At 39.0% G+C, this 983,207-nt stretch overlaps 13 protein-coding genes, 1 non-coding gene and 1 pseudogene across 26 annotated transcripts; 6 read left to right on the top strand and 9 right to left on the bottom strand.

Moving 5' to 3' along the window:
• Window positions 1-115,991: 115,991 nt before the first annotated feature.
• Window positions 115,992-116,959, top strand: LOC139311237 (transmembrane protein 26 pseudogene; annotated as a pseudogene).
• Window positions 116,960-145,692: 28,733 nt separating this feature from the next.
• On the bottom strand, window positions 145,693-304,514 carry AMBRA1 (autophagy and beclin 1 regulator 1). Of its 2 annotated transcripts, XM_070936284.1 has the most exons (19): window positions 304,165-304,514; window positions 303,307-303,401; window positions 296,908-297,144; window positions 296,047-296,105; window positions 294,924-295,107; window positions 294,225-294,397; window positions 292,871-292,937; window positions 290,762-292,260; window positions 257,348-257,434; window positions 246,198-246,380; window positions 222,986-223,066; window positions 222,780-222,880; window positions 204,089-204,199; window positions 196,467-196,655; window positions 195,935-196,089; window positions 177,106-177,245; window positions 164,315-164,407; window positions 163,245-163,438; window positions 145,693-147,467 (listed from the first exon to the last, which is right to left on the bottom strand). In XM_070936284.1, the coding sequence occupies exons 3-19, from the start codon at window positions 297,040-297,042 to the stop codon at window positions 146,983-146,985; spliced, it is 3,936 nt and encodes a 1,311-aa protein (XP_070792385.1). In that variant the 5' UTR covers window positions 297,043-297,144; window positions 303,307-303,401; window positions 304,165-304,514; the 3' UTR covers window positions 145,693-146,982. The 2 variants fall into 2 exon arrangements, with proteins under 2 accessions (XP_070792385.1, XP_070792393.1); XM_070936292.1 differs by lacking the exon at window positions 303,307-303,401.
• A 3,414-nt stretch (window positions 304,515-307,928) lies between these two features.
• Window positions 307,929-312,646, bottom strand: HARBI1 (harbinger transposase derived 1). Its single transcript, XM_070931236.1, has 3 exons — window positions 312,562-312,646; window positions 308,743-309,442; window positions 307,929-308,498 (listed from the first exon to the last, which is right to left on the bottom strand). The coding sequence occupies exons 2-3, from the start codon at window positions 309,410-309,412 to the stop codon at window positions 308,122-308,124; spliced, it is 1,047 nt and encodes a 348-aa protein (XP_070787337.1). The 5' UTR covers window positions 309,413-309,442; window positions 312,562-312,646; the 3' UTR covers window positions 307,929-308,121.
• A 265-nt stretch (window positions 312,647-312,911) lies between these two features.
• Window positions 312,912-341,285, top strand: ATG13 (autophagy related 13). Of its 4 annotated transcripts, XM_070936324.1 has the most exons (18): window positions 312,912-313,622; window positions 316,891-316,972; window positions 317,690-317,770; window positions 318,208-318,327; window positions 319,000-319,046; window positions 321,352-321,492; window positions 323,848-323,888; window positions 324,743-324,839; window positions 325,116-325,214; window positions 326,337-326,427; window positions 327,779-327,877; window positions 331,270-331,380; window positions 332,264-332,403; window positions 333,196-333,313; window positions 333,575-333,652; window positions 333,821-333,937; window positions 335,675-335,803; window positions 337,780-341,285. In XM_070936324.1, the coding sequence occupies exons 2-18, from the start codon at window positions 316,904-316,906 to the stop codon at window positions 337,855-337,857; spliced, it is 1,656 nt and encodes a 551-aa protein (XP_070792425.1). In that variant the 5' UTR covers window positions 312,912-313,622; window positions 316,891-316,903; the 3' UTR covers window positions 337,858-341,285. The 4 variants fall into 4 exon arrangements, with proteins under 4 accessions (XP_070792425.1, XP_070792434.1, XP_070792439.1 ...); XM_070936333.1 differs by lacking the exon at window positions 327,779-327,877; XM_070936338.1 differs by lacking the exon at window positions 325,116-325,214.
• Window positions 341,286-344,559: 3,274 nt separating this feature from the next.
• Window positions 344,560-421,145, bottom strand: ARHGAP1 (Rho GTPase activating protein 1). 4 transcript variants are annotated; one of them, XM_070936464.1, is made up of 14 exons: window positions 391,592-391,717; window positions 384,352-384,506; window positions 383,283-383,375; window positions 362,868-362,897; window positions 354,968-355,055; window positions 354,162-354,293; window positions 353,885-353,971; window positions 351,407-351,505; window positions 350,371-350,478; window positions 350,002-350,078; window positions 349,570-349,647; window positions 349,294-349,422; window positions 348,943-349,046; window positions 344,560-347,836 (listed from the first exon to the last, which is right to left on the bottom strand). In XM_070936464.1, exons 2-14 carry the CDS (start codon window positions 384,482-384,484, stop codon window positions 347,657-347,659), a joined length of 1,338 nt encoding a protein of 445 aa, XP_070792565.1. In that variant the 5' UTR covers window positions 384,485-384,506; window positions 391,592-391,717; the 3' UTR covers window positions 344,560-347,656. The 4 variants fall into 4 exon arrangements, with proteins under 4 accessions (XP_070792565.1, XP_070792547.1, XP_070792554.1 ...); XM_070936446.1 differs by lacking the exons at window positions 362,868-362,897; window positions 391,592-391,717 and adding an exon at window positions 421,066-421,145; XM_070936453.1 differs by lacking the exon at window positions 362,868-362,897.
• On the top strand, window positions 391,828-405,723 carry ZNF408 (zinc finger protein 408). The gene is made up of 5 exons (XM_070931238.1): window positions 391,828-391,886; window positions 392,012-392,206; window positions 397,096-397,157; window positions 400,274-400,578; window positions 403,088-405,723. Exons 2-5 carry the CDS (start codon window positions 392,027-392,029, stop codon window positions 404,749-404,751), a joined length of 2,211 nt encoding a protein of 736 aa, XP_070787339.1. The 5' UTR covers window positions 391,828-391,886; window positions 392,012-392,026; the 3' UTR covers window positions 404,752-405,723.
• Window positions 421,146-422,677: 1,532 nt separating the features above from the next.
• Window positions 422,678-445,452, top strand: F2 (coagulation factor II, thrombin). Its single transcript, XM_070936474.1, has 14 exons — window positions 422,678-422,808; window positions 426,136-426,296; window positions 426,999-427,023; window positions 427,657-427,707; window positions 428,519-428,624; window positions 430,377-430,513; window positions 433,040-433,351; window positions 433,707-433,820; window positions 434,775-434,901; window positions 436,851-437,018; window positions 438,600-438,773; window positions 441,353-441,531; window positions 443,762-443,832; window positions 445,234-445,452. The coding sequence occupies exons 1-14, from the start codon at window positions 422,733-422,735 to the stop codon at window positions 445,375-445,377; spliced, it is 1,845 nt and encodes a 614-aa protein (XP_070792575.1). The 5' UTR covers window positions 422,678-422,732; the 3' UTR covers window positions 445,378-445,452.
• A 3,844-nt stretch (window positions 445,453-449,296) lies between these two features.
• Window positions 449,297-514,701, bottom strand: CKAP5 (cytoskeleton associated protein 5). 2 transcript variants are annotated; one of them, XM_070936506.1, is made up of 44 exons: window positions 514,552-514,701; window positions 504,902-504,994; window positions 500,807-501,000; window positions 498,224-498,430; window positions 496,766-496,937; window positions 495,912-496,044; window positions 495,439-495,542; window positions 494,983-495,096; window positions 494,314-494,418; window positions 493,776-493,865; window positions 493,523-493,687; window positions 492,733-492,861; window positions 491,301-491,483; window positions 488,404-488,517; window positions 487,056-487,166; window positions 486,315-486,407; window positions 484,670-484,855; window positions 484,477-484,571; window positions 483,601-483,658; window positions 483,393-483,518; window positions 482,407-482,543; window positions 479,763-479,937; window positions 477,560-477,673; window positions 474,683-474,811; window positions 473,705-473,899; window positions 472,863-472,992; window positions 470,719-470,807; window positions 468,835-468,960; window positions 467,286-467,435; window positions 465,994-466,197; window positions 464,260-464,395; window positions 463,478-463,671; window positions 461,301-461,473; window positions 459,423-459,596; window positions 458,661-458,781; window positions 456,799-456,978; window positions 455,975-456,162; window positions 455,127-455,202; window positions 454,580-454,768; window positions 454,359-454,496; window positions 452,510-452,593; window positions 451,214-451,370; window positions 450,571-450,725; window positions 449,297-450,007 (listed from the first exon to the last, which is right to left on the bottom strand). In XM_070936506.1, exons 2-44 carry the CDS (start codon window positions 504,956-504,958, stop codon window positions 449,762-449,764), a joined length of 6,096 nt encoding a protein of 2,031 aa, XP_070792607.1. In that variant the 5' UTR covers window positions 504,959-504,994; window positions 514,552-514,701; the 3' UTR covers window positions 449,297-449,761. The 2 variants fall into 2 exon arrangements, with proteins under 2 accessions (XP_070792607.1, XP_070792602.1); XM_070936501.1 differs by lacking the exons at window positions 494,983-495,096; window positions 495,439-495,542; window positions 495,912-496,044; ... (3 more) ...; window positions 504,902-504,994; window positions 514,552-514,701 and adding an exon at window positions 469,273-469,341 and having other exon boundaries at window positions 494,314-494,408.
• On the bottom strand, window positions 458,466-458,578 carry LOC139309155 (small nucleolar RNA SNORD67). Its single transcript, XR_011599813.1, has one exon. It is a non-coding gene; the product is annotated as a small nucleolar RNA SNORD67 (small nucleolar RNA).
• A 16,276-nt stretch (window positions 514,702-530,977) lies between the features above and the next one.
• On the bottom strand, window positions 530,978-639,359 carry LRP4 (LDL receptor related protein 4). The gene is made up of 38 exons (XM_070935642.1): window positions 639,266-639,359; window positions 591,652-591,801; window positions 575,801-575,917; window positions 575,073-575,186; window positions 573,509-573,625; window positions 566,960-567,088; window positions 566,603-566,722; window positions 566,370-566,495; window positions 566,153-566,278; window positions 564,592-564,726; window positions 563,496-563,621; window positions 561,651-561,881; window positions 560,325-560,481; window positions 559,298-559,515; window positions 558,660-558,836; window positions 557,732-557,854; window positions 556,110-556,318; window positions 555,761-555,842; window positions 554,784-554,889; window positions 553,167-553,368; window positions 552,140-552,329; window positions 550,645-550,776; window positions 549,598-549,738; window positions 548,600-548,686; window positions 547,365-547,536; window positions 547,079-547,241; window positions 544,967-545,192; window positions 544,342-544,645; window positions 543,979-544,197; window positions 543,477-543,611; window positions 543,188-543,296; window positions 541,779-541,923; window positions 539,896-540,009; window positions 539,130-539,253; window positions 538,678-538,745; window positions 538,033-538,120; window positions 537,087-537,228; window positions 530,978-531,310 (listed from the first exon to the last, which is right to left on the bottom strand). The coding sequence occupies exons 1-38, from the start codon at window positions 639,357-639,359 to the stop codon at window positions 530,978-530,980; spliced, it is 5,751 nt and encodes a 1,916-aa protein (XP_070791743.1).
• On the top strand, window positions 639,358-836,797 carry CSTPP1 (centriolar satellite-associated tubulin polyglutamylase complex regulator 1). Its single transcript, XM_070935655.1, has 9 exons — window positions 639,358-639,949; window positions 704,927-705,029; window positions 740,927-741,057; window positions 804,988-805,072; window positions 822,140-822,225; window positions 825,103-825,298; window positions 829,211-829,320; window positions 834,595-834,658; window positions 836,453-836,797. Exons 1-9 carry the CDS (start codon window positions 639,358-639,360, stop codon window positions 836,628-836,630), a joined length of 1,545 nt encoding a protein of 514 aa, XP_070791756.1. The 3' UTR covers window positions 836,631-836,797.
• Window positions 836,798-837,777: 980 nt separating this feature from the next.
• ARFGAP2 (ARF GTPase activating protein 2) lies at window positions 837,778-854,614 on the bottom strand. Of its 2 annotated transcripts, XM_070936568.1 has the most exons (17): window positions 854,419-854,614; window positions 853,936-854,054; window positions 851,663-851,735; window positions 851,259-851,390; window positions 851,086-851,166; window positions 849,552-849,654; window positions 848,372-848,428; window positions 847,112-847,156; window positions 846,458-846,510; window positions 845,680-845,816; window positions 845,240-845,371; window positions 842,437-842,565; window positions 842,216-842,350; window positions 841,969-842,095; window positions 841,751-841,841; window positions 841,388-841,506; window positions 837,778-839,304 (listed from the first exon to the last, which is right to left on the bottom strand). In XM_070936568.1, exons 1-17 carry the CDS (start codon window positions 854,488-854,490, stop codon window positions 839,284-839,286), a joined length of 1,626 nt encoding a protein of 541 aa, XP_070792669.1. In that variant the 5' UTR covers window positions 854,491-854,614; the 3' UTR covers window positions 837,778-839,283. The 2 variants fall into 2 exon arrangements, with proteins under 2 accessions (XP_070792669.1, XP_070792673.1); XM_070936572.1 differs by lacking the exon at window positions 847,112-847,156 and having other exon boundaries at window positions 854,419-854,612.
• Window positions 854,615-869,958: 15,344 nt separating this feature from the next.
• PACSIN3 (protein kinase C and casein kinase substrate in neurons 3) lies at window positions 869,959-908,848 on the bottom strand. Of its 3 annotated transcripts, none has more exons than XM_070936619.1 (11): window positions 908,579-908,848; window positions 884,223-884,323; window positions 883,686-883,842; window positions 881,032-881,267; window positions 880,360-880,515; window positions 879,426-879,601; window positions 879,106-879,226; window positions 878,071-878,204; window positions 877,192-877,257; window positions 876,548-876,708; window positions 869,959-870,294 (listed from the first exon to the last, which is right to left on the bottom strand). In XM_070936619.1, the coding sequence occupies exons 2-11, from the start codon at window positions 884,274-884,276 to the stop codon at window positions 870,179-870,181; spliced, it is 1,377 nt and encodes a 458-aa protein (XP_070792720.1). In that variant the 5' UTR covers window positions 884,277-884,323; window positions 908,579-908,848; the 3' UTR covers window positions 869,959-870,178. The 3 variants fall into 3 exon arrangements, with proteins under 3 accessions (XP_070792720.1, XP_070792730.1, XP_070792737.1); XM_070936636.1 differs by having other exon boundaries at window positions 870,191-870,294; window positions 876,621-876,708; XM_070936629.1 differs by lacking the exon at window positions 877,192-877,257.
• Window positions 908,834-946,143, top strand: DDB2 (damage specific DNA binding protein 2). Of its 2 annotated transcripts, none has more exons than XM_070936600.1 (11): window positions 908,834-909,300; window positions 921,515-921,692; window positions 930,293-930,426; window positions 933,421-933,612; window positions 935,098-935,243; window positions 940,006-940,105; window positions 940,742-940,919; window positions 941,349-941,494; window positions 942,528-942,692; window positions 943,459-943,504; window positions 945,197-946,143. In XM_070936600.1, the coding sequence occupies exons 2-11, from the start codon at window positions 921,524-921,526 to the stop codon at window positions 945,448-945,450; spliced, it is 1,530 nt and encodes a 509-aa protein (XP_070792701.1). In that variant the 5' UTR covers window positions 908,834-909,300; window positions 921,515-921,523; the 3' UTR covers window positions 945,451-946,143. The 2 variants fall into 2 exon arrangements, with proteins under 2 accessions (XP_070792701.1, XP_070792708.1); XM_070936607.1 differs by lacking the exon at window positions 908,834-909,300 and adding an exon at window positions 919,772-919,872.
• A 625-nt stretch (window positions 946,144-946,768) lies between these two features.
• Window positions 946,769-957,280, bottom strand: ACP2 (acid phosphatase 2, lysosomal). Its single transcript, XM_070936648.1, is given in 12 exon segments — window positions 946,769-949,134; window positions 949,222-949,397; window positions 949,653-949,759; window positions 950,323-950,411; window positions 950,498-950,630; window positions 951,996-952,085; window positions 952,190-952,288; window positions 952,662-952,814; window positions 955,843-955,929; window positions 956,435-956,530; window positions 957,094-957,225; window positions 957,227-957,280. Coding segments are annotated over 12 exon segments (1,350 nt in total). The 3' UTR covers window positions 946,769-949,000.
• Between the last annotated feature and the right edge of the window lie 25,927 nt (window positions 957,281-983,207).

Raw genomic sequence — 983,207 nt, forward strand, 5'->3', positions numbered from 1 at the left:
CCTACCCTCCTGATCTCTAAGAAATTACCCAATGCTGTCTGGAATTTCTCCAAGTCCATCAAAATCTGGGGCAGGCCATTGTAATTGACACTTCCTATCTGCAAGGATTAGTGTCTCCAGTTAACCTTACAGACAGGATGAAGTGTCCATAACAAGTGAGTAAGGAAAAAGTCTTCTAGTACTAGATCTTACCTCAACTGTTCTACAATAAAATCCAGGTAGATGGTCAGCTACATGGGTTGTACCAGTGACAACCTAGGCAAATCCATGATTATTATTATGGACATGAATTCTGAAGCCATCTCAGATGTCAGAGAAGGGAGACTAAAACTGCCCAAAACTAACACTCTGGGTAAATCTACTGCAATGTGTTCAAACAACTCATATCTGGCCTCCTGAAGAAAAATGATCTTGCAAAGGCCAGAGTCTCATGATAAACAATTTCCAGGCTATCTCCCTTACTTTGAAATCAGGACTGATGATTATATGAAATCTGACTGGATAGATGTTCCATAATGGAGACTCCTCACATCTTATTCAGCCAGGTCTCAATAGTGCACACCAGATCTGATCTCTTATCCACAATCAAATTGTAGATAGAGTTAAATTTATTACAGATATACCTAGCATTCAGAACCATTAACCAGAAACAAGGATAGCCAAGTGATCTGGATGCCTTGTTCATGAGTTGAGACAGGGGGCTGGAATTAGAGATTGGTACCAGATACTCAACTTCTTTTCCTCCCATCTCACATTATATGTCCCTCTTCCTGCCATAACTACTTTCCTCCCTATTATCTTCACTCGTCTGGGCTGCCTAATTCCCCTCTTCCACTCCACTCCACTAGTGTCAGGTAACAACAATCCTCTAATAAGATCTGGCTTGCAATTACAATACACATCCATCTGGCAGACCTCCTCAATTCCGCTCAGTATTTCTCACTACAACATGAATAGAAACGATCAATTCCTTCTCCCCATTACCTTCATTTACTTCCCTTCCCAATTCTCTACCTGATTTACCCAAGTGAATCACAAGAGACAGGAAAAACCCTTTTCTCACTGCAGGGAGGGGGACCTTCTCCTTACATCCGAAGTACCAATTGTAAAGAATAAGGTGAGTGTATGCACATGCATGCATGCTTGTGCCACACGCTACTTCTGGTTTTATCTCAGGTAGTACCAAAGCATCCTGGAATTCTGTAGTGTTACTATTAGCCTTGGACAGATCACTCACTGTTAGCTTTGGAGTTCTCTGTTGCTAACTTCTGCTAAAAGGAGAAAATCAGTCCAGCCCAGGTGCCTTATAGATCATGCAGGGTTTCAGAGGGAGCTTAGGGTTTCCTTGAAGTTCTGGTGTATAATTCAGCTGAGAAGCTCCTGAGTGACAATGAAGACTTTGGACTCAGTTGCACCTGTGTAGTCTTACTATTCGTGGATCATGGTAAACTCCTGTTTCAACTCCTACCCTCAAAACGAGGCTATAGAGCACTGCACACCAGAACAACTAGACCCAAGAACAGTTTTTTCCCAAATGCCATCACTCTGCTAAACAAATAATTCCCTCAACACTGTCAAACTATTCACTAAGTCTGCATTACTGTTAATCTTCTCATCGTTCCTATCACCCATCTCCTCCCACTTATGACGGTATGACTGTAGCCTTGTTGCTGGTATCCTTAAGATTCATATTGACTGTATGTCTATCATTAAGTGTTGTACCTTATGATTCTTGACGAATGTATCTTTTCTTTTATGTACACTGAGAGCTTATGCACCAAGACAAATTCCCTGTGTGTCCAATCACACTTGGCCAATAAAGAATTCTATTCTATTCTATTCTATTCTATTCTATTCTATTCTATTCTATTCTATTCTATTCTATTCTATTCTATGGAAACCCACAGATTTATGAATAAGTTCTGGAGAAGAAATGCCAGCAAAGCTACATTCATCATGCAGTTGTGTGAGGCTGCTAAGAAAACTGGTAAAACTAAAATCCTTATAATCCCTTCCTGGATTATAATGCAGCCAAGAAAGAGATATCATTCTAAATCGGGGCATTTTCCCAGGCCATGTTATCTTTAACTAATATTTGTAAAGTCTTTCTCTGCTGTTCCTAGTTGCCACAAAATCCTATTAGCCTCCTCCACGGAAGGTACTTATAGCAAGGACCTCTTAAAGTAGCTCCTCATTTTCTTTCAATTTCAGAAAAAGTAAGAGAGATTCTTTTCAGATAATTAGGCTTTGGGCTCATACATACTTGGGGAAATTTCTTGTGGAAGCCTGCTCTCTGCTGGTTCATTCTGGTACTATAGTTAGATAATGCTCTAAGGTTTTATTTTCTTCAGTTGAACTTTATTTTTTTTTTTAAGTCTAAAGAAAGAAAAAGGCACAGTACCAGAGTGGAATTCTGCCAGTTCGCACCAGTTTGGACATACCAGTAGCTCCGACAATCAGCTGAGATAGAACTGGTTCGCTCCAACGATCAGGTGGGCCCGCCCGCCAGCCCCTGCTGTACCCCTGCTTTACTGACCTATATTTCCTGTGTTTGAAGCCCAGCTGATTGGCGCGGCAGAGTGAATTGCCATGCCTCAGCTGTTTTATTCACTGGGCTGAAGTAGAAGGCATGTTTTAGAGCTTTTTTCAAATGCACTGTGTGCGCGCACCCAACAAACCAGTTGTTACATCGGTTGAATCCCACCACTGCACAGTACATTCCCCAAGTTATTATTTATTTATTTATTTATTTATTTATTTATTTATTTATTTATTTATTTATTTATTCGTTCAATTTATATGCTGTCCTTCTCCGGAGACTCAGGGCGGCTTACAACGCATTAAGCAATAGCCGTCATACTTTTGTATATACCTGCTTAGTAGGGCTTTTGGCCCCCCCTAAGCAGTGTTCTCTTTTATACAAAGTCAGCTTATTGCCCCCACAATCCAGGTCCTCATTTTACCTACCTCGGAAGGATGGAAGGCTGAGTCAACCTTGAGCCTGGTGAGATTTGAACTCGCAGTAATTGCAGGCAGCTGGCAGCTAAGTGCTAGTTAACAGCACTTTAGTCCGCTGCACCACCAAGGCTCTGTAGTGTTATTCACTATTTGTCAATGATGTATTGCTCAGTTTAGAATGAGCTTGAGTTTTCTCTTGGGCCATTTTAACCTGTTAAACAGTGTTTGTGCAGACAACAGAAAATTTACAAATGTATTAAACTATGGAACACGATGGAGATGTAGAACAGATAGATACGAAGTCAGGTTTGAATATTTCCATCAGTGTAATTTGCTTTACAGCAGAAGGCTCTCTTTAAGCCACGGATGGCTTAAGAAGGTAACCACTTATCTGCGTGTGAGTGTGCATACACACACACAAGCATATACAGACACCAACACCTATAATTGGTCTGAGGCAACTGCCTCGTTCCATGCCTAAGAATAGCTGCTATTTCTAGGTCATCTTAGCAGACTGAGACCCCCAATTATCTTATCTAGCCCCAGCCAAGTTCTGCAGTTTTTAACAGGATGATAAATTCCTTGCCTGCTAAAGAATCAATGGTTCATTTTCATAATAGCCAGGATATTTCCAGAGGAGACTTTATGGCGCAATCATCTTGCCTCATGCACGTAACGTCAAGAGAAGCTCGGGTAATAATGTTTACAATCCTATTGTCTTTTTCCCACTTGCTTCCATTGTGTTTCCTTCCAAAGAAGATGTATTAAGGATATAGATATATATATATTTAAAGTTTATTTAATTGCTAGTGCTAGGTCTGTCAGAAAACACATAGTTTTCATTATCAGAGGACATTCTTGAAATGTCCTCTGAGCTTCAGGGGTGGAGAGGGGACTTAGAGTCCAGCAGGCTTCCCAGCCTCTTTTTAAAAAATAGCTTTAAAGGCTAATGGAGAGACAATCAGATATTACATTCCTTTTTCCAAATTAATACCTCTCCCTGCTGCTTTGCAAAAAGGAATCCAATGCATCTGATAATTCCAAGACCATGAGTTTATTCCTATGAGACAATAAAAGGAGAAAACAGTATATGCAACTTGGACAAAAAAGCAAAATATAATGGACTAATTGAACTTGGTTCATTATTTAGCTTTAGATTTAAATTGACTTCACATGGAAGCAGTTTCTTTTCTTCAAAGGGCATGGAATAAATGAAAGTATTAGGATAAAGTAAATCAAGAAAAATTAGACAGGCCCCAATTTGCAACAGTGGTGGTATTATTATCTGAGTCAGGAAAGGCCCCAAAAACATACATATTTTATGGACCACTTTATCCAAAAGGTTTTGATGACTATTTGGGATCGAATAAGAAATAAATATTACCTGATGACTCCTATTTGGCTTTCCCCTTCATAGGCGATGATACACCCGACTCTTTATAACAGAAATAAACCATTAACTTACCAAGTTTTGTTAGATCCTTTAGGCAAAGTAAAATCTCGAAATACGCTGGTGGAATTAGGCTATGAGTTAGATTGGTGGACATACAATCAGATCCAATCCAGGACAGCTCAGGACAAAAACAAGGGAGGAATCTATAATGCCCTACAAGAACTTGATAAGAACTTGTTGGGGAAGGATGAGAAGGTATTATCCAAACTGTATCAATTCCTCTTAATGGATTGGATTGGAGAGGAGGTTATCAAAGACTCAATGATTGCCTGGGGGAGAAATTTGGGATATTCGATTGAACTGGAAAAATGGGAAGAAATTTGGGGGAAAACCTTAAAACTAACAATGTCAGTTTCCTATAAGGAAAATATATACAAAATGCTGTATAGATGGCACCTGCCTCCAGCTAGATTATCGAAGATGTTCCTGGGAACCTCTCTGGTTTGTTGGAAATGCAACGCCGCTATGGGAACTTATTTTCATAGCTGGTGGACCTGTCCCCGAGCAAAAGAATATTGGGCTAGAATTCAAAAATGGATTTTAGAAATCATAGGATGTAGGATAGAATTGAACCCGGAAATGTTTTAATAGGCATGAAACCAGAGAACTTAAACAAATCTAATTGGTATCTCGCTCTCCACATCATCATTGCAGCCAGGATCTCGTTTGCACAAGAATGGAAATCCAAAAATATTCCATCGGAGGCTATGTTAACCGCAAAGATCATGGACTGTGCAGAAGCAGACAAGCTTACTGGACTTTTGCGAGATAGACAAGAATCGGGGTTATATAGGAGCTGGGACAGGTGGTACGCTTGGCTGCAAAAAAAAGAAATCTTAAGAAGAATGTAAAATATTAAACTTAGAGTGAATGTGGGTAAAAATTTATAGGAGTATTGCATGGCAGTTGAGAATTTTTTCTTCTGGATAATCTTTTCTTTTTTTGATGAGTTGGTTTAATGGAGGTTTGTACTATCTGTAGGCGAAAATTGATGCTTTAAAACTCTATATGTATTATATTATTCTCTGCAATTCTATCCATATTGCTATATTTTTTCTGTAATTTTTAATAATTTTCAATAAAAAAATTTTAAAAGAAAGAAAAAAGAAAGAAAAATTAGACACAAAATTCATTATTCAGTCGATTAAAATAGAAACTTTCTCTTTTTCCTTGTTTCTATCATACAAAAATGCTCTAATGTACATTGGATTCCTGTTATGACGCCATTCAATGGCATAACTTTGTATAATAACATGTCAGGAGAAAAAAAGTTTAGAAATACCAAAATTTTCATATTTTTTTCCCATGGTGTTCCATGATCATTCCAAGTTTCTTACAGATTAACAGAGTTGGAAGGGACCTTGTAGGTCATCTAGTCCAACCCCCCACCAAGCAGGAGACCCTACACCATTTCTGACAAATGGCAGTCCAATCTCTTCTTGAAAGTCTCAAGTGATGAAGCTCCCACAACTTCCGAAGGCAAACTGTTCCACTGGTTGATTGTTCTCACTGTCAGAAAATTTCTCCTTATTTCCAAGTTAAATCTCTCCTTGTTCAGTTTCCATCCATTATTCCTTGTCTGGCCTACAGGTGCTTTAGAAAATAGCTTGACTCCTTCCTCTCTGTGGCAGCCCCTCAAATATTGGAACACTGCTATCCTGTCTCCCCTGGTCCTTCTCTTCACTAGACTAGCCATGCCCAGTTCCTGCAACCATTCTTCATATAAATTAGAGCAGGGGTCCCCAAGCCCTGGTTCATGGATGGCACCGGGCACCGGTTTGCCAGCAACTGGGTCATACAAACGAGTGAAGCCCCATCTGTGGGATGCAGGCAGCACACAAAACCACGCCCCCTCCAGTCCGCAGAAAAACCTTCCTCCACCAAACCAATCCCTGGTGTTCATAAGGTTGGGGACTGCTGAATTAGAGTATTTCAGAAGAACTTTTGTCCCTAATAAATAAAAGGCTCAATGAGAAGAATGCATTTACTCAACATCTCTTATAACTGAATGAACAATGTTTTGATTCAGATGTTTGTAATGAAGAATCTATGATTCTTGTATTGTCACTTCCATAAAAAATAAACATAACTCAACTCTTGAGTGAAGAGTTGAAAGTAAGTTGGTCCTTTTGATTTAGTACATTTCACATCTTTTGAATAGATTTCAAATCTTGATGACTTCATCAACATATCCATGCATTTTTCTTGGCATCATCATGTTTGCCGTTAATGTTCCCTATTGCAAACTATACTGAAGTAAAAACAAAGAATTAAATGCGTAGCCCTCAGCCCAAACACCAAATAGTAAGCTTATTGCAGCTGAGAGAAGATCACAGATAAGGGCACTAAGGCTTCAGACCTGAACAGACTTGTGAAAGAGGAAATCCTACTGAATCCAATATAACTTCTATAAAGTAAACATTACTAGATTTGTACTGCACAAATAAGAATTCTAATGAGCAAGTTAAGCAAGTAATTTCCATTCACTCCACTCCTATTTCATCTGTATCTCTTTCACTGATGCAGAGGTGGTATTCAGCAGGTTCCGACCAGTTCTGGAGAACCGGTAGTGGAAATTTTGAGTAGTTCGGAGAACCGGCAAATACCACCTCTGACTGGCCCCACCCCCATCTATTCTCTGCCTCCCTAGTCCCAGCTGATCAGGAGGAAATGGGGATTTTGCAGTAACCTTTCTCTGGAATGGGGAGGGAATGGAGATTTTACAGTATCCTTCCCCTGGAGTGGGGTGGGAATGGAGATTTTACAGTATCCTTCCCCTGCCACGCCCACCAAGCCACGCCCACAGAACTAGTAGTAAAAAATTTTGAATCCCACCACTGCACTGATACTTTCTTTACTCAGATGGTGAAGATGTTTTCTTTTTCCTAGCAGTCTCATTCACTTCTGGAATAATCCAGTGGCAAAACCAGGTTTATTTGGACAGCGGTAGCATAAATTTCTTTTAAGTTTATTTGGGGGAATACATAAATAAATGTTAAAATATTGCTCTTCACTCTCCCAAAACCCTGAATTATACTTTCTTCTCAGTTCTTTTCTTGAGATAAAAGTATGTGCAGCGGTTAATGGTCTTATTTCTTTTCAATTTCTCCTACATTTTTGTTTACTTTCTTATAAGGAAGTGATCAGTTAACCATTTATTTGCTTTAATTGAAAACAAACAAGCAACCCTTTGATTATAACTCCCCCCCCCCATTTACTGCAATCCAATTTCCTTGTCTTTACCGCAAGGACTGAAGAGAAATTGCAGATCCAATGCCATGATGTCTGGACAGGGGGTCATGGGCATGGAAACCAATGGCAGCAATAATAAACAAAAATGGCATTTGGATTTGCTCCTGCCCTCTCTGCCAAAAATCTGTCTGCAAATGCTCTGACAGACACATTTTGATTGGCATGCTGGAATAAGTGCAATTTCTGTCTTTATCCACCCACCTCTCTTATCGCTGCCTGTTAATCTAGAGAGATATTTTGCTCTAAGCCTCATCATAATAATACCAACCTTGATATTTCTGGAGGGTAAGAGCCAGCTATTTTTCTCTCTCTTTCACTTGAGGCCCTTTCCCTCCACCAAGTGTTTGTAGTACAACCAAAACAAACTCAATAGATCACCATTCCCAAAAGAGGAATTGAGTTAAGGTATTCTAAAAAGGAAGCGATCCAAGGGGATCCTTGAAGTCCTGTCCTCTTCTTTTAACCCTGTTCTTCCTGTTATTCCCAGGGAGAGCAATGCTTGCAGGCCTCCCAGCCAAGGCTTTGTTTACACTCCACCCGTGAGTCATGTTGCTGGTGTCCCATCTCAGTCTCAGCCATCTAATACCTGCCCAAAAGGGAAAGATGGCAAAAGATATTCCTGGACCTCAGCAGGAACATCTGTGCTTCATCATTCCTATATATTCCCCTCCTCCCTCTCCCCTCCCTTATACAAATCTATTAGTTTAGGCAGCAGGGCACCTATTGTTTACCAGTAAAATGTACTTTTCCAAAAATTCACTTTGAACTTCATGGACTGTACTGGACAAGCCTAATAACCCCATTAGTAGCTGAAACATTTTTGGCACATTTTGGGAATATCTAATGTTGTAAGGATATAAAAGGAGAAGGAGAGGGGCAGGGGGAGAGGGAGAGAGAGAGAGAGAGAGAGAGATTGAGATTGAGATTCCCTAATACTTGACAGTCTGAATTCTGTGAGTAAAAGAGATGGAAGTGATTCTTCTTTTCCTTCCTAACAAAAATATTGAATAGCCATGGTCTGATTTCAAATGATAGCCACTGCAAAGACTAAAGATCTGGATTTTGAACAGGAAGGTGTAGAGAAGCAGACACTCCAGATCCCTCTAAACTAAATAGGATGTTTTCTGAATTCCAAAGTGGAGTCTAAATTGTCTAAAGAAACAACGCCTTGAAACAAGGAGAGGCTTAAACATATTCCCTAGGTGCTGCAAAGTAAGGGCAGCATCTAAAACCAAAGGCTAAGTAGAAGCATCTGCCCAGTAAGAATTATCTTAAAAGGAGGGAGAGAAAAAGAATGAGCAGGAATGACGATAGACAGAATGACATGAATTAGATAAACCAATAATTTCTCTGAGCCATATGAATGTTATGCCTTCCCAGAGGAGATCAGCTTTTGATCTGGGCTTATTAAATCAAGACTTTGGGAGAAGAGCACAGCCTGGGTTGCTGGGACTGTCTCCTTCCCAGACCATAACAGAGGTTGATGTGATTATTTATTTCCTTTTCAGTGCATAGAACAGAACCTCTGGTATTCATCCAAAGGAACTGGCTCATTAGTCTTTCAACCTACAAGCACCTCCTCCTCCTAACCTCAGTTCACATCTATCACATTTCTTGCTGAGAGAGATGAGGCAGACTGATGTCATGAAAGAAATGGTTTGCAGGAAAATCAACAACACAACAAATTGTGTTGTTGTGGACAAACCTGACAGAATGCACACCAATAGCCCTAACCTGAGCTAGAAACCCTCATGGTGGTTTTCCAAAGCAACCATCTGAGACAAGAATAACAAATACTAGTGTTTCTTTTGGGACCAAAATAATACGGAATATTATTCAGATCAGGAATATTCTTCTTAGTGAAGACTAAAGGTTACTTGCATATGACTTTTGCCTTTGGGTGAAGCAAAAGACATATTGAGGTCTTGCTGTCCTGCCCCATCATAGTCATGGTGTGGGAGAGTTCCTGTGAGGGGTGAGTGAAAAATGCCAGAGTGTGTGCTAGGAATATATATTCCCAGCAGAGTCCCCCAAACTCTGAGGGTCATCCCAGCTGTTGAGCTAAAGTAAACAGACACCTGTATTGGGCAGCAGTAATATAGGGAGAGGATGATCTCTTTAATGACAATGGCAAAGAAATCCATTCATGCCATACAGAAAGCAATGATAGAAAGCAGTGATTACTCCTGTAGTTTTACCACGAAAATACACATGGATAGAAAATATAAAATGACTGACACTATAGTGCCAGGTGATGGATCACACTCAACACACTACTGGGAAAATTCACAGGAGTGGTGACTGTAGCTATGAAATAAAGAGGTGTAAGCAATTTGGGATAAAGAAAACAACAGAGTTGGGCAAAATATTAAAGTGCAGAGATGTTATACTTCCAACAAAGATACATCTTTTCATGTTTCTTAGTTGTAAGATATGACTCTCAAAGCTGGAGAAAACGGTTGTAAATATTTTGGAATACAAGAAGAATGAATCATTCAATACTAGATGAAGTGAAACCAGGCAGCTGACTGGAAACACTAATAATGAAGCTAAAACATACATTTTAGAGATATAATGGAAAGGCAAGACTCTTTGGAGAAGACCCCAACAGAAAAAGAAGCTGATAGGAGACAAGCTGGATGGATACTCCCAGTCATATACAAGCTTATAAAAATTCAGGATGCAATTACTGACAGACAATCCAGGTAAAAATTATATATATTTCATCACAAAATTGGAAGTGACCAAATGAATGAACAAAAACAATAATTCTCTTTCTAGAACTTATCTAAAGATATTCATTTTACATTACTGAGTACCCAAAACACTCTCATTCCCACCTTCCTCTTTGATGTTATTTGAATAAAGTAATAATCTGCACTAGTTAAGGTGTAACCAGAAATGAAGTAGTCAGAACTTTCACATTCAGCTGTCAATCAATGAACAGATGCACAGAATCCTTTGTATAGAAATGAAATAGGTTTCTGTACCAGTCTATTAATATGCTATATTGTGAAGGTCAGGAATTTAATGATTAAATTGCTGTTACTAAGCAATAGTAAGAGCCAATTTGGTGTAGTGGTTAAGGCATCAGGCTAGAAAAGACAGTGAGTTCTAGTCCCTCTTTAGACACAAAGTCAACTGTATGACCTTTGGCCAGTCACTTAATCTCAGCCCTAGGAAGGAGACAATGGCAAAACCACTTCTGAAAAATCTTGCCAAAAAAGTGCTGGAACTTGTCCAGGCAGTCTAATAATCAGACATGATTGAAAGGAAGAAAAAAAAATTAATAGTGTTGTTTTTATTTTGTTTTGGCCCAAACTACAAGCTTGTTTAAGCTGCTTACTGAATAGGATACCCTGCTGTTATCATGGAATAAAATATATTACAACGCAAGAGAACTCGTGAACATTAGGTTCTGTACATCCTGTTTCTTTTGAATCAGGCTACCTCTCTGAGCAGAAAATGGATACATAGAGTACAATTCTTACTCATGAGCTGAGTAGATTTGCAGGTTGGCTAGATACCTCAGTAGGGTAGATTTAGTAATGCATTCCTAAAAACTGTCTAAATATGTATTTATTTTAATAGCTAGAAGCTAAATGGAAATCAATCAAATTATCAAAAGGATCCATTATTTCTTGATGAGATGGTTCTCTCCAGTAATGACATTCAAATTTTTCCCTACCGGTTCTGTGGGCATGGCTTGGTGGGGGGTGGTTTCCTGTGACTGAGTGGGCATGGCCAACTCGATGTCACTCATGGCCATGCCCACTCAGCCACATGACCCCCCCACCAAGCCACGCCCACAGAACCCGGTAGGAAAAAATGTGTGTATGAGCACGAGAAGGGCTCATAGTGAATACTGTGGCAGAGAGAAGCCAAATTTTTCTCCCTTCATTCAGAACGGAGCTGCTGTTCCCTTTATGGTCCCCCCCGCCCCTCTCCCTCCCGGGGGTTGAAGTACCTTAAAGGGACAGGCTGCAGGAGCTCCGCTGTGAATGGAAGAAAAGTTTGGATTCTCTCTGCTGCATTTAACGTTGAATTCTGTGGAATATCAAGTGGCCAGAAGAGCTGAGCGAGCGGGTGAGTGGGCGGGCATGGGCGTGGCTAACCAGGGTTGATTTTTACCAGTTTGGTGAACTGATTCAAATTGTCCTTACCGGTTCGCCTGAGCTGGTCCAATCCGGTTGAATTTTACCCCTGGTTCTCTCTCTCTCTCTTTATGTCTATATGTTCATGTATGTATGTGCATGTATGTGTATTTCTGGCTAGGAATCTAACCAGTTAAAACCTAATGTTCTTTAACTTCCCACTGATTACCCGCTGGCCATCTACAAGCATATTGACATACAGCTGTGCTCAAGTCATGGGACCTGATTAACTTAAATTTCATCTTAATCAAATATTACCATAGATCACATTTAGGTGTTCATGATTGATCTCAATATTGATTATACGTGTAAAACCAAATAGTAATAACCAAATAAAACCACAAAATAATATTGCAGGGTGAGACCTTAAGCCAGGAAACAGCTTGCACAAGGCAGAGGCTTTTTCCATTTTATTTATTTATTGGTTCGATTTATATGCCGCCCTTTTCCAGAGACTCAGGGCGGCTTACAATGTGTTAAGCAATAGCCTTCATACTTTTATATATACCTGCTTAGTAGGGCTTTCGCCCCCTCCCAAACGGTGTTCTTTTTTATACAAAGTCAGCTTATTGCCCCCACAAACCGGGTCCTCGTTTTACCTATCTTCGAAAGGATGGAAGGCTGAGTCAACTTTGAGCCTGGTGAGATTTGAACTTGCAATAATTGCAGGCAGCTGGTGTTATCTTAACAGTGCTTTAGTCTGTTACCAGTCTCTACCAAAACTTCATTTTCTGGAAATGAAGTTATAAATGCAGTTATAAAGAAATACAAAGGAGGACAGTAGCAGCCTTCCATCACACACATGAGCTATCATTGCTCATTTGGGGGCATTTGGTCCAATTGTGACTTAACCGAAACTGAATTAGGCAAGGTTTTCCAGAACAGAGGGATAACCAGTTGGAGAGCATTTGCAGATGGTCAGCTTTTATTCCCCCTTCACCAGAAACTTGGGCATCAAAACAACTAGTACCCCATAATTAAGCTCCTGAAAACCAGAGGTTAAGGTTGCATGTCAAAGGTCCATACACCTTTGGGAAATGAGCTTAAGGAATGACTCGTGTGTGTGTGTGTGTGTGTGTGTGTGTGTGTGTAATCTTCAGTGAAAGAAAATTTTACACAGGATTTTAAAAAACCACAACTTAAACAGAAAAAATATTTAAAAACGGAAGAATAAAAGAAAAAGCCACAAAAGACAAACAAGAAAGAAAAGGTATCTAAAAAAGCAACTTCCAATCTTTGAGTGGTTACAGATGTGATAATACTTTCTCCACTCTCCCAACTTGGTTGGTTCTCTTCTTCCCATAAACAACCATTTTTAAACAGTGAATCCTGAAATCACCAGTTCATTTTTAATTCATTTTCAGCAAGAATTTCCCAAAAGGTTTTTTTTTATAACTGTTCCCTCCTTAATCAAACAAATCAATTTAGCCATTTCTACAAGCACTGCCATCATCTTCACAGCCCATTCCTCCATTCTGGGAATTTTTGCTTTCTTCCATTTTTCTGCATATAATAACCTCAAACTGCAGTTCCCATATATAAAACCAAATTTTTGTGAGCCTTTTCTAGTTGACTATCTGGTTTCATCCGTATATTAATTTTTAAAACTCTCTGCATTGCCATTGTCATTTGTGTCCATTTTTTTTTTAAATTTTCTGACAAGTCCACCATGAATGGCCACATGTCCCTTTGTGTTTTTCACATTTCTGGAGGTCCCTGTGTTGTAAAGAACAGATGCCTGTGGATTTCACCATGCTGAGTAAATTCAAGCTCTACACATAGAAAGTACCAGCCACAAATTCCAAACCAGCCTGTTTCTATAGGAACTACTTCTAGTTATGTCACTTTTCTTGTGGAAGAGAAGAAATACTTCTTTGGCTGTACATATCAACAGCCACTAAGTGGCACACTTGATTCTGAAAAGTAACACGGGGAAAAAGGGCTTCTCTAACTGTGATAACAGTAAATGGTGTTGATAGGTCAATAGTATTACATCTAATTGATCAGGAATGCGCCACCAAGGCAATGGTATCCTATTGAAATAGCTTTGATCTTGTTATCAAGCAGGGAGCTTCTTCAGCTGAATCTGAATAATTATTGATAAGTGATGGTTTAGAAAAAGACGCTTTCTTTCTGCAGAGAAATTCCTGAGTCTATGTGAACGTCTAATGTATAGAATTAAAAGTGGTAGTCTGGGTCCAGAGGTTTCCTGCAGATGCCGACTAATATTAGGAAAGCAACATTGCAACTATAATCTGTTATTTACTGCATATGTTCTCTATTAATCTACCATGATTACCAATATCAGTGTTATATTATTGATTAGTATTTGTGTATTAAGATTTTTTAAAAAGTGATAACTGGCAAAGAGATTAATAGTAAAAGCAAAATTTAAAAAAAATTCACAAATTAAAACACACTGAAGGTGGTGTGATGGACTACAGTGAAGAGGCAGGAAGGAGGGGGAGCACACTCCAGGGAGAAGGTGAGACAAAACACAACATAGCCTGGAGCTAGATTGGAGAAAGAGGAAGATATTTAGGGTAGCTATTGCCTGGATATACTTTGTTAGGGTTAGAGTAGTATAGATTTAATCTGGCAAGATTCTGTCTATATGGTATGAGCAAATAAAGAGGTGACTTTTGACTCTAATGTTCTATGTCAGGCTTGGGAAGTATTTGCCCAAATATCCAGGGTGCCAATTTCACCCAGCTTTCCTGAGCCAGCTGGATTTAGCAACAGCTATCAATATGTCTCTAATATTTCAATGTGTTTTGTGCAACTACATTAGAATTATGTTGAAAAACATCTGAAAATTGCCATTGGTGCAAAAAGCTTTGATGCATGGAGCAAGGATCCTATAATGCCTGTACTGAAAAGTCTACAATGGCAGCTAGTTGCCCACCAGACACAAGGTAAGGTGCTGATGTGTAGGATTTTTAAAAACTTAGCAACTGGTTATCTATGGATCATCTTGCCACCTTTGAATGCGGCCAGTTGACTTAGATCAGCAGGACAGCTCTTGTGAAGATGCTACCAATCTCGAATGTGAGAAAGGTTCCTCTCTTGCGAGGCTCCCAGAATGCATTTCCTCCAATGCTCCCAGTATTTAGCAAGTGATAAAAATGCAGCATATTTTTAATTGTTAATTGTTTTAATTAATGATTTTAATTTTGGTTTTTATGTTAACTGCAGCAATTTTGTTCAGTTTTATATTCTGTGATTTTATTGTTATAAGCTGGAAGAAATAAAAAGGCCGGGACTAAATTTAATAATAAATAAAATAAAATTATACCCACACAACCATGCCACAGTAAGCTTTTACTGGTAGCATCAGATGCCATTCTTCTTATACCCCCTTATTTCCTCTCCTTCCTTCTGCATGATTATTTTTAAGACCACAAAAGTGATCTCTCCAAGTTCTGTGTGGTTATTGAATAGCCATAATTGCACATGTATGCATGTGCACAAAACCTATAGAAGTGCTTTAATGCATACAACCCAGGAATAATTCTGGCAGCTCTGGATCTTCCACATTGGAAATCACATTTCCTTTAATATTGCACATGCTGCAGGATATGGATGACTTGTCTCCTAGCACCAAAATCTTTGCTCTGAAAGAAATGTTCTGCACAAGCCCCAGTGCACAGCTGGAGAGAGAAATCAACATTTCTAATCCATGCAAACATAATAAATAGAGCCGAGCAGATACTTCTGTATATGAACCAATGCAGTGTGTAATGAGATAATAAACTTTATTGTCTGTCTTTATGCTCTGGGAAAACAGAGCAACAGCTAACAAGATCTATGCTGTCATATGCCAGCAATGGCCTTCTGCCATTTACATTGGCCACATTGGATGGCAAGCAGGGGAATAAATAGGTGCAAACCAGATATGAAAATAAGAATCTTTGGGAACAAGCATGGAAGCATTTTAAACTCTGTAATCACACAGTAACTGGTCTTAACTCCTTATGTTCCCCTGAAGGGATGAACTATATTCCCAGGTAGTGGAGATGGCTGCAGTAACTATCCAGGAAACTGTATTTTTTCAGCAAAATAAGACAGTTACAAAATTAAAAGCTCTGACATAAAACCATATGAACTGGCATTCATATGGAAAGCTACTTACCAGCTATATACTCTGATATAATGCTTATTCCCATGTAAACTTGGAAGCAGGTATAATATCCACCTTTCCAGGACTTCTAATGTCTCTGTCTATTTGTTAATCTGCCAGTGCCATAAATTGTCTTAACAACAGCTATAGTATTTTAATATTTTGCTATCTAAAGTGAACTGTCTTAACCTATCATGCAGGTTAGCTCCCATACTTGGCACCCAAGCAGTTGCTCCATTATGTAGAACCACTGATTGTACAAACTGTCCCCAGGGATTGTGCAGAGGCAGCAATCATTAAAGTTGAATGCATCACCTGGAAATTCAGGAGAAGACGCCAAGCTGCCACTTAGCACTTTTAATGCAGCTTGACTGGGTGCTCTTTTAGCATTCAGCTTATTTCTTTTTAGCTCTGCATCAGTGCTAAGTGGTGAGCAATTTGAAATTTGCATATGTTTAAATGATGAGTTAACCTATTCAGCTGTGCAGCTCTCCGTGTCTGTGCCTGAGAAAGAAAGCACCCTGATGGCAGCTTTTCAGCGCTGCTTTGCAACACTTTTAGCTTCTAGTTTTCCATGGAAGGAATTTATCCTCCTCATTTCCCATTCCGTAGTCCAAGGGGCATTACCATTGACTTGGTCTGTATTCTCAGAATGGAGGGGATGCATTCCAGAGGAGCGAGAGGCAACTCAGTTCAGATAGTTTGGGTGAGGAAAAAAGGGTGAAGACAGCTTCTCCCTAATAGTTCCCGGCAAGGGTGGATTCTACTTACCTTTACTACCGGTTCACAACGGGAGCTCGCTCACATGCTCGCTTTGCTCGCTCGCGCTTCTGTGCATGCGCAGATCATCAATTATGATGTCCAGGTGGGTGGGCGGAACCTCCTGCTGCTTTTACTACCGGTTCTAAAGAACCGGACAGAACCGGGAGCAACCCACCACTGGTTCCCAGACTATATGCTTTATAGGGGTGGTAGCATGCTTTAGATTCTGTCTTTAGGTAACAATGAAGAAATCTGCTCTGAAGCATTACAGTGTGTCTTCCTTGGTTTTTGGCGCCTGACAAAGCTATCCATAATGAACTTATATCATCTCTAAGCAGGTGTTTCTCAATAACAGCAACTTTATGATGTGTGGACTTCAACTCCCACAATTCCCCAGTCAGCATCGTGTGTTGATTTCAACTACCAGAATTCCCTGACCACAGTGGCTGGGGAATTCTGGGAGTTTGAATCTATGTGACTTTAAGGCTGAGGTTGAGAAACATTGTACTAAAGCAGGGGTGTCAAACTCACCACATCATTTTGCCGTCACGTGATGTTTTGCAATGTTTTTTCCCTTCACAGAGCTGGGGTGGGTGTGGCCTGTGTGTGATGCATCCGGCCTGTGAGCCGCCAGTTTGATACCCCTGTACTAAGGCAACAGATATCTCTGCACATATTTCTGATGACACAAAACAGGAAAGTGGAGGTCTGGAGAAAAAGAGGCTGCATCTACTGTGAATGTTTTCCATTGCCTGGTGGGCATCATTGCCACAGCCTAAGCTTTTCATTCCTTCAGTTTAAATATATGCTGTAAGTTAAATTTGTGGGTTATCAAAATCTTGATACCGCACATATTTAACATACCGCACATATTTAAATTCTCTTTTAATATTAATAGTCAACTCCTCTCTCCCATATAAACACCAATAGTCATTTTCCAAAGAAATACCCACTGTTAAAAAACAGTGTAGGAGATTGATGACCCCAAACTCATATTATTTCAATAGTAACCTCTCTTTCCAAAGGGGTAAGAAATTCTTATTCCTTGTGGAAGGTTGATGCTGCCCCATAGAAGGGGAAATGTACTTTGTGTAAGATTTGAAGTACTTGTTGTGACCTAGGCTCACTTAGTCATTACAGGAGACAATTAGTCTCAAACAAAACTATTTTATTATAACAGCTGAGAATTACTTCATTCCCAGCTTAGTCCAAATTAATTACAAAACAAGTCCTTCAGAAAATGTCCTTCAGGCTTATCACAAACCTTTATCCTCTTTGGCACCCTGCCAAAGGCCTTTCTTGGCAAAGCCCCATGAACTGCCCTGAGTCCCCCTGGGGAGAACGGCGGTATATAAAGTTCAGAAACAAGAGACGCAGACTGAAAAACAGCAACGTTGCTTTCCTACAAAGAGCCCAAGATCCTTTGCTGCTCTTTTAAGCCTTATGGGAGAGGCCAATCATCTCCTGGCCTTGCTCCCAAGTCTTCCTTTTTGCTTTAACTGCTCTTGCCTTCTGAAAGCTCTGCACTAGGAATAGGCTCCTCCTGTTCCTCTGCCTTCTGCTGTCTGACTCTGGAGGTTCTGGAGTCCGCACATCACTCTCAGATGGCCCTGGCCCCATCTCTGCCTCTGACTTAGAGCCCTCGTGCGGGCTTTCCCCAGACTCCAGGACTGGCCCATGGTCCTCCCCAGCCTCCTCACTGTCCGACTCCGCTGCTAGCTCCGCAGGCTGCTGGCGGACCACAACAGTACTCTTTCATAAGCAATACTGTACATATAGGCCCTGACACTAAAAAGAAAGACCCCAGGCTAAACACATTGCCATCCAAAGCAAGCATTGAGCAAGACAGCTAAACTCTTATCTGAAGAGGGGAGGGAAATGGCAGGGGCCAAGAGACTTGAAAAAAATCAGCTGACATCATTTTGCCGGAAATAGTCAGCTAGCCAGCAGTGGGTTTCCAATATTCTTACCACCGGTTCACCCCCTGCATGTGCACACCTTTCATGAGGTGCTTGGCCTTCTGTGCATGCACACCTTCTGCGTATGCGCCTGGCCTCAAATACATGGCTACATAGGACAGCATTATGCTGGGCCAGGTGGGCAGGCCCACCCGCAGTCATCGCTACCGGTTCACCTGAACTAGTACGAACCGCCTGAATACCACCTCTGAGGCTAGCACTTTAAAAAGGCCAGAGAGAACATCATCCCAATATTGGAGTCGGCCCCAGAGTAGCTATTGTTGTTTGCAGAGAAATTCTATAAGAATGAAGAATCTGAACAGATTAATCCTCTCATACATTCCGGATTTCAATGTTTGGAAAGGATGAAAGAAACAGAAGCGAGGAATGGGGAAGAAAAAGCAGAATCAGAGCCATGGCAGGATGAAGAGGGAGGGTGAGGAGAAAGAATGATAAACATATATTTATTGTTATTAAGCATTTGCCTAACAAAGGGAGAGAGAGAGGTTACGCAGTCAAAGATGTAGAGATAATAGCTTTATCTAATAGTGGTTAATTAGTTACTGAGTCACTGCACTGGGGAGCAACTGTTCCAGCTGACAGTTTAGAGTATGAATTTGGGATTTTTACATGCCAATAATAGCACCCTTGGGATATGTTGGATCTGATAGATAGATGAATAGATAGATGAACATATATAGACAGACAACAGTCTCCAGCAGTGCAAACAGTGCCTTTGTTTATGTAGCTAAAATGAAAATTGGGTTCAGGCTGCTATCCAAGTGTTAATGGATGACAGATAATTTCACTGTTTTTGCTTCTGTTATCTGTTTCTAATTCTTTGCCCAGATTTAAACTGAATAATCCTTCAAATACCTAACTGTTCTCTTAAAGGAAGAGATATGGTTCCCTATTTATTTACTTCTGAGTAAATATCAAGCCTCTGTCTTATTTCACCTCAATTTTCTACTGCAGAATTGGAAGGTACCACCTCTGCTTATTTTTGATGTGCAAACATGATTCTGCACTTCATTTTTGTTATTTCATCTATTAAACATTATGACGCCGTGTTTCAGGATGGTACCCATCACAGCATTTTGGGCATAAGCAGTGGCAGTTTGCCTTACTTGCTCTTACGGCTGTCACTTTTGCAACCACAGAAGGCAACTGATCACCCTTCTCTGGAGAGCTGTCAGAATGTCTGTTCTTTCTGGAATTCCCTGATTGAAATGCCAATAGGTTTGTTAGTCATCAGAAAGTGTGCTTGTGCAGCTTTGAATGCCTGGTTTCTGTCATCCCTAGGTGGTCCAGGAAGCCTTAAAGTGTGAAAATATAATTTTTATCAAGGGAGGATGTTGGAAACTTTAAAACAAGGTAGCAAACTTAGGTGTTCATTCCTAGGCTGGCTAAGACTGGCCTTCAGTGCATATTGGCTCCAAAAGTAGAAAATCAGTGTGCACTTAAATAATCCAAAAAGATACTTGGGGTTTATGTGAGGGTACAAAGCTAAAGGGTTGGTAAAAACTGCATTTAGTCTTGGAATTTACACAGAGGCTATATAAACACTTATTGAAATAAGCTTATTGTGGGGACTGTCCCTAGGACTGGTGCATCACTATAGGAGAACTATAGGAGTCAGGTTTGTGTACGCTGGCAAATATCAGAAGGAACCTCTGCTTATTGGTTTGAACCTTTTCAAACAAATGCATTTTATTCAAAGGCATAAACATCTTTGAGTGTTTAGAATCATGTTGAATTTAAATTGGGATGAGGAGGAGAAAGAGAAGGGAAAAGGGGAAGACAGGGAGGGGTGTAACAGTATGTGGGAATGACATCAGGAGGCAGAGCGAAGTGGGAATGGTGTCAAGGAAATGGTCAAATAAGAGACAGCATAACCTGCTGCTGGATAGTGGGTGGGGCAAGAGGCTTATAAGAGACCCTTCCTAGTTTCTTTGGCTGTAAAGAAGATGGTGGGAGAATTGAACTTTCAGACTTGGAAGATCGTTGCCAACCTTGCAGGGCAGACCAGAAACACAACCAGAGAAGCTAATTCTACAGTGTAAATGTTTACACACACACACACACACACACACACACACACACACACACACACACACGTATATTTTAGTGCAAACATTTTAACCATTATTAGCATAAAACAGAAAAGCAGTGTATACAACCATAAATAAACACATATAATTAATGTGCAATTTTCTCCTGGGCTTATTTTCTATTGTTCCCAAAGATAGGCAGGACTAAAATGGACAGAAAAATCAGGGCAACGGATTTTGGTGAAACCCTAAGATAAATTTCCAGACAATCAGTTATTCAATACTGGAACAGAATGCATAAAGAAATGGTGGGTTCTCCTACCCTAGATACAATATATATGTCAGAGATCTTGCAACCTCCACTGATCCTGTATTTAGCAATGGTAGGGTAAACTATTGCAAGCCTTCCAAAAACGCCTTTGAGCTTTCAGGATATAACAGTTAAACCCAGTTAATTAACATCATTTCTCTGCCCTGCCCAGTCCAGGAAGAAAAATAGCTTTATGAGATCTCAGACAAATAAAAGGGTATGTATGTATGTATGTATGTATGTATGTATGTATGTATGTATGTATATATTACTCAAGATCACAAACCAGGATCATTTAGACAAGGAGAAAACTCAGAACTTTCCATGGGCAAATCTTTCTATTGGGCAAAGGGAGTATTTGCATGCTAGACTAGTATTGATCATCATGGAAAACAATGCCTCTAATCACATTATACTTTCCACAAAATTAAAATATGCCACAACCACCTCCAAACAAGAGAATGCAACAAGACAGATTTGCATAAAAAGTACCGTATTTTTCGGACTATAAGATGCTCTGGACTATAAGATGCACCTAGCTTTTTGGGAGGAAAACAAGAAAAAAAAAATCTGCCTCTGCCTCCCAGTAGTTTGCCTCCTTGCAGCAAACAGCAAACAGCCTGGTCAGCTTCAGCACAGACTGATTTAGCATGAGCAGCTGATTGGCGGTTGGATTGGCCTCCCAGAATACTGATGATCAGCTGTTCCAGGCTGTGGGGATTTCCACCACCCATTGCCGCCACTACCTATCACCGCCTCCGCGAACTCCATTTTCAGCCTTCGTGTGTCCCATTTTCAGCCCGTTCCAGGTAGCGGGGATTGCCGCTGCTGCCTATTGCCACCAAACACCAGCAGTGATTCGTGGCGATAGGCAGCGGCGATCCCTGCCACCTGGAATGGGCCAAAAATAGGACACGCAGAGGCCGAAAATGGGACACGCACAGGCTGAAAACGGGCGCATGGAGGCCAAAAATGGGGTGTGCAGAGGACGGAAATGGGGCATGCAGAGGTGGTGATAGGTAGCAACGGTGATCCTCACAGCCTGGAACAGCTGATCATCGGTATTGTGGGAGGCCAATCCAACCACCAATCAGCTGCTTGTGCTAAATCAGACTGTGCTGAAACTGACCAGGCTGTTTGCTGTTTTCTGCAAGGAGGCAAATTGCTGGGAGGCAGAATCTGAAGGGTGGAGGCTGGCGGGTGGGCAGGGCTTAGGCAGCATTCATTCTATAAGACGCACAGATATTCCACCCACTTTTTTGGGGGGGGAGTGTGTCTTATAGTCTGAAAAATACAGTACATATGCATATTTTGATAAGGACTGGCAACATTAGAAATAAATACCATAGTTTAAAATTAAATGCAAACCTGTTGCAGAAGTTGGAGAATGGATGAGCAGTGTTAGTTTCAGGCAACCGAGGCTCCTGATTTCCCTCTTGTGGCTTTCTGTAAGGGAACTCTCTAACAAAAGAATCCTAGCAATTCCTAGAATTTCATGAAAGTGGGAGGAGAAACCAAGATTGAAAATATGGTAATCCATCAATTAGTTTAGAAGAGTCCATTAATACACAATCTAGTCTATCTCATAAATCAAGTGTGAAGGCAAAATGGGGAAAAAAACCACTCATTCTTTGTATTCTTAAGAACAGATTGCAAATAATATCAAATAAGGAAGTTATCAGATACAATTCCCTTTTGAAGACATCTACGAACAAAGGAAGTCTTGTTGCAACTAATAAAATACAGGCATACATTAGAATCAAGGAACAACTTAATTTATCTACCATAGTAATAGCCCAATATGGCATGTAGATTATAGAAAATGATTTATGGGTCTATTTCACACAAACATTTAATATCATCCCATAAATGATAGCAATGTTGTCAGGTAATGTAGTTCTCTTGAAGTAATATTGTAATCCAGTGGGATCAAGATTTACATGTAAGAGGTTGGTATTCAAAGAAGCAATTACCATACTTAAATTACACCAAATTATTTTATATATTTTCACATAGGTCTATTCTAGAACTCTCAGAAAACTTTAGCAAAAAAATGTCCCAGGAATATATGGAAGACACACATCATTGCCATAGTTTCAGCTCACTTTAAAATATCTTGACTGAGAAGCACATTTTGCTGATTTCAAGTGTCCAAAGCCAACCAATTCTGTTGTTGCTGTTAGTTGTGAAGTCATGTCTGACCCATCGTGACCCCATGGACAACGTTCCTCCAGGCCTTCCTGTCCTCTACCATCCTCTGGAGTCCATTTAAGCTCATGCCTACTGCTTCAGTGACTCCATCCAGCCACCTCGTTCTCTGTCGTCCCGTTCTTCTTTTGCCTTCAATCGTTCCCAGCATTAGGCTCTTCTCCAGTGAGTCCTTCCTTCTCATTAGGTGGCCAAAGTATTTGAGTTTCATCTTCAGGATCTGGCTTTCTAAAGAGCAGTCAGGGTTGATCTCCTCTAAGACTGACTGGTTTGATCACCTTGCAGTCCAAGGGACTCGCAGAAGTCTTCTCCAGCACCATAGTTCAAAGGCCTCAATTCTTTGATGCTCAGCCTTTCTTATGGTCCAACTTTCACAGCCATACATCGCAACTGGGAAAACCATAGCCTTGACTATACGCACTTTTGTTGGCAGGGTGACGTCTCCGCTTTTTAGTATGCTGTGTAATTTTCTCCTCAGGAGCAAGTGTCTTTTAATTTCTTGGCTGCAATCCCCATCTGCAGTGATCTTGGAGTCCAGGAAAATAAGATCTGTCACTACCTCCATTCCTTCCCCATCTATTTGTCACGAATTGAGAGGGTCAGATGCCATTTGTCCTAGTTTTCTTAATGTTGAGTTTCAAGCCAACTTTTGCACTCTCCTTCACTCGTATCAAGAGGCTCTTTAGTTCCTCTTTGCTTTCTGCCATTAGAGTGGTATTGTCTGCATATCTGAGGTTGTTGATATTTCTCCTGGCAATCTTAATTCCAACTTTTGATTCATCTAGCCCCGCCTTTCTCATGATGTGCTCTGCATATAAGTTAAATAGGCAGGGCGACAGTATACATCTTTGCCTACCTCCTTTCCCAATTTTGAACCAAAGCCAACCAATATATTAAGTTAAATACATTTGTGGCTTTGTGCTAAATGTTTGCTCTCTCTGTTACCATCCAGTAATAATAATAACAATGACAAAACAACACTACTGCTTCAGAATAAAATGCTCTTGTTTTAAAGATATCTTTCATCCAGGACAAAAACAACTTCAGAAAAATACTTTGTGCAAGGCTCCATAGTTGGGCAAAAGTAATGGTTAGAACCCTTTCTCACATGCTACAATCCCAATGTTAACCCCCCTCCCTTTTTTTTGGTCTGTCTGTCTCTCTGATACATACACACACAATATGAACCTGCATTTAATCCAATTCATAAATTTGCACTTTGGGGTCACTTATATTCAAAAGTTGTTTTCTCCAAGGGGATGGAAACCACTGACCAATTCAACAATATTGTTGGCATTTTATGTACCTATTTACATAAATTTGGATCCGGTTAGATTATGTAAAACTGGATTAACAATACTAATCATTCCCATTAGCAGCTGTAGGAACATTATCAGTATCTGGCAATTTTTAAAAACAATGCTGCTTATTCGGTAATGACATCTTGGGTGTCTCATGGGTGGAATATTTTATACTTAATTGATACTTCACATTACATTTTTTAAAATTAAGCTGCCACTTTGAGCTTGTTGTTACAAGGATTTTGATAATGGGATGGAGCACAATGCAGGAGCCAGTTTTCATAATACGTTTCATCCTCTAATGTTCATGAAGTGATAATAAAATCTCAAGAGTCCCCATGCATGTGTGAAGTGCCCTTTCTTCCCCATAGCCTATTAGACTAGGGGAAAGGGTTTGAAAGTACAGACTTAGCTTTCAATTCGTTAAAGCACCTAGCATTGCTTTGCTAGAAATGAAACACTTCCTCCCATCTTTTCCAAACCATCAGAATGTGATCTGTTTAATATTCATAAATGCTAATGTTAAGCATTTATACCACACAATGTATGTGTCCAAGTACTCTTTATTATATAGTTCTCAATTTTAATAAGAGCACTTTTAAGAATTGAGTATTTACACATATTAAATAGTATCAAGTCACAAGTAAGATAACATCATAAGAGGATACTTATTAAATTAAAGTAACCAATATTCCATCTAGCTTAGCATCCGTATCTCAGAGTGTCTAACAAAATGTTTTTAGGAAACCTACATTGGAGACATTATGTCTATAGCAGTTGCGTTGATATGGAATTACGTTGTATTTTATATTTCAAGTTGTTCTAAGTCATTGTTAGCTTCTTGAACTCTTAAACTGAATGATGAACTACTTTGTTTAGATGCTCAATACACAGCCCATGCTCTATTTGTCTTTAAGGATCAGACATTCCTTGAAATAGGGCAAAAACATAAATTATAAACATAAGACTTCTAGTCATAACTTTTCCTGTGCCTTGCTAAATGAACCAAAAATGCTGTAATGCAGCCAGATATGGATTTGTATGGATTTATAGTCAAATATGTGACTATAAATTCATGAACAAACTATAATATAAAATTGTTAATCATTGTAACATGTGTGCTGGATTCCATATTGCCATCTGAAGCACTTGAGGCTAATCCTTGCTGAGAACCCTCCAGACATATCATTGTTTGGATAACTATAATCTGCTTTCTAGTTTAGGTGGATTTTCTGTATGTCTGTTAACTGATGGATCTGTACTGTCTACCTCTTTTATAACCCAAATGTAAAATTATTAGGAAGATGAAGCTAATCTTCAAATAATTTTTTGATTAGCCACACATGCAATTCACATCAAAGATAAAAATTACTTGTCATGATCCAAATTACATTATGAGGATTAGGGGGGTGGGGCGGGAAGTTTGTTTCTCATAAATGTGTGTAGTGTATAATCAGCCAAGTTTCTCTTTGGGGAATGACATATTTTGAAATTCAAGACTCTAGTGAAGAATAAACGTTAAGCTTTACAACTAGCTGAAAGCTTTATGTTTCAAAGTTCTTATTGCCTAGGTATTGTAAACACACTTTTTAAGGGGTCTGTTTCCATTACTGTAGCCCAGCATTTTTTAACCTTGACTGGGGAATTCTGGGAAAAGAAATTAACACATCTTAAAGTTGCCAAGGTTGAAAAAACACTGTTATAGCATGTATCAATAAAATATAGTTCCAGTCAAATTTATGAAGCCCATATTGGATTGCTTGTTTGTTCCCTATGACTATCATTAAGTGTTGTATCTTATGATTCTTGACAAATGTATCTTTTCTTTTATGTACACTAAGAGCATATGCACCAAGACAAATTCCTTGTGTGTCCAATCACAGTTGGCCAATAAAGAATTCTATTCTATTCTGACCAGGATTTATTAGCCTGGATTCACCACTAACTACCCATGCCACTACATTCAGGAGCAGCTGAAGTTTCCACGGCAGCGTCATGTAGAACTAAGAACAGTGTTCTGATTGAGCAGTGAAACGGGCATAAGTGAACACCTTCAGTGCAGTCAAGGTAAAACCACAACTAGCAAACCAACTGAAGCTGTGTAAAAGCCCTCCCAGTCACAATCTCCATTTGTTCTTTCAATATGAGCCACGAAGCCAGGAGGACACCACATTGCCAAATTAATTCCTCCTGGGAGTGGAGTCAAAGATGATACAGGTCTATCAGCAGTCAAAGATGATACTGGTAGTCCTCATTTACTGACCACAATTGGGACTGGCAACATAATTATTAAGTGAAGAGACAGCTAATTGTGACTGCTTATGATCCTTGTTCAGCTTTCCTTTGCTTTACAAGCCTACAAAGGTTGTAAATGCAAGGTCTGGTCTTTCTTTATCTCCTTTATACTACAAACAATTACTAAATGAGGCAGTTGCTCAATGAAAACTACCTGTACTGTTTTGGATTCAATTGGCCTTTGAATCAGCAGCTACTCCATCTTTTGGGTTGAATCTAAGCCTGTCCCCCCGACCCCCAGAACCTCATTATGACTTTCACCATACCTCTCATCAGACATGGGGTGGAGAAGCATAACTGAATATCATCTGCATATTAGTAACATCCAGAATTGTTGGATGATTTCTTCCAATGGTTTAATGTAGGACGGGAAAGGGAATTCTGAACTACTCTGCAATGAAGTATCCACAAGTTCAACCTTTTTCTCACCCCACCTCCACAAACACTATCTGGATATGCTCACTCAGGTAGGAAAAATGGGTGGCTATATAATTGAAGAAATAAATAAATACCATGCCTTTAACTCTCTATACTAACTGGTGGTCCAGATGGATGCTGTGATCAACAGTATGAAACCCATGAAAGATCTAGAAGGAAAACCAAGGTCATAAACCTTCATCTCGAGTCCCATTATAGATCATTCAAGAGAATGAACAATGAATCTAGACTGCCATTGGTCTAGATAATCTGATCCTCCAGAACCCTCTGAAACTGCAGCCCATCCACACGAAGGGAACATCAAAAATAGGATGGTAAGTGTCCGTTTTTTTTCTTATGGAGCAGATAGATCATGCCTACTTAATGGTATTTGCCATCTCTTTCTACCTCAAGGGTGTATTGAGCACAACCTCCAGTCCTGCCTCTGGCCGCTTTTATTACCTGGGTAGAGTGGGAATACAATCCACATTTGGTAGATGTAAGATCACACAGGAGTCTGTCTACTTTCTTGGGATCCATAGGCTTAAAAACCTCCCACATAACAACTGAAGATGTCATCACTGTCTCCTCAATATTTTCTGTCCATCCAGCTTCCAACTCGGAGTGAATGAGAATGATTTTATCCGCTAAAAACACAACTTTTTAGTGATTCACATCCAGGTTTTCTTCAAACAAGAAGAAATATTTTTGCGAAACAGGAAACTGCCAAGTTTTACCCAGACTTTTATGTAAGAAAGGTGAGCCCCTGATAACCGAGGAATATCTCTTAGGTTCTTCTGTGATCATATACTGTATATTGGATATGCACGGTGTATTTATACAGTGACATAGAAACCTGTTGTTTCTTGAAGAAAGGAAATGTTTGCATCTGTTTGAAGTATTATTTTTTTTTGCAAATTAACTAGCTTGCTAAATAACCTTTAATATCTAAACAAGAATAATTACTCATTAACTTAATGATATGTTTCTTTCAAATCCATCATTTTTATTTCTTTGCTTTCTCTAAATAAACCCTTCTTTGAAGAACATTCTTGAATTAGCCTCATGAGTTTTGCAGCTCTCACCTTGTCAGTGCTGCTTGATCTTCCTTTAACTGCTTGGTTCTTTACAGCAGCTAAACAGTAATTTTTGTTCGGCATAGATATTGGAAAGTTTCTGTGACAAAGCAGGAAAACGCGCTGGCTTTGAATCTTTCTGAGTATTCCTCTTAGTGCAAAACCAGGAACCTTTTCTGACTGCCCTATTTCTATAGCGATACTTAAAGGTCAGTCCACGAACAAGAAGAATAAGAAGATATGTGCAATGTCTCACTAGTTAAACTCCTGACCCCTGGCAGGAACTTTCTGAGGGTTATCATATAAGCAAGATTATATTATATGCAAGAAGGAAGGAGTGGAAATTCAGAGTACAAAAGAATACGATTTCCTAAAAGCAGAGGTTTGAGGACTACTTCTCTTCAAATCTTGCAACAAGCATCATAACAAACAGTTGCATAAAATGCACATGAAAATATAACACATATTGCAAATACAGTCCTGATAAAATACACATAAGTCATGAGAAGGGTTGAACTCTTGTTTCCATTGTTTTAAAAGGAACATCCCTTTAAAGCAGAGGTGTCAATCTAGGGCCGGATCAGCATTGTAGTTCCTCTCTGCGGTCCAGCGAGGGGGGGGGGTGTCGGTGCGGGGAGTGGGGGGGAGACGGGACAGACGTCTCCTGCAGCACCCTGCCAGCCAAAATGGCAGGGTGCTGCAGGAGGGACAGACGGAATAGACTCTGCGGGCTGGTGGTACAGACGGGACAGATGCAGGAGAGAAAGACAGGACTGATGCCTTCTGCAGCACCCTGCCGGCCGCGCACCTCATTTTCAGCTTCCATGGCCTCCTGCAGCACTCTGCCGGCCAAAAACAGACTGCATGGAGGCCCTGTGAGAGTGGTGCTGGAGGCCAGGGAGGCCAAAATGGGCTGTGGGGCACTCCCTGTGGCCCGTTTTGGCCGGCAGAGGCACTGCAGGCCAGTCCTTTGATAGTTCCAGGCCAGCCCCGCAGGCTAGATTTAGCGGGCCGAATCCAGCCCGCAGGCCTTGAGTTTGATACCCATGCTTTAAAGGGTTCATCCAAAACAGTATTAATGTTATACTATCTTGCAATAGTTGCATGTGTCTGGATAGGTCACATATTCTCAGACTTCTTCTCATAAGCATCTTCTTGGAAATAGTAAAAACAAATTCTCAGATAAATTTTAACAAATATGTTTTATGATATTATACCTATTGGCAAACAATTATTCATTTTCCACAGCAACATATTTATTGCCTGCATCAAAAACAAGATAACACCCATATCCACATTCCCATTCTACATATTGAAACCAACTTGGACTGGTAGTTTAATTTTTTTCTCAGTTTTGGAAAATGATAGGATCACTGACTGCAGCATAAAGCCTCCAACCTTTATAGGAGGTCCAGAACAAGCTATGCAGTATACATTCGCCATTCTCCAACAATGGTCTCTACAAAACTTTGGCTAGGGAGCTGTTGTTGCCTCTTCATCATTATCATCCGAAGTACTTGTTTTATTCTGCTTTAAGATAGAAGAGTGTCCCCTTGTTTCCAAGTAACAGAACAGTGTTTAGTGAATACCTATAGGAACTGTCAGATTGTCTTCAAAAAATACTGTTGTCCTTTAGTTAGCACATTCAGGTAATGAAAACTGTGGGACGAGTATCTGAAAAGCTAGTCTACAGAATCCATAGTCAAACAGGCAATGTATATGACTTACATATGCAGCATACGGATTTGATATTTCATTGAAGAGTCAACCTTTGAGCATTTGCAATGGAAATCTGCTATTGTTTTATAGGAAGACCCATGCTTTGCATTAAGAAGGTTCTAGAGTTCAGCTTTTAGCATCTCCAGTTAAACTCAATGTCAAGGAGCAGGGCTGGGAAATGTCACTAAATGAGATATTAAAGATCAATGGCTTGATTTGATACAAAACTAATTCAATTATTTGTATGTAAAATGTTGTGTAGTGGCTAAGACAGTAGCCTGGAACTGTGGAGACCCAAGTTTAAGTCAACCCTCAGCTAATAGAAGCTCATGGGGTGACTTTGGTCAGTTATTCTCTCTTATATAAGCCTACTGGAGCTTTTCTGTAGGGAAAAACTGGAGAAGGGGATTGCTGAATATACCACCTTAACTTCCTGAAGGAAAGATGGGATATAAATCCAACTAATACATCAGTAATAATAAGCATGGTTATGTGCAAATCACTGCCAGCGAATTACATTTTTTCAAGAAGGGATAAAAAAAGTTAAAATAGTGGCTATGATCATGTGACTGAAGCTTTGTCTCTTTTTATGTAATGCCTTTTTTAAAGGGCAGGGTTTTTAAATGATCATAGCTGCCATTTTCTCAGTTTTGATCCCTGGGGGCTCCCAATATAATTTGGTTAAGTCTGTGGAGCAGATAAGGGCAAAACTTCCCATGCCCAATTTACCACACCCACAGCCATTTCTTTTGTTTTTAAGTTATCAATTATATCACAATTGGCTTGGCCCTCAGCAGGATGTCAGATTTAGGGAAGAACCAAGACTGTTTTTCATCAACTATCTTCCTTTTTGCATCTGATGGAAACTGATAATTCAATTATTGCTAATATCCTATTATTTAGCATATTTATATAGCCACCCCATCTCACAAACACATGATTCTGGGTGGCATAAAACACAACAACTAAAAACTCCATAACAATCTAAAACCAATCCAAAGAAAATAAATGTTAAGTATGTCTGTATAGTTTATAACTAATTCTGCAGATTATTCCTCGGGATCCTAGCCATATGGAAAGATTTAGTTAGATATGTAAGCAAATGCACTCTGTACATATTTATTCAGAAATAAGTCCTATGGGTAGCAGTGGATTTTACACCTAGAAAATAATTTCTTTAGGATTGAAATTTCAATGAAATGAAGTTTGTGTATACATGATACACTGGACTCAGCTTTGCGATTTACATTAGATAACATGACAACCTACAATTTCCATTGGCTAATATCAAGTATTTGACATTAACCTCTGTGCTTGTTTTAAGTTTAGGACAGCTGAGGGAAGAGAAAAATTAATAGGTGAAGTATCCTCATTTTTAAGATGCTCCTTTCTCCCTTTAGTTTCTTGGGAGATTGAAAGGAAATCACCCTGATTTTGGTAATTAAATTTACAAGCTGATATTGCAATTAAGATGCTCTTTCTTGATATTTATGGAAATTCTGTTCAGAATTTGGATATCACCATTGGCCATGCTATGGTTTACTGTGTTGAGTGAACTGCATCATAATCTAAAACTATCCAGACTTTTCAAGATCTAAATGAATAACTAAAAGCTATTGTTTGAGCAAATGGGCATAGCTTCCATCGCCTGGTGAGCTACTGCATTCTGCACTATCATGTCTGCTTCTAAGAGATGCTGAAGGCATGACAGTTTAATCAATGGCTTTCATCGAGGCATAAACATGAAATGTTTGATACGTTTTTTGCCCTCTGGAACAGACCAGCCATTCTTCTAAAGGGAGAAATTCTTCTAGCTTTTTGTAGAGATATAAAAAATATATCATGACAGAATCCAGTTAAGTATTGGGACACAAAGTGCTTCTGGTTAATTAATTGCATAGCTTTTTTTTTTTTAAGATGGATGCTATAAGAACATTAAACCTGATTGTTAGAAAAACACAAAAATTATTTTGCCACTGTAGACCAGCTGTTCTCACCCCGGCTAGAATGATGGGAGTTGTAGTATACCACACTGTAAGAACTAGTTGGGAAAGAAAGGCTGATCTAGTCCCAGAGCCAGTAAAAAAATATATCTTATCCCATGTTACCCTCAGCTGATAGACAAAAGAGCTAATGGCCAAATTGTAATATTGCAATATTACAATTACAAAAAGCAATAACGATGAATTTATTTGCAACTGCAAAAAAATAAGGAGCTGGCTATTACAGATTACATTGTAAGATTCCTGAGAATTTGGGAGAGGTAGTAAATCATGGTTTAGCTGTTTTCTGTTTCACAATAATTGGTTCTGTCTTAGTCTTTATTCTAGCATATACAATACTAGCATTTTTCTTTTTAACATGAGAGTCTAGCTCTTTGCTCGCCTGGAAATATAACAGTCCTGTGTTCAACAACTGGTATATATTAACTTCAATGCACAGCGGTTTATGTCTAAGCTATATCTTTCCAACCTATAACAGAACCCTTATGGATTTTCAAGAGATTTGGGTGTCAGCTAAATCATCAGAAGAGAATACCATTACGGTAATTGTGATCAAAATAGACCTGTGAATAGAAAGAAACCTATGCCAATTAAAATTGTATCAGATTGAATTCTCTGGTATGCTAGTTGGACGGAGAGTGTTTTCTCTGTTTTGCTCTTCTGTATGTGAACTCTTTTCTAAGTTTCAGCAATTTTTTGTATGCGTGATTTGTATGTGTGATTTGAAAATCAAGCTAGGTTGTTTAATGATATGCTTTGTAGGCAATTAATCCTTATTCCAAAATATTAAAGCTACAATTGCTTCCTGATTATGTTGATTGCAGCTATGCTGCTGATTGGTCAAAGCAAGGATTGGACCAGTAAGCAGAACACAGGTTGCAAAAAGAGAACCATTTTACTAGGGGCAAGCTGCAAAGTACAAGATGCCAGAAGCAGACCTTGTGCAGATTGCAACAAATTATATGTAGCCCTTAAAAAAATAGAGGCACTGGGCTACCTGTTTCCTGTTGAGGAATTTGTATGATGAAGCAACAGCCAGAATGAAATGTGAAGCAACTAGGTGAAATGCAGGAAAGAGCATACACAGTTATATACTGTCCTTTATAATGTATATTGTTTGCAGAATATATTGTGAGAAATGTTGGGTCAGAAGAAATACAATTAGAACGAATATGACCAAGGAAAACATCAACAATTTCAGATACACTGATGAGATCACTTTGATAACTGGAAATAAGGATGACTTAAGGAATCACTCACTGAGAATGGAAACATGTGTTCTAGTGCTCAATGGTAAAACAAAAAATCTTAAGGTTATGTCACAGATAATGCCAACCAAATGCAAGTAGTTGGAGAAGAAGCCAAAGTAGTAACAGATTTTTTAAAAATTCTTCCTATGTTCAAAAATTCAAAGGGATAGTAACTACAGCCATGAATTAAAGAGACATCCTATTGCTTGGGACCATGACCTGGTAAAAATATTACCAGATCACACCACCAACAAAGATGTATGGTGAAGATCAGGGCTTTCCCTGTTGTAATAGGGCTTTGAAAGCTAGACCATCACATATGCTATACCAAGAAAACTCAGTGCTTTTGAATTGTGGTGCTGGAGAAAATTGTTGAGAAAGCCTTAGATCTAAGAAAAGCAGGTTTTAAAGACCACTAAGTCTTAAACAGAGTAAAACTAGGTTAATCCTAATCCTAAATGTAAACTAAATGAGCCACGGTGGCACAGTGGTTAGAGTGCAGTACTGCAGGCTACTTCTGCTGACTGCTGACTGCCTGCAATTTGGCAGTTCAAATCTCACCAGGCTCAAGGTTGACTCAGCCTTCCATCCTTCCGAAGTGGGTAAAATGAGGACCCAGATTGTTGGGGGCAATATGCTGACTCTGTAAAACCACTTAGAAAAGGATGGAAAGCACTGTAAAGTGGTATATAAATCTAAACGCTATTGTTATTGCTAAATCTTAGATATTTTGAATACCTAATTGGAATTGGAAAGGCAAGATCCTGATGCTTGGAAAAATTAAAAGCAACAGATAAGGAAGCGAATGCACAAAACAGCTAGATACTAGCATAATGATACAAACATAAACTTAGACAAATTCTAAGAAGCAGTTATTGATACATGCAAAGAGTCAAATGCAACCCAAGGACTGAACAAAAAAATAATAATAACATAGAAAAAGACGGGAAACTGATTCTGTTGATATGTATGTTGCAGGTGGTCAGGAAGAAACTAAAGGGAAGCTTTCTTTTTCTAAATTAGGGCCTAATTTAGTTAGATAGACAAAGGTCATCAGATTCAGTATTAAGTTTCTAGCACAATTCTCTCTTACTAGAAAGTGTTAATTTATGGAGAACTGAAGTGAGTTTCTTTCAAAGAGTTCTAGAGAGAGTGAACATGTACCCTACTCAATATTTGCAGGGTGTCAAGAGGACAAATTCATGCCAGAGGATTATTGTATTTGAATAAGACAGAGAAGTATATCCCTCTATATAAAAGTATCATAATTAAATCATAATTATTTCTAATGTGCTTTAATTGCTATGAATTAGCATATGCAATATTCCCCTTTTTCTTTGGGGATGTGCGAATGGCCTTCCTATTTGGGATCCAATACCAAAGGGGTGGTCAGCAGAATGACCATTTTCCCCATGATCCTGTGAACATAGGACCACCCAAAAAACAGATGTTTGTTAGTTAAGATTCCCTATGCTTCTCTTTGTTCAACATCTATTAATAAGAGTGCTACAAAACTAGACAGAAATATAAAACTACATCAAAACAGTTTTAGCTCAAAGGAATGGTAGTTCAATTGATCAAACAACAGTTCAAAAATTTAAGAGAGGAAAAAAGAAAAAAAACCAGGAATAAATTCTCATAGGATTTTTATTCTTACCCAGCACTCACTAATTCAAGTAAGTACAAGGTAACTTTAAACCGAAGCCCATTAACTTTACAGTAATTAATGTTTTCCCAGGTTTACTGTGCATATAGATTTGGGACATCAGAAGAATTTGTCTTAACATAAGATTTTAATCCTAAATTAAAAGATTTATAGCAGGCAAAGCTGAAACTGCTGGTATACTGGAAGAGTTCAGTCCAAGTAGAGGAGGAAGTAGACATAGCTGAGAACATAGATAAAGGAGTTAATTATCACAAACTACATATTATGTGACAGTTGTGACTGTTCCTGGACCAAGAGGTCCTACTCATGATCACTCATGCATCGGTCACTTCCTATGTTAATTACTGCAAAGCACTCCCCATGGGGATGCCCTTGAAGAATATTTGGAATCTTTGTCTGGTGCAAAATGCAGCTGCACAACAAGCAGTTAAGTACATACCTCAGTTGGCACACATTACACCTCTATTGTTCAGGCTGCAGTAGTTGCCAGTTAGTTCAAAGTGCTGGTGATGACCTATAAAGCCCTTCATGGCATTGAATCAGCTATTTGATGGACTTCCTTTCTCCAATCACATCCAAGTCTAGCAGGACAGGGCCACTCTGGGTCCCATTTGGTTGGGGGCTGTTATCTGATGGGACTCAGGAAAAGACCCTTTTCTGTTGTGGTTCTCACACTTTGGAACATCCTCCTCCCAGGGATTACACTGTCCCCAATCCTGCTGGCATTCCATAAGAGCCTGTGAACATGGTTTTGCCATAGGGCATAAGGAGAGTCAATGCAGTGGCTTTATTTATTATTATTAATGGATGTTAGAATACCTTGGCTAGGGATTTTGCTGTATGGTTTTTAGATTGTTTTTATTGTTAATCATATAATGTTTTGGTGTTTTGTATTGTGTTTTAATTGTTTGTGAGGCACCAGACTCATATATTTGACATATATATATATATTCTCAGGTTTTCGCGGGTGTCTGTATGTAGGTCTTTGGTTATTCGGGTCTTCTCCCACGTAAAATTGGAAGTGTCTTGGCGACGTTTCGACGAAGTCTCATTCGTCATCTTCAGGCTGGTGTTCTCGGCTTCGTGCTTCCAGGAGCAATGTGAGATCGCAGCTGTCTCTTCCTTCCTTCCTCTCTTTCCTTCCTTCCTGTTAAAAGGAAGAGACAGCTGCGATCTCACATTGCTCCTGGAAGCACGAAGCCGAGAACACCAGCCTGAAGATGACGAATGAGACTTCGTCGAAACGTCGCCAAGACACTTCCAATTTTACGTGGGAGAAGACCCGAATAACCAAAGACCTACATATATATATGTGTGTGTGTGTGTGTGTGTGTGTGTGTATATATGTTGAAACAATAAATAAATATAAACTGTATTGGGGGCTTCCACTTACAAATTAGGCAATTGGAATCTACAGCATAATCACTGTGAAGGAGAAAACTTAATACTGTCTATCTCTAAATAAAAGGGATCTACATAGGCAGGATCAATCACATACACACATATTTGGGGGCAATGAAGTTTTAAACAATAGCAAAAGTACAATGCAGTAAGAATTCAAATAATTTTGTAATCAAAGAACATTTGGGAAGAATTAAATTTCTCCACACACACAATCTGATTGATCCAAAGTAGGCTACTGCGGAAAAAATACGAGACAGCAGACAGCTGCGTGCCACATATTAACATATTATGCAGTTTGCAACTCAGGCAAAAGTCCTACATGTTGCTTGTTCCCAAGTCTTTTTTAATTGAAATACTAAGGATTGAATTCAGGGGCTCCTGCCTGTAAAGCATTCGTGGACTCCATGACTGTAGACATGGAAGTTGACGATATAGATATAGATATTATTCATGAGAGATGGAAGAGAGAAGCCTGATAGAATTGTGAACCAATTTCCAATATATCCAGATAAGTGATGCTTTGTTAATGGAAGGGTAAGAAAAGTCTTGGATTCCTAGACCTTTGGTCTACCACTCATTCATTGTTGACTTTGATCAGCTGGATGGATCACATGTCTTTTTCATAAAAGTATTCCAATAATCTTTGCTTCTCAAAATAGATTTCAGGACTGTTCCGAAGAACATGCTCCAATTTTCTGTTTGTGGCACCCAATGATCACTTTGCATGCCATTCAGCAACATTTCAACAGCAGAATTTCATAGTATAAGTAGGCCATAGGACAGAGGTCTTCAAACTTGGCAGCTTTAAGACTTGTGGACTTCAACTCCCAGAATTCTGGGAGTTGAAGTCCACAAGTCTTAAAGCTGCCAAGTTTGAGGATGCCTGCCATAGGAGAATATAGACCTGAGAGCAGCAGTAAAATCCAAGCACTGGAAAATCAGTCCTAATGCTATAGCAGTCTATGGTATTATTCACCCTTAACCACTGTGGAAAGCTCATCTGAGAAGAAAATAACAACAACAATATCCTTATAAAGTTCTGTAAGAGAACCAGTTTGGTGTTGTGATTAAAGCCACTAGACTGGAAACTAGGAGATCATGAATTTTAGTCTAGCCTTAAACAAGAAGCCAGTTGGGTGATTTTGGACTCTCAGCCCTAAGAAGAAAATACTAATGGTGAACCACTGATATGTTGCCAGTAAACAAAACTGACTTGAAAGCATAAAAAAAGTTTTATCTTAAAGTACGTGGGGATTTTAGGTGAGTGGTAAAGCTCTGTGCACAGGACAAGAGATAACTGCCTTACATATTCTGGTCGAGAACCATGGGCAGAAACCCACAAAGTGATATGAAAAAAGAAAAATATTCACACAAACTCAGACAATGGATCACGCTAAACCAGGGGTGAAATTCAGCAGGTTCTGACAGGTTCTGGAGAACTGGTAGCGGAAATTTTGAGCAGTTTGGAGATCTGGCAAATACCACCTCTGGCTGGCTCCAGAGTAGGGCGGGAATGGGGATTTTGCAGTATCCTTCCCCTGTCACGCCCACTACGCCACACCCACTAAGCTACACGGCATCCACCAAGCCACGCCCACAGAACCAGTAGTAAAAAAATTTGGATTTCACCACTGCTCTAAACATATGTAGAGAAACAAATACCAAAACATGTTCTAGTGAAGCAATATGGAAAGGAATTAATCTAGTAAATTAAAGGTTCAGAAGCCACCTAACCAAAGGGATCATTAGAGCCAAGCAACATTCACTACAGGAGAAGGCAAATAAATTACTATGGCTGGACTCACAACTAATTAGTGCATGGGCTAATTGAATAGCATACATTGTAGTATTTCAGCCAGTGTTTCAAAATGCCACTTAAGCAGAAGACAAAGTGGTTGTGTCTAGAAATATTGGTATTGATTTTAAAAGTCTTCTGGAGGAAAAGAAAGAAAGCCAAAATAACCATGAAATTTACAGATTTTAACAAAACAAATTTTTGATTTTGATTTTAAGTTACTTGTATTTCTGCAAGAGGAAAGGCTGTGCAATTGATTGCTTAATACCGGTATTATTAGAAGATATAAAATAATTCTGCAGAATAATAATTCATCTGAATATAATTCACTATCAACTGTTTGTCAGCCTTGGAAGCCATATTAGGCCAGAAGCTTCAGTGCTGCCACCTCCTCATGTGTGGGAAAGTAGGAGGGGGGATTTAGGAGAGGGGAATTAGTAGACATAATAGCATTCTTCCTGTCAGTCAAGGTCAGGGTGATCCAGCATCTGGAGGAGGAGTGGTCAGTTATTGGGTCGAGGTGGAATGGATGTTGATTGGAGCATGTGATCGATTGAGGAGAAAGGGGGTGGTTTTGGGAGCTTTGAATTACTGAAGGAAAGCCCGGGCTTTTCAGATTCGGGATTTCCCAGATGTGCCAGTTTGCCTATTTCTAGTAAAGAGAACTTTGGAAAATGACTGCTTCCACGTTTTTACTGGGAGTCGGGGGTTTTCTGGAACGCTGACACTGTTATAATTTACTAAATACCTGACACATCCCTTATATCTGTTTTTGCAATCTCAAGTAGATGGCACACTGTAAATACATTTATTTGAATAGTGGGATGCTGGTTTGGCATGATAATCACAAATTTAGAAGCATCATAAAAATGTTTCCTAATAATTTTATGTTTAATTAATAAAAGAAAATCCTGTATTTAACATAGAAGTCTTTGTTACCATTCCATGTTCTGTAAGTTGAAAATGAGATAACCACATCCTTTCTTTTCCTAAAAAAACATTTCCTTTTCTAAAACGCTGCTCTACTACATCTGTCCCAGCTGTTATCCCCATTGCAACCCCCTCAAGACAGATTAATGTTAGTGAATAGAGGCACTATTCTTCATGTTAGTGAATAGAGGCACTACATGGGATGGCATGTTCACATGATTTATGATTTCCCACAATGTTTTGGCTGTGGCTTTTTTCCATGAATGTCTATGGGAAAAGATTGTTCTGCACTGTACTAACAGGTCCCATCTGGATGCTAATTCTGTAGCACTGATTCCACCAACTGTGTAGCCCAACAACATCATATACTGGTTTAGGAAACTGGCTAAATTCTTAGCCTTACCAGGTAGATGAGACAGAAAATATGACCAGCTAATTCTACTTTCTTGTAAAGCTAAGAATCTTAGCTTAGCAAGATTAATAGAATCTTGCAGGTCTGAGAGTACAATTCTCCTACCATCTTCTTTACAGTCTTGGAAACTTGGGAGGATCCCTTCTAAGCCTCTCGCCCTGTCCACTATAGAGCTGCATGCTAGGCTGTCTCTTATTTGACTATTTTCTGGGCAGTATTTCTTTGCTAGTCTCCCAAGGCCTTTTCCACACACCATAAATACAATCCTACAATTCCCTATTATTGGAACAATCCTACCAGGTTGCAGCAATATCCTGGCATAAACAATGTTGCTCCTTAATATGGCCATCTCAAAATTTGTTGTTGTCTGGGGCAAAAGGCAAAAAGCTCAATCAACATTATGCCCTCACCATTTCTAGAAAGGACAGTAGCAATAAGATCCTGCACTGTACCTGAGATCAGCAATCTTAAAAGGACACATGATACACTGAACTACATCCTCCTGCATCTGCGTTGTGTTCCTCAATCTCAGAATTTACTGCTTGAAGCATCTGTTTTATCTAATTATAGGGCTCACCCTAGCCTGAATATTGATACAGTGATTTTGCCTCAGATGATAGGGAGCAACTAGCCGATGAAATATGGTTGTTTTTCTATTCTTTCTGCCCCATATAAACATCCTAACCATTAAGATCTCCTATTTAAATTCCATATAATGGGACACTGTGAGATTCAAGATTGATATTTGCAGATTGAACAGCTTTGAAACAATTAAAGTAGATATATGCATGCCAAGGGGAAAAAACTGTTCCTTGGTTTTTTTCCATCAAAGGTTTATGTTGTGGAGCAACTAATTAGAAGAGCTCCTCCATTCAGCTAAGATAAACTACCTTGCCCAGCCCTAGCTGACACCACTATCATCTTGCTTTTTTGGTTATTTGGTATTATTATCCAATATTGTTTCTTATGGCTAATAATCTTTACAGGTAGCTTATAAACTTTGCAATATTGTGCATAAATTGCAGCAGGTGTCTACAGTTTGGAGGCAATGCTGAGACAAATGAAATGAGAAGCCCTCTGTTAATGCTATTTAGTGTGTTTGTGGCTGAGCCGAGAATGGGAATTTAGATTTTCCAAAGTTATACTGAATATTCATAACTAATGCATTATACCAACCCTGCTTCAAGTTGCAACTGTCAAGTCCTCATTGCTCACCTTGGAATCAACTGATAGCCCCATCTTGCTGTGTCTTCCAAGGGGAGTTTATGCAATTCAAGCAATGATTGAAAACTCATTATCCAGCTAAACACACAGAGCAATGCTGGATAACTGAAAGGGCTGAGAATACCTCCCATTTCTTAGACTTTGATCTCAGACATCTATTTTTTTCAACAGCCTGTAAAACATCAACTTGTTCTTATACATATTAGCCAGTTTTTCATAAACTAGCATTTCTGTGAACATCTTACTTGGTTTGAAAAGTGAGAGTGCATGTTTGAATTTTACAATCTCTTTCTCTCTCACACACACACACCTGCACCCATGTAGTTCAGGTAATGTACATAACTTGGAAAGTGATATGCAACTCAGTTTTTAACTTTGCATTTCAAAGAAACAAATTACTAGCAAGCTCCAGCTTTCCCTTTCTTGTCAATAAAATCTCACAAATGAAGATATTCAGATACAGTATCTTAACTAAATAGATGAATAGACTCTAGCAGGCAGCTTGATTTTATTTGAAAAAAGTGTAATGATTCTGAAAGAAAGTATATTAATGATTAATCTCTTTATTTAGATGAAAAAAAAAACTACAAAAAGAAAATCATATTCATTCAGTGGAGTCAGTATATGATTAAACTAAGAAAACCTATTTAAGTGTATTGTATTAATATCATTATCCTAGAGTCTGTCTCCAGTATAATAACTACATCCCATATAATCAACCGTGTGTGTGTGTGTGTGTGTGTGTGTGTGTGTGTGTGTGTTTCTGTGTGTGTGTGTGTGTGTGTGTGTGTGTAAGGCATCAGGCTAGAAACCAGGAGACTATAAATTCTAGTCCTGTCTCAGCCATGAAAGCCAGCTGGGTCACTTTGGGTCAGTCACTCTTTCTCAGTCCAATCCATCTCACTGGATTATTGTTGTGGTAAAAATAAGAAAAGGAAGGAATATTATGTACATTTGCCACCTTGAGTTAGTTATAAAAATAATAAAGGTGGAGATTAGATAGATAGATGATAGATAGAGAGATAGAGAGATAGATAGTAGGTAGGTAGGTAGGTAGGTAGGTAGGTAGGTAGGTAGGTAGATACTTCCTGCAGAGAACAGGTGGGGACTGTTCCCAGAATTTTTATTTCTGACCCTATCACTCTATCTATTGTATTGGCAGAAGCACCAATAGGAGAAGGGACTGCATTTGTGACTGACTGGACAAAATGTGTGATGGAATTAGAACTATTCTTTCTACAACACACAACTTAACTTGCTCAGCTAACCAACAGCAGCCAATGACATGTGGGCCAGAATCAATTTGGTAGGAGCACAATGGTATGCCTGGTAGGCCCTGAGAATAGATACGTTTAAATTCAGACACTTGAGTAATTATCTCTTGAAGAAGCAGTTGAACATGAGCTTTACCCAATCTTTGTTTTTCTTTGCCTTTTCTTATGAAAATAGTGGATCCCATTCTATTAGTGGCATGAGGTGTGCCGCCTCTTTTATTCTATTTGATTCTACCTAGAATTAAGGCACAACATTTGTCAAAAGATCTGTACCTTGTAATTTGTTGTCTAGCACATGGAGCCCTTTATAGAATATGGGCCGTTTTGCTAAACTGAAACTAACATTGCTTTCTTTATCAGTAGGACTTGTTGTTATTATGAGCTTTCAAGTAAACCGAGAATTTATATTTACCACTTGTTTAGAGAGGGGGCTATGTAATATTCAAATAATTTAGAGCAGATTAGTAAATGTAGATCATGAAACATAGGACTGTAGCTTTATGTGTAGCACTGGGAATATGAGCTTCTTAATAACTGTCCCTAGTTACAAATCCCAGTTATGTTTAGGAACATCATGACAATTAAATTAGTGTATAACCAACATGAGACATACAATAGATTTGGTCTGTTTGTTCCATATCCATTAACTAGGATTACTTTACAAGTAATCAAACAAAACTGTGTAACATAACATTTTTGGTTGTAGCATATGCTGAAAACCAACATGTTAATTTTTATCAGGTTTGCATTTGATAAATCAAGTATATATATGCATGTGTGTTTGTGCATTCTGACTTAATAATCACTTGTGTCATGAACATGCCATGAGTTTCAAAAGATTTCAAATTTAACCTTATGAATCAATTAATAAAAGCTTATGTAATTGAATTTCAAATGTAGCAACCTAAAAAATAAAAGTTATTTGACACATCTCCAAATCCAGGTTATTTTTGGCAAATTAGGGTTCCATTTATCTTTAATTAGCCCGACTGCAATAAATATCTTCTAAATCAACGTCACATGGACAATTATTTTTGCACATGGCATTTGTGTAATAAGAACGTATATATATTTGTGTGTGTGTGTGTGTGTGATTTTAACACAAATATGTGTGGGATGGGAAGTGACACCAGATGTTTTTACTTTATGCCTTTTTATACGTGATCTAACTAACTTTTTCAGGGCTAACTTAATCGGGACTTCTACTTCCACTAGCCCACTTTTATAAAGATCACCTTTCCCCAACTAGATGCCCTATAGCTATTTTGTTTTAAAAATGTATGACCACTATTCTTGGCCAAAATAACAACTATAATAATAGGCTTCCTATTACGCAATTTCAACGAGAAAAGTGGTCTTCAAAGCAGCTAACAATAAATAACTCCCTTGGCTATCTTGTCTATTCATTGGACATATCAGCTGTGAATGATGTAATCCAACACATCTTGGGGGCACAAAATTGAGTAAAACTGATGCGCCATTACTAGCATCAACAGACTTCTGTGGATAGATGATTGGAGAGTAACCAAACATCATCAACAGACTTCTGTGGATAGATGATAGGACATACTTCTAAAAAATCAACATTTCTTTGGCAGAGAAAAGTAGAAACAAAGTGGCTACTAAGATGCCAAGATATCAAGAGGCATTTATTGTCATGTCACCTTTATAACAGTAAGCCATACAAAAGTTTTTAGTAGAAGCCAAACGAAACCATTGTTCAAATATGTTCATAGCAATGGGAAGATTGTGATTTTAGGACCTCATGTTATCTATGCTATCCAGGGCTATTTTGAGTCATTTTACATCCTTCAGTAAGAAGGGAGTAATGACTTCTGGACAATGCCATAGTTATTAAAATAAATATACAAATAAATGGATATAGTTCAAGTATGGGTCATCAGAGAAAAGAAATTTGTATCAAGATACCCTGGAAGTAAAGACTGGCAAAAATAAAAGAATGCATCTGTGAAGAGAGGAAATCATTCACATTTTGCGATTTCCAGACTACAGTCTTGTATCTATTTACTTGTGAGTAAGTTTCATGGAATGCAACAGAACTGAGTTTTATTGAAAGAAATATACACCAAAATATATTTTAAAATATTACAATTTATATCCTATTTTGATGAATTTGTGGAGCCAGTTTTTTAGTTTTGAAATGCAATGTTAGAGGATACTATTAATTTTCCCCCTTCCAAATATCCAAATACCCTTGCACCAAAAGTGCTTTTTAATAATTTATCAATTACTTTGCCTCTTATTTTTAAATTAGTGCATTGTGATATAGATCATGAGTTCCTCCTCAGCCAACTTTCCCCACCATATGTATCATATATACTTCAATAGGTACAACTATGCATACAAATATGCTTGTGGGTGCAAGCATATCCACATGCTCCCCCTTCTTGCCATCAAAACTGATGGCAAGAATGCCAAGTATGATGCTTGCAGTAAAATACAATATATCATGTTGCAGCTCATTATTTGCCCTTAGTCTGAAATAGCTTTGTAAATATCCATATTCTGAAACCTTTGCCTCTCTCATATAGTTAAATCCACAAGGCTAATGTTCTCTATTGCCGAAAATTATATCTGAAATACCATGGAGCAGAAAGTGTGAAAGAGTGCTCTTAAAATGATAAAAACAAGTAAACCTAATTTCTATTTATGTTTATAGTCACATTTACTAATATAAGATAGAAGTTCATTTTAAGATAGTCACATTATTAATATTTAAAAGTGATTAAGTAATGAGTAAGATCAATGACTATAAGTATCCAGACTTCCATGTGATCTATACAGTAGTGAATTCCATATATGTATTACTCATTAAATGCTAATATACTAATCAGATACTCTTATCTTTTTTTTAATTGGCCATAGGGAGCAACGCTCCCTATCCCTAAAGGTCCACAGTGGAATAGAAATGAAAAAAGCAACTTAAACAAGCTAAGTAATTACTCCATTAAGTCAAAATTGATTCCTTTTTATTTCATAGACACATCCAAGCAATTTTCTTGGCAACAGCATGCAAATATTTGGGGGATTTTTTAAAAAAATCCCAATTTAAATGTTAGCCTAGTGGTATTTCCTAGTGGTCTCTCATTATAGCGCTGACTACCGTAAATCTAATCTTGCTTAGCTTTTTGAGATCCACCACGGTTGTCAAATTCTTCTTACTTAAAGGCACTGGTTTATTCAAAAGGATAATCCATATTTACATAATCCTGGATCTGAAAATGGCAACTCAGTCAAGGGACCCAGCATTAAACTCTCTAATTTGGGGGTAGATAGGTTGTCAGAAATTTATTCTCTAATAAGAGATTTTTGCAAATTATTTTCTGTCTTTTCCATGGATTTGGAGAAATAAGGGAGGGAGAATCAAAAAGGAGGAAGATAAGTACAAGGGGCCCGTGATTGCAGGGAGAGAGAGTTGATCCCTATAATTATTTCAGACTCAAGCCAACCAGGGGAACCGTACTTTCTTTCAAATATAGGATGGGATGGAGGGGGGATAAATTGTCATTGTCCAAACATTTTTTTTTAAATGCAGAGATAATATCTCTCATTGCAGATCAAACCATTCTATTACCTTACAGGATTAAGTTCTGACCACGAAGAATGCAATGATTCTTATTCAGACTAAGCTGTCAGGTGTCTGCCCCCTTGTTTAGGACCGCAGTATCTGCTGCTGAGCCAACCCAAAAATCAAAGCAAAGAGCCAGTCTATCCTACCCCTCTCCTGCTCTTACAGGTTACTTCCCACCCCCCACCCCCCCACCCACCCCCCACTTCGGTAGAGCAAAGGGAAATCTGGTGCCAACTCGCAATTATCCTTTTTCCCTATTCACCTCATTCCAAGATCTGTTGCTGCTATTGTGAGAGTTATCAGCCTTCATCCGTTTTATTTAGATTCGCATCCCAGCCCTCTCTGACTGGTGCCCACAGCCACGCCAACCGGGGAGGCATAAAGAGTTGTCATTCAGCACCTCTGGAGGTCACCAGATGTGGGGAAACATGCCACTTTCTGTTTGCCTCTCAACACACGGGCACTTGAAGATCAGAAAGAAAGAACAAAGCGAAAAAGGAAAGGAAAGAAAGCAGCAGAGGCAACGCAATCTAGGAAAGTTAAAAGGAAGGAGTACACCTTTCTCTTCCCCCCCACACACATTTTCTTCTGATTGCCCACCCCCCCAAAAAAAACCTCCTAATTGTTTGCCTTTTGGAGGTCATTGGCTCTACGCCACGTGACACCTGCTGGCCCCCTTGATCTTCGGGTTCTCTTAAGTGATGATGGCCCCGAAAAGCTTTGGTCCTCCGTCTGGAGGCAGAGGTCACTCATGGATCCCCTTCGAGGCTCTCGAGGTTCCTACAGTTCAAAGAAGCCAGGAGGGCAGCCGACGTTGGAGTCGCGCGGCTTCCTCTCTTCTTGCCTGCCCGGGGTTACCTCGATGTCCGCGGGCGGGGTTGAGTGAACGGTAACCCGGTGGCCCCTTAAGGAAAGAAGAGTGGCACGGCCGTCGGGTCCCCTCAGGCGAGGCGAGACAAGACGAGGCGCTTGCTTTCCCGGGCTAAAACTTACCAGCCATCCCCCAGCGCTTCTCCGTGGCGTTCTCAAAGCCCATTTTCCTGCGCTTGGATAAGCGAGCGGCGGTCAGCGGAGAAAGTGGTCCCCTCGCCCTCCGGGCTCTGCTTCCTGGGACTTGTCTCGGAGCATCTCGTCACCCTCCTCGCTCGTCTTCTTGGAGCCCCCACCCCCCACCCTACTCCCCAGGAGTTAGGAGCCCCCGGCTGGTCAAGAAAAAGGGAAGCTCCCGCGCGCAGCTCTCTCCCTGCCTCGCGCCGTCGCCGCCGCCTGCGGTTTCCCAGATGTGCTTCCCGCTCCCACTAAGAAGCGCGCGCGCGCCCTTTTCTCCTCAGCGCGAGAAAACCAGGGAGGCAGCCCAGGCAACATGATGTAATGGCACCTCACCCAATCATTAGGTCGCCGCGAGGGCTACTATTTTGGTTCCTTGAGTAGCCAAAAAAAGGGGGACAGGGACCCCCGGGGGAAGCCGGGAAGAAAGGGGGAGGGAGGAACGACGGCAAGGGTCCGGAAGGCTCCCCTTGGCCACCCGCAGCAAAGACGTCTCCAACTAACAGCGAGCGGAGCAGCCAAGACCCGCGACACCCCCTTCCCTCCCCCCGCGCCTGCCCCTTGCCCTGGCAGGTGAGGGAAGCACCACTATGCTGGCTCTGAACCGAGGACGCCGCTTAACCTTGTTTAAACAGAGCCTGGGTTCAGGGAGGCAAAAAGCCCATGTGTCCCGTGCGCCGGTAGAGAATAAAGCAAGCCGGCTAAGCCTCTCTCAACTGGGCAAACTGGGAGCTCTCTTAAACCCCGACACCCTCGCTAAGTGAAGTGGAGGAGGAGGAGGGACGCGCGTCGTGGATAAGAAGGGATGTTGACCCGCCGACGGCTTTGCGCTCCTGATAAAGGAAGGGAAAGCCCCGTTTTGTTCCAGGGACCTCACGCGAGGGATCTGAGCTCTTGCAGCCCCGCTTAAGGCTGAAGAGCCCGACGGGAGTTTTAGCACTGGACGGTTGCTCGCGAAGCGGGGCGGAATGCGCAAGCGCTCCCCGGCTCCGAAGACGCGAAGCTGCCTGGAGTCTTCTCGAACTGGGCTGAAAAACGGGCGCGGCTGTTTTTTTTTTGTTTTTTTTTTGCTCAGAGCGGGAGACTTTTGGGGAGCAGTGTACGGGCAGCCCCTGGGTCAGATCTCGCCTTGGCCAGGGTTGAGAGGGAACCTGAGACCGGATACCGGAGCTCCATCTCCTCTGATCTGTAATATGGGGGCCATTGTATTTTAAGCTTTCGAAAGATGATTATAATGGGCGATACAAGTGTGGGAAGTGTCCTAAGAATCCACGTAAAGCCCTCTATACAGAAGTGATTGGATCTCTTTGAGAACAATCTCAATACACGAGGACCCATGGCTAGCAAAGCTGTGGATTCCCTACTAAAACAAATGAACTTGTGGGATCCCTCAGTCTTTAGAAGCAATATGGCAAGATGAAATGAGGGTTAATCATTCTAGAGCAACTCAACTAATATTTAGGTACCAAGCTGGTTGTGGCTTGACTAGTTCTTTACTCACTCCCCAAGGATTTGAAAAAGGAAAAACTACTTAGCATTTATCTGGGGTTATCTAACTTTTTCAGGGCTGGGCAGTTGTTGGTTTGAGTTCTGAGCTTGGTGATTTGGCTACAAACATCAAATGTTTCATCCCCATTCGAGGAGAAATCTTCAGTGTACTTTGGATGGTGCTTGTCTGCGGGAGTACTGGCCTTTAAATACCTTTCTGAGTCCTGATCATTGGTATTTAAATGCTACCTTCGGGATTATGATTTATGTTGTTCTTTCATTCTAAGTGTTTGGTAGATTGGGTTGATATCAATGTGTCTGTTTATTGATTTATTGGTGGAAAAGCAAGGAACAGCCACACTGCAAACAAAGTTATAACTCAACGGATCACAAGAAATCTGACCACATCATACATAGCCAATCAAATCTACCTGAAACCAGAGCATAACATCATCAGAAGACATCCAAACAACAACCCCAGCTCTAATTTACATCACACAGATGGTACTTAAAACCAAAGACTATGACTCAGCAACTATAACCAGCCAATCACACAAGCCAAAATCAGACCAGACGAAATCAAAAAGGTATTTAAAGGTCAGTGCTCCCCCAGACAAGCACAATCCAAAGCACACTGAAGATGTCTCCTCGAATGGGGATGAAACGTTTGCAACCAAATCACAAAGCTCAACCAATAACATAACTATCAACCCGAGCTACTAATATTCAAAGACATTTCAATTGACTTATATTTCTCTACCTGAGGAATGGGTTTTAATTACTTCAAAAGTCTGTTTAAGAAAGAAAAGAAAAGACAGGTTTTTAAATGATTAACAAATTATGTTAGCATAGCAATGAACCATCTGCAAGGAAAGAAGCAAGCTTGGGTGCACCAAGAACTCTGAGCTAGATATATTTTCTAGCGCTCTACTTGAGTAATAACACTAGCTGTATTGATCCAGGAAATCCACAGAGAAATCATGATTAGAAGAGAACCTCTCAAAATTAGACAAAAAATTGTGCAAGTTTTTTTCACATGGTAACATGACTTGTTTCCTTTTTATTTATTATTATTAGTATTTATTTATTAAACTTGTATGCTGCTCATCTCAATGGAGGTGACACTAGGCTGCTTACAGTCATTCAACTAAAATACACTATAAAACATAAAACAATCAATAAGGTATTGATTGTTTAAAATTCAATTAAAATAAAAGCAGAATGGAGAGGGAGGGAGCAAAGTGCACACATGGAGGAAGTGGGGTGTTATTCACTCCATTAGCCACTTCCAAATTGCCACGCCTCCTTTGGGGTCCCAGGCTAGTTGGCACAGCCATGTCTTCAAAGCCTTTCGGAAAGCCATAAGGGTGGTGAGGATCTCATCTCAGGGAGCATGCTGCTCCAGAGAGGAGGAGCCACAGTAGAAAAGGCTCCTCTTCTGGATCCCAGTGGCCAAAATTCCTTGCCAAAAGTGAATCCTTATTTTTAGAAAATGATCATTGCTGCTTTTTCTTTAATAAGCCTGGAGTTTTTAAATTTGTCTTTTATCTTTAGGGTGTTTAAGCAATCCAGGAAGAAAAGCCTATTATTACTTGGAAAATAATTGCAGTGTCTAGAGAGGTCATCCTCTCCAAGATCTCTCCTAATGGTAAATGAAAACCTTCCAGTGTGCCTTGCCTTTTAGTAAAGAAAAGTGCCAGCTGTCTTGGAGGGAAGTGTAAGAGTAAGTTTATTCCAATGACACACAATTAGTTCTTTAAATAACATGTTATGTATGTACAATATTGCTGTCTTGATGGCAACTAGCTACATCAACTAGTGGTTGTTGAAAATGAGAATGGGGAAAGGGAGTTAGACATATCTGATGTTGCTCCTAAATGAAATGTGGTAAGGCCAAACAAAATTAGAATGAAAGAAGATGAAAATCCACAGCTTGCAAAAGACTGAATATAACTTTATTATAAATTATTCTAAGCTTTTCCCAACCTAATGTCCTGACATACAATTCCCATAATTTCTAGTCAGTATAGATATTGTTGCTATCCAGTGCATGCAGACTTTTAGTTGACTGAGACATTCTTGTCCTTTGCAGTGACACAAATTAACAAGAGCCTGTAGTACAGTGACTAAAGCACTGTTATTAACAACTGCTGCTTGCAATTACTGCAAGTTCAAATCTCACCAGGCTCAAGGTTGACTCAGCCTTCCATCCTTTCAAAGGTAGGTGAAATGAGGACCCAGATTTTGGGGGCAATAAGCTGACTTTGTATAAATATACAAAAGGATGAAGGCTATTGCTTAATGCATTGTAAACCGCCCTGAGTCTCCGGAGAAGGGCGGCATATAAATTAAAGCAAAAAAAAAAAAATTCAACAACATTTGACACACTGTCATATACATGAGTGAAATGAAAGGTTTTCCTCCTTAGGGTGGAGGCTGCTGTTTGTTTTAAAGCCCATTTGAGCATGATTATTCAAGTATACTTGAATAATCAGTTCTAGTCAATATTTTTTTACAGTTACAAAACATTAAATATAGGAGTAATATATTTTTCAAGATATTTAAAAGTAATTTTATATTCATTTCATTTTATATAAAACAGGGGAGATTAAACTTTGGGTTCCAAATCCCCTCCAACATTGCAGGCAACTGGGGGTGGGGGTTGAGGCTTGCAAATTTGGAGACGGGTTGTGCACACAAGAAAGACCATAAGTCAGAAAGCATATTCAGTCAATTCTGGATGAGCCAGCTTGTCCAATCAAACCCAAACAAAAACCTAGAATATAGTCTGGCTCCAGCTTTGCTTGTGCCAATCTAAAGGTTTGTACCCATAATTGGATTACTGTCAGAACTTTCCCCCTTCTGTTTAGACAACCAAGCAGCTTGCTTGTTCTGCCACAGCTTTAGCTTGTCCACTTGAAGCTGGACAGCCTTCAAAATTCACTCTTCTACCTGGGCAGCCTAACAGCTGATGCCTTCAAATAAAGTAAAGTGCCAAGAACATGGCCTGATAGGTTGCACAGCGAACTCTGGATCATTAGCAGGACTTGTTCCTGATTTACCTAGACAAGCGAACAACAAAGCCAGTGTCTGCTATAGTAGCAGTTGTACAAGGACAAGTCTTGACCCAAAACAATGTGGAATTATATATACAAAAAAGCCAAGTATCCTTCCCATTAAACATACATGTAATTTTATTGCTTATTTCCAAGGAAAAGATTTATTTTATGAAATTGCTAGGTTCTATCATTGTTTTATTTGATACATACACTAAATTTTAATTATTAAAAGTAACTGGCACATTTATTTCTGCCCAACCCTAGCCTTAATGAAGTAATTGGTTGCATTCATATGGGGATCATGCAAATTCATTTATTGTTTTAGGAAATCATGACATCCACAGAGTTGGGAACCCTGATACAGCCTGATAACAAGCCTGAAACTGCTGGTATTTTTTTTTTTAAATACAAAATATTTATGGAAGATTTTCACAGTAAGAGGCCATTGTGAGCAGAACACCTTTAGATAGGAAGCCATTAGGTTTTGTTCTATTTTGTTTTTAATGTGACATAGGAATGCATTGTGGAGAGAGAGAGAGGGAGGGAGGGAGGGAGAGAGAGAGAGAATGATAGAAATATATAGAGCAATTATATTCTATGGAAGAAAAAAAATGCTCCCAGCTGCAATGGCCCTAAAACAATTGAGAACTATATGTTGTATATATACAAGTATTATTTGAGTTTGTGTCAGCCCTAGCTAGCATGACTAAAAATGATAGATGATGGGTACTGCAGGCCAAGAATGCCTGCAGAGTCTTATGCTGCCTACTCCTGATTTAAAGTTGTGTTCTTACAGGCTGGGCTGTGACACTGTTCCTCCATAAAATTTCTGGCTATGGATATGAGACCTGCTTTGTATTCCTGGAATGGAAAATATAACACACACACACACACACACACACACACAATAACTAGGTATCAAAGTCATGACACTTAGGAAATTCTCCTAGCATGAAATATAATCCTTAGTAAATGCCTGAGTTAAGAGAAAATCGTTTCTAAGGATCTGTTTGGCTGAAATTGCAGAACCTTACCATGACAAGAGAAGTTGATATAAATCCTTTTGCTCTGGGACTAATGTTTTGTTCCAAATTTTATTATTTTTCCCCCCTCTGTGTATTTCTCTCTCATGCACATTCACACACTCACACACACCAGGGCAGGGGGCTAGATTGTGTTTTTCTGCTCTGATTATTCAAATACTTCTTCCAGTGCAACAGATCAGGGAGATCACTGATGCTATCGTAAAAATACAGTCATAATCCACAAAAGCAGCAGCTGCTCACATTTCAAAAAATGACACATTGATCTGAAACCTGGCAATTTTACCTGACATTCATCTTAAATATTGATGAGGAATTTTATTCTTTTTAGCTTCCCCAATGTACTTTCAATTTGGGGGGAAATGCCATTGGAATTTTTCTTACAAAAGAGAGAGAGAGATCGAAACAATTTGCAGGTGGTTTTCATGGAAGCCTCTGTGCAGAGGATCTACGGTAGCTTAGAAATTCAATATCAAGTAGCTCCATGGAAAAACTAGCCACAAATTAGCACCCTGGTCAGAGTGAGCTGACTCACAGCATAGGAAAACATTCAGAGTGTCTTGAGCCCTTTGTGATATTTGGCTCAGATGTATGCATTTTCTTTTAATGCATTTCCCCTTTTTTCCAGGTTCTTGTGTGGTTTGCTTTATTGGCTGCCCTACTTGGGTGAAAAGATAGTATATAAAGCAAGCAGAATAACAGTTCAATTTAATGTCAAAGCAGGTCTAAGCCATGAAAGTAGGTAATGAAAGTGCTAACATTTGGAAGTTCCCCACAACAGAAGAAGAGACTTTTTTTAAAAAACAAAAAACAAAACCTGTTTTCTGCTCTAGGGGTATCTATTTATTTTGAAGAGTCAGATTAAAACTGTCATTTCCTTTTAGCAGTCTGGAAAAATAACCCTTCACAACCATGCTACACATTGTGCAAATGTACCAAAGATAGTCCATTGGTACATTTGCAAAGACTATAAAGGGACACCGTCTTTTCTGATCTCTTGCTTCGCATGTTCTGAAAATTGTTCACGATTTCCCCACCACCACCACCACCTTTCTGAACTTTCCTCATTTGAAGTGAGGGCTGAGTGCCACAAGCCAGGTTATTATTCCTCAATCCAAACTGGATGTGTTACTTTTCCTTTTTCCTGTGAAATCCAGACTCCGTATCATAATAGTAGTATGTAAGGGGAAATTGTATTGCTGGTGAAATAAATTAGAATTTTTTATTCATTTATTCATTCAATTTCTATAGCCACCCGACTGAACCAAGTGACTCTAGGTGGCTAACAATCCTTAAATTATAAAACAAAACGATTTTAAAAACATTAAAACAACAAAAACATCCGCAAAAATAAATAAGTACAAACGACAGCCATGATGATTAATCAACCATTGGTAATGCCAAGTAATGGAGCCCTTAACACATTTTGAGCCCCAGGCATGGACACATAGCCAGGTTTTTAAAGCTTTGTGAAAAGCCAACAGGGTTAGAGCCATTCTAATTTCCTAGGGAGGGGATATTCCATAAAGCAGGGGCTACAGCAGGGAAAAAAACCCCTGTCTTCTAGTTCCCACCAATCAACACTCTTTGGCTGATGGGATCTGCAGCATGGCCAATCTGTTGGATCAAATTGGATGGGTAGAAACTCTTGGAAAAAGGTGGTCCCTCAGACAATCTGGCCCCAATCATATAGGGCACATTGAATTGCACCCAGAAACACACTGGCAGAGAGTGCAGCTCACAGAGTAATGATGTTACATGTGCCATGTAGCCAGCACTAATTATGGCATGTGGTTAATACTGTTTTCAAGGAGAAATACAGTTTCCCCATTTTAAAAAATTAAATAGGGCCTGCTGCAACAAAATGCTATTTTTTAACCATTAGCTCTTAGCTACAGTATGTTCTTTTGGTTAAATTTTTTTTTAAATAAACTGATAGATCAAAATAAATAAAAATATAGAGTCCTTCTTCATAACATTTTTTACAGATATCCCAAACATCGGTGTCAGAAAATCTAAAAGTATTATTTTCTCCAGTTAATGCAATTCGACTAGGAGAGAAACACAAATGGGCAAGAATTCTGTTAAACAAGAAAGGTGCAAAAAATAAAGAAAAAAAAAGGAGCAGTCCCTAACCAATTCCAGTTCTTTTTGGTGAAATGTGCATAGGCTAATGTCTTGGTTGGTGGTTGCCTGTGGTCTTTCTTCCACTCTCCTGTCCTTTATGGCTTTCAAAACAAGTCACCAGAGGCAGCTGCTGTTCCATGTTTTTATTCCAGGACTTTCCAAACAACAGGCAGGCCTCAGCCCCAGAACCTCTCTTGTGAGAAACTGAGCAGATTCTGTGGAATCCTATTAAACTGAATTTTCAGTCTTTCAAGACCCCAGAGTGTAAAGATCAGTGAGGACTATGCTTGCTGTCTCAGCTGTTCTCTTCTTTGGACTTTCTTGCCCGGAAAGAAGAAGATATTTCTGAGTCACTGCCAAGATAATACCATATTGTAATTGAGGCCATTTTCACTCCTGTCACTTTGTCAGCACTAGAAGCTTCAAATGCATCATTCCGTCTCTGGAAAAGGTCAGGCATAGAATCTGCTTGCTACAGCTTCTTGTTGTGTTGCTCTCCAGTGACTTGGGACAATCATCTATCTTCTTTGGATGCTGGGCAGACCACAGAAACATCTTTGTTGTTCTCACCACCAGCAAGTCACACGTACTGCTCAGCCTCAAGGAGGGAGACAGACAGTGTCTTCTTTACAAGACAACAATACAGAAAACTGGGGTAGTGCAGGGATCAAATGAAATGTGAAAGTCTTGGGTCTAGAATTTGTATTATGGTATTATATATTAAATCCAATCTATCACATAATGGCAGCCTTTCTGAGCTACTAATTCTCCCTGATATTTTAATTTTAATTGATATTTTATCTATCCTGTTTTTCTACATCTTGTTGTTACTTTGTTTTGTGTTTTCATGTTGTTTTTACTGGTTTTATCTTGTTTTAGCTTGGAATTATACAGTAGTGTATTTACTGTATATTACTGTAAGATGTTATAAAATGATACCATGGTAATGAAATACTTCTAATAAATTAAATAGTTTTTACCCCTAATTATTGTACAAGTGAATGGAGCTAAGTTATCCCTCTGCTTTATCTTCCTTTCATATCCTCCATTTGGCAATATTACAGCCATTATTCTCTGCAAGACAGAAACGGGGAAGATTAAGAGTATTGGAAACTGTCATAGGTAATTTAGAAACTGGGAATCAGGATCAGGAACTAATCCAGGGATCAGGAGCTGACAATTATGTCAAAATTAACATGTATCAGTGCATCTTGTGATTTAGGTATTTCAAATAGGGTACTTTTATAGCTCTTATTATTCAAGGGGACTCCCAAACCTAAGAACACCACTTACCACTATTATTTTTATTAACATCCTGCCTGTCTGCCCATGTGATAGATACCTTGTAAGACATGGTTTGATAACTTGCTGGAAGAAGCAGCCAACATGAATTGAAGGGTCTTTGGATTCAACTTCTAGTGACAGGGTCTCCTTAAGAAATACCTAATTCCTCTTTTGTTCACATCCTTTGATACTACTAATCAATAGTAGTATCAAATAAATAAATAATAAAGTTGAGTTTGCATGCAATAATACGGTACCAATTCACAGAATATCTCTCAGCATTTTAGTGAGTCATCTCACAATGAAAGTCTTTGGGAAGAAAAGAACCAACAAAAGAACCACTTTGTCTCTATGGAGGAAGAGTGGGCCTTCTAGCTTTATTGTCATGCACAGCTTAATGCTGGGCTAGAAAGCAAAAGAAAGCATCACTATTATTTAAGAAAGCTTAAATTATTGAAATGTATTCATCCCCATCTAGATATTTCTAAGATAAATTGCACCACACATCTCCTACTATCCCCAAACCATACGTTGGATGGAACAATATAAGTTGTTTAAAATATATGAACTGCCTCAGGTTGAGGAAAAACTGTACATATATTATAATTCTCCCATGAGTGATTACAGTGTCTCCGGTAGATGAGGTCAGCTCATCTGGCAGCAAAAATGAGGACAATCAAAACCATGTTCCTCAGTATCTAAGACCTAATTGCTTTGATACATAATTGATAAGCCACTGAGGAGTTAGCCCAAATTATAGACACAACAAGCATATTCCCAGGGATACCTGAAGCTGTTTTATGCTGTACTGAGTCAGACATTGGTCTATTTCATCCTTCTCCAATTTGGTGCCCTCTAGGAATTTTGGATCCCATCAGGTGTGGGGAGGAGAGTGTTAGTCTGTCTAGAATTGCAATATCAGTGGCTCTACCAAGATCTTCATATACTATTATTTGCTACCAGAAATTATTTTGTATTAAGAGATACCAGAGATTGAATCTATGTACTTCTGCCCAAAGAATGCCTTAACCTTAAAAATAAAATAAATTATGTAGTGGATTATTTATTTTTATTACCAAACTCTTTTCTATCATGATTTATTATTTGCTAATCAGTTGATTCCTTTCCTGCCCATTCTTTCTGTCTCTGACATGAAAGCTAAAGAGGAATTATGAGAAGTTTTGTACCAAGACAGTTGGAGAAATGAGCCATACTACTCAGCTTACTCAGCTTCAAAGACAGTTTGATTTTACTGGAATTGTGTTAGATTGATTGGATTCCTGTTTCAAGTCTTGGCTCCCTACAGATGGACATAAGACTATAATGAACAGCATGGGTTTTTTCCTCTAGAGATGATCAGACACTAAGATAAAAACATGTAGTCAAACTGGATGGAAGAACATCAATTTTTACATGGTTAATTGTCATCCTAGTTCCAGCCAGCCTCATTAGCAGAGGAATGTAAGTCTGTTCTGCAGGAGTAAATGTCTCAGCTAATGGAAGCAGGAAATAGCTAGTTCTCCACGCATTAATACATGCTGATAAGCTTATAGGCATGTGTAGAAACATATATATACCTACATTTTAAGATGCTTATCCTTGGATAAACGGTTCCAATCGTTTTAGAAAATGTTATTGCAGAGAGTTTTCTCTCTCGCATATTCAGTATTGTACCCACCCTGCAATTGTCAACCATTGAGCAAGAGGAAGTGGGATGCCCCACTGAGTGGTCTTATAGAGCAGGGGTCTCCAACCTTGGCCACTTTAAGCCTGGCGGACTGCTGGCTGGGGAATTCTGGGAGTTGAAGTCCGCCAGGTTTAAAGTGGCCAAGGTTGGAGATCCATGTTATAGAGTGATCCATCTACTCTTGTATGCACTGCAGACTGTTTGTTTCAAATGGCTTGCAATTTCTTTCAGTTTATTAATCTACTGACCATGTATAGATGTTTGTATAGTGTTAGGTTCAGCTTGCAGCTTACTCCTAACTTGTTGGTCAGGCAATATCTGTTTCTTTAAGAAACAACTGAGCCACGTAATCAGGGTTTGCTGAACCCTGTAATTAGGCTACAGTGCATAAATAAGCAGCACAGAGAAGCGTTCCTTCTTCCTGCTTCTTCCAGATTGATACCTGATTGTATCCTGTTGCTTACTGCGTCTCTTATATGGTACTGTATACCAAGAGTTACTAAAGTCTGTTTGCTTTGGTAAGGGAAGATACTTACTGGACTGATATTACTGTTTATGACCTTGGACTGTTTTACTTACACCGAGACTGCTTGTTATCTATAAAGTATTATTCTCACACGAGCTGTACGTTTATCTCCTTCCCTGTGTGTTTCTGCTCTGCTCGTTGCACATGCAACAAATACTTTTTACACACACCCTAACATTGGTTATGGGCCCAGAACGTTCCAGGGCTCTTTAATTTGTTTTTGTGGAAGTGAGAAGTGCAGGCAGTGGGTGTAGTAGTCAAGATGATGGCTTTTGAGCAAGGTACAAGTTATTCTACCATAACCCGGTTGGATGGAACAAACTATGTTACCTGGTCCACAAAATGCTGTCTACTTTTGCGAAAAGAAGGACTGTGGGACATGGTTAATAATCCACCGGACATAACTGCATTGAATGCTGATGACGAAGAAGATGCCAAAAAGATAGCGAAGTTTCACAGGGACAACGAGCGTGCTTTATGCATCATTGGCCTGACACTGGGAGACCAGCAACTTGTCCATTTCCGGGGCGAAGAGTCTGCTGCGAGGTGTTGGTCAAAGCTAAAGAAGCTCTACGTTCGTGACTCTGTGGGTGTCCATATCTACTTGACACGGAAATTATTTCGCTTACATCTTCAGAAAGGAGGAGACATGATGGCTCACCTGGACTCCATGACAGGGCTTTTCCAGGAGCTACATGAGAAAGACCTTGTGTTTACTGAACTGCAGCAAGTTTATATTATTCTTTCATCGTTGGATGACAGTTATGACTCTTTTGTTTCATCATTAGAAGTATTGTCTAGAGATGAACTAACATTGGCCAGTATAACTGGTAGGTTACTGGATGAGGCCAAACGTAGGCAAGAACGAGACCAGTTAAGGATGCAACAGCAACCAAATGTGGAAGCTGTATATGAGAATGTTAATATTGTTAAACGCTGTTATGCATGTGGGGCTAAGGGGCACATTGCAAAATATTGTAATAAGAAAGTGTCTGCTAGAAACTCTGCTAAACCCAGGAAAGGGTGTAATTTAGCAACCAGTTCATCTAATAATATAAAAGATGATTGGTGGGTGATTGATAGTGGTGCCTCTCAATCAATAACAAAAAACAGAAAACTGTTTCTAAATATGAAGAAAAGTACTAAAAAGGTCAAATTAGCTAATGGCTGGAATGTGACTGTAGCTGGGGAGGGACTTGTTCAATGTTCTATCAGTAAGCACCCTTTACCCATGCTTTATATCCCTAGTTTGAAATATAACCTTTTATCTGTAAAGTCATTACTACATTCTGGGTTTACAGTAACTTTTAAAAACGACAAATGTTTGCTGGAATGTGAAGGCACTGTAGTTACTGCAGAATTAGAAAACGACTTATTTGTTATTAGGGATAAGTCATTACTGTTAGTTCAGTCAAAAGCTAAATGTGGAAATGTAAAGCCTCATGATGAATGCGTACATTTATTACATAGAAGGCTTGGTCATCTGAATTTCAGGTTGTTGCATTTGACTGTTAAGCAGTCTAAAGGCATAAAATTAAGGGCTTGCAGCAAATACCTGAACTGTAATACTTGTAACCAGCATAAAAGTAAAGTTACACCTGCAAACCGCTGCAATGGGTTTAAAACAACTAAACCTTTGGAGGTAGTCTTTTTAGACTTAATAGGGCCAAAGAAACCCAGTTTAGGGGGAGCATGCTATATTTTGAGTATAGTTGATCACTTTACTAGATATGGTTTTTGCTACCTTATGAAGTCCAAAAGTGATACGTTTCAATGTATCACAAATTGGCTTCGTTTTGTAGAAAGGAAGCAGAGGTTTAAGGTGAAATGCATTGTTACTGACAATGGAACTGAGTTTACTAACCATCAGTTGGCTAAGTTTTTGAAGGATGCTGGGATACAGCATAAACGTTCTGCCCCTTTTCGGCCGGAACATAATGCATATGTAGAGCGAAGAGGCCAGACCCTACAAGCTATGACTAGGACTATGCTGGCTGATGCTTGTTTACCTGATAAATTATGGGGAGAAGCAATACTATGTGCCAATCATATTTTAAATAATGTGGTGCACTCCTCTACAGGAAAAATACCTTTTACTTTATGGCACGGGAGGAAGCCTGATTTAAGTTATATACATACTTTTGGTGCACCAGCCTGGGTGCATATACCAGTTAGTCAGAGAAGGAAGGACCAACAGAGAGCAAAGAAAATGATTTTTGTTGGCTATGAGGCTAACCATAGGTCCTATAGGTTCTGGGAAACAGGAACAACAAAAGTTTTGTGTAGCACTAGTGCTAAATTCCTAGAACATGAAGGCTGGGATAGGTTAGAAAAAGCAGACTATGGTTTTACAGATGTAGATGTTAAGGTAGACCATATTCCTGATGATAGTTCATCTGAGATGGATGATAAACCATCTATTAAGATGGAAGAACAGGAACAGGAATCAGGGTTAGGGGAGGATGAACCCAATATACCTGATGTTAGTCCTGTTATGCCTAGACGATCTTCCAGGGACCGGCATCCACCAGATCGCTATAAAGCCACAGTGGTTTGCCAAGTAGATATCGAACCATCCAGTTATCATGATATAAGATTATATCCAGAAAAGGAGCAAAAAGCCTGGCAAGAGGCAATGGGTAGAGAAATTGATTCATTGAAGAGGCTTGGTGTCTATGAAGTTGTAAGAATACCACCAAATGAGAAACTTATAGGCTGTAGGTGGGTCTATAAGGTAAAGAAAAGTGTAGATGGGGTAGTAACCCATAAAGCTCGGCTTGTTGCACAAGTGTTCTCACAGACAGATAGAGACTATGATGAGGTTTTTGCTCCAAGTTTACGAGCGAGCACTTTGAGAACGATGCTTGTTTGGGCAGCTAGAAATAAATGCTCAATTACTCATATAGATGTTGAGACAGCTTACTTGAATGCTCCGTTGAGGCATACAATATATATGAAGAAACCTCCTGGTTATGATACACAGGATAGAACTGAGTGTTGGAGGCTACAAAAAAGCCTATATGGTTTAAGGCAATCAGGTTACGAGTGGAACCAATGTATAGTGCAGGAATTGCATAACATTGGGTTCTATGAGGGCGTAGCAGATAAATGTCTGTTTAAAAAAGAACAGGATGGATGTGTTTCATTCTTGTTACTCTTTACAGACGACATTGCCATAATTACCAGAACTGACGCTGAGACCAGAGAGATTATCGGTCAGTTGCAAACAAAATTTAAACTTAGAAATCTAGGACATATACGGCATTATCTAGGGCTGGATATTCTGAAAACATCTAGAGGATTTAAAATATCACAATCTAATAAGATCTGCAAATTGTTGAAAAAATATGGGATGGAATTATGTAAACCTGCCAAGACTCCTATGGCACAGGAATTCCAACAGGATAGTTTGCAGAGTCCACAGTTCAGTAAAGAACTGTATCAATCATTAATAGGCAGTTTGTCGTATTTGAGCAACTGGACACGGCCTGATATAGCTTTTAGTGTTAATCAACTAGCACAATATAGTTCAGAGCCTACTGATAGGCATTGGCAGGCTGCTAAACGTGTTCTTAGGTATCTTAAAAGAACATTGCATTTTGCTATGTATTTAGAACCAAATGCCAATATGATATTAAAGGCATATGCTGATGCCAGTTTTGCCAGAAAATCTACGTCTGGAATAGCAATCATGTTGGATAACTGCCTGATTGGATGGAAATCAATTAGCCAGAAACACATCAGTTTGTCTACCATGGAAGCGGAGTTTTCTTGTCTATCACTTACATGTACTGAACTGATTTATTATAAACAGTTGATGGAAGATATTGGATTCAAAATGGATTATCCTATCACGGTTTATGAGGATAACCAGGCAGCCATTAAAATGGCAACGAATCTTGCTGTAAAGACAAGGACTAAATACACTGATATACGTTATCTGAATGTTCGGCAATGTGTTAAGGATAACATGATTACATTGGAATATTGCGCATCAGAGGACAATATTGCCGATAACTTTACTAAAGCGCAAGGTGCCATTAAACACACCAATTGTTGTGAAAGATTTGGATTAAGAATCTGAAATGTAACTGATACCACTGTACAATGTATGATTTGGATGTGTATTTTTGTTTCTGTATCTATTGTGTATATTGTCCTGCCCAATGGGGAGAATGTTAGGTTCAGCTTGCAGCTTACTCCTAACTTGTTGGTCAGGCAATATCTGTTTCTTTAAGAAACAACTGAGCCACGTAATCAGGGTTTGCTGAACCCTGTAATTAGGCTACAGTGCATAAATAAGCAGCACAGAGAAGCGTTCCTTCTTCCTGCTTCTTCCAGATTGATACCTGATTGTATCCTGTTGCTTACTGCGTCTCTTATATGGTACTGTATACCAAGAGTTACTAAAGTCTGTTTGCTTTGGTAAGGGAAGATACTTACTGGACTGATATTACTGTTTATGACCTTGGACTGTTTTACTTACACCGAGACTGCTTGTTATCTATAAAGTATTATTCTCACACGAGCTGTACGTTTATCTCCTTCCCTGTGTGTTTCTGCTCTGCTCGTTGCACATGCAACAAATACTTTTTACACACACCCTATAGCATTGATATATTGGAGACAGGAATTGTGATGTAAATGTCTTCCAATATTGGCTAAACAGGCTTAATTATTTTATACTTTAATATTTGCCATTTAATAGAGGACCTGGTAAATCTAAAGTTTCTGATGATTTCCAAGTAGATCTGCAGACAGACCAGGATTCTTCATGATTTCCTACTATTCCAATTCAGAACTTACCCATGGAAATCATATAACATATAATAACTTTTCTGTTGCTGTAATTTTTTTTGCATGTATGCATATCTGGCGACAGAGAAGCTGGAGCCTGTGGCACAGCCGCATTGGCAAAAGATGCCAATGGATTCAGAGACATGATTGTTTACAAGGCTTCACAAAATGATTTTTTTGTTAACTTTGTATGATTGAATAAATCATTGTGGAAATATCAACATCTCACAGAAATATGACTTGAACTTTGCAAGTTTGCAGTAGAAAAGAAATTTAAACCATTGTCCTCCAATGCCCTTATGCTTTTGAGTACAATTCACTGGAAAACTGTTATGCAAAAAAGTTCATGGATAATCATGAGCTGCCCAAAAGTATTACTTCTTCATCATACATTATAATTCTGAAATTTGTAACTTTGGTACAAGAATAATACCTTTGTTAAATTTCCCCTACAGTTAAAGATGCCTTGCAGAGTGCTAAAAAAAAAAAAGGCAGATAAAGTGTTCAGTCTTGCTCTTAGTAGTGTTTGAAGTACTAAAAAAATCATGCCTAGAAAGAACAAAAAAAATGCCTGGCGCAATACCATAATTCATGAGGCAAAATTCTATTCCTTCATGGCAATAGCAAAAGCTACAACTGAAGACAAATTGACAAAGTGTTGTGATTGTGGCATTGGGTTTTAAATATGGCCTCGTATGATTGCTATTCTGCTGGCATCAGCCGGCCAACAGAGTGAGTAAAAGCGGAAAAGTAGCTGAATTCTGGTTTTGAAGGGCAGCTGTGTTGCCATGGGACCTGATGAGCTGACCTGGCTGCTAGCCAGGGCTAATGTGGTGAGATGTTGGTGAGATATCAAGACTGCAGTCCCATTGCTCCAGACTGCTATGTAGGTGTTGGGGACTAGCGTCTTGCAAGGACATCCACCTCCTCAGTTACTGATGGACATGTTTATCTAAAAATTGGAGAGAAAGAAGAAAAAGGAGGAGGGGAAGGCGAAGACAAGGAAAGAAAAAGAAAGTCTGTGCACAAAGCAAACAGGATGACTGGAGAAAAAGGTTGGAGAGAGAAGTTTAATATCTGGCACAGTTGTCGGTTCTTGATCAGGTCCCAGGGTGGCTTTTCTGGAAGAAGGGAAATGAAGGCCCAGAGCGAGGACAACTCCACCCAAAATCCAAGAACAGAAGAGAGGACTCAACTGGCTGCAGGCAGCAACTTCACCCAAGACCAAGGGGAGGAGGGGATCAGTTGTTGATGAAAAAGGCCTAGTCTCTGGACAGGTGACCCTGAGAAAGATTCTTCCCCCAATGGAGAAGCAGTAGGTGTTGAGCTGAGCAGATCCAGGGGAAAGTCAAGCCAGGCTGAGCAGCCTACAGTAAATTCCAACCCATTGCTTTCTTTTTATTGTTTCTTATCAAGCCCAGGAACAGGGGAAAGAGACTGAGAGGAAGGGAGAGGAAGCAGGAGAAATAGAGGAGGATAGATTTTGGGAAGGAGACTTGGGAGGAAACCTAACATTGAGTGAACATTAGGATTGTGTTGTAAAATCCTTCTTGTAAGTAGCATGACTGTAAATAATAAAAAACATAAAAGCCTCCATTGTCATAGTTTTCTGTGTCAATTGCCACTCTTGCAAAAGCACATTAAGCTCCAGTTCAAAAGAAGAATTCCATCATACTGTGACAGTGACATACTAATATTACTTGCCCTGTTTTATCAGCAGGAAGATAAAGGCAGGACTTGGTGAAATAACAGTACGTTATTATAATGCATTGTACATGGAAGATGGCTCAGAATACACCATCCACAATATATCTGCTATATGACTAACTGAGACCAATTATTGGATGCAGTTTATACGGATTGCCAAGCCATTTTTTTTCCAGCATAACTAAACACATTATTATTATTTTCAAGGTCTTTACAGCATATAACTTAGGAACATGAAAAAGCAATTGTTTCTAATCAACCTTATTCAACCTATTCCTATCCAGATATGGCCCTTCCTAATTGTGATATTCTGGTTGAGAAATTTTGCCTGGTGTAATATATGGAGCAAACATACTTATATTGATTTAGGAAACATCATTATATGTCCAATGTGTTCAGAACATCTATGCAGAACCTTCTGTGGTTATTGTTTTAAATGAGGTGAAAAACTTTTTATAGTCAAAGTGTTGTGGGTGCAGATTTGTTTCTTCTGGAGGAAAATACCTTCTACAGAAACTGAGTTTTTTTCCCCCTTCAGCTGATGTTTTCTAACTATAGATTTGTTTCCTCAAAGTAACTTCCCTTTTGTTTTTCTGAAGAAATAGAAGTTCTTTCATTTTCACCGGCTTTCCCCAGCTGATGTTTTTTCCTCCCATTTCACAAATGTTTGCTTTATTGTATTGTACTGCTTTTATTTTCTGAATAGTATTGGCAGTTTATTTCTCAAAAGGTGAGGTAGAGTAAATAAATCCAGGGCTGAACCTGCCTTTGGGCTTCAAGTAGGTATACAAGCAGCTGCAAGAGAAATTTCAATAGCAAATTATAGTGGAACAAAATATCATACATTCTCTGAAGCAGTTTTCTTTGGTTTGTTATTAAATTGTCTTTGGCTTTTTTTTTTTTTTGAAAGAATCCAATAAAAACTAATTATTCATCATCTTTACTGCTCTGATGCTTGTCTTCTTAGTCAGTCTCTGGAGTCTAGTTTTGTGCTGCTTTCTTTCTGGGCTTATATTCACTGATATCTATCAAAACTGCAGCCATTCATTAAGACCAAATCTGACTTCAGCCTTGATATCCAAAATGGGGGATGGGAGCGTGAGATACTTGTTTAATAACAAGGCCCATTGATCCTCTCAGGCTCTAAATGTCTTGATTTGATGCAGTTTCAGCTCCAAAATGGCAGATGTTAAAAGAACATTCAGCATGATAGCAAAAATGAGTCATAAAAGGGGGAAAAAATGAGGTCACCTACCTTCCAGAGGAGGATCTCGCTATTACCATACTTTATTATCGGTTTTCAAATGGCTCCTTTTTTATTGCCTTTCCCATAAAATTATCTATGCCTCCTGTCTGCTTTCAACTATTATTTTGTCTCCATTACCCATTGGCAAAGATCCACCAACTTCCTTTTATGTTAAATTTTCCCTGTTCCTATCTTCAATTAATAATCCTGGGAAACAATAGATGGTGTCTCTTTTATGGCTTGCCTCATAACAATATCTGAGACTTGCATCGGCTTTAACTACCCTGCTACCCTGTTGCCATTATCAACTGGCATAGATCCACCAAGATGCTTTTGATTGATCCTTCCATACTATCACATGCTGTCTAGAAACCTGAGAACCTATAGCTCTATACTTCCAAAAGACCAGAAAATGAAGTACAATGGACCCTCAGTATAAATTTATACAATATTGTTTTGGTCTTGAAAGGACATTGATTTCATGAATGAGTAGCAATATTTTATTAATCATCAAAAGGCAAATGAAATAAATTGTTCCAAGAAGAGGGCATTTCCTTCAGATTGAGGAAATGAAAGATTAAACAAACTCATCCCATACTGTGTCAAGTTAATTGTTGGTGCAAATTCTTTCTCCATCTGAAAAATATGGGATTCTGGTGAAATAATAATGAACTGTATCCCTCTGTGGTTTCTGACATGGTATTTATATCCATTTTCATTTCCTTTTTATGGTGCAAACTCAAAACTCTGTTCCCATTATATAAGCTCTGAGACAACATCTATCATGGTTGCTAAGCAAATAAAATGAGAGGTGGAGATTTGAAATAGTGGGAGGAAGACCTATTCACATGGTATCCTAACCTCTGTAACTAAACCTTACCCTCTTACTACAGTAGGAACCCAAGAGATGTAAAGACCAACACAAGTAACAAAAACACTCCATAAATATTGCAGGTATTCCCCACTCCCTTGAGGCAGAAGACTTTGCTGTCTTCCAGCAATAAGAAACATGGAACTGAAGTATCAGTACCAGTAACAGAGTTGGAAGGGACCTTGGAGATCATCTAGTCCAACACCCTGCTCACACAGAAGACCTGTAGTAGGGATTCAAAACACCAAACTGCCGACCTTTCTGATCTACAATCTCAGCGTCTTAGCCACTGGGCCACCTAGTCAGGCCATGGTATTTCTATACAAGTGGAGAATCAAATAAATCCTGATAATCTCTCTGTGTGTATAACATGCAGCATGCCTGCATCTATTGTCGGGTTGTTTTATTGTTGGGAGCCGTCCCGAGTCCTACGGGAGAAGGGCGGCATATAAATCTGACAAATAAATAAATAAATAAATTTGTTGGACTTGGAAAACTAGATCTCTAAACTAGAGTCCTCACTAATGTTTTAGTTTTCCATGTTTAGATAGATTTATTATACAGATCTCTGGAAGATAATGGCCACTCCATCAGTAGGAAACTCATACTGGCAAGTTAGAGATATTGTTAAACATGACAAGGTTATTTTATGAGCAGTTCAATTGATCGATGAGATGTTGTTTAGCTACATATGAACTGCTTTTGCACTTTAATCTTGGAAGCTGATCAATTCAGATTTGTCACTAAAGTTCCAGTTGTGCCTTCCACAAGAAACAGGATTAAAATGAACACTAATACAGCGAGAGGCAGAAATTAATTTAGCCTTAAAAGAGAGGATACAGATATCCATAGCATTTGCCTATGTGTATGCATGTGTGTGTGCTCGCATGTATATGCAGTGAAGCAGAATCTGTTTGCTTAAATATTGCAATATATATTTTAGTGATTAATTGTATCCCTTTCAAACTCAGAGCTAACTTGTTCAAAACAGTGTTTGATGCTTCAAAAGCTCTCCTTGCCTGACTAACTTGTTTCTTTTTCCTTACACAACATGTATACACACAGATTATGACTGGAATAAAAACACAGTACATGGATAAACTATGAGCAATTGCCATGTGCAGTAAGTTTGTGAAATCTATAAAAGCGTTTGTTTTCCCTTCTTATGTGTCCTTAGTTTTAGATCACAGCTGAACTGGACAGGTAGCTGTTTCAGGATGGTGATGAAAGAAAGAAAGAGAGAATGCTATTTTCTTTTAGAGTAAGCAAAATTGTGCAAAGTTCAGAAAAAGAGTAACCTCTGCCCATACAATTTCATATCTCTTTCCATATTTTTCTATTCTTGTAACTATTCTTGCATCCTTTTTTCCATTTATTGTGGTTTGTTCTTTATGATCTTTGATATAATTACCAGGGATGATAAAGAACATTGATTGAATTATCAAAACTGTTCCTGAATACGGAATGAAACAGGATATTTTTTTAAAGCTTTCTAACCAATAAACAAAACCTCTGCAGGTAGAAAACTAGGTATCAAGAAATGTTTTATTCTAGTCATTTCCTCGATATGCTAGTTGTTATTCAGGATTTTCTCCGTTCAAAAGCATTTGAGCATGTGTCTCTCTATCTGCATTTGGCAGTATAAGCCGACTTTAAATGAAATACATTTAAACCAGTGGTGAAATTCAATTTTTTTTACTACTGGTTCTGTGGGTGTGGCTTAGTGGGCGTGGCTTGGTGGGCGTGGCAGGGGAAGGATACTGCAAAATCTCCATTTCCACCCCACTCCAGGGGAAGGATACTGCAAAATCTCCATTCCCTCCCCATTCCTGGGGGAAGGATATTGCAAAATCTCCATTCCCTCCCCACTCTGGGGCCAGCCAGAGGGGGTATTTGCAGGTTCTCCGAACTACTCAAAATTTCTGCTACTGGTTCTCCAGAACCTGTCAGAACCTGCTGGATTTCATCCCTGATTTAAACGTATACTATACTTGTGATTGAGAGTCAATTTGGTGTAGTGGTTAAGCCATCAGTCTAGTAACTGGGAGACTAATCCCACTTTAGGCACAAAGCTAACTGGGTGACATTGGGCCTGTCCCTTTCTCTCAGCCCTAGTGGGGAGGCAATGGAAAACCATTGCTGCAGGAACCTGTCTAGGCAGTCTCTGGAAATCAGACACGATTGAATGGAAGGAAAAAAAATATTTGTGATCATTGCCTAATTATGTTTGCTTCTTGAGCATTCAATAATAAACTAAGCCAAGTATTCCAAGCATCTTTGTTTCTTGAAGTTGGTGCAGTCCCATAGCGTGAAGCTCCAGGAAAAAGTGAACCACAACTGAAAAGGCCTAGGACCACCACAGTGAGAAAGATGCTTGAGCCATAAAAAACTTGAAAGGCTCAGCTAGGCTTATGGCCTCAAGGGTTCCTTTGTTTTACTTTCTAGTTTTTAACATGTTAGCATTCTGAAGAGAAGCATCAAGAGAAACCCACAAATAACTACAGCAAAACAAGTGACAGGGCTCAGAGATACCTTAGATAGTTAACATTTTGACAGCTATTGCTATAGCATTTCACCCAGCATGTTTCAGTGCTGGGCAAAGTAAGCCATTGCCCCCCCCCATTCTCACTTCTGCCCACTGCCATGTAGCTTAGCAAACTTTACAGAGAGTGATGACAAGGACAAACTGTGACAGGCAATAGCACTCAGTAGCTCCAGGGTCAGAGATGCTGGACAAAGAATCCTCCCACAAACACCATCATTTCCTGGAAAGATACCTAGAGGAGGCAAAAGGAATTCAGGGAACCAATTTTTAAAAAATTAAGTACTAGCTGTGGATGATAGACTCCAAAGAGAGAACATTTGCTGAATCTGAATCTTCAGGTAACCTGCTTCCCCATGTAGCTAGTGGCTCAGGTACAGAGCAACTCATCAGATGTATTAGCAGATGTCAATCAAAGAAGTTGGCAATTTCTGATGTAAGACACTGAACCAAAATACTGAAGTCTGTTATGATATGGAAACTTTATGGTGATGACTTGGCATAATTCTTTTCAAAATTCCTTTTTAATTCCAGATGGTTTTACTTATCACTTAGCAGGGAAAGATGCTTAGAGAAGCAATGAAGCCACTGTTGAAAGACACTATAGACATAGATTCACCAGCCGAGGCAGAAATCCTCTTCTTTCCTGAACAGGTAGATAGTATCCTATTCTCATTCTTTGGGAACAAGTTGCTGAAAGAGTCTCTATATTTCTCAACTTCTGAAGTCTGGCAAATGCTTCACTTAGACTTCTTTTCCCTCACTTCCTCTACCAGAACCAAACTTAGACAAGGAAAAAAAACTTTTTACCACCTCTTTGTGGGAATATTGAGTTCCAATTCTTAATATATGTCAGGCACAAAAGGCCAGGTCCACACATAAAACTCTACTAAGATTAGGACCTGCTTGGAGGTAGATAATGGCCAATGGAATCAAGGGGGTGGGTGTGGACTTAGTCTGCAGCTATGTAGGAATTCTGGGCTGATTCCTGTTTTAACTCCACCCCCAGATTCTGCCACTCCTTCTCCTATATCATTTTTCTGAGGTGATTTTGCCTGTTTGGCACAAAGAAGGTTCAGCATTTGCCCACAGAAAAATGTTTATAAATCATCCCAAAGAGAAGAAACATTTTGTTCATATATGAGAACTAAAGAACTATTTTTCCCTGGCCTTCTTGTGGTAGAAGTGTAAACAACTTCAGGTAGACGTCTCCTAATAGAGTCCTTCCCAAATATGCCCTTTAGAGAATTTTTAAATTTCCATATCTCACGTCCTCCTTCAGCTCTCCACCTCTTCCATATACTTTGACAGACCTCCTACCTGATTCCTATGCTTTTAGTATTCATAAAAGTCAACTTCAATCTAAAGAAAACATGTGGCTGCTGCTGAAAGCATTTACATTGCAAATCACTTTTAATAATCTTTCTCTAGTTAATCTTGTGACACATTCTAATCCTTTTATCAACAGAATGAGAGAGAGAGAGAGAGGGAAAAAGAAACTGGAGACTTCAATTCCTTTCTAGTTTAGAATCTAAAGGGAGATTATAGAAATGTTGTCAGTGCCACCTGTTTCTTTATTCCTCTAAACTGAGACCATGTGTGCAAAAATGTTATCAGAGAAAAGGAGCCAATTAGAAAAAAAAAACTTAATGGAGAAAAAGCTAAGTGCAAAAAGTGTTAATATGCAAATCAGAGTGTATTTGTGACTACCGCAGAGGGAAGATCTTTGCATGAATGTGTTAGCATATAATAACCTTTTCCAACCCAGAGCTCTCTAAATGTATTAGACTTCTAACTGGTAACATTTCCAGAGACTTGTAGGAAATAAAGTCCAACATATCTGGACAACACCAAATTCATTAGATATGAACCCAGGGATATGAAAGGGAATTGTTAGTGAATTAAGGAAAAAGAAGCATTATATGTAACTTTGCCAAGTCTTACTCCTGTGAACTTGCTTGACCCTTTGCAATTTAATGTCCTTCAATAGTGTTGGATAATAGCTTGCTTCATCCACCATCAGTACTATACCAGATAATTGGGGTGATAGGAGTTGTAGGTCTGTGGGAGCACATTATACATGGTGTATAATGTGGCAAAACAAGTAGTTTTTTAGAAAATAACTTTGAGACATAGAAAGCCCCAATCTCCCAACCTAAAATTTGACACTGTAGAGAACATGTTTTCAGCTACACACAAATACCATGTTGCTAATATGCAAATAGTGTCCCATTCCCAACAACTAGGCATTAAAGAAAAAAAAAGGCTGAAAGATGTCATGCTAAATAAAGAAGAGAATTGGGTTCTGTGGTCAAAAAGTCTTCTTCATCATAACTCTAACAATCAGACCACCATTAGACATCTCTGTCAGAGTGACCCTTGTGATCACTGCTTTCCCCAGTCATGGTGTATCAGAAAAGGTAGATAAATATTGGCAAGATCTTTTCCTTAAAGACGATATTTAAGGTAAACTTGCCACTGATTTGTAAATTATTCATCTTATTCTGTCCCCTGTCAACTGACAATAGTATACATATTTAAAAAACCCAATGGTAGTATACTGTTATGTGAGACAACAGAAAATATATCAGAATTAAGAGTTGCATAAATATGGAGCTGAAAACATGTTTTCTACAGTGTCAAATTTCAGGGTGGGAGATTGGGACTTTCTATGGCTCAGGTTATTTTCTAAAAAAAGTACTCTCCTGCCACATTATACATTGTCTAGTATAATCTTTCCTAATGTACACGTTCAGACGTACAATTCCTATCACCCCAATTATCTGATATAATGTTGATAGTAGATGAAGCAAGTCATTTTTTTTTGAAACTTTCGGAAGACATCAGATTGTAAGCACAGTCGAGGCCTCCATTCCAGTTGATGCTGTTCCTCTTGTCAAAGAGACCTCCAATGGAAAGGAGGATTTTCTCCTGATAAACAGAAAACATGATCACTGTCTGGTAGATCCATTTAGAAATAGAATAGAGTAACAGAAGTGTCTCCAGGCAAGACAACATCTGTGTTGGACAATCAAAGCCACACAAAGACTGCTGTCTGAGATACAGACAGGAATTAGCATGAAGCATTTCTTCCCTCATGACATTCCTTTCAGAAAACCTATTGGCTTTCAAGTGTCACTGCACCTTGCTTTCTGTGACTGCAGCCCAGCAAAACCCAGACTAGCTCGTCATTTTTGTAAAGAGGGACATGTGTGTTTGGGTTTCTTTAAGATAGATTGGTGTGTCACAGCTCAGGTGTTTATGTAAAATCAACTGCAGGAAAACTGGGTGCTTCAAATAAAAGTGCATTGGGATGGTCTGTTGACTTGAATCCTGAGTTCTAGGCTTAGGTCTGTAGAGTTAAAAGAGAAATAATTCTAAGGATTCCACCTTCTCTAGCTGTGTATTGAATTCGACTTTCAAAAAGTACTTAAAGCTATAGCTGTCCTGTACATTCACAGAATCTTATTGCTTCAAAATCATTGAGGCTTACTTTTGAACAAATAGGGATAGGATTTCACTGCAAAACCCTTTTCTTCTCTTTAAATTTATAATAATTATGAAAAAGCACTACATGCACATACTTAGGGAGATATGAATTGTAATGTTTCTCCTTTCCTTTTACAGAGATTTGGGGGGGGGGGCAGGAGGAGTATTTTTTTTTTTATTTGACTTATATGCTGCCCTTCTCCGGAGACTCAGGGCGGATTACAATGTGCTAAGCAGTAGCCTTCATCCTTTTGTATATTTATACAAAGTCAGCTTATTGCCCCCACAACTGGGTCCTCAATTTACCTACCTTAGAAAAGATGGAAGGCTGAGTCAACCTTGAGCCTGGCGAGATTCGAACCTGCAGTAATTGCAGGCAGCTGGTCTTAATAACAGGGTGCTTTAGACCACTGTACTACCAAGGCTCAGTAATAAACAAAAGATGGAGATCTGAGGTGATGAAATAAAAATTTTTTTTTAATCCTTAGCCTCTTATGTTGGCAACAATATAAGAGTGATTATTGTTGCCTCCTACTGAAGATACTCAGAGGCACTTGCTATGTATATAATTTTTATGTATATAAAAAAACACCCCTGCTTTTTTTATGTAAAAAAACATCCCTACTTTTAGTTGATTCTGATTTATGGGCATTTATATAGCATATGAGTTTTAATTATCACTTTGCCATCTGGATTAACCAGTGGCCCTGTGATATAAAGTTAATAAAAACTTTAGGAATAAAAATATAGGAGTGGTCAATATTTTTCAAACTAGAGGTTGCATCCTTGCTGCAAGTGATACTGTGATATCAACACAATAGGCAAGACTTGGGGTTCTTTTTGGAGGGGAGCATGGCATATTTGGGGAGATTGGACACTTTATCTTGCCATAAGTACAGCAAAGTTCTGCCCAATTTTTAGATTATTGATCTTAAGGAATGCAGTGGGTATTGATCAATGTGAGTGAGCAGGTCAAATGTACCAACAATTGTTTTAAAGATTCTAATACGGAGAGGAGTCAAATAAAGTTGTCCTTCTTTGAGGGTTTTTTTGGGTTTTTTTGGTGGTGGTGGGAGATTGGTGAATATTTTCAAGGGTAAAATAAGTCTGTTAAGCCTTATAGCACCAATTCTACCTTTAAAAAAATTTATCACTTCCACCCGAATCTGATACTCCTTTAGATTCTGATTCCACTCACTCTCAATTTATGAAGTATCCTTCAAGCCAGTAGAAGCTGCAGTATGTGCCATTAGGTGCATTCAAATTCTCAAATCCTCCTCAAGAGAAAAGGTTCCAAAACTTCCCTGTCTACTCACTATTCAAGTGGCTCTAAGAAGTACAAATGTCTTTGTGTGTGTATGTGTGTGTGTGTGTGTGTGTGTGTGACATAACTGGAGGCTTGCCCACCCCAGCTTTAAGAAAAGAAGAAGAATCTCCCACAAAGGATCTAATAATGGAATTATAGCTGCTTGATTATTAAGAAAAATAACAACTTTAGTTTGAAGATGATTAGTTTTGTAAGAACAATATTTCAGGCATCTGTGTTCTTTGCTTATAAAAGCCACATTTTGCAGGCTGTGTATCCAGACCCAGACTCGGGAGGCGTCTCATTCCACTATTTTAATTCCCATCATCTCATCAAGTATCAAAGTATGTAAACAGGCTACTAGCATGTTGTTATATTTGTTGTTAATAATAAGCAATTAGATGCTCATTTTTAATCACTCAGATGCTTGAGAGGAGAAATTACTTAAACATTTGTAAAGCATCCTTTGGAGAATTATATAGATAACAGCACTAAGAGGCAAATGAAAATCGTAGAGCATCAAACACTGAAAATGCCTCCCTTCCCTTTTAGTATTCTCTAGAGATTAGAGTTAACAGATCCAGGAGACAAAAATCCAGATAACTGTATGGAAGTTTTCTGTTTCTCTTTCCTACATCTAGAGGCTGTTTGCATCGATGGATGTTTGCACCCCAAATTTGACAAATATATTAGAGATATCATTTCTAGTAATTTCAGTCAACCAAGAAAACAAAAATTGAACCTTTACCTGTTTGACCACAACAGGGAGTCCCCATTATTTCTCATGTGATTATATCAGTAATTTTGCCAAGAACTGGCAAAATTCTTGCAACAATCCGTGATACCTCTTCCAATTTGGTAAATATAGATTAATACAACGTATAAATAATGAACAACTGTGTGTTGAGAGAAATCAACTCCAGCAAATTCAGAACTAACCTGATCAAGGTTAGTGTGAAAAGTGTCCTCATAATCAAGAACAGCCTAAAGGCCTGAATTGCATAAAAAATACAGGGAAGTTTGACATTAGTGTTACATATTGTATGAATCTAGCCATGAATTACAGTGTGTGAACCCAGCCAATATGATATCAGAAAGAAGGGCAAGAAAGTATTTTGCCTGTCTGTCTGTCTTATTGTCTTTCTTATATCCCATCATTCTAATTCAAAATGAACATCCTTGGACGTAATCAAAATCCAGCCCTAAAATATACCAATTCTCCATTCTGCTGAATTACAGAATTATTCCATTGTCACATGCTTAGTGTTTCCTAGTAGAAGACCTTCCACATTTACTCACTAGATCCCAGGAACAATAAAGATTAGAAAGTGAAATTTCCACCTCAGGATGACAATGGTGATTACATACCATCAAGTTTTTGTTAACACTTAATGACCACATAGATAGACTTCCCTGATACCATTAGATCTCGGAGATCTCCCATAATTTTATCTCAACAACAGCCCCATGGAATGGTTATTTAGGGAAATTATCCTGGAAAACACACACACACACACACACACAAACGCGCACACACACTGATGATCTATTCCTAGCCTGATCTTTTAGTTCTTCCAATGATGCACTCATCACATATAAGTGAGTCTATCCAGTTTTCCCAACATTACAGCCTTCTCCAGAAAGTTGGATCTTTCCATAATGTTCCCAATGTAGTGTGAGATTTAAAATTCCCAAATTTTATATTCACAACTCCAAGACAAGTCTAGTTAATAAAATCAAAGATTTATTGGAGAAAAACATGAAAATAAAAACAAGAAAAGCAGTTGCAAGTGCAGCCTCTTAGACTATTCCCAAATGGATTGAGTTCAAAGAGCACAAAAAGCAGTGTTCAAGCTATACATTTTATACACCTTCACAATGCACGCCATGCCTAAGGAGCCCTCCCAACTCCCCCTTATTCTCTTAAGTCATCCTTTAAGTTGTTTTACACTTTAAAGGGTCTTCTTGACAATTTCCCTCCATTCCCGATGTTCCTGTCTCCTGATAGCTTTTTGCTCAAGGCTTAAGTTCCTGTTTCCTGGGGAGCTCTTAGCAAGTCATAATGCATTGTCTCCACTGATTACCATTTGTGGTCACTTTACATAGTCAGAAAACAACAGACAGATAGTCTCACACTATACAATTTATAAAAGAATAACCTTTCTTTATTTCCTTTAGTAGGATAATTTGAATCTGGTCATTTCTGCCTCGACTGAGAACTCTAGGTTGATTTGTTTCATGACTCATTTGTTTTATTTTTTTTTTCCACCTCAGACCTTTCTCTTTTAGCATTATTTCTGAGGGAAAAAACCTTTGATTTGACTTTGACCTGTTTCAAGAATGCACAAAGAAAGAGTAGAATTACACAGGCAGTTCTAAAGCCTATCCTTCGCTTTGTGCTAAAGTCTGGCTGGGCTGTGTTGAATGGCAATTTTGTGCTCAGTTTCTTTTCTCTATCTCAGGCTCTAGGAGTATCCAAGTTAGAGTTCCTCTTCCAAGCTAGAGTTCCTCTTCTAAACTAGAGTTCCTCTTCTAAATCAGCTACTTTTTCTTGAACTATTTCTTATCCTCTGTCAGTTGCGAAGGTCTGTGGCGTATCATGTCGAAGTTTGGGTGCCCTGATAGATTCATCCTGATGGTACATTAGTTCCACTACAGCATGACGGACCATGTTCTGGATGATGGAGAAGTTTCAGAGGCCTTTCCTATCACAAACGGCGTCAAGCAAGGGTGCATGCTCGCACCGACCCTGTTCAGCATAATGTTTTCAGCCATGCTGTCAGACGCCTTCCAGATCAGTTCCTTGGGAGTCAGCCTGAGATACAGGACTGACGGTAAACTGTTCAACCTGCAAAGACTCCAGGCTGTCACCAAGATAAAGGTGACTGTGCCCTGTATGCTGGATCAGAGCAGGAAACGCAAGCCAGCATGGAGAAATTCACAGCAGCATGCGACAACTTCGGCCTCCTTATCAACACAAAGCTGGCGATGCACCAGCCAGCTCCGAATGCCCAACACCAAGAGCCCATCATCACAGTGAAGGGACAAAAGCTGCAAGCGGTGGACCAATTTACATACCTTGGCAGCACCCTCTCCCGTGCAGTGACGATTGACATTGAGGTCAACTGCAGAATTGCCAAGGCAAGCTATGCATTTGGCAGACTACTAACCAACATGTGGGACCGCCGTGGAATAATTTTAATATTGATTTTAAATTGACAAGTTTTAAATTACGGGCCAAATTTATAAATTATTTTAACTCTATTTTTTAACTGTAATGTTATGTATAGATGTTTTTATTTTGGCTGTTCACCGCCCTGAGTCCGAAAGGAGAAGGGCGGTATAGAAATTTGAAAAATAAATAAATAAATAAATAAATAAATAAATAAATAAATAAATAAATAAATAAATAAATAAGCCTTGCTACAAAGCTCAAAGCCTACAGAGCAGTAGTGCTAACTACCCTGATGTATGCCAGTGCTCTGACCTAGGCTCCCTTAAAAAGCAGGAAGCAGACTTTTAGTTCTGACAAAACCTCTTTTATTTACACAATTGTGAATTACTTTCATTCACAGTCAGCAAGGCTTGTCCAAACAGTTTTTCAAAAGAATATTTATCAACACACCTTATCTCACTTGGCAAGCTGCCATGTAACTTGTTTCCAAACGCAGAGTAAGGGAGAACTTGGCACAGTCTCTTAGAGTCACAAACAGAACTTTCCACTCTTGAAACAACAGAACGAATGAATGAACAAATTGTTTCCTGCAAAAGCCCCCTCCCCGTTCACTCCTCTTTTGTTTCTGAGTTGTTTTGTCTTCTGGCAGCTCTGCGCATGTGTAAACTGGGAACGGGCTCCAACTGTTCCTCTGCCTCGCTGCTGTCTAACTCCCTCTCTGCCTCTGACGCAGAGCCCTTGTCTGAGCTCTCCCCAGCCCCCAAGACTGACCCATGTTCCTCCCCAACCACCTCACTGTCTGACTCTGCTGCCAGCTCTGCTGACCGCCAGCGGGCCACAACAGCCAGTGAGAATTGGGCTCTATATAGGAGGCACGTTAGACAATTGAACCACTTCCACATGACCTGCCTCTGCAGACTTCTGAGGATCCAGTGGCAGGACAAGGTGCCAGACACAGAAGTCCTTTGCAGAGCAGGCCTGCCATCAGTTCACACCCTGCTGATCAAAGCCCAGACACACTGGGCAGGCCATGTTGCAAGGATGCCAGACCACTGCATCCCCAAACAGCTTCTCTATGGTGAACTGTCTCAAGGAAAGCGATCACACAAGGGACAAAGGAAGTGATACAAAGACATGCTGAAAGCCTCTCTCAAGTCCCTGGATATTGACACCACCTCCTGGGAAATCCTGGCAGAAGATTGATCAACATGGCGCATGTTATCCACCAAGGCTGCCAGACATTTGAAGGCAGAAAGACAACCATAGCACAAGAGAAGCAAGCACTCCGTGTTGGAAGAAACATCCTTCTAGGTTCTGCTCCAAGTGGGGAAACAGACACTGGAGACATGGAGACTGCTTGGAAAGATGGTTTAATGGTGGACAGGATCACATGGCTTGAGTTCCTGAACAGAAAAGGGGGCAGAGTCCTTGGGTTTTTATGCTCTCTCTGGCTTTGCATTTCCTGGGGCCCCGAAAGAGTATCCTGATTGGTTGTCAGACTCCCAGGGGGTGGGGGTCTTAGGTAGCCTTGCTGGTTGATGGTCATATGTGCTTCCCAGGTCACATGCTTCCCAGGTCACATGTGGTGAGTTTCTGCTGCTATTGTGTAGAGGGCTAATCCTATCTTTGTTGGATTCCTACAATTCCTACTATGGCTCTGCCTGAAGGAAGTAGATCTTTGTTATGTAGATTAGACTGGCCCAAGCCTTAATGGCCCATTGACAAAGGGTGGGGGCAGGAAGATGGGAGCTGCTTCAAAACATGCTTATCCCAGGGAAATATAATATTCTGCCTTTTTCATATTTCCTAAAATATTTCACTCCTCTAGAAAAGGGGTGGGTGCTAACTTCCTACATCCGCAAAGCCAGAACTGCAAATGCTGCAATAGTGGTGCCCACACATGTCTCCCTTGACATGTAGCAGAACATTCTGTGTCTGTATAGGCCTTAGCAGCCACTTGCAGATACACCGTGGACAGCCCACAACTTGTTAGGCGTCAAGGTCCTCTTCAAAAATGATGGATGAACATCATCCTTTTCATCAACTTCCCTACTGTTGGAAGGAAAATCCATCTGGTTCAATTCCAAGCTGGGAGAAAGGCACTGGAAATCAAATGGAGACGGGAGGCTGATTGGAAAGGTTCTCTTTATTGATGAAGCAAAACCACCAACCACATGTGATTCAGGGACAGCTGACAAAATGGAGTTTAGAGTGGGTGGGTTTTTATACCTTCTGGATTCCTATGGGGGGGTCATGTAGGAGTCATAGCTGGCTCTATAGGCAAAAGAGGAAATGCAAATAGGTGTTTGTCTGAGCTAATTTTGTCAACCTTTTGTTCGTTGCTTATCTGAGTTTCTATCTTGACCCAGTCTTTCTGAATGGATTACCAAATCTGCATTTCTAAAAGCTGGCCTCCTCAGTTTCTGCCTGGGGCAGGGAAACTGGGCTGGTTTCTGCCTCCCTTAAGATTTTTTATTTCTCCTTTAGGGGAAATATTTTATCCTGCCTTTTAATATTTCCCAAAATATTTCATTCTTTCGGGGGGGTGGGGAGTGCTTCCCACACTACTTTGTAGGCAGATATGTTATCTGAATTTCATAGCATCGTTTCTGGTGGGAACAACTGAGTGGATGGGTGGAACTCCAAGAAAGCTAAAATGCTCAGATTGTATTCTGCACCTAAAATTAATTTCAGTATTTTCCGATGTTTTTATATTACTATGGCATACCTAAAGGCCAAGTGCTACATAAAGACACCATGTAACAAATAACATCTGTTATCCCAGATTGTGATGCTTTAATGCTATATATTTCTTAAGTCAATAAGAAGGAAAAAGGAATGAGAGCACCACAACAGAGCATAAATGATCAGCTGTGTATTATGCTAAAAAATACTTAACTTGTAGCCATTTTCAGCTACAAACTGTTTACCGTAAGTTCTCTTCTGTTCCAACCAGAATTGGAGCTGTAAAATTTAGATTATTCATTTGCCAAAGAAAGTAATTAGATTTAAGCTCAGCATTTATCTGTAATGCTTTCCTTTAAAAAAAAAAAAGCAAATATCTTGTCCATATGGATGTGAAGAGCACTTTTCTAACATTTCCTGCGAATAGTTGAATTATTTAAATATAAATCCTACAAGTGTACAATCTAATAAATAAATAAATCTAATCTAATAAATATGGTAAATAAAGAAATATGGATGGTGATTGAACAGAAAGTCCAGCATTAATACTTACTTACATTAATACTTAAATTTTCTTCCAACTCTTCCCTAATACTTTTAGATCTCGGACATCTCCCATAATTTTATTCCAACAAAAACCCCATGGAATGGTTATGGAGGGAAATTGTTCTGGGACACACACACACACACACACAAACACACAAATGCAGTTTTTTGCAACTGAACATTATGGCGGACTCTTGCTATTGGCTCTTGTAGGAAGTTAGCACCCACCCCTTTCCTGGAAGAGTGAAATATTTTAGGAAATATGAAAAAGGCAGAATATTATATTTCCCTGGATGAGAAATGGAGAAGCATATTTTAAAGCAGCTCCCATCTTCCTGCCCCCACCCTTTGTCAAAGGGCCATTAAGGCTTGGGCCAGTCTATTCTACATAACAAAGATCTATCTCCTTCAGGCAGAACCATAGTAGGAATTGCCAAAGATCCAACAAAGATAGGATTAGCCCTCTACACAATATCAGCAGAAACTCACCACATGTGACCTGGGAAGCACATGTGATCATCAGCCAACAAGGCTAGCTAAGACCCCCACCCCCTGGGAGTCTGACAACCAATCAGGATACTCTTTCGGGGCCCCAAGAAATGCAGAGCCAGAGAGAGCATAAAACCCCGAGGATTTACTGTATCTCCCCCTTTTCTGTTCAGGAACTCAAGCCATGTGATCCTGTCCACCATTAAACCATCTTTCCAAGCAGTCTCCATGTTTCCAGTGTCTGTTTCCCCACTTGGAGCAGAACCCAGAAGGATGTTTCTTCCAACACTCTCTTCCCCAAGACTATGAAGACAATTGGAATATGTTACAAAATGTCTGTTAGAGTCTTTCTAAATCTTGTACCCTTTATGTGTCTACTGTACAGTTCTCAGAGCCAGCATGTTCAATGATCTAAGGCAGAAGTGGGCAGCTGTGGCCCTTTTACAACCTGTGGACTTCAACTCCCAGAATTCCTGAGACAGCCAAGCTTGGCTGTTGAGGTTGAAAGTTGACCAAATGAAAACAACAAGGTAGGTTGAAAGAGATTCTCCCTCTTTGAGAGACATGGATGGTTGAGACATATGAAATATATATATATAAATAAATAAATAAAATACCTTAAAAAATTATACTTGATATTTCCTTATCCCTCTGATTAGAAACAATTTAAAAAATCTTAAGTAAAATAAGGACTACAGTGTAAATTATGCAAAATAAAATGTACAGGTATATAAAGTTGCTTAATTTGTACATTTAAATGTGCTGAATTTAGTTAATCTGCATAGATTGGCTGGTTGCTTTTAACACAGAGCGGCCAAACCAAAAGTCAAAACGAAAAACAGAGAGGCAATTGTGATTTCATTTTAAGCATAAAATGGGGACAACTGGTAATTACATTGGGATAAAGCACTTGGGGCCATAATCACATGAACACAATCTTCTTCTTGCTGGATGTGTAGGCCACGGCTTTCCCCAGGCAGTTCTGATTAGTTGCATTTTCTCTTTCATTCTTAGCGGCCCCCAAACACCACACTGAATTCCAATTCTTGATGCACCTTTTATGGAAAATTGAGAAGCAGCAATAACAGAATCCCAGAGACCTTTGCTAAACACCATGGATTGCCACCAATCCATGGCTAATGAACCTTGTAAGCCAATGCTTCATGTGTCATCTTGCATTTCATTACAGTCTGTCACTTGTTTCCCCGGGTTATAAGCAATTTCAGACAGAATCTGCCAATCCCCACCCGTATTCCAGGACCCAGACTCAGCTGGAAAAGAAGCATGACTACAAACAAACCTGACAGAATACCAGCACATGTTCTGGGAAAGAGGCCTGATCATTCCTCTCGGAGTTAAGTGCACTATTCTTTTCTTCATTCTTGTGCACTATGTTCTCATTTCCCTCAATAATCATCCACTTTTGTGTTTTAAAAAGACAGCTGCTGCTATTTTAAGGATGCACTCAATTTTGTCACATTTGTCACAGAGGCACGGCATGAAGTATTTCAATTGTTTTGTTGCATACTCAGCTAGTCTAACTCTAATTTTTGATAGGCAAAAAAAAAAGGGGGGGGAGAAAGTATTTCATTTTAAAATCTCTCCTTTTATGGTGTTCAGAAAGCAAAACCTTTACCGGATTGCATTGCTACTCTATTCCTGTACAGTTTTTCCATGCTGATGAATAAGAATCAATTGCTTAAATACCGAGTCTATTAAAAACTCGCTCAAAAAGAACACTGTTGGCAAGCTGTATAAAGAACATTTTAAGTAGATGTCATTTCTATCCGGTGATCATACTTCTATCTTATTACCCAGTATTTCTTTTAGGAAGCTGGTGGGGCCTTGTAGCTATAGAAAGAAATCTACTACGTATGAAATGCTACAAAAAAGATGCAGCAACATCACAGTTCAAACAGCAGAATGTCTTCGGCACCACGGCAGGGCTTCATCCTTCCATGCTGTGCATATAGAAAGGGTTCAGCTCAAAGGCAGAGGCAGGCTTTGAATCCAAAAGGACCTACATTCAGTAAGTAAGGTTATCAAGTAAGTTGAAGGGCCAGGCAATTCTAATCCTAGAAAGTTGCTGCCTATATGAAAACATTGATGTAAATGGATTGAGGTTCTCACTCTATAGGTAGCAAGACCGTATTTAAGACCGGCCCAGAATAAACCTTTTAATATAGTTACACCTGTTAAGGAAGTGCTGGGTGTTAATAATACTTTTTGACCAGGGGTGGGTTCTACTTACCTTTACTACCAGTTTGCAATGGGATCGTGCATGAGCGCGAGCAAAGGTCTCTCGCGCGCCTTGCTTCTGTGCATACGCAGAAGCTTCTGCTGATGACGACATCCGGGGCAATGGGTGGGGCCTCCCGCTGGTTTTACTACCGGTTCTTGTGAACCAGTCCAAACCAGGGGCAACCCACCACCGTTTTTGACCTAATAAAACTCAGGGAGTTTGAAGGAGCTGTATTTGTTAGACATCTTTGCAATTGATTCATAAAAGTTTAACCTCTTGGACCTGCTTGTGTTCCTTCAGGTCTTTCCCTTGCACCCCGCTGAACATTCCCAGAAAGGTTAAAACCAGGGGAAAATATTAAAATCCCACCAAATTGCAGTTCTTTGAGGAGAAAGACAAACATCCAAAAGTCAAGACATCTGGGAACAACCATCTTGGATTGCAATTTTGTTTACATCTGCCTGATGCCAATTCTAAGTACGGTTGGGTTATAACTCAGACTGTTTAACATGACAATAATTCTATAGCAAGGGTGTCAAAATGGCAGCCCGCGGGCCAGATGCGCCACACACAGGCCACGCCCACCCCAGCTCTGCAGAGGGGGAAAACGTTGCAATATGTCACATGATGGCAATGTGACACCATGAGTTTGACACCTGTGCTCTATAGGAACCACAGATTCCATTACACCCATGCTGTAGGCTGTAAAATATTCCAACTCAGGCTGCTATGACTGCCTCTACTGGAATGAAACACTTTATTGCTGTTTAAGGGGAGCAAATGCAACCCCCCCCGTGAGCTCAAAGTCCTAGTTTGCACATCCTCAACTGAGGCTGTGATTTAAGACCTAATACATTAATAGAGATTGAACATTAGTCAAGTTCTCCAAGGTTCTCAAAGAGGGAGAATCTCTTTCAACCTACCTTCTTGCTCTCAGTCTGATGCCTTCAACCTCTGTAAATATATTTGCCTTAGATCATTGAACATGCTGGCTCTGAGAACTGTACAGGAGACACATAAAGGGTACAAGATTTAGAAAGACTCTAACAGACATTTTGTAACATATTCCAATTGTCTTCATAGTCTTGGGGAAGAGATCCAACAGCAAGACTCCTCCATAATGTTCAGTTGCAAAAAAAAAACTGTGTGTGTGTGTGTGTGTGTGTGTGTGTGTGTGTGTGTCCCACAGAACAATTTCCCTCCATAACCATTCCATGGGCTTTTTGTTGGGATAAAATTATGCAGACATAACCTGCAGTGGCACGTCAGAGTCTATGGGCTAACAAGGGCTCAAAACTTGTTTCAAATGCAGTGATACAAAACTCATTTGCAATCACAATCATGCAGACTGCAAGCTGTACTGGCAGGGTATTTGCTTTTAGTGTCAGAGCCAGAGGAACTTGGGCCGGACTGATTTCAGGCACTGAGAGCGTAATTACCCTGTACATGCAGTGCTAGCAAAGACAATTTTAGTTACTTAGGGGAAAGTAACTTAAAAATCTAATGAATAAGCAAGCAACCAATTGTGCCGCAGTCGGGAACCTGAGTATTTCAGACCTATGAAATACTTATGCCCTAGAGTCAAAGGGGAGGGTGCTCAGTTCTATGGCATTTTATCTCTCTTAACAAGGAAGGCACCAGTAAATAACGCACAAGGAGCAAGCTCAAGGCGTCTGCTTTCCAGGCTTCCCAGACAAATGCTGTTCAATTGTGTTCCCACATGAATGCCTTGGTAGTACAGTGGTTTAATGCACCCTGTTATTAACACAGCTGCCTGCAATTTACTGCTGGTTCGAATCTCGCCAGGCTCAAGGTTGACTCAGCCTTCCATCCTTTCTAAGGTAGGTTAAATGAGGACCCAGTTTGTGGGGGCAATAAGCTGACTTTGTATAAATATACAAAAGTATGAAGGCTATTGCTTAACGCATTGTAAGCCGCCCTGAGTCTCCGGAGAAGGGCGGCATATAAATCAAATTTAAAAAAAAAAAAGCCATTCTATTGAGGGTGCCCAGAAAGGAAGCACAGCTATTACTACCAATATTGGCTAGGTCCATCATACTAAGCCATGAGTTAAGTAAGATACAGTTGGTTGAAAAAAAAACAATAGTTTTGGAAATCACAATGGCTGGTTTCCCACAAAAACATAACCCAAAATCACAAGCAAATTTCATGTTGTGGGGCTCATGAGGTCCATAACCGTCAAAAATATTCCCAGTTATGGGCATGTTCTCGCGAGCTGGATAGAACCGGCCGGATTTCACCGCTGGGGCTGCCACAAAGAAGAGGGGCTCAACCTATTTTACAAAGCCCCAGAAGGCAAGCAATGGTTGGAAACTAATCCAAGAGAGAGCAACCTTGAACTAGAAATTTCCCGACAGTGAGAACCATAAACCAGTGAAACAGCTTGCTTTCAGAAGATTTGGGTACCACATCACTGGAGGCTTTTCAGAAGAGGCTGGTGAGCAGCCATTTGTCTGAAATGGTATAGGATCTCCTGCCTGAGCAGAGGGTTGGACTAGAAGACCTCTCTTACTATTTATATTAACAAAAGTGGATTTTTTTTTTTTGTGTTACCATTTCCATATCTCAGGGTTTGTTTCTTTTTTTTTTTTAAAGAAAACTGGGAAGTCTTATTAGATGTTTCCTCCTAAATTCTTCTAAGAATTGATTAGCCCTCTATATATTTCTGTTTGAGAGTATGGGTGTCGAAATAAAGTGAAGAGGTGGCCACTACAGCGTGATTGAAAGTTCCATCTGTTTTTATGTGCATCACATGTGCACATAAAAAAAAAAACATCTGGAACCTCCACCACTCTATCTTGACTTCTTGACTCATACCCCGCAGACACCCCCAGGTATATCTTACCCATATACCTACCCTCTGGAATCAATTGCCTCCAGAGATAAGGAGAATCCAAGACCTCGGTGCCTTCCGCCGTGCCCTTAAAACCTTTCTTTTCCAGCAAGCCGGGCTGGCCTAATTTTTTAAGTGTTTTTAAGTGTTTTGTTTATTGTTTTTATTTAATCGGGCCAAATTTATATATATATATATTTTAACTGTATTTTAATATTTGTACTTGATGTTTTTACTTGGCTGTTCACCGCCCTGAGTCCTCAGGGAGAAGGGCGGTATACAAATTCAAAATAAAATAAAAATAAAATAAAATAAAAATATCTTTGCGTAGCTTTTAGATGTACAAATGTTTCTGCGTTATTTATTACATACATTGTTTAGATATGCTTTTTAATATGTCCCTGTTCCTTTTAGGGGCCTGTCTCTCATGTCTCTCAGAAGTGTGTCTAGTCCCTGACTTACCCAAAATTGCCCTGTCCCGAATCCCCATATCACCAGAGTGGGGCTGCAGTCTGTTCATAATAAGACTAATCTTGTCAAGAGAACTGTTGGAGATGCTTTAGCAAAGAACAATGGGGTTGATGTGCTTAATATCCCCTCAGCGTATTTATCACCATTCTTATTCTGAGAGACAAAGAGTCTGCAGGCCTCTCGGTATGCAAGCACCACAACCCACAAATCAGCAGTAGCGGCCCTCTTTGTTATGCCTCTCTCCTCTGAGTTAATTTCTTAGTGAAGCAGCTTGATAAGACCTGACCTGCAATAACCAAGTCGCTTAATAAAGATTTGCTTTGATGCACACATTGTTCAAGGTTTCTATTAACAAGGACGGGGAAAGTTCCCCTCTGATAGATGTAATCACTAGCGTGCTCAGGCACAATGAGCAGTGTGTGTCTCATCCCAGGCAGCCCCCACTTTTATCGGTGGAGTTTTGGACAGAACTGAACCACCCACACACATATTTGCTTAAGTCAGAATCTCATTAATATTAATGCCAGCCACAACCCATTTAAAGGCAATCATGCCAAGAGAAATGCCATGGCTCAAAGCCTGCGAAGCATCATCTTGACCTTTTAAATGAGTGTGCAGAGCAACAGTTGTTAAAAAACAGTCAGCAATTGCTGTGTCAACAGAGAGCTTAAAACAGGCATGTAATTTCATCTTCCAAGAAACAAGGCAAGCTCCCAAAGACTGAAGGAGTAATTGTGTGAGCTGGTAATTTCTCTAAGTACAGCCACATTTATGAAATTCTCTTCCATTCATGTCTCTCTCTCCCTGGCTTCCTTGCAATAAGAACCTGTCACACTGATTGGATAATAGGTAAGTTTGAAATAAGCCAACTATCAAAGCAGCAACTGCCTCTCTACCCCCATAGACAGATGACTGCAGGAAACAAGCTAGCTCTATGGCTGATGATAAATACTCGAGCTTGTTGCAAATTTGGATTTTCCACCCAGAAATCTTTTCAAAGTTCAGTAGGAGCCTATAATGGAAAAGCTTAAATCTAGAAAGTTAATGAGTCATTGGCCTCAGCTGTCAAGTTCCTCATCTTCACAGTCTTGGCAGATTTCAATATCTGCATGAAGCTCATCTTGCCTGGAGTTGCTTGGGAATTCATTGCTGTCATAACAACTACGGGCCTATTCAACCAATATTGGGTCCAATGCATGTAGCAGGATGTGGTATTCTATTAAAGGAATTGATGATTCATTGGCACAAAACTCCTTGCTAGCTAAGAAGGATAAGCCCGTTTAAGATGAATTCAAGCTAGCTATAAGCTCTATAGAGATGAAGGATTGATCCTGATAGATCTGGAAATCTTCCTGGCAGTTTCTAGACATTTTAACTGACAATCCAAATATATCTGCCCCAAATGTAGAACAGTTTCAACCTTTTAATATTACAAAGCTACAATAGAGAAGCACTTAAGATAATGGTTTTAATTAGGTCCAATCAAAGATTGCTCAATTTATTTCAAGATCAGAACAGGAGCTCCAGGAATAACTCATTCCATTCCTTATTGGCCCTAAAGCAGCCTATTACAACTCCTTCCTGGTTATGGACTGTGATTTGTGGACATGTTGCATTCTTGTTATTGTAGACTGCCCAGAGATGCCCTTCTTGTGAGATAGGCGGCCATAAATCTGATAGATAAGGAAATAAATAAAGTTTCCAATCTCCCATTCTCTACCATAAGAAAACATGCAATAGTGTCTACTGTGTTTTAGAGTTTTTAAGAATTAGAATGCAACCAGAGAAAAGTTGACTATTATGAAGGAATAAAGTGTTTCAAATAACATGTCACAGTCCAATATGTTCATCCTCAGAGGTACTTTGAACAGAGATAAATGTAACAGGGATAAAGTTCGATTTACAAAGGGAAAAAAAACAAAACAGCTGTGTTTCAAATATATTATTTACAATTTTTTTCCCACATATATGTATTTTGGAGATATTTATTGTTATGCAAGGCACCAAGAAAGAATAAGAAATAATATACTGAAGAAATTAAAAACATGACAAAAAAGTAAAGGAAATACAGCTGTACCAACTGTATTTTAGACCAACACGATACTTATACTTTTTCTCCTTGCTTCCACCATGGTTCCATTGATTCATGCATTGCTTTTTGTCCAGTAAACCTCTTGCCCCCGTCTCTTGCTCATCAGCACGGTCCAAGCATAATTTTCTCAGTATTGTCTTTCCTCTCAACTCTATTTCTTTTGGGATTCATAAGAAGAAGCCTGCCGGATTAGACTGAGACACATCTTAGTTTATTATTTTGATTCTCATAGTAGCCAATCAGATGCCCCTCAGATGCTTCTGATCAGGAGATTGATATATCTATTCCCCTGAAACTTGTATCTGGTGTTATGCTGTCCCCAACCTGGAAGTAACCTTGGGTATTCAAGACTACTACCCTGTTTCCCCTAAAATAAGACATCCCCTGATAATAAGCCCAAATCGAGCTTTTGAGTGCATGCACTAAAATAAGCCCCCCCCCAAAAAAATAAGTCCTCCCTGAAAATATTTAAACACATGTGCAGCTGGTCCCCGCCATTTCCTCTGGTTTCCTCCATGCACCCCAAAATAATAAGACCTCCCCGAAAATAAGGCCAAGCGCTTATTTCAGGATTCAAAAAAATATAAGGCAGGGTCTTATTTTCAGGGAAACACGGTAGCCGTTATCTTCCATTAATTTATTCAATCCCTTTTCAAATCATCCAAGTTAGTGAATGCTACCATGTGTTGTAGTAGATTTGCTATCTGGAGAAGTGCTTCCTTTGATCAATTTTAAATATTTTTCTATTCAGCTATATCAATAGCTTTTGGATCTAGTGTTTTGAAAAATGGAGACAGTCTTACTCCTGTCCACTTGATTTGCTACTTCCATGATTTTATATATCTCAATCATATCAGTTGGTCTTTCCCAAGCTGAAAAGTTCCAAGCATCCTAAAGAGAAGTTTGTACAGCAGAATTGTATTCGTTTTACAAATACAGAGACTGCAAAGTATTCCAGATGCATATATTTGTATAAAGATCAATGCATAAATTTGTATAAAGATTAACAACATTGGCATTTTATTTGCAGTTTCTTTCCTAATCTAAATTCCGTAGTCTGGAATATGCCTTTTTTTTTGCAGCTGCCACACACTGAATGAACATCTTCAATGTGTTCTCCTCTAAATCAATAGCCTTTGATGCAGAACTTTGTTGAAGGCGCTTTGAAAATCTAAGTATACAGTGTTGACCATGTCAGCTCCAGTTATATGCCTGTTGACCTTCTCAGAAATGTAGAAGATTGGCTATCCGGATTCACAGTGGTAGAATCCTTGCTAATTTTCTTTCTGTAAAACTTCTATATGTTGTATTACTTTTACTTTGATTACTATTGCTACCAATTTGGAACAGACATTAAAGTGACTTATACTTTCCGAGATCTGCTCAGTGTCCTTTTTTTTTTTTTAAAAAAAAAGTAGTGTCACAATGGCTACCTTCTAGACCCAATGGCCCTGATCTGAGTACAAGGTACATATTTGTGTTGTTAAAGAACACACCTGAGATCTTTAGGAACTCTCAAGTGGATGCCATCAGAACCAAGAGTAATCGTTCAAAATGTCCTAAATTGTCTTATTTCTTTCATTGGCTTTAGCTGATCCAATTCCAACCATAAGAAAATTGATAAGAGGCTCAAGCATCTGCCCTATATCTTTTGTAATAAAAACAGATGCAAGGAACCCATTTAATTTCTCTGCAGTCTCCAAATCCTCCTTGAGCATCACTTTTATTCCTTTGTCATCTAAGAAATCCTGGAGAAAATGGATGTGGTCACTAAGAGCTGAAATGGATTTAATGCCACCTAATGAATCAAGGAATCATCTAAGAAAACTACTTCCCTGGCTGGTTTTATGCTTTGTATATCTTTAAAGAAACCCCTATTATTCCTCTTTATGCTTTTGGCCTTACACTCCTAAAATGCCTTGTAATTCTGTCAGAACTGCTGCTCCTTTTTGTTCTGCTCAGAAGGAACTGGATTTCCATTTTCTCAGAGAAAACAACTTTGCACCTTCCTGGATATTATCAGAAAGCCATGCTGGCCTTTTCCTGCATGTGGCCGACCTTTCTGATATTGGGGAGTATTTTCTAGCTGAGCCTCAATTGTGGTGGTTTTAAATAAATTTCAGGCAGTATGAAGGTATTTGGCCATGTTGAGTTTTCCCATCATTCTTATTTTCACCAGTTCCTTAATTTTCTTTAGATTATTCCCCTTTGGAAGCAAAAAGTGATGACATTGTCAACTTACTAATTGAATGTTTGCTAAGTGTAATAGCATGATAACTCTTTTCTATTCCACAAGATATTTTTTGCACTAATCATGGTTATTATATGATTAGTGCAAAAAATATTTTGCACTAATATAATGGCAAAATATAAAAAAACATTTTGCACTATATAATGGTTATTATATAAAGTTATGTCTAAGATTTCCCAATTTGGTTGCTTCTCAGACTAAGTTGGAAATCTTTATGGTATCTAGACTTTCAGTTTCTTTATCATGGCATGAGCATAAATATATCCAGCCTATGTGAGTTTGATTGAAGTTCTCTCCAGATCACTTTCAGTATTTTGATCAAATCTCTAGGTCTAATTTATTTTTGTAACTGGATATTGCCACCCAAAGTGATTCTTCGGAGGAATGAGGTCTTCCAGTGTTTTATGGTATGATGAAAAATGAATGAACGATGAAGAATGAATTGTATACCATTACCATTCAGGGCTAAGAACTTGGCAACACTAAGATGTGATTATAGGTGAAAGCAAATGTACATCTCTTTTTTTCCTCATCACCTGCCATTTTTGCCACCAATCCTGAAGACTGCAACTCAGGAACAATCTGATCTACTGATTTCACATTTTATCATCAAAGGCTGTATATGGAATTAGGTTCAGATGTCACAGACCTGTGCAATCATCCTATTGTAGAATCTGCATTATGAACAAATGTGTAGGAGAACCTTTATTGGCTAGGCTGTTTGAAATCTCTGCAGTATCTCTTCTAGCAACCCATTTTGATGGGTGGTTTGCTGGTACTGAGCTATCCTGCAAGACTTGAGTCAGAAGCTCATTGCTGAGAGACAGGCCAGAGGAGAGGGAAGCGCAGGAGAAAGGGGCCGTGTTTTGCCAGTGAAGTTAATAGTCCTTGATTAAATTATGACTGTGAGTTCTATATTAACTGTCTATTTAGATTTCACAACATAATTCTTGATGCTGCCTTGTCAGGGATCATAATAACAATCTTCCTACTTTATCAGAGCGTAATGAGGAAAGTGAATGCTGTGGGTGGAAACCTACGAAGGAAGGCAGGGAGATGTGGGAAGCGAAGCAATATGGTCAATTTCAGCTTCTTGGATATTTACTGAATGTACAATTAAATGACAGAAAAATGTTTAACGATGCCACACGGCAGATGAGGACAACATGAGAACTAATGTCAGGATACAGAATTAATGCTTTATTAATTGAGTGGCTTAACTCTTGTTTTAATTTCAGCTTGTCCTTCCATATGGCATAAAGAGACATTAATAGGATTATATAGTCTTCAGTTTGGAAGATGAGACAATATATATATTTGCTATATATTAAAGCAGACACAAGGCTTCTTTGTGAGAGTTTGACAGGTACTTAATAAACTGACTCTTTAAAGCAGCTTTTCAGGGTCATGTAGCTTTTTTAATGTAGAGGAGAAAAGTACCATGTTTGTGTACAGGAAGACCTAAAGCACTTCTTCAAGATCATGTTTAAAATGTACATAGCCCTAGGACCATGATGGCGAACCTATGGTACGCATGCCACAGTTGGCACGTGGAGCCATGTCGCCTGGCACGTCAGCTCAATTCCGGCACGCATGTGTGCACTGGCCATCTGATTTTCAGGCCTTTGGGGCCCACCAGAAGTAGGGAAACAGGCTGTTTCCTGCCTCCAGAGGGCCTGGCGGGGGTGAGGAAGGCCCGTTTTTCTTTCTCACCTGGCTCCAGATCCTCTCTATGCATCTGGGGAGGGTGAAAACAGCTTTCCCCACTCCCTCGGAGGCCCTCTAGGAGTCTCTGGAGGCTGGGGACAGCAAAAAATGTCACTTCCTGTCCCAACAAAAGTTGGGGAAATGGGCCATTTCGGGCCTCCAGAGCGCCTCCAGAGGGCCTCCGAAGGGGTGGGGAAGGCTGTTTTCGCCCTCCCCAATGCATAGAGAGGATCTGGAGCCAAGTGAGAAAGAAAAATGGCCTACTGGACTATCATGTGCCAGGAGCAGGGGGGAGGGGGGTCATGCACGCATGCGCGGGGCGGGGTGCATAGAATTATGGGTGTGGGTACACACATGCGCAAACCTCCCCCACCCACCCCCCTTCCTGGCAAAAAGGTTAGCCATCATTGCCCTAGGAATTACTTGCTAGGATAAAACAGATTATATAGGACTTTATTTTAAAATAAAAATGTCTTATTATCCAAAGTATGGAACTGCTGAACCTGGACCACATACATGATGAGTCACCATAGAACCATGTGGAAAAAGAGAGAAAATGTAAATACATTTGTAAGAAGTGAGTCTCAATGACAACAACTTGGATTCATCCATGAAGGGAGGGAGAGAATGAAAATCACTCCAGCATCATTTGGGTGTAGGCCAGGGATAGACTGCTGGGGTTTGCAGGGGTTTGAGAGAACCACTAGCTAAGATTCTGTGCAGTTTGGAGAACCTCCATATCCTACTCTTGGCTGGCCCCGCCCATCCTGCCCCGTCCCTCACAGGACTCCCCACGCGGCCTGTTTTGGATGCAGGTAAGTGCAGGGCGCACATGGAGGCTCGGGAAGGATGAAAAACAGGCCTACTGGAAGTTTGGGAAAGCCAGAAACGGGGCCATTTCTGGCCTCCAGAGGGCCTCCGGTGCCTAGGGAGGCTGTTTTTGCCCTCCCGGAGGTTCAAATAAAGCCTCTGGACCCCAGGGAGGGCAAAAACGCCCCCCCACCATGGAGGAGGCTGACTCGGCCATGCCCACCATCACCATGCCCACGTAGCAGCCAGGCAGAGAACCCCTTGCTAAAATTTTTGAAGCCCACCCCTGGGGTAGGCAAGTCACAAACTGCATTAATGGGTACTAGAGCCTATTAAAAATATCCATTAGATCCTTTCTGGAATGAGAGGAGCTGAAAATAGTTGCGTCTTTCCTTTTGTTGCTGTGGTTAATTTTTTTTTTTAAGAAGCAAAACCTTAATTACTGCCAAAGGTTCTCTGTGTAGGTCATTGATTCTGCCTCTGACTCCTAGTCATTACATGCAATTTTCTTGGCATTATTTTTGCAACTGATTTGCCTTTGCCTCATTCTTCTCAGGGTTGAGAGAGAATGACTGGCCCAAAGACACCCAGCTGTCTTTGGTCTTTAGCAATAGCACTTCTATATTTCTGCAAAGTGCTTTACAGAACTCTCTGAGAGGTTTACAGAGTCAGCATATTGCCCCCCCAACAATCTGGGTCCTCATATTACCAACCTCAGAAGGATGGAAGACTAAGACAACTTTGAGCCGGTCAAGACTGAACTCCTGGCTATGGGCAGAGTTAGCCTGCAATACTGCATTCTAAATACTGCATTCTGTTACCATGACTCTAATAGTAATGGCAACAGACTTATATACTGCTTTGCATTGCTTTACAGCCCTCTCTAAGCAGTTTACAGAGTTGGCATATTGCCCCCAACATTCTGTGTCCTCATTTTACCGATCTCGAAAGGATGGAAAGCTGAGTCAACCTTGAGCCAGTCAGGATTGAACTGCCAAACTGCTGGCAGCCGGCAGGCAGCAGAGTAGTCTGCAGTATTGCATTCTAACCATTGCGCCACCATGGCAAATAAGATAGGATTAAAACTCATCATCTACCGGTTGTTTAGCTTGGTGCCTTTAGCCACCACATTACACAATGTTTCTCGTTGCTGGGGCTTAAAGTACCTATAAAATCCTTTTAAAAATAAAAAATACTGATTGTTTTTCTGAATGGACAAAATGGGCTTAGATGACCCAGATGACCTATTCAACTCCCCTCACTTTAATATTGTCTATTTTGGCCATCTCCTTTTCACCAGGCAAGCCACCACTGCCAAAATGTTTGCCCTTTCCTTCTATAGATAAACAAGCTTATAAGCTCTCTCTTCAGTCATATATTATATGAGATAGTCAGCTATACAAATGGGAATAAATAAAGACTACTACAATCTTACCCATCCTTCCTTGGGAGTAAGATCTACTGAATATTACAAAACATCTAGATGAAAGTGGGGGGGGGGGAGAGTGATCTGTACCATTGAAGCCATAAACATTTGAAAGTTGTAAAATACACTCATTCATCTAGAAAAGAAGCATAAAATAGCATAGTGCTTTGTACTAAAAGTTTGAAAAAGCACATTGTTTTGTTTTTGTTTTGTTTTTCTTGTTTTACATTCTCAACAATTCAGACAACCTTACAGCATAAAAAGGAATTTTCAGGGGAAGCGAGATATTTGTTAGTGGGTATGCATCACATTTAATGGATTCTGACCAGAGCCACAACTGATTGATTAAAACACATCTGGAAAATGTCTGTGGTAGCCAGACATTTGTGAAACCAACTGGAAATTTAATGCACCTTCCAAGAAACACCATTTGGTGATTCTGCAAAATCCCTGCAAAGTTTCTTGGCAAATAAAAAGCCAGAGCAAGAAGAAAGGGAAGCAGGAGAAGAGCCATTGAAATTGTATGACTGATGACTCTAGTCTGGTTATAGTTAAAGATTTTATCGGCACTCTACAATTTTATTATTTTAAGGAGGAGTTCTAATGAAATGCAGGACCATTTCAGTTTCCAGCACTCACTCTACTAGTTTCTTCAAGGAGCAGGAATGTTAAAAGATTTTTTGATGATAGATATTTGGGGAAGTTTGCATTAGATGTTGGCTGGAGAATATGAAGATTCAGGCCCTTCTTCCAGTGCAAATTCTATCTCTATCATTTATCTCTTTTTACTGATTTTCTGTGATAATGACGTCAAATGATGAAAAAAAAAAACATTCAATGAGATTTTCAATTGATGAAATGGCTTTGGATTTATTGATGTTAAAAAAATTATTGACGTTTTTCACTTTTTAATGCTTAGTGTCAGTCTCTTGAACATCACAAATAAGTGGTGATAATTACAGCGGTTCTCCATTAAATTGATTAGAGAAGGACTATCTGGGGCCACTGCTAAAACAAAACGAGCACGATTATGGGCTTGCTGTGCCTTGATTCCCTTTGTTTTATGCAGAGCCTTAAATGTACAAATCTAACTTTTACCCAGATTCCCTAATTCTTCTGAAGTATTGCAAGTTTTGATCGCTAACTCTATATCCAGTCTCAAAATACAGTGAAATAAGCAGAAACCTTTAAAAACATTCTGAAACAGTAAGGACTTCAGTTACATATATAATCTTAAAAATATTTATACAAAAATTGGTATGCCTCATTCACTTCAAAATAGCAATTGCCTTCACATTTAATATAGTCAGCAAGAAACTAACCAAGTTAACTTAGTTAACTAATTAAGTTAATACGAAACTACAATCTGTTTGCCAAAATTTTAGCAGGCTTCATCTCTTATATGGATCTATCATTACTGCAGATTTGATCCAATTCTATACAACCAGGTGTATAAATGTTTGCTGATTTGCAGAGATCAAGAAAACCAGTGCTGAAATTCTATAAAGAAACAGATTGAAACTCTAAATTTAATTAGGGAATGGCTCTGAACTGGTTTTAGATAAATTGGGCTGGTTTCTCTGAATTGTCAATGTGCACTCTACATTAAACCCTGCTATATACCATAGTTATGCAAAATAAATTATGATTTAGGTAATATCTTGTAGTTCTCAAAAATAATTAACCCCATAAAATGATTTCACTGAAACTTACCAGTCTCATTGAAAATTCATTCTTTTTAGAAACTGTCTTTGATTCCCCAAAGGAGAGTTAGATGCAAAGAATGATGCTTCTGAGTCTCAAATAGTTAGGAAGAAGTCAGTCTCACATTAGATTTGGCTTTCTTCAATCTAATATGTTAACATGCACCTACCGAAATTGCCTCTTCTCTGCCAGATATAATAATTTATGATGCACATGTAACCAATTTTCAACATTTGAGATTGTACAGAAAGCTTTCTGATACAGCATGACCCAGGATTAATATGACTGTCTTTGTAATAAACTGATAGAATAATTAATGAATATCTGTTTCTTTTCATGTATACTCTCTCTCAGCCACACATATTTTTGGGAACAAGAAGATACCAACTAACTAAAAAGATGAAACTAAAAATGTGCACTGAGAATTTTCTTAGCAGCAGTCCAACATTTTTGCTACTTGAAACAGATGGAATGGCACCTCATGCTATTTTATACAGAAAAACCAATAAGGCAATTGAATCTTACTCTAATATTAAGGAAGAGAAAGCATCTTCACCGAAGGACAGCAGGTTAGGTTAAGGCATGGCAAATCTTTCTTTGTCCCTCTGTACCTGCTTTCATAATCAGTAAGGATTTAGCAAGGACAATACTTGAGTACAACGCTATAATATCAATTGAATTTTACAGACAACCCTTTAATATGATGGTTACCCAAGTTTACGCTCTTAAGAAAAAGAGAAGATTTGTGAGTTTTATATCTGAAATGTGAAATTGACAGGACATGGGATGAAGATACCTGGCTTGTGGTTGGAAAATGCCAAAAATGGAAAACATAGTTGGATTGTATGATCTTGAAGGAGGAAGAAATCAGACGAATGATGTATTGATTTCTGTCAATCAGTAATCTCTTTATTGCTAACACATTCTTCAGACAACCACAAGGAACAGCCATATCCATGAATATTCACCATACTGAGCATATGGAAATCAAACTGACTCTATTATTGGTAGAAGCAGATGGGATGGCTCAATTATAACATTAAAGATGTGATCAGTTGCTGACTGTGAAATAGATCGTGAACTCCTCATCTTCAAGTCCAAGCCATGCTAAAGTGGAAGAACAAGGCCAACTAATTTTAATGATATAATCAAACACTCATGAATTTCAAACAAAAGAACAGGAATTGCTTTGAGGTCCTGAACCTCACTGAGAAGAAACAGAGGAAAAGGGAATGAAATCAAAGAGGTTGTTAAGAATGAACATGAAATGAGACTTCCAGAGATGAAGAAACAGAAGAAATCATTTGGGTATTAGAACAGAAGTGGAAGTTGCCAAGAGGAGAAGAGGAGAAGAGGAGTCAAAATGAAACAAGATAAAGGTCTCAGAAATGATTTTAACAAAAAAAAAATAATCAACAATTGTTAGAAGAGACAAGAAACAGTATTACATTAATTTCTCCAAAGACATTAAAGCAGAAACAGACATGTAAAAACAAAGAAAGTTTTCCCAAAGCTCTTCAAATTCAAAAGCAGACTCCAACCTCAAAGTAGTATGCTAATGGATGCAAATGCAGATATAATAACTGATTCAAAAAAGATCAAACAATGACAGAAATTCTGAAATCCTGTATAGCAGAGATGTCAACATCCAAAACACCTAAGAAGATATTCTCCACTTATAAAAACCACTAGTCTTGGAAGATGAAGTTAGATCCGTACTCTGGTTATCACCAAGTGGGAAGATTACAGAAATGGAATATATATAGAAAGATGGCAAGCAGCAGTTAGTATCCTAACCAAACAATGCCAGCAAATCTGGAGAACAATAATGAGTAACAGATTGTAAGAGATCAGTCTTCATTACCAAAATCAAAGAAGGAAACTTCCAGTGTGCAAATGCTTGCATGATATCCTTAATTTCACACACTAGCAAGATATTGCTTAGTGTCATCCAATACAGATTAGACCCCCTAAAAGGAAAGGGAAATGCCAGGTGTTTAAATTGATTTGAGAAAAAGCTAAACATTCCTAATGCGTTGTGAATAATTGAAAAAGCCAAACACCAAAATGAAGTCAATATATGCTTCATTGATTATTGAAAGGTATTTGGTTTTATGAATCATGTCAAGCTGTAGAATGTCCTTGAGAAAATAGGAATCCTACAATATCTCAATGTCTCCATGAAAAATCTATGAAAGGTTGGAAAATCACAGTCTGGAAGGAATATGGTGAAGCACACTGACTCCAGGTTGGCAAAGAAATGGCTGAATACCTCCCCTTATTTAGTCAACCTATATGCTAAATATGTATTGAGGGTAACCTGAAAGAAAATAATTATTTTAAATTGGAAGAAAAAAAAACATTAATAGCCTACTCTAATGAATAAAAATACAAATGATCTGGAAGCTCTAGTAATGAAAATTAAGAAACTCAATAAAAATATGGGACTAAGATTAAACATAAAAAAGAACAAAGTAAAGAAAACAAATACAGCAGCCAGCCTTACAATTTACAATAAAGACATTAAAACACTCAGTTCTATGTTTTAGGATCAAATAAAAAGAGTAATAGAGTCAACACTCAAGAAATACATGACAGATTACAATTTGATAGAGTGGAGATGATGGCTTTGGGTAGAGGTGTAAAAATAATAATAATAATAATAATAATAATAATAATAATAATAATAATAATAATAATAATAATAATAGGAAAACACCAATTTAGCCCTGAAAAGAAAGTTGGGGTTAGGACTAAACCCAAGGCACCTAAGAATTCTGCCAGCTGAAGATCCTAAAATAAGTTTCATGAAGCTGTACAGGTGACTCTGAGTTATGAAAGGTTTTTCTTCTATTCTCTGTTGGAAGCCCCCGAATTTCTAAGAGCAGTTGGGAAAAGTCATATAAATGCTTTGCCAATGTTAAAAGTAACAGACTGAGTCAGAAAGGCTTCATAGATCTTAGCACTGATTACAGGAATGATAATTGGTTTCCTACAGGTAAGTATGTACACACAACCCTTCATACTAGCCATGATAGTCTGATGGACCAAAAAAAAAAAAAAGAGTGAGATTGAAGTCAAAGAATCTACATGATTAATGGCCATACATCTCTGTAACTTAGATGCTAAGGAAGAAAAGGTGGCCATGTGGAAATAAGAAACCGAATTTATCAAAAGAGACCATTTTATTGTTTTATCCTGGTACAATCATTGGGCTGGATTAGACAATAATTAGAGCAGATAGTAACTATTCTAAAGTTACTATCCAGTGACTGGATTGTGCAACGGTTTAGTCAAAGATAAAATGGAGTTTGTGAGTTCCAGCAAGTCAGATGATGTGTGTAAGAACTGTGAATACAATCTATGTGTCTATGAAAAGAGAGGGAGAAAAAACAAGGAGGAGAATCTTGGGAACAAGGGGGAAAAAAAGAAGTGAGAAGATAAAAGAGCCCATGAGTAGAATATGTGAAGGTCTCTGTGTTGAGAGAATTTGGCAGATGTGGGAATGCTAGTCTTACTCATTAGATTTTTCTAAAACAATGTTGTCTGCCTCTATTTACCACAAAGCAAATCCCCAAAGCAAATCCCCAAAGCACCAACAAAGATACCAATTGGAATCCTCTATTTTGGCAGTAATCCCTTCTCTCTATTTATTTCCCAGTAATTGCATCATTTATTTAAATAACGCTCAGAGCAGCAAATGTAGCAAAATGAAGATATCGGGCTAGCCTTGCTCTTCTAGGCAGCCTATTCTGTGTGTGTCCCCCCCCTTTCACTTTTTAAATAGCATCCTATAAAGAGACGTCACAGTGATGATGTTTTGCATTACCCCATCCATGTACCATCTGCAACTGGCAGGCAGCTCCTTGCTGCTAAAGTAGATGAACTAACAGGCATTGCTGTTGCTCTTTGATGTTTAACAACTGGATTGTTCTTAAGTCCAGAAATATGAAATAATTTGATACTGCTATGCTTTCGGTTAACAAGTTCTTGTTTACCAGAACATAAAGAACATATAACTGGTTTGCTTCTTTGCCTTTCTGCGGGGGCTTTGCCAGGATTTTCATTTTTTTCCCCAGCTACACAACAGGCAGGACATAGCATTCTCTTTCAGGGGAAAAGATTTACCAGGAGGAGGAGGAGGAGGAGGAGAGGGGGGGGAGGGGGAAGGGGAGGGGAAGGGGAAGGGGAAGGGGAAGGGGAAGGGGAAGGAAAAGGAGAGTTTGCATCAGGCTTGATGAAATCATGTACTTTATGTGAAAAATGACAGCAACCCCAAAAACTCGACACTTTCAGCCACAGAACTAAAGCATGTATGAAGCACTTTATTAATTGTGGGTCAGAGACCATCAATGAGAATGATGAGAGCCTTCTACGCAGATGATATAGCCCGCTACGGACAGAAGAAAAGGGTCTCTGGCTGAAACAAAGGCCAGAGCAAGTTGCTAAAAATAACTGATCATCATGTCAGTTAGATAATTGCTGGGAAAAGAGCAGCTGAGAGACTGAAGATGGGCTCCTGAAAACATATGAGTGTAGCATGCAACCAAATAGGAGATCAAAAAACTATCTGCCAGAGATTTCAAGGAGAATGAATTGGTACAAACCACAAATCCAGATAGGCAGTAATTAATTAGTCTGCTAGAATCAATCTTCCTTCACCAAAACTGCACGCAGAAAAACATATTAGTGGAAAAGGTATATCTAAACTTGAGTGTATAATTGAGATATTTGGTACTCAACTACTCTGAAATGCATCAAATCTAATATTCTACATATTTTGACACAAAAATTTTGTCCCAGTACTTATCATTTGTTTGGAACTCAACACACAAGCTAAAATTTGTCAGTGTTGGTGCCTTGTGACTCACTACATTATTCCTTATGGGAAAAATGTGTTTGGTACTCATCACTTTTGGTAATCATCATGTCTCCTGGAATCAATTAATAATGAGTGCCAAGGTACCACTGTATTAAGAATAATATATACACGCATTCACCACAAAGAGCAAATAGATTTAAAAGCTGATTGCCACATAGAGTACCCATTCTTGCAACAGCCCCTTTTCTACCAGAAAACAAAGAATACTGTATGACTAGTGCAGGTCTACTTTTCTGGGAAGTCCAGAAATTGAATGCCTGAGTGGAAAAAGATTCTCAAGTATCATCATTGGTTGTACCTCAGAAGCTGGCATGAATGACACAGGATCTCAGAAGCTGATCTTAAGGACTGGTGTTGATTCAAGTGGAAACAAGGGTTCCTTTGGGTAACCTGGTCCCAAGCGATGTGGAAAGATTTGTTGGCCCAAACCAGCATTTTGAACTGCGCCTGGGGAATGACTGGAAACCATTGTTATTGCAAAACCAGACTGTGCAACTTTTAACGTTCTCCTCATCAATCAATTGCTCTGCTGGTTCATCATTGATATTGTTTTTCTCTGAATTCCCTCCAGTCCACAGGAATCTGTTGGGTATTGATTTTGCTTTATTTTAAAATCAGAGCTTCAAGGAAGTTGATAAATGGTCTGAAACTGACTGCCTCACATCATCCTTGCCTCCGTTGTAATGCTGATGTTCATCTTCCTTTCGAATATGTAAATGCTGCTCTCTATCATGCAATTCTTCATTGAATCTTCATTGAATCCTGCCCCAAGCCAAGCATGTAAATTATCCTTGCTTCCCCATGCAATAGGAACAATTCAACACAATTTCGAAAAGTTGTGTTTAAAAAGGTAAAAAGGTTCCCTGCACATGCATGCTAGATGTTTCCGGTGCTAGGGATAGTGCTCTTCTCCGTTTCTAAACCGAGAAACCAGCACTGTCCAAAGACGTCTCCATGGTCATGTGACCGGCATGACTCAATGCCAAAGGCGCACGGAGTGCTGTTAGGTTCCCACCAAAATGGTCCCTATTTTTGTATTTGCATTTTTTACTTGCTTTCAAACTGCTAGGTTGGCAGAAGCTGGGACAAGTAATGGGAGCTGACCCCTTTACGCAGCACTAGCAGGGGTGGTATTCACTTACCTTCACTACCAGTTCGCAAATGGGAGCGCACATTTCTGAATAAATAGAAATGCCTGGATTTAAACAACATTCAATGCCATAAAGGGGAAGGAGGCATGAATAGAGGGGATTCTTGTTATGTTCTTAGACAGCAACTGCAGATTCCTCACTACTGACTAAAAGGGCTTGAACCAGGGGTGAAATCTACCTACCTTCCCAACCGGTTCGGAAGTGCACGCGCCACAATGATGCATGTGCAGAGGGTAAAAAAACAGATTACTTCCTGGTTAAAACCAGGAAGTAACAACGACCAGGCAGGTGGGCGGAGTTTCGCGCCACCATCACTACCGGTTCTCTGAACCACCAGCTGCCAGTTTGGTGAGCATTTCACCCCTGGCTTGAACTAACAGGAACTCTGGTCCAATAGTATCTCAAAGGTAGTATCCCAATATTAAGTTTCCAACAGATGGCAAAACTAATATGCTAGAAATTCTGACATGATACAAAAAGATAGTTCTCACCTACTGACAGGTTGTTCAGTGACCGTTCGAAGTTACAATGGCACGAGAAAATAATTTTTACAACTGGTCCTCAAAGTTGTGACCATTGCAGCATCTCTGTAATTCCCACAGTCACAATTTGGGTGCTTGGCAACTGGTGCATATTTATGATGATTGTAACATCCTGTAGTCACATGATCAACATTAGCAATCTTCAAAACCAGCTTCTGATGAGCAACGCCAGCTGGAAGTCATAAATTGAGGTCATGTGTGATTTGCTTAACTACTGCAACTGGATTGGATGTTGTAAGTTGGCACAGTCACATGATGTGTCCCTTTATCCTCCTCACTTTGTGATGGGGTTGCTGGCCCTACTTGCAGTGTCTATTACTATTGTTTATGAAATGGAAGCCTGTAGCAAGCAGTTTAAGGAGTACACAGTGATTTAATACATTTTTTTTCCTGCTGGAGAATTCCCAATTGAAATTCATAACTGCATAAAAGTTGTTTATGGCAAAGATTGTATTGATGTGACTACTGCGCATTGCTAGCCCCCCAAAATGTAAAAGATGGTGAACCATAACAAGCTGATTTGTATGAAGTTCTAGTGCTACCACTGTTTTCTTCCCCTGCTCCACCATGTTGGTCACTAGGACCAACATGACGGAGCTGGGGAAGAAAACAGTGGTAGCAGAGAAGTTGAAGCAGAACGATTCTTAGTTTGTGGAGACCTGAAACAAATTACCACAATATTCTTAATCAATATAGATGGAAACTTAAGTTTCACGTATACCAGAGATAGTGGAGCAATTTTCCTCCACCCCCATCTCCCAGTAATTGTACACCTCAGCCTATAAATATTTTCTAAGCAGCTTTGCCTATTTTGTTAATAGCTACACAAACTCAATGCCCACTCACAGCTATACAAAAGCCCCCATTAAGCTTGATTGCCACAAAAATTCCAGCCAGCTGCTAGGAAAATGGAGAAACTTCAGGCAACGATATGTAGGATCAGCAAAACCATTTGTTTTACCAACAGCATGAAAACCAGTGATATGTCCTCCTGAAAATAAAAGCTTTAAATGAGTCACGGATTGCATTGATGATATTGATTCATTCACATGTGATGTTAAGTCAAAGATTTCTTGGCTTCTTAAACAATTCAAAATGGCCAGGCCTACATATTACTTTAAGTAGTAAAGGGTGGATTCCAAGCCAGAGAAAAACATTAAGATTTTCCAAGCTTATTTTCTCCAGTTATTGTTATTTCTGACAGTCTGTAAGGTACACCAGTAAAGGTGTTTGGTTTAGGAGCAGAGAGACCTAGATTCTGGTTCTCCCTTAGGAACAGAAGCCACTGTGTGACTGTAGCTGTGGCTGTGTGTGACCAGTAGCTTTCTGTCAACCCTAGGCTGGGAAGTCAAAAATTATCCCAGAATAAGGCAATGACAAACCACTTCTGCAATATTGCCAAGGTCATCTTCATAGACCTTTCATGCAGTTGCCAAATGTCAAGATTGACTTGAAGGTGGCAAATCAATACAATTTCAAAATAGATTTTAGGAAATCATTACACAAATATGTATATGATATGTAAGATTATATTGACCATTGTTTTATTAGTAATTTCTGACTTCAAATTTGAAAAATGATAGCTGGGGTAATTTTTATTACCAAGCAGGACAGCAAGTTTATAACAGAAGATTATGCTGAAATTCCAATTTGATTGAATTATGAATTTTGCCTCCCATTTATAAATATAGATGAAAGCTTTATTTTAAAATATAATAGAAATATGTTTAGAGCATCTAGGAAAATTTTCAGGTATTTGTAAAGAGAAAAAATAATGCATAAATATGGAGTTGAGGTATAATACTCAGGTATATATTACATACCACCCCCAAATCTATCTTGATCCAACATTTTCTTTCTCACAATGGCCAACCAGATATTTCTGGGATGCTGGTAGGCAGAAGATTGTTAATGTACACCATGAATTGTTCAGCATTTGGAGGTATATTCTGCCCTCCAATTTTAGTGTAAGGTTGAATGTCCATGTTAACATGATGCTGCATTGAATGTCAGAGCTTATCAAATAGTAGGTTATGGTCTACTTTATCAAATACCTTACTGAAGTCAAGTAAATTATATTGACAGCATTCCTCTGATCCACTAATTTCATCATTTTGTCGAAGAATGCAATAAGATTTTTTTTTCCTGATGAACAACATCAGCAAGGGGTAAAAGAAAAAAAAAAGATTTGTCTGAATCTGATTTATCTGGATCTGATTGTCTATGAAGAATTGTGGTTGTACTGTGCAGGGTACAATTGAGAAATTGGAAAAAATATATTATTCCAAATGTTAAGGAATGGCTTTTGGAAATGTTTAACTTATCCACCCTGGGCAATATTTTCCATTGATCAAAGGATGAGGTAATATGTTCTTATTTGTCACAGGATTGTATTTTTAAATAATCTATTGTATTTGATGCTACTACAATATCATATGATATTTTTAGTAAACCAGCCACTATTTATACTTTTGATAAATAAGGTGGGTCTTCCCCTCTTTTTTTCTTTTTAAATTATTTTTAAGTTTAAGGGTTGCTTAACTTTGTTATTGCAGCATATCTAATTATATTTTGTCTATATTTTATTATTTTCTAAAATAAAGGATGTATGTTAAAAAAATGAGTCTCCAGATTAATAGTCTAGCTCTGTTAGAATTTATCCAATCCTCTTTTAAAGCTTTTCAAGTCAATAGTAATCATTACATCATGTGGTGAGGAATTCAATAGATTATCAAATCTCACAAATCAATCCCTTTGCTACTAATTAATAGGCATAATTAATACACCTACTATTAAAATTATAATTGTGAATATTAGTTTCACTCCCTGATGTTGTTTTCTCCTGTTCCTTTCCAGTGTTTACCATTTCAGGAGTAAAGCTATTGATTGTTGCTTTTTATTAGTGATGGTATATTTTATGGCAGAATGAACACAATTGTCATGATCGATCAGGAGAATTCTGATTCAGTGCAGAAAGTTTGAAACAGAACAGTTGCCTTGAGAACCTGCTTTTAGTGAGTCCACAGCCATTCTTTTGACTTTACTTTGACCAAGGTGTATTATTCCCAGTTGTACAAGATTTGAATTGGCTGCTTATTTGTTTCCAGGTTCAGTTTGAAAAACTGACATGAAGTTTTAAAACTTTAAACCAGGGGTGTCAAACTCAATTTCATTGAGGACCATATCAGGGTTGTGTTTGATCTTGGGGGGGGGCAGTTAGGGTGTGGCCAGTGTGGGTGTGTCACTCCTATCAGGGGTGCCTGTGGTGGCTGAGCGCTCAGCCAGTGGGCTCCATTTTTGGCTGTCACGTGCGGTCCTCCTGAGCTCCATTTTCACTGGCAGAGAGTTGCAGGAGTCCATGGCAGCCAAAAATGGAGTTTGGGAGCCCATTTTCCCTGGCAGAAATACTGCGGGCCGGTCCTTCACTGTTTCCAGAGTGGCCTCACGGGCCAGATCTTAAGTACCCCACAGGCTGGATCCGGCCCCCAGGACTTGAGTTTGACACCCCTGTTTTAAATAATTTGTAGCCAGATGTGCATTTACCTGATGACCTTAGCACTAGTTGAAGACATTGTGATACCTAAATAGATAATGAGATGCTACCTCCATTTTATATACCAAAGCTGAACTGGCAATTAATTCTTTTTCAGTTAAGGTTTGCTTTTGAAGTCTGATAAATGATGCCAACTGGTGCCATCCTTGACAGCAGGAAGCTGCCCAGAGGGCACAGAACAGCAACATGCTCTCCAATACTTGGTTGACACTTCAAGTATTTCATTTCAACTTGTCTGTTCTTCTACATTTTTCTATAACAATCGTTTCTTTTTTAGTATTTTAAGTGAAATTCTCTGTCCAAGGTCCTGAGAAGAGGTCATATTGAACTTCATTATATTTTCTCCTGAGTAAACATATTTCTATACGATTTCACTATCACTCTTGTATGTCATGCTGTGTTTTTCCAGACAAGAAAGCATGTTAATAATAAAAATATTCATAAAGGTAGATACTAGGCAGCTGTTTGTAGTATAATTGGAAGGGCATCTGTTTCATCTATTTTAATGTTTTAAGGAGAAAACCATTGCCTACACTTTTGGAGGTGGTGCACAGAAGCAGCTGACTGGTTAAAATGGTATCTGTTGCATTTCTGGAGCCTTACCGGAGAATCATCTAATCTCCATCTGCTGCACAGATAAAGTTATAAAGGGGAAACTATAAGTGACTAACATTAAAAATAAAAATAATGAAGTAGTTTCCACCTCAGTTGTTGTTCACTGAGTCTGTGAAAAAACTCAGTGGGATTGAATGTGGTTGGGACTCAGGTGAGAGATATCCAGGACATCCTAGCTGTAAATATCCATACTTCCATATTATTTTCCTATTAATATTATTAAATACATTTAATAAATAAATTAATTTATTTTAACTTTATCTGGTGGTGCCAAGGACAAAATCTGGAAATTTCTGTAGGCAAAGCAGTGCCATATCACTAAGCTATTCCTCATCATCATAGAAATACAAGTCCAACATAATAGTATATTTGTGGTTACTTTTAATCTCTATTTTTTCCATACTATTCTCCATCCCTTTGGGTTTGTTTTAGTTAAAAGTCAATCTATATATTTTTTCAAGTGAGCAAATAAACAAAACAAATAAGGATCAAGTTAACACTAGTAACAATTCCTTAACTATTAGCTTTTTTATTGTAATAGTAGCAAGGATACTACTTGAATTTTCTGCCTTAGGCACCAAAACATTTTGGACCATGTCCAGCCTAAATGCCAAACATATCACCAGTAAGACTAGCTCAGCATAAAACTTTAAGAATCAATGAAAGTTCAGAACAGAATGAAAATGAGTCTAAAGTGAATATCATACACTGTGTTTATATGGCCCTCACTCATTCAAATTATAGAGTAGTTTGTTACTGGTAATCTATTTGGCTTTAAAAACAGAGTTTTAAAAACAGTGTAAATTAAGCAAGGATAGACCAGACAGTCTAGCATCCTCACCATGTTTTGAAATGAATTCCAACTCTTCCTTCCTATTAAAAATCTGGGATTTCTGAGTATAATCTGAGCTGCAAAAATCTGCCATCAGATAGCATAAACATTACAGAAAATGCTAAATATATTTTTGTAGCCCAGATATGGTGACCCTACAATATTCTCTCTACTCTCTATTGTCATACAACTATTGCAAAAATCCAAACCACCTCTAGATGGCAACAACTAGTTAGACCTTTCTGTTTCTTTTTCCTGCTATCTAGTGGTTATCTGAATTCTTGCTACCCAGGTATGGTGGCCAAATTCTTCTCACATAGACACACTGTTCAGTAAGAGGAAAGCTTGGTGCTTTCTCTTTCTGTGGCCTGAGAACTCTCTGAAAATGTTCACTAGAAAAAGGTTCCTAGAAAATGGATTAGGACAGAACCTTTCCCATGCTATCAGGTGGTATCACGTTTCTCTTTGTCTGAAGCCCATTGGACTGGAAATGTAATAATCTACAGCAGCATTTCTCAATCTCGGCAACTTTAAGATGGCTGAACATCAGCTGTCAGAATCCCCCAGCCAGCATGATCTACAGCAGGGGTGTCAAACTCAAATCCCGGGGACCAGATCCAGCCCACGGTGTATTTAGATCTGGCCTGCGGGACCACCCTGGAAACAGCGAAGGACTGGCCCGTGGTGCTTCTGCCAGGAAAAACGGGCTCCCGAGCTCCATTTTCACTCGCAGAGGGTTTCAGGAGGATGTGGCAGCTGAAAACAGAGCTCGGGAGGCCATTTTTGCTGGCAGAGCGCTTGGGCCACCACAGGAGCCCCTGACACGAGTGACGTCAAGCTGGCCACACCCACCCTGGCCACGCCCATCCCAGCCCCCAAGGTTAACCACAACCCTGATGCAGCCCTCAATGAAATCGAATTTGACAACTCTGATCTACAGAATCCATAAAATGCAGAAAAATGATTTTCCAGAATGTCTACCTCCTCTGACAGTGGCAGACAATTAGACAACAATAAGGCATGTCCCTATTTTATTTTATTTTTTGCATCCTACATCTTTTTTTTCTCTTTGAATCTCCTATAATTTCTTCCTAATTAATCACACTAGTTAGGCCTGAGTTCTAATAATACAAGACACATTTGCTCTCTCGCCTTTCCTCAATCTATGCATTTTAGAAATTTCCTTAGTGTGGGATGGAGACACAGATGGAGGTTAAACTAGTGGAGAACAAAGTAGACATTGTTAAACAGTTCATTAGTATTTAAATATCACCTCCTTTTCTGACCCTGCCTCAGTCTGGCGATTATTACAACGTTCTTTTTTAAAAAAGAAGCCTAGAAACAGATGCCCTTAACTTGGCTGTGGCTCAGGGAAAGGAGTGGGGAATTCAATGAGAGGCTGATTCCCTGCTCCTTCTCAAAACTCTATTGGATAAAAGTACTGCTTCATGGACAATACCTAAAGAAAAAGAAGAGCCATGCCCTAAAAAAAGATGTGAACAATTTAACCACGTGGCCCACGATCAGAGTTCTGAGGAGTAGGTTTTCATCAGCTGTATGGCTTCTAGGTCAGGGAATTCCTCTGTTATTCATCACTTTGATCAACAGAGATGGATGGGTTACAGGTGCAACTGGCACAAATGAGCTGGAATTCTTTAAGCAGCCCTGAACTGTGGCACGGATTATACTTTTATGAAGCTTTTAAATGGATTTTTAAAAAATTAATTGAGATGGAGCAGGAGCTGCTGAAAGCAAAAGGAATCTTTGTAGCACCAGCTCATTTATCACTGCCCTCAACTCAACTATTCATATTAAGTTACTGGAAAGAGGGGGAGAAATGGTCTATGACATTTCACCATCTGGGAAGTGGGAACGCATGAACAAACCACACCTGACTGGGGCTCGCTGTCTGCAACTTTTAATATAAAAGAAAATCTCAGTGGATAAATAAAGGCTTCATGCATTTTGCATTCATTCCTTGATCTTAAGCTACCAATTTTCACTTCTAGTTTCTCTAAAGATATTAAAATGCTGGCAGACCAAATAGGAACAGTTCTTCAGCTATGAAGCTTTTTTCATGAGGTTATGCTGTGGATCCATTGAACAACAATACAATCTTTATTCAAGAACTGAATTGCTCCAAAGGTAAATTTCCCAGCACTTTAGGACTTATTGTTAAGCAATCATACTGAAAAATTGAGGAATGATGAATGTTGAATTGAGCTAGTTATCTCCATTATTGAAGAATCAAGAATGGGTTTTGTTTCTTTGCACAAATCATTTCAGTTTTGGGGAAAGAGGCCTAGCATGACTTGGAAATATGTCCAGATGTATGTTTCTCTAAATGTACTCATGAGTCATATTAAAGCAAGTCTACTGATAATAACATCACTCTCTCTTAATAACAGAGCACCTGAGTAGGAAAAGTTTCAGAGGGTCTCTGAAGATTCAGAGGGTCTCTGAAGATTCAGAGGGTCTCTGAATCTACTGTTATTCTTCTTAGCAGGATTTCAGGAAGTTATAAGAATTCTCACTGAGTAAATTTCCGCTACCAATAATGTAAATGTGCTCTAGATGTGCTCTAGAAGGGAGGAGGTGTCAGATCCCATAGATCCCTACTGCCATTCAGGTCCCATAGATCCCTACTGCCATTCAGGTCCCATAGATCCCTACTGCCATTCAGGTCCCATAGATCCCTACTGCCATTCTGGCAGGGAAGGGGCCTGGATGCATTCCTCAATTTATGACCTTCTTCCTGGTGCCTATCTATCCTGTGCTTTGATTTACTTTTCTGAGAACAAAAGGGGGAGGAGCCATCTGTTTTGTCTCAGCTCCGGAGCCTCCAGCAAGCGACGCTTAAGAACAACTTCTTATCACCTTCTCAGCCTGTGAGTCTCAAAACATCTTTGCACCTGCGGATTGGCTTATTCAACACCGGACTGAGGGGAGGGGTCTCTAACTGTTTAATCTAATGGAATTGCGCAAGAATCATCAGATCCTGCTTTCTTTATCTTGCTATCACTTTCCTTTCAATAAAAGTTTCCTTTTGAAATGCTAAGTGTTTCAAGAGTTCTACTTTCTTGAGCAGAGAGGAGAGGCAAGTCTTTACAATCCATGATTTCACAATCCATGCCCCAATTAGAAAGCCAATCTGTCCAGTGTATAAACCTCAGACTTGACTTCAAAATCAGAACAGTTATGAATGGTTTTAACAGATAAGCTAATGGCCAGTCCCAAACCTTCTGTTATTGCAATCTAATATCAAATGCAGGTAGGCCTTGAAGAGTGGAAATGTAAGGATCCCAAGGAGAAGATCCAGGAGAGCAATGTGAGATTATTCATGTTGATCCACTGCTGTGAGCCCAGTAAAGAGTTTCGTGATTGTAAGATATTATTTTCTTCTTGAAGTTTTGTTAGCTGAATCATCCTCAGCATTGACAAGTTCTCCCACACACACGAGAAGCTACACTTTCCTTCTACCTTCCCCAGTAAAATGAGAGTTGACTTTCTTCATGTAACATAGCATATGTCACACATTAGACTAATGATGCTATAACAGAAGAGACAGCTCGTAGAAATGGATGCATCCTCCTGAAATAATTAACCTGATGTAGACCATCCTTCAAAGATACACTCATTTAATGTATTGGTTAAGGCACTGCACTAGAAACCAGGACATCATGAGTTTTAGTTCTGTCTTAGACACAAAGCCAGCTGGTAACGTTCAGCCGGTCATTCTCTCTCAGCCCTAGGAAGGAGGTAATGACAAACCACTTCTGAAATCATGCAAGGATTTGTCCAATCAGTTGCCAGGAATCAAAACTAATACAAAGGTACATATACAAAAAACACCATCTATCAAATACAAACCACAGTAAGCGAAAGCCGAGATGGTATTTAGGGTTTTTTTGTTTTTTTTACCTCTCAAGGATGTATAGCAGAATAAGAGTTGGAGGTAAGGAAAAGATAAACATATGCAGATTGATAAGGATTGTGGGACATTTTGCAAACAATAAAATGCTGTAAAGTAAATCTATAGAATTGATAAAATGTCTATTCTGTATGGGGTTATTGATCACATCAGCTTTGTTTTTCTGTCCAACGTTGTGTGTTGTTGTTGTTAGTTGCGAAGTCGTGTCCGACCCATCATGACCCCATGGACAATGTTCCTCCAGGCCTTCCTGTCCTCTACCATACTCTGGAGTCCATTTAAACTCACTCCTACTGCTTCGGTGACTCCATCCATCCACCTCATTCTTTGTCGTCCCCTTCTTCTTTTGCCCTCAATCTTTCCGAGCATTAGGCGGCCAAAATATTTGAGTTTCATCTTCAGGATCTGTCCTTCTAAAGAGCAATCAGGGTTGATCTCCTCTAGGACTGATCTGTTTGATCACCTTGCAGTCCAAGGAACTCGCAGGAGTCTTCTCCAGTACCATAGTTCAAAGGCCTCAATTCTTTGGCGCTCAGCCTTTCCTATGGTCCAACTTTCACAGCCATACATTGCAACTGGGAAAACCATAGCCTTGACTATACGCACTATTGTTGGCGAACAAAAGTGCCAACAAAAACGTTGTGTACTTTTAGCCAACATTTAAGTAAAATATTTAAGCAACTTAAAAGGCAAATACATGAACTGGAAAAAAAATGGAGCCTACATGGATTCCAGATTTACTTGACAACTTTTAATGGAAGTGGATGCAGGGAGAGCTTGTCTTGCTGGAAAGAACATTATTTATTTTATGGAAAACTTAGATACAAGCTCTTCTTAAACTCTCCCAGTTTGCTATTTGAACACTTTTTAAAAAAAAAACATGAAGGTGTGAAGGCTTAAAAGGTCTTTGCAAATGACCTGCCAACAACAAGGGCAGAAAATCAGGAAGAAACTGACATTTGTAGAGCATTTATTGGCTAATCTGCCAACAGAGATATTGCTGCTCTGGTGAAAGAAGCCTGAGATTCCTGGGAGAAGGATCAAGTTTCCCAGGGAACAAGGCCATATGCACAACATAGATTCAGACAACTGGAAGACCAGAAACTAAATGAAGGGATTAAAGTGAAGTTAATTAAAAAGTTATAAGCTTCAAATAAAAGCAAAATTGCTTCATCTCACTAAACTGTAACCACTACTATATCATGGGACAAAGTAAAAAGCACAAACAGGAAAAATTTGCCCACATATACTGTTAAAAAAGAAAGTGTGCCATTAGAACAATGGGAATTATATTAGGCAAAGTTATGCTATAGTACTGCAGATGTGTTGATTATCAAAGTTTTGGGGTGAAAGCTTAAGAACATGTTTACTGTATTTGTGCTTAATATGGTGAAGGTTACTGTAAATGAGGCAGGAATTACTGTAAAGGGACACCTTGTGACCTGATGATGTATCATTGATGGAAAGTATTGTATAGAACCCACCAAGGGATATTGATGGAGTACGTGGGATTTGAGGGAGACCTCACTGTGTCACTTTTTCTGTGGAATAAAGTTTTTGTTTGCAATCTCTTCCTTAGGTATGGACACACTGGGCACCAGACTAGGTGTTGGGCTGGGCAACAATTTTTGGCAAGCCAGATGGGGCTGGCCAGGCAACCTCTGCCCATCTCTGTCATATTGAGCCACAGTGGCGCAGTGGTTAGAATGCAGAACTGCAGACTACTTCTGCTGATGTCTGGCTGCCTACAATTTGGCAGTTCAAGTCCCACCGGCTCAAGGTTGACTCAGCCTTCCATCCTTCCAAGGTCGGTAGAATGAGGACCCAGATTATTGGGGGCAATATGCTGACTCTGGAAACTGCTTAGAGAGGACTGTAAAGCACTGTGAAGTGGTATATAAGTTTAAGTGCTATTGCTATCATAGTTGTATGACTGAAAAGACTAGCATGCACTGACGTATTCACCAGAGTCAGATCATTTGGACAGTGGGAAGGGATTGCCTGGAGACTCAAAACTGTGACAGCTTCCCCAGACATTTCCCCAGACTCCTCTCCAGATGCCATTTTGGATGAGGAAGAGCCAGTTCCAGGCACATTGGCGGGGATGTGGAGGAATGTCTGGAGGGTGCCAGAGATTGAGTCAGGAATGTTGAGGCCAAGCACAGTGGAGCAAACACAGGAGGAGCAACCAGATGAATGACTGGCTGAGCTAGGGACAGGAGAGGCACAGATGTAGCTGGGAAGTCCAGAGGCTTCAGTAGGAGATGGCACACAGCTGCAGCTGGCCAAAGGAGATAAGGAAGAACTACTTCCTTCTTCCGATCCAGAGAAGGATGCATGTAGGCATGTAGGGCTGAGAGGGGGCAGGCAAAATGAAGGTTAACTAGGTGACTTGCAAGGTGGCAGCCTCTCTCCTCTTGATGGGCTGCACTGGAGAGCAGCTATTTAGGTCAGTGAGTGGATTGAAATGATGCTAAGAACAACATGTCCATTTCCTTGCCTTGCATTTGTCAAACCTCTGTGCCTCTTGCCTTGAACCTTGTTTCCTGACTCAGACTGTTTACTTTGAACCATGGCTGATGCCTTTTTTTTTTAAATTTGATTTATATGCCGCCCTTCTCCAGAGACTCAGGGCGTCTTACAATGCCTTCATACTTTTGTATATTTTTACAAAGTCAGCTTATTGCCCCCACAAACTGGGTCCTCAATTTACCTACCTTTGAAAGGATGGAAGTCTGAGTCAACCTTAAGCCTGGCAAGATTCGAACTTACTAATTGCAGACAGCTGGAGTTAAATTACAATGCATTAGTCTGCTGAGTTATCCAGGCCTTGATCTCTGGAGTTGCTTCACGGATTTCACCTTTGACTCACAGACTTGTTTTTGCTTCACTTGCTTTCCTTAGTCTTTCCTCTGCCTTGTGGGCTTGTCTTGCCATGTTGGGGTTGTTCCTGAGCTGAAGTATGAATTCCTTGGGAGGAGTTGAATGGGTTTTGGCATGGGGATTTCTGGAGAAGACTATTCTGGGCTTGGAAAGCCTCAAATAAGACCTTCAACCCAACTGTGATGTATGCATGTTTGAGTGGGTCAGGACAAAAGGTGTGATGCCCAATAGTGAAGATTATTGAGTAACGAAGGGTGCATGTCTGGATTCTGCAAAATAAATACTGCCTCTGTTGGGTTAAGAATTGTGGTTAAAGTCTCACAGGTTGATTTCAGCTCCAGGGGTTGGAGACTGCTGATTCAAGTCCCCACCTCAATCAAAATAGAGCTGCAAAGGACCATGGAAGTCTTCTAGTCCAAACCCCTGATCAAGCAGGGGAGTCTACACCATTTCAGATAGGTGGCTGTCCAGGCTTTTCTTAAAAACTCCAGGGATGAAGCACCTACTTCAGGTAGGGTTAAAGCCAGTGGTGGGATTCAAATAATTTAACAACCGGTTCTCTGCCCTAATGATTTCTTCCAACAACCAATTCACCAAACTGCTCAGAAAGTTAACAACCGGTTCTCCCGAAGTGGTGCGAACTGGCCGAATCCCACCACTGGTTAAAGCCTAGGTTCTGTTCAGTGTAATAGCATTCATTTAAAACCATTCCTGTAAATGGATGGATTTGAGTTCCATCTTGAGCATAAGACTGTTACACAGATGTGAAAAACATGCGCCAGCACAGACATGTGTGAGGCTGACATAATGACAGGTAACCCACAAGTTATGGTGAGTTCAGGCTGAAAGGTGAATGAAGGGTCTTCGTGTTTTCTTCCCCACTTCTCACCAGACTGTGTACTAAATTGGTCTTAGCTGCCCTCAGAACTTCTGCTAGTCCATTCAGGCAATGATTGGAGGATTCTGAAATGCAAGGGGGTTCAGTAAGACACCTGAACCCTGTCAGGTTGCAAGTGAATGGGTGAATGAGCATTAGCCTACCCTTTGAGTTATGTTTTGATTGAAAAAGGCCCATGTGAGACCCACATTTTGCTACTGATCAAGGCTGTGTGTATTGTAAAATATCTATGTGCCTCAGTAGGCTACAATTAGGCTGCTAATCTGTAACACATAATTAGTCATATGGGAAGAGGTCAGAGCAGAAATATTTATCAGCTCCTTTCTGTCTCTGCTTTAATAATTTTTTTCATCTGGCTTATTCAGGAAAAGTTGGAGGGCATGATGTGATTGGATTTTGCCTTTGTGTGTCAAAAACTCAAAAAATTATGATTTTCCTTAAATTTGCTCATGAACCATAGTTTTAGTGGAAGGATCCTGTCTCACTCAGGTTCTAAGAACGGGCAGGCCTGCTACTTTGGAAGGTTTTCACCGCCAATCTTTGTCTATCTCATCAGCATAGTGCCCTCATTGTGGATTCTGGAACTTCAGCCTAAAAACCAGCTTTGCCCCAATGAATATGAGCAGCTGGTGAAGAACCACAGTGAACCAGTCAGACCCACTTACAGAAATGAGACTGCAGCAAACAACATAATGGAAAAGCTGCAACAGGCCCAGGAGTTTGTCAGCACGCACTCCAAAATGTGTGAGAGCATCTGGACGCTGAACCTCCACCAGACCTTCCTGCTGCTCCTCATCCTGGGCCGCTGGCTGCTTCCCATCAGTGGGGAGATCACCAGGGACCAGCTGTCTCAGCTGCTGCTGATCTTCATGGGCACTGCCGCAGACATCCTAGAGTTCACCAGTGAAACCCTGGAAATGGAGAACGTCCAGAACAAAGATGCTCTGGTGTATGCAATCCTAGCCGAGTGGACTTGGAGCATGTTGCAATTCCCTCTGGATCTAGCAGTGCAACATCTCAACTGTGATCCAACAGCTTCGTTCACCTAAGTTTTTCATCTGCTCCTCTGCAAACACAGCGCCGACCTGTGGAACATCGCATCAGCCTGTTCATCCAAGACGGTCCTTTCCTTGTGGTGCACCTCATCCTGATGGGCTACTTTCAAGTGGTGAATCAGAAGCTCGTGTTTTTTGCAGCCAAGAATATTTTGATCGTAATGTTGCAGCTGTACCACCTTGTGGTGCTATCGCTCGACTTCCATGCCTCCCTCCAGCACAGGGCAAAAAGCCAGAAAGGAGCCACTTCCTGCTGCCCCTGTGAGCCCAGCTCCAACAGCCTCCCATCCAATGGCCTGCTGGACAGAGGCGACTCTACTGGCCTTGAGGAGCCCTTCCCAGTCTCAGCGGAGTGCTTGTGAGGGAAGGTCTCTTCTGCCCCAGGACCAGCCCTTTCCTCCAGGGGCCACGTTCAAATTGGCTGGCCTTGGCAAGCAGCCTCTTTGTCCACTGGAAGACAAGGGTCCCATCCTAGCAGCAAAGGGGAGACATTTGAGATAGGAGAGAACAAAATCCATTCTATTGATTGTGTGGATTGATTGACATGGTATCCACGGTCTTTATCCATTGTCTATCTGATGGGACTCAGCTGAGGTAGTTTTGTGGTTGGCTCTTCTTCTTTTCTTTTGTTTTAATGTGTGACATTTGCAGACTCCATGTTTGCCTTCAGAGCCCTGGCATAGCAGAATCTTTACCTGAAATTCAGGTCTACGTCTGGGGCATAACACAGATCCCCTTGATCTAGTCTGAGAATTCAAGGATATTTCAAGGAAAGGTACAGAAGTTCCAATAAATGGAAAGAGCATTTTCCTGCTTCCTGTCTGTCTCGGACACATTATGTATTCAGTTAATGCAACAATGGCTAGTTTTGCAGTAGCCTTTTCCTCGTACAGGTTGAGGATGGCATGGCTCCCCATAGAAGGATTTCAGAGTCATAATACAGTTTGTTCTAGTGATTACAGGCCATTTTCCTCCTGGTTCTATTTTATTTTACACTAGCATCAGTAGTGGGTTGCTACTGGTTCGCCCCGGATTGGGTGAACCGGTAGCGGTGGCGGTGGGAGGCTCTGCCCACCCCCCTGGACGTCTCTACGCATGTGTGAGCACATGCACCTGCGAGCAAACCGGTAGTGACCGAAATTGAAACCCACTACTGACTAGCATCAAGTTTAATGTACCCTTGTCTCAGCTCACCCAAGTCTACCCTGTTTACATGGCTTCTTTTCCACAAAGCAATGAATGATCCAGGTATGGTGGAATTTTTCTGGGGGAGGGAAGAAAAATCCAGTTGGGCATGGCCTTTCCAGGTGGGCATGGCCTTTCCAGGTGGGTGTGGCCTTTCCAGGTGGGCGTGGCCTGTCTCTAAGACAACATGGTTGGGTCAGAAATGTTGTATTAGCTGATCAAAGGCTGGCATGCATAGAGTAACTTTGTTATTATTTGCAGAATCTGATTTCATGGTCATTATATTGTGACTATCACAGTTCTAAGTCAAGATGCAGTCACAGAAGACATATTCAATCAAACAAACTGGCAGACAGACCAAAAATTAATAATAAAATCAACCCATTAGAGGAATCTAAATATAGTCTGGAATACTATAAGTCTGGCAACACTCTATTTTCTTTAGGCATCTTCTACCTGGGCATTTATATAATGTTAAAAGACAACTCGGATATGTAACTGGCAATTTAATATAATTAAAAATGAGACGGGAGGATATAATGAAAGAGAAAGCAACAGAAAGGCGAATCATGGCGTTTAAAACCATATTGATGTTTCTAGCATATTGATGTCTATAGCATTTAGTATTTGCATTGTGAATTTCAGACAGTCATAGCAATGTGTAACATCATATACCGGTACTAGCAGAGAAAGAAAGAGAAGGAAGGAAGGAAGGAAGGAAGGAAGGAAGGAAGGAAGGAAGGAAGGAAGGAAAGAAATTATGAAGGAAGAAGAAAACTAGAAACAAAAGTGCACAAATTGTATATTCACAAATACATATACCTATATAAAATTCTTCATAAGCTTTTCAGTAAATAGTGATATATTTCATTATAATCATCCATCCCTAATTTATGTTGGTAAGTGATTTGTTTATATATTCCTGTGTTGCTAATAACATCAGCTCTGCAGACCACTGAGTAGTAGAGGCCATATGTTTATTGCTGCAGTGCTGAAGAGTAAATTTTACATGGGGCTCAGTGGTGGAATTCAAATACTACCTGTTCTGTGGGCGTCGCTTGGAGGGCTTGGCGTGGCTTGGTGGGCATGGCAGATACTGCAAAATCTCCATTCCCTTCCCACTCTTGGGGGAAGGATATTGCAAAATCTCCATTCCCACTCCACTCAGGGGCCAGCCAGTGGTAGTATTTGCCAGTTCTCCGAACTACTCAAAATTTCTGCTACCGGTTCTCCAGAACCTGTCAGAACCTGCTGAATTTCACCCCGATGGAGGTTTTTTTTTTTTTTTGTCTAGATGTCAATAATTTTTAAAACAGTCTTGGGAATTACAGATTTGTCATAACAACAAAACCACAAAGAAGGTGTTAATAGCTAGTTACACTTGAAGTTGCAAGTGTAATAAATATAACAACCTCTTGCACACAGGAGAAAGTTAAAGTGAAACTCAAAGCAAAACCTTATGGGCTTTTTCCTACCTTTTTTCACTTGATAAATACTGAATGTGCATCAAGAATAAGTGAACAGATGGTTCTCCTGATTTCAGAAGCACAGTATAAGAGGCAAGAAATTCATCCTGTGAAGAAAATGACCTTCAGTGATGGTGAGAGCTTAGTTTAAGCACAGAAGTTTCAAGAGAAGATCTTATTCCTTTACTGATTAGCAGCATGATTCATTGCCAGATTCTGATATTATTTCATTTGCAATAGAGCCAACGGCAAGCCTCCAAATATATATTTCTTTGATACATCGAGAGATTGAACACCTAACTGAGAAGAAACCAGGGATTGCCTTCATTTCTCATGTACAATCAGGTGAAATGAACATTAAATATTAAATCTTAGATCAAGAAGTCCTATTTCGGGTGGTTTTTACAAGATTATTTGAGCCTACAACTGTTGCTGGAGGTTCTACTCAGTACTTTCCTGGATTCTTAATGAATTAACATTGGGCCTCATTTAAGATTTTTTTATTTTATTTTTTTGCTGGACCCAGTTAGGCCAAAACCAAGATAAAAGTGTACTGAGTAGGTTTCAAAGCTGAATGATCCCAAACAACAAAGCAAAAATGAGTATTATAAATTCATATCACTCAATCCCAATCAACACAAGGGATCATTTTTCTCAAACTGAAAGCAATAAAACAAAAATAAACAGAACTATTCATATTTCCTGGAAGAGACTATTGTTTAATTAATTCTCAGATGGCTCAAATGTGATTAGAAATGAAACATCTTCAAAGAAAAACCAGAAAGTCCAGTTGCCTCTTGAAAAAACACCTTTGGAAATGGAATGAAACCTGGGATGAAATCTAAAATTTTTCCCTACCGGTTCTGTGGGCATGGCTTAGTGGGCATGGCAGGGGAAGGATACTGCAAAATCCTCATTCCCACCCCACTCCAGGGGAGAATACTGCAAAATCCCCATTCCCTCCCCACTCCTGGGGGAAGGATATTGCAAAATCTCCATTTCCGCCCCACTCTGGGGCCAGCCAGAGGTGGTATTTGCCAGTTCTCCAAACTACTCAAAATTTCCACTACCGGTTCTCCAGAACCTGTCAGAACCTGCTGGATGTCACCCCTGAATGAAACCGATTATTAAGGGAGCAAGGAAAGCACGCAATACAATTCAGGGATTTTTTCATGCATTGTGCAATTATTTTTTACTCCTGCATTCATCCTTCTTCACTTAAAACCCCCTCACCTTCCCCTTTTCCTACTGAATTTTATCCCAGTATCTGTTTCAACAGAGGCCAATCAGATGCTTCTGGAATGGCTGTAAATGTAACTCGAATAAATCTACTTATGCAATTTACTGAATGTAACCAAATGATAATTGAGGCAAGAGAAGTTTGTCCACATATCAAGATGTCATACCACATTGTCAATATTTATTTTATGTGACCCAATATCAAAGTAGAGCTCATCATTTATGTTGATATGAAACAAATTATGGTTTATTACTAGCTGGAAGCAAGAGTTTTTAATCTCCAGATCACAAATAAGTGAAAGACTACAATGGAAAGGGAATACATGAGTTTCAATCTAGATTTCTATTAAGCAAATTAAGGAGCAGGACAAAAGTACACAGTAATGAAGAGCAAAACTGAATTACTACAGGTCTTTGCAAGAGCAAGTGTCAGTTCAAATCTGCTTTGCAGAATGTCATGCCTGCAACTGGAGTAGCTCATGGCGTATAAATTATAAGAGTGTTTGATATTCCACTTGTCATTTTTTGAAATAGAGCCCAAAATAAAAGTACTTAGGGGTTGATTAGGACTGTTTTGGAAATACTTAAATATACACAATATCTTCCTTAATTGATTCACATGTTCTTTGATGTAGGTGATTAGTACAGGACTGCTAGCTCTGTTTCTTGAGCCCTTGTTCAGTGGGCAGATTGATATGTGGCCTGCTGCACTTCCATAATATGTAAATAAGTTAATGTCACCCTCTTAATAGCTACCAGTCAATCTTCATTAAGTTATTGAAACCTTTGTAATTAGGTCTATGGCTGAACCCACTGCACTTATAATTGAGGAAACTTCAGAATAGTCTTAAACATTTCAGCAAGATCAAGTTTCAGGACATTACCATGATATTTACTTGACAGAAGAACCCTGCTATCTTTGTATTAATTATCTTCACTGACTCATTACTAAGGATAATTGAAGATGAACTGTGCCTTCACTATTATCCAGAGGAAGGATGAAGTAGAATATAAAGCAGAAGCATTTCTAGCATTAATTCTATCAACCAGTAATGACTGTTCACTGCCATGGACTGGCTTCTAGGCTTCATTTTCAGGGACTTTTCAGAATAAAAAGGTTCAGTAATGTAGGCATAGCAAATATTTCATATAAAAACAATGTGGTACAGTAGTGTAGCTGAATGGAAGAAAAAAAGAACTAGTCTTGCATTATTAAAAGCTTACCACATTTACAGTGCAATTCAGCACTTGCTCAGAAATAGATAACATTTTCTAGTTTGATGGATATAACATCCTTCTTGAACTTGGTGCTCTACAGATTTATTTAATTCTCGTTATTTCCAGTCAGAAATCCAATATATGTGTAGAGCACTAAATTGGGTAAGGCTGGCATATGCCTAGAATTGTAGTCTTAATAAATCCAAATTAATATATTATTTTGTATGTGGATGTGCAAGTTATGACCCAATAACTCCATGCACACCTTAATATATATACTGTATATATTAAGAATTTTATCTGTATAATAGTAAAAAAAAATCAGTTCAACACTTTCATGCCATTTTGAGAAGGAATTGTATGAAACTGTAAGGAAAAATATCTTTGCAGGAAGCAAAGTAAAAATGTCAACTCTCTATGGAGCTTTTAAAATTTGTGTGACTCATCTCCATTAATGCTTGCTGTGTCCCTTCCCTCCCCAAATGTTAAATACAATCCCTGGACACCAAAGGACTGCTTTGTAACATGAGTCTTTCTCCCCTATTCAATGAACTTCAGAACTATGCAAAATAAAAGAAACATAAGCCAACACAACATGTGATGTGTTCCTTACATTAGTTACCTACCACGATTAAGAAGCATTAGACGGTACAATTTGCATATCAGATACTATTCTTTGCAGAATATAGAGATTCCTATAGCACTTTCTGATGTCTAAATTAAGCCAATATTATTTACAGACATCATTTCTTCAATGATTAGTGAGCGCTTATTGTCTTTGATAGAATAAAATCAAGAAAGTATCTTTATTTCTCAGAGAGATTTAGTCTTTATTTCAGCACCAGGGACAGCTGCTCTCTCTCCTTTTGACTTGTGGTTGTTAATTATATTTGATAAATAAGATGGCTAGTCCACAATGAATCAGAAACCACCCATTTCTTAACTTTTTAAAGTGAAGGTAGCCAGGTTATTTTACATTCAGAAACATGTTCCATTGGGAATAAAAGGATAATAATAATTTAATTGTAATTAAAAGTATTGACTTTTCATAACATCCAGTATCAGTTACCCATGGCTGTTGCCTTATCATTTTAATAGGTGTCACTCATATACTTGAATACATATTGGTTCTCTTCACATAACCTATTCACATGAATCATGGGGATAAGTAATCATGTCATGAAAACTCCAAAATCTGCTTAATTGACTCGGCTGATTAATTCAGGGTTAGATTTAGCTCCAAACTGATCCTGTCTTGTTTCCATCTAAACAATCCAATCTTCCCCAATCCACATCAACTAATTATCCTATCATGCAAACTTCTTGCCTGATAATTAGATGTCCTCTTTGACATTCATGGCTCTTAGGAAAATGAAGAAAGAATAGAAACAAGTAGTTATGGGAATAGTCCTGCTGTTCTATCCCCTCACCTCACATAGGCAGACACACGAGCAAAAGACCTCTACCAGTAATTTATTTTTACAAGCCAACCTGAATCCCTTTGGCAGATAAAAGTTCTGGCTACTTTCTGAATGCCTGCCAAGTTTCTTATCACCTCTAGAAACAGGACTCAGCGTATCTGTAGTCCGTTGCTGGGGCAACCAGGAGTTTAAAGAGTAGTCAGAAGTCATTCACAAAGTCCAAACCTTAATTCCGAAAAATATCCCATCCGAAGCTCACGATATGCAGTTTTTGTCTGTCACAGAGCCTGCAGAGCAACCCCACCCACTTTTATCCCCTGTGGGGCATGGCTCAGTGACTCAGCAATCTCTGGCCCTTCCCCACCTCTTCCTTTGCTGCGCATGCCTCTCCCTCCGATGCTGCCTGGGGTCAATCCAAGATTGATTTTCATCACTCCCTATTAGTGGGTGCTCCGATATGCCTTCCTCCTGGCCATCAGCTGGAACCTGAGGCATTGCCAGAAAGGAGGGTCCTGGAGAGGGAGGCCTTGTCAGTTCCTCCCCATCACTTTCAGAGTCATCTTCCTCCATGAGGACAGGTTCTGGAGCCGGAGTCACAACACCTGCTAAATTTGTGATGCCAAGCCCAACAGACAACTGTCTTTTACTCCTCCTGAGGTGAAGTTAAGTTCCTTCTTAGGTTGGAAAGACTAAAAACATGGTCACCAATCAATTGACTCAATCTTTATTTCAGATCATGAGCCCCCAGCGCATAACATTGACTGTTATTTGAATGTTGCTTCATATGGTTTGTTATCTGTATGCTTTACTCATCTGCTTCCTATATTAAAAGAGCGGGAAAGCAAATAAATGCTTGAGGAAACAAGGTCCAGCCGTACATAGGGAAAAAAAATCATGGGACCCAAATCCGGTTGATTGAAAATAAAGTTCTTTGCAAACTCATAGAATGATTTAGCTATGATTGCCTTAAACTGTACTATCTCCAAATATTAATGGATGGCTCTGGTCTCTAAATCACACTATCTCTGGTGGGTTTCATATTAAATTAAATGCACAGAAATTGCACTGTCACAATTCATTTATGCTTGGGCTGAGTTATACATGCCCTAGTTGCCTCACATGGATTGCTGCAAGTTATTTTATGCTTAATTTGAAAATGGTCCGGAAACTACAACTGGCACAAGCTGAATGAAGTCACATACTAGGAGGGCTAGGGGATGTGAACATTTCAATTCAGGTTATGCTTTAGATGCAATAGCTACATCTAAGGGCACAACCACAAATTACTTCCAAATTACTTTGCACACCCAAATTACTTATTGAAAAATAAGCAATGCACAGATAGATTATTAAAAAGAAAGGCTCAGATAAAAAAATAGTTGGTTAAAAAAAATATTATTCTTCCAGATTTCAAATCATCATCTTTCTATTACAAGGCATGTGTTATCACTATTATGTTATTTATAGCATTCCTGTCAAAAGTAGCTAAAGAAAATATTACAGCCCCTGATAACCGTTTACTTACTTTACTCAGTAAAAGAAGCATTCCTCCCTCTGGAGAGTGAGCTCTGGCTTTAGCTGATCATGGATTAAAGTTCACCATCCAAACCAGAGAGGAACACTCAAGCAATTTAGGGGAATAAGTACTTTAAAAGTGCAGCAGGAAAACATATAGAATAGAATAGAATAGAATAGAATAGAATAGAATAGAATAGAATAGAATAGAATAGAATAGAATAGAATAGAATAGAATAGAATAGAATAGAATAGAATAGAATTTTTTATTGGCCATGTGTGATTAGACACACAAGGAATTTGTCTTGGTGCATATGCTCTCAGTGTACATAAAAGAAAAGATACGTTCATCAAGAATCATAAGGTACAACTTAATGATAGTCAAAGGGTACAAATAAGCAACCAGGAAACAATATCAATATAAATCATAAGGATACAAGCAACAAAATTACAATCATACAGTCATAAGTGGGAGGAGATGGGTGATGGGAACGATGAGAAGATTAATAGTAGTGCAGACTTAGTAAATAGTTTGACAGTGTTGAGGGAATTATTTGTTTAGCAGAGTGATGGCATTCGGGAAAAAGCTGTTCTTGTGTCTAGTTGTTCTGGTGTGCAGTGCTCTATAGGGTCGTTTTGAGGGTAGGAGTTGAAACAGTTTATGTCCAGGGTGAGAGGGGTCTGTAAATATTTTCACAGCCCTCTTTTTGACTTGTGCAGTATACAGGTCCTCAATGGAAGGCAGGTTGGTAGCAATTGTTTTTTCTGCAGTTCTAATTATCCTCTGAAGTCTGTATCCAGACATCCTGTTTGCAATTGGAGCAGATGAGTAGGAAACAACATTTTTCCATTTTGTCTTCCACAAATGATTTCTGGCACATTTTGGCAATAGAACAACCAAAGTAAGCACTAAGTTTCCAGGCCCAATTCAAAGGCTCCCAAGCTTTACATTTCCAAGAGGCTTGGAAATAAATTATTTGAACAGCTGCCTTCATTCATTCAAAACTAGTTACCACTTAAGACCCATTTTAAGGCTTTTTTTCTTTAATACCCTGAAACCGTGACATCCTTTTCTAGCTCCTTTGAGCTTTAATGCATGATCAGGTATAAAAACTTTCAGTTCTGCCTACAAACCAAGATTGAAAATAGTCTGTGCAGATACTATTTTCTCAAATTTTGCAAATGTGGTCATTTCTTTCTTTCCTTCCCTCTTGGTTGTATGCTATTTTAAAAATATCAAAAAATTGAATTAGGTTTCTTTGGGCTCCAGGCTGCTTCAAACAGATTCAGCGCAGGTTTTTTTCCCCCTGTACGGAACTCTGTAATAATTCTTGATAAGTGGAGTTCTATAAGCAATAGAGGGGGAAAAAAATAGATGACAAATCTTGCTGGAGTTGGTGGAGGGACTGAGGTTGCCTTCGGAAACAATATAGCAAAGCATTTTGCAGCCTATTAAACCACTCCGAGGGAGGAAAAAGTTGCTGAAATGTCTGGTCAGCAGTCAAAGAATGTGCTGATACGTCTCCTAAGATGCCTTCTCTGTCACAGTGCCTCTCTTTTAGAGTAGCATCCCGCTGGGGATCCAGATGGCCCCATGCCTGTTAGCCTTTTGTACGATACTAAAGTCCCGGTAATTCTTTCAGACATTTGGGCTACTGTATTAGGTGAATTCTGTTGGTTGTTGTTTCTTACTGATGGAAAAATAGAATGATCTTTCTGGATCCCTGGCAGGTGATGTAATAAATGCTCCAGACGGTAAGACTAGTGTTATGTCCTTATAAGGACATCCGCCCGGATTGGCTGCTAGCAATTGGGCGGGAGATTTGAATCCCTGTCAAGGGGCGGTGCGTCTGCCGGGAGCGAATATAAGGAGAGCTCCGGCAGCGCGCCAGCAGTCTTGACTCGTTACTTTGTTGAATAAAAGTTGCTAAATGTATCGAGCTGGTCTAGTCTTCCTTTCCTGCGCCTGATCTAACACTGGCGACGAAGGACTAGAGGAGAGAACCTGAACAAGACTCGTGGCACGATCGCCCACCGAACAGATCACAACACCACAGCGACCTTCCAGAATGGCTACCCCGCAAGCCCCGATGACCGCGCTGAACCCGTTCGACCCAACCCGGGAGAAGTGGAGGTCATACATGGTCCGATTCCGGCAGTTCCTGCGAGGCAATGGATACCAGAACCTCGACGATGAGAGGAAAAGAGCCCTCTTCCTGGCTCATTGCGGATCGGACGTTCTGGAGATGGCGATTGACCTCGTGGCACCCAGGGACATCGAAGAGATGTCCTGGAACGATCTGCAGGAAGTCCTACAGGAGCACTATGCACCTACAGGCACCCCCATCGCAAACAGGTTCACCTTCCAGCAAAGAAACCAGCGGGAAGGTGAATCCATCAAGGAATTCGTGGCAGCGCTTCGCCAAATCGCTGCCAACTGTGAGTTCGACAATGTGGACAATGCCATCCGAGACCGCATTGTTTTTGGAATGCGAGATGTGGGGCTGCAAAAGAAATTCCTCAGCCGGAAGAGGATCCCGCTGAAAGACGTCCTCGACGAGGCAACAGCGGCTGAAACGTCTGAACAAGCAGCCGCCGCAATGATAAAAGCAAGAGGGATCCATAAGATCCACAAGTCGGGCCCGACCTCATCAGACGAGGCAACCGCTCAATCCGAGTCTGATGAGGAAATGGCCGTCCACAAGGTGTCCCGCCCCCCCAGGCGGGAAGAACCACAGCATGGCGACCGGGGAGAGCGATGCGGCAGCTGCAGAGGCGACCACCCCAGGGCAAACTGCAGATGGAGGGACGCGACCTGCCGCCGATGCCTGAAGAGGGGCCACATCGCCGAGGCCTGCAGAGCCACAGACCCAGCCCCGGAGCCGCCCAGACCACGATTCCGGGAAAATCGCAAAGATAACCAGAGGACATCCAAACGGTCCTCAAACCAGTCCCGGCGCGGGGAGGAGGAATATCCCCGAAACAGAACGGTGCACCAGACCACCACCATTGCTCACACAAGCGACGAGGGGACCACCAAGTTCCACGTGACGCTGCTAGCAGAGGGGTCTCCGTGCAAGATGGAGGTAGACTCCGGATCCGCCTTCTCCATCATGGACTGGCAGCACCTACAACAGCTGAAACCGGCATACAAAAGGACCCAGCTGAAAGCCCCGAAAGACAAACTTGTGGACTTTAACGGAAACCCCATTGAAATCCTAGGCAGAGCCACCATCCAAGTGAAGTACAACGACTTCGATGGAAAGCTACCCATCACCATTGTGCAGCACAGCCGACCGAACCTGTTGGGCGTGGAGTGGTTCAAGCCTCTAGGACTTTCACTTCAGGGCATCCACGAGATCCGCAGGGACGAACTCAACTCCATCATCGAAGAGTTCAAAGAAGTCTTCGATGGTAAGCTGGGGAAATTTGTGGGGAGGCCAATCTCGTTTAATCTGGACAAGGGAATCACCCCAATCAGGCTCAAGCCCCGCCGAGTTCCATTTGCCCTGCGGCCTAAAGTAGATGAACAGCTGGATAAGCTGATCGCCCAGGGCGTACTGGAACCGATCGATCATGCCTCATGGGAGACCCCCATTGTGACCCCACTGAAGCATGATGGGTCTGTGCGCATCTGTGCTGACTACCGTTGTACCATCAACAAGGCATTGGCACAGAGCGCATACCCAGTCCCAGTGGTGCAACATCTGCTGCATTCCCTGGGATCTGGATCAATTTTCGCGAAACTGGACCTGGCCCAGGCTTACCAGCAACTGCCAGTGGATGACAAAACGGCGGAGGCTCAAACAATTGTCACGCACAGAGGGGCATTTAAATGCAACCGCCTCCAATTTGGAGTCAGCGCTGCCCCTGGTATCTTCCAATCCATGATGGAACGCCTTCTCCAAGGCGTTCCAGGGGTGGTGCCTTACTTCGATGATGTGCTCATCTCCGGTGACTCAAGAGCCCAACTCCTTGAAAGGCTCAGGCTTGTCCTGCAGCGGTTCAAGGCCAAGGGTTTGAGGGTCAGGCGGGACAAGTGCATCATAGGAGTACAGGAAGTCGAGTTCCTGGGTTTCCTCATTGATAGCACAGGCATACACCCCACCAAATCAAAAGTGGAAGCAATCCATGAAGCTCCAAGCCCAAAAAACAAAACGGAGCTTTAGGCTTTCCTTGGGTTGCTCAACTTCTACGCCATTTTCTTAAAACAGAAAGCCACAGTTGCTGAGCCACTCCACCGCCTGCTGGGGAAATCGGCTTCCTGGAAGTGGGGCCAGGAAGAGGAAGCGGCATTCCGGGCCATCAAGGGACTATTGACGTCCAAAAGCGTCCTCATCCAATACAGCGAGACGCTCCCCATCAGACTGACCTGCGACGCGTCGCCCTACGGGGTGGGGGCAGTCCTCAGCCACGAACTGCCCAATGGCTCGGAAGCCCCAATCGCGTACTTCTCAAAGACAATGTCCGGCGCAGAACGGAACTATAGCCAGCTGGACAAAGAAGCCCTGGCCATCGTGGCTGGAGTGAAGCGCTTCCACGAATACCTTTACGGAAGACGCTTCATCATAGTCACAGACCACAAGCCTCTTCTGGGACTCCTCGCAGGCGACCAACCAACCCCGACCTTCATGTCCCCAAGAATGACGAGATGGGCCATCTTCCTAGCTGGCTACTCCTATCGGCTCGTGCACCAGCCAGGCACAGCCATAGGGAACGCTGATGCTCTCAGCAGATGCCGGTCGAAGAAGCCGGTCGAAGACCCAGCCCCCACGCTCCACCTACTCCACATTGATGACGACGCCAGCTGCCCGGTGTCATCCGCAGATGTGGCCGTCCACACCCAAAAGGACCCCACACTCCGCCAAGTGAAGTCCTGGATCCTCAGAGGGTGGCCAGCGGAAAAGCCAGAGGAAAGGTTCAGCCCGTTCGCCAGGAAGCAGGAGGAGCTGTCCACCATAAAAGGCTGCCTGCTATGGGGAGACAGGGTGCTGATTCCAAGCACTCTGCAACGGCGGACGTTAGAAACCCTGCACAAAGGGCATCCGGGCATCGTCCGCATGAAGGCCCTGGCACGGAGTTACGTCTGGTGGCCCTCCATGGACAGAGACATTGAACAATGGGTCTCCAGATGTGACCCGTGCCAAGAAGTTCGCCCAGCGCCGCCGCAATCCGAAGTCACGAAGTGGGAGACCCCCAGCAACCCCTGGTCGAGGATCCACATTGACTTCGCGGGTCCGATGCAAGGGCGACACCTCCTCATCGTGGTAGATGCCTTCTCCAAATGGCTCGAGGTGGTGCCCATGGCATCTACCACAACTGACGCAACCATCCGAGCCCTGCGCCGCCTCTTTGCCACACATGGCCTACCGGATGTGCTGGTCTCAGACAACGGCCCCCAGCTCACATCCCTGGCCATGGAGTCCTTCCTGGCAGGACTGGGCATCCGCCACGCCCTGTCCGCCCCTTACAGGCCGGCCGGAAACAGACAAGCCGAACGCATGGTCCGACTGACCAAAGAGGCCCTCACCAAGATGGGCCCGGGGGACTGGCAAGAGCGCATAGACAATTTCCTCCTCACCCAGCACATCACGCCACACGCCACCACCCACAAGAGCCCGGCCGAACTGTTGATGGGCAGAAGGTTGAGGTCACCCTTGGACCGGCTGCACCCCCAATACAGCCAGGAAGTGACCGCAACCGCCAGCCACCCGCTTCGCGCCTTCAGCAACGGAGATTCAATTTTCGCGCTGAATTTCAGCGGCTCTCCTAAGTGGCTGAAGGGGAAAATTGCCAGCACAACCGGCCCCAAATCCTACATCGTCGAGTTGGAAGATGGACAGTTCACGAGACGCCACATCGACCAACTCCGAAAAAGGTGGGGGGGTGCACATGAAAACCAGCCTGACGAGGGAGGCCTACAACACCCCGACGAGGTAGGCCTCCAACACCCCGGCGAGGTAGGCTTACCACACCCAGACCAGGTAGGCCTACAACACCCAGACCAGGTAGGCCTACAACACCCTGACGAGGTAGGCTTACCACACCCCTGCGAGGCAGAGCAGCACCACCCCGACAAGGTTGGCCCAGCCCACTACCAGATGCTGTCACGTCGGCAGCCCAGCGAGGTAGATCGGGGCCAACCGCACAGGGGATGGCAACACCAACCCAGCCAGGTGGGCACCGGGCACGGCAAGGCCAGGGACCACCAACCCAGCCCGCAGGTAGACCGGGACCTGCCCAGAGGAGGAGCAGCGCACCCCACCAGTGACAGCAGCCTATGCCAGCCCAGCCAGGGAGACTGCAGTTCCAGGTGAGTAGACCAGGACCCAGCCAAGACGGGCACCCCACGACCCACGGGCGAGGGTGGCACACGACTCACCGACGTGGGGGACCCCCGCCCATCACAGAAGACAGCCTACAAACGACACCCCGACCCGGATGACCCCAGGCACCAACCGACGGTAGACCAGGGACTAGGGGGAAGGGAAAGCCGACAACAACCCGGCCAGGGAGACCAACACCACCCCGGCAGGGGAGACCTCCGCCGCCCCGCAGAGGTAGTCCCGCAACAACAGCCCGACCAGGTCGACCACCACCAACCAGATGGGGTAGACCAACGCCAACCCAACCGAGGGGACCAACGCCACCCCTGCGAGGTCGGACAGCACAACGCAAGCCAGTACCACCCGCAGCCGGCGGACCGGACCCGAGGGCACCGAGCGGAACCACCACCCAACCGGCAGCAGGCCGGACCGCAACCGAACCGTAGAGCCCGGGAGACCAGGGAGGAGCAAGCAACAGACTTACCGAGACTCAGACGCTCTTCCCGGGTCGGAACCGAGCAACCGAGACAAGGTGAGAGATCCACAGGCCAGGAGGAAGACCAACAGAACCAGCCATCCAAGGTCTGCGGTCCGGCCGGAGGCGCTGGGGGTGACCCCGCTCACTCAACAGCCGAACCGAGCCCGGTTCCGGAGAGGGAACCAGGAGACGAAGGAGCCCCGTCCATCCAGGCCGGAGACGGAGAAGAAGTGAGACTGCGCAGGTCAGCTAGGGTGCCGAGGCGTCCTACGTACCTGCGCGATTACGTGACTTTTGTAAACGAGATTGACAGTTCGGACTAAGGGGGGAGGAGTGTTATGTCCTTATAAGGACATCCGCCCGGATTGGCTGCTAGCAATCGGGCGGGAGATTTGAATCCCTGTCAAGGGGCGGTGCGTCTGCCGGGAGCGAATATAAGGAGAGCTCCGGCAGCGCGCCAGCAGTCTTGACTCGTTACTTTGTTGAATAAAAGTTGCTAAATGTATCGAGCTGGTCTAGTCTTCCTTTCCTGCGCCTGATCTAACAACTAGGATTAATGGGATGAAACTGAAAAGCTGTAAATATAGTTTAGACAGAATTAGACAATTCAGTATTTGCTGTAGCTACTTAGTAGTCCCACAGATGCTTGGTGGCATGGAAGAGCCTAGATTTCAAGCACCCTGCACTCTCTCTCTCTAATTTAGCTTCCTGATCTCTAATGCAATGGAAAAGGCTGTTCCAGAGGTGGGCTGCTGGGGGTTCGCAGGGGTTCAGGAGAAACTCTAGCTAAGATTCTGTGCAGTTTGGAGAACCTCCAAATCCCACTCCTGGCTGACCCTGCTCACCCCACCCTGCCCCTCCCAGGAGTCCCCACGCAGCCCGTTTTGGATGCAGGTAAGTGCAGGGCGCGCGGGGAAGCTTGGAGAGGGTGAAAAACGGGCCTACCAGAAGTTCGGGAAGTCCTTCAGAGGGCCTCCGGAGCATGGGGAGGCTGTTTTTGCCCTCCTGGAGGCTTGAGGAAAGCCTCCAAAGCCCAGGGAGGGCAAAAATCTCCCCCTGCCATGGTGCAGGAGGCCAACTAGGCCATACCCACCATGGCCACGCCCACCCAGCAACCGGGCAGAGAACCCCTTGCTAAAATTTTTGAAGCCCACCCCTGGGCTATTCCATCCTCCTTGTCACTGAGATTCAAGGTCCAGCCCAATGGCCTTCTTCATTGCAAATGTATACCTTAGATCTGACTTAGAATGTCAGAAGAAGAGGTTGCATGTATGACTGCCTGCTATATAGTGCACAAGACCTTTCCATTGTTTTCTTTTCTATCTTTGTTGGTTCCTTGATATGGAACTTTGTTAGACCAGCCATGATATAACTGGATAAACCATCAACTTGAGATTTGCTGCTTGATTTGAATTTTTTTAAAAAAAACAAAACTCTAAGTAACTAACAATGCTCCTGATCAGACACAAGGTACATTAGATGTGGTTTTCTCTAATTTGCCACACAGAAGGGGACTTGTCCCACTCTTTTTCCTGACTAAGCTGTTCCAGGAAGTGGTTTTGTACAGTACGTTTTTATTGCAGATGTTCTTGTTATAAATGCTAATAGATTGTGTTGCTAGGCAGAAACTAGCTATTCAACACTTATTAGCATGAAGAATGGAGTGTTATTAGCATAACCATCCCTCATTGTCTTTTCATGCCCCTTTGCTCCTTGCCTTTTCCCTTGACAATCATTGCCATTTTTCCTGCCAATAGAGATCCCTTTTGCCCAACACTGGCACATTTTTTGTTATTAAAATGATTTAGATACATTTGGGAACATTTGGGGAAAGAATTTGCTGTGGTGGGATAAATTTTCTTATTCTCAATAAGTATTCACTTATACTTATTCACAATAAGTATTGTAGACATTGCCACAGAGCTCTCAGAAATAATCTATGAAAAATGCATTTTTGTATTTTAATAGAATAACAGAATAACAGAGTTGGAAGACTTCTAGTCCACCCAGCCACCCCCACCCCCGCTCAAGCAGGAAAGCCTACACCATTTCAGACAAATGGTTGTCCAATCTCTTCTTAAAAACTTCCAGTGTTGGAGCATTTACAACTTCTGGAGGCAAATTGTTCCACTGATTAATTGTTTAACTGTCAGGAAATTTCTCCTCAGTTCTAGGTTGTTTCTCTCCTTGATTAGTTTCCATCCATTGCTTCTTGTCCTGCCCTCAAGTGCTTTGGAAAATAGGTTGACTGCCTCTTCTTTGTGGCAACGCCTGAGATATTGGAATACTGCTATCATATCACCTTTCTTTTCATTAAACTAGACATATCCAATTCCTGCAGCTGTTCTTATGTTTTAGCCTCCAGTCCCCCCAATCATCTTTGTTGCTTTTCTCTGCACTCTTTCTAGAGTTTCAACATCTTTTTTATATTGTGGTGACTGGATATGGAATACTGGATACAGTATTCCAAATGTGGACTTACCAAGGTATTATAAAGTGCATCAACACTTCACATGATCTTGATTCTATCCCTGTTAATGCAGCCTAGAACTATGTCACCTTTTTTGGCAGCTGTAGAACACTGCTGGCTCATATTTAAATGATTGTCCACAGAATCCATATATTGTTGAAGGATGTGGCTTGTCTTTTTTTTTTTGAAATCTTCACAGAAAGTTCTTTTATAGCCAGTATAATAAATGACATTTTTGTTTATATTGAATGCTAAACAAATTCCTCTTCTCAGAGTACTAAATCTACCTTCATCTATTCCACAGTGCTGTAATAAAATGTCTAGCCATACATGTTTTGTTATATAACATTTTACAGACAAAGAGATATTGGATTGTTATATGGAATTTATATTCTCAAATGATTAAAAAAAAATCTGCTATTGACAGTGGAAAATCAAAGAACTAGTTTTTGAATCTCTGATGTTCTTTCAAATGGAATTGGGAAACGCTCAGAGCTGAGAGCTGAGGACGATAATAAATATCTATTTCTGCATATAGTTTAAAAACATTTCATGGGGCCGAAAAGGACCCAAATGGGCAGAATCTAGCACAAAACTACTCCTTCATTAGCAGCCTCCGATGCTTCCCTGACAGCTTTAGGATTTTGCTCCATTCTGCAAAAAGGAACGTCAATTTTAGTACAGTACCATTCCAATCATCTTACTGCCACACAAAAATATCAACAGCAAAAGCAATTTGAAAAAATAATTTTTGATGATTTGCCTACTTGTACTCCAAACCACTAAAAGTTGGTCCATCTTTTAGAATTAAGATATGAGGGCTAAATAATAATAATAATAATAATAATAATAATAATAATAATAATAATAATAATTATTATTATTATTATTATTATTATTATTATTATTATTATTATTATTATTATTATTATTATTATTTTATTTCTATACCGCCCTTCTCCCGAAGGACTCAGGGCAGTGTACAGCCTATTAAAAGCACAAGACAAACATCAATTAAAATAATTTAAAATTATTAAATAATTCGGCTCAATTTAAAACCCCAGAAATTTAAAACACCCAATTAAAATTATTATGTTGATAGCCCGGCCTGGCGGAACAACAGGGTCTTGAGTGCACAGCGAAATACCCGGAGGTCGGAGATCTTACGCATTTCCGGGGGCAGTTCATTCCACAGGGCTGGGGCTCCCACAGAGAAGGCCCTCCCCCTGGGTGTCGCCAGCCGACATAACTTGGCCGATGGCACCCTGAGGAGACCCTCTCTGTGAGAGCGAACTGGTCGGTGGGAGGCTATTGGTGGCAGAAGTCGGTCTCGAAGGTACCCGGGTCCTATGCCATGGAGCGCTTTAAAGGTGGTGACCAACACCTTGAATCGCACTCGGAAGACCACTGGGAGCCAATGCAGCTCGCGCAGGAGGGGTGTCACGTGGGCACAACGAGTTGTGCCCATAACCACCTGCGCGGCCGCATAAATTAGTGAATTCACTCATGGTGACTTAGTGGGATAAGGGCAAACCAAACAGCTAAAAAAGAAGTGAGGAGTGAGAGGCCCTTCATACCTTGCCAACCAATTCCCAGAACACAAGTGTGTTAACAATTGTATCACTATTTGAAAACTGTGAAGACTGAGTATTCCCCTTATCTGATCTGCCATCACAGTAACACAGTAAAACAGTAACACAGTAACACAGTAAAAAAGAGACGAGGTGGCGCAGTGGTTAGAGTGCAGTACTGCAGCTACTTCAACTGACTGCTAGTTCAGCAGATCAGTGGATCAAATCTCACCAGCTCAAGGTTGACTCAGCCTTCCATCCTTCCGAGGTGGGTAAAATGAGGACCCAGATTGTTGGGGGCATATGCTATCTAGTATACTGTCTTCGGTGTAAGCCGCCCAGAGTCCTCGGAGAGTGGGCAGCATAGAAATATGAAAATTAAATAAATAAATAAATAAATAAATAAATAAATAAATAAATAAATAAATAAATAACTATTGGTCAATCTTTCAGAAAAAAAGTTGGTCAAACAGTGGTCCAGAACCAGAATCAGGCCAGAGTCTTTGCTCGCTATCCTAACCCATAATTAAAGCAGTATCCTAAAATGCCATGTATGGCCTATAGGAATTATGGAAAATAGCCTTGGTTGTCCTTTTTATCTATCTCTGTTTTTCTATTCTGCACTTGTTTAAGGGATTCTTGGGTTGGAACAGAGGGAAAGATAAGAAGATACTTCTATTAATTGAAGCTAGCAAGATTTTTCTTTAATTCATCCTTCTGCATTGTTATGATAATACCGCAAGAATAATCTGGTTCCTGAAGTTGGTTTTTTCTTCTTTTTGTATGAAAAATGGGCCTACACTTTAGGGAATTAATCATTATGATTATGGAACAGCTGGTTTCCCAGGGTGGTAACACCCAGGCGTGTTGGGACTACCATATCCATTAATTCCTAGCCAGGATGGTTGAGAAATCTTGATTTTACAATCACAAAATATTTAGAGGTCCACAAACTACAAAAGGTGTTGTAGAATCCCTCCATAAAAATATACTGGTATACATATATATTGAAAAGTAGAGGGGTGCTAATAATTGCAAGGAATATTTCTGTGGATGGTCCTGATTGAAGGTTAAGATGTCTGCCTTTCCTGACTGTTTTTTTTTTAATATTATTTTTTATTATACATTTTCTTTTATTATTCATCACATTTCCATTTCTGCAACAACAGTGTACTGCCCGTATCAAATCTCTTTTGAATACACATAATATTATACACCTTAATTATAGCCATTATTCTCATTGTATATACAATATGATCTTCACTTCTGGTTGTTCTATATAATTCAATTTGTAATAAAATGTAATCCAATAATAATAATAGTAATAATAATAATATTATTGCTTATAATGTTATGCTTATATATATCTATATATACATTTAGCTCTGTTTTATGAATCAACCTTAATTATAAATTTACTAACTTCTGCTTCTCTTTTCTAACCATTTATAAAATAAGTCCCATGTTAAATAATACTGTTTCCTCTTTATCCTTAATTCTCATTGTTAACCTGTCCATTTCGGCGCAGTCTAGTATTTTCTTTATTACATTTTGATCTATAGGTATACTTTCTTTTTTCCAGTTTTGTGCATACATAATTCTCGCTGCTGTTATTACATGTAATATTAAATATATGCTTCTTTTGTTGTATTTTCCTGGTAATATACCTAGTAAGAACAAATCTGGTTTTAAATCTATTTGTTGTGCTATCATTTCTTCTAACCACCTTTTTTTTTTTTTTAATTTGATTTATATGCCACTCTTCTCCGGAGACTCAGGGCGGCTTACAATGCGTTAAGCAATAGCCTTCATACTTTTGTATATATATATACAAAGTCAGCTTATTGCCCCCACAAACTGGATCCTCAATTTACCTACCTTAGAAAGGATGGAAGGCTGAGTCAACCTTGAGCCTGGTGAGATTCGAACTTACAGTAATTGCAGACAGCTGGTGTTAATCACAATGCTATTAGTCTGCTGAGCCACCAATATTTTTTTGCCATTGGACAAGTCCACCACATGTGGTAATAGGACCCCGGTATCTGTTTACATTTCCAGCACTCTAGCGATATGTTTTGGAACATCTTTGCCATTCTTGCTGGTGGCAAATGCCATCTGTGGAACATTTTGTAAAGGTTTTCTTTGTATGCTGTTGACATCCTTAGTTTGTAATTTCTTTCCCAAAGCTTTTGCCATTTGTCTAGTTCTATATTATATTCAAAATTTTTGGCCCATACTATCATAGTTTCTTTTACATGTTCTTCTTCCATTTTAAAGTTCAATAAGTAATTATATATATTTTTTTATTAATTTATCATCTGTCCCCAGAAATATCTGATCTAATTCTAGGGGTTCCTTGTAAAATCCATATATTTCTACATCTTACTTGTGCCTCGTTTGCATTTGAATATGTGGCCACCAGTCCAGATCAATTCCTTGATTTTTTAGTTCCTATTTGAGTTTAAGTCCCCATGTTCATTTAAGATGTCTTTGTACTTTATGATTTTTTCCAGTTCTAGAACATTAGGATGTATTAGCGCTTTCATTGTGGATAGCCCGACTGGTATTTTCATATAACGATTCTGTTTGATTTTTCCCCATACTGAAATCAGAGCATTCCTGATATAATGCCTTTGGAAGTATCTGTGTATTCTACTTTTTCCATACCATACAAATGAGTGCCACCCCAATTGTAAGTCATGTCCTTCTAATGTCAATATTCTTTTGTTCCTCAGATTTATCCACTCCTTCACCCATGTGAGCACAGAGGCCTAGTAGTACAGCTACCAGTCGGGTAGTCCAACCCCCCCCCCCTGATTTTTGGTGTCTTGTAGCATTTTCAGTTTGATTCTTGGTTTTTTGCCTTGCCAGACGAACTTTAGAATCAATTTGTTTTAAGTCCTCAAAGAACTTTTTCCCTAGTTTTATCAGGGTTGCTTGAAATAAAAATAACAATTTCGGTAGGATATTCATTTTTGTTGTAACTATCCTTCTGACTAATGACAACTGTAAATTTCTCCATTTTTCCAAATCTGTCTTTATTTGTTGTAATAATTTAATGTAGCTGTCTTCTTTAAAGGTTATACATCTTGCTGTTAACCAGATTCCCAAGTATTTAACTTTTTTAGTTATCTGCAAGTCCATCTTTTCCGTCAGTTAATTTTTCTGTTTGTTTGTAGGATTCTTTGTCAAAATCTTAGTCTTTTCCTTGTTTATTTTTAGTCCTGCCACCTCGCCAAACTCTTCTATTCTTTTTATTAATTTGGGTCCCATTTCTAGGGGTTCCTCCAAAATGAATACTAAGTCGTCTGTGAATGCGTGTACTTTGTAATGTTCTTTTTTTGTTTCCAAACCTTTTATTTCTGGATCTTGTCTGATCTTTCTAAGCAAGACTTCTAGGGCTAGTATTAATAATAGAGGAGATAGTGGACATCCTTGCCTTGCACCTTTACGTATGCTAAAATTTTCCGTTATCCCCCCATTTACTAACACTTTCGCCATTTGTTTGGAATATATTGCTTGGATCGTATTTACAAAGTTTTCACCAAAGTCCATACCTTTCAGTTGTAGTGTCATAAACTCCCAGCTCATATTATCAAAGGCTTTTTGTGCATCCAAGAAAACCAACGTTATCTGTTTTTCAGAATGGGCTTCGTAATATTCCAATACGTTCAAGTTAATCCTCATATTATTTTTTAGTTGTCTTTTAGGTAGGAAACCATTCTGGTCAGAATGTATACATTCGTTTAAGAATCTTTTTAATATCTCTGAAATTATAGAGGCATATATTTTATAATCTACATTTAATAATGATATCAGTCTGTAGTTTTTTATCTGTTGGGAATCTGTATCTTCTTTTGGTATTAGTGTAATATATGCTTCTGTCCATGATTTGGGGAGCTTGGCCTTCCATAGTGCCTATTTATTTATTTATTGACATCCCAGGTAGGACACCAGTGTATGAAAATCACAAACCACTGGTGTGCCAGGCAATCCAGATTGGGCGCTGTTCCTTCCAGAATGTGCTGTATGCTAGCGACAATCGCTTGAAAGGAAAAACAAACAGTAGTGAAGGGAAAGTAGCAGAGAACAGATGAGATGAGCTTTCAACTAGGGATGCTGTGGGGAAACATTTACGTATATTTGTTGGAACGCAGTGAACATGTTTTAATGAGTCTCCCTCCCAATTACCAAGACAGGGATGCCTGGCAGTGACAGCAGGGTGGGGGAGATGGGGAGAGTTCTCTGCCAGTTTGGGATGGGGGCGGGATGAGGATGGAGAAAAAAAACAAGGAAGGACTATGAGACAGTAATTGGGAGTGTGCATCTCATAGGGCAAGGGCTGGAAATCAAAGGCCAAGCCTCCTTCGTACCCGTGCTCTCCCTCTCTGCACCGTACTCCCTTTGCTCAGATTCGGGATGAGAATGACATTTACATGCTGTGCACTGAGATCCCAATTAAAGCTAGGACAGCTCACCACATGGCAAGCTTTAATTAATATGCCTTTTCCTGTTGCAGAACACTGTGCTGACAGATTGTGACTAAGTGAGGAGAGCAGCTGCTCCGAGGCTGGCTGCTGCTTCCATCAGCCTCACCCCAGGGCAACCCGGCAGATCTGGCCTTTACCCTTCTCCAGAATGGCCACTGTCTCCTTCCATGGATTGCAGATGATCCCTTGAAGGAAGGGACTCCCAAACCCATGCAAAAGACAAACGACTGATTTTTAGAAGTGCTCCAATTTTCCCACCAAAAAAAATTCCTTCACCCATTAGAGCTAGCTTCATTCCTCTGCATGCTTTTCTTTGGGAACAGAGGTGAAGATCCATTTCTGTTTTCCCCTGAAGCATTGCAATAGCTCAAAAAGCAGATAATGGAAATGGCAAATGCTTCAGTAGGAAATGAAAGAAGGAAGGATTTGCAGTCTTAAAGCTAAGAGAAGCCAAAGGTACTGCATTGTTCTCAGATGTAAAGGAAGCTGAACTGAGTCAGAATAGACTTTCCCTCCATTTTTTTCGCAGGAAAAAGTTGAAATACACAAGAGGGTATTATTCTTATATCCTGAACTTATTAGATTTATTTCTGTCTTTTGGTACAACTTGAGAGATACATAATGTTCCCACATCCTGTTTTCCTCACAACTGCCATCTGTGAGGTGGGCTGGGCTGAGGGTGACTGACCCAAAATCAGCCAGCTGGCTTTCATACCAAGAGAGGACTAGAATTCACCCTCCCGGTTTCTAGTTCAGCACCTTAACCCCTGCACTAAATGGGCTCCTACATGGAAGTGATTCCATTGGCAGGCTCAGGAAAAATTCAATACAGAAAGTGAAACAGGCCTTTGGGCTACATCGTGATTTAGCTCACTCCATGGGGTGCTTCCTAGCAATCTGCCATTGCTGCTGTAGAGGACTACCCTTACAGTTCTGAGAATAAAAACACGTTGTACATGATTTATTTAGCTATTTATTTATTTTGTTCAGAAGTTGCATGACGTCTACTTTTTTTGGCTCAGCAATATTCTGTCCATCATCAGCATTCCAATACTGGGTATTTGCTTTCCCTTTATTCTAGATTAGTATTAACTAGAAAATAAATAAAACAAACCTAAATTTCAAGGATGATGTGAGAGCTGCAATAATAAGCAGAAGTGTTTTTTCAGTCTTTATTTTCTCCTATTCTCTCCCCTCCCCCAGAAGAATGCAGTATTGAAAATATGGCTCCTAAGGCTGTTCTTTGACCATCTACCATTTCCCTTTGAGGTTCTACCAGACTTATGCTATAACAGCTCTAATAATTTTTTAACTTACAACATACTTTTCAATCTTTTGCAACTGTCAGCCATGTTCTTGCTCTAGCTTCCATTTTCCAGTTCGCTCTTTGTTTTGAATAGTTTAGATTATTTCAAGGGATTAGCAAATTTGTTTGTCTGTTTATTCATTCATTCATTCATTCAATTTCTATAGACACCCATCTCAGTCAATGATTCTGAGCAGCTTACAATTCATATTGTAAATATATATTAAGAGTTCAAATCAGGGGTGAAATCTAAAATTTGTTACTACCGGTTCTGTGGGCGTGGCTTGGTGGTGGGGGTAATGTGACTGGGTGGGTGTGGCCACCTTTTTTTTTTTTTTTTACTTTTAAAAGCATTTTTTCTACAGCCTTAAGAGGTTGCAGAAAAAAATGCTTTTAGGAGCCTCTGACGATCAGGCAACTCAGCTGGGATCGCCAGAGGCTTTTAAAGGCATTTTTTTCCCTACAACCTCTTCGGCCGAAAAAATGCTTTTAAAAGTTAAAAAAAAAAGCCTCTGATGATTGCATGGCTCAGCTGGGCATGTGGGGGGAGTGCAGGGATTTTTGCTACCGGTTCTCTGAACCACCCGCCGCTATCGCTACCGGATTGGGTGATCCGGTCCAAACTGGGAGAATTTCACCCCTGGTTCAAATATTAAAAACATTTTAAAACAATAAAAATAAATCATCCAGATTAAATATACATAGGAGCAATACACTTGGCTATTTAGCAATACAGCAGGTCCTTAACACATTCAGCCCCCCAGGGATGGGAACATAGTCAGGTTTTTAGGGTCTTACAAAACACTAACAGGGTTGGGGCTATTTTGATCTCCAAAAGGAGGGTGTTCCATAGAGCAGGAGCCACTGAGGAAAAGGTTTGATTTCTGGTCCCTGCCAACTGACACCCTGGCTGATAGGATCTGCAGCATGCCAATTCTGCTTGACCTGGCTAGAGATTCTTGGAAAAAGACGATCCCTCAGGTAATCCAGTCCCAAGTCATGCAGAGCTTTAAAGATAGTGTCCAGCACCTTGAATTGCACCCAGAAACATACCAGTAACCAATGCAGCTCGCACAAAAATGGTGTTATACATGTGCTGTGTATCTAGCACCATTTTATCATCTGTGTAGCCGCATTCTGCACCAGTTAAAGAGATTTCTTGCCCCTAATTTAAATAACATAGGGTTCAGATTGATTAACCTTTCTCAGTGAGAATTGACTCCATTTCTATCACAACCAGATTTAAAATCCACAAAAGAGCCTTTCCTCTAACCTACTTGCGGCTGTTTTCTTAAATCTGTCTTTTATGAGATACTTTACCAAGGGTTTTTTTTTTAATAGTTCATTGGCACTATCTTTTGCAGTACCCTTTTCTCTTGATCCATGGCTTTTAAAAAGATAACTAACAGATGGCTGAGTATACAAGAGCTCTCAGGTACTAGTTTGCTTTCTGCATTTAAAAGGAAGTTACCTCATTTCATTGCCACCTGGGGAGACTAGCAATATTCACAGGTTTGTCCATGATCCAGTTTACCAGGGCAGTTTCAAATATTATGTCAACAAATCAATACTCTCTCAAAAATTGTGCATTTCAAAAAAAATATGCAGCTGTCAGACTTCAAGTAATTGTATACTGCCCAGTTGCTTTTGGTTAAAAGGGCAGCTATATAGATGAGTAAATAATCCAAAGTTACTTCTAATTTTTCATGCAGCGTTCTCCATCCTTTTGTGGTACTACCATATTTCCCCGAAAATAAGACCCTGTCTTATATTTTTTTGAACCCCGAAATAAGCGCTTGGCCTTATTTTCAGGGAGGTCTTATTATTTTGAGATGCGTGGAGCAAGATGGGGCTCCTCTTGCTGTCTTACCTGATTTCCAGCTCTGCATTTAAATATTTTCAGGGAGGGTTTATTTTTTTGGGGAGGCTTATTTTAGCACATGCGCTCAAAAGCCCGATAGGGCTTATTATCAGGGGATGTCTTATTTTCGGGGAAACAGGGTAATTCAACTTCTGTGGTATCAATCCAAGGATAAATTATGGAGATGATGATGTGGGCTACTCAGGAAACTTAGACTAGTTTTCAATGGTTCCCAGAAATGAGGGTATTAATATAGGGTAGAGTAGTATATTATAGGTGTAACTACAAGACAAAATGCTTAACTCAAACATGAATGCTTGTATTGACCTGATTGAGTATAGATAGAAAGGCTTAAGAAATTCCAGTACTACCCTGATTCCAGTTGTAGTCAAATTATGGTTTTATTATACCGTTTCCCCAAAAATAAGACATCCCCTGATAATAAGCCCAATCGGGCTTTTGAACGCATGTGCTAAAATAAGCCTCCCCCCCCCGGAAATAAGTCCTCCCCAAGAATATTTAAACGCTGAGCTGGAAATCAGGTAAGACGACAAGAGGAGCTCCATCTTGCTCCACCCACCCCAAAATAAGACCTCCCCGAAAATAAGGCCAATTGCTTATTTCAGGGTTCAAAAAAATATAAGACAGGGTCTTATTTTCGGGGAAACACGGTGTTCTGCTTAAATAGCTAAGGAGGATTTTGTCATCCATATAATTCAAGCACTGCCAGACATTGAAGGCATCAGACCATAGAATACTTCATTTGCATTAATGTACCACCCTTTCCATGTGGTATGTTTCCCAAAATTATAAAAGTATAACTTTTTAATGAATTTATTCCACAATTGCCTTGTTTTGTATCCCCAGCAGTAAACATGTAGTTGATGCATCCAGTGTGGCCTGTACAAACACCACAAAAAATACAAAACACCACAAACACCACAAAAAAGTCAAAAAATACAGTTCTCATATTCATTCCTCACTTCTGTTGCTATGTTGAAGGCAAAGGTCCACGATTTGGGAATTTTCCTTGACTCACAGCAGCAGCCAAGACCAAGAAAGCCTAATCCCAGTTTGGTCTGGTGCATCATTCATTGCTCTATTTGGACTGGGAAGCTTTTATCACAGAGAGTGATGTACAGGCCTTTTACATGGGCATCCCCTGGAAGCTGATTTGGAGACTGCAGATAGTCCAGAATACGGAGGCCTGGCTGACAACAGACCATTTCAACAGTGTTGCGCTTATGAATCTAATTGTGAGTGCTAGTTGCTTCCTTATGAAGTCCTAAATAGTTTAGATTCCACTTACCTTCAGGACTCTCTGTCCCAACTAGATTCAATCCATTCAATGACTGTTTCCCAAGAGGAGATGCTTAGGAACCCCACCATACAAGAGATTAAGATGGTAAGGAATTGTAATCAATTTATTTCCATATTGATATTGGCACTCTGGAACAGCCAAAGCTAAATATATCTTGTTTTGTTTTTGGAGGTTTTTTTTTTTCCATTAACAGTTTTATTCTAAGAAGCACTTGGGGCATATATTGTAGATGTGAAGTTTGAAGAATTGGACTAGAGAGTGTTTTAAGTTTGTTCCATTACTTTTTTTTCCTGAAAGCCATCTTGAGTCTTTGGGATTGAGTATGATGTATAAACAGAACAAATAATTATACCAGAAAAATATGGGAAAGACGTATGATATAAACCTGAAACGCTTGGCCTTATCAGTCAACAAAATGTAATTCATAACTCGTAGTAATTTTCTGCAAGATTTCTGGATGGAATCCTTGGAGAAAAGCTATTTTTTAAAGCATCATGTTGCAAAATCTGTAATCCTCTCCTCATTTTCTCTCATAGAGATAGGTACTCCTCCACTCTAGTGAGGCAGTTATAGATTCTGGGTTTAGTTTCTTCTGATGTAAAAACATGTTCTAAAACTAAAGAGAGGAATTCCATAATCAAGCTCCTGTAGCTCTGAAGTACAAGCCATCACAGGGCACTTTTTAGTGCTTCATTAACACTTTGATGAGGACTTGCAGCCAGCTGATTTGATTTAAAGTTTATCTCCATGCTGTGATTTAAGGCAACATTTGCTTAATGTTCTCTAACAGAGTTTTCTGACTGTGAGCATAAGAGCTGCTTAACAATGGGCTTTATTTATTGTCACTTGCTTGTGGTACTGACAATACAGAGACATGCATATTGGGAGGAAAACCTCTGGCAGGTGCTGCATAACAATTTGTTAGATGCATCAGGAAAAAAAATCATTTCATTGAACTAACAGTTTAACCAGTTGGTTTTTTTTTTTCTTTTCCTTTTCTTCCAGCAGCCAAGAGCTATAATTGTAGTAGTAATAATAATAATACCAGAAGAGTCAAGAATTATGCACTAAATAGATAAAAACCTTTTCATGCTTTTCTGATTCTTCTGGAACTGACAAGATTTCAGGGTAGGGGACTTTTGTGGAATAAAGCAATCAAACAGAAAGACTCCCCCCGCCAAAAAACAGACATTGTACTTGATCGAGAAAAGAAGACAGGAGACGAAAGAAGGGTCTGTCATATTTTAATGACGTTGATCTTTGGTGTTTCCCTCATTAGCACACACTCTCCCCCACCTTCCTGCTACAAGCTCACTGGGATGGAGAGTTACAAATGAAAAGGAAAATCACATTGTTGACTAGAAACAAAAAAAAAAAGTATCAGAGCCTTGATTTCTCCACTAGAAACTACATGTACAAGGTCAAGGTTTCACATGCAACACCTTACATCACAGACACATAACTCACGCCCTGACATGGAGCTAACCCCTCTCTCCCACCCCACATCCTACCCCTAACAGGGAAGTGCAACCTGGCCATGGCACCATGATCCTGCCAAATTTCACCAGATTGAATTACAATATGCTACGATTGGCACAGCAAGAGTTGCTAAGCCTTGGGCAATATCTGTAATAAGTGCCATCTTTTTGGGGGAATGGTTCCCACCCTACCCACATGCTTTACAACTATAGGTTGCCCCACCCACAGCAGCCCTTGTAAAAGTTCTGCTTGCATACAAATTAGATATTCTGAAAACAAAAGGCCCACACTCCTGAGAGGTTCCTGAGCATGAAAAAAATTGAGACGCCCAAGCACTGCTCTCCTATCTTTAGTTCTGAGCTGGAAAGAAGAGTGGAACAGAGTCCTGGAAAACACTGATGTGCCTTATCCAGCCTACATTCGTTCAAGCCATCCAAATTCTGAACTTCTGAAGAGTTTTCTAGTGCTTGCAAGCAGTGTGGCATGAGATAAAGCTCTGGATTGGAAAATGGAGCCACTCTAGTTGTAGAATCTAGGTGCAAATTTCCTCCACAGTAGCATTTAAGATATATACACAATTCAATAAAATTGAAGGTCTCCAAAGGAAGAGACTCAAGTCTCCCTAATCCAATTAGTTGGTAGGTCAAGAAGGGGAAAGCACTTTTTAAAAAAATAAAATTAAATTAAAAAAAAGAGTAGCATTAAAAGCACTGCGGGGTTAGGACAAAGCTTAATGAATTCCTGTAGCCAGTGAGCTGAGAAATTTACATAAGGCTCAGCTGAATATCAAGGTTTATTACAACTATTGTAGAAAATGTGCAGCAAAACAGATGTGGGAAGCTAAGACACAGAATAAAACCTCTTCAAGAATTCTCCCATACAAGTTATGGTTTCCCTCTAAAATCCCACCCCTGCATATCAATGCCCACTGAATTATCAGCATCTGGTCAGAGCCAAAATTCCCCTACTCCTTCAGTTCCTGGTCAGCCGTGAGGTACAAGTCTTTGCTTAGCAGTACGAGGGTAGCACCAATTCATCTCTACCTGTTCCGAGACTCTCCATTGGTGCTCTCATTACTATAGAAATTGGTATTGTCAGGAAGATGGTTATTATTAGTTAGATCACTATACTCGACTGGTCCCTCAGTGTCCATTGAGGAGTGAGCTTGCTCTGATAGGCTTTGCCCATTAGTTTCTCCCTCAATCTCACTAGATGATGTCTGTGGGCTCAGGCCACGTTCTGTCACCTGCATGGACTCAGAAAGGGTCCGTCCCTCTAGCTCCGTTATCAGCTCCTGTGAAGTCGATGGTTGAGTCGAGCCTCCTTCTATCCCAGTGGATTCAGTGCCAGTCTGAGAGCTGCGGTGGATCCGGTGACTCACAATTATGTTGTTGCCAAAACCACCCATGGATGCCATGGTAGTGCTTTGCTCTCGTTGAACGACAGCAGTCATGCCACCTTCAGCCATCAGCCTTTGGATCCTAATTAGGGCATCCTCTCCAGTTGCTCCATAATCTGAACCACCTGGAAGAAAGAAAAGTTCTTTTAAAAAAAAAAACCTTTTACAGTTTTATATTTGTCCAAAAAACGCTCTCCAAAGAAGCTTATAACATTATTTAAACCAAACTTTTACACTAAGAACAAACAAGAGGCAAGAGAATAAAGGAATAAATCCTATTGTAAGCTAAGAACAAAACTATATTTTTATTTCATGTCTGAAAAATAAAAATGTGTGGAACAAAAAAGTTATGATCGTTAAAGGAATGAAAATACAGATGCAGACAAGTCAAGAAAACATGATAGCAGCACTTCCAACACACACACACACACACACACACACACACACACACACACACACACTCTGTTGAGAATCTGTTTACCATTCCAGACAATACAAGCTTACTTTTTTTACTTAATTTATACTGGCTACATCATTTTTCTACCCTCATTTACATCTGCCTTCAGGATGATGTTATTTTGTAGGGTTTTCAACTTCTAAGAAATAAAAAAAAAAAAAATTGAGAAAGTTTCTACAGTCTTCTATTGAAATTGATTCTATTCTAGGCTGGAATGCAGCTGCAGAGGGTGATAAGAGATGCGACGACATCATGAAGCTGACCAGAAGCAATGCACTCCTGAAGTCAGCTTAAAATAGCAGTGCTGCAGAATGAGAGGATGGCAGAGAAGAAGACATCAGAGGCTCGGCAAGGCCTAAGATGTCCTCTACTGTACGTATGCCTCCTGGACTTCGGTTGATGTTTAGGTGACCATTTACCTCAGTTGGGGTGGGTGGGTGGAGGGCTCACCAAGGCTATGTGAACTCTCTGGGAGGTTCAGGTGCTCCAGATGCAGAATGCTGTGGGCAGAGGGACCACAAGATCTAGCAAATGCAGGGATGAGTGGGTGAAGGATGGGTAGTTCTTGTGTGCTTAGTGCTTGTTTGGGTAACTGTCCTTGGGTGTTACAGGATGGTTTAATAGGCTAGGATAAAAAACTCAAAGAGGGAATGGATTATGATGGTAGAGGCCATTATTGGTTCCATGATGGGCAGAGATAGATCGGACGTTGCTTACCTGAACGTCCCTTCTCGACGCGCAGCTGGAGAATCCAAAGCTTCGGGTAGTTCAGTAGTTAGGTAGCCTACACTGAGTGTGCTCCTTTAAGAGATTTCTCTTCAGACACGCCCACTTGCTCAACAGAGTCCCAGTTTTGTTCACGAAGTAAGGAGCAGTAGAGCGTAAAGAAGAAAGGTTCAGCAGCCAGGCTGGGTGGGTTGGATTCTCCAGCTGCGCGTCGAGAAGGGACGTTCAGGTAAGCAACGTCCGTTCTCCAACGCGCAGCTTGGAGAATCCAAAGCTTCGGGATTTACCCAAGCAAGTTTATACAGGGAGGGTGGCTGGCTGCTGCGCATCGTCTGAAGAGTTGCATACAGCTTGGAGCACCCGACGGCCGAAGGATGCCTCCGCCGAGGCAAAGGAGTCCACCTTGTAGTGTCGGATGAAGGGATTCAAGGATGACCAGGTGGCCGCTCTGCAGATGTCAGAGATGGAGGCATTAGTGGCCCAGGCGGCCGTTGTGGCGGCGCTCCTGGTAGAATGTGGAAGAATCCTCTGCGGAATTGGTCTGTTCCGAGCTGAATAAGCCTTGGAGATGCAGGACTTAATCCACCTCCCAATGGTTGTGGAGGATACCTTCCGGCCCATGGAGGAGGGCAGAAAGGAAACGAAGAGCGATTCTGATTTCCGGAAATGCTGTGTTCGTTTAATATACCTGCGCAGGGCCCGTCGGACATCTAGCAGGTGCCAGTCTGCTTCCCGAGGATGTCGAGGATCGGGGCAGAAGTCCGGAAGGATTAATTCCTGGGCTCGATGGAATGTGGAATTTACTTTAGGCAGGAATGAGGGGTCTAGTCTTAGTACCACGCGATTTGCATGGAAGATACAAAGGTCGCTTCTCACAGACAGTGCAGCTAGTTCGGATACACGGCGAGCCGAAGTAATCGCGACCAGAAACGCCACCTTAAGAGTCAGAAAGCGGAGGCTAATGGAGGCGAGAGGCTCAAATGGAGGATGCATGAGGGCCTGAAGGACCAGAGTCAAATCCCAGGTCGGGTATCGATGTATAACCGGAGGGCGCAGGTTGGATGCCCCTCGCAGAAAGTCGCGAATCGTCGGGTCCTGGGAGAGAGGAAGCTTTGCAGAAGTCGAAAGGACCGTACTAAGTGCAGCAACTTGGCGACGAAGAGTGTTAGGCGCAAGGTGCTTGTCCATGCCCCGCTGAAGGAATCCCAGCACTTCGGGGACAGAAGCAGACGTTGGATCTAGGTGGGATCTAGCACACCAGGAGCAGAAGGAGTTCCAGGTTGCGTTATAAATGCGGCATGTTGACGGCCGACGTGACGCCTGAATCGTGGGGATCGCATTGCTAGGCACGTTGGCTCTCCTTAGCAAGATCCGTTCAAGCGCCAGGCGGTCAACTGCAACCATTGCGGGTCTGGGTGCAGAATGACCCCCTGGCTGAGGATGATCCTGTCCCCTGGAATTCTCCACGGCCGAGCCACCGACAGGTCCAGCAGATCCGCAAACCAGGACCTCCGAGGCCAGTGGGGTGCGACCAGAACGACGTCTGCCCTGTCTGCTATTATCCTGCGGATCAGACGAGGAAGGAGCGGTAGAGGGGGAAAGGCATAGAGGAGACCCCTGGGCCAGGGAGAGGCGAGGGCGTCGACTCCCTCCGCCTGAGGGCACTGGTACCGGGAGAAGAACCTGGGGAGGTGAGTGTTGTCGCGGCTGGCAAATAGATCGATTAGAGGCGTGCCGAATCTGCGGACGATCTCGGCGAACAGATCTGGGTGAAGTCGCCACTCGGCGTGGTCCAAGTGTTGCCTGCTGAGCCAGTCCGCTGTGATGTTCGTGGTCCCGGCGATGTGCTCCGCCACAAGGGACAGGACGTGCGTCTCCGCCCAGATCAGCAGTAGGGTCGTTTCCTCCATCAATGGACCCGAGCGAGTCCCCCCCTGGCGGTTCACGTGCGCCTTTGCTGTTACATTGTCCGTGCGTATCAGGACATGGTGCCCCGACACAATCCGCTGGAACCGTTGGAGGGAGAGGCGGATCGCACGGAGTTCCAACCAATTGATCCCGTTGAGGCTCTCCTCTGCTGACCACGTTCCCTGGGCAACGTGGGATAAAAGATGACCTCCCCATCCTGTCAGGCTGGCGTCCGTTGTTACTATCAGGCGCTGTAGATTCTGGAAGTAGCTGCCCTGATGTAGGCTCTGGGAGGACCACCAGAGGAGAGACCTTGAGACCTCCGGCGGGAGGGAAACGTGTGTGGAAGAGTTGCTTCTCCTGGCTCTCTGAAAGGGGAGGAGGAACCATTGGAGCTGGCGTGAATGGAATCTCGCCCAAGGGACGACAGACAGGCAGGAAATCATTTTGCCGAGCAGGCGGGACAGGAGCAGCAAGGTCACCCTTCGCGAGGAAAAGACCTGAAGGGCTAAGGACTGGAGACTGGAGCACCGATCCGGTGACAGGAACACCTGGCCCTGTACTGAGTCTATTACTGTCCCGAGGTGAAGAATATGAGTAGTGGGCTGCAACTGGCTCTTCGGGATGTTGAGGGAGAAGCCATGATGACGAAGGCAGCGACACACCACTTCCAGGTCTCGAGAAGCCCGGACCGGGGAGGGGGAGAGCACTAGAATGTCGTCCAAGTAGCAGTGGAGCCGTACCGGATGTTGACGAAGATGGGCCGCCACTGCTGCCAGGAGCTTCGTAAAGGTCCTTGGGGCGGAGGAGAGGCCGAAGGGCATTGCTCTGTATTGGTAATGCCTGTTGTTGTAGGCAAAGCGTAGAAAACGACGATGGGACAGCCGTATTGGTACGTGGAGATACGCTTCTTTCAAATCGATAGAGGTCATCCAGTCCGATGGTCGAATGGAAGCCAGAATCGATCGGAGGGACTCCATTTTGAACTGATGGTATACGATAAATTCGTTCAGCCTCTTGAGGTCTAGGATGCCCCTGTGACCCCCGGACGATTTGGGGACCAGGAAGAAAATCGAATAGAAGCCGGTCCCGCGATGATGGTGGGGAACCGGTTCGATGGCTTGAATTTGAAGCAGGTGATGGATTTCTGCCTCCATGAGCTGGCGCTTGTCCAGGTTGGGAGAAATAGGGCATTGGACAAAGTGTGAGGGAGGTCTGGAGCGAAACTCCAGGGTAAGGCCCAGACGAATTGTCTGGAGCACCCAGGCGTCCGTTGTCGAGATCTCCCACTGGGGAAGAAAATGAGTTAGACGGCCGCCAATGGGAAGATGGATGTAGTCACTTTCCTCTTCTAAAGTTACGGGATCCCGTACCTCGAAAGGGCCGTTTGGGTGCTGGGGCCTTTCGACCACGGTCTCTGAAGGAGGGTCTATCGAAGGCACGGTCGAAGCCTTGAGAATAGTGCCTTGAGGAGAAGGACCCCGAAGGTCCGGCGTCGTTCCGAAAGGGCTGCCTGGTGGAGTAGGACGATGGTTTACGGTCTGCCCTTTTATAGGAGGATGGCATTACCTTTCGTTTATCCTTGTCCTCGACAAGGATGGGGTCTAAGGATTCTCCAAAAAGGCGGGAACCTTTATACGGAGTCGAAGCGAGGCGCCATCTAGACTTGGCATCCGCTCTCCAATTCTTAAGCCATAATAAACGGCGAGATGTGACGGATGACACCAGGGCGCGCGAAGCGAACTTTGCGGCATTGAGCGAAGCGTCCGCCGTATATTCAGTAGCCGCCACCAGTTTGTTGACATCTTGGCGGAGGCGTGAATCCGCGGGCGGAAGGCGCTCGTGAAGCTGGCGTAGCCAGATTAAGCAGGCACGGCTGAAGAAGGAAGCCGAGGTGGCTGCCCTAACCGCCCAGGCGGCCGCATTGTGTGTACGCCGGAAGGTAAACTCGGCTTTCCGATCCTCGGAGCGCAAGCCGTCGGCGACATCATTGGAAATTACCGAGGAAGCCGTTAGATTTGCCACTGGTGCGTCTACTATTGGTAACTGAAGAAGGTCCTGGAGACTAGGCGCCGAACAATAAAGTTTCTTGTCTAGCCCCGAAGGGGCGGGCAAGGAGGAAGGCGTGGACCAGGATCGCTGGACCACCTCAGAAAAGAGCTGTGGACATGGAATAAAGTCCGCTTCTGCCTTAGGCGCCGTAAATAAAGCCTCATGTTGTTGAGAAGGACCAGGCTGATCCACCTGAGGGGCTGGGTCAGCCATATTCGTGGCCAACTTGGCCTTATGCAGGAGTGACTTGAATAACGAGGGTCTAAAGAGTCCAGAGAAGGCTGGCTTTTCGGGTGGCATATCGGCGTCATCAGATAAGTCCATATCCGAGGGGTCGCACTCTCCCTCCTCCGAAGACGACTCCTCGCGGTGACCATGGTCCAGATACGGGTCAGACCCATGCGACATAGCCTGATACTGGATAGGGGCCTGTTGAGAGACCCGGGCCAGAGGAGGAGGAGGAGGAAAACGTGGCTGAGGCCAAGCCCCATATGGTGCAGCATGTTGAGAAGTTGCTGCCAGTGTCTTGGTAACCGTGTCAGAGATGATCTGCTGAATGTCATACTGAAAGGGCGGAGGGGCTGGCTCCGTGGTGCGCAATCCCGCAGCAGTGGGAGTAAAGGTTGCCTCTGGCTGAGACCGCCGAGAAAGAGTGGTGTTGCGCGAGAGGTCCACCGGTTCTGTGCAGTGGGCCGAAAACGCCTCAGGGACATCTTCCATGCCCGGCGTCTGATGCAACAGTGGTAAGGGCTGCTGAACAGCATGATGGACGGGCTGGACAGGAGCTTCAGCCGCCGGCGAGAGTGGGACTGGTAAGTGTGCGAATGCAGCCTGTGTTGACTGGCTGCGCGCCTTCTCAAACTGACGCTCCAGGGCCTTGTGCCTCCTGGAGGCATCCTTGTCCGCAGCTGACGAATGTTTGGTCTTTTTAGGAGCAGCAGACGAGGACGAATGTGAAGCATGTTTTCGGGACCTTTTACGTTGCTTGGACTGTTCGCGAAGGCGCTCGGGAGAGCTGTTGTTGTCCTCAAGTTCTGACGAGAGATCACGTTCCGCCATGTTGGGATCTCTTGCTTCCTTATTTGTCCCTTTTTTTTTTTTTTTTTTTTTTTATATTCAGAAAGGATGAAGAGTAATTCCAAGTAAGTATTTAATATTTGTGGTTATGTAGACGGATACAAATATATATAGTTTGATTTTTTTTTTTTTTTTTTTTATAGGAAAAAATTGAGGATCGACGGATCAAATATACAGAGCCAAAGGGCTAGTCAGGTAAGTCCAGGAGTAGAGGAGGGCGGGGGGGGGGGGTGGAGAAGTAGTGAAACTAGCCGATTGCTCCAGAGAGACAAGCTAGTTAGGTCACAAATGGCAGCAGAAGAAAAAAATTTTTCCTCTAGGAGTCAACTGCGCATGCGTGAGCTAGTTGCCAGGCAGAAATTCACAGCCGTTGAATCCCTTTCCCTTAGGGTAAAGGGAATGGCGCCAGTCAGGGCTGCAGAACGAGGGCGACAGTAACAGTTAGAAGGGCTGTTTCTTTTAATATCCTTGAGAGGCCGATGAATTGGCCGGTCGAGAGATCGATGAGGAAAGGAGGCTTCTTGTGGGGAGGGGAAAGCCAAAGAGCGCGAGCTGCCGCTGAGCGCAGCTCCCAGCGCTGAGGCGGCTAAAAATGGCGCGCACTTTTAAAACAGTCCAAGCGCCGCCGCCTAGAGCCCCGAGCAAGGTGTAATGCCTGCAGGAGATCAGCCGAAGGCTCAGAAGCACTTCCCGGCTGGGTAGATACAGGCGAGCGCTCCGGCGATTAAGGGGCGCAGGAGGGGCGTTCCGGCGCTCGAAGACAGCCACGATGATCCAGGCGTCCGTGGAGGGGGCTGTAACTCGATCTCCGCGAGGGCAAGGCGTGCGATCACTCAGAAGTGATCCCGACGCTAGGATAGTCTCAAAGTCAATAATGGGAAGAGAGAGAGAGACGCCGCTGAGCGCAGGGCGTCAATCTCAGGCCGCCAAATTCAAATTGCAGTCCAGACGGCGAGGGCGGTATTGCCGGCAAGCCGGGGGACCTACCCACACGCCTGCGGCTATTAATGAGGGCTGATAATAGGCCGGGCTTCAGTAAGAGCGAAAGGTCCCTGACAGCGTGCCTGAAGCAGCAGGCAGACTCACCCCCCGGCAAAATTAGTCGAAGAGAAGAGAACTGGTGTGGAAACACTCTTGAAGAATCCAAAGCTTCTGGAATAGTTTTAGTAGTAACCAGAGAAATTTTCAGACAGTGTCACAGGCTCAACTGAGTGAACTAAACTGGGACTCTGTTGAGCAAGTGGGCGTGTCTGAAGAGAAATCTCTTAAAGGAGCACACTCAGTGTAGGCTACCTAACTACTGAACTACCCGAAGCTTTGGATTCTCCAAGCTGCGCGTTGGAGAAATGGTAGGCACATGAAGGGTGCTGCACATAGAGATGCCAGGACACTGAGAGTAATCCTGATGTCTTGCTCTCAATATTCAACACAAGACCAGGTCAACAGATCTTTGGGTTCTGGCTGCTGTTGTTGAACATCAGGTTGCTGGAATGTAACAAATCTGCCCCACTGCTCTCTCCGCTTGAGCTGCTGGATCCATGGCTACTTTGGTGGTGGAGTCCTTGAGGATGATGATCCTTGGGATCCCTGAGGCTTAATGGTCCTTTAATCTGCCCCCTAGTCATACTGAATTTGGGACAATTCAACAATTTTTATTTATTTTATTTATTTGATTTGATTTGATTTCTATACCGCCCTACTCCCGAAGGACTCAGGGCGGTGCACAGCCAAACAATAAAACACATACATACAAAATTTAAAAGTAGAATTAAAATCAAATTAAATAGTTTTGGCCCAGACAAATTAAAACCCCAAACTATTTAAAACCAATTTTAAAATTTGAATATATAAAATACTAAAAGATATTAAAAAATTAAAAATCTTTTATAAAAGAGGGAGAAAATTAGGCCAGGCCTGCCTGGTGAAATAATAAGGTCTTTAGAGCGCGGTGGAAGGTGCGCAGATCCGGGATCCTCCGTATCTCCGGGGGAAGCTCGTTCCAGATAGTTGGTGCCCCCACAGAAAAGGCTCTCTCCCTGGGGGCCACCAGTCGGCATTGTTTGGCCGACGGCACCCGGAGGAGCCCCTCTCTATGGGAGCGTACTGGCCGGTGGGAGGCTATTGGTGGTAGTAGGCGGTCCCACAAGTACCCAAGCCTACCACCTTTAAAGGTGGTAACCAAAACCTTGAAGCGCACCCGGAAGACCACCGGGAGCCAGTGCAGCTCACGCAGGAGGGGTGTTACGTGGGAACACCATGTCGCTCCCATTACCACCCACGCGGCCGCACTCTGCGCCAGTTGGAGCCTCCGGGTGCTCCTCAAGGGGAGCCCCATAGAGAGTGTTGCAATAGTCCAGGCGGGAGGTGACGAGGGCATGAGTGACTGTGTGTAAGGAGCCCCAATCCAGAAAGGGACGCAACTGACGAACCTGATGAAAAATCCTCCCGGTCATGGCCGTCAAGTGCTCTTCTAAAGACAGCCGTGAATCCAGGAGGACGCCCAAGTTGCGCGCCCTCTCCATGGGGGCCAATGATTCGCCCCCAATAGTCAGTGATGGCACCAACTGACTATATCGGGACGTCGGAAACCACAGCCACTCGGTCTTGGATGGGTTGAGCCTGAGCCTATTCCTCCCCATCCAGATCCGCACGGCCTTCAGGCACCGGGACATCACTTCAAGGGCATCGTTGGGATGGTCTGGGGTGGAGATGTACAGCTGGGTGTCGTCAGCGTACTGGTGGTACTTCACCCCAAAACCAATGAACAATTCATTGCCCCCATGGTCCTGTCCCAAGTAATAGATGACTCAACGCATACACAGTGCTGAAAAAAGTGACTTATGACCAGTTCTCGCACTTACGAGAGCCGAGGTGGCGCGGTGGTTAGAATGCAGTACTGCAGGCTAACTCTGCTCACATTGCCAGGAGTTCGATTCCCTCAATCCTGACCGGCTCAAGTTTGACTCAGCCATCCATCCATCCTTCCGAAGTTGTAAAAATGACCCAGATTGTTGGGGGCAATATGCTGACTCTATAAACTGCTTAAAGAGGGCTATAAAGCACCGTGAAGCTGTATCTAAGTCTAAGTGCTATTGCTACGACTGTTGCAGCATCCCACAATCACACGATCAAAACTTAGGTGTTTGGCAACTGGTATATACTTATGATGGTTGCAGTGTCACATTTGCAACCTTCCCAGGGGCTTTTGACAAGCAAAGTCAATGGAGCAAAAGCCCTTTTCATTTATGACTATGATTATCTGCTTAATGACAGCAACAAAAAAGATAATAAAATCAGATACAATTCACTTAATGACCACACTACATAGTAACAGAAATTCCAGCCCCAAATGTGTTCGTAAATTGAAGACTACTTGTAATAAATTTAATGAAACAAATGATTATATAAAATATGTGGGAGTTAAAATAATTAAAATCTTAAAGACAAAAATTGCTGACAGACTGTAAAATTACATACTGTGATTAAGGACTAAGAGTTTGTCTTCATAAAAATATTTTATATACACCCAAAATGTGCACACAACACATTCTGCACTGTTGGAACTCATCCTAGTTTCCATGTTCTTGTACTCTCGGAGTCTTCAAGAATGGAACAAGAACCAGATGAACCTGGAGAGGAGAATCTATCACCCTGAAGAAGTACTACTTGCAACAGAACAAAATGGAAAAACATAGTACAGGTACTCCTCGACTTACAGCCACAACTGAACCCAAAATTTCTGTTGTTAATGAGACATCTGTTAAGTGAGTTTTCTTGCCATAGTTGTTAAGTGAATCACTACCGTTGATAAGTTAATAACACGGTTGTTAAGTGAATCTGGTTTCCCCATTGACTTTGCTTGTCAGAAGGCTGTAAAAAATGATTACATGACCTTGAGACACAGCAATAGTCATAACTATGAGCCAGTTGCCAAGCATGATCACACGATCATGGGGATGCTACAAAGGTCGTAAGTGTGAAAAATGGTCTCTTTTTTCAGTGCCGTTGTAACTTTAAACGGTCACTAAATGAACTGTTGTAAGTCGAGGACTACCTGTATTTCAGTGTTTCTCAATTGGGGCCACTTTAAGATGTGTGAACTTTTGTTTTCCTTGTCCATGTTGGAAGAAAAAAAACAAAAGAAACAGCTATGATTGCCAGCTCTTTTGGAAAGTAAGTCAAGTGTCGCACAACTGGAGCTGCCATCTAGTAAGGAAGATCAGATGCAGCCTGTAAATGAACTGTTGTTGCTTCCCTTCCCTTCAAGTGGACATATGAGTTATATTTACTCATTTAATTTTGGATTTTTATTTATTTAGTCTATTTAGTCTAAAGAGCCGTAGTGGTGCAGTGACTGAATGCAGTATTGCAGGCTAATTCGGCTGACAGCCAGCAGTTCGATCCTGACTGGGTCAAGGTTGACTCAGTCTTCTATCCTTCCGAGGTCAATAAAATGAGGACCCAGATTGTTGAGAGCAATATGTTTGACTCTGAAAACTGCTTAGAGAGAGCTGTAAAGCACGGTGAAACGGTATTTAAGTGCAAGTGCTATTGCTATTAACATATTGCTACCTATCGCTGTTCCTTTTTCTCCAACGCTATCTCTAGGCTCTCAAAGAATCATGCGGTACAGAAAGTCCAGTTCTCCAAGGGCAAAGCAAAGCTAGGAAAAGAACGGCTCATTCAAAGCTGCTTCATGAAGAATGAGCAATTAGTGGCCTCTCAATTGTAAGCTGTGCAAGAAAATATCTTTATTCAATGGAACGTGCTGAATTGTTCCACAGAGGATGTAGCAGCCACAGGCCACCTGATCCTTATTAAAAATATAAATCTTCCTTCCAGACTTTGTTGAAGCATCAGGTCTCATTACAAAAGAGGAGGAAGTGGCATTGGCTCATCTACAATGTAGAATACTGAAGCAGATTTTTTTGGTTATGTCTGTATAGGAAAAATTACCTTGCACCTTTAAATCCTGCCTAGTGATTCCTCAACCACTCAGAATTCTAAAAAAGCTACATGAAAATGCTCTTTTTTAAAAGAAAAAAGAAAAAGAACTTTTAACACCTTTTTAAATCACAATTTTGCCCTGACATAAAGATTTTTTTTGGGGGGGGGGGAGAAGCAACAGTAATTCTGAAACGTGAGAATAAATCTGTAAGCCTTTATGATGTTAAAGATCTTCAATTGCTGAGGTTTTTGTAAGCCCACTTTCAACAATCAAAATTAAGGTTAAAAGTAGCGTAAAACCTAAGCAGCCAGACTTCAGAATTAAATCATGGCTTTTTTTAAAAAAATTGATTTATATGCCGCCCTTCTCTGGAGACTCGGGACGGCTTACAATGCGTTAAGCAATAGCCTTCATACTTTTGTATATTTATACAAAGTCAGCTTATTGCCCCCACAAACTGGGTCCTCAATTTACCTACCTTAGAAAGGATGGAAGGCTGAGTCAACCTTGAGCCTGGTGAGATTCGAACTTACAGTAATTGCAGACAGCTGGTGTTACTCACAATGCTATCAGTCTGCTGAGCCACCAGGCTTAGTGGCTTAAAGCCCTATCTAAGATCAGCTACGGCCCTATCTAGTTCGGCCGCACTATGGGAAGTCACTAAGCAGAATATAATGAAATTTATGTCCTGCAAATTGCAGAAGGTCAATTGCTAACTGATGCCTTGATTGACATCACTTCTAAACGAGCATGTGCTGAGCCTGAAGCGTTCATTTAGGCAGTCCTTGAGCAGAAGATGCTGACACTCTACTCCTCTCCCCCACCAAGTTCTTCTTTCATACAAAACATCTGTTTTGCTTCTGTGGCAAGGGCAGAACTCCAAGGCTGGGGTTGTTGCTTAGTCACAGAAGCAGCAGGTGCTGTTTCCACAGCAGCAGGGCTGACTGCTCAGTAATTTATCATGTCAGGAGAGATCTGATTAATAAAGACTAGAAAATGCAAAGGAGCCAAAGTTAGTATTTCTATCAAGGGGCTGATCTTCAGCGTCACTGCTAGACCCACAGACGTTGCTTCTCACCCTATTGCTTTCAATTTTCTGTCAACTTCTCAGTGCTTCAGAGATATATCTCTAAAGCAGAGACATGTCTATAGAAAAAGAAAGCAAGCAGTTTGGGCGTATTACCCCGAATAAAGAATTCGGTGAGCTTGAAAATGAGTATAGGTTTTGTATCATAAGCTTATTTCAGCAAATGCATCAATAACCTCTCAGATACTAAAAAAATAATTATACTTGTAATAAAAATAGTCTTATATCTTTGTGTGAATGAAAAAGGATATTGTGAATAATCCAAAGGGCTGTAGTTTGACTACATTTGCACTATATACAGAGACTTGAATCAATGGTGAAATCCAAATTTTTTTACTATCGGTTCTGTGGGCATGGCTTGGTGGGCGTGCCAGGGGAAGGATACTACAAAATCACCATTCCCACCCCACTCTGGGGCCAGCCAGAGGTGGTATTTGCCAGTTCTCCGAACTACTCAAAATTTCAGTTACTGGTGCTCCAGAACCTGTCAGAACCTGCTGGATTTCACCCCTGACTTGAATACAGTTCATTATCCCATCTTTATTATCTTTTTATAGATAACTCAAGGCAGCGAGCATGCCTACTAATCTTTCCTCCCCCTATTTTCCCCACAACAATAACCCCATGAAGTGATTTGGGCTGAGGGTGAGTGATTGGCTCACAGTCACCCAGCAGGTTTTCCATGCCTTAAAGTGGAGCTAGAACTCAGAGTCTCTTGCTTTCTAGCCTGGCGACAACCTTGGGAAGTATTTTGATGAAACTATTTTGGAATAGCAGAACCCAGACATGCAATTGGAATCTGCATGATTATACTTTGAGATGACATACTAACCAATAATGATGGAACACAAGATTTTCCCCCCACAATCAGATAGTGATTTGGCCCCCGATTCCCACCACAATAGAAACTGTAGACATTTTAAAAAATTAAATTCTTTTCAATACTGGCATATTTAGGCGTGTTGTTCAAAAGTAAGTAGGGTTATTCTAAGGCGGTTTCACTATTTTGCTAATGAATTGATATTTCTGTGTTAGTGACCTGAGAGTTTAACTAGGACTGATAACGATTAATGTATGTGTTTCCAACCAATTTGAGTATTTTGCATTACATTTATTTAAATGGACCAAAGAAATAAGTGCTTGTATTTCCTTTCAATAGAAGGTAAAGTTCAGCTTGATTAAGCACTTATATCATTCATTTTTTTTTCAACAGCAAAAGATATTTCTGAGCCTAACATTTACTTCTGTGATTTTTCAGATATTTTTTAGACTGAAACTTCCTTTCCTTTGACTGATGCAGTCTTCACAAACAATAATATACAAAAAGCAGCAATTATGAGACAAAAAGGAACTGGAGGGATTCACTATAATAAGTTTACTAACATTATCATCTTTCCAAACATTCAATGATTTTCAGAAAGGTAATTTTTACAGAGCCTGCAAAGATGAAGGATAGTCTATATTTACTAACAAACAAAAGTCTGGGGAGATTTATTGAGGGTTATTTTCAGATTTTTCCATATGGCAACATTCTTCTGATCATTGTAGCAAAGAACACACCTTTTTCAATAAAGAGCTTACTGCTACTGACAGTACTCAGTTTCAAAATTATTTGTATCAAGAAATACTAATTAATTCACAACCTTGCTGGGGAAATACTGAAAAGACTTGTTTTAGCTTATTTTCAACATACAAGTGTTCCAAAATCTTCAGTATTTGTAGAAGAATTGGGATATCAACTTAACTGTAACTATATTATTCAATACACAAACAAGGCTGTATCCCCATAATAGTCATGATTAAGCCTAACTTTACAACCTGTCTTGCCTTGTAACTGATCTGATTTGCTGAATTTCTGGTGGAAGACTCACTGAAAAATATGTGCTTTTCTCTAGTTTGTTTTTTTAAAAAATAAGTTAGGAAAAAAAATCCAACTCAGTTGGAACTCACTTCTTGTTTTTCTATCCTAGGTAGAGTCACACTAAGGGGAAAAAAATACCTAATGTGAGCCATTTTTCACACTTTTCTGTAAAGCCTAGATGCTGGTTGAGCTTGCTAAGAATTCAGGAACCCGAATTCTTAATTTCTTTTACGTTAATAGATTGAGGTGAAAAATAAAGCCCATTTCCTAACTGTACATTGAACATGTTTAAAGTAATTACCAACATTCAGGTCCTAAGATTTTAATTGCTATAAAACCTCTATACTAGCTTTGTCAGTTTTAACCCTCCTATCTTACTTAGAAGCAAACCTTGGAAAGGAGACAAGAAAGGCCTGGTGCTAATTCTAAAATGCAGATTGTTTTCCAACTCACCACTTGTACATTTTGATACCCTTCCTAATTATGTATTTATTATGCAGTTTCTCAGTGTACGCTCATTTGCAAATATTTGCTGTATTCATTACTTTTATACATCCTAGATATATAAATACTAACATATATTGTGCTAATAAGTTACAGTAGGTCACTGTAATCCAATGGATATACAGTGTTGCAAACTGAGTATAATTGTTAATAATCTTGATTTTTTTTTTCATATGCATTGCGTGACTCTTTTTAAGAACAGGTAGCAGAACCTAGTTTCCTAAAGAAACTTCCTTTAAGTAAAGATGCTTTTGTATGGTAGCCTTGAAGAAATGTATCCTCCTTCCTGACTAACTATCAGATTTGTTTCCTCCCTGTCTAATTGTCAGATTTCTTTTTTTAAAAAAATATTTTAGTTATGAGTAAGAATCAGTGCATTCAACACGTCATTGTTGTGGCTGGTTACTGGAATTTAGCACCATTTTCATGTATAACAGTACATCATTAGTGTTTTGTTTTTATAAATAACCATATTTTATCATCATGCCCAACTCCAGCAAAATTAAGCTTAATACAAGTAATTCAAACAAGCCAGTTTCTTGACTTATTATATACTATATGAAGCTCAATTGTTTTCCTAAGCGACTGTTAAATTAATTATAATTACAGCAGACATAATGTTAAATTGCTATTTACCTTTGAACTCAATGGAATAACTAAAGGTCATTCTTTAAATTCAGGTTATATTGTTATTTTGGAAACAGATGAATGACTGACCTGGGCATAAGTCAGAACATCTGCTAAAAAAAAACCAGCAGCAGGAAAAAAAAGTTGAATGAAGCCATATATAAAGATACACTAGTGTTGATCAATATTTGTCTACAATTTCTACCACGTCAAGCCCCCAGTATTAGTTAATTTATCCAGTCTATAGTATTTAAGATCACTTTTGTGTAGGTTTATTTAACCACTGGAAGAGTATACTTCACATAGAAGTGGGTTGTTGTTGTTTTTCTTTGCTAGATTCTTTTGTTTTTAATTTGTTTTCACACTTGAGAAGTGGCAATAATCTGATGTTAGAAAAAAAATATTTTAGAAGCAAACTTACATCTTAAGATACACAAGAGATATAAAGGGCAGTAGCAAAACAAACAATGTTCTTTGGTTTTCTAAAAATGGCAGAAACAAATGAGCTCATGTGTAGCTAAAGCTACTAGCTGAAGATGATGCAACTGCTATGTATAGGCCCATTCTGTTTGTAAAAATATCATGTCCCTAGTTTTTTTTAAGTATGTCCAGAATAATAGTTATTTGGCCCCGGCAATAATTCCCCAGTATTTACCTTCAGTAACCCCTGAAGTAAGACTTCCTGGTTCCTGAACTTCTCTCTCAGTTTGTGTTTCTGCATTCTGTAGCTGAGGTGCCAGAGTCTGTGTGCCCTGCGAAGTCACAGAGGTGGTTGGGTTCCGTGGCTGCAGGCCAATGGCATTCATTAAGCCTAAATCCCGGTCTGTCCTCCAGGTGGCTCTGCTGGTTCTGAAGAGATGCACAACAGAATATATTTAGCTAGGATAGAGCAAATGCAGAAATGCATGTATGCCCCTGAAACACCCAGCCATTCCTTATGGTTTCAACAGGCATCCATTAAGAATTTTACTGAAAAAAATGATCTAGAAGGTAGTCAAAATTATGTTTTCACATCTGATTTTGACTAAAATGATCATCCTACTCCTACAGTTAGAAAAGGTGTTGGATCCCGTAATTGTTTTAAAGTTGGAATTAGTCATTACTTTTGTAGTATTTTTTCTAAGTTTTCAATTCCCATAAGCTTAATGGCTTCCAACTGACTTAGGAAGGTGTGGTATTGACAGCTGGAAGGATGATGGTTGACAGATTTATCTGAACATTTCACTTTGTATTATTTTTTTTATTTTTTTATTTTTTATTTGATTTATATGCCGCCCTTCTCCGGAGACTCAGGGCGGCTTACAATGTGCTCAGCAATAGCCTTCATCCTTTTGTATATTTATACAAAGTCAGCTTATTGCCCCCACAACTGGGTCCTCAATTTACCTACCTTAGAAAGGATGGAAGGCTGAGTCAACCTTGAGCCTTGGCGAGATTCGAACCTGCAGTAATTGCAGGCAGCTGGTCTTAATAACCAGCTTAATAACAGGGTGCCCTAGACCACTGTACTACCAAGGCTCTTGGTAGTATTAGTGAGATAACCAAATATAAGCAGTGATATTATGCCATCTGAAGTAATCCAAGTGCCAAGGGGAAAAATTAGTTCTAAAATTTTAGAGCTGCCATCATAACATCATGCAAGGGTAAGCAATACAATTACATCCAGACCTTGACAACAATACACATATTTCTAGGGTTGCCTCCACACTCATTCTCCAGACTCACCCTGGGCGTTCAGTGCTTCTGCTGCTGGAATGCACAGTGAAGACAGTTTCATTCAGCTGGTCCCAGTAGTATTCTACACCAGAGTTTAACGCCCTGCCATCCAAAAGCAATAAGTCAAGAGATAAATGAAACCAGCCTTGTTTAATAAGATTATCATTCCCAAAGCACCAAATCTCCCTTTTCAAAATAACATTCAAAATCAGCAGCAGATAATATCAATTGTTGCTGTGGAAACATTACAAGTATTTCATTTTCTGTCCAGTCGTAAGATATACCGTAAACTAAAAAGCCCGAAATCCCTAAAGAATCCAATCTGAAATGTAAATTTAATTCTAAAATTGTTACAAGATCTTTGCACTCTATTAAATCTCAATATACATAGATAGAACTATTTCTATTTTCAATTTAAGATATTTCTAGCATACACCGAGCTTAAGAAGATGCATGAACTTGATTTCACAAATGTAGTACTGAATATATATTCTTGATAGTAGCTAATATAAACATAGGCTATTCTTATGGTCGTGATGCTGTCACAGTGGTACATGAAGGCCTGATGTAGTCTAATGATTTAAATCTTGTGTTAAGTCTTGGTGGTCCATGGTGATGGTACATGGCCACAAAAGATATGTAAAGGAGGTCCATGATGAAGAAAAGGCTGAGAGCCACTGACTTAGCCCAGTGGTCCCCAACCTCCGGGTCGTGGCCCATTACCGTGCCTCAGTCCATTCAGAACTGGGCCGCACAAGCAGTGCACAGCTCCATTTTGCAAGAACCTGCTCGCGCTCGCATATGAAGCTCCATTTGTGCAAGCAGCAGGAGGCCTTGTCCGCGATTTGCACAAATGGAGCTGTGCATGCTTGTGTGTGCATCTACTATTCACAAAGAACTATCCCCTCTCCCTCCACCACTGGGCCGTAAAGCTAGAAAGGTTGGGGACTGTTGACCTAGCCTATAACCTATCTATGTTACTGCAACATAGAAACCTACTCTCATAACTCTGAACACTTATTTGACGTGGTCTCAAATACAGGACAAAATATACGTAACACAGAATATAAGAACTTCAAAAATAATGGCATTTCATCATTAATGGGATAGATATTTCAGTACCTAAGCCTAAATTAGCTATGTCCTGGTCTCAAACTGAAAGCATCCAAGTTGACCTTTCCCCAAATAACTACTATTTTTATAGGGATGTAATGTAAATCATTTCAAATGGCTCCAAAAGATGAAAGTCAATATACAGATAATGGCTGACATATTGAGTTTCCATCTGGATATGGTTATTTTCTAGGTCTCAAAAGCAGTTGCTTTAAGACTTGCGGAGAGGTGCTAGGATCATACTCTTATGTTCACTTCCTTCTATTCTTCTATCCAGGAAATGGCATATAAGTGTTACTTGATCAGGGTCCGTAATATTGTCAAGGACTTTACACATCCTATCCATGACTGGCTTTTATTATTGCCTTCCGGGAGGAGGCTTTGTAGTATCAGTGCAGAACAACCAGATTTAGTAACAGCTTTATTCCATATAGCATCAACCTTGTAAACTCTCAAGACTCTCAAGATGCTGAAAAGAAGACTAATATAAGTTTTTGGTGTCATTTTTGTTATCCTTGGGATGGACATATTGTTCAGTGGGTGGTATTCCTTCTTTTGAGAGCAGGGCATCGGAACATCTTTGTACATGCAGATGATGACAATAAAAGTATCCTATCCTATCATATTCTATCCTATCCTCTGCCTGAAGCATTCTGAAACAATGCCCAATCCAATCATTTTCATTACACCACCCCTAATACTTAGAAGTTAGAAGATAAACATGTGATCTGAATGAAAAGCTGCTATAAAATTAAAACAGCTGCCATTTGACATCCATAACAGATATACTAGCTCAGTGAAAACATTCAATGGTAGAATAACTTAAAGATAATTTCTTAAAGGATCAGCTAATACTTAACGATGCATGTATCACTGAATCTGCAAACTGGTGGCAGTTTATTATATATGTTATTTGCTTCTTTTATAATCTTGTTAGTCATTCCAGAAGAGACACCTTGTTAAAAATGGTGTGATTTTTCTTATGAACAATGATATCATTTAAATAGCATTAGCCAAAGCAAACGTCAGATTTTTTACAAACAGGTGTTAAGGCTGCACTGGAAGTATCTGATGAGCAATACATTAGATTTCATTTTACATATTTTACTTTAACTTGAGTTATAAATTCTTATGCCACTTGCTCAATGTTTTTATATATGTCTTCCAAATTTAAAAAGCTTTATATCTAGGTGATATTTCCTAGCAAAAGGAGAGGGAATGAATGATAAGCTCAGGAATGCTTTTCTAAGCACCAAATGACTATCTTTAAGAGAATACTTGACAGTTGAAAAGGAAAGTTATGTATTTATGAATCCTAGCTGACTTGAGAAAGCTCTCTGACTAGGTGGAGCTGAAATCATTATTTTCTTAGCCTTTCCCAAGGGATAGTTGGCCCATAGTACTTCTATGCATGGTTCCAAGTTTAAACTCAGTAGCACATTTCCTGAATTCAGGTTTTTGTTTTTTTTTTTTAATTTGATTTATATGCCGCCCTTCTCCGGAGACTCAGAGCGGCTTACAATGCGCTAAGCAATAGCCTTCATCCTTTTGTATATTTGGGGGCTTATTGCCCCCACAACTGGGTCCTCAATTTACCTACCTTAGAAAGGATGGAAGGCTGAGTCAACCTTGAGCCTGGTGAGATTCGAACCTGCAGTAATTGCAGGCAGCTGGTCTTAATAACAGGGTGCTTTAGATCACTGTACTACCAAGGCTCTTGGTAGTACATTGACAGTTAACCTGTCAATGGGCTTGCACAGCTCCCACGCATACATCACAATTTAAGATACATTATTATTATTTATTTCCCATCTTTATTATTTTTTATAAACAACCCAAGGTGGTGAACATATTTAATATACCTTTCTTTCTTCTACTTTTCCCACAACAACAATTCTGTGAGGTGAGTTGGGCTGAGAGACAGTGACTTTCCCAAAGTTACTCGCCTGCCTTTCACAGCTTAAGAAATATTTCAAAAGTATAATATATTTAAATTTGTCTCTAACTATACAATACATTTCATGTTACGATATCACAAGCATGTAATATTACAGAATAAAGTATGCAAATAGTATATAGACTATCACATGATTTCATATACGCATTAATTCTGTTCCAAACAAAGAACAAAGAGCAGTTTAGCTGTAAAGCAGTTTAGCAACTGTGTGAGTGACTGTGATATGACATTTAAAATTATCTTACAACATAATACTTAGAAGATCGAAAGTGTTTTAAAATAGTCTTTAAATGAGTCCAAGTTTAGTGATGACTCTAAGCCTTCCATCTTAAGTATAATTTGGAACGCCTGTCTTGTAAAATAGCTGGCATATTCATAGCCATAATACAACAATTTGAAAATTGAGGTGATTTGGCAGGATTTTATGAACAGCTTTGCCAGCTCACAGGAATGTCTAAAGAAGTTGCAAATTAAAAAACCTGAATGTATCCTAAACCATATATTGTCAAAATCACCACCGGTCAATTGCAAAAGACAGCTTTACTTGGAACAGCTTACATCCTGCAACGATACCTTTAACACCATCAAACAAGACCATCTGTCTATCCAAGGTCTTTGAGAAGGACTTGATAGGTGGATAAAATTATCAAATAAGTATCTGGATAATTATGAAACAAACCATAATATATTAAAAATCTACATGGTGAGTCACCCCAAGAATGAGATGGACGGTATTCTTAATAAAAGTATCCTTCATAAAAAGGTACCCACAGTATCTGAGTTGATAGTTTCCATACTTTTAATTAAATTTATATTTTCCAGCAAGAACAAAAGAGAAGTTGCCAATAACTAAAGTAAAACTAACAGCTGTGCATGGAACAAGAGCCAAAACATTCTTATTTTAGTTGGCTTTCAGTTCACGGCATGAAAATTTAAACTTTAATATCCGTTAACAGTCTGAAGCAAGGGGTAATGAAAACCAAATTGAAGGATTCCTATAACACAGAGATGGCAAACCTTTTAGGCACTGAGTGCCCAAACTGGAACACGCGCATGTGCACGCGTGTGCATGCCTATGTGCGCCAGAAACTGGAAGACCAGCTGGCTGGTGCACATGTGCATACCGTCGCCAGCTGGTCTTCTGGTTTCCGGCTGGTCTTTGCGCGCGCCAGGGCACCAGAAACCTGAAGACCACCTGGCCGGTGCACATGTGCGTGCTGGAAACCAGAGGAGCAGCTGGCAACAGCGTGTGTGTCCACAGAGAGGGCTCTGCATGCCACCTCTGGCACGTGTGCCATAGGTTCGCCATCACGGCTATAATATTTACTCCCAGGATTTTTTATCTCAGGTGGTTAGAAGAAGAAGAAGGTTGCTAGTATCAACTTATATAGCATTTTAAGTCATGGGTCCAAAGCATCTGAAGGGCTCTTCATCCTGTATATAGAACCTCATTCTGTACTTCAGGTTATCCTCAGAATCCTCCTCTGGGTGCTCTTTCACGCTATGGTGGGACAAGAAGCTAATTTGGAACAGGCCTTCTCAGTGATACCCCTCGAACACTAACAGCAGAATGCCCCTCCAGAGTGAGGGCATTCCACTGTTTCCTATTTGGGTAATTCTTGGCACCTACTTGGTTTTATTTCAAGTATCAGGTAAATACATTTTTTGTTTCCTGTGTCTTTTAATATATTAAGATTTTAAATATGCTGAATGAAACCATTTAATTTTTCTGTTATGCTTGCCTTGCTAAAGAATTGCATTTCACTTATTGTTATTTGAAGTTTTTTTTAAAAAAAAATTGAAACATTTTAATAGTGTGATCTTAATGTTTTGCAAGTGAGCCCAGAAAAATCAGTTCTGAAGAACAACATGTTAATTTTTAAAATAATAATAATAAAAAAAGACAGAATTTCATAGTCAGGTCACTTTCTGTGATTTTGCCTCTCAGTGACTTTACCTATTGGTAAAGTTATTGGTAAAGTGATCGCAGGGCTAATGGATTCCTAGGGATTTTCTGTCTAGTATGTTTAGCACTCCTGCTGAAACTCTAGGTACACCCACTCTATTTAGCTGCACACTAAATTTGCTCTACGTGTTGTCCAAGGCATGGAGTCTCAGTAAGGACTGAGAGTGATTATTAACACATTAAAATCATTCTCACACACTGCAATAGAAAACTGATAAGTACTGAATAAAGTAATGTGGGAGAGGGTTGTATTTATTACTGATGTTCTTCTACCAGAAATGACAGTCTTTCCACAATATGAAATAAGACCTTTGTGGCAATTGATAATCTACCCATATTCTTACTAAATTCCAGCCAGGAACACAGGATTATAGTTGTTCATAGTGTGACAATTTATGGCATGATCTATAGTCAGATACTTCTATACAATGAATATGGGTAGTGCTATCAATTCTGTCTTTTTTCCTACACATCCTTTGCTTACTGTCAAAGCTTTCAGATTTTTCCAGCAATTTCAGATGCCAAGGAAAGCAATTTTTCTTTCACCCTCACTCAAATTAATTGCGTGCTTGTAGAGTACAGAGTCAGACAGCTATTTACTTCTAACAGCTAGAATAGGATTAAGCAGGAACTTTATTTACTTGGAAGTATTTTCATTTAAAGTATAAATTGTCATAAGGAAATCCAGAACTCTTATATTAATGGGTGGTTTAATCATCCTAGAGCAAAAAACTATTTTTCCCAAAACCCAAAAATTCTAAATAAATATCCAGAATAAATCCATTATTGGTCATCTATATTTTTCCGGTCATTCTTGGAATAGCAAGGTAAGAGTTATGACTCCAGAGATTGTTCAAGATGCTTCCTTCAAGAAAGCTGAAGCTGTTGTTGCTGTGTACTCGCATACACACTATCCATTTATTTCCAGCAGTATTCCACTCTTTCACACTGCAGGTAAAGCCTCATGTTAATAATGTCAGGTAATATATTTTGTTTCAGGTACAAGTGGAGATTCCAATCAGAATTATGCATAAAACCAATAGGAAATAAAGTTCTGCTTTTTAGGTACCAAACGTTTGATCTCTATTGAAGTAGGAAGAAACTCAGAATAAAGAAAGAGAAAACAGGTTATTAAAAATAGAGCCATCTATTCCTCATCCCAGGAAGACATTGTTTTATTTCAAATATATCAGCTGAAGCACAAGGAGAAAGAAAATTCTGCAGCTTTGGTATTTTTTTTTCTTTTTTAGTGATGATATCAATACGGTTGAGACTGCACAAATATTCCTAAAGCAAATAAAAAATATAGCTGAGTGGACTCTGTTCAAATGCATGCTGTTTAAGAAGATGAGACCGATAGGTTTAGCATATGTGACCTGTGACATTTTATAACTGCCTTAAGAACCAAATATTGCTTCTGCTGGAAAACAGGCATTCTGTGTAAAGTATAATAGCTTGAATAAAAAGGCTTAGATTAGAAAATTAAATCACGTTAAAGATGATTTTTAAGAGAGTATTAATTGCTATAGCCTAGAGATGTAAAAATTTGGAAGAATGAAATGGAGGAGGAGGAGCCTCCCCATTTATTCAAAACCCACACAAACTTTTGGGAGGAAAATTAGCACTATTAAAACATTTAAGGGTAACATGTTATTGTAGGAATGTAAAATGCATTAATAGGTTTGCTCATAAAATTCTTTTATGTTAAATTTCAAGTGTGGTTAACACTTGACTCAAAAGTGAGCAGAATGAAAGTTTTCTCACAAAAAATAGTAAATTCATTTATAGTTTACATAACATACCAATGTAATTAATGTTTTAAAATATATTCAATTCAGAGTGTTTACAGTTGTATAAAAAAATACACCATGCTTTCTTTGATTTCCTCAATCGTCTTTATTTTCGTAATGTAGTACAAAGACATATTTTCAAAGTTTGGAAAAGAAGATCCTTCCAAATCCAAAGTGCCAGTTCTGCCTGGTCCATCTCTGGACCAAAATACACATCTTCTAGGCAGAATTGTTCGAATGTGGGGAGAATAGAAAAGGGCCAGGGTCTTAAAGGTGGCAGCCAGTGGTGGGATTCAAGAGCCTTGATAGTACAAGGGTTTAGTGCACCCTGTTATTAACACAGCTGCCTGCAATTTCTGCTGGTTCGAATCTCTCCAAGGCTCAAGGTTGACTCAGCCTTCCATCCTTTCTAAGGTAGGTGAAATGAGGACCCAGTTTGTGGGGGCAATAAGCTGACTTTGTATAAAATATACAAAAGAATGAAGGCTATTGCTTAACGCATTGTAAGCCGCCCTGAGTCTCCGGAGAAGGGCGGCATATAAATCAAATTAAAAAAAAAAATTAAAAAAAAAATAACAACCGGTTCTCTGCCCTAATGACCAGCTGTGTAGGCGTGGCTTGGTGGTCATGTGACCATGTGGGTTGGCCTACTCAATGTCACTCACGTCGATGGGCGCTTCGCCTTAGCTGTTACAATGTAATAAGGGTTAACCAGAGAGGCAGTTTCTGTAAGCAGGGCAATAAAGATTAGGCTAGAAACAACACCAGAATATTTCCTTCCTGCCTTCCTTACAGGATTAGCCCTGTAAAGTGGAAAAAAACAAAATAAGATTTCTTCCAACAACCGGTTCTCCGAACTGCTTAGAAAGTTAACAACTGGTTGTCCCAAATAGGTGCGAACTGGCTGAATCCCACCACTGGTAGCAGCTAAGTGGAAATAAAGGACAGTAAACTGCTGGGAAAACATAGGAGTTGGTAGGAGAGGAATAGGATAACATTTAATTTTAACTGAATTTTAAATATAAGATCTCTATTGTTTTAGTGTTTTATAGGCACATTTATTAATTGAGTGTAAGCCATCTAGAGACACCTTTGATGAGATGGGAAGCATATTAGTTTATTAAATAAATAATAAATTAAAATAAATTAAAATACAATAAAATAAACATGGCCTTGCCCTACTTGATTTCTAAGATTCCTCCAGTTAAAATTCAGAACAATCAAAACCTTCCCAGTTTCCGTTCAGCCAGACTGAGATCTCCAAATGGTTCTGGCTGAACTTCCAAAACACAGTATATTTGATTCATGGTTACAAGGGAATCAAATTTTTAATTTTCTACAGGTAGTCCTGATTTCCAACAGTTCAGTTAGTGACTATTTAAATTTACAACAGCACTCAAAAAACGTATGACCACTGCAACATCCCCATGGTCACGTGATTTACGTTCAAATATTTGACAACTGATTAATATTTATGACAGTCGCAGCATCCCAGGGTCATGTGATCATCTTTTGCAACCGTCAGACATGCAAAGTCAATGGGAAAGCCAGATTCATTTAACAACTGTGTGACTAATTTAACAACTGCACTGATTCACTTAACAAACGTGGCAAGAAAAGTCGTTAAATGGGATAAAATTCACTTAACAAATTTCTCACTTAGCAACATAAATTCTGGGATCAATTGTAGTCGTAAGTTGAGGACTCTTACTCTCTTACTCTCACTAATGTATGTTAAATATTTATTTACTTTCCTCTAAGACATGTGTTTCATAACGATCCCAACAGATGACTCTATGTTATTCTATTATAGTATTGGTGTTTCAAAATGTTTAAATCAGTATTCCAAAGTTACAAAGCATGGCATAGAATGTGGGTAAACAGCTATGACAGAATTCCTAGAAGAATTTAAAGAATCAAGAAGTAAATCTTACCAATGAAAACAAATTGCTTAATTGAGAAGTATGTAAAAAAACATGTAACGTATGCTGCATCAGCCAAAGACATGTTTTCCCAAGGCCTAATGCAGGTGAAAAGTTACCCCGAAAATAATTGTTCCTGAAGGGAGGAGAACCCCTTTGTGGGAAACTCATTTCAGTATTAAAACAAAGATAAGAACCTGGGATATATTTTTTAAAAATATCCAGGGCTAGATAGGGAAATCTAACTGGGATTGTGGCAGGAAGGAAGTATGACAATTGGGGATTAATTAACATGTCAGATAAGAATAATAGAGGTTAGTTACATAGTTTGTCCCTACCCTTCCTGCTGCTATACACCTCACTCAGAGTAATTGCAGGTTACTCTCTCATCTTCTGGTACTGTTGTTAAATACCAGGCCAATGAGTAATACAATGCCAACCTGATGTGTTTACAATTAAAATGTGGACTGGGAAACTAGGAGATGGAAATGTCCTCCTAGTACTTGACTCTGCACCAGATTAGATAAAGAAAGGGAAGTTGCTACATAACTTTGGAGATTCTCAGTCATTCAGGTCATGGTTGTCCCAAAGCTGCTTTTTCAAGAGGCAACTGGATTTCAGTTGCCTCTTGAAAAAGCACTTTTGGGAAGTTGCTACAATTTGTTTCTATGAAACTAAAAGCCAATGTGGAGAGAATGTTTATGACAGACTTAAGAGATTTTTTTGATGTCCTTTTCATTTCAACGCCGTTGTCTTTTTGTCTGAACTGATAAACATGGATCCATATTTGGGGTTGAGGATTCATTGAACAATTGTTCTGAATTATTTAAGCATCCATACCAAACCATCCATGGCTAAAACTTCATAGCCACCACAACCAACATGAGATTATCCAGACTAACCCAAAACGTGTAGCTAGTCACACTTCATGGTTTTACTTTGCAAAGCATATTCAGTTCCCTGAGATAACTAAAAAATAAATAAATGAAATTAATTTGAAACCTATTGGAATATAAGGGAAAAATAGAAACACAAGGCAATGGAGAAGCAAGTCATTCCCATTTCCACCTTTTATCCCTCAAAACCTCAATCACCTTTCCACTATAAACCCTCAGGGGGGGAAAAAACATTGTAAGGGATTGGAATTTTCTGGTATTATCTCCAGCTGATTGGGGAGTCTGTGATCCTGGGGAAATTGCCCTCCCCCATTTTAACATTAAAATAAAAATAAATCATGAACAGCTTCTATGTGTGGTGATTAAGTATCAAATATACTCAGCTGCTTAAGACACCAGGTTGTGTAGCATATAAACTATAGCATATGACTGCTCTTCAATTTACTAAAATTGTTTTAAATATATGTAGATTTAAGAGTTTTATACACAATATATCTCATACTTGTCCAGGTATTCTACAGTGAATGCCTGGATTTTCTAGCTACAAGCAAGCTGCATTATATCAATCAATGCTTTTAACGTATCTCAAAGGCAGAGGAAGAAGCATACAAAGTAAGTCATATATTTAGCGTACCAGAAGGCACAGTCATTAAACAAAATTCTGCTTAATTTGATAAAAACATACTATATTGCAAAAATGTAAAAGCAAAACTTTTAAAACTAATATATACATATGCCTGACTCCATCTTCAGAAAAGCTATGTTGTAAAGAGCTCAATAAAATCTTTAATCTTAACAAAGGTAATGTTTTAATTCTGATTCAAGATGGCGCCGATGTATCTTTTCTTTTATGTACACTGAGAGTCTATGCACCAAGACAAATTCCTTGTGGGAACACTTGGCCAATAAAGAATTCAATTCAATTCAATTCAATTCAATTCAATTCAATTCAATTCAATTCAATCCAATCCAATCCAATCCAATCCAATCCAATCCAATCCAATCCAATCCAATCCAATCCAATCATTCTATTCTATTCTATTCTATTCTATTCTATTCTATTCTATTCTATTCTATTCTATTCTATTCTATTATTCTATTCTATTCTGTTCTGTTCTGTTCTGTTCTGTTCTGTTCTGTTCTATTCTATTCTATTCTATTCTATTCTATTCTATTCTATTCTATTCTATTCTATTCTATTCTATTCTATTCTATTCTATTCTATTCTATTCTGGATGACAACATTATAATTTGGGACGGGGGGGGTTATTGCTCCAAATAAATTCCAGAATAGTATCAGCTTTAGGTCTCCTACAGCCAAAAAAGAAAAAAAAAATCCTGTGTTTTCTGCAAAACTGACTAATCTGTTATGGCTTTAGTTCACAGATGGTATCTATATGAACTTTAAGTCAGAGAACGAATCCAAGAGCAGAGATCAATGCAATCCTGTCCATTTTCTCGTCACAAAGCGTCCTGAGCCAAGGCTTATTATTCTTAAAAGGAAAATGATGCACTAGGGACTCTCTTGCTGGGAGGCATCTCTTCTACCGATTGAACGGTCTGGCAAAGAAATTGGGTCAGCCTCCAGAAATGCATGATAAGGCTGAAGCTATGTAGCTAGTAGGACTAAAAATTTGATTTAAAAGTGCCTCACAGAAGGTGAAAGTGCTTCACAGAAACTACAAATACTTTATAATGTATTTTAATAGATTAATTAATGATTACACCAAACTATAAAGCTTTAAGTCTGCATATTAGGATTGTTCTTTGTTGAAGTTATTACATATTAGAAAATCTGGCACTGACAAAAATGTGTTACTTTCAGATTAATAATTGCTATTCCTCCCAATGGGTTTATTCAACCGTAAATTTTGTGCACATCTACGTACAACTGGAAAATCAGTTTAGACTTCTATTGCAAAGCATATTTCAGCTGAAATGGAAAATAAATCTGTAAATATAGCAAGGAAGTGTCTGGAACCAAGGGATAGGATTTCACTAGTGGGAATCCTTATTTTTTTTAAAATACCAACTTGTTATGTAGAATAAAATAATTAAAAAATCTAATCAACAACCAAAGCCTAAATTTAAGTCTGACACAGTCTTATGTGTTAATAGTGTTCTAGGATGTGTTAATAATATTCTTCTAATCTCACCTATTCTTTGTTCATTGCTCCAGAGTATATGCTCTTTTCTGGAACTGTTTTTGCTTTATGAATTTTTAAAAGTATTGATTCCGTCTACTGGTCAGCTCCATTCTTTTTTATTGATACATGTTGCTTTTTAGAAATGTTATTAATTGTGAGTGGCTTAGATCTGCTATGGAGTTGGATGGCCTCAACATTGAAATAATTAATAAATAAAATAAAAAATTATAAGACATAAGAGATGAAAGCTATCTTTCTGGTTCTGTGCTATTAGGGAAGTCTTTACTAATTGAGTTACGCTTAGCTCTTTCAACATAATTGTGATTCAGCAATATATGGAAAGGCACAGCTTTTCTATTTCCACCAAAATTTCTAATTTTTACCAGAAGTTAGAGAAAACCAGTATAAAGGATTGAAGCAACTGAACACTTGAATCATGGCACATTCAAGTGAAAATGTCGACTGAAACCCCATTAAAAACCCAGGAGTGGAGAAGAGGAAATTGGCTGGCTCCACAGTATTATGAGTCAGATTTGTATCTTTGATTTTAATTATTCTTATTCAATATATATTTCCACCACAAAGCAATGGAAAATGATGTACCTCCTTTTTGTACTATACAAGAGAAGAAAAATGAACTATAGGGTCTCTGATTCTGTCCTGAATCAGAAGGGTTTCAGTTACACCTAGAAGAAACAACTTAAAAGTGTTTTATTACCTCTAGAATTCAGGTCAATCTCTGAAATGAGGCTTTTTCCTTTCCTTACAACAATGACACAGATTTGCAAGCAAAGTTACTCAGATTTCCTCTATTTTCACAATCTCCAAATATAACTCAAGCCCATTTAACTTTAATAATAATTTAGGTAAAAAAAAACAATAAAATTTCATCATAAAAAAGATTTAAATTTAATTCCAAATAAATTACTGAAAATGAGCAAATGGTTAAAAAGTTTCTAGTAAAATCAAAGTTTATTATATTCTTCAAGTTTTAAATCATGCCACTTACTCTGGTCGGCAAATCACCAGATCCCCTTTATTAGTGCCATAAGCTAATCCTAAACCCGGCTCAGGTAACCAGCGAGCAGAATTTATGCTGACGTGTCTCCTTTGATCGGCAGGCATTGGGTACAAGACATTGAACACTCTCTAAAACAAGAGAAACAAAATAGAATTAACAATGATTCAAACATGCAAAACTAAGTTTGGAAGAAGATCATGTCCTGCAAATAAAATAAGTAATATGAAAACAAAGTGAAAAATTTAGTATCAATCATCCTCAACATTAAAAAACTAGACAGCAATCTTTCCAGCAAAATAAGTCCAAGTATTAACAAGTCTTGGGATTGTGTAATCTACTACTGGGCTGGACATCAGAATGTTATTAAGTCACTCTACAAACATTGGCAAATATCACAGACACAAAGATTCATACATTAGTAAAATATAGGTGCTTCAGTTCTCTATTGCAGAAAAACACAAAACTGGTATGTATCAAAGTTGAAACATCAGAGAATGATGTAAACCAGAATTTTAAAAGGGAGAATGGAATGGGGAGAAGGAATCAAGCTTACTAAATATTTATGTTTAAATCATGTGATCTTTTAATTTATTGACTCTTACTTCTTTCTCCTCTGATCATATAAGGATATGAAGATGTTTTTGATGCATGTATGTATGTGTGCACACATTAGACCAATCAATCCATGGCAAGGGGAAAATATCTTCCTTCAAGGTTATGAACTGTAACTGTAATCTACTAGTCCAGAGCAGGTTGGTAAATAAGGTCTTTTCAGTGTAGGGCTGAGATGATTGGCCCAAGTTACTCAACTAGCCTCTATAGCTAGAACCTAGCTCTTCTTACTCCTGGTCCAGCACCTTACCCACTACATCAAAATGGCTCTAGTGTGTTTGTGTATAGGTGTGTGTATTAAAAAAAATAGTGGATAATAACAGCTACTGAGAAGTTAATAGTGATATATCAATAAACTTTCACATCAATAAAAGGAATGTTAGTGGAATACATAATGACTTTGCCCACTTTAAAAAAAACACACAGATAACTGTTTTGGGGCATTTTATCTTCCCAAAAAGTAAGTGGCATTTGGAGAACTTCAGTGTAATTTGAGACTGTCAACTCTTTGGTGTTATCGTTAATACCTACATGATTTCAGCCTACCTGTCCTATTCTCTTGACTGTGTAACAAAGAAACCAATATACACTGATTGTATCTGTTGCCATGGAGATTATGGTATGCACTCCAGTTTTAATGGGGCTATGATAACAAGAAGCCTTTTATAAGAGCAAAGTAGCGTTTATTCAGAAAAATAAGCATTGTTTTGAGATGTAAGAGGAAAAAAAAGAATACACTAGGGGCTCATAATGCAAACTTGCTTTATGAATAAACAATTTCTCTCAGGCAACTGCTTCTTGCTAAGAAATGTGGCTGGAAATGACTCCTTGGATCTAGCAATTGCTATACCACACTTACTGTTCATTTCCATTGGGAAATTGTAACTTGTCTGCATCTATCGGAAGAACTCAACTTCTTCACAAACATCAATTAATTGTCTATGACAGCATTGCTCCATATGGCCTTAATCATACATGCCAGGGATGCTTAATATTGTGGATTACAGGAAGGAGGATGGTTCCTACCACCCTGGTGGCCAAACTTCCCTGCAGGATTAGGAGAAAATCTCAACTCTATTGCACTGTTTTGAGGAGAGAATTTATCCTTCTATTCCTAATCTTTCCAGAAAAAACTAATACAAATACAAAATTAATTTCCCCTGATATATCTATCATTATCAGATAAACAGAAACAAAACTATAACTTCTCTCTTTTTTTAATATACTTGATGTGAGAATAAAGATGGGACAAGTACATTTTTAAAAGATTCTTAAAAAGCAGCTTTATTGGAATAAAATAGAGAACAACTGTTCAATGATGGGGTGTATTTGTTTAATTCCCACTATACAAATACTACAAGTAGGATTAAGGAAAAAAGGCTGATTTAGGATGTATCAATCCATACTTAAAGTATGGATAACATTTCCTCTCTTATTCTATAGCAAATTTTCTGTCAAATGTCACATCACCCAATGATATCCTAATTTCATCTCGTCAACTTACCTTGTCAGATCAACAGTAATTGCAACATAAGCTGTCTTCTTGGTAGAGCTGACTTGTTCCTCACAAGAACACTGCTGTAGGACACAGAGATTACTCTTGTGCAGAGTGCTCCTGAGTGAGGTCTTCAGTATTTTGCCTATCTTGCTATGATGAGATTAGCCCATCAAGAAAACTGCAATGCCTTCCTATTGACTTTCTAAAACAAAAAATGAATTCACTTCTTTTTTTCCAGGATCTGCTCTTACGCCTTTGTTTATTTTTCTTCCAAATGTATGAATTTGTTGTTAAAAGCCTAAATCCTCAAATACTACTTTCTAAATTCAATCTTTTTAGGTAGTAAGTGCACACCTTGGGACTTGTGTTGCTTAACTGGCTATTAACTTGAACCCTTTCTTTAGTCTTTAAGCCACCTAAAATACCATTGGCCTGTGGGAGACAAATAATAAGTCTTAACTTTTCCATATAGTTCTGAAAAGTTTATTAGACAGAACAGACAAACAAACAGTCTGTCGGTCCTGAGGGGGAAGGAGAAAGATAGGAAAAATCAGATTGTTGCCTTTTCCCTGGTATACTTGAGGTCTCTCTACTCTCTTCATTTGTTTTAACACCTACATAAAATTGCTAGGAGAGATAATCCCAATATGCTGATAATACCCAGTTATACATCTCATCCTGGGATACAACACATACTGTAGCAGAAGTGTTGATCCAGTAATTGGAAACAAAGGATCTGGATGGGGAAGAACAGGCACCCTGCAAGAAAGAATGGCTGTGGGTTTCTGGATCTAATGATTCCAGGCCAATATTATTATTTTTAATTCTAACAGTCATGGTCTCCTATTCAGAGATGGGTTGCAACTTTGGAATCATCAAAGAGTTATAGCTCCTGCTTGACTAGCAGGTGGCAGTTCTGGCAAGAAGTGTTTATAGTGTATACTATATCTAATGTGTTAATTATGGCCATTCCTGGATAACAGGAGCCCGTTTGTAGTTTCTCATATCTTAGTCACTTCACACTTAAGGTTACCGTAATGCACTCTACATGGGACTGTTCTTGGCCTTCAGAAATTACAACTACAAAATGCAACAGCCTGAGAAATGATGGATATAGCAATATCCCAATATACTGGATTAACTCTGTTGCTTTGGGATCTGCACTGGTTACTGATTGTTTTACAGATAATCCATGGTGCTGGTTGTCACATTAAGGTCTTACATGGCTCTGCATCAAGTTATTGAGAGACCTATATTCATCTCCCATCTGATCAGATCAAATATTATCAACTCCTTTCAGGTCTTGTCTTTATAAAATTGCCACTTACCGTATTTTTCGGAGTATAAGACGCACCTTTTTACCCCCCAAAAGAGGGCGAAATTCTGGGTGCATCTTATAGTCCGAATATAGCCCCGCCCAGCTTCTGAAATGGAGGTTTTTGAGGCCGAAAAAAGCCTCTGAAACTTCCCTTTGAGAGGCTGAAAAAAAGCCTCTCAAACGGAGATTTCAGAGGCTGAAAAAAAAGCAAGGTGCAGAGCTCATAACCAACGAACCTGTTGCTAAAGTTCACCTCTGGGAACAGCTGATTGGGGGTATTCCAGGAGGCCGATCCACCACCAATCAGCTTTTTTCTTATTTTCCTCCCCAAAAACTAAGGTGTCTTATACTCCGGTGCGTCTTAAAGTCTGAAAAATACAGTATACTATGGAATTCCTACCCCTGAGCTACTCTTTTTCTCCCTGGTTTCAGTAAAGCAGCCCAACCTGGTTGTTCCATCTGGCACAGGAGATGGTATCCTGTGACTCAAAGTGAAGCACATGACCTTGTATTTTCTAATTTATAAATGTTGATGTTAATCTTTGTTTATATTGCAGGGCTTTTATGATGTTACAGCCCCATCAGATGGGAAAGACAATTAAGACATAACATTAGTGCACAAAGATTTTATTCCTGCCATATACAACTCTAACAGTATCCACACAAATTGTCATTTTATACTACATCTGAAAAATCCTTCTTGCCTTTTGGTTAACAAAGACCAGTTAGCTATCGCAGAGTAATTGGCCATTGATGTTTCCTCAGTCAAATACTTTAGGCTCCAATCATTCAAATTTGCCCATCATTTATGGATTCATTGTTGTTTGGATCTCTACATGTTTGGAATAAAAGCACATTTCACCTGCTTGTATATCAAAGTAGCCAAAAACCTCCCATTTAAAGAAATATCTGAAAAAGTTCTAATTTTAATTTTTGCATTGATCAAATATATCAGTAACCAGAAATTATAGGAATAGTTAACTTCTTTCCAATATTTGATTGACATTGCTATTTCCTACTGCCAACTTATTCCGAAACACAACAACAATATAAAGACACAGTTCTTGGGGCCCTTTGAAGCTAGGGATAATAGCCTTCCTCCTTTAATTTTTTTCCCCTCACAAAGTATCTCCCCAATGTCTTTTAAAGTGTTAAATCTTCTCTGCATATTCAGTAGTTTCACATATAGACAGAAAAAACATTCCACAACAGTCTTATTTTATATCTTTGCTTTACATTTCAGCTCATAAATGTATAAACTTAAGTCCATTCTCATCTGAGCTGAGCAGTCAAACTAGCTCTTCCTATTGTTGCTCTAAACCAGAATAAATAACTGAAAATAAATATCCTTGAAGCAGCAAGGATATTTAATACACTGAATCACAGAATGAATATGTAGTAAGCCTCTACTACATGTACTATATATTGTGCTTGTGTACTGTTTTTAACAGGTTAATTCAGTGCACAAAAGTTAAAACAGACTCTTCTTGATATTGGTATTAATGAGACCAAGATAAAGTCATTGTCAGAAACCTGAAAGAATTCCACATCAGATCCTTTAGAGTTGAAGGAGAATTATAGATAATAAAGCAACAGAAAAAGCAAAACAAAACCTAGCAATTGGAGGATGGCTACAGGGATAGTAACGTAACAAAAAGAAGTGGATACAGAGGGAAAGAAGTTGGGAATGGAACAACTACAATGATTCTTATATGTGCTACATGATGTTAAAATTTGTGTTTTATCCACAGGTTTGATATTATGAGATTGTTTTTTACTGAGAATTCTTTAAAAAAAAAACTCTTAATAGGATTAAAATGATCAACAATATGGAATATTAAGTTGACTATCCTTTTTATTGTAAGAAATTGAAACTGAATATTAACCAAAAAAATATTTTGTAAGAAGATGGGTGCTGGCCATTCAAAAAGCTTTCTCTTCAGTTCCGATGTACAGAACATTTTAAATTAGTTGAAGCAATATAAATGAAGTAACTGTTTCTTGATTTTTCCTGGAGCTATACGTCCTTTTGATTTCACAATTTGCCAGTTCTTAAACTGCAAAGCACCCTTAAGATCTGTTGACCTATAACTTCCATAATCTCTAACCAATATAGCTAATGGTTGTACTCTCTGGAACCAATAACATTACTGTCCAATAATCTGAAATTTAGAGAAAATTGTTGTAATGTGTCATCAACCTAAACAGGAAGCCTAATGAACTGAGATTCTAGGTTTTTCAAAATAAGCATGAATCCCAGTGAAAGTTACATTGTGTAACTCTCAAAGAGCAGTTATTAATTTTCTTCTAACTAGCTGATAGTTGACAGTCACTTAAAAGAATTTTCTACATAATTATCTGGTCTGTTCCCAAGAAGGGATGTAAGATCATTCTTACTAGAACACTTTGCCAGATTACTTAATGTGAGATTCAATAGCTGGCAGATAAGCAATGAATGACAATTTACAAATCAACCACTCAGAAATGACAATGCTTTAGCTGCTTTCTAAACCTACCTTTAGAATGTACTTAAGCAGCTATTAACATTGTCATGGAGATATCGTTTCAATCCATAGTTTGGGCCAAATAATGCAACACTCATTTTCTATTTGAAGTTTGCTTGATCTTACTGAAAAATTAATTTAGGTTCAAAGTCCATCTCATTCAAAACAATTAAAATAGAGAAATCCCTCTCCTTCAAAAAGGGTTGGGGGAAGTCATATAAACCTTCATATATGGGGGACACAATATAATATAGTTCCTGTATCTGCGTCTTTTCTGGAACCTTTCAGGGAAGGCGGACTGTATACACTATTTCTCTTACACTTTCAAATGTACCTTCTTATATAACTGCTGAACGCCAAGCCTTGGATAACTCCTAAAGCACTGTATAGAGACGTGATGGCAAACCTACGGCACATTTACTGAAAGTGGCAAGCAGAGCCATCTCTCCGGGCACGCCAGCTGTCGCCCATTGCTGTTCTGGGTTCCAGAGCATGCGTACCGGCCAGCTGGTCTTCGCGCACACAGGAGCGCCGGAAACTGGAAGAGCAGCTCCCCGTTGCGCATGTGTGTTTTCTGTTTTCAGCTGGTCTTCGCGCACACATGTATGCCAGAAACTGGAACCAGAATAACTCACATTGAGGGACGCCTCACCCAGCACCTCCCCTCCCAGCCACTCCTTGTTGCAAATGGCAGGAAAATGGGGAGGAGGATTTTCCTGCCTGTCATTTATTCCTCAAGCTCAACATAGACTGAAGGAAGTATGGTAAGGGTAGGCAGGAAAATTCCCCTCCCCATTATCCTGCCGTTAGTGAAAAAAGCTCCATTCTGAACCTTCAGCGTTGCAATTCTGGGATATGCTGAAGGGTCAGAATGCCTCTGCTTCAGCACAGAATGACTTTCGCCCGTGTCTTTCTGGGCGTGGCACTTCTGCCTGTTGGGCCACTTCCCGAAGCTGGCAGCTCCGCAGCCAGCTGCTTTGCTTTTTCCCTCTTTTTCCTCATGGGAGGCTTGCGTGGTGCACCAGCAGAAGGTGAAGGCAGAGGCATGGGGGAGGCAGAGGCGATCCCAATGCATGAGCCCCTCTGTCCCACATTCTCTTGGCTTGCCTGCAGCTGCATCAAACAAGCACCAGCATGGGGCATCTGGATTGCCTGCCGCACCCATGCTGGTGCTACTGCGCAAGCCTCCTGTGAGCCTCCCAAAAAGAGGGAATTGGTACTTTTTATGTTACTTTTGAAATGGACACAAGAACTACTTCTGCATGATTTCTCTTAATTTTTGCATTTTTTACATATCTAATTTTCTCCCTCCATTCAGTGGAGCTACTGCAGCCTGTCCTTTTAAGGTAGTCTCCAGGAGGGAGGGGGCCGGGGGGGCGGGACCATAAAGGGAGCAGCAGCTCCGCTGTGAATGGAGGGAGAAAAGTTAGGATTCTCTCTGCTGCATTTAACGTTGAATTCTGTGGCAGAGAGAATCCTAACTTTTCTTCCTCCATTCACAGCGGAGCTGTTGCTCCCTTTATGGTCCCCCCTGGCCCCCTCCCTACCGGGGACTACCTTAAAGGGACAGGCTGCAGCAGCTTCACTGTGCATGGAGGGAGAAAAGTTAGGATTCTCTCTGCTGCATTTAACGTTGAATTCTGTGGCAGAGAGAATCCTAACTTTTCTCCCTCCATTCACAGCGGAACTGCTGCTCCTTTTATGGTCCCACCCAGCCCCCTCCCTCCCGGGGGGTCGAAGTACCTTAAAGGGACAGGCTGCAGCAGCTCCACTGTGAACGGAGGGAGAAAAGTTCAGATTCTCTCTGCTGCATTTAACGTTGAATTCTGTGAAATATTGAGTGGCCAGAAGAGGTGAGCAGCGACCATGCGGGGCCAACCAAGGGTGATTACTATCAGTTCGGCGAACCGATGACTATCGTCCCTAGCGGATTGCCCGAACCGGTCTGAGCTGGTTGGATTTCACATCTGCTCCACACCCTATCTGAAGTCTCAATTAGGATGAAACAGTCATGTGATGTTTCTGGTGGTCAATGTAGCTCATTCAAAACAAGCTTTCAAAGTACAAGATTAATTTCTACATATCAGTCTAGCTATAACTTCATTTGCTGCATTTCTCTGAATGCTTCATACCAGGCCTGGGCTTCAGATTTTGCCAATGCTGATCCAAATCAAGAGGATGGCTCTACTGAGTTGGGGCTCTTGAAAACGGCATCTGAAGCCTAGAATTGGAATGACGTATTGAAGATACATGGATATCATTTCCAAGACACTGCAGAGTAGAAAAATCCTAATTAAGATCTGCTTGAAAACTGAGCAATATAATAGAGAGCCCAGTCTTGATAACTGATTCCACTGCTGAACTGAGTTGTAAGGAAGTATTTTTTTGCCAGTGTTTACTGATATTATCTTTGTCTTAACAGTTATCCCTTAACATTATCCCATAGTTGTTGCTTTCAAAATGAGCTCTAAATCTACAATACTTTTGTCTAACTATGTGATGTCATTTTTAAATGTTAATTTCTGATTTTGATTCCAGTTACGCCATTCTTATAATATATTTGGGATACAAGTTACCTAGAAATGGGAACAATATTATATTATCTCACACTATCATAAGCAATAGTTTTCCAAATTCAATTCTTAAAGAAGGAGGTGCTCAAAAATCCTCAAGATGTTTTGGCAAATATATGGATCTTAATATACTATGTTCTGACATGGTCTACATAATGAAGGGCCTGCTCCATTCAATAAAGCAGAAGTTACCCTTTTTATTGTTTTCTTGTTGACTCCATTATGCATTTTATGGTAGCTATCTGATCTTGTGAGATCTGTTTGGCATTTCCCTCTCCAAATATAGAATCCTACTTAAACATATGCTGAATTGTTTAGAATCTGCTTTTTTAGTTCAGGGTAAATGTTAAACTACATTCAGCGTTAGTTTCCCTTGCAATAAAAAAAAAATACAGCCTATCATGGTTGCTTATTATCAAATGTTCATACTTCTTCTACTTCTTCAATTAAGTCCTTCCCTGTTGTATAGCTGATCAACTTATTTTCTCTTTTTCTCAAGGAAGACAAGAAATTCCAAAAGGATCATGTTTGGCAGAATCTGTCTTCGAATGATGTTAGGATAATTAATGTCTGCCATCTGATGCCTCATTAGTGTTTTAAAAATGTATAGGGTTGAAGGCAAAGCAGGCTTTCAAAAATCTGTAATTTCTCCCAAAGCTCACGGTATAAGCAAATTTTGAGGGGGACAGAGATCTATTCAAACTGGATAATTTTATTAGACTCTCTAATTGCAGTTTTCTGAAGGGAAGGGTACGGAAGTACTACTTATATTGGAAAATTATTCTATTATTTTTAAAGGAGTTGATAGGGGATGGGTTTTTTCCATGTTGTTGTTTATGAGATCTGTAAGACTGTAGCATTAGTTGGATGTTCAACTTCTTCTGTCTACTTCACATCTACTAATCATCTGTCTTCTACTGCACTTTCTGCAACTTTGTAACAGAATCATTTTTGCTTACAGTTCTATTTATTTCCTATCCTCCCCTACACATCCTTCTAATTTTTTGCAAATGTTGCTTAGGATTTTTTTCATGATAAATTCCATTTTCATCCAAATTTCTATATCAAACCATAACAAAAATGAAATTATTTACTCCCTCAAACTTGAATGTTTTTTCCCCCAAGAATCACTCTTATTTTCCTTCTGAAGGTGTACAGTTTTCTTAAGTAGGACATCTCCTTGCTGCATATTGGGTTGTTTTTTTTAGTTGAATCAGTCCTAGATGAAATCCAATGGTCAGTACCCATCCCTACTCCAAACCCTATGTTCTCTACAAACTTTTGTTTGGGTAGCATGCCTGCAATAGAAATATGCTGATGTTACAAATGTATTAATTGTAATTATATGTGGGAATAATCTTGGGAGCCAAGAGAAAAGGAGAGCTCTTCTGCCTCATTAAAAAAGGTTCAGTCCATATTTCTAACGGCCAAATGTCAAGTGGCTTAATATGTTCCTAACACAGTATTAAGAGGCAAGACTGTTTAAACTTGAAACTGACACAGCAACAAGGATTTGCATTATTGCATACTGTTTAAAGTTACAGTCTTTTCTGAATATCTGGGTTTTTTTTCATATTGCAAACTATTATGAATCAATATGGAATAGGCCATTTTTTTCTGGAGAAACATACAATATTAGGGAGGCCTTTTTAATGACGGGCTATAACTGAGCAATCATCACACTTAAAATATGTACCCAAGATTTGGAAGTTCAACTGGATCAACCTACCCAGGAATGACTTCTGAGCAGCAGCTCCCCCACCTTTTTTTAAAAAGCCAGGAAGTATTTACATTATATAATTGTCCATAAATTCTGAAAAGTACCAATTTAGCATGTTTTAATAGTCTCCTTACAGCAATATTTAAAAGGCAGATATAGAAAAAAATTAACTCCCCTTTGAGTTAACACTGTGTCTTTATGAAAACATATTTATTGAATCCATAGCCTCCATCCTAATTTCTTGTCTTTTTTATAAGAATGCAAAGCTCCCTATTTTACAATACATCCAGGCAATTCTTATTTATTCTATCTACTATCTTGCTACTATCAGACCAATATGATTTAGTTTCTATGAATGTGCCCAAATTTTGCTGTAATTTTTAAAACCAGAGATGCTCTGAATGTATCCAGAACAGGGGTGAAATCTAAAATTTATTACTACCAGTTCTGTGGGCGTGGCTTGGTGGGGGGGGGTGTAATGTGACTGGGTGGGCATGGCCAACTTTTTTTTTTTTTTTACTTCTAAAAGCATTTTTTTCTACAACCTCTTCGGCCGAAGAGGTTGCAGAAAAAAATGCTTTTAGGAGCCTCTGATGATCAGGCAACTCAGCTGGGATCGCCAGAGGCTTTTAAAGGCATTTTTTTCCCTACAACTTCTTGGGCCAAAGAGGTTGTAGAAAAAATGCTTTTAAAAGCCTCTGATGATCCCAGCTGAGCCACACAATCATCAGAGGTGCTTTTTTTTTTTTTTACTTTTAAAAGCATTTTTTCGGCTGAAGAGGTTGTAGAAAAAATGCTTTTAAAAGTAAAAAACCCCAGCCTCTGATGATCATGCGGCTCAGCTAGGCATGGGGGTGGGGTGCTGGGATTTTTTCTACCGGTTCTCCGAACCACCCACCATCGTTACCGGATTGGGCGGTCTGGTCTGAACTGGGAGCATTTTACCCCTGATCCAGAATCGTGATGTAAATAGCACTGTTTTATTTTGTTTCATCTGCTATTAACTTTTTATATTCTGGTTGGTGTCTATAATAAAATAAATACTTGTAAGGGTTACACTGAAATTTGTCAATTAAGAAGTTATGCATGATTTTTAATTTTGAGCTGAAAGAGCATCATTAAAACCAAAATGAAATGTTATTGTGTTCTTGTTTGTCAAACTTCTGATTAGCAATGACAATGAACAGATGAAAGATTAATGAAGCTTAACTTTGGAAGAACACTTGAAAATATAACACATGAAATCTAAAGTAACCATTTACTGTAACTAGTCCAGAATTGACATTTTTACAGGCTAATCATACCACTTTTACATAACACATTGTTTAATTGTTTAGAAGGGAGAAGGGAAGAGGAACAGAATATTAATGAAAGAAAACAGACTCTTCAAACTTTTGGATAATGGACAATAACAGTCTTGAATAGCTTTGCTGCTTATTGTAAATATTTTTCTGGTTTTGGAATGAAGATATATAAAAGATGGGTATAATGTCATCTGACTCAAAATACAGAGAATTATGTGACTTCATTCTTTTGAACTCCAGCAAAATCCTATAGTTTCATATCATGGCCACTTTAATACAGAGAAGTAAGAATAGGTGAAAACAAACTGTCTGTCTAGACCTAGTCTTCAAATTGCTGAAATGCTAAATGAAAAACTTCAGATGAACTCAGGAATCTACCCCATAATATTTACAGTGCATTCAGAAAGTATTCAGACCCTCTTCACTTTTGTCAATTTTGGTATGCTGCAGCCTGATTCTATAGTTATTGAATTTCATTTTTTCTCACTAATCTACACTCAGTACTCCATAATGATTAAGTAAAAATGGAATTTTAGAAATGTCTGTAAATTTATTAAAACGGAAAAACTAAAATATCACATTGGCATGTATTCAGACCCTTTGCAACAACACTTGAAGTTTAGCTCAGGTGCCCCCTATTTCTCTTGATTGCTGCTTACATGTTTCTACATCTTGATTGGAGTCAACCTGTGGTAAATTAAATTGATTTTGGACATGATTTGGAAAAGCACACACCTCTCTATAGAAGGCCTCACGGCTGGCAATGCATATTGTAGCAGAGTAAAAGTCATGAGGTCAAAGGAACTGCCTGCAGAGCTCAGAGACAGGATTATTTCAAGGCACAGATCTGGGGGAAGCTGTAATAAAATTTCTGCTGCACTGAAAGGTTCCTAAGAACACAGGTTCCTCCGTAATTCTCAAATGGAAGAGGTCTGGCACAACCAGGACTCTTCCAAGAGTGGATCGCCAGCCAAACTGAGCAATTGGGGGAGAAGGGCCTTAGTAAGAGAGGTGACCAAGAACCCGATAGTCATTCTGATTGAGCTCCAGAGATCTTGTGTGGAGATAGGACAGAGTTCCTGAAAGACAACCATCACTGCAGCCCTCCATTGATCAAGGCTTTATGGCAGAGTGGCTAGACAGAAGCCTCTCCTTAGTGCAAAACATATGAAAGCCCGCTTGGAGTTTGTAAAAAAACATCTGAAGGACTCTCAGACTATGAGGAACAAGATTCTCGGTCTGATGAAACCAAGACTGAACTGTTTGACCTCAATTCTAAACATTATGTCTGGAGAAAACCAGGCACCACTCATTACCTGCCCAATACCATCCCAACAGTGAAGCATGGTGGTGGCAGCATTATGCTGTGGGGGTGTTTTTCAGCAACAGGGACTGGGAGACTGGTCAGGGTTGAAGGAAAGCTGAATGGAACAAAGTACTGGGGTATCCTCAATGAAAACCTGTTTCACAGTGCTCAGGACCTCAGATTGGGCCAAAGGTTCACTTTTCAACATGACAATGATCCTAAGAACACAGCCAAAATGACACAGGGGTGGCTTAGGGACAATTCTGTGAATGTCCTAGAATGGCCCAGCCAGAGCCCTGACTTGAACCCTATTGACCATCTCTGGAGGGACCTGAAAATGGCTATCCAGCGATGGTCGCCATTCAAATTGTCTGAATTTGAGAGGATTTGCAAGGAAGAATAGCAGAAAATCCTCCAATCACATCATACCCAAAAACTCGAGGCTGTAATTGCTGCCAAAAGTGCTTCAATAAAGTACTGAGTGAAGGGTCTGATGCCAATGTGCTATTTGAGGTTTTTTCTTTTTAATAAATTTACAGACATTTCTAAAATCTTGTTTTCACTTTGTCATTATGGGGTACTGAGTGTAGATTAATGAGAAAAAAATGAATTTCAACAACTGTAGAATCAGGCTGCAGCGTAACAAAATTGACAAAAGTGAAAGGGGTTTGAATACTTTCTGAATGCACTGGATAATAGGGAAGCTAGAACAGTTAGAGACTGGACTGGGATAAGAGAGACCTAGGTTCAAGCCACTGGATCATAATGTTCAGTGGGTAACTCTGGATCAGATACTTTTTCTTAGGCAGCTATCTCACAAGACTGCAACTATGAGAAAATAATAAAGGTGTCCCTCTGTGAACTATGTTGCGTTTTTAAAAGGAAGACAAGAATATAAATGCAATGAACAAACAAATAAATAAAATTGATTTTTCAGACTACTTTGATATGAAAGATATGTAATATCATCAAAGCTATGTAAGATTTGACATCAAGGTGCATACACTATTAAATGAATAAAGTTCCACTCAGTTATATTGTTCAATAACTCTTTTAAAAGAATGACAACAGCAATGTAACTGTCATATATACTTGTCAACTGATATAGGCTTGGAATCTAGGAAATAAATTGATTATTGTTTACATGTGCAAAATGATCAGAGCTGCATTCATCCTGAAATAAGCTGATAGGAAGAAGGAAGTTTAAGATAAATACTTAATTAATCTACATCTTAGAAAATCTTTCCACAAATCATCTACAACTATTTTATACTTTGCGTAGACAGATTTTCTGGATTCAATCTGGGTCGGTCACCGGGACCAGGGGTTTTGTCTTCCAAGCTTTCAGACTTTTAATAGTCCATCTTCAGGAATTTCTCTCTAGCAGAATGTGTGCTTTGGGCTGTTCTGTGTGTGGTATTTATATGGTGCCTGTTTGGCTTTTTAGATGTTGATTGGAGTGTTGTTGGCTGGCTATTAAGTGTTGGCTGTTGTTTGCTTGTGCTGCCAAGCCCTTGCCTCCTAAGTACTTGATAAGCTGGTGGTAAATCAGCACTCCTGTTGACTAATGTGGGGTCCCTTTTTCCAGGCTTTAATCACTTCCCCGGTTGCTTTTGTACCTGTTCATCCAACTATCTTTGTAGCTGCCACACATAGAACAGCTCAAAGCACATACTCTGCTAGAGAGAAGTTTCCAGAAGAAGAGCTCCAGCATGAGTCCGAAAGCTTGGAAGACTAAACCTCTGATCCTGGTGACCTACCCAGATTGGATCCTGCAACATTGTTGTGGGATACGTATATTCGCCTTTATTCGTGACAGATTTTCTAGAACAATTTTTTCCCCAGAAGGTTTTAAACTATAATGATAAAATATTCCTGTAGATCCCTAAAATTATAAAATACATATCATTTTATTATAAAATACATCCAATAAGAAATAATCATATCTACCAAATTGTATCTAGATTTTATTTCTAATGAAATCTAATTAATTGGATGCTGGAATATTACATCTAGCATTAAAGAATAATCACCAACAGGAGTTCCTTGCTTGGCTGCTCCAAATGTTAAATCATGAAGCAAACAGCTCTAAGGTACTAATTTCTTTTCATTCCCAACAGTTTACAGTCTAATAATAGAACAAAGAATGAAATCTAGGAGAGTTTACCAGAACAGAAGATGTTGGTATGTTCTCAGCAGTACTAAATTTATGGTGGGAACAATTGCTGTCAAAGTAAATGGAAACTTCAGGAAATTATGATAAGTAGAAAGGGCATGGTTTCGTATTTTATTGGTCTTGTAATTATAATTCTAGAATGTTTTCCAAAGTGTCCAGCCATTAGTCAGATTCCTCTTTGCCATCCTAGGGCATGCTGTCAAGATTCAGGACTCCCTGACAGAATGAAATTTAGGGATTTTATTGCTCCTTCAGCACCGTTGGTCTACTGCTGTTTAGCACCAGTGCCATACTTATGTGATCCTCATTTTCAACATTCCCTGACAGCTTCCCACAAGTCAATGGGGAACCTGAAAAAAAACGATATGATTGCCAATGCTCCTAGCTAACTTTCTACTAGCAAAGTCTTCGCTTTTGGGAAGCCTGCAGGAAGAAAGTCAATTGAAAAATGGGACAGGCTGTCAACAGAAAGACATTGCCTGAAAGTAAATAGTGCACAACAGTTCTTGGGAGGTGAGGGGGGTTGGGTTACAGGGGCAATTGTGCCTTGGGGAATGTGCAAGGCTTTTTGAGTGGCAGACGTGGGGCTAGGGCTGAAGTTGAGGCCCAGCCTCGGTGCTACCACTGATAGTCTAGACTCTAGATGGAGATAGTCTGGGACAGGGAACTGAAGTAAGAGAAAATTCGCTGCTGAGCAATCGAGTTTAGATGACAGCAGGGGTGCTGTAACAATCGTAATTTCAGGCAGGAGTTGTAACCCCCTTAATTCAGTGCCATCACAATTTTGAATGGCCACTGATAGGTCATTATGCAAGAACTACCCATCTTGGTTTCAATTCAACCTGTCTTAAAAATGGACTAATAATAATCAATCAAACAAATGCTTAACGCATTGTAAGCCGCCCTGAGTCTCCGGAGAAGGGCGGCATATAAATCAAATTTTTAAAAAATATTCATTTGATGTTGTTATGCAATTATAACTGTGTTTCTCAGAAATACGACTGAGTCTTTTCTTTTAGACTTGAAAATAAGCACTTGGATGGATGCACGTCAGCTCCATTCCGAACCTTCAGCGTTCGGAATGGAGGCTTTTTGGTGAATGGAAGGAAAATGGAGAGGGTTTTTTCCAGCTTGAGGAATGGATCCTGTCATCCATTCCTCAAGCTCAGCACAGATGAGGGAAGGATGGCAGGCAGGAAAACCCCACTCCCCATTTTCCTCCCTTTTGCCAAAAGCCTCCTGCGAGCCTCCCAAAAAGAGGGAAAAAGCAAAGCAGCTGGCCACAGAGCTGCCGGCTTTGGGGAAGTGGCCCAACAAGCAGAAGCACTGCGCCCAGAAAGAAAAGGGCAAAAGTGGTGTTTGCACTGCCTCAAGGGGTCAGCGGGATGCAGCCGGACATTTGCCCCCCCCAGTGATGCCACTCGTGCTGGCCCGCCCATCCCCCCCCAGGCTTATTTTCAGGATAGAGGTAATAGTAGGCCTACCCCCCAAAAAAAAATTAGGGGTGGGCTTAAAAATTGGGGTGGGTCATGTTTTCAGAGAAACACAATAGTTATTATTATTTTACATTGTCTAAGCTTGTTTTATTTGTGTAAACTGCTTTTGTAATTATGTGATGTTTCTTCATACAACACACAGCACCCCAAGTTTGGATTATATTTTTTAAAAAAGAAACAAACATACAAAGAATTGTTTCTCTTTCGTGGAGGGATAATCTGCCATCAGAGTCGAGTTTCCCGAAATCCAGAGGCATTTCCCGAAATTTTAACATGCTGAGCCCAGAATGTTCACCATAGGATCAGACCAAGAAACACTGCTCTTGTTTTCAAACACCTCTGTTTGCTTTCAATAACATCAACAGATACTAAAATCAGGTTAATATGTATCATTTTGACATTATTTTTGTACAATTAACAAAAAATTTTCTCAGAAGAAAAGTATTTTCCCCACAGAAATATTTCATTCCTATCACCATTTCAAGTTTAAGCCCTAAAATCCAAACACTGAGCTCCTTCCCTGAGAGGTCTACCTTTATTTCAATTCAAACAGTAATTGTAATTTATTTTTTTATTCTGTGCCATTTTCTAAGTTCTGCATTCCCATAATTCTATATAATCTTATCTGTTGCTAGGAAAAGGACGATCAATGAAAATTCAATGCAAACAAGTTTGAAGTAGCATTATTATATTTTGAATGGACAACCTGGATAACAATTTCTTGAGCTACGGATTACAATATTTGAAATCAATATTATTGTAGGTGATTAAATCCACAAAGAAAGAAAAACCCGAGCATTTCCCCCTGTTTTTGAATGAAAATTTAGTGAGGTACTTTTACTAAAGAGATAAAAGTATTTTTCTATATAAAGGGAATTCCATTAGGACAGAGGAAGCCTGGATGAAATCCCATAATCCCCACTATTTTTCATCAAAGCTGCCTCCAATTCAACCCCAATTTATTCAAATGTTCTCCTAACTCTCCATAATGCCCTTCCTCCTTCTGTATCTTTTACAATTTCTGCTCGACTGTTTCTTTATTTGCTTTCTCTCTAACCCTCTTTGTTTTTCTCAACTTTTATTTTCCCACGTTTGCTGCCAACTGTAGCTCATTTTGAAAACTAAATAGTGTTGTTTTATCAGTAGATGGAGCTATGGCTGTTGAATTTCAGTGTTTTATCATTCTCAACTGACAAAAAATAAAACTGTAAGGCTTTGTTTTAGTGCTGCTATTACAAAAATACCCTAGAACTTATAAAATAAAACAAAATAACAATATAAAACACATCACAGTATAATAAGCGACAAAATTAAAATAATAATTTCAAAAAGTTGTCACAGCCCTGCATACTTCAAAGTAGGCTTTCAGGTAGTATGCAAAGTGTAATGTTGCCATCAAGACGATAAAAGTAGTATATCCTAACTCTCTGCTACGAACTCCCTTATAGGCTTTTCACAATACCAAAAGAAATCAAACGTTCTTAAACAAGTTCATTTTTTTAAATATTGAGAATTAGGAGTAACACATAAATTATAATTTACTTTGCTAACAATTTAACAATTAATTTTCATGCTGATTTAGTACACCGTTATTCTTTCAGAAGCTATTTGATAAAATTCTCAAGGTCCAAAAAAGTATGGAATTATAAGTGCACAAATAAAATAAGAAACTTCGTTCAGTATTTAATAAAATTTGGGGTGATTTCCAATTAAATAAATTGCCTGCTTGAGCAAGAACTTTAACTTAATATTTACAATTTCCTTTACTTTTAAGAGTATAGAGGAAGGATCAATCATACAAAAATATTATCTAAAGGGTTCAAAATCCACATACAGATTCTCTAATAAAAATGTTTTAATAAATGTAGGATTTGAAGGCTAATAATACTTTGTGATTTCTGAAGAAGCACTTCATTTCCAAACACTAACATCTAACATTAATATCAACCAATGTTAAGTGAATAACTGACAAATGTTATTTTCAAGGTAAACCAATTAATCCTGTTTGGACTGGATGTCTGCTCTTTATTTACCCCTATTTAACATAGAGCCTATTAAACAACAACATACTCCATTAAACATTCATCTGGTGGTAATATTTCATTCTTATACTATTTCTACCATAGTAATTCCTGCTACTTGTCTATTTATTCTAATAACAATCGCAAAAATCAGTGACAGTGAAAAGCAAGCATAGTGAAAAACCAAGACTGTTATTTTCCACAATCTTTTAAAGAACTTTGTTCATTAATATACCAATCTGTTTCCAAATAAAACTATGCAGGTAGTTAAACAGATAATACCACTTACCCTCATTGAAGTTTCTCCTCCATGTGGTTGCTGAAGCCTGAAAACCTGAGCCACCATATGTTCTGTAGATGGGTGCAACAAGATGCGACGAGATGCCAATCCTACCATGACATACCTGCCCATTGGGGACAAGCTCACAGAAATGGCATTGGGACCTACGTATGAAGCAAAACATAACAAATACCTTCATTAATGAATCCTTGCCTCTGATCCTCCTTCCTTCCTTTTCCATTTCCCTTATGTAGACTGCTATTAATCTTTAAAAAAATACTTTGCTTATATCATCTTAGTCAACTAATAGCAGTAGCCAAAGTTCAAGATCAAATTTAGTTAAGCAAATGCATCATAGGAATCACATGGTATATATTCCTATTTCACCACTCTGTTGCTACCAAATCAATCTACAGTTGGGATTACTTTTTCCTTGCAATTATTACATATATCAGTTTGATATATTTGAAAAAATGTACTTTCTAAGATATTGTTAAAGGTCTTGACAGCTTCCCCAAATCTTTGACACATAATCTCTTACCAAATCGCTTCGTGTACAGCATTTCACCCAAGTTGTGTGGTGCAAGGGAATAGACTGCGAGTATCCCCTCATCAGGAAATCCCCGCTGACTGCTAGGAATGAAAGCTGCTAAAAGCTGCCCATCTGCAGAAATATCACAGCTGGCATCATTGTATATCTTGCAGTTTTGAACAAGCACATTCACAGATGCTGCATGGGGGAAAAAAGAGAAGTCTAGAATTTAATTCAGAACAGCAGCAAAATCTTGAATCATTTATATATTTTTCTAGTATCACTAAATTAATTCTAAAAGAGTACTTGTTATCTATATAAATGTGTTAGCCCGTAATGCAGAATTCAGATGAATAAAACCTTTTCCCCTTAAGATCGCAATTGAATTTATATATATTCCCAGTTATTTTTCCTTTTTTTAAAATTAATATATTATTTTAGCTTCAATATTTGTACTGTTAATTCTTTAAATTTCCAAGAAAAGGAGGAGTAGCTTAGAATTAAGATAACTTTTTCACTGCTACAACCATGCTCGGTATTTATGAATGGGAATATCCACCAGCTGACTGTAAATTCTAGAATATGAGCATCTGAAGGTATCTGCAACAAATGCTATAGAAGTTAACAAATCCTCATTTTGAAGTCTTGGGACTTTAATATAATAGCTCGTAACAGAACATATTAATGAACATGGATCTTATATAGCAGTGGCCCACAACCTTTTGGGCACCAGGGACCGGTTCCATGGAGAAACATTTTTCTGCGGACTGGAGGGGGCGTGGTTTTGCAGTTGCCTGCATCTCACGGATGGGGCTTCATTTGCGTGGCCCAGTTGCTGGCATGCCACAGCCCAGTGCTGGTCCAGAGGCCGGGGGTTGGGGACCCCTATTATATAGTATTACAGTAGTTTTTCTCCCTTCAGAGTACTAAAGAGAAGAGTTGGAGAAATTTCAGTTTCCATACATGCTTTCTAAATATACACCATTTCTGTAAGAAAATCCCAGCACTCATATTTGTCCTTTTGTTTTTTGGAACAAAGTCTAGTTGCTTTGAAAACAATCTCACACATTCAATTTCCTGTTAACAATCCAGATATTCCTGTTTTAGGTGCTGTTTTAAGTGCTGTTTAAAGATAGCTCTCCACCCAACTTGTGGGACCTTGAGTTTTCATAACATGGCTCCACCATTTATTAATGAATTCATATGTCATGTTGAGTCAAGATAATTATTGAGTAAACCATACTAGTCCAATTTATAAATAAAGCTGAATCATAGTTGGTGGGTTTAAATATTGTGCTAAGTTAACGACCTCCAATCAGGAGTTTATATGTGTGCACCTACCCACTGTTTTCTTAGCACCCTGTTTTTAATTTTCCTTCTAACAGTCTTGCTTTATTTGGCTCCTTGAATTTCTAGTCAGAATTCTTTGTTTCCAAAAGTTTTCTTTTTCCCATTTCTTTCATGCTAATTTTATATAGGAACTTTTTTCTATGACTGTTTGTTTTTCACTACTGCCTTTTCTGTACCTTACTGTTTCCCCCCCCCCCATCTTTTCCTTAGCTACACTTTTTACCTCATAGATCAGTAGTCAAATTTACTGGTGATATCCCCTTTGTCAGCAATATACTCTATTTGCCTCTTAGTTTCCATTTCCTAAAGAAATCCTATATAGATACCGTAGTTCTTGACTTATAAGCAGTCATTTAATGACCATTCAAACTTATGACATACTTTTAAAAAGCTACTTAGTACCTGTCCTCAAAGTTATGACTGCTGAACTCCCCTTGGCAGTTGTGATTCGAATCCGGTGACTCGCTTTACGACTATTGTAAAAACAGTTGTAAAATTGAGTCCAGTCATGTGGTGCCTTGACTTTCAATTGTGTTGAATCTCCATTGTGTTTGTAAGTGCACAACTACCTGTATCAGTTCAGTTTCCCTATTATGCGCTCACTACACCTATCAATCCTGTATCAGTAGATGACTTTGTCTTAATGAAACTTGTTTCTCATTGTACTCACAATCTATCTTCAAGCACTCTGTTCTGCCGATTTAATTTTTACTAACATTCACTATGTTTGTTGTTACTTACATATATGGACTTCAACTTCAAGTTTACAATGACCAGCAGTCTTCAAGTGCTTGTAGTAACTAGCTAGGTAAATTAAAATTGTGAATTATTACCAGCAGTTCTCCCTTACCAATAATAATTGGGACTGGGAACTCCAGCGCTAAGTAAGCTGGTCATAAGCATGATGCTATATAACCACACCAACCTACGACAGTAGTTCTGGCAATCCTAGTTGCCATCATAGGGCGGATCCCACACAGTCACAGGATTCCAGAGTCATATGTTTTGTGACCTTCTATCCATTAACCTTGCTTGTTGGAAGCTGGCAGTAAAGGTTGCAATAGTGATTACATGATCCCGGGATGCTGCAATGTTGTAATTGTGGACTGGTCGCCTAGCATCAAATCATGATCACATGACTGCAAGGATACTGCAATGGCCACAACTATCTGGACCCACTGTAAGTATCCCTCATTCAGCATTATCATAACTTCAAATGGTCACTGAACAAGTGGATGTTAAATGGGGATTACTTGTATAATATCTGCTAACATGAGCATTTCTGAGAATGAAGAGTTTTCAACAGGAAAAGTGCTGCAATAGCACTATTCAGCTTTAATTCTCTTTTATTAAACACTTATGCACAATACTGAAGGAGGTCCAGAACTGTCAATGAAAAATACACTTAGTACCTTGCATTCCTTAGCTAACACAGAAATTAACAATAGCAACAACACTAATTATTCTTAACAACTCACTTTTTTAATTGGTGGTTTATAGTTATGCACCTCATTCCCTGTTGAGCAGCATGCAAAAGGAGCATTTACAAAATCACTATTATTATTAAAATTTGACCTATTATAATATGGTGACAAGATGTCTGTCTAGCTGTCAAATGATGGCTGTGGACTGCTATTGATACATTTTTACCTCAAACATCCAATATAATGTATTTATAGTCATATATAATATGATCATTAGATCTATAATCTGGAGAAGCAGTCAATGCAAACAGCAAATATTTTAACATTTTAGATCAAAGTCACGTTAAATTTATGCATATTTGCTTAAATGCAATTACAATCAAATCCAGATTCTACAACTATTAATGATCTTCTCACCACGCACAGTTTTTCGAACTACCTGAAAATATTTCTAAAACCAATACCTCTTTTATTTAATTTGTCTCCTGCAACTAAGCAGAAAGTATCCAAGTATCTGTTCTGAATTAAGCCAGAAAGAAACTCTTTTCGGAGGGGTTCATTTGCTACCCCACCAAAACTTTAGCATTAACTATACTTGTGTTGAACAGTTATCACTTTACCATATCAATGGTCTTTCCAGAGCTTTGTGCTATGGTTTAAATATTGCTAACCATCTGGATAGATTTTATTGCTCAATTCATTTCCAAGCAGTTCTGTCTGTTACATGTGTTTGCTACTAGCTTTAGATATTATGCATATATATTCCAGGATTTGTTTCTTAGGGTAACAGACTGAACAAGATTAAAGCTAAGGCTGATCAGCTTGGAGGTTCTGTTTACATTTATTCTGATTTAAATTAAAGAAAAAGAAATGCCAACGGGTGTTTCTTCAGAATCTAGCTAGCTGATATGGAAACAAGGTAGTCTGGATAATCCTTTGGACTCATCCACTTTAGTGGGACTAGTCAAAAAGGTTTTTTTAAAAGAACAGAAATCTAAGGAGCAGGACTTCTGGCTTTCAAGGCGAATGCTTCCTTGCTTGTTTCCCCTACCTATTTTCTACTCCTTAGCCTAAATTGACTGTTGGATGATCATACAACATATCATAAGATCAAACAGAAGATTCAATTAGTTCATTTTTCTACTTCCCAAAATGACCAAGTAGATATGTCAAAAAAGTCTTATTAAAATTTTTATTCAGAAATATTCAATTCCAAAAATATTTAACTTAACCATTGGAATGAATATCAGTTGATATCACCTTTATGAAGCCCACTACAAAAGCCAAACTTACTGCCTTCTATTTTTCACTCTACTGCCATACTGGATATTGTGAAACCATTCTGAGAATCCAGATATTTAAGGAATTCTAAGTATTTCAAGAGTTTAGAAAGCAGTCTTTTTTGCTGCTGTTGTTTAAAAGAAAGCCTGGTTAATTGACTTCTAAATGAAGGAGGTGGCAGCGCAGTGGTTAGAATGCAGTATTGCAGACTAACTCTGCTCACATTGCCAGGAGTTTGATTCCTTTGATCTTGAGCAGCTCAAGGTTGACTCAGCCTTCCATCCTTCCGAGGTTGATAAAATGAGGACTCAGATTATTGAGGGCAATATGCTGACTCTGTAAACTGCTTAGAGAGTGCTGTAAAGCATGGTGAAGTGGTATATTAATCTAAGTGTTATTGCTATATTGTACTTGACTTCTAAAACTAAACATCAAAGAAAACAGAAAATCTATGAAATTTCCTCCATGAATAAATTAAGCTTTCAGAAATTTACAGGATCTGTAATCTCTGAGGATATATTAAAGGGGAATATATCCATCTCCTAGATTACTACTTGATTCCAAAATTAATTATGGTTTCTTTTACAAAAGTGTGCCTTAGTAATAAAAAAAAAGATTATCCACAAATAACAAATAGTTATCTTTTCAATAGAATTTTGAAATTATGTTTAAACAATTAATATTATCAAATAACATATATGTCAGCGTCCCAGCGCTGACATATAATAAAGGGAGGAGAAACATCGAAGCCTGACAGTATATACATTTAGGAAACAGCATGTTAAAACTCCCAAACCTGATTTAATAAATCAAATTTTACACATAGTATGCATGATTTAGTTCTCATTAATACTTAAATAACTTATAGTATTGAAATAGGACATCACTGAATACTTGTAAACAAGACACATTTTTCAATCAATTCTCAGTCAATATATATATATATATATTTCTTTAGCTATTATGTCAGTATTTTTTGCTTGTATTCTAAAACGGTCAGACAATATTACCAGTTTTCATATTTGTCCCTTAGTCAAAATTTCTCTTATAATGTTTCATTTGTATTTTATTGTTTTTACTATTGTTTTTCAGAATCATGTGTGTGAGATGGGTGGCTATATACATTGAATGAATGAATGAATGAATGAATGAATGAATGAATGAATGAATGAATGAGCCCTGTCTGGGAATAACATTGACAACTTTCAGGAACATGTAGAACATATTGAAGACAGTTTGATTAAATATTTAAGGCTAAAAGTCATATCTTTTTTTAAGGAAGATACTTAGACATTATTTTATTTGTACTTTTTACTTTAGGAGTCTTATAGTACCTTCATTACTATAGGTTTCATCATGAGCTAGATAAAATGCCTTTGATCACATATTTCACTTATTTTCCAAGCACAGCAGAAAATATATTCTTTTTTCCTATGAAGGACAGCAACATCTGATACAGAATTTGCAGTTTCCATTTTTAATAAGTTTACTGTCAGGATTTGCTGTCAAATATTAAAAAGATGGAAGATCTAAATGTCCCTTATTTCTGAATTAAATAACGCTTGTTCAGTAGCTTTTTAACATAATCCCAGATTACCTAGCTTTATTAACTTTTTAACTAAGAAAAAAACTTTCCTGTTATTACGAGAGAAACAAATATGGCTTTCCAAGGTGAAAAAATTTTAAATTCTGGCTGTCAAGCTTTCTATTATCAAAGCAGTATGAAAGAGCTGAAAGATGTTCTGTGCAAATTCAAATTGAAGTTGACTTTGTTATCTTCTTCCCAGAAGCAGCAGATTTTCTCAAATATTGGACTGCTCTGCTTGATTCTAAATGAAAAATAACTATTATTTCAGTTTAAGGCATTACAAGGGACATCTCTCAATCCAGTAGAGTATTTTTTAGTGATCACCCCCCCTCTAAATTGGCTACAAAGCAACAGTTAGGTTAAATTTGTGCAGTTAAATCCTGCACAGTTACCAATAGAATACAATTTTATTAAGCTTTCCTGTAAGGCTAAATGGATAGTTTCTCTCTGCTAAATCAAACTAGGTAGCCCTCATATACCAACTTAATGGTCCTAAAGGATATTTTTTCCCCTTGGTTCAAATATAGCTGGGCAATGTTAGAATTTGTACTGCTGTGAAGGGTCATGTAGGTAAAGATAAAACTTTACTGAAATTAATAAAGTAAGGTCAGGGAATGTTTTATGTTGGAATACAAATAGTTCTCGATTTACGACCACAATTGAGCCCAACATTTCCACTGCTAAACAGCACACTTGTTAAGTGAGCTTTGCCCCATTTTACCACCTTTCTTACCACAACTGTTAAGTGAATCACTGCAAATTAAGTTAGCAACATCGTTTAATGAATCTGGCTTCTCCATTGACTTTATCAGACAAAAGGGGATCACATGACCCCAGAATACTGCAATCGTCATAAGTACGTCAGTTGCCAAGCATCTGAATTTTGATCACATGACCGTGTTGATGCTATAACAGTCTTAAGTGTGAAAAATGGTCATAAATCACTTTGTTTCAGTTCCATTGTAACTTCTAATGGTCACTAAACAAATGGTTGTAAGTTGAGGATTACCCACAGTTAAGTTTTATAACCAGGAGTACTTTACTTAACAGCTTATTTAATTAATATAAAGTATTTTGTATTATCTTCCTGAAAGAAAGCTGGGCTAAAGAAAAGGAACTACATTTCCAAACAGCTCATTTACTAGTTATATCTGCAAGCGGTAATGAGAAATTGAGTAAGGATGATATTGTTATCTTCATTATCACTTCATTTGAACATTAGTGCATTTAGAATATCATTTCTAGTGTGCAACTCAGTCCAAAAAACTCAGAACCATAATTTGAGCTTAGATCTTTAAATTTGCAATAACCTCTACAGTATATTCTTCCTCCTAGTTCTGTATCACAGTTAGGTGAAATACAGAGATTAATATATTGCCCAAACATTTTGGGTAAATAGGCTGATGTCATGGATAGATATGACAAACAATTCCTAGGTCAGTTTGTAAGATTCATGGTACATGACAAAGAATTCCTAATTTATAAGGTTTGTGGATATTTTAATACAAATAATTGTAGAAGGGATGACAAAATCTGGAGGTGAAGCAAAAAGGGGGATCAACCTACAGTCCCTATATAGCCACAAGAAAATTAAATTCAACATTCCTTTGAGTACCACTGACCCTAATTTAAATCTCAGGTGCCAACTGTTAGTTGAGAAGATTCCTGTGCATAGGCTTTTATATGAATCTTCATGTGTCAACCTGATATATATATCAACATTTCTCAGTTGTGATTTCAAGTACAGTAAATATTAATAGATATAACCTACATATAAAACAAAATTCTTTCAGGTCTTCAACTATTTTTAAGAATGTAAAGGATTAAATTTGTGTGTGTGTGTGTGTGTGTGTATATATAAAATCAGCTTCAACATATCTGTTATCTTTTGAGGAACAACAAGCTTCTCCTTCTGTGAACATCCCTAGTTGTTTTTAACTACAGAGGTTCTTCAGAGATTACCGTAGTAGTTCTGCCTTCCCACTTACCATTGCTTATTTCTGGTAAATCGAATTTAGTGAAATCCCACCACTGGAGCCGGTATGTGGTGTTCGCAATATTGCTGGCCACAGCAGACTGTCCATCTCCAATTACAGCCCCTAGGGACAAAAATAAGAACATAACAGTCAATAAAACTTTCAAATTCAAATGAATGACACCCAAAACATACTAACAATTTCAAAACTCAGAAGTCAAGGTCCAATGACTAATTTTATTGGTTTTTACAAAAAAAAAAAAAAAAAAGCCTCATGTAATTAGAAGAAAAGAAAAAAGACATATTAAATGGTATCAAAATGTTATATCAATAGAAGTTCTTCATTCAAAATGATTTTAATATACTGAAGTTTTTATATTTTAAAATATCATACACCATTTTTTTTTTGTAAATGAAACCTTTAAGTAAATATGTCAATTTAGGATATTAATTAGAGTAAGAATAGTAACAAGCAGCAACACAAATGTTAAAACAATGAATCATCAGTGATATTCAAGGAATTATGGCACAGGAATATGAATAATAAAAAAGGGTAACAAATAACACGCGTTAACCCTATTCAAAATAACCCTATGGGTGCAAGAGAAGAAATTTAGATGCCAAAAAAGAATTAATCAATCTAGAACCATCCTCAACTCAAAGCAACAAAACAACTCACATCCCCGCCATCCACATCTACAATTTTTGCAAAGAAAGAAGATTGCTTCACTGAAAAAAATTCTACTGCAGATATGAAAGCCACAAAGAGGATCCATATCAACATGGACTAGTCAGCCATGGCCCCTCTTCTCTCGTATTCTTTCAGTGCATAACAAACACTTCTGAGCAGAGGTAATGTTGTGCCAGAATCATAGGACTGTAGCTCCCTAATGCTTGTTCCTTTGGGTGAAGACTATATTATTTCAATCCCATTATACCATACATTTTGAAGGTAATTTAGTTACAATGATTCCTGATGTTTTATAATAATTTAGTACTGTTTGCATTAGAAGAATGAATATTCTAATGGGAAAAAACCCCAACTAATTGATAAGTTGCAATGACTTTGAAGTTAGGGACATGAAAGTTACCTCATTCAGTTATGTATTTGTTTGAATCACTAGGTCCTCATGACACCAAGAGTTCTTAAAAAACTCAAATGTGAAATTACTGCTCTCTTAGCAAAAATATGCAACCTGTCCCTCAGATTGCTTGCTAGGGGAGTGGAAAGTAGACATTGTGAAAAGAATTTTAAAAAAGGATCCAAAGGAGAACTGAGAAATTATAGTCCTAGTGCCTTAACCTCTATTTAAAAATTACCTAAGCACACAGAGCAAAAGTTGAATAAAAATCAACATCAAGATGACGACGTAGTCTTGTCTCACCAAGCTGCTAGATTCTTTTAAGTGCAAATAAGCGTGTGTATGGAGCTGACCCTGTTGATAGTACAGTATATATTTGGATTTTTGGCAAACATTTGACAAAAGTCTTCATCAAAGGTTCTTGTGTAAACTTAGCAGTCATGGAATAAGATCTGTCATTTTATAAACTGCTAACTGGAAGGAATAGGAATAATGGGCATTTTTTTCCACATGACTGTGAGGAAACTGCAATGACGTACGTGTGAAAAACAGTCAGGAGTCATTTTTTTCAGTACTGTTGTAACTTTGAACAGTTACTAAATGAATGGTTGTAAGTCAAGGACTAGCTCTAATTGTAGTTATTAAGCTCCATCCGGTTGCATTTAACAAAATATCACACCATGGTACATTACTCATCTAAGTCAAGACTTATTATGCATCATCAAATCAGAAGCATGGTAAAGCACACATTTAGTGGAAGATGGATTACAAGTTAACATTTTATCTCATTTTAAATAAATGGAGAAATTGAAGACCAGCATAGCACCTTGTATTATCATTTTTATTTCCTACGTGTAAGAAAAATGACAAGAAAGTAAACTGATATGTGGCAGCTTACTAAGCAATGGCTACATCAATAAAGGGTTAGACATGCAAATCCAACTCTTTCAGGAACCAGTCCTAGCAATCGTTTGACAAACTGTTTGAGAGACCTCTGAAGCTTCTATTGCCTGGAAGACTGAAAGGTGATGAAAGGCAGATATTCAATAGCCTGGTGCTTGCCACCGCTGCAGGAGAGACATCACAACCTCTCTTCAAAGGTTTTTAGATTTCAACATGCTGAAGGGCAATTGAAATGCAGTAAACGTGGGTTTGATTGGCAACTTTCCTGCATCTGTCTATCACTGGATAATAGAACAGTGGGTGATGACAGAAATGAAGATAATTTCTTTTTACAGCTCACCCCCTCCACCCTGCTCCAACCACCACCCCCTATCAATATATGACAGAAGAGTGAAGGGGTGAAAACAATCTTTCAACCAAAAATAGGGCGATAGTCTCCCACCACTGGAAGTTACAGGATGTTTTCCTATAATTTAAATGCCTCTAAATATTAATCATTCAAAAAAAATGTCTCTAAACATAATTAAACATTTATATGAATTATGTCACGGTCACATTGGATATATTAGAATGTGCCTCTACAAGAGTGAAGTGATCATGATGCAGGGAGCTCTAGTTCTTGTATAATCAAACCTTCCACACTTTGATTTTCAGTTCAGGATTCTATTAGTCTATCAGATCCATTTTTGTTCTCTGCTACAAGTCTGCCACAATAGAAAAATGAAGCAGACAAAAGAGAATTACTTCTTTTGTTAACTTGCCCTCTAATTTTCAATGACAATTTACAGTTGCTGTATTATGCAACAATAGAAACTATAAGAGTTACAATATGCAATATGAATATGAGATGGGCAGCATTTGAATCACTAGATGTGTAGATTTGAACTGCAATCTAGGATAATCTAAAAAATCATGGGCACATGTGCTTCAGTTTCTTCCAGTGCACCTGAGGAATAGGAAAGTAGAAATGTTTATTTCCATTTTCAATTGACCGAAATTAACAGTATATGCAAGTCATACAATTGTAGTTGATCTTAAAGAGGGTTTAGCAAACTGTTTCAAACTGTGTTTATGTAGCTGGTTCATATGAATAAAAGATGGTGTTGTGCAACCTGTCTGCAGATTCAAAATTCTCATCCCAGGGAAAGAGAATTAGCTCACTCTTGCGCACATGGAGACTGAAACACATTAATTTGAGATCCTCTCTCTGCTGGATATAAAAAAGTTTTTTCTCTTTGTTAAGAGAATGAAATGGAAAGGCAGTAAAAGAAGAGACAGGCTGTGTAAAGTAGATGGCTTCCACAGTCCTCAGCAGCCTCTCATTAATACTGATTAATGACAATTTACTGTTGTATCGACAAGCTGTGATTAATACCAAGAAGTCGGAGATGTCCAGAAAACTGAGGCAAAATATGTACTGTTTCAGGAAACTTTATTTTGTAGAAGCAGGCAAATATGGGTAGCCTACAGGTAGCCCTCCTAACACTACAATTGAGACTGTCAACTTGATTATTAAGCAAAGGGTTGCTAAGTGAAACCGCAACTGTGTTATGATCTTACTTCAGCTTTGCTTTGCTTTACACACCTGGAAAGGTCATAAATGTGAGGATTGGTTGTAAAATTATTTTTTCATCACTCCCAAATGTGAATGGTTTGCTAATTGAGTTAGTCACTAAATGAGGATTGTCTATACCAATTTCTGTTGTTTTTTTTAAGCAGAGGTGAGGTCTCATTTTTTTATCGCTTTGTACAAGCTCAGCTGTCATATACCTTTCATGAAGATATGATCTTTTCCTTGGCATATTCTTCTAAGTATCACCAATTCCCTTGTATAGTCTGGGCAGAAGGATCTTCATTTGTAGCAGAACAATGATGCTTTTGAATGGAATACAATAGTTTCTTTTGGATTTCTTTTACAATTAATTTGCGAGCTGCCGTATTACCATGATGTAAGCCCCTCTGCAATTTTCTTCAATTCTGAATCTTTGCATGTTAATATTTGAAGTCTAACATAATGTTTACATTTTATCTTTTTTAAAAAAATAAGATCTGATTTTATTTCGTTGTTACTGATTTAACTGTCAAAGGGTGGGGGAGGAAGAACTGAATCTTAGTTATTACGTTTCTTTATCTCATACCAAGGAGGTGCCACTATCAACGTTACTTGCATGTTTTATTTTTATCTATCAAACAAGCAATACAAAGTATAACAGTCCTAAATGAGAGTAAACTAATTGGGATAACTCCTAGAGAACATGTTATGGCAAAAGGAACTACATCACCAATATCAAAACAAGAAGACAAGGGTATGAAGAGTGAGAAGGCTTCTTGAACAGGAGAGCTGGGATCTCCATCCTTCTATTCTGTGGGCGTCATTATTTGCTATATGTAGTAAAATATCTAAAATAATCACTGCAGTAGAGTTTTTTTTAAAAAAGAAACAAAAGTTTTAGTTTTGTTCTCCGTGGCTAAATTAATTTATGTTAATTTAATATCAAAACATCATATAAATGACAACTTTTACACTGGCAATTTGATTTTGTTGTATAAACTGTACTAGAATTGTATTTCTTGTGGGTTAGCCTCAAAGAAAAACACAATATACATATGAGATGAAGATCAGATAGCACAGACTGATAATCTATGTGTACAGAAAGCATGGATTACTCTTCTACAATTATCAGTTCAGATTTCTGACATGAGCTATTCCCCCTCCTCTTTCTTTGCTGCTTAGGAAAATAGAAGGTAATCAAAAAGAGTGCATTTCTATCATTTTTTTCACTTTGATTTACACACAGCTTGTTGTACAGAAATTAATAAGAATAATCTCAAACTTCTAAACCCAAAATCAGTCAATTGCAAAAACCTGCTGAGGTCTTTATGATTCACTCTGATGCATTTGTGAAGTTATTTACAATTGTCCTGTTCCATTAATTGTAATTCTTTGTATACACTGTGCAAACATTCAAATTCAAGCATGCAATGGAAGTAAGGATTCAGTATAACCACTTAAGTCATTCTTTACTAAATGATGAAAGTGACATTTTGGCTTTCAACAGCATTCACCAATCAACAATTAGAACACACTATAAAACAGTATTTTCCCATTATTCTTTGGTGCCATGTGTCACCAAATGTACCTTTCAATTACTATCATTTATCCATCTCTCATCTGTAGTACAACTGATACAGATTTGTATTTTTTTCATGAGCTTAAAGAACCTTGTAACTGTACACATTCATATGTGTCTGTGGATAAATGAATGTGTGCCTTCAACTCATTACTGACTTGTGACAATTTCCTAAACAAATTCATGAAATTTTCTTGGCATTTTCATTAATGGTTTGCCATTGCTTTCTTGCTTTCTTTCCGGGATGTCAACAGCAATGTCTATAAATACAATTTTGTAAACAAAACATACTTGTACATAGAGAAAAAAATTAATACAAGTGTCATTTATTTATTTATAAGACTTATATAGCCACTCATATAAAAGTATCAAAAAACCACAATAAAAAACCCCAGTACCCCAGGATAATACTTTCCTATACATCCAGATATCATTGTACTGTTTTCCAATTTTATTCTACCACAGTGCACACAGTAAAAGTCAGCTCTTCAAGATCCTCTCAAAGATGAGGAGGGAAGGCTCATGGTGGATTTCTAGGGGAAGGATGTATTGGGACAAGCAGCAATGGAGAAAGCAGATTTCTTAGGTCCCGGTGGAGAACAAAATTAAAGGGAAGGGATCTGGAACGAACCCAATCTGACTTGGGTGGCTAGGCAAAATACACTCCAGGAAAGAAAATAACATGTTCCATACCATTTTCGAGTTTCAAAGATAATAACCAGCTTCTTGAATTCCCTTAGGAAAAAAAACCCTGGAGGCCAATGTAGCTCAGAAAGCTCACACTGCTATGGTGCAAAATGGTGCAAAATCTATAGAACACCCAGAACTGTATGCATCACTGCCTTCTAGACCAGTTGTGATTTCTGGATGGTCTTACGACAGCAACCCTGTGTAGAATGTGTTGCAATAATCCAGGCAGGAAGCCTCCTGGGCCAGGAATGGGCACCCCCAAACACAGCTGCCCCCTGCTTTTGGAGCAGGAAATGCAAATCCAGGAGAACTTCCAGAGTTGCACATCAGCACTGTTTGGGGAACTACTACCCTAGCAAGTGTCAAAGATGACACTTCGCCATATCCAGGTATGTCAAAAGTTCTTGTATTTTGTATATATGCTCAAACTACAAAAATTGAATTTTCTTATATGGAAGTAGTATGCAAAACTGAGTATTGCTAGTATAATAAGTTATAGAACGTATCAAAGAAAGGATTAACCATTGGGTTCTATCCCTTAATGTCAGTGTCTGGCTGCCTGCATTTTCATCTTCATTAATGTTATAGAAAGACTCCTCTCCGCTCCCCTTTTTCTCCTGATCTTTTAAAATCCTTCATATCTTTTTTCAGAAATTTCTACTCACAGGAAGAACTGTAAATATTCATATTTTAGAATTTCCTGCATTTTCATTTCCCATCTAACCTTCCTTCTGATTATTATTTTAATAGATCGTCTCTTCTTTACTCCCTTCTTTATGCTGATCATCTTCATAATTTTTGAACAATTCATAAAATTTGGTGTTGCCTTAACCAAGTAAAACCAAGCTAATGGGAAATGATTATTTTTTAAAAAGTCTTTAAAAGTTCTACCTTGTATGTCTATCCCTCTTACTCTCTGTGTCTCAACCAGATTCATTTAATAAATTACTGTCTTCTTAAATAGGTGTACAAGATAAGAGCATTGAGAACTGTGTTTAGACTCTAGTAAGATATTACAAAGATATTAGAGCTGCTTTGATGATGTACCGAATTTCCTGAAAATAAGACAGGGTCTTATTTTCTGTGACCCCCCCCCCAAAATAAGGGCTTGGCCTTATTATCAGGGGTCTTATTATTTTGGGGATGCAGGAGGCGGCGAGCATGGGACTGGATGTCCTGTTGCTGCTGTTACCTCTGCTCCCTGTTCTTTGCACTGGCCGAGTGGCCCAACACGTTCCACCCGACCCTAATGGCAACAGCTGCTTCCCTTCCCCATCTCTTTATCGAGAGGGCTGGCAGGTGGGGCGGGGGAGAAGCGAAAGGCATGGAGCGAGATGTGGCTCCCCTTGCTGTCTCTTCCCCCCCCCCCACCAGGCATGACAGAGCTCCTGTCCCTTGCTTAGCCACCTGTCCCCTTTAGGGATGTAATTTGGGGGTGGCAGGTAAGGTGGGTGAGAAGCGGGACACGCGTCTTACCTTTCCAGCTCTGTCGTGTTCCTCACTGTTGTGTCCAGGGAAACACACTGCAAAAGAAAGCCTTCTCGCGAGTTCAATCAAACTTCTCAAACTCGTGAGCAGGTTTTCTTTTACAGTGTGTTTCCCTGGACACAACAGTGAGGAAAGCAACCGAGCTTGAAAGGTAAAATGCGTGTCTCGTGGCCCAACACTTCCCACCCCACTCCAATGGCAACAGCTGCTTCCCTTCCCTGCCGTCTCTTTAGCGAGAGGGGTGGCAGGTAGGGTGGGGGAGAAGTGAGATGTGTGGAGCGAGACCTGGCTCCCCTTGCCATCTCTTCTGCCCCCCTCCTGTCAGGAGCATGACAGGGCTCCTGCCCCTCGCTTAGCCACCCGTTCCCTTTAGGGATGCAATTTGGGGGTGGCAGGTGAGGCAGACGAGAAGCAGGACGTAGGTCTTACCTTTCAAGCTCCATCGCTTGCCTCACCATTGTGTCCAGGGAAACACACTGTGAAAGAAAGCCTTCTCACGAGTTCAATCAAACTTCTCGAACTGAAAGCCCGATAGGGCTTATTATTTGGACATGTCTTATTTTTGGGGAAATATGGTACTCTTTCACAGAAAGCAAGTCGCCATTTTCTGCAGAAACACATAAAGCTTCCTAGCTATTTACTTCAATGCTATCAGTTTCATTTAACTATTTTCTATTTTAACTATATTAAGACACCTCAACAAAAAGCCACTTAATCTTTTTCTCAATAAGAAAAAAAGAACTTTTTAGTTCAACACAGACAATAAAAACATGACAAATTAAAAAGATCTTCGTTAAAGCCATAAACTACAAAAGAACTACCTTTGACAGTTGCAATTTTCTACAGTTAAGTGACTCAGCTCAACTGCTATTTATCTGATCTGACTTTATATTAATGCAAGCAAATATTAAAACTAATCCTGTACTCATATGGGAACTAGAACTTCATTAATATAAATGAAATCCCTGACAACCTAAATAAAATCCTTTCTGTAAAGGCACCCACAATATAACAAATGATGAGAGTTCATGCCTATGGAGAGCACACCATACTCATTAAGGGTCACCATCAATGATAATGACTCAAGCCAACCACTGTGCCTAAGAGTAGTATCATTTTCCCTTCCTGAAACATATGAAGCTGAAGAACAATGATTAAGGGAATAATTTATGATTCTTTCTTAAATCTGATATGAAGGAGCCTAGGCAGATCTCTCACCAGGCTGTGAAAAGAGCCTAGTGAGAAGTTCTCATGGTGAAAAAGAAAAAATGAAAAAAAAATGAATTAGATTTCCTAGGAACAGTACATTAGTAAAATCACTGGAAATACAATACCATATAGGCGTAGCAAAAGATTTGATGACCAGCAAGAAACAGAAAACATCTTGAATGAATCGATGCTAAAATAAATCTGAATATTCAACAAGTATCAAAATTTGATATAAAGACATAATTTATCTACATTTCCAAACTGAAAAAATTCTGGCGCTATCACTGTCTGGAAAATTTAGATAGAAACATTTTACTCCTTTTTTGCATGGTTTGCTCATATGGGCAGTTCTCCACATGGGAACCATCTCATCCCACTGAGATTGGTCCACCCGAGCCATGTTGGCAGAGGAGGCATGTTGTGGGCCAGGGTATTCCAGCTGGTGGGTTTAAGAAGAGCCTTCTCGGCTGTTGCATCTGCCTTCTGGAACATCCTGCCTTCTGGAATAAGGTTGGCTCCAACCCTCCTAACCTTCCACAAGAATTTAAAGACCTGACTCTGCCAGCAGGCTTGGGGTTCCAATGGAAGAGTTTCACATTGGGGGATGGTTGATAGATTAATAACAGATCCCATCTTCTCCCCCTTCTCATCCTACTTCCTCTCTCCCATTTTTATAGTTATATTTATTTATATAATCTAGGTTTTGTACAGTTTTATCTTTTTAATATTCTAAGCTGCCCAGAGTTACCCTGTGGTAAGAAGAGTGGCCAATAAATTTTACAAACAAACAAATAAATAACTTCGTTCACATTTTCTGTTCCTTTAGGCATCTGTTTGCTGCTCAATGACTGGTATACAGAACTTGCCTTCCTAAAATTTGGTTCAATTATCTCATTCCCCAATCAATTACTATATTAAAATAAAAATCCTTTATATATTGTTACTCTGCTGTTGTCTTTATACTAGTCCCAAGTAATTCTAAACTGCTTGTGTCTACTTATCTTGGTAAACAAGACACCATCAGAGTTGATACCAGCCAGAGCATAGAAAAACTCAAAAAAGGAGTGCAAGATCAGAAGATGTGGAGAGATCTAGCGCACAGAATCGCCAAGAATGGATAACATCATCAACATCATTATCCTGTAAAAGGAGGAAAATTGAGATTTTTTTTTAGTTTAGTACTGCGAAAGGGGGATTTGCTGTTCAGCCCCATCTTGTACTCCCAGAATTTAAGATTGAGGAAGCAGAAAGGTAAAGATCTTTAAAAGGGATCTGGCAGTTACATTACCCATTTGTGACACCTGCTCCACATTTTTATGGACAAAATATGTTTATCAACCCCTATATATTTATAGGGTTCTACATATATTTAATATGTTCTACATATTAAATAGAGGCTTTTAAAGTCAGTTAATTTAAGTTTCATTCAGAATTCTGTTCAATAGCACATTCATTACTGCAAAGATTTGAGCCATATTCCAATGGATTTTTATTATCCACCCTTGAAGGAAAAAAAAAACTCTTTATGATTGACCCTTTACAAGAGTTTGTTTAATTATTGTATCATATTGATTTGGTTACTGTAAATACATTTTTCAAAATAAAAGTATAGTCTTGGCTGAAACGCCAATTATTTTCTTCAGTTAGTGGGTTTAAACTCACTTTCTGACATAACATCTTTCATGTCTAATAAATTGTATTTTAAAAATAATTTAAACTCCAACTACATTTAGAGTTAAATGAAAAACACATGTTCCAGGATTCTAGCAATTTCATTTTTATATTATAACTATAGATAATCCCAACAGAGCATTTGGCTTTTAGATTAAATGATGATCTAAGCAATTATCTTTTATTTGTCCTTCTACCTATTTAATTATGATTTGCTTTAAGAGGCCTATTTGCAGTTCTTTTTGTTTTGTAATGCCAGACAGATTTTCCCAACAGCAAATGCATTCTTTAATGGAAACGAAAGTTGGACTCTGAAGATAGAAAGACTATTGATAGGCTTGAACTCTGATGTTGGAGAAGACTCCTGAGTATACCATAGGTACCCAAGAAAAGAAACAAAGGGATTATAGAATAAATCAATCTAGATTTCTCATTTAAGACATAATTGATCAGGCACAAATTACTATATTTTAAATACATGATGCGAACACCTAGGCCCATGAGAAGTCTGTAGTATGGAAAAAGATAGAAGAAATACTTAATTACATTGGTGATAACTGCATCACTGGGAGACCTGAAAGGTCAAGTCTTTGTAGACCGTCTTGGAGAAGGTATATTATCCATGTGGTCACTGTTGACACTGACTTGATGCACATAATCAATCAATGCACTAATTATAATTATAGAAGGTTTTCCCCCTTTAAATACTTCATTAACACCTTCTTTAGTATCTTGTGAACACAGGCACACACATGCACCCCTATCATGATCCCCCAATGTTTCCTGTTTTGACATTCTTAAACCATTTTATCATAGTATTATGATTCTGTTTTGGTGCTTTTAGCTTTTTTGTGCTTTTAACTGAACAAAGTATTATACTCTTAATACTGTTTTCTAAGTTTATGTGTGATTTAAAAATAAGAGGGGAGGTTGTTCATCAAACACACTTGGTGAAATAACTTACTCAACAGAACTGGAATCTTCCACAGTAGTACAACTGAAGATCCAAATTACTGTAGATATCATGATAGTAAGTTACAAGTGTTCAAATAAGGAACTATCCAAATGTTTTTTTTTTAAATTATATCTAAATGTGCATGGTAATAACAAATTTGTTATGCAAACAATGCAAGATAACATGAATACTATGAAGTGAAACTTTAAATTTGGACACATCTGTCACAAGGCAACAACTTTCTAAGTCATATATTGCAATAATTATTATGCAGAAAACTTCTGCTTTATCTCACATTTTTCAATGTTATTTTACTCTTAACTGCACTGATTTGAAAGACCATTGATCCAATTTTGAGTTACATAAGAATCAGATTATGTAAGGCTTTCTAGAATGGAACATTCATACCTAAATTGGGATGATCTTACAGAAAGCAACAAGGATGTTTTAAGTACTAGAATTCAGCTGAAGAAAAACACTATGTACCTCAATGTTTCTTAACCTTGGCAACTTTAAAATGAGTAGACTTCAATTCCCAGAATTCCCCAGCTAAATTGAAATCTGAACAGCTTACAGTTGCCAAGGCTGAGAAACAGTGAAATTACAAAGTATCTATTTTATATCTTTTCTGCTTTGAGATCACATTTCCATTTATTCCTTTTTAAAAAAATATCACCAAGATTGTTTCATATTTTCTCAACAGAGAAAAGTTATAAATTGTAACAGATGGGATTTTTTGTTTCCTGACTAACTGAAATTGTTTCCACAAGCAACTTCCACAGTTAAAAAAATATCATGCAGGAATGCAGACTAGAACTACAGTGACTTATTTTTTTACTAAACTGGCCCCATTAAGGATTTTAAGACAAGTGTAATATTTTTTACCCTTTCGGTTCAATCATTTATAATTCTTGAAGACTGTCCAGACAAGTTCCTGCAGTTTTCTTGAAAAGGTTTTTCAGAAGTGGCTTGTCACTGCCTCTTTGTTAGGGCCAAAAATCAATAATTTGCCCAAGATCGTCCAGCTGCCTTTGTGCCCAAGGCAAGATTAGCTCTCAGTTTCTAGTCTGATGCCTTAATCATTGTACCAAGCTGGCTGGTGATAATTAATTAACAGGCAGCAAACATATCCCTTCCTAGTATTCTATCTCTACATAAAAGAGACATGCTGTCACATGATACATTTTCTTATATCTCTTGATATGAACTTTCTGAATATTAAAACAATAGTTTTCTCAGGCAGTTGATCACTGCTAGCATGCAAACTGAAAATCAGATTACAAACTTGGGAGAAATCTCAGCAAATTGGAGGTACAACAGGTTGGAAAACTGGTTTGGAAACAAGCTAATTGTTCATCCTTAAGTAATATATTACTCCCAGATACCAAGCAATTATACACCGATATGAATAAAAATTGCCAACATTCTATTATAGATTAAAGAATTTAATCAGCTTCTAATGAATAAAGCTCAACATTTAAACTACTATCCAGTTAATAAGCCTCAACGTAAGGCACAATTTCATTTGTACAAAGCTAAAGGTTTAGTTTTAGTATGCTTCCTGACCCAAAAGAATGCTATCAAACTGCCCTAGCTGCCTCATTATGTACCATCACCTTGTCATCTAGTGATGATTAATTACTGAAGTTCAATTTATATTTAGAGCTGAGAAGTCATAATCTAAGGTAATAATTTCATTTGCCCCCCCAAAACCCCAATCCTTAAACCGTCATTCAGACTTAATAGCACTTATTTATTAAAAATATTTCTAAACCATTGGAGATGGCTTCTCTTATCTCTTCACAAATATAAAACTGGTTCATCACCCCAATTAATCATTTTAAAAAGGAACAGCAGGACCAATTTTGTAAAACATAGGAACACTAGTACTAAAGTTACCGATAGGTCAGTAAATATGTCAGTCAGAAAAAGTTTGAGATTTGTTTTCCAAAGATTATTTCAAAAAATGTCCATCTAGATCAGGGGTGTCAAACTCACTTCATCACTGCGGCATTGTGTGATGTATCAGGACTTTCTTTCCCTTTGCTAAACTGGTTGTGGGCGTGGCCAGTACGTGATGCCATCCAGCCTCTGCTTAATAACATATAAGAAAGTTTTCAGAGAGTCTGAGAAGCAATCTGGTCCAATGTCAAATAATTGGTTCTATTTGACAATTGACCCTAAAGTTTACATAAATTCTTCCTTCTGTACTTCAACCATTCCTCTGGAACAACAATAAACGAATTTGATCTACATCTATAATACAGCTGCCTTCAAAGTATCTGCAGAGAGTGAAGTATCATTTCTCAGCAGTTCATTATCCAGGTCAAACAAATCCAGCTCCACATGTTGAGAATGTCACTCTGCAATGTTACTCTTTTGGACATGTTCCAATTGTCAATATTCTCCTTAAAAGAATGAAGAAAAATATTGCCAAAGTGAGATGTGCCTGACTAGGATACCCAGCACAGGAGATTACCTTCTAAATGCCATGTGTACTATACATTCTCCAAGTCAAAAATAAATAAATAAATAAGATAAAAAAAGGTCTCAAAGGGGACTGTATGCAGGAAAAACATTATTCGATTCAGGTCTGAAGAACAGCTTGGAATATGGTTTCCAAGGCAACTCAACCAGCATGTTAACATATTCACTTTCATCATTAAAGAAAAATGTGAAAGGTAATTGGGTTAATTACTGAAGCAAAAGCCAGTGTACTGCCACTAATTGTCCATTTACCTAAGGTGTTTAAACACCAGTTCTAATTGCTATCAAGGTAGAATGATTTATAAGCCTTTTGTCTAAATGAGTAGCTTACATAAAAGGCAAGCAATTGTCTTTTTACATTTTCAGAAAAGTTAAGTTTAAACCTAGTATTCCTAATAAATATTCCTAGCTGCATACATAACAGAAAATGATGACAATATTATCTGTTGTAGTACCTGCTCTCAGTAACAGTCTCCCATCAAAAACCCTACTCTATTGGCCTTTGCCATCAAATCTTAGTGGTACGATTGTTAGCAAAACCCTACACAGGCAAATTTGGGCAACCACAGAATATATGAGAGACTGATGCTATAAGATTTTTATAAAGTTTTCCTGATTATTGAATGGGGTGGTGATGGTTTTTACTGTTTTGTGTATTGCCCAAGATTGTGGTAATGATGCTGTATATACAATTGCATTGCATTGAATTGCATTGATAAAATGCTTAAGGTGAGTGGCCATATATACATTCAAATCAAATCAAATCCTAGGTGAGATTTCCTGGTTTCAAATGCTAATGCAAACCATGGTTTCAAAAGATCAATATATTCCACATATGTACACTCAAGAAATCTATTCTGTCACTTTTTCCCATAATGGTTAACAGTTAAATATAATTCATCTAATCAAATCAAATATTAATGTGTAATATAGAACCTACATGAATATATTCACTGTTTGGATTAAAGACAGCTAAAGCAGTTCATATATTATTTAGAGAGAGGTATGTTCTAAGATTAACACAATCACCTTCAGATTGCTATACATTACATTTGGATTGAAGAGGTTTCCACAATGAATTTCCACTATAAACATTAATGTATTATGATGACCTTTGTAAAAGAATACCCAGGAAATCACAAAATGACTTTTTCTCAAGATGAGCACAAAACATAATAGGACTTTTTAAAAGTGGTATTACTCACTACTTTGCTGCCATAAGTTAATGCCTGTGTGTGTCATAATAATTTAAAAGATGAAATCAAGTGTAAGAAATATTAAAAAGGCAGAATATTATATTTTCTGTAAAGGAGAAACATGTTTCTAAAGACAAATTCAGAGCCTCAGCTACCTGCCCCCCACCCCAGTAGATATTTTGGTGCCAACAAAGGCTGGGCCAGTTTATCTACAAAACAAAAGACATGGCCCTCAGGACATGATATTAGCCCTCACTCAAGATCCAAACCAGGACAAAGCCATTAAGCCATAATAGGAATTGCCCAAAGCCCCTTTACTACATCATCACCTTGCAAGATTCAATCAGGCCTGGGACTCAAGACAACCTACAAAGTTACCCCTGCATGGCCCCATGGGAGTCTGACAACCAATCAGAGTACATTTCTTAAACAGGAACAGGAAGCTCCAAAGCGGGCCCAAGAGAGGGTATAAACCTCTCTCTCTCTCTCACCCATGTGCTCTTTTTTGCCCAGGACCTTAAATCATGTGATCCTGTCCACTATTAAACCATTTTTCTAGGAAAAAGTCTCCATGTTTCTAGTGTCTTTCTTCCCATTTGGAACTGAACCCAGAAGGACATTTCTTCCAAAACAAAAAATGAAAAAATAAATGTATACCAGTACTTAAAAATAAAGCAAAAATGCAATTCAAATATTCCAGAAATTCAAAAATTAAAATAAGCTAAGCTGAAAGGTATAAAATTAATCAGAATTAAATATAAAGTAATTGCTAAAATTACTGAACAGAATATAGCTGCAACCTAAAACCAAGAGTATGTAATACATTCAGAGCCCCAAGGTCATGCACAGCAATTCTTCTATGCTTAGATTAAAACTGTGAAGAAACCAAGTTCTTTAAGCGAGGTCTAACATGATCATATTGATCAACAGCCTTGTTATTGTATTTCACAGCAAACGTTTCATATTTGGGGATGTGCTCAGTAAATAAATGTGTATCTTTGTGCTACAATGTTCTTGTATTAAATTTTTAAAATGTTCTTCTTTATGAGCATGCATACTAAAGATAAAAGACTGATTTCAAAAGAAGTTTTAAAAAAATGGCTACCTACAAAAGGAGCAATAGTGTTCAGAATGGGGAGTAAAATCAGATGTAAACCAAGAAAGCAGAACTGGAAAAGAATCTGCTATGTTGCCTGGCAGCAAATCATCACCTCCCAGTGAGCTATTTCCACGTAACTCAGAATCCAACACAGAAAAGGAAAGGATGGATCTCACTAAAAGTTACAGGCCTGTCCTTAGAGCCAGTGGTGAAATCCAATTTTTTTTTACTATCGGTTCTGTGGGTGTGGCTTGGTGGGCGTGGTGTGGCTTGGTGGGCGTGGCAGAGGAAGGATACTGTAAAATCTCCATTCCCACCCAGTCCAGGGGAAGGATACTGCAAAATCCCCATTCCCTCCCCACTCCTAAGGGAAGGATATTCCAAAATCTCAAATCCCACCCCACTCTGGGGCCAGGTGGTATTTGCCAGTTCTCTGAACTGCTCAAAATTTCCGTTACCAGTTCTTCAAACTGCTCAAAATTTCTGCTACCAGTTCTCCAGAACCTGTCAGAACCTGCTGGATTTCACCCCTGCTTAGAGGTGCTTAGAATCTCAGAGACTTATTGCCATATGCCTAATAAAGTTCTTTCTAATGATCAATAAATATGCCTTCCTCTTTAAATATGATGCAGGAAGTTACATAATGGGGGGCATATCTCTAGCAAACAATTTAAGGTAAAACTAAAGTATTGGAGAGTTGGGGAAGAGAATGTATCAGTGATTATCTCCTGCCTACTAAACGATAATGGCTATCCTACTTCTGATTTTAAATGCACATGCACACTGACACAGTTGCTGATAACTGGTAGTTTACTGTTTACAAGAAGATAACAACAGACAAGGAACACAAACCAAAACAGAGCCTCTGAAAATAGTTGGCGTGATTGGTTGCTTTTTGGAAAAGCACACAGCAGAATAGTCAAAATCCAGTCCAAGATTCTGAAAGTCAAATCAGGGTTGTCAGCCAATCCAGAGGTCAGAATTCCACAAGAAAAGTCCAAACAAATATAATGCAAGACTCAGGGACCAGACAGTTGCTTCTGAGGGATCAGAGGTCAGGGTTACCCCTTAAATCAGGATGTAGTCAGCTGTCTCTAATCAAGAGATTTATTTGCCTCAGAACATCCCTGCTCTCCTCTCCTTTCTAGTTGCTGGGCAGGTGATGGGTGGGTTGGGGAACCTTACATGATCATGATCATCACCTGACTATTTCAGATGCTCAGGTGATGCCTATGTTCTTTATGTCTCCTGAGACTGAACATTCCACATGTCATGCGGGAGCAACTTCTTCACATTCAGAGTCATTGATTCCTGGCTTGTGATAACGGATAACTATCCTATCTTTTTGTGGACTCAGACAAGCATACACATTGAACATAGATTTTAGAACTTGAAAGGACAGACCACATGAGCTAAGTCTAATTTTCAAAATGTTCCAGAACAAGATAAATGTCTACCCTGTTTCCCCTAAAATAAGACATCTCCTGATAATAAGACCAATCGGGCTTTTGAGTGTATGTGCTAAAATAAGCCCCCCAAAAATAAGCCCTCCCCAAAAATATTTAAACGCATGCGCAGCTGGTCCCCGCCATTTCCTATGGTTAGGGAGACCGAGCTGGAAATCAGGTAAGATGGCAAAATGTCTTGCTCCACGCGCCCCAAAATAATAAGACATCCCCAAAAATAAGGCCAAGCACTTATTTCAGGGTTCAAAAAATATAAGACAGGGTCTTATTTTTGGGGAAACACGGTAAGGAATAATGCAGATTATCCAATGCTTTTAAATACTAAAAATATTAAAATAAATGAAATCTGAAAGGGCTTTATCACGATTTTTCCAAATAAGACATTTTTTCTTTGTTCAAGAACACAAGACTTACAAAATATGAAGTCTTAGTGCCAAAGAGATTATGAAATCAATAGTTTCTAGCCATCGCCAATGTCTGTTGATGAAGACTTAATAATATCATATTTTGTGATCATATATAATAATTTCGTTGGAGACAATTATTACTCTTCTAAATCTTTTCCAGATCTAATTTGGTACATGAATATTCACATAATTCACATGAACTACATATTCTTCTATTGTTCAACTTACAATAGATTTTTCTCAACTTTTTACTTTAATGCAATTCAGAAAGTGTAATATATATACATGCTTGAACATAGTGCTTTTAAAATCCAAGTGCATAAAAACTATTAAATCATCTTCACATCTGGTATTGAACAAAGATCAACTTATGTTCCTCAAATCACCTCTTAAAAAATCTGTCATAAGAAAATTTAATTTCCAGGCAGGGTCCTATTTTATTTGCCTCCTTCCCACTCACTTAAACTCTACAATTTCCTGAACACCATAAGCAGATGCTGCCAAAATTTGAATATGCATCTATTAGAATCCTAATTGAATCTGAACTGTTCTTATGAAACTTTACAAACCAGAACATGAACAAGGCACCCTATAATTGAATTAAAGGAACCTGGAACAAACTAATCATTAGCTTGTCAGAATGTTAATTTTAAAAAGGAAGGAAGGAACAGGACCACTTAGAAATGGAGGCTTTAAAATATTTGCCCAGCCTCTTTTTGGATTCCATTCTAGAAATCCATCACTTGTACTTTATTTCATAGTACCTACAAAAAATGTATCTGTGTGGATTTAGTCATTCACGTTGAAATATATTCTAGTTTGAACAGACAATAAAACCACTGCAGAGTTTGGTTTTCATATTAGGCCTGATGCAATTATTTCAATATTACAGTCAAAAATAGGGAAGATATAATACCTACCTGCTAAAACTCTATTGACAGAGGAGTGAGTGGCCAACCCAGGCTGTCCACGTTCATGGAAAATCCCAGCATAAGGCAAATACTCAGGCAACAAGAAGCGTCTAAAAAGGGGAGAAGAATACTATTAAAACTGTTGTGAACCTGATAAAGATCTGAATAATAGATAGATAATTTCTTACATGCATTATTAGTTATGTAGCTCCTACCTTGGGACGAAACGTCCAAGGGATGGTGCAGACATACGGGCATTCCGAGGGGCTCGGTGTCTTGACCTGTCTCCATTGTCCCTTCAGTGGGGGAAAAAGGGGGACATTTTAATTATTAATTCTTCACAGCAAGGTCAGATGCAGGATTCTTCCTCCAACTAATCACGGTAAATACTGAAGTAAAACAACTTCCCTAAAACTTAATTAACTATTGGGTTTTCTTTTCACCTTTGTAACCTTCCTCAAAGGATTAGGTCACAACTTAATAAAAATACTAACACAATATCATATTTAACATTATGTGAAATGCTTCTTTGCTTCATATCATTTTTATATAGTAGCCAGAATTTGCTGAATTTACAGAATGAACCAAAACATTCTCTCTCAATTAGATTCACCAGAATCTGAGATAGTAGTTTGTACAAATCAGCAAGTCTACATTGGCAGAAAAGTACAGAAATCAACAGAGAAAAACAGGCTGCTCTTCATTCTTCATACTCTTTTTCTCTTCAGATCATTAGATACCAGATCAATAGTATACACTTTAAGACCTCCTACAAGCAAGACATCTGAAGCATGCCTCATGCAGTTTTACATGAATTATATGATCCTTTCTTATCATTTTGCAACTTTTCACTTCCTTTGTTCAGAGGGAGAAGGGGCGTTGGTCCTACCTGAGACGCACCTTCTCGTTGGGTGGAGACAACAGCCAGTATGGGTAGTACTTGCCCAATCAGCTTGAAGGACTGAGTCTGTCAATAAGTTTAAGTCCCGCCCTTGTTGCCGGGCAGACCAGCTTTTGGCGAAGAACTGAAAGAGACAGACTTGGCGTGTGGGAGAAGAGTGAGAAAGTCAAAGAGAGAAAAGGACCAGACTGGCATAGGGAAGGTCTGGCTGCTGTCTCCACCCAACGAGAAGGTGCGTCTCAGGTAGGACCAACGCCCCTTCTCCATTGTGGGTGGAGACAGCAGCCAGTATGGGACATACCCAAGTTCACTGTCCCGACACCAGGGGGGGGACCAGGCTGGTCCGAAACACCCTCCCTTGAAACAACCCGTTGCAACACCTGCCGTCCAAACGCAGCCTCCGCCGAAGCAAATTTGTCCAGTTTATAGTGTCGTATAAAAGGTGCCGGCGAAGTCCACGTAGCCGCCCGACAGATCTCCAGGAGCAGGGCCTGAGTAGCCCAGGCAGTCGACGTAGCCGCACTGCGGGTGGAGTTTGCAGTCACATGGGAAGGTTGTGGAAGAGAGCGGAAGTCATAGGCCGAAGCCGGATCCAGCGGACTATGGTAGAAGATGACACCTTGTGACCCAAGGAGACGGGCAGGAAGGAGACAAACAGCGCCTCTGACCAACGAATGGCCGCAGTCCTCAAGGTAGATTCATAGAGCCCGCTTGACGTTCAAAGTGTGCCAACGGCATTCATGAGGATGAGAGGGTTGTGGAGAGAAGTTCGGGAGAATGAGCTCTTGTGAGCGGTGGAACACAGAGTTGACCTTTGGCACAAAGGTAGGATCCAAGCGGAGGACCACGTGATCCGCATGGAACACGCAGAGATCGGCACGGGTGGACAGAGCAGCCACCTCTGAAATGCGGCGAGCAGAGGTTATGGCCACCAAGAAGGCGACCTTACAAGACAGCAACCTGAGAGAGGTCGTCCGCAGGGGCTCATACGGAGGACCCATAAGCAATTCCAAAACCAATGGAAGATCCCAGGTAGGGTAGCGGTGCAGCATTGGGGGAGACAGGTTCGTGGCACCCCGGAGAAAGCGACGAATTAGCGGATGCTGTGCCAAAGATGACAGAGACCCGCAGGTAAGTACAGAAGAAATAGCTGCCACCTGGCGCCACAAGGTGTTAGGCGAAAGCCCGCTGGAGAGTCCCCGCTGCAGGAACACCAGGATATCCACAATAGACAGTTGGTGAACAGGTACACCAGTCCGGTCACACCAGGAGCAGAAGGCCCGCCAGGTAGCAGAATAAATCCGGTCGCAACGCGAAGCCTGGATCGTGCGAATAACGTCACCCGGTATGTTTGCGCTTCTCAAAGAGAGCCGCTCAACCTCCAAGCGGTCAGACTGAGCCAAGGAAGGTCTGGATGGCTCAATGCACCCTGTGTCAGAGCGTCCACGTCGAGAGGAATGCGCCAGGAGGGAGCAACTGAGAGGGAAACCAAGTCCGCAAACCATGCCTTCTGGGGCCAGTGAGGAGCCAAGAGGATCACCTCCGCTCGTTCGTCCAGGATCCTGTGAATGACCTTGGGAAGCAGGGACGTCAGAGGAAAGGCGTACAAGAGCCCCTCTGGCCAAGGGGCCCGGAGGGCGTCGGTGGCCTCTGCATGAGGCTCCGGAAACCGGGCGAAGAAACGGGGCAGTTGGGCATTTGAGTGCGTTGCAAAAAGATCAGCAACCGGAGCGCTGAATCGAAGGACCAGCTGTTGGAAAATCCGTGGATGGAGACGCCACTCCGCATTGTCCACCTGCTGCCGGCTTAGCCAGTCTGCCTGAGTATTGGTGACCCCGGATATGTGCTCCGCCTGAAGGGAGTCAAGATGGCATTCCGTCCAGAGCCCCAACTTCATGGCCACCGCCAACAGGGACTTCGACCTGGTGCCCCCTAACTTGTTCAAGTGAGCCTTGGCCGTAACATTGTCTGTTAGAACTAGAACATGAGCTCCGGACACAAGGTGGCGAAATACCCTGAGAGCGAGAGAGACCGCCTGCAGCTCCAGCCAATTGATTGGACGACGAGCCTACAAATCGGTCCATGTCCCTTGCGCCAGCTGACCCTGGCAATGGGCTCCCCAGCCTCGAAGACTGGCATCTGAGATGACCACCACCCTCTGGGGTTCGAGAAAAAGACAGCCCGCCGATAGGGCCTGGGACCTCCACCACCTGAGCGATCTGCAAACCGAGGAGGGAACAGGAACCGGCCTGACTGACATACCTCTGCCCGCCTTCTGCAAAGGCAAGAGAAACCATTGAAGTTCCCGGCCGTGGAGCTGTGCCCAGGGAACTATAGATATGGCAGATATCACCTTTCCCCAAAATTGAGAAAGAACATATGGGGAGACTAGCCGACACCCCTCAATGCTCGAGACTAACTCACACAAGCTATCTTGCCTCTCAGGAGATAGGAACACCCGCCCCTGCACTGAATCGATAAGGGCCCCTAAATGGATCAATGAAGTAGAAGGCACCAGGTGGCTCTTCTCCAAATTGACGGAAAACCCATGGGAAGCTAACGCTTCCAGGTGAGCTTAACATCTAAGACAGCCTGGGGGGGGGAGAAGATAAGACCAGAATATCGGTTAGACAGGAGTCTAACCGAACGAACCCTGAGAGAGGCAGCCAATGCTGCCAGAACCTTTGTAAAGGTACGGGGGGCGGAGGAAAGGCCAAAGGGTAGAGCCCTGTATTGGTAATGGACCACCCCCCCCATAACAAAATCTCAAATACCGTCTATGTGCCGGGAGAATGGGGATATGTAAATAGGCCTCAGTAAGGTCTATAGAAAAGAGTAGATTGCCCCTCCTAACACCGTCGAGTATTGAACTTAAGGATTGCATCTTAAATTTACGGTATACCACATACCGATTTAAACGTTTTAGGTCCAGAATGGGTCTCCACCCCCCGGAGACTTAGGTACGAGAAAAACCCGGGAACAGAAACCTGTCCCCTTTTGATCGGGGGGCACAAATTGGATAGCCTTGATCGCAAGGAGATGCTGAACCGCAGAGTCCATGAGTGCCTTTTTCTCTGAGTTATGAGAAAGCAGACAACAGACAAAGGTACTGAGTCAAAAGCTGGTCTGCCCGGCAACAAGGGCGGGATTTAAACTTATTGACAGACTCAGTCCTTCAAGCTGATTGGGCGAGTACTACCCATACTGGCTGCTGTCTCCACTCACAATGGAGAAAGGGTCAAAGCATTACAAAGTTCAAAAATACAATTTAAAAATAAACTGCAATATAGAATAAAAAATAAAACTAAAATAATTTAGTTATTCACAAGTTTTGCAGAGTTTATGAGACCTTGCAAAGGAAGAGGTAAGATATTTAAGAACAAAATGAAATATATGAATTAATAGGTGTGGTAGAAGTAAAGATGGTTTGCAAGAATATAAAAATATGGAGAGGTATACAGAATAATGTTTGTATAAACTAAATTTGGTTATGATTCTTTTTCTTTGATTTCCTACCTTTAATTTATTTATAGCATTTTTAATTGTTTTGCTTCATAAATCAGTTTATCCCAAAAAGTAGATATCTATATGCATCAAAATGCACACTTGAAAGCACAAAGGAGCTAGGCCAAATCTTCAGTACTAGATTATTTTAATAGCACTACTTTATTTCAATGTTTATTACTAGTTATTTATTCTTCTATAGTTAACATTTGCAGCAGAGATTCACATTTCTCTCTAACATTGGAAACTAGACTTTTTAAAAAAATATAAAATGCTTATTTAAGTCGCTATTAATGCTTTGAGCTAATAAAAAAACATGATCCTAATAATAATAATGGAAAGGGTAAGATTATTGCAAAAATAGAAGAGCTTCCATTAAACTGATTTCCCTTAGTCACACATATTTCAATGCCTAGTTAAGTTAGAAGCTAATTTTCAAGTGAGCAGAACTATAAACAGTTCTTGTATGTTTCTGTATTTCAGAGATCTAAAGCAGAGATCTAAAGTAAGAATAAGGCAACTGGAAATAAGAAATATTCATAAACAAACAGTTTTGAGGCAGAACAGTTTTTCCCTTTACATTGTCTTACATTCTGCATTAGTAAGTTCTGGTTAAGATTCACATGCGACTATGGAAATCCTATCTTTATTGCCTCATCTTGTTTTTCAAATTCTACAACAGCTGCAAAATGAAGCTTGTCTTTGTCCTTAGGAGAATTTGCTGTAGAGAGTAGATAGGTCTGATCCAGCAATCTATTTATGCTTAGCATAGTTGTTCTAAGCTATGAGAAAAATCTCACCCAAAGAAATTGGTGTGGCTATATTAACAAAGCAAGGTCACTGCACTCTGTTCAGAAATAAAAACTCAGAAACCTTAGTACGGAAAGATAGATGGATTTTTCTCCTTCCTTAACAGAATATAGCAAGACAATGAAGAAAGTTATTTTTACAGTGTAAACAAATAACTTTGCTAAATTTGAAGTTTTCAAAACAAACCAACTATATTAAGATTAAAATAATACTTTTTTATTCTTACAGCATTCCAGGGAGCTTATTTCAAAGTAAATGTATCACACGCTTCTAACCTATTGGTGAGAACCAGTGCTGTGGAGTCGGAGTCGGAGTCGGAGTCGAGGAGTCGGAGGAAATTTTGGGTACCTGGAGTCGGAGTCGGAGTCGGCAAACAATGCACCGACTCCGACTCCGACTCCTACTAAATTTAGATTGGAATTTTAAAAAAAGCAAGTTTAAATGTCCCAATTCACAAAAAGTTATAATTAATGTCTTCTCTACTGTAAGAATAAAGACCAATGCATGCAGTGCCTCACGTAACCGCAAAATGAACACGTTAAGTGACCGTGAAGAAGCATGCTTTTCATGTGCTTCACTATAAGGCACGCAACGCACAATTAGGAGTGGCAATACTTATACTTTCCATAGTGTTGTGTTCTGCTGTTACAGGGAACGCAGCGCCCATGGGTAACCTAGCCTCTCACTGATAAGGGATTAAGTAAATATGTTTTTTGCAGGACTAGAGACACTTGCATAAGTGAAGGGAATGGAGGGTCAATAGTTCAAGACTGAAGCTGTAAACCATTGGAAAAACTGCTGTCATTCAGCTAAGGCTATAAAAACTTGTAAACTCTGATTGTTAGCTTAAACTTTAAACATGACTATGGGATTCTACTAGGGAAATCATGTTTTATAATAAATGCCCCTTCCTGGATCCTCCCACTGCCCTATCTTCAGCAGCAGATCAGCACACAAAAAGGAGAAGGCAGCAGCTTCTGCCCAACTACCTGTTTTGCTCAGTGCTCTTTTGCTTGCTTGGAAAGACTGCAGATTTTTCCCCCCCTAGCTATACTGAAAAACGAAAAAGAAAGTAAAGCAGGCTGTTGGTTTTGCATGTTAGAAAATTAGGCAGGCAGATTTCTTTTCTTTTTCCTCACCAAAAAAGGTAGGTACAAACAACGGGAAATTTAGGGAAAAAAGGAGATTTTAAAACACAAAAGAAAAAAAGCTCTATTTAACTAGGGAATTGTAATAATTGAGATACTATTAATTGTATATTGTGTTGAAAGCAGAAATGGTTAAGTTGTGGTTTGGAGGAATATATGGGGGAAATTATTTGGTTTATTATTATTGGTAAATATAATTAATTGATTTGTAAGAAATTGGATTGCATGGAAATAATTGGAATATTCATGTTCATATTGATTAATATACAAAAAAGGTAGTTATATAACTAATTGATTTATATTAAAATGTTGAATTCATATTAAACAACTGTAATATTACATAATTAACCAATGTGAGGATGGATATAAAAATAGATGACAATGGGAAGGGGTATAATATAGAATAGAAGGGAAAAATTGAATTTGATTAAGATTAGAGATGAGGATGAAGGGTAATATTGGTTTTTTACAAAAATAGATGAGGAATAAATATGGCAAAAAGGAAATATAGAAATTGTAAATTTAATTGAAATGACTAAACACTGTTTAAATTTATGAACCGGCCAAATACTCTGTTCAAAGAAAATACATTGTATGTTTGTATGTGTGTTTCTAATTATTGTTATTTATTCATATTTGTTCTCTTTTATTCTTTAAAGTTTAACAATTCATTCTTTATCTTAATATCTTTATATTTGTTTGGGGTTGGCTTTCTTCCCTTTCATCTTTTTTATTGTACAGCAATCTTTCTCCTCAAACCTACCACCTCTCTCTTTTCTTTCCTTCTTACTTTCTCTTCCTCACCCTCTTCTTCTCCTCCCTACTTCCTCTTCCTTTCTCCTTCTCCTCCTCTCTTCCTCCCTCTCTTACCCTCACTCCTACTCTAATTTCCCTTCCCTTCCTTCATCCCTCTCTATTGCTGTATCCTTTTATGTATATGGACTACTCAGAGGGCTGAAAAAGTTATTTCTGACTGGTCCTCTCCCTTTTGACCAGTCCTCGAACTTACGACTGTCCTCACATTTTACGTTTTTGCCCTATCTTGTCACCATGGTGAAGAGAAGCAGTTGTGAAATGAGTGACATGGTTGTTAAAAATGCTGCACGGGCATAAATGTGAGGATGGTCATAAGTGTGAGGACCAGTCAAAAGTGCGAGGACCTGTCAGAAATGACTTTTTTCAGCCCTCTATACACATAGCCATGGCCACCCGGTCACATGACCAGCTAGCCACACCCACCCAGTCACATAACCTCCAAGCCATGCCCACAAAATAAGCCACGCCCACAGAACCGGTAGTAAAAAAATTTAGAACCCACCCCTGGTTGGGGGTCACCACAACATGAGGAACTGTATTAAAGGGTCGCGGCATTAGGAAGGTTGAGAACCACTGGCTTAGAAGAACTTGGTGGAACAGCTTCTTGGATTCAACTGTAAGTGTTTATATTGTATAGGACAAATCATGTCTAGGTTTAGTGCTGGGATATATAGCTTATTTGTTTGTATAAAGCCATGTACGTACAACTTACAAGACTGTGTATGTTGATATTAAAAATCTAATTATATGCCAGTTAGTATAACATATTTTATATTTTAGGGAAAGAGGCATCCTAAACAATGGCAAAAAGACTGCTAACAACAAACACAACAAAGTCTACTGTTTATGAGCACTTTGCATTATCAAGTGATGGAAAACATTACGTGTGCCAATGTATTAGAAAAGATGATGATGGTGAAAAACAATGTGATGCAAAAATTAGCAGTTTCAGTGGGCCTGATAAAAATGCACCTACAAGAGCATCAAATTTGAAAAGACACTTACAGCGTTTTCATCCCAAAGTGTTAGAAGCCGTGAATGAGAAAGATAGCAATGAAAACATTGCATCTACTTCTGTGACAAAAAACGTTCAGAAATCTACTGGAGAACAATCACAAATAAGAAAATTCTTTATATCTGACAAAGTTACCATAAGGATGACACCAGAAAAATTCAAACACCACATTATTGAAATGGTAGTAAAGAATAGTGTACCACTATCCTTCTTTTCACAGACAGCCTTTTTAGGCCTAAATGGAGAAATGGCAAAAAAACTTGGTGTTTCTCTGGAAAGAGAAAAGTATAAGGAAACTTATAATTGAGGAGGCCAAATGTAAAAAGGAAGAACTACAGAAAGTTATGAAAGGACGTTTTGTCTTCCTTAAAATGGATGCATGCACACGTCACAGAGTCAATTATTTCGCTATTAATGTTAGATTTGTGGATGAAAATAACAAAACAATAACACGGACCCTCGGAGTAAAGGACACTCAGGCACATCACACCAGTGATTACCTTCAGAAGTTAGTGGAGGGTGTTCTAGAAGATTTTGAAATTAAAAAGGAACAGATTTTATGTGTTGTGACAGATAACGCTTCTAACATGTTGAGCACAATTGAGAAGATGAAGGCAGATGAAGAAGGTATCAAACAGATATTAGACTTAGAGGAAGACAGCTCTGCAAGTATTAGAGAAAGTTTAGAAACTGAAGAGAATGCTGACATTTTTTTAGACAACTTTGTTGAAGAAGCATTGAAGCTTGCTACTATTCATCATATGCGATGTGCTGTTCATACACTGCAACTTGCCATAAGAGATGGATTAAAAGATCGCCATGCAGCTACATTAATTGGCAAATTACGGCAAGTAACTGTTGCAGCCAGGGCCCCAAAAACAGATGCAATTTTGAAAAGACGTGCAGGAAAAGGAGCCATTTTGGATCAAACAACTCGCTGGGGAAGCACTTATTTAATGGTGAAGCGTTTGCTTGAACTTAAAGACTTCATAGAAGAAATGGACAATGAAAATCTTGCATTAACTGCAAGCCAGTGGACACAAACAAAAGAGCTGGAGAACCTTCTTTCTCACCCCTTCACTGTCACCAAGAGGTTGCAATGTGATGATCTAACCCCGGGTAAATTCCTCTTGGAATGGAAGAGCCTGTTATATCGCCTGAACAAAAATGGAGGGTTAATAGCTGAGGGCATTGCATCTTCAATGATGAAAAGAGAGAGTCTTTTGCTGGAAAATGAAATCTTGTTAGCGGCTATTTATGTCGACCCAATGAGCCGACTTTTATTGAACAGTAAACAGATTGCTACTGGGAAAAAGGCCCTCTATGATGTAGCAGTTCGCATGAAGGGATTACGACCTGAAATACCTCCACAGGAGGATGGAGTTCTTTTAAGCAATAGTGGTAACTCAGAATCATCTTCTTCAAACGAAGAATTAGACTTTGATTCCTTCTTAGACAAAATGGAAGTTGCTAAAGGAAAGCGACGTCGCATAAGCGTTACAGAACCAGTAAATGTCCAAATAAAAAAATTCCAACAGGAGTTTTATAAAGCACTAAAAGAAGTTGAAAAGTATGATCGCTCATCAAAACGTACTGTTGAAGAAGCCATCCTTGTTTATCCAGAGATCGTTAGTGATGTGGCCAGAATAGTTACTGCAATGCCACCCACCCAAGTCAGTGTCGAAAGATTATTTTCAGCCCTAAAAATAATAAAGTCTGACTTAAGAGCCTCTATGAAAGAGGATCTGGCAGAGGCAATTCTCTTCCTTAGAACTCTACATTGAATTGATTTGCATTTGCTAAGCCTATAACTACATTTCAAGATTAATATAAACCATTTCTAGGTTTTACAGATTTTGTTTTTGGTTCATATAGATAAGCTTTGTTTTTGTTCTAAAACAACCAAATAATGTGGTTTGTATTTTTGAACTGGTAAAGTTCCTGTTCCTGATGTTTATGCCTGCTGCTACTATCCAGCAACTTGATTAATTAAATTAATAAAAAAAAATTAATAAAACTTTGTTGTTTTCATTGTGTTTGTCTTTTGCTTAAACTGTTCAATACAGTAGACTGTTGGCTTCCCAGCCAGTAGTCCTGTGGTAATGACATGTATGTTGCCTTTCTTTCCTTCAAGGAATGTATAAAATACATTCGCATATTAATACAGAGGAGTCGGAGTCGGGGAGTCGGAGTCGGAAGTACAAAAAACTGAGGAGTCGGAGTCGGAGTCGGAGTCGGAACATTTATCTCCCGACTCCACAGCTCTGGTGAGAACTGTATATGTGTAAAGTTAAGGAATTGTGTACCTTTTATTTCTTAGATAAACTTAGATAAATTTTATTTCTTAGATAAAGTCAGCAAACTTTTGTATGGTCTGCTAGCTAAAAATGGATGGACAGGTGGCCGATTGCCAGGCCCAAGCTTCAGCTAAGCTGCTGGGGCAAGTGGCAGGTCTGAAGACCGAAGGGGAGGGCTGTATAGTTTTAGTACAGTCTAGTTAGAGCCGACTCATGAGGCAAAATTCCTCAGCATCTGTTTCACTGATATCCTTCCTTTCAGAGCAGTTGGTAATACTGTGTGGAAAACTAAAATACTCAGATGAAACTGTCAAACCAATCTAAGCTTTACAAGTCAGAAGACCAACATAAGAAATGTATTGGTTCCTTCAAGAGCCAGGATAATTGGCAGATTTTTTTAACATAACTGGCAGGTTAATCTATAAAAAAAAATAGTCACGGACATTCTAATTATGCTTATTTTACATTACCTTTGTTAAGTATCCAATAGGCTAAAAATATTCTATACCCCATATATCTATCTATTAACCCCTTTTTTCAGAAAAAGAAAAAAGGCTCATTTAGAATTTAAGGGTTTTCGTTTCAGTACTTTAAAAACTTAAATACTAAAACAAGAAAAATGATAGATGACATCTTACTGAAAGTTTAATAGCTCAAAGCTATTCTCATAGAAAATACAAAAATATGCATCTTGACAGAGTGGTAATGGTAGTAGAGTTGTGCAAATACAACTTTCCTAATTTTTAATCATCCCATTAATGGATTATTTTTTTAAAGAGAATCTAACTTCCCATATTTACTACTACTAGTTAACAAGCTGCCTGGGCAAATATGAACAGATAACTGGGTCACTACCTTCAATACAAATGAGTTGATGGACATATAAAATACTAATAAATTCTTATTAGGTTCCTTCTGTAAGCAAAAGAAGGATGAATATGTAATTCATACCATAACCCAATAAATATGACTGCTGTACATATGGATCAAATCATGACAAAAAATAAATGGCATTAAGAATAAGGGAAGAGACAGTTAAAGAAAAAAAAGAACACCAAATACTTTTCCTAAAATCAAATCTTAAAATAATGCGGTTCAGATTAGCTAACAAAAAAAAATCTTACATTAAAATGGAACAATTTTAATATTTTGAAGAACTCCATTAGCACCAAGAAATGTATTCTTACTGGATTAGCATAAAAAGGGAGAAATGTGCTGAATGCTTTAAAAAGCATTCAAACTACACAAAAGCATTCTTTTGTATGTATTAAACTACAGACAGTCTCCCAAGGGATGTAGCAATAATAAAAATAAAGTCTCACAGGGTACAGGTAGTCCTCACCCTACAACCATTTAACAATGATTCAAAGTTATGATAACCTTGGGAAAAGTGACTTACAATCTGTTCAGGTAGTCCACAACTTACAACAGTTCATTTAGTGACTGTTCGAAGTTACAACGGCACTGAAAAAAGTGACTTATGACCATTTTTCACACTTGGGTCCACTGTAGCATCCCCACGGTGACATGATTTTATATTTGGATGCTTGACAACTGACTCACATTTATTATGGCTGCAGTGTCCCAGAGTCAGGTGTCTCCTTTTGAGCCCTTCTAACAAGCAAAGTCAATGGGGAAGGCACATTCACTTAACAACTGTGTTACTAATTTAACAACTGCAGTAATTCACTTAACAAATGTGGCCAAGAAAGGTCGTAAAATGGGGCAAAACTCATTTAACAAATTTCTCGCTTAATATAAATTTTGGGCTCAATTGTCGTAAGTTGAGTAAGTACATAAATGCTGTACTTGCATTTATGACTATCCCTCCACCCTGGCAGTCATATGATCGCAATTCAGGCACTTGACAATTGGCTCATATTTAGGATAAGCTGAAGCACCCTGTGGTCATGTGATCATGATTTGAAACTCTTTTTTGCCAATTTCCATTAAAACCATCCATTGGGAAAGGTGGATTCTGTTAGCAACCATGTGATTTCTTAGCTGCCGGAAAAACCATTGTAAAATCAGGTCTGACTCCACCTTCAACCACAACAATGTATGATGGAAATTCAGTTCCAATTGTGGATGTAAGTCGAGGACTACCTGCATTTAAAGAATAATAATAAGAATTCTCTCAAGATTGGAAGATGTGGAGAGACCTGGTCCATAGAAATACCAAGAGTCAGACATGCCTGAATGGATATCATCATCATCGTCATCATCATCATCATCACCACCACCATCAAAAAGGATTCTACTACACAGAATGCTCTTCATAAGATCAAAAATCTCTTATAAGTATGAAATAAAAAGAATTCATCGCCCAACTGTTTGCTGCATACTGCAGTAGAACCCTGCTAAATGGTAATGATGAACCACTATTTGAAAATCAATTCCAAAGAATTACATCACAAATCTATAATTCTATCCTACAAACTAAGTCTTCAATGACACATTGTTAAAAAAACTGCCAATCCAGAGTTGGTCCCTTCCAACTCTGTTAATCTGTTATCATATGAATTTCGTACAGCAGTTGCCAAGGACTCAAATTGCAATCATGTCACTGCAGGGATGCTGCAATTGCTGCAACTTTGAGGGCCCGTCGTAAGTCCCATTTTTCATCATTGTTGTAAATTTAATTGAATGAGTAGTCAGTAAGTGACAACAACCTGCATCTCTTACTCCTTCTTGTTCACAGGTTTGATTTATTTTAAATCAGAGGGATAAATTAAGTTGGTGTTATCTAAGATAGGTATATTATAAATTCCATGTTCCAAAATTTTGGCCATGCTGGCAGAAACTAAGAAAAGCTGGTATCCGGAACAGAGAGATTATCCATGCTCCATTGTTCTGTGCTCTAGTTATAATGTCCACAAGAGAATAGCGATGGTGCAGCTAATTCTAACATCTGTTGCTTTAAAAATAATTCAGCTACCCATAGGTCAAATTTATCTTAAATACAGAGCTTTTAATGTTTCTGGTTTTAATAGGTGTATGTAACATGTTATTTTATTATTGACATTGTTTTAATTGTTGATTGGGAGCTGCCCAAAGTTCAATATTAAGTTGAGACGCTATACATGTTTTAAATCCGGAAAAAAAAATGCAGCCAGGATATCTCAGGTGTGTTTCAGAGACTTAAATTCTCTTAACTGGAGACCTTCAATCTGCTGTAGGAGCAAGAGCTAAAGTTTGAAGATCAGCCATTCAATTCCCCATATAAATAGTAGGCGATCCATTCATAAAAGAAGTAGAGCAAGATATCAGATGACCAAAGCAAGAACTGAGCAATTATGAATTCTTCATAATTTAGCTGCTAACATGTATTAGCATTTTTCTGTTTTAAAATTAACTGTATTTAACATTTAAAATTTCATGGGGATGAGTAGGGCGGTCTTTTATCAATTCTCCCCAAACAACTTATTTTTTAAAAAAAAGATTCTTAACTTTCATTTATTACTCTACTTCAGTGGATATATTCATTTTATTCCAAGACAGAGCTGCACAAAATAAATGGGCAGCCTAGACTAACATACTGCATATCATTAAATGTAATCAAAAGAAAAGTTGATTAAGAAAAAATATTTTAAAATAGGAGAGATGGTAAGCAGATCTATTGCTTTTAATAACTAGGAATCCAGTTATGAAGAATCTGATTCCAACAGTCCTAAATGTAACTCCTCTATGGTAGTAAATCTCCTGCATGACAATAAGAAATGACATTGTTTTATATATCTCAAATAAATAATAATCTCCAAGCACCTTTTCTATAAAGAATAGAGCTTTTATTTAATCCAGATGGTTCCTAAATGCTGCATATGTTACATGTCTTGCAAAACATACAGAACCTACCGGAGATCAGCAAACTATCGCCTATGAGCCAAGCCTGGCCCACCTGGTTTTATACAACCATGCAAGTTAAGAAGGGCCAGGGGCAGTCAAACTCCCAGAGTAAGGGATGGGTATGAGGCAGGGATCCCAGGCAGCAGTGGCATCCTATAAATTACCTCCTTAAATGGGCCCACCGGAAGTCGGGAAATAGGACGTTTCCGGCCTTTGGAGGGCTTCCGGGGGAGGGGAAGGCTGTTTTCGCCCTCCCCAGGCTCCTAGAAAGCCTCTGGAGCCTGGCGAGGGCAAAAAAATGGGCCTTCCGGGCCCACCAGAAGTTGGGAAACGGGCCGTTTCTGGCCTCTGGAGGGCCTCTGAGGGGAGGCCATTTTTGCCCTCCCTAGGCAGCCTCTGGAGCTTGGGGAGGGCGAAAAACGGGCCTTTTGGGCCCACCGGAAGTCGGGAAATGGGTCGTTTTCAGCCTCAGGAGGGCCTCTGGGGTAGTGGGGAAGGCAGTTTTCGCTCTCCCCAGGCTCCTAGAAAGCCTCTGGAGCTTGGGAAGGGCAAAAAACGGGCCTTCCGGGGCCACAGGAAGTTGGGAAATGAGTTATTTCCGGCCTTCGGAGGGCCTCAGGGGGTGGGGGCGTGGGAGAGGCTGTTTTCACCCTCCTCAGGCTCTAAGAAAGCCTCTGGAGCTTGGGGAGAGCGAAAAACGGGCCTACCAGGCCCACCGGGCCATCGTGTGCCAAAAGTGTGGGAGGTGCATGGGGGGGCACAGGGGATTGAATTATGGATGTGGGCATGCACACACACAACCCCCCCCCCCCCATACTCCCTCCGCTTTTGGCATGCAACAGCAAAAAGGTTAGCCATCACTGTTCTATGGAAAACAATTTCTTGCTTTTCCTCAATATTGCTGCCATGTTGCTCATGATTTTCTACAATACCTGCTTGTTGCTTCTCCAGCCAGCACACAATACCAACTAGAACACTTTCAGTCTATATCTATTTCCACCATTTCTCTTTAATTTCTTTACTATTTCAATACACAGTGACATTTTCTCTTTTATCTCTCCTTTGTCCATAAGTCAAGAGATTCTTAAGAACCTCCAATCCACAAAAGGTAGCCTATTCTTATCATCTGATATACTTTCCCTTCCTCTGGCATCTTACATTAAAAGCATGAATTGGCAAAGCTTCTAGTTGGCATTTTAAATTTTTTCAGAAAAAAACATCAATTTCAGACTTATAAATTAAATAATTCTCTATCAGTTCTTTGTCAATATTCATCAGAGGACAATGCAAAAGATGCATTTTCACCTTAGTAAACTGTTTTTGTTCATAAAAGGGCTATTTCTGAATTTTATGCATATACGAGAGAATTTTTTTCCTCTGCTCAATGGAGTTACATCGTTTTTAAACATTCTTTCATAAAACTGATTAGTTTGATAATCAAATACATTTGGCATTATTCAACTGATTATCTGGACAATTGTCTTTCCTTTCAGACATTATGAACCTGAAATTATGGCATATATCTTTTCCTGGTATAAATAACATTCTATAATAATTACACACAGTTCATTTGTCTGATATGTGCTAATAACAAAATCCTCCCATATTACATTCTTCAGACAAATAAGAACAAAGAAAGAGTCAGTCATGCAATTGTGTTTCAAGGGGTAAGGGGGAAAATTGTACATTAACGATTGAGATATAAAATATGTTCCTATTAATGAGCTAAGTTATCCTGCAATAGTTACAATAAAAAAGAGGGCCTGCAGAATGAAAGGAAGGGTAGATTTTAAACAAGGAATGTTGTACTAAATGGTTTTTATCTATATTAAGTAGCTAATTCTTGAAGGTGGGCAGGCTGTCAGAGTTAATGAAAAAGTGATGAACAATATCAGAGAAGATTTTCAGATCATAAAACAATAGTCTCATATATTGTATACAAGTTGGTGCCAAAGAATAAAATCTACATATTCTTCATCTCTTGCTGAAGACAGATGGCAGAATTGAGCAAGGCATTTCAAAAGACCATGAGATGCTTCATACAGATCAAGCCTAGTACTTTGCATCCATGTATATAACACTGGATTTTTTTTTACATCTAAAGAATTTTGAAACAATATATGAACACTGTAATTTGTTTGTTAGGACAATTCCCTTGCAAAAAAAAAAAGTAAAACGTAGTTTAAATAGAGTGATGTGTTTTCCTCCTCAAAACTGGCTCCAGAAGAAGAAGAGGAGGAGGAGGAGGAGGAGGAGGAGGCTCGCACTGCGTTTCCACCCAGGAAAGGGTTACTATAAATGTAAATATATGCAAAGAAAAGAGGCCAAGGAAGTCAGCAACAGATTTCTGTGAAATCTCAAAGTAAAGAAACTCTACCAGATTCTCTATTAGCCACAGAGGCAAAGTGCATAGAAAGGATAGAACACCGCAAATGCACAGAGAGGCAAGATCACAATAGAATGTGTTACCAAAAAGCCGAGCTAAGGCATACAACAAAAGCACCTTTCCCCCCCCAACTCAGCATGAAAGCAAAAGCAGCCTTGGTGCGGCTGACTGAATCACTCTCCTGAATGGAATCCTTCCGTCTGTGAATATTATCTGCAAGGGAACACATTTCCCCACAGGTATCTACCTAGCTCTGTGAATGAAGATTGCATGATGCCTTTGAGCAGTCAAATTTCTTTCCCTAGAAGACAAATAAGAGGCAGTAATGGAAATAACTGAGGATTGTTCTCGCTGAGCTCTCCCCATCACAATAGCTCCAGCAGACTGCTTCACTCCTACTTCGGCAGCCTGTGGTGGTGTTTAGGGAAAGCTATTAGGAGGCTGATGCTTCTACATCTGTCCCCTCATTTACATTTTACACAAACAAAACTACAATGAAAAGGGGAAGATACATTCATTCCCTTGTGCTTCCGAGTGGTTAATTGCTGGTGCATGAAAATGACAGCTCCAAAGAATAAGGAGTTTGCTTTTACCATGAATTCTCTTTTCTGAAGATCACTCCCTGCTGTTTTAGGAGAAGGTGCAAGCTCAGATGATCAAGTTGAAGAGGTATTTAACAGCAATAGAAGGGTATGAAGGGCTGGCATTTCTATCCCAACTGGTAGCATTACAAAATGAGCACAGATTGCAAAGGAGCCTCCATCTTCCAAGACTCAGCTGGAGGCTGTCTTTTTGAGGATCATCCTTTACAGGTCATATTCAAAAAGCAATTAAAACAATTCTGTAATTCTGTAATTCTGTATTTTAAATTCAGAATTGTAGCAAGGATAATGAACAAAAGAGCTAAGAATTTCTTCTCCTACTAGAAAAATGCCCAGTTATAGTTCTGGGGAAAAGTACAGGTATTCCTGTAACCTATGACCACTATTGGGATTGGATTTTCCATTGTAAATAATGCAGCTGTGATGCTAGATGTCATGTAACTGCATTGCTTAGCAACTATAATCATGGCAATCCTTGTTGCTGTCATTAACTGAGAAGTGAGTAGCTATCTCTATCGAAGCCACTCTGGGCTTAGTCCCATCCAGTTCCTACGGTAGCCTCTGTAGGTTAAGGGTCTGCCTTCACTTTCCCCACTTGCTATCTCCTCTCCATCTTTGCCTTTTAGCCATCCTGCACTCTGATGCGGAATGGCAAGCAGCCCCAGAATGGGACTGCTTACTATGGGACTGCTTACTATGCTATGGAAGGCTGCAACTGTCCCTATCCAGTCCCAGTCACCCTTACCCTGCATTCCAAACCTCTTGCGGCCCTGTGTTCCCCATCCTAGCTGGCCTGCTATCTTCTTGCTCTTACAGCATGCCTGGCCTGGGCTGATAGGCCAGGCTTTAGCTTGGGGGGGGGGCAGAGTCAAAAACAGCCCAAGAACCACATTGCACCAAAACACAGCTGTGCCAGGCTGGCCTTCATACTATGGGGGGAAGTGGGGGAAACAGCTAAAAGCAACCCCAGAGCAGCAATGTGCCTTCCACAAAAACCATTTGTCTTTGCTAAAGCAATGGGGCATGAAGCGCAGCCCGGCTTTTTGGTGTGCCACAACTCTGGGTTGCTTTGGGTTTTGTTTGTTTTGCAGCACAAAAGCCAGACCTAGTTCAACCCAGCCCAGCCATAGATGCACAGAGTAGCAGGGGGCCAAAGGGACATAGATGGGGTGAGATAGTTGGGTGGGAGGTTGAAGTGCCCCTGTAGTCAAGTGTTAGGTGGGCCATCAAGCACCCAAATTTTGACCACATAACTACAAAGATGCTGCAACAGTCATAATAACTATGAGCAGTTGTGAACAAATGATATTTGCCTGGGATTTATAAATTACATTAAAGTTTGATGCTTCTTTTACTTCTTTTACATGTAAAGTCAATTAAATGTGATGTGTTTCCTGGTAGATGTGCTTCTATGTTTGGAATCGTTGTCCTGCTATGATACACACTTGTGTTTTAACTTCAGCTGGTGTACATATGACCTGGTAATCTTCTGTGGGATTTATGCTTCTTTCAATAATGGCATGCTAATGAGGCAGCAAAACATTATTATCATTATCATTATTATGTGTAATATCTCAAATTTATTTTATACAATTTAAGAAGGCATACATCATATTCTCATCATTTACACGCAACAACCATCCTGTGGAAGTGGGAATGAGTGACTGGCTCAAAGTCACCCAGGTGTCTTTCATTTTGAAACCATGACATTACGCCTCCTTAATTGACAGCTGATATGAAATTCCTATTTTAAAATACAGTTTTATGGTTTCTGTAGCTCATAACAATACCTACATAGCCTAAAAAGTTTCACTCCTGGATTATCTGTCCATACAGTTTCCCTCCAGCTGTCAGGAGAGTCTCCAAGCACTTTTTGGCAAAATTAAAACGTTATTCTGGGCTTCTTTGTGACACCTTGGATGATTTTATGCTGTGGTCTCAGAGTAAATACGATTCAAAGTAAATACTTTCATCCTAAGATTCTGACCATGGACTGGCAGATCCTCAGTTTTAGTCATTTGCTTTATCCATCGCTGCTTTTATTACAAAGGTCTTTTAAAATCTGAATGGGGCATGACTTGCCTCTAAAATCTGAATAGTGAGAACTTCGCTATGATGAAGATATCCAAAGTTTATCAGAATCACAGAAAGTAGTGTGGTCTAAATCAGATCTAACTGCTTGATAGTTTAATGAAGTAACTGGATAACTGGGTCTAATTATTCTTTTAACTGGCTCAGTTAAACTAAGGGAATTGATTATTTTTTCACACCAATACAATGCATGTTAATGACTTTGTTTATTGCAACAAGACAATTAAAAGAAAATCAAAAGGGGGCAAATACTGTTTTACAGAACTCGAGATCAGCAGTATAGAAGATTCCTCTATTACCAAAAACTTAGTTATCTGGTATATAACAGAGGGTTTTCTCTGATATAGCACCCACATTTTTGAATGCTTTCCCTAGGGAAGTAATTTGGTTCCTACTCTCCCTGTAGTCAGAAGATAGTGAAGTACATTTTTCATCAGACTTTTAGCTGTCCAAATGATTCTTTACTAGTCTGAATTCACTTCTAATTTTAATTCTTCAGGTTTTATTGTTGTGTTTTATATGTTTTATTTTATTATAGTGAGCCTCTTTGAGTCCTCATATAAGGAGAAAAATACAATATATATATGTAACGTATTTTTCAGAGTATAAGACCCACCAGAGTATAAAACGCACCTTAGTTTTTGGGGAGGAAAATAGGGGGGGAAATTCTGCCTACCAGGTATTCATCTGGCTAGCATCCTTAGCCTGGTTAGCTTCAGTACATTAGTTAGCTCACTGGTTTTGAGGTTGGAGCTAAAAAACAGCTTCTAAAGCACAGCTGATCGTCGGAGGGAGCAGCAATTAGAAAAGCAGGCAGAATGCAGAAGATCGCTTCACTCGCAAGCACCACGTTGAGGCTGAAAAACAGCTTCAAAAGCACAGTTCTGAGGGAGCTCGAGTGACTAAAGCAGGTGAAGCACAGAAGGAGTAAGAGAAGGCAGCAGCTGTTCCAGGTAACCATTTTGGGCACCGCGCATCGCATTTTCAGCCTCCAAACGCATCGCATTTTCGGGCAGCGATCGGTGGTGAAGTGCTTTGGCGATCCCGGCAGCCTTGAAGGGTTCTCAAACAAAGCATTTGGAGGCTGAAAACATGACACACAAAGCCGAAAAACACAAGCCATTGTCGGTGGCAATCTCTGCAGCCAGGAAGAGGATGTACAGAGGCTGAAGGGTGGGGGCCGGTGGGTGGGCGGGGTTATATTTGGAATATAAGATGCACCCAAATTTTCAGCCTCCTAAAAGTGTGTCTTATACTCCGAAAAATACAGTAATCATAATCATTTGCTCTCACAGATTCAGGAAACAGTTTTATTAGGCCAACTCACAGACCATTTAATAAGGTAAAAAGATAAAGACAATAATAGTGAAATTGTGGTGTCTGCAAATGTAAATGAGGGTTGGAGAAGGCTGTGCTACACTGGCCTTTACTTAAGACTCTGCAAAGTATTGCTAAGAAGAACACCAACAATTGATCCTTCTTTGCTTAAACATCAAATAAACTAATGCAGTATTCTACATGGAGATGAAGGAGAATATAGCATCTGCAGAAATACAGAATACCATGGCAAAAGCCTGACTACTCTGGGAGGAGATATAGTTTGAGATTAAGAAGACACCTAGCTACAAATGTATGTATCTTCTTAGACTCAAAAATTCACAGGGATGACAACTATAGTCATGAAATAAATAGACAGATGCTACCTGGGAAAACACTATGACTGATCTAGATAAAATATTAAAGTAGAGAAGCATATTAACAAGAAAGGGAATTTATGGTTTTCCCAGTTATGTAGCTGTGAAACTGGAACATCAGAAAGGATGAACAAAAAAACTTAATTCCTTGAATTGTAGTGCTGGAGAAAACTGTGGAGACCTTGGACTAGAAAATGAAAAGATAATTCATTACTAAATGTACCCTGTTTCCCCCAAAATAAGGCATCCCCGATAATAAGCCCAATCGGGCTTTTGAGCGCATGGCAATAAGGCCAAGCGCTTATTTCAGGGTTAAAAAAATATATAAAACCGGGTCTTATTTTCAGGGAAACACGGTAGTAAAATGAGGCTGCTCACTGAAAGCTCATATAAAAAAGCTAAAGTTGAAATATTCTGGACACATAATGTGAAAACAATGAAGACAATAGATTAAATGATCAATAGATTAAAACCTAAATTTAAAAGATGTTCAACAGCAACTGAAAAAGATGGATAGTAGACAAAGAAGTATATGTTAAAGATGATCCAAGAATGAGCTTATAAAATTTAAAGAAGAATTCACTGACACAAACATAGCAAAATTATGTCGACTGTATCACAAAGTATCATAAATGACTGAACGATCAAACAATAACAAGCTATAGATATTTACTGGTGACATGAAAATATAAAGTCATTTTTGACAAATTTCTGCCCAACATAATCAATAAGAAACATAATATCTGCAAGAAAGAGCTAAAAATCTCAACATCTATATTAAATTAATAATTTTATGAGGCTAATATGATAAAAATTATAAAACCTTCTGAGATCTACAGTAAGAAATACTATCATGAAAGGCCAATAAAACAAAACTCGATCCATATACTTGAATACTTTTTCCTTCTTCCATCTTCCTTTTTCTCTTTTATGTTTCTTTATTAATTACTCAATAGCAGCACGTGGATGATCCTGAGTTTTCTTTTTTTTAGAGAGAGAATCTGGGTCATACCTGTTTAGTACTTAGATGAGAGATCAGCATGAAATCCAGCTCAGTGGGTTCAACCAGAAGTTTTAAAAAATATTGAAAGAAGATAATAAGAAAGCACTTCCATATTGTTCACAAGACTCAATGGAATCACCTGAATTACAGGAAAGTTGATTGCTTTATTGCTTTGTTAATTTGCTTGGTTAATTTGTGCTGACCTACAGTAGGAGTGCCTTTGCACAACATGATCTTAAGCACCAATTGCATCCATTCCTGGATCAGGAAGCTTTGCTTGCTTCTAGTCATGTCCTAGCCACCTCTTATTTGGATTGTCGCAATGTACTCTCACTGGGCTGGCCTTGAAAACTATTCAAAAATTATACCTGGTCCAGAATACAGCAGTATTACTAATGTGGGTTAGACCTCAATATGCTCATTGGATCTATTCTGTTAGCGTATTGATTACCAGTAAGTTTCTAGGTGCGATTTAAGTTGCTAGCGTTCTTCTATAAAGTGCTTCATGCTTCAGAGCTAAGACATTTGTACAACCATTTCCTTGTTATTGTTTTTGTTCATTTTTAAAGATCAGATAAGGTTGGTATCCTTTGGTCTCCATCAATAAAATATCATAATCGCATGGGATTCAGGAGATGTGCATTTCCTGTTGCTGCATCTGCCCTTTACAACAGAACTCCCATCACTACCACTGCATATCGCCAAACCTGTGCTTTCCTTTAGGCAGGGCTTCAAGGTATGGCTCTCCCCACAGGCATTGGGCTAAGATGATATGTGAACCTAATAAATTTGTGTACCGGCCATCTGTCTCCTCCCGGCACAGATGTTTTTACTCTTGTGGTTCTTTTGTTTCTTTCTATTTTGATGTTTTTAATCCTTTCGTAAACCTCTCAGAATCGCTTGAGTGAGCACCCTTAGAAACTGAAGGAAGTAGGAAGGAATAAATATATAAATATTGATTCAGTGTAAATTACATGTTTTAATGCTTACATTTTTTATATTCATTGAAACAACAGAAATGTGATTCTTTGGACTGATACTTTGATTTTGACAGCTGAACAGATTCCCAGTATTCCGCTTACGTAATTTGTCATCCAAAGGATAAACAGCTTGAAAAGTCAGAGAGGGCAGCAGTGGGTACAATTTGTCTTCCATGCATTTAAAAAGGACAAATTAATCAGTATTGTAAACTCTAATTTTGAGGAAAAGGTGTATTCAACCTACTTTTTTTTTAACATGTACAAAGCATTTTAATAATAAAAAGCAGACAAAGTATAAAATAATTAATGCTTTGTGTTGGAATAAAGAACTTACTCAAAGTCTTCAAATTCCAGGTCATTTCCTTCTACAGATGGACCTGCATTCTCAGAAGTGGAAGCAGAAGATGAGGAAGAGCGGAGGCGATTTTGCTGATACCGCATGGAGCGCTGGCGAATGCTATCTCTGCGTGAAAGATACTGGATCATTCTCTGGGCATAATAAGCAGCAGGTGACAATCTGAAAAATTAAAATACTGCTGTTAGCTCAAAACAAATCCTATTTGTTTCTTGATGTTGTAGGATTATAATGCGATATTATTATTACCTAAATCTGTATCAAAAATAGAGGACTTGCTGTAGTTTTTCAATCTGGATTGGATTATGAGCTGGAGATTTCTGCTTGAATCTAAAATCCTTTGTGTTTTGTTAATGTGATTTCAAATTCACTATATAACAGGTTAAAAAATGATCAGAGTAATAGGAAGGCTGATTACTCCATGCTATGAAGGTTTAATGAAGGATTTAAAAAGCAAGCTGAATACCTATGTGTATTTTTTAATTATTTTTTTAATTATTTTGTCTTTATTTTTTTGTCTTTGTCTTTGTTCTTTTTTCCCGTCTTTTCCCTTGAAAGCAATAAAATAAAGGATGGGGAACAGCTGGCACAACATTTTACTATGTTAGTTATTAAGGTTACTTATTTTTTCAAAAGTATCTTACACTATATTCTTTCCATTAATTTGAAATGAAATATCTACCTCAAAAGCATGCATTTTTTTCATCCATTTCTTGCACTTGAACACTGAGTAGCACACAAGGGCATATTCTAAAATATGATTCAAGCCAAGTCAAAATAGTAGACTGGGAGAAGGACAAACCGATATGAGATGTTAAAGTAGAATGTGTGTGCCTTTCTGCAAGTTTATTATAGGAAATAAATTCACACTCATAGAGTTTAAATATTATTTACACACTTCTAGCATTAGACTTATACTGTGAAATCAAGATAAAGAGTAGCATTCACAAGATTACTTAAAACATAATTCTCCTTGGAAATGAGATAGGTTAAATGAGGTAAGATTGTTTTCAGGGATGTTTTCCATTGTTCTAAGTCCTGGCCCAAATCACACAATGAGCTTCTCAGGGAAAACTGGATCTGGGTTACCCTAATCCAATTCTTTGTTCCTAATCCAACTCTCTAACCACTTTCTAAAAATCATTCTTTCTACTCATGGCCTAGTGGAAAGTCTTTTCCATCTGTGTTATGGGGGTCCCATCATGGATGCTGAAATCATCCAAGATGATCAATCAAGATCTACTTCTAAAATTAGCTGTCAGAGAAGTTGACAAAGTTCATAATAAACTATCCTGTCCTTCATCTGTCTTATCTTGCTTGTCAACATCAAGTACATGCCATCAAAACTAGTACCAGAATGTTTCTATGTTCTTCCAGATTAAAAACAAAGGGCATCTTAAATAAGAACAGACACTATAGAAACAATGGAGACCTTTTAATCAACTTTTATACAATAACACTTTATCGTATCAACACTTTATTCCAAAATTCCATAATTTGTGCAGATTGGCTGATCTTGAACCACTAAACTTTCTCTGTGTGGGGCTGCCCATGCAAAGCATTCAAAAGCTGCAATTGATCTAGGATGAGGCAATAGTGGCAGTTTGGGGAATGTCAATATATGTTTATATAAGGTTACTGCTCTGCAAGCTGCATTTGCTCCCAGTAAGGCTCTAGATGAAATTCAAGGTGCTAGCTGTTACTAGTAAAGCCCTACATGTCAGAGGGTCTGGTTATTTGCAGAACCATCTATTTCTGATGGTTTCTGCTCACCCCACCAGATGTGATAGAATGCGTGTGCTCCAGGTTCCTTCATTGAGCATGTATAAGACATCTCTTTATTGTGCTACCTTCCCTATGGAACTGCGCACCTCCCGATTCAGATGGCTCTGGTAGGGTTTCTATAAGGCAGACCTGGTTTTTATCTGAAGCACTGGGTATGTGAGGCAGGGGTGAAATCCAGCAGGTTCTGACAGGTTCTGGAGAACCAGTAGCAGAAATTTTGAATAGTTTGGAGAACCAGCAAATACTACCTCTGCCTGGCCCCTGAGTGGGATGGGAATGGAGATTTTGCAATATCCTTCCCCCAGGAGTAGGGAGGAAATAGAGATTTTGCAGTATCTTTCCCCTGCCACGCCCATCAAGCCATGCCCATAGAACCGATAGTAAAAAAAATTGGATTTCACCACTGATGTGAGGTCAGGCGAACTTGGCAGGTTAACTGTTTGCTGTCAAACAGAAAGAGAAGGGATTTATTGAACTTCTGGCTCACTGTATATTGATTAGTACTGTAATTTTTAAAATTATTTTGCAGTGTTGTTACTTCTTTTTTACTATTATTAGTTACTCAGTTAAGCTGCCATATAAATTTTTCTAATTTATTAAATGAGATTTTTTAAAGAATGACCAAATTACTGTACTTTTCAGAGTATAAGACACACTTTTTTCCCCTAAAAGAGGGTGAAAATTTGGGTGTGTCTTATACACCGAATGTAGCCCCGTCCACCAGCCCCCACCCTTCGGCTTTTTTCGGCCTCCATGTGTCACATTTTCAGCCTCCGCACTCTGTTTTAGACCTGTTCCAGGCTGCAGGGATTGCCACAGCACATCGCCACTTCCATGCCTCGCGTTTTTGGCTTCCATGCGTTGCGTTTTCCGCCAAAAAAACGCAAGGCATGGAAGTGGCAATGGTCTGTGGCAATCCCTGCAGCCTGGAACAGCTGATTGGGGGTATTCCGGGAGGCCGATCCAATCTGCTGCTCGTGCTGAATCAGGCTGCGATAATGTGCTGAAGTTGACAGGCTGTTTGCTATTTGCTGCAAGGACGCTAGCCAGATGAATACTGATAGATGCTGGTAGGCAGAGGCAGAATTCCCCCCCCGTTTTCCTCCCCAAAAACTAATGTGCGTCTTATACTGAGCGTTTTGTACTCCGAAAATACGGTACCAGACATAAAATGTACTTAATATAGAAAGAGGCTTATTTAAAGTAGACATTCCTCAACTGTGTAAAAAAAAAAAAAGTAGCATCTGTTAGTAGTGGAAGGAAGTATCAAACACTACCATTATTTGCTGACATTTTTTCTAATTTTTGGGATACACTTCCTTCCTGAGAGGATAATGAGCCATGGTGGCGCAGTGGTTAGAATGAAGTACTGCAGGCTACTTCTGCTGACTGTTGGCTACCTGCAGATTGGCAGTTCGATTCTCACCAGCTCAAGGTTGACTCAGCCTTCCATCCTTCTGAGATTGGTAAAATGAGGCCCCAGATTGGGGAAAATATGCTGACTCTGTAAACCGCTTAGAGAGGGCTGTAAAGCACTGTGAAGCACTATATAAATCTAAGTATTATTGCTATAATTTTAATATTTGACTCAGCACATATAATACATGATAGCAATTATGGCTGTATCAGATGTTGAAAAACAATACTCTTTGTAGGCTCCAAAAGATTGTAGTTGCCCGCTGTAGAAATTAGATGTTGAATTAAGTAGCCCTTTGGATTCAAGCTTTTACATTTTCACTTAATGGACAATTACATTTCTGACAAAAAATAACAAAATCTGACTAACAAGTAGCTGTGGTATATAAGGTCAGGAAAATGTATGTAAAAACACATCTGAGACTGTAAAAAGGCATAATATAAAACTATTTAAATACAGGTACGTATGAATTGGGTGGCTGATAGCTTTAAATGTATTAACACCAACATCTTGATACAAAAATCCAAGTAATAAAACAGTTTTCACGAAAAGTTAGAGGGCATCACTAACGGTGTTTCCTCTGTAGTAATAATTCTTTTCATAAATTAAATAGAAAAGCAAGAGATTGATCCTTGATCACAAAATGCCCATTTATCACAAAAGCTAAGGTTTATTTATAAAACAAGCTGATATGACAACTTTTAAGAAAATATTCCTGGAGCTTGGTAAAACCGGGTCTCAAATATTTGTATGCAAACTTCTGTGAACTGTGACATTTCAGAAATTGTCACCAGTTTTATTTACCAATAACTCTATCACCTTGATTTTTCTAACTTTTCATATACCTCATTTTTCAATATTTTGCCTTGATTCAGTAGATGAGATCTTTTCAAAACATCTCATTATTTCCAAAAAGGTCACAGATGCTTTAGCTTCTTTAAAAAGAGTGAATATGAACCACAGAAGTGATTGATTTAATCTCTACAATGTATTGATCACCCTATTTTTCCTACAATGTTTCCCTTCTTCATCAATCTGCACTAACAGAACAAACTTTCTCTAACTGCTCATTCTTCCATTAGTAGCATCACCCTCATTCATTTTAGCCATACAGGCAGTCCGCGACTACAATCGTTTATTAACTGTTTGAAGTTACAACAGCATTGAAAAACAGTTAACTTACAGCCCGTACAGACTTATGATCATCACACCACCCCGCACAGTCATGTAGCCAAAATTTAGGTGCTTGGCAACTGACATGAATTTACGATGGTTGCAGTGTCACGTGATCACTATTTGCAATGTTCCCAGCTGGCTTTCAACAAGGAAAGTCAATGAGGGAAGCCAGATTTGCTTAATGATTGCATTATTTACTTAATGACCATGGAAGAAAAGGTCATAAAATTGAGCATGACTCACTTAATGACTGCACTGCTTAGGAACAGAAGTTTCAATCCCAATTGTGGTTATAGGTTGAGGACGACCTGTACATCTTTTTTCCATATTATTTGTCTTACTTGGATGAAGACATGTTTTGGAATTCTAGTATTTGAGTGAGCAGACACATTCCTTCAAATTATGTTTTATTCGTGTTTTTTAAAAAGGACTTATCAAGAGTAGATCTTTAATCTAAAATATTTTTGTATTATTTCCTATTATTGCACTATTTCCTCATATTTCAAAAGAACTTTCAATAAATATCACTTACTATTATTTTAATCTGAATTTTACTCAAATCCAAATAAGTTAATCAATATTTTCCTCTATTACCATCTTCAATTTTATTTATTTTTTAAATAAATAAAATAAATTGTCCATCTCAACAATGACTCTTAGCAATATACAAAAAAATAAAAAGTGGACCACAACAAAAAGGACAATGATCTATTTTCCTAATTATTATTTATGAAACCCTATTAATAATGTAGCAGCACATCTATTCTAATTTTCTCATCACAGCTTTATATTCCATGTTCCTTATAGAGTCTGTGAAGTCTATTATTATTATTATTATTATTATTATTATTATTATTATTATTATTATTATTATTATTATTAATTAAATTTGTATACCGCCCTACTCCCGAAGGACTCAGGGCGGTGAACAGCCATGAAATAAAACATATAAATACAAAATTTAAAACAGAGATAAAACTGATTAAATAAATTTGGCTGAACCATTTTAAAAACCCCAATAATTTAAAACCAAATTTAAAATTCCCATTTAAAAGAGGAAAATTTAGGTCAGGCCGGCTTGATGAAATAGGAATGTCTTAAGCGCGCGACGGAAGGTACGCAGATCCGGGATCCTCCGTATCTCCGGGGGGAGCTCGTTCCAGATAGTAGGTGCCTCCACAGAGAAGGCTCTCCCCCTGGGGGCCGCCAATCGACATTGTTTGGCTGACGGCACCCAGAGGAGCCCCTCTCTATGGGAGCATACCGGTCGGTGGGAGGCTATTGGTGGTAGCAGGCGGTCCCGTAAATAACCAGGTCCTAAGCCATGGAGCGCTCTGAAGGTGATAACCAAAACCTTGAAGCGCACTCGGAAGACCACCGGGAGCCAGTGCAGCTCGCGCAGGAGAGGCGTTACATGGGAGCGCCACGTCGCTCCCATCACCACCCGCGCGGCCGCACTCTGCGCCAGTTGGAGCCTCTGAGTGCTCCTCAAGGGGAACCCCATGTAGAGAGCGTTACAACAGTCCAGACGGGAGGTGACGAGGGCATGAGTGACCGTGCGTAACGAGTCCCGATCCAGAAAGGGACGCAACTGGCGGATCAGGCGGACCTGATGAAAAATCCTCCCGGTCACGGCCGTCAAATGCTCTTCTAAAGACAGCCGTGAATCCAGGAGGACACCCAAGTTGCGAGCCTTCTCCATGGGGGCCAATGATTCGCCCCCAATAGTCAGCGATGGCACCAGCTGACTATATCGGGACGTCGGAAACCACAGCCACTCGGTCTTGGATGGGTTGAGCCTGAGACTGTTTCTCCCCATCCAGATCCGTACGGCCTCCAGGCACCGGGACATCACTTCAAGGGCATCGTTGGGGTGGTCTGGGGTGGAGATGTACAGCTGGGTGTCGTCAGCGTACTGATGGTACTCCACCCCGAAACCTTGGATGATCTCGCCCAGCGGCTTTACATAAATGTTGAACAAAAGGGGCGAGAGGACCAATCTTTGTGGCACCCCACATATAAGGGGCCTCGGGGTCGACCTCTGCCCCCCAGTCAACACAGACTACGACCGGTCGGAGAGAAAGGAGGAGAACCACCGTAGTACGGTGCCTCCCACCCACAACCCTTCCAACCGGTGCAGCATGATACCATGGTCGATGGTATCAAAAGCCGCTGAGAGATCTAATAGGACCAGGACAGAGGAACCTCTGTCCCGAGCCCTCCAGAGATCATCAACCAACGCGACCAATGCCGTTTCCATGCTGTACCCAGGCCTGAAGCCCGACTGGAACGGATCTAGATACGTCGCTTCATCCAGGTACTGGGGGAGCTGTCGCGCAAACACACTCTCGACAACCTTCGCAACAAAGCGAAGGTTGGAGACTGGACGATAATTAGCCAATATTGCCGGGTCCAGGGAAGGCTTCTTGAGGAGAGGTCTCACCACCGCCTCTTTCAAGGCGGCGGGAAAGACACCCTTGCCCAATGAAGCATTTATAATCCCCTGGAGCCAGCCTCGCGTCACCTCCCGGGAAGCCAGCACTAACCAGGAGGGGCACGGGTCCAACAAACATGTGGTCGCGTTCAGTCTACCCAGAATCCTGTCCACGTCCTCAGGGGTCACAGGATCAAATTCATCCCAGATAACATTCTCAGGACCTGCCTCCGTCATCCCCGCTGGATCTATCCAGTCGGAGTCCAGATCTTCCCGAATCTGAGTGATTTTGTCATACAGATACTGAACAAAATCCTCGGCTCTACCCTCCAAGGGGTCCTCCCTTGCTTCCTGGTGGAGCAGGGAGTGGGTCACCCTAAACAGGGCGGCCGGGCGGTTATCTGGTGACGCAGTAAGAGCAGCGAAATGAGTGCATTTCGCTGCTTTTATCGCCACTAGGTAATTCTTAATATGAGATCTTACCAGTGTCCGGTCAGATTCAGTACGACTGGCCCTCCAACTACTCTCTAGGCGTCTTTTCCGGTGCTTCATCTCCCTCAGCTCCTCGGTAAACCAAGGAGCCAGGTGAGATCGGCGCTGGGTCAGAGGCTACAAAGGCATGACTCGATCCAGAGCTCCAGCGGCCGCCCTATCCCAGGCGGCCACTAGGTCTCCAGTCGAGGCGTGAGCCAGAACCTCGGGAATTGGCCCAAGCTCCATCTGGAACCTATCAGGTTCCATCAGGCGCCTGGGGCGGTACCATCTTGTCGGTTCCGCCTCCCTGCGGCAGGGTACAGCGGTTCGGAGGTCAAGGAGAAGGAGAAGTCTCTATTTAAGTTCTGTAAAGCTCGCCATGTTTCACTATCTAAAACAGACATTGAACTGCCCAGGTCACAAGATTTCTAAACATATATATTAAGGAATACTTAAACCCAATTATTTCAAATTATTTTTTAATGCAGGTACTGAGATACAAGATTATTTACAGAGTGACCATTAACAATAGGGACAGTCCTTTTGTCAAATCAAGTTTATGGTGTAATTTATTTATTTAAGTACTACAAGAGGAAAAGAAGGAAAGAAGAGGTGATAGTAACAATGAAATGAGTAAGCTGCATTATATAGTTTCATCTCTTTTTGGAAGGCTGTGAGGACAAAAGTCTTAAGCAAAGGCTTTGTGGGAGAAACACTGCTTGTTGACGAAAGAAATTATATATGGAATAGGTTTCTGGGAGAAATTTTTAGGAATAAAGACAAGAAAGGAAATTCTATTATATTGTTATCTTCTCTTTCCTGCATGTTTATTATTACAGTTGGAACTCAACCAGAAATCCATTTAGTATATTCTTTTATAGTTCTCAAGAGAAGCTTATTTTTATTTTATTTTTTATTTTATTTTTGGAGCATGATCAGTATTTAAAAGAAGACAATATTATAATATATCAAATATAAAAGCAATTCTATAAAATAACAATAAAATAAAATTTATGCAGAAAAGACTGAAATTTACAGTGTGAAGGAGACACCAGATGATTTCAACAAGCCATGGCTATTGTTAAAAATTTAGCAACCTTGTTTGTAATGTTTACCTAGGACAGTGATGGCTAACCTTATTGCCATCATGTGCCAGGTTCGCATGCGTGCCTACACCCATAATTCTATGCGCCCTGCCCTGCGCATGCGGACCCCACTCCCCTCCGCTCCTGGCGTGCAATGGCCCGGTAGGCCCGTTTTTCTTTCTTATCTGGCTCCAGATCCTCTCTATGCATCTGGGGAGGGTGAAAACAGCCTTCCCCACACCCTCGGAGACCATCTGGAGGCCCGAAATGACCCGTTTCCCAACTTCTGGTTGGACAGGAAGTGACTTTTTTGCCTCTCTGGAGGCTGGGGACAGCAAAAAATGTCACTTCCTATCCAACCGGAAGTTAGGAAATGGGCGGTTTCGGGCCTCCAAGGGGGTGGGGAAGGCTGTTTTCGCCCTCCCCAGATGCATAGAGAGGATCTAGAGCCAGGTGAGAAAGAAAAACGGGTCTTCCCCACCCACCGCCAGCTCTCTGGAGGCAGGAAACAGCCTTTTTCCCTACTTCTGGTGGGCCCAGAAGGCCCGAAAATCAGCTGGCCGGCGCGCACATGCGTGCCAGAGCTGAGCTGGCGTGCCCACTGATATGGCTACATGTTAGCAAAAGATTGCTAACAATTGATATTATGAGTTCCATCTTTCATTTATTGTTCAGAAGGCATTCAAGTACCGGTAGTAAATGTGAAACAGATCCTGCTTCTGCATCAGAACATATAAAAATGTAATTTTCAAAGGGAATATTGATCTATCTACCAGTTGTTGCCCCTATAAATAATTTGCCAATTTGGACCAAGTTGAAAAGTCTATGTGAAGTATGGGGATTGCTACAAAAATATCTGGGAATGGAGCAAGGAAGGATGGTTACTAAGTAGAGGTGGGAAACTCTAGTTCCATCAGTTTGGAGATTCAGATCCCAAATCTTCCACTAAAGGCTGACTATAGTTTTATTGGGGATGAGACCAACTAATGCTGAGGAAAAAAAGGCACCATAAACTAGATTGAGATTGATTTTTCTTTTAAGGAAGATTCAAACCTATATAAATGAGGTGAGAATTTACTTCAGCCAGTATCTGAGGAAACAGAGCTTCAAATGGTCCCTAAGGAGATGCAATTTAATTTCAACTGCATAAGGACACAATAAAAAATGTAGGTAATAATCTCTTAAAATCTGGACGGGTTAGTTTCTTACTTAGAAGCATTCTTATAAAAATATAATTGGGTGCCATACAGAACTAAGTCCAGCACTTTAACTCTGAATAATTGGCAGCTGCTGCTACATGCGTATGTCATGTATATTTAATAATTGCAAAGGATGCTTTTGGACATCTCAGAAGGAAGTCCTTTGTTTAATTAATCCACTGAGTAAATAATTGAATGTCTACACGCTTAAAGGTTGTAACTTGCTCTGTAGGTTTACTATTGATCTTCCAGCTAATTCAGGACTTGAAACACTTTTTTTTGGAGAATATTAAGAGCTTTGTTTACAGCAATTGATCACAAGGCATTCCCTATAGTAGTTAATGTTTCACGGCATCTACACAGATCCACCAAATTTATGGAAATATTAGCAACATCATTGGCTGAGAGCAGAATTGGAACAGGGTGACCTCTTTTGCTCCCTCTAAAAATTGGCCTTATCACTCCTTCTTTTAAATGTTTACTTTTCATTTCATAATACTACTTCCCAATACTACTTCCCAAATTAACAGTAGTTGGGATCATTTGAATTCTGATTCTTAGATTTAACAATTAAATTTTTAAACTAGTCATATTTGCCAGTAAATTTAATGCTATGATGACAAAGTTATTTCCATATTATAACATCCATACTCCTCAGTTACCACTTTTTCTTCACGAAAATCAAAAGATGCTGAGTTTAATTTAGGAAAGTTGAGGTTGTGACATAAAAATTTGATCTGAAGATCCTTATTAGAGCTATGCCCAGAGACAAGCTAACCTTTTAGAGGCCTTAACAGGAGAAGTCTCAACATTAGATTATAGTTTAATATCTAATTACTTTGCCCTTCACTGTATTTCCACATTTCTTCCCATCTGTGTAACAGCCACTAACCCCTGATAGGATCCTTCACTATTAAATTAGTGAAGCAGAACCAGCCTTTACAAACCACCTCTGTTGTTACTGACAATTATTTCCAACCAATACAGTCTAATAAGAAGTCTGAGGCTATGACACAATTCTTTGAAGCCACAGAAGTCAATCATCTGAAAAGGTGCACAAGTATGGCTTGTAACACTTATGAAATATTTGCCACATTTCAACAAATGGTCGTTTATGTTTAAAAACACTTAAAACCTGGTCAATATATCTTAGGTGGAGATCCTTCTATTTTGCCATCTGACGATCCCCTTTCTATCTAATATACAGAACTACAAAAACTTAATTTGTCAATTGAAAAATATTAAAGCTCAAAGCAAAGACACAGTCTTACTCCAATTCCTAAAATCCCATCCCATCAGGTATGCATTTGCGCTACTCCATCTCTTCACTGCCATAAATAATTATTTCTAGATTCCAAAAGATTGGCTTAATTCCATTGTTCTTCCTATACAAAAAAATGGATACAAGTCTGATCCTACAATTACTGCCCTATCAGGACAATTACACTTTGTAATTGTAATTGTAATTGTAATTGTAATTGTAATTGTAATTGTAATTGTAATTGTAATTGTAATTATGCTTTAATGTTGCTTTTAAAAGAACTCAATTATGTCCTCACCTAGCTGGATCAGGATAGATAGGATGTTCGCGGGATCCTGCCCCATCATAACGTGAGAGAGAAATGAGTGAAGATTCCAACAGCCTCCTACAAAACAAAGCAAAAAATATATTAAGTATTCATTATTCCACTTCTTTGGTTTCTTGTCTCCTCTAAAATGAAAATTCTGAATATCTTGTATACCATCACTTTGTTTTGTTTTTTTGCTTAATTTGGCCCAATAGTCACTCTAAGCACAGCAAGTAGTTCAATTCTATTAAAATATTGCCTGCTTTCTCCTTCCCCATAGGTTTATTACAAGGGTTTGGCTAAAAATGGTACCATTTATGATGTAATCACCACATGATCCGAAAGAAAAATTAGCATTTGTGTGTTATATTAATGACCTACCAAGAGGGGGAAAAACATCTCTAATCCTACAGATTGGGAACCTGGAGCTATAGCAAAGTATATGCAGTTCCCAGATAGGCCTCCTGTTTTAACTACTGTTAAGTTCTTACACAATTTTATTTTATTTAATACTACAAAAATGTAAATGTAATAGATCATGGAATTACCAGGGCATTACAGAAATTATGATACATATTCAGTTGCCCTTGGCAATTAACATTTTCCCAGTACAAAACCTAGATATCCTATAAGAAATATTTTGATTACATATACAGCATACAGCATATACCATAGAAAGTCAAAAGAAGTGCCTATGAAGCTTATGCAAAGTTTTCAGTATATAGTTTTCAAGATCGTTTCCTCTCTGTACAACAGTATTTTCAAGATTGGAATATAATTATGTGAGGAGCAGGTTTAATTTCTAAAAGCAGGAATATATGTGCTGTCTTTGAATACATTTGAGCTACCCATGTTTACTCCATAAATAATTTTTAAAAATATACTGCAAGTGCCCCCCCAGCTGAGTGCAGGAAGTCACAATTACTACACCCCATATGCCAATTGCCAATCTTTTTGCAACAGTAATTTATGACCTTATCATCTCAGAATTAGATTAGTGCAATATACTTTGCACATGACTGCCCTTGAAGACGTTTCAGAAGCTGCAATTGATTCAAAATGCAGTGGCCTGACTGCTTACAGGAGGATGTATGTATGCCCGTAGTATGACACTTATGTTGAGGTTGAGATTGTTAGAACCAGGCTTCCAAACCCAATATATTGATCAATTGGTTCAATCCCTCCCTGGTGCAAGAATCCATTAAAACATCCAAACCTGTTTGAAAGGAATGTAAAATCTGCCCTAGTTCTAGGTCAGATCACTGCATCAAGAAAATCCCAATTTTCAACCGGAATCAGTATTGTTTTAATTTCAACATGTTGGGCCATGTCTTGTTTTGGTTACAACAAAGATAGGCCCATTCTTGAGCCTTTTCAATATCTGAAGACTACATTGTACTCTTTTGTTATCTTCTGTGAGTTAAACATGCCAAACTCTTAACTCTACCTCATAGGATTCGAATTCCAGATGCCTTATCATCCTTTTCTGCAGTTCCCAATTTAATCAGCATAGAGGAACAATGGAAATATCATCTGGACTCAGTGCTTCAGTTAACACAACCCAAGACTACACTGGTCTTCTTAACTGACACAACACCGGTTTGATCATATTCTTTTAGTGATCTACTTGTACTCCTAAATCATTCTCACTGCACTGGTATCAATCCTATAGTTGTACAATTTATTTTTATTGCAGAAATGCAGGAGTTTGTACTTGTCACAGCTGAACATCATCCCACTGAATAGATGTCGTAGTAATATTGAACTGTTGTTTTCTTCTGTAAGCCAGTTTCTAGAGTTAGGTATCATCTGAAAATTTAATAAGCCCTTCTTTGTTTGCCTTCTAAGGAGGTAGATTCAGAAACTTTTAGTATTAGTAGTACTTGAATGGAATGATTCCAACAGTGTGGAAGCCAGTTAACTCCAGTCTGAGACAGATCCAGCAAGTCCCCAAGACTCCTTGTCTGGACCAACTGACAACCTCCCAGATTCTGAAATTCACTCTCCCAGTCCCAAAAAGAGGCATGCAGAGCATGATGCAGAAAATAAACAATCCTTCTGTTTCATATTTTAGATCCTTGCCTTTGGCAAGATTGCTCAGCCAGTAAGGAATTCATCAGACTGCTGAACTGGTTGTTTGCTTATTTGTTTATTTGATTTATATAGCCATTAATTTCACACACATAACTCTGGATGCTGGATAAAAACAAATAAAAGACATTATATGAAATAAACACAGCAGCCAAGCTATTTTACCCATTTTGACCTCAAGGATACCATGAGAGATTTCATTAAATACTTTATAGAGATTAAGCATTTTACATATATTATCCACTCAAAGTCTTATGATTAGGACAGCAGATAACATGTGATAGATAGATAGATAGATAGATAGATAGATAGATAGATAGATAGATAGATAAAGCTGAACCATCTTCACAGCATTCCTTTGCTCTACCAACCTAGTTACTCTGTCATAAATTGTGTCAGGTTAATCCTAACAGTAGAATCTTATCTTAACAAATTCACACTAGCCCATACATTGGTCACATGGTTTTTAAGTGCCCTTATATAACTTAATTTTTAAATTATTCATTCTTCCTTGGCATCATTCCCTTTCATTTAGCCATCTACACTTCTTAGTTATAAGACTCTGTTTCCATTTCTTATACATTTCCTTTTTGCATCTTAGCTTGTCATTCATTAGTCAATGAATTCACTAATCATCCATACAAGACTTTTAAAACTTTTCCATTTTTTTCTTCCCATGAGGATTTTTTCAAAGATTTCTTATCCCTCTTGGATTTTTTTAAATCTTTAGGGCTTGAAATTCTGTTATACCACCCATTTTCTCCCTAAAAACACCATTTGTGTTTTCAGTTTCTTGGTCTTATCATCTATGGTTTTAAGATCACCTCATTCATTCTCTTCTAGTAATGCTTTTTATCTCAACACAAACAACTAGAAATGTCCTTCCACCTCTGTCTCAAAACAGGTTTCCCATTTATATTGTTTGGTATTTTATAGGCATGTAGCAGAGGTGGGTTTCAGCAGGTTCTGACCAGTTCTGGAGAACCGGTGGCAGAAATTTTGAGTATTTCAGAGAACACGTAGTAAAAATTCTGACTGGCCTCGCCCCCATCTATTCTCTGCCTCCCAAGTCCCAGCTGATCGGGAAGAAATGGGGATTTTGCAGTAACCTTCCTCTGGATTGGGGAGGGAATGGAGATTTTATGGTATCCTTCCCTGGAGTGGGGAGGGAATGGAGATTTTACAGTAACCTTCCCCTGACACGCCCACCATGCCACCATGCCACCCCCACAGAACCAGTAGTAAAAAAATTTGAAACCCATCACTGGCACGTAGATATTCTCTTCATTGTGACCTTTCTTGGACTTCAGAATTCTTTAGAATTTAAGCTAGCACATTATCCTTTGCTTGGAAGACAAGATGTTTTTATTCAAGTGACATGAACAAAACTCCTAGATACATGCAACAATCGTTGATGTATGAAGGATATGAAAGGATATATACAAAACTATCTAACAATCCCCATCCCATAATAGAAACCTATAAAATGATATCAGTTATTATTGAAGGGGCAAGGAGTACCAAACAAATTAAGAGAACATTGCTCAAGGGGGCATTCAGATGTAAAACTGCCTAACAGTTTAATTTTCAATAACCAGCTCTTCTGGTTATATAGCAGCCATCGCATGCCAAAAAGGGGGGGGGGAAGGTTCGCATGCATGCTCACACTCATAATTCTATATGCCCCACCCTGGTGCATGTGGGGTGCATAATTCTATATGCACCCCAAATGCGCGGGCGACCTTCCCTCCCCACCCCAGCTCCTGGAACGCGATAGTCCAGTAGGCCCATTTTTCTTTCTCACCTGGCTCCAGATCCTCTCTATGCATCTGGGGAGGGCGAAAACAGCCTTCCCCACCCCTTCAGAGGCCCTCTGGAGCCCCGAAACGGCCCGTTTCCCAACTTCCGGTTGGACAGAAAGTGATGTTTTTTGCTGTCTCCAGCCTCCAGAGACTTCTAGAGAGGCTCTGGAGGCTGTGGACAGCAAAAAACGTCACTTCCTGTCCAACCGGAAGTTGGGAAACGGGCCGTTTCAGGCCTCCGAGGGGGTGGGGAAGGCTGTTTTCACCCTCCCCAGATGCATAAAGAGGACCTGGAGCCAGGTGAGAAAGAAAAATGGGGCTTCCCCACCCCCCCCCCCAGGCCTTCTGGAGACAGGAAACAACCTGTTTCCCCACTTCTGGTGGGCCCAGAAGGGCCGAAAATCAGCTGGCTGGTGTGCGCATGCGCATGGGATCTGAGCTGGCGTGCCCACTGATATGGCTACATGTGCCACCTGTGGGATGCGTGTCATAGGTTCACCATCAGGGCTATAGGATGTGAGGAAGGCTTAGGGAGGCCTGGCGTGGGTCCAGTTTCCCAGCTGAAACATGGCCTGCACTGGCTCTCCAGGACCTTCCCCATCCCAAGGCAGGCCTTGCACAGCTTCCTGCCCCTCTGGTTCCCCCAATCTTGGACCTCCTCCCACCCCATTATATCTTACTCCATTACCTCTTCCGAAGATCACCTTTCCAACAGAGCACCGAGCCAATACAACAAGCAGCCTCCATACAGAGGCTGCCTTGCACTATTCTGGAGGTGGGCACCAGTCACACAATCTCTCAGAAGAGCGTGATTTTTCACAATGACACTTCACACTTCCAGTATGGCATGAGATGGCCTCTGTAGGAAAGCCATGCGTCACACTGGCCTGTCACTCTTTTGGATAGATGATCTTCAGAAGAGATAAATGGAACAAGATAAACGGGGTAGGGTGGAGGCCCAAGGTCTGTGGGCATCTAGACAGAGAAGTAAACTCAAAAAATGCAGCAGGAAGGGATGGGGGGAGGGAGATAAGGAGTGGGGAGTGATGCAGTGTTGCTGCAGTTGATCATAAGGGTGGACACATTGCCAAGTGCCCAAATTGTGATCACATGACTGCAGGGACACTGAAGCAGCTATAACTTTGGATACAGGTCATAAATTTCTTTGTTCAGCCCTGTCGTAATTTCAGTCATTGAACGAATAGCTGTAAGTCAAGGGCTACATGTATAAAGGCTGTGATCTGTAATACTAATAAGGTTATCAAAAGTCTTCAAGGAACTCCTAACTTTTGCTTTATGAAAATTTATGCTCTTTCAATCACAAGTCTAAAATCCAGAAAAATGCTGATGCACAAAAATTATTGGAATACGCAAAAGTCAGAAAACTTGCAAAGATATGCTGATACAACTTTGACATGTCCCCCCCCCAAAAAAAATATCCACTCAATTCACTAGAGCATTACTGTCAAACCCTCTGGGGCTTCATAAGCAGCCAACCTTACAATATTCATGCAAATTAATAAACCACCTTCAAGGTTAGAAGACCTGGCCTGTCAGTCATTGTTATTGCCTAGCTCAACATCAATACCTTCCTCTTCCATTTAAATTAGTAATACACATTTCAAGACATGTGGATTTGCAACTGGCAGCATTAGCATCCAAGAGGAAAAGGCAAGTCTCTGATCAGCAGAACAGGAGGTGGATTTATTTTTCTTTACTTGTTAGCATTTATTTTGCCTTCTCTCCAGGAGGTTCAGGGCAGCTCACATGAGGATTACCCTTTAATTTATCCCACCTGTGACCTTTTGAGATAGGGAAAATCAAAAAGAGTAACTTGCTACTCGCCTAATAAATTCCATATCTAAAGCTAGAGTTGATTCCAAACTGTCCAGGCCCTAATCAAAAACTGCAGATCAGGTTTGCTTGTTTCTTTGTTTGTTTATAATATTTATATAGCTACCCATCTTATAATCAACCAGTATGTTTTCCAGCTATACATGAGAACTGAGACTGTGTTCGGTCTATAAACATGAACTGGAATTTTTGGCGGATGAGGAGAATTTAAGGAATAAAATGAAGAATCAAAGCAGCAGGCTTCACTGGTGTTTTCTCTTCCAAAATCAGTTATCTTAGTATATTCAAGTCTAAGAAGCACTGGGGTGTCCCCACCCCAATAACACTATTTTATTTTCAGCAAATGCTCTCCAGATCTGCATTAAGGCAACACTAGGCAATTGAAGAGGTTGCTGTACAAGCTGTCTAGACAACATGAATGTTGTCACAAATGGCATCTAAACACAATTAGCCGAGAAATTATAATTTCCATCCTGTTTTTCTGTTCACTAGGACGACGGCATTTTACCTCCTCCAGATTGTCAATCAATGCTTCGGTGATTAAGATTAACTTGGCTCAATGAGTGATGCTCTAGACCTCACTTGCTAAATTTGCCCATGTCTACTTTTATTCTTTTTCTTTTAATATCTGAGGTATAAAATTCCCATCTGTTCAACAGTGCTCTCTGTTGTGCTTGCAACAGATTGCCTGCCTTCCAGATATTAGCACCTGCGACTGTTCTGCTCAATATTATTCATGGATTGTAAACACGTGCTGCTGTTGGGAGCTGAAGAAAGGATGGGAAGGCCCTACTTGTATTGATAAAGTTTTAGAAGCAAGTTTTCTCTGGTCTTCTTTTTCCTTAAGAATTATCACCACCAAAATTATAACATAAGTAGTTTGGGTTAAAAATAGCAAACAGAATGGACTACTGAGATGTAATCAGAAAATCTGTTAAGCCTCTAGCACTTCCAGAATAGAAAATCAGAGAATGAATTAAAATATTCTGAAAACTGCTGTCATGTCATGGCCAAAAACCTGCACAAACTAACTTGTCTGACAGCACTTCTCCTAAAAGGAATCAGAAAAAGTAGGACATTCCTCCCTGTATTTTGCACCTAATTCCTCAAATCCCAGGGAAGTATCGCCTCTCCAAGGGATAGGCATTTAATTACTCCAGCAGAGATTTTTCTAACGTGATCTTCATTCCTCAAAATCACACCCTGTAGAAAAAACCAATAATGGCTCCAAGACACAAGGAGCCTCCAGAAGATCTATTGTCCATACTGTTCTGGAGAAATTTATCTTCATTTTAAAGGCAGAACTTTTATCTGATATCTTGAATCTGAAGTCCAATCTTCTTGGCCATGCTATGTATTCTTGAACTATGGAGTTAATAACCCATTTTGTCCAAGACATGCTTCCATCAGTTCTCATCTTGTTTTTCTTTAATCAACTTTATTAAATTTCAAAATTGTATTAAATACAAAATAACAAAAAGAAAAAATGGGAGGAGGGTATCAAAAAAGCTAAACAGTTAAAAAGTTATAAGAAGGAATAGGGAATTGCCTTTTGATTTTCTTCAGTATATAGGTATAAATATATAGTAGATGAATTCCTTACTCTTAAGTTAAAACAAAAACTCAAAAACATCATATCAAATATACAGATTAAACAATCAAAGTACCATTAAAATTATATAATAAAAGAAATTTTACTTGTTTAAACACAAGTTTAAAAATACAGAATACATGTCCATTAATATGAATAAAAGTGCACAATATTCTATAATCAAAACAAGATCAGCTCTCATCTTGTATTCTCTCACTTGAATCACTGCTGTTGGGAATGTGGAAGCTTGATGAGTCATGGCACAGCATGGCTGGCTGCAATTACATAGAAAAGTATTTTGTACTTCAGTGTAATTTCTCCATAGGAACATTAAAGGGAAGAAAATCAAAAAGAATTTAATGTTTTTTTAGGGCTATTCATACACCCCCTCTGTGTGTGTGTGTGTGTGTGTGTGTGTGTGTGTGTGTGTTGTTATTATCCTTTAAGTCTTCTGCTGTCACTAACTAAATTTCATAAAATCCTTAACAAGAAATTTTTGTAATTACATTGTGTATAAAAAGAAAGATTAAATGGTAAATCCAAATAGAATTCCATTCTGAAACTCTGCTCACTTAACAAAGGAAGTGTTTGCTTTAATAAGAATGCTTGATTCTTGAGAATGTCCCTACAAAAAAAGTGTTTACAGTATTTCCATTCCAAGAAGCTTTACAATAGGAAACTCGCTAGAGATATATACGGAAAATACTATGTAGAACAGAATGATTTTCTAATTTGACGAAGTAGAATATATAAAGGACAATTCAGAAAAAGTATCAGTAGAATATTAAAAACCTTTTTACACAATCTTTTTTATATTTAAAATGCCACAGAGGTTTGCTGAGTAGGCTACGATATTGTTAGACTAGCATATTGATTACAGCCAAAGATCTGAACAATATTCTCTATCATATTATTTCTGTTTTAGTACAATTCTGTAAAAATTCTGTAGTAACCACAGCTTGATAAGAATACTATTTAGAATGATTAAATTCAATCACAGTCAAATCTGCTATCATAATAGCATGGCATTATTTTTTCTTATTTTAAATGTTTTATTTGTGACTATGTAGAGATGAGAGTTAGACAGCACATCAATTTTAATAATAGTAACAATAATAGTAATTATAATAAGAAAGCAAAGGTAGTACCAGTGGTAATAGCCACCTTGGGTGCAATCCGCGCTGACAAATTTATTGCAAAAGGCAGCTTCATTTGGAACAGCTTACATCCCACAATGATATCTATAACACCATCAAACATCTACATCTGCTTACCCCAGGTCCTTGTGACGTACTCACTAGATGGATAAAAATGCTAAATCCAACCTGAACATCTGGCTGTGTGATGACAATCATCAGTAAATAGCAAAAGGCAGCTTTGCTTGAACAGCTTACATCCTGCAATGATACCTTTAACACCATTGAATATCAACATCTGCCTATCCCAGGTCTTTGAGAAGGATTTGATAGGTGGATAAAAAGGCCAAATCCAGTCTAAATATCTGCTCACTGTGCAACCAACCACAATAATTATAATATATACCCATTCCATGATGACCCCTTGTCATGAGGAAGACACTTGTGATGCTCTGATGAGGTTGAGAACTATGCTAGTGGTAGTATATTCTACCAGCAAGTCACTCATGCCGAACAAGTCTTAGTTTGCTGTATGAGGCATGGGGTGTGAACATCTGTAGGGCTTTCCTAAAATTACCCAGTTTCAGAGTGTATCTTCCAGTGAACTATATATTCCAATCATTTTTCCCTGTGTCTAGACTCGAGAATACATTTCTTCTTCGCCAACCACCAGAAAAAAAGAGGACAGAGGAACAGTTTTAGAATAGAACAGCAAGGGAAAGCTAATACAATTAACAACCAAAGGAAAATAGGATGAATCATCTTTAAAGCAAGCAATGTAGTTGATAGGGCTCTGCATTAATTTGTTGGATAACTGGGAAGGGGCCAAGAATGTTGAGTCCAGTTTATGGGAGGGTTCGTCAGAAGACAAAATTCTGCAAGAAACAACAGCTCAGTCCAATTGTCCTGCTGGTAACAGACCCAGCCTTTTAGATAATGTTCCAATAATTGATTCACTTTTGCTACTTACCCATTAGAGCCTGGATGAGTCAAGGATCACAAATGAATCTTAATGCTTAATAGCTGGAAAAGAGCTTTCCAAAACTTGGATGTAAACTGAGATTTGCAATATGAAATCACATGAGTGACTAAGCTCTTGTACTTAAAAACAAGGTCTAGAAAAGGTTGCATTATTTCCTGAGCTGATGGAATGCATTTCCAAGGAATAAGATGAGCCATCTTTCCACATAAGCCACCATCACAAAAATAGTCATATAACCAGGGGTGAAATCCAGCAGGTTCTGACAGATTCTGGAGAATCGGTAGCGGAAATTTTGAGTAGTTCAGAGACCTGGCAAATACCACCTCTGACTGGCCCCAGAGTGGGGTGGGAATGGAGATTTTGCAATATCCTTCCCCTGCCACGCCCACCAAGCCACACCCACAGAACCGGTAGGGAAAATTTTTGGATTAAACCCCTGCATATAACCCTCAACAGCAGGAAAATCTGTAATAAATTCCATGATCCAATAGTCACAAGAGTAAAAAGGGATGAAGCCAGCCAGCTTTCCAGGAACAGACTTAACCCAGTGTCAAACACAAAATGGAATATAATCTCTGCTATCTCCTCTCACACTCAGCCACCAGAATCTGAGTAGCTGATACAGAATTTTAAACATGTCTTCATCAATGCAGTTCTATTGTCATGGCAGAGTTGCAATACTTTTTTTCTCCCTTAAAAGGAGGAATGTATAAATGACCACTGTAAATCAACTGCACATCATTTAGTGTAAAAGATGAAAAAGTAATCTGTGCACTTTCTGTTTAAGACCAGGCATACGTAGCCTTCTATGGTTGCACTTTACCTGATCTCACAGATCTACAGTTGATCTCCCTGCCTCCAAACTTTCCAGAAGTACCATTCTTGAAGAAGCATAAAGCGTCTTGGTTGCAATTTTGCATAGGGAGAGACGTGAGCGTGGAAGATCTTATTCAGATTTACATGACAGTGTATCTATTAGCTGGTACCGTGCCAGGTGTATAGGTGATAACAGGGGAAAAATTGTGCCCACCTGATCTGCCGAGGTAGGACATTTGCAGGGTTTTCAAATACTGTTTGTATCTCCTCTGGAACGGATGGATGCATCTTCAAGAATTTGTCTCCATTGTTGGTATGCTATCTTTATTGCAAGCAGTTTTATTGAATGGTAATATGAAATGAAATGGTAGCAACAACAATTGGGATGGGCAGCTTAGTCATTAAGTGAAGCTAACTGGGAAATCACATGACTGCTACTCCTGTGCTTACCTTTTTCCCACCCACCCTCATTCTTTCGAATGCTCACTGGAACCCTGAGGTAACTGGCTCACAGATGCTGCTTGTAACTGACACAACTAATCAGTTTCAGATGGCTTTTTTTCCTCCTCCTAACCCCTCCCCTGCCTTTTGGAATACTCATCCAGGTACTGGGATAATTTGCAAGAAGGGAATTAATATTTATATTTACATTCATTGGAGAGGAAGAGATTACAAGCGGTTATGCTGGCAAACAATAGGAAACACACATCAAAAGGAATGTGTTGGTGCTGAAAGGAGCTTGCTGGGAGCCACAAAGAAACTCGGCAAACAGCTAGTGAACTTCCCATTGTGTGCCTGCTTATTCTCTTACAATCAATTCCTCTTCCATCTTTCCATTCTGTGAAGGGGGAGAAAAAAAAATGGGTCAGGAACAGGCTAACACATACTTACTGTAATGGTGAACACATGACAAAGGATGCTGTGAAGGTCATATATGCAAGCGTTAGTTGCAAAGTTATTTTTTCAGCACTTTTGTAACTTTGAACACGCACGAAATGAAGCAAACAGTTAAGTGAGGTTTAGCTATAGTCGTAGTTCCATACAAGTGGGAGGAGGAATCTGAACTAAAATATCCTCCCCCACCCACTCTCTGCCCGGAAGAAAATGGCCCCAACTCAACATCTGAGGTGTATGTTTGCATCACAAAAGAGCAGGTCTGGATGTTTGAGCAATGCCTATGAAAGGCATTTTCAATTTATTTTTGATTTACTCATGCTTCTTGAGTAGATCATTTGAACCTAACAGTTCAATCTTACAGATGAATTTTCTATAAAATTTAGCAATTTATACATTATACTTTATTCTAAAATTGGCCAGACAACACCTTAAATAAACTATCCTAGACTAGCAATAAGGATAATTAGGATACTAGAAAATATTCCTAAGAAAAGAGATGGAATAGAACTGGATAAATTTAATATTGAGGAAAAATAATTTAGGAGAATATGATAGCATTACATTATAGGATGTCACATAACGTAAGTTGAGTGCAGGACTTGAAATAATGATTTAAGTTAAATAAAGATTCCAACAGAATACTAAAAAATATCCTTCCTTCCTAAGTTGAAAGTAATTATTTTATTTTTTGAAGTATAAGACACACTTTTTCCCCCTAAGAGAGGGTGAAAATTTGGGTGCATCTTATACACCAAATATAGCCCCGCCCACCTGCCAGCCCCCCCCACCCTTTGGCCTCTGCCTTCCAGCAATTTGCCTCCTTGCAGCAAACAGCCCATTTCAGCTTCAGCACAGCCTGATTAGCACAAGCAGCTGATTATCGGTTGGATTGGCCTCCTGACCATCAGATGTTTCAGGCTGCAGGGATTGACATTGCCTATTGCTGCGCACTCCATTTGCTGCAAGGAGGCAAGCTGCTGGAAGGTAGAGGCAGATTTATTTTTCTTGTTTTCCTCCCCAAAAAAGGTAGATGTGTCTTATAGTCCAGAGCATCTTATACTCTGAAAAATACAGTACTGAAAACAGCACTGGGCTCATCTTCACTGCATAGGTTCAAGCATATACCAACCAGCTATTATTCTCCAATGCCTTAATATAGATTCCTGCACCACTAGGGTCTGGATTACTTAAACAGACCTTCCCAATTCTATGATTCTGTTTAGTCTCAGAAAGTGGAAAATTAATCTATAGGTAAAGGCAACATGATAGAAGTGAGAAAGCATCCATATAATATGATTCTGATTATAGGAAACTCTGACTACTCTGGAGAAAGATGATGCCCTGTTGCTTTTCTGATCACTCTACAGCAGGGGTCCCCAACCGCTGGTCTGTGGACTGGCACTGGGCATGCCAGAAACCGGATCACGCAAACAAGCAAATCCCCATGTAGGTAGCATGCAAAACCGCAACCCCTCTAGTCCAGAGAAAAACATCTCTTCACGGAACTTGCCCCTGGTGCCCAAAAAGTTGGGGGCCGCTTGCTCTACAGAATTGTAAAAGCAAACACAGAGTTATATTTTGAACTTTCAGTCACTTAATATTTTTAAGAAATCAAAAATCGAGGCGGTTAACAGTAAAAAAAAAAAATGCATTCTGCAGGAGTGAGGGAGTGAGGAGAGGGAGAAGATGGTGGTGGAAGAACCAAGATAGTGTCAACTAAAACGTTTCAGCCAAAACATGAGAAGTTAAAAGAGTGGCTCAACGAGAGGAAGAAAATCCAGGTTCTATGTAGCAAATTCAATCATTTTATCTCCTGTTTCTAACAAAGTTGCCTCTACCATTTTTCTTCATCCGTAACATCTGGAGGCTGCTTACAGCCATTACAGAGAAACAAACAAACAAAAAATGACTAACGGGCAAATACTACAATATTATATTTCTGTTTGACAGATCATGTTATGTTTTAGGCAGTCTGTAGCAATGTGTTATCACCCATGGCTCTGTAGCATCTTGTCATCTATACAGTCAAACATCTAAAAAATTCAAAATGTTTGAATACAAAACAAAACCTTCCTATTGAAATATTTTTTCCATAGGAGAAAGGGTAACTATTCCTGCACTAGTAAATAAGGTACAGACTTTAAAAAGGCTCTGGGGACAAAACTGTGGGAAATTAATGAAGCTGAGAAGTTAGAGCTGGAAACCTATGATAAATTTAGACAGTGAAAAGCTGTGGTTGGTTTTACGAAAACAATATTGGCTCAGGATTCTAAGAAAGACTTAGGATTTGGAGCTGCTGAAAGGGCACAGGTTCAAGAAAGTTTAGGTATCCTGAAACGATCCAGGGAGAGTTTCTGAGAAGATCTCCAAGAGTTGGATATTTTAGAGTAGCTTGAAAACCACGAAGAGGAGGAAATGTCACACATTTTTATCTCCCTAGAAGACATCTCAGAAGTTGGAGACAGAGATAGGAGAGACCATGTTCCAGCAGCCAGAGACTGACAGCCAGGGACAAAGACTGCAAACTAGCTTAATTACCTTTATTTATCTTAAAAGTATGAATAGAATATAGGAGCGACAAAACACTTATTTAGTCGATACGATAGATTACATCCAAAATAAGATAAGAAGTCTACCAGATGCAAAAAGCTTTACTTTGCCTTTAGAGAAAGCAGTCAGAAATACCTATGTGAAGTTTCAGGAAGTTGGGTGATAAATAAAATTTACATTATTATAATTATTATTAGGGCACTATTATCGGTGGCATGGAAGATGGAGCTTTGGAATGAGGATCTATAAAGTATGAAGCTTAAGAATGAATTTAAATGCTTGATTTGCTTTATTATAATTCTTTGGTAATAAATTTGGTAATTTTAAAAAGATAAAAAATGCAAGAGGCATTTGCAAGTTGTATCTGAAAACCTGTTGTGGTCTGCCGGCGGCCTGCAGATCTGGCAGCAGAGTTGGACAGTGAGGAGGTTGGGGAGGAACATGGGCCAGTCCTGGAATCTGGGGAAGGCTCAGACGAGGGCTCTGCTTCAGAGGCAGAGAGGGGGCCAGGGCCATCTGGGAGTTATGTGCTGCCTCCGGAGCCTCCAGAGTCGGACTTCAGCGAGGCAGAGGAACAGGGGGAGCCTGTTCCCAGTGTGCGCATGCGCAGAGCTGCCAGAAGGCAAGAACAGTTAAGACAAAAGGGACAACTCGGGAGTAGAGCTCGGAGATGATTGGCCCCTCCCATAAAACATAAAGGAGGTGCAAAGCAGGGGTGAAATGTAAAATCTGTTACTACCGGTTCTGTGGGCGTGGCTTGGTGGGGGGGGGTTAATGTGACTGGGTGGGCGTGGCCAACTTTTTTTTTTTTTAAACTTTTCAAAGCATTTTTTCTAATGCTTTGAAAAGCCTCTGCCAATCAGGCAACTCAGCTGGGATCGTCAGAGAGGTATTTTAAAAAATACCTCGCTGCCAATCAGGCAACTCAGCTGGGAGTTGCCAGAGATTTTTCAAAGCATTTTTTTTAACCACCTCTTCGGCCAAGAGGTTGCAGAAAAAAATGCTTTGAAAAGCCTCTGATGATCCCAGCTGAGCTGCGCGATCATCAAAGGCTTTTTAAAAAAACTTTTAAAAGCATTTTTTCTTCGGAAGAGGTTGTAGAAAAAATGCTTTTAAAAGTAAAAAAGCCTCTGATGATCGTGCAGCTCACCTGGGCATGGGGGGGGGGCGCAGGGATTTTTGCTACCAGTTGTCCGAACCACCCGCTACCGGATCGCGCGATCTGGTCCGAACCAGGAGCATTTCACCCCTGGTGCAAAGGCACGTGAGCCTTTGCAGGAAGCAACTTTGTTCGTTCTGGTTGGTTTAAATTCTGAAGCTCCATTTTGAATCTGTGCTCCATGTGGCTTTGCAAAGCTAATTGCCAGTTAGGTCTTTGGCAGAATGTCAAGAGAGATAAAGGTGGGTGCTTATCAGATTTATCCCAAAGAACTGTGACAGACTTCAATTTACAAACTACTTGTGACTCATTACGGGCTGTGAATGAAAAGAATTCACAGCCGTTGAAATAAAAAGAGGGTTTTTGGGACGAATCGTGTGCTTTTTACTGACTCAGGAAGCCTAGGTCGAACAAAACCTACAGAAACTCCCATAACAGTGTCTCTATCAAAAGGTCCAATGTTCATGACTGCATCTTTAGATTTCAAGCACAGGAGTTTAATCTATCTATCAACATTTTCCCATTTTTCAATCCATATATACTTCTATCATTCACTAGCAATCAAATGAAATAGAGCTGAATTCTTTCAAATCTCAAAAATTCAGCTTCCTATAAACATCATATATATTCTTCTACTAAATATAAACAACCTGAAAGCGATAGTTTAAAACAGTGGAGTCCCAATGCCAACTTCTGCAACTGTAAAGACAAACTAAATCACCGTATTGATAAGGAATGGTTGTTTAAGAAGTAGAGACTTTACCTTTTGGAAAAAACAGGTCAAAAAAAAGCCTTGAAAATGGGCCAAAAGAAGCCTCAAAAATGGGCCAAAAAAGCCCCGAAAATGGGCCAAAGAAAACTCCAAAAATGGATTGAAAAAAGCATTGAAAATGGGCCAAAAAAGCCCCAAAAATGGGCCACAAAATCCTCAAAAACAGGCCAAAAAAAGCTCCCAAAATGGGCCAAAAAAAGCATCGTAAATGGGCTGGAGAGCCTCAAAAACGGGCTGCAAAAAGCCCCGTAAACAGGCTGCAAAAAGCCTCAAAAATGGGCTGAAAAAAGCTCCATAAATGGGCTGCAAAAAGCCTCGAAACTGGGCTGCAAAAAGCCTTGAAACTGGGTTGAAAAAAGCCCCGGAAACAGGCTGAAAAAAGCTCCAAAAATGGGCTGAAAAAGCATTGAAAACGGGCCAAAAAAATCCTCAAAAACAGGCCAAAAAATCCCCCCAAAATGGGCCAAAAAAGCATCGAAAATGTGCTGGAGAGCCTCAAAAACGGGCTGAAAAAAGCCCCCAAAACAGGCTGAAAAAAGCCTTAAAAATGGGCTGAAAAAAGTCCCGGAAACAGTTCGAAAAAAGACTGGAAAAGGGCCAAAAAATCCTCAAAAATGGGCCAAAAAAGCCCCCAAAACAGGTCAAAAGTATCCTCAAAAACGGGCCAAAAAAAGCTGCAAAAATGGGCCGCAAAAAACCACAAAAAATGGGCCAAAAAAGCCCCAAAATGGGCCGAAAAAAGACTGGAAAAGGGCCGAAAACAGGCCCCCAAAATAGGCAGGCCAAAAACTTTTTTTTGTTGTTTTCCTCTTCTAAATTTATGTGCATCTTATAGTCAGGTGCATCTTATATGGTAGCTCAATTTGTTTATCACAAAATCATGCCAACTATACAGACGTCACAGCAAGAAGTTCCCTTTTACCTCTACATCAGAAATCTCAGTTTTGTACATGCTTTTAAAAAGTCATCTATTCTAAATCTCTCTCGTAACACCTTACGGTACTACGATATACAGTTTAAAATCTTCTACAAACCCAGAGGATTCACTCACTTACCCACTATTCTAACTTTATACTGTTCCAGTCAAACTCTACTGGAAACAGATAGCCGTTTTATCTTTACACGGACAGCAATTTCAACATTTATTTCCAGTTTTCAAAGGAGACTATGCCCTATCATGTCTCTAACTGTGTCACAGCTCCAGACTTTTCAAAGGGGAGACACACTTAAAAGACCAATTATTGTAGAAGGAGATGTATCATCCAGATAATGATAATTCATACCTTAGAATTATCTAACTATATCTCCAAATTTTAATTCAGAAAAAATAAACAAATATTTTTTACTCATAAGAAGTTTCTATTAGAACAGAACATTAGTTTTGTGCTTCAGTTGGGATTTTTCATTTATTTTATTGAGCCTGGCTAATTGTTCATTCTAGCTTAGAATTCTATATCCAAAAGCAGCAATTATCTTGAAATAGGAGGACAATTTTGGTGCATCTTTGGAAGATAATATTTGCTATCGGGTTTTTTTTTTAATCTTTTTTTTTAATGAAGTCAGCCATATAACTAAATTTGCAACAATTCAGAGTTACTGGAATAGTCAGTTAAGTGAACATGCAAAAAGTAATAATTAGAATACATGTTACTCAACAGAGCAATATGACTACATTGGACAAAGCAAAAATTATTACTTTTCCATTTAAATTACTGATGTACAGAGGTCCCCAGGTAATGGATCTCAGAATCATAACTTTGTCTTCTGAAACTGTTATTACGATCTGCAAGTAGCTAAATTAATTTGGTGCCAATAACAGAGCCTAACACATCCTGAAATAGATTTTACAGGCAAGCAGCTTTGTCTTGCTACAAAATACAAAATTAACACGATAGGTACCATATTTTTCAGACTATAAGACGCTCCAAAGTATAAGACACACCTAACTTTTGGAGAGGAAAACAAGGGGGAAAAATGTGTCTCTGCCTCCCAGCAATTTACCTCCTTGCAGCAAACAGCAAACAGCCTGGTCAGCTTCAGCACAGCCCAATTTAGCACAAGCAGCTGATTGGTAGTTGGATTGGCCTCACGGAATACTGCCTATCAGCTGTTCCAGGCTGCAGGGATCGCCACCACACATTGCCTCCCATTGCTGTTGCCACCTATTACCACCACCATGTACCCCATTTTTGGCCTCTGTGCACCCCATTTTCGGCCTCCCTGTGCCCTGTTTTTGGTCCGTTCCACTGCCGCCGCCACTGCCTATCCCCACTGTCTGAAACAGGCCAAAAACGAGATGCGCGGAGGCCAAAAACAGGACAGACGGAGGCCAAAAATAGGGCACACCGAGGCAATAGGCGGCAGCAGCAATGGGCAGCAATGGAGGCGATGGGCGGTGGTGATCCCTGCAGCCTGAAACAGCTGATTGTTGGTATTCCAGGAGGCCGATTCAACCACCAATCAGCTGCTTGTGCTAAATCAGGCTGTGCTGAAGTTGACTAGGCTGTTTGCAGCAAGGAGGTAAATTGCTGGGAGGCAGAGGCCGAAGAGTGGGCAGGGCTTCAGCAACATTCGCTGTTGACGAAGACGCACAGACATTTCCACCCACTTGGGGGGGGGGGGAGTGCGTCTTATACACCGAAAAATACGGTAAGTGGTAGGTTAATTTAAAAGCTCTTTCACCAAATTCAGAGGAGGAAGAGAACTGTTTTGCTAACACATCTACTAAAATAAGAAGACAGACATTCAAAATCACAGTATTTCAGCACTGAAATGACTGGCTATGAAAAAGGCTCCCCACAAGGGGAGCCTTTCCAACGTGAAGCTACCTTTTAAACCATTTACATTTTAAACAAAATAGATGTGGATTTTTCAGTTAATTTCATTCTCCTCTCTAAGACAATTTTTTAACGTTTTAGTGTTTTTTTTAATATTAATAACACTTATCTCCTAGGCTTTCCAAGAAACACATACCGGTTAAATAAAATATACATAATTAATAATACAGACTCATTTTAAATCAGTCTCCTGATCCACTTCAGGACTATAAAAGGTTTAAGATTGCTACATGCAAAGTAAGTGTAGCTAACACTAATCTCTCTCTCTTTCTCTCTCTCTATTTAAAGAATAAAATACAGCATCTGTAATTAGAAACTTAGCCATGATATTCAGCAATGGAATAGTCCATCTTCATTAAAGGCAATATTTTCTTAGCAATATAGATAGTCCTAAATTTACAAGCACAATTGGGACGTACATTTCAGTTGTTAAGTAATGCCATCATTAAGGGAATATCACATAGTATTCCGATATCTCAGGGGTTATCACAAAGAAGAGGGAGCCAAGCTATTCTCCAAAGCACCTGAAGGCAGGACAAGAAGCAATGGATGGAAACTAATCATGGAGAGAAGCAACCTAGAATTAAGAACAAATTTCCTGACAGAACAATTAATCAGTGGAACAACTTGACTCTAGAAGTTGTGAATGCTTCAACACTGGATGTTTTTAAGAAGAGATTGGATAAACATTTGTTTGAAATGGTATAGGGCCATGATGGCATGCGCACCGGAACTCAGAAGAGAGCAGCTGGCCAGTGCGCATGCGTGCCAAACCAGCTGTCCGGTGCGCATATCCGCAATGGAACCCGGAAGAGAGCAGCTGGCTTCATGCGCATGCGCACCAGCCAACTGCTCTCTTCCAGGTTCCGGCGCACGTATGCGTGTGCACCCAAGTTTCGGCACTGGTATAGTTTCCTGGCTGAGCAGGGAGTTGGACTAGAAGACTCCAAGGTCCCTTCCAACTCTACTCTACTCTACTCTACTCTACTCTACTCTACTCTACTCTACTCTACTCTACTCTACTCTACTCTACTCTACTCTACTCTTCTAGTCTAGTCTAGTCTAGTCTAGTCTAGTCTAGTCTAGTCTAGTCTAGTCTAGTCTATTCTATTCTATTCTTCTGTTCTGTCCCGTTCCATTCCAATCCATGATGGACATGATTGTATGACCATTTTTACCAGCTTCCCAAACTCACTTTGTTTGTCCGAAACCGGCCAGAAAGGCCACAAACCATAATCACATGACCAAAAGACACAGCAACCATTGTAAATGCCACCATTAGTAAAGGATCGAAGGCAAACAGTAAGGAAGGGAAAGAAGATTTCTCTCCCTTGCCATTAGCCTTCACAAAAGGAAAACACGAGAGATAACTCAAGGACTCCCTGTATGCTATTATTATGCTTTTACTGTTGTATGGTTATTATTAGACTGAGAATGCAGCACAAATTTATCTTCACTAGTCTTGCAATCCCAGTTAAAACTTTCCCTTTGAACTGATGATTGTTTTTTTGTTTTTTTTTATTGAAAAGTTTTATAAGCAATACAAACAATTTTCTCCCCCCCACCCTTTCCCCTTCCCCACATAATAGAAATTGTACATTTTCTTATACATAAGAAATCCTACATATACATGTTTCCCTTAAAGAAAGCATTAAAATAAGACATTTTAATTACATTCGGAGTTGCTCTTCTTCTCTTTCTCCCCTCATTCCACAACAAACCTTCTTCTTCTCCTCCTTTCTTTCCCTTCCCTCCCTCTTCTCTCCTACTTTCTCCTGCCTCCTCTCCCCTCTCATCCTACTTCCTTGCCCTTTCCCCCATCTCTCTCTTCTTTCCCTTCTCGCCTTCACTCCTACTCCTGTCCCCTTCCCTTCCTCCTCTCATTTCTTCCATTCCTCACCCTCCCTCTTCTCTTCCTACCCCCTCCTCCTCTCTCCTTTCTAACTTCTTTGCTGTGAAATATTTTCCTCCTTTAGTATCTGAGCAACTCCTATATTCTACTCATAGAATATACTTTCTTTTGCTACAACATTTCTCTATTGACCACTTTCCCCCCCTATCCCTTATCCCACCCACCCCACCCTGACTTCCCAGAGCAAAAACAGGGTATAGCATCTAACAAACATATGCTAAAATAAACTAACAAATTATAAAGTTCAAAACTCTCACATGTTCTTTAACTCCCTTGCTCCAATTCATCAACCTCCCTTTTATATATTCTCAAAACCAATTAAATTAAGTTCATTCTTCCTGCTTATAAAAAAAAATTTCCTTAATGTATAATCCGATACTTTAGCAGTCTTACAAACAGTAAAAATCATGAATAAATTCCATTTCTATACCCTCAAACATCATTTTTTTAAACATTACTCCCTAGTGAAATTCTGAGTTTAAAGAGAAAAAAGAAAGAGAAAAAGAAAAAAAAGAAAAAAAGAAAAAAGAATTTTTCATCTTAAAATCTTACACATTTTATCACATATATCTTTTAAATCTACAGGAGGATGTCTTTCAAATTTTCAATTAACCATCTTAATACCTCTAACTTTTTAGAGAGCAGCCCTTTACTATCCAAAACTAATTATCATTTTGCAATAAAATTCTGAATTTAACATTACTCCTCTTTGCTTCAAAGGGTTAGGCATCTTAGAAGCTTATACAATTTATCTCATATATCTATTAAAATAATATAACCTTATGTTAAACATTTTATAAATCTCTTAATACCATTAAAACACATATTTGTCCGATGCCAGTTTCAAAATCCACAGGAAGATATCTTTCTTAATCTTCTATTCTTCTCTTCTTTCTATATTTTTTCCAATCCTTTTTTTTAATAAATTCTTTCAACAGCCCCCCCCCCCGTTTTATTTTTGAAACTTTTAAAATGGTGATTTGAGGTTGATGTTTCTGAAATACTCGCTTTCTTCTTGAGGCCGCGTTTTCTAACTTGAAATCCCCAGTTCGTCTCTTCTTGCTTGTATAATCATTCAGTCATTTCTTTGTCTATATAACCAAAATTTGTTGCCATAAAGATTGTCAGCTTGCAATAAAGAAACTATTTGTTGCTTTTCTGTCATTTGAATGGAAACGTCCACCAAAATCTTTGTTTCAACTGTGCCAGCCAGTCTCTTAATCCTGTCCATCTCCTGATCTTCCAAAAACAAATTCTTCTGAATAATTTCCTGCTGTCCCTCTAACAACTGCTTATATTTTCCCAAGCTGTTTTTTGAAAAAGCCCTTTCAATTGTATTCAACAGGGCTGAAGTAAAAGAGTCTAAAAGTTCTTGAAAAGCCTGGACTGTCACGGCTTGGGAATTTGCTGATTCACCAGTCCTGTTGTCAGCCATATTTCAGCCACTTTGTATTCATCCAGCTATCAGGACAACAATTCAACTCTTTTCCACCCAGTATAAAAACCAGATTTTAGTTAAAGTCAGTACCAAATTCTTTTCCTCAATACCAAATTCTTTCCATGGACGCTTCCACTTTAAAACTTTCTCTTAGGGTGTAATCCAGTAGCTGTATCACTGTTGCAAACTTTAACAAGCCTTAACAAGCACTTTCCCTGGTAGTTTCCTCCTCCCGCCCTCAGGCGCCATTTTCTGCATTTTAAAACGGAGTTAAAGTGTTACTTGCAAGTTTTCCTTTTGTTTTCTCCTGATTTGCTCTGTCTGCAATCAAAGTAAAGATGTTAAAAGTCCCCCCCGTTGATTTTCAGCAGATTTTGGTCGCAGCTTCTAGCTCCGCTTTCGCAGAGTCGTCCCTGGTCCGGAGCAGCTTGACAGGCTTCTATAGGGAGCCCACACCCTTGCACCCCAGGATTTCTCCTAGCGCACTTGGGGGGCTCTACCTCCGCCTGTCGACTCTTCTCTCTCCCCTTTGCCCGGGGAGAGGGTTCCAAGCCTCCAGACAGCTGTTTTTCAGCTGTTCTGGGGCTTTTACGGAACCAGGGATCGGGCGCTCGTAAAAGAGTGTCTTCAAAGCTTGCGGAGCCAAGCGGAAGTCTGAACTGATGATTGTTTAAAGACCATCAAAAATTACTGATTATATACAACACTCTTCGGCTTCCATAATATTCAGGGACTTTTTCTTCTGAACAATCAGAAAGTTAATCAGGTGTATTACATCATTTCATTCATACAGTCCAAATAAAATTCATACACATTCATAATACTATATATAAAACTACTCATTTCATTAATATATAATATATAATAACTACTCATTAAATATATATATATATATATATATATATATATATATATTAGAACTTACGCATTCATGCATTTCATCATCTGCTACCAATATAGGTAGATTTTGACTTACAACCATTCAGTGACTGTTCAAAGTTACAACAGTGGTGAAAAAAGTGACTTATTTTTCATACTTACGCCTGATGCAGCATTACCGTGGTTATGTGATCAGATGCTTGGCAACTGGCATGCACTTATGATGACTGAATGTCTCAAAGTCATATGACCTTTGGACAAGCAAAGTCAATGGGAACGCCAAATTTACTTAACCACCATGTTACTAACTTAACAACTGCTATGATTCACTTAACAACTGTGGCAAGAAAAACCATAACTTGGAGCAAAACTCATTTAATAACAGTCTTGCTTAGCAATGGAATTTGGGGACTCAATTGTGGTCATAAGACAAGGACAACATGTAACAACCCAGGAAAGTTCACACAGGAGCTATTTCTTGTTTGCTTATCCAAATTACATAAATCTGAATAAAATATTTGTTGATGATGAAAAAAATAAGGAAAATGTTCTTGACAATTCTAAAAAATTATCCTCCTTCTCAAAATAGGCTCTTAACACCAACTGTTCTGTGTGAAAAATCCCTGAAGAGAGAAGACTTCTATAACAATGGCTGTAAGTATTTTTATCATTTTACTGAATGTTGACATTACTTTGCAAACTACTTTTATCCTGAAAGGTGGTTCACATAGAACTAAATAAATAAAAGAAACATTTGCTTTCTTTTAGGAAGTTTTGGCACCTTGGAATCTGCAGCATCTTAGTTTAGAATGACCCAGGCCATTTAAGCTATGATTATTGACTGTGTAACACTTCCTGTTTCTACCTTAGGTTTGATGACAGAATGACTACATCTAAAGAAAAAGAGTAGCTCAGATTTTAATCTGCCACTCCCAAGTGATGCAAATGGTAACATAATGCCCTCTACTATCCTTTATGAAAGTGAACCATACATATTCCCACCAAATCTGAACAATAAAAAGAACTAAAATAAAGAAATAATGACATAGTAGCCATAAGATTTTTAAAATATGGCAAGAAGCTACAATGGTGAAAAAAAGTATGCTTAAATACAATTCTTAAAAAGATGAAACAACTGGAAAAATTCAAGCTTCTTTTTTCTCCCCCAGCAGTATGTTAGCGTCACCGGGAATAGACAAAATGCCATTTCTCACATTTTACTGTTCTTGTTCATTCCTTTTTCTTAAATCATGTAAAATATTTTCCCCACATTTTACTGTTCTTGTTCATTCTTTTTTTTTTAAATCATGTAAAATATTTTGCCGTCGTGAGAATTCCCAATCGTAAATCCTTTCTTACTTGCCTGTTTGCAATCATGTTTTTATATTAACTATCTCTGATCAGAATGAATTTTTTTCACATGCCAGGACAGAAGTCTAAAAGGAAAAGAAGGGCTAGGAAATTTGTAAATTCATGTAATGCACAAGTTGCTATTACGGATACAGATAAAAGAAATCATGCCAGACTAAGTTTCTCCTTCTACGATGAAGAAAAATACTCAAAGTATATTTGCTGAAGAAATAGCAGAATGCTTTAGTTCTTAAATTCTGTTTTACAGCAGTATTGTGATACCATAGAGGAAACATTTATTGACTTACTGTTTAAAGTTTGAGAAATGCTCCCTCTGCTGGTTTGAAAGCTGAAAAACATTCTAATACATACAGAGATTTTACAAGAAAAAAGAACAGAATACAAGGTACAGGTACAGCATTTAGTGACTTCAAAGTTACAAAAGCACTGGAAAAAGTGACTTATGACCGATTTTCACATTGTGACCATTGCAGCATCTTCATGGTCACATGATCAAAATTCAGTTGTTTGGCAACTGGCATGTATTTATGACAGCTGCACTGTTGGGGGGGAGGGTCATCACCGTTTATAACCTTCCCAGCCAGCTTTTGACAAGCTAAGTCAATTGGGGGGAGGGGAGCCAGATTTGCTTAATGACCACAAGATTCACTTAACAACTGCACCAATTCACTTAACTGTGGCAAAGTGGTCATAAAATAGGGCAAAACCCACTTAACAAATGCTTTGCTTAGCAACAGAAATTTCGGGCTCAATTGTGTTAGTAAATCAAGGACTACTTGTGCCTAAATTCAATTGTAGAGCCTGTAGATCTAGTTGATTTTTTTTTAATTTTTCAAACTGCTTATAGTGCTGTAAAGCACTATAAAGCGGTATATAAGTCTAAGTGCTAGTATCATTAATCAATTAGCTGACCACCCCTCCTGACAGAGCAAGCCATTGATTGAGTTATTTGAGTAAATTCTAAAATATTATGAAAATGTCTGCTCTGAATATGTACCTAGAACAACAGAGTTGCTTCCAGTGGGGAATGGCAGCCTGATGCTCTCCAAAACTTTCTAGAAGTCTGGAGAGCTGCTGCAACTTTTAAAAGCCAACTGGAAGGTGAATTATGGTGGGCTTTTATCTCCCTGAATCAAAGAAAGATTGAGAGATTAACCACATAGGTTCCAGACTGCATTTCTGCAGTTCCACAGTTCATTCTGATAACTGCAGAAATGGAAAAGATTTTGTAGCTAGATCGGAAACCCTGGACTTTTATCTGTACTCCTAACTGCAGCAAAGCCATTACAGATTTTACAGCCTTGCTATCCCAATCTCTTAATCACTTTAAGAAGTAATCAATTATAGCTGGAGAGAGATTTCCGTTTGCAGCAAAGACTCCTTGCATTGAGTTAAAATACAAAATAGACTTTGGTTTAAAGGTTTAAACAGCATGTCTCGCTGTTGTCTGCAGGCAAACACGTTGTAAGGTAAAAAAAAAACTTCACGAGTTTGAGAAGTTTGATTGAACTCGCAAGAAGTTTTCTTTTACCCTACGTGTTTGCCTGCAGACAATGGTAAGACACGCTACGGAGTGCAAGGCATTACCTGCATGTATAGATTAGTTAACATTACTTATGCCATTACTAAGTTAATTAAAAATAACAGCAATGCATAAGAATATTTCTTAATCATCTCTAAAGTTCTGCATAACAAAAGATAAGAAAAAAACTCAGATTTGAGATTGAGTTACTATGGAGATATTTCTATTTGTAAGAAGGAAGGCTTGTTTTTTTCTCTCTTGTCTACCTGGGACATTTTTGCTTTTAGATTAAAATGACTATTAGAAAAACGACAAAACAGGACAGAAGAGACTCACTAGAGCAGCGGTCACCAACTGGTGGTCCATGGACCACTGGTGGTCCGCGAGAAAACTTTGGTAGTCCGCAGAAAAATTATTTGCATTTTTTTTTATCACTAAATCAGGGGTCCTCAAATTATGGCCCCTGGGCCAGATACATGCAATGAACGTTTGTGTTGCTGCAGAGAGTCTCCCTCTTCAAGGTCTTTTTGTGTGGGTCGGAGGGGGGAAAAATTCTGACTTGGGGTCTGCTTCAGCCTCCTGGTGTGGGGCTTTGGGAGAAGGCTAGAGGGAACTGCTGCTGGTGGCAAGGAGCTGGAGGGCCTTGTTCCAGTAGGACTGCATCATGGCCTGGAACTGGCTGACCATCTCAGCCTGCTGAGCCTCCAGGCACCAGTACCTGGCCTTGCATTCCTGCAGGTCTTCCCTCTGCTTGGAAAGCTTATGCTTGTAGTCCTCACCTCACTGAGGTGACTCTTCTCGGTCAGATCCAATTTGAACTGAGCCAGCTGTTTTCTCTTCACCACTCTTTCTCGTGGTGGATACTTAGCTCCAACAACTGCTTCCTGTTGGGGCCCTAAGGAGCCCAGGCGGGGAGGCGAGGAGTGGCTGGCAGGAGAGTGTGAGTAGTGGCAGGTGAGGTGCCCCTCGATGTGAGTGACATCGAGTTGGCCACGCCCACCCAGTCACATGACTACCTAGCCACGTCCACCCAGCCAGTCATTAGGCAGATTATATTAGTGGTCCGTGGGATTTAAAAGTATGAATTTAGTGGTCCCTGAGGTCCAAAAGGTTGGGGGCCCCTGCACTAGAGTAACCTGCAATTACACAAGATACACTTCAGAACTTTTTCAATAAATGATAAATAAATTTGGTCAGATGGCAGGAAAGTGATATTTTTAAAAACAAATGAAAGATTTGTAAAACTAAGACAGGTGATGAAAGAAGATGTTAATAAAATATCTGGAAAGGTAAAACAAATGTTCTACAAAGTGCAAATATATAGTAATATGGAAGTTAATTATAGGCTTTGCTCTTTACTAAGTCTGCAATCCTAGGTATACGTGCATAGAAGTAAATTCTAGAGAACACAATGGAAGATTCATCTAAGTAAAAAATGTGTAGATGAGAACTAAGGCTGAAAGACTTCTTGTTCATGTATGCCGCTCGATTATTTTCCTCTGGTCCACTATCATAACCCTCAAATACTCTATGCAGTAATAGAGCAATATTTCCATAGCACAATCACCTTTGGGTCCAACAGATATAGAGAGGCAGATGGTGAAAACATCTGTAAGCAAATAGTCCTATCTTTCAAGCACCATCAGTCTGAAGATCGCTGGAGAAAATTAAAATTTCACACCCTTATTGCACGAAGGCAAACATATGGCCTTATTTCATCTTAATGTGTATGCATCCTCAAAATCTTGCATAATACATGTGCCTGTGGGCCAAAATCCCAAGGCTAAATCATAAGTTATATGCATAGAGTCCAGCTGCTTTCAAATTAAACTCTGTGGATGAGTACATATGCTCTTTTTAATAAGGTTCTAAGTTATATCCTCCAGTTAAAAAAATAAGACCAAGAAGTCAATTATGAAAACCAATTAGAAGCTTATTAAACACTATGTGATTAGCCTAAGATAATTAAACCAGATTGCTCAAAGATCAGAATTTTCTTCACACATGGCTACTCTGTAAAACATGATATAGCACACAGCCTTTATTTAGCCATCATTAATTCCATTCACCTGTGAAGACATATGGTTACATGTAAATTCTTAAACTGACAAACCAACTCAAGGAAACCAGACCCAAAGAGATACCAGACACAACCTGTTTTCATTATTTAGTTTATCTAAATAAACTTGCTGTTACCATTCCAATAACTGCATTACTTAATAAACAAATTACAGAACATGAAAAGCAATATAGAAACTGAAATTGAATAAATCCTCTCTATACACCACTATATTCCTGCAGTATATCATAGGATCTTCCAAGAAATCTTGATGAAATCTGTATCCAGGTCATGAATGAGATACAACAATGTCCTTCCTTGTGGCAAGAGGCTTTTTTTTAAATTTACAAAATAGGAAATGCTCCAACCCACCCAAAGTCTTATAGGCCTATTTCTTGAGTGAATGTAGATTATAGATCTATAGACTATACTTGCAGAGAAATTAAATGGCTTCTTAACTGATCCAATACATCCTGACCTAACTAAATTTGCTCTAAAGAAATATATGACACATTTTAAACACCACTGAGAATATAAATCAGAAAAATATGACACAAAAAGATTGTGATAAATTAGAAGAGCCTTGATGGTGCAGCAGACTAAAGTGCTGTTAAGTAACACCAGCTGCCTGCAATTACTGCAAGTTCAACTCTCACCAGGCTCAAGGTTGACTCAGCCTTCCATTCTTTCGAGGTAGGTAAAATGAGGACCTGGTATTTGGGGGCAATAAGCTGACTTTGTATAAAAAAGAACACCGCTTAGGGGGGCCCGAAAGCCCTACTAAGCAGGTATATACAAAAGTATGAAGGCTATTGCTTAACGCATTGTAAGCCGCCCTGAGTCTCCGAAGAAGGGCGGCATATAAATCGAACCAATAAATAAATAAATAAATGGCTCTTAACAAATATGACTTTGAGGAAGGTGGACCATAGTTTGAATTTTTTTATATAAATAAAGGGCATTTCTAAAGAAGAAGAAGCTATGGTAAATGGAATTTATTACAATAATGTATTATAATGAAAAGGATATACAATCTTGTCCTGCCACTTTTTATTTTTATTGGTTTTAAAGATAGTGAAGGAAAATATAGCAGGAATACCAATAATAAATATTTTATCAAGAATTAATTTATTTCAAATGAGCTCAATAAAAATTGAAAACAAACTATAAAGTGAGTGGCAGAGACAATTAATTTATTTTAACTGGTCAAATAAAAGGCCAGGGCTTAAAGATATTTGCAACTAATAAAGAACAAAATGTATTACCCTAACACATTAAACTATACTACCATATAGCTGTCTAACTTGGATTAAACACCGGATTGTATCACTTATGGATACATTACTTCTCCTGAAAGAGCAGAATTCCTAGAAGATTTGCATAAATAACTTGGAATAAAACAGAAATGTACTATCTGTAAGAGATCATTAATTATAAATAGCACACTAAATGTATGGGATAAAAACAGAAAAAGTAAGTCCAAACATATCACTCCTTGCTTTAACATTAATTATTTTCATTAAGGTGAAGTAAAAAAAAGATAAATAGAAATTGTATATCCTACATGATTTAATTTTTATTAAAACAAAGATGAAAGCTCTCAAGACTCTCTGGAATAGTTAAAAATCACTTCAATTATTTTAATATTTTCAATTAAGCATCATATCTAAAAGGAATTACAAAAATAAGTGAATACTTAAGAAATTTGACTGATTTTTAAAAACAGCATCTGTTGAGGCTAAGTTACGATTCAGAAACCGCACACATTAAAAGATTGCATGATGAAATGAATGTAAAATGTAAGCAGTACAAATGATAGCAACAGTGGGAATATCAACGGAAGACAAATATTAAATTTATTGTGACCATTACACTTTAAAAACACTAGTATAAGATGCTTCAGTGCTAGTATATTGCTCTAGGGCCGATTGCTGAAATAAATAAAAACTGCTAGAAATGAAATAAGGTCAGATATCTTTTTCATATTTGGCAGAATGTTATAAAGTACAGTAATTCTGGAAAATGATGTATTATAAAATAAAATAAATCTTAAAGGTTGAATATTCTTTCCTGCCAGCTGTTTTATTTCCCCAATAAATATTACCAAGTTAATATCTTATAAAGTATGCAGAGTTGCCTTTGTATATAATAACAGATGGCAGGATACTTTATTCTTCCTACTAGAAATCCATGGTATATCTCAATATTCAAGATGTACTTCAACAGAACATAAAATCTATTGCCTCTATATATGTAAATTGGAAGTTACCACAACATGGATCCTACAGCCAGACTGTAGGATACAGCCAGGAAGAGTATATTATTGTAGACGTATGAGCCTAATTTGATTAATATCATTGTAAGAAACATTTCATAAAAGGGTATCTGAAACTTTAAAAAGACGATCATTTAGGGCAGTGGTTCTCAACCTTCTTAATGCCGCGACCCTTTAATACAGTTCCTCATGTTGTGGTGACCCCCAACCAGGGGTGGGTTCTAAATTTTTTTACTACCGGTTCTGTGGGTGTGGCTTATTTTGTGGGCGTGGCTTGGAGGTCATGTGACTGGGTGGGCGTGGCTAGCTGGTCATGTGACCGGGTGGTAATGGCTATGTGTATAGGGACTACTCAGAGGGCTGAAAAAAGTCATTTCTGACAGGTCCTCGCACTTTTGACTGGTCCTCACACTTATGACCATCCTCACATTTATGCCCGTGCAGCATTCTTAACAACCATGTCACTCATTTCACAACTGCTTCTCTTCACCATGGTGATAAGATAGGGCAAAAAACGTAAAATGTGAGGATAGTCGTAAATTTGAGATCTGGTCAAAAGTGCGAGGACCAGTCAGAAATAACTTTTTCAGCCCTCTGAGTAGTCCATAGGAAGGGAAGGGAAATTAGAGTAGGAGTGAGGGTAAGAGAGGGAGGAAGAGAGGAGGAGAAGGAGAAAGGAAGAGGAAGTAGGGAGGAGAAGAAGAGGGGGAGGAAGAGAAAGTAAGAAGGAAAGAAAAGAGAGAGGTGGTAGGTTTGAGGAGAAAGATTGCTGTACAATAAAAAAGATGAAAGGGAAGAAAGCCAACCCCAAACAAATATAAAGATATTAAAATAAAGAATGAATTGTTAAACTTTAAAGAATAAAAGAGAACAAATAGCAATAAATAGTAATAATTAGAAACACACATACAAACATACAATGTATTTTCTTTGAACAGAGTATTTGGCCGGTTCACAAATTTAAACAGTGTTTAGTCATTTCAATTAAATTTACAATTTCTATATTTCCTTTTTGCCATATTTATTCCTCATCTATTTTTGTAAAAAACCAATATTACCCTTCATCCTCATCTCTAATCTTAATCAAATTCAATTTTTCCCTTCTATTCTATATTATATCCCTTCCCATTGTCATCTATTTTTATATCCATCCTCACATTGGTTAATTATGTAATATTACAGTTGTTTAATATAAATTCAACATTTTAATATAAATCAATTAGTTATATAACTACCTTTTTTGTATATTAATCAATATGAACATGAATATTCCAATTATTTCAATGCAATCCAATTTCTTAGAAATCAATTAATTATATTTACCAATAATAATAAACCAAATAATTTCCCCCATATATTCCTCCAAACCACAACTTAACCATTTCTGCTTTCAACACAATATACAATTAATAGTATCTCAATTATTACAATTCCCTAGTTAAATAGAGCTTTTTTTCTTTTGTGTTTTAAAATCTTGAACTCTCCTCTTTTTCCCTAAATTTCCCATTGTTTGCACCTACCTTTTTTGGTGAGGGAAAAGAAATCTGCCTGCCTAATTTTCCAACGTTGCAGCAACAGCAAAGCCTTTACTTTCAGTTTCGTGTTTCAGCAGAGCTAGGGGGAAAAAAATATCTCCAGCAAGCAGCAGAGCCCTGAGCAAAACAGCTGAGACCAAATCAGCTGAGAGTCGGGAGCCGATCTAATCAAGGGCTAATTAGCCTACGCTGAAGCTCCGCGGGCCAATAAAATTACAAAAAAACACCGAACCATTTGTTAAATTGCTGGCTCGCCCGCCCCTCGCCCACCACTATTTATTGGCAATAAATAGTGGTGCGGAGGGGCGGGGCAAGCCAGCAATTTAACGAACGGTTCGGCTGCACCACTGGCTATAGGGCGGCCCTTTGAAGCCCCGCGGCAAGAATTTAAACAGTTTTTTTTCCCTCTAGCCATCAGCTGGGACTCAGGAGGCAGCAATAGATTGGGAGTGGGCGGGGTAAGCGAACGGCCGGTGATCCAACAGAGCAGAGAGTGAGGGTGAGTGAAGGCATGGGGGAGGGCGAGAGAGGGCTTTGGCGACCCCTGTGAAATGGCCATTCGACATCCAAAGGGGTCGCGACCCCCAGGTTGCGAACCGCTGATTTAGGGAGAATGCAGTATCTGGCAAAGAAGGTCAAGCCCAAGAAAGATTAACAACTCACTACCACAGGGGTTGGCAACTTCCATGTAGACAAAATCCGCAGTTTTACTTTTCTAGCTGGCCAGCAGGCTAATTAAATGTTTCCACTGCCTCATCTTAGTAGCTTTGTAAAATAAACAGATTGAGAGACTTTTAAGCTTGTTATTTTAATGAGCTTGCTTAGAAGTTTTCTATTGTTGTTAAATAATATCAAGAATTATATGAAGTCCTGAAGAGCCTGAAAACTTCCCTCTCCCTATTTAAGAAGACTGTGATCATTTTCTCCCTTAAGGTGGACCATGTAACTCAGAGGTCTTCAAACTTGGCAGCTTTAAGACTTATGGACTTCAACTCCCAGAATTCCCAGCATAGCTGGCTAGACAATTCTGAGAGTTGAAGTCCACAAGTCTTAAAGCTGCCTCATTTGGGGACCCCTGAAGTAACCGAACACAATGAATTATTTATCATACATATTATAAAATCCTACAGTATGTAATTATTCAATAATCTGATTAAATTCTACTGGTTTTCTTCATATACCCCCTCAGTAGGTCATGTAGATTTAGATGTAAAAAACAGAACTGTGATTATTTTTCAGCCTTGATACACAAAGCAAACACTTCCAGATCACCTAACATTAACATTAGAAAAATTTAGGGTAAAAAAAAAATCTCATTTCACTATTAGCCAAAAAATTACAGAAGCAGAGTAGATGATTACTGAGATGTGAATTTTAGAGTATCTGGTTATTTTATTATCAATACTGAAAGTGCAAGTATAAAATATTAAATGTAGTGCCCAATTCCACAGAAAAAGGAAAGCAAAAGCATTATTTTTCATTAGTACAGAAGATATCAAGATAGCTATTATTCTTCCTTTAAATATGATCAAACTTGTAGTAGTTCAACTATTTTCTCAACTCTACTGCTAAATCCACAATTAAAATAATTATCACGTAACAGAAGAACATGGGAATTATTGTAAAAAATAGGTGATCCAAGCAAAGTCTCTCAACAACTTAAGATTTGAATAGAAAAATCACTTTCTTCTAGAAAGTTTCATCTTTCTTTTTCCTTGCACCATTTTAATTTCTTACATTTCAAAGCCTTTAAAAATCCTCCTTTAAAAATAGTCCATAATGTAAATACCAAATTATTTCTGTAATTAGCTTTTTTGATTAAGAGCATTTTCACTTTTATATTAGAACACTTAGAATAGGTCAGACTTGGTGGGGCTTCAAAGACAAATCAAGATGGAATCTAGCTAGAAAAATCTAGCACTCTTACCTCCTGAGTGAATCCTCTTCTGAAATTTCTTCAGGCATTTCCTGGTTTAAGGCGTCCTGTGATACATTCTCAGGTCTATTTGAAGCAGATTGGCTGTAAATTCTTTCCCAGTGCCCCGTCTCTTGATTAAAGACCCCTCTCACAGTCCTTTCCTCTTGAGGATTAGATGATCTTCTCAGGGGCAGCCTGCTAGAGGGAGAAGTTCGGCTTTCCATTCTCTCAGGTGGTGGTAGCTGGCTACTGCTGGATGGCACCCCCTCAAATGTGCTTTGGGACTGCCCTGGTGCATAGCTGGGTGTGCTTCTTTCCCAGCGAAGTGTGTCATTGTTAAAAGTCAGCAGGTTGTGACAGGCGCGACAGCGATTCAGATGCCCCCGTGACAAATTGGAATTGTTTTCACTGCTATGTGGGGTCTGTTGATGAGAAGGACCAGGCCTATCAGGCTCAATGTTGTTATTAAGCATTTCCTGGGCCTGATGTGACTGACTAGGTTCACCACTTATCCCCTGATCTAGTTCTTGAAGCCTATCATATTCCAAGAAGAACCGCCTCAAGTCACATTGAAGCTCATTGCGAAGGCTGGCTGGATTGCTTGGGCCAGTACTACTGGTGCTGTCTGCTTCAGCTTCAGGAGCTGGGAAACCCCTTCCTTCTGTAGCTGAAGTATATACAGAGGATTGGGAACTTCCTTCCTGCTGTCTCAGCACCGACAACAAACTCACTGAAGAGGCACTGGTTCTAGGAGGAGGCATACCTTCCAACTCAGAGCGAGGGCCCAAATTCAACACTGTTCGAGTCCACTCAGAACTCTCCAACCCTGAGACCATCTGTCTTGGGTGGATCCTGGATGGATGGCCTGACAAAGACCCAGTAAGGGATCTACGAGTGGGGCCCAGGCTAAAGTTGCGCAGGGTGTTGCCAGCAGTACTGCTCTGAACAGTGCTGAAAGCAGATGGTCGATTAAGGAGTCCCTGCTCCTGCTGTGCTGAAGATGCCTGCTCCTGGGGTTGGTAAGGTTCCATTTGCACAGAAGAAAAGGAAGTGCCAGTGGACCCAGAGGATGTGGAAGGGGCGTTGTCCTGGGATGGGAAGAGAGAAGATGGAAGTCTTGCACTAGAACATCGCCTGCAAAGGCACAAAACCCCCAGATGCTGGCAACATTTTACTGAGGGGTAATTGACAGGCTCACTGAGGCCATTATAGGCAGATGCTCTAGAGGTTTCACTAGCTGGAGGTGGTGGTGGAGGAGGAGGAGGAGGTGGAGGAGGAGGAGGTGGAGGTGGTGGGGGAGGAGGAGGCGGAGGAGGAGGGGAGGGAGTAGCAGAGTCTTGCATGGCGTTTTGCTCTCCCACCTGGATACCAGAAGAGCGTGATGACAGCATATGCAGGAAATTATGAAGGAGTGGTGTGCGTCTCACTGGTTGAGATTGGAGAATGGAACGTTGACGATAATGTGGCATTTCTGTACTATCGACAGGTATTTCCACCTCTTCATCATTCTGCAGAATAAAGTGCGCACAATCAATCAACTCATAAGGGAGGGGACCCCTCAAGCAGTTAGAAAGATAAAGCAGAAAATGCTTTTCTTGAGTTGGATAGAATTACTAACGACCTTTTATTAGAATGGTCAGATTAGATTCAGAAAATTCCATGTAATAATGCTGTAAATTCCCACAAAGATATAGTACAGTTCTTTCAAAGAGAGCAATGCAGCTAATATGGCTCAAAAAACTATCAGCACAAAGAAAGCCAACAAACATTGTAATATGGTAATGGAAATATTCCTATTAGCTCAGCCATACATTTCATCCATTAGTTATGTATAAGATTGTCTTTTATTGGGTCCTCCCATTCTGTACCAAAGACTAAAATGGATTATCCAGTAGTCACCCATTCAAATGCTTTCAGATTACAACCTAGAGCTTTAATGATTCTGGGTCATGCTATTCCAGACCAGTCTGTTTAAAAAATAACATACATACAGTAATACATGTACTAAATTAATAACACAGAGAACTATACTATGAAGCATCTTCCTGCTACATCCAAAACCTCAAGCTTCGCAGAGAGAATATTTAATATCTTCCAAATGATTCACCAAACCATTACCTGCTGGTTGGAAGGGTTAACAATAGCTGTGAGTAAATAATGCCCAAGGGGATCAAATCGTACAAGTCTGAAATAGAAAGGAAGTTTTAATTTTAACTCAAGCTGTTCAAGCCAATATCTACAAGTTCTAATAAACTTGCCACATTTCTAGTTTTTGAAAGAAAAAAAGTGCCTGGTTTTGGAAATCAGATTGCATCTAACTCTCTAAGCAGCAATACTTCTATAAATAATATTTTCAGTTATCGTTTCAGAGTCAGCTGTGCACACACACACACACAAAAACCCTATATTTCAGCGATGCTTCTAATTTACACACACACACACACACAAAAACCCTATATTTCAGCAATGCTTCTAATTTACAATTTTTTGTTTAAAGTTGTTTAAAATAAATTATCATTTCAAAAGTTAATGTTAGTTAATTTAATTCAACACGATGCATTTATATCTTTTATGCATTGGGTAATTGTAGGATTGTTATTGGGATTACCTATTATTTTCCGCGTTTTATTAGCTTAACCTAAAGGACAGCCTCCAAAAGAACAATCTATTTCATTCATTTATTTGTCTCCTTTCAAACACCTAGGTAAGCACAATCTTTGCAGAACAGTTTCAAGAAGTCTTTAGTTTTCAGGTTCACCAAGACTTACATTGCCATTTGATCCTATCAGCCAGATAGTTGGGCTTTTGATGCCTCTGGCTAACAAAATATCCAGAGTAATATTAATCACTAAAGTAACTGCCTTTTTTTAGTTTAATATTTTCATTTAATAGATATTCATGCCCACCAGTAAATTTTATATGCCTGTTTCTGCTATGTCACTCAACATATCACATACTATTGCCCAACTACTTTGCTGTACTACTTGTGAAAGGCTATAGTTGTTAAAGAAGTGTAACAGGATAGGTGAGTTGAAACTCATTAAAAATGGCACACATCTCTGATCTAGATAAGCAATACTGTCTCAGAGTCTCACTTTATTTCAGATAAAGAAATATAACAGTAGGCGGTTGCAGCTATGAATTTGAATAGAACTATTGCTTAACCTCAAATTGGAGTACTAACCCCCACTTCTGAATACACTCTTCCTTTGGAAAACTCAGAATAAGTTATGTACATCATATGTAGTTTGGAAATTGATAATTTCCAAACTACAAACCATCAACATGTGCTAATAACAAATTAACACCGAAGCCAATATAGCAATCTCCCATAGTACATCCAGTTTGTCAATTACTCATTCTCATTTTTGATCTATAAATATACCTCAAGTGTTTTTATCTGAGGATTTCTCCTAACAACAGTTACTCCTCTACTTCCTTGTTATCTAGATACACTCCCAGGATTACTCACCGGACTCGCTCCATTTCACTAGCTGTTTTCACAACTGCAAAAGGCTCCCGGCGACTCCAGTCCCAGAAATGAATCTCATTGGCTGTTGCAATTAGCAGAAGTTGAGCCGTTGGATGAAAAGCCAAGGATGCAATGGCATTGTTGCTATCTGTAAACCAGCTCTCACTTCCACCCTGAGAGCAAGTCAGTGTAGAGTCACACAATGGTTTTGAAACAAAGAAAAGTCAAAAAGAAAGTAACCTGTCCGAAACATGTTTCTATTCTCACCTTTAGCTAGATCTAGAATTGAATAATAAGGATCAGCACATATCCCTTCTTTTTTTTTATCACAGAGGCCCCCATCCTGCATAGTGAAACTAGGATTCTTTACCTCATTTACCACAAGCACATTGCAATATATTGTCTGTAGAAGTTACCTAGGAATTATCACACATTCCAGAGAAATGAGAAAAAGATCATTTGAGTCGACACAAACACTTCAGCTCTTCTGCACGAAGGAAAAATAATCATGAAAAATACCTGTTCATGCCACAGTTTTATGGGAAGACTTTTTTAATATATAAAACGAATCCAGAATCCCCTGATGTTTCTTTACAGATTTAGAGTGGAAAGGGATGTACTCTTAAAGCAGTACCTTCCCCCATGACCAAATCATCCATGCATAAAAGGAAAAATAAATGTGTGTTAGAAAGAACTTACATGCAAATCCCAGATTCTAACTTCTCCATCGAGGCACCCTGAAGCAATAAGCCCTGGGATAGTGGGATGAAAAGTTACACACCACGGTGTGCGTCGATGTCCAACTAGCGAGTGAACACACTTGCCTGTTTTCACCTCTGTGATGTAAATATTATGGTTCACATGAGTTGATGCCATGAGAGTCCTGGGGAGGAAAAAAGACACCGCAAGCAGTTAACTGAGGAGGGGAGCAGGAGAAACACCACAGCAATAACTCCAACCAAATTAGTCTTCCCCAACTTGACACCTCCAAAAATCTTAAACCAGAGCTCTCATCACTTCAATGTACACAATAACGGTCATGTTGACTTGAAAATATAAGATGGGATTATGGTCCAATGCTTCTTGAGAGCTCAACTTGGGAAAGGCAATAATAAACTAACCTGCTTTTTAATTTAAATGTGGAGGATTATTCACAAACTGGTTGTAGAATTTTTCAAAGGTAGTACAGGTAGTTCTCCACTTACAACAGTTCATTTTGTGACAGTTCAAAGTTACAACAGCACTGAAAAAAACTGATTTATGACCATTTTTCATTCGTGCAACCATTGCAGCATTCCTGTGGTCACGTGATGAAAATTCAAATGCTTGGCAAACTGTTTCATACTTATGAGAGTTGCAGTGTCTCTGAGTCATGTGATCCCCTTTTGTGACCTCTGACAAGCAAAGTCGATGGGGAAGCCAGATTCACTTAACAACCATGTTACTAATTTAACCTCTGCAATGATTCACTTAACAACTGTAGCAAGAAAAGTTGTAAAATGGGGCATAACTCACTTAACAAATGTCTCACTTAGCAACATAAGTGCTCAATTGTAGTTCTAATAGTAAGTCAACTTTTCAAAATTTAGGCAAGCATAATGACCATTTTGGATACTGAACTTATTTTATGAATATGTTAATAGAGTTATAGTATTTTAGCATTTCATTCTTCACTTTAGTCACCCTAAATGTTATTTCTTTGGTGGAAAGGCATAGTACACTTCAAATGTTCAAAGTCTGGAAAAGTCTGATTACTTTGCCAAATGTATCTTTTCCAAAACAGAACATATTTTGAACATAATAAAAAACAAATAAATGTTACCTGTCTGGACTGAATGCTAGCAGAAAAGTGGAGCGTGGACTATCCGGTAACTCAACTTTCTGAAAATTAAAAAGTACAGAACAGTTTCTAAGCTCAAAGTACTTTCTATATGTACTATCATTTTTCTTTACAGAATCAACATTGGGAAAATGAGACATGTTCTTAAAACTTCCATGTTATATCAGGAGTTCCCAATCTGTGGGCCATGGCCCACTAGTGGACTTTGACAGGTTTGTAACCGGGCTGAAGAAACAGTCAGCAAGTACGCGTGCATGCTCAATTTAAGTGAGCGCTAGGCAATTGTGCACACCACTCATGCAAATGGAGCTGCGCGTATGTGCTTGTTGCCAGCTGCTTGCGTGGAACCATCCACTCCTCCCTCCCCGCCAGTATGCAAAGCCGGTAACATTGGGGAACTCTGTGTTATATCATTTCATAAAGGCTTTAAAACCAGCACGTATATGATATCAATTAATCCAAATCTATTAATTCTGCAAGTATAGTACATTGAACTATCTACAGGCAAAACACTCATAGTCCACAGCTCACTGAAAACTAGTTTCTTTATATAATTAAGGATGTGTCAATCCAAAACGTCCCTATATAAGGGGTTCCCCTAACCAATTTGCTCAAACTGAAGAAGCTACTTGGATAAGCAACAAAACGTTTCAAACCAAGAAGAAAAGAAGTCCAGTTGCCATGACTCAATTTCCAGACAACTCTATCTGGATGACTGAGAATCTTCATTGACATGCCTTCATGTAAAGCAGGAAAACATTAAAAACCCTTTAGAATTCCTGCCAATCATTGTGGACAATATTACATTAGATGAATCAATATGTGCTACATGGCTTGTCTTACCTTGCCTTCCCATTTCATCCAACGGGTTTTGTCTTCCACCAACTCCTGCAAAAGACGCTGTGCTCCCAAAGCTTGTGTTCCCCGTTCTCGGCCCCAAAGGATTCGCACAGCATTCTTTTCTGGTACAACCTTCATGATTTTAGTGCAGAAAATGAGTCACTGACAGACACTCAATCTCAAGTGCCAAGGATCTACAGAAGGGCCATCCACATCTCGCAAGGCTATCTTCATGGAAATCTAGATAAGAGATATTTCAAAACAGGGCCTAAGACAAAAGTTTCCTAGGGTCAGTACAAATACATACAGTTTATCATTCATTTAACAGTTAACATTGCTCATCACCTTAAGATTTCTTTATCAACTTTATACAAAAGGACAATTTAAATGTACTGCCTGTTGAAGAAACACATTTCAAATTGCAAAATGATGAAACCCAGGTTCTCATTTCCATTCTAAGCCCACCACACAGGAGTCTGAAAATAACAATGTACAGAAGAATCCAAGCATTTTTGTTTCAGCCAAGTATATACAAATTCCATCCAAGTATGGTCTAGCAGTTTAAGCACCAGGCTAGAAACCAAGAGACTGTGAGTTCTAGTTCCACCTTAGCCATGAAGGCCAGCATGTCTTTGGGCTAGTCACACTCCTTCTGTCCAACCCATAGCAACTCACTGGGTTGCTGTGAGAAAATAGGAGGAAGCCATGTAGGATATGTTGGCCGCCTTGAGTTATTTGAAAAAATAATAAAGGCAGGATATAAATACATAAAGTAAGTACATTTGGATGTGCTGGAGCATATTGTTAGATTGGAAATATATAACAAATCAAATCCCTGATTTTTATCTAATATTTATTTCATGATAATTTTGTATTATCTAGAATGAAATCAGATAAATTTAGAGTTTATCCTCAAAATTATCTCTCTCAATAAGCAATGTAGCCAAACACATAAAAAATGTAGTCCTCTATTGTAATAATGCTTCCTGTTTCTATAAAAGGTCAATTATTCATTCACAGAATTTTCTTGTAGGTTTTGCCTACAGAAACAGGTGATATAACAGATGCCACATAACAAGTGGAAGTAAAATGTAATCTTTGATTATGAAAGCTTACAGAAAAAAATAATCATATTGATTTCTATAAACAACCAAAAGGAAACTGGAGAGTTCTTATTACCATCTTAATCTCACTGAGGACTCAAACTGCTGATCTAGACATCAGCCGGTTATGAAGGACAGTATTTTTAATTAGCCACAAAAGAAATGTTCTTTGTTAAACAAACTTGATAAGAGTTCTTAAAAGAACCTTCTGCAGAATTTACACTATTCTCTGATGAATTAAAAACTCTCAAACTTTTATTTTTACAGATTCTATATCCTAAATAAATTTTATCCAAGGTCCCTAAACCCATAACACAGAATTCTAGTAATTGTACAAAGGTTGTATAATCAACTTAATGTTTAGTGTTTTATTTTTTAATTGCTGTCACTTTAAGTGCTCATACAAATATAAAGGTGTGGTATAAATCATATATATTTCAAAGGATAGGGTTGTTAATTTAATTTCTATATCAGTAAACAACTTCAACTTAAAAGCACTTGAAATAAATATTTGGCATGTCTTGGAGGAGTTCTTAGCCAAATATGGGTATGGTTAAGTCCTCTCTTAATTTATCAACTGAATATAAACATGGTTAAATCTTTAACTAAAAATTGCAAGTTGTGGCTAAATATTCCTACTGTTGAAAAACACTGTCAACATTCTGGTCTAGCATATAACTTTTTCATCATAGATCAGGCTCACAGAAAACCTTTGGTTACAGAAAATGGCATTAGGAATTAATAGTCTCTTCCTCCTCCAAGTAAAGCAGAAATTAATGCATTTCTGAATGATAAACAAAATAATCTAAAACAGACACATATAAAAATTAAGTTTTTTTTTACTATACTTCATAACAGTAAAATGTGACAAATGAGAAATCAGTCATAAGGCATTTTCGTAAACAAGTTTCTTATTAATAGCTTCTGTTGGAACAAACTAAGGAAGATAAACAAAACTTTCCCAATCAGAAAGAACATTCCAATACACAGATACTAGGAAAAATATATATTACATAAGATACCTAACTACAGAACATATTTCAAAGATTAAAATATTGAAAGATACGTAGTCTAAGAGGCTATCATCTCTGGAAAACAGTCCTCTCTTAAAAGCAATTACATTTAAGTGCTGACAATTCAACCAATACATTGAGTACCCTGAATCTCAAGTCTGATATCTCACTTTTCCATATTCTATGTGGATGCTTTGCATTCATAGAAAGTCTTTTTAGTACATATCTAGAGTGTCATAGAACAACATTAAATCATAAAGATAAGCCTTGATTTACAACCATTTGTTTAGCGACTGTTGAAAGTTACAGTGGCATTAAAAAAAGTGACTTATGACCATTTTTCACATTTTCAATTCACATGATCAAATGATCGAAAACTGACATGTATTTATGACAGTTGCACTGTCCTAGAGTCACATGATCACCATTTGTAATCTTCGCAGCTGGCTTCTGACAAGCAAAGTCAATGGAGGAAGCCAGACTTAACAACCACATGATTCATCTAACCGTGGTGATTCGCTTAACAACTGTGGCAAAAAAGGTTGTAAATTGGGGCAAATCTCCCTTAACCACTGTCTTGCTTAGCAACAGAAATTTTGGTCAATTGTGGCCATGAGGATCACCTGTATCTATGTTTATTTAGAAGTATATCCCACTAAAATCAGGTGTAATTTCTTCAGAAGGGCTGCTAACTTTAAAAAAAAACATACTTTTTCAAACTGTTATCTTCCAAAGTTCATATTATAGAACGTACAGAGGTTTTATCACTTTATTAAAATCGATTCGTTATTCATTTGCCTATTCCTTCCTCTTGCAATAGATCTGGCATAGGTATAATGCATTGATCAATAGCCTATATACACATTTCTGCAAATTAAACTTCTCAATTCCATCATTTAACAATAATTTATGCATGTTTTAGTTCTAAAATATTAATCTTCTGATTCTGACTACAGTACTGCACAATGCCATCACTTACAGCAATTAATATAATCTTGGCTTTATCTTTTTTTTTAAACTTTTCAATTCAATTCATTCAATTTATATGGCCATCCATCTCAAATACATGACTCTGGCTTCTGGGGAAGAAATGGCAAATGGAATACATTAAAAAGCAGAACTGACTACTGCAGTGGAATGAAGAGCCACGAAGTTGATTGGCTCTTTGTAATGCCTCTACAAAGTGAAGACTTGAGATCACCTACAAGTGCTCCATAAATCGCTTCTCGTGAAGAGACTGCAAGACTGCAAGACCACAAGACCGTGGTCCCCAGTAGATTTAGAACTCTTGAAATGAGGAAAAGTCATTTTTGCTCAAATCATAATCAACACCTTTATGGGCATTAGGTTCACATACTTCCTTTTATAATCACTGCTTATTAATTGCTTTTCAGCTATTTGGAACCTTTGGAACTATTAGCACCTGGTGAGTTTTTGTCAATTGTTAGTGAAAGAAGTTTTAAATACAAATTTAAGAACTTTTTTTTAAAAAAATCTGGAATAAACAGCAAAAGGGTGATTAAAACTTTGATTTTAGAAAGTTATAAATGGACTAAGTATTCAGATAAATTTGAAGTACAATTTTGGAATAAATTATAATGAATCCTTCCCATCAGAAAATATTTTTATTTTGAATTCCTTAAAAAAATGATAGGATGGTGATTTTGAAGGTTGCACACTACAGGGAACCAGAAGGCACTAAAGACTACAATTAAATGAGAACATTTAAATTAGACTTACTAATACAGAATAGAGCAAAATAATTTAACATTGAACGTATTGACAAATATTTTTGAACAATAGATCCAGAACTTAGTGTTTAAAAGAAGTTATATAACAGGAACAAGTTTTACCAGACACGACTGAGTGATCTGAGAGTGGATTTAAAAATCACAGGCTACAAGAATGATATGGAAAAAAATGCTACACTGGATACACAAATGAAACTGGCTAACGGTCTTAATAATTAAAAGGTATACAAAAATAACAAATCCAAAGAGTGACCTGGATAACTTTCCTATATTGGATTTACAAAAGAGACTGGTTAAGACTTTAAATAATTTTGTGAGAAGGGGAAAGAGAAATAATGAAAAGAAATTAAGTTTTAGGACATTATTTGAAGGGATTAAAGTCTAGATTGTTAAAAATGTAAGAATATAAAATTAATTTACTTAATTTATCAAAGTTAAAATAGGTATGTTATCTCTCATAACCCATAATAGGCTTTTGCTGGGACTGAATGACAAGGGTTTAAGGATTTGTTTATAAATAAGATATGGGAAGAGATCATTTATTGTATTTTAAAGATGATAATTTACTAAAATTGTTTATACTTGTTGTGATGAAGGGCAGAATCATTTTTTTATATTTTTCTTTTCTTTTTCTTTACTATATTATTTTTTCCTGGTTTTCTATTTTCTATTTTTTTATTTACTGCACTTTTTATTTTTTATTATTCTTTTTTTTTTTAGCTTGTATTAACTTTTATCTTTTTAATAACATTTATTAAAGTTACTACTAAAAGATCAAATACATTACTCTGGGCAGGTAACAATATTTAAACAAGATAAAAACAGTATACAAAATTATATTTTTTTTAAATGGGATTAAGCAACTGGCCATATCTTAATGAAATCTCAAGATGATATATAACTAACCTAAATTAAATACTAGGGAAAATAAGCTAAAAGTTCTTTAAATGATCTCAATTTTAAAAAATATGAGCTAATTACAAAGTGAAATTCAGTGAAGATAGAAGTAAACTGTACATTGCCAGTAAAGTATTTGCAAGTTTATTTTTGAACGCTCTTTCCAAGTATTCTTCTTCTAACTCTGCAATATTCAAACACAAGGTTGTTTGACAACAACTTTGAATTCTATTTGCCAAATGTGGAACAGAACCTCTTTCACAGAACTCTATCCAGTCTGGTAGTTGGTACCAATATTAGGATATAATTTTTTCCTGCCATGCCACTGGAAGAATATTTTGCAAGTTTGATTGGGTGTATTCTATGTCTCTGTGGGAATTCTGTTCCATGAAACCTTTGGGTTTTTTCCAAAATTGTAAGAGAATATGGGATTGTTCAAGAGGATTTAAAAAATAACTGAAGTGGGCTAACAGAAACATAAAATACACCAAATCAAAAAAAATTTTAAAGGTAAAGGATCCCTGAATATTTTATTCTGCTATGTAAAAACTTTTTTTTAAAAAAAGGTAAAGGATCGCTGAATATTTTACTCTGCTAGTCATTGCAGACTATAGGCAACGGTGCTCATCTGTTTTTTGAGGCCATTGAGCCAGCGCTGTTCAAAGCTGTTTCCGTGACCATGTGGCCAGCATGACGTTACAGAGCACTGTTAGCTTCCCATTGAAGTGGTACCTATTTAACTGTTCACATTTGCTTGCTTCCGAACTGCTAGGTTGGCAGGAGCTGGGGCAAGAACAGGGGCTCACCCCATCATGCAGCACTCAGGTCTCGAACCTGGACTCTCAGCTTTCCAGCCAACAAGCCCAGCATCTTAAACCGCTGAGCCACTGCATCACCCCTTAAAATCAAATTTGCAAAACATGAAAATATTTAGAATTATATTCTAATATTGGTACCAAATACCAGACTAGATAAGAGTTCTACGAAAAAGGTCTGCTCCTCACATAGCTCCTAAGCTGCTTTGTTTGTATATTCAAAGCTGAGAGGAGGATACCTGGAATGAGTATTCAAAAATATACTTGCAAGTACTTTATTGGTCTATCTAAAATATTAAAAACTGTACTTTTTATCACTACCACAGAATTTCCCAAGTTATGTTACATTATATAATATCCAGGAGAAGAAAAGACTAGATCGAACCCAGGGCTTATTTATACAATCTTTCAAAGTACATGGATTTTATAAATAATAGGCAAAATACCTTGAAGCAGAAGAATTAAACCTTTTTTGCTTAAGGGTTAGTATTAGCATACCCTTATGCTTTAAGGGTGTTTTCTTAGATTTACGGGTGTGATTAAAAGCAAAAACGCTGACAGGAAAATAACACAGTTCTCTATTGGCAACACATTGAGGGGGGTTTTTTGCAACTGAGGTGTAGTGCTGGGATCCTTGCAACTCATATTATTACATCATTAAAACGACGGTTGGGAGGGAGAATTTATTTTAGATCGGTTCCAAAAAGATCATATTTTTAAAAAAGTTTCCTTTGTATACATTCCAGCAGGAATATAGACATTAAAGAGAAGGACGTTGTTTCCTTTTATATAAAAAAGCTGCATGGTTATAATTGTAACTTACCATATGATGTTGGGGAGATTGGGATGGGCGAGATTGCATTTATTGTCTCACAATGAGCAGCAACCCTTCTTTAAAGGGCGAACAGTCGATCTACCCTGCAATTGTCATTACACAGGTTATGTCTCACTGTGCTTTCTCATTAAAATAAACACACACAGGGTTACCTATTTGCTCTCCACTTTTTAAAAAAAAACAACCCAAAAAACACACCTCTTGGTAAAAGAGAACAGAGGGGGGAAAAAAGCCTGTGAGAATTTTTCTAGCAAAGCATTAAGTCAAACTCCTCTCCTCTTCGGGAGCCAAAGCAAAACAACAACCCCATCCATCTCTGCCTCCAAAGAGGAACAGAGAAGCAGGAAAAGGAAAAGAACAGAAGGAAGCAGGAAAGATTACGTACGTGTATTTGCTAAAAACAAACCAAAAAAAAAAACCCCACAGAGTGGGGGTGGGGGGGGGATTAAAATATGCCTCAAAAAACAAAGCCAGCCAGCTTTGGCTGTTTAAACAGAGGCCTCTCTCGCTCGGAGGGAGGCTGACCGCCACGAAAATACCCGCGGTTGGGCCCTCGGAGTCCCCCCCACCCCCACCAATTCGTGGCACCGATATTCCTGAATGTCTGCCCGAGGAAAAGAGGGGAGGGGGGGATGCGAGGGTAGGTTCCTCGACCGAAGGACGGGTGCTCAAGGTGGGCGGGCTGGAGGGCTTAAGACGCCAGGCTAGGCCTTAACGCCCCGTAGCCCAGGAGACTCGGCCCTCGGCGCCCCCTGGGCCCTCTCCACCCTCCCCTCGAAAATCGCCACTGTGGCCTCTCCCAGGAGGAGGGGAAGCAGGCCCAGAATCTCTAGGCCCGGAGCCTACCTGGGGCAGGCGGCGACCAAGGCCCGGCGGCGCACTCAAACGCCCCCCAAAAACGGCCGGACGTATTTTTTTTTTCTTGGGGAGGGGAGCGACGGTTACCGAACTGGCCGGGATCTGATTTCGGGGAGCAAGGGGAGGAAAACAACCCAAATCCGGCGACGATCTCCCCCGCCTTCTCCTTCCCAATGCAGCTTTTCTCTCGTCGTTGCCTCTCCGGGTTACTATCAAGGCCAGTGCGCCTAGCCGAGCGCCCTCGCAGTCGAGTCTGGAGCCGTCGCGAACGAACACCGAGCCAATCGAACGGAGGAGTCAGAAAGAGAGCGGAGCGGAGCTGACGGGCGGGACTCCGAGAGGGAGATCCTGTGGGCTTCGAAAGGAAAGGAGGAAAGCGGGATTTGCAAGATATAGATCTTTCAGTCCTGATGTCATTTGATCCTCGCCAAACCTCAGGTGGGGGGTGGGGGGTGAGGGGGGAGGGAAGCCTGAAGATAACAATAAGCAATGCTTATTGCAACGCGTTTCCGTCTTTCTTTCTCTCTCTCTCCCTCCTCCCTATCTTTCAAAAGACATATCCATAGTTTCTGATTAAAAAGAAAACTCATTCATGTAATTTTAAAATTATCTTATGCTATGGGGCTGTGTCCACCTGTCTTTTAAAAGATTTCTGTGGGGGGATTTAGCTAATTAATAAATCAAACTAAAATGTATTTTAATTGGTAAATAAAATATCTTATTAGAATGCAGAATAAAATTATTTATTATAGAATATTCTTTTTTTAAAAAAAATTTTAAATTTTTAAACATAAAAACACCATCATTCAATACAATCACAGAAAGTGTGTCAGTCGGTTAAAATTCTTTTGTGCATAATCCCATATCCAAAATTACAAATTATTTAATTTCTCTTATTTGACAACTTTATATATCCCTTTATATTATTATTCTCATTTAGCAATTATTTAACAAAGGCTTAACTCCCATAAGAAAACATTTCATATATTTTATCATTACCTTAATTTCATATTTCATACTTCATCTCCATGCTTTATTATCTAGCCATTGGTAAAACAAATCCCATATCAAATAGTATTGTGTATCTTCCTGTTCTCTAATTTCAAATGTCAATTTACTCATTTCAGCACATTCCATAATTTTCTTAATAACTTCATCATCAGTAGGTATCCAGAGGAGACCAGCTCTGTGGGATCTTACCGGTCGCTGGGAGCTATGCGGTAGAAGGTGGTCTCGAAGATAACCTGGCCCTGAGCCATGTAGGGCTTTAAAGGTAATAACCAACACCTTGAACTGCATCCAGAGACCAATAGGGAGCCAGTGCAGCTCGCGGAGAATTGCTGTAATGTGGATGTATCTAGGTGCACCCACAATAACTCACCCGGCTGCATTCTGGAACCAACTGTAGTCTCCGAACACTTTTCAAGGGTAGCCTTGAAAAGGTTCATCATTTAACGTTCATCATATTCTATTTCCCTAACATACTGAAAAATTATAGACAAAATGACTATGTATTTTGCATCTCAAATTTTTTATGAGATCCTCATAAGTGTTTGACACAAACTTAGTATCTATTCCATATTCTCAATATGGCACATCTAATAAAATGATTTTTCAATAGAAGAGAATATTTGTAGTCCTGGATTGAACTATGGTAGCATTAATAATATCTATTTTGGTAATGAAAGGTCTGCAAGAAAACCATGAAGCCAGAGACCATCAATGACCCTAAAATGATTTTTAAAATCCACATTAATTTTAACTTCATGCTACCATAAGTATCTGTGCCATCCAAATGTCCGGTTGTAATCTAAGTTTTTTTTATTTCTTAGCAACATTTTTTTATCTAGCAACAAGCTGCAAAATACAATTTCACCTCTGCTCCACAAAGTATAGTAACTCAGTGTACCTCCATGTAGAATTCAAGATGCTGGTTGTCACCTATAAAGTCCTCCATGGCACAGAACTCGGTTATTTGAGGGACCACTTCTCCCCAGTTGTCTCTATTCATCTCACTAGGTCTGACAGGAAGGGCATGCTTCAGGTTCCTTCAGTTAAAATGATGTCATCATGTGAGACCTTGGAAGGATATCTTTTGTTATAGCACCTGTTCTTTGGAATTCCATACAGCTTTAAATCAGATTGGCCTTGACTCTACTAACATTTTGTAAAGCATTGAAGACCTGGGTGTGTTCCAGGCTTGGGGATCAGGAGGTTAGATGGCTCGTTAAGTCGTCTCTGTTAATTGCTTTATTTGGATTTATCCTGAGGGACCATTGTTTATTTTTTGCCAATATTATTTTAATTAGTTTAAAGTAGTTGCCAAGTCACATTCACAATGTAGATAGCCATATAAATTGATTTAATAAAGAAGTTACTTGATTTAGTACAGGTAGTCCTCACCCAAAAAAGATAATTGGGACTGGAATTTTTGTAACTAAGAGATGCAACATAAAGCATAATGTATCCAGGCAATTTAGCAATGGCAATTGCAGCAGTCCTGTTACCATCATTTAGCGAGAGCCATCTGGATCAATAAGCAAGGCCTTCACATGATTGCTACGGTACTTCCAGCTTCCTGTCAGCATCTGTATTGACTTTGATTGTGAGAAGTTGGCAGGGAAGATCGCAAATTACAATCACATGACCATGGGATGCTGTGATGGTCAGAAATCCAGGCTGGTTGTTCAATGTTCGGAGTATAATCAAGTCGGCACAGGGACTCTTTGACAGCCACAACTTCGAGGATCAGTTGTAACTTAATTGCAAGTTCAGTTGCTGAATGAGTAATTGTTAAATTAGGACCATCTGCATTCTTAGCCCAATTAATCACAGTCTTTGGGTTTAATAGTTGGTTACATGATCTGGATTTGCTAGGTTAGTTACAGAATCAGTGAACTAAAAGGAGCCATTTATAGTCTAGGAAGCAGGTCAGGAATCTAAATTAAAGCACCTGTGACAGATATCTGTCTAAGGGTTGAACCATGTCTCTGGGTAATGTTTCCAACTCTTAAAATTGCATTTAAATTCAAGAGATTGGATTTAATTTCTAATTCTCTGATCATTCTTGTTGCGCTTCTCTGAACCTTTCCAATTTCTCCAATTTTATGTTAAAGTGCACTGCCAGAACTGAATATAGTAGTCAAGGTGAGATCTGGCCAATGCAAAATAAGGTAAGATTTCTCTATGTGCTTAAAAAATATTATTATTATTATTATTATTATTATTATTATTATTATTATTATTATATGCTGATTAGATCTGAATTTGCCTTTTTTAGAACCACATAAGTTCACACAGATTTTTAGTAATTATCACAGTCATTTAAGGTGTATTCAGATTTGCTCATAGGTGTCACATGGAGGAAGAAGCAAGTTATGAAATATTTCTTGATATAATCCATGTGACCTACATTCTTGAGTGTGATGCCAAGATGCTAGTATAAGAGAATACGAATTTTGAAGTGATACATCTTTTGAGAACTCTCATACTTCAACACAAATGTTATTTTACACAAATAGTTGATAAGTAAAATGCAGTTTAAATTATGCAGCTAAATAAATTATATAATTGTGATAGTGAGCAATAAATTGCAAATAGCCATCTGAACTTAATTTGAATTTAATTTCAGAGAAAACAAAATTTCACGTTTTGCAAAACTTCAAAATAAAGCATTTTATCAGGAAAATAAACCTATTAGATTTCATGTTATTGTATATCTTTAATTATTTTTAATAAAGGTGGGCATTGAAGACAACCATGTATTTCATAGATGCAACATGTACAGTAGAATCAAAATATTTAAGAGATGGACACATTCAATGTTATTTTTGCAAAGTATTGATAAATAATATTATCCTTTTGGCAAATTCTATAAAAAAACCCCTCAAACTATATTTCCTTCTATCTTTTTTCTTAAAACCAACTTGATATTCTCAAATTTGGTTAACTAAAATGTGTAAGCAATAATTCCTGGCGAACTCTGTCAGCTTCAGAGTCAAGAGATTCCATGTGCTCATATTCTTCCTCTGGATGTTCCACTTGTTCTGAATATGAGGAAGACCATATATCCATCCCATGCTCCAGGGAGATATTATGAAGGACGCAGCAAGCAAGGATGATGTTACCTGCTTTTTCTGGAGAATATTGTAATGTCCCTTTTGATCCATCCAAACAACGAAACCGTATCTGGAGTGTTCTGAAAGTTCGTTCAATAATATTATGAGTTGCTGAATGTGCCATATTATATCTGTACTCTGCAGGTGTTTCAGGAATATGCAGAGGAGTCATTAGCCAGGTGCGCAGAAAGAACGAATTATCACCTGTAAAATCAAGAAAAAAATGAGATTCCTAATAAATAGCAAAAAATTTTACTTTTATTTTCAGCAACCGATATTTTAATCTGAAATCCTAGCAAAGGGAACAAAATATAAATCTTAAGCTACATTTATATTTATAAAAGGCATTTTATGATACAACTACATTTGGGTTACTTTACATGTCAATAAATCAATTAGAACTTTATTCAAAACAGATTTAGAGGAATAGCGATCAGCATGAACCTACCAAGTAGCCAGCCATCTTTCTGCATACCAGCTTCAAATTGGTTTCTTAGAGCAGACTGCTGAAGCACAGTGCAGTCCTGCAGGCTTCCTGGCCAGTGTGTTTCCGCATTTAGCAGCCTTCCCCTGGCATTACACACCATCAGGCAATTTAAAGAATGAAGGCCCTTTCGATTCACATACGATAAATCCTCAGCATTGGGCGCCTTTATTGCTACATGATTGCAATCAACCAATCCTAGTACGCCTGGCATACCTGCCAGCCCATAAAATTCATCTTTCATATGTTGTATTGACACTTCATCCTCTGGGAAATGAATAAACTGAGAGGCTCTTTCCACCAAGGCGTCAGTAACATTGGCAACACAGCGACTCATAGATGCTTGGCTAATGCCAATGGCATCTCCCATGCGAGTCTGAAATGAGCCAGAAGTATAAAAACCTAGTGCAGCAAGAATCTGTGTCTCTGGGCTGATGGCCCTGGATCGTTGAGTAGGACGAGAAAGATTGGCACCTAGAAGATCCACCAAATGATAAATAAACTGACGTGGAAATCCATACATAGATACAAGATATTCGTCAGTAACATCCTCCAGCTTGAAGCGATCCAGTGTCCTATGTCCACGTCCATATAGCAAGAGGTCACAATCAATAACTGCTATGGGGATAGCCATAATAGATTTATCTTCCTTCTCTGTGTTGACCTTAATTGGAAAAGAATGCAGTCAAAAGAAAGCAAAAAAGAAAATATAACATATTGCACAATTTTCCTTCTCTTCTTCCTACCTTAGTTCAACATAAATCACATTGACTTAAATAGCACAATTTTTGAATAGGATGGGAAATTCATTTATATATAGGAACTCTCATTTTATTTGATATTGCTTTAAAACCAAAGTACTGTATAACATTCTGTGAATGCAAGCAAAAGATACTGTATGTAATAAAGATTTCCTACAGTATTATGTGCCAAATGCCTACCAAATAAGTTTTACTGGAAAAGAAGGAAATGAGGTGTCCATGACATTTTGCTATTGACCTTCAGTTAATGATGAATTATGGCAAACTCTCTGGCAAAATTTTAATGATTTTTTTAAGATAAAATTTTTACAGGGCCAGGGAATATTTTAGCATGAAAGAATATACAATTAATATTGACCCAATATCACATATAAAACCTGAGCTATATATATTCCATAAGAAATTTCTGGTGCTTAGCCCAATTTTTGAACTTTATCTCCAATTTGTTGCTTCCAGGTATAATGACATATGTCAAACAAAATAAGAGAGGTCAAGCCTTTTGGTTGGAAATTAATCTTTAGCCAGTATTTGAATATACTTAACCATGCCCTTATTTGAACCCTCAGCAGCTTGCCTCCAGACATAACGTGGCGTTAGAAGCATACCTCACTCAGGATCCTAACTTACATTGTTTTTCCTAGCTTCTAGAGTTCCTACTAAAGTATAATTAATATAGTTGCAAAGTTTATAAAGTACTAAACATTTTTTTTATTTATTTAAAAGCAGATTTCAGTAATCTTTTGAAAATGTTTATTTTTTTTTAGATTTTTATTACATATATAAACACACAAAAAACACATACACATACAAATGTGACAAATACGACATTAATAACATAAATGACATCTAAACGTAGTGTCTGATTTTATCCGACATCAATAACCTAAATTCCTCAATATATATTCCTTTCTCTCGCCTTATATAACGATATTATTTTTTAATCTTTAATTATGGGTTGTTATATCTTATTTGGTACAGAATTTTATTTTACTCTTTTAGGATCCTCTTTTGGTTTTGTTTTTCCCCTCTAACCATTGATACCACCTTTGCCAAACCAGGTAGTAGTCAGATTCTTCCTTTCCTTGAATTTCCTTGGTGAGTCTGTCCATCTCAGCACATTCCATGACTTTAGATATTATTCTATCTTGTGTTGGGACTTCTTCCAATTTCCAATTTTGTGCATAAGTGATCCTTGAGGCAGTCAAAATATGTGTGATCAAGTATATTGTTTCTCTGTCGTAATTACTTGTAAATATGCCTAATAAATATGTTTCCGGTCTTAGTGGTACTTTTTGGGCTGTTATTTGTTCCAATTGGGTTTTGATATTATTCCAGAATTGTTTGGCTTTGGGACACGACCACCACATGTGGTAGTATGTCCCTTTTTGTGCTTTGCATTTCCAGCAGAGTGAAGATGTATTGGGAAACATTTTGGAGATTCGTGCCGGTGGGAGATGCCATCTATAAAACATCTTGTAAATATTTTCTTTGTACGGTACTGATAAGGTTAATTTACTGTTAATTTTCCATAGTTTTTCCCATTTGTTTAATTCTATAGGGTATCCAAAGTTCATCGCCCACGTAATCATATTTCTTTTGAAAATGTTTATTATTGAATATATATATCCTTAAATTAGGGGCGCAATGGCTCAGTGGTTAAAAACACTGAGCTTGTCAGCTGGAAAGCACACACAGGTTTGAGACCCTAGCTCTGCGTGACAGGATGAGCTCCTGTTCCTGCCCACCTAGCAGTTTGAAGGCATGCAAATCTGAGTAGACTAACAGGTACCACTTCAGTGGGAAGGTAACAGCGTTCTGTGCACCTCGACATATAGTCATTCACGCCACATGAACACAGAAATGTCTTCAGACAACGCTGGCTCTCTCGGTTAAGAAACAGAGTTGAGCACTGCCCCCGCAAGTCGGACATGACTGGACAGGGGAACCTTTACCTTTATATGCTTAAACAAATTGCATAATCCATTATTGTGAATCCCTGTACTGTTAGATATCTGCACATTTAGAGGGGATTATTTTTGCAGCCAAACACATTTTTCAAGCTACAAATTGTCTGGAGAACAAAGGGACCTTAAATAATGATGCTGGCAACACCTGTTTTATTATGGTAGAAACCTTGTTTGTATGACATACTGAGCCGCAAACCACGCAACCACATTTTGACCTAGCATGTCTTGCAGGTTACTTGCTGTGGTCCTTAGACCAAGGATTCCCAAATCTTCAGCACATTGACCCCTTCGTGAAATTTCAGACTGTTCATTGGTGCACACACCCCAATATTATATGAAAATAAATAACACTTGAACTAATAATACTACAAACAATAACAACAGAGAATCCCATCAACCCTTGAAGATCAATACTGATCACTTTGAGGAACTTTGACTTAGATTAAGATAGCAAGAACCAATTTTAATCAAAGAGAACGGGGAGCGCTGGAAATGGATGGTGGTAAAGATGCAGGAAAGAAAGAGAATGGGCATTAAATATCTATATATCTATATCTACTGTCTATCAATCTATCTATCTATCTATCTATCTATCTATCTATCTATCTATCTATCTATCTATCTATCTATCATAAAGTGGGCCCCGAGGACAAAAGGAGCTGGAGAAGGACAGAGAAACATGAAATTAACCCATTTCAAAACGAGCTACAGCTGACTATGGGCACCTTATATTCCATATCAATGTATTTATGATACAAACTAAGACTTACTTTGAAATGAGCGGCCCAAGCAGCGATCAGCTAAGTTGCACAAGAGAATGCTTTATAAAGTACGAAGCATTTCATCAATCGCCCTTAGCCCCTAGACTCGAGGCTCTTGTCATGGTCAAGGAAGGGTTTGCTTGGAAGTCATTTTTTAGGGGGACCGAAAGCCGGTGTAAGGGACTGTATTCCCCACAATGTCTAAGGCTGTGAAGGATGTGCTTGGATATGTGATCCAGAAAGAAAGAAAGAAACGTGTGTGGTGGGGGAGAAAAAGTAGCTTTCTACGTTCACCTCTTTTTCCCCATCCTAGGATTAGTTCAAAGGAGCCAGAAACGCCGATTCCGGGTTTTCTCCCCAGCGCCGGGGCAGCCAGGCGGAGCTTTCCACTCTCGCACGACGCGCATACTGCCGTTTCCCAAACGCAGATTCTTCACAAGTATGATTTTTGGATATATTTTTTTTTAAAAGAAAACATTTGCACCCGGGCTTTTTTTATTCATGAACTTATGAGCTTTGCGGCCTAATTCCCCTGGAGGGAGGCAGAAATCAGAGCGCGGGAGAAGGGTGTGGGGGAATAAACTTGACTCCGTGTGAAAAGTGCCGCCCCGATTGCCTCATTTGCCTTGAGCCGATGAAAACAAACAGCAGCAATGGCGGCGGTGACGGGATCCCGGGGGAGGCCGCGGTCGTGAGGTGCCGTCACGGCCCCTCGTAGTTTCCAGCGAGGAAACCAGGTTAAGGGGGCGACCAGCCCTCGGCTTCTTTGGCCACAAGCGTCTCTCGGACAGCTCTTCCAGGAAAAAAGCGCCACTCGGACCGGAGTGTATTCATAGCCGAGCCGGAGGCATTTCTCCTCTGTCTGAACCAAGCCTGGAAAGAAGCTGTTGGTGCTGCCGCTGCCGCCACCCCCACCCCACCCCAGCCCCACAGGGCCAATTCTGATTTTTAGCTTGGGGTTAAAAGGCTCCAACCGCGCTCTTCACCCTCTTCCCTCAAGAGCCAAGCTGAAAATTTAGACTCCTTCTCCTCTTGCGCCTTTCCTGGCTGTGTCCACGCGGAAATTTAGGCAGTTCAGCCAGTCGCCTACCGAGTTGGACATGGAGGTTCCTTAGTGCTTTTCCTTCTTAGTTGGACAGAGAAAAATCCCATTGCAAAAGACACTGGTTTCTCTGCTCTCTGAAACTCAGAAGATCCTCAACAGGGAAGAAAAAAAGAAGCATCTTCCATCAAGACGAAGAGGTCGGGAGTAAGAGAAGCCAAATGAATTTGGCCAAGCAAACAGGCTAGGAGAAACCTCTTGGGTTAATCCCGGGATGAAACCTCGAATTGTCACCTCAGCCTCTCTTGCGCAGGTAACCATCCGCCTCCTGCATCTCAAAATATACATAGATCTTTCATAGGTTACAGCTTACAAATATACTGCTCTTCCTGAATTACAATAAAACAAGGAAGGGGCAGAAGATGATGTGTGGAATATTGAACTGCAGAGGGAAAAAAAGAGAATTATGATGTCTACACACTCTAGCCCAGCTTTTGGATTTGAGAAGGGTTGGTGGATGACCATCTCAATGGATGAGTCATACTAGAAAATGGGCAGGGCAGTTTGACCTCTTAATTCTCCTAGCAGACTATCAACCATGGTATGTATTTTCCTGGGCTTTATATTTCTAGTTGGTATTTGGGATGGATTTGCACATTTCATTCATTCATTCATTCAAGCTAATATCTTTGTGTTTTTGTGTGAGTGAACTTTTAGCCACTGGGACTTTTAAATAAATTGCGGATTAACGTGTAAATTTAACTAATTTTGATCAAAGAAAAACATGGCTTACTGTGATATGTGTGTTCAATCACAACTGAATCATATAAGTCACTGAAAAAAGTGACTTATAATAGTTTTTCACACGACTGTTGCAGCACCCACGTGGTCACATGATCAAAATTCAGACACTTGGCAATTGACTCATATTTATGAAGTGCAGTGTCCCTGGGTCATGTGATAACTTTGTGACCTTCTGCCAAGCAGAGTCAATGGAGGAGCCAGAATCACTTAACAATCATGTTACTAACATAATAACTGCAGTGATTCACTTAACAACTGTGGCAAGAAAGATTGTAAAAAGGGGCAAAATTCACTTAACAACTGTTTCACTTAGCAACAGAAATTTTGGGCTCAATTGTTGTTGTAAATCAAGGACTTCTTGTTTTGTCTTCTTGTTTCTCACCCCATATTTACAGCCTTAAATAGAAGAAAGCTGTTTGAGGAATGACTTCAACTTTATATGTAGATGCTTTGTACTTAAATTTGGGCTTCTGGGATCTTTCCATACACTGTATTAGTAAAGTAGTTAGTCTGGTAAATACTAATATGCCTTTTATTTCTTTCTCCTTTCATTTACCATCTCATTATGCTACGACTGATTATAACATATGCCTTCCTTTTCTTGATGGAAACTTGTATGCTGCAGTCACTGGCGTGTAGCATCTGTATTTCCAATAATAGATCTCTGCCTCATAAAGGCATTGCAGGCATTCTAGGGAACTATAAAGGTTTATTTGAGGTGTTTTGATATCATAGGAAAAATGAAAGCTGACGTTGCAGGAACTATCATGAGAGGCTTTGTGAGAAGAGCAGCCTCAACAGCTTTCCTTTGTATAATGGTGTGCTATGTGGCTGTCCAAAAACATCCTAGCAACCTTTATTGAAGGGCAGAGCCTACTATATCCTGCCCTCATTAATGGAGATCATTTTATAGAATAATGTACTTCAGCAATTTCATATTTGCTGATTGAGTCAAAAAGCTTCATCTATCCTTGCTTTATGTAAAATTCAAAACCAGTTAGCTAATCTCTGATGCCACTAATTGTCCTTCTTGAACAAAAAGATTGAGAGATTGTAATCTGAAATGCCAACAAGGTTCTGTTTGGAAATTTGGCCCTGCCCTGATCTTAATTATGATAATGGCTTTTTCTTGATCTGTGAACACTAAATAAGCATACAGTGCTAAAATTATCATTCATTATAGTTGTTTAAAGTAGCTATTACAAAGATCTGAACAACTTGTTTTTCATGTTTTCAAATTTGAGGGAAAGGAGCTTTTTTTATCCTTGCAACATGAAAACTATTTTGTACCTAGCATGTTCTAACTTAGGTATTCAGTGCTATCAAGTCTGGCTCAACCTTAGTGGCTATATAGACAAACTGCATCTCACAAGAGCCTTGGTGGCGCAGTGGTTAGAATGCAGTACTGCAGGCTACTTCTGCTGACTACCGGCTGCCTGCAATTTGGCAGTTCTAATCTCACCAGGCTCAAGGTTGACTCAGCCTTCTATCCTTCCGAGGCTGGTAAAATGAGGACCCAGATTGTTGGGGGCAATAAGCTGACTCTGTAAACCTCTTAGAGAGGGCTGTAAAACACTATAAAGTGGTATATAAGTCTAAGTGCTATTGCTGTTTTGACTTGTCTCTGAGAATAGTACATAGCCATGGATATTTGTGGACTGCAAATAATAAATTATGATATACAAAACGCTATTACTTGCATCAAATATTACGAGGCAAATGCATGAGAGGCATGCATCATGATGACATCATGTACATGCCATCTTCTTGACAGGATCTCTGTTAGATTGTTAGACTTCTCCAAATATGCTTTCTTCACCCTTCTTTATCAGTGCAGGAATTTTAGAGAAAATAGGTTTATTGGTTGGTAGAGATTAGACTGTATATCTTGCCTTTCCTGCTATATTCATGCTTTGATGGAATGACCCTGTGGGCAGATGGTGTCTTGTACGATATTGATGCCTTGTGCTTTGTAAATTATTTGGTCGATAAGGTGGTGAGTGGTTCTGTCTCATAGCTCTGTTGGTTGTTTCCTATATGACTTGTGATACTGTGATGGAGTTGTTCAAGTGAACCACTTTTGGTTCACTTTTGATATAATAGATAAAGTTAAAATATCTGCTCCTTGCTGCTTTCTCCGAGTGCAGTGCTTCCAAGAATTTTCTTGTATTTTTTAATCTGGCTTGTTCTAAGATTTACAGTTTCCCATCTGAAGTTATCCTTGAGATTATCTTTGCAGAGGGAGATTAATGAAGTCATATTATGCCTTTTGAGAGTTAATTGATGTTTGGGGATGCATTCCGCTGATTTCTGTTGTTTTATATAATGTTATTCAGAATCCTTGCATTCTATTGTATTGAGCACACACAATATATAAGGACATGACATCAAGTACTGCTGAGTTCCATTTCAGATCTACTCTGAATAAACTTACATCATGAACAATGATATGTCAGCAGTTACTCATTGTCTTACATCACATTACCTAGAATTCATTTCACAAATGATTAATCTTATTCACCAAGTATCTCTATCAAGTTCATCGGGTGAAATAAAAAGTTACTTGATTTTGCCAGGTGATTCTGAAAGAGCAGACAATGTAAACTTCACTGAATATTCTTAATTTCTGTTTATTTAAATGAACAAATTGATTTCAAAAGTAGTGGCTGACTTAAAATCTACTTGTTGATGTTGAACACTAGTTTGGCTGAATAATACTGTGCAAAAGAACTTCTAAGACTGGAAATGTGAAATCAATTTTTTTTGTCCTGTTTCAGACTTTCATATGCAATGGATACTGACCTCAGCTCCCAGGACAGGAAGGACTTGGACAAGTTCATAAAATTTTTTGCTTTGAAGGTAATTATTTGTGTGTGCATTATGTTTAGACTACAGCATAACAAAAGCTAAAGTTTTGCACAATTCAGTGGCAGTTACACAAAATGTGTAATAGAATTCTGTAACATTTTTTAAAATTAAGAAATTAGAAGAAATTAAGAATTTCAGAAATGTCTTTTCAGTTTTATGATTTTAGGCTTTAAAATAGGAATCCTGAATTTCAGTGCTAAAGTTAACCCAATCCTAAAGAGGCAGCCCTTCTTCTTCAGTAATAAAGTAATAAAAACATGAATTCTATATTAGGGGCTCTTGTACTTGTTCAGAGTCTGAAAACTTATTCCAAATTTCTGTTGTTTTTAATTCTGTCTTTTTTATTGTTGTTTTACTCTTTTAGTTAGCCACCCAAAGTCATGCATATGACTTTTATTTATCAATTAAATAAAACGCTTTTTTGAAGTGTGCACAGCCCTAATTCAAAGAAATAAATAAAATTGTTAAGAGATATAGGAAAAGTTATATGATTTCCTGAACTTTTCTGCCCAGGATCTGAGCAATTAATAATGCATGCATGCATTATTAATAATGCATTTCTGACTTCTGCTATCAAACAGTTGAGTAATTTGGCTTTTGTACCTCCTTTAATTTTTTTTCAATCTGGTACCATTCAGTAGGTGTTCTCTACTTGACTTTTTGACTATTTGTTTTTTCTCAATGCAGTAAGCCTGTTTTGTCTTTCAGACTGTACAGGTGATTGTGCAGGCCCGACTTGGAGAAAAAATCTGCACTCGCTCATCCTCCTCACCAACAGGCTCTGACTGGGTAAAAAGTATTTTTGAGAACAATCCCTTTGTTACATCATTCATAACATTCATGTTAAAAGCACGTGGCTTCTACCTTGCTTCTGTTGTAAAGTGGTTGTATAAATATAGAATGTATGGGAGCAATTCATTCCTTGTTTGCAAGTTCTTATTAGATCTTTTGATTGAGTATTTGTGACATACAAGATCTCTAGAGACAGTGAAAGCAAATAGGACTTGGGTATATCTGTGTGTTTGTATATTATCTGCTTTACAACATTTTGAGGAAATCAACATTTATTAATCTGTGATGTATGACAGCAAAGGATTTTTGCTTTATAGTAGTGAGATTAATCTATTGTGAACTGTGTTTTATTATACATATTCCTGCTATAGGAAGGTTTGTAGGTTTCTAAAGTAGATTCCTGAAAATTAAAATCTACATTCTTAAATTTACAGTTCAACTTGGCAATCAAAGACATACCAGAAGTTACTCATGAAGCAAAAAAAGCTTTGGCAGGACAGCTGCCTGCTGTTGGGCGGTCAATGTGTGTGGAAATCTCCCTTAAAACCTCTGAGGTATAAACTGAACCAACCATTCTTTTTTTCTTATTCAATTTCATCTCAGATTTTGTTACATGGCTTCAAATCATATGAAAATTTACAAGAGAGGGTTCCAGTAAACCACTGCTGGCAGCATTATAATTTTCATTTTTATATAAAAAACAGAAACAACTCTGTTTAGTCACTGAAATATTATTACACATAGGATCTTCTTTCCAAGAATTCTATTTGAAATTGCCTTACATGATGAGATAGTAGATAGAACTAGCTTGTCTACTACTAAAACTCTCATTGTTATAATCTTTACGTAGGTGAAATGGTACACCCATTTTTGAAGTAAGGTACCTCAAAAGGTCTAACTTACAGAATGCATCTAAAATCCAGGATCCATTTCCCATGTAACTGAAATTTGGCAAGTTTTATAAAACATTTTATCAATCCATTATTTTATGTCCTGCATTCTGCAGTGACAAAACTTGAGCTTCTTTTCTGTGACATTCTTTCAGGTATATGAAGGTATCACTTTTCATAATTTGGAAACTATACTAATGTTAAATCCACCTAAAGTTTCATTTGTCTCATTTTCAACAACACCACTGACTCATCTGTACTAGGTACATTTTTTTTCACAAGTAAAAGCTTTGTCATTATAAAGGCTTTGTTGAAATACTTTTTCTTCCACTGCAGGGAGATTCCATGGAGCTGGAAATCTGGTGTTTAGAAATGAATGAAAAGTAAGCTACTGTTTAAAGTATTTTCATTCCTATCTTTACTGGAAAAAAATCTATCAGAATGGCTCACATCAATAACAGAGAGGACACTACCTGTCCCTAGGAAGCCTAAAAGGCATAGTGTAAAAGAAAAGGGAAGTGAGAAGAGAAACAATGCAAATAACAAACTCAGTTACCAGTTTTAAAGCTATAATGATGTTATAAGCAACAAGCTTGAATGTGAACAATTAATATTAGTGAATCTCTAGAACCGATGGGCACAGGAGGCTTTTTGTTAAGCGTAAATAACTAAACACTAGTTCCCATTTTTTTCTTTACATTTTAAAATGCACATAGAAAGAAGTAGTAATAAAAATGAATACATCCAGTATGTCCATCATAATTAATTTATGAGTTAACATTTGCACAGTACAAAATAAAGTTTGCAAGTATTTCCCAATTGTAGGTAAAAAAAAGCTGTTCCAACTTGCATGAAATGTTTCCATGCAGTTTAACTTCTGTTATCAGCTGCTTAGTTGTTTCTTGGTATTTACGCATTTTCAAACATTGGTAAATTGATAACAGTATCATGTATAATTACCCTAAAACTAAGGCCTTCAGTGTTGTAGTGCTTATAGGTCTGCTGATACGCCCCTTTGTGCCCTGCTTGACTTCATATTTCAATTTACATTTCAATTAAAAAGTGGCAAGCTGGCATATTATAATAGGTCAAAATGCCAATCTATAGAAGCATTCTTTATTCTCAAGAATGTCTAAAGAGCTAAAATGAGCTTAGTAGGCTTTCATAGAAGCTAAAAATAATCATGCAGAATAGAGCCTGCTAGCTCTGCAAATGGACAAAGGTAGAAATGGGGAAAATGCAAGAGGTGGAGGATGGAGATGGTGATATATAAAGCATTGGGATACTTTGAGTCTCACTAAGTCTTCCATGGTAGGCATTTTGTGCAGGCATTTTGCTAGACTTCCCACAGCTTATTCTAAATTATCCAATTAAAAATATTTTCATATGTCAGGAAGCCAGATAGAAATTTGTTCATTTCACAGTTCCCTTTTCGTTAAATACACTTACGTATTTCAAAAAGCTATGGGATTTAGATAAATCTGTTCTCATCAATGGGCTTTGTTTCATTCCATAATAGTAATTTTATAGCTATAGTAATTAGTTAATATTGCATTCCAGTTCAGGAAATGAGTATAGAATGGAATTTCATTTTAATTTGGATGAGGAGAAAGTTTGTTCTAACAAAAGTACAGGTAGTCCTTGTTTAGCGGCTGCCTCATTTAGTGACCGTTTGCAGTTATGATAGTGATGGCAAAGTATCTCTCACAATAAAGTCATAAGAGTTGTGATTTCACATAGTAACCACTTTGCTTATTGACCAAGTTGCCAAGTCCGGTTGTCATTACATGAAAACTACCTGTATGTCATTGCAGAAATTATCTTATTTGCATGATAATGTCATTAACCAAATAATGTAAATTACTTGGAAAGCAAAATTTTTTGGGTTTTGGTGCATCTGAATTAAAAATAGATCATATTTCCACATGCCAAAAATATATCCTATTCTAATTTATGAATATTGTGGAAGAAACTTTTTAATATATTCTATATCAAGCAAAGATATATTGTAATATGCATCCATTTCTATATAATTCTATGGTATTTGTGGATTAATGCATTATTACTTAAGATATTCTTCTCTGATATTTGAGAAGCAAACATCTTCATTTGAATTAGAATTAAATAATTGGTGTATTACACAAAATCTGTAGATATATTAATTTGCTTTGAACTCTATAAAAGTATAATCTTTATTTTTTTACAGTGATAATTCAGTACAGATAGTCCTTGACTTACAACCATTTGTTTAATGACCGTTCAAAGTTACAACGGCACTGAAAAAAGTTTTCACACTTACAACTGTTGCAGCATTATCACAGTCACGTGATCAAAATTCAGGCACTTGGCAACTGGCATGTATTTATGACAGTTGCACTATCCTGGAGTCATGTGATCACCATTTGTAACATTCTCAGCTGGCTTCTGAAAAGCAAAGTCAATAGGAGAAGTCAGAGTTGCTTAACAACTCTGTTGTTCATTTAACAACTGCAATGATTCATTTAATAAGTGTGGCCAAAAACTCATAAAATGGGATAAAAATCATTTTAACTTGCCTTGCTTAGCAACAGAAATTTTGGATTAAATTGTGGTCATAAATTGAGGATTACCTGTATTTCAAAGTTGATTCATTTCAGAATTTATCGATTCTTGGAATGCCGGACTAATTATTTTTATGTATGCTTTTAGATGTGATAAAGAAACCAAAGTTTCCTACACTGTGTATAATAGGCTGTCTCTACTGCTGAAATCTTTGCTTGCTATAACAAGGGTGACACCAGCCTATAGACTCTCAAGGAAACAAGGTCATGAATATGTCATATTGTACAGGTAATACTGACTTTGATCATCCTCAGGACCAAAAAATAAATAGAACTTCTAATACATTCTATATTGTCTGTATCAAGTTTTATATTTTTTGTTCTTGCGTTTCCATTATTTTTCTCCAGCCTCATATTTTTTGACGTGCTTGCATTGGTCTCTCTTTTTTTATTTTTTTAATTTGCTGTTAATCTTATTTTAATAAATAAGTAGGTTGTCATGTGCAATTGATAGTTTACTGCATTCTTCTAATATGTGTACAATTTAGGGATATCTGTGGATTTATAGCTATATTTTTCCTTGTATTTCTTCATAACTTAGTCAAAATATAGTTAACAAATTTTGTTTCATTTCAAAATTTCTCAAAATATTAAGCAGATTATTGTTTTTTAACTTTACAGTTTTGCTTCTTAATCTTGTTATTCAAATTATAATTCTATGCATTATCCATAAAACAAAAAATGAACAAAATAAGTTGCATATATTTCTTCATTCTCTTTTTATCTTTAGTGCAATGTTATAAAATCTCATTAGATAATATTAACAAGCCAGTGTGGTAGCAGTGGATTTTAGATTTCTGTAAATATTTGGAAATTATTTTAACAAATATAAACCATTTCATAATTCCATGTATTTCTCAACACTTATAGGTTCATTTGTCCTATAATAAGTTTCTTTCCTCTTTTTGGTTTTTCAATCAATATGGTCGCTAGAACTTGAAAATGTCTTGATGGCAAATAATCTTTCAATCACTTATTAATTTACAAAGATAGTTTATTCTTTTAGTGAATGAAAAACTAAAGCAACTTAATTCCTTTACTAATTGGAATCCATGCTATTTTAAACATATTTAATAATATGATAGGAATAATAATTGAAAATTTTGTATATGTCATAAATTCTTTTGTTATCAAGAGTACTAGTTATTGCATGGTTTCATATTTCTCTACCCTTGCCTGTATATTGTTCTAGGCAAAAACAGCATAATCATGCAAATTGTACTACACTGCAAATGTCCATTAAATAAACATTTTATTTTAGAGAAAAAGTTCAGCTCCACATTTCAGGAATTAACATATTTATAACGTAAAATTTCCACACTAAATTTGTATTTCTATTGTTTTTGAGGCAAGGAGTTGCAAAAATATTTATTCCATTATTTAGATGCCATCTAACTCCAAAGACGTTTATTAATCTATTAAATACATTGGCCTGCTTAGTTTTTGTATTCTGAAGAAAACATTGGTTTATTTTAGTTCTCTCTACTATATTTTTTCCTCCATGATTTTTTGATATCTAAATGAGGAATTTAATACTATGGGATCTAGTATGGGCAGATCCAGACATAAGTACGTTCTTAGCTATGAAAGTCACTTGGCACCTTTGTACCAATATGTTTAATGTAATGCTAATTGTAGAAGGAGTAATATTAATGATAACTATGAATGGAATAATTTTGAAATGTACCCTGTTTTCAACTACAAGCTCATACATCTATTGAACTCCCAAAGTATATTGCTGTGTTTTGTTTTGTTAAAAGGAGAGAGAATTTAAAAGAAGATTATATTAATCCAAACTGAATATCACTTATTGATTTCATTTAATCCAATTTTAGTATCCGTAATTTCATTACTTAGAACATGTAACTGGCTGAATATATAGTTTAATCTTCCAGTTTAAAGCAATTGAAACGTATTAATATGGGAAAGTTTTTTGAAATCCAACAGGCAAATAAAAGTGTAATAGTCTGATATTATTGTGCAATTGTGTATTTAAGTATTTTCCAGTTAATCTGCTGTACCTATTTCCAGTTGCCTGTCCAACTAATAAAATATTGTTAAATGATTTATATTTCCAAACTACATGTATATTTAATGAATGGCCTCAATAGTTTCAGACAGAATATAAATGATCTAGCTGGCTCCTAATTTTTCTTATTATCCTCAAATTCAATTGGTTGCTGCTACTACTTTGGATTTTTGTTGGCTAGGGTCTGGGTTTATCAATTAAAACGGACAATATATTAATGGGGTTTTAGATCAAAACCTTACTACAGGAATTTATTTGATCTTATATTTCTTTTGATTCGTTTTTTTGTTATCTCGATTCTGTGCCAATAATAATATTATATGTTCTAATTTTGGCACCTAAGCATTTACCATGCTTCTTTCTTTGATTCTGACATTAGGTGATCTTATGGATATTTTATGTTACTTGTTCACAGAAGATCAAAAAGTGACCAGATCAAGGGTTGTAAGATTATTGTACATTAAGAATTAAAAAAATCAATTTTATATCTCTGCCTTGCATCTTAAAACAACATATATGATGTATATAATTTTTGTATCTACTTATCTGTTGTAGGGTATACTTTGGAGAAGTGCAACTGAATGGCTTGGGAGAAGGTATGACTGGGTATCAGAAAAATTAGACCTGGGCTTTTCTTTTTTTACTATTGACAGACTGTAGAAAATAAAAATGGGCAATTATAGATTAACACGGATGGGCAAATATGGCCCCTTTATGACCTGTGGACTTCAACTTCCAGAATTCCTGAGCCAGCTTGGCTGTCTCAGGAATTCTGGGAGTTGAAGTCCACAGATTGTGAAAGGGCCACATTTGCCCACCCCTGGACTAACAGATTCACATGTTTACAAAAGAAACATGCATATATGTATGGATGTTTGAGGTTTATAAGAGATTGATGAAGAATTGAAACTGATATCTGGGATTCAACTAAAGAATATATTCATCTGACTTTTGTCAATAGGAGAACTAATAGAAGTTTGCATCAATCTCTTGAGTGTATTATAAGCATAATAGTAAAGTTATTTTTATGGTAAGCTGTTTAGTCACAAAGTATCAGCTCTCAAAAAGTAAATTGGTAAAGTTAAAAGAAAAGCAACTTCTGCAGGTCTATAGCTAAGTACAAGGTAGTGGTAATTTCCAAATAACATGATAGTTCTTTCAGACCTGAAGTTTTCTGTTCCAGGTTCCATTTCAGATAGGGTCTAGAGATATTCTTGTGACTCTACTAATTTCCCACAAACAATATTGCACTAAAATTAAAAATGAGGTGGAACATGAGAGGGTGATGAACACAAAGGGTGGTCTGCATTGACATCATCTTGGGGGCTTCAGTTTTATTGTTGTGCTCAGCTAAGACTAGAGCAATAGTGAATCGTTTTATTTTTGTGGTTGATCGTTATTAACATAAAGAGTAGTTGGGACAATGATCACTTCTCTTCTGCCTGTGTAGGATTTCAGACAGTCCGAGTTGGGACAGTTGGTACTCCACTAGGCACAATCACTTTGTCATGTGCCTACAGAATCAACCTAGCATTCATGTCTACCAGGTGAGGACTTCTTAGTCAAACTAAATAATCTCTTCTTAGGATATCCTCCTTTAAGCCAGAAAATCTTAGTTACTTCGATTCGGTAGATTGATACTGGTAGTTTTAAGTTTTGAGCAAGTTCCTTGCTTATGTGTGGAGTTGCAGGGTTGAATTGTGGTGATGCTCTGCTCCCCATAAATTTATCCAAAAGAGCAGGATGGCTGTCAGAACAAGTTGTAAAATAGAAACCACAGTCCTATGAATAATACAATTTGCTTATTACTTATTGCCTTGCAGGCAGTTTGAGAGGACCCCACCTATCATGGGGATTATCATTGATCACTTTGTGGACCGTCCCTACCCCAGCTCCTCACCCATGCATCCCTGCAATTACAGGTGAGGAAAGAGGAATCATGAATAGTGGAGGCAATTATCCCAGGTATAGAACCTTTACAGCTTACATTGCTGGGTAGAGAAAATTATGTGTGAGTCTTGCTCACCGCTTCAATTTTGAAGTGTAGTATGCAGAAAAAGCCTGAATTTCTTACACTATTTAGAAGTGGATGAATAGAATGAGAAAACTTTAAGGCACATTCATTTCAGGTCACACCTTAGTCAGTGAGAAATCTTGGGATTGTAAATATTTTTCCAGAGTAAAGTGCAGTATGAAAATAATTTCTTTTTTTTCCCAAACAACTTGGCACTTGTTTTATAAATTTCTACTTTAATTCCAATATCTCAGGGGCTGCCACAAAAAAGAGGGAGTCAAGCTATTCTCCAAAGCACTTGAGGGTAGGACAAGAAGCAGTGGGTGGAAACTAATCAAGGAGAGAAGCAAATTTCCTAAGGAGAAATTTCCTGACAGCTAGAACAATTAATCAGTAGAACAACGTGCCTCCACAGGTTGTGAATGCTCCAATACTGGAAGTTTTTAAGAAGAGATTGGATAACCATTTGTCTGAAGTGGTGTATTAGGGTTCCCTGCCTAAACGGGGTTGGACTAGAAGATCTCCAAGGTCCCTTCCAACTCTGTTATTCTATTTCTATTTAATGATTGTATGATAGTATAAGTAAAGCATGATAATTCAAAAAATATTTTAATAGATGACCTATTTTTTAAAACATTTCCCAGGTTAATATTTTCTTCATTGGCCAAAACAGCAGTGTTTAGAAATGTATTTTGTGAAGCTCTGAAATTACATTTTGTATATCTCTACAACTAAGAGCCTTGAAATGAATATCAGTAAAAGCTTCCTTTTGAAAAACAAAAAATAAAACTTCTAAGAAAATATGTCATTCTTTTCCGGGGAAAATTTATGAACACATAAAATCCAAAAATATTAAACCCGCCCTACCAGTTCCGCTCTTTTAAGGAAAGAGTGAGCTCTGTCATAATTCTCCTTTCAACTCCACCCAAATCTTTTAATTCCTGTCTATAGTGTTTTTATCAGTAGAACCTTTGCTTAGCTATTATTAAACATTTCCATTTTTTAAAAAAGTATCTTGTGATTGTTACAGAACAGGTGAAGAAAATGCAGTGGCATATCCATCAGTAGAAGATTCTCAAGAAGTATGCACAACTTCTTTCTCTACTTCTCCCCCATCCCAGGTAAGTTGTTTTTCAAAATCAATTTAGAAGTTTCCCAGTGTGCCTTATTTATACAGTTATACAGCCATATTTTAGCAACTGACACTTTTGCAACCTGTGATTATTATATAGTACAAAACGAAGAGCGTGACAACTAAACTGTGATGGGCATTGCTCATAATACACTTCCTTATGCATATATTTCACTATTGCCAAGAGGTGGTATTTTTAATTAATAAGAATAGAGTATAGGTGTATGAAAAAAATTAGTTCAAGCTTGATGACAATCTACTGATCATAATATATAGTCTAACCTTTTAATCCATCTAATTTTCAGATTTTAAAAAATTCTATACTTAACATAGATTGGCAGATACTCCTGCAAAACATTTGGATTAAAAATCAAGACACAAGGCTTCGTTTTAAAACTCAGTACAATAAGACCATCCTGGCATGAAAATAAGTTTCTGTTCTTCTCTAATGGCAATATTGGTGGTTGTTGCCAGGGAGTTAGATTGTATGTAATTACTTATATAGTCATTTCTTAATTTTAATTTTAGGAAAAGAATATTCTGCTGAGTATGAGCTTACAACTGATTTCTTCATCCCCATTTCCCCGACTGATATTTATATCAGGTCATACCCGATACAGAGCATTCTTGTAGGCTATTTCTTTAATAATTAATTGACAGTCAACATTTGACAAGAATTACTTCTTAAGATGTTCTGACTCTAGTATTGCCATTGTCTTAATTATGCCTAATATGAAAAGACATCTTCTGGCAAGTCAGCACAGTTATAAAATTTGTGATCAAAAACTGATCATCCTATATGTCCATTTTAAACGGAAAACCAGAAACTCTATTCAGTATCTGTTTCTTTTGGATGCAAATATATAGGGATTGTATCATGATTTCATGACACATTTCATGCTTTCCCCATTCCATCCCCTCTGCATTTATGCCTGTCTCCTGTCTTCATTGGAATTTCATTCTTCAAGCTAGTGAAGATAGAAGTGATTGTGCTCATATTTGATAGTTTTGATTGAATTGATCTTTCCTCCTCTCTGTTGTTACCAATAACCATTTGACCTAATCCTTAGAAGGCCCGTGTATTTGCAGCAAATTCTGACTCTCTTTCCTGATCTAAATGGAATTCTCAAATTAAAAAGAAATTAATTTGGAAAATACAACAGTTACCCTGAAATGTTAAACCTCTTGCAAACCATGAAGTGCCCTCCAGTTCTGTATATGAACATTTCCAATATATGTCTGGATGTAACATTCAGTTCATCAAACTCTTTTCCATTTTTCTTTCTGAAGTTCTTTTCTTTCTCTTCCTTGTGTGTTTTCTTTCGTGTGTCTTTGTACAGTGTGTATTTACTGTCACTAAAGCACATTTTCAGACTCCTCCTCCTGTGGTGATGGATACCTTGAAGGGCCCTATGATGGGGCTGGCCTTTTCACCTCAAGTGAGTTGATTGTGGAAAACATATAGGGCCAAAAAATTTAAAAACTAAAAGATACATAACAAAAGTAAACAGTAAATATTTTTGCTTTGACTTCATCGGTGAGCCCAGCTGGCCTGAAATGAAACAGGCCTTTCGGTATGTCCCATTTACAAAGTTGGCATTATATATTCAGTTTCCAAATACCTTTTCTAAAAGAAAGGAAATTGAAGAGAAAAAATCATATTGAAAGTTATTAGCTTTATATTTTTATTACTGAGCAAGATGCTTGTAAAGTTCTTGAATTCATGGATTCATAGTAAAATGTTAGAGATACCGGTGAAAAATATCTTATAACAGTCTATTAAGGTGTCGGCTTTTGTCACAGCGATGCATACTATTTTTTTTTCCTCTTCCAAAAAAAGGAAAAGAAGACTCTAAGAATTGATTGAGAGTTATGGTATATGAGGCTTTATTTGAAATTTTGTTGCTGGGTGTGGGAAAAAGCATAGCAAGAGGATGAGGGAAAAGTAGGCCATTGCTAAGAGGATCCATTTATAATTCCAGTCATAATAAAAAGATAAGATATTTTCTGTTTTATATAGATAGTCTTTGGCGTATGACCATAATTGGGACTGGAACCTTGGGTGTTGAGTGAAGTGGTTGTTAAGTGAGATGTCATGTGACCATAATCCTAGCTCAATGATGGTAAACCTAGCACTCTGCAGGCCTTGGGTCTGCTTCTCACCCTGCGGTGTCCCAACCCCTCTTCCCCACCCCTACCCCATCACTGAACACTCGCTTACCTTTTATAGATCTCCAAAGCTCCAGAAATCATGTTGGAAAATGAAAGCAGGCCACTCCATCCCTTGGCATTTCTAAGACCTGTGGCTCAGCCCATGAATTGTAGCTGCTCCAAAAATAGCACCCACTTCTGGGCCTCCCAAGGCCTCCCCCACCCTTTGAGGCACTCCATTCACTACTTAACAACCACAATGGGAAGATCAAGGTTGGAGATCATTAAATGAGATAGTCATGCAGCAGGCTCCATTATAGTCATAAGTCAAAGACCTGTAGTGAAAGTATAAGGAAACAGTATGGTTGTGCAGATGATCATGCTAATCATATTCCTTGACAAAATGAATGCTGCAAGGGGGGGATAATAATTTTCAGCGCCGTCTTGTGTTGACCAATTTTTTTTTTTTTAAATGGGATTTTAAAAAAAATCTCATAATAACAAGTGCCTCTCTCATAAGCAATATGGTGAGATGTAATTTACAGGAACCCATACTGGATTGGGTGTCACTGGATTGGTCAACAAGGACTGTTCTAAATGGTGACGTTCATGGACATTTGATGAAAAATGGGCTAGAGGAATCAAGACTGTTGGCTGAGCAACCAGCAGTTGCAGGGTGACTGAAAGAAAAATTATTTACCCATCGCCAATATACAAAGACTGAAATAGTGATCTGTTATTACAAATAAAATCCAATGAGAAGAGGATATCCGAAAAGAATGTACCAGTTCTGGAAAGAACAACATTCGGAATCAGAAATAACATTACAGAGGCTAGAAGATGAATGTTGGTTTGTAATGTAAAATAAAGTATTCATAGAAGCAGAATTAGAAGAACTGCAAAGGTCTACCAAGGGCAAAAAATGGAAGCCTTGCCAGAAGTAGCTCAGACTGTAGAGGCAAACCAGGGAAGTTGAAACTAGTGGAAGCCAGCATAGCTATCAAATCATTTTTATTCCCAAACTTAAGACACCACCTTTACAGGATGAAAAAAGCCCTTTAATTAAAAAAACAAAAGGAATTGAAAGAAGAAGAAGAAATAACTGAACACCAAGAACAGCACAAAAACAATGTACTGAGGCTGCCTATTGAACAAGTGAAGCTTGTTCCAAAAAAACAGCTAAAACAAATACTAAAAGATGCCAATACGACAATATCAAATATAAGCACCAGCTCACTGCAAGAAACAAACCAACTAATGTACAGCACAGCTGTAGTTGTAACTGAATAACGTGGATACAAAATGAACAAACAAGGGAAAAAAAGCCAAACAGTACACCACCAAAATGGAAGATCAGGCTGCAAAATAAGACCAGTATGTTAAGATCAGATGCAGAAAGAAAAAAAAAAGCAATGGCAGAACACCTTTATATTAGTCGCTACAGCAATCTCCGACAATATAAATATGATTCATTAATATAGGGATGATAGTGAGTTTTGCTCCATTTTACGACTTTTCTGGGCACATTTGTTAACTGAATCAATGTAGCTGTTAAATTAGTTACACGATGGTTAAGTGAATCTGGTTTCTCCATTGACCATGCTTGTCAGAAGGTTGCAAAAGATGATCATATGACCCCAGGATGCTGTCATAAATGTGAGTCAGTTTTCAAGCATCCAAATATAAATCACATGACCATGGGGATGCTGCAATGGTCATAAGTGTGAAAAATGATCATAAGTCACTTTTTTCAATGCCATTGTAACTGAATGGCCACTAACTGAATTGTTGTAAGTCGAGTACTACCTGTATAGGATTTAACATCCAACAGCATCTAAAAGAGTACAGCTTCCTATCATTTGCTTTAATAGTGCTAATAGGGATAATGGTACACTTAAATACACACACGCATAAACATACAAACATATTTTCCTTAGCTAGGAAATCACAACTACAATGCTTGCAACAGGTAGTGTAGTGTAACATGTTATGCAAATGTGTGTGTGTGTAAGAGTTGTAATTCCAGCCTTTATTTTTCATAGATTCTACAATATATGTACTCTGGATAGTCAAGAGTAAGAGATGTAATATAAACAAAGCATCAGTTCTGTCCTCTGGCATGGTTTTATGGTTTTCTTTATTATTTTAATAGTTGAAGTGAAATGTGATGTCTCAGATATTAATTTTGGTCCGGGTTTAGATTTTTCCTCTGATGACCAGAGGTTCTGCTTTGCAGACTTTGCATTTTATAGCTGAAATTCAAAGTGTCTTCTGCTTAGATTTTATACTTCTTGATGAGAGATAAAATGGGGCATATGAATGATAATTATCTAACACTATTATTAATTCTTTTGATAGCCTTCTCTCAGAGCAATGGTTGTACTGTCATTTGCACAGATTGTTTCCTTATTTAAAATGTTAAATACCAGAATATATATGAAGGTCATTTCTGTAATTTAGATCTTTGGAAATTGGTCCTTAAAAATAATATCAGTCATAAGTTCCATTAAAATCAGCTTACCTTTTTTTGTGTGAGAGAGAAAGTATTAGAAACAAGACTAGCAATTTTATTTTGCAGATCTTGATTTCATTTCCTTCCCTTTCCTATATATCTAAACATTATTCAGACTCTGTGGGGTTTCCCTTTCTCTTCTTTTTCCTCCCTACCCCTATTTCTTAGCTCTCCAGCTCTCGTCTTTCTTATCAGCCTGCAGCCTTGGGAGTTGGATCAGCTGACTTGGGCTACCCAGTAGTCTTTGCTGGCGGCTTGAGCGCTACACATCTTCATCAGGTATTCTCAGAGATTTGCTGTTCTAAACTGTATCTCATTGACAGCTAACACTTTTTCTGAACTTACTCTATTCGTCTCGCATCAGCAAAGAAAATAGGATAATAGTTGAAAAAAACCCAACAATACTAGTAGCATTGGACAAAGAACACTAACATTGCTTTTTGGATTCACATGAAATAAGACTTTGCATCCCAGTATGATAGAATTTCATTTCTTCTTGGATCCTTGGCAAAACCTGGACACTGTATGGAACGTTGATCATACCTTCTTTGCTTAACTGTTTAGAAGTGTGGATTATTTTATACAATGCTTGAAAAGTGGAAGAAATATTTACTATAGTTGTATTTAATGCAGTGTGGGATATAGTTGGATGTCATGAAAATGGGGCCATGATATAAATCTATGTGCATTGAATAAAATTTATAATTATTATTACGAGGTATACTCATTAAAATGTTGCTCCACTGCAAAGTATTTTACTTTTAAGGTATACTTTGAGAAACAGCTCAGTTCTGCTTGCTAAGAAGTTTGAAGGTTCTCTGACAGTAGGCCCAAAATAAATAAATAATCAAATGAAAAGTGCTACAGGGGGTTCAGGGCAGCTCTCAATTCTTCAAGTTGTTATCTTCCATTTAGTTCTACTTTAGTTCCTCTCCCTCTATACCTATACTTTTGACTGAAATTCTTCCTCCCTCTTTGCCTATTGGTAGAAATCATTCAAGTTCTTGAGAAACAAGGTGCACTGCTTCTTCCAAAATATGTCATAAATTCCATTACTTTTAATTGAAAAACAAACAATTGCACTCTTCGAAGTAAGAGAACTGAGCATTCTCTCTTCCTGAATGACTTCAAAAATAACAAGTTTGATCTTTGTACTTTCTAGTTGGTAGTTCCAGGAAAGGAGGGAGGAGTACCTATGATTCCTAGCCAACCGATGCATGGCACCCAGGCAGATCATGAGAAAATAATGACATGCACTCCCCTGGATGGAGGCCATTATTCTGCAGTTACTCCATCTAGTAGGTATGTATTTAAAACTTTCCTTAACTATCTTATGTATCACTTTTACAAACCAAAAATTAATTTGTCCGAGAATTAATGGCATTTGTTATGCAGATTAGTAGCTTGGGGAAAAAAGCTTAACATCATCCTCTGAAGTTCTTTTTTCTACGTATTTGCATTTTTCAACTTAGTGTTTTCCCTTTTTTAAAAAGTTGTTTTTCTACATTTTCTGTAAGTAGCACCCTCATGGGAAGATAGCATAATTCTCAAACTCTCAACAATATTGTTAAAATGTGTTCTTGTTTGATTATGCCAGTGCCACTAAGTGCCAAAAAAAGGAACAAAACATTTAGATTCTGTCTCCTTTCCCTTTGGAGATCTCTTCATTCTTTGAAAAAAATACTTCGGGGGGGAAAAATGCTGTCTTAATCCTAAATTCACTACCTCCATTTTTTAAATGTTTTGTTTGTACATAAAATGTATTGCTGCTGATAAGAAGAAGTCAAATGAAAGTTGAGGAAACGTGTGTGTGTGTGTGTGTGTGTGTGTGTGTGTGTGTGATGAGTAGACTGATGCTAGAAGATAAAGCATAACTTTCAAATAAAAACAATGTTTATCATTGGTGGAATACTCAGAACACCTTTGAAATCTAAGTTTTAATTCTATGGGAAGTACTATATATAACTTTAATAAAAAGCTAGGAAAGATATTAGGAAAAATATGTACTTCATAACCAGTGCTTTGTATCAGTAGTTGTATATCTCTAGTGTAGTAATAATAATAATAATAATTACACCCTCTTTCAACTTTCAGTGAGGATCCAGAAACCGTATCTAACAGCAGTGAAGGAAAAAGCGGTTCTCCACGCGATGCCTTGGAAACCTTCTTTGTTCGAAAGGTGGGAGCCTTTGTCAACAAGCCCATCAGCCAGGTAATTCACTTTAATTCATTGCTTGCATATGGCTTCAGAAGCGAAACACAAGGAATGTCCTTTCCCATAACACTGGAGAAATGCCATTCCAGGTGGTAGTCTGCACAACTTGGCTGTATTTGGCTTTCTCTAATTTCTGAACTTGTCCTGGCCAATTTTGGGGCTGTAGGCATGAAAATTTGCAGCAGTATATTGCATCCTGGCAGAAATAGTAGGATTTGTCAGGAGACATCTGAGATTCTATCTTTTGAACCTCTTTAGGTGACAATGGCCAGTTTGGACATTCCTTTTCAAATGTTTGCTCCCAAGAGCTTTGAACTAGAAGATAACGATCCCATGGTAAGAACTGCCTACCTTTCTCAGTCCTATAAAATTGTTGTCAGTATTATGCCTCCTGAATGCCAAGCATGCCTATAATTTCTGTCTGCAAAGATAACTTCTTGTCTCTGCTTATTTTGCCCATCGGGACTTTATTATGTTAATTGGACATTTGAATTCCTTTAACAGGTAAATCCTCCTGATTCTCCAGACACAGAGTCTCCTTTACAAGGTAGCCTACACTCAGTGGGTTCCAGTGGCAGCAGCAGTGGGAATATCCATGATGATTTTGTTATGATAGATTTTGTAAGTCCATACAACCTTTACATTACACAAGTAACTAGTATTTAAAACTCCATGCTCTGGTATTTGGGGGAAAGTTTTCTTCCAAGAAGCACCAGTCTCTGGTGAATTTGTGGGGCCTTGATGCTTTCTGAGTTTGATGGTTTACTTGCAGACGACTCATTACCAAACTAGGTAGAAGTTGTCTGTCTTAATTTTTGCAAACCAAAAATTAATGCCAAAAGCTTATTTCATTATCCAGATTTTATTCTGGTATGAGCAAAGAAAATATCTATAACGATGACTTGTAACAAAAATGTGGCAATGCAGAAATCAACCATAGCATATTACAAAATCAAAATATTTTTTAATCTACAATCAGATTTTTTTCTTTCAGAAAGTTAAAAATAATATGGGAAAAATATTTTAACTAGAGATTAATAGATACTATGGAAAAATAAGAATGGGAGAGGAATCTATTGATAGTTGATACATTACTATTTGAAGCAAAAACTACAGCAATACAACAGTTGTATTTTCATTTTAAAAAGGCTCATGAAGCAGTGAATAGAACTGTGCAAATAGAAGTGAATTAGAAATAACAATGATAGGCTACAATTATGTGTTTCCCAAAATGGTACATAGAAGAAAGAAAAGAGACAGAGAAAATTACTGGTTTATTGCAGCAGAGAATTCAATGTCTTTATTTATGTAACAAAATATGTATACTATCACAGTTAAACGATTCTGGGCAGTTCATAAGCTTTTCAAGCTCAAGTTCAATTGAAACAATTAAAAAGTTCAGTATAATAGATGACGACCCTCCACTTCAATAACCATTAAAATGGCTAGAAGGCCAGTTCAAAGAGTATACTTTCGCAATTTCCAAAAGACCAAGAATGAAAGCACTAATCAAATCCCTGAGGGCAACCCATCTCATAATGTAGGTAATGTATCTGACAAGGCCTGTCTCTGAACCTGTGTACCCATTACTTCATATGGTGGCAGTATCTAAAGCAGATGATCTGTTGATGGCCACTTAGAAAGAAAAAATAATGGTGGACAAGGTAGGTTCTGAGGTAACCCAGTACCAAGCCAGGTAGGGCTATATAGGTAATAACCAATACTTTAAATTGTGCATTAAGGCTACTGTACTGACAACCATTGCAGCAATTGTAGATTAAACGTTAATTCTATTCTGGCATATTTTGCCATGGTTTTCTGTATCAATTATATCTCCACCTCATCTTCAAAGGAGCTGAATAAGGAATAGATTGTAGTAGTCTAATCATATGATGATAAAGGCATATAGCTGTTGCCTGTGCTTCCTGGTCTAGATAAATGCATAACAGACATACCAGCTGAAGCTGGCCAAATTTCTCCTTGCCAAAGACTGTCTGTTCTTCAAGCAGGATGTGAAAATCCAGGAGGGTGACTTGATTCAGAGCTAAAGCTGGAACTGTTATTTTTAAGAGATTAAGATGTTTCTGGATGAACAGCAACTCCATCTTGCTAGGGTTTAGCCTGACCTTGTTGCTCCCAATCTAGTCCCTTATATTTACAGTCTCCTCTTTTTCTCTGTTCCATGAAATCTAATAATCTAATACATAGTGGTACCATAAGATGAAACATTGACGTACAATGTGTTAAACAATTTTTACTTATTTGTCTTCTTTTCAACAGATCAGAGTTCAGAATGATATCTATTTTATATTTTGTTGCTTGTGCATAGTTGACTTAAATCTTTCACTTGAATTGTAGAAGCCAGCATTTTCTAAAGATGACATTATCCCCATGGACCTAGGGACTTTCTATCGTGAATTTCAGAATCCTCCTCAACTCAGCAGCCTCTCCATTGATATTGGAGCTCAATCCATGGCAGAAGACCTGGTAAGCAATAAGATTTCTGCAAGGGATATTTATTTCAATAGCTCTTTTCAATTTGGAGAGCGTTTTAATAAGTTGGACAAATAGACAACCAGGAAGTTCAGAGTCCAAATGTTAGTTTTTACAAGCTTGTATTTATATGTATGAATTTAATTTATAGACTGTCTTTCGCTTCTGAGATCAAGGTGGCATACATAGGTGGCTCCTTCCCTCCCCTTTTCCCCATAATGACTGTGTGAGAGAGTTTGGCTAAGAATAATTGATTTTGTAATAGTTTTGACGTTCCTTAAAATTATTGCTGGAATTTCTGAAATATCCTCAGTTTAAACATGCTGAAGTATGTCTAAAAACTGGACAGATAAATAAGGCAAGAACTGCTTGGAAATCTGCCTGGAACTGCCAAAAATATGTTTAGTCCCGAGCTCATGATATGTAATAGCCACCCTAGGGACCCATATAGCTGCAAGATTTTCTTTTTCTCAGGGGTTTGAAGTTTTATACAAGTTTAAGTGTGTTTTCCAACAAACTAAAGGGCATTGATGGTTTGAATTTCACTCTGATGCCTAATACAGAACTTTGGTTAATAAATAAATAAGGTGTGGTCCTTTTTTGCTTTCTTGCATGTTAGTTCCTTTGTTTCAACAATTTTTGTCTGATTGTGGAAAGTTTTTTCCAATGCTTTGACTTTCATTAAATGCTGGGAAATAATTGATATTATGAAATCTATTTGGTGAAAAACAGCATAGCTTTAAATTCACCCCTCCTTGCAATTCCAATGTCTGACTCTTTGTATAGTGCTCTGTTTGGAAGGAGGGAACTAGTTAACCTTGAGCCTTGGAGGAAATTTGTAAAACAAATGTATCTTGAGAAAATACAGCTGGAGTAAATCCATGATAGATTCACTGTCATGGTCTCATATTGACTTGTACAGAGGTGTTTTTGATTTTCAATTAGTTGCTGTTTTGTATTCTATCTTTGTATTATTGGCAGTGGTGAAATCCTACCGGTTTGCACCGGTTTGGGCGAACTGGTAGTGATAAAAGTTACCAGTTTGGTGAACCAGTAGTAAAAAAAAGCTACTGATTGGTCCGAACCCGTATTTCTGACGATCAGCTGTGCTGCGCGATTTAAAATTGCTAGAAAGCAGGAAATCCTGCTTTCTAGTGAATCTAAATCACACGGCACAGCTGTTCCGCCCCCTGCTGTTCTACTTATCTTCCCGAGCCTTTTTCCGCATGCAGCGCGTTTGGCGTGCATTGCGCACGCAGCGTGCATTTGGTGTGCACTGCACATACGCGAGCAACGGACCTGTGGCAAACCGGGCAGGATTTCACCACTGATTATTGGGCCCTATATGGGTTTGAAAAGCATCTTTAGAAGTACAGATATGGACAGCTGCACTCTTAACATTTCACTTAGAAGCTTATTTGTGGGAAAGCAAGCTATAATTTTAGTAGTAATAAGTATCTTCAAGATCTATATGGGGGGTTATTAGATTCAAATATTATGTGAATGCTTTCCTATTGTGTGCTTTGCTTAGGTGGGTAGAGCTGTTTTTCCTAGGTTTTGGGAGATGCTCTTTATATTCTGTTGTGTAATGTGTTCTTACAGTTTAGAAAAGAACCATATGATTACGTATATTGATGGGTTCCACTGAGAGTAACTGGTTTGCTTTCTGTGAGCTAAGTATTTTATTCTTGGCAAATATGTAATGTAATACCTGAGATTCAAGTCCCATTTCTGCTTTTGAAACTCAAGGTTTTGGCTAAATTTTCTCATCTTTGTTTATTTAAATATATTGCAGCAGAGTCTGATTTCTTTCTATCTGCCATTTCACAATCATCTGAAGGAAATGTGCAAGTTTCCTGGTTAATGAAAGAGCTTTTTGAATGGGCATGCATTTCTTTCCTGCTGAGCACTGCAACTTTTGCCCACAGAGATTTCAATTTAGACACTTAACACATTTTCTCTCTCCACAGGACTCACTGCCAGAGAAATTGGCTGTTCACGAGAGGAACGTCAAAGAATTTGATGCTTTTGTAGAAACCTTACAGTAAAATTGAACCAAGTTAGAACAGCCTCGGACATCCTCTTCAGCACTCTGGAAAAGCAGGCCTATACATTTTGCACCTGCCTCCCTTCTGGGTCGTGTTATGTTGCATCAACAATTTCATTTGCTTCCTGGGCTTTGTCCGATGCAGAAACAAATGGGAATCACTTTGAACTGACCTTGTGATGAATTAATTCATTTTCCTTCTTGTTACAGTTGGCATCTGAAGCAGTATAGTGAAGAACAAAATGATCACTTTTGCCTTCTATTATCTCATCTGTAATGATTTTCTATTGCTTCTTCTTCCATCAACTGCTTTCTCTTTTCACTTGATTCAGTAGAACCATCACTTGAAAGGATCAAAACAGAATAATTCATGCTCATTGAATCCTGAACATTGCAGAATTAGTCTATTTTCAGTGAGTGTGTTTCATATACTACAACAGGTGATAATATTCACTTCTAATGCTCTAAATAATGGAAACAAAGTGTTGCACATCTGCATGCCGAAATAAGAAATGAAGACCACATTTTTTTCCCTTGCTGACAGTTGGGAATTAGTCCATAAGAGCAGAAAAAAAGTGTTTTTCATATATTTTTCCACCAACAGTAAAAAAAACAATGCCTGCCTAAGGCTAGACAAAAAGTCTTGTTGCTTTTGAAGAAGATTCAGAGTTCATGGGGTCTTCTTACAATTGCTAATTGTAAATATGTTACTGATCCTAATTCTTTAGGATTACTTAATTAGGGATCTTTAGTCCAAAGTTTTTACAGATGCTGCTGCTCTATGTTAAGAGAAATAAGAAATATTTATTATTCTAAAGGAAACTATATTTAAAGAAAAGTTGTATGTTATGTTTTCACATTGGTATGTGGCCATAGGCTGCTGTGTTCTTTGTCCCTGCAAAAGTGCTGTGAACAACCTTAAAAAGAATGAGGGCATCTTCCCTTTCCCCCCCCCCCCCCAAAAGCAGACGTTGTGCTGGGAAATTTATCTTTCCCAGAGATTGACTTGATTTCACTCTGTCCTCTTGGGGGTCTAGAAATGTCACAATTAAGATACGTTCTCTGGTGTAGTGAATTTGCAGAGTTCTAAAAAGCTGAGCTCTGTCATATTTGTAAAATAAATTTATGTAATCTGCAATGAATTAGAAAGTAACTTGGTATAGAAGTACATTTTATGAGATTTACGGTACTTGTTCTATCGTGCAACATTTTGTTTAAAGTTTTTTTTCCTAACGAGTTAGGCATTAAGTAATGCAATTGACTGGCATTTCTATGTGTTCTGTTTGCTCCATGTTCCACGCCAACTATTAGGAAAGGAAGGAAAAAGACATCCATATGAGTTCAGGGTTAGGCTCTGGCCACAAGTTCTTCCTTTCCATTGTCAAAAAACAGGCTGAGAATGCACCTCTATGCATATTTTAATGGGAGCAAGCATCTTTAAACTTTAGGAAGGTATTTTTTTAGTAAACCTGTTTAGAATTGAACTGCCATATACTGTACTGAAGAACGAAGATCATATCCTCTCATTCCTTCTGTCTTTCATCTTAGATGCTTTTGTATGATTGTTGCCTTTAGATATGAAGGATTTTTACAGTTTAAAATAATGGAATGTTGACTTCCTGAAGTATAATGCTCTGCTCCTATAGGTTTTGCTTGCTTGTGGTCTAAGATGGGGTGATGGGGGGGGGGGAGATTATTAGGGCAGTATACATCTTTCAGATAGGCTCTGGAATTTTCTGTTCCCTGCTGCTTTGCAGAAATGAGCAGAAAATTAAATCTTTTGTCTTCTAGCATGTATTTTATCTTAATGGCTCAAACTGTAAGAAATTTATTTAAATTGACTGAAAAATATCTTTTAAATTTATTTTCGAAGTACTTTTGATGTTGTTACACATTATTGGTCCACTGACAGTGGTGGGATTTAAGTGATTTAACAACCGGTTCTCTGCCCTAATGATTTCTTCCAACAACCAGTTTGCCAAACTGTTCAGCAAGTTAACAACCGGTTCTCCTGAAGGGGTGCAAACTGGCTGAATCCCACCACTGTCCACTGAAGAACACACATCTAAGTTTATACCTAAACTGCTCCTAAGCAAGGGTGTGTGTGCTTGTTTTGGGGCTCAGAATGATAGAAACATCAAAACTTTTTAAAAATAGATTGCAAGAAAGCAGCTCCACCCCATAGTCATATCTGCATAAAATAGGGCTTGATTCCCTGAGCCTTTTAGCTTTCTAATCAAAATATATGAATATAGGAAAAAAAGCATTCCTTATTATATTCTTCATGAGATGTCAGATGATGTAGAGCTATTTGTTTAAATAAGATTGGCTTTTCCAGCAGACTACAGGAGAGCCTATTCTTATAAATGATAATATCTGGTAAGGAAATTGCTTGTTTTTCTAATTTTCCTAATGCTCCTAAAAGTCACTTCTCTGCCAAAACAGAGAATTTTTTTGCACATTTACCTTGGCATTCATGTCACAATACTTATTTTGTTCTCCCTTCATTTTCACACTAAAATGCTGTGCCGATTAAAGGAATGTAGTCAAATATAGGTAGTCCTCGAGTTACAACCATTCATTATTGACATTTCAAAGCTATGAAAAAGTGACGTTAAGGCCCATCCTGTAAGTTGCGACCATTGCCCCACTGCTACTGAAAGTCACATGATTGCAATTTGGTTGTTTAACAACTGGCCCACTTTTACATTGGTTGCAGTGTCTTGGAGATTCATTGAATTATCACGTAATTTGCTTAAAACCATGGTTAAAAATTGACATAAAGTTGAGTTACTTGATGACTCAGTTAACGCATTGCTTAGTGATAAAAATTCCAGTCCCAATGATGGTTGTATGTTGAGAACTACCCGTAACTATTTATTCTCATAGTTCAAAATTATACAGATAAATTAATATAACTTCAATATCTTTGAATAGAATTACAAGTTACTCATGTTGATATTCATTTCCTGTTCAAGGTTTTTCTTACACTGAAATATCTACTGGATTGTATTCACTGGTCTGATTCTGATGTTCTACCAACGGAATAACCCTTTGAGAACTTCATAGATTTGGGGTCCTTGCGGGGGATAGGAAACAGCAAGAAATATGCTTACATAATATTATAAGATGTTGTTGTCTGAGTCTGGGTTGTTTATTCTTTGAAGAAAATTGCATTGCCTAACAAACATCAATTTACTCTCCCACATAAATCCTCTTATCAGGAATTCAGGTATAGATCTTCAAAGGATACATTTCTGTCTACTTGCATTACAGTGCTGTGAATCAGAATTTATACATAACAGGCAACATTCAAAAGCGTCAATTGAAGGATGAAGGTTCCTCCCCTGCATTTATTTGGAAACACTATTCAAAATATTCCACTACACATTCATACAATTTCGAATAAAACTTTTATGCTACTTTAAATTCATCCGTTCCATTGTCTTTTATACCAAAACTTCAGATATTAGCAAGGCAAAACAAAGCTATCTTCCTGTTAAAGCCGCCAAATTTCTAACTCTTCAGCTACTCTTTTTAGAATTGCCATTTTCATATCCTTTCCCAACATTTTTTTCAGAAATATGCCTCTCCAGATTCAATAAGACTTTCAAGTACGAATGCACATGATTGTATGAGAAGCAGACACACACACATAGAAGATGAGCTATGTCTGTTCGATTATGTATTGGAATTTTGAAAAAGAAAATGACAAAAATATTTTTTTAAGAAAAAGGTCAGCTATGAAACAAGTAATTTGGTAAGGTTTTCTATGACATCCACCTTGTCTCCCTTGCAGTTTAATGAAATAGTAGAAATTTGATAAATTACACTAAGACTAGAGAATTAGTACTTGAGAAAAAATAATTCAAATATTCCAAAAGCAATTTATAGACATGAAAGTGTCTAGAAGTGTCCTTTAGAACAGGAGAGAAACGTACTCGGAAGCCATCTAAAGTGATAGGAGGCAGCATATCTGCGTGTAAATATATACATAAATGTAACTAATAAACCTGTGATAGAGGCCCAGCTTTGTCAATATTTACATCAACTTTTATATTTCCGTAAAATGGAGACAGGCTGATTTAATTATGCTATCAGATTTTCATTTTAGGTTGGCAAGAATCTTTTGTTGTGGATTTATTTTTTTAATGATTTATATAACTACATTAATAAATATATATGCTATAAAAGTGTCTCATTTTTTCCATACTGAAAATATGTGCAATTTAAATTCTAAGGAAAATACAATATTATGTACAGAAACATTATGGTAAAGCTGGGTAAATGAAATCTGTGCATGTACAGTATTTGTACAATAAATCAATCACATATTAAAGCTCAGAAATTAGCTTGTACACATACTGGTAGTTTACAGAATGCACATCTCTCAGAGCTATCACAAACACATTAAAAAGTTACATACTAGGGTGTAATTCAAATACTAAAACCTTAAATGCAGGTGTGTCGGATACTACGAGCTAGTATCAACATTTGTACCCAAGGTAAAATTTTGCTTTGGGGATTAATGGATGCCTTAAGGCAGTGCTTCGCAAACCTGGTAAATTACTCAAAATTGGGTAAAAGTAGTCTTTCTTTGGATAACAACACACAAACCCATTACCCATTCAGAGGGACAGGGACATTTATTTGACTAAAAGTGTTTAACCTACATGGGGTAAAAAAGATTTTCTGATAAGTGATTTGAGATAATGAAGGAAAGTTAGGGAAGCACCGCCTTAAATTTTTTTTCCCCATGTGACATCCTCCCCGTCTGCTATGCTCCCCAGCTCAACTGAGGAGATGTTATGGGGCAAAAATGAATGAATTTTGCTTCTGCAAGGCTTAAGATGTTTAGTTATCTTCGGTAGATAAGAGAGTGAAATCATTCCATGACACTCCATGTAGTACATTGCAGTTGCATGCAATCTATGGATGATGGGTTGGACACCTTTGGCTATGCATTTCCAGAGAAGACTTAATATCAGTTTAAGTACATACTCAGTTATAAGGAAGAAAAGGCTTTTGCAGCTATAATTTCCATAAACAAAAATCATCTTGTCTCAACATGTCACATGGGAACCAAATACAATATTTGGATAGCAATTTCTACCCTTTGAAATCTCCCAGTTCCCCAAAGAGAAAACATGGTAACCATATTTATGCTGGACCATGTTCTCAGCATTTTCTATGGAAAATTTAAAAAAAGCATTTCTCTGGAAATTAAAAAGAAAAAAAGAAAAATGGTTGTGAGAGCAAATACTTAGAAAAAATAAAGTGACTCTTGCCCCACATTATAAACATTTGCCTGATCCATTTCTATGCTATGAAGGACTATATCCAAATCCTAAAAGAAGGTTCCGGTTTTTAAAAAAACAAAAGCTTTCTGCTTGATAGTTCATGGACATTTTACAAGTTTCTATTTTTTTATTTGATAACATTTAACTTTTTAAAAGTTAAATATAGTACTAGAATCAGAATTCAGTCCCCTACTTTTGAATTTTTGAAGTGTCAACACAAGGGTTCATCAATGGTAGAATATATTAATATACCATACTAAAATAGTGTGATTCTTCCCGTTACCTCACTAATTTCAATGAGACTCATGTTATTAGTCAATTATCTCACAACGTATCATTTTCTTAGAGTGAAAGCCAAAATTAACATTTTTTTAAAAAAAAAATCCTTTTCCTGTTTACTTTTAATATATCAATTTCCCAGTCACTATAAATATTTTCATTTTTATTCCAAAGAGCAATATGATTATATCCAAATTTGGAATATTTAGCTGTAAATATAGATAAGGGATAGGACAGAAGAAAAGTTTATGGTTCTCACAGTTGACGTTATTCTAGTTTTTATAATAGTCCTCAATCCTGGCAAGCAAATATGCCCTCCCTCAAAGGAACATATATGTACTTCACATAGGACCAAACTTTATCTTCAGAAGCTGGATGCTTTTTTTTTTTTTTTTTTTTAATTTGATTTATATGCCGCCCTTCTCCGGAGACTCAGGGCGGCTTACAATGCGTTTAGTAATAGCCTTCATACTTTTGTATATTTATACAAAGTCAGCTTATTGCCCCCACAAACTGGGTCCTCATTTCACCTACCTTAGAAAGGATGGAAGGCTGAGTCAACCTTGAGCCTTGGAGAGATTTGAACCAGCAGTAAATTGCAGGCAGCTGTGTTAATAACAGGGTGCGTAGACCACTGTGCTATCAAGGCTCTTTCTAGCTTTCTTTTCAAGAGTTAGTGAGATCATTACCTAGAAAAGGTAAAAGTAGCAAGAGCCTGTTCTGGACAGGTTAGCCATCAATGAGATCCTAATTTCAGATTTATTCCTCTTTAGTTATAGTGAAGATACATACAAATATTTGGATGTGTAGTAACATTACTCCAGATCTGAAAGCAACTAATTAATTAAAGCAGCCATAGTAGAGTTAGTGGAGAAACATAGTGGAAAAACTCTAGATAAAATGGACTACACGATATCTAATAAGCATTGATTTATACTTAATAGGAACATTGTGTTGGATCCAACCAATACAACGGGTTTAAGAATGAAAAAAAATAGTTTCTATGTTTTCAAGTATTAAGCAGTCAATACTTGAAAATATAGGAGTCAATAGGAAGTGCCTATTATTAAAAAGCATCTCTTAATAACTAGTCTTAGAATAACAAATTGAGAAGCACACCAAAATTTGTTATTGGCTTTGAGTGTTTATTGAAGTACAAAAAGTGCAAACTGTGAATACAAGATTGGTACCATTGGAAGGAAATAAACAAGGATATGTAAATAAAAGTCACAGTAACAACCCCCAGCCTTGCTCCCAATAAACAATCAAAAGAAGGAACAGCAACAAAAATTACCACATGAAGACCTCACTGGAGAGTGTGCAATAAGGGCTCATTTGGCCATGTAATATTTGGCTGAGGCAGCACACATAAGACATCCAGATTGGACTCAACATCAGCAGTATTACCCAAAAATTGTTGTGTCAGTACAAGCAGAGGAGTAGCTGTTAACAAAGTGGGCACAGAATGGTTTCCAAGGATGCCAAAGAATCAGTGGATTTAATAACAGGCAAAAGAGGAATAAAGTGGAGACATAGTGCTCCATCAACAGATACTGAGGTCAATATCTAACATGAAAGCCAAGCAACAATGAACAGGAATACATAGATGTATCACCGAAGGGACAAAAGAGGAGAGGAAGTATAGCCACAAGAAACTATCAAGTTCTATTAGAAAAGGAGGTGAGAAGACATAAACAGCTACATGAATGCTGCTCCTCTAATTACTCTGACTGCTTGGATATCCTAATTCAGGCAGCAGGCATTTTGGAAATAAAAACTTGGGAGTGCAGTGTTAGTTCAAACCACGTATTTCATTCTTTTAAACAGTCTAGCCCAATCACAGGTCTATGGCTAGCTATGGTTTCAAGAAGGCAAAATGATAAAAGATAAAGAAACAAAGCAATCCTATGCTATAGATTTTCTGGTAGCGCTCAGCAAAGTGAGAAAATTAAAGGTTATTTACACTGGCTCACTTCTACAGTTTTGCAAGTTTGCTTTAATAATATGCTACACTTAACAAGATATATTTTATAACCTGGCAACGCAAAGTCACATTCAGGAGTTTGAAATCTATGTAGTTGATAAATGTGCCATTGCCCAGGTATGACAATACTGAACCCCTAAGAAACTATTTTGTCTCCAATTTATGTTAACGTAATTCTGAAACTAATTCAGTATAGAAATTATAGTTTGGGTAAAGGGACTGAACTTGCAGCGCTGGGACCTTACTAGTCTAAATTACAGTTTCTGTACAATCAGTTTCTTTTCCACCTGGGCATTTTTAATAAACAAAGCAATACTTCTACAGCTTAGAATCAGACCAAATCTAGTCTCAATTCACAATGGCATGCTATAAAAAAATAGCCTACAAGCTATTCATGGCCTGAAATATAAAACAATGAAGCTAATATTGATATAGTTTCTACACAAGGCCACTCCTCATTTAGTCATGCTAAATAGTATTATATAAAAGACATTAAGAAAAAAAAAACCTTTTGATAATCTTCATAACTTTCTAGCTGAAAGGGTCCCATGTTTCTTTAGACTAAACACTATGTACAACATATCAGATTAATCTTACATGCCTTAATAAAGGAGATGTTAGCACATCAGCCCCTCTTCAACTACCTTAATCTGCCATTCCTGGTTATCACTAACAGTTTGGGAATTTTTTCAGTTACTACTAGAGCTCTTACTCCAGCTCAACTACTGGCACAGATAACCCAGGTGCACTTTTTAGTTCTCATTGATCATTTGTTAATTATAAGCATAACAAATAATTTGATTACGTAATTTCAGTGAACTATGGGGTAAAAAACATTGCTACTTTTTATAATTGTATGATTTTGGCCCTCTACCTTGTAGGGTCAACTTACAGCTATGTGGCCATATCCAGCTGCCAACAGAGGTGTCAGCAGGACATAATGGAAATGTTCAGATTCTATTTTAAAACTATGACTGCTAAAGACATTGTAGGACACTGCTATTGGTATATAAATTAAGACTAGCTCTTGCAAAACTAATTTCATGAGACAGTCAAAAAGAGACACTCAAAAAAGCCAGATAAACCTACTACAGGGCTCTCTCAGTTCCTAGAAAAAGAGAAAGCATGCATCAAATCTCTCAAGTGCCAAGGAAACCAAAGGTGCATCAGTGTCATTTTGACTAAGTCAAAAAGCTACATTTGAGTCCCATAAGGAAAAGATGGTAGAAACAAATGCATTCTTTAATAGTTTTGGCACAGTAGATCCCAGCAGATTAGGATAAGGTTTGGCCCTGTTATGAAGCTTTTCCTTGAAAACAAATCTAATTCCAATGGCTAAAGTGCTGCAACCAGAACCACCTAATAGCACATTTCCCCTGTTTCAGTCACAGGTATGGCCAACACTTGATCTGGACTTTGGCAGAGAGGAGCTGGCCTGTTTGAATGCATATCAATACACATACACATATTTGAATTCATTATCTGCCAATTAAAAAGGAAAGGCTTGCTGCCAAGGCCAATTTGAAATAAATTGCTGGCAAAGTCTACAGGAGAATATTGAAAAGGCAGAAAAGTGAGCTCTCTTGTTTCCAAGAGCACGAATCTTTACATAACAGGAACATCTGATAACAGATCAAGTGTCAGAGCTGCATGAAATCTATAGATAAGTTTTCAGGCACTTAAGCCAGTTGTACTATGGTTCAGTTTTGCCAGGGACTAAGTCCACGTGTCCATCAAAGGTATAAAGTGTATTCAGCAAGTCACTATCAGTATTAAAGAGGATTGCCTGACTTGGGCACCTGTGAAGAATTAATTTGGACCAGAGAACCAATTGAGATAATTTCTACCCTAATCCGCTCCCTCGGGGCCTGGTACTAAGAGAAAGCAGTTCCACTGACAGCTAAAGAAACTTATCTATATGACATCTTTGGGAAAGGGAAGGAGATAAAACATTTAAGAACAAGCTGAATCCTACTACCAGTACTCAAGACAGAATAGCCAAGGTAGAACTTGATTTTTAAGATCTGCTTTCTCTCCTCATCTGATAAGCCCCCTCTTGCAAAACCCTCCATATATACAAACAAGCGAACTGTATCCATCTTTCACATTACACACCACCTGGAACTTCCTCAGAATGGCCACATCTCCAAAGCAAGGTAGAAAAGAAAAGGAGGAGAAGAAGAAGAAAGGAATGATCACAGTGGACACAGAGCGTGCTAGCACAAACAGCTTATGGCTCAAGCATCTGTGTTCTGGAAAAGCTGCATCTGGTTGTCCAAGAGGAACTTGGTAAAGGTGTTGATAGGATTGATGGCTTTGAGGGTTATAGCTGCATCTTTAGCCCACAACAGATTTGGGCCAAAAACTACTGCCAGATTGGCATTGGTCATCTTGTTGATATCACTGTTGGCAGAGACCTACATGTGAAGTAATGGGAAAGAAAGAGAAAGAAGATTTATTCTTACCACTTGAAAGAAAACAGGAATTTGATTCAATGCTTCTTAGCTCCTTACCATCTATTCAACTCTCAGATTACACATAAAGACCAAAGTTGTCTTGCATATAAAATAGTGATATTTGGAGTTTCAAATACCTGCTGTTTAGTAGACTACAAGCCTTTAATTACAAATCTTTTTTTCTTCCCCGTTTATAGAATCAGTCATCTACTAATTTCTTTTACTCTGTTGGTTTCAAACTTTTCTGGAATAACATAACAAAAATCTAATTGGCTGATATTTATTTGTCAATTTATAAGCCACTTCAACTGTCTAAGTTGAAGTGGTTTAACACACATTGTGAGTTGAGTGATCTTATACATTTGATTGGTTTAAGGAATGTATAAAGCTATCCACTTCTACAATGACTAGGCACCTGTAATTGTTTAATGGTCAGAGTCTTAGGAAGGACCCACCATAGTGATTTGATTTCAACATGGCTATAGAAATTTTCTAATCACTGCTCAACAATGAAGTGCTTTGGGGGAACCTGAGCCTTAACTTTTCACAAGTAGAATATTTGTCCGTGCCTGGGGAAAGGGGATCAGGATGGAGCACAATAGAAGAGATACAGATTGGATACACAGGAAAAATTTAAGTTCACCTATTGTAGCATCTCATTTCCAAATAGTAACTAATAATAACAACAACTTATTAAACTTGTATGCTGTCCATCTTTCAACAACTCTGGACAGCTTGTCACAAGCAAATAAAAAAATTTCAATAAATTTAAACATAGAAGATTAAAGATGAGAAGCATGAGGAAACAAAGGGCCTTATGCTCCCTCACAGGGTGAAGATCAAAGTCTTCACAGATCTTCTAAACAATGTATCTCACATTCAGATTTAGATTATTTCCAAATACAGAATTATACAAAATTAATGGAGGGTGCCTATCATATTATGATGATTAATAAGTGATAGGCACCGACCATTAACTTTTCAAATTTGTTTTAAAACTACATAAACCAGCTATCATCACATCTTACGACTGAGAATTTGAAAAGTATGTAATACACTAATCTCACCTGCCCAAGAAAATTCATTAATAAACACAGAACTTGATAGTTTTCCTCTGGGAGAGTCTGAAGTGTTTTGCGAACAATATCTATACTCTTTTCTTCTTCCATATCTTAAAGGAAAAGAAAACAAGTGTGATATGCACCAACATTCCCAATTCTAGCTAATATAGGGAGAGATTATCTTGCAGAGAAAAAACACTTGAAAAGGAATGGGTCTCTTAATCAATAGAAATTTAATTATATTAACTTGAAAAAAATAAGTGGTCTCCTACTGTCAAAGAAAATCGTAACTCTGGGCCCGGCATTCTGAGAAAAGATTACTGATATGGGATTAGGACCATCTTGATAAGCACTCACTGTAGAAATTGACAACATCACTGTAGAGGCCAAAGGTGAGCAAAGGCTCAGGCAGATCCCTCAAGAAGGTCTTGAGAATAACAGCAGGAAGATGCACATCCTCATATGTTGCAAAATCCACAGGCAATCCTGGGTAAGACAGAATAAAGTGTTTTAGAGCAATAGCCAAAGCATAACGTGCAATATGGCAGACGTTCCATGTGCCAAGGGCAAATTTAAAGCCCATACAGAAGGGAAAGACAAGAAGGGAAGGGACTACCTTGAGAAGACATTTACCCATGTTGTATTTCTGTTGAACCTCTCTTACTGTTTGTGTATTTGCAGATCGCCGGAAAATCCCCTGTGTGGTAAGAGCTGAAAGAGGCGGGAAGGGAAAGAGCTCAGAGTAACTGTATGATCACAGACATGAACAATAAACATTATGTAGCCCTAAAAACAATCTATTGGCATCTATTCTGCCAGTTATAGAACTGGACAATTAATCAAGAAGATTGAAAGTTCTCCAAAGGATTTAGAGAATTTTTGCCCATGATATTTGCATGGAAACAGCTACAATACTGCTATATATGGGATTGCACTGTTTTTCAGTGTGGAATTAGAAAAATGCTAAGACATCTGAAAATAGCTAAGATCATCCAAGCAAAACATCCCTGTAGGAGATACTAGAAGGGACAAATCAATTTGAACATGGATTTTCCTTGCTCTTACCATGCTCTTGTAGATAAACAGTGGTTTCTCTGATCACCAATGGGATAGGATTCCGGTCTGAGCTCTTCTCCTTCAGCCTGTTGGTAGAAGAGAGGCTTAATTGTTTATCGTTCCTTTGCAAGAAGCTAGAAATAATTTTACACCAACCTTTCTAAAAGAATCACTCACACGACACACATATTATTTGGGGGATGGGGGTGGAGAAAAGACTCTGAAACTAGCTAATATCCAGGGTCTCTCTGGCCGTGATCTTGGTAGCTCAGCCTGGCAGCAGTAATTGGATTGGAAACATTAATAATACTACTATCCAGAGAAAGTGTGCAGCCATCACTATTACACCAACTAAAATAAAGAGATGGAAATACTCACTGTTGGAGAGAAATACCAAACTGTTGATTTGGCAGAGGTGGACGGGGTGGTGTTGCTTTCTGAGGCACCTGGGCAGGTTTTTGTAGTGATCTCAGATACTCATCATACCTACAATGAAAGAAACATTGGTATGTATGAAATCTCTCCTACACTAAAAAATTCTTATTTAATTAGTTCCATTGATGCACTGCTTTGTGAAAGAATGCCCTACAATATACTCTCTATAACAGTTACACCGTCTGCTTGTTTGCTAACTAACTAACTAACTGTTAGAAACCCTCTAATAAAAGCTAGGACATCAAGGTCATAGGCAACTGAGCAGAAACAAGTAATTTGGAATGAGCAGGTTAGATCTATAGTGTACTAAAGATGGCACCTAAAATAATCTCTGCTTAAGAAAGTTAAGAGTAAGTTCTCAAGTATAAGGTAAAGGAACAATAAGACAGCTGAATAACTGGGAGAAAGTATCCAACACAAAGACTGTATAAAAATGTCTCCCCATGTTTTGCTGGGAGGCATCCAAATGGTTCAAAGTACAGGTAGTCCTCGACTTATGATCACAACTGAGCCCAAAATTTCCATTGCTAAACAAGAGAGTTGTTAAGTGAGTTTTCACCCATTTTATGACCTTTCTTGCCACAGTTGTTAAGTGAATCACTGCAGTTAAATCTGTAACCCAGTTGTTATGTAAACCTGGCTTCCTCATTGACTTTGCTTGTCAGAAGGTCATAAAAGGGGATCCCATGACCCCGGAACACTGCAACCGTCATAAATACATGCCAGTTCTCCAGCATCTGAATTTTGATCATGTGATCATGGGGATGCTGCAACAGTTGTAAGTGTGAAAAACAGTCGTAAGTCCCTTTTTTCAGTGCCGTTGTAATTTCAAATGGTCACTAAATAAACGATTGTAAGTCAAGGACTGCCTGTATCATACCAAATGTGCAAAGAAACAAAACACTGCAGGCCCTTTTCTTGACTCCCTTCTTAATACAGCATCCTCCACAGAAGCTGGAAATAAGCAATCTGTTCTCACTTTAGCACCTGGCTTGGGATTCCCAACTGTTCCAACTTCACATGCTCCTCAAGGTCACTCAGATAGTTTGCATAGAATATCTTCCGTCCAAACTTAAAGCTGCAAGACAATTGATAGCCCGGTACATGAAAAAATAAATAAAATAATAAGTACACTCAAGGATGAGATGAACACACAAAAATGGCATTGAGAAGGATGCTCTTGTGCAGTAGTTAGGAGGATATACTGTCCTGTTGTCCCTGCATCATTGGCAATTTACAGTATATATTACTAAAATTCTTCATGTTTAGATTTCTCAATGAACTAAAAATGGATCCTTTTCCAAATGTAGTGCTACAGAAATTTATTTATAAAAGAAACCTCAGTCTTTTGCAATAAATCATTTACAGAGGAGAAGAAATCCTTAGCAATCAGCTGACTGGAAGATTTCCAACACTAAACAATACAAGTAGCAACTCAACACAAGTTAAGCATTTTTGATCCCCATAGGGCAAAGGCATTTGTTTAGGATATGTAAAAACAATAATCATAAAGTAGCTGCATTATGGAAACTATCAGTAAATAACAGTGTGTTTCAGTATTATTTTTCATTGCTGAACTACTGGACTGCAGGCAATATTTGCACTATGCAAGAAAATAAGTAGAAAATGGAAATATGGTATCCTTTTTCCTTTTGTTTTATTACATACTCCTCAGAACAAAATTAACTCTAGAGGGGAAAATGCAAGAATATTTTGAACAAACATGGAACATTATTGTAAAATTACAGCATTGTGGTATATGAGATGTACACATAGAAAGGTAGCCTTGTTATATGCCATCTCATCTGCAGTTTCATTGCTTGGAAAATCCAATCCAATCCGATCCTAGTTATTTGTACTGAATGATTCATGTAGCCCCTGTTTTGAAATTGAACTTAAACTACTGATACACAACAGTTGGGTTGTGGTAAACAGTGGTGGGTTTCTACCGGTTTGCCCCGGTTCAGGCGAACCGGTAGTGGTGGCGACAGGAGACTCCGCCCACCTGCCCGGACGTCATAACCAATGCTCTGCACATGCGCAGAAGGTTCTGTGCATGCACAGAAACGCCGCACGTGAGCAAAGCAAGCGTGTGCACACACACACTCACAATTCCAAACCAGTAGCGAAGGTAAGTAGAACCCACTACTGGTGGTAAAAGAAAGAGTTGGAACCCTGAGAGATCCAGATAAAAAATGAAGTTATCTATATCCTCCCATAATAATCCATGAACTACACAGCTGTAAAATAAATAATAGAATTGTAGTATTAAAAGGTGCCATTTAAGCGATGTGATCCAACTCCTGCTCAACACAGGAATCAAATTTAAATCATTCCCAACAAATGCCTAACTTCCACATGAAGACATCCATCTCAGAATAATTGTTGAAGTGTTTTTATTGTTCCTTTCAATATTCAATTACAATCTGCCTTCCATTCTGTAATTTTCACTCATTTTTCTGTGTTTTGCACAAGAACGCAGAGACTTTGAGCTGTTTCTACGAAAAAGTTATTTGAAGAGTACTAGCATACTCTTACCATATTCTTTCAAGAGTAATGTTCTCTCTGTCACTCCTTGTAAAATGTAACTTCCAGTCCCTTCATCAGTCTTATTACCCTTCTCTGCTCTTATTCTAGTTTCTCTGAATCCTGTTGTATTGCCAGGAACTGGAGAATTTTTTTAATTAGTTTTTTTATAGTCAAACCACACTGCTGGCTCATGTTTGGTTTATAATCACCTGCTGTTCCAAGAACATCTTACAAATACTATTACCAAGCCATATAGTTTCCAGCTTATGACTTTGGATTTAATTTTGGTTTCCTAAGTGAAGAGCTTTACATTTGCTTCTGTTCAATTTCATTCTGTTACACTTAGTCTATTTTGCCATCTATCAAAATGGTTTTGAATTTTATTTATGGAATTAGCTATCACATCCATTACTGCGTCATTTGCAGATCTGATAAGCATTACCTCCACCTCTTCAATCAAATCGTAAAAATAATAAAAAAACAGAGAGCCCAGGACTCAGCCTTGGAGCATCTCACTTGATACCTTTCTCTAGACTGATAAGGAATCATTGATGAGTGCTTTTTTGAGTATGATTTTTGAGGCAGGTATGTGGCTCTTCAACTATCATTTCACCAGCCTAAATTTAACAGATTGCTAATCAAAATATCATGAGACACCGGATGGAATGCTTTGCTAAACCAAATATAAAAACCATATATAACAGCTTTCTCAGCCCAATTCATCCATTTTTGTAAGGAAAAAATTAGGGAAATAATGCATCCTCAAACTCTTTCCTGGAAGGAAGACAAAAACAATATAATTTTTAAAATTTCAACTTATAATTGTAAGCCTACTTTAAAAAAACACTAAAAGAACCATGTTTCACTTCCTAACCACTTTATACTACATCCATACTATTACCAACAAAGCATCTTCATGTTTTCATACCTGATCAAGGGCTTAAAGAGAATCAGCAGTGTCTTGATAAACATAGTTGGATGCACAATGAACAATGCTTTGATGTTCTTTTTGTATCTGAAACACAAAGAATTATGATTTATCTGAAACAATTTTTAACTGAAAAGAATTTGATTTGCTATTAAGAAAAACAGAGAATCTCTCACCCAAGAAAGCTATAAAACTATATTATACTCTCATTTTTATTTATTTTATCCTTATCCAGACCATCTTAACTCTTTTAAAATCCAAAACCACAGTCACTCACTTGCGATCAAATTCCCGGTAGGCATCCCGCAGCCAACCTAGAGATGGTTTGTTTTCACTGGTCAGACCATGATGCAGATATATTAGGGTGTAGTCACTCTCCACATACTGGTCCAGTGTATACTTCAAATAGCTGAAGAAACAGAAATGGCAGTCAGTAATTATATCAGTACAGTAGACTCTGGTCACAATCATAATTTGTTCCATAACTTTGGTCGCAAATCGATTTGTGACCCAAATCTAATTTTGGAAATTTGGTGCTTACAAAAATAATGACGCGAAAAGGGAAATCAACCAGGGGGGGAAAAATTGTGAATTTTTTGGTTGGAACCCGATTTGGTCGTGGTCAGAAGCGTTCGTGACCACAGGTTCTACTGTACTTAGTCAGAATAACAACAATCCAGTTTCTCTATATAAAGACAGATATGAATTATAAAATGTGACTGGGAATAGCTGACAAAATAACTATGAGTGTTTCCAGAATTTTCCCTTAATGGTTGTTCAAAAAATCTTCCAAAGGTACTTTTTCCATAAGGCAACTGGACTTTTTTGGTTTTTTCTTTCAAAACATTTCACTTCTCATCCAAGAAGCTTCTTCAATTCTAACTGAATGGTAGGGAATGGAAGGATTTATATTCTTCTCTTAGAGCTAATGGCTAACCCTCAGAGTGCTAAAACGATCAGATGACTGCAAAGAATATAAATCCTTCCATTCCCTACCAGTCAGTTAGAACCGAAGAAGCTTCTAGGACGAGAAGCATTTGGGGAAATTCAAACATTAAGCAAGTCAGTTAGAGCAATACTCACCTTAGCAGCTTCACATGATCAAGCTGATAGCTAGGAGGCATCCGACAGGCACTGAACAAAATTACTTTCCGTCCATACTTATCATCACCTAGGACAGAAATGCTACATGTCACAGCATAAAGCACAAAGTAAGGAGCCCTAAATAGAAAAGCAACGGAGCTAGCTTAAATCACATGCTTAAATATTCCAGTGCCATTTTCAACTCAACACCAAACTAAAAACTGCCACATAACATTTGCTTGCAGAAAAAGACTGGTGACACAGTTTGGACATGGCTAATGCTTGAGACCAACCAAATGTCCTGCCAATGAAAGGTGGAGGAATGATGTTCTTTTTAAAGCAACAAAGATAATGGCAACCCTGGGCCATGAGACGTCAATGTGGATTTGCTCTCTTTAACTCAATTTAGGAACATCCACAACATCATCATGACACATATTTGTGATTCTAAAGCAAAGGAAATAAACAAAAAACAAAACCCTTTTCAACACACAGTAACTGATTAATATACAGGGGAGTATTCTTGCTGTGTACGTTTTCCCCAGTGCATCCTGTCTCTCAGCACCTGCTTGTTCCTGCATACTCAGTATGAAAAAGGAAAATCCCCACAAGGAAGCAAAGCAAACAAACTCAAAAAATAAGCAATAATTATCTGCCCTCAAGCTCTATCAACTGACAAGCGAACCAGCAGATGACAGAGTCACAAGGACTTCTGCTACTGACTTGTAACACATATGATATAAAATAATCATTTTTTTTACAGCCCAGAACCATGCACATGACTAAACAAGTCTGTGGTAACATTTGTCTTAGATATAACAGACCAATAGTTTCCAATAGAAGAGGATATATGTAACTCAGGGTTGAACTGTGGAGTCCTTGGTGCTCTTTGAGTTTAGTCGTTTGCTTGCAGATGTTTAATTACCCATCTAGGTCAGGGGTTCCCAACCCCGGTCAGTGAACCGGCACCGGATCGTGGCATGCCAGCAACCGGGCCACACAAACAAGCGAAACTCCATCCCCAGGATGCAGGCACCACACAAAACCACGTCTCTTCCGGTCCATGGAAAAACCTTTCTCCACGGACCTGGTGGTACCCAAAAGGTTAGGGGCACTGTTCTAGATGACACCATCAGTGTTGATGAGTATGGAGTTTGTTCCCTGTTTATATACAGTAGCTTACTTGCCATGTTGGTGGGGTATGTAGCTTCCTTCTTGGTAGTTCAAGCAGAAAACAATACCCTAATCAAGGAATTCCACAGACCAAGAGGTACCTGATTGTAAGTTTCCCCCATTTTTTTCCCATACTATCAGATTACATCTAATATGAAAGTTATATCATCAACGGAAGCCTTTTAAGCAGCCTAAAATGAAAACAAATAATACTGTTATCAAGAGGAGATTTCAGAAACAGAGGTTCCACTACCTTGCCAGGTTATGAGAAGATGAGTTGGGTTTTTTATGAAAATAACAGAAAGGCTGATGAATATGATTTTGTACATACAAGGTTTAATCTGCTGTTTAGGAACTTAGTTGCCATTATATATCTATTGCAATATATATAATAAAAGTAGGACATTAAAGATATTGAGCTTTGGCGTAAATTGCTTTTTTCCCAAAAAGCTACATTTGACAATTTGACTTCTCATGTGATTAAAATGCAAGTTTGAAGTAGCCCCTACCTAAAACACATTTTCTTGAACAAACATATGCGTATGGAAAAGGAATTCTACAGTATATTCTTCTCTATGGGAGCAAAGGTGGGCCTTTCTGCATAGGAGGTTGAAATTATATGCATTTTCTCGCTGTTTAATATTTTAACTATCATCATAATAGTATTTTTTTTTATTTATTTATTTATTCAATTTATATGCCACCCCTCTCTGAAGACCCAGGGCGGCTCACAATACACTCAAAAAATCACTATAAAAGCACTTAAAAAATAAAAACATTAAAAACATTAAAACCCATTCACACCATTCATAGCCGGATCTCGTCAGATCGCAACGCAAGATCAACGGCCCCAGGCCTGCCAGAAAAGCCAGGTCTTCACCGCTTTTCGGAAGGCCAATAGGGTGGGGATGGTCCGGACCTCAGGAGGTAACTGGTTCCAGAGAGCTGGGGCAGCCGCAGAGAAGGCCCTCCGCCGCGGGCCCGCCAGCCGGCATTGTTTAGCTGATGGAACCTGGAGGAGACCAACTCTGTGGGATCTTACCGGTCGCTGGGAGCTATGCGGTAGAAGGTGGTCTCGAAGATAACCTGGCCCTGAGCCATGTAGGGCTTTAAAAGTAATAACCAACACCTTGAATTGTGACCGGAGACCAATAGGGAGCCAGTGCAGCTCGCGGAGAATTGGTGTAATGTGGGTGTACCTAGGTGCACCCACAACAGCTCACGTGGCTGCGTTCCAGACCAACTGTAGTCTCCGAACACTTTTCAAGGGTAGTCCCATGTAGAGCGCGTTGCAATAATCTAACCGTGAGGTGACAAGGGCATGAGTGACTGTGAGGAGAGCCTCCTGATCCAAGTAGGGTCGCAATTGGTGCACCAGGCGAACCTGTGCATAGTATATAAATAGTTAAAGAAAATACAAATTTCCTGTCATACAGATTTTATTCTGATTGACCGGTTTATTGTTACTTCAAATTCATAAGGGAGGAACATTTTGTCTTTTTTTTTAATTAGGTGTATTTACAACTTCTACTGTATATATTCCTGTGACAAATGAAGCTTACTTGTGACTGATACAAGCCAAAATACAATGCTAAATATTACTAAGGCCTATAATCATCTTAATTGTGTTTAGATCTTATTTCTACAAATACCGAAATAATTAATACATGTTTAAACAGCATTATTCCGCAAAGCTTCAAATGAACGAAACTCCTTCACAAGAACAACTTTCAACATATTAAATATACAATATATTAGGATCAATGATCAAGCAAGGGACAGTTGATGTAAATGTAAAAATGATGGTGGTGGGGAGAAGGAAATTGTATCAAATGAGATACGAGCTACATATGGACTCATTTGAAATAAACATTGCTTATGTAAAAGACTGATGCAAATAGCAGAAACAAATGGAACCTGCAACAAGGTTGGAGTACTCACTGTTCATGTTTCCAGACACTCCATTTGCCATTTTCCTCATTCCCCACTTTTTTATGCCTTCCACCCAGAGTTCGGCATCATTCCATGCCTATTAAGTATATTTGTCCTTATTATCTTGGAAATCCCTCTCCTAAGATTTTCTTTTCTTTCCTTTTTCTCTTGTACCTGTGCAAACATTAGGATTTGCCATTCAAGCACATGATGGTGGAAGGCACTTGTGACAAAATGGCACCTAAGAGAGACATGAAACCAGGACGGCAATGCAGAGCTAATCTGAAACAATTATACAGAGTTACCAGTCAAGTCACAAGACCAACATCCAACAGTTTATCCCATGGTTGCCCAAAAATAAAGCACCTCAGTAAGAAACATTCATATAATTCCCCCAAAATTGAATTACTATGACACAGTACATATATCCAATGTATGCACTGGAGTAGATTGCAGATGCTTTTAAGAGTTTACTGGGATAACATTGTTTTGCAGCTAATACGGTACAATGGAACCCCTTATCATTTTTTTTTCTACTTCTTACATCTATTTCAACAAAGGCAGATATACTTCTCTGTTCTGCAGGATGGTATTCTGTATATTACAGTCAAAGAGAAAAGACTCTTTTAAAAAATTGCAAAAAAGATTAGTCCTACCACTAGTATGGCAGTGTTTCTTAAATTATAAACCATAACTGTTTTAAGAGACAGAGCGTCAATATTATTTTACTTTGACAAAGCAGTTGTTTCAGTGTGAATTCAGTGTGAAACAAGAACTGATAACAGGCTTTAAATATGGACAGGTTAATATTTCTGATGTACCCACTCACAATGAGGAAATATTGTACAACATTCTATAACCATCTAGCCCTTAGCTGACTAATTTAACAAAATCTGCAAGAAAGAAGCATAGAATAAAAACTTGCAAGATGAAAAAAATGCAAGATGAAATTATATCGTCTTCTACTGCTTTATAGCAGCATTCTTGAATGGTAACAGAATACTTTTGCATCAGATAATCAGGCTACCGCCTAATTTGTGTTAATAGGATGTGGTGTATATAATTAGAATTTAAATTCAACATTTTGACTTTGAATTTAAAAGTGGAAACAAATAAACACAGAAATCGATGGATGCTTTGAAAACTGTTCGTAGACAATGATCTCCATCTTCAACCTTTACTTTTAGAGCAAACCCAGTTCCCAACTCTTAGAAAAATCAACATCAGTTCAAAAGTAAACCATGATTATACTTAGCTTCCTGGTTACTCTAATAAAATATCATATAACACTTTTCATAGCAAAGAAAACCTTCTAATAACTTGATTATTTCCAACTTGTCTAATCTCAACAAGGTTAATTACTATTGTGTTTTAGTTTTTTTTAAAAAAAGCTACCATGTTTCCCCGAAAATAAGATCCTGAGTTATTTTTTTTGAGCCCCCAAAATAAGGGCTTGCCTTATTATCGGGGAGGTCTTATTATTTTGGGGGTGCAGGAGGTGGCGAGCGTGGCCACCTCATGGCTGCTGCTGGGTTGTGCTGCTGTGGCAGCGCAACACAGCTGCTCGTCAGCTGTTCGTTGGGGCAACCAAAGGTGGGAATCTCCCCGGCATTCTTAGCACTCGCCCGCCTCCCATCCATCCATCACCCTCGCCTGCAAACTCCCGCCCTGCTCCCGCCTCTCCGCCGGGCGACCCCCAGAAGCCCAAAGCCCAAAGCTCCCTTTTCCATAGCACCCGGCTCTTTATCAAGGGGGGTGGCATGTGGGAAAGGGAAGAAGCAAGATGCATGGAGCGAGATGGGGCTTGCTCCTCTTGCCATCTCTTCTCCCCCCCTCACCCGGGGCTGGGGAGACACAAGACACGCATCTTACCTGCCTTACAGCTCTGTCGCGTGTCTCGCCATTGTCTACAGGCAAACACGTTGTAGGGTAAAACCAAACTTCTCTCAAGTTCGAGAAGTTTGATTGAACTCGTGAGTTTTTTTTACCCTACAACGTGTTTGCCTGCAGACAATGGCAAGACACGCGATGGAGCTACAAAGCAGGTAAGACACATCTCACGTCTCCCCAGCCCCGCCCCTCCCCACCTGCCACCCCCAAATTGCACCCAATTTGGGCAGGGGCAGGAAGCCCTGCCATGCCCGGTGAGAGAGGGAGAAGAGACAGCAAGAGAAGCGAGCCCTGTCTCGCTCCATGCATCTCACTTCTCCCTCACCCCACCTGCCACCCCCCTCGATAAAGAGCCGGGCACTGTGGAAAAGGGAGCCGGGCGGGCGCGGGCGTTGGGCATCTGGGGCTGCCGGGAGTCACCCGGCAGAGAGGTGGGAGCAGGGCGAGAGTTTGCAAGCAATCACTTCCCCTTTGCCTTCTCTCCCAAAAGTGCTCCTCGGGCACAGCCACTTTTGCAGTAGGAGACTTGCGCCTCACACCGGCCTTCCGAAGGGTACCATAGCAGCAGCTATCCACAATTTTTTAACCCTTATTTTGTTCCGACCCACATGGCCCAGTATAGTCAGGACAAAGTAAGGGTAAAAAAATTATGGATAGCTGCTGTTACAGTACCCTTCGGAAGGCTGGCGTGAGGCACATGAGGCGCATCGCTTGGCCTCCTGCTGCAGAAGTGGCCGCAATCCATGGCAAAAACGGCCACGCTTGCTGGAGGGGCTGGCTGGAGTGGCACCCATGAGGCAGCTGTTCCAGGGATGGAATTGCCTGCTGTGACTGTCACCATTAGGTAAGGAGGGTGCGAGGCATGTGGGGTGCGTTGCTTGGCCTCCGGCTTCTTTTGCAGCCACAATTGGCTGCAAAAGCGGCTGTGCTTGCTGGAGGCGGCGGTCTGAGCGGCACTCGCGAATCAGCTATGAATGGCGGCCTGAGTGGCTCAGCTGGTCCGATTAAGGGGCCAAGAAGCCCTGAGGTGACCAGAGAAGGGCTGCTTCCTGTGCTGGCCATGCCTACCCAGTCACTAGGGCTTATTTTCGGGAGAGGGCGTATATTTACACCCACCCCAAAAATCAGGCTTGGCCTTATTTTCAGGACATGTCATATTTTCGGGGAAACACGGTATCATTTATGAAGTATGACAACTGATTATATCATATGTGCCTTAATATTTATAAATGTTTTATATGACTCAGGGATAAATATTTCTATTGATAATTGAATTCAAGGTGTACAAATAATAAACAATGATTGAATTCCCATTATTCCAAAGCATGTATATTTAATAAATATGAAATCAGCTGGTTAATTCTGCATGAAACTGCATTGTTGAATTTTAATTTGAATGCTGAATTATAAGAATGTTATATTATACATCAGAATCTCTTTGGTGCATCAGAAAATATGTCACTGATATACAATATGCACCTGTAGTATCTTCCCAGACTATCTTCAAATGTTTCCAGGGCTGTGAGTTATTTCAAAACTGTCCAGGATATTTGAAATTCCAAAAATGAATTCAATGTGAGATAAAGATTTTTTATAATATGTGAAACACTTTAACTGTTGTTTAAAGTATACTATAAGCTTTTTTCCTCCAAAAATTCTTTAGTTAATAAGCCATCCATCCTAGATTGTTCCATGAATAAAGACTTACATGATTACAGAAGCAATATTTACTTTCTCTAGAATCTCTTCCTCCTTTTAATGCACTGTTTAGCTAATAATGCTAAAAATAGGATATTGAAATCAACTTGGCTATAACTAATAAACTAAAACATGTAAAGCAATGGCAACTAGGAAGCTCAACAATAGCAAACGAGAAACCAGTGTGTCTCTATACCTCAGTAATGCAGGTATGAGAGAATTGTTAGGCTAAGGAAAAATAGGATTTTAAAGGGCAGAATATTTAACAGCTCAGGGAGCTTTCCTTTCTGCCATTCCTCATGACAGTGTCTTTCATTCCTCATTTAAAAACATAAATTAATTTGCCTTAAGAAAAGAGGAACTGACTACATTTACAAATTTTAAAATAGTAATTGCCAATCTTTCAAAATTATATTAATCAACCTGTCTGTATAGACAAGTGAAGATAAACATTTAATTCATAGACATTTAAGATACAATCTTCAAGAAATGTAAGCTTATGATTATTTACAGGAAGACATTATAAAAATGGAAAAGCCATGGAATAAACAGATCTTAAGGAGATTTGGAAGAAATTAGGATTCATGTTGGAGGTTCTAAAAGAAAGTGCTCAAAGTAGTACCAAAGCACAGAGGATTAAAAAAAAGCCTGCCCATTTTCTAGATTTCAGAATTCAGTTTTGATACATTTAATGATGTCACAGCAAACATGGAAGAGGCACTATCTCTTCTTCCAGGATTTCAAATTAAGAGAAATGGTAAATTAAAGAAATATTAATTACAGAAGAAACTGTCCCCATAAAAAATTGAGAATGGGAAAGTTAACGTTAATTATTTCCTAATGGGTAGCGTACCCATCACCATCCAAGAAAAAAGAAGTTAACAGATGAGAGCAGAATACCCCAAATAAGCCCACCAGCTGATATCCACTGCAGAGCTCTGCTAGGAAATTTCAAAGTCCCACAGTTGAATAGATTGATTATATATGGGTAGTATGACCAAAATGGCTGTATCCCCAGTTTAGAAGAGAAGCATGGCTGCAATCTACTTGGCATAATGCACACAAGTGAACTTTGAGGACTGGGATTTAGCCCTCAGCTTCACAGAATTTGGGCTCCCTTGAGATAACCCAGCGGCAGGTCACAGTCATGCTAAAGAGTGCCATGATCTTAAATGCCAATGAAAAGAAGACTAGGCATTTTACCTACCTGGCTGGACCCCATCAAGTACACCCTGCCCTGGAGGAATAGAAACAAAGGTACATTATACTAAAAGTCCCTTAAGTCAAACTGACTCCTTGGACTGATGACGAAGGTTGGAATAAAAATTTACATGCAAACCCAAAGACACACAGAGTACCAGAACATTCCTGGGTATTTTTGTTTCCCAATGCTACTCTTTTTAAAAAGATAGAATGCTCTTCCTTTATAAATCTAGGACATAATACCATTTTCCAAACTCTCCAAAATCTAAACAAATACTTTTTGTTGCATTTTGCTTTTTTCTATACTAGAGAAAAGCACTATATTTCTGGCAGACACAATAAAGTCTAACTTTTTCAGACTACAAAACTCATTTAAACATAAAGATGCTCTCAGAATGTCTCACAAAGTCTGACTTCTTTCAGTCACTGAAATTCATTTAAAAAGCATGAACTGAAAACAAAAGTTTAAACCCAGAGATTCCTATGTCTATTTTATATAGTACGGTAATTCCTTTTATAACAGGAAAGAATCGGGATACTATTGATAAAACATACAATATAACTCAAAGAATCCACCATTTTCACTTTTCTTACAAGTTTTGAAACTCAAGTTAACTGATCATATGGTTATTAGCAGCTATCTCAGTTTCTTAAATTTCATGTAACCATTGTTTATTCAAGAGCAAATCTCCCATTATAACGGGTGAAATGCTCCCGGTTCGGACCGGATTGCCCGATCTGGTAGCAATGGAGGCGGGTAGTTCGGAGAACTGGTAGCAAAAATCCCTGCCCCCCCCCCATTGCCCAGCTGAGCCGTGCAATCATCAGAGGCTTTTTTAAACATTTTAAAAGCATTTTTTTACAACCTCTTCGGCTGAAAAAATGCTTTTAAAAGTAAAAAAAAAAGCCTCTGAATATCGCACAGCTCAGCTGGGATCATCAGAGGCTTTTAAAAGCATTTTTTCTACAACCTCTTCGGCTGAAGAGGTTATAGAAAAAATGTTTTTTAAAGGAAAAAAAGCCTCTGCTTATCAGGCAAGTCAGCTGGGATCGTCAGAGGCTTTAAAAGCACTTTTTTTACCTCTTCAGCCTCTTCAGCCAAAGAGGTTATAGAAAAAATGGTTTAAAAAAAAAAAAAAGTTGGCCATGCCCACTCAGTCATATTACCCCCACCCCACCAAGCCACGCCCACAGAACCGGTAGTAACAAATTTTACATTTCACCAATGCATTATAGTATCACATTAATATCCAAGAAAGCTGGTACACACCGCACAGCAGAAACTACTTGCCAGTTACCAAAAAGAAACAAACATGCTTATTATTGGGAGAAGAAACTAACATCTCATCCCCCCCAAAAAAAGTCCTAAAGTAGTGCTCTACAATCTAGAGTCGTCCAAATATGTGTGAGCTGCACTGGCTGGGGAGCATGGGAACCAAATCCCAATAAAACACAGGGATCTGTAGCAGTCAAAATATTGCTGAAATATTCTGTTGTGTATGCTGAAAAAAGTATGTATCATCTGAATTACAGTTTCCCTGTTTTTTCACTATCTTCAGTCATATCGGAGTCTGATATTTGATATTTACCTCCTAGTTTTGACTGCCTCCTTAATTAACTCTAACTTGCCATTTAGTTGTTCTCTGGCAACTCAATCCTGACCTCAGAGAATGGTCTTTGCAGACAATGTAATGCTGCTCTATGGAAATGCAGAATATGAGCTCATCAAACTAGAATGCTTCTTCCTGAGAACTTCCTGAGAACTTCCTGAGAACTGGAGACAAGATTAAATTGTGGGTTGTTACATTCAGTGACTCTCTGCTATCTATAAATTCCTAGCTTCTTCTAAATTTTTAAGTTTTAGGTACTACAATTGACAAGGCTAGCACCAGCTGTCTTCAAGGACATTCTCATTGAAAGATTGAAAGATTGAAAAATTGAAAAGATCGCTATGCACAGAATTCTGTACCACATATTCTGCTACCACCTAGAGCAGTGGTGGTGAACCTTTTACTCACCGACTGCCAAACAGGTCTGTGCTTCGCACACTTTGCATGCCTATGTGCCATCCGTGCTAACATGCGGCTCCTCCCCATGCACTGCACATGGAACCACACCATCTGCGCATGCACACATCTTTAGCATGCGCCCCCACTGTGCGCTCCGTGCACAACCACACCATCTGCACATGCACACAGCTTTTGCACGTGTGCCCCATCATGCGCTGCGCGTGCAATCGCACCATCTGTGTATGCACATGGTTTTCAGGTGCACAATGTACACACACGAACACCATATGTGCATGCGTGCACTGCGCACAAGAACTCTCATGTGCATGTGCAAACACACGTACATGCACAGGAGAGCTCCAAAGACCAACTGGGTCCCCTGAATTGTGCGCATGCGTACCAGAGGCCCGAACACCAGCTGGGGCACACGTGCAGCTGCAGATGAGTTGGGCGACAGCTCGCATGCCTGGAAAAATGGCTCTGCGTGCCATAGGTTCACCATCACAGACCTAGAGGTTATACTCACTTTTTTTCCACCACTGCCTTTATAACAGCTTTTAGAGCAAGGCTGTCAAACTCCTGGCCTATGGGCCGGATGCATCATGCACTGGCCATGCCCACATCCTATTTAGCAAAGTGGGGGAAAGTCCCAATATGGCATGTGATGCTGCCGTGACGACGTGAGTTTGATACCCCTGCTTTAGAGCCTCTGATCTTAGAAGCCCCTTTTGTGCATTACTAAAACTAAGCTGTACCTGTAAATTTGTCCAATCTCATTTGAAGAATCCAGTCTTTAAATTATGAACTCTCCTCAATACAAAAAGATTAGTGATTGTGAGCATTAGCTGCACTTATCACATTGAGAGTGATGTAGCGTTTACTCAGATAACCCCCACACAAAATGGCTAGGGCTTCTTTTCGGGGAGGTCTAAATACTGACTCACCTCGCAGCAGTGGCACCTCGCAGCAGCGGCAGGAGCCTGCTGCCGGACCACTTCTTCTGTGGCCACTTGCTGCCGCTCGCACGCATTGCCCCCGGCCTCTGTTTCGCTGTCAGAGCCTTCCCCAAAGCCCTCTGCAGCTGAGAAACACGGTCCGGATTGACGCACACGTCGCCCCCGGCCTCCATTTCACCATCAGAAGCCTTACGCAAAATCCTCTGCAGCCAATAACCAAGCTCCAGATCGGTCCGGAGCTCTGTTATTGACTGCAGAGGTCTTTCCAGAAGGCTCTGACGGTGAAACTGAGGCCTGGGGCGACGCACACATCAATCCGGACCTCGTTTCTTGTTTGCAGAGAGCTTTATTGAAGGCCTCTGATGGCGAAACAGAGGCCAGGGGCAACGCCTTGGTAGCGCAGCAGACTAAAGCACTGTTAAGTAACACCAGATGCCTGCAATTACTGCAAGTTCGAATCTCACCAGGTTCAAGATTGACTCAGCCTTCCATCCTTTCATGGTAGGTAAAATGAGGACCCAGTTTGTGGGGGCAATAAGCTGACTTTGTATAAAAAAGAACACCGCTTGGGGGGGCTGAAAGTCGTACTAAGCAGGTATATACAAAAGTATGAAGGCTATTGCTTAATGCATTGTAAGCCGCCCTGAGTCTCCGGAAAAGAGTGGCATATAAATCGAACCAATAAATAAATAAATAAATAAACACATGCAAGTGGCGGCAAGCGGCCGAAGAAGTGGGCCTGTAAGGCGAGGCAGGTGTCGGGGTGTGCGAGGCCTGGTAAGTAGGGCAGCTCCACCTCCATCTCCACCTTAGCTTAATTTTTGCCTGTGCGTCTCGCCCCATCCCCTGCACCCCAGGATGGGCAGGGTCTTAATTAGGGTTTAATTTGGGGGTAGGGCTTGTATTGGGTGCACATGTAAAAAATCAAGCTACTTTCAGGGTAGGTCATATTTTTGGGAAAATGGACGTTGGTCTTACCTGATACGTCCGTTCTCGTTATAGGGAAACGTCTGTCACTCTGGGGTTCGACAGTTCCATGCACGTGACCGAGTCCTATAAAATAACGTAGCTCCGCCCCCTTGGCCCAGTGTTTCGGCGAGGGCGTTGCGCAGTCTGAAGTGTCTCCCTAGAACGAGAAAGAATTAGTACACCTCCCACCCCTTAGCCCCATCAGGGAGGGCGTGACAGACGTTTCCCTATAACGAGAACGGACGTATCAGGTAAGACCAACGTCCATTCTCCGTAATAAGGGAAACGGCTGTCACTCTGGGGACATACCAAAGCTGAATGTCCTCCAGGGCGGGAGAAAGAAGAAAACCGGATCTGCCGAAGTCACGGGCGATGAACCGCTTGCAGGACCCGACGGCCGAAAGCAGCGTCCGAAGAAGCAAAGGCATCCACCCGGTAGTGCCTGATAAAAGGCGTGAGAGATGTCCATGTGGCCGCACGACAGACTTCTTCCAATGGAGCGCGGGTAGCCCAGGCTGCAGAAGTAGCGGCACTCCGGGTTGAATGCGCCGTAATCCGAGGCGGAACCGGTAGATGGAGACGCTGGTAAGCCGTTGCGATGGTGGCCCGAAGCCACCGGCCCAGAGTAGGTCCAGAGACCCGAGTACCAATGGACTCCGACTGGAACGATACAAATAGGGCTTCCGTCTTGCGGAAGGAGCTTGTGCGCGAAATATAAATTCGGAGGGCTCGTCGTACGTCCAGAGTATGCCAGGAACGTTCTAGGCGATGGGACGGACGAGGACAGAAGTTAGGGAGGACCAATTCTTGAGACCGATGAAAAAGGGAGTTCACTTTAGGGAGAAAAGCTGGATCAAGGCGGAGGATTACTCTGTCCTTGTGGAAAATACAAAGGTCCTGGCGAATGGAGAGAGCCCCCAACTCTGAAATACGACGAGCCGACGTGATCGCCACCAAGAACAACACTTTGAACGACAGAAAACGCAGGGAAACCTCGCGGAGAGGCTCAAACGGAGAGTCAAGAAGAGCCCGAAGGACGGAATTCAAATTCCAGGTAGGAAACCGGTGGACCACCGGAGGTCGCAAATTAGTCGCTCCACGCATAAAAGTCCTAATGAGAGGATGACGGGCGAGAGAGTCTTTAGAGCCACACGTTAGGACTGTAGAAAGAGCAGACACCTGTCTGCGCAGGGTAGAAGGAGCCAAACCAGCATCAAATCCCTCCAGCAGAAAGGAAAGAACCGCGATCACAGGAGCAGTCAAGGGATCCACTGAATTCCGCCTACACCAGGAAGAAAAAGCGGTCCATGTTGCCCCATAGATCTGTGTGGTGGAACCGCGGCGGGCAGCCTGCATAATGGAGATGACTCGTGGAGGGACGCAGGCATCGGCTAGGAGGCGCCGCTCAGCCTCCAAGCGGTCAATTGGAGGCCCGACGGATCTGGATGCTTGAGCGCCCCCTGGGACAGCGAAAGGGAGGCTTGAGGAATGCGCCAGGGAGCTGCTACCGACAGGGAGTGGAGGTCCGCATACCAGGGCTGACGGGGCCAATGCGGGGCAATGAGAATCAGTTCTGCCCTCTCTTCCAGGAGTTTTCGAATGACCTTTGACAGAAGGGGCAGAGGCGGGAACGCGTAGAGGAGGCCGGGTGGCCAAGGACTGCGGAGGGCGTTCGTGGCTTCCGCCCGAGGGTCCGGATAACGGGAGAAGAACCGAGGGACCCGACGGTTCAATGAGGAGGCGAATAAATCGACAACAGGCGTCCCAAACCTGCCGACGATCTTCTGAAATAGGGCCTGTGGAATACTCCATTCCCCAGGGTCCAGTATGTGGCGACTGAGGGTATCCGCCTGCACGTTCAAGGCCCCCGAGATGTAATCTGCCCTGAGGGACCGGAGGTGACGCTCGGCCCACAAGCCCAGGCGCAGAGACTCTGTTAGAAGCAACCGGGAACGAGTGCCCCCCTGCCTGTTGATGTGGGCCTTTGTGGAAATATTGTCCGTTAGGACAAGGAGATCCTTGCCCTCCAGGAGATGCTGAAAACGAAGGAGAGCCAGACGGACCGCTCGCAGCTCCAAAAAATTGATGTTGTTCTGACGTTCTCGCACCGTCCAAAGGCCCTGGGCTTGATGGTGAAGAAGATGGGCCCCCCAGCCTAGAAGGCTGGCATCTGTCACCAGCGACAGGCGGTGAGGCTCTCGAAAGAAGGTGCCTCGCGCGATGGCGTCCGAAGTCCACCAACGAAGGGACGCGGAAACTTGCGGGGACAAGCGAAGTAGGACGAGAGAGGAACTGCGGCCGGCCCGTTGGTGAGGGAGCAGAAACCACTGGAGCTGTCTGCTGTGTAATTGAGACCAGGGAACTATTCCAAAGGTGGAAACCATTTTGCCCAACAAACGGGAAAGCTTTAGCGCTGAACAAGAGCCCAGACACTGAGATGCTAGAGAAGAAAGACTGACCTGGCGCTCAGGGGAGAGGGAAACTATAGAAGAAACCGTGTCAATGGAAGCACCCAAGTGGATAATCCGGGGACCCGGGACAAGGTTGCTCTTATCCCAATTAATCGAGAAACCATGGGTCTGTAATATGGACAAGACAGAGGACAGATCCCGCTGGGCTGAAGAGGAAGAGGAGGACAGAACCAAAATGTCATCCAAATAAAATTGCAAACGGATAGAAAGGGTCCGAATATGCCCAATAAGGGCGGCCATGATCTTAGTGAAGACCCTCGGAGCAGAGGAAAGACCGAAGGGGAGAGCCCTATACTGGTAATGTCGTCCCAAAAAACTAAAACGGAGATACTGGCGGTGGGAAGAAGCAATACGTATGTGAAGGTATGCCTCGGTTAAATCTATAGAGGAGAGCCAGTCTCCTGGGCGAATGCATTCCAGTATGGTGGACAAAGAATGCATTTTGAACCGGCGGTAAGTAACGTACCGGTTCAAAGCCTTCAAATCTAAGATGGGACGCCACCCCCCCGAGGACTTCTGAACAAGAAACAAACGGGAGTAAAACCCCTGGCCCCACTGATCCCGAGGGACTTCCTGAATGGCTCTAATGTCCAAAAGATGGGAAATAGCTGAAGACACCAAAGCCCTCTTAGCTGCATCCCGGGAGACGGGACAGGGAAGAAAAACAGAAGGAGGAGGGGAAAGGAACTCAAGATAAAGTCCGGATCTAATGGTAGACAGGACCCAGGAATCAGAGGTGGAAACTTCCCACTGATGGAAGAACAGGGACAAGCGCCCCCCAATGGGGGCAGAATTACCGGGATCTACGTTGGAAACGACCCCTGCCCCCCCGGAAGGAACGCCTAGGGAAGAATTTGTTTCCCTGTCTAACCTGGTTATCCTGGGAATGGGTTCTCGTCGGGAAGGGGCGTTGGAAGCGGTGTTGGTAAGGACCAGAGTCGGAAGCACGAAAGGACTGGTTCCGTGGAAAAGCCGAGTAACGAGAATCCGAGCGTCTGGAAACTGAAGGAAGAATCTTACGGCGGTCTCTCGTTTCCACAAGTAAAGGTTCCAATGGAGGACCGAACAAGGAGCCTGCAGTATAGGACGCGGAAGCGAGCTGCCACTTGCTGCGCATGTCGGCATTCCAGTTGCGCAGCCACAGGAGGCGACGCGAAGTCACGTTGGAACTTAGGGCTTTCGCCGCAAATCTAGTTGCATTAAGAGTGGCGTCCGCTGAATACTCAAGGGCCGCTGCGATCTTGTCCAAATCTTGGCGAGACCTCGAGTCGGTAGGCTGAATACGGTCTTGAAGCTGTTTGATCCATAAAAGAGCGGCTCTATTGAAAAACGAGGCCGATGACGAGGCCTTGATGGCCCAGGCGGCCGCCTGGTGACCCTTGACCAGAGTCTTCTCAGCCCTGCGATCTTCCGGACGCAAGGAGTCCTCGGGAGGGCCAGCAGGATGAGAAGAATTACACAGAGCCACTATTGGGGCGTCCACAGGAGGGGGTTGCAATAAATCCGCAAGGGCGGGAGCAGAATTGTACAGTCTCTTGTCAAGGCTATTTGGACTTGGACCAGCTCCTGGTAAATTCCATTGGCGTTGAAGAACATCCAAGAATAGCTTGGGAGCAGGGATGGTCTCCGGGTCCACCGCAGGTACCGCAAAGACAGCTGATGCTGGATCCGGGACTACAGGATCAGGTGGAGCAGAAGAAACATTGCCCAGACGGGTAGTCACTATGGCCTTGCGTAACAAAGAACGAAAAAGCTGCGGCTTGAAAAGCCCAATGAAGGGGGTCTGCTCAGAAATCAGTCCGTCATCATCGGATAGAGCGGAATCAGGAACATCATCCAACTCAGACAGAGAAACGTGATCCGGAGATGCTACAGAATCCGCCGGATCCAGCTCCGATACAGAATCTCCGGCTTGGACCGGTTGAAGATTTTGCAACAGATGAGGTTCCGGAATGGGGTTGCTCTGATGTAGACATTGAGCAAGACCTTGCTTAATGACCCTGGCCAGCATGAGCTCAAAGGCCTCAGGTATGGGTGGAGGTGACATCACGGGAGGAGTCAAAGCAATAGGGTCTACCGTGACTGGTCCCTGGGGAACCTCAGAATTAGGAATTGTTTGAAAAAGCGGTTCAGCGCCAGGCAAATGAGGAGGCTCAGGTGCAGTTGAACCATCAGGTGAAAGCTCCCGGGCGGCACTGGAAGCTCGGGACAAAGTGGGAGAGCGCGCCCTTGAGGTGGCCACTGGGTTAGAAATAGCGGCCTGTGCCACGTGAGACTGGGCCTTGGTAAAGGCCTTTTCGATGGCCTTGTGGCGCCGTTGCTCATCCTTGGAAATTGCAGAGACAGATCTAGTAGACTTGGCCCGGTGGGTCTTGGGTTGCTTAGAGGAGGGACCCTCCAACGGGTCCTCCTGGGCCGGCCTCTTCGAAGCTCTGCTCGAATGATGCCTATCCGCCATCTTGAAGGCCCCAGCAAAAAAATCGGCAGGACAAAATGGCCGCCGACACTAATGGTAAACTGCCGCCGCTGATCTGGAACGCAAAATCACCTCTGAAGTCTCTAGAGACGATCGCAGTCTCAGCGAACCAGGCGGCAATAGTCAGATCGCTAGCTCAAGGCTATTACTGCGATCGCGGCTAAAGAGGTAATTAGAGCCGTCAGTCACTTCAAACAAACGCCGCCAGCCGAAGGGCTGTTAAAGCGGCTACCAGGAGAGCGAGGGAGAGGCAAGGTTGTAAAGAGGCTCGATCGCAGACCAAAAGGCCGAATAGCGATCCCAGAGCGCTCTCCTCACAGTCAAAACGCCGCCAAATTAAAGAGTCTTACCCGATGGCTGGAAGACGAAAGCGCGCGCAAAAGCGCCGCCGCGCTCAACCCGATGGCTGAGGGGAGCGCGAGGCGGCGAAAAACGCAGCGCTGGCAATCCGGAAGGAATAAAAACAATAAAAACGTAGGAAAAGTCCAAAGGCTGATAAGCAGGAACAACTAGCTTGCAGCAGGCAACAGCAAGAGAGGGAGACACAACCGGTCAGCATAGACCGAGTCGAAACACTGGGCCAAGGGGGCGGAGCTACGTTATTTTATAGGACTCGGTCACGTGCATGGAACTGTCGAACCCCAGAGTGACAGCCGTTTCCCTTATTACGGAGAACACAGTAGTTTATATTGTCTTACATTTCCACCATCAAAGATATGGTGAACTTTTGTAGGCAATGTGACCTTTCTCTCTTGCTTCCACCATCTGTATTCCACTATTGGAAATATTCATATAGTTCAGTCTTAATTTAACCAGGAAACTAAAATATAACTTACTTACTGTCTACCCAAGCAGTGCTTTTTGGCCATGGAGAAAAAACAACCAGCGCAACATTAGGTTTTGCACTTCCAAATCCCACAGCCAGTGAAGAATAACATAATGTATTGTATCAAAAGTTGTTGAGAGATCAAAAACAACCAGTATGGTTGCACCACTAACCCAGCTCCCCCCAAAGTTATCAACAAATACAATCAATACTGTCTCTATATTATGCTCCAATCTGAAACCTGACTGAAATGGTCCCAATAATCTATTTCTTCAAGGAATTGTAATCTCAACAATATTACCAAAAGGGGGAGACTGGAGACTGGAAGAAAATAGTTTTCCTTTTATTACATTGTTATAAATTTTGATACATTGTATTGTTTCAATACCCTAATGTTTACATGATATAATTATATATTATTAGCATTGTACTATTTAGATAGCTCCAAGTACTGAAAATAGAGGAAGGAAGGAAGGAAGGAAGGAAGGAAGGAAGGAAGGAAGGAAGGAAGGAAGGAAGGAAGGAAGGAAGGAAGGAAGGAAGGAAGGAAGGAAGAATGGATCCATATTTATTACAATATAGAATGTCAATATTACAAAAATAAAATTACTTGGGTTTTTTTCCAAAGTTAAGTATAACATTAAAAAAGAACCACTACAATTCACATCAAAATATTTGTAACGCGATAATGGTTTTGGTCTTAAGTAATTATTTAATATTAAAATCTCTCCATTATATTATTATAGATAGATAGATAGATAGATAGATAGATAGATAGATAGGTAGGTAGGTAGGTAGGTAGGTAGGCAGGCAGGCAGGCAGGCAGGCAGGCAGGCAGGCAGGCAGGCAGGCAGGCAGGCAGGCAGGCAGGCAGGCAGATAAAATGCATCTTAAGCACACTTAACAAAAGTTAAAATATCTAAAAAGTAGAAAAAATAAAAAATAATAAAAAGTACTATTGGTTTCTGACCTTCATCACTTTTATATTTATTTACTATTTTATAATATTTGCAGACATTCAGGCACCCTTAAAAATCAGACTACAAATAATCATATTTTATGGGTGATGGAAATGTAGTAGGAATAGAGTTGCCTTGAATCACAAGATGAGCAGCAAATGGGCATTGGTCTTACCTTAAATGCCAGATTTCTTGAGTGGGGTGACATTGTCCAGATGAGGGTTGTATCAGTCGGATCTGATGCTGGCTGAGTCATAATTTTTGACCACTCCCCTTGCTCCGCCCCTTTCATGCTCAGTTTTGACGAAGGAAGGCCACCAGAAGTATCTCCAACAGGAACCACCGTTATCAGGAGGAAGTAAATCGGTCCAACGGGACAACTGGAAAAAAACTACTGAACAAGAACAATAAACTGTACAGGCACTGAGACAGAGGGAGGGGCTGGACAATGTCACCCCACTCAAGAAATCTGGCATTTAAGGTAAGACCAATGCCCAATTTCCTTGATGAGGGTGTGACATTGTCCAGATGAGGGACATACCAAAGATTTGGCTGTCTCAAGGGCGGGATGTCGAAGGGCCTGGAGAGACCCTCGCACGATGCACCTGCTGCAAAACCCTCCTGCCAAATGACGCTTCAGCAGAAGCAAAGGTATCTATCTTGTAATGACGAATAAATGGCGAGGGGGTAGACCAGGTGGCTGCCCTACATACCTCCTCAAGGGAGGCCTGAGTCGCCCAAGCTGCTGAGGTAGCAGCACTCCTAGTGGAGTGGGCAGTAATGCTATTGGGAACAGGAATCGCCTGGGCCTGATATGCCGAGGCGATGCAAGCCCTGATCCATCTACCAATTGTGGCAGAAGAGACTTTGAGCCCTAGGGAGCCTGGCAAAAAGGAAACAAACAAAGCCTCTGACTTCCTGAAGGGAGCAGTCCTTTTGATATAAATCTTTAGGGCCCTCCGTACATCTAAGGTATGCCACCTTCGTTCCAAGGCATGAGAGGGCCGGGGACAGAAATTGGGCAAAATAACCTCTTGGGCCCTGTGAAAGGGGGAATTAACCTTGGGAATAAAGGAAGGGTCCAATCTCAAAATAACTGTGTCCGGCCGGAAAACACAGAGATCCTCCCTAACTGAGAGGGCTGCCAGCTCCGAAATGCGACGGGCTGAAGTTATGGCTATAAGGAAAACCACCTTAAGGGTGAGAAAGCGAAGGTGAACCGTGCGGAGGGGTTCAAAGGGAGTCTCAGTTAAAGCGTTAAGGACCTTGGGCAAATCCCAAGTAGGGTATCTATGAATCGAGGAGGGCCGCAAGAGCCTGGCTCCTCGCAGGAACTTTTTTATCACAGGGTGCTGAGTGAGTGGTCGGCCGGATGGACTGGACAAGGCCGTAGACAGAGCCGCCACATGTCTCCGAAGGGTACTATGGGCCAGACCACGGTCAAACCCATCTCTGAGGAACTCCAAGATCTGGGCAGGTGACGCTGAAACAGGATCTATCTGCCGGGAGCGACACCACCTATAAAAGGCGAGCCAGGAGATATTGTAGAGTCTGACTGTGGATTTACGTCTGCAGGCTTGAACAATGTGAATCACCCTATCTGAATAATTGTCCTGCCTTAGACGGGCCCCTTCAAGCGCCATGCAGTCAGTTGGAGCCACTGAGGGTCCGGATGAAGAAGGTTCCCCTGACGCAGGACAATCTCGTCTGGTGGAATTCTCCAAGGGTGAAATGTGGAGAGACTGACCAGGTCTGCGAACCACGGACGGCGTGGCCAGTGGGGAGCCACGAGGATAATTTCTGCTCTGTCGGCGATGACCTTCCGAATCAGGGCCGGAATCAGAGGCAGCGGTGGAAAGGCATAGTGAAGACCCGGCGGCCAGGTGAGACGGAGAGCGTTGACCCCTTCCGCCCCCGGCGTCGGGAACCTCGAGAAGAAGCGAGGAAGCTGATTGTTCAGGTGTGTGGCGAAGAGATCTATGGCTGGGATGCCGAACCTGTTGCAAATCTGATGAAATATGTCGGGATGAATCTGCCACTCGCTGTTGTCCACCTCTGTCCTGCTCAGGAAATCCGCCTGTGTGTTTTCCGACCCCGCAATGTGGTCCGCTCTGATGGAGAGGAGGTGTTGTTCTGCCCACTTGCCCAGGCGAAATGATTCCTCCATGAGGCGCTTTGAGTGGGTGCCCCCTTGACGGTTGACATGTGCCTTCGCCGCTATATTGTCTGTCAACACCAGAACATGACGGTGTTGCACGAACCGGTGAAAGTGCGTGAGAGCGAGACGAATGGCCTTCAGCTCCAGCCAGTTGATAGGGTTGGCGAGGTCTGATGCAGACCAACGGCCCTGAGCCACGTGTGATGCAAGATGAGCCCCCCATCCGTGAAGGCTGGCGTCTGTAGTGAGTACAAGTCGGTCGTGATTCATGAAGAGACACCCCTTGTCGAGAGAAGGCGATGTCCACCAACCTAGCGATCGCCTGACTGAGAGTGGAACTTTGACTGTTGACATGGTGTGAGCTTGGCGTTTCTTTTGAAAAGGAAGCAGGAACCACTGCAAGTGGCGAGCGTGAAGGTGTGCCCATGGGACGATCTGGACGCAGGAGACCATCTTGCCTAAGAGCTTGGATAGAGTGGCCAATGGAACTGATGGAGTTCTGCGAATGAGAGCTACTAGGTCCCTGATGTCTGACCGTCGTTCCAAGGTTAGGTAGACGGTCCCCTGGGCTGCGTCTATGATGGCGCCAAGATGTGTGATCCTGGTGACTGGCACTAACTGACTTTTTTTGTAGTTGACCAAGAACCCATGGTCGTTCAGGGTTTGAATCGTGAGGTGTAGGTCGTGTAAGGCTTGCTCTTGAGAGTGAGCCTGAATCAGAATATCGTCCAGGTAAGCCTGGATTCTTACCGGTTGTTGTCTCAGGTGAGCCGCCACCACCGCCAGGACCTTTGTGAAGACCCTTGGTGCAGATGCCAGTCCAAAGGGAAGAGCCCGGTATTGAAAATGCTTTCCTGCATAGCTGAATCGGAGATACTGTCGATGCTTTGGCAGGATGGGAATGTGAAGATAAGCCTCCATGAGGTCTATGGAAACTAGAAAATCGTTGGGACGAATCCCTTGAAGAATAGAGGTTAGTGAACACATTTTGAATCTGCGATACACTATGTATGAGTTGAGATTTTTTAAGTCCAGAATGGCTCTCCACCCCCCTGACCGCTTTGGAACTACGAACAGGATGGAATAATACCCCTGTTTCCATTGATCGTGGGGGACCTCCTCTATGGCGTGAATCTGTAGTAGGTGCTGAACTGCTTGGTTCATTAATTGACGTCTGGATTCGCTTTTGGAAGTTGGACATTGAAGAAAGCGGGTTGGAGGCCTGGAGAGAAATTCCAGGGGGAGGCCGAATTTCACAACTGAAAGAACCCAAAGGTCTGAAGATGACCTTTCCCACCTGTCCGCAAAGAGGGACAGGCGACCCCCTACTGGAGGATTTGGTAGTGAGTCACTTACGACTGCGGGACTGGCGGAAACCAGAACCCCGAAAGGACCGTTTGGGCTGGAATTGTCTGCTCCTGTCCCGAAAATATTGACGGTCTGAGGATCGATAGGATCCCTGAAGATATTCCTGCCTGGAGGGGCCTCCCTGGGGGTAGGAACGAAAGGAAGGCCTTCTGTAATATGGAGAGGGTCTTCCTTCAGCCCGTTTGTATGTTGAGGGCAAAATTTTTCGCTTGTCCCGTGTCTCTACAAGAAGAGGGTCAAGTGATTCTCCAAATAGTTTGTTTGCAGAATATGGAGCTGCAGCCAAGCGCCATTTGGCCTTAAGGTCAGCAGGCCATTGGCGAAGCCAGAGCATCCTGCGGGCTGAAACTGTAGAGGCTAAGGCTCTGGATGCAAATTTGGCTGAATTCAAGGTTGCATCAGCCGAAAATTGAGTGGCAGCAATGATTTTATTAATATCCTGATGAAGGCGAACCTCACTGGGGGGTACCCTTGCCTGTAACTGTTGAAGCCAAAGGATGGTAGTTCTATTAAAAAATGAGGCTGATGAAGCTGATTGAATTGCCCATGCCGAGGCCTGATGGTTCTTTTTAAACAGAAATTCTAACTTTTTGTCTTCTGGCCTTAGACCTTCAGAAGTATCCCCAGTTACGTATGAAGAAGAAGAGGAAAGGGCCGCTACAGGACTGTCTACAGGTGGAACTTGCAAGAGTTGAGCAAACTTTGGAGCAACAGCATAATATTTCTTATCTGAACCATGTGCAGATGCCATGGTTGCAGGCCCAGCCCACTGTTTCTTTACCACGTCTATGAACAGTTGTGGAGTTGGTACATAACAAAGTTCAGGGGGGGGCTCAGAAAAAGGTCCCTGTAGTCCACCCTTTTGAGCCTCCTGCATCTCTTGAAAGTATTCATCTTCCTTTAAGGCGGCTGTTAAGCGAGCCTTATGCAATAAAGACTTGAATTTATTGGGGGGAAATAATCCTGTAAAGGCAGGTTGATCTTGGATTATCCCCTCATCATCTGATAGGTCAGAATGTCTCTCTTCCTCAAACACAAAGGCTTCACTAACTCTGGAGGCTGCAGGAGAATGAGAGCCAGTAAGACTGACTGCAGGAGAAATTCTAATACGGGCAGATCGCTCTGAAATAGCAGAGCCAGAGTGGTGACCATGAATATTGGCTGCCATTCTAGAAGCAATGGCCTGTTCAATCAGAATTCTCAATCCTTCTGGCACATTTTTTAAAGGATCTTCGGGGGTTAGCACAGGCATAGAGGATTCACCTGTTGAAGCAGCTGCAGCTGCATGGCCACCAAATACAGGAGTTGCAGGGGTCATTAATTGACTTGCAAAGGGGTTTTGCAAATTGCTTTGGTCTTGTTGAAGAACATTACCCTCTCCCTCCGAAGACCAGGCCTGGCTAACAGTTGAAATGGGAGGAGGGGGGGTAGATGGGGGGGGTCCCCTTACCAGGCTCAGTTGCAGGCACCTCACTAACTTGCTTTTCTAGAGATTTATGCCTCTTTGTTAAATCCTTCTCCTCAGGTTTAGAAAGGTGCTTACGTTTGGAAGTTGATTTCTTCCCAGTGTACATAGTATTTTCCTCCCCATGGGAAGAGCGATCTGCCATCTTTAGTATACTCACTGCGACCACGATGTCGACTGGAGAAATAGCTTTTGGTTTCAGTTTCGCCACGTGGTTGAAATTTGAGATGGCAACGACTCTGGCGTTAAGCACGATGGCTGCCAGGTCACACTTGAGCAGGAGGAAACTCTGCTCCGGAGGTATCTGTCTAGGCAAGCCTAGAAACGGACCTCCTCAGCGCCCCCACAGCCACAATGAGAAAAATACTGGCTGGAAATGCCACAGGGGGAGGCAAGAAGAAGCTTGCTGCCCCCCCCCCCAAACTTGCAGACTCGTTGGTGGCAAAGCGGCAAAAATTTTCCTTTTAAAATTGCCGCGGCGCTTCAATTAACCGCTCTACAGCTGATCAGCGGTTTTGGGATCGCTGTAGCGTGGGCGGCAGCCCGATTTGGCGATTTCCCTTAAAATTAGGGAATCGCTATTATTGTTGGTGGCATTGTGGTCTAGAGCCCCTTAAACAATCGTTGGTGGGATAGATCAAAAAAATCCCCCCCAAAAAAGACAGGAAAAAGAAAAAGGAAAAAAGTTCCCTTTTAAAATGGGGCTTTCAAAATGGCCGCCGCCAGGAGCGAAGCAAAGCCTGCAGCTTAGGACGCTCTAGCAAGGCAAAACCGGCAGGCTACAATAGAAGGGGGGGAAAAATTTAAAGGGGAAGTAACAATTTTAAACTAGAGAAATAAAAAGGTGGTCAAAAAGACTTACAATTCTGTGATATTGAACAGACCTGGGCTGTATAGCCAGATCTGTAGGAGATGTTTCTCTCAGGCCGACTGAGTCTAAACTGGGCATGAAAGGGGCGGACCAAGGGGAGTGGTCAAAAATTATGACTCAGCCAGCATCAGATCCGACTGATACAACCCTCATCTGGACAATGTCACACCCTCATCAAGGAAATCTAGGTAGGTAGGTAGGTAGGTAGGTAGGTAGGTAGGTAGGATTCTGAGAAGGGTTTGATGCATTCCAGTTTAGATATTTTGTGTGAGAGACAAGCCCTCCTTAATAGATCTCAGAAGCAGATAGAATCTAGCATGATTCTGTCTTTAGGTATGGAAACAATAAAGAACTCAGTTTAGAAGAATTACCATGTGTCATTCTTTGGTTTGGGGCATGACCATATGTATAAGAACCATTCTTGCTTTAATTGGATGAAAATTATTGAGAACTGTTGGGTCCAGAGGTGGCCTTTTGATTAGATATGCACCACCACATTGAAGGCAGATGGAAGCATCCCTATCTCAAGGAAGAATTTATCTTCACATGGATCCACACATTATCCGGTGGGAGGCTATGAACAAGAGGATCTAATAAACAAAAGGATCTAATAAACAAGAGGATCTAATAAACATGGCCAGACTAACAGTTGTGAAGATTCTGTCCATTTTCCCAGAAATCACACCATGAAATACTTTCCAGACAACAAGACTGTCATTTCAATAAGACCTCACCAGTTGGAGTCTAATTCAGAGCAAATGCAACCAACATTACCCACCAGATTCCTAGAGTAAATCCCCACAGCAACTATTCACACAGCAAGGAATGGATCACTTTAAACAAGGCTATCAACCAATAATAATAGCATTCAAAGTATTATGTTTTGAAGCTCTTAATGCTACAATGAAATCCCTAAAATGGGCTCTTACACTTGGGTTACATTCACTCTTTGTCTTTTTCCAATTAAACTCTAGATATCTTTTAGCTGTTTTATCTTTCAAAATTCCTTAGAAAACCAGGGAGCCCTATAAGATTGGCAGAGAGAAGCTACATAGAAGCAATCTAATCCAAAATCCTTATCACACAACCATTCCAAGCAGAGATCATTCCCCCATAACTTAGATTGGCATATACAATCTGGAGATTAAGTAACAGTGGTGTGGAGCCTGCTAAATGACTACTGTACATTGTTAGGAAGTTTAATTGTACTGTCACTTATTTTAATGGTTTTAACATTTTTATTGTTCTTAATGGTCTTTGTTATATTATTTTGGTTATTTATTTATTTATTTTTGTTTTGTGTTTCAACTTTGTGAGCCACCCAGCATCACATATATGAGATGGGCAGCTATATAAATGAAACAAATAAATAACTGTAATCCCATTTCATTTCAGCCCTATCAATTCATAATACTGGACAAGTTATTTGTTTTTTAGCACTTACAATTTCCTTTCCTGTGAAATTAATATAGACAGAAACAGAAAATTGTGGATTCAAAAAACTATGCCTTATTTTAGTAGAAGACCACTTCAACTGATTTGAGGAAATTACTTCTACACATTGCAGCTTTATATCATACAACATACTTTTAGGAGGCCCTATTCTATATGTTTGAAAAATGCTTTTGTGCATATAGTAAATGAAAATGTAGAAGAAAAGTGAATTGAAATACAGTCCAGTTTTTCTTTTTCTCATAAATCAGAGCTAAAAATCAATGGGCATTTGTAATATTAGAAATATTTTTACTTGTGAACAGAATAATTAGAGATTAAGCGCATAAACATTTAATAAATAAACTTCCAGAAAACAAAGAAATGAAATTACATGCATAACATGTATTTATTTAAAGCTATTTTTGCTTTGCACCTGCTCCATAGATAGATAAATAGATAGATAATACATGAACCTTCTTCTGAACTACAATATGCTATTTACAATGGAAAACAGATAACACAGAAAAATAAAATTAACATGAACACAGAAATAATTAAACCATATTAGCAGCACAAAATCTATGAACATTATTTACTTCCCACAAAATAAACAATATTTCTGGAGCATATGAAAGTTTCACTGAATGTTATTCATGAATTCTGTCAAATGGGAGAAATCTGAGGTAGTCAGCAATAGAGCTATTCTTACGTATTCAAACACAATGTGTACCACAGTTATCTTTTGTTTAGCCCTATCTAATAATTTAACAGTGGAGACCTTGTTTCATGAATTGTTCAATATCTAGTTACAGTCCCTGAGAACAGAAAGGCATTCCTATCATATTTACATAGAGAAAGAAGATATCTCCCTTGCTGAAAATCTCTCAGAAACGAACACTACAAAACTATATATAAAAGTTATTTAAATGCATTTTGCTGTAGAGGACTGGAATGTGCCTTCAATTATCCTATACATTCAAAGTGCCTAATGGACAAAAAGACTACAGAATTGCAGTTTGAAAATTTAAAACAATTATTGCTATCAAAGAAATCTATGCAGATGTGTCCAAAAACTATCCAGCAATTGCATTTATCCATGTATCTGACATTTGCTCCTTATTTATCATTTACTTTCTACAATAAGATATTCTTCATTTCTATTAATTAGTCACTAGGAGAATCTGCTATCATGTATACCATGGGTGTCAAACTCTATCACGTCATGTGACGTATCACGACACATCGTGAATTTTTTGCCTTTGCGGAGCTGGGGTGGGTATAGCCTGTGCGTGATGCATCCAGCAGGTGGGCCGCCAGTTTGACACCCCTGGTGTATACCATATTTGGCATTATGATTAATATTAATCATAAATATAAGTTAAAAACAATTGTCCACTCTTCCAGTCTTAGGACAACATTCCCAGTAACCATTAACATACCATATACTTCTCAATTAAGTCTGGATGCAATTCAGATAATAGCTGAATATAGAACTCTATATAAATCAGCTAAACAGAAATGTTAGCAGCCTAGCTATCAATGATTTTGAACAGTGGTTTGACTTTTCACGTTCAGATGTTCCACAGATTAATTAGACATATGAACAAGGTACCCAATAATTTAGACCGAGAATTAAAATGCTTGCTATGGCTCAGAAAAATTAGAAGTATTTGCAAGTTCTGAACAGATCACCTTATCTGGCAATTGTCTGTTATATAAATATATGAAATTAGTTGACATCTCAGAACACCAACATATTCTGGTGTTTATTTTAAAAAGTCATCTGAAAGCAAATAACATCTTACTGCTGCTTTCTAACAGCCTTTTCCAGATAGAGGTTATTATCCCTTTGCACTATGAATGGGACAAAATTTCTCTTTCTTCAAAAAAAAAAAAGTGGGGGGGAGAGGAAAAGTCCTACAAAAAGTTACAAAGTTCAAAATATATCAAAGTAATTTGGAAACTATTTTTTGTAATAATTTTGATAACTTTTTTGTACTGTTTTCTCACTTTAGTTTTTCAAATATCTGTTCTGCTGGAAATGATTTCTAGTATATAGTTATGATATATAATCCAGAAATGTCAAAAAGCAATTGTAAGGCTAGCAGCCCACCGGAAAATCCAAGCTCTGTAAATTTAATGTGAATTTAAAGAAATATACTCGAAATGGGCTCAAAACCAATTCTCCATTTTTGTCAAGAAAGCCACATGGATATAGCCATTTAATCAGCAGTTCAATCTGAGAGAGGTATTGTTTTTTATGACAAATCATTCAGGCACTATCAAAGACCTTGGATCACAACCTGCGTTCTTCAAAATTTAAAATTATTTCCATTCTTTGCAACTTTCAATTATTTCCTAGAGAAGGTATCATTAAAATTTTTATTTTGATTGTTGACAGTTGTAAAAATTATTTATTTTATTTCAAAGGATTATACTACTATAACAAAAAAGTACCTGCTACTTCCACAATCTGGTGCCTAGCAATATCATAGTAGGGATCATCCCACCGCAGATGTGTGGCAGAATCCGGGGAGCTCTTGGTATCATCTGTACAGTACATATGTAAATAAACAGAGAGAAAAATATCACATAAAGTCAAACTTACTAAATAAGGGTCCAGAACTATAGAGAAATGTCTAGGTGCATTATCAGTAGGGTGGCTATATTGATTTCTCTGTATACCTGCACCTTTATTCAGGTGTGGTGGGGTATAAATGGGGTACATTTACTTATTCATTTGGTATTTCAAAACAGACAGGTGCATGCCCTAAGATTGTTTAAACATATTTAGAAATGTATCTGCTTTAACTATATAAAAACACCATTAATGGAACAAAATAATAGACTTAAAATCTTCTGCCACAAATCCTAAAATGAACAACTATAATCTACTGCATTGATATCTATATCAGGTATTTCTTTGCTATATACAACCTGTAATATTCCAGTTCTTATTTGCTGATTACTATCTTAGTTCTTTATTACAATTTATAGTCAGGATCTTTTGCAATATCTTAAAGAAATTTAAGATGAATGCTGAAGAACAGGGTTGTGCAACATTTTGGATTCAAAGAGAAACAAGTGCTTCTGAGTATGCAGGCATCACTAACAGCCAATCTTTTCCTGAGACTGTACTACAGCTGCAGAGGACAGTTAGGGTCTTGCAGAGAAAGACAGAGCTGGTTTAACAAGTTACAGACAAGCAATATTTTCAGATTATGGACTCCTTAAAAAGGGGTCCCCAAACCCTAGGCTGTGTCCCACTACCGGGCCTATTTGCAACCGGGCCACACAAGTGGTGAGCCGGCGTGCACAACTTGACTTGTACAAGTAGCAGGCCAGGGCATGTGCGCATGCATGTAAGTCAAGCTGCACTAGCATGTGCATGTACACCAGCCTGCCACTCGCACACCTCAGTTCTCCTTCCCCCCACCCCTGGCTGCCAAGCTGCAAAGGTTGGGGACCACTGCCTTAAAACTTGACTGCCACCTCCTGCCGTTGTTTTATTAACAGAAACACTTACCTGACTTTGGGAAAACAGGCTCTTCATCTGATGGCCAATTTTTGTCATCTAGAGAGGCCAATTTGAGCTGATTGAGAGACTCACTAGTATCTTCCAGACTCAGGTCCTCTTGCAAATCTGGATATTGCTCCATGCTTCAAGTGCTCAAAAGATTACTTGAAAAGAAGCAGCAGAAATTCACAAATCAGCGAAGAAACATCTCACAAATTTCCCTGGTATTTCCCAAAGTGTCCTCCTTTAAATGTCATTCTAGATGTGACAGACCTTTCATTCATATCTAACTTGAGGGGGGAGCACAGATAAGACTGTTGATTGCAATTGCATTTTGTTTCATTATCCCTCTTATGCCAATATATTTGCTTTCCCTTCAGAGCCTCATAACAAAGGTGATAGGAAAAGACAAGGCAATAGGCCTGTCCAAATTATTTATTGAAGTACTAATATGTTGGTGTGCAGGTCAAAATGACAATTTTGCAGTGAGATCCCTAGGGCTAAGCCCTCTCTCTCATCTGTTTAACATCTATGTGAAACTATTGGTGGAGATTCTCCATTGATTTGGCATTAGGTATCATCAATTTACAGCGGATATAAATATCTTTATATCTAATATCTAAACCAAACATCTTTAATATCTAGTCCAGGCCAAGCAGAAGTGGAAATCTAAACCTGATGTCACTAGGCTGTAAGGGGACCAGGTGTGCCAAAGAAGACTAAGACTGAATCCTTACAAGATAGAGTTACTGTTGGGACAGAAATCCTCTGCTTCCTTTGATGCCTATGCTGCCTCTAAAGAAGCTGGTGTACACTTTGGAGGTTTTTCCGGTTTCACAATTTCTGCTGGAATAGGAACCAGGAATGGCCAGCTTCAGTTGTGCCCCTTCTTGTACCAGGAAGCACTTGTCACCTCTCATGTAGTTCTACCTACATTTGATCACTTTTTGGACACTTGGCAACCACCCCACATTTACCTGTCCTGCGGTCATGTGACCATGATTTATGACCCCAATTATGGACAATGGATTCACTTAAAGACTGTTGCATTTGCTTACTGACTGGTGATTCACTTAACAACCACAAAAAGGTCAAAATTGAGTGCAGTTATGTGGTGACCTGCTTAATGACTGGCATGATTTACAATTGTAATTCCAGTTTTTTAGAAGTGATTTGCCATTGCCTCCTTCCTAGGGCTGAGAAAAAGTTACTATCCAAAGGGCACCTACCTGGCTTTGTGCCTAAGGTGGAACTAGAACTCATGATCCCTGGCTTCTAGATTGATGACCATTACACTACACTGGCTCTCATTAATAGTGTTAGGGAATCCTTAAAATCAACTCAAGCAGTAATCGACTCCAAAATAAAATATTTAAAAAATGGATCAAAGCAAGGCTATATCTAATATTAGAAATTAACATAACTTCTATAAAGGTAACAGCAAAAAATATCTCCACATATTAAAGCATTATGCCATAATTTCAAGAAATCCTTGAGGGCACTGAAGGGAATTTAGCTGCATATTTTATGGCTAATTTAATATTAATATATTAAGTCATTAGTCATATCAAAATGTATATCTACATTACACTTACACTTCAGTTGACTATAAAATTATTGTGCAGGAAGTCTATCTTGACAAAATACAACACATTGGTAGGAAATAATAATGCAGACTGCCAAATCTGCAAAGTTAATCTCAGCTATGGTTTGTTCCTCTCTCAAAGATGGAAGGAGCTGCCAAAGGGACAAAGAGCAGGACATTTTACTCTTTTGAATGAATAGCTAATGCTAGAAACATGCTGAAATTGCAACCAACCATCTGTCTTTAGCAATATCCTCAGTTTCTATGGAAACCTTAACCACCATATGAGGTGACTCATTCTCTTCAAAACAACTTCAACAGCATATTCTCAAAATTATCTAAATTTATCCAATTAAAGCAATATCCCTAGTATCAACATAAAAACAATCTCCAATTTGCTTATAGTAAACGATTCCAATTTTCTCACTTGGTAATAGTGATCAGAATACAGTACTTATTAATTATCATACCACTATGGTATTTAGTTTATAAGTGGTATTTATATTCTGTTTTCTCTGAAATATAGACAGCATATGGCAGATGTTCTCCTAATGCCATCCCAAAACCTAAGTGATATAAGTATATGCAAGTAATATTTGATCTATGATAGTGTTTCAATATGTTGTTAAATCATCAGTGAAGAAATAACCAACACAAATATTAGAGGGAAACTAGTATTTATTTTCATATAAATCATAAAAATACCTTCCACTGACATAGCTCATACTTTGAGCAGAAAGTCAGATTAATGCATAAATATAGGATGTTTCACCATATTAGTTAATTTTAACTATATTTCTGTTCCATTTGAAGATGAACATAGTACAAATACATTAAAGTATTTGAAGTTCCTGGCCATATCACTCCTATTACTTCTTAGAAAGCATCTAATCAAAACACTTCCAATTTGCAGTATTCAGCATTGGACCGAAATATAATTGAATCTCTTACCAAATGAGACATATCTAATTTGGTGTATTTTTTTCTTCAAATATTAAACACCATTGGAGATTTCTTATTATTACAAGACAAACTACTGGTTGACATTAAAAAAACAAACTCTGAGGAGCATGAGGAAACCTGAGGAAACCAGGAGTTGGAAGCTACCAAACTAGTTTTCTGTTTCTAAATATCCAAATCAAATATTTGCCTTTTTCTCATAGCACCAAATCATGGGTGGCTGTGTTACCTAAATAGCATCTGTAAAACATCAATTGTTCAATTCTTTACTAAAATTTATTGTTTAACTTATGCTTTGCTGAAGCAACCTACAACACTTTGCAGATTAGTAAACATTTAAACATCAACTAGTAGAGCATATATCCTTTTAGTAGAGATGTTTGCCACTTGTAATGTTAACACAGAAATATAGGAGATAGAATAGAATAGAATAACAGAGTTGGAAGGGACCTTGGAGGTCTTCTAGTCCAACCCCCTGCCCAGGCAGGAAACCCTACTACACCACTTCAGACAAATGGTTATCCAACATCTTCTTAAAAATTTCCAGTGTTGGACCATTCACAACTTCTGCAGGCAAGTTGTTCCACTTATTAATTGTTCTGTCAGGAAATTTCTCCTTAGTTCTAAGTTGCTTCTCTCCTTGATTAGTTTCCACCCATTGCTTCTTGTTCTACCCTCAGGTGCTTTGGAGAATAGTTTGACTCCCTCTTCTTTGTGGCAACCCCTGAGATATTGGAACACTGCTATCATGTCTCCCCTAGTCCTTCTTTTCATTAAACTAGACATACCCAGTTCCTGCAACCGTTCTTCATATGTTTTAGCCTCCAGTCCCCTAATCATCTTTGTTGCTCTTCTCTGCACTCTTTCTAGAGTCTCAACATCTTTTCTACATCGTGGCGACCAAAACTGAATGCAATATTCCAAGTATGGCCTTACCAAGGCATTATAAAGTGGTGTTAACACTTCACGTGATCTTGATTCTAACCCTCTGTTTATGCAGCCCAGAACTGTGTTGGCTTTTTTGGCAGCTGCTGCACACTGCTGGCTCATATCTAAATGGTTGTCCACTAGGACTCCAAGAACCCTCTCACAGTTACTACTATTGAGCAAGGTACCACATATACTGTACCTGTGCATTTTGTTTTTCTTGCCTAAATGTAGAACCTTACTTTTTTCACTGTTGAATTTCATTTTGTTAGATAGCACCCAATGTTCAAGTCTGTCAAGATCCTTCTGTATCTTGAGCCTATCTTCTGGAGTGTTGGCTATTCCTGCCAGCTTGGTGTCATCTGCAAATTTAATGAGTTCCCCATCTATCCCCTTGTCCAAGTCATTGATGAAGATGTTGAAGGGTACTGGGCCTAAAACAAAGCCTTAGAGTACTCCTCTGCATACTTCCCTCCATGTAGATGCAGTTCCATTGAGGACTACAGGTTGAGTGCGGTTGGTCAGCCAGTTACAAATCCATCTGGTGGTGATGCTGACTAACCAACATTTTTCTACTTTATCTAGTAATATGTTATGGTCTACTTTATCAAATGCTTTACTGAAGTCCAAGTAAATTATATCGACAGCATTCCTCTGGTCCACTAATTTTGTCACTTTGTCAAAGAATGCAATAAAATTAATCTGGCATGATCTATTTTTGACAAACCCATGGTCAAAGCAGCTTAACATTACCTACATCTATTCTGTATAGGCAGTCTTTGAATTACAATCCAGGATCCTTGCTTAACAATGGCAGTTGGGACCAGAATTTCCATTGCTAAGTAATGGGATTATAAAGTGCACCATCAGGTAATCACGTCACATAGCATCAGCAATCCCTGCATTCCTTCTTGTTATAATTAAGGAACATGGGTCATTAAGTCAGTACCATCTTGCAACTTCCTGCCAGCTTCCAATAACCAAAGTCAATGGGGAAGCCAGCAGGAAGCCGCAAGTCCCAAGGCCACTTGCAAGCAGGCCAGCAGGCAGATAAATGGCAGCTGCTGGATGAAGGATTCACAAGTGGCTGGGGAGGCACAGCACAAGTGCAACCAGGTTCAAGAAGAGAGTACATGTGGGAGAATAACAGAATAACAGAGTTGGAAGGGACCTTGGAGGATGTCTAGTACAATCCCCTGGAGAGACTTACACAAGCAACCTGCAACTTTCCTTGCTGGCTTCTCGGAAGCCAGGAGGAAAGATTACATATCACAATCACATGACTGCAGAATGTTGCAGATAAGTGCTAGCTGATTGGCCAGTGATGAGATTATGATCATGTGACTAAGAGGCTGCTGGGCAGTTGGGACTTCAAGGACCAGTTTTAACCACTATTCATTCATTCAGCGCTGTCATAGCTTCAAATGGTCACTGAATGATTGGTTGTTAACTGAAGACCACCTGTATATATTCCAGCAAACATTACCTTTCATTTCAGACATATTTAAAAGAGGACTATAAGAAAATGAAGTTATAATTAACTTTGAAAGGAAAAGGTAATTTTAGATATTCAGTGTCCCAAACTTTCTCTATTTTTTTCCAAAAGTAATGATTATACGAAGTCACTAAAACTTATGATTTTAATACTTCAAAATCATTCTGTTTATACACTGAGGCAAAGAATAATACACGCACAATAATATATAACTTGTTCTAAGGTTAACAAAGAAAAATAATAGAACAATTTAAAAAAGAAAGCAGACATGAAACATCAAAAGCAACCATTGGCTTGATCATTTAGCAAAACATGTAAATTCCTTTTCAATCCTTTTCAATTTCATGTAGAGCTGTGTTTCTCAACATTAGCAGCTTTCAGGTAAGTGGACTTCAACGCCCAAAATTCTTGGAGTTGAAGGCCCTATATCTTAAAGCTGCTAAGATTGAGAAACAATGTCTTAAGAGAATCTATACCCATACATGTACTTTAATGTACTTTTATACATTAAGCATGTATATGTGGGAATGGGAGCTCAAGAAATTATACTTGAAGTGCTGGTGCCCATGAATGTCTGTCTTTAGCTTATGAAGAAAGCAGATTTGTTTTTATTTCCTGTATTCAATAAGCCCAACAAAGCAATAAAATAAAGTTATATACATTTTTTGCAACTCCAGCATTACCATTATAATAAAATCCACTGAAATTTTGCAGCAATAGTTGAGGTACTAAAGAAAAATAGGCATTTAGCTTGCCCAACCAGCGGTACAGTGCAGTTCAAGGGGGAAAAAAGGCAAGTTAACCCAGGATGATCCCCCTGCTTCACAGCTTTCAGTTTAAATCAAACAAGATTAACTGACTGTATGACACAATCTGCTGAATCAGGTTATAGTTTGAAAAATACCACACCTTTCTGTCAGAACATAACTTCTCTGAGCATGCAAGTTAGTAATGCGATTTTTTTCCAGTTGCCGGATTTGCTGTATTATCACCAGAATCAAATCGGCTGAGCCAGTAGAATTGTTCAATACAAATAGAATAGAACAGAGTAGGAATAGAGGTCTATTCTCAAATCAGCCAATTTGAGTCTGGTGATACTACAGCAAATCCAACAACTGGAAAAAATTGCATTAGAAACTTGCATGTCTACACTACTCCTAAATCATTCCTGGCCTTCCTTTTTTTTTTTTTTTTTACTGCAAATCCAATACACTTGAAAGAATTTCAGCTACAGAACACTTGAACTTTATTTTGATTGTTATTCAAGGCAATCAATGCCATACAAATCAATATACAGCATAAAAATCTTCAGAAGTCAGGTAGAATACTCACTTAAAAGGAACCCTCCTTCAAAATTTCCAAACAAATTCTGCTATACTATACTATACAATACAATAGTATGTACTATACAGTTGTGTTTGTTTACTGAATCTCTCTGTCCAACCTCATCCACGTATAGACTTCTTCTTTAAGACATCCATCTATGCATCATACAATTTCCACTTTCTGTCACAGGTCAGGGAAAGCCCTGCAATTTTCACTATTAGCACATCAAGCTGATCAGTACAAACTAACATTAAGAAAATGCCTATGGTTAGAATGATTCAAATCCTGTAGTTTGCTTTTAGCAATTTCTCCCTAAGTGTTACCTTACTTAACATAAATTCTCTTTCTAAACAGTCCACATAATACAAATCTATCATTCAGATCACACATTACACTAACTAAGCCATTATGTTACATTACAGTAAGCCATTGTGTTTGCTTTTGCCTACATAATGTGTGAATCCAGGTTCTATGGTTGTATTAATCGCGGATTATGGCTTAAAAAACAATATCAAATTCAGCCAGTTGTGGTTTATGTAACAAAACATGGTGAAGCCAATGATAGGTTGTGCTTGCTAAAACGACCACAATTCTGCAATAACAAAAGCAGGATGTTCCTTTGGAAAACAATGCTCGGGACTGTAAAGTAAGTTAAGAGAAGGAAGTTGACGGGAGAAATGTTTTCAGTGAAACCTTGACAGGAGGCTGAGGAATAAAATAAGGTACACTAAAAAGGGAAGGAAATGCCCAAAAACAGAGTTGAAGGGGCGCCTGCGCCTGACCGAAGTGACAAGGGTGGGAAAAGAAAGACAGAAGTTCAACGCAGAGGCTCCGTGGCTTGGACTTTGGCCAAGGAGCTCCAAAAACATCCGCCCTCCGACCGCGCAGACGAAGCGAGAACATTCCCGCCGGCGAAGGAGCCCCTCCCCGCAATTCCACCCTCACAACCCGATTACCTCGAAACGGGGGCGCGCGCTCGAATCCGCGGTCGATCTCATGAAGGGGGAAAAAAAAAAACACCTCTCCGCTCCCGACTCTGACCATGCGCGTTCGGAGCGCTCGCCTCGCTTGCCCAACAGCCGCTCCCGCCTGTCAAAACTACCTTCGCAAACATCCGACTCTCAACCGGAAAACGAACCCGTTTCCATGGAAACTCCTTTCCTCCCGCGCTCAACGTCAAGAGTGTGAAAGGAATATTTGCCCGGGTGCAAACCGAAGTTCGTGGAGTGGACCGTTCCGCTTCCTAACAGGGTGCGAGAGTCATCGTGGAGAAAGGCCCGGGTTTAAGCGAGGGGTTTTATTATGTGTGTATGGGGAAGGGAGGGGGGATTGTGTGAAGGCCGTAGTTTCCTGCACTGACCGTCCTTTTCTTGCAGGTCAACCTTCTGAATATGCACGGCAAGTGTCCCTTCTGCCCGGCGTGGCACCTGCCTCGGGGACTGGCCCTGGGACCGTCGCTGTCCTCGGAGAAGGGCCTGGGAGTATGGTGTGTGGGGCACGCTCTGGAGCCGGGAATGTCGCTGCTTCTTGGGCAGCAGGTCGAAGAACAGAAGGCGGACGCTTCCTTGTCGGTGAGCTTCAGACAGCGGGCAAGAGCGACAGGTAGAAATAGGCCTGAAGCCCGTCAGGGTACTCTTGTCCCTGTTCCTGCTGACCCATAGGTCAACCAGGTGGAAATCTGGGATTAGATTTCCCAGTTTGGTGTAGTAGGGAAGGTGCTGGCCTAGAAACCAAGATATTGGGAATTGTGGGGCACCTATTAGGCATGAAAGCCAGCTGGGTGACTGACTCAGCTGAACTCACCTGGCAGGTTTGTTGTAGGGGGAAAAAATGGGCAGGACTATTAGGTATGTTTGCTGCCTTGATTTATAATAAGAAAGCAGCATAAAATTATAATGATAATGCCCAGAAGCCCTCTCTGTGGGAAATGGGTGGCTAAGAAATAGGAAAGAATAAATACATAAAATGGTAATAACATCCCTTTTGGCAAAAGATGATGCAGTTTGTCATATCAGCTCTCCCAACTTTCCTGGTTTAAATTTGTAGGTATGGAAAGCCTGCTCTGTTGTGATTTTTATTTGAGAAAATGTTGGTTTGAATATTTCAGGATATATATATCTTCCAGATATGTTGTGCATTCCAGTTGATTGCCAAGGGAAAATGGATTAATGCCAGAAATTTCAGGACAGAGAAATAGAAGTATATATTCACACATGTATAAATCACTATAAAATTCATTACCACAGAATATAACATGTAGCTTAATGTCTATGGAGATTCTCAACCATGATTGTCCCAAAGGTGCTTTTCAAAAGGCAGCTGGACTTCCTTGGATTTTTTTCTTTGAAAACATTTCTCTTCTCAACTAAGAAGCTTCTTCAGTTCTGGCTGAATGATGAGGAAAGGAAGGATTTATGTTCCTTAGCAGTCCTTTTCCTACCATTCAGACAGAACTGAAGAAGTTTCTTGAATGAAAAGTGAAACATTTTCAAGGAAATAACTCAAGAAAGTCCAGTTGCCTTTTGAAAAACACCTTTGGAATAACATGTAGGTTAGATTATTTTTGAAGGTTAGACAAATTAATAGGAAGCCTAAATAACTAGCAGTCATAATAGCTACATACTGTCTACAATTCAGAGATAAGAGCTATTGTTAGGGTGGAACCTCAAGACATTGCCAATGACCTCGTGTTCTATTTGCAATTTTCTTATAAGTATCTTGGTGGGGGCATTCTAAGAAACAAGATGCTGGCCAAATTTTACCTATATTTTTCTCTATCACACACCGACATACATATATTCTCCCTCCCCATGAGAACTCCTGGTTCTGGTTTTGCATTCTTCATTAATTCCTTCATAGTCTATTTTTAAAGAAATCTTGAACAAGGTTAGATAATGTTATTTACTTCCAATTGAGATCCAAGTTAACATTTGTTATCTAATCTATTGAAAATGTCAGTGAAATAATTATGAATATTACTCCATGTATGCAATGCTTTCCTTATATCCTCATTCCTAATATATATTTTATACAATATATACTACTATATATTAAAATGACATTTACATCTAGCACAAAATATGCATATATTATTCATACATGTTCCACTTTATAACTTCAAGACAAATCACATTTTGTTTTAATCTATCCAGCTATTATTTAAAATGTTACAGTGAATATCTTGCCTTAAATAATCATCTAAACAAAGTCTTGGCATTCCAGATTGTCAGTCAGCACTGACTATATAACTTTCTATGGATAACTTAATAAGGTTTATGGAAATAATAGATTTCCTGGATTAACAATGCAGTAATGCTCTTAGTTGTAAGCTAGTTATAAAAGCTGGGTATCCAAAATACATTAAGCTAAAAGGTTGCTGGCATTGCTGAAAAATACTCACTAAACGTTTAGTTCAATTTCCTACAGTTAAATGAACTATTACGGTAATTGTTAGTGAATATACAGAATACATTTTTATTTTTATTATTTTTTTATTATTTTGATTTTTATACCACCCTTCTCCAACAGAACTCAGGGCGGTGAACAGCCGAGATAAAACATAGCATATAAAATTTAAAAACAGTTTAAAAGATATTAAATAATTTCAGCCCATAATTTAAAACCGACATTGTCTGGCCGACGGCACCCTGAGGGGGCCCTCTCTGTGCGAGCGTACTGGCCGGTGGGAGGCTATTGGTGGCAGAAGGCAGTCTCGTAGATACCCCGGCCCTAAGCCATGGAGCGCTTTAAAGGTGGTCACCAACATCTTGAAGCGCACCCGGAAGACCACCGGGAGCCAGTGCAGCTCGCGCAGGAGAGGTGTTACGTGGGAGCACCCCATCGCTCTCATAATCCCCCACGTGGCCGCATTCTGGACCAGCTGGAGCCTCCAGGTGCACCCCAAGGGGAGCCCCATGTAGAGAGTATTGCAGTAGTCCAGGCGGGAAGTGACGAGTGCCTGAGTGACCGTGCGTAGGGAGTCCCGATCCAGAAAGGGATGCAACTGGCATATCAGGCGAACCTGATAAAAAGCCCCCCTGGCCACGGCCATCATATGCTCTTCTAAAGATAGCCGTGCATCCAGGAGGACGCCCAAGTTGTGAGCCCTCTCCGTGGGGGCCAATGATTCGCCCCCGATAACCAGCGATGGCACCAGCTGGCTATATTGGGACGCCGGAAGCCACAGCCACTCGGTCTTGGAAGGGTTGAGTCGGAGCCTGTTTCTCCCCATCCAGGCCCGCATGGCCTCCAGGCACCGGGACATCACTTCAAGGGCATCGTTGGAGTGGCCTGGGGTGGAGATGTACAGCTGGGTGTCATCAGCGTACTGATGGAACTCCACCCCAAAGCCACGGATGATCTCACCCAGCGGCTTTACATAAATGTTGAACAGAAGGGGCGAGAGGACCGACCCTTGCGGCACCCCACAAACAAGGCACCTCAGGGTCGACCGCTGCCCCCCTGCCAACACAGATTGCGACCGGTCAGAGAGGGAAGAGAACCACTGCAAAATGGTGCCCCCCACCCCCAACCCCTCCAACCGGCGCAACATGATACCATGGTCGATGGTATCAAAAGCCGCTGAGAGATCTAACAGGACCAGGATAAAGGAGCAACCCCTATCCCGAGCCCTCCAGAGATCATCCACCAATGTGACCAATGCCGTTTCCATGCTATGCCCAGGCCTGAAGCCAGACTGGAGCGGATCTAGATAGACAGCTTCATCCATGTACCGTGGAAGCTGCCGCGCCACCACACACTCAACAACCTTCTCAATAAAACGAAGGTTGGAGACTGGACAATAGTTAGCCAAAACAGCTGGATCCAGAGAGGGCTTCTTGAGGAGGGGCCTCACCACCGCTTCTTTCAAGGCGGCCGGCAGGACACCCTCACTCAAAGAAGCGTTAATAATACTCTGGAGCCAGCCTCGTGTAACCTCCCATGTAACACATGAAACCATAATGTTTTTTAGATTTGGTTTATAAGTAGGTAGCCATGGCAAAGAAAACAATAAGTTCATTAATTCTGAAAAATTCTGCTAAACGTGATTTGAATTGCAGTAGTTTTATTCCCTAATCAGTAATTGTTATGAAGGCCAGACTATGGCAAATTATAAACTATAATGTGAGAGTTTAGTTATGTGAATACAATCATGGTGATTTATAAACCATAGTTTAAGGATGAGGATTAATTGTAAACCTAACCATTATGAATTGTTTAACAAACCATAACTATGTGCAGGATCAATTATTGGAACATTGACTTTTAAAAGTTGAAACGCAACCATAGAAAGAATTGATGGATGAAAGTGTGTTGTAGCAGGATATTTACAGATAGTCTTCAACTTACAATGGATCACTTAGGGTCTATTCAAAATTATGATAGACCCACTTTGAGGGTACTTACAACCCAGATTCGAAATTTGGCTGGTTGGGTGCTCAGCAACCGGGTCACATTTATGGCTATTTGCAGAGTCCCATAGTCACATGACTGCGTTTATGCATAAAACAGACATTTACCTCCAGTTTTGTTTTGTTTTTTTTGGCAAAACCAGTTTTACATAAAAACGGACATTTAATTCCAGTTGTTTAGCAAACGATTGATTCACTTTATGACTATGGTGTTTGCTAAACGACTGCCATAAAACAAATAAAATTGGATTGATTATGATTTTATGACTGTCACAGCTTATTACCATGATAGGCAGGCTCCATTAGAGTCATAATTACCTGCAACCATTTTCTACTGCTCTTTTTTTGCATTTGAAGCAAGGACTTTTAATGCAATATGAGTACAAATATTCCTTGAATTAAGAACCATTCATTTAGCCATTGTTCAAAGTTACAATGGTACTTAAAAAAATGATAACCAGTCTTTGCATTGGCAACCGTGACAACATCCCTACAGTCATGTGGTCACAATTTGGGCTCTTGGCAATGCATGCATTTATGATAGTTGCAGCATCCCAGGGTCATATGATCACTATTTGCAACCTGACCCAGTGGTTTAGGATAAGCAAAATCTATGTGGGAAGCCAGATTCACTTAACAAGTGAATGATTCACGTAACAATTTCAGAGATTCACTTAACAACTGTGGCAAAAAAAGGCTGCAAAATTGGGTGCAACTCATTTTACAATTGCCTTGCTTGGCAATGGAAATTGTTGTAAGTCAAGGGCTAACTTCCTTTCTTCTAAAAAAGTTCGCATATTAGCTTGGGATAGAGAGGTGATACTTTTGATTTGTGTTCATAGCTGCAAATAAAAAGCCTGTCTGCATTCCTCTGCAAGTTTATTTTATTTTATTTATTTGTTAAATTTATTTGCTGCCTTTCTCGTCGTGGGGCTACTCTAGGTGACTTTAATATGTTTAGTATGTTAGCTTAATTGTGTGAATTGATCTGTGGGTCAAAGAAACAGCCGCAAATTTGAGATCCTCACACACCTTGCTCTCAATTACAGGCATGTCCATTATCCAGTTGGAAAGAGGCATCTGCTTGCAATGGAATATCCAGCTGGAAGAGGTGAGAACAGAAACATATGGATAATTTAAATTTTTCTCAGAAATTTTCATCTATGGCATGAATTAATTTTCACAAGGGGCCACTAGAGAAACTGGGACTGTTGTGGAGGGCAGCTGCCGCTTTGCTCCCTGATATCACTGCCTCTCCCATACCAGCACTAATGCCAGGCAGGAACAGCCCATGGGCTGGATGTGTCCTGCAGGCCATAAAATGCCCAGGTCAGATCTACAGTAATGTAATAGATCGTTGACTATAACAATTCATGTAATAGTGAACATTTTAAGATTAATTTGTGTAATTTGTTTTTTAATTTATTTTTTAAGAGGAGTTGATATTTATTTTATTTATAATCAAGTTGAAAATGATTCATTCAGACCTTAATGTCAAGTACTGTACTACAAATTCTTTGATGATGTGATATACACAAATTAGTGATCTTATGAGTGACCTTACACATTTGAAGCCTGGAACTAAACATAAAAGAATCACTGATAAAATAAATTCTGATAAAACTTCTTAATCAGCTAAGAATTTTTTAATACTTGACATAAATATGAGCTGATAAAACTTTTAAGAGATTACCACCCAGTGAAAATAATGAAAATAAATCCATTAAATGAAAATAATGTATTAAAGAGCAGAGCATACATGCTAGATAAATTTTGAAAACAAATACAGTAATGAAAGGAAAAAATGGAATTTTCTCTGGCATAAATGATTAGGAAGACTATAACAGGTAGGGAGTTGTGAAGGAAGGAATGTGTTCTTAAATTTGCTTTCAATAGCAATGTCTACTAAAATAAGTATCTAGAAAGGCAGATGAGAAATTCTAATCTTCATGCAAGACATAGACAAGTATAGGAGGTCACATTTTATGATTTCTGTAATTGTTTCTGTAACTTTCTGAGATAGAAATTTCTATGTTCCATTTATTCACTAGATTTCTCCTTAGCCATTGATTCTTTCTAATGTTAAAATACTATTTATAACTCTGAGAAAAGGATTAGGTTAGGCGTACTTCAGTATGCTATCATCAGCTCCACATCTATATCTATATAGTTAATAATCTTTCAGTTCCTTTTTGCAGTTCTGGGACAGAAGTGGTAAATATATAATAAAGCTCCTTATGGGCAAACTTGAAACCAAATAATGGTCACAAATGTAGAGATTTAGCTTCAACTTTTAAAAACTGGTTCTCCATATTTACACCCACAATAAAACATTATTTCATTACTTTTTTCATCCAACTATAATAGCAATAGCACTTAGACTTATATACCGCTTCATAGTGCTTTTACAGCCCTCTCTAAGCGGTTTACAGAGTCAGCATATTGCCCACAACAATCTGGGTCCTCATTTTACCCACCTAGGAAGGATGGAAGGCTGAGTCAACCTTGAGCCGGTGAGATTTGAACTGCTGAACTGCAGCTAACAGTCAGCAGAAGTAGCCTGCAGTACTGCACTCTAACCACTGCGCCACCAAGGCTTTAGCTTGAGTTTGAAGCACATACAATCCCTAAAAGTTTCCCTTGTAAATTTTTGTATGGAATATTAATATTTAATTTTAATAATTTTGTATGAGTATTGGCTAACAGGCAAGGACAACCCATTTCTGGATGCTGCCACCACTACAATGGAGAATATTAATATTTAATTTTAATAATTTTGTATGAGTATTAAATTGATTGTTTTAGTTTCCAAATATATTAAGAGCAAAGTGGACAATCAGCAGTCCAGTGACTGTTTTTTTAAAAAAAAAATTTAAACATTACAATTAATATACTGATAACAATAGTTAACAAACATCCAAACATATATAGATTCTAAAGCTATTAAAAGAAGAACTATATCCTTAGTATAGATTTATAAATACAGAATGAAGCAAAATATTTTAACATTGGACATATTGAAGAATATTTTTGAATAGTCGACTCTGAAGTTAAGAGTGTCCACTTCTATAGATAGACTGTATGTAAAAGATGTTATAGAAAGAGAACAAGTTTTACCTGACATGATTGAGATTGAATTGAAAATGGATTTAAAAATGGCAGGCTACAAGAATGACATGGAAAAAGATATTAAACTGAACAGTCAAAAGAAATCAGATGATGTGTTTTTTGTATATTTAAACAAGAAAATAAAAACTAACAAAACTATTATAAAGTAAGAAAAAAAGAAGCAAAAAGTGCAAGAAAAGAAAAAGTTGAAAAATAGGAAAAAAGTATCAAAATTGACTTGTAATATTTTTCATAGCAGTAATTATATATTTTAATGTCTCCCTCTCTATATCATATTGCTCTTCTTTCTATAATCTATTCTGTTTTATCATCAAAACCATAAATCACAAGTTTATATTTGTTCATGTTTATGCAGAAAGTCCGTAAGAGGCTTCCAGTGAGCAATAAATGTAGATAATGTATTTAATCAAAAAAAGTTTCATTAAAATCTGTCAACTTTGGCCCTAAAATTTTATGGTTGGTAAACTACACAAGCTGCTTTTCAATATAATACAGCATTAAAGTGTTGTTCTTTAATTCATCAAGAAAACTACTCCACTCTCAAAACATAGATGCCAGTTTTCTCTATTTGCATGGTGTCATATTGCCACTCTCTCACTTAGTGCAGTCTTTATCCTCCCCCAAAATAACATCAAGAGCCATTCTTTTTTTTATTAATGAAGAGTCAATGTATGTGCATGTGTATGTGTATTTGTTGTTGAGTATGATTTTCTCACTGATCTGTGAATGTTGTGGATCTTCATTGATCCACAGGATCATCAATATCTGGAAGAGAGTTAAAATATTATATATTAGATTAATATGCAATTAGATTCATTTCCCAATATTATCAGAAAAAGGAAGAAAAGGCTCCTGTCCTAAACTTCCTAGAGGGTTGAGCTAAAGTGCTAAGGTTAGGAGTTAGTGCATATGGGTTTTCTATAATCCTAGTCAAATAAATTCAGAAAAAGTCTATGGATGGCCATTTCCAAATACTGTATTATTTAATAAATGTGCTCTGTTCTTAAGGGTTGTTTTTTTGTGGGGGTGGGGGTGGGGGGGCTGGAATGATATTGCATCTTGCACCAAAATGAATATTTAACATTATGTGTTTTATAGCCTGGTGAAGCAAAGCCGTGTTGAAAATGAAGCCAATGTAATGTTGGAATGGATAAATGGGGAACTACACATCAAAGTCTGCTGTCCAGTTGATGTGGGCAGCGAACTGCTATGCTGGTTAATTGAATCACAGGATAGTCCTAATTGTCTGAAAAATAATATCCTAGCACATACCTCAGATGGGGAGCTTGATACAGAAAAGAAAACACTGCAAAAAATGCCAGTAATAACCACAACCAAGACCAGAGATTTAGAAGAGGAAACTTTGCTTCAAAAAGAGGATATTGTCCAGGATTCTTCTGCAGGTACTGTACATGGTTTAGAAATTTTGAATTTAGAAAGCAGTACCATACATCATTCTGGCAAATCAAATAGGAAATGAAATATACAGGTAGTGCTCCTTTTACAACCATAGTTGGGCCCAAAATCTTGGTTATTGAACAAAGCGGTCATTAAGCGAGGCGCCATGTGACTGCTTTGTTCAACAATCACAATTGTGGTGGTTAAAAAGACCTCCAGGGAGGGGACATGGGCCTCTCAGATGTAATGGCACGGGGAGAGGACACGGGTCACCTACCACACCCGAGAGGCCCAGGCTTGCTCTCTCTGCCCCAGCAAGGAGAACAGTTACGAGAACGACGGCATTCGCTAGCATTTTCACCAGATTTGGTCCGTTCCTCAAGGGCACCAAGGAGCGTCACCTTTGGAAATCTTAACTTTGGAAGGTTCAGAATGCTGGAATTTGTTAGTATTCAGGCTTCCCCACGGAAGGGCAGAAATGCTAGTGAACCCCAGGGTTCTGCACAGGGGGGGTAGGAAAATTCCTTGGCATGCTGGGGAAATGGATCTCAAATCCAACATCCCTTCCACAATTCCCCTGCCCATTTCCTGATTAACTTTTCTGAAGAAGTTTGTGGAAGAGGTTGTAAATGGCAATTACATGGTTGCAGAGCACTTAAACAGGTTTTTCAAGTGGCATCATGTGACTTGGCTAGGCCAGCATGATATTTTACAACAGCCAGAAGTGCTTTATGGGTCAAAAAGTGCCCTCTCAAGGCTTTCATGACTGCAAAGAGTCTAAACAACTGGTTGTAAGTCAACAGTTGGCTGTAAAAATGACTTTATTTCTGATAACAATATCTTAAAGAATTCACTGTCACATTCTGTTCACAGGAAGTTTTTAAAAAGTGCCACCTTTGAATTGTTGTATGGCCTTGATCTATGTATATAATGTTGGTATGTTACCAATATTAACATTGGACCAGAAGACCTCTAGTTAGAGGTCTGGTTGGACTAGAAGACCTCCAAGGTCCCTTCCAACTCTGTTATTCTATTCTATTCAATATAATTTTATAAGGTAAATTCTTGAGTTGTCCCATATTTTTGAACAAACTAAGATTATTGAAAATATTTAAATGAAAATCTGATAAACCTTTCAAGCTGAATGCTCCATTTTCTATATTTTTATTTATTTTACAAATGGAACTCTAATGGATGGCATTATGAAGCCCACAAAAGAATCATTTGCAAATAAGCTTTCCTAGTTATTATTCTTTAATTTTCACTAGTAATTTCAAAGCACAGTGTTTTTCCATTCAGTATCTCAGTTTGGGATTGGGAACTGAGTCTGAGAATATTTATACTTTGTCTAGGACTGCTGAGCAGATAGACCTGCTGAGTAGAAGTCATGCTAGTCTTCCTTACTGAATTTAATTCAGGAACTCTGGCCAATACAGTTGTATAAGCAGCAATTTATTATACTGCTATCACTCATGAAGTATGTTACTATAATGCAGAATATGTTATGTAAAATATCTGACTGTACAATTATACCACAAAGCAAAGCTAGTTTGGTTCAGTAGTTAGGGCACCAGGCTAGAAACCAGCAGAATGCGAATTCTAGTCCTGCTTTAGTCATGAAAGCTGGCTGAGTGACTTTGGTCCAGCCCCTCTGTCTCAATCCATGATGTCAAGCTCAGGTGGCAAACTGGTCAGTAAATTCTTATCACAGCCAAATGGAGCAACACCCGGTTGAACAGAAGCAAGCAGGCCTTGCACTTGCAAAAAAACCACTAAGACATTTTTTTTTAAAATCTATAAACCTGTGTTTGGTTTACATTGTTATAGCTGCTGCATTTTGTTCCAAAACCTAGCAATTGTTCAATAAATATATAGAAAATTGTCTTAATCAAAGATTTTCCCATAGGTTTTAGTACAAAATAAAATGAAAATATTAAATCATTTTAATCCTTTGAGAAGAGTTATTCTTTCACTTACTTTAATACCTGTATACGTACTGCAACGTATTTAATGTAGAAGCTCAAAGTATGGATAAGCCTTAAAAATACAGGGAATCCTCTTAGCTACTCCAATTGGAACAGGCAATTCAAGTGTTAAATGAAGTGATCACTAAGTGAAACTGCAACTACACTTATTGTTTTTCTTCAGCTTTCCTTTGCTTTACAGATTTGCAAAGGTTGTAAATGTGAGGGTTGGTTGCAAAGTTACTCCTTTATCACGTCATAACTATGAACAGTCAATGTCCAATGACATTGCTAAACAGTGACTACCTGTGTAGGATATTTATATTTCAAATAAAATGCCCTTCTTGTTGTAGTTCTCAAAACTACAATTTGATCAATTGATAACTACTTTGTCAATTGATGACTACTACTTTAGTCTGCATCCTGAGTCAAATATTTCCAAAGGCTTAAAGTATGAAAAGGTATGGAATTAATAAGTTTTACTATAAAGTGATTATAACTAGTTGATGTTTTATTAAGAGAGCTAACAGTTCCTGATTCAATTCTTCAGGTATTCCTGGTATTTCCAAGTTTGCAGGACAGAAGTTGAAGGACAGAACCCGCTGTGTTTCTATGTTGAATAAGAAGTTACAGATGGAACAGATTCTTGGCTTAGATGTCAATCTCAAGAAAAGCAGTAGAACTTCTTCCTTGCAAATTGAACAATGGAATACCAAAATAAAGAGTAGAAATAATAAACTTTCAAACAAACATCCTGTTTCCAAGGATGATGAAGGCAAAGATTCTCAGGAAGAGCAGATGGCTGAGATAAAGTCAGATGCCACATTGGCTGAAACCTGTTCAAACCGAACACCACGCAGTGCAGTTTGTATCAGTGCCGTTTTGACTGACAATGTAGAGCCATTAAGGAAAGAATCTTGTGCTGAAAGAATCCCAAATGGATATCTTCCAAGTGTACCCAAAGACAGGGCAGAGAATCCTAGACAAGAGGAACAGTCACATAGATACAAGCCTGATGATTCTGCTCACACAGAATCAAGCACTAAAAGACGGCACAGGTGTAAAGAGTGTGGGAAAGCCTTCCTTCAGCTTTGCCACCTGAAAAAACATCATTTTGTGCACACTGACCACAAACCATTTTTGTGCACAGAATGTGGCAAGAGCTATAGTTCAGAAGAGAGTTTCAGAGCGCATATGCTGGGCCACAGCGGAGTACGGCCTTTTCCCTGCTCACAGTGTCATAAAACATACGGCACCAAGCGTGATCTTCAAGAACACCAGGTACTGCATACAGGCCAGCGTCCCTACATCTGTCCAGATTGTGGAAAATCATTTGCCCGTCGACCTTCCCTTCGTATCCATTGCAAGACACATCAAGTTAAACAGCCAAACTCTACCTCTTCTGCCTACCAGTGTGTGATATGTGGACGACACCTGGCCAATCCAGGATCACTGCGGAACCACATGCGCCTGCACACAGGGGAACGTCCTTATACTTGTCCCTACTGTCCCAAATCATTCCGTCAGCAAGGCAATCTACGTGGGCATCTTAGATTACATACAGGGGAGCGTCCTTTCCACTGCCATTTCTGTGGAGATGCCTTCCCACAGCGTCCTGAGCTGCTCCGTCATCTGATTTCCCACACAGGTGAGGCTTATCTGTGCACAGTATGTGGGAAAGCACTGCGTGATCCCCACACATTACGAGCTCATGAACGCCTGCATACAGGCGAGCGGCCTTTCCGCTGCCACCTTTGTCCCAAATCCTATCCTTTAGCAACAAAACTCCGACGTCATCAGAAAGCCCATCATGATGACAAACCCCATCAGTGTAACATTTGTGGCATAGGCTACAGCCTCCCTCAGAAACTTCAGCGCCACAAGCTTGAGCACAAAGACGATATAGTCAAGGATTCATCCAAATCTGACATTAAAGATCTCAAGGATACTGCCATTTCAGAGCAGCCTGCTGTGTTTGTAGTGCACACACTGAATGTGGCAGAGCCTGGCAGGAAAGCAGAAGTCCTTGTCTCTAACACTAAGTACAATGCAGCACAAGAGGGCTCTGCCCAGCACAAAAACGTCATTGAGATTGCTGAGGGAGAATGTATCATTGTGCAGGAGCAGGCTTCTCCCAGTAACATGTTTATTCTTCAAGAGGATGTTGGTTTTAGTGCTGTGGCAGAAGTTATTGAGGTAGAATTGGGAAGCTGAGCATTGCGTTTATTTTGGATTATCTGGAATTTATGTATTTTATTTATTTAGAGAATTGATACAGCTGCCCGTTCATTTTCAGTGACTCTAGGTGGCTTACAAAAACTTAAAAATCCAATGTACAAAGAATAAAAACAATAATCCACCACCCCACCCCACCCCACCCTACCCTGGCAACAACAAACAAGCAATTTGTTTTTTCTATAATTGTGAAAGGGCAGCATGATGTCTTAAAAGCACAGAATGTCAGAGAAGTGCAGGTATAGTTAGTCCTCAATTTACAATTGTAATGAAGCATCATGGCTTCAAAATCTAAGGGACTGGTTTGGACAACACTCAGCAGCACTTTTTCATGCGGCTGTTGATAAAAATAGGATTGCCAACATGATTGCCAGTGTCCAATGACAGATATGGCACAAGAAGAATAAACCCTGCCCATTATAGTTGGAAGTTGTGTCCATAGCCGTAAGTGAAGGACTATCTGCATTTAACTTCAAATTTGGCTAAATTATCAATATCAGGGCCTAGAGCCTTTATGATTGAGTTGGATGCTAGGTTCAGTGAATAGATCAGAAGTTATTTATTAAAAATGTTCACTAACTAACCTTTTACGCACAGTCAATATTGGTTTAAATTGAGCGAGGACTGTTTGTATCTATTTGCAGTTCTTTAAAAAAAATACAGTGGTAATGCAGACAAGCATTGATCAAGTGGTTCAGTTAAATAGTTTGAATAACTCAGTTGGTTATATCCCTCCACATGGAATGTTTAATGTGGCTCTGAGAGCAATCTGTCTATTGACTAGCCAAATCATGTGATTGATAAGTGCATACAACTTCTGCAGGGTCATACATGATGTAGGACAGGCTAAATTAAATCATTGCAGTCTTGCTGAGAATTATATATCCTGATAGTTGTGATGTAGACAAAATATTTCTTTTTGAGATCAAGTAAATATTGAAATTAATAAAACAGTCTTTGCCAAGTCTCATTATTCAATGTGGTGAAACTCTTAATATCTCTTAACTATTGATATTTAAATATACTCTAAACTTTCTTCATTCTCCCCCATAAGTAGAACTTGAGGTTTTTTTTCTTTATTTAATAAATCCAAGTAAGCAATAGAGGCCTTACAGTCTATATCCCAAAGGTGCTTTTTCAAGAGGTAACAAATAAAATCCTTCCATTCCCCATCATCCAGTCAGAAGCTGAAGAAGCTTTTTGGATGAGAAGCGAAATGTCTTCAAAGAGAAGCCAGAAAGTCCAGTTGCCTCTTGAAAAAGCACCTTTGGGACAACCATGACCTAGATGACTGACAATCTCCATAGACCTTGTAATATAATTTATATACTACAAAACAGAGGCTCTATTTAATAATAAGGTAAACACATTTGTTAGGGCCCAGAGAGGCAAATACAAAAAATTATCTCTTTCCACTTGGGTTTTGCAGCATATGTTTCCAAGGATAAAATTAAAAATAAGTCTCAATTTAGTTGCCAGATCTGTTTCTTCCTGTACTTTCTTGAATGATCCTTGCTTATAAGAATCAGGTTTTGCTCATTACTTATCTTGATTCATATTAAATGTATGGTTCCCAAAATATTTAAATAAAAATATTTTCCTACAATATTTGATAGGGATAATATTTGTAGTTATTCTTTTCTGCAAGGCAGCATCTTGGTCTCTTGTTATTGCCTGAAATGGTACAGTTGAACAATAGATATGTCAAAAACTATTGTGTGATTATTTAGTAAAAACTATTTGGAAATGTATGTGTACACAAAACATATCTATATATATAAAAGTGAAATACCACTCATGCATCATCACAAAATCTCCAGAACCGTAAAGCCTACAAACTTGAAATTTGCCACGTATGTTCCTCTTGGCTTCTAGGTGCTCACTAAGAAAGGATTTTTCAAATGACCATCAGAACATTAGTATTTCCTATATTATTATTAACATGCTCTGATGCTAAGGAGTTCTACTTCCCCTGCCCACCTGAAAAGAAATCTGTTCCAAATGCAAAACACAAGCAGAGGAGAGGAGTTTCAGTTTTACTTTCACAGCAGCAAGGATAGGGGAGGCTTCTGTGGGGCAAGGCTGAGGGAGAGAAGGGGATAGGATAGGGGAGGCTTCTGTGGGGCAGGCCTGAGGGAGAGAAGGGGATAGGATAGGAGACGTTTCTGTAGGGCAAGGCTGAGGTAGAGAAGGGAGAGGAGAGACCGTAACTACTCATTAATTTTCAAGCTGTGTTGATTTATCAAGCCCGATCACATAGTTTCATAGCGGAGCACGGATATTCAGCTAATTTCTTATAATTCTTCAAATCCACAGTTCTACCTTTAATAAAGTATAGATAAGCAAGTTCAGTGTTGCCTATTTTATGAAGAAAAAGCCTAACAAAACTGCCACTTACAGGTGAAACTCGAAAAATTAGAATATCGTGCAAAAGTTCATTTATTTCAGTAATGCAACTTAAAAGATGAAACTAATATATGAGATAGACTCATTACATGCAAAGCGAGATAGTTCAAGCCTTGATTTGTCATAATTTTAATTATTATGGCTTACAGCTCATGAAAATCCCAAATTCACAATCTCAGAAAATTAGAATATTGTGAAAAGGTTCAATATTCTAGAGCTCAAAGTGTCCCACTTTAATCAGCTAATTAAGCCACAACACCTGAAAAGGGTTCCTGAGCCTTTAAATGGTCTCTCAGTCTGGTTCAGTAGGAATCACAATAATGGGAAAGACGGTTAACCTGACAGTTGTGCAGAAAACCATCATTGACACCCTCCATAAGGAGGGAAAGCCTCAAAAGGTAATTGCAAAAGAAGTTGGATGTTCCCAAAGTGCTGTATCAAAGCACATTAATAAAAAGTTATATGGAAGGGAAAAGTGTGGAAGAAAAAGGTGCACAAGCAGCAGGGATGACCACAGCCTGGAGAGGATTGTCAGGAAAAGGCCATTCAAAAGTGTTGGGGACTTTCACAAGGAGTGGACTGAGGCTGGAGTCAGTGCATCAAGCGCCACCACACACAGACGGATCCTGAACATGGGCTTCAAATGTCGTATTCCTCTTGTCAAGCCGCTCCTGAACAACAAACAACATCAGAAGCATCTTACCTGGGCTAAAGACAAAAAGAACTGGTCTATTGCTCAGTGGTCCAAAGTCCTCTTTTCTGATGAGAGCAACTTTTGCATCTCATTTGGAAACCAAGGACCCAGAGCCTGGAGGAAGAATGGAGAGGCACACACTGCAAGATGCTTGAAGTCCAGTGTGAAGTTTCCACAGTCTGTGTTGATTTGGGGAGCCATGTCATCTGCTGGTGTTGGTCCACTGTGCTTCATTAAGTCCAGGGTCAACGCAGCCGTCTACCAGGAGATTTTGGAGCACTTCATGCTTCCTTCCGCAGACGAGCTTTATGGGGATGCTGACTTCATTTTCCAGCAGGACTTGGCACCTGCCCACACTGCCAAAAGTACCAAAACCTGGTTCAATGACCATGGGATTACTGTGCTTGATTGGCCAGCAAACTCGCCTGACCTGAACCCCATAGAGAATCTATGGGGCATTGCCAAGAGAAAGATGAGAGACATGAGACCGAACAATGCAGAAGAGCTGAAGGCTGCTATTGAAGCATCTTGGTCTTCCATAACACCTCAGCAGTGCCACAGGCTGATAGCATCCATGCCACGCCGCATTGAGGCAGTAATTGATGCAAAAGGGGCCCAAACCAAGTACTGAGTACATATGCATGCTTATACTTTTCAGAGGTCCAATATTGTTCTATGTACAATCCTTGTTTTATTGATTTCATGTAATATTCTAATTTTCTGAGATTGTGAATTTGGGGTTTTCATGAGCTGTAAGCCATAATCATCAAAATTATGACAAATCAAGGCTTGAACTATCTCGCTTTGTATGTAATGAGTCTTATCTCATATATTAGTTTCACCTTTTAAGTTGCATTACTGAAATAAATGAACTTTTGCACGATATTCTAATTTTTCGAGTTTCACCTGTAGTTCCCTGACACAGGGCAGATACTTTGACATGTTATCTTACTTGATGCTGAACCCTCAATTTCTAACAATGGTTTCCTCATAAAAAGCTAGTTGAATATTTGTTTTTATTTGTTAATGGGTATGCGGTATCTGGAATATTGTAAATTGTTTTAATTTGGTGAGCTGTTTTCCAGTTAGCTGTACTATCACAGTGTTGCAGTTTACAGATGTTGTTGCACCCTTACTGTGGCATTTTGTCATATACTTACCACATGATTCTTTTCAATAAAAAAAACGTATGCTGGGAAGCAAAGTCCAAATTTCAGTTGTAATCTTTATTTCCAATAATGCTTCAAGGGCCCACATACCGTGTTTCCCCGAAAATAAGACCCTGTCTTATATTTTTTTGAACCCTAAAATAAGCACTTGGCCTTATTGCCATGTGCTCAAAAGCCCGATTGGGCTTATTATCAGGGAATGTCTTATTTTGGGGGAAACGGTATATCCTGCAGACATTCTTAGAAAGTAAATATATGATATGGGTTGTATTCTAGTTCTTCCTTTAGGAGTGCGTGTATCTGACCAGAAAAAAAACAAAACAGAAGTAATCTAATGTAGTTAAAGCACTCTGGGAAATTAGAACAGTAGTAGAGGACAATAGCGTCAGCTTACTTCCTATTAAGCAGATGCTTTGTTACTAAACATTTTCAGAATGTCCTCCACATACCTGAAGATTTATCTTTTTAAAAAATGTCTCTGAAAATTACTGACTTCCCACTGTTGAAAGCATTACATGAAGTCTGTGCTATAAGCTGTTGTGGATCTCTGAGGCAATAAGATTTAGAACTCCAATGTAGAGTAGCTGGTCTGTATTTTTAGCTGTTCCAGCACCTGGTCCAACATTTTGCATGCGACAAATATTGACACAGCTGTAAGTGACCTCAGTGAACTTAGCGACTCCTTGCATGAGTCAAAACAGCTGTCTTCTTCCTTTGCTTTGGTATCCAACTTGCTCTTTGAGCTTAGTATTAACTGAAGTTACATTGAGGTATCTCATTCATTTGGTGATCTGAAGTGCTAAGTGGTGCTTGCTTACAGATACGGGGGCATTCTGATCATTGCTTTTTAATTGATAAACGTTATTATCATAAGGGTCTGCTAGGATTTACTACAGACTTTCTAATTTTTACAGAGAATGCTGGTGAGAATGCAAGCTGTATGAAGGAGCTGTTTTAGGTGATATAATTGTATAACTTGTATGACATGCTGCTGACAAATCCACACCAGCTTCTAGTAAAAAAAAAATTCTAAGAGCCTTTAGACATTATGTTAAGTATTTTGCAAAATTACAGAAGTTAAATCAACTAATTTGTCATTTACTGAGTCTTCCTATCCCCTTTTGAATAATACAATTCTGTTTATCTTTCTCTACCTTTCAAACCTCTTCCTGTTATCTAGGAGTCTTTAAATGGTACGGTAGATTCTAGATTACTTCAACCAGTTCCTTCACCACTGTGGGATTTAATTCATTTGGCCTTGGAAACTTAAATTCAGTTAAGGTAGCAAGTAGATTCTTACTCTAACTTTCTCAGTCCTGAATTTTATCCCCCTTTCCCATTTCTTCAATCAAGTTTATATGCCGCCCTGAGTCTCCGGAGAAGGGCGGCATATAAATCAAATTTAAAAAAAAAAAAAAAGTGGAGAGACAAAGTTGTAAAATAATCCCATCCTCTCCCTATATCCTTTTATTACTTTCTCATGCAAAAAATGAGTAGCCTTCTTGATTCTTTTTTTCATTTCTAATGTACTCCCCAAAAAAACCTTATTATATTTTGCATTCCTCACTAACCTCATCTTATTATTTGAGTTTTAAATCCCAGCTCCATCCTAAAGCTTGGGCTATAACTTGTACTCCTCACTAACCCCTGCTTACTTTTTCTTTATATCTTCTTTCTTAGCCTATCAATGAACCTACTGTTCCTCTAGACCAGGGATGTCAAATTCACATTGTCACGACAGCATCATATGATGTATCAGGACTTTTTTCCCCTTCATTAAACTGGGCGTGGTCATAGCGCATGACATATCTGGCCCGCAGACCAGGAGTTTGACAGCCCTGATCTAGACAGACTTATTTTTTCCCCAATTTTCCTTATGGGGATTGTTGATATATGTTTATCTCCCATGCCTCTTGAGCTTGTTTACTTTTGAGGATTTTCAGCTATGGTGGTTGTTCAGTTTTGACCTAAGTTCATTAAACACTATACATAATTTGCTTTTCTCAAAGTTTTGAACTTCAACATCACATGTTGCTCTAGTTTATTTTTTTCTTTTGGTCAAGATTTGGTCCAGTTAATTGAACTTGTTTCTTCAGGTTTCTGATAAAATGAAATTGTCTGCAAATAAACTACTAACCTTTGGATTTCGTATTTTTATTTGAATTAGAATCCAGATAATCCGCTTCATCCTGAGTTCTCTGAAGCTATTGTGAAACCACCTTCTCAACCAGTTTCCCCAAAAAGCCGGTTAGATACTGGGCAAAAATTGTCCAATATAGTGGAGTTCAGCAATGGCTTTTTGAGGAGGAGGTGAATGAAGAGATAGAGATAAATAACTCCCTGATTTGAAGAATTTACCACCGCCAGAATCCATTCACACACCACCCCTGGGCCATTTTAACAAGCCAGGAGGGGCAAAATCTAAAGAACAGGTGGCTGAGTTCACTTGTTCACCTGAGTTCACCTAAAGACTCTGTCCACTTCATCTGGCTCAACAGGTTCAAGCCATTCCAAACATCTCTGGATTAGCAACCAGGTCAGCATCCAACTACAAGTGAATGTGAGCAAATGTCTAACCGATGTTGAACAAATTCTTCCACATACCTGTGCAGGGGGTTCTCTGAGCCCTCTCTAGCCAAGAAGGCAATGTGAAACAGCCACAGGATAGCAATAAAGAGAAGTACTGATCCTTACCACCACAAGGTAGGCCTTAATAGCGACTCTAATCTGTGTCCATTCAGGTTTTTTCCCTTGTAGAATGCCAGCAATGCTCTAGAGATGTTTCTTCTGTCATTTCATCTGCCATGAACAATGGAAAATGCCAAATCCACCCACGAGAAAGGAGAAATCATATAGGTGCAATCTGATTTAAAGCCTCACCCGCCCATATGTTCCAAGTGGCAACAAAGGCTTGGAATGGATGTAATAACAACTCCCAGCTCCCTCTGAAACCCATCAGGGTCCATCAGTCATGGTAGGGAAGGAGGGCTAACCAAACTAATGGAGCGGGCCTCTCTGCAGAAGACAGTGGCGCTAGAGAATCCTATGGTATCAGGGCAAGATGTGACCCTGACAAGGGGAACACAAAAAATCCTGCTAATTTCAGATCACAGCACTTTGCAAGAGTAACACCACATCTGATGTGTGGCCACTGTCTTTCGTCAGGCTCTGGGTGACTTGGGATAGGCCCATGGCCATCATGGTCAAAAGTCAGCCTTTTCCTATCCCATTATACACTGTAACTTATTTTAATTTATGGCCCTAAAGTAAGAAGAGTGATGCTGAATTATGTTTTATCTGATATAACAATTTATTAAACTTGTATTGGGTGAACCATCACTAGGTGATTCCTATAGTATAGGACAATATATAAATCAAGATCTCTCTATTCAAAATTAATTTGTTCCCTACAGTGATAGTTGTTCATTTGTATGAAGGCTGCTAATTTCCTTCTTGGCTGGCAGGTATAGAAGGGCCTCTCACATGCTCTGCAATTATCCTATGAATCTACACCAGCAACCTGCGGTTCCGGAGCCACATGCGGCTCTTTGGGCCCTCTGCTGTGGCTCCCTGTCAAGTGATCCTACCACTGGTGTTATGTCCTTATAAGGACATCCGCCCTGATTGGCTGCCAGCCATCGGGCGGGAGATTTGAATCCCTGTCTAGGGGCGGTGCGTCTGCCGGGAGCGAATATAAGGAGAGCTCCGGCAGCGCGCCAGCAGTCTTCTTTTACTTGTTACATTGTAAATAAAGTTGTTACATGTATCGAGCTGGTCACGTCTTCTGTTCCTGCGCCTGATCTAACACTGGCGACGAAGGACTAGAGAAGAGAACCTGAGAAAGACTCACGGCACGATCGCCCAAGAGCTGAAGTCACTTCACCACAGCGACTTCCAGAATGGCTACCCCGCAAGCCCCGATGACCGCGCTGAACCCGTTCGACCCATCCCGGGAGAAGTGGAGGTCATACATGGTCCGATTCCGGCAGTTCCTGCGAGGCAATGGATACCAGAACCTCGATGATGAGAGGAAAAGAGCCCTCTTCCTGGCTCATTGCGGATCGGACGTCCTAGAGATGGCGATGGACCTCGTGGCACCTAGGGACATCGAGGAGATGTCCTGGAACGACCTGCAGGACGTCTTACAGGAGCACTATGCACCTACAGGTACCCCCATCGCAAACAGGTTCACCTTCCAGCAAAGAAACCAGCGGGAAGGTGAATCCATCAAAGAATTCGTGGCAGCGCTCCGCCAACTCGCTGCCAACTGTGAGTTCGATAATGTGGACAACGCCATCCGGGACCGCATTGTTTTTGGAATGCGAGATGTGGGGCTGCAAAAGAAATTCCTCAGCAGGAAGAGGATTCCGCTTAAAGACGTCCTCGACGAGGCAACAGCGGCGGAGACGTCCGAACAAGCAGCCGCCGCAATGGTAAAAGCAAGAGGGATCCATAAGATCCACAAGTCGGGCCCAACCTCATCAGACGAGGCAACCACTCAATCCGAGTCTGATGAGGAAATGGCCGTCCACAAGGTGTCCCGCCCTCCCAGGCGGGAAACACCACAGCATGGCGACCGTGGAGAGCGATGCGGCAGCTGCAGAGGCGACCACCCCAGAGCAACCTGCAGATGGAGGGACGCGACCTGCCGCCGATGCCTGAAGAGGGGCCACATCGCCGAGGCCTGCAGAGCCACAGACCCAGCCCCGGAGCCGCCCAGACCGCGATTCCGGGAAAATCGCAAAGATAATCAGAGGACATCCAAACGGTCCTCAAACCAGTCCCGGCGCGGGGAGGAGGAATATCCCCGAAACAGAACGGTGCACCAGACCACCACCATTGCTCACACAAGCGACGAGGGGACCACCAAGTTCCACGTGACGCTGCTAGCAGAGGGGTCTCCGTGCAAGATGGAGGTAGACTCCGGATCCGCCTTCTCCATCATGGACTGGCAGCACCTACAACAGCTGAAACCGGCATACAAAAGGACCCAGCTGAAAGCCCCGAAAGACAAACTCGTGGACTTTAACGGAAACCCCATTGAAATCCTAGGCAGAGCAACCATCCATGTGAAGTACAACGACTTCGATGGAAAGCTACCCATCACCATTGTGCAGCACAGCCGACCGAACCTGTTGGGCGTGGAGTGGTTCAAGCCTCTAGGACTTTCACTCCAGGGCATCCACGAGATCCGCAGGGACGAACTCGACTCCATCATCGAAGAGTTCAAAGAAGTCTTCGATGGTAAGCTGGGGAAATTTGTGGGGAGGCCAATCTCTTTTAATCTGGACAAGGGAATCACCCCAATCAGGCTCAAGCCCCGCCGAGTTCCATTTGCCCTGCGGCCTAAAGTAGATGAACAGCTGGATAAGCTGATCGCCCAGGGCGTACTGGAACCGATCGATCATGCCTCATGGGAGACCCCCATTGTGACCCCACTGAAGCATGATGGGTCTGTGCGCATCTGTGCTGACTACCGTTGCACCATCAACAAGGTGTTGGCACAGAGCGCATACCCAGTCCCAGTGGTGCAACATCTGCTGCATTCCCTGGGATCTGGATCAATTTTCGCGAAACTGGACCTGGCCCAGGCTTACCAGCAACTGCCAGTGGATGACAAAACGGCGGAGGCCCAAACGATTGTCACGCACAGAGGGGCATTTAAATGTAACCGCCTCCAATTTGGAGTCAGCGCTGCCCCTGGCATCTTCCAATCCATGATGGAACGCCTTCTCCAAGGCGTTCCAGGGGTGGTGCCTTACTTCGATGATGTGCTCATCTCCGGTGACTCGAGACCCCAACTCCTTGAAAGGCTCAGGCTTGTCCTGCAGCGGTTCAAGGCCAAGGGTTTGAGGGTCAGGCGGGACAAGTGCATCATAGGAGTACAGGAAGTCGAGTTCCTGGGCTTCCTCATTGATAGCACAGGCATACACCCCACCAAAGCAAAAGTGGAAGCAATCCATGAAGCTCCAAGCCCAAAAAACAAAACGGAGCTTCAGGCTTTCCTTGGGTTGCTCAACTTCTACGCCATTTTCTTAAAACAGAAAGCCACAGTTGCTGAGCCACTCCACCGCCTGCTGGGGAAATCGGCTTCCTGGAAGTGGGGCCAGGAAGAGGAGGCAGCATTCCGGGCCATCAAGGGACTATTGACGTCCAAAAGCGTCCTCATCCAATACAGCGAGACGCTCCCCATCAGACTGACCTGCGACGCGTCGCCCTACGGGGTGGGGGCAGTCCTCAGCCACGAACTGCCCAATGGCTCGGAAGCCCCAATCGCGTACTTCTCAAAGACTATGTCCGGCGCAGAACGGAACTATAGCCAGCTGGACAAAGAAGCCCTGGCCATCGTGGCCGGAGTGAAGCGCTTCCACGAATACCTCTACGGAAGACGCTTCACCATAGTCACAGACCACAAACCTCTCCTGGGACTCCTCGCAGGCGACCAACCAACCCCGACCTTCATGTCCCCAAGAATGACGAGATGGGCCATCTTCCTAGCTGGCTACTCCTATAGGCTCGTGCACCAGCCAGGCACAGCCATAGGGAACGCTGACGCCCTCAGCAGATGCCCGTCGAAGAAGCCGGTCGAGGACCCAGCCCCCACGCTCCACCTACTTCACATTGATGACGACGCCAGCTGCCCGGTGTCATCCGCAGATGTGGCCGTCCACACCCAAAAGGACCCCACACTCCGCCAAGTGAAGTCATGGATCCTCAGAGGGTGGCCAGCGGAAAAGCCAGAGGAAAGGTTCAGCCCGTTCGCCAGGAAACAGGAGGAGCTGTCCACCATCAAAGGCTGTCTGCTATGGGGAGACAGGGTGCTGATTCCAAGCACTCTGCAACGGCGGACGCTAGAAACCTTACACAAGGGGCATCCGGGCATCGTCCGCATGAAGGCCCTGGCACGGAGTTATGTCTGGTGGCCCTCCATGGACAGAGACATTGAACAATGGGTCTCCAGATGTGACCCGTGCCAAGAAGTCCGCCCAGCGCCACCGCAATCCGAAGTCGCGAAGTGGGAGACCCCCAGCAACCCCTGGTCGAGGATACACATTGACTTCGCGGGTCCGATGCAAGGGCGACACCTCCTCATCGTGGTAGATGCCTTCTCCAAATGGCTCGAGGTGGTGCCCATGGCATCTACCACAACAGACGCTACGATCCGAGCCCTGCGCCGCCGGTTTGCCACACATGGTCTACCGGATGTGCTGGTCTCAGACAACGGCCCCCAGCTCACATCCCTGGCCATGGAGTCCTTCCTGGCAGGACTGGGCATCCGCCACGCCCTGTCCGCCCCTTACAGGCCGGCCGGAAACGGACAAGCCGAACGCATGGTCCGACTGACCAAAGAGGCCCTCACCAAGATGGGCCCGGGGGACTGGCAAGAGCGCATAGACAATTTCCTCCTCACACAGCACATCACGCCACACGCCACCACCCACAAGAGCCCGGCCGAACTGTTGATGGGCAGAAGATTGAGGTCACCCTTGGACCGGCTGCACCCCCAATACAGCCCGGAAGTGACCGCAACCGCCAGCCGCCCGCTTCGCGCCTTCAGCAACGGAGATTCAATCTTCGCGCTAAACTTTAGCGGCTCTCCTAAATGGCTGAAAGGGAAAATTGCCAGCACAACCGGCCCCAAATCCTACATCGTCGAGTTGGAAGATGGACAGTTCACGAGACGCCACATCGACCAACTCCGAAAAAGGTGGGGGGGGCACATGAAAACCAGCCTGACGAGGGAGGCCTACAACACCCCGACGAGGTAGGCCTCCAACACCCCGGCGAGGTAGGCCGGCCACACCCAGACCAGGTAGGCCTACAACACCCCGACGAGGTAGGCCTACAACACCCTGACGAGGTAGGCCTACCACACCCCTGCGAGGCAGAGCAGCACCACCCCGACAAGGTTGGCCCAGCCCACTACCAGATGCTGTCACATCGGCAGCCCAGCGAGGTAGACCGGGGCCAGCCGCACGGGGGATGGCAACACCAACCCAGCCAGGTGGGCACCGGGCACGGCAAGGCCAGGGACCACCAACCCAGCCCGCAGGTAGACCGGGACCTGCCCAGAGGAGGAGCAGCGCACCCCACCAGTTACAGCAGCCTATGCCAGCCCAGCCAGGGAGACTGCAGTTCCAGGCGAGTAGACCGGGACCCAGCCAAGATGGGCACCCCGCGACCCACGGGCGAGGGTGGCACACGGCTCACCGACGTGGGGGACCCCCGCCCATCACGGAAGACAGCCAACAAACGACACCCTGACCCGGATGACCCCAGGCACCACCCGACGGTAGACCAGGGACTAGGGGGAAGGGAAAGCCGACAACAACCCGGCCAGGTAGACCTTCACCACCCCGGCAGGGGAGACCTCCGCCGCCCCGCAGAGGTAGTGCCGCAACAACAGCCCGACCAGGTCGACCACCACCGACCAGACGGGGTAGACCAACGCCAGCCCGACCTAGCAGACCAACGCCACCCCTGCGAGGTCGGACAACGCAACACAGGCCAGCACCACCCGCAGCCGGCGGGCCGGTCCAGAGGGCACCAAACAGAACCACCACCCACCCAGCACCAGGCCGAACCGCAACCGAACCGCAGCGCCCGGGAGACCAGGGAGGAGCAACTGATGGACTTACCGAGACTCAGACGCTCTTCCCGGGTCGGAACCGAGCCACCGAGACGAGGCGACAGATCCACAGGCCAGGAAGAAGACCACCAGAACCAGCCATCCAAGGGCTGCGGTCCGGCCGGAGGCGCTGGGGGTGACCCCGCTCACTCGACAGCCGAACCAAGCCCGGTTCCGGAGAGGGAGCCGGGAGACGACAGAGCCCCGTCCATCCAGGTCGGAGACGGAGAACAAGTGAGACTGCGCAGGTCAGCTAGGGCGCCGAGGCGTCCTACGTACCTGCGGGACTACGTGACTTTTGTGAACGAGATTTGACAGTTCAGACTAAGGGGGGAGGAGTGTTATGTCCTTATAAGGACATCCGCCCTGATTGGCTGCCAGCCATCGGGCGGGAGATTTGAATCCCTGTCTAGGGGCGGTGCGTCTGCCGGGAGCGAATATAAGGAGAGCTCCGGCAGCGCGCCAGCAGTCTTCTTTTACTTGTTACATTGTAAATAAAGTTGTTACATGTATCGAGCTGGTCACGTCTTCTGTTCCTGCGCCTGATCTAACAACTGGCTGGCCCCTCCCCTCGCCTTCCCCTCCCAGTCACTCCTCACCTGGCCTGAGAAGGTAAGGGCAACGGGGGATGGAGAAGCGGCCAGGGCAAAGACACAGAGATACACAGAGAGAGAGATACAGAGAGAGAGGGAGGGAGAGAGAGAGATGTCACAAGGATTTTGTGGTACCCGGTGTTTTTTAACAACTGGTTCTCTGCCCTAATGACCGGCTGGGTAGGCGTGGCTAGGAGGTCATGTGACTGGTGGAAGTGAATGACATCAAGTTGGCCATGCCCACCCAGGTTTTGTGGCTTCCGGTGTTTTCTTTTCTGTGGGAAACGGGTCCAAATGGCTCTTTGAGTATTTAAGGTTGCAGACCCCTGATCTACACCATCTTGTTCAAGATATATTGTGCCTGGTGAGGAGGATCATGGGCTTAAAAGACAGCCATGACCTTTTAGGCAAATAGAAGATCCTACCATTGTTAGAGATGTGATCTGTCTGATTGCTTCCACCCCCACCCCCCAAATATTGCTAAAGTGATACGTCTAATCTTGCAGTCTTCAGTGCAGTCATATAAAATCCATAATCCAGGTCCTGAGTTGGAAATTTCTCAATCGTCTCTCCTGTGTAATGAGTGTTGATTCTCTACTCCTCAAATCCTGTTCTCAACCAGAGGAGGGGACTGTGTAATTGCTCTTTGTACAAGTGGCCAAAGAGTTGTTCCCAGCTGACCTAATGCTAATATTTGCTAACCTCCAGTAGAGATAACAGATATTAACCCATTTGTGAAAGAGAGACAGAAAGAAGCAAGCTGCTGGGGTTGGTAATTCATCTCCAGCATTTACTTTTTGTCTCAGATAAGAATAGGAAAAGCTTAAATAAATTATATTTTGTATCACTTTATAATATTCAGAGTCTGAATTTTTAAATAAAGTTAGTTCCTTCCAAATGTTTTAAGCTTCAGATTGCATCAGTCCAGCCAACTCAGAGAATATTAAGAAGTTGTGGCAGTTGTAGCTCAAAAGAACAAAAAGACCCCAGGTTTTATTTCTTTATTCAAAATGATGAATTAAATGTTGTTAGTTTTTTCCTTATCCAAAATAATTCAAAGGTTAGGCTTTAATTTTAATAGGTAGGCTGGATCTGTTGAGATAATGGCAGTGCTGGCACTATTTCCTAGTAAAGCTATGAAGTCTTGTTTATTAGAAGCAGCAGAGAGGGAGATAAAAATAACTTCATCATCTACTGTGAAGATTAAAAACTCTCCCAAGTGAAGCTCAATTCCTGGTGATTACGTATTCAAACTGATAAGATCTTGTCATGTAAAAAAGAGTTTTAAATCATCAAACAACCAATGGGGTCACTTTACTGAGCAGTTTTAAGGATAAATTTATACACTTATTCAATTATTCATATTCATTATTATTCAAAATTAGAAATAGAGTTGAAACAACTTTACCAGTCCTTTTTGGGATCATTTTTAACAATGAAAAGTGGATATATACATGTGTATGTAAAATAACAAGTCTGGTGGGAGTGTTGTATGTATTGTTGGAATAATTTTCAGTGTCAAGACCCATGAATGTGTTTGCCTAAATTTCAACCCTTAGTCAATCCAAAGTCTCCTTCATACATACTCTTTACTTCAATTTAACAGAACAGTTTTCCCAGGTTGCAATGGAAGAGAACAGTATAGAGAATCTATTCCTCCTCAATCCCTTTTATCCCTTTTGAGATAAAATCAGGAAATAAATGCCACAAGAAATACTAGGATTACTTTATTGCTATAATAAGATGTAAAAATGGAATCTTGAAAAAGCTGAGCGTGTTTCTCCTTCCTTCCCTCCCTCTTAAACCTAAAAGACTTAAGGCAGGACAATCCTAAACCTTTTCATATCTTCCTGTTTTCCCAGACTAAATTATTTTTTTCCCAATGATGGCCATATATTTTCTTCATGGCTATCTCTGTTCTCCTCTACACACTTTGATAATATGCTAATTGGCAGTCAAAGGAATGCTTACATACAGAGTAGGCATCCCAGCACAATAGTGAATGCTGTTACAACAGCTTGTTTGATTGACTGATTACAAAACCAATAACTGGCTATTAGTGCACTAATGGCAGTAGGAATCATACGATCTGACATGGCATGTTTTCTATCTGCTGTCTAGTCCCACCCAATGATTTTGCTTTGGCCACAAGAATCTAGAATCTCTTGTACCTGGTAGTACTGGCTGAATTTATCTAAGCTTTTCAAGTTAAGCAGGGTCTGGATCAGAAATCACCAGGAAATATGAGGCACTGCAAACAACACTGGAAAGTTGCAAACATCAAAGAAATAAACCCTTAAGTCAAATTTGTAACAGAGTAAATGTTTATCTCAGCTTGCAAGCAAAAAGACACCCTTTGTCTCTTTAGATATGCCTTCTAAGATTTTTGTATATTCAACATTTAGCCAAACTTCAAACATGCCTTCATTAAAATGTTCATCTTATCAATACATGAACCAATTTCTACCTCCTGTTAATCCTTGAAGTTAATAAACAAGATCCCACATTCTTGAAAGCCAGATTAGTCAACATATACAACAATTCATAAAACTGTCCCCCCTATTCATGGGACAGTCTGGTTTCATTTTAATGCTAAAATGTCTATGCTCTGGTTTATTCATGAATAAATTCTACAGTCTTCCCAGAACTATATTCAATTCATATTCAGTAAACAGAGATCGTTACTATATACATATGCACATGCATAAAAAAATACATGTTCCAACAACAAGGAAAATAAAAATCTTATATCTAAAAGAACCAAACTTCCTTATCCGATTACTGTGGAAACCAATCCTTTACCTTGTACCAAATCTATGAAGTTTTGAAGTTGTTTGCCACATCCTCAGGTATCTAACTGTTCCTTTACAGCAACAGCTTCTCTACACAATGGGAAATAAAATGGCGATCTTTGGGTTTGACAATTGTTCTCCTAAAATGGTATGGTAACAGAGTTCAGTGTTTCAGTGCTATAACAAATGGTAGATAATAAGGCATCTATGTAACATTATCCAGACCAACAGGCACATAGAGATAAACATATACATACCATTCAAAGGAGACACCTCCCCACCAGCAATCAACAGCCCTGTGAGTAGAGATTAACACCAAGGTTAATATTAGACCATCAAGGAGCAAACAATAACCCAATCAAGGAACCACCAAGACCATTCCCACCAACACTGACAAAGCAAGCCAGTAGTGTATAAAACAAGAGAAAATCCAACTCCATACTGGCACTGATTATGTTATCTAATTTGATAATGAAACGTCTGCAAGAAAACAACAAAGCTAAGAGAGCACCAAGGATCCTCCAGTGGTATTGTAGTTATTGCAAATATGATAGCTGAAGTGTTCTAGCAAGGTATATTGAGAGAGAACTAAATCCAGGGGGCAAAGTTAATTTTACAAGTAAGTAACTGTGTTTCTTCCACAGTTTGCATTACAGATTCTTCACATACAGAGGCAAATTCTCTTTGACAAAGGAGAGCTTAGTATACATCATGGTGCCCCTTCCCCTTTCCCCCCACCTATGTGCTAAATGTATATACCAGATTTGTTGTGAAAGAAAAATCATTGCTGGAAAGTGAACCTCTGGGAACATGTGTATATATTTCTGAGATCACACAGGTAGTGACTTTAGAATTCCAATCTGCTTGGTGGACCTTGCAGAGATGATTTTGAAGCAGCCGAGTTGTTATTGGGGTTGGGCATTTATCAATGGAAATGGAACTAGTTTAGTATATGATGCATGAATCCATGCTGGTAGAGCTTGACACTAAATGGTCGTGGCAGTGGTCAGGATCTGAGATGGACTTTCCCACCTGGATTCAAGTACATCTTTTTGCTGAAAGCTCTTAAGGTAGTCCCAATCTGCAAAGTTGAAGGGAAAGCAAAGCTGAGCCTGAGTTTCCCTGTTAATAAAAATCTTTTCTAACAATAGTGTAACAATATCATCCATCTGGTGAATCTCCATTTGTGCCATATTCAGCGGTGGTGAGGTTGAACCCTCATCGGCCAATCAATCAAAATTTCACATGGGTTTGGTTTTTATGTTCGTACAGTATTTACTAAAGGTATGGTACAGTTCTTTCATTGCCTTTTCATATTCCCTTATTTTAAGCCAGGAGAGTCAGATGTCTTTTGCTTCAAAGAGCCTTCATGTTAATTTTATGAAGTACAAGATCAGTCCTCCACTTATATCTGGTGTCCTGAGTCCACTAAATGTGTTCCTGGGGTCTTTCTTATTTATCATTTGCATGTGTCAATAAGTTTAGAGAAAGCAAAAGTGCATTGAAGACAGGGAGAGAATAAGCCAGGAGGGGGTTCCTTCCTTGGCATTATCATCCCTGACACATTATGACCTGGCTTCCTGTTTCTTCATTCTGGTTCAACATTAACCCAGGCTAGGCTGCAACATTTCTTCATCCACTTCGTTCGCAGTTCTTCTGCATTTAGAAGCATCCAAGATGGGGCAGAACAGAACCAGAATGCTGAGGACTCTTCTCCTTGCCACCTTCTTTCACCTCACACTGGGCAACAGCGGTAAGGGACTGAAAGCAGGGAGGAAGAGGGAGAAGTTGAAAAAGATTTGCCAGGTTAATCTTTTAGAAGTAAACAGTCTGTGATCTGGAGAGTAAGCAGTTTAGACATCAGTGAGATTCCAGAGGAAACAGAGTAACCTATAACAATGTTTCCCGGATAGGACAGCAAATCTCAGGGTTTATTCTGGGATTGTCCTATATGTGATAGAAACGCTAGAAGATCAACCATCCAGGGAGACTTTGTCATATAAGAAGTGGCAACGCTTTTCTAAAGAATGCCAGGCACAGTGACTATGGCAGGCAGTAGATACCGCAATTGTGGAAATAAATCCATAGTGCATCATATAACTCCCAAGAGAAGAGCAGAAAAATATTGGAGAAAATTTACGAAGGAAAGCGAGGAAAACAGCTAGTATTTTTGAGATTTTTAACCAAGATGTTCTTTTTTTACTTTTTAATTTGGGTGTGTATATTTTAAGAATACTCAAGGGTCACATCAGATGAAGCTATTTGCAGTTTTCTGTGTTTGTTTTGTGATATTGATGGGAAAGGAGCCCCCTTAATCAGTTCTTTCTGGTTGAAGTTCTTTCTTATCTTGATAGAAAAGCTCTTCTTTATACTTTACCAAAGATTCAAACCTTCTCTGATCTTTGAGGAGTTTGTGTATTGGTGTTTCTGGGCAGATATTCCATCTTTCTTTTCTTAGTGGATTTTAGTTTCTTAAAAAGTCAGGAGAGGTGGTGGGAAAACACAAAAGAAGAAGAAATCCCAGATCCCTGGTATAAATCTTTGCAGTAATGTGACTCTTTGAGTAATAAAAGCTTAATCTGGAAATGTGCCATTGAATATAAGGGAGAATAATCATGTCCAAGCTTCTTCTAACTCCTCTTAGGTGACAACAGCACAGACTTTAGCCTGCCAAGATTCAGCTGTAATACATTTGTTAGTTCTTAAATTCCTCTTCGTTGTGTCTCTGGTATTTCTACCTAGGCTGTCCCTTTTCCTCCTTTTTTGTCTTAACATTCTCCAGAGCTTGTTCCTGAAGGTGATTTAGAGGTTTTGATATCTGAATTTGGAAAAGAGAAAACAAATGTCCCAGCAAGTTGCATTAGGAGAGAATTACAAAGGTTAGATAAATAGACAGCCAACTTTGCCATCACAGTGGCAGTCACGATGTGAGGGCAAGTAAACAAGTTTTTTCTCTACAGAGAGGAAGAAAGAAAAGAAGAAAAAGAAAAGGAAACATATAGATTTGGGCTAAACTTTGACTTTATATTATGAGGAAAATATGTTTCTGCCATCATAGGTTCACAAAGATTTCCTTTATACAATCATATTTTATTATGGTTATTAAAAATAATAACGCAACCATGAGATTTCTTTTAGAGAGCAATCTTGGACACTTCCAAAATGAGCAAAATCTTCCTCTTTGCAAACTATTCACTAAACTGTTTGTAACTAGTCAATGACAAAGAAAACTGATAGGAAAGAACAAACAACAAAGTAAAAAACTGAAAGAGAATAGAAAAGCATAGTATAGAAAGAGAATGAGATGCAAAATCATTGCTGAATTAAAGAATGGTAATTATCAGGTAATTTCACAGAGTTTTCTGTGCTTCATGTTGATCAAGGATAGCGGACTGGTAACAAAGCTGTGCATTTAATTTTAATTTTAATTTTAAATACTTAGGGGCTCTAGGGGAAAAAGACACAGAGTTGTGGAGTTGGAGGTCTTAGTTTAGAGCCTCACAATCCACAGGTCTCAAAAGTTTCAGAATTTATTTCTCTCTCTCCCTCTCTCTTTCTCTCTTTTTCTTTCTTTTAGAATTTTATGTGTCTTTTTATATTCACTATAAACTATGAGTTTATAATCTATAAAACAGATCAAACCAGCCAAATGATAAACATGTAATTAGTAAACATATTCACAATCCCACCTGGACTATTGCAAGGCTCTCTACATGGGGCTCCCCTTGAGGAGCACCCAGAGGCTCCAACTGGTCCAGAATGCGGCTGCGTGGGTGGTTATGGGAGCGACATGGCGCTCCCATGTAACACCTCTCCTGCGCGAGCTGCACTGGCTTCCGGTGGTCTTCCGGGTGCGCTTCAAGGTATTGGTTACCTCCTTTAAAGCGCTCCATGGCTTAGGACCTGGGTACCTACGAGACCACCTTCTGCCACCGGTAGCCTCTCACCGGCCAGTACGCTCCCACAGAGAGGGGCTCCTTAGGGTGCCGTAGGTCAAACAGTGTCGGCTGGCGGCCCCCAGGGGGAGAGCCTTCTCTGTGGGGGCACCTGCCCTTTGAAACGAGCTCCCCCTGGAGATACGGAGGATCCCGGATTTATGCACTTTCCGCCGTGCCCTCAAGACTTTTTTATTCCAACAAGCTGGGCTGGCCTAACTCTTTTTAATTGTTTAATTTTAATTTTAATTTGCTTTTAAAAATGGGGTGTTTTAATTAGTATGGGCCAAAATTTGTTTAATACATTTTAATTGTTTTTTAAATTTTATATTGTATGTGTTTTATCTTTGGCTGTTCACCACCCTGAGTCCTTCAGGAGAAGGGTGGTATATAAATCCAAATAAACATAAACATAAACAAACTTGTAAATAATTTGTATTTTTCACTTTAAACACCTTGCTATTGAATAATTAAAAGGCATTTATGTTTTTCAATTTTGGGGAGATGATCCATGATCCATGATCCATGATCCACACCTTTGTCAGACCTTCTAGTGTAAGTTTTTAACAAGGGTGCCTCCATTTATATAGTCAGCAATGACTATTACCTCCAAGCTTTATATATCTTAGGGCCTAACCAAGTCTAAATCCGGCACTATTTCCAAGACATTATATTTTTTAGATTGCTTTCTTCCAGGAGGTGTGATCTAGCTCATCTGGCTGAAACATTTGGAATTTTACCTGAATTAGCATTCTGGAGAGTGCACTTTGCTTCTGCCTGTTGTGGCTCAGATCATATAGTAGTTCAACCATTGTCTTCCAGATATTTTACTGCTACAGTTCCTACAATTCCCAACTTATATGCGCTACAGAAATTCGGAAATTATAGTTCCAATACATTTGGAAAGCATCAGAACGAGAAGGTTGATATACATTAATTAATGAGAGTTCTACTTTCAGAAGAAGGTTGCTTTTCAGGCATTTCAATTTTTATAATTTGAAAAATTGGAGCTGATCAATCGGTGGCCTTTTAGATGTTGCTCAATTTTAACTTCTGGAAATTCTAGCCAGCGTGTAAGAGACAGATGTAAAAAGAATCAATCTTTGTCTTTTTGGTCCACTGACTGGATGTTTTGTTTTTACTAGTTTTTCTTGAGCAAAAGGAAGCTCTTTCATTGCTGAGGCACACACGAGCTAACAAGGGGTTCATGGAAGAGTTACTTAAAGGTAATCTAGAGCGGGAGTGTCTAGAGGAAACCTGTGTCTATGAGGAGGCCCGTGAAGCCCTTGAGTCCAACATCCAAACAGTATGTATCATTTGATATACTAGTTCCTAAAACTAGTTAGTCACGTATTTAGAGTCCATCTACCGTTCGAAGTATTTTCTCAGCTATATACAGTAGAGCAAGATTATTATTCTTTTTAATTATTAGAGTTATGTCTGAAATATTTGCTATTCATTATGTAAGACTTGGAAAGTATCTCAGAGCTCATCCATTGGGTGAAAGTCTATCACGACTTGAGCCAGTCTGTTTCACTGTGGAATAGCTCTTACCAGACAGAATGATTTCCTGACATTCAGTCAAAATCTACTTTCTTGCAATTTAAACTAAAATCTACTTTCTTTAATTTAAACCCAATGCTTCCAACATTTCCTCACAAGTTTTTCTTTCAAGATCCCATAACATTTGGGTTGCTCTTTCCTCTGCTCACCATATTCTACTTTGTCTAAGTCTTCCCTAAAATGCAGTGGCCAGAAGTGGATGCAATGGTCTAAGGAATGATTGACCCAATGTACTATAGAGAAGAGCAATGGCTTCTCTTGATCATGATACTATATTACAACAATAGACTGCATTACTGACAGCAAGATGTTGTGTTCAGTTTCATTGCCTTTTTTGACTGTCATATCTCCTTTTTACTGTAAAATTTCAATAAACATCTCAGTTTACAATACTAAATCAGTTTATCACTGGTCAGTCTTCTAAGTCAAAACTTTTATTTTGCAGGATATATTCTGGGCACAGTATTCAGGTATGTTTTGTGTGAGTCTCATCAGATAACCAGAATTTTGCAGATAATTTATTGTTGAATGTTCATTCCAAGTTCTTGATTACTCTTAAGTCAATGGTCAGAATCAAATATATGTATTCTACATACATATATTAGAACTCACAATTTCCATGTCTATGCTAGATGGGAATTAAAATCATAAATATCAGGAGAATGAAAGATTGAGGGAAATAGTTCTATGGCTTGATTATGGGGGAGCAATTTGTGGAGAAGCTGAAGAAAAGTTTTAAAATTTGGCCAAAACTATTTAATGATTTTAATTAATTTTAACTATGATATTGTATATTTATGTTTTAATCTTGGCTGTACACCGCCCCGAGTCCTTCGGGAGAAGGGCGGTATATAAATAAAATTATTATTATTATTATTATTATTATTATTATTATTATTATTATTATTATTATTATTATTATCATCATCATCATCATCATCATCATCATCATCATCATCATTATCATTATCATTATTATGAAAAGACATTCATACTTTTAGGCATGATAATCATTTCCAATTATAATTAGATTTGATTAGATTCCACCTTTTATAAATGAGCTGCTGGTCTCCGTGGACTAAATATTTTTCTTCTTTTCCTAGTTTGTAGCACTGTATTGAAAAAGAGAGCAACTCTGGATGAGTGTTTGAAAGGTAAAAACATTGTGGAGGATCCATGATGACTTTTCAATGGGAAAACCCTATTCAATTCAATGAAATATTTTGAATGTTGGGTTTTAGAATATATATATAGTATATACAACTGTGTACACATGGGAAGGAATTTAGTTGTACATATTTATCCTTAAAGATATTGATAATTTCCAATATGTTATATGACATTTTACAACAAATACCTTCTATATTTATGGAATATTTAAGCTACTAGTTCTAGCATGGCTTTAAGCCTTCATGTTGTCCCAGGGCAGTGAAACAAGAAGAAAAAAAATCCAGTATTGTCTCTTGTTTCTTTACTTTATTAGGTGATGATAGGCTTGGAATCCTGCATGTATTCTGTGATGCATTTAAAAAATTTAAAAATAGTTCTGGGGTGTAAAATCACTGAAGATTGTGACTATTTCTTTGATTTTACTGTGATTTTAATTCTTAAGATTCTTTAAATTACAGTATTTTAAATATTATACATATCTTTTTATAAAGATCTATTATTAAATCAATGGCCACATCACCTGAAAGCTATTTATATCAGTAGTCTATTAGAAATACAATACTGAATTTTCATAAAACCTCTGATGTAGGAGCTATTTAAAATTTAATGAGTTTTGGTGGACCCATTTACAATATTTATTGGCCTCTTCTCAAAAGGAATCATAAACCTTGACGAACACAATAAACCCTGTATGTTCTGTCATTCCAAATCCAAGCCTATACCATGAAATCTTCAGCTTGATTCTCCATGCTATGATTTCTGTTTCATTCATTCTGTGCTTTGAACTTTTGATAGGTTCCTGTGCCCTAGGAATAGGGCAGAATTACAGGGGAAAGATTTCGGTCACCAAATCAGGAACTGAATGTCAGTTCTGGTCCAGCAAATTTCCTCACAAACCTCAGTAAGTTTATTTATCTTTAGAAAGTTCTGTACTGTCTTTTAATTCCTAAAGGCAGATCCTAAGTCAGCCTACAGTGATAAAACCTCAGGTGAATAAGAATGTTCACAGCCATTCAAAAATTAATAAAACAAGACTATAGCTACCCAGCTTAAATATACTGAAAGCCAGCTGGAAGAAACATATATTTGTTGCTTGGCTAAAACTGAACATGCAGCCTTCCTTCCCTGAAAAAAATAATTCTAAATGCAAAAAATGAGTGGATTCTGAGGTTATTTCTTCCATACTGACATTGAAACACACCTTTCAGGAAAGATGGCTGTACACAGAGATGCAAGCTGGCATGTATGGTCTACACTACAGCTCTCTTCAACACGTTCAAAAGCTGAGAAAGTTTACCTCTGTTTTCTAGCAAAAGCTGATAATTTTATTCAACGGCTCAACTCCTTCTCAGCCCCTGCTAAATCTAGGGTGTTGGAGGTAGATGTCAGGGTTACTTGGAGGATTGATTGATCATTTATCTGTCAAAGGCAGAAACTGATTTTAAATCACCAGATAGACCACAGTTAAGAGAGGGTCAGCTAAGGTCAGTGACGGCAAATCTATGACACGTGTGTCAAAAGGGACACACACGTTTTCAATGACAAGCCAGCATTCACTAACACCCAGCGATATCTATTCTCAAAAGCACTCACACACCCCATTCTTCCATGATTTTTGGAGGCTGCAAAGAATGGTTCGGAAGTTGTGCGGGAGGGCTGTGGTCTCTCTGGAGCCTTCAAAGCAGGGGTGCTATTCAGCAGGTTCTGACAGGTTCTAGAGAACCGGTAGTGGAAATTTTGAGTAGTTAGGAGAACCGGCAAATACCACCTCTGGCTGGCCTCAGAGTGGGGTGGGAATGGGGATTTTGCAATATCCTTCCCCCAGGAGTGGGGAGGGAATGGGGATTTTGCAGTATCCTTCCCCTGGAGTGGGGTGCGAATGGAGATTTTACAGTATCCTTCCCCTGGAGTGGGGTGGGAATGGAAATTTTGCAGTATCCTTCCCCTGCCATGCCCACCAAGCCACGTCCACAGAACAGGTAGTAAAAAATTTTGAATTCCACCACTGCTTCAAAGAATGTGCAAAAAGCAGGCCGTGCTTTCGCATGACTTTTGGAGGCAACAGAAGAGCTTTCTCTGAAGCCACTTCAGTATGAAGGCCTTCTGTGACCTGGAGCAGCCTTGGGGAGGCAGCAAGGCCTTCAATAGAAAGAGAACATCACCTGAATGTAAGCGACATGTGGTAGATCCCAGGGAGCGCTGGGCTCTGGTGGAGCAATTTTGCCTTGGTGGACATCATGAGGCGGCTTTTTTGAGTGGCAGCGGTGGCACTAGGGCTGAAGTCAAGGCCTGGGTCTCTACTTCAGGCCCAGCCTCAGTGTTGTCACTGAGGGCCGCTGTTTGGGGCGGCCTAGATGCGGGGGACATAAGAGCCATTCAAAAATTAATAAAACAAGACTATATTGTTTCTCTTTTACTCAAAGTGGATGGGGGTGACAACACCAGCAGTTCGGCATTTTCTCAATTTTTGACACACTGAGACCAAATGTTTTGCCATGACTGAATTAGGGCATAGGAAAATATACATATTTTGCACATCTACAGTTGTCTTGCTCTGATATACTTGTGATTTGCAAACACTGGCTGGTTTATACCACCCTTCTTGTAAATTCAATGCTGGGAAGGGTTTATTGTATGATGTGGTTGTTTTCAGGTTCAATGAAACAACTCATCCAGGTGCCAATCTCACTGAAAACTACTGTAGGAACCCCAACGACAACTCCCAAGGGCCTTGGTGTTACACCCGTAATCCAGCAGTACGAACAGAAGAATGTGCTATTCCTGTGTGTGGTGAGTCTCAGTGCTGGTACAAAAGGTAAAATTTGATTAGGTCTCTGCCTTAATTTATATGAGTTTCTGCACAATGTATCCTCTAAATTCAGTTTCCATATAGTGAGGGAAAGACATCCTACATGAGATCAGAGGTACATTCTGCTCAGGTATTACTTTATATAATATGGGGATTAAACAAGGGTTGAGGGTTTTTTTGTTGGGGTATATTAAGAGTCAATTATAGGGTACACAAATGTCAACAGTGTCTGAGGCTAAGCAAGAAGTAGACATGGCTGGAATCAAAAGTGGATGAACTTCTGACCTTTGCTTTTTTCCCCCTGACACTTTCTTTTTTATTTTATTTTTTTAAATCAAGTTCACAAATGCAAATATATAAAAAAAAATAATACAACTAGGAAAAATAGAAAAAGTAAAGAAAGAGAAGTGCAAAGAAATAAAAACCAGAAAATACAAAATAAGAAGAAAAGTTGACTCCCCCCTACCTCCAGATAAATATAAAACAATTTCAGTAACTTAACATCTTCTCTAATAGCTCAATTAAAAAATATTTTTCCATATCTCATACTTTATCAATAATCAATTATAAAAGATCATTGTTCGGTAGTAATCAGAAAAAGTCCATTAAGAGCTACAGAAATAGTAACATAAATATTTAGTCAAATATATCCATTTTCTGTTCCAGCTTATTACTTTCTTTAAGAAATAAGGCAAAAGAAATATCTTCCTGTTTGTAGACAGATTTTCAAAGCCTCATCATTTCATTCTGGTAAAAAAGAAATTCCATTAATTGCTATCGGAAATTACCATATATACAATTTAAATCTGGTCAAATAAATTCATTTTATATTTCTTCTGTTTATTTTTAAAAAACTTGATCTTTAATCCTGTCACCCCTGGTTGATTTCTTATCGTTTTCTCTTTTTTTTCTTTCTGGAACAATTGCAATAATTTAACAATCTTTGTAAATCCAAAATAAAAAAAAGATTTTTTATTTAAATAAAAATAAATATTATTGTAAAGAAATTATTCTAATTTATTATTTGTATGCCCTCTTTAGTTATTAAGATATTAGCCAGTTTTAAACATAAATCCATTGTAGCATTGTTTCCATCTCATTTTTTAAAAATCCATTTACAAATTCATATTCAATTCAGTCTTTTAATCAGTGTTTTAATCAGTAAAATCTTCTTTTCTATATCCTCTCTTGAATATATTTTTACAGTATCAGTCTTGTAAATAATTTCTGAGTACAAACAACCATAATTTCTGTAGTCAATTAGTATTGCTCCATTGTATTAATGGGCCTCTTCTCGTTTAGTTGTAATCCTTAGTTCTTTCTGGTTTCTACTGGTCAACCTTCAAAATTCTCTCTTATGATACATGTATCATATGTGTATTTATTAATCAGAAAAACTTTGCCACAGGAAGTTTTCTTACAGTTAATTTCAACATTTTCATATATTCTTTTATACTGAAAAATTTTAAACAAGCTTTCAAGCCCACCTAGTCTTTAACTGAGCCTTTAACTTTCCAAAATCAACATTCTAGTCCATTTTGCTATTTTCCAAAAATTAAAGTTTTTCTTTTAAATCCTTAAACTTACACTCTTTCATCCAGGGTAGAAGGAAACTCTTCCAGCATGATGAAACTTGCCACTCAGAAGATTCTTAATATTCAGAAAATCAATAGCAAGCAACTTCCTAAAGTAGTCAAGAGAGGAAGCCAGGGTCTGTTTTTAAGATGCTGAACCATGGCTTAGGTGATTTTCCCCCTCACTCCTAGAGCTCTCAAAACCAGTGGCGATTATTTTACAATCTCTTTACTGGCAGACTGTAAGGAACAAATCTGTGGGTGATCCTAGTCCTTTCCTTGATCCAGAAAGGAGTTCCAAGGAGCTGATCCGTTCACCCGTTCATCTTATTACTTCAGTTGTCAGCTCCTCAGTCCACAGTTGCTTTCCCAGAAGTCATTTGTTTCCTGATACTTTCAATTTTCTTCAATTTCCTCTTTCTGATTCTTTTTTTTCAATTTACTCCACCCCTTCCTGCATAGCAGTTAAGATAAATTACTCTCACTAGAAGTCTCCATTCATTGCTTGCACACTACTTTTGGAATTAGGCAAAAATCTGCATGAAATTAGATTATAACCCACACAATCGTACAATCATAGGTTGACCATTTTTAAGCTTATCATTGAGATTCAGAACCAACTTTTGACTGGCATCATGAGCAAATCATAGCCTTCTTCCCTTTAACTTCTCTCCATGGGCCTGAACACAACTATCATGTCTCCCCCAAGTTCATCAAACTGAACATCACAAGTTCTTTCAGCTTGTCCTCAGAATTCAGACTTCGATAAATACTTGATGTAAAGTAACAATTGAACGACGTGTAGTATGAAGCAAAACCACTACTTTCAGGTCCTGCATGTCTATGTCAGGGAAAACATGCTGTGACTGTTTTTCTGTCAGCTCTGAATTGCTGTTTCATCAATGCTTACGGTAATCTTGCTCTTCCTTCTAGGTGAGAACCGGACAACAGTTCCCCTCTCTCCAACACTTCCTCATTTGCAAGACCAAACACAGCAGGAGGAGGAATGTGTACCTGAGGAAGGGTTGCTCTATACAGGGACTCTTTCTGTCACAGAGTCTGGAGACCAGTGCTTGCCATGGGCTTCAGAAAAAGTAAGACAGTTGAGTGATAGAAAAAACTTCCTGGAAGAAGTGCCCCTGGTGGAGAATTACTGCCGCAATCCTGATCATGATGAGGAAGGGGTCTGGTGCTACGTAGACCACCCAAACATGACCTACAATTATTGCAAATTGAACTACTGTGGTGAGGAACAGACTTCTATTTCCTTGGTCACTGAAGGAATGTGGTATCCGGGAGGGCATGCTGATATTTAATAGAGGACAATTTTGAGGTTCTACAGTGGAATTGTTGTTTTCCAATTGTAATTCTTTGCGTATAACATGCATTGCTGAAGACAAAAAGTCCTCAGATGAGCCACCACAAAATCCAGGAACCTATTGAATCCTAGCAACTACCATAGTTTTATTTTTTTTCCCTCCTAAGAATCCATAGGGCCTCCTGATATGTCATCAGGAATGCTTTAGTCCACCAATAGAGAAATCACAATGCTTTTAACTGAATTACTTCTTTGTATTTTCCTGTCCCTCTTCCATTTCAGAAAACAATCTAAATTATGCTGATGATGTTGCCGAGGTCCAAATAGCAGGACGAACTACTATCCAGCAACATGAAACTTTCTTTGATCCTAAGACATTTGGTGAAGGCGAAGCAGGTGAGGAAAGGAATCAGTTAAAGAACATTAGTGAAATTAGAGAAAAAAGATAATATAATTCCTCATTTAATATGGGGTTAGCACAGAGATACATAATATTTTTCAGCCTAGAGGCTACACTTTTGAATGGCATACTAAGGTCTAGATTTGTTTAGAGATAATTATAAATAATTATTCAACTGGACTTCATTACAATATTTGCAATTCTGCCCCAAACCTAAATGACTATGGGAAATAAGAATGTTAAAATATTTGATACAAAAGAAAAACATATATAAAACAAAAAAAGTAGCCTGTAGTTGTAATCAGGTGACTTTTTCCTCAAAAGTCTTATCATTGGTACCTGCCCATTGTCCAATAGGAGGTGGGCAGGGTAGAAATCTGGGAAATAAATTTGATTTGCTATGAAAAATAAGAATGATAGGAAGTCAGTAATAAAGTCTGTCTCTCCTTAACTCCACCTTTTGAGCATGCTTCATTCAGGTTGCACCAGCATAAATTTCCTTTCTCAACATAGTTGTGTAGACTCTGAGTTATTAAGGACGCTAATAATAATTAAGGAGGCTAATGCTGTCATAATAGCTAATTTTGGGATAAATTAAGTGCAGCAAATAGAAAGTAGCCCTGATTGAAGGCGAATCCTGCTCAGCCAGTGCTGTCCTCCAAAATGATCCACTGACACACTGCACACAGGATACCACAGATTACTCAAACACCTTGCTGTTACCCATGATAGTGTTTGAGGTTGATAGAAGAGAGAATCAATCTTCCCTAAAGCAGGAGTTTTCCACCTTCTCTGGGCATAATAAAGGCAGCATCCATGTTGATCAGGAAAAGTTCTTATGCCAGAAGCTAGCTACTCACTGTCATCTCTTCCTAGCAAAAAGTTGACTTATGAAAGACAGGACCACTTGTGAACTAGTCAATCACATATGGATGGGGCTATATTTCCAGATTGTGGCATCCGTCCCCTGTTTGAGAAAAAGAAAATCTCTGACAGCACGGAGAATGAGCTACTGGAGTCCTATTTGCAAGGCCGAATTGTGAAGGGGGTAGATGCTGAAGTGGGCAGTGCTCCTTGGTAAGTCTGGTTGTGGGAATGAGATGGAATGGGGAGAGTTTGCTTATTTTCCTTCCTGTGTGTGCCTGATTACTGACACTGACTGTATCAGTTGATGTATAAGTTGCCACTGCAGCTTCTAAAAGAAGTATGACAGTGATGGTATTCAATTTTTTAAACAACCGGTTCTGTGGGTGTGGCTTATTTGGGTGGGGGTGGCTTGGAGGTCATGTGACCAGGTGGCCATGGCTATGTGTATAGGGACTACTCAGAGGGCTGAAAAAAGTCATTTCTGACCAGTCCTCGCACTTTTTGCTGGTCCTCACACTTATGACCATCCTCACATTTATGCCCGTGCAGCATTCTTAACAACCATGTCACTCATTTCACAACTGCTTCTCTTCACCATGGTGACAAGATAGGGCAAAAACGTAAAATGTGAGGACAGTCGTAAATTCAAGGACTGGTCAAAAATGCGAGGACTAGTCAAAAATAACTTTTTCAGCCCTCTGAGTAGTCCATATGCACAAAAGGACTACCCAGAGGGCTGAAAATAGTGATTTCTGATAGGTCCTCGCACTTTTGACTGGTCCTCGCACTTATGACTGGTCATCATTTATGCCCGTTACAGCATTCTTAACAACCGTGTCGCTCATTTCACAACTGCGGTGCTTCATGTGACTGGGTGGGCGTGGCCAGGTGGTCATGTGGCATCGCTTCTTTGCCCTAATGACAGTTTGCTGCAATGGTCATAAGTGTGAAAAACGGTCATAAGTCATTTTTTCCAGTGCCATTGTAACTGTTGTAAATCAAGGATTACCTGTGCAAAAATACAAAAAGCTTCTTTGCTTGCAAAAAGATGCCCTAAATACCAATCATTAGATTAGAAATACCTGCAAACTGGAGTTACAAATCAGGGAGGGTGCCAGAGCACCTTGAGGAATTAAAATAGTTAAAATGCAGTGATAACTATCAGCAGCCAACTCTTGCTTATAAAGTGAAACCCTTTAGCAGAGAGGTCATTTAAGATCTCCAGAATGAAGCAAAGGAGCAAACAGAGTATCTGTTGCTTGTTAAACCAATTACCAGAACAAATAGACACAGAACTAGTCAGATTTCCAAAACTGCTTCTTTTCAGGAACAGAAATTAACATTTTTCCTTCCAAACAAAGCTGAATAGGGAAAATTATCCCATCACTAAACACAGGATTAAACGTCACCAAGCACAGAATTAAACTTCACCAAAAACCAGTTTTAGACCAAAAGTCAGAAAGGGTTCGTAAACTCACGTTTGAATGTCAATCTTTCTAACTAGCCAAGAAGCCTTGCTGAATGTCACTCATCTTGGTTCCTTGTCATTAAAAGCTTCTGCTTCGTCATTCAATTATTTCTTCAAAGTGCTGATCATTGCACCCTGGCTGGAAGAACTCCAACAGGGGAGTATTTCCTCCCAACAGCCATGTAAAAAGTTTAAAACAACCCTTCCCCTTTAAGAAAGTCAAGCAAAAAAATAGCCTCCAAGAACCTCCGGAACTGGAAGTGACAGTAAGTCTAGGCATACTGCCCGAGAGGCAGTTTCTGTAATAAAGATTAGGCTAGGAAACAACACCAAATGTTGTAATTAATCCTTACAGGATTAACCCTGTAAAGTGGAAAAAAACAAAAGGAGATTTCTTTTAACAACCGCTTCTCCAAACTGCTTAACTACTTAACTACTTAACAACCGGTTCTACCGAACCCGTGCAAACGGGTAGAATCCCACCACTGAAGTATGACCTTGTTAGTTTCTGCCTCTTTCCTCTTTGTGAACCCTGGGCAGTAAGAGGAAATACTTAGCAATACAAAGAAAAGATAACATGCAAATCAATTGCTGTCTATCCATTCTCTACCTGTAGAGTGTTTAAATGATATGATCAATCCTGAAAAAGTTGCCTCCCCACCCGCTGCATTTCTAATTTTATTGTATTTAGGCAAGTCATGCTATTCAAGAAGAAACCACAGGAGCTGGTATGTGGTGCTAGTCTCATCAGCAATCGCTGGGTCCTCACTGCTGCACATTGCATTTTCTATCCACCCTGGGATAAAAATTACACAACTGATGACCTCCTTGTACGGATTGGCAAACATAACAGGATACGGTAAGAGTTTAAAAGGTTATGAGCCAGTCAAATTCTAAACTGAGTGTAGGTTACTAACTGTCAGGCTCCAAAAATCAAGGAAGTCACACTGAAATTCTTCTAAGCAATTTTCTCTATTATTTTTTTTTTACCCATAGGCAGAAATCTTGCCAAACTAAAGCAGACTTCTTGCACCATGAAGCATATTGCATACTCTGAAAATTACTAGGGAGGAGCTACCTTAACTCTCTTTCTCTCACACAACTATCCAAATTTCGCTGTAGTTTGCGCCTCTGGAATGCACTCCCTCTCTCCTGGGAATGCAGATTACATTCCATCACATAACAGCCTTCTATCATCCCCTTTTTCTAGCTGGGAGGTGGTGTCTTATTGAGACAGGGGCAGAAATGGAAATCGCAAGGACAGAGCAGCAGGCTTGTCAGCAAGAATGAAACGCCTCAATCCACCAACCTTAATAATAGCATCACAAAATACAAAGAATTGTGATAGTTGTAACAGATATTTTTGGGTGCAATCCCAAAATATCTGGAGCACTACTTGAACAACATGAGCATTGATAAAGTCACCATCAGTCCATTTCAAAAGAGCTTTACTTGAAACAGCTTACATCCTGCAACAATACTAACACAATCAAACAACAACCTCTCTCTATGGCTACCCAGGTCCTTGGGAAGGACTCAACTGGTGAATCCAGTCTAAACATCTAGTTGACCACATGACCAACCAAAATAATAATTGATTAAATTTATATGCCACTCAACACCCAGCAATTCTGGAACTCCTAAACTCTGCTCTTATTTATAGTTCCATTTAGTTAACATCTGCAGGCAATTAGAAGTTCCAGGATGCAGGGTTTATTTCAGTTTAATTTTCTCTAGATAGAAGTGACCCCAGTCTTGTGGACCTAAAATATTTAAGTTTAAGATATATGAGCTGAGAGGATAACGTTGTGAAGACACAACATTCATGCTTTAAAGAGGACATGAATCCCTTCGGGCACCTCATTAACCAGCTTGCACAGATATGTTTCTGTGATATTGCAGAAGACTGCTCAAAAACTGCAGTCTCCTTTGATGCCAACCCCTACAGTTGTAGGCTACATATTCTTGTGTTGCAAGGATGTAAGAAATGAGCCTTTCTTATAATATGTTTTCTATTGAGAATGACTGAGAATGGTCCTATATTAAGAAACCATCAGTTAACAATTAACTGTGATGGACGCATACAGCATCCCTTCGATTGTCCTCAGTTTCTAACCCATGTGTTGATGAATAAAAAATTTGCTTGACAATTTTGATATAGCTGTTAAGACCAATTGAATTGGTTACCATCATTTAATGTTTAATAATAAACTGTAACTTTATCCTATTTGTTAAGCTCACAGTGAACTATCTGGATAGGTAGACATTCAATAAAGTTAATAGTAATCATAATGTTAGAAATAGTAATCATAATATTACAGAACTAACACAATGGAAAGGGAACTCAATTAAACTACTCTTTGATGTTCATGCTATAAAGAGTACAGAAAGGTTAAAAATGACATTAGCATTGCATTTTTTCTCATCTCTGGATATTCAGATATGAGCAGGGCAAGGAGAAAATTATCTTCCTGGATAAAATCATCTTCCACCCCAAATATAACTGGATGGAAAATCTGGATCGGGACATTGCACTATTACGTCTGTCTAAGCCTGTACCTTTCAGTGATTATATACACCCAATATGTTTGCCTACCAAGCAGGTTGTTCAGAGGTAAGGAGAAAAGATTCTGTAGTTTTTAAAAAAAAAATTGAAAAAGTTTTAAAGTAAGTCAAGATCAATGTTAGGAAAAGAAAAGAAAACTCATGCCAGCATAATTCAACTGTTTCACTGACAAAATATGAGTGACACAATCTCACAATGTGAAAGGAAGGATGTGTATGAGAATTGATACACACACAGCCAGTAATTAAACAAATGATGGATTAGTATAGATGTATACACCTATAATGAGATACAATTGTATGATCTAATATTAGACACAAGTAAATATATTGGATTAGAAGATCTCCAAAGTCCCTTCTAGCCCTACGATTCTATGATTCATATGCATTATTTACAAAATCAGTATGTTTTTCTAAGTATTTATACAATAGGATAAAAACATAAGAAAACAAGGCTTAATTTTAATTTATTTAATTTCCCCCCCTTCTCAAGTCATTTTCTCTCACTTTCCTTTTGTAATTTATATGCCTTCTTACACCTTATCTCAATAATTGATACTGGAATGTCTGTGAGATTTTTTCCCTGGTGTCTTGCTGCTAAAAAAGCCACTGTCCAGAGTGACCATCTGGTGCATTCAATAAATTCAAATCTCAAGTCCACAAGATGAATGCTCCCATCCCACTTTGGAATGGTAAAAAGCTAAAGGTAAAAAATATTTGATGGCAAGATTTGAGAAACCTAGCTCAATTACCTCTTTCTCTTCAAAGAGTGGCAATAAGAGTAGGCTTACTATGTAATAATTCAAGTAAATAATAGGAAATTCAGTTCCATCACTATTAATCATAATTTCTAGGCCCTACCATCTCACTAGAAGAGAGTTTTTATAGTTCACAGTTGAACTGTGGAATTCTTGGTACTCTGAGATGTTTCATTACCAACTAGGTAATGTCTTCATTGCTACCTAGGTTAGCCTAGTTGGGTAATGAAAGATCTGCAAGAAAACAACCAACCTCAGAGAACACCAAGAACACTCTTAGCAGTCTGTAGAGTTGCTTCTTTAGGGTAACAAAAATGAAAAAAAAAAAAAACAGTATTCACATCCACTAGCTTGGAAGAAATAAAGCTAAAGATGATGCAAGAGGCACCCATAGATTAGAATTGTTTGGGACCAAGATCTAAGAGAACATCCAGAAGTTTTCAGTCCTCTGTGGCAGGGGTCTGCAACCTTGGCAGGTTGCACTGGCTGAGGGATTCTGGGAGTTGAAATCCACAAGTCGTAAACTTGCCAAGGTTGCAGACGCCTGCTCTGTGGAACAGGATAAAACTCTGTAGGAAGTATTAACCATTTGGCACCAAGATCTTCTTCAAAGAAAGAGAATGGTGGTAAAAAATGATAATAAGTGTTAGCATTCTTAAGAAGCAATGCAGAGCTTTTGCATCAGTTTGAGCTCCTCATTGCCCTTTGTCTGAAAGAGATCATCACTGTCAAATGCAAAATCTTCAGTATGGTTTCACACCTCCTTGGAATACAACTAGGCAAGATGATAAAGGATTATTGGTCCTGCTAGCAGCACTAGATGTGTTAGACTACTGGCAAACAATGTGATACATCTAATTATCTGATTTGTGTTGATTTTATCTGACTTCTAATTCTGATTTGTATTAGCTCATTATGTTGACTGGAGGAAATCCAAATTTTGTATAGGATGTTTACAGCATGCCATACATATTTGGTAATTAACTCTGCAAAACTTTGTGGATTGAAGCATTCTCTGATATCTAGATTCCATCTTCTTTATCCATTGATATAGTATGAATTTGAACTCTGCCATAAGCATTTTCAGGCCAAGATAAAAAAGCATGGTAGACCGAATGGTACAATTGTCATGGACACCATCTTGACTTTTTTGACCAATATAAAAACTTTATGACTTAGCTATGCCAGAGTTCCCACCATCTAGCTCTGATGTGGCTGAAGATCCAAGCACCACAATGGAGCTCAAATATCTTAACTGAAAGTCTTTAGCTACAGAAAGCTTGCAAGAGAAAAACTCCCTAGGACTGCTGAACAAACTGGAGAGTTCTCACTTGTTCTGTAGAAAAGAACCAAGAAATATAGAGAGGAAGGAATTCATAGTGTCAGAAATGTTGAGGAAGGAGTTAGCCTGTTAGGGCAGCAGATGTAAATGCAATGTAAGAATTTAAAAAAACTCCCTCCATTTTCACATTTTAAGAAAAACAATTTTTTCTATTTTCAGAGTAAAAGAGAATTTGCCTGGAAGAGTTCGAGATTTGAGCAGCATTTGCAATAAGCAAAATTCTTAAGTGTGCTCTAAAATTGTTTGTTTTTACCGAATCCTCCCTTTTCTTCTTGTGATTTCTGCAGGCAATCTCTTCACTCAGTTCTTAGTGAGATGGTTGACTTTTGTCCTTCCTGTCATAACTTGATCTCTGCCAAACAATTCAGATGGTGGGGGAGACCAAGAGGAAGGTCATCATATATTGCCCAGGTTGGGCAAATATAAATGACCTGTTTTAATGATGCACCATATCTCCATTATTTATATTAATCTATCTCACTCTAGGATCTCCCAAATCTTATAATCAACTCCACTTTTGTTCCATAGCCTATTGTTAACAGGATATAAAGGCCGTGTTACTGGTTGGGGTAATCTGTTTGACACCTGGGGCGCAGGGTCACGACAACTGCCCAGTGTGCTGCAGCAGGTGAATCTCCCCATTGTGAACCGGGACATCTGTAAGGCATCCACTAATATTAAAGTCACAGACAACATGTTCTGTGCAGGTGAGTTTTGATGCTGAGGCAGAAGTACGGGTAGGCATGATTCTGTGTGTTTGCAGTTGGATACTGATCAAATAACAGCTTTCAAGGCTCACTATGCAAGGAACAGCAGTCAGCCGATAGGATGAAGGAAAGTTATTTTCATTGTATGAGAGGGAAGACTATCAACTCTCACCCTGTTACTACTCCTGCCTCTATTCCTTTGCTCTCCAGTGAGCAAACGGAGTAACTTAAGTGTCTTTTCCCAAATATAAATACATCAGTAATTGACACCACTGAGTGCATAGATAGTTTAAGTTTAAATTTAATACGATTTATATGCCGCCCTATCTCCAATGGACTCAGGGCGGCTCACAACAATAAAATGCACAATTGCATATTAAAACAATATGAAATTAAAAGTCCAAATTAAAAGAGCTTAAAATCAATTTAAAACTATTAAGACCCCCCCCCCATCAGTCCAGGCTACGAAACAACCAGGTCTTCAAATCACGGCGGAACGAGCGAAGGTCAGGGGCCATCTGGAGCTCCAAAGGAAGTTGGTTCCAAAGTGTGGGTGCGCCCAAAGAGAAAGCTCTCCCCCTGGGGGTCGCCAGCCGACATTGTCTGGCCGACGGCAACCTGAGGAGGCCCTGTCTGTGGGAACGCACCGGACGATTGGAGATTGTTCCTGGCTGCAGGGGGTCCAACAAGTATCCCGGGCCTAGGCCACGAAGGGCTTTATAGGTGATAACCAGCACCTTGAACCTCACCCGAAGGGCAACCGGTAGCCAATGTAGGTCGCGCAGGAGGGGTGTAACATGGGAGTGTCAGGACACTCCCATCACAATCCGCGCGGCTACATTGTGCACCAGTTGAAGCCTTCGAGTGGTTTTCAAGGGCAGCCCTAGGTAGAGAGCGTTGCAGTAGTCAAGACGGGAGGTGACCAGCGCATGAGTAATGGTGCGTAGGGCATCTTGGTCCAAATAAGGGCGTAGCTGATGCACAAGGCGGATCTGGACAAATGCCCCCCTGGTCACAGTCGCTACATGATCTTCCAGAGACAACTGTGAATCCAGAAGGACACCCAACTTGCGGGCCCTATCCACAGGGGGTAACACCTCACCCCCGATGGTCAATGATGGAATATCTCGATTGGACCCAGATGCCGGTACCCACAGCCACTCGGTCTTGGTGGGGTTGAGTCGGAGCCTGTTCCTCCCCATCCAGGTCCGTACCGCTTCCAGGCAACAGGACATCACGTCGAGGGCATCACTAGGCTGGTTCGGGGTGGATATAAAAAGCTGGGTATCATCAGCATACTGATGATACCGCACCCCAAAACCACGGATGATCTCCCCAAGCAGCTTCATATAGATGTTGAACAGGAGAGGCGAGAGAACCGACCCCTGGGGCACCCCACAAGTGAGGGGCCCCATAGCCGATCTCTGCTCCTCTGCCAACACTGCTTAAGTAAAGCCCGAGAGATAGGAGAACCACTGTAAAACAGTGCCTTCCACTCCCAACCCTTCGAGTCGTCGCAGCAGGATACCATGGTCGATGGTATCAAAAGCCGCCGAAAGATCCAAGAGGACCAGAACAGAGGAGTGTCCCGTCCCGAGCCCTCCAGAGATCATCCACTGGTGTGACCAATGCCATCTCCGTGCTGTACCCCGGCCTGAAACCCGATTGATACAGATCCAGGTAGTCTGTTTTCTCCAGGACCGACGGGAGCTGCCGAGCCACCACGCTCTCAACAACCTTCGCAACAAAGCCAAGGTTGGAGACCGGACGAAAGTTATTCAATATGGTTGGATCCAAGGCAGGTTCACCTCACCTACTGTTATTACTCCCAAATTACAACACTGTTGCATAGCTGGCTGGAGAATTCTGGGAGTTGAAGTCCACAAGTCTTAAAGCTGCCAAGTTTGAGGACCCCTGATTTAAACCATGATTGCCTGTACATTTTATGACAACAAACATGCTAAACACCTCACAAAGTCATGGAGTTTCTGCGTACCAACCGGCAAACCAAAGGCATTGTCTGTGTCCACACAGAATGAGAAAACAACCAGTAATTAGCTTTCGGTGTAATCTAGAGTGAACCCTTTAAGCCATTGTAACAAGTGAAGCAGGTCATACTATTTCACAAATATCAAACTGATTAGCTCAGGAACTACATTAAAAGTTGAGGGGGGGAACCAGAAAAAATATTGGAGAGTGCAGCCTCTTTACTAATTGCTTTTTTTTTTAGGTTATAGTCCTGAAGAAAGCAAGAGAGGAGATGCTTGTGAGGGTGACAGTGGGGGCCCTTTTGTCATGAAGGTAAGTTTCTACGTGTGATTACAAAACATAAATGGACAAACTGCTGGTGTCACAGGCCCACTATTCATCAGTCTGCAGCAAGGACCAGAGTGCAACTTTCCCTTGCTAGTGCCACCGTTCATTTCTTCTTTTCAGCAATATTCTTAAAGGATTGCATCTTCTTCACTTTAAGAGCGTTACAAGTTAATTAAACATATCAATAAGAGCAGGAAAGCAGGAACTTAGAAAGGAATAGCTTACAAATTAAGTGAGGAAAGGGTGGCTCTCCCCCAATTACTGTTGGGTGTGCATATGTGAGTGTGTGGTACAAGCAGATATACACAGCAGAAATAGCCCTTGAATTGTAGCAGTGCTAACTTTGAGCTCAAGATCAGAACAGTCAAAGACAAAGCTCAGAACTTTTTAAAAAGCAACTACCTCAAATCTGAATTTAGAAATCTTAGTAAGAGCAATTACCAGCCAGGACTATAGGATCTTCTTAATCTAAAAAAAGAGAGAACCTTCTCACTAACACAGCCCAAATTCTGAAGTTCCTGTCTTGACATAAACCTTAATTTATTCTGTTGTTGAATATTTTCCCTACCCCAACCCTTTTCAAATATAGGTGAAACTCAAAAAATTAGAATATCGTGCAAAAGTTCATTTATTTCAGTAATGCAACATAAAAGGTGAAACTAATATATGAGATAGACTCATTACATGCGAAGCGATAGTTCAAGCCTTGATTTGTCATAATTTTGATGATTATGGCTTACAGCTCATGAAAACCCCAAATTCACAATCTCAAAAAATTAGAATATTGTGAAAAGGTTCAATATTCTAGGCTCAAAGTGTCCCACTCTAATCAGCTAATTAAGCCACAACACCTGAAAAGGGTTCCTGAGCCTTTAAATGGTCTCAGAGTCTGGTTCAGTAGGAATCACAATCATGGGAAAGACGGTTGACCTGACAGTTGTGCAGAAAACCATCATTGACACCCTCCATAAGGAGGGAAAGCCTCAAAAGGTAATTGCAAAAGAAGTTGGATGTTCCCAAAGTGCTGTATCAAAGCACATTAATAGAAAGTTATGTGGAAGGGAAAAGTGTGGAAGAAAAAGGTGCACAAGCAGCAGGGATGTTCATGGGCTACCTCTTTCTTGCTTATAGTCTATCTCATATATTAGTTTCATCTTTTAAGTTGCATTACTGAAATAAATGAACTTTTTCACGATATTCTAATTTTTCGAGTTTCACCTGTAGACTCAGAAATGTTCATGGGCTACCTCTTTCTTGCTTAGAGTCTTGTAGATTACCCAATCCTTCTACTGGTACTGTTCATGTTTCTTTAAATGACCTACATATACTATTTGCAATTTGCTGACCCCCCCTTTGATACTGTGGCACTTCTTTCCTCCCTACCAGCATCCAACAGAAGAACGGTGGTATCAAGTAGGTATTGTCTCCTGGGGAGAAGGTTGTGATCGTGATGGCAAATATGGATTCTATACCCATCTGTTCCGTCTGAAGAAATGGATGCAAAAGATTATAGAGAAACATGGCCGTTAAATAGGAATCAAAATTTGCATTTGCACCTTGGTTTACGGACATAGAATAATTAAACCGTACAATACTAAAAGCCTATGGATGGAAATAAATCGGAGTCATTCCTGAATAAAGATTTTTAGATAAAACATTTGGTTTTTTTCCTGGTATCAACTGCAGGCAATTTCTATTGAATGCATCAGCCAAATCATCTGGATAATGGAAGGACCTCCATGCACGATTACCCAAAGCACCCCTTTAGAATCTGACAGAACATTTCTGCATTCCTAAATGTATACCTTTAACATAGGAAGCTGCGAGGCAAATAATACAAGTTGCAAGAAGTTGGCTTTCCTGTTTCTTTGGAGAGTAAAGTGTTCTGAAGGAAATAAATTATACATAGCAGAGTTTTTTTTAACATGGCAGGGGTTACAAATAGGCAAAGATTTTGCATTCAACCACATGCTTTATTCAATTAGATAAAAACCAGCCTATTTGTGTGTGAGAGATCCCTTCTGTTTGAAAGGCAACAATGGCTTTCATCCTAAATGTCACAGAATTGATTCCATTGTTAGAGAGAGGTTGCTACCTCGTTAAAGGGCAGGCTGCTGAAAAGGCATCTTTGGACCAGTGTTGTCCAAGGTTCATGCCCACAAGCCCAGAAACAAGAAGATATGCTTGTTTGTTAAAGTTTGGCAATAACAGCATTTATTTAGTTAAATATTTTCCCCTGAACAATCAAGGAGTATCCATTGGAAGAGGCTAATTTACAGTTTCATTTGTAACTTCATACCCTTCAACCTCTAACAGACATTCTGATACTTCAAACACTCAATGGTTTAAAAAAAAGGTAAAAATGAAACATAGATGCAATGGGAGTATTTAAAAAAAAAAAAAGCAAAAAAAACATCGACATAACACTCTTAATGAACAGACATTTGGATTAGATTTTTCACTCAACAAATGGTTAAGGAAAACATCTGAGCATTGATTTTTCTTGGAACTATTTATGACAATTTTGCATGCCCATTTTCCTGTATCTATTATTATACTGATTAATGCTGATTAATTAATACTGATTAATGGACTACTGTTGTACACATACTATTTTTCTATTAGTTTAGTGCAACAGACATTAAAAATTAAACACTTGGGAAAAAAACCCTGAGTTAACTAATAAAAGCTACCACTTTAGACAAATACAGTATTTTTGAGGCAGAATTTCTATCAAAGTCTTCTAATGCTATGCTTTTGGATGCATAGAAACTAAACACGTGTTTCACAGACATCATGAAAAAAATTAGGTCCTAAGAAATCAGGAGAGGAAAAATTAACCTATCATTAAATGCTTTTTCATTCAGAGTGATACAATACTTAGTATTTGTTTCAATACACTAAATACCAACCAGATATTTGGTTTAATTTAGTTTGAAAGCATTCTAATTTCTGTAGTTCATGCAAAAATTCTCTAATTAAAAATATGTCCAAACTCAGTGAGAAACTCAAACTAGCATTATTTAACACTAACAGGACATACCAAAAGCCTTTGCATATTCTTTATAACATGATTTCTTCTGAAAAAATAATTTTATCGTAGGTCCCCTGTAAAATGAACCAGAGCCAGTCATGTAGTACTTCTTCTCCCAATGGTCTGATGGAATTGTGATGCTGACATTGGAACTAGCTGAATTATCAATGCTTTCATATGCTGGTGCCAATGAGATGTGAGAACCAGCCACCAGCTCCGAAGTTTGCATCAGAACCTGTACACTACGTTGAGTTATAGAAAAAATAGCTTCTTTGTATGTTTCTATATTGCCAGTTCTACTATTCACTCAACCCAAAAAGGAAAAAGGGAAGCCAAGAATAATAAGTCAAGCACATAGCCCATTTTGCATTGAATAGGACACATTATAGATGAGCAGAATAGAACAAAACTCCTTCTCTTTGGAGAAACTCATAGCAGCAACAATTCAATGATCTCACTATTTTTAGAGCTGTCAGTCACTTTTAATACAGCAGCAAACATTTCTCCACTTACTAAGTGAAGCTCTATAAAGACAGAAGAGGAAACTGAATATATTACAGAAGCATCCATTAAGTAACAAAGTTGATACCAATAAATATGTTCTCTATATAGTAACTGAGAAAATGTTATCCTCTGAACCACTGACAAAATTTTTTAGTTCTATCTTTTCTAGAAAAGATTTCATAGTTACTCCACTGAGAAATTCTATCACCAAGATTCAGGAAGTACAGAAATTAATAGTAAAAGGTAACATTTATTCCAATGTACTGTAGAAACATTTCCGTTAGTTCTAAGTTAAAGCTAAAAATGGTTTAAATGCTATAGGGCATTTTGGAAATCAATATTAAAATGGTATTATCAAACTGATAAAAGCCACATACTGCAAGGAAAAAATGAAAGAAGCTAAGTATATTGTTAGACAACATACCGTTTCCCCCAAAATAAGACATCCCCTGATAATAAGCCCAATCGGGCTTTTGAGTGCATGGCAATAAGGCCAAATGCTTATTTCAGGGTTCAAAAAAATATAAGCAGGGTCTTGTTTTCGGGGAAACACGGTAGCTAATAGATTTTAACTCAGAGGCTTCACTTCCAAATATTATTTTTAATACTTGCTGAATATTATAATCCAATGTTTATCTCCAGATTCTATAAGTGAACTCTTGTGTTATTGAAAAATTAGGGATTTCTTACTATTTCAAATAATGTACCAGAAGAAAACTATATGTTAGCAAAATACATATATTTTGGCACCATTTCAAGGCCCCTCATAGTGCTAGCAAGTTATTATTGTGGTTTTTAAACACAAAACGTATTTTACCCACTTAGATAGGTGCTGATCCATTCTTTAATATTCCTAGCTAAGGCAAGTAATTCTTTAAGAAGTAGTTTCAGCTGAAAAGATTGCAAATTAGAATAGGTTTCAAGGCAAGTATAGATAATCTTCTAAGTAGGAAAATCTACATATTGCGGATAAGTAAGCTTATTACACCAATTTTCCACCAGATTACATATCATATATGCACCTAGTGACCAATTATATTTTTACAGATTATTACCAAGTTTGATTGGTTGCAATATAGAACTACTGTATAGCACCAGCACTATCAGCCAAAGCTTAACAGGCATAAAGATGTAAATGAAATCTATGTCAGACATAAAAGCAACTGATACTCTAGGAAGTATGATACAGGACATATAGTAGGAAATGGAAGGTGCTAAAGAGACTACAGAAACTCTATGTTATGACACCTGTAGGAAGAGATCTTATGAAGCAACCATGAATAAAAGAGATGCAAGTCAGCCAGATAATTTCTCACAACTCTCTAACAATTGTGCTCTGAAGTGGATGGATATTGTGACAAATAGTGTAACCGTTAATGGTCACAATATCCATTCACTTCAAAGCACAATTATTTTGGAAGTAGAGTCCCAAATATCTCAGTCATTATTACAATTTCTGGTGATACATTTAACACAAACTTGCTAGCAGCTTCTGGGATAGGAAGAGAAAATGGATTCACCACAATTATAGTAACATTAAGAAAAACCTAATTATTTGCCCATCTTAAGTACAGAATACTTCCACTATCCTGAGGAAATCTAATATTCAAAAAGGTTTAAAACCAATCCTCAATTAAGATTACAGGAAAAGATTTGGAAGATATTGTCTGAGATGCAAAATGTTCTGGCTTTGGGTCAAGAGTTTTCTGTAAGCACAATATTATTAATATTAAAAAATTCCTTCATCTGGAACACATTTATACATTAGTATCTCAGCTTCTCCTTGTTTTCCCAATGAAAGTTCATTTGCTATAGTGATTCAGACACACACTCACTTAACAAAATGCGGAGTCACAATAGCAATTAGGAACATGGATGAACATTTGCCACCAAGTCACTGCTGCTCCCTCAGAGAGTTAATGCAAACTTTATTTACAAAAAGACACTTAAATTACTTGCTTCATGCCATGCGTCCATACAGAAACAGTTCAAGGATTATGTGGAGAAGTAATTCACAAAATTAAAAATGAATGCAACGAAAAGTTTCTAAGATTTAAGAGAGCTAAGATAAGACAACTTAACAAATAAAACCAAGTTTTGAGAAATTGGACTGAGCAGGAGAATTGTTTACAGCTCTGTACACTAAAACTAATACATGGACTCTCTTCTACGGTCAAGAAATGCTCACAAAGAAGCAAAATATATACAAAGATTTGTGCCACATTGACTTGGATCCTCCTCCAAGATCTGCTGTATTATACACAGAAACCAGTTTGTATACATAAGGCCTGGATGAGGCCACTTAACTATGTAGACTTCTAATTTAGTCAACTAAAGATGGATAGCTCTGCAATAGCCAAACTGTCTCACGCAATTTCACTTGCGACTGCTTTTTATTCTCTCCAGTCTTTTTTTCAAATCATCAATATTGGATGCTGTAGAAGAGGAATTGGTACTTCCAATGCCAGCATGGGTCTGATTGGAGTCCAGATCAATGTGCTGGTATTGTTCCCGTGATTCGCGGAGCTGGGAAAGCTTACTATGGAGCATATCTGTAGAGGAAGCAACAGTGGGGACTGATGGCTTGGACAGTGTGGTGGCCAGTGATGCTCTGTCTTCTTGCTGTGGGGAGAGATATTGAAAACTCATATTCAAAAAATGCTTATCATATTTTTACCAAATCAAGAAGGTTGGCTCTAACAATACTACTATAACTAATCTTCTTAAGAGGAGGTTTACTTAAGTTTTAGAAATGTAAAATATATAGTTAAAATGAAAGGATGCTAAACTTTTACCCTATTCTTTATCTTCACTATGGCCAAAGTCATAAAGAGAATTAACATTTTCTTGCAATGTTTTTTTAAAGCATGGGGTACGCAGCCTTGCTAATTATCTTGATCTGTGCTGATATAATAATTTTAAACTTATGACATACACTGAAAAAAAACCACCAGTAACCAAAAAGAGTGAAATATGGATTTGTGGCATGACTCAGATTTTTTTTTTTTGCAATGGTGCTTAAAGGTTTGTAAACCCTTTTGAATTTTCAATAATTCTGTATAACTGTGAACCTAAAATATTTACCTGTTCTCCATACAAGTCCTAAAACTAGATGAAATGTTAAAAACTAGATAAACAATTAAAACAAATAAGTCAAAAACTTTCTACTTGTTCTACTTAACTACCTTTGCATTGTCAAGGCCACATCGCTGCCTGAGGATTTTTAATCTTTCCAAATAGACAGATGGCCCCACCTCTTCCCCGTTTGAATTTCCGATAGCAGAAGAAACTACATTGGTGGGAGTGGGAATACATGATACCTCCATCTGTGGAGAAACTCCTACAAAATAAAAAAAAATCACAAGCCACAAATGAGTCAAATCTAACTTCAACAAAAGATTGAAATGGGATGTTACCTAGGTTTGTATAGGAGATGACCAGGCTAACACTGAAGGTGGGATCAAATGCATCATCAGTCTTGAATCCCTTTGTGCCCACAAGAGATCTAAGTCCAGCCCATCTTGAATTCCATTGATTCTTATCTACCACCAATTTGCTTTGACTGTTAGTAGTTCAGATTCTTATGAGAGCTTAAGCTTGCAATAAACCACGGGTGTCAAGCTCACGGCATCACCATTTGTAGAGGTTACCTGCATAATGAGAGTATTATGGAATAGCCACTACAATTGCTTAATGTCACACCCGGCCTATACTTTAAGAAAGTTGATATATTACTTCTGAAATTCTCTACCTGTTCTGCTGACCCTGGAAAAATCTGATAGCTTCATCAACACAAGAGCTCTTGGCTGCAAGTTCGTATCAAATTACCTGTGGAAGAAATCCGCCCTTTGCCTTCCCTTTCCATTTCAATCAGCCGGAGACCTCGTTCTACATAGCTCTGGAAGAACTGTGAGGAGTTTTTAAGGAAGGGCTCAATATCTGCATCAGAATATTTCTTTTTATATTCATACAGCTCTGCCAGACCCTGTTTTAAAAACAAAATGCCTCAGCTATTAAAAGTTGTACACATAAAAACAAAAATGAGCTCTGAAGATTTAGGTTCTGAATGTTGTATACTAACGTCAGTTCAATATCATGGCTCCGAGCTGAACGCCCTATTATTTGATCATTAGGATTTCAAATGGTTCTTTCCTGGGCATACTTTAAAATGTCAAAGGTTGATTTAGGTATTTTCTGTTTAAGTTCAACAGGTAGGCTCTAAACCAGGGGTGTCAAACTCAAGGCCTGGGGGCCGGATCTGGCCCGTGGGGTGCTTAGATGTGACCCGTGGGGGCCGCCCTGGAAACAGCAAAGGACCGGCCTGCGGTGTCTCTGCCAGCAAAAACAGAGCTCTGTTTTTGCTGGCAGAGGGTTGCAAGAGGCAGTCACAGATGAAAATGGAGCTCGGGAGCCCATTTTAGCTGACAGAGTGCTTGGGCCACCACAAGTGCCCGACACGAGTGACGTTGAGCTGGCTATGTCCACCCTGGTCACACACATCCCAGCCCCCCAAGATCAAACACAACCCTGATGCAGCCCTCAATGAAATTGAGTTTGACACCTCTGCTATAAATCTTTCCTAAAGGCTAGCCTAGATGCTTATGTGAGGCTGCAAAGCTGTCCCCCCACCTCAAAAAAAAAAAAAAAAAAAACCCTGTGAAACTGATAAAGAGTTATGCAAAATGCTCTATGCAGAGACCACAGCCTACATGAAAGAGAGGCTTAGGTGGTTTATGGCTGGATCTGCACATGCTGGTCCCAGTTATAGGCATTCCAGGTTGGAAAAGATTAGAAGAAAAAATGAAGTCAATAGCAGTGAAAAGAAGGTAAGGGAATGAAAGAGCTGGGATGATTGGGGGGGAAAGGATGGACATTGGGTTATGCTGTGCAAAACAAACACAGCAGTGGCGTGAGATACAACAACAAGAGAAAGGGTATGGCTTGGCCAGGTGTTCAGTGGGGATAGGGGAGAAAAATGTTGAGACTATTATTCTACAAGTCTCATCTGAAAATTTTGCCCAAACCCCAATCAATCAGGTGGGCCAAATCCTGAGCTACTATGTGTTTCTTCCATGTGCAGAAAAAAGACAACTTTTTTTTTTTTGTTCTAGGCATACTTCTTACCTCTTTAGTGTTTTCTTTAGAACCAATTTTTTTAAATATCTCTGCCAAAATATCGTTTACTTTGGCCTTTGGTGACTTTTCATCCTATAAAATGAATTTGGACATTAATTAACAAACCAAATTAAAAATCCAAATAACAACTAAAGAATGCACAAAAACAAATGAAAAAATCTAGAGGAATCAACATTTAAGTAATGGAAGCATCTTTAGAAACAAAGAGACAACACTACGACAGGTAAGCCAGATTTACAAAACATAAATGAGGAGAAAAACTAGGACAGTAAATACCAATTTAAAGAAAACAAATCACTATTCTAGAAAAGAAATCAGACAGCATTATTAACAATACCAAACATAGTGATTTAAGGCTCACTAGGAGCAGTTTATTTATTTATTTATTATTTATTTATTTATTGGTTTGATTTATATGCTGCCCTTCTCCGGAGACTCAGGGCGGCTTACAATGCGTTAAGCAATAGCCTTCATACGTTTGTATATACCTGCTTAGTAGGGCTTTCACCCCCCCCCCCCAAGTGGTGTTCTTTTTTATACAAAGTCAGCTTAGTGCCCCCACAATCCGGGTCCTCATTTTACCTACCTCGGAAGGATGGAAGGCTGAGTCAACCTTGAGCCTGGTGAGATTTGAACTTGCAGTAATTGCAGGCAGCTGGCAGCTAAGTGCTATTTAACAGCGCTTTAGTCTGCTGCTCCACCAAGGCTCCTGACAGTTCTGAATACTGTGATAGAGTTCACAAATATTATCAATACTCTACTATGCACACTACTGTACAAGCAAGCTTAAAATGGCCATGTGTAAATATAGTGGCCTGAAGGCACAAAGTTGAGGAAAAAGGAAAGTGTGTGTCTTCAAATGTTGCCACTTATAGACAAATTATAGCCAGCAAAAGACAAATTTGATATACGCTTTGAGAACTATGAGTGTCAACCAGACCCAGAAATAAACCTTGTAATTGTGATTATCCTAAACACAACACATTTAAGCCATCTCTCTTGAACATCATTTCATGTAAGGTTTCTTTTTTCTTGGCAGGGACAATGACATGGATAGATAGCATCATATACTGTACAGGTAGTCCTCGATGTACGACCACAATTGAGTCCAAAATTTATGTTGCGAAGTGAAACATTTATTAAGTGAATTTGGCCTTATTTTACAACTTTTCGGATCAAAGTTAAGTGAATCACTGCAGTCGTTAAGTTAGTAACACCGTTGTTAAGTGAATCTGGCTTCCCCATTGACTTTGCTTGTAAGAAGGTCGCAAAAAAGTGATCACATGAGCCATCATAAATATGGGTTGGTTGCCAAGCATCCAAATTTTGATGTGATTGTGGGGATGCTGCAACGGCTGTAAGTGTGAAAAACAGCCATAAGTCACTTTTTTCCAGTGCTGTTGTAACTTTGAACAGTCACTAAATTAACTGTTGCAAGTTGAGGACTACCTGTAATTCATCTCATTTAAAAGAAGTCAAAGTGACTATCTGAGTCTTTTCAAGTAAGATCTGTTATAAATGTTATAAATAAATGCATGAAAAAAGAGAAAATTGATTGTTTATAGGAAATAGGCATGTTGCCCATTTGTATACAGCCTGAAACATGCTACTGTGCAAGAGATATTCTGTAGCTAACCAAACGCTTTGCAAAATGCCTTCCTGTGTTTCTTGACATCCTAATCCAGCCACATCAAGGAGCATCTTCAGCCTTCTATGTAATCCAGGCTAGAAGTCCAATACAGTAAAAATGATATAATTCACAACTGCGCAATCAGAAAATTAACCAGGTTTAAAATGATGGTTGTTTTCTTTCTATTTTAAAATACAAAATACTTACAATTCGGGAAGCGCCTTTTTCTGTGCCTTTATCACATTTGCTTCCAGTTTGGTCCAGGGAGTGTTTCATCATTCTGCACAGATGAGCCTCCAATTCAGACTCATTCTTGTTGTCTATCATTGTTAGATGATCTAAAATCTAGAAAGGAACATTATAACTTCAGAGAGAATCTTTTAAATATTCCTGAGAACTATTCACAGGAAAAATCCATTTGGTCTTACCTTAGGTCCCTTCAGTTTGCATAATGTATGAATCAGAGTCTTCAGAGTCCGTATTGGGAATTCACTTTTACACTGCTTTAATTTCTCTTTTGGAAACACCTTCATAAAGATGTGAATGTCCAACATGATTCGGTCCAGGTTGATACTGTTGATGGTTTCAGGGAGAAGTCTTACCATTCTCCATAAGCACTTGGAGACAGGAGAGAAATGTTTACAAACCAAAATCAGTTACTTATGGAACAGTATATCCTAATGTAGAGTCGTCAGTGGCAAACTTGATGTTTTAAAAGCTTAAAATAAATGGTCATGAACAAATATGGTGATTGTCCGCTCAATTATATTGGACATAAAGACACCAACTCTTAATAGAGATTTTTAAACCTTTAGTTTTTATTGTCAGGCTTATCTATTAATAACAGTATGCCACACTAAGTTGTATTCATATTGTAATTTTTTCAATAGAAAAGAATTAGGTCTATAATTATGACAAGTTGGCAATACATATCATTATGCCATTTCAAATTTTAAAACAAACCTAGGTACTCACTTTCATTACAAGTTCTGAGAACTTGGGAGAACTAGCGGTTGCTAATAGACTGTCCTGGAGTAGAACAAGCAGGGCACTAGAAGAATTAAGTGAAGTAACATTATTTATTTGATTTATACGGCTGCCCATCTCACCGTGGTGATTCTGGGTGGCTAACATTTAAATCTCGAATACAAATAACGTAAAATTACTATATATATAATAACAATTGACATAAAAGCAAGTCTGCCACAAAGCAAGCAACAATCTCCCAAGTGTCATCTAAATATAACAACTACAAGAGTCATACATATTTTCACCGAGAATCAGCAAGTACCATGCTGAGGAGTGTAATACTTAGGATTTTACTTGGGAGATTGTTCAAAATACATCAGACTATGAACGTAATACCTATCTGTAATTCATGAAAGCATCCATGACTTTTTCTAAGACTGAACAGTTATTGCAGAGGCCTCCACTGCAATCACACAATTAGAACAGATATGGCTGCTTTAATTAGCTACAACCAGTGTTTATGCTCTAAACCAGGGCTATCAAACTCCCGGCCCATGGGCCGGATGCATCATACACTGGCCACACCCACACCCAGTTTAGTGAAGGGGGGAAAAGTCCCAATACGTCATGTGATGCCGCTGTGACGCGATGAGTTTGACACCCCTGCTCTAGATCATCTCTTCTGAACTGAATTTGAAGCATTGTTCAACTGTATTCAACTGTAATGAGGAACAAAAGTATTTCATCAAGCACATGCTGGAATATTAGTGTTAAGTGTTTTTATAGTATAATCTATACTATAAAAAAATTATACTATATAAAAAAGACTTTTTTCATCTTATCAAGTTATTTACCTCAATATGTTGGTTTGGTCAGATTTCTCTAGAACTTTTACCACCAAGAGGTTGACAGATCTGATAACCTGCTGGCCTTCTTCTAGATCTTCAACTCTTGAATCCAGCATTAATGTAATAAGGCCATGCATCAAATCCTTCAACACTCCTGCAGAAGCCTCCCTTGCCAAGCTTTCAATCTGGAATAACTGTCAAATGAATTTAAGTGTTAGATATAATTCTCTCTTCTGAATAAAACTTAAAAGCTTCAATAACCACTTCAGAGCCCCAATATTAGATTGGTCACTATGGGAAAACAATGTTGCATTTTGCTTGCCTTCTCAGTAAGCCTTGTTTTCAGAAATATATTTAGAAGTGTTGATGAGCGGAAAGAACCTGTGGTGCAGGACTGAAGGGAAGGGGATGCTTTACATGCCAGCCTGAAGAAATTCAGTGGCAAATCACAACACAACAATAAAACACAAGCCGCACCTCTTAAAGGCATGGTTTGTACTTTAAAGAATGTTGATGTCAGATGATTGACACTGCAGTTCAAAACTGCAGCAGACAGGGCTATAAGAAATGCACTTAAGATATTTGGGGAGCAGCATTTACTCATCCCTAAAAATAGCACTTCAAAAATTAAAATGTGTAAAATATCTAGAACAGATTCTACATTAAGGTTGCTTGATATGCAGTATACTTTACTTTTTAGATAAATGTATACCTGTTCTAGAATAAATACATTTTATATTAAAAAAACAAAATAAAAAAATTATACCTGACCAAATTTTGACTGTTTTTTCCCTCATTTTACAGTAGCAAAGGAAATAAGGAACTCTTACTGAAATCATGTTTCCGATGATGCAACTGTACAACTTGACAATCTCATCCTTGTCCAGTTTCTCATCAGCCATATGAGTATTATAAATGAGTCGGAGCTGCATGAATGTAGCTACTAAGAACTGGTCAATGTGGCCAGACATTGCTTCAGCTTTATCCTCTTGTCTTAGAACCTCATCAATCTGTATACAGACATAATAATTATGTTTCTTCATGCAGAAGAGTATTCAAAACAATGGCATGCACTAGATGCAAAAACTATCACCAATCTCTCCTCTTAATTATTACTTTTCCCATTCTACTCTTCTATTTCAATTCTCTAAGAATCCATCACTTCGTTCACAATCTTAGAACATTAGACCAAACATCAGATGTGCAGTGCCAGCCAAGGTTAGTTATTCCTGCATTATCTATTTTAACAATTTCTGCAGCCTTCACACTTCAAAGAACCTGTCTCAAATATGTACATTACTACAAAAATTTAGAATTCATTCCCCACCCTGCTATTGCAATAATTGTTAGCCCTAGGGCAGTGATGGTTAATCTTTTCAGCACTGAATGCCAAAACTGGAGTGTGTGCATGCGCGCCAGAGCACTGGAACACGGAAGAGAGAAGCTGGCTGGTGCACACGTGTGCAGCGGCCAGCTGCTCTTCCGGGTTCTGTCACATCATATGCACTGGGCCAGCAGCACTACATGTGTACTGGCCAGCTGCTCTCTCCCAGGTTCTGGCACGCATGTGTGTGCCGGAACCCGGAAGAGAGCAGCTGGCCGAGCGCATGCGCATGCAGGAACCCGAAAGAGAGGACTCTGCTTCAAGGTTAAGTAGACTGAAATCCAAGTAGTGGAGGAACAGGAATTTGATTTAAAGCCCAGTAAGGTTAAATAAATGTTGTCTTATTAGATAATATGAAGAGTTAAAATATCTTTGCATGCCTTTTGGCATCAAAATGAAAGTCAAGGAATTATTTAGAGGATGACAATGTTCTATGTTCTTGCACTTGAACATAAGAACTTTTTCTTTACAAGTTGTGGTGTTTGCTACCAGTTTGACTGGCTTCAAAAAGGTTTGGATCAATTCATGGAAGTCATGGGGTTTAAAACTTATTAGTCTTGTTGGTAACTCTATAGACCCGTGATAGGTAACCTATAGCACGCGTGCCACAGGTGGCACACAGAGCCATATTGGTGGTCATGCAAGCGTTGCCCTAGCTCAGCTCCGGTGTGTATGCGTGCGCCAGCCAGCTGATTTTCGGGCCTTCTGGACCCACCAGAAGTCAGGAAACAGGCTGTTTCCGGCCTCCAGGGGGCCTCCAGGGGGGTTGGGGAAGGCCGTTTTCACCCTCCCCATGCTCCAAGAAAGCCCCTGGAGCCTGGGGAGGGTGAAAAATGGGCCTACTGGACCCACTGTGCCAAAAGCGGGAGGAGCATGGGTGTGTGTCACGCACGCACATACGGGGCGCACTGAATTATGGGTGTGGGCACGTGCACATGCGACCCCCCCACTTTTGGCACACAACAGCAAAAAGGTTAGCCATCACTGCTGTAGACCATCTGCTGGGAGATGGGCTTCCTTGTGGAGTTGCTGACCACTGTGAGAACAGAATGCTGGACTAGGTAGACCAGAGGTCCACTCCAGGAAGGCATCACTTACGTTCCTTTTGAGAACTGCGAGTCAGATGGCCCCTGTGCACTTAGTTATGTCATCAAGACATATTTCAGAGTGGTGCATGTGTCACCTGACACACAGCTCCACCAAATGTGCAACTCATCACTCTCGCAAATAATTTGTTGATCTGTTAAATAGTAACTGATAATCCTTAGGAGCACTATGTTGCCGCCATCTACAAAGAACACCACTTACCTGTGCAAGAGCTTGGATACTAGTATTTATATCCCCACTGGCTACCTGGGAGATAACAAAGTTGATAGTAGAAGCAGTATTGCTGTGCATGTCATCGAAGTGTGGGGAGACAGCGCGGACCCTGGGTGGAGGAAAGATTTTGCAATTACTGGAAGACAATCCTTTCCACCCTACTTCCAAAATAAAACTTGCAAATTTTGCAGAGAGTCTTCACTTACAGTAATTGAGAAAAACAGAATATGTTATTGAAAACAAGCACATCAGTAGGAAGTACAAATGGCTGCAAATATAGCTAGTAAGTAGTTGCTGCTTGCCTGTGGAATTTTAACATTTTTCCTGTAACACCTGAATAGGGTTTCTTTCATTCTTTTCCTTCCTTGTCAAGTCAGTTCTTCTCCTTGACTCATCTCTATTTTGTTCCTCTCCTTTTTTTCTTCTACCTTTTCCTATCTCTATTCTGTGGGCAGGATACTTTTGTGTGTGTTTTGCACTGCTGTTAGAAGAAAGGAGAGGAACATGTATGTATATATCTCTATCCCTGTATGAGACAGTTGCTGGTATATGCAGATGAGAGAATCAATGTATTTTATAAATGGAATGCTCTATTAAATTTAACTATAGTTACATCAATTAGTATTGACTTCTTTTTGCTCTGACCTTTTCTTTTATGGCCTTGGGTAGAACCTTCATATGTGAGAGAGAATACTATACCTATAATATGCACATCCTGGGTCAAAACAAACAAAATTCCCCCACACTTACTTAGGTTCAGGAATCAAGACTGGCTCAAAGATGTCATCCAGTTTGTGCTGAACAAGTGCTGGCATTTCACATCGCACTGTGCCATTATCATTTTCTATTTCATCTAGATCCAGTTGAAATTCCCGAGGAACTGTATGCATTGCCTCTGAATGGCCACTCAAGTTGCGGGCTTGGCTATAAAAATCAAGCAAGACATTTTCCTTAATATTTCAGGAAGCATGCTGCCTACTCAACAGAAGTGACATTCTGAAATCGTCATAAGCTACAGACAGAAAACATTCTTTCTATATTATCTGGGACTTTGTTGAAGAGAGTCCAACTTTACGTCAAAGAAATCTCCCTGGTTTCTCAACATTCTCTGCAGTTCATAAAGAAATTGGGAAGGCACTCCCATTACCGCTCAGTTTTTGGAGGGCTTAAGGAAGCGAAATAACAAATAATGGCTTGTTATTCCAACATAACAAAATTCATTGCCCCCTAATGATTTATGTTTAAACACAGGAACAAAAACAAAAGAAAACAAAAAAACCCTCCATGCAGCTGGTCTTTGACTTACAACCATAATTGATACCAGAATCTTTTTTTGTTAAGCAAGGCAGTTGCCAAGTGTGCCATACCCAATTTTACAACCTGTTTTTCCACAGTTGTTAGGCAAATCACAGCAGTTGAGAAATGAATCGTGTGGTTGTTAAGTGAATTCAGCTTCTCTCCATTGAATTTTGCTTGTCAGAAGCTGGAAATGGTGATCACATGACCTAGGGATGCTGCAACGTTTGTAAATAAATGCTGGTTCCAAGTGCCCAAATTTTGATCACTTGACTGTGGAGATTTGGTTGTAAGTGCAAGAACTGGTTGTAAGTCACTTTTTTTGGTATTGTTGTAACTCTGAACACACTAAACAAATGGTTGTAGGTCAAGGACTTCCTGTAGTAGTTTGTATAGCCTTTGCATTAACCAAGCAAAGCCAGCCATGACACTAACTATTTGAAATCTGTACTCTCTTCAAAAACTTGTTAGGTTTCCCTTTTCCCTTTACGTCTGGCAGCAAAATATATGCACCACCATAAATGTTAAAGAGAGAACAAGAAAGTATGGTTTCATCCAAATGAATCCAGTTTTTATTCATATATGGAGAAGGAATTATGTTAGGTTGCCTTTCTCAGTGACCACTGTTTCTGAATCCAGAATATTCCCAGCTGAGTTTTATACTTTTCAATTACAACTTGCCATTTGTCTTATTTTGTTAGGGATTTCCTACTAAGCAGAGGATTTTAGAACGGCATAAGGTATAGCAAGAGGCATTCTAGAAGGGGTCCAAGAATCACATATTAAACAGAGATGGGGATCTTCATTTCACATTGGATGATATCCAATGCCACCTGAAGGACGTCTACTTGTGTAGAAGTATCTCCCTTAACTTTTTTACCCGAGAGATGGGAGTTGCCACTCTTTCTCATATCCAACATCAGTTTTTCCTAGAACCCTAAGTTTTAAGAAGCTTTATTATAATGTGTGGAACTTCTTCCAAAGGGTATTTCATAACTAATGATTGGAGGGAAAAACAGAAATCGTATGAGCCCTGCTACCAAGGATTTAGTGGTTAGTACTTACATCCTATAAGTGCGATACATAATTCTGTCCATGGAGAAGCAGTGAAAAAAGGCACAATACCATTTAGAAAGCATTCAAGACATGACAAAACAGATGAACAAAGGTTCAAACATTTTGCTTTGTAGTATTTTTTTTTTTTTGCAATCTGTGTCTCATGCATGCAGCAATGATAAAAACAAAAGACAAACACAAGGCAACAGCAAGGCATGTTTTAGCACACACTGTGAAAACGTTGCACACAGATGGCATTTTCTCCACATAACATACTTGAGTTTGGAAGACATGTCTTCAGCTGCTCCCTTCCGCAATATGTTTGTGCTGGCATTGACATTTTGAACACGCTGGGGTTTTTCATCGACCTGCCTTGATGAAGCAGCATTTGGTCTCTTAGCTGACCGTTTTATTCGTTCCTCCAACATACTCATGTCCTTCTCAGAAAGCTGTACAAGAAGAAAAAGTTTAATGTCATTAAAGATTTGCCTCTAGGAATGCTCCAAAGCGTCATAATTTCTGAAAAAATAATTTACATGCTCTAAACATGAAAATAAGCAAAGGCAGAGTCTCTCATTTATTTATTATTCATCCATTTCTCTCCCCAATAGGTGCAAAAGGTGTAAGCTCTCTCATATGAAAAATAAATTGAGAGAGATTGGAGATACAGCAACTGTATGATGTTACACAGATTCTCTCTAGAGACAATACTATATGTCAGTAAACCAGCATATCCACATTTTTGCAGTTGGGCATCTATCCTCCTTGATTCAGTGTACTGTGACCACTAGGCAAGACAACTTACTATCTAAGTTGTCAATTACCTAATTCAATAGAACAGGGATGGGCAATCCTTTTGTGGCCAAGAGCTAACATTAGCATTTGGTGGCTTGGAGAGAGTTGCAAATTGGAGGGCCCATATCATACAAGTGATGACACTGACACTATGCCTATTTTAGGATTTATACTCAGTTTTTATCTGTCTCTCACTGCAAAATAATGGGAAATCTATTGTCATTTTTCAGCAGACATGTTTGGAGGGTTTCTGGGGACCACCCTTACCTGTATAAAGCAAGAGCAGATTACAATTAAATTTTGCCAGTGGAATACAATTTTTTGTCAGTGTTTGAATGAAACTATGGAGCACTACAAATATTGCTCTCACATATGTTAACCCATTTTGTTGACACAGGACAGCCATGTAGGTAAATTCTGGTTGCTTCTATCATTTTCCTACCCCCCAACCTAGGAAAGCGACTTGAGAAACAGTAAGACCTAAAGCAGCACTTGACTTAATGTACAACTTCCCCAAACGCTAACAACTTGCAAGATTATGAGATTTCATATTCAAGTGCAGAGATGTTATTTAAATTGAATGACATTAATTTGTCATTTTAGATTTTCAAAATGAGAATAGGAAAGAAGTTGTAGGATGTATCAATACATCTTAAAACTCAAAGCATTGAAGATTTAAAAAACAAGATAAAATCATTATTAATACAGCTGTTCTCCAATTTTGCAGGGCCTCTACAGCCTGAAGTTTCATGTAAGACTGACCTTTTTTACTATTTTGATGTTAGAAATTCAGAAATCTGCTCTAAATAATCAATTTAAGTAAAATTAAATTGAAATTTTGACAAAAGCAGTGGTTCTGAAATGTAAGAAAAATAATTCCATGTAAGGTACTATTTTGGAAGTAGGTGGTACTTGATACCACCTGTTTTCTTTACTTCAAAACAGCTTGATAGTCTACTTGAATGTGGATAGTGAAACTCTCAGAAAGATTTTTTATCTTTTTTTAATTCCAACTTTTTGTAATTTGGTACATAACTAATATTTTAAAATTGTTGTAAAGAGACAACAGTTACCTTCTAAGTTCATTAGTCACATCTGTATTTAGAATCAGGTTGATATAAAATAAGTTGCATCAAGTGACCTATTGACCTAATGACTGATCCCTGACAGACATCTCCAGGCTTTCCTTCCCACTTTATCTGGATATGCACAAAATATGTGACTTAGCTTAGTTGCTTTAACGCTTTGAACAGTTTAAAAACTGATTCTCACAAACTGGACTGAAGTGACTAAATAATAGTTCTCTGCAAATGGTTTTTTTTTTTCCTTTTACCAATGTAACTTCCTCCAATTCTTCAGTGACATAATTGTCAAAACTTTTGAACAAGATTTGTGGTAGACAAAGTTCAACTAATTTCCACTGCTATTGCAGATTTAACAATAAATACTTATTTATTTACCATTTCACAATTCATTGACATCAGAATGATTCATTAGCCATCAACTAAATAGTGTGAAGTACAATTTTTATCTGTTCTTGATAATCAATAATCAGTCAGTTGTATAATACAGGTCTGTTGTGACTTTGTACCACTTAACTTGAATCGTCCAATACACCGTAAGGATTTAATTTTTCCTCTTGATTCCTGTTTACTTACATTTCCAATGAGCTTGAACACCTGATCCCCATGCACATTGTAAACAGTAACAATGGTATTAAGTGCAGCATTTCTGACTGTATTGTCCCTGTCACCAATGTGAATTGCAATTTCCTTTAAGGCTTTGCCCGGAGTTGGCTGACATACATTCATGCCATATGATTCAATTAGACATCCCAGCTCTTCCAAGCATTCTAAGGAATAACAAAACAAGATATAAACAAAACCCAAAGGCAACCAAACTTCTTAGTAAAGCGAACTGTTATTATAAACAAGGTAAAAATTCTTTTTGATTAAATCTCCCAAGATGAAACTGGGGACACACACTGCAACGATGTATGAAATATTTGCCCCTTAACCATTCACATTTATTGTCAGTAGCCTGAACAGGCATTAAAAAATTTTTTTATAACATGAACATAATTTTTTTATAATTATATATTTTTAAAAATCATTTCCTTCCTAACTCATTGTTTCCTATGCCACCCCCACTTTAAGGAATTACTACATCTTTGCGGGTATGGCAACTAGGCCATTAAGTAAAAGGCTCATATTGCTCCCTTTGGAAATAATTTTTTAGAGTGGTGGCATATATGAATGTGAACCCCCAATCCCTTACTAGGCTGAAAACAATTACCTATCCCTGCATACACCAATGCATTTGCCTGTATTTCATGCATCCAATGCAGAAAACTGACACACCAGTATTTTAAGTGGGGCTTGCCCATTCCATTATTTTCATTACTGTAATATGCTATTGTGATCTGTACTACATGTCCCACCTGCCCGCTGTTTTGAGTTTTTTGATTTTGTCCCATCCATAATAAATGTGAACATTTTGCTGGCTGGATAAACAAGGCACATCCTGTTCAGAATGGCACGCACATCTCTTCGAATAACATCCTTGGATTCCCCAACCTAAAACCAGAGAAAACATTTGGAGGTTTAGAAAAACTGGAAGCATAATCAATATTCTCTAATATTCTCATTCAAGGCTTTCAGGGAATCATGGGCACGCCTAAATTTTCAGATTATATATTTTTATTCTGAAATTTTAGGTAGTGACAAATACACTGGAGCAAACATGAATGCATTTAACCTTGAGCATAATCACATATTAGAAGATGCTATCCTGCTGTGGATTACTGTTCTCAGTTGCTTTGAGAGTTTTGTAAATTAGAATCTTTGCAAGTACAGCAGCAGAAACAGATACAAAATCTCATGGGTCATTATAGTGAATAAGAGATACATGTTCTCTAATGAATTGAAAAAATTCTGTAAGGTATTTGTTCAGCATTTCTCTGGTGAATTTTTACAGTGATGTTGAAAAAGGTTGCTCTCTCACACACACTGTATCAAGTGTATCATGTATTACAATTAACTTAGTTTTTAAAGATCAGAATTTCTAATGAATGTATTTTTTTTTTTTTGCTAATAGACATAATTCTACTACCATTATGAATGCAAGTATTTTATTTGAAACTGCTCTCATATTTTTTATTAAAATTACAGGTAACAACACCCAGCTCATCTTGGCTGATCTCATAAAATATAAACTTTTTATTGATTTTATTGTAATTTTTCTGATTTTTGTAAGCTGCTCAATCATTCATTTAATAATTTATCAACATCATCAAGACTGGACCCTCTTAATACTCGTGTACAAGTCCACCAGGAAATCTCAGGATTGGAGATAAACTGGGAAGTGGAAAAACATCCCAGAAGACGACAACAATAGACCACTTTTGTATTGTTGCCAATAAAATAAAATGGAGATGTTCCCAAGCAGTTGATCTTAATTTTATCTTACCTTCTATAGTATCTTTTGATTTGAGATCAAAGTTACTTTAAAAAAAAAAAAACGGATGCCAGATATGAAGGCTGGAATACAGTTAATGGGATTCCCTAGGTTATTGACCAGATTCACATTTTTTAAAATCATAGAACATATGAAAGTTCGCTGTCTACCTCTTGCATCCTATTTTTCCGATTTTGCCTAATATAATGTATTGTCTGGCGTTTTAATGATATTGAGTATTATTCTTAGTTCACTGAGCATTGAGTACAACGCTTAGTTCAAAGCATTGTACAATTGAAGCATATTATCACTTACGCTTATTCAGAAATGAGAAGGATCCCGAGGAGAAAGCCAAACTAAGATCTGATGGCAATTTTTTGGGTCCTTTAAGTAAAGGACACAATTTTTTGGGTCCTCAAAAATAAAAACTTTTGAGCAACGTTTTCCATTTCTATTATTTGAAAAAGTATATTTCAAACCTGGTTTTCTTGCTTCTCTTTTCCAAGTAGGGTTTTTCTTTTCTTCTCCAAATACAATATCCTCTAGTTCTATTTGCTAAAGTCATCATTATTTTCAATACTGTCACAGAGGGAGCTCTAATTTCACAATTTGCTTTTTGTTATATTTTGTGAGCAACAATATCTAGGGTTTTTTTTCATTCTACCCACTCTAAGAGGTCAAGACACACCACGTATGCAGCTTTTTAAATTCTAGATACCTTCAAGGTAAGATAGGGAATGAAAGAAGTGGCTTCATTTTCAGTCAGGTGGTATTCTTCTTGGTTCAACATGACAAACAGCAGCTTAAGATACTCCAGAGTTTTCATCAGAACGCTTGTGTTGGTGTCAAAGAACCTCAGAGTGATCCACTTAAGAATCAAATCTAAACAGCTGATAACTCCATCTTTTTCACTCTCCAAGTGCTTGAAAGGAAGAAAAAAAAAAAAAGATCAAGGTGAAGTTTTGCAAAAAAAAAATTTTTTTTCTTTTACAATAAAATAAATAAATAAGAAATTATATTTCAATTAAATGATTATACCATGGCTTTTCTACTAGCAAAGGGACCAAAGATAATTGTTTTGTACCTGCATAATTGCTACTTGCATCAGCTAGTCTGCTATTTAAGTTTGTTTCAAATGCTCATATTCAGTGCCTTGATAGAGGCCAATACTAATTGCACTGTTCTTATGAGAATATTATGCAGGGCTCTAGATTGAATAGTTATTTCCAAAAGTTGCATGCTCCAGGACAGTGATGGCTAGCCTTTTTGCCATCGCGTACCAGGAAAGGGGGGGGGGGGTGCAGGGGAAGGTCGTGTGTGCAAGTGCCCACACTGTTAATTCTATGCGCCGTGCTCTGCGCCCGCAACCCCCCTCCTCTCGCCCTCCCCCCCCGGCACACGATGGCCTGGTAGGCCCATTTTTCTTTCTTACCTGGTTCCAGATCCTCTCTATTTATCTGGGAAGGGCGAAAACAACCTTTTTCACTCCCTCGGAGGCCCTTCAAAGGCCTAAACAGCCCATTTCCAATCTCCCGATGGGACAGGAAGTGATGTTTTTTGCTGTCCCCAGCCTTCAGAGCCTCTCTAGGAGTCTCTGGAGGTGGGGACAGCAAAAACGTCACTTCCTGTCCCACCGGAAGTTGGGAAATGGGCCGTTTCAGGCCTTTGGAGGGCCTCCGAGGAAGTGGGAAAGGCTGTTTTCGCCCTCCGCAGATGCATAGAGAGGATCTGGAGCCAGGTAAGAAAGAAAAACGGGCCTTCCCCATGCCCCCCCCACGGCCCTCCAGAGGCAGGAAACAGCCTGTTTCCCTACTTCTGGTGGGCCCAGAAGGCCCAAAAATCAGCTGGCCGGTGCGCGCATGCATGCCAGTGCTGAGCTGGCATGCCCACTGATATGGCTACGCGTGCCATCTATGGCACACATGCCATAGATTCGCCATCACAGCTCTAGGAAAAGTTATACTAATGCTCTTATTGTTTTATCAACTGCCAGAAGTCAATGCTCCTCACCTCAACCATTACACTAAGTGCTCTGTTGTGGTGTTGAAAATCTGCATGAAACATTTCATCTTGTAACCACTTGGCAACACAGCTAGACATCTGAGTCTTCAATTGCTCAATGTATTCATCACGAGGAGTAGTAAAATTCCATTTCAAAACCTGAGGGAAGAGGGGAACACAGTCTTCTTAAAAATTAAACCTGTAATTTAAACTACTTGTAACTTAAATTTTACTTAAAATAATTAGTCTGTAAATTGTAAGTGGCATGTATATAGATACTATATTTGTGTATAGTTGTTTTCCTTATTTGCTAAGACTACTTTATTGAGCCACAGGTAATTTTTAAGTAATATCGGTCCTCTTAACATAACAAAAGAAATTCATATTTACAGAAAAATATATTTTCCTATATGGATTATTACTTGACTACCAAAGCATTGTGTCTTTGTAACTTTCACTTTTCTCCTTTCACTAAGGTAGTTTGGTTAAACCTCAAGCAAGCACTTTCTACCCATCCCACTTTTGAGACAGTCATGAAGAGGATTGTTGTTGTTGTTTTAGTTGTGAAGTTGTGTCCGACCCATCGTGACAACGTTCCTCTAGACCTTCCTGTCCTTTACCATCCTTTGGAGTCCATTTAAGGTCACTCCTACTGCTTCAGTGACTCCATCCAGCCACCTCATTCTCTGTCATCCCGTTCTTCTTTTGCCCTCAATTGTTCCCAGCATTAGGCTCTTCTCAATTTATTATTTTAAACAAAGGATAATTTATTCTTGTATCTGAATACGAACAAGTCCAGATTATTTAAAAAAATGTGTTAATGCTTCCACCTTGGCCCCTAGTTAACATGAATCAACTAGATCTCTTGTTGGAAATGTGTTTATCTCACAAACATCACCAGGTGAGCTTTCATGGCTGAAGTGGACCTAATCTTGAATCTTTGTATTTTGTATTTTAATACCCCAGAACTGCATTATAACATAGATGCTTTGGTGCATATACATGCAGTCAGTAGTTTGAGGCTTGTTTCTGCCTATTCATTCTGTGCAGTATTTCTCAAACTTAGTGACTTTTAAGTTATGTTGATTTCAACTCCCATAATTCCTCATGCTGGCTAGGGCAATTTTAGTAATCTTCCCATTTTAAAACATACAATAAAATGTTTTTGTTATTGTGGAAACATTCCCTAATACTGAATGAGGAGACACTTCCCCACTGAACTTTTCTAAAAGAATTCACTTGTTTTAAGCACAGTAACTCAGAACAAATTTGGCAGATTTTGTAGACCATGCTTAACAAAAAAGAATGACAGAACAACTACTAATTCTGTATGCTTGTCCACTGAACTGTTAATATTGTTAACTGTTAATAACAACATTAATAACATTGATAATACGTTGGAGCAAAATATGCATTTGTACAATTAAGTGAATAAATAACTAAGTGATCTCCACATGTAATTTTATCTGGAGCTTTCCAGTGTTAAAGTAAATATGGTTTAAAATAGGAATTAATGTCTAATACAGCCCAGAAATCAGACATTGAGCATTTCTCTCACCTTTAATCCTTTCTCATCTTTCATTCTTTGCTCTTTTCCATTTGGGACTAAAATAAAAACTGGGCCAGACCTGTCATCATCATCTTTCAAGTTGGATTTGCTTGGAACCTTTTTCCCTTGTATACCCTAAGAAACAAAACAATAGTAAGTTCATTTCCTCGTAACCAACCTCCTATAATCTAGTTTTAAACCGCTTTCCATTCTGCACCACTGGACTAATCTCATTGAAGTCAACAGGAATGCCTTTATTTAGAACAAATCTATCCCATCAGCATGCAAGCCAAGTATTTCACCTATACAGAAGTTTGTGTTAGAATGTGCACTGAAGACCTCAAGTACCTATTTAGCAGAGTAAAGACAAAGGCCATAACAGTGTTTAGTACAGCAAGTATATAAAAGTCAGTGTACCAGCCACTCTATGTGGTACCCATTTATTACCTGTTTGATAACTTTGTTCTTTGTCAGATTACTATTGCCTTTGGTGAGGCCTGAATTTGCATCAGAATGCTGAAACAAGTCATAAAACACTCTATAGTTAATAGTATTGACCACATAAACACCTTTTAAAAGTTTTTTTTTTACTTCTGCATAAATATGAATATATGAATATGAATACAAGCACTCTGTTCCTTTTTATTGACCATATGTGAAATATTACATATCTAAGATCACTGGCATGTAAATTATACTGAGGAAGGACTGAGTTAGAAGGGACCAGTCAGGCCATCAAATTTCCTTTCAGTGAAGACCAAGAGGCTGAGATTATTTCATTAACCCGATGTCTGCAATATGAAGCTTTTTCATACATTGACACAAAAATCTCTAATGCAGGGGTATCAAACTCAAGGCCTGGAGGCTGGATGTGGCCCCCGGGATGCTTAGATCCAGCCCCCGGGGCCGCCCTGTAAACAGTGAAGGACTGGCCTGCGGTGCCTCTGCCAGTGAAAACAGAGCTCCGTTTTCACTGGCAGAGGATTGCAAGAGGCCATCCCAGCTGAAAACGGAGCTCTGGAGCCCATTTTCGCTGGCAGAGCGCTTGGGCCACCAAAGGCATCCCGACATGAGTGACGTCGAGCTGGCTTTGTCCACCCCGGCCACACCCATCCCAGCCTCAAGGTCAAACACAACCCTGATGCGGCCCTCAATGAAATTGAGCTTGACACCCCTGCTCTAGTGAGTCAAAAGTGAAAAAAAAATGAATAGTATTGCATGAAGCAAAAACTTCTTAAATAAAGCTTTTCTATGAAAGAGAATGAGCTGCAAAATAAAGTTGTGATGCGGTCATTTCATTCTGCCACATAGCTGGTAGTGCTTTTCATAACCAGGGCTCTATCTGATTTTATTTCTGATTGATATGCAATACTGTATCTAGGCTGATATCATCCAGGAAAGCCATCCCACTAAGAACTGCTGTCTAAATCCTGCTCTTCATTTTCTATCATTAGATGATAGAAATGTGAAGGAGATGGACAGTTAAAAAATGTGTTAGGTAGGCAGGATGGATAAGACAGCTAGATAGAGAGACAGATTAGACAGAAAGATAAGACAATTTCCTTTCTCTTTTCCCTCCTTGCCTAGAAGGTCCTTGGCAAATCCTTCTTTGCCAAGTAAAGAGGGGTTGCTTGCCTGTTGGTGGTCCTTGCCACTCATTGCCTGACTGAGAGGACTTAATCCTACGTCTTCTCTCCCTCAAGCAGCCTTCCAGCCTGTCTTCCATGGCAAAGTCTCATTTCATCACTGGTCCTGTCTAGATAGATAGGCATTGCTTCTGCCAGAATATGAATGGGGGGCAGGAATTCTTGGGACTAGTGCTACCCCAAAGTTAGAAATCTCCTAGTAATGACTGCAAAGCCAAGTAAACCAGGACCCACAGTTTTCATTTACCTTGGTTTTAGGGGCGCTTCCTCCTGTTTTGGCTTTTTTGGCATCAGGTTTAGTCTCCATTGTACTAGATAAATAATCTTCATTGGAACCTAAGGAATAATTTGACAGTTTACACTATATAGGCTTGGGATCAAAACTACCAACTCCCCTTCTGCCAATTTACAAAACATGCTATAATTCTCAAGGTATACCTTAAACTAAGGGTCTCCAACTTGTGGGCCGTGTCCCACTACGGTTCTGTGAGGGGATTGCAACCAAGCTATGGAAACAGCCAGTGAGCACACACGCCTCCTCATTTGTGCGAACAGTGGGTGAGCGTGTGCGCACCATTTGCAGGCGCACATGTACAATGCTCGTGCAAATGGAGTTGCATGCCTGCGTGTGTGCTTGCTGGTCAGTTATGCAGAACCATCCCCTAAATAAAAATTTATTTAGTGACTGAAATTACAATGGAATTGAAAAAATGACTATTATTATTATTATTATTATTATTATTATTATTATTATTATTATTATTAATTGAATTTGTATACCGCCCTACTCCCTAAGGACTCAGGGCGGTGAACAGCCAAATACATATAATACAAATGTTAAAAACCATTAAAATACAATTAAATAATTGGCCCGGAAAACGAAATTTAAAACACCCCAAATTCATAAGACAAATTTTAAATTTAAAATTTTTAAAAGTTTTAAAAAACAGTTAAAAGAGAGGTTAGGCCAGGCCGGCCTGCTGGAAAAGAAATGTTTTGATGGCACGGCGGAAAGCGTGCAGGTCCGGGATCCTCCGTACCCCCGGGGGGAGCTCGTTCCAGATGGCGGGTGCCCCCACAGAGAAGGCTCTTCCCCTGGGGGCCGCCAGTCGACATTGTTTGGCCGATGGCACCCTGAGGAGCCCCTCTCTATGGGAGGGTACTGGTCAGTGAGAGGCTACTGGTGGCAGAAGGCGGTCTCGTAGATACCCCGGTCCTAAGCCATGGAGCGCTCTAAAGGTGGTCACCAAAACCTTGAAGCGCACCCGGAAGACCACCAGGAGCCAGTGCAGCTCGCTCAGGAGGGGGGTCACATGGGAGCACGCTGACGCTCCCATAACCACCCGCGCAGCCGCATTCTGGACCAGCTGGAGCCTCCGGGTGCTCCTCAAGGGGAGCCCCATGTAGAGAGCATTGCAGTAGTCCAGACGGGAAGTGACGAGGGCATGAGTGACCGTATTTAACGAGTCCCAATCCAGAAAGGCACGCAACTGGCGAATCAGGCGAACCTGATAAAACGCCCTCCCGGCCACAGCCGTCAAGTGCTCTTTTAAAGAAAGCTGTGAGTCCAAGAGGACCCCCAGGTTGCGAGCCCTCTCCATAGGGGCCAACGACTCACCCCCAATAGTCAGTGATGGCACCAACTGACTATATCGGGATGTCGGAAACCACAGCCACTCGGTCTTGGATGGGTTGAGCCTGAGTCTGTTCCTCCCCATCTAGATCCGCACGGCCTCCAGGCACCGGGACATCACTTCAAGGGCATCGTTGGGGTGGTCCGGGGTGGAGATGTACAGCTGGTTGTCATCAGTGTACTGGTGGTACTTCACCCTGAAACCACGGATGATCTCACCCAGTGGCTTCACATAATGTTGAAAGAAGGGGCGAGAGGACCGACCCTTGTGGCACCCCACATACAAGGGGCCTTGGGGTCGACCTCTGCCCGCCTGCCAACACTGACTGCGACCGGTCGGAGAGGAAGGAGGAGAACACGGTGCCCCTCACCCCTAACTCTTCCAGCTGGTGCAGCATGATACCATGGTCGATGGTACCAAAAGCCGCTGAGAGGTCTAATAGGACCAGGACAGAAGAGCAACCCCTGTCCCGAGCCCTCCAAAGATCATCAACCAATGCCATTTCCGTGCTGTACCCAGCCCTGAAGCCCGACTGGAACAGATCCAGATAAGCCGATTCATCCAGATACTGAGGGAGCTGTCGTGCTACCACACTCTCAACAACAACAAATGGCCATTTTTCACACTTATGACTGGTCATGTGATCAAGTCAGATGCTTGGCAACTGACTTATATTTATGATGATTGCAGTATCTCATGCTTTTAGTCTTTCTTAAAACTGGAGTTCTCTCAAATAGGTCAACTGTAGAAAGATTACCTGATGCAGCTTGAGATTTGGCTGGAGCTGCTCCCACTGCTCTAGATGTCTTACTAGGTGGAGCAGGTTTGGCAGGCATATTGGCTTTAGCTTTTTCAAGCATGGCCAGTACTTGATCTTTCGAAGCTGGCTACAGAAAAGAAAAAAAAAAGTGCTTAGGTATCTACGTTTAAACATAAATTTAAACATAAATTAATTTTTGTAAACAGTTCCTGGCTTGTCAGCGCACAGTGCAAAGGAATGGTGGCAACATACAGCAGGAATGGGCAATCTGTGACCCGCAGGTTGTTTCCCAGCACCCTGATACCACACTGCAGTGAATTATGTAGCAAAATGGCTATTTTTGATACCATTTTTACCTCTCCAACCTTCTAAAATATATTTGAACTACTTTTAAAAATTATTCAAAGTCATGTTACCCAAGTTCTGCCACGTCAAGAGATGGTCCTAAAGATTTCCAGAGTTGCAACCCAATTGCTCAAAAGTTGCCCATCTCAAATTACCCAAGTTTATATAGATATAAACCCATATGCAGACATTTTAGATTTCCTAGATTAGATTTCAAAATCCCAATAATTAAAGCTATTTTGGAAGTCCTTAACTTCCCAGAAAATCACTCATGCTATTACTTGCATGTCTATATACCATTTGTCCTTGCCATTATTTATACTCCCATTAGCAGTTTGACCCTGTTCCCTCAGAATTTTTTTATTAATTTTTTACTTAAGAAAATTTATATGGCCATTCAATTCAATTTCAATGACTCTGAGTGGCTTACAAGGATAAAAATCCCATATAAAGAACCTGACAACAATCAGTCAATTTATTAGTGTTTTCTGTACCTTCAATTTGCCAGTGGCTTTGGCCATCTTCTCAAAACCCAGATGCATCATAAAAAATGGAAGAGCATCCTGTGCCTTTTTACGGACATCTCCATTTCGATCCTCCAGGCAGGAGTACAGGTGAGGTACACATAAAACTAAGTCTGATGGGACAGCTCGGAGAGTGGGCAACTTGTCAGCGAGCCAACCTAAAAGCTAAAGTTAGAAAAGATTATTAGAAAGGAACACACTGTATTCTAAGTAAAGATTATACAAATTTACATATGAATAATTAAAACTGTTGGCATTTTGGGTCAACAGCCAATTAAACTGATGTATTAAAAATTAGATATCTACTAATCTACTAAAATTGATTTGGAAGGGAGCAATAGCTGACTAGGAAGACATCACAAAAAGCAGGCAACTAGGGAGAACAAATAGAAGCAACATGTTGCTTCCCTTCTCCCCATTTTTTTTTTTTTTTTTGGTAGAATAAAATACTTTTTAGGGGAGGAATTTTATGAAAGATTTGAAAGAGACAATGAGAAAGTAACCTGTAGATGAAGATTTGATACATTCTTGGTAAGTTAATGCTATCTCTCTTATAGTATTGGGGTAATAACTAAGCAAATGGATGCGGAAACTGATTCAATATATTTCTTCCAACCACAAAACACACTATTGTAATCACCTTTTAAGTCTTAGATTCTCATTTAGAATGTTAACAACATACTGTGAGATTTTTCACTAATGTAATAATCTATTCAAAACCACATGCCACAATGGGTGTAATTAGCCACAAACACCCATTTACCAATGTCTTCACTTTTTTCCTACTCTCTTCAGAACCACTTCTACTCAGAGGAGAACTGCCACATTTTGGATTATGAACAGATGAGTTGAATCATAATTGTGCATGGGTTGTTTTGCACATCTCTCCTGAACTGACGCTTCTTCCAAGATAATAGTGAAAAAGCAGACCATGACTAAAATCCTCACCTCTTGCCTTAGAAAAGGATTCTCTTTCTTGAATTCTTCTGACAAATCCTCCCCTTCCAACCACTCTTTCATGCCTGTCTGTTCGGTCCAGGCATTTACTGTTGCTAAGGATGCTGCCCGTACATTGCTCTGGAAAGGAGGAGAGGGAAAATATGATATAATATATACATACACAAATACATAAACTTATCTATGTTCCAGAAAAGTGAAAAAGTCAACCAGATAAGATTCTCGCATCTGTCTATGTACCATTTATATTCATTACTATGAAACAATCAAAGTTTAACACCTTAAAGAGAGGATAATTGTCCACTGAATCTCTGAGGTGCCAATTTAACGCAACACAAAAAATGCATGTGTTAAGTTCAAGAAGGTGCATACTCTCAGGAAACAGATCTTTCGAACCACTTTCCTTTACACCCCGGAAATAGGATGGGCAGCAAGTTAGATGAAAATTCAATGGCTTATCTGAATCCATATTTATTCTATCTGCATTTTGTCATTTTCAAATGGAAAGTCATTTGCTTTCCTTCAATTTTCTACTTGGACCCCAATAAGATCTAACAATACTACACCTTATTACCAATTTTAGAGGTTAGGACATTAACATTGCATATGGACAATTTTCATCTTCAGCAGTTTTATTTGGCCTATTTTATCACTCCGGAACAAGTAAATTTAACAGAAGGTGTGTACACCTTCTGTTAAATTTACTTGTTGCGGATGATGAAACATTCAGAATAAAGGAACTGGGAAGGGACTTCTGAAGTCAAGTCCTTAAATTCAGGATTTCCAAGAGAGCACATAGCCAGCACATTTCTGCCAGATGTCCATCCAGTGTCTGATTTTCTTCAAATTCAATTTTCTCAATAGTTATAGTTTAGTTTATAGTTTATTTGATTTGTATACCGCCCTACTCCCGAAGGACTCAGGGCGGTGAACAGCCAAGCAATAAAATACATAAATACACAAAATTTAAAACCAGATAAAATCAAATTAAATCATTTTGGCCCGGACAGATTAAAACACCCCAATAATTTAAAAACAGATTAAAATTTACATATTAAAAGAGGGAGGAGATTAGGCCAAGCCCGCTTGATGGAATAAAAAAGTCTTCACAGCGCGGCGGAAGGTACGCAGATCCGGAATCCTCCGTATCTCTGGGGGGAGCTCATTCCAGACGGTAGGTGCCCCCACAGAGAAGGCTCTCCCCCTAGGGGTCGCCAGCCGACACTGTTTGGCTGACGGCACCCGGAGGAGTCCCTCTCTATGAGAGCGTACTGGCCGGTGGGAGGCTATTGGTGGTAGTAGGCGGTCCCGTAGATAACCAGGTCCTAAGCCATGGAGCGCTTTGAAGGTGGTAACCAAAACCTTGAAGCGCACCCGGAAGACCACCGGGAGCCAGTGCAGCTCGCGCAGGAGAGGTGTCACATGGGAGCGCCATGACGCTCCCATTACCACCCGCGCGGCCGCACTCTGCGCCAGTTGGAGCCTCCGGGTGCTCCTCAAGGGGAGCCCCATGTAGAGAGCATTACAATAGTCCAGGCGGGAGGTGACGAGGGCATGAGTGACCGTGCGTAACGAGTCCCGATCCAGAAAGGGACGCAACTGGCGAATCAGGCGAACCTGATAAAAAATCCTCCCGGTCACGGCCGTCAGGTGCTCTTCTAAAGACAGCCGTGAATCCAGGAGGACGCCCAAGTTGCGAGCCCTCTCCATGGGGGCCAGTGATTCGCCCCCAATAGTCAGTGATGGCGTCAACTGACTATATCGGGACGTCGGAAACCACAGCCACTCGGTCTTGGATGGGTTGAGCCTGAGCCTGTTCCTCCCCATCCAGATCTGTACGGCCTCCAGGCACTGGGACATCACTTCAAGGGCATCGTTGGGGTGATCCGGGGTGGAGATGTACAGCTGGGTGTCGTCAGCGTACTGATGGTACTCCACCCCGAAACCACGGATGATCTCGCCCAGCGGCTTCACATAAATGTTGAACAGGAGAGGCGAGAGGACCGACCCCTGCGGCACCCCACATATGAGGGGCCTCGGGGTCGACCTCTGTCCCCCTGTCAACACAGACTGCGACCAGTCAGAGAGAAAGGAGGAGAACCACCGCAACACAGTGCCTCCCACCCCTAACTCTTCTAACTGGTGCAGCATGATACCATGGTCGATGGTATCAAAAGCCGCTGAGAGATCTAACAGGACCAGGACAGAGGAGCACCCCCTGTCCCGAGCCCTCCAGAGATCATCAACCAACGTGACCAATGCCGTTTCCGTGCTGTACCCGGGCCTGAAGCCCGACTGGAACGGATCCAGATACGTCGTTTCATCCAGGTGCTGGGGGAGCTGTTGCGCGACCACACTCTCAACAACCTTCGCCACAAAACGAAGGTTGGAGACCGGACGATAATTTACCAACATTGCCGGGTCCAGGGACGGCTTCTTGAGGAGAGGCCTCACCACCGCCTCTTTCAAGGTGGCAGGAAAGACACCCTCACCCAACGAAGCATTTATAATCCCCTGGAACCAGCCTCGTGTCACCTCCCGAGAAGCCAGCACTAACCAGGAGGGACACGGGTCCAATAAACAAGTGGCCGCGTTCAGTCTACCCAGAATCCTGTCCACGTCCTCAGGGGTCACAGGATCAAACTCATCCCAGATAACATTCTCAAGACCTGCCCCAGTCCCTCCCCCTGAGACTACCCAGTCAGAGTCCAGATCTTCCCGAATCTGAGTGATTTTGTCATATGTCCCATTTTGTCAATGGGAAACTAAAGCTGTCATCATCTTTTGATCACATATTCAGAGCTTTGCATGTATATCATGGATAATATAATCTCGAAGAGTACCATCAAAATAGTATGCCAGTCTTACCTTACTGTCTCCAAGAATTGTGATGATAGGAATTCCCAAATTTTTCACATGTTGCTTTATATTTGGGCCCATTGCAGTGGCCAGTTGCTGAAGGATGGACAGTGTTTGTTGCACCTGAGTGGAAGGCAAAAGAGTATGAAATGTACCTAGGTTGAGAGCTTTCAATTTCAACAACACAACAGTATCATTTCACAGCATCTGAAGTTTTTTTCGTAGCTTGAAGAATGAGATCTTAAACAGACAACTTTGTACCTTAACCCAGTCAAATGTAAGAAGCTGCCACAAGCACAGAAGAAACAGAGTTGGAAGGGACCTTGGAGGTCATCTAGTCCAACCCCTGCTCACGCAGGAACCACCGAACTGCTGACCTTTCTGATCGACAAGCTCAGTGTCTTAGCCACTGAGCCACCTAGTCAGGCTAGTGTCATGATACTTACATGATTGTCTTGCTTAATGACCACAATTACAACTTTACCTCTTGCAGTTGTTAAATGACTATGTGGTTGTTAAGCAGAGTCTGGGGTGCTTCAGGGAGTGGGTCTCCCAGGGCCTCTCTACCCCAAGGCATCTCTTGCACAGCTTCCCACCAGGTTGGGACCCACACCCTTGGGCCTCTTCTCCCTGTTGTACCTCACTCTATCTCTTCCGAAGATCGTTTTTCCAAACAAGAATTGGCCAAGACTGCCTTGCACCATTCAGGAAGTGGCTGCCATTCGCATGATCTCTCACAAGGGTCGATTTTATTTGACCTTGCAAATGGTGACTGCCTCCAGAATGGCCCGGGGTGGCCCCAGCAGGAAGACCATGCATCGTGTCAGCTGCAGCACTCTTGGAAAGGTGATCTTTGGAAGAGATGAGTGGAGCAAGGCATGAGAGGGTACAGGAGGTTCAAGGGTATATGGGACCCAGCAGGGCAGGAGGCAAGCCCAAAGCTTGTGTGAACCCAGTCTGGTGGAAAGAAGACCCAGCAGGGCAGAATGGGGAAAGATAGGCAGGTAGAGGTAGTTGTAGTGTCCCCATGGTCAGTTGTAAGGGTGAGAGGTTTGCCAAGCACCTGAATTCTGACTGCAGAGTGCTACAGCAACTGTAATTTCAAGTACAGGGCATAAGTCCCTATGTTCAGCACTGTCATAATTTTGAACAATTGCTGAACGAATGATCGTAAGTCAAGGACTACCTATAAGGCAAAAATACTGGTTCAGTATTTTACATAAAGTTATGTATTTGTTTTAAAATATCTCCAAAGTTCCCAATCAAGGACATAAACTTCCCTATTAAAAAAATCTGTGGTATCCTTGTGGCCTCTCTGCCTGCTATAATCTAATAAAAACTAATTATTATTAAGAAACAATTCTAGGCAAAAAAGTTGTATTTTGCCGCATAAATGCATACAGAAGAATTTTAGGATAATACAAGGAAAATAGGGAAGCCAATTTCATAAGACTAAATTGGAATAACGTTCCAAACTCATTTTAAAAGCAACTAGCTATGTAAATTTGCTAACTTTCTTTCAAAAAATATCTGCTGGCTATACTCACTGGAGCTCAGGAAGTATATAAATTTAATAAATTATTATCATTATCTATCATATAGGAGTTTATATTGCATTAGATGTGGAAAGATATAAGCCATATTTGAATATTTACCTAGAACCTCAAATTAAATTCACAAGATTTTGATTCTCTATACCAGGGGTCTCCAACCTTGGCGACTTTAAGACTTGTGGACTTCAACTCCCAGAGTTCTTCAGCCAGCAAAGCTGGTTGAGGATCTCTGGGAGTTGAAGTCCACAAGTCTTAAAGTTGCCAAGGTTGGAGACCCCCGCTCTATACTAGGCTTTCATGAGAAACAGAAGCACCATTAAGAGGAAGTTACACAATCTCCCCAGCTGTGCTTTGGTGTATGTGCTACAAATAGATTAACAAAGCTCAACTGTGTTCTTCTGCATATTATGGGAGTGCATTTCCTTTACAGTAACCCCTCTGATGTTCATTGAATAAAGCAGTACCATTTTCCCCAAGAGAATGAGAGGCATCAACAGACAAGCTAGCAATTATAAAAATATTTTATTACATAAAATAAATGGCAGAAATGCTTAGTGACATTTTCATTTCATTTCTGTTTACAAGATCTAAATTAAACTGGAATATAAAGGATGGAAGATGACTGACTGTAACAAATTTGTTACTCGTTTTAAGCATACCAGGATTTTATTGGAATCATTGAGACGACTCTTCAAGGCAGGAGCAAGTTCGCCTATATTTGGCTGTATGAATTTGGCTTCATTAACGATGCTGGTTACCTCATCCAGACCCTCCTTTCGGATTTTCCAGTTTTTATCACCAATCTTAGATATCAGCTCTGATGTGATCTTATCACTGTAAAGAAAAGAAAACCCAATCATCATCAATTTTCTTTAAACAAGAAGGAGCAAACTATAAACATCTTACGCGGTAACAGTCAAGGCAGAAAATGCAAATTATAAAGTATGTTATAGATTAACAATTAAGAGTTTATATACCTATACATGGAGAAATAGTCCTTAACATACCTAAATTATAAAGCACAGTTGCTGTCTGCCTTTTAAAATGCTGTGGTGATGCCCTCTCGGGGCTCCATGTTTGTCAGTGATTTATTAGGCAGCAAGAGCAATCCTCATACAAGTCCTCCAGCTGACAAGTTTTCTCCCGGTTTCCTTATAGTTGACACTGATAAGCTTTTAATAGCAGATTAGCATGCATTTATTGGCTAAATTTGTGCTATTCTGCCTTCTGTTCTGCTCTGTCTTATGGTATTTCAAGATGTTCTATAATTTTAAACATACTATATTTCAGAGGATTTAGCTTTTATTGTCCTTTTAACTGCAAATTTCCTTTATATATATTGTAAGAGACCCAGACTTGTGTTTAAGATGGGGAGGGTGATGGGGGAGGCATATAAATCTATTAAATAAACTAAATATTATTTTATATTCAGATTATATTTCATTATTTTACCAACTGGTATTTCTGCTTTGTCCCCACCCGCAAGTTCTGTGCTGCTTCACTGGATTGTATGGCTTAAGAAACCTTAAATTTATATGCTAAGCAATGCCAATACAGGTAGTCCTCGACTTCCAACAACAATTGAGCCCAACATTTGTTAAGTGAGTTTGCCCCATTTTACAAACTTTCTTACCATAGTTGTCAAGGGAATCACTGTAGTTGTTAAATTAATCAAACTACTGTTAAGTGAATCTGGCTTCCCCACTGACTCTGCTTCTCAGAAGGTCGCAAAAGGGGATAATATGACCCTGGAATACGGCAATTGTCATAAATATGAGTCAATTGCCAAGCATCTGAATTTTGATCACATGACCATACGGATGCTGCAATGGTCCTAAGTGGGAAAAATGGTCATAAGACACTTTTTTCAATGCCATTGTAACTTTGAATGGTTGCTAAATGAACTGTTGTAATTTGAGGACTATCTGTAGATGGATTGATTCAAAAGAAATCAAACAAAGATGGAAGGGTGAAACTGAAATATTATGCAGTAGACATGTCAAATCCAAGATCCCATCAAAATATTCCCTACTTATAAGAGCCTCTCATTCAAGAAGATGAAGTTAGATCAATACGCTGCTCAATTCCAAGTTGGAAGATTATAGGAACTGATGAATATCCACAGAAGTGTGGCAAGCAGAAGAAGAATCAATAATGGCTCTATCCAAACTATTCAAACAAATCTGGAGGAGGATACATTGGCCAACAGATTGTAAAAAGTCAAGATACGTTCCAATGACCAAAAAATGAGATTTAATCGAATGTGCAAACTATCATACAATATGCTTGATTTCACATGCAAAATAACACTTAGAATCACCCAAAACAGATTATAAGCCCTACATGGAAAAAAAAGGCACCAGATATTTAAGATGGCTTTAGAAAGGGCTGAGGAACATGAGACATATTGCTGATGCACTCTGGATACTTAAGGAAGTCCAAAAATAGTGGAAAAGAAGTGAGCATGTGCTCCACTGATTGTGGAATGGCTCAGAAAAATGGGTTTCCCAGAACATATCATTATCCTTATGAGATGCCTATATATAGGTCAGATAGCCACTGTACAGGTAAAGGTGAATCAAGGTGAAACAGATTTGACTCCAAGTTGGAAAAGGAGTCTTCTCCACTTATTCATTCAACCCAAATGCTGAATATATATTAGGAAAAGCTCGAATGGAAGAAAATGAGCATGGTTTTAAATGGAAGAAACAATAACAGTAACATGTGCTATGTTGATGACACTACCCTGACAACTGAAAATGCAAAGGATCTGCAAGCTCTAGTAATAACAGTAAAGAGCATAGTGAAAAACGGGACTAAAATTTTAAGAAGACCAAAATGGCTAGACAGAACCAGCTTTAGAATTGGCAATGGTAGTAAAGGAACAAGCAGTCAAGAAACATGCTGATTATCACCTGGAACCATCAAGGCTCAAATTATTCTGCTTCAGACATGTAATGAGAAGATCTCTGAAGAAGACTTCAAGGCTAGGAAAGGTGAAAGGAAAGAGGAAGCTAAGCAGCAAGATGGATGGACTCAGTTACATTGGTGATGAGCGCACCATTGGAAGACCTATAAAATAGCAGCTTAGGGACAAATTATCATGGAGAAAGTCTACCCAGGTAGTTGCTAGGAGCCAATAGTGGCTTGATAGCTCACAATCAATCAATCAATCAATCAATCAATCAATCACCCAACCAACCAACCAACCAACCAACCAACCAACCAATCAATCAATTCCTGCTTTGGATTTTTAAAAAAAGTAGCATAAAACTAAATCAAATAGAAACAAAGAATAAAAACCTGATATCAGCTCTAGGCAAGAGGTCCACGACATCATTCCCTGAATCCTCCTGTTCTTCTCCTTCGTCACCATCATCACTGCCAATATTGTGCCTTGTACTGCCTCGAGTTGCAGTAGGTGGTGTTTGTCCTTGCATCTGAAATGCATATACTTACCAAATTACTTTGCATTATTTTGATAGGGAGCATTTGGAATTTTAATTCATATAAGTGTATGTTGTGTTGTGCTAATTAAAAATCATGCAAGTAATGCTCAAAATGGAAGGATCAGATAAGATACAGGTAGTCCTCAACTTACGATCACAATTGAGCCCAAAATTTATGTTGCTAAGTGAGAATTGTTAAGTGAGTTTGGCCCATTTTACGACTTTTTTTTTGCCATGTTTGTTAAGTGAATCACTGCAATCCTTAAATTAGTAGCACGGTTGTTAAGTAAATCTGTCTTCCCCATTGACTTTGCTTATCAGGAGGTCAAAAAAGCTGATCACGGTATCCCAGGACACTGCAACGGTCATAAGTATGACCAGTTGCCAAGCATCTGAATTTTGATCAGGTGCTGCAATGGTTGTAAGTGTGGAAAACGGTTGTCATTTTTTTCAGTTCTGTTGTAACTTTGAATGGTCACTAAATGAATTGTCATAAGTCGAGGACTACCTGTATAGGCCATGACACTGTGTGATACACCACTGAACCTGCTGCTTATTTAGTAACTACCCAAATACTTAGCTTCTATCACCAACCAGTGAATTTTACAGTACAGTAGTCTTGAAGAATTAATACTCATATTAATAAAAGTTTGAAAAACATTTCCATCCAAAACATTAGAACGCATCTTCAGTCAGTCATCAGCCAATACAATCTTCTAAGATTATTTTAGCAGATTGCTCATTTATTTCACTGGGTTATTAGCAATATTAAGAAAGATACTGAAGCCAGGCGAAATGATCATCCAAACAATAAATTTCAGCATTTCAAAGAAAACTTACTTTTTCAAACTCTGCATCTATTTGGGAAAGAAGAGCAGGCTTCTCATCCTCAAAGAACATTCGTAAAGGGGGACCAACATACAGAAGCATGACGCCTAGTAAGGTTATGGCGGATGTCCTCACAGCCTATTAAATAGGAAATTGAAATATTTAAGCTCAATATTTAGACAGTGAAAGAATTTGATTTGGAGGGGAAAAAAATACTCACGGGATTTGTAGCTCCAAGAGCTGTTCTAACATTGCTGATAAATGCCTTCACATTCAATCTGAGAGAGAAGACAATAAAGATTAGCCAAAAATAGCATAACATTATACAGAGCAGTGAAAAATATGACAACTTCTTATTCTCAACCACTTTGTCAAAAGGTTATGAAATTTAAATGTGAGATAATAGTACTGGCTATGATGGAACTGCTTCTCAAAAGAATAGGACACATTTTACATCTCAGAAAATGCATTTCTTAAAGAAATGACACCTGAATACTTTGCAACCAGCTCTGCATGTTTTCTTAGTATTTCCAGGGACCATGGGGAAAGAAGGAAATTTGACTCACATCATGCAAGTGGACACAATAATATTTTATTCCTTTTTAAAAATCTGTTGGGAATTTCTGTAAAGCAGGTTTGAATTTTTAAGGTATGCAAATCATTTTTTATCAAAATGATAAAAGCATATTATATTCCTTTTTAAAAAATTTCTACTGGAATCTAGCAATTTGTTGTCAGACTTCAGCAATCCAGAAGCCATGGCAATGGAGTCTGGGGGCTACATTACACCAATAGATTTCTGAATTCTAACTACATTGTATACAAACAAAAAAGAAACTACACAGGAGGAAAAAAAAAGAGTACCAGACTGTACAAAACTAGTACAATAATTAAAAAGAGCTTGGTTCACACATGCATATAATTGCTCTAACAAACATATGAATACATTCATCTCATCTAAAAATATATAAATAATATGAATTAATATGGTTGCTACTGACATTCTCTGTGTGCTAATATATCTTTTATGTCACAGTTATTTAGTAAACAGCATGTATATATGTAAGCAGCATGCTACTCTAATTTTGAGACTTACCCAGTAAACCCAAACTCTTTAATGGCATTTGAGAGCCAGTTTAAAGTTTCTGATTGGTTCTTTGGATTCTTCTGGGAAAATGCCATGGACATAACCTAGAACAAAAACAGACTCTTTGCAACTGATATAAACGAGCAATAGGTCTTGTGATAATAAGTTTTCTTTGAATATCTATGAAAAACAATATATGCACCTGCTCAGCAGTCCAAGGCAGCTGACAGGCTTCTGCTATTGCTGTTAGTGCTTCTTTGGCATTGCTTCCACATTTCACATCACCAATCTTATCCACAAGGCCATCCAGGACAATTTGTGCAGATGTTTTGGAAAAGGTTCCCTTTTGAGCAATCAAAGCAACGATATGAAGTTTTATCTGCATCACCTGCAAACAAGAAGAGGAGCCATTGCTATTTTCAAGCCAATTATCTATCTGCTGCACAGTAAGATTTGAGACCTACATTTCATCAAATATGACTAGTGTGTGCCTGCATTATCTACTAGGCACAATAGACACAATGTCTATGGCAGACAAAACTTCCCGGACCAGAAATGTTTTTTTTAAGCTGCATGCCCTAAAATTAGATATATTTGTTATTACTTTATTATGCATACATACAAAATACATACATTGTGACTTTTCCCTTGAAAAATACAAGGGAAGGCAGACAGCCTGGTGAGATTCTTGTAATACAGATGATCAACAATAAAATTAGCTACTTGGGCCTACTCATGAGTAGTTCTGGTTGCTTGTGCCTGACAATAAGCTAGTATCCAGATATTATTGAAATGAGGATCCCCAAAGGCCTAGGGCCAAAAAAGCTCTTAATGCCATTGAATTAGAATTTAGAAGTTTTTCACATTCAGGCTAAATACAGATACTGTAAATATTGACACAGCTCTCAGCATCTTTCTTAATGTATATATTTGAGTGCTTTATCTTAATTATATTATTCTTGTTTTAACAAGGTTCCAAATACCGTGTTTCTCCAAAAACACGACCCACCCCAATAATAAGTCCAACCTAATTTTTTTGGGGTGGGCCTAATATTACCCCTACCCTGAAAATAAGCCTGGGGGGATGGGCATGACCAGCACGAGTGGCGGCACGGGGCAACTGTCTGGCTGCAGCTGCAGCCCGCTGGTCCCTTGGGACAGCACAAATACTGCTTTTGCCCTTCCTTTCTTGGCGCAGCACTTCTGCTTGTTGGGCCACTTCCCTGAAGCCGACAGCTCCACGGCCAGCTGCTTTGCTTTTTTCTTCTTTTTGGGAGGCTCGGAGGCGGCTTTTTGGTGAACGGGAGGAAAATAGGGAGGAGGATTTTCCTGCCTGTCATCCATTCCTCAAGCTCGGCACAGATTGAGGGAAGGATGGCAAGCAGGAAAATTCCCCTCCCCATTTTCCTCCTGTTCACCAAAAAGCCTCCATTCCGAATGCTGAAGGTTCAGAATGGAGGTGACGGTGCGTCCAGCTCACTGAGTCTGGCCTGCTGCACCTCAAAAAAAGGAAGACCGCCTCAAAAATAAGCCCAAGTGCTTATTTTCAAGTCTAAAAGAAAATAAAACTTGGTCTTATTTACTGAGAAACATGTTAACCATATTTTAATTAAACCATAATGAGATGTGTAATGCTACTAGAAATGTATCACATATCAATGAAGAAATTCAATAATATAATGAACAATATTATTATGCTAAATGCAAATAAAAAATATTAAGATTCTCACAAAGTTTTCAAACATAAATGGTCAAACCTGCAAATAAGGAATTCTAGGTTCAATTCTAAGGTAACTTTGCAAATTTAATGATAATAGAACTAACCCTAAACATTAATATTGTTCTACCTGAAAGTTGGTCTCTTTCCATCCAGGTTTCTTCGCCAACATTCTTACTAGAGCCTGGCAAGGCATTTCAGTTTTATCCATCAGCTCAACAGCCTTAAAGATTAAAATCAGTGTTAAACTCTAAGAAATGCAGGAACGTAAATACTGCCAAACTGCATTCTATCAATCTATATTCATTCGGATACATTTCATGTTTAGCATGCGTAAAAACCATAGTTCTTAACAAGATTATTGTTTCCCCCTTCATTAGAAAATTTTGTAAAGAAATTAGTTTTTGCAGTCTTCAAACTCAAAGCTGGATAAAAGTAGATTTGAAATTATCTAGGTTTTGGTCTATTTAATCCATCCTATGCAAGAATTATTCTTTTTTTACGAATATATTTTACAAATATTTACAATCAAGCTTTATTTTTGGAAACTTTATTCTGATTTTCTGAAAAGAAATGTAAAAGTGATAGGATGTTTGAACCAATTCTTATTTTTCAACAGTAAGAATTAATTATTGTTGAATGCCTCCCTATATGAAACTGACTAGTGCAGATTTTACAGAAATAAAGCCTTTAATGTTTTTTTTTTAAAGGATGAGATCTGATTTAACAAACTTGCAGTACCCGGAATAATCTGAAAAGTCACAAAATACAGTCTGACACTAAAGACTTCTGTGAAATGCCAAAATAATTTACTATGGAACAAACAAATATTTTTAGGGGTGAGACACTTTTTAGAAGAATTTGTCATTACCTTTTGAAATTCTTCCATGCAAGCCAGCCTTTCCTTCCAATTGCCACTATCTAATTGCTGTATGCAAACTTCTGGAAGGACAGCCGAAGCCTTTTCCTCGCACATCTCTATCTATTAGCAAAGGAAAAATTGCACGCCTGTTAATAGCCTACTGGTACATTCCAAACATGCCTTCACTGGGCTATTAGGCATTTTGACTTATATCAGGTTCGCTATAGTACAGCAACCTGGATTCAAAGGACACATATTACTTCAGAGCACATAGACATGTGCATGTAGTGCCTATCAGTAACTTTTAGACCCAATGTATCTTTTTCAGCTTATGTGACTAGGCTCTTGAATGATGGGACAGCCGTGCCAAGTGGGTATGTACATATACCACTTTATTTAAAAATGGGCTTCATTCTACAGCACTCTTGGCATGCTCCTCAGAGCTGAGATACTTCCTTCAAGGATTCTGCTGAACTGCTATACAGTACGTAGCACTTTTCCCATTACGAATATAAAGACCACCAATAATTTGACATTTACATTAGGCAAATGTCTAAATGCTGAATGTTGTTTTAGAAATACTACATTTGAGAACCACATCTGGCAAATGGGTCGGTCATTCTCTGCCAACAAGAGATGTGCAAAATGATCTAGGCATGAACCATGCTGTGCATTGATCAGCCAATTTGCTGCAGCCTGCGCTGTTACTGAAGCATGTGTGTTTCGGGTGCGTTAGGTGGTTGCCTCAGGCTGAAAAGATTTGGAAAGTGGGAAAGAGCATGAAAAAGCCAAGGACAGTAGTCATAGTGGCTGAAGGAGACAGGAAAGGTGCTCGAAAAATTGGGTCTGGATAGATTGTGGGGATGTACTGCTTAGAAAACAGCTATAGGGAGAAGGGAGTGCGCAGGCAGTGCATAACAGCCTTACTTGCCCCAATAAAACCATTTAGAATCTTGGATTTTGTTTCATCCAAAACTCACAACAAAATGTTCCATGTTTTGTTTCTGCTGAACCATGGTCAGTCTGAAACACTGTGGCAGAACTCCCAGGGTACAGTGTTTTGTTCAAAGTTTGAAACATAACATTTTCCAGTTTGTTCACATTCCTATTATCAAGTCAATTTAAATCATTTTGAGTTCCTGAAAGAAAACATGCCCCCTAAGTTTATCAGCACGCTCACAAGACTTATAGAGCGAACAAAATCTAATGTAACATAAAATACTACAGAGAAATAAAACTCTTCCAAATGAAACACTGAATCTGATGCACATGTAACTGAATCACAACTATTTTGAGTAAGACCATCATTGTTTTTTGAAGTGTTTTTAAATACCCAATTTGCACAGAATTCACTTACTGAGAGTTCTGGCTCAAATATCTCTTTTACTTCAGTTCCTTTTTTGGCTTTTGTTCCAGAAGTTCCTACTCCTCCAGTTGAACTTGGTTTCCCTTTCTTCACTGGACCGCCAGCCTATGTATGCAAACAAGAGAGGGAAAAACCTTTGAAATGAGCACATATTCAATAGATGTTGGAAACGGATAATTAAATGGAAAGGGAATAAAATATCACCAACTGAATTCAGAGAAAAGATTTAGGAGGGGGGGGGCTCTGCTTATATATGTTAACAACAACCCTTCCTTCCTCCTCAGACTTCTCAAGTCATAGCCCACTTACCCTGACTTTTAGGAGAATCTTTTCAAGGGATAGGAAGTGGAAGGTCACTATATGACAGCCTTCTGTTGGTATTATAGAATCTAGGAATTCTAGACAATACTGTCTTCTAAAGATGGGTTTAATGTAGATAATAGCACATTTTATAGCTTTGGCACTAATGAACAAAGTTGGATTTTACTACTTGCTATTTTATAAACTCGTAACTTTCCAAAAACATATTAATTACAGAAAAAGTGTTGGAAAAAACATACTGTTCAACTGGATTGTTTTTTTAATCAGTCTTCAAAAAGTATTTGAAAATTTCTGTCAAATCAAAAATATGGTGAAAAGATTATTGGTTTGAATTCTGGCAATGGCAACAACAAGGGAAAAAAAATCAAATATCATTCAATAGAAACTTCTGAAACTACGGATGACTAAAACAAGAGCATCTAAAATGGAGTCTTCATACAACTTTAACGCATAGACCCCTTCTATACATGCCACTAGTCACCTAAGCAAAAGGACCTGTTGTGGTGTCCAAAATGGAAAACTTACTTTAGGAAAATGGTCTGTCTCATCTGATTTATTGTTTTTTTATTTTTTAAATATTAACTACTATTCCAGAATTTTGCTGTTTTCTTTGGGAACATTTCCATCTACCGTATATACTCGAGTATAAGCCAACCCGAATATAAGCCAAGGCACCTAATTTTACTACAAAAAACTGGGAAATCTTATTGACTCAAGTATAAACCTAGGGTGGGAAATGCAGCAGCTACTGGTAAATTTCAAAAATAAAAATAGATACCAATAAAATTACATTAATTGAGGCATCACTAGGTTAAATGTTTTTGAATATTTATTTCAAAGAAAAACAGTAAATTAGCTCTGTAAGTGGAAAAGAGGGTCAACAAAAACAATATGGTATCAAAGCGTCTTCTGAAGCCACATCTATAGTGCCAGGGTTTGTGTTCCTTCCTTCCTTCCTTCCTTTTTTTTCTTTTACTTTCTCTCTCTCTCTCTCTCTCTCCCTCTTCCTTCTTTCTCTCTCTTTCTTGTCTCTCTCTTCCTCTTCTTTCTTTCTCTCTTCCTCTCTCTTCCTTCTTTTTCTTTCTTGTCTCTCCCTTCATCTCCCTTTCTTTCTTTCTCTTTTTTTGTCTCATTTTCTTTCATTCTCTTTTCTCTCTCTCTCTCTCCCTTCCTTTCCTTCTTTCTTTCTCTTTCTTTCATCTTTTTTTTCTTTCTTGTCTCTCCCTTCCTTTCTTTTTTTTCTCTTTCTCTCATTTTCTTTGTCTCTTTATCTCTCTCTCTCTCTCTCTCCCTCCCTCCTTCAAAATCTAGGTGAGACTGGGAGGCCCGAGATAAAATGCCTGGCAGTGGCGGCAGCAGCACTTAAAACAGGAGCTTCAGGCAGAGGCAGGGGTCGAAACGGGAACTTCAGGCGGTACTCCCTGAAACTTTTCCTGCACGGCTTTTGCCGCAGCAGGCATTGGCAGCGGCGGCAGGGAGTCCCGGAACTCCCCAGGACTTTTCCTGCACGGCTTTTGCCGCAGCAGGCATTGGCGGCGGCGGCAGGGAGTCCCGGAACTCCCCGAAACTTTTCCTGCACGGCTTTTGCAGTGTTTGCCTTCCTTCACATGCGGTGCACATGTGCAGCAGCCCTGGGAAATTTGCTCGCCCTGCCGCAGCACTGCCGCCCCTCTCAGCCCCATCGCAACGGCTCCATCTACCCGAAGGGCCACACACCGACCCACTAGCTGGGCCGGAAGCAGCATGTCTCCCGTCACAGGCTGCATGTGTGCCCTGACCTTGGAAGGCAAAGGTGTGGGGGACTGCTGGGAAGGCCACGTGGAAAGCAGGCAAGCATGACAGGCCTCAGGGAAGGGAGTAGGCTGCTAGCTCCCTTCCCTACGGCCAGGCGGCCCTGACATGCTTGCCTGCCTTCCATGCGCCCTTCCCGGCAGTCCCGTGGCCAGGCCCACTTGCCTGCTTCCTCCCCCACCACCGCCTCTTTGTTCGGCTGCTTACCTTCCACAGCGGCTGGTCCAGAGCGGCCCTCAGCCAACCGCCGCTGCTGGAAAGCTTTCTCTGAAAGAAAGCTGCTGCCATTGCCATCTTGTTCTTCGCATATGCACATCCCATTGGAGTTGCAAGGCAATGGGATGTGCATGCATGAAGAACATGGCGGCGACGAACAGGTAAGTGGGACCCTCACTTGAGTATAAACCGAGGGGGGCTTTTTCAGCATAAAAAATGTGCTGAAAAACTTGGCTTATACACAAGTATATACGGTAATTAAACTTTACTGAATTTGCTATTAGTGTACGTGTGTGCAGGAGCCTGTTAATCCTAATGTTCATTTTGTAATGTTTCATGGGAACAAGATATACATACTGAATGCGAAAGTTAAACATAGCGATCCTGACATTACATCTGTTTGTTTAAACATTGGACTTTTTCGGAACATCTATGTAAAACTTAGCTCATAAGCAATTGCAATGCCCTATTTTGTCACTTCTGAAAATGCAATTAATTTGTACTCATTTAAATATATGCAAATTCAATCTGTCATATTTCAGAGTGTGTGGTTTTCATACCTTAGTAGTGGGAACCTTTTTTGGTGGCCCAGATTTAGCTGTGTTCTCTTTCATATCCTTGTCTCCTGCAGCGCCAGAAAGAACTGGAGTCTTGCCAGGAACAGCTTTGTTTTCTTTTCTATCAGCTCCTCCAGTGACTTTACCTCCACCAACCAACTCTATTTTTTCAGCACACTCTTTAATCTAGTAGGCAAAATTAGATTAACATAAAAGCATTAAAATAAAAGCATTATCTAGCAGTTGCTAAACCCTTCTAAATCCTTGACAAATGTCATAAATTATTGCTACAAAAATTACAGTTCTTGAACTATATTGCCCCTGAATTATTTGGATTTTTCTATTTCTGGTACAGAAGCAGTACAATTACAATGTAAAGAAGCTCTTTTCAGTTCTGACTTTTATTATATTTACACAACATTTAAATCATTTTATAGTCTGAAGGCTGGACAATTAGAAAAGTTTTAATCTGCAACATCTGCCTGCTCTCTTTCCTTATCAGTGGCCTGAATGTCTAAGGCCTCGGGAGAGCCAAGTGCATTCTTCAGAGGAAAGGAAAAAAACAAGAGCACCAAAGGGAACAACCTAAGGTGCTTGCCAACCAGGAAAGAGAAAAAGAACTGCAAGAATAATCTTGTGAGATGAAGGAGCTCATTACCAAGCAACCTGAGGAGGGATGTAAGTGCTTAGGAGAAAGAACAAAGTCAAAGTGATTAAAATGCATATGCATTTATGCAAAGACCTCCCTTACAGAGGAACAGGAGCATGCTTCCAACTTTTCAAATGGCCATTTTGCAGTCAACATATTAAAAGTTGAAAATATACCCTCACCTGCTAGCTTCTTTGCCTTTATATATAATAGATGACAGGACAAGTTAGTTGCAATTAGAGGTAGAAGTTTATAAATTTTGGGCATGCTTCGCAAGTGACGGGGAGAACTAATATTGTTCCAGTATATTTATGAGTATTCAACTCAGGGGATAATGAATATATGTTTGTATGTGTCTCTTTTTTAATGCACATTTTTTTTCTTTTCTAATGTTTTGCCTATCTATCTTTGTTTGGTTTTTGTACAATTTTTTTCCTGGGGGGGGGGGAAGAGTCTGTATTTTACCTTAATTTTCTGAAGAAAATAATAATTTATTTGAAAAAAACAAATTTGCCCATGGCCCCTTCCCAATACTGAAATTCTGCTATTTCATATGCCCAACATAACATAAGCTTTAAATAATGAAAGGTTCACAATTTATCTGACAGAAATGACTTCACTATTTTACAGAACCTAAAACTCATATCATGTTCAAAAATAGCAAGTCAGAACCTCACCTATTTATCTATTGAAAATATTAATAGTTAACCCCGACTTATTCTCAGGGCTCCTTGAATAATGTCATATTTGAACCCTACTACAGACTGATGATTTAGTGTTACTTACCCGATCTAGTTTCAGTTTGTCCACATCCGTTAGAAAAGGATTCACAGTTTTCTCACCTGCCACTTTTAGGGCAGTGCCCAAGGCTTCAAATGCAGCATCTCTAACCTCCGGAGCCGAATCATTAATATGCTGTGGTGAAAAAACAAAATCTGAATATTCTGCTTGATGGAGCTTTGATTCACAGAATCCTATAAAGCAGTGGTTCCCAACCTTTGTAGCTTGGCGGCCTGGCGGGGAGGAGGGAAATATATGTGCGCAGCTCGACTTGCTCGCATGGCCCTGTTCCGAATAGGCCTCAGTCCGGTAGTGGGCTGCAGCCCGGGGATTGGGGACCCCTGCTACTATAAAGCGAAAGATGGTGAAAACATGTTTTCACCCATTTCTCTCCTCTGAATTGATTTGTATTTTACATAAAGCTCGGCTTGGAACCTCTCTGTGCTATCTTCAGCTGAACCAAAGTGGAGGGCAATGAAGAAACTGAATTCAAAAATATGAATCGGTTACATGGTTTTCTCCTTTCTTGGATATGAGAGAGATATTTATATATTTATTTATTTAAATTTATTTGCTACACATCTTGCAGTCGTGCCACTCTGGGTAGCTACCATTCTTTTTCTTTTGTTCTGCATAACATTTCTGTCCTGCCTAGATAAAAGTTCTTCCATGATATATGTCAATATTTTTGAACTTCCCACCTTACATATTAGTAAAGGATACCTTCCAGCAATAGAAGCTATCTCCTTATTTCATTTCAAATGTAAGTTTTGCAGATGATTTTATTTTTTTTTACCTTGAGGAGAGCAGCGCAGAATGGTTTCAGGAGACTTTTGGGAAGGGTAGAAGGAGTGCAGTGACGAAAGCTTCGTGCAATGAAGAGAGATGTCTGCTGCTTGATAGTTGGGTTTTTGTTATCCATTACAGCAAAGATATCTTCACTCAGGTTTTGTAATGTGGTCTAAAATATTTGGACATGAGAGATTCACTTTGACTATTCAAGAAGAGCCTATTAATCTTGTTCAGAGTATTGGTATCAATTCACTTACAGTAAGAAAGATCGCATCAATGGCTTCTTGCAAGGCTTGCACGACCTGAGGCTTTTTTTCTTTGAACTTCTCCAGAATAGTTGGGACAACCTATTGAATATTATCAAGATGTTGTTACAAATTGTGCATCCACTCCAGTGTCAGTTGTAATACAAAGAAATCTTCATCACCGTCCCATACAAAGGACAGAGGAAATAGTTGAATCACACTAAAAGTTCATTACATCAAGAAACACTCTGATACTACAATCTAGCTAAAACAGCTTTTAAAAAGAAAAATGTTTGCTGTTTTTAAAACTCTTACTTATTTCAAACTACTACTTCTGGAAACAATTTTCCTATCTTCCTGGATATTCTTTTGTTTTAATAAAACAAAATCCACAAGAAAATTTGCTAGAAATATGATAAAAGGAAGATTTAACACCCATTCAGTAGAAATCAGTATCAGGCTGGTGGCCAAATTCTAGTCTATTCCTCATTCCACAATTAATTTTACACACAGAGAATTCAAAAGCAAATGCTGAGCACATTATACTCACATGACCAGCATATTGTCCAAATTTCTTCCTGAGACCAGTGGCTAGTCCAGCAAGGCATTTGGCAGCCAAAGCAACCAACATCACATTAGTATCCTTTCCAACAACCTGTAAAGAAAGAGTATCACAATTTAATGGTGTAAAATTTCAAAATGAATTCTGAACAAATTAAAAATAATTTCTCATGCCATTCACCTAAATTAATATTAAACTATCTAGCAGTTACTCTCCAATTTGACAGCCCACATACATAAAGAATGGGAGAGAGGTTGTTCTCCCCTGCCACTTTCCTATACACTCACAAAATATGCTCCATTTGGTGGAGTATGCAAACCTAGGGTGTGCAAATAGAGAAGAAAATAGTGTTTCATGAGCACAAATTCTGGATTTTATTCTGCATAATAAGGGCTGGAAACCACAGATTTTGGACAATTTATTAGTGCTAGGTGATTTACTATCTGCTTAAAGAGTTCAAAAACGTGTTCAATTATATTTATTTCTATTTCTATGCAATTAAGATCTCACTCATCATCCACTTAAACCTGTGAGCAAACATTATAATTAAATACTATATTTACCAATAAAAGATTAAAGGCTCCTTATAACTATACTAATACTGAGACCTTGTATTTAGATTTGAGAGGTCCATTTGGGTAATACAGAGAATCTTGCCTTCTTAAGAGCTTTCACCAAGTCTGCATAATCTCCAGCTTCCAATCTGGGATTTTTAACTAGCACTTCTACTGCTTCCAAAGCTTCTTTTCTTTCCTGCCACTTTTTGGCCTCCTGCAAGGCAAACCATTAAAGATATATGAGATATGCATTATTGAAAGTGATACGTTCTAGTCACATGTCATTTCCTATTTGTATAAGGGAAAAATACATGCACATGCTTTCATGGTTTCCATGCTTTCAGAAACAAGGAAGTACCGTACTTTAATTTACCACTGTGTTTTCACATTGATCTACTGCAATTGTTCCCAATAAGTAATACCTCCTAGTCATGACAACATATAAATTCAGTAGCAGAAAAGAGAAATTATTTGGTAGATATTTTAATGCACACAGTATTGATGCGAAGGGAAGTTACAGAGATTAAGATTAACATATTGTTTTGTCTCTACTTACTATTTTGTCATAGAAGTCCTTAGGAAGTTTGGAGAGAATTTCAACAGCTTCCAAAAGTTCATAAGCATCAACTTGTGGAACATCCTCATCACCATCATCACCTCCTATGGAAAGAACTATTAGACACAGCCAAGTACAGCCAGTTACACTACAATACTACATTTTACTAATCATATGATCAAAATGCTCAGAATAAGGACTTCTGTGCAATTAATGATACTGTCTAGATCAGTGTTTCTCAACCTTGGAAGCTTGAAGATGGGTGGACTTCAACTCCCAGAATCCCCCAGCCAGCGCTGCTGGCTGGGGGTTTCTGGGAGTTGAAGTCTACCCATCTTCAAGCTACCAAGGTTGAGAAACACTGGTCTAGATACTGATATGCATCTAACTTCTTTCTCAGTTTATGCTTTTTGGTGAGTTTTTCTTTTTTTTAAATAACATCCTCAAGGTTGAAGTTCCGGATCAAATATTACCTCCATCTGCATCTCCACCAGCTGCCTGCTGTTGCTCAAATTTTGCTTTCATTTCTTGCTGGGATCGCAGAAATCTGGACTGCTTGGGAGTAGATGATGGCAGTTTGACCCATTCTTCTTCCAGTTCTTTTAACTACAAAAATTAAAATAGCCAAAAGATGCATAAACACAATCTTGACCCCTGATGCTTGGACTATTCCCTGCTTTCAAAGGGGTATAAAAGCATAACTCTTTAGGAAGGCTTTTGAGGATAAAAACTACACTGACCCAATATATATTGCTATAGGTTAAGGGGCATTGCTGTTACTGTAGTGGCTTTTTAAACTATTTTTCTATCTCCTCCCCCCTATATATAGGCTTGCTATTAGCCACTCAAGTGTTATGATTAGGGTAACATGCAAGCTGGAGGAAATAATTGATTACATGAATACAATTGATTATAAATGATCTGCTACTGAAAGAAGGCCTACTAAGAACGTTAGCATATTATATGACTTCAATTTTTTTTTGCTGACATAAGTATTTGCTGCTTAATAATTAGCACAGGTTCCAGGAGATAACCCATCTTTTAAAGCTTGATATTGGATGATCAGCTGTTAACTCTTAGTGCAAGATATCACCAGTTTTTCCAAGCCTCTTGAAAGATTCAATATGAGATTTGTTAGAACTCCAGTTGTTTCAGGTCTTGGAGCTCATGCCTATTTTATAAAGTTTCCTCCACTAAAATTGTATCTAAAAGGAATATTTTCCAAAACAAAACTTTCAATTATTGAAAACATCTCAGAAAAAAATTTATTTTCTTCTGTTTACTGGTATACTTCCTGTTAAGATTATCAAACATTTGCCCAATTTACCTGAAGAGAATTTATGTTCTGTAATGGAGGTCTAAGAGCATCCTTAATCCATCGATAAATCTCAATTGCAAGGAGTTTGGCTTCATCTCGAACCGCTTTCTCTCGAGATTCAAAAAGTTTTGGCAACACTTTGATTATTGGCTTCAGGGTGATTATTTTTGAACCAAATTCACTGAAATATATACATGCAATTAGATACATTATGCTATAGTAATGTACAGTCGGTGACAAATATTTAGTGTTCTAAACATTATAGCAGTAGCAATTAGATTTATATACTGCTTCAGTCACTAAGCAATGCAATCATAAAGGGTGACATTTTGTGACCAGGCCTTTATTTAAAGACCACTGATACCGTTCTGCAAATATCAGATGTGATTCTTACAATGTTTCAAAAGGTTTCTGAGAGCTTCTAAAACCTCATGAAAAGGCTGTGCCCACTGTTCTCATTCTGTTTCCAGAACATCATGAGAAGATCACCCACAATTCTGAGAACACTGGGAATCTTGTAAGGTTTTAGAAGGCCTCAGGAGTGATGAGACCAGCCTTGAGCAGCCAGCAACTGCCTTGTACAGGGCCAGGCTGGGCATGCTTTGTCAGTCGTTGGAAGAAGCCAGCGAAGGTTACAATATACCATTGGAATGGTGGTCTGTAACGTGAGGCTTGAGATGACAGTCCTTGGCTTTGGGCTGAAGTAGATGCCCACGGATAGCCGGCTAAGACTGTTGAAGGCCTCAGGCCTCTATTTCAGTTTAGCACTACCACCACTAAGGAATGCTACTATGCCAGAGCAGCCAAAAGAACAGAGATGGGGGTGTGATAGGCAAGTGGGTAAGTGCAGGTGATCTGCCAAAAGCTGAATTTTGACGTGACCGTGGCAGTATCTTTGGAGATTGAGCATAAATACCATTCTTTCAGTGCCACCCTTTAATAGTCATAGCTTGAGGAATACTCCATCCATACAAGTATTATGCCCAGAGAAAAAACTAGGGCTTCTATGCCATCTACAGTTGAGCATTTAACTTTCTATGTAAGTGGTTTTTGCACTGCTTTTGGGGGATTTTTTCCATCCACTTTTTATAGCCCTCTAATTTCTGATGCTGGTTGGCTTTTAATGTAAATCAAGGTTGCCTATGTGCTAACATATGGTCAGGCAGACTAAATTACAGTATTTAAATGGATTCCTTCCCATTTCTTCATTTCTTGCTAGAGTTCAGTCTTTCGTTAAGCTGCATCAAATATCAACAGCAGTTGATTTCGTATACTAAGTCATAAAGGAACTTAATTTTGTTATGAACACAACATATAAACTTAAAGGGCAATGTATGCATTCTAAATATTATACGATGTAGCTTTTTTCCACTGTCCACTTAAATGGAAAACAGCAATAGAGAATTTAATTAGTCATAAGAAACTCCCTTCTTAGAAAGCCTGAATAAAATTTTCATTAAATCTTACCTTAGTGCTTTCCTCAGTGTCTCTATGCATGCCACTATAATCTTGGGGTTCTTGTTGTCCAAGCCTTTAAGCAGTTCTTCTTGCACCACTTCCCCTTTCTCAATTTCAATAAACATGAGGCATATATCTATGCCTAGTTCCTTTGCTCTAGCTTTAGGCTGATTGAACACTTTATTTACAACTCCAGATACCACCTCACCTGTTGTTCTTTAAAAAGGAAGAAAGGTAATAACAAGAATTAGTTGAAAACAGAATGAACAATTTGATTCTCTCTCATCGACCTTATAGCAATGTCAATTTCATTAAACACAGGGTTCTTCAGTATATTGTTATATTTATTGCAATTTATTGAGGTTAGATTGGTTTTGATGCATTTATGAAATATTCCTAAGAGTTCTGGAAATCTGAAAAATTTCCCTGAAATGTAAGATTTTTTTTTCCATTCAAGGATACTTATTAATAACCTCATTCATACACATTACTCAAACGAAGCCAGAGTTTTTTCTTTTAGGATTAATGGATAAACAGTTAGAAAAAGCCATGGAAAATTATCTCAATATATTATCACAGCAGTGAGATTACTGTATGCACCGAGTTGAAAAGGTTTGACGTTACCCAAAATGGAGGAATGGTTGCTGAAGTTGATAGATTTTGCTGACATGGAGAAATTAACTTCTTTGATTTTTTTACCTTTGAAGTCTCTCAGGAGCTATGATTGTAAGCCGGAGCGCATCCAAAATGGCGGCCGCCCACACAACAATTCAAAATGGCGGCCGCGGCAACGACGAACCTCCACGAGCGCTAATTTTAAATTTATTTAAACCGGCTGTGCAGGAGGCAATGCCTGGACGTCAGAGTATGCCTTTAATCATAGGCATTAACTCCAGAGCCGCAGAAAAAGCAGAGCTGAGGCAATCGTGACTATGCTAGCTCACCAGTCAGTCAACGATACGCCCGCGGCTGAAATAACACGGATCTGCCCAGCTGGGACAGAATCCGGCTTGCTGACAGTTAAAAGAAGGAGCGGAGCGATCTGGCGCCCCAGAGACGCTACCACCCCTCCACAGCAATCAAATTCCCTCGTAGCAGCTCCTTCTAATAATGATTAAAACAAAAATAATAAACTAAAATAAAAGAGATCTAATGAAAGCTGTTAAACTGCAGAGCTAGAAAAAAACAGAAGTTCCCTCAGTAACTGAGTGAGAAAGACTGGCGTAGGAGAGGCAGTGTGGGCGTGGCCAAAAGAAACGTTGGAAGAGATCTGCACTCAGTTCCCTAGTAACAGGAAGGAAGAGGATCCCATACTATGGATTGGAGGAGCAGCGTTATGGAAAAAGGATGGAAGGCTGAGTCAACCTTGAGCCTGGCGAGATTCGAACCTGCAGTAATTGCAGGCAGCTGGTCTTAATAACAGGGTGCTTTAGATCACTGTACTACCAAGGCTCTTAGGGAAAAGACATTATGTACCATATTTTTCGGAGTATAAGACACACTTTTTCCCCCCACAAAAGAGGGTGAAAATCTGGGTGCGTCTTATACTCTGAATGTAGCCCCACCCAGCTTCTCAAATGGAGGTTTCTGAAAAAAGCATCAGAAACAAAGCTTCAGAAAAGAAGCCCGCAAACAGAGCTTCAGAAAAAAAGCCCCCAAACAGAGCTTCAGAGGCTTTTTTTCTGAAGCTCTGTTTCGGAGGCTTTCAGAGGCAGGAAAAAAAGTTTTTGGGAGTTTCAGAAGTTTCAGAGGCAGAAAAAAAAGCCCCCCCCCCCAAAAAAAAGGCACAGAGCTCACAACCAAAGAACCTGTTGCTAAAATTCACCTCTGAGAACAGCTGATTGGGGGTATTCTGGGAGGCCAATCCATCTGCCAATCAGCTTTTTTCTTATTTTCCTCCCCAAAAATTAAGGTGCGTCTTATACTCCGGTGCGTCTTATACTCCGAAAAATACAGTACATTTATTTTTGATTAGAAGCCTTTTATGGACTTTTTGTGTAAAAATGAAAACAAATGAATTTGTAACTTCTGGTTTCAATGATTAGATGGGATATTTTAATAAAAATTATACACTAAAAGACCTGATTCATAAGCATGCATGTTGAGCACTTCATTATTACATTTTACAGACAGCTCAAATGCATGCATTGTGTTAAGTGAAAAATATTTTTATAATGTGAAGGGCCATTACAATGTGTAGTGATTATTTAATTACTCTAAAATTGTTCTAGAAACAAATATGACTATTGTAAGAGTCAGACAATTAATTATCAACATAAATTATCTCCTCCAACATTGGTACCAATGCAGTAGGGAAGGCGTCAGTTTTTATTTGATTAAAGAAAATCATTTTAAAAACCCAAACTGGGGATTAAATGACTGATGTATTGTAGGCATGTTCCAAAAAGTTTTATGGTATAGATTTCATTGTATAATTTTAGCCTCATGGCTCTGAAATTTTTTTCCAAAGTATTGTTCTAACTCCTATAATGGTTTGAAACTGTTCAAAGCTGATATATAAATATAATTTGGGATCTTAAGCTCATTAGTAGAAGAAAGAGTTCTTCTAAGGTACAAATACAAATAACTTACTTTCCTGCTACATGAGCATTTTCAACATAAGCAAGTGCAGCTTCTAATCCTTTTAGCTGAACTACTGCATTTGAGTCTGTCACAAATTTCTTTATAAGTCCAAGGTATTTGGACCATTCAGGGCTCTTTTCATCATCTATTTTCTCAAACAGCTTCAGTGCTTCTTCATACCCATTTAATCTGGCTTTCCATACCTAGGAAGAAAATGGAAATAAATTAAATCAAATCACTGTGTGACCCAAAAGAATTATATGCTATTCTCTTATATGACCAACTATATATTTTTATTACAACCAATACTGAGGTACTGTAGTTTTCCCTCTTAAGTATTCAAATCATAGGTATCCAAATACCTACTAAAATTCTGCAGCATTCATCAGATGTAGTATATGCAGTCCCAAGAACACATTTGAGGAGTTCTGAAACTTTAGTCATGACTGATTACAGTACAATACAGTCATACAAATCAGTGAGGAAATTTCTATCTCATCTGAACTATCATATACAAAGTTAATAATCTTGAAAATAACACAAACTGAGGTTTTCTTCACAAATCTAGCAATATGTTTTATTCCCCCTCTTCAGACCTCCGCATCATTCTTGTCATGCCTCCAAAGTGCTGCCACCATATGTTAACTTCTGTTGCAAATTGCTGTGAGATAAGAGAAGATACAGTGAAGGGGAGAAAAGAGGAGGAGGGAGAATAGAGGATCACAAATTTTTTTTACTAGTTCTCCTTTCCAACAAACACTGTCTGATATTTGAATATTTTTTTTAAAACAACACGACATGCCCTAAATAAATATCATTATAGCAAACTTATAAAAACATTAAGATGCATAAATAATAACTTATGCTACTAATGTTGCTATTTTTTCCCAGTTAAGTTATTTCAACAATTTAGAAACATGGAAAACTGATGGCAAAAAAAGATCTAGTGGTTCATCTAGTCTGCCCTTTGATGTTTTTTCTTGTTTTTGTTTTCTTTTGTTTATTTATTATTTTGAATTTTTAAAATTTAATTTAGATTATTAAACTTCTGTAAAGATATGAAGAAATGTTTTGTAGGAATTATCTATGTAAGAAATACGAAATCACAGAAAAAAGAGAAAATGCTAAGAAGATGCAATAAGCATCTACATAACTTCATACATCTCTTATTGCAAAACTGGTTAAATCAGTCATAGGATTCCCTTAAACTAGGAGGCCATACTGATATCCTTCCTGTACTTTTGTGCCATCTGTTTTCTGCTAATTGTCCAAGATGAAAATGACATGCTATAAAACTGAAATCAAGCAACTTTTTCTCTCACAGAATAAATCTTGGATTATTGTTACAATCAGCATGACCATGTAACAATATCCAACCTTTCTTTTTCATCCCCAAAATTGGGGAAAAGCACTGGAGCCAGTCCCAATCATTATTAAAGTTATAATTTTAGAAATGGAAGAAACTATCCATGGCCTCATTGTAAGGTAATTTGTTGAAAAAAATTATGTACAATGAAAACAAAGTTACTAAATATTACTATTACTAAATATTTTAGTAATAGTTTGAAAGTTGGTCCAAAATGAATATGTGGAATTGAAGGCAGTAATGATTTAATCTCAAACTGTTGCCTGGCTAATATAGATACCACCAGAGCGAAAAAATGAAATAAAGAGTTTGGGGCTTTGTGGAAGGTTGCAATATATATATATATTTCCTAGAGAGAAAAACTAGGACCGGTTAAATTTATCATTTTAATCATTATGCCAATCAAGTATTATGTTTGAGAAAATGACTTCAGTTTTATAAAACATACCCTGTGAAGCAATGAATGATCATGTAGTCTGTCTGCTGTTTTCTTTTCTTCCCCACATGCTGATTAAGTAAGCCAGATCCAGGTTCACATATAAACTAGAGCACTTTTTAGAAAACAGTTTATTTTCACAACTGACATTTCTAACCCATGAGCCATGGGTAACAAATTCAATTTTCTGATTTCATAAAACATGATAATTAAATTATATCAATGCTTTAGTTTCTTACAGCAACTAAAACAGGCAAATATTATCCAAACAAACCTGGTATGCATGAGGAGGGGAAGAAGTTTCTAACTTTCTTTTTCCAAATTCCTAAGTTTTCTGAAGAACCTTTTAGTTGTACAATGTGACAATGAATCCACCTTTTCCAAAGTACCACTATATAATTTTTCATTGATCATTTGTGAATTTTTCATGTTTAGAATTTTAGCGGAATTTAGTGTGACATTAAGATCACACTAAAGAGAGATGTGATGGCAAAATGTTTAGGAACACTTGCACAGACAGCGAAAATATGAACTTAAAGAACCTTAATTGGATAAATTAATGATTTTGAAGAGACACAAATTATATCAGCTACAGGAAAAAAAGATGAATCCGGAAAAATTTAGAGAAGGACAACTGCTCTGAAGCAAGAGCCGAACCGTGGAATCTTATTTTTGCATAAACATTAAAAGCTATAAATATATAAACAGACCACCATTTAACATTTGCTCTGATCATCACTCACAATTACTGGGTGACAGGGCAGAAATGCAATTTTCTTAAACCCTAGATTGATCTAGATGAAAGCATATTTATAAGGTGGTTTGCTCCCAACCAAAAAACAAGTATTTCTATTGTTTTGTTACTCTAAATAGATAAATAAAACATAAATGTCACAGTGTAGCCAAGACAAATGCAGATAGTCCTCGACTTATGACCACAATTGAGCTCAAGTTTTATCTTGCTAAGTGAGAAATTTGTTAAGTGAGTTTTGCCCCATTTTACGTCCTTTACTGACACGTTTAAGTGAATCACTGCAGTTGATAAGTTAGCAACACGGTTGTTAAGTGAATCTGACTTCCCCGTTGACTTTGCTTGTCAGAAGGTTCCAAAAGCTGATCACGACCTCAGGATGCTGCAACCATCATAAATATAAACCAGTTGTCAAGCACCTGAATGTAAATCATGTGACCATGGGGATGCTGCAATGCTTGTAAGTGTGAAAAATGGTCATACGTCACTTTTTCAGTGCCATTGTAACTTTGAATGGTCACTAAGCAAACTGTTGTAAGTTGGGGACTAACTGTAGTTCCTGTGGAGACATTTTCAAATTTGATCAAATGCATTTTATTTATTTATTTATTTATTTATTTATTTATTTATTTATTTATTTATTTATTTTATTTATTTATTTATTTATTTTTCAAACTTCTATACCGCCCTTCTCCTTTCGGACTCAGGGCGGTGAACAGCCAAAATAAAAACATTTATACATAACATTGCAATTAAAAATAGATTTAAAATAATTAATAAATTTGGCCCATAATTTAAAACTTGTCAATTTAAAATCAGTATCAAAATTTTAAAACCAACCCTAAAATCAAGACAGACTGGCTAACTGAAAAAAGTAAGTTTTTAGGGCCCGACGAAAAGTTCGGAGGTCGGAGATCACTCGTATCTCTGGGGGTTGATTGTTCCAAAGGGTAGGTGCCACCACAGAGAAGGCTCTCCTCCTGAGGGTCGCCAGCCGGCATTGTCTGGCCGACGGCACCCTGAGGAGGCCCTCTCTGTGGGAGCGAACCGGCCGGTGGGAGGCTATTGGTGGCAGAAGGCGGTCCCGTAAGTACCCCGGCCCTAAGCCATGGAGCACTTTAAAGGTGATCACCAACACCTTGAAGCGCACCCAGAAGTCCACTGGAAGCCAATGCAGCTCGCGCAGGAGAGGAGTCACATGGGAGTGCCCCGTCGCTCCCATAATCCCCCGCGCGGCCGCATTCTGCACCAGTTGGAGCCTCCGGGTGTACCCCAAGGGGAGCCCCATGTAGAGAGCGTTACAATAGTCCAGACGAGAGGTGACGAGTGCTTGAGTGACCGTGCGTAGGGAGTCCCGGTCCAGAAAGGGGCGCAACTGGCGTATCAGGCGAACCTGATAAAAAGCCCCCCTGGCCACGGGTTAAACTAGTGTATGGAAAGATTTTCAAAATATGAAGCTAACATTTGTCCTTTCCTTAAACTCAAAACAATTTATCAATTTATCACTCAGTAAGTAGGGAAATGCCAGTTCCTTAAACAAGATAATCTTACCTTGTGTTCACATTTTTGATCAATGGGTAATTTCATCCATTCACTATCATCTGCCATGATGCTTCTGTTTCTTGTAGTTCTTCACTGTAATACCTAGGAAATACCAAAAACAGCAACGATAACTAAAAAGGCACGCTGAAACATATGAACCCAGTAGAAATGAACATACATAATAGGATCTGAATGAAATTTAACATTAAAAAACTAGAAGCTAACTAATAGCAGCACCAAATGATTATAATTATGACTTCATATATTCTGTATAGTCGGAAAATACGTATTTTCCGACTATAAGACGCACCTGACTACAAGATGCACCTAAATTTAGAAGAGGAAAACAACAACAAAAAGTTTTTGGCCTACCCTTTTTCGGGCCTTTTCCATCTTTTTATAGCCTGTTTCTGGGAATTTTTGCAGCCTGTTTCCAGGGCTTTTTGCGGCCCATTTTCTAGGCTTTTTGCAGCCCATTTTTGGGGCTTTTGGGGGCCATTTTCAGAGCTTTTTTTGGCCCATTCTTGAGGCTTTTTGGGGCCGTTTTTGAGGCTTTTTTTGGAAAAAAAACAGGCCAAAACAGCCTCAAAAATGGGCTGAAAAAAGCCCCCAAAATAGGCCGAAAAAAGCCTCAAAAACAGACTGAAAAAGCCCTGAAAACGGGCTGAAAAAGCCCCCCCAAACAGGCCAAAAAAGCCTTGAAAACAGGCCGAAAAAAGCCTCAAAAAAAAAAAAAGGCCTGGAAAAAAAAAACTGAAAAAAGGCCCCAAAACAGGGCATGCAGAGGCCAAAAAAAAAAAAAAAAAAAAATGGCTGACAGGTGAGAGGAGCTTTGGCAATATTAGGTCTATAAGACGCACAGACATTTTTGCCTCCTTTTGGGAGACCAAAAAGTGTGTCTTATAGTCCGAAAAATATGGTATTTTGACACTCTAATCCAAATCCAAATTCCATGCTCAGGAAATATAAATCTGAATATATTCTATTTAAAACAGGTATATTTTCTCAAGAGTCCATTTTTGGTAATGATAAGAACAGAAGAAAAACAGACGAGTACTAAAAGTATAACAGAAAAACCTAGTTTTAAAATATATAGCTAGCAAAATTATAATGTTGCACACTGCAGGGAAGCAGCCTATAAAAAGCACATGTCAATAAGCCAAATCACCAGGCTACATGACAATATATTCTAGGTGGGGCTGTGGCTGGACTGAGAAGACAGCAGTTTTTGTTTCAGCTCTTAGCAATGCCTTCCTTTTCATTTCTGGTGCCAAAATATCTTGCTACACGAGATGCAATGATAAAGAGTATTAGTATCATTTGCTACATTTACTAAGAGCAGTATCAAAATAGTGTGCTCATTCTAGAGTGTTCTCACAACTCCTAAGACAGGATGGCAGTTTATATGGTTCCCTAAAAACCAGTTCATTAAACTAGCAACACTACTCATGTGAATGTTCCGCTCTTCTCAAGAAAGGTATTCTTATTAATGTTTTGAACAGACAATTTGATGGAAACATGCTAAAAAAATAAATCTCTTCCAAGGATCTTTAATTTTGTTAAATTTTATTACTGATTACTCTATAATTAATTTGAAAGATATTTTAAATTAATAGACAAACACTGCAATCTTGTCATCCTCCTGAAACACTGATTATACCTCAGCATTGGGAATTGTAAGTATTTAAGCTCATACACATCCTGAGGGCATGCCAGATGGGGAGGGGCATGGTAATTGAAAGGAAAAGGAACTGATAAAATTAGTATAGAAAGTTGTACATTATTTACACTTTAATGGATTCTGCTTTTGTAGGCCCTAACATTTATCTTGACCAATGACTATAACTAGTTGTAGTTTGTATTAACATACGAGGAATATCACCATATAATATACACTATCTGGATCCACATATCATGCCTAGTCAACGTGTGAGTTTATTTTTTGATATATTGTGTAAAAAAAAAACTTGCAGATTGCAAATTAAATTTTAAGGTTTAGTCTAGTTGTGCTTTACTTTAAAAACACATTTATTTAATGATATACATATCTATACATCACTCCTCAGGCTAATTAGGTAATCTACATTATAATACAATACACCATATTGATTAATTTGATAGACTCAGACAATACACATCACTGTATGCCTGTGAAATATATAAAAGCTGTTAAAATGCAACAAATTATCAAAATGTTTAAAAAATGAAATATTTTATGTTTTGCCATTTGCAGTCATCTTTATTTAAAGGTTTCTACTATTTTAGGTATCATTAAATCTTCAACACTTACTAAACAAATGTACATATGAATATATTCTGAAATGCATTCAAATAATTTTATTCCTTGGTAACATATTCAATTTATATAGCTTAATACTTCCCGTCATTTTAAACCATTAAATGAAAAGAGCAAGAAATAGTAAATCACTACTCTCTTACAATAATTCTAGAACCTCTATCATCCTGCATCTTCCCTCTATTTTCTCTGGCCAATTCAAACCTTGACTAATTCATTCAGTAGCAGAAAAACACAAAATTCCCAATTATTATACTCAGTTCTGTATCACTGCCACCATGTTTACACTTTCACAAAGTTAATCAGGCTCCAATAATCTAATTAATTATTATACAACAAAAATGTTTCTATCAACTCAAGGAATTATTTGTCATTTTAATAACATTCAACATTATGTCTCTCCACAGATGACAGCACCCAGTTAAACTTCACTGGTCTCAAAAAATTAGAGTGAGAGCTGATTACTGCTCGGAAAGGAGACCAGTAGGAACACTGGGCTACACGAATAAAGGAAAAAAACCTCAGCATTCCAAAGACGGCAATATCAAATTGTTTCTATATTGCTTTTATTGCCAGAAGTCAAAATAGTCACTTTCTTCTCCAATTTGTTAGGAAAGCAACACAACGAAATATTTTGACTAACCAACCACTGATAATGAAACAAAATCTATTCTTGGAAATATTAGGGAGTGGAAAAACACCTCACATCTACATGGATTTACCAAGGCAGTCTTCTCCATGTCCCACCTGTAATATTCCATTCTCTGCAGAAAGGGTGATTTCTTTTTATCCTGTCTTTATTATTATAAATAACTCAAAGTAGCAAATATATCTAATATTTCTTCCTCCTCCCTTCTCTTATTTTTCCCACAACAATAATTCTATGAGATGATTTGGGCTGAGAAAAAGTGACTAACCCAAAGTCATCCAGCTAGCTCTCATCTCTAAGGCAAGACTAAAACTTTCTAGCCTGGTTCTTTAATCACTGGACCCAATGCTGCCAATACTTTTTGGTTTTTGCCACCAAGTAAAATTGAACAGAATCTAAGAAATGTATACCCATACTTTATTATGTAGCTGAGGATTGATGTTGTTGTGTAGTAGTTAAGGAGCTGGACTTGAACCAATCACTTCTTGATTTAGGTCCTAGCTTGATCATTGGTTATTTAGCTGAGTTTGGGCTAGTCACCCTGTCTCATCCTAATCTATTTCATATAATTGTTGCTGGATGTATAAAATTAGATGTGTGAGGGTATATCAGGATAATGTGGAACTGAGTATTACAAAAATACATCTCAATCTTGTGAAAGTAGGAAGCATGAGAAAACCTAAACCAATTCTATGTTGATTTGGGTTAGGAATAAGTTGAGATAGAAAGAAACTTCAACAGTTTTTTCTTATAATAAATAACCTTAACCACATTAAAGTACTTTCTGAGATTCCTAGCTGTTCCTATTTCCTGACCCTTGTCCACTTCAAAAGTTGATTGGGGAAGTCCTTCCATGTATTAGATTTGAACCATCAAATAAAAGTTAGCATATACTATATATTTATGCTTTGGATTTTATTATAAAGTTTAATGAAAACTGTCCATGTTAATCAGTTCCAGAATTAATTTTAAATATATCTTTATTTAAAACCAACTTGTCTTTTTTAAACAAAGGCTAAAAAAATATCTGTTAGGTTGGATCCAGTCATCTAAATCACTACCAGTTCTATGATTTATTATTTATATAGCTTTGTTCTACAGTAGTTTTGAGAAATGAAATCCTGCACTGGAGTTACAGATAAGAAAATCAAGGTTAGTAATAAGATGCACCATATATTGTAGAGAAAGTAGTCTTAAGGAAACCTTAATGCCACTTCTTTTTAGTACATTTGCTAGGTAGCCTAGAATGAACACTGTAAATATTTTTTTCTGCATATATATCTGCCCACATAGCAACTGTGAAATATACAGTGGGGCAAAAAAGTATTTAGTCAGCCACCAATTGTGCAAGTTCTCCCACTTAAAAAGATGAGAGAGGCCTGTAATTGACATCATAGGTAGATCTCAACTATGAGAGACAAAATGAGAAAACAAATCCAGACAATCACATTGTCTGATTTGGAAAGAATTTATTTGAATTATGGTGGAAAATAAGTATTTGGTCAATATCAAAAGTTCATCTCAATACTTTGTTATATATCCTTTGTTGACAATGATAGAGGTCAAACATTTTCTGTAAGTCTTCACAAGATTGGCACACATGTTGCTGGTATGTTGGCCCATTCCTCCATGCAGATCTCCTCTAGAGCAGTGATGTTTTGGGGCTGTCACTGGGCAACACGGACTTTTGACTCCCTCCAAAGGTTTTCTATGGGGTTGAGATCTGGAGACTGGCTAGGCCACTCCAGGACCTTGAAATGCTTCTTACGAAGCCACTCCTTCGTTGTCTGGGCGGTGTGTTTGGGATAATTGTCATGCTGAAAGACCCAGACACGTTTCATCTTCAGTGCCCTTGCTGATGGAAGGAGGTTTGCACTCAAAATCTCATGATACATGGCCCCATTCATTCTTTCCTGTACACGGATCAGTCGTCCTGGTCCCTTTGCAGAGAAACAGCCCCAAAGCATGATGTTGCCACCCCCATGCTTCACAGTAGGTATGGTGTTCTTTGGATGCAACTCAGCATTCTCTCTCCTCCAAACACGACGAGTTGTGTTTCTACCAAACAGTTCTTCTTTGGTTTCATCTGACCATATGACATTCTCCCAATCCTCTTCTGGATCATCCAAATGCTTTCTAGCAAACTTCAGATGGGCCCGGACATGTACTGGCTTAAGCAGGAGGACATGTCTGGCACTGCAGGATCTGAGTCCCTGGCGGCGTAGTGTGTTACTGATGGTAGCCTTTGTTACGTTGGTCCCAGCTCTCTGCAGGTCATTCACTAGGTCCCCCCATGTGGTTCTGGGATTTTTGCTCACCGTTCTTGTGATCATTTTGACCCCATGGGGTGAGATCTTGCTTGGAGCCCCAGATCGAGGGAGATTATCAGTGGTCTTGTATTTCTTCCATTTTCTAATTATTGCTCCCACAGTTGATTTCTTCACACCAAGCTGCTTGCCTATTGCAGATTCAGTCTTCCCAGCCTGGTGCAGGTCTACAATTTTGTTTCTGGTGTCCTTTGACAGCTCTTTGGTCTTCACATAGTGGAGTTTGGAGTGTGACTGTTTGAGGTTGTGGACAGGTGTCTTTTATACTAATAACAAGTTCAAACAGGTCCATTAATACAGGTAATGAGTGGAGGGCAAAGGAGCCTCTTAAAGAAGAAGTTACAGGTCTGTGAGAGCCAGAAATCTTGCTTGTTTGTAGGTGATCAAATACTTATTTTCCACCATAATTTGCAAATAAATTCTTTCCAAATCAGACAATGTGATTGTCTGGATTTGTTTTCTCATTTTGTCTCTCATAGTTGAGGTCTACCTATGATTACAATTACAGGCCTCTCTCATCATTTTAAGTGGGAGGACTTGCACAATTGGTGGCTGACTAAATACTTTTTTGCCCCACTGTAAAACAAGCCAAAAATCTGAATGAATGTGTTTAATCTGAACTGCATTGCATTGAAAGTACTGAGTAAATGCTGGATAGTTGGGGAAACTTCTATTAACAATTATTTTTCTTTCCTGTCATGACAGTCCTTTACAGTGAATACCTGCAGGCCCTGTAAGCCCCACCCATCCATGCAGTTTACTCAACCGGAGTAAATATTAATGGGTGAAATGCAGAGTAGTCATTGGCATAGTCCCAAAGTTGATTAGTAGTAACATAAACCACTTCTAGGGAAGTGCAGAAAAATAGCCTGAAATTTGGCCTGAGCATTGAGTGAGAGAGAAAAGAAGCTTCCATCTTCCTAAAAAGCTCTTAGGAAAAACTTGGCCTGGAGAGAAAATAATTTTGTCTTTGTGAGTGTGGGAAAGCTGAGAGAGAGGTTAGAGACATTGCCGTGTAACTTGGACAGTGAGACAGTATCATACAGAGGAGAAAAGGAGGTGGGATTCTGGAGACGGACAGTTCCCTCGTGAATTGCACATCTGAGGAAATTCTGAAAGTGAACCCAGATTTCTCTGCAAAATGGAGAGGGGGAGTTTTAAAAAAAATTTTTTTTACATTCTTGAAAATATGATTCTCTTGATTTAGGATTTATTTCAATCTATATTCCCACCCTTGTCAAATTCATGACTCTAGGTATCTAACAACAATTAGAAACCCTATTAAAATAAGTGTCTATGGAGATTCTCAACCCAGGTTATGGTTGTCCCAAAGGTGCTTTTTCAAGTGGCAATTGGACTTTCTTGTTTTTCTTTGAAGTGAACCATCTTCAAAGAAAAGAAAGTCCAGTTGCCTCTTGAAAAAATATCTTTGGGATACTAAAATAACTGTAAAAAAACCATACATATATAATAATCAGCCAAGGTAAAAAATAAATCCACCACCAACAAATCAAATATTATATTTCTTTAAAACATTTATCTACCTGCCCATCTTGTACCAAATTCTGAGCAGCTATATAAATGCTTTTTTAAAAAAATAAAATGAATATATCACAAATTAAAATAATATGGATTAAACTATTACTTAATTAAACTATTAATACCACAAACATTAAAAACTAAAACCTGGTACCAAATTAAGCTTCTGACATGCAGTCACCTCATCCTAACCCAGAGCTTGGGGGAAAAGACAAGTCTTCAGTGCTTTTCAAAAGGTTAAGGAGGATAGGAGCCTTCAGGGGGAAGAATATCGGTAAATTCTCGACTTACGACCGTAATTGAGCTCAAAATTTCTGTTGCTAAGCAAGAAGTTGTTAAGTAAGTTTTGTCTCATTTTATGACATTTCTTGGCATAGTTGTTAAATTAATCACTGCAGTTGTTAAGTTAGTAACAGGGTTGTTAAATGAATTTGGTGTCCCCGTTGACTTTACTCGTCAGAAGGTTGCAAAAGATGTTGACATGACTCTGGGATACTGCAACTGTCATAAATATCAGTCAGTTGCCAAGTATAAGAATGTTGATCACGTGACCATGGGGCTGCTGCAACAGTCGGACGTGTGAAAAATCATGTCATTTTTTAAAAGTGCCATTGTAACTTCAAATAGTCACTAAATGAACTGTTGTAAATTGAGGACTACTTGTATTCCATAGGGTAGGGAGTTGCCACAAAAAAGGCACGCTTCCTATCACCTGTAAGGTGACCATTTTAAAGGGAAGGGACTAGGAATTTGCCACCCTATCTATTTGGACAAGTAGTTGTAGTTAGGAAAAGGGAGTCCCAGATAATCTGACCCTACGCAATACAGTTATTGCACAGGCACTACCATGCATCTGGATCCCTAAGCTAATTAAAAAAAACCCCATGACTTGAAGAATTTACAAAATGCCAGCAGGATTGGGGCCAAACTAATGTTGGAGGAGGGGGGGAAATTATGCTCTTAAAAAGCAGGTGCTGCAACAAAGGCGGCTCTCTTCATGGACTCCACCAAATGGCACTCCCTAATAAATAGTATTGGGAGCGCTCTTTCCTGCTGAAACCAATGGGATAAGTAGACTTAACTGGGGAGATGCAGCCTCTCAATGTTTTGCTCAATGCCACAAATTGAGACTTGTACACTTTATTAGTTAGCATTATATGAATCAACATCCTATTTGATAAACGTTGCTGGAAAAACATTGTGGCGATGTGTGTGTGTGTGTGTGTATTTCTCTTTAGCCAGGTTCTTCCTACGTAAACCAAGATTTTTATGCAGCCCTAGTTCAGTGAAATCACAATCCACTAGTTTCTAGGCTTTTTTTTTTCTGGCAGCCAGCAAACACTCAGCTGCCCATTGGGAGACTACTCTGCAACTGTCATAAACACATGCCACTTGCCAAGCATCCAAAAATCGATCACATGATCAGAGATATTGCAACATTTGGGTGAAAAACTAATATGTCACATTTCTCAGTGCTGTTGTAACTTTAAACTGTCATTAAACGAATGATTTTAAGTTGAGGATTCTCTCTCTCTCTCTCTCTCTCTCTCTCTCTCTCTCTCTCTCTGTGTGTGTGTGTGTGTGTGTGTGTGTGTGTGTGTGTAAAAACTATGCTACATATTTGCTTGCAACATAGCCTCAGACAAATCCAACCCTGTGAGTATAACACAAATATATGGCTTAGCATGAAAGAGCTAACTACAGACCTTGCATATGAACTAAACCATGATTTTAAAAACAATTTAATGTAGAGTGTAATGTAAATTACAACACAGCATTTTAAAAAATAAACTCAATTATGTATCACTTACTTGCTTCTACCATCTAACAATGGGATTTATGCATAAAGTAATAATGTGCTAAAATGGCACCATTGGCTTCATGGAATGCACTAAATTAAAACCAAGCAAACTATATTATGGCCTAGCACAATTTGTAAACCCTGTCATTGTCTTTCAATTCAATTCAGAAAAATCTGAGATGCTGTGAAGATTTCCCTACTCTTGAAACAAATGCTCTTTGGAGCAAGCCCTTTGAAAATTCATGCCACTCTCTCCTGGTCTGTTATTTCTATTCTGCCTATTTCCCTGATAATGCAAGTAATACAGCTTGTTTCACAGAGGCTCTTTCAAAATCTCTCTCTCAAAAGTACAATATACAGTAGAATAGTTTAAGGCACACATCCAATATTTTACAAACCGAAAGAGCAATATATTTATACCCTGCATAAATGCCATTCTCTTTTATGATCGTTTTATTTATAGCACTCCTGCACTAACATCAGTTGAGCCAGGAATGTCAATTAGAAGTCTCATCTCTTGTTATTTCCGATGCTCTTAGGAGGCATCTCATTGTTCTCAGTAGCTAGCCCGTCCGCTCAGTTGTTTACACGCCTTATGAATTTCCCTTATCCAAAATCACTCTCCTCGCCCCTGCCCGCAAGATATAGACAGCTCTGGGTGGGCGACATCACCAGAGCTCCCCTTTCCTGCGACAGCAAGACTTGCCAGGAGGATAATCGTAATTCCCGTTTCCCGCCCCCAACAGAAGGGGCCACACATCTCCCAGTAGCTGCAGCTCGGTCGGTCGACATTGACACATTCAGCACCACCGATCCCTACGGCTACTCTGGGGAAGGAAAAAACACACAAACCCCTGCTCTCCGGCACTTCTAATCTACTCCGAAGTCAAAACGCCACCGAGTAGCAAACAGGCCGCTCCCCGGGCATTGTTTCTTTCTGCCGACAAGCCCAGCCTAGCAAATCTCGATTCTGGAGCTTTAGGCCCGTTCGATCGGTCGCCGCCGCCGCCCTGCCCCGGAGCCGATTGCCGGGCAACGACGACTTACCCAGTTTGAGCTAGGCCGCAGTTCTCCTTATACCCAGCCACGGTAGCCGCGCTTAGAAAGAGCTGGCGGGTAACTGCATCTCCTACCGGCAAAAAGGCAGGCACCTCCTCCGAGGCGGGGCGGACTACATTGCAGCCGGCGACACCAGCCTCCGACTCCCACCGCACCTGAGAGCGGGGCCTTCTCCGGCCCATGTGACAAACAAAGGCAGGGGTGTCCGCCTCCCAGTAACGAGCATGCGCACAGCAAGGAGCGTCCTCGGCTCGCCGGGCCGGTGGGAAACGGGAGTTAGTCGGGCTCCTCTTCGAAGAGGAAAATGCGAAGTAGCGACTTCAATCGTTCAAGCGTCTCGCGTGGTGCTAACTCCCATCTCTCTCCCAAGAGGGAACCGGGTCTCGGGCTGCACAACTCGGGAGTCGTTCATATGCGCAGTTCGGCCGGACTAAAACCGTTTGGGATGCAACAAGTGCAGCGCGCGTAGGTTTCAAGACTCGCGGCTTGTTTTACTAGCCTGCAAGGTGAAGACGCCCGGTGGATACGAGTAAGAGATACTTACTCTGGGAGGGGAGGGGGGGACACACCCAGAAAAACTTTCTTACGCAGGTAACAACCAGTTCAGTGGATAGTATCTTTTTCTATACTGAAAGAAAGCCTGGAAATTCACTCTTGAAATTCCTGATTTTCTAAATTTAGACTTGGCTGTTCCTAGAAAACCTACGGACATAACTTTGGCCACCAATTATTTCCAAAAAATGTCCAATTTTCTAACAATTGTCCTGCCATGTTAAAACTATAACAAAATACACCTGTGCGCTGAACTGAAAAAGCCAATGCTAAATGTTCTATTCAAATCTCAATTAGTTTGAGCTATCTTGCTTCATATTTACAAAAAACGTTTTAATTGAACAATATTGCTTTACAGCATGTGAACTAAAGAATCCATATTTCATATGCAAACCCTTTCCCCCTTTAAAATCCTTTTAACGATAAATTAATCCAAAGATAAATACTGTAACAAATACAGCATCTGGATAGCAGTTATTCATTCATTTGCAGAAAATACAAGACCCTTAAAAGTCTATTTCTTTAACATTTCAAAGCCTTTTGTATGTTAGAAATTTGTAGCAAGAATCACAAAAGAGTAAGAAACAGGTACAAATTAATACCTATCTTTTTTACAAGTATTTGGAAGATGGACACATTTGGTGTACAATCAGCATCAAGAACATTCTATGAAATAGTATTCACTACAAGTGCAATCAGCAAGAACACAAATTTTGACACAATTGGTTTCTTTCCAACAGCTCCTCTGGGCTATTATTTTCACTTCTAAAATGCTTATTCTAAGAATTCTATGCATAAAGTTCCATTAAATTCAAAAGTTTGATTTATATCCCACCTTTTGTACAGGGGCTCAAGAAGATGTACACAGTGCTCTCTCCTTCTTTTCCACACAGCAAGAACCTTATGAGATTGGTTGAACTGAGAAATAACAAAATGGCCCTAAATTGTCCAGTAAGATTCTGTGGATCAGGGTAGACTAGAACTCAGGTCTCCTCACTTTTAGTCCAGCAATGTGTACATAGTCATAGCCATGAGCATCCATAAGATCTTGCTGCTGAAAGCAGCATCATGTTGCAAGCTTTATTCCTTTTGTACAGGGTCTGTAATATATGTATCACAATATATATAAGCGTTAGTCTGGCATCCTGTTGCCATTTTTAGCATTCTCTCCCCTATATTTTTAATTACTATTTATCCAAAAACTATGACTTTAAAAAATAAAAACAAAAGCTATGATTAAAAAAAGGAAAATAAACAATCTACTATCAAACTAAAGAACATCTTTTAAAATAGTATAAAATAAGCTCTTTTGCATTTTTCTCAGCACATAACCACAGCCTAAACTGAGGAAGCCAGTCTTTACAACACTGAAAGCATAGGATTATTTCAGCACTTATTTACTAATTTTCTGCTTTATGCAATGTTAACTTGTCACTTAAAATATGATCCCATTCAAATGAAACATTCTTAGGGATTAAGCATTTAAATCTACCCATAGTATCTACATCCAGAAATCTAAAAATCAAGTGCAAGATCCAGATCATAAAGCTACCCCCGATCTCAGTGATCCCTAAATGTGGGTATGGAACCTACCAACAAACTGTAAGAATCTTGTAGATGTTATTACCATGACAGAGAAATTGCTATTGGAAATAACGCAGTCCCTGAATCTATTTGATTAAGACATTGAGGCAAGATATTCTGACATTATAGCATGTTCTAGAGAGTGTTAAGAACAACCTTGTTCTGAAATAGCAATCCATTATGTTCTATTGACTTTCCAAGTTCTGGAATAAAGGGCACTTAGCAACCAAAATGAAGGAAACATTGAGAGACAAAAGGTACCAAAGAAAATGGCTTCAGCAGCCTTAACATTTTCAATAGTTTGTCCTTTGACACATTATCAATTTCATGGAGAGTTTAGATAATTCAGATTTCAAGACATCACTATCAAACATTTAAACCAGATTGCTAGGATATCTTTTCATAGTTGTTTGGGATGTAGCAGATTTTAATATTTTTGAAATCCTTGCTTAGAAATAAAGCACATATTTCAGTTTAAAATACATACTTAAAAATACATTGTGTTTCCAAAATGTAAAGAAACTTAATACAAGGGGCTTGATATATGTAAGATAATAGTAGTATAACTATACAGGTGTCATAATTCCAAAAGGAGAAACTAATAGTAAAAGTCTTAAACTCTCCCGAAGTTCTTTTTGCACATTACCAAGTACTACAAGTAAGTAACTCTGGATTATGCAAGCAAAAGAGCCAGGTTTACTGGCCATTGATCCCTGTATTTATTACATTCTTATCTCCATCTCCCTCTTCTCAGAAAATGAATCTACGGAGGAAGTTCAACAACTGCCAAGAAATGAAGACAGCTGAGAAGTTAATGTGAAAAATCAGTAGCAACTACTTTCAGCTGCCACTGTTGCTCAATTACTATATCATCACAACACATGAGAAGTAACCATGATCAAGAATAAATTTCTGCATGCTCATCTGTCTCCTTTTTGGCAGTGGCTGTAGTTATTAATGAACTTTTTTTTTTCAGTTGGGAGGAGGAAAAGATTCTTCTGCAGATAATTGTGCATATGATATAATAAAATTGGGATTACCTACTGTTACTTTTTTTTTTTTAATTTGATTTATATGCTGCCCTTCTCCGGAGACTCAAGGCGGCTTACAATGCATTAAGCAATAGCCTTCATCCTTTTGTATATTTATACAAAGTCAGCTTATTGCCCCCACAAACTGGGTCCTCATTTCACCTATCTTAGAAAGGATGGAAGGCTGAGTCAACCTTGAGCCTTGGAGAGATTCGAACCAGCAATAATTGCAGGCAGCTGTGTTAATAACAGGGTGCTTAGACCACTGTACTATCAAGGCTTTTGTCAATATATATATTTTCAATATATATATTCAAAATATATATTTTCAATATATATGACGGGCTCTTCAATATGGAAATAAAGCTAAGTTGTTTAAGAGTGCTTATTTTCTCCTTATGAAAATGTAGTTCATGTAAAACTTAGCAGTTTGCTTATTTCTTCATAGTACTAACAGTGGCAACTCCTAAAAGTCATTCACTCATACAAGGAAGTGAGCAAGCAGGAGTATGGCTTTATGCTGTGTTCCTTTAGCTGGAGAATGTAAAGAAGCCATTGCCTAAGACTTTAGGTAGCAACTAAGACCCAAGTCTTTGGGGAGGATACCCACTAGGCATTAATTGTAGCTTATAACATCTGACTAGCAGTGGTAGGATCAGACTCCTGAAATATTCTCAATGTTTGTGCCTTTAGTGGCGCTGTTCCTAAGGCAGTGCCTTTTTTTCCACCAAAGATCGAGAATGTAGTTATTGCTTCCAAGGAAAAGAGCAGATGAGCAAGTGGTGGCAGGTACTTTTTCGAATAACGATGGCCACTCACTGCAAAATAAACTACTAGCAAAATATTAAAAATAGTAATGGGTTCATCTACTTAACATAGCTGACTTCTTCCTTTAAGCAGTGGGAACTGGAGAGGCTGGACTGCCATCTGTCAGAAATGGTGTAGGATCTCCTGCTTGAGTGTGTGTGTGTGTGTGTGTTGGATTAGATGACCTACAAGGTATTAATCTGTTAAACTGCATTGATAATAATCGGGTCACATTAGTAACTGGCTTGATAGCCAGTAAGCTAAAATCCTCACTTTCTTCCACCAGACAAAAGGCGGTGCCACCAGCTGTGTTCCACAGCAGGCCTGCCCACCATTTATACAATTCACCCACACTAACCTCCTGGATTAGTTCATACGTTACTCGGATGATATCAAGCGGGCTAGTTGGTTGTTCTGCACATGAAAACGCCGGTTTTCTATTAAAAGTGCCTATTAAAAGAGGAGACGCCCACTGCAAAGGACGTCCCTCTGAACGCCTCTTAGATCCCACAGCCAGCCCCGCCAGAGCCTCACCAGCCACATGGGACCCGATGTAAAAAAAAGAAGTGGGGCTTCAAATGGCGCAAACCACAGAGGTTGTCAGATCGGCTTCTGCCTTTAGGTCCCCGGGGCATCCATAACACGGGAAGGGCCTTACACCTCGCTGTCGACTGAGAGAAGTGGCCAGTGAAGAAGAAGGATGGAGCGTGACTTCCCTCATACCAGTGACTCTGCTCCGCAGCCCCAGCCTTCCCCGCTACTCGGACAGTCATTGAGGGAGAAAAGGGACACTTACCGAAGCCAAGGAGAAAGGTAAACCCCAGGCCTCTCCTCGCCACCGTTTGAAATCACTAAGGATGTCCACACCTCCCAATATCCCGGCTCCTCATTGGTTTCCACCGAGAATACCCGCCTCTTCAACTTGGAACCGTATTGGCTAGTTTGAATCTGGCAGTTGCGGCCGGGTTCCGGCAAGAAGTGGGAGGCAGCAGCGGCGTCGGCGTCTTGTGCTTTTATTCGGCTGCTCTTTCTTATTGGTTTTTTTTTTTCTTTTCTTCAGAAACGTCAACCCTTGTGGTGGTGGCCGGCCTAGGGCCTTGGCAACAGCCTCGGTCTCTATTTGCAGAACCCGGCGGAAAAGAAAGCAAGGAGGGCGCCGCAAGGAAGTGCCGGCTCTAGGCTTCAAACGCGAGCTCAAAGAAGCCCCAAGCCCCAAACTGGATTGCCGTGCCTCCCTCCTCCCTCTTGCCCCGCAGTTCCTGACAAGGCTCTTAGGCTTTCCACAGGGATAATGCTTTGACTTAAGGTAGCAAAATAATGTCTGTCTGTATAGTAGTTGAAAGGACGGCGTGTGGTGAGAAGAATGGGGATGCTTGTTTCCTTCGTGGTGAATTTTTACTTAGGGACAGCAGAAAAACTGAAATGGAGAGGATATTTTTTAAAATAATAAAATGACTGCCAGAAACCCAAATATTGCCCAGAATCTCTTAGAGATGCGTGGCCTATAAATTTAATTCATTTGAGGGACATAATCTTTTGAATATCTATGGAAGGTTACATTTAGTGGACCTTGGTTTACCTTGAAAAAGCTAAGAAGGAATATGGCTCTGCTTAATACTTAGATGGGAGACTATCAGAAAATTCCAGGGCTATAAGGACATATTGGGAAATAACACATTTTGAAGGAAAAATAGCAAACCATGCCCATATTAAAGCCTTTTACAGTTTGGTTCCTGAGTGCTTACAAAACTTTTTTTATGATCTCAATTGGCCCAATTTATTAGGGAAAATCTTTTAATCCTAACCCACGACTGGAAAATTACGGAAAACCATTGCTTTCAATGGAAACGCTGATGTTTCTGTGTAATCAAGCTGGGGCCATCCCTAGGTACATTCAAGAAGATGTTGAAGACAAAAGATATTCCAGAGAATGGTTTCATTTGTTGACAACCATCTTTTCTGTTTGTTTTATTATTTCAGTACTATAAAACTTTGTGTTATGTGGATGTTTTAAATATTTTCTTCTTTGTAAACCACTGAAAGATAACTATTGTAGTGGAGCAGAAATGTAATACATAAAATATTACTGTCAGGTGAACAATATATACAGGAGTTGATATCTACCTACTTATATTTTTAATCCTTGCAATATTTTAATATTTTGGATACTAACTGCCAAGTACATTCAAAATTATCTTCCATTCAGTATATGGGAGCCTTGATGCAGTAACAACTAAATCTCCATGGAAACCATTTTCTGTTACTTATTCTAGTGCAGGGCTGTCAAACTTGTGGCCCGCGGGCCGGATGCGTCACATGCTGGCCACACCCACACCCAGTTTAGCTAAGGGAGAAAGAATTGTGTGACAACGCTGTGACAACCCCTGCTCTAATGAGTTACTCTTGGTGAGTGGGGTTTTGGCAGAGAAGTTGGCATTCAGAGGAGGTTTCTAAAATCTGCCCAGAACAGGTAACAAAACATTTTATTTTAATTTAATTTCAGATTCTATGCCTTTCTTTTATTTGTCTTCTCTAATTAAACCATAACGTATCTTGCCCTATCCTACTGGATATGGATTATAGAAATCAAGTCAGAACACATATACAATCAAAAGCTGGCATAGGTATACAAGCATTTTCATGGTGAAAATTGAAACAGTCAGTGCACCAGTTCCTACATGCATCTGGAGGTAGAGACAGACAAAAACAGGCTGTTCTGAAGTTAATGCTCACGGCATAATAAATATTGATAAGGGAATAGATAAGGGATATAGGAAGAATGAGATTCAGGATATGTAGATCATATACATTCTACTATCAAAAGTTCACGCTACATATAAAGCACATCATCCCTTTGCATTTAGAGTATTTAGATTTCACATTAGATTATTACATACGTTAATTTCAGTTTCTAAAAATATAAATATAGGAAGTTTCCAAGCATGAAAATAGTTCAAATTAAGTTGGCAAAAAAGCTTCAAAACACATTAAGCGATATGAAAATAATATGAGTCTGATATGAACCACTTTGATTTTAGCAGGGAGCCAGCTTGACCCAGCAGTTAAAGTGCTGAACTAGAAGCATGGAAACTTCACTTTAGTTCTGCCTTAGGCTCAAAAGCCTGCTGGATCATACTGGGCCGAACACTTTCTCTCAGTTCTAGGAAAAAGGAAGCACAAATAACTTCTAAAAATGCTGCCCAGATAATTGGATTGATTTCTTCATTTGGTCACTAGGAGTCAAGTCTGACTTGAAGACAGAACCAGAGGAGAATAAAGTACCATTTAAATTTGTGAGATTGCCCAGGTAGAAATTGCTAAATTCGTAACCAGCAACAAAACATCCTGTAGGAATGCTAGGAATCGTTAGGGTGTTTCCTACTTTAAAAATGCAGATAATTTCTAAATAACATGTTATAGTAAGAAATTATAATTTAGAGTGTCAATTCCTAGATAATATTGTGTTCTGGGATAAAGTTTGTTTAATTTATCTATCTAGCCATTTTATTGATATTTAAGCTTAATGCCAGGATTAACTGATAATTCAAGACAAAGTACAGTAGCCTAATCTTACACGTGTTTAGTGAAACATAGATACTACTGTTTTTAATGTGTCTTAATTTCCAGGACACAAAATATAGAATTTCTGCCTCAGCTATTATTAACAGTTAAGCCATTTAAGGAGATATACGTGATTTATCTTTACATGATTGAGCCAAAACTAGATACAGGTAGTCCTCAGATTACAATCATAATTGAGCTTGGAGTTAGGTCGTAAGTCACTGTGGTGGTAATCATGTGACCAGACCTAATTTTTGACACTTTTTGTAGCAGTTGTTAAGTAAACACCAGAGTTGCTAAGTGAACATCATACTCATTAACCAAATGCTCTGTTTGTTAAATGAATCCATTTTCCCCAATGAGCTTTTTTTGCCAGAAATACAAATAAACTTCAGAAACTGGCAAAAAACCAGCACAAATTGTGCTCATGTGACCGCGGGACATTGCAAACAGCCATAAAGATAAGCTAGTTGCCAGATACCCAAAATCCGATCGTGTGGCAGTATAGGTGCAGCCATTGTAACTTTGAAAACAGGTCATAAATAACTGGGTCCGTCATAACATCAAATGGTCATTATGCAACAAGTGGTAAATCAAAGACTACCTATAAACACATTTTAATCTCAGATTAATATGAAATCCCATGCAGCCAGATTCCCGTAACTGTTGTTTCCTGTAGCTCATTCTTTTTTTAAAAAATATGATTACATGTACTTATTTAAAATGTTTACTTTTGAGCTCTGACAAAATTACCTAGACTTTGTTGCCTACTACAATATATAGTATACTTCATTCTGTAGCCAGGATCCCAATTCTGACATTTTAAGCAACTTTTAACATCTTTTAAAAGCCATCTTTCCCAGCCATTACCCCCCTTGGTGTTTTCATTTTAATTGATTTTTTAAATTCTGTTTCATAATACTAATATTTTTTAAAGTGCGTCAGGATTTTCTACATAAGTAGGATAGATAAATTTTAATAAATAATATTTACAGGACCAAAGGATTTATGTGGGGTTTTAGAATGATAGCTTGTTTATTATTCCATGTATTTGTTGAAAGCATATAACATAGCAGTAGTTTTATATTACGGAGCTCTAATGCTATCAATATGCAATTTTGCATGTGGAGGATTTTGAAGTGACAAATCAACCATTTAAGAAATCCTGCCAATTCACAATAGCTAGATTGGGCAGTGTGCAAGATTGATACAAATTTTTAATCTTGTGGATACTTTAAATTCACTTGTCAGAACCATAGGAAAAATATGTTATTCTAAGGGATGGAGTCCAAGCTTAGATCACCAAGAAAAATGGCTATGGCGCTACCGTACCAAACTGTAATTTCAGATGTTGTGCTTTCCATGAAGTTCTCTAGGATGCATCCCACAGCAATGCTATTATTTTGTCTACTCTAGGTTCCGTCCACTATTCTTTTGCCTATATGATATAAAATACATGTTTTCTTTATTTATTAGTAGTTAATACTTTTAAAGTTAAACAATCTTGTTTTAATAGGAATGGAGCATGTGTATCAGCTTTATTTTTAAGCTAGCAAGTTTCAGTTTGGGCTACTGTAGTACTATAAGGAAGATTAAAATTGGAAGAAAACAAATTAATTTACAATCCTGAAAAGGAATTTAAGAGAATGTTCAATAATGAGGTACCTATTTTCATTACCATCTATACTTTTATAACAAATCAGTTCATGTTTAGATTAATCAGTCTTCTTATTTATATAAACAGGAAAACACTTGGAAACTTTGAATTGGTTCCATTTTATGACATGGCTCTGGGAAATAGTATATTGAGAATAAAGACATGCTGATCTAAGGTAAAAACATTCACAGCTCACAGGTTTGTTAATAGGGAGTAGAAAACAGATGAGTGTACACTGTTTAAAATGCATTATTAGCATATTATCAGCATGACAGATGCAAATATATTTATGCTACATTTGTTTTAAAACAATCTAGACAATATCAACCTCACTGAATTAAGAAAATCATAACTTTTAACATTCAATCCCAAATGTGTAAATTCCACCAATGAATTCCCATTTCCCTGGCTTCACATTACTCCTAAATTGCTTGTATCTTCAGAAAAGTTGAGACTTTGTGAAGTCTATTTGTTTAGGAGGCAGGTTTGGTTAATGTGTAATTCACAATTTAAATGGACAGCAAATTGATTTTTTAGAAAGCTAGAGTTATATTAAATTATCATAATTCCCTAAAACAGGCCTGTCAAACTGGCGGCCCGCGGGCCGGATATGTCATGTGGCGCAGGCCACACCCACCCCAGCTCTGCAAAGGCAAAGGCAAAAAATGTTGTGATACGTCATGATTCGGCCCATGACCTGATCTAGTTTGACACCCATGTCCTAAGATATTGAATATAGCAATACGGTAACTATAAAAATGGCATCATTTCAGCAGGTAACATTAAAATCATTACAAGTGGATGCAGGGAAGTTACTATCATTAGTTCAGAACATATGGGAGAAAAAAATGCTTTTTACATAGTAAATGAGTGCTCAAAAATTATTCCCCACTCCTGGCCTTTCCATATTCTGTATAGTCCCAGTGCAATGAGACTTGCTTTTTTTTTTTTTAATATGCAAGCAAAGAACCATGAATTAGGTAATGTTCAGTCAAAGCGTGCTAGCACAAGGGAAGTTGATCCTTGCTTGTTTTACAAGTGAGATTAGAAGAGTTGGTGCCATTCCTTCAGTTTTCTGCTTTGCTGACACTGTTTTGGGTAAAATGGAAGAGAAGGGCAAAGGATTTTGAAGAAGCAAGTAAAGTATACAATTAGAATGTGCAATAGAAAGCACCTTTATCTATGAAAAAGGATTCAAGTGCAATTTAGTACATATAGCTGGGATGAAAACACTACTGATCTCTGATGAAACTTTTTTTTTTAACTGAATTCCTATACTCAGAACCACACATCCCTCTTTATGTCAGAAGAATGGCTTCATATTTCACAATTTTTTTAATCAAATGAAATGGATTCAATATTACTATATTTACTGCTACAAAGCTGCATGCCTGACTGCAATTTGCTTTTCTCATTCCTCAAGTGTAAAGAAGTTTTAATGGCTACAAAGATTGGAACCAACTGAAAATAAATATTGTTAAGATCTAGTTTCCCCCTTCTGCATGTAGAAGAATAGATAAATACAATATAGCTAGCTAACATAACTTCTCCATGTTGTTTCTTATTATTCAATGGAAAATGTTTTCCCCAAACTATATAGACAAAGCAGATAATATGGCTGTAAATGAGGTATTATCTCAAGTCAAATAATATCAATGAAAAAGTTTTCAGAAGAGGAAAAGGTCAACTGGAAATCATGAAAATCATCGAAAAATGATGCTACTGCAACTCCCCAAATTTACTGCCAGCTTTGGATATGCAGGCTGGAATTTCTGGGAACTGCAGAATCAACATCTCTGGAGGATATCAGATTAAGAAAAGCTGAATTAGACCTAATAATGGCTTTAACCTTCATTATTTCTCTTGTAATATTAATGTATTTGCTAAGTGGAGATTTTACAGAAAATCAGTTCCTATGGGCTTAAAATTATTCTCACTGCTTCCACATTTCAATCCATATCCAAGATTTAAAAAGTAAGACAAATTTGGACATGAGAATCCTTGCAGAGGAGTATGAAAATACATGGCTTAAGTACCTTGCCAGCTGTCTTTTGAAAATGCAGCACCTATTTTTTCATCACAGCTTGTTTGACAAGGAATATCACATGAACTTCCTAATTTTCATCTATATTTTTAAATGTATACCTGCAAACGGCAAAGGAATGGATATACTTCCTCGGTGTTTTACAGATGCATTGGATCTGATGCTAGGAGAGTATGAGAGTTGAAATTCAGTAGGTCTGAATTATTATTTTTTTTGTAAGAAAACAATGTGCAAATATTTAATTTAAGCAATCACAATTGAGACCAGTAACTGAAGTGATCCCTATGAGAAAAATCACACAGCTGTGACTGGGTTTAGGATTTTATTTCAGCTTTACTTTGCTTTAGAAAAAAATGAATATATCTTCCGTAGTATCTGCCTCATTTGTTTGATCTAGCATGATTGGTGTACTCTGGGTCCCATCAATTAAACAATGTCATCTATTGGTGCCTTGGAAGTGTGACCTTCTCTACAGCAGTGCTTGGCCTCTGGAATGAAGTTCCCCCTGAGATTTAAACAGCTGCCACCTTGTGGTATTTCGAAGAGCCTTAAAGACTTGCCTATTTATATTAGCTTTTGGAGAGGACAACCATTTTAAAATTTCTGTTCCCTTTTTGGTTTATTCTCTTCGCCATTGAATTTCTTCTGTCGTGCTACTTTTGTATAGGTGGTTCCCCCCCCCCCATTCTGCGTTTTTAAATGTACAGTTTTAAGCTACCCAGAGTCATTGGGAGTCGGGAAGCATATAAATTTAATAAATTATTTATTACCCAAATGGGTGGGCCCAAACCAGAGATTGTTTCTGGAACTTGATTCACAAGGAAGTTAGGAAATAGGGCAAATTTTGTATTCCTTTCCCCCCATTCCTCTGTCCTTTGGAATACTCACCCCAAAGCTGAGATAATTAGCAAGAAGAGAATTGATTATTATATTTCCATTCATTGAAAAAGGAGAGATTACTAGAGAGTAGGCAGGCACACACTGGGGAACACACATTGAAAGCAATGCACTAGCCAGCTGTTTGCCTTGATTTTCCTGTCTATGGAGATTCTCAATCATCCAAGTCATGGCTGTCTCAGAGGTACTTTTTTCAAGAGGCAATTGGACTAGAGATGCAGAAGCTTCTTGGATGAGAAGCAAAACATCTTCAAAGAAAAACAAGAAAATCCAGTTGCCTCTTGAAAAAAAGAAAAAGAAAAGCACCTTCTCCTGAGAGCCAGAATCCTCTTAGAGCCAAACAAAAGACTTTAGCAAGAAATTAATTAAGATCTTGTCATTTTCAAGCAGCAGCTACCAGCTGGCTGGAAGGTTCTAATCAACTAATTAAAGTCACAGTGCTGAGCTTGTTAAGTTGTGGTTAGTACTTTTTAGGGACTTGGATAAAAGCAGCTCAGGAAGAGCTAAGAAGCTATATCTCTGCTCTATGAGGGGGCAAAAGGAAAAAAATGGGTCAGGCAAACAACAATATGGTACCATGCTGAATGACTGTAATAGCAAATGTGGCAGAGTGGGAGAGGAGATGCTGCAAAGGTGGTAAATGCAGGCATTGGTCACAAATTTTCATCACATAACTGAAGCAATCGCTAAATGAGTACTACAGATATATGGCAGAGTGCAAAAGTTGGATTCCCTTTTAATTAGTACTTTCCAACATCTTTATAAAAGATTTTGGAATGGTCTTCCCAGGAGTGTCACACACAGGCCACACCCACACAACTCCATGAATGGAAAAACATCGTGAAATGTCACGTGACAGCAACGTGACGTGGCGAGTTTGACACCTGTAGTCTTCACAATCCCCAGTCTTTAATACAATTGAAAATCTGTAGGAAGATCTCAAATGTGCAGTATATGTAAGATAATTCAAGAACATTTCTGAGCTAGAAGATTTCTGAAAGGGGGGAAAATTTGAAAACTGAAAATAGACTCTTAGCTGGCTATCAGAAATATGTGAGACTATTATTTCTGTCACAATTACATTATTAGATACAAAGTTTGAGACTAATAGTAACCACAGGTCAATTAAATGAGATCAAATTTAGCTCTTTCTGACCTACCCACTCCTCTTTAGATGGTATTTTTTGTGTCTCACTAAAATGCCAGTTGGCCTAGAAAAAGTTTCATGATTTACTTTATGAAATTAGAAAATAACCATAATACATTTTGTTTAAAAAAATGCATAAGGAAGGTGTACTTATTATATTCCAATGTATACCTATTATGCTACCAAACAGACTTTCAAATCTAGATTGAACTGATGTATAGCAGATACAGGTATTCCTTGCTTAGTAACCACAATTGGGAGTGGCAACTCTATTGTTAAGCCATGCGGTCATTAAGGGAACTCTATTGTTAAGCCATGCGGTCATTAAGGGAACAGACTTATCCCGATGGGAAGAAATTACCACCAATTGCAATTTGTGACCTTATATCTTCATTGACTGCTTATTGGAAGCTGATTGTGAAGCGTGCAAATAGTGATCATGTGACCATGGGATGGTGTGATGGCTGTAAATGCCTGTTTGTGAAGCGCTCAAATGACGATCACAGTAACTGCTGCAACAGTTGTAAGCTTAAGAATTGATCATAAAGTTACTTTTTTCTAAAATCTGACTTTGCCATTGTAACTTCAAACGGTTGCTAAACCGGGCAGTCATTAAGCAAGGTCTACCTCTAGAGTGATAAATCTGGAAAGAACAGTTCAGTACATTGAGACCTTTGACAAGTTTACATAAATCAGTCAACTTTCTTTTTCAGAAAGATTGTAATACAAAAATAGAAGCAATGTTAACTGTTCTACACAATAATCCATATTTAAGTGCTAGTAGCCACAATCCCACAGTCTAGGGTTCAGGTGCTCATAAAAATTAAGTAAATTTTTACTTATCTGACTTTTAGTAAGATCTCTTTCTGAAGAGAATAGTCTTAGATACTTATGGAAAATAATGTTTTAGGTAGGGCTATGTTTCCACTTCTTCCCCTATGATGTTCAGAATTCAAAGAGATGAAAGTACAGAGAATATAGCACTTATTAAATATCAGTATAGGAAGAGTCAGTTATGGAAACATAGCATAAAATAGACAATGCATGTCCATCTATGGAACTCCATCATTAGAGTTTAAAGACTAATTTATCATACACTAAAGCAATGGTCAATAAACAGTCAAATCTAAACAGATAAGAGCCTGAAACTGAAAAGACAGTTCAATTAAACAACTTTCCCCAATTTCATGCCCCCCAGAAATACTAGATTTCATAAATTCTCATCTGATCTTGCTGCTTAGAACTGGCAAATAAAATGGAAGGATATATTACTTAAAACAGCTAAATGCATACACAAAAGCAGCCATCCTTGCGGCCATTATACGGCTGCTATGACCAAGCTCTGTACTGAAAGGATCCCTTTGAACATGATCAAGGAAACATTTTTCTACATGTATTATTATTCTAGATAATTTATCCAATGCTCGAGTGTAGAAATTGTTAAGTCAACTTGCTGATAACAGTATATGTTTGGAAAAGAACAGAAAGCTATATTTCTTTCAGTGGAAGAAATGATGTAATAAAGTTACAACATGATGATTTTAACAGAGGTAAAAAATAATCTTGCAGAGGTCCATTTGAATTTTTTCTGCCTTCCTGCTTGAACAATACACAAAGCAGAAAGCAGATGGATGACTAGTTTGGGCACAGGAAATTTGTGCTCTTCATCAAGACTGATGTCACAGGTACACAACCATTGTCCATGCATCTTTCACTGACCATGGGGGAGCACTGCAGGACTAGAATGAGACAATCACATTTTCCCAGAGAATACCTCATATGGTTAATAGTTCTAGATAGGACTTCCGTAGAACTTCTGTGTTGTCAAATAAAGTTTGGACAATGTGCAAAACAGTATTCGTTGTTGTGTAGTCATCACCCACAGTGCATATTGTGAAATGGCAGTTTCTCAGCTTTTGACTTTTTGTTATAGAATGAGTAATAGCATCAGTTTTGATATAGTTAAAAGGGAAGGATTTTTATATAAGCAAATTATTTGTAGTGTGCCATCTGTCACCTTAATTGCATTATTTCCTATCCACATACATTATTTTTCAATTGCACACACCCACTTTTTGACACCACATTTTGTCTGCTCAACTAATACAGCAAATATGAGAAAAAAGGTGCAGCTAAATTATTCCTTCCAGGATTTCTAAAGAGAAAAGACTGGCAAAAAATAAGTTAGAAGAAGACCCCTATTTTTCAAAAGAAAATTGGAACTGGATTTTTGCTACACCATTTTGTTCCAGATACTTAAACCTAATACACTGCTTTTGTGTTCCACACATATTTCAGCAGCACAGTTTTTCAGCAGTTGGCCCTGGGAACCAGGTAATAAGAATGATTAAATAACGTTGCACCAGAATTTCCCTTGCAGGTCCAAACTAAATGGAAGCCCAGTGAAAATGGGAGAAAAAACAGTCTATCCAGGAAACAGAATTGTAAGTTCTATCTATATTTTAAAAAGGATATTATGATGGATATCACAGGACCAATGACTGTTGCCAGCAACAGACTTTACCCTCTTAAATTCCTCACATTCTATATTAGACACAGCAGTGGTTCCCCCGTTTGTAAAAATGGTGATGATATTTTATTGTTCCTTGCAATTAAGTTTCAGATGTATTTGCTCTCCCTGTACAGAACCTGTGAAAGTGACCTGTTCTTGTATTCCCTTGCTCACTTCAGGCAGTTCAATTGGCCCTAATCCTTTCCTCTTAAAACAGAAGGAGTACAGTGCAAAATCCAGTTAGTGCCAATACCTTCTGAGAAAAGGTAACAGGTATCAATTATGGCTAAGTTCATAAAACTGGCCACTGAAGATTTGGAATCTTTGACCAGTTTATGCACAAACCCAGATGAAATCTGTGTCAGATTCAAGTGAAAAAGAAACTGCTACTAGATTCAACACCACAGCTTCTAGGATGAAAGGACATATAAATAAACATGATCTAGCAGTGAGTGAAAAGGGTCCCTTAGCTGTGTTCCAGCTGCCTCAAAGGCACAGTCCAGCTCAAATGCTTCTGCAAAGGAAGTCTCTGGACTCCAAACTTTTTCGTTGAATAGAAGGCAGGATCCTATTTCATCAATATGAAGGATGACAGTAGGAGGGACAAGTCTCTGCATATCCTTTAGACTTCACTTTCTGTTGAGGGTTTGCGCTGGTGCTTCCAGCCTGTGTCTGGAAGGGAGCCATGACATTCAGGAGTAGTAGCTGCAGTGATGCTGCTGCATTCTGACTGCTCCTCTTTCAACAATTGCTCAGTTTCAGTGTCACCAAGTGACCCAGAGCTGGCTTGGATAGAGACTGTGTCAGTCTTCATGCATACATGGTCGCGGAGGATGCATCCCCGAGAGCTTCTTAGCTGTTTAAGATCATCCCATTCAGATTCATCATTGGATAAGAGGCATATTCCTTCAACAATCTTGATCTTGTCCTTGGTGTAACTATGATCAGGACCAGTCTGTAAACAAATAATACCAAGACATGTACAGTAAAATATAAAAAGCAGAGTACTTTTGAAAGACCAATTCTTGTCACGTGAATAAAAAAACAATGGACTATATCCTCCAACTCAGATCTCAGATGGGCAGATAATCTTCCCAACAAATCATAGTCTCATCTAAATCAGACATTCCCAGCTTGGTGCCCTCCAAATATGAAGACTAGCGGAGTCAAGAAATATAGTTTCAAATATTGAAGACCGATTTGAATTAATTCAGATTTAACAGTGTGCTACAAACAAAACAACCTATAGGGGAAAAGTTGGACTAAAGATGGGATTCTAAACAATATTGGTAGTAGGTTCCAGGTGCAATTCAAAGTAATAGTCATCACGACTTCCGGTTTGCTGTTCGTCGCTGCCAGACGTTCCTTTGGGATCGTCAGCTTCCACTGCCTGTCAGAGCCGCCTTCACAACGGAATGGCGGCTCGAAAAAACTCCGTTTCCATGAGGAAACGGAGATAGAGCCGGCAGGGGTGGGTAGAACTCTCTGCGGAGTCCCAAAAGTTTTTCCTTTACTTTTGGGACGGAGCGGATGAGATGCCCCATATCTCCAGCCGCTGCTCCGGGCTTTGGGAGACCTCTGCTAATGCAGAGCCAGGCGTCAAAAGCAAGCCTGCAAATTTAACAGATTACTCAAAGAAAATGTGAGCTGGACCTGTAATACTGAACCGCAAGTATTTTACTTATTTTTTAAAAATTACCTAAGAGAAAGGAGGAAAAGAAAGAAAGAGGAAAAAAAGCCTTTTAAAATGGCGTCTGCCGCGGCTGGAGGAGAGGCTGAAAGGGAAAGTCCTTCCGTTTTCTATTATTACAATGTAGCGGAATAAATACCACTGGCTACATTTGTAGACAAAACTTCGCTCCTGTGTTTTTTTCTCTCTTTTTCCCTTGGAGACTTGATATTGTTGTTGTTTGGAAAGAAGTCTTTTTTCTTGTTTTTTTTTTTTTTTTTTAACAAAGCCTGCCTGGGCGGAAACATGGCACTGAGATTTACAAAGTCAGATAAACAAGTAGGGGGGGGATTCCCCCACCAACAATTTAAAGGAACAAGTTTTAACTCTTCAGTCTCAGAAACCTGATTTTAATATAATAGAATTTCTTTTAGAGGAGATTGAAAGAAGGGAGGAGATTGTGAATCAGCAACTTGAAAAATTTAAGCAGGAAATTAAAGAATTGGTGAAATCTAAGTTTGATTTTTTGGAGAAAAAATTCTCAAAAGTGGCTAATGGTTTTTCAGAATTTATGATACAGTTGGACACAAATACTAATTTACTAGAGTTTAAAATGGAAGAAATTCAAGATAAATTGGACAATAGAACTCAAAAAATTGAAAATGATCTGATAAATACTCAGGATAATAGCTCAGAAGAAAAACCTAAAATGGATGCTGATCAAAAGTCTGGTAATGTAGAAAATTTGCAACAGAAGATTGAAAAAGAGATTCTAATGGTACAATATAATTTCACAGAATATGCGATAAGATTAAGAGGTTTGCAGGAAAATAACAGAGATGATTTAAGGAAAATATCTTCTGAAATTCTAGCTGGGATTCTAAAGGTTCAACCTGAGGAAGTGTTTTGTAGGATTGACAGAGTTTATCGAATAAACTCCTGGATTGCCAAGCAAAGGCAACTGCCTAGAGATGTGGTGATTTATTTTACAGATAAAGAAATTAGGAATAATATCGTGCAAAATTCCTTCAATTCTAATCTGCAATTGTATGGAAGAAAGATTTGGATTTACAAGGAACTCCCACCTAAGATATTAATGGAAAGGAAGAAATTTGGTTTTCTGGTGAATGAGTTAAAAAAGAGAAATATCCCATTTAGGTGGGACGCCCCAGTTGGTATTATATTCAGATATCAAGGAGAAAGATACCAGCTAAATACTGTTGAAAGAGCGGAAGAATTTTATCAAAATAGGTTGAAAATGAACTTAACATCTTCAGGTATAATACAGGATAAGCAGAAGGAGCTGGAAATAAAGGTAAAACATCGAATTATAGAGACTGTACCAGATGAATTGCCTTTGGATTTATCGGACACCCCAGCTGGATTATCTACAAATTTGAGAGAGGTGGCATCTAACCTTAATGTGATGACTTATCAAGGCAAGGACAAGCATGGAAATCAATTAGGGGATATACAAGGGATAAAAAAGAAACATGAGACACAAAAACAAAACCAACAAGACCAATCTACAAAGCAGAATGAAAACCGACCAGATGATACACAATTTGTAGAAAGGAAATGGAAACCAAACCCACAAAAAGAAAAGAAAAAAAGAAATAGGTTGCATAAAAATAGAAATTTTTAAATCAAGCAACAGTGAAGCCAGTGACTTTAAAATATGAATGACTATGTGTAAACATAGAAGAGGCGACGTATTGGTTAATATCATCCTGAGGATTGTGGCAGATCTCTGCATGGCCGTAATCCGGGGACGTGAAAAGAGCCTTAAACTGATGGATTTGAATTATCCACTTTGGAATTTTTTTTTGTGTTGATAAACATATTATAATTATCTTGAATCACAAGGCAAGAGAATTATGCTGGGGCATGCAGAAGATCGGGTTGTTACCCACTACGATGATGGGAATCAATAATCCTGATGAAACCCACAATTATTACTATATGGAATATAATTATAATGTCACTCGGGTGGTTGTTTTTACCTTTATACATATAAGAAGATATTTACTACTGATGGGGGCAGATATGATTGAAGATCCTGAATAAACTGTTGCACCAGCAAGCTATGTTACCCTATTATGGATGTTGGTTCTACCAATCTAGTGGAAAGACCTCAAAGAAGATATTATATGGACTATAAATTTAAAGTTATTGTCTTTTCTTTTTTTTATTTAGATATAATGGAATATATAGACATATATTTTTAAGTAGTGTGGGCAGTGAATCAAAGATATTAAGAATTGTTGTGTATGGTAATTTTGTATGATAGTGGGTGAATAAGCTAGTTAGTAGATTGATTAGTCTAAGAAAAGGGATTTTTAAGTGATATACTTAGGGGAGTGGAGGAAATGGATAGAGTGGAATAAATGTTAAACTAGATTTTATGGGGAAGGCCGCTTTGAAATGTTATAGTAATATATATAGAAGATTAAATGTTAAAGTAGGACTTATTGTATAGTTTTAAAGTGGAAGGTGGTCTTAAATTGTTGTAATAATATATAGATATAAGCTTGGGAGAGGAGAAAAAAGGCAGATTATTGCCAAATTGGGAGTTATAATACTATTATGCTAAATTAGAAGTTATTCTATAATGTTATAGTATAATGTCTTTTTTTCTTTCTTTCTTTTTTCTTTTCTGAAATGTATGGATAAAGGGGGATGTCATAATATTAATAATATTTTTAGTAAGTAAAGGTCAATATTTAGAGGAGGGAGTAAGTAATCTGTTATGAATTAGGTTTTTTTTTTTTTTTTTGTTACGAAGAAGTCACAGGGGGGGATGGGTGGGGAGGGGGGGTTAAGGAGGGGGAGGGAGAGGGGGAAAAAAGGGGGAAAAATTTGTATTTGAAAACTTTTTCAATAAAAAAAAAAAAGTAATAGTCATCACATATAAAGGCCACTGTAACATAGGACCAGGCTATTTGCAGGATTGCCTTTCTCCCATTGTTTCTGCTCACCCATTAGAACTAGTACGAGAGAATGTGTTCTAGATCCCTTCCATTAAACAATGTAAACTTGTTGGACCAAGTTGTGCCTTTTCAGTAACAGCACATGTCCTATGGAACAGCATGCCCACCTCCCAGAGACTTGGAAACTGTTGGCTTTCTGCAAGACTTGACTATTCCCACAGACATCTGGGATAGACTGGATGTGCTTTGTTGGTGGTGGTGATGAGTGGAGTCAAAGTTCCTTGGGTAAATTGTGTGTGTGTGTGTGTGTGTGAGAGAGAGAGAGAGAGAGAGAGGGAGGGAGGGAGGTGGTGGTGGTGTGGGGGGGGGGGAAGAGAGAATGAATTTTAATCCTGCAAGCCATACCTAGAATCATTTAAGCGAGATAAGTTAAATAAGCATATCCAACCTGTAGCCTATGGGTCACATGCACCCTTGGACAGTTAATAATGCAGCCCCACAAGATATAATAAAAATTATTTTAAAATAGAGGAAGCTTGTTATTTATATATATTAACTGTATTATATATTTATATGCTGCCCAAGACAATTGCTCTTCACCTAAATGCAGCCCAGCCAAGTCAAAAGTTTGGACACACCTGGATTAAATGCAAACAAACAGTCTCTTAGATTAACTAGTGATAGAAAAACTCCTTTGACTCTTAAAATGTAAATGATGAGGAAGCAAAGAATAAAACAAACTCACAAAAACAAAATGTTATTAAGATATGCAAAATATTCTTAATTGACAAATCTGAAAAAAGGAAGCACACATTTGAGAATGATTTATGGAAGGCAAAAAGGTTTTTCAGCATTTTAGAGCTCAATATCAAATAGTAATGCATTGTTGTGAATTTTTCTAATATGTAACATTATGCCAGTATGAAATACTATCTAGCCTACCAACGTCTGAGGAATGCCTTTGCAATAAATATATTGAGAGACAATAGTAAAAAGTACAAGCAAAAATCTTGTAATTGAAAAATTAGAAGAAACTACAATTGAGGAACTACTAGAAACAATGATAATAGCAAAATCCTATTAATATAAGCAATTATTAAACTAGGAATCAATACCAAAATAACAAATGCAGAAGTTTCCCATTACATACATCTTATGGAGACCCCTCCCTGACCACAGTTCTGAGATTTGCGTCTAATCTTCAGTAGAGGAAGTAAAATAGAATAGTAAAAATTAGAAATATTGCCAATATCTGATTTATGCAATACTAAAAATGTCCAAGGGAAAATCTTTATTGAAAATGAGAAGTACTACACCAAGCAATCCATAATTAATTTTAGTATAAAAACAAACAGCACAAGGTAATATGTCTCCAAATCGAGCAAGATGCATAGGAAAGGAGAGAACTATTCAAAGTAAAGTAGTTTTTCTCTAAATCATGCTTCACCTCTTTCAAAAGGCCTCATTTGGCTGATAAGTTTTTGATTACGTGCTAGATGGAAATGTAAAAATAAAATTCAGGCAGTATAAAATGACATAACTAGGGCAATTATAAAAGAATTTCCTGTATTTCTTTCTAAGGGCAGAAACAACAATAGTAGTTCAAAAACACAAAGCAGAAAGTTAGCCAAGCAGAAGTTATGGTACATCAGAGAGCATTAGGCCACTTAACATAACAGAAAGAAGGGAGGTGAAAGTTGCACAAACACAGAGCTATGATACCTGATATGAGGCTGTGGATGGTCAAAAGAGGAATGGTGAAAGGCTATCAGAGGGGTGAGAAAGATGCTGAGGAAGAAACAGAGGAGACTTCACGAGATTTCAAAAGAAATGGCTAAACTCTCAAAACTATTATTGGTTTCCTTCAACCATAATATTAACGGGTAGCAAAGCACCAATAGACACAGGGCACATCAGATCAGCTGGACCAACTCAAAGTGGAAGATACACATTATAAAGTCCTAAGATTAAAGCAGCAAAGAGTATAATTAATATAACTAAAACAAGACGTTCCAGTTTTCTGATTGCCTAAGGCAGCTAAGGATTCCAATAATACAAATAAATTACGCTACTGCACTTTTTTTTTTAATGCCACAGCAGATTAATATCAAGTTCTGAAAAGAGCTCTTTACCTCTTTTTTAAAGCAGAGCTGATTATATATGGCTGGCTTGGGAATTGTTTCAATCTTCACTTCTTGGGTAGATGTCCGATAAGAGGGATTACTGTAGGTCAGATTACTTAGGTTAGGATCTGTGAATTTGGATTTCTTATGCCTGCAGGGACAATATGATAAAAAGAAAACATTTGTCTTTTTATTAGATTCTGATCTACACAATTACTGCTACCATGGAGATCTCCCTTCCTTTTATTTCCATATCAACAACGCAGTAGACAGTTCAGAGTGAGAAGGTGTGACTAGTCCAAGGCCACTCTGCGTCTCAAAGCATTTCCTTAAAAACATTAGCTCTTGCAAAGTTCTACAGACAAACCCTCATCCCTACACCAAAAACCCCTAGTGAAATTCATGGCAAAATAATGTACACTTCATCAGATCTCCTCAATTAATTGTATAGTCACTGGTACATCTGTTTAAAGGGACAAAGTGTATTTTGTTTCATCCTGGCAAAGTAATAAACAATACCATTCACAAAAAAGGTAAACATCCATTCAAAAATGAAAGATTTAAACCAAAGCATGTTTAATATTCCATTATATGCCTGCTTACAATTATCAGGCAGCATACATAGATACTAGAAGCCCAATCCTTTGAATGTGAAATTCTGTTACCACTTATCCTACCTATCTTGAATTTTACAGAAGTATATGAAAAGGAAGCTTTTCTTACAAATGAAGTTATGTAAATAAACAAGCATCTGACCTTTATTGTCTAGCATTATCTTGCTTCTAAACTCCAGTTATCCTGTGATAATACTACACTGTCACTTCTAATCAGTTTTGCAAGGTAAAATGATAAATTTTCTTATAATTTAAAGTACTGAGTTCAAAGAAATCCTGGCATGTGCTTAAAGTATTCTGACACATTAATTCAGAAAAACTGAAGGAAGATATAGAATTACCTGTATATAATCACAGCACCAATCAGCAGCAGAATACTCAGTATACTGAGAAGACCTCCAGTGATGTAACTGACATGTAGCCCTTCTCCTGAAAGAAGATAAACAGTCAGATTAAGGGTGATGCTATCATTCTACAACTATATATTTGAGGTAGTAAAAACCTAGGTGTCCTAGATCACGGGTGTCAAACTCGATCACGTCATGTGACGTATCATGACTTATCGTGAGTTTTTTCCCCTTTGTGGACCTGGGGTGGGCATGGGCTGCATGTGACTTATCCAGCCCATGGGCTGCCAGTTTGACACCCCTGTCCTAGACGGTTAAATATTTATTTACATTTTATTACCTATTATATTATGATGAACAGAGCCAGATTAATATATGTATCTGAAATCATTAGGTGATCTGCAGGGGTTTCATTCAGTATTAGCATCTTAGTGCCCACTAAGATTTATTGAGCAATAGAAAAAAAGAAAAGTTGCAAAATAAAACAGCTGATGTGCAAGATAGTGAACTAAACACATTATTCTTTTGTCAACCTACATAATTTCATTCAGTGGCTCCAACTTAATTATAGCAATAGTTGATCATTTCTATTGTTCTTGAATCCCTGAGAAGAAGTGAAGACAAACATGAAAAACTCACCTGCAGTTGCCAATATTGCTTCATTTGCTCGGTTGCACAAACCTTGGCCAACTTTCTTGTCAGAGCAGCTATATAACAACAAGAAAAAGTAGATGCTGAACTTCAAATGAAGCCATCTTCCTATTAGAAACTGTGTTAAATTGAACCAAGATAAAGTAGAAAACTAGATAAAAAGAATAACCTTTATAGCCCAAAATTATTGTTCCTGTTAGTATTAGAAAAAAATGTAGCACAATGAACTGTCACTATAAGGGAAGAAGAATGCAGTGCTATATCTGAATGGTTGGAATTAACGGATTAGCTATGATTCCTTAGCATCTGATAAAGAGGTATACAACTTATGATGTCCAAAATCTGGCAGTTTAAAAAAAATAGAGAGAGGAGCCTATTTAAAAAAGAGATTGGACCCTACATTTTCTCCTCAATCACTTTCAATAAACAGAACCACTCACTTTCCTTCTATTGTTTCCACAGAAATATGGGGCTTGGTTGTTGGAATTTTAAATCTGTCAGTAGAAGTCTGGCTCCTTTTGCTTACATGAGTTGTCTCAGGATTTGGAGGCCCCATGGTAGGAACTAGACAGAAGAGAAACAAAAATAACCTGAGACAAAGGAGACAATGAAGCCTGACCTTTTTATTTATGGAAAAATAAACTTTTTCATTATTCAAGATACAGCAGAAGCGTATAAGATTCTTCTTGTAATGCAATATGTAGTGTTGTACTGTGAGTACAAAAATGAGAAATAAGCACTTCTAGTTTGCCAGGCATCTAGAACTTGTGTAAATGCAATGGAAAGCACATATCAGAAGGGTCTTATTTTATCTACCAATGAATGATTCCTAAATTACATCTAATATTATGTGTAGGAAAATGTTTGAAGTCACTGCACACAAATTACTAGTGAAATATAACAAACTGTTCTGAATTGTACTGTATTCTAAGATTAAAGAATTGAAGAAGGTATATATGGAACATCTGAAAGATAGAAGAATCCTCTCAAGGAAAAAATACTTAACATTTTTTAATAAAACAGTGCAAAAAAAAAAAAGACAAAATAGTACTCTCTTGTCCTTAGGTATTCGAATGCTTTACCAAACAGGTACTTTATAGCTGTAGCTTATTTAAGGGAACGAAACCATTTTTCTCAAGCAGCTTTCTATAAAAGAAAACATGGGCTATGATTCATGCTGGGAGGTGTAGTATACAAACAACTTACCATTAAAACAAGGCTGTCCATCTGGTTCATCGGGACATGCACAAACAAAGTCAGAAGCCCTGGCAAAGCAGAGATGGGTACAGCCTCCATTATTCACTCCACAAATGTTTGTGCCTAGAAGATACAGACCAGATGTTTCACAAAATATATAGTTTTCTCCTCCCCAGCATAGAACTTCATGTTCCCTTACCCAAAATATATTAGGGTGTAGTGAGAAGTATCTCCTCTGACCAAAGTGCCAATATCTTAAATGAATATTCTCCTGACCAATACTTACCTACCGTACATCACAGAATATGAAACACCATGCTTTCTCCAAGACCCAAAGGAATAAACACTTTAGAGCAAAAACCACACTGACATTTTAAACTTTTAAAAAGTCCAATGCTTGTCATGACAATATACAAAGTGTATGCGGGCCTCTATTTTGCTGGCTGCCTAGAAATATATGAATGTCTCTCTTTGAGCTCTGCAGATAGGTTTTTATTTTTTTAATCTCTACCTGGAGTCCTTTTAGCAGAGGCCAGGATGCTGAACAAGAGGAATAACTGGCAAGCTTGCGGCCTCATTTTCAAATGCAGCCGTTTACTCTAAATCAGTGGTGAAATGTAAAATTTGTTACTACCAGTTCTGTGGCGTGGCTTGGTGGTGGTGGTGGGGTGTAATGTGACTGGGTGGGCGTGGCCAACTTTTTTTCTTTTTAAACTTTTAAAAGCATTTTTTCTACAACCTCTTCGGCTAAAGAGGTTGTAAAAAAAATGCTTTTAAAAGGCTCTGATGATTCCAGCTGAGCCGCGCAATCATCAGAGGCTTTTTTTTAACTTTTAAAAGCATTTGTAGAAAAAATGCTTTTAAAAGTTAAAAAAAAAAGCCTCTGATGATTGTGTGGCTCAGCTGGGCATGGGGGCGGGCAGGGATTTCTGCTACCAGTTCTCCGAACCACCCACCGCCATCGCTACCGGATCAGGCGATCCGGTCTGAACCAGGAGCATTTCACTCCTGCTCTAAATCCTATTAAAATCAATAAGAGCAATTTGCTAATATGGGAGTTAAGAAAGGAAATGAATTGGAACATAACAGCAATAATACCAGGATTCAGAATGAGGAGTAGGTTTTTGCTTTGTTTTGCCAATCAAGACACGTATGCTGTACCTGAGGCTACTCTTTCAGCAAGCTTTGCTCTTCTGGGCTCACACAGTAGATAGCCATTCTCAGAAAAGGTTCATAAAGCATACCAGAAGTGGCAGTTGGGTGTAATCATTTGCTGCCATCCAGCTACCACTTCCTTAATGCTTTGGATCAAAATCCTGCACTTTTCAACATCTGACATGTGTTTTCCCTTGAGTGGGTTGGGGCATAAGCAACAAAGGAGGTGTAGGTTTTCTTACATACTTCTTGCCTAATTCATTATTTGTACCAGCCTGTTTAATCAATGTTTGTACACATTGTTTAATCAATGTGGGCTAATAGTAGCTAACAGCCAGAGCTGAAAGGCAGCTGTGTTCCTATACTTTGTATGGTAAAGCCATTATCCCCAGCCTTTGTATCCTCTGAAGGGAATGCAGATAATTTCACAAGTATGATCCTAAATCCAAATAGCTTTCCATAATGATATGCTTTCAACTACTTTCTGCACCTGAATCCATATAAACGCAATAGAGACAATTCAGAATCGTTCATCAAGAGGGAAAACGAAAAGGAGATTCTCTGTATTTTGATTATTACAGCCCCCAAATTCTCCAACCACCTCTCATGGCCATGCCAGATCAGTTGATGAGAGTTCTAATCCAACCATCTAGATTCCAGAAGACTGGTTTAGAGAATACATCACTTGTTAATCTGATACAATGAATTAATGAAGGAACACAGGTGATTGAATATACCTGTTTGCCTTTGAGGAGAAACCACAATAATATCCATAAGTCCTTCTACATTGGCTAACACAGTCTCCTTATTACGACCAGAGTATTTGTCCACACGCTGAATAGATTTCGTTTGCCAGTCTGTCCAATACAGCCACCTATCCTGCTGCTCAGAAAACAGACAAACACATGATTAAAATACTATATAATAAGCAGAGAGGAATTAAATGGGATTGTGTAAACTTAAAACATGTTCTTTTCTATATATTTTTCAACATATTATATTTTTCAGTAGTAATACCTGGTAACAACATTAACATAAATTATTTTATTTCCTCTCATTTTTTGCCACTGTGTTAAAGTCTCTTCTGAAATTACTTTTGATTAATTAAATTAAAAGAAAAAGCTTTAATTAATTTTTAATATTGCTTGTCTTTTTAAATTTTATGTACAGTTTTTATGTTGATAATATTTTATTGTACACCGTCCAGAGTCTTTCTGTAAGGGAGATGGGCAGTTTTAAAAAAGTTATAAATAATTAAATAAAATAAATAAATAATTTATCATTGGGAGGTATTGAAATAAAAAGTTAAGCCTTGCAAGAATTTACCTCTTTACTGCTGCAATTCACCCTACAATATTGAAATGTTTTAAAGCCCAATTTTTCATTTTCTTACTTAATTTCTTCTATGTTGGTATACAATTTTTGTAAATATTGTGTTAATATTTTAGTAATAGGCATATCTAAATATTATGAAGTTTTATATACTACTGAATCCTCTAAAACTATGGAAATTTCCTTTTGAAGTTTTGGAAGAATATGAAAAATCAGATGTGATTTACGAAAATTAATCAATAATCCTGAAATCTGTTCAAATTTGTCAAAATTGTATCGTCTGCAAATATCTCCCATTTTCATCCCACAAATCTGATTATTGCGTCTGAGTGCTATTGCCAATGCTTCTAGGGCTACCTTAATTATTAAAAGTGATAAAGGACAACCCTGCTTGGTATATCTTAAAATCATAATAGGATCTGAATAATAGCTGTTCAGTCTTATCTGAACTTTAGTTGATCCATCAGTATGTTCAATCATCTTACAAAAACTGGTACCAAATTTAAATTTCATTAATATTTGTTTTAAAAATTGGATTTCCGGAGAGTCAAAAGCCTTAAATACATCTAAGAAATCAATATTATTCCTTGACTCTTCTGTCATGAAGAAACTTGTTTCCAACCATCTGCACATTAGCTGAACTGTACTACATTACCTATCTTTAAATGATTATAGCATCACTTAACAGGCTGATATACAGGAGAAAGAAAAAAGAGCCCTGTACAAACTTTGTCCACCGTGCCCAAAGTAAACAAACTATTGGCTTAGAAATTAAGTTTCATTTCAGCATTCACCACCCCACCTTCCTTTGTACCTGTGTCAAGGCAAAGGGATGTGACACTTGACTGATCAACACTTGGCGCAATTTCCCATTAAGATCAGCACTTTCTATGCGGTCTAGATGAGCATCTACCCAATAAATCCTAGAAGGAGAGAAAGAATGGAAGTTAAACTAATATCCACTCCTGAAACTTTCTTTCTCTCGGTTACAATTTCTGATTCTAAGGCAGCCCAGGGATCTGCCTTAAAAAAAAAGGGAAGTTTTTTTAAAAAACCACAACAGTTCTGCAGTCAATAATTTTGAAATGCAAGGTTGTACTGACCTTCTGATGTCATAATCCAAAGTCAGTCCATTGGGCCAGCCTAAATCAGTATTGATCAATATCTTTCGTTCAGAACCATCCAGGTTTGCCCGCTCAATTTTAGCAATATGTCCCCAGTCAGTCCAGAAGAGATATCTGGAAGAAAATAAACCAAATGCAAAATGTTACATGTCAGTCAGCTCTAAAAGATGGCTTGTCCACCCAAGAAATCCATTTGCCTGATGTCTGAAGGCAGACCTCCATTTTAGCCAATCCTCATCCTTTTTTTTCCCTACTCATTCTATCCCTTCCTCAACCTGGCATCCTCCAAGTGTAACAGCTCCCTCCTGATAACATAACTACTGAAAACAGTAGCCCAAAATACCTTGAAGGCACCAGGTTGGGAAAGTTACTCTACACTTACCTTTTCAGCTGATGTACCAACAGAAGAGACTATTTGTACCTAATGCAATAAATTATTTAAATAAATATTTTTGCTAATGCTGACTTTTCAGTCACTTACCCTTTTCTAGGAAAGACAGCAATTGCCCGTGGTTCATCCAGACTGTTATTTATCAGCACTTTCCTGCAGCTGCCATCCAGTCTTGCAACTTCAATTGTGTTGCGGCCAGTGTCTGTCCAATATAGATTTCGAGCTACCCAGTCCACAGACAAACCATCTGTTCTCTTTAGTCCTTGGCCAATAATAGTTTCCATATTACTGCCATCTAGATCTGCTCGCCTGGAAGAAGATATTATAGAGAACATTCTATCTAAATATTTTTCCATAAGGCAGATCCCTTTGACAAAGAACAGTTTTGGGGAAAAAAAAAGATATGATTATGCAGCTAATTAACATAAAATGAGGAATTTGGAAGATACCTACCTGATGACATCTAATATGACATCTGTGTAGTAAACCTTGCCATCTACACTGTCATAATCCAAGGAGATAACATTGTTCAGCTCTGGGACAGGGACATAAACATCAATGTGATCACTAGTATCTAGTGAGATTCTCCTGATGGAGCCCCGGCTAGAGAAGAGCAGGTAGGTTTCAGGAGAAGGATCACAAGATCTTTCATCAATCTTCAGTTGAATTCCAGTAGGGCAAGCACATGAGAAGCCTTCAGGGTTTGGAAGACAGAGATCGGAGCAACCTCCATTTTTCATGCCACATTTGTTAGTACCTTAAGAAAAATGGATCATATCTGAGATTACCATCAAAAAGGCTAATATTAATTCTGTATAGCTTTCCTCAGACTGATGCCCTCCAGATATAATTGAGGTTTTGATTTCATAACTCTCAGGCAAACAAGGTCTATGTAATTGTGCTTGAACAGTAGGAATAAACAATGGAGTAAAATCTACAGAAAATGTCTGGAGTCCAGATAAGCATGCTGGTTGTTGTTTTTTTGTTTTTTTTTAAAAATGCATGAATGATTTTTCAAGAATTAAAGCATGCCCATGAAAATTCATGAAGGAGAATTAAAGAAAATAGGAAAACTTACCAAGAGGTTTCCCTCTGTCAATGCCCTGGATGTCCATTAATCCTGGAAGATTTGTTCTCACCAAGATGACATTAGCACCAGTGTTCTTATCAGCTCGGTGAATGCTTCTTGTTTGCCAATCAGTCCAATATATGTAAGAATCTAATAAAGTTAGGCCATAAGGGTGCTGTACTGGGGAGAGCAGGGTGTGGCGGTTTGCACCATTCAGATCTGAAGCCTCAATACGCTGAAAAGAACAGAATGTTGGAATGTCAAGGAACTTCTGATTATGGGTTCAGAGGCCTCCAATAGGTAGCAACTCTTCCTATGATCCACAAAGCCAAGAATAGTGTAATCTAGATGCTTATTTCTAACATTCTGCTAAATGTATTTCAATTTCACCCAAGGATTCCATAAGACAAAAGAGAAAAGAGGGGTCTAACCCAGAAGAAATGAAGTTAGCAAAGCATATCTTGAGTCCCCAACTATGCTATGCAGTGAATCAACCATTGATTGGCTGGATTTCCACAACACTCTGGACCAGGCTAAAATAGGAGTCTACCCAGTTTTCAGCATGTTGTGTTGATCAGTCCATCTTATGTATTTGGATCAGCAGGTTAAGAGAACATAGGAAATATACTTTGCTATTCTAGGATTAGGATTTAATTTATTGTATGAATCTATACTAGCTATCAATAATGCTGTCATTTGGGTGCCTCAGCAGGGCATAAACTTAAGAAAATCACCACTGATTTCAGTGCTCTATTTCCACTTTGAAAAGAAGACATCCATGCCTTGTGAGACAGATATGTGAGTGAACTCATCATCCTAAGTTTTTTTTCTCAGAGACAACGTACATATATAAAAGATTGGACCGAGTCACAGAAAGATTCCAAGCTACCATATCTAGATACTAAAATCTGACTCTCTTTGCTTCTTATCTGTAACTCATCAGGCAGCAATACAGGTAGTTCTCAATTTGTTATCATTCATTTAATGATAGTCCAGAATTATGATAGCCTCAGAAAGGATGCTTTACACCTCATAAACTGATACTCTCGCAATCTGATTGCTTGGTAACCTGTTCACACATGACTGATTACTAAGCACACTGAAGGCACACGATTACCATTTGCAATCTTTTCTACCAGATTCCCCAGAAAGTCAATAGAGAAGCTGGCAGAAAATGTTGCAACCTGCTGCTGTCTGCCAAGAGGACTCCCTTGTGTCTCTGGAAGCTAACTGAAAGAAGCTGCATCCCAAGGAGAGGTTAACTTCTTCAGCGGGGTGCAGAAACAACTGGAATCCTGAAGATGTTGGCTCTGTTCTTGCACTCTGCCAAAGGAGTTCCCCTTCCTTACATGGAGGGAACTGAACTCATTTGGTTCTGAAGGATTTTGGCTCTGTTTCTAAACCCCAATGAAGGAGTTCCTTCCATGTGCAGAGGGGAGCTGAACTCCTTTGGCAGGCAGCTTTTATAACCAGCCCCAGAGACAAGGGAGCCAAAATCCAACCAGAGATTAAATAGCCAGTGTGGTAAGTTAAGGAGCAGATGGTGGGGATGCCCTGGGAGACATGGCATAAGTCATGCCATGTCTCTTCACTCAGAGCTGAAAATCCTGCTTAGATTATGGCGGGGGAATTTTTAGTTCCTGAAGGGAGCCTCCCAGGTCTCCCGTACCACCTGAAGCATCCCCCTTACCTAGGACTCTATGTGCCTAACAACCTGCATAATCACTTAACAACCACAACTGGATTGTGGTCATTGAGCAAAGCAGATGTCACATGACATCTCATTAAACTACCACTTCGCTCAACAATCAAAGTTCTGATCCCAATTGTGGTCATAAATCAAGGACTACCTCTATACCAATATATTCAAGTGAAACAGAAGTTGAGACAATGTCAACCAATATGAAGTTTAACCAATAACGTTTGATTGGTTATGGGTGTCTTAGACATGCAAATCATTGAATGGTGTTAGAATCCCAGAGTGATGAACACGCATATATGTACAAATTTACTCTTAATACCTAAGATCTCATACTCATCCTTACATTCCATTCTTCACTTTGAGGCAACTTTCTACACCAAACATTTAAAATTATAGACTGCCCCTCATGTCATTCTAACCTCAGTATGTGCATCAGCCCAAAATAGTTGTGATCCAGCTTTATCCACAGCCAGACCATTAGGCCATCCCAGGTTGTTGCTAATAAGCACCATGCGGTTAGAGCCATCCATCCCCGCTCGTTCCAGTTTAGCATTTTCACCCCAGTCTGTCCAATACATATACCTAAAGGAAAAGAAGGGGCAAATAAACTATCCATTGAAAAGTCAACATATTACTTATTGTCATGTTCTCTTCTCTTCTGCAGACTTTCCTTTGAAAACAAGATAATCCATTGTTAGCACTCACCCCATTTCATGATATAATGCAATTGCTCGTGGGCTGTCCAGATTTTCCCATATCAAAACTTTTCTCATTGTCCCATCCAGGTTAGCTACTTCAATTCTGTTTGTTCCCGTATCAGTCCAATACACTTTGCGGCCAATAGCATCCACAGCTAATCCATCTGTGGTTTGCAACCCTACATCAAAAGAAATATATGACTGTTATAGTGTCAGTAACATATACCAGGAGTCTGCAACCTAAAACACTAAAAGAGCCATTTGGACCCATTTCCCACAGAAAAGAAAACACCGGGAGCCACAAAAACCTTCCGATGCATGACTATTTCTTGAGCAGCCACAAAACTAGCTTATGTAGTTGAATTAAACGTTCTGTTTTCTTCTGAAACTTTTATTTTCTTGGATTTATCCATGGTTGGCCTACTGTGGGTTGAAAAGCTCAATAAATTGCATGCCAGCGGGTATTGCACATATTTTGAGTGTCGGAGCCGCAGCAGAGGGGTGAAAGAGTCACATGTGGGTCCAGAGCCGCAGGTTGCTGACCCCTGATATATACTATTCTGTCTCCTCAAAATATCCACTGGGTGTTTGAGGCAATCTTTATATTAGAACTTTAGAAGTTGCATTAGGTGAAGACAGGGGTGAAATGTAAAATTTGTTACTACCGGTTCTGTGGGTGTGGCTTGGTGGCGGGGGGGGGGTAATGTGACTAAGTGGGCGTGGCCAACTTTTTTTAAAAAAAAACTTTTCAAAGCATTTTTTCTAATGCTTTGAAAAGCCTCTCTGCCAATCAGGCAACTCAGCTGGGATCGTCAGAGACTTTTCAAAGCATTTTTTTAACCACCTCTTTGGCCAAGAGGTTGCAGAAAAAAATGCTTTGAAAATCCTCTGACCATTACAGCTGAGCCACGCGATCATCAGAGGCTTTTTTTTTTTACTTTTAAAAGCATTTTTTTTTGTCGGAAGAGGTTGAAGAAGAAAAGTAAAAAAAAAAAGCCTCTGATGATCGTGCCGCTCAGCTGGGCATGGTGGGGGGGGGGGCGCAGGGATTTTTGCTACCAGTTCTCCGAACTTCCCGCTGCCATCGCTACCAGATCGGGCGATCCGGTCCGAACCGGAAGTATTTCACCCCTGGGTGAAGATAATGCCAAAAAAAAAAAGTTCAGTTCATTGAAAATAATACATATCTTTGAAAGAGCCTGGAGCAGATGTTCAATATTTACCAAACCAACTATTTATTACCTGTAGTAATAATATCTTCATACTGGGATCCATCCAGTGAAGCTCTGCTGATCTTCCTCAGTGTGCTGTCTGACCAATAAACCTTTCCTGTTGAGAAAACATAAGAACATTACTTTCATTTATTGAAATTAAATTCCCTGATTAGTCCATAAATATGTAAGATTATTTTGGTGAAAAAAAACACTGTAAAGTGTGTCTTCAGGTGCTTTTATGTCTTCAATCTATTATTTATTCTTTTATTGCTAGATAAATAATTTCCAAATATGGAGGAAAGTAAGGAAGAAAGTATGTATCTCTAAATCCTTCTGTCAAGAAAAGCAAAAGCAGCAGCAAATTATTTATGAATGTACCATGTAGTGTTTAATGAAGACATACTCCATCACTATAACACACACACACACACACATATGCACATACCTACATACACACTCATACATGTTTTTATCAGTTTTAAGATTTGTGGACTTCAATTCTTAGAATACCACAGCAACATGTTCTGAGGTGAAATCCACACATCTTAAAAGTTTCCAAGGTTGAAAAACACTACACTTCACCAGGGCAGAACCTATGTGGAATACAATTGTCTTGAAAATTATTTTGGGGGAAAACTGCTTTTTGAATATGAATAAGAGCATTAAAACAGGGATTTTTTTCAGCTACCCTTAAAATCAGCTTTCTTCAATCTGGTGCCTTGATATATTGGTGCCTTGATATATTGGGACTACAGCTTCCAAAAATTTTCAGCCAACATGGCCTATAGGAATTCTGGAGTTACATTTGAAAGTATTTGGAGCCATATTAGTTTGGGAAAGGTTGCTTTAATAAGACTTGGACATTAAAAAAACAGCTGCTTTTACAATGAGTTCATGAACATAGGGGAATGTATTGTTTAATATGAATCACACCATTTAATGGGCAGGTTGCCTGTCATTTACTGGTAAATTTACTCTACCCTGAACAATTCCACAACTCAAATGGTTAAATTACATATTGCCAACCTTCTTCAGGATCAACTCCAATGGCGATGGTGTTTTTCATAGTGACGTTGACTGAGACAACTACATCAGCAAAATATGGAATATCAAGTGAAACCAGACGAATATCCGACCTTCTTGCAAAGATTAGGAAGGTAGTCATTCCTGCAAAGTTGAAAATGGAGTTCAATGCATAATTACAGGAATTCCTTTTCTCAAATGTCCCTTCTTACTGCAACAAAAATTTCAGCTGGCAAAGGTGATCTTGGCAATGAATAAAGCCACCAATTTATCCAAGACCATAAAAGTAGGGCCATAAATATGATGAAAGATCATAAGAAATACTGAATGCGGTTTTTCAACTATGTAATAATTATTTTTAAGCATATGCTTAAAGAAAAATGTTGTTAAATATAAGTTATCAATAGTACCTTACTACAATGTATATGCAAGCCAAATAAAATATATTGTGATAATTAGAATCACTACAAGTAAGGTCCAGTATCTAAAAAAAATATTTATGTCTTCTGATTATTCATACTGTATATTAAACCAATACAAGAATTATGTATTTATCATATTCAACAGATGATACATTACTGGTTTCCAACAAATCCTAGTGACATTCTCAACTGTAAACTGATATATGTTTACAGTTTAAATTAATGTTATTAAAATTAGTAAAACAAAATATTGCATAATATTGAAAAACAGCAAGGATTCCAGAAATACAACTACTCCACTTTACCAAGATATCTGTTAATGCATTTATGTCTGATACTACAAAGCATAATGATTCCTCAAATTCTATCTCCTTTAGTAAGTGATCAGACCTAATTTATATAGGAACACGTTTTATGTAGACATCAAAGCTATTCCTAGTTTTGGCTGAAAAGTAATAATAGCTACTGCAACACACATAAAATTCTACCTGAAGTAGAACAGGTATTTTCGTAAGTAAAATACTTCCTGTAATTTGAGTATATAACTTTTCTAGGGTCGGAATGTGGGGTTTAGGAGACCTTACTCTCTTCCAGGGACTAATAGAACCACATAAGATAAGTGACCCACCAGATAAACATGTTCTGCCATCTGATTGTAGGTTGATGCCAGTAGGGCAAGAACAGCTGTAGCCTTTAGGAAGTGGAGCCAAGAGACAAAGATGACTGCATCCACCATTATTAATGTGGCACGGTGTATGCACTGAAAGAGACAATAGCGAAACCAGGTATCAAAAAAAAGCGATTAGGAATAATTGTGATGTTTCAGAGTTCCAAATCTTTCAGCAAAATCCCCAGCTCATCAAAAGTCTATGCCAATTTATAGTTTTTAATCTAACAAAGGTAGAGTGATAATACTTAGAAATATGTGTCTTAGACTAACAGAGTTGGAAGGGACCTTGGAGGTCTTTCTAATCCAACCTCCTGCTTAGGCAGGAAACCCTATACCCGTGATGGCGAACCTGTGGCACGTGTGCCACAGGTGGCACGCAGAGCCATATCAGTAGGCATGTGAGCCCAGACCGGAAGTTGACAAACGGGCCATTTCCGGCCTCCAGAGGGCCTCCAGGGGTAGGTGAGGAAGGCCATTTTCATCCTCCCCAGGCTCCTAGAGAGGCTCTGGAGCCTGGGGAGAGCAAAAAATAGGCCTACCAGGCCCACCGTGCCATCATGTGCCAAAAGTGGGGCAAGCGTGGGGGTGGTGGGGTCATGCGCTCATGCGCGGGGAAGGGGCACATATAATTATGGGTGTGGGCACGCATGTGCATGACTCCCCCATGCTCCCCCCGCTTTTGGCACACGATGGCAAAAAGGGTAGCCATCACTGCCCTATACCATTTCGGACAAATGGTTATCCAATCTCTTCCATTAAATGAATTAAATTAATGTAATTACTGCTCTAATCTAGCTTAATGTGTAAACAAAATAAAATCTAGTATGGTTCCAGCTGCTTTTACATGTGATCCTGTCTAATTTTTTTTTTTAAAAATAACATTACAGGTAGTCCTTGATTTACGACCACTCATTTAGCAGACATTCGAAGCTATGATTGCATTGAAAAAGAGTAACTTACAACCAGTCCTTGCATTTATGGCATCCCTACAGTCTTGTGATTTGGGCACTTGGCATCCTTTGAGCATTTACAGTAATTGCCGTGTCCTGCAGTCACATAACTGCCATTTGCAACCTTTCCAACCAGCTTCTGACAAGTAAAATCAATGGGAAAGTTGGCGGAGTCGCATTCAAGTGACGTCTCACTTAATGCAGTGATTTGCTTAAAGACCACAGCAAAAAAAGATTGTAAAATTGGCTGTAGTCACATAATGCCTCACTTATGACCTCACCATTTAACAACTAGTTTTCCAGTCCTAGTTGTGGTCATAAGTTAAGAGCTACCTATAGAATAAAAAAAAAGGGGGGACTTGATGGGTATCCATGGGTACCATCTAGATGTACCGTAAACATTATGTACCTGTATATCAGAGTATAGTAAAAAACTTGAAACTCTTTCTATTTATAGCCCAAATACGTGTAACTTCTTATCTTGATGCAGAAGACCTCCATACCTGCAGGTCTCTGCCGATGAAAAACATGGATGTCCATAAGGTTTTCTAGGTTGTCCTGTAGAGTGTCACGATCCAGCCCTGTCCTTTTGTCAGCACTCTGGATGCTTTTCGTCTGCCAGTCTGTCCAGAAGATCTGAGTGCCGTACAGAGTGAGTCCAAATGGGTGAGGCAAATTGCTCCCGATCAATATCTGTCAATCCCAAAAGCAAATCAACTAACTGCCAGGAAAACAGCAGTTTTTTTAAAAAAAAAACAGCAATGCACAGCTATTTTATAAGCAGCACTAGACTATACAACAGTGGTGGGTTTCAAAATTTTTTACTACCAGTTCTGTGGGTGTGGCTTGGTGGGCGTGGCTTGATGGATGTGGCAGGGGAAGGATATTGCAAAATCCCCATTTCTTCCCGATCAGCTGGGACTCGGGAGGCAGAGAATATATGGGGGTGGGGCCAGTCAGAGGTGGTATTTACCGGTTCTCCGAACTACTCAAAATTTCTGCTACCAGTTCTCCAGAACTGGTCAGAACCTGCTGAAACCCACCTCTGCTATACAATCTGGGTTGGTCATCAGGACCAGAGATTTAGCCTTCTGAGCTTTTGGGCTCATGTTGGAGCCCATCCTCAGGAAACTTCAGAAGACTAAACCTCTGGTCCTGGTGACCGACCCAGATTGGATCCTGGGACACATATATGTGCTTTCATGTTTGACAAACTGTAGAGCAACTTTTCCCAACCTAATCCCTTTCAAATGTGCTGGACCTTTAGGGACCTGGCTGAGAATTATTATGGGCACCAGGGGAAGTCTAAGCCTGTCTCAACAATGCAGCACAGTTTCTCATACATTTCACTGTCTTAGTCTTTGCTCAAAAGTTATTCATTTTGTCCCTTTAGAGGAGCAACTGAACTCCTCTGAAGATCAGAATGGGGCATGTTGGATCAAAGAGAATACATGTATGTTTTCGGTAAACAAACATTGTATATCTCCTATTTACCCTTTCCCAGAAGTCAATTCAACTTGGCTATTTTACCTTCCTATCACAGCCATCCAGGCCAGCATACTCAATTGTCTTCATGCCAGCATCTGCCCAGTATAGGCGCTGAGACTCATAGTCAATAGCCAGTCCATTGGGCCAGGTCAGGTTGGAAGAGATGATCACCAACCGATCAGAGGCATCCATTCCCGCACGCTCAATCTTTGGGTTAGCTCCCCAGTCAGTCCAGTACATGAACCTGAATACAAATACCCAAAATGGTGTGTAACTACTATACCGTATTAATCTGACAATTTTTATTTAACTGCATTAGGAAAGAAAGAGAACAGAAAAGAAAAGAAAAGAAAACTCTAAACAATGAAGGCTCTCCACTTTTGCAGTGCTTAAATTTGCCAAATATGCCAGCATCTTTTCATATGATGTTTAATTATAAACTACAGTAGCTCCAGCCAAGTTAGCCAAAAGTAAGGAATGCAAAGAGTTGTAATTTACAATATCTTACACGTTAGTCGCTACTTTTCTGCAGATAACTTTAATATGGTCATCCTCCTTATTCTTTATGACATATTAATGTTTGTTTGTAAGAGTTAACTCATAAGCAGGCAGATCCATACCCTTCAAAAGATTTTCATTCATCCCTATTAGCTGTAGCTATCATGACCAATGACCAGGTTTGGTGCAAAATTCAACACTGGATTGTCTATTGTTTATTCTCAACACTAGAGAATACTACATTGTCTCTCCCTGAATTAATCTTTTAAGAATATTGGGCATACAGGATATTGGGGCTGGGTCTTTGTTTTATGAAGACTATAAGTATCAGCACATAAGAATGAACACTACAGACTTTTAAAAATTATATATAAAATTATAATTAGAAGCAAACTTTCAGGGATATCACTGTCGTGAAGAATCAAAATGAGGGGGAAGCAATATGGGTAGAGGATAACAGCCAGAATATTTTTAAATTTAATTAAAGAAATTGTAATAATGAAATATTTTTAATTGTATATCGTGGTAAAAGTAGAAATGATTAAGATGTGGTTCGGAGGAACATATGGGGAAAATTATTTGATGTATGAAAATGGAACTAATTGGAATAGCCACGTTTATATTCTTTTTTTTTCTTTTTTTTCTTGTTTGAATATATAAATGGAAAAGATATTTACATAAGTAATTGATTATATTAAAATGTTGGACTGTATTACTTAAGAAAATGTATGTTATAAAACAAGTGGGTTCACTATTCCTATAAGAATTGAACAATTGTATCATCACAAAATAAATTACTCTGATGATGGATACAAAACAGATGACAATGAGAAGGGGTTTAATATAGAATAGAAGGGAAAATTGGAATTTGGTTAAAATTAGAGATGAAAATGAAGGGTAATATTGGTAAAAAAAATAGATGAAAATAAATACTATGGCAAAAAGGAGGTATAGAAATTGTAATTTTAGTTGTAAGGATCAAAAACTGTTTAAATTTGTTAACCGGCCAAATACCCTGTTCAGCAAAAATACATTGTATGTTTGTGTGTATGTATGTGTAAAAAATAAAGAAAAACTTTTTACAAAAAAAAAAGAGAAAGAATCAAAATGTAATGACATACAGGAATTGCATCAAAGCAGTTTTAAGAGAAAAGTTCTCACCTTCCAACAGGGTCTACCACAATATCTCTTGGTCTGTCTAGGTTTTCCCATATTAGAACAGTCCTCATGTTTCCATCTATGTTAGAGACCTCTATCCGGTCTGTTCCTGCATTTGATAGAAAAGGGAAAGAAAAAGACAACCAGCCCTCAGAAGCAGGAAAAAAAAAATCATAAAAGAAAATAATCCATACTGAAATTTCATTCACACACCATGGCAAAGAAAACCAACAGGGTCTATCAGCAAAATGACTTCCTCAGAGGCCTACAAAGTATCCTTAGTCTAGAATAATAACTCCTGACCTCTACAAACTTTTCAATTAATTTGATCATCATATCTAGTCATCCTTACTCAGAAACTATTGGCTCTATTAAAGCAAGTAAAACACAGGATAATTTTACCAAAACCTTTCCGTTACTATAGGTTTGAGTGCTGTTCCGTGTTCTTTTTATCCATAAGAAAAACACATTTATTCAGCTAGGCTGAAAATTCTGTCTACTGGAATATTTCAATTTGGAAATTCAAAAACGCCATTTGAATTACTCCGTAATTTCAGTGTTACAATACAAAGCAAGCTTTCACATTTGCATCTCCCTATAATATTGACAAACCAAGTACATCAGTATAAGATTAAAATGTGTAACTGAAACATTTCAAATAAAGTGGAATGCAGAGACATTTCTGCAGGAATAAATTGATATGCTAGAGATTTTCCTATTTCAGAACACTCTTTTTTTAAATTACATGAAATGAGTTCTTACTCCCAGAATTTGTTTGCAACCTGTCCACTGTTTACAGGAAGGTGAAATGTTATTAAAGTCATCATGATCACAGAGTTTGAAAGAGTCTCATTCATACATCTCAATAGATGCATTGGGAATAATCCTGCTAAGAATTTGGAAGGCAGTTTTTCAGTGAGTGGTTAGGTTTTAGAGTAGCCAATGAACTCTTTTGCCAATATGGCAGTGGCTTTCAGTACCTGCATCTGTCCAGTACAACTTGTTTGTGACCCAGTCAACAGCAAGACCAGCTGGGCTTTCAAGACTGCTCTCCACCACAATCTAGCAACAAAACAAACACAAAGAAACTTTGAGGGCAATATTGCTCTAACCAGAAGCACTGACCTTTCTTGGACTATGAATGTTCAGTTATTTAAATAGAGATCTGGAATTAATCCAGTTTAAGACATATGCATGGAATATGTTCCTCAAATAGTTGAAAAAAATAGAATTTAAAGATTAGTTATAATGAGCCAAAATGGGTGTAACGAAACAAACACCAAGAAGACAAGCAACTTATGTTTCCACTGAGCTTCTGTAGGATATTACCTCCTGGCCTGTTCCATTCCATTTTGCCCGACTAATGGAATCAGTGCTAACATCTGTCCAGTAGACATAGTCACCCTGTGCATCCCAGTCCAGAGCCACAGCACTGCGCACATCTGCCAAGGGGATGACAACATCAGACAGGTCTTCTGTGTCGAAGCTGATACGACGGATGTCCATCCTTCGGGCAAAAAGCAGGAACTTGTCAAGACCTGATCAAAGGTCGAAAGGTCTTCTTTTAATATCTCTAACAGAAAATTATGGTAACAAACACAAAAAGGTGATCTTGGCACAATGAAGTTCTATTATATCCATGCTTTCTATATGGATATAAAAGTCCAATCTATAATGTAGGCCAGGCGTGAACTAGTACTAGCACTAGCCCTTAGACTTATATACCACTTCATGGTGCTTTACAGCACTCTCTAAGTAGCTTACAGAGTTAGCATATTGCTCCCAACAATCTGGGTCCTCACTTTACCAACCTCGGAAGGATGGAAGGCTGAGTCAACCTTGGGCTGGTTAGGACAGAAAGAATAGATTCTAACCAGCTGGCAATGAGACCAGAGTTAGCCTGCAAAAGTGCATTCTAACCACTGTGCCACCATGGCTCTTAACTAACTAGCAAATAAGTACAAAGCAAAAAGAAGTGAGTATATAATGTTGAAAAAGGGATTTTAGGATTAGAAGAAAAAAGAACATGTTCTTAAGTAAAATGTCCCTGTATGTAAGGACATGATAAGGTGCATTAATTGGTGGTTCCATTATTCTAAATATTAGGAAGAAGAATATGAATTTGTTTGCTCAGGATCCATCAGTGCCACTGCTAGCATTAGCTAGTCAGGTGCCTTTAGAAAGCCCAGAAAGAAAAACCGAATCAAAACCCGCCCTTCATTAGTAAGTCTAACAATTTATTTTCTTCTGCCTCTGCCCCCATAGGTTCAATGTAATTTTTATAGCATTAAGGGCTGCCAAACCAATTTTCCATTAATAAACTAACTTTAAAAATTGGTCAAGCCACAGTCAGTCACTGCATCTAGAAGCAAACTATTCTACAAACTATGCATTGTGTGAACTGACAAATTATTTCATTGAGTGACTTGCAGTTCTAATCTTATCTCTATCCAACTTCTCTCTACCATTACATTCTCAGCATTTTATAAACTTCCATAATCTTCCTACCCCAGCAGTCTTTTTAGTTGTTTGAGATATTTATACTGTATTTTCCAATTAAGAAACTGTTATTAAGCTAAAAAATATATTATTATTTCCCCAAGGCAAGAATTCCATCTTTCCTTGCAGAGAAGATACCTCAAATCCTTCATCATACCACCGGTGCTTTTCTGCAGCTGAACTTTTTGATTTGTTTGTTTTGTTTATAAAATTGGAAAAAAATTATTCTATATTTTATATGGAAATTTGGAAAAACAGCAACAAGAAATCCAAATGTCATCCTGCCATCAATTTCATAAACATGTTGTAATATTGGCAATCTATTGTGAACGACCCCTTCACATGAAATTTACTGTATCATTTAAATGTAATTTTGTTAAAACTCTTTTACTCTCTCTCATGTGTGCACACAGACATGTTATGAAGGTACATAAACTCCTTATCACACTTACTCTGGGCACAAGTATGGCCACTAGTCTTCCGAAAACCTGTGGGACATGCGCAGGTATAGCCCTTGTTATTTGGCAAACAGAGATGAGTACAGCCACCATTATTGGTTCCACAGCGATTTCTCCCTGCTCAAATAGCCAAACAGAGATATTTTATATATACATAGGTATACAAACACACACACATAAACACAAATACCATAATCTATACAGGGAAAAGAACCAGCAATACAATGAAGCTGGTTCTATTTTGGAACTGCTTCATTTATTATGCATTTGTATCTGTCTGGTGTAGTTCTAAAATAAGAAATATTCACCACTGACTTATAAAGGATATAGCCATATACTTTTCATACTTTGAAATTATTTTCGTGATAAAGCAAGGAAACATGTTGATAAGCCACTAATAATGGTATTAGTCGAATGGTAATTTTTATTAAATTGTAGACTTTAATACTACCAGGATAGTAAAGCATGAATAAAATTAAGGAAGATATTTATTGCAATTCAATGTTTTTTCACAATAGTAGAGACAACTTAATTAGGAAATCTTTTTCCAGGTACACAGAAATATGCCAACAATAGCAATATACAAACAATAGTAATATAACAACAATAATGAAAGATTATCATATTATACTATCATTTATGAATGTATGTGGGGAGCTGCTTGGCCATTGCGTCTAAGAAAACGTTATAGCTATTCACTTTTACCTGAGATTATGTCTTTGGAAACACTTCATGTTTTCTGAATGTACAGCACTGATCAAACAATTCAACAGCACTGATCAAACCATTCAATTTGAATCACTAAGACAATTTTTATATTCTACAAAGAGTGTTAGAATGAGGAAGTATTTGCTTGTCAGTATCTTGTGATAGAACACTTGTCTTTTAGCAATAATATCTTGCCTTTTCTCTCTGCAGTTACCTGCTGGTTGGCGTTGAGGATGCAAAGTATGGATATCCATGGGGAAATGAAGCTTGTTACGGATGATCTCTTGATTTTTTCCAGTAAATTTATTGGCACTATTTATACTCTTGGTATGCCAATCTGTCCAGTACAGGCTATCTTCAAATACAGTGATAGCAAATGGATGTGGAAGGCCTGCAGCAAGAATCCAGTAAAAGCAGATGAAAAGGTTATGGCCACTCTTTACTAAAGGTTGCTTCCATCTTTGAGACAAAAAAGGTCTCTTTCTTTTAATAATACCTCCAAAACTAAGCAAACCTGCTACTGGTTTCTGCTGACTTAGCACTGTATATTGCCAGTTTTCCTGGAGATAAAGGCTAATGTCACAGTGCTAGTGCTACTCATATTGTATGTCCCAGCCATTGAGATTTTATAACTTGTTTATGAATTGGTAGATACCAACCATCAGATATAGTTTTAAGAGTACTGCTGGCATTAGCGTGGTGAAAAATCAGATATGGGACAAAAGCAAATGACTGATGATCTCAAACTCCTGGCATCAATGATCTGATTTGCCACACAGTATTATTTGAGTTACTCAGAGCATCCCTTAGTTGCTTATCTAGTAGACAACAATCCCAATTTCCTAATCTCACCTTGACTAATAACAGCCTTCCTGTTCTTTCCATCCAAATCAGCCCTCTCAATAACATGATGCTTGGCATCTACCCAGTACATCCGATGCCCTGCATAGTCAATAGTTAGCCCATTTGGCCAAAAGAGATGAGTGTCAGCAATAATGCGCCGATTGGAGCCATCCATGTTAGAGTATTCAATGCGAGGAGTGTTTCCCCAATCTGTCCAGTAGATGGTACTATTGGAAAAGAGAAAAAAATGTGAACAGTGGAAGTTCCTTGAAAGGACGACAGACATTGCTAACCAAAACAGGCGCTAGTTTAGCGATCTAAAGCTAAAGACATAATACTACAACTGATTGTATTGAGCTGATGAAAGCAAACAAGGATAACCGTTTCAGGTTATGATTATACAAGGTCACAATCTTTGTCAATAAACTATTAACCAAAATCTTTTGGCTTCACAAATGAGCATCTACAATGGCTTTCTTCAAACTTGAGTATAGTCCAGATGAACAAAATTAATTTCCCAGAATTTTAGCTAGCATGGTAATTGCTCAGAATTCTAGGAGTTACTTCACACAACTGGAGGGTAATACATTTGAAGAAGGCTGATCTATCCTAACATAGCTTACATTACAAAACACAGGAGAACGTGTTCTTTTAATAAGGCTATCAAAAGAGTACATTAAGTTCCAGTAAATAGAATTATGTTACAGGATATTCCAAGTTGAGCGTGTAGAGAAGCTGATTTTTACAGATTCCTTCTTCTATCTGCAGATCTTCTAAAATATGGGGGATAAGGTGTTATCGGGCGCCACAAGCAAAAAATAATAAAGTAACACATTTGTAAAAAAATCACCAACTCTCTTTTTCCCCTCTAGGGGAAGTTGTCATTAGTTTTCATGGCATTTTACATAGGGAAGGTCTTAATTCATTTGTAGAATGACAAATCTAGATTTGGCTCCAGGCAGCTAAAGTGGAGTCTTCATTCAGCAAATTTCATCTGATAAATTAAAGTAACAAGCAGTGAGTCGCTCATACTCACCCTTCCATAGGGTGAAGAGCAATTGCACGAGGTTTTTCTAGATTCTTCCAAAGAAGCACCTTCCGATGCATTCCATCCAAATTTGCCACTTCAATGCGAGATGTCCCAGAGTCTGTCCAGTATAACTTGTCATGGATCCAGTCAATGGCTAGCCCACCTAAGACCCAGAGGAAGGAAGAGTGTGATAGGTAATGGTTGTTCAAGAATAGTCCCATTGAGCCATGGCTAAGGCTGTCCTGATATATAAAAGGAAAATGGAAACAAGGCTCTTTTTCCTCTTGTCCTATAAATCACTAAAATATTTAGGTAACTATTTGAATTGTCCATTATAAATTGAAATGTACACACACATACACACGACCATAAGTCACACTTGAGTTTTAATGGCATGGTGGTGCACTCCAAAATCCAAGTGGAGACTGGAGAAAGTAACATAGGCCTGATTTACATTTAAATTTAATTGAAAAGCAAGTTAAATACAATTCATTTTATTTTATCCTATGCTTCTAATAATGTTCCTCTTCTTCCCCAGTAAAACATATGATTGGTAGTTACTGTGAGGGAGCTCTGAGAGGTACAGCAAGGTTTTAAGGGTTATATTCTATTCTGGAGACTCAGATTATGCAATTTTAGAGTTGCTTCTGTGAAGATAGGCAACATACAGTAGTGGCCAAAATTGTGGAAACCTTTTGGGAAAAGTGTCTTTTCTAAAACTAACTGATAACACTTTTTGGGGGGGAGTAGTACCATAAAATTATATATCAATGGAAAGATAATTTAATCAAGAATGTAATGCAATAACTTTTATGAAGGATTTGCTATTAGAAGAGCAGTTATAAAGAAGAAAAGTGAAACACGTAGAAAAAAATGAGATATACAAAAATTATCACCATGTCAGTTAATACTTAGTTGGGTAACCTTTAGCATGAATTACGGGCTTACAACGTCTTCCCATGGAGTGAACCAAGTCTTTTAATTCTGCAGCTGTTTTAATGTGAAACCAAGATTGAATGATTGCTTTTATTAGCTGGGTTTTATTGCTGGGTGACTTCTGACTAACAAGTTTCTTTAATTGGCTCCATAGATTTTCACTTGGGTTACGGTCTGAACTATTCCCAGGCCATTCCAGCAGTGGAATATTATCTTGAAACTCCAAAAAAAAGTGGTGTTATTAGTCATCAAGCCTTAAAAATACACTTTTCCCAAAAGGTTTCTACAATTTTGGCCACTACTGTACAAGTTTGATAGATAAATATAAACAAAGAAATAAATTTTGCTACATACAGAGCTGCCATTTTTACTTCTGAAACCACGAAAGATATTTACCTGGACTCTCCAATCCTGTAGACACCACTTCTTCCACGTTGCTACCATTCAAATTGGCCCTCATAATGCGGTCCAGTGTGACATCAGACCAGAATACTAATTCCTTGCTATGGTGGAAATCCAGTGCAATAGCATTTTCAAGGTTGTTTAGAAGCAAAGTGTACTCCGAGCGGTGGGGTAAGACCTGCCGGATATCAATCCGATTGGCAAAAAGCAGCACAGGTTCTGGCCCTGAAGGATACATGCAAAGAGATGTGAGAAGACCATTGTCTGGACAACAGTGAGATTATAATGACAGAACAGAAATAGGACATAAATAGAAAAAGAACATAGAAACATTATATGTAGGCATATTCACATTGTTTAGAATTATACTGATAAACTGCAGCTCCCTCCGCTGTATTTTCTTTGGCTATTCGGCAGTTTGTTAGAAATATGGGAACCAGCATTAATGAAAAGCAATTATTCAATAGGTGGATTCTCTGCATGGATCATATCATCCTCAGCCTTTTTTTTTTTTTTTTTGCTGATGTCTTGAATCTGTAGTTCCTATCCTGGGACTTAGTCTTTTCCTGGGACCTGTACAAGTTACATTTCTATCTGTTTCTTTGTGAAATTTATACACTACCTCAGTCCTGTTGACCCTAGGAGATTTACAGTAAAATATAGCCATAATAGTAACAATAATAACAGAAAACAATATAACAATAAAATATATAATTTATTCCCCCCAGAATCAATCCTGAAAAGCTGCCCACAAGAACAAACTTTTCTAATTTTTTTGGAAAGCCATAACCTGGCTTCTAAAAAAATCAGTTAATTCCATATCAGAGGTGTATAAAAAGCTGGGTCATAGAATATTTCTGTTCATGATTAGATTTCTTCTAGAATATCCAGAAAGAACCCACTGCAAAGCTGGAATGTTCTATGAGAGAAAGTTTGGAATACCTCTTTACTCCATAAAAAAAAAAAAAAAAAAAAAAAACTTGTGACAACATATCTGTTCTTTGGCTCAGAAGCCTTAAAGCAAAAAATGAATTTTTGCTGACATTTTGACAAATGTGTGACAAAAAAACACATTTTCCCAGGTATTTTACATGAAATGCCAGGCTAAGGGAAAGAAACATGTGCTCTCCAATTATTGCTCAGCTATAAGACTGGGAGTTCTACTTTGGTAATATCTAAAGGGGTGACCAGTAACTCACCCTTGTACTTCTACCAACCAGAATGTCAGTAACATATCTAGAGAGAACCTGTCAAGCACCAGGAAAATTAGGAGATCCAGGCAGTTCAATGTGTATAAAGATTTATTGGTAGCTTAAACTCTCTAGACCGGCTAAAGGAAATTAGCAAGAGTTAAGAATAGAAGGAATTCAAGGTGGGCTGACTTAGATCTCTTGTCGGCATGAAGGGACTTGTGATTGATGACGCATTTGGTCCCTTTCTCAGGCTCAGACTGGTCACCTCCTACAGAACCATTATTCTCACATTTTCTATTTTTCAAAAGCGGCATGTAGCTGGGGATAGACACCTCCCCAAAAAACATTAGTCCATCTTTTTCCAACCTGATATTGTCTAAAAGTGTTGGACTATAACTCCCATCAAATCTAGTAAACACATCCCAAAATGTATTGTCAAGGAATAATGGATGCTATATTCCAGCCTGACTAGAGTCATCAGGCTGTGGAAAAATAGACTAGCCTCCTTACGCAAGCAACAATTGAAAATTAAATACCGTGGAGAAACTGAAGCCGTGAACTAAGCCAGCAGTCATCCATCAGACATACGGATGGATTCTAAGCACTGAATGATCCCCAGTGCCTGGAACTGAAGCCTCTTTCTTACCCAGGGCTTTACAGCTGCGCTTGTCTGGGCGAAGCTCATAGCCTTGTTCACACCAGCACTGGAAACCACCCTCACTGTTGGTGCACCCCTGACTGCAATAACCTTCCTCTGCACATTCGTTCACATCTGGAATAAGAAAAGGATAAGGAGTATGAAGCTAAAGAGAAAAGGGTAAATAGTTTGGTTTTGTATTCCATGCTTTGATGCTTATTTATTTATTTTAAAGATTTATATTGCTATTTTTTTTTTTGACCCCTTGCATCGGGGTGGAGTCGGGGCAACTGAATGGAGTTGAGTGTTTACTGGTGGATGCCCTTCCTGTGCACCAATACAGAGTTCGCAGCAGATATTTTCTCATTGTGTCGGGAGAGAGAAATATGTGCCGCTACCTAGGATTGAACTCACAGCCTCCTGATTGTGAGATGAGAGCTCCACCTCTAGGCCACTTCACCACTCAAAGATTATATATATATCTGTCTTGTAAAACACAACTCTAGGCAACTCACAGAGATAATAAAACCAAAACAGTAAAAGATAACCCAGAATATCAAGCACTTAACTAATAATCTCCAGCCCATTAATGTACATAATTTGTAATTTGTATTCATATTATGAATGTAATTTAAAAAACCCACCCTTTTTATGACCGTGGAGTTCTTTTTTTCTTTTCTTTGTCCTATTACCTTCATACTATGTACTAGGGTAATAGAATAAAGAAAGAAAAAAACTCAGTCAGACTAGCAGATTTTCTACTGTAGGCACTTCGAAACAAGGCCATTATATGCAGCTATTGGTTTAAATCATATTTCTTTCTGAAATTCAGAAAATTCTCTTTCCATTACAATCTTCCCCATTTTTCTATTGATTCTACTTTGCTTTTTTTTTTAAATGACTATTAAGTGAGGGTTGATAAAGTGTCTTTGATTGATAGTGTTAGGATCAGTGGTTTGAAAGCACCAATACAAATCAGAAAGGTCCACATAATTATACAGTTGAACTTGGTTAATGCCACTGCCTGTCAGTGCTACGACTTTACCAAGGACAATTTCATTCCTAGTCATACCTACAGATGCACTTAAGTGTTCAAGCTGCTTACCCTGACACGATCTACCATCCTCCAGAAGCCTGTAACCTGTATGGCAGGTACACTGCACTATTCCGCGAATCATCTGGCATTTCTGGGCACAGTCCCCATTGTTGACATTACAATTTTCCTCTCCAGTTCGAGGACCTGTGAAAAGATCAGAGGCAGAAAATGATTGTAAAGCAACCATTCTTTTAGAATTTTCCTCTTATCTAGGGCAAATTATGAAAAATGCCTAAAGTAGTAGTCAGGAGAGAAAAGAAGAGTTTGTGTTCTCAAGCGGAAAAGAGACCCCATATTTCACACAAACAGTTGCTCCTAAATTGTAAAGAAGGAATAATTTCTATATCTTGCTGAGCTAAACTTGACTCTTCAATATATACCTGGAATGCTATATTCTTCCTTGCATCCATAAAAACAACCAGAAAAGACAGAGTAGGGTTTGATATAGGGGTGAAATTCAGCCAGTTCTATCCGGCTCGGGAAAACCAGTAATGGCGGCTGCGGGAGGGTCTGTCCACCCACACGGATGTCATGATGTCGCTTTTTTGCGATGATTTTAAGCCTCTGCGCATGCACATTTGCAAACCGGTAAGGAAGGTAAGTGTATTTCACCCCTGGTTTGATAAGATAATATAGTGAAAATGCCAGGTTAGGTCATCACCCCAACATCCAGAATTACAGGCAGTCTACCAATTTACACCTGTTCGCTTAACGGATCATTCAAATTATTCAAATTAATGATGGCCTTAGAAAGGGTGTTTTATGGCCTATAAAACACTTCTGGCCATTGCAAAATGTCAACATGCACATACACATACACACCCCGCATCAGTCATGCAATCGCTATCTAGGTGCTTGGCAACCTGTTTGCCAAGTGCCCATGATCATGGGACTGCCATTTGCAAACTTCTCTGCCAGTTTCCCCAAAAAGTCAATGAGGAAATGAGCAAGGAAGGTTCCAAGCTGATGCTATCTGCTGAGAGGACTCCCTCTCATCTCTGGGGCTGGCTGAAAGAGCTGTCTGCTGAAGGTTTTAAGCTTTGAGCAAACAGGCATGAAGAATTTCAGCTCCATGCTAACGTGCATGGAACGGAAATCCTTTGACAAGGAGTTCCTTCAGTCAGCCCCCAAAAGCCAAAATCCAAGCAAGATTTTCAGCCCCTGAACAGGCAGCGTGGGAAGGTAAGGAGTGCAGAGTGCCTCAGGGTGTTGAGGGAGGCGCTGGGTGACGCAGTGTAGGCTGTGCACAAGTACTCACTCAGGGGCTGAAAATCCTTCTTGGATTTTGGCAGGGAGGATTTTCAGCTCCTGAGCAGAGAGACACTCACATGCTGCCTGCTCTGCATCTCCCTGGGTCTTCCTCATCCCCTTGAGGCACCTGCACTCCTTACCTGGCACTCCGTATCTAGAACTCCCTCTGCTTAACAACCCACAAGATCACTTAGCAACCGCAAATCTTGGGAGTGCTGAGATTGCCGATGTTGAGCGAAACAGTCACGTGACTTCATTAAGCTCAATGACCAAGATTCTAGTTGCAATTACGGTTGTAAATCAAGGACTATCAACTTACGGCAGTTTTGGGCAGGGCTCTCATCACTGCCATCTCCACAATCGTTGGCACCATTACATAGCTTCCGTTGGCCAATGCAGCGCCCATTTCCACACAGAAATTGATCAGGGGAACATTGTGGGATTCCTAAATGAAGAATTTTTGAAATTATAAAACTGACAGCTGAACTCAGCACAGATTCTAGCTCAAAAAAAGGCATTAAATTGTCCATGTTTACCCGAGTCCTCACAGTCTTCCTCATCACTGTAATCAGAGCAGTCTCCCTCCCCATCACAGCGCCAAGACAGCCGAACGCAGCGGCCAGATTTACATCGGAACTGGTCAGCTGTGCACATAGAGGTAGCTGAAGAAATAAACATGAACAAGAATTTCAAAACAGTTTCATGACACGCTTTTCTATTATCTTACTCACTGCCCCTAGGCTGGATTTACAAGTCCCAGGATACTCACTGCAGTTTTTCTCATCCGACTGGTCATCGCAATCAAAATCACCATCACACCTCCAGCCAGCATTAATGCACAAGCCACTGTTGCACATGAACTCTCCAGAGCGGCAAGGCTGGTGAGAGGCTACGGAGATAAACAGTATATGGAAATTCACACTCTAATTCAGCCCAAATTAAGCCCGAGAGATTCAGTTTGCTATCTGGAGGGAAAGCTGAAAAGCTTCTGTTTTGAATATTGGAATGACAGATGCCCCCTCACAAATTTTCTCTGTTACTCCTACCATGAAACACATCTGACCAGAAAACAACACAGCAATGCCATTTGATCTGAGTCTGCAGGCCCTTGCTGCAAGTAACTTACAGCAATCAGATTCATCAGACCAGTCCCCACAGTCATCATCTCCATCACAGTGGTAAATGTCCAGGATACAACGCCCGTAGGCACACTGGAATTCCTCCAGATTACATGTTGCTGCTGGCACATCTGATGCTAAAAGGGGAATGAAAAAAAAAAGAAAGAAAGGTTAACAAGAGATTCCCTAAACTGTTTTGTGATTCTGGTGATGTACAAAATAGAAAGCAATAGCAATAGCACTTAGACTTATATACTGCTCCATAGGGCTTCACAGCACTCTCTGAGCGGTTTACAGTGTCAGCATATTTCCCCTAACAATCTGGGTCCTCATTTTACTGATCTCGGAAGGATGAAAGGCGGAGTCAATCTTGAGCCAGTCAGGATCGAACTCCTGGCAGTGGGCAAAGTCAGCCTGCAATACTGCATTCTAACCATGTGCCACCATGGCTCCTAGCAGATAGAGTGGCAAGCATCATGCACAAGCTGTCATTACACTGAAAGTTATCCAATACTAGCGGTAATTGGCCTCCTGCCCCCAAAATGCCTGTTTTGAACAGAGCATTCGTTGCTTTGTAAAAATCCACAAAAATATCCACAGTAAGATCTTCCACCATTCTTTAACATAATTTCATGTCACAGCCTAGAAAGTATAAATTAGGAAACCCTTACATATTCAAGCTGCTTATATTGAATAGCGTAGATCTTATGTCTTATCATATCCTATCAAGATGTCATCATGCATAGAATTAGCACATTGAAAGTTGATGGAGACATATACAAGGTTCTCTCTACACACTGAAGTACAACAGGGATTGTGCAACTGAAAAGTGGCATTTATGAATATGAAGCACACTTTATGAAGGTGGACAATAACAAAATCCACTAAGCAAATCCACATAGACTTTCCATCCACTTTCATAATAAACATAGAAATAGCACATGTCAGTAGATTTACTACATATTCAATTCCACCACTGATTTTATCATACATTGATTGCCATGATTATGTATGCACTCTAATGTGAAGACTCATTTGTGACTGACCACAAGCATTCCAATGGCTTTCCTTGTGTTCAAGAGAATGAGGGCATGGTGTTCTCCAAAAGCCTAAACAGCAAGTTAACCTCCAAGATAGCTTCCAGGCAATACAAAGCTATAATTTTCTGTATCTCTAGAGATGACTATGCAAAGGTTTGCAATTAGCCAAGCTGTATGATTGAACAGAACAACTGTTCATTTAAGGATTTTGTTCGACCAATGCTCTTAAGCAGAAGTCACCATGAATTGCTGTGGCAACCCTTTGAAGAATACCATTTATCTCAAAATGATGCCAGGACAAACATCTCCATTTCTGTTTCATAGAAGAATTCTTCCTAGGCACATATAACATTGGTCCAGAACTCAGTTTAATTTAAGACAAAAGATGTACGATGCTGCCCTTTCACCAACGCAATTAAGCCCAGAGAACAGAATTCTTGGTGTTAGATAGTCAAACATCAGCAGCCTGTAAAATTCAAGGTTTTGAAAAATCACTACTGCAACAGAAAGGAGGCTTTTGGAAGGACGTTCAAGCAGAATGACCCCAGCAAAAGCATTCAGGGCTCTAACAGCATCTGGGTCACACTTTCTGGCACTGCACCTGTTCTTAATTACAAATCGTAAGAAGCAGGGGACAGAAAGGAGCACAAGAGGTGGTAAATATATATTTGAAATCGGAGGCCCAGGAGTTCTTAGCTATCTTGAGTGCCCTCTGGTTAGAAATATGGAAATATACAACAAATTGACAATAATTATAATAATGGTTCAGCATAGGTTAGAGCAGTGTTTCTCAACCTTGGAAGCTTGAAGATGGGTGGACTTCAACTCCCAGAATCCCCCAGCCAGCAGCGCTGGCTGGGGGATTCTGGGAGTTGAAGTCCACCCATCTTCAAGCTACCAAGGTTGAGAAACACTGGGTTAGAGGGTACCATGTTGGAAAAGACTGGTTTAAACTGAGGGGAAATTTCTAGTTTGCTTCTGTGGATTGTTTTTTTTTTTTTTAAATAAAGCATTAGACTTTTTAGAAATATACAGGAGAGTTTGTTAATCTCACTAAACCCATATCTCTAACACAGCTAGGCTTCTGAAGAAAATACATATTTTAATAAGCAGCAGGAAAAGTACAGCCAACGACAAGGGGAGAGTGAAATTGGCTTCCTCTCCAAGACTTTCCTGGCTCTGAAATCTTTACAGCTCTGGCTTTTTGCCAGCTCTCATTATCTCTGAAGATAAAAGACAAATCCCACCCCACACCAGCGCCACCCCTAGGATTCCCCACCCTTGCCCTTCAGGAGCTGGCTGGACCCTTTTATTGTCTTCTCCCTCCAAACCTTTTGAAGTTTCCTCCTATCTAGAACATATTATGAAAAATGCCCTTGAGGCAGGAGTGGGGGAGGAGACTCTGCCTGCCTGCTGAGAATCCAGTTAACTTCTCAGATATGGGAGGAAGGGCAGAAAGAGAAAACTGAACGAAAATGTGAGCTAATCTGGAAAGGGAGCAATTCACAAAGGCTGAAGCTGGCTTCCCTGATATTAATTAAAAAAAAGTAGGTAAAGGGATGTTTGAAATAGATGATCCAAGTGCACCCAGACTGGGAGAAAGGCAACAAAGAGTGCTGGAAATCATTCATCAAAATAACTTCCTCCGATGTTGGGGTGGGGGTTGCCTACGACAAACGATATCCTCTTTGATCATTTACTTTCATGTAGCCACTTTGTCAAGCAGACTTAAGTCTGGTTCAAAGTCCTAATAATCAGAAAGCAAATAAATCTCTCTACTTGAAGATACTACAAGACTACAAAACAAAAAATGTACTAGGCTTCACAAGGAGCTCCAAGGATGAAACCACTCGCAGAGTACTTGTTCCTATTTCGAATGTATCATTTATCAGCAGGAGGACTCAAATCCAGGAAACCCCTATTGGCACTTGCACAATATCTGCCCAACAACTAACATCAATTCCCACTGGAAAGCCAACTGGTTGCAGAATGCCCAGACATAGGAAGACATATAAATGACCCCACAAAAAAAGATGCCAGGCTTTGAATTACCACATCAGCAATGGACAATCCTGAACAGGATTTGTACCTCCCATGGCATCTGCCAGGACCTTCTGTATAAATGGGGCACAGCATCCTTCCCTTAGTGTGACTACGGGATCTCATCAGTGGTGGTATTTAGCCAGTTCTATCCGGTTCTGGTGAATCGGTAGCAGCGGCTGCAGGAGGCTCCTCCCACCCGCCCAGATGTCATCACATCCTGTTTCTGATGATCTGTGCACCCGCACATGATCACATTTGCGAACTGGTAGCGAAGGTAAGTGAATACCACCCTTGGGTCTCATGTCAAAATGTAGATCACATTGTGACCGGCTATAAGCAGAGAGCATATATTGGTCCAGTATCTGACTTATTTTTAATATAAACAATGCTGTGCTTCAATGGTTAGATGGCCTAGACCGGTGATGGCTAACCCTTTTGCCATTGCATGCCAAAAGCATGGGGAACGTGGGGGGGGGTCATGCACACATGTGCCCACACCCATAATTCTATGCGCCCCGCCAGTAGTGGGATTCAAGTAATTTTAACAACCGGTTCTCTGCCCTAATGATTTCTTCCAACAACCAGTTTGCCAGACTGCTCAGAAAGTTAACAACCGGTTCTCCCGAAGTGGTGTGAACTGGCTGAATCTCACCACTGGCCCTGCCCCTGCGCATGTGTGTGCAACCCCCCGTTGCTTTCCCCGTTTTTGGCACGTGATGGCACGGTGGGCCCGATAGGCCCGTTTTTGTGCGCTCCCCAGGCTCCAGAGCCTTTCTAGGAGCCTGGGGAGGGTGAAAATGGCCTTCCCCACCCCCCACCCCCGGAGGCCCTCCGGAGGCCAGAAATGGCCTGTTTGCTGACTTCCAGTGGGCCCAGAAGGCCCGAAAATCAGCTGGCCAGCACATGCATGTACACCGGAGCTGAGCTTGCGTGCCCACCAATATGGCTCCGTGTGCCACCTGTGGCACGCATGCCATAGGTTCACCATCACGGCCCTAGACATTAATATTTGAACATAGTTCTTTTTCACATTTATATTTTATTGTGTTCTACTAATCTAGTTGAAATGTTAATTTATATTGCTAGTCTGTGTATGATATGCCATATGCTAAATAAATCCTATTTTGAGCAAAATGTTATTTCCAACATAACTCTGTTTTTGCATGCTTTTGATTACGACATTACGAGTGGAAGTTGTGATATGGTCAATTTGCTTTCCAGGCCCTATTTAAGATACTCATTATAACATGTAAAATCTTGTGTGTTTTACACCCAAGGTACCTGCAGGGCTATCATTTAAAACCTAGGTTCTTTTATCTTTTTTCATAGGATATTCCATCCCAACTGACGGAGGATGTTTACCAAATTAGATTCCACCCCCACAACACTAAATTTAAAATGTGAATAGACAAACTGAGCAAACAATGAGCAAACCAGCAACAGAAAAATAATGGAAACCTTAAAAAAAATACCCATTTGAAGAAACAATATGAATAATAAAATTATGGATCAAATGAAGCAATTGCAGTGCAACTACATAAACTCATAATAAGCATTACATAAAAAAATAATAATCAATGGTTTAATGAATATTAGTACAAATCAGAAAAACACACACATATAAAATTCCAATACTTGTTAATTCAGCTTCCAATGTAAGCACACTTTAGCAATCCAAATATTTAAGCACAAAGGTCTTGCCACCTTTGAACCATATTCAGATTAAAATATAAATGCCGAATGTTCACTTCTGAAAGTTAGAAAAGTTCAGATCTAAAGAGGATCCCCCCCCCCACATCATCTAAGCAACATCAGAATGGAATAGCCTGTTTTGCCATCTTGGGAAGGGGGCTACAAGGTCAGAGTTAGAAAGAATTCAGGAACTGTCCCTAATCATCCAAGAAGAATGTCGCCTTTAATCTGTGTCACGACTTTCATTCACTCTTCTATCACTTAGCAACAAAGGCATACCATCTCATGATCTGATTGGTTACTGTGCACCTGTTCACCTCCTCCCTTCATTGGTTGTTCATTACATCCTAAGGCCCACCAATTAAAAGTGACACTGGATTGTTGGGTCAAAACATTGCAAGCTTCTTTTATCCTTGTCTCCTTGATTAGTTTTCACACATCTGGACTCTCCTATCAGTAACAAAGTTATAACATCCTCCAACTCCTCATTTTTTGTTTTTCGATCCCACTCCATTCCTCCACTTACTCAATAATTCTACATATAATTAAGCTGTAATTCTCACTTTAGTATCAAAAGTCTTATGTATACAGATAGTCCTTGACTTTCAACTATTCATTTAGTGACCATTCAAAGTTACGACAGGCTGAAAAAAGCAATTTACATTTGGTCCTATGACCGTTGCCGCATCCCCATGGTCACATGACAAAAATTTGGGCACTTGGCAACCAGCATGTATTTAAGACAGTTGCAGTGTCCTGGAGTCACATGACCTCCATTTGCACCTTCCCAAATGGCTTCTGACAAGCAAAGTCAGTGGGAGAAAATGGATTCACTACAATTCACCTAATAACTACAGCAAAAAAGATTGTAAAATCTGGTATGACTCACAACAACTGCTCACTTAATGATGGGAGTTCCACTCTAAGTTGTGGCTGAAAGCCAAGGATTACCCATAGGCAAAATTTAGAAACGAAATAGTCTGTAATATACCAACAAAGCAAAATTAAATACTGTATCTCTCAGTTTATATATATATATATATATATATATATATATATATATATATATATATATATATATATATTCTCATTGATGCCCAGTAAAATTAATCAAAACATGCTAAAGCTCAAAGTTACTGGAGTAGGATAAAAACAGTCTTGTGTTAAAATACCATTTGCTTGCCATTTCAAAATACTGCATCATAATCGAGTTTCATGAGAAAAGCATTGATTCTACAACAATTATACAGCATTAAATGTATTTAAAGAACCCTAATGTAAATTGGAGTACACAATATATAATTTCTTTAAATAAACAGGCAAGAAAAATCACAATTGAAAATGAGGTCAGTTTCTTTAAAAAATGGAATTTAAAATTGTTAAAACTTTTTAGTGGGGATTCTTCAATGAAAAATCTGGTACGGCTTTTTCCATTTATCAGAATCAATTTAAAAAAGCATTACTGTGGGAGAAGATGTTATTCTTTCAAGACAGAAATAAAAGAGCAGCATTAACAGCTGTAGTAACTGATACCCATGATCATTTCAAAGCTTAGAAGCAGATGCTTTTATCAAATGAAGGAAGAGTGATGTCATTTTAAATAGCTCTTTTGACGGCAAAATGCCTGCAGAGATTTGCACTACTAGTTTAAATATTTTCAATCCTACACAGCAAGGCTAAGGCCAATAGGTACTTAAATCATGAAAGAAAAAACTGGCACATATACCCAGAAGCAGAAAGTGGGGCTTAAATGCTAGAAGCGACAAGAAAGAGGGCACTTACGGCAGTTCTCTTCATCCGACCCATCCTTGCAGTCAGTATCACCATCACAGAACCAGTGCTCAGCTATGCAGCTACCATCAGTGCAGCGAAACTCTTTGTCTGAACACTTTCTCATATCTGCAGCAGAAAGAATAGATTAGGGGGAAATAGTAATAGCACTTAGACTTATATACCGCTTCATAGTGCTTTACAACTCTCTCTAAGTGGTTTACAGAGTCAGTCAGCATATTGCCCCCCAAAACCAGGCTGTCCTCATTTTATCGATCTTGGAAAGATAGAAGGCTGAGTCAACCTTGAGCCAGACAAAATCGAACCTCTGACAGTGGGCAGAGTTAACCTGCAATACTGCATTCTAACCACTATGCTGCCACCACAGGTCTTCTCATTCCCCTTCCCTTCCCTCACAGCTGCAAGTGATTTTTTTAAAAAAATAGATCACATCCTCAAACCTTCCAATATTACAATTGCACAGAATAATGACTGCTTGCTGAGTGTACATTTTTACAGAGATAAACTGAAGTTGTACTACAATACAGTTTGATGTGGCATGGAAGAGACATAGCACAACTCCCAAACACCCCAATTTCCCAACCTGCCAAACAAACTGTCTTAACTTTTTCCATGGAAACTTTTTCCTGAAGCAGGGGTGAAATGCTCCCGGTTCGGACCGGATCGCCAGATCCGGTAGTGATGGCAGCGGGTGGTTCGGAGAACTGGTAGCAAAAATCTCTGCCCCCCCCCATGCCCAGCTGAGCCACTGTTTTTTACTTTTAAAAGCATTTTTTCTACAACCTCTTCGGCCGGAAAAATGCTTTAAAAAATAATTTTTAAAAAGCCTCTGATGATTGCACATCTCAGCTGGGATCGTCAGAGGCTTTTCAAAGCATTTTTTTCTGCAACCCCTTCAGCTGAAGAGGTTGTAGGAAAAAAAATGCCTTTAAAAGCCTCTGGTGATCCCAGCTGACTTGCCTGATCATCAGAGGCTTCTAAAAGCATTTTTTTCTGCAACCTCTTAAGGTTGTAGAAAAAATGCTTTTAAAAGTAAAAAAAAAAAAAGTTGGCCACACACAACCGGTCACATTACCCCCCACAAACACCAAGCCACGCCCACAGAACCGGTAGTAACAAATTTTAGATTTCACCCCTGGCCTGAAGCCTAGATGTATCCTAAACTCATTTTTCCCTCCACAGTCCTCAAAGTCCGAGAAGCTGTAATGCCAAACTGCAGTTGCAAATGGTCAAGAAACGGGAAAGAAATGGGCTTTCTTTAGGCATATTAGAACAAATCTCTCCCCCTAAAATCTTGGCTACTACAGTGACATTATCATCTTGTTGCTTCAGCTGCAAATTGGATTTTCATTTGGGAACGGCCATTTGCCTCATGCTCTGATAACATCAAAGTCTTCATAAAGAACAAAATATATGATCTTCAGTCCACCTTGTTAGGACTGAAACCTATGCAAAAACTCTGTTCAAATCATCTGTGCTACAATTATTTTTTTTCTCATGTCATTTGGCACTCCAAAATGCTAGATGTTGGTCCTATCACAATCAGGTTACTAACCACACTGCTCGTCACTGTTGTCTCCACAGTCGTTGTCACCATCGCAGTGCCATAGGCTGCGTATGCAGTATCCATTCTGACAGGAGAACTCATCTTCCTCACATTCCCGGGGAGCTGCAGGAACACAACCCACAAAAAGACACGTCAAACACAGCATTGTGGTTTACTCAGCCAGCAGAAGCCTATATATACCAGACATTTTAGAAACATCTATTAATGCATTTCTTTATTATATATTTATTCTGTTCATTTAATTTCTCTGAACGTATTATAAGACTATTTTAAAATAAAATGAAACAATAAAATACAATAATAGCCCATATTGAGAATACAGCTTGTTCGTAAGCATACTAAATGAATAGCCCAGGAAATATGTCATATTTATAAAAGCTTGATCTCAGTGTAATGTAAATTTCAAAGCATAATTTGATACACATCTCTGGTTGGAATTCACCAACTAGGATTGAGTAGCATAAGAAGACAACTTTCAAATGTTTGCACAAATGTGTCCACCTGCCAAAAATTAAGTTTTGTAGTATATTAAGGAACACCACAAACCTAAATTACTGAGGTTAGAGCAAACCCACATAACTGGGTTTGCTTTTTTTTTTAACATACACCATCTATTCTAACAGCTACTCTACTGCTTAATCATCTCCAAAAGCCGACTGCAGGTCCAACAATGACATTCTGTTTGTTCTCACAGAGGGATTGTGCATTTAACGTACGGCAGTCCTGCTCATCAGAATCATCCTCACAATCATTGTCTCCATCACAGACCCATGATCGACGGATACATTTGCCATTGTCACAGTGAAAATCCAGGGATGAGCAAGTAGGCAGCACTGAAAAGTAAGGAGGAGAAAAAGAAACAACGAAGAACATTCAGTAAGTTGCACTCTATTTACTTCTTAAATCATACACGCGTGCCAAGGACATAACAGTAGTACGGTAGTAATACTACTACTACTAGTACTAATTATATTTAGTAGTAATTAAAATATGAAACGTTCTAATAATTATAATTGTAATGAGAGCCAGTTTGGTGTAATGGTTAAGGCACCAGGCTAAAAACCGGGAGACCTTGAGTTCTATTCCTGTCTTAGGCACAAAGCCAGCTGATCTTGGACCAGTCATTTTCTCTAGAAGGAGGCACTGGCAAACCCTTTCCAAAAATGTTGCCAAGAAAACTGCAAGGGACTTGTCCAGGCAGCCTCTGAGAATTGGACACAACTGAATGGAAGAAAATAATTATAATGTATAATTTAGTAATAATTCTAATTAGTACAGTAGTATTAGTAATAAAAAGCACGAAGGAGTGGGAAATACCGCCATATTAATAACTCCCCAAACTTAATATGCAGTTTAATTCTTTTTAAGATCAGTTTGTACTCTGAATAACAAGTAACAACTTGGTGATATCGCTAAAAGTGAGCTAAAATTGTGCTAAAAGAACAGCCAAGTTCCCTTTTCTGTGCCAGAAAATACTGTTGCAGAGGTTACGGAAAGTTATGCCAACTTTCAGCTGTACTGTAGTCAGATCAATTGTAACCTATTAAATGGGGGAAGAAACAGTCGGTGCTCTCAATATGGTACTTATTTGAAATTGTGGTGAATTAAAAGAGACATGAATTTTCAAAGTAGGAACATAAGCCCTGGCCAACATTCTACACTTATGTTTTATTTCGAACACTCATCCAGAAATATAAAAGAATTTCTCTGTATCTGTTAATTACTTTAGTCCTGAAAATCTGCCCTCTCTCTCATTCTGCCTTGAACACTAGTCCACTTCTTCCAAAAAAACTGAAAATACATTCATTTCTCCCTATCACGTTAGATTAAAACAACTTCTAAGTTCTTCACAGCCCGCCAAAGAGCACAAAGCAGAATTGTCAGATTTTCCATTGCACGCGTCCAAACAATAGTGCCGCAGAATATTTGGGAACAGATAAATCCAGTTTCCAGTGATCTGCGCTCCAATACACAGAATGAAAAAGGCCTTATACCTGAATTCTTAGAGTCTCCCCCCACTCAAAGACGATGAAAAATGTCGGCATCAAAATGCTGCCGCCTTTCATCCTATCCCATCCAATGACCTCCTCCATCAGTTAATACAGGTAGTCCTCAACATACAACAGTTCATTTAGTGACCTTTCAAAGTTACAATGGCACAGAAAAAAATGACTTATTAATGTTTTTCACAGTTACAACCTTTCTAGCATTCCCATGACCATGTGGCCAAAATACAGGTGCTTGGCAAGTGGTTTCATATTTATGACCATTGCTGTGTCCCAGGATCATGTGATCCTCTTTTGCATTACTAGGTTACTACCAGGTTACTAACTTATCAACTACAGTGGTTCACTTAACCACTGAGGCAAGAAAGGTTGTAAACTAGAGCAAAATTCACTTAACAAATATCTCACTTAACATGTTGGACTCAGTTGTGATTAGATGTTGAAGACTACCTGTAGCATTTCATGGTCATTGGATGTCTACAGGCCACACTGAACTGTTTTGGAGGTTCCTGACCCTTCATTTTTTTAAAAAAATGGAAATATATTTTATTCTTGCAGTTCCTTTGAAAGTTCCCACTTTGCATGTGTAGTAGCACTCATTTTTTCTCTGAAGACAACATGCAAAAGGAAAAACATACATAACCTTGACACCGGGAAGCGAGAAACAAAACAATAGCAATAGCACTTAGACTTATAAACCGCTTTGCAGTGTTTTGCAACTCTCTCTAAGCAGTTTACAGAGTCAGCATATTGACTGCAGCAATCTGGATCCTCATTTTTCGCACCTCGGAAGGATGGAAGGTTGAGTCAACCTTGAGCCTGGTGAAATTCAAACTGTCAAATTGCAGGCAGCCGGCAGTCAGCAGAAGTAGCCTGCAGTACTGCATTTTAACCACTGTGCCACCCTGACTCAATGACATATTTGTCAGGTGACATTCCCAAGCCTCTTGATATTTTTAAATGCCTTTGACAAGATTCTAAAAAACAAACAAACAACCTTTCTGCTATTTTTACTGTATGTTTATCCTAAATTTTGTTTGATAGCCAGTATCTTCTCCACCAATGCAAACCCCACACATCCACACCGTGGTTTTTAATTCCCTAGTATTTCCCAACTCTTACAGCCTATGCCAAATGAGGAGGCATCTCTTCTAAATGTTCATACAAGGCACTATACAAGCCAAGTATTTGGCTTCAGATTTTCTTTTTACGTCTTCTTCATAAGCTGTTATCATTCCCATTCAATCAGGTAGTCCTTGACTTACAACTTGTTGCTTAGCAACTGGTCAAAGTTATGATGGAGCCCCCAAAAGTATTCATGACTTGGTTTCAAACTCCCACACACCCCTAATCACATAACAGCATTTTGAGCACTTGGCAACCAGCCTGCATCTATAGACATTTGAAGCATCCCATGGTCACATGACTGCACTTTTGCTCAAAGCTGGCCTTTACTTTAGTTTTTTGGCAAAAACACTCCAGAGCAAACAACAGGCTTGTTTTACGCACCTGCACATGATGTCCTACTTGATGATTTATGACCATAATGGCCAGTCTCTGTTATAGCAATGTCGAGGGCTACTTGTATTAAGCAAATCAAGATAATCAATTCCTTACTGAAGTCAGGCTAGAATGATTTTTACATGACATCTCTCTCTCCCACTCACTCATTCACTCTCAAAACTAGAAATGAAAATCTTTCCAGTTGCTTCTGAACATTCCTTTTCAGCATTTTGGGAGAAAATTGTGGAAGAAAAATAAATATGCTGAATATACGGCTGAGCCACTTGAACATACAGGTCCTAATCCAGAAGTCTCTTCAGTGGAGTAGAGGTTTTAATTTCATTTAATTTCTTCCTCTTCTTTAATAGCTTTGCTTGGGCTCCCTGTGGAGCTGAGAAGGTAAAATTGGTCTAAGGAAAATCTACGCGGTATATTTTAGACAATTAACAGATAATTATTTTTCCTTTTGATTAAGCAAGAGAAGATGTATGGATATCGCACAAGTATCGAGCAATATGTGCAGATTTGTTGCTCTGTAAATTATTCATCTGAGAAGACCTTCAATGTACCAGTAAATTTTTACAATGAATATTGAATTAGATTAGTCTCTCGCTCTCGCTCTCGCTCTCCCTCCCTCCTCTCCCTCCCTCTCTCAGAATGCCATTTATAAAGGCTTCCTCTTTGGGTTGCAATAAATTCGTAACCTATGAGGAAGAGGAAGAGGAAGAGGAAGAGGAAGAGGAGGAAGAGGAGGAGGAGGAAGAGGAGGAGAGGGAGGAGGAGAAGGAGGAGGAGAAGGAGAGGAGGAGGAGGAGGAGGAGGAGGAGGAGGAGGAGGAGGAGGAGGAGGAAGAGGAGGAGAAGGAGAAGAAAGCATTTTATACCTGGTGGCTGTGTTTTCCAAAGGAACAGGGTTTCCTTCAACTAAACAAGCAAGCAACAAAAAGGAACTCTTTCATCTCTGCCCTGTCTGCTGATGTTATCTTATAGCTGTCATCATCTGCAGCAGTATCCCAATAAATAGGAAGAAAGGTGATTTCTTTGCAAATAAATGGCCATTTGGATAGTTAGTGTTTCTAGTTTTCCCCTGTCCTTCCCCTGAAATTGCAGCCAGGAACTATCTTTGCAAATCTACTTTGGGATTTGTTTTAATTATGAAAAGCAGGTTTTAAAAGTTATAAATGAACACACTAACCATGGTTAACCTCACAGCTGCATTTTAATCATACTGATTAAAATTGTACAATACTTTGAGGCGCAAACTAGGTAAGTACCAATCAACCAAATGCTTAGCATTTGTGGCAATTTATCTAGGAACTGTCAGCAGTAGTTCTCCCCAATACAGTGCCATCCAGGCTTATCTACAGTCTCTACCATCTTCGGTCAACATGGCCATTAGTGAGAATGGTTTAACCTACAATTATCTATACAGATGCTCTCTTTTCCTTAAATTTTTAGATTAGAATGTGTGAGACATCACAATTGGCCATGACAGTAATCACAGATCTCCAGATACTTAATCCTTAATTCACCCTTTGGTTAAACTTGGCAGAAGACTCTCAGTTTAGCTAGTTTTGAATTTTCGTTGCAGACAGCAAGGAAGTCTTGAAGGCAACAGATGATTCCACACTGCAGAGCAAAGAATTCTAGAGTGTATGTGCCCAAACAATATAACTATTGAATTAGATTACCTCCCCCTCCTCTCTCTGCCACTCCCTCCCTATTGCAGAGTTTAAAATTTTGGCTTCTTCCTCCTGCCTTTCTAAGTGAACAGATATTTGATGATTCCCTTAGTGGCCTTGGATGGTTTATTATGTAACAGCTCTCTCTAGTCTGAGAACTACTAGTTCTTGCCTCACTATTATCAGCCCTCAAAGGAAAAAAAGGAACAAACACACCTCACTGTATCTAGCTGAATGGTAGAATATACTCATAATGCAATGCAGTTCTCAATTTAGACAGATTCAAAAGGATTTGACAGAACCAAGAAGAATGACGTGCAAAGGATAAGCTCAGAAATATAACCAGAACAACAGAAACAGCAGAGAAGCAGCAATTTCTCTTAATTATCTATAGCTTGCAGATTTCCAACAACACTAGGTTGTTTACTCTGAAAATCAGGTCAGCAGACAGCATAGGCTATTTATCCAATCCATCAGAATTAACAACAGCAACAAAATCCATCTTGTTCCATATGTTCCAAAGAGACTTCCACATAAATGTGGAATTTTTGTGCACATAAATACGGAATAGTTTTAAAATAAGGACTGCCAAATATTTCCATCTTCTTATATAGGATCTGGATATTTAACACCAATGTCCCTTAGAGGAGGAAGGCAATTTTTTTTAGAACTCAGCTTCAGTTATTGGAATTTTGTTTAGCACAAGGGCCATGAACTGGCTAGAGTCCATATCATCACTAACTTGTCAGCAATGCATATCCTTGCCCACAAATCCTATGGCAAAACCAAGTAGTACCAATGTCAACTACTCTTTTTTAAATGGATTGTAAAGCTAAGAGATGGCATATACACATAATCACAATATCCATTCTAGTTAAAATAATTTAAAAAATTAAATGCAGTAAACCTTATTTCCAGAATGCACTTTTATTTTGACAGCCTTCTTCATTTTGTCTTATATTATAGATCCGTCCTTTTATATGAATTGTTACCATTTCAATATATTTATATTCTCCCATTCTACCTGGAGCTTTATGAAACATAGCACTCTTTCCTCTAATTACCTGCCGCAAATCTGTGGGTGGGATGAGTAAAATAAAATATTTTTTTGCGCCATTCCATCTCTTAACTTTTGATACTAACATAGTCTGAATTTGATGATTATTGAAAAGCTATCACTGTGTATCCTAGTCTTCCTCAATCAGGATTGGGTAAGATATTTTCACCATATTCTCTGATAGCTGACCATGCTGGTTTGGATTAATGGAAAATGTAGTCCAACACTCCAAAGAGATCCTAGGTGTGGGAAGGTGGATGCAGTTCAAGATCAACATTTGCCCAATTGGATAATTTGGATCACAGGTTTTTTGAATATTATGTTCCCCAGTAAGAAATCTTAAATGCTTTTATATTCTTTCTGTTCTGTCCCTGTACTACACCCACACACCCACAGACGGCCCAGAGTTAATAAGCCACACAACAAAACTCTTTGAAGATAAAGCTGGCAGCAATCCAGTGGCTAGCTGCCAATTCAGACTTTACTCACACAAAACAAAGATTAGACTGCAAGCATTCTGATAAAGCAGGCAGAGTTTCAACAATACAAGGATTAATCCAAATGCAGTCCGATAAAGCAGGCAAAGTCCAGTAACGCAGAGATCATGGATTATTTCCAGTTTTTGCTCGTCACAAACTGAACCGGCCACCACACCCACATTTATACCCTGTGGGGTGTGGTCCAGTGACTCAGCTAATCTCTGGCATGCCTTCCCCTCTGCTGCGCACGCTTCTCCCTGCGCCTCTGCCGAGGGTCCAGCCAGCACTTATCTTCTTCGTCGCTATCCACCTGTGGCTGCGGGGACGTGCTTGGCTCTGAGCCTATCGTTTGGCCTTCGGTGTCCTCCGGAGGCATTGCCAGAGAGGAGGGTCCTGGAAAGGGAGATCTTGCAGACTCCCTCACTCTCAGAGTCTGCATCTGTCGATAGCCCAGGCTCAGGCAACGGAGCCACAACACTTTCCTTTGCTGTCCCTCCATAGAGAGAAATGAATGGTCAATCCTGGGGTAATGCAGTAATGAATGCATGCCCCCTGCTGCTGCCAGAAATTAAATTTACATCTGCAATTTAGGTAATATAATCTTTATATGATGATGAGGATTCCACAAACCTAAGACTGACTTCCAAACTCTCATTGGAGAAGAAATTGCATTCATTCGTACCAGCTACCCTGACAACTTGAGCCCTGGAAAAAACTGTAGATATAATTCATTTGTGTCTATTTTTCTTCCCCAGCTCGGAGACAGCCAAGCAACCAAATCTGAAGCATTTTAAAAAGCTCAATAAAGACATGCACATATATCAACTGTTACTTTCTTGAGTCACAAAAAAGCCAAATTCAAGTTCGACACATTTCTTCTTTAGAAATGAAGTACGCTAAGCTATTTAGCAACCCAGCTAATATATCGTACATCAACTTTCATTATTAATCATGCAAAACAATGCCTTTAATTAGGGTACTAGTCCTTTAATTAGGAAAGTCTGAAGAGATTATTTTTTCCTTAATAATAATCTGTTATGATTATTAAAAAAATGAAGGGAGGAAAATATGTCAGAAAAAAAATGACACACGTATACACACACACACACACACACACACACACACACACACACACAAAGGTCTAGAAGTAAAAGCAAATTTCACACCAATTTCCTTCACCCCCTAGACTGTCATCAAAATCACACTTATCTTTTGCAAATACCTTAGACAAACGAATCTTGAAACAAAGATGATGGGTGTGAAAATATTGCTCTTCCTCCCCCACCTCTGTTGACAAGTCCAAATGTGTTAGATTATATTTCCCATCCATTCCCAGCCATTAACACATTTGGAAAGTGAATGGCAGCAAGAGTGGTCTAAACAATAGGGAAGAACATCCATATTTTATATCAAGATCCCCATACAGAATTATCTTCCTGATAAGCAGAGTTTGAGAATACACACTGGGAAGGACACAATTCAGTCAACAGTCAAGTAAATATTTGTTTCATGTGTTTGCTGACCACATAGTGACCTTCTTAGTTAATGGAGAACATGTCTCAACCCAGCTATGTTCAGAAATTTTATCATAGCACTAGGAAACTTGGCCATGTGCCTAAATAGCCATTATTCAGGAAAAACAGGCGTCCAAGACTTCTTCGCTAAGATCAAGGGTCTCTTACAGCCTTTGCAAATGTCGCAGTCTTTTGGAACACCCGTCCTTCTCCTAATATTTCTGGTCCCTCAAGAAAGCTTCACCAAATTTATAAACCTGCTGACCAACACTGAAAATTAAACACCGTACCCATGTACACAATATGCACATGATTCTGGGAAGATTCAGCTGTTTGGCCCTATATGGATGAAAGTCAAAGAGCAAGCTTCAGTCTCATTAATTTCCTCTGCACCATCTCCCTGCTGATTTGAAGGACTACATAAGGCTCTCTCAATATGTAAAATCTTTTCCAAACTAACCAAATTACATCCCTATTTTAATAGCAATAGTACTTAGACTTATATACCGCTTCATAGTGCTTTACAGACCTAAGCGGTTTACAGAGTCAGCATATTTCCCCAAACAGTCTGGGTTCTCATGTTACCAAGCTGAGAAGGATGGAAGGCTGAGTCAACCTTGAGCCGGTGAGAATCGAATTGCTGAACTGCAGGCAGCCAGCAGGCAGCAGAAGTAGCCTGAAGTACTGCATTCTAATCACTGTGCCACCACTACTCTGATTAAAGCACTCATTTAATCAGAAATCTCCCGGGGGTGGGGGAGGGGGTTAGGGAAGAGAGGAAGTTGGCACAACTTACCTGGCTTGCAAGAAATTGGATGACCACTTGATAGGATCAAAAAATTTAAGTTATCTCTGTCTCTGTGTAGTCATCTAGTGGCCATCCATATTTTAGCAGCCTTGATACAGCATTCCTAGATGAGAGAAGGCTTTAAGTGGGAATTCGAAGAAAGTCCTGTGTACATTACTACCCGTGTCAGAATAGAAAATATAAATGAAAAGCAAAAAATGCACGTATGAAGTCTAATACCACATAAGTGGGACACGTGTAGTGATTCTTTATAAATAAACATACCACTTTTGAATTATTAAAGATGAGAAAAAAAAGGAGATTTAGGAGAAATATGAAAAATAAGGAGGCGTATTTCTTGACAGCAGAAGACAATTCAATTTTCTTTTGCTCTCAAAAGGTGAGAGACTTAGGAGACAAACAAGCAACTGAGGTGCAGGATGGTTCCGGTGTGAGATTGCCAAAACCTGTCTGCACTGATAGGTCTCAGAAAGACTGCTAGAAATGCAATAATAGTGTCTGTAAAGTAATCAAAGCAGTTCATTGGGAAGTCAAGCACAGAGAGCAAAGGCTACATTTGCTATCTACTGAAATATCCACTACAAACAAGTGAACATGTTTTCTCACTTTAGTGATAAATATAACTCTCCTTCAAGAAATGAGGTGAAATCTAGGAAATCCGATACTCTGAAGCAAAGAAGTTAAAGAAATGAGAACAAGACTTCAAGGAAGTAAGTCTGTCAGAGAAAGATGCCAGGAGAAAATAAATGCTAAATTCAAGACAAAGAGTAAGGAAACCAGGGAACTGATCAGGGCATTCAACAATCAAAAGCAACATCTAATAAATAAAATAAAATAAATAAAAACCTTATACTAAAAATTCTTATTCAATGGGACTTGTTCTCAGATAATCTTTATATACTGTTAGTTGTTCATTCCAACATTTTTATTCTCTAACTTGAAAGTGTTGCTAAGTACTATCCTGGACACTGAATTTCCATTTATATTGGGGCATGAATATAATGAATGCCTTCAATCAGCAAGAAACTGCTTTTAATAAACTATCTAGTGCTAATTCGAGTTTCTGGAAGGTCTTGTCTGTCTAGTAGGCAAGGTTTCCTCATAATTTAGGCAAACACTGATGCTTGAAATTCCATCAAAGAATTACTTGCAACACCCATCATGCAAGACTGAGCTTGTTACATGTTTACTATGGTTCTTGTCTTCTTCTGTTGGGGAAACCCCAATATCGTATTTACAAAATCTCCACTTATTAAAAGGGGTTTGAAGCTAATTCACTGACACTCCAGATATTTTGAGGATTGGTTTCTGAAAAAGTCCTCACATATAAAGGCTGCCAAGTATACCAATATTTCCTACCTCCTACTTTTATATACCGGTACATACCTCTTGTTTCCTGGTTCACCTATGAATGCATCTAATTAATTGTTCTTTGTCATGCTATCATTTCCACCTTTGAAGAGTTTATGCAAGGAGCTGTCACTATCATTATTCTATTGTGTAGCAATGATGAATCTTAATTTCTAAACCAAGGGTGGATGCCACCTCAATCAAGGACTCTATCTCCCACTACCTGCAGAAAAGCAGACAGACCAATACAGAGCAGTTTCCCTCTAGTTGTCAAATTCACGGCCCGTGGGCCAGATGCGTCATGCGCTGGCCACACCCACACCCAGTTTATCGAAGGGGGGAAACTTGCAATACATCATGTGACCCCACCGTGACAATATGAGTTTGACACTCCTGCTCTAGTGGGAAGTGGCATTTCTTAAGGAAACTGGCAAGAGGATCTAACCACAATCAAGCACAAATGAGGTGCTTGATTGTGGCTGAGATCAGGAAAGAGCTACATATGGTGTTTTTTTTAAAATCACCAAAAGAAACAGAATGCAAGGTTCATTAAAGAAAGCACAGGCTGGTGGATCTTATATAGCAACATTTAAAGAGACTCTACTAAGACCACAGCAGGCAACTGCTTGGAGCTGCCAAAGATGAAAATTAAGAGATCCCATCAAATCTATAACTCCATCTCCAGTAATATACTTCCTTTCTTCATGCCTGGGAACCTCCTCACTCATTTACTTCTACATGGTCCTTCCATCAAGTTAGCTGTTAGAATACATAATTATGCATATTCTTTCCAATGTAATCCTTTACCCTCTTTTTATTTTTATTATTTATTTTATTTATTTGTCAAGTACGTATTAGATAATATATATACGCATGAATTGAATACATAAAATAGATACAAATAGAGGAAACATTAGGATAGGGATGGTAGGCACGCTGGTGCTCTTATGCACGCCCATTAGGAATGGGGTGAGGTCAACAATAGACAGTCTTAGGTTAAAATTTTGGGGGTTTTGGGATGAAACCACAGTCAGGTAGTGTATTCCAGGCATTGGTCACTCTGTTGCTGAAGTCATATTTTCTGCAATTGAGTTTGGAGTGGTTCACTTTAAGTTTGTATCTATTATGTGCTTGTGTATTGCTCATGTATTATGTACTCGTGTGTATCTTTTGCTCCTCTAAGTTCAAAGTGCTGTTTCCCCCTAACATCTTTAACACAGAAGAGTGGGCTTGTTTCTTTACTGACCCTCACTCACCCACATCCCCGGTCTTAAAAAGCAGTCAGTAATTTGATCTATAATTTGAACCAGAGCAGCGGAAGAAAACATCTCAAGAGAAACTCAAGCTGATCCAGGAGTGAGAAGTGTCGGCAAAATGCAGAGGTATATTGTGAAGATACAAGGAACCTGCTTGACTTTAATTTCTTCTTTCAGTTTCTTTTTCTTTTTTTTTTGCTTTGTATCCCTTCTGGGAAAGAGAATTCTGTTTTGCCCATGTATAATTGCTGTAATCTGATCTGAGCATGAGATTTCCCCTCAAGCTGTTCTGTATCCTTTTCTATTTCAAGCATTGTCTGTTCTGCAAAGCTTGTCTGCTTGTCTCCTCTGTTTGCACGGAGCTTCGCTGGAGATCTGAAAACTGCCAGTCTAAATTTCCCAATTTTAAGCAACTGGTGCTTATGGAGGGGCATCCCAAGCAGATGCTGAAGGCACAGTGCTTTTGTTTTATTGTGTTACATTGTTGTGAGCCACTCAGAGTTGTATAAGATGGGCAACCATATAAATCTTTAAACTAATTAAGTATATGAGCCTAGTGGGAAAAGCTGGATATTTTTTTGGAGAGGGGTACATTCAGGGCTTTAAAGGAACCAAAACAGAAACCCTTTAAAGCTAAACCCATTTTTTCCCTTAATCCCTGCACCCCAAAAAAATCCCTGGAAAAATCAGCTTAAATTTGTGTGTGGCCATGTACAGGAGTGAAATAAATATCCCAATGCTCCGAAAGTACTGCTAATGACCATAATTTTGCTCCTTAAATTCCGACAAGTCCCTCCTCCAATACACTTTTAAAAAGTTAAAGTGTTCAGCTAAGGCTAAGCCCATTCTGTAGGGCTTCCTTTGGAAGTTACATATGGGAGTTCTGGAGAGCATGTAGAATTCACAATCTACCAATTTCTAGCTTGTGTGAACCTAGCCAATTGTGTCTAGTAAACAAAAGAGGGGCAAACAAGTCATAGCATAAAGCAATATAGATGAATAAAATCACTGAAACAGGTGGCATTACAGCCCTACTATTTCAAGAGCCTTGGTGGTGCAGCAGACTAAAGTGCTGTTAAGTAGCACCAGCTGCCTTCAATTACTGCAAGTTCAAATTTCACCAAGCTCAAGGTTGACTCAGCCTTCCATCCTTTCGAGGTAGGTAAAATGAGGACCCGGATTGTGGGGGCAATTAGCTGACTTTGTATAAAAAAGAACACCACTTAGGGGGGGCCGAAAGCCCTACTAAGCAGGTATATACAAAAGTATGAAGGCTATTGCTTAATGCATTGTAAGCCGCCCTGAGTCTCCGGAGAAGGGCAGCATATAAATCGAACCAATAAATAAATAAATAAATAAATGAACTGTCCTTATTTCTTATCTATGAACAAGACATGTTCAATTCTCCCAAACATTATATACAATTATTTCAATTTTTTAAAAAAGGATCACTGTCTATGGAGATTCTCAGTCATTCAGGACATGGTTGTCCCAAAAGTGCTTTTTTTCAAGAGGAAACTGGACTTTCTGGTTTTTCTTTGAAGACGTTTTGTTTCTCATCTAAGAAGCTTCTTGGATGAGAAGCGAAATGTCTTCAAAGAAAAACCAGAAAGTCCAGTTTCCTCTTGAAAAAAAGCACTTTTGGGACAACAAAAATTGCTTCTAAATATAAAATATCCTCTTTTAGTTACTGGGGCTCTGCGATAGTTCGTATTTGATTCCAAGATGGAGCTTCAGAAAACATGTGGGTACAAACACTGCATTATTCTTCTGTCTCCAACCGCTGCCCTTGACATTCCTTTGAAATCAAATACGAAGCACTGCACACACAGACCCCCTCAGTTATTAAAAATAATTAGGCCAAAGAAAAGATCACTAAAAACATACAAAACACCTGAGGTTTACAACTCTCTTCATTTACATCAGGTTTACAAACTACTGATAAGGAAAGGGAAGGGATGGGAAGGGAAGGATACTCAACAGCAGTACAGGTGGTCCTCGACTTACAACAGTTCATTTAGTGACTGTTCAAAGTTACAACGGCCCTGAAAAAAGTGACTTATGACCATTTTTCATACTTACGACCATTGCAGCATCCCTATGGTCATGTGATCAAAATTCAGACGCTTGGCAACTGACTCATATTTATGAAGGTTGCAGTGTCCCAGAGTCACGTGATCTGCTTTTGCGACCTTCTTATAAACAAAATCAATGGGGAAACCAGCTTCACTTAACAACTGTGTTATTAACTCAACAACTGCAGTGATTCACTTAACAACTATGGCAAGAAAGGTCATAAAATGGGGAAAATTCACTTAACAAATGTTTTGCTTAGCATCAGTAATGTTGGGCTCAATTATAGTCCTAAATTGGGGACTACTTATATTTCACAAAGGGATGTTGCATAATTATAATAGAATAACAGAGTTGGAAGGGACCTTGGAGGTCTTCTAGTCCAACCCCCTGCCCAGGCAGGAAACCCTACACCACTTCAGACAAATGGTTATCCAACATCTTCTTAAAAATTTCCAGTGTTGGAGCATTCACAACTTCTGGAGGCAAGTTGTTCCACTGATTAATTGTTCTAACTGTCAGGAAATTTCTCCTTAGTTCTAGGTTGCTTCTCTCCTTCATTAGTTTCCACCCATTGCTTCTTGTTCTACCCTCAGGTGCTTTGGAGAATAGCTTGACCCCCTCTTCTTTGTGGCAGCCCCTGAGATATTGGAACACTGCTATCATGTCTCCCTTAGTCCTTCTTTTCATTAAAATAGACATACCCAGTTCCTGTAAGCATTCTTCATATGTTTTAGCCTCCAGTCTCCTAATCATCTTTGTTGCTCTTCTCTGCACTCTTTCTAGAGTCTCAACATCTTTTTAAAATCGTGGCGACCAAAACTGAATGGAATATTTCAAGTGTGGTCTTACCAAGGCATTATAAAGTGGTATTAACACTTCACGTGATCTTGATTCTATCCCTCTGTTTATGCAGCCCAGAACTGTGTTGGCTTTTTTGGCAGCTGCTGCATACTGCTGGCTCATATCTAAATGGTTGTGCACTAGGACTCCAAGTTCCCTCTCACAGTTACTACTATTGAGCAAGGTACCACATATATTGTACCTGTGCATTTTGTCTTCTTTTCATTTTGTAGAACCTTACTTTTTTATTTAATTAAGAGATGTAAAGAAACTGACCCCTGACAGGGTCCTAATATACTGTAATTTTTTAAAAATAATTAAGTTTTGGAAATCAGATATTTCAGTGACATAAACTTATGAGATTCACTTTCACTTGGATTTCTATCCCTACAGTATATACTGCTATTGTATTAAAAACTATATGCAAAGTGGGATATCTTATTTTTCTCTGCATTCTTTGTAATGAAGATTCTTTTAATTTATTTGTAGATGTCAGATCCAGAAGCTCTAATTACTCCGAAAGAGACTTTCTAAGAGACTTTATTTATGTGTTTTCCTAAAATCCACTTAGAAACCTGGAAATCTCAAGGCTGTGTTTTGGACTAAGTTTTTTTTTTTAAATCCTAACAAAGAACAATAGCAAGTAATTTTTGGTAAGGAAGCAACATAGATGTACCTAGGTAGGTATAGGGAACTGAGCCTAATTTAAGAGAAACTTTGATTGAAACTCAAACTTTATATTGTACAGCTAAGGATGGCGTACATAATGCTCCTCCCCACTACTTTTTATAAGTGTTGTCTTTAAAGAACACACATGCATTTGCAAAGTAAATATAAAATAAAAGAGTATTTGATTATTTTTAATATTAGCCACCTCTAACAGCTCTAATGTAACTCCCATTTCAGCAATGACATTTAGTCAGTGCATTTGGGTTATGTGTCATTTTGTTTTGCAAAATAAAAATATGTATTTGGAGAAAGCGTGGAAAAGGGGGTCCTCTTCAGTTTAATATGGTACAAGTTCTACCTTCACAGGTATATATAGTAGTTGACTCCCGTTTCAGTTTTTGAAGGAATTCAATTCTCTCTCCCCCCTCTCTCTTTCTCTCTCTCTCTTTCTCCCCCCCTCACCCCGATAATCCTACAAAAATGACTGTAGAAACAATTGCATAAATGGCAAAAAAAAATTAGCATCCAAGATCTGCCATCACTACTGGCTTCTTTCAGAAGGCATCACAGTAGAAGAAGTGCTGAATACTATATCCTTCCTGACTCTCCTGTGGCCATGTTTCACTCTGCATCCTTCTTTTGTCTCCAGTCCACTTTCTCCCCTCTCCTAATACTCCTCATTCTCAACTAATGAGTGTATTTAAAAATCTCCAAGATCCCTATTTATTTATTTATTTATTTATGTAATTTATATGCCGCCCTTCTTCCGAAGGACTCAGGGCGGCTTACAAAAGGAACATAAAAAATTACTTATAATTTATTATTAGCTTATTAAGCTAATTTATTATTAGCTTATACTTTCCTCTATCATCATCAGCGCCAGTTATAAACTTTGTCTGCAACTGCCAATCAGTGAGTGGTGATCTCAAAATGCGTAACAATCCAGAAGTCAAATCACCACTTACACTTCTTTTATAATGATGTGATAGTGGAAGTTGAGTCCCTCTTAGGTCATAAAATAAACACAAAATGCAAAACTCTATTTTGCTATATCCAAGGAGTACAAAAGATAATGTAACAAAACCCTGCCTCCACTAGTTTCCAAGAAGGTCAAAGACAGTGGTTGGAGAGTGATCAGATTTCAGCATTTCATAATTTAGCAACATGCATTTGGTCTTCCGGACTCTAATAATAGAGTCTTAAAGTGACCCTTTAGGAAAAATAAGCCATATGCCTATTTAAAAGAACCAAATGCAAAAGCATAAAAAACACATGGAAGTCTTCTTCAGCTTCAATCCCTCCCTCCTAATTATGGATTATTTTCTTACTACAACCATCTTCATCACTATGGTCCCCACAGTCGTTGTCGCCATCACACTGCCATTGGGCAGGGATGCAAGTGCATTCGCCAAAAGCACTAACAGCACAGGTGAAATGGTTGCGGCCACAGGAACATTCAGAGCTGCTGCTAGCTGCACCTGCGGGAAAGAAATAATCAGTATTATCTTAGAGAAGAGTCTAGAAAGATAAGGATACAAAAAAGCATTCATATAAGGTCACCTTGCAAAGTATTTTCCAATTTATGTCAAGCAATCTATTATTCTACAGCTAACTGAATACAACTACTAAACGCAGCCAAACTGAGCCTATAACGTGTGTGCATATTATCAGGAAATGAATCCACTGTACTGAATAAATAGCGTAATTAATTTTCTACTTTCAGATGGATGAATGAATTAAAAATGAATTATCCTATGAAAAATATATTTTTTGACTATTTGTGGTGTTAATTCTCTGACAAGAATTACAAAGTGTGGAAAAAATATGTATATTCTTCAAAGTAAGCAAAAATGCATTTTTCAGGAAATATGTGGCAAAGATGTGAATAGTTGGCAAAATTATGTGCATAGATAGACATGCATGTTAGATAGAAATGTGTGTGCATTGGCACTGCAAATTTTTCTTCCAAAACAGTCTCAAAAGATGGAGACTAGGGATGAATTGTAGTTAAAATTGGACAAATGAGAAATATAGAAAAATTGTAATGTATCCAAATGCTATTTTTAATTTACAGTATGAGGAATTTCAATATGATACAGTATATCATTTGGTTAACTTTACCATGTCAATGTGCACAAGAAAAATCTCCATCTTTAATTATGGTATGTTGCATAGCAACGTATGCAATCTATGGTAATAATATGTGCTCTAACAAAACATTTTATAAATATGTTTTAGATTATCCTTACAGCTTTGGGGCAGAAACAAAAATGCCAATTAAACAAAGTTATTAATAACAATAGCTAAACCGAAAGAATACACAACAGTGAGACAAATGACAATGTCCCATTTTCAAATTCATTGTGTAATGTCACTTTATTTCTATTTCATAAACAAGTAGTGCTCAGTGTGTGTCATTTCCTTACATTTCTGTTTGGTTTTTTTTATAATCTCAAAGTGGCTCACAAAAATATAATAATTTTCTCTCTGTAGTAGCAGATAGCATGAAATAGCATTTAATGATGATATTAGCCATAATATGAGAGAAAAGAAGGGAGAAAAAAGATAGCAGATTTGAGGAAAGCCAAATTCCTTTCAAGTGAACCCTACCTCTAAAAATGGGACATGTGTTTCTGCACCATTCAAAGGGTTTCAGAAATCCAGAAGAGGATTCATGCCTTTGAATATGACTCTGTCTCCACCTTGCATTCCAACCCCAGTCAGCCTAGAGATCCGGAAATGCTTTGGAAGTCAGGGCACCTGACTCCTGGGCAAGCAAAGCAGTTATTTAGGGAATAAAATATACTCTTCTCGTTGTATCAGAACGGTCCTGGTGCTCTTAATGATGCTTCAGATTCTAAATCGGAAATAGCCGCGGGATCTCTTCCTTTGCTGAGAAACTTGCAAATTGGCAAAAGGCAGGACAATAAGGAATGGCTATGAATCATTTCCCTTTCTAAGAGTAGCGGCAGGCACAAAACTTCAGGCTTTCAAGATGCACTTAGATCAGGGGTGAAATCCAGCAGGTTCTGACAGGTTCTGGAGAACCAGTAGCGGAAATTTTGAGTAGTTCGGAGAACCGGCAAATACCACCTCTGGCTGGCCCCAGAGTGGGGTGGGAATGGGGATTTTGAAATATCCTTCCCCTGGAGTGGGGTGGGAATGGAGATTTTGCAGTATCCTTCCCCTGCCATGCCCACCAAGCCACACCACGCCAACACCAACAGAACCGATAGGAAAAAAAATTTGGATTTCACCACTGACTTAGATGCCTTGCTAGCATGCATGAGAGAGAAAGAGGGAATCCCAAATACTGCCAACCCCTTAGCAGGCTGCTAAACTAGGAGCTCAAATTGGTGGGACAAATGTTAAAGCATTAAAAATAAGGCGCTGCAAAAAAACACACACTCAGCCCAGAAATGTGTGATTTACCCCCAGAACCAATCTCACAAATCCTTTCACACACAAATACTGTATATTCTTGGTTTTTCCCACAAGTATTCTTTTTCAGCAAAGCTGCTGAGTTGGTTCTACAATGAGATAATTAGGAGGCAGAAACACCTACAATACAATGCAAATACTGAGAAATCTGCTCTGACCAATCTTCTACTCACTCCTACTTTATTCCAAGCATTGTTTTATAGGAAGACCCATTTTTTTTAACTTTCTCCCTCCCCTTGCCAGAGTCTCCAATTGCATGATTAATCAATTGCCCCTACAGTGAAGAAACATTGATTACAAAGCAGTGTAATCTTGCTTTGGAGAACTGCCAAATAGCAACTATTTCTCCACTTCTCTCTTAAGAAACTGATTCGATCCTCAAGTGGCAATTCTTCAGTGAAAGAAAGTACAGTTAATCCTGTTTTAATGGAGGGATTTGTTGACCCGTTGTTTAAATAGAGAATTCTTCAGGCAGAAACTGAGAAAGTCACTTTGCATTCATACATACTATTGTGGAAGAAACAACGCTCACTTACAGAGCCCATCTAGCAGAAGTGGCAGAATTCATTTCAGATTGAGTCCTTTGGCTACAAGCGGAGTGAAAACTTTGCAGAGCAGCAAAACACATAGCTGGAACACAACATCTATACTGTGTTTCATAATAATAGCTCTGGGAAATGGCCTGTGATTAAAATATATACGGAGGAAGAGGGCTAAATGTTTTAACTCTTTCTGAGATATTCCTTGACAAAGTGAGTATCGATTAATCAGAATAGAGCTGGAAGGGATCTTGGAGGCCTTCTAGTCCTGCCCTCTGCTCAAGCAGGAGATCCTATACCATTTCAGACAAGTGACTGTCTAGTCTCTTCTTAAAAACCTACATTGATGAAGTATCTACAACTTCTGAAGGCAAGCTGTTCCACTGATTACTTGTTCTCACTGTTAGGTAGTTTCTCCTTAATTCCAGGTTGTTTCTCTCCTTGATTAATTTCCATCCATTGTTTCTTGTCCTGTCCTCTGGTGCTTTGGAGCCAAATGTTGTGAAAAGTTAAGCTTCTTCCAAATTTAGCTATTGGGTCATTCATAAAACCTTATTCTGATATATTGATATCTAACTGGAATGTGTGATTCTAAAGAAAAAAGACCTGAGTTAATTCTGACTACAGATTAATTGCTTCCCTAATGGCTTGCTAGAGCCTTTCACACACTTTTGTTCATCTGAAAATATTGAGGCTTACACGGAAAATTCTGACATTGAAAAGTCTCCTTTTCATTCTCAAGAAGCCGTGAACAATACAATAGACAAATGCAGAAATGTGCCTTGAAAGCAAATATTGCAAATACTGAAATCATTTTTTTCCTGATTCCCTGTTGAAAAATTCTGAAAGTTTTCAACAATGTGTCTTATTTGTTCTTATGTAGGCAAGCAACTAAGAACCAAAACCATTGCTATTTATATTTCAAATTTTCAGACGTGATCTATTTCCTGCCTACTTGTATTTTAGGAGCAAGAGAAAAGATCTTGCCTTTGACGATCTATTCTAGAGTGAAGTATTAAGTATCAAATTTATTTTGTTAAGGGAAACACTGTAGAGAATTCATACTGAAAATAATAGGTTTCACGCCTTATATATACAGCAACAAAGGCCCATGAAACTGCAAAATAAGCAAAGTACTTAAGGTAAAGTTACAAGATTACTTCAAGAGAAACTGAGCTGCAGGATCCTGTATTAACTGATTTGTAGATACTTCTCCCAGAATAACTCCTAGTATCTCAAACTGACAACTGTCTGTTTACCTTCTCTATCAGATAGCAGATATTGTTCTTATCGCCTGTCTTCCAGAAATCCTAGTATTGTCATTTTCTAGTTTTTAATACCCATCCAAGCACCATTCTTTCCTATAAAGGTAAAGGTACAGGATTCCCCTGTCCAGTCATGTCCAACATTTCTTGGCCGAGGGACCAGCATTGTCTGAAGACATTTCTGTGGTTGTGTGGCCAGCAAGACTATACACCACAAGCGCATGGAATGCTGTTACTTTCCCACCAAAGAGGTACTTATTTATTAACTTGCATTTGCACACTTTTGAAACTGCTAGGTGGGTAGGAGCTGGGGTAAGTAGCTTGAACTCATCTCGTTGCATGATGCTGGGTCTCAAACCTGGGTTGTCAGCTTTCCAGTTTTTAACCGCTGAGCGATGGCACCTTCCTATTCTTTCCTATATTTATTGGTAAAACACTTCTTGATATTCTACTCACAATGTATTTAACCACCCCTATGTAGCATAATTGTACATATCATCTCAAGATCATGTTCCTGGATAAAAGGTTAATCTGTAATAGCGCCATGCTTTTAAACTATATTCACAATCAGGACCTCTAAAGATAATTTAGGGAAAAATCCTAGTTTTAAGACCTAAATTATGCATAGCCAACTGGTTTGTTGGACTATTCAGTTGGACTTTTTAATCATTGGTGACTGAATAGGCAACACCTTCATGTCAATTTCAATTAACAGCTACTGAGCATTCTGTGCATTCCAAAAGAGTCCTTGATGGTATTCAGTCTCTCCTTACTTGAAGCCACAACAATCTGCCAAAACTCTGATACTTAGATACTTCCAAGGCATTAGCTGCAATCCATTCCCTTAGTCTAATATATCATAACTACTAAATCTGTCCAAATTCACAGAGGTCAAATTCAACTTCATTGCTCAATTTGCTATAGGCAGCATATAGAATTCCAGGTGGTAGAGATCCTATGCTTCCTGTTCTTCATAATGCATTTCCTGATATTAGAAATATATATGGGTATGTTCTAAAATTTCATCTTAAATGTAGTCTCAGAATATCACATTGCAAGCTACCCAGTGACTCTCCAGTAGGAAAAAAAAGCCAATACATTTAATCTTGAGATAGTATTTTATGTTTATTTTTTAGCTATGTATTAGAATGCATTCTAAAATCAGTATTTCCCAAGGCATAGACTCTCTACGAAAATTTTGAGCTTTTTAGCAACAATGAACGACGAATAATGAAAATATATAAAATGATCAAAATATGGAAAAAGTATTTTAATAGTAATTGTATTAAAGATTATGATTACAACAATAAAAACTAATATAAACTAAAAAAGACGGAATAAAAAGAAAGAATAGAAGGTGCAGAAAAGAAAAAGGAAAAAAGAGAAAGAAAATAGTAATAGTAATATATGTGTGTTTGTGAATATATCTATAGATGATATAGATATAGATATATAAATATAGATGAGACTTGTCACCTTCATCACAAATATAAACAATTTTAGTAACATCATCTCTTAAAATACAGCATATGATCTCTTCTTCCCATATCCCTATCCGTTATCTATAAATATATTCATAAAGCATTGACATTTCAGTCCTGGTGTCAGCCAAAGTCCATTAAGTGTTACCAGAGATAATAATGTATCTACTTAAGCCAGGGTCAAATAAACCAACTTTATGTTCTTTCCTTTTACTTCTAACAATCTTAATCTTTAGTCCATTCAAAAAATATATTTAGAACTTGATTTCTTTTCACTTTTTTTGTCCCTTCTTATGAGATTCTCAATAAGCCTCTTTTGTTAATCTATTAAATCAATATATAAAAGTTATCGACATCACTCTCTTAGTTCATTGTTTGTATATCTCTTTTAATAATTAAGACATCACTCAGGGGAAATTATGAGTGAAAGCTTTTCTCCCTTTTTCAAAATATTCAGGTTCATTGAAATAAAACAGATAGGAGGACACTCAGAACAGGAAAAAAACGTATTTGACTTGCACAATCAAATAATGATCTATGAAATTTATTATTATTGGCTCAAGGTGACTTGGCTTTTAAATGTTTTAGACAAATACAAATATAGGGAAGTAGATGTCAATGAACTATAATAACTTGATGTTGATTTTTTGATTGATGCAAGTGAGCACCTTCTGCGCATGTGCGCGGCCTTCCATGCATGTGCTTTGCTTGTGCGCATGGCTTGCACGCATGCACGCGGCTTAAAAATGTGGCTAAGTAGGATGGTATAGTGCCAGGGCAGGTAGGCAGACTCACCCACAAGTCACAACTACCAATTTGCCCAAACCGGTCCGAACCAGGAACAGCCCACCACTGCTCCTGTGCTTGGTAACATTCTATAAATTTTAGCCTTCTGTCTCTCACTATTAGTAACCAATTTCTCTCTGTCTAGAGCTAATTAGTACTAAAGGATCTGGTCCCTGTTATATATCCAGAGGCCAATGAGTTTGCAGTGTTAGCAATTTAGCAGCGTGGAATGCTCAACATTCCTTTTCTCTCTTCTTATACTCCTAAACTACCATCCCACAATATGTTAAATATGTATTTATATCAACCTCTTTTCTGTGTTACTAGGCTAAGAATTCAATTCACTAATAGGGATATAATTTTCCAGCCCTAGAGCATGGGAAGGAAATAAGAGCTTGTTTCTATATCAGATTTTTGAGGGCTGTAATCCAACTCTTTTCAGGATTGTGATTTGCTGAATTTCAACCACAACTCTTCTGTTAAAGCAGATTTCCCCAAAGTGACACATTCCAGATGTTGTGGACCACAACCCCATCATCTTCAGCTTCCTCAGCTAATGACTTGGGAGGGAAGCAGTTGCAGCCCGACATATTAGAATGGCACCAATATGAGAAACATTTTGTGAAAGGGTCAGCAGATGAGTTCTTTTGGTGTAATCTTTTCCTTGTTAATGGTGAAGCATCTATGCAACACAGCTTCCTTGTCATTATTTGATGTTTTACTAGAGGCTGGGAAATCAAGCCACAGCAGCTTAGTTTTTGCAGAAGAAGGTCTCTGGAGAAAAAGATGATGGTAAATGTGGCTTTGTGGCAAGAATGAGGTAGAAACCTCTATTCTGCAATGCCCAGACAGAGAAGCTTCAAAAGCAGAACCACAAGATAAATGCAGCTATCTTGGGAGAAAGACGTTTTTTTTAAAACATGTAACAAAAACACATATAGTATTAGGTTTCTCTCAAAGAATGAGCAAAATAGGAAAACTTATTAACTGCCAAACTGAACTGACTATGTCAAAACCAGGCCAAGCTCATCAAGTAAGGAGTACCACACAACCACAATGTCATCACGGATCCCCCACTGCTTACCAGAAAATTGAAAGAAATTCAGACTTGAAAGTAAAAGGAGCCTTAGCCATTATTTTACGGGATGAGGGGAAACCATTTGATAAATACTTTTTATGGGTTCATATGGGGCTAGACATTTCCAGTAGGGTTGCCAGAAGCAGAACAAGACGTTCAGTGGTGAAGTTACAACAGCACAGCAATCCAAGCAGGAAAATTTGACCCTGCACAGCCCACCCACATCTTGAGTACGTCCAGAGAGGTTCATGAACTTATGTTTTAGCTCTTGCTGTTCTAGTGCTTCAAGCCTTCTCTACTGAAAAGGAATTTCCTCAGTTTCTTAAGAACAAAAACCATCCCTAATTCTTCCCAAGAAGTGGGATTTGGATCTATTAATTCCCCTGCTTATAATCAATTCTGATATTTAATACTAAGGTTTTATCTGTAAGTGGGAGTTAACAAGGCTATGATCTTAACTGAAAGCCAAAATAAGAGACCAGGGAGAAAACAAATTACTTCAGCAACTTTCTACCAGAAATTATCTGGGTTTATTTTGTGCTTTATTACTTCTGAGGCAATAAATCACCAATTGGCAGATACACATCAGTGAGTATTAGATACTCATTGCTTAACTTCAATGCATATACTTCACTTGTTGATGTAGTCTTGACTCCAGAATAGAGCTAGATACTAAAACAAGACATTAGTTCAGTTGGTTCCAAATGTGACAATGTAATTTTTCTTTCTCTTTATCCTTACATCCATTCCAGGGGTGAAATGCTTCCGGTTCGGACTGGATCGCCCGATCCGGTAGCGATGGAGGTGGGTGGTTCAGAGAACCGGTAGCAAAAATCCCTGCCCCCCCCCCATGCCCAGCTGAGCCGCGCGATCATCAGAGGCTTTTTTTCTTTTAAATGGCTCTGACAATCCCAACTGAGTTGCCTGATCGGCAGAGAGTTTTTTAAAAAGCTCTGACGATCAGGCAACTCAGCTGCGATCATCAGAGCCTTTTGAAAGCATTTTTTTTACAACCTCTTCGTCAAAGAGGTTGTAGAAAAAATGGTTTTAAAAGTAAAAAGAAAAAATTGGCCACACCCACCCAGTCACATTACCCCCACCACCACCAAGCCACGCCCACAAAACCGATAGTAACAAATTTTAGATTTCACCACTGATCCATTCCCATCTGTCACTTGTCCAGCTTTGGCCAACAAACTGCTGACTGAATGTGTGGAAATTACAATTCCCAGAATTTCCAACCAGCATGGCCACTGACCAGGCTGACCGAGATGTGACAGCTGAAATCTGTATCCCAAACACAATGCAGGGCACCAAGTTGGGGAAGGCTGCATTACACACACCATTAAACAAACTCTACGGAAACCAATTTAGTGTTACACTTATGTGCCAAGATTTCCGTTCTTCAACTCAGGAAGTAAAAACAAAGCCTTCTGCTCCACTTCAGCAATCAAAGGGCAGCCCTTCTCTCTCACTCCCCTGTCCACTTATGCCCTGAGCGAAGGGCAATTGGTATTCCATGTTATTGGAAAACAAAACTCAGTCAGACTCTTGGGACATTGGTGTAGGTAGTGTACTACTTTTAGATTCTAATCTTAAATAGGAAGAGCCAACTCCAAAACAACTATTGACACTGGAATTAGATTGCCAGTCTCCTGGCAGAATCCCAAAACTTAAATGCTACTGTTATTCAGAGTTCTGAATTAGCTTTGGATGTGGGGAGTTTGTGTTGATCAACAGCCAAAAGTAACAAGAAGGCTGGAAAGAAATTTGTCAAATGTTGATAAAGCCATAGGAGGAAAAATTCAGGGATGCTACCAAGAAATACAAAGAAATTTAAAATATGCACAATAGAAAAGAGAGAACTTTAGAAAAACTCTTTTATAGAGATAGCTTTGGGAGACCCATTCAGGCCAGCTTTCTCCAATCTGATCTTATGTCTACTTGTACTGAACCATGTTGGCTTACAAGCTGCAAACTAACCTGCCTGCGAGGCATCGATTTGGGAAGGATTGGCTGGGACAACTGAACCTCATTCAAATATGCACATTAGTGTCATCTGAGAACCTGGGAAACAGTGGCTTTTGATTAATTAAAAAAAGTATCAGGTACATCTCAGAATTCTGTATTGACCTCATTGCAACAATCAGCACTAGAATATGGTTCTCTGTGCAGAATACATCATTTAAAAAAATATTTGTGGGTGGGTGGGGGAACAGGTAAATATGCAGAAAATTATACAATGCTTATTTTAGATCAGGGGTGTTAAATTGGATTTCTTTGAGGGTCGGATCAGCATTGTAGTTCTCCTCTGCGGGCCAGCTGGGGGGGGGAGACAGGATGGGAGGTCCCCCCCACGCCCCATTTTGGCTGCCAGAGACACCATGGGCCAGTCCTTTGCTATTTCCAGGCCAACCCCACGGGCCAGATTTAAGCACCCTTGAGTTTGAGACCTCTGTTCTAGATGAACAAAATATGTAGAAGGAAAAGAATTCAAGATTTTTGTGACCAGATTTCGAAACACTTTGTTACATAATAATGTTTGTGTATTCAAAGACAGATTATACCCAGTACTGATATTTTTTTATTAGATGGATTGACCCAGACTCCAAAGAACCCCCTTATCCTTGAACTAATTTAATGAATGCACCAAGATGCAAAGAATTAGTGGCCATTATGTACGCACACTAGTATGTAGGCCAAGCTGCCACATCTCTATGCACCTATGATTGTACAACATTCAGCTGATCTTTCAATACTGCTCACCTGCAGCTACATACATTGCTTAGCTGGGGAAAACAATGAACAGAAAGAAAGATGAAACATCCTCATAGGACATCTTGAAATACATAGAGATTTTCTATACTTCATTGTTCCCGGTGTCCTGCAGCAATCTAATTTTGCAACTGGTGAAATTTAGGAACAAAAAGCTACAATGGCAATTGGGTAACAAGAATAATGAGAGAGAGTAGGATGGCATGATAGCGCTTTCAAAGCTTTAATGCCAGGTGGTGAGCAAATAATTCATGATTCAGCCTACTGCAGTTTAACGACGGGGTCCTCTTTTTTGTATGTATTCAGCACAAGCTGTTTGGCTTTAAAGGCAAAATTGGAGCAAAAAGATTCATTCCAGTAAAAATCAGCCTCAGCCAATCTGGGAAATCTTTAGATGTATGGACAGACTTCTCAGCAGCAATCATGTTAATTGGGAACTCTAGGTATTGTTGAAGACAGATGGAATAAACTAAGATTCTAGGAAATACAGATGAATAGCAACTATCAGATCCCAATGTTAAAAGATAGTTAAAACCTAGTCCACAGAAATATCACTAGCAATGCATGTTAATGTTTACAAGATGTACATTATCATTATTTATTGAATTCTTCCAAAATTGCTCAGAGTCCTTTACATATCTTAATCTTCTCAAAAATTCATGAAGGCAGACAATTATTATCATAGAATGATGGCAAAGACTAAAGATCTGGAGGACTTTTAGCTGCTATCACATGTTCTTAACTTGCATACTAGAACCCTCCTATAGCTTTAATCAAATAGCATTATTTAGAGGACTTATTATTTATATATGGCCATCCATATAATATACATGGCTCTGGGTGGCTAATAGTATTTAAAATGATAAAAACATATGCAGAATTAAATAAAACCCATAGCATTTAGAAAAAAATTAAAAAGTCACAACTGAACACTCAACCAAGCAACAGGCTCTGTCTCACACTCAGAGCTCCAGACTTGTGCACAGTCACATCTGCAGAGCCAAACAGAAGGCCAACAGAGACAGGGTTAATGTGATCTCTGAAGGATAATATTCTAGAGAGCAGATGCCACAACTGAAAAGGCCTGACCCAGGCTTCACCAACTAACACTCCTTAGGAGACAGGACCTGCAGCATGCCTCTCCTCCTAGACCAGGTGGGATGGGTAGAAACAACAAGAGATCCCATAAGTAACTCAAGTCATGAAGTACTTTAAAGGCAATTACAATGATTTTGAATGGCATCAAGAATTATGACAGGTAATAGTCTTATTTTTTTCCACATGGTGAAAAGGTTTTCCATTTTAGGAAGAACAATTTCTACCTAAGCCGGAGGTAGAAATTTCTATTCTTAAATTAATATTTACAGTTCATGAACCATTAGTCCACTTGCTATGTTACTCCTTATTTGAAATTCCATGTTAAATAGCCTCCCGTTCATGATGAAAACATCTCTTAAACATTCACTCTTTAAAACAAGAGTCATTAATGGACTTTATTTATATGACCTCAGGGAGGAGCAATCAGCAGCCCACTTCTTCCTAGCAGAAATATGCAACATCTCCTCTCTGAAAAGCATGTTGTCTGTACCTATAATTTCCCACCCTTCTCAAATGTGCATTGGACAATGTGTAAACCCAGTAAGAATATTCCTGAAGGCATATAAAGGACCTTTGTTCTCCTTCCAATTGTGTCTTACAGAAATATTTCCAAGCCAGTGGTCACTCACATATGTGAAGGGGTTCCTTGCAAGGCCTAAGGAAATATTAAAAGGGTGAGAAAAGTTTCCACCCATTAAAAGTATGCTCACCTCCATCTGTATTTTCATTTTGAAAACACGACATTCCCAAGTAGAGGAGGGAGAAAGACAAGCATGGATTCTCCCCAAACCTTCTTCACAGCACACACACCCTCCCCCTTTTCACAATGCTCTCTAGTGGCTTTAACATATTAAACAAGTGACAGAGCAGAGGGCAGATCAGATCAGGCAGCCTTCAGACATAGTGGCAGTTCTCTAACAAACTGCTCAGACATAACAGAAAGACAAATAAAACGAACAACGGGGGAGAGACATGGACAAGCGAGCTTCTCATTCCTATTCTAGCTGTCACTTTTCTCATTCAGGTGAAGACTGAAACAATGTGGACTTCTCAAGCATAACTACCCTGGCCCAAGAATTCGTAAATGCCTCAATATTTTTTTTTTTTACTTACAGTAGAAAGAAACATTTTAGGAGCTCAGCATTTTTGAGGATTGGCAAATAAATGTGCGAACAACCCTTTGGGTGAAAAGTTAGAACAAGTACAGTAGATTAATTTGCACTTTCATGTTTCCTAAAAGCAGAGACATGGATAGAGGAATTTTAAGGCATATTGGCTGGAATTGGTTGAAAGAAGAGAAAGTGTGTGTACATGTTTGTCCAGTTTGTTCTGTGAAAGAGTTGAATGTGTCAACAGAAACATAAAGGTTGAACGCAATTGGTTTGGGGTACTTAAAGTAAGAACTGTGTGGTAAAAGAAGAAAGAGAATGGAGAATGCAGGGGTGCCAAATGAATCCATTTGAATTCAGTTCAATTACTTCAAATAAATAAATACACTTCTTTGGCTTACTGCATCTTACTCCTTTTCTGAACACATTGTTTATCCTGAAAGGGAATAGCACGATGGGTATATATTACTGTTTGCATGCATGTATACAAGCTGGCCTTTTTAGATGCTTTCATGACAAGAGCAAACATTTGTTGGAGAGGTTGTCTCAGGGCTTTTCAGTTAAGATGTTTATATAAGAATAGCTGCATAAGTATACTTCCTTATTAAATGAAAATAAAACATTTTAAAGCAAAAACATGTGCGGCGTAAAGATACACTCTACTTCTCAGAAGCTGTTCATTGTTACCTCTTGCACCATTTCAGTTCAAAGTTCTGCCAAACCTTTTCTAGGCTACCTTAACAAATTACTCCCTCCCCCATTTCTGCATTTAACTCTTCCTATTATTAAGGGATGCGATGGCTCAGTGGCTAAGCTTGTTGATTGAAAGGTCAGCAATTCAGCGGTTCGAATCCCTAGTGCTGCGCAACAGGGTGAGCTCTCATTACTTGTCCCAGCTTCTGCCAACCTAGCAGTTCAAAAGCATGTAAAAAATGCAAGTAGAAAAATAGGGACCACCTTTGGTGGGAAGGTAACGGCACTCTGTGCACCTTCGATGTTGAGTCATGCCAGTCACATGACCACAGAGATGTCTTCGGACAGTGCTGGCTCTTCGGCTTTGAAACGGAGATGAGCACCATCCCCTAGGGTCGGAAACGACTAGCACATGTGTGAGGGGAACTTTTACCTTATTTTTCCCTATGCAGAGGTGAATAATAATGGCATTTTTCAGTTGTCAGGAACACACCAAGATCCTACAACCCTGCAGTTCATATTATCTATACTAATTGCAAAACCCAAGGCATTTCTCTCAGATTTTCAAAATGATGCCTTCCTAGAGGAGGTCAGGGTTTAACTGATCCACCATCCTATTTCAAACAGTGATCAATCAGGTATCTTCACAAGTGCTTACAGCAGGGCATGATCATTAATCGCCTCCTCCAGAACATTGCTTTTAACACTTCATGCATAGATGTATATTCCTCCTGTGTATATAGTTTCCATTCAGCTGCCAAGACCAACAGCTGTTGATATAAACCAGCCATTGCTCTCCCTGGACCCTCCAGATATACTGGGAGTACAAACCTTAAAATCCTCACCCTGCACCACTTTCTGATGTCCAGTTGCCTCTTGAAAAAGCACCTTTGGGACAACCATGACCTGGATGACTGAGAATCTTCATAGACATGTCCACTGTTGCCCTCAATAGAAGGAAGAAGCTGATAGAAAAGCCTCCACAAAGCTTCACACCAGGGGTGGGTTCTAACCAGCTTTACTACCGGTTCTCTTTGTGTGTGCGTTTCGCGCGCATCGCCTCTTTGGTCGCGCGCTTTGCAATCCGCTCTGCCGCACCTCTCAGCTAGGCGAAAAAAGAAGAAATATAAGGTCGGAATAATGCAGGGGTGGGCGGGAGGACCCAGCTCCCGAAGAAAGAGAACCGGTTCGGTGATGTAATAGCGTCACCGCTACCAGCTCGGCCAAAGTGGGCCAAACCAAGAGCAACCCACCACTGCTTCACACTGGAGAGGTGGGTACAAGTGAAAATATAACACTATTACAGTGGCTCTCAACCTTTTCTTCACCATGAACCCCCCTTCATATATCGTTTTGACCACGGACCATGACCATGGACCCCCCCCCAAGACTTAAGATTTAAATTGTAACATTTCTTCAAGCCTTCATGGATCCCCTTGTGATGACATTGCAACCCCCCTCCCTAGGGGTCTGCAGACCACAGGTTGAGAATCACTACACCATTACACTATTATATTTTTAGATCATCTGGTAGAGACTACATATTCCACAAATGTAAATCTGTTAGCTGACCACTGGGTCTTCCTATTCTAAATATATATTTGCTCCTGGCTATCTTAAATCCGCTTGGACACGCTCATATAATGTGCTGGTGCAACAGCATATGACAGTACAGTAACAACTCCTACAGTTGTTGGCCAGCTGGTCCAGAATGCAGAGGCATGTGCAGTATTGGATGACCACAATGTACTCATGTAACATTGCTGGTTTGGAACAGCATTGACTCTCAGTAGGCTTACAGGTACAATTTAAGGTGCTGGCTGTCACTCATGTGGTATGGAGCCAGGTTACTTGTAGGACCACCAACACAATGGCCTCCAATTGTCCCATTCGATCTGGTAGAGTGGGCACATGCTGCATCCTCTTGGTGAAGCAGCAGCGTGAGTCCTAGAAAAGGTCCCTTCTCTGTCAGGGTGCCCGCCCCATGAAATGGCCTCTGGGTAGTCCTCGGGTTATGACCACAATTGAGCCCTAATTGAACTTAGCAACATTTTTGTTGCGAAGTGAGACATTTATCAAATGAGTTTCCCCCCATTTTACAACCTTTCTTGCTATAGTTGTTAAGTGAATCACTGTAGTTGTTAAGTTAGTAACTCAGTTGTTAAGTGAATCTGGCTTCCCCATTGACTTTGCATGTCAGAAGGTCGAAAGCATGACTCTGGAACACTATGACTGTCATAAATATGACTCAGTTGCCAAGCATTTGAATTTCAATCATGTGACTGTGGGGTTCCTGCAATGGTCATAGGTGTGAAAAACAGTTAAAAGTCACATATTTCAGTGCCACTGTAACTTCGAACAGTCACTAAACGAACTGTTATAAGTCAAGGCCTACCTGTATTTCTATTCACCACTCAGACTTTCATTGGCCATTTACATTTGATTTGTAAATATATAAATAATACATGCAACTCCTTACAAAGGGTTAAGACTTTGTTGCCATATCCCAGTAGCATGCCCGTAACTCTCCCAGTTTTGTGTCTGCAATAATCTATGGGAGTTTCAGATTGTTCCTTTGATCGAGTGAAGTTGCAATTAATCAATGGGCTACTATAAAATAATACGCTACATGAACTAAACGGAGAGGAATCTATTCAGCTCAGCTCGATCTGGCTAGCCAAATCTCATGACCAGCTGGGATGCCCCTTTCCTTGCTTGCTCAGCAGGATGCCCCAAAATGGCGTGTGAACAGTCCCCTGCAGCATTAAAGTGAACAATTGTCTCTGCCAGTGTCATTCATCTCCTTCTGTTGCCAAGCTGTTTTGTTATTTCTGGTCCCCTTTCACCTTACAGGGAGGGGCTTTAGGAGCCCAACTGCTTGGCTGCAATACAAGAAGTACATATTTTTAAGGAAAGTGTATTATCATTTGTTTTTATTATTATTAGCAGGGAGGGAAGATTAGGAGATGAGCACTGCACGGCAGACAGAAGACAGAACCTTGCTTAAGTTCTCAGGCCCCAGTTGACCTGTTCCATTCCACCACTGATCTGCCTCTTCAAGGGAGTGCAGAGTTTGTAGGAGAATGGGGGTCATGGGAGAACAAAACTCTTTTCTTCTTCAGGAAGTGGGGGGCTACAATTACTAAGAGGCAGTTTCCTGGTGGAAATCAACATGGGGACTAGCTCCTGCTTGTTTTGTGTGCAAGTGAGTGGCCTTTCATCCTCTCCTCCTCATTCATTTTAGATCATTGAGAGGGAAGCAGGACATAAGGACCGTGCCATCCACAGTTCAATGGCACTCCACCCCTACCAAGTGGCTCAAATAAAAAGGCAGTTGCTACAACACAAAACTAAACAGGAGGGGCATTCCAACAGGGGCCCGCAGAAGAAAAACATTCAAACTTGACCCTCTGCAAACAGCCATAAGAATGGGAGGCATCAGATGTTGTTACTCTTTAGCCAGAACTGCATTTTCCCAGCTCAGGGACACTGACATTTTTCCAGGTCAAAAACTATCTCCCTTCTTAGGCTTTCCATTCTTTTCCCTAGCAAAGTCAACTTAACTCCAAGGATGAGTCGCAGTAACAAAAGCAAGCTTTTTAGGTTGGTTACAGCTTTGGCTGAATTGACAGATCGTGCCAAATCACTTTTTGTTTAACTATGATTTACTGACTAAATCCCCATGGGTTGGATTCGTATTTGGCTGTAAACCATGATAGCTGTTCAATACATTCCACTGAAGCAAAAAAACCCACCAACATTACCTTACAGTTCAGCATGATGCATGGACTTACCCAGTGGTGGGATTCAAATAATTTAACAACCGGTTCTCTGCCCTGATGATTTCTTCCAACAACCAGTTTACCAAACTGCTCAGAAAGTTAACAACTGGTTCTCTCGAAGTGGTGCGAACTGGTTGAATCCCACCACTGGACTTACCCATTAGAGAAATGTGCTAGCTATCTCAAGAAAGAGATAAAGAGTTGAATACTGCTTTCTAGAATGTGAATACTACATGTGAATTTGTACAAATGCAATGGTTCTTTCACTCTGAAGGTGTCAGCATGTAGCCAAATTTAGCTGGATTTCGTTAGCATTTGGAGGATGAATGCTAGTCTGGTAAGACAAATGAGCACTTCAGAAGAAGATAATGGCAATCACTTTCATGCTGTTGCCAAGAAAGCAGAATATATTTCCTTTTAAGTAGAGAAGTAAAGGAATATATATGTCTAACTGTGCTCCATTCACTTCTGCTTGACTGTTTACAATGCTTAGAGTTATACCTTTTGATTTCACTGTAGAGCAGGGATGTCCAATCTTGGCAACTTTAAGATTTCAAATGAAATTTCAAATTTCATTTGTGGATTTCAACTCTCCCACCAGAAGTTGTGGAAATTAAGGACCACCAAGTATTAAAGTTATCAAGGTTGGACACCCTTGCTGCAGAACATACTGGGATCAGTAGAGTAGTGCAACCTCGATTAGATGAAATATTAAAATAGTTCAACTATTTTTAAATTGAGTCTTTTTCACAAGCTAATAGGATTTCTCCCCCTTTTTCTCTAGCATGTATGAATTCATTCAGGTAGGTACAAATTTTAAATTAGGCATCTGCTCTTTCTGAGTGGCAGATGACAATAACTACAAAGAGAATATAGGATGTGCATATAGAGAAGATTATCTGAGATTAATCTGAAGATTAATCTGATGTTGAAAATCAAGTTTTCCCAGTCAGAATAAGGGCACCCATAAAAAAACACTCCATATATTATCTCCAGGATACTTGCACTCCTTCTACATATAACATTATTCTATTATTTTCTTTATTTATTCTATATTATTTACTTCTCAGATTTTTCTGACTGCATCATGTTCATTATTGCTGCTTTTAATTTGGGGGCAGGGCATCATGGCAACCTTGACTTCTTAAAAATTAAAATATAAAATAAAAGCAGGTCAGCCAATCACCTAAAGAGAGGAGAGGAGAACTGAGGGACCTACCCCAAGGAAAGAGACTTCATTACTTTGGCAGAACAATTCTGTTAGGGCTCTATTGGTACAGCCGGAACTGGCAATTCCATCTCTAAGCTCCGAGGTTATGAAATGACAAATCACGTGACCGCACAAGACTTAGCAATCGCTTGTACTTCCATTGTTAAGTGAATCAGTGTGGCCATTAACCAAGACATCACTGGACCATACCTTAAGATTTCACATTTGCCTTCTCCATTGCTTTACTTGTTGGAGGCCTGTTGTGAAGCTTGCACATGACAATCACATGACCATGGGATCTTAAGATGGTCATAAATGCACACCAGTTGCAAAGTGCCTGAATGGAAATCACATGGCCCCTGAATGCTGCAAGGGCCATAAATGTGAGGATTGATTACAAAACTGTTTTTTTTTTCAAACAGTCTCTAAACAAGGCAGTCGGTAAACAGGGCTACTTAAAGTTAGCCAAAGTCCTTCAGAAGCTGGTGGTCGTATGAAACAAGGCCTCCAGAAAAGAGTACAAGGAGTGAATTGGCTTACATCAGAAAAATAAATCCAAACATCCTATAGGTAAACATTTTAGGGTTTTAAAAGTCAGCTCCATTACTTGCAAGTAAATTCAGAATCCTACAGAACCAATATAATTGTTTTAAAATTGATGCAATATATTCCAAAGTAGCCAGTGTTTGTTAGCCAACTGGCAGTGACCCTCTGTACCATTTGCAATTTTCAAATACTTCTGCAGTTCTATGTTGATTGATTGATTGTTTACAAATGGTTCTGCGCCACTTCAATAATACAATTCTAAGTGCCTATGTTTGCCTATGAAGTCCAATTTCCATCATCCCTCGTCAGCAGGGCAAACAGTCAACAGCGACAGAAGTTGTAGGCCAGTGTTCGAGTTCCTTGGTCTATTTTGACTGTCAACAATTTCCCAGAGCTCCAGGCAGAGAATTTTTGAATCAGTCACCACCCCTAATGCTTTAAATAGAAGTTCTGAAAATCAAATTTGGGCTAGTCTCTGGCTTTTAGCATTGTGGACCTCTATAATATTGAATATATATACAGTCAGTTATGGTTAATAGCAACAAATTAACTCTCATTACATATGGACTAGTCTTGTCCATTGCAGGCATTTCTCATGATAATCAATACATTGGGGAATATCAAAGAGCAGTAGAAATTGAAAAATCAGAAGAGTGATGGCAAGGCCTATTTATATACTTGCCACCAATTCCTTATTTTCTTCAAACTATTGATCTATTGAACTATTGAGTACTTTTTTGGGGGGAGGCAAATTCTCAGTAGAAATGTAATGCTACATTAAAAAGCAGAAGGTATAGGTAAAGTTTACACACTTAAACTTTGTTCAGATATAACTATTAATCATGCTGATTTACTATTATGGGAATGAAAATGTGATAGATTCCCCTAAGGCAGGGATGGCAAACCTTTTAGACACCGCATGCACAAACTGAAAGGTGCGCGTATGCGTGAATGTGCACATGCGTGGACATGCATGCATGCACAGCAGAGACCCAAAGACCAACTGGCTGGCAAGAGGCGGGGCATCCCAACACTGGCAACGCGGCAAGAGGTAAGATCTTTTTCTTTCCTGAGCTTCTGTTTCGTCGTTTGCAGGGAAACAGAAGCTCATGCAAGAAATGCCACAAAGATCTGACCTGGGGCGATGGCACGTGTGCCAGCAGAGAGGGCCCTGCGTGCCACATCTGGCACATGTGCCATAGGTTCACCAGCACGGCCCTAAGGTGATAGCAGTAACACCAGTGGTAGGATTCAGCCAGTTCGCACCACTTTGGGAAAACCGGTTGTTAACTTTCTGAGCAGTTTGGCAAACTGGTTGTTTGAAAAAATAATTAGGGCAGAGAACCGGTTGTTAAATTACTTGAATCCCACCACTGAGTAACACCTAGAAATTTGGGATGAGCACTGACTAAATTTTTATTGTAACTCAGAATTGGAAGCCATTGTAACCAGTTCACAATCTCTGAGATGTTACAGAAATTGTACCCAGTCCCCTGTTTCAGTTCCTTTGCCCAGATTCCTGTTCTCCCCTTTGTGTGGGGATACTTTAGCCTTTCTTCACTCGTTCTCCTTCAGATTGTTAATTGTATGTTCACATTCTCTGCATTCCTCCTCTGAGAATCTCTTACTGCTAGCAAAAGACTGTCACCCCGAGACATCTCTTCCTGCAAATGTGGCCAGAAGGATATCAAACGTTCTTTTAATTTTCTTTTTAAATGAACCATGGTTTGTCACTATAATGCAAGATAAAATGCGGTTGGCTTAAAGTACTGAACTAAGCTTCAGATCCAAGCTTGTTCACTTAAGGACATGAATCCCAAAGGCTTATCTGGCTTCACTCGGATAATGTTAATTATGGTTAATGTAATCACAGATAGATAATAGGGAAAAAAAGAAACAGCCAAACATGTTGCAGAAAACCATTAAAGGTCTTTTGAAATTGGAAAAATTCTTCCACTTTTTAAAAATTATTTCATTATACAAATATTTCTTCAGATTGAATATTAAGGGCTGGGTAAACGCTTCTAAAAAAGACTTGGACTCCTTCAGTCATATTATCTTTCTTAAGAGATGGAGGGGAGCATATGAGACAATACAAAAGCAAGTAAAGCGTGGGATTAATTTAACAGCAAATAAAATCTATCGGCAGGCTTATTGAGGATTCTGGATATGTTTTGGACTGGATGTAGTTTTAGAACAGTTTTCTAAGGCAACCTCATGTCTTGACAATGCTCCCAAGTTATTATAATGTGTAGCCTGGTAACGAAATCCTAATTGCAAAAAGGATGAGCAATCACTTCTCACATTCATGGTTAGTACCTCAACCATGACTAGAATGTGTTTCAGTTCACTTGCTCTCATTCATTCTATCTTCCCTTTTAAACAATGTGTTAGGGCAGTGTTTCTCAACCTTGGAAGCTTGAAGATGGGTGGACTTCAACTCCCAGAATCCCCCAGCCAGCGGTGCTGGCTGGGGGATTCTGGGAGTTGAAGTCCACCCATCTTCAAGCTTCCAAGGTTGAAAAATACTGTGTTAGGGAATCCACTGCCTTAATGGTACTGAAGGGGCAAAAAAAGAGCAAATTACATTTCCTGTTCAAATTTCTTAATGGAGGTTTTGGTTTTGCAAAAAACAGAACAGAATAACAGAGTTAGAAGGGACCTTGGAGGTCTTCTAGTCCAACCCCTGCTCAAGCAAAAGTCCCTGTGCCATTTCTGGCAAGTGGTTGTCCAGTCTCTTCTTAAAAGCCTCCAGTGATGGAGGTTGAAATTGAAGGGCATGTTCACAATTTTAGTACAACAATATATTATTTATTTATTTATTGAATTTGTATACCGCCCTACTCCCGAAGGACTCAGGGCGGTGAACAGCCAAATAAAATACATATAATACAAATGTTAAAAAACCATTAAAATACAATTAAATAATTGGCCCGGAAAACAAAATTTAAAACACCCCAAATTCATAAGACAAATTTAAAATTTAAAAATTTAAAAAATTAAAAAAAAAAACAGTTTAAAAGAGAGGTTAGGCCAGACCGGCCTGCTGGAAAAGAAATGTTTTGATGGCACGGCGGAAAGCGGTAAGTAATAAGACTTACTTATTAAAAGTAAGTCAATGTGAGACCTTGTTCTCTTCTTAAGATTAGGATCTAGCAAACAAAGCTTAAAAAGCTCCAAAGATAGCATGAGCCTGACACAGTGGGGCTGCTGAAAGCATTTTTTTTCATGATTTTTACCACAAAGCAGATTTGGTCAAACTCATTCTGGTTCTTTTACTGCCCTCGCTTCTCACAGTACAGACTAGAAAGGACTCTAATAAAAAAAAAAAAAATAGGTCAGTGGTGGGATTCAAATTTTTTTACTACCGGTTTTGTGGGTGTGGCTTGGTGGGCGTGGCAGGGGAAGGATACTGTAAAATCTCCATTCCCACCCCACCCCAGGGGAAGGTTACTGCAAATTCTCCATTTTCTCTGGATCAGCTGGAACTCGGGAGGCAGAGAATAGATGGGGGCAGGGCCAGTCAGAGGTGATATTTACCGGTTCTCCAAACTATTCAAAATTTCCGCTACCGGTTCTCCAGAACTGGTCAGAACCTACTGAATATCACCTCTGATGTAGGCCCTATATTACTGCAGTGCAAAATCTATTGGTGAATTGAATCCAAGTCTCTGCTTTTTTCCCCCTGAATCTGAAAGATCCAAGACCAAAAAGGTGGTATGTTCATGGGCATGGGCATAAACACCCATATTTTTGAAGAAACTTGTTGACCCTTTGAGGCAGACCAGACTAGGTCCAATGCCACTTTTATTATAAGGCTACAGTAACAGAAGCTTGCAATAGATGCTTGCAATCTGAATGTACTTCTCCCCCCACCTTTATCTTCAAGGGAATTAGGAAGGGTCAGGCCTGAAACGTTGTCTCAAATTACATTTTTGTTTGGACTTAAATTTCTTTTATCTGATTGTTGTCTCTGGTTGCAGCTCTTCCTTCTCTTTCTCTTCCTTCTGACCATTACAAAACACTTGTCAGAGGAGAGTCAGAATGAAAGCAAAGAAAATAATCTATTAAACCAAGATCAGAAGTACGACCAACAGTAACATCTTTGAGCAGATAGAAGTTCTCCTCAGAGTTCAAATAGCAGCAATCAGTAGTCAATCCAAAAGAATAGGACGGAAGTGCAGTCAAAAGAAGGCCAAGGTTCGAAACACATGGGGATATTGATATTTATACAATAGGTTTCTATCCTGCCTTTCCTCAGTACCAAAAGGTAGGTTACAGAACCTCTCAATTTTATCTTCACAATATTCACATGGGATAGGGTGGGCTGAGAGAGAGTGACTGACCCAAACCCACTTAATGTTGTCATGACTTAGACTGGTTTTGAAGAGACAGAAAGGCTTGGCACTGCACAAAATGTGATTTCCCCCCCCTCCCCCATCAGCTATTAAAATTGCCAGGTGACTTTGAACTACCTTCCATCTGTCTCCTCTAATCCACTTTTAAAAATAACTATCAAAATAACATGGAGTGGAGAACTTCACATAGTGTTTTGAGCTCCTGGAGAAAATATTGATGAAATATTACCAAGGCAGATTCAGAAATAGTTCTGCTTAGATGAATATCAATAGACATAATTAACTAAGTCCAATTAATACCAAAAGGTTTATTCTAAGTAGAAAGTTGGATCAGCAAATTACAGGTAGTCTTTGACTTACGACCACAATTGAGCCCAAAATGTCTGTTGCTAAGTGAGACAGTTGTTAAATGAATTTTGTCCCATTTTACGACCTTTCTTGCCACAGTTGTTAAATGAATCATTGCAGTTGTTAATTTAATAACACGGTTGATAAGTGAATCTGGCTTCCCCATTAACTTTGCTTGTCATAAGGTCGCAAAAGGTGATCACATGACCCTGGGACACTGCGACCGTCATAAATATGAGTCAGTTGCCAAAGCATCTGAATTTTGATCACATGACCATGGGGATGTTGCAATGATCGTAAGAGTGAAAAATGGTCAAAAAGTCATATTTTCATCCCCTTTCGTTCCGGTGAGGGAAAAAATATAAATTCATGGTGGCATAATCAAGTGCCACCTTGAACAGAGTGGGAAGGTATTCTTTCTCATAGCCCCAGTCTCTCTTTTTATACCTCAATGTGGCCATACTAAAATGGCTGCAGAGAGACTTCAACTCAATTTGATCAGAGGGGTTCGAAAGAACAGTTAACCCCACCAGTAAATGGTTACGTAGCTTGCATGATACACAGGTAATTAACAGGATGTGTGGGGCTAAAGCTATCCATTCCAGGTTTAATTGAGCAAGTCAACCAGCTGGGTTTTGGAGTTTATGCGATGTATTAAGTCTCTTCTAGATGATTCAGTTCAATGGTTCATGGAGTGGACCATTCTTTATCTCATTTTATACTTGGCTAAATAGCTATGACTTTCAGAAATCTGCAGCTTTACAGAGCCTGGCAGAAAGAAATGAAGACTTGAGTTCCCTGCCTCCACTGGCGTCAACCTTTTGCACCCAGGACACCTGCATGGATACTACCAGTATGCAGTTCAGAAAACCGTTAAGGATGCTAAAGAAGCATCCCTCTAGGCTTGCGTGAAATCTCTTTTCTCTTCCTTCTGAATCTATTAAGTTATAAATTCTGAAATTAGAGTTTCTACCCTGACTTCTTTGCACATAGAAGTAAAGCACGGCAGAGATTAAACGACGCCCGAACCCAAATTAAGTAGCAAGGGAAGTGACAGGCTCTTTTTTTTTTTCAACTCATGTGTACTGCCTTCTCTACACACACACACACACAAACACACACACACACACACACACACACACACACTTCTTTTCCAATTACCATCACTATCCTACTCCACACAAAGAGCTATTAGGAAAAAGCTGTAGAAATATTTGCCCAAAGCAGAGATTGTTGCTACGTCTCGGTGCATTGTAGATGGGAATATACACAGCAAACATGCTCTGTGAGGAACCCTGCGGGATTCCAGCTCCTTCAGGAAAGCTTTGTGAACCGAGCTCTGCATGCATTGGCCAGACCATTGTGAAAAGGAAACAGAAAAACCATTACCAACCTAGTTCCCCCCTGCACACACAATTCCCATTCTCCCTCTTTAGTGCCTTCTTCCTCCCCACCCCTCAAAAAAAAAAAACACCACCCTCCTCAAGACAAATTGAACTAGGAGGGAGGGTTGCTTTTAAAAAGAGTGAAAAGGGTTCCTCTATTAGATTTAAGGCAACAAGTCAGAGCGGCAAGGGGGCTTTTATGCACCAGGGAAGCCTCCCACTGCTCCCAGACTGGGCTGAGCTGGAATCCTGGGGCCCAGCTTTCTGAAGCCTGCCATTGATTTGTCAGTGGTGATAAGTGAGGCCAGAACTGTTCCCACAATCCCCTGCAGAGGGGAAGGTTCTCCCACAGTGCTCAAGGAGAGAAGTGTTTTTTTGAGCGAGAGAGAGAGAAAGAAAGAAAGAAAGAAAGAGAGGAAGACAGAATTGGGAGGTCAAAAAAAAAATCTGGAATGTTTCTTCTCTCTGACAAAGAAGGAAATACTTATTCTGCAGAGCAGGCAGAGAGGAGACGGTGGTGTATATAAAAAAAGACAGCACTGCAGCTAGTGTGGCTTCCTCTGTGCCCCTGTCAGAAAGAAAGCACCATGCTGGATTTCTTTAATATGCTTGCACTTACAGAGCTTTTGTGCACCAGATGAATAGAATAATATTCCTCCACCGATTTGCCATTGTATGAGTGTCAACCCAGAGATTTTTAAATCTCCCTTATTAACACGAGCATCTTCACTCTACAAGTAGATGTTGATAGGGGCTCATTTTTGTTTTTCTCACAAAGTAAACAAAAGTTTCTTTTTTTTCTTTCTCTTTCTCTAAATCAAAGCTTAGAAGATTCATTATAGGGAGTGTGGAGGGCAGGAAAGGCACAGAAATAAAAGAATACTTATAAATTGAGAGAACCTTAAAGCAGATACAAAAGCACAAAGCATTTTAAATGAGATATTCCTCTCTATAGAAGAAAAAACAAAACAAAACACCTTATGGCTATCCTAATTCATGATCTCTGCATGGTAGACCCTTAAAAGGCACCGATATTCAAGAATGGATAGGATTAGGAAGAAAACTGAGAACTGAGTAACCATATTTGGAAGGAATGAAGCTGAATGAAGGTAGGATGCACCAATTCCCAGGCTAGAGGAAATGTTTATGTCAACACAGAACAAATGTCTCTCAGGGACAAGAGATCAGCCAAGGTACGTTGATTCAGAAAGGCAGGATTAAGGAATCAAGGAGCATCGGCGTTAAATTACTGTGTACTGCAATCACCAGGTCTTCTGGGTGCACATAGCTTCACTTTTGTCTGCGGTAAAGAAACTTTTGTGTGTGTGTGTGTGTGTGTGTGTGCACCTTCTGCTGAATAGGCTAGTTCCTGAATTAGCATCTTGAGTGTCAATAGGTTCAGCCAAGGTAGTGTGAAGTTTGGCAATACTCTCACTTCTCCTTCCATCCAGAAAGATGATCTTGCAGTATCGGGGTTCTGAATCATGTGAAACCCGATATGGTTTATCTCTTGCAGACCTTCACACCAAACTTGAAAATTGTTTACTTACAAATATCTATCTATCTATCTATCTATCTATCTATCTATCTATCTATCTATCTATCTCACCCACTCAAGGCACCAGGCACTCCCTGGTGGCCTTCATTCCTTCCAAATGTATTATTTAAAAAAAGGTTACAATTGCAATCAGGACCCATACCTAAATCCATTGTGGCTGTTAAAAGCCACCACCAGATGTGGTATTTAACCAAAAAAGATTCGCAGTGTCTTCCTGAATGCCAAGATTGAATGAACCAAGTGCACACCTGTGGGCAGCATATTTTATAATGTAATAGGACCACCTTTTGGCCCACATTCCTCTAATCTCTTAAGGAAGCATAGTCTTAAAAGCAGACCTTTGTTTTATGTTTGATAGTCCTAAAGACAGAAAATCCTGGTTCTGTTTCTCAGGATATGAAGCCTGGTCTTGTGAGGACTTCCACGTCTTTCTGGTTGGTTCTAGATACTGTTTTACTGTACTTGGTTTTAGCAGGTTTGCAATCATCAATTCTTTCAGTAGAATTTGTTTCAATTCAATTTTCAATTTTTCTCTTTCAAACTTTCTAATAAGATTGCTGCCATTTTTCCCTCGTAAGACAGTGGTTCTCAACCTTCCTAATGCTGCAACCCTTTAATACTGTACCTCATGTTGTGGTGACCCCCAACTATAAAATTATTCCTAAAACCATTGAAAATATGTGTTTTCCGATGGTCTTAGGCGACCCCTGTGAAAGGGTCGTTCGACCCCCAAAGGGGTCCCGACCCAAGGTTGAGAACCACTGCTCTAAGAGGAAGAGCTTTCTTGAATTTGAGAACCTATTGACTGTTCTTAATCAGATCATTTATTCATTCATTAAGTTCGTGCTCTATCTTTCTATCCCAAAGAGAATTCTCTATCAAATACAATCCCACCCTCCCTTCCCACAAAAAAGTTCCACTAGTTCCCTGAGAAGTCAAATTCCTTTGAAAGTTTCCTTCCTTACCTAGAAACTACCTCACAGCTATTGCCCATCACCAACAAACACCCAATCGAAACAAAAAGAGAGGGCACCAATCTCAAAGGCAGCAAGAATTAGGGGATGGGAAAAGTGTGCTTCTCATAGTGCTTTTGTCCATTCATTCAATCAGGCAGATCAAAGGGCCTGAGTGTCAGCCAGTGGTCCCTGAAATCTACTTCAACTTCTGAATAATCTGCACAGTGAATGCTTCAAAACAGTCTTTAAGAGTTCTAGACATCCAGGAGTTGGCTTGAAATAAGCATCCCCATTACTTGCTGAGTTAGTCCTATTTGTCAGACTTTCCATCTATCTAAGGAGCTTATTTACATGATTAATGTGCTGTAATGTAACAAGCCCAGTTGCTCTAATTCACTGTAATCTGTTTACATGATCAAACCACAACTGAACCGTCTGCAGATAAGGAAGTATGCAATAGGTTTTGTCTAGTAGTAAGGGACGATGAGAAATTCTGGTGGGGCAGTTTCCACAGGTAAGATGTGGGTGGAGTTGAATGTTTCATTTCAAGTACACAAAGTAATTAAATAATCATCCAAGATACTACATTCCCTGCAATAGTCTAAGTGCACAGTTAAGACAAAGCCAAACCATTCGGAAATACCTCTGGGTCAATGGCTTGCTAATTATGTCAAATGTATTCTTGGAAATTCCAGAACTGCACTTTTGGGGTAGTTGAGTATGCTTTGAAAATGATTCACAAAAAGAGTTGTAGTATGCAGAGGAGGGTAAGTTGCAAAGTGCATGGCATTTCATCTACAGCTTTAGACTAATTTCATTAGTTCAGAGAAATGCTCAGGCAGTGCAAATTTATCATTCTAATCCTTATACCTTTCATCCAATTCATTGTATAGCAGAAAGAAAATCAGATAGCCCAACAACTTTAAAAATTTATATCAGCATACCAGAAGAAGGTACAAAGAGGATGTGTATATGTATGTATACTTCAGTGGTGAAATCCATTTTTTTTTTACTATTGGTTCTGTGGGCGTGGCTTGGTGGGCATGCTGTGGTGTGTCTTGATGGACATGGCTTGGTGGGCATGGCAGGGAAGGATACTGCAAAATCTCATTCCCACCCCACTCCAGGGGAAGGACACTACAAAATCCCCATTCCCACCCCACTCCTGGAGGAAGGATATTGCAAAATCTCCATTCCCACCCCACTCTGGGGCCAGCCAGAGGTGGTATTTGCCAATTCTCCAAACTACTCAAAATTTACACTACCCGTTCTCCGAACTGCTCAAAATTTACGCTACCGGTTCTCCGAACTGCTCAAAATTTACACTACCCGTTCTCCAAACTACTCAAAATTTACACTACCCGTTCTCCGAACTGCTCAAAATTTACGCTACCGGTTCTCCAGAAGCTGTCAGAACCTGCTAGATTTCACCCCTGGTATACTTGTTGTTTACAGATGTCATATTTTATTTGTTTATTACTTTCTTTCCTAATGTGCTTATTAATATCTAGGAGAAGGGAAAAAACAGGATGGGAAAAAAAGATTTGAGCATTTCTCCCAATTGGATTTCCTCTATCTACAGCTACTTATATATATAACAAATGAACAAATCAGGGATGTGCTAGAGTTACCACTCCAAAAACCAAAGTTATCTGGAATATTTCATTCCCTCCCAGACAATGCCATTACAGGGTTATTTAAATAGTTTCCCAAAGAAAATTCTCCAAGATCAACAAATTTTGCACATCTCTAGAAGAATGCATTCCCAATTATTTGGATAATTTTTAGATTGACACTACAAAGCTGACATTGAGATTAGATTGCATACATTTTATATCCAGCTCTATGAGTAGACATCTCAGTATAATGAGACATGGATCAAGATACTTGTCAAACATTCTATTCTTATGAATGTGAAAATATTATATATTCACATATGATCATTATCCTTTCACTAAAGTGGCTTCTCTTTATTCCTTACTAGAAGACTCACAAAAATAATACCATTCTAGCACAAAGCTCAAAGTTAATTCAAATATATGGATATAAGTGTGTGACATATTGTTCCCAAATTCGTATATATGAGCTCTGCATTCTTTAAAAATTATTGAAAAGGGGCTTTACTTCATGAGGTAGCCTGAGTTCAGTCTCTTTTTGAAATAGTCATGTCAGTTATGAGGCTAATGTCTGAGCCTGAAAAAACAGGGCTTCTTTAATGAACCCCTTTAATTAGTCTACTCATTAAATCAGCTATGTTTTTCTTCAGGCTCAGCTGAAAACCAGAAAAAAAATAAAGAACACAGCAAGTATCCTTCCAGAACATTTTCAAAGCATATACATCCTTAATGCATACCATCTAGTATTTTGTAGGAAATAATTTAGATATGCAGTAGGGACAAAATGAATTCATGCACAACGTACATTTTTTCATATCTGACAACTCAGTAACTGCTCCAATCCTTTACGTTTTGCTTTGTAATTTTTTGCTGTGGGTTTATTTTCCTCCATTTTGAGCAATGGTGTTTTTCTCCCATTCCATATGTATTTTTCTCTAAGGCTAAATACAATTACCTACAGGCAGAAAACTGGTGGGAAAAGAAGAACACTTAAATGTGGTTTTATATTTTTGCAAACAAACGGAAAATGTAGGTGAGCATGTATCCAAAATTAAATACATAACTTATTTGAAACAGTAATTCTCCTGCCCTGCCTCAATAATTAAAATAGGCAGGTGTGACATTTTATGTTACCAACAATTTTAAATACCTGGAAAACATAATGCAAAATTACTGTAGATATACAGGAAGGTTCAACCCAGCTAGTGCAGCAATTATTTTCTTGCACACTGAATATGCCAGTTCCTTTCTCTCTTCAGGTACCCTGCAACCCATTGTAATTTCTCTGTTTCCCCAGCTTTCTATAGGACAACCTGTACTGTCAGTATTAAGAAATCCTTATACAGAATGCTCTGTTACCCAGTTACCATGCAAACAGAGTTAACAGAATAGCAGAGTTGAAAAGGAGCTTGGAGATCTTCTAGCCAGACCCCATGCTCAAGCAGGAAACTTTGCTTGATAATATAATAATATATTATCATTAACATACTAGTATTAATATATTATTAATATACAAATAATATACATATACAGTTTCTCTGTTGACACAATGTTTCCAGATTTCATTACCCCACAATTAAAATTCCATTACAAGAACTAAAATATCTCCATCTTTCTCCTCAATGACTGCTTTATGTCCCACATCAGCACTTCAGCCTTTCTTGCAGATGTCATTCAAACCAAAGATTTTCATCTTCTTCTTGAGGTTTCACACTACTATACTTCCTAGCTTGGTTTTTGGTCCTGTCCCCTTCCTCCTCCTCCCATCCATACAAACACATCTTTTTTTAAGCACTTTTTCGTCTTTGAACTTTTCTGCTACATGAATTCTCAAACTTGTCACTTTCATGCCAAGACAGAAAGACGGAAGCAGCTGAATATGTAAGACACTCAAAGTGCTAGAATGCCTGCCCTCTGCTAGATACATCAAGATGAACTTGTAGAATTATTGCTGTTTCCAAGTAATTTTTAAACGTTTTGTGCACATCACCCATAAAAAAATATCCCGCTACGCACAGATTTATCTACACCAACAAGAACAAAGTTCCCATGACCTCAAACACACACTAAGTAGACAGGAACTGGCCAAGACCAATTTAACTTTGAAGAGGAGAACTCAGAAAGAGGCAAAGATTTAAAAGAAACGGAACAATTTGGCAGACCAATGGGCAAAAGTAGATTTCCTGCCAAAGGCATTTTGCCCTTTCAAGTGGAGTGGAGGAGAGCACAGGCATAAGAAGAAGTGTGGAAGATAGATGGTTCTTTCAGCAATGATGGGTTTATTCTCCCCCACAACCCCAACCTTAAATCCCCTCCCCCCATCACACACACACACACACACACACACACACACTTTTACTCCCTATCTGGTTCATTGCATGAAAAGAGCAAAAAGTTGAAGAAGATATTATTTTGGTGTTCCTGGAAAAACATGTAGAAATATACTTCAGGTGCTAAACCAACAGCACTTTGCCTCATGGTTGGAGGGGAAATATTTCTCCCAGTGTTTTTCTGCAGCCAGCTTTGGATCTGCTTAATTCACATCTATCCCAGAGAATAAAAATAAAGGATTCAAATCAGAACATTTATATGAACCCAACCTATAATCTTTCTGCACTAACCTCTCTTCCAACTCACAAGTGGCCACAAGTCTGAAAAGGTCATATCAAACATTTAACTGGAACAGTTGCATGTGGTATTTTGACACAGGGGTCTCCAACCTTAGCAACTTTAAGATTTGTGGACTTCAACTCCCAGAACTTCTCAGCCAGCTGGCTGAGGAATTCTGGGAGTTGAAGTCTACAAGTCTTAAAAGTTGCTAAGGTTGGAGACTGGAGACCCCTGTTTTGACATGTGGTATTTTGATGGCTACTTTGAGAATTTAGAGAGTTCTCTTTAAACAGGAGAAAACAACAGTTTGTTCTAATGGTTAACAGCACAGATTTAACAGGGTGAAACAGACATAACAGATATCATAAAGGAGCGGCAATTTTTTTAAAAAAGGAAAAAAAAGTTTGGTTGCAAATCCCTGCTTCACCGATGCCTCAAACATAAATGGGATTTGTAGTTTAAAAAAAAATACTGCCAAAATGCAGCAATAGCATAAATAGGAAGAAGCTGTCAACAAATATGAGAAAAGAGATTAAAAACATAACCTTGCTTGATAAAAAGCAGTGTGTTAATAATTAATACAGTAGAAGGATTTTGGTCACAGTCTCATTCCTGATCTCTAGGGACGTTGGAAAACTTCCTTTGGCTTGAAAATGCTCCCGGATCGGACCGGATTGCCCAATCCGGTAGCGATTTTTCCCTGTGGTTCGGCGATCCGGTAGTGATCGCCGCCCAGGTGTCATTACTTCCTGGTTTTAATGTGGCACGTGTGCTTCCAAACCAGTAAGGAAGGTAAGTAGATTTCACCCCTGCTTGAAAGGTATTATGAACCAATCTGATTCTCAGTTCCTATAAAAGTGTGTACACCAAAATGCAATTTTTGGATACACTGTGCTTCCCAGATTAAAATGTGCAAATAAATTGTCATGAATGTAATCAAAATTTACACAGGATAAATTAGACCAGCTAAATGGTACTACCCAGCTGGGCACAATCATATTAGATATTACATTTCCATTTCCATTTCAGATTTCCCATACTTGGAGACAACTAAACTCTGCTGAAGCCATTTTACAGGTAGTCTTCAATTTACGACATTTCTTTAGTGACTGTTGAAAGTTACGATGGTGCTGGGAAAAAAAGTGATTTACAACAAATCCTTGCATTTACGACTGTTGCAATGTTGCCCTGGTGTCACTTGATCAAAATTCAGGTGTTTGGAAACCAGCATGAAACTACGACAGTTGCAGTGCTCTGATAAAGGAAATCAATGGGGAAAGCTGGAATTGCTTAATGATTGCATGAGTCACTTAACCACTTCAAAAAAGGTTGTAAAATCAGATGAGATTCGTTTAACAATGCAAGTTCTGGTCCCAATTGTGGTTCTAAATCAAAGTCTACCTGTGTAATCTCCATCACCCCACTATTTTTTTCCCACAGAGCTGCACAGAGCTTTGGATATGATTGTTCTACATCTTCAACTTTGCTCTATGTGTGGAAGTGCTTCTCTGGTCAACTTTATATAACCACAGTTCCCTCCAATGTCACACAAAACCAACAGGGCTGATCATTCTTGCCAATTTAATTACCTTTTGCCTTCCCACTAAGTGCTTTGAGGTGAGGTTTTTCAATCATCCTGCCTTATTGTGATTATTATTGGGTTCTGGTAACATTTTCTTTTTATAAACTCCCAGGTTTCCTTATTACTTTTTGTAACTTTTTTTTAATACCAGGAAAAATGCGTATGGAGGAAAAGACAGAGTAACTTCACAATACCTTTCGATTTCAAGTGTTAATGGCTGTTTCCGGAAAGATGCACATTTTCTTTCCAAATAATATACTGTATCTTGTACTTTAAAGTTAAAATATAATTTTCTGAAAAACCTAACACTTTAGCTTGGCCACATGAATTTCAGCTGTACATGCAAGAAAGAGATGCATGAATGGAAGAAGAGATCACTGCCAACTGCATTGAGATGGCATCATGTAGAAGTTGGACTATTAGCACAGTATAAATTAGCATCCAGGATCAGCAAGCTAAGAAAGAACCTAGCTAGATACATAAACAGGAAAACCATAACTTCAGAATGCAAAAACAAACATGCATGAAAGATCATTAAGCCTACTGAAATTTTATGTTTCACTAGGCTGAAATGAAGTTGCAAAAGAATTGCCAATCTTTTTTTAAAAAATAATACTGATATCTAGCATTGTTCAATACAACTTTCAAGCAATGGCTATCTATGTAAATTATTTTGTAATGGGGCACTCAATTTCAAGTCAGGTAACAAAACTTTGTTGTCATAACATTATTCACAGAACAATGGGTTTTATGTATTTACTTAATGACAAAATTCCTACAGTCCCTAACTGCTCATGACTCAGGATGGTTTACAAAGAAAATAAGCCACAAATAAACATAAACCCTAGGCAAGCAACTTGGTGTACTCAAAGCCAGTCAAAATAGAATGGTTTCCATAGCTTTGCAAAATGCCACTCTTTTAGTCAGCAGTTGAGTCATTGTATTTTAGACTTGCAGAAGGTTTTGAGCTTGCTTCAGGGGCCACCCCATGTAAATTGTACTGCAGAGTCTTACTTCCAGGTGATGAAGGTGTGAGTCACTGCTGCAAGAACATTCTGATTCAAAATGCTCACAACTGACACACCAGCCAAAGTTGGGCGAAGTCCTTCAGGGCCAAGGTTTCTACCTGTTGCTTGAACAGTAGTTGCAAGTCCAGAAGTCCAGAACAGTAGTTGCAAGTCACTTTCCATTAAGGAAAGTGCAAGTCTACCCAGAATCAACTTAGGGATCAAGATCAAATGATATTGTTTGCCTACACACAGCAGCTCCACCTTTAAGGATTTTATCTGAGTTTGTTTGTTTGACCCAACCAACTACTTGCAGCCTCAGGACACTGGAGAATTCCTAGCCCTTCCTGTGGTGGTGGTGATATATAGTTACGTGTCATCAGTCTCCTGACAACACCTAATTCCAAAACCAACAAATAATCTCTTCCAGCAGTCTCATGGAGATATAAAGAGAATGTGGGAGAGAACTGAGCCCTGAGGAACCCCACATTGATGGAGCCAAGCCAACTGCTCTTCCCTCCACCCTCTGACTAATATTACAGAATTGTGCCTCTTACTCTCAATCCCCACAATCAATTCATCAGCATAGCATGTTTGATGATATCAAATGCTTCTGAAAGGTCCAACAAAACCAAATACAGTACACTCTAATAGGATTCTCTGAACCTGGAGACTTATTGCCTATTTCAAAGTGTTCCTCCAGATGAAAGATTGGAGATTAAACAGAAGTTATCCAATATGAGTGGATCAATATGACATCTCCTTAAACTGTACCATCTAAAAATATGTGAGGTGAATTGAATCAAGTCCAACACAAACTAGAAAACTAAAACACTTACCCTTTTTGTATTGGTTGAATTCACAAATATTACAGTCCAACAGAACAAAACTCATTCATTTCAAAACAATTGGCTGGCACTAGAATTGCTGCATTTGTCACATGCAATTCAGTCATCAAAGAATGATACACAATCCACCACAGTCCGAAGCCGCAATTACAAAACAGACTGTTACCATAATATGGCAAATGCTGTGCAAAAGCACTGGAAAAAGAACAAAACTTACATTCAAACAAACAGGCAAACAGAAAATACCACATTGCTTTTTATATTACTAAACATTGGTCTAAAGGAAGATGTGAGGATGATTACTACCTATTTGGTCTTTGGGAAATAGAGTGACTGAAAACCCTTTGAAGGTCAAAACCCAACATAACAACTGTGTCAATGAGTCAAAGATACCACAAACCCAGTGCTAAAAACTGAATCTTTTTAGTCGTGTTAACTTCATGGGCAATAGCTACTATTAGTGTTCTCTATCAAGATATATGTAAAATGCAGACAGATGGATATTAAATATGGTATTCCAATTAATGCAATGTGAACATACACAAGACAAAAGAATACCAGTCTAAAGAGACCTTAAAGGAGAGTATCTTCTTTTAAAAAAAGAATCATATTCCAGAAATGAATATTTTTCTTAAAAAAAAAAAAGCAAGCTCTGTTTCAACCATATTTCTTTGAAGCTACAGAAGCTTCTTCCTCACCTGGAACATTGTAATTACCTTTTTTACCACTGTCAACTATCTGTGTAGCTATAATATAAACAGTAAAAAGACAGAAGGGTTTCTTAACTACAGTTTCTGGTAGCCAGTGCAATTCTATTTAACATTGTAAACAACTTAATTTCTCTCCTAGAAGAAATTCCTAAATGCTTGAGGAACATAAGGATGGATTTACCCCTACCTTTTCTTCACTAAATCAAAACAAAATATTAATCAGCCTTTTAAAACCGCTCCACCATGTCCGAGCCCACAATGTTGGAAATGCTGTTTATTATGAACACTAACTGTATGTTGGGTGCTTTGACAATCCCAATAAAACATACATTTTGCAAATCTGCTTCTCAAACTTCTAGCGCTTGTTTGGACTTGAAGCAATGTGAAAATTATACTTTATAAATGACTGGGCAGAGAAAACAAACAGTCAATCCAAAATACCACTTCCAAACCTCAAAAAAGGCATCAACCAGTCAAGCTTCTCTGTATAAAACTTTTGCACAGCAGCACAAAAAAGAATTTAAAAACTGCCATGATAATGAATATAACACAATAATATAGGATCTCAGAGAAGTATATATTAGTAAAATCTACTTTAACTCACTTTGAAAACATAGCAATGTGTCAGATTACAATACCACAATTTTAGTTCTGCTATATAATTTCCGTTAAGTTTGTTTTCCTAAAGTTTATATTTCAGAAAAAGAAAAATGGGCTTACCAGATTATATCTCAGATCTGTGTCAATTAAGGACTATCTTTCCCAGTTCAGTACCCATAAAGTATTAAAACAAATGTAATCTGCTCAAATGATCCTTGCCTCTCTATAGCATAATTTTCCCAACCTGCTGCTCTTAATATATAATGCATATCAAGAACAACAAAACAGAGAGTGGTATGAGAATAATCGGACTCTGCCATATCTGGGGAACAAGATTGCCCTAACCAGTTACAGATGGGATTTTATTTTCTCATAAACAAAATATCCCAAATTAATTGCACTGAATGACTAAAACACTGGTAAGCCTTTCGGTGTATATATGTAGAAGTTCAAAGTTTGTAAACTACAGGTAGTCCTCAACTTACAACCACAATTGAGCCCAAAATTTCTGTTAAGTGAGACTTTTTAAAGCGAGTTTTGCCCCATTTTACGACTTTTCTTGCCACCGTTGTTAAGTGCATCACTGAAGTTGTTAAGATAGTAACACGGTTGTTAAGTGAATCTGGTTGATCCATTGACTTTGCTTGTCAGAAGCTCGCAAAAAGTGATCACATGACCCTGGGACATTTCAACGATCCTAAATATGACTCAGTTTCCAAGCATCTGAATTTTGATTACATGATCATGGGAATTCTACAAAAGGTTGTAACTATGAAAAACGCTCATAAGTTATAATATTTTAATGCCGTTGTAACTTTTAACGGTCACTAAACGAACTGTTGTAAGTCGAAGACTTCCTGTATTACTGTATCATCTTTTCCACATCTATCACTAGCGGTACATTAAAAATAACCTTTCATTATTTTATTTATTTTCTTCCTATTATTTTCCCACAAGTGAACAATTTGGGTTTTTTTGGGGGGGGTGGAGGGGGAGGAATCAATCAAGTGTTAATCCATTAGTTACTGACAGGAGTTGACTGATCAGCTTGTCACTCAAGCCTGCCATTGTGGGCTGAGAGTGACTGGCCAAATCACCCATCCGGCTTTCATGACACAGGTGGGAGAAGAACTCACAATCTCCTGGTTTCTAGCCTAGTGACTGAACCACCAGAACAAATTGGCTCTCTTTAAAAAAAAAAAAAAATAATAATCTTTCAAACAATCTGCATAATTTAGAATTTTAATCCCACTATTCCTAGCACAGTAGCAACCACAGGATCTTGCACTTTTGGACAGAATGACACCAGCAGCAAATTGCAAGTTCTGCCCCTTTGGGTGTATATGTGATGCTTGTAAGAAAAACAGCAGAGCATGCATTACACTGCTGCTTTAATCAGTCTGCTGCCCCCAAGGCTTTTAGCTGAATAGGCTGATGATCCTGGGAATTTAGTAACTTAGCATGTTTGAAAGGTTCCAAATTATGCAGTTTTGGGTTCTGTATCATTTCTGCCCCCATTTTTTTTTTTTTTTACATCTGCAAAGCAAGGCAGCACAAACTAACAAAGTTCCTGAGGGGTTAAACTGCACTATTATGGAAGAATGCAACTTACTGAAGAAAGAAAACATATATAATTAACCTGCAGTTTTAATGTGTTAAAGCTAATTAAATCTACTACTTAAAGGCGCATTGCTTTGACACTATATTTACTAACTCTCTTGTTGGTTCTCCCCAAATATCACCCGATCTTCCAATACAACGAAACATCTGAAATGTTTATAAATGTTGTTGTATTGATTGTAAGTATTACAGCTGTCTGTGAGTGGTGCTTACTGGCCATAAAAACAGGATATTTAAACCCTTAAAATTCATGGTACAGGAAAAATATGACTTGGAATTTGCTACGTTTTGCCTTTTAAAGCTGTAACTGAAATCATGCTGACCTAAAGACATCCTTGTAGACCGAGACTAAAAGTGCTTTAAGATTTCAAGGGTTTACTTATCCAAAGCACTCCTTTATACAGAACTAATATCGTTCCTAGACACAGTAAATTTTCTATTACTTATAGAAGCAATTTCTAAATATTTTCAGAATATTCATCCCAAACCAACAAACTATTGAACAGCTTCAATATCTGAAGTAGCATAAGTAAAAATAATCCTGTAAGAAAATAAATGAGAAATTTGAGCCTCAGATTTTTTTTTTAAAAAAAAAACTTTCATAGACTACACAATTGGCAACACAACAGCTGTGTTCACACAGCATGGTAAGGTGTAATTTGCATTAAGCTTCAGTAGTGAAACATCATTAGTGCTAGTGCATATAAAAACAGCCTCCCAGCATCTGCAGAATAAATTTTTGTAAGTAGCCAAAACATCTTAACTGAGTACATCATATTAATTGGCTCTGGAAAGTCCCATAATCACTGCCTGTCATTAAAATAATTTAGATAATATGACTTGGAAAATTCATTCTGGGATAACTGGCAAAATAATAAATTTGTAGATTAACCCGACTCAATATGTATTTAGGATTCATTAGGAAAGGTAGATTTAATTCTTTTATGTTTTTGTATTTCAATAAATCTGAGTTCGCTTGGAAACACAGGGACGTCCCTCCGGTTATTTAGTGATCCCATTTTGACCTCAACCTTATTGGCAGTCATTATCCAAGTTGAAGATTAATGAGAATGTTATACAATAGAACAGTGTTTTTCAAACTGAGCAATGTTAAGATGTGTGGACCTCAACTCCCAGAATTCTAAGAATTAAAGTCCACACATCTTAAAAGTTGTCCAGTTTGAAAAAAACTGCAATTGATCAAAATATCCACATGAAACTGAAACTTACACTAACCCTAGCCCTATTCATTGTCAGAGCCTGGTTGCCTAAGAAAGGAAGCAGATCTAAAACGCAATGATGGATGCAGGGACATATGCACAATGAGAGCAAGACTGTGAGAGCAATATTGTGTACCAATATCTATTCCTTCTCTCTCTCTGCCCCTCTTCTCCCTCTCTCTAAGAAAGAGAGGGAGAGGGAGGGAGGGGGAGAGGAGAGGGAGGGAGGGAGGGAGGGAGGGAGGGAGGGAGGGAGAGAGAGAGAGAGAGAGAGAGAGAGAGAGAGATTAATGTTTGTACCAAGGAAGTAGGATTAGATTATAATATGCCTGGCAATTTGCAGATTTTGAATCCTCCAGGAGGAGCCATGTTAGATGGATATTTTAAAAATCATCTCTCTGCTTTCTTGCACCTTAAATGAACTGCTAATTCCTATGAGAAGTAAAATGCTGTAGACGCATTGTTCAACGTCAAGTGAGACTAGAAATGTTATAGTAGACAAATTAAATTCCTAAATGATTGTTATGTTAATCCATATTGTGTGTTTGTATGTCTACTTTTGGCTGAATATGTTATGCGAAACTAGCCAATCATTGCTTTTTCAACAAACCACTCTTAAGCAAAACGTGGCTTAGTGTGATGCTTAAAGCAGAAAATTAGAGTGCAGATGCTTAAAATTCAACTCTTCTATCTAGACGCCTAGTTCATGAAATCATAGTCTAGCTTTCCATTTGTAAGTAAGTGTAATTTAGCCCCAAGCAAGCATGCTCAGTATCCCGCAGGGCAGGCTCAGTAAAAAAAATCAAGGTGGCAGATTGATTTTGTTTTATCCCCCCTTCCCCATAGATGGTTGTAGAATCACAATGTAATATAGAGTTGCTTTCACAGTTGTGTTCACAAAGAGGCATCAATTCTTACCTATCATGGCCTCTGCAGAGGATTCATCCTCAGAGAATGAGGAGAAACTGCATGGATTTAAGATTGAAGAGGCCAAGTGGTAGAGCACAGCATGATAAACACATGAGATGGAACTCAAGACTGCAATGTAGCACTGGAAGGTTATAATTTGGTTTTGTTTTGTTTTTTAACCAATAGAAAGGCGACGTCTCTGTAAAGTTAATGACATCAAGGATGCAAACTCGGTCAAAAGCATCTAGATGAATATTAAGGAGAAAACAAACAATAAAGTACACTGTTGTGCGTATACTGCAGGCTACCAAACAAGCCAATGATATAGATGAAATCTTCACAAATCAGATGACTGAAATGTCAAAACACACCATTGAAATCACCAATGGGAGATTTTAACTATTCCAATATCAACTGCAAATCAAATCTTATGACAAGTGGGAAATCCAACAGGTCCTTGCTCTAGCTTGCAGACAAGTTCATTGTCTAAATTTTTTTGTTTTTGTTTTTGTTTTTAATTAGATTTATATGCCGCCCTTCTCCGGAGACTCAGGGCGGCTTACAATGCGTTAAGCAATAGCCTTCATACTTTTGTATATTTATACAAAGTCAGCTGATGATGAATTAGAACTTAGAACTTAGACTTAGAATAACTTTATTGTCACTTAGAATGTATACTAATTGGCATATGTTAAAATGAAATGTTGTTGCATACAGCTCTCAAAGGGTCTCCACCAGGGGTGAAATCCAGCAGGTTCTAACAGGTTCTGGAGAACCAGTAGTGAAAATTTTGACTAGTTTGGAGAACCAGCAAATACCACCTCTGGCTGGCCCCAGTGTGGGGTGGGAATGGAGATTTTGCAATATCCTTCCCCCAGGAGGGGAGGGAATGGAGATTTTGCAGTATCCTTCTCCTGGAGTGTGGTGGAAATGGAGATTTTGATATCCTTCCCCTGCCATACCCACCAAGCCACGCCCACAGAACCAATAGGGAAAAATTTTGGATTTCACCCCTGGTCTCCACCTCTAATATACACTACACAAACATGACAAAATAAGCAAGCAAGCAAGCAAGCAAGCAAGCAAGCAATCAAGCAGATAGATAGATAGATAGATAGATAGATAGATAGATAGATAGATAGATAGATAGATAGATAGATAGACAGACAGACAGACAGACAGACAGACAGACAGACAGACAGACAGATGAATAAAGGAAGCAGGAGATCAGTTATATGGTACTTCATAGTTACTAATGGGGAAGAGACATATTAACAGATTGAAAAACTAGAAGTATGAATTTTGGAAGAGAGCGATCCTGCGATCCTCGAATTCCCCATACTGCAGACAGGGAGAACAAAAAGTAGCCAGATTAATGTTCTACATTTCAAAAGAGCTGACCTCAGTAAGCTAAAGGAAAAAAAGTAGGAAGTACTGCATGGATGGAAATTCTGAAAGGGGGAAAAATTTCAGAGAGTTGCATAACTGTAAACAGCGATATAATTAAGGCCCAAAAACAAACAACGGCGAACAGAAAGAAAACTGGGAGGCAGCTGATGATGCAATTGTGCTTGCAAAGAACTCTTGATAAATTAAGAAATAAAAAAGGGCAAATCTAAAAAAAAAAATGTAAAGAAGAGCACATAACAAAAGCAGCTAGGATTGCATGTGCACAATGTTGGAAAAACCCAGAAATCCCTGCAGACAATATTATAATCAAAAAAATTCTGGAACATGCAGAAGGTTAACCCTAAAAATTAAAGGAAAAGACGATTCGGACTATTTCATAACATGGGAACTATTCTATAAATGGTTAGATGACAGATATTGAAGTTAGAGGAGTGGAATTAGGTGAAATATGGTTTATAGGAGAAAGAAAAACAGATGAGTAAATATTCATGACAGTTATATAATCGATACTATAATGGAAGATAATATATGTTATAATATGATTGATGTTATCTCATATTTATTTATATATTACTGCATATTTGTTTGTGTATATATATATATATATATATATATATATATATATATATATTTTCTTACTTCTTCGTAGGGTTTATGTGTGTTTTTCCTCTAGCCAGGTTTTTCCTACGTAACCAAGGTTTTTCTGCAGTGGATGTGATTCCACTGAGCTAAGGCTGCAGAAAAACCTTGGTTACGTAGGAAAAATCTGGCTAGAGGAAAAACACACGCACACACACACACACACACACACACACACACACACACACATATATATATATATCTTTGGTTATTCAGGTTTTCTCCCGTATAAAATTGGAAGTGTCTTGGCGACGTTTCAACGAAGTCTCATTCGTCATCTTCAGGCTGGTGTTTTCGACTTCGTGCTTCTAGGAGACATATATATATATATATATATCAACAAAATAAAGGGAACACAAGCAGAAGACATCCGAGATCTGAATGAATGAAATAGCCTTATTAAATACTTTGTTCTTTACATACAGTAGTTTATACACTGCTCAAACAACTAAAGGGAACACAAAACTACTGTATGTAACGAACAAAGTATTTAATAAGACTATTTCATTCATTCAAATCTCGGATGTCTTCTGCTTGTGTTCCCTTTATTTTGTTGATATATATATATATGTGTGTGTGTGTTTCTTTTTCTTTTTCATAGGCTTTTATGTGCAAATTCTTTATAGCCAGGTTTTACCTACATAAGCTAAGATGTTCTACAGCCCTGGTTCTGTGAAATCTCATTCACAAGTTTCTGGGCTTTTTATTTCTTGCTGACAAACAGCAACTCTGTGCTGCTCTTTGGGAGACTCAGATAGCTATGAGGCAGAAATAGCTATCTGAGTCTCCCAAAGAGCAGCACAGAGTTGCTATTTGTCAGCAAGAAATAAAAAGCCCAGAAACTTGTGAATGAGATTTCACAGAACCAGGGCTGTAGAACATTTTAGCTTACGTAGGTAAAACCTGGCTAGAAAGAATTTGCATATATATATGATCATAATGACAATGATGATGTTTGTATGCTTGTATGTTAACAACTTCGACACCTAGAGAGCACACTGCTCAACATAGAAAGGAAATGTATGATATAAAACAATAAAAAATATTTTTTGTAAAAAAAAAAAGAAATACCCCAAATCTGTAAGGATGGGATCAGGAACACTAAAGTTCAGAATGAGCTGAGGCTTTCAATGAGTGGCAAAAAATAACCAAAAAAGGACTTGTCTGTGTACAGTATGAGCAAAACAAAAGGGAAACATCAAGGAAAGGGTCAGTCTGCTGGTTGGAGAAAATGGCAAGATAGTGATGGATAACAAGGAGAAGGCTGAACCACTAAATTCTTATTTTGCAGCCGTCTTTTCACAAAAGGAAAATGTGATCCAACCTGTGCACTGGAGAAGGGGGGTGGGTGGGGCAAAAGAGCAATGTAGGTCAAAATAGACAAGGGACTATGAAAGAACACTTAGCTCCTTGGAATAAATGCAAGTCTCTGAGACCAGATGGATAACATCCCAGGGTGCTAACTGGTTCTTGGAGAATTCCTGAAGTACAGGGGAAGTGCCAGACTATTGAAGAGGAATAAAAAGGGGACCCATGCAACGACAGATCAATCAGCTTGAAGTCACTACTTGGGAAAATGTTAGAAAAGTTAATCAAGCAGTGCGTTTGCAAGCATTTAGAAAGAAATAAGATCATTACTATCGTTTATGATAGATTGTGTGGGATTTTTTTTTTTGACGGAATGGCTAGATTAATTAGACAGAAATGCTTTGGATATAGTATACCTAGACTTCAGTAAAGTTGGGCATAGACACTTTCTTGATAAAATGAAACATGTGGGATACCTGTAGTACCACTGCTAGATAGATTTTCAGGTGATCCTTAATGAAACTGTGTCTACATGGAGAGACCTCTGCAGTCGGGGTTTTGTCCTAGGCCAGTTTTGTTCAAAATATTCATAAATACTTAGATGAAAGGATAGAAGTGATGCCCAGCACATTGCAGACAACACAAAGTTGGGGGGAGGGGTTTGTAGTACCTCTAGGCACAGGGATCAAAAAGAATCTGATAGATTCGAACATTGGGCCCTATGCAACAAAATGCAGTTTCGTAGTGAAAAATACTAGGGTTCTGCATGTAAGTAGGGGGAAAACTCAAATATAAAGTACAAAATAGGTGATACCTGGCTCAGAAATTGTATCTGTGTGAAGGATCTGGATATCCTGGCAGACCATCCTGTACCTGCCAAAAGAGCCAATGCAATCTTGGGTTGCATCAACAACAGAGATATAATGTCAAGATAATGGGAACGGGTAGTTTTGTTCTACGTTATGTTAAATCAAACAGCACCTGGAACCGTATTTAGTTTTTGGTTGCCAAAATACAAGAAGGATGCTGTGGAATGAAAAGAATGCAAATAACCATGGTGAAGGGCTTAGAGGCTAAATCCTATGGAGGACGGTTGAAAGAGCTGGGAATAAAGAAGAGAAAGCTAAAAGGAAGACATAATAGTAGTCCTCTAATACTTGAAGTGCTGTCACAAAGAATAGGACAGGAACCACCAGATGGAAGCTTTGCAGAGATTGAAATCGAAAAAGGAGGTAATTGCTTGACTGTGAGAGCTATAAGGCAGCAGAACACCCTGACTCCTGAAATTATGGGTGCTCCATTACTGGAGATTTTCAAACCATGGATGGATAGACTGGGTGGGATACTCTGAAAATCCTTGTCCTGGCAAGATATGGAATTAGAAGAGCCCTTTCCAACAATATGATTATAGCAATTGTTTCCTGCTACCATATTATATAAATTCCAATTGGCACCACCCTTCCTACTTGCAAGGGTCATAAGGGTAAGCCAGAGCTCATAAAGCTGCAGGAGAAAAGGCTCGTTGAGATGATGGGTCATTGCTTAAGATTACAAGGACCCAGACTTTATATAAACTCCACTTTTGTTTTTCCTTCGAATTTTCTTACACACGGATTCTTCTGGCCCCTTAGTCAATGATTTGACAATTGATAGACTGTGCGTCTTCTTCACTCTGTGGCTGGCAGTTGCTTGGCTAGGAAAAGTGAGCAAATTGCCTGCAAAGCATGGTGACTTTTCTAGGGTAGAAGTGAGAGTGTATATGGGGTATACATACAGCCTGAATATAGACCAAACTTAAGTCTCAATTTCAGTATTTCAGTAGCAGGGGGAGATTCAAAAAAATAATGCTAGAATAGGGCTTGTGACACAAAGGTTACTTGTCTTAAGTCACCCTGGCATAGAGTGTTCTGGCTGACATCAACATGCTGCCACTTACAAGCAAGCATGACAAATGACCTGTACTTTACAGCAAGCATCCCTAGATGGGTCATTAACTCCCAGGACACATTAAATAGAAGCACCTGGGGTGAGAGCCAAAATAAAATCCTATCCAATCTCTTAGCTTGAGAAAGATCCGGCCTTTAAATTTTTCACCCAGATTCAGATTTGTTAATAGTGAAACTCCTTTAAAAAAAAAAGAAAAAAGAAAAAAAGTCATAGGTTAGAGTTGGGCTTTTGAATCAATACTTCCCAACTATTAATCTTCCTCGGGTTCTGATAAGAAAAGAACGGTTCAGTTCTAAAGTCATTTTTTTTCTGATGATTGCCCAGGGAAGGGCAATCCACGAGAATGATGGGAGCCCAGCTTTTGAAAGTAGAAACTTCCTATAACTATAAATCAGCATCTGGAAAGACAGGTGGATGAAATTACACGGAAACCAAAAGAAACCTTAGAAGAGACCGTTGTGCCATTCTTCAGAGAACCCTTTGTAGAAAATTGCCAGCCTATTCGTAATTAGTACATTTTGCTTTCCACTAGTATTAATTAATCCTCTTTTAGCACCAAGCACAAGCAACATGTTCAGTAATAATCTATAAACTACTGTTTCTCTCCCCCCCATCTAATTGTTCAATACAGCCCTGCCAAAAAAAAAAAAAAAAAAATCAGAGAAGCTGAGTAAACATCTAGGCATTTTCGACACTAAATCCTCTTTTAGAAAACATGTGCCCAAATCGTTCTTTTAAAAAAGGAGAGGGAGCCAAAATCCGCCGAATTAGAGCTGTACCTTTAAGGAGTTCATAACTAGCAGAGAAAGCAGCTGCATTCCTGTTGAGAAGGGGCTGCTGTCCTAACATGCAACAGAGGCTAGAAATAACCTGCACGCACACAGGTTTCCAGCATCTAATCCAACAATTTGTTTTATTTATTTATTTAATAAAATTTATATGCCGCCCTATCTCCGAGGACTCAGGGCGGCTCACAACAATAAAACAACAAGTTAAAAATATAAAATACATAATATATGTCTCTCTCACTCATCCGCAGAACAGAATAAGACATGAAGGAAGGAAGGAAGGAAGGAAGGAAGGGAGGGAGGGAGGGAGGGAGAGAGAGAGATAGGAAGGGACTAACTTTATTAGATCAGAAAAGGAGGCGGGTGTCAAGGCATCAAAGGATCGGGCTGCCTTTTAGGGGAGGAAAAGTCGCTTCAAGGCGCCCGAAGGAAGAAAGAGACCTCCTTTGCTGTGGCTTTGTCGGAATCCGCTTGGCTGTAGAAAAGGGAGCTTTGAAGGCTGCGATGGGGAAAATGGATCAACGGCCCGAGCAGATCCGGCATGCGTGCCTTACGAGCCAAACGCAGCGGAACCCCCACCAGGAACGAGGCGCACGTATAGCGGGTGGGACAAAGACAATGCCAAGTAGGGAAGAAAAGCAGCAGCAGCAGGTAGTTAAGTTAGTGCGGCGGCGATGCCCTGCGCGCTGGCGCCACAAACATTCAACCACCGCTTGCAAATTAGCAGCGCCGACGCCGCTCCACCCTCTCGCACGTGAGAAGGCTTAATTTTTTTTATTTTAATCAAAGTTCATCAAAGCTTTGCCCCCTGCGCCTTTTTTGGGTGTGTGTGTGTCTCTCTATTTGTACAAAAGAGAACCAAGTTTTCGAAATGGGGCGGGTAGGAGAGCGACCCAATTCAGTCTCGAAACCGGCGAAGCCCCTGACGTTGCTGAACTAGAAAGGAGGATCCTGAGCACATGCAAAAGTGCTGAAACTTCAACTCCTTTGGCCCGACGCGCAATTCTCTTCAAATGGAGCGCTTCGCCTCTCCCGGTGGCTTTACGTATAGATTCCGAAACACGGGTAGAAACGGAAAAGGAGGAACGCTAGAAGGATAGACCCGACGATCACCGAAGGCGGGGAAGGGGGGGGGGTACCAAGTAGGGTGACTACTTCTCCGCGAGATCGCTCAGGACGAAACCTTCGTGGAAAAAGGGGTACACAGGATTACAGCCCAGAATGGGTGCCCACTTTAAAATGAGGTGGTGGGTCGGGGTTTTCTCAAGCCACGCACTCAGCCAACAGGGTACAACATTTTGCTATCTGGTACGAATTTATCCGGGAGTCGGAGCAGCTGAGCTCGGATCAAGGCAGCTGCAGACGTCCCATGCCGGTGTGTGTGTGTGTGTGTGTGTGTGTGTCAAGCGAGAACAGAGGGTGCCCCCCCACCCCCACCTCACGAACATCCCTTTTCCGCCAGCCCGGACCCAACTCCGGCAGGCAGCGGAATAGTACGATGCCCAACATAGAAACTGGACCCAACTCCCGGAGCCTCTCATCGCCTGCGCGCACCGGGAAGAGGAGGAGCAGGGAGGGCAGAGGAGATTGTCCCAGGCGACCCCCCCCCCTCCATCCATCCCGTTCCCCAAGACACACACGCGCCCCCCCCCTCCAGAATCTTTGCAGCCACCCCGCGGTTGGGAGCGCGGGAAAGGGCTGTCCCCTCAGAGTCGCCTACCTCGCACGTAGAGAGGGGCTTCCCAGCGCAGAAGCAGCAGCGGCAGCAGCAACAACGGCGGCCACCGGAGACCGACGGCCCCGAGCCGCCTCATGGTGGCGAGCGACCCCTGCCGCAGCTCTCGCCTTTGCCCTGGCGAGCCTTTTTCCCTCCTTCGCAGCCTCAGGGGGAGGAAAAAAAGGGGGGAAAAGTTGAGCGCTGCGGGGTTGAGGTTGGCGGCTGCCTTTCGCTCTCCTCCCGGGGCTGCCGGCCGACTTGGCTCCCGCCGCCACCAGGCGCCAGGACTGGTCTCAAGCCTCGTCGGGGTTGCTCTCTCGGGTCCAGCCGCGGCGGCCGCTGCTTTGCTCCGTCTCCCCGCGCTGCAGAAGCGACGGCGAGATCGGGGCTCGCTCCAGCTGCCCGCCCCCGGCCCTGCCCTCGGAGGAGGAGTCCCGCCGGGGCAACCTCCGCCCTCGCTTCTCGCCCACAGCGGCAGTGGCTGCTTGGCGCGCTTCCCAACCTTTTCCAGGCGAGAACGTGGTAGGCACCCGAGCGCCTCCGCCTCGCCTTCCTACCCTCCGCCAGATTCTTCTTCCCTGGCCTATCTTACCTTCATCCGGCCGGATGATTCCCACCTGCCCCGCTTACAAACCCAGAGCCGTTTGTTAGAAAGGCTGCTGGCTTTCAGCATCGCCGCTCTCCAAGGCAAGTTACTTCTGGCGCACTTCCACATACCCGAGTTGCACAGTCCTAAGAAACGATTAGCTGAAATTAAACTCCTTCATTCCGCTGGTCCGTTTGCTTTTTCTTCTGTCCTGAGAACAAGGACCCAGAACAGAATTGGCCAGATTCATTCATTCATTCATTCATTCATTCATTCATTCAACATACTCCAAAGCGATCATATCATCAGCTGAATAAAGTAAGCAATATGATAAGACTAAAATATCTCAGGTAGGGCTGAAAATGAACTGTGACAATAAAATATTGCCAAGGAAAACAAAAATAATTCAACATGTTCTTAAACCTTGGTAGCCTTGGTAGTACAGTGATCTAAGGCACCCTGTTATTAAGCTGGTTATTAAGACCAGCTGCCTGCAATTACTGCAGGTTCGAATCTCGCCAAGGCTCAAGGTTGACTCAGCCTTCCATCCTTTCTAAGATAGGTAAATTGAGGACCCAGTTGTGGGGGCAATAAGCTGACTTTGTATAAATATAAAAAAGGATGAAGGCTATTGCTGAGCACATTGTAAGCCGCCCTGAGTCTCCGGAGAAGGGCGGCATATAAATCAAAAAAGAAAAAAAAGAAAAGAAAAGAAGAAGTATTGGCTTTGTGCCTCTTGTTTAATGGTGGCTTTTTTCACTGTAACCTATGTAATGATTGACCAAGATCCTTTTCCGCTTGACCTATCCACACCTCTAGACATTTCTTTTTCTGACATGATGCTGTCTTCATCTTATCCCCAATCTATTCCTGAGGCAGCATATTCTTAGCTATACCAGCGTTTTCCACTTTAAGCAGGCAGCAAGCCATGGTAGTTTTGCCAGTAGTACATTCTGAAGCACTTCTCAAACTATTTGGTGACCTCTAGAGGGTGGGATCAGCCTAGCACCTATTGACTGCCTGAAGGTGTTGTATCTCACTCCTTCCAGAGCAATTACAGGTAGCTCACAGGTTACAACCACTCCTTCAGTGACAGTTCAAAGTTGTGACAGCACTGAACAAGGGGGACTTATGACTGGTCTTTGAAGTTGGGACCATCACAGCACCCTGCAGTCACATGACCACAATTTGGATGCTTGGCAACTGGCTCACAATTATAACAGTTGCAGCATCCCACGGTCATGAGATCGCCATTTGTGAGCTTCCCTGCCACCTTCCCAAAAGCAAAGTCAATGAGGAAGCCTGTAGGACATTGCAAATCACTCCTGCTCCTGCTCTTTTTCTCCCAAAGAGCTCATGCTCTGTACCACTCGTCCACCCACACTCCACAGTGGCCACCTGCAGCACCTGCCTGTCTACCCACTAGCCTGCTTGCCTGGGATGCAGTTTCAGTGCCTCTTCTACTATCATGGTCACATGATATTGTTAAGGACCTTCACAGTCCTCACTTAATGACAGCAACAGAAACTGCCTGGATTGCCAGTGCTAAGCAAAGTGGTCATGTAACGTCATGCTTTTTGACCAAATCAGAATTTTGGTCCCAGTTGCTGTCCTAAACCAAGGATTACCTGCATGTTTGGTAGGGAGAAGGACTGGATCTTTTAGAAAGGTTCTCCTCTACACCTACCAGATCTCAAAGCTGATGCTCAATTTTAAGATCTATGGCAGCACTTCAGAGAAGACAGTGAGGGGGGAAAGCTGCAATGGGCTATAGGAGTAATTCTGTGTGCTAGTTCACAGTGCTACTATTTCTGCACCTGTGTAAACTAAAGTTAGGCTCCCCTTGAAACACCTGTGTAAAAATAGAGCAGAGAAAATTAAACCCATCCTGCTGAGCCCTCTTATCAAAGCCTTTTTTTTCTTCCTTTCCTAGCCCAGCTCCATCCCATGTTAAGAAGAGTGGCTGGTAGATATTTTCCTGCTGACTGGAGATGTTGGATGGGTAGGGAAAGCAACAAAGCTGCGAAATTTATTTTCCTATCCTTAACACGTCTTGCACATTGTATATAAAGACAGCTCCATTTGCTGGCATTGTGTCTCTGCAGGATATGGATAATTGATGGGGGCAGCACATTTTCTACTGCAATCATTTTCTGCCAGCTCCAGGACTGTTGGGTAGCAGTAATGACAATTTTGTTTAGCTTGGTATTATACAAAGCACTTCTGTTAGGGAAAAACAGACATCTTTATATCAGTTACCATCACTTTAACATACTTTGTGCTTTCTGAATTCTATTCTGGAGGCTTGGGAAGAACGGCCAATTGCAAGAGAGAGGAGGAGCGAACAATACAGAGAAGCTCCATTTTACATAGAGAGCTACATTAAGAGTTTGTAGGGCATTCTTCCTTGTCTGATCTATTGACCTATTCTATCTAGGAGCTGCAAAACTAGAATACAGGTAGTCCTCAACTTACAACCACAATTGAGCCATTTTACAACTTTACTTGCCACAGTTGTTAAGTGAATTACTGAAATTAAATTAGTAACATGGTTGTTAAGTGAATCTGGCTTCCCCATTGACTTTGCTTGTAAGAAGATCACAAAAATGTGATCACATGACCCAGGGGCACTGCAACTGTCATAAATATGAATCAATTGCCAAGCATCTGAATTTTGATCATGTGACCGTGGGGATGCTGCAATGGTCGTAAGTGTGAAAAACAGTCATAAGTCACTTTTTTCAGTGCCATTATAACTTCAAACGGTCACTAAATGAACTGTTGTAAATTGAGGATTACCTGTACATCTACAACTCTCCTTACAGGGACTCCTTGGGTATCTCTTTTAAGTGATGAAGCAGCCATCACCGTTCTTGTATTAAGATGTTTCTTGAATATTTAGTTGAAATCTGCTTTCCCGCAATTTTCACCAATCTGGTTCTAATACTGCTCACTGGAGCCACAACAGAATAATCCCACCCCTCTTCCATCTGACAGCCATTCAGATTTTTTTTTTTTAATTTGATTTATATGCCGCCCTTCTCCGGAGACTCAGGGCGGCTTACAATGCTTTAAGCAATAGCCTTCATTCTTTTGTATATTTTATACAAAGTCAGCTTATTGCCCCCACAAACTGGGTCCTATTCTCCTATATACTGATATTTTTCATCTCTTCCCGATACGATATTGTTTCTGCGGTCCAGTCATCCTCCTGGTTATCAGGTTCAGGATATATATCTGCCTGTCAACATTCTTTTTAAAGAACCTAGTACCTCATTTTAGATACAGGTCAATAATGTGGCAGAATGGCTGCTTTTCACAATGTGGATGCAATGCTTCTATTTAAAGCACACGAAGACTACTTGGGCTGTTTTTAGCAGCCACATCATTGCATTGGCTTCTTTTTCATTGTGTGCGAGCAAGAACTGTTTTTAAAGCCTGAAACATTACTGCATGTAATTCAGCAGCCCAATTATTTTCTTTTTCTCGAAGGGGAGAAGGAAAAAGGGATAGTAAATAATGCTATATCTCCCTGCCCTTAATAGACCATGTATCAAAGTCAGACATCAAAGCAGTATTCTCAGAGTAATGGAACACATGTGACACAGTTCAAACTAACAAAGAAGAGCTATGATATCAGGAGAAAAATGAAAGGAGTACGTGAAGGGTAGATGTTTATAAACGGTTGTCTTTCTCTCTGTCATTTTCTATGCCAGCTAATTCTTGGGAACAAACCAGGGACTCTCTGCGATTGCCTATGTCTTTTGCTGAGTTATTTCACCTTAAAATAGCCATTAATGATTTGACACTTAAATAAAGAAACATCTGGATTTGTACGATAGAGATCAGCCTTGGTGGAGTAACAGGGCTAACTTGCGTTAGAAACGCAACTGCAGCTGCATAATTGGAGCTGCCTATATAGTAAGAGATACCAAATGCAGGAAAATCTGTCAAGAGCATCTAGAAACATATAGTTAAAAGGGAAGAGTGAAAGATAACAAATGCTTATTATTCTGCATCTCTATATACATTTATCTGAGTGTTTAATACACATATACAGACAATGCTACTTCAATTACTATCCACTCATAAGGATTGTTAGAAGGAGAGCTGGGTTACTCCATGTTGGCAACATAATAGAGTCTGGCACCAATTTTTTTTGTCTAATACATTTTGTTTAAAGACATAAGCTTTTATGAGGTGCAGCTCCTTTGCAATTTCTAATTTTTGCCATAAGGATATGCTGACTTTAAATATTATGTACACTGCATTCTTATTTGTAATGCTAAGGATGAAAAGGAATAATATAGGTGCCTTAGCTTAAAATTATAAATCCAAAAATGCTTTTCCCCCAAAAGTCCCCAGACATCACATTCAGCTAACATATATACATGCCAAAATAGCAGAGTGACTAGACAGTCTGTCATATACAAACTATCTTTGTATATAATGAATCTGCAACATACATTATAGACTCCAACAATCCAAAAGAACATATATTTTTTTCTATTTTAGACGTTGTAGTTCTGAATCTAAAGATGATCTTTAAAACTTAAGGATTTACTTTTTAAATCTGCCAGCTATATTTTACAGTAAATGTTAGAATAAACAGTGTAAAATACAGTTCAAAAAACTGAATTATTTACAAACCGGTTAGAGGAATTGATTGCCAGAGGAATGCCATATATAATGCCATGTAATTGAATGAATATAAAGAAAAGTCCATAAACCAACCAACATCATTTGCAAAACATGATATATGGAAACTTCCCAATGCATTCAGTATGGCAGAGATCACAGAATTCTGTTACCAGTTTATAAGCCTTTACTTAAGATTTCATCCACTTGCAGGCATTTGTGTGGTTTTTGGAAAGCTTAGCATGGAACATATGAATTATGGCTTTTCTCCCAGAATATTTTTGTTGTGTGTAAAAGCACATTAGTTATAGTTTATTTAGCAATAAAATCACTCAGTCTGATGGTTTGGAAGTGTGGCAATTATTTTTTAATCCTGGCTAATGAGAATGATGAATCCAAAAGAATCCACTGAGAGTGGATTTTAATGTGGTTTTATAACAATTTTTCTTTGTTTTTAGTATTGACACTAGCTTTTATTACAATATATGAACATTATAGGCAAGGCACCATCTGTTTATGAAATTCTACACCAAATTCATCCAGTCCAGGAGATTTTACTAAACAAAATGTACCAGAACTAAACAAATGAGATTAAAAGAGTTAAAAAGATACGTTTACTTGGATATTAAATGCTATCTAATCCACAGATTTTTAGAAAAGAGTGTCTGAAGGCTGTGAGGTCTTAAATTATGAATTACCATGTTATTGAGGGTTGAAGTTGGCTAAGATTAATAATTTGCCCAACTTGCAAAATGTCTGATTTAGACAAGATGGATTTGAGGTGCTTATTCAAGCATGAAATTTTCAAAATCCAAACTGTCTAGTTGTTATAACAGAAAATAGTTTCTTAGTATTTCATTTTCAATTCCAATTCATCCGTTTCTGCTGCTTCTTATTGCTTGCTCTGCTTGCCTGCCTGCCTGTCATCCGTCCGTCTGTCTGTCTGTCTGTCTGTCTGTCTGTCTGTCTGTCGGTCTGTCTGTCGGTCTAGATATCTATCTATCTAGATATCTAAATATCTAGATACCTAGATATCATACCTGTTTATTTATTACATCATTTATATATTCAAGAAAACTCCCACCTATGTATCTTATTGGAATCATGAAGCATTTTAATAATTTTCTTTAAATGTTTCATTCACTATTATTACTGTGTTCAATAATTGCAATGTTATTGCTATAACTTTTGCCTCTATTGCAGGAGAAAGCAAGTAGATAGAGATATTTGAAAATGTAAAGATATTGTCCACTGCAAAAGTTCACTAAGAGAGCCAGTTTGGTGTTGTGGTCAATGCACCAGGCTAGAAACCAGGAGATGGTGAATTTAGGCAACATGAAAGCCACCTGGGTGACTTTGGGCAGCTCTTTCTCTCAGCCCATGATATCAGGCTTGGCCAACAAGTTGATCAGTCAATGCCTGTTGCAAACACAAAAACGCAGACTCTGCCCTTGCAGGAAAATTGTAGGGGAAAAAAGAAGTTCACTACAAGTCAGCATGCAAAGAATATCCCAGGAGCTTGAGATTTTCTTATAAATCATCCAAACAGCAGAACTTAATTCTGTCTCATTCTGTAGTCTGTAAGAAATCCAGCAGACACATATTAGCTCCCTGTTGTTTAGTGGATTGTCTTCATCATAAAAGTTAATGGATGACTGTGGGCCAGTCAGTGTGACCTTCCTTAAAATTGCTATGTGTAATGGGAAGAGAGACTGATCTGCTGTGAGTACATTGGTGAAAGAGTGGATAAATTCCGCATTGAGAATACCAAGTTTCTTTTTTGACGCATAATTTTTGAATTATTATTTGCTACATCAGGCTCCTGCTCTATATTTCTTTATTTCATACAAGCTCAAAAATCAATAAATTATTAATCTATTGAAAATACTTAATAGGAATTAACACAGGTCCCTCTTGAAGGATAAAATAGCTGGATAAAATAAAGTTAACAGCATTTTTATTTATAAACTCATGGGAATCTTAATTTATAAGAATGTTGATCTGAATTATAAAATTTGAAATATTGAAGTAAACAGATGAAGGTATTTTTTTTACAAATAATTGTTCCAAGATACTGATAGAAACTCATATAATAAACAATACTCTCTCTTTTTTTCTTTTACAAATTTCCCCAGAAACTTTAGACTGAATTAAATGTGTATTGAACTTATTCCAGGTAAATGAGTAGCTTGATCCTTAACCAGTTGCAATTCACAAATATAGGCAAAGATTCCTAATTATTATCAATTAGATCCAAAGTATCAAAGTATCAAGCATGTCTGGCCCTCTCAGTTATCAAGGGCCGCCCTTGAGGACGAGTTTTGGAACCCTGAGAGGTGGTTTGCAAAAAACCGACGGCTTTGGGGGTTTTTAGATAAATCTTTAAATTCTATTTTAAGGGGTTCTGGGAGGGATTGTGGCAATGGATCTGGGGGGATCCATAAATCCACTGAAAGGGGTAATGGGTCTGATAATCATGGTGGGGAGGATGGGGACAGAAATCTGACAAGGATGCAGGGGGATGAAGCGATGGGCATTAGTATAGTAAGTGGGAGGGGCAGATATGACGGCTGCAGGGGGCCATATTATGTTTCGGGAGTGCACACTCGTTGTTTACGAGTGATTGCCCACTCCGACCCCCAAAGCACTGCTCGTTTCCCGGGTTGTTCAGAGTCTCAGACCCTGGGTCTACGGCTGATGTTATGTAATGCCAGGTCAGTGGTAAATAAAGCCCCCCTCATTCATGATCTTATTTCAGAGGGCGGTGCTGACCTGGCAGGGATTACGGAGACCTGGTTAGGCCAGGAGGGAGGAGTTCCCCTTGTGGAAATGTGCCCGCCAGGTTTCCGTGCATTCCATCAGCCAAGGACTCAGGGAAGGGGTGGGGGAGTGGCAGCAATCATTAGAGAAAGTCTTTGCCCGAGGGAGGCCACTGTTCCTCAGTTAGCCGGATGTGAGTCCCTCCTTGTGAAGTGGGGTCGGGGGATTCAGATGGGCCTACTGATTGCGTACCTGGCTCCCTGCCACGTAACAGCGGTCCTGCCTGAGCTGCTCGACATTATAGCCGGGGTGGTGGTGGAAACCCCCAGACTTATTGTTATGGGGGATTTTAACCTGCCATCCGCTGGTGAGATGTCGGAGACGGCTCGGGAGTTCATGGCTTCCATGACGGCCATGGACCTGACCCAGGTAGTTCAAGGGCCCACCCACTTGGGGAATCACACTCTGGACTTGATTTTTGTCTCTGATCAGTGGCTGAATGATCTAAGAATAGGGGATATAGACATCAAGCCCTTGTCATGGTCTGATCATTCTCTCCTTCACATGGACTTTCAAGTTACTTCCACCCACCGCAGGGAGACGGAACCAACCAAATGGTTCCGTCCCAGGCGCCTGATGGACCCCGAAAGGTTCCTGATGGAGCTTGGGCCATTTCCTGAGACTCTGGCTCACAACTCGACTGAGGACCTGGTGGTCGCCTGGGACAGGGCGGCTACTGGGGCCTTGGACCGTGTTGTGCCTTTGCGGCCTCTGACCCGATGCCGATCTCGTCTAGCTCCTTGGTTTTCCGAGGAGCTGAGAGAGATGAAGTGTCGGAAAAGACGCCTGGAGAGCGATTGGAGGACAAGCTGATCTGAATCTGACCGAACACAGGTGAGATCTTATATTAAGACCTACCTAGTGGCGATAAGAGTGGCGAAGTCTAGCTACTTCTCCGCTCTTATTGCATCTGCAGAGAACCACCCAGCTGCACTGTTTAGGGTGACCCACTCCCTACTTCAGGTGGGGGTACGGGAAGATCCCTTAAAGAGTCGAGCTGAGGATTTTGTACAATTCCTGCATGATAAAGTCGCTCAGATTCGGGAAGGCCTGGACTCCGATTGGGTAGATCCAGGGGAGGAGACGGGGGCAGGTCTTGAGAGCGTTATCTGGGAAGAGTTTGACTCTGTGGCTCCTGAGGACGTGGACAGGATTCTGGGCAAGCTTAACGCTGCCACATGTTTATTGGACCCGTGTCCCTCCTGGTTGGTACTGGCCTCCTGGGAGGTTACACGAGGCTGGCTCCAGGGGATTATAAATGCTTCTCTGAGTGAGGGTGTCTTTCCCGCCACCTTGAAAGAGGCGGTTGTGAAGCCCCTCCTCAAGAAGCCTTCCCTGGACCCGGCTATATTATCAAATTATTGTCCAGTCTCCAATCTTCGCTTTGTTGCAAAGGTTGTTGAGAGTGTGGTGGCACAACAACTACCCTGATACCTGGATGAAGTTGTCTATCTGGATCCATTCCAGTCGGGCTTCAGGTCACGATACAGCACGGAAACGGCATTGGTCGCATTGGTGGATGATCTCTGGAGGGCTCGGGACAGAGGTTGCTCCTCTATCCTGGTCCTATTAGATCTCTCAGCGGCTTTTGATATCATCGACCATGGTATCTTACTGCACCGGCTGGAGGGGTTAGGAATAGGGGGCACCGTGCTTCGGTGGTTCTCCTCCTTCCTCTCTGACCGTTCGCAGTTTGTGTTGGCAGGGGGGGCAGAGGTCAACCTCGAGGCACCTTATTTGTGGGGTGCTGCAAGGGTCAGTCCTCTCACCCCTTCTGTTCAACATTTATGTAAAACCGCTAGGCGAGATCATCCGTGGTTTTGGGGTGAGTGTTCATCAGTATGCTGATGACACACAGCTATACATCTCCACCCCAGACCACCCCAATGATGCCCTTGCTGTGATGTCCCGTTGCCTGGAGGCCATGCGGATCTGGATGGGGAGAAACAAGCTCAGACTCAACCCCTCCAAGACCGAGTGGCTGTGGCTTCCGGCGTCCTGATATAGTCAGCTAGTACCATCACTGACAATAGGGGATGAGATCTTGCTCCCCACAGAGAGGGCCCACAACTTGGGTGTCCTCCTGGATTCACGGTTATCTTTAGAAGATCATTTGATGGCCGTGGCCAGGGGTGCCTTTTATCAGGTTTGCCTGATCCACCAGTTGCGTCCCTTTCTGGATTGGGACGCCTTGCGCACGGTCACTCATGCCCTAGTTACCTCCCGTATGGACTACTGTAATGCTCTCTACATGGGGCTCCCCTTGAAAAGCACCCGGAGGCTCCAACTGGTCCAGAACGTAGCCGCGCGGGTGATTATGGGTGCAGCTCGTTACGCCCATGTAACACCTCTCCTATGTGAGCTGCACTGGCTCCCGGTGGTCTTCCGGGTGCAATTCAAGGTGTTAGTTATCACCTTTAAAGCGCTCCATGGCTTAGGACCTGGGTACCTATGAGACCGTCTTTTGCCACCAACAGCCTCCCACCGACCAGTTCGTTCTCACAGGGAGGGACTACTCAGGGTACCGTCAGTCAAATTATGTCGACTGGTGACTCCCAGGGGGAGGGCCTTCTCTGTGGGGGCTCCAACCCTTTGGAATGAACTGCTCCTGGAGATTCGGAATATCCCTGATCTCCGTGCTTTCCGCCGTGCCCTCAAGACCCTGATGTTCCAACAGGCGGGGCTAAACATACGAACATGTGAATGATTTTTTAAATGTTATCTAATTCTGGGTTTTATTTGATTGACCAAACTAAGTAATAATTTTAATTAGCAATTTTATGATGTTTGTGTGTCTATATTTTTCTTGACTGTACACCGCCTTGAGTCCTACGGGAGAAAGGCGGTATAGAAATATAATAAATAAATAAATAAATAAATCTGCATGTAATAAAAATTTATGGTCCAGCAGCCTTTAAATCCCAAATGTTATTTGACTACCTAACAAAACAGTCAGTGGTTCCAAAGCCAAGTTAAATACAGCAGGAGATAAAGGATATTCTTGATGAGTTCCATGATACCTTCATCGGTGAAGAATATCTGTAGCTGAGGGATTAAGGTTCCACATTGTCATCGAATTAACAAAGGGATTCCATTTTTTAAAAAAACATGTTCCAAAAATTTAACATGCACTGACTCAGCATAAACAAAGTCACCTCAGCAATTCAACTCTGATTTTAGTTCACAAATATCTACCCTGTTTCCCCCAAAATAAGACATCCCCTGATAATAAGCCCAATCAGGCTTTGGAGTGCATGGCAATAAGGCCAAGTGCTTATCTCAGGGTTCAAAAAAATATAAGACAGGGTCTTATTTTCGGTGAAACACCGTATTAACAATGTAATATATCTGAAGCTTGTTCCTTTTTATAACTCCAGATTGTACAGACTGATTTATAACCCTGCTATCAAAAAGTTAGAAATTATATTTAGGAAATCGGATGGGCAATAGCTTGTACATGCTGTATAAAACCTGTATAATGTCATACTATATGTCTTTCTGTGAGAAAGTCATCTAGAATAGGAGTTTTCTCTTTTTTCAGGTATCTAATTCAATTTGTTCTACCAATAATCAAATCTCTCTCTCTCTCTCTCTCTCTCTCTCTCTCCTCTTCTTCCTCCTCCTTCTCCTCCACCTCCTCCTCCTCCTCCTCATGTTATGAATGTTACTCCACCTTAAAGATTTCCAGTTTTATCCCAGTTATGGAGTAGGTCTAAAATAATCAAATACTCTCAATTGTCAAATTTATCTAGATAAATATATCTGGAATGCTATAGGAACTTCTGTCAGGGCAGGAGGTCTCTTCCAACCTTATTATTCTATGTTCAATGGAAGATAAAAAAACATGCAGTCAACTCTGTGTTGATACCTTTTTATAATGCCATCCAAGTTTCAGTTGCTTTAATTAAGGAGTTCACTTTGCTTTTGTGAAATACAGGGATTTGAAGGTCAGCAGCAGAATCTGCAGAGAGATTTAAATGTTCTCTAACATTTTTTTGGCATAGTTTATCATCTTCATCTTACTTTATCCTTTGGCGCAGAGGTTCCTCCCTGTAACACCTCTTAGTACGGTAACAGTAATGGTTATGATGATACACAAACTCTCTACTACTTCACTCTTCTTGAAAATTCCGACTGCTTCTTTAAGCCATTTGCAAATGTGTTCAGAAACCCAAAAAGCAAGTTTTGCATGTGTGGGTATAAAGAACAGTATTTCCAGTTATATAACCTGTTTTAATACTACCGCAAAATAATGGGCCATATAATAAGCTCACCTGAGAATAAATCTCACTGAGTTTATTTCTGAATAAGCATGCCTGGACTACATTGTAAAAGTTATTTTGAAATCAGTGGGACCATTTCTATTCGGTATTTTATATGCTACCATCATCCAATGTTTAAAATGCTGCCCTTGAATATCCTCCCTTGCAAGAGGAAAGTGTCTAAAGATGTATGACTCCTCTTGTTAAAAAGAAGGAGAACTGGTGTTCATCCTTCACATTTGTACAATAGGAAACAGTAGATTGCTATCAGCAGTTTCTTCTTCTTACTGCCACCATATGAAACTGGGCAAATGGATATGTTGTGTTGATGATTCAGAAGGAATACAGCCTTTAGTACTTTGGAGGAAACCGGCCGTGTCAGCATGCTAAAAAGACAGTATGCCAGGCGTCTGCTTTTCCCTATCAGCTAACTGAATCACTTCACACCTCTCACATTCCTCAACATTAGCTCCTGGTTTGTTTTGCAAAGTTGATTGCTTCTTAACTACAGCTCCATGAAACTTTGGGAAAACAGCATTAAGAACTCCTTCTGCTCTCCAAAAGGCTTTTGACATACAAGCCAAGCATGACTTTTTAAAATAGTGATGTAATGATTAATTTAGCCAGAAGTAAACCCTGGCTGATTTTCACACCCTGTGCTAATTCAGAATGTGATTTGTTTGCTTTTGGTTTAGAGTCTTGTGTAGAACAACCAGTTAATTTGTTTATAAATTAATCCGGAGTCTGGGTGAGCGGTTGAGGTGGCCAATTTTGCTGATCATACCAATCATCCCATGTTTGGCGAAATCAAAAAAAGATGGCAAAGAGCTCTGAAAGGCTCTTCTCCATACTTGGTAAAAGGCCTTCAAAATGGTAAATGCCATTCAAAATGAGCAGGTGCAGAATTAAGCACATTGGCAGAAAAGAAATTATATGTTACATCTGCACTAAGGAATTAGAGATGGCAATAATAGATGGAAAGGGATCTTGGATTCACAGTCTGCAGGCTCAATTAAAATATTCACCCACCATGTACAAAAGTTCAAAACTGTACAAAAGGCCAGTTCCATTCTTAGGGCTGTTCCTCACGGCTCTGTTAACATGTATTCCTCCCATCCTTGAGCTTGCAGAAAAATATCCTGGTGTCAATCGGCCTGTATTCTGTTTCCTTGAGCCAGCTGGTGACTGGTGTTGTCCTTACAATTTTGAAGTAATCGAGATAATTGGAGTGATTTATGGATTTCCTGCACTTCCCCCCCTCCCCTTCCCCAAGATCATCTGCTGATGGAGAGAAGAAACCAATTGTCCTTAACGTGGGCTGGGACAGGTTTGGATAAATGTAGGCAATTAGCTGGGATAGAGGCTTTTCCTGAGTGACAGGTTGTTGGCACGGCAAGTTGGTGATCTATTGCTATTTCTGATAATCTTGCATTTTTCAAGGCGACTACTAGAGTGATTTGTTGAAATTTGTATCCGGTACTCTTATGGAAGAACACTAAATCTGCATCTGGCTGAGATGTTTCATATACCCCTCTGCTCTACATGTGATCTGATAATCAGAAGCTGGATAAAGGGGAGGGACCAATCAATAATGGCTGCAGGAAAACATTGTTTTGGTGGTAAATGGCCGTGGCTGGCAACACTCAATTCAGCCTATACCAATTAGCTGAGCCTGTGCCTTGTCACTCCAGCTAAAAGGGGATTTTTTTTTGTCAGTTTCACCCCAACACCCTAACACAGATGAATGCTGTAGGACAGGAATGTCAAACGTATGTCATCATGGTGGCGTCACATGACGTATTGGGACTTTTCCCCCTTTGCTAAACTGGGAGTGGGCGTGGCCAGCATGTGACGCATCTGGCCTGCAGGCCAGGTGTTTGGCAGCCCTGCTGTAGCAGAATATCAGTGCTGGCAGCTAGTCATGCAATGACAGCACCCAGAGGTCAGCCACTAAAGATGCAGACTATTATTGCATATGTCCCTCGTCAAGTAGGTTGAGCTTCTGTTACTTGTCCCAGCTCCTGCCAACCTAACAGTTCAAAAGTATGCAAATGTGAGTAGATAAATAGGTACCACGTCGGTGGGAAGGTAACAGTGTTCTGTGCACTTCAGCATATAGTCATGCTGGCCACATGACCACAGAAGTCTCCTTGGACAACACTGGTTCCCTTGGCTAAGAAATGGAAATGAGCACCACTCCCTACAGTCAGATACAATTGGCAGGGGAAAACCTTTATCTTTAATTTTAGAAAGCAGCTGTGTGAAGCCACATAATCAGAAGTTGCAAAAAAAAAGTATAGCATACATTAATTTGTGACAGAATGGGCAATAAATAGCCCTCTAGCTGTTTTTCCTAGTTTAAATCAACAGTAGGGCCTCCTCCTGATCATCTTCCTCCAAGGCGGGTCTGATATTCCTTCAAAAGGTTGCTTTTTTGTATTTTAAAACAAGGCAAGTATTCTTCCAAAACATGGCTAAGAAGCCAGCAGCTTACATAGTGCCAGTTAGGCACTCTGTGGAAAGATGCATCTGTAGAAGCTAAGTATCCGGTCTCTCTGGCATCCCAAGCCAAAATGACAGTAGCAACTGGAAAGGAGAGAGAGTTCCGATAACAAACTAAGCCAGTTTATAGGATCTGGGCAGATCCCATCCCCTTACTATAGGAAATTATAAATAAGGTGTCCTGGATTTTTGGTCCATAGCAAAGGTCACATTGGAGGGAGAAGGAAAAACATTAAAACTGGAACAGCTTTGTGATTTTGTCTCTATGAGCTGGGACTGAATTAAAAGCGATACCAAGAGGGCATGTTCTTTGAAAATAGGAAGGCATCTGCATTAGTGGGTTGTAAAATAAAGTAACTATTGTAGTCATGTCCTTATATGATAAGGAACATGCAAATAAGAAAGCAGCATGACCATGGTTGCAAAAGGAAATAAATCAATGAAATGTGAAATAATAAAAAGGTTTGGCTCAGACTCCCTGTAAGGAAAGCCTACAGCAGGAGTGTTCAACTTTAAGACTTGTGAACTTCAACAAGAAGAATTCCCCAGCTAGCATAAGGCATGGGTGGTTGGGGAATTCTGGAAGTTGAAGTCCACAAGTCTTAAAGTTGACACGGTTGGACACTCCTAGCCTACAACATCAGAATTGGTTTAACGTGGAGTGAATTTCAGCAAGTGGAGCCAATGAAGGGGTATGAAAATGTGCTTAGCATGGAGCAATTAATTTTATAGTTTTAAATGCAGGTGAACAAATTCATAAAAGGTCAGGCTATTTACGGCTGTCAGCTTCTGTTCTTTTGGTAGCTGCAGCATACTGTTGCCTCGTGCTTAATCTGTGGTTTACAAGGACTCAATAAAGATCAGGTAGATGAATCTTTATGCAGGATATTTCTTCCGCTTTTCCACACTTGGAAGAAGGGACTCAAGCAAAGTCCCTTCCAAATTACTCCCAAGCCCCAAAGTAGTCATTGATGATTGAGGATTATAGTGGGACCTTTCCTCTATGCACTGCTGCCTGTTTAGCAGCAAACATCATCTTGCAATGCCTGGTGGCCATTTTCATGCTCTGTTCCTTTTGAAGCTACCATGCTGTGACAAAGGTTCAGAGTCACCCTAGAGGATTCAGGTAGCCGAGTAAAAGAAGGGGAAGGGGAGGGATGCAGCAGCAGGTCAGAGACACAAAGTTGCATAAGGAGAATTGGCAGGCACACATGACTGTGCCCAAGTGACCTGAGGGCCCTTGAATCAGGGCATTAACTGAACTTGAACCAGAGAAAGACCTTTAGTCCAAACCCAATTTCACAGCCTTGTGACCTTTGCATCTCGAAATCCATATTACTTCTCCACAAGCTGCAAGCTGGGTGGGTAAAAACAAGTATACAAAAGATTTTGCCTTCCTCCCTGCCTTTGCTGCCTCCCTCCCTCCCCCAAAACCACTCCACCTCTATGCTAGCCTCTTGGTGCCTGGGAAGGGCTGGAGAGGGAATAGTAGCCTGTGTAGGATGTTGCCCTACAAGCATCTTACTGTACCATGCTATTTTCTGAATACCTCCTACTTCTCCTTTTATTTGTTTTTGCCCTGCAATATAAAGGCACTAAAGAATTATATGTGCATAAGGAATGTATCACAGGCAGTTCACCTCTTTTTAAGCAACTATGTTAAACTCTTATACGGCACCAAAGTTAGATAGGTAAGCACAATCTCGAAGTACTTTTGTCATTAGAGAAGGGATTCTACTTTTATCCTCAGTTTTGCTTGTGTAACAGATGTAATTGATCATCTGAATGCACTGAACTTGAAACTTCAGGGTAGAAAACAGGTGATAATAGAACCGTGTTAAATCATTGAAAATTAAGTTTCCTTTGTGGGTGAAACAGGTAATTGGATTCCTCAAGTAACGTTAAACCCAAATCTTTGAAACCTTTTAAGACCCTTGAATCAAATAGGAGCCTTGGTACTACAGTGGTTTAAAGCACCCTGTTATTAACACAGCTGCCTGCAATTTACTGCTGGTTCGAATCTCTCCAAGGCTCAAGGTTGACTCAGCCTTCCATCCTTTCTAAGGTAGGTTAAATGAGGACCCAGTTTGTGGGGGCAATAAACTGACTTTGTATAAATATGCAAAAGTATGAAGGCTATTGCTTAACGCACTGTAAGCCGCCCTGAGTGTCCGGAGAAGGGCGGCATATAAATCAAATTAAAAAAAAAAAAAAAATTCAGAGCTTTTTCTGCATTGTTTGTCATGGAAACTGACAAAGCTGAGGAGGAGATGGTAGAGTTTCAGTGTTACATTATTTTGAGGAATTTGAGATTTCTACAAGTGCCCGTCCTGAGAAAGATACCCAAGTTACACATTGCTTCCACAAGGATATTCCCAATATTGAAAATACATTTATATGCAAAGTTTTTCTTCATCTATGACAGTTAATAAAGCTGCATTAAGGGGAAAGATTATCATTTGCAAGCAACATTGAGACTGGTTTCATCTTTTCTATAAGAACAGATATTGGTATTCTGGATCTGGTTTGTTCAAAGAATAAAAAGAATGCACAACAAATGATCTTAGAATAATAATAATAATAATAATAATAATAATAATAATAATAATAATAATAATAATAATAATAATAATAATAATAATTTTATTTCTATACCGCCCTTCTCCCGAAGGACTCAGGGCGGTGTACAGCCTATTTAAAAACAGAATAAACATCAATTTAAAATAATTTAAAAATATTAAATAAATTTGGCTTAATTTAAAACCCCAAAAATTTAAAACATCCAATTTAAAATTATGTTGCTAACCCAGCCTGGCGGAACAACAGGGTCTTGAGTGCGCAGCGAAATACCCGGAGGTCAGAAATCTTACGAATTTCCGGGGGCAGTTCATTCCACAGGGCTGGGGCTCCCACAGAGAAGGCCCTCCCCCTGGGTGTCGCCAGCCGACATGACTTGGCCGATGGCACCCTGAGGAGACCCTCTCTGTGGGAGCGGACTGGCCGGTTGGAGGCTATTGGTGGCAGAAGACAGTCTCGAAGGTACCCGGGTCCTATGCCATGGAGCGCTTTAAAGGTGGTGACCAACACCTTGAATCGTGCCCGGAAGACCACTGGGAGCCAGTGCAGCTCGCGCAGGAGGGGTGTCATGTGGGCGCAACGGGTTGCACCCATAACCACCCGCGCGGCTGCATTCTGGACCAGTTGGAGCCTCCGAGTGCTCTTCAAGGGGAACCCCATGTAGAGAGCATTACAATAGTCCAACCGGGAGGTAACAAGGGCATGAGTGACTGTGCGCAGGGCGTCCCAGTCCAGAAAGGGCTGCAACTGGCGAATCAGGTGAACCTGATAAAAGGACCCCTGGCCACGGCCGTCATATGCTCTTCTAAAGACAGCCGTGCGTCCAGGAGGATACCCAGATTGCGAGCCCTCTCTGCGGGGGGCAAAGATTCACCCCCAATAGTCAGCGATGGCACCTGCTGACTATATCGGGATGCTGGAAGCCACAACCACTCGGTCTTGGAAGGGTTGAGTCTGAGCCTGTTCCTCCCCATCCAGACCCGCATGGCCTCCAGGCAGCGAGACATCACATCAAGGGCATCGTTGGGGTGGTCTGGGGTGGAGATGTACAGCTGAGTGTCGTCAGCGTACAGATGACACTTCACCCCAAAACCACGGATGATCTCACCCAGCGGCTTCACATAAATGTTGAACAGGAGGGGCGAGAGGACCGACCCTTGTGGCACTCCCCATGCGAGATGCCTCGAGGTCGACCTCTGTCCCCCTGCCAACACAAACTGCGAGCGGTCGGAGAGGAAGGAGGAGAACCACCGCAGAACGGTGCCCCCTATTCCTAACCCCCCAACCACTGCAGCATGATACCACGGTCGATGGTATCAAAAGCCGCTGAGAGATCTAATAGGACTAGGACAGAGGAACAACCCCTGTCCCGAGCCCTCCAGAGATCATCCACCAACGCGACCAATGCTGTTTCTGTGCTGTACCCCTGCCTGAAGCCCGACTGGCACGGGTCCAGATAGATAGCTTCATCCAGGTGTCGGGGAAGCTGTCGTGCCACCACGCTCTCAACAACTTTCGCCACAAAACAAAGGTTGGAGACCGGACGATAGTTGGCTAATTCAGCCAGGTCCAGGGAAGGCTTCTTGAGGAGAGGCCTCACTACCGCCTCTTTCAAGGCGGCAGGAAAGGCACCCTCGCTCAGAGAAGCAGTTATAATCCCCTGGAGCCAGCCTTGTGTAACCTCCCGGGAGGCCAGTACCAACCAGGAGGGACACGGGTCCAATAAACACGTGGCGGCACTAATCTTACCCAGAACCCTGTCCACATCCTCGGGAGCCACAGGATCAAACTCCTCCCAGATAACATTCTCAAGACCTGCCCTCGTCTCCTCCCATGGACTCATAAGGGCTGTGTAACACAATTATCTGGAATTGTGATTGATGTTCTTCCTACTATTGCTCTGATTTTACTAAAATACATGGGTTTCACTTCTATATAAAGATTAAAAATTTATTTATGAAACAATGGGCCAAATTCTATGTCAAAAAAATTGGAGTTTAATTGATCTATCCTAGATTTGATACAGGCTGAATTTGGTGAAAAACTACAAAATTCTAAATGAATATTATTTGAGGGCAAAGTTATTCTGTTAAGCAACAGTAAGAATAAGATGGGTGAGAACAAGAGAGAGCATTCAGAAAAAAAGCGATTAGATCATTCAGTGATCAAAAATGAATAAAAAAGATAATTATTTTGTGAGAGCTATTGGAATGGTTCAGCTATAAGTCAAGTGGTAAAGGAAGGAATATAAATATAAAAGCACGATTAATATGATTGATTGTAATGAAAGCCTGAAATAGAGCCAGTTTGGTCTAATGGTTAAGGTACCAGGCTAAAAACCAGGAGACTGGAAATTATAGTTCTGCCATAGCTATGAAAGCCAGCTGGGTGACTTTAGTCACTCGCTCTCAGCTCAACCCACTACACAGAGTTGTTATTGTGAGGAAAACAGAAGGAAAAAGATGTATTGGATATGTTCATTGCCTCAGTTATTTGTAAAAGTAATAAAGGCAGCATATAAATAAATAAATAGAAATAATCAATAAAGGATACAAAGCTTATGAGAGTTTCTAAATATGAGACAAAGGATTTTGGCAGGTTTGGACGGATCTTGGAAAAAGTGGACATGGAAGAAAATAAATTTTAAAAATTAAAGTAAAATAACTGCAGTATGCTAAAGAATGAATCCTGTATGGAAAATACCTTAGTATACTTTAACCCTTAGTTGAAGGTATACTAATTTCCCACCCAAGTAAGTAGAAAGTAGACATAAAGAATGAGAATGTGAAGTTATTTAGAATAATGTGAACAGAATTATGTTATAGAATACCACAGAAGTATGAGAAGTTATACTAATGGGAACACATAAAAAGGATGCTTGATAGAAAAATGAAGAGAAAGAAGCTTTGGTTGAAGGGAAAAGAAGGAAATGATTGTGAAGAAGAATTTAGTTCTGGATGGAAATGGGGCACATGAAATGATTGGTTAACCTCAGGAAAGTAGGATGTGTGAGAAAACGATTCAAACCAGCTTTGCCTTGACCTTATCTTTAAAAGGGGGCAATGAATGTTTTTGACATTCTATTACTATACCCTCTATTCTATTACTATTACTATACCCTTTAAAAATTAAGTAGCAAATCTGGAATCTCTGTAGGTTCTGTTTCTTGACCTGTCCAATCACAAAGAGCTGACAGATTGCTTCAGAAAATGAGAATGAGAAAATTATATGAGAGAGAGAGAGATGGAAAGAATGTAGTAAGATTAACATTTTAAAGGGGAAAGAAAATACAGAGCAGTTTTGAGAGAAATAAAAACATGTTTTGGAAATGAGTGAAAAGGACTACACAAGAAATATTTATCAGAACGTATGAAACTAAAAATAAAAGTGATGGAATGATTGGTGATGAAACTTAATGAGGAAATGCTTGAAAGAAGATTAATATATGGTATGTACTGGAATAATAGTGATAGATTGTAGGGTAGGGGAAGAAACCCCATTCCCAAAAATCTCAGACCCAAATGAGTTAGGGGAAAATTTGAGTCTGTCTGTCAGTCTAGAGATAGAGGCCACCAGATCCCAGAAAAATCAAACTTTGAAGAACTGATCAGGAGCAGGAAATTTTCCTTCTCAATAGGTTTAAAAGAGGACCAGGAAAGTCTCTTTTGATTCTGCTCTTAGACCTTTATCCCAAGAGGAGATGGGCTCTATGTTGCTCCTGATAAGTAGGAAAAAGAAGCTCATTTATGTAAGGAAATGTGAAGCTAGGTACAATTAGAATTCCTTTGATTTAATGTATAAGTTGATTTTAGCTGCTTCTTCGTATCGTATCCTATTTTATTCCACTTGTATTTGTATGCCAGTATTTCTGCAGAGTTAAAACTTCCAGGATTCATTACATTTACCTTTCCTCTATCTCCATTTTCTTCAAGTCTCAGGTCCATCTTTAATCTACTTTACATACACTATTTGTATTTACTGGTACAGAATCTAGCCTACTCGCACCCTAGCTATACTACTAGCTGCAGGAATGGATGATTTTCAAAAGTGAAAATGGCTGTGTCTAAGAACAGACTTCATTACACAGAAGTGAGAAGTGTATAGTCAGGTGAAAAATCAGAATTATTATTCAAGTAATACTTTACTGCTCTTTATATGACATTGTTTGCCCCGAAAGAATAGTTATCATGAATACGTATGTACAGTGTGTTTGCATACATATGTATGATGTGCCACTGACTTCCATTAATTAATTATGCATCATGGGAAAACACACTTCAGTTTTTATTTTTCTAGAAGAGTGAGAGCTGGTATACTACTTTTTCCCTCCACATGTTTATAGCAGCAGTTCAGAAAACAATTCTGGATCTTTGTATTCCCATGATTTGTCTTTTTTGGAGTAAGTCATTTTTTCCGCAGTTGTATCCAGGTTATCTGAAAATGCAGCATAGATACTATTGCCTGATGTTGCTTCATTTGCATGTTCTAGAGGTGATTGAAGAGGAAGATGGTTTGGTGGCTGTGCAATTCCATATACAAGCAACCACTCAGATATGTTTCTTTATTATGACTAAACAGATGCACATAGTATAAATTAAGAGCATAACAGGGGAAGAATTACTGTACATTTATTTTTCTGTGGAATGATCTGAGAGAAATTTGGCTCTTTCGGGATCAGTGGATAGTTCAGAGGTGGTTGACTAAATGAAGTTTCTGCGTATTCCCCCTCGGCTTTTTGAGGTCAATGGAAATGAAAAGGTTGAGAAGTTGGGGAATGGAAATGATGGTGGTGTGAAAGTGCCTTTTGTTGACTGGTTTCCAGATCATTAAATATACTGCGGAGAGCAGATTCTTTAGGTCACATTACTTTTCACCTCTTTCCATTATAAAAATGACTGTTTATATTTCGACATCTTGTTTAACCATCTCCTGCTTAGTAAAAATAATTTCTTGTTTATGCCATGGCAGCATAATTTTTCAAGAACCTTTGAGAAGGTATCATTCAAAATGACTCCAGTGCTATGTTAATGGAAGTTTTTCTAGCTTAGAATATTTGTTTAACATGATCTCATTTTACAGAATCCATATTGGCTATTTTAACTCAGTATTTATCTTGAGTTTAGCCAATTTGATCTTGAATTCAAGTGCTACTTATGTTGCCAGGCACCAAAAGTTATTTCCTATCTGTGGAGAGCTTTAAAATACTGGAATCTTTAGGGAACACATGGTGAATATCATCAAGTGGAGATTTCAGTATTAAACTTCTCTGAATACTTTCTAGTAATCATTTCAAAACAAATTGACATTTGTATCGAGGCAAAATAAATAAGTGTCTTATCATAATTTAAGAACTAACCAACTAGTTGTGAAATAAGCTCTACAGACCAGAGTACACTTCATCAGTTGTACAAAGTAATATTCTCAGGATAATATTTTATGCTCTTGAAGTGGATTTAAGTTCATTAAAGTAGATGCCATAATTAATTGGTTCATTTTTAAGTGGCTCAAGAATTTTGTTCTTTAGGAAATTCCTTACGTTAATCACATTAGGGAGTTAGTTCAAGCATGGCTACTTCTTTGATATGTTTAAGGTAAAGTTTATCAGATGAACCAAAAGAGGAGAAAGAAGGGGTGATACAAAATAGCTGTGAACTATAAGAAATTTAATAATTGCAATAAGCCAAATTTGGGGAGCCCTTTACCATGCTTCAGCTTTTCAAACTGTAGTTTCTGGGTCAAACATCTTGGTTAATTTTAGATTTTAAAAACCAAGATTTTAATTGGTTTTAAATATGGGATTTTAAATTTGGGGGTTTTATAATTGAGCCAATTATTTAATAATTTTAATTATTTTTAAATTTTGTCTGTCTTTGTGCTTTTAATCAGGCTGTACACTGCCCTGAGTCCTTCGGGAGAAGGGCGGTATAGAAATAAAATAAAATAAAATAAAATAAAATAAAATAAAATAAAATAAATAAATAATTTTGAGGGAAAGGAAGATAAAACAAAATAGAAAAAGAAAGCATGTTGGGTATTTTTATTAGATATAATGGACATTAGATTGTGTGGGACTAAAATAGCATATTATCAAATCAGAGACTTCGATAGTTGATAAATCTCTAGAACAACATATGCTGCACTTTTAAATATGCAGATTATCTGAATTTAAAAAAGAGATTGTATAATTTTTGCTTTATTTTGTAAGGAGCATTTAGTCAGCTACCAAACAATAAGTATGATCTCAAGTTACATTATAGAATTTTTAGAATACTTGATTTCACTTTCCAAAACTGAGGTCTCATAATTAATTAACAATAATTTTATAGGTTTGATTAATATTTGGGTATTTGTGAGATTTTAATTTTTGGATGAGGTTTTGGGGAGCTTTTTTCTTCTTAATTTTATGTGCATGATTCAATGTTAGTGACAACAATTGAGCTCGTGAGCTTAATGCAGTTTATCGAAGCTTCATAGTTCTGTTAACTGCAGAAATGGGAAGAGCTGTAATATGACAAAACTGGTGAGCACCAGGTTTCAGAAAAATCATTAAATCCCTAAATAACTGTGAAGTACATTTAAATACATGCAATTTGTGTGCTCGGTATATTGAAATATAAGATCCAAATATTATACAAACTAAAGGATTGATCAGCAAAGGGGGGGAATATTGACAGTTGTATATAATCTTTCTAGAATACTCAATTCAATTTAGTCCTAACCTTCTTGATTTCGTTTCTTTTTTCTCCTTGGAAACTCATTTTCATTCTAAATTTCTCGCCTCAGTTCCTCATCTTGTTTTTCCTACTTTCAGATAATGGTCCAAATTGTGTGTGTGTGTGGGGGAGGTTGTCCAGATGATGCTATAAACTTTTTTTGAAGGTACCCCCAACTGCTCTTTAATCTATTTAGAAAATCAGGAGGGGTAAAACTATTTATTTTTACATTATTCATGGGAGGACAGAGTGGTGGTAACGATTTGGATATTTTTTTATCAACAAAAAAGGGTGACAGTGAAATTTTAAAATGGTAGTAAATTGATCTATTATTAGCGTGATGAAAATTTTTTGCAGCCTTTCTCCACACACAATTCATTCTATTGCTTCTCCAAACGTTTCTATTTCCCCTGCCTTTATTTTTATTTGGTGTTTTCTTTTGACACTATCACAGCAACTCAGCACAACTGAGGACATAATTCTTCTTTTTTTTTTTTTACTCCCCACATGTAGCATTTTGAAAACCGTGCTTCTTTTGAAATTTTGTCCCTCAGGAATACAGCCCAAGAGGATGCAGCAGCTCTCACATTCATGCTGTTTCTTGTTTGCATCCTAGAAAGGAAACATTCCATACCCACACATCTGGATTAGAAGCAATTACAAGGCTATTCTGCAGACTGAAATGGGGGATAAGACGTACGCTTCTTCCTGGGTTGCCCCCCAGGATGAGCTAAGTCTTGGCTGTCAGATTGCCTTCTTCTGCCAGGTTTCTAAGCTATATTTATTTTGAGCAGGCATTTTGAACTTTTTTTGTCTGGCATGGAACAAGTCTGCCAGAAATGGCTGTTTTTCTTCTCTGCATCATTAGTGAGGCAACCTTCCAACAGTGAAGGGTCACTCACTTGGTACTTAAGTACTTTTAAAGATGTTTCCTTTTCCTAACTGGAGAGATAATTTGAACAGGAATTCTCCAAAGACTTTCTTTTAGCCTTTCCTCCAAAAAAAAAAAAAAAAAATCAGTTTTACTTTGTCACTGCTTTGAACTCAGCATTGCTCTTCTGTGACCTCCCTCGAGGCTAATGCAATCAGCAGTCGCCTCAGAATTGTTCTGAAAATACAATTCTGCATGAATTACATAGGCTCAGAAAAGTAGATGGTTCGATGAGTTGGTCTGGAGGACAAGAATATTATTTGTTTTTACTATGTTTATTTTTTTAAAAAAATCAGTGGCAAGTATGTTCTATTTTGTGAGATAGCTACAAGGTTAAGCTATTCCTGAGTGTGCTCAGAATTAACTTGCGTCTAAGTTCATTAATTCCTGAGGCTAAATGATGCCTATTCATTAGAGTCCTTCAGTTCCAAGTTTGATTCTCAATTATCCTATTGTAAGCAAAAAAAAAATTCAGACATGAATTAGTTTAATCAGGAAATAACAAAAGAAAGAACCTTTCTCATTTGAAATGTGTTGAAAAGACTCCAGTGGAGCTTTAGGCAGTGATTCCAAAATCAAGGTTAACAAGTATTCCTTATCCTTTTAATGCTTTTCAGCATTCTTGACACTATGTTGAAAAGTTTGTCTCCTATAATCTTGGAAAGAAATCAGTAACACCCAACGGCTACTTCTACCTTGCTCAATGGTTCTAATGATTAAGAGGTTTCTCCACATAGAAATCTTATTTTAGATAAGATTTCTTATCTGCTATTTTAGAGTCTCTTAAATCCTTCATTTTGTTCATAATTTCAAATGTATTTAAATTGTTTCAGTTGCAAAGACAATAAAAAAATATAACATGGAATAGAATATAATACATGCCAAGAAAAATAAGATAATGTGACAAATCATCTTTTTAGTTTTATTTTAAAATAACTAATCCACACAGAAGATAATTTTTAACAATAATACTGCAGACGATTACTGTTAATAAATTGTTGAAGAGAATAGCTGTAGGGTAGCTGTATTTTAAAAGGGGTGGAAGTTCCTAAAGATTAAGATATTAAAAGCACAGTTTTGAACTGCTCTTATGAGAAAAAGAAATGAAAGACTGTAGTTGAGTGACCCTACAGAAAACTCAAAGAAGATCTGAAAATAAAAAAGGCCTATGTGACACCTTACAACTCTATGACTCTATGTCTAGATCAGCTTTCCAACGTGTTGTATGTAGTGTTTGGCTTTTGGTTTTTTTCTATCTGATGCAAAGACAGGAAACTAGATTTTTCTAAAGAAATTTCTATATATCTAGTCTCTGGTTATTTCCCATGGTTTCTTTTATAAAGCTTACATTATACTATACTTGAATTCTGTGTGATTTCCTGTTTTAACTAATTTGCATCACATAATAAACAACATGTTCTTACACAATGACTTTAAGTTCTATGCATATAAAAAGTAAACACATTTTAGGATGTGTACATATTACTCAATACAACAATCCTTTTACCTTTCAATATTTCCATCAGAAATATTGGGATGAAATATTGAGATGGGGTGAGAATACTGGTTGAGGGAATGTTATATCACAACTGTGTATTTTGTTTAACATGAACAGAGATAAGTCAAAATAACTTCCAAGTGATAGTTAAATATTTGTTAAATTCTAGCTGAGTTGCTATACTGTATAATTCCATTTTTATGTGAATATTTTATTTACTTGATTTTTTTTCAAAAGCAAAACAATTCTGGTACCATTGAGTTTATTTATTATTTCTACTATGAACAATATATAACTATTAAAATTAACATTATAACTGACGATCTATTTTACTAAACTGTAGGCCTAGTTTGAGGCACTTCTAACTTTACTTTGTCCCAGTATCTTGATCCTAATTGTAAAATATAGTAAAGTCACTTTTAGAGCCTTGCATTGCTATTGGTCTTGGGCGAATTAAAAATCCTCTGTTTTACAGTTGTTTGCATTTGTCTGAAAATCAGTGAAACATAAAATTCAAAATAGACTTTCATCATTCCTAAAAGGGATAGAGGGATAGAAGTTATGTGAAGTATTAGTATCACTTTATAAAACCTTAGTAAGACTACACTTAGAATAGTGCATCCAGTTTTGGTCACTATATTATAAAAAAGATGTAGAGACTCTGGAAAGAGTGCAAAGAAAAGCAGCAAAGTTGATGAAGGGGCTGTAGGCTAAAGCACATGCAGAACGGTTGCAGGAATTGGGTTTGTCTAGCCTAGTGAAAAGAAGGACTGGGGTGACATGATAGCAGTGTTCCAATATTTCAGGGGCTGCCACAAAAAAAAAAAATAGGGGTCAATCTATTTTCCAATGGACCTGAAGGCAAGATAAGAAACAATGGATGGAAGGAAACTAATCAAGGAGAGGAGCAACCTAGAACTAAGGAGAAATTTCCTAATAGTGAGAACAATTAATCAGTGGAATGCCTTGCCTTCAGAAGTTGTGAGTGCTCCATCATTGGAGGCTTGTAAGAGGTGACTGGATAGCCATTTGTCTGAAATGGTATAGGATCTCCTTCAGGAGGCTGGACAAGAAGACCCCTAAGGCCCCTTCCAATTCTGTTATTCTCTGGATATTCCATAATTTCCTGGATCTACTATTATCTGTACAGCAGTTGGGAGCTCTCATTACCAAGATTTGGAGGATGGAATTCTGGTGTAGATTTGGGTCACTTATGCAATATAAGGGCCTCCTCGGGGTGCCATCAGCCAAACAATGTAGGCTGGTGATCCCCAGGGGGAGGGCCTTCTCTGTGGGGGCACCTACCCTCTGGAACCAACTGCCCCCAGAGATAAGGAGAATCCAAGCCTTCCGCCGTGCCCTTAAAACTTTCTTTTTTTAGCAAGCCGGGCTGGCTTAACACTTTTAAATGTTTTTAATTGGTTTGTCATTGTTTTTTAATTATGGGGCCAAATTTATATATATCTTTTTAATAGTATTTTAACGTTTGTAGTCTATGTTTTTATTTGGCTGTACACCGCACTGATTCCTCAGGGAGAAGGGTGGTATATAAATTTGATATAAAATAAAAATAAAAAAATAAAAATATCCAAGACAACCCACATTCTTCTGGTAGGATTCAGTGTCTCCTTCCACTCCCCACATAAAGTTATAAGTGCTGTTTTAGTGCTACTGAGTCATATATATTCCAGTAATACAACTATTATAACTCTGATCAATCAAAGTAGACTAAAGCTGTATAATTTGTTTTTCAGCATTTCCTCCCACACCCTGAAACATGTACATATGAGAGCCTTGGTGGCGCAGCAGACTAAAGTGCTGTTAAGTAGCACCAGCTGCCTGCAATTACTGCAAGTTCAAATCTCACCAGGCTCAAGGTTGACTCAGCCTTCCATCCTTTCGAGGTAGGTAAAATGAGGACCCGGATTGTGGGGGCAATAAGCTGACTTTGTATAAAAAAGAACACTGCTTGGGGGGGGGCGAAAGCCCTACTAAGCAGGTATATACAAAAGTATGAAGGCTATTTACAGGACCGCCTTCTGCCACCAATAGCCTCCCACCGACCAGTCCGCTCCCACAGAGAGGGACTCCTCAGGGTACCGTCGGCCAAGTTATGTCGGCTGGCGATACCCAGGAAGAGAGCCTTCTCTAACCTAACCTTTGGAATGAATTGCCCCCGGATATTCATAACATCTCTGACTTCCGGGTCTTTCGCTGTGCCCTCAAGAACCTACTGTTCCGACAGGTGGGGCTGTCTAACTGAATGATTTTAAATTGGGTTTTAATATTGGGTTTTTAAAATTTGGCCAAAACTATTTAATGATTTTAATTAATTTTAACTATGATATTGTATATTTATGTTTTTAATCTTGGCTGTACACCGCCCCGAGTCCTTCGGGAGAAGGGCGGTATATTATTATTATTATTATTATTATTATTATTATTATTATTATTATTATTATTATTATTGCTTAACGCATTGTAAGCCGCCCTGAGTCTCCGGAGAAGGGCAGCATATAAATCGAACCAATAAATAAATAAATAAATATACAGTATGCTATACTTTGCTCTCTGACTAGAGAGAAAGGAAATCAAGCAGACAATCCATGGCTATCTCCATCAGCCATTTTTACTGCATACCTATAAATAGCTCTACCATGTTTATTTTAAATCCCCATTTGTGCATAATTGAGGATGCCCACCACTAATAACTACATTAAAACAACAACAACAACAACAACAACAACAACAACAACAACAACAACAACAGAATGAAATCTGAAATGGTAACCTAAGTAGAAAATAACTACAATCTGGCTAGTTTACACAATGGTATTCACTGTACTTCTCCATGCTAACATGGCTTTCATTATGTGTACTTGATCTCAGAATCGTTGAATCTGTTGAAATCAGATGGAAGGGAGGGCAGATCCAATGGCTAGAAATCCTGGGTGTAAAAGGATGAAAAATCCTACCAAAGATGATACTGCAAACAATTTTTATTAGAATGAAAAGTGGGAGACGTCCAAGAAAAACTGCAGATAAAACATGCATCCTATTAAATTTATGAAAAAAGAGATATTTAAAGAGACTTTAAAGGACTTACAACCAAACAAGAATACAAGGCAATCACCAGTAACTGCGGATATTGTAGATGATTTTAATGAATTCAAGTCTCCAGGGCCAAATGACTCACATCCTTGGATACGGAAAGAACTACAACAGGGGAGCAGAGTTTGCAAAAATGCAAATTCTACTTTTTGAGAATGTCTGTTGAATTGATAAAATGATAGAAAACTGAAAAGAGCAAATGTTGCCCTTTTTTTTCCTATCAAAAAGAAGGTGGAGGAACTGGGAAATTGTAGACTTATCAGCTTGACATCTACTTGTTCTACTGTATATGAACAAGAAGATCCTGGAGCAGAGTATTAAAATGTATATTTGTGAACATTTGGATAGGAATGCAATAATTAACAAGAACCAACATGAGTTTTTTCACAATAAATTATACCAGATTAAGCTGATCTCCCCTTTCAACATAATTACTAGCTAAATAAATTGGGAAAATGCATTAGACACAGAGTATACCCTGACCTCAACAAAAACATTCAGTGAATTCTCTTACAATGTCCTCATGAATGAAATGAGTTAGAGGGTATAATATTAATGAATGACCACAACCAGAGAGTACTCATAAACGGCTCCATTTCAGATTGGAAAGCAGTATTGAAAAGTGTATCATGGGCCCTCTATTAGGCCTTGGGCTGTTGAACATGGATGAAAGGGTTGAGGGAATGATATGCAAATTACTTAAAACCAGAAGAAGTAGTTAACACTTTGGAACAAAACATGTGTAAATATTTTTTTGACTTTTCTCTGGAAGGCTTGATCAAAATGTACAGGCAGATATGCAATGATCTGCATCTGAGAATCAAAAATCTTTTTGACCTCATAGTGCTCCTCTCCCTTAACTAGGATGGGAGGAGGTAGTTCTTCGACTGGTCTCAACCCAGAGTCCCAAAAGGGTTTTAAAAGACTGCAATGAAATACCGGATGAATCTACCTGAGGCTATTTGGCAACTTCAGCTCCACTGTCACCAGATTTATGATCCAGATGATTTGGAAAGACCCTATGTATTTGGGACCTAACTTTTTACAAGGTTGCCTCAGGTTTAAATATTTTGTGGACAAATATACCTTATCCCCCACTTTAAACTCTCTCTTGGGGGATCTTCTCTGATCTGCTTGCCTCTTTTGACTTTCCCTAGCTTTATTCAGTGCCTTATGCATGGTGCCTCATGTATCCATCCACTCAGCTAATGACACTGAGGATGGGGCTTCCTGTGGGAGCTCTGGCATGTGCACAAACTTAGAAACTAAGTCCTTGTGGCCACCTTGAAAGGGGTAAAGCCTGTGCTGCTGAGCACCAAGTTGTTATGTGCCACCTCCGTGAAAGGCAGGAGCTTGACCCAATTAGTTTGCTGGTAATTTACATAACAGTGCAGGTATTGCTCTACCAGTGAATTAGAGCATTCAAAAGCTCCATTGAGCATTCAAAAGCTCCATATCCTCTACTAGGATGATAAGTGGAACGGAGCCTTTGAAGGTGACAAACATATCTGAGCCATGTTATATGGGAGGAGCTTGAGTCAGTTGCTCTTGAAGAAGTGGTCAGGATTCTTGGGGCCAAGCTAATGATAGCCAATTATAAATCTCTACCCATAGCTAGGTGATGTTGTAGCAGTGCTGTCTGAGTGCCTAGAGATCATAAGGCTCTGGATGAGGAGGAACTGGGTTCAACAACCCTGGCAAGAAGGAGTGGGGTGTAGGTTTTTGATCCCCCTCCAAGTCCAGATGATATTTCATCTTTGACTATGGATGGGATAGAAACTCCCTGGACTATGCTGGGGGTACCCCCAACTTGGGGGTACTCCTGGGGTGCTCCTGGACACAGCTCCTGCTTAAAGAAAGGTGGAAATCATGGCTGGAGGCATGGCCTTTGCACAGATTTCTCTAGTACACCATTTGTGCCCTTTTCTGTACTGTGGGGCCTTGCTCATTGTTATTCATGCCGTGATCACCTCTTGTTTTGATTACTTCAATGCATTCTACATGGGGCTGCCCTCAAAAACCACCCAGATGTTTTATTGTTGGTCCAGAACATGACAGTGCACACAGTGACAGGTGCCCCGGTATATTCAATTCCTCACTGGATGGATGGATGGATGGATGGATGGATAGAATGATGCATGCATGCATGCATGGAAGATACAGAAGAAGAAGTTTCTGTGTGAGCTTGAGAAAAATGAGTTATTGTTTTAAGGGTTGTGCTAACTTTAATGAGAAAATTCTTTAAAGTATTTATTAGTTTTGGTGTCAACAAGCATGGATAAGATAGTGTGATCTAGAGACTGGAAAGTTTGGTGTTTTATACCAAGACTGAGAAGGTTACAAAAGAATGTTCAGGTTACCAAACCATTAATTCTTCACAAAAACAAAGTTTTGCTTCATGAACAGAGGCAAACATGTGGAGAAAAATGTAAAATGAGTGGGCTTGTTTAAAAAACAGCAAGGGACACAAGATCAGAGAACTAATATAAACCAGAGAGCAAGAGAACATAAAAAGTTTCCTTTTTCTTCATTGACTGCAACAAGCCCTTTGATTTTGTTGATCATCTCAGAATGTGGAATATATTAAGGTTAATGAATGGGTGTGCCAGAACACCTGATTATTCTTCTGAGGAATCTTTATGATAAACAAGAAGTTATGTTAAGAATTAAAATCAGAGATCAGAATATGAAAGGGAATGAAACAAAGATGCATATTGTCCCTATAATTTGTACAATAATTACAGGTAAGAATGATAGGATGGAGGAGATGACAGTACATCCAGAATTGGAAATTAAAACAATATCTATATGAGATATGCAGATGATATAATTTTGTTAGCAAAAAGTAAAGAAAGCTTACAAGAACATAATAAACAAAGTAGAAAATCATGTAGGCAAAGTATGTTTGTGAGATATACTGTAAATACAACGAATGAATAAAAAAATATACCAGACAAAATAGACATAGCACTAATTGGATATTGTAACCACCTAAATATAATCTCCAACGTATCTTTCATCCCTTCCATTTTATGGAAATTTTTTGTAAATTGATGGTCAATTAATTAAAATATATGTAATGTCAGTTTACATGCATAATGAACCTACAATAAAGAAGTGAAGTGAAAGTGGCAGATTTGTTTTCTTTTGTATTTCCTTTCAAGGATATATATGAAAAAGCACAGCAGTAGTAAAGAAAATATTAATTCCAGGGAAGAATGCAGAAGACATAATTAGTTTCACTCAAAAAAGAATAGTTAAGCAATAGGGTTTTGTGACCAGCTCAAGGTTGACTCAGCCTTCCATCCTTCCAATTGCCTCCTATTGTTGGAGGCAATATGCTGAGTCTGAAAACTGCTTAGAAAGAGCTGTAAAGCACTGTGAAGCGGCATATAAGTCTAAGTCCTATGGCTATTGAGAAAAAGTGAAAGAAAAAAAAAGAGACTTTCAAATGATAGATTGGGTGGCAGTGAAAAAGACTACCAAAAAAACCAGGTGATTCTGGATCAAATAAAAGGTCTAATTATTCTCTTGAAGCAACAGTCAGCAAGCAGAAATTCCTACACTGTTGGCGTATGATACAAGCAGATAATGTACTAGAAAAAATATTCTAGTCTTGGCAAAGCTGAGAAAAAATAGTAGAAGGAGAAGACAACAGATAAGGTGGATTGGAAGAGCTGCAAGACAGATCAGGTTGATGAGTATTTGTTGAAACAATCAGTAAGAGCCAAATCTGATTTCGATAACCTCTAACTTATGAGCTAATAATAATTCAGCATGCACATATTTAGTTAATGTAATATTCATCTTTTCTTTTCTTACCTCAAGAATGTTAATAAATGAAAAGTATTCTGCTTAAAGTAGCCTTGAAAACTAAGTAAGCTTTTTATATTAACTACTAACAACAGAATGCTGTATATGCTTATTTAACAAATGTTACATAGATTTTAACACCAGTAATGGCATTTATATAGCTGGCAGTGAGGTTTTAATTAATTAATTAATTAATTAATTAATTAATTAATTAATTAGCTATGCATATAGATGATAGGAACATTCCAATTATCTTTTTAAGGAACATAAATGCATATCAGAGATCACTTTCTCTAAGTAGAATCTGCCTACCCAATAAGATGTAGTGATGAGAGCAAGTTGTTTCCAAATTTGAGGGAAGACCACCTAAAGGGACCCTACTCCCATGCTATTAGAAAACATGACTCTTCACAGATGCATATGGAATGTCTTAGGCCTCATTATTGTTTATGTACATGGAATTTTTATATGTTACTGATTGTTTGTATTTCTTACTTTTTGTACAGTAATTTTATGGGACTACTTAGAAGCCACTCAAACCCATAAACAAAAGAAAGATAGATATAAATAAATTTAGTAGTTGAAAGTATTATTGCACGGTTGATTCTGGGCATTTGTTTTATGCAGAAAAGGGATGAATTAAAAGTTAAACCTCAGCAGGGTGGTTAGACTGAACATTCAGTATAATATAAAGTATTCAAACATGTTTTCAAAATCATTAATATTAAATAATTTGTAACCACTCTCCAGCCCAATCCTTAGAAGAATTCTACATATAGAGGTGTTTTTCCTCAGAACTGGTCCTGAATCCTCTAATTTTTCAAGCTCAACTGGATGATTACTTAAAGGATAAGCTAAGGTAGCCCTTCTGTTTGATTTTGAAGGAAAAAGAATGAATTATTCTTCATTCAGATCATTTGGCAAGATATGACCAAAACACATATTTTCAATGAGTTTTCCAGTCAATTATTTCTTGGGTTTACACAATGCACTAGGAAAATATGGTTACTCTGTCTCTGGTTTAGGATTCATACAATCATCTCTCAACCAAAGATGCTTCTGTAATATAGGGAAGCCTTTCTTTATATAGAGATTAAACTCAAGGTTTGAATCAGAGACTTCTGAAGGCAAATGTGCTTAATAAATGAATTACAGTTGTTATAATAGAATGTTGTCAAGGCCACCTGTTTTAGCTGCTGTTACTAGAAAATAAATCAAGATTCTATCATCTTTGAAGACAGTAATCTTCAAACATCATCAGACTTAGATAGAATATAGATTAATCTGTGAGCATAGTCCAGCAGTTCATTTTTTTCTTTTCCCCGTCAAAACTTTTGCTAAGTTTAGAAATCATTCAAAGACTGGAACCTTAAAGTTATCTGCACACATATTTAGAAAGGATTCTAGATTTAATTCCTCTACCTCAAATCAGGACACACTTTTTAAACATATAAAACATTTCTGTTTGCCATTATATGCTTGTTAGACTATGCCAACACACATTTTATTAATTTAGTATGCTTCCAAGTTATTTTACTGTATTTAAACACTGGTGGATATTAATGACACTGTAATCTTGATCATAATCATAGGTGTGTCAATGTTTTGCAAGTCTATAGTTTGCAGCAGCTGCCTCCAAGCTGACCAGTAGCTAAGGGTTGGTCTCTAATCTTAGTATGTATCCACAAAAGTAAAAATAACTTGCTGGTCCCCTTCTACAAGCCATGTATCTACACTACATTTGTCTAACGGTTTGGAATTCAAATTCCTTTCATGGCTGCCTTATGAGAGATGGCAGTGAAGGAAGGAAGATCAGTCGTAAAAAAATGCAAGAGCTCCATGGCAATGTAGTAGCAAACCTGCGGTTGAAAGATTTAATGATTGGCGGCAGTTATGATATCATGGCATACATTAACTATTTGTATGTCTAGAATCTTTCTGAGGACTGATAAAGTTAGCATTGTCCTACTAAGCTCTTCTAAGTTGTAGAGATGAAGTGAATAATAATAAGCAGGGAGAAATGAAGACATTTGGAACATCATAATGTTTCCATTAAAAAATCACATTTTGCAGTATAGAAGTCCTCCTTTTTTCTCATCTTATTTGATCTTCTTTTTCATATTATTCCTCATCTATTTTGTTACAGGGTATTCAACTTGTTAAATATATTTGCAATATTATTTAGTTTCCCTGTTTTGAGTCACTAAGGCTGCAATGTGCACTAACCAAAATTTCCTTAAAGAACCACAAAAGTTAAAAAAAATAAAAAATAAAAACCAGGCCCAATTTAGATCACTGTGGTTAGCATGGGTACAACAAACATTAATTGTTAGGTATACCAAGGCTCAATTGGCTCAAGAGACCAGAACCTTAATTATGGTTCTTCTGGAATATTATTTCACTCTTAGAGAGAATGACAGAGCAGGGTCAAAAGGGTAAAATATTCAAATTCCAGCAACTGTCAGCCTAGGTGGCATGCATTTAGAAACCTTCATATTGTTTCATTTTGCTGCAAACATACTGCAGATTTGGAAGCTGCAAATGGTGATTTGGTCTGTCCAGATGTTTTGGAGCTATATATCCCAGATTTTTCAGCCAAAAGCCTTAGGGAGAATCTGGCATTTTATTATAAATCCAAGATGATGGAAGTCAAGATAGACTGTTAACATTAAATGCAAATTTATATTTTTTATCTTTCCACTTACTGTTCCTATCTAACTGTTCTTTATGATAAATTTTGTAGTGATCAATTTTTTTGGCCAGTATTGCTGCAGATTGATTCTGAATATTGCTAAGTTTGTTTTTAATATTGTGATACATTCGCTCATTTTTTTCTGCATCTTACCTGCATCTTACTTTATCTTCTGGCTTACAGACCTGGGAAAAAGACAACAAAATAAGGCTTTATAACACAGAAAACAAAGGCATAGTTCTTATGTAGAATTCTGATCATATATGACATAGATAATATGATTCAAAATATATACATTACCTTAACTAAATCAAAAGTGAGAGAATATTATTAGTATGCATCAGTGGCAGAATCAAAATATGAAGTTAATAATAAACAATAAACTATCATAAGCATAGATAGAGAGGCAGTGAGACATCTGATCATCTATGTACAGACTAGGCTCGTGTATATTTTAAAGTTTCCTCTTATATGATGAGCATGCAGTAATACAAACAGTGCATTCAAGCTTTACAAACCACTTATTCTAAAGTTAAAGAAAACATTGTTCCTGCATTTAAAGCAAAGGATAGTAATGTCTCAGACGAGATCTGCTTTAATAATTCAATATCATTCAATAGTTTCATTCAAGAGGCTTCTGTTTCTATCTGCCTTTGTGCCATTCCTGTACAATTTAATTTAGATAAACCCAATTATGTAAATTCTTGCTGATGTTTTATTACCCAGCTAGGTAACATTATCAGTTTGTACATCACTATTCCGTTTCTATATTTTTTGTTATTTTTGTTGCCCCTTTCACTCTTTCTTCTAGCAGGGTCCAAGATACAGAATTGCCTCTGAATACATGACCCAAATATTCCACTTTTATTGGTTCTCCTGTACATCTCAGGGGCTTCAAAATTTTATCTTTTGCAACTCCAAGGAATCTCAAAGTTATCTTTAAAAGTCATATTTCAAAGACTCTCAGCCTATTCTCAGCTTCCTTTTTGTCCATGTTTCACAGTTTTACATTTAAATATTGATTATTTTCCTGCTTCATTGAATTCTCTTTATATTGGCTGTCATCAGTTTTGAGCTTCAAATTTAGGCAACATGGAAAATTACAAGAGACTGTGAAAGGCGTAGCCCTAATATTTGGAGAATATTATGTTCTCAATCCTTGAAATGTAAGATTTGATATTTCCCTACTCCTCCCATCCTATCTTATTCTTAGCATTTTGCCAGTATGTCAGCAATTCTATCTAGTAAAAGAGATATGTTAATATGACATTGTGCCAACAGATTGGGGAAGTTCCATTGATGTATGTCTGACAGTGGAGTTATCACTAGTATATATCACAAGGTATAAAATTGTGCTCTAGGATTTTAATGCTATGCAAACTTTCAATTTAATAAGCATCATTAAATTCCATAGCCCTTGTTTTCCAATAAACTTATATCAAATATGAAATTGGTTATGAGTGGATGTCAGAGCAGCCTTCTCCACTCACAACTTTTGAGGTAATACATGAAAGTCATCACTTCATATATCAAAAAATAGTTCTGAACTATTTTTTACAATTTTTAAGGCTTTACTGGTGTTTTGAAAAATATTTAGCATTTATGCATGAGGTTTGTGACTTGTTTCCTATAACATGCTTTCATGGCTACTATACAGTAATTTTTGCTAAAGAATTGGGCAGATCAGACTTCCTGTCTGGCTTCCGGCGCCGCCAGACGGTCCTCCGTGACCGCCGCCCCGTTGCCTGTAAAAGAGTCGCCTTTACACCTGAAAGGCGGCTCGAAAAACTCCATTTCCTGACGGAAATGTGAGTCTGAGCAGGCGAGGGCAGGTAGAGCCCTCTGCGAAGTCCCCAGAGGTTTTTTTAATTCTTGGGGACGAGCAGGTTGAGGCTCCCTATCCCCTCGCCGTCGCTCCAGGCATCGGGCGCACTCTGCCTTTTTGCAGAGCTAGGCGCTGGAACCAGATTAATCAACGAATCTAACAGATGGATTTATTAAAAAAGATGAGACTTGGACTTGGGACCCTAAATTGCAAGTATCCCTAATGAATTTATAAGCATTTCAGAGTGAAAGAGAAAAAAGAGAAAAAAAAATTAAAATGGCGATCGCTGAGGCTTGGGAAGTAGAAGAAAGCCGAAAGTGAGAGTCCTTTCATAACAGATACAAAGTAGCGGAATATATAGTGCTGGCTACAACTTGGAAGAAAATTAGTTATTTTAAGTTCCTCTCTTCTTGGAGATTTGTACTTGATCTTGTTTGGAGAAAAAAAAAAGTTTGCTGGCAGGATGGCGTTACTAATAAAGCCTGATAGACAAGAAGGGGGGGGTGCTCCCCCACTCACAACTGTTTGAACAAGCTCTGAGCTTACAGACTCTGCAGAATGGTTTTAATTTAAAAGAATTTATTCAGGAGGAAATGGCAAAATATTATGAGACTGTGAACCAGAAATTTGAAAAATTAAGGCAGGAAATTAAAGAAATGATACAACTAAAGTATGATAATTTGCAACAAAAGATTGTGACAGTGACTAATGGTTTTTCAGAAATTGTTATAAAGTTGGATACAAATATTAAATTGTTAGAGTCTAAAATGGAGAAAATTGATGATAAGATTTATAATTTGGACAATAAAATATTAAGAATTGAAAAGGATTTAATAAATATTCAAGACAATAGTTTAGAAGTAAAGTCTAAAGAGGAAGCTGGTCACGAGACTTATAATGCAGAAGATATAAAGCAAGGAATTGAAAGAGAAGTTGTAATGATGCAATACAAGTTTACAGAATTTGCGATCAGAATCAGAGGCTTACAGGAAAATAACAGTGATGATCTAAGAAAAACATCTGCTCAAGTTCTGGCTGGGATCTTAAAGGTTCATCCTGAGGAGGTATTCTGTAAAATTGATAAGGCATATAGAGTAAATTCTTGGATTGCTAAGCAAAGGCAACTGCCTAGAGATGTGGTGATTTATTTTATAGATAAAGAAATAAGAAATGATATTGTGCAAAAATCCTTTAATTCTATTCTACAACTGCATGGGAGAAAAATTTGGATATATAAAGTCCAGTTGCCTCCTGAAAAAGCCTTTGGGACAATCGTGACCTGGATGACCAAGAATCTCTACAAATGTTAAATTGTATTTATTATCCTTGTTGCTATTACAGCATGGATGAAAAGCTGTTGCCTAATAGAGTTCAGTGACGAAAAAGAGAATTTTTAAAACTTACTTTTGGTTGTGCTAAGTAGTAGGGAAAAACAGAAGAAGATCCTTAGAGCTATGATTGCACTCATACTGCACAAACAATGCACCAAAATAAAAAATTCATAAAGATGGAGATTATGAAATCCAAGTATATACCCTTTCTGGTATGTAATGTCTATGATGTTTGAAAATATCTAACCCTATACATATTCATCTGCATGTTGTCATCAAACTCTGAATCTCATATTCAAATGATACTTTCCTTACACTCAATAGGAGGACGTATGTAGTCAAATGACAGGTGAAATACTGGAGTTACTCAGGAGTTCCAGGTAATGAACACATAAAGCTTGAATTCCCACATTCCATTAAGGCACATGTGGGTTTTTAAATTTTAATGTAATGGGCACTTAGAAATATTAGTTTATAGGTTAGCATGTTATGCAAACCCAGATAATTGCTATTTATTCTATAAAACCAGAATAGCATAGCATAGCATAGCATAGCATAGCATAGCATAGCATAGCATAGCATAGCATAGAATAGAATAGAATAGAATAGACAGAGTTGGAAGGGACCTTGGAGTTCTAGTCCAACCCCCTGTTCAGGAAGGAAATCCTATTCCATTTCAGACAAATGGTTGTTCAATCTTCTCCAGTGTTGGACCATTCACAACTTCTGGATGCAAGTTGTTACACTGATTAATTGTTCTAACTGTCAGGATATTTCTCCTTAGTCCTAGGTTGCTTCTCTCCTTGATTAGTTTCCACCCATTGCTTCTGGTCCTACCCTCAGCTGCTTTGGAGAATAGCTTGACTCACTCTTCTTTGTGGCAACCCCTGAGATATTGGAACACTGCTATCATGTCATTCTCTAGTCCTTCTTTTCATTAAACTAGACATACCCAATTCCAGCAACCATTAATATTAATACAAGCAATGGCTTAATAGGATATGGATATTGTATTATTGTGGATCTTGCTTCATTATACTTAGAGGGGCCTTCCTGCTATTGCAGAAAAAAGTGGCCACAGGAGTAGCATCAGTAGAAGAGGGAGAGAGTTATGTGGAACACTTGCAGACTGAGATCTCTGTATTGCCTCATCACAACTCCTGTACTGGGGTAGCCATTTGGAATTTCTGAGCATGTTGATTATGTGCCGTTGGCTACGTTGTCCAATGCAATTGCCTCACTGATTCTGTTCCATATAGGATATCAAACTGACTGCATCTTAGTGTGGAAAAGCCCTCATCTTCTTTGTGACAGCAGCTGCATATTATTGACTGGCTGCGGGCAGAAAGCCAACAAATACAGGAATTTCTTGAGTTTACTCTGATCTGAAAAGGTGCTTCAGAGTATGCAGGGGAGATGTAAAGCACCTTTTTGGAATCAGATCTAAAGCACCACACAGCTGTAATCATTGCTTACCTTGGTCGGATTTGCTTCATTATATAAAATGGCAATGTAGGTAATTCCACCTTTTCCCTGATACATCAGGACATATTCCCACAAAAGCAAAGCAGATATTATTTGGGTTATCTGTCTGGATTGATGTTTTCTCTATATCTGAAAGTCATAGCTCTAAAACTAACAACCAAATGAAAATTAAATAAATTCTGATAACATCTCATTTGAAGAAGAACAGGTGATATCTGCAGTGGATTTTGTAAGGATGTCCAGCTCTGTCAAACCATTGGGGAAGTGACAATAAGCAGAGAAAAGTGTATGAAGGACTCCAGAAGCAACATCTTGTTTTTATTGAGTTCTCTTTTGAGTCATTAACAGTCAGGCGCCAGTAGTTCTGAAACTTATCATTATTACAGCCACAAATGGGCTTTGATTCCTAAAGGAAGACTTTATCCTTTAGCTGGCCTTAGAAGAGAGGAAGAGGGGGCAAAACTGCCATAAAAGCAAAAAAATAAACTTTTTGGAGGAAAAAATCCAGAGTGAAATATAAAATGAAATTATTAAACCTTGATCTAACATAGCAAGCATAACTAAGTAGCCCATTTCATGGCAAAAGAAAACACCCAGATAACAGTATCCAGCAACTCTAATTATATTTAAGGACCAGAACAAGAAATGTTAGGCACGGTTTCTCCATTTTTCCTGCTTCTAGTACCCTCCCCTAAAATGTTTCCTGTATTAAATGATAGACTGGACAGTGTTTGAGGCAAAATCATTTCTCTTCACATGCATCATATTTTTTGGGGTGGAAAATACACATTCTTCTATATCTCACTGAATAATAGCTTCATGCAGACCTACTTTGCTCAATTAATATTGAGGTATTAATATTCCAGCAATGTCTGGAAGGAAGTCACCTAACTGGGAGTTGTTCTTTAAAGTTGTTCTTTAATTAAGTCACCTTAATGGGCCTGATGCCTTTCAGAAGAAAAAACCCTAGTCAACCTCTGGACGTCTTTTTCTCCTCAGGGGCAGAATGGAAGCAAGGTTTCCTACTCTTTTTGTTCAAATGGAAAAAGGAACTGCTTTTCCATGTGCAGCAGAGAGGGAAATTGCTTCCCATCTCTTGCTACACATGAGGAAAAGAATTGCCTTTACCTGCTCCAGCACTGACAGACGAAGTCTTGCTGAGCTGTGTTAACAACAGGGAGGACAATCTGTAGCAGAAAAGTGCTAAGAGACCTCTCAGCGTTGAGGGAAGATTAAATGGTGGGTTAATGAAATAGAGTTTGGACCCGGGAATAGGGGCATATACAGGGAAGGTTAAAAAAAAGTCAAGAAGGGAAACACTTCTTGCATGATAGAAACCCAGCCCCTTTTTATGTGCATGGGGGGAAAAGCTCTGGAGGTCCATAAGCCTTGCTCTACAATCTGGAAATGTCTCCATACTTGATCTATATTTCTGCACTTTCTTGTATCTGGCAGTGGAACTAACTGTTCTAGCAGCTATTGGTCCTGTGGTGTTACCCATATGGAAAATGTGCAGTTTTAGGCTGTGCTTGCAGAACGCACAGCTTGTGACTCATTTGATGATAGTTTATTAAATTAATTCAATTGCTTCATACAATTCATTACACTATAAACAGGACAATCACATTCTAGCTTACATAAAAGTACACTATAAAGTAGGTAAGTAACAAGGCTCAAAAACTTCACAAGTAAATCTAAATCTGGTGCTGTTCAGTCAGAACACATTGATATTAGGGACGTCCCAAAAATGATGTCCAATAATTTTGCAGGAGAAGCTAGGATTGGAGGAATCCAAAGCATTTCTATTTCTCTGACATTTCCTTGGAACAAGAAAAAGATTCGGACACCCACAGCCATGGAACTAGGATTATCTAGCTTCCAATAAAAGCAGCAAGTTAGAAGAGGTAAAATCAAAAGAAAAAATGGCTTTCTGTTTTATATTCTGCTTGTGCAAATTGATAAAACATACAATAAATCAGATTAATTTTTTCTGTTTTGATTCCTTAGCTGCTCAACAATTCATTCTGGACTACTAACAGGTTAAAAAAATACATAAAGAATGATTACAAGAAAAACACCAACATACTACAATATTGGGGACAAAAACTTACAAACCCTACTTTAAGTTAGGCTCATCCAGTATCCCAGGTCAGTTCTAAGATACTGCCAGGTCTTCAGAGTTTTTTTCTAAAGGCCAGCAGAGTTGGAGGCATTCAAATCTCTGGGGAATGCTACTCCACAGGATTGGCACAGTGATAGAGAAGGCAGGCCTCCTGGATTTTCTTAAGTGACTGTTTTCTGTTTAATAGACTGTTTAATAGACAGAACTTGGAGCACCCCAGCCCTGTCTAATATGTTTATATACAGGGATAATTCACCTTAGTTGTGATCAATTTCCAAAAGGTTCCTAATAATCAAGGCATGAAATGAAGCCTGGAATCATAAATTGTAATAACCCATGCATTACTTAACCCATGATCTGTTGGATAAGCCTTAATTGGCTGGGTATGTAAAACATGCCAAGCCAAAGCCAACCAGCCACATTATTGCTTAATATGATGAATGAAGTTGCTACAATTATATTGTTGACAGATCTGGATGATACTCTTGAAAATACAAACAGAGAAATAAAGATTTTGATTATACAATGGAGAGTTGGGTTTGCACATCACATTAAATTAGCTTTCCCCAGCCTCAGTAGTAGCCTCCAGATGTATGGGTTTCTGAGAATTCCAGGAGTTGAAGTCTAACTTCTGGACAGTTTCTAGATTTGAAGAGCCTATGCTTAGACATAATGTGCAGGGTTTTAAAATATTTTTTGGCTTAGTGCAAACTTAGTGTGAACCCAGCCAACTACCATAATGGTGAAACAAGGCATGACTTTGAATAATGTACAAATTCAACATTTTTCGGTAAGAGTCAGCAGAGGGGAAGAATATATCAGTTTATATATTCACAATGAACACAAAATATTATTTTTGTTTATTCATTGCTGATAAACATTTTGGAATCCCCCAAAACTGGAGGCTGTCTGTTAGAAGATTCCAGCCTATTTTTTGCCCAACTGATAAAATAAGGGCAGCCTCATTGTGCCAACTGAACAGGTACTGCATTTGTGACTGCTTGCTTCAAGATGTGGAAGACTAAAGGCTAAAGATAAAAAATATTAGTAATTCTTACAAACCTTGTGCATAATCTCTAACACTGTCTATATGAAAATTGGTGCTGTGCACTACAGAGATGTTAGATGGAGAAAAAGAGAGATTGGGTGGAATCCTTTGAGAAGCACATTTTGGTACAAATCAGAAAAACAGATCTGCTCGTTTGGGCATCTCAGAGGATAAACAATAGTTGAATTTATATGCCCTGCTTAATTATGTCTAATTTTGGGGGGCTTCTCAGGACACACACTAAACCACAAACTAGCCACATGGGTTGAGTCCACAAAACATAAGGTAAAATGAAGTTGGCTAGATTGTGGTTCAAGGGCATCTTGTGCGTGCTTATACTCAGAGCATCAACAATTTCTGCTGTCAAATGCTGTAACTTAAAATACATTGCAGAGCTGTGATTTTCAGGAGAATGCATCCTCCTCTTTCAAATAAAACCACTCAGCGGGCAAATTATTGTCGTTACAAAGCAAATGTTCATCGAGGAAAGCGCTGAACTACGCCTTCCTGAAACACCTTCGGCTGTGAAAATGAAGCCTGTATGCAAAAGTTGGAGCAAATCTCAAAAAAAGTGACTATTTTATGAAGCAGCCGGCTACCCGACCAAGGGAAACCGAGGAAGAGTCTGAGAGAAGAAGAATAGGATAGAAGAGAATAGCATAGCATAGCATAGCATAGCATAGCATAGCATAGCATAGCATAGCATAGCATAGCATAGCATAGCATAGCATAGAATTTTTATTGGCCAAGTGTGATTGGACACCCAAGGAATTTGTCTTGGTGCATATGCTCTCAGTGTACATAAAATACACCTTCCTCTATACTGAAGCATATTCAGCTGTGAAAATGAAGCCTGTATGCAAAAGTTGGAGCAAATCTCAAAAAAAAAAAGTCTATTTTATGAAGCAGCCGGCTACCGAACCCAAGGGAAACCGAGGAAGAGTGTGGGAGAAGAAGAAAAAGAATAGAATAGAATAGAATAGAGCAGAGCAGAGCAGAGCAGAGCAGAGCAGAGCATAGAATAGAATAGATTTTTATTGGCCAAGTGTGATTGGACACCCAAGGAATTTGTCTTGGTGCATATGCTCTCAGTGTACATAAAAGAAAAGAAGAGGAGGACAATTCCTGGTGCAACCAAAATCCTCTTCCTCCCAGATTCCGAAGGCCGGGTCTTGTTTCTGGCCGGAAGTCATTTTCCTCGCGGCAGCGTCTGGTGTCCTAGAAACGGCCCGGCGGCCAAGAGCGGGAGACGGTTGACAGGATGCTGAACGCGGATCGCCTCTCTCAGCCGGGGCTCGAGTATCTGGGTGAGGCTCCAGCGGGCACGGTGGGAAGAGGAGGAGGAGGAGGAGGAGGTGTGGGGGGGGGGAGGGGGGGGGAGGAGATGGAGATGGAGATGCAAGTAGCTTCTCCGTTTTCGCCATGGGGCGAAGGTTGCCTTCCCGGGAGGGAGGAGGGAAGAATTGATTCTGGGCTTCCTCGGTCCTTTCTCGCCTGGGATGATGAGCCTGCTTCCCCCGCGGCGCAGAGTACAATGACCTCGCCGTTTGCTGGCTTGGGAGGGCGCCTTACCATGCCTTGGGTCACTTGTCCCGCTCGGTATTTTCCTCCCCTCGTCGGAGGTGGAGATATTATGATCCTTTTAGGGGACCAGGACAAGCAAACGTATCAGTGGAAGAAGTACTTGCTCGCTCTTGGGGCTAAATAGTGCTGTGAAGGAGAAATGATGGTTACCACCATGTAACCATTTCGAATATAACCATTTGAAGCAATAAAACGTTTACTTATATTGTAATAATATCACTTTCCAAGTGGCTATAGGAGTAAAGAAGAGCCCCACCTGTCCCCGTGTACTTTGTGCTCCCTTCTCTCCCCCCCCATCATCTTTTAATGATAAACTGTCATTATTTATTGCTTTATCCTTTTGATGATTACTGGTTTTAATGTTGGTAAGCTGCCCAGAGTCACCTCTAGATGAGACGGTTGGCACACAAAAGAAAAAGAAAGAGAAAAGAAAGAAAGAAAGAGAAAAAGAGAGAGAGAGAGAGAAAGAAAAAAGAAAAGAAAGAAGAAAAGAAAGAAAGAAAGAAGAAAGAGAGAAAGAAAGAAAGAAAGAAAAAGGAAGGAAGGAAGGATGAAAGAAAGAGAAAGAAAGAAAGAAAGAGAAAGAAAGAAGAAAGAAAGAAAGAAAGAAAGAAAGAAAGAAAGAAAGAAAGAAAGAAAGAAAGAAAGAAAGGCTATGTTACAATAACAGCCTAAACAGATGATTGTTCATCATCTGGTTCCATGGACAGTGGTGCTTCTGAGGAAAGTGGCCCGATTCACATATTGATAAGTCATAGTTTGTTGAACCATGGCACAGTTGTAAGATCTACCAGACACCCATTTCCTGGGGTCACAAAACCCTAAATTAAACAAAGTACAATACAATATGTTTTGGTGCAATGTGGGCTCTCACAATTGTGGTTTAATTAGTAAATCATAGATCAGCAAATTATGGCTTAACACAATGTGGGAATCTAGTCACTATGCAGGAAATTTCATTTACTACTGTAAAATATCTATAAAAATGCTTAATATCTAAATGTTTTATAATTTTCATCCACCCCACCCCCCCAATGTCTACTCTGTGTAACTCCACTTATTTAATTGGGTCATTGTGTTGTGTGAACCCTATTTATTTTGTCTCAGGAATATACAGAATTTTCAAAATTATCTCAGTAGTTATGTATTCTACCTGAATTAGGATGTAGCAGTCAGGTTGTATCATAAAACAAGCTTAAGATGCTCTTCTGGCCTTTGGACATAGAGATGTGAGCTTAAAGAGGACCTGCTAAAATAGGAAATGCTAGGCACCATCATCATTATTATTCCATTTCCTTCTTGAGTGTTGGGGAGTGAATTAGAAACAAAATTGGGGGGAAGATGGCTAATTTTTTTCTACACCCCGGCCATCTAGCTGTCAGTTGAACAGATGGTTGGAATACTGGGCCATTAGTCATCCTAATGCCTTTTACTAGTTTTTTTTTTTTTTTTTTTGGCCTATAGATACTTAGGTTAACAGTCACCTAGAAGCGGTAGTGGGTTTTTGAGTGGATCAAAATCATTTTGAATTCTTTGTCTCAACAAAAAGTTAAAGCCAAATCAAAATTTGACATATCATCTTGGTCTTCACAGCAGCGATGAAATCCACTTACCTTAGTTACTGGTTTGGGAATGGGAGTGCATGTGAGTGTGCGCAAGCTATGTGCACACACACTTCTGCACATGCACAGAGGATCAAAACGGGATGTAATGATGTCCCGGCAGGAGCGGAGCCTCCCACCCTTGGCGCTACCAGTTTGTGTGAGCCGGATAAATCTATCCGGATTTCACCGCTGCTTCACAGGTAAAAGTACGCTCCCACAGACAGGGACTCCTCAGAGTGCCGTCAGCCAGGCAATGTCGGCTGACGACCCCCAGGAGGAGGGCCTTCTCTGTGGCAGCTCCTGCCCTCTGGAACGATTTGCCCCCAGAGATACGAAGGATATCGGATCTCCGGGCCTTTCGCCGTGCCCTAAAAACTTTTCTTTTCCATCAAGCAGGGCTGGTGTGAACCCCCCCCCCTTTTTAAAGCTTTTTAAATTGTCAATGGGTTTTAGTTTGAATGTTTTAAATTTGGGACCAAAGTCATGTAATTCTTTTAAAAAATTTAATTTTGTATTGGTATGTGTTTTAGTTCTGGCTGTGCACCGCCCTGAGTCCACTAGGAGAAGGGCGGTATACAAATTGAATAAAATAAATAAATAAATAAATAAATAAATAAATAAATAAATAAATAAATAAATAAATAAATAAATAAAAAAACAAAAACAATTAGAAAACCATAAAATAAGGATTACCTTAATAATAAATGTATTCTGCGAACTACTTCAATTATAAAACTTACATAGTTGACTAATATTAAAAGAAATAAATAGAAAATAGTTTAGTTTTAATCTTACATTTCTGCTGTACGTGGAACTTAAAATCTAATACTTCAAAACTGAATCTCTGTTGAGAAAGGAAAATCTTAGTCATTAAATTGCCCCTATGCCATTTAGAGTGCCTTGTAATGTTAACATTGCACTTTATATCTCGGGGGCTGGAGGGGGGAATACATTTTTTAAAAAAAAAGTTGCTGAATAATTCTTTGTTTAATATATAGTGAAATATCTAGTGAAAGTAAGTAAGGTTTGGAAAAACACCTTTGAATCTTTTTTGGCATTGATTTAACAGTTGTTCAAACAGCATTCTTTGAAGAGAATAGCAACCCTCCTCCAGGTGCTTTATTGTATTTCTCAAGGTCTTGCTAATAGTATTATTTGGCTGTGAGACTATAGGTAATTGTGACAAGAGAAACCAAATCAAGTTAATCTTATTCAGACTGTTTGTTCCCCAGGGCTGTCATATCAGGTGTTCTTTGAAGAGATGTTTAACTCAGATTCCTTTTGGGGATGAGTAAACTATCTTATAAACATTCTTTGTCACCTCACAATATTTTTTATATGGCATTTAATTACAACAAAACATATTTATGTGCATATTTTTTCTTTACTCATCACAACATTTATGTTCAATATACTTGTAGAAGTTGATGTTTCAAAAATTACTTTTCATTGGTAATGAGAAATTGCAATGTTGGTTGCTTTGTTTAATAAGGAATAATATAACAACCTTTCTTCCCAGCCGCTGTTTCCACAAACAGTACTGCTTGCCCCATCAACTCCCTTGCAGAAGGAAAATCAGGTTTATTTGAAATAAAAACAGTTAATTTGCAATGATTTAAACAGGAAGTATTGATATGTAGCCCAACAAGGGAATCAAAACTAATTGCTGAAGTTAAGGATGTTACCAATATGGAAACTAGGTGGTGAAATAAGTTCTAAAATGTTGCTCAGTTTTTGCTAAATATGCTTAGTTTTTGTAAAATACAATTCAAGTACAAGTGCAGTTGTAAAATACAATTTAAGTGTAAGTGCATCCATTTGATACACATCCATTCTTTTAGTGAATGTTCGAAGTTATAACAACACAAAAATGTGACTTATAATTTATCCTCACACTTCTAACCATTTGCAGCATTTCCACAGTCACGTGATCAAAATTTGGGCACTTGGCAACCAGCATGTATTTATAATAGTTGCAGTGTCCTGAAGACATGTGAATACCATTTGCAATCTTTCCAGTTGGCTTCTGATGGGGAAGGTCGGATTCCCTTAATGAGCATGTGATTCACTTAACTACACTTTGGTATGTGATTTTCTTACCAAATCTGGCAAAAGTCATAAAATTAGGCCTGAGTCAATTAACAATCAACTTACTTAGCAATGGAAATTCTGGTCTCAATTGTGGTTATAAGTCAAGGACTACCTGTATTACTTACAACAGCACTGTAAATTAGGCCAACATAATTATCACATTTTCTGGAGTCCTTGGTGCTCTGAGCTTGGTTGTTTGCTTACAAACATTTCATTACCAGATTAGATAACATCATCAGTTAGGTAACCACCAAACTCAGAGAGCACCAAGGACTCCAAAAAATGTGATAATTATTCAATCCTGCGCTCACATATTATCTTCTATTGTAATTACATTTTAGATGCCAGAGTTCAGGCATAATGATTTTCCTGTGGCCTGTTTTTGAATTTTCCTTTGGCTATTCATCCGGGAACTTTGACTCAAAGTTCACATTCTTAGCTACACTATGTTTGATTCTGTTTCTCAGTCTTGAATTCTTGGTTCCTTTGATGAAACTTGGCCTTTTCAGTGAAGCGGTTTATATATTCCATCTCTAATTGAGGGCTTACTCTTCATAGAGCAATTTTGAAACTTTTAATTATTTTTTCTCTTGAGTTAAGTTCCTTTCCTTCCTCTCTTTACTAGAATCCTTTTTCCTTCATCTTGTGCCAGCTGTGGACATGTGAGAACATGAATCCCTGCCAGAGAAGCTCTGCATTTTAGAGAGCTTGGGTCTAGTCAGTGCCAGAGATGTTGTGCTCTCTTACAAAAAGAAAATGCTGAGGAATTGGTGTTTTTCTGCCATTACTAGATGGAGTATTTTTGACTTTTAATACGCTACCTGAAAACCAGCTCCTGAAGCACTGTGTATATGCATGTTGATTTCTGGTCATATTTTCCTTCCTTTCTAGCTTGCCACCTATCTTCATATAATTAAGTAATTAACATAAGCATGTTATTTAGCTCAGTTAAAAAAAACCAGTAATATGCTAATTTAGTTATATCTGCCGTCTGGGTTCCTGCAGCACACTAAACCCATTTGGGTTGTTTGTATTTAATGTATCATGGGAATGCCACTAGTATGATTTTTAAACCATTGTTTATGGCATAGCAGCCATGAAACCAGACAGTGCAGTAGGGCTGGCTCAGCCTTCCATCCTTCTGAGGTCGGTAAAATGAGGACCCAGATTGTTGTGGGCAATATGCTGACTCTGTAAACCGCTTAGAGAGGGCTGTAAAAGCACTGTGAAGTGGTATATAAGTCTAAGTGGTATTGCTATTGCTATCTAATGGTTAGCAAAAAATTACACAATTGGTTTCATATAGCCAAAGACTGGGTTAGATCCAGACTAAATCAGTCACTATTGTAACTAAGTGCTTTTAAGTTTTCCCATTATTTTCAAATGGGGTATTTATTCAGCTACCATACTTTTCGGAGTATAAGACGCACTTCCCCGCCCCCCGCAAAAGAGGGTGGAAATGTTGGTGCATCTTATACACCGACTATAGCCATTTTTGGCCTCCTGAAGTCCCGCCCTGTGTGTCCCGTTTTTGCAAAAAACAGGCCCATTTTTCCCATAAACTTTCCCATAAACATGACTTACAGACACTAATATTTCTTACTAATATGTAAGAAAAAGAACTCAGAATTTTAGTAACTGTTAAGTCTGATTTAGGCAAATGCAGCTCTTAGCTGTATCAACAAAAGTATAATGTCCTGATCATGAGTAATGATATTGTAATTTTATTTCACTTTGATCAAGCCTCACTTGGAGTAGTCTGCACAATTGAGCAATACTTTTTGGCAATTAAGAACATGTTCAGAGAAAATTGACAGATTGGGTTTGGCAAGCAAATTCTATGCAGCAGTGTTAAAGGAAATGGATGTAGTTCCATGGAGAAGACATTTAAAAGCCAACTGATACCATCAAAAGAATTTCAGTGAAATATTAGAAATAACTTTCTAATTGTATTTTTTGTACCATAGAAAAGAGCGGATTGTATGTTACTAGGTTTTTAAGCAGATTCTGGTGATTAAAGATATTTAGAATCCAAATATCAGGGATACTGTAGCAGCAGATCTTCATGTTGTAAGGAATTGGATTAAGTCCGTGATGGTGAACCTATGGCACGCGTGCCACAGGTGGCACGCGTAGCCATATCAATGGGCACGCCAAGTCAGCTCTGTTTTTGCCCTCTCCAGATGCATAGAGAGGATCTGGAGCCAGGTGAGAAAGAAAAACGGGCCTACTGGGCCATCACGTGCCAGGAGCAGGGGGGAGTGGGTTGCACGCGCATGCACAGGGCAGGGCGCATAGAATTATGGGTGTGGGCACGTGCGCGAACCTCCCCCGCCCCCCCCTCCTGGCACACAATGGCAGAAAGGTTACCCATCACTGGACTAGGTGATCTTTAAGAACCCAACCTTTGGCTGAACTATTCATCATACTAACTCAGGAGATTTGAAACTATGATTTGTTGAACACGCCAACCAGATTCATAGTCAGACTCAATTTTAAAAAGATGACACAATATTCAAAGTAAAAGTCAACATCATAACTTACTGCTGTGAATCCAATCAGTAATTAGAATAGGAAAGGGGAAAAAATACTTCCATTGCAATAATACATTTACTTATCAGTAACATGCCAACTATTAACTTATGCTTGATACTGCTGACTGCCTACCATGAATGAAAACAATCTGTGTTTGATACAAAAATAAATGAGAGAATGACTATAAACAAGGTTGCTTGGTAGCTTCAGAAGCAGTGTGTTGTCTTTGCTATGCTAGCTAAAAACACAAATGTGTTTGTTTTCAGTTGAACTCAAGACTGAGAAATGCTTTTGTTCTTAATTTAGATTCTGTTTGACCATGTTGTTCTTAGTGGTAAAATACTCCCAGATTGTACAGACTCAGAACACATGTCCTAGATCAGCAACATATACCATGCATTGTAACTTTATCTACGGAATGACACTCCAAAGCAACTCTTTTTGCCAGGCAATGGAAAGGACCCCCTCCTCCTCTGAATAGTTGTGATGTGATTAATGGTGAGTTGCATAAAATCCTACAAAGCAGAGAATGGTATTGGCACAAATTGCTATTTCTCTTTTTGGATTGTTTGTCTTATTCCAGTTGCTATATTATGATGTCAAATATGAATATAAAAAGGCTAAAAGTATTGGTTCAACTGAAAATACATAAGCATTCTTTCTGTTAATTTGATGTCTGAGAGTTATTAAGGAGATACTTAGAGTTAGAATTTCCCATTTTTTATTCCAGCTCTGGTCTGTGGTCTATTCAGCATTCTTGAATAGAATAAGCATTAAAAAAAAGCCTAAAACAAGTTATTCCGAAATACTGATTTTTGCATGGCATGTACAGTATGTATGTGTGCAGGCACACCTTCAAGTTAGTCTTAACTCCTGATGACTTCATAGACAAGTCCATGCAGCTTTCTTGGCAACATTTTTTGGAAGTGGTTTGCCATTGCCTTCTTCCTAGGGCTGAGAGAGAATGACTGGCCCAAGTTACTCAGCTGGTTTCATGCCTAAGGCAGGACTAGGACCAAACTGTTCGTTGCTTAACATACTGTATTGAGCTAAGTTGTAATTGGAGAATGTATTGCTCAGGATATTTTATGAATCCAACTAGCGTGTTTAATTTATTATTCAGTTTGTATAGAGAATGCAGACAGTTGGATTCTTGGAGAGAAACATGGTTCAGTTAGCCATGAATTAGCACTGACAGTAAACATGTAGTATGAACATAAACAATTGCTGTTCTGAAACTAGTTTTTTGAAGATTATATATAGTATTTTAAAGTTGCCATTCTAAGCATGCTTATTGTGGATATGAGCATCTGGAACAAAATATGAGCATCTGGAACAAGAGAAGCAAATGATAAAATGCATTGCACTATTTTGATTTCTACATGTATTATGACAAACTGTGTATATAAGGAATGGAGCTGCTTCAACTGATTCCTGTGGTTGTGGAAATAATAAGATGCATTTTAATGCAAGCAATCTGAAGTACAAAAAAATATACTCTTTAAATCATTGCATTTTAAATACATGCTTTTCTTCTTTTTAGGTTTTGTTTAAAAAAAAATTAGACACTGCTATTCTGCATTTAGTTTCCAAAACTTTAAACAGAGAGTACAGAAATCCCAATGACTGAAAATGGTAGCCATGATGACCTTTTATAATGCCAAACAATTGGATTTTTAGTTTTCTGTAGTGTGCTTGTATACAATTTTTTCCAGATTTTCATAGGCTATCTGAACAAGTCCCTGCAGTTTTCTTGGCAAAATTTTTCAGATGGGGTTTGCCATTGCCTCCTTCCTAGGATTGAGAGAAAGTGATTGGCCTAAGGTCATCCAGCTGGCTTTGTGCCTAAAGTGGGACTAGAATTCATGTTTTCTTTTTTTCTAGTCTGATGCCTTAACCACTACATCATACTAGTTTTCTTGCATATAAATTAAACCCACTAAATTCAGAGAAGCTAGTCTCGAGTAATGAGATTGTAACTTCTAGGAAGCCTATAGCACCATGATGACAAACCTATGGCACGCGTGCCACAAGTGGCACATGGAGCCATATCTGTGGGCACATGAGGGTTGCCCTAGTTCCGCTCCAGGACACATGTGCCAGCTGATTTTCGGGCCTTGGGGGCCCACCGGAAGTCAGAAAACAGATCGTTTCTGGCCTCTGGAGGGCCTTTGGGGGAGTGGGGAAGGCTGTTTTTGCCCTCCACAGGCTCCAAGAAAGCCTCTGGAGCCTGGAGAGGGCAAAAAATGGGCCTACTGGGCCCACCGGGCCATCATGTGCCAAAAGAGGGGGGAGCACAGGGGGGTATTGCATGCGCATGTACAGGGGGGTGGGGTGCATTGAATTATGGATGTGGGCACACATGCACGTGACTTCCCCGCGCTCCCCCCGCTTTTGGCACGCAACGGCAAAAAGGTTAGCCATCACTGCTATAGCATATAGGATAAAGCAGTAATAAAATTATAAATTCCCACATTGAACCAATAGATAATAAATAAACTCTTAATGCTATAAATAAACTCATGACGGATATCAAACAAGTTTGAATGATCTCTTAAATGTACTTTTTCATTTTCTGAAACATCAGGTCATATTACCTGATTATTACTTTGCCAGTAGGATATTAGCTGCCAAGACAAAACTACTCTACTGGCTCATACTCTGATTAATTCAGTGCGTTCTAGTTGTTATGGTGGGACATATTTTTGGAACATTAGTCATATATTCTGCATGGCCATTTGGACTCAAACTTTGATATTGTCACAGATGAAAAGGAGAGGGCAAATACGCATAAAGAAAAAGTAATAAAATAGTGTGATAATATGTTCTCAATAAACTATAATCCTGCCAAATGTACTGTTCTTTATTCTCTAAAGGTCATAGTGACACAACAGCTGCTCAAGAGTGTAGAAAAATATTTGTGCAGTATGATATTAATAAGAATATTGAAATATTGAAAATTAAGGCACTTTTGGCGTATACTGTTTCAGCATCAAAATAAAATTAACAGTAACATAAAAGGCAAATAGAGGACAAAGGGGGCAGTTTATGATCTGCTATTGTTGAGCAGAGCTTTTCAAATTGTGTTCCTAGAATTCCATGGGAACTTGATGGCTTCCATGAGTGACTAAAGGCAAATAAAGAGAGACATGAACAAAGATAGTTTTCTTTCACTAAACAATTTACCCTTCATCAGAAGCCCCAGAAACCTTTTTTTTAATTAACAGAGTCCCACAGAGTGGAGAGATGTGAAAACTCCTGCTCTAGACTCATCCAAGGTACTGATGTTAGACTGTCTTGGATTATAGTTGCTTAGATCCGGTTTCACTTTTTTGAAGAATAGAACATTTAGTCTTCTGCAATCATTCAACAATATTTCTTAAAAATACATAAACGTTTGGCATAGGATATATCTGGTCTCATTCAGAATAAATATATTTGGCCTGATTATGTTTCCAGAAATCTCAAACTGCATTCCTGCCCCTTCAACTTCCCCTCCCCCCATAATTATGTAACCTTATCCTTAGTTGAGATGAACTAAGAATTGTTTTACCATTTCTCTGTTGACTTCTTAGTATTTTGCGATCATACTGTAGCAGGTACATTGATCCCTTTTTCATATTTTTATTTTGTTTGTATGCAGATCTTTTGTTTTTGTTTTTTAACATCCTTACCAACCTTAGTTCACTCTGAGGCTTCCTTTTTCTGACATTACTTCTATTGGGCATACCCTTTCTCTGAGTAATATTCCTTAATAATTCTATGATTCATTAACTTGTTCCCTATCTTCTCCAGCTGCACTTACACAGCAGTAGGTATTCTTATCTGGTAGGCAGATATGAATAACTAAATGTAAGAAGCTGCTCAGCTGTTCCATAGAGATTATTGTCACCATTCCCAAAAGTTTGTTTTCCACAAAACTTTCAATTTAAGAGGCAATTTGGTCTAGTAGCTAAGGCACCAATCTGAAAAGCAGGAGACCACGAGTTCAAGTCCCATCTTAGCCATGAAAGCTAATTGGCTGAACTTGGGCCAGTTACTCTCAGCCCAACTCACCTCACAGGGTTGTTGTTTTGGGGAAAATAGGAGGAAGGAGTATCAGTTATGCTAGCTGCCTTGAGGTATTTGTAAAAACAATAAAGATGGTATACAGTAAACAAATTTTTCTGTATTCATGTAGAATCAGGCATGAGAAAGTAAATTTGTTCATATAAAAGTCCTTCTATTTAAGTATGGGTTGAGAAGCTTAATATAATTAAATGGATGTGTGAATTAAAGCTATCATAAATTTATTGAGATTTAAAATGGAAAAAGAAAAAAAAAATAAACCTAACCTCAACACTCTTGCAAGAAAGTAACAATTTGGGAAATTTGATACCAATTTCTGCTGGCTGAGAACCATCAGCCATAAACTTTAAACTTGTGTATCTGAGAAATGCTTGAAGTAGAACAGTTACCATGAAATATATGTATAAACTATATACACCAAATATATATCAAGTCACATACATCATTATCTCAGACTTTTATCTAGAGCTAATACTGTTGGAAAACCAAGGAGCTTTTGAAAAAACATAGCTCTTATTTGTGCCAGTGGAATATTGTATTAATTACTGTATGTAAAATTGTAAAAGTACCCTTTCAAACATTTGAAACAAACCATTGTATGTTTTTATTTTTAGTATACAAATTTAGCACACTAAAATATCTCATAGTTGCAGATCTCCCAGTGAGTGTGCTAAGATAAGTTAATAGATTCTCTAATAAAGTTGTTAGGTATTTGGAGTATCCTGCCCCATTACTCATGACAAAGAATGTCTTAATTAAGTATGATATGGTAGTATTCATTGTGTTTTAAATTTACTTATGGCGATTATATTGCATTTTTCCTCCAGCTAATTCATTGTATTGTATGTTGTTCTTTCTCATTCTCAAATGTATTGCAACTTTGTGATGTAATTTAGGTCCTTCAAAGATTAGCCAGTATGTTTCATGGCTGAATAACATTTGAGCATAATATTATCTAATCCTACTCTTCTGTGTATCTAGAAAAAGAGTTGATCTGCCAAGAATGTATAATATTGAAAGAAAATTAATGTTTGGCTTCATACATCACATTAGCCCTTAAAATTAGCATAACTAATTAGCTTAACATATCTTTAACCCAGCCAGTTGTGGTTTATTTAATAAACTAAGGTTAAGCAATTCATACAGCAAGGCTGTATGAATCTTATCAGTGTGTCTCAGTAGTTTTATACAGGTTAACCTGCAAGTACGTGTTAATTTTAGTTTCATCGGGCTTTTAACCATAAAGTTTAACTCTTCTGTCATAAAGTCATATATGTATAAGAATGTTTTTTCTGTTTTGAATATTTTTTTCGAAAAAGATATAAAATAAATCTTTCTTTTTATGTAAAGGAATGACTGGGTTCATCAACCATACTTAATTGTAAAGGGTTCAAATTTTGTTTAAACTGTTACATGAACAAAATCAACTGTAGCTTATTCAACAAATAATGTTTAAAAAACTTGTGATATATAACCTAGAAAATAAGGTGTAGAAAATACTGTTTTGCATTCTTAATGTGTACAAGGTTACTATTAGCCAATCTAAATAAAGTTAACTGAGTCACAACCTCTTTAAGCAGAAATGTGGAAGTTTCTCCTGTATTTTTATTTCTGTTATACATGGTACTTTTTATTTCTATTATATGTGCTTGAATAGAAAGAACATTGCTTAAAGCATAGTTTGTTTGACTGATTAACATTCAGAATGTTATATTGCTGGTATCACTTTTGTTACCAATAGGCATCATATCAGAATATATATATCAAAATCATGAAAGATAAAATCAAGCTCAATTTCTGGTGATTTGATATCCATTTAGATATTTGGAAAGAGTATGAAAGTGGCATGCCATTACTTTTTTTCAGTCAGAATTTTTGGACTGAGTTATTAGTTTGAAAAGATGATATCTTCTGGAAAATATAATATAAAAATGGGGAAATTGTATTGTACATTTTTCATGCAAGAAATGTGTTCTTTTAAATAAAGGGAAATTAAACAAGGGATTTCATACTTAAAAGTTTTTAAAAACAAATTTAATGGATTTTTATAAGCCAGGATATATATCTTCCATCCATCCATCCATCCATCCTGCTGTATCATGCTATAATTTAAAACTTGTAGTATTTTATTTATAAAAAATGAATATTTTTAACATTTTAGCTTGAAATCGGTGCTTATGAATTACTCCTGTCATTAATGCTCATTTACCTGGGTGTTGACAGTTTTAGGTCAGCTCCATTTGTGTGACTGGCACATACACACACCCTCCTCTCATGCAAATGAAGCTTCGTGCTTGAGCGGAGGGTGCTTGCACTCACATACGAAGCTCCTGTTGCATGAGTGGCAGACACTTGCACTAGTGTGCGAAGCTCCACTTGCACGAGCAGAGGCAGCTCATGCGGAGGGCACTTGCACTCGTGTGCGAAGCTCCATTCACGCCAATGGAGCTTCACATGTGAGTGTTTGCCCATTTCTCTCATGACCCAGTTTCAAACAGGCCCCGGCTGGGTAATGGGCCCCTGCCCGGGGGTTGAGAACCCCTGCTTTAAACTACTCTTTATTTTCTTTTTATTTTTCTATATCTCTGAGCCCAATTAGGGAAATTTGGAAATCTTTTTTATTGTTGCTATTTTTAAACTACAAGGAGTCAAAGTTTCTTATAAATACATTGTTTATCACTTAGATATCTACTGTTAACTCCATTTTCTACCCACATAACAATAGGTGACATGCTTTGGGCTCAATTTCTGTTATCCCATGTTTGACTGACCATTAGACTTGACAGTTCACACACTGCTTTTTTTTAAAGCAACAAAGCAAACAAGCAGCTCTCAACAAAAGACTCTTAATATTTTATAGATAATTATACGTTTGGTATTCCTCTAGTGAATTAGAACAGCTGTTTATTATACTTGTTTTATTATTACTGATGGTTAACCATATTGAACACAAATTGAATACTTCATTTTTAATTTATCTTAGAGTAGTGAACCCTTATGTTTATTTCAATTATTGATGTATTTTATTAATTAAGTTCTGTCAGCTTTCCATATCTCTACAAACTGTTTCCAATTTTTTTAGTTTAATCAAGCAAAGCATAACATGCTTGATAGAACTGAGTTACAGCAGAACACAGATTTTCTTCAGTAATCTGTTTCCTATTTGAGAGAGACTTCCAAAAAAATAAATAAATGAAATAATGTTGACTTGACTAGAAGAGGCCATATGGAGCGATCTCCTTCCCAAATTTCAATGAGCCTCATTCCTGCCAGCCATTAAGAAGGCACTTAAGCCCTAGTTCTCCCCAAAGGTGAATCAGGAAATCAGATGACCTTGCTTTAAAGCACAACTCATATATCTTGTCCTCATTGAAGAATATTTTACTGTATTGCATTTAATTATTTTACAATTTTCTATACTTTGATATTTTTAACCCTTCTTAACTTCCCAGAATTGCTTGGTGAATGAGCAGTATAACAATTAAATAAATAAAAAGGAAAGAATACAAATTAGGAGAAATAATTGTTTAAAATCTGTCCCTAAGCGATATCAAAGACTAATATACTTGTGTTTTCGTTAGTGAATGGACATTGCAATACTGTAACTCTCTTCATCTGTACTCTTTTCTCATTTGTTATGGTGCACTGTAGATACCTTTGGTTGGATATCTTTCAGAGGGAGGGTTATTTCAGTCTGTTGCAGTACTTTCATGACTGATATATACTAGAAACAGCTTTACATTAGAGTCATGTGACATAGTTCCAAAGTAAATTTTTATGTGTTACATACAGTACCATGGAAAAATATATAACCTGAAGATAACTGAGTGAGAGAGATTGAAGTCAAAGGAAAATTAAATGGACTTTGCTTCAGTTTTCCAATTCACCCTCGGTTTGAGAGTGCTTAGTTCTCCATCATCTTTGTTTCTTAAGAATAGGCCTAGAATACATTGATATGTGCAAAACTTGTATCTGTTTAAATTTAAAAAATAAAATATCTTTAACACAGTTCTCTCCATTTATTTGGTAACTTTAAAATGATAATTCTCATAATCTTAATGGAAATCCATTTAATTATATTACAAAACTACAATATAGAAAGAGAAAAACATAGAAAATTGATGGCAGAAAAAAGACCTGGTCCATTGAAGCTGCCCTTTGAGGATTTTTTGTTGTTTGCTTAGAGAGGGCTGTAAAGCACTGTGAAGTGGTATACGAGTCTAAATGCTATTGCTATTGCTATTCCACAAGCAGGAGCTCCCTTCAAAACACTGATTAGAACCTACCTGGAGGAAGAAAAACTAGCACAAAACTGAGTGCCATCTACCTAACCACTGAAGCCAGTCCAGAAGGATACTATTTTTTTTTTTAAATTTGATTTATATGCCGCCCTTTTCCGGAGACTCAGGGCGGCTTACAATGCGTTAAGCAATAGCCTTCATACTTTTGTATATTTATACAAAGTCAGCTTATTGCCCCCACAAACTGGGTCCTCATTTAACCTACCTTAGAAAGGATGGAAGGCTGAGTCAACCTTGAGCCTGGTAAGATTCGAACCTGCAGAAATTGCAGGCAGCTGTGTTAATACCACTATGATCTGTGGTATTGAAACCTGCTGAAAAGTCAAAAAGAGCAAGGACAGGTACACTACTTCTATTTTGCTCTTGCCAGAGGTCATCCACAAGTGGATGAGTGAAGGGTCCAGAGGTTCAGATAATCTGTTTCCTCCAAGATTTTATGTAGCAGAACTGTGACAACTTTCTCAATGATCTTCCCTAAAATAGGAAAGGTAGAGACAGGACAAAAATTGTCTAGGAAGTGGGGGTCTAGTGTTGGCTTTTTCTGGAGGGGTCAGACCACTACTTCTATAAATGTTGACAGGATCACCCCTTTCTCAAGGATATGTTTACCAGCACTTCCTTCCCTGTAAACTAAAGTCTCTGATTCTGTTAGTGCATCTCAAGTTAGCATTTATCTTTTCAGCAGCTGCTTCATGCTGCTGGATCATATTTAACTTGTGAAAAAAAGCTAGGTGTCCTTGTGAATTACAAGTATTTTTGCCAAGCCAAATCTCTTCCATCCTATACTTGTACCTTTTCCCCCAGCCAGATGCAATTTTTTACACTTGTCTCTACTAAATTCCATCCTATTCATATCAGCCCACCACTCAAACCTTAGATCTTTCTAAATTTTCTGTGTTTCATTTAAAGTATTAGCCACCCCTCCCAATTTTGTGTCATTTGCAAACCCAGTAAATATTCCCTCATCTTCCTCAGCCAAATACTTATTTAAAACATTGAAAAACATAGGGCCCAAGACAGAGCCCTATGACTGAAGTAGATGTTGTGGCCCCGCCCTCTGAGCCTGTCCCATCGGAGGAAGAAAGCTCCGAGCATGAGGAAGAGGAGTCAGCCAGGCCTCCCTCTCCAGGCCCCTCCCCTCTGGCATTATCTCAGGTGCCGGCCGAGGGAGAGGAGATCAGTAGGGAGACAGCTGGCTCGGATCAGAGTGACGAAGAAACATCATTCCTGGACGCACGCCTCCGAAGGCGTGATAAACGTTTGCAGCAGCTTAGGAGGCGTGCTAGGGATTAGAACTGAGTCACTGGACCACACCCCAGAGACTATATAATAGAGGGTAGTGGTCAGTGATCCTTGTGACAAACAAAAGTAAACCTTGGATAGTCACTAAAGCCTCGTCCGGAACTGCGGAGAGAAATATTATTTCTGCTTGGACTTTTTGCACGTTAAGTACCTTATCTTTCTGTTTGTGAAAATAAAGGCATTTGGCAGATGGTGTGTCTATCGCTGCCAAGTGGGAGATAAGACCTGGGTGCGTTCCAAAGTGTTTCCTTAACCCTCGGCTGGCTGTGTTTGTGTGTGTGTGGGTACGGGGACAGATCAGTAGAGCCATTAATGAGCACAATTTATGTGCCTTTGTTGAACTAACTGTGAGTGCATCCAATAGCATCTAGTTTATATTTTATTACTTATAAAAGAGGCTATCATGAGGCACTCTGGTTTTATTGCCTTTTTTCAAGAGTCTCTACTCGTCCAACCAGGTCGAGCAGAATGGGCATACTTGCAAATCCTGTCTGCCAAAGAATGTTGGTTGGTGGGGACCAGAAGACAAGCTTTTTTCAATAGTGGCCCCTGCTCTATGGAACATTTTCCCTTCGGAAGTCAGAATATCCCCAACCCTGCTGGCCTTTTGTAAGATCCTAAAAACATGGCTATGTTCCCCAGCCTGGGATGCTGAATGTGTCAAAGGTCCCATTTCCTGGCTATATTGCTAACTGGCCGAGGAGCTTGTTCTCCCAACTGTTCACTAATATTCAGAACTCAGAATTTAGGCAAAGAGCTAGGCCAAAACATTCCTCCCTCTCCCCCCCACCCCCCACCTAAAGTGTGTGTGTGTGTGTGTGTGTGTGTGTGTGTTTATCTTCCCATTGTGAGGAGAGAAAAAATCCTAATAGATGTCAGAAATGTGAACAATTATTGCCAGTTTGTTTTTTAATTTGGTAAACACTGTCTCTAGGTAGAATAATTTCTGGAATTACTGAGGATAGAATTTGGACATGAGGAGAAAAGGGTGGGAGGGGCAAGGCAAGGATGAAAATAACCTGGTTGCTGTTAACTTTGGAGTGTGACTGACTGAATTGCATTAGTCGTTCTTCCCTAAGGCGATACAGGTGCGCAGAGTTATTTTTCTTTAATCACTCACATAAATTAACATTTATTCTTTTGCATTAAAATAATTAAATAAAACTACACCCTATATCTTTTATTACCAGATAATATCTTTGAACCTCTGGCTGACAACCTTGCTGTTGGCCGCAAGGTATTTTCCAGGGTGTGTTTTACCCACTTTTGTATTAAATAATGTTCTAGGTTGAAAACAAACAAACAAAATAAAAACCTGATAGCAATCAGAATCTATGCAAAGTTTTAATAAAATAATGCCCAGTAGCAAGTCATGTTTTCTAGACACTTCTCCTGGATTTGTCCTCCCTTCCCATCTTATCACTTTCATCAGGATGAACAAAATAGGTACTGTATGTGGGTGAGTTGCTAGAGAGCCCGTTTGGTCTAGTAATTAAGGCATCAGGCCAGAAACCAGGAGACTGTGAGTTCAAGTCCTACCTTAGCTGACTGGGTGACTTTAGATCAGTCACTGACTTTTAGCTCATAACATCAGACTTGAGAGACAAGCCAATTGGTCAATTCCTGTTGCAATCACTGGATCAGCACTTGATTGATTTGATAAAGTGGACCGTGTACAAGTCAAGAAGACTGAAATAGAGAGATGGAGAGGCAGTTATTCATACTACAGAAAGGAAGAAATATAGTAGTATTTTCCTTGTGCTATTTTCTTTTGAAAGTTTATTCTCAATGGCACTCATTACATTTAAAGTAATGTAAAATGAAGAGATATTCCTTTGCTTCTGGAATGCATTTTCCAATAACTTGAAATAATAAGGCTGTTGCTTTTTCATGACACTGTTTATGGAGTATAGTCCTATATGTTGCTATTCTACTTCATTACAAGGAAACATCAGTGCAAATAGTATGTAGAATTTGGGTACTTTCTGATGAAGCTGTATTAATCTGTCTCTTTATAAAATTCTGGAGTGGTGTATCCAGATATTTCACAATTTCTCATTAGTAACCCAATTTTCTTTTATTTCATCTATCCAAAGAAACAAAACAACAAAAAAGAAATTCACCAAGAAAATAAAAGCAGCTGCATAGTGTTTTTTTGATGAATAAGCCTAGTAACTGTCATGCTTCTGACTTTTCTGGGGTGACTGAACCAGCTACATTATGTTGCGATTAAATAGAATTACTTGTAAATTTTGAATGTCATTCCACAAAGATATGACATTTCCAAATGTGGAAAGTGAAATTCTGTGTGACACGGTACAATTCAGTATCCAATGTAAATCTAGGTAGCTTACCTATATATATATATATACTGACAACCAAGATAAAAAAATCTACTGAAAATCAATCAATCACTTTATCAGATCTTGAACTATCTGACTGCATACCTATTGTTTGACCATGTCTTGATACTATTCAAAATATGCAAACTTATGCAAACTTACCTCCCTAGAGCCCTAGAGCACGGCTGTCAAACTCCCGGCCTGTGGGCCGGGTGCATCAGCTCTAGCCACACCCACACCCAGTTTACCAAAGGGGGAAAAAGTCCCGATACATCATGTGATGCTGCCGTGACAATATGAGTTTGACACCCCTGCTGTAGAGTATTTTGGAGGGGAATTTTACTGTGTGTGGCTAATGTAATGTTAGTAGAAAGCTGTGTAGGAAAAGTTTTCAATCAGCAATTGGCATCAAAGTGGCCAAATGGCAGTTTTTTTTCCTGTGAATATTACTCTGTTTATGTGGTCATTTATTTTTGTTAAAGCAGCAAGATTGTTAAAGCATTTCATCAACTTATGAAACTTATAAATGAACTGTGTCCTTTGTCCAGTTGCAATGACTCTTATCCCAGCACACTTGAAAATGTACAGCTTTGTTTATGAACTATTTGATTCTAATGTCTCAACTTCTTTGCTTGTCATTTTGATGTATGTTGGAGACCATGAGAAAAAACATGTTTTGGAGGTATTTTAGGAGGATATATCTGCTATCCTAAAATATTTGTACTAAAACTCTGTGTCTAATTCTTTCAAAACAGCTGGTGAAGCTTAACAAAAAGAGATCCAAGCTAGAATTAAGGAGAAATGTCCTGTCAGTGAGAATGATTAACCAGTGAAATGGCTTGCCTCAAGAAGTTGTGGGTGTTCCATCCATCACTGGAAGTTTTTAAGAAGAAATTGGACAGTCATTTGCCCAGAATTGTATTGGGTCTCCTACTTGAGCAAGGGGTTGGGCTAGGTCCCTTCCAAGGTCCCTTCCAGCTCTGTTATTCTGTTAATCTTAATAAAGGACTTCATTCAGTCTATTTAAAATGGATGCCCAACTTAAATTGGCTCAAGAATTGCAATAGGTTTTGTGTGACTTATTGAGGGTCACACTTCTAAAATGGCAGGTTCAGAATGTAAGCGGGTCCAATTTTGATTGTGAAATAATAAGTTTGAAGTTCTGTAAGAAGTGACCTCACTCTCTGGAAGGTTGTAGTAGGATATTTTGTTGCATAACTGAACATTAATATATTAAGAGTCTGCTTAGCCCAATACATAATTGTATCTAAAATTTTATTTTTATTTCATTTGTTTTTCCCGTAGTAGCTGACAGATACAAAATATAATAAATTCTTCACTTATGATATAATTTTTGCTACCATTATATAACACACAAACATGTATCCCTGACCTTAGAATTGTTTTAATGATGTGAAGGAAATGTGATCAAATTTCAGGATTTCAGATATAGTACACTTTTCAGGGAAACATTTCATTAAGATGATAGCATAAGATTGTACACCTGTGGTTGTGTACACACAGAGTTTGCCTTTTTGTTTATTTATTCGACTTATGCTGTCCAACTTGTCTGGAGACAACTTTAGGGGGCTTATATGGTTTCTTTAATAATTCACAGTCAAATAATTTGTTATAACATCAGTCATGGGTTATAATATTCAGTGCCTGAATTAATATGATATGTTAAACCCAAACCCAAAAAACTAACTTAAGGAATACTAAAATGTGTGAACAAAGTCAGTGTATATGCTTTTCAGTTCCAGGATGTAAGAAGCATAACAAAAGGTTTAAATCTTTAAATTTTTAATTGTTCTAATTGGATTAACAGAAAGACACAAGTGATAAGACATTTACAGGATAACAAATTCTACTCTTAATTTCAGCCCAAAGACACGTCATTACTTATATGGAAGATGCAGTGAGTCAGCTACTAGAAAGCAAGGAAGATATTGGTCAATATGGCATTGCCAGATTCTTCACTGAATAGTAAGTATATTGCAATCTACTAGTTTCCTTGTTTATGGAAAGAAGGGAGATCAATCTGATTTTCCCTCTGATTTTATACTAATGCAGTCATATAATATGTATCAGCCCTGGAGGCCATTTTTTTCTTTGGATCTTTAAGCTGCCACACTTAACGAATGGGCATATTGTGGGAACTGGGAGAGGGGTTGGATGGCGACAGGGTGAGATGTATAGCCATAACAACAGCAACATTCTTTTACTGAGAGTCAAAGACGTTCAACCTGCACCTGGAGAGGTGTGACTGGGAAGCTACTCCGGTTCGGATGGTGGCCTGATTGGACCATGTGTTGGACATGTGGGCGCAGGGGAAGGGACTTGGATTTCCTTCGGGGTGGGGAAAACCCGGGAAACTTCAGATTCGGGTTTTCCCAGATGTGCCAATATGACATATCTAATAAAATGGAACTTTGAGAAAATGCCTGCCTCAGAGTCTTACTTAGTTGGCGGTGTTACTTGAAACCCTGACAATATGTGCTACAACATAACATTTCCATGGTAAAATACATAGAATAGAATAATTCAAAGATGAAAAAAATTCAACCAACCTAAGCTAAAGTGGAGCAATGTATGTATTAATATACAGTATGCAAAATTCCAGTGTTGTTATCCAACCAATTAAAAAAAGTTGTTCAGAATGTTTTTTTCTGATTAGACAATGCTTACAAAGTTGAGGTAAATCTAATTTTAGGGAAGCTTTTCCGTGATAAGGAAATGTCTTGGGGGATTACAAGCAATTTATCCCAAGATTTTTGTATTGGACAGCTTTATTCTATCTTAAGAAGATGGTTTTTAATGAACCCTGATTTCATTTAGTAGTATATTCAATTTAAGAAAAGCTTAGCCTAAAGAAATGATTCAACCGATTTTTAATTCACTAGTTTGAGTCTTCGCCAGTCATGTCACTTGTTAATATCTACTAGAACTGGATATAGATTTCAGAGAAACTAAGCACAAAACAGCTAGTTGGTGTAACCAGACATTAACAAGATTCAATTCAGAAGAAGATATATCGAACATTATTTTATAATAACACATTAGCCAGTCCAAAGTTCTGGATGGGGAAAGACATTATATTAATGAATTTTATGACTGATCTCATTTTACTGATATTTCTCTGATCTTCACCAATTTGCCATGTGATAGACTTGACTGTTATTTTTCCTGTTTTTGAGAACTTCTATATGTATAGAATATTGATCTTTAAAACATCTCCTCCTCCTCCTTTTTCTAAAATAGCAGATTATATGCCATTAAATTGGTGTCCACTCTTAGCAAATTTGGATTTTCTCCATGAAGAATAGCTCATAGAAATATAAAATCTATTTTAATATAGGTAATATGCTGTCAGCTCTACAAGGTAGACCAATCAAGAGGCAGATGGTGAGTAAGCCTAAAAGTAGTTTTAGTGGGCTAGCAAAGGAACAAAAACTTGCAAGTCTGAATGTGCTTCCCCTCATCCCTCTTCATGTGAATTGGGGGGGGGGGGGGCGCACCTGTCTTCCTGAATCCCTATCTTCATATGACTTAAGCCATGTTTACCTGTTTGATGGGTTGGTAATGGGTCTTCCCTCTTTCTCTTGTTTTATTTTTATTGAAAAAATTTTTACAGAATAAAAATATAAAAAAGAAAATAAAGGAAAGTAAAAGAAAAGTGGTGAGAAAAGAATAAAGAAATGAAAGAAAAAGAGAGAGAAATACAAAAACTAAATGTCTTCCAATCTTTTTTACGGCAGTCACAATGCATTTAAATTTTATCATCCCTCCCTCCCTCTCTCTCTCTCCTTTTCTCTCTCTCGTTACCTCTTAACTTCTTTTTTCCATAAGCTACATTTTCTACTCATCCAATTCATTAATCACAAGTACAATTTTTTTCTATTTTCAGCAAAAAATCCATAAAGGGTTTCCAGTCATTGACAAACATACTTATTTTCTTTTCTTTTCTTTTCTTTTAATTAAATAGGTCAATTTTGCCCTGTTTGTAAATTGGCTTTTTCACCTATCATTCTTCCATTTTAGGTATTTCAGACTCTTTCCATCTTTATGTCGTTACTCTGTAACAAAAATAATTGTTCATAAGTCTTTTCTACAGTAGTCGTTTGTCCATTAGATCCAGCAAGAAAAACAGATCTTCCCTCTCTGTATCAAGACCATCATTTATACCAGGCCTGCACAACACATGGTACGTGGGTTTCATACAGCATACCAAGCAGTCTTATGTGGCTCGCCAATGTTTTTTAAAAAGTAAACCGCTGCTGCCACTGTGCCAGAAGTTATGCTGCCAAGTACCTCCAAGCCTCACTGCCATCCACCAGCTCCAGCTAGTTGTGGAACAGCTGAATGGCACTTCAGGTATTTCTTTGCAGCCCATAAGTATTTTTAATGTGTCACTGGGGCATTTTCAAATTGTGCAAATCCAATCTATATTCTACATATATTTGACATACGTACAGTCACTTTCTGAGGATATTCTGCTTTAATTTTGAAAAAAAAAAGTAGTCCTGATGAAATAATTAATAACAAGAAGCCTGTTATTCAAAAAGGCTAGGATGTTTGTCTTCATGAAGAAAAGATACAATGAAAAACATGGTGAATACAAATAAGAAGATGTAAACCAGGCCAATTTCATCTTAGAAGTGGAATAATGGGGAATTGAGGGCGTAAGGTATTTCTCTTTTAAGTCAGGTGGTATGGGAGAGAGATCACAGTTTCTGAGAAGGACAAAGTGGGAAATGCCATGCTGTGTGTGTGGCACAGGTTCTTGTTCTATAATGAACATTTCTGGAATTCCTAACATTCCTTGTGGTTCCCAGCAAAATATTCTGCCTAGGCAAAGACAAGAAGTAGTGTGATTTCTAAAAGATTTTTGTAAAAGTCAAATCAAACTATACATTATGAAGAATTATGTGATATTTTCTTCTCCATTTTTAAAAAAGAGTTAACTAGCTGAAGGCAGGTTACAGCTGAAGACTGACTAACTAGCAATATTCTTTATTTGTTTTCCATCTCAGAATTGTTATCTGCAAGCTATGTGTTTTATAGCTTTAAAAAGAAACAGAAGCCTACACAATTCCTGTATCTTGATCTATATAGATTAGAATGCAATTTGGATAAAGTGATCTTAAACTGGAAAAGGTTAAGCAGCTTCTTTCCTTCCATTTTTCTTCTTTTCCAACTGTAGTCTGCCTAGGTTACTTTGCATAAACAAAGAAAGAAAAGCCAAGGAACCAGAGAAGTATGTGCAGTTGGAGCCAGAATGCTTCTGTCATTTATTTATTTACTGTATTTGTATATCTCCCATTCCCAGAGGCTTTGATGGCTAACATCAATATTGATGACAAAACAACAACAACACCCCATAACTAATGCACAATATGAATAAAAACAACATCAAAATAATAAACATGAAAAATACAAAATAATGTACCTACCAGACTTCATTTACAACAAGCACTTCTCCTGTGCTGGATGGAACAACCAGGTCTTAAGTACTGTCCTGAAATCCAAAAGGAAATAAGTATACCAGATCTCTGAGAGGAGGGAATTTGTTATTCTGTAATTCTGTTACATGTATGGATGTAGTGATAAAAATGTCCAGAACTTCATTCAGAGTCAAAAATGACATTTCTTTAGAATGGTTAGGTTCAGAAACCCAAAACTACTCTGCCCTGCAGGAATTTAGTTAGTCTATCCCTCCCTCCATCCTACCCCCCCCCCCCATGTTCAGATACATCTGTGATCAATCACAGATCACTTTCAAAAGTAAAGCCCCAGTCGTCTTCATTAACACTGTCCAGCTAGAATCCAACTCTGTTTGAATCTAACTGATTTTATTTGCCAAATGCTGTGAAATTTCTTTACAGTGATCCTTCAGATGTTCTTGAATATTGTCTTTCTCTAAAAGGGAAATGACTTTATTTTTATTTTATTATTTTTAAAATGACAGGGAAACAAATGAAGAGGGAAAATGAATGACTTTGGAGTTATAGGAGACTTTTGAGAATTTCGTGGTTCCATGAAATTCCATGGAATCATGACATGAAAAAAAAAAAAACCAAATGGATCATAGGACTAATTAATCTGTTCTTACTTGAGGCACAACTTACTGTGCTCAAATTATTGTACTTTGTCACTTCTCTTTTGCGAAATTTACAATTCTGGGAAAAGTGGAAAAAAGAGGATGTCCAGCAGCAAGGTGAATATAATGGTAATAAGAACATCACTGAAGGATCAAGCTGAGGACAGATCTTCATAAAAAAATATTATCTATGTGGTTGCTAATCAGCTTGATGCCACCTAATCATCAAAAGGGAACAAGTCATCTTTCAAAAAGCCCCTGAGCAGCATTCAGAAGACACAATAAAATGAGAAAATACCTTTTTGCCCCTTGAATCCCCACTATGAATCACCAACACACTAAGATTTGAACACTAATCTGACAGGTAAGATATGAGGTGGGACTTTCTCTAGCGATGCCCTAAGCTGTTCCCCTTTCTTCATTTCCCTAAATTCTTCAGGAAACTGAGCAGCTGTAGTGGATCTGTGAGTGGGGAGAGGCTACTCTGATGTAATTGGTTTAATCTCTTAGCTGCCTCCTTATTGCTGTGGCCAATCACGATTTTGACCAAACTGCCCACAGATCTTCAGGAAACTCCCCAAGTACCTTCTGAAAACCACTGGATTCAATAGGTATATGAGGAACACTAATCTAAAAGGTTCTTTTCCATTGTAGAACTAACAGAGATAATGGTTTGTTCATGACAAGGGACTAAGCTCGGTTTCCCTCACCTTTCAGATCATTTTGCAAAAACAGTTAATGTGTAACTCTGATCTCCGTTTGGCTCTATACTGTAAATGGGGGCAGGTCAATGACTATCATGGCAGCCATGTATTCCTATGCTGCTCCAGACCCTTCACCCTGGGAAGGCACATTGAAGTCTCCCAACCACACTAGTTCTGGGAGAACACTTCCATGCTAGCAATTACATTGAATAGCCCTGGCTGAGCAACCGATAGAATTGTATATAATCATCCAGCCCAACTATCCTTTTTGCCCCAACTGCAGAAATAAGGCCTCACATCCAGTTATCTATAGAGTAATGCATCTTGATGCCAGTAGAGTGTCATAGATGACAATAATTATAACTTTCCATATATGCACTGGTACTGATAAAGCTCATATAGGCAGATCTTTGAGACATTAACTCCCTCTCCCCTACCCCCAGATTTTAGTATGAAAGCCAGGTCTCCCTTTAATCCATAATTAAATCATGGGTGGAGATATTTTCCCCCCCAGCAGACGCAGCATTCAATAACTTGAGCCAAACCTTTGGGGCTTCAAGGAATCTGATACCCTGGCTCTTGGAATGAGGAATAAAAGGATCAGTCAGAAATATCAATCCCCACTTCCCTGAGTGCAGCCCATTCACTGCCTTTCACAAGCCTCCTATTGCTATCACCATGATTCTGTTCTCCCCAGTTGTCCCACCACTATGACCAGAATAGTGGTATCTTGTGCCAAATCACAGTAAGCTCTGGTAACTTTTGAGCTTTTGAATCTCTCTGCCACTTACTTTACTTACTTAATCTTATTCTTACTAGAGATCGAATATTGTAAACAATATCAGGACCCTGGTGCCCAACTCTCTCACCCAAGATACTGTATGGTTCTTCAGGCCTCTAGCTAAACTTCATTCTTCTTAATGTTATAAAGTGACGAACAAATATAAGGAAGCTACACTGATGGAATCTTGTCATCCCAAATTGAACTGTCATCCATCCATCCATCCATCCTACTTTAAACAGTCCATGCAACAAGCTGTTCCCAAACAACTTCCAGAACAACTTTGATGACATAGAACCTAAAGCAAAGCCTAATTGGAGAATCAGTGTTCCAGGGTATGTCCTATGCTGGCAGTTTCAATCCAGACTTCTTACTATTAGCACAAACCTTCAGTAATCCTGCCTGCTTTCACTGCTGGCCAACTGTGATGAACACTAAATTAAAACATTAGAAAGACAAACAGTGAAGCAAGCAAAATCACTGTAGCAAAATTGAAGTTGTTTGGGCCTCCAATGCTGTCCTGCTCCCGCCTTTGCCCCTTAATTTATCATGGACACCATCTACTTAGGAAATGTCTTCTTTTTTTACTAAGATGCCTTAAACCTGTAAGAAAGAAGTGCTCCCAGGACCTTACATATTGGTCTCAGATTCCATTCAATTACAGGTATTATCTTTAGTAAATGGCTTCTTATCCTTTATCTTTTTTATTGTTGTTCCTTTTGCTTGTGTTCTGCACCTTGTGGTTAAGTGTAAAGGATAAAAACATCCTGAGAGGAATTAAGGCATAGTTTACTATGATGATAAATAAGTACATTGCTAGGTGTAAAAAGACTCTTGAACATCCAAATGAGACTATCAGTTAAAACTTCTTCAATACAAATACTAGAAAAAGTATTAGAAAAGATTAATATTTTTGAGAAAGTACTGATAAAAGCACCTTCTTTTATTGTGCTCTCTCTTCCCATTCCTAAATCTTTTGCAGATTTCTGTTCTTACTGAAGAATATATGAACACTCTCTCTCCAAACTCCTTCGCTATAATAGTTTGGTCAAACAAACCTGTGATTGTTCCTGTGACTGTGAGCCTGTCATAGAACATGAGCAAAAGATTGCCAATGTGCTCAGCTTTTATAGAAGATTTTGTGAAAAAGGGATCATATTACTGTAAAACTCATGATGAGAGAATATTAAATTACCAGCAAGGATGTTTTTTTTTTAGGCAAAATGCTCCCAAGAGCCTCTGAAAAGTTTGTGCCAGAGAGGAGACATGCTGAGGTGGTACTCTAATCATTTTTTCTTTTGGAAATTGTAGCAGAATACGTCATTATTTCAATAGGTTTTGGTGAAGAAGTTATAGACAAGACAAGGAGAAGAAAATATCTGAGGCATGATTTTTCTTTTAAAATGACCTTTTGTTCTTTCGAAAGTTTCTTTGCAAGGGGATCTTCCATTACATTAAAATTAAGGTTGTCAAGAATCCCTTTTCAAGGTAGTTTTCAATCTTCCAAGAAGAAAGACCAAGCTGGACAAAGTGGAATATGTTAACGTAAGATAGAGATTCTGGCACAGTAGTGGTTTTCACTTACCTTCACTACCGGTTTGGAATTGTGAGTGTGCGCATGTGCTCACTCACTTCGCTCGAGCACAGCACTTCTGTGCATGCGCAGAACCTTCTGCGCATGTGTAGAGCGTCCGTGATGATGTCTGGGCGGGTGGGTGGAGCCTCCCACTGCCGCCGCTACCGGTTCGCCCGAACCGAGGCGAACCGGTAGAAACCCACCACTGTTCTGGCATGCGTTCACACGTGTCCTATTTTCTGTAAGATTATGGCAACTTGGCAGAAGACTGGTCTTTTTGCTGGATTTGAGCATTTTTCTTTTGGATGGCTATACTGTTGGGTAGCAATTACTAGATGTGCCAATAGGCTTTTGCTACTTAATTGACAAAACCCAGTGCTAAATACTCTTTATTATTATTGCTATGAGGAATAGGTTCAAAAACTGAATATTAAAAGAATCTTGTTTCTGCGTCTTGTAAACAAAAATAGTTCTTAACACATCAACAATTCCTTAATAATTTCTATGTAATGTAACTTCCACAATGAGATTAGTAGAATAGATTTCTCAACCTAAGGCATTGCCTTCTTAAGAAGAAATGTTAATTTTTAGGCGCATTTATTTTGAGATTCTTTAATTTCCTATGCAGAAAGTTGACTTGAAATTTGGGGGTGGGGCTGAGGAGGAAGACTAAACAGTAATTGTGCCAGCAGCATTATCTTTTCATCTGTGAGTGAAAAAATAAGCCACTGGAGTTTGTTTTTTGTCATTATTAAATCCATTCAATAAGCTTTGGAAAATTTGGTTCAAATTTTCATGAGGCTAAATGACCTAGTGTATGGTTTCAACTTAATATTTGTGTTATGACTTCCACATTCAGGCCGTGTATTTCTAGCTCTTTCTTTTAATATCTTATATTTGAAGTTCATTTCTTACTTAGAATAAAGGAATTATAAGGTTAGAAGGAGCCTTGGAAATCTTTTAATCTCACACCCAAGGCAGAAGTCCTCATATCATCTTGGACAAATGGTTGTCCAATCTTTTCTTGAAAACCTCCAGTAATGGAGCACCCACAATTGTGGGAGGCTAGGTATTCCACTGCTTAATAGCTCTCACTGTCAGGAAATCTCTCCTTATTACTAGGTTAGATCTCTAATGAGCTTCCACTCATTACTTCTAATATACCACAGGTGCTATGGAGAATAAATCAATGCCTTTTTTGGTGGCAGCCCTTCAAGTACTGGAAAACTCTTATCAAGTCTCACCGCAGTCTTCTCTTTGTTAGGCTAAACATATCTAACTCCTTTAGTTTCATAGGATTTAGCCTCCAGACCCCTTTGTTGCTCTTCTCTGCACTCTTTCTAGGGCCTCAGCATATTTTTTGTATTGTGATGAACAAAATTGACTCATTATTCCAAATACAGCCTCACCAGTGCAATATAGAATGGTATTATCACTTCTCTTGATCTTGATGCCATCCCTCTGTTGATGCAGCCTAGGACCACATCACCTTTTTTGGCAGCTGCAGCACACTGCTGACTCATAGGTAAGCAGTAATCCACCAGGCCACTAGATCCCTTCATAGGCACTTCTTTTGAGCCAGATACCTACTTATCTGTCTTCTGAAGTGTTAGCAATCCCCTCCCAGTTTGTGTCATTCACAAATTTGATGACTGCCCCTTCAATCCTTTCAACTAGAACATTTATAGAGATGCTGAAGAGCATTTTGTCAAGACAGAACTTTGAGGAACTCCACTGCATACATCCCTTCACATAGATGTAGTTCCGTTAAGGACTACATTCTGTCCTTAATAGAATTACTACAATGATTTCAACATTGCTTTTACTGAAATTAAAGATGACAGCATTGACTTCAATACTAGCTGACTACAACAAACTTAGTGATAAATGCATGGCTGCTGCAATCCTCAACCTGGCTGTGAGGTGGTATTTTCAACTGGCAACTTCCCCTGGGATTGTTTGTGGCTGATTACTGACAAGTCTTCCATGTTACTAAAATTTCCTGCTCTTAGAAATACTGAAAAGGAGGAGACTCTGGCATATAGTTTTATCTCGGTGATCTAGAGAATGAAACAACATTCTGAGATTTATATTCAAGAAATTGTTATTGCATTGATCTAAGTTACAGAATGTAGAAGGTCTTTCAGTTTATTCAAAACTTGCACACTTGGAGCGGGGATTGAATTAGAGAAGCCAGAGGCAGACTGCTTGATCTGCCAATTGGTTAGCATTTTGTTTTGTTTTGTTTTTGAAATGTTTTATTTTTATTTTTTTGCTGAGCAATTTGAAATCCAGCTTCAGAAATATATTGGAATTAGCTTGGATATTACATCAAATGAGAATTAAAGCCACTGATTTCACAGTTTAAATATGTTATTCTGATAGAATATCAATGTCTTCAGCATCTGCAAGTCAATGCTTGCAAGTCAATGGTAAAAAATATCCACTGAATGTTTAGTTGCTTTCTTAGTAATTGGTAGCCAGTAACAAGTGAACTGTAATTATATTCTATCCCTTTCACCACTTGGGCTTTCCTTTCTGCTGATGAAGTGTGACAAAGATTCCACTTCAGTATAGAATAAAGGTCTGCATGTTGACATTTTCTCAACAGCATGCTCTCTGGAGCCACTTATTTTTGCTCAGTGAGCCAAAGCTGGTTTTCTATGCCCTGAGAATGAATAGGAAAAAAAGGCATATAAGGAAGAATAATGAAATATTCAGTAAAATGTATTGCTTGAACATTTAATCTGTTTATAATTTTCTTTCCTCAATACATGTACTTACTCAATTTTCCTTACAATTTACAAAGTAAATGAGATTTATTGACCTAAAACTTTAATTTTCTTATAAGGAATTAACTTGCTGCTTCCCCAGATTTTTCTAAGGAAGATTCCATCAGGCTGCAGCAAAGGACTGAAAACCGGCAGACTCAGCTGTTACTCACCTTGAACTGTTTTCATTTTAGCTATTTATTCTTTCCAACTACAAATTGGTTTCTCAGTTTATTTTTTTCATCCTTCTCCAATTCAGGGTTTTTTTTTTTAGTTCTTTTATATCGTATGGCTAGGAGTGGAAACTGTTTTAGAATGTTAACTATTGAATTATGTAATCAGTTGTTGGAGACTTCTCAGCTGAAAAGCAGTATTAAATGCTTTAAATATGAGCTTCTGATAACTTTATGAAGATAAATTCAGATCAGCTCTTTTTGTTGGAAAAAATATGAAATACATTTTAGGCAATTTTGCATGACTTTTATTAGCAACTTGAGCGGAAGAAGTATAAAACTCTTTCTCAAAATGTAATTATTGCTAAGAGCTAGATAATAATTATTGATGAATGAAAAACAGTTATGATATTTACAATATCATTTCATCTGCACAAATTCTAGACTTGTGGGGAACCTGTTTGGATTTTTAGCAGCTTTTAGAAAATTGAAAATTTTGTTAGCTTTAATAGAGTTGTCTGTTTTTTAATATATTAACCCTGAGCAGTTCTTTTCAAAATAAGTGAGATAGATTCCTATGGAAAGAATTTAACATTTGATCTTGGTATCTCTGTGTCCAGAAATTACCCTAGTTGCATATGGTGTGGAATATTTTTAACTATGTAGGCAACTTGTATTTAACATGAATAAATGAATGGTTTTTTGTTCTTGCAGTATATTCCCCCCTCCCTACTATGATTCTATTTTTCTGAAACTGGCAAAATTCAAATCAATACTGTATTGTTTTTGGAACGTTCTATGATTTTACTGCATTGATGATCTAGTTGTACCTTGTTATAGTATCATATTTAGAATTTATTATATGTATATTTGCTGAATTTTAATTGTTGATTGTCATAACATAAAATTGTCACTAGTGAATTTATTGTTCTCACCAGAAACATTGGATTAATTTTTTTGGAAGGCAGATCTCCAAATGTCTTCTGATATCTTCTCTAACAAGGAATTCTCATGCGTAAGCATGTTGTAAAATAGGTCTTCTGAAAATTAAGTACGCACTTTACTGGGATTTTTCATAATTCATTACAATAAATGGGCATAGAAACTGAAAGTATTAGAAAAGACAACTCTTCTATGAAAAACTACAGGTTCTAAAGTGGTTTTAATTTTTTGCTTCTCTTTGTTTCTCTTTTTTAGAATAAAATAACATTTTAAAAAATGTGATTCAATGTTCCAAGCATTTAAATCAGATCTGATTTCAGAACAACAGCATCATAAACATGAACAGTTTTATTCCCACTTGCAGAGGAGTATGATGACATTGGAAACTGTGGTTATCCTCAAGCTTTTCAAAGTTTGCTAAGATTTGAAATGGGGACTTTCTAGTTCGCTGTTTTCAGCCATTAAGGCATAACATTATGGCAATACATTATAGCATAATATAATCCCTCTGGAGATTAGATTGGCCCCAATTCTGCTGTTTTTCATATAAAGCCTTAAAGAGATAATAGTTGTGTCACTGAGCTTTGGCATCTTGGATGTCTTGCCATAATTGATTATAGTTTTACTGATTTTTTGTTGTTTTATCTTGGCTCCTATGTATTTTTTTCTATTTCATGATAAAATTAACTGTTGTTAAGCAGCTAAGAGTCATCAATTTGAGATGAGAGGCTATATAAATTAAATTTAAATATAATATTCTTTATTTAAATATAAATTAAAATAAACAAATATTTTAAAAAATCCGTGAAAGGATTATTTCCCAATTTATTTCCAGACAAGAATAACACATAAAACAAATCTATAAATGTTCTAAAGAATTGAAAGGTTTCTGCTAGCCTGGCCATGATGAGCCAGAATTGAAACAAGGACAGATAAAAACAATTCCAAGATGAAAGAGACTAAATACAGTAATTTCAAACACTTATCAGAGCAAAGCCCTGACAGAACAAAAATTGACAGCTTCAAAGGTTGTAGACATACTTTCAACTGGAACAGTGCTCTGCAGCCTAGACCTTAGAGTAGAAATATCAGACACGTGGCCTGTGGATTGCATGCAGCCCACAATACTCCTGAGTGGAACTCTAACTTAGTTAAAATGCAATTGGGTAATATTTAAGAAAATAAGACAAAGGTGCCACAAAACATAGATCTTACTACATTTTAAAATTAATTAATTTGATGTTGCTGAGCAAGTGATTGCCATTGCTAGCCAATGTGGTCATGTGATATTCTGCTTTATGTCCACATTGCTTAGTGATGGAAATTCTAGTTCCGATTGCTATCATAACTCAAGGCCTATCTGGGTATATCTCTATATATAAATATTGAAAAGAAATAATCAGATTTGTAATGTTTCTTTTAATGCATTGCTTATATCCAGTTCATACATACATACACACATACATAATATGTGGTTTTCTAAGTAAGTGTGTGTGTATACTGTATATATGAAATAATCAGATTTGTAATGTTTCTTTTAATGCATTACTTATATCCAGTTCATATCATAAATAATATGTGGTTTTCTAAGTCAATATGTGGCCCATAGGGATCCCTAGTTATGGTTTGGTGGCTCCCCGATTCTATTTCAGTTTGATACCATTGCCCTAGAGTAGATCTGTTTATGCTTCCCAAATTAATAGAATATTTTAAAAGTGCATATATAATGTACACAATAGCTTTACAGTCCTAAGGTTTTTGAAGAATACACATAAACTTGTTAAGACATGCAAAAAACTTACAAGCTTTCCTTATGGTTGTCAAGAGTTATTGTGTACAAAGACTTTTTTGTTGCAGTACTGGTAGTCCTTGATTTACAACTGGCCGTTTGGTGTTCATTTGAAGTTCTGACAGCTTCCTCATGGTCATATGACTGCATTTTGGGCACTCGGCAACTGGCCTATTGTCTAGATGCTTAACAGTGTACATATATGCTGGATAAAATTTTAAGATATCTTCAGGGTTATGTTACTTTTCAGTTGTTTTTGGAAGGCTCTATTCTCTAATATTATCACAGAATTCATCAAATTATAGTGATTTTTTTTTAAAAAAAATCTGTTTAAGTTCTAAACATTTTCCGAAGTGTAGCAAATGCATGCCATGATAAATAAAGAAGAACATGAGATGAGAATGCAGTAGTGAGTGAAAATTTATAAATTTTGTTTTAAAAACAATTGCTTATTTTCTAATTCTGAACAATTTTCTTTGCAAAAGTAAGTGGTAGTATACTGAAAACTCATTACATCCTTATATTTTTCCTTGGGGAGAAATAAATAAATGTGATAACCGTCACAGTGGAATGCAGAATGCACATGGGCTTTGCCTAAAGAATTCATGATTACCAGTATTTCTATTTACTCTTCCATATACCTATTTTTCTCACAAGGATTTTGCATTGCAGCGTAACATAGTTATTGCGTCTTTCTCTGTAGAAGGAAAATGTTGTAGCAGAATCTACCCTTGGGGAAATCTATCCATTTGTATTGCATTACAACATAGTGGTAGTGGATCGTAACAGATTGCAGCTGATCGTATGGTTAATGTTTCACCTATAAAATGATACAATACTATATTTTTCTGTGGGTCACTTATTGGAAAGAAAACCAAGACATTTTACTATGTCCCTGTTGATAGCTTTTCCCCCCTAACCTTTGAGAGAAATTCAGATAAGGATTTGCTCTCACAATCCAAGTCTGTGAATTAATGCTATCTTCATTCTCTACTAGGGAGTGGGTGGGGGTAGAGGAAGAGAGGAAATTGAAGCATGAAGCTTCAGAGGCTCAGTTTACCTTTGGAGTGAATAATAGTGTGTGTGTGTTGGGGGGGGGTTCTCACTTAGTAGTCAGTGAAGCTTTGGCCACAGTGACATTAAAAAGCAAGTTGATACTCTTGGGAATGTAATGTAATGTAATTTGGGCTCTGATCATAAGATTATCTTCCACAGTTTTCCTACAGTGAAGTTTCAGTTGTGAGAGTAATGTGGAGGCTGGATGTCTATGTTAGTTATACAGTACTGCAGTGATAAGATATATATGGAACACCATGCAACACTCAAACGCTAATTCTTAACTTTGTTGTGAACTACTTTTTCCTTTCCTTGAGCTATCTCCAAGCATTTCTCCATGGCTACTTAGCCCTTTATGTGATAGGTCCGCAGTCTTCCAGCATACTGAATTTCCCAACTCATAACTCTAAAATGCTTTATTTCAGAGTAGAAAGAGTGCGCTATATGTGGCCTATTATATCCATATCAGTTTGCTTATCCTTTTCAAACAGCCATTGTTTTTTAATAGGGCTTTGCCTGGCAGGGGTAGTTCTTAAATCCTGCCATGTAAGAATGGCCAGCTTGAGTTACAGCTGGCTGTACTATGCTGTTCTGATCAAAGGATTCCTGCTTTTAAAAACTTTCTTTTCCCTTTGTTTCTTTCCTCCTTTGTTTTCATATATAGTGGTCCATAATTCAACACAGCAAAATTGTGCAACCTTTGATTTGAAAGATCAAGGTATTAAGTAACTGACCTAGTTTCCTGTTGTTTCTTTGACCTATTAGAAAGACGGTAAGAAAAAACTAAAAGAAGTTTTTGAGATATAGTCTACACCAGCCTCCTTCTGTCTAGTGCTTTCCAGATATTTTAAGATTAGAGCTCCCAAGATTTCTAGCTAACATAGTCAGTGTAAAAGATTATAATATTTTTGTTTGAATTTTGAAAAATGGCTAGTCATTGCTGAAACTTAAAATAGTGTTTATCAAACTAGAAGATATGAAAAACATCAGTAGTGAGGCCCATGTTGGTTACTGTTGGTAAACCCCATGTCTTCATCGTGACTCATTAGACTTAGAATAGGGAGACACAGCATGTGGTACTTCAGATGTTGCTGAATTATAATTCCCAGTGACCCTATGAAACATGGCCAGAGGTGAGGAATTGTGCAAAGCTACTTATCTATTCACAGTACTGTCAACTAAAAAGAGGAATGAGATCAAACATCCACTGAGGTCCACAAATGTGAATAGTGTCCACTTTGGTAAGCATGTCTTTTAACCTGTTGACTGCATCCAGTGTTATGTTGTACTTTAGAAGCAGTGGCACTTGTGTTTCCAAAGAAGTTTTTCCTCTTTTCTTAAGCTTCCCAAGACCGTTGAAGTTGCTGGAAGCTTAATAAAACACTGGGAATTAGATTCCATTTCGTTCCCAAAATGTGAGCAGGCAGACCTGGCAGCAACAATGGGTCCTAAAGCTACCAAATATGAGGGCATACCATCCTGACAACATAAGGCTGTGTTCCAGACTTGAACACTAAATAGTATAGGCATATTAGGAAGGTCTGAGATAAAACTGTACAAACTTGGCAGCGAGCCTAAGGGCTTCATGCTGTGTATATAAGTGAACAAAAAGAAGACCATATAGAAGAAGCAATTATTGTTTACACGAGAGTGGTTTTTTTAGGATACAGCAAATCTTTCAGTTAGAGTCAATAAGATAGGCGTGGACAGTTTGATGATTATAAATAGTGCATGGGCATATGGTATTGTGCTTGCTTATGTTTTGCTTTCTTCTCCTCCTCCAATGTTGAGTGGCATGAAACAGTCTTAGTAAGTAAGTAGTTGTATGTCTTTTTCCCAATATTTTCATTAAAGATGTTAGAACCATCCCAGGAAGATTCCTCCAAATTTATTGAAGAAAAAGAAGTGGGGAGAGGTATAGTAGAGTGATATTTGCAGGATTCTGTGGTGGAGAAAATAAGAGGAGGAAGGTTATATGGATATATTTGCTGCCTTGAGTTATTTGCAAAGATAATAAAGACATACATACATACATACATACATATTCTGTTATTATAGCCAGTCACAATGGTCTGGTATAACTGATATGCTGACACCAATGCTGCTTTCCTTGAACACAATATTAATTAGTATTAAGATCACTACAGATAGTTCTTGACTTAGAACTATTTATTTAGCGGCCGTTTGAAGTTATGACACTGATAAAAGTGACTAAAAACTAGTCCTTGCCCCTACAACCAACAATATCCTCACAGTTACATGATCAAAATTTGGGCACTTAGCAACCGGCAAGAATTTACAACGGTTGCAGTGTAAAAAAAAGATATATATTCCTGGTTATCCATGTCAGGAAATAAGTACTGTAATATGAAGGGACTTGTTTTATAAAGAAAAGCCATGCAAATCACACACCTGTAATCAGATGAAATATCCTGCAATGCCTTCCGCTGAGAGCCAGACATGGTACCTACTCACAGAATGAGTCTATTTGAAAGCATTTACTGCCCTTTCCTGAAACAGAAGTTTCCCTTATTTCAATAAAGGAGAATAATTGTAGGTCAGGGTTGAAATGAGGGATCTTTGGTGCTCTCTGAGCTTGCTTGTTTTCTTGTAGACGTTTCATTACCCAAACTAGGTTACCTTATTTGCACATATTTTTTCAATACCGGTATCTATTTTTCAGGAGGCATAGTTGATCCAATGTTGTGGTTGGTTTCTATTAAAAATTAGCATGACATCCTATGATTTTTTTCCCTGTGTTTGAAAAAGCCCAAAGATTTTCTAAGGGTTCTTAGAAAAGATTTTTGTATTTTTGGCACACTGCCTAAATATAATTATACTGGAGACAATGCTCAATTGAGTCTGTGCTCAGAGCAGTAGCACCTGAGTTCTAATAATCCCAGCACATCCCTGTTGGAAAAATTGGGCTTTATAATTGCTGAATCCTGCTCCATCTATTCTTTGTGTGTGTGTGTGCACATGCCTGTCTTGCTAACATAGAATGAGTATGCTGCAAGGCACGTCTTTCCCATTCCTGGCACACTAAGAAGATTCCTGTCTGGTTTGGCTTCTGTGGAGCATGTAAAGGCAAGGTTTCTAAGTACAAACATTTTTTTTGCTGATGCCCGCAGTCCTCTAAACCCCTTTTAAAATTTCTGAAGTTACCCTGGATTCGGTCTCCTATCCACATACACATACACACACACACACACACACACCTTAACAGAGCTTCCCACTTCTGTAATGTGAAAGGTGACTATTACTATTAAAGAGACCACCCATAATCCCAACAAAATCTCTGAGTGAAACACTAGTGCTTGAAGTATGTTAGGGTACTAATGAGGACTTTAGTTTTGTTAGTGCAAGTAGACAAGTCAGGAATTGTGTCCATGGTAACTCCAATTGATATGTTAATTTGCCCATCCCTCCTTAACGGTTTGAAGAGAGCCAGTCTTTAGCAATATTTGATGTAGTGGTTGTCATTCTTTATTTTTAAGGGGACATACCTGTAGGCAATTATGCTTAATACCCATTAAAAAAAATGGAAAGTAGCTAAATATGACACACTGAACCACACAGTAACAAATCTCATTTCTGCCTAGTATTGTGCAAATCTATTTCATGTGGTAAGTTTGTGATTCAGCATGTCATATAAAGACAGAACATTGCATTAATTGGACAAAGCATGGTTTGGTTCATGTTTTTATTTTAATATTTTTATTTGTTTATTTGTGTCCTGACTTTGTTATTTTTACAAATAACTCAAGGCAGAGAACATATACAACATATCTTCCTCCTCGTATTTTCCTCACAACAGCAACACTATGAGGTGGGTTGGGTTGAGAGGCTGACTAGCCCAAAGCTGGCTTTCATGGCTAGACATGACTTGAACTCACTTTCTAGCCTGGTGACTTAACCACGAAAGCAAACTGGCTCTATATAACTCACCATTTTTGATAGATAGTGAATAGGCTGTAGGAATGTTTTAGGTGTTAAAAAAAACTATGTTAGAAATCACTTGTTTCCATAGAAAATAATATGTAGCTTTATTATACTTTCTTTATTTGAAATGCTTTCTATCTGAATATTTTGAAATATTTTAAGAGCTTTTTGTGGGGTAATGTCTTTGAATCAGTATTGGCTCCTAGTGACTGCTTGGACAGGTCACTACAGTTTCCTTGCCAAAATTTCAGAAGTGGGTAGGATTGAAATAGTTTGACTGGCCCAAAGCCACCCAGCTGACTTTGTGCCTAAGGTGGGATTAAAACTCACAGTCACCCAGTTTCTAGTCTGGTGCCTTTAACCAACACACCAAATTGACTCTCCATATTAAGTTTAATAATGAGTAATCTAATGATATTAATTTAAAGCTGAAGTTGAACCAGGAAAACTCTGCTATGGTGCAGGATATATGAATTCAGATTATCCTAAATTGGTGTCCTTCAGATATGCAGAGCTTCAACCTTCAAGCTCCCAAGGAATTATGAGTAGGGATGTCTATTGCACTTAGCTACAGAAAAATTTCATTAGATCCATGCGCTCGCTCACAGTTCTGAACCAGTAGCGAAGGTAAGTGGAAACCGCTACTGATTAGATACCCTACTGAGGTCCTTCAGATTGTTTCTTGATTTCCTCCCATAGATGCCTCCTAACATGAAGTAGCCAAATGTTCAGGTTCAGACACATTTTAGTACTGTGTTCTTTTAGTTCTCCAGTTTGCCAGTCAGGTAGACTTAGACTTAAACTTAGACTTAGAATAACTTTATTGTCACTTTGAATGTACACTAATCGGCATACAATAAAATGAAATTTTGTTGCATACAGCTCTCAAAGGGTCACTGCCTCCAATATACACTACATAAACATGACAAAATAAATAAATAAATACAAAATTATGCATTACCCATACAGATTATATGGCAAAGAGAAACAACACAGTCTATTTCAGATGTATACATGTACACGGCGAGAAAAACGAGTCTTGCAAGTTTACCAGATGGATGGCATAGGGAACAAAGCTGTTATAGAATCTGGTAGTCGTGCTAGAAATACTTCGAAACCTCCTCCCAGAGGGGAGCAATAGAAACAGTAAAGTGGGTGTGTGGAGTCTCTAACAATACTTTGAGCTATAAGCTACATAGCACTTATAAGCAGTATCCTGAATAACAGAAAGCAAGCTTCCTATAATCTTCTCGGCTGTCCTTAACCACTCTCTGTATGGACTTTCTATCTGAGGCACTGCTGCCACCAAACCAAACTGTTTGTTAAAACGCTCTCAATTGTGCCTCTATAAAAAGTGGCCAGGACAGAAGGGGAAAGATGTATTCTCCTCATCCAACGCAGGAAATGCAGAAAAGGCTGAACAGATGATTCCATAAAATCATTTACAGTTTTGCAGTTATTTGTTATAGGATAAAAAAAAGTATGAACTTCACAATAATAAATAATTGGGAGGGCTTTGGCCAGATTTTTATTTCATATTACTGTTTATTATCACTATCTGTTTCATGCAAATACACTGAAGATAATTTAGAAATCTGTGTCCTGTACTTTTTATCAGAAAGTATACTAGAAACAGACTTTTATAAACTATAGCTGCTTTTCAAAAAACCAAATACTAGCCATTAAATTTAAATCAGTGTATTAAAAAAATTCTAAGCTTTTATTTACCTCTGTGAACTAGTATTTTATGCAATTCTATCACTGTGCTTAAAGAACATAAAACATGTATCACAGATATTTGGGAAAAATAAATAGGAAGCAACCATTTTCAGGAAAGAGTTTAAATTAGAACTCTTTATTCTGACATCTAATTTGGTTTTTTGAAAAAATATGAAAAGAAAATTTGCATAAAGCCAACATTCTGTCAAGGGAGCCTGTAGTTATGTCTGAAGTTGTACAAACCAAGAAAACTCTTCACCCTTTTATCTACCCAGATTAAAAGTACTGTTTTATATTTATTTATTTATTTATTACATTTCTATACCGCCTTTCTCCCGTAGGACTCAAGGCAGTGTACAGTCAAGAAAAATATAGACACACAAACATCATAAAATTGCTAATTAAAATTATTACTTAGTTTGGTCAATTAAATAAAACCCAGAATTAGATAACATTTAAAAAATCATCCACATGTTCGTATGTTTAGCCCCGCCTGTTGGAACATCAGGGTCTTGAGGGCACGGCGGAAAGCACGGAGATCAGGGATATTCCGTATCTCCGGGGGCAGTTCATTCCAAAGGGTTGGAGCCCCCACAGAGAAGGCCCTCCCCCTGGGAGTCGACATAATTTGACTGACGGTACCCTGAGTAGTCCCTCCCTGTGAGAACGAACTGGTCGGTGGGAGGCTATTGGTGGCAAAAGACGGTCTCGTAGGTACCCAGGTCCTAAGCCATGGAGCGCTTTAAAGGTGATAACTAACACCTTGAATTGCACCCGGAAGACCACCGGGAGCCAGTGCAGCTCGCGTAGGAGAGGTGTTACATGGGTGTAATGAGCTGCACCCATAATCATCCGCGCGGCTACGTTCTGGACCAGTTGGAGCCTCTGGGTGCTTTTCAAGGGGAGCCCCATGTAGAGAGCATTACAGTAGTCCATACGGGAGGTAACTAGGGCATGAGTGACCGTGCGCAAGGCGTCCCGATCCAGAAAGGGACGCAACTGGCGGATCAGGTGAACCTGATAAAAGGCACCCCTGGCCACGGCCGTCAAATGATCTTCTAAAGATAACCGTGAATCCAGGAGGACACCCAAGTTGCGGGCCCTCTCTGTGGGGAGCAAGATCTCATCCCCTATTGTCAGTGATGGTACTAGCTGACTATACCGGGACGCCGGAAGCCACAGCCACTCGGTCTTGGAGGGGTTGAGTATGAGCTTGTTTCTCCCCATCCAGATCTGCACGGCCTCCAGGCAACGGGACATCACAGCAAGGGCATCATTGGGGTGGAGATGTATAGCTGTGTGTCATCAGCATACTGATGAACACTCACCCCAAAACCACGGATGATCTCGCCTAGCGGTTTTACATAAATGTTGAACAGAAGGGGTGAGAGGACTGACCCTTGCGGCACCCCACAAATAAGGTGCCTCGAGGTCGACCTCTGCCCCCCCTGCCAACACAAACTGCGAACGGTCAGAGAGGAAGGAGGAGAACCACCGAAGCACGGTGCCCCCTATTCCTAACCCCTCCAGCCGGTGCAGTAAGATACCATGGTCGATGGTATCAAAAGCTGCTGAGAGATCTAATAGGACCAGGATAGAGGAGCAATCTCTGTCCCGAGCCCTCCAGAGATCATCCACCAATGCAACTAATGCCGTTTCCGTGCTGTATTGTGACCTGAAGCCCGACTGGAATGGATCCAGATAGACAACTTCATCCAGGTATCGGGGTAGTTGTCGTGCCACCACACTCTCAACAACCTTCGCAACAAAGCGAAGATTGGAGACTGGATGATAATTTGATAATATAGCCGGGTCCAGGGAAGGCTTCTTGAGGAGGGGCTTCACAACCGCCTCTTTCAAGGCGGCGGGAAAGACACCCTCACTCAGAGAAGCATTTATAATCCCCTGGAGCCAGCCTCGTGTAACCTCCCAGGAGGCCAGTACCAACCAGGAGGGACACGGGTCCAATAAACATATGGCAGCGTTAAGCTTGCCCAGAATCCTGTCCACGTCCTCAGAAGCCACAGAGTCAAACTCTTCCCAGATAACGCTCTCAAGATCTGCCCCCGTCTCCTCCCCTGGATCTACCCAATCGGAGTCCAGGCCTTCCCGAATCTGAGCGACTTTATCATGCAGGAATTGTACAAAATCCTCAGCTCGACCCTTTAAGGGATCTTCCCGTACCCCCACCTGAAGTAGGGAGTGGGTCACCCTAAACAGCGCAGCTGGGCGGTTCTCTGCAGATGCAATAAGAACGGAGAAGTAGCTAGACTTCACCGCTCTTATCGCCACTAGGTAAGTCTTAATATAAGACCTTTTGTGGGAAGAAGTGTCAACATAGAGGTAAACTGCAAAAAATGGGCTCAGTTTCAACTTTGTCTTAAAAACAGTCCTCCCAGCTTTATACATGACTGAAATCAAGTAGGGAGAAGTTTATCTAATCAAGTCTGTCCTGGTTAATTTAAAATGGAAATGAAACCTTCTTGCAACCACACCAAAGGAAAAGAGAGTGGGAAAGCCTCACACCCAAAACTCATTCACATCAGAGTGAATCATAATTTAGTGTTACTTTCATGCTAATGTAATATGTTGAATGAAAGGTCGAGATACACTGGATATTAAAATGCCTGGTTTTTGATATGTAAAAAAAGAAGACCAAGATAAATCATTTCAGAATTTTTTTCCACTTTTAATATTACATGTAAGCTGTACAAGTCAATTGAAAAAAAAACCCTGAAATGTTTTAGGGGAAAAATAACAATAAATAACATATAGTAACATGATACTATAAGTGTTCATATCCTCTTATAAATGGGGATATGGCTGTGCTCAGAATTAAGCAATCACATTCCAACTGATGGTAAATAGTAATCAGTACACACCTGCTATCAATTAAAGTGACTCTGATCAAGCCCATATAAAGTTCAGTTGTTCTAGTAGGATTTTTCTGACATTTATTCAGTTACTCTTACAGCAAAAGCCATGGGCTGCAAAGAGCTTACAAAGCATTAAATGGCTCTCATAGTTGAAAGACATGAGTCAGGAAAAGGGTAGTAAACATTTCTAAGGCATTGGATATACCATGGAACACAGTGAAAACAATCATCAACAAGTGGAGAAAATATGACACAACAGTGACACTATCAGGAATTGATGTCCCTCCAAACTTGATGAAAAAGCAAAAAAAAAACAAAAACCTGATTGAAGAGGTCTTAAAGGAACTGCAGGAATTTCTGGTTGTGTACAGCAATCTCCCATATTCTCCATATGTCTGGGCTGTAGGGTAGGGTAGCAAAAAGGATTGCAAAAACCTACATCAGATCTGACAAAAACATGTGGAAAATTATGTTATGGTCTGATGAGACTAAGGTTGAACTTTTTGGCCCTAATTCCCAAAAGTATGTTTTGTGCAAAAACAACACTGCTTCACCAAAAGTATACCATATCCACAGTGAAGCATGGTGGAGGCAGCATTATGGGGCTGCTTTGGGGCTTTAGTCAAGGTGGAGGGAATTATGAATTGTTCCAAATATCAGGCAATTTTGGGACAAAACCATCAGGCCCCTGCTAAAATGCTAAGGATGAAGAGCAATTTCACCTTTCAACATGACAACCAGCCAAAGCATGCCTCCAAATCAAAAATGACTTCACCAGGAGATGATCAAAAGTTTTGGAATGGGCCAACCCAGGGGTGAAATGCTCCCAGTTTGGACCTGATCGTCCGATCCGGTAGCGATGGCGGCGGATAGTTCGGAGAACCGGTAGCAAAAATCCCTGGCCCCCCCATGCCCAGCTGAGCTGTGCGATCATCAGAGGTTTTTTTTTTACTTTTAAAAGCATTTTTTCTTTGGCCAAAAAAATGCTTTTAAAAGTAAAAAAAAAGCTTCTGAAGATCGCTCGGCTCAGCTGGGATCGTCAGAGCCTTTTAAAAGCATTTTTTCTACAACCTCTTCAGCCAAGATTGAATACTACAACTATTTGTTGTAGTAACAAATTTTACATTTCACTACTGGCCCAACCAGAGACCGGACGTAAGTCCAGTTGAAAACCTGTGGAGTGACCTGAACAGTGGCTGTGCACAGGAGTTGCCCTCACAATCTGACAGATTTGGAGTGCTTTTGCAAGGAAAAGTGGACAAAGATTCCTAAGGTAAGGTGTGCCATGCTGATAGGCTCTTCATAAAATCAAACGGTGCTTCAATGAAGTATTAGTGTAAAGGTGGGGCATCTTTATGCAACCATGTTATTTAAATTTTTTATTGTTATCCCCCCCCCCAAAAAAAAAGATTCCAGTTTGTTTTTCAATGAATTGTACAGCTGAGATGTTATATTAAAGGTGGGAAAAAATTCTGAAGTGATTTATCTTGGACTGCTTTTTTACATTTCAAAAACCTAGCATTTTAACAGGGGTGTGTAGACTTTTTATATTCATTGGACTTTTAAGATTTTTTTTTACCTAGTTTAATACATTCCAAAAGATCTTCAGGGAGACTCTGCCTTCTTCTTACTTTCCCTGAAAACAAGGAGCACTGTGCTATAAAGCCATTCTTCCTTCTAGGAAAAAGTACTGCAGTTCTGTCACAATAGCCAGCCAATTGACCATTATGGAATATTTCAAAATACCTATCTTCTCCATTGTAAGTTTTGATGGCTTCATATTAGAGAAGGCCTGGATACCTTTCTGCCAGTAGTTGATCTTGTTTGTTGGTGGCTTGTTTCACACTCTGATACGGGTTTTCCTGACTTTGCCTCTGAGATGACTAATCTATTCATTCAACACGTTTTCTGAAAACACAGCTTTCTCAGTTCCAGCTAAATTCCAAGACACAGAAATCAGGGCACATTTTTGAAAAGTCCTATTCCAGCTACTAGATATGAAAGCTCCATGAAAATATACCTTTTTCAACTGTTCATTTTATATATTCTAGATCAAATTAATTTTTAATATTCCAATCCCTAGTTGATTGGATAGATAATTGGGTTCAGTACTATAGCTCCTCTTTTATCACCTCCAGAGATATCGATGCTTTTTTGAGGGAAGAAATTATACTGTATAAGAGAATACTCCAATATGTCACTAGTAAGAGATTCACAGTTATATAACAAAAAAAAAAATTTTTTGTCTCTCAAATATTCAAAAAGTCTGAGGACTGTTTGGGACATTTTAAAGATTTATATAGGGCAGACATATATATGCTACGTAGCAATACATTTTCAAAGCATTGCTCAAGCTTAATTACATTTTTAACTTTACACAAAATATTCTATTCTATTCATAATCTGTAAACCAGGAAGGCCCCTGGTTTGGATGAGTTTCCAGTAGAATGGTATAAAAATATAGAAAACGCTGGATACATATATTGTTAGAAATATGTAATGAGTCCTTTATAAAATTATTCCTTAAATTATTATTTTAGGGGACTGATGTAATAGCCACATTGAAACTAAAATCGGTAAAATCATTTGATAACTTTGTTAAATGTAGATGTAAACATTTTGACTGCAAATCCAGCCCATAGCTTGCAGAATTGGTTCCTTTGCTGGTGCTGAAAAATAAGAAAAATGGCACTACATATACTTCACTGGAGAGAGGAATTTCCCTAGATTTAATTGATATGGGAAGTAGCCACTGAAAATTATAAAGAACTGGTATAATGGATTAATACCCATTACCCAGTTCCAGTTAGTAATCTTACCATTGCATTTTGTACTAGGTGATGTTTGTGGAACATCTACAAGTTCAATTCCCTATTTAACACATTAAGGTAAAGATAAAGGTTCCCCTCGCACATATGTGCTAGTCATTCCCGACTCTAGGGGGCAGTGCTCATCTCCGTTTCAAAGCCAAAGAGCCAGCGCTGCCCAAAAACGTCTCCGTGGTCATGTGGCCGGCATGACTAAATGCCAAAGGTGCACGGAACGCTGTTACCTTCCCACCAAAGGTGGTCCCTATTTTTCTACTTGCATTTTTTACATGCTTTCAAACTGCGAGATTGGCAGAAGCTGGGACAAGTAATGGGAGCTCACCCTGTTACACAGCACTAGGGATTCAAACCGCTGAACTGCTGACCTTTCGATCGACAAGCTCAGCGTCTTAGCCAGTGAGCCACTGTGTCCCTTTTTATTTAACACATTATGCTACTCTAAATGAGATGTTTCTGGGACATATTATCTTTGCAGAGCTATCTGTATCTAAACTGGAGCATCAGTAAAAACTGGTATAGGTGCTTCATACCACTGAGGCCAAATGCCCACAATGTTAAAGGTGGATTCGGAATCACACCCAAGCCATGAATCTGATCCATTGCGGTCCTATCCAGAGCAGATTCAATTTCTGTCCTTGGTGCAGATAAACAGTGCATGCCTGTATTGTCTGGATTGAAATTCATTTTGCTGGCACTCATCCAGTTCATTACTACAGCCAGACTCTGATTCAGCAGTTTTATCATCTCACCTGAATTTGATGAAAAACAGAGATAGAGCTAAAATGTCATCAGTATGCTGATCACATTTTAGCCTAACTTTAGGATGATCTCATTCATCAGTTTCTAGTAGATGTTAAACAGGGAGGATAAAATAAAACATTTCATTATATGCCACAGAATAAATGCTATGTGTTTGAGCAGAAATTTCCAAGTATCACCTTATGATGACTTTTACCCAGATTTGAAGAGAACCACTTTAAAGATGTTCCCACTCATACCTTGCTGGGGCTTTCCAAAAGACTGTAATCATTAAACCACTACAATGGTAATTTCCTTAGAAATTTTCAAACGAAGGCTTAATGGTCATCTGTCAGAGATTATGCACTGGAATTCTATGTTTGGAGGTTAGAATGGATGAACTTTAAAGTTCCTCTAACTCTTATGATTTTTATGAACTCAAAGATAATTGATATCCTCCACCCTCAAAAGAAGGAAGTTGTCAGCAACTTCCTGGAACGACAATGTTTTCCAGAGTATCTACAGTTTGCTTTTGAAAATCATAATCTACAGAGAACAACAAAGATGGTAAGGATTTGGGGGCTAAATCCTATGAAGAGGAATTAAAGGAACTTGGTATGTTTGTCCTAAAGAAAAGACAGCTAAGGGGAAACATGCGAGTTGTCTTTCAATATATGAAGAGCAGAGGGTGTGGATTTTTTCTCAGTGGCACCCAAGAGTAAAACCTGGGGTGAAATCCAGCAGGTTCTGACAGGTTCTGGAGAACCAGTAGTGGAAATTTTGAGCAGTTCAGAGAACCGGTAACGGAAATTTTGAGTAGCTTGGAGAACCGGCAAATACCACCTCTGGCTGGCCCTAGAGTGGGGTGGGAATTGTGATTTTGTAATATCCTTCCCCCAGGAGTGGGGAGGGAATGGAGAGTTTGCAGTATCCTTCCCCTGGAGTGGGGTGAGAATGGAGATTTTGCAGTATCCTACCCCTGCCATGCCTACCAGGCCATGCCCACCAAGACACACCACGCCCACCAAGACACGCCCACAGAACCGGTAGTAAAAAATTTGGATTTCACCACTGAGTAAAACAAGAACTATTGCTTAGTAGCTCTATTTCCAAGTTTGAAATAAGAAGAAATTTCCTGACTCTGAGAATTATTAAAAAGTTGAATGGCCTGCCTCCTTAAAACCATGGGAGCTCTACCTCAGGAGATTTTCCACAGAGGTTGGCAACTATTTATTCAGAATAGTATGAGCATTCCCGCATTTGGCAGGGGATTAGACTAGAAGACTTCCAAAATCTCTTTCCTCTATGATTCTCCTTGGCAGGGTTGGTAGTGATCAACAAGAATAATGATTTTATGAATTCTTTCACTTATTTTAACCTATGTGGGCCTGGCTGAGGAGCATACAAAGGCTTGCTGGCTTGCTTGCTAGAGTGGTCTATGGAGCCACATGGTGCTGGGGAGAGAAGATAGCTAGGCAAATGAATACTTGCTGGCGCTTCCTGAAGCAAGCTGGGTGGCTGAGGCTTTCCATGGTGTGGCATAGTCCCAGAGCTACATGGTTCTGGGCCTGCTTGCCACCACACAGGGCATCATGCAGGGTGGCCAAAAGAGTATTGATGGACAGGGAGATAGGGGAGTAGGAGAAATTGATGAACCACATAATCATAAGTTTGGGTGGGTTGCCAAGGCCCTGAATTTTGATCATGTGATTGAGAGGCACTGCAATGGCATAGCTTTAGGCATGGATTGTAAATCATTTTTTTCAGCACTGTCACTATTTCAAATGGTTACTGCATGAATGTTTATAAGTTGAGGACTATTTGAATATTAGGTTAGTGATAGTGAATGTACAAATATTAGTTTAGGCAGAATTTGTTCAAAAGATGAAGATCAGAAATCAATGTGCAAGAAGGATAAAGAAATGCAATCCTGTTAAGAGTTGGACAGTTCAAGAGTAGCATTTTATGATGCTCAGGCAATTATTTTCTATAACTATAGATACATAGTGAAAAATTATGTTAAAATGTCAGATAGTAACAGGCAAATGGGTGGACATTTGCATTTTATTAATAGAATTATAATGACAGTTAATAAGTCCTTCTGCAAAGGACTTTACAAAATCTAAATAAGGGTCCAGGACAACTTACCTCGGCTGGCTTGTCGTGGCCAACTCAATGCAGGACAACTTGACATGGCCAACTTGCTGCAGGACAATTCAATGTGAGATAATTGTACTGTTACCCATCACTGTTTCTTTGACATTATTTTAATTTTTGTCATCCAGATATTATTTTGTCCCTCCTTTAGCATCCTTTCTTTAATGATTGTATACCATTTCTTGAAGATTTCAATAAGGAGAAATATAGAAGAAATTATGGAATAGAATCATTTGAAAAAGAATGCTTAAGGAGATGCAAAATGAAATGTGAATGACAAAAATTAGAATAATGTTGAAGAAACAGTGGCCAATAACAGTATAGTTATCCCGCATTGAATTGTCCCGCAATGAGTTGTCATGCGGTGAGTTGGCCAGGGTAAGCTGTTTAAATAATACTAAGGTAAAGGTAAGGGTTCCCCTTGCACATACATGCTAGTCATTCCCAACTTTAGGGGGCGGTGCTCATCTCCGTTTCAAAGCCGAAGAGCCAGCGCTGTCCGAAGACGTCTCCATGGTCATGTGGCTGGCATGACTAAACGCCAAAGGCGCATGGAACACTGTTACCTTCCCACCAAAGGTGGTCCCTATTTTTCTACTTGCATTTTTTACGTGCTTTCGAACTGCTAGGTTGGCAGAAGCTGGGACAAGTAATGGGAGCTCACCCCGTTACGCGGCACTATTGATTTGAACTGCTGAATTGCCGACCTTTCGATCGACAAGCTCAACGTTTTAGCCACTGAGCCACCACATCCCTTTAAATAATACTAAAGCAGTATAATAGTAAAAGTAATTGCAATCATCAGATATCAAATGAACTTATTTCTCTTTCTCTCTTTTTAAATGAACCATATAACACTTGGAGCTTAAATTATTTTCATAGTTTTAGCAACAGATCCAAAGCTTGGTGAAATATAGTGAAATTTTTATTAACTTTGCTGGGCTCTGCATTAAGCCCTTGGAGCATTGTAGTTTGATTCTGTTTGTCTCTTTATCTTGTCATCTCTCACCATGCGAGATACTGTATATTCCCCTGATTTGTACAACGCTGACAGCACAGTATTTGAACTCATAATCATCTAGCAGCACTTGCCTAAAAATAGCAAGTAGCTGCAGAGGGAAAAAAAATCAGAATCCAGTTGTATGTTTATTTAAAAACATTTACTGTATATACGACTCCAATCTATAACACACCGAATGGTGTACAAGATCATAATATGAAAATAAAAAACTAGAAGGTTGTCCATAATTTTTCACAAAGGGTAAACAGCTTTCATTGCCTTGGAAATGTCAGGAAAAAAAGGAGCCACGCTTATCCCTGGGCAGTATTTTTTTTTTAAAATTTGATTTATATGCCGCCCTTCTCCGGAGATTCAGGGCGGCTTACAATGTGTTAAGCAATAGCCTTCATAATTTTGTATATTTATACAAAGCCAGCTTATTGCCCCCATAATTTGGGTCCTCATTTTACCTACCTTAGAAAGGATGGAAGGCTGAGTCAACCTTGAGCCTGGTGAGATTTGAACTTACAGTAATTGCAGGCAGCAGATGTAAGTGGATGTTAATTAGTCTGCTGAGCCACCAGAGCTCCACCAGAGTATATTTTATAATGTGGGGGCCTCTACCAAGAAGGCTTGCTTTCTGACCCACATCCATCTGCTAAAGTCATATTTAATAAAACAGTTCCTAATGCACTGAAAAATGTTTGCTATTACTTTTGTGTATAACTACATTAGTAAGCAATATTTTAATATATTAAAAACATTTAGATTTAGAGAGCCATTTTGGTCCAGTGGTTACGATGTTGACCTAGGAACCAAGAGACAGTGAGTTCAAGTCCCACCTTAGGCATGAAAGCTGGCTGGATAACTTTGAGCCAGTCATTCTCTCTCAGCCCAACCCACTCACAGGGTTGTTGCTGTGGAGGAAATAGGAGGAGGAAGGTGTATTGGATGTGTTTCTGCCTATTTGTAAAAATGATTAAGTCAGTATATAAACAGAAAACAAAGCAAAATGCAGTTTCTGATCTACAATTCATCTTGAATCCCAGCTATCAAGGTCCCACATACAGTAGAACCTCTGGTCACGAACGCTTCTGACCACAACCAAATCGGGTTCTGACCAAAAAATTCACATTTTTTTCCCGCGGCTGATTTCCTCTTCCACGCCATTTTTTTTGTAAGTGCCAAATTTCCAGATGTAATTTCTTTGTTCCAGAGCTGACACTCTTGCCGCCTTAACTTTCTCTACAACCTTCTTCTTAGACTGATGCAGATAGCAAGCATGGCAATTACAACTCTGATAGCTTTTACTGATGCGTGGTAAAACCTTGAAGCAGAGATAGAGGGTGGTTATTTAGAGGGAGAGCAAAGAATTTAAGAGAAATTTCTTTGCCTTGTAATTATGCCTAATGCTGCAAGCTTCTAGCCAATAAAGTTCAGAGACAGGAATACCAAAAATAGTTTAAGACAGTCAAACACCAGAGACTTCCACAAAAGCCAGTCTAGCTTAGGGTCTGATCGCAGGCAATGGGCAAGAAGTATCTGGAACACATTCTTTATCGCCAGAATTCCTAGCTATGCTTAATTAGAGAAGTTAATGCCCCTTTCTTTTGAACTATACTGACCTTTACTGCTTTGCTCTCTTTAGCTGGCGGCATGAATTAGGACTTAACACTTTCCTGAGGTCAAGCTCTGACTCCTTGCTATTGGGCTGAGTTATTCACCAGTGTCTGACAGCCTCTTGAACTGTAGGATGGGAGTCTGTGAGGTTTTCTTCTGTCTCCAAATCTGTGGAATCAAAGGAGTCCAGAACACTTTCTCTAAGGCAGGCCCCTTGAGGATCAACCAACAGGAGCAGACTAGCACCTCTCTCAAGGAAACTGGAACATTTCCCTTTCGCACTGAGATATTCACTACAGCCCAATAAAGAATTCCTAGTTCTCTCCCATGCCACTTTAACTAGATAAAGAGCTGGTTCATGTTCACAAATTGTCGTGCTTACCCCCTAGAAGACTCTGCCTACTTCTTCACAATCCATAAGACTCAAGAACCTTCCAAGTAGCATTCCAAGTTATTTGTATCACTTCATTGGATCTCACCCATCCAACTTCCAACTCAGAGTGGATTTTATTATTTCATGTACAAAATCGTTTAGCAAATTTGAACTTGGTGATCCAAGTCCAGAAGTGATACTTTCTTTGTTATTATTTGTTTAATATGAATTCAAATCAAGAAAATGTTTGGAAAACTGCTGGGAGCAATTAACTTGTAATTAAGCAATTAATTTTAAAACAGTCTATGCTCTGAAATCCAGTGTGGTCTAGTGGTTAAGTATCAAGCTAAAAACTGGGAGACTGTGAATTGTAGTCCTGCCTTTGGCATGAAACCTAGCTGGGCAACTTTGCACCAATCACTCTCAGCCCACAATGTCAGGCTTGGGCAACATTTGTTATTTTTCACCCCTAAAAATTTTCAGTTTCTTTTTCCAATTGAATTGTATGGCTTATATGTTATATAAATGGTGGAGTGGTTTATCTTGGTCTGATCATTTTTACATCTCAAAAACCTGGCATTTTATCAAGTTTTTTTATATCCACTGTAGATCCAGTAGGCTCAAATATTCAGAGCCGCTTGGTCTTGCCAGAGTTCAGCTAAAGACTTTTATTCCCCATCCAGACCTGCACAGCTTCCAAAAACTGGGGCAGGGCATCAATAGTTGCTTAGTTTCCTAGGCACAGAAAGGTATAACTGAGTTTCATCAGCAGTTCACCTCATGGTGATGAATGATCTCACCCAGTGGCTTCATGATGTTAAATAGGAGTGGAGAGAGCACTTATCCCTGCAGAACCCACAAAGTAGGAATTGAGGGCAAGACTTTCATTCTCAGTTAATACTAACTAGTATTGCAGAAAGAAAGCGAACCAGCATGATATTGTACTGCCCACCCTCAACTCATGGAGCCAAGCCAGAAATTTACCATGATCAATTATAATGAAAGTCGCCAAGAGGTCAAGAAATGTAAGGTCAGATGTGCTACCACTGTCCTGCTGCCACCACAGATCATCCAAAAGCATGAGCAATGTTATCTCTGTCCCATGCCCAAACCTGGATCCTGACTGAAAATGGTCCAGTTGATCTGCTTCATCAAGGTCTGACTGAAGCTGCTGCATAACTACTTTGTTTACAACCTTCCCTAAAAAAGGGAGATTAGACACCAGACAAAAATTGTCCAACATGGTCATATCCAGTGATGGCCTCTTGAGGAGGGATGAACTATTGCTTCTTAAGAAGTGATGGAACAACCTTCTCTCATCACTAGGATCCAACCACATGACATTCCTCCCCTCCCCCAGGCAACCTTAAATAGGCGGGAGGGGCATGGATTTAAGGAACAGATGGCTGAGCTGACAGTCATTAGGACCGTGTCCACTTCAACAAGTCTAACAAGATCAAACCATTCCTGGATAACAGGACAAGTCTGTCCCCTGAGCACCTCCACTGAATCTGAATCAAAGCTGGAATCCAGCTTAGAATGAATCTAATAGATTTTGTCCAAGCTGTGCAAATTTTTCTGCACGGCCTTCCAGGTGAATCTCTAAGTTCTTATCCAGTAGGGCTTGTGTCACTTTAAACAACGCTTCTGAATGGAGATGCAGTAAGCGCAGAGAATTATTGATACTTCGTTGCCACAAGCTAGGCTTTAATAGTGGATCTCACCCATGTTTGATTAAGTTTGTCCTGTGTTGATCTCTAACGGCTCTCTAGACGTTTCTTCTTTGCCTTTTTTCTAAGCTCTTCCATAAATTATGGAGGGTGACGGGATCCATGAGAAAAAAGTAACAGGTCCAATCTGATCCAAAGCCTTAGCCATCCTCTCATTCAAAAAAAATGGCCAAGGACTCAGCTGGATCATGAGGCAGACTAAAAGGGACAACTCCCATCTTCCTCTGTATCCATTAGTAACTGAAATGGATTGAGCTAATAGATCTATATAATATTGCAAGTGGTGGTGGTGTTTTTTTTGAGGAAAAAGCATTTGCTTTTTCTGGTCCAGAATGCGGCCGCGCGGGTGGTTATGGGCGCACCTCGTTACGCCCATGTAACACCTCTCCTGCGCGAGCTGCACTGGCTCCCAGTGGTCTTCCGAGTGCAATTCAAGGTGTTGGTTACCACCTTTAAAGCGCTCCATGGCATAGGACCAGGATATCTACGGGACCGCCTTCTGCCACCAACAGCCTCCCACCGACCAGTTCGCTCCCACAGAGAGGGACTTCTCAGGGTGCCGTCAGCCAAGTTATGTTGGCTGGCGACACCCAGGAGTGGGTGGATATTCGTAACATCTCTGACCTCTGGGTTTTTCACTGTGCCCTCAAGACCCTACTGTTCCGACAGGCGGGGCTGTCAAATTGAATGATTTTAAATTGGGTTTTAATTTTGGGTTTTAAAATTCGGCCAAACTATTTAATAATTTTAATTAATTTTAACTAGATATTGTATATTTGTATATTTGTATTTCAATTCTGGCTGTACACCGCCCTGAGTCCTTCGGGAGAATGGGCGATATATAACTATTATTATTATTATTATTATTATTATTATTGTTGTTGTTGTTGTTGTTGTTGTTGTTGTTGTTGTTGTTGTTATTATATAAAAAATTTCCACTTCAGACATCATTTGTGTATTGTTTGGGGTTTAGTGTGGAGGTGGGTAGCCTTTTGATAGTTGTAGTTCAGGTAGGTCAAGAAGAGATGTCAGAGCTCAAATCATAACAAGCAACTGATGTGCATAATTAGGTATAAACCTAAAATGTAAGCTTTTCCAAGCAAAGCTAACTTTTGCAATTGACTGATGATAATTTTATTAATTCCAATAGTGTTCAAGTGATGATCTAGTTGTTTTGGGATTGCACCCAAGGCACCTATTATTATTGGTACAACCTTGTTTTATCACAGTCATCTACTTCTGTTTACAGGTCTTTGTACTTTGCTACCTTCTCCAGTTCTATTCTGCTGAGCCCCAGGTCCTGCCACAACTACTATCTAGACTATTTTGTCTTTCTTATGAACAGTTGTTAAGTCTGGGGCATTATGTGGCAAGTGCCTGTCCGTTTGAATTCTAAAGTCTCAGCACATTTTAACTTCTTCATTTTTCATTACTTTGTCTATTTTATGGATTCACTGATTCTTCTTGCAGTAAATAGTATTTCTTGCAGATATTCCAATGCAGCATTGTCACTACTTTGTTGTGCCATTGCTTGTATTATTATTATTATTATTATTGTTGTTGTTGTAGAAAGAAGAAAGGTATATTGGGAAATAGAATTCATCTTCTTTTGGATGGGTTTCAGTATGCTTGAAGATTCAGATTGTGGTTTGTTTGCATGTCTTTGTTGGGCTTTAAATCAGAATGACAAGATTTTGATCATGGCAAGAATTTATTTTTATAGATTCCTAACTTTGAAGGTTAGGTGGTTTAGATTATATTCTGCACCATGAACTTGAATGGGTTTTAAGATCCTTAACAGGGCTATTCAGCCAATGATTGCTGAATTCAGAGATAAAAAAATTTCAAAAAGCTCAAAAGCTTTCAACAAGCATAATACGGATTTTAACACATTATGCTTGTTAATTAATAAGGTACTTCTAATATGTCTCACATTATCCTGTATTTGCATAACTGACCAGTTTTTCATTCCCTCCCTCCACCATGGCTTATTCACTTTTAATCCTACATCATGCTAGCCATTCTATTTATCTAAAGAACAGTTTACAAGAGTTAACAATTTGCAAACGTGTGTGCCTTTTAGTAATATTTGTTACTCCTTCTGAAGGTCTTTAGAAGAAGCCCCTATGTTTATCTCAACATAGTTGCAGTATCTAAGGCAGAGAGTCATCTCAGTCACTATTCCCGGGTTTGGGAGTTTCCCGCCAATGGAAACCAGACTAGCTTTGTATTTGATACAAATACCCTTTCATTAGAAAGCAAAAAATGGGCTTATTTAGCTAGGTTTTTAGTTTACAGGAAAATATTTTGCTGAATTGATTGATTTGTTAGGTGTGTTACTTGTATATTTCTATTTTGTTTTTAGACTGGTTTTTTTCTAATGCAATAAGTGGAAAGGCAATATTCATATTTGTACAGAAATATATATTTGATGTTTATTTTGGCATTTGAAAACAAACTCTGTTTGCCTTGCTATCTTTTCTTATCTCAGAAACTTTCTCGTGTGATAAAAGACTTTTCAATTAACAGCTCATTATCTTAATAGTAAATAGTAATAAATTTTAATAGTAAATAGTAAATTAGTAAAACTTAATAGTAAATATGCCAAGATTAAGCCAAACATGCAGCATTTCTGTTGTGCAAAATGTATATTTAACGTTTCTTGGAATCTACAACTTGTATTTTATGTAAGTTAATCACCCTGTAACTAGAAATAGTAGTTTCAGAAATGGTTGTTCCTTATCCAGTCTCTCTTGTAAAAGAATAATATTTCCTAATTAATTCTTTGTTTCTTGACTATATGTAATCTCTATGACAACTTTATCTGAATCTGGAAGATCTCCAGTTTGTTGATTTATAATCAGCTGAATGTTAACAACAATTTAGTATTGAGATTTATTTATTTTTATAAGCATAGATCTGTAGATATTATATGTGTTTTCCAGAGTGTGTGATATCTTACTGTCTTTCCTAGTGCCTGACCCAAATTTAATTTCCTTTCTTTATAGTTTTAATAGTGTGCGTCAAGGAACTCATATTTTGTTCCGAGAGTTCAACTTTGTCCAAGCTACACCCCATAATAGAACATCCTTTCTAAGGACTTTTTGGCGATGCTTCAGGACAGTGGGGAAAAATGGAGGTGAGTCTTTAAAAAATTATCTCAAATTTTAAGCCAAAAGTGTGATAACTTTTTGTCTAAAATTTTTGAATCAGTAACAAAATTTTTGCATTAGTTTTAAATATCCTTTATATTCTTTTTCTAGATTGTGTTTTTCCTGTGAGCTTGTACAGGCTACAATTAACATACAAAAGAGATCACTAATGGAATTTTTAAAGACATACAGTATTTGGAGAATAAATCTTGTCTCATACTAGGAAAAATTAAATGTACCGGTATGTATTAGGTCTGGTTGGATTACATAAATTAAAACCAGTCTGAGAATATGTTAGGGAGTTCAATGACCAATCCAGTATAGTACCCTGTTTTTCTCATCATATCAAATGAATACATGGATGGATGGATATACTTAGTTTAGCTCTTTCATTAAGAATCGGGCATGGGGGACCTGTTTGGTAGAATACATTACTGCCAGTATAGTTCTCAACCTCATAGAATGTAACAAGGCCTTCCCCACTACAAGAGGGTACCCATGGAATGGATTGAAATTGTTATTATTATGGTTGGTAGCACAGTGAGTTGATGTTTAGACTGGATTTGACTTTATTTACTTATCGAGTCCCTCCCAAGCACGTGGGACAGGCAGATGCTGTTTGATGGTATTAAAGGTATTGTTATAGGATGTACTTTCCAAATAAAGCTTTTAAATAATAGCATTCTTACTGAGAATCATGGAGGAGGCTCCATGATGTCATATGTTGCTTGCGGCCTCCAGCATCAGCTGCCTAGAATCTGCACAATGAAATCATACAATTATCAAGGCATTCTGGAGTGAAATATAATTCCCAGTGTTAGGAAGCTATGTCTCAGTTGTAGGTCATAGGTCCTCCAGCAGGATAACAACCCAAAATATATATCTAAGGGGACCAAAGAATTGTGAAAAGCAAATATTAGACTGTTCTGAAGTGACCTGATTTGAGTCCTGATCTGGATTCAATAGATCATTGGTAGAAAGAGGTGAAACTCACAATTGGGAGAAGGAAGCCGTTAAACTTAAGATAACTGGATCTATAGACAAAGTGCCAGTTGAAAAGAGAAAAGAACAATTAAACCCTGTTAAAAATTATAAAAATATACATACATACACAGGAATGTATGCCAAGGGAATATTATGATAAAGGCCATCCAGCTGCCCAGCTAAAGTAAGCAAGCATCTATATTAGGAAGCTGCGATATAAAAATTGCTAGAGCTAGATCATATCGGTGACAATGGCAAAGGCATCATTCCATACTGCATAGGAGAAGCCAATGGTAAGCCCCTCTTTTTTTTAAATGAATGTCACATGGACAGAAAATATAAAATGATTGATAGCACAGTGGCAAGTGATGGGCCTCTCAGGTTGGATAGCATTCAACATTTTACTGAGAATAGTGAAAATATTCTAGGGAAGTGGGGAAGACAGCGGTCAGGAAAGGGTTATCTGCTCCTAATCCAGCAAAGATCGGGTCAGGAAGTTGAAAGGCTCCTCCTCCTGTTGCTTCTCCAGCTTTCTGACTCGATCTGTGCTGGATCGGACGCATATAGCCTTTCTCCTGCCCTTGCAGTCTTACATTTGATTTTAATTTGATCTTTTGATTTCTAAATTCTCCTGAGTAATTGAGGTGCACAGCGAGAAGGGCTGCTCTGGTCCAACTCCGCTGTGACCGCTTGCGGTCTTTGGGGATTGAGACCCCCTGACTGGGTCTCTCCCAATTGGCGCGAACGGTTCACGCCCGATTCCGCCGCTGAGAGCCTCCTCGTGGAGTCGAGGCTCTCTGCCTCTTTCTAGCGGCTGCCTGCTTTAATTTCCGGCGAGGAGACTTCTTCCTCGCCGAAGGCACCTCTCGGCGGTTTAAATCGCCGCCGATTGCAGCCGCTTCGTGCCCGCTGCCGCCTTTGAGCCGCTCAGCCTCCGGCCGCCCGTTATCACCCGCGCTCGCCGCTGGAACCTTCCCGGCTCCAAATTGACGGAGCGAAGAAGCGGTATTGTAAAACAGGCATTTATTATTACTTGGGGCCTTATTCTCTTGATTTTGGACGGCAATTGGGGGCTATTCATAACGGCCGCCATTTTACCGCTCGGCCACCATTGTACCTTGCCTTAACGGCCGCCATTTTGGATTTACCTCGTGGCAGTAGAGGCCTACTCTTCTCAGCATGGCATCACGTACATCCAAGGCGAGTAAGCGCCAGGCCTCTGAGGACCCGGCTCCCGGCCCCTCATCAGCTGAGCCACCAAAAAAATCGAAGAAATCCCAGGCCTCTAGGGAGGAAAAGAAGGCGGCAGCCAGGGCCAAAGAGGAGCTTCGCCTGCACCAGGCGATTGAACGCTCCATACAGAAGGCCATCAAAGAGGCTTCTGTTAGAGAGGCCCCAATCCATCAAGGGGCAATGGCCAATCTGACCCCTCTGGCCCCCCAGGCCCCTGTGGCTTTTCCACCTGAGCCAACGGAGGCTCCGGCCCAGGATTCACGCCCTTTATCTCCGGATGGGGGTCAACCGCCGGCCCTTCCTCAAGGGCAGATTTGTGAAGCCCTCTTTGGAGCACAGCCAGATACTCCTCCCCAGGGCCAGGCCCCAGCCTCTTCTAACCCCGGGGGGGTTGCACCATCTAATTTGGGGAGCAATGTACCACCGGGACCCTCGATTACCCCTGAAACCCGGGCTTTCATTCAATCCGCTATCCAAAAGGGGGTTCAGGCTGAATTAATAAAGCTACGCAGAACATCCTCCTGGGTGGCCGACTCTGCTTGTTCGAATCTGGACATTGAGGGTTCCCTTTTGCAAGAGGGCCAGGATCCTCCTATAATTGATGCCACTTCAGGGGTGCCATCTGAGCATCCATCTTACCATGATGAGGATGCTAGGGAGAGGGAACTCTCTGATGATGAGGACCTCGCCCCTGATCAGCCATCCTTCATAGGCTTATTTAAGCCTCACCTTTTTAGGTCCCTCTTACATAAAGCCAAGTTGACTACCCGCCTGGGTACCCCTCAGGCCGTCCCTCCTGCTAGTGGGGACAATCAGGGCTCTGTTCCCCTATTTGAGGTTCCAGAGATTGAAACTGAGGAGATTCCGGGTCCCAAGCTTTTTAGAGACGTCCTTAAGAAACAATGGTCAGCGCCTGCTTCGGGACCTAATCCTAATCAGCTTGACAGGCGCTTCTATAACATGGCCCCAGAGTTGGCTTCCCTCCTCCAACTCCCGACTGTGGACCCTCCGGTAGCAGCCCTTCCGGCACCCTCTAATGCTACTGGCCCTCCTGAGGAAAACCTCCGGCCGGAGGACAAAAGGCTGGAACAGTCACTAGTTAAATCTCATTTGGCTTCGGCCTGGGCAGCTAAGTCTGCTATGGCCTCGTCGTTTTTTAATAGGGCGTCCATTTTATGGATTCGACAACTGCAGGATAGGCTTCCAGTGTCGGATTCCAGGACCCATCAAGACCTTAACAAAATCTTAGCGGCCCTGGAATTTTCCGCCGACGCGACGCTTAATGCGTCCCGTTTCTCAGCTAAGGCAATTGGATCAGCCATAACCTCCCGGCGGTTGCTCTGGCTGCGGAATTGGCAGGCAGATGCCAAATCAAAGTGGCGCCTTGCTTCTGCAGCTTTTGAGGGTCCCCTTCTATTTGGGGCACCATTAGAACCTCTTTTAATTGAAACGAAAGACAAGAAACGTATCCTTGCACCAGTCTCGAGGCGTTCTGAACATCGCCCTCCCCCGGCTAATTTTCGCTCCTTTCGGCAGCCTGAGTTTCCCTACTCGGGGGGTAGATTTCCCAGGTCCTCCTTTTCCCGTCCCAGGATCCCAGATCACCAGGGATACCAAAATCAAAGGGGATTCTCCAGGCGTCCCCCCCGGGGTTCCCGGGGTCGTCCTTTCCGCAGGTCCAGATAATTCCCCTTCCTCTCCTCCCATTGGGGGCCGCCTGGCTCTCTTTGCCAGCCAGTGGGAGAGTTCTTCCTCTGATGCTTGGGTCCGGGAGACGGTTAGGTGGGGCCTCTCCCTCGAATTCCTCTCCACTCCTCCCGAAAGGTTTCTGCGATGTCCTATTTCTCGGGATCGCGAGAAACGGCTCCTTCTGGCCTCGGCTATCAAACATCTCCTTGACATTCGGGCAATCGAGCCGGTGCCGCAGGAGCAGCAGGGACAGGGCTTTTATTCCCGCCTGTTCCTCGTTCAGAAATCTTCGGGAGGTTGGAGGGCAATTCTGGATCTTAAGTCCTTGAACCGCTGGGTCCCCTACCGGCGGTTCAAAATGCAGTCCCTCTCCTCAATCCTAGACAACATTAGGGTCGGGGACTTCCTCACGTCAATTGACTTGACTGAGGCCTACCTGCATGTCCCTATTCATCCGGCATATGTCAAATTTCTTCGGTTTTGCCATGCGGGTCGTCATTACCAGTACCGCGCCCTTCCATTCGGCCTTTCCTCGGCTCCCCGAGTGTTCACTAAATTGATGGCCGCCGTTGCGGCACACCTTCGAGCTCTTCCGATTCGGATTCTCTGTTATCTAGACGACCTTCTCATCCTGTCGAGCTCGGAGGATAGGGCGCTTCAGGATCTGGACACCACCCTCCGGATCCTGACGGCTCACGGTTTCTCCATCAATAGGGCCAAGAGCCATCTGGTACCTACGACCCGGATTCAACACCTAGGGGCTATCATCGATACGGTTGAGAGCAGGGTCTTCCTTTCCGAGGAACGACTGTCCAGCTTGCGGTCTCTGGTCAGTTCGGTCTCTCAGGGAGCCCCCGTTCCCTTGGCGACCCTTTCCCAGCTCCTCGGAAAAATGGTCTCGTGCATCGGCATCGTGCCATGGGCCCGTCTCCACTGCAGGGCTCTGCAGTGGTTTCTTCTCCCGTATCAGAAGTCCCACCATTCGGCTTCTTCTCAACTTGTTCACCTTAACCCCTCCGTCCTTCAGTCCCTCCGTTGGTGGTCCTCCAGGTCCCTGTTCAAGGGGAGGGAGTTCAGGGAGCCCAATCCGGTCGTCCTGACAACGGACGCCAGTCTTCTGGGCTGGGGGGCCCACGTTCACTCACACATGGCCCAGGGCTCCTGGACTTCGGAGGACAGATCGCACAACATAAACTGGCTGGAGCTCCGGGCCATTTTTCTGGCACTCAGGGTTTTCAAGGACATCGTCAAGGACCGACACGTAATTGTCCGGACGGACAACGTGGCAGCCAAAGCCAATGTCAATCGTCTGGGGGGGACTCGGTCCCGGCCCCTCATGGACGAAGCGGAGCGCTTGGGGACCTGGGCGGAGACCAACTTGCGATCCCTGCGAGCGGTCCACATCTCCGGCCTAGTCAACACCCAGGCCGACTGGCTGAGCCGCTCCATGCTGGACCACGGCGAGTGGCGCCTCGACCCGAGCCTCTTCCAACGGATCACACGTCGCTTCGGGGAACCGGCTGTGGACTTGTTCGCGACAAGGGTCAATCGCCAGATACCTCGCTTCGTCTCCAGGTTTCCGGACCCGATGGCAGAGGCCACGGACGCGCTCCTGAGCAGGTGGCCCAAGGGCCTTCTCTATGCCTTTCCTCCCCTTCCCCTTCTATCCAGGGTCGTCCGGAAGCTTCTAGAGGAACAGGCAGAGCTGATTCTCATCGCTCCCTATTGGCCCCGTCGGCCCTGGTTTGCCGACCTTCAGGCTCTGTCGGTTCGCCCTCCATGGCGTCTTCCCTCCGCCGATGTCATCCTTCATCAGGGCTCGCTCCGCCATCCGGACGCCTCCTGGCTTCAACTGACCGCATGGCGGTTGAGCGCCAGCTCCTGATGGAGTCTCTCCTGCCCGATGACGTGATAGACACAATCTCGGCGGCACGTCGCCCGGCCACGGTACGCATCTATGCAGCTACATGGCGCTCCTTCGCGGAATGGTGTACGCCTCAAGGTATCGACCCGAAGCAGGCATCTACTAAACAGGTACTTATCTTCCTTCAGAAGGGGTTAACCGCCGGCCTCTCGCCTAACACATTACGCAGGCAAGTAGCCGCTTTGTCGTCCATTCTCTGTTTGGGATCCCGTAATTCTCTGGCTCAACGTCCTCTGATTCGCTTGTTCCTCAAAGGGGCCTCCAACCTTCGACCTCCCCCTATACACCGCTACCCTACCTGGGATCTTCCTAAGGTGTTAAACGCTCTCACGCGAGAGCCCTTTGAACCTATTCGTTCTGTTTCCTTACGGTTTCTCTCCTATAAGGTATCCTTTTTGGTTGCAATCACCTCCGCCAGGCGGATTTCGGAGTTGGCAGCCCTCTCCATGAGGGCTGATCTCTGCATTTTTCACCCGGACAGGGTGGTTCTTCGCCTGGACCCTACCTTTTTGCCAAAGGTTAACTCCCTATTTCATAGGTCCCAGGAATTAATTCTCCCAGATTTTTGCCCCCGCCCGTCCCACCCTAGGGAACGGGTTTGGCACTCCCTGGATGTTCGCCGTGCGCTCCGCATCTACCTTAGGCGGACTTCCTCTTTCCGTAGGTCGGAGGCGCTTTTCGTCTCTTTCCAACCGTCCACTCTGGGCCTTAAGGTCTCTTCCCACACTGTAGGTCGGTGGCTCCGTGCCACCATTGCTTCATGCTACGAGGCCTCTTCCACTCCGGCCCCTAGGCGCGTCACTGCCCATTCCACCCGCAGTGCCGCCACTTCGGCAGCTTGGGCTACTCAAGCTTCCCTGTTGGACATCTGCCGGGCCGCCACTTGGGCGTCCCCTACTCCCTTTATCCGACACTATAGGATCGATACCTTCGCTTCGGCGGAGGCGGCATTCGGCCGTCGAGTTCTTCAACAGGTGTGTGCGGACCAGGCCTCCACGTCCCGGGCGGGTCCCTCCCTGTAGTCCTTGGGCTTTGGCATGTCCCTTTCCTGACCGCTGTCTTCCCCACTTCCCTAGAATGGGCGTTGACTTACCTGAACGCCCCTTCTGGGGACTGGGAAGACAGCGGTCAGCCCCGCCCCTTTTCCCGCCGGTTCGTTTCGGCCCGGCCATCTTTTTCTCAATCTTCTCTAGGTGGGCTATTGCGTCGTCAGGAAGACATCACATCCTCGTCCGAAAGCTGGAGAAGCAACAGGAGGAGGAGCCTTTCAACTTCCTGACCCGATCTTTGCTGGATTAGGAGCAGATAACCCTTTCCTGACCGCTGTCTTCCCAGTCCCCAGAAGGGGCGTTCAGGTAAGTCAACGCCCATTTTGATGTTTATGATGTTGCTAGATTAAAGCCCTGAGGGCATCTAGATGGTGGTGTTGCCTTGCAGGCAAAAGAAAATCCAAAGCTGCACAGACAGAATTACAGAAGGAAGATGTAGCGTAAGATGCATTAACATGGAAAAGCTCATCACAGTAAAAATGAAACAAATCAACAATACTGACTTGTTAGGCATCAGTGAATTGAGATGGACTGAGTTCAGACATTTTCAGTCAGAAGATCACAAAGTTTACTACTCAGGACATGAAAAACAAGGAAGTGGATTGTTTCCAATTTGGCAGGCTAGAGCAAGAAGTATAATTGACTATAGTGCAATCAATTAATGAATAATGTTAATTAGACTTTAAAATTTTTAATATGACAATTAATCAAGTTTATGTCCTACCCATTCATGCAGAAGAAGAGGTGGTTGGTGGTTTTTATGATTAAGTTCAATTTGAATTTGATGCAAGAAAAATGTAATTGTCATAATTGGAGATATGGAGGAAAATGTAATTGGACTATATGATCTAGGAAACCAAAATGAAGCAGGAGATTGACTTATCAGTTTCTGTTCCTCCAATGATATCTTCATCCTAATACAGTCTTCGAATAATTTAAAACAACACATATATGTGGACATTACTAAATTAAATTGTCTATATCATTGGTAGAAGAAGATGGAAGAGTTCAGTTATAAAGACATGGAACAGATCACAAATTGCTTGTGTGCAAGTTTCCAGTTGAGTTAAAGCATAAGAAGAAACCAACTAATTTTCACCTTCCTTGATCTTGTGGCTGTACAAACCATTTTCACAAGAAACATTAGAGAATTTGTAGAAGTGAGAATCACACAGGTGTTTCTTTATGATTGTGCAAAGATTCCCTGGCTGGAGACATTTATAATACTGGGAAAAGTGGAAGAGAAAAGGGAAATCAGGACAACTCAGTGGTAAGGTAGATGCATTCAGTTACTGTGGTGAAGTGTGTATAATTGGAAACCTTAAAGGGATACATCATCATGGAGAAAATCAATGTGCTTGCTGAGAGTCAAAACCAGTTTGGTAACACATAATCCACTGGTGAAATCCAATTTTTTTTTACTACCAGTTCTGTGGGTGTGGCTTGGTGGCGTGGTGTGGCTTGGTGGGCATGGCTTGGTGGGCATAACAGGGGAAGGATACTGCAAAATCTCCATTCCCACCCCACTCCAAGGGAAGGATACTGCAAAATCCCGATTCCCTCCCCACTCCCGGCGGAAAGATATTGTAAAATCTCCATTCCCACCCCACTCTGGGGCCAGCCAGAGGTGATATTTGCCAGTTCTCTGAACTACTCAAAATTTCCGCTACCGGTTCTCCAAACTGCTCAAAATGTCCACTACCAGTTCTCCAGAACCTGTCAGAACCTGCTGGATTTCACTCCTGACATAATCACACTATCATATCTTGAATATCATGATTATGAGAATTTTGCTTGAAAGTCTAAAAAATGTGATAATAAAATTTAAACAGTATATAAAAAGTTTCATTTTCTATATAGAATATTTTCCATTTTAGGAACTGATACAATTGTGTATACTTTTTCTATTAGAAAAGTTGCCAAAGGCTTTAATTAATAAAATATTGATCAAATCAGTGACAGCTTTTGTAATGAGGATACACTATTTTTCTGAAGGAAGGATAACTCTGAATTTAAGTTGGTCTCTCCAAAAAAGAAAAGGAAGGAAGGAAGGAACATGCAGACACACAAATAAGCATGCACATGTACACACAGACATACACAGATGGACAAGTGAGGGACAGAGAGATCCGGTGAATCCCTTTCTTCCCTACTTTGGATGTCAACTTTGCTTAACTCAGTCCTGAAATTTTCATTCCCTTTCAAAATATTTGGCACGCTTCTATATACAGTATATATTTGTGTATATATCTGTCAGAAGCCATACCACCCAAAAGAAAAAAAGGCAGGAGAAGAACTATATCTATGTCAACTAGTAAGTAATACGAATTGCCTGTAATTTAGGATAGCCCTTAATAAAAATCTACAAATAGCAAACACTCTCTTTCATGCTTTCATGCTAAAACTTGTAACTGGACACACATTTTTCTTCTTCCTTCCAGCAGAAACCACAAAAAGGAAGTGGGAATGAGGATGGAGATGGAGATGAGAGAAAGAAAGGGAAAGTAAAGAAAGATAGTGTTTGTACTCTCATCCATTTGCTTTTTTTTTTATCAGCAAATGAAACACCCCCTTCCAGCCCAGGAAATTGCCCAGGTGGGGAAAGAAGTTCATTTTTCTATTAAGAAAATGTGGTGCTAAATTAAGAACACCACTGTGTACATATTTGAAAATACCAGTATTTTGATTTTCACAGGAATATATGGAACATTAATGTTTCCCTCATGGACATACAGTAATAGGGTTTAGTTCAGGGATGAAATGCTTCCGGTTCGGACCGGCTCGGGCGAATAGGTAGCGATGGCGTCGGGCAGTTCAGAGAACCAGTAGCAAAAATCCCTGCTCCCGCCCCCCATGCCCAGCTGAGCCGCGCGATCATCAGAGCCTTTTTTTTCTTTTAAATGGCTCTGACCAGCCAAGCTCTGACAACCCCAGCTGAGTTGTCTGCTAATCAGGCAACTCAGCTTGGATCGCCAGAGCCATGTAAAAGAAAAAAACTTTTTTCCTTTTAAATGGCTCGTAGCAAAAATCCCTCCCACCCCTCAGCTTGCTTACCTTAGCTGCTGGTCGCAGCACCTTGATGTAATCTCATTGCAAATCCATTGCATCAGCAAGCAACTGAATCTCCCTGCCTGCAATCAAGCAGGCAGGGAGTTGTGGACTTCAACTCCCAGAATTCCTCAGCCAGCAAAGCAAAGCTGGCTGAGGAATTCTGGGAGTTGATGTCCACAAGTCTTAAAGTTGCCAAGGTTGGAGACCCCTGTTCTATTGGGTAAGTCTTTTTCCCCTTTGGGAGCTTTAAAAAAATAGTTAATTGGGGTTTTTTTTAGTTGTTCTTTTTTTAGACCTAGCCATTTAAAGTTTAGGAAGTTTTAAATTTAGCTGCTTTTATATAAAAATAAAAATAAATTAAAATAAAATAATATTTGTGCAGCTTTCTGAGATTTAGTGTGTTTCTGTAGTGTTTCACTCTAACCACACAAACACACAAAATCTCACAAAGCTGTATGTGGAATTTTGTGTGTGTAAAGTGTGAACGTTGGTTTTTTGGGCTTTTTGTGGCTGTGTGAGGTTCCTGCTTGTTACAGGGGCCATTTTGGGTCTAGCACAGCTGCTTTTATATTGTGGGTGAGCCAGTTGTGTTGTGTTGTATTTTGTAGGTTAAAAAAGGGCAAAGAAGTGACATTGACTTGGCCACGCCCACCTGACCAACAAGCCCCTCCGACTAATTAAGCCACACCCACAGAACCGGTAGCAAAAAATTTTAGATTTCACCCCTGGTTTAGTTACTTGAAGAGGAACATTAATGGAGTTGGTTAGATGTTTAAACCAAGATATTTTAGAATGATACAACATCCATCTCAAGTTCTTGTTTCCAAGTATTGGGTAATACTTGGAAACACTGCTGAGCCAAAGTTCCAAGGCAGTTTCAAGATTGAAAAGGTGGAACAAAATGAATATAAATTTCGATAATTATGTGATTTAAAGGAAAATCAAATAGTCTTTTAGAATTTGCACAAACAAATTTGTGCACAAACAAAATTGCACAAACAAATAAACACAAAGCTGTGATTACACACTTCCTGAAAGATGAAAAGCACATTTTAGGAATTTCCTGGATTCAATCTTGACTGTAGGAGTTCATTTAGCAGAGTGGTTTTTAACCATTTTACCAGTGGGCAGCAGTATCGGAGAAATCGTACTATATCTCAGTGATTTACTCACTCCCTGGTTCCTTTTAGCATGGATTATTACAGTGCACTTTATGTCCAGCTGCTTTTAAAGACAGTTCAGAAACTTTAACTAGTGCAGAATTTTAGCATGGTTGTGTGCTACAATCTAATTACGATATTCATGATTCATATTTATCTCTAATAAGCTGCCTGGCCATAGTGTTTTTAGATCTGATTTAAAAAGCTGGCTTAAAGTACAATCAGGTCTTAAAAGAATTTGGAATAGCACACCCACCCTTGAAAATAATGTCCAAGGCCCTCTTTTTTCTTTTTTCTTTTTTCTTTTTTAATCTTGATCAGTCAGCTTACAAGTAGAGTTTTTTCATTGATTACACGACGTTTAATGGCACTCATTTCCAGCTGGGATACATCAGGCCTCTTCTTTGCATTTTTTCCAAAACATCCTAAAAGATCTACTTACTCACTTAAGATTTTATAAGAGTGCTTGATGAACAAATTTTTAGTATGTGATTATTCTATATAGTTGTTTTATGAGTTAGTTAAGTGCCTTGAAAGAGATCCCAAGCATCTTTAATAAATATCTACATACCGGTAGATGAAAACTAAGAATGGAACACCCATAAATGCACAAATTATCTAAAATCACCAAAGTAAGCATTTTCAAATCCTTCTCTGTTAACTACTTCTACTTGATAAATGGCTCTTCATGTACCATATGTGCAGAACAAGTCACGTCTAAAGACCCTGTTCTTCAGGCTATTAGTGAAATAAATTAACCTAACATACAGAGATGAGAATTTTTGGTAGTCACCATTTGACTTGCAGAACATCCAGTATGTTTTAAGAAAAGCCTTATAACAATTCATGGATGAAGTGTTTTTATTATTTCTAGGCATCAGAAAGCAAACTCAGTATTTTTTGAGAAACCATTGGGTAATATACAGGGGTATCTAAAGCAAGCTAGAGATTTTATAAAAATGATAAAATGTGGATTGTGACATTACTCCTTATGTGCTTCCATGCTTTATTGCAACATTAGTACATAAGGTACAGAGTTTGTTTTTGGACATTCAATTCATCATTTGCTGTCCTTGCTGAAGTTCATAGTAGTGACATAAAAGAGAATGTGTTACACATGTCCCATCTGCTAAGGGTCCTGTCTGCTAAGAATTTACATCTGACAAGACCCAAGAGTCTAGTGTTTTTTGCTATGGCCCCTGGCCACTTCTCTTTGCCGACTTTCTGGAACCCCCTTAAAACCTGGGTGTTCAACAGGCCTGGGAGTTGAGTAAAGTATTATTGAAAGTGAATTTTAATGTATGTATGTTAAGAGGAAGTTAAAAAAGAGTAAAGTTTAAAAAAAAGATGTTAGAACTTATTTGATTTTAGAAATGTTTTTAAACAAAAGTTTAATGTTTTAAAATTTAGAAAAAGTATTTTTTTCCCTTTAGGATTAAAAAGTTTGAACGAATATACTGAATTTTATTAATATGAATTATAATAGTCTAGAAATATATATTATTTCCCACAGCAAGGAAATGCAGAGATTCTTAAATTGATTCTTTTATCCAAAGAAGAGAATATATTTAATTTTGTTTCTGTTTGGAAATTGCTTCCAGACTGTGTGCTTATGATGAAAAAAAAAGAAGAAGAAATGTTGACTTTGTTTTTAGTGATTTGGTTTTTTGTTATACTACTGTATAAAAGTAAAAAGTTGAGGTTGTGATATTATTATCTTCTACTGTGCCAAAGAGAGTTGGAAGTCAGCGTCTTTTTTTTCTTTTTCCCTTTGTATCTTATATTTTGATTAAAAAATATAATTTGATTTTTTTTAAAAAAAATGGCTGGGAATTGCAATGGAATGGTGATATGATTAAGTGGCTCAATTGTTTATAAACTGACACTCTTAGACTTTGCAAAATAATATTAATTTTTGTACATTTATGTTTTTTTAAAAAAAACTGGTTTGTACACTAACAAATGGTGCCCATGTAAGAGATAGATAGATAGATACATAGAGAGATACATAGAGAGACAGAGACAGAGACTAGAGACAGAGGCAGGCAAGCGCATTGCAGGAATTTTAAAGTACTCCATAGGTACTGACAATTTAACCATATTTTAGGCTTCGTTTTCTGAAATGTTTGTGTTGCTGGCTAATTTAGAATTTGAAGTACAGCTACTGAATTAGAGGAATATTAAAGGAGGCACAAGGACAGCCATAATAAGGTTTATTAAAATTATCCCCATTCGTTTCTTAAAGCTCCAGGAATCCTCCCCAATCTGCTGCAGCAGCGACAATCACCTCACAAAGGGGTTGCTCTCATTGGGCAAGTTTATAGCCCTTCAACCACTCTATTCCTCTCCACTTCTAGAGTTGCTTAGTGTAGGCATCTGCAAAGGAAGGTTACATATTAATGAGACTTAAGTGTCTGGCAGGCACTGGTGCCACCTATGACAAAAAGAAGGGAATAATTATCTAATTGGTGTTAAAGCAGGAATGTTGTTGTTTCACAACTTGCAAGAGTAAATAGGAAGAGCTAGCTTACCCAAGTAGACTCTTTTCCAAGTCAAATCACAGTATAGCCCTTCAACTTCAGTTTCAATGTATTTCCTACCTTAAAAATTTGCACAACTGATTTTCATCAGGCAGTCAAGGCTCCAATACTTGCAGAAAAAGGATTCAAGGATTCATTGGCTGCCCTGTTTTAAGGAGTTTAATATGAAGCTTATTCTACAGTTGTAATAACCACCATGTTTGGTGGTTCTGTACCTTAAAATACAGCTTGATAATATTTTTCTCCTCCTGTACAGATCATTTCCGAGATGGGTTTTTTTAATGGTATTCAAAATTCTATAAATATATAAAAATAGCATAGGGTTAAAACAGTGTTTGATAAATATAATAAATCAGTAATTAATAAATGCTGGTCATGCTATAAATCATGCCACTACAAACATTTACTATTAAAAAAATCAAACTCTCCCATACTACCACCTCTTACAATACTAGATAACATGGTAACAACAGTAGAAACCTTCAAATTTCTAGGTTCTATCATATCTCAAGACCTAAAATGGACACCTAACATCAAAAATGTTATCAAAAAAGCACAACAAAGAATGTTCTTTCTGCACCAACTCAGGAAGCTCAAGCTGCCCAAGGAGCTGCTGGTACAGTGCTACAGAGGAATTATTGAGTTTGTCATCTGCACCTCTATAACTGTCTGGTTTGTTTCTGCAACCCAACAAGACAGACACAGACTTCAGAGGATAATTAGACCTGCAGAAAAAACAATTACTACCAACCTTCCTTCCATTGAGGACCTGTATACTGCACAATATATGTATACTGTTTGCTGCCTCCTTGCAGCAAACAGCAAACAGCCTGTTTCATTTTCATTTCATTTTCAGCACAGCCTGATTAGCACAAGAAAAAAAAATCTGCCTCTGCCTCCCAGCAATTTGCCTCCTCGCAGCAAACAGCAAATAGCGGAGGCCAAAAATGGGGTGCGCTAGGCAATGGTAATCTCTGAAGCCTGAAACAGCTGATGGTCGGGAAGCCCATCCAACCGACAATCAGCTGCTTATGATAATCAGGCTGTGCTGAAGCTGAAACTGAAACAGGCTGTTTGCTGCAAGGAAGCAAATTTCTGGGAGGCAGAAGCCAAAGGGTGGAGGGCTACCTTCGGTGAATAAGATGCACCCAAATTTTCAGCCTCCTTTAGGGGGGAGGAAAAAGTGTATCTTATACTCCAAAAAGTACGGTAATTCCCTCAACGCTGTCAAACTATTCACTAAGTCTGCATTAGTATTAATCTTCTCATCATTCCTATCACCCATCTCTTCCCACTTATGACTGCATGACTGTAACTTCATTGCTTGTATCCTTACGATTTATATTGATTGTTTCCTAGTATGATTTGATTGCTTATTTGTACCCTATGACCATCATTAAGTGTTGTACCTTATGATTCTTAATGAATGTATCTTTTCTTTTTATGTACACTCAGAGCATATGCACCAAAGACAAATTCCTCGTGTGTCCAATCACACATGGCCAATAAAGAATTCTATTCTATTCTATTCTATTCTATTCTATTCTATTCTATTCTATTCTATTCTATTCTATTCTATTCTATTCTATTCTATTCTATTCTATTCTATTCTATTCTATTCTATTTAATTATGTCACGTTTTCATCTTTGGTAGAGATGGCAGTAAAGGAAAATGGCCTTGAGCTAAGTTTCAGATTTCATGCAGAACTTTATGTTTTTTTTAATGGTGTTTTATGGCAGCACCAAGTCTTATACAGGAAATGGGGGATTCCACTCTAGTGGAAGGATTGAATCAGTACTTTAGCCAACATGCCAGATGCTTTTTTTATACAGAACACACTATTTGTTGTTTGATCTCAAGATAAACATGCTGTGACCCGGAAAATATACATTCCTTGCTGAAACCTTTCCTGGCTAAACACAACATACACATAAATGTTGAAAGTTACAGACAAATGCATGAATAAACAGATTCTTCCTGTTGTCTGAGAATGATTTTAAATATGATTTAACTGAATATTTGTTAGCTTTGATGATTTGTTTGTAAAAAGGAAATGTAAAGCTTCTGCTTTCATTACCCCTTTTTAGTTTCTTCTTCTTAACTTCCTGTTGGTTCAGCGGTACATCTGTGCAGCCTGCTCCAACAGCTGTTTTTACTTTGCATCATAAAAATCATCTCTTACTACTACATTTTGTGTTGGCTTGGCAACTTCTAGCTTTCTTGTAACATGCCTTAGTAAGTTGGTTTAGAGTCAAAATGATAATCATTAGGTATAAAAAAAATTGCATGTGTAGAATGAACTGAGATTTACTTTTTTAATGGCATGCTAATGTTACAAAACTTAAAAACTGTTTCAGAAATTCTAAGAAGAGAATTGGGTAGATCTGAATTTATGGACAAGGCAAAGCCATTATTTAAGCATCAGTAAAAAAGAAGAACTGAATTGCCCCATTAAAATGCATATATTTTATGTAAATAGACCTAAAAATTGAGAAAGAGTTGCTGAAATTCAAATAGAAACATACTACACTTCAATGTGTTAGGAAAGACTATGACCAGATGGTCTGTGTGACACTCAGTTTGCTCTTCAAATGCTAATTACCGAGGGGCAACTTCATAGACCCTGTCTTTGCTTTGGTTTTTATCTTTTAATTGAACTTGTGTGGAGAACCCTTTGAACAGAAGTCTGTCCCTCTGAAACAGAACAGTTAGACTGCATTGCTAAAAGCAGATATTGATCCTTCCCTTTTAAACTTAACTGTTCGTATTTTTAATCTCCTGATTAAAAAACTTTACATGAGAATCCCTCCCTCCCAAAATTGAAATATAATGATTAAACATTTTAGTCTCCTTATGCTTTCCTTTCAGTTGACCTTTGGAATCTAGTTGACCTGCTCTTTGGAATGTATTGTCTGTTCCCCAGAACAGTTTAATTAAATTGTGTTTCCTAAGTATAAACAGCCCTTCAAGGATCTCCTGTGGAGTTTTGTGAGTTAAGCACGTGCTTCTCCTAACTCCTGTGGTTTGCAAGACATGGTGACTCTCTGGTTTTAATTATTGTATTTTTCTTTGAGTGCTGTTCAGCCAGTCCAATTAAATACATTTTGATTGAGTACTCTTTTCCTCACAAAAGAGGACATAGTCTCAAAAAGACAAATACATACTGATGCTTGGAATGACTCTTTGCTTCTGAGTCCTCCAAAGTCACAACCTATTCAGAATTAATTACTGTTATGTGACACTGATTTTATTAGGGTTGAGATAAGTATATTCTTAAATCTTCTTTGAAATAATAGGGATTAACATGTTTTGGTTAAATTGAGACCCTCATCTTAATTCAAGGCCAGAGTTGTGGTTTTAATTTTAATTTTAATTATTTCATGAATCCCTATGTTGCATTTAACACAATTTATATTACTTCCCCAGCAGCACCAGAGACAGCTGAGACTTCCCTCTAGTAACAGGCCTTGAGCTTTTTGTTAGATTAAAAAAGAAAAAGACAATAATAGTTTTATATTTAGAGAAAGTATATAGAGTAATATATACTGGGAAAGCCCAGATTGTGAACCTTTGTCTGCTATAAAGCTCTGAATATTTAACATAGCAACTATAGCTGAGCAGCTTTTGAAGATACTGCTGTCTCTGAAGTAGACTACAATAGGTGTACTACTCTTGTGAAAATGACCTATTATGCAAATACTCTTCTTGTCATTCTAGCCAGTCCAGTATTACCACCACCTCTCTTATACTTCCAAACTAGCTCTATTGAAGCTGTATGAATGAATTCAGCTTAATCTAGTTTGTAGAGTTGATCTGTTTCTAAAACATTTCTGTGAACTCCTGGAAAGCTGGATACAAATGTAATATACAATAATTGTGGTGGATAGAGTTAGTTACAGTAATGATGGGTGCACAGTTGGAAGATCTAAAGGCCATGTTGGAGACAGATTGTCATGGAAAAAGTCATCTGTGTGATTGCTAATAGTTGACATCAACTTGAAGACATAATCATAATCAAATCATATTCTACCTGATTCAGTAATGAAATGTATTGTTTCATTTACTGGAATGATAAAGTAAAATCTCAATATTTTAGTAAGCGTTCAATAATTTCTGTAGCTGAAGCCAAAGATAATTGGAGGTAGAATGCAACAGCCAACTGTAACATTTATATAAGTGGCAGGGATTCCCAAACTAATAAAAAGATAATTTTAGCTGATGGTAGTTTTGTTCAGCTAGATAGAGTTGTAAAACAGATTTGGTTAATTTGGCTACAATTGGACCAGATTATGAAATAGGATCTCAAATATTTGAGCCAAAATGAAACAAAACCAAACTCATCCCTGTCAGAAGTAGTGTTAGAACATTGAATTAGGGAATTTAGGTTTCTGGAGTGAAGAAGGATATGAGTTTGCCTTTCTTTTTTGAAAAGTCAGAGAGAAAAATCTCCAAAAAGGGCATTGTTTATTTTCATCATACAATGTTTGCTTGTTCGTTTAAAAATGTAACATTCTTTCATTTCTGTGTGAAAAATATAGCACTAAGAGGGTGTCTATTTTTTTCAGAATTATACTTGCAGTCTCATGAAACCTCCTAGTAGTCTTTTCGATCTTTGGATAGCATCCAGAAAATCTATTGAAAGGTTTTGGTAAACCCTTTTTTATTCCTGCTAGCCCAGGTATACAGCTGTACATAGCTTTTGTGTACAGCTTCAAAATATGGAAATACTTTGGCTTATAGCAGTGAAAATAGTCCTTAGTCCATCTTGTTTTTGCTTCTATCCATCTTTTCAAGGACAATTGTATAAGAATGATTGACTTACTAGAAAATAGCATGAGGATATCTTTGGAGAAATGGCTTTGGAGCAAAGCTCATAGGATTGCAAAGAATCCCAAGGAGGGGAAGGCTATGCAGTTTCTTTTCTTGGAGTTGGCATCTTACTCTTTAGCCCTTATGAATCCAAATGGAATGGGAAATCTTGTTGACTTCAAGAGGGTTTCCATGGCCTATTTTAAAATATGGAATATTTTATATATATATATAAAATATGTCAATATATTATTATGCAAAATTCAGATACAGTAGATATTATTTAATAATGTAATCCTTTGTAGTTAAAACCACTAATTTTAACTCAGTTTTATTATTCTCTTGTCTATATTAAACAAATTGCTACTGTATGTGAAATGCATATTGTATCTACATATTTAAAACAGCTTTCCCAAAAATTAGCTATACATCCCTTGATCTGGTTTGATAGTACAGAGGAATGGTTGTTAAATCTTTCTACTGAACCATCTTATATTGTGTGCACTGAAAATAAACTATTACAAATCTCAGTTTTAAAAAGTGTACTCTTGCATTCACTGTGTTGTCTAGCATGGGCTTTAATTGTGGAAGATTATTTCATGTTCACACCTTATCTATTTAATTTCCTGGCCGGCTGTAGGTGAACAGGTGAAGAAAATTGTCTTTATCCATCCTTCTCGATTCTCTGTTGCTTTTGCAATTCCAGTAGTTCTAAAACATCTGCAGCAACAATAAATCTTTTATATAAACCAGTTAGGTTCTGTTGTAGCCTTCTAATAATATTATAGGTGTGGTTTATATCACTTCAATTTCTGGAGCTCCTCAGTAAACAAAATAGCTAATTAAGATCAGTCAGTAGGGAGAAGCCAGTTCAAAGTAATACCGTCAAAAACTCAGGTTGCCTCCTATTGCCAGCAGCTGACCAGGCATGTGGAATGGAGGTTGAGATTGCTTGGAGACTTGTCAAGCTCTGGCAAGCTGGAAAGAAGAAATCAAAGAAGCAAGAACAGATTGTTTATAAGGGATAAATATAGAATCTTGGAAACCAAAAGAGGAATTTCCCAACCTCATTTATTGTAATTAAGTAGAAACTCTTTGAACAATTTAAAATACTTCTTCCCAGATTTCTCACCCACATGTAGTAAGTTTATATTTATTAGGTAAGCTGTCAATTGACTCACCTATTGTATTTTGATTTTTTTATCTTTGCTTTCTCTTTTATTCATTTCCCAACTTCCTCATAGTCTCTCACAGAAATTCGCAAAGTGCCTGCCAAAATCTGGAGAATGCCAGAATAAAGCATCTGGGCAGACCATTCTAATAGGTCTATGTGTCCTGTGCAGATCCCAGTGGAAACCAATCTTATCCAGACTAGGAAGTGATCTGATCACGTAAAGATTTAGATGTAATCTCCTTCATAGCCATAAACTATGAACCAACCAATCTGAACAAATACCAGATATAGTGTATAGATGCCTATATATGTAGCTAGATGCCACTTGGGATAAATCTACATCTGGGATTTTAAGGAATAGGTAATTCATTACGTGATCGTCACAAAGATTTTTAAAAAGTCAAGTGTATCAACAAAACATGATTACTAAGGTAAAAGTAAAAAATGTGTTTATGGTGCATAATTGTACAAATAGAAACATTTGTCTGTTATTTTTTCTCTTTGGTTGAGTTGCTGCTTTTCTCTGGCGCGCTGCTTGGAAGAATCCAAGAGCATGGGTAATATCCCTCAGGTAGCCTGAAACAATGAGTGCATGTCACTTTAAATTAACTGTTGACTCCTCCTCTAGGGACTGGCTGAGGCTCAGTTCCTTTCACTCAGTGCAGCCTGAACGAGTGCTTTTTGGGACTTCCTCCTTCATTACAATTTCTTCTGTACATTTTATTAATTTCTTTATTTTAGTTTATTGTTTTTTTCTACATCTCCACCTTCATCACTGTGAGTTTTTACTAATTTGGCTATTTTTCGTCTGCCAACTTCCTACATCGAAGGGCAGCGGCGTTCTGAAGGCGCTGGCCTTCAGTCGCTTTTCCTGGGCCTCTATTTGCCGCAGGGTCCTGCTTTCCATCTCGGCATCCCTGCGTGCCTACTGTGTGCCCTTTATAGCCCTCGCCACCGAGCTCTGCCTCCATTCGGCATCTCTGCGCGCTGTTTGTACTGGGCGATCGGGAGGCCTCCCTTCCCTTGCCGCGGCCCGTCTTTTCTGCCGCCCATGCTCCCTAGCCTCGCCGGATCACAAGCGGCTTGGACGGCAACAGAAAGGCGTCAGGGGCGCTCGTTAGCGCCCGCACGCAGCCGGAGACTGCTTCACGGCCCGATCCTTCTGCCGCCATCACACGCCAGCTTTAACGAGCCGTTAGGAGCGCTCATTAACGCCCGCACACAGGAGACTGTTGCGGCCCGATCCTTTGGCCGCCATCGCGCTCCAGCCGCGCCTGCTCCCGACCACCCTTTGCAGGCCCTTCAAGAGGCGTTTGGAGCGCTCTTTAGCGCTCGCACGCATTTGGACGTCTCCTTCGGCCGCGGAGACATTTTAACACCCCCGCGGCTCCTCATCGGCTGCAGAGAGGCCCTCCTTGCCGCGAATCAGGAGACGAGGCCTACAGGACGTGTAAATCAGTGCATTATACTTTCATTGTTTATATGCTCTGATTGCATATAAAGATTAATTTTGTAGCAGATGAGTTGTAGCATGGGTTTTTTTGCTTGCTTCTGATTAACAAACAATTAATTCAGTCTATACAAGTAAGGCAAAAATGCCCAGGTAATGTTATATATTACAGATGTCATGAGTTTTTATTTCCTAAGAAAGATATCAGAGGTTTTGCTTGCTTAGGCTATGAGTTGGTAATATAAGGTGTGGCAATAAATATATGAGTAGGAGTTGGGAGTATCTAAATCTTGATAACTTTCCCAGCCTTGAGCAAATAATTTAAGGATGTTGTTCCTACCATTACATGTGTAATCTAGTGTATATAGAAGAATCTTAAATCCATTGTTTTCGGTTTGATGGTTCAGATTTTGACATCTATAAATTTTCTTGGTATCAAGATGACTGGAACTTCCAAAAGATTGTATCTTTTGTAAATGTAAAAATTGTATCTGATTCATTTCTGTCAGAAACTTATTGGACAGAGGATAGAACTAAAGATTTGTGATTTTAAATTACAAGTCATTACAAATATTTGGCTAGGAAACATTATTTGATATGAATCATTTTGTGAATACTAAGTCTAGTAACATGTAAGTGACTTTTTAAATAGCTGGTCTTACTTTAATAATAGACAAAATCGATACACGGTGCTACAATTTAGAAATATTTTGGCTAAAACTGAATTTTGGCTAGAAAGTTTCTGGCATGAAGACTAGAAATACTGTCTTTTGAAAAAAAAAATTCCTTATATTCTTTAGTGCACCAAATCATTTTTAATTTTGTTGTTTTTTCTTCCTGATGGCAATCTAACTTAAAATAGCTTTTCAGAAATTATCCAGTGTTTTAAATAGATAATTACTACAGAGAAGAAGAATTACTACACTATCAATAACAATTGGTAGTACTGTAAATCATTCTTTCAACGGGATTAGCTAGGTGTTGGTTAATATTTTGTAATGTCATATATTTTTCATGGCTTTATTTAGTTTGGTCAAGATATTTTTGAGGGAAAGAACAACATTCTGCTAATTTTCAGTTATGTATAATAGAATGGATAGCCATAGTGGATGAAACTTGTTGCTTTGGATTGTGATATTTGATAGTTTCTCTTTTGTTTATAATGAAAAAGAACCACCTAAAAATAAAACTGTATCCCATTAAAAATGTATCAGTCCAAATATATGTTTGATATTACTTTAGGACTCCATCTTGGTTTAATTTTTATATCTATGTACATATATCTGACAATAAAGTATTATCATATCTCATCAGTTAAGGGGATGTACTTATGATCAGTGTCTCCTTTAGGAATGCAGATATCGACTAGCCAAGGATTGGACTACCATTTCAAAGCTTTTAGAGAGGTTAATTCTACACATAATACACCTTTCCTTTTTTTGTCTGAACATGTGTGCATTTTTAAAGGGGGGGGATCGTGTGGCTCAGGACACACATACAAAAGTGTGATCTTTGTTGGCCAGAATAAAATGCTGTCCAATAGGGGTTGTTGTTTCCTTTTTTACACTTTTTATTGAGATTTTGATAACAATATTAATAAAAGCAAACGCAAACTAAACTCACAGAGAGAGAGAGATAAAGGGAGAAAATAAAAAGTGAAAGGAAAGAAGAAAACAGAAAGGAGAAAATAAGATAAAGGTAAACAAAAGAAATATATAAAGAAGTATATATCTGTTCTTTATCACAAGTATACATAAATTTAATAACTCTTAACCCCTATAAGTTTACAAAAAATATTCTTACTTCTCATAATCTGGCCCATATCTGTATGCAAATCCATAAATCATAAACTTTTCAGTCCTGTTATCAGCAAAAGTCTGTAAATGATTACCAGTACTTTATAAAAGCATGTCTTATTTTAATCTTGGTAGAACAAATCAACTTTATATACCTTCCTTTTACTTCTAACCATCTTGATCTTTAATTCATTCAGATGTTGTTGTAGAGTTTGATCTCTCTTCAATTTTTCTTTTTCCCATCCCAAAGGCTTCTTCAGAACGTTAGCAGGTCTCTTTTCTAAATCCAATGAAAAGTCATTATCCAGGTCATTCTCTGAGTTTATGATTTGTATTTCCACTTTACGTTTCAAAGCTTTAACCAACATCTTTTGCACATTCAATAGAAAGTTGTTATCTGGCTCATTCTTTTGGTTTTTTTATTTGTTTTTCCACTTTAATTGTCTTCTCTGTTTTATAAGTCATACTATTTTTATTATCAAGTTTTTCTGGTTCTAATCTTTCTATATCAAGCAAAATTTATTTCACATATGTCATTCCTTTGTTTTTGTTTTTATTTATTTATTTTATTTATTTATTTATTTATATACCATCTTTATTATTTTTATGAATAACTCAAGGTGGCGAACATATCCAACACCTTCCTCCTCCTATTTTCCCCCACAACAACAACCAGTGAGGTGGATTGGGCTGAGATAGTGACTGGCCCAAAGTAACATCTTTTTGTTATTGCTGTTTGTAACATCTTTTGGACATAATTTATCCATAGAAGCAGTCATCACTGCTGACATTGTAACTGGTAATTTCTGATCCCATATTTCAAACGTCTCCTGGAATGTTTCAAATGTTAACATTTTGTGTCATTTTGTAAATCCCTGTAAAACCAAAAACCAAAGGCAAGTTTTAATTTTTTTTTCTTTTCCTTTTCTGTCTGCAATCATTACTTCCCTCTGGAGTCCAATTTCTGAAAATAAAATCTCAAATCTCTCTTATGACTCAAAATGGACAAAACAATTTGGTTCTCATAAAAATGTATTTACTTATTTCAGAAATCTTATAATATTCCAAATTTGTCTGGACCTTTATTTTTTTATAATTTTCTTGGATCAAAATCTTATTAAAATTTTTTGCCATTTATTTTGATTTTTTTTAACCAATTTAAAATTATTTAAGTTAAAATTAATTATGGTTAATATTTCTTTTGTTCAAGAATGAAGGTAAACTCACCAGGTGACTTTTAAAATTGTCATTCTAAAAATCTCTAATAGTTTTAAAATAGTTAAATAAGCAATTTCCAAAAATGATTAGAAAGTGTGGTTAACAAAGCCAGTGTTTACATTCATTTAAAAGACTCCATTGTGATCGTGAGTGTGATGATTGAGCCTTTCACCTCTCAGCGCTCAAAACCGTGGAAGACCACTGTCTGCAGTCTCCTTAGGCGCAGGTGCCTGGAATACATTAAGGTAATCTCCTGATCTTTCCTTATCTGGAGAGGTCCCGTAGAATTGATCCTTCTCACTGTTTTTTTCAGTCTTTGCTGCAGTCATAGTTTCTGCTGTTTTAGAGATGTACTACTTCGACATACCTCCTTGAGAAAAATCCTCCAGTAGGGTTGTTAAAGATTTCTGTGAGATCATATTGACTGGTCTAGCAAAATGAATTTGCTATAGCAATTAACTAACACAATCAACAAAATATGGTTGGGAAAGAGCCTTGATAGTACAGTGGTCTAAGCACTCTGTTATTAACACAGCTGCCTGCAATTTACTGCTGGTTCGAATCTCTCCAAGGCTCAAGGTTGACTCAGCCTTCCATCCTTTCTAAGGTAGGTGAAATGAGGACCCAGTTTGTGGGGGCAATAAGATGACTTTGTTTAAATATACAAAAGTATGAAGGCTATTGCTTAACGCATTGTAAGCCGCCCTGAGTCTCTGGAGAAGGGCGGCATATAAATCAAATTAAAAAAAAAAAAAGACATGTTCAAATAATTGTATGTATTTTGTGAAGTTACTAATGAAACAGTATACACTATTTTCAGATTTAAGGATTTTATATTAAGCTGCTTAGTTTTGTTTTTTTTTTAAAGCATATATTGTAAAAAGTTTTCCCAGCTTTTAAAAAATTAGTAGACTACAAAATATTTTAGTGACACTTTTTTTGTGTGTGCCTTGGAATCAGTGTTGATCCATAAAAATTGCCTGGACATGTCCCTGCAGTTTTTTTCCTAAGATTTTGGAAGTTGCCTTCTTTCTAGGGCTGGGAGAGAGCACCTGACCCAAGGTGAACTAGCAGGCTTCATGCCTAAGGCAGCACTAGAACACATGCTCTTCTAATTTCTAACCTTGTGCCTTAATCACTATACCAGAGTGACTCTTAAGGTACCCACATGGTCAAATTTAGATTGTTTTACATTTGTACTAGTCATATTAGTTGTGACTTCTATGCTATCCATGATTTGAGTTATTTCTTCATATGTTAGATGGAATCCTTTAGAAGTTTTAATGGCATTATCTATCATAGTGCTTTTTTCTAATTTTTTTCTAAATTTTGTGTTGTGGTCAAACTGAAAATCAATGAAATGTATTAATAACATTTGTGTTAATATAGTTTTGTGCTGGCCCAAGGAATGTTTGTAATTATCATGTGTTCTTGGTCCTTAACCTAGAGTTTTTAGAAAAGCACGTTGACTCCTTATAACAATGTTTAATAATGAGAAAATGTTTAGCAATCTGAATTGCAAGGTCAGGCTTTTGTGAAACAGATTGTTACCATGTGTATCCTGAACTACTTTGCACAGTGCAATTTTCTATAAATATAAATATAAATTAAATTAAATATAAATTAAATATAAAAAATATAAATATAAATACAACCTCAGATATGCAGATGATACCACTCTAATGGCAGAAAGTGAAGAGGAACTAAAGAGCCTCTTGATGCGTGTGAAGGAGAGTGCAAAAGTTGGCTTGAAACTCAACATTAAGAAAACTAAAATCATGGCATCCGGCCCTCTCAATTCCTGGCAAATAGATGGGGAAGAAATGGAGGTAGTGACAGATTTTATTTTTCTGGGCTCCAAGATCACCGCACATGGGGAAATTAAAAGACGCTTGCTCCTGGGGAGGAAAGCTATGGCAAATCTAGACAGCATACTAAAAAGCAGAAACATCACCCTGCTAACAAAAACACATATAGTCAAGGCTATGGTTTTCCCAGTTGCAATGTATGGCTGTGAAAGATGGACCATAAGAAAGGCTGAACACCAAAGAATTGAAGCCTTTGAACAATGGTGCTGGAGAAGACTCCTGCGAGTCCCTTCGACTGCAAGGCGATCAAATCGGTCAGCCCTAGAGGAGATCAAGCCTGACTGCTCTTTAGAAGGACAGATCCTGAAGATGAAACTCAAATACTTTGGCCACCTAATGAGAAGGAAGGACTCACTGGAGAAGAGCCTAATGCTGGGAAAGATTGAGGGCAAAAGAAGAAGGAGACGACAGAGAATGAGGTGGCTGGATGGAGTCACTGAAGCAGTAGGGGTGAGCTTAAATGGACTCCAGAGGATGGTAGAGGACAGGAAAACCTGGAGGAATGTTGTCCATGGGGTCAGGATGGGTTAAGCCACCACATTTTCCATTGTGGTGGAGATAGCATCCAGGAATGGGTTGTCCTCGTCTGCTAGCTGATTGGACTGAGTCTGTCAGAGCTGTGAGGACCCGCCTCCTTACCAACGGGCCTCAGCTTTTGACTTAGTCTCAGCTAGGACAGATGTGTTTTTCTTTACTCTTACAATCCAGAATTCCTGGATTCTTCTCACCCACAACAAACTATTGGCAACGACGGGCTCCCGGTCTTGGCCAGTAGAGCCACTGTGTTATTTCCAGCATGGTGAGCTTTTAACTCAATTCTGCTGAGGGCCATGAAGTGGCGAGTCATATTGCCAGGGGGCAATTCTGACAGGGACCAGCGTGAATGAGCTTTGTTCCACACTGCTGGCCCTGGGGCTCGGTGAAGGGTCGGCCTGGCGCTCCTCATTACTCCGGCTTGGTGCAAAGAGCCTTGGCTCGATCCTGCTATAAGCCGAGGGAGCGCCCAACTGTCAGGTGAGCCTGAGATCCATCGGACGACACCCTGCGTGCTGGACCGCTTCAGATGGCAACCAAAGCCACTTAGCCTCCAGCAGTTTGTGGAGGAATTTGGAGTCCCTGCTCAACCCCTGGGTATACTCCCTAGCGCCAGGTGTTTGCCGTGCTTTAGCAGCAGTGCCCTATCCCAGGCAAGTCTGCTCATCGGAGCCCTTACAAAATGACAGACCTGGCAGCCACATCCAGCGGAGAAGCCGCTGGCCTGACAGACAGCACAGCTCTCTCATCCCAAGCAGCTTTGAGGCTGAGGTCCACAGGGAAGATAGCGACCTCGGAATTTAAAACTATCAAACCAGGCTCCTTGCAGAAGGCCTCCAAGGCCAAGTAACGAGATGCCAGGTAATGCCAGAAGGGTATAGGTTGCCAAGTCACCAAAGGAATGAGAGATGCTGAGGAGCGAGGCAGGGAACAGCTCCAATGAATCGAGCAGGTCAGTTCCCACCCTTTTATCTCGCAACCATCGGGACGCCTTGCCTGAAGCATTTGACAGGCTGCCTTCTCAAGCCTGGTCCCCAGATGGTGCCAGAGAGCAGCCTTCTCTTCCAGGCTCTAATCTGCCCAGCAACAGTGATGCATACTTCAGCTCACTGTCAGATTCATTGCCCAGAGTAACTGCCTGGGAACAGCCTCTGAGGCAGAGAATTCATTCTATAGAGGCAACTTTCATCCCCACAGTTGCAGGGTTAGATTGTAACTGGAAAAACCATAGCCTTGACTATACACACTTTTGTTGGCAAGGTGATGTCTCTGCTTTTTAGTATTCTATCTAGAGGGGAGGAAACTCCAAAATCAAATCCAGAAGAGGGCAGTGGTAAACCATTTGTGTATTGCACAATTATTGTGTATTGCAGCCAAGAAAACTACCCAAAATTGTACGAGATTGGTGGTATATAAATATGGTAAAGTAAGTAGATAAATACAACAGCATAGATGAGTTGTATGAGTTTAGGTACAAGATGATGAAATGGGATTACATGGGAACAGCATAGAACGTCTGAAAGTAGATCTGGAAATTATAATGTGGTCAGACCAAAGCCAAAAAGGAGTGTGGTCACTGAAACAATTGAAAAATGGGATGTGAGTAGCTGGAGATTGTATTGCTAAGTGGCACAGTTATGGAATGTCATGCTTTATAATCATGTTGCTTAGTGATGAAAATTCCTTTCCCAATTCCTTTTTTAAGTAAGGACTACCTACACCCATTTGCCAAGATAAGTAACTGTTTTTTAAAAATAACAAATAATAACTTACACAGTGTTATAAAACAGTAATCTGATCATGCATATACTGAAATTGTTAGCTATGATTTTAAAAATTGTGATTGCTGGAAATTATAAGGAAAAAAAAAGGACTTGAAGCCTTTTGTAAAAACAAAATGTACATTTCAAAACTTTAATACCAAAATGAAACAAGTATATGCACACTGGTTAATCATGAAAACACTGAATGGCAAACATTAGGATGATGATTATGAAGAAAAAGAAAATAGAATGACTTGCAAAAGAAAGCAAAGATACACCAACAATAATAGATGCCTTGGATGCAATTCCAAAATATCTAGATGCACCATTTGAACAACATCAGCACTGACAAACTGAGGTAAAAGATGGCAAGTGTGATGAATTGTCTCACTCTCTGTCACTGAAGGTCTTAAGTTAAATAAAGAAATTAAATAAAAACATTTAAGACTTTTAAAGGCTGAACAGTTAAATCTAAATATTCTTTTAGCCTTTAGGTAACAAAGAACCCTGTTAAAGGTAATCATCAGTTAACAACCATTTGTAACCACCAAAGTTATAGCAGCATTGATTGAATGGCGTTTATTTTCAGTCATCAAAATTATGTCCGTTAAAGCATCCCGTGGTCATGTGATCAAAACTTGAGCACTTGGCAATGCGCCCGTACTTATGAACAACAGGGGCATTTCAACTCCTCACATCTTCCTATCTTTCTCCCATCCCTAGCCTTTTGGGCACCACAGTGGTATTCCTCAGCAGCAGTGGTGGCTTCTGTGGTGCTGGAACTGAAGTAGAGGCTGAGGGCCTTCACCAGTTCAGCCAGCAGCCACCATTCCTGGGCTTCTACTTCAGCATAGGTGCTGATCAGATGTGCCTGGCCTGGCCCTTTGTAAGTCAGCTGCTGGTTGCTCCAGTCTTTCTTTTCAAGGCTGCATGCCATTCTTTTCAAATAGGGTGCTGCCTTCTCTCAATGCTTGGGAAGGCTTCCTCTCCAAACTGGGCAAAGGTCTGCTGTGAGTGGCAGGCTCTGTGAAGTACAGGGTGGCAGGGACTTTATATGGAGGCAAATATTGATTTCATTAGAAAGTGTGACACAGATTGGCTGTCATATAGAAAAAAACATGCTAATATCTTTAGTCAAAAAAGGAAGCAAAAGAATATCCTTTTAATAACTTGCTAAGTATGAATCCAATTTATTGTGTAGACATTTTGCCCTTCCCTCACAGTCTCTCTTAATAATCACATATTCAGCTGATTAATTCAAACTTGCAAAATTCCTCTTACCTGTTCATCTGAGGTAAATAATTTTGGTTGGGTGTGTAAACTGTAAGTATATGCTTTATCATCACTGTTATAACTAAACAGTGGGCACCAAATTATGTTTATGATACATACATAAATTGCATTCCTAAAAATATAAATATTTTTTCATTTCCTTTTTGTTAATTTCTTTAATTGTATTATTTTAAGACAGGTATTTCTCACTATAGTTTTACATCATTTGATGGAGATGTGTGTGGGTGTGTGTAAGAGTCCAAGGTTTTTGATTAGAATTTCTGCTGAAAGTAATTTCACCTGTTAGATTTCAGTCCCATTGATTTATGCTGTTTCTTATCCTACTCCCCCCCCCCAGTAATTTAGATTCATTTTAATTGATTTCAATAACACATTAAGTATTTGCTAAGTGTACACTTAGGAAATATTTTGATATAACCAGAATAGCTTGCATCATTTCAGATTTAAAATGCAACCCCATCCCAACATTACATGAAAAGATTACAGGTAGACCTTTCTTGTCATAGCTGTTAGGTGAATTATTGCATTTGCTTAGTTAGTAACATGGTTGTTAAGTCAATCTGACTTCCCATTGACTTTACTTGTCAAAAGTTGTAAAAGATGATCACATGCACACACCACAACCATCATAAATATGAGTCAGTTGCCAAACATCTGAATTTTTTGATTACATAACCATGGGGATGCTGCAACATAAGTGTGAAAATGGTCATGAGTCACCTTTTTCAGTGCCACTGTAACTTTGAACGTAACTTCTTGTCTTTAAAGAAACTTGAGGTCAGACACCAGCTATTCACAGAATTTAACCAGAATTGCATTGCAGTAGGAAATAGTTCTTTCCTCAGTTTGAGGCAATCCTCTCCCTTAATAATTGAGTTTTGGAAGGGCTAATTACCAAAAATGAATAAGTTTGCACATGCATATAGAAACATATGTGTACACATGTAGAATAAGTTTAGAAGTCATGAATAGTGGACGTATTGAGGGAAATTATAACTCTGTAGCAGAATTACATTCTGCATTTAGATTACAGTATCAGTTTCTCTGATTGAGACTTGAAGAGTTGTCACCAGTCATATTTGACTTTACTGAGTTGTAAAAACAGAAGTTGATGTGTGAGATAAAACTAAAGCTATTTGTGTTTTCCTTAGATTGGATTCTATCATTTTGTTTTAATAGTAGAGAAATCTAAGATGATAACACAGTTTTTTAAGATATGATGCCACAGCAGTATTGCACCATGATTAAAAAAAAAAAAAAATAACATGAACCTTCTTGAAACTGCCCAGGATAAGCCCTCGAAGATAAGTAGACATCTTATGGTAAATGAATAGTTCATAATATTGACAATAACCCATATTTAAAATACTACTGCTGTGCCAAACTCTTTGAAATCTAGAGTTCTGCTGTGCCCTAGCTATGCATTTAAATTTCTGGTATATAATAAGGGATATTTTGTAGCTTAAGGGCCATGCTCACTTCAAAGTATTTTCTTTGAAGTATTGTAATGGCATGTAAACATGTTTTTATCACATTTCTTTCACGGCAACTTTTGTTGGTTATTTTGAGAAATGTATTAATTACATAACTGAACAATCCAGATACAAATGAAAGCAAATCCCATTTGAAGACTACTGTTATGAACTACTACAGTAAGAATGTCATGGAAAAATCTGGCTAAACATGTTTCTTTGTGCAATTGTGTTAATCACAGCCATGGCAAATTAAAATAAGGAATTCCTCTTTTGTGATAAGTAAAACCAAGTTTCATATACACTTCTATTCAGGCATAAATCACTTAAATTCCATGGATTTTAAGCAGGTTTGGGATTGTACCCTTACTGCAGTGTACAGTTTGGTAGACAAACATCTACTTTTTCATTTGTGTGAAACTGAAAAATTAACAGGTAGGTTCTGATCAGAAAAGTATATCATCCATCCATCCATCATCGCCGATAGACCAAAAATTAAAAAGAAAAACAATACAGTCAATTATACAGTCAACTATCAGTAAATAACCCAACACCATAATTGTACTGTATAAAATATTTTTCAAGCTAAAATTAACCAAAAGTTTCAAATGTCTACAGGGGATTTTGGAGAGTACCTCAGCTTGAATAACACAGTGTGGTTTATCTTCCATCCATGCTTTTCCTTGCATGCCACGCAATATTTACCCCTTATTCAACATAAAATAATAGTTCCTTTGTGTATAAAACTGGATAGCTGTATGTTGCATTAAAGCCATAGCAGTATGCTTCCCCAACCTCATTAACAAGATTTAAAAGGGAATATGCCATTCAGTGGAAAATCACCTCTTTTTAATGTTCTATAAAAAGGTATCTATAAGAACATTTAGTGTAGTTAAAAGTCAAACATATTTCTTTGTGTGATGGGTACCGGTAATTCTTTTCATACTAACACATACAGTGTTAGTACTTCTGATCAGTTAGGCAGGACATGTACTATTAGTTAATCTTTTATTTATTTATTTATTTTTAATTGACAAACATTGCACTGAGAGCTAATAGTACTGACTACCTAGTAAATACAACTTCTTTTCACAGAGTTAACTACAGGGTATTAGAGGAGATTTCCTTTGCTTATTTCATATAAAAACTAACTATAGGATTGTGTATATCAAGTAAGTAATTAGCCTGTGATGGTGCTTAATTGTTTCAGAGCCCTTTTGATTGTCCAATATTTCTACATGAATATGACCTAGAATGTGATATGCTTTTCATAGTAGTCTTATGGGTTCTAGACACTGGGCTAGAAAATGTGAGACCGTGAGTTCTAGTCCTATCATAGTCCTACCTTTGGACCAGTCACTCTCCCTTAGGAGGAGGTAATGGAGTCAACAATGACTATCCACACACAATTTTATGAAAATGGGCACCCCACCATCTGTCTGAACGCCTGTCTACCCTAGACGAGTTCAAATAACCAGGACTGGATGGATTACATCCCAAGGTTCTGAAGGAACTGGTAGACAAGATCTCAGAACCACTGAACTGTATCTTTCAAAGATCCTGGAGCATTGGGGAACTGCCAGAGGACTGGAAAAGAGCTGATGTAGTTCCCATCTTCAAAAAAGAAAAAAAATAGATTCAGGAAACTACAGACCTATCAACCTGATCTCAATACCAGGGAAGATTCTGGAAAGGATAATCAAGCAACAAATCACTGAACACCGTTCTTTGACAAAGTGACAAAATTAGTGGACCAGAGGAATACTGTCGATATAATTTATTTGGACTTCAGTAAAGCATTTGATAAAGTAGACCATAACCTACTACTAAAGTAGAAAAATGTGGGTTAGACAACATCACCACCAGATGGATTCGTAACTGGCTGACCAACCACACTCAACGTGTAATCCTCAATGGAACTGCATCTACATGGAGGAAAGTATGCAGTAGAGTACCCCAAGGCTCTGTTTTAGGCCCAGTACTCTTTAACATCTTCATCAATGACTTGGACGAGGGGATAGATGGGGAACTCATCAAATTTGCAGATGACACTAAGCTGGCAGGAATAGCCAACAGTCCAGAAGATAGGCTTAAGATACAGAAGAATCTTGACAGACTTGAACATTGGGCGCTATCTAACCAAATGAAATTCAATGGTGAAAAAAATAAGGTTCTACATTTAGGCAAGAAAAACAAAATGCACAGGTACAGTATATGTGGTACCTTGCTCAATAGTAGTAACTGTGAGAGGGAACTTGGAGTCGTAGTGGACAACCATTTAGATATGAGCCAGCAGTGTGCAGCAGCTGCCAAAAAAGCCAACACAGTTCTGGGCTGCATAAACAGAGGGATAGAATCAAGATCACGTGAAGTGTTAATACCTCTTTATAATGCCTTGGTAAGGCCACACTTGGAATATTGCATTCAGTTTTGGTCGCCACAATATAAAAAAGATGTTGAGACTCTAGAAAGAGTGCAGAGAAGAGCAACAAAGATGATTAGGGGACTGGAGGCTAAAACATATGAAGAATGGTTGCAGGAACTGGGTATGTCTAGTTTAATGAAAAGAAGGACTAGGGGAGACATGATAGCAGAGTTCCAATATCTCAAGAGTTGCCACAAAGAAGAGGGAGTCAAACTATTCTCCAAAGCACCTGAGGGTAGAACAAGAAGCAATGGGTGGAAACTAATCAAGGAGAGAAGCAACTTAGAACTAAGTAGAAATTTCCTGACAGTTAGAACAATTAATCAGTGGAACAACTTGCCTGCAGAACTTGTGAATGCTCCAACACTGGAAATTTTTAAGAAGATGTTGGATAACCATTTGTCTGAAGTGGTGTAGGGTTTCCTGCCTGGGCAGGGGGTTGGACTAGAAGACCTCCAAGGTCCCTTCCAACTCTGTTATTCTATTCTATTCTATTCTATTCTATTCTATTCTATTCTATTCTATTCTATTCTATTCTATTCTATTCTATTCTATACCATTGTTGCCATTTTGTGTCCATTCTCATGGAATATTCTTACAATTTTCGATGTATCTGTTGTCCCACAAAGGTTGCATGCTACAATTTATATGAATAGCACAATAAAGAAAACAATGATCTCTTTTTGTTAGATAAAATATAGTGCTTATACTTTAAGAATTAAAGTAAAAAGTACATGTGTGAGAAAAGCATACTGTGATTGAAGCAAAATTCAGGATAAGTTGAGATTGATAATTTTGTGACAATTATTTTTTATGTAATGCAAAATATACTATAACACAATAACTGTATATGTGCCTAGCTTAACACATTTGTGTGAACCAACAGCTGGGTCCCTTAACCCATAAAATTGCAGACATTCTTTTCACATCATTCACTCTTCTAAATTTGCAGTCCTTGGCTGCAGTCCCTTTCTGAAAATTTCTGTTGCAGAGACAGAGAGTGCCAAGACAGAGACTGGCAAGAAAAGCGGGTTTTCTCCCTTTTCTTTGAAGAGCCAATGTTCCTCATTAGCATTTGAGAAGAATAGTTGTAAATAGACATGAAATGATGTGGAGAACTGCATAGTTTTAATATTAATAGTCTGCTCCAGGGACTCTGACTGAGTAAGTGTTACACAATTGTACTAGTGTTACCCGACATCTTGCTGCTGAGTAAAAAAACATTTGTTCATTTCTCTCTAGAGAATGTTTATAACTTTATTCCAATAATTGCACAGTAACTGAGATAACTTGATGCCAAACCAGTTTCCTCTGTACTTGCTCTTGTATTCTTCCATGTGGTTTATGCATTAATGTATCAGGTTAAAACAGTACAAAGTACATTCCTAAATTCACATTGAGACACCTGATTAAAATCAACTAAATTTGTATCTGGTTTACAGCTTTGCGATAGATCCCACATTACACTAAACCAGATGAAGAGTTCAGTCTGTACAGTACAGTACTTAGAAATGAAAGGTAACTCTAATTGAGAGGTAGCTCTATAAGCCCAGCTTTATTTTGATGCCTCAATATCCTTTTATTTAGAGGTTATGCTTATTTATTTTATTTATTTAAAATTTTGTAGGGCATCAATATTAAATAGAACCCTAGGCAGGTGACAACATGTTTCTCAGTGACAGCATGTGAGGTAGATAGGCAGAGTACCGGAAGCTTCAGGAGTGCACCTGCAGGAATTGTGTAATGTGGCAAGAGACAGAACAGCTTGGAAAGTTTTTATTTATAGTCACTAGGAGTCGGCTACTGGTTGCTGGTACATAACAAACAACACAGTGGTGGTCAGGGAGGGAACCTCTATTTTTTCCCCTATTGAATAAATTATGTAAGTCATTCTTTCAAAGTAGAAAATTATGAATAAATGCTAGTCAGTACAGTATAGTATTCCAAATATTCTTCTTGCCATCTATTTCAACCTTTCCTGCCTTTCCCACTTAAGTTAAATCTCAAGGAAAAACCTGTTGGAAATGTTTCTTTTGGGCTCTTTCAGATAAGTGCTTTTTTAAAGAAGATGTTGAAGAATTTCTACTTCCTCTGCAGAAATTAAGAAAAATTATGCACTCATTCTTTCATATTTGATTAATTTCAACAGCCATTTGTGCCTAGCTCTGGTCTCAAGCCTTAGAATATATATCTACAGAATGTCCTAATGTCACAATGCATCTTATAACAATTCCTAATGCTAATAGATATGTTTGTATTTGCCTTATATCAAATGGTTAAATAATGAGATTCCATCAACGGAATTATATGCTCAGTCTTCGCAATGTCTGTTACAATATTCATAAAAGGAAGCATTACTGAACAAATGTTATTTCCCAAAATTTCACATTCAGGTTGAGTGGTCCTGTGATCATTCAGTAGAAAGTTTCTTTGTTTGATTTTAGACATATTTTTTAATTACCAAAATTAATAATAACTGACATCCTTCCATCCATGAATCTGTCTATTCCTGTTTAAAATATGACTTTTGCCTCAACTGATGTTAGTGAGCTTTATCATTAATTATATATTATGATTCCTGAAACTCCCCAAAGTTCTAATATTGTGTGTGTGTGTGTGTGAGAGAGTGAGAGAGAGAGAGAGAGAAATAATATTTTATATGTTATTTATGGTTTTGTATACTTCTCTCATGTTGCCTTTATCAACAACAACAAAAACTACAGGAATTGTAGTCTTCTCATAAGGGAAGGTGTTCCATCCGTCTCATAATTTTAGTAGCCATTTTCCAGTTATGCAATATCCTTTTAGAAGTGTTATGGCCCAAAATCAACTCAGTATACCAGATGAAACAGATGTATTTTTAAAGCAAATGTAAATGCATTACTATATTCATACTTTATTTTCTAAAGATTCAAAACTTCATCCCTTCCCTCTTTTTTGTTCTTGATGTTCGACACCTGTTTCATAAAAGCAAAAAAAATCTGATTCATAGATATCTATTGCCAGTTCAAACTCTATTAGTGTGGATGTCAAATTTGAATTATCTTTTTTATTTATGCCCTTTCATTAAGAAGATTATTCCTCTACTCATATTCCCTACTTCCTGTTTTTAACTAATTTGTAATCCAGAAAAGATCTTATTCCATGACTACTGTGTTTGCTTAGAAACCTTCATTTATGGATTTTGTCAAAAGCTCAGTGAAATTCCGCATCTGCTGAAACATACCTTTGTTAATATCTTTAAAGTCATATCAATTGAATTACTTTTTTATAAATAATTTCAAAAGATCTACGAAGTTAGTAAGTTAGTGTGATAAATCTTATCTTTACAGAAACCATGTTGTTTCTTTAATCTTATTTTTATATTTTGATTATTTTCTGTTTGATAATCCTTTCCAAATAAACTGTAAGATATTTAGTGATTAATTTCATATGTCCTCCCCTTTATTTAAAATTTAAACAAATCTAAAACAATTTTATCCTTGGGAATCAGTGCCAATATAAAGAGGAGGTTACATTTTTATATAGTTGTCCTAGAATTTCTACAAATAGTCCTCGAGTTACAAATGAAATGGAGCCTGGCCATTCAATTCGTAAACCAAGGATTCGTGGGTGTGAATTTCGTACCTTGAATGGGATCACTACCTCCTTTCGTATTTCCTAATTGAATGCGAGGCTCGTTAAGGGCACATGAGGTATTTCAGGGTGGGGAAGGCCATGGAGGTCTACTGATAGAATAGGCTACCTGACTAAGACCACCCCAAGATCTCCCTGACCCACTGAAATACCTCATGCTCCCCACAGTTGCTTCCTCCAACCTGAAGCACTGGGTCACTTAACTTGTGAAGGTCTCCTCTTCAGCCTCTCAGCAGTGTGCGCCCCTTGCAGTTCTGTTTGGGCCTCTGTAGGTCTCACCTAACAGGTTGCCGGCTGAAATGGAGCTTCCGAGGGCTGGATCTGGCCCCCGGAAGCTCCATTTCAGCTGGCAATGGGCCAGGGGAGGCCTCTGGATGCCTGAACAGAGCTTTTGAGGGGTGAATCTGCCCCTCAGAAGATCCATTTTGGCCAGCAAAGTGCAAAATGAATGTTGCAGACCCTGTGCAGTTGTTCGTAAGGGCAAACAATTGCTGTAGTGCCTCAAGATTCATAGTTTTGGGACTTGTTCGCAAATGCTAGAGGGTGCTTATAGCGTAACTTCGAATGTTTGCCAAGGGAACGCTCATAACCCAGAGATTACCTGTATTCCTTTTTGTTTTCATTATTTGTGAAGAGAGCCCTTTTTTTGAAAAAAATATTTTTGTCTCAAATATAGGACTGCCTGAGAGCTCTGGTCACATTCAACCCTGAGAATCTCTTGGTGTGCAGAAGTAACCTTACTTATGACTCATAAAAATAGGATTAAATATATAATTTTACATACAATATAAACAATATAATAAATGAATATAAAATAATAAAATAAAATGTATGTGTAATATAAAACAATAAAAAATAAAAATAAAATTTAAGTCTCACCATACAAAGCCAGAGTTAAGAAGACAGCAACAGACAGTCAGCAAGTGACACCTTTGCAAAGAAGCTGAAGAAACAGCTACTACCTGATTAGCTACTGCAGGAAGATCACACAGACTGGTTACAAACAATGGCATGATAAAGTAGCAACAACACTGCACTGGAAGATCTGCAAGAAATACGATTTGCCCACAAGCAAGAACTGATAGGACCATAAAATAGAGAAAGTAATAGAAAATGAAGAAGCTAAATTACTCTGAAACTTTAGAATTCAAACAGACAGACACCTGCTGCATAGCACTACAGACTTAATAATAGTCGATAAGAAAGAGAAAAGAGTCTGGATAGTGGACATGGCAGTACATGGAGACAGCAGAACAAAAGAGAAGGAACTAGAAATAGAACAATTGTGGCAAAAGAAAGCAAAGGTAGTACCCGTCAGAATAAATTCCTTGGGTACAGTCCCAAAACAACTGGACAAATTCGCCATCAGTCAATGGCAAAACGTAGAAAAATACATTAAGAACTGTTAAACAGATTCACCCTGTGAATCTAACAACAAAGGTGTTATATGAAGTCTCATGCAGATTAATAGTTGAATGTGAAATTGCTAAGGAGTCCCATGGAAGCTGTTCTAAGCTTCATGAAGATAGAGTAAAACTTGTGCAACCTTAAAGTATGTATATTTGCTTAAAAAAGAGCCCAGTAAATTGAGCAAGATGCTTCTACACAGCCACGATTCTGTTAACAGATTTTGGAAGAGCTGGTTCATTGCCCTTGCTTGAATTCTGGCTAGCTGTCTGACTAGTGTTCCCTTCAGGGGAGCACAAAAATTGGATTCAGCCAGTGTACCATTCTTCTTTCGCACTGTATTTTTTTCTATTACATTTACTCAGAGGGTGAGCAAAACCACCCCTCTCCTCAATATTAAAAGAATCACCATGATGTTTTGGCAATTTACCAGGCACAAAAGAGGGAGAGCCAAGGAAACGGGAGGCAGGACAAGGTGGGAATGTCTACCAGTGAATAACCACTGATTCCAAAGCTCCATTGTGTGATCCCATCTGTGGTGCATCAGAAATCACAAGTTAATTGGTTCTGCTCCCAGTGGGAACCTGGGCATGCAGATGCGGGGCTGAATGGAGAGCAGCCCAAATGCCATATGTGGAAGCCCTTATTGTCAATATAGGGTGTATAAGAATGCATCCTACTGTTCTGTCACTCATAAACTTCTATGATATCTTGTTTTCAATTAAGTTGAAACTGATTTGGGCATACGGAATTGTTTGTATTGTTTTCAAGTGCACTTACTTACTAAATCACCGATGGAAACAAGAGATGGTATGCTGTTGTACCCAAGGACAACAAACTTTGGATATTCCACACTAATAAACAGCACATATGTTCACCACAAACATATTTTAGTAGAGTTTAATAGTTATCAACCTTCAGCTGGCACTTTAGGGGCACAACAGCAAAACACATACTCTCATATTAACAGAATACCAACTGTATACTTCATTTGCAGGCCATCTCAAAATCATCCAAGTTAAATAAAACCTTAAGAATGTGAAACACATAAAACTATAGCTGCTTCCCTCAGTGGCTGGTGACACTGTAATGAGAACTGGCTAAGTTGATGATTCTCACTCCTTGGGTTGGATAGCATTGCACCTTTCATAATTGGCTTGAGTGTATCCGGTTATATCAAAGTGCTTTCATGTGAAAACACAAAAAAAGCTCTGTTCGGGCTACTTTGCACCCTCTGTTGTAACTGAGCAGCCATCATTAAAGCCATTTCTGTTTTATTTTCCTGTGAGTAATTCTGCAAAAAGGTGGGGGGTGGGGGAGAGAAGCGACTTTGTATTTCAGTACATTTGGTTTAGCCAAGAGGGTTATTCACTGCTGCTTTGTTCTTTGAAGCAAACTAGAAAACTCAGATTAATAGGTTGTTTATTCTTCACCATGTTCCTGGAATCAAAGGAACTGGGTTGTATTATTAAGGAAGTTGTGTGTGGCAGGCCTGGAACTTTCCTCACTGAACTCCGGAGGAAGAAAAAATATTGCTTTTCATCCTTTACTCATTACAGAGACTGAAACAGGAGCACTCTTAGATGCAGTATCATGTAGTGTTGCATTAAGCTTCTCTCTAGTGCAGCTTTAACAGATGCTAATGAGGAACGCTAGTTGAGGTCAGGAAATTTTTGGAAGAGAGACTGTGCGGCCAATGTAAAGCATGATAGGATGTCTCAATCGGTTTCTGAATGCTCACTGCTGAATTTGCCTTATCCACCTATGTTCTCCACATAAAAGCAGTCATTTTTCTCTCCAATTATTTTATGTCTTTTTAGTAGATTATATTTCCAGGTATCCTGGCATTGGAATTCAAATTTTAAATGACGGATTGGAGTTGAGAATCACAGTACTGCATATCGTATGCAGCACTGTAAAGGAAATGGTGCTTTAGTAATGAATTTTTTTTGTTAATCTCATCCTTTCTACAAAATATTTAAATGGAAGCACTACTTACAAATGTACAGTAGCTTCAAAAATCATGCTAAATTCTCAGAAGTAATTCCTTATGTGCTTAAGGACTATAATGTCCTTAACGTGATATCCCGTTGCCTGGAAGCGGTACGGACCTGGATGGGGAGGAACAGGCTTCGACTCAACCCTGCCAAGACCCAGTGGCTGTGGGTACCGGCATCTTGTTCCGATCGAGATATTCCATCATTGGCCATCGGGGGTGAGGTGTTATCCCCTGTGGATAGGGCCCGCAACTTGGGTGTCCTCCTGGATTCATGGTTGTCTCTGGAAGACCATGTGACGACCGTGACCAGGGGGGCATTTGCCCAGGTTCGCCTTGTGCAACAGTTGCGCCCTTACTTGGACCAAGTTGCCCTACACACCATTACTCATGCACTGGTCACCTCCCGTCTTGACTACTGCAACACTCTCTACCTAGGGCTGCCCTTGAAAACCACTCGAAGGCTTCAGCTAGTGCAGAATGTGGCCGCGCGGGTTGTGATGGGAGCGTCCCAACACTCCCATGTTACACCCCTCCTGCGCAGCTTAGATTGGTTACCGGTTGCCCTTCGGGTGAGGTTCAAGGTGCTGGTTATCACCTATAAAGCCCTTCATGGCCTAGGCCCAGGATATCTGTCGGACCCCCTGCAGCCAGCAACAATCCCCAATCGCCCAATGCGTTCCCACAGACAGGGCCTCCTCAGGGTGCCATCGGCCAGACAGTGTCAGCTGGCGACCCCCAGGGGGAGAGCTTTCTCTGTGGGCACACCCACCCTCTGGAACCAACTTCCTTTGGAGCTCCGGATGGCCCGCTCGTTCCACCGCGAGTTGAAGACCTGGTTGTTCCGTAGCCTGGACTGATGGGGGGGGGGGGGGTTTAATGAATTTTAAACTGTTTTAAATTGGGGTTTAATTTTATATTGTTTAATAAGGAACTATGCATTTTACCGTTGTGAGCCGCCCTGAGTCCTCGGAGATAGGGCAGCATATAAATTGAATAAAATAAAATAACATAAATAAAATAAAATAAAATAAAATAATAAAATAAAATAAAATAAAATAAAATAAAATAAATAATATTCCCAAGCCAATTTGCATACTCATTTGCAAGCATCTGAATCAGATTGTTGTCTTTCAATTTATTTTGGCTGACAATGGATTTCAAATATTTTGGTCTTAGATGCTAACATTTAGAACTTTTTAAAATAAACATTTTTTTATTTTGTCTCCTGAGAACCTTTGCATGTCTGTTATGAAATTTCTCTATGTTACACATGCTCATGAATGTCTAATCAGCCAGAATATTAAGTAAGTGTATTGAAACTTATTATTAAGTCACTGTACTTCATACATTGCAAGCAAAGATTATTAGTAAATAATCTTAATAATAATAATTAGTAATTATTTTTTTTCAAGGAATTATATCATTTCTTCAAAACTATGACATGATGACATACTGAAAAATCACTACATCAGTTTCATATAACATTTAACTTATAATACTTATAAACACAGTTTATAAACTTATAATACTTATAAACAAAGTTTATAAAACTTATAAACACAGTTTCCATTCCTTAACTTTAAAAAGGTCAAAATATTGCTGTTATTCTTTTCTCTTGTTTTATACTTTGTGATTAAACTATGAAATATTAGTAAATGTATAATCACAAATGTACAATTTACAGTTAGCTCACAGAGACATTTTCCAAGTACTTGTATTTGGAACTAGGATTGGGGAAATCAAAGTTCAAAAGTTCATCCACGGATAGTATTATTGGGCCAGTGACTCTCTTTCAGCTGAACTTTATCCTCATAAAGATATGACAAAAATTGGGAAAATGAAATACTGTACATACCACCTTGAGCTTCTGAAAAAGTAATGGGATAAGTGAGTGGAACTTGTTTTTTAATTTATTCGGTAGCAAAGAGGCTGCATAATGGCATCATCCGTGGCATGTATGTCTAACATTATTGCACAGTTTTAGAAAAACGATTACAGAAGAATTTTTAAAAAGGATACTTATTAAAATAATTGGATTTCTCAGTTTATATCTGTATGAACTACAGTAGATATACAGATAGGTATAAACAAACAGGATTCATGTGGATTTTTTTCTCCTATTGGAAACATATCCATTCAGCTCACCAGCTACATGGATACTAGCTTCTGATGAAGTTGTATTTTTTCTATACTCACCTTTCCGTTATCTCATTCTTCAGGCGAACTGTCTGCCTTCTTTTCCTCTTTATTGTTACTTGAATTGGTGAAACTGTTCTGCCCCAGCTCTGGATTTCCGAGGATATTGACACACACCAACGGTCCTTATCAAATTTATTAATTAGCAAGAATAAACAAGACCGGCAAAGGTTGGCAACCAGCCCAGAAAACAAGATATGATAAACCAAAATACTCTGATAATAATACGCGTTGTTTCCAGCAAGAACGCACTATCTGCGTGCGACTTAAATAGGCTAAGGGAGTGGCCAATTATCCTCAAGGCCTACTCTCGAGTAGACCTCCTCCTCCTGAGTAGCCACTCCTGCCTTTTGGCAGCCCTGCGTGCTCGAGCATTGAGGAGAGGCTCCTCCACTTCGCTCTCTCCACTTGAAGGAACCTCTGGAGGTTCTGAAGGCCTGGGCTGAGTCTCTGCCTCTGGCACCACATCCTCTTCAGCCTCCTCGCTGTCCGACGCGAGCGCCGGCTGCGCCGGCTGCTGGCACAACCCCACACCAGCCTCCTCATCATCGGGATCAGCCACGATCCATGCAGGCCGCTGGCGGGCCACAACAGAAACATTTGTTTGCACTTTTAAAATCTATTGTGTTTAAAAAAAAAAAAAAAAACCTTGAAATATTGCTGTATCTGAAATCAAGGCATAAAAAGAGCCCACATGATGCAATGGTTAAGTGCAGTATTGCAGACAAACTCTGCCCACAGCCTGAAGTTTGATCTTAATGAGGCTCAAGGTTGACTCAGCCTTCCATCTTCGTGAGGTTGGTAAAATGAGGATCTGAGAGTGCTGTAAAGCACTATGGGACAGCATATAACCTAAATGCTATTGCTATTTCTATGACATTATGGAAACATAAGAGCCAGTTAAGCATTGATGTTTAGAACCAGCTGGTAGATCCAATTCTCTTCAGTCAACACAGTTTACATTTTCCAAACCATTTCAGTTTACGTTTAAAAGGTTTCAGAATATTTCTGAGTAGACCTTAGCCTTTTCACACTTGTGCTGAATTTCATGATGCAAAAATAATGTATTGTTGGTATTTGTACAAATCTGAAGCTTCCTGAGAAAGTCAACCAATTACTATTCATCATGCCTGTATCCAAGCTGTACAATAGTCTAACATCCTTTGTATCCATATATTGGTTGTTTCCCCAGTATACTACACTGTGATTATAAAGGCATCCCTTCGTCCATCCTTCTCCCAAATTCTTCTGTTTGCGTACATATATTTGGTGGTTTGGAGAAGCAAAAACCTTAATGAGAGGTTGTGCTGAGGAAAATTCTATTGAAAATATGTAAGCGTATAACATTCATTGTTCCATGATGATTTTACAGTTAATTTTTAATGAACATTAGAACATTGTGTTTGAACCTCCTTTTGGGAACTTTTCTGGCGAGTAGGCAAATAAAGGAAAAGTAGTCTGATAAAATGTATTCATAAGCACCAGAACATGGTATTTCCATTATCAAAAGCTTAAATCACACTTGGGGAAGAGAAAGAAAGAAAATGGATGGCAAATAATACCTTGGTTTCAGATGAAATAAAATGCTGAAGCCGAGGTTAAACATGGGAAGCAAAATGTGCGGTCAGAAAGCCTTCCAATGGAAACAGAAATTCTTGGTAGCAGAAAAATGTCAATAACTTTTCCACCATCAGAGATTTTAGAAGGACTTTTGCAGATTAGCTGTGGGTTCTTTTGTAATTTTATTTGCTTGTTGGTAGGGGATATAAGGAAAGAGTGAAGGAACTAATAGGACAGCTTTGGTGTCATCGTGACCAGTAGATGGAGCAGTCTGCTGTCAGATTTATAAAGGTGTTGGAAAGAGTTATAAAACAGACTTGGAAGGAATGAGTTTAGTTGCATATTAGACAATTTTATTGTGCTTTTAAGTCATCCCATGACAGAAATTATTTTTACTCATACCTACACTATACCTTCTAAAAACAATCTGTTGAATTTCTATTTCCCCTTATCTATTCCCCTAAATCTGTATATTGATTTAAATGTTGTCATGAAAATAATCCAAACATTCTTAATTTGCCCTCACAAATCATTCAAATTAATTATTTTAATTTATTTTCTACTGATCAAGATCCTCAAAGTTTAGTATATCAGTTTCCTTCCAGTCGATTATCATTATTACAGAAATATGGCAAGCAACAGAGGAAGAATCTGAAAAAATTCTATCTAAGCTATGCCAGCAAATTAGGTGAACAACATATAACGGGAAGAGGTAAGTGTACATCCCAGTATCAGAGAAAAGAGACTTAATATGTCCAAACTTAATATGTCCAATACAATATCCTTACTTTCACTTGATAGCAAAATAATCCTGATGATCATCCAGAACAGATTAGAATTCTACATGTAGAATGAAATGTCTGATATTCAAATTGGCTTTAAAAAGGTCAAGGAACACGAGATATTCTGCATTATTAAAGAAAGCTAAATATATGTTCAAAAGCTTAAAATATGTACAAAAGAATTCAGTGTTTGTTTCATGAATTATGGAGGAAAAATTAATTGTGTTGATCATGTCACATTGTGGATCATACTTAGAGAATTGGAATTCCAGAATATCTCACTGTCCTCATGTAACAGCTACAAGTCAGGTGGTCACATGGCAAAACAGACTTGCTATAGGTTGACAAAAGAGTGCAGCAAGGCTATATGCTGTATCCTTATTTATTCAACCTCTTTGTGGAATATATATTGAGGAAGACTGGATTGGAAGAAGATAGTATGGTTTTAATACTGAATGTAGAAATAACCTACCTTGTGCTGATGACACTACTTTTGATACTTGAAAATGGAAAAGATCTTCAAGTTCTACTAAGAAAGGGAAGGAGCACAATGAAAAAAATGGGACTAAAATTAAATATAGAGAAGACTAAACTAATGACAACAAGTACAACAACCATCTTTAGAACTGACAGTAAATATACTGAAGTGGACAGTAGCTCTGTTGGTCAGTTCATAGGACCAATTATCAATAGTAAAGAAGACAAGCAAGCAACAACGATGCCTTGGATTAGAACTTGGTATAGTAGCTATGAAGCCTTAGAAAAGATATTCAGATGTTAGGACATATCATACCAACAAAGATCAGAATTGGGCAAGTAGTGGTTTCTCCATTCTCTTCCACAGAATCAAATTTTGGTTTCGAAGCAGGATAATAAGAAATACTGATGCTTTTGAATGTTGGTGTTGGAAAAGACTCCTGAGAATACCATGAGTAGCGAAAAAAAATAAAACAAATAAATAGAACATAAAAATCCAGAGTTCCCATTAAAACACAAATGACCAGATTAAAACTATCCTACTTGGACATTATGCGACGTCCAAACTATTGGACATATGCGAACTATAATGCGAAGACCTAGCTCTGTTGAGAAGTCTATAATGCTAGTAAATATAGAAGGTGGATGAACTCAATTAAAGCAAAAATGAGTGCATTTTGGAAGATTGGAGGACAAATTTTCCTGGAGAAATTTTCTCTAGGTAGTTTCTAAAAGTCAACATTGATTTAATGGCTCATAATCATGTTATTTAGTTGAATTAGACTTATATTATCTCTCTCATAAATCAATTGTGAATGACTAATATTGAGTATGCAATAAAATTACAGTGACATCTGAAGGTGGTCGCATAATAGTTATTGAGAAAAGTCCAGTTGCCTCTTGAAAAATGCACCTTTGGGACAACCATGACCTGGATGACTGAGAATCTTCATAGACATATGGCTGACAATCCCACTCAGTACTTTCCTCCAGGTTTCTTTAGAATCATCTCTGAACAGTTTTTCTGTGGGATGATTCAACTAATTGAAACTAATTACTGGACTGAAGTACATCCTAACTCATTTGTCAACCAATTGTTCTATAGGCAGTCCTTGCTTTATGATGGCAATTGGGACCAGAGTTGCTGTTGCTAAGCAACAGGAATGTAAAACACAACATCACATAACCATACCATTTAGTGCTAGCAATTTCAGCAGTCCTAGTTGTCATCGTTAAACAAATCCTCACAGATCACTAAGTGAAGATATCATATGGTTGCCATTTGCAGTCTATCACTGACTTCCCCATTAACTTTGCTGCTGGAAGCCAGCAAAGAAGGTTGCAAATAGTGACCACATGACCACAGGATGCTGCAATATTGTAATTGCCAACTGGAGGCCAAGTTCTCAGATGTCACTCAGGTGACTGGAGGGATGCTGAGATTGCCAAAATTCTGAGGAAGGGTCATAAGTACCACTCATTCAGCATCATCAGAAATTTGAACTGTTGCCAAACAAGTGGGAGTAAATGGAAGACTTTCTGTACGTGGTCAGGATTAGGTTCAGAATAACTGACCCTTATTCCTTCTTCTACCTCATGAAAAATGAAATTTGTGTACCAAAAAAACCTGGATCATTAGAAATGTCCGTCTGAATAAAAAAAAAGAAGTTTATACTAAACTTCTTGAAAAAAAGAAGAGGGGAAACAGTCAAGGAGAGAATTTCATAAATTCAAGCCCATTAAGAATACCATTCAGTCTTCAGAACTTCCTCTTCTCTCTAGGATTTCAAACTGAAACAGCTTTTGCTCAGATTTATACAGTAGAATGACTCCCACAAGTTCCTTAGGTATTTCATCTATTGTCAAAATATTCTTATTTGTTAAAAAGTATGTTCCCTAACATCTAAATGGAATCTGTCTTGTAATAACAAAGCCATTATTCCAACTTGCCATCTGGGTTAAGGGAAGACAAAAAAAATATTAACTCCTTCCCTTTTGCCAATACTATCAGTTCAAAATGTATTCATAGAGGAACAACAACTTGTCCAAAAGATTGTTGTTTAGTCCTGCAGTCATTCATTTCCAAATTAGTATACCAGGGAAATAAAATATGCAATTATATATGTATCTATTTATAAGACTTATATAACTGCTCATATTATACACCATGACCCTGGGTGGCTTAGAAATAGCAATAATATTGACAAACAAATAATAAATAACTATTACAAAAAGTCCCCCCAATCAATATTCAACTTTACTGAGCTTATTCAACTCCATTGCTTGTGGGAAGAGGCAGCTCTTCAAGGCTGAGCAAAATATTACTGAGGGAAACTACACAAGTGCATATTAATTTCCACCATTTAGTGAGGAAGCAGTCTATTTCAATATTTCTCCGCAAGAGTAGTACTGTTTGCAGATAACCTATGTGGTAATAAATAATGTTCTTGGTTTATGTAGAAATGAGGGTTTTACGACAGTGCTTTCCATAGTGTTTTAGAGGAGTTACATTTGGTGTTCATAGTGCTTTGCTGTTTTCAGTAAAGCCAGATGTATCATTGATTAATAAGGAAAATGGGGAAATGCATAAAGCTACTGAAGAATCCAGACACAAAAGCTCACTCATTTTTTTAACATTAAAGAGGTGGACTACTTGTACTATTTTGTGAAGAGAGACTGATTGTAGGACAGAAGTCAGGAACTTTTCCACAGAAAAGTTAATTTCCTTGGATATTTGCTTGATTTCCCCTTCCGGAGCATGCCAGTATTAATGCTGCTGGGCATGCCAATTAATTTTGCAGTTTATAGCCCTTATAATTGTCGCCTGACCTGCTGGCCTTCCATAATTTTTTTAAAAACTGCTTTTCCTTCAGGCATTGGGGCCAGGTGGTTAAGCGAAGCTATTTTTTGGCTGTCTTCTTATAAGAGGAAAGGGACTTATTTGGACCTTGGGTGCTTTATATATTGATTGTTATTATATTTTTTTAAGTCTTTGGGGGTTTTGTTTAATTGTTTTGGATCACATTTTGTTTTATTAACTAGCTGCCCAGAGTTCCTGCAACTAAATGAGTAACCATATAAATCATGTGTATGAATATGTAAATAAATAAACAATTATAACATTTGGCTACAATATTTTTTTGGTAGATTTATTTCTCTGTTACAGGGGTGAGTAATGATGGTCCTTTTATGACTTGGCCCTTTTATGAGCCATGCTGGCTCAGGAATTCTGGGAGGTGAAGTCTATAAATTGTCAAGGGGCAGAGGTGGTATTCAGCAGGTTCTGACCAGTTCTGGAGAACCGGTAGCTGAAATTTTGAGTAGTTTGGAGAACCGGTAAATACCACCTCTGACTGACCCCACCCCATCTATTCTCTGACTCCCGAGTCCCAGCTGATCAGGAGGAAATGGGGATTTTGCAGTATCCTTCTCCTGGAGTGGGGAGGGAATGGAAATTTTACAGTATCCTTCCCTTGCCAAGACCACCAAGCCATGCCCACCAAGCCATGCCCACAGAACTGGTAGGAAAAAAAATTGAATCCCACCGCTGTCAAGGGGCCGTCGTTCCCCACCTCTGCTCTTTGGAATCCCATCCTCACAAACATTTGAGATTCAGGTTCGTCATTTTTCCACTGTCATTTTTTCTGATTAGAATCCAGTCCAGCCCTTGTTTAATGTTCAGCTACTATGCATTGCATATTCATTTCTGTAATGGTATATAGGAAAATAATGGTATACTAGCCTTCAGATTTTTTACTGCAAGAGTTCTTGTATTATATTTTGATTTTAAATAGATGCTGATTCATCTTGCAAAGAGATATCTGGGAGATTTTAATTTGTTTGTCTGTGTAAGAAAATATTGTTGTATTTGGTGATTCCTGATTTCAGCCCAGGGCTGCTGTTCCAAACTAATAGTCTTTACTCTCAAGGGCTATAGGAAGCTTTATGATAAAACTACAGCACATAAATGATTCTTAAGCTTTTGCCTTAAATGTCCCTGAGCAAAAACAATGATCTTTTTGCCAAACCCTAGTATGCAGATTTGTTTCAGGTGTCAGATGTTTTACCCATGGGACATGCTACAAATGCTCCCATGAATGCAAGGTATTGTCATCAGATTAGACATTCCTTATCATTCTTTATATCCTCTTTAAAAATATATTTTTAAATGTATTTACTTTGTTGTTAATATACAGTAGGTAATCCTTGAAATTAAGCCCAGAATTTATATTGCTAAGCAAGGCAATTAAGTGACCTTTGCCCTATTTTACAACCTTTCTTGTCATAGTTATTAAGCGAATCATTGCAGTTGTTAAGTGAATCTGACTTTACCATTGACTTTGCTTGTTGGAAAGTCACAAAAATTGATCATATGAACCTGGGATACTGCAATCATCATAATATGAGTCAGTTGCCAAGCATCTGAATATTGTTCATATGACCCCGGGGATGCTACAATGGCTGTAAATGTGAAAAATGGTCATAAGTCACTTTTTTTAGTGCCATTGTAACTTTGAATGGTCACTAAATGAATTGTTGTAAGCTGAGGACTACCTATATTGCAGAGAGGCAAGGTCAGACTCTCTTGCCACCTCCTTGAAGGAATTGTTTTGGTTATTCTGTTTTTCAAACTACTTTTGTATCCATCTTTTGAATTTTTCCTATATATACATATGTATGTATGTATGCATGTATGTATGTATGTATGTATGTATGTATATTTTATTGCAAATTTTTGGTCTCCCCCCCCCAAACCTACATATTTTATGAACAAAGTGTTGTCCGGATCATTCTTGTATATCCCTTCATATACATAATCCATTTTACATCATATTCTGTTTCCAATTTCAGCCATAATATTCTATTTCCATACTTTTTTATCTTCTTATTTTCTTCTTAATATATAAACAATATCACTAATTGCCCTTAATTCCTAATCTCTTACAATAACATCAATTAATTATTTTATTTCTCCATTGCTAGATACTTCTCAAATTCCCCATCCAACATTTCAACTTCGTCTCTTGATTTAAATTGTCTTCAAATTAAACCAAATTGCCATTTCACATTCCAACTGCTGTTCTGTTTTACTATGAACAATATACATCATTATATTCAAATCTGAACAATATACATCATCATATTCAATCTTGCATAAAAACCCTTTAACTTGGTTAATTAACAATTAATAATATTATTATTAATACAATTAATAATATTAATACAGTTCCCTTAAATCTACTAATATGTACCTTATTTTCTTTCCTCCTTTCCACTAACCTTCCCCTCTTTAACCATTTTCTCTTGGTCTCTCAAAAATTCCACTTCATGTTGATTTTCTCCTTTTATCCCATTCTCTTAACTTCTTTTTCTTTTTCTTTATTTTTTTCTTTATTTTCTTTCTTTATTTCATTGTATCTTTTCTTCTGAGTCCTTTTTCTCACTTTTGAATATATTGTTTGAGTAGTTCTTCCCGAGATTTCTCCTAATCTCTTCCCACTATTTCCCTCTTTACCCTTTGATTGATTCCTTTTGGGGGGATGTTCCCCCCCGTCTACTCTTTTTGTGCCACTGTAAATCCCAGTGAAATCATCTAACTGTTTTTTACTTTCAATCCCTTTTCCTTCAATATTATTTTCTTGCTCCTCATTTATGGTCTCTTTCACCACTTTCTCGCCTACTATATTTCCTGCTCTGTGTATTCTTAGCAAAATTTCTGATTTTTTATTACCTTTTAGAGATTCACGCATATTTTTAACATCTCAAATAATTCCTCATATATCCAAGGCTCCATACATATTACCAATTTAACAGGTTGTTAAGACTTTTAAATTATGTCACATTTAATTAGAACTTAAAATCCATATAGTCTCTTTTTACTTTCATATTCTAATGTCCAATTCAAATACAGTATTTGTCCAATCCACTCCAAGCTGAAAGTTTATTATCTTCCACAGCTGTAGAAAATTGAAACCAAGCAATGTAGAAAAACAAAGACTCCTTAAAAGTTCTCACAGTTTCCAAGTTATCTTTTCCGGTAGCCAAGGTCACAGTTGCACTTTCTCTTCTATCTTCCACCAAGTATTGCAGTTCTCTCTTTCCACCAGCAGATGCCTCTCTCAAATCCACAATACATTCAAACCAACTGATTGTCAAAACTGTCAAAAATACTTTAACTCCACATAGGAAATACTTTTCTCTGGGTTCTTTTCTTTTATTATTTTTAGTTTCTCCAAATCCAATTGTAAAAACAAAAATCTTCTTGGGCTTTAATGTTTTAGCCTCCGCTTTGTCCTTCTCCCTCCATGGAATTTCCCAAATGCCAATTAGCCGCTAATTTTAGTTCCGGGACACATTTTAATGTCCAAATTCAAAGTTTTTTTTGTACCTGTGAGTTGGCCAATCACTCACCCGGTTCCAGCACTCTGTTCAAACACCGTTCCTGCACAAAAGCTTAGTCCGGTTGCCCCAGCTTCAGAGCAGTCATTTTGAAAGGGCCACCACCCCCGCTGCCAGTCCAAAGAGCTGTCTCTGACCTATCGAGGAACTTGCCTGTTCCTCTTGGTCGTCCGAGACGCCTCTCCTTCTTCACCGTCCCTATAGGACAGTTCTGGTCCAAAGACAACCCCCTCCCCCCGACAGCAGTTTGTCCGGCTGGATTTTCATGGAGCTCGTCGGAGCCCGCTATTTTTCCAGCCGGTCTCGCCGCGACGCTTCCAGTCTCTCTCCATCTTTTGAATTTTTTCCAACAGCTTAGAGATGAAGGATGAGGTAAAAGAACACATAAATACAGTATATAATGAAGAAAGTTTTTATTCCTATGCATTTCTCTTTCTTCTAGTCTTTCAAAGCACAAAGAATATATAAAGAAGATAATTTCTTCTTTATGATTTTTCTATCTGTAACCAGATGGAAAAAGGTTTGACAAGGGAACAAAAGGAGCTACATGAACAGCTCATTTCATCGCTTGCTTACTTGTTTCTTTTCTTTAATCTTCAGTTATTATATATGATGCAGAATTAAAAGGAAAAAGAGAGTGGACTGACTTGCTAAGTAACCTTTTAGGTAGAGAGGTTGACTGACAGCAATCCCATCTAGAATGGTGGACCATTAATAATAATTGCCATGCTCAGACACCAAAGTGATGGATGAAAATCCCACTGTCATCAGAACATCTTACAGAATGACAGATACTGCATTTCCTTTCTCAGAAATCTTGTCATATCCATAATGATTGCTATTCTGTTAAGTACAAGAGATGATGTATGATTGGACAGTTTTGATTGCCATGTCAAAATATAAAAAGACACCTCAGATGCCTTAAAATTAGCCTTTCTCTCAATATTAGCAATTTACCAAAGCCTAAAATTGGTGTTCTTTGAACATGTTCTGTTACAATATCTTGCTGTTTGTGATTCTTTCTGTCATTTGTAAGTTTGAACAGGTTTTAATTTTTTTAGTGTAATTTCTGTAAATTCTACAAACCAAAGACATAAAATTGTAAAGATTTCTGGTATGTGATTTTTTAAAGGGATAGTTGGTTACATTCATTCACTTTCTGTTGTTTAATCTTTAACAGGAGTAGCAGGAATAATTGAGACTATTATGTTTGGATTGATCAAAGTATATGATTCTTTGATTTCCACTTCAGAATACGGAAACAATACCAAATTGTGTTTTCTTTCATTTTAGTATAAAAGTAAATAGTAGAAAAGTTACATCAATAACCTATTTTTAGTTATCAAAGTAAAATGTACATTCTACATTCAGAAAGATAGAAGAGAATGAAAGCATGTAAATAGAGGAACATATTAATAGCTTTCTCTCTCTCTCTCTCTCTCTCTCTCTCTCTCTCTCTCTCTCTCTCTCTCTCTCTCACACACACACACACACACACACACACACACACACACACACACACACACAAAGAATTATACTGGGATTCTAATCTAAATTGTTTTATATTTATACTCTTTCTTTTTTTAAAAAAAGCACATGCTTATTTTCATAAAGTTTCTAAACAATCCAGAATTTCAATATTTGAGAGGCAGGGAACAAAAATGAGAAAGAAAATGTTTTTTTTTTTTAAATTAGTCATATTTCTATGCCGCCCACTCTCCGAGGACTCTGGGCGGCTTACACCAAAGACAGTATACTAAATAGCATATTGCCCCCAACAATCTGGGTCCTCATTTTACCCACCTCGGAAGGATGGAAGGCTGAGTCAACCTTGAGCTGGTGAGATTTGATCCACTGATCTGCTGAACTAGCAGTCAGCTGAAGTAGCTGCAGTACTGCACTCTAACCACTGCGCAACCTCAGCTCATTTATTAGCTAGCTATGTATGTGTTAGTTTGCCTTAATGTCAGTGATGACTCCTATCAATTGCCTAAACTAGTCCCTATTACAGTAGACTTTTTGGCAAGATTTAAATGCATTTACAGTGGGTATTTAAAGTTCTCAATGCATACAGAATAACTCTGAAAAATATTTTTCTTTTCTTTTAAAAATACATTTTACAAATTAAGCTAGTCACCAAACCTGGACACACTTCTAATTAAGCACCCAGTTTGAGTCTGAAAGGGATGGAGTCTGAAAGATGTGGTTGTAAGCGGGTCTGAGGTAGCAACAGCTGAAAGTTTTCAATGTCAGGGCAGCCCAGATGCTGGAGTGTCAAGTGCTGTTGCAGCCCCAGATGACATCAGCCGATCTGCCTACATACCAGAGGATTTAAAGCGGTGTGTATATGCGTGTATGAGAGAAGATGTGTGTATAAGTTTCTAGTTAGCTTTGCAAAATATACGGTATGTCTTCATTAGTTTAGACTTAATTTTTTCCCTGATAAGGCACTGATTTTAAAAATTCAACAAAAACAAAACTTTATTAGAGCTTTCTTTATTGAAAAAGTGCATAAAACATACATTTTCAATCTAATCAGGTCAATACAATCAAGTGGAGAGTTATTTTCATCACTAATTTTAGGACTAGCAAAGATTCAGCAATATGATAAATCTGGTAGATTCATGACATAGGCATCTTTTCCTGATGGGATTAGGTAACACGTCATATTTGGTAGAGTCATAATCTGATAATACCTGCATCATGTGGGTTTTAAATATTTATTTTCCTGATATTGCTGATTAAAGCTACGGATGAGCTCCCATTACCAGTTCATATACAATAGATTTATTAAGATGGCCAAGGTAACTTCTGTGCAAAGCCAGACATGAAATGAAATCACACCTTAGTTATTGTTTTTCTGCTTCATTTTAAAATTAACAAATGCCACTTTGTTAATTGCATTTGTCTTTATGATGTAGTTTCTTCAGAGCATGTATCATAGAGACACTGAGGTTGTGGTAGATCTTCCAAAGTTCAGAGGCCAATATGGGGGGGGGGGAAGAATCATAATTTAGAGGTCTGCATAGAAGACTGCAATTTAGATGTGCTGGTTTTCTTTTGACCTTTTGTTCAAGCAGCCACTTCTGTGGTTGAGTTGAACAATCTGTGCTTCATGATGGGAAAATGAATACTGTTTTTAAATACTATAAGGAAATCTCTGTTCTCCACTTCACTCTTCCAGTGAAGAGTGAAGTGGAGAACAGATTCTTGGAGCTCATGGGTGGTACTGAAGGCTTGAGTAGTATGCAATCATTCTGGCTGGCTCTTACATGGATCACAGTATGGCCTTTTAAAGATAAAGCATTTAAAATGGTAATTTGTGGTACAGATGGATTACAAGAAAGTTCTATTTATTGTGATAGTATTTTTCTGTGTCCTGCCATTGCCCTCCTTGTGGAACAGCCATGAGGACTGTTGACTTGATTGTGGCCTGGCCTGTGGCCTGAGTATCCTAGAGACAGGAAGAATCTGTGCGGTCATGTACCCAATGACTCTTGTTTATTCCGAGCAGCTCTTGGCAATTTCAATAGATTGGGTTTTTTTAGAACTGGGCCTTCAGTGATGTCATTGTAATTAACTGGAAAGCAGTAATCACAGCAAATGGTAGACATTGCTCAGGGACAGTAATAATCGTATTTTGGATGATGTAGCACAGAAAATGCTAGCAATATCACTTAGACTTATTTATTTATTATTTATTTATTAGTTCAATTTATATGCCGCCCTTCTCCAAAGACTCAGGGCAGATTACAATGCACTTATAGCAATAGCCTTCATTCTTTTGTATATACCTGCTTATTAGGGCTTTTGGCCCCCCCATAAACAGTGTTTCTACAAAGTCAGCTTATTGCCCCCACAATCCGGGTCCTCAATTTACCTACCTCGGAAGGATGGAAGGCTGAGTCAACCTTGAGCCTGGTGAGATTTGAACTTGCACTAATTGCAGGCAGCTGGCAGCTAAGTGCTACATAACAGCACTTAGCTGCACCACCAAGGCTCTGTATATACCGCTCCATAGTGCTTACAGCACTCTCTGAGTAGTTTACAAATGTCAGCATATTGCCCCCAACAATCTGGGTCCTCATTTTACTAACCTCGGAAAGATGGAAGGCTGAGTCAACCTTGAGCTGGTCAGGATCGAACTCCTGGCTGTGGCCAGAGTTAGTCTGCAATACTGTATTCTAACCATTGTACCACCACACAATGGTATTTCTTGATACTTCTGGGCATGGCAAAATTTTGATAGTTCTCTAGGGATTGTAGTGGGGACATGGGAATAAAAGGGATTTTATAGTTGGTATCTGCAGCTACCAATAGACAAACTAGGAAGCGATGTAAGATATGACACAGCATTGGGTTGATTGAATGTATATATAAATGAAGAAAGAAGAGAGACGGCAGAATAAAAAGCATGCCATGAATAGTTTTTGATTGTTCCTTAATAGTTCTAAGTTGACAACACTCTTTAAGGTAAAAGAGAACATATATAAATGTAGTCTCCATCCTCTTGAAGGTAATGGCAGTTAGCTGTAACTTTCTTCTTGATGGATATGTATGTCCAATAAGATTAATCAAAGAAATAAAATGTCTACATTTTTTAAAATGTCTGGTATATAGTTAAGTGAATTTTGAAGGGGTTAACAAACTTCCTTAAATTCTTAGTTTCTAAAACCATTCACCTAGATTTACTTCATGGAATTCTATTTTAGTCCTTCTACTATTAACAAAAATAATTTTTATTTTCAGAGCTATTTATCAGTACTATCATCTCTATAATTGGCATGTATGCTGTAATGTCAAATACCATGCTATAAAGAGATCAAACGTTTATATATCTTCTACTATAAAGAACCATACAATATATGGCTTTGAAAATACCTAATCCAATCTCTAGTATGGCAGAAATCCACAACATCTTTTGGTAGCCCTTCAGTTTTCAGTGAAAACAAGTTGACCACTTCCTAAATGTGACCCAAAATGCAATGTGCTTTCCATACAAGCCTTAAAAGTAGATTGAGAGCACCCAATGAATTATGAAAAAATTATGCTTTATATTAGCAATATTTGGTAGTCCTTTTTCAAACCAGTCAAATCAAGTTCACTTCACCAAATGCATGGAGTGATTAGTCATATAAGATTTAAATTGAATTGGGGGAATGCAAGGGAAAAAGGTAACCACCTCACTTAAATCTTACATCAGTTAGCCATACCATCCATCTGATAAAGCTAAATGTAACTCATAAAAGTTTATGCTTTTTAATAAAATGTGGCAGTTGGTTGATTCTTGACTGATTTTTGATAACCCATGCTAGCTTCTGACAAGCAATGAATCCTTTTCTAAATGTTAGCAAATTCTGTTTAATAGTCTATTTTAAAATTTTGCCCAATATAAATCTGAAGCTGATTGGCTTGATTGACTTTCCCCCCTCTTTTTGAGAAGAGGAACAATATTTGCCATTTTCCAGTTATTTGAATTTTCCATGAAAAGTATTGAGATAGTTTGGTACCAATCAAGGGATTGGGAAAATCTAAAAGTTCTATGCACATGCATATATACCAGTACACTTAGAAAAAGGAATAAAAGGCAGTAAAATCACACAAGACTTCAAAACTTCACTAAAACAGTTGTGCCTTCAGTGTATCTCATCTAATTACATTTGCTTGCAAAATTCCATGCAGAATGGGGTTTTTTGTTTCTTTGGTCACTTTTATTATGAAAGAGAGGATTTGGACTACAACTCAGATTTTGATAGGCATTTGAAACCATTAGAAATGGGTCTCCTACCATATGCTGATTTGGACTCTATCTTAGATAGTTAAAGTACTCAATCAGAAGTTTACTTAAAAGACTGTTTATGCTCTTGCAATGTGAAAAGGGATTGCCAGTTTAGACCACTTGATTATGAGTAAAGAAGTATTAGCCTGGTTGAAAGCCAACCAACCAATAGGAGTATTCCAGTATTTGAGGGGCTGCCACAAAGAAGAGGGGGTCAACTTATCTTCCAAAGCACCAGAAGGCAAGACAAGAAACAATGCATGGAAACTGATCAAGGAGAGAAGCAGCCTGGAATTAAGGATAAACTTCCTAATAGTGAGAACATTTAACCCATGGAACAGTTTGCCTTCAAAAGTTGTGGGTGCTTCATCACTGGAGGTTTTTAAGAAGAGACTGGACAGCCATTTGTCTCAAATTGTATAGGATCTCCTGCTTGACCAAGGAGTTGGACTAGAAAACCTCCAAGGTCCCACCCAGCTCTATTCTGATTGATTGATTGATTGATTGATTGAATGTTAAGATACTGTTCTAGAAAGCAGGGTACTCTATTCTAATCCTGCCTTAGGCATGAAAGCCAGCCACCTGACTTTGTGTTAGTTACTCTCTCAATCCAACCAACCTCCAAGGTTGTTATAGAAAAAAAGGCAGGAGGCAGGAGAGTTAGGTATGTTTGGTGCCTTGAGTTGATTGGATGGATGGATGGATGGATGGATGGATAGATAGATAGATAGATAGATAGATAGATAGATAGATAGATAGATAGATAGATAGATAGATGATAGAAAATTACAGAGAAACAGATTTTCACTGACCAAGCTTCATAAATGTTCCATCTATGTTACCAGTAAAATGAATACTGGAAGCTTTAAAAAGGATTATTTTTATTCAGCGGTCACCTTATGCATTTGGTATAGTATATTTGTAGATGAATTAATGATTTTACTATTTTACTGTTACTGCATTATTTCTTTCAATTTAGCTTTCATCAAGTCCAAATGATCAAAAGTAATAGGAATTATGAATTTATCTATCTATAAATTAAAATAGATCCATAAATATATAAATCTAAAACTATAAAATTGATGGTTTTTAGCTAGAAATAAGTATTCTTGTTCATAAAGACAGAATAGCAGATATTAAGAGTACTTGGTATTCAGTATAAGACTGCCTCAAGTTACGAATTCAACCTTGAGTTCTGTTAATAGATAATATGTACGAAGTCATTTATCATCAAAAATAAGTATGGTGAAGTGATACTGCTTACATCATTATAGGTTAGATAATAGATTTTCAGACATGGTCTTCAAATTTAAGGAAAACATCTGGCCATCTTCCTGTTTTGGAACTCCTGAATCTTTTTACCTTGCACTTAGTCCAATTTAAAAAAAGTAAATGAACAATGATGTCTTTATTCTAGGATGTTCACATAGTAAAATGTTTTACAAGTACAGTATAGTAAGCTTTTCTTTGTTGTAAAATGTAACAGGGTAAAACTTTCCTGCTGTGGTTATGATTTCCATAGTGGCTCATAATATATAGTTAAGTGATTTATCACATTTCCCTGTTTTTTATGCACAGAGAATGCCACTTGGCTTTACAAAATGTGCTGACTTATTAGTTGTGCTTCAATAATGAATTCAGGTGGAACTGGCTTGTGTTTGATACATATAATTTAGAAACTTCACTTTAGAGTAGAATAGGGATATAAAATCAGCTGGTTTGGAGCCAGAATCCTAACAGAAGAACTTCACAAGATTCTGCATATAATTAGCTTGGAAAATTTCTGTAGACCCACCAAAACTTTTATTGTTCCTTAAACCTCAATGCAAAAACTGTATACCTATTCTATGAATTCAGCCCAAACACAGTTTCTTTACTCTCTGTGGAAATATGCAGGCAGACACTAAATGGGCTGATAAGAAACAGTACAAAAGAATAAGAAAAACATGTGGCCATCATCCATACTGGACATTTCCCCTTGTCCATTTGGAATTGATTTGCAATAGCTGGCTTAGTGAGATGAGTATGTTTCCTTCCTGCTACCTGTTCCCTCTTATTACTCGTGTTGTGGTGTTCCTTCTTGTGCATCATATCACAACTGAGAATCTCCAAGTAAATGCCAGGTGCACGCCTTTCTCCTCTTAGATTAAGGAACATCACTAATATGATGCTATTTCTTTGGCATGAAAAAAGTCCTCACCACATGTCTACTTGCTGATTTACTTTTGCATACTCCGTTTACAGAATTTGCTATTTCATACAATAGCATTGCATGTTGCGCATATTTTGTGCATATTTTGTACATGCATACACATGTTTTGTACTCCCCAACAGTCAATTGCTGTACATTTTCCTGACAAAAAAGGGCTGTACTCTCTAGATTTAAAATAAACACTGAAAATAAAAATACAAAAGATATCAGTAACAAAATAAAATACTTTGATAAAGAATCAATTTCCAATAATTAATGTTCAACACAGAATACATAAAGCTGCCTTAAGGGTATACTACTGAAGAATCACACCTGTTTTTGTAATTTTTTTCCTCAGCCATATTTGTTTTGCCTTGACCCTGTTGAAATGGTGTCAGGTTTTATAGTCTTGGTTCCTTTGTGCAGCCAGAACTCTGAATATGTTTCTTAAAATTCAGTGCAGAAGTTTGGAGTAAAAAATCTGAGAAGAAGAAATGGAATAAAAGAGAAATACCACATCTGTACCTGGTTCTATCTTCTGCACATAAAAAAATACAGGAAAAATAAAGGGGAAAAAGAATGTTACCAGCATCCCTGAATATATTCTACCTCTTATTTAAACACTAGACTAGAGTGTCTTTCTCCAACTAGATGCTCTAGAAACATGTGGGATTTCAGTTCCTATAATCCTCAACAAGCATGGTTTTTTCATCATTAGTAGAAGATTATGATATCTGAATTCTAATGTATCTGGAGGAACACTAGCATGGGAAAAATTGAGCTTAAATTCTGCCTACATATGGGTACAATTAAATATGCAGAAACAGAAGCTGGAAACTCATGAGTATTCAAACTGAGTCTAATTTGTTTAAACATTGTAAAATATCAAATGTCTACGATGATACCCAATTGAAATACAGGCAAGGATCCCAGATTTATGCACAGTAGCTTTCCAGGATCCCTTTTTCTAGTGTGATCATTTAACCACCCTTAAACGTCAAAGAATTCTCCAAACCCCAAAGAATTCTCTGTAGCTTCATTGTATGAGGCACAATGGGCTGCAATCAGGAGAAGAAAGCTGTAGCTTTGTAAATGCATGCCAGTACTTAGTTTGAGAACATGCAGGGGTCTCTTTTGATTCTAGCTGCATTAATTAAATATTGGAGCAGAAAAGTAAATGCTCAATAGAGGGATAACAAGTAACTGAGCAAATTAGCTTTAACTATAGCCTTCCATTTAGTGCCCTTTGGCTTCGCTCCCTTCCTGTACTTGGCTCTAGTTTTACTACTGGCTTTTCTTCCATTCTTTACATCCTTCTGCATATAGAAATTTGTCAAAATTATTGCTGTTCAGCCACCCCTCTCTTTAACTTCAGTCCACAAACCTTTTGGACTGGGAACTTACAATCATGCATGGTTTTTTGAGATAAGTATCTTTCCATTCTCTTTCCATCCCATAAACGCTCTTGAGCTTCACCTCTTTGGTCTTCTTCCCTTAAAAACCACAGAGGCTTTTCTTTGCCAATCTTTTACAAAGCAGGACTCTTAAGAGATGATTCATTTGGTTGGCTACTTTGTGTATTTTGGATCTTGTCTCTTTGCCTTTCTTTAATACATTGATCAGTTTTGCACACACAATTCCAAGAAGCCATCCAGCTGCCTTACTAGATGCCAAAGTAATAATGTTTGTGGGTTTAATCGCCATACTTCTTCATATATGTCCTTAGATCTTGTTTGCCTTTCCTAATGCTGCCAGATGTTGCTTGGATGGTTTTACAAACATGTGGTAATGAATGTTCCCATACCAGTGATTTTTTTTAACAGATTGAAACTACTTTGTTTTAAAGGAGTGTTTTGGACCAAGCTAGGTATTACATGAAAACATGTGTAGATTACTTATGATAGCTTTTTTTTTAAGCAGGGAATATCTTTTTCAACAAGACAAATTAGATCTCTGTATGCATGCTTATGAATGTGTGCATACGTATCTAGGATTTAATTCAAGTTGACACTGAACTTCTTGGCTGCTCAGGAAAACAGGCATTTATATAAGAGTTTACCAAGAAGCATTACTGGGTTTACAGGTTAACAATGAAGTGGGAAAATGGCACCAGTACTTTTCCTCCCTAAATTTTAAATTTGAATTGCCCTTCTCAAAGGAATTGTTGCTGTGTAGAAGGAGTAATTTGTGTGTTTTCTGTATGTAAAAATCTCAAAGTTCCCCCCATCCAATTATTTTTTGAGTCATATATTTTCTTTTGAAACAAAATTCCTAATTATATTATTCTATTTATATCATATATTTCTTCAGAAGCCCCATTATGTTTAATAAGGTTTATTCTCATAAAAGTATGTGCAGGATTAATTCCTTACTCTCTGTGTTGAGTATTTGTTTAAAACAAACCAAAGTTTGTATCAATGCCCTTACACAGTTCTTTTAGCAGAAGTTTCAATAATTTGGGCATACTGTAGAATGTTGTGATGTCAGGAGAAAAGATTTGACTAAAAAGCAGACTTTGGAATGTTTGATTGAAGGCAGAAGAGGAGAGGCTATAAAGGAAGCAAATATTATGCCACAAAAAGCTGGAGATTTTGTAAAAACTAAATATGATCCTGTGTACAAAGAAGTGTTTGAAACGTAGTACGCATAGAGCCTGTTTCCTGCAGTTCCTGACAATAGATTTTACTAAAATAGTCACTATACATACTGCTTTTGTTAAGTGATCAAAGCACTCAAATACATTACCTTGCTAAATCTGACAATTACTCTGTACCGTGGACTAATCTTATATGTCCTGAACTACAATTAAAGTAGGATTGAATGATTTTTCTGCCTAATTATTCATCTCTGAATCAAGAAGTTTAATATCATAGGCTTAACAATTTTCCCAATTCCTGAATGTTTCACATCCCATATAATTCACCCTGTCTTTAGCGATATTTTGACTTCCCTATTAACATATATAAGATAAATTTTAAAAAGAATGAAATGTTGCCACATACTGTCTTAATATGAAGTACAGGTAGGCCTCACCTATTGATTGCCTCATGTAACAACTGCTCGAAGTTATGATACTGCAAAAAATAATAATAACTATGCAGCCAAGTCACACATTTACAACCTTCACAGCATACCTTAGTCACATGATAGCTAAAACAATTGGTTCACTTGTTCTGTGTCTGACCCTTTTTTCCCTTTTTCCTTCTCTTGTAGAGAGGAGAGCTTGGAGAGGAAGGGATTTACAAGAGGATAAGTAGGCACACAATGGGGAATATACATCAAAAAGAATGCACTAGCATCCGCAACCACAAGGGTTGAGAGTCGGAAGCACACTAGGCAAATGTGCTCTCATGTGCTCCCTTCTTCAATCTCTCTGCTGTATGAAGGGGAAAACAAAAAACAAGCAAACGAACAAAACCAAAACAGGTCAGGCCCAAGAGAGATTGTCTAAAGTGATTTAGGCAATCTCTCCTGTGCCTGAGCTGGGTTTTTTTTCTTTTCTTCTGCTTACAAAAAAGTAAGCAAGCACATAATGAGATATATACTGGCAGTTTGCCTAGTGTGTTCACAGGACCCAGCTCCAAACACAGGTTAACAGAATAACAGAGTTGAAAGTGGAACCCCCTGCTCAAGCAGTCTCTTCTTTAAAAACTCCAGTGTTGGAGCGTCCACATGTTTGGGGCTGCTTGTACCAGCACATTCCTTTTGATGTGTATTTTCCATTGTGCATCTGTTTTCTCTCTTGTTATCCCTTTCTCTTCAATGAATGTAAATATAACAATCCACTCCTTGCTAATTATTCCAGGACTGGGATGAGCAGTTCAAAGGACAGGGGAGTGGAGAAACAAGAAAGCTAAAGTAAAATCATAAGCACAGGTGCAGTCACATGATTCCCCATTTAATGATTACTTTATTTAACAAACAAGTTGCCAATCCCAATTGTGGTCATTAATCAAAGACTACCTATATCCTAAAAATAAATGAAGAAGTCCATGATCCAGCCTCAATGCTGGGGAGACTATTCACCTCACATTTAATGCTTTTGCTTTCTGTTGCAGACTTGCTGACCGCCAAGGAGTACCACTGCTTACTGCAACTGCTTTGCCCTGACTTTCCTGTAGAGCTTACTCAGAAAGCAGCAAGGTGAGCCTTTATGCATAATTACTGCTTTGATTATATTTTAGTGCCAATGACCAGTTCATATTCCAATAGTAAAGGTAAAACCTCTGAGTTTTCCGCTGTGCTCTTAAGACCCTGCTCTTCCGACAGGCAGGGCTAGCTTCATAATTGAGTTTTCGGAATTCTTAAATTTTTGGGTTTTTTAGCTAATTGGCCTTGAATGTAATACTTTTAATAATTTTTAAATTTAAATTGTGATATTTGTATTGTGTTTTTACCTGGCTGTACACCGCCCCGAGTCCTTTGGGAGAGGGGCGGTATAGAAATAAAATTATCCTATCCTATCCTAAAAGAGCTTCAAGTTGAGCTTTGACCTCGCTGCTCTACTTGGATGTATTCATGTAACATTATTGGCAACGATATGTTGATAGTACTCAGCAATTCTAAATTATCTGTATTACTGGAACAGGTTGCTTTGCTATCTGTTGCCAATTAAATATGGTAACTTTCAGTATTCCAGTTTAAAAATGAAAATTAATACCATGGCTGCAACATCTGTATTTAGAAAGATGTTTCTCACAGGATTTTTTACTATATTTTTAGAATTGTAGCTCATATTTCCACAAATCCTGCAATTCATCAATACATCAATACTTACTGATCTGGTTTTTTTCAGGAGCAAGAGCTGTTATGATACATGAGAAAGACATACAGTTCTTGATTCATTTGCTGACCAAAATATCTAAAGAATATCTAGCTTAGTTCTAAACCCACATAGAAACCAGACTAATATAGTTGCCTGAAAAGTAATTGACATCTTCCTCACTCTTAATGATTTGTTGATGAAGCCATCTCTACTAATAGAACACACTAAAACAACTCTAAAGCTAGGATTTCTGTGATTGCATTAGATTCTTGAAGATTCTTGTTTTGTTTGTTTGTCTCCAAGGACCAAAACCTCAAATGACTAATGAGCAGATTCTACCAGGTGCTTTGGGATTTCCCAGGAACTTGCAAAGTGTTTCATCAAATGCTTGGTTTTACTGAGGAGTTAAAAGAGCTCTTGAAGTGATTGTCTGGCAGCAACAATTCTCAGTTTGCAAATTTTATGATGCTTTGTTTGGTTCTTGGAGATGAAACACTAGCAATAAATCACACACTACTTGTACAAAAACTGTGGATAAGAGCTTATTCGGTGAAATACCACTATTTGTCTTATGGTGTCATTGGTTTGTTGTTCAGCAGTGCTACTGGTAGTTAAGATGGCCTGCTCCTACTGGGTAGAGATAGGAAGGAAGATCTGCCAATCTACATAGTGTTTTGCTGATAAAGTCATTCAAATTCTTGTTTTTTCTATGCCTGACCAGTGTCTGAAATTGTTACTGGAGCAAAGTCTTGTTCAGTGATACAAAATTCATTTTGGCTCATGAAGTCTGATAAAGAAGGGCTCTCTAGGCCTTCTTTATCCGACTTAAATGTATGCTCCTTTTGGATCCTTTCACTGGGGAACAGGGATTGAGTGACTAGATCGGTAAATGGTAATGACTATCTAGGAGAGTTGGTTATACTAAGTGCCGTAAAAGAGGCAGTCAAGCAGGCATTGTTGAAGAGATCTCCCCTAAATCTGGCTACATTTTGTTTCTAGCCTTCTATTTCCAGAGAAGGGTGTTAACAAAATGGTGAGGTTTCAGCTACAGAACGTCATAGAAAAAGTAAATTATATGACAGACTCGGAGTTCAGTCAGGATATGGGACATAAGTATCTTGGGTTGCTTTGGTAGACAACCTTCAGCAAGATCTGAATTGCACTCCTGCTGGTTGTACTTGATCTTTCACAGAGTAGTTGACAGTGGTAACTTTCTGGACTGTCTGCAAAGTTTGGGGATCAGAAGCACTGTTCTACAATCTCTTTCTCCTCAAGCAGACAGTGTCAGTTGGTAGCAAGGGAGGAGAGGTTAGCACAAGAGGGAATCCTTTGTGCAGAGATGGCATTTTAAACAAATAGCAACAGCCATTAGGAAAACATGAACTTTATTGGAAAAATAAGAAAGCATGAGAAAGAAACTCAAGGTTCATCTTCGTTGACTCTGGTATAAGGAGAAGAGAAGGAGAAATGCTTTCCTGTGTTTAAAATTCCATTATTATAACTTACGTCAACAAAATATTTCTTGTGGTGCTTGTTTACTGACCTGGTCTGTCTTGAAGGGATGACAGGGACTCTTTTCAACACCTGTATGGAACCACTAGGACAGGTTATCCATCAGTTTGAAGTGAGGTATTAGTATGCTGGTAATACCCAGTTAAATATATTCATCTTGGGCTAGACCGGAGAGTCTGTGACACTCTGTCTAGAGCAGGGGTCTCCAATCTTGGCAACTTTAAGACTTGAAGTCCACAAGTCTTAAAGTTGCCAAGATTGGAGACCCCTGCTCTAGAGGTTATAAGAGACTGATACAAAACCGGCTGAAGTTCAGGCCCAAAATTGCTGTTTATACAGAAATCTGGCATTCTGTCTGCTCTGGATTTATTTCTTGGTTGGGGACTCTCTCCACCAAGGAAGCAGGTCTGTGATCTTCGGGTCACCCTGAACTGACAGCTACTGCTAGATTTGGAAATGAAGAGTGAGATCCTTCTTTAAGCACACCAGTTGGAATCCTGCTCGGAGGATAATTTCATCACTATCTGGCTAGACTATCCCAGTGTACCTTATATGGGAATATTTGAGACAACTCAAAAATCACAATAGATACAAAATGGAGGAATCCTCACGCTAGCAATTGAGAGCTACTTGTTGCCAGTTATATTGCAACGCTTCTTAAATTCTCAATAGGTTTGTGCGTACAGTTCAGAGGGCTGTTTTTAACCGATATGGCTTGGCTCCTAGGTTCCTTCAGGATCCTTTAGTATAACTTGCCAGTAAGGGATACATTACATTCTTTATGAACATAAGATGATTGTATTAGGCCAGCAATGATTATTTTAAATTTTATTTCATTTTTTTAATGTTTCTGCTGTGATAATTGGCTTATGGATTCATAACTGTAGATTTATGTTTTATGCCTTGGGTGGTTAATATTTGGCAGTATGAAACAGAATACATAAAGCTCCAGCTACCTCTTAGGGGGTCTTTTAGTCTTTGACACTTTTGTTATGGACAACTCATAGTAAATCTCCATTGAAATACAAATCTCCACAAATCATGTTTGAAACCTGCTTTTTAAAATGTGGTAAAGACATAGATGTACAGCAAAAGGGCGCACCTTTTGATTCTCACAATGAATTTGGAGAAAATGACAACTTTTTCACAATCTTTTAGCATCTTAATATATCTTTTAAAAATTCACATGTTGTTTATATCCGTATGACTGATTTAAGCAAGAGCTATTTAGTAGATTCTTAAGAATTGGCATATAAAATGTTCTAACAGATCAAGTCAATTTAAAATGGGGATCACTTATTTTTCAGCCTAGCTCTGCCAAATGAGATTAATAGCAGTCTCTTTCAGAAACTATTTGTAGGGAGGAATAAAGAAGAATTGCCACCAATAATTGCAAAATCTATATAAATAAAAATGTAAATGTCCGTTTGTACATAACCGCACATCTCCAAAAGTTCTTCACTGATTGCTTTCAAATTTTGACACAACGTTACATTAGACTATGGGCGTGTTTTTATATACCTATATTATATACATGTCACCTGTGACAGGTAAAAATATGAAAAACATTGGAAGACATTGAAAGACATTGACAAACATTGAAAAACATTGAAAAACAGCGCCACCTGCTGGATGTAAAACCAACACACCAACATTTTATCACATGAATTTTGAAAAATAAATCACAAATTTTTCACTAGGTATAATTCCAAAATATATCAACAAAAAAATATCAGCAGTCCAGATACAGAAGACTCAGATAGCACATACATTTACATGTTTAAAAATGCTGTAAAAATTGTTGCTCTGTTCTCTGAGGAAACATACTACACCACAGCTGCAGTTGTGTTTTTACTGAATGAAATATCTAAAAATGGGCATTTGCACATATATACCTGAATACTTATAGGAAGCACAGATGAAGGGAATTTTGGGGAAAAGCAGACTGGTTATGAAATGTCACTCCATCAATAATTTCCAGGATAGATAAATCACTTAGTAACAAATGTTGGCAATGCCATGAAAAAAAATGAACATTTTACCACATGAATTTTGAAAATTAAATCACAAATTTTTCACTAGGTATAATTCCAAAATATATCAACAAAAAAATATCAGCAGTCCAGATACAGAAGACTCAGGTAGTCCTCGACTTGCAACAATTCACTTACTGACCATTCGAAATTACAACAGTATTGCTTAACGCATTGTAAGCCGCCCTGAGTCTCCGGAGAAGGGCGGCATATAAATCAAATTTAAAAAAAAAAAAAAAAGTACTGAAAAAAGTGACTTATTACCATTTTTCATGCTTATGACCATTGCAGCATCCCCATGGTTATGTGATTTACATTCAGCTGCTTGACAACTGACTTACATTTATGATGGTTGCACTGTTCCTGGGTCATGTCATCACTTTTTGCAACCTTCTGACAAGCAAAGTCAATGTCGACTCAAGGTCGACTCAGCCTTCCATCCTTTCTAAGGTGGGTAAAATGAGGACCCGGTTTGTGGGGGCAATAAGCTGACTTTGTATAAATATACAAAAGGATGAAGGCTATTGCTGAGCACATTGTAAGCCGTCCTGAATCTCTGGAGAAGGGCGGCATATAAAAATAAATAATAAATAAATAATAAATAAATGGAGAAACCAGATTCACTTAACAACAGTTACTAATTTAACAACTGCTATGATTCACTTAACAAACGTGGCAACAAAAAAAGTGGTAAAATGGGGCAAAACTCACTTAAGAAATTTCTCACTTAGCAACGTAGATTTTGGTTTCAGTTGTGGTTGTAAATTAAGGACTACCTGTATTAAAGATTGATTGGATTTGATTGGAAAGATTTAAAGAGCTCAAAACCAGATAAGAAAAATATAGTGCTACAAACATAGCGATAGAAACTTAGATATAGAAATTCATAATTCTATAAAATATAAATAGTTGTAAATTAAAGTAATGGGCTCTAGCTTAAGATAGGTAGGAGAGTAACAACAAATATATTGTTAACATAACATGCTGTGGTGCGGAGAGCTGCGAAGGCCTGGCCTGAAAAGGTAAGGGCGATGGCGGGGGATGCAGAAGAGGCCGGGCCAGAGACAGAGATAAACAGAGAGAGAGGGAGAGAGATACATAGAGAAATACAGAGAGACGGGGGTGGGGGGGAGAGAGAGACACACATACAGAGATACAGAGAGAGAGGGTGGGAGAGAGAAACATAGAGATACAGAGAGAGGGGGAGAGAGAGAGACATAGAGAGATACAGAGGGGGGAGAGAGAGAGACATAGATTCAGAGGGGGGGAGAGAGACATAGAGAGATACAGAGAGAGGGGGAGAGAGAGACACATAGAGAAATACAGAGGGGGGAGAGAAAGAGACATAGAGAGATACAGAGGGGGGAGAGAAGAGAGACATAGAGAGATACAGGGGAGAGAGAGAGAGAGAGACCGAGAGATACAGAGAGGGGGGGGAAGAGAGAGAGACAGAGATACAGAGAAAGGGGGAGAGAGAGACACATAGAGAGATACAGAGGGGGAGAGAGAGAGACATAGAGAGATACAGATGGGGGAGAGAGAGAGACATAGAGAGATACAAAGAGAGAGGGGGAGACAGAGAGGGAGGATTTTGTGGTTCCCATTGTTTTTTAGCAACTGGTTCTCTGCCCTAATCACCAGCTGCGTAGGCGTGGCTCGGGGGCTGTCATATGACTGATGAAAATGAGTGATGTCGAGTTGGCCACGCCCACCAAATGTTCGTGGAGAGTTTGGAACTTAGCCTCGCTCTTTTAGCCCAGCGGAAGCACCAGACTGGGCCACAGCAACGCGTGGCCGGGTACAGCTAGTTGGCTAATGACTTCCATGAACCTGACTACAAGTCCAAATTAAAAACTTGGATGTATGGCTGCTTTTTAAAAAATAACTTGCAAACCTTTTCTAAATATTAAGCTTTGTTGAGGGGGCAGCCTTTCTGTTTTTATGCTTGTGTGGGTGTGCGCTTACTTGGAGACAGGAGATTTAAGGATTTTGGAATGCCAGGTGTGAGAGAAAACTGAGATCTGTGTCTCTGAGGCACCCAGACTCAGGTGGAGATGATATCACTGCCTTTGCTCTTCCCAGGTTGAGAGCTTTGCTTTTGTCAATTATGCTAGTAAAATAAGTTCTTTGATATTGCCTTAGTCTGAAGCTGTCTTGCCCTGCTTTTCTTCATCTGTACCATTTGATATTCTTATGTGCTTGTCTACTTTTCTATCAAAGGTTCTATTTCATCTTGACTGATCACCTATAAACTTCACCAGCTGGAAAAAAGATTAATTTGAGGAATCATTTTTTTCAAGCAATTTCTTCTTTGTATGCATACTGTGTTCATCATATGCTTTTTTTAAAAAGTCCTATGACAGGATTTTCGTTGATTTTTGAGGGGGTTATAAATTCAGTGGCAGCACACACTAGAAACCACAACCCACCAGGGACTATGATTTTTATATACATACTTTATAAGTCACCATATTTTTTGTATCCTTGAAACTGCAGACTGAGATGATTCTGTAATGCAGCTAGCTCTTCTAGGAGCTGTTGCTATGTATTAATAACAAACAAACAAAGGAAAGAGATTGAATAAGAGGAAAAAGAGGAAAGACAACAGAAAGGTAGAAGAGCACACTTTTTCATGTGTAAGTGTTCATTTACTTCAGCAGCTTACTAAGGGAGAAGTGGACTATAATTTAATAGAGGTTTATGAAAATGAAATTCTGAACCATAATTTTTGTTCCACATTTGATATTGTTCATCATAGATCTAATCCTAGTCAGTACAGAAGAACTGATTAAAGATATAAAAGCAGTGGAAACTTTGGGACAAAGTCCCTTGAGGTTGAAAATACTAAAGAGAGGGAGAGGGATTGGGTCTTAGTTGCCCATGAACACATGAGAGCCAGTTTGGTGTGGTGATGAAGGTGCTAGCCTAGAAACCAGGAGACTGTGAGTTCTAGGCCTGCCTTAGGAATGAAATCCAGCTGGGTGACTTTGAGCCAGTCACTGTCCTAATTTCAAAAAGAGGATATGGGCACAGGTACCCACAGGAGGAGTATGTCAAAACAATTAGGTGCCTGTGACTGTAATCAAAGCTCTGTCCCTTCTTAATATACATTGCCTACACTTAAAGCTTCAATAACACAGTTGCATCTATGTTCCTTTACCCTGTTCCATACAGATTTCAGGGTCTGGGAATAAAGAACTATTGGGCTTCCATTGATACTTGTCAAAATGCTGGAGGAAATTATTTATTTATTTATTTATTTATTTATTAAATTTATATGCCGCCCTTCTCCCGTAGGACTCGGGGCGGCACACAGAATAAAAACATGTAACAATAAGAAATCCTAAAAACAGCCAATATAAAACCCCAAACAGAATAAAATCTCGTAGCAGATCAGGGAAATTGCTGAAACAGCCATGTCTTCAGGTCGGTGCGGAAAGTGCGGAGGTCAGGGGCCGTCCGGAGCTCAATGGGTAGCCCATTCCAGAGGGTCGGTGTCGCCACCGAGAATGCCCTCATCCTGGGGGTCACCAGCGACATTGTCTGGCCGATGGCACCCGGAGGAGGGCAGCCCTATGTGACCGCACAGGGCGGTGGGAGGCCAGTAGGAGGTGGTCCTGCAAGTACCCCAGGCCCATGCCATGTAGGGCTATATAGATGAGAACCAGCACCTTGAAGCGGATCTGAAGGGCAACTGGCAGCCAGTGCAACTCGCATAGGAGAGGTGTTACACAGGAGTAACGGGAAGCTCCCGTAACAACTCTTGCGGCCGCATTCTGGATCAGCTGGAACCTCCGGGTGCACCCCAAGGGTAGCCCCATGTAGAGGGCATTGCAGTAATCCAACCTTAAACTGTTGGTTTGTGAGCATTAAGGGAAAAATGCATTGCTTGGCATGAGTTTATCAAGATAAAATCTTACCCAAAATATACATTCTCCATTTTTGGTAGAGTAACCACTGTAGCTTAATTGACCATGGGAATACAATAGATACTGTACAGTTTGCTTTGACTTTCAGCAAAAGCATTCAGTGTGTAGGATTGCAGTGCAGAAGATAACAAAATGCAAACTAGGTTTTACTACCGTAAGAGAACAAGCTGGTTAAACAATCATGCTCAATAATATATATCATTGAATCCACCTAAAGATGAAATGAAAATTTTAATTTTCATTCTTTTTAGGAAATGAATTATTAAAATATGCTAAGGAAGGATTTACTTTCTTACTATCTGAGACACCCCTATATTGAAGAGCTCATACCTTCTCATTTCTCTTCAGGGGGATTTTGCTCTAAATTAGGATCATACATTTTAGTTGAGCTCCTGCACTAAGATTTTCCCCCAGCACAGTACTTTAGGAGATCCATAAACAAGGCAGTGCAGTACTGCATTGCTACTCCACTTATACAGTCATTTGGGGAAATATGTCAGGCATGAAAGACAAAGCTTCATACGTGAAAGTGCAATTAATCAGATTTATTGCTAAAAGCCTGTGCACAGGAATCTTCTCAACTAATGATCAACAGCTGGTTAGGTGTTTGCTTAGGACTTTGTTCGCTTGTGGCTAACAATTCTAGGCTGATCTCTCTTTTTACTCCATCTCAAGTTCTGCCATTCCTTCTCCTACAAATAACAATCCTCGGCAAATCCTCTTGAGCAATTAGATCACAAACTCTTGAGAAGTTTCCAACTGAGTATTGTACTTTTTCAGGACAGAACAATTTTCTTGTATAACTTAATTTGTTGTCACTTAATTGCACCAAATTTTACTTCTCCGTTAATATTTTACAGCTCTTTTAGAATTGTGAGGTAAAGTAGACTTATACCTATTCCATTGCCAAAACCTGACAATTTGTCATTGAGGTCAATATATAGAAAAGTTCTCTGTGCATTCTATGCCCTTTGCCTTTCCATTATTCTAGAAATAGAAATATTCGTAAAAACTCCCATGTCTCTCATTGATGCTTCTTGCTTTATTAAAAAAATGTGATACAGAATTCAGCCAAGGGCTTTTAGCGTTTCCAGGGCTTGAAGATGCCAATGGCTATATTTTATTGCCTGGGAGATGGAAGAAGCTCTGTGTGCCAGCTTCAAAACCATATCTTTGCTGTGGCCGTTGACCACCTCTGTAATGTGGTTAGTAATGAGAATAAGAACTGGAGCTGCTGGCAGACAGCACCAGGAGGAGGCTTCTGGGACATAATAAATAAAACAGAAGCAGTTTGACATCTTCAAAGAGTTTTGTATTAAATAGTAGCTTTTCTCCTGGGGACCCTCTTAGCCTTATCCTTTCTTCTTCGCGGTAATTAATTCAAGCTGCTCTGCATGCTTGAATCTGCCTCACTGAACTGAGCTGCTCTGAGTGGCAGGGAGGGAAGCTTCTCTTGCAGATACGTCCCCCACCGCTACTTAGTTTTCTCAAGCTACTTCTATTAACTGTTCTAGTCCAAAGCCAATGAAGATTCTCAGGAGTTTAAAGATACTGTGATTCCAAATCATGTTCAATAAAGCAAGGATCTTCATGAAACTTAGGATTCAGTCTAACGGTAATCACAGACATTGATTATATTTTGGCCATGAGAACATCAGAACTGTTTATTTAGGCAAATACACTAAGTTTTGTTTATAATATAATTCAGCAGTTTCCATACTTTTCCAGGCTTTGGGACCTATTAGTTACATAAGACTTTCTTATTTTTTTTGCAAAGTTCTGGCAAACCCTTTACTTTTGAATAACACCAGGATCAAAAAGCTTTATGAATTTGCCTATAGAAAAGGGATGGGATATGGGATGAAGAGATGTCGGTTAGTAAATTTATTTATATTTCTTGTGTTGACGGTTGGAAGTCACATCCTTATTTATTTCTTTTCTTTTTCTTTCTTATGCTCTTTCTTTGTTTCCCACACTTTTGTGATTTTTTTCTATTTTCTTCTCTTTCTGTAAGTTTAATTTGTATTAATATTTATTATTGTAATCAAAATTCTTAATGAAAATTATGTTCCAATCAAGTATCAAGTAAATGACTGGGGTTTTTTGTTTGTTTGTTTGTTTTTTGCTTTAATTTATATGCCGCCCTTCTCCGGAGACTCAGGGTGGCTTACAGTGCGTTAAGCAATAGCCTTCATACTTTTGTATATTTATACAAAGTCAGCTTATTGCCCCTACAATCTGGGTCCTCATTTTACCTACCTTTGAAAGGATGGAAGGCTGAGTCAACCTTGAGCCTGGTGAGATTTGAACTTGCAGTAATTGCAAGCAGCAGATGTTAATAACAGTCTGCTTTAGTCCACTGTACTACCAAGGCTCCAGTAATTATATAACTCAATTGGATCAAAAAAATTCAGTTTTCAGTATATCTAAGTTTCTCATAGGGTTTATCCTTTCCAATCTTGATTCAGCCATCTGTCTCATCTCCTCTGGTCTCCAAGATTTAGATTTCTGTATGAACTCAGTGAATCCCTTTTTTCAAGAGGCAACTGGACTTTCTTGTTTTTCTTTGAAGATGTTTCACTTCTCATCCAGGAAGCTTCTTCAGCTCTGAATGGATGGTGAGGAATGGAAGGATTTATACTCCTTGCAGACAGCTGGTCATTTGCATTCATTTAGTCAGTTGTTAAGGCCATCTGGAATTTTATCTGTGTCCTCCGGGTCACCTGAGTAGTGCAAATGGGTGTGGAGCCTTCTTGGAACTGCTGAAAGGAGTGTGTTGTAGACTGGAAATAGATGATGTCACATCCTTTCCCCTCTGTCGAGAGAGAGCTGTTAAATTTTGACATGGATGGCCTCTTTGACCCCACCTTCAAACCAGCAGTACTCGCTGTCCAAAATGTGGACTTGGCTGACTTCAAAAGAGTGTCCTTTGTCTTTTAAATGCAGATGGATTGCTGAATCTTGTCCTGATGGCCATAAACACATGGCACAACATAGGAGAACAAACCCATCAGGACAAGATTATTGACCCATCTGTCTTCCCTTATTGACTTTGCTTGTCAGAAGGCCCTGGGGAGTTCACAAATGGTGATCACATGACTCTGGGATGCTGCAACCATTGTTAATACATACTAGTTGGCAAGTGCCCAAATTGTGTCCACATTGATGCTGCAATGGTTGTAAGTGCAAGGACTGGTCATCACTGTTTTCAGCGCAATCATAATTACGGTCATTAAATGAAGGGTCTTAAGTTGAAATCCAATTTCTACCCCTTGTTACTTCATGATGTCTTGCATGATTTTATGATGGTCTCTTGGAGAGTTTTGACAAAATTATAACTCTTGGGAAGATTCACAGCTAGCCGATATCTTTTGCATTTCAGGACCTGCAGCTATAGGCCAGTGGAGCCTCAGAGATAGTTTTGTAATGTTATCCAGACTAATAAGCACTGATACAGTCTTCAGTCGCTCTTTTAAGTGAGGCATGCTAGGGATATAGTATCTGTATTGTAGCAACTTCTCTGGGATGAGGGGCCAAAGTGTATGAGATTTACGCTGGGCAATGCTGAGCCACGTCCATCTTAAATATTGAGCTGAAGATAGGAGTAACTTTTTTTTTTACACTGGCTCATCATTTATTGAATGGTTATCTATGGAATAACTAAGTAAAATAAGCACTAAATTTTGGTGGGTTTTTATATACTCTTTATATAACAGTAGGTCGGTATGAAAATCTGACAATATTTTTTGCAGATATATAAAACTCAGAAAATCCTGGAAGATGCAAATACTTTTTCACAAAATTGTAAATGGGAGTTCACCTCTGTGCTTCCCATCCTTAGTTTTTGGCTCACCAAACTATTGCCAACCTCAGTGCATCTTTATGACATCTGGTTCACCAGTTTCCTTCAGATGGCAAACAAATGTTTTCACCCTCTCTCCCTTCACAATGACTTCCTCTTGGGAGACGGTGTTCAGATTCTGTATCTAATAGCCTAGAGTCTCACTTCATAGTTATTTAATACCTGACACACAAGGAAAACGGATGTCTCTAGGAAGATTGCAACTGTTCTTATAAGATTATCTTAGTTGCTTTTGAGATGGTTATCTTACCTTTCCATGGAAAGCCATTCAGCTACTCTATGTCCTTTTACAACTTTTATTGTTCCTAAAACACAGAGTTTATCTTCTTTCAGTATACATTATAACAATTTCTGCTTTTCATTTTCCTGCTCAGAAATTTTCCACAGATTTGGCTGAGCTTTAAAGAACCTGTATCTCTGGTTCAGAGGTTCAAACTTCATTCTTGGATTTTGATTATTTTACCTCATTTGAGTTTTAAACTAGTTCAACTTTGTAATAATTGAAATCATGACAACTATTGTTTTAATGTTGTTTACTGTTAAAAGTGTTTCTTCTTTCAATAGCATCAATGAACCCTTGTACTTTTCACACTGATCTAACGTCATCCAAGTTAGAGACAAACTTCTTACCAGATGCCTGTTTCCTGCCAAAGGCAGTGACTGATTTCCATCTGGTTCAGGTCATAATTCTTCTGACTTCCTTCTCGCAGATGATATGCAGCAGATGCTTCATTGTCTCGATGTTTGTTAACCTTGTGCTGTATGTAAACTGCAGTATTCTCTATTGCCAAGCCCACTTTAACAAAAATCAAGATTTTCCCAGAGTTTCTTTTAACAAGATTTATTGAAAGAAAATATAAAAAGGTACAGAAATCTCAGCAACTGGGTTGCTATTGTTTTAGGGTCTTGTTTCCCAGTTCGTTTAGGTGGGGACTTATTCAATATTTGGCAAGAAAGCTGCTCTCTTAATAAGTGAGGAATGTCCAGGTGGCAAGGATGTAAATTTGTCAGTTTCTGAACTTACTGTTATACATGTATGGAATGCGTAGAAACTACAAAGAATTATAAATTGTTTACTTGTAATTGTAATTGCGGTTTTTCAAGTCCTTCTTGAGTAACCTCATATTTTACTCCTTTCAAGTTGGTTCCAAGTACTTTGCATTACTTGGTGAGGCCATGGGCTGGAGTGGATGAAGTCCCATTACAAAGCTCAGCTTTAAAATCTTCCTAAATGAAGGGCCATGCACAGATCCATTTGAAGAACTGCGGTTACAGAAAAACAGCCAATCATTTTGCCCTTAGAGGCTCATGTGAGGGACCCCAATATTACATATTATAGGATAATAGTCTGCAAATACAATACTTGGGGAAAAGCCAGCATATTGTTCGAACTTATGAAGGGAATCTGAATACAGTGCAATGTATTAAACTACATTGGGTTTACTTTGCAGAAAATTATAACATCTTTTAAACATATTGCTTGATGAATCAGAAGAAAAATATCTATTCTAAAAGGACAAGAGCCTTCGTTTATATCACTGGTTCTATGCTTTATATTCTAGAAACAGTTTTTAATACAAAAAGATAAATTATTTTTGGTTTTTAAGACGTCTGAGACTGAAATACACAGTGTATATCTATTAATGATGTACAATTGTGTCACATGACCAATAAACACTAGGAGCATGCATATTTTGGTTGGAAGAGTTGGGGGTGGGAGGCACCGTATTACGGTGGTTCTCTTCCTTTCTCTCCGACCGGTCGCAGTCTGTGTTGACAGGGGCGCAGAGGTCGACCCCGAGGCCCCTTATATGTGGGGTGCCACAAGGATCGGTCCTCTCGCCCCTTCTGTTCAACATTTATGTGAAGCCGCTGGGCGAGATCATCCGTGGTTTCGGGGTGGAGTACCATCAGTACGCTGATGACACCCAGCTGTACATCTCCACCCCAGACCACCCCAACGATGCCCTTGAAGTGATGTCCCGGTGCCTGGAGGCCGTACGGATCTGGATGGGGAGAAACAGGCTCAGGCTCAACCCATCCAAGACCGAGTGGCTGTGGTTTCCGACGTCCCGATATAGTCAGCTGGTGCCATCGCTGACTATTGGGGGCGAAGCATTGGCCCCCACAGAGAGGATTCGCAACTTGGGTGTCCTCCTGGATTCACGGCTGTCTTTAGAAGAGCACTTGACGGCCGTGACTGGGAGGATTTTTCATCAGGTCCGCCTGATTCGCCAGTTGCGTCCCTTTCTGGATCGGGACTCGTTATGCACGGTCACTCATGCCCTTGTCACCTCCCGTCTGGACTATTGTAACGCTCTCTACATGGGGCTCCCCTTGAGGAGCACTCGGAGGCTCCAACTGGCGCAGAGTGCGGCCGCGCGGGTGGTGATGGGAGCGACGTGGCGCTCCCATGTAACGCCTCTCCTGCGCGAGCTGCACTGGCTCCCGGTGGTCTTCCGCGTGCGCTTCAAGGTCTTGGTTATCACCTTCAGAGCGCTCCATGGCTTAGGACCTGGCTATTTACGGGACTGCCTGCTGCCACCAATAGCCTCCCACCGACCAGTACGCTCCCATAGAGAGGGGCTTCTCCGGGTGCCGTCGGCCAAACAATGTCGACTGGCGGCCCCCAGGGGGAGAGCCTTCTCTGTGGGGGCACCTACGATCTGGAACGAGCTCCCCCCGGAGATACGGAGGATTCCGGATCTGCGTACCTTCCGTCGCGCGCTTAAGACGTTTTTATTCCATCAAGCTGGCCTGACCTAAACTTTTCCTCTTTTTAAATGGAATTTTAAATTTGGTTTTAATTTATTGGGGTTTTAAAATGTCTCAGCCAAATTTATTTAATTAGTTTTATCTCTATTTTAAATTTTGTATCTATATGTTTTATTTTATGGCTGTTCACCGCCCTGAGTCCTTCGGGAGTAGGGCGGTACACAAATTTAATAAAATGAAAAATGAAAATATTTTGAGTATTATTTATCACAGCATTATGGTGTAGCTCATTCAGAGTTGCATAGCTAACTCTCAATGATTAGCTATGGGAGAAAAAAAAACTAAGGAACAGCCAGGCAAGTGAACATAGGAAAGAAAGAGTAGACAAGTGATTTAGTTAGCATACCTAAAACTTGGTTACATTGCAATATTATAGTATCAATTCAGAGACTAAATCTTGGAAAAAGTTGGGTTTGGGTCAAGGAGTTTAAGGAAGAAAGAGAAACAATTGGACAACCCAAACAGAGACATTAACATGGTATCTAAGTAATGCCTTTCTTTTCCGATGCTGGCAAATTAATGGCATAGCAATTTCTTCCTCCCCATAATTGCTGCTTTATCATCCGACTGTTCTGTCAAGTTTTTGTAAGAGTATCCCAGGCTTTGCTTTTATAAGGTTTTATAGATTTAATGCTGTTGGAATAGCAATATAAATTAAGACAGTAAAGTTTTGTTCTTCCTATTAGCATTAACTGTGTTCATCCAAGGTTAAAACAGCACAGAGGAGATATCTGTGGTTGTAATCTTATTTTAGTTTTATCCTTTATATTAGACTATTGCTTCTTTTCCAAAAGCAAGAAAACAAGTATTTTCTCATTTGTCTCTTCAGGATTTAGTTCACTTTTAAATGAAGTTATTTTATTAGAGTAACCCACAAGCAATAGGAAATACAGATGGTTATTCTCTGCTCATAAGGATATGAGCCATGGTGGCACAGTGGTTAGAGTGCAGTACTGCAGGCTACTTCTGCTGACTGCTGGCTGCCTGCAATTTGGCAGTTCAAATTTCACCAGGCTCAAGCTTGACTCAGCCTTCCATCCTCCCAAGGTGGGTAAAATGAGGACCCAAATTGTTGGGGGCAATAAGCTGACTCTGTAAACCACTTAGAGAGGGCTGTAAAGCAGTATATAAGTGTTATTGCTATCACTGTAGTCTTCTTGACAATCTAGTTTTTAAGACTTTAGATTGCTTTTATGAATGCATTTCATTTTAGGAATAGATATATGAAGTGTGTTGGAGAAAATTGATCAGTAGCTGCAGATTTATTTATTGTATGGTAAATATCTGCAGTATTTGGGAATCATACAGAGCAGGTTTGGGAAGCAAATCTTAAGCTGTAGCAGAAAGGAGGAGAAAGGAAAAATAATGTAAGTGGATTTTTTCACACAATGATGGGTGCAGTTTAGGATTTGTCTGGGCAAGAGAGAAGACTTGTGGGGGGTTAGACTTCAAGAATCAAGAAGGCAGAAACAGCACTGATCTCTCTGCTGCATTTGAGCATGAATGGGGGGAGTGATAAGGAGATGTCCTTGTTCTATAGGACATCTGGCAGTATTTAATGCTATTGATCAAGGCATCTTTCTGGGCCACCTGAATGTCTGAGAGTACAATGCACCATCTTGCAATGGTTCTATTCCTACTTGTGGGTGCTTCCAGTTGGTTGTCATGGAAGGTGAGTGGGATGGGCAAGCTCTTGGCTGTCCACTGTGGGATGCTACAGGATTCAGTTCACTCCCTTGCGTTATTTAACATATATATAAAACCGCTGGTAGAAGTCATCTGTTAGTTTGGGATGAGATGTCATCAAAATGACAGTGAAACTTAGTTGTGCATGGAATTCCAGACCCTGTGGACTATTGCAATGCACCATACAAAGGACTGTCTTTGAAGAGGGCTTGGAACTTGCAAATAGCAGAGAATATGGGAACCAGACTGTTATGGGGGTGGGTGGGTGAGGGTGGAATTGCTATTGTAGAATCCCATTTTTCTGAAAGTTACAGCCCTGGCTATCCATTGAAAATGCTAGTTGGTTAAATTAATTAAATAAGCAAACAAATAAAACAAACAAATAAATATGCTGTAGGTCAGCCTTTAGTGGTACTTTATAGGGATAATAAAAAACATAATAACAAAAGTATCATTTGATTGTCTTAAAGCATTAATAAGAAACTCGATGGACTTAATACAACAGATTGTGGGAGTGATTTGGAGAGCTATGGAACAAACTGTGATTCCTTTTATCAGTCCTGAACATTTCTGCTTCACTTCCAATGCCCTGTATCTCTGCTGTACATCACATTGGCTGTTGCTGAGCTCTCTCCTTCTTGATTCCAGGATTGTTTTAATGGATGATGCTGTGGACTGTTTGATGTCTTTTTCAGACTTCCTGTTTGCCTTCCAGATCCAGTTTTACTACTCAGGCAAGTCTATTCCACTTTATTACATTTGTGATTAATGTAATCGGACAGATCAGATAGCATAGTACTGGGAACAACCTTGGTCAGACAGTTTTGCTCTTAATAAAAAACGTGCTGTCCGAAATCTGTTTGTCAAGCTTTGTTCTGTATATCTGAGGATTATTCCACACATAACTTTAATTAATATATTCCCACCGTGCCTTTTAGAGTAAGTATTAATAAGCAGTTGCAATAAAAATACCTTTAAAATACGTGATAACAGCATAGATAAAAATATATGCTAAAGACCAAAAAGAAAGCAGCGATCTGAGTATGTCTACCCCAAAAGAATTACTTAAGTGAAAACATTATGAGAATGGAATGGTAATTGAAAAGGCTTTGCTGGTATTATCAACCTGAATGCTTTTAGTAGCAAGTCAGAGAACAAGATCTCTAAGACTGTTTACCGACTTTGTAAGTTATGTCAGACTTTAAACTGAGATCAGTAATGAAGGACAACCACTGCTCCTGGTATAAAATCATTATGATATAATTAAACAAATTTACCTGGCCTTTCCCATGCGATGTTAATTCCTGTAAGCACCAGACCAACTCTACAACCTCTGTGATGGCTGTTGTATGCATGAATTCAGGGATGGTAATTCTACATAGGTAACATAAGGATGGTTTAGATTGGAGCAATGGATGTATAAAAACTGAAGACAAGGTGAAAAATGTTGATAATCCATTCAAAGCTAATAAAATGTAGCTTTGTCAATAAGGAGTTCTGTCTCCATAAATATCAGAGCTCTTTTAAAATATTTCAGATTCCAGGCCATAGTTGGGAAGTGAGTTTTGTAAACATGCTCTATTCCTAGCATTCCTATATGTATTGGTTCCATCAGGCTCCTCAATGCTAGGGTCTTGAGTATAGATTGGATTCTTATTTGATTCATCCCTTTTGGGAACTCTCTGGTAAATCTAAGAAAGATTGGAGATTCAAGAGCCTGCTTACCTGGGGAGATGTTGGAAGCAAAGCTGGCAAGTTTTAGCACCATTTTTCCACCAGTGATTAAAGTTAGAAAACCTTGATGGCATCTCAGGGGTATCCCCAGGTTTGTTCCTGGTAGAGCAAATCCTCCTGAAATGTGTTTACAAGATTTGTTTTCATCAATCAGTATACAGAAATGCTCGAAAGCTGTTGACAGCTACCCAGCACCTTGAGTTACAGTTACATAGACAGTTTCTACACATAAGATAAACTCTATGTGACTTTTGCACATTGTTCAGAAAAGGCTATTGCATATATGAAATTCCAGTATTGAACATTATAGTCAATAACCAGCATAAGAGAGACAGAGAGAAAGAGACAGGGAGAGAACAGCAAATATCCATGAATATATAATAAATGACAAAGTACTTAATTTAAAATGGTGTATAAAATTATAATAAAACCTATTGAACTGATCCAGTCTAGCCAACTAAATTGATAAAACCTATTATCTCTAAAACTCATTTGCTTTATTTGCTACTTTAGAATCCTTGGTTGGGTAATTTGTGAATAAGCAATAAAAAATGAAATGGAAGAAGCAAATAACTTTTGTGATACATAGTATTAGGACAAAACATAAAATTTTGTCTTGCTAAGCCATCTGACAGGTACTTAGCCTTGTGTAGGAAATTCCAAATATTTGGAACAGGCTCGGCTGTTTTATTCTGAGGTACAATTTTGCCTTAGTTGAGAACTAAATGAAAGCAAGGGGCAGTTATTATAAATATTTTTCATTTGAGAGTAAAATATAATAATGCTGATTGTGTGCAAATGTTTATTATCCTGTCAGAGAGGGCATTGTACTAAATGGCTTATTTCACTCCTACTCCTAAGACAAGTTTCTCTGTTATTTTTCTCTCGAAACAAAGTTCAATTGCATGGCAATTAATAACCCTTTCCTCAAGTCATCTTTGTCTCTACAATTGTGTCATCTGTATGAGGGAGATTATGCTATTCTGGAGTTCAAACTAACATAAAAAGGAAAATAAAAAGCAATAATTTATTATCCGTTTCAAATTCACATTAAAACGTCACCTATCTGTTTCAGTACAGACACTTTTGCAGGTTCCAATCGTGCATGCAAAGTGTTGCACACTAATACCTTTGGATACCATTTCTGTTATTATCCAAATTCAACAGTTTTTTCAGGCCACCCACCAATCTGCATGAATGCAAAACACTCAGAGTGGAGTCTATATCTTTGCATATCTAATCAGGATGGTTTAAAAAAACTTGCTTATATGTAGACTCTGGGAGTAAATAACAGGAAAATTGTGAAGCCTAATGGAGAATACTTTCAGCCAGTTTCTTTGGTCATATCTCTTTTGACTACCATACTGTATTTCATTTGAAGTTGCATTGAAACACACTGGGCTGCTCACTAGAGCCTGCGTAACTCACCTCTCCTGAAACCTCTAACAATGCCAAATACCTAAATTGTATGCTTATTTCAATGACTATGGATGTGTATGTATGTGTGTGTGTATATGTGTGTGTGTGTGTGTATGTGTGTGTGTGTATTCTGATTGGGTAGCCTTGTCTTTTATACTTCTTCACACAATGAAAAGTCTACATAATTGAAACCCAAAAGGCCCTTTGAGATCGCTTTGTTAACCTTTGTGTGATTTTCATGTCATATAGCAACTAAATTAGCAAGTAAGTTGCATATTTATATTGGTCACTGCATATTCATATCAGCGCTGGAAACAATAAAACATTCTCAAAGTACAATACATAACTAGAATAGAATTAAAATAGACTACACAAGTAATGTAGTCTTTTATATACAGCACATACTCTTATAATACGTTCATAAGTGATTTTTACAACCTGTCTTTGTTTTTGAATAGAGTTTATTGAAAATGTGGCTGCCATCTATCAAGAGCTCTTGACAGGTAAAAATCCAAACACTGTAATTGTGCCTACGTCGTCTTCTGGGCAGCATCGTTCGCGTCAAACTCTCAATGAGTGCAGTCCAGTCGATGGAGTGGAGGCATCTGCATTTTACCAGTGCCTTGAATCATTATGTGACAAATCTAAATACAGGTAAGGCCAGCTGGGTTAGGACAAGTTGTATCTATTTCATTGGCTTCAGGGTAAGGAAGGATCTTACTGACATTTTGGTACAAACAATCCATATCAAAAATGTCTTGTAAATGTGACCTTTTATCTTCAGTCTTGTGCTGTTCCTCTACTTCCTGAAACAAGCATGTGTCAGGTAGTGATACAGATTAAGTTTTGACTTTTGTATGTATTACGCAACAGATTTTCAGCTGTCACCAGTTCTGCCCCATTTTATATCAGTTAGTGAACATATTTTGACTTTCAGATTTTTGGAGGTCTGTCAGATTCATTGATTTAATTCATTGGTTTCTCATGGAAAGGGAACTATTTCATTTTAATAACCAGTATACTTCATTTACAATGAAAAACTATATTGACTGAAAGAAAGAAATGGATTAGAGTGAAGAGAGTTCAAATGCAGCTGACATAAACAAGAAAATAATATAATTTGTGATGAAGATAAAAGGACAAGATTTCATGGGACATTGTTCTTCATCACATTAAACTGTGCTCTGATGACAACCTAAAATTGTCACCTATAGAACAAAGCATTTTAAAAGGGTAGCTTAAAACTCTCCTTGTAAAGGGTCGGACTTTTTCTTTGTATTTGGAATCTCTGTCACAGCAAACAACTAAACAGCATGCTTGTTTAGTTTGATTCAAGGCTCTTCCAAACATTCAGCGTCAAATGGGACAAAACTTTGCAATAAGTATTTTGTCATACATGTGCACATGCCAAAAACATACAGAAAGAAAGGCAATACATGCACACACGAAAGTCATAGAGAAAAGAGAACACACAAAAGAGGACTTCTGGTTTGGCGTTGCGGCGAGACAGTTGGGGAAATAGCGGGCTCTGATGAGCACCGCAAAAACCCCGGCTGCCAAACCACTGCCGATGGATCTTCGGACCGGAACCGTCCTGCAGGGATGGGGAAGAAAGAGAGGCACTTCGGATGACCAAGAGCAACAGGCAAGTTCCTCGGTCGTCAGAGGGAACTCTTTGTGAGTTGCCAGCGGGGGGGGGGGGGGGGGGGGGGCGGCAGCCATGGCGATTGCCACGAAGCTGGGACAACCAGACTAAGTGTAGAGCTGGAGGAAGACAGGAACGGAACAGAGTTTTTTGTGAAGCTGGGTGAGTGACAGCCAACTCAGGCTTGAATAACAAGAGAAACATCTTACAACTATAAGACCCTTAATGTGTAATAGCGGCTAAGGAGCATGGGGGCAAAGAAGATTTTGAAATGTAATTTGGAAGAGACAAAAACCCAATTAAAAACTGATTTCTGAATAAACTAATTGGAAACTTTAAACAATTAGATATGGTCAAAGGATTGGAAAGAAATAAAGAGATCTTTTTTTCCCCCTTTTTTTTTTAAATTGCAAGAAAAATTAAAAGAATGGATAATAAGCTTTAAGAAAAAAAGATGTATAAATAAAAGGGAAAAAAGAAAAAAGAAGTGAGAAGAACTATTTAAATTTGGACTGGACTTTAAATATGATTTGATATTTTTAAATTGAAAAAGAAAGAGAAGTGATGTAATGGAAACAAAATGGATACTTGTTAAGCAATCGGAAACTATGGATTGCAGAGAGACACTATCTGGAGTAAAGAGGAACACTGTAACTTGATTCTTTGTTTTGGAAAATTGTGAACTTCACAGATAATAACCGTGAGAACTTCTGGAGGAGGATTTTCTTGTCTACAAGAGGCTTGACTTTTGGAGGAATAAAAAAAGAAATAGAAGGGAATACAATAGAATTTTTATAATTGGAGCAATTATTTGACCTGGAGAATGGAAATAAAAGAAATAACTATAATGTTGCACAGAGGATAAAGTTTGAGGATGTAAAAATCGAAAGGAAGTATACATGTGTGGACAAGAAAATGAAGATGGAGAAATAAGACATAGAAGTGGAAAATAAAGAAGATAAAGATATTGTGATTAAATCTGAACAAATAATTGAATAGTAATTATAAAATAATTACTATTATTTGGGAATAGTAATAATAAAAAGGAGGTCTCTAGAGATTATATTGAGATTAACAATAACATAATGATGATTATATTGAGATTAATAATAATATGATGATTATATGGAGATTAATACTGAATGATAAAAAAATAAAAGGTTGGAAAATATTAAGAAATTTAAAGAAGTCCAGGACCTGGATTTATAAAATTACTATATTGAGATTAACAAATATGAAAAGAATTATGTTACAGATATTTAGAAATGAAATAGGGATTGAAGTTAAAATATATGGAAAATAGACTACATTAAAAGAAATATAGCAATGGATATAATGAACCAATTTATGATTAAGATGCTAAAAGATACTACTTGAGGAAATTGATGGTTACAAAGCTGGGATATTGTTTAAATACCTATAACAATTGCTATAATTTGAATATTTGTAATAATATATCTACGAAAGTAAAAGATGATTACACTGGGATTAACAATGAGAAAAATAAAGATGATTACACTGGGATTAACAGTGAGAAAAATAAAGATGATTACGCTGGGATTAACAGTGGAATAAAGATGTATTTTGTACACTGGGATTAACAGTGGAAGGATAAAAGAAAAGGTTAAATTAGAAAATTGATAGCTATAATAATTGGGATATTGTTTAAATATGTATAACAATTGTGATAATTTGAACATTTATTACCTGGTTTGATAGAATTTAGGATAATTGGGAAATTGCATTAAAGAGCATTATTTGAACTAAGAACTATGTTTAAATGTTAAATTGCTATATTTTTAAAATTAAAGATAAGATTTAAATTTGATAAAGTAATAATGGAATAAAGATTTAATGAACATAATGAAATAGAAATATGTTTGAACTGTATTGTCAATAGTGAGAACTTAGGGTAAGAATTGTTGTATTATGAGTTATTAATTGAATTAAGAATTAAGGTGGGTTAATAGAAGGGTAATTGTTTTGATTAAGTAAATATGTGTTAATTTTTTTAAGATGGTATTAGTTGAATATGTGATCTAAAATTACGAAATAAGTGCTATGGCAAAATAGAATAGATAAAATTTTGTTAAAGATTTTGTTAAAAATTGAACAAAGTGATGACCGGATCAAAGCTCTGTTCCGAAAGGATGTAATTTGTATGTTTGGAAAAAAAATTAAAAAAAACTTTTTGCAAAAAAAAAGAGAGAACACAGAAACATACATTTATAAAGAATACACAATACAGTAAGAAAAAGGTCACATTTTCTCCTACATGCAGGGCAATCCAGTAACGATTTGCTACATTTGGAAGTGATACTCTTTTCACATTTGCAAATGAATAGAGCATACTTTCCACTAAATTGCCACCATTTTCCATGCCTTTCTACTTAGGGAAAAATGGGAAAAGCATAGGATGATTTCGGAAAGTTTGTGTAACGCATAGATTCACCCACTGGGGAAAACTTCTATGGAATGACCTATCAGGAAAATACAAAGCAATCTTTAATGGTAAAGAGGGAGGCTCTGGGAAAGGGGAGAACTTTTCTTGAATCCCCATAGAATGAGTTGGGCCACCATACCAGAGTTTCCCAAATCCTGCTTTAATTGCTGCCTGGCCAACTAGATGTCCTTCAACACGAAGAAGAAAGGTGGTGTTTAAAGTAATTGGGAAATGCTTTTCACTGGGACCTTCTCTTCCCACGATTCTCTCAGGTTAAAAGGAATCATGAGTGTCCATGGAACTACTAGCCCATTCTCTCCCTTGTTGCAGAAAGAGACATTTCTCAAATTGTAGGAAGATGGGTTCATGATCTAGATGATTCAGTTCATTCAGTTTGATCAGTCTTAAGTCTAAACGAAGGTAATTCACAGACATTGATATGTCAAGTGTTTTTCTTGTGTACCTTTTGTTTCCCCAGCTGCCCCCCAGCCACTGTTCTCAAGGAAATTCTGAGCAATGTTCAGAGAGTAACTTTCTATGGATTTCTGATGGCTCTTGCAAAGCATCATGGGATCAACAAAGCTCTTGGTAATGAAAAGTCCTTTATTTTCCATGAATACTATTTTAAGAATTTAGTGGCCTAGATTCCTTTGTCAAGCTTACAGAGTCCACAAGGCTAGTAAGTCTGCCAGAAAAGTTTGTATTTAAAGTAAAACAATTCCATGAGATTTAAACAAGGCAAATCACATAACAAAACAAAAATGTGCCTTAATTCCCATCTATCTCCATTAGATTTTAGGTGATGTAACCCTCCAGCCGCGAGGAAAGAGATGGGCAACTACCATTCTGTTCTGTGCCCCAGATCCTGATTTCCTCCTGTTCAGAATCCAGAGTAATATCTTTACAAGAGGATATATATATACTGCTCAAAAAAATAAAGGGAACACAAGCAGAAGACATCCGAGATCTGAATGAATGAAATAGCCTTATTAAATACTTTGTTCTTTACATACAGTAGTTTATACACTGCTCAAACAACTAAAGGGAACACAAAACTACTGTATGTAATGAACAAAGTATTTAATAAGGCTATTTCATTCATTCAGATCTCGGATGTCTTCTGCTTGTGTTCTCTTTATTTTTTGAGCAGTGTATGTGTTCTCTTTATTTTTTTGAGCTGTGTGTGTGTGTGTGTGTATGTGTGTGTGTGTGTATGTATACACACACACACACAACAGAATAATCAGAGAAGCCATCAAGATAGAAAAACGCCCCACAGCATGAATAAACGAGATACCTCCCGCCTACCAGCCATTTGGAAACCCGCCCTTATTGACAAACGAGTCCCTAACACTAAGAATGACACCAGACTCACACTCACGAAAACCACACAGGATGTCGTCACCACACATCCATGCAAAAAACAAACCCAAATCCACACTGATGAGGCACGACCACAAACCATAAGCCAGACCACAGCTGCATCATTAGCCACTTTAAACCCCTCCAATCCATACATGAAGCAAACTGACACCCACCATGAAGATGTGGCACGACCACGAACGTGAAGCCAAACAACAGCAACGCAGCTCACCAGCTCAAATCCCCCTGCAACTCAGACTAACCCAAGTACAACCAAGCCCCTACCTAAACAGAACACACCCCCATCCAATCAGAGCACAGCCAACCCCCCATCCAATCAGAGCACAGCCAAGCCCCCAGCCAATCAGAACACACCTCCACCCAATCAGAACACAACCAAGCTCCCACCCAATCAGTTCACACCCCCACTGGCAGTTAAAAGGAAGAAACAGCTGCGATCACACATTGCTCCTAGAAGCACGAAGCCGAAAACACCAGCCTGAAGATGACGAATGAGACTTCGTCGAAACATCGCCAAGACACTTCCAATTCTACGTGGGAGAAAACCCGAAGAACCAAAGACCTACATACAAACACCCGCGAAAACCTCAGAAAACATATATATATATATACATACATACATACATACATACATACATACATACATACATACATACATATATAGTATTTCCTTATTTTTCTTATTTCATCATTTTCTTCTGAAGAAGCCAAGACTTTGTTTCAGTAGAAATATCATGATTTCAAGACAGAAGCAATGCACATACGCTCTTTCAGAATTGTTATTTGTCCTGCAACCTTAAAATCAGGCTTTGAAAAAGTGGGTGTCTTTTTCCATAGCAGAATCTGTCTGTCTTGGAGATCAGCACTGGGCCTTTTTGATGCATTTCTGGGGTTCTGAATATAACCGCATGCCCTGCTAGCAGCCATCCAAGCTGCTCTTAATACCTCTGCATTTTCTGTGCTCAAGGATATGTCTTAGCCCAAACTCCTCTCCCTTCCCAGCATCCCAGCCCCTGCCAACAACTGGAGCTGCTGTTTACCCAAAACGTAGAGATTATATATCAAAAGGAACATGCATACAAGCCCTCAATCCCTTCTGCAAACAAGCTTAGCTAGTAATGCATTCCCAAGCAAAGATGATGCCTAGATTGCACCGGTTCGGGCTTTTCTTTCTGCCTGTACAAAATCCACTTCCCGTAAGGTGCAAAGCAAACAGATGGGCTGGGAAAGCCCTGCCTACTGCCGCCATTGTGTATGGGTTTTTCCTTCCATTAAGAAAGGCCTGTCCTGGCTTCAAGCCAGGCTCCTACTGAGGCCTCTCGAGGGGCAGCCGTAAGTGTAACAGGTGCAGGCATCTTGGCAAGGAAAGCAGGATTTTTCTCCTCCTGCCTTTTCATCTTCCCTGCACACGGGATAATTTGAATAGGCTTTGGTCTGCAAGGGATCACAGGCTCCTTAAAGCCCTGCAGCAAGGGCAGTTCCAGGCGAGAGCTTCAGATGAGGAAGGAAAGCGCTTTCAGGCAGGGGCCCACCGTGCCTCCAATCTCACCAGGATCTTGAAAGGGAAGAGAAGGAGAGATTAGAAGCCAGCTGATGAATTTGTCAAGCAGACTGCAAGCCCAGCCTCACTCCTCTGTCAATATTGATTCACCAATCCACTGCACATTGTTTACCAATTCTCCCAAGAGACTGGAGCACCCTTGAAATCTTTAGACACAAGAACAAGCTTCACATTCAGGAAATGGAGGCTGCAGAAGGCTGGCAGCAGCCGTTTGCTCATTTGGCCTTTGGTATTATAGTGCCAGGGATATACTGTAAAAGAGTATTCCTTTTTTGGGATATTAGGCAGGACAGAAGAAACAGAAAGCTTAGATTGCTCCTTCCCTCCTCACGCGCAGCTTGCTTTCTGAAGGAACATTTTCCTCATTACAAGGTTTCATCCCTGTTTCTCCCATAAATGACTGCTTCAAGGTGACGAGTTACGTAAAAGATCTCTGTGAAGATCTGCTGCCCTTGGAGCTTAGTAGCATTCCACATGCCATTAGGCCTTCTTTCCCCCTTTTTTGCACTCCAGTTAGTAGACCAACATGGTTATGTAGAGATGCTTTAGAGGCTTGGATAGACAAGCATTGCAACCCACAAGCTCTGCAACATCATCAGGAAATATGAAGGGTCAACCATGATGAAAGGATAGAATTGCAGAATTGTTCATGACGACTTGAGCGGTAGGGAGGAATTTGATAGTGCAGTATATGGCATGTGAAACTTTGCTAGGCAGAACTGTTGCAAAAAGGGATAATGAAGGCCATGTCATAGTATACTTAGGGCATAAAATGTGAATGTTGTACAGGGCTCCAAATCAAAGGAATAGAAAGGGATAAATCAATCCTATTCTTACTTAAAGGACAAAGCCTTTATAATATGTTTATATTATATGCATAACTTTATAATAAGTTATGCTGTCATGGACTGTCTTTTGCTTGGTACATTCCAGATGCACTGAGGGTCTGGATGGAAGGTTTATGTTTAATCCTAGCAAGACTAACTGGCAATGGATTTGGAGGGCCACAAAGATTAAATATTTCCAGTCTTTACTACTGGATGGGGTTGCCCTGCCCTAGACAAAAATGGTATGCAACTTGGGGATCCATCTGGATTCATGTCTACCTGTTCAAGACTCTTTGCACAAATCTCTCTTGTGAACCATTGTATTTGTTCCTGGATTGTGAGGCTCTTTTTAAAATCATTTTTTTTATTGGTCACCTCATATCTGGCTTACAACAATATAGTCTACAGTCTTGTAAAAATGAAATACGCCTCATCAAAGTTTTTAATTTTTTTCAACATATTTTAGTATACTGATATTTGATCATTATTTCAACTATATTGATATATAAAGGAGATATAGTAACAGAATAACAGAGTAAGCAATTCATACTGGAGTCTCCCTTTCCTCATCTAGGAAAAAGGTCTGTTAAGGAAATTGGCAACCTGAATCTGTTAGATTCAGATCATGTGAATAGAATAGAATAGAATAGAATAGAATAGAATAGAATAGAATAGAATAGAATAGAATAGAATAGAATGGAATGGAATGGAATGGAATGGAATAGAATAGAATAGAATAGAATAGAATAGAATAGAATTGGTAGGGACCTTGGAGGTCTTCTAGTCCAACCCCCTGCTTAGGCAGGAAACCCCACACCACTTCAGACAAATGGTTATCCAACATCTTCTTAAAAACGTCCAGTGTTGATGCTTCATGAACTGAATCCAACCAGTGCCTATGCGAAGAATGAAAACCAAAACAAGCTCTGTTCATGAGCTCATCGTGTAGCTGACAAGGCGCAAAAGGAATGAGGAAGGAAGAGGAACCAAGTAAATTTAGGCATCCAGTGGTAGCATTAGATTTCTAAGCAGTATCATGTGTACAGGACAGATGGGCCTCTCTGCCAGTAAATGTACTCGTATGCACAATCCTGCTGCAGCTATAAGCTGCTGATGAATGACAAGGACCTCAGAGTTAGCATTTTGAGATCCTTCTCCCCCCCAAAAAAAACATTCTTAAAAAGGCACTTAAAACATGATTGTGCTCCATTTTCTCTGCTCATACTAGAAAGCAACTCTGCTTCCTTGTCAGGCAAAACCCTTTTGATGTTTTTTGTCTGTTCCGTAGTGGTCCGACCTCTAAAGAGAGGAATGGGGCTTTTAATCCACAGTGTAGTTATGTAACTGTATGTGGATTTAATATTTTAGTGACTGTTTTAAATATTGATGTAGATTATTTTACTTACTAAGGTAAAGCAGCTTCGCATATTTGGAAGTCAATGAGGTCCTGATTATTCAGCTAACTGGGGCTCTGGCCGTTCCCCTTGTAAACCAAATAACCTTCCTTATTAGTGCAAAAAGTCTGAAATTTCGTGTATATTACTACTAAGACAATTGTAGGAGCTACAGTGCTGATTGTTAAAGTGAAAGACTTACAAGTAAGTAGGGCATTCTTGTAGAAATGGGGCGCTATTGTAGATATAGCTAAAAATAAAATTAATTCTTAGGTTGTTCATTCTTTTGTTTTATGGAAGTACAGTACACATGCGATGACATGATTGTTTGAAGGACATCGGCTTCAACAGCCCATCCTCACACTGAGCTAACAGGATGCTATGCTGCTACAAAAATGTTTCCTGTAGGAGTAGGACAAGATACTCCAAATGCAGCAGTTGTAAAAAGAGTGATCAGGCAGTTGGCAGGATGAGTATCTGCAAATCCAATTGCTTTTTGAAGAAGACTAACAAACCTAAGCCATACAGAGAGCAGTTTCCATGAATTTCACCATGGAATTGTTGAACAGATGTTCCTCTTCCTAGATTTCCATTTTCATGGGTGGATTCACTTCAAGTTCCATAGTATTATGGTATATAGATACTTTTTCTTGCTTTAGAATTTAAATTGAGCTTTCTCTTTGCTACTCATTTTCAGGAGCTCTTCCTGAGAAAGCAGAGTTGCTACTTGACCCGCTTATGGATCAGGAATTAGAGAAACTGTAAGTATTTTTAAAATGGAGAACAACTAAGTGGCTAGGGCACCATTATTTTTCCTTTTAGGTGTCACATGAGAGTTCTTACAGTTAATGTAACAGCAATGGTAATTTTTCCTTTCACTCTAAAACATGGCAGGTAGAGTTGAAGTTAATTCAAGAAGCAAAGGAAAGTTCTTCTGTTATTTGTATATCCCTTTAATTATTAAGACATCAGCCGGTTTCATTTATAAAACCAGGTAACATCTTCCATATCATTTTTATAACCTGTCATTTCAAATCAGTCTCATTCTGTGTCTTGCCCAGTAAAACAGTTCATAACTGTTTTTAAACCCATTTTTGATAACAATCTTGAGAGTAACTTGAGCGCATTGTTCCCAAATACCCTTGAATTGTTCCAAAATTAAAACTATTTTGCTCCATTCTGTATTAGTGAGTTTCTTCTCCTGTAATTTAGTTCTTTCGTTTGCTTTAGTGTTCAACTTTCAAAGTCTTCTCATGTTTTTTCTAGTTAACAGCATTTTCCCAGGAAAGTTACATATCCTTAATTTCAATTTTTTCACATATTTTTTATAGAATTCTAAACAACCCACAGGATGCATTTTTCTAATTAATTTCTGCCCTTTTAGACCATTTACAACTTTCCAAAATCAATATTCTAATCATTCTTTGGCTGTTTATTCTAAAACATTTTTAATTTCTTAAATTTGCATAAACTACTTTTACTGAGGATTGAGACTCACCCGGTGTAATGAAACTTGCTGTTCTGATGGTTTTTATTATTAATTTATACTGAATTGGATAACTTTCTTATAACTTTCTCATAACTTTTGCATTGAATAACTTATTTTGCATCTCCAAGAAATGCATTAAAGTTTTGAAGGAGTTTTTGAGGAGACAAAAAGAAAAAAAATCAAATACTGGAACATTATTTGAAGAGATGAAAGATCAGTATTGTTAAAAGCAAAGGGAGGGAATATAAAGTTGGTTTACTTGATCAAGATTAAAATAAGGTATCTTTTTTCTGGTAATTCTTAATGGATTTTTGTTGACCAAGACTGAAGGACGAGGCTTTAAAATCTGTTTATATGCAAGAGATGTGGTATCTCTTAGCTGTGTTTTCAAAAAAAAAAAGTCATAAGTTACTGTATTAAAAGCAAAGTAAAGGAATATAAAGTTGGTTTTTTAAGGTTAAAATATATTATTTCTCATAAATTTTAATGGGCTTTTTTTATTAGGACTGAATAATGCTGCTTTAAAATTTTCTTTATAGCTATATGGGGAAAAAAAGATGTTACCGTATCAGAGAAGATGTTACTAAAATTGCACTTATGATAAAGGGGGAAGTCATTTCTTTATATTTTTTCTTTAATATATATTTTTTCTTTTTTCTCTGCACTTTATTTTTTTCTAATTTATTTTAACTTGTATTAGTTTTTTAATCTATGTATCTGAAAATTTTTAATAAAAATCATTTAAAAAGGAAGTATTTTGCAGTTGATAGGAATATCAAGAAAGGAGCAAGCCTCCTTTTCCAAATGCTGGTTCATGCAAAAGAAAATTTCAAACAGCTCAACATTTCTATAGGAATTCTATGGGAGCAATTTTCTGAGCTTCTAAGCAAAGGAGCTCAATCTCTAATTGTAAAGGTGGCTAAAGACTGCATTCCTCTTCTCCGAACTCTTTAGCAAATTGTTGATCAATAGATACTTTTACACATTCCCCAGTATGCTTTCACAAACTTTTATAATGACAAACGTAAACCAAAGTAACAACAGGGTTTTTTTCTTCTTCTTTCAGAATTGCATCTATTTCAGGCCTTTCAGTATCCAATTCTAGTGCAAGTGGGGATGCAACAAACATGCCTTCTCGTGCTTCACCACGCATCTGTTCCCTTTGGAGGCCGCTCCACCACCATCGGAAAATGGATACTGAAAGTGATGGCTCCACAGAAGAGACAGATTCTTCAGAGAACTGATTAAAGGAATATGCAATGGTTACCAGGTCCTTATAACCAAAGTGTTGGATGTAGAGAAAAGGGAGACGGAGACTGATTGCAGTTGTAGTATCATACTGCTCTCTTGTGGCAAACATGTCAAATTGATTGAAATACGAGAGCATTTGTTTCAGTGTTAAGAAATTTAATTCTCAGTGTGGAGTTTGCATCACTATCCTTTGATCTCTGTTGTACACACAAGACTTTACCTTCTCCCTACATATACACCCTTTATTATATTGCTCGGTATTAATGTATTTTATGAAAGTCCAGATCAGAAAGGAAAACGCATGGCTCGGAGGAATGGGTATTTTTTTCACTGTGGGTTCAGGATGAGACCTGTGAAGTATGTATAAAAAATAAAGAATGTTGCACTAGGAGCTCGATTAACTGAGATTTCTTGCATCGTAAGTTATATTGCAAAAAATAGCAACTGTATCATTTGATATTCAGATGTCTTTTGAAAGGATGTAAAAAATAGTACTAAAGAATTACGACAAAAGATTTTTCTTTCACTCCTGGGGAAGTGTAGTATGAATGTTATACAGCTGAAACTACAAGGCAATATTCCTTGCAGTCAAAAAATAGTCGTCATAATATTACAAAATACATCCAGAGGTTGTTTTTTTTTAAAAAAAAACACTAACATACATGATTTCAGCTTTACTTTCACACTAATTTGCTCATCCTTCTTTAAATCTAATTTTCGTTCTTAGAGTTTAGTGTAGAAAATACGATGGAGGAGGTAATTTCTAACAATGCATTTTGTATTATTATTTGAGGCCCAGGAAAATAAGAACCACAAGGAATTGAGAACACAGGAATCCAATCTGATTTATTGGTGAGGAGGAAGACTCCATATCCTTCACTCTTAAAACCCCATAAAGCAATGCCATAACTTTGGCTGCATATCACTTATGAATATTATGATGAATTTCAAGTACAGAGATAACCCAAGCAAGGGAAACCTCTTCCAATCTCTGAGTGAAAAAGCAGTGGCCTGATATGAAGCTCTGCAAACTCTTTGCTCCGGAACTGAGCAAGCAATTTTAAATCTGCAACACTTGAAACTGGAGAGGCTATTTTCAGAATCCTATGAATACAAAGGAGAAGCAAGCAAAGGGGGAAATTTCTGGTCAGTCCATGCAGGCATTTATTTTCATAGGAAGTGCACAAGGAATAAGCAGATTAATTGCACTAATGAGTTACACTAATGTGAAAGTGGGTAACCTCAAAGGGCATTGGTAACCTCAGCTGCCTCTAGCAAGTGTACCTCACTGAAACTCAAGACATCATTTCAGTGTATTCTTGGCGATTACTCTTCCTATTAAACAACTGGCTTGTCTTCTTAGGAGACACACTGTATTTGGTGGCAGTTTCCAGATAAACCCACAGTGCAGCAGCAACAATCATGCAATTTGAATGCAAAATGGTTACAACAGTCAGCACCATTTCACAAGGAAATAATTCTCCCACTCAGCTGAAATGAGAATACTCCGGTGGAAAAATATCACTGAAACATGGGATTTAGCATGCAGATGCAATGGGTGCTTTGGAGCAAAATACCGTTTATTATCTCAGGCATGAGATTAGCAATGTAGACTAGAATGGAGCATTTATCTATTCCAGTTCCTCTTTGATCAATAAAGCTATAGCAATTTATGAGAACAATCCCAGAAAGCATAGGGACAACAGTGGTGCCTGGATAGGTGGAAGAAGCCTTACTGAAACTGATTTTGTTTCAATATAATTTGCAAGAGAGCTATTGTGTTCACTCAAGTCCATTGTTGTGATTCCGAAGGAAGGCAGTAGTAGCAATGGTTGTGCAACAAAAATGGGACACAGTGAATGGAGTGACTATAGTCAATACTTATTTCAGCTCCAATTTCTTTTAACATATGAAATAAAAGACAGCACCCAATGGACAACCAACTGATTATAGGAAAGGTTTGATAACCCTTCCTTGCTTATCAATGATGATCTCCTATCTCCAGCACAAATTTATCATCAGTCATATTTGCAAAATAAAAGAATCTTAACTAAGGCCAAGAGTGCTGACCTTTCACTGCATGCTGTACGTTTGTGCTTTTAAGCCACTATTCTAAAATGGTGCATCACACTGGTTCTTTAAGGCAGTAAGATTACCATGGACAGAGGAAGGAATTTCACTCTATTCTGGAGCATAGGTTCTAGAGTCTCCACCAATGCAACAAGTACTATAATTTGCCTCTGAATTCATGCAGAAGCATGAAAAATATTACACACTACTTTCCTGCTTCCACAATACTAAGTCCACCAATAGCAGTCAGGGAGACAAAGAGAAATATAAAGAGCAGCACCACAATGACATCTGCACCATATCTCAATCCATAGCAGCAGAGGGGTGTTCTCTGGAAAGGCCCATACTTCAATCACTGAAGGCTGGGTTTTGACAAAATATTTGTTTTCTAATACAAAACAATTGTCCAGAAAACCTTCGAGTATAGGACAAGCATGTCCATTTTCTCTATTCTCAAGCATCCCTCAGCTATGCTCAGCTTAGAAATTATCCTGTAGAGTTCCTATGTGGTGTTTCCAAGTTTCCAAGTTCAAGTGGTGTTACACCGATGGCCAAGAGGTACAGTCTTCTAGATCTTCAATATGAACCATACCGGTCCTAAGGGTAGTAGGGAAAAGACAGAAGGGGGGGGGGATCAATTAACAAACTGTCCAGAAACAAGCTTGAAGATTTTGAGGCATTTAGCTGTAAAAACTAGTCCAAAGCTGATAAACAAAACCTATTGCTTATGAGCCAATCACACCAAAAACATATTAAGATCTAAACGGTGAGGTGGTCCACAAAAAAATATTTATTGGAGAACTCTATGCTATCCTCCCAGAATGTCAGAAAAAAATCAGCATGGGAATTTATTTTAGCTTCATTATTGGACAATTCTTTGAGCATGCATGTTTACATAATTAACACAAATAAAACAGATGAAGTGCAGGTTTCAATTCAAGCCTTGTACACCAAGCCTGAACTAAGCCTGAACCAGAATGGAATCTGGGTCACTATTCAAGAAAGTCCAATGTGGTTCTTTTTACTTCTCTTACAACATTATTAAGTACATGAGAAATATGAACTTTATTATTCAAGAAAATATATCCACCAAACTTGCAAGTTGAGTTTAATCAAAACTCCAGAACAACTTATCACTAACAAAATGTTTTTTGGGAGAAGATTCTTCAGTTTAGTTTCTCCGCTATTTTTATCCTTGAATTTCCTACCATTTTATATCTCACCATCAACCTCAGCTACTCAGTCAACAATACAAAAGATGTTAAGCGCTCTTGTTGGGTCTTGTCTTGATGTCTGTACTATGTTTGGATTAGGGTTAAAATTTGAAAGTTCAAATTGATCGTGAAAAATACAATTATTTCTTAAAGTGGACTAATCAACTAATTGTCTTGGAGGTACTTAAATTAGTGCTTTTATACCCCATTTGTCAGAATTAAATAATGTGATGTCCATGAGCATCAAGATCTGCACTAGGCTCTAGGACCCCAATTTTAAAACTGTCTTTCAGATTCTTCTGTTTAAAAATTATATAGGAAAAAGGCATGTTGAAATGCAAATGGCCAGCCTGTAGCATTACGTTATTTTTAGTAATGTTTTGGAACCTACACCGATGGTGAATGATGGCGACTCAAGGTCTTGTTTAGAAGCATTCTCAACCGCCCAGAAAAAAAAAAATCAAGACGAGAGAAAGAACTCTAAGGAGGCAGAGGGGACGGCAGGAGTAATTTCACCCATTGTTTCATAACTGACTGTATCCCCAATGGCACCCACAACATGCTCTCAAGATATTAAAGAACTATCCAGTATAACTATCATATGCATTTCTTTAGATATTACATATGTTGTGAGAATAGAATAGAATAGAGTAACAGAGTTGGAAGGGACCTTGGAGGTCTTCTAGTCCAACCTGCCCAGGCAGGAAACCCTACACCACTTCAGACAAATGGTTATCCAACATCTTTAAAATTTCCAGTGGTGGGGCATTTACAACTTCTGCAGGCAAGTTGTTCCACTGATTAATTGTTCTGTCAGGAAATTTCTCCTTAGTTCTAAGTTGTTTCTCTCCTTGATTAGTTTCCACCCATTGCTTCTTGTTCTACCCTCAGGTGCTTTGGAAAATAGTTTGACTCCCTCTTCTTTGTGGCAACCCCTGAGATATTGGAACACTGCTATCATGTCTCCCCTAGTCCTTCTCTTCATTAAACTAGACATACCCAGTTCCTGCAACCGTTCTTCATGTTTTAGCCTCCAGTCCCCTAATCATCTTTGTTGCTCTTCTCTGCACTCTTTCTAGAGTCTCAACATATTTTTTATATCGTGGCGACCAAAACTGAATGCAATATTCCAAGTGTGCCTTACCAAGGCATTATAAAGTGGTCTTAACGCTTCACGTGATCTTGTTCATGTAAGCACATTTAATCACCTATTTAAACACTTGTAAAATTTAATAGTAAATAGATGATTGGGAAACCTGTGTGGTGCAGTGGTTAGACACTGAGGAGACTCAAATTCTAATTCATCCACCACCATAGCAACTCATTGGGTGATTATGAGCCAATCGTTCTCTTTCAACCTGGCTTACTACTTGCTTATGCTGTAACAAAATAAAATAAGGAAAAAGAATCCAATGTACGTCATCTTGGTCAAGATGGTGTATAATAACTTTCCCCTCACTTCTCACCTGCAGCGAGTTCATCACACCGTTGGCCAGGACAGCCATCTTGCCAGCAACCGACTTTACTCCCTGCTTGAACTGAGCAATGTCAGCTGCAGGTAGTACATTTCCAATGGAGACACTACCTGCAGAGGAGAAAAAATATAAATATCAAACCTGATAGAGCTTTGCCAAATAAAGAAGCTATGCTTATGAGAGGGAACTTAACTGCTTGAACTCGACCATTTTTACAAGCTTTACTCTACTCACTGCTCTGTACCAAACTGTCCTCAATATGGAACTGAGGGCAGCAAAGCCATAGTGTTGAGTCATGAATTATCACAGTGCAGTTCCAAAAGAATAATCCTTTTTTGTTTTTGATGGACATACCCAAATTTGCTGTTTCAGATTCTCCAAAAAGATCAACAGAACTAATGGCATTGCTTCCTGAGAGCTGCTGGAGTCGGGATCTGGCCTCATACTGGTGGAAATAAAAAAGATTTTTAAAAATAAGGTGGTGGGGAGGAAGCTAATATTGATCAGGAACATTGTTATTTACAATGGACAGAAATAGGCCTCTGTGGGCAGAGAAATCATAGAAAACCTACCTCAGCATCTACTTCTCGCCCAAAGAACATGTCAGATGAGATGGCTTTGGCACCCGCAAACTTCTGTCGAGCTTCATTAGACTCTACTACTGATACCTTGCTCTCCGTTTCTCTTCTGTTGGTCGGTCTGAGTAGAAGAGAAAAGCACTGAAATCTTTCACCGACTATAAATTTCAAGCAGATCCCTTCTACTCCCCATTCACACAGCTCTACATTAGAGCAAAGGACTGTATTTCCCTTACTTTACCTGTCACCAATGGGTCGGATGCTTGACACTGTGATGTCTGTCTCCTCTTCTCTTTTGTCAAGTCCCCAGGAGGGCATTTCTGTTTCCCATTGTGAACCAAAACCATCTCCTAGTGAGAATGGATTATCTTTGTACCTAGGAACAAATGCGAGAAAGAAATCTATGCAGGCCAGATAGAGAAATACTAACAGAACTAAAAACTCAGCAAAGTTTAGTCATACTTGGGTGGTCCAGATGTGAAGCTTCCTGTATCTTCAAAGAGACCCAGCTGAGACCGAGAGGACTTTACACTCGCTGGTGTTTCTTGTTCTATTACTTGCATCTCAGACAGGACAGAATGCGAAATGGAACTAAAAGAAACAATACAAAGTTAAAAGGCCTGGCAGAACTCCATACTTCCAAATATTTCTTCAACACGAGAATTACCTTGGCACATATCTCTTTCCACTTACTTAAAACGAATTGCTTTTGCCATTTGATGGCAGTTCATCTAGTTTAAAGAGAGCCTTCTGGAAATTTTCATGATCCTTTTGGTTTTCTCACTCTAAATAATTTAATAAATTTGGTTGGTTCACTACTTAGGCCTAAGACAATTTGTCTATGAACAAATTAGAACATAGTGGTCTCAACAATGAAGCTTGAAGGACTCTAGTTCTTACTTCCATCTGTTGAGAAAATGAGCCATTCATTCCTACACTATTTGTTTTTCACCAGCTGCCATAGTAATCCATAAATGTACAGGTCTGCTTAGCCTTGACAGCTAAGTTTACTGAACAGTCTTTGATAAGGTTGTGTCAACGTTTTTTAAAAACATCCAACTATACGATAGCAATAGAGTTCTTTTCAACTTGTTTGCTTGATGATACTCTAAAATGGGGACTGACATCTTTAGGCCCATGAACTGGAGGTAGCCCACCACTCAGAATCATCTGGTCCACAGTCCCAAATATAAATACATATGTATCAGTGGTGGGTGGCCCCCGGTTTGGACTGGTTCTATAGAACCAGTAATAAAACTGGAGGAAGGATCCACCTGACCCTGACGTCATCAGAATGCTTCTGCACAAGTGAAGCGAGCGCACGCGCGGCCCCGTTGTGAACCAGTAGTAAAGGTGAGTAGAACCCATCCCTGATATATATGTATAATCATGTGAAAAAGTACCGCCTCTTTAGTTCTGTGGTTTTATATATCTATATATAGTAAAAATTACCTGGTCCTTAGCAGTTGTTAAAAGTAGGTAAATACAGCTTCAGATTAACAACATGTAACATATTGCACCATGTCATCATTTATTTTACAAAAAGAAAAGTAAAATGGAGAAACCACCTGTGAAAAACTAAATACACCTTGCAATTCAATAGCTTGTAGAACCACCTTTAGCAGCAGTAACTTGAAGTAATCATTTTCTGTATGACAGTCTCTCAGATCATTGTGGAAGAATTTTGGTCCACTCTTCTTTACAACATTGTTAATTGAGGTTTGTGAGCATTTCTTTATGCACAACTCTCTTGAGGTCCCGCCACAGTATGGGTTGACATCTGGACTTTGACTGGGCCATTGCAACACCTTGATTCTTTTTCATCCCCAGGCTTTCTGCTGTAGAGTTGCTGGTGTTCTTGGGATCATTGCCGTGTTACATGACCCAATGTCGGCCCATCTTTAGCTGTTGGACAGATGGCCTCACATTTCACTCTGGAATACTTTGGTATACAGAGAAGTTCATGGTCGACTAAATGACTGCAAGATGCCCAGGTCCTGTGGCTGCAAAACAAACCCAAATCATCACCCCTCCATAATTGTACTTAATGGTTGGTACAAGATGTTTGTGCTGATATGCTGTGTCCGGTTTTCGCCAAATGTGGCACTGAGCATTATGGCCAAACATTTCCACTTTGGTCTCATCTATCCAAAGAACAGTGTCCCAGACGTCTTGTGATTTGTTCAGAAACAGTGGTGGCATAGTCTTTGGCCCTATATGAAGAAGGCTGGCAAAGTCTTTTTTAAAATAACCTCCAAAAGAATTTTCTTTGTTGAATCCATGCAAAACTTCAGAACTTGTTTTGTTCTGTGTTTAATTACTGATTGCTATTGGTTTGCTTGCAACAGACCTTAAACTGACTGCTCCACAGTGTAAATTTCTCCAAACTCCCTTGAATTTCTTATTTAAATGACATTACATTAGGGATTTCCAGTCTTCTTATTGTTAGCTGAAATTGAATGAAAAACTAGGAATTTTTTTGCTAAGATAATAATTTAATAATAATCTAACAGTGTTTATAAGAATTTTTAGGTAGATTCCATCAGAACCTGATGATTTGTTCCAATGTCATGTCTCAAGCTGACCTACAATACCTTCCCTTGTTACTTCAACTGGCTTTAATGCTTCCAATCCTCTACCTAAGAAAATCCATACAAGCTCAGGCAGGTTCCCTATATTTTTTGATACAAAGGACAGATACAAAGGACTTGGCTCAATTTATCTGCAATGTCTATTATCTCTATATCCCTGAGAATCTCTTTTTACTTTTCTGGTACAGCGGTTTCATTGGCTGGTTTTCTGCTTCAAAAACATTAAAATTAGTTCTTAATAAGTTCTTTATCGGGGTTTTTTGCCATGCTGTCATTTCTTTTTCTGCATCATCTTTTATTTACTTATAAAATTTATAGGCCGCCCATCTTGCCTCAAGGTAAATGGGCATCATCATCCTTTTTAATCTTCTTTTATTACCCTTTTCTATTATAGTTTGTGCTTTATTTGTTAAAAAAGACTTTCCCTAACTTGTACTGATTTCTGAACACTATTTGACTATCACATTAGCCACTGGCTGACTTTTCTTATTGCAATTTCTTACTCCAAGGGCCACAATATAAATCCCTATGAAGGGGGCTGAATGTATACAGCATCCAAACAGCCTTTGGAAAGAGCAAAGGCACAGATCAGGCCTGCTGAGACTGCTAATAGCTTCAGTCAGGCATGACAAAGAAGGGGAACCGTGTTTTTATTCTCCAATAAAGTAAATTACCTTCTGGACACCAAGCCCATGCCTAGTCTTTCAGCCTGCTCACGCTTCTTCCCTTCTAAGTTTTGAAGTTTCTTCTCCTCCTTCTTCCGATCAATTTGGAGTTCTTGATAGGCCAATCTCATTGAGGCAACTCTGTGAGAAAGACACCACACAAGCATCATCAAACCATAGAGTTCAAATAGAGTTCCTCCATAGTGTACTGTATATATCATATCCCAGCCCACGTTTTGAATATAAATATCAGAACTGAGAACAGAGAAGCTGATCCAGGCTCTATTCATGTGCTGGCATTGGCCATTATTTTATTTATAAATTCTCAGGTCTGAATTGGGCATCACATCTTTTTTTATGCTTCCTGAGTTCGTTCTCCAGTTCAATCCCCATATGAGCAAATCTATGTCTATCCTAACTTAAGGATGCTAGATATAAAAGCCACTCACATAGATTCCTCTGCTTGCTTCCTGTACTCAGCTGCTTGTTGCTCTTTCAGCTTTTCTGCCATCTGGGCTTGCCGTTCAACTTCTGTAAAACTCTGACTGCTCACTTTTTGAGCTCCAAGACCTTTTTTGGCTCCCAGCTAAAGAAAGGGAAGCAGAAGACAATGTGAAAGTCACTGAACCTGAAACATCAGAGGAATTTGCATGAATTACAGCAACCTATGAAAGGGCACAATAGAAATTGAGATATCCATTTATCATTCCACTTCCGAATTACTTTATTACAGAAAGCAAAGATACAAAACAGTATCTTCAATTATGCAAGCTTTGCTGTATGAACCGAAAGTGTGTATGTGTGTGGAGGTGATGATGGTATTGGGAGGGGCATCTATTATCTTTGCTCCATGACTACACCAGAAACTCAAATGCAAAACATAAATATATTCATTTCTGAGGTGAAGAAACCATCTGTCCATGACAGTTAACTCACACTAAAAATAAATACAGGGTTACAGTAATCCCCCAAGAGCTAAATCCATGGCATTAAGAGGACCATTTCAAACTGTTAGTATGTAGAAAGGTTTCCAGAGAACTGGATAATGATGCTGTCCACTAAGAGCAGAAGAAATGAAAGAGAAGAACGAGGCAAATCCTCATTAGCTTGCATAAAAAACAGGCAGCAGCCACGGCAGAAAAGGTCACTCAGAAGGGACACAACTCTGCCAGAAAAAGCAAGCAGGTGCATGCCATGGAAAGGGAAGGTCTCTGACAACAAACTTACCCCTTTTTTTGCTCCACCTGCCTTCTTCTTTCCAATAAGGGAAGGCTTTATTTCTGCAACAAAGGCAACCAATGAAGGATGAGCTTAAGCTGCTGTGAATACTAATACTTGTCACAATATTTCAAAATTTTAATGGTTAAAAGACTACCATGGCCAAGTGTCCTATAAACATTGTTAATATACCCAGCAGCTCCAGCAGCAGCACACATATTCAGTGTCAATATGACCAGCCATAACATGCAATTTCAAATTAGTAACCACTTGGGCCTCCCCTTCCAGTGATAAGAAAGTGATAGAATTACAACACTAAGACGTGGTGACTTTGATAGGCAGTGGGCTCAGAAGTGTTGATGGGAAAAGCCCAGTAGAAACAAAGTATTGCTATAAACTTAAAAGAGGCATATGTTGCAGGTTGCTCAGTAGTTTCCACACAACCAAAGCAAGGAGAATTTAACTGTCCAAGTTGTGCCACATGTGTCCACTTAACTAATTGCCAAAATTCCAGAAGCAAAATGTAATCTAAATTTTACTGCTAAGTAAGAGCAATTCCTTCCATGTTGGGTTGAGATCTTAAAAGGTGCAAGACAGATAAACTTAGAGCTGGAAGCAGAACCACAGAAATGGAAGGCAAATAGTCCATACAGAGCCAGTTACCTCTGGCCGGAGCTGCCCCTTGTGGAGACAGACACATGGATGCGTCTGAAGGAGAAAGAGACATGCATGTATTTCATTCTAAAAAGATGTTTAGATGAAGGTTGAGATACAAGTCTGACCTTCAGCAAGTTCTCCCACACAAGACTGTACTGTGGTTTGTTAAATTGTCAGTATTGGAAATACTGAATAGACTCAGAGATAAACTAAGAATATTGTCAAAATGCATTTAAAAAAATGGATTTGGCTTTTTTGCAGATAACCTTTATCTGAATTTTTATGGTGATAAATTTTTTCTAAAATACCTGCGTTTTTTAAAAAATATCTATTTTTCATATATACTTGTGTATAAGCAGACCCTTGAAATTTAAACCAAAATAGCATAAAAAATGCAGGTCACCTTATCTGCAGGTGGCAAAATTTTATGGTATTTTGGTTAAAATTTGAGGGAATGGTTTATGTGCTTACGTGAGTATATACAACATGTTTCATATATTAGTTAATTAATAAACAAAATATATCACATATACTCACATGTAAAATGACATTTAAATCAAGGTAGTGTGTTTAAAAGTTTTTCTTATTAGGATTCAGTGCACCTTTCATATTCCTAAATGAAAAGACCATGGATGTTATGGAAAGTTGTATTATTTTATTCCTAAGGGTATTTATATCAAAGTGAAGGGAACATAAAAATAGAAATGAAGTATAAATAATATCTAAGATCGTGACATTAGACAATCAGGCCACAATCTGAATTAGTTGGATGTTATTCTTGAAAAACAAGCCAAGGCCATATCAGGTTGCTACTCTCTCAATCCTCTTGAGAAATATTAGCTGAGGCTACAGAATCGCAGTGATTTCAGCAATTCCAGGAAAATCCTTCTGATAGATAACCTATTTCACAGGGAATCAAACTTGACTCAGGCTGTTATAAACTCTTCAGAATTACAATGTTTAAAAATAGAAGCTGGTTGGCTTCCTATTAGAGATAATTATAGCCATCTCTGGACAGCGAGGGATTAGACCAGTTGACATTTTAATGTTCCCTCCAATGATTCTACAGTTTCCCAAAAGATGAAATCTATGTTACTCAACTTCTACCATATTGCAATAAGCAGTTTGAAATGAGAACTATTCATCTTCTCAACCCAGTATAGCATCTGAAATAAATCTATGGTCAGTGCAAATCATCTGAAGTGAAACCGAGTATTGCTAGCAGCACTGTGCATTGAGGAAAACAGAGGAGATATGTATACTTACCAAGGGAGCCTTTAGGAGAGGTGCTCAATAACTCAATAGATGGACCTTGGTCATCCTCTACAAAGTAAAAAAAAAAATTCCCAAATTGTGATGGTCTAGAATAGGGGTGTCAAACTTGATTTCATTGAGAGCCGCATCAGGGTTGTGTTTGACCTCGGGGGGGGGGAGGGGGGGGCTGGAAGGATGTGGCCAGTGGGGGAATGGCCAGCTCGACATCACTCATCAAGGCTCCGTTTTCGGCCATGACAGCCTCCTGCAGCATTCTGCCAATGAAAATGGAGCCTCCCTGAGCTTTGTTTTCACTGGCAGAGGGCTGCAGGAGGCTATCGCAGCTGAAAATGGAGCCTGGATGGGCCACGCACGGCCTCCCTGAGCTCCATTTTCTCTGGCAGAGGCACCACGGACTGGTCCTTCACCGTTTCAAGGGTGGGCCCACAGGCCAGATCTAAGCACCCTGCAGGCCGGAGCCTTGAGTTTGACACCCCTGGTCTAGAAGCATTAGGCATATCCCAAAGGACCACAATTCCATGAAGAAACTACTGAAATAAACTGAGGAACTTATCAGAGAAGCACTTACAGCAAATGACTGATTCAGCGAAAACCAGTTTGAATCTATGTGTTTTATTGTTACTCTACTGACTGTAACAATGATTAATGTAACATGAAAATGGGGATACTGGACTAACATTTTCTAGCATATTCCTAGTTTTAACGCTCCTAAGCAACTAAAAAAGGAAAGTAATTAACAAAATAGTTGACATGCTATTACAACTTTGCTTATCTACAAATTTTGGCTTAATCCTGCTTTCTCAATAATCTATAATTAAAACCAGCTATTATCTCAGCCTATATGTATATGAATGCAGCCACCTATCAATGAATAGACATGTTTCTTTCATATATCATATATTTATCCTGTTGGAATACAGAAGTTCTAAATTATTCAAACAGGTAATGCTCTTTAACTGAAAAAAATGCTCAGTTCAGAAAAACAAAATAAAACTACTACATGTATCACTGAACTGATTACATAGTTTTGGTGTATCAAAATATACAGTCTCCATGACATGGATTGTCTGCTGATCATCAAGCTTAATAGCAAACAAGGTTCATTTTATCCAGTGGAGATATTTAATATGGAAAGAGAAACTAGATATTTAGCTTCTGCTTTGGTACTTACGTGGAACCTCATTATTTTCAGATGGCTTTGCTGGTTTCTCCAATTCTGATGTGGAATCTATTATGCTCTGCTCTGTCTTAGCCACATCCCAGTTATTACAAGCCTTAAAGAAAATAAATCAGTTCTTAGAAAGGCTCACAACGTTAATTCATAACTCAAACAAGATCTGGCCTAATAAGTCACATATTTCTCCAACATTGTAGACAGTGAATATTACTACTTTCTTAAAGATAGGTTTCCATTCTAATAGAGTTGTCAGTCATCAATTATGACCCTAACACAAAGAAATAATATTCCAGCCATGAGGTATATACAGGCAGTCCTTGACTTAAAACAGTTCGTTTACTGACCTTTAAAGTTACAACAGCACAGAAAAAAGTGACTTATGACCGCTTTTTACACTTATGACCATTGCAGCATCCCCATGGTCATGTGATCACCTTTTGCAACCTTCTGACAAGCAGTCAGTTGGGAAGCCCGATTCAGTCAACAACTATGTTACTAACATAGCAACTACAGTGATTCAGTTAACAACTGTGGCAAGAAAGGTTTTAAAATGGGACAAAATTTACTTGTCTCACTTAACAGCAGAAATTTTGGGCTCAATTGTGGTCACAAGTCAAGGATTATCTGTACCCCATTTCTGATACTAACCAGCCAATCGCTTCTAAGAAATTCACAAGGAGAAGACACAACATACATTGACTAGTCTAACGGCATTATATTCGGTTTGAACAAAGAATACATAGAAACTTTTGTTAAGTATTATCCAAATGGTTTGTATTTCAATGAAAAAATACAGGCTTTATACATATAAATATAGTGTAAAATTCCAGCTCCTTTAATGAAAGCAGCCTTTACAATCTGTTATCTGACAGATTTGCTGGGACTTCAACTCATAGGATTTCTGACAATTTAAACACATCTAGAAGCCACCAGGCTGGGGAAAGCTTTGAAAAAGATCAACTATGTCCAGTACTATTGTATATAGCACTATCCTGATTCATTACAAATGAATATATGATTGCAGCTCAGAATTGCAATGGAAAAAAAAAGGCAACTTCTGACCAGGTTGTCAATCCAAATGGTTCACCATAAACTAGTACTCAGTTAAAAGATACAATATAGGTAATCATGTTAAACAACTGTAACTAGGCCCCAGGAACTCATTCACTAAATGGTATGATCATACAGGAAAAATATCATATGACCATATATCACAATGGTAGATCCAGTTGCAGTTGTTAAGCAAATCTGGTTGTTAAGCATGACATCACAGGATCACAACAGTTTCTCCATTAACTTCGTTTATCAGTAAAGGTTGAATATGGTGAACACGTGACTGTGGGCTGCTATAACAGCTACAACTTCAAAGATTGGCTGTGGGTCTCCTTCTTCTCCCTATCATAACTTCAAATGACTGCTGAATGAGTGGTCACTAACCAAGGATTATCTGTATTGAGGAAAACTCATCAGACAATCCTACAAGGAAGATTTGCAATTGAAAAGTGCAATTCAAGTTGGCTCAACAAACCTGTGTATGCTCCGAGAAAAAATCAGCATCATTCCTTTCCAGAGAGTGGCCAGGAATCCCACTCAGGCCATCAATCAGGAGCTAAAAATGAAGAGGATCATCTTTGGATTTTTATAGCAAAGTCTTATAATTTTCCATCGCCCCCAAGAGTGCACAGACTTATTGATCCTTACATCATTTCCATATTTGGCCATGGCAGCACTTGCCAGCTGCTGGATCTTCTCTCGGTACATGTGAGCAGCACGGCTATTATACTTGGCAGGGGCATCTGAGGTGGTACAGCCATGCTGGCAGAAAAAAGCTGTCTGAAACCAGAGAAAATATAGTTGAAAAAGAACAAACTGAAATCTAGATATTTCCAGATATACTGTAGATATGTAGTGATTGAGCTTCAATGGTGTTAGATGATCCAGAAATATTGAAAAAAATTACCATATAATTTTTTAAAAAGTTTGTTAATAACTATTCACAAAGTTATTCACCAGGTACCTAATCATAGCATTCTCTAAAAAAAGGAACAATTAAAAAAATCAAATGCCCTAAATAATAAGAGAATATAATTTCAATTGGTCCTTACCGCATTGGCATTGCTACCCACTTGCATACATCTCAACTGAAACCAGCTCCAGTTGGAGTCAAGCTCTGTAGACCTATAAAGGGACAAAAATGGCATTATATATTATACACAAATTCACCATACAGATGTCAACGATTTCCAAAAGCCAAAATTCCCTTCTGTCACAATATAATCTGTTGTCCTGTCAAAAAAAAAACAAATTTCATTTCTCTTAGTAATGATGGGAGACCATTCCAAATGGCAATCCCTATCACAGAAAAGCAATGCTTCCAGGTTCACATACACCTCGATCTCCGCAAAATAGGGTAGACGCAGCTGCTTCTCCTGGCACTATTGGATTGGTCAATGAAAATATGAAGTCCTGAGAGTAACCTGGGGCCAATAAAGAGATTTATAGGCTAAGACCAGCTGTTTAAATTGCTCACAGAACTTAATAGAAAGCCCACGGAGGGTTCCTAAAACAGATGTATTGTGTGCCCATCAGAAAACATCTGTGAGCACCTAGTCAATTCATTTTATAACATTTCAAACACAAAACAAATAAGCTAAAACTATAGAGTTGACAATTTAACAGGGCAGGGAATTTGTGACTGTTGATGGTTCTGAATTACAACCTGCAGCATTCATTCCTCATCATTGGTTATACTGGATAGGGCCACTGATTCTTTATACCTACTCCATAAACTACTGTAATACTGCAATATAAATAATTTAACACTTTTGTCAACACTCTCTGAACAATCTTCTGTGAGTAGGTCTCTAATTTTTCAGACTTCACAAATATATTGAAATGAGATGTTATAACAAAGAGAAAAAACAAAAACATTTAATAACTAATTCACTTTTAACTATTTTTTTTAACTATTACAAAATAACTACTTACAAATGTAAAATAAGAAATGATTAAAATGAAAATGTTTTATAATCAGTCTATCCTCTTAGAAGCAAAGACAGATAAAGAGATAGAATGTGGAAGAATTGGTCAGCTTGTATGTAGGACAATGCATATTAGAATTTTTTCTAAATGTTGAGAATAAGGACAAAAACTTAATGAATGCATTTGCACATCACATAAGGGACATGCTTACTGAAATACAGTACTTTATAAATGCAAACAGGAGTGGCTAACAAAATGCAGACAACTTCTTCAGTGGGGAAAAGAGAAGACATATTATTCAAACAAGGGATGATGGTGATGATGAGTTATCCAGAACTCTATCATATACATCATCAAATAAGTCAAGGTTGGAGGCATCTATGGTTTGCTAATCGGTTGTGCATAACTAAGCCATACATAGCCTGCATTGTCATATAAACTCAAAGACTCCAAATAATTCATCCACAGAAGTCGGAAAGAGCCTTGTCACTGAAAAGAATTTGAAGATAAATAAAGCAGACTTTCTAAATTAGCATTTAGCTATAATGCTCAATGAGATACAGGCAAGATTTAGAGTAAAAGGAATGATTAATCTATTCAGACCATTTTCTAGGGTTGGTTATTCAGAGCTCAGAAGAAAGATGGGGGGGGGGGGGGCGGTTCTATCTCAGCCCCTGCAAGTTTTCTAAACAAGATTTCAGGATGGTTTGCTTTGCCTCATTCTTTCCAGGGCTGAGAAATCGTGACTGGCTTTATGCCTCAGGCAGGAGGTGCTGATGCCTTAACCCTATCCCAAACTGGATCTCAAAGATACAATATGAAGTGTCAGAATTATGCCATCTTGCATATGTGGGTTTATTATTTGAATTTATTTATTTAGTCATGTTTATGTAATGTATATTGGAGGTAGTGACTCTTTGAGAACTGTATGCAACGAAATTTCATTTTAACGTATGCCAATTAGTGTACATTTAAAGTGACTATAAATTTATTCTAAGTTCTAAGTTATATTTTTAAGACAGGATAGAAAATAATGTTTTTTTTAAAAAAGTACGCTAATATACTCAAGAATGTATACATTGATACAGTTAGTTAATACCAGAAGATTTGGATTTGGGAAATAAGACAGCATCAGATCAGCAGTCCTTGATCATCTGTCAAACATAAATTATTAAATAATTCCATTTGAAAACATGCAAAGGACTCTATACACCTAAGGAAAATAAAACTCAACTGTCCTCTTGAGAGTCAATTAAGATAGATCTTCTCGATGCAAAAAAAAAAAATGCATTTACTTATGTAATCAGGCAAATGATGCGGAATGCTAACCCATCACTTAAGCAGCCCTTGATATTATTTTAGCGCGTTTTTAGCCCGCATCCAAACCCGACTTTACCGGATGAAGCTGACGTGAACGCCCAGCGAGCGGTGGATTCCGGAACAGTCGATACAAAGAAACACCCCGTAGGTGATACTGGCCCAGCTCGGGTTCTTTGCCCCGCAGTCGAAACAGGACTACAAAAAACAAAACAAAACAAAACAAAACAAGAGGGTAAATGTAAAATTAACGGGATCTCCCAGAGATGGAGAAGCCGTCTCGTGAGGTCTTAAAACCGAATCCGTCACCTAGGCAACCCCTCGTTTCCCCTCAGCAGCCGCTACGGCATTTTGATGCCGGACCGCTAACGCGACAACCCCTCGACTTCGGAGGCTCATCTCTCCCTTCAGGCTCGCCACAATCGGGTGCGGAGCCGAGTGGTTTACCGGCGAGAAGAGAGAGAGATACGGATCAAAAGGCGGGTCAATTCCGCTCTGAAACGTCTCGTGATGCGGACAACAACCCTCGAGCGCAAGGCCCACAAGCTTCGCCCTCAAGTACCTTATTGGCTGGCGCAGCTCGCAGACGCTTGAAAAGGGTCTGGATTTCCACACGGCTGGGCCCCGCCGCCATGTTTTCTTTCTCCCAGCATTCACAGTGCTCGGCAGCCGGTCACAGCGTGGGCCAATCCGCGTGAGCTGGGCGGGCTTCTACGGATACGGGTCCCTCTTAGGGTCAGTTTAGCGCGGCCTCCATAAGGCAAAATACTTGGCGGGAACCAGGATTACTGCCTGCGAGGTCGCTGGGAAACAAGAGGACCAGGCCCAAAACCTGTTCTGCCATCAACTGTCCCAACCGGCCGAACCGGGCAAAGGGTTTATCTTTCCACAACCTTGCCGTCCCTTAAAGCCTTCGACCGCTGGAAAGGGGAGGGCGGGTCCCCTAATCAGATGAGGGGCGGGGCTTTGTGACAGGTCTTGTGCAGAAATTGAATTTTTTTCCTTCTGTGGGCTTTCCTAAAGACCCTGAGCTGAGGAAGAAATGGATGTTGGCTGTGAATGGGGTTTGAACCAGGCCCCAAGAAATTGTGGATCCCCGGTTCTGGTGCCTTCCTGTGTTCTTAGCAATTCAATCAAGAGCGTTGCCGGCTGGAGAATTTTGGGAGTTGAAGTCCGCACATCATAAAGTTGCCAAAGTTGAGAAACACTGTTTTAACTAGGTGTCATTTATTAATGCAGTTTGTATGGCTGCCTATCTCTGCAAGTGACTCTGACGGCAAACAATCTTAAAATCCATCCAGAGTGCAAAAATCAAAACACCACAGCCAAAGAGAATGTTACAATCTACGATTGTTAATACAATGAGGAGATAGGACCCTTCACAAAGGGAGGAAAGTGCTGCAAAGTATGCAAGTGATGCACTGCAGAAAGTTGCCATGACACATTAAATTTTAAAAATTCTCAATTTCTCACACCAAAAGTGGGTGCTCACTTACATCAGGCTTCATTTCTCCCAGACCGAGGGCTCTATATCGATTCAGAGAAATCATAACGCATTGCACAATCTGAAACTATTAGTGCCTCCAGTTCACATATTCTTGTGATTCTAGGAAGCTCAGCTTCACAAATGCGAGGTGTACCAAGTCTATGCAGTGACACAGGTGTCTTACAGGTCAGGGTCAGCCCTGTGCTAAGTGAATATTGCATGTCAGTCTCAGTCTATTATATAATTTTTTTTTAATTTGATTTATATGCTGCCCTTCTCCGGAGACTCAGGGCGGCTTACAATGCATTAAGCAATATAATAAAATAATGTATATTATTACCTAAATGTTTTAATTAATTTTCTTATGGGATTTCTGAGAAGAGAACTACCTCGTTCAAGGTATTCATTGGAGGAGTTCCAAAATGGAGACCTAAGTACCAATCTCCTACTCAGAGCTGCAGAAGATAATGGACTTTACATCACTGTAGTTTTTGATGACGTAAACTTTTTCTTCAAACTATGAATATGTGAAGCAACTTAAAGTGAATCAGTCTTGAGACTCAATCGGTCATGGAGTCTTATTATATTTCCATGAACAGCAAGTTTTTATGTGTTCTGTTTCTTTCCTACAATTGACATCCTTTGAACTGGAGATAATCAGGGTGTGTCCTGGGAGCTTGTTACAAAATATGCACCTAAGGGCATACGCTGAGCCTGATGATCCCCAGAGCAAACCTTTCAAATGCCTTCCTCCTGCAATAGTGAGAGCCCTTCTCCAGGATACAAACTTGAAGACTGAAGACAGAGAAAGGTCACACAGCTTCTTTTTCCTGATGCTACAACAGTCAGGCTAAACCTGGCAAGGGACTCCATTATCTCCTCTATCCCCACAAAGTATCCCTTCTCCAGCTCAGGAGAAGATGCTGGTAGGGGTAGTGGTAATGCTGCTGTTGCTAAAGTGACAGCTGATTTAGGAACCAGAACAGAGAAAGAGGCAGTGTAGTAGCCACAATTCTTCCTTCTGTATTGCTTCTCTGCTATGGTTCCTGTTGGGGCTCCATGCAAAAATGTGGATGCTAAGCAATTGTGAGGCTCTTAAGGCTAGAAAGCTCTTTCCAATATGGTGTCTTTTGTGGGAGTTTATGCTGTCTTCAGCCCAATTGCATGTCCATTGAATATCTTTCAATTGTCCTACAATGACTGTCTCTTTTTTTCACTATTAGTACACCCCTGACTATCCATCTGCAATAAGTTTCATTAGAAAACTAAAGGGGAGGGATATTGATTTTTCTTATGAAACAATTTTCCACATGATAGATCGGGCAAAATTATTGTCTTTGACATATTTCTCTGTATGTGAATACAGGTGGACCTTGTTTAGTGACCGCAATTGGAATCAGTTGTTAAGCAAAGCTATGGCTGAGTGAAAATCACACAACCACAATTCTGCTTACAATTTTATTTCAGCTTTTCCTGGCTCTGGGATCATTTGCAAAAATTAATGTTTTTTTACATTCATTGGTGAGAAGGGATTACAAGAGAGTAAACAGACACTCCAAGGCTATGTGCTATCCAGTAAGCTGCCAGTCACGTAGGACTCAAAAGAAAGCCTTTAAGGTGAATTTGATTAGGGTCTTGTCAACTTAAGGGAGCAGCTGCAAGCTGGCCCAGAGTTCTAATCAACTAATTAAGGTCATAGAGCTAAGCAAACTGTTAACTCCTTAACACTTTTAGTGATGCCTTGGCTTTGGAGAAAACATCTCAGGAAGATAGAAATCTGCTCTTGTGGGGGGGGAGGGAAAAAGAGAGTGACTCCCATGAGCATTATTCATGCTTTGGTCAGCTAGACTCTTGTAATTCATTGTCTATGGGGTTGCATTTGAAGATGACCTGGAAGCTGCAGGGGGTAAATCTGTTAGCCACGTGGCCAAATAAGTCTTTTAAAGTCTTCAGTAGTGGGCTATTTCACCTAATTACATGATATTCCAGTGTCTTTTGAATTCTGCATTGATAGTCTCTGAGTGAAAACATACATATATTTACATTTTACATCCAGAATAGTTCATAGTATCAGATTGGTTCATGCCTTTCTGTACATGGAGGGACCCAGCCTCTGCCTGGCTTCCAAGACAACAAGCCTGAAATTTGGCTCATCCTGGCTCGTCATCTGGGATGTTGTTCTACTTTCCAGTCTAGTCTGTTGTCTTAAAATTTCCTGATGACCTCTCAGCCAAGTATTAACAAGGCCTGACTCCTGTTTAGCTTCCAAGCCTAGGCAAGACTAGCCAGGTGCCACTACCTACCCAGCCAATTTAACAAGAGACAACACCCAATCAGAAATGTGTTGATAAACAAAATCAGTCTGTTGAAATAATTGACCCCGCCCGATAGGTGGCAGCTCTTTTCTCCCATTCCAAGCAAACACACTGTCAAGACAGATCAAAGCTGAAAATCTTTATCCTAATACTTCTAATGTGAAGGATGAGCACACCCATGTGGGATTTCCACCAATGTGAATTATAGTGTAAGACTATTATAAAAATACAAGTTCTCTACTGCATGAATTCATTATGATGTTTAGATTTTAAAACCCTGCTGCTTAAAGCTCTAGCAATAACCAATCTGTCTTCTTTATCTTTATCTTTATTTGATTTATATACCGCCCTACTCCCGAAGGACTCAGGCTGGTGAACAGCCAAATAAATACAAAATTATATAAATTATATAAATTATATAAAAAATATATAAATACAAAATTTAAAAACAGAATAAAATCGAATTAGACAATTTGGCCCAGACACCCTAATAATTTAAAAACTGATGAAAATTTACATAATTAAAAAAGAGGGAAAAAATTAGACCAGGCCGGCCTGATGGAATAAAAAGGTCTTGAGAGCGCGGCGGAAAGTGCGCAGATCTGGGATCCTCCATATCTCTGGGAGTAGCTCATTCCAGATAGTAGATGCCCCCACAGAGGAGGCTCTCCCCCTGGGGGCTGCCAGTCGACATTGTTTGGCCGACGGCACCCGGAGGAGCCCCTCTCTATGAGAGCGTACCAGCCGGTGGGAGGCTATTGGTGGTAGTAGGCAGTCCCGTAGGTAACCAGGTCCTAAGCCATGGAGCGCTCTAAAGATGGTAACCAAAACCTTGAAGCGCACCTGGAAGACCACCGGGAGCCAGTGCAGCTCCCATAGGAGAGGTGTTACATGGGAACGCCATGTCGCTCCCATTACCACCCGCGCGGCCACACTCTGCGCCAGTTGGAGCCTCCGGGTGCTCCTCAAGGGGAGCCCCATGTAGAGAGCGTTACAATAGTCTTAATAGTTGTGTTTTAGAGAGAAGGTGGCATTCTTTCTCAGTCTTTTTTCTTGGCTAGATTTGCACATCATGTTTTCCTCTTGAGATTTATCAGCTGTATTCAGGATCAGTTTTTGATCTATTTAGGTTGAGGCAGTGGTGGTATTCAACTGGTTCTATCCAGTTCGGGCAAACCAGTAGCGGCGGCTGCGGGAGGCTCCACCCACCTGCCCAAATGTCATCACGTCCCGTTTTTGATGCTCTGTGCATGCGCGGAGGTGGCGCGCACTCGCATTTGCAAACTGGTAGCGAAGGTAAGTGAATACCACCCCTGGGTTGAGTTCACATATAATCAGTAAACCAGATTAGTGGTTTGCTAGTTTTAAAGTAAAAAATAAAATAAAATAACATTGAACCTAGCCATTTTAGGCTATACAATCATGGCTATGGTTTATAGCTTAACCATTAAATCTGTAACACGACATCCAAAGATGCCATCTGAAAAATGGTACTCACAGAATCCTAATATATATATATATATATATATATATATATATATATATATATATATATATATATATATATGTATGTATGTATGTATGTATGTATGTATGTATGTATATGTATATGTATATGTATATGTATATGTATATGTATATGTATATGTATATGTATATGTATATGTATATGTATATGTATATATATTTAATAACATTTGTTTTATATATTATAAAATGTGTAATAATATTTCATAAAATACTGGTACCATAGTCCTTGCTTACCAACAGCCTCATTTAGCAATTGTTCAATACTACAACAGTATGAAAAACAGCTTTGTGACTAATCCTTCCATTTATTGCTGTTGCAGAGTCCTGGGGTCACATAATCACCATTCACATACTTCCTAAATGATTTGCAACAAGGAGAGCACAGAAGTAAAAAGTTGCAATCGTGTGATGTTTTCGCTTAATGACGGTGCTTAACAACCAAATGGGAAGTGACCTCCTAAGTCCATGATGGTCCCATGATTTTCCACTTAGCAACTTCAGTGCTAGTGATGGAGTAGCCCAGGGCTGTCAAATTTGCGGCCCACAGGCCAGATGCATCACATTTATTATTTATTTATTTATTATTCAAATTTCTATACCGCCCTTCTCCTTTCGGACTCAGGGCGGTGAACAGCCAAAATAAAACATTTATACATAAAGTACGATTAAAAATAGATTTAAAATAATTAAATTTGGCCCATAGTTTAAAATTTATCAATTTAAAATCCATATCAAAATTTAAAATCAACCATAAAATCATAAAATCAAGAGAGACCGGCTAACTGAAAGAGATGAGTTTTTAGGGCCCGACGAAAAGTCCGGAGGTCGGAGATCACTCGTATCTCTGGGGGTAGATTGTTCCAAAGGGTAGGTGCCACCACAGAGAAGGCTCTCCTCCTGGGGGTCGCCAGCCGGCATTGTCTAGCCGATGGCACCCTGAGGAGGCCCTCTCTGTGGGAGCGAACTGGCCGGTGGGAGGCTATTGGTGGCAGAAGGCAGTCCCGTAAGTACCCTGGCCCATGCTGGCCACACCCATGCCCGGTTTAGCAAAGGGGGAAAAAGTCACAATATGTCACATGATGGCACTGTGACAATGCAAGTTTGACACCCCTGGAGTAGCCAATCCCAATTGAGGTCACCATGTGAGTACTATCTGAAGTTCATTTTAAAGTGATTGAAACCTTACAAGATTTCTAAATCATATAATGTGAGCCTAGCCAATTGTAGCTATCAAGTAACAGATTAAGGAATTTTATCACTGCAGTATGTGAACCCAATTTAAGGATTGTTGATGAGAAGGCACAAATATATTTGAATAGTTTTGAGAGTCAGTTTAGTAGAGTGGTGAAGGTACTGGCCCAGAAACCAGGAGATTATGAGTTCTAGTCCCACCTTAGCCATGAAAGCAGTTTGGATGATTTTGAGCCAGTTACTCTCTCTCTCTTAGCCCAACCTACCTCACAGGACTGTCGTGGGGAAAATAGGAGGAAGAAAGGAAGATTATGTATGCTCACCACCTTGAGTTAATTATAAAGTAATAAAGGTGATATAACAACCACGAGCAATAAGTAAATAGTTATCACAAGGCACATGTTATATCCTGACTAAGAGGCAAATACTTTTTTTTTCACAGAGATGAGTTCTAGGTTTTCTTACAAATACAGTATTTTCTCCATCGCTAGATGGCTTACATTCTTTTGTCTATAGTTTTATATACAGACATCCATGCAGGCCTCCTAGGTGCTATATTTTGCCTCTAGTCTCAAAATAATAGAAATACTGCCCCTCAAAAATCATCCCTATTCAGGGGTGGGATCCTACTGGTTTAACAACCGGTTTGCTAAGCACATGCGTATGCAGTTTGAAGAAAACTCACCTTCCGCATTGCTGCAGGCAAGGAAAACAGCTGAGGTGCGGCAATCCACTCTGCCGCACCAATCAGCTGGGCTTTGGAAACGGAAATATAGGTGAGTATAACGCAGGGGCAGGTGGGTGGGCCCACTTCAAAATCGGAGCGAACCGGTTCACTCACAGCTGAAAGTCGGAGCTAACGGTTTGCCTTAACTGATCCAAACTGGTAGAATTCCACCACTGTCCCCATTGCTGTTGCATAACTTTATACTATGGCAGTGGAAAAAATCCAATGTGACAAAATATCCTGGATTATAAAGATCATGATTCAAAATGATATAAGAAACTGGATTTAAGGGTTCATTTTTCTTTCAAAACAAGCTGGAAAGATATTCTTCCCCAGTACTTGCTTTTGGACTGAAATATCATATTCATGCTTACTCTAGTGATTTTTATTGTTTTTGTGTTAATTCAATAGAAGTGGCTGCCTCCATTTATATAGCAGAAGAGTTGTTGACATTAGCAATTCTTGTCTTCCTTGCACATGACAAGGTCAACTTCCTCTTCATGACCTTTCCCTAGAAATCTGTATTATTGTACAGCAAAGGGAAGCTTACTTTAACGTTTGGACCTTTTCATTTTCCAATATGGCTTGGCAATCTGCTCTGCCCTAAAAGATTTAGGACCTTCAGACTGCTTCTTGCTTCCTGGCCTTTCTCCCTATGCCTTCCACTAAGACAGATTCCACATAGCAGTTATTTGCTTTCTACCTTGGAATGATGGTCTTCAGCAATAAAAAAGAAATAAGAAGAAAAAATGATAATGTGGTCATGTTTTTCTCTGAAGCCTATGAGTGTGTGGGGAAATTCTCAGGGTGGAGTCCATTAAGTGTGGTAAGAATTTAAACTGACAGTTGTGAGGGGGAAAGGAATTAATTTGAAGAGTGAAATTGAAGGAATGTCTTGTGTTGTGAATAAGTGCTGGGAAATGTGGGAGGAAAGAGAAGAGGATGCCCAACAGCAAGGTGGATGGACTGGCGAGAGATGCATCATTGGAAGACCTGAAGGATCAGGTTGGGGGCGAGATCATCTTGGAGATAATCTATCGACTGTATGTATGTAATTAGTACTACAACTTGATGGCCCTTAAGCAGTCAATTAGGACAGACTGCTACAGACTCAATTCTCTGTGAATATCAGACAGTAAAATGGAAACAATCTCTGGAATCTCATTCACAAACCATTTATATAGTTCTAATTTACTAACTGCAATTTGTTCCTATAGCCCAGTCATTAAGTGAAACAGTTGCATAAGTGAATATGTGACTGAGCAAGAGAGATGCTGCAAAGATCTCTAGCCGCTGCCGTTTCATTCAAGTAGAGTTCCCCCATGCAGTGCTGTATTCTTGACCTATTTTTTTCCCCATGCCTTTTTCTTGGATGAGAAGTGAAACAACTTCAAGCAAAACAAAGAAAAGTCCAGTTGCCTTTTGAAAAAGCATAACCTGGATGACTAAGAATCTCCATAGACGTCTTACTGATCAGGCAATGTGTCTCTAAAAAGTGCTAACTGCAAATTAACATTTTCCTAATTAGTTGATTAGACCCCTTCTCCAGGTTAGCAGCTGCTGCCTGAAACGGACTAGACTGTAATCAGTTTCACACTGAAGGCTTTTGTTGTAAATGTGCACATTGGCAGAAAATGATTTTTATTACTTTAAAAATACTATATTATATTTGCAGACAGTTGCTAAATGAGAATTACCTCTATTTATTACAAACTTTATAGCCTTTTTTAACCTAACAATAATTTTATGGTGGCTTACAAGTATATAGTCCAAGTATAAACAAAAACATAAAAGCAATAAATATTGAAAAATAAATGCAATAATTACCAAAGATCTCTTTATTAATATATTTAAATATGATACAGTATACTATGAATCGTTGGCACCTTGCCAAATTAGCTCATAATTTAACAATGTGGCAGGTTGCTGTCATGTTTGGAATAAAGAGATCAAGGCAAATCACGCACCTAATTGGATGCTTCTGGCATTTGAATAGATATATTTATTTTTCAGTTGAACATTAAGAAAAATATTTTCTATGTTATTTTGTTTTCTATTCTTCAGCTGACATAGTCCCAGAAGAGAGGCCCTGATAAGTTAACATGTCAAATTGAACAACAATTTGCTGTCCTGAGCAGTCACAAGATTGGGTTCATCCAGCATGCAGAGCCATTAACCAAATTTGCAGACCACAAAAGCTGGGTTCACATATGACACTCAAGTAAACAGAAACCATGTGATGGCTTAGCACAGCACTCTCTTTCTTTCTGGACTGTTCGGATGTGGGAGAACTTAGTATAGGCACATTCACAGAGCGATTGCCATGATGGGTGTTTCCAGTTACAAAACATCCACCTTAACAGAGAATCATCAGAGAACCTGGCTGCACTACCATCTAAGATTGTTGCTGTTTTTGTGCAGTTCAGAATCTCCTTAGCGTTTTCTTTCTACCCTCCCATTTTTGGAGTCACCTGAATTCTTAAAAGAAAAAAAGATATGCAAATCTAAGAACATCACTTACAAAATCAATGCAGGACCGGTTGGTCAATTTCTCTCCCCCTTTGTTCTTGCTTCAGAATTAATCTTTAAATCCAGCACTTCTTTTCGACAGATCTGCAGTTCAGTTTGCAGTGTGAGGAGACCCACAGCTATAACTAGCCGGCTGCCTCCCACAACTTTGCAGTCTCACTGCATTTGTTCTCAGCCAAGGCCTCCGACTTCATGAGGAAAACTTTCCAACTGCCAGAGCCAACTATCTTGCACATGTGTGTAATTCTTACACTTTTTTTCCCCTTTCCCTCCAAGCGCTGGGGGGAAAAGGCTTGAAAACCATTGGGGTGTTTTAATGCTAAGACAGCAGAAGAGGAACTCTTGAATTCTCTTTGCAAGCTTTTGTCTCAGAAGAATGCTTGGCCACTGTATTCAGACATGATATCCCATTCAGATCCCAAATAAGAAAACATAATCTCTCTCTTTTGGAGAAGGGGAGCATCAGGAACTTGTTGATTCTGTTTCAAAATCAAAAGGCCGAACTTCAAAAATAATCCTCCTCTGATAAAACAAGTCCCAAATTTGGAAGTATTGTGTGTCTTCTTTTTCTTTAATCTTCAGTGTTAAACTATCCATTTCTGCTATTTTTGTTATAAAGAGCTTGGTTTATCAACAGTGATTACTGATGTTCATCTGGAATCATGTTGGGGGGGGGGAAATTCCTATTTTTTTGTAAGGTGAAACAGTGGGCTTTGATTTTTGATATTCAGATGGTTTGTCTCCTGCATCATAGGTGCTACTCATCTTAGGTGGTTTTCCTTATTCAATTGATGAACTCCTGAGCTACTATAAATAGATTAGTCATAAAGTAAACTTAAGTTATCCACATCATGAGTCTATGTGACTTCAATACTAGTATCATATCTACAGTGGTGAAATCCAAATTTTTTTACTACCTGTTCTGTGGGCATGGTGGGCGTGATATGGCTTGGTGGGTGTGGCTTGGTAGGTGTGGCAGGGGAAGGATACTGCAAAATCTACATTTCCACCCCACTCCAGGGGAAGGATACTGCAAAATCCCCATTCCCTCCCCACTCCTGGGGCCAGCCAGAGGTGATATTTGCCAGTTCTCCGAACTACTCAAAATTTCCGCTACTGGTTCTCCAGAACCTGTCAGAACCTGCTGGATTTCACCCCTGCATATCTAGTTTAAACTGGGATTCTGTGAGGCAAGGAGGAAGTTTAGCATAAAACTGCTCATAAGGATGAGATGAACAGTTGATGAAAATAATATTGTGCTTGAACTTTACTGTAATATATGTCCTCCCACCGAAAACCCACCAGCTTGGGCTTTAAGTTTTCCAATATATTTGGTAAGGGAGGTATTTTTTGTGTCAGAATTAAACATGGCACTCCCCGTTTTCTGTCCTATGCTTCCTCAGTTATGTAGATAGCTTTCAAACTTGGATTATAAACCAAAATTCAACCAACAAGCTTTCAATGTGTTGGCAGAGATATCTCAAGCAGGGAAATGAGCTTTCAAGTGGTGTGCTCTCCTTGGCACAAGGCCCTTAGAGATACAAATCCATTATGACCCTTCCACCAGGCACTTGGAAGGCCTGGTGGATATGGGTGCTGGGAATGATTATGCTGATGAGATACCACCACCACCAGAAGCCCTGTTGTTGGATTTCAAGGTCAATGGATTTGACTACTTCCTCCTTACCACCCTTAACAGATAATATATAGGCCCAGCTCCTGCACTAATCCTCAAACTGTATGACATCAGTGTGCAAGTATCTCTGTGACATCCGATGTCACATAGCCTAATATAGATACAACCAGTGAAGGAGTGAAGGTAGGTGAGTCCACTGTCAAGGCCACTTTCTTTCTTTCAGCCACCCCAACACTGGAAATTGCATATTACAGTACTTTGACCCCAGCCATTTGTTATCCCTGATTCACAATTTGTTACAAGCTGAGGGCAATTTTCAAATGAGTGGCAAAGCTGTCAGCTGGGAATGCATTCTGCCTCTTGGTGCTCTGCAGGAAAAAGAAGTGCGCCAAGCTGGAGCCAAGAGACAGGAGCAGCAGATATGGGGAAATGGCATAATGCAAGTGTTTAGTCAAGGTACAGTTCAAGTCCTGCATTTTGCAGCCAGACTAGACCTGCCTCACTTTTGTGGTCGTGAAGCCACCGTCTTCAACGAATGCTGTTTTTGATGCATGCAGCAGCTGCAATGCCCATGGAGAGGGCCTCAGAGCACCATTGTCCCTCAGCCTTCAGTGGATGATGCAAAAACTCATCTACTGGCAGAAGACAAACCCATTGCTTATCTGCTCCCTGGTTTTTGAATTCTGGATCCCTTGGAGTGGTGTAGGGGGGCCATAAGACAGGCATGTAGCCACAAAGAGATTACCACCCTAGGGGAAAATCCAAAGTGCATATAAGCTTATCTTGAACAGAGCTGTTTCCAGTCTGAGCCTTGACCCACCCAACCTACTAGACATATCTTTATACAGACAAAGTAGTTTACAGTTGCAAGCCTTCTAGCCTCTGGGTAAATATGGCAGTTGCCCTGGGGTTCAAAGCTTCTCCAAAAGATGGACAGTGTCATGTTATCCTCAGCCTTTCAGGCAGAACCTGAGAAGGATATAGCTACTTCTATTGCTTGTGCAGTTCTGAGAAAACTGCTATCAGTCCTGCCCTGTGCTGAGTGTTGTGCTGTACTCTTGAGCCCTTGTAAAGAACTGCTTGTAGGCAGTGCATTGATATGTTGAAGAGCCGGGGAAATGACCACCTCCCATCAAAGTCTGTATAGTGAGTGATTCACAGACCTAAGCAAGTAATTGGCCTGTCTCCCTAGTTCTTCCAAGGCTCCAGCCCAGTGGTGGAATTTAATTTTTTTTTACTACCAGTTCTGTGGGCGTAGTGGGCATGGCTTGGTGGGCGTGGCAGGGGAAGGATACTGCAAAATCCCCAATCCTCACCACTCCTGTGGGAAGGATATTGCAAAATCTCCATTCCCACCCCACTCTAGGGCCAGTCAGAGGTGGTATTTGCCGGTTCTCCAAACTACTCAAAATTTCTGCAACCGGTTCTCCAGAACCTGCTGAATAGCACCCCTGCTCCATCCCATCTGACTGCTTAGCACAAGAGTTGGCTATATTGGAATATGTGAGTGAAGGAACCTAATCTTTTCTCATCCCTGAACAATCATCCCTTTGAAAGCAGTTCTCTGGTTTCCAACCATTATATCATTCTGCTGCAGCAACTTGTGCAAACCTACTTAGAGGTGTGGTTTCAAGGTTCAGCAAGAAGCACGGACTATGCCTTTGATTCATGAGTGTAGCTCTGTGAAAGAGATGAACAATAAACAGAGCAGAGAAGTTGTCAACAGCAGCAGCAGGAGTTGGCCCAAGGATCTACTTGGGCTCATGAAATGGTACAAGGCCCTCTGAAGGAGATAGGATAGAATTAGAAAGCATATAATACATAAGGAATTCTGAGGTAGCCTGGTGATTAAAAAAAAAAGACATGGCGATCAAAGCTGAAACTATGAAGAGCCTTTCTAAAACCAATCCTTCAAACAAAATGCCATGTTTGGTATTTGAAGAATGTTATTACAAGGCTTACAGCTTAAAGTTTCTGTCATTCAATCAGAGACTACTATATGGTCACTAGGCAAGCATTTTCTTCTCTTAACAGCCTCTTTGTATCATATTATTGTGAACTTTTGCAGGTTTAGCTTGGAAATGACAGCTTGAGAGTTTAAAATGGCTGATTGTTTAAGAATGAAAAAGCGAACAGCCCATCCTGATCACAGGGTTCAAGGTGAAACCTTGCCAGAAGCATTTGATCAGGCCTCCTGATCTTTGATGAAGAGGAAAGTGACCTTTGGATTTTGTAAGATGACCTTTGAGTTTATGTCAGGGTTTTTTTATACTTTTGTTTTTTGGAGTCAAAATTCTATTAAGGTATGTTTTACTGAAGCACTGCTATTTATCAGCCTGGAATCAATGACCCAGAAGGAAGGATGTCAATGATTGTTCAGAAATATGGAACAAGCTTCCCCTCAAGTCAGAAATGAAACTTGATCCTTGTAGCTTGTCCAGCAGCTCCAGAAAATATGCTTCTATTTATTGAAGCGTGGGAGCCTCCCCATGGGCACCCGGAATTTTGGTAAACAACAAACACATTTTACATATAAGGAAATCATTGAAATCATATTTATGCAGCATAACTGCTATCAGGATAGTGATATTCCTGATATAAATATTTAGTTCCTATCAAAGCACAGATCAGGGAATTTATTTTTAGACAACACTGAGCAAAATCTGAATTACACAGAAATCTTAATGAGAGATACTGTGGGGTTCTACACAATTCTACAATGGAGTTTGGTGAACCTTTGGGGAGACTAGTTTTAAAAAGATTTGCAAGATTTTTCTTCTTTACCCGCCCTACGCCAACCTTGCAGTAACAAAGCTGAGGCAGCAGCCCAAATTAGAGCACAGATCATCTAACATTGGTGTTGATTGTGGGGAAGCAAAGTCCAGCACCAAGTATGGAAGCCTTGAGACAGGTCAGCAAACAAGACAGGAATGCAAGATTATTTGTTCCAACAGCTGTGCTTTTAGGATTTTGGCAGACTTGCACGTGTGGCAAAATTTCAGTGAAGTAATTTAATGTGTCAGCAGAGCAGGCATAGACTATAGCAAGTGGTCTGGACAACTTTGGGCAAGACTGCAGCGGCCTCAAGCTGAAGCAGTTTGCTGGCAACTAGTATCAGTGAAATATTATCTGAGTCTATATGAAGGGGTTGAGTTCCGGACTTTAAATTGGTACGTGCTCTGGAGTGCCATAGCTTCATTGCAGTCAGCACAACTGAACATTTCCCCCAGTCAGGTACAAAAACTGCCCCAACATTCACAGATGCTTTCATCCAGCTGGGGACAGCCACATGTCCAACTGACGTAAGTGATCTGTGTTTCTTCAATGATCTAGCTAATCAAGTTGCCTTAATTGAAGAATATCCATATCAATACTCCATGTAAAGCTAATTGCTCCCTAATAAGCATTTTTGTGTTGCTTATTCTTATTCTTATCCTACATGAATTTTCCTATTCAATCTCTTAGTAAACAATTTAGAATGGAGCTGGATTAGGGGAGGAGGGAGGGAGGGATGAAAGGAAGGAAGGGAGGGTCAGAATGTCAAACAGGGCAAAGCCAGAAGTGTCTATGACAACTTACTGTGGCTAACTCACTGCTCCTATCTCGCCATGGCCAACTCACCATGGCCAACTCAGCGATCTCGCCACAGCCAACTTGCTGCCAGGACAATCCACGCGATAAATGTTATATGCCACTGCTTCTTCTACATTATTTCCATTTCTGTCAATGGAAATGTCAAAGAAACAGCAGCAGATAATATTTATCGCATTGATTTATCCCACATAGAATTGTTCTACAGAAAGTTGTCCCACAGAAAGTTGGCCACGGTGAATTGGCAGCAGCAAGATGGCCACCGCGAGATCATTGCATTGGGTTAGCTGTGGTGAATTGGCCATGACAAGCTGTCTCATTTCAAAGTCAGAATGTCAAACTGAATTGGAATATTAGAATTAAGGTTTTGCTGAAAAGCTGAATTATTCCTTAATAATAGGACTAACCACGTCTGTGATACAAAAATCCAGACAGTAGATAGAATTAGTGACTTGAGGGTTTTGTGTTTCTCTTTATTATCATCTGGGGTTTTGCATCCCTGATATAAAAATAATCCAACCAGAGCTTGCTCATTTGGTTTCACTTCAATGTTTCTAAATTGTCAAGTTTGAATATGAATATATTCAAATCATTTGCTGCATTTCATTAGGGATGTAAAGAAGGTTACATATTTTAAATTATATTTGAAATCATTAAGGCAAATACTGTATTATTTGATCCAGTGTTTACATTTAAAAGCAATTATTATTTAAATAATTCAGAAAAAAATGCTTAAAATGAATTCACTATCTTACAGTACATAATTATGCTTGAATAACTTATCCCTCAACTCTGACACTAGGTCAAAATTTAACTTCCTAATATTGGGTGTGGGAAGTATAATAGCTTGCATGGCTTGTGCTAACTTGTGCCAGTAATGAAGGGCATTCAGTTAAGATGGCTCTATAATTTTGATCCAGGAATAGTAATTTTAAATTATTCTTCCAAATTTGCTTTTAAAGCAATAGCTAGGAAGACAATGTTGAATTGACTGTGATTATGTGGAATTTTCTACTCCACCCAACCCCAAATAGATATTTTGCCTCTTTACAGAATCCTTTCCTTTCCATTCTTCTGTAGTACACAGGAGATTCAGAAAATGTTACATTTCTTTATTAGAAAAAAAAAATCAGCATATTTCTAGATGTTTTAAAATGAAGCACTGGTTACAAGAAAAGAATATCCCCGGAAAGGTCCAGATTATTTCATTTGTTTCTTTTGTATGCAGGTTGGAAGCCCGTGATTTGGGACCTCAGCAAAAACTCATCACACAATACACTTTGTCAGGTGGTTGCGGTGATGGGAAGGGAGAAGCAATCACAAAATGACCTTTTCTACATAGTTAGCAGGATACAGTCCAACCTGACCAGTCTGAAGCCGGCCTTTGCACCATCCCTGTTCATCCTCTTCACTGATTTTCATAAGCTCTTCTCCTGCAGAAAGGCAAAACATCAGCATTAAACAGAGACCTCTTTTCGGCTGCTCTGATAGTCACGTGCATAGGAGTGTATGTGAGCAGTTAGACCCTCAGCCTAACTGCATGCATGCAGGAAGCCCCAAAGAAGTCAAGGGGGGGGAGGGAAATGAAGATGCAATAGGTGGTGTAACAGATGCTGCTGCAAGAATTATGTATCCAATTCTGTCAACAGTCCAAAGGAAAAGGACCTTGAGCGGAAAATAAAGAAAACATAAGTAGGTGACCCTTGATCTTTCAGGGCTTTGATTCTGCCAAATGCCCACATTTTCCCCAAGTAAATCTGTCTCCAAATATGCCAGCACTTGCTTGATTCTTTTCACATAAACAACTTAGCCATCCTCTCTCCATATTGCTTAGTTCAGGTTTTAGCCCTTATACTACCCAATGTGGGATGGCCAGGACTTTAATGTTCTGCCATTTTTGTTTTCCTAGCCAGCACAAAAGTAGCTGTCACTTTTTGAATTACTAACTACCATTTACTACTACTACTACTTTACTACTATTATCGTTTTCCATGGAAAAAGACCTACCCCGAAAATAAGTCCTAGCCTGATTTTTTTGGGGTGGGCCTTATACGCCCTACCACAAAATTAAGCCCTGGTGAAGGGGGTGGACATGGCCAGCACAGTAAGCAGCCCTTCCCTTCCCCAGTCACCTCATGGCTGCTGGGCCCCTTAACCGAGGCCTGCGGATCAGCTCATCCAGCGAGTGCTGGGAGTTCTGTCTCTCCGGTGCCTGGAGATATTTCGAGCATACTCTTGCTAGCCCCAGCCCTGCCCATGGCGCCAGGCAACCTTGCAGCCGAGGGCCTCTCTGTTCTGCAGCTCACTTGTGGCTATGGAGCATGCCGCAAACACGGTTTGTGCTCTGCCAGGCCTGGAGCGCCGGTGTTGCTTAAGCTGTTGCTACGATGAGGCAGAAAGCCATGTGGCCCATTGGAATCGGCTCCTTCCCCCCCCCCCGCCTCTACCCTGCTGCTGCTTGAGAAAAAGACAGGCAGTTGTGGAAGATTGTGGGAAGCGCATGCTTACGATAGAAGGAAAGCCCAGCCTGTCCCTTTCAAGTGATCAAATGTCTCTGTGTGTGTGAGAGAGAATGAGAGAGAGAGAGAGAGAGAGAGAGAGAGAGAGAGAGAGAGAGAGAGAGAGAGAGAGAGAGGGAGAGAGAGAGAAACAACGGAGGGGAGTAACAAAAATTGCAGGCAATGCTGTTTGAAAGAGTTTCCTCTGTGCTATTTCTTTTCTCCGCTCCACCTACCTGCCCGCTCCCTGCACCTGGGCCTGCCGGACACCATCCACCCCAAACAAAGTAGCGGGGAGGCTTCGGGACAGTGCCCTTCTAGCGCCTGCTGCCCTGGCAAAGGTGAAGCTGAAGCGGCGGGGGGGGGGCTGCAAGGGGCTCCTCTGATGGCTTCCCCATCCCCCATCCCACTTGGGGGCAGCCCATACACAAGAGTACGGGTTGAGTTTGACATTTCTCCTTCCTGCCTTCTGCAAACTTTTGGCTGCACGCAATGAAAGCAGCAGAAGCAATAGAAGTCTTTCTTTCTCTCCCCCAAATTCTTCCAGAAATGAGTCTTTGTGAGGCTCATTGTGCCGCCGCAGCCTCTTGGAGCAGGACCTTGCAAGGCTTGTCATGCCATTGTGTGTGTGAATGGCAGCACCGCCGCGAGCTTCATCATTCCGGTGTAGCTCGTGGTTGCACCGGTATGTTGAACCTTGCAGCGGTGCTGCAGTTTGTGCATGCAATGGCACAACAAGCCTTGCAGGGTCCTGCTCCAAGAGGTTGCAGTGGCACGACGAGTCTCACAAAGACTCATTTCTGGAAGAATTTGGGGGAGAGAAAGGAAGACTTCTATTGCTTCTGCTTTTGTTGTGTGCAGCCAAAAGTTCACAAAAGGCAGGAAGGGGAAATGCCAAACTCAACCCGTACTTACACCTCATGTATGGGCCGCCACCTAGCTGGGCAGGGGTGGGGAGACCATCAGAGGAGCCCCATGTGGCCCCCGCCTGCTTCAGCTTCACCTTTGCCAGGGTGGTGAGTGCTAGAAGGGCACTGTCCCACAGCCTCCCCCCCGCTTGGCTTGGGGCGGATGGTGCCCAGCAGGCCCAGGTCCGGTGGACAGGCAGGCAGGAGAGGAGAAGAGAAATAGTGCAGAGGAAACCCTTTCAAACAGCATTGCCTGCAATTTTTAATACTCCTCTCCATTGTTTCTCTTTCTCTATCTCTCTCTCACACACACACACAGACATTTGATCGCTTGAAAGGGACAGGCTGGGCTTTCCTTCTATCGTAAGCATGCGCTTCCCACAATCTTCCACAACTGCCTGTCTTTTTCTCAAGCAGCAGCAGGGTAGAGGCGGGGGGGGGGGGAGAAGAGCCGATTCCGATGGGCCATATGGCTTTCGGCCTCATCGTAGCAGCAGCCTAAGCAACATGGGAGCTCCAGGCCTGGCGGAGCGCAAAACCGTGTTTGCGGCATGCTCCATAGCCACAAGTGAGCTGCAGAACAGAGGGGCCCTCGGCTGCAAGGTTGCCTGGCACCGTGGGCAGGGCTGGGGGTAGCAAGAGTGCGCTGGAAATATCTCCAGGCACCCAGAGAGACACAACTCCGGGGCCTTAGTGGACAGCTGATCCATGGGCCGTAGTTAATGGGTCCAGCAGCCATGAGGTGATCCTGCTCGCTGCCTCCTGCACCTCAAAAAAAAAGAAAGAAAGAAAGAAAGAAAGAAAGAAAGAAAGAAAGAAAGAAAGAAAGAAAGAAAGAAAGAAAGAAAGAAAACCTCCTTGAAAATAACCCCAAGTGGTTATTTTGAAGCCTAAAAGAAAATAAGACCTGGTCTTATTTTTGAGGAAACATGGTACTTCTTTAAGAGAGCCCATCATCATGGATAGATTCAGGAACCTTACCTAATTTTGCCTATTTTCTACTCCCCTTCCCACTATGTGGCAGAGGCAAGTGTCTCTCCTGCCAGGTAAACCAGACAGGAAACATGACAAGATGAATGAATTCTACTTTGTTGTAAGGCTAATTAACAGAACCTTGAAAGTCTGAAGGTACAAACCTCTCACCTCTGCTTTTAACTACTTGATCTGTTAGGAAAGGTTGTTCCTAAGTTTCTTTCTCTGGCCATGAAGTGACTGTGGGCTCCTGCCTCTCTTGTCTGATCGTTTCCTAGCCACCATCTCTTCTTCCCTTCTTTCCCCAAGTTCATTTATACATCCGGTTAAAATCAAGAAGCCTACAAAGAGGCCCTGTTTTTGCAGAATCTCTGCGGTTTTGTTTCAATAGTGGATGTTGGAAGGAGGTAAGAAGTATGAATGAAATATGGAGTTTGCTGACTGGCTGGGCATGAGGTGAATTTTAAACAAGAATGGATTTATTTATTGACCAAATCTTATCCCCATAAAGTTAATTGACAAAGTCATTTAATTCAATTTTGCAATTTGTATATTGTGCTTATTCACTCTCAAGACCAGGTTTTGTATATATGATGAACAGGGCAAGTGGGATCAGGCCAGAACATTAAGCACTATTATTTGAAGTCATTTGAAATTGGCGACAGGAAGAGCATCCGGCCATTAAAACACTCTGCTAGCTCCATTCAGTTGCCCAGACTCTACCCTGCAAGGGATTATGGGATCGTTAAAAGATGATGATGATGATGATTTGAAGTCATTTGAAATGTGAACTGATGTGTTTTATTTTCAGGTAAGAATCTGGGATCAGTGTTAGCTTCTTCTTCCACATACAGTTGTAATATTTAAAAGCCTACTGGGGAAAAAGTCATTTTATAGAACAGTACCTCAAAAAGATCTTTAACACTTACAACGTTCCTATATAGGGCATATCTGGTTTACTAAAAATATACAAATGTCAAAAAAAAAGGTGATTCAATTATTGAGCTTGAAAACAATTTAAAAAACTGAAACCACTGTGTTTAAAAAAGCACTATTAACTTTTCAATTTGCATTTAAGAAGAAGTGTCAGCTTCACATTAAGTTTAATGAAATGCATGCAATAAAACTGACCAATAGGGTTTTTCTCCTTCATATATGATGCATTTATATTGAACTAATACTGGGAGATGATTGTGGGTATCATCAGCAGTAGCATTTCTATGGGAAAATATGCCTCTAATGTACCAAAGAGAAAAATCCCATTCCCATAAACTAAAGTGAGGAGTTTGTCACCCTCCAGATTTTTCATAACTTAAGATCCCAGGCAATATGACCAAAGATAAGTGATGCTAGAGTTTGGAATTCAGGGGGGACCAGTTTAAATTATTAAATTTATAGGTTGCCTCCCAAGTGATTCTGGGAAGCTTCCAACTCTGTCTCTTTGCTGTAAATACTTGGAAACACGACATGAATGCTGTAGAGCAAATACAAATTGGTGAATTGTTACTGTGGTTTGCAAGCATATTGCCGACTAAGTTCTGAAGGAACTTTTAAGAAACTCACTGCTTCCTTTCTTTCTTTCCCCACTGTAGAAAAGGGATGTAAAACAGAACATTGAAGTTATATAGGCAGAATTTGGAGTGCTGAAGTGATGGCTAAAAAAGAGTGGACTCAGTTTCTTATAACAGCCTCGTGCTACAAAGAATATATATCATATCATGTTATCACAGACACATCAAACCAAAATAAATTAGTATTGCAACAAATGAGCAGTTCACATATAGGATTCATGCAGTTCCAGTTTTCAGCTTGGAAAAAAAAGTTAATATAAAAAGAAGGAGAAAAGCACATAACAGCAAAATAAAACTTCAAATAAAGCAGAAATACAATATTTCTAACGTCCAGATGGCCCCAGTGGAGAGACTCTTCAGTCTGCCCTCATATAAAAAGGTTGACACTTATTTCTGGATGGGAATTTATCATCAAACCCACAGGGAACTGATTAAGCATACAGACTTTTGACTTCAACAATATGGCAAGGCTGTGGCCCTTAGGACTGGTACTATAACCTTTCCATTGCATTACTCATAACCACTCAGGAATGCAAAGAAGCAGAAGTGGGATAACATTTAGCTTATCTTGTCCCTGGGAGCAACAGTGGCTGTCTCTGCTTTGGGTGAGGCACATAGTCCTATAAAGTGCAGTTATATCAATGACTACTCATTTCCAGGCATTGCCAGCTGCTGTTCAAAGATGCTTGTGTCCAATTTTTCATGTGGGCAACAGACCTGAGCTTTTATTTCTTTATTTCTATTTTTCCTGCTATGAGCTCACAACACAGAAACACAGGTCATTTAACATCAATACTGAAAGGACTGACATGGCCCAGCCATATATAGGATGCCTCCGGAATAACAATAATTGTTTAAGATGAGGGACCCTTGGTCAGTGGTGAAATCTAAAATTTGTTACTACCGGTTCTGTGGGCGTGGCTTGGTGGGGGGGAATAATGTGACTGAGCGGGTGTGGCCAATTTTTTTAAAAAAAACTTTTAAAATCATTTTTTCTACAACCTCTTCGGCAGAGAGGTTGTAAAAAAAATGCTTTCAAAAGGCTCTGACGATCCCAGCTGAGTTGCCTGATTGTCAGAGGGTTTTTAAAACCCTCTGATGATCAGGCAACTCAGCTGGGATCGTCAGAGCGATTTAAAAGAAAAAAAGCCTCTGATGATCGTGCGGCTCAGCTGGGCATGGGGGGGAGGCAGGGATTTTTGCTACCGGTTCTCCGAACCACCCACCTCCATCACTACTGGATCGGGCAATCCGGTCCGAACCGGGAGCATTTCACCCCTGCCCCTTGGTGTTCTCTGAGCTTGCTTGTTTTCTTACAGATGTTTCATTACCCTACGTAGGTAACATCATCAGTGCTACTTCATTAGGGCAATGAAACATCTGCAAGAAAACAAGCAAGTTCAGAGAGCACCAAGGACCCTTCATTTCAACCCTGAGCTACAAATATTCTCCTTTAATTGTTTAAGATGTCTTTAAAACAAGCCTCTGTCTTTTGAGAAAACCTGAAAATGACATTTATTTAAATTGTTTATCATCTATCCTTTCTAGCAATGTAAACTGTTTTAATTTTAATGTCCTTCCTCCCCAATTTCTAAGCAAACTCCTATGGTTCAATCCACCCCCTCCCGTGTCCAATTACAAGAGTCTTGGGGCCATCTAGATTTTCCTTGCTGTGAACTGTCATCCAGCAGCCCCAAACAGAATGGAAAGCATGTTAGAAGGTTAATGCATTTGTACCTGCTTTAAAGCTCAGTTCATCAGCCTCTTGTCCTGCGTAATCATACAGTGCTCGCACTCGCACACCTGGTACCTTTATATCTTCCTCATGCCCATTGACTTCCAGGCACTTCTTGGGAGTGTCCTCATCTGACCACTCTGAGATTTCTTCTTTCCCTCCACTGTGCAAAGAAAGGGAGAGAAGGTAAAATGAGTAGGAAACAACAAGGCAATTCAAAATTCACTTTTTAAAAGTACCTCTCCCCAGATCATGCAGTGTTCTAGAATGAGAATAAAGAGGCAGATATCACAAGACGAAAGGCAGAGATACCATGGAAGTTACTAAAGTAGAGAAGAGAATGGCAGATCATCAGCAACAGCTCCTTTCAACTAACCACGACCAAATTTTGAAAATTATAATGTCACGCTTTCCTTTTCAGACATTCCCCTCATTTATTGGGAATATACCTCCCAGAATTTTTAGTAAGCATTGTAATGCCTACGCATCTGGCTTTAACTGGAGGGCAACCACATAATTGTTGAGATGGTGGACTTCCTCATTTGCAAGAAAGAAGAGTGTGCATCGTGCTCAACCTTAACTACAAAGCTACAGCAGGAAAAAAAAGTGAGACAGGGATCCTCAAAAGTCTTAATTTCATACTAACTTCATACAGGCTGAAGCTCTCAGGTTGTCATAGAAGTGGCTGTTTTGTTCCTCCCGATGTGAAAACCTGTGGATTTGCAAACAAGCCCTTTAAACTGGAAAAGAGATAAGACCATGCCATAATCCCCTTCTTCCAGGAACATGCACTTAAGAAAGGAGACTTTGGTATAGGAGTACCAGACACTACACAATCTTTTCTAAGGACTCCTCCAGTATGTAAAATTGTACCAACACTCAGTTTTGTAAATATGTACCAGTAGTGTGCTTGGTGTATTCTTTGATCAGATTTTGGATGTACAGAATTCAACTGTGAATCTATAATCTCTATTACCTATCAACTTCAGTGCAAGTCTAATACTGTAGGTATTGTTTGGTTGTCTTCTCTATATATAATGAACTGTTCCAAGAAAAGAACAATCTAGGAATCCAGTGCTACTGATGTTCAGTTGGAGAAATTCTTCTTCCTTAGATTCAGCAATAGGTGGAATAAAAATTCTGCTGGAATCTTCATTCACCGAGATCAGCTTAAGAGATTTTCATTCTTTCAACTCATCAAGCAAGACAAAGGCATTCCATGCAAATTTACCCTTCTGTCTACTAGTTCAACCATTGCTTTTTAATCCTGCTGAACTGAAACCCACCATCTTTCATTGCTAGTAATTCTTATGAGTAAAAGGTTCCATATTAATATGCTGGAATAAGAATTTACTGCAACATTGGTGAGGAAATGGCCTTGGAAAATATGGATTCAATGAAAAAGGATTAACAAAATATAAGCTGTTAAAAATGCTGGGTGCATTTTTACACATCTCTGCTTCTGAGAAATAAATGATATTGAGTTCCCTACTCAAGAGCTGGATGCAACAACTGCAATTGTTACCTCTGTTTGGTTGATGGAGGGGTCTCTTTCACACCATCTCCTGCAGGCACAATGCTGGTCAGAGTGACATCTTCACCACTTTTGCCACCCTTCTCCTTCTTGACGATTGCCCGCTGTGTTTCCAAAGACCATTCCTGGCAGTGGGGAAGAGTAGTCCTTGAATGCTTTCTGGATATTTAACATTATTTGACTACAGTACTTTCCCAATTCATAGCTTCTTGGCCCTCTTGCCTGTCCCCCATCCCCAAAAGAGAGACCTGTCAAAGAAGGCATGGCATGCTGACTTTTGTGTATAACAAGTCTCTTTTTCCTCCCTTTGGAATAAACTTAGAATGTAGTAGCTTCATATCCACATCATTCTATGGGGAGAGGGAACTTCAAATTAAGAGCTATGTTTTATGGGGACGGGGAGAGATTGCTGCTTATTCAGAAGCATCTGCCTTGAATGAAAATGCCTCACATTCAATCCCTGGCATTTCTAGCTGACAAGACTAGGTTCTGTCTGCTTCTACTGCTCTAAACATTTCATTCTTTAAAAGGTTTATTCTTTAAAAGGTTTTTCACAGCATTAAAGGTAAAGGTAAAGGTTCCCCCGCATATGCATGCTAGTCATTTCTGACTCTAGGGGTGGTGCTCATCTCTGTTTCTAAGCCGAGGAGCTAGCACTGTCCGAAGATGTTTCCGTGGTCATATGTCGGCATGACTAAATGCCGAAGGCACACGAAGAGCTGTTACCTTCCCACCAAAATGGTCCCTATTTTTCTACTTGCATTTTTTTTTTATGTGCTTTCGAACTAGTAGGTTGGCAGAAGCTGGGACAAGTAATGGGAGCTCACTCCGTTATGTGGTGCTAGGGATTCGAACTGCTGAACTGCCGACTTTCTGATCGACAAGCTCAGCATCTTAGCAACTGAGCCACTGCGTCCCTTTCACAGCATTACTGGACCTCAATTTCAGTAGGATGATAAAAGTGGGACTGAAATTAATCAAGGACAAGCTTTGTGTTAACTTCCTCTTAGACAATGATAGTTGTACCTCAAACTGAGGCCAGTGCATTGCCATGCCTGGTCCATGGGTACTGCGCCACCACTTCAGATCCTCTTGGTCATCTGCTGCCATTATTCCCTGATGCAAATCTCGATAAAGTGCATGGAACCTGCAATTAGAAGATACAGACATGAATCACACATTTTTTTATAGTAGCGTTCGGTGTGAGGAAAAAGAGATTACAAAAAAAATTGGAATAACGGTTGCTAGTGTAGAGAAATATGACCTTTTAAGAATGATCTTCCTCCAAAATCAGAGTGTTATCAAGGGCATAGAAGGACTCACTGTATGTGCCTTCAATTTCTCACCTGTCATTGACAGACAAGTTCAGATGGTTGTGCATATCCAAAAACATCTCTTTGAAAAAACACAGGCGTTTGCACTCTGCTTCCTGGCAGCCCTCAAACACCTGCTCCATGTCCTCCATGTAGCGAGGATTGTAGCGGTTCAGCTCCTCCAGCATCTTCTCATAATGATCTTTGCTCTAGAAATAGAGCAAAGATAATAGACAAACAAAATAGAAAGAGCAATAGCAGTTATATACTGCCCATAGGGCTTTACAGCACTCTCTGGGAAATTTTCAGTCAGCACATTGCACATAATGCACATAATCTGGGTCCTCATTTTTACCAACCTCAGAAGGAGGGAAGGCTGAATCAACCTTAAGCCTCATTAGGATCAAACTCCAGGGTGCGAGTAGAGTTTGCCTGCAATACTGCATTCTAACCACTGCGCCACCAGGGCTTATTATAATTTGCTTACAAAATGCAAGCAAAAGAACTGGGAAGTTTCCTACTGTAATAAAACTTTAGGAATCGGACTAAACAAAAGCAGAACTGATTGTTCTTTTGTGTTCTAGGAAGAAATATCAATGACTCAGATTGAACCATTTAGCATTTTAACTTTTTCTCACAGCTTTATAATTTTTCTCTGGCAGTTTTATAATTTGAAGAACATAGTGTTTTCTGGCTTTGCTTTATACAAAAGAGCAATCCTAATCTTCCATTTACTTTAGGGGCTAATCCAGATGCTCTTCACAACTGAACCTTCAACTATTTCTCTTTAATCTTTAGATATTTTCCCCTGGCCAACAATAGAAACACCCCTCCCCCCCCAAAGAATCAAAAACTTGAAGATCATAGGGATGGGCTACTCTCTCTCCAGACATGGAATTCCATTAGCTATGCAGAATCCATACTCCCAATTTTGGATTAAAACTTTCTCAACTAAGCACAACCTTACCTTCTCTACTTCTTGTGAACATTTCTCCACTCGGTCTTGCAGTTTGCGCAGCTGCTCTTGGGATGTGGAAGTATCTGCTTTGGCATGATTCTCTCGTGTCTGCGCAGTTTTCTCCTCTTTTCGAGCAACATGGTAATTCTTTTTTGAAGTTTCCACCTTCCCACAGATACATTAAATATTACATCAAGCATTTCAGCAGAGTTGCTTTCAGGACACAGTGACAAATTGCATTATTCAACAAGCGGCAGAAAACATTAACTGCCATTTAATTTTTTTTCTTTTCCCACAGGGCCAAAAACAGATGTATCCATTTAGCCAATTTCAAAATCAGATTTCATTTTAGCAATGCCCCAGTAGGAATGTACACAGTGGTGTGTATCAAACATCTGTCCTGTCAAATTTATGCAGTATTACGTGACATTCTTTTTAAAAGGACAAGGGAGTTTGTATTATTGTTCGTGGGACACTTTTCCCTAATCTGTGCATTTTACATGTTGTTTTCCACCAAATATTGCACTGACGTCTGCTACTCGTTAACTGAATTGGATCCAGCAACGTGCAGCCAAACATTTACAGTGGACCGAATCAACAACTTATATTTCTCAGGATTCTAAGGGTGGTAAATCTCCTGATTTTCTCTCCACCCATCTTCAGGTTGCACATCCAACTCACCTCTTTCAACTTTTTCACCCAGGGCTTCTGGGCCTTGCGAAATCCATCCTCAACTTCTTTTGTCTCTCTAAAGCCACCAATCAACTGCTTATGATAGACTTCCTTCTGCCAAGCCTTGATCTTCTCTGAGTCTTCACCAGCTAGACGATTCCGTACTTCTAGGTGGATCTCGCTAAGTTTGTCTGCAGCAGTCAGAAATGCATGCCAGGCTTTTTCCAAAGTGCCATATTGAGGTCCTAGGAATCAAGAAAGACAACATAACAGTATAAGGATACCAAATATAAAGGAACTAAGTTCTTAAACCAAACTTCATCTGTTATCAAAATATCTAACCCACCAATATTTAAAGCAAATTATGGAATGAAAGCTGAATATAGATGTATATATACAGTAACCCAGCAGACTCAAGTGTCTATGAGTCAGTCAATTTACATAGTGGAGTTAAAATTGCAGGAAAATATACAATATGCACCGTTTTAAGATGCTAGAGGAAAGAGGGATGTAGATCTAAAACATACACAAATAAGGATAGAGTATGTTACCAGACTATTGTTTAATCTCTGTTCCATAAAGATATAATTCCTAAAAACAGCAGTATCTATAAATATCAACCTGCACCAAGTCACTTTATTGCCTGTCCATGGTTATCACTCACAGATTTCCCAGCACATAATGCAAGTTTGCCTTTTATCTCTTTTACAAAGACAGATGTTGTGGGCTCTTGGCTTCTTCCTATTTAAGTCAAATTTTAGCTGCCTATTCAAAAACCAGTGGCAAAAAGCCATTAGTCATTATCGTAGAAGTAGCAGTATCAGCTCCTCCAGATTCATCCTGCAGACTTTGTGAGGTGTTTACCTTAAAACCAAAATGCTACAAAGCTTTCCTTGAGTTAACAAAGTTACTTCTTGGAGGACAAGATTTCTCCATGAAAGATCAATTTTTTTCTAGAAGAGCAGGAAGGGCATGCTGTACATCCCATCCACGAGGGAGTTTCACTTGATAGGACCTAGGAGATGAGCCTTTTCTGTTGTGGCACCCGCTCCTCCATTGGAACATCATCCCTCTTGAGAAGGGCCCCAGTCCTTCTGACTTTTTAGAACAGTAGTCACCAACTGGTGTCCATGAGAAAATTCTGGTGGTCCGCAGTGCACCTGGGTGGAGGAGCTGCTCCGGGATGACCAATGGGCCAGTCCTATGACTAGAGCTCTGGAATATGGGACCGGCTGGGCAGCTTGTGGTGGGGCTGGAAATCTCCGCAGTAGAGGGTGGTACATGCAACATGCAACTTTGCAGGTGGTGCAATGTGCAAGGAGTAGCACAGCCCTTGCTGAGTGGAATGAGGTGCTGTTATAGCAAGGGGGGACAGCGGTGCAGGCAGGCCGAAGCAATGGGTGTCGGCAACCTGTGCCTCTTTCATCCCCCTATTGTGGCTCCCTGTCAGCTGAACCCATCAGTGGCTGGCCCCGCCCCTCACTCTCCCCTCCCAGTCACTCATGGCCTGAGAAGGTAAGGGCGGGGGATGGAGATTTGCTCCATATTTCAGAGTGGAAGCAAAGTGTCCCTGTACTTGCTTCATTCTTGCTGGGTTTTGCAGGTGCTTCTTTCGGTCCTTGTTGGTGCTGCGCACATCTCGGTCGCTCAAGGGGACACGCAACTACCTCTCCGCCCCGAAACACTGGCTCGACCTGGCTGCAGCCTCTATGGCCTGCCCACTGCTCTCACAGTGCCTTGCACAGCACAGTTAAATTTAGTGCGCTTCACAGTGCGGGAGATGGCATCCCCTCCTCCTCCTGTAGCCCATTACGACATGGAGCATGGCCGGAAGAAGCGGTCGCGAGACCCAGAGAGCACCGGAAAATTGAAGGGAGGGAGAGAGAGAGAGAGAAAGAAAGAGAGACAGACATTCAGAAAGAGAGAGAGGGAGAGAAAGAGACAGACTGAGAAAGAGGGAGGGAGAGAGAAACAGACAGAGAAAGAGAGACAGACAGATACAGACAGACACGCAGAGAGAGAGAGACAAACAAACAGAGAGAGAAAGAGGGAGTCAGAGACAGAGAGAAAGAGAGTGGGGGTGGAGAGAAAGAGAGACACAGAGAAAGAGAAATACCTGTTTCCCATAGAAAAGAAAACACAGGGACCCACAAAACCTGGGTAGGTGTGGCTGGGTGTGTGTGTCATGTGCCTGGGTGGGAATGAGTGACATCGAGTTGGCCATTCCCATCCAGGTTTTGTGGCTCCCGGTGTTTTTGTTTTCTGTGGGAAATGGGTCCAAATGGCTCTTTGTGTGTTTAAGGTTTCAGAAACAGGTGGCCAAGCTAACTGCCTGAAGGACCCCATACCGTCCCTGAGAGTCCAAGTGCTTCAGCGAGCGGCACGCTGGATTCATATTAGTAGTTCGTGGGATTTAAAATTATGAATTTAGTGGTCCCTGAGGTCTGAAAACAGGGGTGGTGACCCCTGTTTTAGAGAATTCTTTAAACCTGTTTTTTCCAATAAGCCTGGGGATCTTCTGATGAAAAGAAACCTGCACACCGGCAATGTTATATATACTATCTCCCCATTATGATCTTTATTTAGTTCTTATATTTATTGTTTAACTGATTTATTGAATGTTTTAATTTTGATTTCATGGCCACAAACTCCTTCTATAATACCTTTTTCTACAGACGTCCTCCATTTGCGGGACCAATCTGTTAGCTGTTGAGCGTAGCTCTTCTCAATTTTGGCTCTCTCTTGGAAGCAGGAGACAAGGTCATTGCACAACCGGTTTCCATCATCCACCCTCTTCACTGTCCTCTTGTAATTGCCAGGCTGAAATTAGACCACAGCATCAGTTACACTTGCCCTCTTTCGAGATTTATCTTAAGAGACAGAAGAATGCATCAGACTCGCCCACACAACGGGCAATGCTTATGAGCTGTAGAATTATTTCCAAGTCTTGTAAGCAGAGATAGGCGGCTTGTGTATCACGGTCACAAATGTCAAACTTTATTATTATTAAGCACTAAAAATGGTACAATCATAAAATGGCACCATTAAAAACGGATCTGAATCACCTGCTCTAGGCCTCCTGTTGTTACCTTCAGTTTATTCAAGAGAAATTTAGACCATGAGACCTTAGTTCTTCTACCAGCATTCTCCCCCAACTCTTGTGGAAGCCGCACCCTACGTCTCGTTTACTTTGCTCTTACCTCCCAGAAACTGCCACTGGGAGCCTCTCCACCGGTATCATCCTCCGCTGACATCACTCTAGTTTCCTTGCAGCACAAAATGTTTGCAAAGTTTGGTGCTCCTGGAAAAAAAAACAAAGAAAGAAATGTACACAAATTATAACATGGCAATTCAGCAAAAGGTTGAAAGAACGAAGTCCTTCAAGGCTCCCTAAATAGCCCTAATTTAACAATATAGACCAACTGCCCATGGTACACAAATGAGACTTTTTTTCTAGGAAAAAACATTTTTTATTTCTTATAAATATATTGTAAATGTACATTCTCTCTTCCCCTCCCTTTCCCCTCTTCTTCCTTCTTTCCCCCCTTTCTAACCTTCTCTACCTCTTTTTCCCCTCCCTTTCTTCCTCTCCTTTTCCCTTTCTTCTGTTCCTCTCTCTCCTTCTCCCCTCCTATCTTACCCTCTACTCCTCTCTCCATTCTCTCTCTTTTATAATATATATAATATATAATATTATATATAATATATTTAAAAAATCATATGTATTTTTTCTAGAGAAGCTTCATTTATGAGTACTACCAATACCATCTGCCTGAGAAGAAGACATTTAGTCAATGCCAAGAAGGTATTAATTACCTACAGACCAGTGTTCCCACCAGTGAAAAGATCAGAAATAATGCAGAGTCAGCTTGAGACTTTTAAAATGTGGGGATGAGGGTGTGAGTGTGCATTCACACATATACTACAGGAAGGGGGCAAATGATACTTTTGCGTAGGAGGAATACATAGATGTTTACATAGAATACATTTAACTCTAACAGATAACAGCAATCATTTTAAAACTAAATGTGGTACTAATTCTCCTTCACTGTTCCATCATCCTCATGTCTCCATATATTCACATAGGAATCCAGAGATGTGCCATTCAACTACTTAAACGTAACAGTGCCTTGGGGCTTTGGCATCACATAAAGGCCACTTCTGCTAGGAGTACAACTCCCTAAATAGCAGAGAAGTCTGGGAGTCATAATATATAAGGACATTGTATTTCAGAAAGCTAATTTAAAAGCAAATGGAGATTTGTACTGAACTCCACTATCTCTTTGACAATTCCACTACCACCTAACATGCCACAGCTCATTAAAAGACTGGCATGCATGCTCAAATGCAGCTCACTGCCCCCTGTACATTCCAGTCTATAAAAAGTTGCCCCACACCCTTGAAAAATATCCACTTGGCCTCAGGCAAGGCCTGATTCTCACAGAGATAGGACCAAGAGTTGTCCCTTCCACCCACTGTAGCAATGTCTTCCATATCATGAAGTCTTCCTTGAGAAAGAGACCCCTAAATAGGTAAGAAAGTTAAAGCCTATGTAAGCTGCCCTATTGGCCTTATCCTGTTGCATCCGAAGGAACTTTAACAATGCCTGGCCCCTTTTTTTAGCAGACACTGTCATTCACCTGACCAGGTGACTAAGGAAGTTAAATTCATTTGCTGTGCTAGGCAGAAGACTCAGACACACCAAGTAGCCTAAACGTTTTGCTTAAGAGCTTCCCATCTCAGAAAGCAATATTCCCAATGTTCACTACCAGATGCAGGACCAATGCCAGGGTGAGGAGGGAAACCTTGGGGCTCTTCTTGATCAATGTGCTGGGAAAGAATAGCATGAACATGACTTTACAGCCGATTCAAGTTGGTCTGACTCAAATACATCCTTCTGACTGTATCGGTCAGGCAGCTAAAACAAACCTGAGAGCAGAAGGAGCCAAGACAAACTTGGCTTGTAGTCAGCCAGGACTGGGATTGTGCCAAGTTCTTGCACCTGCCATAAGTAATCCTCCTTACTTCCTCCTCTGGCATTTTTGAAGCCAGGATCCAAGTATTATTATTTTACATTATATATGTATAATAATAGTATATGAGTGAAGCAGCACAGCCACATGGATCTCTTACCACCTGTTCAGTTTCAGAAGTGAGGGGTAAATGAAAAAGGCCTCCAACCATACATTTCAGGCATGGGAAGGCTTATGTGGAAGACAGTCATAAGCACCTAAGAAACCAGGGTTTTTTAAAAGGCAAGTGGGCAAGTTTTCCTAGAAAAAGTATTTAATTATACATATTCTGACAGCCGCTAGAATTTCCTTTGCCCAGTATTGGAAAGAAAAACAAATACCACCTCAAGAACATGTTATTGGAAAAATATTGGAGTGCGCCGAAATGAACAAATTGACTTCAGAAATTAATGACAGAGAAGATTCAGAATTTTATAGCGTGTGGGACATGTGGTACGAATGGATGGGGGAAAGAAATAAAGAAGGTAATAGAGATTAAATTTTAACTAATTAACAAAATCTATATGAATAGTATTAGATTTAGTCTTAGAGAGTTGAGCACTATTATTTTTAAGTGTTTGAAATTAAATCTAGCTTCAAGAAACAATATCAACAAAAGACAAGCAATAATGCATGTAGATATATATATGTATATAATTGCACCAATGAACCGAAAATGTACCGATTGTATCACTATATGTTATAATAAAATCAAATTTAAAAAAAAATAATAAAATAAAATAAAAGGCAAGTGGGCACAGAAACTGATCAGCAGTCAATAAAACTGTTTCCAAACTGTTGCTTAGGAACAGTGCAGCTGCAATTGCAAGCATTTTCTCCCATCATTATTAAACTGAAGTCTGAAGTCCAACCTGAGGAATAGTCTTCTAATCTAATGAAGCCTGCAGAACTGGAAACTGATACAGAGTGCCACAAGTCAAGAGAAGAATGTCAAGGATTGTATTGTCCCCAATCAAACAATTCACCATTATGTTTCTTAGTAGCCTAATACAAAAATGACAGCTTCTGTAATGGATTTTGTAGATTTTATCATATAGAGCGGGGGGAGGGGAGGCGGGAGAACTGTAGCCCTTTTACAACTTGTGGACTTCAACTCCCAGAATTCCTGACCCAGCATGTTCAACTAGCCTCCCCTGGTATTTTGAACATTGTTGAAAACAATTCAGAGTAAAGTATTTGGTTCAACCTTGTATTTTTTTTTATTTTTTTTTTATTTTTTTTGCAAAGTGAAGAAAAGAGAAATGCTGTATACAGATAATGAATGTTTGGGGGTAAGCTTTAGACAGAGAAAACTGTCATTTATTTAGGATTCAACCAAGTAAACAGCTATTTATGAAGCTGATTAAGATGGCTCTCTACAGTTCTGTCTTAGTTCATATGCAGGGGATATTCCTTTCCCAATACAATCAGGAATCCTTATAATTTCTTTCACTCTTTAAAGCAGGGGTGTCAAACTCGCATCATCACGTGATGTATTGCCCACTTTTTCCCCCTTCGCTAAAGCGGGCCTGGGTGTGGTCAGTGCATGACACATCCAGCCCACAGGCCGTGAGTTTGACACTTCTGTTTTAAACAAATTCAAAACAGTCAAACAAACTAAACAAATATCATGTGAATCTAAAAAGTGAAAAGTTCCTTGTTTGGGGGAAGGTGAGTGTCCTCAAACATAGTTACAGTGCCCTCCTGACTGATGCTCCATGGAAAGAGGGGGGGTGCCCAGGGGTGGGTTCTAACATTTTTTACTACCGGTTCTGTGAGCGTGGCTTATTTTGTGGGCGTGGCTTGATGGTCATGTGACAATTCTTTAGGATTTAGCAGAGGTACTGGTCTACCAGGCTTTTAACTGCTTGCAGAGCTGTACCAGTCTACCCATTTATTTTTTGCAGGCACCGGTCTACTCATTTGTTTTCTTTTACCACTGATCAGCTGTAGGGCGGCCTTTTGAAGCCCCACGGCAAGAGTTTAAACAGTTTTTTTCCCTCTAGCCATCAGCTGGGACTCAGGAGACATCAATAGATTGGGGGTGGGGCCAAATAAAAGGTAAGAATAACGCGGGGGTCCGGGGGCGGGGGGGGACAGAACCGGTTCGGTGATGTCATATCGTCACTGCTACCGGCTCGGGAGAACCGGGCTGAACCGGGAGGAACCCACCACTGGGGGTGCCTCAAGACATGTTCAGCAATTACATGCTGTATGTTTAAACTTCTCCAGCAACTAAAAGGACTAGAAATTTGCCTTGTGAGGGCATTCCTAAAACTATCCCTGAAAAGACAGATGGCTGCATAAGATTGCTCAGCTGGGTCTGGTTACATGCCAGAGGGGGCAATAAGGTGGCTTTCAACCCATGATCAAGGGACCAGACTGACTATCCCACATGGGGGCAGAGATGAAAATAGCTGAATATTTACGGGACAGTCACAATCTATTCGGAAAGAAGGCTGAGTCAGAAGGCAGGTATAAAAAGCACAAATATCCTAGCAAACATGTTGTTTTCACGTGAGTCAGCAAATGGATTTTTTCTTTATTTCATAGGCTATTAAATGTAGTAAATATAACATGTTATTATAGGGGAATGCAAAGGATGAACATCTTATTAATCACAAATACATTATTTATTCCTTATGAATCAAACCATGTCCTGTATTAACAAATAACGCTGCTTTAATGACAAATCTCAGAGGGATGAGTCTAGCTCCTTTTACATTAAAAAAAAAAATTCGGTATAGAAGTAGTTAATTTTTTTTTTTTTTTTTGCAGAGGATCAGATTACAGCAAACCTGTCCCTCCTGGAACTCCCCCCCCCTTTTCATGTGCACTTTGCATTCTTTAATGTGCTTCTAATGAACAGAATCTCTGAAAACATCTAAATGCCCTGAGAAAACTTTGTTGAATAGCTATTGGATCCACTAGACTGCATGCCCAGAGGTCAACCAGATGACCCTTAGAACTCAACAATATGCAGTAAGTGCAACAGCACCTCCCTGTTTATGGTTCTCACAAGAAAAATACTTAGTAACATAACAAGGCCTCTAGAAATATAGCCTTGAACCTTCAGCTCTCGAAGAAGTTGGTTATTTACAGAGTTTTCTGATGACCATCTAATAAATTGTTCTGCTCCTAATTTGTGAGCAGCTATGACTCTCTGTATGCACACTCAAGAAAGATTAGTTATAGATTATCCGACTCTAGTATTACTGGAAACAGAGTCTCTTCTTGGATCCCCCTCTCCATTTCTGTTAAATTGTGTCCGATTCTCAGAGAATGCCTGGACAAACCCTTGCAGTTTTCTTAGTAAGATTTTTCAGAAGTGGTTCGCTCGGGGTGGGCTTCAAACATTTTAGCAAGGAGTTCTCTGTCTGGTTGCTGGATGGGCGTGGCCATGGTGGACATGGCCTAGTCGGCCTCCTGCAACATGGCGGTGGGGCGTTTTTGCCCTCCCCAGGCTCCAGAGGCTTTTCTCTAGTCTCCGGGAGAGTGAAAACGGACTCCCCAAGCTCTGGAAGCCAGAAACGGGCCCGTTTACGGCCTTCCTGAACTTCTGATAGGCCCGTTTTTCGCCCTCCCTGAGCCTCCGCATGTGCCCTGCACTTACCTGCATCCAAAACTGGGGACTCCTGGGAGGGAAGGGGTAAGCAGGGCCAGCCAGAAGTGGGATTTGGGGGTTCTCCGAACTGCACAGAATCTTAGCTAGAGGTTCTCCCGAACCCATGCGAACCCCCAACAGCCCACCCCTGGGTTTGCCATTGCCTGTTTCCTAGGGCTGAGAGGATATGACTGGACCAAGATCACTCAGCAGGCTTTGTCCCTAAGACAGGACTAGGAATTCATGATCTTCTAGTTTCTAGCCTGATGTCTTAACCACTAGACTAAACTGACTCTCTGTAGATTTACTGAAAACAGAACCCCTTCTTGGTACTGTTACTCCCGATGCCAAGGCACTTGATGAGTGTATTAAAAAATGTAATATCTGAGCTCTTCTTGTCAGCAATAGGGCTGGCAGTATTATTGACCCCAATTGCTAACCCACCAGCCTAAGGTAGCTGGTGGCAGCAGTAATAACAAGCATCGCAATGATAAGCTTTCTTCAGAGGCACATTCTGGGCAGATGTGAGAAAGCAACAGGAAGAGGCATTTCGGCAGAGAAAAGAAAATGGTTTTTATTAGCTGTAATAAAATCCACGTTCTTGGCACATGGAAAGGTATGTGTCTTTGTTGTGTGCATGTGTGTTAAAATTAGAGTCTATAAAATTTATATCTGCATGCTGTTTTAGATACTGATTTTAAATACTTCCAAACTGGGGTAGTTCAGCCTGACATATTTTTACATATAAATGAAACATAACTTTAAGCAGTTGTTATCAATTTTTCCCTTACACTCAGGACAATCCTTCATTCACACTAAAATATAGTAACCCCAAGGCACGGTAATATAAATACTGACATGTTGTATAATGAATAATGAATCCTAAGATGACAGACCTCTTTCTAACACGTTATCTATAGGCACCACTATGGGTGTGCTCAATCTGTTATGACTTCTTTAGTTACAAAAGACTTTTAGGATACTACTAACTTCGATATGACCAGATATCATGGAAATTAGTGATAAATTTATTTATAGAGATACATAGAAAAAGTGGGCATTTGGCTACTGTAGTGTGTTTGCATGCATCTGTATTTGGAGGATGTTTCAATTGGTCAAAATGCAACTGAAGGCCAGCATATCATTTTTAGTTTTAGGAAACCTACATACTTTACATTTCAGAACTGCCCTGCTATAATTATCTGTAATTAATAAGCGAATTTAACTTGGGGGGGAATGAAACATATGATTCAATCTTTTCCAAATCAGCAAGGATTCATTTCTTAGCCTACAAATCCTTGGGAGGAGATAACTAGTTGAGAAAGAAGCCAGAAATCAGCATTTTCTAGCTTCTTCCTTGGAATTTATACCGCTCCATCCAAACTGCCTAATCCAATTTAAAACATGAGTAAGACATCTAACCACATAAGGACATAATAGTATGATATTTCTATAGCAGAAACATTGCTAAAAGGATAAGTCAGAGAACAGTCAACCAAACAATAGAGCAGGATTTCAGGAACTCAACTTGTATGCCAAACTAATGATTAGTAGGGATGTCTTTAAAACAATTGAATATTGAATCAGACTGTATATGCATTTTTTAATTTGGAAACTTATTTCTGTCAAAGCAACAATAGTGAACTTGTGGCCGTGTTAGCATGGACCTAGTTTTATAATTATAAAAGATAAAACACGCTAGGATTTACCTGTATATCTCTAACATTATACTGCTTGAGCCATCATTTCATACATTTCCTCCCAATGTTAGATATATATTTTTCCATAGTTTGGGTATATTATACTTTATACTATCAATATGTTTTTTAAGACTGAATCCTATTACAAAAAAAATAATCTATTAACATTTACAGCTGTAACATTTACAGTGATTAAAGAACTAGGAGACTGAGTTCTAGTCCCATTTTAAGGCATGAAAGCTGGCTGTGTAACTTTGGGCCAGTCACTCTCGGCCAAATCTACCTTAAAGGGTTGTTGTGGGAAAAGTACAAGGAGGAAGGAATATTAGGTATGTTCACGTCCTTGAGTTACTTATAAAAGCAATAAAGGTGAAATACTAATAATGCTAATAATGCTAATAATATATATATATATATATATATATATATATATATATATATATATATATATATATATATATATATATATATATATATATATATATCAATTTTCTTATACAGAAAATGCAGTGAGAGCTTGCTAGGTGTTAGAAAAGAAAAAATCCCAGAACCGAGTAGATGAGATTCTACTGAGCTGGAGCTACAAAAAAACCTTGGCTACGTAGGGAAAACCTGGCTAGAAGAAAAACATATATATATATATATATATATATATGCACCTTGGGTGCAATCCCAAAACAACTGGAATACCACTTGAACTCATTAGCTTTGACAAAATCACCGTCAGTCAATTGCAAAAGGCAGCTTTACTCACAACAGCTTACATCCTGCGATACCTTTAACACCATCAACATCTGCCTATCCCAGGTCTTTGGAAAGGACTCAATGGGTTGATAAAAATGCTAAATCCAGTCTAAACATCTGGCTGATTGTGCAACAAATCAATAATAATATCATAAAAGGGGAACTTTTGTCAGCTTTGATAATTCAGTTGTGCTGATTTTTTTTTCCTCTGGAGAGAAAATCCTAGTGGCAGTGATACATGTGCTGATGATCTCCCAGTTGGGTATTTGCAATATGTTCATAATAGGACAGCCCTTGAACATGGCTTAGAAATTTTAACTGCCCCAAGACAGGGCAGCACATACAGGGAACCAAACCCCCTTAGAGGTGCTACATTATCCTCATGATGGAACTGCCATCCTTGTTATCTTCTACATCTAATTTAAACAGTTCACTAAAGTCTTCCAAACTTTACATGCTTTAATCCAAGTTACTTGAAGGACTGCATTTTTTTGTGCTGACTGTTCTGTACATTGTCATTAACATTAACCACCATAGATACGATTCAATGACAATAATTTTGCTTTTTTCCATGATGCAGCTTATATTATAGGAAAACTGTCATTAAAACTTGAAAAGGGTTAAAGTTATCTTATTTAGGAAAATCAATTGAAGTATTTATTTACCTACTTACCTTTCATTCAAGTCTTTATATATACTATAGGACAGTGATGGCGAACCTTTTAGAGACTGAGTGCCCAAACTGCAACCCAAAACCCAGTTGTTTATCGCAAAGTGCCAACATGGCAATTTAACCTGAATAATGAGGTTTTACTCCCTAAAATAATGATAAACACCACAAAGTTCAGCTAATTGTTCTAAGAAAAATGTGATAAATGCACTTTTATACCCCTTCATTTTTTTCTGCTTTTGAAATATTACATTTAGTAACAATAAAAAAGAAAAACTTTTGTAATATCATTTCTCTCTTTCCCTCCCCCACCTCTTTCCCCCTTTCCTTCTCTCTCTTTCTTCCCCCTTCTGTCTTTCTCTTTCTCTCCCTCTCTCTCTTTCTCTCCCTCTCTCTCTGCCTCCCTGTGTTTCTCTCTTCCCCCTGTGAGGGGTGGGGGGAAAGAACCCCTGAACTGGTGCTGGGTGGTGGGAATGACATCCGAAGGCCGACGAGCCCAGGAGCAGTGCGCCCATGCTCAGCTGGATGGCGGGGAGGTGAGGCATCCCAACACCAGCAGCTCTGCAGGAGAAGAAACTGCTTCTTCTTTTTTTTTTTTGCTGAGCCGAGCCGACGCAGGTTGCATTGTGGTTCCATGCTGTAATGGTCTTCAGGAGGAGGACAAGAGCCCATCTCCCCCATTGTGAAGTACACAAATGAAAAGTTCACTCAATCAATTCCAACTTGGTGAGAAATTGGAATTGATTGAGTGAAACGCAATGGAGAAACACGATTGGAGCTGGGCTGGTGTGACGGTGTGCGTGCCCACAGAGAGGGCTCTGTGTGCCACGTCTGGCACATGTGCCATAGGTTCGTCATCACGGCTATAGGATATGCCTTATTAGCACATACTATAGCATATTAAATTATCTGATTACAGTTTGGAAGAGCCAGTTTGGTGTAATAGTTAAAGCATCAGGCTAGAAACCCGAAGACAATGTTTCCTTTCATGGCTTACACATGAAAGCCAGCTGGGTGACTTTAAGCTAGTCAGTCTTTCTCAGCCCTGGGAAGGAAGCATTTGGCAAACCAAGAAAATTGCAGGGAAAGTCAGTGTTTTTCAAATGAAAGTGTTATCCTCTAATTGCTTTATGTCTACCCGTAGGAAGTAAAAATAGTGAATGGCTCACCCCAATGCATTCTTGGACTGCCTGGAAATTGGTCACCTATGTGCCCAGGACAAAAGGACAAAAATAAGTTGGGGTGGAATTTTCAACTTGGGAGGGAAGAGGGGGGTGGTGGGCAACCACTTTTACTTGCTAATAAATGTGTGTCATGGGGTTGGTCAGAGCATGGTTTCACATTTCCAAGAGTGCTGACTAGATGAAAAAGTTTGACTCTTCCCGATATCAGGAAACAGAAGAAAGGGCAAGTCACCAATTCCAATGAAGAATGAATCAGCAAAATCTGCAGGGAGAGTGTCAGGAACTTATGATAAATTTAGGTGTAAGAAGTGAAGCTTGTCACCAATTAGGACTTGGAGAACTGAGTGCTATGTGCAATAATCAAGTTCAATGCCATTTCATAGACGTTCTCATAGACACGCGCAACCTTATATGTTAGTAACAAATGCACAGGGAGTCCTCAATTATAGTCAAGTGAGTCATATACTTATTAAGCAAATCCAGCTTCCCCAGATAGGCATTATGCAAATCACAACCAGTCGTAAATATTAACTAGTTGCCATGCATCCCAACCGCAATCAGGTGACTGTGGCCACATAAGTGTGAATACAAGTCATAAATCACTTTTTCTAAGGCTGTCACAACTTTGAACTGTTATTAAACAAACAACTGTACTTTGAAGATTATCTGTATATTATTCATGAGTACAACTCTGTCCCAGGCAAGAGTGGGTAGCTTTTTTGGAACCAACAATTGTTTTCTGTTTTAAAAATGAACAGAATAATGCCAGCTAATCACATCCAAAAAGTTGAGTGAGGATACCTAATTTGATGGGGGGGTTGGGGTTGGTTTTTGAAATGGAAATTAAAGGTTTGCTGTTTTTCTGATATGTAATGTTAAGAGATAGAGGGGGAGAAACTTTAGTGTGCAAATGAGAGAAGATGCAATTACTCACTGGTAGTTTATACCACTCATTTGCTATAATTTAATACACTACTATGCTGTATCAACCAATGCATGTCATTGAAAATTAATGTAATCACACCATTCTGCTTTATTCAGGCCTCTATCAGAATTCTGTGTCAACTTCTGACTAGTGTACCTTTAAGGTTACTAAAAATAACTGGAAAGGAATTTAAAATGCTTTGTCCACCTTCTTTCCAAACTCTTGAAGAGAGTGATTTCATCCTTAAGCCATCCCGGAGAAGAGCAGAATTCCATCAGTTCTAGACAAACTTTAAAGATTATGTTCTGTTTTATTCACACATTTGGCAGCTACCACTTTCTCTCCTATCAGCGCTACAACCAGTGTTCAATAATATTCCCATTTCTTGTTATGTATTTCTCCCTCAACACAAAATTGTACATATCATTAATGGAAAGGGATTCATCAGGTTTCCTCCAAAAGAATTGAACCGTAATTTGATCACTAGGAAAGGCTATATCCTCAGTTTCTTCTTATAGGCCTGAAATTCATGTCCCTTGCCTTGGTATTGGAAGCATGAATATTTTGATGCCACAAATGGAGCTTTGTGTCTCAGCCAAGGACAAATGAAGCCAAGTAGGCCATAACCCCTCCCAGAACAAAATAACTCTGAAGCTAAATGAGCCACATATTTTAAAATACTACAAATCTAATCCTTAGTATTTCTTTAGAAAATAATATTGAGGCAACGTATTTAATTCACAACTTGTTTTGCTACTAATTTCAAGTTTTTTCTTGATATCTCAGTATTTTTGTCCAATTCTGTGGTTTCCACATTGCTCTGCATTTAATTCAATACAAGGCTTGCATCAGCCATAATCCCAAACAAACTTTCCATTAAGCCTGCCATATAGGCACTATTTTTTTCCTGTCCAGTTATGATTCTTTTTTATTCACTAAAACATGATTTCTCTCAGAGACTAAACTAATACGTACAGAAAATACAGCTCCATGGGGAAAAAAAGTATTTGCTGGCTTTTGGATTTTCTAAATTTTGCACCTCTCTTCTATTGAATGTTATCAGAGCTTCATGTGGCTTCTACCAATATATAAAGGGAATATGAACAAACTAACATCACCAATTGTTGGTGCTTGTTTTTATCTGACTTGTGATATGCCAGTATGTAAAAGTAATCACTCCCCTGAATTCAATAACTGCTTGTAATTGAAAGCTGCAACAATTTTAGCCAAACTCTCTAATTGGCATCAGTCTCTTGTATCTTTGTAAAAATAAAAATAAAATATTGCTTCAGTTTAGTAACATCTGAGCCTTGTTTGTATATTGCAACCATTGTTGTGATCTATCTGAGATTCAGTTGACAGATGGCCTGATATACTTCTGCAGAGTTCTGTGCTACAGAATTTGTTTAATTATGAAATTCTCAGGCAGCAATGAATCCCCATATTATGACAATCCTACTATCTTTTCCATTTCAAGGTCTTGAAGTCTGTTTGCTGAAGTGTTCTGTAATCTTTAAATTGATAAGACTTCAGTGACTTTTTAATAGAGGTCTTCAGAATCATTTAAGAATGGGCCATAAGAATCCTGTAGAACCTGTATACAGGCAGTCCTTGACTTGTGACAACTGAGCCCAAAATTTCTGTTGTTAAGTGAGACATTTGTTAAGTGAGTTTTGCCCCACTTTGCGACTTTTCTTGCCACAGTTGTTAAATGAATCACTGCAGTTGATAGGTTAGTAACCTGGTTGTTAAGTGAATCTGGTTTCCCCATTGACTTTGCTTGTCAGAAGGTTGCAAACAGTGATCAGCTGATCCTGTCATGAATATGAATTGTCAAGCATCTGTATTTTAATCACATGATCATGAGGATGCTGCACATGTTATAACTTAAGAAAAACATTCATAAGTCACATTTTTCGGTGCCGTAACTCTGAACAGTCACTAAAAAACTTGTAAGTTGAGGACTACCTGTACTTTGTTTCACTGTGAAACAAGGTTTGTGAAATGTATAAAGAATTATTATGGTTAGAGACCAGAATTACAGATAGAAGCACATTAAAAAAATAAAGCAAAAACAAAAAAAAAAAAACAATTGTTGGTGGATGGGCAAATCTATCTAGTTTTACAATCAGTATACCAACATTTGATTACATTCAAGGAGATAGAATCACACTGATCTGATAACAAATGCATATAAAAAGATCAGAATTCCCTTGGTATTTTAGCAGGCAAGGAGTTACAAGGTAGATCACTGGATCCTTTTAGAGGGTGTAGCAGGGGTGAAATCCAGCAGGTTCTGACAGGTTCTGGAGAACCGGTAGCGGAAATTTTGAGTAGTTCAGAGAACCAGCAAATGCCACCTCTGGCTGGCCCCAGAGTGGGGTGGGAATGGAGATTTTGCAATGTCCTTCCCCCAGGAGTGGGGAGGGAATGGGGATTTTGCAATATTCTTCCCCTGCCACACCCACAAAGCCAAGCCATGCCCACAAAGCCACATCCACAGAACCAGTAGTAAAAAAAATTGGATTTTATTACTGGGGTGTACCATAGTAAGACATGTGCTGTAATTTCAATAACCTCTATCTACAAGATCACAGTCTTAGTTCATAGGGATCTTTTCATATAGGCCTTCCAAGACTGCTGTGGGGTGTGCACTGGGGTGTGCTCAAGTTATAAAATCTATGTATGGCAGGCTCAAATGACCTGATTGTTTAATAAAATAATACTCACACTTTAGCCCTTTACATGAAAGGATTTAAATAGAGATGCAATCATTTTTTCATCACATACGGGATGGCTTTATGAAATAAATACTAAACTGATGGCATTTGTTCATCCAGAATCCTTTTATGATTTATTATTAGATCCTACATTAAGTTCTGATAGCATTCAGTGGTGGTGATATGCAAAAGTTCAGGAAATTCAAACACCGAGGCCAAAGACATATTTCTTAAACTAAAAGTGTTTCCTAATGAAACAGAATAAGGGTAAGGACCTCCATGCTTTTATTGCTTATTTGTGATCAGTTCTTCTGTTTCGATAGATTGTTTACTCATTTGCCACAATAACGTATTAAATTGCTTCCTCCAAGAAAAACAAAATCCAAACAATCTCAAAGTAAGCATTTAGAGCCATCCACCAGTAGCAAACTTAAAAACTTACAGCCTGCATTACTTTAAGGGCTTCTTTGGGGAAGAACTTGTCTGGGAATAACAGATGGAAGAGATACAGGGAAAGACTAGCACTCATGATAAACCTCTTTGCTCAACACAGGAAGGAAGCCAGATGTTATTAGTTTACCACTTTTCTCAATCTTAAACAGGATGTAGCACTCTTCTTTAAACAAAAACCACATCCAAGGATTCACCACAAAGAATGTACTATAGCTATTTTGGAAATTAGGATTGGAAAATCAGGATGGAGGTACTCTACCTTTTTTTCGAAAATATATTCTTTCCAAAAAAGGGAAATGCATTTTTTTTTTGAGAATGTAACATTTATTTATTTATTTATTTATTTATTTTGATTTTTATACTGCCCTTCTCCAGCAGGACTCAGGGCGGTGAACAGCCAAGGTAAAAACATAGCATACAAAATTTAAAATAATTTAAAAAGATATTAAATAGTTTTGGCCCACAATTTAAAAACACCCCAATAAAATCAATTACGAATTAAAACCGAAAAATGGGATCAAGCCAGCCCGGCTAGATGAAATAAGTGAGTTTTAAGGGCCCGACGAAAAGTCCGGAGATTCGGGATCATACGTATCTCTGGGGGTAGGTCGTTCCAAAGGGCATGTGCCGCCACAGAGAAGGCTCTCCCCCTGGGGGTCGCCAGCCGAAATTGTCTGGCTGACGGCAGCCTGAGGAGGCCCTCTCTGTGCGAGCGTACTGGCCGGTGGGAGGCTATTGGCGGCAGAAGGCGGTCTCGTAGATACTCAGGCCCTAAACCATGGAGCGCTTTAAAGGTAGTCACCAACACCTTGAAGCGCACCTGGAAGACCACCGGAAGCCAGTGCAGCTCGCGCAGGAGGGGTGTCACATGGGAGCGCCCTGTCGCTCCATAATCCCCCGTGCGGCCGCACTCTGGACCAGTTGGAGCCTCCGGGTGCACCAACATATAGCTGCTGCTTTATATAGCAATGCCCTTCACTCTTGACTGGGTTCACATAACATTCTAAGTCATTAGGAGATTTATAGCATATGTTGTATGAATCAGAGTGGTTTGCAATCATGGTTTAATCTTGGTTCTTATATAATAAGAACTCAGCCAACAGATATAATTTGTTTAAGCAACATCATTTGTTGCTTAAACAAATTATATCTGAATACAATCTGTGAATGCAACCACTGATTGAACATTAGGCTTTAAGGCCTAATTCTTCCAATTCTGCAACATACATTCCTGTTCATCTTGCATTCCATTTCCCTTTAAATTATTCCTTGTAAAAGTGTATAATTGTATTTTCTTCTTTTGATTTGATCTTTTGCTTCCTTACTGATCTGCTTAGATGTCACCATACAAAAGTCAACAATTTGCTTTAATTTTAAAAGTTATCTTGTATTATTCCTATACCAATAACAGAAACCGTTACTTGCAACAAAATTATATATACTGTATATATTGCCATATGCTGAAAAAGCCTTGAAGATCCCTGATGGTTAAGAATAAAGAAATCATGTTACCCTTTGTAAGGCCAGGTTGCAATTCCTAAAACTGTTCCATAGCTAACCACCCATTCATTTCAATATGATGATTTTTTCCTCATAATAGGAAATAATTATATTATATGAAATAAAGCCTTTTCCTAATATATTGATTCATTATACTTATTTTTAACAGAAGTGGCATCTTGGCACAGAAAATCAGCTCCACCACATTCCCTGGAAACACAGCTTTCTTCTTTTTAGCATTCAAAAAAATGTGCTTGCCTAATTCTCATGGTGATACCACCAATGCATGATGTGATAAAAGATTTGTTCTTCAGCCAGCTTGTTGCAGAGCTTGATGCTGTCTGAGGACCAACAGAGACTGAATGATTTCGGTGCCTAAGGAAGCACATGGTCTCCTGGTTCCTAGGTTGATGCTCTCAACCACTACAGTACACTGGCTCTCTTGCCATATAACATATACCTGGAAAAATGCAGTTTTTCCTTAAATACATCACTGTTGTGGAAAGATACATTGAACTAGGTTCTGAAAAAATTTAATTTCAAACCAATGGTTTCTATTTCAGCTATTGTCTCTATAGATTTTTGTCAAGATGATTAGCAAAAGTAGTTTCTAGATCTAGGTCATGGTGCCTGTTTGTGATATACTTCCATTTCAAAAGTGGCAGCCCTTGGCTCAAATACTAAAACTAAACTTCTACGGCTGGAAAATTATTATAGTGATAAAACTTGTCAAGACCATGGAGCAGCTTTTTGTAAAAAAAAAAAAAAAATAGGAATATGTATTTCTCTCCACTTTAAAAAAGGTAGAGAAATCAAAAACATGTTAATAATACTTTATTTTTTTTAAAAAGTATCTTTACATAACACAATTTTATGTTATTCGCAATAATGCCGGTCAATTAGAAATGTATTAATTGCATGTGCAGACATTTCAATGTGTGAAGTAAGATTTGACAAAGAAAATAATTTGAATTGCCATAATAGTCACAAGCAGTGGTGGGTTCCTCCCGGTTCCGCCGAGCCAGTAGCGGTGACGATAGGATGTCACCGAACCAGTTCTGCCCCCCCCACCGCCCACCGCTCTCCTGCCCCCCATTATTCTTACCTTTTATTTGGCCCCACCCCCAATCTATTGCTGCCTGCTAAGTCCCAGCTGATCGGCTAGAAGGAAAAAAACTGTTTAAACTCTTGCTGCGGGGCTTCAAAGGGCCGCCCTACAGCTATCAGTGTTAAAAGGCAGTGTGGTGGTAGACCTGTACCTCCAAAAACAAATGAGTAGACCGGTGCCTCCAAAAACAAATGAGTAGACTGGTGCCTGCAAAAACAAATGAGTAGACCGGTGCCTCCAAAAATAAATGGGTAAACCAGTGCCTCCAAAAACAAATGAGTAGACTGGTGCCTGCAAAAACAAATGAGATGACCGGTGCCTGCAAAAACAAATGAGTAGACAGGTACAGCTCTGCAATCAGTTAAAAGCCTGGTAGACCAGTACCTCTGCTAAATTCTAAAGAATTGTCACATGACCATCAAGCCATGCCCACAAAATAAGCCACGCCCACAGAACCGGTAGTAAAAAAATTTAGAACCCACCCCTGGTCACAAGACCTTTTGAGTATGGAACATACTTTTAAAAACATTGCTATATGAACCCTGTAAACATCTATAACTCTAAGCATTCAAAACATCTAAAACTGGGTTATCAATTTTCATGCTATTAATCCATTAATATTAAAAGTAATGAGTGTTTTGAAAGAACCCAGTATATAATTCTATTATTAATGTAAGACAATCAACTCAAACCTTAAAATTACAGATTAGGGATAAAAAAAATCAAATAAAAATTAAAAGTACTAAAGTTTACATTTTTGAAATACAGACAACACATGTGAAGATTTAAGGTTGTAGAAGCTAATATATCAATGAGAGAGACTAGTAATGTGCTGCTTAGTGGGAAGAACATTTGAATTATATAAAAATAATTATTATAAAAGTTATTCTTAATAGTTTGAATGACGTTAATCAGGTTCTTTAAAAGAAAATTGTGATATTTAACTGTTTCCACTTTCACAGTTTTGACAAGAATAATTAACATTGTGCTTTAAAAACCATGTGCAATATATAACATAATTACTGTTTTTAATTACAGGCACACAACCTGAGGTCTCAGGAGTACACATTACTCCCAAATTATTGGGTGCAGCCTCCCTTGAGGCCCTACAAAATTTCTCCCTGAATTGTAATTGACAGGCAGGACAATTATTGAATACACGAGGAATGATTATGTGTCATCAAATTGATACTAACTCTTAGTGACTACATCAATAGATTTTCTCTGTGATGACCTCTGCCTAATCTGAACTTTCAGGTCTTCTAACGGTGCACTAATTGCCACTGTAACTGAGTCCAATTCACTTTGCTGCTGGTCACCCTCTTCATCTCTTTCCTTCCATCTTTCCCAGCACTGGAGCCTTTTCCAAGGAGCTAGGCCTTTGTATGAGGCTTCCAAAGTAGGATAATTTGAGTCTGATCATTTGTGCCTCGAGTGAGAGGGGAGTAATTACACCGTATTTAACTTAATGCTGACTAAATTTTTATCCCCACTCGTCACTTTTTTCCTCATGGTCTGACATCCTTCCTCTGCAGCATGTTAAATTATGAAATACAGACATCAGCTCCAAAAAGATATTGCACAATTCCTGTTTTAGTGAATAACTGAAAACTCTGGTAGACACCAAAAAGGGATGAAGAGGTTTGAGAAAGGTTAAGGGAATAATTATGTAACAGAAATAAAAGTAGAAGGCATAAATGTTTTGTTTTCTTTCTTTTTTTTAAAGCTGTTCTTTTCTCTCTCACATTTTTCTATCTTTGTTCCTGTTTGCTTTGTATATTTTGCTACACTGAAAATTTCTAAATGTATATATAAATTGTATGGGAACACAGGTAGTGCTTAACTTAACCACCATTCATTCATCAACCACTAAAGCCTTGAAAAAAGTGACTTATGGTTTATGATTGGTCCTTGCCCTTACAACTGTCACACATCCCCACTGTCTCGTGATCAAAATTTGGGCCGTTGGCAACTGTCATATATTTTACAGTTTCAGTATCCTGGGGTCATGTGATTGGAACCGGCAACATTCCCAGCCAGCTTCCAAGAACAAAGTCAATGAGGGAAGCTAGATTCACTTAATAACCATATGATTCACTTAACTATAGTAATTTGCTTAAAAGCCGTGGCAAAAAAAAAGAGAGAAAAAGGTCATAAAATCAGGTGTGACTCCCTTAACAACCACCTTGCTTAGCAAAGGAAATTCTGGCCCCAATTGTAATTGTGAATCAAGGACCACCAGTAATATATACACATATGAAGAAAACGCTGGTAGACATCAAGTGTAGTTAGGACCAAGATTCTTTTTTCCCCCAATTTGGAGAATGAGGTTGTATCTAGAGACAACTTGTATTGAAAAAATTTGCAACAAGCAATCTATAAATGAAATATTACTTTTGTATTCCACATTCTGAGACTATACAATCGCTAATGTAGGAATGTAATATATAGGAAATGATACTCTTGAGTTGGACAGAATTATACTTCGAGTGTATAGTGAAGATATTTCAAGGGTAGCTAACCTACACGAATACAATAGTAATAATTGCATGTAATTGGGTCTCTATTGTTTATAGGGATGAAAATGTTAATATATCAGGACTAACAAATACACAGTATATTATTCTACTGCAATTATCAATCCACCTATGAATTTACTGCTTTATCTTAGTAAGAGTCACTTGTCTTTATTACTTCCATTCTGTTTTAACACAAGGATACTAGTAAGCTAAGACATTTGTTGTGATGATTACTGAGATAATACTTAATATGATACATATCAAGTGATTGGAAAATTAAGAGATCCTGTCAATACATGGGCACAACTCTGCTTACAAATAAAATATTTTAGTTTATAGTCCATGAGAGGACATCTACATACAAGCAGCTGTATATATTTCTAACTGCATTTAATCTTCAATTAACTGACCTTACTTTAGCAGTCTTTAGATGCAATATACAAACTATTCATCATTTTATGCAGTTGTCACACCCTTCGATGTATGCATTAAATCCCATTTCAGATTTTTCTCTTGTATTACAATTCTATTCAACTGACATTTAAATGAATTTGAATCTGACAGTTCTGCTCTCTATTAGTTTATTAAATCAAAGGTTTGCTGTATTCTTAAATCACGTGACTTGAGAATCTTAGACAAGCCTACAAAATTTTAATTCCTGCATAGCAGAAATATTGTCTCAACTTGTTGTAAAGTATGCGAAGGATGGCTAACTTGTGAAAGAAACTCTTTGTAACCTACCATGATTATGCCACAGATAATACCTAATACAACAATGTAAATATCAAGAAAATTACAATGTAGAGCCATGCATTTAAACATCCAATTATGCAGCACATAATACCCAATACTACAATGCAAATATCCAGAAAATTACTCTTAATACAGTGCCGTGCATTTAAACATCCAATGCCGAGACATGTGATTTCCATGTCAAGTGACCCAGATTATGCCTAAATACATCTATTGACATGACAGCTCAATAATAGCTATAAACAACTGTGTAGGAAGATTCAGCTACAGCTTCTGTAGATTGTGGTTCAAGCAAGGAAGTGTTAGTCCAAATGACAAACCAACATTCACAGCTCTCTTCTTCCTATCCAAGATAATAAAAACCCATGAAGTAGTAGTATAACGGTTACAGCAGAAAGGGACAACTTTTATATTCTCAAAAGCGTGACTGTTTATGGGTTGACATTGGAAATTCATTTGATAGGTTATTCCAAACCTGCCATGTAGATTCTGTAACACAGTTATCAACTACAAGAAGAGTTTCTTGGCCAAGAATGGTTTCTCTTTGCGCAATGTGAATCTTAGAGCTTTTTCTATATGTAGTTCAAATAATAAAAACTTTATTGAAATGTAACAGAACTCAAAACATTCTTAAAATGAATGTTTTAAGGAAGGGCAGCTAATTTATACGAAAACTTCCCTGAAACAAGAATACTCTAGCTTGCAAGATTTTATGTACAGATTCCTTAGCTCAATCTACATTTTGGTTTCTTTTTACCCTCAGAAAAAAGAGCATCTTTATAAATAAAGTTTATAGTAAATAACCAAGTCTCACATATTGATAATCTATGACATGTCTGAATAATATCCTCTATGGAAGAACTGAATCATTTGCTGAAAATTCACCCATAGATATGTTAAGAATTTAATAACAATGTGAATAGTTGTGATATGCAATATTGTGAGCTTTTTGTGCCAACCATCCTTATGCTCTAGAATTAAGCAACAGTGGATTATCCATTGTGCACAGGGTATAATTTTTGGTTGTGGCAGAATATAAATAATCTCTCTATTAAATCCTGAAGAATCTACAAAGGCATTTTACCCTCGCCTAAATCTCAGTTAATTAAAAAAACTAGGAAATAGCTAAATCAAATTTAATAGTTTGCTTTAATTCAGTTATAGTCCTCCTTTCTATATTCATGATTTATGGAACCTATATACAATGTAGAGGCCGTCCTCAACTTACGGCCACAATTGAGCCCAAAAATTCCATCACAAAGGCAGTTATAGTTACAGTAAATCACTGCAGTTGTTATGTGGATTATATGATTATTGTTGCTGGATTGTAGTATCTAGCTTCCCACTGGGAAGATTGCAATTGGCAATGTGACCCCACCAATTATGATGCAACCATCATAAATATATGCCTATTGCCAAGTGCCCAAATTTTGATCGTGTAACTGTGGGGATGCTGCAACAGTTGTGTTAGACCAGTCATGTCACTTTTTTCAGTGCTGTTGTTACTTCAAACAGTTGCTAAACGAATGGTTGTAAGTCACTACCTGTATACGATGCATACAATGGATTTCAAACAGACAGGGCAAGCTACGGTATATACTATATAATAAACAAGGAGTGAACCCCACACTCGCTCGCACAGATGTCACCTAGTCAGACAGTGAAATGTTTGCAAGCAAACAATCACACTCAGAGAGCATTCAAGGATCCCAAGAGCTAGTGTCCTTTAACAGCTGCCTGCAATTACTGCAGGTTCGAATCTCGCCAAGGCTCAAGGTTGACTCAGCCTTCCATCCTTTCTAAGGTAGGTAAATTGAGGAGCCAGTTTGTGGGGACAATAAGCTGACTTTGTATAAAATATACAAAAGAATGAAGGCTATTGCTTAGCGCATTGTAAGCCGCCCTGAGTCTCCGGAGAAAGGCGGCATATAAATCAAAATTTAAAAAAAACATTAAAAAAAAACACACGTGTTTTTTCTACCTTAACACAGGCTTGTTTCAATTATGCAATAAGATCTCACCCCTTAGGTACCGAAGGAACATGAAGCCTAGGCTATTTGTCCCAAAAATCAGAGACAGTTGTAAGTCACAGAGTTAGTGATTCTTTACATCCTGGCTCAAACCTAGAAATACTGTTCCCACAAGCTATAATGGCAAATTTGTTTTACTTAAAAGCACACAAAATAACTTTCCTCTGGCTATATAGATAGCGTCTCAGTCATCTTGAAAAATTAGGCTCACCTCCCACCCTTGGGAAATTTGTGAGGTTAAATGCCTCACGCGAGAAGCTTGTTTCTGTTGTTCTAGAAGAAATAGCACACATCCATGCTTGAAATGCCGGAGAAGGTATGATATTCTGTATTCAGGAATCCAAGTAAAGGGGTGGGGGAGGGGGAATAAAGTGCTTAGCTGAAATTACTGCCTAATCTTGGCTCCCGTGACAAAAACACACAAATCTGTAGAATATCTCATATATTTCTACCTCCTAGCTAGCATTTGTGAGAGGTTAAGTAATCATTTTGTTTCTTCAGTCGTCATAGCTGTCAGAAGCCATGGAACAAGGGCTGGAACAAACAAGCCTTCAATAAAACATCAGGTATTTTATTGTGCAACATACCATAAAGAATTCCATTTCTGCTCCACTTCAGCTCATGTCTAGAGTTAGGTGAGTCAGTGTAATTTTATTCTCTACATTATAGATGCAATCCAGTCATTGTCATTTTTATTCTCTATGTTAAGAGATGTAATGCATGGTGTGCAGAGAAAAATCTAATTAAATGACATCATTTTTAAAATAAGATTTCAACTCTATTCACAAGACAAGAAATCCTCAGGCAGGTTTATATTATTATGTATTACTAAAAACAGATATTCCAATATAAGTAGTCTCATAGCTGCTTGGATCTTACATCATCTTTTGAAGCCATGAAAAATTCAGAAAAAGATATTTGAAGCACTCCAGGCTTTCTCTCTTATTTGACTAACTCTTCAAAGAAATAGAATAAGTAAAGAAACTTCGGTTGGCACAGAAAGCTGTTAGACTGGTTCAGTTTATACAGCTTGCAAAATTCCTCTGACATTTGTCTTGAAGAGCTTCTGACCGCTTCCAAGTCAAGAAAGGACAAAACACAGATAGTATGTTTAAAAATATGAGTGCAGCCATATGAACCTCTTTCCTTCTGATCAGACAAGTCCAGAATTTTTGAAGCCCAATAACGAAGTCACAAGAGCTAAGAATACACCTGGATTCTGCTTGTCCAAGATTTTGAGAGATCTATTTCCCAGTTAAAAAGAAGTTTATTTCCAACACAAACCATCAGTGGAAGTCTGAAGCAGTATAATTTCCATTTTATTACTATAAGAGTTTCAACTTAACTGTTATTTGACATCAGTCATCTCTAGAAAAGTGGGAACTTGTGGCATAATCGAGATCATAGTTCCACTGTCCCTTCAAATTCCATCATGTTATGATAGGCTAATATGCTCTCAAGCCGATTTGGGCATATCCCATTTAAACAGATACACTTATTTAATTCTCTCACCTTGAGCATATGGTGAGTAAGCAAATGACAAATGTTCTAAGTTGTCTTTGGATTATTTCTGTCAAATATCAAGGTATTATTAAAGGCAGGATGCAGTATTTGAAAGTACAACAGCAGGAAGAAGAGGATTATTAGACTTGAAGCTACAGGTGCTTCCAGATGGAAAGCTCCTACGGTGCACCTATAGTTGCTTAACACTGTTTTTTATGAAGATGGGGAAAGTAAGAGTTACAAACAGCCAACACTGTTGCCTGGGTCCTGTAAAAGTACAAGCCTGGGGCAGGGCGAAGGTTTCCCACAGCGAATTCTGCCCCTTCTATTTAACAAGAATTGTGCTAACTCCTTGAAGGACCCGGAGCTTCGGCTTTCAGCAGAAGCAGCTCCTGCCATTCTCGCCTTCACAATGGAGACCCCTCTCCCACCTCCCGTCTTCCTCTTTTCCACTCAGGCTGCATCGCAGCAAATGGATTTCCGCTCCGAAGACCCTGCCGAGGAACCGAGGGGCGCACCAAACATTAAAGGTCGGTTTTAGAATTAAAACTCCCCACTCGGCAACGAAACAAAACTTTCCGATAGCGGGAATCGGGGATACGAATCCAGTACGCACAGACGATGCCTTCTTCGGCAGAAACTCAGCGGTAGGTGTGGCAGTTTCAACCGGGACAGCTGTTCTGTTCCCTCCCTGCCCGCAGCGAGCAACGTGGGAGGGAGATCCAAAACCACGGCCGGGAGGCAGCGAGGGCTGCAAAGGAGAGCGAACAGCCCCCCGTGCCGATCGCGGCTCCTCTCCGCCCCCTCTGAGCTCCGGCCGCTCTTCCCTCCCCGGCACGGCAGCTGAGCGAGGACAATCGCCCTCTGTCTTCCCACTTCCAGGACCCCTTTTTTCCCGAACAGCCGAGCGCGACGGAAAACGAGCCAGGGGAGTATGGGCGCCCTCGTACTTACTCGGGAAGTCAGGTCCAAGAGGCATTTCCCAATGATGGAGGGGGGGGAGGGTGTAGGAGCCCCTCCGCTCAGAAGCCTCTCTTCGGCTTAGGGGATTCAGCTCAGCAGGCACAGGGAGCCGCAATTAACTGGAGCCCCGCTATAGCCCCCGGGGAGCAGGGTTACTAGGAGACTCACCTCCTCCGACGGCTGCTCTGAGGATTCCCGCTGAGCGGAAAGTCTCAGGGCTCCTCCGGTGCAACAGGCGGGAAGGGAAGGCACCTTTCCGCAAGCCCTTCAGGCTGGATCAATCCGCCTCCCTCTCGGCTGGCTCCGGCGAGCGATCTCTTCGGGCCGAGCTAGCCCCTCCCCCTATTTGAAGCTGCTGGACGTCCAGCGAAAGGGGCCTGGCCCGCCTCCCGGGCGATGGGCGGACTTGGGCAAACCCCCGAGGCTTCCAGGAGGACGTTGCGGGATGTGGTCTGCTCTGGGCAAAGGAGGCCTGGCTTTAGGAAGCCGGGAAAAACGCGGAGTTTCCTCCACCCCCCTGCCCGCAACGGGGCGGGAGGGACTTTCTGATCCAATTAGCCCGCTGCCGCTCTGGGGATGAACCGAGGCCCTGCCCAGCAGCCGTGGTGACTGAGCTGGCCATCCTGGAAATGGGGCGAGAGAGTCGGTATCCACCCAATTTTGGAAGAAAGAAAATCTGTGGGCTGAGAGCTGGGACGCCATCGGAGCAGCAGCGCCTCTGCACGTGTGGAAAGCGCGGAGCTGCCAATGAGTAATCGAACCCTTCCAGTCCTACCTCTAGGGTTAGGCAAAAGAGCTTACGCCCGGGCGTCAGTTTCAAGTATCTCCGACCGCAGAACCCGTCCCCCTCTCAGTAGATTACACGAGCCCTCGATGAGATACTTTGCTTGGTAAGCATGCTCGTTTATTACAGGAAGATATGACAGGGAAAAACTATTGCAATATCTAAGATAACTCCCATTTTAAAAATAGCTACTGCACTTATTTAGGTAAACAGGCCGTATTTATCTAGTAAATTAAACAAATACGCCTAAAGATAGCATTTATATGTTCTTTGAGTTAGGTGGAGAGTTTTCCAGTCAACTCCTCTCTACCAAAACAAACAAACAGAAAACCCCAACAACTTGTGATTCCTATGGACACTCTGTTCTCAAGCTGTCTTCAGAAGGACAGTAATAAGTCATAAGTATGAAGAATCCCATTTATTGAAGCTGTTGCATTGCACATGGAAAAGCCAACTTACCTTTTCTGCTGCTTTGTGTCTTCCTTGCCTATAATCATCAGCCTGTCACTTAGTTTCCAAGAGCAAAGTCTGGCTGAGAAAAACTCAATGGTGGTCAATGTATTTTTGTCCACTCATTTGCTCCGACAAATATAGTTCCACTATCATTCTTTTTTAAAAACTTCAGAAATCCTTATTAAGTCTTATAAGGGCAGTCTAAAAGTAATGAAAATATAAAGGTTTTTGAAGTGCCCTGATATTTCTTCATCTCACAAGATGTTACAAAAACAGAGAAAGAAGCCTGGGGCAAAAGGCTGACTGAAGGTTGAAATGCTGGGCCTTGAAATGGAATGTGGGAGGGGATGATTAAGGTTCAAATTAAGCAGTACCAGGTGCTGCAATAGTTTCAGGTTACATTCAGGACTGTTAAACAAATAGTGTTAGGTCTCCCAATTTTTTAAAAAAACCATCCTCACGTTTTACAAAAAGATCCTCACATTTCAAAATTATTAGTTATTATAAGGCATGATGCCTTGAGGCTAAATTTACATTTACTTTATATATACCACTGTTTAATAGTTATTTCATTTAAGGCAAGGTTTTCCATTTGACCTATGAACTTTTCCATATCTGCAAGATTTTAAATTTTTTGAAGTAATGCAAATGACAGAGGAATAGACACAATATCCCAATCTATATTACTAGTCATTAAGCTTCTACTGCCAACGGAAATATGCCAGTACTTGTTTCTAACTGAAGTTCACACCCAATGCAAATGTTTATGAGTCATTTATGTGTAAGAAATAGTCACTGATTAATTACTCAATAGGAAGATATTTTGTACACATTGAGTAGGTGCATGGCATTACATTAAGCCAAAGGAAGCAAGGAGTGTAAAACTTAGCCACTGTATCAGAAAAATACTTGTGTTCCCATAAGTTATCAGAAAGTTCAGTCCTAGAAAATTGTCCATAGGAATATAATCTTATTTTCCTTAGCAGTTTATTTAAAACATCTTATTAAATAGAATAGAATTTTTTATTGGCCAAGTGTGATTGGACACACAATGAATTTGTCTTGGTGCATATGCTTTCAATATACATAAAAGATACGTTCATCAAGAATCATAAGGTACAACACTTAATGATAGTCACAGGGTCAAATTTAGTGGGTCTTACCAAAAGAATCAGTGCATCAAAACCATAGCTAAGCAAACCTAAATAACTATAATTATCCTTCTTCAAAGGTGATTTACTAGGGTGCAAATAATAGGAGGGGATTATTAGTCTACAGTATGATATCCAAAAGTCAGAAGCAATCTAATAGCATATTTTCAGACTAATACATTTGTTGAAAGGTGTAAGCTTTAATTACAGTGTATTAAAAACATTGTGTTCAGGTTTGTACACAGTGTGACCTATTTGTCCCACTTCGAATCCACTGGGACATTGATGACAGACTATGTATTGATAGAAAAGATTGTTTGTAACTCGGAGTTGAGCTGGGGGTTCTTGGTGCTTCTCATTACCAAAATAGGTAACATCATCAGTGTTAGAGGGGTGGGGAGTTGCTTGAATTTTATATAATAATGGTTTGCCCTGCCACTGTTGATGGGAGTGATCTGGTTTCTTGTTTACTGTTAGCTGAAGAGAAAATCCAACCCCTTTCTAGCACTGAAGTTTGTTACCTAGTTTGGTAATGAAATGTCTTCCAGAAAACAAGCTCAGAGAGTACCAAGGACCCCACAGATGATGGTATGTATTACACGAAAGAAGGTACATGCGAAAGTGGCTCTAATCTTGTGTGTGAAGTTGTTGGAGCCTGTGATGGTGGTGCTGCTGTTGTGAATGTGGGAGCAACATAGATATTTGGGTTGGTTGCAGGTTCTACTTCCATGTTAACATCATCTTCCATTGTTTTTGATTGCTTGTGAGAATCTGCTTCAAGTTGGGCGCAAGCCTGCCACCCAATGCCTAAGAAAGTACAGTGTTTATTTGGTATGGGTTGTAGCTTACAGTAATAATACACTTCAGGGCTTGACTTTTGAACTGAAGGTAACAACCAATTGTTCTGTTTTTGTGAACAATTTTGTGAACATCACTGATGTCAATGTAACACAGTTTGATACCAGACTATGTATCTTTACAACATAAGTATTTTATCTTTGGCAATAAAGGTAAAGGTAAAGATTTCCCTCGCACATACAGTATGTGCTAGTCATTCCCAACTCTACTCATCTCCGTTTCAAAGCTGAAGAGCCAGCGCTGTCCAAAGACGTCTCTGTGATCATGTGGCCAGCATGACTAAATGCCAAAGGTGCACGGAACGCTGTTATTTTCCCACCAAAGGTGGTTCCTATTTTTCTACTTACATTTTTTACGTGCTTTCAAACTGCTAGGTTGGCAGAAGCTAGGACAAGTAATGGGAGCTCACCCCGTTATGCAGCACTAGGGATTCGAACCGCTGAACTAACAACCTTTCGATTGACAAGCTCAGCATGTTAGCCACTGAGCCACTGTGTCCCTTTTTATCTTTGGCAATATTGACCTGCAAATTAGTAACATGACTGTGGTCACACAATATGCCAATTTTTTAATAACTGACTTAGACTAATATCTTCTATATTCTTATTCCCTGAAATCTCTTTTCCTTGAAATTCATTGATATTATCTGCAACGTAAAAAAAAGTCTTACATCAAATTCCAGCAACATCTCAGTTTTCACACTACCATCAATCTTAGTGCCAACCAATCTATAAAACAAATCTACTTCCTTAATGTCATGGTAGATTTATACCGTGCATGGATTTAATCAACTCATAAACACTATGTCACACAGGAACTTACAAATCACGTACACATACCACTTCCACCTAGAATACTAAACATAATCAATTCTACCATTTATATACAAGCTGTATGCTACAACCACATTTGTTCTGACCCACTTCACAGAGATGCTTTGGTGGACTTAAACAAGCATTCAGAGGCTGAACTTCCCCTACAGCAAGATCAACAGACAAATCAATAGAGTTAGGGACGGCCCATTAGATAACCACAAAAACAGAATAATAGAATAGCACTGGTTGGCTCCTACACCTCACAGCTCAAGCCACTCAGATGCATTATTAATAAGCTACAACCCATACTAGACAATGACAGTTCATATTCTAGGCATTGGGTGGCAGGCCTATATTTACAGACAGACAGAAGCTGATTTACATCCAACATGAAACAATTCTCACAAGCAACCAGAAATGGAAAAATGATCCTAATACCCAAACCAAATCATACAACCAGAAAAGATGTCTACTTTGCCCCTATATTTACATGAAGAGCACCATCACAGGCCCCAACAACTTCACAGTAACATGCTCTTCCTCTATTATAATATATACCATCATCTCCAGCAATGTCTCTCTGGATTCTAAGTATGATAAACAGATGAGATTTTGTGCAAAAGTATTATTGGACACAAGTTTGTTATTGGACTGATGCAAAAACAAAAGAGTAACAGCATTTTAACCTCCCATGATACTTCGTTACAGAATTCAAGATACCGTAGTTACCTCTTTTTTTAAAAAAGAAAGAAATTACAGAATTCATCTCATTGTTCAGAAAATAGATTTCTCCAAAATCCAGAAGCTGCTTTTTAATTGTTCTTGATTACTTAAAGTGTAGTTCTGGTGTAGAGTGTCACTGCTGATCCCCAAATTGGCAGGAACAAATTTTCCTTTATGAAATTCATTTGGAGCAGTTACAAACTTTTATTTCTTGAGAAAAAAACAGTGTCTTTTCCAACTCTATAACCTTTTAGCATGCTATAAAAAGAATTATACAAAAATTGTGGCTTTCAAATAGAACTCTATAGCCTGCTTTACTTTCTTACTTTTTATATAGAATTTTAAGGAATTGCACACCACTTTTAAAGAAAGACATTTGATTAAAATGATATGGGATAAGATTGAACTTGCATTTTTTTCTCTCCAGCTTGGAACAGAAGAAAAAGTAGACAGAATATGCATAAAACAAACTTTTCCTCCTTGATCTCAACTAAAAATATGCAAAATAAAGTGTTACCTCCTATCAGTATAAACATTATTTCTAGGACCATTTTTTTAACTGCTAAAGACACAAAGGAAGAGCTCCATCTGATCTACAATTGTTCAATTGTAATGATTTGTAGAGTCTTTGGCAGAGGTCTCTCCCCCCCACCCCTTCATTTTTTTAATGACTTGCAAAAAGGACTGAACTTGAGACGAAACAGGTTTTACCACTGAGCTATGGACATTGTTAACATCCTGCCAAGTTTTCATTTCCCCCCCTCTGCAGCTAAAATATCTAAGAACCTGCTTTTTTATGCAGAGAAAAGCTTATATTTTCCACCCGTTAATATTCCTAGATTAGCTGTAATTTATGTATCACTGATATCTAAAAAATTGAAGACAATAGATGCAAATAAAGTGAGCTATTTATACACAGTTTTCAAATTCTTTTCTTGTTCTTGATCATATCTGTATATTAATTTTTTAGAAGTGGGTGCTGAATTTATTTTAATTATCTGCAAGCATTCAAGGCCTGTAATGAAAACCTTGAGAAAAATACTTGTGGATATAGCCTATTCTCTTTAGACTGTAAAGTATCAAAAGGTAAACACTCCCTCCAAGATTACATAATACAATTGTAAAAAAGACAAATTTCTTCTTAACGTGGTTGAAACATTGTGGTGTATCTGTTGGCAAAACTGTCTAGTCATCTGTTGGAAGAATATATTTTATAACATCCCTAACAAATGCCTTCTCAAGTTTTTTAGACTTCATCTTTCTCTTGTACTCTAGTTGTTGAGTCTAAAAGTTATGCACACTAATCTGCATTTATTAAAACCATGGTTTGTCTACTGATAGGGTTAGTCTATCAGCCATAGTTTACCAATCACACTGACTGGGTTCATTCAACATATTAAACCAAAACCAAATAACCTATACTATAGCTTAGTGCAGCGGTTCTCAACCTGGGAGTCGCGACCCCTTTGGGGGTCGAACGGCCATTTCACAGGGGTCGCCAAAGCCCTCTCTCGCCCCCCCCACGCCTTCACTCACCCTCACCCTCTGCCTCTGTTGGATCGCCAGGACGCCGTTCGCTTACCCCGCCCACTCCCAATCTATTGCTGCCTCCGGAGTCCCAGCTGATGGCTAGAGGGAAAAAAAACTTTAAATTCTTGCCGCGGGGCTTCAAAGAGCTAGCTGCAAAGAGGTAAATTCCTGGAGCAGATTTTTTTCCCTCTAGCTATGCTGAAAAGGCGAAATTGAAAGTAAGCAGGCTGCAACGTGACAAAATGAGGCAGAGAGATTTCTTTTTCTTTTTCCACACCAAAAAAGGTAGGTGCAAAACTGCAAACAATGGGAAATTTAGGGCAAAAGAGGAGAGTTCCAAGATTTTAAAACACAAAAGAAAAAAAGCTCTATTTAACTGGGGAATTGTAATAATTGAGATACTATTAATTGGTTAAGTTGTGGTTTGGAGGAATATACGGGGGAAATTATTTGGTTTATTATTATTGGTAAATATAATTAATTGATTTGTAAGAAATTGGATTGCATGGAAATAATTGGAATATTCATGTTCATATTGATTAATATACAAAAAAGATAGTTATATAACTAATTGATTTATATTAAAATGTTGAATTTGTATTAAACAACTGTATTACATAATTAATCAATGTGAGGATGGATATAAAAATAGATGACAATGCGAAGGGGTATAATATAGAATAGAAGGGAAAAATTGAATTTGATTAAGATTAGAGATGAGGATGAAGGGTAATATTGTTTTTTTAAAAAAATAGATAAGGAATAAATATGGTAAAAAGGAAATATAGAAATTGTAAATTTAATTGAAATGACTAAATACTGTGTTGGAAGAAATATCCTTCTGGGTTCTGCTCCAAGTGGGGAAAAAGACACTGGAAACATGGAGACTGCTTGTAAAGATGGTTTAATGGTGAACAGGATCACATGGCTTGATGGGGCCCATTGTGTTAGTTTCTGTTGCTATTGTGTTGCAAATGTCCTTTGACAAAGGATTGACTTTCTGCCTCTGACCCATTAACAAAGGGTGGGGGACAGGAAGGTGGGAGCTGCTTTGTCTGTAAAATATGCTTCTCCATTTCTCATCCAGGTAGGGAAATATAATATTCTGCCTTTTTAATATTTCCCAAAATATTTCATTCTTCTAGGAAAGGGGTGGGTGCTAACCTCCTATAACTCTTTAAATTTGTGAACCGGCCAAATACTCTGTTCAAAGAAAATACGTTGTATGTTTATATGTGTTTCTAATTATTGCTATTTATTGCTATTTGTTCTCTTTTATTCTTTAAAGTTTAACAATTCATTCTTTATCTTAATATCTTAATATTTGTTTGGGGTTGGCTTTCTTCTCTTTCATCTTTTTTATTGTACAGCAATCTTTCTCCTCAAACCTACCACCTCTCCCTTTTCTTTCTTTCTTACTTTCTCTTCCCCCCTCTTCTTCTTCTCCCTACTTCCTCTTTCTTTCTCTTTCTCCTCCTCTCTTCCTCCCTCTCTTACCTTCACTCCTACTCTAATTTCCCTTCCCTTCCTTCATCCCTCTCTATTGCTGTATCCTTTTATGCATATGGACTACTCAGAGGGCTGAAAAAGTTATTTTTGACTGGTCCTCGCACTTTTGACCAGTCCTCGAACTTACGACTGTCCTCACAATTTACGTATTTGCGCTATCTTGTCACCATGGTGAAGAGAAGCAGTTGTGAAATGAGTGACACGGTTGTTAAGAATGGTGCAATGGACATAAATGATGACCTGTCATAACTGTGAAGACCGTTCAAAAGTGCGAGGACCTGTCAGAAATCACATTTTTCAGCCCTCTGGGTAGTCCTTTTGTGCACAGGGACTACTCAGAGGGCTGAAAAAGTTATTTTTGACTGGTCCTCGCACTTTTGACCAGTCCTCGAATTTACAACTGTCCTCACATTTTACGTTTTTTGCCCTATCTTATCACCATGTTGAAGAGAAGCAGTTGTGAAATGAGTGACATGGTTGTTAAGAATGCTGCACAGGCATAAATGTGAGGATGGTCATAAGTGTGAGGACCAGTCAAAAGTGCGAGGACCTGTCAGAAATGACTTTTTTCAGCCCTCTGAGTAGTCCCTATACACATAGCCATGGCCACCCAGTCACATGACCAGCTAGCCACGCCCACCCAGTCACATGACCTCCAAGCCACACCCACAAAATAAGCCACGCCCACAGAACCGGTAGTAAAAAAATTTAGAACCCACCCTTGGTTGGGGGTCACCACAACATGAGGAACTGTATTAAAGGGTCGCGGCATTAGGAAGGTTGAGAACCACTGGCTTAGTGGGATGTGTAAATGAATTTGCACAACATACTAATTCATGGTTAACTGAATAATTATTTGTTAAAGTAACCCAATTGCCTGCATTCACACAAATCACACACTATTTTAACTAAAGTTGACTCAGCCTTCCATCCTTCCGAGATTGATAAAATGAAGACCCAGACTGTTGGGGGGATTGGGTTATGCTGACACTGGAAACCACTTAGAGAGGTCTGTGAAGCACTATGAAGCGGTATATTAGTCTAATTGCTATTGCTAAATAGGTGAGTAACTCTACCCATATTATCCTATTGGTAAAAATAATTTACGTACTGGAAATTACTGGTAGTTTTGGGATAGATTTTCTAGCACATACCAGTAGGTAAACTATTTTCTAGTAGATTAAATCCATATTCTTAAATGCAATTACAGTAGTAGCATTTGTTCTTTCATGTTTATTTCTACAATTTCTACAAGGATGTAGTATTTACACATAATATATTTAGTAAGAAACTGAAGGCAATTTTATTTTTTTTAATTTATTAATTTATTTAATATTTGAAGGAGAAACAATGAATTAATTTTGGTCCTGTACCATTAAAATCAGTCCCATTCTTACTGGCTTTAAGTGCTATTTTGGAATTCTTTTTGTCTTCCTTTAAAGTATATTGTTTTAGGTAAGGGATTTTTTCTTTTCTAAAAGAAACTGGGCGGAACTGAAGATTCTCATGGCACAGCTCTGATGTGGGAGAAGGTTATAAAAACTCAATTTGTGTGGTAAATGGAAAAATGTATCTTTGCAGTTAAGAAAATGACATGTAGTTCTTACTGGACCGTATCAAAAATTATGTTTGGACATTTTCTATAACACCTGTAATACTAAAGTAGATTGTAATGCAAATGTTTTCTCATCTTCTTGCTAACATTGGTTTTTCTTCTTTCTTTTGTTCTCCGCTGTATGTAGATCTTTTTACAGGAGAAAACTCACCTAACAATCCACACTTGCCTCAACTGTCACATAACTGCTGGATTTTTATTTTATTTACTACTATTGAACGTTCTAAGATAAATCTACTACTGTGTCAGAACTACAGGATATAAAACAAACCCCTCCTTGATGCATGGTCTTCTCCTTAGGAAAATCTTTTCCTTTCCATTCTTGCATTTTTTTTTAATTATTATTATTATTATTATTATTATTATTATTATTATTATTATTATTATTATTATTATTATTATTGAATTTCTATACCGCCCTACTCCCGAAGGACTCAGGGCGGTGCACAGCCATGAAATAAAACACATAGATATACAAAATTTAAAATCGAATAAAATGAATTAAATAAATTTGGCTGAATTAATACCCATAATTTAAAATACCCATATTTTAAAATCCATTAAAAATTTAGAATTTACACTTAAAAGGGAGAAGATTTAGGCGAGGCCAGCTTGATGAAATAAAAGCGTCTTCAACTCGCGGCGGAAGGTGCGCAGATCCGGAATCCTCCGTATCTCTGGGGGGAGCTCATTCCAGATCGTCGGTGCCCCCACAGAGAAGGCTCTCCCCCTAGGGGCCGACAGCCGACATTGTTTGGCCGACGGCACCTGGAGGAGCCCCTCTCTGTGGGAGCGTACTGGTCGGTGGGAGGCTGTTGATGGTAGTAGGCGGTCCCGTAAGTAACCAGGTCCCAAGCCATGGAGCGCTTTAAAGGTGGTAACCAAAACCTTGAAGCGCACCCGGAAGACCACCGGGAGCCAGTGCAGCTCGCGCAGGAGAGGTGTTACATGGGAGCTCCATGTTGCTCCCATAACCACCCGTGTGGCCGCACTCTGCGCCAGTTGGAGCCTCCGGGTGCACCTCAAGGGGAGCCCCATGTAGAGAGCATTACAATAGTCCAGACGAGAGGTGACGAGGGCATGAGTGACTGTGCGTAACGAGTCCCGATCTAGAAAGGGACGCAACTGGCGAATCAGGCGAACCTGATGAAAAATCCTCCCGGTCATTTTCTACAATGCCTTTCACTAAGGCTTCTAAACTGCCACGAACAGACTACCACTAGCCAACCACGTTTTTAACCTAGCAACCTGTGCAATAAATAAGTTTGGGTAGTTCGGTTAGGGTGTCATTTAAATCAGTTAAATTAACCCCAGGTGGTTAAGTACGTCGTCAGAGGTGCCCCCTCCCCCAACCTAAGGGTGAGAGAATTGGTGCTACACTCCTGTATCCCTAACTGGTTTAGGGAATGGACAAATTATTATTTATTTCTATGAGAAAGACTGAAAGGGCCTCTTTTTCTTCTCTTTCAGTTATTTGGTCCGTGGTCTGAACTCCAGTTACCCCTCTTCCCACCCTCTATCGAGAATTCAAGCCATGTCTCCTGACATTTCCCCTCGCCCCAAAGGTGCTTTTTCAAGAGGCAACTGGATTTAACGTTTTTCCTGGAAGACGTTTCGTTCATCATCCAAGAAGCTTCTTCCAGGAAAAACAAAAGAAAAGTGCAGTTGCCTCTTGAAAAAAGCAGCTTTGGGGACACCCATGACCAGCATGACTGAGAATCTCCATAAACTTTTTCCCTTCGCCTTTCTTGGACCGCGGCCCGTTCCTTGCGGTGCCCCCTATCGGCGAGAGGGAACCTTGGTGAACGAGGCCCGTCGCTCCGTTTCTAGGCCTGGCCGGAACGCAAACGGGTTTCCCGCGTAAATCGCTTCACTGTTTTCGTTCTCGCTCCTCCTCCTCCTCGCCAGGTTATGAAACTATCGAGAGCGATTCCGGGAGGCAAGTGCCTGAGTGGGGGTTGCCTGTCCCGGCGAGCCTCGGCATTGCTACGGGGGAACGTGCAAGCTAGGTCGCGAGACTCCAGGTGAGGAGGGGTCTCTTCTCCCCCCCCAAATACTCTTGGCCGTGCAGTTGCTGTTTTCTTTCTAACTCCTCAGCCTGTCTCAGAGTCTGGTGCCTTGGAGAGAGGGTTTCTTTGCTTTGGGCACGTGTATAGCCTTTGCCTTGCAGCTGGGCGTCCTGCTAATGCTGATGACCGACTTCCTGGTCCTCTTTCCATTTCTGAATGGGCTTTGCGTTTCCGAGTAAATCAGCCCTTGAGTATATCAGAAGAAAGAAGTTTCGGGTGCCTATAAGTAAAGTCTTGAGTAGGAGAGAGAGAGCGTTTCGAACGGATTATACTCCTTGCTCTATGCTGATGGCAAAACACATCTTTGTGTGTGGAAATGTGTGTGTTTGGCGAGGGGGAGAAAAAGAGAGAGACTTCTCTGCACCAGGATCCCAAAGCTGCGTTTTAGCAGGTTAGATGTAGAGAACTTGTCCTAAACCCAGGTAGGAGTGCAGTCTAGCAATCTGGCAATTCCTTAGCTGCATGGGAGTCTAGAAGTCTTTTTTTCTCTTAAGAAAATGCTACATGGTAGAGGAGGAGGTAATGTGATGTATCAGTTTGGCTTCTTTCTGAACTTTTTAAAAATTTCGACAGAACTTTGTTATGTTGATGAATGTGACATATGGAAAGGAAATACAAAAATCACTGGCCTTAGGATGTGGTTAGAAACATTTCTGTAAAAAAACCTAAATTGCATATATCGGTAGGCTCCTGTTTTGAATGCATTGTTATAGCTTTTTTCTAATCTGGTGCCCTCCAGATTGTCTGTACAACTTTCATAATCTTGAGCACAAAACCCTGTATACATTATATTGGCTGTGCTGATAGGTTATGTAATCTTGCACATCCAGAGTTCGCTGGGTTGAGGAAAGCTCATCCATTTTCTGAACTGAATTGAGACACAGGATGAAGATGGGACAATCCAGTTATTTACTAGGAGAAAAATGGCAATTATAAAACTGAGGACAAGCCATATCTCCTTACTTGCATACATCTGAATCTGGGCTAGGATAATTAGATGCCGCCTGTTTAAATTTTAGTAGATTGTCAAGGCAGAATTATGCTTTAAATTGATTGTTTGCTTTTCAGTCTTTAAGAAAAAAAACAGTACAAGTAGATGTAAAGGCTAAACTAGTAAAACTGGAGATTAGATAGAAATGAGGGCCATTAAAGACAGTTTACTTTTAAGTACTTTTTTGCATTTGTAATTCAGAGTAATAAGACTGAAGCAAATGTCTTCTACTTTCTCTGCTTTAATATATGTAAAGCCACCCCATAATTAGATGGGGGACTTAATGAAAAGTTATCTAGTTTTTTCTCTAGTATAGAACAAGAACAATTTGGAAATAAGCAGCAAATAAGAGGCTTTCTGTGGAATACCTTTAGAGACTGCCACAAGTTGAAAGTAAATTGGCATGGGTTGGCCAGGGCCTGAATATGATGTATCGGTAGGTTGGAAGACCACATAAGCAGCCTTGAGTACCAAATGGAAGAAATACTGAATATAAATATAATTTTTAAAAAGTTTAAATAAGAATTTGTAGTAGCAGAGAAACTTGACTTCAAAAAGATCAAATGCTTAGTTTTCTGATGACTCCTATTACATTGCTTTTTTCAGTTGAACAAAATGGGTTCTAGGAAGCAGTCAAAGGATGAGCATCTGAATCCACATGAGCATCAATCAGAAAAAGTGTCAAAATCATCTGGAAAAAGGATGCGAGACCATGCAGAACCGGATAATGAGTTACAAGCAAAAAAAATATTTGTGAGGAAAACCAAACAACTGCAAGAAACAGGTAACCAGTGCCATAGCTCTTTTTTTATACCAGGGACTGCAAAAATGGTCATGAAATGATTTAGTAATTATTCGGCAAACTGAAATCCACCACATGGAGGTAAACAATGTACTAATTATTGAGAAAGACTTGCTGCTTCTAATTAATTTGCTTGAGAGGTGTATTTTATTGATACTTTTTATTCTACATCTTACAAATTTGAACAGGTTCTTTAAAAGGCACTCCAAGGTGAATGAAAACAATTAAAGTAGCTGATGGAGTGGTGACTTTTGGGAGGTCTAGAGGCAGTGATTTTTCAGAGAAGATAGTATAATTCTGTTTTCCTGTCTTTGAGGCTGTAAAAATGATTTAGTAACATTTTTTCATACTGCATCCACACATTCATCTATTGAGTTCTACCACCATAAAAATATTGATTTCTTAAACTTGCATGATTCAGAGACAGACTCAAGTTATGTAAGGACTGTCAAATTAAAAGCGGTGACTAATAGTGGCTGGGCATTTCCTTTTTCAGTCCTTTGGTCAGGCTTATTTGCTGACATTCTGCTGTTGTCTCCCTGAAAAATAGAGCAATACTGTGATTTATTTTTCTCAGAATTTCATTACAAAAGACTGCTTGCAGGAGTATAAGTGCTTTAATTGTAACACAAAGTTGAAATAATAGATTGAGACTACCCCTTCCCAAATAGCCTCCAGAATAGAATAGAGGAGAATTTGTTGCCTATGTAAAAAAGAGAAAGGAAGGGAAAAGAAATCTTAAATAAAAATACTCTAGTAATCTATCTCCCTTGTTGGATTCAGTTTATTGACTCCAACATATTATTTTCAAAATTGGGTGGAAGAGGAGGAGCTCAAAGAGTCTAGATTATGAAAGATAGAAATATACAGCCAGCTTTTCCTTTTATATTTCTTTTCCAGCAATGTAATTGGCAGATGATTCTTTCCCCCACCTGGTAAAATGCAGAAGAGGGAGGACCAGAGAAATCAACTAATCACTTTGCACATGCAAAATTAGCTTCTTTGTCAGTGAGTCAGAACAGATGAAATAGAGGCAGCATAGGGATGGGGCAGCAAATTTCATGCCAGTGTACTTTTTTGTTGATTCAAGTGTGGGTGGCACTCATTCAGCATCTGGGAAAAGTTGTTACAGCCTAGCTGTTTAGGTTATTTTATTTAATGACCTGTATCTTTTCTACTTTATGTATAAATGTTAAAGCATAAAATAGTTTAACAATTTAGATAACGTACCTAAACACAGACAAGCTAACTTACTTTAGCCTAGCCTGTTGTGCAAGGGTCAGTTTGTATTTTTAGTTTATTGTTCAATATATTCTGCCAATCCAGAAAATTGAATAAATGAAATGCAGATCAATCCCTTATGTGCTTCTCTTTCAATGCTTTGTTTGCTTAGCTTAACTTTGGCATCATCTGTCATCTAAATCCAAACAGAAGTGTTAGCATCCTTAAGTTACCTTATGACCTCCTGACAAAGAAGGTACAAAAATGAGGTTGGGTGGGGATGGGGAATATTCCAGCTGTAGCTTATGTGCTGGTCCCAACAGATTTTCATCATCATAATCGATTGTGTCCCATCAAGTTGTTGTCTCCAACAACAATGAAGGGAGTGAAATAAAGAGAGCATGAATAAATTACATCTGTTTTCCTTTATCTCGTGTGGTGGCTTTAATGATAATGAAGCCATTTTTTTATTTTTAAAACATTTTAAAATGTCTTAGAAATTAGCTAGGTAGTCCCTGTAAAGGTGAGTGGGGTATCATTCAATTTGAACCTTTTTTTAAAAAAAGTTCTTTGCACCACTCTAAAATTAGCTTCATATGTATATGAACTTACAGAGTCTCAGTTGATTAGAGATAATTTATTTCCTGATCTCCTGCTGGGCATTCTAAATCACATTCAGGGTAAATATTCTCTTGAGAACCATACCTCTAGAAACTTGTAGGTGAAATGGTCCCTACCCCCACTCTGTGGCAGTTCTTACATAATTCTGCTTCCCAGTTTCTGTATTAATTCAGCCTTTTCGTTCCATCTGATAATCCATTATTTCTAATGAAATAAAACCTGGGAAAGGAAAGCACAATTTAAATGTCATGTTTGCACTCCAGTTGGTCACAGGAGACGGAGTGCTGATGGGTTTCATATTCATAGCCCTTCAAAGTTAATGGAGTTAATGGTTGTAGAATAATTTTTTTTGAATAAACTGTTTTCAAGGCTCTAGATACTGTCATTTAGAATAATGTGTGAATAATGACAATGTGCCCCTGTTTAAGACCCAAACCTGTTCTGACTGTGGGTAGATCTTTAGAAATATGGGTATACTCATTAATGTGAAAAATGAATAATGAAAAGTGTTACTGAATGAGTGAAAGTAAAGAGTGATGCTAAGTCCTGTTTGAATCATATGAACTCCTTTGGTAGATAATTTTTCTCACTGCCCTTTGCTTCTACAAGTACTGTGCCACATAAATGTATTTTTGTTTCATTTGATTTGCTTCTTGTTATTTAATTTAACAAATTGTCAGGTGTTGCATATCCTATTATTTTGAAGATTATTAATATTGTCATGGACAAGGTTACATTGCACTTTTTCTGATGGAGATAACAACAAATCCTTGTTCTTGAAATGCAAATTTGTGCATCCATCCTTACCTTATGTCTCAATGGCTCCATACCATTGATGGCTTGGCTTGGTTTGGTGGATTGGCTTGGAGGATTGCGGGTGGGTGGTACTGTAAAATGCTGGTTCACTTCCTTTCTCCGGAATCAGTTCCAGTGGTGATGATGGGGTATGTATGAGATTCCACCCCCACACACCTGTACTGTGTGGGATGCCCACAGAATTTGGTGCTCTGTCCATTCCTATTCAATATCTACATGAGGCCAAGGAGTGACCTCATCCATTACCATAGGTTGAGGTATTATCAGCTGAGGAGATCTTATCCCAGTGCCTGGAGCATGTGAGGGTCTGGATAAAGAACAACAGGTTTCAATTGAACCCTGGCAATACGGAGTGGCTTTGTTTTGGGACATACTACTTTTAGGGCATACTACTTTTAGGATCCCTAATGCCGCGTAACGGGGTGAGCTCCCATTACTTGTCCCAGCTTCTGCCAACCTAGCAGTTCGAAAGCACGTAAAAATGCAAGTAGAAAAATAGGGATTAGGTAACAGCGTTCCGCGCACTTTTGGCGTTTAGTCATGCCGGCTACATAATCATGGAGACGTCTTCGGACAGCGCTGACTCTTCGGCTTTGAAACAGAGATGAGCACCGCCCCCGAGAGTCGGGAATGACTAGCACATATGTGCAAGGGGAACCTTTACCTTTACCTTACTTTTAAGACTATGCCTTCTTTGGTGATGGATGGGATTGAACTTCCCAGCAGACCTGGGAGTCTTTCTAGACTCACACTCCTGCTCAAAGAGCAGATGACAGTCATGAGTGGGAGATCCTTTGCGCAGCTTGTATTGTGCCCCGGTTGCACCCATTTCCAGATTGGGACGCTCTGTTTATGATCATTCATGTCCTAGTTACATCTTAATGGGACTGCTGTAATACGCTGCATAGAGGGCTTCCCTTGAAAAGTATCCAGAAGGTTCAGCTGGTGCAAAATGCAGTGGTGTGGGCAGTTATGTATACCTCTAGAACGGCAAATGTTACAGTTCTGGTCCACGAGCTGCATTGGTTGCCAGTTTGCTTCTGGATCCAATTCAAAGTGCTACTTAGACCTTTAAAGTCCTTCATGGCATGGGCCCAGGTTATTTGAGTGACTGCTTCTCCCTGATTACATCTGCTCATCCCATCAGATCTGGCAAAAGAGGTCTGCTAGGCAGCTACATTTAGCTGGACCTAGGCAGTGGGCCTTTTCTGCCATGGTGCCCCCCTATGGAACATCCTCCTTCCCCCACCCCAAAGTGAGGCTGGATCCATCCCTATTGATCTTCCAGAAGTCGCTCAAAACCTCTAGGGGACCGGCAGAGTACTGAGGTGACTCCATTGTTGTTGACAACCGCTGCCTTCTCTTAATCTTTAATTGTGATTTTTAATTTTTTCTGCATAATTGTTTTCTTTGTTTTATTATTTTAATAGTTTTATTGTACATTGCTCAGAGTCACTTTTTTGCGAGTGGGTAACTACATAGATTTGATTAATAAATAAATAAATAAAAGTATCTAGGGATTAAATATAAAAAGTGGAGCTAATTATGAAAAACAAAACAAACTAAAGTCAAACCTCTACAGCTGAATTGCTCAGCAAAATTCTCTCTAGGCAACAGTCTCTTAGGCTTTTTCATGAAGTGTCAGCAGATTTGTTTGTTAAAATCACACTGCTAGAAACTCCGTGCATTTTATGTAAGCTATAGAACAAACTGGAATATTCTGTTCCAGAAGGAATTTAAAGTGCAATGGTATGATATCCTGTGTTTATGTTTTTGGGTTTCTCAATGTATATCTATTTTTTAATTTTGCACAGCAGCTTGATGACTGTGCTCACATTTGCCTTTATCTGAGGAGTCTTCCAGAAGAAACTCTCCTATTATAAACTCATAGTTGTTCTGCTGTAAGTTACAAGTGATTGCACTTGGTATTTCACACAATTCAGATATGTATCCGACATATCCACATTCACTATTGTTCTAGTGAAGGTGACATAATTTAATAAGTGAATAAAAAAAGTTCCAGTTCACCTTCACAAATAAATAATAGTGTTGTTTGTTTGTTTGTTTTCTTGTCTTCTTTTTAATTTTTATGGCTTGAAACTTTAATTTTTAATCCTGGCTTGAAACTCTTACTAAATAGAGCTGGTCAAATTGGATGAAAATATTGAAAGGAATTCTACAAAGATCAGTCCTGGATCTTCTACTTTTCAATATTTTATTAATTAGGAAGAGCTGAAATCAATGCTAATCAGATGTGCAGATTATTGAAAATTAGGATAACTTGTAACTCACTATTCAGAAATAAAGTTCTAAATTATGTTGATGTGTTAAAGAAATTGGCTTAAAGTAAAACGATACTTAACAGAAATAAAAGCAAAGTTCTTCATTTATGAAACAAACATCCAAATACTCATAGATTAGGAAAATATCCGGCTTGGTAAAGCTACTGGGGGGAAAAATCTTGAATAGGTTGCAATTGAATGTAAGCCCTCAATATGATATGGCTGAGAAAAACACAAATGCAATAAAATTGTACATTATTCTGCTTTGTTCACATCATCTTAAGTGTTGTGGGCTCTAGCTTTAAGAAGCATTCAGAGATATTGGAACACATTCAAAGAACTGCATTGAGGATGATTCATGGTTTAGAAATTAAAGGACTGTAAAGCAGGGTTGAAATCCAGCAGGTTCTGACAGGTTTTGGAGAACTGGTAGCAGAAATTTTGAGTAGCTCGGAGAACCAGCAAATGCCATCTCTGGCTGGCCCCAGAGCGGAGTGGGAATGGAGATTTTGCAATATCCTTCCCCCAGGAGTGGGGAGGGAATGCCACGCCCACCAGGCCATGCCCACCAAGCCACGCACGCCCACCAAGCCACGCCCACGGAACCGGAAGTAAAAAAGGATTTATAACTGATCTAAAGAAATCCATCCTTAACTTTGTGTGCCAGACAGACAGAATCTACAGTTTTAAAACAGTAGATTGAAAGAAACCCAAAATTCAGATGTGGCAGAAGTCTACAATACAGAATAGTGGAACAACTTGCCTCCAGAAGTTGTAAATGCTCCAACACTGGAAGTTTTTAAGAAGAGATTGGATAACCATTTGTCTGAAATGCTATAGGGCCATGATGATGAACCTATGGCACACGTGCCACAGGTGGCACACAAAGCCATTTCTGTAGGCATGTGAGCCATTGCCCTAGGTCAGCTCCACCGCACATTCGTGCTTGCCTCCTGCTGGCCAACTGATTTTCGGATCTCTGCTGCGCATGCGAGAGCCGTGCTTTCCTGCCCATGCCACCCCTCCCCTCCCAGGAGTCTCCATGCGGCCCATTTTGGATGCCAGGTAAGTACAGGGCTTTTGCGGAGGCTCTGGGAGGGTGAAAAACAGGCCTACCGGAAGTCCAGAAACAGGCCGTTTCCAGCCTCTGGACGGCCGGGGAGCCCTTTTTTGCCCTCCTGGAGGCTCCAGGAAAGTCTCCAGAGCCTGGGGAGGGTGAAAAACGGGCCTACTGGAAATCCAGAAACAGACTCCGGAGGCTTCAGGGTAGGCCCAAAATGGGTTGCAGGGGGGTGGGAAAGCACAGGGGGTCGCATGCGCCTGCACGGGGGGGGCAGCACATGGGGGTGGAGCATGCAGGGGGCATATATTATGGGTGTGGGCACACGTGCGCTTTTGGCACCCGAGGAAAAAAAGGTTAGCCATAACTACTTTAGGGTTTCCAGCCTAAGCGGGGTTGCTTTGGGCTCAATTATGGTTGTGAGTCAAGGACTACCTGTATAACTTAAAGTTTGCTATAGCTAATTCATCTTGTTATTTTCCATATTGTAGAATCCTAAATTCTTTACCTTAAAACTCAAATTATGCTACTCATTTGCTTTAGAATCATTCAGTATTTTTTCTTCAATTCTTATTGAAGTTGTTATGAGGTATTTGAGTGTACATTACTTGCTATGTATCTCAAATTTCTCTCTAGTATTTTAGTTTAGTTTGCTATTTCACTGCTATGAGTTCTAGCTGTAGGAAGAAAAAGGGAGAAGTTCAAAGAATTGCTTTTCTTGCCTTTAATAGGCAAGATGTGTTTTTCATCCATGACTTTATAGTGGACTTCAATACCTCAGGTGCCCTTTAAGTGGAGGACTGGAGGGTTTTTATGCCTCCATGTAATGGCATTTAATTTCCAGTAAGTAGGCTATGCATATTTTGCAAATTCACAAGTTTCTTGTTCCAGAAAAAATGCTACACAGTCTATTTTATAGCATTTCTTCTGGAACTATAGGGTGGATGGATGGATGGTTTCCCATTGTGGAAATCCTGCTGTAGCCCATCTCCCAGTTCTTAAGGTTCTTTCTTTCCGGCTGAAACGAAGGAGCCATAAAGCCTAATCACTGTTCTTTCACTGCTTGTTTGCTGCTCTCAGTGCTAGCGCCCCCCCTCCCCCGATACCCTCCCCTCCCCCCCCCCCCCCCCCGCCATAGCAGTTCACTTCTTTTGGATGGAGAGAGAGGAATGTTGCTTTTTTCCCTCACTGTGGAGCCAAACAGAGCAGGATACCAATAAACTGTTGGTTTCAGTGCTCCCTCTTTTGCAAGCTAGAGGGAGTGCAGACCAGTTCAGAAATAAGTAAGAATAAACACTTGCAGTACTGTGCATTGGTACAAATGTATTCCTGGTAGGAATGTGTGCATGTTTGGTTTGTGGAGCACATGGAAGCAGCTTCACTTTGAATTTCTGTGCATTGGCTTCCTGGTAGAGCAGATAAAGAAGCTGTTCTATGCTATTATCTGTCAAACCTTTATTTATTTATACAATTTAGAGCCTGCCCAACTCACGATAAGTCTGGGCGACTTGTTTATATTTAAAAATCAAGGAACAATAAAAACATAGATCATGCGCACAGAAGACAGACTTAACAATCTTAGGGTGGTTCAATTTTTTAAAGTCACCAAATAGTTTTGATTAATCCATTTTCAAACAGACAGACATACATAAAATAAAAATATAAACTATTCCCCATTCATAAAAACAATTTTTAAAAAATTACATCTATATCCTAAGTTATCTATATATCCCAACTATATCTCAAGTTCACTTGATTTTGTAAGCATTTAAAAAGAAAAATTAAGCTTTCAATGATGACCCAGCCTGACCAAGATTTTTTTCCAAAGGGAAACATAATGTGTCTTATTTTTTTACAGAATCTTTACTTTTCTCAAAAATTGCTAAATCACATCTCTGAAATCCTTCATATCAACAATTATAATATTTTCCTACTTCCTAAAGATTATTCTTTTTTACTTTTGCGACAGCATGAAAAAAACTATCTTCATTCCAAACTTAATAAATTCCACCTAGTTGGTATATAATTCAATACAATATGGCTGTCTTTTAAAAATCTGAGTTTTCTCAATAATTCTGTCAATTTAGTGTATAACATTATTTCTAAAGGGGTATAAGGAAGAAATTCACCCTAACGGGTCAGTAATTCCTTCCCCCCAAGATCAAAATTTTATATTTATATTAATTTTATTAAATTAATAGTTAACTGAATATTGCCATTCCCATTTGACATTCTGTGAATTTTTTTCTGCCATTACTATTTTAGAAAAATTGCTTATGTCTTATGCTGTACATTCTTAAAATGTTAAACATCTGCTTTTTACTAGATCTTTATACAGTTTACTAGCCATTTTAGATTTTTTTGTATTAGCATGCTGATGAAACTTTATACTTTTATATCTACTAATGCATTAAGTAATCATTTTTCTTCTAGTTTTGTCTTCCTCCCCAACTGTTTTGAATTTAGATGTGGTTGGTAGTCCTTAATGTGTAATTAAAAAAACAAAAACAAAAAACTCTGAAGTCTTCCTATATTAACTAAGCAAGTAATCAGAAATACCCATTTTTGTTGTTTGGGGACAGGACAAGCTTGCTTTGGTGGTTCCATGTTTCGAAATTCAAGAGTTGCCTTCCATCCATGGGAAATGCAAAAGAATATTGTCCACTATGTTTATCAAACTATGGTGGGTGGCACTATTGGAGCACAGCTTAAGAAGGTAAAAGTTACAAAATTCAAAAACACTGAAAGTTAATTATAATTGGTATGTTTTGTCCTGAGGAATCTCTTTCCAAGGATATTATTTTACTTTGTTGGAAAATTTTCAAACAAGTAACCAATAATTTTCCAGTTCTTTTCTCTCTGTTTTTCAATACTCAGTGTTTCATTTGTTTTAAAAATATACTGTGTACAAAGCTTGTAATTGGTTCAACTGTAACTTAGTAAACCTAAAAAGATAATATGTTTCCTTACTCTGTTTAAGGGCATATATTTTCCATGTTTCTTTAACTTCTAATTTAACTTTTGTATGTTGTAATTGTAGATCTTTTTCTGCCAGGAGTCAATAGACTGTTATCTTACCATGAAAAATAAATGTTCTAAACATATCCCAAATGATTCCCAAATTAACTGAACTTTATTTATTTGAAAATCTATATATTTATTATATGTTGTTCCGTTAACGATGAATCTTCCAGGGAAAAAGTATTAAAATATTAACTCTGGTAATTGAGATATTTTTGTCCAAATTCAATGACACTAATATGGGTGTATAATTAGAAATTGTACAATTAATTATTGAACCTGATACTAAAAATTATCTGAGTTTACACATTTAAATAGTCTTCACTAATGTCCACTGAATTGAATCCCTGGATGGTATTCAAAGGATGTTGTAACTTCCAGTTCATTTTTCCCCAGACTAATAATGGATTAAGAATTAAACAGATCATAGTTATGTCATCCACCTGAAATCCAAGATTAGTAAAACTAACATTAGTTAGTTTTACACATTGTGTAAAATATTCAGTAAAATACAGTATTCTTATATGACAAAAATAATTCAACTGAATATTTGCAGAGTTGAACTGTTGCTGTTTTATAACGAGCAGATAGTACTTTTAAATACACGGGAACTGGATGCCTCATCCTTCTCAGAACCACATTCTCTGGAATAGTTTCTGTAACTTTTTAAAATAATGTTTTAAAATTAGGCAGTGCTGGTTAAAGAGCTGCTTAATCTTTCTCCTTTTCATCTGCCATGACTTGGATTCAAAGCAGGGGTGAAATGCTCCCAGTTTGGACCGGATTGCCCGATCTGGTAGCGATGGAGGCGGGTGGTTCGGAGAACCGGTAGCAAAAATCCCTGTCCCCTCCCCATGCCCAGCTGAGCCGCACAATCATCAGAGGCTTTTTTTTTACTTTTAAAAGCATTTTTTTCTACAACCTCTTCGGACAAAAAATGCTTTTAAAAGTAAAAAAAGCCTCTGATGATTGTGCGGTTCAGCTGGGATCCTCAAAGGCTTTTAAAAGAAAAAAACCCTTGTTTTCTTTTAAATGCCTCTGACGATCCCAGCTGAGTTGCCTGATCGGCAGAGGCTTTTTAAAAAACCTCTGCCAATCAAGCAACTCAGCTGGGATCGTCAGAGACTTTTGAAAGCATTTTTTTACAATCTCTTCACTGAAGAGGTTGTAGAAAAAATGGTTTTAAAAGTAAAAAAAAAAATGGCCACGCCCACCCAGTCACATTACCCCTCCCACCAAGCCACGCCCACAGAACCAGTAGTAACAAATTTTAGATTTCACCACTGATTCAAAGTGAGGTTGCTGCAGCCACAATACTAACCTCTATGTGATCACGCTTTACTGGAACTAATGCTCTCTATATTAAAATTGCATAGTCACCAAATCTTTTGTTCAACTATAAAATTAGAAATTTTCACTAAAATTTCTACTTCCTTGGCAGATTTGAATTTCCAGTTATTTAATGGACTTAATCCCTTTCTTTGCTAAAATGATTTTTCCTCATTTTTCCAGCATTATATATTACATGTAAAAGAATCCACCCTCATCAATTTCAATGTATAAAGAAATATTTTTCCTTTTAAACATGCTCCTCGGCTCTTTAATGTTCATGACTCAAATATATTTGTCATTTTAAAAAAATACAGAAGTGTATGTGTAGTGATGACTGGATTAGCTCCAGGTCTGAATTGCAAATAACAATAACCAGCATTTAAAAAAATGAACCTTCTTAAATATAGTATGATTCATTACTACTGAAAAAACATCTTGTCAATAGATAATTGATTAAAAACAATTGTTTATTCAACACATTTGAATCAGGAGGAAAAGAAAGGAACCCAATGTATTTAACAAATATTATAATATTAAAATCACTGCCAAAACTTAGAAGAATACAAAGAGTATTAAATATAAAGTAATTAAAGTAAAAATAATATACAATTAAAAAATATTTTAAAAGCCTTTTGGATATTTGGAAAGCCAGTGAAGACATTCCAAGCATTCAGACACTCTGTAATTTATTGGCCCATCAATCCTCCAAATCAGTTAATGATTTCTGAGTGGACTGGAGTAATAGACTGTATGAGTAGCCATCTGTTGTTTGAAATAATTAATAGGCATTTCTGAAACATAAAATTTCATAATGCCTGTCCAATCTAATATATTGTAGAATATACAAGATTGTAAAGACTAATGTCTAAGTGACACATAATAGACTGCTTAGTAGATTCAGCCAAGTCTGAAATAGATCCAAACAAATTTTGATAGCATCTCTTCAAGTCTCTTGTGCTCTGGCTAAGAGAATTTGAGTAGTATTTTTTCCCCTCCTTTTTTGACTTTGGATATGATCTAAGGTATATACTTATAGTTACAATAGCACTTAATATATAGCAAGCACCATATACTTATAGTTACAATGGCACTTAAAACTTTGTAAACTCTTTTGAATGTTCAGTAGTTCTGCATAATAAAAACGACCTAAACATGAAATTATCTGTTTTCTATTAAAACTAGATAAAGAGTACCCGATTAAACAAATGAATAAAAACTGTTGCATTTGCTCATATTGAGGAAAATGAATCCAAAGATACAATTTCACAATTGTTCCTCTCAACTGTACATATGTATAAAAAGACAGTGTGCATGTATCTGGGGCTTGGATCCCACTCTCTTACTCTCTTTTCAACAGTGTCTCCAGGTGCCCTTTGTACGGTCTCTCTACTTGTACCGTCTGTTCCGAACGGCAAGTCCCTTTGACAGAAGAATTACAGTTTTGGAATGGCATCCAATGCATCCCAGCACAGTCGCTGTGGGCTCCAAAGGAGGAGACATCATCCTGTGGAATTATGAAGTGCTCAATAAAACATGTTTTATTAAAGGGGTAAGTTGAAGCAGTAAGGGTTGTTTAGTATTAACATGCTGATGAGACCCATGAGTTATAATTAAATTGTTTTTGAAGAATCAGGGCTGTTTGTCTCCTTACTTTGAAAGAATGGAAATGAGGTCGGAGGGATGGCTCAAAAGTAGATAAATACTATTTTAAAGTGGGAAATCTGTAATCTTTTTGGATCTAATTTTGTTTTACTTTCATGATCCAGACACTGAAGTACACTTAATTAAGGGAGGGGTTGAGCTCGATGGTCCAAATAGGCTCTTCCAACTTTGTAGAGAGTCTCAGTCATCCAGGTCATGGTTGTCCCAAAGGTGCTTTTTTCAAGAGGCAACTGGACTTCCTTGTTTTTTCTTTTGAAGATGTTTCGCTTCTCATCCAAGAAGCTTCAGATCTGACAGAGCTGAAGAAGCTTCTTGGATGAGAAGCAAAACATCTTCAAAAGAAAAAACAAGAAAGTCCAGTTGCCTCCTGAAAAAGCAGCTTTGGGTCTCTTCCAACTTGATTTTCTGAGTGAATGGCAGACATCCTGTAAATACAGTGAGATTTTTCATTTGTTTTGTAAAGATATTGCTTTAATATGAAATCTTGAATCAACTGTGGTCACCTAGAGACTGAGCTTTACAGTTATAATAGTTCTACAGTGTATTGTGCTGTCTGTTTATTGGATCAGAGGAAGAATTTTTTAAAAAAATGTTCCTAGATCTTTTATGTGAGTTTCTCTTAAGATATATATTTGCATGTGAAGACAAGAGCATTGCAGTCTTATAAACCTTGAAAAAAATATAAAATATTAAAACGGAACCTCTGCACTATAAATGTAGAGCTCCTGTTTCATTCTTCTCAAACAAGTAAGAGAAGATAATCAAATAAAAATTGAACTTCTCATGTACCCATGTTATTGCTCCTGAAGAAGAAGCTTTCCTGACCTCATTTCCATCTTTTTTTTTTTTATCCTCCAAGATTTCTAACTCCTCTGGCATATTTCACTGATCATATTTTCTCTTCATTTTATTTTTTACTGCTTACTATAGACTTTTTCTTTTGTTATGTATAGAGCTCATTAATAGGCACCAAATTGCTTTATTTTCCCTGATTATGTCTCAAATTGACAGTATCCCTCAAAGTCTCATTCAGGTCATAATTTTTAAAAAACTGAAAAAAAATCAGCACTCAATATGATACAGTGATTCTGAGAGAGGAAGCTGGGCTCTTGCCATGATACAGATTATGTCAGAGTTAGCAATTGTTATTTTTCCAGTAACAGTTATTTAATGTATGTAGTATGGGCCAGAAGAGCTGAAAATCCTTCCCACATGAGGCTCTTTGCTTTGATGCAGTCTGATAAACATAAATACTACCTTTTGGGAAATGTAGTTTTACCATATTATTGACACCGATCAGATAGTATGCGATATTTTTGTCCTTCCTGGTTTTTGAGTGCCTTTGTATGTTATCCATTTCTTTTAACTATAGATTGGAGCTGGAGGGGCCATCACAGGAATGAAATTTAATCCTTTTAATCCAAATGAGCTGTACACATCATCAATTGCTGGAACTACTGCCTTGCAAGATTTTAATGGCAACACAATCCGGGTCATGGCCAATACCAATGACTGGGAGTAAGATGCAATCTACTTCTTTCAGGTTTTTCTTTTTTTATTAGAAGGCAGCATAACCATAAAAAACAGTTAAGATTGGAATATTTTTCACTGTTCCACTCAGCATTTGGGATATTTGTATTCCTGAGTTACTTTTTAGAGTGCTCATTTTTCTAGTTCAGAAAGTAGCCTTTAAGGAGCTAGGTAATAAAAAGATGAAACAAACTACTGAGTAAAACAGTTTGAAAATCAGTAAAATCACAAAATGAAAACTGACTAGCAGACTAAATTAGAAAGTTTCTAATTCAGAGATAAAGAGATTTGCTTAAAACATATAAGATTTAGATCACCATAAAATAGAGTGAGTTTTTTCCTATATACCGTATTTTTCAGAGTATAAGACTCACCTTTTTCCCCCCTAAAAGGGGGTGAAAATTTAGGTGCGTCTTATACACCGAATGTAGCCCCACCCCACCCACTGGCTCCCACCCTTTGGCCTCTGCCTCGCAGCAGTTACCGCCTTGTAAGCAAACAGCAAATAAAAACAGCTCCTTTCAGCTTCAGCACAGGCTAATTAGAACAAGTTGATTGGATCGGCCTCCCGACTCTCAGCTGATTTGCTCTCAGCTGTTTTGCACAGGGCTCTGCTGCTTGCTGCACAGAGGTAAATTGCTGGAGCAGATTGTCCTAATCAAGCTATGCTGAAAACAAAAATGAAAGTAAATCAGGCTGTTTGCTGCAAAGAGGCAAAATTGCTCAGAGGCAGAGGGAGATTTCTTTTTCTTCTTTTCCTCACCAAAAAAGGTAGGTGTGTCTTATACTCCGGTGTGTCTTATACTCCAAAAAATACGGTAGTTTGTATGAAAAAGCTTGTACAGCTGGAAATGATTGTACTTCAAGGGAAATAGGCTACTTTGACCCTAAGAGCACAAAGTAATGCATTTTTAAAGTATTTGTAGCCATGTAATGCTGCTACTGTTGAAAAATAGAGGTCTTTACTACTCTGTCGTAGGATTATTCTAGTTCTGTATTATTTTAAACAACCCTTAAAGAATGACAGTGAGATACTAAGTAGCACTAGTAGGGTCCAAATTGTTTCCAGCATTCTGAACTTGGAACAAAATGTTCTCAAGTTTTTATCAGAATGTTTCGTTCCACATCGTTTTGAGTATTCTACAGTTGGCTTGATTTAGTAATTCATTTTATTTCATTTTTCCCCAAGCCATAGAAATTTGGAGAGAGAATTAAAACAGGAGTGACAAGAGTTGTTATTATAATTGGCCAGAGCCACTTTTAAAGGAGCAGGGAGGGTACAAAGGATAATTAGACATATATTTCAGAGAATAAGAGCTTGCTTTCAATATAAAAAGAGTATTGCCCTCTAGCACTGACATTTACTACAATTTTTGTATTGCTGTCTGGAAGTTAGTTCATGAGTTATAGCGTAATTTTGCTGTTTTATGTGTTCTTTGTATGTTGTATAAACAAACATTAAGAGTAAGCATAGATGCTTTACAGGTGGTGTTGCTACATTTTGCAGATGGCCAGATAACAAAAACTTGGTTTAGTTCCAAGAAGAACAAATATTATGCATGATAGCAACGTATATATGTATATATATTAGAAAGAAGCTTCAATTAAATATCCAGAAAAATGTATGTTTGCTGCTGTTAATGGGTTTCATTTAAGTAAATCTATTGTTATTTTTTGGTACCATAGATTCAGTTCTGTCACTTTTGGTGCAAGTGTCATCTACATAAATTATTCTTACTGTGGGTTTTGTTGTTTACTCTGAAAAAAATAGTTAAAATATCATTGTTTTGACTATTCCTTCCGTAGATAGATGGTAAATTAGCATGTAGCGTGGACTACCACCTCACATACTTTTATGTGAGGTACTTTTCCATCCACGGTGAAAAGCAAGGAAGTAAGGGCCTTGTTTCAAGTTTCTGCTGTTTCCAATGTCATACATTTAAAACATCTTGAGTTTTGTTCCATCAGAAGAGATGGCAATTGTTTGAATGGAATATTTTGAATGGGACTGTTGTGTTATAATCTAAAAATTTATATAAAATATTCTAGATTTTTTAAAAAGTCCCAGTTATTGTGAGCCGCCCTGAGTCTTCGGAGAGGGGCGGCATATAAATTGAATTAATTAAATTAAATTAAATTAAATTAAATTAAATTAAATTAATTACTGCAATGTTTCTTTATAAAAGGGCTAATTGGTGAGATGTACAGTTGTCTCATTTTTTCAAATATTATGAAATAGTTTTGAGGACAGCTTTTCAGCATTTGTTGTACTTGCTTTGTAAAGTAAGTAAATGCATTTAAATATATAGGAATGAACTAGCTAGGATTGATGTAGTACTGAATTTTAAATTCAGAATTAATTAGGCTGCTACTGCTGTATATAAATAATTTTACTTAGTCTGGAGGTCACAGCCTCAAGTCCCAATGTTAGATGTTGTTTTCTAATCCCTTGTCCCACTCTAGAAGCTATTGAAAAGTTGAGTTCAGCTGTAATTTTCATCCTGGGCCATTCTTTTTTTATTTCTTTTTTTTTAATGGATGAAGCATACTATTTACAATCTAAGAGTGATCCTTGGCCTTAAAAAGAGTATGCACTCTTAATAATTTAGCTACCTATTCTCATTCTTTCATGGTAATATAGCTGTTTTCATTTGCTAGTTTCTTCCATATTCCAGAAAGACTCCAGAGACCCTATCAGAAGCTTGAGATTTAATTTATTTGATTTGGAAAACAATATGGTAACAGGAGATGGCATTCTTAGTCTGAGACTTGAGCAGCATGTAGCCTGTGATACATGAGTCTGTAGTCATAAATTACAAGTTTGGGGGAGAAGGAAGAGAGATTTCCTAATCTTTTCGTTAAGCTTGCTCTAACTTCCTTCATGGGTACGGTATAAGGACAGTCTCTTAGAATTTGCTTGAACTAATTTCTGAGCACAGAGAATGAAGTAACACATTTCTGCTTCAGAATATAAGTGGTCAACTTATAAGTCATTTGAAATTTAGTGTTGCTTTTCATTTTGGCAGATGAAGTAGTAAAGTATGTTGTGGGCATGAATACTTGAGCAATCTGTAGAAGAAAGCCTTAAAAATCCAAGAAATCCCTCTCTGGGTACAAATATGTAGGAAAGATTTAAGGAAACAAAGCAAAACACCAACAGTGACCTTTGCAGACTTGCTGTGCTCCAACTTTGCTAGCAATTTATAATGGTAGAAAAATCAATAAACTATTTTCTAGTTTTGCCTTTTCATTGTCTATTGCCTTGTGAATAAATATAAAGTCTACAAGGGCCAATTCACAGTCTATAATTGAACAAATATTCAAAATAAATATTTGAAGGAAAAATACATGGCTATATATGTCAGAGCTCATTTTTCTGAGCTGCATAGAATGTTAAATTTAGATTTTTTTCAACTACTTTAATCAGTGATGAAAAACTAGCAGTAATTTATATGCAACCTAAATTGGTTTGGTTTGAAGATGTTAAATTAATCTGGGTTGTTTTGTTTCATCAATTTGAATCTCCTCTATCCCTCCTATAGATTATTCATAGTTGGTAGCCCTCGATGTATGACCACAATTAGCCCCAAATTTATGAGACAATTGTTAAGAGACTTTTGCCTTAATTCACAACCTTTCTTGCCACAGTTGTTAAGTGAATCACTGCAGTTGTTCAAATTGGTAACACGGTTGTTAAGTGAATCTGGCTTCCCCATTGACTTTTCTTATCAGAAGGTCGCAAAAGGTGATCACATGATTTGGGGACTCTGCAACCGTCATAAATTTGAGTCAGTTGCCAAGTGTCCAAATTTCAATCATGTGACCTTGAGGATGCCACAATAGTTGTATGTATGAAAAACGGTCATAAGTCACTTTTTTCACTGCTGTTGTAACTTTGAATGATCACTAAATGAATTGTTGTAAGTCGAGGACTACCTGTACATTTCATATTAAAACCAGCTCTGTGTGGTAAATGCTTTAAGCATAAGTTTAATTTTTCCATGTGATGTTTTTAGAGATACTGACGCACCTTTTTCCTCTCCAAAAGGGGGTGAAAATTTAGGTGCGTCTTATACACCGAATGTAACCCTGCCCACCCACCGGCCCCCATCCTTTGGCCTCTGCACCCCAGCAGTTACATCTAACAGCAAACAGCAAGGAAAAACACTCCTTTCAGCTTCAGCACAGGCTGAAGTTGATTAGCACAAGTTGATTGGATCGGCCTCCCGACTCTCAGCTGATTTACTCTCAGCTGTTTTGTGCAGGGCTCTGCTGCTTGCTGCAAGGAAGAAAATTGCTGGAGCATTTTTTTTTTCATTGTGCTAATCAAGCTATGCTGAAAATGAAAATGAAAGTAAAGCAGGCTGTTTGCTGTTTGCTGCAAAGAGGCAAAATTGCACAGAGACAGAGAGAGATTTCTTTTTCTTCTTTTCCTCACCAAAAAAGGTAGGTGCATCTTATAGTCCGGTGTGTCTTATACTCCGAAAAATACGGTATACACCAGAGCCTTTGATTTTTATTACATGATTCTGTGACTTACATGATAAAAATTTCATTTTATATGGTTTTGGTATGGACACTTCTTGATAAATAACTCAAACCAATCCTGTATCAAAATAAGATCCTTCAGATTCAGTTCACTTGTGACTCCACCACTTATTTAAGTACTTCCTTTGAAGTTATTGCTTCTTTTGTTTTCTTTGGTTGCATTTCTATTTGTTATAGAATATAACTGTTATTTCTGTTTTAGTTTCTGGTATTGCAGTGTTGATGTATCTGCAACTAGTCGGACTGTAGTAACAGGAGATAATGTAGGGAAAGTGATTTTGTTAAGTACTGAAGGTGAAAAGGTTTGTATATTTTCTTTTTTCCTTAACATAAAAAACTTAAGCTTTTTTTATTTATCTAATAATATTCCATTGAAACTTGATTGAAAATCTTCTAAAACTGTTTTAAAGACTGCATGATGATATTGCACTGACCTGCTACATTCAGTCCAATCATAATTTGGTATCTTGTACACAACTATGTTTCTCTTCTGCAGGGCAATCCTTTATTGCAATAAATGACACAATTTCTTCCCATGCTTGTTTTACTCAATCTGGGTGACTGATAGGTAATGAGAGGCCCTGTTCATGTATGTCAGTGGATAGGCATAAAATAAATAGATGGATGAACGAGCAGACTTAAGTTTTCAATAGGGTTGGGCAGATTCCTGCCTCTGATTGCATTATCTTTAGCCTCATCATGGAGGCATTGTAGATTGTTCATATAGTAAGACATATTGGGAGAGGCATGATCATAACAACAGTAGAGCAAGAAAAGGTGGTTTCCATTTGCCATCACATCAGGCCAGAAATAAAATGGTGATGTCATGAAGACCATCCTTTAAAAACATTTATTAACACACTGGGATGTGAGGATGAGTTTTCTCTGCCTAATATCCATAGACCAGAATCTTTTGCCTTCTCTTATATCCATTGTAGATATGGAATTTGAAGCTGCACAAAAAGAAAGTAACTCATGTGGAGTTTAATTCTCATTGTGATTGGCTGCTGGCTACAGCCTCTGTAGACCAGACAGTTAAAATCTGGGATCTGAGAAATATTAAAGATAAATCAAGTTGCCTTCATGTACTTCAGCACGATAAAGGTGTCAATGCAGGTAAGATAGAAAATACCAATGCCCTATGACTTTTGTTCATCTTGTATCCATGGTGCATTTATCCATAGTGCGCTTATTCTCCTTTGCATTTACAATTAACCCTATATAGATTATAAATTTCAAAGGATTGTTGGATAAAAATAAAGTAATAGTAAAATTCAGCATTTGATTTTTATCTGAATTGATCATTATATTATACTTGTTGCATTGTCTGTTTTCATACTCTGAAAAAAAAATACTCTGGATATTAATACAGTTATATTATTGAAATGCGTATGTTTCATAATACTAAGGATATGAAAATATGCTCTATTACTTGAACCTTTAGGAAATGCCGTAATAAGTATAATTTCTTGGAAAATATTTTTTTAACCTGGTGTAGCACTATGACTTACATTTGTGTGTGTGTGTGTGTGTGTTTTTCCACAGCTTATTTCAGCCCAACAGATGGTGCTAAGCTACTGAGTACAGATCAGCACAATGAAATCCGGGTTTATTCTTCTTCTGATTGGTCCAAACCACAGCATTCAATTTCACATCCTCATAGACAGTTCCAGCATCTCACATCTATCAAGGTGCAGGAATAATAATTAGGAATCGTTTCTGACTGAAGCATGTTTTTAAAAGCCAACCTAAAATTCCCCTATAGAAATTGGAAATGCGATTGTCAAACAGGGACATTCATCTAGTAATCCAGAAATGGGATATCAAAATTACAAAAAAGTACATGCAGCACATTGCCATTCCTTTTGTGGTTTCTAGAGCTCTATTAGAGTAAATGGGGTCCAAAATGTTATTCCTATTTTTCATTACGGAAATTATGGAGGTTTTTAAATAGAGCTTTGAAAATGCTTAAGGTAGCATTTTCATCCTTAAAAATTCATATCTGAATGGATTCAGGACTTACCCTTCAACATGCATGAAAAGCTGATGGGAGTCCTTGAGCCAAAAGAAATTTTGTCCATGATCCATCTCATAGATTTTTTCATGTTATTTTACTGCAAATGTATGCAACAGCATACTGTACAACTTTTGTGTCATAAAAAAGGAGGCCAATATAGTGCAAACCAAGTAAGGGGCAAAGAATGAACAGTGAATAAAATTACTCTTATATATTTTTTCTCCTGTTCAGTTCTGTCCAATTATCAGAGACTGCTTGATCAAATTCCTGCAGTTTTCTTTGCAAGGTTTTTCAGAAGTGGCTTGCCATTGCCTCCTTCCTAGAACTGAGAGAAAGTGACTAGCCCAAGGTCTGGCTTTGTGTCTATTTTGAGTCTAGATCCCACAGTCTCCTGATTCCTAGATTGATGTCTTGTCCCTACACCAAACAGGCTCTCTAATCTTAGAATAGATATAAGTATTTCCAACTAAAATGCATACTACGGTAGGTTTATGTAATGTACTACATAAGGTAAGAATTTATACTCAAGCACCAGGTGTAGTACTAATAAAAATCAATTGGAATTCTGTTTTTATAACATGATGCCTTGTAAGATCTTGTTTTGATATCATGAGAGGAGTAGAAACTGAATCTGAGTCCCAGCATTTGAAAAAAAGCTAACACTTTTGTGTCAGTGATTTTACTTATTCACATCTTCTGTATTACAGGCAACATGGCATCCTCGTTATGATCTCATTGCGGTTGGTCGTTATCCAGACCCTAAGTTCCCAGGGTACACAGCAGATGAGCTGAGAACTGTTGACATATTTGATGGAAACAGTGGAGAGATGCTGTGTCAACTACAAGATCCAAAGGCATCAGGCATTATCTCTGTGAGTGTTGAGACCTAGTTTAAAGTTAGCTGCTATATCTGCCATTAGGATCTGGGATTCAAAAAAAGAAAGGAATTAGAATAAATTCCTCACTTTCCTACGTGTTATCATTAATGCCTACTATGCATTAGTAGGCATTAATAGTAGATAGAAGAATGTGTTTAAGTTTGGCTTCCTGCTTGCTTCTTAGACTATTTTTAAGATGGATAGGTGGAAATCTATAGCCTTCTAGTCATTAATGAATTACAGCTCAGTACTGGCTAGCATGGCCAGTGATGTAGCATAAGCAATGTTTCAAGTTCCCAGCTTTCTATTCTTACTTTAAAGGTCCAGTGAAAAATTATCAGAAGAGTATGGATAGCTGTAGTGCCATCTGTATAATTGTGTTCGGGAATTGGTTCTAATTGAAAGCTTCATCTCAGTTTTTGGGTTAGAAGAAATGTTTTAATTTCTGTTTCCAGAGATTTATGCTTTCAGATTAGATTTCAGAAATATAATGAACCAGGATTCGCAGTGAGTTTCTCGAATGAACTTTGAGGGTAAGGACTTCCTTTATCTCTGGCACCAGCTAGGGTGCTGAAACAGATAGAATAGCCGGGGAAAAGGGCAGGAAGGAGGTCTTCCTATTCAGTGCTTTGCTGACTTGTTCAGAATTTTTCCACAATCATTGTTGGGCTTTTCTGTACTGTTCAGAATGTTCTGGTTTCTGTTTTGCTTGATAAGTAGCTGACAAGCTTACAATGCATTATTGTGTGTACATTTACAGCTCAATAAGTTTAACCCCATGGGTGACACCTTGGCTTCAGGAATGGGTAAGCAAGCAATTTAATCTTTCATATTTAGTATAGTGGTTTGGCATTCTTCCCAGACTATTTGAATTCAAACATTTGCTAAGTATAGACTTAAACCTCTGACTGTATTTAATTTTACCATATGTTTCATTACTTTTAAATATTTTTACCACTTAGCAAGCAATAGCTGAAAATAATAAAGGATTAATAGTTTAATATTGTAAAAGGGTGTGCTCAAAATAGGAAATGTGTTGAACCTGCAACAGAATGCTACATTGGCCTTCTTTGGGTTGACTATAGATTGATAGAAACAAAAACTAGAATGTTTTGGATGTTCTCAGTTTCAGGTTAAATAAAGACTGGAAGGATCCTGAAGGGATTTTATGAGGCAATTTATAAGGGAAGGTTTGAATTTGCTCCCTTTTTCCTCTCTGTCATCACCTATGGCTGCCCTTCCTATCCCTGATCTTACAAATGTCTTTTCTCATCTATATATATTATTGGCCTTCACTTATTCTTCTCCTCACCCAAATCACTTTTTCCTGGAACAATTGCAATTTGGTTTGGTATTTTGAATAACCCAACTCTACTTCATTCCATATTGGAGCAAAATACCTGAAACACACTTATTTTTGTTTGGACATTGATCACCCAAAAGCAGCTGTGTACCATCCATATGTTGGTTTATGCATGATAATGTTTTAAGTATCCCTAATTAAGTAGCTTTAGTTATACCGGTATGTTGACATATAGCTTGAAAAAAAGTTGTTAAACAGTCTAAGGCTGAAGTGTAAAATTGGGTTTTTTTAATAGATTTTTTTAACCTCCCATAGCTGTTTCAGCTAGTTGAAAATGGTAGCAAATAATGTATAAAAGAAGAAAAGAGTTCAGTGCTTCTTTTGGCTGGAGATCCTCTTGATTTTTGAAAATCAAAATTTTAATTAGTAAGAAAATGGGGCATACATTCAAAGGCGCAGCGTTCCATCAATTGCCATGAATCAAGAGGGTTTTAATTTTTTTTGTGGGCTTTTTTATCTACTGGTTGCACCCAACCACAACTCATCTTGTAAAACTAAGAAGAAGCCATCATAAAATTACATAGCTGGACATAATATGTCCATGTTAAACCATTTTTATATTATTGCCAAAAAACTTGGATGTATCTACCTAGTTACTAAGAGTTACTTATCTAGGAAAGAGAACTGCTGCCATCTGTTGACCTTTCAAATAACGTTTTAAGAAGGAAGAAGAAAATAAATTTTGAAATTGAAGCATATTTTCTTGGAACAAGAAAAAAAAAACCCAGTTTAAGTACTTTGGGTCAAAAGATTTTTTACACAATTGGGACTCTTTTCCCATAATTTATCCTAGAAAATGTAAGTCCTGTTCTCACAAGGAATCTAGCTGCATAATTATGTTTATTTTTTAAAATAAGACAATAAAAGTGAACCAAATAGAAAAAAAATGAGATTGAACTTTAATCTTTGTTACTTAAAAAGTACTACTCTTTGTTGGGTTGGGCAAGATAATTTATTCATGATCTTCAGTTATCTAATTGTCAGAATTGTATTCCTCTAAAATCTCTTTGCCGACTTGGCACCAAACACCCAGCTTTAAAAACTGAACCATGTCTGAGCTGTTGGCATAAATGTTACGTGGTTTATAAGCTATCCAAGGCTGAATTCCTAAGAGCGTGATTCTGTTTTTTGACAGGCTTTAATATTCTGATATGGGACCGAAAAGTGATGATAGGTAAGAAGCAGGAGGATCTCATGCAAGCTGTGAAAGAGCAGAGAATTGGGCTTACGAACGTACCCTGTCAAAGAGGACAGAGGCAAAGGCAATCAAACACAGAAACAAACAAATTCAAAACTAAACTGCTCAGTCTTGAATTAGAGGATACCAAAACAAAGGGTAAAGAATACACAGTGTACACTAAGAGAAGAAAGGACCCGGAGGACTTATGAGTCAAGCTTGTGTCACTAGTGTTTGCTTGGAGCAAAGTTAATGCCGCCGGCATAATGTGCACCATTGACTTCAGGAGAAGGAAGCCCTTTTTACAGTAGACCATCTTCTTTGATGATGGAAATTATGTTACAGAACTGAGTCATCCATTATTATGGGCAAGGCATAAGGCATATACATATGCATGTGCTTAAATGAGCTAAAAGGAATATTCTGTTGTGTGTACCTGAAGGCTTTTAATTGTTTTAAGGCAAAGTACAGTGCACAAAGATATGCTAACAATCCAGATTACAGTAGATTTTCAAACCTAGCTCTTTTCCTTTTATAATATATTGAAAATAATCTATGTTTGTCCTATGCTCACTAAAAATAAGAGCATTTTTGTTTTAAGGAGCAACATAATTTGTTTGTTCTCAGACACAGGATTTGTATTTTGTGAGATTGTAAAACTGTCTAGAACTTAAAGACATATAGAGGTACAAAAAAGGCAACTAGCTATAGGTACCTTACTTTGAAACAGTTATTATTGTGATTCACTTACTGTTTTCTTTCGTTCAAAAATATGTATAATAATGTTTTGTATCATAATTATTTTGTTATACAGAGAAGCTACATGCTTCTTGAGAAACATAATAGCTAGGACATAAGCCTGCTCAAAGAATATATCTGAGAAACTTAATAAAAATTGAATGAATGATCAGTGTCTTATTTTGGGGAGTCGTGCTCCACACATTGACTTGTCCCTTCATTGTCTTTTATAAACTTGATACAGCTTTTTAAAAAGGATTTCAAGATACGAATTCTATACAATATATACAAGGAAATAGAGCTCTTTATTTTCTTCAAAACCGGTTAGAAATATATTAAATATATCAGTCATTGAGTTGAAAGTGATAATAAAAGTCATCTAATCAATGCAAATCCCTGCTTATTGCAGGATCCGCTAGAGCATCTCTAACAGTTTACCATCTAACTTCAGAGAACTCATATCATGCGGCAGTCTGTTCCACTGGCAAATGATATGTATAATCAGGAAGTTCTTAATGTCTTACAGGAGACTCTGTGCTTGTAGTTTAACCTAGTGTTCTGGTCCTGCCTCTAGGGCAATAGAGAATAAGAGTACTTCTGCTTTAATACATAAAAAATCTAGACAATGGATTATTCACTGGGAAGTTGGTCCCATGTCAAGTTCTCAAACTATAATTGACCTTAATACAGAAAGGTGCCATGGTTATATCTTTTCTTGTGATCCAGCTGCTAGACATATGCAAAAAGAGCAAAACAACAAAAAAGGGAGCAAAAATTTAGTCTCATCTTGGTTTTTAATGAAAACATTAAGAAAGTGATCGAGTGAATTACAGCAACATTTAATCTCAAGAAATAAATCATAGTTTTTCCTCATTTTGTACCAAAGCAAATTATTTCCCATTATTTTATTTACAACTTAGCCTGTAAGAAATTGGCATATAAATTGACTTGATTCATTTCTGGAAGTGATTTATCTGAGTTTCTCTTGGTTATATCTTCCATCCTGCCCTGCAGGAGACATATCATACAGTTAGTTTCAATAGAAAAATAAGAAAGACAACTTCAAATGGAATTGGGAATTTTTTTGGCAATTGTCTTGGGTACTCTTTAGTAACAGGATACTAATGTAGTGGCTTTAGAGGAAATGTAACATGTGAAATGTTTTGTAATGACCAAGTTGGTCATTACAGCATCTCCTTGGAGTAGGATTGCAGTTTCAGCCCAGAAAAAGCAAAACACACCATTATTATGTTTTTTATTTTATATCTCTTGGCATTTTTAATTTAATTTAATTTATCACATTTCTATGCCGCCCAACTCCCAAGGGACTATTTTTGTATACTTAGATGTATTTGAGCACGGTAAGTAACCAATATTGCTCTTTGTAAGAAGTCTGTTTAAGGAGAGAGCGAATGGATTTTTTTAAGGGTGGGTTGGGAGGTGTTCTTAGCATTTAGTCCTGATATTGCAAACAAATTGATGGACTGTGCTCCAGTTGAAGATAAAAAAAAAAGACTATCCATATGGTAGAAAATTGTCATCTAGAGAAATATAAGAGAGGATTTTTATGGAACTTGTTAGAAAACTTGGAGCAACAAATTAGGGGCTTGGGGGTTTTTTGAGAGGGGGTAATTTAAAAAGTGCTGGTTTTCTGGACTATGGCAATTATACTAAGGATTCTTGTCTTCAGATTCCCCTGTTCAGGGATGAAAGAAATACATTGCACATCTTCAGGAGCACTTTGGATCCTATAGAATTCAGATCTAAAAAAAGTATTTTCTCTGAAATGTGAACTAATATTTTGATTAAAGTTAAGAAATTGGCTATGTTTTATGTGAATATTTGAAATTATAGCCTTATGATTTTTATATGCCATATATATTTTTGATGAGGTAGTACATGTAATATTTTTCTCTTCATGGAGAGGAATAAGAAAGACATCTATGCTGCATTGCATTGTGTAAAGTAGGAATATACAATTTGAGGTGAAGGGCAATCAGTGAAGGCCAAAGGAAAAAAAACCGGGCCAAAAGTTAAGGGTTTAAGCAAGAGCCAAGAGAAAATGTGTAGCACCAGCATCAGTGGAATGGAATGGGCTAGGGAAGATTTGGGAACTGCTGATCTCCCAAATATATAGGACCATGTATATTACATAACAATAGAACCTGCTAAGTTAAAAGTTATCTGGTCTTTAACTTCAGCAGCATGTTTCAAAATGAAATTTAGGAATGTAACATAAGACATAAATATTTCTACCACAGATATTTGAATAAGACCTTTGAATGTTTGAGCATGTGTCTTAAAGCACATGTTCTTTTAATGTTCTTCTTGTCCAGAATGCTGTGCATGATGTACCATAGGTATGTAAATAATGGCTTGAATTTGATCAACCTCTTTCCTGTTACAGAGGGCAGGGAGGAATCTAATGTCACTTGTCCTATGTTTGAGTATCTAAAGACTGAGTAAAGTACCTAAAGCACAATTCCGTGTGTGTTGACTTGGAAGTGAATCCCATTATGGCAATTTTGTTGAGTGAATTTAAGATTTCTTCCTATGGCTGTTTTCTACAATAGAAACCATTATTTGTTCTGAATTACTGACTCAGTGGAAGCAATTGGTTATTGCTGGTTTAGCATCATGTCGCTGTCACAGTGTAGAAGACGGGTACAAATGGCAGCTACTAGACTGAAGGCTTTTTAAGTAGCAGCGGGCCACTTTTCTGTGCCATTTTTAAACAATTAAGACAGGATATTAAGTTCAGAAAAAGAAAAGTATAACCTTCTTTTGAACTAGTCATGCACTGAGAAATAGCAATCTAAGACCATGTTGGCATTTTACTCCTAGCAACTAACTGCATTATGCCATGTTAGATAGAATGCATCTGTTAGTTGCAACAGCTCCACTGTCGACTCTTCTGCTTCAAAAATCAAGATCAGTAAGATGTTTAGTCATTGAGTGAGGCCCATTTGTCCCTGAGATCAGCTCTGTTTCCTCTTGCTGGCTCAGGAGGGGCTGAAGCAATTGTCAAGGCTGTTCCTCTCCATTGGAAAGATGGCTGTAGCCAAGAGGCTGGGACTTAACACGGTAGAGTACTGTCAGGAGCAGAACGGTAAGTAAGAACAGGAGAGATCCACAGACAGCCAAAGTCACAATGAGTTCTGCAAAAGAGTGGAACAAAAACCATCCTGATTATAATGATTTAATCTTACATGAATCTTCCTTCGGATTCATCCGGCCTCACTCACCTGTGTCGTTCCATGTGCTTTTTATCTGACATTCCTGTTTCCAGTTCTGTGAAATAACTGGCTCTGTAAGTTGCAGAAATTGTGGCAGGGGACAGTGCTGTTTACAGCCGGGAAGCTGCAATACATAAGGCTCCTTCTGACTCTCATTCCGAAAGAACATCTCCACTGTAAAGTTACTGGAAGCAAGACATATGATAGAAACAGGTATTAATGGTCCGTCAGCTGTTTTATATCACCAAGCACTGTGAAATTACAAGCACTGAAGCATGCAACTTCTATCCAGCCCAATCTCCTTTGTGTAATAGTAGAAATCTAAAAATGTTAGGCCGTGCCCCACCCCCATTCTCTTTTAAAGTCATTTGTCTTTTCTGAGTGTACGTTAAAGTTGAGCAGTTGCCTTTGAGTCCTTATATCCTGAGCAAAGCCCTCACCCATCATCTTCTTGGTGCAGTTCAAATATATGACATGAAGCATAGGGCGGTTGCTTCCCATTGTAAACATTCAGAGCTGTCTGCAATGCCGCAAGAGTGGTGTCATGCTGAGGAAAGAAGAAATACGTGAATCTTCCCCTTGATGTGCACAGAAGACAATCTAAAACACGTTTTCTAAGTGAAGAATTTCCTGAACTACAGTGGTATGAAAACAAAAGAGATTCTAGAACGTAGATTAATAGTTAGCATTTATTCTTACAATGAAGAGTATTTTGGAGTGCATGGTTCCCCAATCCCCGGTCCGTGGAGCGGGACTGGGCTGAGGCATGCCAGAAACTGGACCGCGCAAACATATGCAGCCCCATGGTGTAGGGTTTCTTGCCTAAGCAGAGGGTTGGACTAGCAGACCCCCAAGGTCCCTTCCAATCTGTTATTCTGTTTTGTTCTGTTAATCCATGAGATGTAGGCAGCACACAAAACCATGCCCCCGTTCAGCCCTCATAAAAGCCTCTCTCCATGGAACTGGTCCCTGGTATCCAAAAGGTTTGGGACCGCTGTCATAGGGTATTACAGAAGGGGAGATGCTGACAGTATCTGGGTCTGTTCTTTGCAATGAGGAAGGAGGATAAGATCAGAAAACTGAGTAGCTGACTCAACACGCCAAACTTACCGCTGAGTACATAAGCATTTTGAAATGGTGAGGTGCCGAGTCTTTTGTAGCTAATGTAAGATTCTTCCTTATTTGAGACAAAAGAACTCCTATAGTAAGAAAAAAAAGTCTACATCATAATCTCTTACAGACACTCCCCACTTATTACTTGAATAAACATTTCTTCTTTACTTACCGCCCTGCAGACGAGCTTTTTCCACTTGTCTATGGATGCCAAAAAGGACATTAAAACTGAAATCTTTTAACTCCTTCAGTTTGGCCATCACCACAGGAGTTACCCATGCTGGAAGATGCATTTTGTGCGTTTTCTAAAAAGAGACAAGAAAAAAGTTGTTTGCCCTTTGGAGAATGAATGTAAATATTCCTAAAATGTCAGAACTATGTCATACAGAGCCTGTTTGCAGCTTAATACAATTTTGGAATGATGAGGGGGAAGAATAATGTACAAAACCAACATCATTTTGTAATTATTAAATAGTAACATTTTTCATCAAAATATTAATAATAGCCCCAATATTCAAATGATTTAATGCTGAGATGTTTTTACACAGGGTTACAGTCTTCCAAGTCTGAAAAGTTTCTTTCATGTTGACTGAAAATTTTAAATTTTACAACATACCTACGTACTATTTTTGGAGCAGGAAAACTATTTTGGTAGCCATTTTAAATATTTAATAGGGCTTAACATTGTTTATAATAATACATCAGATTATATATTTTCTATATCAGCATGTGTTTTGGGTCACAGGTACTACCAAGAAGTCATTGAAGTAAAATGTTTGAATTGCCTTCTCTCAAATTATTATGTAAACATGAGCAGAAATGTAATGTTGAGAATATGGAATTGGGTTTAAGGTTAAAATGTAATATGATACAATATTATTACTGACAAATATCAAATGTAGACTGTAAGTGAGACCTCTTTCTACGTTAACTACAGTCACTAATATTAGACAATATACCTGTCAGTAAGAATATGGAGAATAGGGTTTGTCTATATCGCAACAGTTTGATCAGCCTACAAGAATGGAAATAATTCTCTTTTATGGAAGAAGAATACACAGAGGTTTTACAGGAATACAATTTGGATAGGGAAGTCTTTCTCATTCTGGGCCTCAGTCATCCCGGCCTTTATCATTTCTAGATTAAAATCCACATTAGAAGTTTACCAGATAGTGAAAGACTGTGCTAGAGGTTTAGAACAATGTACTTATATGTAATTCTGGTTTCTTTCTGTGTATATACTTCTGGTTTCTTTCTATGGTCAGTTTGCAGGTCGTCTAATAGAACAGAAGCTGTTATTCAGAAAAGAGGAGGATAGTAGTGTGTGTTTTTGATTGCTCCAACCATATAGGAGGGTCTCTTAACTTTATTATTTATCAATAATACATATGTACTCTTTAGAGAGAAAGTGCATCCATTTCAGTAACCAAGTCACATATTAGAAACCTTTCTTATTAGATGGTTATTATATGTATGGTATACAATAACAACAATCTGAGTAGTAACAGAAGTATTTCTGCGCAGTACACCATGTCATCAACATTCTCCATTAATCTATAATACCTACTTTAAGTAGCCCTTGAGTAAGAGCATAGGTAGTTTCAAACATTACTAAGGCAATAATTTTAACAAGCACCGAAAGCAAATGACTGATACAACACAAAACGTACCTCACAAAAAAGTGCATCATGCACACTCCAGACAGATTCAAGGGAAACATCCTGAATTCCTGTCATGTTTGCCACCATTTTCAAGAATTCCTGTAAAGTAAAAAAAAAAAATTCTTTCTTTCTATGATCCCAATAGTTATGTAAAGAAAACAAAATATTATATGATATATAAAAATACATAGAAAGCAATGTACCATATTCTGGATGGTCATATTTACATACTCTGGCGTCTGCCTGGTCTCATTTTGCAACTGTTCATAACGGGGACAGGAAGATAATGGAAACCGCAAGAGCTGGAAAGAGGCAACATTGATATTAGATTAAAAATGGTAATTTGACCACAGATCCTTCTTTATGATCACTAATTTCATGACAATCTACTTCTCTAGGAGCTACCTATTTGTTTTGGCTAAGAAATCTCTGGCAATTAAAAATCAGAGTCTTGTAGCCCCTTTTAAGACCGACAAGGTTTTATAATAAAACATAAAACTTTTGTGAATAGCAGTTTAGCAGATTCCACTGCACCTCACAGCTCTCCTATAACAGCTGGGAATTAAAGTAAAAAAGCAGAATAGTGGAGCTCAAGGTAGTAGAAAAGAGGAGTACTGAAGGGAGATATTTTGACGGACCTAATCTTCCAACATTTAAAGTGTTAAAATGACTCACCTTCTCCATGTGGTCAGGTACAGTGTGTACAGGAATAGGCTGCCAAGTAATATTGGGATTAAACACTTGTTGCCCTTTTGGAGGATACAGGCCTGCCAGATTTGCCTCAGCACTCATCAAGGTTCGATCAAAATCTGTACTTCGAACAAAGATCTGCCAGAGAAAAAAGCCAAATAGAAGGGAATTACCTTAGTGTCACTGTCATTACTATATTCAGGCTATCTAAGAACAAGCATAGGATCAAGGCCGCAAATCTTGAGCTGGCAACATTTCCAACTCTAGAGCTGTGGTTCAAAGTGCAATACCACAAGTGCAATCTCTCCTGCCATTATTCATTGTGCACTAAAAAGGGCTGCTGTGGATGCGAGTCTAGGGTAGTTTTTCCCCCATTTTTTCCCTTATGGAAATCTTGCATAAGAGTTTGTTATAATCTAGACCAACAAGATTGTGACAGAGAGAAGCTATGAAGCTTCCAATGTCTTTCAGGTAATGCTGCTTCAGATGGTTAAGTTCCTGCTAGAGCAGGGGTGGGCAACTATGGCCCTTTTATGACTTGTGGACTTCAACTCCCAGAATTCCTGAGCCAGCCATGTTAGCTCAGGAATTCTGGGAATTGAAGTCCACAAGTCATAAAAGGGCCATAGTTGCCCACCTCTGTGCTAGAGCATAATTCTGAACAGGATTATTGAAAAGAAGAAAGAATATTTCTTTCAGGGCTGCTAGATGATCTAGGTGATCTAGGTTTGTACCTCTCCTAGTGATCATGGAAAGCAAAGAATTTGTAAGGTAAAGTACGGTCATTGAGTGCAGCAGAACATAAAACCTAAAGCTAGATAGAATAATGCCAACAAACTTCATCGAGGAGTCAAAACTACTGTATGTATCTCAGGAAAAGGACTTTTAGGAGAAATTGTGGTTTTGGTCCAGGTAGCTTCCAATTTCAGAGACCAATCAAGACACTCTGATACATGTGTAGTAGCTAAAAAAATACCCCCAGAGCTCTTCTTCAGAAACAAGGATGGTCATTTAATTACTTTTTCCATTTCTACAGTCTATAGATTTCCCTGAATTGTAAACTTATGGGCAATGAGCTGTCTATAGAAATAGGAATTTTTCTTCAGGCACGTCCACATATTTGTGAACGAATCCTTCTTCTTGACCAAAACACATTGTGCCATAAGTGAATCGATGTCAGGTGAACAGATCGTCCAGATATGTGTGTCATAAACAAACTGTTCTTTGAAAAAGGAATTACTCTTTGATGGTCCAAGCAATCTAAATTAAATGTTTCTGAACTATACTGAATAAACAATAATTGGTTAATAGTTATGGAATTAGAAAGGGACACTGAATCCTTTGAATGCAATCCCCTGCCCAGTGCAAGAATCTTAATTAAAGCATTCCAACAGATGACCATCTGTGATCTGCCTAACATAACTAATGAAAGGGAGCTCTCTCTGAGTAATTGATCCATTGTCATTATGAAAAACTGTTTTTAAACATTCAATTGGAACCTGCTTTCCTAAAAATTCAATCAATCTATGTCTTGCATATTAGGATGAGAGAGAACACATCTTAACCACTTTCTCTCTGACATTCCTTCAGTTATCTGAAAAATGCTGTATCTCCTTTCAGCCATCTTTTCTCAAGGCAAATATCCACTTTAATCTTTCTTTGTTGCACTTAGTTTCTAATCTTGACCATTCTCATTGGTCTTCATGAACCTGTTCTGATTTCACTGATTCCTTCTTAAAGTGGTGCCTGAAACTCGACTCAGGATTCAAAGTAAGGTCAGATTATAACAAAATAATGTGGAATGATTAGTTCATGTAATTGGACATTACATTCATATTGAAGCCTATATTGGGTTTCCAATTTTTGCATCCACGTCTCACTGCTAGATTAAACTCAGTTTTCAATCATCTACTTTTCCAAACTTTCCCCCCATTATTATGAAAGCTAGATATCTTCCACTGTGTTATGTGTTCATTTATATATATATGTGTTCATTTCATTTCTGTTTCCTAAGTAAACTTGACCTTTCAGCTCATTTCTTTAGATTATCCAGATTATTTTGAATTTTATTTCTGTCCTCTAAGGCAAGGGTTTCCAATCTTGGTAACTTTAAAACACGTGGACTTCATACTGGATGGGGAATTCAGGGACTTAAAGTCCACAAGTCTTAAAGTTGCCATGTTCTAGGGCAGTGATGGCTAACCTTTTTGCCATTGTGTGCCAGGAAGGGGGGGGCGGGAGTGTGTGTTACGTGCGTGTGTGCCCACACCCATAATTCTATGCGCCCACCCACCCACTCCCAGCATGCGATGGCCCGGTAGGCCTGGCTCATCTGGCTCCCGAACTTCTCTATGATTCTGGGGAGGATCCACACCCCCCGGAGCCTTCCGGAGGCCGGAAACGGCCCGTTTCCCAATTTGGAAAACGGGCCTTTCTGGCCTCCGGAGGGCCTCCAGGGATGGGGTGGGGAAGGCCATTTTCAACCTCCCCAGACTCATAGAGAGGCCCTGGAGCCAGGTGAGAAAGGAAAATGGGTCTTCCCCACCCCCCCAGACCCTCTGGAGGCAGGAAACAGCCTGTTTCCCTACTTCTGGTGGATCCAGAAGGCCTGAAAATTAGGTGGCTGGCGCGCATGTGCGCTGGAGCTGAGCTCGCGTGCCCACTGATATGGCTATGTATGCCACCTGTGGCATGCGTGCCATAGGTTCACCATCATGATTCTAGGGCAAGGGTGTCAAACTCGCCACATCACGTTGATGTCACGTGACATATTGCGACATTTGCCTTCTGGTGGGGTGGCCTGCGTGTGCCACATCTGGCCCATGGGCCACCAGTTTGACATATCTGGCCCATGGGCCACCAGTTTGACACCGTTTTAGGATATTAATTATCCTACCCAATATTGTATCACATTTAAGACCGATAAGCCTTATCTTCGCCTTTTCATCTGAGACATTGATACAAATACTGATTTAGCCCTCTTCCTTGTGACACATCACTCAATGCCTTTCTCCAATATAATGTATGATTATGCAACAGATTAAACCAGAAAATAAAATTACTATACATACCTCTTCTCTATTGTGGTAAATATTATGCAAAATGCACAGAAGGAAAAAGGAGAATAAGTTGTACTGTTACTGCTAGCAATGTGGAGTGCACCAACCTCTTGCCTATTGTATGACGCATTCAGGAATCCATCGTAACGCCTACGAAGAGCTTGGCCCAGGTTCCATTGTTGCTGCATCCCTTCCTATTCATATCAACATGGGCAAATTAACAAGTTAAGCAAGTCTTATCTGCTAGTTTGCAAAACAGCACAAAGTAAAAAGAATGTTTTACAGCTCAAATGTTTTCAGTGGAGGAACAAAAGTGAACAAAAGAACTTCCTGAAATGGAGAGAACAACAACTCCTTCAGAGATCTATTTTCTGTCCTCTTTCTTCTTTTTAAATTTTCGGTTGTTCTTACAATAAAATAAACTTAATAGTTAATTATAACAATTGATCATCTCCTTGGATTTTGAGTGATACTACTGCTTCCTGGGATAGCAAAGAAAGTAGGAAAGTTGTATAAAAATAGCACTCCAGAAGGGAGAGGGGGGGAAAAAAAAGAACAAAACAGGAAATGTTAAAACTCTTGCTAAAAGTGCTTGAGTGACACTTGTTGACAGGGCAGTCGTTCTTCATTCCTCCCTTCAAAAAAGTAGTGCCCTTGATTTTTAAAGTTCCCACCGGCAATTTATTTTGGGAGTCCCACCTGAGATAGCTGTCCAAATCCTTGGGGCCAGGCGCTTTCCTGATAGGGATCTCGGGGATATGCCTTCACGGGAGAGCGATCTCCATGCCGATACAACTGGAGGAAATCAGAAATACATGTATGCCCATTCACATGCTTGTGGCAGTTCTAATTTAGGTTTGGGGAAACGTTATTATTTAGCTCGAAAGGCGCGGGGGGTGGGGGGGGGACTGCTGTTGCTAGCCGGGGTAGCCGTACCGGGCGACCAGCCTCTCCCGCCTCGCTGGATTCTTCCCTTCCAACGCTCCCGCAACAAGCAAAATGCGGAGAATGGCAACGTTTGGATGGCAACAATACGCGAAGATTTCGCCTCCACTCAGGCCAGCAACCTGCAAGGAAAAGGCAGGACGCCACCCAATGCTCGGTCCCCGGTGCCGTAAAAGTGGCTGGGCAAGGCGGCGCTGGCATTGTTTTTCTGCCAGATTAACGAAAAGTCGCCGCAACTGGCTTTTGAAAGGGATCTCACGGTTAACTTCTTGGCAGCTCACAGATTTGTCCCCTTCCCCATTTTCTTAAAAACAAAACAAAACCCTCGGGACGTGTCACCTGAACCGAAGGATTGCCCACCACTTAGCCCCTCCACTTAGCCCCCCCTCCGGCCAGGTTTGTTGGCTGCTCACCACAGTAACGAAGCGGAGAGTCCGGCTCTGGGCGATCGGCGGGGCTAGCGCGAGGAGGATGAAGCCCAGAATAAAGGTGAAGGGAAGCCCCCTCCAGTTGCAGCGACTTTTTCTACCTGCCATGTCTTTTTTTCGTCAACCATCGATGTTCCTTTTTCGACCTCCGTTCCTGGGAGAAAGTGAGCATGCTCCGTTTAGCCGCGCATGCTCAATAGCAGCTTTTGAAGCTGTCTCTGCCGTTTTATCGGAGAAAGCGGTTTGGTAGAGAAAGGGAGGGAAGCGATCGGATAACAGAATAACAGAGTCGGGAGGGACCTTGGAGGCCTTCTAGTCCAGCCTCCTGCTCAAGCAGGAGACCTTATACCATTTCAGACAAATGGCTGTCCGGTCTCCTCTTAAAAACTTGATGAAGCAACCACAACTTCTGATGGCAACTTCTGTTCCACTGGTTAATTGTTCTCACTGTCAGGAAATTTCTCCTGCGGTTCTATAGGAGTTCTCAGTTCTCCTTTGGATCTCTCCTGTAGCTAATGTTGAAGCAGAACTGAGATTCTTAGGTTGCCTTCTAGAAATAGTCTGTAATCTACAGATGTATTAAAAAATGGCAGATGAATAAAAGATGAAAATAAAAATCTCAGCAGAAAAGAAAAAAATAGTATCTCAGCTGAGAGTAAAACAAAAATGAAATATCAGTTTGCAGTTACTAAAAAAGATTGTAGAAAAGTAGACAAGCTATATCACCAAGTGGAAATAGGTAGATCTTGGAGATGCCCTTAGTTAGTGGCAAAGTGAGTGTCAAACCCTCAGTTTTTTGCCAACTGTCTCCCAAATATTGCAGATTGGGTCAGGGGTGAATTTGTACAGTGTCAGGAAACCTGAGAGGGTGGCTGCATGGGGAATGGTCATGAAGTTATTAAATGAAAGAAGGCAAACTTTTTAGAAAATGAAAATCTTGCTCAAAGAAGAGACGAGAAAGGCAAGTCTTGAACTGTAAACATTGACCTTATTGTCACGAAACTCTGATATCAGAAGAACTAAGCCCATCCTATCAGACTGTTAGCCAAGAAATAAGAAATAGTAGTGTACTAAATGACACTGATTCTTGTTGAAGAGCTTGTACAAAATATATCTGCCTGAATTTATATTTTTAGGAGGAAGCCAAACAAACCAGGACAATTAGTTTTAGGTATTTGACACTCACAAGGATTGTATAACGTTACTCAATGTTTTTTTTAATGTAAAGTTTCAAATCTTTTAATATAAAGTTTCAAATCTTTTTTTTATGTAAAGTTTCAAATGTAACTTCTCCATACAACTAATCCCTGGAACAGACACCTGGAAACCAGCAAATACAAATCATCTCTAGCACTGTCTCCATCTAAATATATCTGTGAAAAGAAGCATCAAACTATATGTCTGGTTGAAGTGAAATATTGGTGAAGCACTATTTACAATAACATTGTTAATCATAAAGAAGGACTAGTCTGTCTCAGCATCATTTTATAGTTCTTTGAGATTGTCAGTAAGCACAAAGAAACAGAAGATTCAGCAAACACATGCTTGGTCTGTGTCACATGTCAAGCTATCCCGTGATTTATCTGACCATGATTAAGCAGTAATCCATATGCCCAAGTTTGCCCAACACACTGAACCACACAATTAGCCACACCGGTTGGGTTTATACCCCCACACACTAAGCAACATTTTACCCTTGCAAACTCAGCCTACAACTTTCAAAAGAGTTGGTTTTTGCAAAGGTCCCACATAACAAATACCAGAACAAATTCAGGAAGTTGAAGAGAGTTCCTCTTCTAAATTCTCAACTGAAGAATAGAACTAATCAGTAATTTTAACAATGGAGGTGTCCAAGGGGATCTGCTGGGGACTAGTGGTTTTTTTTACTAGTTCTGGAATGTGTAAACATTGTGGTGATCAAATTTGCTGATAACAAATAATTCTGAGCAGAAAAAGAAAAAAACCCTCTAAAGACAATTTAATGGCAACTATGGTTTCATATTTGGAAGCATAAAGTGATACAAACTGGGGCAAAGGCTACCTTCTAACCAATTTACAGATATCCTAATGAGACAAATTTGTAAATACTGTAATGCCTTTACGCAGATCTGTGCCTTTATACATATCTATGATAAAACTACATTTTGGGTGTTATCTATAGTACTGGTTGGATCAACCATTAAAATAGGATTTGATGCTATCTACATGGAAAATAAGGTTCTCAGTATCCACCTATGATATCTTTCCACTTATGGTACTTGAGACAAGATGTTATTGCTTGTACAGATAGTCCTCAACTTAGGACCACAATTGGGACTATAATTTCTGTTGCTAAGTAAGGCTTAGTCACATCCAATTTTACAACCATTTTTATTATGTAGATTAAGTGAATCACTGCAGTTCTTAAGGGAATCACACAGTCATTAAACAAATCTAGCTTCCCTCCTTGACTTTGCTTATCAGAAGCTGGCTGCAAGGTCACAAAAGGTGATCACATGAATCTGGAATGCTGCAATTGACATAAATTCCAGTTAGTTGCTAAGCACTAACAAGTTTCGGGTCGGGATGCTGTAATGGTCATAAGTGCAAGGACCAGACATAAGTCACTTTTTCAGTGCCGTTGTAACTTTGAATGGTCATTAAGTTAATGCTTGCCAACTAGCTGTAATTAGATAGGAACACAAAACAATATGTCTCCAAGCATTCCTGGAAGGTTGCAATTCAGATGAACTGAAATACAGAAAACTTTCTAGATGTTCTAGATGTCAACCAAGATAATACTCAGAGATGTCTTATGGGATGGGTAGGGCAAGGCTAGTGTACTTTGCTCCTCCCTCTTTCTCTCTCTCTCTCTTTCACACACACACTCACACACACAGAGCTCTCAAAGGGTCACCACCTCCAATATACACTATATAAACATGACAAAATAAATAAATAAATAAAATTATGCATATATCCACATTTATTATATGACATGGAGAAACAACACAGTCTAGTTCGGATGTATACATGTACATGGCAAGAAAAATGAATCTTGCAAGTTTACCAGACAGATGGCATAAGGGAACAAAGATGTTACAGAATCAGGTGGTTGTGCTAGAAATGCCTCCAATTAATGTCTTTGAAATCAGACATTAATTGGAGGCAGCTAATATGAGATAGGAACAGGAAGGATCTGGAAAAACCAATGATTGGTTGGAAAGACTGTTCTTGAAGCCTGTGGCAATGGTTGTCCAGTTGTACTCCTGATCCTCCCTTTCCCTTTTTCTATCTTCTCTTTGCTACCAGTGACATCCTTGACGTAACCCAAGCATATCCAGCCAGTCCATCTGAGCTTCCCATGATATTTCTTTCTCCATTTTCTCTTATTACAACCTTGATTTCAATGATATCGGCAGCAATTACCGTACATGGATGTAGAGAAGTGCTCAGAAAATTAAGTGGTGGGCAGACAGATTGGATATGCCATACTGGTAGACCAGAACTGTCTTCTGCCTTCCAATAACAGATCAGATCATAGATGGAAGGTTTTGCTCACCCTTATTTGCATGCTTCTCCTAGTTGCAGACTTTGAAAAATCAAGCTATCACATTTAATAGACTTTGATTTGGGGTAATGTGCTTCTTTTATTCTGAAGCCTTATGGGCAATTCACTGAGTACAATGATGAACAATACAGAGAAGGGAGCATTCTGGAATAAAGTAAGGACTTTTGTACTATTTGTTTAAAGAGTGATTTAATTAAGTTAATTAGAAGTTTGTGAAATTGAATAATTTTCAGAAAAAATAAGAGTAAAAATGAGTGTTTGGCTCTACAATTTTTTTCATTTCAGAGATGCAGATTTTAGAGCTAGGGACAGCAGTCTGCACTAAGCAGTCTTCTGGATGTCAACCACTCCATGCTGGTTAGAAATTTTGATGTTGCTTTTAGATGGAAACAGGTTGGGAAAGAAGGACCTTGGTTTATATAATAACTCCTTAAAATAGTCAAATTAGACTAAAAAAACAATCTTGGTCACTATGCTTTTGAATACAGTATAGGTAGTGGTAGTAGTAGAAATATAGACACACTAGTATATTAAACTGTCTCTTTATGGCCTCAGAGGTGAATTGCTTCTCAGGAGATATGCAGACTTGTGAAAAGTGACTTTTTTCTTGCATATCTTAGTTAATTTTATCTAAGATATGCAAGAAAAAAGTCACATTTCACAAGTCTACATATCTCCTGAGAAGCAATTCACCTCTGAGGTGAATTCTTCAGCCTTGGCAAGACCATCGATTAGAGAAAGTCTTGGCATCTTTCTGCCTATGATAATTTAAGAAAATCTTCAGGTGGACTACAGTTTTAATGAATTGGAAAAGAAAATCGAACCAGCTAAATGTGTGTATATTCAGCTATTAGAAACTTAGTCCCAGAATGCGGGGTGAGCTAGGTTACTATTTCAAAACAGGACCATTTTCAGACTACCGGGACTCAGCGTGCCAAGCCTTCCGCTTTCACAGGATTCCGTTGAGGTACAGTACTGGTACAGTACATACCAATAATGGCATTAACAAGAATCCTCATCAGATGACTATAACGCTCCCACCGAGTCGGAGGAAAGCCAGGGAGAGGGACGCCCCCCCCCCACTCCCCGCCTTTGGGTGGTCTGCCCGCCCCGCGGCCAGGATGTAGCAATCCAGCCGAGGAAAGAAAGGACCGCCAGGGGGTGGAGTTGGGGAAAGTTCAAGCATGTGACTCGAAAGCGGCTGCTGTTGTTGCAGAGAGTCGCATTACCTCACTGTCACTTGTGCACAGTGGCCCTCCTCAGCCGAGAACGACGGAGCGCAGGGTTGAGTTAGAGCCCCCATCCTGCCTTTCCCTGAGAGCCGGTTTATCGACATTTGCTCCTTTCGCTTGCCGTGCGCAGCGCGTCCTTCCCCTTCCGGGACTGTCGCCCTTCCCGGACCTGCTGTTCTGGACCGGTAACTACTTTTTTTGCGCGATCTTCACGGCACCTTGGGAATGCGGTAGCCTCCTCCAGTGAGCTTGCCTTGCTTCAGCAACCCTGGGGTCTCCGTAATGTTCCTAGGGGGCCGTTGCTAGGAATTCCTCCTCGTGTCGGTGGAAGGTACCAACGCAAAAACACCTGTCGGCGCCAAAGCAGCCACCATACAGGTGTATTTTTATAAATTGCTCTCAGAGGCTTCGGAGCAGTAAGGACTCCGTTCGTGACTTTAAGTTGCCCTGCTCTGTGAAGGTACAAGTGAAGAACCGCTAGTCAGATTCCGGGAATAAACTCTATAACTGCACAAAGATGACTAAGTAAGAGAATGTCCTCTGGCTACTGTCTCATTTTGGTGAGCAGATTAGGAGGTGAGGCAAAAAACTGTGGAAAAAATGAGTGATTTTCAAAGTAGGATATGCAATGTGGCATACTTGATTGCTGGAAAAAAACGTAGCTTATTTTGGAGTTTTGCATCCAAAGCCGCAAATGTAAACAAACTTTCCTGGGCATTTTAGTTCAACATAGTGTCAGAGTAGATATCCATCCAGTCAAGCTGGGGTTGGAGAATGGCAATGATGTGAAAAAGCAACAGCAGCTTCAAGATGCTATTCATCCGAAGCTTGCAGTCATTTTAAAAGAGATTGAATGGAAGGGTGGCTGAGTCATCACTGGACCACAAAATAGCCAGTCACTTTTTAAACTGGAGTGCTGTGTGAATGCAGGCCTGATGGTTCCACATGCTTTACAAACTCAGAATATTTGTTTAATTAATGTTGACTAAGGTTTTATTTGCCATGAATAAATGAGTCTTGGGAAAACATCAAGATAATATATGGGTGCAATATTATTTCTAATAAAGTCTTCAAGTTAAGCCCCCTCCCCTGATATCGTTTCATTAGCAACCACAGATAGGCAGTTTGTTACTGATGGCTTCCTGTGTGTTTTTTCAATTTCCTAGTCTAGGCTACAGCCCTGAAATTCTGAGGTCGTCTCCCGAGTCCCAACCCTATCAGGCTGCTTATCCTCCAAGCTCAGACAAGGTCAATTAGATCTTGGTGCCTCGTGTAAGGCATTATTTATAATAATTACTATTTGTGATGAATCACTTCAAGATTCACCAGGGAACTTGTAAAGCATGCAGATGTAGCTTCCACATCACGAAAGGGATTTAATGGCAATGGTCTAAGGTCCACATTACTGGGCTGTAAGATTGTCTGTGGCACATGTGTAATGCTAGTTTGATTCCAACCTGGCAAAAGATTTCTGTAGTCATTAACTCAATGGACAGCCTTGAACAAGACACTTCCTTTCTCATCAGTTTTATAAAAAGAGACAGTGCACTTTACCCACATGGGAATGTTATAGATGCAATAAATATTGCATAATTTACATGAGACCAGATGGAATGATATTGCCTTCAAATCTGATCACAAAAATCAAATCTTACAAGATATAAATGGAGTAAACAGACCTTTACAGTACAGCAGGACTCTTAGATTTGATAATCAGTGGCAGAATATAAGATGCTGGCTGCGTTCACACAACCTGCTAAGCAGCAGATAATTGGCCTAGTATTACTCAATGTATTGTGCAAAGCAGTCAGTGAGGTTACTTTATGATTCATTGTGTTATGTGTATCCAGTGAACTGAGTTATTCAATAAGACAGGAGCAAGCAAACAATGGGTTATTGTACAAGAACAGCCAATGCTACTTTAGTATGCTCTTTTGGCATTGTAGAAGGAGAGCTATGTTAATCTATAGTGGCAAAATATCAGCAGTTGGTAGCACCTTTTCTGATTAACTGTTTTATTAAAAAGCAGAAGCAGCTGTTTTGCAAGAATCATTTACATAGTTCATACATTGCATTGACAAAGGGTGATATATTTTTCATTTTGGTTTTGCATGTTACTGCTAATTGAGCAAACCACAGTTTAAAAATAATGGTTTGATATGTATGGCCTCAGCTTCGGTCCCATAGACCATGCTTCTATATTAATATGAATTAAACATTTCTGTTTCTGCCAGTGATGCAGATCATAAGCTTATTCATCTTGTATCACTTTGGCTTGGCTTCCCAGGGCTGTTTAGTTTCCATAATTCATAAAATAATACAGTTGGGAGAGACTGGTTGGATCACTGAATCCTATCACAGGCTTAGTACAGAAATCCAAATTAAATTATGTGAGATTTTTGACAAATGACAGAACCGTTAATAAACACCTTTTGAGAATGATTTGTGAGCCAGCTAACTCATGTGCCATCCAGCCCATACTTAACTTATTCATCAAAACACCAAAGGGTACTTTGTTAAACATTTTGTTGAACTTAAGATATACTATGTTTACAGATTTCCCACAAAGTATTAAAGAAGTTGTGTAATAAAAAGCAGGATAAATTTAGCAAGGTGTTCTGTCAAGCATGGGAAAATCAGGGAGCCCAGGAAGTTCAAATTAATATAAAGATTTATTGCAAATTTACTCTCTCTACAAAAATCTGAACTACTAACAAAGCAAATAGGTGGCAGATAAGAGTCAATGGAATTCAAGGTGGACTAGACTTAGATTTCTTGTGCACATAAAGGGACTTGAGACTGATGACACTTTTGACCGCTCCCTCAAGCTCAGCCTGGTCATCTCCTACATGTTATTTGACAAATCCCTACTGACATCTGATAATTATATTTTCAAGATGCTTCCAAATCAATCTCTTTATTATCTGCTTTAAAAGCTCATTTATTAATTAATGTTAAACAGACATCTATAGGGCCCTGGATCGTCATTCTTTGAATATGAACATTCTGTTTGTGCTTTTCTACTTACTGGGAAGTTTACCACTTTTCCACGATTCCTCAAGAGTAGTACATAAACTCTTGACCCAATTATTAGCAATTTCCCTCAGTGACCCAAGGGAATGTAGTTCATCAAGTCTTGGAGATTGAAACTCATTTAAAGTAAAGAGGTATTCCTTGGCCGTTTAATCTAAAGCTTCACCTCTGACCAGTGGTGGGATTCAATTAATTTAACAACCAGTTCTCTGCTCTAATGATTTCTTCCAACAACCAGTTCACCAAACTGCTCAGAAAGTTAACAACCGGTTCTCCTGAAGTGGTGCGAATCCCACCATTGCCTCTGACCCTTCATTCTTCTGTTCACAATTTCCCAACAAACAAAAATTAAGTATCTCTCCCACTTTGACAACTCAAAGCTTGGTCTCCTTCATTGAGCAATTGGTTTATTGATTCTTTTAGTTTGAAAATGCCTAAATAAGCCTTTTTTTGTTGTTATTTTCAGCGGTGGTCAGTAACCTTAGCTCATTCTGATGCCATTTCTGTAGTTTTCACTATCTGTAATATCTTGGCCTATCTATCATGTCTTGGCCTCTTCCCATATTCATATATGCCTTTTTATTTTCAGATCTTCATTAAGTTTTGTATTGCCACATTGGCTTCTTCTGTTACTGCTTTTTTATTGGTCTTGTTTGCAATTGTATTTTAATATGAACTTTCATGCATCTTAACCTCTTTTCCCCATTAATTCTTACCACGGAATTCTTAGTTTATTAAAATCTGGTTTTTTTGAAGTACAAAATGTTTGATTCCACTGAGTTTTAGACTGAACTGGAGTGACATATACATTGAGTCATAAAATCAAATAAAATTAAAAACATCAACATTCTTCTGGCATTCCTTCTACTGTCACTTCCTCAGATAAACTAAATATTCCCTATTGACAAGGATGGATGATCCTTTTGTCAGTTCACACTTTACCTCTATATTTTTTTAAAAAGTACAGATTAGAATAGCCCAAGTACATCTGTAAAGCAATTTCTTCCTTACAATATTAATAAGGCAGAAGTTCTTTCATGCTGCAACCGTTTTCTGAATCAACTTTGTTATATTTCTATTTTCTTATAAATTAAGTATACATTGTCGTTGTATAATGGTCCCCTTGCTTGCTATAATAACACCAAGAAGTGATACATTAAATTTAAATTGTTGCATCGTATTTCAGTATGAAACTATCTTTTATCTGTTGGTATTAATATTGATCTGATGAATATAAGAGAGGTCATATTTATTATAAATGGCTGCCTTTAGAACTAGCTAAACCTCAGGAATTACAGGAAATATAATCTAGAATATCTGAAGGACACATCAGGTTGGAATATGTTGATATTGAAAATAGCTAAAGTTGCATGATGAATTTATCTTAACCACAGTTTGTGTAATCCATTTTTCTTACTATGCATTACATATTATAGCATTAATGAAATACCAAGCTAAGTTCATAAAACATACTGGGAGAAAATGTGGCTGGATAGTTTGGATTCAGTGTATTATGAAAACATAGTCAAGATACAGTGTTTGGTACTGTCTTAAGTGGCTTTAAAAGGGTTCAGCTGATGAATGAACACAATTTATGAATGGCTGTTACTCATAACTAAAAGGAAACCTCCATGAATACTAAGATCTGGGGACAAAATAGTTGAACAATGTTGCTTTCATACTATGCTTGGAATCTTCCCCAAAGCATCAGGTTGGCTCTTTCTGGAAACAAGAAAGCTGAGTTAATGGAATTTCACTGCACTGGTCATATACAGAAGAACAGTTGGAAGGGATCCTGGAGGTGTTATAGTCCAACCTCCTGCTCAAGCAGGAGACACTATACCATTCCAGACAAATGGCTGTCCAAATACAAGCGCATATGCGCGCGCACATGCACACGCGCGCGCACACACACACATACACAGGTTCTTGCATTCCTTTTTGATAGATTTGTATACATAAGGCTAGAAATGATTTATAAAAATTATTAAAAAGATGACTTTTTCTTTATACTTCTTTCTTGGCCTTTGTCTTCCTAGAATTATGAAGAAGCTCTTGAGAACCTCTTCTTATACAGCTAAATTCCCCATTAAAATTAAGAAAGCAGGTTTGTGTTTGGGATTGTCAAGCAATGTCGGATCCTCCCTGTTTCAGTCTCAAAATAACTTAGATATTTCTTTTTGAAAATGTTTTGCAATTCTTTCTCCTTCTCCTCCCCCCCACTTAGTTTATGACAATGCTATTGCCATATGAGCTTTATCATTGAGGGGCACATCAGGAATCTGTGATCCAAATAAGCAAATAATGACAGAGTTTGTAGGGAGGTTCTATGAATAGGAAAAATTAGCAAACAACCACCAAAAAAAGAGGGATAGCTAACCACAATTTTTGAGTGTTTGAAACCATCCTAAAAAATCCCACACTCTTTCTCTCTTTAATGTGGTGGGTGTATTTTGAGTGCAGCTGTGTCATTGGCTGGCTTGCTGTTTTTCAGCTGACTGTAATGATGTCAGATGTTGTGAGAAGGGCATGTAACCTAGCAGATCAAAATCTGTAGAAAGTTCTTATTTTTATGTAATAGAAAGGGGCTGACACATTTTCTGGTTGTGTAGCTTTTTCATCCAGACTCTCTATAGTTATTAGTAGGGTTTTAATGTCTCATGGAGTTTTTTAATTTTTCTCATTTAATGTTTAGTTTTTTTTTTTAAAAAAATGCTATTTTGGATTGTCCATGGATAGCTATAATAAATCTTCCCTCTAACACATCTTTTTAATATTAAATTAGTCCTGTATTGACTAGTAGTCCCAAGTAATGCATAGTAGAATCATCCAATATGAAAGTAATGAATATACTGTACTTCAGTTTGGTTTATGGCAGTTTTCTGATGTTTTCCAAATTATATAAGTATATAAGGTCATACATAATTTTGTATAACAGTTATTTCCTTTGATTTGTATGATCGAAATCGATGTATTTTTAAATGATGCCTCTCATTGTCTATCCTCATTCTGTCCAATGTTCTCATCTTATAGTCATTAGAAAATAATGTTGAACTTAAAAAAATTAAAGAAGTATTATTGCTTTTCTTTGCCTTAATAAACAAATCAGTCTTTTGAATTCTTATGTCACAGTGACAGATAAAGTTTTCTAAATAAATTGCGGAGGTGGGCAATGCAGATTTTAGCTTCCATCATTAGACTGTGATAAAAGCTAACCACCAATTTAAATTTTAATAGTGAATTGTTGAAATCATGAGTTTTGCCCTGCATTAAAGAGCCTATTTAGCATAATCTAACTTGCTATCAACTTTTACATGTCCCAGAATAAATGAGACAAATGTGTAATGTGTACACCTAAATTTATGTTGATCAATGATGCAATATTTTTTTAGCTTGATGTCAGAAGCTAATCTTTGTCTGATAGTTAGCTACTTTTGCCAACCTACTTTGAGTAGATTCCCTGATGAAAGGAGGGAGTACTGATGAGATTATTTTCCAGCCTGAAATTTCTGACAAAATTGAAGTCACAATTGCGTTTCCTGTTGTCTGTTCGAAGGTCATGCTGATAGTGGAGTCAAATTGGTTGGTACAAGGCTGTAATGGGAGCCAAGATCTGGGGGCTACTATAGTTCATTTTTATAAGTGCTGTGCAGGCCCTTCCTTTGGGAGTCCTGAAACACATAAGCCTGCTTGGTGGTTGAAATTCAGTGTAGAATGGGAATGTGAGTATATATTAGCAATCCCTCTTGTTTCTGTGCCTCCTGTGCTTTGAAGTAGCAAAGATCAATCATTTCTAAGCATGACTGTATTGGAACATGGGATGGGATGGGCTCCTTAACTGTAAGGTAAACTATCAGGAGAAGTTTCCTTAATTTTTCCAAAATATACTATTGCTGTTGTTTCATTTTATAAGGTTTTTAATTTTAAAAGATTTGTTTTAAAATTGAAAGAAGGAAGTTTCCTACTCAGCTTTTAGGAAACAAAGTAGCAATCCTTGGTTTAAGTGATTTTAATTTACAGGATTACCATTACCGAAAGTGATTAATGAAAATGCTGTAGTTATATTTTATTTTTCTTGTATACTCTTGGTTTTAAACATTAGTTTTGAGGTTTGCTTTTTGTCCTCATTGCCAGTAAAATATTCCTGTTGCCTTCTGTGAGGAAATAAATAATTAATATTTGAGAAAAGCAACTTTAATGGCTAGTAAGTTTATAGAAATGTCTGTTATTGGAATAGTAGAGCTCATAATATAAACCAGCTTCTCTCACATTAATTATAATGAGATGTGAGATAAATAAGGAACAGGAGGAGATGCAGGAAAAATAAGCACAGGAATTTGTCTTTAGTGTGTTTTCATAAAAATACATTAGGTAGGTAACATTAACCCCCCCCCCTCTCTCTCTTCCTATTTTTTTGCACAAGCTATGCATTCCATGTAATTTTCTGTGCAAAATAATGTTCACTTTCCCCTATACTAATTTCTTGGAATAGTATAATTTTGAAAGGTGTCTCTTTCTCTTGCAACCAGTAATTAGGGTGGACCAGCACCATCTTGTGGTCCGCCAAGAGGATTGTATGCATTTCTGTAAATTGGGCTTTTTATGTGAGAATGTTTTATTTTTATGTATAATTTTAATTGAAAAAGAATTTTATACAGAATTTAAAAAATACAGAAACATACAAAAATAAAAGAGTGAAAAATATATGAAAAGATAAAAAGAAAAAGTTAGTAAAAGACAAAAGAAAAATATATAAAGTAGTGACTGCATAGCTTCTATGCAGCACTTATAAATATAATTATTACTTTTTCCACCCTCCCAAATTACATATCATAGTTCCTTTCTTTCCCTAAACAACTCTTTTTAACCTGTAAGTCTTGAGATCACCAATACATTTTTGTCCATTTTCAACAAAAACTCCATAAAGGGTTTCCTTTTATAAAAAGTAGTTATTGTTCCTTCCCTAATCAAACAAGCCAATTTAATCATTTTAGTAAGTTCTACCATCTTAATGGTCCGTCCTTCCATTGTGGGAATTTCTTCATTTTTCCATTTTTATGCATTAATAGCTTCCTTGTAGCTGCCATATATATAACTATGGTAATCCATGAATCTTTTCTAGCCCATAAGTTCAAGTAAAAAAAGTAGTGATTTCAACAAAATATTAAAATTTAAAACTCACTGTGTCATCATATATACTTTTATCCAGTATTTTTTCACTTTTTTGCATGTCCATTTCCATGGTAAAATGTCCTTTTATGGTGTTCACATTTGCAACATAATTAGAAGTATCATTATATTTCTTACACAATTTTTATGGTGACATATAGCAGTGTACCCCAGTGTTTTATAAAAACTTATTTTAAATTCTAAAACAATGTGCATTTCAAATCTTTTAACCACATTGCCCTCCATTGATCCATTTGAATGTCATAACTAAAGTTTTAGCTCATTTTATCATACATTCTTTAATTTGCTCTTCTTCCAGGTCAAACCTCAACAAAAATGTATGCACTTTGGCAAACTTATGTTCATCATTTATACAATTCATTTTCAAATTCTGTTTTATAATGTTCTGTTCCTGGCGTTTTTTTTTAACCTATGTTAAAGCTTTCTCTTAATTTACCTATAAAAATGCTCTGCTGTCAATTGTTCTTTTGAGTTAATCTTAAATTCCCCATTTTCCTGTACTAGCATATGTTAACGTTTTCTTTGCTTGCTGTTTCTTTTCTATAAAATGCTTCTTTAGCCAAGATCCATATATGAGAATTTTGAGTTACTTTTTAAAAATGTATTCTAGTTTTATCTTTTGAGAGATTATTTCCAGCATATATGAAGGGCTGAAACCATTAGTTGTACACCTTTACACTATGACACCAGGCAGTTGCTTTATAGAAAGCATTTCATTTTTCCATGTTAATCTTTTTTTTTTCCTTGAAGGGTAGTATAGTTGTAAGAGCCATGTTTCTCTCAACAGGCTAGAGTTAGAAAATGCCAGGCAAGGTACTCTTTGGAAGATAGTGGCTGTCTTAACTACCAAGCTGCTAAATGAAGCAGAAGATAAATGTTTAGGGTTTCTGAGAAAAGAGGTTTGAGATCTGCAGTTTTTGCCCTATTGAACCTGCTGTGCCAGTATACCTAAACTTCAACAGCTTCATGGGAACAGTTCTTAAAACGATTGTTCTTTGTATGATAGTACTACTTTTAAAACGAAGAATTTCTAATCATTGTTTGATAAATATTGTAGCTGCATGTCTATGGAGATTCTCAGTCATCCATGTCATGGTTGTCTCAAAGGTGCTTTTTTCAAGAGGCAACTGGACTTTCTGGTTTTTCTTTGAAGACATTTCGCTTCTCATCCAAGAATGAGAAGTGAAACGTCTTCAAAGAAAGACCAGAAAGTCCAGTTGCCTCTTGAAAAAAGCACCTTTGGACTATTGTAGCTGCAGTTAGTTCAGAATTTTCCTATCGTATGCATGGAGGGTTTGAAATTACATTAGAGTGTGCCTCAATGTAAGGCTAACACTTGATTTGTAAAATGTGCCAGGCTCAGTTCTGAACTGGCAGTCTGTGCTGGGAAACATTAGTGTCAATGTGGAGAACCATTTCTCTCTCCTGAAGATCATTTGCCGTGAATTAATATGTCAAATACTTGAGCCAAGTTAGTGAGACATTGTCCTCCTGTGTAGAAATATCTATGCTTATCACTCAACTCCTCTTTTTTCATATGCATATACACCAATGTTGTGTTGGCCAGAGAGGGGGGAAAAATCCTCTTTTCAGACCCTAGAAGGAGACTGAAATCCTGTACCTGAGAATCATTTGAGAATTGCATCCCATTCATAGACTAAAGGTTGCCCATCCCTCCCTGCCCTACTATATTATTGCTGCCAATCAGTGCAGGTGTGGATTTCACAGAGTTATGATGGATCAAAGGTCTAGTTTGGCATTAGGCAATTCCTACAAATTCCATAAACGGAGTTCTACTTTATTGAAATGAATGCATTTAATGACCTGCTCTTCTGCTCCAGTACAGTATTTACAAGTCTTGAATGGCAGGAAAAGAAAATTGCTAGTCAAAGTAATCTGTTCAGGATTAATCACTTCCAAAATTAAAATGTAAAAAAGGCTGATTAAGAATTTAATTGAAGTTGGAGTTGAGAGTCAGATGGTATACACATTTAATAAATAATTAGCTAGATTAGATTAGATTAGATTAGATTAGATTAGACAGACAGACAGATGATATAGACAGACAGATAACAAAAGATTTGGACTATAACAAGACTGAGGAAAATAAAAGATGCACAAAAATGGATAAGGAGTAATAATAACATACAGAGGAAAAGTAGAGGTAAGTCAAGAGTAAGAAAGAGTTTGAGTAGTGAAAATAATAAATTGCTAGTTTGTTGGCAGAAATTTTTTGCTTGTGTTCCATTTGTTACTTAACAACCATGTAGTATCAACATCACAGTTAATTAGCACTGTATAGTCTTGCCCAGCATTTGACTTATTTTAGAACATGGAGGAATTTTGTGACAATAACAAAATCCAATCACTAAGTGAGGAACTTAATGGTGATAATTGTTGATTGTGCCAAATCCTTTATGTCATCTCTTTATTGACCTTCAGACACTTAAATATATCATTTGTCTTGTGTTCAAAGCAACTGGTATTTGAATGGAAATCCAGGAGAATTAAATAATCCATGGAATAATTTTCTCAGTTAAGGGGCCAGGTGAGAATATTAACTATGTAGGGTCAAACAATATCCATTTTTTCTACTGGGCACTTTCACCACTCAGTGGGTCAGTGGCTCACAGGGGCTGAGGGTGAAAGACTGAATCATTCTTGGCACTGAAGGAGGAGAAATAGTAACCTGCAAGCAATAGGTGACAATGAAAGATTTGGAAGTTGTCTTGCAGTCGATTTGCTTTTCATCTTTTGTGATGCTCCAGTCATTGTGTTAATAGAGGACAAGTGGACTTTTGTAAGCTATAGAAAATCTGCAAGATTGAAAAACAGGAAATGCATGGTGTCTATATTCAGATTACAAGGTTTTTAGGACAATCTTTCCTGATCTTAATCTGTAAAGAACATTTGATCTACAAAATCTACAAAAAAGAGCCTTGGTAGTACAAGGGTTTAAGGCACCCTGTTATTAAGCTGCTTAAGACCAGCTGCCTGCAATTACTGCAGGGTTCGAATCTCGCCAAGGCTCAAGGTTGACTCAGCCTTCCATCCTTTCTAAGGTAGGTGAAATGAGGACCCAGTTTGTGGGGGCAATAAGCTGACTTTGTATAAATATACAAAAGGATGAAGGCTATTGCTGAGCACATTGTAAGCCGCCCTGAGTCTTCGGAGAAGGGCGGCATATAAATCAAATTAAAAAAAAAAAAATCTATCACTCTGACATTAGCCATACTGTTTGGAGCTAATAGGAGCTATAGTCCAAAACATGTGGGAACTCAAGATATTGTAGAATATTGCACGATTAATAATTTCATATTCTTATACAGTAATTATTTTAGCATTATTGCAGCTTAGCATATTGGGATAAATAAATTAAGGTGTATGTGTTCTCTATTCCTTTTGTAACCAAATTACCTTAAATTATGATTCTTACAAAATTGATATTCTAGAGCTTGGCCAGGCCAATTCATTATATGAATATTGTTTTGATGCAAACATCTCTTTACCATTAAACATAGATGCCTCTTTTCTGCAAGTTAATTTCCATAATGTTGATGGTAAGAAGCTGTGGCAAGTATTTTTCAGGTGATGACCAAGAAAAGAACATGGATGCCCCCAATAGTTCCCAAGAGTTGAGACTGCACTTTCCCCACTGAAACAAGTATGGTGTGCACACAAAACTGAGGGCAACTTCCTCAGAAGCTGTACAAGTGTAGAAAAAGATGCATCTGCTTTAATGATGCAAAAAGTAGGGCTCCATTAAGTTATGTTGTCATTTCTTTCAATATTCAAATTACAACCTCCCTTACTACCATTTATCTAATAGAAAATAATCTGTTAGTGGACAGAAGCATATGGATTTTGGCACAATGTAACAAACAAGAGCCTCCAAATCCCCTCTCTCTTTAGTACCGAGAAACAAAACCATACAGTAAGTTGGGAACTGAGTCTATGAAGAAAAATGGAACTGCCAGTTTCCCAGAAGCCTCAGAATTAACTGATTGGAATCCTCAAGAAACTGGAAACACTGATACGGAAGGAAAACTGTTTTGAGAAAAATGGCTATTTTTGTAAGATTTAAAAATAGATGGAAATACTGTATAAGATTATTTTTGACTAATGGTTAATTTATTGTCTGTAGTGATTGTCTTCGTACAAGTACTGTCATTATGTATTTTTGTTCAACTTGGAACCTTTTTATCTCAGAATGGCTCCAACTGGAAAGATACTAGCATTGTTGCTCTGTGATCTTCCAAAATTCTGTGTTTTCCTGTATAAACTTTTCTCTATGGAGTATTTTTATTTTAAAAAAGGCTATTTGATTTTAACAGCACTATATTTTTATGTCCTTCAGCATTGAAAGGCTTGTTTATGATTAGTAAAAGTGATAAAGATATTTTTACTTTTTGTTGTTTCCTTTTCAGAAACAAAGTTTGATTGTATTTATACTTTGTGAGATTGCTGTCTCCCAAAGGAAGGAGGGTTGATTTTCCTAGAGACATATCATAGCTCACTGGTGATTATACAATATAATTCTTTTTTTCTTTTTACAATTTTCTTTTTTTGTTTGACTTGCCAGCATGTTGGCTGGGGAATTCTGGGAATTGAATTCCAGACATCTTAAACTTCCCAAGATTGAGAAACACTGCCTTAAGGAACAGAAGGCCTAACCCTTTGCATGCAACTTTTTGTTGTGAAAATCTATGTCTAATTCCTGGAAAATAATTACATTCAACTGAAATAATATAAAGGAATAGAAACAGACCTCTTGAAATATAAATGAACTCTGGAGTGAAAAAAAAATCAATCTTATCATTTTCTGTGTGAGGAACAAGAAGAGTCATTTTGGTCTTCATTCTTCTCCTATGAGGATAAGCTAAGAGAAAATGTACAGCTTTCATAGTTTAGTGAGATTTCAAAGCCACATAACCCCTCTCCTAATTCAGTATTCTGTTGTTTATGCACAGTGACAATTTCCTACTCCCAGCATGGCAAAGGGAAGTTCTGAGTGGTTTGACAGTATCTATTGTGTCGTCTCCTTAAGTGTTTTAGTGTTCGAATTGCCTTAGACTGCTAAATAGTTTTAGCATTTTATGTATTATATGTGTGTTCTTAGGAACTGTCTGAAACTATTGGCCTGGAAGGCACATGCATTAATTAAATAATACACAAAATGAAGTGGCCCATGGAAATAGGATGGATTTATAATAGTAAAAGTTTTACAATTACATCTTCGAGGTGACACGTACAGCTAGTTGTTTACTGTCAGAAGATCTTTCATTTCCAGATTTATCTTTCATCCAAAATGCTTTAACTCTATTTTTAAATCATAAAAGGGAAAAACAAATTACTCATTCTAATTGGAGATGCATAATCTGGCATCTCCAGACTATGCACAATGCATAAATGTCTTGGGTTCAGTAACTCAAAATCAATTGCAATCAATTTATATTTTCATATAACAGAAGAGGAACTAATTAAATACATTATTAGAGGATATTTTTATTAACGTTGCTTACTGTATTTCAATACATTGAAATGCAAAGGAATTAAAAACTAATTCATTTTTTGTCATGGCTTCCCCTACTGCATTTACTGCACTTAAAAGGCAGGTGTGTCCCAGACCAGAAAGAATTGGACCCATGTTCTAAATACTGATCAGTGTAAGGGTTAAGACAATCTCAGAACAAATGAGAAAAAGTCAATTAGCGAGATCAAGAAGAAGAGCTAAGACAACACTGTGAGAACATTTAGCTTCCCTGTGGCAGTCTTTTAGAGGAAGTTAATAAACCTTTTAAGAAGCATATGAAAAATATTGCTGATTGGTACAAAAATAAGAGGAATTGATCAGTGCAAAAAGTCATGCTGGCACCAGTCTGTTGGGGGGAAAAGTGAGCATGGTTTCATCTATTATTATGTAATTTTTGTCTTGTAATTTCTTTAGAAAGAAATTGCATTTATTACTCTTCATAAATGTATTGATGAATTATCTCTTAATTGGAAGGTTGTGATTTATGTTTTTAAATCTGACTCATTCCAGTGCCTTCTTGTTGTGATTTACTACAGCTCTGAACCTTGCCAGCATAGATTAATGACATGTTGAATAGGGCCATATCATATTTAAGTTACAAATACTGTAACTGGACCACGGTTAGGTGATAGGAGAGAGCTACAGAAAACATCTCAATGTGTGTTCTCTCTTTAAAGAGGACAGTGGGGGATAGGGTTGTCTATTTTTTTTTTTTTTTAGCTAGGGCAATGCAGTGAGATATTTGGATTCTGTCTTGTACTTTGTCAGAAAATGATCTGGTAGGATACATGTATGCTAACCAGAACCAGGACTTATTCTTCACCAATGTTTTATTTAATTGTCCATTGCATTTTGGAGTTACATCCACATGCATTTTGCTTATATATAGGCATTGTTCCCAGCTTTGGAAGAGGGGAGAATAACTTCAAAAAAGAAAAAAAAATAGATTCAGGAAACTACAGACCTATCAGCCTGACCTCAATACCAGGGAAGATTCTGGAAAAGATAATCAAGCAACGAATCAGCGAACACCTAGAAGCAAACAAAATAATAACCAAAAGCCAACATGGGTTTGTCAAAAACAGATCATGCCAGACTAATATTATTGATTCTTTGACAAAGTGACAAAATTAGTGGACCAGAGGAATGCTGTTGATATAATTTACTTGGATTTCAGTAAGGCATTTGACAACATAGACCATAACCTACTACTAGATAAAGTAGAAAAATGTGGGTTAGACAGCATCACCACCAAATGGATTCATAACTGGCTGACCAACTGCACTCAACATGTAGTCCTCAATGGAACTGCAGCTACATGGAGGGAAGTATACAGTGGGGTACCCCAAGGCTCTGTTTTAAGCCCAGTACTCTTCAACATCTTCATCAATGATTGGACGAGGGGGTAGATGGGGAACTCATCAAATTTGCAGACGACACCAAGCTAGTAGGAATAGCCAACACTCCAGAAGATAGGCTTAAAATACAGAAGGATCTTGACAGACTTGAACATTGGGCGCTATATCTAACAAAATGAAATTCAATGGTGAAAAAAGTAAGGTTCTACATTTAGGCAAGAAAAACAAAATACACAGGAACAGTATATGTGGTACCTAGCTCAATAGTAGTAACTGTGAGAGGGATTTTGGAGTCCTAGTGGACAACCATTTAAATAAGAGCCAGCAGTGTTCAGCAGCTGGCAAAAAAGCCAACATAGTTCTAGGCTGCATAAACAGAGGGATAGAATCAAGATCACGTGAAGTGTTAATACCACTTTATAATGCCTTGGTAAGGCCACACTTGGAATACTGCATCCAGTTTTGGTTGCCGCGATGTAAAAAAGATGTTGAAACATATAAAGAACGGTTGCTGGAACTGGTTATGTCTAGTCTGATCAAAAGAAGGACTAGGGGTGACATGATAACAATGTTCCAATATCTCAGGGGCTGCCACAAAGAAGAGGGAGTCAAGCTATTCTCCAAAGCACCTGGGGGTAGAACAAGAAGCAATGGGTGGAAACTAATCAAGGAGAGAAGCAACTTAGAACTAAGAAGAAATTTCCTGACAGTTAGAACAATTAATCAGTGAAACAACTTGCCTCCAGAAGTTGTGAATGCTCCAACACTGGAAGTTTTTAAGATGTTGGATAACCATTTGTCTGAAGTGGTGTAGGGTTTCCTGCCTAAGCAGGGGGTTGGACTAGAAGACCTCCAAGATCTCTTCCAACTCTGCTATTCTATTCTATTCTATTCTATTCTATTCTATTCTATTCTATTCTATTCTATTCTATTCTATTCTATTCTATTCTATTCTATTCTATTCTATTCTATTCCTATTCTATTCTATTCTATTCCTTTAAGATGTCTCTTTTTGTTTGCTGAATTGTGCAAATCCATGTAATCTATTTTTAGCTAAATTATGGTTTGTTCAGTTGTTCCGACTGCTTGAATATGTATAGCACTGTAAACATTCCACTGTACAGGGTTCTGCATGCATAAATTACAAAAAATGTAATTGGACAGTTGGTGGTTCAGCATATAATATAAGCACAGCTTCTGTGGAGCCTGATCTTTCAATTCTTGGGAGAAAAGCAGATGAGAAGGAAAGGAGGGGCTCTTCTTGAGAAAGCAAGCTCACACAGCTTAAAAATATGATGGGTGGAAAGGATCATAGATGTGTAAGTTTGTGTGTCTATAAAGATAATGGAAAATAAGTACAGAAATGATAATAGTGAAATTAAAGTTCTTGTTGCAGGAAGAAAGAGCTGTACTCTTCTTCTGATAGACAAGGGAGATGTCTCTTTGTGGTTATGAGTGCAAATGGTGGCCACAGGATAATATTGCTTGAATTATTTGGTTTGTTTTAATAACAGCACTTCATATCTGAAGGAGCAGGAGGAGTTGGACTTGGGACATTTGCTTGCTGAGTTGTTCAGCTGATTCTACATAGGGCAGGGTGTAAGGCCTGGTGCCAATGTATCTTGGAAGTACTTGGTGCCTCAACTGACACATGAATGTGACCACAGCCCAGGGAATTTTATGCTTTCATTAGCCTTTTACCTACATTTACTTCCCCATGGGGTTTGGGGTTGTTCTCACTGCATTTTTTAAAAGAAGGATTGGCTGATACTCTATTGTTTTCATTTGGAACTGGCACTAATAACAGCTGACAAGACAACACACAAGTTTCCAGCATATAGATATTATTAACTGGATCATTGGAACAAAGGAATTTAAAATGGGTAGGCATTATTCTATTTCTAAACCTCTCTTCTTTTCATCTTTCACTTTGATAGTTAAACATTTAATGAGTTTTCATAATATTTTCAGGAAGGAATTTATTTTCACAGTATAATTAAAGCAAATTCCATTAAGATTTTGTAGAAAACAAAACTCTGGTTGTGCTTAATAAGAGATAGGATATGAGATAAAAGTCATTTTCTTCCAGCTTCTGAACTCTTATTGTTTGATTCTCTAGAAAGGGACCTGGATGATCTGCTCCTAAATAGGTTTTAATTAAATCAAGGAATTTGATGGATACTGGTTTATCTATCACTTGATACAAAATGTATAAAAGAGGATTTGAATATCTTGCAAACATTTAAAATCTTAAAACAGTTTTTAATTTTTTATTGTTGAAAAAAATCTATGCTAGATTAGATTGTATATAAGCAACAATAGTTTTTACATCAGAGTGATCTCCAAAAAACTTGCTTATGAGCTATCCAAAACCTACAAATTTCTGTCAAAAGAAATTTTTATAATATTTTATTATAACAATTCATTTCCAATGGTCTTAAGATCTTTCCAACTATTTTCAGATTCTGAATTTCTCAAACTTCCCAGAGTATAACAGTAAAACTCTGGATTTATTAATAATACATGAAAAGGTGCTTCAAATGTTGATTCAATCAGTCCAGTCTAATTTTAATTTATTTTGGCACTAACCAATCATCACCATATGTTGGATATGTTATGCATCCAATCCCTGTATCAGTGAGTGGAAGAGCATAAACAGCATAAATCTCCTCTCCAAGACAGCCTTCAGTATGTAGAATATTCTGCGTGCTCATCTTGAGTATGGATCATACATGTGTGAGAGAGATAAGGGTCAGAAGATTCAGGTGTTACCTACCCCAGCATCGTTGCAAAAGACTGTGAAAACAAGCCTTTTCTTTAGGTCTTTTAAGATTGAATTGTCTCTATAATTGAGATTAGGAAGTTCCTACCTAGGTTGATTAATTGTTTTATATTTTGTTTCCATGGTTTTATTTATATTGCAAGCATTGGGAATTGGCTTCTGATTATAATATAAGAAAACAAATAATTTGAAGATGAAGATTATTCTGACTTCATTGTCATGTTTCCCACTGAAGCATCACTGCAGATTTCCTTTAGTTTTGCTAATTCTCTAACATACATCCTTCCCTTAAAAATATTTCATGTTATAATGATCTCTTACATTTTTAACACCACACAGTCTTTGATTTCAAAGTTTACCGTAGTCATGAACATTCCTAATTGGGAACTTTTTACTAGAGAATCATTATGTACCTGAAACTGCTTATGGATCCATAAAACTAGTATGTGACATTTTAAAAATGTCTTCAATGCTATCTTTTATTAAACTGTAACAGCACAAATAGAATATAGGATCCCAGTAAACAAATCAGCAAAAGGCATATAGCTCACATCCAATCATATATATGTGATTGGTTTACTTGTGTGTTTCTCTTAAGCCTCTATAGTCTTTCAAGAAAGATCAGGAGCTGACCATGTTTTTGTGACCAGGACCTATATTTAATGTATGGGGGAGAGGTAAAAAGGGTGATGAGCAAAAACATCACAAAGTTGGTGAGGGGAATATCACTTTAGAGATTGTGTTTCTGGTTTCAGCAGGAATTTGGGAGTTTGTTTCATACATCGAGTATGTGTTTTTTGCTTTGAGAAGCTGCAAATGTACTTTTTTGACAACTGTATTGCTATAACTCACTGGTGCAGTTTATAATTGGAAGAGGCAATGGAAGAGGTCATTTTTAGTTCCAGGAGCATCATGAAAATGTTGAGCTTGATGATTACTTATCTCCAAATTATTTAGCTTTCCTTCTTCATTCCTCCCAGATTTGTCTCTCCCCCCCCATCATATATATCATTTTCTCTGCAGTTTGAGAAAAGTGGGGAATAGTGTTAGAATGGATCTACAGTATGCAACATGCATCAATTCTTGTTAATAATTGAACTCTTATTCATTATCTAATTGACAGTGAGATTGATACGTAAGTGTATCCAGAAGTGGTATTCAGCCGGTTCGGACCGGTTTAGACAAACCGGTAGTGGAAATTTTAACTGATTCACCAAACTGGCAAATACCACCTCTCACTGGCCCCACCCCCGCCCGCCCAGTTGCCACTGGCCCCCGCCTGCCCCACCCTATATATGTTGCCTTTGCCACGCAGCCCAGCTAATCACCTCGCCTCACCTCCGCACCTCGCCCGCTCTGCTCACCAAAGGTAAGCATGCTCGCCCTTCGCCTCGGGTCGGGCCCCAGGGAGGCGCCATTCCCCGAGGCCCCAGTCAGAGCCTCCACCTGCTTGCCGTTCACCTTGGCCAAGTTGGGAACACGCCATTCCCCAGCTTTGGCCTTGCCCCAGAGCCTCCACCCACTCGCCGTTCGCCTTGGCCAGGTCAGGGAACAAACACGCCATTCCCCGGCTCTGGCCTTACCTGGGGCCTCCTCTTGAATGCTGCCTACTCGCCCTCTGCCTCGCTAACCTTTGTCCCCTTGGTGGGGGTTGCCCCAGTGAGGCTTGGCTGGTGAGCGTTCAGCCGCTGGTAATTTTTGGCTGCCTTCTGAGCAGCTCTGTTGCGACGCCATCCCTCTGGTGCAGCAGGCCGTTCTCCTGGCTGGGTCTGTCTCTGGCCACAGATGGCACCGGCAGGCAATGGGATGTGCGTACATGGCCAGCGCAAAGAACAGGACAATAATGGCAGTGATGGAACTTCTTCAGGCCTCTTTTTCGGCCTGTAGTTTTTGGTAGTTTTTGTTGTGGCCCACCAGTGGCCTGCGCAGATCGTGGCTGATCCCGACGAAGAGGAGGCTAGTGTGGTGTTGCGCCAGCAGCCTGCGCAGCCAGCGCTCACGTCGGACAGCGAGGAGGCTGAAGAGGATGTGGTGCCAGAGGTAGAGACTCAGCCAGGACCTTCAGAACCTCCAGAGGTTCCCTCAAGTGGAGAGAGCGAAGTGGAGGAGTCTCTCCTCAATGCTCGAGCACGCAGGTCTGCCAAAAGGCAGGAGGAGGTTTACTCGAGAGTAGGGCTTGAGGATAATTGGCCACTCCCTTAGCCTATTTAAGTTGCACGCAGCTAGTGCTTTCTAGCTGGAAACAACTCGTATTTATTATCAGAGTATTTTGGTTTATCGTATCTTGTTTTCTGGGCTGGTTGCCAACCATTGCCAGTCTTGTTTATTCTTGCTACTTAATAAATTTGATAAGGACTGTTGGTGTGTGTCAATATCCTCGAAAATCCGGAGCTGGGGCAGAACAGTTTTCAGCGCAACAAGCCTGCAAACACTGCCTCTTTTTCAGCGCGAGAAGCCTCCCGCTCTGGCTCGGTTCTGGCTGGCAAAGAGGCTTCTCACGCCGAAAAAGAGGCGGTGGCTGCAGGCTTCTTGCACCAAAAACTACAGGTCAAAAAAGCGGCCTGAAGAAGTCCCGTCGCTGCCATCACCGTCTTGTTCTTTGCACCGCCCACACATGTGCATTCCATTGCCTGCCGGTGCGCGGCCGCATCCCATTGCCAGACCTACCAGGAGAACGGTCTACTATGCTAGAGGGATGGCGTTGCAATGGAACTGCTTGGAAGGCAGCCAGACTGCGGTGTCCCTTTAAGGTACTTTGACGCAGGGAGGAGGGCCCCCCATAAGGAGACAGGCCACAGGAGCTGCCTTTTATGCTGGTTCTGTGGGCGTGGCTTGGTGGGTGTCATGTGACTGAGTGGGTGTGGCCAACTCAATGTCACTCACAGCAAGGTGCCACCCACCAAGCCACGCCCACAGAACCAGTAGCAGAAAAAATTGAATCTCACCACTGTATCTCAGTAAAGAAAAATAAAATCATACATGGTTGCTCTATATAATGACCAAAAGATATAGGAAATGCCTGGGTACTGCAGTAGGAATGATATTGTTTTTATTTAATTGAAGAATTAACGTGTAGAATTGATTTTCCCATTCAGTTATTTAAGGTCCATGAAATAGCAATGAATGAACCAAGAAAGAAAGCTAGGCAAAATGATTGGGAAGTAAACACACAAATGAGATTACCTAGCTACTGCAGGCACTTAAAATGGAATTTAGAAGCATTTTAAAGAAGAAACTGTGATCAATAGGTTATCAGGTTTATTGCAGAGTAACAGAGAAGAGTAATGCTTACTTCTGACTGTTGTTTGTTTTCTTCAGAGATGCACTACAACTTCCCCAGTTCTAACTGCCAACATCACTTTTTCCTTGTCAAAAACTGTACTAAGCAACAAGTTTCACTTTGGATGCCTGCTTTGGCCTC

This window comes from Pituophis catenifer, unplaced genomic scaffold (genome assembly GCF_029215685.1).
Source record: "Pituophis catenifer annectens isolate HBS135680 unplaced genomic scaffold, rPitCat1.0.hap2 SCAF_1, whole genome shotgun sequence".
NCBI classification, from domain to species: Eukaryota; Metazoa; Chordata; class Lepidosauria; order Squamata; family Colubridae; genus Pituophis; species Pituophis catenifer.

What these genes read in the sequence shown, in the direction of transcription:
- ARFGAP2 (XM_070936568.1), bottom strand. Translation starts at nt 854,490, where the DNA reads ATGGCGGCGGGGCCCAGCCGTGTGGAAATCCAGACCCTTTTCAAGCGT. An exon ending in TTTTCTCGGAGCATACACAG is followed by an intron (nt 849,655 to 851,085) that starts GTTTGTTGAGCC and finishes ATTTTCTTTAAG; the next exon opens with GCTTGTAATAACTGGGATGT. An exon ending in AGGGGCAGCTCCGGCCAGAG is followed by an intron (nt 846,511 to 847,111) that starts GTAACTGGCTCT and finishes CCTTTGTTGCAG; the next exon opens with AAATAAAGCCTTCCCTTATT.
- LRP4 (XM_070935642.1), bottom strand. Translation starts at nt 639,359, where the DNA reads ATGAGGCGGCTCGGGGCCGTCGGTCTCCGGTGGCCGCCGTTGTTGCTG. An exon ending in TCCTCAACGCCAACCAGCAG is followed by an intron (nt 557,855 to 558,659) that starts GTAACTGCAGAG and finishes CTATTTGAGCAG; the next exon opens with GGAGAAATCGCTGTGGAACC. An exon ending in TGGCAGAACATGTTTATCTG is followed by an intron (nt 549,739 to 550,644) that starts GTGGGTCACTTA and finishes TCAACTTTGCAG; the next exon opens with GAATGACTACCTTCCTAATC.
- ZNF408 (XM_070931238.1), top strand. Translation starts at nt 392,027, where the DNA reads ATGCACGGCAAGTGTCCCTTCTGCCCGGCGTGGCACCTGCCTCGGGGA. An exon ending in AGGCGGACGCTTCCTTGTCG is followed by an intron (nt 392,207 to 397,095) that starts GTGAGCTTCAGA and finishes TCTCAATTACAG; the next exon opens with GCATGTCCATTATCCAGTTG. An exon ending in GGAATATCCAGCTGGAAGAG is followed by an intron (nt 397,158 to 400,273) that starts GTGAGAACAGAA and finishes TGTGTTTTATAG; the next exon opens with CCTGGTGAAGCAAAGCCGTG.
- PACSIN3 (XM_070936619.1), bottom strand. Translation starts at nt 884,276, where the DNA reads ATGTCAGCGGAGGATGATACCGGTGGAGAGGCTCCCAGTGGCAGTTTC. An exon ending in GAGGACGTCTGTAGAAAAAG is followed by an intron (nt 881,268 to 883,685) that starts GTATTATAGAAG and finishes CTTGATTCCTAG; the next exon opens with GACCTCAATATGGCACTTTG. An exon ending in AACTTGTCTGTCAATGACAG is followed by an intron (nt 879,227 to 879,425) that starts GTGAGAAATTGA and finishes TTCTAATTGCAG; the next exon opens with GTTCCATGCACTTTATCGAG.
- ATG13 (XM_070936324.1), top strand. Translation starts at nt 316,904, where the DNA reads ATGGATACTGACCTCAGCTCCCAGGACAGGAAGGACTTGGACAAGTTC. An exon ending in ACTGAATGGCTTGGGAGAAG is followed by an intron (nt 323,889 to 324,742) that starts GTATGACTGGGT and finishes CTGCCTGTGTAG; the next exon opens with GATTTCAGACAGTCCGAGTT. An exon ending in ATTTTGTTATGATAGATTTT is followed by an intron (nt 333,938 to 335,674) that starts GTAAGTCCATAC and finishes CTTGAATTGTAG; the next exon opens with AAGCCAGCATTTTCTAAAGA.
- HARBI1 (XM_070931236.1), bottom strand. Translation starts at nt 309,412, where the DNA reads ATGGCTATCCCCATAGCAGTTATTGATTGTGACCTCTTGCTATATGGA. An exon ending in GAAAGATGGCTGGCTACTTG is followed by an intron (nt 308,499 to 308,742) that starts GTAGGTTCATGC and finishes TTGATTTTACAG; the next exon opens with GTGATAATTCGTTCTTTCTG.
- CSTPP1 (XM_070935655.1), top strand. Translation starts at nt 639,358, where the DNA reads ATGGTGGCGAGCGACCCCTGCCGCAGCTCTCGCCTTTGCCCTGGCGAG. An exon ending in TGGGATCAACAAAGCTCTTG is followed by an intron (nt 829,321 to 834,594) that starts GTAATGAAAAGT and finishes ACTCATTTTCAG; the next exon opens with GAGCTCTTCCTGAGAAAGCA. An exon ending in GATCAGGAATTAGAGAAACT is followed by an intron (nt 834,659 to 836,452) that starts GTAAGTATTTTT and finishes TTCTTCTTTCAG; the next exon opens with AATTGCATCTATTTCAGGCC.
- CKAP5 (XM_070936506.1), bottom strand. Translation starts at nt 504,958, where the DNA reads ATGGCAGATGATAGTGAATGGATGAAATTACCCATTGATCAAAAATGT. An exon ending in TTGCCTAGAGCTGATATCAG is followed by an intron (nt 479,938 to 482,406) that starts GTTTTTATTCTT and finishes TTTTCTTTACAG; the next exon opens with TGATAAGATCACATCAGAGC. An exon ending in GAAGCGCCCCTAAAACCAAG is followed by an intron (nt 468,961 to 470,718) that starts GTAAATGAAAAC and finishes TTTGTTTCTTAG; the next exon opens with GGTATACAAGGGAAAAAGGT.
- ARHGAP1 (XM_070936464.1), bottom strand. Translation starts at nt 384,484, where the DNA reads ATGGAGCAATATCCAGATTTGCAAGAGGACCTGAGTCTGGAAGATACT. An exon ending in GATCATGTGAAGCTGCTAAG is followed by an intron (nt 354,294 to 354,967) that starts GTGAGTATTGCT and finishes CTGTTTCTTCAG; the next exon opens with CTATTTGAAGTATACACTGG. An exon ending in TTTGGTATTTCTCTCCAACA is followed by an intron (nt 350,079 to 350,370) that starts GTGAGTATTTCC and finishes TTCTACCAACAG; the next exon opens with GCTGAAGGAGAAGAGCTCAG.
- DDB2 (XM_070936600.1), top strand. Translation starts at nt 921,524, where the DNA reads ATGGGTTCTAGGAAGCAGTCAAAGGATGAGCATCTGAATCCACATGAG. An exon ending in AGCATCTCACATCTATCAAG is followed by an intron (nt 941,495 to 942,527) that starts GTGCAGGAATAA and finishes TCTGTATTACAG; the next exon opens with GCAACATGGCATCCTCGTTA. An exon ending in CACCTTGGCTTCAGGAATGG is followed by an intron (nt 943,505 to 945,196) that starts GTAAGCAAGCAA and finishes GTTTTTTGACAG; the next exon opens with GCTTTAATATTCTGATATGG.
- AMBRA1 (XM_070936292.1), bottom strand. Translation starts at nt 297,042, where the DNA reads ATGAAGGTTGTACCAGAAAAGAATGCTGTGCGAATCCTTTGGGGCCGA. An exon ending in CTAGCATTCAGTCCAGACAG is followed by an intron (nt 295,108 to 296,046) that starts GTAACATTTATT and finishes TTTCCTCCCCAG; the next exon opens with GACTCTCATGGCATCAACTC. An exon ending in AGAAGCACTGAACGCCCAGG is followed by an intron (nt 163,439 to 164,314) that starts GTGAGTCTGGAG and finishes GCATCTCTTCAG; the next exon opens with AACCAGCAGAGCCACCTGGA.
- F2 (XM_070936474.1), top strand. Translation starts at nt 422,733, where the DNA reads ATGGGGCAGAACAGAACCAGAATGCTGAGGACTCTTCTCCTTGCCACC. An exon ending in AAATTTCCTCACAAACCTCA is followed by an intron (nt 428,625 to 430,376) that starts GTAAGTTTATTT and finishes GGTTGTTTTCAG; the next exon opens with GTTCAATGAAACAACTCATC. An exon ending in ATGTGCTATTCCTGTGTGTG is followed by an intron (nt 430,514 to 433,039) that starts GTGAGTCTCAGT and finishes TCTTCCTTCTAG; the next exon opens with GTGAGAACCGGACAACAGTT.